The 1153433-nt window shown below is 36.4% G+C and overlaps 2 protein-coding genes, 2 non-coding genes and 4 pseudogenes across 6 annotated transcripts; 4 read left to right on the forward strand and 4 right to left on the reverse strand.

Annotated features, from left to right (window-relative positions):
- Positions 1–5954: 5954 nt before the first annotated feature.
- Mdga2 (MAM domain containing glycosylphosphatidylinositol anchor 2) lies at positions 5955–824289 on the reverse strand. 3 transcript variants are annotated; one of them, XR_004946565.1, is made up of 18 exons: positions 823980–824289; positions 473324–473463; positions 394635–394809; positions 326470–326666; positions 312089–312221; positions 286158–286427; positions 241518–241847; positions 212353–212646; positions 147984–148253; positions 124826–124974; positions 85362–85539; positions 84179–84199; positions 79118–79273; positions 78522–78680; positions 64225–64355; positions 49861–49966; positions 47405–47944; positions 5955–5996 (listed from the first exon to the last, which is right to left on the reverse strand). XR_004946565.1 is itself a non-coding variant. In XM_036206646.1 (17 exons), the coding sequence occupies exons 1-17, from the start codon at positions 824257–824259 to the stop codon at positions 47856–47858; spliced, it is 3078 nt and encodes a 1025-aa protein (XP_036062539.1). In that variant the 5' UTR covers positions 824260–824289; the 3' UTR covers positions 47205–47855. The 3 variants fall into 3 exon arrangements, 1 of the variants encoding a protein (XP_036062539.1); XR_004946564.1 differs by lacking the exon at positions 5955–5996 and adding an exon at positions 42359–47062; XM_036206646.1 differs by lacking the exon at positions 5955–5996 and having other exon boundaries at positions 47205–47944.
- LOC118595829 lies at positions 60159–61451 on the forward strand (annotated as a pseudogene).
- On the forward strand, positions 158338–158441 carry LOC118595886. The gene has a single exon (XR_004946582.1). It is a non-coding gene; the product is annotated as a U6 spliceosomal RNA (small nuclear RNA).
- Positions 375369–375734, reverse strand: LOC118595830 (annotated as a pseudogene).
- Positions 824290–984290: 160001 nt separating the features above from the next.
- LOC118595982 lies at positions 984291–984400 on the reverse strand. Its single transcript, XR_004946652.1, has one exon. It is a non-coding gene; the product is annotated as a U6 spliceosomal RNA (small nuclear RNA).
- A 27296-nt stretch (positions 984401–1011696) lies between these two features.
- Positions 1011697–1027166, forward strand: LOC118595246 (annotated as a pseudogene).
- A 38741-nt stretch (positions 1027167–1065907) lies between these two features.
- LOC118595328 (NHP2-like protein 1) lies at positions 1065908–1066294 on the reverse strand. Its single transcript, XM_036205700.1, has one exon. The coding sequence runs from the start codon at positions 1066292–1066294 to the stop codon at positions 1065908–1065910; it is 387 nt and encodes a 128-aa protein (XP_036061593.1).
- Positions 1066295–1071812: 5518 nt separating this feature from the next.
- LOC118595247 lies at positions 1071813–1072170 on the forward strand (annotated as a pseudogene).
- The last annotated feature ends 81263 nt before the right edge of the window (positions 1072171–1153433 follow it).

Genomic DNA, 1153433 nt, shown 5'->3' on the forward strand with positions numbered 1-1153433 from the left:
TGTGTATACACATGAACTTGTACACACATATAACACAGAAACAGAGATCATATTGTATTTATGACTGTCAACAAGTAACTTCACATCTTTATTTTTATTTTTTGAAATTTCCACAATTGTGGCGGATATAAAAATCAGTTTTGTTGCTAAGAATATTTTCTGGAAACTTAATCTAGAGTCTTCTTTTCAGATCTGCAAATGGTACTACATTTTCATACTTCTTCTAAGACTATCTAGAAAACATTTCTTAACTGTAACAGAGAATGAGCAACTTAGATGTTTTATATTTTGATATGTATACAACCACTGAAGGACTCCTTGGAATGGACTATTTTGTTCCAAATTTGTCTAATAATAAAGTTAATTATGAGTATATGTAAATGATGACAGAGTGGCATATGCCATCTCCTAAGCAAACTGAAATGAAATGTGAACAGATGGTTTTGGCCTCTCCAAGGAAATCTGGCTGTATTTGATAGATCTTCATACATTTTTCTCTCCTTATGAAGACATAGGCAAAGGATGAAATATTATTTTATTAAATGCAAATGTACTTGTTTTTCTTAGATTATTACTAGCAAATATGTGTTGCTCATAATAAATAGGGGTATTAAAGATCATTATTAAATATCTATGCTTAAATTGTGTGTCCTCTCAGAACAACCAAGAGAATTCTTGGTCATGATTATGAGTGAATAAAACATGTACAAGAGTAATTGTTTTAAAAAGTCATTGGCAGTAAAAATGTTTTGTACACCAAACATCTTTCCATTAAATAAACAAAAAATCATCAAAACTAATGCCCCAGAATGAATATGTAAAAATATTTTAAATATCTCTCTAATGTGAAACAATATTTAATAAGCAAAAAAGAAGTTTGTTCCATACTGTATTATACATGTTTATCCTGTTTTATGGGAATCGTTGATAGTAGATGGATTCTGGGGTGGTATCAATGATAACAACTCTTAATAGTTGCCCTGTCAGAGAATTCTCTCTTTAGGTATCAGTAGCATACAGTCTGGCAAGTGAAAGTAACTGAGTGCTGTGCATAACCAGGTGAGAAAAGACACAAGTGCATCAGATCAAGTCAAGCCTCAGATCAAGCCTCACCTCATGCTGAATCCTCAATTCCAGCTCAGAAGATGGCCCAGCAGTGCATCTACTCCTGAACCACAGAATCTATGCACTAATATTTGTTGTTTTCAGCTATGGAGTTTATGATAATACTGTTACCTAGCAACCGATAACTAATCTAGCTATTTATGTAATTATAACTGTGTTGTATTCAAGGAACTGAACATTCTTTTGTACTTTAATTAGAGAACAAAAATATGTGCATCTTATAAACAAATCATGTAGTGAATACAATTAATAATTATAATAGTCAAAAGTATATATTGTAAACAGCTGTTCTAAATAGTCTAAATTACATTATAAACAGATTTGATAGGAATTTTATTATATGAAAATAAACAGTCCTGAGATATAGTTCACCATAGATAATATATTAAAGAGAAGTTTTATTTCGCCAACAATGCAAAACAGATTTATTGTAAATTTATATTTCTTCAGAACTGTTCTTTTTGCTTTTGAGATACATGCACAGCAAAATCTCAAAGCTTATTTGAGTTCCTCACATTTAAAGCACATGGGATTGTTTGCACAAATGAACCCTTAATTAGCTCTCATTAATATTACTATACATTAGGCAAAATAAAATACTAAATGTTGTGAGCAAATACCAATGTCAACACCCTCCTTCCTGAATACTCTCACCTATTTCTTCAGATTTAATGAGACTGCAGAACAAATATATTCATGCACGTCTCTCTAAGTTTAAAAATACACAATTCCTTGGCTGGAAACATTGTTCAGCAGTTAAGAGCACATATTGTTCTTGCAGGGAACCTAAGTTCAGTTCCCAACAGTCACATCTGGCTGCTCTCAATAGCCTGTAACTTCAGCTTGAGGGCACACAGCATCAATAGCTTGCATGGATACATGCACTTGCATGCATATATGCACACACAGACACATGCATATATAGATGCTTAAAAACTAAAATAAATGTTTAAAAAGCAAACAATTTCAATATTCTTTGCTCCATGATCAAAATTAATACTTTTATACAATATGTTGTTAGAGGTCAAATGGCCTTTTTTTTTTCCCTTTTACAAATGTCCAATTTTATTTAACAATTTGATCATTTGGGCCATAAAGAATGAGGACTAAATCTTTTAATATGCTATAATTTTCTTCATCTTATTTTTTTCTTTTATAAGTTGTTAGTTTATGAAGGCAGTGATTTTTGTTGTTGTTGTTATTTGTTGGTTTTATTTTTCCAGTATATGTCTGGCATTAATCAAGATATTCTTAGTGTCATCCCCCTTGCCTGGACTCTTACAGACTTGCAATATCTCTGAGTCTTCCCTAATATCATACCTTGGTAATATGACTTTGTAAGTGTTTTTTTTGGTTGTGAGCCTAGCCTTTAACAGCTGAGCCATCTCTCCAGCCCTTGTAAGTGTTTTTTGAAGATATTTTAAAAAATTATGTGTATGCCTATATGTGTTGAGTAGGTACATGTGAGCACAGGCATTCATAAAGCCCAGAAGAGTGCATCAGATCTCCTGAAGCTGTAGTCACTCAGGAGGTTGTGGGCTGCCTGATGTGAGTGATGGAATCTGAACTCAGGCCTTCTACAAGAGCAGTGTGTTTAATTATGGAGTCATCTCTCTATTCTGTCATCTATGGTTTTATGTGCTTTCATTTAGCAACTTGTGATTATATGGTTGGTCTAATTTGCACATTTTTTAAAAGATTTATTTAATTTTCTGTGTGTGAGAGTTTGGCTTACATGTGAACACTTGCACCACATACATGTCTGGTGCCCAGGGACATCAGAAGAGGGCATCAGATCTCCTGGATACTGGAGTGACAAATGGTTGTAGCATATGGGCATTGGGAATTGAACCCAGTTCTTCTACAAGAGCAATAAGAACTCTTAATGACCAAGCCATCTATCCAGCTTCTGATCTTTGCTTTTTAAGTAAAATGACAGGAAACAATTGTTCATTTACTTGAAAACTTTGTTTTCTGTAACACCAAAGGTTTTTTTTTTTTTTTTTTTTACATGTTTAAATTTCTTAGAGAACATCACCTCTACCTCAACAGAAATATTTCAATCCTTTTCAATATAGCATCATGGGAAAAACAAGCTATATTTGTGGCTTTTGCTTAAACCAAATTCAATTTGTTAGAGTCAAGTAAAATAACAGTGCATGAATCTTTTCCTGTGCAACAATGTAATATTTTATTTTAAAATAGGCAATATTTTGTAAATGAACCTACACACATTTAAAAGGATGTATAAATGAGAATACTTATTGAACTTAATTCTTAAATATTATTTTGTGCCAATAGATATATGACATGTGTGTGGGCATGCACATATCATGGTAAGAATGTGTAGGTCAGAGGATGATATTAGGCATTTCTCCCAGCTTTCCAACTTGTTTGAGGCAGAGTATCTTTGTATCTGATGGTTCACACATCAGAATACCTGGCTTGCAAGCTTTCTAGGATTATCTTATCTCCACCTCCCATCTTACACTAAGAATACTGTAATTACAGATATAGGTTATCAATTTTATGGATTCAAATTCAGGTACTTAATACTTGTCAGCTGACATTTTATTCCCTGAACTATCTCCTGGATCCTTCAATCTTAATTTTTATTGCCATTTTTCATTAGCAGAGCTATAAGGCAATAAAAATGTATACAAACATGTGAATGGCTCTTGAAGTTATATTTATTGTTTTCTTTAATAATCAAAAAGCCAGAAACATAAAAGGAAATAATTTGTGTATTTGTTCTAGAATTTCCAAAATACTAAGAAAGTAGTAGATAGTTTTTAAATATATAAATTTTTCTGTAAAATTACTAGGCAAGTTTGTCAAATGGATTAATATAAGCACCAGGTAGAATGGCTAATAGTATTCACTACTGTTCAGTTTGAATAGTGAAATTCCTAACAAATTAATTGTTTATAGTGCTTCTGTATAATTACTTTATATGAAAAATTACTTCTCCTGAAAGTTGTGTAATAGAGAACTTGAAAAGTTATACAGAAAGCGGTGGTGGCACACGCCTTTAATCCCAGCACTTGGGAGGCAGAGACAATCGGATCTTTGTGAGTTTGAGGTCAGCCTGGTCTACAGAGTGAGATCCAGGAAAGGTGCAAAGCTACACAGAGAAACCCTGTCTCGAAAAACAAAAACAAAAAGCAAAAGCAAAAAAAAAAAAAGCAATACTCAAAAGTTTTCTGTATAATAGGTAAAGCAATACTTACATAAATTTTGTTCCTAAAAGTGCATTGGCAGATTTGGTAATTTAATCTTACAATCAGGTTTCCTACATCTTATCTTTCTATGAATTCTAAAAGATGTAAGAAATATTACTCATTTCTGGAGAGTAGAGATTAAGCAATAACATGAAACATTCATGTGCAAAATCTAACGTACAAATGACAGAGACCTAAACTAGCAGATTAATGAAGCCACACCTAGACAAGTATGTTTAATAACATAGCCTCTTAGAGTTTGCTAGAAAGTTCCACTTTGTGATCTTTTCTTACTTAAAACTTCAATCCTACCATTCCACAAACCCCTATAACATTTTATTCTCAAAATTCTATTAATTCACATTTTTCTGAATCAGTTTTTACTTTATGAACTTCCATATAATTTATTTAACATCATTAACATATACTTCCTACTAATGAAATATGAACTCATCGTGAACAGGCAACAACTTTGTTATTATTGTTGATAAATGTCCAACACAGAGGACAATGCTTACTTTTTAACAAAATTTTTATTAATTCTTTGAGAACTTCATATACTGTAATTTGACCATATTCACCATGTGCCCCAGATCCACCTTTGTGTACTTACTGTTATTATTTTTGTAAACCCATTGTCTTAGTCATTGTTCTCTTGCTGTGAAGAAACACCATGAACAAGGTAACACATATGAAAGAAAGCATTTAATTGGGGGCTTACTTACAATGTCAGAGGTTTAATCCATTATCATGGTTGGCAGCATGCAGGCACATGCTTGAACAGTAGCTGAGAGCTACATCCTGATCCACAGGCAGAGAGAGAGAGAGATTGGGCCTAGCATGGGATATTGAAACCTGAAAGCCCACTCCCAGTGTCACATATCCTCCAATGAGGCCACATCTCCTAATCCTTCTAATCCTTCAAAGAGTGTCACTCCCTGGTGACTAAGCATTCAAATGTACGAGCCTATAGGGGACATTCTTATTCAGACCACAGCATCAACTTAGTGCTGCCTATGTGTACTTTTTGGTGTGGAAAGTTTTATATATATATGTGTGTGTGTGTGTGTGTGTGTGTGTGTGTGTGTGTGTGTGTGTGTGTGTGTTTATGTGCATGTATAACTTTTGATAATTCATGATATATATATGTATATACATACATATATGTATCACAATACAGAAATACATTCTGTCCAACTTCAAAAGATTGTAGTCTTTGAACAGTCTCAACACTGTTGAAAAGTTCAAAGTTCAAAGTCTATTCTGAGACTCAAGGCACTCTCTTAACTCTAAACCCTTATAAAATAAAAATCAAAGAGCGGATCACATATTTCCAACATACAATGGCACAGGATATACATTACTGTTTCAAAAGGTAGGACAGGGAGAATGGTTTGAAAATACCAGAACAAAGTAAGACCAAAAACCAGCTGGGCAAACTCCAAACTCTGCATGTCTGATGTCAAAGCGCTCTTCAGATCTCCAACTCCTTTCAGCCTTGTTGACTATAGCACACTTCTCTCTCTTGGGCTGATTTGGCACTCCATCTGCAGCTTTTCTCTGCAGGTATCCCATGGCTCTGGCGTCTCTAATAACTTGAAGTCTCCAACACAATTCAGGCTTCACCTTCAGCTTCACACGATAATCTGTCTGGGATATATATACATCATAGACATATTATACCATATATATCAAGATTCATAACAAAATAACAGAAACATTGTTTCAGGAAAATTGGAAGTAGGGTTTTACTGGGCAGGATAAGTGAGGATTTTTAGAATAATGGTACATCACAGAGTATAAAATTATGTACATAAGTATGTATGAATGGCGTGTACATTAAAAATTACTTCATTTTATGCAAGTGTTATCTCAAAAGACACAAGCTAAACATAGTAAAAAGATGCTGATAGAGATGATGAAAATAGCTAGCATAAAGTATGATGAAGGATTATTAGAGAAATGGATATGTGGTAGAGTTTAGGAAAAACTATTAAAGTAATAGTGGAAGATCTAAGTACAATGTATGGCTATCACCTCTTAAAAATTACAATAGATTTATACTTTTATGTTTAAAACTTTTAGCTATAACATAAGTTAAGTTATAAATCTCAGTAAGATGTTTAGTTTCTTGAGTTCTTTATATATTTTGGAGATAATCCCTCTATCAGATGTGGGGTTAGTGAAGATCTTTTCCCATTCTGTAGGCCTTTATTTTGTCTTATTTACTGTGCCCTTTGCCTTATGGAAGCCTCGCAGTTTCAGGAAGTCCCATTTATTAATGCTCTCAGTGTCTGTGTTACTGGTGTTATATTTAGGAAGTGGTCTCCTATGCCGATGCATTCAAGACTACTTTCTACTTTCTCTTCTATCAGGTTCAATGTAACTGGATTTATAAAGAGAGAGAGAAAAGGGATTCTATGAGCAAGGGGCATCGAGATCATGAAGGGGAAACCTACAGAGACAACCGAACCAAACTTGTGGGAACTCATGAACTTTAGACCAACAGCTGTGGAGCCTCCATGGGACTGGACTAGGCTCTCTGCATAAGCCAGACAGCTGTGTAGCTTGATCTGCTTAAGGGGTCCCCTGGCCATAGAATCAGGATCCATACCTGGTGTATGAGCTGGCTTTTTGGAACTACTACCTATGGTGGGATACTTTGCACAGCCTTGAGGCAGGGGGAGGGGTTTGGACTCAGGCTCAGGCTCAGAGGACTCCCCATGGGAGACCTTGCCTTGTTGGAGGAGGGAATGGGGGGTGGGTTGGGGGAAAGGCAGGAGGGGAGGGAGGAGAGAAGAGAGGGGGATCTGTGATTGGTATGTAAAATGAGTAAAAACTTCCTTAATGAAAACAATACAAAGTTTTTTTTTTGTTTTTTTGTTTTTTTTTAAAAAGAGCCACAGAGATTAAAATAGGCAGAGTTGGTTCCAAGGCCAGTGGCCAGATGCTCCTCTGATGCAGCTCCTTGGAAGCCTTCCAGGAACTGAAGGGTGGAGTCATAGCAAGAAGTTAGAGTGTACTGCTTTAGAAGGATGGGAAGGAACATCCTGCATGAGAGAGGAGGACTGAAGAACCTACCCACAAGCCTTCATGAAAGAGTAATGAGTTCAAAGTATACAGTGAAGTCTCAAACTGAGTACCTGCCTTGTGGATCAGTAACACCAACCCATATAGAAGTCTCCATGTCTTTCCTCATGTTATACTTACTCCTGAAGCATACGAGTGAATCCTTTAGTAGGTTCTCTGCCCCTCATTAGAATGTGATAGATAATGCACTGTAATGTATATCTCATTAGTGTGATCCAGTTTGTGATGAGATGAACTTACAGTGAGCACATAGTTCAATGAAAAAAAAAAAAATCTCAGTAAATTCACAGAGTGAAAGGTGTGGCTCCTTAATGTTCTAACAAAATTAAAACGTGTCTGAATAGCAGCAGACAGTGCCGCACAGTAGTATTCTAGTATCTAGAGTACTTTACGATTGTGTTGAGGTCATGGGGATGAAAGGATCACTGTAGAAAATGTCTATTTATAGATGCAATTTTGACTTCTTATTCTCTGAGTTTTTCATAACATTAATTACTTTAATCAGTATAGTATTTGGAGTAGAGCTATAGCACCTAACTTCTAGAAATTTAATTTCATGTGAACTTGTACACTTGTGAAAAATAATGAATTTCTATGATTGATATAAAATTATTTTAACCTAAATTATTTATTTTTTGTTTCCTCTCACATACATAGGTTTTTATTATTTGCTCAGAATTAACTGACAACAATTGGACAGTTAATTTACTTCAAAATAAATTTATGCTCTTTTTTTCTTGTTATAAAGTGAGTTCATGCACTTCCAAGGACCTGGCAACATCAGCTTCGAGGAGGTTGAACTGCTGTTCCAAGGGAAGCTGACAATGAATAGCACATATAAAAACAGCCTTTTTTGACGTTACGTATTTCTGAGTTTATTAAATAGTGAATGATTCCTTGGATAATAATGCAACCTAACACTGTTATCATTATAACTGAAAAATAAAACTAAACGTTGTTCATTTCATTATATTGATTAGAATAAAGAATTTCCAATTCTATAAAGTGGATTTTCTTAGTGCAAATCCTGTTTCTAAAATGAATTTCGACACAGATAACAAAGATATGATTATAGGAAACCTGGTCTACACCTTGAAATGATTAGAAAGAACAGCATCTCATAATCATTTTTAAATGATGAACTTTGCAATTGAAACCCAACTAAGTTGATATGTTTTAATTTCCTCACCCACCTCCTGTTATTTAGAAGAGGGTAGGAATTGATAGCTAAATACTGTTTCTCTCAAAGTCTCCAGTTCAGACAACTGTGATGCTCACTGACTTATACAGCTAGGTCAACACCTACAGGAAGAGGAGGCCAGATCTTAACTCATCTGGTATTCTTCCCTTTACTTTGAATGTTGGCTAACTGCCAGCCCTTTTCAGTTAAATTTGACTATTTCACTAACTAGACAATGTAATAAAAGTCTACAACATAGTAATTCGAGAGAATTATACTTTTCTCATGTATAAAGCAGTATTTCATGAGCTCAAAACATTGTGACTTAAGACAAGAATATGCAAACTGTGGTCACAAGAGTAGTTACTGGCTGTAAATTAATTATTTAGCACATAGCATCTTGTTAATATGAAGCTATAAAATTCTAACTGTTAACATCAATTTTTAGAATTTTACTTTGAATCATGCATATGTGTGTCTCTGCATGGCTGTATGAACCTGTGCACAGGTGTCTTCAGACATCAAAAGCAGGTAGGTAGTAGATTTTTGGGCCCAGGGATTACAGGCAGTTGTGAGCCACCCAGTGTGAATGTTGGGAATCACATGTGAGGCCTCTTCAAGAACAGAGTACCCTCCGAACCACTAGACAATCTATCTAGCCCCTAAATCAATTTTAAATGTAGTCACTGTGATCTTAAAATGATATCCACATAAAATTATAACTAGTGTTACCTATTCAAAATATTTATGAGAAGTCATCACTGAAATGTTCTACTTTTCTTCATTATGTTAAAACTATTTCTACCTGTTCATTATACACTAGGATTATCTTTAACTACTTTGTCTTCAAATATTCCCATTATGAAAATAAAAGTCAAGTTCTTATTAATGAATACAAGTTAAAATATACAAATACACCTATTTCTAATAGCCAGGCTCTAAGAGTTAGAATGTTTCCTTGATGATTTGAGCATTGCAATCGTAATCTACAATGATCACAACATAGGTATGTTTGGTTGTATTAGACATTTTTATTATATTAGTCATTTTTCTTGTTATTTGATGAAATACCTCATAAGAAACAGCGTAAGGAAGGAGGAGTTCCCTCTGGCTAAAGTCTGATAGGCTGGTGTCCACTTGATGAGGAAGTAAAGATGGTAGGAGGTGACGGAGTTGAACACATTTGCCTCTGAAGTCAGGAAACAGGAATGTGAAACTTAGAGCTCGGCTGGGTTCCTCCTGTGATGCAGTCCAGGATGTAGCCCACTGTTCTTACCTCAGTTAATACAATTTAGAGAGTCCCTTACAGATATGCCCAGAGCTTTATCTTTTTCTTTGAGACCCAGATCTATGGAGAGGGAACATAGTTCCTTGTCTAAAACCAGGGCCATTCTTGGCAAAGCCAGTAGTAATCTGGAGACAAGGCTTTAGGGAGCTTTTCTCTGAGGCCCTGATATTGAGAGCAGGTAGTAGATTTCTGGGACCTGGGATTACAGGCAGTTGTGATCCACTCAGTGTGAATGTTGGCAATTATATATATATATATACTTTAAAGGCCAGTAATGGCCTATGGCCAGGGCTCTGGGGGAGTTGTGACTTTGGATTCTGAGAATGCAACTCTTCCCTTCAAGGGGGCATAGTTATTAATTCCAAGACCATTGTGTCTTTGGTCAATGATGCACTGGTATCCAGTGCTCCCTTTATGCAACATTGCTTGATTAACTCCCTGTTGACTTATTCCTTTGTATGGTAGCTTTCTGCTGACTAAGTCCCAGATCTCCACTACAAACTGTAGAAGACGACTTTTTAAGAATCCCCTAAGACATAGCTTGTGTAATGTCTGGCGTGGACTGCATGTTAATTATTGTTGGATGACAAAGTTCAGCATTTTGACATTGTAGACAACACATTCTCTAGCATCTGTTTACTTTTATTTTTATTTATTTATTTATTTATTCTTTTTTCTTGTCTTTTCTTTCTTTCTTGTCTTTCTTTCTTTCTTTCTTTCTTTTACTTTTATTTTTAATGATTCTCACTATTAATGCCTGTCCCTCTGGGAAATTTTGTATGGGCTTTGGTACCCCACCACCACAGAGCCAAGAATTCCCTTGTACCCTTCTAATTGCACTATGAATAGGAAAATTAGAGATTTACTGGACATACCTGATCCCAAGAATGAAATGCCTACAATTCAGATCTGCAGCCTGAGGCCATTAAGGGCAAGAGTTCAGTTAATAAATACAGAGAAGTCAGAATAATGGGAAAAGAATAAGACAACAATTCCTTCCTTTTTGGGAGCATTTTGAGGGGAACAGACCCATACAGTAAGATTATGAAATTGTAGCACAGTGTCTGCTCCCCAGAAGAAGTCCTTTTCCCAAGGTCAGGCAATTGGATAAGGGTCATCATTCCTTTGGCGGCTGAAACAAAGTTCCAGCTTGATAAAGCAGTCATTCTTCTTATCTCTAGCAAGAGGAACTTGTGGCCCTTTCATTAATATATGACTGGTGCCTATTGTCAAGGTCAAGGCTAGCTTCCTCAATCCCTGATCTCAAGAAGTTAAGCCATTTGGGCTGAAAATGTTCCCTAAAAGGACCACAGACAAAAATTCCTCCCCTAAGTACCAGGCATGAGAAACCTCCTTTCAAAGGGTTGGTCAGAATAATCCAAGTGACTTCCAAATAATAGATATTATCAATGTATTCCTTGGCTTTGATTAATAAGAGACTTGAACCACCAAAGTGAAACTTTTTCTTTGCTGGGAAAATCAATACTGGTCAGCTGAGGCAGAACAATCAGCTGCGATTAAGAAGAGACTATGGTGATATTTTATTTGTACTGAAATGTAATTTTATTTGTATGTTAATAAAGTTGCCTTGGGGTCAGAGCAAGCTATAGCAGAAGCTGGGCAGTGGTAGTTGCACGCCTTTAATCCCAGCACTTGGGAGGCAGAGCTAGGCGGATCTCTGTGTGTTCAAGGATACAGCCAGCATGGAGACACATGCCTTTAATCTCAATATCAACCATAGAAGACCTGGAGGTCTGTACAGACAGGCAGTGATGAGGAGGTCATGTGGTTGGTTTTACAACCAATGAGAAGGCAGAACAGAAAGTCTATAAAAAAGAGAAAAACACAGAAAGTAGGTCTCTTGCGGAGAGGAAAGACAGCAGCAGCAGTGAAGGGTAAGTTTTTCAGCTCTCAGCTATTTCTCTGACCTCTTGGCTTTTAACTCTGCAATTGGCTCTATGTTTCTTATTTAACAAGGTGCTTACATCTACAAGAGACTAGCAAATAGAGACCTTCAACTGTACACAGTGCACAGGTCAATGGTATGAAAGTCCAGCCCTAGTGGATATATCTACATCACATTCCTGTATCTATAGCTCATGGAACAACTCAGAAAAGGGGGTGGAAAGTTTGATAGAGCAAGAACAACAGAAAGTCTGCTTGAAAACAGTCTCTCCTGGAAATGGCTGTATGAAGAAGACCAGAACAATGGTAATATCAATAAACCTGTTAATGTGGAAGGAAGAAAATTTCAAAGAGTCCTACCCCTCGACCATGAACTACAGGCAACCAACTACTGCTGGAATGAGTATTAGCCTCTCCTGGGGGTGATTTCCATTATCTGTTGTCAAGGCAAAGTGGTCGGCCCTGAAATAATACACACACAAACAACATAAACAGACTTAGCATATTATATTTATATATATTTGTGTATAATCATATATATTCATAAATACATATGTATGTAACAATAATAATAAAAAGAGGCTATCAGCTTGAGTGGAGGACATAGAAGAATTCTGAAGGAGGGTAACTGTGAGGTATAGGTGGACTTTTCTGTCCAGCCAGCTGCTCCTCAAATATCTACACAGAGACTTATTAATTATAAATGCTCAGTCGATAGCTTAAGCTTGTTTTTAGCTTGTTCTTATAACGTAAATTAACCCATTTCCATTACTCTCTGTGCTGCCCTGAGGTTTGCTCATCTCATGCATGTCCTTCCCATCCTACTCTGCATCTCATGGTGTCTCCTCTGACTCCTTTTTCTTCCTCTCAGTGTTCTTTTAGTCGGGTTCTACCACCTAACCTTATCCTGCCTAGCCATGGGCCAATCGGCTTTTTATCAACAATGAAAGCCATATGAATTTACAGTGTAAAAGACTGTTCCACAACAGGGAGGGACTAGAGGGAAGACATGATGAGGGAAAATGAGGTAATTCTATTTCAATGAAAAAATATTTAAAAATGATTAAACTCGAAAAAGAAGGCAAAATAGACTCTTTTCTTTCTATCATCTTGCTTGTTTCTAAAACATAAAATAAAAATAGCACTTATTGTTAATATTCTGATGCCACCCCTTATCACCACTCTGTGTCCTGTTGTAAAAGTCTCTTTTTAAGGAAAAACTCTGCCCATTTCTCTCTTCTCACTCCACTCCTACCAGGTGTGCACCTCTCAACACCCCCCCCCATACACACACTCTTTCCTTTCCCATTCCTCTCTATCTGTCACCCTTTTTCCGTCTCTCTGCCTCTTTATCTCTCTATTATAACAATCCATTTACATGAGGATGTAGCCTCTGGGTTGTGAATGTCCACTCCCTGCCCTGCTGCCATGCATGCATGGAGTGGGTAGCCTGCCAGTTTGCTGCTGCATCTCCACAGCATGCCATCATGGTCCCCTGCATGTGTAGGATACCTACAGGGGCTCCCGGTATCATAATAAGTCATATCACTTATATGTATGAGAACTGAAAAATGAATTCCTTCCTTCTTAGCAAGAAAATCTGTTCACCAGTTTATCAGTATGTGTCCATGTTTTCTACCCATAACTGAGTCATAAGGCCCCAAGAAGGACCCCAAAGACTTACGTTAATAAGTACTTCAAGAATGAAGTAAGGGTTGGCTATCCATACAAACACTGTTAAATTTAGCATACAAAGAAACAATGGCCAGAGATCTGACTCTAGCTGAGAGTTGAGAGTCAGCAGGAAGAATGGCTATGTGGAGTAGGTCTCAATTACACATTTTTTTTTTTCAAAAATATTTAAGGATTTCATCAGACATGCTATTTTTTTCAGAAAAATATTAAAAGTGCCTTATTCTGTGTAAAATTTGGATTTTGGTTGTTTAAGGGAGTCCTTGATGGTTTCAGTATAGTTTTGAAAGATGTTAATATTAAAATATGTAAAACAAAAAATATAAGCAAGCTGTGTTACTTTTGCAGTTCTCTTTAAGTTTAAAATTAGTTCACATTTTGAAATTTTAAATGAAGTGAACTGAATGTCGTGGGACTGTTATTAAGTGGCACAATGTTATTTATTAAGCAGTGCTGTTTACCATGCAAGAGAAGCCCCAAGGCACAACAAAACCCACTTTAAGAGTTTGTTAAGGGAAGGGAACAGAAGGGGGGTGCAAAGGAAGGAGTAGGTGGAATCCTCTTTTATAGATTCCCCCCATACCCCTACCTCATATCACCCCTGCACATGCACATATGGATTTATGTAGCTATACCACACCTGCACATAGATTATGTGATCACAGCACACAGATTACATAGGACGTAAAGCCCTAGGATGACTAAGCATCTCGCCTGGCTACTGGACAGTGCATGTGCGGTCATGGTCATGTAGCTGGGGGCAAGGCTAGGAATTCTAACAGGGACATGACTGCAATCTCCAGAGGCTTCAGCAGGATTATAAGCCTGAGGCCAGCCCAGAAACCTGAGGCCAGCCCAGAAAGTATTGCAATATCTTGTCTAAAATAAAATTTAAAATAGATATGCACACATATATGTGAACTGAATGATGTGTTTCTGTATCCAAACAAATATAAACAGTTGCTACTAGATGTTGTATCAAATAAATAGTACTAAATGGATAAATTATTTCCATATGTATCACATGTAGTAAAGGCACAATTAATATGTATATTTATATATATATTTATATAAATATATATAAATTTATATGTATATAAACATACTACTAATCCTTAATATTTGGAAATGTCACACAATTTTGTATTACATCATAATTTCATAATTTGGTGCTTTATATTGGCTTTTGCTTACTTTCTAATTTGACTTTGTAGTATATTCAACTTATCCCATCATTAAAACTGTACAGATATTATTAAAATTAATATGAAATGATTACAAATACACAACCTTTACATAGAGCATAAAGTTTCTAACCATGGCTTCCATTTTCTGATATGAAAGTCAAAAGAATAATGAGGAGAAATAAAGGAAGTATTCAATCAGGGTGATTTTCATGAATGATCCTTGATACTCAGTACATAGTCATGTATCAACACATGCTTCTTGTAGAAATATGCAGTCAGTACTTTAATTTTAAGCTTCTTTATAGTTTAGAAAGATTTGTGCACATAGAATGGTCTAAACTTAAAAATCTAACCCTCCTGCTGCAGCCTCCAAAATAATGGGATTCTAGGAGTGACCTACCACACCTGGCTTCATGACTTTTTCAAAGGATATTTTTGCTGTTATACTATATTGTATTTTCACTAAATCCGTCCATTTTGTACTCAAAGCAGATAGGAAAGAATGTATTTAACAGAAGTTGAGGTTCTTTATGACATCGAAGCTTCCAACATGTAGGAACAACACAGGTTAAATTCCTTTCTGTGACGTCTGCTTTTGAAGGGAGCTTGTGGGCTTGCAATATGCATTCTGGAAGCATATGGTTGTATATGGTTAATTGTGCATTAGTGTTGCTTACAGATTGAAAAAAAAAAAAGAATGCATCCTAGAGCACAGATGTGATTGGAACACATAAGTGACTCAATTCTAGCGTTACCTTTGTCAGCAGAGAGCCACTTCCCTAAGCTTTATGGATCTTGCGTGTCAACTCATTTGAGTGCCCTGGTCTGTGGGGACCAATTTTCATCTTTTTCCTTTTTGTTTATTTGTTCACTTTGTTCATAGTAAAGATGTAATTACTTACCAGATTGGTATGGATTGCCTTCTTGTAATGTTTTGGAGAAATTAGACAGAAAAAAAGCCACTATTCCTGGTTACGGTGTTTTAGATGCTCCTGTCCTGAAGGGTTTCTCCTGGGATTAAAGGCGTGTGCCTCCCAAGTACTGGGAGCCAAGGCATGAGATCCAAGTGCTGGGATTAAAGGTGTGTGCCACCACTGCCTGGCCTCTATGGCTAACTAGTGGCTGGCTTTGCCCTCTGATCTTCAGGCAAGCTTTATTTGTTAGAGCATACACAAAATATTACCACAATATCTTACACTGACAATTCTAAAATTTTTCTCAATAAAATCTAATGTGCTGCTTTTTAGATTCATGACTGATATTTTTATTTGTATATTAATAGACAAACCTTTTTTTTCTATCATTCTTGAATTTTCTTGGGCATTTTAAAAGCTGAGATTTTTCCAAGTTCTGTTGCATTTTTTTCCCATTTTAAAAATACTGAAAAAACTTTCATTGAAAGTCGCAAATCATTTTCTTTTTGATTCTGGTAGCCATGCTTCTCAACCTTACCAATGCTGTGACTCTTTAATACAGTGCCTCATATTGTGGTGACCCCTACCATAAAATTATTTTTAATACTCTTAATCACTGTAATTTTGCTACTGTTATGAATCCAATGTAAATATTTCTGGAGATTTAGGTTTTCCAAGGAGTTTGTGACCTACAGGTTGAGAATTACTGTGGTAGCATTTGTTTCCAGTTAACTCGCCACTTAAAACCATGTAGAGTTATAACTAGGTGCTTGGGTTACCAAGATAATTGGACAAAAACTGGTGCCATTACACCTACTTTTCAGTTGATGAAATTACAGATATTTTAAAGAAAGTTTCACAGGTTTGTCTTTGTTAGCAAATGTGAAGTTCTCAATTTGAAACCTAGATGGTCTCTTTACCCTGAACTCCACATTTTATTTTTCAGTCATTCATGAAGTTCCTATCATGATTCACTAGGTAGCTAACAGGCTCCCTTTTGCTGAAGTACTGATAGTCCATAACGGAAAAGTTATTTACTCTATAAACTCACTATTGATATCAATAACAATATTAAATACGAAGCCTAAACAAACGCAAGAGGATAAAATAACCAATGGAACATGCATCCTAGAGAGGATTTGACTACCCACCATGCTTATTTGGGAATTTTGCAACTTTTGTACTGTTTGCCACCCTTAGATATTTAAACATGGATAAATGTGGGGAGTGGAGGAAGCCCTGAGTGTGTGAAGTCCTGGGTTAATGCGTCTTGCTGACATGAGCCAGCCATGGCAAGGATCATAGCCTCAGACCTATGGGAAAATGGCAAAATTTTCCCCCTTGGGTGAGGCTTAAAGGATGGCAAAGCCTTTCTCGGGTCTGTGTGCAGATGTTGATAGTGTGTGCATAAAATGTCCACTGTAGATTTCTCCCCTCTCTATATTTACAGCCTGAAGACTGCTCACGTAGGGTGACCGCTACTGAGATGAGCTGAACCCGTCTCCCTGACTCAGCTGTATACCACTAGCCCTGCCTCGTGGTTATCTGTATGTAGTAACCCCACCTCCTTATTGAGATGTATATAATAAACACGCTGAACCTCCGGATTGCTGAAGCCATTCACCAGTGATCCCCGCCCATCTAGTCCCAGCTTCTCGATATCTGTGTGTCCATGTATTTTTGCTTCTCTTCATTCTCTTACCATCCCAATGAGGTCAAGTCACTGGAACTGTGCAGGGATTCGACAGAGAAAGGTGTGATTCGAGAAGTTTCAAGTAACCCAGTTTCTTTAATTCTTGGATCACCACACTATTGGTGAAACTATTAAGGTCACTCCATGTAGTTAAAAGGGAGGTTTATTTTGTGGGGTAACTTACAAATGAAGGGATAGGTTGTAGGGTCTGGCAAAGGTATGGCCCAGTCCAGCGGTGTTCTCTGGAGAACTCTGCTCAGTCCACCCACCTCTGGTCCAGGGTCCCAGAACCAAGAGAGCCCTCTCCTCTCGATCCTGGGTCTTCAGCTTCCTCCCTCAGCCCCGCCTTGTGGGCATGACCATTACCGAAGCCTCAATGGGGGTTGGAACCTCCCAGGCAAATGCTGGGATGGCTACCCACTACACCACACAATCTTTGTGTAGATGTTTCTAGGAATTTGGAGAAAGATCATTGTCGGTGTTATTCTTAAGTGGTCAGTGCTCTCTTTATAACCCAGAGATGCCCATGTAGGACAAGTACTAAGTTCTTTCTTAAGCCAACCTTGTATTAGAATTAAATTCTAGTGATGTATTCTTTTGGAAAAAGAAGTCTTGACAGTTTATCTTTTTTTTAACTTTTCTGACAATTTCGTTGTCAACTTTAATGAGAAACTGAGAGAGATAATCAGGAACACAGGAGCTCCAAGAACAGCTCTGGAAGCCTGATATGTGTCTACTGATTCAAATACAATATTTGGACATCAAGGAAACGTTCAAAGCAGCATTTTTCACTCACATATTGATTTAAGGAGCTTGTACTTTTCTTCCAATTATGCTAGTCCCTTTGATTTCAGATAAACACATTCAATTACTGTACACAAACAGTATCTAATTAAAGAATTGAAACATATACAAATTACCAAATTCTGATGGACAAAAGGTTCATATATAAACATCCCCAGGAAATGAACAATTAAATATTGAAAAATCACATGAATTCAATAATAGAGGAAGAAAGTACCATTACCAAGAGGAAAATATTCTCAATTTACCTCTTCAAAATTTTTACATGATGTATGAAGCTTTTGAAACTGCAAAAATCCCCAAACTCCTTCTGATTTTAGGCTTAAGTGTGGGGAAAGAATGTACAGCCTTGTAGGCACAGGACTGAACAAAAGGGTGTGATCTAATTGTAGACTGTGAAGGGGAACCCAGAGCAGCCAGGCCAGATTCTCTCCCGTCTTTCTGTGTGTTCCTTCCTTCTAAGTCCAAGGCTCTGAAGGAAGAGTCCTATGAGAAAAGGTAGATGGGAAATGTCCTTTGTGACCAGCTCTTATACAAAAGCAGAGGCATCTGAAGTAGTTTTTCTAGATTTTTATGTCTCTTTTGAGGGGAACTCAGTTCTAGCAGCTAACGCCCACTATGGAGGAGAGCAACTCTAGTTTCTGTGACTTGCTATAGAGGAGAAAGAAAGGAGACTAGGTCTGGAAGATCTTATTCTAGGCCATTTCTGCTAAATTATCTTCCTTGACAACACAGCTTGTTTATACTGTGACCTGAGCCCCAACAAAAATATAACTCGGTAAAATGTAGCATGTTACCTCTGTAGTCAACCTGAATTTTAGATAATCTATTTAGCTTGGAAAATTACTCACAGATATTACCATCTACCTTACCAAATGATTAGAGTTCAAAATCTTATTCCCACTGACTAAATATTATCCCTACTCTCAAAAATGTGTTCTGCATTGCAAACATTATGAAAATATAACAACCATTTGATCTTTTGTTTGTTTATTTGTTTGTTTGTTTGTTTGTTTTTCAAGACAAGGTTTCTCTGAGTAGCTTTTTTGTGCCTTTCCTGGAACTCACTTGGGAGCCCAGGCTGGCCTCGAACTCACAGAGATCCACCTGCCTCTGCCTCCCGATTGTTGGGATTATAGGCGTGCGCTACCACCACCTGGCCAACCATTTGATCTTAACCATTCTTGTGGTTGCTGATTTCCTAGAAAGCTGTTCTAGATTTCCTTCCACTGTGCTTCTGTTCACTTTGTTTTTCTACTTTTTGTCTATGCCTAAGTTTTCCATCAAAATTTCTTTGTTGTTTACTCAACGGAAAGCATCCAGGGGTTTCTCTCTGTGAGACTTCCAGCCTCAGGCCCGGCTGCTGTTCTCAGTCCTCAAGTGTCCCTTTCGTCACCTGATGCACACTTTGCTGCTTTCGGTTCATTGTTCCACTATTATCAATTTTCTGGTCCTTTGGTGTTTTTCTTCCAAGAACTGTAGCAAACACTGGTAGCACATGTGTGCCTCAGCACTATAAAGATTAAGGCAGAGGCTAGCCTGGGCTACATAAGCAAGGCATGTTGGAAAAAAATAAACCAGAAAAGTGTGATAAGAAATCTCAGTCTCCCCTTTTCACATGTTACTATTTTTAGTGCATTTGGCCTATTTCAATGTCTCTATTTGTATGTTTTTTCTTCATCTATGTTATTCTAATAGATTTACCTAAATACTTCCACCCAAACCTTTACCAGAGAATAAAGGTGACAACTTCCCTCTAGATTTCAAAATTTTCATGCAAAAGAACAAATGCAAAATGACCATAAGCTCTGCTTTGTTTCTACTTTTTCTATGTGTGCATTTCATGTTTATTTGTCACATTTTCCGCACATATTTACATATATCATATAAATGATTTATTCTACATGCTGTTAAAGATATGTTAAGGGATTTTAATTTATATATTCATTTTTAGTGAAAGACTGTTAGTTGCCACAATAAAAGGCTCTTTAAAAATTTTTTAATATGATAAATTTTCTTAGTTCTCATTCATATACATCTAGAGGGTTCTAGTACTGTAGTAGTAATATTTTAAAATCCTGCTTTGGTTTTAGAGTCGGAGAGACATCTTGCTAAACATTTTTCAATACCAGAATTCAGACCCCAGTTCCCATGTAACAGATCAAGCATCTTTTGCATGCCTGCAACCCCAGCTGTCAGTGGGACAGACAAATGAGAATCACTGATGCTTGCTGCCTTTTACCCTTGCTGAATAAATGTGAACCGTCAGAGAAAGACCTTGCTCTAAGGAGTAGGTGGAAGTGTTAGAGGAGGAACCTGATACCTTCTGGCTACCACACATTCACAAGTGTACTTATTCTCTCACCCTACACACTTGCCCATGCATACACACACACACACACACACACACACACACACACACACACAAACACACACTAATATCCTTAAAATGAACACAAATCATAATAAAGTAAAATATTATTTTATTCAAGCTAACCACTACTTCCAAAGAAAGGTTTGTTGTCTTTCATTTAGCTTTAGTTTATTGGTAAGAGAGAATATATGTTTTCATCATTGGTCATGACATGGCCCAACATCGTGCCTTGTTTTGGGCTGTGCTCCCCAATTCCTAGTGTATGGTAATCACAGTTAAGTGGAATGATTATGATATTCTGGATGTCACTGTTTCTTATGATTAAATGACGGCTGTAGCTGAGTAATACAGACAGGATGGACTGCCAAACCACTTTGACTTTTGAAATTGTAATGGTTCTCAAGATCAAAAAGGACAGCAGTCTCCCATCCCCTTCATCTTCTAGTGAGTCACTATGTTCTTATCCCCACTCCTGTTTTTATTTTAAAGTTATTTCCTTTTACTTTCAAAGTGAAAGAATTTATCACATGAGTTTATTAAAGGAAGTGTAGATATCAGCTAAATAAATCATTGGTAACAGCACTGATTCATTTCCACAGCCAATATCCTCCCAAATTAAATCATTCATAAAAATATCCAGGGAAGTCACTCACAGTACTAGGCAATGGGAAGACTGCAAAGCATCTCCAGTTGTATTTGGATGAACAAATATTAAAGTTGAATTTTCTACTTCACATAGAGAAACTGGAGGGGTGTTATGCATATAAGGGTACAGAAATAAGCTTTCTTTTCTTTGTGTCTCCTTTTAAAGGTGAAACTGTGTGTAATATTTCCATTAAACGTGAAAAACTACAAAATATAAAATGTAGCTTTCATTTTAGAATGTACAACATCATATTTCGCTTGGATTGAATAGTTTTCATGAGTATTAAATGTTTGGTGTCTTATAACAATTCCAGAGAATGTAACTATGGTAGTGTTAATGAGAACGACCCCACGGGCTTACATGTTTGAATACTTGGTAGAACTGTTTGGGAGGATTAGAAGCTGAGGTTGTGTGTCACTGGGGCTGGGATGTGAGGTTTCAGAAACATTCCATGTACATTCTCTGCTACTGCCACGTTTCCTGCCATAATAGTGATGACCTCCTGTCCCTCGGGAACTGAGTACCCAATAAATACTCCTTTTATACGTGAAGCAGGTCAGACAGTATCATTTATATATGTGTTGATACATGTGTGTAAAACACACACATGTGATATTTTAACATAAAAATAGAATTCTTGTGTTCACAAAAAATAATTTTGGTATTTTTATTAGCCACAAGACTTATTTGGCTTTTATGGAATAAAAATTTATTTATTAACTTATATGAAATTACTGTGTGTTTTCAAAAATAACGCTTGAAAATTAATAATATATTAAAATAATAAAAAAATAGTTTGGGCTTGATATCTAATATTAAAGAGAAAGGTCAATCAAACACAATTGACCCAGGCATGACAAATTAACCAAATGATGATCAACTGATTAGAAAAATACATTTGAACAAATACTCTTACTAATTTTTAAGTGGCCAGGAAACTATATCCAGAGTGAAGTGTAGCATGAATCTTAAAGAGTCTTATTTAATAAAATCAAACCTGGAGCCAGGTATTGGGGTGAATGCCAGAAGATCAGAGAAACAGAACAAGCCACAGCCACCTCACCTTGCCAATTCCTCAGCCGATCCTGTTTCCTCAGACTGGAAGCCACTGAGTCCTCATCCAGAATGGATCTCAGCTGAACTGCTGCTCGAAAACCTGAAAGCTTAACCAGCTCTAGTTCCTGGTCCTCACGCCTTATATACCTTTCTGCTATTGCCATCACTTCCTGGGATTAAAGGCTCACTTCCTGGGTGTGAGTCACCATGCTTGGCTGTTTCCAGTGTGGCCTTGAACTCACAGAGATCCAGGTAGATCTCTGCCTCTGAAATGCTAGGATTAAAGGCATATGTTTAATATTGTGGCTGTTCTGTTCTCTGACCACAGAGAAGTTTATTAGAGTGCACAATATTTTGAGGAACACAATACCACCACACTGAAGGTGTTAAAATAACTAAAGGATGCAAATTACCTTCTTGGAATGAACTATAATATCTCAAATTAAAGATGTGCTTAAAGAAATTAATAAGAAAATTTTATGAAAATGAGTGTAAAGATATACCTATAGAAATCATCCAAAAATTATATGTGTATTTGTAAATATATATAGTCATCTATACACATTATCATTGAGATGGAGCCAACTTTACATATTAAAGTAAAGTCCCTAAAAGGGAGTATGAATGGCTGTGAAAAATATATCTATGAATTTATTAATACTTCTTTAAGAGATGACAGCTAACATCCACCTCCTGTCAAAGGGGGCAGGGAGGGAGGAGCTCTTCTTGGCTGCTAAAGAGCAGAGTCCTGCAGTGATGATGACGAAGGCGTTTGGAGAATATGTTAGAGTGAGTAGAGCTTTCTTCTTCATTCTCCACCAGTGACACTCAGGACAATTACCTACCGTATTAGGGCAAGAAGTTCATGCGTGTAGGTTTTAATGCGTTGTACTGAAAGGATACAGAAACTGAGTCTTCCCAGTAGCAGCCATCTGAGTGATTTTTTTAGTAAATTCTGCAGCTTGGACTGGCCTTCAGATGACAGCAATCCTCTCAGAAAAGTGTCAACATTCATGTAAAAGACCTCACTCTCAAGCATCTCCTGGATTCCTGACCCACAGAAACTATAATATTTGTGCTTTGTGGCTACTGAAGGTTTGGTATAATACTTTGTACAATATATCAATAGTATACATTTTGATAAAGAAAAACTGGAAGACACTGTAATGAGCCATGAGTAATATTTTAAGAGAAAGTAATGGAAGTTTAGAAGCAGAGGGCAGGGGGGCGGGTATACTTGCCAGGTAATGGAGTTAGTAATCACATCATTTTTAAAAGTTCTCAGATAAGAACAATGACCTAATGGACTGCAATGATTTAGCAAAAGATGCTCCAACCTTATGTATTTAACATTCTGGTCTTTTAGAGTGAAGTATGAGAGAAAAGAGATTGTTAGGTAAGGGAGGAGGGTTAAGCAACAGGTTCTAAGCACAGATAGAAAATAGTTCCCACCATGGAATCTGTCTAAATATGAAACCAAGAGAATTAATGTGGTACTCATTGTTAAATTCTCAAATATCTACTGATGATATTTCAGATAAAACAAACAAAAAATGCCAAGGTCCACAAAAGAATGGGGAAAGTAGGCCCATAGAGCCTCAGAATCAGACAACAGATTTCTAAAGTAAATTTCAGGGCATATTCTGTGCTGCCACATTGCAAGTTTTAGATAGAGGATTTTCATTCAAGTGATTAGAGTTATGGCATTGGATAGCTAAGTAAACCAGTATTATTTTGGGTAACCCACAGCATCTTAGAGTAATTATTTATATTAGTATCTACAAATTTACAGTGAAAGGAAAAGTATAATTCAAAATAAACTGAAGTTTTTAGAAACCCCAAATTCAGGTAGCAACTAGGTTTAAAATTTACTTTGGTAGTTGTGGGTCACATTTGACAAAAAGAAAGAAGAAGTGGGTAGAAGAACAAAGGCCTAAAGGGTGTTGTGTCTTGGGTAAAATGAAGAGTCAGGGATCATTGTTCCCTCTAAGGACTAGGAGATGAATTATGATGAAGGACTTATGAAACTTATGAATATACTTCAAAATTTATGTGGTTTGAACTGATACGGAAGTTTCTTGCTTGCTGACTACCATTCATAGGGATAGAAGGTACTGTGCAATCTGTAAATGGAGAAAAGTCATCAATAGTCTAGCCCAGCGTTGGCCCCTCTGTGGTATAATACTGACTATGCAGCCAATATATACCTAAAGTGCAATTGTGAAATGATTATTCCAGGGGCAACTAATCTCTCTAATTAGATTTGAGATCCACTCCCTTTAGGCACTGCATGACCAGTACTCTAAACCTGGTAAAAGCTCAAGGTTGGGGTGATCTTAATCACTAGGAAGGGAACTTACTACTGTTGTTTTGTGTTGCTGGCATGGTGTTAAACTACCTTCTAAACATTATGTTTCTATCCATAGATCAATGCTACTGCCAGCCTTGATTAGAGAAGTCTTACTTTGTAGTGAACCATGGTAGATAAAGAATCATGGCTTTACAAGGTGCTGAGAATAAGTAATGACTGAGTTCTCAGCCCTAAAGAGGTCATGTATGCTACTCCCTCTAAGGCTTAGGAAACATTCTGGAATGAAAAGACTCTAAGAATACATGATATGGAGAAAGGCTGAGAAATATTGTGCTAAGGGCATGACTCAGGCATTACAATCTTGAACTTATCAGCTTTGGTTATCTACACTTGGCCGGCACAAGATTCAATTTATGAAGTCGTGCATAGGTAGAGGAATGGATTAAGGGGCTCTGCTTCCTTCTGGTGAACTATTAACTATTGAGACATTGATAAATCCTAGAAGAGGAGGAATCATTGTCTTCAGTTGTCTATTAACTGATGAGCCCACTAGGCTCCACACTTCTCGACTTGTAGATGGCCTTGGTTAAACTGAGTGGAACACAAAGCAAGCAAGCAAACAAACAAACAAAAACCATGAACTACTATCTAGCAGCTTCCAACCACAAGCAGATGTAATAAGATCCAGGGCATCAGCTCCGATGAGGCAGCTTGCTCAACATCTGCTTATCAGTTTTAAGATTCAGAATCAATACTTTTTAGAGTAAGTTTATTATCATAAATTTTAGGGGGATTATATGTGTTATTGTCTTTAAAGACTTTTGAAATATAAACTTTAAAAACTCAGTAATCAAAACTTTCTATTCATTATATATACTGTACCTGTACTGTTGTGTTCTTTCTATTCTTATAAAATTAAGATCAAGTTTATAATGTCCAATATATTCAATGCTTGTTAATAGAATAATATTGAATTCTTTTACCTTTCTACTCTTTCTTCTTTGAAAAGTTTTTAACATTACATTGTTTATTTGCATGGAGATTTCAAGATAATTCTTACTTCATATCTTAAGTATTTGAAGAAGACTACATTTGTCAACTACAATTTTGACATTATAGTTAACAAACTTAATCTTCTAATTTTAAAAGAATTAAAAAACCTCTGACTGCTCAAGAAATTATAATTCATAGATTGCTTATGCTATGACATGTTTTTCTCTTTTCTTGATGACAAATTTTCATTTTCATTATTTTGTTCTTCATGAATATACAGATGATCCAAATGGTAATAAAATGATTGAGTGCACACCTTCGTGGGGTGCATTAGATCTTTCAGGGCACTTGAGTCCATTTAGTAAATTGCTACCCTCATGCACTAAGTGGGACTCCAGTCGACTAAAATCCTTAATGCACTTAATAACTTGGCACTTGTAATTGCCAGTGATGGCAGTACATTTGCTTTCAGATTTTCACAGTAATGATTATAAAGGAAGAATTTGTGCCCAAAGAATTACATGGTTAGCTATTAGTATTATATAGGCCTCTTTTCAATTTATAATAAACCTCTCTGCCATCCACTGTTAAATAATGAATATTTCAGAAGATACTGACAAAGATTTCACTTCTTAAAATGCAAAGTTGATTCTTCCAAACAATAAGAGAAACCACACACATACTTCATTTTGTGCTGTATTTTTACTTTCTCCTTTTTAATGGGATTATCATTTTAAAAACCTCATGGAAAAGGGAAAAGATTTATGAGGCATTTATAAAAATGGTAAGGTGAGGTCAGAAAGTTTATTGCTATAAACATTTGCCATGTTTTGGAGAGCTAGTCATGTATTTGTAATTCCAATTGTAGTTCTAAAATTATCAAGAAACTGGACGTTAAATTTCACTACAGAAAGATAGTGACTATACAAATTGATAAATACCTCGATTAATTTAATAATGATAACATATGTGTGTATGTGAAAGCCTTGTATTATACACCTTAAAAATGTAGAACCTTTGTTTGCTGATTAGAATCCAGTAGTGTTGTGAGAAAACAGTCATAGAAAGGAAATAGTATTCCTTATTGCTAATGGGCAACACGTTCATAATGATAATTGAGAAGCTCTTGTTGGAATTTCATGGAATCTGAGGGATATCAGATTTTTAAACAGAGTAACAAGTATTCAACACACCCCTCCAATTGAAAGAATAATCAGAATGTAATTTCTATGTTGTAGTGAGTTTTTTCTTACCAAAGGCAAACATAGGTATTAAAAAAGTACTTATAGTAACAGCTCATTTAAGCCAACCATTGCCTCTCACAACAACCTTGCTGATGCTCGGATCACAGAAGGGAGCCCCTTTGACTAGGTGTACTTTCTAAGAACTTGGTAAGTATCATGGAAGAGGGGGTTCACTCTCCGCAAAACAACATCAAAAACTCAACAGAATTCAGCATATATTTTCAGACAACCTGATTTCCTGCTGTTTAGTTCTTAATTAGTTAGCAAGAATATAGCAGCCTCTGTAATCCTAAGGGGAAATTGATGTAAGATCTGGGTTTAACTGGAGGTTTCAAATCACTTAGATTTGTTATCCACAGAGGTATGGTGTCAGTCCATCATGTTGTCGTTTAGAGCAATGTATAAAGACTGAGTCAGCTTTGTAGCTTGAAATGAAATTATTTTGTTCCTGCTTCATATTTGTACATTTCCTGCTATAGATTTGTAGAAAGAAAACAATTCTTCTTATACAAATATTCTTATAAAATGTGTCTATTTTGCTTTGTGACCACTAGTTTCTGAAGATTTCTTTCGGACATCTCAATCTGGTTCTCTCTTGATTCATTACACAATCTGATTCAGTCACAACAATTTGGTCCTACACAGCAAACCAAAGATGTGTGGTTGGACTATTCTTCTTCTGTCCTCAGTCCAAGTTCATGGAGGTCCCAGTGTTTGTATATAGATGTGGATCTCATGTGTGTTGGTCCGTGTGTGTGTGTGTGTGTGTGTGTGTGTGTGTGTGTGCCACAGATGTACAGGTATCCACAGAGGCAAGAAGGGAGCCTTGGAGCTGAAGTTATAAGCAGTGTGGATTGTCTGATGTAGATGCTGGGAAATTAACTCTGGTCCTCTACAGGAGCAGTATGCATTCTTAACTGCTGAGCCATCTTTCTAGCCTCTTGAATGGCTTATTTGGGAAAGTAGACTGAAGGGAAGTCTAAAAATAAAGGAATATTGTGTATATATAGAAGTCAAATGGAGCTAAAATTATGAACTTTCACAGTTTTTTTTTTTTCCAGTATTCCCTTTAGAAGGAGACAGCAGGTTGGCAAACTCGAAAGCTTAGCTTACTCTAGGAACACAGTGAGCAACTGCTATGAAGGAGTAAGTGATGAGTTGCTAAGACAAGAAATTCACAGTACACCAATACACAGTTTTCAAATTCTAAACACTTCAAATGCAAGGTAACAATTTAAACATTAAATCCAACATTTAACTACTTACAATACAGTGTATCTTCAAATTTATTTTTCTCTAACTGATTTACTGTTTTTCAAAGAAAAATCTTACTAAAACATATTCATTTTGTATCCATCTTCTAAGAGCTGTTGTGCCACCAACAGTGAGAACAGTGGCGGTAATCCCTGCCACCAACACCGAGAACCTGCACTCAGTCCCTGCAACCACGTGGTAAAAGGAGAGGACTGAAATCTGCGAGTTGTCCTGTTCTCATGCTGTGGCTTAGACATTTGCCTACACACAAATGAAATTCCCTTCAAATCTATGGTGTTATGCAGGACAGAGACATGGATAACAACAAATACAGCTTATATTGAGTTAACAATGAAGAATTATACATTTAAAAATCCTTTGTTAAAACCAGCCCTACACTTCTTTCATCATTTCTAAGTGATTTGACTTTTTAATAAGTCCTATATATTTATATTTCTTTGCTTTAATTTTTGGTTGTGCCATCCTACCCATTAGGGGAAGAAGAGAAAACATCAAGATTTAGGTAATACCCATCAGGTTCTAGAAAAGAATGCATGTTTATTTCTACCTCTCTTTAAAAAATATAGCTTGTTATCTATTTCCTAAAGTATTCTCAAACCTGCCAATGACATATGATCTAACAATCTTCCCTGATTCCTAATAGATATTTACTCTAATAATTCTGTTAGCTCCTTTCTCCTTCATGGCAGTTTCCATAGTTGAACATATAATACAATTATGTTGATGATAGAAGTGTCAGAATTTCTAGAAAAATCTTATCATGAAAGTATTTTATCTATTTCTATTATTGCATTCTTAGAACTCAAAATAATGCTTGCTAGGTTTGGCCAGGTTGCTTGGTGGTGAAGTTCCTTATCACTGAGCTTGTTCACCTGACTTCAATGCCTGGAACCACATGGTAGAGAGAACAGACTTCCCCTCAAGTTGTCTTCTGACCTCCACTTGGGTTCAATGGCTTGTGAATATACATACACAAACAAATATGAATCTATTGAAAGATCTAAAGCTTGTCTGTTTATAATCATTGACTTACTCTTCATGAGCGACAGTAGATGTACACATACAACTGTCATGTTAAAAAATTTCAACGTATTTGTGATTAGATTCATTTTACTACTAGTTAGTAATTGTTTGAAAATGAGGAGTGGTCTATAATGTCATCATGAAAGGAAATGTTCACAAAGTTTCTGAATCTGTAGCAATTCTATGATCTTTTTTAGAGTGAAGACAGAACATACTTATAGAAGAATGCAAGGATTTCATTTCTAGTTATTCTTTCTTTGTGCTTGTAAGTCAGTGCTGGAAGGTTTGCTTTGTGGAGCCTAATGAGGTAAGTTTTACTTTACTCAAGGTTAAGGAAAATCAGGGTTGGAATGTCTCTTTTAAAAATGAACATATTTAACCATAGACTCGTTAGATATTTCTTCACTCTCAACTGAGTGCACAGCATCACAGATTTCATCAAGCTCATAGTAAGGATATTTCTTTTCTTAAACTAAATTTAAGTTTCAGATCAGAGTTAACTTCATAAAAAGATAATTTGCTTATGTTTTATCTTCAAAAGTTGTAATGCCTTCTCTTTAAAACATGTGATTATCATTTTGCAAAGTATCTGATTTCTGAAAGAAGTAAGGCCTGTTGAACAACTGATCTTCACAGAGCCTCATGGCATTTTTTCTCCAGAGCTGCAACCTCTCCTTACTTTGTGATCACCTTATTATGAATACTTGCCGTTTAACAGTATAATGAGCTAGTGAGGACCTTATTTCCAGTGTGGTCTTCTTATATCTTGTGATGTACCACAGAAGGTGATCAACCTTCAGAGACATTAGATGAGTTGAATATATTTATTCAAATTTATATGTATTTATAAGCATTGAAAAACTCAATAGTGATATGACAAGTGTACACATACATGTTTTATTAAAGATTTATTACTGCCCATTTTCCACCCAGAAGGTTGCCCATAAACATGGGAAAAGCAAAATTATATGCAAATTGATGGTATTAACCGAGGAGTGGACAATTGTATTTTCTGAGCTTAGCAGCAGCCCTAGCTCATACTAAGATGCTATGTACTTCTGGTGAATGACTGAATGCTTGGAGGAATGATTTCAGGAGGGAAGAGTAAACAGAAGCAGAAAAGTTAAGCCCAGCATGACTGACTGGTAAGGCCTGGATTATGCCAGAAATTTATCTTGCATCATGTCTTTCTCTCAACTTTAAAGACTCAGCCAAATTTAAGAAATATTGAAAATAAATATGACAAATACAAGAATATCATTAAAATTAATTTTAAAGTTTGAAATATTTTGCTAGTTACTGAACAGTTAATAGTTTGTGATCTCTACTTGTAGAGGGTATTGCATTTCAGACAGGGCATTTACTCTTTGCTGAGTAGAAAAATAATGTTTTCTTTATTTTAAAATTATAAAAGAAAGTGTATTTAAAGGAACAGTAGAGCAACAGCCATGTTGTGAAGTCACTTGAGGACAGGTGTGACATTCTCTGTGGGCTATTCATTATGCACATCAGCCTTGCCTTAGACTCTGAAATTCTGTCTTGATAAAATTTCTCTGTACTCAATTTCTACATTGAGTTAACACTCCAGAAATTTCCTTTTGGATCCAATAGAAAGACACAGTAATTAACAAATTGCTTTAGTTCTTTTTTTGAAGAAAAATCATAGAAATAGATTTTCTTTACAGCTAAGTCATGTAATTGCTTCAGCAAGATCAGTATTCTTTTGCTTAAGCCTGTCAGTCACACCAGGTTGTCAGTATGAGTGTGTCAGAAAAACATCATTTAGAGATTTTTATTACCAGGCATTTCATGTTAGTACCATGACAATTCCAGTTCTTCCCTTCAGACTGCGTTCAATGTTAAGGATGAATGAAGATGACAAGCTTTGAACACCATGTCTTTGCCCAATTTCCAATGTAACTCTGCATTCAAATGGCTAGGTGTCACATGGGATCTCAATCAGTGCTATCCATACACAGACTGCTGTACACAACCAACACTGAAATAATTGAAGATTGTAGTTATGTGAACCTCATATATACTGATGTTGCAGGTATCCTCAAAATAACATGAACAAGGTTCAACTTGTTGAAAAGAAATGTTTCCCAATTTTATTTCTTGAAGATGAGTATGTGGTATAACAGATTTAATCCTTTGCCAGAAGATTAACTCAGCCTCTGAGAAAATGACTAACAACTTTTATTTTAAAATCATAAGAAAATTTGAATAAATTTGTGACTACAATTTTCATTGAGATGCTAACTAATATATATATATATATATATATATATATATATATATACATACATGACTGATTGTACTTATATTTGTGCACATTGTTTAAATAAAACATACACACTATTATATACCTGAGAAGTTCTGATAAAATCATCCATTCACTCTTTTGTCAGTCAGTCTCCTCATGTTTCAGAATATACATCATTATGTTCTTGTTTACTAATTCAAATTCTCAACCATCACTAGTGTAGTAATTCACTTAATATCTGTAAACAAATAATACTAGGAGCAGATGAGCATATGTTATAGTGACAGATATCAAAGTCCCATGTTTGAGTTCTAGGTCTGTCAATAGCTGTCTTGCCTTATGCATGTCAATAGTAAAATCTCTCTCTATTCAAGTTAACTGATCCTTGGGATGAGGACTGTTTTTCTATCTTATAGAGCATGTTCAAACATTATGTTAATATTTTATTAAAAAGTTGATAATTGAATCCTATAAACATGAGTGATATTAAATATAGTAATAAAACAAGCAATGCACCAGGAACAATAAATTCTTTATTCTGTACATTAGGATATACAAACTTTTGTTGTTTCTTAAAAGTTTGAATGTATGTACACATTTTTATTAATTTTGTTTCCTATATGTTTAGTTTAATTCAACCAATATTAATTGAGCACCTAGTATGCACTAATCCCTGATGCTGTCACTTCAGGGAACATTAAATAGGAGACAGTGCCTGCTCATATGGAGCTTACAGTCTTTATTAAGAAAATAAGAAAGGACCAGTTAGTTATACTATAAAGCAAAATCTTTATCTTGTAAAAGAGATACTAAAAGGTGATATGGATTTTAACAAAATTATCAGATAAAAATCCAACATTTGACATAAATGTTTAAGAATGACTAGATCTCCTCTTGTCCCAGAAACATAATTTGGAAGACATCACTAAGTCAGAAGACATTCCTTGAGTCTAATTCAAAGAATTTAGAAAGAGCGAATGCACTCAAGGGATAGTATTTTTTTCTGTAAAAGCACACCATATATCAGTTTAGAAAGATACAAAATTTTTTTTTAAGTGTGGCTATACATGTAGGAATTTGTACTATAGTCAATATGCAATACGTAGACAGTGAGGAGCTCTGAGAGGGAACCTGTAGACTTGAGGTGCCATGTTCTTGTAGTTCCGATAAGAGAGTGGAACTCTATTTAGAAAGACAACTTGCTAGGATTGTGGTGAAAGATCTGAGAATGGGGCATAAAGTCAGAGACACGAGTTCAGATGCTGTTGCAAAGTCTGAATTTCTGTGCAGACAGAATGGGGTTCAGGAAGGTAGAAGACACTACAAATGGAAAAAATGGTGGTTAGACTGAAGACACGAGAGAAATGGAGGTGAAGATGACTCAGTGGGTTCACACACAGTTGAGCATATTCACTGGAAGGCAGGAGCTGGGGTAATGGTGACCATATTAATAGGCAGTTTGTGGGAGAAGTTCAGAATTCAAGAGGACATTTGTCTTTCTTTGTTTTCTGAATTATGTAAAGATTTTATTTTGTGTTCTATTAAGTCAGACCTACCTGTAGCATTTTTTCTAATAATTCAGATGCTCCTACATCCTTGGAAATCAGATGTTTATACATGTACTTATTGTTTGGGAGGGTGCACATATAGGTTACAAACACTTTAAGCTGTTGGATAAAAACTTGTGTTTCTGGGTTTCACTTATTTCTAATGACGGAATCTGCAAAAGCTCTAAGGTTATTTAAGTAGTCTGTTGAAAACACAACACTGATTGTGGAACTTGTTTTCTTAACTATGTATGAAGAGGAAGCTGATTAGTTATTGGATTCTCAAGGCATGGATTCAACATTAACCTCTATCTGTGTTTTAAGATTTGCAGAGTAGGAGAATAAATTCAATTTGGAAATCATCTACTGGGGTAAAATTCTTACAGTAGATAGGCTGGAACATGATAAAATTAACACAGACATCTTGGGATATCCATAGCTGAAGTTAGAAGAACATGTAGCATGAGAGGAAACAGACAAAAATCTTGTATCATCAGGAAAGCTCATACAACACTGTGACATATACTGATGTTTTAAATTTTATAACTGAGGTATAATGAACTTAATCACCAGGAAAAAAAAACATGACTGAAGGGAACAGATCTCAAAGGAAATCTTTGAAATTGGCTTCTAGAAGATTCTAAAGAGGCAAACACAGTCACTGACATGGTTTTGCTCAGAAATATTTGAATAAATGGTAAGCAACAAATATGTGCTCTACCTGGTTTCCTGGAACTCACACTATGTTAAGTGAGACTCAGAAAAAACACCAGTATTCAATTAAGCTTCTGAGAAATATTATAAAGGAAAACTCAGGATGCATATACTAAATGAACTGATTTGATATAAAAGCTGAAGTAGGATTCCTTATGTATTCAATGAGAACATAAAAGAGAAGCCATATTTAGGGTTAGGCACAAGAATGCTAAGGCTATGGAAGTCATATTGGAGAAACTCAGACAAGCTCAGTTTCTGAAAACAAAATAAAGAGCTCCTTGCATGAGTGAGAATGGTAGAAAGTAGATCATATAGACATTTTATCAATTTAATAATTCAGTCCTTATATGGTGAGCAAGGGGGTGCCATTAAAATATCAAGAAATAAAGTATTTACTTGCTTATATTCTAAGACAATCAAACAGTCTATAATGTGAGGTATGATGCAGCCAATATGATGTAGAAGTCTGCAACAAGATGTCTGTATCTTAGCAAGAATTCATAGCAACTCGGTCTAAGGTAGGCACGTTGGAGACGGATAGTGAGAAAATACATTTAAATATATACCAGAAGCAAAATCAACAAGATGTGCTAATAGATTGAGTGTACAAGGGAAACAATGAATAATATCAAGGTTAATTCACAAATATTTATTGGTGACTCTTTATGCCATTCTAGTTATAAGGGAAACTGGAGAAGTGCCTGGTAAACAAAGAATAATGTTGACTCTCCATTTGTCAGTGATAGTGAGAAACCTCATTTTAGCCATACAATGTACCTTGGCTTCATTTCTGACTGTTTTTAAAGACTGCTCAGATGGTTGGCTGCAACAAGTAGTGTGTATCTATGGAGTTTATCTCTCTTTGTATCACTAATTAAGATGGTGTTTGAGTCCATAAAATAGGCATTTGCACACACTCAAATCAACTGTGCTATCTGGGCCGGAAAGTTGAAAAGGAATGTACTGGTGCTGTAGATTGCTTTTATGCTTGATGCACTATTTCCCAGAAGGAATAAATACAATAGAAAGCCTACAATTGAGATCAACAGATAATTAGTGTGCAGGGGAAATAGATAAACATGTAAAAAAAATAGTCTTAAAGGATATGTCCATTATATCTTGTCACAGAAATCGATATTTCTTCTAGCATATGGTGTTCATTATTGCTATTGTTCGTGTACACACTGTCATTTTCAATAACTTTCAAATGTGATTTTCACTTTTTACTGGGCAATTCATATTTCCAGCCTAAAATCTGAGTTAAGTGTGCTTCACTAAGGCTAGCGTATTTTGATTGTTTAACCTACTTGCTTTCCTCTGCCAGTGAGTGTAATTTTGTGTCAATATGTGGCAATTAGTTCCCCTAATTTTTCTGCTTCCTTTACTCCTGCTCATCTCTAAGATGTGACCAGGGAGGTGTGCTGTTCCTTACTGCATTAGGACTCTGTGCAGAAAATTTAATGCTATATTTTCTGGTCTACTTTAACCGTGTAAAGAACATCTCTTTGACAAGACCCTGCACACACTCAAATTCCTTTCCTTACAGTGAACCATTTTACCTCTTCCCTCCCTACCCCCAGATTTTTTTTTTTAACTACAGAATTTACATGTTTAATACTGGAGAAGGAGAACAGAGATTGGACGACAAGACAGAACCAACCAGACAGGAAGATGGAGGAGTAAGAAGAATTTATGTCAGAAAATATATAATGGTAGACATGTGTTTAACCAGATTGTATATAGTGAGCATGTTGAGATGTTAACCTAATAAAATGTGCCAGCTTGTCTTTGAAAGCAGAATCTTGACCCTCCCTTCTATAAGTAAGCCATAATTTTCAGTTTGGATTTCCTAAAGCTGTCTTTAAATGAAAAGCCAGAATTTTATCTGAATGGTGATTTCAGGAGGTTCCAGTAGAGTTATGAGGAAATGAGAGATGGGAAGTAAAGTAACTGATGAAAAATTGCTCTCAGTCTAAAGGAACTATAGGCGATGAACTTAACTCCACCGGAGAAGTCTGGGAATTTTCAAGCAGGACAGAACTAGTCTTCTCTAAGGCTGGCAGCTCCTAGCTGTGGTTGAGGGTAGCTTGTGTAGGGCGGGAGGATAAGGTGGTCCATTGTTTAGTTGTGGCACAGTGACTGAGGGTAGCTGGTACAGGGTAGTGGGATGCGGCATTTTCAGATTGAAAGGTAGTTGGTAACACACATAGGGTAGGACAAGGGGTAAGCTTATGGTGGGCAACTGATTGGGTGTGGCAGGTAGCAATCATGGGGTAGGGTGGGTGCTACATCTGTTTGTGGCTGTGTTAAAGTTATGGAACATTTTGAACTACAGTTGTAAGTAGTGCTTGGCCCCGAAGAAATCTCTCTATTGTCAACCCTCAGACTGAAAAACATTCTTTTCATTTGCCTTTAGAAAAATGCAAATTAAATCCAGGATGATTGAAACCAAAGAGCAATATACTGAAACTGGAACACCCATTCATTGTTGGTGGGAATATAAAATAGCAGGCAACCCTGGAAAAACTTAGTAGGTGTATATAAAACCAAACATGCAATTACCATACAACTCAGCAGATTTACTAGGAGACATTTATCCTGAAGAAAAAGGTAATCCAATGTTTACACAAATATTGCGGACAAGAGTTCTTTCTAGGTTTTCATTTGTTTGTTTGTTTGTTTGTTTGTTTGTTTGTTTTATTTTTGAAGAGTCCCATAATGGAAACAACCCATCCCTTTCTTTGGGCGAATGTATACACAAACTATCCTACAGCTAAACTCTGCAACATTAACTAACGAATGTAAACCTATTGCTACTGATACACCCCATAGAATTACACTAAGGGAAGAAACACCCTGCAATGCAAATATTATGCTGTATCATTTCTATATGTTCTTGCAATGGCAAAATGAAAAAGCAGTGGTTTCCTGAAAGGCAGCATGAAAGAGATCCTTATGGTTGAAATATTGTAATTTGACCATACAAAAGTGATAGTATAGCAACACACACACACACACACACACACACACGCGCACGCACGCACGCACGCACATGCACATACACAATCTGCACACAGAAGCTTAACCAATACTTGGGAACATGACTAATTGCTTTGGCCAATGTCAAGGGGCACAGTTGTGACAATTTGTTGCAGTTTTGCAAGGCATCATTTGGAACAAGTAGATAAAATGAGTATGGGGTCTTTGTATTACTTGCTACTAACTACACGTGAAAATAATTATGACTCCTATGGGTTATTTTAAAAGAGGTCAACATTTATGTACAAAACAAACACATAATAAATGTTATTTCCTAGCTTGTCTTTATTTATTACAAATAGTTTAGATTTTCTAAATTTATCTTAAAGTTTTCTTAAAATAAACATAACTACTCAAAAAGCCCTTATAATGATCAGAGAATTTACTTCATTTAGGGGCTAATGTAATTCATGTAGGGTTAAGGAAAGATATTAAGATATTTGACTCATTAAAATATCATGGAAATTCTTCATTGTCTATATTTAATGTAAAAAAGGAGCAGCAAATAAAGATCATTTGTGAAGATGATTTTCAAGGAAATTATTTAAAATGTAAATATAACTTTATTCTTATGTCCTTATGTGAAAGTCATCACTATAAATATTTGGTGAGTATACTCCATTTAATCAGTGTGTCATTGAGGGGGTAAATACTATGGAAACATTTTCATAGGTGAGCAGACACTTGTGTGAATACTTGTTACATGTCAGCCCTGGTTTACATGTATGAACTTCCTAGAACATCTTCTCCCCCATTATAGATAAGGGATGTGAAGAAGCTTATGCAATAAACAAGATCTAGGGGACACTTTTATATAATTATATATACAACTGGATATGCCTTGTCCTCACAGCAATCCTCCTGCCTCATACTTCCAATTACTTGGATTGCAAGTGTGAATCACTGCCCCAGTTTAGGGAACACTTTTTTTTTTACTATCTAGTCAAGGTCATACAGCTATTGGGGTTAAAATCATAATCAGTAAAGAATCTGATGATTCTCACACTGTCCATCACACAGCCCAGAATTATTTTTATTGAACATTTGAGTAAGTGCTGTGTTTATGTATGCAATGTATGTACTTGTTAATGTGTGTATGTGTGTGTGTGAGTGTGAAAGTGTGAATGTACATGTAGGAGTACATGTATGTTGGGGTCAAAGGTGTACACTGTCTTTCCTCAATCACTTTCCATCATTATATTTCCTTTCCATTTTCTACCACAGAGATTCTCACTAACCTGAAGCACATAACTTTGTGCTAGGCTGACAGGTCAATGAGTTTCAAGGATCTACCTATCTTCATTAGCCCAATATGAGAGTATCAGAATTAACTATATCAATTGATTTTTTAAGCAGAGATCCTCCCTTCCTCCAACTCTATAGAATCAAAATCTCCCTCCTGCTAAAACCATGGGGGTCTTAATTTTCAAGGATTCTCCCAAGAGATTATAGTTCACATTAAAATATGAGTCCAACTGCATTCTGAGTCATAAAGGTTTCCTTTCAGGTTCAAATAAAATGACTGGTCAATTTATACATGGTTCCATATTTCATTAATTTCTTAAGCTTTATTTTTATTATTTTAAGTTTTTTTTGTGTGCATACATGTATGTATGTGTGTGTCTGTGTGTGTGTATGTGTCTGTCTGTCTGTCTGAGTGAGTGAATGCTTTGTATGTATAGATACCTACAGAGACTAGAAGAGAGAATTGGATCTTTTGGAGCTAGAATTATAGGCAGTTGTTAGCCATCCAGCATGGGTATTGATAACTAATCTGGGGTCCTCTGGAAGAACAGAACACCCTCTTAATTACTGAGACTTCTTTCCTGCCCCATTACTTCATTAATCCTAAAGTGCAATTTTTGTTTACAACTTGCCATTTCTGAAATATGACTGCCTGTCATAACTGGTAGTATCTTGCTACTATAACAAAAGCAAATGTTTTTTCTTTTAATTGGTAACTTAGATTTGCTATTGCATAGGGGCACATACTGGATAATAACATAGAATCATGTTTATTACACACTGTTCTTTTAAATCCTGGATCTCAAATGAAATTGTGCTCAGGATGTCATGAGAGGCATAGGGCTGGAAAAGGGGCATGCCATCCATTGTACACATGCTCACAGAGCTAATGAGTGAGTGAGTAATTAGTCTTTAAGGGTTACAGTAGATGAAATGATGCATCTGGAGATGCGCACTTTGAAAATGGCAAATCATGTAAATAGCATGTGTGTCTGAGTTAAGGAATCCTATTGGAGAAACTGGAAATAATTCAAAAGGTTCATTTCCAAAATAATATGTGTGCAAGGTGCTTTTCAGTACTACACTTTTTCTTTAAAAACCAGCAGCACATTAAGAGATGGTAATGTTCGTCAACATTTTGGCATCCTTAGCTCCCCAAAGCTGTTAAAGTGCTTTAAAAAGGCCGCTGTCCTCTACTACCCATCAATTACCTGGAACATCATATTATACTGTTGCTAGTATCTCTATTTCACAGGGGAGAGGCAGAGTTGTGGGTGCAAAAAAAATAGAAAGTCATATGAAAAACTTGTGAAGAGTATGAACAATGTGAACTAGTTCATACTCTTAATTTGCAATGTGAACTTGATTGATGAAGGACATATTAAAGTAAAATGTACTCTAGACTAGCCTAAGGCTTGTTGTGAATTCACATAGGAAGGGGAAAGTCGGCAGAGCAGCTAGGCTGAACTTACAGTGCCTAAGGAAAGAAGAGAAACATGTATATGGGGTCAAATATTAACAAGTACGCTTATTCAAATCCTTTAAAAGCTTATTTAATTCAGTAACACTCTGTTTTCATTTTTCTAGTTCATGTGTACCTATTCAAAAGAATTTGGTTGTGAAATTTTTCTTTTTCTCCCTTCTACTGATGTGGATACTGTGCTTTGGTCCCTCATAAGAGACATTAACCATAGCCTTCTCTTGTCTTCGTCTCTCTGAGAACAACTGTGGGTTTCTACACCACAAGCCTCACCACGCTGTTGTTTGAACATCCTCAGACACCTGATGGCCTTGTGTGCCTCTTACTCTAGCTACACTGTCTGAACTGGGTATGCAGTCTCAACCGTCCGTGGGACAAGTATGGAAAGAGCACAGTCTGGGACATTGCCTGTCTTTCTTCTTCTTATGCTTCTACTCCTTGTTCCTTAGCTCTTGCCAGAAAATCTGCAGTTTTCTCCTTCTTCTTCTCAACTAAAAAGACTGCGTGGATGGACACCTGCTCCTCTCAATTAGTAGGAAACTAATTTGTCTAAGAGAGTGTTTGTAACTTGAAAGAAGACAAAACAGAGAAATCACTGCTGAGGGCAAAGGAATGGACTGGTGAGTAAGGAATTACAAGCTCTGTGGAGGTTGCATAATCAGAACTGGTGCCATTTAGTATCTTCAGTTCCTCTATATTGTAAAGGCCTTTGGGACACTTGCAACGTTCCATTGAAATAATTTATATATTGTCACGAAAACTTAATCAACAAAAAACAAAAGATGCACGTTCATTTCATTAGTAAATTTTAACACACAAAACACTTGCACTACTTACTTAACAATTAAGTGCTGCACTATTGCTACATAATAACATCATACCATTGTCATTGAGTTCACTGAATTACTAAGTAATAAATTGAATGCACTAAATTGTGTATTCCAATGAATTCAGCTATATAATCCAAAACAGAAACAAATTTAGAAGATCATTATCTATCTCTGCTCAGTACTGTTTTGACTTTTACTATTTGTTTCTCATTTTGTACCATTTATTATTTTCCATATATAGATTTTTTGCTTGGCTTTTGTTTGAGATAAGATCTCACTCCATAGTTCAGGCTGGCCTGGAACATGCTAGCTCACTGTTACCTGAAATTGTGGTGATCTTCCTGTGCTTAGCTTCCTGAGAATTGAGATTTCATGTGTGAACCTCCATGCCTAGGTTATATCATATTATCTTTATAATATTGGTTTGTAATTTAAATTATCAAACATGTCTGAAAATGTTTGCTGCATAGCATATTCAAGTTTACTAGGTGATTGGAGACCAGGACATTTATACTGCAAAAGATATGGAAAGAAACTAGACTTTGAATTAAGATGGAAGTCATATGTCTTTGGAACATTAAACAAACAAGCAAAAAAATCACTTAATCTATGATTAATAAACTATAGTAGAAAGAAGAGATCCTATAAAGTATTACTTCCATGTTTAATTTGGGCTTTTACTATAAACATGTTAAATTAGTCTAATTTTCTTTAGGTTAACTTTGTGGGTTTTCTTTGCAAAGACAATATTAACATTTGTGCTTTGACTATGAAAAACTGAGCTGAGCCTTCTGGTGCATGACTATAATTTAAATTAAATTAAATTTTTATTTTTTAAAAAAATTTTAACATGCAAACTACCCCCTCTCGGGTATTCAGATGCTGGAAGATCCAGAGTTCAAAGTATGTCTCAGCTACACAGTGAGTTTGAGTCCAGCCTGGGCTACATGAGATCCTATATCAAAAAAAAAAAAAAAGGAAAAAATTATTGTTGCTTGTTAAATTAAGAAACAACAGATATTTGTGTTGAAAACAAATGTTTGCAACAATTAAATTTCCCTTTTCTTTTTTTTCCCTAGTACACAGGACTTACTTTCTGTTTATGGAATTTCAATGAATTCATATTAAAAGATAAAAGTTGTGAATATTTCCTAGCCTTTTGAGTTTAGTTCAAATATAATTTAATCAGCAATAAGTCATGCTATATTACCTCATTCCTATTAAATATAGAAAAACATGGATGGGCAGCCTTGACATAAACAGGGTTGCTGTTTCTTCTGGGAAATAAAAAATAAATAAAACTTGGAATAATTTCCTAATATTTTAGGAAATAAAAAAATAGATTAGATCTACAAAATGAGTAAAATTAAAGAGGCTCATGAAGAATACAGAGTAATTTAACACATAGTGAAGAAACCATTGGGAGGGAGTTGATTTTCAAACAATTAATGGGTTTAAATGTTAATTATCTCTCTATTTCTTATTGCTCAAGGGTTTACTTTGAGGCATAATGGCAAAAATAGAGGAAAAATTAAGCCGAATAGACAGGAAAGACTTGTGCTAGTTTTCAGAACTCCACCTACACTTTAATTCCCACTGATCACTGTGGAACTCTGTATTTGTTTCCTCGGGTAGACTTACATTTAGTTAACAGTGTCCTTGTGAACAAACATGTGATTTATATTAAAAAAAAAAAAACCTCTCTGAATATGGTTAGCATGATCAATCTAAGATTATTGCAGCCTGAATAATGGCATCATCGAGCTGCAATCATTTCATGTCTAGGTAGTACAGACACCTAGGTACTACACCACATCGTAATTTTTTTGTTTTTGTTTTTGTTTTTTTGAGATAGGGTTTCTCAGTGTGTAGTCTTGGCTGTCCTGGAACTCACTTTGTAGACCAGGCTGGCCTCGAACTGACAGAGATCTGCCTGCCTCCACACCATAATTCTTAAATCACATTTGTTCAGGAAGATTTTAGTGTCTATGAGTTTATTATAATCATATAAACGATCTCTCATGAAGAATGTAAAAATCAACACAAGTCTTGGTGGTCTAATTCTGCTCACTGTGATGGTGAGTCTATAAAAGCTCCTTAATCGTGAAAGAAACGATGACACTTTCATTTTAATTGTCATTCTCAATCTCATTTTTGTTGTTTTTCTAAGTTAATTGCTTATTGACAGCAGAAAATTTTCCCAAACACTAATAGAGTATTTAACATAATTTCATTTATTGAAAAAAAATCCAAAGGAAAATAACATACAGCTATCTCAAACTATTCAGAAGAAGAAAAATATCAAAATGTCAATTAAGTGAAATCTAAACTTTATGGTCTCCAATGTAACTCATTTGCATATAAATTTAACACAATGCATATTTGATTAAACTTTTACATTTAAATATACTGGTGAGACTCGAGAAATAAAAATGATAGCCTGGAAACCCAGGGCAACAGTGAAGAGCCTTACAAAAACAAGCAAAACTACCAAGCTCATCCCTACTCATAGAATTTCCCATCATTTTATTGAAAAATAAGAATACATTTCAGATCAACTCAATGAAAATTAGTACAATTGAAATTAAATTCAATCAGTTGTAAATATATCCTTGAGAAAACTATTGCGGCTTCTACCCAGAGTTTCACCTCAGCCTTACTCCAAATTTTGGATTCCTGTTTGAAATTCTCACATGGGTTCAGGGTAGTGAAAGCACTACTCATAAATTTATTGAGCTTTGAATGAACATGTGCTCATGAAGTAATCCATATAGAAATGTGTAGAAGCTTTATCTTTATATCTCTCTTGTATTTCCAAGCAGACATTAACCCACTAGGGACTGTTCCTAGTTGACATACTTCACATTATAGTGTTAAGCTTTTATATCTTCCTTTGCTTGTGTAATAACATATACAATTCTATGCATATATACTATGAATATTCAGCCAACTTTTCAAATTAGCATTGAGAAAAAAACCAACTTTGTAGTAGCATTTCTTCTTCTAAGACAGAGTAGAAAATGACATACGTTGCGTTCTAAAAGTAACATTAAGAAAATGAATTAAATGGGTGAACCACAAAGGGAATATTGTAGGAAAAAAAATAGCTTGGGATTGAACCCTATGATTTTGTTGTTTTCACAGAAAATGCAATAACTCCTCATTGACATCAACTGCCCAGTTGCAAGAAGAGTGTACCTTCTGCTTTGTTGAGACACAGCTGAAACAGTGCAAGGAGTCATCAACCAGAACTATTTTTGAGGGGAGGTAAATTTTTGCCAGTTTAAATGTCTATTGAGTGGCCCTGGTATTTGAAAGGCACATTTAAAAAAAAGTTTTGTGGTAAAGAACACATATTTAGGAGAATCATTTGAAAAGTTTACCAAAATCAGATCAGTCTGTCACCAACTTTAAAATTACCAATAAAAACATAAAATTAAAATGATTATGAAAAATAATCATTTTATTTTTTTAGGTTTATAGTCTTAAGTACAGAACTAAATGGATTATTCTTTAAATTACACATTTTGTTGGTAGATAAGTTTATTATTATAAAGTACTTAAAATAAAATTTCATGTTTGGTGAAAAATTAGTACAGCTGTAATTTATTTCATCATATTTCCCAGTATGAAAGTAAAGAATGGAATTGTTTTCATTGTGTATTACAGGGTATACCAGACTAGGTTCTATTTCAGATATACTCCATTTCTCTGCCAAGTCAATTCTGTGGGAAACATGAAATGAAGGGCCATTAGTGTCAAAGTGCCTGACATTGTAACTCTGCATCTGTCAGTTCTCTTAAAGAAATGTAATCAAGGGCCAAACTCCTCATCTGTTGATATATATAACAAGTCACCTGGAACCAAGGACCACAGTAGATCAGGAATACATGCGATCCACAGTGGAACTAGAAGAATAGATGGTAGAAAAATAGGTAGGAAATGGAAAAACAAGGGTAGTATGGATGTAAAACATCCAAGAAGACTCTGGTGTTTTAAAAAAGCAAAGGAAATTAGGTTATAACCTGCATAGTCCATGATTAGTTATACAATCTATGATTGTGATTTGGTTATATTTTTTCTCACTTTTAGGTTTGAAGGAAATAAGATCATTTTTGGCATTGTTTGGCACTTCTGGCAACTTTAGTGAATGTGGTGAATATTCACACTCAGGTCCTCTCAGCTCTTGAGTAGACCTTCATATCACTACATAGAAATACTGCTAATTATAATAAAAAATAGGCCCAGTTGTAGAAATGTTAACATGTAAAGAAGCATCTTTGAACTGATGAAAAGTGATATTGCTTCTGATTAATGGGGATCAGTTAGTGTCAATAATTGGAGATTACATGGTATTTTGTCTCTCCCAGAAAACAAAAACCTGATTGCTAGATGATTCCCTATTAAAAATAAAATCAGCTCAACTGGCTTCTCTCCATTATAGGCTGACACACTACCATGATGGTGCAGGGAAGCTGTTGGGTCCAGTTTATGATAGACATAGCAATGTTAGGAATGGGAATGTAGTCGATAAAGGGGTGTTTTAAGGGTTTCGTGATCATTAGTTCTATTAAAGACAAGGTGATTTCAAAAATTTCCAGTCCATGTACCCAAATCATTTTTAAAGTTTCCACATTTTAGCCATTTACTTTCAGTGACAGCAACTGAGCATTTGATCTGAAGTCAAAATACAGATTCTGTTTGTTGGCTTGTCTAAATGATGTTGATCTCATGTGAGAATCCATTTCATTACCATCTCAGTGGTCTGTTTGCTTTCACCTCTGATTGCCCCCTGTTCTTCACAGTCATCGGCAACTTCTTAGAAGTTTAATCAAAATGAATTTTGAAGTACCAGCCAGTTCTCATGAACTTCAGAAGTGTGTTTTCTTACAATGGGAACGTTTAGGAAAGATTTTAGGTATTTGATAAATGCTTAACGATACAATTCGAACTTTTACTTCTAGCAGCTTGTTGGCTCCGGATAGCTTAGAAGAAACAAACCTTGTTATTTTTTTCTTGAAAGGACATGCATGTTTTCAAATAATCTGAGATTTGAGGTCTTTTTTTCTGTAAGTCCTTGCAAAAGTGTCATTCAAATCAACTTAAAGATAATTGAGAGAAGATGACAAATTAAGCCTCTCTTTAAATCAAAAGATACTCTTGGTGTCCTGGCAAAGAGAGTGCAAAAAACAAACAAACAAACAAACAAACAAAAAAAAAAAACAAAATAAAATAAAATTCTGTTTTACTAATCTTGGGTAATGAAAAGATGTGGTTAGTTGCAATACAGTGGAAATACAGACAATTGCAGATTGTTCAGATGCTACATGCCCCAGATGTCACTTTCTTGAAATCTTTGGTTTGATAGAATGAATGACTTTGAACTTCTGAAAAATTTTCAATATGACTAATTAAGTCAAAGAAATTATGATAATCATTTGTTTCTTCTGTTCAGTTTAAAGGATGTGGGTTAGCTTAATGCTATCACTACCAAGGTCTTCTGATATGTCCCCTTTTAAACTGACTATGAAATTATACATTAAATTTCAACTTGCATTTGGTTCATATTTTACCTATAGAGGTAAACATCATTTTACATGTATTACAGATTAAGGAGAGTGTATCAGGTGTTCCTATTAAAATCTCTTCCTGTGGACACTAATTGTGTATGAAGTACTGAAGATTTATCCCAAGATAACAGAACCAATAAATTGCATAAGTAATCTCATTTTAGTGATAATTGAATATTGTCCAACAAACACACATGCTGCTTATCATTCCTTACCTGGAAAGAGCCTTTATTGAACAGAGCTGTAAAATTATATTTTAAGTTGAATTATTGAATTGGCACAAACATTTCTACAGTTGTCTTAAAAAAAATCAAGCTTTGTCATTTTCTACTACATTTTGTTGTGCTTTTTAATATTAATATTTGCAAATACTGCAATTTAATACTTAGATCCCAATTACTTGCATAATCAGTATTTTTTAAATCCTGGGGTGTGAAAAGAACAGATCATAATAATATTCTTCTTTAGACAAAAGTCTTTTTTAAATGAAGTTAAAAGCTGAGATAATTTAAGGAAAAAGATCTTCAAATTTTCATAACCAACAGGTGTAAGTGAAATTTACAATGCATTGGAAAACTGGCTGGTTAAAGGTGTGGTTTGTCCTCAGGTAGCTCAAAATCATTTTTACAGGTTTTTGTTTTTTTGTAAAAGTGTTTTTTTTTTAATCTTGTTAAAATAATAAAATAATATTTCACAATTTGCACAGAGTCTGACTAAAGGGCAGAGGCATATTACCCTCAGAGTTTAGAATAAAGCCAGATTTTTCAGGCCCAGTTCCGCGGCAGAGTTCTTATGCACGGCAATCTCAAACAGCTCCTTGTTCCCTCTAAAGGCAGGGCCAATTTCATTTCAGATGGAGGTTAGAGTAAAAAAAAAAAAAATCACTTCTGTGTTTTACCACCTTCTGCGCTAAGTATGATCACAGCAACCTTTTGCTCTGGTTGACCCATCTAATAACCTGGAAGAAAAAAGTGTTGCTCCTATGTCTGGTCTCAAGGGAAGTTCCTTTCTGTGGACAATAAGCCGAAAGGCCATGGCTGTCTAGGAGGCGAAACAAATGATCTTGTCTGCATGGGCTTACGCAGCAGTGGGTCCTTTCTTCTTCAGAAGCGGCTGGGGCGTCTTGCCTGTAATGTGCACACTTAGGCTGTGTCGTCTGTTTACAAAATAGTTTTACACAAGCCTTTGTTAGCAGTGCAAGCTTCTGAGTTGAAAATTATTCAGGCTTGTTTCATTGAAGGCACTTGGTTTCCATGGCAATTTATAAAAGATGGTGGTTTGGTTTCTTCATAGGAACAGATGACGTAGTTTGGGTGTTCAAGTGGCCGCAAGCAAACTCCGTTAAGCCTGTGTAATATGTAAGCCCAGGTTTACTGTCCTGGATAGTAGTGCATGCAAAAAGAGACATCATACAGTTATCTAGCTTAGCCATGGGAGGGAGGGAAAGAAAAAAAAAAAAAAACAGAAAACAAAAAACGACAAACAGCAACAACAACAGCAACAACAAAAACGAACAACAGTAAAAGTGGGGGGGGGGTAAGGTGGGGAGAAACATGAAACCTCTAAATAATTCTGAGTTTGGAGTATTTTCAATGAAGGGTAACAGCCAAAGGTAAAAGGGCCTACATTTATTTAATTCTCTACATAAAACCTTCTTGAAAGGAAAATAAATGCCAGCTCTCCACGTACCCTGTTTACAGTGAGGTTTTTGTCGGCAGGCCATTAGGTTTCCATGGTAACAAGCAAACTATTCATTTGAAACAAAACCAGCCATGACTTTGTGCTTTGACGAGGATATCTATAGCTCTTTTTTTCTTCTTCTTTTTTCTTTCTTTACTTTTTTTTTTCTTTTCCAGAGTTCAACCAGATGAAGCTGTAATCCTTTTAGCCACAAAAGCACCTGAAGGTCTCTTCCGTACCCAGGCCAAGATTATCTTCTATATGTAGTTTGGAATAAGTTATATTTCCATGATGTCTTTTTATCCCCAGTGCTTAAAAAATGTTGTTTTTATTATTAACTTTTGAGTCAGTAGTCAGTGGAGGAATCTTTGGTAGTTTGTTTTTTTCAGTGTCCATTTACAAAGACTCTTTCTTCATGCCAGTGCCTGGTGAATCGTTGATAGCCTCTGCCAGGATAAGGTCACCTTCGAGGACTCAAGATAGAGATGAGGATGATGACTGGAAAGAGCCATAAATGAACTAAGATCCCAACAGCACCATCCACGGAATCTAGAGACAAGGAAGATAAGTGCCCAGAACTGACATTAAGGACATAAACATTCCACGGAGTTACTTATACAGCTTTTTTGAAAAAATAAATTCAACACATGGAAAATAATTTTGGGAAAAAAATAGGTTTTGCACTACACATCAGCTTTATTTCTCAGGCAAGCAGAGGAGGAAAACAGCCTGGATACACAGTTATATGGCAGACACATATTACTCTGTATTTATTAATTTGAAAACCCAGACAGGAGAATGTTCTAGAGTCCGACTTTGAAAACGTGTCCGGCTTTCACAGTCGTTTCCCTGTGACTCTTCTCACCACTTCTGCTTTCTCTTGTTTTCCCCATTTAGGAAGTTTAATTCAACTTATCAAATCTAATTAATTTTGATAAAGATGTAAAATGTGTATGCAATATGGATATGACCTCCATTTAGTGTAAGGTAAAGCATCATTGATCTGTGTCCTGAAAAGAAATCCACGTTTTTTTTTTTTTTTTTTTTCCGTGTTCTAGGCAAATTGCATTCATGAGGGTGCAGCAGAATCTCTTCTGCAGTGAAAATCCAGGCAGTTCTTACTAAGTGTCTATTTTAAATATTAAGCATCATAACAGGCCACCATGGCCTATTTTTTTTTTGTTTTTGTTTTTGTTTTTTACAATGCTAAATAATATAGTCAATTTGGTACATTAAGCTGTAATTGCATAGTTGACTTTCATTATCTAGACTGTAATACTTTTTCTATAAATATGCTGAGTTAAAAAGGCTCTGGTGAACTCCAGACTTGAGCAGCATATAGTTTAAACCTTTGAGTATGCTACATTATTGATGAGTTATTTGTGTAAATTTGGCTTGATTACTCCTTCATTGTGGTGACCATAGAATTAAAGTTTCCAGATAAGTCTAAGAAAATCCTGCAGCTGAAATGCATTCCAAAAAATGATTCTGAATTCATGTTTCAATTGAATATTATGAGATGAAGATTTAAAGACCAAGTCAACATATATTTCTAGTACTTTTAAAATCTTATTTCATGTTTTTTTAAGAATGGGCCTGAAGCCAGACAGCGGCGGCACATGCTTTTACTCCCAGCACTCGGGAGGCAGAGCAAAGTGGATCTCTGTAAGTTCAAGGCCAGCCTGGTATACAGAGCGAGCTCCAGGACAGGCTCCAAAACTACACAGGAAAAACCCTGTCTTGAAAAATCAAAACAAGCTGGCTGTGGTGACGCACGCCTTTAATCCCAGCACTCGGGAGGCAGAGGTAGGCTGATCTCTGTGAGTTATAGGTCAGCCTGGTCTACAGAGTCCCAGGAAAGACCCAAAGCTACACAGAGAAACCCTGTCACGAAAAACAAAAAAAGTCCTGAAATAGAAAATAGAAATTTAAAGCTATCGTTAAAGTATAACATTTAAGCTATTCTACAGATAAAAATAAAATTATTTAACAGGATTGTAGCGTACACATGATGTAAATTATATCAGAAAAAGCAGGATTAAGAACATACATTCTAAATTTCCATATACCTGCATTAAGAAACAGCATATCCAACTATTTGGAGTTAAAAATGACTTGGTTATATGAGTATTAAGTGTATAGATTTGCCAAGTATTTTAATAAAAGTTTTCCAAACCCATGACAAAATAGCATAAATAAATAATTTTAAATCTGTTTTTAAAAATCACAGTGCATTAGCATACATAGAATCACGTAGAAATTATGTAAATTTTATGTTACTGCAAATATGGCAACAATGGCATTTAGTCATGTGACTTAAGCATACCTTGGATGATTTACAGACAGAAATAAGAAAGTTTGAACTAGAACATAACTTTTTGTAGGAAATGGAAACGTGTTACTGTCATAGCTGTTAGGTCACTTCCACATCACATTACATGACATTCATTAGGAGAGACACTTACTCTTAGTTGTTAGGTCTTGTTTTGCACATTCTCCTTCAGCTATTGAAACATCATCAATGGCGATGTCACCTTCTATCCCAGGACCTCGAATGCCTTCAAAAATTAGCTACAAATATGAACAATTCGTTAGAGTGCTTTTATTGTGCAGAAAGATATTCCCTCAGTTTCCTCTAAGCACACAGCACAACCCTTGGAGAAGTATCTTAAGGTATGAATCAGTTATATTTTCAGTATATATATTTTTTGAAAGCCAAGAACAGAACCATGCAATATCCTGTTGAAATGCTTTGATGCTTTGCAGGTACACTGCATAGGTCCCTCATGCTTTTTGTACTCTTTTTTTCACTAACCTGCTGTGATTTTACTTTGAAAATCTACATTTAAAACTTGATGCTATTTATGAGTACAAACTCATAAATTTGAATCCAGTGAAAAGTCTTTGAATTTCCAGTATTTACACTTGGTGAACATGGAGGTTCAGTGAATGAGTATTGAGAGATCAGATGAGTGATACCAGGTAGACTTCATTTATAAATTCCAGCTATGATAACAAAATAAGCATGATTAGATAATTTTAATTATTTACTTTTGAAGGAGACAATTTAGAATTATCTTCTTAGTCTTCAAGCTACGTCTTTTATCCAAAAAAATTAATACTTTAGGTAGTAAAATGTAACCAATGTATTCAATGTATTTAATGGTTTACACTCTCAAAATTTTCAAATAGAATATTAAGTTGGTATTTCTAAAGAAACAGTAATTCAATAAATTATTCTAGTGTAAGATATTGCAGCCTAGTAGACAGAGTCATTACAACTTAGTAAGGGAAATATTTTGTGAAGTCTTAATTAATAGATTTTATTTTTAATACTGTTTCCTGTTTATCCTTATTATTTATTCATTATACTTAAGACTGTACAAAGCTGTCTCTGGAAAATATCCAAAACAATCTATATCACTGAAGAAAAAGTAAAGGGTGGGCTAAAGAGCAAGCACTCTGAACCAAATTTTCAGCTTAGGTAGGAATTTTGAGTCTTCCAGTCCAGTGGGCAGAAAGAACTATTTTCTATGCTTTGAAATAAGAAACTACTGAAGTTGGGATGTTAAGTATGAAGCTATCTGGGATATGACTGCAAAGAGGTGGAGATTAAGTATTTTGGGTGACCTCAGATACAGACCCTTACTTGATTCAGAATCAGTGATAGAATAAATCACAATTTCCCTGACCACATCTCTCTTTCATTATGGGACGCTGTCTCTTTGCTGATGGGAACAGGAACAAACTGTCATCCTAAACCAGTTCTGAGAGTGTTTTTTAGTTCCATATAAACAAACGGGTTTCACTTTCGATAAAATAACCATACTTTGTTGGAATAACATAGTGGTCTGTCATTAGACTAGATTTTTATTTTATGTATTATAAGTACTTGAATATAGAGTTTCATAGATTTCTGTTTGCCAGTCATTTTAATTTTAGACAGAAGGAAAGTGAGAAGTGTTTTAGCTGGCGAATTTTTGTATAATAATTAACTACCCATAATAGTCTAGACTTTTCTTGCAGAATTATGTTAAATTACTCAGAATTTAACTTTGAAAAGGTCATAACAGGAAGTGGGGACAGAAGGTCAGCTAATAGTGTGTATGGAGGACAATGCCGGACTTGCAATACAGCCATGAAGAAGACAAGGAAACTGTATTCTCATATGCTTTGTATGATGAAGTGATGTAAGAGCGAGGAGTCCACTAAGGGTTAGTTAGGTAAGATGCCCTACACATGGGATTTAACTTGGACGTTGGAATCACTTGATTTAAACATTGAAAGTTGGAATCAAAATTTTCCTTGAAAAGAATGTGCAAGCAACAGCTTTAGGAGTATTTAGGTTCTCTTAGCTACGTGAAAGTGAATAGTTTCATGAAATTATTAAGTGTTTCTTAAACTATACAATTATGTTCACTTAGTAATTCTCTTTATCTGCAATTAGGGGCCAATATAAAGCAGTACATTTATATTTACAAGTAAAAAATGAAAGTGAACAAGAATCTACACATCAGCTGTGAGCTCTTTGCAGTGGGAAGCCATGTTTTAGTTGTAAGGTCCATCACTCTAAAATTGTCTATAGTCATTGTCTTATAAGACTGATGACTCCCACTGGTTCAATTATATTGATAATTATCAATTTTCTTTTTCTTATCTTCCTGCCTTCCTCTGCAGCTTGATCAAAGTTGCAAAGTCAGACCTAAGCTTACATTGAAGACAAAAATGTTGAATCAGGAGAGTTGTGAAAGATGTGGTTCTTTCTTTTTCTTTTTTTGGATAGATTGCAAGGGAGTTATGGGGAAAAGATTATCTAAAATAATTTAACATATGTGCTATCTGCCCACTGGCAAAGTGATGTACTACATGTTTAGTTTACAAATTAACAAAAATTGAACCATACTTCGCCAAGAGGGCTTTCTATATCTAGAGCAATTCCTTACAGGATTATTTCATTCCTTCAAGATATTGAATTAGTGGGATGATTATAAAAGTTAGATGATTTGAACATTCATTAGTTTCACTGACTTTTGAAACCACTGCTGATCTCATTGGCCATTAAGTGTAGCAAGTTGATTTCTTTCTATAGAAACCTAGTATAAGTATTAGACATTCTATAGAATTAAATCAGGGAATTAGTATGATAAAAATACTTTCTTACAAAACTCTTGTTACATGTGAAGTGTTTTTAATATTTATTTGTAACTTAGTGATTATTGGGAGTCCAATCCAGTGGGACAGAGAGATACTATAGTCTTAGAAAGCTCCTCTAAGGCATAGTTGCTTGCTTATTTTTGTTTTTGAGATTATAATACAATTAAATTTATTCTTTTTCCCTTTATACCTTCTCGTATACCCCCTCCACTCTTCTTCATATTCATGTCCTCTTCTTTCTATAACTGCTTTTGTATGCATACACACACACACACACACACACACACACACACACACACACACATATTCCTAAATATAACCTGCTCAGTATGCATCATGTTATTTGTATGCATGTTTTCAGGACTGTTCATTTGTCCTTGGGCAACCAATTTATATGATCTTCTCCTAAGAAGACCACCTTTCCTGCTCCCAGCTTTCCTCAGTTGCCTGCAGTATTTGTGTAGGGTTGAGGCTTTGTGGGCTTTCCCCATGCATGTTGGCATGCCCACTGGCATCGCTCTAGTTGCTTGTTTTTAGTTTTTATTGTAGTTGGCTACTGAGAAGATATGGACTGTTTTTGAACTCGTTCATTTTCACAAGAACCATTTATCACATTGTTCTATTTATACATTCAATTCTAACTTCAAATTAAAATATATAGATCATAGTAGATTTATTCATACCATCAAGATTAAGATCTTGGAGATAGTTATATTTTCTAGGAAAAGGAAGATTTTAGAAATAAGATATTTAGGTATTCAGTTCAAGAATATGTCATATTTGACAGTTTAAGCCTTTATATATATAAATATGTCCTTGCTGGCAACTTTCATGTATGTAGCAGAAACAGTAACGCAACTCTGAATTTTATGTATTTTACAATGGAAGGAATGAGTGAATTGCAATGTATTCAAATAATTACATTCACTTTGAGAAAAAAATGTATCTCTGTTTAAAAAGCTTTTTTGCATGTTTGCAAAGTTTCATTATTATTCTGACTACTATTTTATCCCATGTTAAAAAATCTTTTTTATTGTGTACTTTTGGGTGAATTTGGTTTAATATATTTGAAAGAGTTAATGGCATGTAGATATCAGGAGAAATGTCAAGGCTTAGTTTTCCTGAAAAAGAAAATTATGTAAAACTTGTTCTTCCTGCGTGACTATGTCGACATTATTTCACATTTTCTGCATTCAAAGCAGAGAAGTGGTGTTCAGCTCTGAGCACTCCCATGGCAGATCACAACCTCCTGCAACTCCAGTTCTATGGGTTCTATGCACCCTTTTGGCCTCCACTGGCAGAAGGTACTCACATGGTGTCGAGACCTACATGCAGGCAAAACACCCACCCTTAAAATATTTCTTTTAGTTGAAAAAGAATTAACTTTTGGTGGACCACTTCAGATGGGTTTTTAAAATGGGGGTTCTGCTTTAAAATTACATCACACACACACACACACACACACACACACACACACACACACACACACTTGTTACAAGTAATAGATTAACAGTTTCTGATGAACAAAGCTTTTATAGAGCATATGCACTTGACAACATAGAGGCAGATAGATTAAACTTGTGTTTAAATGCCATTTCTCAGTACGTGAAGAAGATTATGTGCAGAGCTAATGAATACAAGTAGTTAAAGGAACAGATAGTACAATATCTTCAGATACTGACTTCACTGTTCAGGCAGCTTTGGCAAGTGTGTTCCCAAGTATTTTCTTTCTGACAAGGGATAGAATCTTTGTGACTGTTACCATGGAGGGAAGTGTAGAAGTTTAAGGATGTGGTTTGAGAACTGACTATGAATATCCCTGGGAAAATTATGATATTAATACATTCAGGTAGAATTAATAATCATGCTTATTTTACTAGTTCAATAAATTACTGAGCTTGGCTCAGGCATTGGAAAAGATATTTGATGGTTGAATAAGGCACTAAACTATGAGTATATCGGAACGTTAGTAGGAGTCATTTTATCATTACATTTTTGTTCTGTTTTTAGACCAGTTTTGTGTGGTTTACCCTGGGTCTCTGGGCTATCTAGTCTCACGTTCTTGGTCATTCAAGCAGTGATTTCTTCTGTTGGTTTGTCTTGTCCGACTTCAATATGGCAGTTTGTGTTTCATCTTCTTATATTTTATTTTGTTATATTTTTGAAACAATGAATAAAGAATGGAAACCTAGCTACTGGAGTAAAAGCTTACCAACTGAAAAATGTGACTTATACTTGCTGGAGAGGGAAAAATTAGTTTTCTCCAAACGAGTGACACTGGGTCTTTCAATTACTTCAGGACATGCCTCATGTTCAGCTGTAGTTGACCAATAGATAATGGACTCCGCATTTTTTTGTATGTTTATAGTTCAGTGGGATATTTTTTGGGGGGGAGGGGTTGTTTTATTTTATTTTCTTGATTTTGGGGAGTTCTGTGGTTATATTAAATTTTTGTTTATTTATTGAGAAAGAACTTGAAGTTGAGTGTTTAGGGTGCAGGCAGAAGATCTGGAAGTACTTAGGGGAGGAGAGGAATATAAACAAAATGTATTTAATTAAAAATTGTATTAAATAACAAAAATATAATAAAAAATAAAATAAAATCTAAGAGTTACAAAGTGAGATACCCTTATAGGCAGCTAGTGTTGGCTTCTTCCCTGGAGAAGCTGGAGACAATATCAACTAGGGGTACAACTTCACAGCACTCAGTTCAACTCTCTGAGTGTCAGTATTAAAAGCTTCTAATCTGAAATAACAATCTGAGATGTGAAATGTTGGGGAGGACAGAGGAACAGCACACTGTGAACTATAAATGGGAGGTATTCATTCAGAAGATTTAATTTCCTGTCTTGAATTATGCATATGGCTATGAGTCTTTCCATGTGTACGTGTTTGTATGTACCCATGGGGGCCAGAGGCGTTAGAGACCCTAAAGCTGGAATTATGTCAATTGCTTGTTGTGGGTGCTAAGAGTTGATCTAGGGTCCTCTGCAAGAGCAATATGCATTCTCAACCTATGAGTTATCCGTCTTTCCCTTTAAAATGTTTTAAATGTGAATTTAGCCATCATCAAAATATCTGTATAATCCTCCTGGAACTTGACTCACTGTAGTAATATATTGTGTACCCTAATAAACTTGCTCTGGGGATCAGAGGACAGAGCCAGCTACTAGATTAGACACAGAGGCCAGACAGTGGTGGCCCACACCCTTTATCCTATCACTCAGGAGACAGAGATCCGTGTGGATCTCTGTGAGTTCAAGGCCACACTGGAAACAGAGCCATGCAGTGGTGGCAGACACCCTTAATCCCATTACTGGGAAGTATACACACCTTTAATCCCAGGAAGTAATATGGCAGGACATAGAAAGGTATATAAGGCATGAAGAAACAGGAACTTCATCTTGAGGCTGAGGATTTCCTAGAGGTAAGAACTTGTGACTGGCTTGTTCTGAGTCTCTGATTTTTCATCTTTCACCCTGATATCTGGCTCTGGGTTTTTTAATTAATAAGACCATCTAGCAATTTGTGTTGCAACTCACCATATCAAATATAGAACTGCTTGAGAATATGTCTCTCAGTGACAGTGATACTTTCCAGGTTGTTTTTATTGTTAGACAGTAAAGTCATGTTGAGAAGAACATGCTCATCATTTAGTAATAATTACTTATATTTAAATTTCTTTGAAATTTGTTTCCAAATATTTAAATGAGGATTTAAGAGTAAAGATCTTTAATCACTTTAGGCAAAACTAATGAACTGTAATTGTATTGTCTCATACTGCCTCTATTTTTGGAAAAATTTAGATTATATCATAAACAAAGCACAGTAGTAACAACAGAAGTAAATAGTTTTCCTTGGTACCTGGTAAGTTTTGCTCTAATCCTTTCAAATATTGCGAAATATGCTACCAAAATATATTATCATTACACTGATAGTGCTAAATTAATTTTATGAAAAAGCCCACAAAGAAATTTCCATATAATAAAAGCTTTATTTGACCTACAATACAATTTTATTTTCACTATACAAACTGACTGTAGATGCTCAACAAAACAGTCAAGTATGCATGTTGTACGAGTTTTTAGATCAATGTAATTAAATTTTCAATCAAGTGAAACTACATCATTCATACAGAAAGAGACACTCAATACCACTCATATCTAATTTACTACTCCAAAAGAAAAGAGACAGCATGCTATCTGCTTGACTTAAAAATATTTTCAAATGTTATATGTTTGAATGATATAATATTTTACAATTTAATTTATGACATATTTCTATCTCTTGATATAACAATGATTTTTGGTAGGCATGACCTAACAAAGTATTTTAAAACTCTGCATTCTGTATAAATTATTTCAAAGCAAAAAATACTTAATTTGAAATAATTCTAACTAACAATAAAGAAAAATAAAACAAACTAAAAGAGTATATTATGTCAGGGTATGAGTAGTTTCCTTGCACAGTTAAGATTAATGAAATGAAATATAATTTTAATTAATAGACATTTTAGTCAATAGATCTAAAAATACATTGTGAAATAAAAGAACAGAAATGTAATAATTAAAAATTGTTACTTATCTTGGTTTCTCACTGGCAATTTTGCTAAAAATACACTGATGCAAAATTTTTACCTTCTGATTGTTTTTACCCCAAGTAGTTGAAACCAGATTGTTTTCTTCCATTTGAAACACACAAATTACCGAATGGAGTAGTCTACACAATGTTTTTTGGGGCACAGAGCCTCAGGCTTGATATAATGATGATCATATCAATAAAAACCAACATCGATCCATGAGAAATGGAAATCATGTCACTCAATGCTTGCCCTGTATAGAGCTTTTAGGTCAGAGTCATCTGAACCAGTTTCAAATTCAGTAGAAAATTTGAGCAGAAGGGACTGAATTGAGAATCCCCATAGAAAAAGACAGCTAGAGTTTTTAAAAAAATATTACACCTGAATGGCCTTTAAATAATGCTATAAATCTTGGCTTCACTTAACTTGTTTGCAAAGTTACGTTCACAGGACTGACAAAGGATTTGGACTTGGTGATGGACCTCTTAAGCCCAGGGCCCTGTTTAGAATTCTGTTTTCTTAAAACACAATAGGAAGAAAACAAAGCAAAGGAGGTCAGGCATAAACAACATCAGAAAATACTAAAAAAAGAGAGAAAATAAAGGGAGGTTAGAGAGGAAGAAAAGGAGAAAGGTAAAGAAGAAGAGAGAAGTAGAGAGGGAGGGCAAGGGAAAATGGTTTTCTTTCATAAATCTTAAATCTTTAAAATGTATATATTGTTTCTAAGTCACTTAAGCACATTACTGTAAATGCTTTGTACTACTTACAAAATTTTACAAATATCTGGTACCTATTATGTTAAAATTCATGATGCCTACCACCCAAATTACAAAATTTTCAAAGAAAAACAAACAAAAAAAAAGATTCATAAAGGGAAGAAGAATCTATCTATTTAAAACAAACCAAGAATTGAAATAGATGTGTATGAACAGATAGGGACTCCAAATAGTTAATCATGACTTGGCTACACAGACTTAAGGCTTTAATTAGTGAAATAAAAAATATGGAGCCCCCAACTGGATCAGGCCCTCTGGATAAGTGAGACAATTGAATAGCTTGAACTGTTTGAGAGGCATCCAGGCAGTGGGACCTGGACCTGTCCTTAGTGCATGAGCTGGCTGTTTGGAACCTTGGGCTTACACAGGGACACTTTGCTCAGCCTGGAAGGAGGTGACTGGACCTGCCTGTACTGAATCTACCAGGTTTAAATGAATCCCCAGGGGAGTCTTGGCCCTGGAGGAGATAGGAATGGAGGGGAGGGGCTGGGGTTAAGATGGGGGTGGGGGCAGGAGGGGGGAGGACAGGGGAACCCATGGCTGATATGTAAAATTAAAACACAAATATAATAAATAAAAAAAATTAAAGAAAAAAATATTTTGTACAAAGACTAACATTGAATTTATAGAGATTGAAATGTCCAATCCTGAGATGAAAAATTCACTGAAAAAGATTAAATTCAGAGTAGATATTACCAAACAAATGATCATTGAATATACAGGCAGAATATAAGCTATTCAAAATCAAACACAAAATTAAGTGGTGGTGGCACATGCCTTTAATCCCAGCACTTAGAGAGGTAGAGGCAGAGGCAGGCAGAACTCTGAGTTGAGGCCAGCTTGGTCTACAGAGTGAGTTCCAGGACAGTTGAGGCTACCCAAAGAAACCCTGTCTCAAATTCCCCACCACCCCCTATGCCCCCCCCCCCCCAACCCACAAATTTTCGAAGAGGAGTTTGAAAGGCTAGAATGGAGAACTAAGAGGGGTGAAGAAAGTAGCTAGACAATCCTTAGTTTTCATGTAATGATGACCACACAGGGCCCAGAAATTCAGTAAATTAGGAGTACAAAGAAATGAAAGAACACACCAAAGCATATCAGAATTTAAGTTTATATATCCAGCAACAAGGAGAAAAAAAAAATCACAAACGATCTCAGAGAAGGAGGCTGGCACAATAGAGAGAGGAATAAATGTGTGTGCAGCCAGAGATTCACACTTGGAAAGAATACAGAGACAGAAGCACACTGAAAGTTCTAAAAGAAAAACCGTGCAGCTATGCCTAGAGGAAACGATTTTTTCTTTTTCCTTTTTCTTTTCTTTTCTTTTTTTTGAAAAATGAAAGTGAACAAGACAATTTTTTAAAAGTACAGAAGGTGAAAAGAATCCATCCTCAACAGACCCACACTTCAAGAAATGTCAAATGAAGTCCTTCAGGCCAATCAAAACTGATAGCAGATGAGAGTAGGGATTTTCTGGTGCTATAAATCTATGAAAACGTCCAAGGTAGGCAGGGAATAGAAAGTACATTGAGAACCAACTAAGCAAACTCTAACTGCCTTCTAAATCAGAAGTAGAGCTGAGTACAGCAGGGAGGATTTCTCCAAGGCTTACATAGACCACTAGGAATAAAGTTGGATTATTTTTAACAGTCTTGAATATCTCTTTATATATTCTTTTTTATTTGTTTCTGTGAATTTTACGCAAATCTCAGCAGCTGCAGAAACACATTTTCATGGGTATTGGACCTGGACATCTTTTTGAATTTAAAACACACCTTTGGTTTCTGATAACAAAAGATCCTGAATTTCCATCTTTTAGCCAACAATTGTGAGAAACAGAGGCCCGTGGACTGAGACTGGCCAAACTGGAGGGAAAGGCAACTCAACTCCAGAAGCCTACAACCTCAGACCTGGTGCTCTGCCTTCTATTTCTGTGAGTCTCTCAGCACTCATGTTCTGAGGGCACCTGCTATCTACAGTTCCATGCTGCCTCTTGGATAATTAGCTAGGTTTTCTTGCAAAAACATTATCTAATAAGCAAACTCTGTACTTCCCTTAATGTGAAAAACTGATAGAAGAAAGAGTCTATTTGAATAAATCATATTATAGTTTAATATTTTCCTGCAGGCAATTCAATTAACTCTGAATATTGAAGGTGTTTTAGTTAAGACAGTTATTTGTTTATTTATTTATTCCTATTTCCTTGTGCTTTCATGTAAATTTCTCATCCCCCCCACCTCTTTGCACAATTACCATGGCGGCTGGGACCCTGTATAAATATCCTGAAATCTGGAGGACCTTCACTGCTCAACACAGTGGGGCTCAGGTCTGTGTGCTCTCTGCACCACCCTGCTTCCACCTCTGCCAAGCTACTGCACCCCAGAAGTTCTCGAAAATTTCTTGCCAGGTAGATTCCAGCATTTGAGCATGACAAGGGCTTCTGTGTGTTTCAGAGCAATGTCATCTCACCTATTATGTAAGCAAGGAGGAGCTGCCAGGAAGTACTCCAGAGGCAGCAGCTCTGCTGGTACATGAGCTTTGCTGACAGTGACACCATTTCTCCAGTCAGCACCTGAGTGTTCCCCACTTTGGGCATCACGCACCACCACAAATCAGGCCACTGAAAATGCAAATGCACAAGGGGAGACAAGGCTGCTGGATGCTCTCTGGAAAACTAGAAGTTTCCATAGTGGTAAGCTAGTGTCACTGACTGATAGCACAGTTGCACGCTGCTGTGGCTCTATAGTGTTTGGAACCTTCTTTTCCCCAGGCCTTTCCCAGTACCAAAGGCTGGTTTCTTACCTGCATTAACCAGACCCATTTCAAGACTCTCTTGGGGGAAGTGAAGCTGTGTGAGAAGATGGCCCAGTTTGATGCTAAGGCGTTTATAGAGAGCCAGCCTTAAAAGGATACCCCCAAGGAAGGAAAGGGGTTCATGGGAAGAGAAACAGAAGCCCAAGGTTGAGTGGAAAGAAGAAACGAGGCAGCTGCCTCAACTGCTGAGGAGATGGATGAATGTGAGTAGGCACTGGCAGCTGAGCCCAAGGCCAAGGGCCCCTTAGCAGATCATGTGCCCCAGGATACCTTTCACATTGGATGTGTTTAAGTATAAGTACTCCAATGATGACACCCTCTCTGTGGTGCTGGCATATTTTGGGGGAGCATTATGATACAGATGGCTTGTCTCTGTTGGTATGCCGAGTGTGTATGCCACTTTGCTGAAGAGCTTACCCAGGAGTTCATGAGTTGCAACCATATTGCTGGAATATTCTAGAGATTGGACAAACTGAGGAAGAATGCCTTTGCTAGTGTGGCCCTCTTTAGAACCAACAACAGCAGCTCCATTTCTGGCATTTGAGTCTTCTGAGGCCAAAGCCTGTCTTTCTGATGAGTCCAAATTGGCAGGGGGACTATACAACATATACATGGTGGATACTGGATCCTGGTAGTGAGGAAATCCAGACCCTGGCTGGAGAGTACTTTTCCTTGGAAGGGGGCCCTCTAGCATAAAGGCAAAACTGTCAACCAAGACAAGATCTTCAAGTAAACACATCTTGTCTCCTAGCTGCCTGTATGCACCCTTCCATGGAGATAGGGGTCATTAAAAAGGAAACTGAACATTGAAAAAGAATTCTCTAGTAGACACGGTGTCTCATATAAAATATAACTTGTGTATCTGTGACTTAACTAAAACCTAAGTTTGTCAATTATCTACTATCAATTACAAAAAAAGTATTCATTCTATTTGGTAAGATTTAGAAGTCAAATATCTCATGAAAGTAGAATTTTACAAATTATGTTACAAGAAAGGACATTCTACCAGTAATTTACTTGTTTTCTACTTTGAGTTTGTCTCTCTTTCTCTTATTTAATTCTATGAATATTTGAATTTCCCTAAGATACTACTTAGAAGGAGTATGTCTGTCATAGTTCCTCTTAATGAATGGTTTTGTATGGTTGCATCACTGATTTGCTCATTTCACTATGTAAAACTTTCTTTGTTAATATCAACTATTCAGGCTGTTTACAGTAAGAGATATAATCTGATGACACAGTCTGTGTCTTAAAAACTTCAGACTGGTGTTTCCAACAACTTCTCCCACATCTTTAAAATGTTTTTCCTTAGGCATTTTTATTAACAAATTTAAGACAGAAGTGATAATATATGTCCCTGAATCTTATCTCATCCCCCCTTTTTACAGTCTAAACAAATCTATAGTTCAGGCATTATTCAACACTTGCTGTGAGATAATGCTCTTGTATACTGCAAAGATTTGCCACTCAAATTAGTTTAATAGAATGCTGATTGGCCAGTAGCCTGGCAAGAAGTATAGGTAGGGTGACCAGACTTGGAGAATGCTGGGAAGAAGGAAGGCAGAGTCAAGGAGCCACCAGTCATACACAGAGGAAGCAAGATGAGACTGCTGTACTGAGAAAAGTTACCAAGCCACGTGACTAAACATAGATAAGAATTATGGGTTAATTTAAGTGTAAGAGCTAGTCAGTGATAAGCCTGAGCTACTGGTCAAGCATTTATAAGTAATATTAAGCCTCTGAGTCAAGTATTTGGGAAGCAGCTGCTGGGTATTTAGGAACACTCAGGTGGGAGAGTAAGCCACTTTGTAAGCCCAAAATTCTTAGTCATTAATGTCTGCTTCCAAGAATCCAGCCATGAAAAGTGTTCTGTTTCTGTTTATATGTATGTATATCCTGAGATCTCTCCCTTTCCTGTGTACCAGTCAGCTTCCAGCATGTTTTACAACAAGAATTTTACTAAATTTTCATGCTTGCCAATGTGACAGACAAAGTAGGAGCTCACATTTTTTTTTTTTCAACAAATATCTAAAGAAATAAAGATTGTCCTGGAGGTACTTAACAGATGTCCATTAAATTGATATAATGTCAATAAAGGATTGTCTTGATAACATTATCAAACTTAAATCCTTCATGTATATGTGTTTAATTTAATCATTTGTGATGAAGAGGTAACCCATGCAGAAAGCAAAATATGTAGAGACCATCAGTATTTTTAGAAAAATATTCTTCAATGTACACACACACATACACACACACACACACACACTTTAATAGTAATTGTACTTTGAATCCTGTTTTCACAGGATAAATTATTTCAATTTTAACAACTGTATTATCCTTCATAGATACAAAATGATTCTGTTGGATTCATAGATATATGATTTCAAGTACTTTTATTTAATTCCTTACCCCTACTCTTGTGAAAACTATTTTATCAACCTAGTTAAATGTAGAAGTTCAACCTCTCAAACAGTCAAAATTTTACAAATTGTGAGCAGAGATTCTATCAATGAAAAGAGTGCATAAATGGATCTATCTGACTCTCTGTACCCTTAAATGTATGCCATGACATGGATGCATGATATCAATAAGTGGGTTTGAGTACCTTCAACATAAAGAATAAAAGTATAGACTATATGAAATGTGATTAAATTTTAAAGACATTTTTACTATTTTAAAGAAATAAAAATACTTTGGTATATGTTGGCTAGAAATGTATGAAAACATAGGTAGGTACACACACACACATGTTGATATAGTTACTTAAATCACAAAAACCATGCTGCCAACTTTATTAAAATATCTCACACATATACTCTTTTACAGTGATTATTAAAGTTTCTTATTTCAATTAAAAACCTTATAATTAAATTTTTGATATCTTTATAGGTGACATTTTGGTATTCAACTGAAGTCTAACTTCTGTCTACAGAGAGAAATATAATTTGCTTAAAAATTCTGATTTTGATTAAAGTAATAAATGACTGAGCTGGAAAATGTATTTGAATGATATCCGGTTTTATTATTGTGAAAATCTATATTATTTCCTGTGGAGAATAAAATGCATGTAATTGATTCTATGGAAATGGATGAGTATGCAAATACCTTGAGCAGTTTTGGTTTCTTTTGTTGTTGTTTTTCAGAGAGAAGGTTTCTCTGTGTAGGACTGGTTGTTCTAGAACACTCTTTACAGACCAGGCTAACTTCAAACTTAGAGATCTACCTGCCTCAGCCTCCTGAGTGCTGGGGTTAAAGGCATGTACTACTATGTGCAATGCCTCGTGTTTTGATAGATTTTTTTTCTATATGCTACTTCATGGATGCTAATAAAGGAGCATTTGTCTTCATAAAATAGCCTTTCAAACTCAAGAGGAACTAAAATACATGATTTTTATTTCTCTTATACAGAATTTCTGAATATTAATGTATTTACTGCTTCTTCATAGTATGTATTTAATGTTGCATTCAATACACAGCAATCTATGAACAAAGTTATTTCTTACCTGAAATGAAGTAATTGGATATATATTAACATGAGCCTCATTCCATCGTTGTCCTTTATTCCCACTTGAAGACCATAGAGGATTCTCTATTGTTGTCTGCCCTTTCAAACGTAGATATACATTTAAAACACCTAAAAAAACAATGGAATTTTGCGTTGTACATTTGTATCTGCTTCAAGTTTGTTTCTCCTTGACCAAACATTTATAAATATTTAAAGGTAAATCTTGCAGAACAGTCTAGTGTCTTCTGCTCTCCTTCTGCTTCTTATCTTGCTATCATGGTCTGATACAGAGAAAACAACATTCTATTTCCTAGAAACTGTTACCTTATATTGTCAAAATGACTTTGTAGGTGGACAGGCTTGTCCTAGATTATCTCAGTGGATTCTAAATGAAGTCACACTTATTATATGGATTAGCAGCAAAAGGCATTTTGATTCAGGAGAGAAGATGGGCTTGTAAAGGATGTTATCTCTTACTGAAGATAGAGGATATGTCTACAAGTCAAAGAATACAAGCTAGAAGAGGCAAGAGAACTGATTTTTGCAGAATCCTCAGAAGGATATTGCTATCTTGATTTTAACACCACAATGTTTTAATATTCATTTTGGATTTTGGTTCTAGAACCGTAAGATAATGCATCTAGCCTATCTGAAGCCCACTTTGTTGTTATTTGATATTTAGTATAACAGCAGTAGAGAGCCAGCAGGGATTTACTCATGTACTAAATGGCCCGCACACTAATTTGATCTTCATTTTGACTTGTATTATCATTTAGTATCTTTTTTCTTTAAAATAAAATCACATTTATTTTTTAATCTAAGTCTTATTTTTCCTTCTGAAAGAAGTATTGAAACATAAAATAGATAGATTTTTTTTAATTTCATCATTTAATACATCTTTTTAATTTTGTGTGTTGTACAGAAAAATGAAAATTAATGATGGTAACAGTATTGATACAATAATGTATGTTAAGAATTTGTGCATATAAGGAATTAGTCTTCTTGTGGGCTCTATAATGAACTTACTGCAATTATGCCACAGTACAGATGAGAAGAGTTATAGGAGTTAAGTGATTTTCCCTGTGTAATGTAGCAAGAAAATAGCAGAGGCAGGCTTTAAACTCGGAGTTCAAAATTTTTGTCCTTTGATGATGCTATCATTATTTGAATAGAGATAAATAAAATCAACTGCATTGAAATGACATATTGCATTATTATGTTGGACAAAGACCATATTACAAGAATACATTTTACTTGCTAAGAGATGAAACTTCTTTTGTCTTAAGGTTTATTCATTTATGCACATCAGTGAAAATAATGTATTTTTGTTCATCTATAAAATTATGTGAATTTTTATTGTTTTACTTTTCTTGTTTCCAGATACTACTTCAAGATTTTTTATATTTTCTCTTTAAATGCTATGGATATTTACATATTTCTACACACAAACATTTTATTGCATAGTACTTTAATTTCTACAGTATGGATTCCCTTCTTTCATTTCTAATAACACCATCCATTATCCAGCTATTATAGCTGACATACCACACTCTTTCATAACTTCTCTATTTTTCCTATTTTATCTAGCTTCTGTTTTTTCTTGACCCACTATTCTATCATTCACCATTTTCTCTTTCCTAAATTTCATATTTCATGTATTTTAATAAGAACCAGATATGTACTTAAAGTTAGTGCATCTTTTTCAACAGATACAGATGTTCTTCTCTGCGTTCTGCCTCTTCCTCTCTCCCACTCTCCCACCTCTGTCTTTCTTACCCTCTTTCTCTCCATCCCCCAATTCTTTATCCCTTTGTCTGCAACAAAAAACAATCCTGTAGTGGATTTTTCCCCCAAGAGCATGCTCAGTACTTCCCTTTCATTTTTTCATATGGAAGCAAAACATCACATTTTGATTAAACTAAAAGGAAATTGATCTTTAACCATTTGGATTGGTTAAAGATTAAGAGCAATATTACTTTTTAGATATGATCATTATAATTACAATTAACAAATAGTGAAGGCTATAAATTTGTCAGAATTTGAGGTTATAATTTACTTTGGTGAAACACTTATTAATATATACTAGTAAACGTTACAGACTGGATCTAAAATGTCCCACAATGACTTCTGTGCCAAGGCATAGTTTCCTGTGCAATGTTCAGTTATGCATTTAGGGAAGCAACATGATCACTCGAATTTTGACCTAATATATGAATGACTCAGATTTAGTGAAATTGGAGGCTGAGGAGGGAGACTAAGGCATAAAATCTGGATGAAAGGAGTGGGGCACTCAGGGCTGCTCCAGAAAGATGTGTCTTGTACAGCCCCTTCCTCATCCCCATCTGTCTGTGATTCCTAGCTACCATGAGGTGGATAGCTTTCCCCAGCTTGTCTCTCTGTCAGTTTACTACTTCCCCATGACATCAAGTGACACCAGAGAGAAAATCTTAAATCAGGAGCCAAAATAATTCTTTCCTCTCCCAAGTTATTTAGTTTGGTGTTTTGTGACAGGAAGGATAAACTGATGAACAATGACATTATTGTATGAATAATAACATCGCATTGTCTCAGAGTTTAATAGAACATTTATAGTTAGGGGATATGCCCTACTGTGACCATGTTTACAATTTTGTAACTGATTTATAATATGTATGTTAAATTCACACTTTAGTTATTATGCTTATCATATTGTATACATTTTATATAAAAACATTTTTGCTCAATATCTAAACAATACATTTCTAAATTACCTCAGTAAAAATTAGAATTAAAACAAGCAAGATAAGTTGTAATTAATTGTGACTAGTTTATATTTTAAAAGAAAAATATTTGTTTTATAAGAAACAGATGCTATAATTTATTGAAATAAGTCTTCCACCTATGTTAAAATTTAAACAATTTCTTATGTGGGTGCTAGCAATCATTTTATTGTCTCCAAGAATAAACTGTTTTTTAGCTGGTATATTTCTGAGGTAATGACAAAGCCTCATAAATAAACAAATGACTTGCTTCCTAGCATTTCCCATTTTAGTTCATAAAGCAGAATCTGCTGTCAAAAGACATTTAACCCTATTCCAGGTCATCCTGGGCAACAAAATTAGAACTTGTGCAACAGAATAAAACTCCTTGGGAGAAGTTAGAAGCAGAGCTGATTCAGCACATTATTATATTATTAAAGTAAAAATTCCAACGTGCACATGATGGATTGTGTTAATACCCTTCAAAAGTAATTTTAAATCCTTAGAGAGAGGATTTTATGCTCAAGTAGGCACAAGACGCCAGAATGTATGAACTTAGCCATCCCCAAGGATCTTCTAATGTTATGTAGTTCTATGATAAAAGCTCGAAATAGCTAAGTAAACCATAGATTTCTCTTCCTTGGCTCCCAGTGGTCAGAAGCTAAATGACCTTGGTTGTCTTGTATGATAGATAATGACCAAAATTTGGGCTTCTTCTTTTGTAACATCCATCATTTGTATTTAATATTATTTCATTTAAATTACCATATAAAATATAATTTTCATAAACATTATTTATCATTGTGATTACCTAGTTATCATCTTTTTTACATCTTCTCAAAATTATCTCTTTATTATTTAACTATAAAATACATTAGATGTTTTAGAAAATAATTTAATAATAACATCCTAAAACATACATTCATCTTTATCATAGAAACTTCAAATTGAGAAGTTTGCATGAATTAATTTGTAATTTGGTTTCTTCTAATGTCTGGCTATCAGTTGCATATAAATAGCATTTTTATTATAATCAGTAACATAGCCTCATTAATTGAAGTTTCACATACTATGAAAAGATGAGAATGCTGCAAAATTATCTGACTCCAGGCAAGATATGTATATATTGATATGTCATTATTAGCATCATTTGTTTTATGCACACATACAAAGTGAGAAATTATGAAGTCATTGTTTCCTGCTTGAATAGGGATGGCTGCATTGATACTGTTTTTCAACATGTAACCGCAGCAATATCTTAAACCAAAAAGTCAGGTCAGTTTCTCCCATCATTATCATGCCTCTGGCATCTAGCTGAATTCATACCACAAATTTGTCTATGGTGGCCCCCCGTTCAGGCTTTCTATCATGCTATTTCAGATCCCTTATTTGCATCTTTTGGCTCTTTAGCTCTAATGCTCCCCGGAACACTGTTCTCCACTCTCCTGCCTTAGTTTCTTCTGAGTCTCACATCTGCAACATATACTTTCTGTTTTCTCCTATCTACTTGTACTGAAGGGTGCAGGTCTTTCTAACTCTACAAAGCAAGTTTTATGTGTATGCTGTTGTCCTGCTGTTTCTTTCTTGTTCACCCATAGCATAGGCCTGTTACACATTTGGTTGAATATACTTTCTCTTACTCAGTAAGTCATTATGTCAAATCCCTGAAAAACCATTTGAGTACTAGGATACACTTACTGTAAATCTCTATTACTTTATATAAAACTCTAGACAGAACTAAGTACCCACTTCATGCAATTAGTCCTGATTAATCAGGTAAGTGAATAAAAGATTCATGAGTTTAAAAAAATCAACATTAAATCCTTACTTTCAATAAAGTGGGTTTAAATGTTTGTTACATTGGGTGAGAAGAAAAACCAGTTAGATTTTTATTTTTCTTTTACCAATACTTCAATTGATAAAATGATATCTATCTACTGTAGCTCACATACTCAACTTAGTTTAAATATACTGGCCTCTACTAAACACAATGCTGCATTCATCATCAGTTCATAGTAAATATGTGACTATGAGTAATGCACATTATATGCAAGTGTGGAAATGTCATAATGAAACCCTCTGCTTCATATTAATATACAGTAATAACATTTTATTATTTATTATATAGGAAGAAAATATTTTCAGATGTTGTTTGTGATTCTGAAACAAGTATTAAAAAGTAAATACATTAGAGGTTACTTGTAGTTTTTATCAGAGTGTCTGTTTTAACTGTTTCTAATAATAACATTTGTTCATAGGAAGCAAAAAAAAATCATAGCTAGATTCTACTCATATCTTTTACTCTAAATACTTATCACTTAGGAAGGCAGTTTACTGAGTGAATATCATATGATGTTATCAGTTGTTAAATATAAACAAGTATTCACTGAAGTGATTGACTTATTCTTAACAGATACCAGCTATTATCAAATTACCACAGTATAATGTCTAATATTCAAATCTAATATCTAATATTGAAATGGAGAGCATTCTCCTGTTGTAGTTCCTAAACAATCTAGAAATTGCAACTGTAATGGAACTCACTTTTGAGAACTGACAAGTATGAAAGAATTTTTTTTTTTCGAGACAGGGTCTCTCTGTGTAGCTTTGGAGCCTTTCCTGGAACGGGCTTTGGAGACCAGGCTGGCCTTGAACTTACAGAGATCCGCCTGCCTCTGCCTCCAGAGTGCTGGGATTAAAGGCGTGCGCCACCACCGAAAGAATTTTCAACTTTTTATTCATAATTTCAAAGGTGTGTGCATCTGCTTGGTTGTCTGTATGTACACCCTGAACATGGGGCTGTCCATGGAGGCCAGAATAAGGCATTGGGCCCCTTGACACTGGACTAGAGTCAATTCTGAGTGACCTGGTGGGGGTACTAGGAACCTAACTCCAGTCCTCTTACCCTCTGAGCCATCTCTCCACCCACAGAAGAATCTTAAAAATACTATACTATTTTCTTAGATGTATCCAGTGTCCTTGTGATCATATGCCCATGCCCCATACAATTAAGAGAAATACAGTCTCTGACCCAAACTGGAAGTAGAAGTCAGTCTCCTAAAACCATTCAAAATATAGTCACTTTCCACTGTTGTCTTCACAAAGACATGTCTATTGCTGTTTTAAAATATTTGAATTGTAGCATCTCACATAGTTCAAAAAACATTATCCCACTTCATGTGAAAGAATAACTCAAGATATTTTTATAAAGAGATGGCTAATAAGACACTAACTCCAGATCCTTAAATGCTATTTCTATATTAAGTTAGATCATCATAAGATGGCATATCTGAACACAATTTCATTTTCTTACGCATATGGATTATTAAGGTGTGTGCTCTTATTTAAGGTTGTTTTATACAAGTTGCCTGTGACACTACTTTGGGGATACTTTTATTAAGTCATTATTCTTGAATTAATTATTAAGATGGTTGTGACAGTTTCCTCCATATTTTGTGTCACTTATCAGAGCCCTAGATGCAAATTCACTGGGGACAGTAATTTGCTTAGTGTTTTCTTATTTGTAGAATGTAAGAAGTTTTCATGAACTGCCGTCTGTTTCCCATCTGTGCGCCAGCTACTTTCTCTTGCCATTCTTTTAATACAAGCTTTAGGCGACCTTTTAAACCGACTAAGCACTTGTTGTCTGAAGAGTCACATCTAAACACATCATGGTTATTGTTCTCAGCGAGACAGCAGCGGAACAAGCTTCAGTGTAACAAATGCAGATATTTGCACCAGGAGTTAATGAAAACAAAGGAAGCAGAGAGGGCTGACAGCAAACCTCAAAGATGTCCTTCAGCTGTATTTTGAAGGCAAAATACAAATTGTATAGATGGCTAAGGAAGAGAAAATGTGTTAATTCTATCACGTCACTTTAAAAACACATGTATTTGTAAATGAATATTTATTGAGTACTTAAGTTAATATTTACACTCAGGATACCACGTCACGGGAAGGGTCATTGCTTCTGCCCTCACAAAGCACAGTTCATCAGGAGGAAGGTCAGAGATGGGACGCTGCACAATTAAGACAGACTGTCCTTGCTTGACTGCATGAGCAACTTTTTTGACATTGCAACACAACATTGTCATCTACAGAGTTCACACTCAAGAACTAGATTGTTGAGTTACAAAATAAAGTTTAAAAAAATGCCCACTACTATGTTAAGTATACAATTTTCTGTTGGGCTGCACTCATAGCTATACTCGGGCACAACTTGCCCACCACAGTTACAGGTTGGCTACATGTGTTGAGAAGCCACAGGGGAATGTGTCTTTGAGCCTTTCATGTTACAGGTTTTAAAGGATGAGTTTCATTGTGGGCCAGGGAGAGGATGAAAATCGGGACTTGATTCTGTACTGTTTTCTTGAAGTAATAAGATTTGAACTGAGCTTCTCTTTCCCAGTTTGACATTTTAGAGTCCCAAGGACTTTGGCCTTTACTCCAACCTCTCCACCTATCAAGTTTTATTCTATTTTACCTTTGCCTTAAACTGTCCATTCTTGGAGCATGTACTCCATATTTATTTTAGAGAGAAGATGAGACTTTCATGTTGCTTGCTGTTCTTGCTTTCGGAAATGCATCAGAAGCCATGTTCTTACATAATTTTTTTTTCTCACTTCACTGGAGGTGGAATTAACTACCTTGTTTGAAGATAATTCCATTATTGAGGCATTACGTTCCTACCTTTCCATAAACTTTCTTCCTCATGGATTTAAGAGTGTCTGTTAACTTTCCTTTTTAAATCAGGCCCTCTGTGTGCCCACATCTCTTTGTTCTGTCATTCTTCTTCATTGTGGTTATTAGAATCACAGAATCACTCATACATTTATTCTTTTTCCTTTGCTCCCTATGCCTTCACAGTGAATTAGGCTTTCCAGAGGTAGAATCTTGTCTAGTTCTCATCAGACTCAAAGGACTTATTCATAAATGTATTCTGTATTTCACCACTCATTTTCTGGGATGATGTGATGCTTCTAGCTCACCTCATTTTCTTAATTTAACAAACTTTTATCATATTTAGTGACTCCAATGAGATTCAGTTTGTTTAGGACTTTAGAGGTTCCTTTAATTCATGCAGAATTAAGTAGTTCATCAGGAGACACAGTAATGTTAATATATATATATACATATATAACAATATTAATAGCTACACATAACTTTGTAGTAATTAGTTTTAGTGGTCAGCTCAGAACAATTTAGACCTGGAATAAAAGTCTCAGTGAGGGACTGTCTTGATCAGGTTGGCCTATAGGCATGTTTTTTAGGGGTTATCTTAAATAAGTTAATTGATGTGAGATGACCCAGCCTATTGTGAGGTGACATTTGCTAAGCCAGGGATCCTAAACTGTATAAGAGTAGAGAAATTGAGCTGATCATAAGCAAAAAGAAAATAAGCATATATGCATTTTGTCCCTCTGCTTGCTACTGTGGATGTCACATGACCAGCTGTCTCAGGATTTTGCTGTTGTAACTTTTTCACAGGGCTGGCCAATAATATAAAATTGTGAACTAAAATAAGTCCTATCTTCCTGCTGTGGATTTTGTCACAGTGTTTTATCACAGCAACAGAAATCAAACTGTGTACATACATCATCAACATATAAGTTAACCTTTAAATGTCAACAGATCGTGTCTTTGATTGGAAAGTACTTTTCTCAGTCAATTTTGATAAAGCATCTAACAAACCCATCATTGTACCAGGGTGGCAGACAGCCTTTAAATTGCACCTATCAGTTAAACCTTCTAGCATGAATATTCTTCTATGATTCTCTCTCCTTGGGTAGGGGCTCAGTTACCATAATTAAATCAAGACAATGTAAAGTCAACTTGGTGATTAGTTTATAAATATTTTCAGCATTCATTTGCTTTCTCTACTATATGTTTCTTGCTTTGAAGGAAACTTGCTCCATGATATAGGACAGCTCACTAGAGATAGATATTCACACTCCAAAAACCAGGGGAAACCTCTGGACAACAGTTAGCAAAATATCAGTATTCTAAAGCTGAAAGGCAACATATCAGTGGCCATTAATGAGGATTCCTCCCAAGTTGATTCTTGAAATGAGACTGGAGTCCTTTCCTGTTTTACTAATAATGGCCTCAAAATATGATATTGAGTAACTAACACTCAAGCAAACAATATGTGTTTTCATGACCCACAAACACCATGTGAGAATAGTGCAGTCTAAATCACAGGGTTTTTGTTGTTGTTGTTTTGTTTTTGTTTTTAACAGGAGGGTATAAATTAGTCACACAGCAATGGCTAAATAATATAAGACATTAGATTTTACTTCAGTGGAACGTCTTAATATTTGTATTGTTAGACGATGCTGACTCTCAATGTCAGATAAGATTGCAAGACTTAATTACAATTAACCAAAAAGTCATAAATGAAATTGGGATATGATACACCCAGAAAAGGTCATTTTGGAATCTGATTTTTTAAAGGAATCCATACAACTAAGAATACTATACAAAATGGGTGACTGTAGATATATTAGACTTACAGATGAAAGAGGGTCTGAGTTAATGTACCAAGATGGTAAACATACCTCAAAGATGATGCAGGTTCAATTCTAGATTATAAAGCAAATGTCAACACACAGAGTGTAGGTCTTTTTTCTTGCTTTCCCAAAGTACATGAAGTTTATGTTTATACTATTTTCAGTTTACTAAGTGTGTAATGCATCTTGCCTGCAAACAATATCTGTACTTTGATTGAAATGCTTTATTGGTAAGATACACTGACAATCACCAAACTTCATAGAAACTTTTGGTGGCACAAGGTCTTTTCCTGATGTTGATGGCTGCTAACTGACCACTATGGTGTTTTGGGAAGGTTGGGTGACTAAGTCAATGTCTTAAAATAGACAGCAGGGAGATTTATCACACTGATTGATGTTTTTACAAAAGATTTCTCAGTAGAATGTGACACTGTTTGAAAGCACTTGATTCACAACTGAATTTTCTCAAAACTAACATCAATCCATGCAAATCTTCTCATCCTGTTATCGAATAAGCTGAAGACAAGGTTGCTTACATCTTTTGTTGTTATTTGAACATGCTTCAGAGCCACTTCAATGGTAGAGTCTACCTAATAAACTAATCTGTGTGAAGCAGCTCCTCCTGTGGAAGAAGCCACAGCTCTACAGTGAAGCCTTTCCAGAATTTCAATTGACTGTGTGCATCAGAGAAATTGTAGTCTTGCAGCTGAAGACTGATAAAACAATGATACTTAGGTACCAAGTTTGTATTTTTTTCATGTCCTGCAGAATGGATGTATAAACAGGTACATAGTGAACAGAAAAATTACCTTTCACTGACAGCTCTTGGGTGGTCAGGTGCAATGCCACTGAGCAGTAATATTTTCAAAGCACTGTCTTATTCCTTTATAGTTGACCCCTACTCTGAGTTTAAAAACTTCAATAAACCATTTTCTAAACACATGTGCTGTCTATCAGCCTTCTTTTTTCATCCATTTACAGAACACAGGGGGAGTCAATTTAAATGCATCATGTCTCCAGGAATCTCAGGATGGTATGGGAACCTTGGCTTCATGTGAAGTCACCAGCTGTATTAATCCTTTAGTCCTAACATGCGTGTTGGTCTGATCTTTGAATTAACCTCTGTAGCTATGGAAGTCCTTTATGCTTTTTTACTCTGTGTAGCCCTGAGTGCTGTGCATTGAAAGTCTGCTGTTTAATGTACTCACCTTCCTCACTCATTTAAAATGAATCCTCTGGAAAACATGCTGCAGTTTTTACATCAGCACTTCTTTCACACTATGACTTTTTGTCATTGTTTGTGGGGGCAATTTCCTACCTTAAACCTCATGAGTCAAGTTCTTTCCAAATCAGTTTTGTAGTTTCTTACCTGTTCCTAGCCATCATAAGACTGTAAAGGGTTAAAGTCTTATTCTGTATTAGTCTTTGACCTAAGAGAATGCTATACCTGGTTTGATCTAACAGACCGTTGACTGTTTCTTTACATCAGCACCAAGCTCGGCTTGTTGACTTGGCATTTGTGAGCTCACGAAGCAGCACTTTTGATGTCTCCAGGTGCCTTTGTTCTTTGCACTGACAACTTGCCAGAGGTTTGCTTCAACAAGCTTGGTGTGTAACCTACCTGAGCTCTCCTCACGCCTTCCTCTCTAAGGTCTATTACATCTAATTCTGGTAAAAAGCAAGAGGCATGTGAATCTTTCACTGGAACATTTACAGGCCACTTCAGGGATATTGACTGGCCTAAATTCAATGAGTTGGCCTCATGGCCTAAGGAAGCTGAATAGGAGGGACATATGGAAGAACAGCCTGAGGAAATAGCAAGCAGGGCACCGTCATTTGGGGCATGGTTTCTGATGACTTCAAATTGCACAGTTTCATCAAAGACAATGGACCACAGATCATTAGAACAGATACAACAATAGTAAGAAAACTTCAAATATTTTGACAATTGGCAAAACACAACACAAACAGAAGGACTGAGGGAATCTCTGCTACAGGACAACAGCATTCCCAAATGTGAAGACCATTCCTGAAAAGAAACATGCTTTCCATGGAACCTTTTGCAAGGCTGACTAACTGATTAGAATTTCAAAAATGTGAAGAATTTGGGTTGTTGCAAGCCAACAAATAACATTATCTTGTTGCGTCTTTAACACTACTCATAATAGCCATTTATTGTCTTCCTCTGTCCATGACGTAATACCTTTATAGCCATCAGATAAGTCGCTTGGAATATATGAGCAAAAACCTAGTTTATAACCACCTGAAGGGCCAAGAGTGCTGTCAGATGGCATCTGAGGCCCACAGCTGAGACTTCCCTGCTTTGCCGTAGCCTACCGACTAGCATTTCTACATTTTTGTTTTGTTTTGTTTTTGTGACAGGATTTCTCCATGTAGTTTTGGTGCCTGTCCTGGATCTTGCTCTTTAGACCAGGCTGGCCTTGAACTCATAGAGATCTGCCTAGTTCTGCCTCCCAAGTGCTGGGATTAAAGGTATGCATGACCACCTCCCAGCTACAAATATGTTTTAAAAAAAACCTTGATTTGTTGTCTTGCTATAAAGTCATCAGTGCTTTGGGACACTGAATATGGGAAAATCTAAATCTGTGCTCCTGGGTCATGATCACTCATATTGGTTCCAGAATAACCCACCTCTCCTCTTTGAGGTGAGAACTGTGTGTTTACATGAACAAAAACTGGATTCAGAGTTGCCCAACTTTCCATTTCTGAATAACGCAGTGTCTGTGAGATACAATAAAAGAAAGTATACTCAAACAAGTCATGCTTATAGTCCATCTGATTCTGGTTTAATAAAAAAGCCTGAGACAAACATATTTACTTAGATTTTTAGCTATTTTTGTGCCTGTTTTCTGAATAAGAGCAGTGGAAACACTGATGGATATTTGCTAAGAGTGAAGGGAAGGAAGTGGGAGTTAGATGTTTGTCAGAATTAATTAGCATCTCATAAATACATGGACAATTTTAAAGGAATCAAAAAAAGTGCTGGTCTCATGTATTAAGTGCATATATATTTTGTGTCTTAAATATATATATATATATATATATATATATATATATATATATATATATATAATATTGGTCTTAGAATTACATACTTGATTTTTTATCTGTTTCTAGATAAATTGTGAAAGACTAGAGGAGAGGAAATTTTAAAAATGATAGTGATTAAAATATTCATGATAAACTGAAAAGAAAATTATATCTGAGCTAATTCAATGATTAATATTTTCTCTGACAATAAATGAGGGGAGTAAAAATTTTGAAATGAGCCATTCCTTTCATAGTTAACTCAGAGGAAGACCTCAGCCACCCATGCCAAGGCTCTCACATCACTTTTCCTGTCTCTGTTCTGTACCCCAGTGACATCAGTCATTCCTGTTTTTCATTAGTAGAGTCTGTGATAACTCACTGTAACTACCAACTGACTCTCACATATTTAGCCTGACTTTCATGACCCTCCAGTAAGTCTTCCTGCAGAGCAGTGACTGGGTCCAGCTTCCCAGGCTGAATTATAACTTCACTATCAGCCTTGTGTTGGGCATGGTATTTAAAACTCTGTATTTCAGTGTCTTTTTCTGAGAAAGAGTATGATTACCTTAGCAAGCCCATGTGTTCACTGGTAACATTAAGGGAAATAACCACAAAGTGCCCTCTATCAGAGCCATTTGAGTATTGAATGAACAGGGGACTACTGTTACCTCAGAGAAGATGGTGATTATGGTCTTAACTAGAGCTTTCTAAGACAGGAATTATTGTTCCCATTTTGTATATTTGGTAGCTAAGAACAAAGTGATTTCTATGAAGTCTTAAGATGATTGTACACTTCTACCACAGTTCTTCCTGTGAGTGTTGTGTTTCAGGTTGTGGGCACTTTTCACTTTACTTGCTATCTCTCCAAGCTTGTCACTTGCTGCTCTACTGTGAAGAACAATGGTATAGTTCAGACATGATAGTGAGTGACTAGCATGACAGATCCACCCACACTAATCTTGTGAGGTTCAGTTTTCTTCCCCATAAACAATGGACCATGATGCTCACTTTTACAGTGAGGATAGTAGCTTAAATGATATGATGGCTGCTATATATACACTATGACTAATTTTAGTAGTTTATACCAAAAAATGCATACTTACATTGTTTTTGTTAGTACATATCAAGAAAGTAAGGTCATCCCAGTTTTCACAATTGACCAGTTTATATATACTGCAGATATAACTGTTTTCTGTTTTTCACATAAAATCTAGAGGTTTATATCATCTCAAGTCATATGCTTCCAAAACATGCAGATCAGTAGATCAGTCCTTTGTATTAACTGTACTGTCTAATGGCTAATCTTTTATAAATATGATAATCAGGCTTCTGGACTTCAGCATTTCACACACAAAAAAACTGGACACATGGACAATATTTGCTCCCATTGAAGTGTATGAAATCCATTTGTAGCTACATGTTACTCTTTTCAGGAGAGTTGCGTCATGAGTCATGATAAGTTTCATTACTACTGTATGAAGTATCCAAAGGTATATAGATGCTTTAGTTTTATATTCCCTTCAAGGTCCCAATGTTCTTAAACTCTAGTTAGTGTATTGCATTAACATAGAAACAATACTAACACTATTATTAATATGTGGATGATGCTAAAAGGACTTGTTCATGTGACAATATTTCTTTTTGTCATCATTAATATATTATTATATTATATATTAATATATATATATATATATATTATTCAATCTTAGGAAAGGAAACCTAAATTATGACATGCCAGATTCATAGAAGCGTGCATAAAATGTGTACTCTATTGATGGGCTGCCATCAGGATCCAAAGAAGCAATGATGCTTGGAATCTGCAAACTCTTGTCTGAATTGTATGATGGGAGGTCATCTCTAGTGTCTTACCTAGCACTTTGTAGGCAAGTCATATAAAACTAAATTATAGTATTATATGACTAAAACTGTTTTCATGCAGTGTGTGAAAAGCTTTATTAGGATTAGTAAACAGAAAATAGAACATTTTGTTATCTTACCTATATGTTGCCCATACATGTGGTAGAAGAAACTGAAACAATATGCAGTGTTTGTAGGTCCATATGGATTTTTGGGAGCTATGCTGAATACAGGACTGAGAAGTCGAGCCTTTTCGCCTTCCAGTCTGGGTCGAGATGTCTCAATGTACATATAAAAACCTGTAAGTAGGAGAGGTAAGTGTTGAAGCACATTCTTATGAGGAAACATAAAATGTTACTATTTGGATTCAAAGTAAAAGTTGATAACATGGTTAAAATCTCATTTATAAAACCTGAATGGCTATATACAATTAATCACAACTTTAACAGAAAAAAAAAAAAAAAACACATAAAGAACTGAGAGAAATGATCATTTTAGAGATGGATTAGCACAAAAATAATAACACACTGATCTCTCAACTACATTTATCACTGTAGTGTAAGAAAACATTAATGACCACACTTTGGAAATATCTGAATTGCTGATAGTATGTATAAAATATAATGTTTTACCCTTTGATTCTCAAATACATAGCTCACTGCCAACTTGTGCTTCAGGTTGAGAACATTTCCAGCTCTCCAGGTGCTGTGTGCACAGCTCTGCAAACCCCCCATACCTTCTTTGGAACCACTGCGGTCTGCATTGGGCCCCGTGTTAGGAGTGTATTTTGTATTTCTTGTTGCTGTACTTTGTTTTGTCCAGTCAAAATTATCAGTATCATCTTGGGTGAATAAACAAATATTACCATCTTCAAATCCACAGTGAAATTCCCCTGTTAACACATTTTAATTAACACAATGAATATTAATTAGATCAAGCATTGTACTGCTTTATTAGAAAAAACATTCAAATATTACAATGTAATAATAGTGCAGTGATGACATCAAAACCTTGATGGCAGCTATTACTACATACAAAACTATTACCATTTTGGTGAAAAAGAGTAATGATTTTATTAGCTTATTTTAATTTTACATCATAATTGGCTGTATTCTGGCATTTCCATATGTGCATACAATGCCCGTTGATCCTATCTCTCCCTCTCCCTGTATATCCATCATCCTCTTCTGGGAGAGGGTTCCCTTGAAGAATAACATCTTATTTTATGTTAAACCAACATCTTACTACACAATTAAGGCCCAAATCTTTTGTTTAGAAGCAATCAGACAACCCAAAATAATAAAACAATTCACTTATTTTTGCCTTACGGCTGGAGAATTTTTCTAACTTTTTTTTAAATGCATTGAAACAGTTGAGGCAGAAGTGTCAATTAGGAGATAAAAGTTTCTAAAACGGGAGTGGTGGCACACATTTATAACCCCAGCACGCAGGAAGCTGTGGCAGAAGAACTGCCAGCGGTGACGCACGCCCTTAATCCCAGCACTCCAGAGGCAGAGGCAGGATGATCTCTGTGAGTTCGAGGCCAGCCTGGTCTACAAAGCGAGTTCCAGGACAGGCTCTGAAACTACAGAGAAACCCTGTCTCGAAAAACCCGAGAGATAGATAGATAGATAGATAGATAGATAGATAGATAGATAGATAGATAGATAGATAGATAGATATAGAGAGAACCGCCATAACTTTCAAGCGTGCAGTAAATCCCACGCGAGACCTCACTACAGAGAAGACCTCGTCTTAAGAAACAGCAGTAAAGAAAATGAGTCTTCCGAGTTCACCTATGGCATTTTAAACATGTACACCTGGAGCGCGTCATTTTTTCTGCCCTGTCCTTCCAGCACTGCTCTCCACACACATCTGCCAAGCTGTACGTTTGCTTGGGGCCCGGCGACAGTAAATTGCTTTTGAAGCAATCATCACTCATGCTTGAGCTGAATGTGGTTCGCCAGATGTCTGAAATCCACTGGAGGTGAATTTTATGAAATAACTCCATGAAGAGCCTGAGGAAGGCCTGGGAAGTTTTGATGCCCGCCATATGCTGAGTTCAGAAACAAACCTGAGTTCAGAGAGTGACTTTTTCAACTTGCTATTAAATATGGGTGTTTGTGGTTTTATAATAGAAGATTTTCTCACCGGGACATCCCCTGCTTCAAAAAGTGCACACACAGATAAGCTGGTGTGTTCAATGCGAAACACAAGCTGGGTGCACCAATGGAGAAAAGATTAAATGTGGTGCATGTTCTTCCATTCAACAAAGTAAGGACGCTGCAAAATCTCAGGACTCTTCACCATGAGTCTCACAAATGAGGAAACTTTAGTTCAGTCAGCTTTCCTTGTTAAAAATAAAGTCCACACAGACCCCAGCTTCGCTGAAGTTCACAGAGAAAAACATCTAAGGATTCTCTCGCTGGAGTCCCTAGCACCCTGGCAAAGGGGTAGATCCATTAGATATGCTCAGGAAGGGGGAACTTGGTCGGGATCATATACCCAACAAGTTAAGTGAAGCCTTTTTCTTTACCTTTAGTACATTTTTGTTAGATTAAAAAGTTACTGTGTATCTGTATATTTATTTATAGTCTATCTAGATGGATATGTTCTAGAAAGACAATAGTCTACATAAAATATTTTATTAAAAAACTATTTTTATTTACATAAGTGTGTGTGTGAGTGTTTGTGTGTGTGTGCCTGGCTGTGTGTGTGTGTGTATCTTCAATGTTGGGGTGCTCATGGAACCAGAAGAGGTGGAGTCAGAGGCAGTTGTGAGCTACCTGATAGAGGGACAGGGAACTGAACTCAGCTCCTTTGGCAGAGCAGTCAATGGTCTTAACCAATGGACCATTTCTCCAGTCCAACATCATGTCTTTCAGGCACAGATTTCCGATACTGACTTTAAATGAAAGAAGACAGGATCTTAGAATGCTTTCAGTAAAAAATATAACATTTGTGATGTATGGTGGCAATTTACATGCTAATTTCTCCTGCTGTCTTTTAGGAACAATGCATAGTTCCTTTACTTGAGAGTTTTGATCTCAAAAGAGACTGTAAGATCTTCAGTTGTTTAGTGTCATATTTTACTTTTGAAGAAAAAAAGGTCAAAGAACAAATGGAAAGATGTTTTTCAGAATTCTTGCAAAAACTTATGCTCTGAGTTATTTAAAATTAAGTATGATGGGGCTGGAGAGATGGCTAAGCAGTCAAGATTACTGGCTGTTTTTCCAGGGGACAAAGTTTGGTTCCCAGCTTGCACATGGTGGCTCCAAACCATCTGAAACTCCAGTCCCAGGGGGTCTAACATTGTCTTTTGTCCTCTGAGGAAACAGCACATACATGGCACATATATGTACATCCAGGCAAAACACTCATATATATCAAATAAAGACAATTCTCTAAAAAAGACCTGGTAAAAACCTTTTTTAAAAAAAGCAAGTAAAGTGACTTTTTGGGGGGGAGTGTTTCAAGACAGGGTTTCTCTGTGTGGAACTTGCTCTGTAGACCAGGCTGGCCTCGAACTCAGGGACCTGTATGCCTCTGCCTCTTGAATGCTGGGACTAAAGGTGTAGGAAAGTGACATTTTAACAGTATAAAATAATTTTATTATTACTCTATCACTTTAAATTGGATAATTACACATATGTGCAAAGAAGATTGTTCATATAAAGTTTATTCAATAAAGAATATTTGAAAGATAATAGACATTCACTGAACTACATAAACAGCAAAAGTGTAATACTGGATATTAAAAGGTCTCATAAATATGAAAAAAAGGAGTATAGGGATTTCTCAAAGGCAGAAAAGTAACAGTTGACCACATGTTCAATTTTTGATAGCTTTCTGATTATAACATGATTTTCTCAAACTGTTGGTTTGAGTGAGAATGGCCAACATGACTTGATCTGTTTGAATGTTCGCTCCCCAGGTGGTGGAACTGTTGGAGGAGGATTAGGAGGTGCGGCCTTGTTGGAGGAGGCGTGTTCCTGGGGGCGGGCTTTGAGGTTTCATTCCAGTGTGTGTGCCACGCCCTTCCACCTCATGTGTGTAGATCAGATGTAAGCTCTCAGCTACTGCTCCTGCCTGGTGCCATGCTACCCACCTGATATTTATAGACTCTATGACCCTCTGGATCCATGAATCCAAATTAAATGTTTTCTTTTATCAGTTGCCTTGGACCTGGTGTCTCTCCATAGCAATAGAAATGGAAGTAAGACAAAGATGTGCAAAGAAAATTTAAATATTCTACATTACATGATCTCCAACATTTTATTGTATTTTCCCAAATCTGTTAAAATATGGTGAGGAAATAATTTAACAAATTATAAATAAGAAGCCAGGAACTCCATGACCTAAATGTATCAACTGATTTTTTTTTTCAGTGCCTTAAAACCTGCAAATATCTAGCTTTACACTGAAAAATAAAGTGTTCTCAAGGACTGATGTTGAGATTAGGCTTTCATAGTAAATTTTCTTCTTATTTTAAAATGGTTTGCAGAGACAGAGATGTGTGATGGCTAATTGTCATTGTCTACATGACTAGATTTAGAATCACCTAGGAACACATCTAGGTACTTTCTCTTAGGGTTTTTAAATAGAGGTTTAACAGAGGAGAGAATATCCACCCTGAATATGGGCTTGGATCATGACTGAAAGGGAAAAGGGGAGAACTAGATAGGCATCAACGCCCATATATTTATTTCCTGACTTCAGATCCCAGAGCCATGCCTCCCTGCCATAACCAACAATATCCTTATTATAGCATGAAAACATGAGTCCTGCTCCCTTCAAACTGCTTCTACTAGGTAATGAATGTGGGATGTTTTTATGTGTAGCACTGATTTTTAGGTTTATACACACTAATCTTCATGTATTTATAAAATTTAATGTGAAACAAAAATTCAGAATTCAAGATCAAAGCCAAATCAAATATACTGAACTTAAATGTATGTAAATTTAGTGATTTGTGTCCAGAAATGGTGATGCATTGTTTGAAATACCTGTACTCAGGTGGTGAGGATGGTATGAATATGAGTCTATGTTCTAGTCTACTCTAGACTATATAGTGAAACACTGCCTTTAATAAATGCAATGTTAAAGTAAAATAATGTCATGTATAGGGAAAGACTCAAATACAAACTTCATAAATAGTCAGGGTTTCATGTGATGGTTCATTGAGTAAAAGCACTTGCAGCATATGCATGGTGACCTGAGGTAAAACCCATGATACCATGGCAGAAGTAGATAATTCACTCCGGCAAGTTGTCCTCTGACCTCCATAGATGCAAACTGGAACACTTGTTCGCCACCACCCACACCATGTACATACATTATGCATACACATGCACTAACAACAATAATTATTATTACAGGAAATGGCTTTAATAAGTAACCTTGGTCTTTACGAGAAAAAGGCAGAAAATCAAAGGAACAAGACAGCAAAATGAAACACACAAGGGACATCTCACAAAAACTGAGATGAATCTCATAATTACAGAGCAGTGAGTGGTAACTAGTTTGGGAAAATGACTTCATGTTTCCTGATTTATTAAATGTATATGCATCTGATATGCATCTGTTATCATTATCAAATTATTTGTTTTTCATTCTCTGATAAAACCATATCCTCTGAACTTGGAAGTGCATACACAATGCCAATTTTACTGGTTTAAAATCATGGTTTTATACCAAGTAAGAACAGTTTTTAACCTAATTTTTGTATATTTATATGTAATTAATTTTTCTTCACTATGTAATATAATATGATTTTAAGTGAAAATAATATACTTACTCAAATGAGGATTTACAGGTGCTGAAAGAAAGGAAAAACGAAAGAAATAAAGAAAAATGTTAGCAAGGCTTATATGTTGAGTGTAAATAAAAGTCTAACTAGTCTACTCAGAATCCCATAGTTTCTTCCAAACCTAATGTAATCCATTTTGCTCTATGGGATGGATTGCATTTTACTTTGAGGTTATATTAAGAACATCAAAGTACCACAAAATCAATGTTAAAGATCACAGGGGAGTAGATCATTTTCCAAGAAATGGCATTGTTAAATATTTATACCTCAAGCAGTGCTAAACAAACCCAGAAATCAAAGAGAAGTCATTGGTAAAATAATTTATAATCTAGGTGAATTAAGAATGCAAGCAAGTATTCAGAGGTTATATTTATATTTTCTGTCACATCAATTTTTACTAAAAACAATTTGACATATAGAAATAATGAAATTCTCAAATCATGTCATGTGTCTGAAACAAATACATCAATACCACTTCGTTTAATTAAATTAAAATACACACATACGTACAGGAATTTCAGAACATAGATTTGCCGTATCTTAAGGGACATGATACATTGTACTTTTTGTGCACAAAACAAGCAAAACAAATATCATTGAGAAAAACAATTACATCTCCCATAAAAATGCCAACCAATTTCTATTGAAGGGGGAAATAAAGTTTTCAAGTTTTACTAACAACTAAAAAGAAATGTTTCTACTCTGGATGTAGCAGTCTCACTGATTCTTCCCAGAATTACAATTGGCTGGTAAAATAACTTGTGAAAATTCTGTTTTATCACTTTTTTTTTATTATTATTTTGCTAGTGTCTAGCTAGTCACTGCTTAAACTTGCAAATTCCTAATAAAGCAAAACCACACAAACATGTAGAATAAGCATGTTCACCCTTACCAAGAACATTTAGACTAGTGGTTCCCAACCTGTGGGTTGCAACCCCTTTAGGGGATCAAATACCATTTCACAGGGGTCACTTAAGACCATCTGCGTATCAGATGTTTACATTAAGATTCATTAACAGTAGCAAACTCACAATTATGAAATAGCACCAAAAATAATTTTATGGTTGGGGTCACCTTAATATGAGGACCTGTATTAAAATAAATATTCTACAAAATTTCTTATACAAATAAATACTTGTGAAAATTTAAAAAAAAACAAAAAACTCCTCACCAGTATATTTGATGACACGGATTGTTGAATCTCCTTCACCAAATTTAGTGAGAGGGGTCAGTCGGACTTCATAAGCCTCTGGTTTAATTAGTTCCGTCAAGTTATATGTAATGAGTTCTCCCTTTTGAATATTCCCATTTATTTTAATCTCCTGTTCCCACCAACGTTGCTGTCCAGCCTGAAATCAAAACGATTGTATAATAATGTTTTTAACCCTTATTTAAAGTTACTTGCTTTGTTCTAAGAAAACAAAAAGTAGTGTGGAAGTATAATTAAACTTCATTTTGGGAGTTTATTAAACATTTCATATTTTAAAACATATACTATATATCTATATTTTATACATATATTTTATAAAGACTTTTGCAGATGTTTCCTGATAGCTGCAAAATTATGAGGTTAATTAAATAGATTCAATTGATTTTAATGGATCATTTTATATTGAGAGTTGAAAAGTTCAAACAAAGACCATCATTTGATGTTTGAAGAAGGGTATATAGAACTACATTTAACATACATTATTGATGGTGTATTAGATTCTTAAACAACTGAAACATCTTTATCATGTCAACAAATATAGGTAGTGCATACCTAATAGTTTCTAGGATGAATTGCAGGTATGGGAGTTATAATGCAAAGAAGAATATTTCCTTAGTTTTTTAAGTCCATTATAAACAGATATATAATAAGGACTGAAATAAAAATAACTATAAAATGATTTCCAAAAGTTATACATGAAACTAAAAAATTAAAATGACAAAGGAGATCCAGAGGGATACAGTAAATGCCAGTGGAAAGGATTGATTTCTAAGTAATCAGAGGACAGTTCCAAAAGAATGATGTTTGGTAGTTAATAAGATAGTAAGTTAGGTATCTGCCACTGCATTCTGGAGGACGCACATATCAACTCCTTTGAAATAAATTGTTCCAGTTGAGCAAAAGGAATTAAAACATCACTGTAGCAAGCTGAAAAAGGAAGAAATATCATAAAGCATTCTACACTGAACACACGACACTCAGATAATTTTATGATTAGGTTTTTGGGGCAATAGGTACTGAACTCAGGACCTCACCCATGATGGCAAGTGCTCACTGAGATACATTCTCCAGCCTAGGTCAGACAATTTTACAGAACAGAAATATAAGATACCAATAAACCAAATGTGATCTTAGTAAAGACTCTTTCAGAGCTTTATTTTAAAAATACCTCTTCTAGTGATTCCATTCTGTTAAACTTTTAAAAATTAAAAATAACCCAGTAGAGCAGTTGAGAACGGAAAGCTGCTCATACATGAAACTAATTCATTAGTTCCTGTCATACGACATCCCATTTGGCTTGTCCCTCAATAGTCAAGAATTGTTCAACATGAGGAAGTCTGCTAAATGAAGAATAATAAGTTTCTTTTATACCTAAAAACACTGAACAAATTTCTACATTTATTTATAGAGAACCTATTAATTGGCTAGAAACAAGAACTTGATTAATCCTATGAATGAAATTGAACAAAAATCCATAAGATGCTTTATTAATAATGTTCATTTATCATAAGTGTTTAGTTTGGAATTGAAAATGAGAAAAGAATATTGAGTCTTATCTAGTCATAAACATAAACAAGGAAGCATTTAGTAATTGAGAATTTGGGCTTGTCTGCATAGATATAGAATCATTTGGTCTTTCTTTCAATCTCTCACATTCTCCCTCCTTCCCTCTTATATGTATATTTGATTTTCTCTCATGTAAATAATATCTCTTCTTAATGTCTGATTCATGTGACTGATTTTTATTAACAATTTAAATTTTATTAATTAAATCATTGCATTTTATTCATCAGAGTTCTTCATAGGACACTATAGATTTATTTACTGTTGCAAGTGGAGGTTTTGTTTATTTAACATATTTTACTGGCTTATCCAATTCTCATAGACTTTTTTATTGTTCTTAAATCCAATAATATAGATGATAGACAGATGACAGGTAATAGGCATAGTTTATTTATAATACTTTCTATTGCTGTCCATACCTGAAATATATTACATATACTCTTTTTTGTGGTAATATATGCCCTTAGTATTTTTTTAACTATGTGCTGATCATGTGACTTAAAATTCTCCTGCTGGGGGATGTTTGAGGCTAAAGGCAAAGACACAGTTTTTTAGAGACATACCTCTGTTCTGACATGCTCCTAAGGGCATCAAACAAGGCCATTCACCCTTTGACTGTGAAATCCTTTGATAGCTCAGATAAAGGTGGAGAAAATTCCCTAGTTTCCACTGGTCTTAGGTTTTCATTTTTGTTTGTCTCAAAGTGTTAAGAATCAAAGTCCAGGTTTGCCTTGGTGGTGAGCAGCTGAGTACAACATAGGAATTCCACTTACTAATGTGAATGGTGGATTTACAGATCTTCACATGGTAATGCTCTCTGACTCATTTCTGTACACACATATGTATGAATTTCTTATATGCACACACATTTGTATATATATTGTATCCATATACTATATATATGTGTGTGTGTACATACGTTCATGTAAATACTGATTTGTTTTTCATTGGTGGATTAATCCTAACTTGAAACTTGGACTCCTATTGTTCTTATATTTCTACTGTTAGATTTCTGAAAATGGAAATCTACAATATGTGTTCTGTTCATGTTTCTCACTAATTTTGTCTCAAAAAGCACAAACAAAATACTAGAATTAAAAAGAGACTATTTCATATGTAATCACTGGAGCTATATTCAGAAGAGGGAAGAGAATATGCTATCAAAGAAGTAAGTGTACAGAATGAAAGCATATATAAGATCCTTATTTAAGTATTACACAGAGAAGTCAGTCCCAGGAAGTTTAACCTTAAAAGACAAAATTAGAGGTCTGTTGTGTGATTGCACCTCCTAGAAATGTCAGGGAAACTGCACCCATGAGGTCTCATCATAATGGCTGCCTAAATAAGACCCAAATAACAATGACACAAATAATTGGGTTAACATGGAGGGGGAACTTTCACAGAATCCCATCCTAGACAAAGAACTACAGACAACTCAGGAATTCTGGGAATGGGAGAAACATTCTTCCCCAGAGAATAGCATATCAATTGCATATACACTACCAAGTGGCCAGTCCTGAAAATCTATGTATACAAGTGCTGTGGATATCACTCTGTATAAATAAAATGCTGTTTGGCCAGTAGCCAGGCAGGAAGTATAGGCGGGACAAGTGAGAAGAGAATTCTGGGAGGTGGAAGGCTGGGTCAGAGAGACACTGCCAGCTGCCACCATGACAAGAAAGATATAAGGTACCACTAATCTACAAACCAAGTGGCAAAGTATAGACTAATAGAAATGGGTTAATTTAAGACAGAAGAAGTAGATAACAAGAAGCTTGCCATGGCCACACAGTTTGTAAACAATATAAGTTTCTGTGTGTTTACTTGGTTGGGTCTGAGCGACTGTGGGACTGGTGGGTGAGAGAGATTTGTCCTGACTGTGGGCCAGGCAGGAAAACTCCAGCTACATACAAGTAATATTATACATACTAATCAGATTATATTTACAATCTTAGAAGTATGTAAGTATATATTACACACACACACACACACACACACACACACACACACACACACACGTAACAACAATTAATAAAAACTGTCCAGAGGCCATGGATCGGAGGAAGTTAAATGGAGATGGAGGAGGTACATAGAAGGAGTTGGAGAAAGGAAAGAAAAAGAGGAAAATGATGTAGTTGTATTTAAATTTAATAAATAAATACATAGGAATAAAAAAAAGACAAAATAGAGGAGATGAATCTGACTATGGTTAAAACAGAAGCTCACAACTGATCATTGTACAGATAATGATAGTCAGTGGAGTGCTCAGCCACATAGGGAATCTATAAGCCCCACCCCAATCTCAAGGCTCTGAACCTATTGCAGAAGATTATAAAAGCCATAAATCTGGGAGCATCAAAAGAAACATTGTCTTCTGGCAATGACAACAGCTCTGCACTCATGAATTCACTGCAGCCCTGTGGTTGCCTGCCCAAGAGTCCATAGGATTGCAGTCAATATTCTACTATGAATGGTGGAGATGTCTACACCTCCCACCACTGACAGAGGAACTATGGGCATTTGATAGTTTCTAGGGAAGGAGAGTGATTTTTTTTTTAAGGTTGTAGCCCCTGGTAGGTCAATGCCTCACCCATTAATATAAGGCCAGGACAAACTGGATCTTGTTGGTTAATTTAAAAAAAAGACAAGAAATTGGGAGGAGTTAGAGGTAAGGGTGAACTTAGAAGGAGTTAGTGGGAGCAGTAGGGGTGAAGATGATCAAAATTCATTGTCTGAAACTCTCAAAAAATTAATAAAATCATATATTTTAGAAGTCTGTTCTTGCAGGAAGGGGCTTGGTTCTATCTCAACTTGGTATGCCAGACTTTGTTGACTCCCAAGGGTGGTTTTACCCACTCTGAGGAGTGGATAGGGGTGGGATGGGGGTAAGATTGGAGGGAGAAGGGGAGGGAGGGCAAACTGGGGTTGATATGTAAAATAAAAAAAAATTTAAATAAAAATGTCTGCTCTCCTTAACATCCCCCATTACAGAGGGATGTATAAGCCTGAGCTTTCAATAAACTGAATATATTAAAATTCCTAAAAGTAAACAAGAAACAGAATTCAGTAGCAAAATGACTTAGATAATAGGTATTTCACAGATGAAGAAACTCCAATAAAACTAATTAATTAGGGAAAGCTAAGTCCTCACAATGAATCAATGAAATAGAAATTAAATCCACATTATTTCACATAATCAGATAGACTGAAATATTTTTAAAAAGTCACAGTATTAAAGTTTGGTGCAGCTATAAAACAATATGAAACTTTAAGGATTTTAGAACCTGTGTGTAAGGAATGGAAGTGAGTGTAACTCCACCTCACAAACAAATCAGACTGTAAAGGTGTTGTGGATTCACACAGGAGGCCGGGAAATGTTGACTCTACAAAGGATTTATGACACAGTAGACATCCACGATAAGCTACGTGATAGCCTTGGTTCTTCTTAGTTCCATAACTTATGGGATAACAAATCACCAGGTTGATGGCACATATGCTTTGGTATGTCTGAAGGACCCTGAGTTTTAAAATCCTTAGGTCATTTAACAGACAGCATATTTATATCTTTACTATAGTGGACATCATATCTTCCCTGTACTCCAGAAAGGGAAACTATTCTCTGAGGAAGTTTGCTGTGCAAATGAACTAAAAAAAATATGGCTATAATAAAATGACAAAGTGTGTCTGTCCTCACAAGACATGCAGAAACACATGTCTGTAAAAATCTGTCTTGCAAGCATACAGCTCTGCAGGATCTGTAAACTGATCCAAGTTTGTGTGACATTAAAAAATGTTACAGATTTAACAGGGGAATTCTTATACTTGGTGACAGGGATATTTGTAACATAGAAACATAGAAAATGGCATAAGCATAAGTGAATAAAGTATGAAAATAAAACTGTAGGTTATCCCTACAAATATCTCTGGAGGCCAATGTTTTCAAAGTAACTTTGTGTAAATAACAATTCTTCTCTCTTTAAATGATAAGTTTTATATGGAGGAGCTTAGTGAAAAAGTGTAATTATTTCAAAAGGTAGATAAAAATCAACTTAACTCTTCCTGATAAGTCTATAAAGGCAAATATGGTAGTAGCTGAATCAAGATACAGTTTCCTGGACATGTAAGCTAATGCAATCCCTATTTGTAGCACAACCAGAGGGAAGGGTTGATGGAATAAAGGTTCTGTTCAAGTATTTCAGTTAGTTTGGCTATGTTGATTATAAATTACAAAGTACATAACCTCACATGTCTATTTAAAAAGAATGCCTTTTGTTCCAAGCCTTTACTTTAAAGCTGTGATAAAAACATACATTTCAGTAGTTGAAAACATAAGCAGTTAATACGTTGCATTGGATATCAGCTTGCTATGCAAAATATATGAATGAGAAACTGAAAGCATTGTTTTCACAAACACATGAATTCACAATTATACCCACTTATTGAGGAAGAAACCCCCAAGCACTTAGAAACAAGGTATCCAAACCATAAAAATAGAAACAGCTCCAATTCGTCCCTCCTGTGTGCTGAGGAACTCAAGTGTTAACATTTTTTCCTGTTGTTTTAAAAATCTACTTCCCTTTCCCTAACAGAAATGTTCCTTTCATACAACTTAGAGCTAGCTGACAACCCAAAGTCTTCACGGTGTGGCTTTTTATTAAAAACTATGGATTGTGGTTTTATTTGTTTGTTTGTTTGTTTATTTAATTTTTTTTACCATATGGGATTATTAAATAACTATTGCTGAAAAGGTCTCTCTCAGGAGGGGAAATAAACCATGTTGAATTCCTCCTTTAATTTTCAAAGGAACAAAATTAGATATTTTAAGTAAATTAAGTAAAAAGTCTGCAACAGTCTTAAAATTGAAAGCGGGAAATGAAATTATGCTGCCATCTTTTTCTCATTCCGTTTGGATGGTGCACATCTATAAGCATTCTTGTGAACTTCACTGAAAGGACTGGGTGAGGAAGAGCTAACAGAGCACATGCACACCATCATTCCTCTTGTGATAATGTGGCTAGCTGAGAGACTGACACTCCCTTCCATGGAAACTGCCATTTACTTTCACCAGATATTCTGTAAGGGAAGAGTATAAGAGCTGGCTTTAAAAATACGGACATTACAGAGTCCAATTAAAACATTCTTGTGATTATTCACAGAATAAGTCTAAAAGATGAGATTTCATGGCTGCAAATCCTTTCCCTTTCCATTGTAAGCATATACTGATGATACAGAGTTAGTGACTCCATTACGGTGTTTCTGTCCATCCATATGCTTTGTTACATTAACCCATCCTGTTGTTTTTTTCTGTCCTCCCTAGTTCATCCTCCTATGCTTCTTTCCCTTGTATATCCTCAGTATTCCCACTTTTAATTTCATACCTCCACCCAGTTTCTACATATGAGAGAAAAGATGCAACATTTATTTTCATCATACTGGCTTATCTCACTTAACACAATAATCTTGAGTTGTATCCATTTTTCTTATGAAAATGTAAAAAAATTATTCATCATAGCTAAGAAAAAATCTATGATGTACATATGTCACATTTTTTATTCTCCCAAACAAAAGGCAGATGTCACAGATTTCAGGTGCACTTTTGTAGAGGAAGGGCTTTTGTAGAAACTGTTCTTACTAAACATTACTTCTGATAAACTTTTGGAAATAAGTTTCATTCCAAACTCATAATCTCATCCTCCTTACTGCTGGCAGGACCTTCTCCAAGTAATATATAGAGGTTTATTTATTTTTGTTTGTCACATCCTTTTGAACCTTGACTACTATTTTTTTTAATTTTATAATTAATTTAATTTTACATATCAGCCATGGATTCCCCTGTCCTCCCTTCTCCCGCCCCCCCCCAACAATCCACCCCCCATTCCCATCTCCTCCAGGGCAAGGACTCCCCTGGGGATTCAGATCAGCCTGGTAGATTCAGTGGAGGCAGGTTCAGTCCCCTCCTCCCTTCATCCAGGCTGAGCAAAGTGTCCAAGCATAGGACCCAGGCTCCAAAAAGCCAGCTCATGCACTAAGGACAGGTTCCGGTCTTCTATATTAGGGTTAAATAGCATTGTGTGAAAGCCAACTTCATTTGGATGGACTTATTCATTCCTAGCCCCTCAATAGAAAGCATCAAAATTTGCTGCTTAAAATTTCTGTCATCTTCTGAGGTGTGAGTGCAACATCTACCACTGCTTGCAGCATTTCCATTGTCATAAACTTAATAGGTCATGGCCAGGTTGATACTATCTATGGCTTTCAATAGGCATCAGGCTGCAATGATAAAAATGCAGTTTGGAAAGCGTTAGGGATCCATATTTATGTCAGAATTCAAAGGTGTCATACTGCTGCAGTATAAATGAATCATCTTAGCAGACACAAACTAGTAAGTGATATTAATACTCTGTATGCTTCAATACCAAACTAGTCCCTTCTACATAATTTTCTGGCTATTTAAATTATCTACCTTATATGTGTATACTACCTTTAATTTCTGGTACCAGTTTGATATTTAGAATAATGTCACATATGGAATTGAGGAGTAGTAGAAAGTTATGCTCAGAGGCAGTTAAGAGGAAGTATAGATTCTGTGGCAAATGGCTCCTCCTTAAACAGGAATATTCTTACGTTTTGAAAATTAATTTTTGCTCCATTGCTGATAAGATATAATTAAGTCCCGACATGTTAAGTGAAACTTAGCAGATTTAAGATTTGGAATCGATAAACTCCAGGTGCGGTGCTGAGGACTGAGTATGCCATAGAAGTACATAAACTGAGTCAGCAGTGGACGTAGCAGAAAGCCTGTCTTTTTAAAATTTAATTTAATTTTTTGGTTTTTAGAGACAGAGTTTCTCTGTGTAGCTTTGCACCTTTCCTGGATCTCGCTCTGTAGACCAGGCTGGCCTCGAACTCACAAAGATCCACTGTAGTTGGAGATCTTCTCTCCAGGTGCCACCAAGCCTCCTGGGCCCCATAATCCTTTGGCAGAGGCTGGCAGTGTTTCCCCACCCAGCCTTCCACTTTCCAGAGTTCTCCTCCTCCTTGTCCCGCCTACCCTGTCTTTCCTGCCTGGCTACTGGCCAATCAGCACTTTATTTTAACCAATCACAGAAACACATTTGACATACAGACCATCCCACAGCGATCCACCTGGCTCTGCCTCCCGCCTGAGTGCGGGGATTAAAGGTTTACGCCACCACCTCCCGGCCAGAAAGCCTGTCTTAATGTCATTTCTGCTTTTCCGCTGTTATTCTCCAAGAGAGTGGTTCTCAATCTTCCAAGTGCTGTGATCTTGCAGTGACCCCCAACCATAAAGTTGTTTTGTTGCTACTTCAGAACTCTAATTTTGCTACTGTGATGAATGGTAATGTAGTATCTGAGATGCAGGTTATGTGACTCCCAAGGGGGTCGGGACTCACAGGTTGAGACACATTGCTCCAAGACTTACTCCACTTCATCTGCTCTTTCTTCTCCTATTCTAGCAGTCAGAATCCATTCTTTATGTAATTGGACTTGCCTTGCCTCATTTATTCAATCAATGGATTTCTTAGGTAACCCACCGGCACTGTGCGTTTAAGAAGCACGTTAGCCATCTTTTAGGTATTTTGTATATTCTGTCAGCATCTTAAGAACTGGTGAGACAGAAGATGCCAGGTACCACCCCCCCCCTACCCCAAATCTGCCTCTATCTGCTCTATTATGCTACTAAGGATCTCTTCCCCATGCAGGATCCAGAGCTTCTGTGCAAGACCTCACCTCCTTTGGGAGATGCTAGGAAGAGTGCCACACCTTCCCTGATCTACCTGCTGCTCTTCTCCTTTGCATTAAACTATTGCTTTACCATGTCTGGGAGTACCATGCTTGCACTGGGCATTTTTGTTTCTGATGTAAAGCAATTCAACATGTTGTTTTCTTGGCCACACCGTCTGCACATTCCCTCCAGCACAGGCAGACTCCGTTGGATTTAATGACTTGGCTTCCAAGGCTGTTGTTTCACATGGATTTTAAAACAATCTGTTAAAATCCCATGTGTGTTTATTGCTTTGTTCTCCTTCATGGACATTGAGCCTCACTTTTTCATGCTGAGGTCTTAATGAAAAAGCACAGGTTGAAGGGAATTACTAGAATGAAACATATACCTATTAATATTTAAAGTTCTCAGCAGCTAGATATCATTTCAAAAAGCTTTTAAAGCTTTATTTATATACATATGTGTGTATGGCTGAGTGAGTGTGGAGGCCAGGTGATGTTGGATGCCTTGGAGCTGATGTTACAGGTGATAGTGAGCTACCCCCACGTGGGTGCTGGGATCTTAACTCAGTCTTTTGCACGAAAAATGTTTCTTAACCACTGAGCCTTTTCTCCATCAAAGCAAAATGATGCTTTAACCTGTGTGGTGAATGGCTGTGAACCTGCATTTGAATATTCTAAAAATCATTCTCTTCATATCCCTCATTTAGGTTTCTTTGGGCAGTAGCTATTTGATTATAAAATAAAAGAAGAAGCTGTGGCAAGCCTTAGATGAAGACAGCACTGAGCAGGCCCATGGCTTCACTCTTCCTGACAGGCAGTGTGTTTTCCTCCTGTGTTTCTCTGAACAAGAGATTGCTGTCTGGGGTGGTGGTGGGGGGGCGGGATGTTAAGTATCTGTGCAGGTAGAGTCTGGGAAACATTCTAGCGTATAAAAGAAAGACCTCACAAAGTATCTTCAAGAATGTTTTTAGTGGGATGGAGAGTACTATGCATTACTCATTTAGAAAGTCTTCTGTGACAGTCAGTGAAATGTCCTTGTTCAGAGATAATAAAAATAAGAAAAAAAAAAAGGAAGGAAGGGATTGAGGGAGGGAGGGAGAAAGAGGGGGGCAGGGAGGCAGCCTGGGAGGGAGGAAACAGATCAATGGAAAGGAAGACTATATATAACTCAAAACTTTCAACCTAGATTAAAGCTGATGTGACATAGTTAAAAGTGTAGCACTAGGAAAATGCAAAAAAAATCAGAGCATCCCTTTGAACAAAGGGCTTTGAAAAGCCTGAACAAAGCTGGTACTTCTACCACAGCAAAAGCCTCACTGAAGGGCTAGCAACAAGGCAAGCTCTCAGCATTCTTGAATGCTCACCTACAGATTTTACATTAGTTCATAGTCACCAGAGGCTAGCTTAAAGATAAGAGAAGTTGCTCAGAATAATTGAAACACATCAACATCTATTGATTGAATTTTATGAAGTAGCATGTATCCTTTGTATCTCAACGATTAGTTAATTTAACCTAAATCAACCTAAATGCGGTTCAATTATTCTTAAATTGCATTCATATTATATTTAACCCACTTAATTAAAGTTTATAGATTATTGTTTCTCCATAAAAAATTTCTGAATAACAACATCAATAGAATTGGAGAGAAAAATAAAAGATATCTTAGAAGATATATAGGCTACATTATACTCAATAAATTTTGGTTCAAGGTCTTCTTGGCTCTTTGGGCCATTCTCTCGTGTTCTTTGTAATGTTTGAACTATAATTGCTAGCATTTATTTTAGGGAACTTTTGAGGTGACTTCTTTCAAAAATTAATTTACAAATCCATTTAAGTTATTCACATGTTTTGTTTCACACAATAGATTGTAATTTTAGTGATGAGTTATATTAATGATTTTTTTAAAGTATGTGGAATAACACAGTTTACACACGTGGCCTGGGAGGGTGTTTAGCACATGCTATAGTCTCAGCTCTCTGAAGGAGGCAGGACTATAAAGATTAAGAGCTGCAGGCCAATCTGAGCAGCAAACTAAAATGGGTCATAACAAACCAACAACAGTAACATTTTGATTTGAAGCATAGTATGTGGAAGATGCCCACTCCAGCTCAGCAATAGCATACCAGGACCTTCTTGAGCATCTGCGTCTCACTTTGGGGCCACATGGATGAGGGAGGGCTGCTCTCTGCTGTCTACCAGCATCCAGAGAGTTTCATGCAACATACCATGAGCTTGGGTAAATAGGAAACTTCAAAATGTGATTGTTGCAGAGTGACTATTACTTTTATCTCATGGAGAAGTTAAAAAAAGATGCAGGCAGATCATCATAAATCATGGCTTCCTGCCTGTACCTGTGACTAAATTTCTAGGGAGAAATGTGATATCTGCCATGTTATTTGCACAACAATTAAGAACTTAATCAGAAGGTGAGTTTTCTCCTGCTCTTGTGTGATTGCATACAGACAGTATTAAGGCAAGCCCGATCTAATTTACTGCCATCCCAGCTTCCCAGGTGCCTAAGAGGCAACACTCTTCTCTTTGAGTCACACATCAAGAATGTTGGTCTACGCTGTTTCGCATCATCTTTTATGTCTGGGAATGATAGTTGAGAATTCTAGACTTAAGTGATTTCGCTAAGAAATGCAAACGTAAGAGCTAGCCATATTTTTGAGGCTTCACTAGGACCAGTTTTACTGAAAATGTTGTTGTTTAATTCATTTTTTTTTCTAAAAATGTGTACTTCAGTTCCTATCATGATTCTCATTTCTCAACTGAGGAAACTAAAATACTATTAGACCTTCCTAGGCCATCCAGGTTTTGAGTCCATGTTAGCTGGAGAAATCAGTATTGGCTAATTGCAACATTACACTCTTAATTTGAATCCTTTGTCTTCATTTTCTATCACTGCATGTTATGTGCCTACTTTACAGGTTTTCCTGACCAAGATGCTCCCTTTTCACATACCCCATGACAATTATACAGAGTGTGTGAATAATAAAGTAAGATTGTATATCCACCTCCAAGAGGCTAAACATTACAAAATATTCTAGATTTTGTGATATCGGACAGTTCAAGTAAAGTCAGTATCTGCTTTGAAATTTTTTTAGGAGCACCTGTGAATGTGTGCTCTGGCTGTGTCCAGTTTGTGCTCACAACTCAGACATAAATCACCAAGTGACCGTGAATTTCACACTGCCTTGGGAAAGAATTTGTGTGTGACTGATATACCCTCAACCAGGTATTTATGACATCAATCTGTTAACACAAAATCACAGCAACCAAGAGACCATGCATAACAGTAAAAATCAGCATTCTTTTTTTTTTTATTTTTCAGAGCTGAGGACCGAACCCAGGGCCTTGTGCTTGCTAGGCAACACTCTACCACTGAGCTAAATCCCCAACCCCCAAAATCAGCATTTTTAGTGGATTCTGGAAAAGTACAGTGGAAGAAAAACTTGCTTCCTGTCTAGTTAGGAAACAACAGAGGTCTTATTACTTCCGTGATCTCATGGCATCCACAGGTGAAAGTCTCTGTCAGCCTAAACTGGAGCCAGCCATCTATCCACTTCAACCTGGAGTTGTTAAAATGAAGCACCTCAGCTAGTTACTAAAAAAGAATTGTTTCACATTTATGTTTTGATCATTTCAAGGTTTTAGTTAGGATTAAACTGATATTTAAGTCTCTCTGGTATGTGAAGGACTATAGTCACTTCCTTTAATTACTACATGAAGAACAAGCATTTGCTCTACATGTGTAAGAGGACCATCGTGTTAAGTCCTAGGGTTAGTGCTCCTGAGTGTATAGTTTCACCCTGAAGATGCTGCCCATGGCTTCAACATTCATAGACAGTATCCAGGGCAGATGTTTAAATGACTTTTTGTTTCTTATGAATCATCATTGCTATCCAGCTTACATATTTTTTCAAATTTGTGGTGATTACCAATTTCCAAAATTATTTATAATAATGGTCAATGTTATTGAATACTCTCCATGTGTTTTAAGTAAATTATTCAATTTAATTTAGGAGACATATCTTACTTTATAAGGGATATCTCAGCTTGATAGTAATAAAATAATAACCACTTCAAATCAACATGACATTCATGGGGAAACATTTAGTACGTTTTTATGAAGTAGAGCAAACATGCATTGTAAATTTAAATAGAATGCTATATATTATTTTATTCAATGAGTAACATGATAACAGCAAAAAATTATGGACTTAGCTTAGAAAAAAAGAAAGAAAAACAAAGTGGCTACACAAGTGTTGAAATAGAGATTAACACTACATACTGAATTTTCAATTAAAAATATCAACAGTATCCTATGGTTTTGAACATTACTAAACAATGTGGGTTGATAACATTTATAATCAATCCACAAGTATCTAACTTAGGGTTACATGATGAAGAAAGCTGTGAAACCATCATGAACTATCTTTGTGTGTAATCTGTGTCTGAAACCAGGAAGTAAATACAGAGCACACAGACTATGAAGTCTCAGGTAAAATACTCACAACTATATTTTCATACGATGTTAAGTTCTGGGAACTGTTCCTTGAGCCATAGAAAATTTAGAACTTAAAAAATCATCAGTAGTATAAAGCCATAAATTTGGTAGATTTCTATGAGTGAGGACAGTCAATAACTCCTTAATGGGTATGCATATATAAGTCAATGTGGTTAATCCATTTGTGGTCTTCATGCCCTTTAAAGAGAGAATGTATGTGCATGGAGATGCCATGCAGTGTTTTTGAATGGCCAGTTCAGAGCTCATAAACAGCTAGAAATGGGTTCATATGTTTGGGGAAACTTTTGATCTCATTGTTTAATGCTTTGCTTTTATTCTTAATTCTGGCTTGGAGTTCCCAATTCAACTGATAAACTGAAGCATGAGAAGTCATGCACAAAAATGATGACAAGAAAGTAAAACAAAAACAAAAACAGAAACGCCACCTGTGTCTGTTGGATGCTCCCATGAAGCAGCATGTTGGCAATGATCTGCAGCTGTCTAAACTGGTTTATGTAAAAAAGAAATACACATCTAGTTCGTACGCACTTATATTACTTTGTTCTTTTCAGTACTACACACTCATGTACAAGTTTAAATGTTGTATATAGTTCACGTTAACGGTAGATGGTACAGTTCATCCATGTACTTTGCAAAATATTTTTTCTGGGTATTTTTCCTAATTCAGGTCATGGTCTGTTAATATTTTCTTCTATTTAAAGGTTAGAAGAAAAATAACAATTTAAGAAACATCAAAGTAAAAATAACAAATGTTGCACTTAGCGATTACCCACGAAAATAATGCAACAGGTAACCAGAAAGTCTTCTTGGCATACACAAACATTTATTTCTTCCTTGTGTACAGGCTGTCCAAGTCAGCTGATGAACACCATGCAGAATTTGGCTCGTTTCTAGTCATGTTAGACTCATGGTTAGTTCCATGTGTGTCGTTATCTTGGACTGTAAAGGTACCCAAAACATGTTTTTCTCCTTGTTGGGTTCAGATGCTTTGTAGAGGTGAGCAGAATTCTGCAAGGCCTCTTAATGTCTAGTCTGAGAAATTATATTTATCATTTCTCATAAAGAGTAAATCACATGAGAATACTCAACCTGTGAGGATCTGAGATATAGTCCAATAACAGATAAGGTTCCCAGAGTAATAATTCTGAGATGAACAAAAGTATACATCAAGATTCTCAGAAATTATGAGTGGATCACAGATTCCTAACTGAAAATTTTATTATTTAATAAAAAGCATCAAAATATATAAGCTTTTTGTACTTATACACATATTGTCATTCAATGTATATTTTATAATTTTATTATTCTTTACTAACATATTTATATTTGTTAAATATATAATATGATATTGTTCTTTAGTTAAGTCTGCCTACATTCAAATGTTATTATTATTGTTATTTTTATTATTTTTTGTGCTGAGAGTTTAACTTGGCAAGCAATTTACTATTGAGCAATACCAACATTTTTAAAATTGTATTTTAATTTAATATAATCCTAATCTCTTTACCCAAATTAATATACATTTATAGAAATGTGTTCCAAACTTCAGTTATCTTAAAAAAAAAAAAACCACTAATGTATTAAAAGTAAATATTTGAAAAAATTTAAGATCTTTGAATATGCTAGCTTTTCTAATACAACCTAACAGTCAGAGGCTATAAAAAGCAAATTTTCAATTGCATGGTTTTTAAAGCATGTGCAATTACAATTAGAGAGGCAAAGATAAACTCATAATGGTAATTTCCAAAACATAAGCCAGAATTCTTAATATATGCAATTTGTATAATTAGTAAGAAAAACCATAGAGTTTTAAAAAGTTGTAGCTAATTACAGTAAACAATTTGAATGAGAAAGGTACAAGTGTATTCAAAAAGAGGCTGACAACTTCTCTGGTGAGAAATATGACTTGATAATGTTTATAGAGATTAACAAAGATGGAATCATTTAAGGGACATTCAAGAAACAAAGTTTTCATTACTCGTTAATAAAATGGATATGAGTAATGTATTTCAGGGAGGCTCTTTTTAGTCCAAGCAATTGGGTCCACAATGCCCTTTCATTTCAGAGGGTGACACAATAGAAGGATCAGGCTTCAGACACAGCAGGTTAATATTTAGAGCTGTCCCATTTGAGAGGCCTCAAAGATAAAGGCTTTTCAAATGAGTAGATAACACTCAGCTTTAAGAATTTTATCCATTCATGTATTTTAAGTGTTTAATGAACAATGCTAAGAAATGACCATACACATATGTGATGGCTCCTTTAAACACTAAAAGTAAAGGAAGATGGAGACAAAAGGGGAGATTAAAAGCAAGTAATTGACGGCAAGACCATGTGACTGGATGGCGACAAAGCACTGGCAGAAAATACATTTTATCAAAGTCAGACAACTAATTAAGAATAAAAGGTGTCAATCATTCTAATTAAACAGACGAAATCAATGGGAATATCATCAGAGTGTAAGAATTTCAGCTCAGTACAGGCAGAAGTAAGGTTTCTTTTTTTGGTCCATAATGCATTTCTCAAGAAAGAAAGAAAAAAAAAAAAAACGAAATATAACAGGATTTTTTATTCTCTCCAGACACAACTGCAGAGATATCATAAAACAAGATTGACAGTTGTTAGAGGAAAATTGCAGCCTCTAATGGAAAAAAGGTCATGTTACAAACAGGAGACACATTAGCAGATAGCGTTCTGTTTTTCGCATCATTGTATAAATCAGACATTATTCAGGCTTGTCCTTCTTAGAAACAAATGAACAAATGATCACATCGGGGGAAAGGTCACAGATGGATAATGACATTTACAGGCAAATTGACAATCAGAGAGGATCTTCTCTCTCCCCCTCCTCCCCTCAAAATGCTCAGGTGTAAGGAGCTTAATCCAAGCTAAAGCCAAGGTTTTCTTAGAAGAGCCTGAAGATGCATGGGCAGGAGTCCAGCCTGGCTGCAGTACCAGGAGCTGGCCACATGTTGAAATAATTCATCTGTACCATTTGCTTTCTCTCAGATTCTTTTTTTTTTTTTTTTTTTTTTTTTTTCTGAGACAGGGTTTTTCTGTGTAGTTTTGGTGCCTGTCCTGGATCTCAGTTTGTAGACCAGGCTGGCCTGAAACTCACAGAGATCCACCTGGCTCTGCCTCCCAAGTGCTAGGATTAAAGGCATGTGCCACCACTGCCTGGCTCTCTCAGATTCTTAAGCTGAAGCAGTGGGGAAGAAACTATGATTTGAATGTCAGTTTATCTCATGGGTACCTATAGTTAACCCAGAGCTGGACAAAACAGAGAAACTTGCACAAATTAAATACATTTCAAAGGGCTAAGAAAACTGGTATATTCATACACAGAATGCTATCTAAAACTTAATAAAACAACACTCATACATGCTGCAACTTGGATGAATCTCAAGGAAATTAAACTGAATTGCCTAATGGCCACTACAGATGGACATTACATTATATGATTTTTATAATAATTGAAATAAACGAGACTTGTAGAGATGGAGAGAAAATTAGAGATTTTCCAAAGTTGGGGGTGAATGTGGCTATAATGGTTCAATACAAGAGAGCCTGTATGTATACTGTATGTATACAGTAGGGCATTATGATTGTTCTATGATTGTACAAAGCTTCATGTGATATTTTATTTTACATTCACAATATCTGTACAAGCAAGCATCCATACATACCAAAGAGAGTATGTGTACAACTGGAAAATTCTGATGACATGCTGGAGTCTGTAATGCTGTCAAGTTCTTAGTGTTGGTTGTTTGTTTTGTACAGGACTTAAGATTGGGGTTAACAGTTGAGGGCTCCCAAGAACTTCCCTACATATTTCTATGCATTAAGTTGTGAGTCTAAGTTATTTGAAAATAATTTTTCATTACTGTGAAAAGGATTTATGTCAAAAAATTTTGTAAAGAACCAGAATGAATGCATCAGATGGGGAATATATATATATATATATATGTAAAAAAAATCAGTGGAAAGAAAATACCAAACAGCTTCCAGCTAACAGGTGATTTAACAACAAAGGACTGTAAATCAGGTTGGTATAGTGTTTCTCAATAGTACCAGTGCTTACAAAACAGCAGCAAGATGTTTTTAACTGTAAAAAAGAAGAAAATCAAGCCTAAAGTATTGTCTAGCTAAAGTTCATCACATAGACAAGGTTTACAGCCCAGTTCTGTCTGTCCAACCCAGCACTTGACATTGTCAATAGCAGCACAGCAGAGGAGTGTAACAGAATTCTGAGTGCTACATTCCTATGCTATTGTAAACACACTGCCTCCAATCTGTGATGTCCTCTGTTTCTGGCCACCCTAGATAGCCCTATTCATTTCTTTCTCTTTGCATTAATTGCCCACAATCATGACCATAACAGGGTTGATGACCTGAGGTTGCAGCCTTCTTAAGACCCTCTTGGCATGCCAATCTTGATCTAAGAAGTATTGTGCAATCTGGCAGTAAACACTGAAATAGCAAACTGTGGCTCATATAAAGCCCTCAGTACTTCTAATCAGGAACAACATGACCTGTGGCAGTTGAAGACTTTTAAGCAATAGCTTCATATCGCATAGGCAGATGCACTAAGCCTAATTACAGCTAGCATGGACTGGTAACTGGCTCATCCTCATTCACAATCCTCTCAGCATATACAAGTACAACATTGTTTGCCTACCATTTCTCCTTGCTTACGAGAAGAGGTTGTCTGGAAGCCATCTACAAATGTAGGGCAAATATAAGGTATTTATATTCATGAATGTGTTTCTTTAAAAATCAACTTTCACTTTTATTCAACATTGCCCAAACTTCCATTTCAAAATGTTTGGAATGTTATCACTGTGTTTTTTAACTTATTGATGTCCAAATAAGACAACTAGTGGAATTTAATTTATCTCATATCATCAATTTACTAAAATGAACTTACTGCCTTATACAACCAGGCATTTCTAGACCAAAGTCTATACAGGATTCTTCATCTGCACTAGTAATGACATTGACAGTGTGTAGGTCTCACAAGTGAGCATTACGGTGGCAACAGGACAACACTAATGAATACGTACACTAAAGAACACTAAGTCAATATACAGGACAGGAATAAGTACTGAAAGATGAATCACAGGCTTGGAGCAGAGTGTTTTCAGTATCCTTGCTTGGCATCAAGTGGCTTTTACAGTACCCGAATGAGGCTCCACATGGACCTTTATAGATGTGAAGGCATGTGAAGTGCCCTTTTCTTCTATGTGGTTCTTTTGTGTTGTGACTTTCATTGTTTTTTTATTTTCATTTTTATGTATCCTTCAAAATTTCATTCACGTATGAAACATATGTTGTTCACATCCACCCTGACTTCTCTTCAGAACCTCCCAGGATTTCCCATCATATCTCCCATCCAACTACATGTCTTTTACATTTCTTTCTTTATTTATTACTCACTCACTTATTTACCTACTGAGTCCAATTAATGCTGTCTGTATGCACAAGGGTGTGGGGGCATCCACTAGGGCAGAGGGAACCTACAAGTGGCCCCATTCAAAAAACATGACTTTTGAAGCTTTAATATGGCTCATGTATTACTAGAATTTTTCTGTAAAAACACAAAGACAATATTTATTATTCCCTAAGTGAAAATTCATGACAAAAGGCTTAGAAATGAGTTGTAACATCGTACACAGAAAGGTTCCAGGTTGGTTAAAGCTCTAATCTCTCCCGTCCTTCCCTTCTCTTTCCCTTCCTTCTTCCCCTTTCTCTTTTCCTCCCTCTCCCACTTCCCAGTTTTTTGAGATAGGGTTTCTCTGTATAGCCCTGGCTGTCCTGAAACTTGCTCTGTAGATCAGGCTGGCCTTGAACTCAAAGAGATCCACCTGCCTCTGCCTCCCAAGTACTGGGCTTAAAGGTGTGCGCAACTACCACCCGGCTCTCATCTCTTAGGTTCCTCAAACTCTAAGACACGCATACACACAAAGTTGTATTAAGACACATTAGACAAATAGGAATGGCATAGGTTTAGGGCCTAAAATGATTTCTGAAACGCACATGCAATGGTGACCTTTAATCACTAATTTGTGTACATGGACATACCAAGAAATTTAAGAGATGTAATTTTCTTAATTAAATAAGGTTTGTTTTCAAGGCAATTATAATACTAAATCACTGAGTTCTGGAGCAGTGTGGACTAGCTAATTCATAGACAGGGTAAAATATTAACAGCATGCCCTAATCCCCTATTAACAACCTTCCTATTAGTGATGGCAAGGCGAATGTTTGCTGTGAGGCATGCACTTGTTAATCACAAGTAAGCTAAAACTAGGATCTGCAGAAGTTATTCATCTGAAAACAGTTTTAAAACTGTTCAAAAATTACAGAATTATACAGAAACAACTTTTATATATTTATTAATAAAATCTTGTTCTCTTGTATTTACTCAAGATATCTTTTTATTGCTAAGAAAATACAAACATACAGAACCATCACTAACCCCCCATTACTTTGGATTTATGTCTTTCTGCCCTCAGGATATGGAGGTGCTATTTATATTCATGATATTCTTTTGGAAAAATTCTCTCTCAAATACAGTTTCAGAACTTTTCAACATATTTTTGACTACATACAGGACTTACATTTTGAGGGAAGAAAGCCTATCTCCTTCTATAACACTGGCTTTTTTTTATGAGCTAAGAAAGATTTTTCTAGAGAGGAAGTGTTTGATTCTTACATAAGTACTCTCCAAAAGTATATGCCACAGTAGTGCCAAGGAATATGTTCATGGATGACCTACAACAGCAGTTTCTTCTATTTGTCTATCTTTATTGCTTCATCGATGACCATATTTTATGCTATCCACTAATGATGACAAAGAATCCAGTTTACATTCTAGGTTGCATGATTGAAAAAATTATGAATTTCTCAAGGTTTACACTAGTAGGTATGGCCAGACTCTAAATATAATAAGAGAATACACAGATCAAGTTACATATAGAAATTAATCACCAGATTTCTTTTTGGCAATATAACCTAATTTTCTTTTTTAACAATTTCCATTGGAAAAAAAAGAACATGGAATTGTCTTATCTATCAAGAAGCACATTGTTATAATTTTAGTGCTTGGGCAGAGTTAGCCTCATGTAGCATTTCTAGTTTAAAAATATAAATGTTCTATGCTTTGCATTTTCATTATTCTGAAATAACACATTTTGTGCTTTAAAAAATTATTTTAGAATCTTAACGAATCTTGCAAACCCAAAGGAAGATCAATCTGTTTCCTATCAGAGGAAACGTTTCTCCTCCTAATCTCTATTATATAGTTACTGTGTCAGACAACTGATACTAAAGCTTAGCTGATGTATGGACCTGTTGCATTGTTTCTGACACATGTCATGTTCTAATCCACATTTCCACCCAACATCAAATATTTTAATTTTATCTTGTGTATTTCTGCTAGTCTGATGTCTGAGGAATATATTTTTTAAGTTGAAATTAATTATATTTAATTAATGTATGTTAATGTTTTTGTATGTTCTTGTATTCAGAACTGTCAAATCCAGACCACATTGAAAGTATTATTTTTATTATGTGCAAATTGCAGTTAAGTGGGAGAAAAAACATTCTCCTCGATTATTGCACAATAAATGAAGTATAATTAATATATATGTCAAAATAGAAAAAGGGTAAGGTCTTAAATTTTAACACAATGAAATAATAAATACTCTTGCTAGGTAATCACTCTGATTTGACATACTACAATCCACAGATGTACCAAAACATCATGTTATATCATATAAAGATATTCAATCAAAAAATCAGCATCTTCAACAAGTGGTGCTGGTCAGCCTGGGTAGCCGCACGGAGAAGATTGCAAGTAGATCCATACTTCTCAACCTGCACAAAACATAGGTCCAGGTGGATCAAATACCTCAACATAAAACCAGATACACTGAACCTGATGGATGAGGAAGTGGGGAGTGGCCTTGGATGCACTGGCACAAGAGATAACTTTCTGAACACAACACCAATAACACAGGCACTATTAATGATTGGGACCTCATGACACTGAAAAGCTTCTGTAAGCCAAACAACACTGCCAATAGGACAAAGCTGCAGCAGAATGAAAAAAAAAAAAGATGTTTACCAATTCCATATCTGATAGAGGGCTAATATCCAAAATATATAAAGAACTAAAAAAACTAGATATGGAAAACCCAAATAATCCAATCTAAAATGGGGTACAAATTTAAACAGAGAATTCCCAATAGAAGAAAGTCAAATGGCTGTGAAACATTTAAAGAAATGTTCAACATCCTTAGCCATCAGAATAATGCAAATCAAAACTACTTTGAGATTCCATCATACACCTATCAGAAGGGCAAAATCAAAACCACAAGTGACAGATGAGGATGTGGAACAAGAGGTACACTCCTTCATTGATGGTGGGAGTGCAAAATTGTACAGCCATTATGAAAATCAATATGGCAGTTCCTTTGTAAGTTGGGAATTGATCTACCTTAAGATCCTGGTGTGGTGGTATTGTGTTCCCCAAAATATTGTGCACCCTCATAAAATTATCTGGAGTCAGATCCAGAACAGCCACTAGATACAGAGGCCAGAAAATGGTGGCACTCACACCTTTAATCCCAGCACTTGAGAGGCAGAGCTAGGTGGATCTCTGTGTATTCAAGGATACTGCCAAGCAGGGTGACTCACGCTTTTATTCCCAGAAAGTGAGCCTTTAATCCCAGGGAGTGATGGTAGAAAGTAGAAAGCCTATAAGGCGTGAAGACCAGAAACTAGAAGCATTGGCTGGTTAAGCTTTTAAGCTTTGGAGCAGCACAGTTCAGCTGAGATCCATTTGGATGAGGACTCAGAAGCTTCCAGTCTGAGGAAACAAGATCAGCTGAGGAATTGGTGAGGTGAAGTAGCTATGGCTTGTTCTACTTCTCTGATCTTCCAGCATTCACCCCAATAACTGGCCTCAGGTTTGATTTTATTAATAAGAACTTTTAAGATTCATGCTACATCCTGGTATACCACTCTTGTGAATATACCTAAAGGATGCTCCATGGTACTATAAGGACACTTGCTCAATCATGTTCATGGCAGCTTTAATCATAATAGTCAGAAACTGATGTCCCTCAACTAAAGAATAGATAAAGAAAATGTGGTACATTTACACAGTGGGGTATTACTCAGCTGTAAAAATCAATGACATTAGGAAATTTGCAGACAAAAAGATGGAATTAGAAAAAAAAATCATCCTAAGTGAAGTTACCCAGACCCAGAAAGATAAACATGTTATGTATTTGCTTATAAGTGAGTAATAGTCATTAAGTAAATGATAACCAAGCTACAATCTGTAGACTCAGATAGGTTAGGTCAAGTGGAGGGGTTGGGGTGTGGGAGTGGATCTCCCTGGGAGAAAGAAATAGAATAGATTTAGCAGGCATAGTGGGAGCAGGTGGGGATGATTTTCAGGGGTTTGAGTACAGGGGAAGATATGGCAGAGAAACAGTTGGGGCAGGGGAGAGACAGCTGGATTTAGAAGCATTTGACAGTGTGTGGAAACAGCACAATGGAAACTTTTGGGAATGTGTGAAGGTGATTCTAATAAGGACTCCTTGTAATGAAGAATATGGAGACTCAACTGGACATCTCTTGTCTCCAGGTAAGGCTTTTTGTGGCAGGACTGTTGGCTAAAAGGGTCCCATGGAAATTCCTAAATAATCACAGACAAAGGATTGCTCTCTGAAAACTGATAGTGGGGTCCATTGCCTAGGACAACATCCATGCAACTCATTAAACATGGACAACTCAAGCTGGGGCCAACATGGAGCCTTCCCCCATAAGTTCTAGTCTCTTTGAGGCAGGAAGGTACTCTGCAGGCCACTGAAGGAGAAACTTGGATAGGAACCCAGCCACAAAATCTTTGACCTACAATCTGCCTTGCCTACAAAACATGCTAGGGTAACAGTGCCACAGAACTTGTAGGGATAGCCAGCCACTGTCTGATTTGATTTCAGGCCTATTCCATGAGAAGGAACCCATACCTTACACTGCTAGGGTAACCAAGGACTAGAGACTAGATAGCCCAGAGACATATGGTGAAACCAAACACTACTGATATTTAGAAAACATAAAAATGATTCCTAATGACATTCTGCTATACTAAAAAATTAGTGCCTTATCCAATCATCATAAGAAACGTTTCCTCTAATAGCAAATAGGAACAAATGGAGGATCCACAAACAGACATTATACAAAGAGAGAGTCTAAATGGGACCTCTCCATCAAATCCTTTCCCTCAGAGCTCTGGGAATCCCTCAGAAGAGGAGGGCAAGAGAGTGTAAGAATCAGAGGATATGGAGGACACCAGGAGAGCAAGGCCCTCTGAATCAACTAAGAAAGGCACATATGAGCTCACAGACACTGAGGCAACAAGTACAGAGCCGACATGGGTCTGCACCAAGTCCTTTGTGTATATATTATTGTTATTAGTGGAATATTTTTATGGAACCCCTAATTGTGAGAATAAGTGGGTCTCTGACTCTGGCACCTGTACATGGGAATCTTCATCCTGTTGAGTTGCTGTGTCGAACTTTGATATGACAGTTTCTGCTTCATTTTATTAGATTTTATTTTGTCATTTTTGGTTGCTATGTCTTAGAAAACTGTTCTTTTCTAATGAGAGTTAGAAATATAGTGGATCCAGTGTATGTTGTGCCGGGAACAAACCCAAGGATGTGAAGATCTGTATTATGTAAGCCTTAACCACTGAGATCCTGGTTAGCTCTCAAAACCTTTGATGTATCTAGCCCACAACTTAATATCGCCCAGTGTTAACATCAACATTTGTTCTTTTAAATGATACAAATTGATTTGGTTTTTAAATACTCTTCATGCTTAGGAACTTGCTCAGAATCTCTGGTTGAAGGTGAGTTTTCCCAAGTGCATCCTCATCCAGCCTCCAATATAATTTAGTGATTAGGAGGCATATGCTTAGAAGACTGTATCTCATCTCTGAAGATATTTTGCTCTTGAAACATCCATGCAAGTTTTGAAAATCACTGTGACTGCAGAAAGCATGAACTTAACTCCTGCTTCATGAAATTATATGTGTGTGTGTGTGTGTGTGTGTGTGTATACTTGAAAATTAGATATGTAAATCAGAATAAAAATCCCCAACCCTGGTTTCTTGGTTTTATATGTAACAAGAAAACTTCCGCTGGTGAAATTTGATGATTTTGTCACCTGTCCCTGAACATATTTTGAAACTGTTTGAGATCACTGACTATCCTATGTAAAAGTTATGGTTGAAGTATTCAGGAGTCCTCATCCCTTTAAAAATCAGAGATTTTGCCTTCAGCATCAGAATCTTAGAATCTCACAAATATCTATGAGTTGGTGTTTTTCCTGCGAAAATTATCCATAATTTACTATAGACTTACACAGAATGCCATATCCTCAAGGTAGATAATATGAGAACCTATTCTAGTTATCATTTCTGAGATTTTTTTTTCTTACATTTAGACTGAATTGAGAATTATGTATGCAGCCTTTGAATTTTAGGTCCTTCAGTTTATCTTGGGTTAATTCTAAGAATAAAACGACAACAAAACATGGAGAAAGGACTGATCACTTTTAGCCAGACCTCATGAGTGCAAACAGGAATCTTCTTTTCCATTCAATATTGTTTAACAACTATAATAAAACAATGAGACTATAGGTGCTGGAAAGAAGCTCATCGGTTAAGAATGCATAATGTTCTTGCAAAGGACCTGAGTTCAAGTCACAAATCCTGGGTTTGGTGGCTCACAGTCTTCCATATCTCTGGGACCTGCAACTAGTCATGTGGACATAACACACACAAAATATGCTCATACATGTGATTATAATTACAGTAAGATTAAAAAGTGTAAAAACCAACGACAAAAAATGGATATGTAGGAAACACAAAGTCCAATCATTGCTGTCTACTCACATCTCCACTCTGGATATAGGATGAAAAGATGTTTTTTATTGGACCTTGGCTTTATTTGTTATACATTTCTGAAATTATAGTGTTAATGTGTTTCTGTTTCTTCTAGTCATTTTGGTTTGCTATCTACCAAACACTAAGACTTGGGAAATCATGGATGTGCTTCATATCCGTTTCACTTCTTTCCTACATGCCTCTATAGCATATAATATCTACCTACAAAAGCATCAAAAAACATTGTGCTGGTGTTAAATTGTTAATGGGATAACAGGAACATGTGCCATACATACTTCATTGCTGTATTGCCTGGATCATCTATAGACCAAGACATTTATCTAATGATTTATTAACTTAGTTACTCATAAGTTCTCTTCATTTCCTTTGAACTCCCTTATATATACCTGCACTATTTAAAATATACAGAACAGCTACAAAATTAAATATCTAGACAAAAATGTAGATCTTACTAAGACTATATTTGCCAGAGAATATCAAATGATATTAATATAATTGATCACATTTTTTTAGCCAGAATTTTTAGTTTAGACTCAACGGGTCTTCTCTTCCCTTTTGACCCTTTTGAACACCATGGAGCCTGGCCTAGTCACAAAATAATCAACAGAAGTGTTACGTGACCTTTCAAAATGGAGGACTGATGGTCTGGTGTATGCTTTCACTCATTTCTATTATATGAATTTGATATCATAACAGCGATCACTTGACTTGTCTGTGTTTTGTCTTCCACTTCCCAAGGTCAAACTACTTTTGTTGTAGTTCACATGGCCCTCCACGATCTTCCTCCCCCCACGTCAACCTCCCTTCCTCTCCTGTATTAGGAATACACATATCACTAACCTCTTGTTTTCAAGGTGCTGCAATGACTGTGAATACAGCATGTGAACTTGACTCATTTGAGACTGCTAGTGCTCTCTGGTAGCATTCCCGACTTTCCCAGACTCTCTCACGTTACCTTCCAGGGGCTGCAATCAATTTGGTGACGAGTTCATGTGGAGCCAGCTTATTATGGTCTGTTTGCTAATCTACATCTTCATGCTTTTAACTTTCTTGCAACAAGAGCTAGTGCCTTAAACCACTTTCTAGATTTGCAAAAAGTAAAACATGCCCTGCTAATGGTTCCCATAATTAAATGGTTTATATGATAACAAAATGAGGAGGATGTAACCAGAGCATTACAATGTTACACAAAGCATCACATGGTGAGTGAAAAAACACATGTACTCACATATGGATCAGGAATTAAAAGAACAAAAACGTAATATGTAATACTTGATATATTCAAAGATACAATATATCTTAAATATAAAATTGGAGCAAAGTCTTTATTTATAAATATAGTACTATATCACTTAAAACCTTTATAGCAAATAAATCTTACCTTTAAAAATGGTAGAAAATTCGCCGGCCGTGGTGCGCATGCCTTTAATCCCAGCACTCGGGAGGCAGAGGCAGGCGGATCTTTGTGAGTTCGAGGCCAGCCTAGTCTACCAAGTGAGTTCCAGGAAAGGCGCAAAGCTACACAGAGAAACCCTGTCTTGAAAAACCAAATAACCCAGTGATTATCCCTATACTAATGTCCATATGGACAACACTAACTGGGCTCAGTAAGCTATATATTTAATATAAATAATTATTAATAAAATAAGATGATTTGGACTTAGCAGAGGCATATTGGGGGAATGAAAGGTGCTATAGAAGGAAGGGTATGATCAAGATGCATTGTAGTCATGCATGACATTCTCAAAAATGAAAATGAAACACAACAACCAAAGCAAACAACAGGAAAAATAAGAAAACTGCCCAAATTTAAACTTAAACAAGCCTCATTTGTAAGTTTCTACAGTCAAATGGCTTGAATTCCAATCCCAGTTATATCTTTTTTGGAGGTGTAATCTTAAGATGAGCTATTTACACCTTTGATCCTTCACATGTACAGCAGAACTAGCAGCTTCATAAACCTTATTGAGCTGAAACATGGAGCATATGTAAATAATTTGGACTAGAGTCAGAATGATATAAATGCATTAAGACTAGCTATTAAAAAGATATTACCTATGTTATTCAAACGCTATCCTCAAATTTCTATCCAACTCCTTGTACTGTTCTGAAATGATTTCTAAAATTTGAAGTACGCTAAAGTCTATCCAATCTCCTCTATGATTCCTTTAGTGCTTGTATAAACTTCTAAAATCAAAGAGGAGAAGCATAAAGGCAGCAGCAACCCACTGTGGAATAATTCTATGGCAGCTGGAATTCTGCAATCATTTTGACTTGGGACTATAGCCAACAGTTCTTATTTGAAAGCTGTGTTCCACTGACCATTGTAGGAAAATATTTTAACTGTCAAAAGTTTTTCATATTGCTCTCATAAAATACTGACTTCAGGTTTAGAAAAGCTTATCAAACCAAGAAACGCCATGGAAGATGATGAAGCCAAATTAATGATAATCTAGAGTTAAAACATTAAAAATTAGTGAGATTGATAACCAATTAAAACAGCTTTCACAATTCTTACTCTTCTTGAAAAGAAGGTCACAACCTGGGAGTTATTGTCATTTTCATGTGTTGGAAGCATTTCACTCACAGTTCTACTGGCCAAATGACAGTGAGGCAAGGGTCAGGCCTCATGCCTTGACCAAATGCAAATCTTAGTTCACACAGCCACAATTAAATAATGTGTGGTAATGAATAGAATTCTTAGAAAGAGCACACTCGGGAGGCCAGGAAAAATGCTACCAGTAGAATGTTTGACAAGCAAGATGATGGGCTGATTTGAACCCCCCCCCCCCCCACACACACACACAAAAGTCAGACTCATCTGCTCATCTGGAATCCCAGTGCTGAGAAGGTGGAGACAGGCAGGTGCCTGGAGCCTGCTGGCAAGCCAGCATAGTTAATTGGTGAGCTCTAGGGAAGGGAGACATGCAGTCTCAGAAAACCAGATGAAGGATAATAGAGGAACACACTTAATGTTGAACTCTAGCACCACATGCATGCATACACAAATGCATGTGCATTCACACAAGCCCTTATATATACATATGCCCTATAAATGCATGAAAATGAATATATTAATGAATAAATACATTGCCCTTACAAATATCATCCCAAGGAACTGTGTATACCTTGGCCATAATTAAAGAAAATGTTTGTATTAGGATTAGTTCTCAGACTATCTGGTAAGTCCTAAAACATGATAACTTCATCAATAGTCTTGGAAACATCTATCTGATCGTATAAATGATCTCAGAAGCATGATTTCAATTATAATAAGTAAATTAATCTATTTGGTAATAAATTAGAAACCATATACTAGGGTGCAGCTCTGTTGTATAGAACTTGCTAAACATGTATGCGGCCTAGTACCCTAACTCCAGCTCCACAGAGAGAAGGAAAGAAAAAAAGAATAAAAAAAAGTATGAAAGCCATCGAATTAACAGGCAAACTGACAATTCATTTATTCCACAAAAGGGTTTTGACGAGGTATACTCAATGCTGTGGTTAAGACAAATTTTATCTTCCTGGCATTATAAAAAATGTCTATTTTTTTAAAAAAAGGCAAAAATGGGTTCAGTCTTTTTAAGGTAGCAGACCAAATAACGTGTTTCCCACTATGGCCCGAACTAACTGCTTCCCCAATATGCTAGAAGTTGTTAGGACTTTAAATGTCTAACACAGGTCCAGTAAGTTAAGCAGTTATCTTAACAAGCCTTGGAGACAATCTGGGGGCATTGCAGCTTGAAAGCCACTTCTGCTGAACAAACAGTTGTTTGTTTATTAAGAGTATAAACAGGTACCATTAAAAAAATACACATTTGGAGATGAACTTGTATTCAATCAAGCAGCTCACACAGTGTGAAAACCTGAGAACATATAGCAGCTATTAGTCTGAACATCATACTCCTTATGGTTTATTTTTTCTTAAAAGCAGGTAAATGGATACCTGTTTTCTAATGAGCTTTGTACTTTTATTCATATGAGAATGGTCATTTCTTAGGCTATTGGACAGTTTCTTTGACAAAGACTAAGGTACTGAAATCCAGCAGGGTGGTGGTGGCCCACGCTTTTAACCCCAGCACTACAGAGGCAGAAGCACATGGACCTCTGAGTTTGAGCCCAGCCTAGTGTACAGAATGAGTTCCTGGACAACTAGGGCTACACAGAGAAACCCTGTCTCAAAAAACAAAACAAAAGAACATAACAACAAATGTATTGGAATCCACACTAACCACGTACTACTGCTTCAAGTTATGATTTATTAGAGGTTTACACATTTAATTAATCCTCTTTCTTTCAAGCAAATGTGTATGTCAGTCAGTCTTTTCTTTTTTAGTAAAATATTGATCAGATAGATGGTCAGCATAATGCAAATCATTTTATTAGTTTTAAAATCCACTGGCTGGGGAAATTTGAAATTCACCCATAACCATTTTACTACCACTCAATATGTTAATCTTTTAAGTAAAACACTTGAATTTATCACTTCATATTTGAAGTTTCATCAGTTTGTAATCTTTAAAATTTGGGGTGAAATACACATAGTGGGTTGAGCTCAGTGGATAAGGCACTTTAACCCCCAACTATGCAGACTTGAGGTTGAATCCTTGATTCCACATGAAGCCAGATGAATACAGATGTGGCATATCTGTAATCCTTGTGCTCCTACTGCTGAAATGGGGGGTGGTATTTCTGGGCATAAGGCAGGAAGATGCAGTGTTCATTATTGAAAAACAATGTTACCTTCACTTTTACTGGCTGGCTTGGGTATATTTGTTTCCTTATTTGTTAGTTTGTTTTGCAGAACTGTGAGATCATTTAGCCCTTCCCTCACTTCTCTGTGTTTCAAGCTCTCTCTCTCATGTCTATAGGTGATGGTTTCAAGAACAGGTACTGAGAAGTGACAGTGAATGATAGAGGACATAAACAACACTGTCTTTTTCAACACATTTTCTGAGAACTCAAACAACACTCAAGTCTGACCAAGTTTAATGTTTAGTTAATTATTTGTATCTTTGTCCTTGCCATCAAAACTCTATCTAAATCCTTATTACTTACTTCAAAAAATTGGTGGCCTCTGTCTATTATAAAAATAGACATTTTATAATATTATAAAATAGGATTTATGTTAGCTGGGTGGCACATGCCTTTAATCCCAGCACTTGTGAGGCAGAGCCAGGTGGATCTCTGTGAGTTCGAGGCCAGCCTAGTCTACAGAGCGAGATCCAAGACATACACCAAAACTACACAGAGATACTCTGTCTCAAAACAACAACAACAACATCAACAACAACAAGAAATAGGATTTATGATCTGTAGAATATATTTGGATCAATTCACAAAAAAATCATTTTATTCATGCTTTCAAGAGTCTGGATTATTTGATAAATATCCACAGAGTTATCTGGGTGTGCATGAAATAACTCACTTGAATTGCTTTGAATTCTCTGTCTTTCTCAATAACAATCTTAAATGGCTTAAATCAAATATATTGATGATCCCAGTGGTAGTTTGATTTCATCTGTAATTCTCTCTTAGCATCTGTTGATTGTCCCATAGACACAGACTTCTTCATATTAGTTACTGAAGTGTGAAATGTCATTCATTCTAACAAACTAACTACATGTTTTTCAAATCCTTCTACTTACTTCTTCAGAAAGCACGTTAAAGTAGATACTTAGCAACATTTAGTTTTAATTATCATATTGATATACATGCATACATAAAATAAATTCAAAACTATATTTAATAAGGAATGCTCTAATAATAAATACTTAGAGAACAGGGATTAGCTAAGAAGTGATTAATAAAAATCACTTTTAAAATGCTTAACCTGATAAGAAACATATACCAAGAATAATTTAAAATGTGTAGTAAATTCGTCTCATAATTAACTATAACACACATACATATATATGCTACTGCTTTTGATCAGAGATTATTAGTGATCTTTGTGTTCAAAGAAAAATATGGCTAAGGGCTTAAAAGATGGCTCTGCTGAAGAGCACACACTGCTTACGCCTAGTTCAAATTCCTGTTCCCATGTGGGTGGTTAACAGCTGCCTATAACTCAGCTTTAGTGAACCAGTAATATCGTCTGGCTTCCACAGGCGCCTGAACTTACATGAACATTTCTATACACCAATATGCATATGTATGTAGTAAAAATAAAATTCCTTTAAAAATAGAAAAGACAGGACTAAACTTATCAAACAAAAATGGTTCTATTGTGAAAATTTTGTTTTAACTGACAAACTGATTGTCTCATCTGTCCCCAAATCTATATGTTGTAGATTGCTTTCTATTGCTAAGATGAAACATTGCCAAAAGCAACTCGGGGAAGAAAGATTTTTATTTCACCTTACATCTTACAATCTATCAAGAACAGAAGTCAGGACAGGAACCTGGAGGCCAGAATTGAAGCAGAACCATGGAGAAATACTGATTGTTGGCTTGCTAATATTTCTTGCTCAGTTTGGTTTCTTAAATAACCAACGACTACCTATCCAGAGATGCACTGCCCAGAGTGGGTGAGGTTCCCCCACTTCAGCCATCAATCAAGAAAATACCCTATGGATTATTATAACCCAATCTGATGGAGGTGTATTCTCTAAACTGTGCCAAACAATAACAAACCTAACCAGGATACTGTATGTATATTCCTATTTTGTTAAACATTTTTGCAATGCACTGGGGATAATATTTCATTTTTTTTTTAACTTCTGGAAAGTGTTGTATGATTAATTTACTCAAAGCTGTATTGATTGAGTAGATGAGAAAAATGAATAGGATAATTACTGCAATTTTAATATATTATGACTTAAAAAGACAAGAACAGACTCAAAAGTTACTTTGTTTGTGAAAAAAAAAAATGACCCTGCTTCCTAAAGATGACAGTCAAAAGTCACACAATGTGAGAATTTAAAAGAAACGGTACAAAATGTGAAACCTCTTTAGGAGTAGAAACTGTAATTGCATGAGTTAATTGCATGGAGTCTAATGGACTCCAATGATGTTTATGTTATTGCTATATTCAGATAACTTAGCATGAGCTCTGCTTTATCCTTAATTCTTTTGATATCAAAAAGCATACATTTAAATAACTTTTTCTCTTTCCTCTGGAGTAACAAACAAAGCAAGTAATTGGAGTCCAGTAGCTGTCTGAGGAGACCAAGCAGTTGTTTAGTTGAGCCTGGAAAGTCTGAAGATCCTGGGGAAACATTGTTTCAAAAGTTAGTTTGTTGGCTTCTCGTATTTGGTCTTCTCTAAGTTCCTCAGGTAGGTTCTCAGTTTTGGGTGTTTTTCCTAGATACGTTGAGATGTTTTGTAAACAAAGTAAATGATTACATGAATCTCAAGATTTGAGACGTTTATTTTAAAATCATATTTAATGACAGATCACAGACTTTAACGGAAAGAGTCAGCTAATACTTCAGTGAAGAGCTGAATGGAATTCTTGGTTCAGTTTAGCAATGTCTTCCAGCTGTTTGCTAACAACAGAACTATGATTTTGTAATTATAGTTAATTTAAGAAGAGCTAATAGTGTTTCTGAAGTTTTCTGAATTAAAATCCAAGTTGAATCTGTGTAACTGTATTTGATAGTCAAAGAATGGACTCCTTCAATTTCTACCTAATACACAAAATATTGTTTTATTAAGCCTCTATTTATTTGCATGCAAATATGTCATATTTTATAAAGTATATATTTTCATGGATCAAAGATATTGTTTAGAAGCATAAGCTTAAAATAAGTGTGCTACCTAAGATAATGTCACCTTAAAATCATAAAACAAGGCTTAAGGTATTGCTTAGTCATTCATAGATGACTCAGTTATATAAATTAACAATAGATAGCAATGCAAATGATTGTAAAAATGTTCACACTTTAAACATAAATTATTATATGCTTTCTGGAAATGTGATCTCATTAAGAATATATGAACACTTATTCCTAAGGTAAATTTATATTTTATTTTGTTTTTAAAAATTTTTTATTAGGTTATCTTAATTGCACTTATTAATAAGGATATTTTATTCAAGTACATTATGTATTTTAATATATTTAAATGCTTTTAAATTATTTGCCTTTTTATTTTTATTTTATTTTTCCTGTATTACTGATTTACCTGCATTGTATACTCTGCACAGTTGGTGCCCTCAGAAGAAGGTGTCAAATTACCTGGAACTAAAGTTACAGAGAGCTATGAGCAGCCATGTGGATTCTGAGAATCAAACCTGGGTCCTCTGGAAAAGCATCAGTCAGTGTTCTTAATCACTGAGCCTTCTCTCCATCCCCAGATGGATTTTCACATGATTTTTTCAAAGTTAAAATTGCTGAGGATACCCTTCTAATATGCTTATTTCAAAATAATTCAAGCTATATTTACTATGTTTAGAGATAAAGATTCACTGATGTAATTATGGAATTTGGGAAGATGAGTCAATAGGATTGCTCTAAAATGTGAGCTACAGTCTGGCACCAAGTGAGTTAACTGGAAAAGTCATTAACACATAACACTCATTCTTCATGAAATTCCTAATCAGATCAAATTTCAAGTGTAAAGTTTTCAAAATAATGGGATTTTGTCCTAATAAAATGTTAGTATGCTATTTCACATGAACCAGAAAATAAGCCTACATTTCTGAGATAATATGGATATAAACATCATTTATAGTAACCATTTTTATCTATAATTGAAGAGAAAAGCACTGCATGAATTTCATTGACTATGAAATGCTTTGTGTTATATTAGAATTCTGCCCATAAGAGGAACTTCAAGAGCGATGTTGCTTGATGAGAGTGTTCAGCATGTAGGCTGTTCATGAGACCTGGATGTGATGAACAGAGCAGTGAGAAAAGAAACACATGCATATATTCTTGTGCTGACAACACCACCTGTCTGTTCACACGAGGTGAGATCATAAGAACATGATTCGGTATTGAGACTGCCTCAGAAGAACCATGTGTCTCTTCCACTGCAAGGTATCATATTTGAGTAAATTTATCACTTAAGAAAAAGTATCATAGTAATCACACCAGGAATAGACTGTTTATTTTTAGGTCATGCATGTTGGCACACACTTTTAATCTTGGCACACTGGGAGGCAGAGGCGGGTGGATCTCTGTGAGTTCGAGGTCAGCCTAGTCTTTATTGTCAGTTTCAGAACAGCCAAGGCTATGTAGAGAGATTCTATGTCAAACAACAAAAACAAAGAGGAAAAAAAAAACAACAAAAGAAAAACAACTTTATTTATAAATATAAAGAAATTTCTAGAATTCTAGTATACAAATAAGGCCAGAAAAACAGTGCTATGATAAGGCAACAGATTCACGGAAAATGATTTGCTATTTGGATGTTACTCGATAGAAATATGATTTGCTGAAGCAGTACTGCCTTGTGCATGAGCAGTGCAGACTGAGCTGATCGAGAATGCTTTAACAGGAGCAAAAGTGGAGGAGAAAAATGTGAACCAGCAAAATGGATCTCACAGGGGATAATGGCATTGAAATAAAAATAAGAAAAGCACAATGAGAAAATGTCTGCATATTAGTTTACTTCAAAAGCATGGCTGGAAATCACAGTGAGGCATGGGGTATTTGGCATGCCTAGTAAAATATAGCACAAAAATGTAGGCAACAGTAAGCTCTGGAAAAAAAAATGATAGCATCTTGCTAATTAGTACAATAATGCCTACAATGATTTGGCAGGAGTGCTCTGTGCAAAAGCACTTGAACTGTCGGTAAGTGGAGACCTGGTCTGTATCACTGGAAGATATTGTTAGGTTCAATTTAATGGACAGGACCTCAGAGTTGGATGAGTTCAGAAACATGCTCAGGGTTATATAACTAAAAATGATGAGGCTAGGCTGTCTAGACTTGGAAGCTAGAGGTGTATAGAATTCATTATTTTCAAAGGTGTATGAAAGGGAAATTTATATACACATATTGTATATGAATGATCTTGGAAAGAAGCAGAATAGAACACTGTTTAATGAACTTCGGGGAAAGGATCATTGAAGTAATGAGGAAATGTATGTTCTGGTACGTTGGGTGGTTATTCCAGAACTGTAATCAAGAAATGTCAGCATGGATTCTGTGGATACATTCATTTCAGAAAAGCACATTTTAAAAGGAGACAGTGTCACTGGGAAAAATACATAGCCATTCCAGTAACAATCCTACTGCAGAACAGGCTCTTACAATGAGTGTGAAGAAATGGCCCCAAATCTCTCTTCTAAACATTTCTCCGTTTGTCTGAATATAGGAAAACATTTGCTGGTAGCTATCTTTCTTTTCAACTTTTATTTATAGGGAAGGATTCTGACTTGCATACATAACAGGGACATTAGATGAGAACACAAGTTTTGAGATTTAAGAAAAGGATAAGAAGAATTGGGTAAATCCCACTGACTTAAGAAGGAAGCCCCCACAGTGTAATGGGAATTTACCTAATTAGTCTAAGAAAATATAAATGAAGTCAGAAACTGAAGATAAAATTCTGACTTTAACATTGGAAATAGATTAGTGTGGCTGACTGTTCTTCCAGAGGACCTGGGTTAGATCATCAGGACCCGCATAGTAACTCAAAACCTTTTATAGCTCCAGTTACAAGGGATCTGACACTCTCTTTTGGCCTCTATGGGCACCAGATTCAGGTGTGGTATATAGACACACATGCAGGCAAAGCACCCACACACAATGAAATAACAACAACCCCCCACCCCCAACAATAGGCTCTCTGAAATAAAGCAGGGAAGGACACAAAAAGTCAATTTATTCTTGCAATTAATCATTTGTTTTTAGGTCTGTATGTTTAAATGTACACAAATTGTTTATGAGTATATAATAAGGCAGTAATATGAATGATTAAACAATGTGTAGGGACTTGAAATAAAACGAGAATTAGGTGTGAAAAACAAGAATGCTCTAAGATGCTCCCAAGAGAAAACACTTTTAACTAAGAACTATTAAGAATATAGAAAGGGGCCAGTGAGATGGTTTAGTAGGTAATGGTGCTTGCCTCCAAGCCTGACCACTTGAGTTTGATCTCCAGTACCCACAAGGTGGAATGAAAGAAGTGACTTCTGCAAGCTGTTCTCTGACCTCTGTGTATAGTGTCCTGTTGTGAGCATTTCTGAACATACGTGCCAAATAAATAAATGTAATTGTTTAGAAAGCAAAGCTATAGAAATGGTAACTCTGTCAGCTGGGGAGAACAGATGTGCTAGTCTGAAATGTCTTGTGTTTATCAACTGTTATGGATTTCACTCTGTATGCTGTGAATGTGTTGCTCTGATTGGTTAATAAATAAAATGCTAATTGGCCAGTAGCCAGACAGGAAGTGTAGGTGGGGCATGCAGAGAAGAGAATGCTGGGGAGAGTCAGGAGATGCCAGCCAGACACAGAGGAAGCAAGCTGTGAAGGTCGAACTGAAAAAAGGTACCAAGCCATGTGGCTAAACATACATAAAAATTATGGGTTAGTTTAAATGTAAGAGCTAGTCAATGGTAGGCCCGAGCTAATGGCCAAAAAGTTTTAATTAATATAAGCTTTCGAGTGATTATTTTATAAGCGGCTATGGGGTCCTTGGTGCCAGTCAAGCTACAATCAACCTCATTAAGGAAAATCACACAATTGGAATAAGCGGGACACTATTTTGAAATGGACCTGAAAATACCCAGCTACCCCTGTAAATGTGATGATACTGAAAGAGACAGGTTCTGAATGGGCTGGGATCAGCTGATCACTGAACTGTGATAACCTAGATAAGAATGCTCTGTCGATCAAATGTCCCCGTGTTTGTATGATTTTACATTTCTGAGATTAAATCTAATAATGATGAAACTATGCTGTAGAATATTATTTTAACTTTGTAAAGACGTGTTACATTTGCTTATGCTGCAAATATTACTTTAACCATGTAAAGGTGTGCTACATTTATTTGTGCTGCATTTGTTTACTTATGTAAAGATATGTTGCATCTGTTTGACCTTTCCTGCCTAAGGCACCAGATTGGTCTAATAAAAAGCTGAACGGCCAATAATAATAAGGCAGAGAGGGGTAGGCAGGGCTGGCAGGCAGAGAGAGTAAGTAGGAGGATGATCGAGGATCGAGACCAAGAATGGAAGAAGAAGAAGTGAAAGAGAGAGAATCAACAAGGGCAAGAAGCCAGGCAGCTGCTGCCAGCCAGCCAGACATGAGAGGCAGTTGAAGTAAGATATGCAGAAGGAAGGAAAAGGAAAACATCCTGAGACAAAGGTAGATAAAGAGAAGCAAGTTAATTTAAGTTAAAAGAACTGGCCAGAAAAGGGCGAAGCTAAGGCCAAGCATTAAAAACTAATAATAAGTCTCCATGTCATGATTTGGGAGCTGGTTGGTGGCCCAAAAGAAAAAGCCTGGTAAAAGAATATTTAATTTATAATGAATCTTACTTTGAACCTTGCATTACTAGGTATTTTCTTACAAGTGATGTGAACAAGATAAAATGAATAATTTTATGGTAATAGTTTCTAGGTTGCTAGGGATTTTAGCTGGAAAGAAAATGACCCCAAAAGGGAGTGGCACTAATAGGAAGTGCAGCCTTGTTGGAGGGAGTGTTTCACTGTGGGGGTGGGCTTTGACCTCTCTTTGGCCCAAGCTTCACTCAGTGTGACTGTCAGTGGACTTCCTACTAACTGAAAGATGTAGGACTCTCAGCTCCAGCCTGTGTCTGCCTGCATGCCACCATGCTTTCAGCCACGAGGATAAGAGACTGAACCTCTGAAACTGTCAGTAAGCCACTCCAAATACATTTTTTCTTTATAAGAACTGCCGTGGTCATGGTGTCCCTTCACAGCAATAGAAGGAACCCTAACTAAGACAAGCATGAAGCAGTTGATCTCCAAAGCACATTTTTCCTGTTATTGTCCCAACTCCGATTTTCATTCTGTGATTTTTCTCAAGGAAAAATCTATATGCGATTCAAATTTTGTTTCAAAGTATTTTGCCATGTAGAAACATTCACACAGAAAATAGGTCTCTAACAATAAACAAGTTGAAGACGTATATATAATTTCAAAATTGTCAGTGATATCAACAAGCATTGAGTGTTTGTATAAAAGAATATATAAGTCATTTAACACAATTCATCTAAATTAGAACAATTTACTTTATTATTCTTTAATTTCCTAAATTATTTATATTCTTCAGACATACTAACTTTTAAAACATTCTGTATATAGCTTGAACCCTCAAGTAAAAATATATAAGGTATCCAGTCTCTTAGGACTAGGACAATGAATTCATATAATCAAGTATACACAAGAACCTCCTAAATTCCTTTTGTACAATATAATTTCTTGAGCACATCTAGAGATATATCCCTTCAATTGGCTCAGAGGGAATTACTTTAATAGGTTTATTGCAATAATAGAAAATGCATAGATTAATTTTAAAGATTAATAATTAATATTGAGCAGTTTCTGTAAAGCAATATTGTCATAAATAAATTAAAATTTAGAAATTAAAAAAATTCTGTAATACATTGAAAATATGAATAAAAATTACAACATCAAAGTCTCAACAAGAGATATAAGAAAGAAAGCAAAAACTTCTTACCTGCCGAATACCCAAGCGGTATGCAACAATTCGATCCACTGCATCTGGATTCATCTGTGTCCACTGCAGACTGTAGGAATACACCCGGTGTCGGTTTTGCCACACAGGGTTGTAGGTGTCATAATAGAACTCTGGGGCATAGGCCTTTCCTGGAAGCAGAAAGTGACTCAGTGTGACTGCAGACACATCAGACCTTCAACAAACTCACTGTTCCCTTGGCTTTATCACTTTGTGTCCCATCTTCCATAAGGAACTCCTCTACTTGAAAGGTCATATTATTAAAGTCAAACCCATTTCCTGCTTGGTTTTGAGAAGAGATACATGAAGGGATGACTTGGCTGGCAGGATGAGAAAAGGAGAGTCAAGGACGAAGCCAAGGTTATAGGCTAAGCAACTGTGAGAACGAAATTTCTACCAGCAGAAACAGAGAGCTATTGAAAAATTGGATTTTTGGAGAGATGTTCAGGAAGATAAGTTTTTAAACAACTTGAGTGATAAATTCGATATATCAAGTACGTAGTAGGGTCTAACAAGGCTGGAATAAAGGAGCAGTAAGGATTGAAGGTATGGTCTTGTCAGCTTAAGGCATACTCATAGAAATTAGAGTGCCAAGAATGTGGGGATTACTGAAGAGATTGAACGCTGAGAAAAGATTAAGTTCTGAGAATTGATACAATCCAAGGCTAAAAACAATGAGAAGATAAGAGCCATCAAAGTTGAGAGAGCAAGCACAGAAGAGAAAGAAAATTGGAAAAAAATTATGAAAATTATCATCAAAGAGGTGCAGTAGGAAATGCATGATCAATTTCCTTTGAAGGGGAACTGATAAAAAGAAAACTTGTGTTTGTGCTTTCTTTGGTCAGTAGGTCTAAAAGTTAAGATTTAAAACTTTGAAACATGGAAGAATCAATATGGAGAATTTATATCAAGCTACAACCCCACAAAATGAAACTGGAAACATTAAGCAAAATATTTATTACCCAGAACTTCCTCAGTGTTTACATAAGAGAGGAACACAATGTTCTCCAATTTACTTGTAAAATTAGAGAAGGTGCATTAAATATCTGAATTCTGGTAACATGTATCAAAGTCCTAACATCAGTTGTGTATGTAGGTTCTCTTTAATTGTCCTGTGAAATCCAGAATTAATTTTGTCTTGATGTTGGCCTTGGCTTTTGTTTCATACACACATCTTGAACTTCTGACCATAGTATTCAATGAGAACAGATTTTATTGTTTTAATCTCCTCAATTTATGACAATTATTATGGCATCAGTAAACTGATGTTACTTTGTGACTAAACAACTAAAAGTGAAAATCATTCTATGAATAAATTGAATTGGTTATAATTTTCCTGGGGCAGTTTGTCAGAACATTTCTGAGATAACTGAATAGCTCATATGACAGATGCTGAGCTAGAACAGAAATATTGTCAGTGTACGAAAATGACATAGACAAATAATCAGACACAGTACCATCTTAATTTTGATTAAAAAATAAAAATAAAGTTTGATAATGCTTCCCTTTAAATAATTATGCTAGCTAAGAATTAAGGAGGAGGTAAGATTTACATGGTACATAAATAGTATTTGTTGGTAATAAATGCTGTCATGGTTATAGATATTCTACAATTTTTAAAAAACACATGTGAAATGTCTTTTTTGATACTCTATATTTATTCTCTTTCATTTGTAATACACACATAGTCATGACAGAAATACAGTTTTGGGCTCTAACACCCAAACATGACATCTGCTGGCTGAACAGAGAAAGAATTCCCAACATTTCTTTTCTGTTTGTAGAGTATGCATTTTCTTTTAGTTTTTGTGAGAATGCAAAGAATATTTTCTTACATTTTCATATTCTAGTTTTATTTTTATGCATGTTCCAGTTTGAAATTTTTAGATTAGCTGACCTAGATCTATATCCACTTTCTAAATTTGGAGAACATTTTTTTAGAAACACTATGCATGTCAATATGTAGATCTTAGGTTTTAAAACATTCTTAAAATATACAGGTAGAAGTAATTGTAGTACTCAGACTTTTGTATAGAATTTACATAAAAATGTGAACATTATATTTGCAAAAAATCCTTTTAAATTATAACACAGTTTTGAAGAAAAAATTCCAAGCCTAAAGCTACAAATAAATATACTGAAATTATCATTCACGTTTAAAGCATTAAAATGTGTTAGTGAACTGACTAATAATGCTAACATTGTATATGTATGTAAATACAAGGGAGAAATGGAGGGATAGTGGTCAAGAGTAAATATATGCTCTGTAAAGTCAATATTTCAGAAAAGAAGCTGTAGGAAGATAAACAAATATGCAAATTTACCATTGCAAAGGAAGGAATTACAGAATATGTTTGAATATGTATGAGGGATATCAGTTAAATTTCATTTGTTGAGGAATCATTAAAGAACTTACATAAGTCTATTTCACTTCATGGACCAAAGTATTGAAAAGAGAACTTCCCACCAGAATAAACTATGATGAGTTGTTAATATGATATAGCTAGCTAAAACACTAACTACTCTTACATTTGTGCCCAAGAATGTTGGTTTATATTATACCAAACAACTTTGCCAAAACTTAACTTACAAACAAACAAACAAAAATTCTTCAGAGGTCAAGAAACACAGATTAAAAACAAGACAATGAATAACAGTCTGTAAGAAGAGGAAGTGCTGGGTTTTATACTCAGTTGAGTCACATATTTGGGTCCAGGGAGATGACACTACTGTGGAAGTGATATCACCACATGTGAGAATATCAGCGGAAACTAGAACCTCAGCCATATTGTGTTCTACAAAGAGATTGCGACTCACCTTAAGGAGTAAGAATATTGCTGTGAATTAAAAAAAATACCTCTGCTACTGATTCTGAGGGAGTACACAGGAAAGCCAAGGTCTCACTGGCTTGGACAAACAGGCTCTCAACCTAAAGGACAGAACTCTTCCAATACAAATCCTCCTACCATGTTCCAATGACTGTGATTTCAAAATCCACCAAAACAAGCACACAAAAAACTATCCTACTATGTGTGGCCAATGAAGGTAGGCTAATACTGTAGCAGTATTAGCCATATGATAATAAAAACATGAAACAAAAATATACTAAAATATATTAAAACTGCTAAAGTTGTAAAATACAGAATGAAAGAGGCACTGTTGGGCCATCTCTGAAATAATAATTGACACTTCCATTGATACGAATATTACTCTCTGTGCTGAGTGAGCAAGAGGAGGATAACATTTTTAAAATGACCACAAATTCTTTTATGGATCTAAGATGTGGTTCTCATCTTCTTTACCAAACTATATGCACTTCTAAGGAAAATGTCTCATTAGTATCCAGTTTGGCTGAAGTGATTCCTATGCTTGAAGAGGACATAATAATAGCCCAGAGATGAACAATGAGGAACCATATTTTACATAATTAAGTGCAGAATATTTTTGCATTTATTTATTTATTTATTTATTCATTTATCTATTTATTTTTATTTTTTGGTGCTGAATATTTAACTTATATTTCAGCTCTTCTAAACTTATCCACAGTTTCCACATAAGCAAGGGGAAAAACTTTAATATGTGCTCCGATTTTTATTTCCCAGTTTGAAAAGTACCCCATTGTAACAATTAACTGAATGGAAAGTAAGATAATTATCAGAATGAAAGCAATGAGATCATTTAAAATACAAACCAAAAATAGTAAATCTAAAACTTCCCAAGTGTGTATTGATTAATACAACAAGATGCTACTAAAATCCATGGCAAACTTAGCACCAACACTGATAACACACTGATTAAGAATAAACTTTAAAATAATAGGAGCTATTGGTCTCAGCATGTGTATTTTCAGTGAAACCTAAATATTTGTAAAGTGATTGTGAACCAGAGTCATCCTATAATTACATAATGGGGAGAGCAATGACAGACCCATCATAGAATGTCAAGAGTATATTCAATAAACACAAACACTGGATGGTGGTGCATATTTTTAATACCAGCACTTGGGAGACAGAGGCAGGCAGATGTCTATGAATTTCAAGCCAGCCTGGTCCACAGAATGAATTCCAGGACAGCTAGGGCTGTTAAAAAGAGAAACTCTATCTCAAAAAACCAAACAAGCAAACAATCAAACCAACCAACTAAACAAACAAACCAAAAACCCCAACAACAATAGAACAAAACAAGACAAAAGTCCACAAGGAGCTCTTAGTCCTCTACCATAGATAAGAAAGAAATTACACCTGTTGAAGTTAGAATTACATTTTCCTCAAGTTAGGTTCCAAATTTTATTAAACAAAAGAAAGAAGCTATCTTAAGCAGCATAGAATATAGGGAGTAACTATCCACATTAAAAAAAAATGTTCTGGATTACTGTCCAACTGCTTTCTACTCGTCACTGGTACTTCTGGGTATGGTTACTCACATCTGCTTGTGTGCTTGCCTGGACATAGGGGCTAAAATCCAGACTCTGTCACTGTTATCATCAAATATGCCATAAAATAGGAGCTGCATCTATACAGAGAAGGTACATCCCTCTACCACATCCCAAATTTACATATAGAAGCTAGTGAATAGCCGGCAATAATGTTATAGTCACTAATAGAAGAAGGTCCTTTGCCCACTTCCTTTCCCCTCTGTAAGTAAGGAACACAAATTACTATTGTGTCCCAGGGACTCCTTGTATCTGCCATATTGAATCATTTTCTGAAAGCATTATCAACTCAGGAAGTTTTAAAGAGATGGAATGACCGAATAAATCTCTCAAGTGAGAACTATTTGTATTCTATTAAACATTTAACTCAGGAATAATGAATATATAATAAGCAGCCAATAAATGCACTCTGTCTTCCCCAAAGCTATTTACTTTCTTAAAACTGACTAATATCAAAATACCTAAAAGCCTTGTATTCATCTGAAGGGCCATTGCCTGGGAGGTGTGTATGTGAGGTAACAGATGGATGAACTGGCCTAGACAGTCTCAGACTGAGAGAACTGAATGTTCAGGGTGTGAGCATTAACTTCTGTGCAAGGGCTGCTGCTGCACACGTGGGTGGTCCATCCATGAATGTGAATACAACAAAGACCATGCAGGAAGGGAATGGGAAGTGTTCCTGAGAGTTATAGAGAAGTTCTGAAGCCATGCTGCTTTTCTTCTAGTAACATTTGTTTTCTGCATAACATGTAATTTGAATTAATAGAGTTGATTTCGCTACAACTCCCAAGAATAATTACAACATCTGTGAATGTGACTCCCAGAACAGAATAAAGAAAGGGCTTCAAATTAAGAGTTCGTGTCACTTTGCTAACGAGTTCTGTTGTGGCTATTTCTTTGAAATGGGTGTTTGCCAAAAGTCAGATCCCAGGACTTCTAGAATTTGATGGCATTTTAAAATTAAGACAAAGTTTATTAGGATAATGTGAGAAGATTTCTCAAGCAAGAAATCTCCCCTCAGGTAACATGAGATTGTAAGACTTTGATTATAGCCTGTTTTGAAACCAAAGAAGAATTTATAGAACAAAATATGTATTATTAATTTCTTCAACTTACAGTTCTATCCAACATGCACTCATGCGTGTGTGCGTGCACACACGTGTGCGCACACACACACACACACATACACACACACACAAGAATCATGAATGTATGCATACACTACATACATACACATGCACACACACAAAACCTCTCCACTGGAAAAAGAGGACACATTATGTTCTGTGCTATGACATGGGACTCTCTCTCCTGACTGCTTTATGTCCAGTTTTTGGCATGTCCTTGGAACATGTTCTGTCATGTTCTCATCCATTAAACATCCTTTGGGATGATGGACAGATGCCAGATGATTAAGCAGATGATTGGAGGTTTAGAAGATATCTGTGAGTCCACTGATCAACAATGTCCTTTGGTTCTTTCAATGATGTTTTTATTACCACTTAGTGTCTATGTCTTCTGGTTGGCTTTTGTCATATTGACACAAAGAAGGGCTATCTAGAAAGAGGGACTATCAATTGAGGAATTGCCTCCATCAGATTGGCCTATGGACATGTCCCTGGGGCCATTTTCTTGACTAATGATTGATGTAAGGAGGCCCAGTATATTCTGGACAGGACCACCTCTAGGAAGGTGAACTTAGGCTGTATAAGAGAGTAAGCTGAGTAAGCAGTGGAAGCAAGCCAGGAAACAGCATTCCTCCACGGCCTTTGCTTCAGTTCCTGCCTTGAGTTCCTACGCTGACATCCCTTGGTAATAGGCTATTTCCTGAGATTTCTGAGATTAAATAAACCTTTCCTCTCAATGTTGCTTTTTTTGTCAGGGTGTTTATCACAGAAATAGAAACTGAATTTACATACCAGGTAAAAACCATTATAGGAGCATTCATTTTCTCCAAAACATATAACTTGAATTAATAGAGTCAATTTCACTACAATTCCCAAGAATTACTACATCTATGAATATGACTCTGAGAACAGGATAAAGAGATGACTTAAAATGAAAAGGGTTTATTTCATCTTAAAAGTCCCAGGTTATAGCCCATCACTAAGGCAAATCAGAGTAGGAACATAAGGCTGGGACCTGTACATGTGATTAATGTAGGTATTATGAAGCATTTCCTATGCTCAAGCAAACTTAGTTGATGAATGTCATCCATGTACTGGGTAGTGTTTTATTGAGGTACTTAATGATAAGCTGAAGCTTAAGAAAAAAGAGAGACAGCATCTCTCTCTCTCTCTCTCTCTCTCTCTCTCTCTCTCTCTCTCTCTCTCTGTCACACACACACACACACAAACACACACACACACACACACACACACACACACACACTCACATTCACGTTTGTGTGTGGATTTTCAAAGCCAGTGCTGTTTTCTTCTTTGATACCAATAAATATATGTTCTTTTCACAGGGGAAACTGAGATTTCAGACTGTTTATTCTTACAGACATTGCATCTCATGCAGACTCCAAAATATAAAAGGAAGCTGTGGCAAACAGTTTGGCATCCCTAACCCTCTTTAGTTTTGCTGATACGTTTGTCCTGTATCTGAACAGCAATGACATTGTCCACCTGCAAAATGATGATCACACATAATATGATCCATATCTTTCTCATTCAAATTTTACGTGTCTTTTGATGCTGATTTATTAGGTCATTCTGTATTTGGAAACAGTGCATATATCTGAGGAAACGTTAATAGTGGTTATCTTGAAGAAGGGAACTACCACAAAGAATAACCCATTTAATGTCCCTAAAAAGAAGGAGTTTGGAGAATGAACGCAGGGTAGTAGACAAATTATTTTCCCATCATATATAAGCATAATATAGATTCAAAATTTATATGCATGATTAGTGTAGATACTGTGAAGCATTTTCTATGTTCAAGCCAATTAATTGGTGAATAGACTATTATCCATGTTCTCAGTAGTGCTTTACTGAGGCATAATGCACTTCATTATTATAGTGTTGGGGATTGAATTCAGAACCTCAAGCAAGTTACCCCACCTCTGTGCCACTGAGTTACACCCTTAGTCTCTCACTTGCACACATTTTAAGTGCAAATTTTCTTAGTTTGGAAAAGATACATATTATTTCATAATTTGTACTTCAAGCAAGACATAGGCCCTGTCCCTTTGAAATTGCTTTTAAGAACTGAGTCTTAGGGAAACAAGACTCATTTTTTTTCTACTGTTAAAGATTAGTGTGATCTGTTAAATTTTTCATATAATATACTCATGAGTATAAATTTTCTTTTCAATAATATACTACTTTAAATACCATTCATACTGTTGTATGTCACTTGTTCTTTAAGTCTCTATGACTATGTGAAATGTATTTCACAAATGGATCAAAAGTTGTTTATTTTTACCTAACAATGGATATTTGTTTTCTCAAAATCTGATGCTATGACAGGTAGCACTGCCCAGACATTGAGCAGATATACACCTTCACTAGTGTTCTATAAACAACTAGGGTAATTGCTAAGTCATTTGATAAGGGCACATGATGGTTTTTGTTTCTTAATTCCATTTTGCATCATCACCAGCAGTATGTGATAGAATCAGTTACTTATGTGTTCAGCATTTGACATTGCCAGTCATTTAAGCTTTAGTCAATATAATTGATGTGTACATGTAGTATGACTTCATTGTGGTTTAAATTTTTTCCTATGATACACAATAACAGTGATGATTTTTTTCATATAGGTATTGGCCAATTATGTACTATTCTGTGAAATGAGTACTCAAGGTTTTGACAATTTTAAGTTATATATTTTCTTATTAGGTTATAAGGATTCTTTATATACTTGGGATATTAGATTCTTTGTTTCCTGTTCTTTCATTTCTTAATATCTGTGGAACAATAGAAGTCTGCAGTTTTATTAAAGTGTAATTTTTTTAATAACTGGATCTTTTGTTTTGGTTTTGAAAAGTCTTTATATTTTCCAAATTCATTTTGATTTCCTCTTACAGACTATTGTAGAGTTTTTCCTTATAATTAGATCTGTAGTTGGTTTTATTCTTATATGTAATATGAGTTATTGTTTTGGGACTTTTAATATAGATATCCAGTTGTTCCAAATATATATATCCAAAGAAATAGCTTTGTATGTGTGTGTTTGTATGTGGGGGGGTATAGGGGTAGGTGTGCATGGTATATTTTTGTGTGCATGTGAAGGTGAATGTGTGTTCACATATACATATGGATGTCAGGATATACTTTTCTTTTGTTTTCCAATTTATTTTTCGAGGCAGTCTCTCTCCTTGAACCTGCAGTTCACTGTTTGGGCTGGATTGGCATGGCCAGTGAGCCCCTAGGATTTTCTAATCTCTGTTCCTCCAGTTCTGTGGTTACAGATGCATGCCACCACAGTGGCATTTGTAAATGGGTTTGGGGGATGCAAAATTAGGTCCTAATATGTATTCATCAAGCGTTTCCATGCTCAGCCATCTTCTGTGCCCCAGGAAGACTATTTTTCTTCAGTAGACTGTGCTGGTGTTTTTAACCTGTCAAGTAATCTAGATATGTAACCTTAGAAGCCCATTTCTGTACTCTGTATTTTATCCCATTGATGTACTTTTTTATCATTATTCAAAACTATACTATTTTGATTGAATTGGCCTTATAGGAGGCATTATAGTGAGATAGTATAACTTTGTTTGTTTTTCTTTTCCTTCACATATCCAGATATAATATAAAGTCTAGAATAAGTGTTTGATTTTCTGTTGAAAAAAAAAACCAAAACAAAATATGCTGGGAGTTTTATTAGAAATGGTTTGATCCATAGAGAAGTTTGGATAATATATATCAAAATAATACCCTTTCTTTTCATTCATGAATGTGAACAAAGAATAAAAGAACAATTTTTTAGCTTCTTTTTTAAATATTTTAAATATATTGGAATTCTCATTTTGCGTGTTACATACTTTTTATTAAATTTATTTCCATTTGGATGCCATTAGAAGTAGATTTTTTAAACTGAAAATTCAAAATAGTCATTAAACCTAACTTTGTACATTCATAGGTTGAATATGTAGACTTCAGTAGTCATGGACTAAATATATATGTGTGTGTGTGTGTGTGTGTGTGTGTGTGTGTGTGTGTGTGTGTGTGTATGTTTGTGCTGAACATGTATAGAATTCCTTAATGTCACTATTCCTTAAAGAACACTACTAGCAACTATTATATATCCTGTACATTGCACTCGGCATCATAAGTACTAGTTATTGAAGTATGGAAGAGGACATCTAGATATTTTACACAAATACTGTCATTCTGTAAGAAGAAATTGAATGTTCAGACTTTGGTATCTGTGGGGACCATGGAAATCAATCACCTAAAAATGCTAAGGTACATCCATGTACAGAAACAACCACTGATTTCATACAATCTTATATAATGCCATTCTTAAATTATGTGATTAATTTGAATTGATTTTCCTACAGATTTTGTTGGTGTTCTATAAAAACATGGCTTATGAAAGGTAGTTCTACTTCTTTCTCTCCAAGTCATATGCTTTTCATTTACTTTCTTATATTTCTTAAGTTTCATTAACCTCCAGCATAGCATTTTGTATCTAGGAAGACTAAGTTTTTCCTTCTAATCTTGGAAGTTGTTCAATTAATATACTATCCACTTCGTTGAACATTCCATGTAGATGTTATAGTGATCTATAAATATGGGTCAATTGAATATGCTTAATGGAGTAGTTCATATTTCTAAAACAACTGACAACTTTATGTCTACATGCTATACCAACTTTTGATATATGGATACTAAAATAGTTAACTATAATTATATAGTATTTACCTGAGTACAATTTTTTTAGCTTAGGAATTTTGAAGTTCTATTTTAAATATGTACACATATTTAGAATGCTCTCAAAATTATTAATTAAGATGTTTTAACTCTTTTTACTGACTACCTCGAAATTTACTTTTTAAGTAATTACTATGCCAGTTCTCTCAAGTCTTACCGCTTCGCCCATTATGTATCCCTCATGCTTTGCCTGTGTCTTCATTTTTAAGGTATGCTTCTGAAACATGACAGTATGTAAATAGTTTTTTTTTTTTTTCCGAAGAACTCAATCTACCAGCTTTTGACAGTTAACTGGAATGATAATTTCACTCACACTTACTGTAATTATTAAAATACTTTGAGTTGCCTGTCATTTCCTTTAGAGTTCTTTCCATCTTTTGTCCCATTCTTGTACAATTTTGAATAAACCCAAATCTACTTGATTTTCTTTCATGTACTGTTCTAAAAACTTCTTAGGAATCTTTTCATGGCTCAAATTTCGCTATTTTAATTCGTCAGTTCTTGTTATAATCCATATTACACCGCTCATCATACTCTCTGTGGTCTATATTCATTGCACTTCACAAATACTATATTTTAACTCTGGCATTGTTATAAATATGGATTTATGATTACTTGTTGTAGCTTACTGTGGAGTCAAGGTTTGACTCATTTGAGACTGGAAAGGAAATGGGTCTGGGTGAAAACTACAAGTTGCCCACAGATGCTAAAGTGGGGAAGGATATTAACGTCAAAATGCAGCGTAAGAGTGAAAACAGCAAAGCTGGCAACACTACTGTTAAACAACAAAGATGCTTGTGGCTGGCTATGAGATAGAAGACTGCTCCTGATAGGAGAAAATCAGGCTCTTAAGAAGCAAGGCTCTGGTGAAGGGTGGGCAACTGAGGTGAGACATTTCCCCTTTGGGAAATACATAGTAGACGCTATTGCTTCTTACATATTTATGATTTTAATACATAGTTTCTAATGAGGCTAATTACAGTAAACTAAATTATAAGTAATGATGGCTTCTGATAAGCCTATCTCCACCCGAACCTACCCTGTAGACAGAGAGATGAACATGAACATTGCAGCTTCTTCCTGGTAGCTGTGAGATCAAAGAGAACTTAACTTTAATCCACAGTGCTTAAGACATCTGAAGGGTCAAATACAGCAACACCAGGCAGTACCTGATGGCTGGCTCATGGTCAAGGTCAAGATCAAAAAAAGCCACAGTCAGAGATTAGCAAAGCAGTGCTTCAAACAGCCCTCACTTCATAACACTAAGAACATGACCCTCTCTCTGGACCAGGAAAGTATGTATAAATTGTAGGGTCCTCTAATTTGTCAAATATTTACTCTCTCTTTACTAAGTCTTTTATCTTGAGAGTTTCCCTCAGTTTAACTTTTTACTGCACTGGAAAATTCTTAATAAAGTGTGCTCTCCTCTCAGTCAGTCTTATAACATTCATTGGTGTAAGACAGTGACCCCGAAGCCACTCTTTCCAGAGGACCTATGGTGATTCTGAGTATCTAGCAGCTCTGAACCCTAGGTCACTTCCACCTGCGCCAGAAAATTTCCATTCTACCCACTCATGCCTCTAGTTCACCTTAATTACCTCCTAAAAGGCCCAAACTCCCATAGAGTTTGAGCTTTGACATACAAATTTTAGCAGTGATACGAAGTCAGTCCATCAAAGAGGATCTCAAGTTCATGCTCTTTTGCCCTTTTCTGTATGTATGAATTGCTAGCTCTCTTAGTCTTAGTAGTTTCAAGATAAAGTGACCAATTTTTCCTTGAGTAAAAATGTCTGTAACAGAGCCCTTCTTGTATGTTGGGCCCAAATTTCAAGACCTGATAATTATCGCTTTTGAATTTACCTTAATTGTTAAATTCAATGAATTATTACCCTGATTGCATCCTGGCAAGTTCAGTGTTTGGACACCATGAGATGAACTCATCTTTCCTTGGAGAAAGTACAGAATTTTAAAATAAGAATAAAAAATAGTTATAGTATTTAAGAAACCATGTTGTTTTTGTAATAATAATTTTTTAAAATTATCTGAAGCTCTAATTCAGGTATGATATGAAATATGTGTACCTCATGATGTTTCCTAGAGAGAAAAGAATTTCTTAAAATGCTGTATAAACTTGAATCTATAATTCTTGTGGATGTATTGGTAATTTTTCTAAGTAATCATAGTAATCTTGATAGCTTATATTATAATTTTATTTATTACTTTTTGAGATTCATGGACCTACCCACATTTTATTTAAATGAATTATCAAAAATTCCTTTAGTATTTCTAAAACAGTTACTATTAAGCCATGCCTAAAAAAGAGTATTGTATCCCATACTTTTTGAACTATCACTCAAAAAACATGGCTGCATCTTTTTTGAAGAGGATGTGTATGGAATCACACCATATATGGAGGAATAGTGTACTTTAAGAACTACTAAAAAATATTCTTATTTTCTATTTAATGGTTATCTAATTTATCAGGTAATGGAAGAAACACTGAAATTCATTAGTTTATTTTATCCATTCTAAATAGAATTCTAGTATGTTAATCACCATTCTGGCCTTGTAAAATATTTGACAATGATTTTTTTCTTTTAGAGTTATTATAATGAATAAAGCTGGAAATTATTCTTTATTTTCAAAGTTTAAATTCTCTACTCTTCCAAAAGTTATGAATAGTTTTTGCATAATCTTAAATTGGTCATTTTTATTTATTTATAAGAATTCTAGACTTAACAGAATACTGCTAAAAGATGCAATGCCAAAGAGCAAGATATATTTTTATCTGGTCATTTTAATTAAATGCATAACGATTAAAACAAGAACTTAAATGGATATTAGACACAAAGCAAAAGATAACCAGGCTACAATCCAAAATCCCAGAGAAGCTAGGTAAAAAGGAGGACCCTAGGAGTTAAGATGTCCTGGGTAAACTGGGAGGGACATAGAAGGGAAGGGGAGGGAGTTGGGATCAGGAGTGACTGGAGGAACAGAAAGGGAGAGCAATGGAAGAGAGATCTTGGCAGAGGGAACCATTAGGGGATTAGGGAACCATCTGGTGCTAGGGAAATCCCCATGAATCCACAAGAATGACACCAACTAAGACTCTGAGCAATAATGGAGAGGGTACATGATTATCAGATTGCTGAATATCCTAATTGTCATCATAGGGTCTGCATCCAGTAACTGATGGAAGCAGATGTAGTGATTACAACCAAGCACTGGGCTGAACTCCTAGACTTCAGTAGAAGAGAGGAAGGAGAGAATCACAGGAGCAAGTGAGGTCAAGATCATGATGAGGAAATCCACAGACAGCTGACCCAAGCTGATGGGAGCTCATGGATTCTGGCCTGCCAGCTGGGGAACATGCATGGGACCAAACTAGGCCCTTTGAATGTGGGCTACAGTTATGTGGCTAGATCTGTTTGGGGAACCCCTGGCAGTGTGACTAGGACTTATCCCAGGTATATGAAATGGCTTTTTGGAACACATTCCCTGGGGTGGGATACCTTGTTCAGCCTTCACACAGCGGGAAGAGGCTTGGTCCTGCCTTAGCTTAGTATCTAGACTTTGTTGACTCCCCAAGGGAGGCCTTACCCTCTCTGAGGAGAGCATGAGGGCTAGGATTGGGGGAGTGGGGGATGGGAGAAGGGCTGGGAGGGGGAACTGGGATTGGTATGTAAAATGCAAAAAAAAGATCTTTTAAAAAATAAATTAAAAAAACAGAACAAATTTTAAAATTTTATCTGGAATCAAATTTGCTTGTTTTTTTTTTTTTTTTCCTTTCCCTTTACTCTTCCAGTCAAAGAAGTTCTAGAACATTCTAACCCATCTTAGGTGGCATTACTGTCCCAGCTATCCTCAGTGCTTTAACTCACGGAATGAGAGCCTACAGTCCTAAAATGCCTCACCTGATCCTTATTTCTTCAGTTCAGTTGTGGCCGATATGCTGATACTGAACATGAAATAAAATGGTAGTTTTAATGTCATTCCTGTAATTTACTAAAAGAAAAGTTAAGGATACACAATCCTAGAACAAATACTTCAAACAAGAGAGAAAATTAAATAGTCACAGTTGCACTTTTCTTGGTAGCTATTAGCTTATTTACCAGGAATGTTGAAAGAGATTATACTGTGAAGGAAGTCTTTAGTTAAATACTACAATAGATACAAGAATTTGATTCAGAGACGACTGTATTCAGAAGGTACTCCTGATGATACGTGGTACTACGTGTAGTAGACAAATTGTAAGATGACTTCCAACTAACTACACCTTTGGATAATTATCTACTGCTGAGTGTAATACTAAACTATGATTTTTTTTCCTACTCCCAAACTAATGTGATGTACAAAAGGGATGGAATGAAGCGTCTGTGATTCTGTATATTATATCAGATTCTACTTGGAGGGTCTGAGCTAAAGAGTCTTCCTTCTTGCTGGGTGGTGGATCACACGGCTGTTCAGGAGAATCCCACGTGGAAATGGACTTAAACTAGCTTTTAGGTTATGCGAGCATTTTTTTTTCCAGGGACTAAGTGTAACCTCTAGCCCCAGGCAGCAAATGGTAAAGTCTCTAATATTCACTACAACAAGGACACTGTTTTTTCTTTTCTTTTTGTTGCTGTTTTTTGTTTTTCAAGTCAGGGTTTCTCTGTGTAGGCCTGGCTGTCCTGGAACTCATGTTATAGACCAGACTGTCCTTGAACTCAGAGATTCACCTGCCTCTACCTCCTGAGTGCTGGGATTAAAGATGTGCACCACCACCACCTGCAAAGGACACTATTCTAATAAGACAAAGAAGTATGGTAAGGATTTCTTCATAGTTCACCTTAAGATATGAGTATATTCCATAGTATATTCCAGAACAGAGCAATGTTAGAGTACTGACATACAGAAACTGTGTTATACTAGATTTGTATTGTTTCCAACTGTAAAATTTGTATGTGAAGGTGAAAAGTAACATAGTGAGTTTGTTACAGTTTGTTTGCCAGTAAAATCTCTTAAGAATCTCTGGTTGAACTTCCCCTCTTTAAAAATCATCTGACACTAAACGTGTCTGTTCCTATGGGACACAAAGGCCCGATATTTTGTTACTAAACAGTAAGACATAACTGATTAACAATTGCAGAGTAATTTCAAAATAAACCAATAGAAGCAAATTTTTCCTTAACAATCTCCATTAATTTCATTGCAGTGTTTTCAATGGTAGAACCTTTATACATATAGAGAGATGGAGTATGACTTACTCATTTCATAATAAAGTTAGTATCCACGGTATTCATGACAGGTATACCAATGATTAAGCTACTTTCAATAATGAGGCATATAAAATTATTGGAAAAGCCTCAAAAAGAATTAGATTCCACTTTCATCTAGAATGAGGAAAAATTATTAGGATGCCAGAGCCATTAAGGTAATGGGATGTGGATTTGATGGTGGCTGAGCAACAGGATGGAAGAGGTCCTAGTTCACAGAGCTCTGCAACAGAATCCTTATAGTAGTTGCAGAAGTAATACATCAGGTAGTAACCAGAGCAAAATAATTTCCTATTTCCATCCTAATTATGATTACTTGGAAATTATTGGCATTTTCAGATGTTCTACATAATTAATATATTAATACATGAATTACTATAATATATATCACAGCCTATATGCTGACAGCTGACTAATGTGCAGACATCACCATAGTATACAAAGGCTAGTCTAGAGGAACACACAGGACTAGTATTTCATAAAATAATGTCATGAAAACAAAGGAACAAACTCCTAAAAAGATGTAATCTGTTAGGCAGTGTTATCCCATTCAAAGTGACTTTGAAGTATCTTGTAGAATTGAGAGATAATCTTTAGACTTTTTGTGAGGTTTGAATGTGGATGGCAATGAAACTTTTCTGTATCTCACAGGACATAAAGAGCACCAGTATTTCTTGTATAACGGTAAGAAGCGATTTCTAGGAAAATAAATCCCAGGAATATAGACATGGAGTTAAAACCAAGAAAGAGTGAAAAAGAGGAGATAAAGTGCTATTAAAGTATCCCAAAGACTACATGGCCCTAACACATAAAACAGGAAGAAAATAAAATCATGCAATTATAAAACTAGCTAAGGCTTAGAGAGTATTTTTCTGTTTCTAGGATATAATCTAGCATATCATATTTATTATGTACTCACAAAAGCTTATCAAATATTTTCAGGATTGTAAAAATTTCCTCAGTTAATTCACTGGTACATAGTCTTCATACTCAATTATAATAATGGTTAAGCCAACAAAAATATTCTGCATGTCTAGTGTTACCTTTACACCTTTTTAATTAAAATATAATTGCATCATTTTTCCCTTTCCTCCTCCAATCTCTCCCATGTTCCATCTGCCCTTGCTCACTGCTAAATTCATGGCCTCTGGTCTCTTTTTATTTAAATATATATGTATATACAGATTGCTCACTCTGCTTGGCATTGGATAACTTTTTGAAAAGAATAATATATTTTCTTCTTAAAAAATCTAAAATTATTTCCAAATATTAAATATTAATTGTTTTATAATTCTAACTGGATGTATTTTCTGGAAGCCACAGGGCGCTATGTTTTCCTTTTCCAGGCTAAATAAGAAAACAATAATTCTTTTAATTTTTATGTCATATAAACTAGAATAACAATTACCTGGGCTTATGTTTTCATGTGATACCATCATCTACATTTTTTATAAATAGCTCATGAAAAGTTAAACTGAAAGCTTTTCCTTTTGGTGTGTGATTTTAATGTCTGATATCCCTCACCACATGCAAATTTAAACAATCATCATCACAAGAAGCTATTTAAGAATTACATAGAGAGAGTGGTTAAAAACAACATGTGAAATCACTTCGAACTGTCATCCTGATTGCTAAGTACAAAGGAGTAGCAACTAAAATATTTGATAAACAAACCCTTTGGGATTTCATGAACCAGTGCTTTGTTTTATTACAAATAACAGCATCCTTTCTGTTAAAAAGGAGTAAAACCATGTCTTCCTTAACTTCTGGTTCTCTTGATAGAATCAGTACACAGGCATTTTCCCTTCTCCATAATCAAGCTTCAGGAGAATTCTCCCCTTGTCCATCTGGTGAAATTGTGATGACGTTTTAATATGGAGGCATTTCTAGATATTTGCTGATGAGTTACATAAACCAACATATAAACTGATGGCTTCTGTAGGTTAAATCATTCTGCCAGATTGCTTTGCTCTACTGTTAGCTATAACCTAGTTCCATTAGCTCTACAGGGGACAAGAACAACCAGTACTTACAGCTCGGCTGAGTCATGAAAACTCTCACTATGTCACTAAACATCAGGAAGACACAACACAACAATCCTTTTTGCCTTGCTGAATTTTAAAAGAGAAATCTTCAGGAATGTAATCAATGAGAAACATGTGTTAGTTATCTAAGACTGCCAAAAAAATTTACTGCGAACTGGTGGCTTAAGGTTTTGCTCTTTCTAGGTTTGGGTTTGAGGGGCAGACAAAAACCGGAAGCTGTTTTCCAGCATGGTGTCTCTTCCTGCTGAGGCTGCAGAGGAGCTGAGGATCTTCTCTTTCAGTCCTGAGACATCAGAGCATCTTTGGCTCCTCTTTGCATCAGTTAATACTCAAACTCCCTCCTCTTCCCTCTCAGATTTCACTCTGCCTCCTCAACATGAGAACATGAACAATTAATTACACTTGGAGCTCTCTTGAAACAGCCAGGTTATTCTCCTCTGAGAACTCTTTATTTTGTTGTTTGTTTGTTTGTGTTTGTTTTTCGAGACAGGGTTTCTCTGTGTAGCTTTATGCCTTTCCTGGAACTCTCTGAGGTCCAGGTTGGCCTTGAACTCACAGAGATCCACCTGCCTCTGCCTCCTGAGTGCTGGGATTAAAGGCATGCGCCACCACTGCCCTGCTTACCTTAGCCACTGTTTTATCTTAGCATGTGGTGTAAGTTTTGAGCTGCAGAATGAGGCCATAGACACAACCTTGGGGTCAGTCATTAGCCTGCTATGAAATCCATTGTTCACTTCCAACCTGAACTACTCCTTATCTTTGTTCAAACGCATCTCTTTTCCTAATTTTAAAAATGAATTTATTCTTGTTTTCTTTCTTTTAATAAAAAATGTTGCTATCAAGTCACCTATCTATTTAATCAGTAAAGATTTACCATCCTTTCTGGATCAAAATATGTGTTAGGATCAAATACAGAAAGATATTTAGTCATGACAGTAATGATTCTAGGTCTTTTAAGCATTTGGGGATGCTTTTCATAAGCGGAACCATTTCATCATGGCATAATGTAAAACTTCATTTGAACTCTGCTATAATGGCATAAAACTATTTATTAAGATACAAATATAATGTCTATCTACTAATATAAATGTGTGCATATATATATATATAAACTTAAAATTTCATGTTTTACAAATGAGTTAATGTTAGTACACCAATGTGTCATAATATTCCATATTAATCTGGGCAACTATAAACATTCCCTCAGAAGTAAATATGGTAAATGATCACTAGATTCTCTACCCCTTGTTTCTCTCAAGATAGCTGAGAGGAATTCTCAGCTGTGATTAACTTCTGAGGGAAGCTAATTCTGATATAATTCAGTAAAAGAACTATATTTTCTTTCAAAAGCCCTTCCCTTCCACTGACACATACACTATGAAATGCCTACTCCTCTATGCATATCCCTGGTTGTGCTTTACTTAAAATTTGATCTTTTCCTTCTCTCTCTCTCTCTCTCTCTCTCTCTCTCTCTCTCTCTCTCTGTGTGTGTGTGTGTGTGTGTGTGTGTGCGTGTTTTAAATATTTCACTTTATGTGGTTATCTTGAAACAATAATGTTGACCTGAAGTTTAAAGAGCACACACCACAGAAAGAAAATAATGCCTGAAGGTATTTCTTTTCCCCCTGTGAGAAAACTTATAACAGATTTATTCCTTTCCACGGTTATCAAAATCCACTTGCTGCACCCCATGGATGTGAGGTAGAAGAATGGAGCTTAGAGTTTCTTCTGGTCTCAGCTTGTCCTCGACTTTTCAAAGAGAATTTGGGTCACATTAGAAGGAAGAAATGAAAATCTTACAGAAGCAGCATGGTCCTAAACCTGACAGCCAGGGTCACTTCAGAAAATTGGAAATTGCCTAAAGCCAAAAGAGTGAAAAGCATACAGTTAATTTATGATGTCTATTTTTTTAAAGGATTAATGAATGAAAGTCAGACTCCTCATTTGTGCCAACATGAGAAAAGTAATTGCCTCTACATGATTCCTATTATTATTGAAAGCACTATGTAGAAAACGACTAACTGGGTCAGATGGCTCAGCACGTATGGTCATTGGGAACCAACCCTGACATCCCGAGTTCCATCCTGGGATTCATATAGTGGAAGAAGAGAACTGAACCCTGCAAGAAGTCCTCTGACCTCCATGTATATGGAAGGCGAACACCCTCATACATGTACACACAGGCACAGGAAACAAATAGAAGTGGAATAGTTGTTAAAAGATTGTCAGTAAACTAGATCATGGCAAATCTCTTCTTAAATAACAGAGAACATTCCAGTCCTTATTAATTTCACTACACTGACATTACCCTCTCCCCAAGTTAAGCACACTGTCCTAGGAACTTTTGGCTTTGTGTTAATAGTCTACTTTAAGAATCAAATTATAAAAGGATTTCATTAACAGTGGCAAAGACTGCTTCATATTCCTTGGTAGCCAAGCGAATTTCATCAATCTAATATTATGTTTTAGGTAGTAAAAATGGCTCAAGTTTAAAGAGAGTGTCTTAGTTAGGGTTGCTATTGCTGTGACATAACACCATGACCAAAAGGCAAGTTGGGGAGAAGAGGGTTTATTTGGCTTACTCTTCAGCATTGCTGTTCATCACTGAAGGAAGTCAGGATTGGAACTCAAACAGTACAGGATCGGAGAGCTGCTTACCTGCTTGTTTTCCATGGTCCTCTCAGCCCACCTTCTTATAGAACCCAGGACCAGCAGCCCAGGGATGGCACCACCCACCATAGGCTGCCCGCCCCCACACTGATCGATCACTAAATAAGAAATGCCTCACAGGTGGATCTCAAAGAGGCATTTCCTCAGCTGAGGCTCCTTCCTCTGATGACTCTAGCTTGTGTCAAACTGACACACAAAGCCACCCTGTACAGAGAGATTGCTCAAAATCAGAACTTAACAACTAGATTTCTTGTTAATGAACAAGTTTTCAGTCTGGGATAGTTTCATCATTTTTTTTTTTTTAACAACAGCTTTTCAGAGATGACACAGGGGCCATCTTCTTCATTCAATATCACAAATGCTCTAACTGTTTAATGCGATTTTACTTAAGACAGAATAACATTGAAAAGGTAATTTCCTTGTAATACATTCCAAAACTCTGGTTCAAAAAGAGAAAAAGAACAGATTTACCCCAGCACAGAGACTATCAGAATAATTTCAACAAGTGTCTAAAACTATACAAAGGGAACGTACAGTTGCTAACGACATCAAAATGTATTAGTACTTCTCCCAATTTGTCATACTTTGTATCTAGATTATTGCTCTGCCATGAAATATTTGAGAACATGTGACAAGCCAAGACAAACTGAGACACTGAGCCTTGGACACTGAGAAGTAATAGCTAAGAAAACAAAACATTGCTGCTACTCATATTAAAGAAGATGTCAGAAAATGGAAAGACCTCCCATGCTCATGGATAGGCAGGATAAACATAGTAAAAATGGTGATCTTACCAAAAGCAATCTATAGATTCAACACAATCCCCATCAAATTACCAACACAATTCTTCACAGATAGCCAAAAGAATCCTGTACAATAAAACAACCTCTGGAGGCATCACGATCCCTGACCTCAATCTCTACTATAGAGCTACTGTAATAAAAACAGCTTGGTACTGGCATAAAAACCAACATGTGGACCAATGGAATAGAACTGAAGACCCTGACCTTAACCTGCACACCTATGAACATATAATTTTTGACAAAGAAGCCAAAAATGTACAATGGAAAAAAAAGCATCTTCAACAAATGGTGCTGGCATAACTGGATGTCAATGTGTAGAAGGCTGCAAATAGATCCATATCTGTCACCATGCACAAAACTTAAGTCCAAGTGGATCAAAGACCTCAACATAAATCCAGTTACTCTGAACCTGATAGAAGAGAAAGTAGGAAGTACTCTTGAATGCATTGGCACCAAAGATCACTTTTTAAATATAACACCAGTAGCACAGATACTGAAAGAAACAATCAATCAATGGGACCTGTTGAAACTGAGAAGCTTTTGTAGAGCAAAGGACATAGTCAACAAGACAAAGCAACAGCCTACAGAATGGGAAAAGGTCTTCATCAACCCGACATCTGACAGAGGGCTGATATCCAGAATATATAAAGAACTCAAGAAATTAGACATCAAAATGCCCAACAGTCCAATTAAGAAATGGGCTATAGAACTAAACAGAGAATTCTCAACAGAGGAAGTTCAAATGGCTGAAAGACATTTAAGGAATTGCTCAACATCCCTAATTATCCAGGAAATGCAAATCAAAATGACTCTGAGATACCACCTTACACCTGTCAGAGTGGCTAAGATCAAAAGCACAGAAGACAGCTTATGCTGGAGAGGATGTGGAGCAAGGGAACTCTCCTCCACTGCTGGTGGGAATGCAAGCTTGTACAGCCACTTTGGAAATCAATATGGCGCTTCCTTAGAAAATTGGGAATCCATCTCCCCCAAGACCCAGCTGTAGTATTCTTGGGCATATACCCAAGGAATGCTCAATCATACCCCAAGGGCATTTGCTCAGCTATGTTCATAGCAGCATTGTTTGTAATAGCCAGAACCTGGAAACAACCTAGATGCCCTTCAACTGAAGAATGGATAAAGAAAATATGGTACATATACACAATGGAGGACTACTCAGCAGAGAAAAACAATGACATCATGAGGTTTGCAGGCAAATGGATGCATCTAGAAAAAATCATCCTGAGTGAGGTAACCTAGACTCAGAAGGACAAACATGGTATGTACTCACCCATAGTTAGGATACCAGATGTAAAACAAGATGACTAGACTGCTACACAACTCCAAGGAGGCTAACTAGGAAACAGGACCCTAGGAAAGACACAGGGATCGCCCAATGACAGAGAAATGGATGAGATCTACATGACCAACCCGGACAACAGTGGGAGTAATGAAGGGCAAGGTTTGAGGGAAAGAAAACTTAAGGGAGCAGGAGATCCCAGCTGGATCAAGAACAGAAAGGGAGAATGAGGAATAACAGGCCATGATAAATGATGACCACATGAGAACTGGAATGGGCAGAGTACTGGAGAGGTCCCAGGAATCCACAATGATATATCCTCTGTAGACTGCTGGCAATGGTCGAGAGAAAGCCTGATCTGACCTAGGCTGGTGATCAGATGGCCAAAAAAAAATGAGAGCCAGACCACGTGACTTATCTTGCAATTTTTTCTCAGTACCACTAGTTACCACAATCAATTAATTGTGTTATCACTTAAAGGAACAAACAATATCAGGAGAACTTCCTCATTTCATGTGAATTCAGACAGACATCTGTATTGTTTTATAGGCACAGGCATTATTCTCACCAAAAAGACAGAACTGCCCTAAAAACAACCAAATAGATGTTACAACTACAACAGTAAAGTCACAAATGTACAAACCTATCTATCCATTTACAAAATGATTTCAATCCAGCATTCATGTAAGCCCCAAATCTATTACTCTAAAATCATGTATTAACAAAAATCAAATCAATTTAGTATCCTACCTGTAACGAGAAAGCTGCATCTCCCTGCTCCGGCTTCATTTATGATGCTGCAGTTATAAACGCCATAGTTTTCATTGGAAAGACTTTTTACTGGGTACTCTGTATACTCCTGAGAGTCAAACTGACCAGTCCGTAATAACTTATTGCCCAAACGCCACTCATAGGTCAGCACTCGTATTGGATACGCCCTCAGTACCCTGCAGCTCATGGTCACACTTCTGTCCTGTCCTTGACGGATTTCCAAGAATGCTGGTTCCACAGCTGGGGGATCTGGGGGGAAAGGCAGGTTAAAACAGATGAAAGATGAGGCTTTTAAAACAGCAATCTTATTGGCTATTCTATTATGATGTGTGTATTTTAAAGAACATACCTTACAGTGGGTGAGTATAAAAGGTGGGTGGAGAATATATAAAAATCGAAGAATTTCATCTTGAGCTGGGAAATAAGATTTTCTCAGAGTAGATAGTCTATGAGACTTTACACAAAATAAACAACAACAACAACAACAACGAAACGTTTACAAATAAACCAACAACAAAAAAAACCCTTTTATTTCCTTCTAGGTGCTTCCAGGAAAAGCAAAATTGCCAAAACTATTTATTTACATGTTCTGGCGCCAATGAAGCTATGTATGCACAAACAGAATTATAACAAGGTTTTATATTAGTATGAGACTGTAAAGTAGAAAGTGTTCTGTTTCATCTGTAAATTGTAATTATCACTGTTGAGCTCAGTCTGTGGATCTGGTCCTAGTCAGTTTATAAAATCAGAAAGACAAATTTATAAATCAGTGGTTTACATAGTTTGGTTTGATCTCCTTGGACTGGAAGTCCACAATCCATAAACCTTAAGCACACTTTTCAAACTATACCACAGTTTAAGATGGCTTTCAATCTTGCTGAAATAGTAGACTTATGTAGTGGTATGTGCTCTGCCCATGACCTTGGGATATAGGAACCCAAAGGAAGCAGTGCTTCCTGCCATTGTATGGGACCTCTTAAAAGATAAGGGAGAAGGGGAATGAGCTCTTTCCACCTGCTTCCTGCTTCATGGTCTGATCGAACTGCCAGGTGAATTGGCTCCCAGTTAGATCAGAGGACGACTTCAGCTGTCTACTCCGTTCTGTATTTGTGAGTGTATTTCCTCAATTTATATCTTAATAAATCCCTATTACCCATTAAATATACTCACTTGGATTTGCCATATTTGTGGGGTTTTTTTTCACGTAATTAAAACTTGCTGTATTTGGTACCTAACATTTTTTTATTTTGATGATGGAATTTCCAATACACTATTTAAAGGATACAAAATACACACTTCTGATTTTTGAAAGCCAACATACAAACCTTTACTAAAATGTTTAGCAATCTTCAATTAAAAACTAAATTCTGAAGTGGATGATGTGACCTATCCATTTTGTCACAGAAGCTGTACAATCACATAAGGTTGGAATGATTGGCAAGTCCACCCTTAACTGGACATTTATGGGCCTCTTGCAAATTTTGCACCATAAAAACTGCACAGCTGTATCTAGTGGCTCTTACTTCACAGTGCTCAAAGGTTTTGGACATTGATTATTGTCAGTCTGGAATTCTCTTCACCCTGTGTTGCCTGTTAAATAGTTTCGGTCTCTATTCCCATTATCAGTCTACTGAAGGGCCTTTCTCACTCATTTCAGCAGCCATCTTTTAAGCCATCAATTATAACTTCATCTATTCAATTTTCTTTCTTTGGATTCTTGTCCTAACAGCAATAAGTATTTTTCTACATGCAAGGAAACATATCCTGCTTTTCATGTATTTCCTGGTACAACACAGACAAGGCATTTTAAGGAAGGTGGTGCCTGTGTTGTGTCCTTTAGGAAACAAAGGACGTGTAAGGTGCATATGCCATAGAAAGAGACATTCCAGGTATGAGAGAAGGGTACATACAAAGGAGCCAAGGAGGAGAGAGTGCTCAGAGGAAGCAAAGGAACTACCAGAACCAGTGAATAAAACACCACTGTGGCTCTGGAGAAAACGGCAGTAGAAAGGCAGGAAAATCTGTTCAAAGAAACTTGGGCCTCATGTTACAGAGTTTGGTTTTACAGTGTCAGCGTCAGGAAAATGATACAAAATTAAAGGACTTACAGGATCAAATTGTTAGTCATATTACCAGTCCTTAAGAAAAATTCTGTAGTAAAAAAAGAAGGCATGAAGCAGAAGGGACGAGGCAAGTTGCAGAAAAATGACAGCATTAGTTTAAAAAAAAAAGGAAAAAAAAAAAGGTGAACAACTCTCTATGAGGTAGTGGGAAGACAGGGATTCCTTATGCAATGAGGTGGACAATGATGCCCGTTCTACAAATGAGAAGGAAAGAATGGGAGTCTAGTGTGCATGCTGATTTCCCTGCATGTGTGAATCACACTATGGGAATCTAGTGTGCAGTGGGCATGCTGATTCCCTCTATGTGTGAGTCACACAATGGGAATCTAGTGTGCAGTGGGCATGCTGATTCCCTCTATGTGTGAGTCACACTATGGGAATATAGTGTGCATGCTGATTCTCTGCATGTGTGAATCACACTATGGGAATCCAGTGTGCAGTGTGCATGCTGATTCCTGCATGTGTGAGTCACACTATGGGAATGTAGTGTGCAGTGTGCATGCTCATTCCCTGAATGTGTGAGTCACACTATAGTAATCTAGCGTGCATGTTGATTCCCTGCATGTGTGAGTCACACTATGGGAATCTAGTGTGCAGTGTGCATGCTGATTCCCTGCATGTGTGAGTCATACTATGGAAATCTAGTGTGAAGTGGGCATGTTGATTCTCTGCATGGGTGAGTCACACTGGTAGCAAAGACTTTCTCCCATTATCCTCTATTGCCACCTAATTTGTCTGTTTCCAGACATACAAGCTGTTTTTTATTGTTTCTTCTTTTGAAATTTTATTTTAATGACTCATGGTCAGATGAAAGTCCATACAGACTCAGTCCTCCAAAAGTGTCGATGCTTCTCTACAACAGGGTTTGGCTCTGTCACTCAGAGGAAAAGGGAAAAAGAAGAAACACTGTACAGTGTGGGAGTGTGTTTGATATATCAGAGTGTGTCGCATGAGGCTGATTGGTTAACTGAGTGATTGCCTACCTATGTTAGTTGGGTTAACTTCGACTAGCATTAACATTATCTAAATGGATTTTGTAGTTTTAAAATTTTTCTCTTGTAATGCCTTCTTATTTTTGCTTTACCTTTTTCAACTATATAATCAAGAATATTTAAATTTCATGAATTCAAGTTTTATTAATGTAAACTCATCTTTATTTTTAAGGTTTATTTTTTAAGAATGTATTTTATATACTATTGTAGCTACTCACGCATTCATTTATTGGTATTTGCATTTCACAGTTTTGGAAGTTTTAATTCTTAAGCTTCAGCATCCTCACATTCCCAAGCACCTCTTCTGACAAGCCTGTGCCTATCCTCTGTCATTTCCAGAGAGCTTGGCAACCCCCTTCCGCTAAGTATTTAGCATTTCATTCATTTGTAATGGATAAAATTGTTTGTTTTCATTTTGTGGGTTTTCTTTCCAAGTTCTGATTTTTTGATTGCATTCTTTTTTGACTGTTGGATTATAGAATTATCCAACCCCTTCCTTGCTGCCAGTTGGGGTTTGCTTATATATATATATTTTTTATTATTATTTTGATTTCATTACCATTGATCTAGAAAAAAGGCTAGCTAAATCTGAAAACTTTTTTCTTCTTTAACTTTCGTCCTGACGTGTGTCACTGTCTCATGGATTTTAATTCTCCTTTGCTCTTAAAATTCTATTATACAATGGGTGCAATGCTAAAATTTCTGTGCCCCAGGTCATTAGCCTTGTGTTCCTGAATACAGTAAGGCCTTTGACCTGTGATCATTTTCTTTGTATCTGTAGTCAGTATTCTGAACTTCCCACCACATCTTTTTTATCTCTGTGATCTTGACATGCAAAGACATATTTTCATATTAAAGTTGTTTTCCAAGGCATACAGTTTTATAGATTGGCAGTATTTTCTGCTTGTCAACACATACTTCCACTGTCTTTGGGTGGCCATGCATCCTGCAGAAAATTGATTTCAAAGCCTTCCATTTCTAGCTACTTTTTCTTCCACCTGGCTCCTTTCAACATGTCTTTGTCTTTGATGTCTGTGGTTCCATCCATGTTTATAAGTATGAGCTTCTTTTCAGGTGTAGGTTTCAATTGTTATAGCTTATAGCTGTTGGTTTACATTTGTCTTTTATCTATGATATTTTGGAGAGTTCTCATCATCAGCTCTTCAAACAAAACTTTTTTGTTTTCTTTAAGTCCTTACTTGGCTATATTTTCTCCTATATCTTACACATTTTTAAAACTAGTTTTCCAAAGTCTTTCTGTTTGTTTGTGTTTTTTCTGTATGTTATTACTAATAAATTCATCTGAGGAAATGCAGTCTATTAATTCTTTTTATAACTCTGCTTAATCTGCTAAATATGTTCATGGTGTTTTAAATTTGATAATTTAGATTTAATCTATAAACAGTCTTTGCAATTCTTCTGCACAGCTACTATACTGGCTAGCATGGTCAGACCTATTATCAATGTCCTTAAACAAAGTCACTATTTTATCCTGCGTGATAGTGAAGAGGTTGGGGACTACATTTCTGCTTCCTGTTGCTTTTCCTTTAGAGTTCATTGTGTTTCCTATCACTTTTTAAGTGTCGATTCTATTTCTACACTTTGAAACGTAAACTCATCTTGTTTTTTTTCCTGCAAAGACAACTCATATCCATAAGCAAGTATTAGCAGCAACACCTGCAATTATGCAATGCTCATGGCTGCATGCCTATTTGAACAATTAAATGATAGAGGCTGTGATATCAAAGTCTAGATTTCTGCATCTTAAACATTACAGTTTAAAAATGGCCAATTTCTTGCCCTGTATTGAGAGTCAAAGTATAAACACTATGTTCACTTTATCTGTGTTCTTACCTTGAATTCCACTCACCTGGGGAAGGGTCTACAAGGGTTTACAGTGGAGACCTTTCCTCATGAATACTCTAGATTTTAAGTCCTTTACCCACTGCTCAGGGATATCAACCACCAGACCTCATATTTATCCAAGTCAGCGAAGATACTCAATGAAAATGCAGCTGCTTTGACTGCTCTCCTACAAATTCACTGAAGTGCATTCTAATAAGCATTTTGATGTTCTCAATAGGACTTAAGAAACATTTCTCATTTGTTTCTTAACAATGAAAGGGCTTTTGTAGAATATTTGTAGACTACAGAGCCAAGGGAACATATGACTCTAAAAACCATAAGATCATGGCATAAAAGCATACCTTGAAATCTCAGAACATGGAAGGCTAAGGCAGAAAGGTCAGTTCAAGGCCAGCTTAGGCTATGTGAAATCTGTCTTTAAAATAAAGTCTCAAGGGATGGGGAGGTTTCAAGTTGTAGGGACAGTTTAGAGTGTGTGTAAGCAGTCAAGTAAAATGCAAAGTTGGTTTTTCCATTGAGTATAATAACTCATAGGGCAGGAATTAAATAACTACTAAAGAGGAATATATAAAAATATTGTGAAGATTCCAAATATGTATGTTAGACAAATTAAAGGGTTACATTAAAAAAATAGATTTATTCATTTTATTATATGTTGTGAGTGTTTTGCCCTCATAAATGTATCTGCACCATATGAGTTGTTGGTTACAGATGGTTGTGAACCACCATGTGGGTGTTAGATATTGAATCCATGTTCTTTTTAAGAGCAACAGGTACTCTTAATCCCTGAGCTATCTCTTCAGATCTAAGGGCTGCATGTTTTAAATAAAAGAAATAATAAAATGTCCAATCACAGTAAGAAATAAAGACACATCTATGGTGATATTTTATTTGTACTGAAATGTGATTTTATTTGTATATTAATAAAGTTGCCTTGGGATCAGAGCAAGCCATAGCAGAAGCTGGGCAGTAGTGGTGCACGCCTGTAATCCCAGCACTTAGGAGGCAGAGCTAGGCAGATCTCTGTATGTTCAAGGATACAGCCAGCATGGCAGACACACGCCTTTAATCTCAATACCAACCATAGAAGACCTGGAGGTCTGTACAGACAGGCAGTGATGAGGAGGTCATATGGTTGGGTTTACAACCAATGAGAAGGTAGAACAGAAAGTCTATAAAAAAGACAGGACACAGGAAGTAGGTCTCTTGCGGAGAGAAAAGACAGAGTAGCAGTTAAGGGTAAGGTTTTCAGCTCTCAGCTATTGCTCTGTCCTCTTGGCTTTTAACTCTGCAACTGGCTCTGTGTTTCTTATTTAACAAGACAGTTACATCTACACACATCTATCTGAAAATATCTAGTTTTTGATAAATTAACTCCAATATAATATGTGAAAGTAAATGTGCATGGTGCCAATATATTATAGGCTATAGATTTGGGGCATGTAAAGGAAGAGTTAAACAGTAGAGAAAACTAGGGATAACCTTTTTGCCTAGGATCAATGTCTATGGTTATAAAGGAAAGTTGTTTTTATAGATTCTAACAAAAATATATGAGGATCTTACACACACTTCCCTCAGTCTCTATTCCTCAACCATTATGTGGTACATAGAATACTAAATACTCTGGGCAATGGCCTTCTAGAGGACCAGCATCCTTCCTTTATGACCTTTCCTTGTTATTTTCAGGTCTAGAATACCTACCTAAGGAGAAGCCTCCCATTGTATCCTTACTGGGTTCATTTTCTTGATTTCCCTGATCATCTGTCTACTTTCTCAACCAAGTCTTCTTTCTATAATACGTGTCAAGCAAGCCCTTTTGTGAGCAGACCACTGGCTCTGACATTTCTATTTTAATTTTTCCTAATTAAAAAGTGTATTTCTTCTTTGAGAATTCTGTAATTGTTTTGATCACATGAAACCCATCCTCCAACTCTTACTATTACCCCCACTTTCCTACCCACCCAAATTTGTGGTTATGTTGTTGTTGTTTTAACATTCATCAAGTCTAATTGGTGCTGGCCATATATATTCTTGGATATGTGGTCTTCTCCTGTAGCATGATTAACTTACCAGGAACTACATTCCTAAAAGAAAACTCACTCTCCTCATTCATGCAGCTATCAATTGCCAATAGCTCCTTGGCTAAGAGTAAGCTAAAACAAGATGAAATAAATACTTTGAATAGACTCTGTCATTCATTGGGATAGAAGAAGTAATTAAAAATCTCCCAACAAAAAATAAAGCAAACAAAAAAACCTAGGGCCAGATGGATTCAGTTCAGAATTCTATCAGATTTTCAAAGGAGAGCATACACGAAAATTCCTCAAATTACTCAGCAAAATAGAAAATGAAGGAACATTTCCAAAATGTTATTATGGAGCCAATATTATGCTGATACCAAAACCAGACAAAACCCTATCAAAAACATAAAATCATATGTCAATATCTATGATGAAAACGGGCTGTTTTCTTCCTAATATGTTCTTTTGAGTCATTGTTCTGCTGTCAATAGCTGACCTTTTTAATCTTTTAGAGTTTGTGAATTTAGAATCCAATGTTTATGATCATTTTCAGATCTAACTATAATGAAGTATGCTTCTTTTAATCTCCTAGATATCACATGTATGTCTTATGTAGTAAGAACTCCATGAAACACATACATCTTTTATCATTAAAAGGGTAGTAGTTGGAGAGGGGGAAGGCTGGATCAGTAGGTAAGAGATTGTGACCAACAAGTATGAGGGCTGAGTCCAAATATCGAGTACCAACACAAACACTTTGCTTGCCTCAAACTCTACCTATATGAGGCAGAGATAAGCTAATCCCAAGAGCTAGCTCACAATCCAGTTAGCTGAAATGAGTAAACTTTAGTTTCAGTCAGTGCTTAAAGGCAGTAAGACAGGGTGATATAAGAAGACCCCCAATGTCCTGCTCTGGACTGCACATGTACATGCATAAACACGTGTACCTGCACACTCAGATGCATGCAATACACACACACACACACACACACACACACACACACACACACACACACACACATTCTGTAGTTTAAGCCAGGCATAGGGGTGCACACTGATAATCCCAGCAGTCTAGAGATAAAGTCATGAGGACTGTTGAAATTTGGAGATCAGTCTGAGCTACATGGTGAGTTTCAGGCCAGCCAGGGATATCTAGTGAGATCTTGTCTTCAACAATGAGAAAAAAACAATAACTGTAGTTTGATACAGAGAATGGACATTTAGTTTTGTGGGCTGGAATTACAGGGTACTAAATATATGGGGAAGGTGTAGTGTAAGTGATAAACCAAGCAAGGTTTGGAAACAAAAGTATTTAGTAGGAAAGTTATGAGGGAAATCAGCCAGCATGTTAAATCATCAGGACCTGGAGGTAGAAACTTAGAGCCCTGAGGAGGATTTTGTTAGAATGGAACATTTCAGAGACTCAGAAGTTGGCAGTACTTATAAGACCAAAGATATTACCACTGAATTGAAGGATAAATTCAGAGAAGTTTGATAATACAGAAGTCAAACATAAACAAGTTAAGGGAATACAGAGTCACTCTCAAGTTGTATTTTTAAAATAAATAAATAAATAAAAATGAAGTGTTTGCAGTTGATTATGTTTCATATTAAGAATTCATTTTTAAAGTAATAAGGTAATTAAGGCTATCTAGCAGGGATGTATTCTAAAACACACACTTATTTTTGGCTACTTTGAGAATACTTTTATCTCTCTGGCATCTTAGATTTTTTCAAATTGTGATTTTCTGGTACCATCTCTATATGTGAGTGTCATTTTTCTCACATAAATCACCCAGGGTAGTCTGTTAATGGCTTGTAAGAATATCTGGTAATTTAGTTTAAAATTTTTCAAATACAGTATGATTTTATAAAGTCTAATAGACTGAGTTGGAAAGCATCCCTAAATTGCCGTGATCGTTACTTCTATTTAAAAGGCTGCCAGGAGGGATTTGGATTCCAGGATGTTTTTAATCTCAGAAAGCCAGTGCATGTGGGACTGCAAGTTCACTCACTATAGTCTGATGAAATTTGCCTATGGAAACTCTTCATGAAAGGCTCACCTTCAGCATACTAGATATTAATGAGCTGCACATTTCACTCTTTGGTACATCTAGTTAGAAGGCTCAGCCTCTGCAGTCATGATGAAATATATGGTGAGAAGACAGAAATCATGAAAGAACCTGAAGGTGCTAAAAATGTCCAGTGAACTGAATAGAACCAGTTTTTCATGCTGCATGGAGTTCTTCAGTATATTTATTAAAAATATTTAATGCTAATGAAATTATAGGTAAAAATACTATACAAAATTATGTAAGTATATGTAATGCCAAAAGTAGGGTTACTTAAGATAAGTAAGTTACTCATGTTTCTTTCAATTGAGCCAAAATGATGTTTAAAAGTATACAAGGTGTATCCATTAGTGTCTATTTCAAAGTCATTCTAAATGCTCTTAAAATAAGCTACATTTGCTGCCATAGAGTATTCACTCAATACTAGGTAGTAAGATAGATACAAAGATTATGCCCTTAGGACAGACAGTGACACATTTTTTAGAAGAGCTTAAAGCATAGAAGAGTTAAGAAATATTACTCATCTAAAAATGGCAGAATAAGGGATAAAGCAAAGCAATTTTATTTCAGAATGTTTCTCTCCATTGTAATTTGTGCCTTGCTATTTTGAAAAGAGATACCAATTTGTTATGGTTTAATTATTTTACTCAAAGAGGACCATGAATAGAAGTTGACCCAATCACACTAATACCAACTGAGAAACAGAAAATCCTCAAGGAATAAAACCATTGGGGCAAAGCTTATAGGTTAAAGAAAATAAATGTCGGTGAAGGATTTCAAACCAGAATCAACTTGCAATTTGTGTATCACTCTGTGCATATGAATGCATGTATTTCTCATATACCAGTGTATATGTCTAAAGGTAAAAGTATAACTTTTGAAAACCATTAAGTATTTAATTGTAATAAACTCATTAAATAAGTTGTTCTGAGTTTAGACATTTTTCTTTACATAATTACTGGCTCAAGATGTCTGGTCAAGGGTTCAGAATAGAAGTCAGTGCTCATGGTCAATGCATGCATATAAGTGGTCCAATTTCTGAGGATGTAGAATACTGTAGGGAAAAGTCTCTATTAGCTTTTATGTCTTAACAGAGGGATCAGAAACTATTTTGCAAGTTCTTTTGACATTGCATAAATAATCAACTTTTGCAATGACTTCTGGGCAACAATTGCCAATTTTAGATGAGTACCGGGGATGAAAGCAACATGTACTTTCACTTTATAAAAAATAATCTATTTAAGAATCATAAAAATCTTGTGCTCTCTTTGGCAGCACATATACTAAAATTCAAATGATACACAGATTGGCATGACTCTTGTGCAAGGGCAATGCACAAAACCATGAAGCTTTCATATTTTTATATACTACATGATGAGAGCATTTAAATTTTAAAAAGGCATGAAAATAAAATGAGGTGATTCTGTTTAATTCTGTATTAGTTACCAAAAAATAATTTTATCCAATAAAGAATCACAAAAATCTTTAAAACAATATTGATAACATTAATAGACCTATTCTTAAAACTTTTAATGGGGTGTGGGATGGATATTGAACATGTGTTGGACTGTCTTTAGTCACAACATTTTAGAAAAGAAGAATGGTTATCACATGGAGCACTTCCATGCAGAAACAGAAAACAGTACTAATGACTTTGGTATTAATGTTCACTACTAAAGAGACCTACATTAGAGTTAATTCTTAAAAACAAAAGACTTCCCAAATGAACCATTTGTTATCTATTCTTTTCTTGGTTTAAAAGGAGTAGGAACATTCTATTTTAAATAATTATCAGTAAGTTTGTAAGATCTTTCTAGATGAAGGTAGAAGAAAAATAAAATGATAATGTTTTGTGGTTAGTTTCTATATTAATATGTTTGCACACTTCACATTATACTTATTTAGTCCCAACAACAACTTTGTGAATTATCATCATGATCTCTCATTTAAACAGATAAAGAGAATTCTCTTAAGTAAGTGTTGGGAGCATGTAAGAAGGTGCTTATGCCTACAGATCTCTAGAGAAACCAGGAATGTTTAGCACACAGGATTGTCTTTCCAATGGGAAACATGAAGAACCTGCTATTCCTTCTAAAAAGCTGAGTCTTGGTAGTGATAAACAGCCTGATGATCTGTATTATGTGTTGGTCCAGGACTTAATCAAGCTTTTACAACCAAGACCAGAGACTTGTAATCTAAATGATCCTTATAGCCAGAGGTTCCGCCAAGTTCCCACAATCAGTACCAGAGATGACTAATAGTCCAAATGGTCTCTACCCTATCTGTGTGACTGATATCAGGTCAGACCTTAGACCCTTGAGCTAGTACAGGCAGCATCTCTCCAGAAACCATTTTCTTGGAAGAAATGACATGTACCCTGAGTCAAGTGTCAATGTAATTATGCTTCCTTGTGCAATGGGGATTGTATTACACAAGGAAACATTTTTCAAATTATACCGGGCTTAAATATGTGGCTTGCTTCTCTGCCTGACATCTGAAGACAATCCCTCCTTCATGTATGTATATTCTCAAGCACCTCATACATATTCCCAGTTACAGACTTTAGGTGCAAATACAAAGTATACAATTTCAAACTCTATAGCTAAACAATTTTTAGAAAATGTCATTTGAGAATAAGTAGATAGACTATTTCATTGTGATAGCTTCTGGATATTACATCAAAGGCATTTTCTATAGAATACATAATAAGTTAGTTTTTATTAAAATTGAAATTTCTGTTTTTGTAAAGTCACTCTTTGCTGTGGAATAATCCTTCTGTACACTATGAATTTGTATTACTCTCATTGGTTAACAAAAAGCTGACAGTCCAGTAGCCTATCTCCTCATGGTTTATATACCTTTGTCTGCTCAGCCATTCCTTCCTTCCCTGGGATTAATGGCCTGTGTGCTTCCCAAATACTGAGATTAAAGTTGTGAGATCCTAAGTATTAGGATTGAAGGCATGTGACTCCCAAGTACTGGGATTAAAGGCGTGTGCCACCACTGCCTGGCTCTGTTTCTCTTCTAGACTGAGTCAATCTCATATAGTCCAAGGTGGTCTTGAACTCACAGAGATCCAGATGGATATCTGCCTCCCAAATGCTAGGATCAAAGGCATTAATGTATTTTCAGAGCAAGGGACCAGACACCAATGAAAATGGATGGCCCAGGTAATTTAATATATTTAAAGACCTAAGGCTTTTCATGACAGTAAGACATGTCTGCTCCTGGCAGTGTCAACTTACTTCAGAGAAGATAAAGGGCATCGATGAAACTCCATATGGAGTTTGCTTTCTTTATTATATATATAATAACTCTATATGCATGGTATTCTGGAAAGGGTAAAACCCAAAAAGACATTAAAAAGACTATCTGCTGCTAGGGATTAGGAGAAGAAGAAGTTATGAACAGGTGAAACACAGAAGACTTTTAGGTCAATAAAAATATTCTGTGTGATGCCACAATGGTTACATGCTTAGTTCTATCAAATTATTAATCTTGTGGAATTTGCAGCACTCTGGAGAATTTCTAGGACTAGAGAAGAAAACTATGGTATCATTTCAAGATTCTGGCCTCCTATCTATCTGCTATGTATGTGTGTATGTATGTATGTATGTATGTATGTATGTATGTATGTATGTATGTATATATTTTTCTTTGTATCTATCTATCTCTCTCTCTCTCTCTCTCTATCTCTCTCTCTCTCTATCTATCTATCTACCTACCTATCTATCCATTGTCTATCTATCTACAGCTAGAACTCTTGGTATAGGAAACCAAGAAGGGGTAATATTAAACAAGAAGGAAGGACAGAATGCAGGCAAAAGGAGATGTGAGTTTTGGAAGAATATATAAAACTATCTGTTTTTCAACTCTGTCATAGGTTTTTCTATTTGTATGGCAGCTAAATGTATTAAAATATAATTGACAGTGAAAGCATAAAACCTTAAGCAAAGCTCCATGGCTTTGCTCTCCTAACTGTATAGAATTTCACCGAGAAATATGTACTGTGAGACAGGGCAGAGGTTCACCTGATGGACTACCATGGTATAAATGTCCAAAAATTTTATTTGTGACTTCATTACAAGAGTGGTTTTATTTTTAAAAGATAGGAAAATTTTAATCCACAAAACAGAAGCAAAATAATTAATTTGTTTCTGTTCACAATAGTCAAAATTAGACAATCTATTGCATTTCTATGCTACAAAATGAATTGGTAATTTAATAATAACTTCAATATGGAAAATGTTGGCCTAAGAAAAGTGTAGCTGAAATAACTACACTTACAACTTAAAGTCAATTATAACTCACCATTCCATATGTTGACAAGTCTAACAAAATAACTATTTAATTTAGAAAATAGATCCTTTGTTAGGCAAATGTCATCTAAGTCTATATACCCATTACAAAACACATGCAGACCACACAGACCATTTACATTTATCTTAGTTGGTACTTAAAAAAAATAAGGTTTTTTCCCCCTTAAGTCTATAGAAATTGGGAGAAACATTGGGAAATCATCAAAATTGTTATTAAGAACTTGGTGACAACATTCCGGTATCATATCTTAAGCCAGAGCATCAGAGGTTGTTTCAGCTCAGTGATTAGGAGTAACAGCTAACAGACTATATGTCCCAGGGGGAAGTAGACATTCTGGGATTTTTTTTTTTTTCTTATTCTTGTGCTCATAGTTTATGGCTTTCTTTGGAGTGTTTTCTATTTAGCAATACCATGTTTTATTTTCTTTGAAAATGAAAGCATCATTCACACATTTTGTATTTATTTATAAAACTTCCCACAGGAAACAAAACAAAACAAAACAAAGCAAGGATATAATGCCAAATGATTCTAATTTTAATATCAGTATAATTATGTCATAATATGGTTACCACTTGCTGTTAATGTTAATGTGGTCATTTCCCTATTCTAACCAAGATAAAAATTGAATAAAAAATTTCTCAGGAACTGCTCATACATAGGAGATGATTAATTATATGCAGAATGGATTCTTTGTTATAATCTAAGAAAAACATCTACCTTAGATGCTAACACTCTAGCAAGCATGACACTGAAGGGATTTGTATGAAAGGGAAAATTATGAGTAGCAATTTAGATGGCAGTGTGTTGAGCTGCTGACAGTAGTTGGGCTCTAAATAACCCTAAACCATCAACAAGTACACAAGAGAACACAGACATTGTCACTAAATCCCACAGAAGAGCAAGGACCAAAGAAGAAAATCACTCTTCAGTGTGTTATAAACTCTTTTCTATTGAGTGACTGTGGAGCTGCAGCCTCGGCTTTTGAGATCTGCTGGTGACAGGAGAGGTGCTGTTCCATGGCCTCTGAGAACACAAAGTTAACTGTTTTCCCTGAAAAACACAGGGAACAGTAATAGGTTCCCTATTTACTGTGCAAAATCTCTCTTCAAGGAGGGCTTGGAGGCAAGATCCTTTATTTTTTTAATCTCTATGTGTTTTAGTAATGATGTCTTTATTTTCATATACAAAATTTGCAATAGGCCATTTTGTGGACTTTCTGTATATAAAATGTATTGATAGTATGTACATATAAGTCAGTGTTCAACATAGTCTCTTTGTAAAAATATATGCATCTTATATTTGTAAAACTTTAGACCATGTCTGGTTTTAAAGAGCCTCTAACACATTCATATGTAATAAATAAATATGTATTGAGACTATAGAGAACTGTGTGGCATTTTTTCCCCTACCCATTAAGAAAATACTAGATTTTGAATACTGTCTATATTCTGACAGGTCAAACTAATAACAGTATTGAACTTGGAAACTTTGTTAGACAAGAATACAAAGAATAGACAAGCTTACAAATTTTTAACGCTACTATAAGTAAATCAGTGTTACAGGCATTGTAGGAAACAGTATGTACAGGTCATCTCCTCACAGGGTTTATGGCCTAGCATAGGAAGGCTAGAAATAGTTACAAGGACATTTAAACACTAAACTTGAGATGTTGAATGGAATTTCAGAAAGGTGAAGTGGAGGTGAGGATGGGCACAATAGAGTACTGCTGCTCAGATGATCCAGAATAGAATATTAGCGTGAGGTGGTGTGACCACAGTTTCTTATGACCTGAAATAAAAAGGAAAGGACATGGCAGCTCCTAGGTATGATGGAGGAGAAAGATTATTATAGATATGTGGGAGAGCATATCCAGAGGCAGAGACTTTTGGGAGAGTCCAGAGTAGACATGACCAGACTGAGCTCACACAGCAGAGGGTGGAGGTGAGGGGTGGGGAGTGTGGGAGGATAACACAGCATGACTAGGTGCAGCAGCCAGAGGGCAAAAGTACAAAAAGGGCAGATAGCCAAAATGGCTGGATAACATAGGGAAGAGAAGCCTAGCCCCTGGGGTTGGAGAGTTCAGGGTAGGGATGGGCAATGAAAGCCAGGAGGACCCAGTAACAGGTAGGAACTGAGGGATGTTGACAGAATCCGGTGGCCAGATTCACTTTGATATGTTAAATAGGCACCTCAACCACTTGCCCCAGGGGTTGAGATTTAACACTGGCTTTTAAAGAACTGTGTGATTAGAGAGAAGGTCTGGTGTATTCATAACTTTTCTTGTAACTGTATCAAATGACTGGCAGGAAGCAAGTTCCAGATAACAAACATTTTGGAAGCTGGAAAGAAATATCCAAAAGCAATAACCTGTGCGCGGGGTGTGTGTGTGTGTGTGTGTGTGTGTGTGTGTGTGTGTGTGTGTGTGTGTGTGTATTGGTGCACTAAATCATAACACAAGGGGAATGTAGGAAAGTGTCTTTAACTTTGAAGAAGAGTTAGGATTCCAGATGTGGATGCTGTACACTGACAGAGAATAGACTTTGCTTACAGCCACTAGGCATTGTTATCAGTAAATTGGAACCTTCCCACAAAGGAAAACACTGCTATTGGGGACATTAGAATTCCCTGAAGTTTTCTTCATCTTATTGACAAAATAATTTTGAAATGGACTCAAAAGGAAGCCCAAGGTTTTTATTTTTATTAGCACTTGAGAGAAAAGCCATGAGGGTGGGTTGGGAAGTCAGAGACTTCCTAGCAAGGGAATGAAAGAGGAAGACAGCTGTGCAGGTGGGTCCAAGGAAGATAGCGTGTTAACCTACGGCAAGAGTCTGCATGCCCTAAGGGAAGGAAGGCTTCAGAGAAAGGATGGGAAAGCTCAGAGGCTCAAACAAGCATGCAAGCAAGACATAGGACAAGCAAACCGCCAGCAGGCTCAGCAGTGCTTCCTGGGAGAAGCTCTCCAAGCAGCTGCCGCAAGCTGCTCCTGAAGATGATTGACAGACCAAGTTAGATTCCCCCTTAGAAGAGAAGACAATAGTATGGAATGGCCTCCGCTCAGGGCCAGAGGTAGAACTCTGGTTTCTCCATTCCTAAAATGAGGAGCAGAAAGTGACTTGCCCTAACAAAGCCCTTCTACCAGCACCTTTTCATATGGTAATTTAAATTCTAAGGAGGGGCTGTTGTATTTAGCAGGGAAAGGGTATAAGGATACTCAGTCAACCCTGAGGGAGGGTGTCCATCTTCAATGGTCTCCAAGACTAATAATCTGGAACTAGCTTTCTAACAGCATGTCTATAAATGAAATCATAGAGATGATAAGGCAGAAAGCACGTAGGCAATAGTTATAGACAATAAATACCCACACAACACAAAGTTTCTTAAGTCAGTAACATGTAATATGCAGAAAACCAATTTGTGTATCAGTCATTCCCATCAAAACCCTCTAAATTTAATAAAATTCATTCTCTTACTGTATGTTAGTTTTTCATTCAAAAATGTATGCTTTATTCTGTAGATGCTATATATAAAATATTAGAATACTGTAACTGGGCAAGACAGTGCAGAGGTTCTGCCATCTTGTATCTTGCTGAGGCTATTTCAGGTTTAACTAGAATTTGATCTCCTTGATGGAGAATCACATGGAAAATTACCCACCTTTGTTCTAGAAACCTGAGGTCAAGATGTTCCAGCTAGCTTAGCTTCTGTTAAACTGCTCGTTTGTGCAAATCTTCCTCCTGCAGCTGCAGAGCAAGATACCAGGGTGTGGTGTGCTTCTTGCCTTTAAATTTCCTTGCTCTAAAAGCTAGGGGCTACACTTGGGTCCAGAAAAACCCAAGTGTAGTCTCAGCCAGCTGGAATAAAAACCTTTAATTGGTCTAAACTATGTCTGAGAGGTCATCTACAGTGGGTCCCCCAGTTAATGCAAGTTACCACACACTATAAGTACTGATATTAAAATGCCAACTAGAATAACCATGGACTCTTTCTTCGAAGTTTGTACAGATTCCCTGAATTATTTAACTACTGTACATTTTGAAATATTTATCAACTGGCCTATTAATTTATGTGTTGGTAGAGCTAAAATTTCATTCCTTTAAACATGAGTCTAAAATATTTTTAAAGTAAAATATAAAAGTCTGTGAAAATTTGCCAGGGAGTGGTGGCACATGCCTTTAATCCCAGCATTTGGGAATCTCTGTGAGTTCGATGCCAGCCTGGTCTACAGAGTGAGATCCAGGAAAGGCACAAAGCTACACAGAGAAACTCTGTCTCAAAAAAACCAGGAAAAAAAAGTCTGTGAAAATTTATAGAGAGATACTTTTAAAGCAACATAATGAGTAAAATAAAGAAAAATAATTATTTTAGTAGAAAAACTGTGCTTTATTTAGTTTTTATCAATTCAATGATGAGAAGTTTATTATTTATCATTTATTAAACTTTCTCTAAAATAATTCTATTAATGTTTTTCTGAGGAATGTATTTTTCAATATGGTTATATAATTTTTTATTTTAAATAACATTACTTATATTTTATATTTTAGACATTTGAAATTAACAGAATCTACAATTGCTTTTCAATGTCAACAAACATATTTTAAAAATATCTTTAAGTCTGCTTCCAGAGAAGTTTAATCAAAACACACCTTTAATCCCAGCACTCAGGAAGTAGAAGCGGGAAGACCTATGTGAGTCTGAGGCCAGCTTGCTCTAAAAATCACCTACCAGGTTATATAGGAGTATATGGTAAGTCTCTATCTAAAACACACCCAAACAAAACATTAAAAAGTGGGCATGTCTCAAATAGCAGTTTTAGAGATTTACAAGCTAACTGTGATACATGTCAGTACTTGTATTTTCTTCTTCTTTTTTTTTTAATCTCTGTGTTCTACAGGAATGAACTTCAGAGTCTCTAGTTTTAGGCCAGGTTTTCAGAAACAACAATATGTCTACAGTTTCAAAACCTTTAGAGTTGGGAGAACTACATGGTGGAAGAGAAGAGATTCAGATGTGTGCTAGACTTTAACTACCATTATAGCTCTTATTTTTACCACTCAAAAGGCAAGGGAGATGATGAGAATTTCCGCTAATTATTTTCATCCAACAAGTGGTTCCCCTCATCATACCTACTAAGACGACATTCAATAAAAGGAATCTGAATATTAATTTATTTATGAGTATAGATTTAACATAATAATTGACATTATCAAGTATGAACATAATGCTGCAGTTTTAGTAATGGGAATAGAATGTCCTAACAAATTCGTCAGTATGTTTTATATGGTTCCACTGGACATGTCCAAGGAGAACTCTACATTTCAGTCCCTATGCAGATCAGCAACTATATCCTCAGTATTGCTTCTGTACCTGTGTTTCAAACACTCTAAACTCTAGGTAGAGTTTTATTTTTCACATGAGTAACTTACATTAATTTTCAAATCTTCATTTGTTGTAGAGGAACAGTCAGGAATCATTGAAATAACTGCCCTAATTCTATTTCTAACATATTTTTCTAGTATACATTGACTTGTTATTTCTCTATCTTTTTCTAAAAAAGATATTCCAAAATGGTCTTTGACTTAGGTGTTGGATTAACATAGAAACGAGGCTTCAGTAAAGGCTGTAAACATATAGGAGGGTATTTCTTTGATTAGTTGGGCTTTCCTCTAAACAAATGCTTTATGATTGTAAGAACGCTGAGAAAAAAGTATGCTTACCCACCCCACAGATATGTAAATCCTAATCAAAGCACACAGAATGTAAATGAAATCATAATATAAATCAGAATATAAACACTTGCAATTGCCAACTCTGAAAGAAGCAGAAATTACTTTCATGCTGTGATTTTTGTTATCAAAAATACAAATTTTATACATAGCCCACGTTCCATTTTTTTTCTTGTTGCCATGCATCTAGTTATTCTAATGCTGACAAAACTTTAAGTCAGAACTAAGAGAAGTAATTCTAAACTACAATTAATCCTGAAGTCTCTGAATAGGCATTTGCCAAATTTACCACAAAGTATTATTTTAAAGTGGAGCTTGCTTTTTCAATAGTCAGCAGTCTGCTTTATTTTCATATTTATTTTATCTTTTCTTTAGGGCTTTTGAGGATTATAACTCAATTCAGAAGAGCACAGCTATACCAAGGATCCTGAAGCCTTAGATTTGTTCTCAAGCTAATAGTTCGGAGCCCAACTCCTTAAACGATGTCAAGAGCCCATACAGGGTCATGATATGTTTGACAACAGTAACACATTACAATCAAAAATTAACTCCAAATCAAACACACGAGGAATGTACAGCAATTTTACTAGTACTCTCTGTGTTGCCCACGTGACTTCACTGTAGCCTTGATTTTCAATACACACATGCACATTCACGTCCATCAAACCATGTGGTGCCACCAGACACTGCCTACAATATCTTAGGCCCCTTGTAAATCTACTGTATGTTATGAACTGTGATGTTTTCATAGTATATGACAAGTTTTCTGTTCTTATAGAAATATAAAATAAAGATTAACTATGAAAAATAAAGATTATTAATGTTTTTAATTATCATTCTACAGTAAGTAACTATTTGATTATATTGTGTTAAAAGCTAGATTTTAAAAACTATTGTCAGAGTTGCTGACTTTTCATTTAAAAAACTGTCAAATCAATTAGGTTTGGTGATTTGATTGGAATTTCCAACATTTTCTGAAAGGCTACTAAATATATGTTTGCACTTTCATGCCACATCTAAAAGCAAAAGCAACATTCTAAACACTAATGATTATAAAAGAATATCAATCAGCTCTGAAAATCATTGAGGACTCTCTTTGTCCTGCAGTGTCAAATATTCATACATGATGAAATTATTCATGCAAACATAAACCACCATATCTAGTTCATTAGTACGAAAGTTTGCTTTCATTATTGATAAATAATAAAAGTACACATGTTTTAATGCATTGTTTTAAAACAAATTTCTCTATGACTTGCTATCTTCAAAATTTTCATGTGTAACTATTTTATATGTCAGTGTGCCTGACAATACATGAAGTTTTCTTGAGTGAAAATGAATCACAAATGGGAACTGTTTCAAAGATTCTGGATTAGATAACAGGACCAAGTCAGGGACAAATTTCCCTTGTCTACATTTGGGAAATTTCATAAATAGACTTTCCTTGTCAAAGTGTTATTTTTCTTTTTTCTTTTCTATCAAAAATTGGAGTTTCACACAGTCCAGGTTGGCCTAAGACTTACTAGATAGCTTAGGAACTCTGGATCTTTCTGAATTCTCCTCTTAGGGGCTGTAAGGGCAGGTGTATGCCATTAAGCTCAGATTTCTTCAGTGAAACTTTAAGATTAATGAAAGAAGATGTGAAAGTGACTAGAAATGAGTGATGAAAACAAATATTTTCTGAATGCAGTGTGTGTGTATATATAATTAACATTACCGTTTATTAATTTGTTTATTGTTTAAAATATCTAGTATATATCCTTTAATGTAAGATTCTATCTTGAAAAGAAGTGGATTGAGGGAAGAGGATTTTGCATTTGTATGAATGCAATAATTTGTTCATGTTTAACTTCTTTACTCAAGTTAGACTCCAGTTAAAATTTCAGATGTTAGGCTACACTGGTTTTAACATTATTAAGACTTTAAATTTGGGTGAATTTCAGTTTCTTTGATAGTTCCTTTCTCCCTTAGTTCATTTATTGAATCGAAATACATTTATTAAAAACTCTCAGAAGTACATAAACTCATAAAATTGAGCAATGGACATGCCATCTTTCCTGACAAGTGTTCTGCAGGGCTAAAGAAGTTGAGCATCAGTGATTTACAAGAGGTGATAAGATATATTGATCAAGGAAATAACAGGTAAATAGACCTCACATAATTTCAGTCATCAGGCACTCTGTGGAAAGGGTATACTTGATAGAAGAACCAGAGACCTCCACAGACCATTCTGCTGCACCAACATGACTGTTATCCTCTGTACTGAGAGTCAGCATCGGCTATTGGGAATTGGGAAATTTTTCTATAAGGAATACAAGGCTCTAAGACAAGCCTTTTCGTTTTCACACTTTGCTCCAAGTGATTTGTGAAAACTATTATTAGCACTATCATTATCTACTAAAAAGTGTCACTGTATTTTGTTATATTTTGCAGCCTGGAGAGATTTGCTTAAGAATTAGGTTCCAAGTGAGTAACATTGGACACCATCGCTCATTCACCTCTGTTTTTGCCTATAGTGTTGGCACTTGGCACAGACACAGGATAGCAGATGGCTCAGAGATATCAATTGTTCTCCATTCAAGAAGAGTGTCACATACAGAATGTAATTATGCACAATTGGCTACAGAAGGCTTTTGTACAATAAGTTTTACCAGGTCCCTCCACATCTGTGTCTTCATTGTTTGTACTAACAAAGGCTCCACAAAGCTTCTACCTGAAGTCCAGCTACTCCACTTAATTACAAAGCACTGGCGGGCTTTGCTCAACACTGATGGCCACATAAAGCAGGAAAACAATGTTGGAGGGAAACAACCTATGTATTTGCCAGCACAAGATCCAAGACTATCCTAACCACCTTCCCTGAATATCCTAACCTTCCCTTAAGACTCTTAGATTTGTTTTTGATTTCTCACTTATAGATTGATCAAGTTCATGGCATATGGCTCTGTGGCAGATGGCTGTATAGACCAGCATGCAAAATGCTAGAACTCAGCCCTCCCCATTATAAATAAAAAAAATCATGATTTTTTGTTCAACCTAGCTAATATTCAATAAGCTACTAATGGATTTTCAATACATTTTCATTTCCTAAAGGATTTCCAATTTCCACTCAAGTCATCTACAGGAAAGATAGCAGTAGATATTCAGTGTGCTACTTATATCTCCCATAATGCACTGCTCAGGTGTCTCAAAACATACGTAGTAATCTGCATTTTATTGTTAAAGATTGATCTGTTCTTGAAGGCAGTAGAAGCAAATGATACAATATATACTTCTTAGCATAATGTGCTAAAATGTGCCTGATTTTTCTACTGATAATAACCTAGAAAGCTTAATTAAGAGCATATACTGATTTTTAGATCCATCCTAGGAAATGGATATTAAGGGTTATTAATAGCTACTTTTCCCATTACCCAAAGTGGTCCTCATTTGACTTAGAACTGTTAAAATGGTTCTAAAAATTGTGTCAGTCATGTATGTGTGCATACACTGAAATGTGCATATGTGTACATACATGTGTGCATACCTGTGGCAGATCATTATAGTAAAATACAAACTGTGATAACTAAGAAACTTGACATAAAATAAACATGTGTTGTGGTTCAAGAAATGTATTTTTCTTTATTTTTAAAAAACAATTCTGTCTTATATATTATTAAAGTACTTTCTACAGTACTAAAGCATTAATCTTTGGGAAAAGACCAGTGATAAAAATAAAGCTAAGATTTCATCACTACTGTTTATTGGGTGAGTCTCTTTGGTTTCACTGGAACACATACACACACACATACATATACACACATACATGCAAACACATACACACACAAGGATACTGGCACAATCATACACTTATATATTTACATACAAATAAACACACATACATATATATGCACCTACATACACACACACACACACACACACACACACACACACAAAATGACTTAGCTACCAAGATGTAACTGAGAATTTAGCATAAAGACCCAAAGTTACAAACTCTCATTTCTCAGTGGTTTCTTCATGACACCCACAAGATCTATTCCTTGTTACAAACTGTGGAAACATTTAAGAATTTTTCTCTACATTATGCATGGAGGGATAAGGCCTATGTTTTATGTTCTAGACAATAAGTACAGCAACATGGCCTTCACTCTATTAACAAATGAGGGAATTCTCCTCGGTGACCTGTAAACAAAGCCATTTGCAGAAGAAAACTATCACATCTGATGTGTTTTGCTTAAAGTCCTGAACATGCATAAAGCACAAAAAAAATTTGAAGCAACAAACACTTCCCTAAAATTAAGGGAAATTATTGGAATGAAAGTGTCCAACTTGCTACAATGTGCTAGGCAACTAATCTTGGACTCAATGAATCCAATTGTGAGTACACCTAAAAGACATTTTTCTTAATGACAGAGCATTGTTCCCACTAAAATATGAGAACCATAGCAAATGGTGGGTGATTCACTACTCTGGGTTGCATGTGTGTGTTATAACTGACCATCAAAGCATACTCTAGTTAAGATACAGATTATAGTATACAACAGTGAGAGAAAAAGCAAACAGCCTTGCTAAATTTAAAATTATTAGGAATACAAACAGGTGTGGTAGTATAGATCTTTAATTCCAGAACTCAGGAGGCAGAGAAAGGCAGATCTCTGTAAGTCCAAAGCTAGCTTGGTTTATATAGTAGGTTCCAGGTTAAGCCCTGTCTCAGAAACACAAACAAAAACAGAAAGAAAAGAGAAAGAAAGAATAGAAGGAAGGAAGAAAGAAAAGGAAGGAAGGAAGGAAGGAAGGAAGAAAATACCATGTTGTAAACTGAGAAGTCAGAATACAAAGTGGAGATCATACCTGAGAGAAAACAAAAGAGATTATGGCAGGTAGTAACTGGGAATATGCAATTCTGGGGTTCTCTGGGCACTGAGCATATGTTATGGAGATGGGGATGAAAAAGAAAGAATTCTGAAGCAAAAAAATAAAATGCTACACCATAAGAGTAGAAAGAGGCATCTTAAAGATTGGTGTAATATTCCAGCAACTCTCTGGTAGAATTTGTCCAAGTTTAAACTCCCCAGCACTTCAGAGAAAAGCAAAATGCTGACCACACTGTAGAACAGAGGAGGATAAAGTGATTGTTAAGTTTAAAATAGAAATGATAGGTTTGACAGACACAAATAAAAATGATTCGTATTTGATAAAACTTAGGCTAGATGGAAAAACAGTGAGAATTCTAAACGTTAGAAATAAGAACTATGAATTGGCTTCAGTAGGAATATAAGCGCTGAAGAGATGCAAGCTGAAAATCTCAGGAACTTGTTCATTCCAAAACTAGCAAATGTTTGTCTAAACATTTGCTCCCTCTTCCGTCTCTCTTCCTCTGAACAGTTAGTTTCCTAAAATAGGAGAGGAGGCAGGGATACAGTGAGGGTCAGAGGAGTCCCTCCCTATGAGCATTCTGCTCTCCACCATGCCAAACACCAACACTCCCCTCAAGAGCTAAAGCAATTTCTTCATGGCTACTCATTCTGCCCTGAATATATTTCTCTCCTTTTAATTCTGATTCTTTATTCATGGTCCTCCTTTTCCAATCCCTCAATTCAAGTACAATTTCAGCATGAAAACAATAGTATTGTATGGAGAAAGGAAGAAATATAAACAGGTCCAACTATGTACAAATATAGTAAACTGTTATGTGTTTTGAAAATGTCATGAGTAAGATTTTTATTCCATTATAAAATGCTTATTACTGACTTATAAACTTTGATATCAGTAATAGTAAATCCCTTCAAAAAGGTACAGCTGGGCCTGGTGTCACTCATTCTATCTACTCATAAAGCTGAGGCAGGGGCATCACCAAGTTAAATGGCTGTCTTAGCTACCAGAAGTAAGATTAAGGCCAACCAGGCAACTTAATTAGACCCTCTCTCAAAATAATAAGTAAACCCATGACTTCTTTTATTCATTAATTACATATGTGTATCTGTACATACACATATATTTCTAAATATAATCTGCTCCCTTTGTATAATGTTACTCATATATGTGTTTCCTCAGCTGACCAGTTGATGCTGAGTAACAAGTTGGTGTTTTCTTCCCTAGAACAGACACTTTCTCCTACTCTCAACATGCTACAGTTGCCTAGAATTCTTAGTATAGTGTTGAGGTCTAGTGGACTGGGGTATATTGGAGTGTTAGGTAGCAGACAGGGGAAGGGAGAAATAATGCTGCTACTCTGTGTGTGGTGACAGCAGTGTTTCAGTTCTCTAAAGGAGTCCTCTGATGTGGGAGGCACAAGAGTCCTTGTGGTTACAGACAAACACTTGGGGGAACTAGGAATTTTAAACACACATGGTTGTCTCTTCAAAGGAAGGTCTGCATAACCTATTATCCTCCCAGAAGGCTAGAAGCAGATTTGAATAACAGTCTGGTAATTTACATCCTATTCTTGTTGCCAAGACCACACTAAATCCTCTCCCAGATCCTTACGAACTTGCCAAACAATAGAACTTATCTTTATGGAAGGTATCAAACTTAGAACCCATAGTCATGCCTTAAGCTTTATTGTGCTCATGGCATCGAGTTAGTTATCACTCGGAAAGTTTTCGTCAAATTGTCCTCTGCTTAAATATGCCTAAAATCAAGTAAACTGGGATCAAATTCCTGAAGATTGAGTCAACACTAGTTACTAAGTTGTGTTGAACCAATTATCCTCCTGACTTCCTCAGATAACCATCTGCTGACTATGGTGATTGCAGAGACCTGACCCTCTAACATAAGGGTAGCTGCATCATGCTTAGAAAGATTCAAGAGTGTCAGAATGAATTTCAAAGAAACAACAAAAACAAAAAGACCAAACCAAACCAAACCAAACCAAACCCAAATCTACCAACCAACCAAACAAACAAACGAAAACAGGATATCCTAATGACAGGATAGCACAGACTCAGCTTCATGCATGATCCAGAGGAGGGGTGCGTGAAACATGTGCTAAGGAATCTTAAGCAAGAATGACTTATCTTTTGTCAGGTGGGATTAAAATTAATGTCCTATAGTAATCTGTATAGCATGACAAGACTTACAGGACAAGAATGATTGGCAACTATTTCTTTACTACTTTGAGGTCTTAGTCCCTCACACAACCAAATATTTTTGTTTTCTCAGATTAGGGACAAAGATTCATAAAGGCAACATGCTATATGATTTTTCTGAACTCCTAGATTGACTTATTTTTCATTGTATAGAAAGCATATCCATATATAACCTCATATATCTTCTAAACCTTTTAAACAAAATCCACTTGACAAAAAATACTATGTGACAATTTTTTTTTGGAAATACTAATAGAAAAGTACTAATTGCTGCCATCAATAATTCATTGTCCGGTTTTCATGTTTCTTTGTATCTCTTCATGAAACACTCTGAGTTAAAAGACCATGTCCGCCTTCTACTTCCTGTATCCCCATGCATTGCTATGATTCTACCAAAAGCTTTTAGTGGCTTATCTCCCCCATATCAATTAAAAACACTTGCAGAAAAGAGAAAGGACAGAGCTAGGGAGATGGCTTTCTCTACAAAGTACATGAGATATAAGTGTGAAGGCCTGATTTCAAACCCTCAGCACTCAGGTAAATAATAAAACCTGGGTGTGTTTTACTATATTTGTAAGCCTAAATCTTCAGGCACAGGGACAGGAAGATCCCTAAGGCTTGTTGGTGAGCCAGTCTAGCTAAAGGATGACAGCCATGTTCAGTGACAGACCCTGTCTCAAAAATGAGATGAAAAGCAATCAAAGAGGGATTATTATTACTTCCTTCTTTCCTTCATATGCACATACCCACAACAGCATGTACACACACACACACGCACACGCACACGCACACGCACACGCGCACACACACACACACACACAAACATAATTTTTTAAAATTAATTTATAAAAATAATATGGAATGAAATAAACTTCTCTCCAGAACTTGTCAGGCAAGATAGTGCAACAAAATATAAGCACATGTGAGAAGGCATGCACACATGCCTGGAAGAAATGACTTCGTCCCGAAAATCAGAGAAGAGTAATATGATGAAAGTTTCATATTTAATCTTGGCAGGTGATAATCTGCCACGAACTCATCTTTTTCATTGTGGACAAATTCATATGATACTAGGACAATGATGGTAGAAACAAAATACATCAACCTGAGCCATCTGTTGTAGAGAGCTATTCAAAACATGCCCAGTTAACTCTTGAAGTGACAGTACCATGGGGGAGCAAAACTCATAGAGAAGAGACTTGTGGCAGAGTCTACCAATACATTATTTATTACAAACACCATAGAGGACTCAGCATCTGAAGAAACATTAGTGGAAATGACATCTGCTCATTTTCAATCATGTTGTTTACTCTTATTAGTAAATGGAAGTTGATGCTCCAGATTTCATACACACAGTAACACCATTGTTTGTTTCTTGTTCAGGGTAGACTACTATAAAATATCAGTTTTCAGTGTGATATGCTCTTCCTCAGAGCTTTCAGGTCAGGTTTAAATAGACTTCTTATTAGCTCTGTGCTTTTCACATATATGAACTTAAATTCCTTTACATTTCATTTTCCACATTTGTAAAGCAAAGATGTTAACAGTGTCTAACTCACAGGTTTGTTCTGAAACAAAATATAATATATATAAATTCAATGTATTCTCTTGCACTAAGTTGTAAGTGTCCAACTTAGTACTAATCCCATGAGCCTTCTCTGTTAGAATATAAACCCATGTAATTAAGGAGCATTCATGAGCTTGTTTAGTATGGTAATTAAAATACTAATTTTATTCAATTACATTAAAAAACAAATGATTTTACAGTAATGTTTGTTGTGAATTGCTGTAGGCATAATTCTCTTGAAAATCAATGAAATGCTTTAACAAACAAAAGTGCTGAGAAACAGCATATCAGGTGCAGATATATTACAAAAATAAACCTGGTGATACAGGTTGATGACTAGTTCAAAGAAGTTAACTGTTCTGTTTGTTTTTGAAGTTCTGGTAGCACACGAAATCACATTGCAAAATGATGGCCTTTTTTGTAATTGAAACATATCATTAAAAAAAACCTAAGAACAAAGATCTTCTGTGTAAGATATAGATGAAAAAATAAAATGCACATTTCATTGGGAAAATATCTCAAACTGTTGTGAACGTAGTTCTAGGTGACAATATGCTTAACATTCTAATCACTAAAGAGGGTAGAAGTTATAACTTCTAAGTTATCAGCATTTTTGTACATAAGGAGCTACAGGTCTGCACATCTCCATACATTCACACACAGTCGAAAGAATAGAAGAGACTATCAGTCTTTTTCAAAAAGGATTATGGGCTTATCACTACAATTTGAAGAGTACAGTTTGAATTAAGATTTATGTTCTATGAATTTTTCTTACTACCTACCATCTGGTCTTTCAATATGAAATAAGCAGAGTTAATGTATTTAGCTTGTCTTGTTAGGGTCACATAGCTAGGCATGTTTTATTCTTATGAATGCATTTCTTATTGCTTTCGTATTTCTATCTAAATTCCTGTGGAAATGTCACAGACTTCAATAAGAACACCAGGAAGTGGCATCGTAATAGCAAAATTATCCGCTACTCTAGAAAGGTCATCTCCAGGGGATTATTTAAATCCTTTATGAAATGTAAATAAGAGATTTTTTGTTGTTTTCAAAAGGCAAAGCAGTGGTATGCTCATCTGAGTATTTAGAAAACATTTTGCCATTAGTAAACTGTTCATTTTTCTTAGCAAAGAGAACATTTGTTAGCTGTCACTTGAGAAATGACCTTAAGTAGTCTTCATCCTTCTCCCCCATTTTTCATTTATGTATTAAGATTCTAAGCAACACATTTGCATATCTTTTCCTTGATAGTAAATTACTTGCTAATTTGATACATAATAAATGTATATATATATATGCAATATTTTTCACTTAATGATATCTAAAAATATTTCAAATCATTCAGCTTCTATTGACACTTTTTCCTCCTATACTTGAATCTGGCTGAGGAAAAACTCTTAAACCTCATCACCATCCACTGAAACTAAAATGTAGCTATTTGTTTTAGGTTCTCTTGAGGACCAGAATAGATAATGAAAAATTTAAATTATAAACATTTACATTTGAAAATAAACTGGTAACAATCTGTGTTCCTTTAATGCACTAGAATGTTGCAGTCTATCTGTGAACATAGCATTCAGTGTAAGACTTCTTGGATCCCATCCAAAAATTAAGAAACAAAGAGAGCCTTGTGTATAGGATAGGGCTCCATCATGGGGTTAGAAAACACAGTTGTGTGATCTCTGTAGGAGAGCAATTTTTTTTTATTTAAACTATTTAATGATTTGGTGAGAAAAGCTAGACCTAACTATAACTTTTTTTTTGTCACAATATGAAAATGAACATCCGTTAACAGCAGTAGAGGGGTACGCCATGGTGATGAAATTGCTTCCAGTGACAGGGCTTAGAAATCTTCATATAATTCAAATTGGTGAAGTAAGCATAAGCAAGACAAGGGAAGGAGAGGAATGTTCCATGGCAAATCAATCTCGGAATTTGTAATTTAGAGATGACAGATGTTATTAAAATATCTACTATGAGATTAAAATTCTTTTATTCAAAAGAAAAAAGTATAAATAGAAGTCTAGCAAACGTATCAGAAGCAGTTCATGCATATTCCTTTTAAAAATAGCGAGATGACAGTTTTTAACTCTTGTGAGTGTAGAGGGTGCAATTATGATAGTAATTTTTATTATAATAAATGCTACTAAAATTTAGCAACTTACACACTGTAGTAGTAGCAGTTCCTTTCCACCAAGGCATTATGCAGACTTTCGTATGCAGAATATTTTTTTCTTCTTGAAAAGAAAATGCTGTCATAGCTTTCTGAGCACTGATTGGTGCATTTTTCATAGAAGTTGCACAGCAGCCTCAATCCTCCATTGATAAAAACTTATTTGTACCTAGCTAAAAGCTCCTTTTTATTGAGTATGGCTACATAGGTTGTTTGACCTTCGACATGCAAGGAAATTGAATTTTGAGCTCAGCTTTACCAAACTCAGTCAAAGACAAAAATAGCCTTCATAACTGTCCTGATGATTCCAAAGACCCACCTGAAGCTGAATAATAGCACAGTGACAGACCTTTCTAAACCTAATAACTTACATGTCATTTAATATTGACAAGGCGAATTGAACATGAAAGCATCTGCCCAAATTTGTAAACCTTTATAGATATTTCCCCCTGATAGCTACAATTATTTAATCTAGAGTTTCCTTTATCTTTTAAGTTCATTATGAATACCCATATAAAAACAAAACAGCTCACATGTTAACAAAAAATAGCCATTCCAAACACTAGGAATGAAGCTATGATGAAAAAAGTTGTCAACAGGTTATGAAGAAAAGGTAAAGATGGTTTATTACTATAACACTACAATGATTAATACACTAGTTTTCTAAAAACAGAATTACTTATTAAACATGGCATAGCCTACTTATACATAAAAATTTGAATTATAAAAACCAAATAGAAACTATCTAGCCTTTATATGAACATTTGAATTCCAACATGTGCCTTCATTATCCTGTTTGGTTCTCAGTGCATGATACTGAATAACTGAATCAAAATCTTGCACATTTAAATCACTGAAAATGAAACACTATATAAACTTTACATAATTCCTGCTTTGTTTCCATGTCATCTTATATTAGAATCCTTTCAACTGTCTTTTCTATTTAGTTCTTTATATCTTTTCATCTTCCTGCTTTAAAAACTTGTCTGAAGATGAACTAGCTTTTCTCAAGGGAGGTTTTACCTCTGTTCTCAGCCTCTGGATGGGAATCTACAGGATAGTGTATAGTATCTTTACTTTAATTTAAAGCCTTTAAATCCAAGTGAGAGATGATCAAATTGAGTTAGTTTGGAATATGGTATGTCAGATGGATGTGATTTAAGGTAAGAGTTGGTCACAAAAGAAGATTAACCAAGTGATTTAGGGTAAACCTTTCAGGTGATAACCTATCAGTCTATCAGAAGACCAACTTCATCTGGAACAATAGCTTATGTAATGGAACTTCAATAAAATCCCTAAACATAGACTCTAGAGGTTTTCCTCATTGACACTCTCTATGCCTATTGTCACAATTAATATTGGGAGATAACACATCCTAATTCTATAGCAAGACAAACTGAGTTCTCGAGTTTGGGGCTCTAGCAAATTGTACCACATGCCTCTCTTTCTTTCGCTGACTTTAATCTATATATTTTCCCTTTGATGCTCTGCAACTTTAAATATAGTGGTTTTTAAAGAATTTTCCGAGTCTTTCTAACAAATTCCCAAGTCTCTGAGTGGTCTAGAGGTGTGCCTGTCCATCATTGCGGTGTCATAAATGAGGCAGGACTGCAAAGATTGTGTCTTCAAACTTTCCTGTTGTGCTAACTCTTAGAGTGCTGAGATGTTCATAAAGTAAATGGTAAACACACACAGTGCACACACACACACACACACACACACACACATGCACGCACACACACACACACACACACACACACACACACACACGCGCACAAGCACTTGCATGCACACACTGACTCAAAACACTCAAATATGTGGAGACAAAAATTCAGAGCAAATAGAGTAGCTAACATCAACTAAAGTACAGATTAACAGACTTAGTTCAGTAGAGTACTACTGGTACCCTGTGTGACTTTTTCTGCTTCTTGAACTACAGTTGGATTAAAAAAAAATTCAAGTTTGAAACAGAAAAGCTCCAAAATTAAACATAATACATATAAAACTTCCAGATTTGATATAGCCACTTCAACATTTATCAGATATGATACAGAGAAAAAAAGTGTGTTTCTGAAATGATAGGAATAAGATCTTGTTCCTACTGGGCTGGAGATTGTAAACTAGATGACATGGACTATCCACCTATGAAAAGGACACAGGGAAACAAGAAAGACACTCATTTAAAGTTTTCTTCCTATTAGCTTGCTTACATTTTGTTCTATTGAATCCTCTTCTGCAGGCTCCCAAGCCAATGTCCATTAGAACCAATGACAAAGGCTTGTATTCTAATGTGATATTATTAGGCTTAATTGGTAGTTTAAACAGGTTCCCATGTATCTGCCTTTTACAAGCTTTCTAGATATTTCTTTTTTATACCAAGCCTAAATTCTACACACTGACTACACTAAAAGTTTCTCCAATCCTGTGTATTTTCCACTTGCTTTCTGCTATGCTGAAGAAGTATTCAAAACTGAAATGGTTGAGATTGCAGAGGCTATTCAGTGGGTATCAGTGTATATGCAGAATGGGCTCCAACCAGCATTACTGTCAGACTAGATGGAACAAGAGCTGAAGACATGAGTGGATTGACACAGGGCATGTTAGTGGTGAACACCCCATGGTTCTTTCATAAATTTATCGGGTCTATGTCGTCATCTGAGATCTGATTTCATGCCCATGAGTACTGAGGAAATCTAACAACCAGGGACAGCACCTTCAAACACCTCGGGAATCATGGGAAGACTGAAAGCAAATGGGAGGAATTCTATACCAGAAAACTGTCTGTGGATTTACAGAAACAGGTCGAAATGTTTTTAGAGCTTGACCAGAGCTCACAGAATTGAACTTTCAGGTTCTCAAGACCTAGCTCTGAAAAAAAAAAAATCATTCCCCATTTTGCTTCTGCTACATTTCTTTCAGAGTTTTAGTTTTCTTCACCATCTTGTCCTAGCTGTTGCTGAAAACAAGTTTATATGAATAACCTCACATAGTGGAGAAGAAATACATCGCACAACACGAATAACAGCATCCATGTTTACTAGAATTATTCTACTGTTAAAAGATGCAAAAGAATATAAAATTTATTATATTTACTGGGATTACTGCTGACACTGCATTCTAAAGGAATGGATGTACAGTGAGCTTTTTTTTAGGGGTGACAGATCTCAGTATCATAAATTAGTCAAGCTTGGTGGGAGCACAAGAAACTAAGTGGGTAACATATTAGCATCTTGTACGTACTGCTTCTCTATCAAGAAATTCTTTATTTTTTTTAGACATTTGACTATTTTAAATAAATCCTACTGAATGTCACAAGAAAAGTAAACAAGTGGGAGCTTTCCAGAAGTGAAGAACAGAAAAGGAATGGTGTTCTATTAACAGAACCCTCTAAGTCACAGAAAATCTTCTTTAAAAGAGGGGGTATATGTGTGTAACCCTTAATAACAAAAATGAAACACAATGCAGTATGAGGTATAGGAAATGATTTCTGTGCATATGAGATGAAAAAGTATCAAGCCAATATTAGGAAAGAATGAGATACAGAAGGCATTTTACAAATACTAGGGTTATACTAACATAGACATTGAAAAAAGTTTCATTAAACTGGGTATGCTTAATGAGGCTGAGTAATATATGTGTATGTTATATAGATTTATGGCAATCTTAAAACTCCATTGCACAATGTTAAACTGTTCTGTATTTTAAAATTCACCAAGAGATGTGTAAGGTAGACGTCACTAAATTTGACACAACGTGAGAACGGCCCATGGGAGACAAGGCACTAACACAGAATTCCCTTTTAGTGTACTCATTCTTTGCAAAATGAAAATATTAAAAAACTTCCCAGAAGGTAGAGCAAGGTCCTTTTTGTCAGCTGTGAATAATAAATGGAAACCATCCACTCCGCACCATCACTAATTAAATATATGTGTGACATCACTTCTTCGCTTTTAATTGGTGGGTTATTTTCATGGTTTCAAGGTAGTTGAAAGTATGCAAGGGGATTTATACCTTCATAGGCAGCCTTGTTCTCTACTTCCTATATACTGTTGAGTTCTTCAGATACAAATTGTTCCATAGGGGAAATTTGAGGAACCTGAGCTTCACAGAAGGGAATCATCTGCTACTTACTAGGTCAACTGTCAATAAAACAATAAAGAATAACAGATATGCAGAAGTGAATATAGATAAAAATAATCATTTTAGCATTTGCTGATCCTTGTTGCTTCATCTTTATTTTCTAGCTCTAGTCAAAAGTTTTTGTCTTTTAAAATTGAAAGTGAAGCAGCTTTAATTTTATTTAACTGTAAGATGAAGAGCTAGGAGGACCGTGCTCTATTGCACCCAAAACTAAAAAATTATGTGATATACATTTTATACTGAAATGTTAATACAGCAGGTTTCAAAATTAATGCATCAGAAACCTGATTTTTATAATCACTGAGGACATAAGCATTAACAGAATACAGGAATGTGCAGATGTTTCCTTTTTCTTTGAGTCATTAATGCCAAGTATATAGAAAGGTTACTACAGATACATCATGGTAGTCCAATACAGTACAAGATTATTGGCTTTTAGTCCAATGTTTCAAAAAGTAAATATGTATTTTTCAATAGAAATAAAGTCTAGAGAAACTTCGCTGTTATTTGCTCTGTAATATATGATTTAGGCATTCGCAAGAAGGAGAATTTATTCTCATAAGAATGATTAAAAGGTCCAAATCCACCATTACTTAAATGGTTTAAGTATTAGCTGTGGTGCACATGAAGGAAGTAGGGAGAACATATTAATAACTTTCTTTTCTCTGCCAGCTGAGAAATCAAAATAGGACAATCACCTTCTCTCATTTTGCTTTGTATCAAATCCCTTCTTAAATTTTTGGTCACCCTGACAAATATTTAAGATGATGATTTAAGATAGCTAAGCAGGAATAGATACCAAACAAGGTCATAGCCCTTTCCTTCCTGTACACATTTGTAGGTGGATAAGTTTTATGAGAATGATTCATTTTCATTAGACTTAATGACGACGACAAATGTGAAGTACCTAGATTAGAACCCCAGTATGGCTGCCTGTTTGCTAGAAACTTCTCCAAGAGACGTACTCTTTAGAGCAGTTAGCTATTCTTCCTGAAAACAACTGCAATTGCATTAATTAAAAATAACTAAGATATTGGATCTATAAAGTTATATCAAAATTTATGGTTTCCATTTATGGGATATTTACTCTATTTCTGGTATATTAAGCTCTCACAACGCTGTGACTTAGGCACAGTTATGTCTAACACACAAGGAAGATGAAGTGCAAAATGTATGATTTGAGAGCATGCTCCAATGAAAACCCCTTCTTGTCCAGACTTCAGGCAGTTGTGAGAATATCATAATAAATCATAATTTGGGCTGGAGTTCTATGATTTATATTACTGAAAATGTTGTTATCAGCAATTTTAGCATGATGTATAAATGACAGTGTTTTAAAAAGGAGGAATGAGTACTGACCTTGCCTCCCAAATAACTTCTAAAAACAACGGCTAGTATTTACAGAATATTAGAATCACAGTAATGTTTTTGAGATCATCTAGGACTCTGCAATTTGTAAGTTCAAACATTAACTACAAGGCAATTAGGGGACTTGTTTAAGATCGCAAATGAGTTAGCAATGGATCTTGAAAGAGACTCAATTTCTTTGACTTTTAGTCTTATGTTTTTCTTGGTTTCCCCAAAGAAACTACATTTTTAGTGTTTGCCTTTTCATGGATAATCTTCCAAGGGCTAACCAATGAAAGAATACAATATTTAAAGGCCAGATGCTTTTTCAGCTATTATACTAGGCATAGTGAATGTTACAACTGAGAATGGCATACATATTTTGTCATGAATTCCAAAGAAAATTGATTAGCTTTTCCAGATATTTTAAGTGAGATTGAAATAGAAATTTGTCAATCCATGTTGTGAGTGAAGTTTCAATTATTTGACTCCAAACAGTAGAAGTCAATGCTGTGTGTCATAACAAAGAACTGTCTACTCTGAGCTGCCAAGTGAGGGACAAGAGGAAACAAAAATCACATCAGTTATGCACCCAGATTGGGAAAAATTACAAGCAATGATTTTACAAGGAAGGAACATAATGCAATATGCAAATGTTGGCAATAAATTCAGCTGAGTAAAAAAGCATAACTCCAGAAACGGAGGGAATTTTTATTAGTGATTTAGATAGTAGCATATCTCAAAAGGAAATTGAGTTCTATAAAAATAAATGTTAATAGATGAGCAGTTAGAACCACACAACAGGATGAAAAGAGAAATTGATCCTAATAAACAGTTTGGTCACTAAATAACCAAGATGAAAATAAATATTAGAAACATAGGAGAACAAAAATAAATAAATAAATAAATAAAAAAGAAAAAGAAAAAGAAACATAGGAGAACAAGCCACACGTGACTGAAACCTGAGTTATTAAAGGGACTGAAAGACTAACTCAGTCAGGTGTGTCTGTACAAAAAAAAAGGCGGGGAATGCATTTTATACATCAGAATGCAAACAATAAATTGAAAGGCCAAGTACTACTCAGTATGAAAACCAAGTGTTCCTGTAGTTGTCAGATGAACAAATAACACTAAAAAGTATACAAAACATAAATGTTTCCTCAAAACAATGCAATGTTCTAAGATGACATATAACAGAATATTCAACACTAACACCTATCCTAGAGAGGGTACTCAATTGCAGTGGTAAAGATTTAGGTTTTTTTGGCTATCTAGGTCACATAGTCATTTTTTTAGGAAACTATTCTGAGCAGTTGTGATGGAAAAGACACTGAAGATACTTTCATAGTAAGTACCAGTGGAATAGTGTGTGTGTGTGTGTGTGTGTGTGTGTGTGTGTGTGTGTGTGTGTGTAAGGCATAAGGCATAGAACCATGTCCACCACCTTCTACCCTATCTCCTGTGAAAAAAGGAAATAGTATGTTTGCCACCATGTAGTTGTTGTGTTCCAGAATAATAAGTGGGATCAACTATTATTTCTTATTTTTACTTATAAGGATTACTTAACTAAAATGAAAATCTAGATGTGAAATGGTTACTTCATAAAGGTAAGTAGATAGAAAATGTTTTAAAAATACAAGTATTTATTTGTTAGCCACAGAGCAGGTGAATTCTACCACTCACAACTCCCAGCACTTGGCATACCCAGCATGTACAGCATAGCTATTCTAAGGTGTGAGTACTGCTATTGGTTGTAGTTTTAATTGCTCTCTCTTGATATCCACACAGCTTTTAGTGAAACATTTATATGGATATTGCTTTCTTATCACTGAGCTTTGAAATAACCTATATATTTTTATTTTTGAACATTTTCTCACTCAGAAGCTTATTTTAATTTTTTGTTTGTTTCAAAGAATTGAAGTTTGTGGGTATTTTTCAACATTGTTTAGTTTATGGATTGTGTCTTATGGGGTGTTGTTAACAAAATATGAAACTATACAACTTGCAGGAAAAAAAAAACACCTGAGGTTATGGAATTTTTAGATATAATGTCCAAATTGTCCTATAAAAGAAAGAAATGGCAAATTCAACTTCATCAAAACTAGGGGTCAAGAGATGGTTCCATCAGAGTATCTGTTCAGGTCTTGAGTTTAATGTCCAGAACCTATGTAAAAATGACCAGGTATGAGTGCTAGGCAGTGGGACTCCTGCAGCTGGGAAGGTGGTGACTGGCTGACCCTAGCACTCACTGGCAGGCTTCTCTAGCCTACTTGGCAAGCACCAAGCCAGTGAGAGGCCCTGTCTCAAAACCAGAAAGGTACTCAACAGATTACCTCCAGACAATCTAAAACTAATGAAGTAAAATATTGATTTTATTTTACTTTTGCATATACTTCAAGGGTTTGTTCCAAAATCACTTTTGAGCATGTGGAAAGGCAATTGCCAAGGTACAATTTATTTAAAAAGTTATTTGAGGTCAAATATTTAAAAGATAGTTGTTTATGTATGTGAGAGTATCATCTGCCCTATTAAGCATGCAGTCTTTCCAAATACTACTGTCACATTCTATTTGTTTGTCCTTTTTTGTAACTTAAGATTCTGATTGACACACCCAGGAAACACGTCATCCCACTATACTGCACATGTAAATACTATGTGTCTACCTCTGAAGTAAGCTGACAGATCAGCCCGTGTTAATGATCTTGTTTTGTTGTTTCATTTTCAAATTTGTTCTGGCTTTTGTTCCTTCGTATTTTGATAAAAATGTCAGAACAGGAGTATCAGCTTTTATTAAATTCTTACTCTCCAAGTTAGGGATTTTCAAATAAATTTATTAAAAATCTGTAGATCAAAGTAAGAATTTAATTTTAATTTTTTCCTGATAAATAAAATTGTGACAACAGTACATCCTTAAAGGGGTACCATACGATGTTTTGATATGTGTATATCTGATGTGATGTTTAAATTAAAGATACATATATATCATCGAACATTTATGATTTCCTCATAATAAAGCATATGAAATTTTTTATCTGCTTTTTGAAATGTATATTGTTTAACTGTGTTGAATCATTCTATATTTTAATACCATGTACTCTTAATTTCAGCTAAATTTTATAACAGTCGTGTGAATCCTCACATTTTCTCTGTTTAGTCTCATAGCATCATATTTCAAATGTGATTGAATACTGTTATTTTCTAATTTCAACTCGTCTATGTTCATATATTGAATTACAACTAATTTTTATAAAGTGATCTTTTATCTTTTACCCTTTCAAAATTCACTTATTAGTTTTAATATCTTTGGAGATTAGATATTTCATTAGATGATCCCATCTCCTGTAGATAAAGTTAGATAATTTGATTCAGTTCTTTCCAATGCTGATCCTATTCATTTCTTTTTCTTGCTTTACTATTCAGATCATCTGGCATGCTGATGTGGAGATGCACCAAGGAAAAACATGCTTGATGTGTTCCATCTTATAAGGATACCATCTGGTCTTTTGTTATAGAACATGATATTGATCTTATGTTTGTAGTATCAAGTTTTATGAAGATGGTCAAATTTCTTTCAATGGTTAGTGTTCTGAGCCCCCAGTTTCCTCTTAAGAAGTGGTTTTTTTTTTTCCAAAACACAAAAGCTCTCAGTGATTTATTGGAAGATGTGTATCGTAATTTTTTAGTTTCTTAAATACAGTGAATTAGATTGCATGATATTTAGTGTTAAATCAATGCTGTGTTCTGCAATTAATCACTATATCATAACAAATTATTATTTTCACACATTGACCCAGTCAGTTACTATATAGTTTTGTTTAGGATTTTCATGCCTGCATTCATGAAGATTGGTAGTTGCGTTTAACTTTTAGACATTGCTAATGTCTGTTTTTCTCCTAGAGTAATGCTGGCATCAGACTGAATTGTAAAGCATTATTGTTTGTTTGTTTATGTGTTTGTTAAGACAGGGTCTCTCTATGTACCTGTGGCTGTCCTGGAACTCACTATGTAGACTAGGCTGGCCTCAAACTCAGAGATTCACCTGCTTCAGCCTTTTGAGTGCTGAGATTAAAGGCGTATACCACCACACCAAGCAAAAAGTATTTTTGATGCTTCAGTTTTCTGAGTCAAGTTGCATGTGATGTGACTATACATTTATTTACTATTTTTCAAATATATATGTAGATATACTTACTGCTGAGTGCTGGGATAGAAGTTGGTTTGTTTATGGTTTTCTTGACATACTGACTTGTTGCTTATAAAATGCACAGTATCTTTTAAACTATTTTGCACTATTCAATTCTGTGGATAAATGTAAGAATATTGTATAATTAAATAAATGAATGCTTGTGGCAGAATTTCTCCAAATTGCATGATCTGAGCTTTCAATCTGGTTATTGAAAACCACTACTTGACACAACCCTATAAAATAGTCACCAGTGATAAAGTTATTCCTGGGAAATAAGTAAATCCAATTTTTTTTTTTGATTTGCCTCTGCTAAACCACTGAAAATGCATGATCACTACATATTTCTCAGCCAGGTTTGGAGGTACATACCTATAATCCCAATACTCAGGAAGTAGAAACAGGCTGATAGATCTCTGTGAGTTCAAAGCCAGTCTGGTCTACATAGGACAGTACCAGCACAACAAGGACTCCATAGTGAGATTTCATCTCAAAATAAGTTAATAAATGACAAAATAAATATTTAAAAGTCATATTTTACTGATATATTTTTATCCTCAAGTAGTGCTCAACTTTGCAAGGTCTATCATGGTAAGTGACTCTCAGGTGTCTTTTTTTTTTGCTACAAATTGGAATGTATTTCCTCTCATGGAGTTTTCAGGATATTTAAGCATTAATAGTGAGAGAAGAGCTAAATTTTAAATAATACCCTATCTCTTAAACCGAACTAAACTAGAATTATGTTGTGAAATGGTTAATTAAAACTTGCAATTAGGTACAGTATAAGAAATTAAGAACACTAAAATTTGAATATGAACTGTCAATTTGAATACAGTCAATTATTTCAGTATATTGTGTACTTGAACTAGTACAAATCAAATACAGAAAAAAAAAATGGAAGTACCCATTAATTGTACCCATTACTAGGGATGTAGATAGAAGCCAATTATCTATCTCTCTTTCTTTGTTCTTCTGAAATGATTTGTTTAGAGTATTACTTGTGAGAACTAGAAAAGACAAACCTACTTCAAAAAAAAAAATTCCCAAACAGTTCAAGCTATTCAGTTGTCTCACTTATCCAGAGGGCCTGATCCCGCTGGGGGCTCCACAGCTTTTGGTTCATAATTCATGTGCAGCCACTAGTTTGGCTATTTGTCCCTGTGCTTTTCCAATCTTGGTCTCAACAATTCACACTCTTACATTCCCTCCTCTTTCTCGACAGCTGATATGTAAAATTAAAACACAAATATAATAATAAAAAAATAATTTTCAAGCTGAAAAATACCATTGATTAGAATGTTTCTTTCTTTCTTAAAAGGGAAGAGGTAAACACATCTTTAAATAATACTTATGTGGCAGAAAATAAGAATCAAGGCTTCTCTATTTAGCTTTATAGATGTAAAGAGAAAAATCTGCTTTATCCTCGAAGAATACTGCAACAGACTGCTATGTGACCTGGAACAGGCTAGAGACTTAAATAAGCCTTCTGGGAAATAATTTAGGCAATGCTCTTTCCAAGTGCCATTATTTGCTTTTAAAAATTTGTATGCATACCAATAAACTTTAGGAAAAGAACATTTTCCTTACAAAACCTCCTGTTTTGGAGCTGACAAACCAGTAACAGTGTTCAAATAACAAACTACAGCCAGTGAGGAATTCCATGAGGATTTGTATCATGTGGGACCAAAAATATGATGATCTTGAACTCCACCGACGGGGGTTTCAGTGAGGATGTAAGAGTACAGAGAGCCTTCATAAGAAAACCATGTTTATTCCTTAAAGCTATTAGTGTCTAGTACTAGTGCTTGGGGGAAAGAAAGCCAGGGCTTGGGGTTTAGCTCAGTGATAGACAATCTGCCTAATATATACAAGGCTAAAGGTTCAATTTCTGGTATTCTCAGGAGAAAATAAAAAAGAATGAAATACAGGAACAACTGATTGCTACCATATTATTTTTTGTGAAGTTGTAACTAACTGGCTGACAGTTGAGGGTTTCTTTTCTCTTTTATTCTTTCTTTCTTTCTTTCTTTCTTCCTTCCTTCCTTCCTTCCTTCCTTCCTTCCTTCCTTCCTTCTCTCTCTCTCTCTCTCTCTCTCTCTCTCTCTCTCTCTTTCTTTCTTCTTCCTTTTTTTTAAAAGCTTATATCCATCAATGTTTGCTGAGATTTGATGAGCCTGGTTTTGGAGGTAGCAGAAATGTATCTGTTAGTTGAAAAGTGCTCTTTGTGTACTTTAGTCAATATAGGAGCTACTGTAGTATATATTGAATTGTTTGGTGTACTGTTAGTTGTGACTACACCATGGATTACTTAATGAAGATGCAGGGATAATGAAGATGAACAGCTATCCTGAGAAGTAAGGAATGAAAGATTACAGAGTATTAAGAATTACTATCTACATATAGTAGAAAAGGGCACCCATAAGACCTTAATCCTAAACAAAGCACCACAGTAACTAAGGAGGGCTAAGAGTGGGAGAAATAGTCTCCCCAAGGAAACAACACACAAATTTGTTATCCAATATAAAATGATCATCCCCCAAACATACATAAGGTAACATTATATGGACTGAGCAGAGCATATTTAAGAATCCATATACATTTACATGTACTTACATAGATGAACAATAATCAATGAAAAGATGAGGCCAGATAGAAAGGAGGAGTATATGGGAGTGCCTTGCAAGTGTTAGGACTGGAGTTCAGATTCCCACAACCCAAGTGAATTCTCGGTGGGTGAGACAGTCCACCTGTAATTTCAATCCTTGGATGGCAAAGATAGGGTATGAAGTGAGCAAACTGGCTATCCAGATTAGCTATATGGGAAAGTTTTGGGTTTAATGGAGAGATCTTGCCTCAAAGATTATGATGGAGAATGATCCAGAAAGACTCCCAACATCAAACTCTGGCCTCTATGGGCATAGACCCACACCATGAACCCACATGTGTGAACACTCATATACAAACACATGCACACCCATACAAGACATGGGAAAACATGTTGCTATCATAATTATAGACTGTTCCCCTTTATGTGTGTACAGTAAAACAGGATGTGTAGGAAAGTGATTACACTAGGGAAGATCTGATATACTTTAATGTCTCCAGATCATTCATCTTGCTTTCCACTACATGACAAAATAACATCATTTGCTAATATAATATGTATTGGAGCTTTTTGTCTATCATGTTAATATATTCATTTTAATGAAGTGGATTATTCTATTTGTTAGAATTATATTAACTTTGGGTGAATGAAAATTTTAAAACCTTTCAATTATGTTCATTTTCAATAATGATATATAGGAATAAATGGAACACAGAGTAGATTATAACAGGATGAAAATTACTTTGCAAAGCATGAAGTTTCTAAGTGTGTTTTATTTGAGACACTTGCTTATATCTATAATTCAATCTTTTTGTTTACTGAGTATCAACTGAAAATGGTAAAGGCCCACTGTATAACCATATCTTTGCACATTCCACAATGAACAAATGTGCCCTGAAATTTTATCCTATGAAAATAACATCTAGGCAGGAGAATGAATTTTAGAAATATATATTAAAGCAATAAAAGCAATTGATATCCTCTTAATACATTAGCACACAGTGAGAAAAACTAAAAGATAAAGTAGAGAAATGATTCAGTGCTAAAGAAGTTCCTAATAAATGGTGTTAGAGAAAATGCCAGAGCATAACCAGTGTTGTGCTTGCAGTTGGCTCCTCTGAACATCTGGCCTGTGCCAACTCCCCTTTGCATGTGGTGTGAGAGTGTTCTGGTCTCCCTTGTTCAAAGAGCTACCATTCCTGTGTCCCATAATTATACCCTTTGGACTCCACAATGAAGATGCAGAAGGCATTTTATATATCTACTCTGGAAAGCCATCTTATATTGACTTATATATTTAAGTATTTAATGTATGTTGGCAGCTCTAAGTAAAAAGTGCCATTGGATCAAAGATTTTGGCCTCAGTTCTGCCAGGAATCAGGGGTATTATTTACTTAAGTCACTAAACCTCTTAAGATAGGATGTTACTACCTTTGAATATCTGTTCTGGGAGTTCAGGTAAAATAAAGTCAGGGGCTGGGAGATGTTTGTAGGAATTGAAACACTCCACAACATGATTGTAGATCTTTCTATCAGGTCTCAACCTCCCTCAATACTTTCTTCCTTCTCTTTTAAAGAATGGATTTAAGCATATGTAAGTTTCTCATTTAGAATTGTTTCAAAAGTTATTTTTCCTGAACACATTTTAGTTGCTTAACCATTAAATTTTATCTAGATTATTATCTATTCCTGTCTACTTTTTAACCTAACATTGAATTACAAGGAATATTTCTGATCACACAGATCATAAATAAAACAATGCCAATTTGTTGTCAGTGATTATCACCAAGTTGACTATTTTAATTCACAAAATTCAATAAAATATTCATTCACTGGTTATACAAAATTCTGCAGTATGACAACAATGGAAATAGTCCCGTAGATTAGTTTTTCACATAAATCAGGTCGAAAGTACAACTATTTGTTCATATTTACATTTTTTCCCTCTGCAATAAACACTGGCACAGTAACACAATATGGTAGTATTCAAATGAAGTAATTATAGTAAATTTGAGCATTTTAATACATTATAGTTATTCTTAAAAGAAAAGAAATATTAAACCCAAATGATTTCAGTTAGACTACTCTTCGTATGTGCTTTATGGATCAGCTTACATGACTTTACTATCTCCTCTGGGCATTGTGGAATTCTGGTATGGTAACTGGTCTCTCTAGCACTCTGCTCCCAATCATTAAAATCTAATCAATATCCACTTTTCTCTAAGCAAGTACGGTTTAAATCCTATCAACACAAGGTTGAACTGGAAGAAAAGTTGACCTGTGGGATCTAGGATTTGTGAATTCTTTTATTATAACAGTAAAAAACATGGAGACTGCTTGTTCAGCAGTAAATTGTGATAAATTGTGAGGATCACATTTAGATTCCCTGTTGTACATGCTGAATTGCACAAAATAGAGATAAGGACTTTGGAATCCTGCTTTTGTTGGACTATTTTATCACAGCATCAGGAAGTTAAGACAGTGATTAATGTTTCTGTGTTCTCCACATTAGGTGAAAAAGAATATCACATGTAGTTGAATGATTCAACTGAACCTAGGAGTTAGATCTATCCTATAGAATATTCATTAAGACATTTTTCAAAATGAATATTTGGGCTGGAGAGAAGGCTCAGTGGTTAAGAGCACTGGTTGCTCTTCCAGAGGACATGGGTTCAATTCTAGGCCCCCACATGGCAGCTCACAACTGTCTGTAACTTCAGTTCCAGATCTGACACCTTCATACCAATGCACATAAATAAAATTAAATAAATTATTAAAAAATGAATCTTCACAATTTACAGTAGGTGCATGTGTATAGTCTATTAATTTCATACTCTAGCGCAATCTCAAAACTATGTTTGATATCATGTCAACAATAAACAATAGTTTGAAAAATATATATTTACAATTGTCTATGATAAAAGGTTACATTTTAACAGTTTACTTTTAGTTATATGACAAGTAAAAACATGTATGTGGAGAGATCCCAATAAAATAAAAAATACACCAAGAAGCTAAATCGATATACATTTAGATAAATGTTAAAAACTGAAAAATAATATACATGTCTAATAATAGTAATCTCATAAATGGTTATAATAATTTGGTAGTTCAAATTATGGGCTTTTCCTTGCAGACTATTTAAAGGAGGAATCACAAAGAAGAATAAAATTTACCTTTATTTTATTTCTCTCAATTTAAATTTCATTTATAAGTTGTCTACATGCACAGCTTATATGTTATTTTTATCAGATCTTCCTGATTCATATTACTATCATCAGATTTTTAGGCCATTTGCTTTTGTAAATGTTAAAGTTTTGATTTTTTTCAATTTTCATCTTTCATGACCATATTGAATTTATAACATGTAACAGAAGTTTTGAAAAAAAAGAGTAATGAAGCATAACGTCAAATAAGAAGATGGAGACATATTCAAACATCCCTGAAATGCTTTCTAAAGTGAATACAGGTATGAAAGGAACTGCATACAATGGACTGGATTTGACCTTAAAATGATCAATTGAATCAACATCTGTGATCCAAATGGTAATCAGTTCAGATGTCCTCCAAATCTGAATTCTCAGGCGAGCACTTACCATTGATTTACCACATCATTAAATCATTTACTGTATTGTTTTCTGATACCAATGTAGTGTCTGGCATTGAATTCTTTGTACTGCAAAGTTCAGAGACAAATAAATCACAATCTCATCTTTAGCAACTTTAAATAAGTTTAGTTTCCCTGTAGAAAAAGGAACACAATGTCAATCTGCACACAGCTGAGTAAGAATGTGATGTGTAGGAGAATTACATAAAGATTAGATCAAATGGTGCTTATGAAGAGCTGGTTGTAGTGTTTGGTATAAAGTTTTCCACAAATACCATATCTGTTCTTACTGATGCTCTTGTTGGGAACTTGAGTCTAGAGGCATGAGGATATACTTCAGTGGAAGGTTCAAAACAATTATCCTGAGTGAACTGACATATATAAAATGCCAAAAAGAATTCTACAATACAAATAGTCCTTAAAAGGGAAGTAGATGGACACATGGAAAGTGTGATGACAGGAAAACTGAATACCATCCAGCAGTGGGCAGGGAACAGAGAGAAGTCAGAGCTAAGAAGCTCTGGACCCACAGGCAGGCCTGTCGTCTCAAGGTAAAGTGTTGGTGATTTACTTGTGACACATTGAAAAACATGGAACTGCTCAGTTAAATGGTCAAACTGAAGCCAAGATAGAGTTAGAAAAGCGGGAATGAGGCTGGAATCTAAGACTACGGCATGCAAGACATGCTTCAAAGGTGAAGAGTCTGAGAAAGATGTGATGAGACAAAAAGAAAAAAAATTGCTGGAAAGCAGAACATTAGGAAGCTGGCGGGGGCGGTGGGATAGAAGAAACATGGCGAAAACCATTAGAATCAGGGGTAAAATGAGCAAGCAACTCCCTTGGCGAGGAGTTTCAACCTAACCCCCACAATGGCCCCAGTAAGCGTGGGAGGTCCTTATGTGCTTTTCTTTGGTTAATACACGTACACATTGTTGGTAAGGTGTTAGGGAAAATATGTCATCTCAGCTTTAACTTTAGTTGAATCTAGGGATCAATTAGGGAATTCCAGTAGTAATCTAACAGCATCTAGGGAGCAGGGGATGTCATAGAAAGATTCTGACAACCTTCCCTTGGGTCCCTTTCACATCTCTCTATTACTATATCTTCCAAGCAGAACACAGCTTCCTCTGTGTCTCACATCCTTGGATGTTAAAAGATGGTGGGCAGAATGTATGTGCTTTAATACAGTAACTAGAAAGTCCTTTGTTCTGTGTGGTTTAAACACTGTTTATATTGTTGTAGTACTTAAATACTGTTTTATCAGGGAGGGGATGGATAGATGGTTACTGGCCATCAGAAAGGGAAGGAGAAAGGGAAAAGAGAGAGGCAGAGAAGAAATAAGAGTAATGGAGGAAATGAATATGATTGAAGTGCACCATATTTATGTATGGAATGTCATAATGACGTCCCAGATTTTGTATACTTAACAAAAGCTAATAAAAAACTAAAAAAATAAAATATTGTATTGACAATATAGATACTATCATGGCTTATATTTTTAAACTTTGTTCAATCTACAAGCTTTACATAGGACCCTCGTGGATTTTTCTTCCAATATTTCTTCTTCATTTTTAATTTGTATGGTAAATGTAGATATAACATGCTATGTAAACCTAATTTTTGGACATGCAATTTAAAAATATGTTCAGTGGACAAGAACTATTGATTTTGTGAATGTTAGTGACTTATCTCAAACTATGTAAGTTAACTTTTAAGAAAAGAGGAAGCTACAAAGTCTTGTTGCCTATACACTAATTTCAAGTCTCTAAGGATGAATCTTGGTGTGGGATTCTGACTAGCAAAGAGGGCAAACATACCAAATAATTCACAGTAAATAAAGGTAACAAAGAGATTGTACATATGTGTGTGAAGATTGAGAATTATCAGACATCTGCAATAAGCACCTCTAAAACATTTTTAAAAGTATTTTTGTAATTTTGGGAATATTGATTCTGCTCCCCATTCTATCCTATGTTTTAACTTCTTTATCTGTGGTTGCTGCTGTGTCTCACCTTTATTTTTCAGGGATGCTTCTCACTCAGAAAAGGTAGAAGGAGTCAGAAGTCTAAATTCCTTTTTCCCCCACTTCGATTTCTATTTATCTATTGTGATTAGCTTCTATAGAATAATTTTGCTATTTTCTGAGATTATGCTATAGTTGCATCATTTCTCCTTCCTTTTCCTGCTTCAAAACCCTCCAAGGTCCTCCCTCTCCTGTACTCTTTCAAAAACTGTGACCTCTAATGCTTTATTTCTAGGTTTTTGGTTCTTTGGTTTTTGTTTTTGTTTTATCTGATCAATTGACTTTTCATACTTAGCCGAGGAAGGCATTTTTCCTAACTTTATACTCTTTGCTTCCCACAAAGGCAACTTTTATTTTAGATACAGACAGGCAAGTCTAGCTTCATTAAGATATTCTAAATTAAATGTCAAAAAGAATCAATGTAGCCTCATATTTATATATAAATAGACATATATATATATATATATAATAAACAATGGAGGGGGCTGTAGGGCTCAGCAGTTAAAAGCACTTGCAGCTCCTGCAGAGGACCATGTTCTGTTCTACAGACCCACATATAACTCCAGCTCCAGGTGATCTGATATGGTGTCCTTGTCTCCACAGACATCAGGCACATACGTGGAACATAGCACATCCCACACAAAAATAATTATGATAAAATATTTTAAAGTAATTTAAATTTAATTTTAATTTGCATTATTTCTACTGAGAATAATCTACCAAAACATTAAATACAGTAGTGAATGCATACAGTAATCAGTAAAATGCCTTTTTAATCTCAGCAATAAAAGACAGACAGGAAGAGAAGAGAGATCTAGGGGGAGAGTCAAAGAAGGTTGTGATTATGATATGCCTGGGATTTTCCTAATTTATGAGGTGAAAGCGGCAAATTCGACAGAAATGTATACAATTTTCTATATTAGAGAAGAAAAATAAAATAAAATTCTCCTGATTTTAGAGATAGATTTTGGGTTTCACAGAAAGCTGAAAAAAACAAAACAACAACAAAAAAAAACCAGAGCCATTAAGAAAAGTTTTTTGTTGTTTTTGTTTTGTTTTGTTTTGTTTTGTTGTCCTCTAGTGTTAGGGAGAGAAACCCCGCTCCTCTCTTCTGGCAAGTGGATAATTCATTTTCTCAAGTCAATACTGCCATGGTGTTTTCTTTTGGATTCTGATGGGCTTCACAAAGCATGGCATGAAATAGGACCTGCATGATGTTGCACTGTGGAAAAAGGCATCTGTGACAAAATATCTATATTTGGTTTGATATTACCAGTTTTGCCGCTCTTAGACTTTAGCCTCAATATTTCTGGCATTTATTGCTCTATACTTTTCCTCCCTTCAATCTCCCTTTTGTATTTTGATTAGCACCCTTAAAGACACACACATGTACAAATACACACAAAGATATGTGCATGTGCACAAACATGCATACCACTACCATCATACAAAAAGTTGTACATATTCACAAATAGTGAGAAAGGAAGTACAAAGTATGGTTTTATGGTTTTCAAGACCAAGGTGACTATGCACCATGGAAATGTAATTTGCTGAGCTTGATAATCAGCTTCTTATTTATAGCAACTCCTTTAAAAATTGTTGTAAGTGTGGCAGAGCAGTCTGGAGAGGACTGTTAATCATAAGAACAAATGCACATAGTTTATCACACACATGCATCCTGTCATTCACAGTGCTGGGTCAGGAAGTGCAGATGTTGCTGTGTGAGCACCAAACAATCTATCACAAAGTAGCTATTCATGGAGTCAAAGACTAATGTTAGCTGTCTACTGACCCTGATTGTCAACTCTCAGGGAGTCTCCTTTCTCCATGTCCTTTACTTTATCATCTCTCTAATGGGTAGGTGTTTGCAGAAATCTATTCAGCTTCTTAGCCTCTGATTAAACCAACTCTGGAGGATATGAGGAATGACTACATCCAATAGGTAAGTTTATGAAAGAGGAAAATTGTAGTTGTTGAGGAATGAGGCAGAACAGTTGTTGAAAACACTGGACACTTTTAAATGATGCAGGAGAAAGATGGGAGCCATTAGAAAATCTCAGAAATATTAGGCAGGGGTGGGGGTAGGCAACTTCCTCAGTTAACTAGGAAACTCAAGTCATTTTTACACAGGTTAAGCAGAAAGAGAAAAACAAAGTAAAACGATGAAGGAAATGTTCGCAACTCCACCTGCTAATATGGATGGACACATCTGTAAAGGCACACAGCGGTCACAAAGGGCTGTGTACCCATCACTGCTTGTATGATGCTCACACAGCCTCTCTGTCATGACACTTAGATGTATGGTTTTTGTCTATTTACATGTTAAATTAGAGCATAGATCACCTTTAATTCTCATGTGGATTCCCTTAGCCTAGCAGAAAAATTGATAAATATTTTATTGACAGAATTAATATTTATTGACCAAACTAATTAAAAGTAAACATTTATTGACATAATTTATTGCAGTTTTCTGATTTATACACTGCCTTCAGTGAAAATACAATATTGTTATTACCTTGGAACAGAAAGAATCAATTATTCAACAACAAAGATTATGTAACCACCTTAAGATTCAATGCAATGTCAATATCCTGAGCTTCTACAGTGCAGGAAGAATAGTCCTTCTGGTTAATTTTGAAGAAATAAGAAAATATACAAAATAATCATAGAAAGCATAAAAGACAAATTACTATCAGATGCAATTTGGAATTTGTCTTTAAGTTAATTCATTGTTATTTCACTTTTTCTTGCTTTTAAAGAATTGTAAAAGATTTTGAAATATTCCCTTTATGGAAAATAGAATTCAAAATAACGTCTGCTGCTAAAATGATGAAATATCCCAGAGAATCATGACAATGGTGAACTTATATGGAGTTACTATTGCTACAGTCGTGTTAGTGTGTATTTAATTTCCATTAGCTTTAACTTTAGGCTCATTCTTAAATTTTATCAAAATCGTGAGCCTAACCTTGCAAGTCCCTTCTCAAAAACAGAAGTAGAAAAGTAAAAAATGCAAAGCGCTGGAATTTTTAATTCAAATGTCAACAAAGGATGCACATATATATGTACATATATAGATGTACCAATAATCAGTGAAAATATGAGGCCATGATTTGAAAGATAGAAAGGAGGAGTGTATATATGGGAGTGTTTGAAGCAAGGAAAGGGAGGAGAGAACTGATGTAAATATATTATAATATCAAAATATAATTTAGAAAATACTATTAAAGGGTTATGGTTAAAATACTTGCCTTGCAAGTGTTAAGACTGGGTTAAGATTCCCACAATCCAAGTGAATTCTGAGTGGGTGAGACAGCTCTCTCTCTCTCTCTCTCTCTCTCTCTCTCTCTCTCTCTCTCTCTCTCTCTCTCTCTCTCTCTCTCTCTCTCTCTCTCTCTCTCTCTCTCACACACACACACACACACACACACACACACCCCATAATGAAGATGTCAGTGTTAGTAAGCATATCAGTGTTAGATCAAATATGATTCTTAATAAACACTGGGTTATTTAGTCATTGATACCCAGACCAAAAAATGGTGAACATCTAGTTAGAGAATAACAATGGGCCTGATGTCCATCTTACAAGGCATGAAAGAATGCAAATATGATGACCTCTCATTGAATTCTACAGAAATCAAGCCTAATTGTTTACAAGGGGCAAGTTACAAGGTATATTTTCAAGCTTCTGGCAATGAATTCTATCTCCTAAATGTGTATCTATATTTAAGTATGTATGAGGTTGGGGATATAGTGTGAGTATGTAGTGTGTGAACTAGGGTGAGAAGGAAGGAGGAAAGAGGAGGAAAGAAAGAAGAGACAGAGAAATTTAGAAGAGAATGGGATGGAAGGATAAGGTAACAGAGACAGAGGAAGGAATGAAGAAAGAACGAGGAGAGGAAGAGGAAGGAGAAACGGATTAAACGCTGGAAAAATAAGGTTGGTAGCACACTTGCTGTACAAATGGGAGTGAGTTGGATACCAGAACCTCTGTTAAAAGCACTCGGTATGGTGGCAACTCTCATAAACACTTCACTGAGAAGGTGGAGACAGGCAGATCCCCAGGATGGCTGGCAATCAGACTAGCCACTCGCCCAGGCCCATGAGTCATGCTCTCTCAGAAATAACAAACACAAAACAAAAATATAAAGTTGATAAAAACAAGGTAGAAAGCATGTCTGACAAACAATATCTAAGTTGTTCTCTGGTCTTGACGTGTGCATTCTCTTTCTCTGTCTCTCTCTGGCTTTCTCTGTCTCTCTTTCTCTCTGTCTCTCTGTCTCTGTCTCTCTCTGTCTCTCTGTCTCTCTCTGTCTCTGTCTCTCTCTCTCTCTCTCTCTCTCTCACACACACACACACAGCTGCCCAAGAAAATAATGTTTTGCCCAGACTCTGAGTGCTATCCAAGACAGTTTTGAAATGGACATTTCAAGCTAAATCATTCCAGCGGCAGAGAAATGTCAATGTGTCTTTGCTTGAACCAACTAATTTTCTTATCCAAACAAACTTGCATCATGTATATAAAACACTAGAAGCAGAAATTTTTTTTTTTAACAGGATGCATTTGGGGAAAAAATTACAAACTTTTCAAAGCAGGGTACTTGCTAAAGACAAAGGAAATATAAATTAAAATGAAGCACCTGTCATAAAATGGCATTGAAGAAAGATACAGTAATTTGCAGACAACAGGATTTTTTGTTTGTTTGTTTTTGTTTTTGTTTTTGGTTTTGGTTTTTTGAGACAGGGTTTCTCTGTGTAGCTTTGCGCCTTTCCTGGAACTCACTTGGTAGTCCAGGCCGGCCTTGAACTCACAGAGATCCACCTTGCTCTGCCTCCCGAGTGTAGCGATTAAAGGCGTGTGCCACCACCACCCGGCAGGATTTTCTTAATCCTTTGTAAAATTTATTTTCTTCAGATAAGCACAGAAAATTTCTATACAGGGACAGATGTGGAGCCAAAGTAAAGTCAATTAAGCTGATTTCCAAAGCACTACAACATATTTCTCTTTGTATTTATGTGGAGATTTGGTTAAATCAAGAATGAACCTCACAGAATACACTAAATAAGATCGCATACTCATATTCTTTGAAAACAATTAATTGGAAAATTTCAGAGTTTTATGTGTGTGACATTTGTATGAGTTTATGGACTTAGAGTCCTACTCATTAATCATCCTTATTCTAAACTAGAGTTAATCATAAAGCAAACAATGGGGAAGATTATGTTAAAATTACTTTACAAAAATAATTATATTAAAAATAAACCATCAGGAATTTAAACCTTGTCCTCTCCTTATGTGTTTTTTTTTTTCTGTCATGTACTCATTTTCTCTAGATCCCACATTCAGCAAAGACAAATGTAATTTGTATGTAATTGTTTGTGCTGTTCAAGTAAATTTTTACTCTTTTCTGTCACTATAACACATATATGAGTTATTTTTATACTGAAAATATATTGCAGAGAAATTTGATCCTCTTTCTTAATTTAAATATGCAGTATCATGGAGATTCCTGAAATCACTACACACACACACACACACACACACACACACACACACATACACACACACCCATACACACACACACACACAATTTTTAAACTTGAGACTATTTGGGGATTATTTTGATATACCCTTTACCTGCATAGGAAACAGCGGGGAGGGAGGGAGAGGGAGGGCAATAATAGGCTGCATAACTAAGATGGACACCAGAAAACGTTAGAATCCTCTGCAAAATTAGACTCTACCCCATTTACTCCCATTTCCCATTCAAGAATTCTGATTTTCTTATAGTCATTCTCAGTGTGTGCCAAAAAATGCATATGTGGTGCCTCACTTTTATTAGCAAAACTGCAGGTAAAAAATAAGTGACCAAAATGCTGGAGAGTTCAGACTGCACCAGGGATAGACATGGCATCTGATGCCACAAAAGTATTAAAGAGTGCCATCCATGGATGTGACGTCAATTATATTTACGAGAAAAGATAATGTCACAGATGCACCAAGTTTGCACAGGATGATGAGCTAATGAACTGTTCACCTCCCTTACAACAGGAATGTAGTCTTCACAAAAGATAGAAAGCATTGCCAGTTAAGAGGCTTGAGTAATAGATAGTTATGGAGAATTATCAGAGAGAAAAAAAATAAATAAATGCTTGCATTTTGCCTCTATGTAGTAGCTATGTCTATCCAAGTCAAGCCAATCATATGTAGGGGCCGTTAGTTTTAGGATTACATGGAAAATCCCTAAAACAGTTTAAGAGAGTCCTATCATTTGCAATTTGAAGTCCTAATCCTCATGTAGGGATGAGTATTCCGCAGCAGTGGTGTGAAGGAAAAGAGAAGATCAGTGATGGAGAAAATGGTAGGGATTTCTTGCAGGAAATAAAGTTTTAATGCTGAAACTGAAAATTATAATCAAGAGGTATGACTGTACTCAGAGAAGGCTTATAGGATATCAAATAGTGGATGTGATGACTGACTAAACTGAACTAAATACTTTCCAAGCATTACCATGTTTAATTCATACTAGTTCTGTTTGGTGAATTGACTTTATCATGTCAAACATGGAAAAATATGTTTTAGCGAAATGATGGGGAATATAAAAATGTACATGTTAAATAAAGTTTCCAACTCCAGAATTTGATAACCCAGTTTCAGTTTCACATGCATATTTGGGGACAGGGAAACTAGAGTGATGAGCATGAGCTTGGTGATAACTGGGAGGGACCCTGGGAGGTAGGTGGAACATGAGTTCCTAGAATCGTAAAAATAACTCAGGAGAGTTACTATAAGTTTTATTTCAGTTACGTCAGATCTTAGAATTTCATCAGGAAACTATCTTGACATTTTGCAGAAGCCAGCTGAATATCTCACATACACATTTTGGGGGAGGATCTGCACAGTGCTGATAAGCCTTTACATTGCTAAGGAAGAGAATGTGGATCGGGAAACAGTAGGAACAAAATACGATGTGGAGAGAGAAGGAATACATAGCAACCCAAGCATCACTATAGGATTAAAATAGAATCAGTATATACTTTGCTGTCATAAAAGACATGGATGAAAGACTGAATTAGCAAGAACAAGTATTCATTCAACAAACAAGTCCTTTGAATGAAGCTAACACTGAGACATGTGGGGAGATGGGTGAATAATAAAGGTAATAGAAATGTTAAATACACAGTCATGCTTGTGGGATTACACCATGTACATCTTCATGTATGTACATATGTGGGTGATTGGTTGGTACATTTGCACTTTAGTGTTTCATGTGAGCACCTGACGTAAAATATAAAAAAAACATCACCTACTGAAGTTACTCATATCTTTTAACTGAGCTATAAAGCTCTCTATCAGTCACCTCTTGCTACACACTAGGAATTTCTGTGGTGTAGATGAACTCATATGCTCAGACATTAAAAAAATCAGGAAAATTGTTGCTAATAAAGGACACAAAAAAGCTGAAACTGCACACAGGAAGAGTGTGTAATTGCATCTACAATGTCATGGAAATAAAGAATAAGAAACTTCTGCCCATTTTTCTTACATGCTGTTCAATTCTATACTTTGAAAATATTCTCTCCTTATTAATTTGGTATAATTATCTCCTTATTCAAAGCATGCTACCCAAGCATGAAAGAGATGGCTCAGCATGCAAAGGTATTTGCAAGCAAGCCTGATGACCTGTATTCAATTTCTGAGACCTCATGACAAGATAGAACCAACTTTTATAATCTTCCTCTGACCTGGAGATGCCCACATTATATTATAAAAACAATTAAAAGCATCTCTTACATTATAGATTTTTTTTTCAAGAAAACCAATTTGTACTTCAATCCCTAATACAATATATATATAAAAAAAAAACTCGACTTACTCATTTTCAAGAAAAGTATATGACAACATTCTCTTTAAAATTAGTTTGGAATCAAAGAGAAAGTAATTTTCACATTTAAAACAAGTGTTAAGTTTCTAATTAAGGAGGAAATTCTTTAATCATCACAATGCATGCTCAGTTTAAATCCAGAAGTTCCACTTTTAAGAACTTTTGCTTTTGTTTACTACAATATTGAAGAGTTAAAGGAAGTACCCCAACACCAGAGAAAAGGGAATTTTTAAGGAGAATGAGAATGGATTGATGGGACAATGTAAAATATGGATTTTCCCATCTAAATATGTAGCCAAAAGACCAACAAGAAAGAATACAGACACAGCATTTTACAGTTCCTATTCTAAAAGTGTGTTGAAAAATAACTTCATTAGGAACATACTTGGTGCAGGAAATGAAAATGTGCCCAAATTGAAAACAATGTGATATGGTGAGAAAACTGCTGAGGCTCCTTGGCAGGTGAGATTGTAGATGAAATGAGAAGGATGAAGCGAGGACAAAGCTCAGATCTGCTCCTACACATTAGAACTCCCCTCTGCAGGATTCAAGCACTGATGTCCGGAAATATGACAAGGGAAGGATGTCAGCCAGGACCCTGACATTTTTTCTGTGTTACATTGCTTCTAGGGGAGGATGCTGCTGACACATGATGTCACAAAGCTTTGAATTTAGTGAAGTAACTCTCTTAACCGGCAGGCCTCTTCAAGGGCTCTGGAAAGGGTGTCTATGCAAGCATACTGGCTCCCATCAGAGGGTATTTCCCCAGTTTCCATCCCCTCTTCAGGACTTTTGTGTTCTACATGAGCCACCACCAGTGCAGGGGCTCTTGATCTAGGGTTCTTGTGTTCAGTTAAGGGATATTTGACCATCAGTGGAGATATGTTTTACTGTCCTGCCATGGAAAGGGGTACACTCTCAGAATTTAAAGATTAGGAATTAGGGGTGCCTCCAAACACTACAATTAGCAGATTAGGATCTCCTCTCCCAATAATTGCAATCTGGCAGGGAAAGGCTGTTAGGGAAGTACTATAAGAATCTGTCGCTTTGGCAGTATCCCTGACACATATCTAAGCACAAGACTCAAGAAGATTCCTTCCCAAATCATGACAAAAAAAAAATATTCCTTTTGCCGATGGGTAGTGGTGCGTGCCTTTAATCCCAGCATGAAGGAAGCAGAGGCAGGTGGCTGTGAGTTTGAGGCCAGCATGGTCTATAGAGTGAGTTCCAGGACAGCTGGGGAAACTGTCTCAAAAACAAGGGAAGAATGAATGAATGAAAGAGAGAGAGAGAGAGAGAGAGAGAGAGAGAGAGAGAGAGAGAGAGAGGAGGGAGGGAGGGAGGGAGGGAGGGAGGGAGGAAGGAAGGAAGGAAGGAAGGAAGGGAGGAAGGAAGAGAGAAAAGAAAAATACACCAATGAAGAAACAAACAAAACCCCAAAACAAACCAGGAAAAATTCCCTTTTTGTTGTTTGGAGACAGGGTATCACTATGTAGCTCTAGCTGGCCTGGAACTCTCCATGTACACAAGCCTGTTCTTGAACTCACAGAGACTTGCTTGGCCATGTATTCTAAGTAGTGAAATTAAAGGTGTGTGGCACCATGCCTAATCCTTGATCTTTTTAAGGTTTTCCTGGGAGATGGGGAGTTAAAATGTCCGGTAGCAAACTGTATGTTCTCTCCTAGATTCTGGAGATACAATGTTAAATTAATCTCAAATAATCCTATGAGTGGTGAAAGCAGTTATAGCTAAAAAGATTTTGGTATGTTAACACCAATTTGAAAAAAAAAGTGAGTACAATAAAATATAACCTAATATAGTATATACTACAAGATATCTACACCTGGTGTTAGATATTAAAATGTGGGCCTGGGAGACGGCTCGGTGGTTAAGAGCACTTGTTCTTGCAGAAGACCCAGGTTCAATTGCCAGCACCCACATGATTGGTTACATCTGGTTCTGTCACAGGAGACCCAGCGCCCTCCTCTGACCCCACGGATACAAGGCACTCATTGGTGCACAGACATACATGAAATCAATCACTCATGCATGTAAAATAAAATGAACAAATCTGCATTAAACAACAGACTGTCAGTGAAGACAAAGTTCCTAAGAAAACATAAGCTAAAATTCTATTGACCAGGACCCGCAGGTAGATGGAGCTCTCTGTAAGAGTATCGCCCGCTGCAGTCTGAGAATTTTCCGTCTTTCTCTCATAATACGGTCCTTCGAGGCCTCCTCTTTTGATTGATTTACTCTTCACTCATTGAGACACCTGTTGTTGTTGTTGTTGTGTTTGTTTTTCTGTTGTTGTTGTTTTATTTTTACAGTGCTGGGACCAGCTCACAGTCTAAGTCGTAGGTTTGTTCATGGGACTTGCTATTGTTCACCTCTGTGAAACATTTTAATGGCTTACTGTTCCTATATATTTTATAAGGCCTCTCAAAGTATTGAGTAATGCCTAAATTCTACATTTTGAAAGAAAGATCTTTTATATATTAAGAATGAATACAAAGAAAAAGAATTTCGAGTTATATAGGTTTGTGCTCATTTATTTGAGAATACATTTCCTAGAAATGAGAAAGGAAGAGAGCAGGTAGCAGAATGTCCCTAGAAAACGAGACAATAAATGTTTCAGCTTACAAGCACTTAGAGTTTTTTTTGCCATACGAAGGGTTCAGGAGGAAGGACCTTTGCGGGTAAGTGATGCTGTGACTGCTGCTGGAACCCTTTCTGCACAATCGTGTTGGGCAGAAGAACTTAGCTAATTGGGCTGATGAAACACAACTCTTGGCTGGCTTGAGATGTATTTTTAATCATTCTGCTAAAATCAGCTCTTTCCTGTTCCAATTTTGTCAACATGCTTTAAGAAAGCACTCTTAATTGATAGACCTTCCCTAAGCAATCTATGCCTGCATCTGCGTTCAGACAGCAGCAGAGGCGGAAGCGAGGAAGGAAACTGCTCATTCTCTTCCCAGGAGCCATAGGCTGGATGATCTCATCTTTTTCCAAGCGATGCTTAGTCTAAAGCACAGGCTTGGTGTTGCTCTGTTCTGAGAAGTCCTGTGAAAAGGTTGAGTCCCTTAATGCTGTCTTGGATAGTTTCTAAGGTATCCATTTATCTCCAGAAGAATGAATAAACACCAAAAAGGTGAATCTGAGGCCAGTTTAGCCATAATAAATTCACTAAAAAAAATTTCCTGAAAACATAATCTGCATACATGGGAACTTAAATTTTCAAATACTTAGGAGTAAAGAAAATACATAAGCCGTTTAAGCATAATGTGTATATTTACATATAAGATATGTTAACCTGAGATAATATTTCCATAAATCATTTATGCAGAGTTTTAATTGAATAGCATATTATAAGTGCATTTTTTCTTTTTTTGTAAACAAAAGGTCTTAGGGACAAAGAGGAAGCAATGGGAAGGCTAGGAGAAAATATAAGTATTAATATTTTCAAAATATTAACTTGGCCTCAGGGTTCAGTTGATTAATGCTTCCAATAACTACTGAAAATCAGGAAAGAGCTAAGATAGCCATTTAATCCAAACAAAGGAATGTTGCATAATAAATGCAGAGTTCTCGTTAATAACCATTAACTTTAAAAATAGGAAAAATGAACACCAAATGTATTAATATCTTCCTAGGAAACTAAAAGCTTTTCTCAACCCACCTTCAGACAGAGTCTACTGTCAAGTGAGAAGCGAAAATTAAGAATTTATTATCAAACAGAGTTTGTCTCTAAACTGTTCTCTGGAATGGAAAACTTGATTATTGATCAATAAATCAAAAATTTACATACACACACACACACACACACACACACACACACACACACACACACACAAGTGTTATGATACTAAAAGTTAAAAGGTATATGAAGACCCAAATTCAATCTCCAACTTTGGGAGTATCTGCCCATGTCTACTAACCTACACACACACACACACACACACACACACACACACACACACACACACACACACACACACACACACTGCCTTGGCATGCAAAGGTTTAGCGCACAGTAGGAATGGATCAATCATTAAAAATAATAAAAATGTTATAATTTGAATGTGTGTCTCTCCACTCCAAGCATAGGTGAAAATCTCATGGTTTTTGTAAGGCACTGGAAAGCAGGGTTTTGGAGAAGGCTCTATCGTATCAATGAGATTAGTACTCTTATAAAACAGACGCCACAGAAATAGTCCTTTCCACCATGATGCCACATGAGTCCAGTTAAAAGACAAGTGCCCTCTATGAGGCAGGGACAGGGACTTCACACTTGATCATGGATTTCATGGCTTCAGATACATTAAGACATTTCTGATGTGTAAACTATCCAGCTTATCGTGTTTTTGATATAGTAGCCTTGCTAAGTTAAGAGTAGGAAACAGGATGAATAATCTGCAAGTAAGACAGTGGATTTTTCACTTAAAACTTTGCAGGGATTAAATGCTAAGAAAATGGGAATCATACTGATAATTATATTCCCCATTCTCTTATTTGTGGTATGCACTGCTCTTGCTATTTCTTAGTATAGTTTGTATGGTGGTTTGAATAGGTATGGCCCCCAGAGACTCACGTGTTTGAATACTTGGGCCATAGGGAGTGGCACTTTAGGAGGTGTGGCCTTGTTGGAGTAGGTGTGGCTTTGTTGGAGGAAGTGTAACACTGTGGGGGTGGGATTTAAGGTCTCAGATGCTCAAGCTATGCCCAGTGTGGTAGAGTCTCCTGCAGCCTGCAAGATCAAGATGTAGAACTCTCAGTTCCTTCTCCAGTACCATATCTGCCTACATAATCCTAAAATTCACATGGAAAGACAATATATCCTGAATAACCAGAGTGGAACCTAAGCAAAAGAACTGATGGATGGATTTCAATACTGGATCTCAAAGTACATTACATAGAGGCAACGCAGAAAAGCAGAAAATGTAAACAAATAAAATAGAAAAGAACACCAAAATAAATCCACTAGGCTACCATTTATTAAATGTTAATGAAAATGTTAAAAACTTACAATGGAAAAAGGACATCTTATACAATAAGTAGTAGTATGATGTTGAAAAAACTGTATATCCATGTGCAGCATTAAACTACATTCATGTCTTACACACTGCACAAAAATCAGCTTAACATTTGTCAAAGGTCTTAATTTAAAACCTGAAACCCTGAAACTACTATGCAAAAACATACAGGGGAATAATTTCAAGATATAGGCTTAACAAGACTTTTTTTTTTTTAATAAAGGACTCCAATAGCAATAGCCTGACAAATTTGTTATGTGAAGTTTAAAACTTTCTGCATAGTAAAGAAAACAACTAGCAATGAATACAGACACTCTACAGAATGAAAGGAGACACAACGTTTGCCATGGGAATGACTACTGCAATACAGAAAGAAATGAAAAAAAAAAATCAACCCTCCAAATTCAAACCTTTCACTCAATACATGAGTTATTCAACTGAAGCTCTCAGAAGACAAAACGTATTTTTAAAGTGTTCAACATCCTTAGATTTCAGAAAAATGCAATTTAAAACTATTTTATGATCTCATTTCACCTGGTCAGGATGGCTATCAATAAAAAAGACAATTGAGACTGGGCATAGCAGCGCCCACCTTTAATTCCAGCACTCAGGAGTCAGAGGCAGGAGGATCTCTGTGAGTTCGAGGTCAGCCTGGTCTACACAGTGAGACCCAGGACAGCCAGAGCTACAGTGCAAGACCCTGTCTTGAAAAATCGATCAATCAATCAAACAAACAGAACAATACAAACAAACAAATAAAACAAATGATAGCAAATGCTGGAGAAGACTGAGGAAATGTAAATTAGTGTAGCCACCATAAAGAAATTAGTATGGAGATGTCTCCATCTGAAAATTGAACTACCAAATGACCCACTTATGCTGCTTCCCGGATGTACGCCCAAAGGTCTCAATTTCAATTTAATACAGGAAAAAAAGAGAAATAAAAAACTTGACACGTTTTATTGATAAACAATTTGTAATTTAAGAAATGGAACTAGCCTAGACTATCATTAATGAATGAGTAAAATAATGTGGCACATGTATACAATGACATTTTACTAAGTCTTAAGGAAAAATAAAATTATGACATTTAGAGGAAAATTTTTTTTTTTTGTAAATCATTGTGTTAAGCAAAATAATACAGACTCATAACAAAACAAACAAATAATGTGAGTCTTCCCTCTCTGTATATTCTAGACTTGATGTCTGTTTGTAGGTCATGAATTAGAGTGGGATGATTAGAGGGGAAGAAATCTCTAGGGAGCAGTGAAGGCAAAGAAAAACAATTAAAAGAATAAAATGAACACATTGACACACATGCAGAAAGAAGCTACGGGCCGGGGGAAGGGGAGTAGAAAGGGACCATCAAGAGACAGATGTGGAGAGGGACAAGGATGACTTAAAAATAGTCTGAATGAAGATGCCGTCATTAACCAGTATTTGGTATAACAATTTAAAAAATAATGAAAACATAATTCAATTTCCAAGAATGGTGTTGCATGCCTCAGAACTCGAGAGGTAGAGGCAAGTGGACAGGTGGATCTCTCTGAGTTCAACACCAGCCTGGTCTACGTAGCAAAACACTAATCAGCATGTCCTCAAATAACTCCTGAAACCTCAATTTCACCAAAATCAGAAAGTGTGTATATATCTGTATTTCTATTTGTTTATAAATTTAAACATGTATTTATACACCTGCCAACTGTATATATCTCTCACTCACATATATTTAGCAGCTTTAGCAATTAGCCATAATATAAATACATTATGCTTGGAATACACAATGTGTTAAAGAGTTTGTGGGCTAAGGAGCTAGCTGGTTCTGAGTGAAGTGCTTGCTGTGGCTTAAGTCTGAGGATTTGAGATTGGATCCTCAGCACCTATATAAACATCAGGTGTGTGTCAGTGACAACAGTGCCAGGTTGTCAGAAAAAGGCTGACTCCTAGTCAGCTACTCTAGCTAACTGGTGACTTTCATGTTCAGTGAGAGAAGCTGTCTAAAAAGTAAGGTAGAGAGTAACTGAAGAAGACACCCAAAGTCAACCTCTGATTTCCACATGCATTCTCACACATGTGTCTGCCTACTTGTGTGTACATAGGCACATGTGTGTATACACCATCCACACATAATACAAATAAATAAAACTTAGTTATATGTAATAAAGGAGTTTGTTGTAAAGGATGCAATGAACGGCACATGTATATACATGTGCATGTGTGTGTTTGTATGTAGAATAGTATTTTATATTTCATATTGGTAATATTACATGTATCATAGTTGTCAAAATCAGGCAAAGCTCCATAACTTTTATGATGAAAAACTTAAAATGTTTGTTATTTTTAAAAAGTATTATCAGAGTCTCTTCAATTTTAGTTTTACAGGAGCAAGTCTTAAATAGACATGGAGTATGTGTTTACTGACAGGGATTATGTTGTCTGAACATGAACTGATTCTCCTGGAAGCATTTATTAAGGAAGTTACTGGTTGCTTGTGTTTGGCAAATTCTCAGATTCATAATCAGATTCTTCAGAAGTAGAAATCTATGTAAAGAAACTCTTGAACAATACACTGAGTCCCTGGCTGTGCCTGGAAAGACTGCTGGTGTTTGGCTTCCAGAGTGGGCAGGCCATGGACACAGGATTCTGGGTGGAAGTTCTGACAGCCTGCACCCCACTCTATCATTGCACCTTGCACCTTCATACTTACACCAAAAGAGCTGAATGTTGCTGATGTCTATTGGTATCTTTTTGAATCACATTCCTGTCACCATAGAAACAACTGTACAATGTTTACCATCTGCTATTATAGGATCCAATTTTACAATCTTGTGCTGATTTTTTACTATTTTCTCAAAGTAAACAGTACCAGTTATATGGCTCAGTTTTTTTTATCAATTCTTAAATTTACTAATTTAATTATTTTAAGAGCAAATATTAACTCCATAGTGTCTATAGTTTTCTAAGAAATACAGCCATAATTTCAATAGAAGCAGTTCAAGAATTACCTTATTTAGCTCATAATTAAACACTTATCTGTTGGATTATTTAGAAGAATTTGGCACCTAAGATTCTCATGAATTGTATTACTAGACAATTATGCAATGTACTGTTACAACTTCATACATGCAAAAGTAGCATTTCAGTCATCAGAAATTCACATTTAAGCAAAGAGATTCTTTAAATAGATGGATGGTTTGGGTCACAGTCATGCACTAATTTAAAAATAGAATGAACTATGGAAATGAAAGAGCTTAGTAACCAAATCAGCAGTTCCTTTCATCTCCACCTGCTTTGTTTGTACTTAGATGACTTTTAACCATTTCAGTTTGTTTATTCTGTAGCTTTAAACACCATCATAATCACAATGTGTACAAAAGGACAACTGTATATGTACTAATAGTTAAATAATAACCAGATAAATGGCAGTTGTCATTTATGTTGGACAGCAATTAGGCTGCTTTTTACATTTTACACTGATTTAGTGCCAATAATCAGGTCTTTTACTCAGATGGAAATGCTATCTTCTCCATCTTTAGCACCACAGAGAAACCAAAGGAAAGGGACTTTACTCACACTGCACGATGAGCTGGACCAAGGCTTCTCTTGGCTTCACATTGAATCCATTGTACTGGCTAGTTTGACACCTGTACATCCCTGACATCTCCCTTGAAACGTTCACAATCCTCAGTGTCCCATCGTAACTCTCCATTTGCATTGTCCCATCAGGCATTGCCACTTCTTTGTCCGCTCTAGACCAGAGGATGATTGGTTTAGGTTTCCCAGTTACTTGACACTGAAGTTCTATTGTGTCTCCTTCTCTGGTGACCAAAGGTGATTTTTCCTGTGGAACAGTCAGATTGGGTGGAACTTGAAATGGGAAAAAGAAAATTTTTCAAGGTTAGTATAAACTGGTAAGGCATATTCAGTCACAGAACATCATAAGGAAACAATTTCTGCTGGTTGAAGGAATTTGACAATGCAGATGACATAAAATATAGGAACCAGAGAAATAAGGGGAAGGTGTTGTCACTTAAAATAACCCTACAACTTTCATTGTACATTCTCAAATAAAGACTATATGTGTACTCACACTAAGAAAGATATTACATTTGAAGGCAAGTGGTCAACGCTAGAAAACTCTACTCAATGCCTTGTCTTATTAGCCTGGAACTGGGTCCTCAGTCTTTGCTTTAAATAAAACAAGAAAACTCATGCAACTGTTGCCATTACATATAAACACAACTCTTTTCTAACAGCTAAGTCACTACCAGTCACCCAGAAAACTGACAATCTGAATAATAGTCATGGGGTAGAAATATGTCATCTTAATCCAGTTTTAAAATGATTTCATTTTACTCATATGAGTATGTAACAACAATATAACATGTGGAAGAAGCAGAAAAAAGAACCTGAAATATAAAATTAGAAGTTTCAAAAATGTTGCTGAGATTTCTGGTCTATTTTCTCTCTGCTGAGAATTTAATAGAGCAGCTGACTAATGTCATTCTCATATAATTCATTATATTCTCCCATTTTTATTGTTTAGAAATTTAAATTTCATAAGATTTCAAATTATCATATTTTGAAGCAACATGGATTCTTGGCAAGATAGTTCTACTAGTACTATACAATTATTCTTAAGAAAAAATTGAAAGCATCTTTCAATGTCTACAAGCGGTATAAATTCCTCAAGGAAATTTCATTTTTTTTACTTTACAGAGCTTACTTAGTATGACATTTGAATGGTTTTGTTGGAGCTTAGTTCACTGGGCTGGAATATACTCATGTTAGGTTTTAATGGAAAGCATGGAGGACTGAGGGAAACATCATGATTTTTCTTACCAACAATATCTGAAACACTATTCCCTATCCCATGAGAATATTTGCATTAATAATGCAATTGTATTTGAATTAAATTAAATGGGTCTATGAAGCAAAGTATCTGTCCACAAACATGAGCTGAATGACATGTTAGAGTTAGGAACGAATGGAAACAACTGATTCTAGGTTTCTGATAAACGCTATCACCTTCATGAAGGTGCCATTTACATTGACATCAAATGTTTATTTTCCCATCAGATATTACTAGCCTTACTTTACTCTTGTTTAGGGTAGAAAAACAAACAAGTTCAAATTATTTTTCAACTGACGTTGACATGTAGATTTTTACTACATTTAGAGAAATTAATTCAAGTCAAAGAGATACCAGAATTATTCTGGTATTCAAATGTCTCAATGGATGTTCTTATTTTAATTTCTCCCTTTATTCCAAGTTATGAGAAATGAGTTATATAATATATATTACAGCATCTCACAAGCTAAATAATATGAACAGTAATCACCATCCTCTTGAAGTAACTATATACATTATAGGAATTGATGTCAACAAAATTTATGCTGAAAAAAATCACTCATTTAGAAAAAAGTAATTATTAAATGATTTACTGAGATTATTTATTTTGGAGATATTATTAATAATTTAGTTAAAGAATTTGCTTTTTTTGAAGCAAACCACAAAATCCACACAATTCTAAGCAGTGTATTTTAACAAAATAAATGGAGCTGTAATATTTGTTTATCGCTTTTGAGAGTAAATTAGATAAATAACAAAAATGATCTTGGCATTTAACACGTATGATGTCTCTCTACTATGTGCCAAGCACACTTAGAGATTTTACATTTTTATTCAACTCTCTTAATAATCCTGAGGAGCAAAAATATATTTAATATCAAAGTTTATCCAATGGGAAACACTAAGTATCAGGATGGCAAATACATTGATTTGATCAGAAACGAAAACGCTGACAATTTGACATGGCACTAGAGGGTCTAAGAAGTTGTGGTGTGCCCTTGAACTCATGATCCTTATGTCTCAGGCTTCCAAGAACTTGGCTTGCAGGAGTGTAATATACTGGCTTAAGGTCTTTAAATCTTTTAATATCTTGACCAAAAAAATCTTACAATTTCTCTAGATTTCTATAAGCTTCCCTTTTCTGCTTAGATTAAAATTTTTATATCTTAAAATTAGACACTAAACTCTCTGAATTATTATTAAAGGTTTTTCCCATGGGAGATGATGTTTGTTTCTTGACTTATCCCTGCTTTATATGATGACAGTAGATATTCTAATCTTTTCCAACTTCTAGTCTGCAAAGCAATATGTTTTTATATTCCAAGTGCTTGAAATCTCCAAACCCAAATACCAATCATTTCTTAAATTAATAGTTAATTACCAACATATGCCATCTGCTAATTAAAATGATAGTTTTTCCACATCCTCTTGCCTGTCACTTTTAAGCACTATCTAATTCTGATGTGTGTGTTTATGTTGTGTATGTGTGTATATAATATATATAGCATAAATATTAAAAATTTCTTTCACACCTGCCAATTTATTTATTTTAGAGCCACCGGTAGATGTCTCAGGAAAAGTCATCATTTTGTTTTCTTATGATAGATAGTATCCTGTTCAGTCTATTTGTCATGTGGGTCTCGCTCTTCCAATTCTCCTGCTGCCCTGTCATTAACTATTTCATCACAAACATGATTTTGTTCACATTACTATGAAGTCCAAAACCTCAATGAGATTGCTCATCAGAACACTGTTTTGAGAAAGTCTGAAAACAGCATGATGGATTTGTTCAGTCATGGAACAATATCATAAAGGCTTTTAAATGGTGATGTCATTTTCCTATAAATATAGATTAAAATATCAATATTGAAAAGGAACAGCTTGCTAGCGAGTTAGTGTGAATAACTATAACTGCCATTGTTAAGTGGAGCATGTTGTTGTGCGGTACAAACTTCATTTTATCCAAACAGATTTTACTCTCCCACCTCCCCAGTGACTACATGAGATGACATCTCAGAGTTTGCCTCACCACGGTAACTGTTTTCTTATCCATATGTATCTTATCACAGCATATTCTACATGGCAAAATGGAAATAAGAGCTTCCTGAACAAACATACAAACTTCCATGTTGTCAGTATCCAGGAGACAATCTTCTATTCCACATAAACTCAGTAAAGTATTTTATACCTAACAAACACATTGGTCAATAAGACCATTGGGCAGTGATTTCAGGGGAGAAACAGAAATAGAGGAAGCATGGAGAAAACAAATTCCTGCAGGGCCTACAGTGTCACAAGATCAGTGACTTTCCCTTAATACACTGCTATTGTCAGGGTTTTATTCCTTGATATATTTTGCTTCATTCTTTTTCCCCCCAATATCAGTGAAATATTAGAATATCAAAGGTTCCATATAAATGTGAAATATTAAAGCAATCTATATTCAGAATTCATTCAAAGAAAACTGTTTTTTTCATGGTGTAAATGAATCACTCCAGAAATGGTGCTCTGAACAACATAGTAACATCTATTTTCTACAGGTTTTACTGACTAGTTAACCACAGTGCACTTGATCAACCAGTTATTCCTCATTTATTTCCTCCTGTTTAGAAGTATGGGGTCCTTGGGGTCTTCTAGCACTTCTGCACACCCTATATATTAAAACTCAGTTCAAATATTATTACATATATATTCATCTATCTATCTATCTAACTATCTAAGTATGTATCTATGTATCTATCTATCTATATCTGTAGGCTATGTCTGTGCATATGTGTTTTTATGTACATTGGTTCATATTACTATAAGAGTGCATATACATACTCGTGTGTGTGTGTGTGTGTGTGTGTGTGTGTGTAAGCCTGAGGCTGATAGAAGGTTTATTCCTCAATCTTTCCCTACCCTTTGTATCAAGGCAGAGTCTTTCACTTGAACCCAGAGCTGTCATTACGCATACCCTGTATTTATGTAGGTATTGGGGACCCACTCTGCCCGTACCTACACACCAGCACTTTTATCACTGAGCATCTTCCCTGCCTCAGATGTTACTACTTTCAAATTCTCTTGGGAATTTGGCTTTTCTATGGCCTGGATGCCCTTTTCATTTTGCCTGGCTATGGGAAACAGGTGCCATTTGCCCGTTACTCCGTTCTTGGGATTCTGCCTAACATTTTGCTCCCTTGTTTGGGAGACAAGATAGTCAGTCCTTTGCAGGCACTGTCTTTGATGTTTCTATTGGTAAAACATGTTGCCTATCCTAACAGCCCACGAAATAACCAAGAAAGAAGAAGCAGTGGAGAACAGGATGGCAGAGAGATACAAATCTGGGACTAAAGCAGCTAATAGAAATAAACTTGCATGAGTCATGAGCATTTTCAAAAAGCAACAGATAGTAAAATGAATCAAATCTGTAACTGCTAACTCAAATAAGTAGAATTCTGTGAAAAATAAAGTTTCAGTAGATTTATGATGCGGGTCTTGCCATTTGGAGGCTTCTCAAAGTTACTAGAGTTTTAAAAAATGGTCCTTCACATCTTTTTTCTGTTGTCTTTCATTTAGAAATATGAATAGAAAAGCTCCAAACTGATTTTAAAACAGATAAAGGAGAGGCAATTCAAAAGCACATAATTAATTGTATTATGAATGTTTAAGATGGATTATATGAATTATAATGCTTATTATTTCTCAATAAAAGTATATCAAATAAAAGACAACAATCTAATATGCCTGACCCTTGTAAAGCACACATTTATTCAGAAGGTACTTACTACAAAAAACAAGCCCCTGAAAATAAAAATACGGGTGTATCTTCTGATGTCATCCATATTGAAATGCTGCAGTAAGAGTTTCTACAGACACGGGACCTGGGAAAGTCCTAATAAAGTCCCATCTCTTCTTCCAAACATTAAAAAATAAAAAACAAAGGCCCCACAACTTGAACAAATTGGCTTTCTGACAACTTTTCTCTTGCATCACAGACTATAAATGAAAAACCATGAAAAACACAAAAAGGAATTTTTTTTTTTTTTAAAAATTCATATTGGGGAGGAAACAGAGGGCATCAACTCTTCAGTTTTTACTTGGAAAACTTCATTATTCAAAACACGTAGGTCCATTTGAAGTCCCAGAAATAATAATAACATGAACCAGAAATCAGATGTGTTTGTTCACTTCCTGGCTGGTGCTGAACTTTAAAAGGAATACGAAGATGAAAGGTGTACTTTATTTGTAAAATGCAGCACGTAGGGTTTTCTACAGTAGAATAACCAGATCCATATTTTAAAAACTCCTGAAATAGATATGGCATTAGTTCAATTACCCTTGAAGTTTTAGGAAAATTAGTTTATATTAGATGTGTATGTTATAGAGTAGAAAGCATAATTGATATTGAAATATAAAAATAAACAACAAAGTAATAAAATTTGAAAGAAATAATGGGCTCATTGAAGGGCCTCTAGAGGTAAGAATTCGAGAAATGTCACTCTAGGTTGACCCAAACTAATGTAAAGAAAAAAGAAAGACCAATGCAAAGTGAATTTGCAGATGTAAACAATCAAGATGAGAGCTAGTGATTTAGTTCATGGAGATCCCTTGCCCAATATGCACTAAGCTCTACATCTCCAGTGCCACACACACACAGGCAATAATGAGATAAATGAATAAAATCATGTGACTGTTTGCATGCATGTTTTCTCTTCAAAAACAACAGAAAGTGTTAAAAATGAGTGAAAATAGCATTTTTAAATATTTATATTTTATTTAACTCTTATTACATGTGTCTGTTATGTTTGTGTGGGTGTCTGAATAGATCATAAGAGGGCTATGGATCTTCTGAAGTAGGAGTTGCAAGCATCTGTGAGATGCCTGAGTGGGTGCTGGGAACAGAATTTGGTCATCTCTAAGACCAATGTGTGCTCTGACCTCTTGCCCAAGTTTAAAATTTATGTGGTATTTGATATGAGTTTTATTTCTGACTTAGACTTTGAAGGACACAACATCCTATTTAGGCCACAGGGATTGATGGATTTAATTTTGCACTGATATGGATCAAAGTTCAGACTCCATACTTTTTAGAAGACAGATATTCTTTTTTCTCATTTTTTTATTAAGAAAAATTTTACTCATTTTACATACCAAAGATCCCCCCTTCCCTCCTTCCATTCCTCCAGCCTCCCCCTCCTAACCCACCCCTCATTCCCTCCAGGTAGGACTAAGCCACTTGCCAAGCCTCATGGCTGTGTGAGGTGTTCCATCACAGGTATTGGGCTCCAAAAAGCCTGTTCATGCAATGGAGTGTAGGGGATGGGGGATGATAACATAAAGGAATGGGATGGTCGAGCAGTAACAGGGATGGAGTGGAAGAGCAATGAAATATATATCATGATAGAGGGAGACATCATGGGAATAGGGAGAAACCTGGTGCTAAGGAAGTTCCCAGGAATCCCCAAGAAGACGGATATTCTATTGCTACCATGTTCTGGAATAATTTCATAAGCCTGATACACACACACACACACACACACACACACAGAGGGGAGGGGAGGTATACAGATGCATATTCAAATATTGGGTTTTGATGACTCACACACATTTAAGGCAGGGCTAAATATTATGCCTTTGCATTAATTGTAAATAGGGCATTAGTAATGACATCATAAAATTGGCTGGGAGATAATAGAAAGAAGCTGTTGGTTAAGTGCCATCATCTGCACACATATTATAATCCTACTTCTTCCTCTTCTATTCAAAAATCTGTATTCTACAGAGGATATAAAAATGCTATTACCATAATCGCTATTTAAAAACAACTTTTCTATAGTATTGGAAAATTCTGATCACTGCTCATATTACAGCATATTTTAAGAATCACTAAGATTTTGAAAATTGTCTTAATATACCAAAGTTATAAGAACATATGATTAATGGTCACGGGTGAGGGGAGAGAATCATACATATGTTCAACACAAATCAGAGAATTTCCTCCTGATTCAAAACAATTTCAATCTAAGTCCTGACAATAATTTTTAAAACAACCAATTTGGTTCGCTTTCAGCATGGTGAATACTTACATGCTGGACTATGGTAAGGAATACTTGAAAGTCATTTGGGGAGGAAATATTCAGAGATAAAATTCCCTCACCTACATATGGATGTGCTGATACAGGCTTCCTGCTAGAGACACCACATGTGGTTGCAAACACTTTCTGATGCAAACCACGAAAACTACTGGCCATTTGTTACTAAAGACATAAATATTGCTACCATATGCTTCCAGGCAAGAATTCTTCATTTGTATAAACAGAAGAGGAAAATGGTAGTTGAGGCTGCTCTTGAACACATTGTTCCTCTGCTTCTGATTCCCAAACAGAATCACATGTCTGCATCAACACTCCTTGAATTACTGTTATTTAAAAAAATATTTAGAACTAGCTAGGTGGTGGTGGCACATGCCTTTATTTCAGCATTTTCGGAGTAAAGGCAGGCAGATTGTTCTGAATTCTAGGCCAGACTACCCCAGGACAACTAGGGCTCCTCAGTGAAACCCCCCCCCTCTCTCTCTCTCTCTCTCTCTCTCTCTCTCTCTCTCTCTCTCTCTCTCTCTCTTTCTCTCTCTCCATATAGATACATACACACATGCATACTTGAGATGAAGGTAAATAGAGCATATTTCACTTTTCTACTGCCTTCCAGATCATCCTTAACAATCAAGTTATCAAAATTAAATTGACAAATATATGTCTCCTAAAAAGTCCTTTATAATTTCTGGATTGATCTTTTAAAAAATGTTATTATCTGCTTATCTCTACTAACGCTCCATTTTCTGAGATGGAATGTCTAAATCTTACTGATTCTAATCCATCTTCCGTACTAAGCCTTAGCATGCACATCTCAATAAGTACATCTGTGAAAACTCCCTATTTAGTTAGGACAGGACTGATCTGCAGATCTGCCTAACAAGTTTGCTCAGTTGTACCTTCCACGCCGTTCATGAGTGAGCTCAAACTTACCTTACCGTGCAATGATTCACCTCCATTTAAATGTTCTGCTTTATTCAAATTTTCTTGTATCCTTTATCCATCTTCTAAGTCTCTGAATTAGATTACGTCTAACTTGTTTTATTTATGACACGAGAAAATGTGTGCATCCTATCAGATGTACCTGAAGCATGCTGACATCATCACCAAAGTTTTTATCCTCTCAGTAGCCTTCATGCCGTATGACATTTTAAGTGGCTTTGGGGAGTTTAGTAAAGTCTTGATTGACCTATAGTCATAAGTCAAAGTTACTAGGAAACCAATGAAGGAAAGCTACTCTGAGTAATTATTATCTTTTGATTAACAGATGCTTGAAGATAAAACATACAGCCTTGAGATGATTTCTTTTCAATGATCACTTCTCCAGGTTAAAAACATTTAACAACAGTGGATTTTTATATTAGTAGTAATATCCATACATTTCAATTTGGTCACAAGAAAGATACAGTGAAGCAGAAATAACATATTGAAATATGGAAGAAAGCACTTGGGATTATTGAGTAATTTGCCTATTCTATGGCTTTCCTCCTCTAGTAGCCAATAAAAGGCTAGTCTGATCTACACAAGAATGCTCATGTGGTCCTCTCTTCCAAGACCTGTATCAGTTCAGTCCTGTTCACATATGAACAAGAACTTATTTATAACATATCTTCACACCAGATGGTGTGCCTACTGCTTCTATGATAAGAATTAACATAAATACATCTCTTGCCATATTCTGTAAATAAAAGTTGCCTTTTGTTTTTGCACTAACACATGCTTTTCAGCAGCTTACCTTAATAAATTAGGAGATACTAACAAGATGGTATTGACAATGTTCTACAAATCTCAGAACAGAGCAGAAAGAAAGCCCATGTTGCAAATACACAAGAGGTTAAAATACCATCTGAAATTCTAAGGAGAAGGTTAAAAGGCATTAATACACACACATACACAATGCTTATTTTCAAAGAGTTGGGAAATCTTATTAGAACAGCATTGTTAGATGTTTGGAGCATACAGGGAGCAGCATTATCCTGGAGGTAGCAATTCTGAAAGCTTGGTATTGTAGATGGAGGACATGCAGTGCCATTCATTGGGGAAGCTGGTTTGGCAGGCATCTGATATGGCTGTTCCAACTTCCCTCTCCCAGCAGGTGTTGCTATGGCATAAGAATGGTCTCTGAGGGATTCCATAGAACACAGAGTGTAAGAACAAAACAGAAAATCACTCTCTGCATCGAATCCACACTTTTTCTGCTGCACGAGCCAAAAGGCTAGTTGCAAATATATACAGGTCCTGTGATTGCTGTCCCATCGATGGCTAAGGTCAGTTTTGGCACTGCTTGTTAGGTCTTCCAGTATCATGAGTTATTATTATCCTTGTACAATTTAATTAACTTACTTTAGTTTCTAATAGAATGTTTGTAGAGTTATTAAAATTAATCTTTATTATGAAAACGTCCTATTAACCTCTTTTTTCCTTCCTCAAATTCTTTCTTGGCTTTGTGGTTCTTATGCATTGAAATCCATGAATGATTGATGTTTCCTGATTACAGATGACAAGACTCACAAGCTGAATTTTATTTTTCTTAAACTAAATAAGCAGGAACAAGATTTTTAAGCTAGCTAGTATCTCAAATTATGTGAAAATCTAGCAACCAAAGATTATGATTTCGAATGAAAATATTGAAAGAATGAGCAGAAGCACTTGTTGATTTCTATAATAAGAAACAGATTTTTCACAGAAGAAACATAGCAGATAAGTCCTAAAATATTTAATTGTTGGGCATGGAAAGATTATTCCATAACGAGATATCAACCCATAAGCATGTCTTAGAACTAGAGACCACTTCCCCAACCTAGTGCTCTTAAGGAAGCTTCATTCCATGTTTGGTATGTTTGAGATTTTATAAAATAATGGAAGATAAAAGTACAAAACTATAGTTATGTGGAAAAACTCAAATGATTTTGACTGTAAAATACTAAACTCTAAATAAAATACAATACAAATTAAAGAGGGCAGACAAGACAATCTTACAGATAAGATGTTAGCTAAGTGAAGTTCCAGCTGGGCACAGGGATGTACTTCTTTAATCCCAGCACTCAGGTGGTAAAGGCAGATGGACCTTTGTGGGTTCAAGGCCAGCCTGGTCTCCATAGAGAGCTCAAGTCAGTCAGGGCTATATAGTAAGTTAAAAATAAAGAGGTGTGTGTGTGTGTGTGTGTGTGTGTACTAACATTTCTCCCTAGACTGATAGAAAGTCTTTGGGACTAAGAAGTGCAAGACATAATATAAAAATATATAGCCTATGCTAGACTTAATAACTACTACTTTACCAAGTACTATTAGCCCTTTCCGAAGGTGAATACTGTTAAGGTGTGGACAGGAGACATGCATTAAGCCACTCACCACCTTCCAGAATTACACTGCATCGTGGAAAATTGTAAACGTGGAGACTTCTTAACAGCTGAATTTTTTCATAATACTTAATTAATTAGAAAGCTTTCAAAATGGGCATGGAGGATTTACAGGAATTTTAAATTAAATCAGGTTAAAAATCTAGGGGGCTTGGACAGACAGCTAGGGGTTAAGAGCACATATTGCTCTTCCAGAAGAGGATCTAAGTTCATTTCACAGAACCCCTGTCATGTGGCTCAAAAACACCTGTCACTGCTGCTCTTAGGAATCCATCACACTTGCCTGTGAGAACACCTGCATGCTTGTGGAATACACACACACGCATAGCACATACACATAGGAATCAAAATGCATCTTTGAAAAAATTAAAAATTAAAAAATAGATTCAAAGTTTGGGTTAGACAAAGAATCTCATCACATATGAAATGCACAATCTTAGCAAAGGGGAGACAGCATTTGTGTTCCATTGTCCAATTAGGTTGCTGAAAGGAACATTTAGTACAAATTTAAAGACACTGTTGTACACTGCAAGCAAAGTGTCCCTAAACATACTTGTAGAATGAGTCTTAGGTTCAATGCCTCGGTTCGAAGGCTGGTGACTTTGGGGACATTATCTAATCTGACTCTAAGTTTACATAAAGTGAACACAGTAATACCTACTTTACCCTTTTCTATATCTATAATGTACGTTTTCTTCATGTGTATGCTACACAAAACACAACGCACAGGATATAGTAACTGCACTGTACATATTAGTCAAAAATTTGTGTCACTGACATGTTTATTGTAAATTATATATTCTTTTACTATTATACACCTATTTCTACATTAAGGGTATAGATCATATTTTATTGAAATCAGATTATCTCAACTATTGAGCACAGGTCCATATCCAACCAACTAAATGTTTATAGAAATAAAATAAAATATACACACACATACTGACACACATAAATATACACACTGACACACTCAGGGGCACACACATACACACACTCAGGGGCACACACACACACACACACACACACACACACACACACACTGGCCATTTCCAGAGATGAGAAGATACATTTATATGAGGATAACTTGAGGATAAAGAACATCTTGGGAAGGACAAGAATGTACCCAGTGAGTAGCCAGAGGTACATCTAAAGACATCCTAAGGGAAGAAGCTTGCATTTGTCTGCCATTACAGACAATAGTTAGATTTCTATGTCTTGGTAGTATCATAAATGGCAGGCAACATAGATATCCAGCTCTCACTTGTCTCTCTGATGTAATGAGGTCTGGACATCCCTAAACAGATCCATTTCTCCCTGATGGGGATGACAAAATGTCAGTGCTGTCCATTTTCAGAAAGGTCAGGGTGTAACCATGAAAAGCCAGACTAGAAGGTGAATGGGAGCTGTCTGATCATGTTAATTGCGGTACTGCTTTCTAATGGTGAAAGAATTCTGAATTAAAAGGAAGACAGACAACTAATCATACACTAAATGTGTTTTGTAAAAGCACAGTAAGAGCAGTGCTTCAAAACAATCTAAAATTTATTTTATTTTCTATACAGCAACTGTTGCTCACATCCCTAAGCTCTTCAACACAGAATGGCTAGGAAAATCAATTTACTTGTACAACGAAAAGGCCATTTGTCTCCTTATAGAACCCATGTGACATTGTTAGGCCTCTTTTAAATGATCACTGTGGACAATGCCTGTAGTTTACAAATTCCCTAATTACACCACTGATTGTGCCCCACCGGAGATGCCTTATTCTCTGGAAATAGACACTATTGCCATTTTAATAAACGTTTTGACATGAGATGAAGCTGGCTCTTTTATGCCTTATCAAGAGTGAAATGAAAGGACCAGTGAACACAATGTTCCCTCATCAGATCAGGGCCACATGTTCCTTGAAGCAAATGAGGTTTAATTAACAGATCTGCTAGCTGATGACTGGTCAATTAAAAGAAAATAGGAGGAGAGTTATCTTATAACACGTGGAGTCCTCACTAACAAATATTGTACAGCAGCTTGATTGCATCGTAAGATGCATTTTGCCTTTCTGAGAAGTATAGAATGCCATTATAAAAATATGGACCCAATTTTAAAACCACACAGAGGCCCATATAATGTCATTGATTGTTATGATAGATAATTCATTCTGATCCAATATGTATGAGATATGTTTTATATTGTAGTTTATTTTCAAACAAGAATGTTCCTGTTAAAATCTCAACTACATTATATTGTTTACAAATATTATTTAGACAGACTTAGTGAAAGTGGACTACTTACGACTCCTTTACAGTAATCTATAATTCATTCTAAATGCATTTCAGAAAATGACATTGATCTACTTGCCATTTTATTATTTCTACTGTACATATTTAAACTCAACATGTATTTCATAATATGCAAATCATCTTTTTAAAAAGTGTCATGACTACAACCCACAGCTCCAGAGAAGCTAGCTAACAAGGAGGACCATAAGAGGGATGCATAGATCACCCTGGGAAGGGGTAATAGATGAGATCTCCATGAGTAAACTTCAGGTTAAGGGTGGGCAATAGAGGGTAGGAGATGGGGGATGAGAACATAAGGGAATAGGATGGTCAAGCTGGAACAGGGATGGAGTGAGAGAACAATGAAAGAATAAACTTGATAGAGGGAGACATCATGGGGATAGAGAGAAACCTGGTGCTAGGGAAGTTCTCAGGAATCCACAAGGATGACCCCAGCTTAGACTACTATCAATAGTGGAGAGGGTGCCTGAGATGGCTTACCCTGGTGATTGGATGGCTGAACACCCTAACTGTTATCCTAGAGCCTTCATCCAGTAACTCATGAAAGCAGATGCAGAGATCTACAGCCAGGCACCAATCCAAGCTCCAGGAGTCCAGTTGAAGAGAGGGAAGAAGGATTCTATGAGCAAGGGGCATTAAGATCATGATGAGGAAACCTACAGAGACAACTGAACCAAGCTAGTGGGAACTCAGGAATTTTAGATCAACAGTTGTGGAGCCTCCATGGGACTGGACTATGTCTTCTGCAAAAGTGAGATAGTTGTGTAGCTTGATCTGCTTAAGGGACCCCCTGGAAGTAGGATCAGGATCCATCCCTGGTGCATGAGCTGGCTTTTTGGGGCCCAGTACTTATGGTAGGGTGCCTTGCATAGCCTTGCTGCAGGGGTAGGGACTTGGACATACCTCAGCTGAATTTACCAGGCTTTGCTGACTCCCCCTGTGAGGCCTTATCTTTTTGGAGGAGGTAATGGGGCGGGGTGGTTGGAGGGGGAAGCCTAGGGGGTACAGGAGGAGGGAAGAGAGGAGGATCTGTGGTTGACATATAAAATGAATAAAAAATTAAAAAAACATATTTATTCACTTATAAAAGGAGAAAACATGTGATAATGGTCCTCTCGTTTCACAAATTTTAATCTATTCATTGGTACTGACAGATCTTCAAAACTTGGCGAATTCTGAGATATTTGCTGTCCATGTACTTGAGAGTAACCTAGTCTTCTCAGTTCTTCCTGTGCCTTGAAAGCTGTTGCCATCCATCCTTACTGAAGCATATAGTCCTGGACCTGGGCTTCCTGTTAAGGCAACTGTCCCCTAATGGGTCTTCATAGTTAGCCATATTAGAAGGCTTCTCAAACCTGTATACCTATTAGAATAACCTGCTTCATGGTAAATACCTGTAGCTCTAAATCTTATTACATAAGCTCAATCCGCAGGTGTTTGTATGAAGAATGAAATTCTGCATATTGAATTGATCTGTATTCATCCTCTTTTGTCACTACTGAGGAGCCATGAGGAAAATCACTCATGGTTCCAAAGCTGTGGTTTCTACGTGTGAAACACTATCTTCAGGGTATGACATGGCATTGCAAACAGGATCTCACAGCAACTGAATGGCTTGCACTGGGTCTGCACAAGATTGGGCCTGCTCATAGGCTAACATAGATGGGGAGGAGCTCACACATCTTACCCTCTCAGAACCAAGTAGGGAACTGATAGGGTGGGGATAGTCACTGTCTTCAGTTGAGTACCAAAACAGAGCATAGCTGGTCCCTACAGATAGTGTCAAACTTGTGGCCACTCAGACTGTCCAACTCAAAATAAGAGGGTCACAGAACAAAAGAAAAAGGCGTGACCATATTGGGGGGAGTGGTAAATAGAATGTACCATGTACATGTATGAAATTGTCAACAAATGAATTTATTCAATAAAATATAAATAAAATCATAATACCTGATAAAATGCTGTCCTGCATTCCAACTGTGGTGATTAGCTTAGAATTTAGAATGTAATAACTACTCCAAAGATCATATTCTTTTAAAGTGTCTTGGTCTCTATTTTATGTTATGTGATATCTAGCTTTAAAAACTATCAGTATATTCCTTAAGGAGGATGGGCCACGTAACTCACTCTTTGTGCTGTATAAGTAGCATTCATAAATTTTAAAAACTTGATATGATACTAGAAATTTCAAAACTATCTTTTTAATATAGACAATGCCATCTCTAATAGTATACTTTAAGTTTTCCAGAAATATTGTTGACATTTAAACTAACTACAAATGTATATAATCTCCAAACATAGATGCTCTTAAAAAAATATATCTTTAGGGCTAGTGAGAAGGCTTGGTAGTGAAATCATGATGTTTCAATATATGTTCATTGCAGAAAAAAGGGAAGGCCTGTTTTCTCCCTATGTGAGTGGTGCATGAGACTGGCTTGTAGGTAGGGTTCTACCTTCCTGATATTCCCACATTGGCATTCTGCTCTCATCCTTTTCTGCTCCATCCTCAGCAGAATATTTGGTCATGTGATCCAACTAAACTGTTACCTGAATCGTTTCTAGACTACCTTAAAATCTGTCCACAGAAAGCCACCCCAACAAGGCCTTTGTCAAAGGCATGCCAATCAGAACTGCCAGAGGCAGTTATATGGTAAGACCCTGGTGCAAAACAGAACAACAATCCCCTACACAAACAGTCAAATAAAACCAAATTGTAAAGAAAGAATTTAAAGAGTTTTATGAAACAAGAACATGGAACCTGGCACCAATCATATTTTTAAAATTTATTTTAAAACTGTTCTGAATATATATAACCCTTGGTTATACTACCCAAATCTCACTTTAAGGATTTTCTGTATTTTTCTGTTCTTTTTTCTAAATATGACTGGTATTTAACAACAAAAGAGAACTAATTCTAACAATTATGGAAATTAATAGATCACTTTAGATAACCCAAATGTATGTGTTTGCAAGAAAATTCATTAGGGGGATCTTTGTATTAATCTTAGTTCTACTTTCTATCTTGGAACTCTTGAAATATATAGCTCTGACTTCTGACTTTGCAACTACAAAATGAAACCTAACTCTCCAGGGAGAGGGTCTGGAGAGATGGGTCAGTGGGTAAGCACTTTTCTAGAACACCCAGGATCAATGCCCAGTACCAACATCATGGCTCACAATCATCTTTAATTTCAGTTCCAGGAGATCTAATGCCTTCTTCTGGCCTCTTGGGGAACTGCATGAATGTGATGCATAGATACAAAGAAGCAAAAATACTCATATACATAAAATAAAATAAATGAAATAAAAAGTTTTAAAAAAAATCTCAGGAGACAGTTCAATAGAGTGCTTGCATAGTGTGCATAAAGCCCTTGGCTAAATCTCCAGTATCACAACAAACAAACAAATATATAAACACATAAAGGGAGTTTGTTTAGTTTTTTTTTTTATTTTGACTGAGGCAGGAGGATTGCCAGGAGTTCAAGGCCAGTTTAAACAATATAACAAGTTCTATTCTAGGATGGGCTCCAGCATAAACCCTCATTTCAAAACAACAAATTCTCTGTAGGTCGCAACTGTTCCACCTGACGCCTGGGCATTGAGAGAGATTTTGCAGAGAAAAATCAGGATCAAATTTCAAACTGTGGAGACGCTCACCATTGGGTTTCTGCTACTTTCCCTCACAGTTGCCTAGTGGTAAAACAGTGATGTCATTTGTTGTTAAGGTAAAGCTGAAACACATTCATAATTGTCTAATTAGTAAAATAATAGCACTCCTCAAACCTTATGTTCTCCTCTTAGAAAAAGCCAGGGGTGGCCTTGGTACCATAACTTTAAAACAATGAACCCTAACTTCTAATCTTCACAATAAACCAAGTAAAAGATTTACTCCTTATCTGTTAATTAAGATAACTGTCATAATTATTTTTAATCCATGTAATTGATGGCTAGGACAGCTTTATAAGCAAACTGTGGAACTAATTTCTCAGTCCTTATTAGATTAACCTGCATTTTGCTATTTATACTTTGAGTGGCCCCTATCTCCCATTGCTTGCATCAGAAAAGGATGAAAGAAAGTATTTGCTGAGCAAGCATGAGGACTGGAGTTCTCATCCCTGGGGCCTACATAGAATCTTGCCAGAGGCAGCAGCCTGAAATATCAGCACTAGGGAGACATTGACAAGTGATCTTGGGAGAACTAGTTAGCTATATTATCTTGAATTGGCAACTTCTGGCTCATAGGAGGGGTACTACCTTAATAGAAATAAGTGAAAAAAAAAAAAAAACCAAAAAACCAAAGAACAACAACACAAACATAGAATGCAATCTAGAAAAACCTGAGAAAAACCTTGGGCCTCAACACACGTATGTACCCCCACACATTTAAACACACATATGCCTACATGCATGCTACACACATAGTAAACAAAATTTAATTAGTTTTAAAGAAGAAAAGAACCAAGCCTACAGAAAGCATAATTTAGGCATGATTACTTGCATCTCATTAACTACTTTAATGAAATATGGGATAAATTATAACTTTTAAGGTAAAAACTTTGTTCTGATATTTGGAAGAATTGGGTATTTTCATAATTGCAGGGATTTTATGGACAAAACTTAAAATATAAAAATAACCAAAAATGACAGAACTATTAGTGAATAGATGCCTAGTTTAATATAGCCAATTCTTACCTTCCTATAGATCATCTCAAATGTAGGTAGTTCATATCAATATACTTTATGTCTCTCAAAACAACTTACAATTATAAATTTATTTATCATTCCCTGTCACTCCTACAACTGCCACTGAGAAGATTATTAATACAACTGTTATTACAGGTGAGTTTTATAATGTTACTTGTAGTCTATTTTAGAAGATACTGAGAACCTGGGGGAGATGATGACTATACTAAATACCATGTTTAAACTGTAATACTCTCCTCTGTCATTTCTCCCTCTCTTCTCCTCTCTCTTTATCTTCTTTCCTTTTCCACTCCTTCAATATTTATTTATTTATTTATTTATTTTTTGCTTAAAGGAAAATAAGGGCTTGTTTCTGTAGACGAATTTCTAAATGGTCTTATTAAATTAAAAAAAAATGGAGCCAAATATAGGGATGAAAGCCTAAGAGATCAAGGGAATAGGAATAGCCACCTGCCCACCTTACCTCACCAGCTCTGCAGCTTTCAAATGAGAGCTATTTTCTGTCTTACCTGTGCTTTTATTGCCTTGCTGTTTTGCCCTTTCATTGGCTCTTAGCCCAGCTACCTCTCTTCCTTGTCACTGTCTGTCTGTACAGACTTCCAGATCTCTATGGTTGGTACTGGGATTAAAGGCCTGTGTCATCATGCTTGGCTCTGTTCCCTAGTATGACCTTGAACACACAGAGACCTTGCTTGCTAAGTGATCGGGATTAAGGGCAGATGCTGCCTGTCTTTGCTTACTTAAAATGGCTTGCTTTTTCCTCTGATCTCCAGGTAAACTTCATTAAAGCACAAAGAAAATATCGCAACATTGTTTCCACTTTCAAATGTATGCGTGAGTACCAATACCTAGTCCCTGCTGATGGAGATGCTAAAGTATCTGAGAAACACATTCAGAAACTTTTGTGCTGGGTGTTCCTTCTTTCCTTACCAATGGGCAGGCTGGAAGAGGGCTGCCTCCTTCATTTCCATTGCTCATACTGTCACGGTTCCTAATTTTCCCACTATCTTCTTGTACAGTTTTTAAATATGACTTTTACTCTCTTCTTGGATGAGCCCAACTATGTCTAAATTAATGCAATGGCCTGTGAAACCCATGTCTTAATTCTGACCTTTACCTGACCTTAGACCTGATTTTCTAATGTGCAGAAACATAGACATTTTACATCCCCCTGAGCCACAACTACTTCTAATTTGGTTTGTTGTCCAACCTGGCCTTAGATCTCACATTCTAAAGAAGCAAGTCACAGCATCTTAGAACCATCGAAACATGGAGTTCAGGGAGGGAGCGAAGAAGAGCTCACCCAAGACGCTGGTTTTCCACGTATGTGTTTGTGTGAGTGTGACAACAGGAATCAGAACACATGTGTAAACAAAATCTTGTACACAAATCCTATCCATAAAGGAGAACTGTTTTGTTCTGATTCAGTTTGGACAAAGGAAGAAGGGTTAAAATTCTTACCTGCTTAACTTCCTTCTCCCGGAGTTCGTATGGGACCTACAACCCTATACCTGGCCTGATGTCAATGAGAGTCATTCTTGAATTGATTTGGCAGCATTGGTCATTGGTTCAACTGACCTGCAGAGAGACTGCAAGTTCTTCAGAACCTCACGGATTACTACCCACGTCTCCAGCTAAGTAAGGCCTAACAGCCATGTGTAAACCACATCTGTAGTATTATTTTTTATTATTCACTTTTGTTCTATTTCCTCAGACTCTACCTGGAAATGATTCCAATGATTTTTTGGAGATAGAAGATATCTAAGGTGTAAAAAAGTGAACTTACTAACATGTAGTTCATGAGTCTTCTAAGTGTTGAGTTGCGTTTGTTAAAGATGTGGCTCTCTCATGCAAACCATCCCACCCCTGCTGGCCCCCACTGTCTTCATTTCACCCTTAGTAACTTTTCATTCTCTCTCACAGGGTCTGTTAGAACATGGCCTATCTCTCTCAGAGGGCAGATTCTACAGACTGAAGAAACTTGACCACACTCTCCCACAGTTCTCTCTACAACAGCTAAGAACCTTGTGTTGTGGCACAATAGCAGCCCCTGACTTAGGGTCCTGATCTTACTTTGTTCCTGCATGTTTTGTTCTGTGAGTAGGCTTTGTTGAACTAAACTATGCAGCATTAACCGTCCCACAACCTCCTCAAAGTTTATAATAAAGTCAGGAATTCTCCTTTATCTCTGGGGTTTTCCTGAAGGATCTTTTCTCGATTCCTGTCCCCAGTCTTCTCATTAATGATCTCTCTCTCTCTCTTTTATTTTTAAATTTCAAGAATTTTTAATACAGATATTTGTGTTTCAATTTTACGTATCAGCCATAGGTTCCCCTGTCCTCCCCCCTCCCACCCCTGCCCAGGCCTCCTTCCCAGCCCCTCCCCCCCATTCCCATCTCCTCCAGGGCAAAGACTCCCCTGGGGATTCAGCTCAACCTGGTAGACTCAGTACAGGCTGGTCCAGTCCCCTCCTTCCAGGCTGAGCAAAGTGTCCCCACATAAGCCCCAGGTTCCAAACAGCCAGCTCATGCCTGGGTGCCTCCCAAACAGTTCAAGCTATTCAATTGTCTCACTTATCCAGAAGGCCTGATCCAGTTGGGGGCCCTAACTGTCAAGCTAGAACTCTCATCCAATAACTGATGGAAGTGGATGAAGAGATCCTCAGCCAGGCCCCAGATAGAGCTCCAGGAGTCCAATTGGCGAGAAAGGGAAGGGATTGTATGAGCAAGAATTGTTGAGACCAAGAATGGAAAAAGCACAGGGACTAATGAGCTCTCTTAACCTTACTTTAAGCTATCCTTCTTAATGAAGCTCCTCTCCAGGTTTCAAAGGGAAGTGTCTCCCTTCCTTTAAGGCTGTGTTACACTGTTTTTAATGCAAGCATCTTTTTTTCTAATGCTCACCCACTTCAACGTCTGATCACAGTCTCTTCCCCCTAAAAAACCTAATTCTGGAAGGGTGATGCTGTATCAGTTCCTTTGCAGAGCTGACCACTCTTGCTCACTCTATCTGTAGCTGTTGCTATATCTACACCCCTCCCCGAACACTTCGTCATAATAGAGAAGTAGTTTTTCACTCTTGAGGGAATAAAAGAAACATTTTCATTTGCCTAATTCATTCATTATAAAATCACTGAATCTATCTGAGCCTTATGTTTCCCACCAATTATCTTACAATTGTGTTAGAATGAAACACCTCTCATGACGAGTATATAATCTCGGGCTTGGGTGGAGACTCAAGGTCCCGATGGGCTGGTTCAGTCACCTGGACCAATTATCAACCCTAGGAAGGTGGGCACTCAGCCATGCAAGAAATAGGCACGATAGCTGGTTTTTTAAACAAAATGCTGCAGTGCTGTTTTTCTTCCCAGAATCTCCACCTCTAGTGCAGTACCTTACTGGGCCTCCCTCCCTCCCATGTGACCACTGGTCAGCCATGTGTCTAACTTCCATGAGAGCTTGCACAGTCCAGCCCTTACTCCTCCTTTTCTTCCTCTAAGCAGTTGTGGTTTACATCTTGCCGGTCCTTTACTTTTTTTCGTTTCATCTAATAAAATTGTTTTGAACTCCTGCTTTAGTCCATTCTTAAGATATTTTATTAAGGGGACTAAGAGCCCTAATGGGACCTTAATTTGCCCTTTATTGTTTCTTTTTAAACCTCTGAATTGCCATCCAATGATTAGGCCCTTAAAGCACCCGCCATACCTCTTCCCTCCCCATCTCTCTTTCCTTCCTCTTTGGAAAATTATGTAAATATGTGTTGATAAGGTCTAACGATACATTTCTTCCTTAAATTCTGTGCCTCATTCCTGATCCAGCTCAGTTGCCAATTGTCTTAGGATTCTTGTTGATCAGGGTTAGTGACATCCTCCTGTGTGTTTCCATATTACTTTGGTAACACATTAAAGCAAATGTCATACGTTGTCAGGTATTAAAGTTACTCAGTGTCATAACACTTGAATATTATGAATTAGGCTCTATGCACTTTTATTTCTTCCCAAAGCCACTTTGCTATCATAATTATTTAGCAAACATTTTCATTGACAGAGCACTGTATTCATTCATTATTTCTACAATTGTGACACAGTTACTGGTTCTGTATGGCACCTGTCCCTTACTCTCACTTTCATTTCGTCAGCCTTGCTTCTCAAAAGTTAATTTCCAAGGCACACACACTGTGTCCAATATTGTGGCAGGATTTTCTCTCTTCATTCAGACAATTCCAAAACTGTAGTGGGATTTCAACTAAAGTTTTTTCACCTGCCATGTCCAACATTTATTTTGTGTTGTTTAGCAACATCTTTTAAACCATTCAGCACATTTTAACCCGGCACTTAGTAAGCCTTTTGAAGGCTTTTTGTATCCTAAAATATTCAAAGGGTTCTTGACCATTTGAAAGTTGGATATTAAAAACAGAGGGAAAGGAAGGATAGCTCCAGAGGCCACAGTCTCTGTCAAATCTACAATAAGAATGGTTAACTAAAATATTTCATGTGAAACACTGACACAAACTAACATATTAAGAAAAACTGGCTATTTTTATTTAACATACTATGTTATCTATTCAAACACAGAATGTAGGTAAGTCACCTAGAATTCCCTTGCTGATTCGTTTCTGTACCACACACTAAACTACCAGGACTAATGCAAGTCAGCAGAACTCCAATAAATGTTTAATAATTCTTGAAAGCACTTTAAATTTTAATACAGAGCTTTCAGAGTTTTAATAAAACACATTTATGGAACAAAACCTTTCCCTCAAATAAACAATGCTAACAGTAGAACATTCTTCTTGGTAAGATTTATGTACACCGGTATGAATTATGTAATGATCCTCTGTAACTCTGACTGACATGCATACTAGTCTTTCCAAAGGACAGATGGAAACACTGTATCTGTGTGTGTACTCTGAGTCCATAATTTCCTTAGTCCATACACATACTCAAGGAAATGTAGATACTGTGTAAGAGCAGTGTTGTGGTCTAGTGTCTCCCTGGGAAATTCGCTGAACACAATGGTCTCTTAAAACTCCAACAGTAGTAGGTAGAGTCCAGGTCAGGCTGCTGTTCGGGTCATACCCCCTGCAGCTGTGCCTCTCTCCATCCCAGAGAAGAGGACAGTCTGTAAAGAGGAAGATGGGAAAGGCCACAGAAGAGGCACTACTGTTTGCAGGGGACTGTCACCATGGCCAAACACTATGTTTCACTTTGGCCTATGATTGGTGTGACAAATTGTCATGAGCCTGTCTAATAGGAATTAAAATGCTTGAACGACCACTTGGTGCTCACTTCCTTGACCCTGACACTATTGAGGGAATGAACCCCAAGAACTTAATATTTTTACATAAATCTCCTAAGGGGAGAGGGAACAGCTAGGGCCTTTAAGACATCCAGAGGAGAAAACGGACTCCTGGACAAAGATGTACAACTTGTCAGATGACCTTCTAAGAAAAACTTGGAGCTTCGACAACATGGAAGACTGCCTCGTGGTACATTCTGCTTTCCCTTTAAACCCACACTCATGACAGGACTCTCACTGGATATCTTTCTCCTTCTCCACAGTATGGCCATATTGAATACATCTCCCCTTTTATATTTTCACTATTAATGTGGCTTAATTAAGACAGGAAATTATTTTTCCTCTGTCAAGTATCTTAGGCACTAATTCATAAACCTTAACTGCAGGCATTTTCTTCTGACCAAAACAAGCAGCCCGCCCCTCGTTACAGCCATTCTCTAGAAATGCACTTTTAAAGGCGTGCGCCTCCGCCACCAGCGTCCGCCTTTAATCCCAGCACTTGGGAGGCAGAGGCAGGAGGATCTCTGTGAGTTTGAGGCCAGCCTGGGCTACCAAGTGGGTTCCAGGAAAGGCACAAAGCTACACAGAGTAAACCCTGTCTCAAAAAAAACAACAAAACCAAAAAAGAACAAAGCAGAAAATCCAAGGAAATGGGCTTCGTCAGTTTTTCCTCTGTTCTCGTGCTCACTCTGACTCACTCATTGTGTGCCACAGTCTCGAGCTCAGAAGCACTATCATTGCACCTGTGCAGATGCTTGTTGTCCTCCACAGTCACAGCAACTAGATGGTCAGCAGCAACCTGAATTGTGAAGACATTTTCAAGGGGTCGTCCTTAGGCTTATACACTTATGTCTTTGCAACTTGCTTAACCTACAAAGCGTTGTTCTTTTCCCTGTCTTATAAAATCCTCTTGCACACTTAACAAGAGAGAAACACAACCCTCCAATCCAGTGCCGAGTCTTTTGCTGTATTTGCTCATCAGATGTCTCCCCACGAATTCCAAAGAAACCTGACTTTGATTTCCTTTTCAAGACGTGAGGTACATATTTCTGAGTTTTACTATAAACACAGAAGTTTGTCACATCATGTGCAGGAATCCACACAAGCTGATGAGTACCAGAGACTTCACTATGGAGTGAGATGAGAAAGCAGTAGAATGTTTTAAAGAAAAAAAAAAAAACTAATGGAAATGAAAATTATACTCTACCAATTATGCTCATAATAAAGGAAGAACAGCCCTGTGAGGATATTTTAAGAATTTGATTTTAACTGCTGATAATTTATGCTTCCACTTGCATGCATTTCCTTTAGGAGGCACACAAAGAATCTATATTTCACAAAAACTGAACAGTGACATTTAGAGTTTGATACATTTAAATTTGTAACTGAGACATTTACAGCAAGGCAGAGAAAGCACTTTAAATGACCCAGAGTCTAGCCTAAAATATAGTTTCAGCAATGAAATAATAAGACTAGAATAAACTAATGTGATTTTCTCAGATTAAAATCAATACCATAAACATGACATAAGTATTTCTGAGACTTTCCCCATCTTCTGCTTGCTTCTTCTGCTTCCTTTAAGGTTCATATCTAATCTCAACTCTCTGGGCAACTGTCCTGTATCTACACTGCAGAAGCACTCAGAGCCTCTACAGAAGCGGGGTCAAAGTTCAAGTCAAGTGTCTGCCTACTACAGACTTTATCAGGCTCCTGGGAACTCTGCTTTGAATGACCTCAGAGCAATGTCTGTCCAAACCATCTTCATATGGTACACAGCCCAGCATGTAAAGAACTTAGTAGGGGAATTGAAAATGAATGGCTATTTAAATTGAGAAAACAGCTAATGGTTACAAGGACAACTTCCAAACTTGCAGGACTCTGTGTGTGTTTGTTAATATCAAACTAATTAGAAAATAATATGTAATTTATGTCATGTACATGGTAGTTTTCAGTATCCTATAAATACATGAATAAACCCTGAAACAGACACAGCCTCTCCAAAGTTTTCCTAAATATAACTTGCCACTTTCCTAAATCATTTTTTTTTTAAAACTGTTACTAATTCTGCGAATTACAAGTTTCTTTCAGGGATATTTACCATCTTAATCAGTCTTAAGTATCATCTAACACATGTGCTGACTATGGGGCTGTGATTTAAGGAAGATTTCTGTGCTATGTAGAAAGGTCTCATGGCAACAAAGCCTCATCTTATTGTCGTGTATACATCCCTTAAAACAGAGACTCTAGAGGCTAAGCTCTTCTTCACCACTGTAAGTTCTTGGGGTTCAGGACTGTTTCTGCTTGAGACCCCCATCTTGTAGCACACAGTCTGACCCATGAAAGATCTAATAAATCATGCCCTGATCCCTCAAGTCTGGACCAAGAGTCACTTTGGCCCTAAGTTCCTTTGTTCCCTGACATGAACCTGGATGTGCAAAATGCACCTTCATTGAGATCCCTCCAAATCTGTTTGTTTTGTGACAGGGCCTTGCTATGTAGGCCAGGATGGCCTAGGATTTACTGTGTGGACTTGACTGGCCTCAGACTCTCAATCCTCCTGCCTTGGTCTCTTAAATGCTTCACCATTCTAAATATTTAAATGCAAAGAATGAGTCTTCATTTATTTCCCTTTTTGTTCTTGGTTCAGATGTATTTGTAAAGCACAGAGGTAAGCTTGTGAGGAATAGCAGTGACCTTACATGGTCCCTGCTTTCTGGAGCCCTCATCTTACGCTAGGTGACCCCCACCATGAAGCCACATTCCCAAGTAATTGTACACTGCAATAAAGTGGCTCTTCCATGTAGCAAAATGGAGCCCAGATACTCAGCACCAAGGGACTTGGGGGTCTTGACACTGTGTGCCCCTTACTTGACCTTTCACCTGAGAATGAATTTATTTTTGCTCTTAGAAGAGAGGTATGGCTGTGGGAAGTGCAGTATGCTCATTTATTTGTTTGGCTTTGCTAATTGAATCTCTTTAACAAATAAAAATGTAATATGTTTGCCCCCCCAAAAAATAAAAAATAAATAAATACAGAGTAACTACTGAGAATTAAAGTTAGACTCCTGTGCAACACCAGGCTCAGAAAGTTTAGAAAGAATTTTAAAATATCACCCTAAAATAGTGTAAATTTATGGTAAAAAAAATGCTTAATATAAAAAAAAAAACCACTGACCACCTGGCCGTTGCTAAATTCCTTCAAATGGTAATAATTACAAAAACTGGAAATTGAGAAGGCATCCACATTTTTGATTGCCATTTTTGTAGTACAGGTTTTCTATAATGGACCACATGTTATTTATACTTATTTATTAACAATTTCTCCATTTTCTTTGATTTGCTCACTCAACCAATTCATCTAAATTTCCTTTCTATTCTTGGGGGTTTTTATTATACTGACACAGTCTGAGACTTTCTTCTATGGTACAGATTGGGCAAACTCTTTAGTCAAACTCTGGTTTGTAACATATTTGTTTTCATATTGAAGTGCTATTTTGAGCATAGAATTCTATGATGTGGAAATGAATTGTTTAATGGTATGTGCAGAATTCCCAAGTTTCAGCAATGAGAACTGTGCAGATTACTTGGGTGCTCCACTGCACTGTAGGTAACGCGAAACACAAGCCAGATTCAGGATGAAGACAGACACACTTGTTAGTTTAAGAATTATCTTCTTTAGTCTTTCTCTCAAAATAAAATTTACTGGGGGTCCAGACTCGTGACTATAACAGTTCTGTGTTCAAATAAAACCCGTTGTTCCTGAACTTGACTTAATGCTATGATTTTTCCATGTGGATACCTCAACAGTTTTTGTTAAAATCTACATTTTTAGTCTTATTAGACAAATTACAACATCTATCTTGTTTTATCTTGTCCTGAGACTGAAACATCAAATCAAATAGTATGTATATCTACTGAAGAACTTTCTGTCACGTCAGTAGAAAACTGAGAAAGAGCAAGGGTGTGTGTATGTGTGTGTGTGTGTATGTGTGTGTGTGTGTGTATGTGTGTGTGTGTGTGTGTGTGTGTGTGTGTGTGTGTATGCAATGGTGCTTGTACTTCCAAGGTAGAATAAACAAAACAAAACAACAACAACAACAACAACAACAACAAAAAAAACCAGTAGAGTGGTAGAGTGTCAGGTTCATAAATTAGATCATAGTTGTGTTAAACAACTATCTGTTTTGTTTTGACTATGTGCCATGAATCTTTTCCTAGTAATTTTTTCCTACATTGAACAATACTGACAAAAATCTAGTCTTCACAGACTTACCCCTTGGAAAGCATCAGATCTGTGTGTAGAAAGAAGGAGATTGCATAGAGTATGTTTCTAAAAATCGTAATACAGCTTTTTATTTCTAGGGTTGTGGTCTTTAGAAACCAAACAAATAATTAGGATAACTTACTATAACTGTTCTAATGTCTGCTAGGCTCTTCTTGAACAAATTCTGTTCTTTGGCAACTAGAATTTTCCTTTTAGCACCTCTGGCAATTTCATGAATTAAGGTTGGAAATTTCTACTCTGTCATCCATAATACCTAGTTCTGAACAGTCAAATGTAATTACCATATTTAAATTATTATCAGAATGCATTCTAGTAACAATATCACAATTCTCCTTTTATTTTTCTCTGATCTATTCTAAGTTGAACAGCCAATGAGGCATGTTTCCCTAAAATGAATTTGGTAAATAAAAGCTATGATTCCAGTGTGTGTGTGTGTGTGTGTGTGTGTGTGTGTGTGTGTGTGTGCGCACTTGTTGATTAGTTCTCAAACAAGAAATAAGTGAACTAAAAAGGAGAAACAAACAAACAAAGTAGGGTGATGTATATGGGTAGAAAATTCTTGAAAATTATCCTTCAAAAATAAAGGCAAATGACCCTGGAATTTCCTTTTTACCCTTACAACGAACTCTTACATGGATGTCACTCAGTACAATATTATCTATCATACTAATGTAGGCAGTCCATGGATAACTGCTGATTGAATAAATATGTATCAAGAGTTTTCTATCAAAACCATAAATAAATCTGTCTGTCTGATCATGGTAGTCCAAATATTTAGAGATCAGATAGATATAAAGAGGCTTTGCCTAAACTAGGATAGGAGCCATATCCAAATACAATTACTTTTAATATTCCAACTTCCTTTCACATAGATTATGTATCAGATAAAAACTGAGTATATTTTAGAACAAAGAATCACAAAAAGCAAGAACATTTTTGTCAGCCTTTCATATGGACTTTAAGTAGTAAAATTAATCCAGCGTGAACTGCAATTGGGAACCAAGACAAGGCACAAAGCTGCATGTGAATCAAATGTATATAAGAGACAAAATGCTGCCTGATGGAAAGAGCAAAGCTAGCTTTAAGGTCTATGAGTTCCATGCATAGTTCTCACCTAGCACTGTGTGAGAATCTTCAGTTAAAACAACCTGGTACCTGAATGGCAAAGCAACAAATTGGCAAAGTACACACAGGTCTTTAAAACATTCTGAGATTCAACCTACCACATTCTCTCAGAAAAACACTGGACTTTTCCTCATCTAGAGATTTACTTTAGACCAGAGAAAAGGATAACACATTTTCATTTTTTAACTTTAAGAATTCCCCTCCAATATATATTTTGTATTTAGCTATTTTCATTGTGAGGACACAGTACCATGGTATTCTACCAGAAGTCACTTGACAACTTTAAGACATGGTCTCCATTAGTAGAAAAAACATTGCTTCTGTGCTTTTTTTTTTTCCATTTAAGTGCTCTTAAATTACCTATCAGGGTTTATGTCCTAGATCTAAAGGTTTTGTTGAATTTTAAATTTAGAAACATGCTTCAGCCTTAGTCACCAGTTTAACTTTATTAATGTAAGTTTTAGTGCTACAAGCACTGTGGAGAATGTAAAACTGCTGGCACAATTTTTTTTTAAAGCTTAACTTTGTCACTGCTACTGATTTTGTTTACACTGTTTTTAATAAAACCTCATGTAAATCTAAATAAAAGAAAAAGCAACGATGTCTCGATTCAAATATTTACTAGGTATTTAGGGTTGTAAGATTGAGACTTAATTTAAAAAACAACGAAGGCTCAGCTTCAGTGACTTCACTAAAATCAAATTATTTTCAAGGCGTTTTGCACCATGAGCGAGCCTCTTACCTGTACTGCTGGAAATATTAACGTCAATACTGATATCAGATATTCCTCCTCCTTTCAGAGAGGCCACACATGTGTAAGTCCCAAAGTCCGTGAATTTTAAATCAATGATATCCAAGTTTGTTGTTCCAGGAGATACATCCGGGTCAGTCTGCGTAATAACCATCCGCTCAGAACTTCTTAATGGACGACCATTTTTAAACCAACTAAATGTTAACTCCTCAGAAGGAACAGCTTCTACTTGGCAAGATATTTTCACCTCACGCCCAATCTGGATGTTGTCATCTTTGTGATAAGGATCAGGAGTGATCCAAAATCGTCCTTTTTTTAATGCTAAAACATAAAAATTCCACAAGGAGTTAGTGTTACCTTCATATTTGTGGGGTTCCGTCACTCTAGGTGATCATGTCTGGGCTGAAACAATAAAGCAAAGCAAAATAGAATGAGCATATGTTTTGTTGCTAATTTTTTGTCACGTGCACTATAAATCTTAACAATTACTCTAGAAAAAGAAAATCTGAACAAGAACCCATTTAAAGATTCTCAACACTTGATTTTTGTACATTAGGCAATGCTTGACTGTAATAGAAAAAAATAACACTTGAACTCTACTCAGAATTGTTGCTCTAGTTAGGTCTTTGTTGTTGTGGGTAAAACACTGACCCAAATCTATTCAGGGAAGGAATGGTTTTATTTCCACTGACACTTACAGTCTGTTAGTTATTGAGGGAAGCAGGAATGTGGAGCAGGATCTGAAGCAAAGACCATGGAAAACAAAATTGCTTACTGGCTTGCTCACTCCCTATGGCTAGCTTGGCATCTCTCATTAAGTCATCCCAGCCCATTTGCCCGGAGATGACATCGCACAGTGGGCTGGGCCCTCCTACATCAAGCCCCATTTAAGAAAGTGTCCATAGATATGGCCACAAGCCAAGGCAACACTTCAACTGAAGTGGGTCACATTGGCAACATTACCTAACTCTGACAATGGTACTTAACTATGCCATGCTATGATTAATACTATGACTGCTGTAATGGTGGAATGAACATGGCTGGTGGCGGGGGCAGGTTACAGCTTCCTAAGGGCCTGAACTGGGCTTGAAAGTGTAGAAACAACAGGGAATAAATTATTTCTCTTATGGCTGCTTCTCTTATGAACACTTTTCTGTTCTGCACTAGTTTTTTGTATTTCCCTTCACCTCAATATTGGCCTCCATGCATATGAAATGTAACTTATACAGTGGAGCTGTATCAGAATAAAATACTGGACACCAACTTTTGACTCAAAGCTACAACCACGGGGATACTATCAGAAGTCAAGTGTCTGTAGTGGACATACATATGTAAGAGGCTACAAAACAACATTTGCTGGCATCTTTGAACCTAACACAAGTTCCCTCAGTTAGTCCTAGGAAGATCAAGGACTGTACATGTGCAGAGAATGAACAAGAGATAACTAAGTTTTTAATCTGAAAACACACGCTATCTAAGTTTCCTTACTTGTTAGTCTTAAGAGTTTTGTCTGCTTTATGCATTGTATCTCTGGAGAAGCAAAAAAACAAGAAAAACAACAAATGCATGCTTCTTTGTGTTCAGGACATTGTCGTAAGCTCCTTTTCCAAAATGAAGACACTCAATTCAGCCCTGATTATTTGAGATGAACAACACAGAAATCACCAGGGCCCTTTGGAAATGATGAGGTCATCATTTCCAATAATTTGTAATTGCAATTTATTTATCAAGTTCTTATGATACCTAAATCTGAAAACTAGGCAATTGTACATCTGAAATATTTTACAAGCTTCAGGAAATTTGAATCACACAAAAGAACATCACTAACTAGTGTTTTGAAAATGCAGTTTTGATGATAATGAAAACTCAGAGGACAAATATTTATAGTACAGTTAATACTATTCTTTATTGAATTTTTCATAATAACATGCAATCTTTGAATCTTATTTTTGTGGAAACATATCTTTATAAGTAAGTTACTATAGGGCAAAATGATGATGTATTGAGTTATTCTACTACGTAGAATGATGTGTTATATTCTCAGAATCACTGAAGCTAAATCCACTCTCCCCAGAAAGAAAAGGTCATTTAAAAAGTGGTCATATCTGGCTACTATATTTGCTATAAAGATATTGTGTACATATATTTAAATGTCATAATAATTCTACTGCACAAAACAGTTTAGGGGGTCATAGAATAGTCCTTCTTTAAAAAATATTAAAAGTAACAACATTTTGATTTTTAGTATAATAACACATAAATCAGTTTAATTTCTAAACATATCCCTACCTCATTTCACAAGTAAATAGAAACTTAAATGGAATTATTACTCATAGCCATAGTTGTGAAAAATAAGTTGCATGTATCAACTTAACAAATAACTTCATACTAATATGAGAGTACATTTGGGTACTATTAAGAATAATTTTCTTTACAAAGTGATTTGTTGATTGACACATATAAACAAATGTAACAAACACTTAGATGTTCATGTGATTGAGATCCACTTAACACACAGTACTTTTGTGCAGTTCAGCATTTTGCATGGAAATCAATTAAAGTATTATTGACAACAGAAGCACTTCACATTAATCAGCCAAATTGGATTGACACTCCTAAACTCAAAAAAAAACCTCAAAAAAACAAAACAAACAAACAAACAAAAAACCTGATAAAACATGTGAAATCAATGTTCACATTATATGTTACAGGCTGTTTTACTCACAGAAAAGTGATTTGTAAAATCCTAAGTAAAAAGACTAAAGATTAAATAGCTGCAATCAATACTATTCAATGTCATACATAATTGCAGTATTTTATAACAACACAATCATACATATTTTAATGAACTACAAAAATAAATAAATAAATAAATATAAACAAAAATAAATAAAAATAAATTTGATGCCAAAGATATTTGACCTCAGTCTAAAATCAGTCAATGAGTTAAGCCAATCATACTAGACTTCCAAAGTATACAAAAGTTAAAGAGAAGAAGGACAAACAGGTCTCTTTATTCAACTCCAGGTAAAGACTATCAGAATGAGTGTGATTCTCTCAGCTGCACAGCATTCTTTATATGTTTGTTTATGTTTTCCCTTTAGCTAAACAACTGATTATGGACACAGAAGAGAAATTGTCTAAACAAAATAAAATATAATTGTGTGTACATGAGGTATGTTTATCTACACTAACAGAGGAGTAAAATTTATTAGATTTTCTAACTCAATTTGTTCAGAAATCTAAAAGACTAGCTCTGTAAACTAGCATGTGTAAATAGCAACTTGTAACTATCTTCTCATTTCTATGAGGTCCTCAATGGGTTATCTAATTTTTATGGGTCAAGTTTGTCCTTCATAAAAATAGTAGGTGATAGTACTAAGCTCCCTAAGAGACCCACTGTGAGAATAAACTTATTAGCAATTGTGTTAGAGCTTTGAAAATATAAAGTGTTTAATATAGTTAATAAACTGTGAGGCAGGTCCCTTCATTTATAATTGAATACTCTCCTTTTCAGTGAACAATTTCTGATCAAACAATGCTAATTTAAAGTCAGTTCCTGTCACCATTCAAGATTTCAACCTCTTCAAATCAATCTGAGATAAGTGCAGAGATATAATAGGTGTCCAATAGACTTAAGAGACAGTAGAGCACTAAAACATTCTTTAAAAAAAGAGGAGAAATTCCTTTCTCCAAACATAATTTATTAGCCCAATATTGAAAATCCCCTAACACCATGCTAAAAGAACATTATATTTATCTTAATGTATCATTGAGTGTAATGGATGGGCCTCAGAAGGTATTTGTTTAGTCTGGCAGCGCTTGTAAAATTTTGGTGTGAAGCTAACCTGTGTTCGGAATAGCCAGTTCAGAAGTGTAATATGCACACAATAGATTACTTCTTTGTCTTAGGCTTGAGACAAGCACAATCTTGAAAGAAGTCTAGATTGTGGATTCCACAAAAGGAGACTGTAGGATTGTATCTTGATCATAGATATCAATTTAAAAATATAAAACATATTTCTTTTAGACTGAAGAAACTCAGCCTTCAATGGAACATCTATGCCCCACCCTCTCCTCCCAGACTCAGGAATTATTGTGCAAGGCGAAAGATAAAGAGTATATGAGCCAGAGGCAGTAGATGAGCCACGGCTCCTGAACACAGCAGGACAACTACACACATGAACTCATGGTGGTTATGATAGCATGCAAAAGATGTGTGCAAGCTCAAGCCACACCAAATTCCAGCATGAAGAGGGGAGCTGAGCACTAAGTCCTACCCCCACTGAGGAGTTATTGGAAGTTTTCAACTGTTGGCAAGGAGGGAGTCATTTTTTTATATTAGTGTAAACTTTGATAAGTCTGACACAGTCTAATATAAGGTCACATATCCAAAACTATACAGGCATCACCAAGTACTCTTGTAAAAGTAAAAGACACAATGTTGAATGGGTAAGGAAGGAGTGAATCTGGAAAGAGTTTAGGGATGGTGAGCATTTATGATCAAAATACATGTATAAAAGTCTGGAAAAACTCAGAAAACATTAAAATATTTCTTTCTTTTTTGGTAAAATATAAGTTAGATAATAAGTAGCAGTATGACAATCAGAACAATTGATGGAGATAACACAATAAACATAGCAACTGAGAAAGCATCTCCTTGGAAATGAGAACGTTTTGTCAGCTTCTGGACTTCTACTAAGAATTTGTTTCATGACGACAATGAGACAGAGAGGCTTCCAATTACCAATCCAAATTGCTGAATTAGTAAAAAGGTGGGCTACAGGGATAGTTCAGTGGTTCAGAGAACTGGCTGCTCTTCAAGAGGTCCAAGGTCTGATTCCCAGCATCCACATAGTAGCTCACAGTCATCTCCAATATCTTCTGGCCTCTCTGTGCATACATGTGGTGCACAGACATTCATGAAAGCAAAACACCCAATACATAAAATAACTAATGAATATAAATAGTGAAAAGACTTTCCAGATACATCTCAGCTTCGATTCAGTAGAATTCTGGATGAAAAACTTTACAAACTGTTACTGAGAGAAATAGACACAGAAATCATTAACAGTACAATCAAATGAATAAGGCATTGATTTTTTTATCCTCTGCTAAAGAGAATTAAATATTTGTTTGAGAAATGAGGTGTTTTCTAGCCCCACCAGTTGCCAATTGAATACGCAGTTGGAAATAGATTACATCAGCAATGATAAGAAATAGAATTAACAATGGTATATTTTATCTCTTCCTTTATAATTAGGCACCCACTGCCTTAGGGGGAGATGAGCAGCCTCAGAGCAATGCCACATCTCATTCTTCTGTATTATTCCCAATACAAACATGATTCCTTTTTATATATTATTTTATATATTTAGTCAGCAATTTCCATTAAACTTAATATAAATGGACATTTCAAAGCATTTGCTTTGCAAATACTAAGTGCTTGCATTCACTTGTTGTGAAATAATCCTTCTATATACTGTGAAAATGTGTTGCTGTCATTGTTAATAAAAAGCTGATTAGCTGATAGCTAGGCAGGATTTTGAGGGCAGAAAGAATGCTGGGAAGAAGAAGGGTGGAGTCAGAGGAATTGCCAGGAGATGCAGAGGGAGCAAGACATAGTGGAAGACAGGTAACACCACAAGCCATGCTGGCAGCACATAGATGAATAGAAATGGGTTAATTTCAGTTATAAGATCTAGTTAGTAATAAGTGTGAGCTATCAACCGGGCATTTATAATTAATATCAAGTCTCTGTACTGGTTATTTGGAAACTGGCAGATGGGAAAGAAAAGTCCACCTACATTCAGTGTGCAATGTCTGTGTTCCCTTTTATTTTATTTTACTGTCTTATACACTTGAGGTTCACTGGGGGTGGGGAATGAGATAGAAGAAGAGATTGATGAATACACAGAGGCAAGGATCCAACAATACACAGTAGTCAGCCTATACTAATCTAAGGACATTGGTGAGGAAAAGACTAACACAGAAGTTCTAATTTCAGTGTAGCTTCTGATTGTGTGCATACCATGGGTCATCAGTGTATATCATGATCATGAAATACCAGTGTCAAACATGCCATTCTCAAAAGGGGACTAAATTTCATGTTAGAGTGCTCCTTACTTGTATCAGAGCTCAGCAGATAATCAATTCTGATGAAATATGTAAGATGGAGGGAAAGAGACATTTAGAAACTCTGCTTCAGAAAGTTAACAAGGGATGTGTTAAAACAAAGCAGAGTAAGGTATGATAGTTGAGTGTGTCAGTAGACTTTGCTTTTGAAGAGAAGTGTTCAAAGCTCTGAATATGCTTGCATGCATGTTGCCACATTCCTGGAGACTGGTTGTACCTGCTTCTTTGTGAAAATTTTCTTATGTGTTATGCCCCAGAAAACCAAGTGAGGAAATTGGGTGCTACGGGATGAATCATTGAAGCATTTTGAAAATGTATTATATTCCTGATGTCTTGAGAATTTCCATTAAAAGCATCACAAGGTAACCAACAAGATAGACTCTCCAGGAGAAATAAAATTTCTTATAAAAAAGCCAGAACACAAAAGATAGATCTTGACTTTTTATGTCAAGTACCAAATGGTACACTGAAGTTGTCAAAAGGTTCAGAGCTATCTAAGAAACTTGTTTGCACTAAGGTAGTCAGTGTACTTGCAATATTTTTCACAAAGTACTAAATTTTCAGGTTGCTCATATCTTGGAAATGGAGACTTTCATATATGTAAGTAGCTTTAAAAAGAAGTTACTATATTATGATTAGTTGTGAAGTTACGGGAGTTGATACAAAGTGGTAATCTATCTTAAATTTTTTAGGAAGAAATAATCTAATCTTATTTATACTATGTATTATACAATCTATGATTTAAGAGTAGAAAAGGATGGATGTTGTAGGATAGTTGGGAATTGGGAGAACTTTGCTTTTGTTTTTCTTTCATTTTCTTTATGCACTAGCCGTCATTATATATCCATTTCCCTCTTGACACTCAAATTGCCAACCGATGACCACCGAAGTGGAAGTTCATTAGCAGTGTAACAACAACAAATGACACCACGTCCTGAAGTACCCTTAATAATTTGAATGAAGAACTAGATGCTGAAAAGTAGTAAGGATTCCAGGCTCCACTTATTTTGTCAGTTTATTTGAAGTTAATCACCACAGTAGTCATTCAGACAGTTTAATCCCAGTGTAGCTAAATTGTAGTGGTCATTTGAATGTTCTTACTCAATAAAACAACTGTGTGTCAATTCAACTTAAAGGGGGTGGTCCTTCAAGCAGGCACACAATATGCTTCTTGGAGTAAGCCCTTCCTTGAAAAGACAGGAAAGTAGATGTATCCATTATTACTGTCATCATCATCATTTTGTTATTCCCTTTTCTTCATCTTGATCTTAAGAGGAAATATAGAACGTTCATAAAGTATCAAAATAGTCACCTAAGTGTCATATGTAAGAATATTTTCTCACTATGGCTACTGTGTAAATGATATTATACATAGCCCAATGACTTATCACTAGCTATTTAAATAGGGACATATGAATCAGCACCATTTGCTGGCCTTTTAATGTTCAAAATTGGTATTCTGAATTCACATTTCAATTAAATTTTAAAATACCTCTACATTATTAGAAGCAAAACTATGTCCAAGGTTAAGAATATATCTTACTAAGTTTTTGTTTTTGTTTTTGCTTTTGTTTTTGTTTTTAAAGTAAGATTAGAAACAGCCATTCAATGACCTGGGAAATTCTTGGGATAGCATAAATCTTTTGAAATTCTTTTTAAAATAATGTATCCTTAATATTTATTGAAGTGATTATGAGGCATTGGAAAACCAGCCCGAACACTGAGACTGAAAGGAAGTATGTAGTACTGTCACTTGACTGTCCCCTTGTAGCATACTTAACAAATTATTTTTGACAGGAGGGAGAAAAAAAACAAAAGGAAAGAGAAAAAGGAAGGAGTGAGAGTAATTCTACTTAAAACGCTCTCATTGTATTAGAAGTCTTGTTCTAATTTTGTTTTTCTGGTTTCTTGTCTCTGGAGTTATGGTCGTTCCTTTATCAAATGATTTATTCCCTCTGTCAACCTCTCTCACTGTACCCTACATCCAATTCTCCTCCAGTTATCCACTTCCAAAATTTCAGTAGTTTTCTTCCTAAGCTATTTCTTCAGACAAGGAACTTTTTTAGCTCACACTTAAATATTTCTCGTTACCGAGCTCATTCTTCAACCTGCATGTGGACCATCTCTTGATAAAACGGTGAGACACCAGTTGCCTCCAGTGTTCTACCAAGTATTCATTCACTTAGACAGGTTACACACAGTTGCTCTTTGAACTACTTTAGCCTTAAAGCCTCCAAGGCTAGCACTGGACTTTTAATGGTTAACACAATGACATTTTTTTTTTAGTTCTTTCACAATTTTGTATTGTTTATATCTTTCATTTCACATTTCTTCATTGTCAGAATAAAACTTAAGAAGACAAACAAGTTAGAGCTCCTTAGGGCTCATTGTACCTCTACTCCACTCTGCCTCGTTGAGTTTCATTGCTGGACTTCTAACAGTGCAAGTGGGTTGTTTTCTGACTCATTTGCCTGCTCTTGGGACCCTTTTCCTCCTCCTGAGTTACCTTGTCAAGACTTGATATGAGGGTTTGTGCCTAGGCTTGTTGCAACTTGTTACGCTGTTTTTGGTTGATATCCCTGGGAGGCCTGCTCTTTCTATGAAGGGAAATAGAGTATCAGTGGATATGGGGAAGAGGGGCCTATGGGTAGGGGAACTGAGAGGAATGGAAGGAGGGGAGGCTGGGGTCAGGATGTATTGTATGAGAGAAGAATAAATAAAAATTAAACATTACAATATAAAGAAATAAAAACTGGACTTGCCTGGACTGAATCTACCAGGTTGAGCTGAATCCCCAGGGGAGTCTTTGCCCTGGAGGAGATGGAATGGGGGAGGAGGAGCTGGGGTGAAGGCAGGGGCAGGAGAGGGGAGGACAGGGGAACCCATGGCTGACATGTAAAATTGAAACACAAATATCCGTATTAAAAAATAAAATTTGAAATTAAAAAAACTCTAAACAAGTAGATTTTGCTCATTTGCCTCACAATTGCCATGTCAAGCTCCCTCATCATTCAGATTTTCAAACAGTAAATGCAAAGCAAGTCTTGTTGAAGGGAGAGCTTTTTTTTTTTTTTTTTTTTTTTTTTTTTGTAGCTGAGGATCGAACCCAGGGCCTTGTGCTTGCCACTGAGCTTAATTCCCAACCCTGGAAACTTTTTTTCTGAATTATTTTGACACAATTGAAAGCTGCACAGATTTTTCTTAATATTCTATGTTGTGTTTGGTACCTAGGTTTCAGTAACATGGAATTACTGTTTGTTTTATTTCATTTCCTAAGATGATAAAAATTGTTGCAATCATATTTATAACCATCTCAGTAAAAGGAAATAGGTTTAAATAATTTAAACCTATTGTTTCATTTAGCATTGTAAACAAAACAAGAATAACCTCAATGTACTAAGTAAATAAACATAAAATACCTCTTTTGTTTAGGAATTGGTGGAAATTATATTATCTACTACTTGGTAATTAGATGAAATATTAGGGCCACTTAGTCAATGCCACAGAACCCTTCCTGAGGATGACTAAGGTTTGTTTGATGGTTTTTCTTTCTGACTATAGGTTCCCGGCCTTATTTCCCAGTATCTGTGTGGAGTTGAGCCCTAAGTTTGAAAGAGAAAAGAGGCAAAGAATGATGGCTTAGTAATAATATGCAACAATCTTCGCTCTAATTCTCTATCTGCTACCTTACCATTTAAATTTTTCAGCACTTTTGCTTCATTGTCATTGAGTTCTATATCTGTCCTTCATCATGGTATTATTAATGAAATCTTACATTTGCAATTATTAAATGTAACTTTATTTATTTGCTACTAAATCAAGGCCTGTGAAATGTCAGAGTGGAAGAAATAGGATGAAGTTAGGAAATTCATTATGAGAATGTTTTAAATACCAAGAAAATTCTTATGATTGCAATGCACACACACTCATATGCAATGTAAGTGATTCAATGATGGAAAATCATGAGTATAAAGAATATTTGAGAGTTTAAAAGGTTAATTTTCTCCTATTATGCTTTTTCAAACTCATATACTTTGTTATTATTTAATGCTCTATTGCTCTTGAGTTTCTGATACTATACCACAGAATAGATATTTGCATTTGTTGACTACTAACATTGGGAAGGACTGCCAAAATGAGGGATAAAGAAACTATAGAATGAGCTAAATGCAGTGCTCAACACATATATTACTAAACATGCACAATATTTTCTTTTTATAGAACACAAAATCCTTATTCTGAAAACTTTAAAGAAGATTATAGCAATACAATTGTAGGATTGTTCTTCCTTTTCACTGAGGAAATCATGGCAAGTGAGATAATTCAGAGTCATAATAGGAAGAGAAAAGTAGATACTGGCCAAATAGGTTAAAGATAGGAGCTACGACACTGAAGTTTTCCCTTAGCTACAAGCTAAAATGTCATCAGATACATGATCAATTTTGTCTTAGCCTAAGGCCAGATGTGCAAGAAGTGTTTAAGCCAAAAGTTCTTTCCATCAGGGATCCTAGAAGGAGGTCTGACTTCTTTCTGTTTTCTACAGAAGCACCTCTGCCTGGAGCCTATATTGTGAGGACATGACTGAAACTGAGAGAAATCATTGGACACCCTGAAATTGGGTCAACTAAACTGACTACCTCTTCCTCTGCCATGTCTCATCCCAATTTCTGCCATGAATCCTATAAAAGAAAAACCAACTAACCAACCAAACAAACAACCAAACAAACAAACAGACTCTTGACTCTTAGACTAGCTGTCTGGTTCTATCCCATTTCAGGGGATCCAACCTGCTACACAGGAGCTTCATATGCTTTCTTGACTATTACCGTTGATTCTGTAACAAAATTCCTCCAGTCTCATGCTTCTGTGGTCCACAAAGCTCATTATTTAAATTCCCTAAAATCCATGATTTCACTGCAGTAGAAGTTTTGTGTGACTGTGAGTGCCTGGTACACTAATAGCTGAATCAAAGTCCATATGATGGAGGAAAAACCTCCATCAATCTCAAAAGATATCCTATTTTTTTTCCATATCAGCACTAGCAGTGAATCTGTTAATCAAGGTGAACAAATAGCACCAGTTTTACCTAGGAAGCAAATGTGTATAGTTCAAGTTCAGACTGGTTCAAGCTAACATAAATCCAAAAACTGTGTTTTCTTAAGCAATGGGGAAGTAAATATGAATTTACTTTTTATGAAACTAATCTTAAAAGGCAGTTGTTGATAGTATTGGTATATATTGTAGCATATTGCTGATACTATTCTTTAGGGATTGTGTCAAAATATGTGCTTTAAGAAATTATAGGACTAGACCTGAGAAGTAGAGAGGGAGATGAAAAGTAAAGAGTCATTTGAAAACTGTATCCAAACCTATTACTGTAGAAGCTTCCTAAATATAAATGGAACCACCAAATAATAGGAGAGACGATATCCCAACTAGACATCTCCAGGAATGGGTTATATCATATTGAGTTATTGGCTGAAATGGCCCCATGGAAACCTACAAACATCACAAATTATTGTCAAGTCTATTGGTTACTCTCCATAACCTGATGGTGAGGCCCTACTGCTAAAGATAACACTTACATGTGTCATCAATGAGAAGTAGCAAGGATGCGTAACTAGAAACTTCACCTCTACTGACTAGTGTTTTAGGTTTTGGTCTGTACTTAGCATTCTACTGTATGAAATCATCAACGTCTCCCAGTTATAATCACTATGACCTACAACAGTTACTTGCCTATAAGATAATAGTGATGTAATAGTGGCTCAAATACTGTGGAAGTAACCAGCTATTATTTGATGACCAAGAACCTGAGAATTGATAGGTAATAAGCCTTTGGGAAAGCCTAATAAATTATTCTGTTAAATAAACATAGAAATAGTGATTAATGACACACTGCTATATGCATAGATAATTGCTTTGCTCAGGTATCATCAAAAATGCTTCTTCTTGCAGCAGATTGGAATTAAGAAGGAGAACCACAACTGGAAAATATGCAGAGGGTGAGAGACTTTGACACATTCAGTCCTAAATGGGATATCTTCCTCTAAGCCCTCTCCATTCAGAAGAGGAAGCTGGAAGATTTTAAATGCCGGGGGTGATGGATGACCTTAAGGATGACCTCCAGACACAACAAGACTGATGTGTAGCAGGAATCTTAACAGGTCTTATTAATAAAATCAAACCTGAGGCAAGTTATTGGAGTGAATGCTGGAAGATCAGAGAAGCAGAACAAGCCACAGCTTCCTCCCCTTGACAGTTCCTCAGCTGATTCTGTTTCCTCAGACTGGATGCCTCTCAGCTGAACTGCTGCTCCAAAGCCTAAAAGCTTAACCAGCCAAATGCTTCTAGTTTCTGGTCTTCACACCTTATATACCTTTCTGCTTTCTGCCATCACAGCCTGGGATTAAAGGTTCACTTTTGAGATTAAAAGTATGAGTCACCAGTCTGACTGTATCCTTGATCAGATGGATTTCTGCCTCTGGAATGCTAGGACTGAAGATGTGTGCTACCACTGCCTATCTTCTATGTTTAATATTGTGGCTGTTCTGTCTCTGACCCCAGATAAATTTATTAGGGTGCACAATATTTTGGGGAACAAAATACCAACACACTGATGCACATGTAGACTCACAGAGAATGTGGCAGCATGCAAACAGCCTGCACAGGTTCAATTCAGAGGGGATCACAGCACTGCTGGTGGCCATGTAAAAGGAGCAACAGGTGAAATTTGAGGTTTGGGAGGTCAGACCAACAGGAAGCAAAACACTGATAGGTGAATCTCAGTGAATCTGCAGAATGTCTCTTGCTGCTGCTATGCCTTTTCATGTTTGACGCTACAACTTTTCTTTGGTATATGGCAAGGTGTGAATGGATATGGGGAGATTCCCCACTACCTTTAATATGTGTGATTATCTCACAGACATATCCCATTCTACTGGGCATTTTTACCTGTGGATTATTATGAAGATGATTTCCTCTTAAGCTGTCCTGTTTAACTGAAGCAATGATTTTATACGATAACAGTGTTAGTTTAAATAGAAATTTGATGGTTGAGGGTTTTTAATAAATATAGTAAGGAATTATGATTGAGGTTAGATTAGTGTGAAATCTAATACAGGTAAAAGCAATATATATGGTGCTGTCCTAAACCATGATGAAGCAGAAGCTGCAGAGGATAGGAAATAAGAACAAGGAAATGTCACAAAGCTGAGATTCATGAGTTTCTCTTGAGGAACCATATAGACTGTGGCTTAGGTTAGTGATTAAGAAAAACAATTGAGCCCTAAAAGCCAAACTAGCTCAAGTTCTTTTAAATTTAATATTAAGAGATGTGTACATGGGTTTTGGTGCTCATCATAGCTAGAACAGAGCTTTAAATATGACTTAAGGTTAGGTTAAATTGTTTTTGTTAATAGCTTTATGGTGAAAAAAACCTTGAGAAACAGTCTAAAGATTAGAAAGACACATAGTTGAGTGTGAAGGACTCATTGCAAGAAATAAGAACAATGACAGCCTGGCTATTTCTGGGTGACATATTGTAGATGTATCCTGCTTGTTAAATAAGAAACACAGAGCCAGTTGCAGAGTTAAAAACCAGGAGGTCAGAGCCAAAGCAGAAAACCTTACCCTTCACTGCTTCTGCGGTTCCTCCTCTCCGCAAGAGACCTACTTCTGTGCGTCCTGTCTATTTAAAGACTTTCTGTTCTCCTCCCTCATTGGTTGTAACCCAGCCACATGACCTCCTCGTCACTGCCTGTTTGTACAGACCTCCAGGTCTTCTATGGTTGGTATTGAAATTAAAGGCGTGTGTCTGCTATGCTTGCTGTGTCCTTGAACACACAGAGATCCGCCTAGCTCTGCCTCCCAAGTGCTGGGATTAAGGGCGTGCCCCACTACTGCTCGGTTTCTGCTCTGGCTTGCTCTGACCTCAAGGCAACTTTATTGACATACAAATAAAATCACATTTCAATACAAATAAAATATCACTATATTTCCCCTTTTCTATTTTAATAAAAAGAAAAAAAGGAAAAAGTTATAACTAATATAAGAAAAACTATATACAAAAGTACAATAACTATATATACCATATATACAAACAATAAATACCTAAACAATGTCTAGTCCATTTGTAATTGACAAATTCAGAGAAAATAATTCCATTATCTATCCTATTTTGGTAAGTCCAGAATGTACCTGATTCACTTTTTATCCTAACTTATATAGCTAACGGAACTGTCTTATAACGTCTTTCAAATTTATACACTTACAGCTCTTAGTGAGTTTTTCTGAAATCCTTAACAAACATAATTATAACTATAACTAACTGATCTTCAACTCCCTCAGAGACCCAAGAAGGAAATAATACTACCTAATAAAAAATAAAAACAAGAAGTACATGCAAGCAGCTTCAAAAAAAAAAAAAATGTGAGTTGACAGAAACAGCCAGCTGCCTGGACAGTCACCTGAGGTTTCTCCACAGTGTTGGGGCATCATCTTCAGCCTACAGGCTTAGCGTATCTGACAGACTCTTTTGTGAACTAAGATGTATACAAGGTCAACAGTTTGACCTCACATTTGGTGAGAGCAGTCCATGTACCAGAAACACCTGAATTCCATTAGTGTCATGTTGGTTGATGAACTATCACCTCTTCTAATTAAGAGGTCTCTCTTGTTCAAATCGAACCTTTATCAGTTTTGATGGTACCCACAGCTTATCTTCTCCTGCAGAAACAAAAGCAAAACCTCGTCCCCAACGTAACACATGCCCTGGTTTCCATTCTGAGGTCAGCACATCCTTGAAGTATATAGGCTGATTTAATTCTGTTGTTTTTTCTATTAACCAATGTCTCTCTGCAGCTGTTGTTCCTTTCTCATTAGCATTGAGAAAATTCAAAGTTAGTAGAGCATTGTGCAGTCTATTTCTGGGGGTTTTTGTTACCCCTTTTTGTTTATTTATCATGTCCTTTAGAGTTCTGTTGGATCTTTCTATAACTGCTTGGCCTGTAGGATTATGTGGTATACCTGTAATATGCTTTATATTATAATAAGCAAAAAACTGTTTCATTTTAATAGAGACATATGCTGGAGCATTGTCAGTTTTAATTTGTGCAGGTATACCCATGATGGCCATAACTTCTAGCAAATGAGTGATTACAGAATCAGCTTTTTCAGAACTCAAAGCAGTTGCCCATTGAAATCCTGAATAAGTATGAATAGTATGGTGTACATATTTCAATTTTCCAAATTCTGCAAAGTGAAACACATCCATCTGCCAGATTTCATTCCTCTGAGTACCCTTTGGGTTACATCCTGCTTGATAATTGTTTTGTTATACGTAATTGTACTATGTAAAAGTTAAAACCTTCCTTTAAAAAAAAAAAAAAAGAAAAGGGGAAGTGCTGTGGATATCGCTCTGTGTAAATAAAGTTCTGATTGGCCAGTGGCCAGGCAGGAAGTATAGGCGGGACAAGAGAGTAGAGAATTCTGGGATATAGAAGGCTGGAGAGACACCGCCAACTGCTGCCATGAAAAGCAACATGTAAAGACACTGGTAAGCCACAAGCCATGTGGCAAAGTATAGACTAACAGAAATGGGTTAATTTAAGATAGAAAAGGTAGATAACAAGCAGCCTGCCACGGCCATACAGTTTCTAAACAATGTAAGTTTCTGTGTGCTTTCTTGGTTGGGTCTGAGCAACTGTGGGACTGGCGGGTAAGAGAGATTTGTCCTGACTGGGCCAGGCAGGAAAACTCTAACTACAACATATCTTTCTTCTTTGGATGGGTTGGTGATCCAGGGTGATAATCAATTTCTTATACTCATTTCTGCCCTCAGCCCCCTGATATAAAAAACTGTTGATGAGTGGGTATGCACCCTGAGGCTTTAAAATAAAGCTGATTGGTTGCTTTTTATATGTAAAGGTTTAGATTTGTGATTCTTTAAAGATTTCTTATAAGATTACCTTTTGAGATAAATAATAAAGTGATTGGCCAATTCTTTGTAACTGCAAAATGCAGCCTGCCAGTAAAAAAGAACTGGTCGAGAAAAATATCTTGCTTGCTTACACTTTCTAAATCTATAAGAAATTGTTTAGGTATGACCACAAGGGCATTTGCTCAGTTATGTTCATATCAGCATTGTTTGTAATAGCCAGAACCTGGAAACAACCTAGATGCCCTTCAACTGAAGAATGGATAAAGAAAATATGGTACATATACACAATGGAGTACTACTCAGCAGAGAAAAACAATGACATCATGAGGTTTGCAGGCAAATGGATGGATCTAGAAAAAATCATTCTGAGTGAGGTAACCCAGACTCAGAAGGACAAACATGGTATGTACTCACTCATAGGAGGATACTAGATGTAAAACAAAGATGACTAGACTGCTACACAACTCCAGGGAGGCTACCTAGAAAACGGGACATTAGGAAAGACACAGGGATCACTCAATGACAGAGCAATGGATGAGATCTACATGAACAACCTGGACGACAGTGGGAGTAATTAAGGGCAAGATTTGAGGGAAAGAAAGCTTAGGGGAGCAGGAGATCCCAGCTGGATCAAAAACAGAAAGGGAGAACAAGGAATAACAGACCATGGTAAATGAAGACCACATGAGAACAGGAATAGGCAAAGTGCTGGAGAGGTCCCCTTAAATCCACAATGATACATCCTCTGTAGACTACTGGCAATGGTGGAGAGAAAGCCTGATCTGACCTAGTCTGGTGATCAGATGGCCACACACCCTAACAGTCGTGCTGGAACTCTCATCCAATAACTGATGGAAGTAGATGCAGAGATCCTCAGCCAGGCCCCAGGTGGAGCTCCAGGTGTCCAAATGTCGAGAAAGAGGAGGGACTGTAAGAGAGTGAATTGCTGAGTCCAAGATTGGAAAAAGCACAGGGACAAATAGCCAAACGAATGGAAGCACATGAATTATGAACCAAAGGCTATGGAGCCCCTAGCTGGAGCAGGCCCTCTGGATAAGTGAGACAATTGATTAGCTTGAACTGCTTGGGAGGCATCCAGGTTGTGGGACCAGGACTTGTCCTTAGTGCATGAGCTGGCTGTTTGGATCCTTGGGCTTACACATGGACACTTTGTTCAGCCTGGAAGGAGGGGACTGGACCTGCCTGTACTGAATCCACCAGGTTTAAATGAATCCCCAGGGAAGTCTTGGCCCTGTAGGAGATGGGAATAGAGGGGAGGTGCTGGGGGGAAGGTGGGGTTAGGGGCAGGAGAGGGGAGGACAGGGGAACCCATGGCTGATGTATAAAATTAAAACACAAATATAATAATAATTAAAAAAAGAAATTGTTTAGGTATGAATCTATGTGGGTTCTTGGGACAACTTGCTTTTCATCCGTAATACATAAAATGTTTAATCATATAAGAGATATGGAAAACTTGGTGTTTTTTACTTGTATTCATTGTAATCACTCACTTAAAAAAAATAGGATGTAACCACATTGTCATTTTCATAACGCTTGAAAGATTTTGTTAGGGTATATAAGTTGTAAAGGAAAGACTAATGATAGACAGAAAGGATACATCTTGATAGAAGTAAGAACAAAATAGATGAGAGAGAAAATGATAGAGAGACCCTGAAGGTATATTTTTTTTCCAGTTTTGGCCACCCCCACAGAGTTAAGTTTAGCCTCCTTTGCCAGCCCCAGAGAATTTTTTACTCCCTCAGATTAAAAATGTCAAGTGAGTGATTAGTTTGCTGACTCCATGGATCCCCTTCAGTCTCTGAGTTGCTGAAGGCTGGTCCTCATAGCAGCAATACAGAACTGAGAGGCGGAAGTTAATACGGCTCCCACACATAACCAAGAAGTTATTTGCAGTTGATACATACTAACAAAGAAAAAAATCAATTTTCTTTAATGGCGTTGCACTGGGTATATTATCCATACTCTAGGCCAGGCCCCATAATTAGGAGTAGTTGATCAATACAATACTAATTCATTGGTGTTTTTGTAGAATTTTTATCTTAGTTTGCATTGTTTGGGCATTTTTATTGGTATTACCTGACCTTATTAATATTGATATTCTTTTGTGGTTTTCTGTGTATTTCTTGCTCTTTAGAGGGGGAGAGAGGATAAAAATAAATTAAAGTGAGTAAATAGACAAAGAGGATCTAGGAACAATTCAAGATAGGAAAATATGATAAAAACATTATATGAAATTACTATGTGCAATTAATATGTACCAATTAAAGTATTTTTGCATCTCTCTCTATATAAACTTCACAGTCTGAAAACTGTGAGAACGTCAAGAAGAAATGTTTTTACAAATGCTCCATGATAAATCAAATATTTTCATTATTTAGAGTGCTGTTAAGTATGTCTTTTCTTAGTAACTTATAAATCCTGAAATCAATGACTTGTGTTGGAAGAGTTGATAAGGATTCATTCTCACAAAGATTAGGCGATTAGATTCTATTGTCAGTCACATAGTAAATTACTGCTACTTTAAGCAAACAAAGTAATGATGTCTATATTTCAGAGTAATGGTTCTCAAATGTGGGCCAGCATCAGTAGCAGAGGTAGCAATATTACTAGGCATCTTGTTGAAGATATTTAGATCATTCTTCAGAACAGATATCTTGGTGAATTTTTCATGATTTTGATATTTTGCTGTTTGAGAATCTCTGCCTTAGCAAACAGTTAGCTGCCATTCTTTAAAACCTCAAGGGCCTCTGGAAAAAGAGGCAGGACATCACCATGCTCAGAAAGATTATCAGGTTGTTAAGGCATGTGCTGAAAAAGTGCCCAGAACATGGTGGTGCACACTTTTAATCCCAGCACTTGAGAGGCAGTAATAGGCAGATCTCTGTGATTTGAGGCCACCCTAGTCTACACGGCAAGTTCTAGGCAAACCAAGGCTAAAAGGTGATTCCTTGTTTAATGTGGAAAAAAAAGAAAAAAGCAAACAAAGAAACCTGTATCCAGAATGTATATATTTTTTGCTCCTCAAGGCCCCCAAGAATATACTCTCTAGATGATAACACATGAAATAGTATCAAGAAATAGCTTCTAGAAATATCAATCTTAAAGTAGTCTAAACTGAACATAGAACTATTAATAATGTCTAATATTTTCTTTGTTGATAGCCAAAACTTGAGGTTGAGGCACAGCTTTTATTTCTAGTTACTTTTCACCAAATAGTAATAAGGTTGTGTGGTCATTTGAAGATAATTTACAATTTGTTTTTGGTCACAATCTTGATCAAGACTGAAAATCTCAGGGCTGATTATCTATTTAATTATTGGAGCTACTTAAAATGCCAGACAAATAAATATTGTCCAGGAGGGGAGTGGTTCAGACTTAATTTTCATTCAAGGAGAAACCCCAAAACAGTGCCTTGTTTCATACTGTAGGAAGAGTGCAAGTCATAATCCATGAAAATTATCTAGGAAAGTTGTTCATGCTGCTGATAATGGTGGCACCTGGTTGGAGATGTTGCTTAAACTAGAATTGGCAGAGATAGTAAAGTATGACATTGATCCATGAAGTCCTGAGTTCGTGGAAATAAAATAAACAAGTAGTACATGTCAACTACTTTCTACTCACTGTTTCTTGAGTGCTCACATCTCTATCAGTATTCTTGGTGCCAAACATATAAATCAGAGGCAAAGGGTGGATGAGTGATTATACAAAGGCAGGGACTGAGGATAATTACTATTACGAAAGGAAAATATTAAAATAAGGATAATCTGCTGTGGGATGTTCTGTATGTTAAATGTGTTGCTCTGATTGGGTAAAATAAATAAAGTGCTGATTGGCCAGTAGCCAGGCAGAAAGGATAGGGTAGGCAGGACAAGGAGGAGGAGAATTCTGGAAAGTGAAGGCTGGGGCAGAGAGATACAGCCAGCCGCCTCAATGACAAGCAAAATGTAAGGTAATGATAAGCCATGAGCCGTGTGGCAAAGTATGGATTAATAGAAATGGGTTAATTTAAGATAGAAGAAGTAGATAACAAGAAGCCTGCCACGGCCATACAGTTTATAAGTAATATAAGTGTCTGAATGATTATTTTATACGTGGGTTATGGTACTGTGGGGGCGTGGTGGCACCTGGAGAGAAGCTCTCCAACTACAATAATCTAAACTTATCTAAGGATTAGAGAATTCTCCTGCACTTGGCAGTATCTGAGAGTTAAGGTGTTTAGAAGATACCCAGTTATTTGAAGGTATTCCAAGGTGTGATAACCTCATGTGAATTTGGAAAACTTCTCACCGTCCAAACAGTTGCTTCTACAAAGCAGCAAATTCCCTTATTTTCTTACAAGACTTTTTTCTCTGTAAGTTCAAACATTTACTTCTGTCCCTCCTCCCCCACAGGCTCCAAGGATATTCTATCTTCTAGGGCTGACTCTTTGAATTGTGCTCATGAATTCAAGTCCAGGTCCACATACAACACCATTAACTTAATTAGACTCTCAATTTTTAAGTAAAACCCCTTACAACAATGTCTCTCAAACAATGTTTAAATTAGTGTCTCACCAATTTAAAGAAACAGACAAACAAATCTACTACTCAAAATAACACAGAAAGCTTTCCCTCAAGTTCTCTATCTCCTGGAGCTCTTTATTTACTCTCTTTCCCTAGCCTAGTGTTAGAACATAACAAACCACACGCTTTGAAGCTCTTTCCCATGGCTTGGTTGCCATCATAATAGAGCTTTACTCATAACGACTGTTAGAGAGGACACGTTCCAGGGAGTTTAGTCTCTCCCACACAAGTGCCAGGGACAATTTGTCCTGACCTTTAATTTCGTTCTGACACCGGTTCCATTTCTACTTCCTTTGTCCTGAAGGTGAGTTCCCCCTGCCTACCATCTACTTTCACAACCTGTTTCACATCCATTATTTCTCTTTCAGAACAGATGCCGCTTTAGTAAAGCTGCAGGTCTGAGCTCTGTGCTACAGTTGCTTGTTTCCAGACACCTGTGTGGGCTTTTGTGCAATACAGGGCTTCAGAACATATGTTCTATTAAACCACGATATCACCACTTTTAGGACATGACTAAACTCCTTTTCTTTCTTCTCTGTCTCCCTCCCTCCCTTCCTTTCATCATCCTCTTCCACATATTCTGTCTCCTTCTGCTCTGTCCTTTACTAGTTCGAGTCCTGCACTATTCTCCATTCCTGCTTTACTTACTTAGAATGATGTGTTTGCTGTGTATCCAAGCAGAATCCAATTGAAACGCCGAAGTCCCACATTAAGCAATTACAGGGACACAATTCCACTATTTGTTTTGTGTCAGAAAACTCTTTTCCACGTAACTAATTTTCCAAATATTTTGCCTTAGCTGAACTCTCAGGCTTAAAAAACCCATTTCTATCTGCCTTTCTATCTTGCTGAGAGTACACTCACTTCCAAAAAATGAGTTGTAACACCATGTAGGTTCATGATAAGAAACAACAGGGAAAATAACTGTGAAGACTTTGTTCACTGGGGACACAGTAGAAGCCATTTCCAAGTAGCTGTGCCATCAATGGCCATGACCTGAGCATTAACAACAAGTTTGGTCAATTCTGTCAATTACAAGGCAAAAGGCAAAATATGAATATGAGTTACAGGTGAAATAGTCCTGTGTTGAAGTACAGTTTAGTCACTATAATGGTGAGTACACTTGGAAAGTTTCATGAAAGATTTTGTATAAAAGGACAGTATATAACCAATTTGTGCTCATTTGTCTCATAAAATGTATCAAACATACATGTGCATGTATATATATACCTCAGATAGAATATGAAGCCTATATATGGGAATTCCTTATCCTGGAGTTATTTGTAAAGAATCTGGTGTTTCATGAGTTAATAAAAACAGCAATAGGTTTACTTAATTTATACACACAGATTTGAAATCTGTTCTCTTGGTGAAAGCATAAAAGCTAATGTTTTACATCTCTAGAAGGTTGTTCTCATATTAAGCTAAAAAGATGTTTTATGACCTTTTGAAAATTATCAAGAGGAAAAAAATCATTATCAAACACTGACATAAGCCCCACAAAACTGCAAATAAAAATTAGTTTAGGAAACTGACTTTCTCAATAAAATATTTGTCAAGTAAATAGATTAATCCTCCATGCACAGTGGAAGCCAATTAGTGAAGGAACATGATAAATGTTAGGTGCCTTTTGTGAACTACTTCATAGTCTTATAGAATCTTATTGTCGAATATTTTTCTTAGTCAAATTAAAACACATGATCAGTCATTTTGAAAAACATTTTAGAGGGAAAAAAAAACCTTGCAATGCTCTGAATTAATGATTCTGTAGGTATTTCAAAGGTAGAACCACAAATATGGGGTCATCTAATATTTATCATCTATAATATACCATTGATATCTATAACTTTATGTGGTTTAAAATAAGATGATACATCAGATTCCATTTAACTAAAAAAATAAAATATGGCCACACATAAACCTATGAGATCTCAGACCACATAAAGTATTGGAAGTAATATGAAATGTCTCATTAAGGGATGACATATTTCAACACATGCATTTATGTAAGTATGGATATGTGAGTGTGTGTTTGTACCCCAGAGAGAATTAGCTTTCTAGACATCTTGAACCTAAACTCCTCCTTTTACTACCAGTTTTACCTATAAATATAACATAACATGAGAAATTATGTTAGAGGTCATACAATGTGAAAAGGTATCTTTATTTGGTGATCTACATGAAATTTGAGGCCAAAGCAATTAGAATTCATAAGGCCATTGTTTCAAAGCGTGTCTCAGAATTAATTCCTTAGATCCACTCCTTTGACCTGAGTTATAAATGGTGTTTTAACATAGTAGTTTTTTATGTTTCATTCTTATTTTCCATGGTAACAATACAGAAGATCAGTTGGAATTTAGCTGGGCCAGTATAGTGGTTTAAATGAAAAAGGTCCTGAATAGACATAGGTATTTGAATAGGCTTCTCATTTGTGATGTTTAGGGAGATTAAGCCTTGATGGAGAAAATGCATCACTAGGAGCAGGATTTGAGATTTTATAGCCTCACCCACATCCAGTTTGCTTCCTGTTTCTTCTGTGTCTTGTTGAGAAGTGACACCTCAGCTTGAAGCTCCACGGGCCACCTGATGCTATAGCTTTCTTGTCATTATTCAGTCACCCTTTGGAACCATGAGCCAAAACATCTTTCTTCTATAAGTTGCCTTTGGTATTTAACACAGAAAGGTAACTAATATATCTAGAGACTATAGACTTTTTCCCCCCCATTTCTCTCTTTCTAGGATTTCTTTTATATATATATGAGTGTTTTGTCTGTATGCATAAGCATACTGTATGCATGCCTTGTGACTGTAGAGGTCTGAAAAGCATTCCAGATCAGCTGAAATAGGAGTTACAGACAGCTGTTTTGTGTGAATGTTGGGAACCAAACCAAGCCATCTGTAGGAACAGCAAGTGCTCTTAATGGCTAAATTATCTCTCCATCCTTCAGACACTATTTTCTTAATTTCCCACTTAAGTAGTATTCTATACACTTTTATATACCCACTGAAAATGACTAAAATAATAATTAAAAAAAAGACAGCAGCAGGGCGGTGGTGATGCACACCTTTAATCCCAGCACTCGGGAGGCAGAGCCAGGTGGATATCTGTGAGTTTGAGGCCAGCCTGGGCTACCAAGTGAGTTCCAAGAAAGGCACAAAGCTACATAGAGAAACCCTGTCTTGAAAAACAAACAAACAAACAAAAAAGATAGCAAATACTGGTATGATTTTGGAGAGAAAGGAAGCATTCACTTTGGAGAGAAAGGAAGTTTCTTGAGTGGAACTGGTAAAATCACATATAAATTAGTTTGGAGGTTCCTCAAAAAAATCGAAATAGACCTATTGCATGATCCAGTTCCACCACCTTGGGCATATAAACCAAGGATTCCTCATCCTAACACAAAGATACTTTATAATCTATGCTTACTACTGCTCTATTCCTAATAGCCAGAAAATGGAAATGGTCCAGAAGCCCATCAATTGATGACTAAATAAGGAAAATGTGGTATATTTGGAGAAGGGAATATGATTCAGCCATCAAGAAACGTAAAATTGTAAAATATGCTAGTTAACGAATGGAACATGACAATACTACACTGAGTGAATCCTGATGCTATTGCTGATGTTCTTGGTCACCTTCTAGAACTTTGAATGAGACCCTGTTGATGAGGACACTAGTTTCTTCTGTCACAGAACATGGAGAAATCTATCTAGTAATGACCTGGAGTTTTCATCCGTATTGACTAGCTTTCTTAGTATTGGAAGGTGTTATGGGTACTGTTGAAGGAGAAAATAATCACCAATCTCACTCTTCTGTGGGCCTGTGATCTACAATAGTGAACTGGTAAGACACATCAAAGATACACTTATGACACTTATAGTATTAGAGTGTTAACAACCTTCTGATGGAATGTGAGGCTTGATCCACAAGGTGGAACTCTGACACCCAAACTATTCAACATGCAGAGACTAAGAGACTATGGGGTGATCTGCTCTAATGGGATATCAATATCACACCCCCAATCAAGGCTCAGGAGTTATTGTAGAACAGAGGTAGAGGATTATAGGGGAAGAAAGAATTGGAGAATATATAATGGGAAATTGGCCTGATCAAAACATATATGAATGTATGGAATTCTCAAACAATAAAAAATTACCCAAAAAGCAATGATAATATTAAAATAAGAAAACAATTCAGAAATGAAATTAATGGATAAAATAAATATAATAGATATAATAAGCTCTTGTACATTCATTTATAAGAGAAATAAGCTGAAAGTATTTTTTTGTAAAGCATTTTTGTAAACTAAATAGAAAGTTTAGTTATAAAAGTTATTACAGTTATGTAGTACAAGCAAAACAGCTATGTAAGGGAATACAGACATTTCTGGGGACCTCAGAAGGATACCACAGTCAAAAAACAATTAAAATATTAATTCTAACAACAAATAAGTAGTACTTTGGGAAGATTATTTATCAAAATGTGTTTACCAGAGGCTAAAATATTAGGCCAAGGGAAATTCCTCAGAGAAGGAGAAAGCAGAATCAGATAGGCTAGGCTGTGGCAACTGAACATGGAGGCTGGAGCTTTTCCAGGAAAAGTCATAAACGTTACATGCTCCATAGTTCTAAGTAAGTTCCATTTAAGTTTGGTGATCTATGTTTTTATGGTACAGCAAAGATTGTAAATCACAGCTCAGCTTGAGAAACACTGAGCAAAAAGAAGAGTTGAAAACATATCCTGCATTCTCCCCTCCTCTGGTTTCTGTTTTGAAACAAGGCTCTGAAAGACACTGAGTAGCAGGAACTCACTTGCTCTCCCCTGTGGGTTAAATACAGAACTATTCCTCTCAAAAGGCAGTTGTATGCAGGCATCTGACCGAGCTGACACAGCCTCCCAAGCAAAGCAGGTGTAATCTCACTGTCAAGGGTACTCTAAAATGGTTTAGAGTTGTGATTAAATAGCCACCCCTCTGAATGGGAGCACATTAAACAGTAGCTATCCCAACATTTAAATGTATAAATCAAAGCTGATTGAGGAGCCTCACATCTTTAAACCCAGTACTCAAGAGGCAGAGGCAGGCACATCTCCATGACTTCAAGACCAGCCTTATTTACATAGTGAATTCCAGGACAGCCAGGACTACATAGAAAGAACAAAAGTGTGTGTGTGTATGTGTGTGTGTGTGTGTGTGTGTGTGTGTGTGTGTGTGTGTGTGTGTGTGTGTGTGTGTTGTGTGTGTGTGTGTGTGTCCAATTTTGTCTTATAATTTTTGAAATTATTTTATAAATTAATTTAGATAAAATATGACCTAACATCAGTTTTATTGCATTCCATTTCAGAAGGCAAAACAAACAAACAACAAAAAAAGCAAGCAACAACAAAACTATTTTTTTTTTAAACACAGCCTATCTACTTGTTATGTTAAATACGACTCTCTTATTCTTCTATAACCCTTATCATAAATAAATCTCTGCAGTCTTTCCTACTCAGGGTTCGCAACCCATGAAATTTTGACTAACAAGTCCAAGATGCAGTACCCAGACAAAACAAAACAGGCAAATGAAAGTAATGAAAAGTTGGGCACAGTCCTCTTTGCTATCCCTAATGTTCGATAAGCATGTGACATGCATCAAGACACTTCTCTGAACCCATTTATCTTGTTTTTCTCACTTTATATTTTAGACTTCAAAAAACCCAAACTATTCTTTTTTTTGAAAGTAACCATGAAAAACTTAGAAAACTGGTGAAATTTTGTGTTAGCTGAATGACTTCAGTGGTCACGTTCTAGCTGACCCTGGTAAACACCAATCTGTAATTGAGATCTACAAGTTCACCTTCTTCACATTCATTTACAAACAGAAGAAAGAAGGGAAGGAGGTGAGAAAAGTTGGAAGGCATCTGAAGTTCAACAGTTACTAGGTCTTTACTGAAAATACCACCTTCCTGAAGTCCCTGGTGTGATTTCTAAACTGTTTGGGTAGGTTTTGTACTGTATTATGGTGTAAATTAAGATATTTAATAATTGAAATATTATGGACTAAAATGCCTTAGTAGATTGAAAAATGTAGACACTACTGCTCAAAGAAAAATATGTTTAATTGTGTTCAGTCTTCTAATGTGCCTCTTTGATAAAATAAGAACTCAAGCGCTGATGTGATTTTATGAACCCAATATTTTAGAAAATAGAGTAGATCAGCATGGAATTAAGTTTTTATGATATATTTCTCCTTTCTACATCATATAGAGTAATAAAATGCAGGTGGACAATTTATTATATAACTATATATGCAAATTTTTGATAGAGTTATTTAAAACTTGCTAATAATTTCTTAGTGACAAGGACAGGCAAAATATCCCTTTGAATGGAGCTTCACTATGGAAAAACATTTATTAAAAATCTGTGACAATGTCAATAATAAGTGGTTTTAGGCCATATTGACAAAAGATGAATTATCAAATGTTCTATGTTATTTGGGTCAACTGTTGTTTTTCCCTGATTTCTATTTGCAATTCACCTAGAATTCAATCAAATGCAGTGAGGGAAGGATAGGAAGGTGAAGGTTTATGGGCTTGCTGATTCAATTAACTTGACACTTAGTGAGTATCAATTATTTAATGGAAGCATTTACAGGGCAGAGTCTTTGTCATTTCAGACAGAGAAGGAAAATAATTCTAAACCAAAGTTTGAATGTCTTAGACATCACAAGAAGCAAAAACAAACCCAAATTGTATTCATGCTTAATTCAATAATTTCTGTCTGTAAATATATCTATTCTCTTACTTTGTAGGAGTCACAGACCAAGTTAATTTTCCTCCACAAGTGATTTGGAAGACTAACTTTAACGAGGAAGTGTGCATTTTGATGGACAATTTAAAAATACATTTTATGAAGGAAATTTTGAGATATTCAATCCTTTTTATATTATTTACTATTTATTTCTGCCCAATGCTTACAGAATTTTGCTACAATTTGTTGCAATTTGCTGTTATTTCCTTTTAGTTTTGTAAATAAGATACAAACAGAATAGTTAAAGGTAGAGCCATTGGTCTATTCAAATAGGAAGTAGTTAATCATGGATCTCAATTAAAATATAATAAATACTGTAAAAATATGTTGGTCAAATGTTTTTTTTAAAGTAAAAACAGTTCTGTGTACTGCCATGATATGTTAAGTAAAGTTCAGTTTGAAGTTGTCTTGTGTTTGCTAGAAAGGCAGAAAGATAACACACCTGCTTAAAATGCTGTGATGGCTTTGCTCTTCAGTGCTTCATGTTTCCTTCCCCATGTCCTTAACCCTCAGAATCGGATGCTATGCTCCTCAAAGCTGCATGCTCAAGCTGGATGCTAGTCATGTCAAAACCATTCTAATCTACTTCAGAAAGAGAAACAACTTCATGTATAAGAGCCCAAAGTGAGTTCCATACCAAGTCTAACAGATTAATACCCATATCCTTCTCTTCTTTCCTCTCTCTGTTCAGTCTATGTTCTGTGCTATGGGTCCAGGCCTGGATTAATCTTGTTCTGGCACCCTCTCAGTTTGTTTCCCTTGAGTTTGTCATAATGATTCCCCTAGACCTCCAAACATGACAGTCTATTCCCAATGCTCTTAGAGCTATCCTGATCTTGATGGTAAGATCCTGAAGACACCACATAGAGTAGTCATAGAAAGTGGAGAAATTAAGTTGGTACTCACCTGGAAAGTTCATCCCTACTGGCTAACTTTCATAGTGCTGGAAGATGCTCTGCATGTTACTGGAATTAAAAGTAATCATCAAATGTAAGGAGTAAGTGAAGTACTGAGCAAGTGAAGTTCTGAGTGAATGTATATTGTTTGATATGAGACAGTTATTTCAAGGACCAAAGAATATAATCCATCCAAAGCTGGCAAAGCCTTTCCCTGGGTCAGGTTCAGAAAGGCAAGCCTTCCTCTGTCCAAGCACAAGTGTTTACAAATGATTGAAATATATATTAAAAAACAAACAAACAAACAGAAAACTAACAACTTCAGCTTCCTCCTCCCGGATGTTTACACAGTGACACTGCTTTCCCATACAAACCTACTGAGACTAGATAACTCCTCCTCACATACTGCACATAATAAACAAGATGCGCTTCTGAGTTGTTGCAGTAATAGGTGTGGATACATTAGAGCATGCATACACCAACCATCCCGGGTTTTCTGTCTATTTGTGTTGATCATTTACTTGGTGTCACTGTTCTTTCATTACCTCACTACCCCTAGTCAGATCCAGTCCCAGTCATGCTGGGTTTGGCAAGCAATCTCACCCAGCTGTGAAATCTGAGAGCTATAATAATGACCACTCTGACAAGCTGTGTCTGTTGTTGTAACAGAAACATGGATGTTTTGGGGGTAACCAGTCGCTTTCTGATTGGATTGAAAGCTCACTACACAAAATTAATGTGTACCTGAGACTGTTTATAGGACCAAACATCTGTTGTTCCATAGGCCTTGGCCCCTAGAGGAGAACATTCTACTGTTATTCTGCTAAATGAATATAGTACTAAAATATTCCTAATGATTCATTGCTGTGTTCAATGCAGCTTCCAACCCTCATTGGAGAAGCTTCTTCTTACAGCAGACAGCAATGAACACAAAGACCCTCAAAGACTCAGCTCACACAGAACAAAAGATTGTTAAGTGTTAGTGCCTAAAGGGGATATACGGATCAACACTCCTTCACTCAAGGATCAAAAACCTTCCTGGAAGAGGGGGCAGCATATTGTTAAGAATTAGAAGTGGTAGATTATTTCAAAGAAACTGTTTTCCAGATACACAGGGAAGTTTCACAAATGAACTTATAGTGATTGTGGTAGCATGCTCAAGACCTGTGCCACCACTTCAGGTCAGACAAACTTCAGCACAGAGGGAGGAAATTGGGCACAAATTCCCACCCTTAGCAGAGGAGTTATTGGCATTTGACAACTGCTGGGACACAGAGAATAAGCTGTCAGTTTCCTTTTATGGTGTGACTTTTAGTTGGTGGACCACACTCCAGGGAAAATCTACATGTGAATGGTTGGGAAGCACAAATTGGACTGTATGAATTAATAATAATAATAATAAATTAAAACAACAGGAAAATAACTTGAAGTTGAGTGTACAGGGAAGTAGAGGGGTTGAGAAAGGGGGATGAATGTCAAAATATATAGAATCATCAAAGAATTAATAAAAATCTTGTTATTTTGTTTCTAGTTTTCCATTGTTTGCTTGACTCACACTTTTACCAGTACTTAAGTCTCCATTACATTAAAAGCAGCCTTTCCCACATCCCCACATTTTTCTTGCATGTTTATTTCAATTCCCCAAAGAGCTCAGTGCTTTGTGGGTACCTGTCACTCACGATTGGCTGAAGTTTGCCTTCAGATTTGTCTTCTTCTGATCTCAGAGGAAAATGCTGGCCTTACCCTCCAAATTCAGAAACTTACTTATCTGGACTCTTTCTGGCATGTTATGCCATTGGCTATGTCTTCATGTTGAAAGTGGGTTTTAAAATTCTCTGAAACACAGTTAGTTTTCAACTCTCTTTTAAGGCTCACAAAAATGATTTCTTCATCAAAAATTGTTTTATCCTTCAATGCAGACATGAATAAAAACCTCATTTCTACTTTCTTTATGCCATATTGCCTTTAGTTTATAAGTGACTAGTTATATAACATGGGCATAGGACAACTTATTGAAATCAAATAATAAAAATCAAATTGTTCTATTCAATTACTATTTTAAATACTGTGACAAAACAACTTTTACAAAATAATAAGTTTTTCACATTTCACATTTCAAATTTCCAAATTTATTTGTGTCTTTGGGTTAGGGTCAGAAAAACTAGGAGAATTTGGACACATTGTGCTTTAAAAGAAAATAACAATAAATGAAAGACAAAAAAAAAAACCTGCTATAGTTTAGTCAGGAAAGGGGTATATGCTTCATTTATTTTTGGAAACAACATGTCTCATAAATGACATGATTGAATTATACACAAAATTATATCACATATTAGCTAGTAACTATGAATAGTTTCTAAATTCTAACTGGGGAAATACACATCAATTACCATATTCTTTTCTGTGCACACAATACCTGAAATCAAGACATGTTGAATTATAAAAGAAAAGAATATAAATTTATTGCTCAATTTAGATTTTCATTGTTCGATGATTGAGCTATTTGCCAATTATTGTTTATACATTGTTGACTACTATAACATAAAATTATGCTACTGTTTGTGAGTTTAACATGAAAATGCATTGGGTTTTCAATATTTTTATATTCTGTCATATTTCTGGTGCTGAAAAAATTATCATGCTAAATAAACACAATATTAAACTGACTACTAATGACATATCATTACACCAATGATGTGTGTATTTCTAAACCCTCATCAGAAATGATTCTTTATGCAGTAGATAAAAATTAACCATGAAACACACATCTAGTCATGGGACACAGAATGAGTGACTGCAGTATGCTTGGCCCTAAAAGGGACATGTATGCTATACCACTGCCACTGCCCTCTTCCCCTTCCCACTGCCGCCACAAGGTTCAGGCATCATTGTGTAAGAGTGGAGAGAAAGATTGTAGGAGCCAGAGACAGTGAGTGACTACAAGAAAACAGTCTTTTTTTCAGACACAGTGGAGCATTCAGGCTCAAGCCAGACAGAATCATAGCATGCAGAGGGGAGGTGGGCATGAAGTTCCTCTTCTAGGCGGCAATTGATAGCTGTTAAGAATGGGATAGTCGAGAGGATGTGGAGCAAGGGGAACTCTCCTCCACTGCTGGTGGGAATGCAAGCTTGTACAGCCACTTTGGATATCAATATGGTGCTTCCTTAGAAAATTGGGAATCCATCTCCCCCAAGACCCAGCTGTTGCACTCTTGGGCATATACCCAAGGAGTGCTCAATCATACCCCAAGGGCATTTGCTCAGCTATGTTCATAGCAGCATTGTTTGTAATAGCCAGAACCTGGAAACAACCTAGATGCCCTTCAACTGAAGAACTGATAAAGAAAATGTAGTACATATACACAATGGAGTACTACTCAGCAGAGAAAAACAATGACATCATGAGGTTTGCAGGCAAATGGATGGATCTAGAAAAAATCATTCTGAGTGAGGTAACCCAGACTCAGAAGGACAAACATGGTATGTACTCACTCATAGGAGGATACTAGATGTAAAACAAAGATGACTAGACTGCTACACAACTCCAGGGAGGCTACCTAGAAAACAGGACCCTAAGAAAGACAAAGGAATCACCCAATGACAGAGCAATGGATGAGATCTACATGAACTACCTGGACGACAGTGGGAGTAATGAAGGGCAAGGTTCGAGGGAAAGAAAGCTTAGGGGAGCAGGAGATCCCAGCTAGATCAAGAACAGAAAGGGAGAACAAGGAATAATAGACCATGATAAATGATGACCACATGAGAACAGGAATAGGCAGAGTGCTGGAGAGGTTCCCAGAAATCCACAATGATACATTCTCTGTAGACTGCTGGCAATGGTGGAGAGAAAGCCTGATCTGACCTAGTCTGGTGATCAGATGGCCACACACCCTAATAGTCGTGCTGGAACTCTCATCCAATAACTGATGGAAGTGGATGCAGAGATCCTCAGCCAGGCCCCAGGTGGAGCTCCAGGTGTCCAAATGTTGAGAAAGAGGAGGGACTGTAAGAGTGTGAATTGTTGAGCCCAAGATTGGAGAAAGCACAGGGACAAATAGCCAAACGAATGGAAGCACCTGAATTATGAACCAAAGGCTGTGGAGCCCCCAGCTGGAGCAGGCCCTCTGGATAAGTGAGACAATTGAATAGCTTGAACTCTTTGGGAGGCACCCAGGCTGTGGGACCCAAACATGTCCTTAGTGCATGAGCTGGCTGTTTGGAACCTTGGGCTTATGCAGGGACACTTTGCTCAGCCTGGAAGGAGGGGACTGGACCTGCCTGTACTGAATCCACTAGGTTTAAATGAATCCCCAGGGGAGTCTTGGCCCTAGAGGACATGGGAATGGAGGGGAGGGGCTGGGGGGAAGGTGGTGGCAGGGGGGAGGACAGGGGGAACCCATGGCTGATGTGTAAAATTAAAACACAAATGTAAAAAAAAAGGAAGATTGGGATAGTCAGCTTTCTTTAATGGTGCCTACCCTGGTAGGTTAACTATGATCTAGTGGATCGTTACCTACCCAAGAGCAAATGGAAGCACAAACTGTACTCAAGGGGTTTTTCAAAGTCAACCACAACAAAAAAGACAACAGATAGCTGAGTGGGTGGGGTAGTGGGGTGTGGATCTAGGAGGAGTTGTGTGGTGAATATGATCAAAGTATGTTTTTGAGAATTCAAAGAATTTATAACAAAAAATGTCCTTTACCTAGGATAGTTTTGTGTAAGAAACTTATGACAGAAAATGAATAAACACATAATACTCTTCAAAAAAAGAAAAGAAAAGAAAAGAAATAAACAAACTAACCTACGGTACTCAATTATTTTATATTTCCTTTGCTTATAAGGTATGTATCTTATCTGTTGTATTCTCATCTTCTAAATACTTAAATGTAAAGTAAAAATGATACTTCAAATATATTAATATTTAAAAATATTCAATCACATTTCTCTGATTTTGACTTTCTTAGCTACTTTTATCTCAAAAAACCTTTTCTTTATACTTTTTGAAATCACTTTTGGGAGCCCACTTATTAAAGCTACTTTTTTAAACAAATTGTTCTCTCTCTCTGTCTCTCTGTCTCTGTCTCTGTCTCTGTCTCTGACTCTGTCTCTCTCTCTCTCTGGTTTTCTAGACAGGGTTTCTCTGTGTAGCTTTGGAACCTGTCCTGGAACTCACTGATTTTCATTCTTGTCTGGTTCTCTTCATTGGCTTATAGAGGACAGGTGGCTGAACTGACTCAGGGGTCAGACTGTGACGCCCAAATTCAATAATACTTTTAGTAGATAGTAGGTAAGTAGGTAAATGTTTTTCCTCATCATTCATTAATTACTGGTTGGTTTTTGTTAAGATGGATTTGAATTAGGAGTCTCATGTTTCCTTGACTATGAAAATTTCAGAGAAGAGAACTGTGGGGAAGAGAGAGAAGGAGAAAGAGGAGATGAGCAAGACCCTCTCAAAAGATAAAATTAAGAAATTAAGTCTATAAGAGAATCTGTTTTAGTATTATCTCTATGGACTCTGGGAATCAGTGTTGGAGTAGTGATACAACATATAGGGAAGTATAGAAATAGAGGTAACAGAATATTTAGCAAACTTCTAGTCAATTAATTTTTAAATAAATTATTGTGCAATTCAGAGTTTCAAAAGAATAAAGTTAAGTGATTACATCCACAGGACTAAATGTATTAATTACATAGTTGCTGGAAAGATTGTAGTATGAAAGGTCAACTTTAAATGTTGAATTTGTCTTTTAAGGACTATGGACAGTTTCTAACCCTTCATAAAAAGAAAATGGAGTAATTTTTAAAGCTACTTAATTGTATCCCTTGGCCACAAATAAAGCTACTCCCTAACTCTTGTTTGCCAAAGTCCAACTCAAAGGAACCTTCTGCCAAGGAAATTACCCTGACATTTTTTTTTGTTGTTTGTTTTTTCTTTTCTTCTTTTTCTTCCTTCCTTCCTTCCTTCCTTCCTTTTTCTTTCTTTCTTTTAAACAGGGTTTCTCTGTGTAGTCCTGGCTGTCCTGTAACTCACTTATATAGATCAGGCTGGCCTCAACTCACAGAGATTTATTTGCCTGCTTCTGTCTCCAGAGTGCTGGCATTAAAAGGGTGCACCACCACTGCCTAGCCAGTCTCACCTCTTACTAGTCAGAAAAAGACTTTATTTTAAATTTGTTTTCTTTAATAACTATATGTGAATAAATTCAAAACTATGGGCCTATGTGTCCTCATGCTTTGGTTGAGTGAGTCTGTAAGAAAACAAAGCAGAACACAGAAGTCCTGAAACTGCAGAAATAAGAACAATCCAGAGCTATTGTGATAGTATACAGTAGACACGCTTGGAAGGTCGTGTATTAGCGTTTATACAGTGCAATTGCCTAGCTGGACAGAAAATTAAGCAAAGGACTAATATGTAATCAGGATGTAAGAGCTAATTTAAGGAAAAGCATATGGGATTGACACAGGCATCTTTTATTATTATTATTATTATCATCATCATTATTATTATTATATTTGTGTTTTAATTTTACACATCAGCCATGGGTTCCCCTCTTCTCCCCCTCCCGCCCCCAACCCCACCTTCCCCCCAGGCCCTCCCCTCCATTCCCATCTCCTCCAGAGCCAAGACTCCCTTGGGGATTCATTTAAACCTGGTGGATTTAGTACAGGCAGGTCCAGTCCGCTCCTTCCAGGCTGAATAAAATGTCCCTGTGTAAGCCCAAGGTTCCAAACAGCCAGCTCATGCACTAAGGACAGGTCCCAGTCCCATAGCCTGGATGCCTCCCAAATAGTTCAAGCTATTCAATTGTCTCACTTATCCAGAGGGCCTGATCCAGTTGGGGGCTCCACAGCCTTTGGTTCATAATTCATGTGCTTCCATCGTTTGGCTATTTGTCCCTGTGCTTTTTTTCCAATCTTGGTCTCAACTGAGGGATAGCTCAGCCATTAAAGGCTAGGCTCACAACCAAAAATAGACACAGGTATCTTGCCTGTAAGACCTCTCTGTCTATAGACTATTAAAGCCACATAAACTAAGTTGGCTGAGTCTGTCGGTCTGGAAAAACAGACCTGACAAATCAAAAAACAAAAGATGCTGTATTGACTTTTCAAAAAATCCATTGCTTCAACATCATTTTACAGCTATGGGGCATCCAAAGATGGTCGTGCCCTCAAGTAATTAATTAAAAAAATAAATAAAAATTGATTAAGCATGTTTTTTTATTTGCTAGATATTTAGCAGTATTGATTTTTAGAACATTAGTAAAGATTGAAATATTTCCTTTTGTTCAGGATAAATATAAGAGAGGTTCTATTTGTAAGGAGGACCCATCAGGTTTTTGTTGTTGTTGTTGTTATTTCCAGACAGGGTTTCTCTGTGTAGCCCTGGCTGTCCTGGATCTTGCTCTATAGACCAGGCTGTCATGGAACTCACAGAGGTCCACCTGCCACTGCCTCCCTAGTGCTGGGATAAAAGGTGTGCACAACCATAGGCCAGAGGCTAAGTTTTAATAATACAAACAAACGTATGTAACTATGCTATTTAAGAATTCACAATAGCAATGCAAAAGTATGTGCAAGATTATACAAATCTACATGAAACCTTTTAAGAACATAGTTTATGAGATTCTTCATATACTATTTCAATGAAGAAAGAAAAAATATTTTAGATCCTAAAACCCAGTTACCTCTAATCAGCTGACAGCAAATAAAATTGCTCAGTTTTAGAATTGATATGGTCTGGTCAATCATCAAAAAAGAGAACATTAAAATCATTATAGAGCCACAGAACAATGTAATGTAATTCTCTCTGGTATGTTTTCCTTTTGGTGGTGAAGGTAGGAAAGGGTTCTAAGTAGTACAGAATATTAAAAAGAGAAAAGAGATTAAGTATTTGCTGTGTGTTGCCCTCTGGAAGCCCTGCACCCATTGGGCAATGCAACTTGGACATAGGAAAGGGCTGGTTTGTATCATTTTACATGTTTTTATTAATAAAGGATCATAAAATGAGGATATTGGTGACTGAAACTTAATTTGATAAACCGTGTGATTTGTGTAGGATTATACTGACTATAACGAAAAATTCCAAATAATTGCCATTGAAAAATTCACTGGGCTTCAAATTTGATCAATTCTATCTGGGAAATTTCCAGCTAATGAGGGCTAATTTTTTGGTTGAGAATTTGAATACACAGTCCTTTTACAATTAATGAATATTTAGAGATCATTTTCTTTTGTGTTTACACTTAATTTAATGGTACAAATATTTTTTGTATCTTTCTTTTAGTGATCCCATTGATCTAAATATAAGAAATTCTTTAATTTTTTAATACAATAACTTGCAAAAGAGCCAGAAAAAAATCATTGTAATGCCAAATGCTTCCTCACAATATTTTCTTGTTCAGAAAATAATAAAGTGTATATTTCATGTGAGTTAGAACAGGAAATTCAATAAACATATGTTTGTGGTTACTGAAGAAAGAACATGAGCAACAACAACGAACCCCCAAAACAACAGTAACAAACCAGACAAAAGTGAAACCCAAAACAGATCCAGTTTAAAGGGGTTATGTATTCCAAAGGGAGCTACCGTGAGTGTATTACTATCGGTGACTGCTAACAAGTAAAAAGGTAGTATGTTCCCAAACTCAGCTTGTTGCTAGTATGCCTTGAAGGGCTACTTCTGCAAAGGTAGGGGAGCCAGGAAAGGACTTTGAAACACCTAGGGTGTAACTCAGTGGGAGGGAGGGAGGGAGGGAGGGAGAGAGGGAAGGGAGAGAGAGACAGACAGAAAGAGAGAGACAGAGACAGAGACAGAGAGAGAGAGGCAGAGAGAGATGGAGAGAGACAGAGACAGAATGAGAGAAAGAGACAGAGAAAGAGGAGAGAAAGTAAACTATTGCTGGAAATCTGGCTAAATTTTGAAAGTTACCTTTTTGGTGTCAGTGGTCCTGAAGCCTAAATCAGAATTTTGGTTTTATTGTTGAAATGGAGCTTGATTTGAGAAGCTGCTAAGTTTTGTGAAATCTGCTAAGTTTTACTTCCTTAAGAACAAACATGCTTCTATCTCATACATTTTTTTCTGACTGTGTGTGTGTGTGTGTGTGTGTGTGTGTGTGTGTGTGTGTGTGTCTGTGTTTATAAGTGTATGTGCAGATGTCTGTGAAGTCTGGAAGAGGACATCATATCCTATGGAACTGGATTAACAGTTGGTTTTGAATCACTTGCCATGCATGCTGGGACTTGAACTCAGGTTCTCTGCAAGAACACAAAGAGTCAACACACCAGGGTATAACGTGAATCTGAAAAAGTCTTATTAATAAAAACCAACTCAGAGCCAGATATTGGGGTGAATGCTGTAAGATCAGAGAAATAGAAACTGCCACAGCCACCTCACCTCACCAATTCCTCAGCTGATCCTGTTTCCTCAGACTGGAAGCCTCTGAATCCTCATCCGAAGGGATCTCAGCTGAACTGCTGTTAAAAGCTAAAAGCTTAAAAAGGCTCTAGTTCCTGGTCCTCACGCCTTATATACCTTTCTGCTTCCTGTCATCACTTCCTGGGATTAAAGGCATGTGTTACCATGCCTGGCTGTTTCCAGTGTGGCTTTGAACTTACAGAGATCCATACAGCTCTATGCCTTCTGAATGCTAGGATTAAAGGTGTGTGCTACCACTGCCTAAACCTATGTTTAATATAGTGGCTGTTGTATTCTCTGACCCCTAGATAAGTTTATTGGGGTGCAAAATATATCAACCATACCAGCCCTTAAACCATACATTAAAATGTTAATGTCTTTTAGTGTGTGTATGCTAAATGGTAAACAGCAGGCACTTAACTTACACAGGGGTTTTTATTACTTAGAACTTGTGAATTCTATAGCTAAGAGTTCTAGCCATAGAAGTTTACAATGATACATTTTTCCCACCAATAAGTATAAAGAGGAATATTTTGAAATGTTTGCTGTGATAATACATCTTTCAGTGAAATCATTTCAGAATAAATATGTTTACAATTAAAATTTGAAAACTGAACAGTTCTTCCACGCATATAAACTGGAATAAGGAATATTATTGCTTTTCAGAACAAAGGTTTATGATGTTCTGTGATGTTATACAATATTTCTGTGCAAGTAGGTAATTGTATATTCTGTCCCCAATGAGTACATATTGATTCTTTCAGAAAGGTGAATTTTAACTCAATATTGAAATTATTTAATTAGTCGCCATAATAGATTATGGTCAACAAAAATGTTGAAACAATTTTGAATTTGAAAGAGGAAAAACATGCTTACATTACTACTTTACAAAGTTTTCAGAAAAAAGGAATCATAAAAGATTAAGACAGTAGGAAAAAAGGTAGAGACACAAAGTGAGTATTAAGGCATCCAGGGTACATGATGTTTTGCGGCATAGAGTTTACAGTGTTCACTGAATACAGTAGTGGCATTAAAGCCTGTCTGCACATTATTTGATACTTTGCCCATCAAAGGGCATCTACAGCATTTGCTGTCTTCTTAGTCTTGATTTATATTGACAATTCCCTCCAAATGTCATGTGCTTCATAGAGGCTTAAGCTGCTTTGGAGAAGTGCTTCGATCATGAAGGCTCTGAACCTGTCAATGAATTAATCCATTGATGGGATCATACTTTGATGAGCTCTTAGAAAGAGATGTAAACATAAGGAGACAGAAATAGCTGACAGGAGTGAGTCCATGCAGTCATGTCCTTAAAGGTTTTTGCTCTATCTCTAGTTCTGTCATTTTGCTGTCTTCCATCCAACATAAGGTAAGGTGATCTGTCTTCATAAATGCTCCCTGCCCTGATATTAACCAGAGCCCAAAGGCAGAAGAGCCAAGCGAACATAGATCCTCTGAAACTCTCAGCAGCATAAAACTTTTCCACCTTTAAGGTTTTTTTTCCCCCTTCAGGCGTTTTCTCAGAGTTGATTAACATACTCCTTTTATAAGAACAATCTAGTGAGTACTACCAATAGAGTTATCTGAGGATTATAGCATGGGAACCAACAATTATCTAAGAACCTCCCAGTATGCCCATTCTAAAAGTTTCCACTGACTCCCCAAAGTGTCAAACCAATGACTGATCCTTTAAAGACAAAGAGCCTTTTGAGATTAAAAATTCTAATCAAGGTCATAGCCCTAAGTTATTATTTTCCTTCTTTTCTTAAATATCCAATATCTACCATTGGACTCAGCATAGCCTGTTTTGCCTGATTTGGTAAGAAAGTGTCTACAGGAAGAAGTGGAAGAAATATTGTGAATATTAGTTTAACCAAGCAAGGGAGATGTGTCAATGGAAAGACAATAGTGGTATCATCAAATGTGGGAGGATAGGGTCAAATAATGTTCTAAGATAGAGGCAGGGAGAGATTTTGGAGGTCACATTCAAGAGTACTAACTCACCTTTAATTTCCTAATCTTTTTATGTTTTCATGAGTCTAAATAATAGAATGTTCCTGACTCATTTTACTTAAGATTATAATCTAGAATATTCCATGTAAAGTGTGCTTTATCTACTTATTGAAAGAAGTGGAAGACACCTTACTCTTCACGTCTTAGATTGCATTCATGATTAAAAGTGGAAGAAGGTCAGAGAACAGATTTAATTACAGATATAACAATGGGAAGTAGTGAGATGCAAGCTTTTTCAAAACTCAAGATGGTAAAAAGACACATCTATTTCACTTTTGATAACTTATAACTATGTTTTAGTGAGGTCTGATGATAGACTCTGTTCATAAACAATTCTTAGAAGGAATTTTACTGTTATAATAGTAATACTCAAAGAATGAAGGTAGCACACTAAAGCTTATGTGCTCTTATGGGATCGATATTAAATGTTTCCACTAGGTAGATGTGAATGTCCCATAAAATAACTTCATCTCAGTGTTTATTTGGATGCCACTAGGAGAGAGAGAGAGAGAGAGAGAGAGAGAGAGAGAGAGAGAGAGAGAGAGAGATCATTTGAAATAATGGGATGTTCAAGATCGTTGCATATTAATGGACTCTTTAAAGCTCATCAGAGGACACATTTTTCTTTCAATTTTATTTTCATGTATGAATTGTACAAATTATTACATATGGTACATACTCATAACACTTTGGTCATATTTATACCTCTGTTTACCCTTTTGTATCCCTTCTTCCATCTTCCCCATCTTTCCTTCCACATTCCTCACAGACTTCTCAATGCCTACAGATGTATATATTATATAGGAAAAGTATCTCTTGAGACTACTTATGCTGTATAAGGACAAAAGAAGTATTCTTTGTAATGATGGCCTTTATTATGAAGGTATGATAAAAGGGATGGTAGAGATGGGAATAGAGAATTAACAAATGAAAAGAATTAAAGTTAACCATACTTCACCTTCTTTCCTCACTGCATGTTTCTAGTCCCAAATGTACCTAAACTAGGTCAAAGGAAGCACACCTAGAGTTTATGTTTTTTTGGATCATATATACATATGTGATTTGAATGCACTGTATCACATTTAAAAATCCCACAATACACTAAAATATGCCGAGAATTTCTTGACAATGTTATTACCCATGCTCCTTCAACAGTGACTTAATCATGACAGAAGTGAGGATATTTCTAAACCTAGTGAATCACAACAGAAAACTTCAGATGGAAATAATACATTATCTAGTAGCAGTATGGAATGCATTGAGCTCAGCCACCCTGGATGAGATTAGGAATCAACATAATTTTCTTTTCACACTTATCAGGCAACTGCTTCTTGCTTCACTTAGGAAAATGTGCCTCAATCACTGTAAAAATTTTAAAGTTCATATGAGAAGCATTTCTGGCTTAGTCATAAATCTCCTATTCAGATTGTAAACCATGAAATTCATATTCAGCTTGAGATTGCTGTATTTATGGAATGAGATATTGCATACAGAAAACAATATATGTAAATCACACATATATCTTACTTTAAAAAGTTTTTATTTTTAAGGAAAGGTCTTGTTCCTGATTTTAGTTGAAATGGTAGAGTAGTGGTGGCACAAATGTTATGGGAGGAGCTAATCACTTATTTATTGGATTTAAGGTCCACTTCATGAGCTGGAACATATACCTGTCACTGATATGCTAAAGGGAACAAGAACCTGAGACTAGATAGATTATGAGCATAGGGGAAAACCTAATTCTATTATTCCGCTAAAGGAATATGGCAATAAATTGTCTCCTTAGGACATATTGTTATACCTATAGATAAGTGCTTTGATCAAGTGCTTATCATTGAAGCTTCTTCCTGTAGTAAGTGGAAATTAACACAGAGACTCACAACTGGACAATGTGTGGAGAGTGAAAGATGTTCGAACACTCAGTTTATTGCAGGGTGTCTTCATCAAACCCCTGTGCTCAGGCTCAGGGATCTGTGTAGAAAAGGAGGCAGAAGGTTCTTAGAGCCATGGCAACAATGTCTTCTAGACACAACAGGGTTATTGTTGAACTCTCAGAGTCTGTGGCAGCATACATAGGGACTGCACAAGACTAAGCTGGATGGGTCCAAACACTGAGAAGGGGAAGTTAACATGGAGTCCCATGCTTAACCAAGAAAATATTTTGCAATTGATGCCCACCAGCAAAAGGAAAACCAATTTCACCAATGGAGTGTCACTGAATATTTCAACCACATTCAAGGGTAGACCCATGCCAAAAAGTAGTTGGCCAACACAAAATGACCTATTTACTGATCTATCTATCATCTATCTATCTATCTATTTATCTATCTATCTATCTATCTATCTATTTCCAGTGTTGTAAGCATTTGTTTCATTTTTATTTGTTTGGAATTTTAATTTTGTCTTACTGGTTTTTGATGTTTGATTTCCTTTTTTGTGATGGGTGGCATTAAGTTGGGTCAGTAGGAATGTGAGGAGAAAGTGGAGGAGTTGGGGAACAGGACACATATGATCAAAATATCTTGTATGAAAAACTTTTAGATAAAAAAGGAAAAGATCAAAGAAAGAGTTCAGACATGTTTCTGAAGTTTCATTCCTCTTTGAACACTATTCTCTTCTTCTGTTATGTAGACACTCACAGACAGAAATGCTGATTTTTTTTTTAGAACAGTATATGTTGATCTGCCTATGGATTCCCATTTAGGTAGAATTAAGTCCAACATTCTGCATTTTGCCTCATCTGTGATACAGGGAGACTGAGACCCTATAGCGGTCTACACATTTAGAAGACCAGAAAATAACTGATTGAAAAGAAATAGTGAAATAAAATCTTGTTCTTTACACTTGTTTTCTTGCCCTTGGACAGAAGACAGATATATGGAATTATTGTAGTATTCTCCCCAGATTAATTTAGCATCCATTAGGATATTATTATATTCAGTAATATTATTCAGTATATTACACAAAACCTTAATTTGCTGATTATTTGAATGTCACTACTGAGAAGTCCCACTGGTAAGATAATATGATTATGCAAATATCCATTTTAGAAAAATTAAAGGAAGGAAAAGAAATTGTACATCCAATCAATAATTTTTGAGGCTTTACTTCATTCATATTACTTGTGTAAAATTTGGAAAGTTTCCTTTGGAATGCTGAAAACTAGAGGCAGAAAGTATTGTTGTGCATTTACCCTTTCTGGAGGATGCCTGAAAAACACAGACATTTTGCCTGCCCTTGGATTCAGTATTATAAATTACTCTACTCTGTAAACTAGATCGAACTTGTCACTTTTTCTCAAGTGAACTTGTTTCTTTGATAAAACAATATAATAAGGTTTTCACTATTGGATCTGTGCACTTCAGGCAATGTGTTGTTGCAATGCTTTCTACAGCAAGATTTGACAGACTATTTCACATCTCCTTGATAATACAAGCATTTTAAAAGCAAACAGAAACAAACAAACCAACAGAGAATAAATACTGTCTACTGTACACCTTTTCCCTATTTCTTTCATTTTTAAACAGTTGATGTAACATGGATGATAGACTTTGGTTCTTCAACATAACAGACCCTAAAAAGAATTTCATTTTGACATTAATAATAATCAACTCAGGATTATTGGGTCTAAGGTTTTTAATCCTATGAAGAAGCATTATGATAGTTTTATTGGTTCTACTTCATTTTATCAAGATGCCTAAAGTGATGGTTTAATACATCTCACTGTTACTGACTATACTATGGCCAACAATTCTTCAACTGAGGGCATGAGCCATAGTGTTTGTGTTTACACTATAATAATTTACATTCATTTTTTAAAAGTATAATTTGTCAAGGAGAATACTTTCAACAATTTGTACATTGACACACTGAGCTGGGATGACTGAAATCACTACAATAATCCACAAAACGACTATACATTAATGTCAATGGACTCAATTATGTTTCACTCACATAATAATATGCGTTGTGCAAAGGGTCTTCTTGGTCTTGTGGATATCTCTATTAACCTGAAAGGCATCATTGTCCGTTTCTACCCCTACCCAGTACCATGTTAGGTTACTATGACACAAAGAACATAAGTTCTCTTTGAAGTCCTTCTTAACTCCTTTATCTCCTCCAATAGTAGGGCTACATATACCATCAACATATTATCTGGTAGCCACCACACCAGTCTCCCTGCTCCTGCTAGTTTAGGGACTCATATTTTGCTCTAGACCCCCAAATAAACTTTGTGGTTTTTTTTATGACTTTCCCAAGTCTTTTTCATTGAGGTCTCCCCAAACCTTACTCAACTGAGTATGAATGTCTTTATAAATTTCTTAATAACCTCAGTGAAAAAGAGTTGAGAATAGTTTTAAAATATTTATATCTACCTTTAGTGCTTTTCAAATCACATTCTGCAATTATCACTATATTTTTTACTCAGTATATGTAATGTAAGTAGAGTCTTTTAAGTATGAGAACATATCTAAATCTCTATACATCAAAATGTAAAGTCTTATAAATGGAGTTCTATAAATATTGACAAATCATAAAGCTGATAAATTCATTAAATGTCTAAACTGACATATGCTCTGTGTATATTTTATGTTTATGTAACACTTCATTAATTATGTTTTACCAATAATATATTTTAAGTACAAGTCCATACTTCATTGTAAGTATGTTGTAAATTTCTTTCATGTAAATTAAATATCATTAAATTTAAGATTTTCAGATTCTAGTTCTGATGACATACTATCTGATTTTTATAAACAATTTCTCAATATTTTGCATATGAAGTCAATATTTGAGAAAATAATTTTAAATTAAACATGACAGTATTTATTTCCCCTGCAGATGAACTTACCTCTCACAATGATGTTGGTGGACTTTTTTGCAGGATTTCCCACATTATTATTGGCAATGCAGCTGTAAGTACCAGCATCATCTGAGGTGATGGCAGGTATGGTCAACGTCCCACCATTCAAAACAATCTTCTCAGGCAGAGTCCCAAAAGATCTGACCCAGGTGAGAGAGGGTGTTGGCTCTCCTCCCGTTGTAACACACACTAATGTTATGGCCTCTCCAGGATTTACAACTATAGGATCATCCACCAAAAGCTTAATTGATGGGGATGCTGAAAGACAAAAGACATACATTTAGTGAGATACGCTGCTACTAAAAATCAACAGCAGGTTTTATACTCATCCATTTGAGCAATTAAAACTAAATGTTGTTCTTTTTAATTATTCTTTTCTTTTTGGTTTTTTCAAGACAGGGTTTCTCTGTGTAGCTTTGGAGCCCATCCTGGATCTTGCTCTGTAGACCAGGCTGCCCTCAAACTAACAGAGATCTGCCTGCCTCTGCCTCCCACATGCTGGGATTAATACTACCACTGCCCGGCAAATGTTGTTCTTTTTATCAAAAACAAAGTGTACTGTTCAAACTTTAGCCAGATGTAATACTTCTGTACTTCACACAAGCAGTATAAATGTAAGGAGTATTATTAAATATTTTGAATAATTGATTTAGATTAATTAAATAAATGAAGGGGTATTTTGAGGTGAGTTCCTCAGAATTGAAACATTCATTCCCTCTTGGGATATCTCCAGACTTAGGAAATTAACCAAACCCATGAGGTTCAGAAAACTCATGAAACTCACAAGAATCTTGAAGCTTCTCCAAGACACTTTACAAGGTCCCTTCCCAACCACGTATGGCCTGGAATCTGTGCTCAACATTCCATCAATTCAGCCTTTACTAGTGGTCACCCACACCAAGTGTTGCTCACAGTAGTGCAGCTGTTTTTACATCACCTGGGCCTCTGTCAGTTACCCCAGAACATGCATGGCTTCTTTGCTAGACTTGAGTAATTTCTATGGACTGTTGTCACCGCTCTAACTGAGGTGAGCACTCATTTGTTCATGGCACCCTAGGAAAAGTCACACAAGAATATGCAAACATTCACTTCCCTGAATTATTGTCCTGAATAATTATTGTCCACTAGAATAACAAAATTGACAGAAGTTGTCAAGCATAGCATCCACTTCTCCTGAGTGTGAAGCTACTTTTCCTCTTATTTGTAGTTAGTTGTTCAGTCCTTGTGTTTTCGTGGTGTGGATGGCCAACCCTTTCATTCTTGGATTAATCAAGGATGAAATCATCAGTTTTTCAACCTGAATTTATCCAAGTAAGAGAGAGCATAAATCATCACAGTCTTATCACCCAGCCAGATCTTACTGTTATTCTTCAGGTATAGGCTCATAGCATGTGTACATATGTATTCAAAGAATGTGACTTAGGAGATACCCTTAGTCAGAATGGTTTAGGTTCTAAGTTCTCACAAACACAGTTATAAAATTCAGAAAGAAACAATCACAAATGGCCCAGCAAAAATACTGAGACTACCACTTCATTTATGGTTTAATGGCAAAATTCCCACAGTGAAAAGTAAGTCTTTTGAAATCCTCAAGTTAAAAAGTACAAAAATACTCTTAACCACTGAGCCATCTTTCCAGCCCAAGATTTATTTATTTATTATGTATACAATGTTCTGCCTGCATATATGGCTGCAGGCCAGAAGAGGGCACCAGATATCATTACAGATGGTTGTGAGCCACCATGTATTGAACTCAGGACCTTTGGAAGAGCAGTCAGTAATAAGGGTTGGGGATTTAGCTCAATGGTAGAGTGCTTGCCTAGCAACCGCAAGGCCCTGGGTTCGATCCTCAGCTCAAAAACAAGAAACCAAAAAGTACAAAAATACACATTCATTCAATTAAAAATAATCACCTTTCCACCACACTCAAATAACATTCAGAGACCCAGACCTATCCTTAGTGCATGAGCTGGCTGTTTGGAACCTTGGGCTTACACACTTTGCTCAGCCTGGAAGGAGGGGACTGGACCTGCTTGTACTGAATCCACCAGGTTTAAATGAATCCCCAGGAGAGTCTTGGCCCTGGAGGAGATGGGAATGGAGGGGAGGGGCTGGGGGGAAGGTGGGGGGGGGGGCGAGAGGGGAACGCAAGGCTGATGTGTAAAATTAAAACACAAATATAATAAGTAAAAAAAGGAGAAAGAAGTTTTAACAAGAAAGAGAAAAACATGATGTTGAATGGATAGGGAGGTGGAGATGGTCAAAGGAAAGTAAGTGGATGTGCAAGACATTTCATATGAAAACGTAATTAATAAAAATATTTAAGTTGTGAAAAAAATATTACATTCCTACAGGGCATATCCTACTTATAGCACAGTGTAAGTATACACAACACTTTCATAAACAGAAGTAGAGAATAGGTATTTTATTGATGTTCAAGTCCATATGTTCAGTAATATTTTATGACAAAGTGAAAGCTATATTATATGTAATATATATGTATATATACTTATATACAAAGAAAAAATAAGACTGTTCAATTTCATTATGTTAATTTAAAAATTGTTAAGCTCAGCTTAGAGATGCAGTTTAGAATTAAAACTCATTCGTTTGTTTTTTCATAAAACCCATCTTGCTTTAGAGAAAGAAAGAAAGGGAAGAATAGGGCAATAACTCCATGTTAAGGATTCATGAGAGAGACAGGGAGTCTCTATGGCATTTTCAAACATCCTTGTTGCCTCCTGGCTCTTCTAACATCATTAAAATAGCATGGGAATTTTCAAAATGTCACAACATCAGCTCCTCTGATGTGCTGACATTAAAGTATAAAGATTTATTATTAAAAAGATGTTGGGAAATGCACATAGAAAGGTGATATGCCTAAGTCACCACAGTTGGGGAGAAAACAAAGTATATCAAAGAATTATTAAATATTAAGCTAAAGAATGGAAGATGTCACTAATTAAATCTTCTAAAATATGAATTGTACTCAATTATTAATATATTACTATCAAGAGGCCAAAGGAATACTTACTGAGGTAAACAGCATAAACCTAGAATGTTTTAGTTAAAATAAAATTATAGAAATCCTAACATTTGTATCATACTAACAATGTTTAATGTGCTTTATATCACATTTTAATTAAAGTAAATGAGACCAAGTCAAGTTTACTTCGGTATATTAAGAATACAGAAACACTGAAATTTACATTAAGTAGAAGAATATTTGCCTATATAAAAGGATTATATGGGGCTAACAATCTGAAGCCTTAATAATATTCAAATATATTTATTATATAAATCTCAAGAAGATTACAGGGTGGAACTTTTGACATATGTGCATTAGCATGTAAGATTTAGTTAACTATCTTGTTATAATTATAAGGCTTTGTTTAAGAATGGCATGTGATTCTTAGAGTACAAATGGAATCAATCATGTTCAAGAGAGAGTATAGATAGTCATTTAATATAGGAAAATCAATTTTTTACTATCAAATTTTAAAGACTTTCAAATGGAATGGCTCACTGGTTAATTAGAGATTATATACAAAGATTCTGAGTGAGGTTCTGCCTTTCATATTTTATTTCAGTTAGATACAACCTGACTATTTAACCCAGGAATTAACTCTCTCACTGTGCTGCCAAATGGGCATGTAACTCATCAGCTTTATTCTTCTGAGGGCTGGGATTATAAGGAACTATCACTATACCTGACTTTAGTTTCAAAAATCACATGTTAATTTTGTGTGTGTGTGTGTGTGTGTGTGTGTGTGTGTGTGTGTGTGTGTGTGTGTTTATTTTGCAGGTCAGTGTATGTGTATGCGGACGATGGCCACAATAAAATGCCCAGAGGACAACTCCAGGTAGTTATTTCTCTCCTTTTACCATGTGGGACTTCAGAATTGAACTCAGGTTGTCAGGTCAGTGGCAAGTGCTTTTTCTTGCTGAATCATGCAGCTAGCCCTAGATTTTCATTTTTTCATCTTTCAAGTCACTTTTGTGGTTGAGGCCTTCGTGGCTTTAGGGATAGATCTAACTGGGGCAATGGAGGATGAAGAAACAATAGACAAACACACAGAAGAGAGGAATTGAATGAGCTGTACTCTCTGATAGAGATGCATTGATAGCAGCTTGGAAACCCAGTGTGTTTATTATATATGGCATGAAAGAAGAGAAGGCCAGGCCATCATCCAGAAGGAGAAAGCTGTGATTGATAGTTTCTGCATACAATGGTTTTAGCTAAAGGTCAAAACTTCTTAATCAACTCCCATACTTAGATCAGGGAAAGGCTTTGCCATTCCTCTGAGTCAGACCTGGAAAAGGATTTTCCATTCCAATGGGTCTGACACTAGGGTCCTTGACATGGCTGTGCTCATCAGTTTTGACACATTCAGTCAAAACTTCATTAGCTCTCAACATATTGCATAGTATTTTTTAACTTACAAATGAAGTATTTCAACCATAATTCAGTCCTACCATTGACTTTTCTGGAGTATGATGTGATAGTTATGCAGAGACCTGACTGTGGACTTGGGCAAGTTCTTTCACTTCTGGGTGCCTCTTTTTTGACATTGTTAAAGTAGAGGACAAACTATCTTTTGATTTTATATATATATATATATATATATATATATATATATATATATATATATATATATATATATATCCTTATTTTGACAACTACTACTGAAAGAGATGAACTAAGTAGTGTTTTCTGTTGTCATTCATTTTATTTCTACCTCATGGTTTAGCTGTAGCCATAGTGTGGATGCTAAGAGACAAAATGTGATAAACTGATTGTTTTGATTACATGTAGCAGGGATATTTTAGGATCATTTTGAGTTTTTGAATGTCCTGTACCATAGCTCGCTCACAAAACATATTACAAGTCATTCATTTTGAGCAACAAGAACCTATATTACTCTTATTTTGCAATATTATTAGTGAATTAAACTCACTATATTTCAATATTCATTTTCATTGGACTGTTCAAAGCTCAGATATAGTTCATGCTTGTCTTGCAGACATGTGCTGTTCTTCAGTACTATCCTGTACCTACCCCACCACCTTGAGGTCATGCATCTTGAGGGTTCTCTCCTGTGTTTATGTAAGTATCCAGGAAATGAAGACAGATAAAGTCCACCAAACTAAACCATGAACCTCCCTGAGTGTTAGGTATAAGTTACCACATGTATTGGCTGAGGCAGCCACTGACACACACATCCATAGCTAGGCAATAGAGGTAGAGCCTTGTAATTCTAGCAAGTCAGTGTTGGAAGTAAGAGAACTAGGAGTTCAAGGTCATTTTCAGCTACACAGAGAGTTGGAGGCTAGCCTGGGCTCTAAGGGACCTTATCTCAAAACAGACAAACAAACAAAATAAACTATGACCTCTTTTGTAAGACAGAGGACATATATTTCATTTCTTCCTCTTAACATGTCATGTATATTACTTTGCTTCATTTTAAAAAGCAATAAATAAACACAAAAGTCTGAATGAGAACAGAGAAAAACTGAATAGGACAGCATGGAATTATTCCTTGAGATGTTAACAGAAGTGGAAGTTAGAAGTTATCATAAAGGAAAGAAACCAGACACAGAAAGGCATAAGGTATGATCTCATTGATAGAGAAGTGAAGAATTGACTTAATAGAATAAAAAGTAAATGAGTTATCATTGGAGACTAGAAAGAATGAAGCAGATGGAAGAGATTTGAATAGCATGTTCCCAAATACAATCAAATAAGGACTGAATTCCAGGGCCCTACAGTACAGTGTGGTGACAACACCCATATCGTATACATCACACTTCGTTATACACTTTTAGATGACCCAGATAGAGAAACCTGAAGCTTCTCAGCACAAACATACAATAAATATTTAAGAAGAGAGAAATAATAATTACTTTGATTTAATCATCACAGGCTGTAAAATGTGTAGAATTAAGTCTACACCAAATAAATATGTGTTATTACTATACTTCAAATAAAGAAACATCAATGTGGAACACATAAACAAAGGAAATCCTTCAAATAAAGGTAAATATTTACATTAGCAAATATTGCCAATATCCTTGTATGAGAAAAAAAAACCACAGTTTGTGTCTAAGGGCACATTGACCCTTCACACATTAAAGACAGAGGGAAATGACCTCTACAACAGATTCCCCACCTTAAGGATCAGGAATGTGCTATTTCTTACAACATAAAGGCTCATTTTGTTCCCTTATATTTTTCTATCCACACTTTCTTCTTATCCCTGGTGATCTTAGAGCAAAACCTTCTATTCCTTATAAACATGGCTTAAATGACTTTATAATATCTTTCTATGTAGCTCCTGCTAAGCACTCTGGATCCTTAGAGCTTCTCAGGTATTCACTGGGTTCCCCAATCTCCTATGCTGACAATTAATATTGCAGACTCCAAGCTGTTTCAAAGCCCAAGTTTCACTATCTGCAGCAAAAAATTTAAGCCATTCATTATAAATTGACACAAGAGTGTTCTAATGCACATGAAAATAATTGCAGCTACACTGTCATGTATAGATAGTCTTTCTGTACTCAGTGTTTATATCTGACTATGGTGCCAGTCAAGATGACAGGCCGATAATGTGCCAGCACTTAATGATAAAAGGTAGTTATCACAGTTACAGAGCCTTGAATCCTCTTTCAGTATGAGGATAATGGTATTGTAGCATGCATTATGTGCTCCTTGACAGAAATAGTATGGATGATATACAGGTAAATGAGAGATAGATGATATATAAATATATATGTAAAGATAGATGCATAGATAGATAGATAATAGAGATAGATGCATAGATGAATGGATAGATAGATGCATAGATAGATGATAGATAGATAGATAGATAGATAGATAGATAGATAGATAGATAGATGATGGACAGATGATAAATGTATGATAAATGTTATAGAGATTGATGAATAATATATAGAATCATAGATGAATAATAGGTGATAAATAGGTAGATAGGTGATAGATAGATGATATATGATAAATACTTCATCACAAAGAGATTAACAATAGAAGAATAAGAAACAAAGACCAAGAGAAATGAGGAACGATAAGAATAACTGCAGGAGGAAAGGCAGGAAGAGAAGAAAAAGAGGATAAGGAAAGAGGAACAGATGAGAAAGATAAAGAAGAAGAGAAGGGGGAAAGATAATGTGGTTTATATATGTCTCTCACAGAGTTATATGGTGGCCTTGGTCTTCAGCTGATGCTGCTATATGTAGTGGCTTTGGAAATTTTAGGAGCTGGTGCAGAGCTGAAGAAGAAGGTGACTTGGAAGTTGTAACTGGGATGGGGCATTCTTGAGGTTTATCTCAGTCCTTATCTTGTCATAGATAATCCTCACCCTCTCCCTTCCCTTTCTCTTCCTGTTTGTCTTGATATGAGATGCTTTGCTCTGCTAGGCCCTTCTTACCACAATGGATTGAAACCTTGGAAACTGTGGGTTAAGATAAATCATCCTCCCCTTTGGGTGTTGGTTTCAGGAATTAAAATGATAAAAGTCTGACCAAAAAAAAAAATATCTGACAGACAGATAATAGCTGACAGACATGTAGATGAATAGATAACAGAGTTCAATCCTTGGAGAGCGGGAGGAGTTAAGAATGTTAAGAAAGAAAGAAGAGTAAAGAGAGGAAAGGTAAAGGGGGAGATGAGAAGAGAGACGAGGCCACAAAAGCTATAGTTCAATTTTCCAAAATTCTAGACTGTTCTGTTTGACACTGGGTCTTATAAACCTTAAGCCTGTTTTCTGATTCAGTAACTTGTTACGTTGAGCAGGGCTGTCTCTAAACTCTTGACTTTCCCACTTGCACATCACGGGCACTAGGTTACAGATGTGCACCACCATGGCCAACCAACATTTTAATCAAACTTCAGTATAGCATATCTGAGGATAGAAATTCTTCCCATATTCTTTTCAGCAATGTTTTCTTACTAAAGAGAAGTAATTCTTTCCCCTGCAATGATTAGGAGATACTTAGGAGGTCCATGGAAGGACGACTGGCCTGCTGACTGTCATATGCAAATCTTTTAACACTGGATAGTGCACAGCAAATGAGACTTTGTGTCCTTCCTCACGTTTGACAGTAATGAGTGTGGCTGACTCGAAGTCCAGGACACAGTATCCTCATGGCCCTGGGAAAGAACTCAAAGCTCCAAAATGACACCAGTGAAAGAGAGAGAACAGGTAGAACTGGAATCTCCTAGAAAGTAGGAAGGAGAACACTCTCAGGTGGATGCATCTGTCATAATTTTCAGATTGGGCTGAAAGTGTGGCTTAGTGGAAAAGTGCTTGCCTAGCATTTTTGAGGACTTGAGTTCAATCCTCAATAATTAAAACAAACAAACAAACAAAAAAACATAAAACAAAATTATCTTTAGAATACTCTTGGACTATAAGTTATAGTTAAGTTGGCTGAGATAAATTGCTAAAAATCATGGCACTATACATAGTTGAATAAAAATATAGAATTGTAAATAATAAAAAAATATTTATTAACCCTGAGATTATAATGAGATTTATGTCCATTCCAAATTTTAGCAACTCTGTCACTACTAAGATTGTCTGCCGAGATTAAGCAAAGATTTTGGACAAAATCTCAACAACTTAGTTTTAGTTGAATTAAAGTAGATTGAGTGAGGAAGAAAAAAGTAACTTCTTGGGTGTATTGTTTGTATTGCACCTATCAGTGGAGGAAAGCATGAAGGTAAACATTCCTTTAAAATCTGACACCACCACACAGTGCTACTCATCTCTATATTTTCATAAAATTTAGACTTCCATGGTCCTGGGGTATCAATATAAAAATAGAGCCTAGTTTGTCACCTGGACTACAATTTAAAGGCCACAAGCTGTTACTTATTACATACATGAATCAAATGTTTCAAGAGCGAAGTGTGTTTCCTTGGACAGAAGCAATTCAAGAATTAGAAAGTGAATTGATTCATAAGAAAATTGACAAGGAAGGAAAACACAGGTAAGAATTACTTGATAGAAATGTTCTCCCTGTTAGTATTTGCCTAACTTGAATCCTTCAAAATGGGTCCTGACAATCATTCTTGAGTGAGAACTGTAAGGAGTGTTGAGGAGGAAGAGAGAAACATTTACTAATCACATCTTGCACTGTAAACTTTCTTAGCAAAGTTCATATTAAGTACACAGTTAGGATGGATAAGGCATTATAGGTGGATGGGCAATATGAACAAAGGAATGTGTTTGGAATTACAGCAACTTTGAAAACCAGAAAGTAGTGTTGCTAGGTAGAAAAACTGAAGGATTTATGAACAAAACCAAAATTATCTTCTCTGTCCTCAGAAAGAGTGGATGGCAGCCATATTGTTTATGGAATGGTTTCACCAATGCTTCTTCCCAGAAGGGAAGAAACACATAGAAGAGGATAGAACAGAGTAAATTCCTGTGCATGATAAACAGTGGTTCTGGGCATTCTGAGGTCTGTTTACTGTAAGTGAAAATGTTGATATTATTTCTTATGATTAATGAAAACACATAGCTTCTTAACCAAGTTTACTCAGTTTGTAGATGCCACATACATCTCTTCTTGCTATTGGATCTCATTTGTTCAACAGTTTATGTAGACTTTAATCTGGAATGCTGGAAATCATTCCCTACTACTAAGACACCAAAGCTACAATGGGTGAATTAAAACCAGGCACTGTAAATTCACACTGTAACTCTGATGTGATGCTTTTAATGATGTTCAAAACTTCTGGGAGACTGATAGAAAGGTTAGGAAAGCCATTCAGATAGAGACAAGTTGGTGAAGAAGGGCATAGAGTGATATACTTGATGGTCAAGTGCAAGGACATCCTACTGTAGGATATTGAGAAATGTTAATAAAGGAGTAATTGGACACATGTTGGCTCTTCTGAACAAATGGGAGAAGAAAAAGAAGAAACACCAGATATGGGCATACATCTAGGAAGTAGTCTGTAAAAAGTTACTTGGGGCATATGTAAGTAAAATATCAAGATTCTTATGAACTTATTAAGGACAGAGGCCAGCTGTGTCTCACTGATTGTCTTTCAGGGTCTAGCACAGGTCCAAAAATGAGAGCTTTAATGTCTTAAGATAAAGCTATATTTGAACCTCAGCCTCTAATCCGAAGCTTAATTCTTTTCAAGTAAACAAAACTTAAAAAACACTCAAGATTTGTGTGTGATAGTGAGACATACTATGTTGGAGAAAATGTGGACACAAACGCATGTGCTATACATGTCTTTTTGAAAATATATTTGATATACACTTATTAATAAAAAGAAATGTTGCTTGAATTTAACTCTTCAAGCACTGCCATGTGTTTGCTAGTATGGGGGCATGAAACAAGCTTAACATTGGAAACATGTGTCCCATTTTATTAAAGTGGGAAAAGAATAAAAAATGCTTCCTTCTTGCAAAAAAAAAATAAGAAATCTGGGTGTATATGATCATATTTAAGTATACACACAGGAGATCATTAAGTTGTGTTTTAAAAAACAATCAATATGAAAAAAATCTGACCACAGAAAGTATGTCAACCCTCAGGAGAGTTTTAGAACAGAAGGCATCAGACTGGCTGTCTGTGAGTCACTGTTTCTGTGTACATTCAAAATCAACTAATAGCTCCATGAAGATTCTGTAGGAAGGATAAATAAAGACCATAGGGCGAGGCTCTGCTCTCAATCAAGAAATGGGTGTCAGAGTGAATGAGAATACAGTATGAATTAGCAAACCATAATAAATGTAGTCAGTTAGCTTCCTCTTTTTGTGTCTAACCTGATGTTTTTAAAGTGGTTGGAAAATATGCAAGGTGCTGACATCTGAGGCAAGCTTGTGTGTGGAGAGTCATGGCTGGAAACGATGGTTTTCTTGAATCCACTTAATGCAGTAAAATATCCACAGCCAATCATCAATGCCAATATTAACACCTAATGCCCTGAGAGGTCTTTATAAGCACAGAAGGGCATTATAAGGACAAACTTAAGTATTGCAAGTAGCTTCCTCTGATGGTCCACAGTCCTTTCCTGTCCTTTTCAGTAGGTAAGGTCTTGGTAGGCTTGGTGTCATTCAAGTCCAAAAGATAATCAAAAAACTTATGACAGCTAGCACTCACTGAGAGAAAGCTCAAGTTAAATATTTCCAGCTAAGACACTGGTGATGCATGAAAATAATTTGTTGTGCACAGAAGACATTGGGAATAGCAGAGTAGGACTATATTGCAAGAGTACATTCATCACAAGCATAGCAGGAACTCAATGTTTGTGTTACCTGGTGTTCACTTCCACTGTTGACCCATTTAGTAATTAAGCTATTAACTCATTGATTATGCTTAAATATCAATGTCCAGTCTTCATCATGATCTGTAGCTTTTACCCAGGTGACTGGTTTGATTCATTCTTTTCAGGAACAAGAAGGATTAAAATAGTCTCTCTTAAATTCTCACTGTTATCTTTTTACTGTGACATCTTTAGGAACAGACATCAAGGTGACAAGAACAATGCATGTTTGTTATTTATTGATATTTTTGTATAACAAACACTCAAAAGAGGATATAACAAAGAATTAAGTGGTTAATGATGTTATCATAACTAAAAGAATTAGAGACCTGAGTCAGGTGAGAAAGCACACACTTGTATTCATAACACTTGTTGAGACTAAGGCAGGAGGGGGCATACCATTTGAATCCAAACTGGGTCAATTGTCTACAAACCAACCAACCAGCAAGCAACATGAGCTATTTACTTTAAAAAAATACAGGAACTATGAAGACTGTCCAGTTCTTTTATTGTTAAATCCACTTGAAATCACATATATTATATTACTAACAGTGATGGCAAAGAATTAATTTAATATAATTTGTTACATTTTGATCAACAAATGAATGTCTTATCCTCTTTTTTATTTAGCACTTTGTTCAGGTATAATACTGAAGATTACTGTTGGTACAGAAAATAATTAAGCTAAGTTGTGTCCCTGAAACCAAATAAGGGGTGCATGGTAATTTTTGAAGAACCAGTATGTAGGTAATTAAAGTAAGATGCCAAGACTTGCAGTTAATATCAGTCAAGATTGAAAACTCTTCTAAGTATAAAAAATCAGGAAGAAGATAAAACAAATAAAGACCATCTGGTATTGATCATCCAGCTAGATATTTTGTTTTTTATTGTGTACAATATTAAAAAAATACTCTCATGGTACTTAAAATATTTGTCTGATAAAGATGTTTTTAGCTTTTATTACCTATTTTGGGACTAATTTATTTCACTGTTATATTTTGAATACTGTATAATTGTATAACTTCAATTCATAAGCTGTTGATTGTGGTTTGTTCACAATTTTCCAGAGCCCTGTTTTTTTCTCTAATCAAGGAGTAAAATTAGAGAGTTTCTAAGGAGGTCTGCCTGGAGCATACTCTGCCATGATAAGGAAAACCCTGGTGCATAAAGCCACATCTTAGGACATAATTATACTTACAGGACACAAATATCTAAATAGGCTCATGATGTTGCAAGTATTAAAAGTCTCACTAGGAGCCTAAACAAACTTGTTAGTGATAGCAACAGGATAAATTAAGTTCAATGAGAAATGAGTACCTACATCTTCTTTTGTATTAGTGATTATTAGTTTGACAAAGTAAGAAGTTTACTTATGATTCCTCCATCTATGCATAAAGTGCACTTTGGTCAAGTTTTAATCTTTCTTTGCTATTACTATTCTTCCTGTATATTCTAGATATTAATGCCTTTTTTATTAAGTACTCCACAAAGGTTCCTCTCCATTTTATAGGCTTTCTCTTCACGCCTTTGTTGTCCAGAGACTTTTAAATTTGATGTAGTTCTTTATTTATAAATTATTTTAAGAAAAAATGCCAAGTTGATATAGATTCACTAAGTACCAACTGTTTATTAGGATTTGGCCTGGATTTTAAAAAATATCATAACAAATCAAATCTAAGTCCTGTCTTCCTGGAGTGTGTCAATAGATAAATCTGATTAGAGTTGTTACAATATCTGAGGCAATGACCAAAAAGCTTTACATATGTAAACTTATTACTTTGTAAAAAGAAAGGAAAAAGTAAACACCAAGGATTGTATCAGACTGAAATATTTCTGCATAGCAAAGAGAACAATCACCAGGGAGAAAATGAAATTCACAGAAAGGAAGAAAATATTGGTACTCCATATGGAATTAGGAGTTATTCTCTAAAACATATAAGAATCTCATATTATATACACATATATCCCAATAAATTATTCAAAAATGGCTAGCACTTTTCCAAAAAGGGCATACAAAAGGCTAATGGATAGTGGCAAAAATACTCTCATTGTTATCAATCATTAGAGAATGAAAACTAAAAACAACAATATGACATCACTCATACATGTCAGGATAGCAATTATTTATATATATGTATCTTTTTCCAGAGCTGAGGACCGAACCCAGGACCTAGCACTTGCCTAGTAGGCAAGCGCTCTACCACTGAGCTAAATCCTCAACCACCAATTATATTTTAATACATAGTAGTATGGTGATATTTTAGAAAAATAGGGTTTTACATTGAGAATGGTTACAAAACAAGTATAGTGAGTATCAGCATGGAGTTTTATCATCAACAAAAAAATGTAACTTTCAGGTTACTTTGCAATGATTTTTAAAATCCTGAATAGTATTCTGAAAAATTAAATCAAGAATCAGAGATAATAGGACTCTTCCATTTACTACAGCATGATAGTTAAAAATCAGAAGAAAACTAAATTATATAGAATTAATGGATACAGTAAATGTAAACTTTGCAATAAATTACAACATTCAAAATGAAAAGTTCTGTAATACATGAAAACATGGATGAACTCTGAGAACATTTTGATAAGAAATATAAGCAGGTAATAGACACATATTATATAATTTTCCATATATGTAATATCTAACACATTCAATCAAATTCACAGACTCAAGGGCTTGAGGGACAATGGAGTGAGGCATTATTAATCATAGGCATAAAGTATTAGCAAAGCAAAAAGAATTACCTCTACAGATCTGCAGTGCATCACTGTACTTATATTAGTCAATAATATATAATATATATACACACATTCATACATACAATGTGAAAATACAGATATCATCTTTATGTTTTGTATCCCCCCCAAAAAAAATTAAATAAAACACATTTACAAGTGGTATTAAAAAATAAAAACTGCCAAAGAGAAGACTGTAATTCCAAGTTTTATATTTAGGTAGAGACACTTTAATGGATTGGATTACAAAGTCACAAAATTGTGCTTTTCACTGGAGAAGGTGGCAGCTTTAAACTATGGACCTTGTAGTCCATGTCACTAAAGCCTCTTGTTGACTTGAGGACAAAACTAACTGGTGCCTAATTCTGTTGTTACAGGTCTAGTTCAATGAGTCTATCCAAGTCTAACACTTAAGTAGCCCTTATCTTGGGGCTTCAGACAGAATATTTATATATATTGCTCTGTGTTTTTGACAGTGCTGTTATGTGATAAGGAAGGCACTTAGTTTTCTAATAAATGAGAGAGCAGGGTCTTCACAAAGAGAAAAAATAGAATCTGCACAAAAGGGAATGTTCCTTAAGGAAAAAGGAAAGAGCAATAAAATAATCTCAAAATTTTTACCCAATGAAAGATAAAGCATGTAATCACTTCTTAATTCACTTCCTCTCTACATGGAAAAGCATGTATACACTATTCTGTCAGTATTTCATTTCCCAAAGTAATTAGTTACAGCACATTTAGTATTAATTTTTGTCAAACTACATTTCCCATTCTTATCAGATTAATTAGCTACTGAAATATCTTTGCAAAGCAAATATATTTTGTTTTTATTAAAGAAGTTTTTTCAGATTTTTAATACTCATATATATTGATTTACATATATATGCATACAATATATAATACATATTGATTTACATAGTTACCACACAAATACATTAGAAATCAACTTTGGATTAATATGTATTATATATAATATATATGTACTAATATGTATTACATATAGTATATCTATATTATATTGTGTGTGCTTATGGTACTTTATTAACCTGTATCCATATTTAATGTCTTCTTTTCCCCAACCAAAGTAGCATTTTGGTCAGGGTTTCTAAAGTAGAAACTTAAGGAGTAATTTCAAGCCAAATGTCACATCTATATGTGTTAAACTTTCTATGCCTAGTAGTCTTGATAATTTTTCTAATTTGATATCAAGTCCCATTAAAATAGCAATAAAGCAAGGTGACAATGAACAAATTGCCATTACAGTTTATGTCTACTAGTAATCTATACTGATGACTTCATTGGAGATTCATGTCACTGAATCACCAGTCAATAGCATGCCCAAGTAGCACAATACAGCCACTCAAGCAGAGTAACAGAAAGGAATTGGCAGAAAGTGTTGTCATCCAACACACGAACTAAAGTGTACTACTGAGCAATTGGGCAAGCCTATTTTCTACAGCAATAGAGCAGCCACAGGAAGAACATGCTTTTATTTTCCCCCAATAAATAAAAGTATAGCCCTTAAGATTTTGTCCAAACCAGGAATTAAGGAAATAGCTGAAAAAATTGTCATGCTTTGAGGAATAGGTGCCACACTATGAAATAAAAAAGGGTACCCTGGCTTACAATCAAAGAAACGATGTGCAGGAGTCTGATGCTCTGCCTGTCCATTATCTCCCAGCCTTCCAGTCTATCCCTCTCCTTATAGCCTGTGTATACTGGGCATACCATGTCTTCAATATGTGGTCTTTTCAACTTACTTAAAATATTCACAGAAACCAAGCACACACACACACACACACACACACACACACACACACATCAATAAACATCGAGTTTTGGTAGGTACACGTGTGTGTTTACCAGCTATTCCATGACCACATAAAGCCGTATTAGTTGTAAATCTTATGAGTTAACACTGGAGAGACGAAGTCTGGAAAACACAAATCTTTAGCATAAAGACAACAAAGATATATGAATTTGATCATGCCAGAGTATGAAGGAAGAAAATCCTTCATAGCTCACTGGAAGGAAAGATTTTTGAGTTTTGCTTCAACTTTTTTTTTTGAAATGTACTTTATAAGTGTTCTTTGGTGAAATATTAGTGTCTATTTTGGCAAGAAATTAATCTGACAATTTTATATATAATCATCTGATTAGGAATCCTGACTACAAGACACTCTGAGAACATGTTTGGCTTTCTCTGTTACAGATATCTAACACAGTAGAAATAAGTCATTAAGCATACTTCACATAAGCATTCGGGAGTTTGTATTTAATGAACATATAATAATTAACATTTTTCTGATTTTTCCAGTTATGTACAAAAGTAGCTAAAATAAAACAGCTGGGATGTGATATTACTGCTGGAAGTACAGATTAGTAGGCTGAATCATTGATACTTTTCACAAACAAACAACTGAATAAAGAGAAGAAAGGAGTCATTTGGCAGAATGATGTTCCAAATGACCTTGTTTTCCCTCCCATCATCGTGGTCCTCCATTTGCCTGCAAAGTTTACATGTAATCTCGGTCATCTGCACAGTATCTGTAATGACATACAACTCCTCAGGAAAATTGATATTCTGAATGCCTTATGGGTAGAAAAGAACAGTGAGCAGATTCATATCTTCTCTGTAGGAGTGAGTAACACTTCCCTGGTAGAGAGTTCTGAATGAGAGTCACTGTGAAAACACTATTTGCAAAGATTCCTTTGAAAATGCATTTGAATTCAAAAGTGATTTGTTGGCCATCTTTCTTTTGAAGGGTAATATAAATCCCTTGTATAATATGACAAAAATCAAGTATTAATATTCTCAAATTCTGTAAGCTTCGACTGTGCATGCTAGGATTTTAAGACTCAAGGGTGACTAGGCAGTTCTGCACCATTTCTTGACATTTATCTCATTTCCTCTGAATTTTGTTGTTGCTATTATTATCTTGATAAATAGAAGTGAAATATCATAGTCCATGTTCTTCATCCATCTTTATTCTACTGATCACATTATCTATATAATTTAGCAGTAGAGCAAGTCCAAAGAGTTGAAGAAACTGATAAAAATCACGACACTATAGGGATGGACAGACTCCACAAAAGCTCTTTCAAAGAGATGCTTTGTTGTGCAGAGCTGACTAGTTCTTGACGTGAGCCAGCATTGACAATGGTGGTCTGTATAGTGAACTGCAAGGTACAGACCCGTCAGGACTACACAGAGGGATTGTATCTCCAAGAAATAAAAACAGAGGCAAAAACCCCACAAAACCCCGACAACAAGAATAGAAAAAAAGGAAGGAAAGAAGGGAGGGAGGGAGGGAGGGAGGGAGGGAGGGAGGGAGGGAAAGAAGGAAGGAAGGAGAAAAAAGAAAACTACAAAACATAGAAAATATTCATACAGAGATAGCTGGGTAGTGGATTAAATTATTTGGGGAATATAGTGTTCTGGTTTGATCATAACTATAAGATCTTAACAAATAAAACAAAAATTCTCATCTAATGGAGGTATAATATCCTAAATATTCATTTTGAACATAATTAGATAAATAAAAGAAAAATTCTCATCTGAAAAAAAAATCTGGGATTTTCAGAGTCCCAGACATTGAAAGAACAGGCACCAGGGCCAGCTATATGTAATTATGGGAAGTTTTGCATCTTCCTCTTCAGAGTCAGTAATTTACAAGATCCCAAACTCCTCAGGAAACCAGAATTTGCTATAGAAGTCTTAAATCAACTGCTTATTTAAAAATACAGCATCCCAGCATTTCAGAAATTTTCCATTTGGGGCTAGAAGCATCCAGGTCTTCAACAAACAGAAAAAAAATTCATGCAATTTGAGATATGGAAAGAGGATCATAAAACTGGGAGTTTCTTTCTACTCCAAACCCAAAACTTTCTGTGTCAACTTCTGATTTCCTGATGGTTCCCAGTGGCAGTAATTCTGACAGTAGACTGGGGGTCACTGGGATTGTCTCTGTGAGTGTTGGCATGAAGTGAAAAAGACTATTGCAGCTTCAGCACTGTGGAGCTGTGTGTCAGCATGTACATTATTGCTCTTGACTACTGTAACTGATTACAAGGGCTGAAGGCGGGAACCAAAGTATTTGACAGGTTGTATTCATTCTCCTGTTGAAGCTAGAAAAATAAATATCACTGGTACTGAAATGCATGGGCTTCAATATATTTTTGTCTTTGTATTTTTTAGCTTCAACATGTGAGTTTAATATATTTGTTTTCTTTAGAAAAATAGCAACATTTAGGAAAAACAGCAACAACTTGGTGTTACGAAGAACTTGAATGTGCTCTTTACTATTATTTCATATAATTTAAATTGATGTTTCCCCACCGTCGTTCAGAGTGTTAAGCTGAATAAAGATTTGAATGTGCAGTGTACATTTATAGTACAGAACCCATGCCATCTCAGAGCTTAGGCGTACATATGTACCCAGCAGAGCATTTTCAGAATAACTATTGCACAAATTGACAACAACTCATAGGTCAATCTATCTGTTTTTTTTCCTTCTCTTTTCCTTTCCCCCATATTTTCTTTTCCTCTGTCCATCCCCCAACTAATGAAAATATTCTATGAATTGAAAAAACGCAGGCAAAAGGGCTGGACGGCCTTGACAGACATGGGGACAGGGGTAGGTAGACTACGGGTCTCAGTAGCAGAAGCTGCCACTCTTAGACATGGGGACAGGGGTAGGTAGACTACCGGTCTCAGTAGCAGAAGCTGCCACTCTTAGACATGGGGACAGGGGTAGGTAGACTACGGGTCTCAGTAGCAGAAGCTGCCACTCTATGAGCGGCTTTGATGACCAGCAGGTAGCGCATAAGCATAACGTGACTTTTAAGGGTTATGCTAGAAAAATTTCAGTTTTAAGATATAAATTAATGTTCTTAGGGTTAAAAAATGGTGCTTAATTTACCTCACTAACTCCGTGAAATGATTATTTAACAGAATGGTGTAAGCTCCTAAAGGCTTTTCTTATGAGTAAAGCTTTGTGGGCCAACTGGGTAGCTGAGCATTTAAGGGCATTTTCTGCAAAGCCTGAGAAGCAGTTTTATGCCCAGGGTAGAAGAAGAGAACCAACTTCTGCAGGTTATTCTCTGACTCCTACACGTACACCGAGGAACACAAGCACCCCCTAACCCACGTAAGTAAGTAAATAAATAAGGTTTTCTTATAATTCAAGTAGCATATTAAATTAAAGACAGTTACACTGGAAATATAAGTGCCCATTTTAGATGTCCTTATAAGAAAGACTATTTGATGATGTTTCAAAATATTCATATTGCTTTGAAAGAACATTCATATCATTTGTTTCTATGCCAAAATGTATAGTACTACTGTCTTTCATTTGATGAATAAAGTTACTTTGACCTTGTGATTTTTTTACCATTCATTTTTTTGAATTATTGCATCTTCTGGAAAAGTTACTACTTGTTGAGGGAGGGATGCTTTACATAAGAATTAACAGTCTCAAAATAAACTTGGATACCAGGAATGTAAAAATTCATTGGAAGGACAACAAAATACATAGGTAGAGGGAGAGCCCAGCAACTCGCAAACTTCGGTTACTATGGTAATAGAATTTTGGAAAATCTGGGTCATCTTGTTGCTGTGGAAACCCAGGAAGAGCAAAGTTGAAACCCCGTAATAGCCATTACTTTTTCTCCCCAATTGACGGTGAAGCCATCATCTATATTTTCCTATATCTGAAGTTGCATTAGTGAGTCTGGAGCACATTTAAGTTTGATTATCTTAGGAAATGAGAAAGCACTTAGGTGGATGATCTAGTGTGTATCGACAACCTTATGAGTTTCCTCTATTTTTTACAAACTTTTTTTTAACCTCTTTTATTGCAATTAGATTTTTTTTCTCACATAATATATCCTGATTACAGTTTCTCCTCCTGCTACTCCACCTAGTTCCTCCCCAGCTCCCCTTCCATCCTAGGCCACCCCCTTTCCAAGTCTTATTAGAAAACAAACAGGCTTCTGATGGATAATAATAAAATGAAATATAATAAGACAGAAAAAACTAACATTGAGAGGGGACAAAACAAACCAATAGAAAGAAAAAGAGCCCAAGAAAAGGCACAAAAAATAGATACAGATTCAGAGACTCACTCAATTTCACACTCAGGAATCAAACAGCAACACTAAACTGAAGTTGGGTGGTGGTGGTGCACACCTTTAATCCTAGGACTGGGGAGACAGAGGCAAGTGGATCTCTCTGAGTTCAAGGCCAGCCTGGTCTACAGAGCGAGTTCCAGGACAACATAGAGAAACTCTGTCTTGAAAAAACAAAAACAAACAAACAAAAAAAAAAACCCTAAAAACCAAAAAAACTAAACTGAAAGCCATTTGTGTGTGTGTGTGTGTGTGTGTGTGTGTGTGTGTGTGTGTGTGTATGTGTATGCAAAGGACCAGTGGGATAAAAAGAGGGAAAATATATAAATAAAATAATAATAATAAAAAGTAAGATAAAATTTAAAAAAAGAAGGAAAAGTCTGGTACAGCACTATGTGACAGAAAATATCCAAAGACTACTTTGAGTTTGTTTTCTGTTGGCCCTACAAACTAAACTATTTCAAGAAGTCATATTTTGTATTTTTACTAGTGTTTTAGTCACATACAAATATATCTAACATAAACATTAATGTCTATAGATTTTGCTGGGAAATAATATTTGTAAGAGAGAAGTCTTTTGTTAACGAACGTAAAGCATGATGATAAACTTTTTCCAGACTAGTCATCGGTTACTGAAAGAAGCAACCAAACGAGCTTTCTTCATCATCTAAGCTTGAGTGGTTATTGTAAGCATATCTTTCGTTCTATAATTTAGATTATAAATCCTATTATAAACAGTATTTACTGAATACTTTCCATGTGTCAAATACTTTTATGTTTTATATATCTAGATTTACTGCTTATAAAAGCAAACAATGCAGTTACTTTTTTGTTTTTGTTATCTCTAATTTTAAGAAGTTTCAAAACAGAAACCAATTAATGACCCTAAACTTACAGAACCAGAATTTGTACCTTAAATTTCTGAATCAAACACTTAAAAAACAAACACTTTGGACAACACCCTGCCCCATGGGGACCCTGTTGAGGGAGATAGGCTTTATCATTTAACCTTCCATGGCTTGGTACTCACTACATAGTTCAGACAGGCTTCAAACTCTTTATAAACCTCCTGCCTCAGTCTCTTGAACACTGAGATTGCAGGTGTGAAACACCATGCCTGACTAGGAAAACATGTTATTGTTGACAACAGTCTAACAACATTTACTGTTAAAAGTTGGCTTCTAGACTGTTGAAACATTTTTGTTCCATGTAGCATCAATTATTTACTTCTAATATATTAAGGTGTTCAATGGTTAAAAAACATAAAAGTCAAAATTTCCCTAGTATTTCATATACTAAATTTAGAAATATAAAAAATTATAACCAGAAAAATGCATACTTCACTGTAATTTAACTTCTTGCTTTTAAAAAAATAATGACACTAACAAAACAAAATTGTGTCTATTTCTCTTAAGGATCGACCTTCCTCCCTTGATTAGAATTCTTTCTTCCTATTTTCCAAAAAAAGTATATGGGGCTATAAAGAATTAGAATAGCATTCTATTTTGAAATGAACCAATAGGAATAAATCATACGTTAGCTAATATACAATAGGTGTGACGCTGGTCTAAGGAAGAATGTCTTTACATGAATAAGAAGGTGTACAAGCCTGTCATTTCACATAGCACAGAGGAAAAGCCATGTAACTACACAGTGACCAGGAGGCCATGACAACTCAAGAAGACAGCTCCTACCAGAAACTAACTGTGAAGGCACTTTGATCCTGCAATCTGTAGCCTCTAGAACCAAGAGAATCTGCACTTCTGTTGTTTGTGCTTTCCAGTCTGTGGCATAGTGCTAATGCAGCCCATGAAAAGAGCAGAGCATTCTAAATTTTATTTTGTAGGCCACAGCAGTAGCTGATTGTGACTGTGCTCCAACTTCCACTAAATAATAACAACAGCAGAAGACAAATGCCTGAGAGTTTTTCTTTGATCTGTTTCTTCTGTGAAATTGATGAAGACAGATTGAAGAGTATGAAAGAGAGAAGAGGGAGACAAGAGAGCGAGAGATGGAAAGAGGTGGGTAAGGAGGTGCAAGGAAGAAGAGACACAGCAGAGGTATGGGAGCTCACTACTTGTTTACTCAGTTACACTTTTGTAACACATTCCTCTCTTGGAGGTAACCCATATTTAAGGCAGGCATCTTAATTAGGTAATTTTTATAAATGCTGAGGCTGTGTAGACTAAATCAAGGGATCTATATAATTAAGTACAATTAGCCCCACCTGCCTTGTTTCTTTATAGGCTTCATCATCACCTCTCAGGCAGGTACAAAACATGTTTTCCATCCTAATATAGGTAACCTACTTAATTCTTATTGCCACTGAAATCATGAGACACCAACATATAAGTGGCTGAAGTACATCAAAATAATTGAAAATTTTATCATAATTCCTATGTACCCTTATGTTGTAGGTACAGTAGGTACATATTTTAAATAATTTCTTAGTTACCATAATTATGCTCATTTCAAAATACACATATTTATTGAGATTACAAATTTACAAATCTAAGTGAACTTACTCTAATCAACTATGAGAAATAAAACTACATCAATAGTTTACCAGAAAAGGATAAAAACATCAGTCTTTGGACTCGGCCACAGGACTGTGTTACTTGGTCAGTGTGAGTAACAGGAATAAATAAATGTTATTTTATAATTTTTATATAAAGTGCTGTAAATGATTATAACAGGGTTAGGAAAATTGGTCTAAATGCAACATAGACTGTGACAAGACACATTTTTATAGTATGTCATCGCCGAGGATCAAAAAATATTATATAATTTCCTTAACTTGATATAAAATTAAACTGCAACTCTAATTCATTCTGAAAAAGCCAAGGCAACCCATTGTTGGGTAATGTGTAGATGATTCTGACATTTAAAATGATTCCTGGACACAGCATTAGCAACTTGATTTCTTTAAAAAGCTCATAGGCACAGAGTGGAATGAGTTCATTTAAATACTATGATAACAAAGACATTATCTTGTTATCCAAAAAAAATAAATAAATAAGCTTAAGCTTATTTCAATGTCTATATTCCTAGGTCTCACATCAAAATTCTGCTTTAGCAGGTATAGAATGGACCCAGCAATCTACTCACAGTGAAACTGCTTTGCTCTAAGAACTTGGAGGGACAATTATCAATGAAGCTATTGTTATTGTATTAGCTCATTGTGTCATTGGGGCACTGTGCAAACAGGGCTTTAGATTGGTCCTCAGTAACACGTTCAAATGACCACAGAGATTGTTATTGCAAGTGTGTTCATAGTAAAATTACATTTGTCTATTGTTTGTCCTTTATCAGGACGAAAATCTCCAAATTTCCATTGTATAAACATATTTGTTATGGAGGACACTAACCAAACCTATTGCAACAGTCACAATATACCTTTTATCTTTGTATAGTGTACATATTTTCCATAATATGTTGCCAAAGAAAGGTTTACTATTTTGTGTGTATCCTGCAGCTTCTAATGGAACACCTGACGTCACAGTGATTATGTCCCTGATTTCCATGCTTTTCTTTCATGTCAGAAGAACAATAAGTGGAGCTTATAGGCACCTATTGTTTTACTAAAAACCCAGCTGCTTCAACAAGCTTTAGGAATTCTATCACTTTCCACTCTAATATTGCTGATGAAGTAAGACATCTTTATTTATGTCTAATAAAACACTCTGGCTTCAGCTTGAATTTCTTTCCAGTAATTCCAAGAAAGCTAAAGTGCTCCTCATTCTCCAGTCGAAATAACTCTTCAAGCATAAGAGCCAATCAGTCATCCCTAACCCCATTTGAATAGTGAAATAACAAAACTATAGACTTCTGCAACATAAAATGTTAAGTTGAAGGTTTGAAGTTTTGTACTTGAAACAGTTCTTGTGTCCATTGATTTAGTCCAGTCTCAGATTAATTTACATGAGACAATTTTAATCAGTATGAGCCAATTTCATACATGTCAAACATAGGAAAAGGCATGACCAAGCAAACATACAGATAAAAAGCCACAACTGGCTTGTCAGAGGACAGTAAGAATTAATAAAGCCCAGTTCAAATGTAAGGCCAAACATAAGTAATACACTTACTGAATTGTTCTTTTTCACTCAATTGTGTTACCTTTTTCCACCATGGACCATCTGACTTCTAACACACACACACACACACACACACACACACACACACACACACACACACGTTAAGGGTTGGCGATATGGTTTCTCAGGTAACTATTCTTGCTGCACAAGCCTGACACCCAGAGTCCGGGGTTAAACGCACACAGAAAGCCCCATCTGTTGGTGTGCTTATGTAATCCTAGCACTCTTATGATGAGATAGGAAGAGGAGACAGAAGAATTGACCACAAACCCACATTTTCAACAGCAAAACCTAGAGACTGTGCCCTAAAACAAGGTGGAAGGAGAGAACAGATGCCCCCAAAGCTGCCCCCTGTCCTCTACACGTGCAATGCACACATGTACTCACACTCTCAGTTTCCTACACAGACACTAATAAATTAATATATTTTAAAAATATAAAAACCTAGATTAAAGGGAAGGAGAATCACTAAAACATACATAGTTTAAAATTACCATAATAATAGGTTGGGGATTTAGCTCAGTGGTAGAGCGCTTGCCTAGTAAGCGCAAGGCCCTGGGGTCGATCCTCAGCTCAAAAAAAAAAAAAAAATTACTGTAATAATAGCAATACCTTGTATGCTGGTTTTAGAAACTAAAAACTAAATTTATATTAAAATTTTGAATAATTCATAATATTTTCATGTCAAGCATGAAAATGATTATAGTGTTTATATGTTACTGTTTATTTTTTCAATATGCTGTTTTCTTTCTTAAAAAATGCTATAAGTTCACTAACTTAATGTTTTAAGACCATTAGGATATTACTTTTTTTTTCTGAAACATACTTTCTATAAAATATTTTATATCCTCACTAGTAAAGCTTGCTTTTTCCTCCCACATTATTTTTACATTTGTTTTGTCTGACTCATCCAGTGTTTAATACAGCATTTTCTACTGTCATAAGTTCTGACACACAGTAGGATATCAAGAAATTATTGAATAATAAATAAATGAATAAAGGAGTAGATATTTCAATTTTTAACAACTTGTTGGTACAGATATAAATCAACGGAACAGATAGAAAACAAAAGTAGAAACATACTTTGGAAACTATTTCTATAAAGTCTTAACTCTAATCTTTTCACTAAGTAAGTTGGTTAGAATTTGCTGATCAGTTCTTGGCTGGGAAAAGAAATAATGTGTGTTCTAAATGTTTCAGACATATGAACACATTAATTCTTTCTTGTATAAAAATACTGCCTTGAGAAAAACTGCTTGAATTTACCCATTACATTTTTTAAATTTGAAAATATAGCATACAAAATAGCTTTGTAACCATAAGACATTTGCAGCAAATTAGATGATAAAGTTTTATATGAAGAATCATATACTCGTCAAAATTCTCTTTAAATGACATATAGGCTAATTTGTAAAATTTATGACTACAATATTTTAAGAAACTAGAATTTTCTACATTGCATACACAGTAACATCACACAGCCTCTTTCCATTATTTTTCCTGTTTAGAGGTATGCCAAACATTTCTGAGGAAAAAAAATGATGACTCTCTTCATCTGTAGCTATCAACTGCCCAGAAAGATTAAAGGGCTTTCTAAAAACTACTTGCAGAAAACATATATATAAAATACACTGACAGTTCTGTACCTGTTTTATTAGAAAGTCTAAACGACACCATCTTGTCTGGAATATTACACACGTTCCTCACAGAAGCAATGCAGCTGTAGTTAGCGTAGTCCTGAGGTCTAAGATTCTTTAGCTTTAAGATCTTTGTTTCACCCTGAAATGGGAGAAGAGGTCATTAGCAGAGCCCCGTGGTAACCAGAAGGAATAAACTGACACATAGCATTGTAAAGCATTCAATCATATTATTAGCAGAATGTGTCCTAAATAAAAAAAGAAACACCACACTTAAGCATCATACTGGAATATGCCTAGAGGTAAAAACTACCAGACAACAATGAAAATTCATAATGTTTTCTTTGCACACTAGCCTCCTAGGGGAGGAAAGCCTACTTCTGGCAGTACTTATGCAAATTATCATGCCAAGTTCTGAACAGTACACTTAATAATCGAGTTTATTCAACAAACACGGCAGTCTATGCAGACTTGAACAGGAAACACTATTATAAAAAAGGGCTTCTGAAGAAGAGCCAACAAATGAAATGCTGGTTTTATAGCAAATTAGAGAAGAAAATTTAATGATCGATCATTGTGCTAATATACATAAATATTTGGTGTAGATGGAGCAAAGGCTGCTGATACCAGACTGAACTCTGACTGGAGTAAGTTTCCTGATATTTCTGAATTGTTATTGTCCTTGCTGTTTGAACTCAGAAGCTCAGAGGTAGGTCTTCCATGCTAATGGGGAGTGTTGCAGATAGCTCTAACTCAGAAGCGATTAGAATACTTTAGGAATTCCCGCTGAGCAGGACTGGAGAAGCATTGCGTGAAGCTGTTGCAAGTGTAAAGAGAACAAACCCCCACAGTGGAAAGATCCTCCTGCTCAAGGCAGGCTAGAATCCTTGGAATTATTTTATCTCATAAAATCTTCCCTGCCTCCTCTGAAAATAGTTCCTTTGCTGAGGAATGTATTTTTTTTTATGACAAAATAGCATTTTAATAACTTCCTATATGGGAGAACTTTCACAATATTAATTTTCTTATTTCAGATATTAAGCTGTAAAAGGCAATGTGGTTTTTTTTTCTTTGCTTTGCTTAAATAACATCATTTAATTCTTAAAAATCACCGTGCACCTAATATGCTAGTGTGTACTGAAGTACTCAGTGGCTTAACATAGAAAGCCTAAGTCCATCTCTTCACAGACACAGCTGTACAGCCTGGTTTCCTCAAATGGGATAGAACTCTACACCAGTGCACATCGCATAGAATCATGCTCACAATCCTTCCATTCATGTCGAATTTCAATTCTAAACCAGTTACACATAAAACCTTTTCCTCGGCTAAATAAGCAAAACTCTTATGATTCATATTGTGAAATAATCATGGCAATAATGAACACCCTATCACTTCACATAATTACCACACTTTTCACTTTTCTGAAAATATGAAGCCTGATCACTCAGTCTCTCTGCTAAGGCATGTGAATTATTGGCCTTGTTTTAGGAAAGACTTTGCATTGCATTTTTTAAAACAAAGATCCCGCACAAACACGTACAGAAATCAATATAGTTTTATAATAGAGTTAAACATGTTTACTTGTGACACAGAGTTATCATGCATCAAACATAAAGTGCCTCAAAAAATATGTTTAGCTGGGCAGAAAGAAAACTTTACACTTGAGTTAGTTAACCCAAGTTATTTTTTTAATTTCTATTTGTGTGTGTGTGTGTGTGTGTGTGTGTGTGTGTGTGTGTGAGTTTACATGTGTGCTTGTGTGTGTATATGCAGGTCACAGGACAAGTAGCAAGAATCTGGTTCTCACCATGTAATACTTGGAGCTCAAACACAGATCATCAGATGTGGTAGCAAATGCTCCTCAGCCATTTCATCAGCCCTCAGTTCATTTTCCTAAGATGTTCACTGCTCAGATGTTTTTACTTTTCTTGGAAAATAGATAAGTATTGGTATCACCTGGGACTATAGCTCCAATGCTAATCTTGCTTTGTCCAAGTTCCTCTAGGAGGCATCTTGTGCTTCCGAGTTTCTCCTTAAGCTCTGTTGTTCTACCCATCACATTATTTGAGAAACTCCCTCAGCTCCAGGTGAACACTTGTCTTCTACTTTCCAAAATTTTGCCTTAACATGTGCTTTTGATGATTTATAGACATTGAAAGTTTACCATATCCTAAAATAAACTTGACATGTGTGCCTCCAAACTAATGCTTTTTTCCTTAATAACATATCTTAGACTTTACTATAACGTTTCATGCACATATTCAGGATCTCCTCCAGCTAGCTCTTTTGTTGGAATTTAAAATTTCAATCTCCAATTATCTTTTTTCACTTATTTTTCGTTATAATACGGTGACTATACATTCAGCTGATAAACTCCTAAATGTATGTAGCAGAGTGGGAGGATGCATTGAAACAAATAGGAAAATATTCCAACCATTGTCTCAGCATTAGTGATGGATACTTGAGAAATAAAAATTATATGTTTCTATGGTGTACAATAGTTTGTTTTCTTGGGCCTTTTCATTATGACATAACAACAAGACCAAAGTGAATGTCCATCACCTTACAAAGTTTTTTTCATTGTTTTTAATCTCTTAGATATAAATATCATCTATTATCCATTATTTATAATCTATACTAATATAATCTCTAATATCTATTATCTATAAATCTATCTATCTATCTATCTATCTATCTATCTATCTATCTATCTATCATCTACCAATCTATCAAGAGAGGTGGAGAGTCTAGCTATACAGCCCAATCAAGTCTGGAACAATGTTCCTGATCAAGGTTTCACTATAGGTATGCACCATCATGGTTGGGGACTTACTGTTTTTAAATATGAAATCAGTTCATTCTATTTCCATGCTAAATCACACGAATAATTTATTGTTGCTCTAACAAATAAACACATCATGTCTCTCTGCTCATCTCATCATCTCATACCCTAAACGACATCCAGTGTCCATTTTCACAGTTCTATTTACCTCCATGCTTATTCAATTCCATCTATTTCTTGGACGCCAGCACTCCTTATCTCTCCACAAGTAATTCTATGTTTGCTTCCTCCTAATGGAAAAATCCTTCCAACAGAGCTGTTTTTGTTTCATAGTATCAATTTTATGTTTATTTGGGCAATGGGTTTATTTTTCCCAGATTCCTTGCCTTGCCAGTAAGGACCTAAGGGCAACCATCATGTCAGACTCTCTCTCTCACTACTGTACTATGAGGGCAACCACAGAATTAGCACAGAAAATACACTTTTAGAATTAATAATTCTTTTTCAATTCAAACTGCCATATCCATCCATCTTTCAGTTCATTTAGCTTGGCATGGTATTCATTGTGTATGCAGAATTTCCTGCCTGGCTGGCACCTGTTATGAATTCAATAGATGTTAATGAAATATCACTTATCCACCAAACACATGTTAAGAAAAGACTTACTCAGTTATACACAATCAGATCATATTTGTGTGTGCAATAAAAAGTATTTTATTATCTTGTAAAAACTTATATAGATTATATTAAGTGAAAACCAGAAAGGAAAGAAATTTGCATTAAAGACAAAAATATCAAAATCAAGTGAAACTTTAGCAAAAGAAATAAATGTAAATCCACAAAAATATAAGTGGCATAGTGCTGTATATAACTGTATACAATATAATCAAACAAATTATACAATACATAGAATTAAATATTTATATATTTATATTATACTTCATAGGGATATACTTAGTGAGACATTATCTTTAATTCATATTCATCTGGTTACTACTTTTTCAAGAGTCTACTGAAATTAGCCCTAATATCATTAATGATGTTTTATTTTGTTAATATAACATTTCCTTTTATGTTCCTATACCTTTCCATTTCCCCCACATTTTAGATAATTTTAGATGATAGTCCCCAACGTGTAAGTATTTATAATTAGATTAATCTAATCCCATCTTGGTTGGTTGTTCATTTCATTTTCTATGATACAAATTAAATCTGCAAGTTTTTAAAAATATATTGTATTTCATATGGATATTTGTGTTTGAATTTTTCTTATCAGCCAGGCCCTCCCCCTCAGTCCCATCTCCTCCAGGGCAAAGACTCCCCTGGGGATTCAGCTCAACCTGGTAGATTCAGTACAGGCAGGTCCAGTCCCTTCCTTCAAGGCTGAGCAAAGTGTCCCCACATTAGCACCAGGTTACAAACAGCTAGTTCATTCACTAAGGACAGGTCCGGGTCCCACTGCCTGGGTGCCTCCCAAACAGTTGAAGCTATTCAATTGTCTCACTTATCCAGAGGGCCTGATGCAGTTGGAGGCTCCACAGCTTTTGGTTCATAATTCACGTTTCCATTAGTTTGGCTATTTGTCCCTGTGCTTTTTCCAGTCTTCGTCTCAACAATTCACACTCTTACAGTCCCTCCTCTTTCTCAACAATTGGAGCCCTGGAGCTTCACCTGGGGCCTGGCTGAGGATCTCTGCATCCACTTCCATCAGTTATTGGATGAGAGTTCCAGTACGACAGTTAGGGTGTTTGGCCATTTGATCACCAGAGTAGGTCAGATCAGCGTTTCTCTCGACCATTGCCAGTAGTCTACAGTGGATGTATCACTGTGGATTTCTGGGGACCTCTCAAGCACTCTGCCTATTCCTGTTCTCATGTGGTCTTCATTTATCATGGTCTGTTATTCCTTGTTCTCCCTTGCTGTTCTTGATCTAGCTGGGATCTCCTGCTCCCTTAAGCTTTCTTTCCCTCAAACCTTGCCCTTCATTACTCCCACTGTCGTCCAGCTTGTTCATGTAGATCTCATCTATTTCTCTGTCATTGGGTGATCCCTGTGTCTTTCTTAGGGTCCTGTTTTTAAGTAGCCTCCCTGGAGTTGTAAGTAGCAGTCTAGTCATCTTTGTTTTACATCTAGTATCCTCCTATGAGTGAGTACATACCATGTTTGTCTTTCTGAGTCTGGGTTACCTCACTCAGGATGATTTTTTTCTAGATCTATCCATTTGCCTGCAAACCTCAAGATGTCATTGTTTTTCTCTGCTGAGTAGTACTCCATTGTGTATATGTACCATATTTTCTTTATCCATTCTTCAGTTGAAGGGCATCTAGGTTGTTTCCAGGTTCTGGCTATTACAAACAATGCTGATATGAACATAGCTGAGCAAATGCCCTTGGGGTATGATTGAGCATTCCTTGGTTATATGCCCAAGAGTGCTACAGCTGGGTTTTGGGGGAGATGAATTCCCAATTTTCTAAGGAAGCACCATTTTGATTTCCAAAGTGGCATTCCCACCAGCAGTGGAGGAGAGTTCCCCTTACTCCACATCCTCTCCAGCATAAGCTGTCTTCTGTGTTTTTGATCTTAGCCATTCTGATAGGTGTAAGGTGGTATCTCAGAGTTGTTTTGATTTGCATTTCCCAGATAATTAGGAATGTTGAGCAATTCCTTAAATGTCTTTCAGCCATTTGAGCTTCCTCTGTTGAGAATTCTCTATTTAGTTCTATAGCCGGTTTCTTAATTGGACTTTTGGGCATTTTGATTTCTAATTTCTTGAGTTCTTTATATATTCTGGATATCAGCCATCTGTCAGATGTGGGGTTGGTGAAGACTTTTTCCTATTCTGTACGCTGTTGCTTTGTCTTGTTGACCATGTCCTTTGCTCTACAAAACCTTCTCAGTTTCAACAAGTCCCATTGATTGATTGTTTCTTTCAGTGTCTGTGCTACTAGTGTTATATTTAGGAAGTGATCTCCTAAGCTAATATGTTCAAGACTACTTCCTACTTTCTCTTCTATCAGGTTCAGAGTAACTGGATTTATGTTGAGGTCTTTGATCCACTTGGACTTAACTTTTGTGTATGGTGACAGATGTGGATCTATTTTCTGCCTTCTACACATTGACATCCAGTTATGTCAGCACCATTTGTTGAAGATGCTTTCTTTTTTCCATTGTATAGTTTTGGCTTCTTTGTCAAAAATTATATGTTCATAGGTGTGCAGTTTAATGTCAGGGTCTTCAATTCAATTCCATTGGTCCACATATTGGTTCTTATGCTAGTACCAAGCTGTTTTTATTATGGTAGCTCTATAGTAGAGCTGGATTTCTAAACCCTCAAACACCATCATTTATCACACATTATTTCTGATTCAAGCAATGCTCCACCTACTCTTGACAAATAGATCTATCCTTCACCCAAGTCAGTCTGTACTCTACTACCACTCCCTGTCTTATCATGCTGTTTATGTGTTGTAAAATAATGAACATTTCCTCTTCACTGGAAGTCCATTTCATATAAAATGTATTTAATTAACTGAGGCTTTAGGCAATCTAAACATAACTATATTCATTCCTCAAACAGACTCTTCATTACCATACAATTAATTTCATTACTATTTCTAGGAAGAGAAATTCTGATTTCTAGTATTTTGCCATTAAATGGACCTCTCAATCCATTAACATTTTTCCTTTATTTTTTGAAGAACAGCTTTTTTTTTTTAAAACAAAAAGCTTATTGTTTTAAGCCTAGTAAGACATTACCACTTAAAGTAAATTATCTTTCTTTTGACAGCTTCTGTTTCCCTATACTATGACATATATTTAAAAGTCACTACATGTTGCTTTGTTGTGAATTTCCAGTGAACATGTTGGTTTATGTTTATTAACTGAGGTCCTAAGGACCATAGAGGCAAAAGTATTCTGCATCTCCTATGACATATAGGGTTTTTAATATTAATTATTTAAAAAATCTGTTGCTTAAAATTTGGACTTCATAATACAAAAATATATTTCTCAAGAAATATAGCTCTAATAAATAAAATATTTGCAAATTTAAATCTGAAGGGGATGGATTTCTCTATTATAGAAGGTGTACAAAAGGTAAATAGTAAAGCAGATTAACAACCTCTCCTAAATAAAATCCACAAATAATTTCATTTAAAAATGATGTGTATAGTAGAACAGGTATCTTTCAAAAGAAGACACACAAATGGATAAGAGACATACAAAAGGATACTCAGCATAATTACTCATTATAGAAATATAAATCAATCTAAATTAAGATATCATTTCATTTCAAAAAGAAAATAAAGGAAAACATATTAGAAGAAAAACTAACTACAACTTTATTCTAGAAAAAATGTAGCGAGAATGGAAGACAAGCAAGGAAGAGGACATGAAGAAACTGAAACTCTTCACAGTTATAAAGAATATTAATTAATACAATAATTAAAAAGGGGGAATGAAGGTTCTGCTAAACATCAAGAACAAGTTCCTGGGTCTTCAACTCAATTCCATCAACCCAGCTGTCTGTTTTTATACCAGCAACATCCTCTTTTTATTACTATAGCTCTGTAGTAGAGCTTGAAAGAGGGAAGATCCTCTACTATACAGGATTGTTTTGTCAGTCCTGGGTTTTTTTGTTTTCCCATATGAAGTTAAGTATTGTTCTTTTGAGGTATGTACAGAATTGTGTTAGAAATTTTATGGAGATTGCATCGAATCTGAAGATTGTTTTTGGTAAGATGGTCATTTTTACTATGTTAATTGGTAGATCCGTGAACATGGGAGATCTTCCTATCTTCTGATAACTTCTCCAATTTTTTTCTTCAAAGACTTAAAGTTCTTGTCATACAGGTCTTTCACCTGCTTGGTTAGAGTGACCCCAAGATATTTTATATTATTTGTGGCTATTGTGAAGGATGTTGTTTGCTTGATTTCTTTCTCAGCCCATTTATCCTTTGTATGAAGGAGGGCTACTGATATTTTTTTTTTTATTTATCTTGTATCTAGCCATATCATTGAAAGTGTTTTTCTAACCTGGGCTTATGGGAGCTCATAGACACCAGAGCAACAGCAAAGGAGCCTGCAGGGGACCAACTTAGTCCCTCTACATACATGTGACAGTTGTGTGACTTTGTCTATTCGTGGGACTCCTTGCAGTGAGAGAAGGCTTTGGGGAATCTATCCTCCTACTGAGTTGCTTTACCAAGCCTTAATATGAGGGGAGGAGCTTAGTCCTGCCTCAACTTAATATGCCACGCTTTGTTGACACCCATGGGAATCCTGCCCTTTTCTGACCGGAAACAGATGAGGAGTGGATTCCGGGGGAAGGGAAAGTGAGGTAAGGGAATGGAAGGAGAGGAGGGAGGAGAAACTGCATTTGGGATGTAAAATAAATAAATGTAATTTTTAAAAAAAAGAAAAAAAGAAAGAAAAATTGCATCGTACAAAAAAAAAAAAAAAAAAAAGTTCCTGGTATCAAAATCCCTTCCCTTTGCATGTATCCAAAGGAAATGAAATCACTTTGCTAAGGAAAGATCACACTCCTGGTTCATTAATAACCAAAATCAGGAAACAAGCTTGGAGTTTCTATGAGTGGAGAAATGGATCGTGAAATTGTGTGATATAGAATACCATTCAGCCAACTAACAAGGATGAAACCTTGTCCTTCTCTCTAAGATGGGTGGTGAAACATGAGGTCATTGTGTTTAATAGAGATATGTACTGAAAAATCAAGCATTGTATGACATCACTTATATTTGGAATATGAGAAATTTGATCTCTTGGTAGATCAGTGGTGATTATGATCCCCACAGGCTGGAAAGAAATTGAGGGAGGAAAGCATGGGAAAACTTTGGTGAATGAGAACTAAGCTATAGTTAGGTAAACAAAAATGGTTCTGAATCTTACTGGAGTTACAACACAACAAGCATTATATTCTAACTTGCATTTCAAAAGCAAAATCACAATTAGAATGCTGTTGAGAGCTAGCCTGACCTAAGGCTTTCTCAGAGGCAAGTTTTCTGTCCTTGCACCAGGATGCAGACTTGGCCAGACTGGGCCCAGGGCTTCAATGGACTTAAGGTTTCACCTCTGATGGACTTGGCTTTTCTTAACTCTGAAGAGAGTAGAGTATCTGCTGCAAGGTGCTTAATCTGTGAAGCACTGCTTCTTTGTTCCCCTTGAGCAACATCGCTCAATTAGCTTCTTATTCACACTGTTCCATTATATGATGGCTTTTTCCTGACTCTATCCAACCCCTTCCTCCAATTTGATGATGTAGTTCTTAGTAAATTTCCTTGTGCAAGACTTCCTGACCCCAACTTTCCTATCTTCTGTATCATCTGATCTATTCTTCCTCTTAGGGCCCTGTCATAATAGACTGATCTGCTGGTCCAGTTCAAGTGCTATTTTAAGACTTAGAAAATTCATGCTACTCTGAACTAACTCTGACTGTACTCTGAAGTATTGTACAGTTATTACAATGGTAGGAATATCTATATCCTGGTTAGATTTAATGCAGAATAGAGGATCACGATGGGCACATCACAGAGACAAAGAAAGAGCAGTGCCTCCATATCTGATTTCCCCATGGTTTAACTTCCCAGTGATTGGCAGGCTGTTCTAGAAGAGATTAGATGATCAGTTCTTAAAACTGCAAATCAAGATTCCAGATGGTGTGAAACTATAGAGGCCCTAGAAAAATAATTCCTTAAGGTAAAATGCAAGATTAACCTCTAAATTTGTGACGAGGAAAAGGGCTAATAAATAAAGCTGAACTAAGAAAGCGTTTGTACCTTACCAGTTTAATTCACTACATGCATTAAGTGATGAAGAATAATTTTCTGATTTATGAAATAAACTAATGTGCCTCTGTGTGTGTGAGTTGTGTGTGTGAGTAAATGTGTGTTTGAATGAGTAGGCACACCTGTGTGAGTGTGTACCTGTTCTTCATGAATGTGGTGGGTGGTCAGAGAATGTCTTTTCACCTATCAATAGGTTCTGGAGATCAGACAAGGTAATCATACTCAGTGGCAAATGTCTTTATTCATGATTCATCTTGTAATCTCAGTAGAAAAATTTTATAATTTATTCAATAGCAATAGGTATATGAATGTGTGTATAGATATGTATTCACAGCTTCAAATGGTTTGTGTGGGTATATGATACTCTGTATAATTTAGACTTTATTATTGAAAACTATTTTATCATATAATTTTAGTTTTATTTTGTCATTCACACAAATTTAAATATTCTGTGATATAGGATTATTTTTGTATGTGAGAGTCTACACATTTTTAAAAGAAATTTTGATTTGATTATTGTATAATTATATACTTAGTTTAACTAGCCTTAATGTGACTGATGGTGTAATTGAAGTAAATATGTCCAGCTTTATAATTATTTGATGTTTATTATAATACACAAAATGATATCCTGAGCGTATTTAATAAACATTCTAGGAAAATGGCAAGTAAATATGCAACTTCTAAAGTTTAAATTCACATTCATTAGCAATCACACAGAAACTTTATAATTTAATTTTAAAAGTATTTTGTATTTTCTAATAAATTAAAACTGTTTTGTGAAATAATTAAGGAGAAGATAATTATATATTACTCTGTGGCTGTTCCAATGTTGACATTCTATAGTAAAAAACAAAATACCAATAACCTGCAATGATATTTAAGTTACTTTCAAAATAGACTAGACCTTTAAGTACTATTCCCAATATATATTATTATTGAACTACTGGGCAATGCATACTTTCTAATTTATATTAATTCCTACCTCAAATCTATTATAAACATAGGAAACATATAAATATATGCTTGCCTTTCCCTTTCAGCAGTGAGTAGAGATTTGATAGGATAATTATTCCTCTTAAACTTATTATGTGGCTGAGATTTCATATCAGCTTCAAAAACACATGCTGATTTCATTTTGGAAATAATAAGTGCAAGAAACTATGAATAAGATTTTGTTACTCAAGAGGGTTGTGAAATAAATATTCAGTTCAAATTGATGTTGTTATTAGCCTGTATGCATAGGCACACAAGATAGAGTCATCTCATCATCTTTGAAATTATTTTTATTAAAAATAAGACATTATTGAATTGCATTAATATTGAAAATCTAATATCTTTCACAGAAGTTTAATTTCCTAACATTATAAGTATGAGGTATATGAACTTTCATCTGAATCCTTATACAGCATTGTTCCAGTATATCCTCTCCTCTTCACAGTGAACTCTTCCCCACATAGAGAAATTATTGTATATTACAGACATGAATATCATTAGAGAATCGTTTTGCTTCATTATTATTTCTGATGCTACTGTGGTCATTTTACATGCTCCTATACCATTTTGCTAGCCTCCATTTTAACTTCTTTTTGCTTTTTCTTTGCACTATCATCCTCTTTCCTTTAACCACTTCCTCATACATCAACACTGTCAGGAAGAGAGGAAGGAGTCTTGCCTCAACGCCTCTCTACATTGGGCAAAGATCTTTCCATATCCAGAACATGGCAGATCAAGGTTACCTTTTTGCATTATAAACTACAGGAGTCCTAGACTGTAGAGCTAAAGAACTCCACAGTGGTTTGTCTGTGTTCTCCACAGTGGATGCTGGATTTTATTGCCACTGTGAAAGCACTGGGAGATGGGGCCTTCACAGGGCAGTTTCAGCAATGTCTAACTCCTAACATATAAAGTTATTCCTTTTTTTTAGGAGTATGTACATCAATCATAGGAGTGACTTTGTGCTTTTTTTTGTGTTCCCTGACTTTGTTACAGCGTAGCTATAATGCCCTTGCTGGGTGCCAGTACCTTAATGTTCAGCTTTCTAGTATCTGAAATTTTGAGGAATATATTTTTAAATAAAATATTCAGATTGTTGTTACAGGATCAGAACATGGATTAAGACATGCTCTAATATAAACATTGTTAATATCAAAATATTTTTAATCATAAAGCATTCTTAGCAGTGGAAAAATGTCTGTAAAACTAATACAAGGATGATATATATATATATATATATATATATATATATTTGTATATATATGTATGTATGATATCACACACACACACACACACACACACACACATATATATATATATATATATATATGATCACAAAAAAGAGTAACATACTATGAAAGAGCAAGGTCATTACAAAAGGAAATATGGCCTTTGGTAATATTTTAAGACTATAGCATATAATTAATTTTAAATCTAAGGCACCATTTATAGGTAGATAAATAATTTGTGGTCTTAACCACAAAGTTCTATATAATTAGACTATATGATTTTTTTACCTTCTAATGCAGAGAAAAATTAATTGATAAATTTGTAAATTAAAACATGACAACATGTTATCATATTAAAGTAAATATGTTTAATCAATTGCATTGCTTTCCACTACAAGATGACTGCAAAATCATAGTACTTTCAATTTTTGTTGGCAATTACCAGCCACGAATGAGGATGCTGGCGGCTGTTAAGTAGACTTGAAGGGGAAAATGTTCTTATCACCTTTTTTTTTTTTTTTGGTATTGTGAACACATTCTTGAAGGGTAGAATTAGACCTGTATGTCTCAATGTCTTCTCATTTTCATCAATTAGCATAGTTTTGGAGAAACAGATTAGTCTGTAACTCCTCATTTGAAAAATCATGTAAAACATTTATGTGACACAGGATCAATCCTACATAAGCTTTGGATTCAGCGGAGTTTCAAAATGGTGGCCCAGGGTCCAAGCAGAGACACCTGGTAGCAGCAGATGCTGTTTTGTCAAGAGTGGGTGTACACATTCTGTTCCCTGCAGGACCTATCAGATCTTACTTAGGTCATTCTCCCAGGCAGAGTTACATAGTCTTTTTGCCATGTCAGTTTCAGCAGTCATTTGCATTTGTAATGCCTGCAATAAAACAAAACAAATATGACCCAAGAAAGAAACCCATAAACTTCCATGGGTTAGAACACATGGCTTAAGTCCACTTCATGATGCACCATTTCTTTATAAGAAATTTTATAGAACTTATTTGGTTGGATTAAATTATATGTGCATACAAGTATATGTGTACTCAGAGGTATATAGCTTAAATGAAGTTATGATAATTAAAAGTAATATTACTCCACTTTCCAAGACCTACAGACCAAGAAAAATCTCAGTATTAGACATGATAAATCTCCTTTCCAGTTTTTGGCTAGAAATATCCAAGAGATTCCCCCCAAAATGTGGGTTATTGCTGTTTCCCATGGTTTCCTCACAGATACTAAACATAAATTCCTATTACTAAAGACATGATGTACTTTGGACACAGGACTACGTGGAATTCAGCTGGATCTAATTGAAAAGCTTCTTCCTTCAGGACTAGCATTCATACTATGTGAGAATGATATGTAATCTGCAAAGGGAGAAAAACAACCAGTAGTCCTATCCAGCTGTGATGCCCATAAGCCAGAATAGTGACCACCACAGCAAGATACCCATAAAGGTACAAAAGTCATAATTTAGGGGAAATCAAGAGTTTTCTAATTTATACTTTAGGACTACTTAGCAGAAGGGATCCCATTCCTGGTACCTGAAACATAGCCAACTACTCTGAGCTACTGAGGTCATAGATCTTACAGAAGAATTTCCTACTGGCACTTAGTTAAACCAGTAAAGTTCCCAACTTCGTCCTATATACTTAAACCTACCAGTATGTACAGTTCAAAGAAGCTTCTCTGCAACAGATAGAGACCATTACGGAAAACAACAACTGGTCAAATGCAAAGAACTATTGAAATACTTGTCTTTAGACCCAGTTGATATATCTATAGCTCAATACTCACACCTAAGGCTCAGAGAACATTGTAGGAGAGGAGCAGAGAGAGCCAGGGGATCAAGAAGTCAGCTGTGAGCTCTATCTCTTAGAAATGAAAGGCAAGCTACTCCCATGATTTAACATGGCTATCTAAACAAAACCCAAACAAAGAAAACAGTGACAGACATGTTAATGTAGAAAGGGGGAATTTCATTGGCCCTTCATTCAGATATGAACTACAGGCAATTACTGACTAACTACTGAGAGAGGAAGAATTAATTTCCTACAATGGTAAGGCTCCTAATTGGTGATCCAATATCAAGTGGTCAACCCTGAAAACATACACATACTAGCAACACCAAATGGGCTCTTTAGGTTGTATGTATGGACACATATATTTCTGTGTCTGTGCATATATATGTAATCATAGTAATTAAAGGAAAAGGCATAATAATTTAAGTTTGTCATTGCAAGTTGGAAAATTGCAATTATTCCTTCAAAAGTATGTTTTTAATCAAAGTTATCAGTGAAGTATACAGTCATGCTTTTTAAAAGGACACTGAGGTAAACATATAGATGAAGAAATATGATTTCCAGAATCAGCATTCCCAACTTAACTATCACTTATAAAACTAGTTGTATCTAAGGTGTGCTGGTCTTTCAATCAAATGTAAATTGTTTTTCGAAATAGTAGGTTTGGAGAATATGTCTTTTCAAGTAAGTATAATATTCTTTGTTGCCCAAGTCAGGAAAATTTCACAGTCAGCTCGAGTAGGAATACTGTTTCTAATCTCTTACCTGGGTGAAGAAGGGCTCATAAATCTCCACTCCTTTGTCAGATCCTTGCAGCAACACCTCTTGGCCACGTCTCCAGCTGTAGCGCACAGGGGGATTGGAATTGGCCACACATCTGAGAAACACTGTTCTCTCGTAGTAAAACTGTTCTTTAGCTTCACCTATGCTCTGATGAACAGTTACTACTGGATCATCCAAGTCTAGAAGAGATAAAAACAAGCAAGCGACAACATTACAAGATGCACAGCTTCTGAAGCTTGGCCACCTTATGCCTGGCCAGTGATGTGTGCTTCTACTGATGGCAGTGCTGTGAATGCTTAATAACAAAGAAAATTTCAACCTAAAAACAAAGATCTAAAATCTGATAGTTTCTGCAGGTTTGCTGAAACAGTACAGAGGCTCTTGCATTTTTCAATTTCCTTGCCAGCAGCCACTTATAAAAGATTTCATGAAAGTGAACAAAATTTAAATTGTCAGTCCTGAAAACACATACAGTTAGCATTATGTGTTCTCAGTAGGTTAATTTTAGGAAGATACATACACACAAACACACACACACACACACACACACACACACACACACACACAAATTGTTATTGTGTGCTTGAATATATTCAATTAATAACAATTAATGAGAAAGGAGGCCATGAATTTGAAGAAGAATGGGGAGGGGTAGATAAGAAGCTCTGGAGGAAAGAAGGGGAAGGGAGAAGTGTGGCAATTAAATTATAATCTCAAAAAAAGCCAAGAGACAGAGAGAGAGAGAGAGAGAGAGAGAGAGAGAGAGAGAGAGAGAGATCAAAACCCTGAACTCTATCAGCATAGACTCTTAGGAATGATGTAAACACTTGCTATTAATTACCATCACAGCTCACTTAACATCCTTTCAGCTGTATAACTTTGAAAGACTATTTAACTTTAATGATCTTCCTTATCAGTAAAAGGACATTATATTATTCATGCTGTGGGAGGATTAATAAATGAGATAGCTCATAAACCATGGACATTTGTATATAGAAGGGTTGCAGATAATCTTGTATCTAGCTACTTGACTGAAAGTGTTTATCAGCGATAAGAGTCCCCTGGTAGAATTTTTGGAGTCACTTATGCATATTATCATATTATTGGCTAATAGTGATACATACTTTGATTTCTTCCTTTTCAATTTGTATCCTCTAGATATCCTTTAGTTGTCTTACTGTTCTAGCTAGAACTTCAGGTACTTTGTTGAATATATATGGAGAGAGTGGATGGCCTTGTCATGCTCCTAATTTTAGTGGGATTGCTTTGTGTTTCTCTCCAGTAACTGATGAAAGCACATACAGAGTTCCACAGCCAAACACCAGGCAAAGCTCTATTAGTCCAGTTGAAGAGAGAGAAGAGGGATTCTATGAGCAAGGGGCATCAAGATCATGATGGGGAAACCTACAGAGACAACCAAACCAAACTAGTTGGAACTCATGAAATTTAGACCAACACTTGTAGAGCCTCCATGGGACTGAACTAGAATTCTGCATCAGCAAGACAGTTGTGTAGCTTGATCTGCTTAAGGGGGCCCCTGGAAGTATGATCAGGATTATGCCTGGTGATTGAGCTGGGTTTTTAGAGCCCACTACATATGGTGGGACACCTTGTACCTGACTCTGCTGAATGTAGCAGGCTCTGCTGACTCCCCATGAGAGGCCTTACAGTCTTGTAGGAGGGAATAAAGGGTGGCTTGGTGGGGAGAGTGGAGGGGCAGGAGAAGGGAAGGGGGGATCTGTGATAGGTATGTAAAATGAATAAAAAATTTTTCTTAATAAAAAATTTGATGTTGGCTATAGGCTTCCATAAACTGTATTTACTATGTTGAGATATGTTCCTTGTATCCCTACTCTTTCCAAGACTTTTATCATGAAGGGGTGTTGGATTTTGACAAAGGCTCTTTCCTCAGAAATATGGTACCAGATCTACCTTTAGATCCAACTATACAACTCTTGGGCTTATACCCAAAAGATGCTCTATCCTATCCCAAAGAAACTTTCTCAACTATGTTCATAGCAACTTTGTTTATTTATTTTTTAATTTTATGTTATTCAATTACTATTTTTCATTTATTTTAATACAGACCACAGTTTCCTCTCCCTTCTCACCTCTTAGTCCCTTCCCCCAGTCCCTGATGCCTATCTACCACCTCCCCATCCACTCCTCCTCTGTCATCTTCATTCAGAAAGGGACAGGACTCCCATGGACTTGAACAAAGCATGGTAGATCAAGTATGTTGAACTCCTTGCCCCACATAAAGGCTGCGTAAGGTAATCTGTCACAGGGAACATGTTCCCAAAAGCCAGCTAACTGCCAGGGACAAGTCCTTATCTCACTGCAAGGTGCATTACAAGCAGACCAAGCTACAGAACTGTTAGACACACAGAGGGCCTAGGTCGGTCTCATACAGGCTCCATAACTGTTGGTTCAATCCATGTGCTCCCACTAGCTCAGGTCAGCTTTATGTGTGGGTTCCCCTGTCATGACTTTGACCCCTCTGGCTTGTAAAATCCCTTCTCCCTTTCTTCAGTGATTGTCTGTGGATCTCTGCTTCTACTTCCATCAGTTACTGGGTAAAGGCTCACTGATGACAATTAGGATAGTCACCAATCTGACTATAGTAGCCAGTTCAGGCACCCTCTCCATTATTAGGAATTTTAGCTGGGGTTACTCTTGTGGATTCCTGGGAGTTTCCCTGGTACCAGGCTTCTCCCTAGCTCTGAAATGCTCTCCTCCCCAGCATCAACATGTCTCTTTCCTTACTCTCTCCCTCAATCCTGCCCTCAATCCATCTCCTGCTCTTGTGCCCAGCCTGCCCAACTCCTCCGTCAAGTTCCCATCAGTGTTTTTTATCTTAGCCATTCTGCCAGGTGTAATATGGTATCTCAGAGTCATCTTGATTTGCATTTCCCTGATGAATAAGGTCGTTGAACAATTCTTTAAGTGTATTTTGGCCATTTGAGATTCCCTGTTGAGAATTCTCTGTTTAGATCTATACCTCATCTTTTATTAGATTATTTGGTATTTTGATGTCTAGTTTCTTGAGTTCTTTATATATTTTGGATCAGATGTGGGGTTGTTGAAGATCTTTTCTCATTCTGTAGGCTACCATTTTGTTTTATTGACAATGTCCTTTACTTTCAGTTTCAGGAGGTCCCATTTTTTAATTGACGATATTAGTGTCTGTGCTACTGGTGTTATATTCAGGAAGTAGCCTCCTGTGCCAATGTGTTCAAGTCTACTTACCACTTTCTCTCCTATCCGGTTCAGTGTAACTAGATTTATGTTGAGGTCTTTGATCCACTTGGAGTTGAGTTTTGCCCAGGGCAATAGATATGGATCTATTTGCATTCTTCTTACATGCCAACATCCCAGTTATGCCAGCACCATTTGTTGAAGAAGCTTTCTTTTTTTCCATTGTATAATTTTGGCTTCTTTGTCAAATGTCAGGGGCTAATAGGTGTGTGGAATTATATCAGGGTCTTCAATTCCATTCCTTTGATCCACATGTCTATTTATGCCAGAACCAAGCTGTTTTTATTACTATAGCTCTATAGTAGATCTTGAAGTCAGGGATGGTAATACCTGCAGAAGTTCCTTTGTTTTACAGGATTATTTTAGGTATCCTGGGTTTTTTGTTTGTTTCATATTAATTTGAGTATTGTTCTTGTGTTATCTGTGAAGAATTGTGTTGGAATTTTTATGGGGATCACACTGAATCTGTGGACTGGTTTTGATGAGATTGTCATTTACTATGTTAATCCTACCTATCCATGAGCATGGGAGATCTTTCCATTTCCTGATATCTTTTTCAATTTCTGTCTGCAAAGACTAAAGTTCTTGCCATGCAAGTCTTTTACTTGTTTGATTCGACTTACCCCAATATATTTTATATTATTTGTGGCTATTGTAAATGACATTGTTTCTCTGATTACTTTCTGAGCCCATTTATCATTTGTATATAGGAGGGCTACTGATTTTTTGAGTTAGTCTTGTTTCCCATCACATTACTGAAGGTGTTTATCAGCTGTAGTAGCTCCCTGGTAGAACTGGGCAGGGGGTCAATTATGTATAGAAATATATCATAGCAGCTTTATTTATAATAGGTAGAAACTGTGAACAACCTAGGTGTCCTACAACAGAAGAGTGGGTAAAGAAAATGTGATACATTTACACAATAAAGTGTCATGAAATTTGCAGGAAAATGGTTAGAACTAGAAAAACTCATCTGGTGAGGTAACCCAGAACCAGAAAGACAAACATGGTATGTATCTACTTATAATTGGATATTAGCTGTCAAGTGAAGAATTAATATGCTACAATCACCAGACCTGGAGAAGCTAAATAACAAGGAGGGCTCAAGGTTGGATGCATGAATTTCCCTGGGAAGAGGAAATAGATTTTGCAAGTGAACTGGTGGGGTGGGTAGGGATGACGATAGCAGGGATCAGGGGTGGGGGGTTGTGGGGAGAGAGTACTGGGAGAGATGACCAGAATTGGAGGGTATTTGGGGGTGATATGGAAACCTAGTACAATCGAAACTCCCTGGAACCTAGTCGAAGACTAGCGAAGACTCCTAGAAACGGAGTATATAAAGCCGGAACCAGCTATCTTCTGTAACCAGGCAAGGCTTCCAATGGAGGGATTAAGACAACTACCCAACCTTAGAACCTTTGACCTACAATCAGTCCTGCCTGCAAGATGTGCTGGGATAATGGTAGCATAGAACTTCTGGGAGTGGCCAACCAATGACTGGTCCAACTTGAGGCCCAAGCTACTAGAGAGAGCCCATGCCTGGCACAAAAAAAGAAAAAAAAAAAGCAACTGACAAAGCAGATTCAGAGACTCATAGCCAAACATTAGGTGGAACTTGGGGTACCCCAAGGAAGAGGCTTTTGAAGGACAGTAGGAGCCAGAGGGTTCAAGGATTCCACAAGAACATGGCCCACAGAATCAACTAAGCAGGGCTCATAGGGGCTCACAGAGACTGAAGCAGCAATCACAGAGCCTGCATGGGTCTGTGCTAAGTTGTCAACATATGTTATGGTTGTGTAGCTTGGTGTTCCTGTGGGACTCCTCACAGTGGGAGTGGGGGTGTCTCTGACTTTTTTGCCTGCTCTTAGGACCCTTTTCCTCATACTGGGTTGTCTTGTCCAGCCTCGATCCGAAGGTTTGTGCCTAGTTCTACTGTAACTTATTATGCCATGTTTGGTTGAAATCCCTGATAGGCTTGCTCTTTCCTGAAGGAAAATGGAGGGGGAGTAGATCTGGGGAGAGGGAGGTGGCAGGAGCACCTGGGAGGAGTGGAGGGAAAGGAAACTGCACTTGGGATATGATACATAAGAGAAGATTAAATTAAAAAACATGGGCAACACAGTAAACAGTCAACACAATTTAGCCTTTGCTATCAATACATAATTGTTAGTGTTAGAGTCTTTCCTTAATAACTCCCATTGATTCCAGGGTTTTCCAGCCTTTATCTCATAACCCTATAGGCTCTCCACTCTCATTCTAAATAAGTACAGATGAGGCATTTGGCCATTTGCTCAGGTTATCAAAGACTCCAGATGACAAGTGCTTTTAAGTGTAAGCCTGGAGAAAAGCTACAGTGTGAACATATGCATAATAAAGAAGGATGTGGGCATATGGGACATGGCATGTTTAAAAAGTCTCAGCTCCTTAAGAAAGATTCTTTTGATGTATAAAATAATAAAAAGCCAACACTACTAGTGAGGTTTCGGCTAGTGATGGAGAAAAAAAAAAAAGACAGAATGCAAAATTCCTCAATTATTTTGACAGTCTTAAAAATGTGAATTACTTGACAGCCCCACTTTGATTTCTTGTTTTGCAACATCCTAAGTTTTTTTTCCTTAAATTTCTTCCCACATTAGACTCTTTTCACAGCTACCTCACAGGCCTCTAAATTTAGTACTGTAAATTAACAGAACAACTGCTGCTTTTGGTGAAAGATTAAGGACTGTCAGTTCAGATTCACTCTACTGTCCATGCAGAGACATGTGCTGTCCGATCTTAATAAGCTGGGATTCTTGGGATTCTCAAGCCTATGAAATATTCACATCACGATTAGCTCTTCACATAGACCTAGTCCACCAGCAGACTTGTGAACTGAATTCAGTTTAGCCACTTGAATAAGGGACTAACTGCATACATTTTTATTTTCTTTCTTGTTAAAAACCTTTCCCTTGGAATTGGCCAGCAGCAATTGGCTGATGACATAACAATGGTGTCTCCTGAGTATCTGAATAGTTAATAGTTAATAGCTATATTCCTTTCCTTTTTGTCATTGTGATGAAATACACTGACAGAAACAACGTAAGAGAGTTTGTAGTTCCAGACAGGATACTGTTCCTCATGGAGGCAGGAATGTGAGGTTATCTTGGTGCATAGAAGGCACGCTGATGACATTTCAGTCACTCATAGGAAGCAGAAAGAGAGACTAAAAAGTGATATGTGGTTGTAAACCTCCAAAGCCAAGTCTTCTGAAAGCTACCACATCTTCCCTGAACAGTGTCACTAGCTGGGAACAAATATTCAAATACATGAATCTAAGGGGCCGTTCATATCCAAACCAAAACAATAGTGTTATCCGTTCCAGTTCCCATTTTCAGACGTATTCCTAGATCTTTTCTTGTTTGGGGGTGATGTGATCAAACTCAGGTGGGAATGACCTAGATCTGAACAATCATTTATGCATCCTTTATCCTGGTCCGCATAAAATTTGGGTCATGGGTCACTAGCCTTCTAAGAATCTAATCTTGTGATAACAGCTTTCTAAACATCCTATTGGCAGAGTTTCTGTCAGAATCACCCAAGAATGTTTTCTCTTTAAAGTTAAAATCAGCAATCCTGAATAAGATTTATATAAGCAAATGAGATATTAGAAGTAGATTATAAATACTTATGATTATATGTACATACTAAGTATATTTTTGTGTACACATTGTTTAAGTAATACACATATAACACTTAGATGTATCTTAATATATATTTGGTATTTACTGTATATTCACAGACTCCTTAATTTATGTTTTTACATATTACTAAATATTGAATAAAAGTATTTTTCATAGGTGGATGTCAGAAATAAGAAACTAAGAGATGTGCTGATATAGCAAGTGTACTGGGTAATATCTTCTAAGCCAACATTGTGGTTCAATTAATTCTTTTTCCTACCAGGATATAGGACCTTGGAAAGCACCAGCACTGTTTGGACTGTAATGATTTCTAGAAAGGGAATTTGTTGATGATCATTAGCTGCAACAGTCTCAGCAGTAAGAGGAAGGAGAGCTGTAGTACTGAGCAGGAAATCTGGCTTTGAACTAGAATAATTGCTCAGATATACTTGTGAGATGTGATAGCTCTAGCTGAGAAAGTCTAAGCAAGGATTCTGGGTAGTCTCATTTCCTGGGAGAAATTTCTGCAAGATCTTTGGTGGGATCACATTCATCATCTCCTTGTACTATTATTTCTGGAGAACCCTCACACCTTTGTCTCATATATTTTGTTACATGGGCAGCTTTCCTGGTGTGGTCATTAGAACTTTTATGCACAGAAAGTAGAGATCTTGGTCACTATACCTTTCTCAGTCACGCTTGATGATTTGACTTATTTACCATCAGATATGGAAAAGAGAATACAAAAAAAAAATAGTCTCACTGGAGTAAGTGGCATTTGGCACATTCTTCGCTGTCTTGCTACGTCTTATTTCTGTGGAATGTATATGCTGTTTGTTTTAGGGCAGTGCCTCTTCTTATGTGTTGTTTCCTGATACAGGAGACTAAAGTAACTAATAGCCATGGCTTAGAGATCAATGGGATTCTTCCTGTGCCAGTTAATAAGTTTTTCCTTTTCTGGGGACTGGTCCTCAAAACTGGCAAAGCCTCACATTGTGGAAAGAGAAGTATCAGTTTCAGTGGGTCATTGGATGAGATGGTAGTGAGTCACTCATTGTTTCTTAGGTCCATGAATTCTGCTTAAAAAAGAAAGCATCATGTAATTATGATCACTGATTTAGAATTTCACTGTAATCTGGTAAAAGCACCTTCTCCTCACTGGATTCTATCTTTAAAGTTATGTTGACATTTCAAAGTGCCATTCTATCATCTGCAAAGCTAACATGTCTAGGTGATGTGGGATATCCCGTGACAGAATAATGCTATGGCAATACGCACACAGAAGAACTTTGCTCATTCAGACCTACACAGATCCTGCAAGTGGCATCTTTAAAATATCCCAAGGGTCTCCTTTCCTTAGTATATTGTTTTGCAAGTAAATGGATGCATGTTCTTCCTAGAAAGAATTTGGTGACTGACTCATCATAAAACATACTCAGGATGATGCTGCCGAGTTATTTAGTTGCCCATTTAGTCAATATAAGCATATTCTGAAATTGCCACAGGAAACGTAGTTTTTTTTCTAATTGTCCATATTTAGTCTTCTAAATATACATATTTAATTTATTTTAACCATATGTATTATATAGTACTGAGTGGCTGTCTACTTAATTTTTCCTCAGGGATAATATATCCTAAGAATCTCCATGTTTTGTGAGCTTATTGTGCTGGATGCATTCAAATTAGCTATTAATGGAGATGAGTATATTCACCCTGCCTATGACAGCTAAGCACTATCATCTGATAGCTATAACCTTGAGAAAATGTCATGCCCACTAATCATGCCAAGCCCAATTATGTAATAGCATCTCCTGTCCATCAAACATTGTCTAGAAAGGACTGTGAGCTGTGGCTGGAGTTTTTTCTCTGGTTCCCACCAAGCTCCGGCAGTCCAATAGCTCACTTATAAAATAAACACACAGACGCCTATATTATTTAAACTGTTTGGCCTAATGGCTCAGGATTCTTGCTAGCTGTTCTTATATCTTAAATCAACCCATTTCTATTAGTCTCTAAGTTGCTATGTGGCTTGGGGCTTACTGGTACCTTGCATCTCACTTGTCATGGTGGTGGCTGGGGGTGTCTCTCTGCCTCAGCCTTCCACCTCCCAGAATCCTTTTCCTCCTTGTCCTGGCTACCGGCAAATCAGAGTTTTATTTATCAATCAATCTTCCACAGCACTCCCCCTCCCTTTTTTTAAAAGTAAGGTTTTAACTTTAACATAGTAAAATTACATATACCAAAACAATTATCAAGCAAGAATTACAGTTACAATATTAAAGAAGATATCCTATCTATCCTATATTTGTGAGTCTAAATAGACTAGATATTGTAACTGTAATTCTTGCTACATAACTGTTTTGTTATATGTAATTTTACTATGTTAAAGTTAAAAATCTTCCTTTAAAAAAAAAAACAGAAAAGAGGAAGTGCTGTGGGATGTCCTGTATGTTGTGAATAAATAAATGCTGACTGGCCAGTAGCCAGGCAAGAAGTATAGGATAGGTGGTACAAACAGAGAGGAGAGGTTGGGAGGTGAAAGTCTGGAGACACCAGCCTGCCATCCAGGGAGCAGCATGTAAAGGCAGCAGGTAAAGCCATGAAACACGTGGCAACATACAGATGAACAGAAATGGGTTGAGTATACGAGTAAGAGCTAGACAATGGCAGGCCTGCGCTAATGGCCAAGCAGTTTAAATAATATAAGCATCTGTATGTTTATTTTATAACTGGGCTACAGGACCCCTGGGGCTTGGCGAGGCCGGACAGAAAACTCTAGCTACAGTGAGCAATGAGATTCTCAATGATGTCCATGCTTCACTTATGAGTGTATTCTTACTGTTTCAGTCAGTGGAGCATCCTCTAAACATTTATACAGAACAGGGCCCAGCACTGTTATTTCTGGACCTTATCTGATATTCACCTTAGCAAGCCCATAAATCTGTTTTTATATTTTGTAACACTCTGCTCTGTAATGGTGGCAGTTACACTTCACTCAGTAGGAACCCTATCTTCCCCACTAACTCCAAAGGTGTTAAGAGCTCGTCATGCCAGAGTGCTCATGTGTCAATAAGCTTTTACTTTTCATTCTCTCTTGATCTCCTCTATCCACAAACTCATTCCATTTTCTTCTCCATCACACTTAATTCCATAGTCTTAGGATCTCATTCTATATACGCTGTAATAACTCCTGCTACTGGCATCTACATTCTTCTTGGATCACAGTTTTCTTTTTTTCTCTCTCTCATTTAAAAACCTAACAGTTTCAATGAAAATTAATATTATTGTTAGTTTGTACGTTTGTTTCTTTCCTTGTCTGAGACAGGGCTCTCTGTATAGCCTCTGCTGCTGGCCGGCAACTTTCTATGTAGACCAGAGTGGTTTGTGCTTTGCAGCAATCGTTTACCTCTGTTTCTGAGTGCAAGGATTGAAGGAGGCCAATTCCAAATTTGGAAAAGTAATGCCTTAGAGCAACTGTATGTAGTTATCCATTAACTGTGACTGAGAGCAGACAATATATTCTGAGGGGTAGGTATTGCCTCAAAGTCAAGAATTTTCTATATCATTTCAAAGAGGAAGGAAGTGATACCACTGCAAGGAACAGACTACTTCTCTAAGGCCTGAACTGCTTAAGGAAATCTGATTTTCAGAGTTTTTTTACTTCGTGAATGGCCAGCCTGAAGTTCTGCTTTAAACAGAGTAAACTCCCTCATCTGAGCCTCTGCTGTGCTTCCAAATAGAAATCTCTTTGTATTTTGTTACAGAGATCTTCTACTCTCAAGTAGTGGTTAATTACAGTCATCCTTTCATTAAGTTTTTGATTGTAGTATGAATGGAATGCAGAAGAAACTGATTCCATTATTCTTATAATTATTTCTTTCCCCTGAATTGCCCCAAAACCTGAGAGATTGCATTCATAGTGTGTTACTTTTCAGGGATGTCTCTTCTCACCATAGGTGAAGCTTTTCATAAAGACATTCAAGGATCCACACTGTTCCCATTGGGGCCTTTAGCTTTCCCTTGAATGTCATGCAGCTGATTAGTTAGCTGATGGCAATGGATCATTAAGATACATATCAAATGCAAACTCTTTAGCCCGCATAGAAAGGATACTTGGGGACTCTCATATTTTGATAACAACATTCATTGAGAAAATACATTAAGAATTGACCCAAATGGACTTAACATGGGAGATTGCTTGCCTAGTGTGAAGAAGCTATGGTTCGGTTCAAGAACTGGGAAAAATGCAAAAACAAACACCCCTAAAAACAACAACAACAAAACATACAAACAAACAAAACCAAAGTTCCCCAAGGGTCAACTGTTGATTGCATGCAAACAGATGTTTGTTAAGCAAGGGTTAGATTGTGGAAAATATTAAACTGTGATACATTGCTACAAAGGCTCCAGACAATCAGGATGGAGGTCCTGAGTTGAGGACCTGTCAAAGCTACTGCACAGTTTTTCTACAAGGGAAGCTGTAAGTCACTAGATGCTCAGTTATGAAGAGGCTCAGTCCTGGGACAGATCTTTCAGGCTGAACACACACAGCTCATTAAGATGTCAAATAAATTATATTCTTTATAACATTCCAATGGGTTATTTTTATAAAATATATTCATATTAATTTATAGCCTAGATATAAAAATCTCAGACTTCTAGGAATTATAGTCATCTACACAGGAAAAATATTAATTAAAGTAAATAGCATGTGAATTAAAAGACAGTCAAACAAACAAACAAAAAACAACCCAACAGTTAAATCATTTAACTTTGGGTAAGTTTTTCAAATTTATAAAATGATGTGAATTAATAAATGCATTATTGGATATACAAAATTGTCTTAAATATATCTAAATTATATAACTAATAAGATTTCCTAGTAAGTCTTTACATATATGTAGGACCCTTATTTTAGTCAGATTTTTATTCTTACAAACCAATATAAGCTACATAAATACTGAAAAAGACCCAATAAATCAATCTTAAGTAAGACAAATCTCTTAGTGATATGACCGGTGTCAGTTTTCTGCAAGGCTACCCATATGTATCATAATAATTACTTAAGGGAATTTATTTTTGCTCTTACCATTGGCAGCTTACCATTTATAACTGAAGTAATTTTCTTGAAACATTTTGCTTGATTAAAGATGTCAGACACTTGCAGATTAAAGTCATTCCAAGAAAAAAATAATCTGATGTGTGCTACCTTCCTTCACATTAGGAACAGTCCATTAAGAGGATGTGTAGTATGATAAGACTTTCACAGCATTAGACAAAATGGGAAGAGAATTTTGGAAAACAGTATGAACTTCACACACATTTCAGTTTGTGTATTTTGAAGAATGAACTACTTGCCTATTTTAATCTTTCATACATTTTTCTGAGTTCCTTTTGCTAATGCATGCTGCTATGGGGCATGCAGGTGTTCAAGACGGTGTAGGAATCCCAAACTAATAGTGATGGATCTAAGATGTGTTGAGTATATATTTTGATGTTAGTTATTTTAGAAGAAACTTGAAGAAGAGCAACTAATGTCATGTTCACCAAAACTTTGTCTTCTATTATCTCAAGAAGTTAAGTTTCATAAGGATTAATATTTTGTAGCTGCATATGTATTAGGGATATTATAATAACCACATTTATCTAAATCTTAATTTTTGTACCTGATATTTTATTGCCTAATTTTACATATCTGTAAATATACTATTATAAAAACCAATTTACAAGAACCATGTAATTTATAAGTCAAGAAAATGAGTAAGATGAGAAAACACTAGAATTAGTTAAGGAGTTGGGGACTTAGCTCAGTGGTAGAGCACTTGCCTGGCAAGCGCAAGGCTCCAGGTTCGATCCTCAGCTCCCCCCCAAAAAAAGAAAGAAAAAAATAGAATTAGTTAAAATTTCTGTAGAGAATAAAAACAAGAAGGGAAAATAAATAAGTCTTGAATAAAATAATTACAAAATCTGTTTTAAAAATGATATGTGAAGCTAATTCTAAATTAGGAGAATAAAGTATGAGAAGGAAATAGTACATATAAACTTGTAAGATATCAGAGTAAATTTTATATAAACTATATATCTATGCTAGAGATGCAATCTAATACTATAGAATATTTGAGAGATAAAAATGAGCTAAAGCATTACTCTCCCCATGGATAGTACAGAAAATCAATCATATTGTCTTTTAGAGAATACATGCTTTGTTTTCAGAAATACCATAAAAGCTTATTTCTGCATGAGAGAATTTAATGTGCCAAATGTAATGACAAGACTAATAATTCTGGAAAGAGGATTATGTGGTAGTTTACATAAATTTGTATAAGACCATTGAGACAAGATGTTGTCAATAGGCATGGAGAGAAGGCTTGAATGAATGTGCTATATGTATGACTAGATATGGTGCTGTGGAAAGGGAGAAAATCAAGGGTTACTTGCAATTTGGCTTTTTGCACTGGCTGAATTATGAGTGTGTAGTGAGACCTGTGTCTGGCCATTGAGGAGGACTGGTGAAAGTTTTAGTTCAATGTGGATCCTGCTGAAAGTCAGTAAACTACCACTCCTCCAGTTACAATGTAAATGGCCCAGAGACTTGAGGGTAATTGACAGCTGTCTAATTGGATTTAAAACATGCTCAACAGGAGGAAATTCACTTTTAGCACTGTAAACTTAACCAAATATCCTTGGTTGAAGAGGCCATAAACCTGAAAGGATAACCTTCAACTGTCTTTTTTTTTTTTTTTCTGTTTTGTTTTGTGACACACTGAGTCTAACCAGGGACATTTGTGGGCATGGGTTTGGTACCATCCATTAAAGGCTGGCAGGCTCACCATTGGGTCTATAAAGAAGGCCAATGGCTTCTCCTTTATGATAACTCATCAACAGCCAATGGTTCACGAGTAAGGAGGAGGGCCCTATGAGCCCTCCCCTTCCATGACTGATGTTTGACAGGTCAGTCTTCTACAGTCCTAGCACAAGTAAATGACTGTTTTGAGTTCCTAATGGCAGTGGTTTTGTCATGACCAGAAGATGGCATTTCAGATGCTTTCCCCCTATATTCCAAATCTTCATAGTGTTGCTACTCCTTCCACAGGGCAGCTGGGGCTTTTAGAGAGTGGTATAGATATCTTCTTAAGGAATGGCCTTCAACCATCATGTAGTCTTAGCATCTTGAGCAGCCACAAGTCCCTGCATCCACAGCCGTTCACTGCAAAGAAAGGCTTCTGCGATTGAGGCTGAGAGTATAAACATTGGCACTTTGAAGGCAGTTAGATGCAGTATGGATTTATTTATTGAGTGTACTCCAGTGACATGAAACAGTTAACCTGACTGCCAGCATGTACTGGCCAAATGAATCCATGTATTATGAGGATCAATTATGAATTGCAGCTGAAGTCCTAGGGTGTAGTTGCTAGTTAAGGAGTCAATTAATCTAAAAAATAATCACAGCAGAAGTGTGTTTTCCACAGGGGTTTACTCCACCATTTGGTCCAATTTTTCTGTCTTTTAATCTTTGAATTAAACCAAATGAATCTGAAAACCCAGATGGCAAAGATACAATGAGTGCTGTATTGGATGGCATCTTTCCCTCCGGGAAGTTTCAGATACCTTAGAAATCCTATGTAGAAAATACACAGGATTTTTTTTTTTTGAGACAAATAACTACTCAATATACTCAGAGGCACATTATTTTAGTAGTGTACATTATTTTACCAGTTTAGGGACAAGATTTGAATAATTGTAGGATGAATTGTCATAACAATAGACAATGTTAAACTATAGACATGTTTACTATACTATAGCACAACCTGAATAACATTGGGCTACCCTGAAGCCTTCAAAAGAAAAATGAAACAAAATTATTAAATCTTCTTTAGACATATTGGACATTAAGAACAGAACACTTTATTGCAATGGATCAGAACCAGTGAATTTTTAGCATTTTCTTTAGATATCAACTCAAAAGCTTGTTTGCTTCAATAAATCAATAAGAAATTTTCTATAATTGTTGAGAAGAAATACTTTATATTTTTCCTTCATGGTAATTTTTAAACAACAACTAATTTTATCTGGCAACACAGAAAAGAAAACAGAGAAAATGAATACTCACAGCCAGCTCCTCAAAGCTCCTCAAGACATTATTTCTCAAAGCAAGACATTTACAGCAGTAAGGTTATCTATAGAATTCAGACTCATTCTTGTGTGAGTCATCTACTCACACAAACTAGAATCTTAAAAACACACTAATCTACACATTTTACAGATCCTTGATAATATTGTTCTGCATATCATTCTAGGGAAAGAGTTTTTCAAATTTCATATGGCCTGGAGTAATAACCCTTGTATATTTCTTTCAGTTTCCCCTCATTTTATTTTTTCATTAGCTCTTTGAGAATTTCATACAATGTGTTTTTATCATTTTCATCCCTTCCACCAACTCCTGCCAGAACCACCTCTACTCCTATACACCCAACTTCATGTTCTCTCTCTGTGTCTCTCTGTGTCTCTGTGTCTCTGTCTCTGTCTCTCTCCCTCCCTCTCTCCCTCCCTCCCTCCCTCCCTCCCTCTCTCTTCTAAAAACCTATAGAGTCTGACTGTGCAATTTCTGCTTTCCATAGATTCTTGGATATGTGTTTCCACTGGAGCATGGCCATTCCAATAGGGAATACACACTCTTAGAGAGAAGTGACTCTCCTCCCAACAGTTAATTGCCAACAGCACCCTAGCTAGTGTTGGAACTTAGTGGCTACCTCTCCTTCCCATGCTAGGATATGGTCTGGCTTGAACTCTCACAGGACTTGTGCATACTATCACAGCCATTGTGAGTTCATATGTGCAACTGTCCTGCTGTGACTGGAAGTAATCATCCATAACTTCTGTTCTTACAATCTTTCTGTCTGCTCTTCCACAATGATCCTGAGCATTGGGAGGATGGAATGTAACATAGATGTTCAACTTAGAGCTGAGCATTCAGAAGTTTCTTGTTCTCAATACCTTGAGCAGTTGTGGGTCTCTGTGTTAATCACCATCTACTGTGAACAAACTCTTCTCTGATGAGGCTGGAGAAATGCTCTACTCTATGAATTTAATGTGAAGTTGCCTAGGGGTTGATTTAATACTATGTCCATTGAACTGAATAAGAGTAGTGGGTTCATCTCTAGAACCCATGACCTGTCTAGCCACAGGTACTCTTCCCCAATATTTGTGACAGATATGGGTTTTAGTTTGTGGAAGAGGCCTTAATCCAATTAGAAAGTGGTTGGTTACTTCCATGATGTTCCTGCCACTATTGCACCAGTGGGCATGTCTTTCCAGGTCACTCATAGTAGCTCTCAGAATTCACAGCAAGATAAGAAGATTGATTATTTTTCATAGTGCTGGAAGGTATTATGCATATTCCCAGAGGATGAAGCTGCCAGGTGAGTACTTGATTTCCCCAGGTTCTCTGTTTTCTTCAGCAACTGTTTATCAATGTTACGTTTTAGAGGATGACTAATAGCATTTGTATTACTTATTTAATCATCATCATCATCATCATCATCATCATCATCATTATAAATAGGCACTACATTCATAGTCTTTGAATGTATACATTATTTTGACAGGAAATCTTTTTAAATGGAAAATTGGCATGTAAATCATTGTAACTGATTTTGCTTGGTCGCTTTTCTAAGGAAACATGTGCCTCAACAAAGCACATGAGGATCATTTTTCTTGCATCTCAGTCATACTTTTTCCTATTCTGAATTTTTGAATGCATAAAGTGATAGCTCATTGCTATTGTAGATTGCACTTTCCTGGTTATTGTGAACTTGAGTAGCTTTTGATTTTGTAAATGGACTTCCATACATTTGTTTCCTAATTCCTTATGAACATACTTTGTTTATTTTCAACTAGATTAATCATCCTTTCCTTTATAATCTTTTTAAAAATATCAGTATAATACTATTATTCAAGTCTTCTTCATTTTTATTTGATAGATGTTCTCATGGACAAAATAATAGACTATCTCTATTTGTATAGGCTTGACTCATAAAATAAGGCTAGTTTTTCCCACATTGAAAATGAAAGTTTACTACATATGAAATTGAATTTGGAATGTGATATAATTAATAAGTTAGATTTTGTTTTATTTCTTTGTTTCTGATGAGTGAATAGACTCGGTAGCCCTATTTAATAGTTCATTCTATGACAAGAAATTGAATCCAATCTTTATTGTATATTCAAGTCTCCCATATAACAGGAACTCCTTCTGATTTATTTTCTGTGCTATATGAATTTTTCTGTTCCTATGTAAAAGCACAGCAATGTGACAGGGAAGATTTTTAGCTTACAAGCTCTGCTAAGACAGCTTCTCAGATCCTAGTTCATTGGTGCTGTTCAATTTCACACATTGTTGGTTATTCTCTGGTTCCTGTATTAGAGTTAATGTCTAGGGTGTTTTATTTTATTCAAACTAAAAGGCACACACAAAACCACAAAACTTTTAAAATTCCTCCTTGAGATTGCACTGCATTTATGCTCATTTTTATTTTAGGCAAAGCAAAAAGCAGAAAGTCAACCTAATGTGTGCAGTGATGAAAGGTGAGTCCTTAGCCACAGGCTCACAGAGACTGAAACAACAATCAGAGCGTCTGTTTGGGTCTAACCTAGATCCTTTGAATACATGTTATGCTTGTGTAGGTTGGTGTTCTTGTGGGACATCTAATAGTGGGAGCTAGGAGCAGGGTGGGGCTGTCTTTGCCTCTTTTCCCTGTTTTTGGAATCCTTTTCATCCTACTGGGTTGTCTTGTCCAACGTTGATATGAGGGATATGTCTATTCATACTGCAAATTGAAATGCTATGTTTGATTGATATCCCTGGGAGGCCTGCTCTTTTCTGAAGGGAAGAGAAAGAGGAGTGGATCTGGAGGAGAGAGAAAGTGGGGAATGGGCTAGGAGGATAGGCAAGAAAGGAAACTGCTTTCAGGTTATACTACATGAGAGACCAATAAAAAATGAGTAATTTTTTAAAAGGGTCTATTTTCACCTGACATGGCTACAAGACAGTATCTCGCCATTTACTTTTCCATTGACATTAAGAAGAGCATGAATTATCTCTTAATGTTACAATTTCTTCTGTATCTCAAAACCAGAGCTTAATTTAAGGTTGTATCTCTTTATTATAAATTTGCCAAATATTTGCTTTTTTCCCTACTTCATTAGAATTGTAAGAGGCTTACCACTTTCAGATGCTTTTTATAATTTGTTATGATTTTATTTTTAAACACACACACACACATGTGCGCGCGCGCGCACACACACACACACACACACACACACACACACACACACATCAAGCATGTGAGTGTTCAAACAGAAGAGTGTGTTGAATTCCCTGGAGCTGGAGTTACAGGTGGTTGTGAGCTCCATGGCACAAGCCATGAGAATCAGACTTGGATCCTCTGCAAGAGAAGCAAATGCTTTTAAATGCTTCCCCATTTGTCCTGAATTTTCACATGTCAAGATTTGTGCTTTCCTATTTTTTATGCTTCTGTTGTCTATTACTAGATACTTTGCATTCAGTTATAAATAAGGAAGATAACCATTCATTTCTGTATCATTATTAGTAACAAAGGCTGAATATTGTCCACTGAATTCAGCATTTATTTGTAGACAGCTTAAACTGTACACTGTATAGATTGCCTTCACAGTGACAGCCAGCGAATTCTCCCTTTTCCCTTCATGTCAATGAAAAACATTTAAATAACCCTGATGGCAGGTTCTGATCCTGACTTCTGCTCCTTGCCTTTGGGGGAAATATATATATATATATATATTCTCTTACTTTAACCTCACCCTCATTTCCTACATTTTGCTTCATTATTTTAATCTCTCTTATGGAAGCTCACAGCTTTCTGATTTGTAGTTGGATCCCTATTGAACACATTCTTTTTTTTAATTAAGAATTTTTTTCATTCATTTTACACACCAATCAAAGATCCTCCTCTTCCCTCCTCCCATCCCCCCCAGCCTCCTCCTCAAATCCAGCCCTCACTCCTGTCCACTAGAAGGCAAGGCCTCCCATGGGGAGGTACATTCAGTACAGGCAAGTCCAAGCTCTTCCTCCTGCCTAAAGGCTGCAGGAGGTGTCCCATCATAGGTAGTGGGTTCCAAAAAGCCCCCTCATACACCAGGGATGGATTCTGATTCTACTGCCAGGGGTCCCTTCAAGCAGATCAAGCTACACAATTGTCTTGCCATGCAAATGGCCTAGTCCAGTCCCATGCAGGCTCCACAGCCATTGTTCCAACTTTCATGAGTTCCTAGTAGTTTGGTTTAGTCATCTCTGCAGGTTTCCCCATCATGATCCTGATGCACTTCCTCATAGAATCCCTCCTCATGAACACATGAACATGCACACATGAACACACATACACACAGATACATGTACACAAGCCATAGAATAAATGACATCAAGTGTGACCTCTGATGTGAATTGTGGGCTTTAGCTGGTAAATGTGTCAATTTTGACACATCAGTTGTAACAAATATATCACATCAATGCAATAAAGACTTATTTCTATTAGTTTTAATTATGTGCCTATGTGGGTATGTCCACATGAGTACAGAATCTGCCTGGTGTTTGGCTGTGGATCTCTGCATCTAATTCCATCAGTCATTGGAGAAAAGGTCTGTGATGACACTTAGAGTATTCACTTATCTGATCACTGGGGCACTTGATTGAACACATTCTATCCACCAACTCCCAGAGATTTAATCTCAGTTCTCTGAGCCACCCTCCCACACACTGGCCCTCCCCTCTGGAGGTTTCTATTTTCTTCTTTCTCTGCAGCTTTTTTTAGGCTGTGTCCTCTGCTTCTGTAATGAGTGATGCCTGCATTGGAGTTCTGCATGCCGGAGGGAATTTGTTTTCTTTTACCCCAGGCTCAGTGGCATCATCACTGGCTATAGGATGCTAGCTGCCTATCGTCTCAGTCATTCTACTGTATTCTATCTTCTGGTGTCAAAAATAAGAACTTGGATACCAATATATTCCTCCTTTGTTCTTTTTCAATTATACGATTTCCTTTTCTTAACTTTGGAATTATTACTGCATTGTTCTATGTGATTATCTTTATTCTGAGTTACTTTTAATTTAATCCCCTCAGGAAATTTACAATGCTTGCTACTAATTAAACATAAGGCTTTTTGTCCCTAGTAAGCTGAATGTGCATATGTGGATAATATACATTCATGCACTGAAGGACCCACACCCAACACATAAATTCTTTTAAACATTCAACTTCTGCTTTAACTTTGTTCGTACTTATTACACATAGTAAACATCCTATTTCACTTGACATACATTTACTCAACACATTTTTTTTCTGATCACAGGACACATTAGGGTCTGTAATGCTGTTTATTAATATCAAATATAGAAAATCTCATAAGTGTGGGAATAGTAAGTTTCCCTGTCTGAGAGCCAGGGGAATATCAGCAGACAAGGCTTCTCAAAGGAAAAATTTTCCTATACTCTTTGCTATTGTTCACCTTCACAGGCAGAGAATACCAGCCCAGGCCAGGCCAGGCCAGCCTGTTTTCTGTCATGAGCCCTTTTGTGGTCCACCCAGAGAAGGAAACTACACAGAGCAGATCTTCCACTCAGACAGTCTTAACCCTAAAAGAATGCTGGTAAGTAATTAAGGGGTCTTAAATTGAATACTGATCAGTTTATGTTTTATTTATGTATAAGAGGCTATTTTCACAAGTATAGAAAATATAAACATTAGTACAACCCAGCTCCCTCATCCAAATTCTGAATTTGCCTTGCTCATGTATCTCATAAAACGTATTTTCACATGTCTTTGCCAACATACCTGCCATCTTTAATAAGAAAGCATTATATTTGCCTTTTATGTAAATCACATACATAAACATTCATAAATACACACATACATTTATATTCTTACATTTCAAGAAACAAAAAATACAACACAGCTGAAGATAAAATTTAGCCTTTTAGATGATTCTTTTAAAAAAATTGTGTGTGTGTGTGTGTGTGTGTGTGTGTGTGTGTGTGTGTATGTGTGTATGTGTTTGTGACCATGTGCCTGTGTCTGCTTTGAGTGCAAGAGTCCACAGACTCTAAAGCAGCATCAAGTCCCTGGATCTGGAGTTGTAGGAGGCCATGAGTCAACCTGTGTGGGTGTTCTGAGCCAAGCAAGCACACTTAACTACTGAGCTATCTCTCCAGACCCCTTTAAAACAATTATTAATTTAAGCATACTGATCAACTTCTGTTTCTTCTACTACCATTCTAGTTGTTCCCAGAGTCTGTTCAGAAAAATCATGGTACTCTTTACGAAGTCATGACTACCATTCCGTGTTCTTCTCCAGGTCTGCATTGAGAGAGTGCAACAACCAGAGGCAAAGAGAAAGAGAAACTGTACTGCTCACTGGGGAAAGAAAAGACTGTTAGTAGAAACTCAATGCAATGGAAACTCCCTGGAATCAACAAGGGTGACCCTAGTGAAGGCAACTGGCCATCTTCTGTGACCAGGCAAGGCTTCCAGGGGAGGGACTGGGGCACCAACCCACTCACAAAACCTTCATGCTACCATTTGTGCTGTATGCAAGTTGTGCTGGGGTAATGATGGCACAGAACTTCTGGGAGTGGCCAACCAATGACTGATCCAACATGAGACCCACAGCCTGAGCGGGAGCCCACACCTGACACTGCCTGGAGGGCCAGGAACCAGAGACTGGATAGCCCAGATACCTAGTTTAGAACCAAACACAACTGGCTGTGTGTGTGTGTGTGTGTGTGTGTGTGTGTGTGTGCGTGTGTGTGTGTGTGTGTGTGTGCACAAAATGATTCCTAATGATATTCTGCTATACTAGATAAGAGCTTAGCATAATTGACATCAGAAAGGCTTCATGCAGCAACTGACCGGAGCAGACACACCCAAGCTAATCCATCACAAGAAGGGGAGGAAGAATTATAGGAACCAGAAGGTCCAAGGATACTACAAGAACAAGGTCCACAGAATCAACTAACCAGGGCTCATAGGGGTTTGCAGAGACTAAAAGAACAACCAGGGAGCCAGTGTGGGTCTGGCCTTAGGTCTTCTGCATGTACATTATGGTTGTGTAGTTTGGTGTTCTTGTGCAACTCCTAACAATGGGAGCAGGTGCTGTCTCTGACTCTTTGACCTGCCCTTGGGATCCTTTTCTTCCTACTGCCTTTTCTTGTCCAGCCTTGATATAAGGGTCTGTGCCTAGTGTTACTGTAACTTGTTATGCCATGTTTAGTTGATATCCCTGGGAGGCCTGCTCTTTCTTGAAGGGAAAAGGAGGAGGAGGAGATCTGAGGAGAGAAGAGGCTGGGGAGAGGGGCTAGGAGGAGAGGAGAGCGGGAAAACTGCAGTTGGGATGTAATATATGAGAGAATAATAAAAAATAAATAAATTAACAAATAAATAAATAAAAATGAGACAGAAAGAAAACAAGAAAGACTGGTGCTGAGAAAGTGGCTGTGATTATTGAAGAAATTACACTGTCATAGCAAAACGTCCTGCACTATTTTGGGTCAACAGGAGTGGTGTTAAGAGGGCAGTATATCACCAATTAAAGAACTCATTATGTAAAAATTTCATATTCGTGTGAAAGGAGAAAGTCTAACTGATACTGATAATGTCATTAAAGGGTTTCTTGATTGAAACAACCACAAAAGGGAGTGTATGTATCCAAGGGTCATTTGTTTAAAGCACACAGACACTGACCCCAATGAGTCCCAGGGGTCAGCCTCCATCTTGAGCTGGCAGCAAACTGTGCAGCATCATTCACATGGTACTGGTTTAGAGTCCTGAAGGAAGCAAGAGCAAGGCAGGTGGTGGAAGCTTCTGCCAAGGTTGCAAAGGGCAATGAAGCCAGAGGATGTGAAAGTGAGGGTCTCTGAAAGAGCGCTGCCAGGCCAATGTGTGAAGCTGTGAATTAGAACTTAAGTTGTCAGAAGGCCATGGTGTTAAAGATACTGGAAGCATATAACATTCACTAAGGAAATCTGCATGCATTGAGTGGACCTGCCTCATGGGAGAGGCTCTGTGTAGAGAAGTAGGAGTCAGAGGTAGAGAAGCAGGGCTGCCTGATACTTTTGGAGCACAGGTAATTCAATCATGATCCCCACATGGAGGATTTGGGTTTGCAAAAACTGGTGTTTGCCTGCTGGCTTTTGGTCTTGTTTTGATACTGTCTTTGCTAGTTATGTTCCCACTGCTCTCATTTAAAATAGAAATATTTCACTCTGTGCTGCTGAGTACAGTAATTGCTTTACAGTTTTGACCAATGTTAAAGCTGTTAAAGACTATAGGGACTTTTGAAATTGGACTGACTGAATGGATATTGTATTATGAGATGACCACAAGCTTCTGGGGACAAGAGGAAGAAAATTATGGCTTAAGAGATGTATTAGGTGTTGACAAGTTGACTTATCATGGTTAATATTGTCAACTTGACAGTATCCAGAATCTTATCTTATGTAATGTATATTTAAACAAACAAACATGTAAGATAGCATGCTTCAATCTGATGTTAAAGACACCAATTTTGCATACAGGGGTAGATGATGAGTATTAGCAATGTTTAATGTTTGAGTCCAATGTAGGTGCAAGTTTACAAATAATGACAAAATAATATGAGGTTAAACATATTTCTTTCAGAAATATCTTTCAAACACTACTAAAATATGGAAAAGATAAACTTAAAGAAATTCAAATCCACACTAATGTTTGAATAAATGGCTAGGTTTCCAATATGAGATTACATATAATTTTATCTTTTATTTCTATTTATCATGAAACTGTTCTAATCTAACACCAGTTGTTCTTCATAATATTCCCTCTTCCTTCTTTCTATCATTCAGTCAACTTCAATTTAATCAGTATATAATATACCTAGGAATTACTCTTCTGATAAAAAAGAAAGGAATGAAAGAAAATTTGTATTAACTTTGTCCTTAGGAAATTTGAATTCTTTTGAAGTATAGAAACAGTAAATAATAAATCATGGAAATATTTTGTTAACATTTCTCACTATGATAAATGGAGTTACATAGGCATAGCATAATATGAGGCATGAAAGGTAAACAGATGGAACCTTGCCCCAAGGCAAAGTTCGGCATAAGGTGAGCTTGGTAGGGGCTCTTTAGCTAGAATTCCAGGTAAAGGCACTGGGATGCGGAAGCCCTGGAAGGGGTAGCAGACTTGTGGAGTCTGTGAAAGGAAACAAAAGCAGTATGGGTGAAGCAAAGCTGAGGAGGGAAAGGGGAAGTAGGAGTAAAGCTTGTGAGCCAGGAGGGTCTCAGCCAAAGCCAAGACTCGTGGTGTGGGGAAGGGGTGAACCTTCAGTTCCGTCTAAGCATGGTTTGACATAAACTAATTTGACTTTCTCTAACTGCAATACTGAGTGTATATTGAAAGGGAACTAAGGAATGTGGGTTGGCCCACTGAGTGCTTTGTAGTTGTCGGAGTGTATATGTGGATGCCAGTGGAAATTGATATTATTTAAAAGGATAGATAATATTATAGATGCCATGAAAGTGTAAAATAAATTTCAAAGCCTCCAGAAGAAATTACATTCCATTCATTGTGCACAGATGGCATTATAAAATTGATTTTATGAAATAAACCATCAAATCAATGACACTTTGCTACTTAACTGTATGAAATAATGGGGCTTGGTTTTCTGTCTGCAGTGAAGATTGTGAATACATAATATGCTAGCATAGATACTCAAGACCTGATAGTTAAGAGGTCATAGATGGAGCTGCTTGCTACACATAGATGGACACTTCTGAGGCATCAGAGAAGTCCTCAGAAACTGATCTTACTGCATTGCTGTTCCTCAGTCGTCCCATTTGTAAAGATGTGACTAAATTGGTAAGCAGCTGTTTTCAATGTTGCTTTGTTGAAGTTAGTACTTACCAAATGCAGAGATTATCACTTGAATTCTATTTTCATATATTGAATATTTGCCATATATTTTTCCCCCAATCTCTTAATGTCCAAGTTAGGGAATATATGTAGACTTGGGCAACAAGATGTACCCAACATCAATACTGACTCACGGACAACTGATGCAAAGAAGCTGTTGTCATGGCAAATGTATTCCAGGGGTACACAGTGAACAGCAACAATGCTGAGTTGCCTGGGACACAAGGCAACTGTGCTATGTCAGGACCAGCTGTTTAATATGAACGACAGCTCAGCCTGCACCAGGGGCTGGCCTGTCCTCCCAGGGTTATGGAACGACTTAGGTGAGGCTCTCTCAAGTTTCACGACCCTTCCCAGATTACTTTCTAATCTTGCTATGGCCTTAGTGATTTTATAAAATTCGGTAGTGTCCATTTCTTCATTTGTTTGTTATTTTGTCTGTTTTATAGGTAAAGGGAAGGCAATTTAAATCAGCCAGATCTTGTATCAACTGCTTTTACTTAATGGTTTATTAATTAGCACTATTGATAGGAGGAAGCTACAAGTCAATTTCATTCTTTCTTGCACTGGCCCCGAAGCCTAGTTGATGAGCTATTTTTTTTCTCCTGCCTTTGCATGAAATTTTAGACACATTTCACAGTTTCTCAGTTCCCTGTAGTCAGTCACAAGAACAATCCCATTTTTGTAATTAAAATGTCCACTTCAATAATTAACAAAAAAGACCTGTGAACTTTTCAATTTAGACTCTCTCCATTCACTACAGCTCAGTACTTGTTGAGGCTTGATGAGCTGAGAGTCTGAGGGGAAGGTGCAGCATTTATTACTTAGGACTTTTGGTTTTCCTCCCTCTCTTTGACACCTCCTTTCCACACTAACTACTCACAGGACACAGTCTCTTTGGGACTAAATAGATGATGAATGTGAAATGTAAGGACATCCTTTGTAGAAAAAGAAGCAAACATCGATTTGTGTAGCTAAGGATAACATTGGTGGAACTGGAGAGATGGTTTAACAGTACAGTGAAGAACTGCTCTTGTAGAGAACCTAGGTTCACTTCCCAACACCGATATGGCAGCTCTCAACTCTCTGTAACTCCAGTTCAAGGGAGTTTTCTCTTCTAACCTCTGTGGATACTGTATGCATGCGGTACATGTACATACATACAGACAAGACAATCATACTTATATAATAAGAGAGAGAGAGAGAGAGAGAGAGAGAGAGAGAGAGAGAGATGTGAACTTAAAATCAGATTTGGGGGTAATGGAAAGGTATGAGAGGAGTTTGGGAAGGGGGAAGAATATGATCAAAATGTATTGTATGGAAGAAGGAGGGATCTTTATCATCATCAATGAAAAAATACAACTGTCACCTCAATAGGTATAAGAGATAGTTCATTCTGCAGCCAAATATGAACTAACAACCATGGCCTAGAAGTACAAATTTCAGTTACCCACAATTCCATATTCTAATACAGTAAAAGTTGCATGAATTTCTAATCATAACAGGACAAAGAAGGTAATCAATCAAGGTTATTTTCAAACACATACGTGAGAATATGAGCTAGTAGAAATCTCTGCTCTAGGCCTCAGGTATGGTGGTATAGTGTTCCCCAAAATGTTGTGCAACCTAATAAATTTATCTGGGGTCAGAGAACAGACAGCCACTAGATACAGAGACTAGAAAATGGTGGCACTCACGCCTTTAATCCTAGCATTCCAGAGACAGAAATCCCACTGGATCTTTGTGAGTTCAAGGCCACATTGGAAACAGCCAGGCATGGTGTTAATCCCAGAAATCAAGCCTTTAATCCCAGGGAGTGACGGCAGAAAGAGAAAGATATATAACGCTTGAAGATCAGAAACTACAAGCATTTGTCTGGGTAAGCATTTGGCTGGTTAAGCTTTTAGGCTTTGAGCAGCAGAGTTCAGCTGAGACCCATTTGGATGAGGACCCAGAAGCTTCCAGTCTGAGGAAACAGGATCAGCTGAGGAACTGGGAAGGTGAGGGGGCTGTGGCCTGTTCCACTTCTCTGATCTTACAGTGTTCACCCCAATAACTGGCCTTAGGTTTGTTTTTATTAATAAGATGTTTTAAGATTCCTGCTACACTCACTAGCTGTTTGGTGGAAGCTAGTGGTCTGCTAACACCTCCAAAAAAGTTGAACCTGTTAGACACATGGATATTAGATAAGATGGACATGGCTCATATGTTAGGTGAAAAGGGAGCGGCTCACATGGGAGCTATAAACACCTGAAGGTAAATTGTTATTAGGCTCCAAACCTGCAGCATTTCAACTTTTCTACAGTCACTTGGCCCTTGGCTAGCACCCAATGTAACAAGCAAAGTATATAGAGTGTCTTTGTGGAAAAATACTAATGTAAAAACAAGTAAACAAAAACCAAAAGACAAAAAGCACTATGATAATACAGTACAAAGCAATCAAATAAACAGACGCTGTAATTTGGATATCTAATTTCAAATCATTACTTCCATTCAGTGTTTCTTTTGATAAGAATACCATTTGTTTGCATGATATTTTTCTATTTGAATTTACCCTGCATAGTTCAATATCCTGTAGTTTAAAGTAGTCGGATCTGAACATCCACATTTTGCTTTCATAACATTTTATTAAATTGTCTATTATTTTAAACAAAGTATTAACGTTTGTGAACAATAGATATTTCTATACTATTTAGAGACCATTCCCATCTTACAATATATACTTAGACCATTTAAATCCTATGTATGTAATATTAATCAATTGCTGTTTTTTTATAAAAATCATGTTTTTAATAGAGTATTGAGAAAAAGGAGACTTAAATATGTATGTGTCTTATCATTTTCTCTTTTTTATCTCTTTTTTTATTTAATACATGATTTTGCAAATCACATTATACCTCTATGTCTTCAACCATAAATTATCATAGAAAAATGTAGGTTAAATAAATACTAGATGGACTGAGTTCTCAACCATTTTTTTTTTTTTGCTAAGTAAGTACAGCATTGGAGAAGCAATTATATTCTATTTTTATTTCATTTTTATTAGGATTGAGTTGAAGTTAGATGATTTTTAGCTTGCTATATAAGCCCCAAACTTTCTGTATTTAATTTTTGGTGAACTAATCAGACAGTCACTTTCTGTTCAATGCTCATCCAAAATGAAACAGCTTATGTCTTAATCTATGCCAGGAAATGTTTCAAGTGTGTGGAGGAAGCACCTGCTTTGAGATTTGGATTTATCTGTCAATAGAGATCACTTAAAGGATAAATTTTGTCTCTGTAGCTAATTTTTATTAAAGCAAATTTGATATTGAATTGTGTTTGAAGTTTCAGCTTGTATTGATAGCAAAACTGCTATGGATTGAATTATGTATAAACCATCCCTATAAATTCAGTTTCATATATTGGAGTCCTAATTCTCAATGAGATTTTATTTTTAGACAAAATCATCTCAAGGCAATTGAGGTTAAAGGCAGTCTTACAGATGGAATTTTACTCCAGCAGGAATAGAGTGCTTATGTGAAGCAGAAGACATATCACTAATACAAGGACATTAAACAAAGTCCCCTAAAGGAAGCAGCGAGACCTTGGCTGTCTGCAAGCCAGGAACCGAGGCTTCCCCAGAAAACAATCCCACAGTCAACTTGATCTTAGACATCTAGATTTCAGAACTGTACAGGTGACTTGGGCTATGCTATTCTTACAAGCTGGGCAAAGAAGCACACTTTAATGTGAATTTAAAATGGTCATGATCACAGTCCATGTATTCAATAAACACACACACACAAAACACTAACTAACACATTTAAAAATCTTCAGTTCACCTGATTTGAAACTAATAGGGGCAATCTGTCTAACAATGGTTCTCAAATTAGACCTCTTGGTTGGTCATTTTTGATAGTCTTCTTATATTGTCTGCTATCCCAATGTAGCTGCAAAGTCCACACAATGTTTTCACTTTTCTCACATTCATTCACTATTGGTGAGAAGCATGAGGCAGCATGTCACTATGCAATCCAGACTGCCCTGAACTCACCATATAGCCCAGGCTATCCTTCAACTCATAATCTACACATCTGAGCCTCCCAAGGGAAGGCAAGCTTACCTCAAAATGCAAAGTACTATGATTTTAACTTTAATTTGTAAGAGCATCCAGTTTTTTTACTTTTTGTTAATATAATTTTGGAGCTTAGACCTAACTCAACAATACATGTATAACATGTACATTTGCCGCCCCCCCCAGACACACACCCAATGGTTTTTCTAATGTATAGGCCATAGTTAGTCTTTTCTTCCTGTGGCTATTATTACAAGTGAAGGTATTAGAATCTAATTTAGAACGTTAAGTCATGATTACCTTTGAGTCATTACTCTTCATCTACCCAATCCAATACAGTTCTAATACTTCCACATTCTACTTCTTACGCATAAACCAGATTTCATCAGTCTCCAGTGTACATAGCACAGTTTGGGCAACCATCACCTCTTTCTCATGACACAGGTATCTCACTTCCAGATTGCTCCAACTATGCTACCTTCCAATGGAACACGAACTTCCTATATTTCACTTCTGGCACTACAACAGTTTCTTGCTACCAGAAAATAATGTTTACATATTTCAAGGAGGATTGCAAGATGCCTCATCACCTGCTCAGTACTTCATTGTTCTATTCCAAATCTTATAGTTGTCCTTTATGTCGTGCTGAAACAACTTTGTATAGAGTAGGAATGACTACAAGAAATGTAATAGTAATAATGGCTTGCATATTAATTACTGTTTTGGGTTGGGAACTACACAAAATAATATATCCCCCCCCAAAAAAAAATGCTAAATCTCAGTGGTTGAAGAACTGGCTTTCCTTCTAGGGGACTGGCTTGATCACAAGTACCCACTTGATGGCTCACAATCCTCTGTAACTCCAGTTCCAGGGTATCTGGTGTTTTCCTCCACTGGCTCCTGTGTGCTCTGAACAGGAAGGATATTGTACACAGACATACACTGCAGTCAAAGCACTCATACACATAAAAAATGAAAAGGTTTTAAAAATGCAAAATACCCAAAAAAGTAAGATAATATTGTAAGTAAACTTGTCTTTGAACTAAAATCATTTTACAGTATAGTTCTACACCAGAATTCAAAATTAGAATTCATTCCATCAAAATGTCACGGTCACAGCCGCACATCGTCCTGACTGTGTGTCTCACAGGCTGTTTTTTGAATCCTTCATAATCCTTTCATCTGTAACTCATACGTAGTAGTTAAGTTTTCAACCTGGATAGAAATCTCATGAATAAGTTGCCTTCTATAATTCCTTCTCTTAACAAAAAAATCCTTAGATCTCCTGAAATGTTCCCACAGTGGAAAATAATATATTACATTTTGTTACATAGTTCTACTAATCTGTTTTATTACATATATAATGAAATAATAAAATGGTATTTTAGAAATGCATGTATATGTGTACATACAAATCTAGATGAAAACCATTTATTCGTGGTTTGAATTGCTTAGTATTGAAAACTTACCCTGATTTTGTGTTATATATCTTCTTAATTTAAATTCTTCTGCCTCAGTATTCTTTAACGAACATGTATTAGTAGTTATTACATTCTTGAAAGCTAGACAAAACATCTTTATCTATGCAAAATTGCTTGCTTTGTAGATAATAGTAAGGAAAACAATCAACCAGCTGCAAATTGGACCACAACTGGGATCTATTAGAACCATTTCTGGACATGTGGTACATTAAAAATCAACCCACATAATGCCAAATCTTACAAATTGATACTGGTATAAATGTATAACTATTCTAAATAACTTAAATAACCCTATGGCTGATATGCATTGCATATGTTATTACTGTGTTTTTAGGCTCTCTCCATTTCTCTTTCTTTCTTAGCTGTCTCTATGTCTCCCTCTTTCTCTGCCCTTCTTGTTTCCGCTTTCCAAAGATGCTTCAGTCCATAAACCACAAAATATGTCCTTCCATAGTTAAGAAATGGGTTTTGAAAGCTGTGGCATGTTATTCTCTGTTTAATTGTTAGCACTAACAACATAGTTTGTAAAAGTTTCATATTCTATGTAATAAACGATAGAGGTTAAGTGTTAAAGTTTTAACTTAGAAGATTATTCATGCTGAAAATGTTGCTTCTAAAGTATGAGAAAATGTGTATGAATTTTAAACCTTTTCAAAGTAAAAGCAAAACTATAGTAATCAAAAAGGATAATAGCACTGATATAAAATAAAGACAATCATATAAAATAGGGTTATTGAATAGTGTGTTGGAAATATGCCAAATCTCTGCCAAATATAACAATGGAATGTCACAATAGAGGACTTTTCTTTTTCAAGAAATCCAATGTGTTCTTTGTAGGGGATAGCCCTGAAATATAACAATAAAATAACATTATAAAGTTTTAGGTAAATGAAAAAGCAAAAGCATGTATTAACAAAATGATTCTATAGAAACATAAATACTCTCAGGAAAACAAGACAAAAAGATAAACAATGATAAACATCATTACTTCTGTTTGAGGTCTATTTGATAGTGGGACCTGTTTCCTTCCTGGTTATTTGCTTAGAATACTTTTATCTTCCATTTATTTTAAGGTTGTGCAGCATGTTTCCTGATCCATTCACTCAGTCTGAGTCTTTTGATTGGAGAATTGAGGAAGTTAAAGTCCTACCAGTACAATTGCCTAAAGGGTGGAGAGGGGAAGTCCACATGACCACAGCCACACACAAAGAACTGCAGGCAGCTAAGGAATGCTGAGTGGGAGAAGCAGTGTTCCCTGGGAAAGAACTCAACAATACAAAATTGTCAACCCAGTAAATATACATATAAGTAACATTATGCAGACTGGATAGACTATATTTAAAACATATCTGTATTATATTTGTGAAATTTATGAAAAAGAGGCCATAAATTTGAAAGAGAGCAAGGAGGGTTACATGAGATGTTTTGGATAGAGGATTGAAAGGGAAAAATACTGTAATTATTTTATAATCTCAATAATTAAAGAAAAGATTAAAAATATCATTAGTTTAAATAACAGAACATTTTTTTCAGGAACACAATGAAGGTGTATCCATCATGTTGTGTTCCTTAATAATTTTCATGTATTGATCTTATTAACTACAGCACCTCTATGATACAGGTAGAACTTTCATTCTGAAGACCAGGAAACAATAGAAACGTTAAGGAATTTGCCTATGATTACACACTATTATACTACCGGTGGTCAGGACATAAAGAGAAACAATAGCCAAATTATTCAAATTCATCACACTGAAAACTGACAAAATTAAAAGTGTCTAAAATAAAGGAGACAGTCAGTTGAGTAACAAGGCAACCTAAAGTATGGGGGGAAATCTTTGCCTGCTAAATCTGACAAATGAACTCAATAAAACAAAATAGACAAACAAAAACAAGAAAATAAGTAACCCAGCCCATCATAATTGCCACCTGAATGTACTATAATCTCAGCAACCATCCTCGGACCAATGGGATAGAATAGCAGCCAAAAAGAAGATCTGTACATACAGAAGTAATCAATTTTGTGAGAGAGGGGACAGTTGAGAAGAGTGAGCAAATAGTTGAGAATTCAATTAAGATTTCTACAACAATTTCCTACTCAAGTGAAAATTTGTAAGGTTAGATTAAGTTGAAAGACATGGTCAATTAGAAGCTCTGTGCTTATGTACAAGATATGCTTAAATCTGGCAATAACAAAGACATGCATTAATAAAATATATGGTGAGTGCAGTGAATGAGTGATAGGGCATAATTAAGCAGAAACTTCTGTGCAAGGATTCAACACAAGGGTAGCAAGAGATATTTGTGTCATCACTATCTATCAAGTGTTATACTGTGAAGTGCATTTGAGCTTTGATAAAACTACTTAGTGTCATGACAGCTATCACTTAGAAGCTTCATTTAGTATTACTGTGTATTGTAGATACACAGATGGACTTATTAGTTATTAGATAGGTATACCCAGTACAGACAAAGATTGGGTAACAAAATCTTTTTTTTTTTTGCTATAAGTTAATATTTTTTCTATGAGCAAATGATTTTTTAAACAAGTCTAAAATTTAAATGTGCTTGACTTTTACTAAAATTAAAGCTGGTAGTTTCACAAGTGCGAATTGTTGGCTATTTACATGCTTCAGAGTGTTAACTCATTTCACACCCAGAGTAATCTTAGAAGGCAGATGAGGATCCAGTGAGGAAACAAGAAGATTTATGAATGTATTCATCAATATAGAATAGCTATTAGGTGAGATAACTGAGTTTTAAGTCCAGACTGTCTAGCTCATGTTAACTGCAAACTCCTGAGGGAGGGTCTCAATGTGTCTCAAACATAAGCTGAATTTTAGCTTCACTGGAACCTGTGTTTCAGAATCCATCTCAAAGTTCTTAAGACTTGGACTCATCAGAAAGGACCATGCAGCCCAGAAGTAGTGTATCTCCAGGAAACGCTCTATTGTGTTTTTGAACTGGTGCATGTCATTGGCTAGCATCATCGCTGCTTCCTTCTGTAATTTGTTCTCTTGTTTCATTACAAGTTGATGATGGCTTGTTCTATCTCATTATGAACATGTCCCTGTCTTAATGACAAGGTGGGTCCAATATTATCATTTATTTTTGCTACCAAAATGAGAAGCTAGAAAGATGCTATTTACACGGTATTTTTTTAATGTAGATACTTGGTCACAGCTGTTACAGTTTTCACAATTGTTTGAGTTAGAGAGATGAGGTGGGGAGATGGGGGACACAAACACAACTGTAATTCTCTGGCCATTCAGAGTAAATATGAAAGAGAAAAATATATAAGTTGCTTCTAGGGTACTAAATTTCATATTGGATGGCCCTTTACAAAATCCTAACAACATTGAACATATGTAATGAACATATCATGTTAGGCTTAAATCTAGTTGAAAAACTTTTATTTCCATAGGAGTTAACAGAAATGTTATGCTTAAATTCCCTATATAAATGGTATTCAAATTAAAAAGTAAAAAGTTTTTTTTTTTTTTTTTTTGGTTTACCAGAGCTGAGGATCGAACCCAGGGCCTTGTGCCTGCTAGGCAAGCACTCTACCACTGAGCTAAATCCCCAACCCCTCAGGAGGCAGAGGCAGGTGGATCTCTGTGAGTTCGAGGCCAGCCTGGTCTCCAAAGTGAGTTCCAGGAAAGGCACAAAGCTACACACAGAAACCCGGTCTCGAAAAAAACCAAAAAAAAAAAGAAAAGAAAAGAAAAGTATGAGGTTATATAATTATTTAGTTTCATGAAAGTATGCTGCTATAACATTTTTTAAAAATAACTAATAATTAAGCTAAGCACTTAAAACAGTATGAAAATATGTACTCTTAAGATATTAATTCATGTGAGGTGAATTCCTATTGCTCTGTAATCTAGTTCATTCACTTTTAAATCATATAAGAACTTGGAGAAAATACATAACAAAATAATCTAAAGCAAAGTCAGATTAGATGATTTGTAACTATGATTTAGGAATATTGAGTTTTCCTTCCTTTCTACCTTCCTTTCTCCTTTCTTACTCATTTATTTATTTTGGAAAGATTATTGGTTGCATATGAACATGTGTTGTTATGTGATTTCTAAAACAAGCCCCAGCATTTGCTTTATTTGGACATTCAGGCACTTACGTCAACTTCTCTCTTGTAGTATAGCCTGGATCTACTGACACTTCTCACACATGTAAGAAGTTTATCATGGTTTATGGGATTTCTCCTCAAAGATTATGTTACAAATATATTGTGGCTTTCTTCTTGGGTGTCCACTCTTGCTCTCTTGCTAGCTTGCTGTAAGGGGTGTCTTGAAACCAGTCAATAATCATTATCTTGGGGTAAATTATCCCTAAGTCAGAATTCAAAACAAATACTGACTTGGATAACAGCAAGTAGCAGCCTTATGTTAGTCCCTGAACACAAACCTAGCCCAGACACTCAGACTGTAAGACAATGAATGTTTCATACTTAAAGCAAATACCCCATTCTTAGGAAAATACTATAAACTAAGCTATGAAATATAAAGACAAAATAAATATTGGCAGTAAAAACAAAGAAAAAGAATAGAACAATTATTCTTGTTAGACTTCAGAAGATGATTGGCATAGATTACTTCGAAGGTGACAGTGAAAAGTTAAAAACAAAACAAACAGAAAACTCATTACTTTCTTCAAAAGGCTACACACACTCCAGTATTGTATGGATCTGGGTCATCCAAGTTCAGAACTATTTATGTACAAAACTCATTGGAACTGAGGTAAGAAAAACACAAAATCTGAGGTGTCTGTGTTTATATCCCTTCTGCTATTCAACCAAATTGTGTCTGCACAGTGCACGTACTGGAAAGCAGAACTTTCATAGGGGAGGTGGCAGGGACAGGGCATCACTGTGTAGCTCTGGCTGGCCCTGGAACTTGCTTTGCAGACCATGCTGGCTTTGAACTCACAGAGAGCCTGCTGTTTCTCCCTACTGAGTGCTGGGATTAAAGACATAAACCACCATATCCAGTGAAACAAAAAACATTTGCTGATAGGAGTTTGCCTGTTCGGTTTGACATGCCTTCGGTTAAAGACCACCCAACGGGAGAACCAGCAGCTCTGCCATCTGAGGCTTTGGTCATTATCTCACTGTCCCCCTTCTTGCTATTTCCTTCTTTCCTCTCTACTCATATTTTTATTTTTGATTCTCTCTTCCTCCCTCTTCCCCCTTCTCCCTTACTCCCACACACATACCAGTTCACAAATGCAATAAAGTTTATCACTTATCAGAGGGACTTAACAAAGGAACATGCAGAGAATCGTTCCAGAACCACTGACGATATTTGGTTCAGATACCCATCCTTAAGGCACACCAGAGTCACAATACAAAGAAAAGCAATGTGGGGACTAATTTCTGGCAACCAAAGCAACTGACACTGAGTGTGCTGCCATTTTTGCTCTTCGTAATGCAGGATAGAGATATCTGGACTCCGTCTAAATTATCTCTGTCTCTAGCAGCACTCAAGTACAATTCCTTATGTTTATTTACAGGTTTAAAGATGACTGAGTGAGGGCAAGGCCATCTCTGCACGTTGGTGGGAGTTCATCTTCAAATATAAAGTAGAAAGAATGCTGAGGATACACCTTAGCAGTACAGTTCTTGCTGAGCATACATGAGACAAAGGTTTTACAACACAGTATTATGTGGAGAAAGGGGCCAGGATGAATTCAAGTTGGTTTGAACTCTTGGTCACTGCATCAAAATAACATGAAAGTTGTTCCTGAACAAATGAAATTTGCAGCTTCTTTCTTGTCTCATAGAGTGGCTGTCATGGCCACTTTGCTATTCTTTGACAATATGCACGAAATAATGCAGAGAAAGCCAGGTTAACAGCCACAATGTGAGTGAAAAGGCTTGTTACCTTTGGGCTGAAGAGTTAGGTGCTCACAAGAGTACTGTGTGGACATATTCCCTCTATGGCAATATATCCATTGCAGTTTTTCATATACTCAGTAGAAATATACAAACATCAGCAAATCCAGTAAGAAGTTCCACTGAGTAACTTGAATATAAGGCCAAGGATCCCAGGATAACAAATTACTGTTTGCTATGTAAAAATAGAGAGTTACTACAAGACTGCCATATCTGTATATTATGAGTCATTTAGTCTAATATTATTCATGAAATGATTTCACATAAATTATTGAGTATTTTTATTTCCTTTTTCCCTCGCGGGAATGAAATTTATCAAGAGAAGTTTTTCCAGTATGGGGGAACCTGTGGTTGATTAAGGAACTATCTAAAACAATTCTCTTCCATATCCACAGTGGAAATCTTCTGAGATCTGCTCATGTAATGCAGTAGGGAAATCAAGCACTAGGCATATGCTCATGCCCTGAGTTTCCCCACAGTCTAGGTGGTGTGCCGCGGACTGGATCTCAGCTGGACCACCAGACCGAGGGAGAACGGAGTGAAGGTACTCAGGATAAGTGGGATTCAGCGAGTGACAGACAGCCACAGACACGAGAGTATGTTGTGAAGCTGCTGTCGGCTGTGCATGTGGATTGCCTATGAGTACCTGAACCTTTACTTCCATTTTCTCCTCGCTAGAATCTTCGTCCTTCTGAATCATAAGTTCTTTTTGCTCTAAATCATTTATGAATTCCCCCAAACTTTAGGGAGCCTCTTGAACTGTTTGCCTAAGAGCTTGAATCATAGGTGGGGATATTGAAGCCACTTTTGAGGAATCATTACTCTCTTTATGGGGCATATCAGGAACATTAAGAGTTAACTTCCTGGAATTAATACACAAGGAAACAGCAATAATCACAGCTGCAAAGAAAAGAAGGCAGAGTGCCAGCCAGCCTATGCAAGCAGATCTGCGTGGTTCCGTGTAGCCTGGCACCATGATTCAGGCAGATTGATAAGGGGTCGCCGGGGGCATAGACCCAAGGGCCACGAGCCCCCCTTTCCCACATAACTACCTCATCGAAGGCATTTGTCACGTGGGCGACACCGTCGTGGGCATGGCAGTGGTGACAGTGCACTTGGTTCAAGATTTCCTTAACAGGAGCTCAACTATTTAGGAGGCATTCACTCACACAGATGTTACAAGATGTGTTAGTTGACACTTGCCTTAGAAGCCAGTATATCTGGTTCAGAGGAAATGGGGAGGTTTTCAAAGGAAGTGTCAGAGTCATATCACTTGATGAATTCAAGTAGGTTTGAACTATTGGTCACTGCTTCAAAATGAAATGAAGGTTGACCCTGAAGAAATTAAACTTTCTTTTATTTGGAAATTTTGAAATTATTTATAGCAGCTACATTTGGCTACCATGACCTGTGTGCATACTAGCCCCCATACACACACCACATACATGTATATGAAAATGTTCTGTCCTTGATGACTAGAGTTCTATAATTCAAGGGCTTTTAAGTTCAGAATATTATGAAGCTCCTACAAACATATGGCAAAATCCTTACTAGTTCTTTTATACATTTTTTTCTTTACAGAGCAAATAAAACAAAATGGGATTATTTGTTTCACCTCCAAGACAGAAAGACTTACTTTCTGTATAAAGCACTTATTTGTGCATACATATGGATGTATGCATTTGTACTTATAAACGTGTTAGGACTGTTGTTCCTGGTTTTGCAGTATCCGATATTTCTCTATGACTCTGAAAGTTTCAGTTGTCTCATGGTAGTTTGCCATCTAAGATATCTTTCAATTAGTTATCATCCAAAACTCTTTACTAGTTCCTGCCCAGCACTTTTTACAAGATTACGAAGCCAGATTACCCAAGGAAGAAAGGGCAATGTCTGTGCTTAGTGAATTCTCCCTTGAACAACAGGTTAGTACTTAGCTGCCTGAACGTCTTCTTCTCAACCTCTGCAGACAGACAGGCTGCAAAGAGAAAAACCCGCAGGTGTAGAGCAGTCAGAGAGATGCAGTAAATCCATTTTAGCTTTCATTTTTAGACTCAAACAGAGGGAAATGAACCCACCTGTGATAAGCACATAGCAAGTGAATACCAAGGCAGAAAAACACAGATGTTAATCACGGTGTAGAACTTCTAACACACGTAGAGACCCTACTCCGTCTGAAAAGTAAGTGACTGCTTATGCCTTATATAACATATTGGAGAAAGCAAATACCTAAGCTACGGGAGTTAGTCAAGCTTCGATATATGAAGTTCGAAATGTGTATACATACAGATACCAAGAATTTGGGAAATTAGCAATTAATAATATAAACAAGGCAATGATAATTCCAATGTACCTAAGAGGCATTTTCTACTGACCAGGAGACAAATAACTACTTTTCTAAACATTTGGAAAAATGTACAAAACTAATAATCACAGATCTTCATAACATATTGCTTAGTTTATTATAAAACCTGTAACAAGCTGTGCAGAATTATTTTTTTATAGGATATGTTTATTTATTCTTTGCAGCTTCTGAGTATCTCTCTATTAACCACACACAATGGAATACACCTGCAATCCCAGCACATGGGAGTTGAGTTCAGGCCAGTGTTAATAATCAAAACACACAGAAAAACTTAGAAAAAAAAATGTGTCATGATGGAGGTTAACAATATGTTCCTATTAACTGTAACAATGGAGACTTCTAATAAGTCACCTCAAAAAAAAAAAAAAAAAAGAATGATAGTCTCTTCTACTGAAAAACACTTTCTTCTGACTTGATCACCAGTATAGCTCTACGTGTTCAAAGATAGGTGTCCTCCATAGGGCTGTCATAAAACACCCTGCCCTGACAGCCATGTGAAATGGTTACAGAAGCCTACCCAATCCTCTTTGATGGAGTAGTTATAAACATCTAGTGCCACCTTCTTTTTTTTTTAAGATTTATTTATTTATTATGTATACAGTGTTCTGCCTACATACATGTTTACAGGCCAGAAGAGGGCACCAGATCTCATTACAGATGGTTGTGAGCCACCATGTGGTTGCTGGGAATTGAACTCAGGACCTCTGGAAGAACAGCCAGTGCTCTTAACTGCTGAGCCATCTCTCCAGCTCTAGTGGCACCTTCTTTTAGCACTATCTAGAATGGTGGCGGGGCTACCGTAGTAATAATAACAGCTGGTACAAGAACTGACATTGGCACTTAATGAAGCTTCTTATCATAGTGTATAAATTCATCTAAACTTTGTAACAGCAGAGTATTGTGGTATATGCTGTCCCAATAGCAACTACTTCTATATTTGGCATTTTAATTAGTGTTCCATAGCTAGTTATATTGAAATTAAGGACTGCATCTACAAACACTAGAGTTAGACCACCCATGTGACCACATATACTTCCTCTTGACATTTCACAAACACGCCATTCCGCACAAGTTCTGAATTTATTGCAGTTGTTCAATGACTTTCTGCAGGTGAAGACACTGCCCTCCTATTCTTTTGGTCTCTGATACATATGTCAGAACTAGGAAGTTGTGGTTGGATAGTCAGTTCTAAACTAAAGCCCAAGAAATAATGAAAGTAATAGCCTGATAGCTCTTCCTTCACAAGAGAATTCTAGCATTAACTGAGGTAATGCTTAGAAAGCTGTAGAATACTGGTTCTCAGATCTATGTAGATAGAAACCATGTAAGCATCCGAATGGAAGACAGCGTTAATGCAAATGGCAAAAAGCTTCAATGCATCCAATCTGGATTGAGAATGAAATCAGAATTCAGAGATGGATGAAATTATACTCATTTTCCAGAGTATTTTTTGGTACCTCATTCAGGTGTTCTCTGAATAGCACTTACCATCCATAATGTATTATAAAATTGTTTTCAATATATTCTACTTATAGGGACAGTAGTAACATGACTTACTACTTTAATTAATTAAATTAGAATGTATTTGGCAAATGGTCAACATAATTAAGCTCAGCTGAATGTAACAGTTAGATTTTTAGCCACTAAAATAAATAACAGAATAAATTTCTTGAAGTCTATTTAAAGTACATTAGCAGTCACTTGCTAGCATGCTACATCTCAAAAGAGATGAGAAAAAAATTAAGATATTACCCATAGCTATAATTCCATTTTGCTGCACTATATTCTTATTACCAAGATTACATTCTGGTACTAGATTTAAACATGACCTGAAGGAATATTTAAACAATAATAATGACTTTCAGCATTTACAGACAAAGGTCTGATTAAATAAAACAATGATGGACCAAGACAGTTCAGATCCAAGTTCACCGAGAAGAATAGAAGTCATTGATTAGCAACTATAGTAAAGGCTTTTTCCCAGAAGTACTTTCAAAGTAGCTTCATTTTATATGTATGTACCAAACAGATAACATTGAATTATCAGGCAGTTATACAGTTTTGACAATCATTTCAGTTAATTCTTTTTTCCCTCTTTTATTTTCCCCTGCTCTGTTTCTCTCCTATCTCCGCTATTCCCGTAGAACCCAGTAACACTAATCTTGGGATCCTGAGGAATGAAGTTCCCTGTTCAACAGAGGCTAACTGGACTCTGGAACCTCTTGAGGAAGAATAGTTTGGGGATCAGCAGTTGGATCTTGTAAAATAAAACAACCAACTCAAAATAAACCTGAAACCCACAATGAAACTGTAGCATCAACATGAAGACCGGGAAGGGGCACAGAAGAAGGCATTTAGGCTACCCCAGGGCTTCCCTGGGCATCAACATTCCTCTCTCACAGAAGCTGTTCTCACGCACTGTGACACTATGGCTCTTAGCCCAGTTTTAATAAGAAAATCCAAATTAAAGAGATTTTATAACATTCTCCCAGCTATTGAATTTTTAAAGAAATTACAATATACCATATTTTCCTAATTTTACCTGTCCTTGGGTGATTCTCATAATGTGTTTTATATTAGATATAGGCTCTCATTCTTTCCCCATATTTCATACTAAATTTCTAAAATTCAATACAAATGTCATTAATTAACATATTGGTTAAACATAGTACATATTATATTTAAAATCAATTGGATGAACATATTTTCACTCAACATCAAATTGCATTCTTTTCATAATTTAGTGATTACATTTGATTCTTTGAATTTTCCCTAATAGTGACAATAGTTTTCATATATATATATATATATATATATATATATATATATATATATATACCATGAAATATCATGGTAAAGCCATGAAAATCAACTTGTTTTTCAAAATGATAAGATAACATTAAAATCCAACTAAGAACTAGAAAAGTAAGAACAATAGAGAACCAATATTATTAATTTTCCAAAATTAAGACTCAATTAAATTGAAATCTCATTGTATAGAAGAGCCCTATGTCAGAATGGAGGGACAGTAGGTAGACCCATCATGCATCATGTTTGACCTTAGTTTCAATGAAGACCTGCATTTACTTGGCCATGTGAACATGGTAAAGAAAAATAATATGGATTTATATTTATAGAACTGAATTATCCTAATGTTAGGATTCCCTAAGATACATGGATCAGGCTATTTGAAAAAAGAAAAAAGTCTACAGGAAGAAAAGAAGATAAGCCTACTGACTTTTAATATATACTAGAAATAGGAATTTGAAATGCATCATAGATTAAAACATGCAGCAGTCAGTAATTGGCAATCTAAAGTCAGATAGGCAATTGAGAAACTTGTAAGGAGATTATATATTTCCTTCACTTTGAAGATTACATCTTAAGTGCCAAAGACATGCAAATAGCTATGGAAAACATGTCTTTGTGTAGTAGAGAAAAATGATAAGATACAAGAAACATTTGGGAGATATAAGTGTAATTTAGTTGTAAATTGTACTTAGCATTTATGAAACTGTTCATTCCATAGCATGTCCACATGAACTTACACACACACACACACACACACACACACACACACACACACACACCACTGTGGGGGGGGGAGAGAGAGACAGAGACAGAGACAGAGACAGAGAAACTATACACACAGCTGCATTTAAAATAACTACCTGGGGCTACAGATGTGGCTCAGTGGGTAAAGTGCATTCAGACCTGAGTTTTTGTCTCCAGGATCTAGCATGTCTGTACACACCTTTAAGTCTATCACTGAGGGCTGATTAGAAACAAAAGCATCCTGGGAGCTTTCTGAACACCCAATCTACTGAGTGGCCAGTTTCAGATTCAGTGAAAGACTGTATCTTCAAAAGTAAGATGGGAAGTAATAAAGGAAGACAGTGGCTTTCAATCTCTGGACTCCACATATGCAAACACAGATGTGAGCAATAGCCCCAGACATACACAAATACATAAAATCACACACAAATAAAAATAAATAGCTATATAGACAATAGAAAAAACAGTAAGTTATTAGTTTTGAGCTTTTGATTCTAATTTTAGTGATTTCCTATATATATACTCAATATTGGCACTCTGTTTCATGCTCATTTATATATGTATATGTGTATAAAATGTAAATCTTTTCAGTATGCACATATGTTGAGGGAGTTCCTGCGGACTTCTGCAGCTGGTTTGATTCCAGAGTGTTAGCACCTTGCTTTGATCTGTGTGGTGATATTTTATTTGGGCTGAAATGTGGTGATATTTTATTTTTGCTTTAATAAATTAAGTTTGCCTGGAGATCAGAGGAAATAGCAAGCCATTTTAAGTAAACAAAGAAGTTAGACAGTGGTAGCATGTGTCCTTAACCCTATCACTTAGCAGGCAGGATCCACACTAGGGAACAGAGCCAAGCGTGGTGACACACACCTTTTATCCAAGTTCCAACCATAGAGGCCTAGAGGTCTGTACAGACAGACAGAAAGTGACAGAGTTGTGCAGGAAGAGGAAGTGAGGTAGCTGGGCTAAGAGAGCCAATGAGAGAGCAGAACAGCAAGGCAATAAAGGCATGGGTAGACAGAAAGTAACTTGCATTTGGAAGCTGCTGAGTTGGTGAGGTAAGATTAACTGTGGCTTTCCCTATTTCCCTGATCTTTCTCTAAGACTTTCACCCTTCTATTTGGCTCCGTGTTTTTTATTCAATAAGACCATTTAGAAATTTGTCTACAGATACGCCTTTTGTGATTGTGATGCTTCCCCCCCCCTGGTACCTTCTATTTGAAGTCTTATCTGAGACTTTCCTAGGGGTTCTATGCCTATGAGAATCTTGGTTGAGGGACAATGGAAAGATTGCAAACTTTCATTTGGCATTGTTCCTTTGGCAGTGGGTAGGTGGGTGGATGGGTGGCTTAGATAAGAGGTTTTGGTATTCAGAATTTACTAGCTAAATGTATGAATTGTTTAACAACAAAAGGGCCCTTTGCAAAGCTACAGTGAGTCAGTTGTCTAGAGACTGAACCCTCTGCAGCTGGAAAGACTAAACTTTTCATCCACTTAGTCTGCCTCTGTGCCTTCTTTCCACAGACCCTCATGAACCCACACCGGATATACAACATACATACATATATAAATACAGAACACTGAGTATTAAGCTGATAAGAAAAAAAACTTTCAAAATGAAATAGAAGCCCTCTTTTTAACGACATCACAAACTATTTAATTTGCAAGATAAAAATGCACTTTTCAGTTGGAGATAGCTTCTAGGTTAGGGCTGGGGGCTTGCATCTACCTCCCCTCTCAGTGCTGGGGCTCGATCTGGCTTAAACCCTTAAGCCCTGAACATACAGCCAGGCTCTGTGTGGGAGTCCATATTAGTGTATCAGTCCTTTTGTGTCTAAGGGGCCCCTTTCCTTGATGTCTTCCATCCCTACTGGCTCTTACAATCCTTCTGACTCCTCTTCCACTTCTAAAGAAGAATTAGTTTTCTTCAACAGAGAAACACCAGGTATGCAAACCACACTTAAGGCAGGCCCCATACCCACCAGTAAATAGCCAACTCAAGACTAACATAATAGCATTTTGGGAAGGTTTTGTCTCACAGTGCTTTGCCTAGGCATTTCCCCGCCCCCTTACAGATCATTTGCCTATATATTATGGTTTCTGATTTTGTTTTTATAGGTTTTCTGTGTGTGTGGATTTGTGTGTCTCAGCATCTGTGTGTGTTTCTTGTGCTTTTTTGTTTGTTTGTTTTACTCCTTCTAGAATGTTTGTTGATTTGTTTTCATCTTCATTTATTTTACCACCATCACTATTATTTTTAGATGCCTGTTTGTATTCTATTGACGGGAAAAAAGGGGCTGTATTTGGGTGAGTGGGGGTGTGTGGAAGGCCTGAGAAGAGTTAGGGAGGGGAACTGTGATCAGAATATATTGTATGAAAAAAAATCTGTTTTCACTAAAAATATAAAAAGCTTTAAATGCAATCATAAAAAAGAAAATGTGTTTTTGTTTGTTTGTTTTATTTACATACCTCCTGTTCAGGTATTGGACTGTGCTTCCTTCCCCCAGCTCCTTTGGCCCCTGTACAACTCGGCCATTTTGACTATGACAGTCTCTTAGCCCAGGCAGTCTCTCTTGGTCAGCTGTTCCTCTTTTGATCTCTGTCTCCCTCTTTCCTCACATGGCCTAGCTCAGTCTGGCCATGTTCACTCTGGACACTCCCAGATGTTTCTGTCTCAGCCCTGGCTAAGCTCTCCCTCATACCTACAACAATCTTCTCCATCTGGGAGCAGTCAAGTCCTCCTTTTCATTTATTTATTTTTTCATTCACTATGTAGTAGTCAAATGGACTTTGCATTTCCTTATTTAACACATGTAATATAGGAGTCATGTGTCATAATCTATGTAAAAAATATCAAAAATGAGTCTTTTATATCAATACTATAAAACTGGTGTTTAGGACAGGGAACTAAAATCTTTTTATCTTCTCTACCTCGGAAGACTTTTATGCAAATGTTTCATTCCTTGCCACCCACTAAAACCTTTGTTTACACAGAGGTCCACTGCTCTGTTCTAGGATTTGTTAACCTGGAGCAGTGGTTCTCTTCTCCTTGGAGCAATGACCTCTTCCCCAGTCCTTCTGTCCTCAGTTCCTGAGTGCTAACTATTTTCAGACTAGCCAACTGAATAAGACTGTGAGGTCGGAACCCAGTCAATGGAGAAAGCATACAGCTGCCACCTGAGTTAGAATCAAAACCAAATTCACATTCTGGCTCTGTGTGTTTGCTCTCCCAAGCACACCCTCTTGATCAAGTGTAAAGTTTGTTTTCCCTAGACACCTTGGTTGGAGTGGTGGTCTCTTCCTTTTCAACCCTGAACATAATTCTGACATCTATAATGATGATTTTAATGATACATGATGATATGATTTCCTACTATGGATGGAATCTATTTCACCAAAATTCATCCAGAAACCTAACTCTCAGTGAGGTATTTGGAAGCATTGCCTTTGAGAGGTAATTAGACCATAAAGGTGGAGTCTTCCGGTACAGAAGTCTTAGAGGAAACATGCGTGCTTGTTTCTCATCCCGCTCTGGGGCATCTCACAGACTCAGGCTCTTTATTTTTGTGGTACATGTGGGTACATTTGAATCGGAGAACTGTTTAGAAATTTTTACACCTGAGTAATCTTGTACAAGATCATTTCCATGACTCAATAGTAAATAATTCCAAAGAATGTTCAAGTATATACTGCAGAGTTGTGAGTAAACCTAGCAGTTTCTGATATTGGAAGTGCAACGAGTTTTTGGTTGGTTTGTTTGGTTTTGTTTTTCAATCTTACTGTTTGCCTGAAACCTTCAGTTGGTGCTTGATCCAGAAAGCCCCATCCCTCTCTCTCTAAGCCCCACCTTCTCATAGAATTTCCAACAAAGGAAAAAAAAAAGTTCTTAATTCTTCATGGCTGCAGCAGCTCCTTCCCTGAAGTTGCCAGCATCCTAAGTCGCCACCCAAAGTGTTATAACTGGTCACAGATCCAGCTCATGGAGTGCACATCATCACCTCCTGGCCTAGCTGGTATTCAAGCTCCCTGCTTTAGTTCAGACACTTGATTTCTCCTGCCTCCTTTCCCACTGGTGTCTAATCTCTGGGGCCTGGAGAACTCAGTCAGGAGTTTCTTTGCTCAAAATAATCCTGTTTTTTTTTTTAACTTTTTCAGTTCATCTTGATCTGTCTTACTGAGGCGATTTTGAAAACTACTATTGAAGTACAGAAAACCTATTACTTATGAGACTCCTATGATACAAACAGGAAAAAGTTGCGTCTAACAGAGAGCAAAGCTCAAAGGTGCCAAAAGAACTTTGCTGGTTAGAATTGGTTCTGCCCCACTGATCAAGTGTGACTCCATGAAAACACACAAAAAATATCAAAGAGACTCGAGGGTTGATTCATACCACAAAATGTTACTAATTAGTTGATAGCTTTTTCAGCTTAAATCATGTTAATTATTAATGCATTGTGCATTAAATGCTTCAAAGCACTATGAATTATTTTTTTTAACCCAGGCAATATGGCCAGCCATGATTTTGCTGATGACTCTATTTACACTTATAAAGACATGAGAGAAAGTTCTGGAAAGGGAAGTTCCTCAAAAGCAGGGTACTATCCACGAACCTTTTGTAAAAGCTGATTACTTGATTGGAGCTTGAATGGTTGTGTTGAGGTTGACATGTTGCAGGTCTAGAACCTGTTTCTACCTGTTGTCTATAGCCCTCCTCCTACCTATTCTTGTGACTAATGAGTGAAAACGTTTAGAGTGTATAAATTTAACAGACCATTAGCCTTCACCAACCAAAGGCTGTGTCATCACACAGTTTCTGAGGCCTATGGCAGAGACTTCTCTCTGCTTTAATCTCACTAATGATGGTATCCACTAATGTATATGAGAAGTGCTTTAATATATTTTTTTTCTTGGTTTTTCTACTACAAAAACTTCAATGAACTGTTACCAGTTTACAAAGTGGACTCAGAGCAAGCTACATCTGTGTCTCTGGGCAATTGTCACTCCTATGTGGCTTCAGAATAAACCATCTTTTATTTCCTTTGGTGTGAGGGTTGTGTTTCTGCATTCACAAAGAACTCCTTATATATTTGGGTGAAGAATAAGACCATGAAGAGACTGGGAAAGTTGAAATGATTAATTTTATGTTCAGTGTGGCTAGGTATGGTTATTTGTTTGGGCAGATAATAGGGCTTAGAGATAATTTCTGAATGGTATTAATTCTTAAACTAGTAGACACTGAGAGAAACAGACTTTGACCACAGGGGAATGGGCCTCACCTAGATGAAGATGAAGGCTTTGAGTGTCCTGAATAACTAGGACTTCTCCCTAATACTTCCATGTAAACCAGACCATGAGTCACCAGCCTGCTGTCCTGAGGCATCTAGACAAGCCTGCTGCCAAACAAAACTTATCAGGCCGGCTGGCTTGAAAAACTGTTAGGTTCACAGCAGCACCCCCCCCACCCCCCCACCCCCCCCACCCCCACCCCCCACCCCCGGCAAAAAGAAGATAGTGCTGGTGACAGAAAAGCCACTGCCTTCCTTATTCAACCCCCAAATCAACTAACTCCCTCTGGCAAGGGCATCTAACTCCCAGTTAATCTGAACAGCCTGTTTTAGAAAGCCATCCCCACCCAATCCATCCCCCACCCGCCCTGCTAAATGACTATCAAAATCTACTTGCTTTTCTGCCATTTTCTGTTCTCTCTACCTCTCAAAAATAGTCTTGACAGTTTGATCCCCAAAGAATCCTTTCTTTCTACCCATGTAGCGGTCCAGTTTAGCGATTTGGCTTTTACTGCGTTCTTCCTTATAAAAACATCAGACTTGCTGAGTCCCACAGAGTGGAAGCCAAGAAGTGGAATATGATTTTTTTCTTTCCCTTTTTGCATATATGTATACCTATGTGAAAAACTGGAAATGTTCCTCATTTAATTTTCAAATAAGACAGAAAACTTGGTCTATGTAACTTTTCACTTGTTAATTTACACTAATAATTGTGACTATGTATCCTAAGAATACAATTACACATCATAGCTCCTTACTATGCTACTATGATAAAGTTAAAACAGCTATTCCTATAAGAAGGCAAACTATTTAAGCTTACTTTCTTTAAAAAATGATCACCTTTTTGTTTTATTACCAGTGTGTGTGTATGTGTGTGTGTGTGTGTGTGTGTGTGTGTGTCCCTCCAAGATGTGTTGCCAAACATGGAGTTGAATCTCTCCTTCCAGCTTTACATGGGAACTGGGGACCAAACTCATGTCACCAGAGTTGCTGAGCAGGCATGTTTTCCCATTCAGCCCTCTTGCCAACCTCATCAAATTCACATTCTACTCCCTCCACCCTGGAGGAGCTTTGTTAAGACAGAAAGTAAAAGGGAGTGAAAAGACAGTATGCTTTCAGACAAGATGTTTATGAGGAGCTCAAACAAGGCTGTTCTAGGGAGACATGAAACACTGCGTCCTGTAGAGCAGCTAATTAAGACAAGGGATAAAGATCTCAAACTAGATTCCAGAAGTCCCTAAATTTGACCATATTCACTAAGCCCCTCCTGCCACAAGAGACAGCTGAAGGTCACTCCCACACAAGCTTTTTTTATGAGCCAAATTTTTTATTTACTCATTTCATGCATTTGAAGTACTTTTCCATGACATCCTTGGCCTGAGAGTCTTTGCCATAGTTAATCACTATACACCTACAACCAAGCATGGTCTGTGGCTTCCCATCTAGATCGATTTTACAGAGGCCTACCCATTCCTCTAGTTTCTTGCTGTCATCAACCTTAATCATGTTGATTTGGTGCTCTGCACCAATGTCTCCACCAACTTGACATATACAGGCTCATCACAACTGGATGCAAGCGCACAAAGGTGGGTTTGGCACTTTGTCTAAGGCTCTGTTCACTTTGTAGATGCCACGTGCTAGGCCATCATAGATGACGACGGTGTTCAGCAGCTCTTGTATAGCAGTATTGATGTCCATTACACCTCCATTCCACCTTCTTTGGCCTCAGCATTGTATTACAGTTGAGGCCAAACCTTGAAGGCACCCAAGCCTTGGCTTCCCTGCAGCTTGGCAGCCACAAGGGAAAAGCACAAGCTGACTTTTGAAAAGAGGGTCAGAGGCTGCTTTCTGCAGGCGAGGGAAGCAGAAACCAGCCAAAGGGTCTAGAAGAAACAAAGACCAGCCAGGCTGCCTAAAAGAGGCTCAGACCCAATGAAACTGCGAAAAAGGACAGGGTCCTAACCTGTTGATCTGCCTGGTGGCTGTGCACTGTGCTCTAAATTTCCAGCTTTTGTGAATCTCAGCCCTGTAGGGTGTGCTTTTGGCGGTCTTTGAGTCATTTCTGCTACTGTAAGTGACCCCTCACTCATATTACTGTAAATAACCCCAGTACAACTCACTGATTCACAAGCAGGACTTTGATTGTAGCCATACATTAGTCTGCCATGGGCTCCCTATCTTGCTTGAGAAGACATTTGTATACATCTTCCCAGGAATAGCACCACACAATAAAGATTTGTTTCTCAACTATGGTGCTTTCAAACCATACATTTTCAAGGGATGTGTTTAGTGGCATGAGAAAGTCAGTACTAGACTAGACTTTAAATACCAGGTTTTCTGGCCGGGCAGTGGTGGCACACGCCTTTAATCCCAGCACTTGGGAGGCAGAGGCAGGAGGATCTCTGTGAGTACCAGGCCAGCCTGGACTACAGAGTGAGTTCCAGGAAAGGCACAAAGCTACACAGAGAAACCCTGTCTTGAAAAACCAAAAAAAAAAAACAAAAAAACAAAAAACCATAAAACAAAAAAACAAACAAAAAAAACCCCCAGGTTTTCCAAGCCCTCATTTCACACTGACAATGTCTGAGGCAATTTTGGAAGACAGCATTTCAGCAGGAGTCTATCTTTCTGCTTTCTGCAAGGGGCCTCAGAGATGCCACACTAGATGAGACAAGACTGCCACAACATGCCAGATACATGCGAGGGCTTGCTGAATCATTGAAGGTAAATACCGATAGTATCTTTCCATTGTATTTCCAACTTCCATAATAATCTAGATCCATTTCCAGAAACACAAACACGAATTTGATATTCAGAAGTTTCATAGTGGCATAACTTATATATAAAGTTATACTTTGCTGAAGTACTGGGCTACCAATAACAAAAATCCATCCTTAAGGAAATACACACTATAATAATCATACTGTGATCTTAGTAGTCTAAAAACACAAATATATTCTTAATATCAAATGCCAGGAAAAAATATGTAGATGAAATAACATGCAACAAGAGAAGAGATTAATGAGAAGATAATAAAAACAGAAAATGAAAACAAATCAGAATTCTCTGTATGTAGGTCTCTCTCTGCATGTAGTATTCACTTAGGTTTATGTACGTGTGTGTATTCATGAATGCTTGTATTTCTATATTTAATAATATTTACAATCAAGGAATAAGAAAGGAAGAATAATATAAATGATTAGTTGTGGCTTAGCTTAGAAACTCACCAACTATTCCCGCATATAGTACATGTAAGGTTTATTTAATAAAAATAAATAAACAAAAACAAACACCAATAGGCTTGGTATGAAGACTTGTGCCTGTAAGAAACAGCTTTTGATAAAGAGTTCCAGGCCAGTCTGTCTATGTAGGAAGATTTCTAGTCTCCCCACCTCAAAAAAGAAAAAAAAAATCAACTACAAAAGTAGTCAACTGCAATGAGAAGTATTTATTGATGACTAAAATCAAGTTGACTGAAAAAACTGAACAAAATGTTAAAATTCTACAGTATTTCTACATGTGGGCTGTGCTTTACTGAAATGACATATTTCACATACCAGAATGGCTCCTAATATCTTGTACATGCAATTTCTTCTCTCTCTAATATATCATCTAATAGTTGCTCTTTCTATCAACTTCTTTTGGAACATTTTTATTCCTCACTTATAGACATGAGACTCACTACCAAGTCATGTGACTTTAATCCATGAATGCTGAATCCATTTTCCCAGCTCCTTGTTCTCCCCTAATGCCTCTGTACAGGACGCTCAAGGTTTTTCTACACTTTCGGCTCTCACAAGATCCCAATTGGACCTTAAGACCCCACAGGTCAAGTGACTTCACTTTCATCACATTCTTCCTATCACCTTGCCTTGGATTTCTCTTCAAAATGCTGACTGAACCTTTAATGTTGCTCAGAAAGTCCTCCTCCAGGTAAATGTGTTCTCTGTGTCTCACGGTAAGCTCTAACTCTGAAGAACTTTCTTCAGACCCTTTTTATTTCCTTAAGGAAATAAAAATTGTAATAATCATACCATGATTAGTCAAAAAGTATCTTTTCAGTTTCTTCATGTTCCGAAAAAACCAATGATGAAAACACTTTTGAATGTAAAACTGCTGCCGGCAGCATACTTTTCCCATTTTCTTCCTGAACAACTTAGTCTTAGGGAATAAAAGCTACTTTTCTCTTTGGGTCTCAAATTGTTTTTCTCTTCCTACCACATTCCCAATCTCATCAAAATGGATTCTGTCCCATAAAATTCATCTTTGCTTCTCAATTTGGTCATCTGCATAGTTGTGCACATGAGATGAGTTATGTGAAACACTTTATGTGATATATTTGATATAGTGTTTGGCATATATTAAACACTATGAGATATTGTCTAAGTCAGTGTTCTATTCCTTGTGAAGAGACACCAAGACCATGGAAACTCTTATAAAGGAAAGCATTTACTAGAGGCATTTGTACAGTTTCAGAGATTTAGTTTATTTTCATCATGGTTGGAAGCATGATGGCATGCAGGCAGACATGGTACCTGAAAGTTCTTCATCTGAATTTGACAGTAGCAGGAAGAGAGAGACACTGGGCCTGGCTTGATCATTTGAAACCCCAAAGACCACCCCTAGAGACACACTTCCTTCAACAAGGCCACACCTACTTCAACAAGGCCACACCTCCCAATCCCTGTCAAGTTATACCTCTCCCAAATGGAAATGGCCAAACATTCAAATATTTGAGCCTATAGGGCCATTCCTGTTCAAACCACCACAGACATGTTTTAGTACTATCAGCAAGATAGCTGTAGTATAACCTGTGTGTGTGTGTGTGTGTGTGTGTGTGTGTGTGTGTGTGTGTCTACTTTGCAGTTGAACATAAGGAAGTAAAAGCAAATATGATTTGTCCTACTTTCTCTTCTATCTATTCTTTATGTTTTCTTTAACAACTCTTATGACAGAGCCATAACCACAGAGCCATATAACTATCATGAACTTTTCGGTATTTACAAGAATTAGAGGAAAACACTATCAGGTTTTTTTTTTTTTTTTTTTTTTTTTTAAGCAAACACATGCTTAATGTTCATAAACATAATTGTGTTGATTTAGATAATACAAATCCATAGATTAGATATCATTACTATCCTTTATTAAGGAGCTTTGCAATTTGCCTCATATCATAAAGGTAGTAATAGCTAGATCGATTCTTTGATTAGATTACCTTTTTGACACAATTTTACTTAACCATTTCTACTCTGGAAATAATTCAGCTAGTTTCCTGATTTATTTCTATAGAGACTATTTCCTGACATGCAAAAAATCTATATTATTATTTATGTGACAATGTTACATAGGGAATGGGGAAATCACAGTTTTTTAAGTTTGAAATATATAGTTGTCTCTTTGGATTGAAAAGTCACAAAAGAGAAACCATAGTTCTACAGTAGAATCAAGACAAATTCTTAAATATAAGTTCAGATAAAGATAGCAAGAAGGCTAATTTACTTTCACGTATGTTTTCAATAATTGATTAATTATTCCATTAATATGGTCTTTTGTAGTCTCTTCAAATTCATCACTGAGTTTTTATACTAGATGATGTCATAACATGGTTCCTGATCTCTGAGAGTTTATAGAATACTCATAAAAATAAACCTATAGGTATGATTCATTCATAATTATGGTGAGTCCATATGTATGTGTGTATCCATAATGTCATGTATACAATTTATAATATATGATATTATATTAATTATATACATAATTATATTTAATATATATTAATTGTACTATATAATAAAATTATATCTAATTCCACAGCACTGTCTATATGATTATGAAATTTAAGAACTTCTAATAAAAAAAAGAACGAGGAAATTATTTTCATATCTACACCACTTTGAGTGACAGAAACTCAGCTGTTGAGTTCATTTGTCTTGTTTCACCTTTGCCATGACTCAGGATGAACTCAGGATGTGAAGTGTAGGAAAGCACTGAGTTGCTGGCCCAGTGAGTGACATACAGAGAAAGTCACAACGGGAGCAGGCGGGAGGCAGCAGCCAGCCAAGCCTTCATCCAGCGCACAAGGACCAGGTCACCAGCAACATGTGGATCAAGAAATAAGGTGTGAAGGACTTTCCTTGGGAGAGTAAGGAGTCATAGAGCAGCAGAGGAAAGAAATCAGTAGAGAAGCCAATACTTTCATTAAACAAAATGTAGGTTAGATTCAAGGGCACTGCTGAACACAGAATTTGAGTGAGAGTCACTGGTAGGGATTGAAGAAATTTAAGATGATAAGTTTTATTGGAAGACATGTCTAGTATGTGTAGGAGGTTTATTCAGGAACCAGGCAGTTAACATCCAGGGACTAGAAGGAGACTGAAACAGGAAGTGGTATCGGAAAGTGGAATGCCTCTACTTCAGCTCTTTCTGATAACTGGAAGTAAGTATACTCTTTGTATGTTTCCTTCTGCATTTAGAATGTAATCCAAAGGAATGGACATTTCAAAATGCTTAAAATTAAACCAAGCCATTAATTTATTTCATTCACAACCATGCAGGTGCCTGGACTACATGTATGCCTCAGAGTTGCCACAAGACACTTGGATTTTTATATTCTGAGGCTGGTGACAAACTCAGGATCATCAATTAAAAAAAATCATTGCAATGTCTTCAGGTGGGATGTAGCTATTTCTGTTTCATGTAGCATTTAAGAGATTGAAAATACAGTTATTTTCAGATTCTTCATGTTGTTGGGTATTTTTACTCTTTACTCTTTGGGGGGCCCACCACCCAGCTCCCAAATAATTCACACATGGAGGAGGCTTATTCTTAATTATGACTGCCCAGCCTTAGGTTGGCTTGGTTCTTGCCAGCTTGCCTTAACTTTAAAGTATCCCATCTACCTTTTGCCTCTGGGCTTTTCCCATTCTCTTACATCTCTAAATCTTACTCTTACTCTATGGCTTGCTGTGTAGCTGGGTGGCTGGTCCCTGAAGTTCTCCTCCTTCTCTGGCTACTTCTTTTGTCTTTCCTCCCAGATTTCTCCTTCTATATATTCTCTCTGCCTGGCAGCCCTGCCTATCTTTCCTATTGGCTGTTCAGATCTTTATTAGACCATTAAGTATTTTAGACAGTCATAGTAACAGCTTCACAGAGTTAAACAAATGCAACATAAACAAAAGTATCACACCTTAAAATAATGTTCTACAACATCTTCAGCATTCTTCATTCCTGTCCTATGTTTCATGAGCTCACACACTTCATAAGTATTAATGAGTATGAAATATCAATGGGTGATGTCAGAAGTCATCGCTATTGTTGGAAATACTTTTCACTCATTAATTAAAAGAACAAAATATACTTTTAACCTCAAAGTTGTAGGTGGACATCATTTCAGTCTTAAGGAACTTCTTATTTTGCATATGAATTTGCTATGAAGAATTTTCTTCTACATCTTATGAAACTAGTCAACAACTATTATTTTAAATGCTTTGATTTGATTGGATGGCTGGTATTAGTCTGCTACCCAGGGATTAGAAGCCTCTGAGGCCATTGAGGATGTACCCATCCCTTGAAGTCAGTTTTGGAAACCACTTTCCCCTTCTCTGGTAACATTAGAAAGAAGAAGATCACAACTTCCCCTCCTTAGGCTTCCTGGTCAAAATACTATAACAACTCTGACCCTTATTGAAGGCATGACCCACTGAAATACTACCCCTCCCTAGGTACTATTGCCTCCAGAACTCCCATCATGCATCACCGCTTAGCCTGTCTGCTTTTCTGAGTTCTAAAAAGTATAACTGTCCCTATTTCTTCTTTGTTTTACATTTGAAAATTTACCAAAGTGTGCAAACACTATCCCTGACACTCTGTCTGGCCCTTCTCACTCTTTCCCTGAATCCCTCCCCTTCCACTATTCAGCTGTTTGCCAACTTCCATTGGTGAACCTGCCAAATTTCTTGGATTCTAACTCAAATGGCATGGTTTTGAGTTATCTCTTTCCCATCTCCCTCTTTCCTAGCAGTTGCCAAAATTTATAGTCTGTTATTCTCTCAAGTCCTAATAAAATATCCTAAATGTACTTCCCCATGGGAGGCCTTACCTTTATGTAGGAGGGAATTAGGGTGGGTTGGGTGGGGGAGGCTGGAGGGGCGGGATGAGGGAAGAGGGGGATTTTGGTATGTAAAATGAATAAAAATTTTTTCTTAATTAAAAAAAAAAATGTCCTGCAGCTTCCTTTGGGTCTTTTTCAAAGCTTTTATTAAGGCAACTACAAATTCAAAGGGAAATTACAATTTCCCTTTGTGGAGGGGCCCCAAAACATCTTGACCACACAGCAGCCATGACAGGTTTAGGGGCCTAGACACAGCTTCTGTGACAGGCTTACTGGCAGACAACACCCAGATCCAGGGTGTTAAGCTGATACCACCCAGGGATCCACCCAGGGGTGAGGAAGTACCTGACATCCCAAACACTGCAACCATTAGATAGGTGGCCTGATGTCCTTGAGTCTAGAACACACCTATTTTTTGTTTTAGATACTCCTAGACAATTGTCAGTCAATCAGGGTCCTGAACCCTGGAAATCCCCTCATCCCAAACTCTGCTATGATAAAAACTCTGCCCCACCTGAGCTCGGGGGTCTCTGCTCTCACCACTGTGTCATACAAACAGAGGGACTGAGTCCCAGAGCTTGAAATAAAGGCTCTTTGCTTTTACATTTGGGATTCGGTCTTTGTGGTGGTCTTTTGGGGGTAACTGTGATCTGGGCATAACACCCTTGTAACAATGGTATTGCCAGACTGTGGAAGCAAAGGTTGCCAAGTTTGTTTGGGACTCTGACGATTTTGAATCAGATAGCATAATATCCTCTGCACTGAAGAGCCTGCCGCAGGATAGCTCCCAGTATTAAATATATAAATATGCATGCTATAATTTACTTCTACTTTCCCTTTTGTGTAACTCAGAGGTTACCAGATTTTTTTTTACATATGTGAAAAGAATCACATTAAGCACAACTGTGTAGTTCAGAAGCTACTCGATTTTTTCATGTATGTGAAAAGAATCACGCTAAGCACATACATTTGAAAAATGTGAACTGTTTTACAACTGCATGTTTGTTTACATGTAATATTCCTCCTATATTTTATTTTTGTAGTAAAGTGTGCATGCAGCTCAGGCTTGACAAGCAGCAGGTTTGGGCCTCAGGGCAGAGCTACATTCAGAGCACTCATGAGCTGACTAGAGACCGGAATGCTGGATGCCAATCTGGAATCTCTGGCTGTCTCAGCAGGAGCATCTGCTAGCCATTTAACCTTCAACTACAGAGTCCCACACAGCCTGTGAGCTGTAATTTTAAGAGCCTGCTGATTAGTTTAATCAAAAGCTTTAGCTGTCTATAATTATCAATAATACCTTTTCATAATTAAGTCAGGACTTGGAAAACCGTTATGAAAAAGGTGGACAAAGAAAAACAACAGAATAAACATAGATTTAAGTGCTAATAGCCTTCAGTCTTTGTGTAAAGCATATAAATTTTCACTTCCTAGAGTTGCTCAGTATTGAATAGATTTTATCCACTAATAACAAAGAAAGTAAACATAACCTCACATCATAAAGTTATTAGTTTTATGTTCTTTAATATACTTAATAGGACTTAATGTCACCTTTTATATAATTTGGGGGTTAGTACTTTCAATATGCAAATTTTTTTTATTCTTACTAAACTAAACTCTAGCTAAGTTCCTCATGTGTGCATTTTTCAACTCTTCAGCTCATTATAAACTTTTTTTAGGGCAAAGGGCTTGCAAGTTGGCTTTCTCTCCCTGCAAACCTAGCAGAGTATTTAAATACAGCAAGTCTTCAATAACATTGGCAATGGACAGATTCTATTTGGATGTGGCTTCCAGTGCCTACATTGAAGTACATCATAGACTATGTGGGATTTCTAGAATCAGGTGGAGTGAGCAGAGAGCCTGAAGGCAGCAAGGTCAAGTACAGAGCACCAGAGAGAAATTCTGGTTGCTATTTTGGAAACAGTCAAATTGGTGTTATGGTAATACCTCTCAAGTGCCTACTTCTGACTTATAATGAATTTAATATAATCAGCTTCATTAAGAGAGGGCTCACCAGATCCAAAGGCAACTCTGCCTTCATGTCTTTTGTATAAGAAGCCATAGAAAGGCTTGGCATTGAGACAAGAGTGTGGTGATATTTTGTTTGTGCTTTATTTAATTAATAAAACTTGCCTGGAGATCAGAGGGAAAAGCCAACAATTATAAGTAAACACAGAAGTCAGGCAATGGTAGCACATGTATTTAATCTCATCACTTGGGAGGCAGGGATCTGTTTGGATTTCTGTGAGATCAAAACCACACTGGAAACAGAGTCAGGCATGGTGGTACACACCTTAAATTCCAACACTAGTTAACCATGGAAGTCTGGAGGTCTGAACAAACGGACAAGAATTAACCGAGATGGGCAGGAAGAGGAAGTGATGTAGCTGGACAGAGAGAGCAAATCAGATGGCAGAACAGCAAGGCATCTAGGCATGGGTAAACAGGAAGTAACTTGCTCTTTTGGAAGCTGGGTGTTGGTGAGGAGAAGTTATGTGGCTGTTCCTCCTGTTCCTCTGATCTCTCTCAGGTTTTCACCCCTCTATCTGGCTCTGTGTTTTCTATTAATAAGACCATTTAGAAATTCGTCTACACAAGAGATAACTCCCTTCAAAGAGCAAGGGCGAGTCCAAGGTGGATCATGAGTTGGTCACACAGAACACAGAATCCCTCCTACAAAGGAGGGTGACCCTCAGGTTTGGCGGATGGAAATGAATAGGGTGTAGAATCCTTATTTGTTTACTGACATGCTCAAACAATCAGTTTCAATAAAGATGACTTTAGTCTCCATCAAATTCTCTTCATAAGATTCACAAAAATCAACTTGGGGGTTGGTTAGTCCTTCCTTAAAGTCCCTCCCATTCCTGGGAATTCTCATTTTTCTCCTAATAAATCTACATTCTCTTCCTTTTTTTCTTTGGTGGGGGAGGGGGGATAAGACTATGAATTCACTCACAAGCCACTAGATTGGTGGTCTGATGGCCATGGATACTCTAGGACTCTATCATGGAAAATTAAGCTCGGCACAAAATGACCATGGTATATTTAAACAACCCACGTTGAAAGCATTACTTGTCTGTTTATTTGCCTGTTTCTAAGGCCTTTTATTAAGGCTGTCTAGAAATTGTGTTAGTGAAGACCTTACCAGTAAATAACACTGCCAAGAAAACAGTTTTCTTTCACATGTGACATACCTAAAATTGCAAAATCCTGCCTTGAATTTTATTAATAGGGTGATTACCATGAGAACCAGCCATTTCAGTAGACACTATAATTACCATATCACATACTCTGTGGACTTCCTAACCCTAGAGTATCGTTTAAGAATAAAGGTGGTGGAAGAGAAAATGATGCTTGATGGGATTTACCTGGGGTCTGTGGTCCTCCTGACAGTGGGGAGCCTTCAGGATTCACATCAGTTTTTCCAGCTCTTTTTCTAAACTTTTTGGTCCAAAGGTCATGGTGATGAGTTCCATAAAGTTAAAAGTAACAGCAATTCATTGTCATCATTTTAAATCATACAGTTTATAATTCTAACACAGGTAAGTTTTGTTTATGGAATAAATTGATAGCATGTTTGCAACTCTGATTAATTTCTTGGGTATAAATGTAATACATAATAAACCTCATGGACACTTCCTGAAAGAAAAGTGTCCTGGTCTAAATGTAATGAAATACAACAATTTATGTAAGTGAAATGAGATTGAAGGAGATATTTGAAATAAAAATGCTTGCAAATGTTTAATGAATACTGGAAAAGATTTGTCTCACTTGTGAACAGTGTCTGCACACATGAAGAATTATTAGGCTAATACCTCCAAATCCAATTTCTTTTTGAATTAAGAATACGTTTTAATCAAACCCTAACCTTTCAAGTTGTATGACCTCTATTACCCTGTGAGTAACATGGTCATGGCTGGAAATAAGTAAAAGTATTACATGATCACAGTCTTAGAAAACTGTTTAAATATCCTCAAGATCCTTCAAATGACAGACATTTGAAGATGAGAGCATCAAAAATCCAGAACCTCATGTCCTGTATAGACTGTGCCCCTTCTTTCTCCATAGGGAACTTAGATGCATAATAAATGAAATTGCTTTTTATAACAAAGGAGGCAATGTGTTAGTATGAAGAACTCTACTCAGCAAGTCTGCAGTCCTAACACTACAATTTCTTTTTCTACAGTGTCCAGCAGTTCGTCATTCATTGGGTCTAAGGCATCATCAGTAATAGTTCAACACATTTAACAACCAGTCTTTCAAATTAATCCCTCATTCCTTCTAAAACTCAACAGCTTAATCAAGTATTCCCCTGAATGCTATTCTGTAACTCTCTATTTTATGTCTTTAGTAAGAAAATCCATTCATTCAATAATAGGTTTGGCTTTCTCCTTTACTTATTTAAACAATTTTTACTTATTTTAATGTTTTTTAGGTCAGGAACTGTGAGAACTCTGATATTTTATCTACCTGTTGGCTAGATAATACTAATAGATCATACTTTCACGGATGCTTGAGGACAAGGGTCTTCTGGGCATAAGGCCAAGGCATTATTAATGAGGTCTCAGATGTAAATGCCAGCTTCACGCTTTTATAGGCTATGTTCCTCAACTTCTAGGATGGCAAGATGATGTGTACCCCGAGTACCCCAGGTGTGCTCTTTGCACACAGTACTTTTATAACACTGAGCTTTGCAAATTCCTTGTTTAACAAAAGCCCCGAATGAAACCAGCCCCCTCTTTTCCTAAGGAAAGCTGTGTCTCTACTGTCCAGGGCTGTTTGCTACATGAACACTGGTGAAAAGAGCATTCAGGACACAAACTTAGTAAAGCATGCAGAAATGCCTGAAAGCAATAGCTCTCAAACTACTTCCTTCACGCTAAGAAGCCTTACTAACCTATCTCACCTGCCAATCTATTTTCTGTGACAATGGCACACTGTCACTATTTAATGTTGTGTGAACTGATGTCATTATACTTTTTACTTAGCTGCTATAATCCACTTAAACAAAATCATAAACTTTTTGTCTCTTTAAATAGATGAAATTTACTAAAGGTACAACATAATTAATAAACACATTTTTTAGCCTTACATAATCTAATGCTGTTATGCCGTGACCCCGCAGATATCTCATAAGTAAAACACAGATAACAGTTTAGGCAATGTTGGCACAACATTATGATAATAATTTTTCCAACTTTTAAAAATAAGCTCTTTCAAGGTCAATATTTTCTATTTTCAAGTATCAAATACCAACAATCCTCACCACTTATTAAAAGTATAAGAAGAAAACTAGTCTTTTACAATCTACAGAAGGTTGTCTGAAGATTTGGGATAAATTAGTTTGGAATTTTGGGATGAGAACCAGGGATGTCCAAGGTTAAATATTCATCCTTGGTATCCCTTCAGAAAAGAGCAGTCTTCCCAAGGATATCAATCAAACATAGTTTCTAAACTTACAACAGGTCTAGGCACAAACCCTCGTACTGGTTGCTGGGAGACAGCCCAGTGGAGGAAAAGGCTCCCAAGAGCAGGCAAGAGAGTCAGAAACACTCCTCCTCCTACTGTGAGTTGTCCCACAGAAACACCAAGCTAACAGGAGATCATTTCAGCTATGTTTCGTAGTTTGCACTGTGATATCCCGGACTTGCTGTATAAACTAGGATGGGATTAAAGTCATGTGCCACCACTCCCTGACAGCCTGGCTGCTTTTTAATGCTCAGTGGTGCCCTTTACTAGGGCAATCTATTCACATTTGTTTCCGCTGTACTGTTTTTCACTGTTTTTCTAGTTTTATTTTTCTTCTTTCACATTGGGTTACTTATTTCTTTCCATGGAAAAGAATTATTTCATTCTCATATTCTCTTCCTCACATATTCTCCACCTATTACATCACACCTTTTGTCAGATCAGGTTCTGATGTCATGGTATCTATGCAAGCATTCTTCACTGTTGAACCTTGCAGCATGTTCCGATTCCATCTCCTTCCCTGCAGCTTGTTTGTGCCTTCTGTTAACTGCTCCCACATTTCCTGTAGTCTATTTTGTATGTACTATGATTACCATATTTTAAGCTTATAGTGAGAGATATAAAATCTTTTACAAAGCACCAGGTAAGCTCTTTGTTATAATTTGAATGTAAAGCCCACCTTAAGTACTTGTTACTGAAGCATGGTATTCAGCTAGTAGTCCCATCTGAAAACATTAGGAGAAGTTTGCCTTGGTGTGTGGGGGACTCTCTAATGAGTCCTTGTGGGGATCTTGTTCCAGGCTGCTACTTCTCTCTTGTGTCAGTGACCACATTAAAGATAACCTCAGAGAGACTAAAATGTATCCATGATGCATTAAGGAATATAAACACAGCACTTCTTCTTGGCTTAATTTGAGTAAGAGCAAAACCAATTTTGAATTCTCTACTCTTCTACCTGTCGAATGTCTGATGTCTGCCAGTCTCCTGTCTGAATCTAGTGTATCTATTCATCCTGGTTCCTAACAAAGCACTGTGTTCTGTATACTGAGAAACACAGAACACATGGCATGGGAAGGAGGTGAGGGATTCTTTCTAGACATCTTTAACAGAGTTTTACAAGGGGGATATCACCTTACTGACCTCTACTGATCCAAAGTAGTAAACAACACTGCAGACAGACATTATTAGCTGTATCCATTTTGCTCACATTTATGCTGGATATTTATTGCATAAGACTGTTTTCAACCTTTTGGCTATTTTCAGTAAATGATTATCACAACACACACATACTCATATATATTATTCAGGGTCAGGGATGAAAGTACATAGTTTAATATTAAAGCTATATATTAACTTAGGTTGTAAAAGTTATATGCTGTCTTAGTTACTTTTCTGTTGATGTGAAGAGACACCATGACAAAGACAACTTATAAATGAAAACATTTAATTAGGGGGTTGCTTACAGTGTCAGAGGGTCAGTCCCTGACCATCACAGCAGATAGCAAGCCTGCAAGCAGGAAAACATGGATTGGGGTGGTAGCTGAGGGTTTACATCTTATTCTTACAAGTTGGAGACAGAGAGTAAGAAACTAAGCTTTGTGTGAGCTTTTGAAACCTCAAAGCCACCCCTCGTGACACACCTCCCCCAAGGCCAAACCCTCCAATTCTTCCTACAACAGTTCTACCAACTGTAAATGTAGCATTCAAATATATGAGCCTGTGGAGTTCTAACCATCCATATAGAGAAAATTAAGGGTATTGCCCTGCTCTTTTTTTTCTTCTTCTTATTTTTTTCTTTATTAATATGTGTTTTAAATTTTATACATCAGCCATGGGTTCCCCTGTCCTCCCCCCTTCTGCCCCCACCCCCACCTTCCCCCACCCCCCTCCATTCCCATGTCCTCCAGGATCAAGGCACCCCTGGGGATTCATTTAAACCTGGTGGATTCAGTACAGGCAGGTCCTGTCACCTCCTTCCAGACTGAGCAAAGTGTCCCTGTGTAAGCCCAAGGTTTCAAACAGCCAGCTCATGCACTAAGGACAGGTCCTGGTCCCAAAGACTGGGTGCCTCCCAAACAGATCAAGCTATTCAATTGTCTCACTTATCCAGAGGGCCTGATCCAGCTGGGGGCTCCACAGCCTTTGGTTCATAATTCATGTGCTTCCATTTGTTTGGCTATTTGTCCCTGTGCTTTTTGCAATCTTGGATTCAACAATTCACACTCTTGCAAACCCTCCTCTTTCTCGACAGTTGGACACCTGGAGCTCCACCTGGGGCCTGGCTGAGGATCTCTGCATCTACTTCCATCAGTTATTGGATGAGAGTTCCAAGAAGACTGTTAGGGTGTTTAGTCATCTGATCACCAGACTAGGTCAGATCAGGCTTTCTCTCGACCATTGCCAGCAGACTACAGAGGATATATCATTGTGGATTTCTGGGAACCTCTCCAGCACTCTGCCTATTCCTGTTCTCATGTGGTCTTCATTTATCATGGTCTGTTATTCCTCATTCTCCCTTTCTGTTCTTGATCCGGCTGGGATCTCCTGCTCCCCTAAGCTTTCTTTCCCTCGAACCTTGCCCTTCATTACTCCCATTGTTGTCCAGGTTGTTCATGTAGATCTCATCCATTTCTCTGTCATTGGGTGATCCCTGGGTCTTTCCTAGGGTCCCGTTTTCTAGGTAGCCTCCCTGGAGTTGTGAGTAGCAGTCTAGTCATCTTTGTTTTATATCTAGTATCCTCCTATGAGTGAGTACATACCGTGCTGATATCCAGAATATATAAAGAACTCAAGAAATTAGACATCAAAATGCCCAACAGTCCAATTAAGAAATGGGCTATAGAACTAAACAGAGAATTCTCCACAGAGGAATTTCAAATGGCTGAAAGACATTTAAGGAATTGCTCAATATCCCTAATTATCCGGGAAATGCAAATCAAAATGACTCTGAGATACTACCTTACACCTGTCAGAATGACTAAGATCAAAAGCACAGAAGACAGCTTATGCTGGAGAGGATGTGGAGCAAGGGGAACTCTCCTCCACTGCTGGTGGGAATGCAAGCTTGTACAGCCACTTTGGAAATCAATATGGCGCTTCCTTAGAAAATTGGGAATCCATCTCCCCCAAGACCCAGCTATAGCACTCTTGGGCATATACCCAAGGAATGCTCAATCATACCACAAGGGCATTTGCTCAGCTATGTTCATATCAGCATTGTTTGTAATAGCCAGAACCTGGAAATACCCTAGATGCCCTTCAACTGAAGAATGGATAAAGAAAACATGGTACATATACACAATGGAGTACTACTCAGCAGAGAAAAACAATGACCTCATGAGGTTTGCAAGCAAATGGATAGATCTAGAAAAAATCATCCTGAGTGAGGTAACCCAGACTCAGAATGACAAACACGGTATGTGCCCTGCTCTTTTTAAGGCTGGTTAATCTGAAAGAGCCTAGTTGCACAGTAGGTAGCATGCCAAGTCTTAAGTGACATCAAGGCACATCATTAAGTCTGCTGTGAGGTCCCACAAAAGTTCCATCTCTCTGAATGGAAGAAACATTTCTATCAAACCGCATCACTACACTCTGAATTTTTGCTTGTTTACTTCCATGAGGAGAAGAGACTACTCTGCTCTACATGAGGACATGACAAAGTTCTGCCTAACCTGAAGAGGCCATGCAACCATGGGCTGAAACTTCTGAAGATGTGAGTAAAACAAAAACCTTTCCTCATAAAAACTGTTCATGTCAGGCATCAGGCATTTTGACACAGGGTGGAAAGAAAACAACACTGCTATGTTAACCGTGTTTTTATTAACAATGATGGAGTATTATAAATTATCAAGATTCTTGTAGCAAATAAAAACATATGAACCTAAGTACTCTGGTTTGCATTAAAAGTTTCCAGAAAACAGATTTTTCAAATGGGTTAGTTATCTCTGCTATGATATAATTTTATCACTAAAAACTTGTAAAATTTACTACAAAAGGGAATTTATTCATAGCTATATGAATAAATATAATTATGGAAAAATACCAGGATTCTTACACTGTGAATTTATCTTGGGAGCTGAGGTATTGCCTGGGAAATTCCTCCCAATAAGTTGTTACATTTGTAAATACAATCCAAAGTTTAGTGTTATTTTCTCAAATGTAGATGACTATCTCATTGACCATATATCAGAAAGGCACAGAACAATAATATAACTTAAATATGGCACATATCTCAGTAACATTTCACTCAAATAATATGGAACAAGATGTTTGTGAAGCTCAAATTATATCTAAAAAAAATCCCAAAGAAAGTCCTAGGGAAGAAGGTAACATGGCTACAGGAGGTTGATTGGCATTTTAATAAAGCAGAGGAGCTGGGGAATGGAATGGGCCATCACTACTCCTAGAAAGCTGTGTAGCATCAACTACTTAGGCACAACCCACTCTGAGTAGCAAGGTGAAAAGAAATAACAATGGATGGTATTGAAAGGCTTAGTCACAGAAAAAAAATCTTTTAAAACTTTTCCAGTCTTATTTCCTGCTTTGTATATGAGTTTTTAAGCCCCTAAGGCACAGATTTTATTGCCATCAAATCCGTTGTGGTAGCAATGTAGTCAAAACCTTTATTCAAAACTGGTTGCTACTGTGTTTCAGAAGTTTCATGACTTCATTTAGAAAAATACAATGTATACACCATAGGATATATAAAGCCCCTAGCAGGACTGATGCTTATACTCTAATCAGACAAATTTTATGAGCAAAATATGTTAGTCCATATAAAGTAAAGTAAATAAAGAGTACATTAATGATTAAAAATTTCTACTTAAGGAGTAGTCACATTTTGCTATCAACCTAGTTTATACAAAGCTGACAAGCATCACCCAAACACAGCAGGACAAACCATGTATTCTCTTTTAGAGCATTTTAGAATTTTGAATTATATTCAACATACTAGAGTTTTGTTTTTAAAGGTTATGACCTATCATACAAGGAAATAACAGTGTATTTAATTAAATGGTGTACAATAATTAAAGAACACAGTATTTAATTCACTTAAATCAAATTTAGTTTAATTCCAAATATATTCAAACTATACAGAACTTAGGTGGAGGTTTGGTGCAGGTCTGGCTAACCTGGATACCCAGAAGGTAAGTGTGGCACATAGGTTGAGCCTGCCAGTATCATGTCAGTGGATGTCTCGGGACAATGGAACACAGGCTTCTGTCACACACAAGAGGGCAACAAGCACTTAACTATGGAAGATGATTCACAAATGCTGCTGTCACTTCCTTCCTCATTGTCTCCATAAATAAACGAGCCCGGCAGAGGCTCCATGAATAGACCATTGATAATTTCTAGCCTCTCCCTAACTATGTAACACCTGCACTATGCTCAAAGAACAGGAAAGGGGAATGAAAAGAAAACAGGCTGGAAAACATGAACCCCTCACTTGTTATTATGTCTGAATTACTTTAAGGAGGGAAAAATGCATTCTAATATTAGAGACTTAAAAATAAATGCCATTTCTCACGAAAACAACGAGAGTGCCAGATGAACCTGTGTGGGGAAAACAAAAAACAAACAAACAAAAAAAACCTAAATGCTGGCACTTAATGTCTTTGGTGGGGAGAGGAGTAAAGAGAGCAGACGATGCCTAACACAGTTGTAAAAAGGAAAAGTAGGAGAGTATGACAGAATGAAACAAATCAAGCAATGTTCTCTAGAAGGCACTGCATTTTCAGGGTCAGTAATGGTCACTTACAACAGTCTGCTGTACATAGAGATGTGTGATCCTTCACAAGGCAATATGGATACATGATTGTGCTTGCTTACAAAATATGCATTGAAAATGAGAATGGTTGACTTTGTATGCAGGTTAAATGATTAAGCCAGTCAGAGCACATTATGGAAAGATCTTTTCTTCATAAAGTTCATTAACATATAGATGTGTGGGAGACTGTGGTGGCACAAGCCTATAATTCCAGCACTTGGGAGACAAGGGTAGGTGGATCACTGAGTTCAAAGCAAGCCTGTTAGAACTATAAAGAACAAGTTCCAGACAGCCAGGGCTACATACAGAGAAACCCTGAATCAAAAAGAGAAAAAAAAAAAGATTTAGATGTGCATGCATGTATTTACATGTTGTCTAAGTTAGGGTTTCTATTGCTGTGAAGAGACATCATGACATGACCACAACATCTGGTATAAAGGAAAACATTTAATTGTCATGGCTTACAGTTCAGAAGTTCAGTCCATTATCATGATGGTGAGACATGGCAGCATATAGGCAGACATGGTGGTGGAGAGTTAGCAGAGAGTTCTACATCTTTCACAGGCAACAGGAAGTGAACTGAGACATTGGGTGTGGCTTGAGCATATATGAGACTTCAAAGCCTACCTCCACAGTGACACACTTCCTCCAACAAAGCCATACCTACACCATCAAAGCCAACTTCCTAATAGTGCTACTCCCAATGAGCTTATGGGAGCCAATTACATTCAAAGTACCACACATGTACACATGAAAAGTTTATGCACTAAATGCAAAGAGGCTACCGGTATTGCCAATAATATTTATCATCTTACTAATGTTATATTTCATATTCTGTACTGAATATGTATCATGTCACAAATTATGAAAATCTGAAGTAAAATTTCTCTTCTCAGAAATGTCTCAGAGCAAGTTAGGGAATAGGAAAGGTGATAAATGGATCTGCCATGCAAGCTTCAGGGATTTGGGACTTCAAAACCCATGATGCAATGTCAGGTATGATGGCACACACTTGTAGTCTGAACCTGAAGAAGGATAATCGAAGTTGTATGCTGATGTCTCTATGTACCTACCTACATGCAGAAGCAAACATTTAAGAAAAAACAAAACAAAACAAAAAACATTTCTTAAAGGTTTACCACTGTCATATAACATTTCCATTTACAACTAAAGAAACTGTTTATTTTCAGAAAACCATGGTTAAGCCTAGAAGCAAATCAGACGGAACATTATTTGACTGAAGTTTACTTACAGTATACATCCACTCGGATCGACTTTATTGCTGGGGACCCCAAGCCATTCTCTGCTTTACAGTAATAGCGGCCACCTTGGTGTCTCTGAATGTTGGTAATCCTCAATGTCTCATTGAAGACACTTGAGTCTTGGAATCTGTCAGAGGCACTTCCTGCTGTTTTCGTCCACCTGATCTGAGCAAGCATCAACAAAGATTGTTACTTTAGGTTGGTTTTCCACAGACCATCACACAGAAGTTTTTCATGTGAAGAACTGGCTTTCAGAGCCACCATGCTGCCTTTCTGTCACATTAGTGGGAAATTAAAATATATGTCCCCAACTGAGCTACAAAGTTGCAAGTGCTAATGTTGTCACCATAGACTGTAAATCACTTAGAATCAAGTACATGGAATTTATCAATAGTCTAATCAGGTTGCAGGCAATACATAGTAGACACATGACTCAGTCTCTGTGTCTACTGAACATTTCAAATTTGCTTATATATTTCTGAACTTTGTAAGACACTTTTTTTTTGTTATTTGGACTAAAGAAGTTCTCATTTCTTTTGGGACATGCTTAATTATTTTATTTAAAATTTTCTCTTTGGTTTAGATAATGTAGGCATATTACCATAATGGCTTATTGAGATTATGTATAATTTTACGCACCTGTTTGTTAAAAGAGATTTTTGTTTTATTTAATGGCTTTGCTTTAATAGGGCTACAAATGATTCGTTACTCTGAAAATTGGAATTCACTTTACATCAATAATTATTTTCCAAAATGTGTAAACTTTTTCAAAGAGTGTAGTCCTATCAGACTGTCAAAACAATTTGAATGTCTAAAATTGTCCATTATAAACAATACCATTCTTTTAAACACAGCTGTGTCCAATAGATTCTGTGTTTGCTAGCAATAACTACTGGTATTCAACTTAAATTTTGTGTGTTGTCATATGTAAAACCTGAATAAAAGCCACATGCTGATATTGTATAGTGCTACAAGATAGAAAATGAAAACTGTTTGCCTCACCCATGTATTTTAAAGGAATTTATTTAGCGTTTGGAAACAACTAATGGAAATATTTTACTTAAATATCTATAATGTTTGAAAGGTGTGTTGAAATATGGAGAAACTGAAGTAGGAATTTTCAAACTTGAATTTTATAATACAATCCTTAGCAATATTACTTTTACACACTATATTCTAAAATCATACTATAATGACATTAAGCTGTCTTTAAAAAGATTTTCACAACATAAAATAGCAGGTTGAATATAATCATATTTCTTCTGCAATATAAAAGCAACAAAAATGTTACCTAGAGATTACTAAACTAAAAGAAATAGTGAATATTTGTTCAAATCTTGGTATGTGTATGGAAAACAACAGGAAGTAAGTGTAAAATTCATAGCCAACCAGTTTATTAATTATCTTATCTGTAAAGGCTGTAATGATGGCGATTTTTGCACTAAAAAGTCTAGGATTCTATTTTCATTTACATTTTAATATCTATAGGTAAAGTAATAAGGATTTTTACTTTATTTAAAAAATAAATTGTTGTCTTTAGTATAATATACACTGAAATCCTAGTTACTAAACAGCAATTTTTACAAATGCGTCAATATAATGTTTAAAGCCAATTCAGAAAACTAAGTGTATTAGAATATAAAAAGTGTGATTTAAAAGAGTTATAGAAATAAGACAAAATGGCTGCCTACAGAATGGGCAAAGATCTTCACCAAACTCATATTTGACAGAGGGCTGATCTCCAAAATATATAAATAATTTGAGAAACTACACATCAAAATACCAAACAAGCCAATCAAAAATGAGCTCCAGAGCTAAACAGAGAATTCTCAAATGGCCAAAAGACATTTCAGGAATTGCTCAACATCCTTAGTCATCAGGGAAATGCAAATCAAAATGACTTTGAGGTATCATATTACACCTGTCAGAATGTCTAAGATCAAAAATACTGACAACAGTTTATGTTGGAGAGGATGCTGAGCAAGGGGAACACTCCTCCACTCTTGGTGGGAGTGCAAACTTGTACAGCCACTTTGGAAATCAGTATGGTGGTTTCTCAGAAAACTAGGAATCAATCTTCCTCAAGAGCCAGCTATATCACTCTAGGGCATATACCCAAGGAATGCTCAGCCATACCACAAGGACACATGCTCTATTATGTTCATAGCAGCATTTTTTGTAATAGCCAGAACCTGTAAACAGCCTAGATGCCCCTCAACCAAAGAATGGATAAAGAAAGTATGGTACATATACACAATGGATTACTACTCAGCAGTAAAAAACAAATGACATCATGAAATTTGCAGGCAATGAATGGAACTAGGAAATATCCTGAATAAGGTAACCCAGACTCAGAAGGACAAACTTGGTATGTACTCACTCATAGGTGGATACTAATTGTAAAGCAAAGGATAACCAGGAAACAATCCACAGCTCCAGAAAAGCTAACTAATAAGGAGGACTCAAAAAGAGAATGCATGGATCACCTTGGGAAGGGGAAATAGGTAAGATCTCCATGAGCAAAATGGGATTGTGGGGAGGGCAATGGGAGTTAGGGGATGGGGGATGAGAACATAAGGGAATGGGATGGTCAAGCTGAAACAGGGATGGAGTGGGAGAACAATGAAAGAGACATCATGATAGAGGGAGACATCATGGGAATAGGGAGAAACTGGATGCTAGGGAAATTCCCACAAATCCACAAGGATGATCCCAGCTTAGACCACTAGCAATAGTGGAGAGGGTGCCTGAGCTAGCTTACCCTGGCAATCAGATTGGTGAATTTCCTGTTATCATAGAGCCTTCATCCAGTAACTGATGGAGGCAGATGCAGAGATCCACAGCCAAGCACGAGGCCAAGCTGCAGGAGTCCAGTCAAAGAGAGAGCAGAGGAATTTTATGAGCAAGTGACATCAAGATCATAATGGGAAAACCTACAGAGACAATGGAACCAATCTAGTGGGAACTCATGAACTTTAGACCAAGAGCAGTGGAGCCTCCATGAGGCTGGACTAGGCCCTCTTCATAAGCAAGACAGTTGTGTAGCTTGATTTGCTTAATGGACCCCCTAGCAGTAGGATCATGATCCATCCCTGGTGCATGAGCTGGCTTTTTGGAACCCACTACCTATAGTGAGATACCTTACACAGTCTTGATGCAGGAGTAGGGGCTTGGACTACTGTACAAGGCTCTGCAAACTCCCCAATGTGAGGTCTTACCTTGTCAAAGGAGGGAAACAGGGGGGGGGGAGTGGGGGGGAGGGAAGGGATGTGAGGAAAACTGGAAGGGCGGGAGGAGAGAAGAGAGAGGGATCTGTGGTTTGTATGTAAAATGAACAAAAAATTCCTTAATAAAAACAATAAAGAATTGAATGTAAGAAAGAGTTATAGATATGATCTAAGTCTTTCAAATTTGTAAAATTATGCTGTTAATATACATAATTTCATTGGATAAAATTATTTTGGTACCACAGTGATTCAACAGAGGAGGAGAAGTATGTGTGAGAGAGTGGGAGAGGAAAAGAGGGAGAACAGGAGAGAGGCAATCTTGAGACACAGACACTAGCATCAGATATTTGGTCACAGCAAAACCTGACATGTTTTAAAGTTGTTGAGGACCCCAGATTATTTTGTTCACTCTAGTTTTATCCATTTCTTTGTTTAATTATTTGTGTTTATTCTTTTAAAGTTAATTTTTAATTGAAATAAAATTGTATCACCCCCTTTTCTCCCCTCAGCTCCTCCCAAATATCATCCCAACAACCCCTCCCATGTTCTCCCTACTCTCAAGTTGATAGGTTATTTTTCCTCTGATTATTATTGCTACATAGATAAATAGATAGATAGATAGATAGATAGATAGATATACATACACATACATACATACATACATGCATGTGTGCATGTATATGTGTGTGTGTGTGTGTGTGTGTGTGTGTGTGTGTGTGTGTGTGTGCGCGATGCAGATTAAAACAACTTTGGGTTTTCATCTCACCCTAGGCAGAATGACGAAGATCAACAAAACTACTGTCAACAAATGCTAGTGAAGTTGTAGAGAAAGAGGAACCTCATTCACTTTGGTAGGGATGCACATTGGTGCGGCCACTCTTGCAACAAGTGTGGAGGATTCTCTAGAAACTAAAAATGAATCTACTACATGGCACACACATTGACATATGCCCAAAGGACACAATGTGCTCCTTTCTGAAATGGAAACAACCTAAATGTCCTTCAATAGGTGAATGCATAATAAAAATGTGGTAAATATATACAATGAAATACTTTTCAACTGTAATTATTTATCCATTCATTTTTTAAAAAATAAAAACAGGTGACATTAATCCATAGATTCCTTATTTTAAGTATACTGTTAAAGCCATGCCGTGTTCACATAAGTATGGCTTTTAACTAGAAAACTATATTTTCCAAAACAAATAAGAGTGACAGAGTTTACAAGGCTGTGACTCTCTTTCATGTCTGGTTTAGAGGAACCAAGTCAGGCAGAATCTCATATCAGCTTCTACATATGATCTAATGGAGATGTTTTCTTTTTTTGCAATTATACAAAGAAAACCTGAATCCACACTGATATTTAGTCAGAAAGGCATGACTATTCAATAGCCTTTCCAGAGAATCATTTATCTTCTACACTAAAACTCCACAAGTGGTAGTTTTTCAGCATTTTTGCTCAGTATAATCTAAAACCACACCAAAAGTCTCTCCATAGTCTATTATCTGAAGACCCATCAGTCAGTTTTTCTCCTTGAATGGATCTTTTATTCTGCATTATTTTGTACCATTGTACATTAGTCATTTGGGAAATATCCACTGAGCTGCTAAGTTCTAAAAAAAAGTTACCAGTACCAAATTTCACCATTATATGATACAATGGAAATCACATGTAATAATTCCATCACTAGTCTCCTCATTAGAGCTTTAAATGTTGGAAAGTCATTATATTGTCTTTCTCAAATTGTATTTTTTTCTATTAAGACCATGTCTTTATCATCAGTAAGATATGTAAATTCTCTCGAGGGTAATAGGGCATGGTCATTTAATTCATTAAAAAAATAACTTTAGAAAACACATAAGTCTGCATCACTACAATTTTAATAAGTAACCCTTTTAAGTAAAATACTCAAAAAACAAAAAGTGGCTAGTTCATCACAAAACACAACCCCATGAATCTTTTCCCTGAGAGTACTGCCCAGTTTTAGCAAGCAACAAAATTTTTTAAAAAATATTTTCTGTTTTGTCACTCATAGCATTAAAATATTGAAGCTTCAGAAAGTTAACCTTGTTCATTTTTATGGCTTTACCAGAGAAATATTTTAACACATTATAATTTTGTGCTAAAGCATGTGGCTTTAGGGAAAAAGAAGTTGGTAGTAAGCTGACATCACTGCTTTACTTTTGCTTGAGTGACATCTGCTCACCCCTCAGTTGCTTTACACCATCCCTGCAAATGTTATACAGCAACAAAAATGTCATTTTTTTCCCTCATAATCACTTTAAGGATCACAAGCCACCCCCAGAGAGATTTGTAGCCATCACCTTGAACACACTTTTTGTTAAGAGTACAGAAACAGTCACACAAAAGAAGATGTAGAAAATCGCACTGGTGGCATTTTTAAGAAAAAGGAAGGATGGTTTACAAAAGAGCATGGAAGCAATGGAATGTGTATGGACAGGGTGGAAACAGGGGTTTCTATAAATGGCCTCTTACGCTAAGATACATTCCAGGTGCACCAGAGACTTAACTGTGCAAAACTGTTGTCTTGACAGTCCCTAAAACCAATGATAGAAATTACTGTGATGCCATAGTGAGCAAGATTTCAAATCTACGCCTTCCAAATCTAAAAATAGTAACTATGAGCTAAGTCCTCTCCATATATGTTATGGTTGTCAGATTGGTGTTCCTGTGAGATGCCTAATAGTGGAAGTGGGAGTGTCTGTGACTCTTGCCTGCTCTTGGGACCATTTTCCCCCTACTGTCTTGTCTTGCTCAGCCTTAACAATAAAGCATGTACCTCGTCTTATTGTAACTTGTGTATGTTCTGTGTTTGATGTCCCTGGGAGGCCTACTCTATTCTGAAGGGAAATGGAAGAGGAGTGGATCTGGGGGAGAGGGCATGGTGGGATGGGAGGAGAGGAGGGAGGGAAAATTGTAGTTAGGATGTAATATATCAGATAATAATAAATAAATAAAAAGGAAGGAAAGAACGAACAAACGAATGAATGAAAGAATGAAGGAAGGAAGGGAGGAGAGACTGGTGCTGAGAAAGTGGCTGTGATTATTGAAGAAATTACACTATTTGAAATCTCCTGCTCTATATTGCGTCACTAGGAGTGGTGTTAAGGGGACAATATCTTGCCTATTAAAAAGCTCATTATGTAAAAAATCCAAATTCATGTGAAGAGAGAAAGTCTAACTGATACTGATAATGTTATTAAAGGGTTTCTTGATTGAAAACAACCACAGAAGGGAGTGTATGTATCCAAGGGTCATTTGTTTAAAGCACACTGACACTGACCCCAATGTGGTCCCAGGGGTCAGCCTCCATCTTGAGCTAGCAGCAAACTGTGCAGCATCATTCATACGGTACTGGGTTTAGAGTTCTGAAGGAAGCAAGAGCAAGGCGGGTGGTGGAAGCTTCTGCCAAGGTTGCAAAGGGCAATGAAGCCAGAGCATGTTAGCGAAAGTGAGGGTCTCTGAAAGAGCGCTGCCAGGCCAATGTGTGAAGCTGTGAATTAGAACTTAAGTTGTCAGGAGGCCATGGTGTTAAAGATACTGGAAGCATGTCATATTCATGAAGGTAATCTACATGCATTGAGTGGACCTGGATCAAGGGAGAGGCTCTGTGTGGTGGAGGTGTCAGAGATAGAGAAGCAGGGCTGCCTGATGCTTTTGGAGCACAGGTAATTCAATCATGATCACCAGGTAGAGGATTGGGGTTTGCAAGATTTGAAATGTAATGTATGAGAGAAGAATAAGGAAAAGAAAAAGGAGTAATTCAATGAATATATCAATCATTTCATTCATGTAGATCAGAATATATAATAAAGAATGTCAAAACATATGGGTAGCATTCAATTATATACATCATATTTAGATACATATCATATTTATAGTATAGCAAGTGAATAAGAAGAGCAAGATCAGAAAATTGGAGTTTAGAAAGAAAACATAAATGAATATGATGTAGGTCAAAAAATTTAGAATTTTCATTTCAAAAATATTCATAAAAAAAAGAGGAAATAGTTTATCTCCCAGTCAGAAACAATGGGAAGCCAGCAAGGCTGCAAGAATAAAATGACAAAAATTCCTTTCAGAAAATTTCATGAATGATGTAATAGACACAAATATTCTTACTTTGACTTAGTAACTGTCCAACTACAACTTACTTTACTCTTCTATTTCCATAAGAAGAAATAAAACAAACTTCCTGCCTAGATACAAAAGGGCTGAGAAAATAGGTCATTGTTTGCTTAGTATGCATCACATGAATGTGTGTGCTTGTTTGTGAACACACACACACACACACACACACACATACTCATACACACTCATACACAGGTTAATGCTCATGAGAGCTAAAAGTGAATCAAATGTAATTTGACAATCAAAATATAAAACAAAAAATCAAATATTCTGTGAAAATAATATATATTTGTATATAATTAGACAACTAAGCACGTTAAAGATAGTACAAATTTCTTCTTTTGGTAATTAAAACAACTGAATGCCCATTTTCACTTGCTTAACTGTAAACAGACAATGCTTTTGCTAAAACCTAATTTAAAAGGCCTCCTGAACTGGCCTGAAGGCATCCTCCCTGAGAACTAGCAACTTTTCAGCTTGAGATGCACTCTTAAAAGTGTAGGTGGATGATCACCTGAGCAATGATATGTTGAAATGGAAAGCCATGCACTGACTAAAATCTCTAGGTTTGATAGCTATGGGAGAAGCAGACAGATAAAAGTAAGAAATGAGGGGCTCAGATAAAATTTAAGTTCATTCCTTCTACCTGGAAATAAAATTCCTAACACTTTGATGTCTTAGCTTTTACCAGACTTTGTGTACAGGTATCTTGGCTTGTCCACTTCTCACATAATCTGGTAAGTCCTAAAAAACTGAGAATATTAGACCTTTCTACTACTCAGGATTATTTCCTTAAAGTATTTATTGTTTAAAAATGTAGATGATGTAAAGGGAAAGTTTCCCTGTAAATTTGGTTCACCTTTAGTGCTGCTATATAACTTCCTTGAATCTGATAATTGGAGATTCTATTTTTCTTTAAAAAGATTTTTAAAAATAATTTTCTGTGCATTTTGAGATTATAATATAATAACATAATTTCCACCTTCCCTTCCCTCCCTCCAAATTCCCCTTGTACCCTGTTGCTCCCTTTCAAATTCATGGCTTATTATTTTCTTTTTTCTTTTTTGGTTTTTCGAGACAGAGTTTCTCTGTGTAGCTTTGTGCCTTTCCTGGATTTCGCTTTGTAGACCAGGCTGGCCTTAAACTCACAGAGATCCACGTGGCTCTGCTTCCCAAGTGCTGGATTAAAGGCATGGGCCACTCACCACTGCCCGGCTATTATTTTCTTTGATTGACGGATGTAATAGAAATATATATATATATACATATATATAAAGTATATATGTAATTTGCTAGACTGTATTTAATAATTGGAAGATATATCTTGTCATTATATGCAATGTTTTAGATGCCATATTTATATATATACAATTATATATGTATATTATATCACATACACCATATATATCATAATAATTAAAGGTTGGAGACCAGTACTGGAAATGAAGTCATGGATAAAATGGACAGAGATAAATGCAAACCAAATCATTCATCTTTAACACTTAAAGAGAGAGAAAAGCACTATTGTTACTAGTGATTCAGTAAAATAAAGATCAGGACAGGCACTGAGCAAAATTTTCAAACAAATGAATGCAAGTAATGCAGTTTCAGTGAGAAATTCCAACAGTTTCTTCGGGGACTAAGAAAGTCAGTAACACAAGGAAAATAGTGAGGAAATCAGCAAATATAATGAACAAGTAACTTATAAGTATATAAAATATTCCACCCATAGAATAATAGACTTTTTCTTATGCTTTTCAATATTTTGCAAATGGATGATATAACTGGCACCCAACTAAATCCTAATTAATTTTTAAAAGTAGAGGTAGTGTGATGGTATTGTGTTTCCCAATATATTTTGCAGTCTAATAAACTTATCTGGGGTCTGAGAACAGGATTGCCACAATATTAAACATGAGGATAGGCAGTGGTAGCACATGCCTTTAATCCTCCCATTTCAGAGACAGAAATACCTCTAGATCTCTGAGTTCAAGACCACATTAGAAACAGCCAAGCATGGTGACACACACCTTTTAATCCCAGAAATCCAGGCTTTAATCCCAGGGAGTGATGGTAGAAACTAGAAAGATTATATAAGGCGTGAAGACCAGAAACTAACAGCATTTGGCTTTTTAAGCATTCAGGCTTTGGAGCAGCACAGTTCAGCTGAGATTCATTCTGGATGAGGACTGAGAAGCTTTCAGTCTAAGGAAACAAGACCAACTGAGGAACTGGCGAGGTGAGGTTGCTGTGGCCTATTCTGTCTCTCTGATCTTCCAGAATTCACCCCAATAACTGGCCTCAGGTTTGATTTTATTAATAAGACTCTTTGATATTCATGTTACAAGATAGTACAGATAACTGAATTTAATTCATTGTAGTTATAAATAAGCTTAAAAGGGTCACTAGTACATGGAGAAACAACCATTGTTTAAAGACAAAATTTGGAAAGAAAGTCCTTATGGTGAAATCAAGGGATAAAAAGCTATTTCTGGATATGAACTTATTGCTGCAGATTATGTAGTCTATAGAGGAAAATATAAAATCAACAACCATCTGTGCGAAGGAATGAATGAACGAGCAAACAGCACTTCTGTAATTGTGTTTGCTGGGCTCTAAACTACTGAGTGTTCAAAAATACAAATAGAACTGATTCTTACTTTCAACATTTTCCTGGAGTTTCTTTTATGATAGGATGGTAGCCTTGCAGGTAAACTGGACATAAAGTCCATGAACAAGGCTTCATAAGTAATTCAGTACTGGATCACTAGAACTTAAATAATATATACAAATTTATTGAACAGAACTATACTACTTGAGTTAAAATTCAGGTTTTTGTGTCTTAGGAAGTTAAGAAGCAGGCTAGCTATAAATAAATCAGATACACTGTCAGTTACTTATACAAGGGGAAAGATGGTCTATGCTAGTTAACAGAAATCTAATGTGAAGCTGATGCTCACTTAATGCTCACTTAATGGTCCTGTGACATTAAGTAATTGGGAACTTAGGTTGGTGGGCACATTCCACTTGTTGAGTTGTTAGTGTTCAAGTCCCAGAACAGCAGCTAAGGAAAGAGGAAGATCTGACACCTGCTAGTAACCTTTTTCAAATTCTGAGAAGCTGCCTACAGCATAATTGAATTGAAATGTTTACCTACAAGAAAGTTTAGAAAATGAACAATTCTCTGAAAACATAATCTACTATTAAAATCTGATGGTTCCATGGCTTCTAAAAAACAAGAAATGACTGTTTGAAACAATTACTAATTCCATATGGGATACAGCAAATATCCGGTTTTCAGATATATTAATTATTCAATTTTCTTGTATTTAAATCCTGTTAACAACAACACAAGATGAACTTCCCATAAACAATAAGAAGAGAAAAAGGAAGGCACTAGATTTAGGAAATACTTTTTTGTGTATTTTTTTTTTAACCTAAGCTGAAGAAAAGAGAGGAGATCTGCTTAGGGTCCAGACCACAAAACTTCTCTAAGGGCAAATGGTTCCTAACAGAATATTCTGGTTTTTTTCTTTTTGTTTGTTTGTTTGTTTGTTTGTTTTTGATATCACAACATCACTGAAACATCATTGCTTTACATACCTTTAAATAATCTTAGGAAAGCACTCAAAACCATAAAACACAGATAGAAGCTCTTGTTTTTTTACTTTAATAAGCATATTACAGAGACGCTACACAGTTTGAACTGAGAATTCAGGATTTCTGTGACCGAGGTTCCATCCTTTCACTGATGCCCAGTAAATGACAGCCTTTTGACTAGAATTATTTTCTATTAGTTGCCATTGAATAAATCCAAATATACTCAGGACAGTCTACAGAGAGGAAGCTGAGCTTGCCTGAACATTGTTTGGACTCTGAAAGAACATCCTGTAGCAGAAGAAAAAAGACCAGAAAAGAGATAAGGTAAACATCATCCGAGCTGCCATAATTATCAGGAAATTTGGGTACCAGAGTCAGGAGAAGCTGAACCTGAAAGTCCACTCACTTACAGAGCATCAGCCTGAAAGAGTATAAAGGAATATCCACAGTAGCAAATATGAACAGACTCTGTTCATTAGAGCTTTGAAAATAAAGGTTATCCTCATCTCTTGTGCTGATATCAGGGAAAATTACACAGAGATAGGTTCTCTATGAATTATTTAGTACAATAAACAGAATCCTGGATGGCATAAGACTCTAGATAATACAGGTTAAATTTTTAATAAATTGTATCAGCCTGCAGTAAATTATGGCACCATGACACTTGCTTCTAATTCTGCTTTTATAGGAAGAACTACAGTTTTCTGACAAGGTGATGAAAATTTAACCTGAAAGTTTCTATGTACAATGAATAAAGTGCTGGGCTTTTTTTTTTTTTTTCTACAACCAGATTGCTAGGGATCATGGTTGCTACTATGATTATATATACTGCTACTACAAATGATACATGGGTTTGAGACATTTTAAACATGAGTGTCTATATCACACACACATACACACATATGTATACTCTTGCCCACACACACTCATATCCACATTCTCACATAGAGACTCTCTCTCTCTCTCTCTTTCACACACACACACTCATATACAATTCTCACATAGGGACACATAAACACACACTCTTACACACACACACACACACACACACGTGTGTGTGTGTGTGTGTGTGTGTGTGTGTGTGCGTGCGTGCGCGCACACAGATTGAAAATAAATTGACACAGTGAAGACACGATTATTCCTAAACTAGATAAGTCCTAAAGCAGAAAGCACTATTTTTTTTAGTTTTTAAAACTGATCAACATATATAACTCATAAATGTGCATAACTATTCTATACATCCTTTCTTTGGGGTTAAACTTAGAAATTTGTCCACCTCTTCTATGTATAATTAATGGTATATGCCATAGAAACTTAGTGCTTATAGATTAATGACATAAGCTTTTTTTCTTAATATGTGTTAATTTAGACTGTTCTTTGACAATTTCATGCATGAATATAACGAATCTTGCTTCCTCATGCTCCCATCTTCTACTATTCCTCTCCCATCCTTGACATGCCCTTCCCCCACAGGTCCTTTTCCTACATTCATGTATTTTTTCTTTGAGATCTATGATTTTAACTAAGAGAATCTGTAGGGAAATGGTTTAGGACTATGGAGCTTGGTGAACTCCCTGAAAACAATGACTGTTCCTTCCCCAGAATCCATCAGCTACTAGTTCAGTAGTGTGAGATAGGGCCCATAAACTCCTTCCTGATCTATGATTGGTCATTGATAGGCCATTCTTGTGCAGATCAAGTAAAGGTAACTGCACTTGCTATGAGACCATGTTTACAAGGGCTGTGCCATGCCTTGAATACAGTGTTTAGTGGTCCCGTTGTGGAACATTATTTTAAGATGTGTTGCATTTATTTATGCTGTGGAATATTTATTTTAGTGATCCAAATATGTGCTGCATTCTTTTATGTTGCATTTGTTTAACTCTGAAGCTGTGTTACTTTGCCCTATCTAAATCACCTGTTTGGCTTAATAAAGAGGTGAACAGCAAATAGCAAGGCAGAAGAAAGGATAGGCGGGGCTGGCAGGCAGAGAGAATAAATAGGAGGAGAAATCTTGGAGGAAAGATCAAGGAGCTAGAAAAGAAGAGGCCAGCCACACAGCCACACAGCCACACAGCCACACAGCCAGATACAGAATAAGAAGGGAAGAAAAGATATATAGAAACAGAGAAAGATAAAACCCCACAGACAAAAGGTCAGGATAATTTAAGAAAAGCTAGCAAGAGACAAGCCAAGCTAAGACTGGGCATTTATAAGTAATTCAAGAATTAAGTCTCCAAGTGTGAATATTTGGGAGCTGGGTGGTTGGCCCTCCAAAGAGCTAAAAGAGCCCAAAGAGTCAAAAACAACCAACTACACAGCCCTTTTTTTTTCCAATCTCCCAGCTCTTGCATCCTTTCCACGCCCTCTTCCTCTGCATTACCTGAGCCTTAGAGTGTCCTGTTTAGAGATATGTGTGGTGGTATTGTGTTCCCCAAAATATTTTGCACACTAATAAACTTATCTGGGGTCAAAGAACAGAACAGCCACTAGATACAGAGGCCAGAAAATGGTGGCACTCACACCTTTAATCCTAGCATTCCAGAGGAATAAATCCCTCTAGATCTCTGTGAGTTCAAGGCCACATAGGAAACAGCTAGGCATGGTCACACACACCTTTAATCCCAAGAAGTGATCCTTTAATCCCAGGGAGTGATGGCAGAAAGCAGAAAGATATATAAGGCATGAAGACCAGAAACTAGAAGCTTTTGGCTGGTTAAGCTTTCAAGCTTTTGAGCAGTGCAGTTCAGCTGAGATTCATTCTGGATGAGGACACAGAGGCTTCCAGTCTGAGGAAACAGAATCAGCTGAGGAATTGGTGAGGGGAGGTAGCTGTGGCTTGTTCTGCTTCTCTGATCTTCCAGCATTTACCCCAATAACTGGCCTCTGGTTTGATTTTATTAATAAGACCTTCTAACAATTTGTGCTATAGGTATGCATGGTGTATTCCACTAAAACCAGGAGTAAGACAAAAAAAGGCATCTACTCTCTTCATTCTGTTCAACGCAGAGATTGAAGTCATTGGTAGAGGAATGAGCCAAGAGAAGGAGATAAAAGGGAAACAGGTATGAAAGGAAGAAGCCAAAGTCTCCTTATTTGAAGATAGTGCTTTCTATACATAAAAGACTCAAAAGATTCTTACCATAAGACTTCTAAAACTGATAAACAGTTTCTGCAAAATCGAAGAATACAAAACCAAGTAGCTTCCTTTATATCAATGACAAACATACTGAGAAAGAGATTGGTGAAAAATCTCATTCACAGTTGCTAAATAAGTACTTAAAATACTTTAATAAAAACCTATCTGATTAAGTGAAAAACCTGTTTAGCAAAATCATTAAAACACTAAAAGGAGAAACAGAGGAAGACACTAAAAAATGTAAAGACCTTCCATGATCATAGATGGACACAATTAGTATTGTAAAAATGACCATTCTACTAAAGAGAATTACAAATCTAAAGCAGTTTCGATCAAAATTGCAGCTTCATGTTTCACAGAAACAAAGAAAACACAAAAATTCACATGGAAACATGAAAGACCCTATGTGCTGGAGGGATTACAATGCATTGACTCAAGTTACACTGCAGAGCCATAGTTATAAAAATGGCATAATACTGATTAAGACAGTACATCCAGATAAAAGTCAGCACAACTACAGGGCCTGACTTTTGACAAAGAGTCCTAACATGCACACTAGAGGAGAGACAATATCTCCAACAAATGATGCTGGGAAAGCTAGATAAATAGACATGGAAGAATGGAATTAGATCCTTTTCTTTACTGTGCACAAAAATCAACCGTAAATAGACCAAGGTCCTTAGCAAAAAACCTGAAACTCTGAAACTGCTAGAAGAAAAATAAGGAATACACTAAAAGATACAGGTGTTAGGTTAGGGCTTTCTAAATAGGATTCCATTTGCTCAGTAAATAAGGTCAACACTTGACAAATGGGACTTCATGAAGTTAAACTTTTTCTGTACAGCAAAGGACACTATCAATCAAATAAAGAGGCAGTCTACATAATGGGAGAAAACAATTGCCAACATAAATTTGCAACAGACATATGGCAGAGAATTAATACCTAGAATATAAAAAAGCTCAATAAACTATTCATAAAAAACAAACAACCCAATCAAAAACCTGCATAGAGAATATCAAACAAAGAAATATTAATTACTATTGGCCACTTTGAGAGGTATTCAACATCTTCATCAGGGAAATGCAAGTTAAAACTACTCTGAGATTCCTTGTGACCCCTGTAAGAATGGTTATTATAAAGATATCAATGACAGTAAGTTCAGGAACTCTTAGACACTTTTGATAGTAGTGTAGACTGATGTGATCCCTATAGAAATCATTTGGAGGATTGTTGCAAAGCTAAAGCTGGAATTAACATACTACTCAGCTGTACCAGTGTAGGACATATGCCTAAAGGACTCTATATTTTACTACAGGACACTCAACTACGATCATACCTACCCTATTCCCAATACCTAGGAAATAGCGTCAACCTAGATATCCATCCACAGATGAATGGATAATGAAAATGAAATATATTTTGAACAAGAGTAGATGATATTAGGGAAAATAACGAAAGGCAAATTTTGTATACCAATTTATAAATTGCTATTGAATTTAAAAATAGGAGCATTTTAGATTGGATTAAAATAAACACAAATAAGTGGAAAACAGTGAATTCATGTAGAAAAAGTATCCAAAACAACAAACAATTTTTGAAAAAGAAATGATGATAAGTATATAAAATATATCTCAAGACATATGTATATAAATAATAGTAACACACATCTGTGTATATATATATATATATATATATATATATATATATATATGTGTGTGTGTGTGTGTGTGTGTGTTGCAAAAAGAATGCAAACATAATTGCAATATTCCACTTGAGTTTTATCAGAGACTCATTTTTAACAAATTGTTCCATATCATTAGACAAATAGAGACAAAATGAAAATGTTCTTTTTTTTTCTCTTGCAAATGAAATGGAAATTTTTAAGCTGCTTCCCTCTTGGCCTCTCTTGGTGGGTTCTACTTCTTTAGTGACCTCTCTCTGCCCCAGTGTCTTGTTGTGTGACCCTTCTTTATATCACACACTTTCTCAGTTATCCTCCAAAGCACCTTTAAACACTTTTGTGCAAGGATGATTCAAAATAACTACTATAGTTCAGACCTCTTGTTTGAACCCCAGATTTTTATCTATCAGCTTCTTATCTTGGATCTGAACTACAACACATCTAACAGGAACATGTGATCTATCCTCCAAGTTGGTCTTCACATCTTTCCCATCTCTCGCATTATTGGCAATGACATTGTTCTATAAATTCAATTTAAAACTCTCTAGGCCAGGCCACCTTGAGGAAAAAGAGGATTTAAATAAAACCACAAAGTCATATTGCTGATCTTTGTTAAAATACAATAAAATTTAAAAAAAGACAAGGAGATAAAATAAGGGTTCTGGAGATACAGTTCACTTGTAGACACTTGCTTAGCATGCATGGAACCCTAGGTTTAATTCGTAGCTACTCCACACTGCTCCTCAAAAAACCAAACCAAACAACTAGTTACATGATAGACTTAATTTGCTTGTTTGCTTGCCTGTTTGTCCATTTGTTTGTGTTTTTGAGATATGGTTTCATGTACTTCAGGTTGACTTTAAACTCACTATGTATGCAGGGCTAGCCTTGAACTATTGATCCCACCCATTAGAGCTGAAATTACACATGTGTAAGATATCAAGCTCTTCTGATAGAATTTAAAATAGGATTTTATGAGTTATGAATTGGTAACATAGTCACTTATTTATTTCTCATATATTTCAGGAAAACAAGAGATCACACTTAGGTTCATTGATTCATGGTGGAGTCTTGGGACTCAGTTTAAAGTCACAGTTATGAGCATGTTCTGGAACAGTGAAAAGCCCCAAAGAATGTCAGCAAAGGGGAATAAAAGAGCAATGATTCACACTGGTTAAGTATAGTTCTACCAGCATGGAATTATGACAACTATTAGGATTGTTGTCTACCAAGGACAATTATTAGAGACCCAGTTCCACATCATTCACTAGTAATTAGTCATCCTATACCTCTCCTATGTCAAAATGTCAGTCTGTCAAGTGTAGTACAAGTGTTCAGCATAAAGGTATTATGGACATAAGCAATTTAGGCCCAAGGAGCCCCTCAGCAGTTAGTAAACGACAGAGATAGTCCTGAAGTTCAAATTTCTAGATGTCACTGAAAGTAAAACCTCACATAAGGTTCCTCTAAGTGTGGTATTGCGAGGATTTCAGCAGTAAGTACTTGACACACATGTATATCATGTTAACCATATTAAATAGGCATTCTCCAGAAATTCCTTAAGAATGAGTAGAAAGGACCTCTTTATGTTTTTACCTATTCTTACTTGGAGGTTTAAGAACAAATGCTATAGCCATGCTTCCGTAGTTCATGATAGGTGTTAGGCCAACTCCTAGGTAGAAGTCATAGGCTGTAGATAGATCCCCAGTAGTGCCCTAGAGGTGCATACCATTTGAACATAGCTAGACTTCTTGATAGCACTGCATCACATTTGTAATGTTCATTCTACTGTGTTTCTACATCTAGAAATCATCAGCCAAGTACAATTTTGCCATGAAAATTTAAGCACAATATAAGAAATATATTTTTAATTTTGAAGACTTTATAAACAGAAGGTAGGCACTGTACTCTAATGCAAAATAATGAAAGTAATACTCCTCAATAACTAACTAGAACTGCTCAAATAAATAAAGAGAACTGCATGAACTGGAAATGTTGAATTTAAGACACCTAAAAGATTTGAGTAACATCTCAGGAGAGAAAGAATAAACTACTAGTTGAAAAAAAAATCATTAAACTAAGACTTTAGTAGCCTTTAGTGGAAAACTCCCAGTTTAATCATCACTGTGTCATTTTTATGTAGGGCAAATGCTGTAACGACATACAGTATATTCCAAACACATTTTTAGTTGTGGTACTATGAGTAAATATGGGGGAAGGGTGGTATTAAACTTTTATTATATTGCTTCTTCTAGAACTTTAAAGGTTTTCTTGATTTAAACTAACACTTTTACTGTGATTAATCAATATTGATTTTTCCCTAAAATTTACAAATCAAGGACTGTTCATAAATGCCACAGCTGAATGGCATTCCATCTTCTTTTTATAGGTTTCTTCGGGGAATTTTTTCACCATCATTCTCAATCTTGTTGGAAGTGGAGCAGTGATTTCTTTAATGTCTTCTATAATAAATATAATCTAAATTAACAGTATTGCATACACTGCAGAGTATTAGAAAAGTAATAAAAAATAAATTGCTCTGTTCCATTCACACCACAACAGCAATCTATTGAAGCTTTATTTAATTCATTCATAAGGTAATCAAGTGAACTCCTTACATTTAAAGAGAAAAACAATGTAAACCCAGCACACTTATGTGATACTAGTAATATCATCAACACATAGAGATTTGAAATATTTTTTTAAATATGATAGTTTAGAGTAGTCTCAACAGGTAAACTTATTCAGGGTCGGCAAGTAAGTAATGCAATTACATTTCATGTATTCTAAAAGTAGTAATGCAATTACATTTCATGTATTCTAAAAGTTAATCTAAAATAGTATTCAAAAATTACAACTAATTGGCCAAAGAAAGATTTATTTTTTTTTCCACTTGAGTTATTGACTTTATTCTTTTTTTTTTTATTTTTTGAATAACCAAATTTATTTGGAAGCCAGAAAGTTTTCTTTTGGGTAAGTACATTTGGAATGTTACTATCTATTTATTTATTTATTTATTTATTTATTTATTTATCTATCTATCTATTTTTTTATTATATTTGTGTTTTAATTTTACATATCAGCCATGGGTTCCCCTGTCCTACCCCCTCCCGCCCCCACCCCCACCTTCCCTTCATCCCCTCCCTTCCATTCCCATCTCCTCCAGGGCCAAGACTCCCCTGGGGATTCATTTAAACCTGGTGGATTCAGTACAGGCAGGTCCAGTCCCCTCCTTCCAGGCTGAGCAAAGTGTCCCTGTGTAAGCCCAAGGTTCCAAACAGCCAGCTCATGCACTAAGGACAGGTCCCAGTCCCACAGCCTGGATGCCTCCCAAACAGTTCAAGCTATTCAATTGGATCATACCATCTCCTGTGGCCAGGGAATACATCATATACCACAACTACAAATAAATACCATAGCTTCAACTGCCCACGACAATGGATGTATTCAAAGATGACCATCACTACCTAAATATAATCAGGGAATTTGAATTCCAATTCAGTGATTTTAATGGGAGTAAATGAAACTTTATAATTTAGGAGGATTTGCAGGACTAAAGGGAAATGAAATTCTTCACAAAGTGCACACGTTCAACTTGTTCAACTAAACTGAAGCATTATTTGAAGCTGTGTGAGACAGAAAGAGGTGCCTCTACAGTATTCATAGAGACTTCAGTGTATTTTCACCTGAAAGCAAATTATCATAAAAGAACTTCAGCCAGTACTGAAATGATCAGTACATATTTTTCCAACAGTTTTTTGACAGGAGTATTTTCTTGAATATTTAATCACTTCAGCCAACTATTGCATATTTGTATCATTGGTAAAATTGTGTCTAATGAACAAATTAGTGTTCATATGTATAATTATTTGAACATGCAACTATAATATGTAATTACATGATTATAGGGTATAATGAAATGATTAAATTCATCATTATCTTATTGATTCTTAGCACAGTGCGGTATTTGTTAGAGACCTGAAAGACAAAGAATAAAGCTTCACTCAATTAGTTGTCCTTTGAATTGTTTATTTTAGCAACTTAATATTTTGAAGGAAATAATGGCATAAATCACGTTTCCACATGAGCACAGAACAATTTTGGCTCTACTAATATTACAGCATGCCCAAACACATATTAGTGATAGATTACCACACCTTGATTTAATCATTTAGTTTATTAGTTGGCACATTTATTATTCGTATGGGCTTGTTTTGAAAGGTGTTCTCTTTTGGAGACACTGTCTTGCTGAGTAGCAAAGGATGCCTCAAACTCAGGATCCCTCAGGCCTTGCCCAACCCAAGTGTAAGAATTACAGATCTGTGCTGCAGTGCTAGATTTACTTGTATGTTTTAGCTAGTGGACAGTTTAAAACATGGCTTGAAATGATCACAGGAATCGCAATGTCCACATCTTTAAAGAGGAGTGATTTGTTTTGTTTTTATCTTTTCTTGAAACATCATTGAATGATAATGTGAACAATTAATATCAATTTAGACACCATGGGGTTGATGACACAGATTTCTCTATTCTTCATAAATCTTTGATAAATGAATAGACTATAATACTGGCAAGCTTAGTATGGATAGTTTATTTAAAACAAAATAAAACCAGAGTGTAAGGTAAAGATTAGAGTCTTGACATTGTCTTTGGAGGGTCACAACCTTAAAATGAAGATGAAGGAGGAAGAGAATGAGAGACATCTTCTTCCTCAGAAAAGATAGATGTGAGAAAATGAGATAGGTGCTCATTGTTTCCTCGTGCAGAACTGCTGGGGAGGGTATGCAAAGAAGAATCTGTCTCTACTATAGTCCTTTGACATGATAAGTAAAATGAATTTATTTATCCACACCATTTCCTTTTTCCTATTTGTCCTAATGCATGTCAAAGAACAATGAACTCTCTCCATTTGTCTTACTACTGAGCTCCTATTTGATAAAGTGGGAATAAATTTCTGAAAGTCTAAAAACAATGTTCTTGGAAACCATGAACTTTTCCTGGTGATGCCAAAAGTTCAAGACTGAAAAAGAAAAGGAGAGAGAGAGAGACAGAGATAGAGAGAGAAACAGAGACAGAGAGAGACAGAGGCAGAGTGACAGAGAATGGGACAGAAAGTCCAATGTTTTATTTTGGTCTCAGATCAGGGCATAAAAGAGACAACTTCCCTGGGGGAAGGAGGAGATATTAGATTCATCACAGAAGTTATCCAGTGATAAGACTGGGGGATACAATTCATCTTAATAGAAAAAGGTTACACCAGTTAATGCTAGAAGAACATGACTGACAGCCAGTGATGATGGAGGAGTTTGAAAATCACAGACCATCCTTGAAAGAGTGGAGAGCTAACCTATGCTTTCTTCCAATATGTATATCAACATACTAGTTCAGTTAATGCCCCTTTCCCATATTGATTTCTTTTTCTGGGTGGGGAGTGATGATAGAGTGAATACCGGCACCTTTTATCACCCCATAAATGACTGCTAAATGAATGAGTAGCCGCTTCAGTGCCTTCAGAGATGCCAGAAAAACGTACGTGGACTTCCCACATTAGCAAGGTGTTAAATACCCAATAATCAACTTGTTTGAAATGTTTCAAATAAGGTAACAAGCAACATCAGCTCTTATTTTTTAAAAAAAATGAAGACAGCAGTTCGGAAATCCCCAAGCTGTGTGGTGAGGCTCAGCATGGCCTCTGTGCAAATGTACTGCCTGTTTGTAAAATGTAACACCTTACCTACTGGGAACCTTACATGACATTCATTTTCAATTCTTCTCTGACCCAGTTCTTAGAAGTTTGCTCTCAAGTTACCTATTAATACCTTAGGAGTGCACATACCCCAAATATGCAGCACTCACAATATTCAGGCTCCTTTAAAAATAGCTGCTGTCTGTCCTTAAGTAATTGAAGTCTTCCTTTTTGCACACAACCTATATCTAATTTAGACAGACTTGTTATTAATTCAGAATGTCAGAAAAATCTCCCTCATAAAGATAGAAGCAAAGAAAAAATTATTGTTCTTTTTTTGGATCTTATCCAAGGTCAAGCTTAAAATATAACCTTATTTCCCTGATTAAAAATATCCAAATAAGATTAGGCAATGTTACAAAATCAAGTTTTTGATATAATCAAGTGATTCGCAACACATCCTACTCATATTTTTCACCCACATCTTCCATCCAGCCCTCAGTAAAAGCTTTTCAATATTCTGAATTCAATGTTGAAGTAATAACTGGGAATGAAGTTAGAGCTTGTATTATCACACAGGTAAAAGTAGTGAAACATCTTTCCTCAGTTACTAAAAGGAAGGGTGAATAAGAAGCAAGATATTCTTTGTGGGATAGTTAAGTTATATTTTATAGCACATGAATATTAAAGCTTAAGGTTTGTCAAATGTCTTCTGACCTTACCTGTGTGTGTCAATCACTTCATAGGTTCAAACTCTTGCCATTTTGAATGGTGTTTACCTATCACATGGTTTATCAGACCAAGTCTGCAGCATCCTTCACTGCTTGTTTTCTTGGTCCCCTAGCCGATTCTTTAATCAAACCTTCACTCCAAATGGGGACTGGAAACATATCTTGTGTCATTTGTCCTTCTCATTGGACACTCAGCTTTCATTGTCCCTTCTTATCTTTCAAATTATAGCTGAAGTGGCTGGGTAGAAATGCAAGCCTTATTATTTTACCTTCTGCTTCCAACTTCCCATACTCAACCCATATTTCACGAGGCCCTGGACCCTTCATTCTGACCTTAGCCACCCTGATCTAGACACAAAGGCCTGCCTCCCACACCAACACTCTGTACTTTAGAACTATCTCCTATTCCCTCTAGTCTTTAAAAAGAATTATATTTATTGCTTATTATATATTATATTATTGGTGTGAGTGTTTTACCTGCATATGTGTATGTGCACTATGTGCATGCCTGCTGTCCTCAGAGGTCAGAAGAGGGCATCAGATGTCCTCGGACTGGAGTTACAGATGGTTGTGAGCCACCACACAAGTACTGGGAAGTGAACACAGATTCTCTGCAAGAGCAGCAGGTGCTCTTAACTGAGAAGCCAAGTCACCAACCTCTTCCCTTTCTTCTCAACTCCACCTGTTTGAATTTAATCAAAGGAACATCTCGGAACCTCCTTTATCCAATAAGGGTCTGCTATCCACAGTTGACTTTATCTATTATAATTCTATTCAGGACACCTCAATACCAGAAATCAAAAGGTGCCTGTTGCTTATTTTTCTCTCCAAAAACAAAACAAAATGAAACAAAGCAAAACAAAATCGCCGTGGGATCTAAAATAAGACAATTCGTTGTGCATTGCTTATCACAGCCCCAAACTAGTGTTTCCCATTTTTTTCAGGAGCTTAACACTCATCTCCTTACTGGGGCATACTGCTTGCTTGCTTTCTTTACAGTTCCTTGGGAAGCATTAGAAAACAGAAGGACCTCATTAATGCCTCTGTGTAATTCTGAGGTAAATCTCTACCCTAAGAAGCTCAATTTAATTTGCACTCACAAAAAATGGTCACCCCCTCACAAATAATAAAAACATCACATTATTAATTAAAATATTTGTGTTTTAAGTTACCCTACAGACCTCTCGAAATAAATGTGGAAACACTGTGTATCCCGGAAGAGTATTTTATTCAGAGAAAGTTTTATGGAAAGACTTAGTAGTTCAGCAGTTTTAGGGGGAAAAGAAAGTGAAAGGTACAGAAAAAAAGGAAACCTGCCTACCAACTCCTTCACACTTAAAGATATGAAAACTAGAACAATTTTAAAAGGAAAAAAAATCTGGTTTTGGTAAAAGATCACTAACTCACTCCCACACCAATACAAAGCAGATTCAGAAAAAATTTGCTTAAAACACTGAGAACAAGGAATGGGTTAAAAAGTAGACAGTCCAAAATAGGTAGAGAAAGCTATACTGGTGTTTACATGTGATCTGCTATGCAGCTGTCTGTCTGTTTCTGTTGATATTTTCACATAGGGTCTCATAGGTGCCAGACTATCTTTGAATCCACAATGTTGTAGAAGATGACTCTGTACATTTGATTTACTTGTGTCTACATCCCGAGTACAGTTATTTATCATGTTTCTCTAGATCCCTGAATCCAAGCTTTTATATATAATTATGAAATTTGAATTCTCTCCCATAAAGTTGTCTGTTTCTTGTTGTCATCACTCAAAACTTTATTGAGATCCTGATATGAACCTCCCACCAACTTGGTAGAAGAAAGATCCATTTTTGTGACTCTGGAGACCCACATTTTTGTGGAAGCCCAAATTCATAAGAAAACAGCTCCAACTGTCTTAAGAGGAATATCAGTCATGAAACTACAGTTTCATGGACTAGGAACAATGAGTTGAGGAAAAATATTTTTATTTTATTGATAAATATCTCATTCCTGTGATCCTTCCTAAGAGGCTAATGAACATTACAATGTATAAAATTAGTTATAAATTTCTAACATGATAGAAAATTAGCATTCTCAAAACTATGTTTGCCCAGAAAAAGGCAAGTAATGTGCTTTGATCAATTTGATGTGGAACATAAAAGTCTTCAAACACAGGAAGGACATAGGAATGTAATTATAACTACAGAGGACTTTTATCAGTTTTTAATATTACAAGGGAATTCACTCCAAAAGGATCTTTATGTACAAGGCAATTTTGTTGGTACCTTTACAATAAAATAAAAACATATCATCTTTATGAAAAAATACACCCTCAATATTTAACATATTTTATCATTCTAAATTAAATTACCTAATTGAATAGTCACTATTTCAATAAGTGTCTTAGAAATTCCACTTTTATTTGTTTTATTTTTGTTCTCTACAGTTACAACCTTTGTTGTCTCCTCACTTTTAGAAACATTAGGTTTTACATAACATTTTTTATTTTATATTTCATACATTTTTGTTCTCTTTCTGGAGTGTTGTAGCAATTCTTTTTCTAAACATTTCAGTTTTTGAAACATCCTGGATACATTCAGTCTTCTATCCTTATAATTCAAATATGTAATCAAAGGTAGAGTGATTTCAGCAGTACCAGGGTGGGGATACATGTTACACTAGGTAGAAATATTGTGTAGTCAGTGTTCAATTTCTTGAACTGGGTTATATAAGTGTGTTGAGTCAGTGACTCAGTGAAATTTTCCTCATCATGATAAAGAATTGGATAAGTGGAAAATTCAAGAAACACAGTGCTTGTCAGGACTCAGGAAGCATCATCAAATGTGCCTGTCTTTGTGAATCTCCCATGGAAGAGGAGGCACAAATTGGAAATAAAGAGGAGCATGGAGTGTAGAAGGGTGAAAACAATGAAAAGGCTTCGCAAAAGTCTCGGATAGAGCTGGGCTGTGGTGGCGCACGCCTTTAACCCAGGCACTCAGTAGGCAGAGTCATGCAGATCTCTATGAGTTCGAGGCCAGCCTGGTCTACAAAGAAGGATCCAGCTAGGACAGGCACCAAAACTACACAGAGAAACCCTGGCTTGAAAAAAAAAAAGGCGTGGATAGAAATGGATGAAACATTATGCTTTTATGTAATGGGTGTTTTAGAATATATTCAACAGAGACATTTACAGAATGAAAAAAAATGTATTACCAAGACAAAAGGAGTTAAGGTAGAAGCAGTGGACAATTTGCTGCTGCTGTGTTCTGAGGCCCTAATCAAGTAGCTCTTGTTAACCCTCTGAAATAACACAGACCCCCCCCCCAAGGAGAAGGCTGTTGGTTACTTATTTATTGTTGTTTTGCTCATTACTTAAAATAGATGCTTTTTTTTCCATAGAATTGCCTGACTCAGCCTTACGAAATGGTATATATATGAGAGTATGAAAGGGGTGTGGCCTGTGAGGGAGCAAGGGAGGGAAGGAGAGAAAGAAAGAAGGAGATCTGGGGATGAAAGCAGACAGATGTTTTAGAAAACTTTGGACAAAATTTTGTTGGACAAAATTTGCTGAAATCATTGAGAAATTTCAAGTTCCAGTATCCTAAACTTGACAAGTGGATGCTCATCCTTTATGAGGTATGCAAAATTGAATGCTAGAAATGCTACTTTAACAGGTTGCCTCTCAGGTATTAGGCACCTTACATTACCTTCTGGAGCAATCAAAGGCAAGCTAAGCCAGTGTTCTAAAGCTGTTACAGAACCCAGGCACAAAGGTGAGATTATGGGCCTCCTTCACAACCTTACTTGCCTGAAATATCCTCACAAAGCCTGGATCTATCGGTTCAACATAAAGGTACTCCACCCAGCTCCAACAAAGCTTATGCTGGTATTCCCTTATAAACCATGCACACCTACATGTATACTCTTTTCTTCTAAATGGCTGCCTACTCTCCAGTTACTTTCTAGTACTGTAAGCCCACTGGTGTAAATATAATGCTTAAAATACACATTAATGTACATTTGTATCCTTCAAAATACTTTTGGATTGGAAACTGACAAAGCCAAAACCAGCAGCCAATTCCCTTTTCTAGAGTGAATTGCTTTATGATGTTGAGGAAATTATCCTTTCTCCTCTTGAACTCTGGACTGCTGTGGATATCGCTCTATGTAAATAAAGTTCTGATTGGCCAGTGGCCAGGCAGGAAGTATAGGCGGGACAAGGAAGAGGAGAATTCTGGGAAGTAGAAGGTTGGAGAGGGACCCCGCCAGCCGCTGCCATGGAAAGCAACATGTAAATGCCACAAGCCATGTGGCAAAGTGTAGACTAACAGAAATGGGTTAATTTAAGATAGGAAAGGTAGATAACAAGCAGCCTGCCACGGCCATACAGTTTGTAAGCAATATAAGTTTTTGTATGCTTTCTTGGTTGGGTCTGAGCGACTGTGGGACTGGCGGGTAAGAGAGATTTGTCCTGACTGGGCCAGGCAGGACAACTCTAACTACAAATGGCGCCCAACGTGAGGCAAGAATTTCCACCTAAAACCTGAGAAAAAAGATTCTAAAACGGAGCTAAAAAACAGCTTGCTAGTTCTCTCTCTCAAGTTAGCGGCAGCCTGCGGGTTTGAGCTACTATGGCGGGTTCCTGGCGTGTGCGTCTGACCTGCAGTGTGGCGGGCAATGAGGAGTCTACAAGGGCACTTTACTCTGCTGCATGGTAGATTTAGCCTTTGCTAGATTTAAAAAAAAAAAAAAAAAAGGGTTTCTGGGCTATGCACTGCTCTGATAGAACTGCTTCTGATAGTTGATGGTACACATGGCTCCAGACCCAAAGCTGGCGGTAAATTGTACCACCGCCATGTTGGGAAGCTGAGGTGAGCAGAGCCAGCAGCCACAGCGGCATTTCAGTCTTACAAAGATGGATATTACAAAGAGAATCTGGTTTGTCTTGTCTTTGGGATTTTTAACTGCAAAAAAAGATTTGACCATAAAAGCTGTTGACTTAAACACATATGTAAATGTTAAAGGTACCTTGACTTCAAAATTTGGATATAAGGATATGTTGCTTTGGAAAAGAGTTTCTGCTTTTGTTTCCACAGAAAACCAGAGGCTGTGGATTTGTTCCAGATTAAGATACATCAGGTTTGATCAGCCAAGACCACCTGAAAGGTCTCCGATGATACCATGGCCCAGATGATCCAACATCCAGAATGGTTTCAAGACAACTGGCTCAGAGGTTCACCCTAATGGACTACTCCATAATCCTAAAATTTTCTTTGTATCCCCATAAGATACAGCGCTCTCCTCCAGCAGGAAGTAGTAAAAAAAACTACGCCCACATTCCCAAAATTATCAAGCTGGCTTTGGAGATGGAATTGGCTCACTCCTGCTCTAAACCCAGACATACTGCTAAAAGAAATGGTTAAGAGATTCTTGTGTCCCAAATCAGAAGAGCCCTCTGATGTGGGACAGAGAAAAACCAATATTTTTATTTAAATCGGGTTGATTATAAATGCGATCTCTTTCTAAAGAAGAAAAGGGGATAGGATGTAGATATAATAGGACAAAAGGGTAGATTAAGGAACTTACTTCTAAAGAGCAACAACTTGTTTAAAATGTTTTACATTGGTTTAGATTTTAGTCTATTGATACAAACTTAGTTAATTTTGTTATATTGTGTATATATTTCTACTCTTGTTTAAGGTATTATGTTTATATAGCTCATTTAAAATTGTAATGGATAATTAAAAATAGATTAATAACTGGTCATCTATGATAATCATACTCATAGCCATGTTAGTTAAGTCTTTTAGGTATACAAGAGATATTTCAGATAGATAGGTAATCTTCAAATACTTCAAAGACCTACAGAATATGGCATTTAAAATACTTTTAAAATTTAGACTTTCTGGACAGTGAGACATGTCTGCTCCTGGCAGCACCGTTTTACTTCAGAGAGGAGGATGGGCATTGAAGACACTTCATATCTTATCTTCACCTTTGCAAAAATAGCCATTTGGGCAAGAAACTGTTCTTGCCTGGACTGCTTGATCAGCTGGTCGTGCAGGACCCATAGAAAGGTGACCACTGAACTTTGTTTGACAAAATGGTCCTTCAGGTTCCTGCTTCACAGAGGAAACTGCCAGACATTCTACAGGACACTGAGAGAAGTGACCAAGAGACTCTAGCCCTGTGGGCTGAAGAGAAATGCCCCAACTCTACAAAGGAACATTAGGTGACTGTCCAGGCTGCCAGCTGTCTCTGTCTACTCTTATAAGGCTCCTGAAAAATGCTTACATCCTTCTCCCGGTTCTCAGGTAATATATCCTTCTTAGGTCTTTGATGTGGTTGAAGACTAGATAGTTATAATTTCCTCAGTTATGATACAAGATAAGTTAGATATAAAACTTTAGACTCACAAATATAAGATAGATAGGATATCTTCTTTAATATTGTAACTATAATTCTTGCTTGATAATTGTTTTGTTATATGTAATTGTACTATGTAAAAGTTAAAACCTTCCTTGAAAAAAAAAGAAAAGGGGAAGTGCTGTGGATATCGCTCTGTGTAAATAAAGTTCTGATTGGCCAGTGGCCAGGCAGGAAGTACAGGCGGGACAAGGAAGAGGAGAATTCTGGGAAGTAGAAGGTTGGAGAGGGACCCCGCCAGCCGCTGCCATGGAAAGCAACATGTAAAGACACTGGTAAGCCACAAGCCATGTGGCAAAGTGTAGACTAACAGAAATGGGTTAATTTAAGATAGGAAAGGTAGATAACAAGCAGCCTGCCACGGCCATACAGTTTGTAAGCAATATAAGTTTTTGTATGCTTTCTTGGTTGGGTCTGAGCGACTGTGGGACTGGCGGGTAAGAGAGATTTGTCCTGACTGGGTCAGGCAGGAAAACTCTAACTACACTGGACTGTACATCAACAAAGTGGAGATAATTATATTCAAATTGCAGGATCGTTGTGAAGGAAAACATGAAGTAGTATACACCAAAGAGAGAGAGAAAGGGAGGGGGGGTCGGGTTCTGTTTCTGTACTTGTCCAGGGACTTGAGACATCTCCATCTGATTGGAGACATCAAGAGAATGAAGAAAATACAAACACATAAACAGATCCCACAAAGCTGGGATCCAGTGGTCTGGGATCTCTGCTGAAGAAATCACCACACTCTGGAGGCTTGGCATTATTGTATACAGTAACGAGGTGAGATTTTGATACAAAGCTAAATGAGGAGGGTAGTGCTTTTGGCATATAGCTAGGTTAAGGAGGCACATTAATCCGATCTCAGCAAGGCAAAGCAGTCTTCAGGTTGTAAATGACAAGAAGGAGAAAGCCCTGGTGGACATTTTCTGAAAACACCATGAACACTCATACTTGGTCACCGGACAAAGGTTTTGCTACTTCCCTTCCTACAGAGTCCTTAACATGGTCATGCCTATGTCAACAACACACATTCCCTCAGGACTAGACTCACACAGAGTGTCCTCTCCTTCCCCACATGGGGTATTTTCACTGACGACAGTATTTCTGCTGCTTTCTTAGCACCCAGGAAAACATTTTGTCTTCCAAAACCTATTGCTATTGATACTGCATTTATTTTGTTTAGAAACATAGTTCGCATAGACAATCATCACCACTCACAGTTCTGTATTTTAATAATGGCATAATGATTTATGCACTGATGAAACATTGCCTTGTCTAGAGGATGTTAGATGCGGAAAACCAAAATTCTGTCCATTCCATGTAGTGCCTTGAGACTATGTCAAACTGGTAACAGAGCACACATATACATATGAGGGGTTGGCCTCTGCCTGTAGCTGCATCATTACTCTCTCTGAATCACAGTTTACTGAGACATAAAAATGTCAGATGACCACTGTGGTTCTTTCTACTTTTATTACTTAAAAATTTATGGTTTTTAAGAACAAAAACAAAAAACTGATGTTTTTTTTTTCATTGTTGGTACTTCGTGCATTTGAGAACTGCTTATTATTTACGTCTTTATTTATATACAGGGTCTCATTATGAAGCCCAGTCTGGCTTGAAACTCCTAATCCTCTTGTTAAGTTTAAAGGCATGCAGTATATGCCCAGATTATAATATGCTTTTATATTGCTGTTATGTTGGGTATTTATGAGATAGAGTTTCCTTCTGAGGCCCCTGACAAGCCTGGAACTTGCTATGTAGACTAGGGTGACCTTGACATTGCAAATTAGTAATGAATTATCTTTTGACCTCTGCCTCCCCAGTGATGGGATTACAGATAATATGCTTAGCAGATAATTGTTCTTTATGTACCTGTATCTTCCAGCAGAGACTGCCTTTGAAGGAAGAACTGTACCTCTTCTCAACTCTTCTGCCCCAGCTGTCAGTAAAATGCCTTTCATACAGGAGGCTTTAAACACCACCAGTGATAGTATAAGAATTTAACTAATAAATGAACAAGTTTCCCAGATTTTACAGTAGACAAGATAATATGCTTATATTACAACCCCCTCCCCCTTTATTTAGTTTCTTGAGACAGGGTTTCTCTTTATACTCACCATGGCTCTCCTGGAACTCACTCTGTAGACCAGGCTGGCCTCCAACTCACAGAGATTTGCCTGCCTCTGCCTCCCAAGTGCTGGGATTATAAGCATATGCCACCACCGCCCAGCATATTAATTTTTATATGTTTAAGCTATATTTGTTTAAAGCAATATATTTTCAATTTATGTTTGGCATTCACTGGAACTAAATAAAAAATCCCTGTATATTCAGTTGACAACTCCAGAAATTTTTATTTATGTGACATGTTAATAAAAATTTATTTAAATATGTATTTACTCATAGAAAATATGGTTTAATATACATGTTTTTTCATGATATATCTGTATTTTTTACTGGATCTCCTTGCCTCTATGGTCTGCAGCATCTAATAATATATAATATAGTCTCTATCGATCTATCTGTCTATCATCTGTCTCTCTGTCTCTGTCTCTGTCTCTCTCTCTCTCTCTCTATATATATATATATATATGTGTGTGTGTATGTGTGTATACATGATAACCTTTCAGAGAATTTCAATTACCCATTAATAAATATAATTGTTAATCCTTCACAAAGCAATCTTCTGTTTATCCTTTGGATTTGTCCTTTGATTCTTAAACACTCATTTTTATCTCCCCGCGCTGACTTTCAAAGCTCCTATGGAAGAGAACCCAGCATTGGAGACAGATGTGTTGTTGTGCAGGTGAGAGCACATAGGCCAGCTGGCACATGTCAATGACCTAACGTTTTGCTTAAGGTGTGGAAGAAGTGGGTCCTGCAAAGACATATCGACTGCACGGCCTTGAGGTCAGTGTACTTCTTACATACCAGCTCCACACAGTTATTCTGTTCCTTTGGTCTCCTACAAATAATCCTGTGCGCGGATAGAAACAGAAGAGGCAAAAATCTCGTGAGACATAAAGGTGAGTATAAGAACAGAAGAAGAAAAAAAAAATGACTGTCAGACACGAATTGACAACAGGCAGCCAAATAATGTGTGGATGTGCTAGGGAGCTTGCCTTGCACGTGCAGAGACAGAGGCATAATGTCTAACATTTGAGGGAAAGAAGAAAAGATGAAGTCAGGAGACTGGCTAACTTCCCCATAAAGGTCGACTACTGAAGGTGGCATATTGTGGATATTTCACTTTGTTTAGTCAAGTAATGAATTAGATATATTTCTATTTGTTCTCCACATATACCTACCCATGCTGACAAAGTAAAATTAGATTGTCAGGTAAATTATCTGATTCCTGGTACCCGGCCTCTTCCTGGACATTAACAAAATATATGGGAGTTCTTCACCTTCACTTCTAAACCCACAGTAGTGTAAAAGTGGGCCAAACAGAGGTGATGTACACAGTGTGGAACTCAAAATTTTTGTGACATTTCTTCAGATATCTGAATAATAACTAGAAAAGAAGATCATTGCCTTGTTTTGTCTTAATTTTTAACCAGTATATATTAGTTAAAATAATGGATTTCAGGATGCCCTATTCATACAAGTATACAAGGCATATTGATCATATTTGGTCTCCTTACTCTCTGTCATTCATTCAATAGACTATCTAATTTCAAAAGTCACCGGAGAGCTGGAGAGATGGCTCAGTGGTCAAGAGCACTTGCTGCTTTCACAGAGAACCCAGGTTTGTCCCCAGCATTCTCATGGAGTCTCACAACTTACCGTAACTCAAATTCCAAAGGATCTAAAGCACTCTTCTAGCCTTTACAGACAGAAACATGCATAAACATGTAGTGAAAATACTCATGCACAAAAAAATGAAAGTGAACAAATAGTCACTCTGTACTTCCATGTCTTAAAAAATCTAGAGTTTATAGGTGAGAGTAAACATGATATTTGTTTTTCTGTGTTTGGTTTATTTACCTAATTTAATGATATCCTGTTCTGTAAACAACTTTCATTTTTGGCTGAATAAATTCCCACTGTGGATATAGCCTATATATTATTACTCTATTCATCAGATGATAATTCCATAACTTCACTATTGTGAATAGCAATAAACTTGATTATATGGCACTTTATATTTTATGGTGAGACTGATCCTTCCTAGCATGCACTCAGAGTGGTGTGTTTGGATTATACGGTAGCTTTACTTTAGAGTTTTGAGAAATCTTCATCCTGATTTCCATTACTGGTTGGAATAATTCACATTCCAACTATCTGTGCCTCAGCTCTAACAATCCTGAAAAGTTAGGTTTTACTGATGATAAGACTTCTGGATGGGGTGAGGGCAAGTCTCAGTATAGTTTTGATTTGTATTTCCTAAATAGCTAAAGATAATATTGTTTTTCTAAATATACCTCTCACTTCCTTTTTGTTCTATGGTTATCACTATGCAACCCGGGCTGGTTTCAAACACAAGAGCCCCCTATTTCTGTTCTTAGTGATGGGACTACAAATGGAGCTGCTATACCTCTTCTGAGAATGGCCTGTTTGGATCATGTACATTTCATTGATTGAATTATTTATTCTTTGACCTTTAGTTCAAGAGTAGAACACTAATAAGATATGTAAATTTATGCTAGGTATGATCTGTGATGATACACTAGGCTATTTCTGGGACATGCTAGAATTTTTAGAATTCCCTTCTCACCACATTGACTAAAGAAAACATCTCCTTTTCCTGCCTGGTGTGTTTATACTGTGTTTCTAGCATGTTCTATGTCTTGTGGCAGAAGATTGGGGCCATGTTTTGGACCTCTCAATGCCATAGTAAAATTCTCACCTCTGACCTTGTTTAAATTTATTATCCCTTCACCTGTACAGAGATTATCTTATTCATCCTTTTCAAAATATAAATCCTTCATCTTCTGTCAGAATATGGGAGAGGTGATCACTCAGTGATACAGACTCAAAGAGAATATTCTGATTTCTTCTAGGGCTTTCATCATGCAGTGTTTTCTACCTCTGGATATGGAGGGCATGGCAATGAAGGTTCCTAACCCTTTGATGAAGGGGAGAATGGAGTCTGTGTCGTAAATCATATTTCCTTCCATTGTCAGAATACTGGTTTTGAATTCAGCGCTCCTTCCCCCATCTCTGCTGACCAGCTGTGTTTTATCTTCAGTGATGTGTTTATTGGAGTCTTTCTCTGGATTCTGGTCATTACTTCTAAAATTTTAGAATGTGCTGCTTGGTGGTGGTATACACCCTTAATCCCAGCACTTGGGAGGTGGAGGAAGGTGGGTCTTTGTGAGTTCAAGGCCAACCTGGTCTACCAAGCATGTTCTAGGACAGCCAAGGCTGTACAGAGAAACTCTGTCTCAAAAACCAAACAAATTAAGATGTAATCAATCATTTTATTGTTTGCATAAAATCATTATTTTAAAGATGGAATTAAGAGATCATTTATGCACCTTCAATATTTCACATGAACTCAAAAGTTTTAGGCTTTTATCATTATAAAGCATTGAATGTAACAAGACCTCCCTTCTCCTTTGGAAGGTAGGAGAATTACTATAAACAAAACAATAAAATAATTTGTTACTGACGATGAAAGACTCTAGGTTTGTGGGCTGTACACTCAAAGAAATAAAAGAAAAACTCTGATACTATGAGGACTAATAAGCAATTATGATAGAAGTATACTATAAATGCTTTAAAATTATTCCTGAGTTTTACAAAACAATGACAGAAAAGAAATGTGTGTATGTTCCAACATTGAAGTTTATCCAAGACATATTTTAAGCAGAAAAATGAATCAAGTTGCAAAGCTGTGGGAAGACAGTTAAACAAGTTATAAAATCAAGTGGAATTCTTTGTGTACACTTGTAAGGTTCTAAATTTACATTCATTTTCAATGTAAAGTATTTACACAATGTGTTAAAATAGATGAGTATCTAATTAAAAGCTAATTTAAATATTGTAACATTATGCCCTTATTTAAGAAAATAATTGAAAATCATTCAAACAGCTCTAAGTCCATTCAAGTGTTTGTTTGCTTGCTTGTTTTGTGTCTCTTTATGACACTGAGGTTGTCCAGAAATTTATATTCTTCCTACGTCTTCCCTCTGAGTGTTAGGATGACAAGCATGCAATCCATACCCATCTTTAAGGATGGAGCTTTGCAGATATTTTTACAGTAATAACACTATGAAATATCCTAATTACCTCTAATTTTCAGAAAATGAATCTTTAGGAGGAAGTAATGTAGTTTTTAAGCAAAGTAAAAAAAAAATAAACTTAAGGTTAATGGAATTGGGCTTCAAGGAGGGATATCCTGAATTCAAAGTTAATCAGAATGCTAAACATGTCTGTGTAGTTTTATGTAGAAGGAACTAAGAATTTAGAGTAATAAAGACTGTAAGTCCAGGATGGTGTCTCAGAAAAGGCAGAAAATGACTTTTGATATGTTGTAGTTTGTGAAACAGCTCAGAGGCTAAAGTGTTTGAACTCTTGATTCCCAGCACGTAGTGCTGTCTTGAGAGGTAATGGATCCCTAAGGAAGTAGAACCTTGCTGGAAGACGTGAGTTCCTGGGATAGGCCTTGAAGTTTGGCAAACAAACTCCACTCTTTGCCTGCTCTCTGATTCTTGAAAGCAGATGCAAAGTGACAAACCACTTCATACTTCTGCCAACATGCCTTCCTGCCCTGACATTCTCTGTCTCCTCCAACTGTAAGTCAAAATAAACTCTTCCTCCCTTACATTGTGACTTGTCAGATATTTGGCCACAGCAAAAAGGAACAACTCCCTATGTAATGACCACTAGGCAGAAATAAAGAAGGAAATTAAAGACTTCCTAGAATTCAATTAAAATGAATATATAACATACCCAAACTTTTAGGGAAATAAAAGCAGTGCTAAGAGGAAAGTTCAAAGCACTAAGTGCTTTCAAGAAGAAATTAGAACTCATACTAGCAACTTCACAGCATACCTCAAAGCTATAACAGAAAGAAGAAAACACACCCAAGCAGAGTAGATGGCAGGAAATAATCAAACCTGAAGGCTGAAATCAACAAAACAGAAACAATGAGAACAATATAAAAAAAAATCAATGAAACAAAGAGTTTCTTCTTAGAGAAAATAAACAAGATAAACAAACCTTTATCCAAACTATCCACACTAAGTAAAAGGCAGAGAGAGAACATCCAAATTAACAAAATCAGAAATGAAAAGGGAGGCATAACAACAGATACGTAGGAAATCTAGACAATCATTACATCAATACTTCAAAAACCTGTACTCCACAAAATTGGAAGGTCTAAAAGAAATGGAAAAAGAATTCTCAATAGATGCCATTTACTAAAGTTAAATAAAGATCAGATAAACAAATAAAATAAACCTATAACCTCCAAGGAATTAGAAATACTCATTAGAAATCCCCCAACCAAAAAAAAAGCTCAGGGCCACACAGTTTTAGCACAGAATTCTACTGGATTTTCAAAAAAGAGCTAATGCCAACACTCCTCAAATATTTCCACAAAAATAGAGAACAAACATTGCCAAATTCTTTCTATGAGGCTATAGTCACCTTAATATCAAAACTATACGAAGACTCAACAAAGAAAGAATTACAGACCAATTTCCCTCATTAACATTGATGCAAAAATACTCAATAAAATACTAAAAAAACTGAATCCAAGAACACATCAAGAAGATCATCATCATGATCAAGCAGGCCTTATTCCAGAGATGCAGAGATGGCTCAATATATTAAATCTGTCAATGTAATCTACCATATAAACAAACTGAAAGAAAAACCACATAATCATTTCACTAGATACTGAAAAAGCCTTTAACAAAATGCAGTACCCCTTCATGATAAAAGTCTTACAGAGATCAGAGATACAAGAGACATACCTAAACATAATAAAGGCAATATATAACAAGCCCATAACCAATATAAAATTAAATGGAGAGAAATTCAAAGGAATTCCACTAACATAAGGAACAAGAGAAATTACATGCTGTGGAACAAGCTTTCTACTCTTTCCATATTTATTCAACACTCTTCTTGAAATTCTAACAAGAGCTTCTAAATAAACTCTTGTTAATAAGACAACTAAAGGAGATCAAGGCTGTACAAATTGACAAGAAAAAAAAGTCAAAGTATCTCTATTACTGTCTGCAGATAGTATGACAGTATACATAAACAAAATTCTACCAGGGAACTCCCACACCTTTAGCAAAGTGCCTAGATGTAAGAGTATTCTGGGGATGTCTTCCTGTATGCTGTGAAATATTTTAGATAGACAGGTCATCTTCAAACTTTTCAGAGATATACAAAAATATGACATTTTAAGTGTTTTAATAACCTAATTTTTTTCTTATTTTTAGACTGAGACATGTTGGCTCCAGGCAGCACCTATCTACTTAAAAAAATATGGACATTAAAGAAACTATATAGAGAGCTAACTTTCATTGTGGCAAAAGTTAGCCACTGGACAACAAAGTGTCCTTAAATCTACTGCTAACAAACAGGATAAAATGAACAAACAAGACACAAAACAAAGGACTACTCATTCTTGCCAAGACAAGTGTGACTGTGGCTTTAGCAACAGATATCCTCTGAGGCCAGGACAATATGGCACCATCTTTAAAGTGGCCTTTACAATCCAAAAAAGTACAATGCCCCTTTCTTCAAAGACAGTTAAACAAACAGTGGACCGATGGCTTCTGGCATACAGTGAAACAGTAGCTGAAACAGTTATTCTTAAAAGAGTAACTAGATGGATGGAGTCTAACATCTCAATGGTAAACTGACATTTAATAGAAGAGATAAAGCTATCCACAAGCCAAAAAAAAAAAAAAAATAGAATGCAGAAAAGAAGAAGATGCCAAGATAAAGTCACATACAAGGCAAAAAATGGACAGCTGAATTCCAAAAACACCAACAATTTCCAAAATTTTAAATCCTAAATCATAACAGGACACTAGTAAAACTCAAGTTTATCTGGTACATAGGCTACTCACAGCAAATGTGAGGTCAAACTGTAGGCCTTGTGTACATCCTACTTCACAAATCAGTCTGTCAGATATGCTAAGCCTATAGACTAAGAATGATGCCCCAACATTTCAGAGAAACCTCAGGTGACTGTACAGGCAACTGGCTGTTTCTGTCAACTCACATTTTTTTTTAAAAGTTGCTTGTTTGCACTTCCTGTTTTATTAGGTAATATTATTTCCTTCTTGGGTCTCTAAGGGAGTTAAAGATTAGATAGTTATAGTTACAGTTAGTTAAAGATTAGATAGTTATAGTTTTCCTTGTTAAAAATTTCAAAAAAAACCTCACTAAAAAGATATAAAATGTATAAATTTAGTAAACATTATAAGATAGTTCTCTGTTAATAGTATAAGTTAATAGAAAAAATAAATCAGGTACATTTTGGACACACAAATACAAGATAGATAGGATATCTTGTTCAAATTTTGCCAAATACAAATAGACTAGATATTATAACTATAATTATTGCTTGATAATTGTTTTGTTATATGTAATTTTACTATGTTAAAGTTAAAACCTTCCTTTAAAAAAAAAAAGAAAATGGGAAGTGCTGTGGATATCACTCTGTATGCTGTGGATGGGTTGCTCTGATTGGTTGATAAATAAAATGCTGATTGGCCAGTAACCAGGCAGGAAGTATAGTATAGGCGAGATAAGCAAAGAGGAGGATTCTGGGAAGTGGAAGGCTGAATCAGGAGATGCTGCCAGCCGCCGCCACCATGAGAAATAAGATATAAAAAGATACCACTGGTAAGCCAGGAGTGAAATTTTAGGAATAACTGAGCCTGAAACCTACTAATGTTATCACTTGTCCACACTGACTATGTAATTGGGTTGGAAGTTAGACCCCCTTTTCAGCTCGAGAAATCAATGCATAGTGGGCCACATGGAGACAAAGACAGGGGAAAGCAAGGCTCCAAGAAAACCCTGGACATGTACATGCACACTTCACAAGGATGTTTCCTAGACATGTGTCTTATGGCATTTTTGTTTGTATATAAAACCCAGAAAACTTTCTGTTCCTGAGTATGCTCTACAAAATTTTAAACTTACCATCTAAAATTTCCCCATAGATTTAATTAACCAAATTTATTATTCATTTTATCTGCTGATATTTCAGAGTATAAAAGATATACACTTTATACAAATCCATGAAATAAACAGTAATTTGATATTCAATATCATGTGTTAAAATGTGAAAACATAGGCTTGTTAAGTAGTTAGAGATTTTACATCATGTAAATTTTCTCCTTGAATTAAAATGCATGCTTCTTTTAGCCACAGCATTCCATCTTAAAACATTTATTTGTTTATAAATAATACATGTCTATTTTTTAAGTTATCTGGGAAAGAAATATGAGCACACCTTTGGGATTCAAATGCATCTCTGAATTATATCTAAAATTATATTAGTGAACATTGAGCTAAGCAACATAAATATGTGCCCAAGTATGGAAAGTGTTGATCAAAAATACATATGTAAATCAAAGATATTTTTTTTCTAATAAATTCACATGCTTCAATAGTGATATAGGGGATTTGGCATGTTGGTTATTAATTTCTTCATTGTTCTGTTGAAAACTAAGGAACTTGTTAACCTATAAAAGAATGAGATTTTAAAATCACAAGTATTTCCTCTAAATAAACAGAAAGAAAAAAATATCATATAGTTCCGTATTACACAAAAATATTTCCAGTATCTTGTTAGCTGGTTATCCCACTAGGTCTAGCATAAATGTTATTGAAGGTCAAACAATGCAATTACTTTAGCTGCAGAAGCAGTTTGTTAAACAAACTTTAAAGTCACTGATGTTTTCTCCATCCAAGATCAAGTTCAATGTGTCTGGTCCTTTGCCAGTTATTTCACTCTGGACTAACGTATCAGTAAAAATATTAAGGTTGCTAAGTGCATTTCCCTCTGTGTATTGGAGGAATAAGAGTGATTATTGAGGGTGGGAAAAGGAAATGTATATACAATCAACTCCTTAGCAGGAGAATCAGTTTCAGCAAGTACATGTATGAAGGATAAAGATATTCAGGTTAATTTCTTTGTAACTGTTTCTCCAAACATGTCCTTGCTTGAAGGTTGCAGCTTTGAAAGGGCATTAAAATATAACAAACCATCAACTAATGAAAATTCTGAAACATGCACAAGGTATACATGTTAGGGAAAGACTGTCTTTGCTTTTTTTCCTTGAGAGACTCAGAGTGCCAGGCACAATGAGGATGAAAAGATCACATGGATGTTCCCTGTTGTAGAAACCAGTTTCTTTAGTCCAGGTTTTCTAAGTCATATTTGAAACATCAAGCTCCTCTTCCTTAGTGATATTGATTAAAAATTGACAGAATATAGATTTCAGTGTTACATGTCTAATATTGTGCTAGGTGCTGCTAATACATACATGCATACATATGTACATGTATCTCTCTCTCTCTCTCTCTCTCTCTCTCTCTATATATATATATATATATATATATATATATATATATATATTTATCCAGTATCCATGGATTATCTCAATCTCTACTTAGTAAGGCCTTTGAAAAAGAAAGTGGCTTTAGAAAATATGAATTTGATAAGACTTTTGAAATCATAAGAAAGAGAAACATTAAAAACAATGAATCTAACAGCATAAAAAGGAATCCAGGAGGTGATCAGTGTTGAATATTTAGAACAAAAAAAGGGCTGGTTTGAGAATTAGGGGCTGGGGAGGGAGAGGACATAGTGTCACTACCAACCTATTATGTAAGAGACTTTGACAAGATGATCCAACCATCAGAATATCTCATGCATATTCAGAAGTCGAGATGCTGCTGATAATAGTGTTCTTTCTTCTGGAAGCTGGAGTTGGAAGAGAAACTTAGAAAAGAAGAGCATCTCCATAGACCTAGGAGCTAACAAAATTCACTCAGGCTTGAATGGTGATAACTGAAAAAAAAAATGGTGCTCTGGAATGGAAATGAAAGAGAGTATGGCCCGTCAAATAAGGCCATGTAGGAATGACACATACTTGGAAAGAAGGGTTAAACAGTTCAGGTGAAGGCAATGGATTACCGAATGGATGCAAGATGACTTAGTATGTGAAGTAAGGTAGAACTAAATTTTCTGTTTATTTATTTTTGTATGTTGTGTATTTTGTTTCTCTCTATGCTTCCTTAGAACGACAATGAAATTCTGGATTCTTAAAGCAGTACAGAAAAAAAAGTTAAAGTAATGTAAGAAAGATGAAGGGAATGGGTCAAGCATGAAGTAGAAAGTAGATCTTCACAAAGTCCACAGATAGAATAGTCACAATACATGGAGAAGATAGCAGGACCTGTACAGGAATCATTCTTAAGAAGCATCCTATAATAGATATATTCTATTCTAAGATCTAGAGTGTAAGTTTTAAGTTTTAGAAACATACAAAATGTTACAAAGATGTGTAAAGCAAAGAGAAAACAGAGAGCACAGAAAATAATGTCAGTGTATACTCAGTTTATAGATGTTAAGTTCTTGTGTTATAGCCCCTATGGCATTTCACAAGGACATGTTTGGGAATTCTCTGGCCATTCATTTGATGGACCTGAACTGGCTTTGAACAGATCTTAAAACTAGATGCCAGTGGATCATTTCAAACAAACCTGTATTTTCAAGACCCACTTTGGCCCAAGCTTGGCAGTCAGTCAAGAGAATTAAAAAAGGATGGAAATACCAGCAATGATTTAAACATGAAACCCAAGAGACCAATTATGTTTAGCTTTGGCATCAGTTACTATGACGACCAATGGACTATTTGAAGTTGTTAGCATTCTAGCCCACTGAGTTAATAATATGGACAAGAGTGACATGAAGGTTGAGGAAAAGCAAATTGCTTTAATGTCATATCACATAATAATGACAATGAAAGCCAGAGAGCTTTGAGAGGTTTGGGGCCTTAGGAAAGGCATAGTTACAGAGACAATCCAATCAGGAAGGAAACCTCCTGATTATTTATAACTAGCAACACCTTACAGATATTTCTTAATATCATGTTCTTCAAGCTTTTATAAACTCTGAACTTGAAACCTGAAACAAAACAAAACAGAAAGATAAATTGGAGCAGGGAGTTGGTATCCAGAATCGTTTACAATTACGAGGGCTTTATGTTCCTGACTATATCCTTTTCATCATAGCCTTACAGTCAAGAGAGACTGTCGAATTAGATCTGGAACACTGGAAGGTTTTTGTCAGGAAGCAGAAACACACACAAGAAGGAAGTCAGGATCGAATTTCATATAGTGCTGTTTGAAAGATTCCTAGGCTAAAAGCAATGAGAGTCATGCATCATCAGACATTGAGGCAGATGGCCCAAGTCACACTGCTAATCACACAAGCATGTAGACTAGAACTAAAATAGCCCAAGTAATACTTTTTTTTATTAACAAGATGCCAAGTACAGTAGCAAAAACACCTTTAATAAAAGTTTGTCCTTCTTACACTTGCTGCTATTTTCTGAGTTGCTGTTGCTCTCTTGTATATGTTTAAGAGACTGGGTGCTTGCCACACTTGGATGAAAGAAACTAACTCTTTCCACAGATGAGGCTTCATTGTCTTGTGTATCCACCTGTGTGATGGAAACTAATGAGAAGAAACTAGACCAGCAACGTAACGGTTCGATGGTCTACATGTCCTTGCAGCCATTTCTCTTTGTTCATCAAGCCTTTGCATTACTTATTGAGAAGAGGAAACTCATGAAGAGTGTTGATACTAAATGCTTCTGGAGTGACCCTAAAATTATTGAAAGTGGTATCAGGAAGTTGATGCCAGAACATGGGCACACACTACATACAGTACACTGAAATGGGGACCTGAGTTTACTCACACATTTCCCTCTAACTGCATTACCCAAGCAGATCAGAGCAGGCCTTTGAAGACATGCAAAATCCTTTTTCAATTAGAAAAAAATGGTCTAGAACAGGCCAATGGGTTTGCCTGCATGGCCCCATTAATAAATAATACTCACTAATGTGTATACATTCATTCATTCATTTGAAATGTCCACAGGAAGTATGCAATGGAAAAAAATACCCTCTAGAATGGATAGTTATAGGATATTAAGGTAGATTATTGTATATACTAGCAAACTAATTTAATAAAATATCAACCTTAGATAAACTGTACTTAAATATTATGGATTCTTATATATTGATACAAATGTAAACTATTTTTATATTTTTATTCCAGATAATTTGTATATTGATACAAATACAGAACCATATTTGTTGTAATGTACATATATTTCTACTCTTATTTTAAATGTTTGTATATTTATACAAATGTAAAATTATATTTGTTATACTGTACATATGTTCTACATCTGTTTAGGATATTTGGTATATTGATAAATATTTAGGATTATTATCATATTGCATATTTCACTATACATTTCCACTTCTGCTTTAGCTATTTTGTGTATTGTCACAATTTTGAGGTCACTGTCCTTTCACTGTACATTTGCTTACAGACTGTTTACCCTGTTTATGTGAAGCCTTAGTCCTTAAGTTATCTAGGTAGATAAGACTTACAGATTTATAGTCACCTGTGCTTGTCATCTCTATAATTACATTAGTTAGGTTCTCCAGACTTACAGAAACATATGTCAGATGGATAAGTAATCTTCAGATACTTCATAGGCCTAGAGAATATAGCATTTAAATGTTTCAATAACTTGGAATTTTGTTGACATGAGACATGGTTGATCCTGGAAGCACTGATCTGATCCTGCAAGAGTGTTGGGCTTCTGAGACATTTCCATTTGAAAGTTTGTCTTCATCTTGGCACAAAATGGCCTGCTGGGTAAAGAACTGCCCTTGCCTCAACTGTTGACAGTAATAAGGTCTAACAGATATTCTAGGCTTGTAGCCAATTTGAATGCACCAACGATGCTGAGAAACTTTAGTGACGGTCCAGGCTGCCAGCTGACTCTGTCTACTCTTGCAAGACCCCCAAAAGTTGCTTGCATCCTTCTCCCATTTCTCAGGTGCTATTATATTCCTTCTCTGGTCTTTGATAACAGTTGTAATTACAATCTTGTATCTTAGCTAGAACATATTAAGTATTAGACTCAGGTTCTTTAGGGTAGAACACCTTTTGGAATGATCTCGGTAACGTGCCATTTACATATGCTCCAGACTTCTCTGGATTTTAGGATTTGAGCATATGTCTCTTGTTTGATGTTGTTTTTGCTGGTTGTAGTTTCATCTTGTCTGGGTCATCATCCCTTATTCCTCCTGGACAAAATTTGATAATCAGTAGGAGCTCCACCTCAACCCCTGACACCCTGGCATCCCTAAACCCAAAGAGTCTGGAATGTTTGGAAGTAGTCTTGTGGAAGATCCACTTCAACTCCCCTCGGTGGAAACTCCAAACGATACGTTTTAGGCCTCCTGAAGGCCTCTCTGCTGACACCACAAAATCAAATCAGACTGAATTGGAAAAGCCCAGGTTTAAGGGGAAAAGCATTCCCCTGGCGATTCCCGGTCCCACAGAGAGGAGATGGGGACACACAGGGATGCCAGACTGGAAGAACCATATGTCTGTTTTCAGGGATGCCACTTATATACCCTGTGTGAGTGGTCTTTAGCCTCTCTGGGTGAGGAGCTCTGTTTGGTGGGCTTTGAAGGAGTGAGTTTAGGGTAAGAGATGGGGGGGCGGTTTGAGGTGAATCTTCCACCACAATCTTTCCAAACAATTCCTATTGTATATAGTTTAGTATTAGATTAGAACTTCCTTATTTAGACAAAAGGGAAAGATGTAGTGGGTAGCTGTTCCAGCTTTGACCTTAAAGCACTATCTCAGTAAGGCAGACAGTAACTGCCACATAGACCTACAACCTGCCCCTGGGGTGCGGCCAAGATGGGAGCCCTTAAGGCCTAAGATCCTTTCATGCCGGCCCTTTTTGGCTCCTCACGATCTTGGATGCTGGATTGTAGACCAAGTCAGAGTTCTCCCATTCTGGACTGTACATCACCTCTCCTGGATCCTGTAAACAACCCCTTCACTGGCTGGCTGTAAGTTACCACAAAATAAACCTCCTTTTAACTATGTGGAGTTGCCTTGTTAAAGCCCCGCATTAAGCAGGCACTTGAAAATATGTGCAATCCTTTTTCAGTCAGAAAGAATAGTCTAGAACAGGCCAATGGATTTGCCTGCATGCCACCGTTAACAAATAACACTCACTAATGTGTATACATTCATTCACTTGAAATGTTCACAGGGAGTATGCAATGGGGAAAAAAATGCCCTGTAGGATGAAGGTAAAAAGCATAGGTCTGGAACTTAAACAACCCAGGTATGAGTCCCAGGTCTTCCATCATGAACTAGTCTGTAATTAATTGGGATTCCAGAACTGTCTCAAATGCTTAAAGCCTTTGCTGCAATGGCTGGCACTGAATCTATCTGTACCTTATTTAATTTGATATACTTAAACATTAGAGGTATACATAAACATATATAAAGTAGAGAAATGAGGAAGATGAGAACAAATGCAAATTCTAATATTTCCCTCCTTTGGTCATGATTTTCCTCCCCAGCCTTCAGGCTCTTATTCTAAAGGACAGAAGTTGAACAGGGAATGTTCGGAGCAACACGTAGTCAAAAGACAAATGTGAGCACCCATTGTCAAAACAGACCTGGAAAGTTGAGAGCAAGGACCCAGTGTTGAGCTGATAGGCCTTGGTATCATGGACCTTACCTTCATGGAGATGAACAGAAGAAACTCTGAAAACCCAATTCTTTGTGTGTGTGTGTTGAATTAGAGGTCTGCTTTACTACTACAGTTTGACTTCTCCCACTGCTTTCCAGCAAAACAAGGCTGTTCACGTTTGAGGACATATTTACCCGAACATTTAGATTAGGGAAGACTATAGGGTATGGTTTGAGTGGTATAAAGGAATATTTTTCAAAATTCCTCTGATAAAGAAAATCCATGATGTTTTCTTTCTGAGAAGTCATTGTATGAGTTAAAAAAGATCTCTGCTGCTGCTGCTGCTGCTTCTACTGTGGTTAGTAGTATGTGTGCACATGTATGTGTGTGTTTCAGTGGGGTCCTCACTAAGTAGGCAAGGTTTAGAGAGTGGAATGAACAAGGAAATGTTATTTATTTTATGATCATGCTTTTATTTTTGTCATGCTTGCTTGATAAAGATTTAGCCTGTACATACTCATTCATGCTAGAACCCAGTGCAACCCTCAAACTTCATCTCATAGTGACAACCACTTTCCTAGAACAAAAGCATCCCATTTGCCTTTCAGAGTCTGAGGGTGATCTGCCTTTGTAAATCTTCACTTGAAGGTCAATATTACAAGTCATCCATTACACTGAGGTGGAAAATTAATTCATGCATTTTACCCTACTTTAAATAATTTATTATTGATTGCCGTATTTCCTGTTCTCCTTTGTAAAGAAAAATAACAATTTAACCCTGAGTTCCTAATAAGAATAAGGACCTTAATGATTAAGACCAACTTGTGATAAAGAATATCTTGTGAGCAAGCCAGACCTTCTCTTTGGAAAAGCAAAAGTCTTCAGTCATATTCAATTTTGAAACAGACTTATATAACATGAGCATAGTCAAACCACTTTTTAGTTTATAAAATTTATCTTCATTGCTATTTCTTGAACCCAAGAAAAAAATCAGGAAGTAGGCTCTATATGTCAAGGTGCCCTTGCAGAATAATTTAATAACCACAGTTATTCTGGAATAGCAGGGAGGTTCTATTTCTGAAGCCATTCCTATATTTGCACTTCTAGGATCCATCTATAACACACTGACTAAAAACTCAATATAATTAAAATTCCTCACCACTTTTTCTGTTCTGAAATTTTTGGCAAATGAACCTTTAACTTTAGACATCTTCCTTAAAAAAGTAAATAAACATAATAAATAGCAACGTCTTTAAAATACTATTTACTCCAAGTAGGCTAATAATATTGAGTTGACAATGTGTTGCAATCAGTGTTAAAAACATGCTTTCAGAACTACATTAAAGTTGTCTTCCCTAGTACCATTCAAAGATGGTACTGTAGTGGTCAATCTACCTTATCAACAGCATTTGATTTGGAGTTACCTAAGAGAAACACCTATAGGTACATCAGTGAGCTGACCTGAGGAAGGATGACACATCCAGAACTTGGTAACATCATCCAATAGACTTCAGTCCCAAACCAAATGAAAAAGAAGTGAGTTTCAGCATTCATCTTTGTCTACTTTCTAACTCTGCACATAATGTAACCAGCACACGCAAGCTTGGATCCTCAAGCCTTCTCTGACATGGTGAATATCCTCCAACTCTTATTCCAAATTAAACCCTTTTTCCATGATTTGTTTTTTCAGGTGTTTGGTCACAGTACTGAGAAAAATAACCCACACAATGCCTTTAAGATCCTTCCCAACCATCATGTTCTCAGTCTGATCTGAAAATAAAGGTCTACATTGTAGGTTTTACCTATTTACAAAACTCCAATGTTTCCCACGTTTTCTTACTGAATTGTGAGGTTTGCAGCATCATCCTTCTCATCAATACTTTTCACATTATCTTTTAAAATATTACAACTTTTTCCCATACAAAAATACTTTATATTTTTCTTTGTAATATTGTAATCAAAGGGTCACAGATGTGCAGTGGTGTACTAGGAAAAATTTTAACACTAACTCTTCAAACAAAACCTAAGTAAAACATCATCCTTGATATGTAACATTTGACAATATCTGGTGGATACTTACACCTAATGGAGCTGTTTTCAAGTAGGCAACATAATGCCATTAACTGTAGTATTAGGAACCATGCTAATAAAGCATTAAATGACATTATGTTGAGATGCTTCTTAACTTCAACAAAACATAAGATTCAGTAAAATAATTAATAAATTATGGTTTTGAGTGTTGTCTTTTGTTTTAGTCTATCTTATCTAATTAGATGTTCATATTGTTTAATTTTTAATGATAACTTTAACAGTTATCTCTTACTTTCCAAAAACCATGTCCAGTTCACAATAGCCTATGTTTCAACTGTTAAACAAGGCTAAAACTTTAAGACAAAACTGAGCAGGGAATGTGACTCAGTTGGCAGAGTACTTGTCCATCATGGAGGAACACCTGGGTTTCACCTCCAATTTCTTATAAACCAGGCCTGGTGGCACATGCCTGTAACCCCAGCATGCTTGAGATAGAGGCAGAGGTATCAGATGTTCAAGAAAGAAGAAATTTGGGGTCAGCCTAGAGGAGATCCCGTTTTAGAAAACATATGCCTGGTACCCCTGCTTAGGCACACACACACATATGCACACACAAAGAAATGAATGAGGAAAACAACAACAAAAAAAATAAAATAAAATTGCAACAAAAATTAAAATAGAAATCTTTAAACCTATATTTTCTCCATGATACTAAAATTCACATTTTAAATTCATATAAATACTTGCTGCATCTTTGGTTGGTTGCTGTATTTTTAGTCTCTCAGTGGAAAGATTTTATGTAAGAACAAAGCTTTTAATCACAATTACACAACATAAGTATATTTAAGTGAGAAAATCAACATTAAATTATCTTAAAGTCCACTAACACTTGCTTCATTTACTGTCTTCATTTGTATCTACTACTGCTACTAATTATTTTAAAGACATTTGAGTCAGCTATTTGATTTTGTCTGTATCACATTTTAAATCCACCTGCCCCCTTTTGTGAGAACTGTACCTCCTATGTTTTGACTTCTCAGGAAAAATTCAACAAATAGAAATTTCTTCAATTAATTTTTCAATTCAATTTAATAATTTTCTATGGCTAGTGTCCTTGTATGCATATATGACTAATGCCAGTTTTTACAAATTATTGCTTACAAAGAAATGTAACTCTAAGTAAAAACTTACTGTAAATAAATGAACATTACATATGACAAAATAATCTGATTAGGTTTTTTGTTTCAGATTTTACACTGTTCAGTGTTGTTCACTGTTGCTACCTATATTTCATACTTTTGACTTTGCCATTATTACTTATTATGACTAAGAAAACAATAAATAATTTAAATCCTTTGAGCGGGTCAGTGGTATACTTTCTGGTTCTTCAGTATAAGGGTTACAATGTGGTTTAATTAATGAACACAGATTAAAAGTCATTCTTTTGCCTTGAGTTTTAAAATGTGTGCTAAAGTAGAGAGCCCAATAGGACAAAGACTGTGACTATCTATATTGTATTCCCTTGAAATATATAGTCAACATTATAGTAAAAGGGATTTTGAAGAACTTATTTATAGAAAAATGATGCTAAAAACACAAAGGTCTACTATCAATCAAATAATTTTTAAAATATAAAATCAAAACTGAAACAACAAATTCAGAAACATTTTGGTCTGAATCTCCCAAAACAAGAAAGCCATGTGGCAACTGCTTCCAAGCCTTCATTCTTAGAAACAGAACTACTCCATCAGAAGTCTAGATGAAATTTGAGACGTAAAGCAAAGGATAACCAGACCGCAACTGACAACTCCAGGGAGGCTACCTAGTAAAGATGACCCTGAGAAAGACACAGGGATCGCGCAGTGAGAGAGAAAAGGATGAGATCTACATGAGCAAACTGGGGGTGAGGGAAGGTAATGGAGGGCAAGGGTCAGGGGAAAGAGAACTTAGGGGAGCGGGAGGTCCCAGCTGGATCAGAAACAGAGTAGGAGAACAAGGAAAGAGATACCATGATGAATGAAGACCCCATGGGAATAGAAAGAAGCAAAGTGCTAGAGAGATCCCCAGAAATCCACAAAGATGGCTCCACTATAGACTATTGGCAATGGTTGAGAGGGTGCCTGAGCTGACCTACTCTGGTAATCGGATGGCTGAAAACCCTAACTGATGTGATAGAACTCTCATCTAGTGACTGATGGAAGCAGATGCAGAGATCAATGGCCAAACCCCAGGTGGAGCTCCAGGAGTCCAATCGATGAGAGAAAGGAGGGATCATATGAGCAAGAGATATGGAGACCATGATTGGAAAAATGCACAGGGACAAATAGCCAAACTATTTGAAACACATGAACTGTGAACCAATAGCTGAGGAGACCCCAGGGAACTGGACCAGGCCCTCTGGATAAGTGAAACAGTTGATTAGCTTGAACTGTTTAGGAGACCCCAGGCAGTGAGACCAGGACCTGTCCTTGGTGCATGAGCCAGCTTTTTGGAACCTAAGGCCTATGCTGAGACACTTTGCTCAGCCTTGGTGCAGGAAGGAGGGGACTGGACCAGCCTTAACTGAATCTACCAGGCTGGGCTGACTCCCCAGGGGAGACTTTGCCTTGGAGGTGATGGGAATGGGGGGGTGGTTTGTGGGGGAAGGCTGGGAGGTGGGAGGACAGAGGAATTTGTGGCTGATAAGTAAAACGACTAGAAATTCTCTTCTTTCTTTCTTCCTTCCTTTCTTTTTTTTTTTTTTTTGGTTTTTCGAGACAGGGTTTCTCTGTGTAGCTTTGTGCCTTTCCTGGATCTCGATTTGTAGACCAGGCTGGCCTTGAACTCACAGAGATCCACTTGCCTCTGCCTCCCGAGTGCTGGTATTAAAGGCCTTCGCCACCCAGCTGCAATTATTTATTATTTAATAACAAGAAGGTAATTTGGGTTCAAAGTTACCTCTGATGAATAATGATGTGATATTATCATTCTTCATTGTCTTCAAAACATTCTTCACAGTTATAGAAAGTGAATTCTGTGAGTAGATATGCTGGTTTAATGAGAATGAGTTGTTAGGTATATAAGCTGTCATTCAAAATGGTCATAAAGAGAAAGTGTGATTTGAATTAGCAGCATTTAATTTTTTTAAAAAAAGGAATACTCAGCGGGAAGTGGAGGCTGGTGTGGATGTGTCACAGCTGGCTCATCCTTGAGACAGGTAGCCAAAGAATGACAAGGAGTGGCAGCCATAGCAGTTTAGGTGACTGGGTGGGATAGAAGACCAGGAGAATGCTTGAGCAGCAAAGGAAACAGAATGTGTACATAATCATGGGATCATGTTTCTAAGCATTACCACATGTTGTCTGATACGTGTGCAATTAAGAGGGGCATGAGAGGACTACCTACTTCAGCATAAAGAGGAAAAGTGAGGTATGCTGTCAGCAAGTCTCCCTGCCATCTCTGTAACTCACCAACTGTTTTCTGATTGGTTACTAAGATGGATCAACTGCCAATCTAAGGATCAGAATGCTTTTCACTGAACTATGGTTGTCTTGTAGGTGAACCTTATATCCAAATTTAGTCACAACTTTCAGGATTATTGGGCAATAGAAACGCAGCATATGCTAACCCAGGAAGTATATCTTAAAACTGTATACCTCAGGGAATCACTCATGTCATGTCTGCCAAGAATCATACAGCTTCTGGAAGGTGTATCTGAAAACACTGAAGATATTTGCCAAAAGATTGTTTTCAAGGGGCTGGAGAGATGGCTCAACCGTTAAGAGCACTAGCTGTTCTTCCAGAGGTCCTGAGTTCGATTCCCAGCAACCACATGGTGGCTCACAGCCATCTGTAATGAGATCTGGTGCCCTCTTCTGGCCTGCAGGTAACATACAGGCAGAACACTGTATACATAATAAATAAATAAATCTTTTTAAAAAAGTCTTCAGTTAAGCCGGGCAGTGGTGCACGCCTTTAACCCCAGCACTTGGTTGTCAGAGACACACAGATGTCTGTGAGTTTGAGGCCAGCATAGTCTACAGAGCAAGTTCCTGGACAGATAGGGCTACACAGAGAAACCCTGACTCAGGGAAAAAAAAAAAAAAAGATTGTTTTCAGACCTCAATAATATAGTAGAGTCTCTGGTTGAGTGGAAACCATATTTTGGTTTTGACAGACAAATGGAAGCAGCAGCCTTTCATTTAGAGAACATTTTTGGTTTATGCAGAACCCCTTTGGTGCTTCGCAAATTTGTAATCTGGCCCAAGATCAGGACTGTTGCCATGAAACAGCTGGTGAACATTTTTCTAACTATAGGAAACCATACTCGTGTCCATAGGAAGTGTTCTTACTGCAGACAAATAAAGCCAACATGTACAGATGGAGACACAGTGGAGAGAACTGTCATCCTTTGGCTTCCAGGTGTATGGTCTGTAGAAATACTAACACCCATCAGGAAGAACTTAGACGAAAAGCAAAGTTTCCAAGTTGGGGTATGATGAGTACTATTGTAAGGCTAAAGAAAACAGACCATACATCTTGTACAACACTGATAAGAGTTTCTATGTTTCTATTACTTGATTTGTATAGATGACCACCAGAGCTATGGGAGATTTTAAGATGATAAGGATTCTAGCATGCTCACCCTTCTAACAATACCCATCAGACTCCATCCCCATGACATCCCCTTCACACCCCCGTGAAAACATCCTTGTACTCACTATCAGTATCTTATTGTGTTTCTGCCTCAAATAGCCTGCACTACCTAAAGAAAAGATACTAAAGACTTCTTTAGACTCTGTCGAGGCTTATGACCCTATCATGACCATGACCTCCATATATCATGTGGAAACTGTGGACCAGCCTCTCCTGAGTGTCCCAGGCATCACAAAGCACTGCAATGACTGCTTTCAGGTAGACATCGCACTAGAGAGAAACGGGATGCTTCCCCAAGACTTGACAACGGTCACCACAAAGTAAGTGGAACTATGTTTTTGTTTTTTGTTTTTATAAAACAGTACAATCAATTTTAAATGGTATAAGATGGACTAAAAGTAGCCAGCAGCAACATCTGGGGTGGTGGGTAGGTAGCCTGTGTGTTTCCTCTACTAGAAGATGAAAGATAGATGACAAGTTTCCACATACAGAGGTGTTTCTGTAGAATCATAGTGTTCTGTCTGAATCCCTTCATGGAAAGACAAGGAGAGGGGTGTTGGAATTAGTTCCAGAGAGCATTCTGAGTTGAACCTTTCAGATCTATCTCCACATTTGTGGGTTTATGGAAACACTGCACTTTTTCCTTTCCTGCTCATCATCCCCCCCCATCCCTTCTCCTCAGTCTTCCCTCCCCCCTCTCTCTCTTTGTGTTGGTGAAGTCAAAGATCCTACTGCCTCCTACAGAGTGAGAGCAGTGGTGGCTAAATCCTTACATTCTGTTGAAAAAAAATAACGTTGAGTCCATAAAATTTTCCCAGAGTGCTTTGAAGTAAAACTTAACACTGTTCAAAATAATCAGACAAAATTAAGGAAGGGAGACGTCCTAGAGGAGTAAGGAAATGTCTAAAGGGATGACATTTTATAATTGAGGTAATTTGGCCTTGCTGAAAGGCATACTTTCCCAAAATTTACTACAATTTTTAAGTTGTAATTATCTGCACAGTGGACCCTTGCACAAACATTTTCTCCCACTAAGCGATGTTATATATTTATTCTTGTAAAAGAAAAGCCATGGAGCTTTGAAAGGGCCCATTACCAGCATCTACTCCAATCCTTCAGACCACTCGATGTATAAAGAGTATTTAGTCAGTTGCCTTCCCAGCAACCAGTGTCCTTATTCAGAGATTTTTTTTAAAAGATTGCAACACTCCTTTAATCCCAGCACTCGGGAGACAGAGGCAGGTGGATCTCTATGAGTTCGAGGCCAGCCTGGTCTACAGAGCAAGATCTAGGACAGGCACCAAAACTATACAGAGAAACCATATCTTAAAAAAAAGAAAGAAAGAAAGAAACATATACCTTTCATAAAACAACTATTATATTCATTTCTTTATGGAAAGGATACTGTACCTTTACTGGGACTATTTCAGGGCCCATAACTAATACTGAGAAGGAGTAGAGACAAATCATGATAAACAGCAAGTAGCATTTTGTTGTGGAAAATTTACAGCATTATTAAAGAAAATAAACAAAAAAATTAAGCTACAAATCTAAAATGTATTTTGTTAATGTCTGCTTCTAAAAATACTAGTAAAAACGATGAGAAACTCTAGAATCAGGAACATCCTAGGTTCTTTATTGAAGCAAGGTCATCTTTTATAGATTTAAGGTAAAATTACTACATCTAATATCTACAGATATTAGACAAGAAAACTTGAGTACAATGAAGCAAGCAGAGCTGTGCTATTTGAGAAGGCACCTTTGAGTGGCTGTTTTCAGCGACAAGGCTAGAGTCTTTCTATCTACACTAAAAAGACTGGAGAAATAAAGCCTGGAACAGTACCAACAGCTTCCCCTTGCAACCCATTACACTAGGCACCATTTCCCTGTAGTTGTGATTATTATATTACGACTTGATTACTAACTATTATTGCCACAGTTGGAGACCTGAAAGCACAGCATGGGGCCATTTCCATTAAAGGCATATGAATGTCCATAACAAGCTCTGAAGTTGCAGGGCTGCCGGTGGGGTTAAACTAAGAAGTGTATAAGCATCTACTTAAGATGCTGTTTGAAGGAGTACCACAGCTTACATCATTATTTCATTTAGTTCTTACCACAGATTTTTTTCCATTAAGCAATGTTAGATACTTAAACACTATATTGAGGTTATTTTTTTGCTCTTAAAAAAAAAAAAAAGGTAATACAATTTTTTTTTTCTAGTTGTCTTCCAGAGTACTAGAGTTTGCTACTGAATAGATTTGCAATCTTGATTTTGCCTGGCAGACTGAAGTGGCTCCATGGAGAGTGTCCATCATATTAAGTGGCAGAAATGAGAAACAAAAGCAGAGGTGACCGTGCCCATAATAGGGACATACGCTATTTACACAGAGAGAAAGAAACCAGGTTGCTGTCATTTTACCAGCCAAGAAAATCTAAACTAATAAAAAAAAATGGAGTTTTAACTACATTGTTTGATGCTGTGGGAGGAAAGGAACAACCATCCCATCTTTCATCTCATCTTGTTCCCCATGTGGCTCAAATGGACAAGGTGTCTGGAGATAAGAAGTTCTTCTACAGTGGTTTTGAGTCAAAATATAGCCAAGACAAAAGACTAAACTGACCTCAGCATTTTGCAGGGGACTGTTAAGCAGTATAAGACCACAAGTGCATGTACCATTTTCATCAAGCCTGAGACAGTGTGTGTGTGTGTGTGTGTGTGTGTGTGTGTGTGTGTGTGTGTGTGTGTGTTGGAGTGTATACATCCACAATAATAATCGTATCTAAGGAAGATTTTAGTTTTAGTTGATTTCCAAACTCATGCAGTTTGTTTACTTGGGTGATGATAACTTCCTCTACAGCAACCTCAGAGAGGGAAAAGAACAGAGAAAGGTTAGAGCTGTCTCTTTCATCCTGTGAAAACCGACTGCTCTTCTGTCTTCCTTGACAACTTTGGCCAGTGTGTGAGAACCCTAACTTTAATTATCAAGCCATAGATTCTTCATGTGCTCTGATAGGAGTGGCAGGCTGCAGAACCACATTATTAAAAGAGGAACTTAAAAATGACTCTGAACCAGGCTGTGTGGCTGTGTGTCTACCTAACACCCTATCCTGCCCCAGGTTTCAACTCTGTTCCCCTTTGAAGAAGCACTATTCCATTATTCACAAGAGCTTCCTTTCTGTATTCCTTTTTTCCTTTTTTTTAAAAATTCAATCATTTAAGCAATGATTTCTGCTCTATTGCCCATTACCAGTTTTTTTGGGGGGGTGGGAGTGGGGGTGGTGTGGGGTGGGGGAGGGATGTAAAAAATGTAAGAAATTGTATGACTACGTTTGTTGTCTGGCTATTTAAAAGTTTGTGTAAGGACATTTCACAAAAAGATACAAATGTGGATGAAATTTAAAAACTTAAACTGTAGTGCCAGTTCTTTTTGCAAAGGGAGATTCTGCAAGAAAGGAAGTGTAACAGGTTCAGGTAGAGCCTGTGGAGCAGAGTCTGTGAGGTAGAAAGGTTCTAGAAATGCTGCCCTAGAACAAGTCATCAAAAAGCGGCAAATATTCCAGATCAGAGTCCTCATCTTCTCCCTGTGCTGGCTCTGCTAAGATCTTGGGCAAAACAAACCATCATTTTCCCTCTGAGTGCTTAGCAAGTCCAGTAATGTTAAGAAATAACTTAGACGTACTCTTCTTCAGTTTGGGTTTTAAAGAAGCTAACCAACTAAATGGAAATAATCACAGTATTGGGAAAAATCTTTGATTTATTCAATGGAACTAATAGTCAAAATTTACATTTTGATATTACTGATAATCAAATGTCTCCAGCTCATTTTATAGCTGTTTCCATTACCCTGTTGTATTTTTACTAAGTTAATCTGTTAAAGTACTGCACAAGACAATACACATGTAAACAAATTAAATTGCACAATAAATATCTTATACATATACAAATGACTGGATAGGTGTCATTGTTTTCTTAGGAGCTAGCAACACACCAGTAAGCAAGCTTAGCTCAGGAAGACATCAGTCAATAAATGTTTTCCTTGCAAGAATGAGAATCGGACTTTGAGTCCCAGAACTCATGTGAAAAAAGAAAACAAAAGAAAAAAAAAAAAAAAGCCAGCACCATGGTTCACACCTGCAATCCTAGTGCTTGGAAGGCAGAGACAAGAAGAAAGCTTGAGGCTTATCGGCCAGCCACCCTAGCTCAGTCTGTGAGCTCCAAATTGACCAAAGAGAGACCTTGTCTCAAAACTAAGGTGGATAGTGTTCCAGAGAAGTGATATTCAAGGTTTGCCTCCACTCCCTCCCCACCACCACCTCACTTCCCTTCCCGACGCAGACATACATGCACTCATGCAATTGGTTAGTATAAAAAAAAAAAAAAACAAATTCTGGGGAACAGGGAAGAAGTTGGAGGGTGGAAAGTGTGGAGTGGAAAAGATGTAAATATTTATGTAAGTACTCAAGTGAGAAATTCTCACAAAATAGTAATATAATAAATATACAAAGATCCTCAGTTCCAGGAAAATCTGTAAGACATTTGGGCCAACTAAAGCATTGCTATTATTCGAAGGAAAAATCTTTGGAGGGACTCAGCAGCCTAAGGTGAACTTTGGTCTTTGAACTCAGGTTTCAATTTCTATAAAAACAGAGGTTTTTATGAAGTTTAAAGATTAGGATTTAATTGGGTTTAGGTGAGAAGGGCTGTTAAGAAAAATCTTGCAATCACTAAGTTTGAGAACTGTCTACATTCTCCAAGTACAATTTTGGACGTAAAATCAATTTATGAGTGTTACTTAGTGCTTCAAGTGTCAAACTCATGCCAAACTATATGGTGCTGTGATTAGTGAAACTAACAGCAACAAAATACTTTGAAAAAATATGTAACATCTAAATAATGAGGTTTTATTGGTACCATCCAACCCTTCTAAGTATACAGAGGCAAAGATAAGTCAGAGTTAATTAATGATGTTTTAAAGGCTTAATGGAACAGTAATGATCACAAGGCCTCATTGATTTATAAAGTATCTATTCTGATAAAGAAAAGTGAGTCTGAGGTGACATGTTTGTTTTTTTAATCAAATCATATTAACATCCCAGTGCATTTTGTTCTGTTCAAAATAAGATAGAGGTCCTATGTTCTTGTATGAAACACAGGCAAGGATTATTCCTGCCCAAGGGGTTCTTTTCAACATGCTAAAATTCTGAAACCATCTTCAAAAGGCAATTTGAAGGTAAGGGGTAACACATTGAAGTCCAGCTGTGTATCTCCTACATATAAATTATGCAAGACATTGGCAAGCATAAAAATAAAATAATTGATCTCTGAGGATGAGGATCTTTTAGCTTGTTATGAACGATAGACAGACGAAGTGTTTACAAAGCCAACACATATGTATGCAGCAGCATAAAAGGATAGAAAATTGAGTCAAATTAAAGTTGGGGGGGATTTCTCTGGAAGCCATATTTAACCTTAGGTATTCAAGAAAAGCAGACTGAGTAAGCTATTATTTAAATATAATTTACAAATGATATGATCCATGGACTTATAGCTAATAATTCAGTGTTTAGCACATTTATGCATATGGTTCTACAACTGCCTTGAAGTCTATTCTTAGGACATTCTATTGCCTCTAAAAGACACGCTGCTACCATCAGTTGGTACTCACTCTCTCTCCTTACAACCCCTGCTATCCCAGTCCTGCCCTAACCGGCCCACTGTCTGTCTCTTGGACATGTCTATTATGTACATTTTATATAACTGGGGTGAGCAACATATGTCCTTTTATGACTGACACTTAACACATATTAAAAGTCCATCCTTATTACACTGCATATTTTTATTGAATAGCATCTCATTGTACAGACAGGCTATATTTTGCTTATCTACTTGTCAGTTGATACATATTTGGGATTTTCGACTTTGATGTTTTATGAGTAATATGAGTATTTATATACACAAGATTTTTTTAAAGACTTATTTTTGTTTTTACTTTATGTTTATGAGTGTTTCGTATGCATGTATGTAAGTTCATTGCATGCAGGCCTGGTGCCCAGAGAGACCAAAAAAGGGTACTGGATCTCCTAGAGTTATTATGGATGACTGTAAACAGCCATATGGCTTCTGGAGACTCAATACAGGAGCTCTGCAAAACAGTAAGTACTCTTAACTGCTGAGCCATCTCTCCAGCCCTTGTGTGCACAAGGTTCTTGTGAACTTGTTTCTATACTGTGAGCTTAAAGCTCTGAATGGATTTAGTACATCATACAAAATTCATTGTTTAATATTTTGTATACTTAACAAATTGTTTACCAAGGTAGGAGTAATATTTTAAAGTCTCTCGCGTAAATTTGAGGGTTCAAATTTCCCCATATCCTCCTCTGTATTTACTAATAATACTTATTTCAAAATCTTAAATGCTTTAAAGATACCAATCTCTTGACAGTTCTGTTTTGTATTTTCCTAATGACTAAAGATATGAAGTATCTATCTTTTGCGCTTATTAATGCAAAAATTTCCTATATTTTTTGGAGAGCTGATTTAGATTTTTCCCCATTACAAACTGTGTCAACATTTTACCATTAAGTTGTAATTGTGCTGCCCATACTCTATATCAAGGTTTCTCACTTTGTACAATTTTTAAATGTTGTTTTTCATACTGTGAGCCTCTCTTCAGTGTTTTCCTCTTTCCTTCCTTCCTTCTTTCATTTTTTGAGACAAGGTCTCACTATGTAGAACTGGCTGGCTTGGAACTTGCTATGTAGATCAGGCCATCCTCAGACTCACAAAAATCTGCTTGTTTTTGCCTTAGGAGCCTTTTGCAGCAAGCTTTCTTGTAGCACTATGTTTGTACTGCCAGCCCACAAATAGTGACCTGGAGACTTATGATTCTATGAAAGCTTGGCCTTAGCATACGTTTTTCTCAACTAGCTCTTATAATTTAATTAACCCATTTTTAAAAATCTGTGGTCTTCCATGTGGCTAGATTACCTCTTCTTGTCACATCTGACATACTCTGAGTCTGCTGGCAAAATCACATGCCTAGATTCATGCTCCCAGTTTCTCTCACCCTGCCCAACTGTTCTGCCTATACCTCCTGCCTAGCTATTAGATATTCACTCACTTTTTTATTACGCCAATCACAGCAATATGTCTTCACACAGTGTACAAATATCCTACAACAGTCTCTTATGTAAATGTGATCAGGTATTCTTTATAAAAGTCAAACTATATTTCCTGTTTTTTAAATTATATTTTGGCATCCTTTTGGAGAAAAGTGAGACACCATTTAGATGGATGCGGACACCAAGTCTTCAAGATAAATCTAATTGAAGAAACTATATCACACCAATCAGATATTTATGACAAATCCCAGCATCCTGCTAATGTGCCTCAGAATTCCTATATGTGGAGATGTGGAAATATAGTAAAAATAATCATATTTCCTTTGGCTTCATGTCTCCCCAGATTATTTACACAAGAAATAAATCTTTCACTCTTATATAACATCCACACAATGTACTAGGAAGTGATAGATTAATATATTAGGGTGCTGATAAGTTAAAAAATTTTGATGAGATAACTTAATGTAGTAAATTACCATTATGAAAGCAAAATGTTTTTATTACCCTAAGCTAGAACTGATAATAGCTCATGCTGTTCATCCAGTGTAAATGGCATTTGAATTTAAAAAAATTTCCCATTTAGGAAGATACTGGAAAAATGACAAATTGCATTCCTGTGACTACATACCTGTGTAATGCTGATGCAAATTCTATCTCAGCCATGTGCCTTTTGGATGTGATGGCTTGTTTGGTCTCATTGATCTAAAGTATACATGCTTTGGTTTTTATCTTCTGAACTCCAACAGAAACTCAGTTCTTTCCAGCTTTTGTCACACTCATCTTTTTACTATATTATATTTTAACTCTTTGATCTCACAGACCAGCTCTATTCTCCATTTATTTATCCAAAAACCCATATTCAGAAGGGCTAGGTCACTATGCATGGAGTAAAATCCTGGAGCTGCAAGATTAAAATCCTATCACTCTGCCCAGGCTGGTTCAGGGTGGGGCTTGACCATGACAGAAAGCTGCAGGGGACAAAGAAACTGCGGCATTATTCAGATTGCAAAGGTCTCCTGCAGCCCTTCTTCAGCCGCCTCGGCCTGAAATCATATCCTTGTTTGTTTCTTACTGCTCTGCCCTGATTCCCTTATTCTTCCACCAATTTCTTGTGAATACTTCCTTTAGAAATATCTGTGCACCACTTCTTACTTTGGAAACTGCTTTGAGTGAATCTTAACCAAGAGTCTTAGACGATAAACAATGAAATGTCTATTTAGGTAGCATGACCAGTGTTCGGGGTAGTCTTTTACTTTTTAAAGACAGCTATAATTAAATGTACTTACCATTTACTTCATTTTTTCAGTTGCTTTGCCCCTCACTACACTATGAAATGCCCCATAAATATATGTTTGGTAAACAATCGTGAATCATTAAATCAGTGGACACGTATAAAACACATATTCACTCTGAGTAATTACTATTCCCTGGATTGAGCAGTGTTAATATATTAGAACTTCAAAAGGAAATCTATTTAATTGAAGATGGAAAATATGGTAAGATGAATGAGATTTTAGAAATTGAATTATTTGTTTGGTGAAAACTTCGTAAGTCACTTGAATCTACCTGCCAAAATATGAAATGTTAGTCCAAGTGAAATGTGAAGAAGACAGAGATTTAAGATTCAGGAAGGATAATTGTTCATGCAGCTCTCTGGAATGTCTTCATAACTTAACCTTAAACACCCGACAATGCTATCTGTGGCCCACCTCAGGTTACTCAGAAACTCTGTAACTATAAACCTGATCCGAAGTATGTAATTCCGTATAATGGACCCATAATGTGATAGGGAGACCTGGAGATAACTTGAACTAGGCCAGAGAAGGAGTAAAGCGTAAACGGAGGACACACATCAAGGATGCCAGGTAGCAGCCATGGGAAGGAACAGAGAGGATTTTTAAAAGGAGAATTGAGATGAGCGAAAAGGATAGAAAGTAGAAAGGTACACTTTGAAGTTCAACATCTACCAGTCCAGAAGTGTGGACACGGAAAGTGAGTGAGAGAAACAGCTTCCTTCACAGGGGTCGAATTTAATATGAAGGATAAGAGTAATCAAAATGGATGGTTATTCTCGTTTTGAGTCCAGAAATGAGAAAGCAATGACTCTAGGAAATACTGCCCCCTAGCGGGACTCTGTGAGAAAGACCCACTTCTACCACAAACTGGGATGCGGAACCACAGTTGGAGGATAGCCAAGGCGTCCAGGTCTCTAAACCAGTTCTAAACTGGGTCTCAAATTGTTTCCCAGTAATGCAAAGTCTACATTACGTGTCGAGGCTTACTGGAAAGAGTTATATTAAAATGATGAATTTTCCTTCTAATTTCTGGAGAATATTATACAGTTATGAATGTATGCATTGTTAACACTGAAATCCTCAGTGTCCAAGGGGTACTTTTCCCTAAAGGGACAAAGATACCATATCCTATTAATACTGAAATCTCTTACATAACATAGCACATTACTTAAACATTTTTCTTAGGATTTAAGTATCCTCTGGGTCACCTACATATACAGTAATATTCAAAACACTTCTCACTGTATACTTTGGAGGATGACAATAAAACACTTCATGCATTTTCAGAATATTTCATATTGCAAACATATTCTGGACTCACCTGAACATGCAGATACATATGGCATATGGTTCATAATTCAAAACTAATATTCAACATATGTCAAATCATACCACATATACTATCTATTTTAGCTGGAGTAGTAGAACATACTACTGTTATTCTTTTAGGAATAGCCCATGAATTTTCAAGACAAATGTTAGCAATGTTTTTTTTTTTTTGTCCAATAGTTTTGTCTTTGCTTTCTTTAACTAAAAATTATCTTCCTGACTGAACAGCAGAAAATTTAGCTTTAATAGCTGCATAATTTTATTTGACACATTTACTTATTTAATTCCTGACATTTAACACTTAAGAGATATGCATTATTTGCAGCACAAATGTTTGTAAAGAAAACTTTATGGATATGATTGTATAATGCACCCTAGCAACACATGCAAGAACATGTCTGTAAGATGGAGGCACTGTTCTGACATCACTGTCAAAATTCTAAGTCCATTGTTCTTTGAAAAAAACTTGTACTTAAGCTGGCTGGAGTGGTACATGCCTTTAATTCCAGCACTCAGGAAGTAAAGGCAGGCAGATCTCTGAGTTCAAGGCCAGCTTGCTCTACTGAGCAAGTTCCAGGACAGTAAAGGTTACCTAGAGAAACCCTATCTCAAAATAAACAAACAAATAAACAAACAAACAAAAACAAAAAATAAAAAAACAAGACAAAAAATTTACTTATTTAATGTTAAGTATTCTGCCTGCCTGTGTGTCTGTGAACCACATGCCATGGAATTTATGAGTGTGTCTGACCCCCTGAACTGGAGTTACAGACAGTTGTGAGCTGTCATGTGGGTATTCAGAATCACATCTGCATTCTCTGGAAGAGTAGCCGTGCTCATAGACACTGAGTCATCCCTCTAGTCCTATATCTATTATTCTTTTGTAAAAAAAATGTTATTATTATTATTATTATTATTATTATTTAATTATATTTGTGTTTTAATTTTACACATCAGCCATGGGTTCCCCTGTCCTCCCCCCTCCTGCCCCTCCCTTCCCCCCATCCCCTCCCCTCCATTCCCATCTCCTCCAGGGCCAAGACTCCTAGGTGGAGCTCCAGGAGTCCAATTGTTGAGAAAGAGGAGGGAATGTAAGAGTGTGAATTGTTGAGACCAAGATTGGAAAAAGCACACGGACAAATAGCCAAACGAATGGAAGCACATGAATTATATCTATTATTCTTAATCCTCATTTCCAAATTGTCACGTTTATAATTTTTGCTCTCAACTGGAGTATATGTGAATATGTTTTCTCCTGAATACTTACTGATCATATATTATCTGTTACTATTTTAGGTCAACCTGCTTAAGAGTTTTAAAAGTGTTTTCATTTTCCACTCTTATTATGTTTATTAAATACCATATCATTATAATGTGTGTTTGGTCTGAAATGTTTGCCTCTCCTATCCTTTGACCATCACCTTAAGTTATAGTTGTCTTTTTTTTTTATATGACATGACATGCTTCTCTCTTGCTAAAAGCATTATCTGCTTTTGTATTCAAATGTAAATATAAAGTGTTGATGTAAAGCTGAAATTGTTGATTGAATGTGCAAGGATAGCTAGGAATGATGATGCATGCCTCTAAGCCCTGCAATAGGGAGATAGAGGCAAGACGACCAGGAGATCAAGGTCATTCTTGCTACATAGCAAGTTCAAAGACTGCTTTTTAAGTTACAAGAAAGATTCAGTAAAAGGAAAGGAGAGAGACAGAGATAGAGATAGATAGATAGATAGATAGATAGATAGATAGATAGATAGATAGATAGATAGAGATAGAAAGAGACAAACAAAGAAGAAAAGCGGATAGACAAATGTTTCCAGAAATTCAGTTATCCTACCCCATATTAAATGGCATATTCATTTTGTGGCAAGATAACTGAATGGGGAAACATGTCCACTGTGGTGACGTGAGCTCAATTCTCAGAATATAAGTAAAGGATCAGGAGAAAGTCCACTCTATAAAATGGTTTTCTGTCCTCCACATGTGCACCATGGCGCGCATGCACACGCACGCGTTCACACACACGCACACGCACACATACACACACACACACACGTGCACACACACACGCAACACACACTCACACACACACACAGACACACACACGCACACACACACACACACACACGCACACATGCACACACACATGCACACGCACACACACGAGAGCAGGGAGGTTTGAAAAGTGAAGGAAGTGACATGGCTTTTTTGTAAGTGAAAAAAGCTTCTGAATATTCAAGATGAGAAGGTAAGACAAGTCTCTATTTCTATGATTAATAGTTATGCTTAAGATATCTTTTAATGAAATAATCACAACACGGAACCATTTGTTTTATTATTTTGCTTATTGCTATTGATCTTTGGTGTATAGTGAATGGTATTTTTAAATGTACAGGCTGAGGTGACAATTACTGGAAGGACAGGCATGCTGGAATTGAAAGAAAAACAAGATGTTGAAATGTGTTAGTAAGTTTGTAAGTAATGGAAAAATCAGTAAGGAATGAGTGAAAATTAATCCAGGCTTCTATTTAAAAAAAAGTGCAATGGGCTTTGGAGAGGGATGGTATGGTGACTCACATGCTATTTTGATAGTGTTTTAAGACTCATATTGTTTGGTTTTAGTTTTGAATACAATATAAATGAATTTGCAATAATTGGCTCACAGCTTTGTTTGTGTCTGTTTTGTATGCAAACCCAGAGTAAAACATATTCCTCATGCTCCTGCAGTATTTCTCTTTAGGAACACACATGACATGAGCATCATTTCCTTATTCTTATGTATGTGTGTATGATGTGCTTGTGTGTGTGTGTGTGCGCGCATGCGCACGCCTTTTCATGTGTGAGTGTTAAGGCATGCATGCTAGAGTAGCCATGTGAAATAAGAACACAAATTTAGCTTCTCTCCTCTCCCCTTGTTTGAGACGGTCACTGGATGTACCCATTGCAGATTAGCTTGCCTGTGAGTGTTCAGGTATTTACCTGTCTTGACTGGTTTCCTGCAATTACAGACATGAGCTACAGCTTCTGGCTTTATGTGAATGCTGGGGATCCAAACTTAGGTCCTCACATTTGGGAGACAAGTACTTTATGCACTGAGCCATCTATCTCTCCAGCACTTATCTTGTTACTTTGGATGTAGATTTCAAGAACAACTATCTGAACTCTTAAAAAAAAAGAAAAAAAGAAAAAAACAGTATGCACTATACTCTAAGTTAAAACTTCTTAATGCTAGGCAAATACCATTGTCATATTCTTAAGCTCCTTATCAGATGAATATGCTTTTGCTTTTTTTGTCTTTTAGAAATGCCAATAACACTATGGTTGTAGCTTTAAAGTTTTAATTGAAATAAATTTTACTGTTTAATGAAATAATTTTTACTGTTTAATGAACTCCATATATAATTATGGAATACATGTATGCACTGGACAAGGACAAAATCAACATAATCAGCATTTCCTAGTTTGGGAGTGTTTAAAATAGTTTTTATAGTTACTTTGAAATAATTAATAAGTTAATGTTAAATAAAGTCACTGTACAGTGTTTAAAAATACACTAGAATTTTACCTTCTATCTAACTGTGTTTTGATAGCCATTATCCACTTTGATAGCCATTACCCAATCACTATATATTACCTCTTCCTTGCCTACCCTCTAGTAAACTCTTGTACACTGCTTATATTCATGTAAATGAATATAGAAATTATGGAAACAAGCATGGAGGTTTCTAAGAAAATTTACACTGGAAGTATCATATGATGCAACCTTCTCACTCTTAAGAAAGAAAATGAAGTCAATGTATGGAAGAGATGCCTTTATGCTCATGTTTGTTTTATTACTGTTCTTCAGGAAGTAGAGTAAATGCGGTATGCATAACAAATGAATGTAAGATGCATGTGCAAGTGAATGTTATTCAGCCATAAAAGGGACTGCAATCCTATCATATGTGCCAACATGGATAGAATTAGGGAAATAAGACAGAGACAGAAAAACAAAAATGGCATCTCCTAGTAAGGTTAATCATTGAAATTAATCATCAAATGTTCTTTTTCTGCAATCACGTTAACAAGGTGATGGCAAGTATGTGGAAATACCTTACAGAGAGCTCCATTAGCTATGTCCATAATGAATTAAAAATAATAAAATATAATCCCATCAAGTAAGGTCATTTACAGTAGCCAAGGTTAAAAATTATGCAAAAAAGCAGAATGGGAGCAACCTGAATATTTGAAAACACTGGGGACTAGAATGGAAAGCATTTGGGTTGGCGGTCTGGTGGCCATCTCGTCTAGGTCCCCAGCAGAATGTGTTCTTGATCTCATCATATATTTTAAAACATTTTCCAAATTCTGGTGAAATATAGAGAAGGTAATAGGATATGACCAAAACTGCATTGTCTTTCTAACAGAGTATAATCAAATATACACATCTTAAATAAATTACACATGCAGGAAATAAGATTGCCCTTAGAGAAAGACAGTTGGCTCATTAAGTGAAATTCACAACAAAGGTGCAAAAAGTCAATACAGAATGAATATTGATGTATCAATATCACATACACTTCTGAGACTCAGCTATTACGTGAATGAATGTACTAATATTAATATAACTAAAGAAAGGATGTCTCAATAAAAATAGGAAATGATCAATCTTGTTAACAGAAAATCAAGTTTCTATAACTAATTGTCATTGGGAGTTATTTCTCCTGATTCAGACCTCCTCTCCTAGGATTCTTACCCCTTGGCAGATGAGAGAGCCTCACGGGCCTCCACTGACAAGACTTGCTTCCCAGTTATCAGTGATTTGGTTTCTTAGCTGGCTTCCTAGGAGCACAATCCTACTTTGGAAGAGCCATGCCCAATCCATTGCCATTCCAAAGTTTGAAATGATGTTTTGATTCTAATTTTCCTTTATTTTACCTTGCTTGCTCAGATTGACTAGCAGACCAATCTGCTGTGTCTAGATTTGGAGTTCTCATCGTAAATACCAAACCTGTTTGGGGGATTGTTTGTATGCATATTACCTTTTATGAAATTTGGATAACCAAATCAGTCCTTAATCTGTCCACTTGTATCAACCAAACTAGGTTTATGAGCTTAAGAAAGTCAGTACTAGAACCTAGAGTGCCCATTTTAGCAAGAAAAATGTTCATTTGTGAAGAGCTAATGAGGAAACAAGGATCCATGTGTAGGTGGTACCCCTTTCACTGGCAGGGAGAGCTGGCAGAAGCTCAGTTTATACATCAATTCATTCTTTTAAAGTTCTCTCTTCTCTAATCTACCTTCAGATTAAATAATTTCCTGTCTTAAATTTTACTAGTTTTAAACTGAGAATTTTACTTTTTAAATTTTATTTTAATTGTGTGTTGTGTGTGTGTGTGTGTGTGTGTGTGTGTTTGTGTGTGTGTGTGTAATAGTGCAGCACCCCCAGAGGTTCAGTCTTGGCATCAGATCCTCTTGAGATGAAATTACAGGCAGTTTTGAGTTGTCTGATGTGAGTGCTTGGAACTGAACTTAAATTCTATGCAAGAGTAGCATGTTCTCTTAATCACTGAGCCATCTATCCATCCCCTAAACTGGAAATTAAAACAAAACAAAACAAAACAAAACAAAAAGAATAGTTTCGACTTTACATATTAAGTTCTAAGTGATCTAGTGTAGGCATTGGAGACTAGCAGTAAATGCAGCTACGTCCTTAGAGAGCATTGAGCATGCATTATGAATCCACAGAGAGACATTCATAATGAAATATATAAGCCCGAGACATTTTGACTTGGCTTTTTTGCATTTTTTTGGTAAGTTAGCTAGGCAGTTCCCTTCTCTTATTTGAGCTAGTATACAAAAGAAGATTTAACACATTTTATAGTAGGCATTGGCTGTATCAGCTGAAAAACCATGTCTCTGCATTCCATTAGTTTTCTGGTATGGCTTATTGTGATTGCAAGGAGAAATAACAATTTCAAGTAGGTGAAAGTTTGTTGCATGAACTGTGGGCAGTGTATTTATAAATGTAGAAGCATATTGTATGTCATTTTCAGGTTGATTCATGATCATATCAAACCTCTTTGGAGTTGTGGTACACAGGATGTCACAGGGCATCAGTGAAATAGTACATGATTTTCCAGTATTGCTCACAAGCATATTTACTAATTCGTGGAAGGAGACCCAAAATTTGTGAAAAAAAAAAAAAGTTTGTACTTTACAGAGTATAAACTGACCTATCTTATGCATCCAAATTTCCTTTGCTTATGAAGGAAACAACTTCAACTCTAGAGGCTTTGGTTTCGTGCTATGTTACCTGAGCAGGAAGGCTTTATCTCCCCAACATCTCTCAGACAAAATAAACTGAATGTGTCAGAATCTGCATTTTCTAATTCTGCTCTACTCTCTGCAACTGATTTTTTTCTCTTTCTGTATGAAAACCAGTCTTCCATTTCCTCTATGTTGCTTAGACAGAGAGCTATGTATTTGTTGTCTATTATTTCCAGTAGATTTCCAGTTTATACCAGATACTTTGTAAATTTACCATGGACACTTGTGATCCTAATGTTTAAAGTTGATTTGTACTTAAAAATGTATATTCTATTGAAAGTGTGTACCATCTGAATTTTCTCTAACCAAAGGCTTCTATATAGGTATTTATTATGGGATCCTATTTCCCAATGGTCTTGAAGCTCATAGTGGGTAGCACAATAGGAAGATGCATTAAGTCTTTTTTTTTTTTTTTTTTTTTTTGGTTTTTTGAGACAGGGTTTCTCTGTACAGCTTTGTGCCTTCCCTGGAACTCACTCTGTAGCCCAGGCTGCCTCGAACTCACAAAGATCTGCCTGCCTCTGCCTCCCAAGTGCTGGGATTAAAGGCATCTTCCACCACCGTCTGGTGCATTAAGTCTTTAAGAGTGACACAGTAGCATTTAATACTCTCCTATAGGTATGGATATGAATGATTCTAACAGCAGCTCCCAGATACAGTAGATCCAAAGAACTCTTAAAATGCATAGTGGTAAGTGGCACATGTTTAAATAGATGCAAGTTACCATTTTAAAAGTTTGTTTTAGTTATGTGTCCATGTGTGAGTATGTTCATGTGAGTACAGGTGACATATAGGTCAGAAGAAGGTGTCAGGTCCTCCAAGACTGGAATTAGAGGCAGTTGTAACCATTTGACATAGAAGCTAGGAATTGAACTCAAGTCATCTGCAAGATCAGTATATGCTATTAGCTTATGAAGCCATCTTACCAGGCCAAAGTTAGCACTTTTAAAAAGCAATATGGTTAGACTATTGAACTATTACCCCCAAAGTTTACCCTCTAAGTAAAACTTTTGGATCCTGTATCCTTTATCCTTGTGATGGCAAGTCTTTGTCATCCTGACAAGTTAGATTCATCTTGAAGGAGAAAATGTCTCCATAAGACTAGCCTGTAGGCAAGTGTGTGGAACATTTTTTGATTAATGATTGATGTGGAAGGGCCCATCTAAAGTGGGCAGTGTTATCCTTGGGCAGGTGGGCATGGGTTGTATAAAAATCCAGATGATCAAATAAAGAGAAGACAGTCAGTAAGCAGTTTCCCCCATGGCCTCTCCTTCAGTTTCTGCCTTGAGCTCCTGCCCTGCATTCCCTAAAGAAAGACTGTGATTAGGGTGTTTTAAAAAATAAGCCCTATCCTCCCTAGGTTGCTTTTGGCCATGATACTTATCACAACAAAAACAAAACAAAACAAAACAAAAAAACACACAAAAAAAAACAAAAACAAAAAAATCCAAAACAAAAACAACAACAAAAAAACCCCCAAAAGACAACAATGTAGAAGAATCCTCTACAACAGGACACATTTTGGAATAGGAAGTATTAAAGGTCTATTGCATCATCATCTTGCAAGTACATAACATGTTATCATCAACTCTAGCCACCGTGCTGCAAAAAGGAATTTCTGTGGCACCTGAGAATGTGTTCAAAAAGGGTGTGAATCTTTCTAACTAATTAATAATTTGTGTAAGGGGTGTGAGTTTGTGAGTGTGTGTTGGAATGTCTGAAGACAATCTGAGGAATTTGCTTCTATCCCTCCATCATGTAGGTCATGATGATTAAACTTGGGTCCTCAGGCTAAGTGGCAGACACATTTATCCACTGAGACATTGCTGGGGCTGGGATTATTTAAAAAATTATGTATAGTACAGGTTGAATAATGTGCCCCTCAAAGAACTTTGAAATCCTAACCCTAAGAAGCTCTCAGAATAAAAATGAAGCCACTTATGTCAAAGTGTAATAAAAAATAGGTGAGATAATGCTGACAGAAAAGTTATAAACTCATAATGTAAGCCTAAAAATTATTCACAAAAGACAAGACAGAGTGACTACCCTGCACAAAGGGCACCACAACTTTTTGACAAACACCAAACATAGATTTCCAAAGTACAGTTAACAAACAACTGTCCATTTAATCTTAAACCATCCTTTGCTACAAGAAATCATTCAATAAACACCATGTTCATCATTTCACCTTTAAAAATTAGACCTAGCAGCAGCATCTTTGACTATACCCAAAGTTACTATTGAACAAATGGTCTCATTGCAGTGCTTTTGATATCTGCAGAGAAGTATCATTCATCATTTCTCAAAGAATCTCTTTCAGGTTGTTATTTGGGCAGGTGACATTTGGAAGATGTTTTCTACACAGTTATTTAAGGTGAGAATAATGGAGTGGGGCGATCCCATAATTCAACACAATTGGTGTCTGAGAAGAAGAGGAAAACACAGTGTTGAGACAAACACAGAAATGTGTGTGCACGTGCACACACACCCCCCCACCCCACACACACCCATACATAAAGTGGTAACAGTGACAGAAATTGGCGTGATGCAGATGGAAGTCAAGGAACATCAAGGTTTGATGGCCATCACCAGAAGCTAGGAAAAGGCAAAAGAAAACAAAGTACTACTCAGAACCTCATCCCAAAAAAGTAGCCTGTAGACACCCAGAATCCCAACATCCAAACTATAAGAGGGTAAACGCCTGTTGTTTTAAACCATGGATCTTGTGTGACCTTCATAAGACCGCCCTAGGAAACTAATACACTACAGAAGAGTGCATTCCAGCTGACAGAGTCCATAGATCTCATGAAATGTGTTTATACTTCTTCTGGATATTAGTTCAAATAATTTTCTTTTAGTATTTCCAAACCATTTTTGATGTGCCATTGCAATATTGATCAACTGTAGTCCTTCTAGAATATACTACATAGTAATCCAAAGTGGTCTCTTGCTCTGGTTGCAAAGAACAAGATAACTTACATTCACTACTGTACCACAACCCTGATACTAAAAGTTCATCTTAAAAAATAATATAAATCTTATGATGCCCAAAGGAAGAGGTCCTAATTAACTAAGGATTTTCCTCTGCTCAATCTTGTCCTGCATCATTCAATGATTGGTGCTAAAGGCAACGAAGTACAAGACCCACTTGTAAAGGATAATGTTTCCTTATGGAGCACAAGGAAACATTAAAAAAGGAAGGAATCAATGTCTGCTGATGGAAAACGACAAAACCATTGGGAAGATAGATGACATTTTTACCTCTTTGTTAATATCTTGACAGCAAGAGAAAGTCAAAAGATTAACATTTTCTAAAAATGAATTCCTAGAGTCATTCTTAATAACTGTTTCCTCATTTATCAGTTAGGGAAACATTCTATTTCATAAGCACTTTTCTTCTTTGTAACCAGGTTAATGTTTTAAGGTAATTTTTATTCTTCACTGATTTATCTGGAACAAATCTGAGCATTTCAGCAAAGGGCTGTGATGAACCTAATTTAAATTAAATTTTATTAGTTTATAGTCAGCATTTGTTTAGGTTATTAGTTACTTCCCATACCCTACTCTATAACACGTTGCCTATAATTTTTTGCTTTTAAGTAAAATAAAGTTGAAGTTGAAAATTTCACTTTCTTATTTTAATGTCATTCCAACAAACACTTCACTGAGGTAGAAATGTGAAATCTTGTCAATTCAAATGTCTTAATGAATGAGGATAAATTTGATTTAAGAATATCACCACTATGGTAACTTTCAAGATACTCTTCAAGGAGAGGTAGATATAAGTACTATTATAAATGAACATTTGTAACATAATGAGTGTACTCAAGTGTCTAAGGGTTTCTGGACTTATATGCATAAGCACACACAAAAAATCATAAAAATAGGTCAATTAATCATTATATAAGAAAAAATTCACCTAAGTGATATTAAGGCTAGTATGTTTACAATTTGTTAACAGCTCTAAAAACACTAAAAAATGAGTAAAAATCATGCTGTGAAATGTCAACTGATTACTAATATCTGATCATGTAATGTGTGTAATATACTAGAATGTATGTAATATATTTTTGTATATGTCAAAGGTCTATCAGTTTGTATATCTAATTAATTAGCTTTTGTGTTTTGAAGTTCATTATGTAACCCTTGCCAAGATTCAGATCGGATCAGGAGAGAATATCACAGGCAAAGTCATTATGCCAATGTGTATTTATCAGATATATCTGTCATAACCCCCCCCCCAAATGCATGAACAATCAGACTTCTAATGTTCAGATATAATTCAGTTTCAGGTGTATTTTTAAGAGATGAGGATAGAATTCCCCAAATTAGTTATCCAATACCAGGTGGTTAGTACTTATATCCTAAACATACAAGTAACAATATACAGACTAAATAGATGATATCTATGTATTTAGATATGTACATATAAAACAAAACAAAACAAACCAACCTCTTTAGGTGTCATGTCTGTATGTAATTCCAGTACTATTTGAGCTGGATTTCCCTATATTTCACCTGGAAAGGCACTGCAATCTATGGGCCAACACAAAGTTCTATTGGTCAAAGCATTTTGTGGTTCTTAATGATGACATTTTCAGTTGTTTATACCAATATTGAGAATATTGGCAAAGAGCTACTATTCAACACCTGATATTTGAGAATGTGATCATGGCTCTAGAGACCCCATTGTCAAGCCAACATTGCCTTCAGTATCATTTTGTTAGAGGACTGAATCCTCTAAACCTCTCCATAATGGCAGTGTCCTGACCAGGGCATTTCACATAGTGAGCAACCTTAGTGAACTCTTTAACCCAAGTTCATAAAACAAAGAATTGGTAACACTGCTACTTCTCTGAGCCTTTGGGTTGTTTGAGTTCTCTGTGGAGGTTGCTTTTGACACTCAACATCACTTAGTATAAGTCAGCATGATGTGTAAATGTCAAAGAACTATCAGAACAGCATATTAAAATAGGTTCCAGGTTTCTGTGACTAATAAAGTCCAAATCATAGGAGGAACATTTCCATTTTAAATTTTTTCTAACCTATTCCATATGATGAAAAATTTTACCACCTAACTCAGTATTCTCTTGCCACTAGTGTTTATGCTGGTCAAAGCTAATGTAATTGTGACAAATAGAATAATCTGCAGATTCTAATGTGTTAACTGCAATAATCTAATAATGACACTAATAGCTTAAATTTTTTGTGGAAGGAATTATTTTGCATCTACAACTCAACCACAGATGACTGATATCTGCTTAGCATTTACACATGCAGAGCATTTTTAATACATCTGCATAGAATTATGGATCACAACCTAATAGATAATTCTACAACCCAACTCTAGTAATTAAGGTTCAGGGATAATTATGGAAGAGAGGGCAGAGGATTGCAAGAGCAAAAGGTGCAAGGCGTTTGCTGTAAGATTGTACTTTGTATTAATGTCAGAAGCTACATCCATACAGGCTCAACAACATGGCTGCCCAAGTTAAAGTTGGACAAGGATGATGACAACAGACATGTCAAAGTTACAGGGGAAAGACCACGAGGGCTCCCACACAACACAAACCACTACAGGCTGCTGTGGATATTGCTCTGTATAAATAAAATGCTGTTTGGCCAGTGGCCAGGCAGGAAGTATAGGTGGGACAAGAGAGAAGAGAATTCTGGGAGGTGGAAGGCTGGGGCAGGGAGACACGGCCAGCCATAGGCATGACAAGGAAGATGTAAGGTAATGGTAAGCCACGTAGCAAAGTATAGATTAATAGAAATGGGTTAATTTAAGATAGAAAAAGTAGATAACAAGAAGCCTGCCATGGCCATACAGTTTGTAAACAATGTAAGTTTCTGTGTGTTTACTTGGTTGGTTCTGAGCCTCTATGGGCCTGGCGGGTGAGAGAGATTTGTCCTGACTGTGGGCCAGGCAGGAAAACTCTAACTACTACAGGCAAATGAGAAGAAGTAAGGAATGATGAAATCAGCAGAAACAGTCTTCCCCAGGGAAGGGTTTGCCAATTGGCTATCCAATACCAAATGGTCATCTCTGGAAACTTGTACATACAAATAACATTATACAAATTGAGCAGGCTGTATATACCTATATTTATACCTATGTCTATATCTATATTTATACTATAACATCTCTCTCTCTCTCTCTCTCTCTCTCTCTATCTATATATATATATATATATATATATATACATAGATAGATAGCATGTGTGTGTATATGTGTATGTGCGTGTGTGTGTGTATGTGTGTGTACAAGTAAAATAATTTACCCATGAATTTAAAAATGGGAAAGGAGGGGTAATGTAAGGGTCTGGAAGGAGTAAATGGAAGGGAAGAATGGTTTAATTATTTGATAATATCAAAAAATAAAATAATTTTATTTTTTAAATTTTTATTTATTTATTTTTCAATTATATTTGTGTTTTAATTTTACATATTAGCCATGGGTTCCCCTGTCCTCCCCACTAACGCCCTTGTCCCTGCCTTCCCCCCAGGCCCTCCTCTCCCATTTCCTCCAGGGCCATGCTAAAAATAAATCTTCTTTATAAGGAATTATAATCTGTATACATTTTTTTCCATAAAGTGCTTCCACTAAGCAAATTAGCTAAGGTATTTTAAAGAAATTTTCTAGAATATTACATATATACACATATACATATACACATATGTAATAGCTGATTATTCTAAGCAAAAATGTTGTCCATGGTAATAAACTAATATGAATTCTGGAAAGATACTTAATTCATTTGGATTACCCATGGACAAAAATGACCTTGTAACCACAGGAGTTTTAATTCAAAATGTTGGTAATAGACTTAGGCTTAAAATATTAGCACATTTTTAAATATATAAAACTGATTCAATACAAATATACATCATGCTTTATAAACACAAATAAAAATAAAAATATTGAAGGTATGATATCTACCATAAAAAGCTATGTTTGATACTTTTAACTATGTACATATTAAATTATTCCGGATATTAATCACTTCTGCATTGACTTGGTGAATGTTTATGGAGGGCATGTGAAAGTAGCATAGATCTGGAATTTGAGAAAGTAAATTTCTGAGAATCTTTTGTAACCTGTTATCATGCCAACCAGATCCAAAGATTCATTTTTTAAAAATTATTTGAGTTGGCAATTCTCTCACATGAAGGAGAAGTCAGATCCAGAATAAGCAAATACATGGCTGATGAAAAAAGTAAGTTATATTGCATTTTCTAAGCTATGAAAAAATAATATCTGATGATTTCTGGTAGGATAACAGAACCCAGTTCTTCCCAGTTTGTGTGTGTGTGTGTGTGTGTGTGTGTGTGTGTGTGTGTGTGTGTGAAATCTATTATGTCTTTTCATGTGTATCTATTAGAATTTTTGTAAGAAATATAGCCAAGTGAGTCTGAGAATTGTCTTCTGATCTGAAAGCATGAAATATTCAGGTATTCTACTTAGATAATCACTTGAAAAGTCTGCTCTATGACTTTTCTCAAATGACTTTTCTCATACGCCTTCACTGAGCAAATGAGGAATAACTGAGATCACCATGATAGGAAGGTGGAATGCTTATCTTCTAACTCATAAGGCAGAAAGAAGTGGTTGGCTGCTACCAAGGGCATACTAAACAAACAATGTCTGTAAAGGACTTGGACTCTAAAGTATCAAATTGTTATTAGAAATTTATAGAATTTAAAAAGAGATTAAACTGATACATCATTTAAAACTAACTTCAAACAAAATTAACACCCTAGAAGGCAAATTTGTGAGCAGTAAAATTTACAAATTAAATGAAAATTCTCAAGAATCTATGATCTTGCTTTCTAAGAAGAAAGTAAGAGATAATATAAACAGTCAATATACAAAGACATAGAAATCTTTAGGTGTGTAGGAAAATGCTCATGACTAGACTTTCAACTGTAATAGGTTCTATTTTCTCAAACATTATATGAAGTATGTTTTTACATACTATATATGTGTATATATGCATATTTATAATATAAATGTGACTCAAAACTATTATACCATACATTTATAATAGTTACAATTTATATTACATAAAGAAAACCCTAATGCACATGAAACAGAGAGGTTAGGAGTAGGTATTCTGGTTCCAGTGTCATCCTCCTATCTTTATTTGATTTCTCTTGTATATGTCATTACTCTTGGAATACTTACAATGATATCCAAATAGTATAATTTTAGAAGTCTGTAATAATTTTGAAAATGGGCAATTTTTCTGCTTCTAATAGCTGTAGACAGAGGAAGGAGACTAAAAACTATAGTGACAGATAACTAAGAACTCTCTCATCTCCATTTCCAGCATCCCCAGTGCCAGACTAGACACAGAAGTAAGTTCCTCCAGCTCCTTGCTATCATCCAGGAAAAATCATCTTCAGGAGCAGCTGCCAATAGCATGCCCTTTAGACTTTGGCCAGAATGCCAAATCCCAGCTGTTCAGTCAGCCTTCCCGATATAGCTTGCTGGCAAAGAAGGCACCCAGTCAACCATTTCAAAGAGGAAATATCAACTCAAAGTGATACACCTACAAACACAAGAGTTACTTCTAGGAATGAAGTAAATGATGATGATAACAACACAGTGGCTTTTGTTGTTATTGTTTTTAACTATGGCAATATATTTAAATGGAATCCCCAAATGGAACTGGTTCAGGAATAAAAAAAAAATCTTCTAATTCTTTTTTTCCAGAACTCATTTCAGATTATCTAGAGAACGAGATGGCTCTCTGAAATGTGAATGTTGAAAGGGAAGTCTCACTGCCAACAGCACATACTTCTAAGGTTAAAGGGGAAGGAGAACTGTGAGAGAGGGTACCAGAGAATCAGGGAATGGCAGGGGTAGACAGAAGCTCCATTTGTAAGTGAACTTTACAGTTTGGAATGTATGAAGATGGCAACCCCGTGTTCTAACACTGCAGGGAAGGAGCTGCAGTGGTCTTCTCTTGCCGGGAACTGTCTCTCACCAGCCTCTGGTCACTGCTGCACTTTAACCTATTTTGATTCCAAATTTTGATTCTAGTGGTATTATTAGACCTTTTAATAAAAAATAAATTGGAGCAACACTAAAATTTCTTGAGCTACTATTTGAGTTAACTCTAAACATGTTTTTTAAAATTTTTGATGAAATTATTTCACGAACTCAATATTTTTTCTATGAATCTTTAAGCACTGGTCTTTTATATCTGATTTTATAATTATCACCATCATTTTTTCCTGTTTTCTTTTGGAATCACTGTTTATCACATGTTCAATTATTTTTAATCAAATTTTATGGAATTTAATTTTATTAAGCCAATTTCTATTTTTTAATTCATGTTCTGTTAATAGAAAATATACTTATTCATAATTTTAGTCTTTGTAATTTTCTATTTAAAAACTTATAGCCATTGTTTTTGGTTATTTTTACACTTTTCGGCTTTACCAATGAGATTAATTTTACAAAATATAATTTATCACTTCAGTTATATCCATGGCCCTATGAACCTATCTACCTATCCATCTATCTTGTATCATCTAATTATCCACCTGCCAACCAGCCTACCTCTCCAAAACCTCTTCCTACAATAGGTTTATTTTTATTTCTTCATGGGGTTGAATCACAAGTTCTTTAATTAGTCAAGCTAAGAGTGGCAGAAGCAAGTGACAGGGCAACAGTGACAAATTCATAAAACCCCCAAATTTTATTCCATTCTCTTCTACGGCTGTTTCAGCCAGACTTCCTGTCTTGATAGCAAAGCACCTAAATTATCTGACTTTTTCTATTAAATCAACTTATTTTCCCCGCCATACTTAAATATCCATGTGAACCCTGAAGTTATCAGATTAAGTATATGAAAATAAGAATTGTTAATGAGTAAAAACACTTGAATATTATGTGTACAAATTACATGTTCATATTATATGAATAATCTACATGCATTTATTCATGTACAATTATCTTTTTGTTCTGTAAGCTTTTTCTTTGCACATTATTTGTAATTTTATTACCTTTTCAATGTCTCAAATGCTCCCATTGGTAATCACTTTAGTAAAGTGCAGCTAATTAATATGAAAGTTCAAATGCATTTAACACCTGTAAACATTTATGAGTATAATGGCAAAGAATAAGAAATGTGCCTGTGATGACATGCATCACATTCTTCAAAACAAAGCTTCCTCAGGTACAATTATGTCATCATGAAGTCAGGTTTTCCACATTCTAAAATAGACTCATCGCCATACGAATTGTTATCTTACTGAGCTATTTTTGTAGTTTTCTTTTTCACAGCTTTCTTGGGAGTATATTCTAAATTTCTCACAATGCAAAACCCCAAATTTCTTGTTTCATCTATGGACTTGCATTCTTGATGGGTATTTAGAAATTATCACCCTTATCTTTCATTCTATTCTTTTACACTGGAATGGCAAATGAAAGCATACACAACCCCCAAATACCCTCACACACACACACTGACACCCGGTCACAAAAATACATAAATTCTAGCTTAATTGTGTAAAATATAAACTTTCAACTTCCAAGAGAAGTCAGCATCTTCTTCAACATCGCAGCTCAGGACTCACCTGTGGGCGTGGATGTCCTGTAACCAGACAGGTCAATTCTAGAGTTTCTCCTTCCCGGATAGTGTAGACCCTTTCAGAGTAGCGCTCCTCCTCAATATTACAGGCCAGTCCTGAGTGCACAATCCGAACTGTCGGGGGAGCTGCGGAGTCAGGAAGAACAGACACAAGGTAGGTGAAAACCCCAGTAAATTGTGTCCACATGAACTATCCCGACTGTAAGAGTAATTCTCATTAGACTCTACAAGAGCCGGAACCATTAGCCTAACACTTGAACTTTCTTAAGGGATTCGAGCTTTTCTTGGCGAAACATTTCTAATTTATCTAATAGTCAGCACAACATTCCGAAAATGTCAAAGGGGAAGAGAGCAGTGGGAGAAAATTGATGCATCCAGAAACCATGTCATTGCAAGGCCCTATGATTAAGTTGATTGTTAAAATGTAGGAAGGCCTCTTCCTTTCTGAAACTAAAACTTGAAAAAGATAAGTAATGATATACCTGGAATATGTAATGTAAAAGGAAGATGACGGTTATCCGAGAACAAGGCATTTGAATTAAAGACATGGACATTAGTCAGCTCATTTTAAAGTCCCGTGGTGCAGAAAAGGACCCAAGGGATGTTCATGCTTGGAGACAGCATGTCAGCTCAGTTAGCAGCATCTACAGACCTCTCCTTTAGCACAAATAAGAGGTGGTCTCTGCATAAAGACACTGAAGCTGGTAGCAAATTATTGATGACATAGTCTCAAATTTTAATAAGAATAATTTAACACTTATGGAGCTGTATAAATTGCTATTTTCTCTAGCATTAGTGCACAAAGACCTTAAGAAACTTGACTAGTTCGTATTGCATTACCTATCACAAGCAGAAACTCCTCAAATGATGAGAAATACTTAGCTAATCATACATGTTGTCTGCGATCAAATACATACTGACAGCTAGAAACTTTGGAATGGAGGTCATCTCCATTTTTGGACACAATATCTTTGCATGTAATACATTTGGAGGTAAAAGAGAAAATGATTTTAACTGAAGGAAAAATGAGAAGATTGCCTGCACGTGTAGAGGGCAGCAATCACAGACTATTCTGACAAGAATATCCATTTTAAACAGCATTGCCCTTAATAGAAGCTATCAGTTTCCAAAAAAGAATGCTTGAATGCTTGATTTTTTTTTTAAATTGGCATAAAAAGATCACAAGTCCTATATTTCTTGAAAATGATATTGGTGCTTCCATGAAGAGGAAAAAGACTACTCAATTTATGAAAAGTCCTCTTTTGGGAAATTCATGTTTTGAAGGGAAAATCATTTCTGATGTGTAATGTTTTGACATACACCACTAAGATTCTTAGGATGCACACACAGATGAATAACTAGAGGGTGTATTTCTTTATCTTTCTAAATTTTGTGGAAATGAAAATAGATAAGCCCACTTGATGGAAAAATAAAAACAAGACCCAAAAACACAAACAACAAACAAAAAATCTAACAATGATTATATTCTTTGCATAGAAGCCTAATATTCAAATTAAAAATCAAGCTGCTGTCTAATATTCTTCAAGGGAAGCTACAAGGCAGGCTGGGAATTAAGGCCATTTCTAGAAGGGTACTTGCAACACTCCATGTGGGTAATTCTTGCCCCCAGTGCTTGCTATGAATATCTTTCCTCAGTACACAGAATAACCTGACATTTTGGCAGAAAACTCCAGGACTTTGCATTAAATCGCCCTTCACGTGATTGTAATGGTGCCACTCACGACTCAGGCTACATTATCAGAAATACTCCTCTGGGTCTCATAAATATTTTTAACTAAAGGAAAATATTCCAAGTGATAAAATGTTCTTTCACTTTTTAAAGAAACCAGAAATGGGACTAGAGATGTGGCTTAAGATTTGGGAGCACTCACTAGCTGCTCTTTCAGAGGACCTGGGTTCAATGCCAGACACCCACATGATGGTTCACAACCATCTGTTATTCCAGTTCCAGGGTATCTGAGACCCTTTTTGGGCCTCTGCAGGTACTAGACACTCAAGTTGTGCACATACATACATATGTACAAAACACTCACACATATCAGATAAAAATTTTTAAAGAAACCAAATATGATCCGAATAGTAAAAGTATCAATAGACATGCTAACACAGAAGGGGAAATCTAGATAAAGTGGTCAACTCTGAAACCACATACAAGCAAACCACACTAAGTGGACTTATCATTTTGTGTGTGTGTGTGTGTGTGTGTGTGTGTGTGTGTGTGTGTGTGTGTGTGTGTGTGTGTGTATGTGTAACAATAGTAATAAAGGGGAGGTTATTAGTTTGAGAGAGAGTAGGAGTCATGAGCAGGTTGGAAGGAGGAAAGGGAAGAGGATAAATAATTATATTTTAATTAAAAAATCTTAAAAGGTAAACAAACACTTGACATCATTTTATTGGTTTAAAAAAATAGTGATACTTGACCAGGCAGTGGTGGTGCATGTGTTTAATTCCAGCACTCAGGAGGCAGAGTCAGGTGGATCTCTGTGAGTTCAAGGCCAGTCTGGTCTACAGAGCGAGATCCAGGGGAGGCACAAAAGCTACACAGAGAAACCTTGTCTCAAAAAAAACCTAAATAAATAAACAAACAAACAAATAAATAACGAGGTGATACGTAAATGAATCAAATTGCTCAAATAGAATCAAATTCTATGTGGGCAATAGAATTACTTAGTTCAAAACTTTTGCTTTGGATTCTGTCTAGACACTGAAACAATTTCTGGGTGTCTTGTGACACTGGATATTCTTCTGACACTGGATATGCTCTGGATGCTCTGGTGTCTCATGCAATATTTTCCCCAAATTATTGCAGACAGTAATCAAATTTACAATTCAATTTAGACAATTAATCCTGGCAGGTACTTTTTAGAAGGCATCTGCCTTGTATAATTATACATGTATTATAAAAGCTAATGACATCAAATGCTTACAAAACATAAATAGAAACAGTTTAAATAGAAAATATATCTTTCTTTAAATAAATAACTATGCTAAATTTAGTCTCATAAATGATAGTCCACATATATTAATACATCTAATTACACAGTTACATGACATTCTTTCTAGACTAATTTGTACTTGTTATGTTTTGTTTAAATTTCAAATCAATGCCCAGCATTGTTATTTTTAAGATATATCTTTCAAATGCCTCATTATGCAAATAAGCCCCTTTATTTCAACAATTTAAATTATACAGTAGGAAAATTGTGACATTTGTAAGGGTTAATTTTCAACTATTTTCTTCTGTATTCTAACACATTCTTGGAAAAGGTAGTCGTTTATGTACTTTCATGAAAGCACCACCTATCCCATAGAAGCCATGATCGTCTACCAAACTTACTTAGTTTTGAGCATAGGTTCCTGGTAACCATTAGATATAGGTCTGTATCTTGGAGATCTGGGGCAGTTACAGAGAAAACATAGCTGGAAGGGCTTTAGAACTCATCCAAGTTAATGCTTTTATTTCCAAACTAGAAAAAGAAAACTTGAGGACATCAGGTGCCTGACATAGCCTGTTTTCTGTAGCCTATGTGAGACAAAGCAAGTAAGCAAACAAACAAATAAACAAAACACTCACTGGTCTTTTGTGCTTTTTTATTTTTGTCTATTTAAGCTACGTCTGGAGTCATTACATTGGGATTCTTCATAACTCCCAAAGTAGCTTACACTAGACTAAATAAACAAGAAGTGCTGAGAAACCATTCACAACATTAGGCACTGTAACCAGACTAAAATCAGTGGTATAATTACTCCAAATTCAATAAACAAAGGATTGTCCCTATTCACCATCCTGTCCCCAAACCCTCCCAAGTGCTAGACACCTGCAACTGTGAAAATGTTGTCTCTCTCTAGAACCTCCATGCCAGTGATTGCGTAAGGAGCGCTGAGAATTGAAATGTGCTTGCTTATGATGTTCTCCCAACTAGGATTCCCTGACTGCTCTCTGTTCATCATGTAGTCTTGGATTACCAAGCACAATGCTCGTTTTCTTTTATTTTCCCCCAAAAGGCATGTACTTCCCTCTGTATTTTTATCTTTTCTTAACATTCTAACTTAATGTTAGGCACTTCATGGGCTGTAGAGATGACTCAGATATTAAGAGCTCTGGTTATTCTCCCAGAGGACTTGAGGTTTGGTTCCCAGTACCCATGTCAGGAGGCTCACAACCATCCATAACTTGATTTTAGCTCCACAGGTTCCAATACCCTATCTGCCTCGCGGCTTACCTGCTTGCTTGTCAAATAGTTACACTCACAGGCACACACATGAAGCTGTGTGAGTTGCTACATGGGTGTGCTGGTTCACGTGGATCTGTGGAATGAAGACACAGAGGTATCTTAAGAATGAATCTAGCCTTTCATGGCTGCAGGGGGTGCAGCCTCAAAGGACTGAAGCACTATCCCTTATCCTAGGGCAGTTTTATTTCTCTCCAATACCATTTAGCCAGTTAATTTCCATATACTCAAAACAGCCTGAAAGGGGCCCCAACCATACAATGCCAAGTGCAAATTCCTCCATTTGTCAGGTACCATGATTTTCCAGGTTTCCTGAAACAAGTTTTGCATAGGCCTTTGTGTGCTTGGGAAACTCCAAGACAAGATTCACACAGTGAACAGCAAGAGAAACAAAAGGTGTGTCTGCTAAAGGAAAGATAGATTAGCGCTAGCTGCTCTCTGGAGCCAGGCTAGGTGCAGCTCAGCAGGAATGCCAACACACACACACACACACACACACACACACACACACACACTCATTTTAAAAAATTAATTATGTACTTCTGTGCTAGGAGAAGTGTCACATTTAATATCTGACACATCACATAATTTAGAGAACAGTGTTATTAATATTATTGGTGTTTTTGTAAACATTACCAAAATTATAAAGACATCAACTTTGCCTTTTAACTAAATATCAGCTATTACAGTACTGGATTTATTTACATTAAATGAAATTTGCTATATAATATCAAAATAAGACATGGCTTTGTTCTCTGCTTTGTTGGAAAAAGCTTCAATTCATCATCTTGAAATTGGAGCAAAGGTTATGATTTCCTTTGCCCTATAGATCCAGCAATAAACTTAAATGTTAAAATATTGCATGTGACTCAGATTAATACAAATTTTTTGAAGTAAACCAAATCTCATTACTTTCCTAACACTAATCACACCAGATACTTTAATTTGACTGAGTTACTTTTGCGTTCAAGAGGGCAGTCTAAAAGGGCAAAAGAAGGACACTTTTTATCTTGTTAAAGTGTAGTTTTGAAAGTTAAACCCAATTTTAATTCATTCGCCTGAAGAAGGAACACAGATAAATTCCCAGTATCAGAAACTAGGAAAATATTTAACCTCTTCTATCACATACAGCATGCACTGATGCAGCATGGAGAGGCGATACATGAAGGTTAGTGTCTACATGAAGTATACTAGTGTATAACGAAGCTATGTCTTCAAAGAGCTGAAAGACTACAGGAGCTGTAGACTGGGAAAAAATAAAGATGGTTAAACAGAACAGGTAGTGAACCAAAAGAAATAAAAGCTAAAGCTACATTGGAAGCTAGGAAGAATAAAAACTGCCTGGGGGAATCCAACAAGCTTCACAGATTCAGTGACATTTAACCTAAGTTTGGAAAGAGATGCTGGGAGAGCATAAGCAGGGAGACACTCCTGAGAGAAAACTGTGTTGAAAGACACATTTGTAATCAAGTGCTGTTGTGTCCAGAAAGAATGGCATGAGCATGTGCCGCTTCCACTAAAAAATAATTTACTCTAAATTCCTACTCTCCTATCACTGCCCCCCCTTAGCCATCTACCTGCAGGAAGCTGCCTTCCAACGCCTGGGATGGACAGGAGGGAGAGAGAAGTTTGAGGTCTTGATGGATAGGATTTAATTAAAACAGTGTGAAGGTGAAGCAGGGTAGTTAAAATGGCGCTGCAGGTTTACCCAGTCTTTCTAAGAGAAAACCGATTATTTTATTCAGAATGAAATGAGGTGAAGGATTGCTAATTCATTCCAGAGATCAATAACCTATAAAAAATAGTTTTAGTACACATATATAGATGGTAGGAGATTGTCACACTACATTTCCCAGGATGAAAAATTCCGTTGAAAGCTACCATCATTCTTTCAATTGACTAGTTCATTTTAATTAGTATATGCAGTATCAAGTTTTTTTTTGTGATTGATTTTTTTTATTATATTTGTGTTTTAATTTTACGTATCAGCCATGAGTTCTCCTGTTCTCCCACCTCGCCCCCCACTCCGCCTTCTCCCCAGCCCACCCCCCATTCCCATCTCCTCCAGGGCCAAGACTCCCCTGGGGATTCATTTAAACCTGGTGGATTCAGTACAGGCAGGTCCAGTCCCCTCCTTCCAGGCTGAGCAAAGTGTCCCTGCATATGCTCCAGGTTCCAAGTTTTATTTTGACATTTCAAATAGAATTTGCTTTGGTTGTGTCTCGCCCTCCCTTTTCCTCTCCATCCTCTCTCATACCCTCCCCCTGTCAGAGCCCTGCTTCCTGTTTTTAAGTCAAATGTGTCTTATTGCCTTGCCTTCCTTCTTCTTTGCACCTCTTATTCCCTTCTCATCAGCTCCTTCATAGTTTGTACTCCCTGACCACATTCACACCGCTTGTAAACATTAGAAGTTGAGATCCAAATATGAAAGACAACATGCAGGCTACACATAGAGGTGCACACCCCTTCAATCTCAGCCCTCCAGAGGCAGAAGTAGTTGAGTCTCTGTGAGTTGGACTTCATGGTGAGTTTCTGGTTGACTGGGGATACATAGTAAGATTCTGGGGGGGGGGGGCAGGATATGAATATGTAATTTTTTTTTATCTGAGTCAAGGTCATCCCTGTATATTACTTCAAGTTCCATTAATTTTCCTGCAAATTTCACAATGTCATTTTTCTTTACAGCTGCATAAAATTCCATCTCATGTACCACGTTGAGAAAAACGACTTAATAGAACGCACACTCTTAACCACCTGAGAGTGCACATAACTCACTGAAAGGAGAAGCCCAAAACGAGGGACCCTCTAAGTAAGTCATGGTTGTTTGTTAGAGTGAACAATTTGAAGAGAAATGTTTTAAAGGTTAAGCCTTTTCCTCTAACAAGCACAGTTCCTGGAGTTTATGCTGTTATTATACAGCAATTATTTCGGTATTAGTTGTCTCTCCTCTAGGATCCTCCAATGAAAGCCTTAGACTTGAAGAGATGGTTTCAACCCTTATATCCTTCATGAAGTTGCTCTGTCCCATTCAAATTGCCACTAGAAAGTTACCCGTCCCCCCACCAGAGCATTTCAGCTTAGGCTCTTCATGCAAAATGGAGGGTCTCCTGGGAGATAGAATATGGCCACTTTTGCTTGTCTTGTTAACTGCATTGGGTAGATCAGTAAGTCACTGGGCACAGTTCCTCCCCACACACTGGAGGAAAGAGTAGAAAGGAGTCAGGGAAAGGGAGAAGAAGAGGAGAGGAGATTTTTGCAAGAGAAACAGAGGGGACATGGAGAGAGAAACTGCTCTCCCATGCCAGGCAGAGGCAGCAAACAGCATACATTCTTTATGCCATTCTCCCATCATTCACTTTTGCTTATGAAACTCAAACACAGTCATATTCAGAATTTCCCTCCATTTTCCGATTGATTTAAGCTGTCACGGTCTTTTCTAAATGGAATTTCATTTTCTACATCATTTTACACTTAGCTAAGCAGCCTCCTGACAATTGATCTCCTCATTCCTCCCCTCCCAATGCAGCATATGTGCACAATACTTCTGGGACACAGCGGCTTCTGTTTTTCCTCTCTTCACTGCTACTCATTTTCGATGACTATGTGCACCCTTTCCATACTCCTCTTTCCACAAGCATCTCATAACCTGACTTTTAAGTGTGCATGGAGGTTTAGCCCAATTATTCCTAATCTTCACGACACCCCCTTGCCTGCCATCCCCCTCCTCAGACAGTATGTATTCTTTATATTACAAACACAAAATCAGAGTTGGGGAGCATGACAATTTAAGAAGAAATAAAGAGCTCAGTCTTGGATGTTGCTGGTGACTAGGCAGTTGTTGATGGCCCTGAAGACCTAGAACTTTTAATAACCAAATGAATGAACTCTCAACAGCAGACCACATAGCGTGTGAACCGAAGAGTGTAGTGAGCAAACAACAGTAATGAAAATTCTAACGAGTAAGACAAGAAAAATGACTTAATAGGATTTGCAAAGTCTAAGAAGTAGAAAGAAATGAAGGCAAATGTGTGCTTCAGAAGTTATCTGGAGGGACGCTAGAGCACATTTTTTGACAGGGTTGTCATTTAAGAGGAGAGGAGCCAAAAGGTCATTGCCTTTGAGCACTCAGACAGCGCTGGTGAATTCTGAGTGACATAAAGGCTGTAGAGAAGGGAGATCAAAAGACGAATAATGTGAGATCTGACTGAGCAAAAACCTCTTGGTAGAGCAAAACAGGGTGACAATGTGAAGTAAATCTGCTGCTGAGGGTTAGCAAAATGCACAAAGAAATGAGGAGTAAACAATCAAATAGTGCAACAGAAATGGGCCATTATCCTGGAAGGATAAAAAAGAAACATACCACATGTCTCCACTTCCAATATAATGGTAACTGTTTGCCAACACAGCTGTTTATAGAAGCTTTCATTCTCCTTTTAAAATAGTGTTCCCTAAGTATCTAGTCTATTTCCCTTTTTCTTCTTCTTTACTTTTAAATTTAATTTTATTTAATTAACATTTTTGTCATTTATTTTCATACCGTCCCCAGTTTCCCTTCTCTCCTCCCCTTTCCACTCCCCACTCCTATTTCCCCTTCTTCCCATTGACTCCTCCTCTGTCTCCATTCAGAAAGGGGCAGGCTCCCATGGGCTCCAACAAAGCATGTCAGTGGTGTAGCTTGGTCTGTTTGTACGGCTCCTTCTTTCTTCTTATTCTTGAACATGTTCAACTTTCACAAACTTCTTACCCATACATGATGATATTTCTCAGTGTTCTCTAATCACTTCTATAAAAGAACAGGTAATCAGGATTCATCTCCACAGTGTATAAACATGTCCTGCTTATATTTAAAAAACAAACGAACAAGAAAACTACACTTATCTTCACATTAACAGGCCTGCTCCGGCTTTGCCTTTATAGTCTGGCAAATATATAGTTTATATTTCTAAGCTATAATTGAGAAATTAGAGCACACAATAGTAAGGTGGCTGTGTGCATGCATGGATATCTTGTCCTCTGCAGCTTCCTTCTGTCTTGTTCAGTAATGTTTATAAAGACACAGCAAAAGTAAAAGTTCTACATTGGGAAGGTCTCCTTTTCTTTTCCCACTGTGTTCTTCCTTTCTTTGTTTCTCAGCCTTTGTTGACCCAATTCAGCTTCCTTTGCCAGGACCTTTTTTGAAAAAACATGCTTACCTTACACTTCCTAACAATGTAAGTGACGTTTTCCTATTCAATGCTCAGTACATCAGTGAAAACTGACACATACCCAAACGTGCACAGAGGCAACTTTTAGTTTATATAGTGATGCCTCACCATAATTATCTCAGAAGAAAAGTGGCTTAAATTTCCTGATATCCACATTTAAGTCATCCCCAAAAGGCAATATTCTGATATGGAAATAACATAGATGCACAGGTGACATTGATTTAAATCTGTCTTTAGCTCACTTGTTCTTTTTGTGTTTGTTTTTTGTTGTTGTTTTGTTTTTCAAGACAGGGTTTCTCTATGTAGTTGTGGTGCCTGTCTTGGATCTTGCTCTATAGACCTGGCTGGCCTCGAACTCACAGAGATCCGCCTGACTCTGCTTCTGGGTGCTGGGATTAAAGGTGTGTGCTGCTGCCCAGCTCTCATTGCTCTTTTTTTCCCTTCACTTGTTTGGAGTTAACCACAGTTTTAGAATCACTGTGAGCTTGTCACCTTCTCTCCATGAGCTTTCCCTGCCCTCCAAATTTGGTTCACCAGACAGAAAAAGAAATGTCCCGAAGTTTATAATTTAATAAATAATATAACAATGTAGTAGAATCTGTTGATCATACTGACTTTAATCAAAAGATCATTCTAATCTTGTGGCTGTGGCAAATGGCTTTGATTGTGACAGATGCTAGATATTTTGTATTAATCTCTTCAACCTATGCCAACCATTGTTGTAAATGATTTGAATAACCCAATGGATTCTAGGTCTCAAAGGCAAATAAGAAATTTAAGCTTAAAACTACTGGGTTTGAACTGGTAGCCATTGCTATGCACATTTCTTTAATTTTTTTATACACTTAAAGCAAATTATTCTTTAATATGCAATATGGTATTTAAGAAAATGTATAAAGATTGCCATAAAAGCAAAATAGTGGTATCTACTAATAATTTAATTTTGTACATTCCATTTTAATGTTAAAAAGGTAAAACTTATAAAATATTGTTAAACATCAAGAGAATCATTTATATTGTATAATGCCCCTCTTGTGATGTCATTTTAATATGTTCAAATTGAGTTCCTCACACCATAGAAAATTAAATATAAAATATAAGAAAAAATAAGATTTATCTTCCACAAAGTCACATTCATATGCCCTTTCAATGGAAACCTCTGTAAATTTTAAAAGATGTACTTCATGGTTTCCACATTTTCCCCTACATTTCTTTTGAAATATCCCTTTTTTTTCATCCATAATTGTCACCTATTAATATCTAAAACCAAATTATCAAACTTACTTGTCTGTTTTATAGAAGAAAAAAATTATATATATATATATATATATATATATATATATATATATATATATTTCAATGACTATAAGGCATTCCTTTCATGCTCAGCACTTGACAATCTTTGACCTGTGATCCAGAGAAGAAATATGGCCAATCAAGTCTGACACAGTCAAGTCTGGCCACTAGGCATTCCTACTTCTTCTAAGATGTGCTTTACAAGCCTTTCCTACATTCTTCCAGGAATTTCCCAGGAGAAATATCTGAATTTCTTCAAGTGATACTGGAAAGTTCATCACACATTTTATTAATCAAATGTTTGGCTCAGAAGGACCTGTGAGTGCTGTACAGAGTACTCCAATATGAAGACACATGTGAGGAAAAACATAGTTTCCCTTCCTTGGGTAAGAATGTGATACAAATATGTGGGTTTCAATTTGACATTCAATCCTCTAGAACATCCTGACTTGTCTCTAAATCAAGGTTGAGTTACTGCATTTTAAATAAAAACAGAGGTTGGACAGGTGGTTCAATTTTTAAGAGCACTTATTGCTTTCTAGAGGACAGAAGTTTGGTTCCCAACATCCACTTCAGGCAGCTTACAATCACCTCTCACTTCAGCTCCAGGGGGATCTAATGGCTCTGGCCTCAGCCAGCACCTACACTCATGTACCATATCCACAAAGACCTACATAATAATGAAAATAAATATTTTGTTTTCTCTTTTCCAAGACAGGGTTAACTCTATGTAGCCTTGGCTGTCCTGAAACTAGCTCTGTAGACCAGGCTGGCCTTGAACTCACAAAGATCTGCCTCCTGAATGCTGGGCTTAAAGGTATGCATCACTATTTCCCAGCTAAAATTAAATCTTAAACAAAAATAACTACTCCAAATTTTTGGAAAATAGATCAGTGCCCTTCACAACCAAATCATTTTTTTTTTTAAATTTAAGATAAAAACAAAGCAGCTTTCCTGTTGCTCAATTGGCACCATTCTTCATGTGGGCACAGTGAAGGGAACAGACTGTTATGAGACTGTATGAGGATCTGTAACACTATGCAGTTCTTAAGTGTTTGATGGTGTCTCATCCTCTACACCAAATGTATGCAAAATGTCAGAAGCCATATATCATGTGGTTCACAAATAGTCTTTAAAAGGAGCTATCATCATCCTGTAAAAGATAAGGCATCAGAGGCATGGGTAGATATAATGTTAGTTTCTTTAGCTTTCTGGCCTGAAAGGTATAGCAACATATTCATACTTCCCTAAAAGTTAGAGGTTTTCTGTTTCCTTTGAAGTAACTACAAAGCCTCAGCATATACTAAACAAAATAAAGTTACTCCCATTGTTTCCCAACTGTAATCACAAATTGGCTATTTAGAGAGAACCATTCTTTCTCCCAGCCAGCTCATAAAAAAAGTAAAATAAATAAATAAAACAAATGATATTTATTACAAAATGTACAAAAATGAAAACTTCAATTTGCTTTTCCAAGAGTGGTGATAGCAGACAGAAATAGAAGGATCTGACCAGCTAATATCTCCACTGCCTCTTTCCATTGAGAAATGTCATCCATTGTCTGTGACTAGTTCCAAAGAGGGCAAGCTCTTCAGAAAATTGGGTCAATGCCTTTAGTCCTCAGAAGAGAGGAAGAAGTACAGTCATGATATACACCCACAGTCTGACCAATCTGAAGCACAGTTATTGCAGTTCAATTAGACTCTGGCAGGACAATACTTTCAAGGACTCAGAATTCAATAAAAACTAAAAGCTTGACTTGCTGATCTCTAGTTCTTTCTCAAATTATGAGAAGCATATGCTTTTATTTCCATGTGAATATATGAACACTGCCAGGTAATATAGTGACTTGACAAGGCCATTGTTTTGTCTGCATTTTTCCCTTACATTGCAAACAATTTTCATATGTTTTATTGGTAGTATATGTATGTTCTATTCATTTTAGGACAATGCATTCTAATTTTAAAACTTTAGTTTTTTCTCTTTGATTTAAAGATTAAGAATACAATTAAGAAAAGTGAAAAATTGCCATCATCTATATTCTTATACACAAAGAACAGTTTAAATTACTTGACACCATTGTATAAAAGCTCAAAGGAAATCATTCATCCAAATCACACAATTCAAGATATAAATGATAATCAGTGTTATCAATCAACTCTCATTTTTTCTAAATATCAAATTTTCACTATTTAAAAGAATTGTGCAGTGCTGAATTGCCTGAATTCTCTGCTCAAACAATGTAATTTCATTCATTTGAGGATAGAGTACTGAACTTGACCCCTCTGGCACTTAAGGTTACACGGCATTCCCTGGGAACCCTCTCCTACATGCCTCCCCCAATTCTTCTGTCAATCAGCCTCTTCGGTCTATAACCCCAGAAATGGGTATCCCCCCCCCCCCCCGCCATGGATAACCAAAGGACAAGAACACTTTCACTTATAAACATTTTATATTAATTCCTATATAGATTCACAAATATCACTTTTAAGAACTGACATGAATTACATTAAGAATGTTGATTATCTGCCAATGAAACAGAGCTCAGAGCTAAGGTTGGCAATTGCATACTAATTTCAGAATCCTAATGACAAAAGCAAATCAAATGGGTGACTCATAACTCCTAACATTTGAAAAAATTTTTATTTAAATTTATATTTTTAAAAAAATTTCCTTCTTTCTATTAAACCTCCTGACTAATGACATTTCATTGACACTTTTGTATAATTAAGTAAACATTTATTGTAGCCACACTTCCTTATTGCTAAATTGTTTTTGTTTAAATTTTTTCAGAAAAGTTTGTTTAACTATAATTTCTATTTGCATGTGTGTCTGTGTAGAGACCAGAAGCCACTGTAGGTGTCCTCAGTAACACTGTTTACTCCCTGTTAGATTCAGTCTCTCACTGGCCTACAGCTCATCAGTCAGATTGACCTGGCTCCGGGAATCCACCTGTCATGTCCCTCCAGATGTGACATTTCAGATATTGTACCAGGCCTGGAACATTTACCTAAGTTCTGGGATTAAACTCAGACCCTTGCGCTTTCAAAGCAAGATCTTTGCTCACTGAGCCACGACCCCAGGCTTCCACTGCAAGTTTTTATGACTACCTTAGGGATTCATCTAAGTTTAGTCTGTAGAGTTGAATAAATTATATCTGTATTGAATACCAAGTTAAATACGCTCAATCACCAATACAAGTTCTGAAACAGTTGGTGAGTGTTTTTCAAATTCTACTTCCAAGAATAGGTGGCTTATGAAGCATGTTTAGTATGGTCCAACATAAATACTTTGAAAACTAATTTGAATAATTTAGTTTTGTTTTGCCTTAGATATTAATTAATCAATATTAATTTTGAGATAACTGTGATGCAATGTATACATTCATTTTTCATGGGTAGACTTCGTAGTTTTTCTGGAAGTCGGTTTGCTAATACAATTTAATTTATTTATTTAACAATTTAATTTAATAATAAATTATGTAATTTAATAATTTAAAGGCACACAGGTTTGGGACTATCTCTGAGGAGTCTGATCTGAGAGACAAATCTCAAAAAGATGTACTGATAAAGACACCCATTTCATGTGCATGAAACATTAACCTAGAACTATCAGCACATATAGAAAATGCCATCTGTATTTCCAAATATATTGGCACAGAAAAGAAGGACATCAGTTGAATTTCAAAAGTAAAGCCAGGAGAAGGGTGTGAACCGCACAGAGTTTGAGGCAGCACCATGGATATGAATGAGGACTCTAAAATCCATGGGCCTTGGTTCAGATTCTCACTCTGACATCAATTATTTGACAACAAGCAAAGAACTTGACTGTTCTGTGTCTTCCTTTCTCCCTGTGTGGTGTATAACAATTTCATTCTAATTGTCTATCTGGGAGCGAGGCTCCTTAAGACTCAAGAAGTAAATAAATGTGTCTCAGAAAGTTCCTAAAACTTGAAATATTTACATCTCTTCCTCATGAGTACATAAGAAGTAGAAGGAGATGTGATTTAGGTGGATGAGACTCTGGCCTGTGCAGTATCCTGCAAACTATTAAGGGTTTTAGATTTCTTAAGTATTCATCCAGAGAAGTGGGCTTTTCAGTGATGCTGCTAACTTTCAGCCAAGCAAGCTCCTGTAACTCCTCACTCAGTCATAGTAAGCAAATACCAGTAAACTCATTGGTTTGTCAATGTGGCCATCTTGATTGTTTGGTCTGTCATTGGTCCCCTATCAAGGGTGATTATGATTTTGTTCAAACTCTGCAAAATAATTACACAACAATCTGTAAAACTGATTAATAATCACACTTTATGTCTGATTTTTTTTTTCTTTTTGGTTTTTCGAGACAGGGCTGCTCTGTGTAGCTTTGTGCCTTTCCTGGAACTCACTCTGTAGCCCAGGCTGGCCTGGAACTCACAGAAATCCACCTGCCTCTGCCTCCCAAGTGCTGGGATTAAAGGAGTGTGCCACTACCACCTGGCATTATGTCTGATTTTTTTTTTCTGGTATGGTGATTAATGTTCAGTGGAAAAGTCACAAAGAGTTGGAAAAAGGTAAAATCCATGAATATATTCACATTCATATATAGAGAGAGTTTATATAAAGATAATGGTGTTCTATGAGAATGTTCTTTGACTTTTTTTCTGAAAAAAATGATTAATAGAGATAATGAGACAAAAAGCGGGTAGAACCACAGCTGTGGCTTTATTTTTGGATGACTGATTAAACTCAAAATATCATTAAGTATTAAGCAATATATCAGATTAAAAAAATGAAGAATCCATAAATTCTGTTACCGGTGCAAAATGACACAATTTGTCAATAAAGAAATAATTTTGTGGAGCTTTAGAGAGCTCAGTATTTAAGATCACTTGCTATTTTTCCAGGGGACCTGAGTTTGGTTCCCAGCACTCATGTCTAGTGGTTTACAATATGTAACTCCTGCTCCAGGGGATCCAGTACCTTCTTTGGCCTCTGCAGGTACCTGTTCATATGTGGCATACCCTCAGACAGACAGACAGACAGACACATACACACCCACACAAATTAATTTTCTTTTTAAAGAGAAAGAACTGTACAAATTATTGCTAAGAATAATAATATAAACTATGTGTCTAAAATGCATCTTAGAAGAATGGTAATGGTGGTGATGTTTTCGGATATTCATTTTCATGATGTTGATGCAAGAACTGACTCCCTTAGGACATAAGGAAAAGGTTCCATGGTGAAAACTCCAAGTGGCTTACAGATGCTGATATGAAAGCACACACTGTGGTTAAAAGGAAGGCTCTGGTAAAAGGACAAATCAAGGAGGAGAAACAAATCTTGTAACTGATTACAAAGTAGCCACGCTGACTTGATATGATAAAGACAGAAGACAGACAGACATACTCTCAGAAGCAATGCTAGTACTGCTGGGATGAATGGCTACCATTGTAATCTAGACATATCTGTCTTTTATATATTCTTGCTTCTAATGTGTCTACCTGAACCAGGTAACATTTTAAGGATGGTTTCTGGATCCATCTGCTTTAGGAAAGAGGCTCCAAACTACTGTGCAGACAAGGAATTAAGTAAAAATACCTATGACTACTCCTCGCCAGTATGAGAAAAGTAAGGCTTTATTGTAAGGGACTGTACTTTAGTTTCCTGCAAGATTAGAGAGTTGGCTCAGTGACTACAGTATAAAGTCTCAAGGCCAATAATTAATGAACAAGCCACAGTTAGGGAAGGACAATGTGGTTTCAATCACCATTAACTTAGTGGGTACCAAGTGAACAGCATCAGATCATCCTCTGGGTTTTCTCTAGAGGACACACATAGGGATTGTGGGCTCTTTATTGGTTCAATCTATGATAGGCCAGAGAACTAAGCAATCTCACTAGGTAACCAAAACTGCCTCAGCCTTTGCCCTATTTCTGCAATAGTCCTGGACAGCCCCCTAAAAAGGAATATCAACTGGTTTTTCCTCTCCTGAGAACCACTTTCTCAATATGACCATGTGCTTTCCATAGTATGTCTTCTCCTAGGACTAATAAAATGATTGTACAGTTTATTTCTGTGCTTCAGAACCAGATTGTATCTCTTTGATTACAATAGTTTCTCTACTTTATCGTCACAATTGATCTAATTATTTTATTCAGATAGATAAAACAAAGAATTATAGTTTTCCTCATGAAATTCAGGGCTTTTATTAATGATTTGGAATCTTACATCACTTTATTTATCTGGATTTCAAGTACTATACTTTTAACCACCCATCCAAGTTTACCTGGATCATAGCCAACACCTATGCTTACAACTTGGGAGAATTTTTACTGTTTCACATACTATATTACTTTAAGCGACTATCTATACAGTCTTAGAGAGCACTCATGTGATGTTGATATGCATTTTCATCATTGGAGTGTGACAGGTACTTATAGTTATCCTCCAAGATGCCAGAACCAACTCCTCTGTTCTACCTGTCCCCATGTTCCTTAATAAAACCCTTAATAGCTTCTGACAGTCTCTCAACCATATTTTAGTTCCTTTCAATTCATGTTTACAGTAAATAGGGTAATAAATAAAATTATAAAGAATGACCAAGCTCATAATGGTTCAAATCCATAGCTCTGTTCAATTTTCATGCCTCCTATAAGGAATCATCAATCACATATTGTCATTCCACAATCAGTTTATTTCTCAAATTTCTAAGAATCTTTTGCCAAAATGAAACACAGACTTTCCAAGTGTAATTTAAATAGTAATTAAATTTTTAAACAAGGGAATAAGAAATTTAAGTTTTCATTATAATTTTCTTTTTCTTCATTACTTTTGCTAACTTTCTATTACGTTTTCATTTATTATTTTTATTTTCTCATCATTCTGTTTCACCATCACTTTTCTGTCTCCATCCATGCACAAGTCATTCTATATTCTTTTTCTTCCATAGGTATTCTATCACCCTTCCTATCATGAACTGCTAAAGCTTTCTGTTCCCCTCCCATCTGCCTCTTTCTAACTTGGTGATATCCATACTACATCTCCTAAATGTAAATATGCAGATGTGAAAACTAGTCATTTTCTACTAACATAACTTCCTTCTCTTCAGTGGTCAACCATGAACAAATTTATGACTTCAAATGAGTTCCTGTAGCTGTCTTTCTTTAATTAATAATTCTCCCACAATAGTTAAATAGTCCCAATGTTGCTGGCTTACTGTCTTCGTGTTTGAGTGGATTTCCTACCTTGGAAAACCTAACAGATGCTCTTGGGTGGTCTCCCTTTTGTTATCCATAGATCTGGGAGGACTGACCTTTCCAAATTGTACTGTACTAATCTAACAATCCCATGAGAGAGTCATATCTAGGGCTAAGAACAATTCATGGCTTATGGCACTAATCATTCCAAGTTTTATTTTTGTTGGAAGTCTGAAATCTTCATGTATGGAGTTAATTTTTAAATAATATTTATAGCACTGACTGTCAAACTCATTATATTTTCTTTTTTAATAAAATATTTTATTCACTTTGAAAATTTCATACAACATATTTTGACCATTTTCATCTCAATAATTTTTAGAAAAACATAAAAATCTAGAAATAAAATATTTTCAAACATAATATCAACTGTACAAAATCACCAACACACACACACACACACACACACACACACACACACACACACACACACACAAAACAAATCTGTCATCAAACTAAAGTTCTCCCTTGTGATAACTGAATGAAAAAATATTGTTAAAAAAATCAACTGAAACTGGGTTTTCCAAAAATAAGCATGGACAATAACTCTTTAAGGTAAATACTTTTTAAGTTACTTAATGTCACTAACCACTTCCAAACAAAGCAAAATAATGAATGGCTAGTGATGGACTCGTAAACAGAGAAGGTGGAAAACTCATAGGTGTATTTCTCATTAGTAACAATAATTAACATTTAAGAAATAGCATTTAAATACCTAGACTACACAACAAATATTTGATTCCACCAAAAGTCTCAAAACAAGTCAAATATATTACAATAAAAGGAAGAAGAAGGGGTTGGGGATTTAGCTCAGTGGTAGAGCACTTGCCTTGCAAGCGCAAGGCCCTGGGTTCAGTCCTCAGCTCTGAGAAAACAAAAACAAAAAACAACAACAACAACAACAAAAAACAAAAGGAAGAAGAAAAAAATGACAAACCATAAAAACAAGGTATGTCCCAATACTGAAGCTTCAACCCTTAAAATAAATACTCAAGAAATGACAGAAGCCAGGACTGTTATTATGCAGATGAAAACTCCATTTTAATTAAGTGCTGAGAACAAGAGACCTGAGGGTCTAATTCCAGAGCTATTTTGACATACATCAAGCGTTCCTTAATTTACTGTTTGACACGTTCTCATGCCTCTGTGTTCCTACTAGCTATCAGTACTTTTAAGTGCTGTTTTGTCATTGACCTACATTAGTATATCAAATTATAACATCAACTTAATGAATGAGCATCATAAAAATTCAGATGGCAAACTCCAGCCAAACAGTTTCAAGCATACCTCAACAGCAATATAGTCCAAATGTTGGCCTCTCCCTTACTTCAGTGAGAGACACTGAAGACAAACACACACAATGACAATTGGCCAAATGGGCTTTCATGGTATTCTTAAAAAATTGGGATTTAGAAAGAGATTGCATCATCCAATTCCAGAAATAAGCTTCCTTTCCAAATAAGTAGGACAAAAAAAATAATACTTTTCAAAAATTAAGTATAGAATCTTGGACATGCTATAAATGTGCATGTTTATGAAATCCTCTAGTCAAATGGATTAAATATCTGTCTCATAATTTTCTTTCAGAATTGAGATAAAATTGTACATGTGAGCTTTTGAAAATGACCACCGTCATTGGTTCCCTAATCTTTTTTTCTTTTTGTTATTATAATTACATTGGTTCCCCCTTCTTTTTAATCCTTCAAACTCTCCCACATACTCCCCAACTCTACCTAGACTTTCTTTCAAATCCATGGCCTCCATTTCTTTACTAGAAAGTGTGTGTGTGTGAGTGTGTGTGTGTGTGTGTGTGTGTGTGTGTATGTGTTCCTAAATACATAAATCCCTGTGTTAATTAAGCTGCTATGCAAATATAAGGGGTTAAATAGATCAATTCATGTTTCCTTTCTTCTCCTTGTCTCCAGCCTCCTAGGACTCTTCCTCCCTTACTTGCTTTATCCTGATTTTTCTTCCTCCTTTTTGTCTTTTCCTTTTTCTCCCCTCTTCTTTTCTTCCACCTTTCCCCCACCAGACAGCATGGTGAATAATAATCTAAGCCTCCACAAAGAAAGAAAAATTTATGTTGGGGTTTCCAAGATGCTCATTTATCTGAACTTAAATATAGCAAGAGAAAAAGATGGTTAAAAAATCTGAGACGTTTTATTTTCTAGCAGCTGTGAATTATCTGTATTTATGTTGGAAGGGAAAAAAATTGAATGAATGGTTTTATGGTTTTATGACTGCCATGAATATTGGTATCTGTTCCAACCTTGGGAAGAAGCACTCTCTCTGCTGTTTGGCCATGAATTGCTGTACCAAGATTACTGGCCATTGCCTCAACTTGATATGTAAGCCATGCTTTGTTGATGCACATGGGAGGCCTGCCCCTTTCTGAACTGAGACTGAGGAAGAGTGGGTATGGGGCTAGATGGGAGAGAGGTAGGGGGCAGCTGGAGGAGAGGAGGGAAGGGAAACTGGGTGGTATGTAAAATAAATGAAAAAATTTAATAAAAAAGTTTAAAAAAAGGCTAAAAGCATCATAGACAAAGGCATCACTGGAGAAGAGCTTCAAGGCTCCCTTTGTGATTTTCCTAGGACACAGACACAATATAAAAGTGAATTATGCAAAGAATAGTCTAAGGTAAGTGATGAGAGAGCCATCTGTACCTCCTATGTCATTAGATAGATGCTTTACCTTTATTGTTAACTTTGGAGTTGAAACCGCCACAAACATGGACAGGACACTAGAATAAGTACTAGGAATCTTAGACCTTTGCTCTTGAAGTTTCTTCTCACGTCACAGACCTAGCCAAGGTCAGGACAGCAAGGGAGGCTTTGTTGATATTTCCACTTGTCATTTAATTACTATCCTTTTGACACAGCTGGTAGTCAGTATAGCAGCAGCAGCAGCACATATAATAGCTCCTGCAGATTTTATTTTCAAGTGGATGTCTTACTCAAATGATGCATTCCATTTCTGCCTGTCATACATTGATTGCCCTAAAGGCTGGTAATTGAAACCCAGCCGTTGCCTGCTAAGAATGTCAGTGCTCAGTGCCAGCTTTCTCCTACCAGAGACTGTTATTACCTTCTCCTCTTCTGTGGCTTCCTCTGTGTTAGATGCTGACCCAATGAGAACTATTAGAGCTAATTAACAGTCATGTAATACCCAATGGTATTTATCCTACACTGGTTTTATCATCCCCAGAGAAAATAAAAGTAAAAAAAAAAAAAAAAAAAGAATTTTGGCTATCAAGTTAAAAAGAAGGCTGTAGAAGTCTTAAATAAGCAGTGGAATTGCAATGCTAAGCCCACCACTATGATCATATATTTTTTTTTTTTTTTGGCTTGGGAAACTTTTATGTTATTACTTTCATCTTTTCTCATGGCTATAGCTATTGATCACACATATTCAGAATAATACAATTAGTTAGCAACTGACCTTTCACAATGTATTTTAACAGTCATGTTCTGTTCTAAGGGTTTATGATGTTACATCTGTGTACACTTAAGGATTATCTAGTTATTTGTGACTAAAAGGCTAAAAGCTGGTTCCTTTCTCCCCACAAATACCCAGTTTCAAATGTAATAGTAAAGGGACAAAGTCAGAAAGATTCTAAAATACCTCATATGAAGAGCCTTTCTGTTCACAACCTTCCACTTGGAATGATTCCTTGTTGCCAGAGAAACCGACTCTGACAGACATGCCATATGTTATAGAGCATATGCTTTTAAAACATCCCCAGCAGGAATTACCACTGACAGCAGAGAAGCCAGCAAGCTAAGGGCTTCTACATTCAATGGGCTGTTTTCTCTCCTATATATATTCTGTGGATAAGTTTTGAAATATAAATTTTTCAGGTAAGATTCTCTACTGATTTGTAAAGTAGTTTTCTGCTGTAATTTATTTTATTATTGTTCTAAATTATTTTATTATTGTTAATTATTAGTGCTGTCTCACAAGAAGATGAAAATGAAGCTTATTCATAGTATTTAATTCAGACAAACAATACATATGGGGATGGAGATAATATAGGAATAGGTCTGTCTGGTACTATTCTCCCTTCAAGGGTAATGTGGAATAGAGGGATCAGGGCTTCTGCTGTGAGAGGAACCAGAAAACCCAATGTGTCCTCAAAGGTCCAAGGCAGATCCTCATCTCAGATGGGTTTGATCATATGTTCTGACCTCAGTTCTGTTTGATTCACTAAGACTTTAGACTCTGTGAAAAGTAGGTTTATTGACTTCTGGTTTCTTCACTTATAAGTTAGCACACAAAGCAATGTGTTTCATTGTGGCATTTCCATATGGACCTTGCTCCCACTGGGCTTCCTGCACCTTGCTTTCTGGTACTTTGCTGCCTTCCTGACCTTTATCACTTTCTCTCCCTACGACTATCTTTGCTTTCATATCATCTGTATTTTATTATGTGGTTCCCCCTTAATACCCTTAAGATCTTTTTCTCTCACATGATCTCCTTTACAGTTTTATCCACCCCCACATATTTCCACACTTATATATAGAAGCAAACAAGCAGCATTTGACTTTCTTAGTCTGGTTTATTTACTTGAGGGTATCTCCAGTTACATCCATTTCCCTGAAGATCATGATTTCTTGTTCTCTACTTAATAAGCATTTGTTTGTTTTTCAGAATCATGAGGCATAGTCCTAAAGTGGGGAGCATTTAATCACCTCAGAGTGCATCAACTTATCATAGTGCCTCCATCTCCCTCTTCCATCATGACTGCTACCACTACTAGCATCCCCTCCTAAAAACCCATTGCCACCCTCATTGTGGAAGTATAATTAAGTACTTAATGTTCCCACAAGAAGCAAAGTAGAGAGGGTTTTTATAGCTGTGTCAGTGATATGGACAGAAACATTCTGAAGAGTTATAAGTACTCTAGCTATTAAGATTATCCCTCCACCCAGGATGTTTATGGGATGTGTGGCTCATGATGATGCTTTGAATGGGAATTCCAAGTAAATGTCTCATTTATAATTATTTTAAAATTATTTATGGCTAGATTTGATCGATAGCTACATTAAAAATAAATAACCGATTTCTACCACAAAGAAAAAGAGAAAATGAAGCTGCCTGTAACTTAAAATGAATTACTAAATATGAAAAGCTAGAACGCTGAAAGTGGTCTGTAACACAGCTTTGAAAATGGAAGCTGTCAGATGCATGGAAGGGAGAGAGCCAGGCATGGAATGTGTCAGAAAGGAACACGCTAAGATTGAGAATATGTATCAGTCAAATTATGAGAAAAGTAAATCTTCAGAAACTGTGTGCAACTCAGTTTTGCAAATACTTAACTAAGAAGGGATAACACACCAACTGTATTTAGTTTTGTGACAGGTAAAAAAATGTACAAAGCATTCTGTCTCCCAGAAGCTCACAGTATGGTTACAGAAATCACACACGTTACTGCTTATTGGCCAGTTATCTCAAGTTCATAAGGAACATTAGAGAGGAGGGCCATGAAATGCCATCTTTTGAGCATGACATGGCCCTGACATTCATGAACTTACAACAGCTGCAGCTACCTGCATAGACTAAGAGAACAAACATTCAAGCACAGATTAAGGGGCTTAACGGAGCCCTGACCCACAGAGGGGAGCTAATTCCAATACAGGGCTGCTGGAGAAGTCATCATCTTCAGAGATGCAGCCACCTGTCAATAGCTTATGGATCGCTTTACATTTGTGAAGTAGGCATGTGTTCAAATCGGTGAGTGACAAAGCAAAAGGAAAAACAAAACAAAAAGCCATAAAGAGGGATGAATACTTGATAAGAAGAAAGGGAGAGATGGGGTGGGGGAGCACAGTAGGCTAGGGAATGAGTGTGACCAGGATGTGTTGTGTACATGTGCCCTAGCATCCTTTAAATTGCTATGACCACACATATGAGCTTTTAAAAACAACTTAGGCGCGAGAAGGTTTATTGTAGCTCATAATTTCAGGTTCTACACTTTCAGTGTGTGGGAACCATAGTAGTAGAAACCTGAGGTAACTGGGCACATCACGTTCTTGGGCAAGAACAGGAAGAATGAATGTACACTCTGAAGCTTGTCTGCTTGTGCTCATCACTCTGCTTATGGAATGAAGTCATCCATGGAGACAAGTTTTCCCATATCACATAATTTAATTAAGACAATCTCCCACAGACATATTCATGGACCAACCTTATCCACACAATACTACATTCTGACTTTCATCTCAGGTGAGTCTAGGCTATGTCACGGTGGCCTTTAAAACTATTATAACATGTATGAAGTTGTAGCAGAATAAATTAATAAAAAGTTTATTTTAAGAAAACAATGCATGTTCAACTAAGTAGATGAATAACTTCCGTGTAACTTCCATTTAGAAGAAAAGACTAAAGAATTTCTTTCTTCAATGCAAACCTACCCAGATCTCAGTGTGTTCTATGGATCTCCCTGGTCTCAGAACCACTGAGAAAAATCACTGTTTCAACAGAACTGTGGATCTTGAGTTCTTTGTATAAATTGTTTATTTTTGCATTAAAATATGATGAAATAAAAAGGAAACAATTTACCTGGACTTTTGATATTGAAGCTTTGTTTCTCTACTTCCATTTCTAACATAAATTGTTTAACTGTTCATGTTCTATTAACAACATGAAATTTAAAAGTAGTGAAAGCTTTTATTGTTCTCTTTTGATGGTTATTTTATTGTTTAGAGATAGAGATCGGGGGAGGGGGAAAGGAGAGAGAGAGAGAAGGAAAAGAAGAAAAGTAGAAGTAGAAAGAGAAGGAGGAGGAGGAGGAGGAGGAGGAGGAGGAGGAGGAGGAGGAGGAGAAGAAGAAGAAGAAGAAGAAGAAGAAGAAGAAGAAGAAGAAGAAGAAGAAGAAGAAGAAGGAGAAGAAAAACAACAACAACAACAACAACAACAACCAACAACAACAACAGAGGAATGGGCACCTTAGCAGAAATGAAAGAAAATTTAAATATGTCATAGTCAACTTGAGGAAAAAATTTAAGGAAAAAATAGGTACATGCATCTAAAAGTAATAAATTCTGGTGTTCTCCTTGGCACAGTGGATCAAATACAGGTATCCATCATCCATCGCACATGTGAAAATAAGAAAGAGGTTTAAAAAATATTTTCAGCATAAAGAAATGAAAGGTTCAGTGTGATGAACGTAATTACTCTGATTAAAACACACACACACACACACACACACACACAAATCAAAACATCACAGTGTACCACATAAAAAGTACAACAGTTGCATCTATCAAAAATTTGACAAGAAGGAAGGTGTTATTAAGGCAGGTATCCTAGCCAGATCTGACTGTATCACTGAAGCAAAACTTCAGGAGTAAAAACTGCCCAAAAGCAGGGGAATAAATAATAAATACACCAAAGTAAGATATAACTCAAGAAATATTACAAAAATTAGGAGTATGATTTATTTCAGTTGCAAAATCAAAATCTGATTTGTTTTCCCACTGCCCTCTGGATTTTGAGAAAGAAATTGACAATTCAGCCACACTCAAGTCATAAGTCAGTGTAATAGAATGTCCACATCATTGCACCATACCCTGGGTGATATACCAATCATGAAAAACCCTGATTGTGTCCACAGGAGGAGACGAAGGCTGTGATGTGTGGTCAGTCCATTTTAGTTGGAAAGTCAGCATAAATGCTTGGAGAAGGACTGATTCAAAAGCTCTTTGGATCAGGACCCAAGATGCTATATTGTTACTTTCTGTGAGCTCTAAGGATGTTTTTCCTTCTATAAAACTACTTTGAGAAGCTAGAGAGATGGCTTAGTGAATAAAGCAGGTGGCTCAGCTATGAGGTTCAGAGATCAGATATCCAGCACCTGTATATGTGCTACATGTCCATGACATTCCATCTATATCTTCAGTGCCCAGGAAGAAGACAAGTAATCCCTTTAGCAAGCTAGCTAGCTAGCTAGAGTATCCAAACTAGATATCTTTCTGTACAAGGGAAAGACCAAACTAAACACATGGGGTGGAAACTTACTGAGGAAGCCATCCACCTCTGGTCTCCACACACACACCACACATAGTCATGAACACACACAAATCCTTTGAAAAGTACCTTTCTATATTTACAGATAAAATTGTGTAAGGTAAGAATATAATTTGAAAAGGGACAGTGAAGGGATAATCTAAAGTTCTCTCTAATACATGGAGTAAACAGAGCTTCACAAGATGATTATAACTTTATTGGACACAGAGGAGAGAAGGGTCTATTTCGAGTACAAGGAGTATGCTATAAAAAGGTTCAGAGATAAGGTGGGTAAAGATTTTCTGAAGAATATTTAAATGCATGGCAGCAGAACACAATGAGGAAATAAAGCAATATATTGGTAGACTTAGCTATTAGGGGCTCTAGCTTCTAAACTCTGGCCATGCACTCTGAAAATAATAGAAACATATGGTGTTTGAAGATTCATCAAACTAAATCAGATAAAGTTACAGAGAAATCACTTTAGACAGGATTAATGGAAAGAAGGACAACGTGAGGCAATATGAATGGTTCTACTGGGTAGACAGGGTTCAAACTAAGACATGCATACAGCAGAAGCCACACAGTGAAGACCTAGAATTATAGACAAGAGAGTCAGGGTTTATTTAGCTAGTCTGTGCATGAGGACATTAGGTATTAATCTGACTGCAATGGAGAATTTGAAGGAAAAAACTACATGGAATTAACAGAAATATAATATTAGGCCTATGTATTATGCTTATTAGCTACAAAGAACTATTCAATGGTTATGTATACAGACAGACAGAGAAACGATTAGACTTATCTCTTAAAGTAAATTAGTGAGATAGGCATTCAGCTTCCAATTTTGAAAAGTTGAATAGGAAATTGAGAAATTTTGAGAAACTCAAAAAGGTGATGAGTTGTCTTAACTGCTGTACTGTGATACCCTTAAATAACTTTAAATTGCTTTCTGTAGTAAAGCTTCCCTCCCACTGACTAAGTTAAAGGCATTCTCATCTTTTACCTAAAATACAAAACCACAATAGTCCCAGTGAAGTTCTTATTCTCAGATAGTAAGTACTGAATTGAAGGCCTGTTATACTCTAGATATGGGCTTTTCCATGGAGTTATTACCACCTAAGTCCACATTACTTTTGTCTGTCTTTTTATTACAATACATCCTTACTATGTAGCCTAGGCTTGCCTAGAACTAACAATTTAGCCCAGGATGATCTCAAGTTGTTAATCTCCCTACTTCAGCTCAGAATGGCTGTGCTAAAGGCTTGAACCATACATCTGGCTCTGCAAGTAAATGTTTCCAGTTTCAGTTCTCTTCCTACTCAAGCCAATCTCTTTCCCTGTGCCCATATCAGTTACTCTCACATGCTAACAATAATAGAATTCTTGAGACAAGGGCACAAAGGAAGCCCACACATGCACACAGTTGTACCGTTCTTACAAACTCTTAGCACAAAGGGAAAGAGTGGGAGAGATTCAGACAAATCACTTACAGCTTGTCTTGGCTTTAGAAAGAGAGACATTAAGTGCTATTGATCCCTGTAGTTGGATAATCTATTATTCCTTCCTCTCTACAGAGAAATCATTAATTTTGTTTCATTGAAGAGATTTTTATCATTCACAGTTCTGTCAGGAATCAGACTGCCTACTCCAAACCTGTGACTGAGGGTATACCAATGAAAGGAAAATGGAGAAGAGGAGGCGTTAGAAAAGACAGCAACATCTGCAGAGAGCAATGGGAGAAACGAGGCTTGGAGCCCCTTTCCTCTCTGGCCTTTAGTAGATAAGCCAGGATCTATTCAGATTGACCCAGCATGGAGCTCCAGACAGGAGCCACTAATGGTGCAGGAGAACACAGGGGAACAGAGACATGGACAATACTGTGGTCTCTCTGAGAGTCTGATAAACTCCCCAATCTGTTCAGCTTTACCAAGATTCTTCTACATTTGTCTACAAGTCCGATTACAGCCCAGCTGAATCAGCCCACATGGAGAAGAATGAGTCAGAGAATGACACAAAAGCCAATATAGTGGATGCCAGCACATCTACTTGTCTTTGCACACACACACACACACACACACACACACACACACACACACACACACACATACACAGTAAGCCTTGTCAAAAGAAAGGCTTTATGAGTTTCTTTTATCATCATTACAGTGATAAAATAGTCTTGCCTCTCTGTTACCACATCAAGGCTGTTGACAGGTATAGACATGTATAAACTATGTCTGACAATATAAATCCTAATGAAAAGCAAGACTGAGGTAGCATACTATTCATTCTAAAGTATTGATTTCTTTCCTTCCCTTGACACTTAGAATTGTTTTTCTTATTTATAAGATATATGGTAAATTCCTACATGAAGTATGGATATGCTATATTTACATAAAAACCTATATATGCTTGAATGTGTAAACACTGAAATGTTTTTAAATAGCCCAGACTCAATGTTACTTATTTCACATAGTCACCCATTGCCATTTCACATGAGCCTAGACATTATGTTAGTTTCATAGGTGCAGAAGAATCCTAAAGGGTAAGCAGGGTAAATAAATGATGAAAGTTGACACATTAAAGAAAAGGAGAAGGCTAGAGTGAGGATTGTAGAAACCAAATGACATTAAGCTCAGAGTTACTCTGTGCAATTGCTGAATCACAGAGTAATATGCTATTATATGTTTTGTTTCTGGAAAACAAACAAATACAAATGCCACGCACCCTACAATAACCTTACATTCATTTTCTTGAACTGTTCCCATGATGGAAAGATTGGGAGGATTACTTAAGTATCACTTGACATCTCTATAATTTCACAGTCTGAACACTTCACACTAGGCAGAGGAGGATAAATTGAATCATTATCTGGAAGACAATTTGAATTTAGACATAGATTCCTGAAGAAACATAGAAAGAATTTTTTCCTCACAACAAGTTCTATCATCAGTGAACTCCTATGTCTTATCCTACCTATGGACTCTTTTGTAGTCAGCTGAGGCTAGCATAAAAAAGAAGGGACCGCAGCAATAAAATGACTCCTAATGACATCCCATCACTCTGTAGATCAGTGTCTTGCTCAGCCACCGTCACAGAAGCTTCCTCCTGCAGTAGATGGGAACTAACACAGAGACCCACACTGGACAGTGTGCAGAGTGAGAGACCTTGGAACACTGAGTCCTAACTGAGATGGCTTTATCAAATCCCCCTCCCCCCGTCCCCGTTCATGGTTCAGGGTGCTTCTAGGCGGACGAGGAGGCAGAAATATTATAAGGGTAAGAGGGAATGGATAACTTCAAGGAAACTGTCTTCTGGACACCACAGTACTAATGCACATAGGAATACACAGAAATTGGGCCAGCACATGCGGGAATTGCACAGTGTGGAAAATAGACAGGAGCTCCCACCTCTAATCAATAAGCTATCTTCAATTAGCACATGCTTACAAAGGAAATCTTAGCTTTCTACAGTGGAGTCTTGCCAGTATATTAACCACACCACATGCCCACCTCTAGATGGCCAACACAAAACAAACTCAATAGTGTTTTTCTAGACTTTCTGTCTCATATTACATTGTTTGGGCATTTTTTGTCTTACTAGCCTTTTGCTTGTATATTCATTGTTTTTTTTTTTCCAAATTTATGGCTTTATTTTTGTGTTTTCTTGTATTTTTCTTTGTTTTTATTATTTTGTTTCTTTTCATTTTTGTTTGTGTCTTTGTTTTATTGTGCTGTTTTAAGAGGGAAAAAATGGGCAAGGATTTTGGTAGGTGGGGAGGTGGGAAGGATCTGGGAGCAGTGGGGGATGGATAGCAGTGATCAGAATATGTCATGTGAAAACAATTTCTATATAAAGAAAGAAGTGATGAGAGGAAAAATCTTTATATTAGAAAAATCTACTATTGTTTTAGGAAACACAACCAAAATTTTCTCTAACTTTATGCTTTCAAGGTCAGATCCTATTGTACTAGGTGCTATACATTACCTGAAGGGGCTGCATCACATCAAACATTCCTGCTGCTGGAGTCTTGGAACTAATGGGTAATTGTCAATTCACAGGTCTGTCTGGAACAACTGCTCCTTATGTATATGGTCAGCAGATTATGGTCTTTTTCTTATTTCTTCATTTTTTATTTTATCCTGTTTTCATGTATTGAATATGTGAGCAACAGATTACCACCAGAACAGAAGCTTTTTACTAAACATTATTGTGAAATAAGTTCACATTATACCAAGAAGAAAAAAAGCAAGCAAGTAGATGCTTAAGCTATGGCTCAGTGGTTATGTGCACCAGCTATTCTTGCAGAGGACTCAGGATCAATGCCGAGCGTCCAGAAAGTAACACATTATTGTCTGTAACTCCTGTTCCATGGTATCTGATGCTCTCTTCTGGCCTTCCAGGGCACCTGTCAGGCACGTGATGCACATGCATATATGAAAACAAAACACCCATAAAATACATTTTTTAAAAATCTTGTTTACGAGGAAAATAAGCAAACTGATTCTTGGTGACATACATTTGGTTGTATTTCCTTCTTGTGGAACGCTTTTATAACTAGCCAATTAAGACTGTGTGAAGGAAGCTGTAGCAACCTTGCAGATGAGGACTACAGCATCCTGCTACTCTCTTTGATATACTAAACACATAAAGTGATAAAAAGTTAATGGGATCTTGGATTTGTTTTTAATTGCTATATAGTAAACACCATGTATTTAATATTCCATTAACCTAATCCATTTCATTAATAGAATGTTCATTATTAACTAGGAAAGAAAATTCAAGTGCCTATGGCAATAGACATTACAGGTTCTATCTGTAACAAATCACATGTTCAACCAGAGAAGATGCACAGGCTTTGTAAGACTGGAATGATCAGGGTTACAATGCAGGTCAGAATTTAGTTTGAGGAATTTTAAAAATGAATTAATTTTTAATGTTTTTTAAAGTGTGTATTCGCATGTGTACAAGCGTGCAGGAGGACATGTTACCAAGGGGTCCAAAGGAGAGCTTTGGATTACTTGAAACAAGAATTACAAGTGTTTGTGAGCCATACAACATGGGTACTGGGAACCAAACTTGTGCCCTCTGCAAGAGCAATACCCATTCTTAGCCACTGAATGATTTCTCCACTCCTGCCTCCCTGCCTGCATTTTTGAGACAGTTTTACTGCCTTGGAGCTCACCAGGAAGGTGAGGTGGCTTGACCACAAGCCTCAGAGATCTGAATGTTTCCTTTTTCTCTATTTCAGGGATTATAAGCATGCATCAACAACATACATCTCCCTCTGCCTCTCTTTCTGTCTCTTTGTTTCTCTCTCCTTTTCTCTGTCTCTCTTCATCTCTCTCTCTCTGTCTCTGTCTCTGTCTCTGTCTCTCTCTCTCTCTGTCTCTCTCTCTCTCTCTCTCTCTGTGTGTGTGTGTGTGTGTGTGTGTGTGTTTTGTATTCTTGTGTCAATATGGACATGTGCATGTCATGGTGTACAGGGAAGTCAGTGGCTAACCTTGGTAGTCAGGCCCTGTCTTCGAATGTGCTTGAGATATGCTCTTTTTGTTATTCGGTGCTGTGTGATCTAGCCTCAGTGGCCTAGGAGATCTTCTTTTCCAGCCTCCCATCCCTGTGCAGGAGTGGTAGGATCACAAATGGCTTTAGATGGAATATGGTAATCTAACTCAGGTCCTCACACTTGTGCAGAAGCACTTCTGCCCACTGAATCATCTCTCAGCTCAAAGAATCATTGTGAGTATATAACCCCTCCTTTCTTAATAATTAGGTAAAAATGTATTGCTCCCATTTTCAAGTATTGCAACAAATGCAAAAAATGTCTAAAACCCTGTGCATACAGACACCATGTACTCAAAATTACACATAGCTGTAGTTTGATAAGAGCCCACAGAATACCAACTGTGCCTTCAATTATAGATAATGGCCACCATTCTTACTTGAGGAAACATTTTCTCTAAGATCAGTTGCCTAGTGTGATTTTGTTTCCTCTACTGCTTTTGAGAACATTCCATGTTTGAGATTTATCACCCAGCAACAAGACTCTAACTACTTGTTTTCATTCTAATAAACCATTTAAGTGAATTGATTTTTTTCTACAAGCATTCAAAATCAAGGAAAGCAAATATTATTTTTGTACTGTTGTCATTGTCACTGGATTCAAGTATGATGGGCAGTCATTTGTTCTTTGTAACTGTTATTATTTTTAAGAACTATCTAGAGCCAAAGACAGCTTTTTGTAGTTTAGAATTCCTTATAAAATACACAAGCTTATGTCCTTCAACACATCTAATTTAAAAACAAAAGAAAAAGAAACAAAATATGGAGGATGCATATCTACTAGATGAAGGCTCAAGACAAGATCAATAATTTGTATTCATTGGAATGAGAAAATAGAGACTTCTGGTTCCTTCTTTGGTTGACAATTTTAGAAACTTTCTCACTTTCCACCAATCAACAGAACTCTTTTCTATAAAATTTTACTCTAACTTATATCCTTCCCAAACAATAAAGTGAAATTCTTACTAATCACTTATATACCCATGATGTAAGAGCTTATAGTCCAATTTCTAATGGAGATGTCAAGTGCTGTAGTTTGGTATTTGTGTCTATGTTTTTAATTGCTAGGAAATGCAAAGGAATATAGAGAAAAAAGAACACATAGTTCAAATAATCTAACAACTACTTGTCATAATTCAGTAACAGCATTAGAGTGAATAAACATTTGATAAAATTTATTTTAAATGCAAAAATGAGTTTGTGTCCTTGAAAAGAAAGAATTACATTCATAATACAAATTTATTATATTATTTCCAAGCCACTTCAAATTAGAATCTGAGGGCATAAAGCTTAGTAAGGACTAATCTATCACACAATGATTCATGATTTATCTTTGTAGCCATCAGCAACTAAATCAGTTAAAGCATAATGAGCTTGAGAAGACTATCTGAAAGGTTTCTAAAACCTTTCATTTGAGATCATTTGCATTGACATTTTAAAAAGTATGAATAAAATGAGGATATGATATAAACAGTTCTCTTGAACAATGTTTTTTCAGAGTCCTTATCTACCAAATTTATGGATCTACAAAAAGCAAAATTTTAAAGTGATATCTAAGAAAAAAATTACACATTCATGGGCTCTTTTTCTGTTTGTATGACATCTGGACCAAAAGATAACTACAATTAATAAAGTGCAGATGGAGTTGACTAGTTGTGTCAATGTTTAAAAAAGTCTGTTCGTCTTAATATTTGGTAGGTTTGGTGGTTTTAAAAGCTATATGAGATAAAAAAATTTTTGAACTGAAGTATCAATCCATGAAAGATTTTATTAAAGATCAGTGAGAAAAGTTAATATTAATGGTGAATGCATTTTGCTGAGCATATAAATAAATAAATAATTAGAAAGTAAAATACAATGCTGCTTTCACCATCAGGGAAAGCTTACTTTTATGAAAATGTGCTTTTCTACAAGAAGGTATGTGACATATTTCTTCAATCAAATGTTGATAATAGAAAGAAGAATGAAATTTTCTGTACTTAGCCTTGAGAATTTTGGTGTGAAGCATGAAAAAGAAAAAAAAAATCAACAGAAAAATTACTACCCATGTCACTATGACAAGAAAGAGAAAGGTGCTGAGTTAAAATGTATACCGCAGAGGCTAGTTAGTATGTTAGACTATGCATATTTAATTTAATTTTTAAATCTACACAGCTGAGAACAGTTCTTTTTTTTTTTTTTTTGTAACAATGTGGCTTTTACTCAAATCCCTAATATGCGTTCTCATTCTTTTAGATAATTCTTGTGAATATATTTCTTATATATTTTTTTCTCAAAATACTTGATATTTGGCTACATTACTTTTATACTTGTCTGGAATTCTCCTTAGTACACCTTGCTTTTTGTTAACCATAGCCTATCAGAACTAGGAGAGAGAAGTTTATTATATTACATGATAATAGGGTTAATAAAGACTCTTGCTTTATTTTGGAGTCACTCATTAGTTTAACTAGATCAGCAAGACCTTCATGATTAGTGATTCAATCTTTTCATTAGTTACCTTCCACTTCTGAATCTCAGGTATTTCAAAACCACTTCTTTGTTTTCTGTAATAATTGTCCACAGGTACGTTTCTCAAAGGAACCCTTATTTAATACCTTTGGTCATTGCCATAGAGGGAAGTTAGACAATTAAATTAAGAAGACAGTGAAAACAGAAGAGGAAATCAAATCCTGTGACATGAAGACATAAGCAAACCTTTCCAAATGTAACAAAGTTAGGGTTGAGCAAGGAGTCCCTTTGTTCATTTTATAGATCTTGGTGTCAGTTATAATCCTTCCTTTAGCTCTCTGTGAAACCCTTAAAAGGTGATCGCATTCATTAAGCTCAGTTTACTCAGCTGGAAACTTGGAGGTCAGTCATTTCTGGAGCCTCCCCTTAAGGTCGTAGATTTGTTAATCAGCAATCGCTTTTCATTCAGAAACTGGCCAAGTGACCGCTGGCCTTATTCCAGACACTTTGAAAACAGCATGTCAGCTCAACAGGAACAAAATTCAGACATGGCTCTCTATCCAAACAGCATTTAAATGTGGCACCAAAAATAATGTAGACAATCTGAGTCTATGCAGGAAACTGTAACTCTCTAAGGAGAAAAATGCCTATGTATCTTACGCAACAAAGACAGAAACTAGGTCATCATGGTGACCCAGTCAAAGGCAAAGTCATAAAGTCCTGTATAAAAATCTCAAGAAAAAGTGGCTGAGCAAAGTCTCACAGCACAAGATTGTAATCATATTCATTCAAGAGGAAGCATCAGAAAGACCCTCAGGAAACTTCCTTGTTCACTAACAATGGAAACAAAACAAGACAAGCAAAAGAAAAGGAAGTCAAAGAAAGGAAGGGAAGAAGGAAGGGATGGAGGGAGGAGGAGACTGACACTAAGCCAACTTAATATTAAGGTGTAATGTTTTCAAAAGAATAACAAGTTTCAGATTTAAATATCAAAGTTGAATTAGTAAATTTTAATTGGTAATATTTCATTTAAAACATTCCAAGAGTAAAGCTCTCATTATTCCAATTATTTTGGAATCAAATTATATACTGATATATAGTCATGGTACTCAATTTGAATAGTATACATCTATATTTTTATCCAATGTTACCACAGCTATCAAAAATCTTTTTTTGAACTATGATGTCTCAATAAAATGACACAATGATTGTTGTTTCAACAACATGGATTTTGGTTTTAGTAATATAGTAATTACAGGAAAAAATAAAAGTTAAAAATATAATTATACTATTAGTAATAGATAATGTTTTCCCTCTTATCTTCCCAATCTCTAGCCTGAGAATATAAGTATGAGTCAATATTTAACAGTAGGAGAAAATAATTTCATGATTAAGTGACTCTAAGTCTATTTTAATAAAAAATATTTATTGATACTACATTTTATTTTCACTTCACATATTCTGAACCCACATTTTAAAAACACAACTAATGTTAGTAGTTTTAGTTTGTATTTGAAATGATTTCTCGATAGTCAATAACACAAAAAAGTTTTTTTTCTGGGGCTCCCTGCATATTTTCAGTTTTGGTAGAGAAATTCCCACTAGAGAACTATTATTCAGAGTTTAAGGGAAGTGTTCTCAACAAGGCAGTAAGGGCAAACACATACGAGCTTTATAAAGGAATTGTGTCTCACTGTTTCCTGTGATATGGAGAGCTGTTAAAGTTGTGGTGTGGTGTATGTAGTATAAAGAGTTCCTGCATTATTTTTGAGTATTCCACAGCACATTACCCAGAGGAAAAGGAAAAAGAATCTATCCAGATTAGGTCTGTTTTCAAACCAAGGTCATGTGATTTTGTCAAATCCAAATTATTTGTACTTTAATTTGAAAAGTTTAGAAAGGAAATTTACAACTTTGTTGTACCAAATCCATTTCACAATGGGGTACTCTTTGAATCCAAGGTTCTGAGGTAAGATCATGTAGATTTTATCTCATACTTTATTCACTGCATGCACTATCACAGGCAAGTTCCAAAGCCCTCCCCCCACACTTGCTTTCAGACTTTAATACAGAGACAACGAAACTTCAAAAGAACACTTGATGGGGTTGTGCAGCAGATGACAAACTTACATTAGTTATTATAGTCAATTTTCTATTTAATACAAATACAAACAGAAAAAAAATCTGTTTATTTATGCTCTTATTATCATTTATTATTTGAAAACTAAAGACTGTTGAAAATTAGGTTATATGAACTGTATGTTTGACTGCTCTTCAAGAAATTTAACCTCTTACTGGTATCTTGTTGGCAACATTTTTTTAAATTAAAAAAAAGATGTTTGTTATGACATAATCAATAAAGCCATTAGGGTAAAAAAATCTAAGAAACTGTGACTGCTCTGAAAGCTAATTTGATATGTGATGAAGGTTCCCTCATGTAGATGGTTGTGAACAGGATCCACATGGTAAATGGGCAAAATACGATGAGTTAGTACTTAAAATATTCCAGCCTTGAGAATCTTTTAAAAAAAAAATATTAGGAATGGTGCTGGAGTGGCTCGGAAGTTAAGAGCAAGTGTTGCTTTTTCAGAGGGCTCAGGTTCAGTTCCCAGCACCAACAGAACATTTATATAACTCTGGTTCTTGGGTATCTGACGCTCTCTTCCGGCCTTTACAGGCACCAGACCCATATGTGGTACACATTAACACATGCAGGCAAAAAAAATCATACATGTAAAATAAAATTAACAAATCTAAAATTATTTTTTAAAACATCAGGCATCTGGATTACAGAACACCTAAGGTAAATATGCTCTAGTTTGAGGGTCGTGAGTTTTAACATTTACTGGTGGTTGTTGACCTACCAAACCAAATGTGCTTCATATACACTGTCTTGTGTAATTTTAAAAGTTTCAGCTAAATATCTAGAAAGTAAAGGCCTTTTAAATCTTTACATTTTTTTGAGTAAGTACAAAGCAAATAAAATCCTCATCCTCATAAGTTCTACATAGCAGTAACAGGCAATATAAATAATATAAATAATATAAAATACTATATGTATTACTACATATAATACTAATATATAATTTAAATAATACATATTTCATGTTTCTTGATGATCACTATTTCAGAGGGAAAAGTTTTCAACCTTCTTGTGGCTTCGACCCTTTAATAAGGTTCTTCATGTTGTGGTGACTCAACCATAGAATTATTTCATTGCCACTTTATAATGGTAATTTTACTAGTGTTATGAATTGTAATGTAAATATCTGATGTGCAGGATATCTGATATGTGACCTCTGTGATAGGGTTGTTTAATACCCAAAGGGATCGTGACCCACAGGTTGAGAACTACTGGTGTAGATTGTTCAAGTAATATTTTTTTCGGAAAAAAAAATGTATTTGCAAGAGGTTCTGACATAGAGGATTAAAAGAGGCAAACAGGTATGCATATAAACAGCCTTCCAAATGGTGTAAACAGCAGCATAAAAACAGTGCCTATAGAATTATCAGACTGAGGGGAGAGTTTGGTAAGTGATATATTTAGTCACAGGAGACAAGGCTGTACATGGCTTTTTAGTATCTGCATTACTCTGGATGATTTATGAATTTAGCCACATAGTCTAAAACGCTGGACTAGTGTAGTACGATATTAATATTATACTTAAGATTAATATAATACTATATATACACTATACATACACACACACTCACATATATACACTTAAGACTAAACATACATGCAAACATACATACATAGAGAGTGACTGTGGCTAATATGAAGATCTATTCAAATGGTGAAAACTTACAGTAAGACCAGAAGAAAGATATTGATTTGACTTAGGCAACAGTTGGTGTTAGGTGAAGGGGATAAAATTCAGAGTATAAGGAAGAGGAACTACATAACTAATTTGTTCGTCATGTTTAATTAAAATGAAAAAAATACGAGTGTTAAAATTTCAATACAAATTTAATATTTAATCCAGTGAGAGCAAACACTAAACTAAGTACACAAGATTTTATGAATGTTGGCCCTTGTAGAGAATTAAGGGATGGCATCATGATTTTTCACATGAGCCATGGAATGATGGGACTGATAAATACAGATAAGAAAGATAATATGAAAGCAGAGCCTAGGAAAGAACCAGAACTCCAAACCACCAATATTTAGTACATTTCTTTAAGACTTCACATGGAGATAAAAAGAAAAACTAGACTCAAACTAGAATTTGCCATAACATAAACAACATGGAAGTCATCACTAACGTCAGCAGAGCAGATCAAAGAGTGATGTGAAAATAGTCTTTAGGACTTGCACAGATACCTCAATACTAGTGCTGATTTGGACAAGGAAGGTGAGTCACACAAGGAGTAAGTGAGAAAAGAAGAAATGGTCACATCCCAATAGAATAGTGACATTCTGAAGATGGCATTACCTTCACATTCTACACATAAGTGACTTGTCATAGATTAGGGGAAAAAGTCTAAAATGGCATGTGATCACATTCTCTTTCGAGGCTTTAGTACTGTAAATAACTGAATTAGATAACTTATTTGAGATCTTCGGATTTAAGGAGAGAGGTATTAATTCAGTGCTATTGTTGTTTGTGTGAATGACTAAGATTTGAAACAAACCAACCAAACAAATGACAATAAATGTATGACACCACTGCCATATTATTCATCACAGGCTAACATTAGAAATACAAACCCAGTGAAGTAATTGGTTGCTTATACTCGTGGTGATGTTGGTCAGTGAGTACCATAGACCACCAATCACTTATTGGTCATCACACAGGGTATGTGCCATTATTGGTAGAGTATGTGGATAAGAGAATGGGTTGTGTGGAATGAACACAATTATTTGAGTAGGTACTAGAAAAAATATCTATGGCTAATATATTTTGACTGTATTTGTAATCTCATTTTAAAGTATCATTACTAAAGCTTCAGAAAAAGTAATCTAAGTATCTAGATTAATTACTTTTGGTCAATTTTTAATACACTGTACTCCACTTGACTTTATTGCTTTATTTTATTAGTTGTTTCTTAGGAGAAATTAATTGGAAATATAATTCACACACCACAGCAACTTATATATGTATTAATAGTGTAAGGAGAATCAGTTCTTAAATGATAATTAATAACTATTTGTAGTCCTATTGCTGATGAAAGTGAAAAAATGTATTTATTTACCTCACAAATATTCATTGTCACTGGAGAGATGGCTCAGAGATTAAGAGCACCAACTGCTCTTCCAGAGGTCCTGAGTTCAATTCCCAGCAACCACATGGGAATTCTCACAACCATCTGTAATGAGATCTGGTGCCCTCTTCTGTATACATAATAAATAAATAAATCTTTAAAAAAAAAAAAAAAAAAAAAAAAAAGAGCCGGGCCGTGGTGGCGCATGCCTGTAATCCCAGCACTCAGGAGGCAGAGGTAGGTGGATCTCTGTGAGTTTGAGGCTAGCCTGGTCTACAAAGTGAGTCTCAGGACACCCTCCAAAGCTACAGAGAAACCCTGTCTCGAAAAAACAAACAAACAAACAAAAATTATTGTCTTGAATACAGTAGAATAGATAGTTTCATTAGTAAAATATCTGAACTGATTTCAATTTGGAAACAGAAAAGTCATAGCATGTTATTTGAGAATGATCACAAATATAATATATATTTGAGAGTACTTTATATCCTTTGTAAAATTTATACTTATGCTGATATCTTAGCTATCGCTATTTTTAGAACATAATTATTTTTGGTTACCATTTTATTGATTGAAAATTTCATTCACACCTATAGTGTGTTTATATCTTATCCACCACTCTTATTCCTTCTTCTTCACTTCTTCCTTTATACCCCCCACCATGATTTGCTCTCAGGGTCACGTATTCTGTTTTAAAATCACTAAGTTCACTTAGTGTCACATGCACGTGCATAGGTGTAGGGCCGTATGAGCAGCCTCTCATAGGCCACAACAGTGAAGAAAATGGATTGAACCTTCCCCAGTCACCAGCAGCTCCCCGGTAGTGAAAAGAATTCAATGAGCTTCTCTCTCGCTCATGTTGAGAGTTTGGCTAGCTCGATCTTGTACGTATCTTGCCCATGCAGTCACAATCAGAGTGAGTTCATGAACTCACATATACCATTTCCCTTTAGAACTCTTGCAGTCTTTATACCTCCCCTTCTTTCTGTAATGCTCCCTGAGCCTTGGAGAGAAGCGTTGTGATATAGATGTCTCATTTAGAGTCAAAGGTTGCACAGTCTTTTATTTTCTTCTGATTTAGCAGTTGGGGATCTCTGTATTAATCATTATCTTCTGCAAGAAGAAGCTTCTGTGGTGAGGATGGAGAAATGCACCAATCTATGAGAATTAAGATACCAATATAGGGGATATTTTAATTCTTTGTCCATTTAGCACAGTAATTGCAGTAGGTTCTCCCCTAGGATATGTGACTTAGCCACTCAAACATTTAGGGCCTAGTTAGAGGTCGTAGGCATGAGTTCCATCTTGTACATTGGACCTTCAATCCTTTCAGAAGGTAATTAGTTACTCCTACAATAATGTGCCACTATTGCACTAGGGAGCCTATCTTGCCAGATCAGTAATTATGGTAGTTCAGAGTTCATAACTAAATACTGGTGATGGCTCTTTACTCTTGGAACTTTTGTAATGTATAAATTTTAGGAGGTTTCTATAATGGTAGGTTTTCATATGAGTTTTGGAAAGATCTTTAGTTTTAGTGAACCCTTCACATGTTCCTTCATCTAACTTGTCATCCTACCCTACCCTACCCCATTTAACCTTTCTCTTTCCTTTATTTTTCCTTTTCCCTTCATACCACCTGAATCCCATCCAGCTTTATTGGGGCTTCCTACACCCATGACCCTTACTAAATCCCCAACCTCTGTGTACTCCAAGTTTAACATACATACTTAAACATTCGAATCTACCATCCATAAAAGAGAGACAATATGATGATGTTTACCTTTTGGTGTCTGGGTAATCATACTCAAAATGATAATTTACAAACCACCTACTTACCTGCAAATTTCATAATTTTATTTTTTTTAAACTTAAAAATATTCAGTCATGTAAACTTACCATGTTTTTATTATCTAAAATGATAGACATTTAACTCTCCCTATAAACTGGCTATTGGTGTTATAACATCAGTGAACATGTATGAGCAAGTATCTCTGCAATAAGATATTTAGTTCTTCAGGAATATGCCAAAGAATGATAGAAGAGAATCATGCAGTGTAGCTACTTATAGCCTTTTGAGGAATTTCCACAGTGATTTCTATAGTGGCTCAACTATTTTTCACCCTTACAAGCAATTAATAAGTGTTTATCTTTCTCCTCATCCACATCAGCATTGGTCATCATTTGCTTGTTTGTTTTTTGTTTTTATCTTAGCAACTCTAGCTGAGGAAAGATGAAATATCAAAGTAGTTTTAGTTTGCATTTCCATGATGGCTAAGGATGAGGTTACCACCATTGCTCTTAGTTAACCTCCACTACTTGACAGTAAAATGTTATTGATGAGCTTATCACATACTTGAGTCATAAAACATGAATAATTCAAGCTGGTATTGACTTAGACGCTTTATCTCTACTGGATAGCTTTCACAGTACTAAGATGTTATGAATACTACTGGTATTGACTTAGAAGCTTTATCTCTACTGGATAGCTTTCACAGTACTAAGATGTTATGAATACTACTGGTATTGACTTAGAAGCTTTATCTCTACTGGATAGCTTTCACAGTACTAAGATGTTATGAATACTACTGGTATTGACTTAGAAGCTTTATCTCTACTGGATAGCTTTCACAGTGCTAGAAGATGCTAAGAATACTAAAGTAAATATCACCTCACTGGTGTAATAGTGACATGAATGTTATGGAAGTAACACAATGCTTTCTAACTGATTTTAAAGTCCATTTTACAAGGGAGAACCCACACTTGATACAGTCTGGGGCCATTAAACTGGCTCTGCCTCAAATTAGTATGCCATACTTTTTTTTTTTTTTTACCCTCTCTGAGGAGTGGATGGAGGGGTGGGATGGGAGGAGATGGGGAAATGAGATAAAGGGAGGGAGGGGGAACTGGGATTGCTATGTATATTTAATATTACAATTTAAAAAACATAATGGAAAAACTGTGTCTAGAGAGAGCATAGCTCCTATGTAGTTAGAGTTTTCCTACCTGGCCCAGAGTCAGGACAAATCTCTCTCACCCACCAGGCCTATAGATGCTCAGACCCAACCAAGTAAACATACAGAAACTTATATTGCTTACAAACTGTATGGCTGTGGCAGGCTTTTTGTTATCTAGTTCTTCTATCTTAAATTAATCCATTTCTATTAGTCTATACTTTGCCACATGGCTTGTGGCTTACCAGTACCTTACATCTTGTCTTGGCGGCCGCTGGCAGTAACTCTCTGCCTTCACCTTCCACTCCCAGAATTCTCCTCTCCTTGTCGCCTATACTTCCTGCCTGGCTACTGGCCAATCAGCATTTTATTTATACAGATCAATATCCACAGCAGTCCTAAGTGATAATCTACTGCTGTTACCTGGCTAATGAGACAAATGTTAAACCACTTCCTAAGGACTTATTGTTACACCCATGGAGTGGTGCATCTCTCAACCTTCATCAGAAAAGCTTACTATTTTAATAAATTATGGTTAAAACAGAGATATACAACTGATTAAAGGGAAGACAATAAGTGACTGTGAAATTATCGGCTCCAAATGGGAGATCAATATCACACCCCTTCTCCCATAGGTTAGGGATGATTACAGAATATGGGTCAAAGTAATAGCCAATGAACTACAAGAAAACACTGCTTTCTGAACACAGTAGGAAGTTGCAAACTTGAACTCACTGTGGCTGTGATAGCTTCCCCACAATCTAACTCAAGCTGAATCCAGACAAATTCTAAACATGGATGAAAGAGGTGGGCAGGGCATCTTACTCCTACCTGAGGTGCTATTGGTAATTGCTGCTGTGAAAAACAGGGTTAATTTTCTTTAAAACTGTAGTTCATGGTGGGACTGACAAGCTCAAGTGAATGGCAACAACACCTAAGAGGCAGCACTAATGGGACTTGGTGAGTATATAAAAATGAGATAGCAAGGTTAGGTGTGTCCAGAATGGGGTTGGTCTGGGATGAAAGGGATAAGGGTTATGAACATTTTTATAACACAATGTATGAAATTCTTGGAAGTATTATTGAAATAGCTGTTAGAATGAAGTGGTTTGAAGAGCCACTGAAGAAACAAGACATCTTATCATTTGAGCAACAATGGGCACGAGCTGCCCTTGTTACCCTGTTCCAGCTTTTGTCTCTCTCCCAGCAACACTGACACTAATCTAGAATTCCAATGTCAATGATTGATTTGGAGAGAGGAACATGGCTCTCATTGCAATTAATTAGAAGAAAAAATAGGTATAAAATTCTGAAAATAAATGAGGAGAGGGGTTTTAAATTGTCTTGGGATATGAATACTTCCAACTGATAGTAAGTCATTTGTGTTGGGTGTGGAGATAAAAAAAACACAAAATGGAAAGAAACCAGTGATTTGATAAAGCTGAATAAAAGGATGATACAAATAAAAGGGGAGAAATGCATTCATTATTCAGATGGTTGCCTCTGGCTGGACTAGAGGCTAATTTCCTTAGCATTATAATCTGCAATATTATATAGTCTAGGTAGTAGATTATGTGGTATTCAACCTCCCTTGAGAAAATTTTATTTATTATTATAGGATTGCATTATAGATAACATCAAGGAGAATCTATGCCATTATAGCCTATATTTTGTTTAAAATAAAGTCAGTCTGTAATACCTGTTATTTTAAACTGACATGCCTTCATGATAGTGTGTTTGAAACTGTACATGCATTACAACACAAGGCTGGATTTTCTGTTAAAAACACTATTTCCCATGAGTGTTGGCTAAATAATTGTTCAGTGCAAGGGAGCAATTCCATTACCAAATTTGTCTTAAAATAATCTGTATGCTTACTGTATTCTTTTAAATAATCTAAGTGAGACAATATAAGGTCTCAGTAGTTATGAGTCCTTAATTGTCTGTTCATTCTTTTAATTAGCTTGTCACCAAACTAGATCATAAGGATTAGAATGAGTGATACTTCATTATATTTGATATGTTTGGTTTTAAAGAATCTGTGCTAACTTACAGTCTAGATAGTGTATATTAAATGGGTAGATCCTGGTAACTCTATTATGTCAGCAGGCAGAGACAATATGTTGCTACAAAACATAGGAACTATTTAGACAGATTTTATCTTATTAGCAGCCTACAATACAATCTCTTAATGGTTCACATACAACACACACATGATTGCTTCTGATATTCAATGCCAAGCACAAAAGAATGATCTCAACCTCACTAATCTGTGCAAATTTATAGTACAATTAAACAATCATAAAATTTCTTAAGTGCCCCATAGATTATAAAGCTTTCTAGATCTGCCAGAGAGGAGAATTTGACATATTTATTAGATTTTGGTTGTAAAGGGCAATAATAAAAATTTTGATTACATCATAAATGACTTACTCAAATGTATAGACGTTCATCACAGTTCTATGATTACACAAACATCTGCTGGCTTTTCACGCACATGAAAGAAAGGAGAAACTCTGGCATTACTAACTTGGTTTGGTTTTGTATTAATTTACTGTATCTACCTTCTTGATCATTTTTTTTTTCAGAGCATAAACATCAGTCTCTTTCTTGGAAAAGCCACCTTATATTATATTACTTGAGTGTTTACAAAAGCAGCTGACACCAGTGTTCACACAATGCACAGGCATCAATCACTTGTGGAAAAACAGTGTTTGAACAGTTAGTGATATTCTAATCAATCCCTCAGCTGTGCAATATATATCCATTTGTATCTCAAATTTCTACTCACAGCACATATCCTTTTCCAGAAAACTATAGAAGGACAAATGTTATATTTCAGTGAGTCATTCCAGTTCAGAAGATACATTTTAGAGCTACAATATTCATTCCTGCAATACTGAAATATTTACACATATATGAAATTAAACAGTGTGTCTATTCATTCTTGAGACATGATGCTGACCAATACCTAGGGCATGTGTTACATTTCATATGTTAGCAGCCATTCCAACAAGGTCACAACACAACCAATAAAGTACTTTTTAAAAAATTTAATTTAATTTTACATATCAGCCATGGGTTCCCCTGTCCTCCCCCCCTACCACCCTCGCCCCCGCCACCCCCCCCCAGGCCTCCCCCTCATTCCCATCTCCTCCAGGGCAAAGACTCCCCTGGGGATTCAGCTCAACCTAGTAGATTCAGTCCACACAGGTCCAGTCCCCTTCTTCCAGGCTGAGCAAAGTGTCCCCTCATAAGCCCCAGGTTCCAAACACCAGCTCATGCACTAAGGACAGGTTAGGGTCCCTCTGCCTGGGTGCCTCCCGATAAAGTACTTTTAGATTTTTATCCTTATTGGAAACTTATAATTTCAAGAATTAAAAGGATCTGTTAACATTTAGTCAGAAATCAAAGTATTTGTATTTACTTCTGGTTGAAATTTATCATGGTTAATAAATTTGTATCATTCACAAGAAAATGTTTAAAACTTAACATTTTCATTTTTTAACCACTTTGTCTCCAAAGTATGAGGAAATGTGTATCCATGTAGGGTAGAGTTGTAAGAGAATGTGGAAATTTTTTGATAGCTTAATCATGCTTTAATAATATAAAATTTTTCAATCACAAATGATATTTAACTAAATTTGATATTTTCCAAGAAATATAACATAGATAACTTTCTTTTCAGACAGTCTCACTATGTTGTCCTTACTGGCCTGGAACTTTCTTCAAAGACAGGGCAATACTTTTACTCACATAGTTCTACTCTCCCTTAACTCAGGTATTGGCATTTAATGCAGATGATAGGACAAATGGTCAGTAATACACTATTGAAAACATAGTATTACATAGGACACTTACTTGAAGGCATGGCTTTTAAAGCTAATTTTCTTTTAAAAAATTAAAAATGTGAATGTAGTTTTATAAGCATAGGAACACATGTTTATGCTTTCATAGTCATATGGATAATTTCTCTAATAATTTCAGCATTTAAGTTTTTTGATAAATGTTGTTATATATTACAAAGAAAACCTAAAGAAATAACAGAATCCATCAAATATTTATTCCCTGACATTAGATGCATAGGTAATAAATTACTTTTGATTTAAGAAATGTATACAAAGGAGAAAGGAAAGATTGCAGAGAATTGATAGCCAACCATTCCTGAAGTGTTTCCAGAGACAGTTTGGGTTCTCGGAATTTAGGGTCCTCACTTTTATAGGTAATCATTTAATTTTGTCAGCAAAACCAGAAATCACCACAGGGTATACTCAGTTGCAATGATTCTGGCTAACAAAACTCTCAAGACACCAATTCATAATCCAATCTACAAATAAATTTCCTGTTGTCTAATTTATAATGAGAAATATCAGTGCCAAGCAAACCAATGAAGATCAGTGGAGTCTTTGCCAGGTTCCAAACCCAAATAAGAAATCAAAAGTATGCACAACATTGATTTTTAATGATTATTTCATGATAGAGAAGAAGCAGAAAGGTGACATCAATACTCACCACCTTTAATTTTGTCATTATGGGGAATTTATGCCACTCTAGGACCAAATCCCCAGGAATTTGTTTGATGGCATCAGCAATATCATTTGTTGGCTTCAGAACTTTCAGAACTGAATCAGTTCATTTCCAAATTGTTTTTCAAAATTCTTACTGGGTCTGGAGGGTAGTTCAATAAAAGAGTGCATGTCCAGCATTTGAAAAGTTCCGTGTTCAATCCTCTGCATCACAAAAATCTATACAAAGGAAGTCTTTCTACACTGTCAGGCATGTCAACATCCTTTTATGGGACAGTGCATAAGAGAGATTAGTAAGTTGTAAGCAGCATTCTGACAAGTGGGAGCAACCCTAATCTTCCCTTCTTAAAAACATGAATTGGGGTATTGGATTTTAGACTCTTTCCCAAATTGGACAATCAATACCAGTGGCTTATAGTTGCAGTTGCTTTCTAAAATATAAAATTCATTTGGGGACATTATGTATTCAAACTCACTATTATCGAATTCTCCCTGATTTCTTGTGTTATTTTAGATCGAACTTAGAAAATACTAACTAAGCTGACCTGTGCTGATCACTGACCACAAATTCCTGGTTTCTTGGTTATGACTTCATGTGATCTATGTACTAATCACATTTAGTTCCTTCTACTGACCCACAGCCCTGTATCTCCCTGCACACAGACATTGTTCTAAACATCTCAGAGAAGATATTTTGTTCAATGTCAGGCAAAAGAAAAATAGATCTCACAAAAATAATATTCACAGGGAAACTGTTTTTAGAAACTGTAATTTATTTGTATAGTTACAAGTCAAATCAATAGTATCAATTATAACAAAATGTACTGATATTGGCATTTTGGCCATGCTGGCATATAAGCAAATAAGCAAATACAGGGTGAAACAACTAAGTATGGGTTGATTTTTTTTATGCTTATAATGATATGATAACGGAAAATAAATCATATTAAAAATAGAAGAAACGTGTGTCCCTTTTAGGCAATTTCCTAATATCTAAGTTGACTTCTTTACATTTTCAAAATGTGTTGTATGAATATGTGAGTACATGATCATGCACATCTATGCATGCAACATGTGGGTGCATATAAATGTGGGACTGTGCATGCCACAGCACATATGGACAGGTGACAGAACAGTCTCCGGTATTGGGTCCTTGTTCTCTACTTTGTGGCTGAGTAGAGAGTCATGTGTCTCAAATGAATACACTCAAGATAAAAATAAGTACTTTGTTCTTTAACAACATAATAGGGTAAGAGTGTGGCTTGAAGGAAATGGGGAGCATGGTATTGTACTTCCTAGGATAGACTCCATCATGGGGAAGTATACCCTCAACTGCAGATGTAACTGTGGGGAGAGGCAGGAATGTCTCAGGTGAGCCAAGAGTGTAGGAAACAGATGGCTGCTGAAGATATTTTGAGATAGGTCAGGTCCTAAATAGAAAATGGTCTTTTGAGTGAGGGTAGACAGTAGCTTGAAAGTGACTGGGCTGGCATTGCATAAGGGGAGTAAATCCTAGAAACAAATACTCTGTATTTCTATTGATCATAAAAAAGTATCTATAAAGGCTATGATTCTGCTGTGGAAAAAAAGGAAAGGGGCTTATCTTACATTTACATTAAAGTAGTGGAAACCACATCTGTTTGGTGGAGTAAGAGTATGAGTATGGAAAAGTGCTTTGCCTGGGAGAATTTTAACACAAGGTGTCTAGCCACGAGGTGGGGAAGCAGTAAACACAACCAGCATGGAGCCCCAGGGATTCACATTTACATACTGAAGCCACACCAGAACACATCATGCCTAAGACACCAGAAGGTATAAGGAAAGAGGAGGTAAGTCTACTTTTAGACAATTCTTTTGGCCAAAAGGTGGCCCAGTACTTTAGGTTCAGATGAGTGAGTCCTAAGCATTGCCCTGCATCAGGAAGGCATTGTGAGTCCAGAGAATTGGTAAGATGGCATGATTCTGTGATGAGCTGCATATCCCCCACAGCTCAAACAAGGCATAACTAAGTTTGGCTGTGTTCCTTGCATCAGCATTACTAAATTTTCACTTATCAGCCTCACGTCGACACTGACATTCCCTTTCTTTCCTTCCATTTGTTATTTCACTCCCAGTGGATTTCATTGTGGTTTCTTTTGAGAATTATCTTGAGTTGATACAGCGTAATTAACTGCCAGAGAGTGAAAATAATTTATCTAACAAAACAGGCAGACCCCCAGGAACAAAGATGCCATTTACATTCACTGTCTAAATAAAATGACACAAAACACAACAAGCAAGTCTCCCCCCCACCCCTTAAAAAGTTTAACACTTATTGCAATTGCATATTGCTTTGCTAAATGATATGCTAAAACTTTCCTGGGGACGTGATGTCTTCATTGCTTTTCCTTCATACTTACACATTACATTATCATATGGGCTGGCTACAGGGATCTATCTATAAATGCATTAAAAAGAAATGAGGTAAGGCTGAATGTAATTATTTGGAATATAACAGCCGTACGTATCTAAAAATAACAAGAGCTATTCATGACTCAGTTTCACCATGGAACTCACCACTTACAGCTGATTCCTCTACCCCATTCTCAGAGATATCACAAGAGTGCACCTCCTCTCATCTAGAATTAACCAAGTGTCAGTGCCACCCCTTTGTAGTGCAAACAGCTCATCATTGTTTACCTTACAATCATGCTGAACTCTAATAGTTTTCCTCACTTTCTTCACAATTTCCTTTTGCCTTCTTTATCCTCAGCAGTTATCAAAAACATTTCTTCTGGTGGCTAAGACATTTCTTTATTTCATAAAGAGGGTAGCATTTTTAGCTTTGGCATGTGCACAGCCAGGGATTTTTCACAATGCCATATTGTCAGGACAAATGTTTTTCTTCTCACCCTATTGTTAGAGATTGCCCAGGGTGAAGCCAATTGATGGTCTTTTGTGAGAGGAACCTCCTCTTGATAATATAAAAACAAACACATTTGATGTAATGTTTGCTAGGCAAAACCAGAGTCATTTGTGAATCTAGTTCATTCTTCTCTTAAATGCTAGTTACAAGGGTTGGGGATTTAGCTCAGTGGTAGAGTACTTGCCTAGCAAGCACAAGGCTCTGGGTTCAATCCTCAACTCAAAAAAAACAACAAAAACAAAATCAAAGCAAAACAAAACAAAACAAAAAAAACCCTAGTTACAGTCCCACAAATATGATTAAAGAATATGAGCCCCTCCACCTGTGATCCTCAAAGATGTTCTCAGTAGTCGGGACATGTGAGATGACTAAAAACACTAAGATGCAAATATCATATGGTCTTTGAGCATACTCTGAAGAGGAAGCTACAGCAAATATTTATGTTTTTGAATAAAATGACTGTTTGGCTCCTTAAAAACAAGTTCTATGTATGTTCTCAAAAACAGATTATTTCTGATGGTGAATATAATTAATACCTACCAACCTTTATACAGGGGTTTAATTCCATCTTGTCTTATTTTTTCCAGTAACTTTGCAAAATATATTTTTAATTAAAACTTTGCATCTGGTGAAATAGGCTTAGGTGAATACATACGTTTTTTTTGTTTGTTTGTTTTTGTTTGTTTGTTTGTTTGTTTTGTTTTTTTCCTATTTGAGGACTTCTGTCTAATGCAGATGGGAGCTAGGAAACAATGTACTCTATCCACCAATAATAACTTAGGATTAAGTTAATAAGTTTCCCTGAATAAGGAAACTTATTCAAAAGCCATTTACATAGTACAATTTGACTTTTTATTACATCAATATAAAGCATACACTTAACACTGGACTCTAGAGCAGATATGTGTGATACACACAATCAATGGATGGGTAATCATTATTTCAGAGCTTAATAAAAATCTTGTAAGAGAATAACCTAAAGTAGAAAAATTTTGGCAGATTTTTCTGGAAATTCATCTTGATGTTTCAAGAATGAAATTGAAAAATAAATAATAACATTTCCTTTTCTACATCTCTGGCCCTTGGATAAAAAAAAAATTGGGAAAGGAAAAGTCTAACTATTTTTAGTTAAGACTTGGCAAAAAGCAGATGCAAAGAGTAGTTCTCCTGTTCTGAATGCTAACTATTCAACAGATGGTTCTGCTTAGATTTCATCTCATCTGGAAATTCTCCAAAAGGAAGCAGAAACGGTACTCAAAACTGTCCCTTAAATAAAACTGCTTATTAAAAATATGCCTTATGCATGCTACAGCATGAGAGGTAAGAACTCACGTTGCTTTTAATGCAATGAGAGTTGATGGACTTTTCCAATATTCTTCATAAAATATCACTCCTAACAACTGTTTTCATATTTATTACAAGTGAAGTATTAAGAAAATCAAAGAATATGATCTCAGAGGTTGGATTCTTCTTGGATTCCTCCTTCTGGAAATTCTAGAAAACAGCTCTCCACTACACAGTGTCTCTCCAAATTCAAGGTTGTTACTGACCTTGTCCTCAAACACTCCCCTCAGTCCTATATCAAGCTAATGGTTAAATAATAAAACCAAAAAGAACTGACAATCTGACAGTATGAAGCATCTTCCATGGTAATACTGAAGAAGAATTTCAATTAGGCTCAAAGAAAGGGCATAAATTAGCCAGCCTGAACACTAGATATTTTATATGCTAGAGAAGTAAAGTAGTACATGTTGGCATCTTTATTTCCATTACAAACCAAATGTATTTGTGAACACATATGTAAGTGAGTTGAGTCGAAAGTAGTTTGGCTCAAATGGATAATTTCATATTAATTAGAAGACAACTAGAAAATAACCGAGCAAATAGTCATTAAATGTTAACTATTATTTTTGATTGACAGCTGCTTGAACTAATGGAATAATTTATGCAAATTTGGGACTTGCATGCTTCAGAATTTTAGCCAATACAGATCTGTGGGAGAAAACATGAACTAAATGTTGTTCTTATTTCATTTATGACTATTGTTTAAGAATTTCATTCATTCATATAATATGTTTTGATCAAATCTGACCCTTATTTTTTCCTATCCTCCTGGCACTTTTCCCTCAAAAATTAATGTGTTTGTTTGTTTAACTCACTAAGTTTACTTAGTGCTGCCAATATATGCATGGATACTTTCCCAGAGACCATATTCCTGAAGAAAACTGATACTCTATCCCAGCCATCAATCGTCATTAGATCCTCAGCTAGGGCTGCTACTTCATGACACTCTTCCCCATTCATGAGTTTGACCTACCAATTCTGTACCAGAGAAAACAAAAGTAAAGGACAGTTTTTGAAGATTGTGCTTTCAAATTTCACCATCTGAGTCTAAGAAGCTTGTAACACAAAGCAAAAGCTGGAGGTTGTGATTGGTGATAACATTTTGGAATCACTAATGTACTGTGGAAAACAGACATGGAAATTGAGTAGGTCATTGGAAGAACAGGAAGAAGAGTAAAGTGTTAACGGTGTCCTTATGAGTGTTGACAGCATGGAAAGAGTGGATGGGATAGGACACTCCAGGGTTCCTGAAAGGTTGATTGCATGTGCAGGTCTATCATGGGGGAAATGTAATGATATGGAATTCAGGAAATAGATGTTTTTACAGTATAAAATAATAGAAAAATGCCAAGTAAAATCAGAATTGAGAAGGATCCCAGAAAGAAGGCAAAAATTTTAGGGAGAAATAACAGGACAGAAGTGGATTGAGTAGTGATTCTAAGATGAGGGAATAAAATGAGAATCATCATCATATTCTTGATTTATTTAAGGTTTATTTTAAAAATAGAATGAATATCACAATAAAGCAGTGACTTTAGCTGGGGAAGTAGGTGCAGCGGTATGGAAGACAAGAACAACAGACTTGCATTGTGTTACTTCTCAAAGGAATAAGAACGCATTAAGTTCCCATTTTCACCATCAGCAATGCTGGAGATAAATGAAGGAAAGGAGCTGAGAATACGCATATTTTTATAGACCGAAGGATAGTCTAACAATTACAAGAACAATTTCCATTTAGGGAAGAAGATATTTGGCATGTGTCACCATCATGTGGAAGTGCAGTTACAAAAGACAAAATTATTTTTTGTTTCCACAGTGCCTTGGGTTGAGGTCAGTGTGTCCAAGTGGAGGGTGGGCCTCTGATGAAACAGCTGTGCAGAAGTGGAATTTAGCAAATTTTTCTCCTAACATAAATGGATCTTTTTCAATGACAGTCTCCCTGTGCTTAGCTAGACAAAGGAACCATTTCCAGTCCAGGAAGGCCTTAAAGAAGATATTTCTTTCATATTTACTTGCTTTAAATATGCAATTAAATTTTCACTTTTAGTAAATTTGACTGTTAAATATCACAGTGAATAGAGAAAATAGGAAGGAATGTATATATACATGTAAAACTGTGCTTCCTATTTCTACATATTACTGTATTTATGATAAAATAAAATAATAAAAATTATATATATTTAAAATGTTTATTTGGAAGAAAAAAATTGTATATTAAGTACAGAAAGCAGAATACATGTAGAAAATAATGAAACATGACCAGTTTTAATAGTTTTGATACTACCTACATTATCCAAAAGGCTTTCTAAATTTTGTGACACTCAAGAATCAAAAATTACTAAAATGAAATAACATATAAACGTTGTATTTGGACATGGTTTTGAATTAGTATATTTAAATGAAGACATTTGTTGTTTGACACACATTAGTTTAAAGTAGCATTGCCCTTCCACTTAGAGCCTCTGTCGTGGTAATAAAAAAAATCATTGATACATGTTTGGTGCAAAACTCATTCAGCTACATAAATGTGTGAGTTAAATATTAGTATAAAGACATGTTTAGTAAGTGGCATCCTGCCAACTTAGAACTGAATTTCACCAGACAACATTGTGATAACAGTTCTTAATAGGAATCAAATAAAAGTATACCAGTCACACATGAAGCACAAACTGAGGTCTTAGAATTTCACCACTTCCAAATCCCCCCTTTGGGGAGTGATGACATAGGAAATATTATTGGTAAATGCTGAGTCCAAAACAGATGCCATCTCTCTGCTGGTAGGTATATGCGCATCCCTGATGGGCAAATCCAGACTGAGATATCCTCAAAATCCTGAACTCAAATCTCCTCATGTTTATATAAGTAACTATTTACATGGAGAATAGAAGATAGAGTTAGAAAATAGAGAAGAGATGTATGTGCTGATGGTCTCATTTAACATGAATCTTAAAGCGTTCTTATTAATAAAATCAAACCTGAGGCCAGTTATTGGGGTGAATGCTGGAAGATCAGAGACACAGAACAAGCCACAGCTATCTCACCTTGCTAGTTCCTCAGGTGATCCTGTTTCCTCAGGCTGGAAGCTTCTGAGTCCTCCTCCACATGAATCTCAGCTGAACTGTGTTGCTCCAAAGCTTAACTAACTACATGCTTTTTTCTCTTTAGTTCCTGGTCCTCATGCCTTATATACCTTTTTCTTTCTGCCCCCACTCCCTGGGATTAAAGGCATGGGTCACCATGCTTAGCTGTTTCTAAAGTGGCCTTGAACTCAGAGATCTGGCTAGCTCTGCCTCCCAAGTGCTGGGATTAAAGGTGTGTACCACCACCGCCCAACTTCTGTTATGGTTTACTTTTCCCATTTTCTAGCCACCATTTCTGGCTCTGTTCTAGTGGCTGTCTGTTCTCTGACCCCAGATATGTTTATTTCGGGGAACACACAATATTTCAGGGAACACAATACCCACTACAGTCTCAGATGTATGTGTTGATGCAATCAACAAAAACCCACAGTGGGGACTATTTGGAGGACAATTACCTGGATTCTTCTATAAATACACGAATTGGGAGGAGGAGGAAGAGGAGGAAGAGAAAAGGAGACTGACAAAGTCAAAGAAGTGTAGCTTTTATAAACCATAACAGACAAGTAAATATGCATCACACAAACTTGGGTTTGGGATAAAAATAAAATTTGTTTTTAACAAATATAACTGCATTAATATTTGAGATAATTAAATACATCTGATTATTAAATAGCATTTTAAGTGATGTTCGTCACTGAAACTATGTTTGTAATTTTTTTTTAATCTAGGTCTGGGGATGTGGCTCAGCTTGGAAAATACTTGCTTTACAAATACAAGGACCTGAGTTTGATCATGAGAAAGTGTGTTTTAAAAAAAAGGAGATAAGGTTGCACATACTCTTTTTGTAACCCTAGAGCTAGAGCTACAGAAACAGGTAGGTCCATAGAAGGATACCTGAGCCTGACATCTGACTCCCACAAATATGCACACTCATGTATGTTTGCATGTATAAATGCGTGTACACACATATAACACACAATGCACACTTGTGTGCACACACACACAAACTGTTATCTAAAGGCAGATTCTGAAGTATGAGGCAATTTAAAGTAAATAAATAACAGTGTCAGGTTTTTGTGCACATTTCCATGGGCTTCAAGAACACTACTAATCTTTCCAAGTTCTTTCTTTTCCTCTCATATGTTTATTATAAGGCAGACTTTTAAGATCATGCATCTATGTAGCATTCTGCCAAAGCGAGACACTGATAACATGAAAGGCAGGAGAAGAAACAAGACCAAAATACATTTCCTTGGTTTTCACTCTTAAGAAGTCAACAAGGTTAGATATGGCTAGAGAAAGCTGTTTCTCTCTTGAATGTCAGTCACTGTTGAGTGACCCCTCCTCCACTATGATACTCACATTGTGGCAAGAATCATTTCTTAGCCTTACCATGCCATCACCTGTCATGGCAGCAGCTTCCCACAGTTTCATTCTCTTTTCTCTTCTTACATTTTAAAACTTGGTGGAGTGAAGGAAGTTCTACTAATTGCTTTGCATAAGTGATCATGTAGCTGGGACTCACCAATAGAGTCTCCTTTTATTGTTAAGAAGTTACTCAAATTAACTGTGTCATTGATCTAGAGACCTATGGTGACTTTTAAAAAACATATTGACCTTTTAACAAGGTATTGTTAAAGGTTAACCACTTTTTGGCAAAGATCCTATCTTTACTATGTCAGTAAAATATTGTAGAATTTAATGAGAGATACAGCTAGAAAACAATTTGTTAAGATGTATTTATCAAAAATATCTCTTTAGGATACTTAAATATTTATCTTCCAAGATTATTTTTTGTTTCTAGCCAACTTACACACACGTGTAAAATTTGGAAGTCTATTATATGACTTGCTGTGTCCACATAACTCTACACTACAATTACACACATTTGAAAAAAATGATTAAAAACAGCATACTTCAAGCTTGAAGACTTCCCTTATCTAATTGGGAAAACTTAGAAATTCAGATCTGTAAATCAAATACTCAGACCAAGGCCACCTTTTTGAGTTTCCCTCCTTTGGCTTGGACTATAGTGTGTAAATTTAAGGATGGTGATTTGTATCTTAATTCTGACAAATCACTGATTAACCTCAAGGTGTGATAGCATTTTGTTTTCAAATTTGTTTTTAATTTTTAGCCTGCTACAAAGGTTTTTGAATAAAGACTATAAAAGACAGAATTTCTAAGTCTCCATTGCTGCTAATTATTTTCAAGAAAGAAATGATTTTCCAATAGGCTATTATAAGCAAGGGACATGGGACATCTAAGAATGGTCTTAGGGAAGAGAAGATCTTTTGAATATCCTCTTACCTGCTGACTATAAATAGGCAGCAATGTTGAGAGTTCCTGTAACCACCTTGGATCAAAATATCTTTGATGTTTGAACAGAGAATTTTAGATCTCAACATAATGGATAACTGACTTAATCCATAATGAGATTCTAGCATTTTGAACATAAAAGAAACAACTACTGTTATGATGTTTTGTTAACATACCCTTCATAAACTAACCGTATAAAATCTGGCATCTTGGTATTTTCTGCTCTAACCAGATTCCTGTCATCTTGACAATATTTTCTTGATGTGAAACATATCAGCTTCACAAAACCCAGACTTGCCTTGACTTAGATGTGGTTTTGTAAGGGTGGAGGGTTGAGCTTTGGAACCAAAGACAGCATATATTTAATCTTATGTCCGTAGATACCTCTGAATATTTGCTAGGAATTAGCAAATATTCTGATCACATTCTGAAACTATTTATGTTACATCTGTTAGAGAATCTGCTTTCTCTTAAGTAATTACCTATTATTTACTCCTCTCTGAATGATGACCTATAATTCTGCTATTAACTGGTCTGATTTATCACAGAGAATTAATGTATCCATATAAAATCGAGGTTTTCATAATTTTTTTCTACTATCTTTCACGAGTAATGATGAGGGAAAGTAATTCAGGATGTTATTGAGGTATCATACCTTTTCATTTTGACTGACTGTACACAGAAAGATGAAAATTACAAGAGAATAGATTAGATTATAAGTGGGAGCAAAGATATTGAGGGATTATTTGAATTACTTGAATTTATATAAAGATTCATCACAGATATTAAATTATAACTATGTAAGAATTATATTATCAGGATGAATTGATCATTTATGGGCTACTGTGTTTATATATGCTCATATAGAAACCAACATGAATAATTAATTGTTTTGAGATAAATTCTCAAGTAGGAAATGCCACTGAAAGAATATATCTCTGAAGCAGGGATTGGCATATAGCCCTATTACTTAACTGATTTCCCATTTTAGCAGGTTTCACATTCATATGCAGTCTTTGTGAATAGATACAGAAAGCATAAAGTGATTCAATGTAAGTTTCCACAGAAGCCAGGAAACTTCTGCAAAGAAAAGTGGTCTCCTGTGCAGTTGCATTACTTTCATAGGACCCAGTATTGGTTTCATTTTCCTGACAAGTACCCAACTGACAGGGATCATTCACTTAATTTACAGTTCTCTTCTTACTTAGAAAACTATAAATTCAAGGGCAAGGATTCACTGTCTTTAAAATTGCCAATTTCCTCTGTGAATCCCCACTAAGAATTTGTTAGATATGATAAAAGGTATAAAAATCATCTTCCTGGACACATAAGACAGTTTGAAATAAATATTCTGCTTCTGTTATCTGATCTATATTACTGAAAAAAATCCCTAGATTTATGCCACTCTCTAATAGGCCTCATGTCAATACCTAGGAATAAGATAATCATCCTTTTAATCAATACGAATTGCCAACTGAGTTAGAATAGACACAATTTCACAGATCATTTTAGAAAAATCAGCAACACACTCAAAACACTTGAAGATAAAAATGATTAATGAAATTAGTAAAGGCTTTTGATGTTTTCAGCTACTCATGATAGGCCTTAAAGTTGTTTGCAAGTAAAAATGAACAGATATCAATATACACATATAGAACTCAATGACATATAATAAAGACATTATAAGAAAATATTATTTCTATTTTCTCAGTTTTGAGGTCTTCCTATGTAGAGATAACTAGATATTATCTGAAATAATGCTTATGAAATGTACAGCAAAATGTCTGACATGCTATTGCTTCAAACATATGCATATTGTATATTTCATATCATTTACATCTCTTATAAGAACATTTACAGGAAATGGTAGTATTTATAAAATTTCTTTTCAAACTAATGAGAACTTTTAGGAGAGGTAATTAAATATTTCCTATATTTTAACAGCAATCCATGCATTTTTTATTGTATTGGATATGTCATATGCTTTAGGAAATGCTTATTGGTACAGCAAATTTCCTGTAGGTGGCATACATTAAATTATGTCCTCAAGAATCATAGAGTAAAGTCCTCATCATATCTTACATAATAGGTATATTGAAGAAAAATTAAGGCTTTTTAGTTAAACTGATTCCTTTAGCATAAGTTTTAATTCAATATATCACCTTCGTAAAGAAAAACAGAAAAATCTAAGCAAAACAAGGGCAAACGAGGACACTGAACTAGTGAATATCTCCCAACAGAGAGAAATCTAGGACCAGATGTACTCATAAGTTAATTCTTCCAAAAGTCAAAGAAATATTAATACCAATCCTTCTTACACTATTCCAAGATATAAAGAAGTAGGAACACTTCCAAACTCGTTTTCGTCCAGCATCACTCTGATGTCGAAGCCAACAACCTCAGAGAAAAGGAAGTCTACAAACTAATGCCCTTATTAAACACAGATGCCCAAATTCTGCACTACACACTAGCAAATCAAATTCTATAACTCATCAAAAAGCAGAACTATTGCTGTGGTGGAAGATTGGTTAAATATATGGAAAGCAGTGTGGTGGCCTATGATATGAATGATGAATGATGGTAGCAGACATTTATATACATATAAATATACATACATATATATGTTACATATATAAATGTATAAGAACAAAACTTGATAACAAAAAACCTTGGTAAAATCTTTATTTTGCTAATAAGGAAAAATATGGTTATTGGGAATATAAAAATATTTTCAACATGTCTAACCTCAGAGAAAGTAATTAAGGTTAAGTTAGAGTTGATATCACATTGATGAGTGTGGTTATTATAAAAATATTAATTATAAGACGCAAGGCTATAGGCTGGGGAAAATAACCATTGGTAGACAGTTAGCAGGGACTTACACTGGCACAGCAATAGTAAAGAACTGTCCAAATGTTTTCTTTAAAATATATCTATCAGCTGGGTGGTGGTGGCACACACCTTTAATCCCAGCACTCGAGAGGCAGAGGCAGGCAGATCTCTGTTAGTTCGAGGCCAGCCTGGGCTACAGAGTGAGTTCCAGGAAAGGCTCCAAGCTAAACAGAGAAACCTTGTCTCAGAAAAACCAATACATACATACGTGTGTGTGTGTGTGTGTGTGTGTGTGTGTGTGTGTGTGTGTGTGTGCATCATATAATCCAGCTACCTTACTTTAGGTTATGGAAATAGAAAACAAACAATATAGAAGTATTTAGATTCTAAATTTCAGTATAGCTTTTCTTAAAAATCTATGGAAATATTTTAAGTGTTTATTAATTGATAAATCCATACATTTTGAGAAGGATTTAAAATAAGATTCTGCTATTATTGTAATCAAGGATAAACATGGGCAATATTATATAATACTGAACAAACAGGGCATAGAGAGGGGAAGAAGGCAAGTGATTATGAAATGACTAAAATGATGGCTAAGGGGACAGTGTGAAATGTAGAACTCCCCATCAACGGTAAGAAGATGTAATTAGATAAAATGACTGTATTTCTAGGAATCAAATGCACGGGAGGATTATAGTAATAGGTTTTCACTGTATAATGCAAATTTGCTAAACATCAAATTTAAGCAATCTTAACTCAAAGGGTATGTACATGCTTTACTCTAGCCATTTTTACATTATTATGTACGTCACATCATCATGATGTTTACTTTAAAGGTAAAGTTATTAAAAGCGCATAATATTGACACATATAACCACCTTAAGGGGTTGAATACACAAATGTGCTACCGCATAAGGATGAATCAAATGGGAGGGCCACTGAGAGCCAAGAAGGAAGGTTTAGATGCACCCTGCCAAAGCTTTCATTCTGGACTTCATGATGCAGAAAAAGATGAGACATTCTGTTGTTTCATCTATCCACTCTGTACTTGCAAATTTAATTAGTCCAGCAAACCTAATATACTACTCACCAAATAGTAAGAACCTGTATGCTCATAATACCCTACTATCATCACTGATCTTAAGTAGTAGGAAGGCTGTTACCTTTATTTTCAAATGACTGATTCTGCTGCCCATATTATACTTCCAACACACTACTCAAATTGAAATCTTCTGTGTTACACAGTGCCTTGAAGAGATGTTCCTGACCTTTGAAACACTGAGTCTCTGAGACTGATTACTCCTTTCAAGAATCCCTCAGGCTTAAAGCAGAGAATGAGTAGTTTGACTGATCAATGATCATTGCACCGATACTGGCTAATTAAGAGATAGCAATGAGATGCTACAAAATGATATAAGAATTAGTAACAATGCATTAAAATTTTTGTTATATGTTTCAAGTATTATTTGTTCTGTGAATGAAATGCCCACAAGTTTTGATTTCCTTCATCTTGTCCTATATTTGAAATTCTAAGGAAAAAATAATCCTAAATAAAAATATGACTGACAAAACCTGTTTATTCATCTTACCCAAGACATGTGCTCGTCATATAACTTCAGAATGACACATTATTCTTCAAATATATGCATCAGCTCACACAGAATAGGTAAACAGGTATGAGATTTAACTTTCAGAAAGTATTACTAAAAGAATCTTAGGAGCTGGACTCCAGAGTTTTAGATGGATAAGAATGTTCTCATGATAGAATAAAATAAAACAAACCAAAAAAGCAAAGAATGAAAATGTGTGGGAGGGAACCCTGCATGAAGAAGATCCCCATGACCAGTTGAGTAGTCTTCCTGTCCAATGCTCCTCTTTTCCAACAGTAGCCATTTTGCACACATGCATAGCTTAAGATGATTCTCTTTTATCATTAGAGATAGTTTCTGTCTAAAGAACGTGCTGTAAAATAATGAGGACCAGAGTTTGTATATCTTGAATCAATGCAAAATCAAGGTAGGAATATCTTCTGTGCCAGCACTCATGAGACAGGGGGATTCCTGGTAACTAGACTAGTAGGAGTTAGTGAGTTTCCTTAGAGTCACTGTCTAATTAATGAAAACAGAGAGACATGGAGGAAGATACTATAGGTCAAAATTCCAATGCATCAATTATATCATAGTGGAATCTCCAGATGAGAAGATTGGCATCTCCAAGGACTTTGAAATACTTTTTATTTTCCCATTCCTAAAAGGAAAGTTTCTCTCTGTGTATGTACTGTAATAATGCTATAAATAGTCTGACAATTACAAACAATGCTGATATGAACATAGCTGAGCAAATGCCCTTGTGGTATGATTGAGCATTCTTTGGGTATATGTCCAAGAGTGCTACAGCTGGGTCTTGGGGTAGATGGATTCCCAATTTTCTAAGGAAGCGCCATATTGATTTCCAAAGTGGCTGTACAAGCTTGCATTCCCACCAGCAGTGGAGGAGAGTTCCCCTTGCTCCAAATACTCTACAGCATAGGCTGTCTTCTGTGTTTTTGATCATAGCCATTCTGACAGGTGTAAGGTGATATCTCAGAGTCATTTTGATTTGCATTTCCCAGATAATTAGGGATGCTGAGAAATTCTTTAAATGTCTTTCAGCCATTTGAACTTCTTCTGTGGAGAATTCTCTGTTTAGTTCTATAGCCCATTTCTTAATTGGACTTTTGGGCGTTTTGATGTCTAATTTCTTGAGTTCTTTAAATATACTGGATATCAGCCCTCTGTCAGATGTGGGGTTAGTGAAGACCTTTTCCCATTCTTTAGGCTGTCGCTTTGTCTTGTTGTCTGTGTCCTTTGCTCTACAAAAGCTTCTCAGTTTCAACAGGTCCCATTGATTGATTGTTTCTCTCAATGTCTGTGGTAATGGTGTTATATTTAGAAAGTGCTCTCTGGTGCCAATGCTTTCAAGACTACTTCCCATTTTCTCTTCTATCAGGTTCAGAGTAACTGGATTTATGTTGAGGTCTTTGATCCACTTGGACTTAAGTTTTGTGCACAGTGACAGATATGGATCTATTTGCAGCCTTCTACACATTGACATCCAGTTATGCCAGCACCATTTGTTGAAGATGCTTTATTTTTTCCATTGTCCATTTTTGGGTTCTTTGTCAAAAATTATATGTTCATAGGTGTGTGGGTTAATGTCAGGGTCTTCAATTTGATTCCATTGGTCCACATGCCGGTTTTTATGCCAGTGCCAAGTTGTTTTTATTCCTGTAGCTCTATAGTAGAGCTTGAGGTCAGGGATCATGATACCTCCAGAGGTTGTTTTATTGTACAGGATTCTTTTGGTTATCCTGGGTTTTTTGTTTTTCCATATGAAGTTGAGTATTATTCTTTCCAGGTCTGTGAAGAATTGTGTTGGGAATTTGATGGGGATTGTGTTGAATCTGTAGATTGCTTTTGGTAAGATCACCATTTTTACTATGTTAATCCTGCCTATCCATGAGCATGGGAGATCTTTTCATTTCTGACATCTTCAATTTCTTTTTTCAGGGATTTAAAGTTCTTTTCATATAGGTCCTTCACATGATTAGTTAGAGTAACCCCAAGGTATTTTATATCATTTGTGGCTATTGTAAAGGGTGATGTATCTCTGATTTCCTCTCCGAACCTGGCAACAACCTAGATGCCCTTCACCTGAAGAATGGGTAAAAAAAATATGGTACATATACACAATGGAGTACTACTCACCAGAGAAATCAATGACATCATGAGGTTTGCAGGCAAATGGATGGATCTAGAAAAAATCAACCTGAGTGAGGTAACTCAGACTCAGAAGGACAAGCATGGTATGTACTCACTCATAATAGGATATTAGATGTAAAACAAAGATGACTAGACTGCTACACAACTCCAGTGAGGCTATCTAAAAAACAGGACCCTGTACTGAATTCACCAGGTTTAAATGAATCCTCAGAGGAGTGTTGGCCCTGGAGGAGATGGGAATGGAGGGGAGGGGCTAGGTGAAAGTTGGGGGTGTGGGCAGGAGGGGGGAGGACAGGGGAACCCATGGCTGATATGTAAAATTGAAACACAAATATAATAAATTAAAAAAATAAAAAATAAATAGTCTGACATTTAAAATCATAAAAGCCAAAAATGATTTTGAAGATGTTAAGTGTATATGTACAGTAAAGAGATGCCACTCTCCACTTTCAATTAATCAGCTATTTCTTAAATAGTGCTCTTTAGGAGATAAACAAATCTGATATGCAAAGCACTACACAGTCAGAAAACTTGAGATTACAAATTGTCAATTGTGATTCTTTTTATCTATTTATTTTTGAAACAACTACATTTACTTATGATTTCATCATTTCTTACAGAGATTTTCAATCTTTTTTTTAATTTTCAATACTTTCTTTTTTCTACTTATTACTTGAAAATATTTGGTTAAAATTTTATTAAGCAAAACTAGTAAATTATTAGGTCGTTCCAACAATCTTAAAGAAATATTTTATCAAACACAATGAAATATTTTTTCCATTTTGTGATGTCATATAGGGTTTAGGTTTTGTTTTCTGTTATTATATACACAAGGAAGTTATCTTACTGGTTTTCACAATAGGTATTATTTTATTTTACTTATGTTGAACTATTGAAAATAAGGACAATGAATATTGTAGTGTTAATGCAGCAAATGCTTCCAGGAAAATCTTACTTTTAATAGAGCACTTAGATCCAGAAGTGTGTGACAATTTTTATTTTTATTGAATATTTTTTCAAGTTAAAAAGTCAGTTAATAAACAGTAATACTACAGCTTTCTTTATAAGTTGTTATTTTATGAGTAGAGAGCAAGTGGGAAAGAATTGAGAGATTATTTATGGAGAGCTACACATATATTTTTATCACTGCAAGACTACCATACTTTTCATTTGCTTTGTAAATCTTTTTTTTGTTTTGTTTTGCTTTGTTTTTTTCGAGACGGCTTTTCTCTGTGTAGCTTTGTGCCTTTCCTGGAACTCACTTGGTAGACCAGGCTGACCTTGAACTCACAGAGATCTGCCTGGCACTGCCTCCTGAGTACTGGGATTAAAGGCATGCGCCAGCACTGCCTGGCTTTGCTTTGTAAATCTTAAGTGTAGATTATAAACATAAATGCTCAAATATTTATGAACAAAAAATGATGAACTTATGGAAAATTCTCTGTTAAAGAGGAAAAACATTTATACCAAATCACATGCTCAGAGATAAATTGTAAGTAGAATCTTGGAACTTCTAGGTATTTGACATCATCTCTTTGCTTCATATGACAAGTCTAGTGATTCTTTTTTTTTTATTTTATTAATTCTACTTTTACAATATGTATGAGTCATCTTCCAAGGATAGGTACATAGGTAATTTTTCAATACTGAAATACTAATTTGCTAATCGTGAATTATATTGCTTGTTAGAGTGCAGTTCTTCCAGTGAGTGACAACCAAATGAGGCCCTTCCTCTAAAGCAAATTTAGATAATTAAGCATGATTGACACTAATCTGTCCCCAACAAAGCTTCACTGAGGGAATTGGACCTCTAGAAGAATGTCATCCTGCTATTCAAAGTTGGGTCTTAAAGTTCATTTTCTCATACAAACAATATAAGAAGAGGTGCCTAGCATAGTCAAAAAGGAATTATTCATAATTTTAAATAAAGTATGGTTTCATGGTTCCATCTAAAAATCAATTCATTTAAGACACTTTCATGACACAATGTGTAAAAATTCCAAGAAACAGCTTATGTCGATTTTTAAGGAAACTCATATATATATATATATATATATATATATATATATATATATATATATATATATATATATATATATATATATATAATAGAATTCCTTTCCTTTTTGAGGAAGGTCTATAGCTTGTTTTGTATACTCTAGAAGGGATGAGATTTAAATAGCCCATTGTAGAAAGAAAGGACAGCTTGAGTTCTTTGCTCCTTCACTTTTCACCTTCTGAATTAGAAGAAAGAAGTGCCTGTCTGAACATAGCTGGATAGTGTTCACCATAGCATTCAACCCTGATTTTATGGTCTGTTTAGGATGACACATGGGAACAGTATCTTGCAGTGTGCACAGCTGCTAAGGTGAAGACAATGACAGCCATAATAAAGAGTGCTGCTCTTTACTGGGTGGAAACAGGGGTTTGAGCAGCAGTTACGTAGGTAGAAACGCCAAAGCATGAGAGTCTGGCAGCTCTGCTCTCCATCTTTCGGTAAGTAGCTCAGTGCCTATGGCCAGCACTGGATGACAGAACCCCAAAGGTCTAGAAAACTCAGAAACATCGTACAACAGTTTTCAGATACTGATAAAGAACAACGGTATATTTTTATTTTCTTCCATGTATAACAGAGTAAAGCAGTGACTTGTAAACAGTAAATGATGACTGTTCCTTTTCCAGGAAAAATACAGTGAGAAGATTTAAAGAGAAAACCCAGTAGGAGGGGCATTTATACCAAGTACTAACCTTCTCCAGCTTGCATAACATACTGCCTCACTGGACCAATGAAAAGAAGTTTTCCTCCTCCCTCTGTTTACAAATATTTATAGTCACAGTGTGCCACCATAGCCTAATTTGATGCCATGCCAAGGAGTAGTCATTCTTTTAATCACTCCTCATAAATCAATAATACTAACTCTTTCATCATTTTTTGTGGCTTTTCTCGGAAGCTCTTTTAATTTATCTAAATCTTTTTTAGAGCTGAGGTGCCAAGAACTCAATCATAAAAGCAGTCTGAATAACTATGCACAGAGGGAAAAATGAAAAGGGGTAGAATCCAGCTCTATGCTCCTATCGTAAGTCAGACTTCTGGCAGTGGCAGTTCTTACCATAGGGCCTCTTTTTCCCACAGCTTGGGGTACATGCACAGGGTCTTTTACAAAGCTGTTGGAAGTTTTTTGGAAGGTGCTCAGGAAAATTATTGGAATAATACTGGGCTGTATAATCCTAACTACCAGTCCTTCATTCCTGGTTACACAGTAATGTCTGCTCTACAAAAAAGAAAAGAGGTAGAAAAAAATGAGGTACGAATATACAAAGACATCTGGCTCCTCTGATCTTCCTCAAATGTCCATGAAAAAGAGAATCTATTCTAGAGTTTTCTACAAAAATGGCAATTCTTTTGAGCCTTTGTTCATCTGTGCCTGGTGAACCAGTTCTTCTGTGGCCCTTATGGTGATGGCCCTAAGAAGAGCCTATTAGTCTCCCATTTCTTAATCTTCTACCAAGTTAGTTATATTTGGAATCTATACTTCAGTCAGTGCTCTCTTCTGTAAGAGATCAACGAGTATATACTCAGTTTAAAATGTTGTTTATTTATAGTGATATGGAAATGTCTCTGTTTCAAGTGTTATTAAGAAGTTCAAAATCATTGTAATTTTTTTTCGTTATTTTTGCTGTTCTGATGGTCTTTACTTCAAGGAATAGATGGGATTTTTGAAGTAATTTTTAAAATTCTGGGGATGTATCTCAGTAGGAAAACACAGGTCACCATGTGTGGGGCTTGGCCTTTGATCCTCAGCACCAAATGAAAGTTAGGAAATACTTTAAGTTCTTTAGTCTCTATATCAGTTCTCACTCTGCAGCATATCTGAGGGTGTCAGAATTATGAATGACAATATATTTAAACAAAATTTGTTACAATGAAGTCATTTTTTGTTTGATTTTGGTCCACCAGTTTTCCTTGTAACTGAAACATTTCAAATATATTTATGAAAAGAACTTATGAATGGAGCCTTAATGTGCATATTAAAAGACTTACAGATTGGTGTATTTCATAGTTTGATGATTATTATTAATCAAGTAAAAACTGACAGCTGAATAAGAATGCAGATGGAAAATTTTCATCTATTTCTGTTTACATTTTTAGAGGAAATCAAATATTGTGAAGTTATCTTGTTTTACACTGTACAGTAAGCTGTTAAAAAGAAGTGGGGAGGATTTTAAGAGCAGAGGACAGGGAATTTGTTGTTAGATTGTGTCTTCAAGAAATGTTAGACAGTGAACTCATGAAGTCTCAGCAACATGACCTTAATTGGGAAGACACGAAGAGACATGCTAACTGGAAGACTAAAGCTCCTGAGACCTCAACTCTAGACAAAGAATGTGTGTGTGTGTGTGTGTGTGTGTGTGTGTGTGTGTGTGTGTGTGTGTGTGTGTGTGTGTGTGTGTGTGTGTGTGTAAAATCATTTGAAGAAAAAGAAGCTATAAATTTGAATGAGAGCAAGGGATGTGTATATGTGAGGAGTTGGAGGGAAAAAGTTGGGGACAAATAATATAAGTAAAATTTCAAAAATTGAAATAGCAATAAAATAACTCATAATGACATACTTTTGTACCCACAGCTCGGTGCCTCAGATTTTTTTTTTTCTTGCAGTAGATGGGAATTAAAGCAGGGACTCACAATTGGACAATACATAAGTTCAAAATTGTGGATCACTCATTCTTCATCAAAAGTCTCCCCTCCAGGTTCAGGGAGCTATATTGAAGAGGACAGATGACTGTTAGATCCAGAGGTGATGGATGTGTCCAAGGAAACATTGTCTTACAGAATCAATGAGACTAAGGTACATATGAACTCACAGATACTGTGACAGCATGCACAAGACTTGTAGAGGTTCAAGCTAGACTAGGTCCCAGCACAAAGACAGAGAAGAAGAAACAAAGTCTCACACCAACCAAAAAGTTATTTGCAATTGATCCCTGTGGGCAAAGGTAAAATAAGTTTTCTCCAATGGAGTGTCGCTGGGTATATCAAAACACTGGGTTTATCAACTACTGGGTAGGGCAGATCATATGCCCAGTAGTAGTTTGTGAACACAAAATGAGCTCAGTGGGCAGTTTTGTGGACCTTTTGTCTCATTTTGCATTGTTTTGACATATTCTTTTTTGTCTTATTGGTCTTTTGGATGTTTTCATTTTCATTTGGGGTCTTGTATTAATTTGCATTTATTTCCTTTTTTGTTTTTGAATCTGCGTTATTATTTGTTGAGAGAAAAGAAGACAGAGAATTTAAGGTTGGATATGTAGGGAAGGGAGGTGGAGGAAAACTAGAAAGAGTAGGAGAGGAGAAAATAGAACCAAAACATATTGCATGAAGAAAATTCAATAAGAAAAATAATGTAAATATGCGATCCTAGTAAAAAAATTCACATCTCTATTTTGCTGTGCATACATCTGACATATGAAGTGACTTAATAAATGTATATTCCTGATTAATTTAATTTTTTAAAATATATTTAAAAGTAGTAATAAATAGCCCACTAACACTAACATGTAATTCTTAAGTTTATTTTTCTATTTTTATTTTTCAAGGCAAGGTTTCTTTGTGTATCCCTGTCTGTCCTGGAACTCACTCTTTAGATCAGGCTGGCCTCACACTTCCAGAGATCCACCTGCATCTGCCTCCCCAGGGCTGGGATTAAAGGCGTGTGCCACTACTGCCTCTCTAAAGGTCTATTAGTTTTACAAAACATCTTTGACTCAGGTATAGCATTTTGGAGTTTTCAGAATCATCTAAATCTTTCCTGAAGGTGTGTATTTCTAAAAGTGTCTGTCCTTGCCTCTACCATAAAGAAATAAGGAATCAACTGAGAATGTATGTCACCTAGGTGCTCATAGATTACTGTAATAAGCTTTTCATGAAACTTGGGAAATAAGAAAATTTAGTCCCTCATGTAACAAGAATACATCTTGCTTGGTAACCTAGTGTAATTTCCTATTTGTGAATAACACCCTCCAAAAGAAATTTATGCAGTGAAAGATCATTGATTTTTGGACACTAATATTACAAAGACGTTTCAGCAAACACAGTATTCTCTCCCTTCAGTATATAAAACCAAACTAAGTCAAACTAAACTAGATCAACCATTGTAAATGCATGCTTTCTGACCTGATAAGTTCCCTTTGAAATTCATCTTTCTCAGGGAGAACAAGGAATAACAGACCATGATAAATGATGATCACCTGAGAATAGGAATAGGCAGAGTGCTGGTGAGGTCCCCAGAAATCCACAATGATACATCCTCTGTAGACTGCTGGCAATGGTTGAGAGAAAGCCTAATCTGACCTAGTCTGGTGATCAGATAGCACCCTAACAGTCGTGCTGGACCTCTCATCCAATAACTGATGGAAGTGGATGCAGAGATCCTCAGCCAAGCCCCAGGTGGAGCTCCAGGAGTCCAATTGTCAAGAAAGAGGAGGGACTATAAGAGCGTGAATTGTTGAGACCAAGATTGGAGAGGCACAGGGACAAAAAGCCAAACAAATGGAAGCACAAGAATTATGAACCAAAGGCTGTGGAGCCCCCAGCTGGATCAGGCCCTCTGGATAAGTGGGACAATTGAATAGCTTGAACTGTTTGGGAGGCACCCAGGCAGTGGGACCTGTACCTGTCCTTAGTGCATGAGCTGGCTGTTTGGAACCTTGGGCTTACACAGGGACACTTTGCTCAGCCTGGAAGGAGGGGACTGGACCTGCCTGTACTGAATCCACCAGGTTTAAATGAATCCCCAGGGGAATCTTGGCCCTGAAGGAGATGGGAATGGAGGGGAGGGGCTGGGGGGAAGGTGGGGGTGGGTTCGGGAGGGGGGAGGGCAGGGGAACCCATGGCTGATGTGCAAAATTAAAACACAAATATAATTTTAAAAAAAGTTAAAAAAATCCCAAAGACAATTAAAAAACAAACAAACAAAAACCAACCAACCAACCAACCAACCAAAAAATTCACCTTTCTCCTCTTTTTGTTAATTCCCATCCTTGGCAGTGTCCCAAATGGTATTTCTGAAAATTCTACTAGGGAAATGACCTTATGACTTAGCTAAGTAGAAAATTAAGGCAACGTTGGTTTTGATATGTAATATTTTGTAGTTTTCTGCTAAAAATAACGATAACCTGTTAGCTATGCCCCTTCAAAGGAAGCAAAATGCTAATGGCCTGCATTAATCTGAAGCCAAAATAAACAGTACGGCAGGCCTGGATCACACAAACATCTATGGAATGTCGTCACAAAATGTAGTATCTTTGTCACCTAGGTCTGAAGGTGAAACAGAAATAATACAGTTGAATCATCACAGAGCATAAGAAAAGAATGTTTTCTTTTGGATAAGAAAGAAAGATACTTTCACAGTTAAAAAAATAAAGAAGGAAAGAGTAAAAAAAAACCCTAAATCAGAACTGTTCTCAACGTCAGACTTGCATAATGCCACATGACAAGATGGTGGTTGATGCCAATCTTATGTCACTTGCTACTTAAAAACTAAGACATTCAATCCCAGTTACTTTATTTTATTTCCACATATAATGACATCATTTACACTAAACCATAGAAATATATTATGCTTATTCAAAATTTTATAATACTTTATGTAAACTTTTAAGGTCAAAAATAGAGCTTTGATAGACAGTATGTAATTAGATATTTTGTGATAATAGAAAATACCTTAAAAATTCAGTTTGTTGCCTACTCACATAAAAAAAAAATATACATTCAAGAGGGGCAGTTGTGTTCCTTCAATTCTATTCCATACATTCACATTAGTTTTCAAAAACTTGGAATTAAATATATACCTTCATGTTTTTCTGGATGTATGTACTCATGAGAGCAGGTGCTTGTAGAGGCCATTGGGTTTACTGAACCTGAGTTATAGGTAGTTGTGAACCACCTGATATAGGTGCTAAGAAATAAACTTCTTCTGCAAGAACAGTACGTGCTATTAACTGCTGAAACCCATGCATACACTCTTACTTATGTAACATGATTTTTTTTTTCCGAGACAGGGTTTCTCTGTTTAGCTTTGCACCTTTCCTGGAACTCACTCTGTAGCCCAGGCTGGCCTCAAACTCACAGAGATCCACCTGGTTCTGCCTGCCAAGTGCTGGCATTAAAAGCGTGTGCCACCACCACCTGGCTGTAACATGATTTTTAAAGAACATGTATTATCTCATTTTCTAGATTATAACCATAATCTCTACTAAATAATAGAAAATTAAGGAAGTATTTTTAAAAATCAGTGTATAATAACAACATTCAGAGTTCCAAAGATTTATTATAAGCTTCATGGTTTTATGACTAAAAACACAGAATTTAGATTGATGATTAGGTAGATACAGCCTATAATAGACATAGAGACTAAAAATGTATTGTTTCACCCTTATCATGACGCATCTGTAACAAAATTTCTTGTGATGACACTTAATTCTCCTGATTATTTTTATTCCTAAACAGAGTTTGAGGACTTGATTTTGTTGTTGTTGTTTGTTTGTTTACTGTTGTCTTGAAAAATGGCTATGTTCCTGTATTAGTTTAGAACTAACAGTCTATCAGGAAAAGAATTCAAGAAAGGAACCTGAGGGCACAATCTGAAGCAGAAGTCATCAAGGAATGACGCTTACTGGCTTGCTCCCTATGGCTTGCCCATTCCACTTTCATATACAACCCAGGATCACATGCCCTGGAGTGGTACTGGTCACAATGGGGAGGGCTTCCCATATTAATAATGAAGCAAGAAAATACTACACAGACTTGCTTCCTCGCCAGTCTGATGGAGTCATTTTCTAAATTGGGGTTCCCTCTTCCAAAATGACCCTGTAGTGTAGCAGGTTGATAAAAAAATTAATGAACACCTAAGTATAATCCAGGATAGCCTAGAAACCCTCATGTTTCTACCTGCCACATATATATATATAGTGGTGTGTGCCAACATGACTATCATGTACATTTTGCAACAATAATGAGCACTCAAAGCAAACAAAACGTTGGTATGTATGTTTTATGTTTTTTAATTTCTGTCAAAAGGTCTGTAATAGATTTTGAAATGAAAAGTATTAGATGAAATCGTACATAAGACTGATACCATGTCTAAATTGCATTCTTAAGATAGAATGATTTTCATGTTTTCTACTAGCACTGTATGAAAATGCTCTCAAAACCCCATCCCTCCCCATATCATAGTGACATATGAAAAACAATGTTCACTACAGTTTCATTTGGAATTGACTTGATTATAATTATGATGTAATATTTTCCATAAGAGCATGAACTATTGGTATTTCTTTTCAGAATTACTAAGAATTTTTTCACTTAGCTTCAAAGTAACCACTTTGATAGGCAGATATTTTGTGACCTGATTTATAATGCCTCATTTTATTTATCATCATTAACTCCTTTATATAGTTAGAGTAGATATTTTAGCAGATAAGCTTTTAGTTCTTAATTTATTTGTGATATTTTTGCCTACAGAGCATTCTAGACATTTAGGTTGTACATCCTAATGCAGGCATTAGAATTTCTGTGAGGAATCATATTCTAACTTAATATGTAATTCTTATATTTAATTATCAGATATTTTAAGATGTCTTTAATAATTCTGGCACCCATTACCAAGTAGGGAGGGAGAGGCATGTATCTTTGTTCCTTGTTTTCTTTACAATGATAAGCTTGTTTTGGCAACTCCCTCATTAAAAAGTAAGGTCTACAGCCACACAACCCTAAATGTACCAGTCCTATTCAGAATGACTGAGTCCTGAAATAACAAATTCAATAAGTACATTATTAACTGTGAGCTTGAACTGTGATAGACGATAGAGTCCAGTGGTAATAATACAGCCTACCCCCTTGAAGAATTTACCTTTGAGGATAAGAAAAAATAATAAGTAACTATAGACCGTAATGCCAAGTGTTGGCAAATATTTTGCAGAAGAAAGGTAAAAGGCAATGTAAGCAGAAACTGAGGACTGGACACTTCTGGGTAAAGGGGAGATAGTAACAGCAGGTGGCAAAAGGCCACTCTGGGAATAGCTGAGTAGAGCCCTGTGTACGAATGAAGGAACACTCTGCTGGGACATTTACTGTCTTTATTTGAGTGAATGCATAGGTTCGAATTTGGCGTTAGCAATTAGGCAGAAATTTACATGCAAGTTACCACATTCTATTTCAAAATGTCTCTGTTATGTAAACAGCAGGCCACTGAACTAAAATGTTTTGTTGATGTTGTTTGTGACTCATATCCATTAAAGCTACTTAAAATTAGTCAGTTTTCTAAAGCAAAAGTAGCCAATACTTGTGCAAAATTTGATTCTTCAATGTTCACCACCCAATTAAGTACAGCTGCGGTTTGTTTCACTCTGCACCTTTCTTAAGAGAAGGATTATCAGACTCTTGCTTTATGTCTACAATGTTTATCAAACGCTAAATGGTGCACCTTTTTTTTTTTTAGTAGAAAATGTGAGGGCATGGTTTTGTCATGTAGAAGTATTACTTTTCTATTACTACTACAACTATAATATTTAAAAATTAGTGCATAAGCTACTTTTAAACATTGATATTCATGTGATGAAAAAAAAAACACTATGCCATTTTCATTTAAGAATATTAAACTTAAATGCATTATTCAAAGATTCAAAACACCCAAGCTACTTATTTAGAATTAATAATCGTTTTTAGTCATCTAAATAAATGCACTGATTCTCTTCAGGCATAAATTGTATTCAATTCAAAACAGGATTTAATAATTTTCTCATAAAATATTAACATCTCAATAATTAATCATGTAAACTTAGGTACAATTTAATATTCTGAGGAGAATCTAGGGAAACACATACCAGTGAAGCAGCTTGGAGATGTTTCCAAGGGTTCTTCCCTAGGTGGTAAGGTTGTGCACGCCCCTCTTCTGGAAATAATAATTTGAGGGTCACATGCATTTCACATTATATATTTCTGACTTTAAATTCTCTTCTGAGACAACATTGAACAATAATATTTCCTCATTTTGTAATCTAAGTGAGATAATGTAAATTATTCAATGTTTAGAATATTGAACTAATTGAATACAGAATGAGAGAATGTGTAAGATAAGTGGACCATACCTTTTGCATAGTAACATTATTTAATACTTTAGAGACATTATGTGATTTTGCTTAAACTCATTATTATTTGGAAAACATTTAATAAGAAAAACTACAGTTATTTCTAGAAGGCTATGAAATCCTTTATTAGAAAACAACACTCGATAATGACAAAGTATAAATATATCTCAAACTACAAATGATTTGAATGTCAGGAACAAAAAATAATGAAAAATTCAATTGATAAAGTATGTATAATGCAACAGAAAAACAAATGTTAATAAATTATAGGACATAAGTAAGCTTTATTTAAAAAAAGAAAAGCACAAAGGGAAAGAATTACCATTACACAGAAGAGGATACTTATATTTCTAATCAGCATATAAAAATTTTCTCTTTCATGATGGGGAAACATACAGAGAGAACCAAACCAAACTAGTGGAAACTCCTGAAATTTAGACCAACACCTGTGGATCCTCCACAGGACTGGACTAGGCCCTCTGCACAAGCAAAAACAGTTATGTAGCTTGATCTGCTTAAGGTTCCCCAGCAGTAGGATCAGGATCCATCCCTGGGGCCTGAGCTGGCTTTTTGGAGTCCACTTGCATGATGCAGGGGGAGGGGCTTGGACTTGCCTGTGAATGCACCAGGCTCTGCTGACTCCCCATGGGAGGCTTTACCTTCTCATAGGAGGGAATGGGGGTGGATTATGGGGAGAAAAGGCTGGAGGGGTTGGAGGAAGGAAGAGGGGAATCTTTGATTGGTATGTAAAAAGAATAAAAAATTCCTTAATAAAAAAAAGAACACACACACACAATTTTTTCCTCTCATTTGTAGTCATTGAAATGCAAATTAAAACAATATTGAAATACAAATGAAAATGGAGAATTTAAAATTTTTATTTTGTCTATATTGGTGATTGGCTGTGGAAAGTACTGCTTAAAAAGCTGGTTGGGTTATTAATTTTTACTTCTATTTTTGAAAATAAAATTAGCTATATGTTAAAATGGACTGCTGAATATGTATCAGAAAACTTTAGCTCACAAAGATAGTTGTTTTATAAATGAAGAACATAACAACAAACATGATTCCTGCAGTTTTGCAGTTAAGACAAATGTGGAGAGAAATTAACTTAATTTAAATATCTAATGAGAAGGAAATGTTTATATATTTTTTACTATAATGATTTTATGGGACTATCTGTTATTAAAAAGGATGAGTCAAGCTACCGCTTCAGCCTAGAGGAATAATCACAATCACATGTTTTTAAATGAGAAAAATAATTTGCATTACAGGGAAATGCAAATAGCTTTATCATATCTTGAAAATTCACACAAACTGCATAAGCACGCATTTTTATGTATACATACATACATAAGTGTGTGTGTGTGTGTGTGTGTGTGTGTGTGTGTGTGTGTGTGTGTGTACAAAGTTTGGTACTCTTATACATCTTTATGTCTGCAAGTACAGCAAAACAGAATCATAAAAGTAGGATGTTACTTTTGTTTGTTTGTTTGGTTGGTTTTTTGAGACTGGATTTCTCTGTGTAGCTTTGTGCCTTTCCTGGATCTCGCTCTGTAGACCAGGCTGGCCGCGAACTCACAGAGATCCTCCTCCTGGCTCTGCCTCCCGAGTGCTGGAATTACAGGCGTGTGCCACCACTGCCCGGCTAGGATGTTACTTTTGATTATTTAAAGGATCTAATGAGAAGAAGTAGGAGAGAAATATTAATTTCTTAAAAATAACAACACTAATTGCTTTAACCACTTTTGGGAAATTGTGTCACTTTAAAAAATTATGTAGTTTCATGAATAAGTCCCCAAATATCAGTTGGAAAGTATCTATGATGCTACTTATACATGCAAGATAGGAACAGAAATATACTCCCAACAAAAGTTCACCCATAAACATTCATAGCATGATTATTCAGAACAATCAAAGGTTGGAAAGAACCAAGAATCCATCTACCTAGAAATTGTTAAACAATATGTGGCATATCTTTATGATCTCATATATTATTGCCTCCTTCATGAAATGTCCTGAAGGCAAGTGTAATCAAAATAGAATAGTAGCCAGCTAAGCTTGTTGGACAACAGGAAAATGGCACGGTTGCTAATGAGTGTATTGTGTCATTTTTCTGACTCAGGGGTGTGGATAGAGAAGAGCCAATATTAAATAACTATGATAACTTCACAGCCTTGTTAATATTCATTGTCTACTTTAAGTGGGTGAATTATATCCTATGCAATGGTATCCTGATAATGCTGAAAAAAAGCCATGACTATTATATGCAGCATAGAAACTGCAAATTTAATGTTTAAATGTTGTGTTATGCTCACTACACTGCACATTGTACAGCCTAGCATCTAATCAGATGGAATCTCATATAAGCGAATGTGTTATTGTTTATAAATTTCCACTCAAATCTTATCATGGTAGCAAGAGTTTGTAGTCCCGGCTCTCAAAAAACCAAGCTAAATGATCTCCACAAACTTAAAAACACTCTGTTGTACTCAGTACTTTTCAAGCCAGCCAGGGCTATATTGAGACTGTCTTAAGCCAGGAAAAAAATAAAAAGAGAAAACCAAGAAAAATGGGAGGACAGAAGTTTCACTTTAAATTGTCAATTATTTTCCTAAATATCAAATTTTGTATGGAAACCTCTCAAGTTTGTTATAGAGCCATTCAGCTTTTCCCACATGTCTAACAAGGACATGTCAAGCTTGTACTGGAAATAGAGGTCTACATAAGCACAAATTTAGTAATACCGTGTAAGCGTAGCACTAAACAAAAGGAGTTACAGTAGACACTCTTTCACGATTTCTCTGGTGTGATTAGACAATTGAAGTATATCTAAATAACAGTTAACACAATAAGTTCCATTTCAGAAAAACCTGTACTCTCACCCCTAAGTGTTGACAGAATGTAAGATTGATTGTGACTGATTAGATGCCTTTTCCTCCACTTTTTGCTCTACACTCTGTTCTTTGTAAGTAACATTGTTAGCAATAAAATAGATATGACACTGCCTTATAACTGTTATTCTACCATTTGGGATGCTGAGGCAGGGGAGTTTTTGTTAGTTCCTGGATAGTCTGGGCTACACAGTGAATTAGAGTAAGAATGATTCTGTCTCAAAAACCATGGAATTTGATGTGATAATATCCCAGCTTTTAGTCTGAGAGGGTTCTTGATAGTCTCTATCCTGTATTCCCACCCCCATAGCTAATCATGCCACATATGCAACACAATTTCTTCTGTGTAGGAAAGTGGTAAAAGCTTGCATTTCGAAGTGAAGCTGAGCTTATTTTGCATTCTGGCTCAAGTGCTTTCTAACCATTTCCTTGGTCACTTACTTAACCTTTCCACACCAATGTCCTCCATGACAAAATTGGAAAACGGCATCAGCTTTGTGATTCTTTGTCGATTCCTTAGCCATCAGTAATATCGAGTCTTCTAGTGCCTCTTAACACAACTAATTCAGTAGTAGCTCATTCTCTTTATCCTAACTTAGCCTACAACTTACCACCTTAATCAAAGCCTTTGTCCCTGCTTAATCCTATTTTTAGAATAACAAACTCTGCCAACTTTATCTTCTTTTTATCCTCTGGAAATCTTTCCTCTTCTAAAACATCCAGTGAACAGTTACAGGAATAAGTTGCCAAATAAACTCTAACTGCTTTACCATGACATTCAAAATCTCTCTTCATCTATTCTCATCTTACTCTTATTCCAGAACATCCATGCATTCATAGTATTGGAAATAACTTGTTTTCTCTAAGTCTGTCATCAAAAAAAGATGCATTTTTCCTAATGTCATTCTTAAAGAAGGAATAAATAATTATACCAGCTTTTAATTCCTTTCCTCAATTTTCTATGTCTGCCTACATTTCATGATTCCCTTTGCCATTAAAAAAGGAGCTAAAGACACATTACTTATCCTAATTCTCACAATTGTTTTCATCTAAACTTTACATACTTGGCAAAAGTTTTCATAATCATCTTACTTTGAAGCCATGCCTCTCTTTTCAAGTTCTAAATAATTCAAGCAACTTTTTTATTTGAAAAATAATTCAGAACTTCTTTATTGTAGTTTATGTTGATTTATATATTTTATGTATAACTTTAAAAAGTATGTTTCTCCCTACAACACTGTCTCCCCCATCACCTTTGCACAATGAACAGTCAATAGTCATTTGGGAGACTTGAAGCGTTCAACTCTTGTCAATTTCCTTTCAATATGATCAACGAACTAAGCAACATGTACATCCAGGAGCCTTTTCAAAGTAATGTGCTTCTGAGCCAACATGGAGATAATATCCCATTGTATAGCTTCAAAACAATGAAAAGGCATACTGCCATGTTTTAAATAGAAAAATACAAAGAGTATTATATTCAAATGTCCTTACCTCAAAGGATAGTTGTTTTTACTCATCAGTATTGGTTTTTATAAGTTTGAAGGTTTTGTTATTTATTTTTGAAAATCTATGTGAGTATGTCTGAGCTATCAAAATCATTATAATAAGAAAAGACTGAATAACAATAAGAAGTAGTGTATCTAATATAGGGATAGGCTAAGGATTTTATAACTTCCCCACCTATAATTTTTTTTCCTGGCAAATATTGTTATCATCTATATTTACATGTTGCTTACACAGATAGAAAAATTGCATTAATCTAATTAACTTGTTGTCTTATGTAACCTGTAAAAATAAATTATAAAGCACAAAATTCTCATGAACACTAATTTAATTCCAGAACAATTTTCACTTCATGCAAAGTGTGCACCTGTGTGCTGCACAATGTCTTTCTGTACATGGTGAATCTGTGTTGCTCTGATTGGTTGATAAATAAAGCTGTTTGGCCAATGGTGAGGCAGAATAAGGTTAGGTGGGACATTCAAACTGGAGAGAGAGGAGAAGGAAGGAGAGTGGGGAGAAGCTGCTAGCCGCTGCCAGGGGAAGCAAGATACGAAAGTACTGGTAAGCCAAGAAGCCACGTGGCAATGCATAGACTAATAAAAATAGGCTGAGTTAAGTTGTAAAAGCTAGCTGGTGAGAAGCCTGAGCCATTAGGCCATACAGTGTGTAAATAATATAAGCTTCTGTGTATTTACTTGGGACCAAGCAGCTGTTGGACATGGGTGCGAGAGATTATTCCTGACCATGGGCTAGACAAGAGAGGAGAAACCTCTGGCTCTGTGTGTGTGTGTGTGTGTGTGTGTGTGTGTGTGTGTGTGTGTGTGCAGATGTAGAGGCCAGAAGCCAGTGGTAGGTGTCTTCTTCTATCACTGCTCTCTGATTTATATTTTGAGACAAGGTCCCTCATTGAACCCGAGACTACTGGCTCATCAAGGCAAGCAACTCAAGGAGCTCCATGAGCCTTCTTTCTCCAAGTCAAAGAGCTAGAATTACAGGCACACCACCACATCTGGCTTCATATTGTGGGTCCTGGGGATCTCTCTTGCTTGGTTATTTCTTCTAGAACTATCTGAAGGAGCCACTGGAAATATCTAAAACTGCTAACACTGCAATGTCTCTGACGACACCTCTTATTAAATCTACTGTTATGGTCATACACTGCAACACTGGCATATGGACCCTTAAAAGCACCATGTCAAACCCATAGTAAATGGGAGTTAAAACTAAGTATAATGCTCACTTATTTACTTGGAGTAGAGAATTCTCAAAGATAAAGATGGTGAAGTGAAAAGAAAAAAGAAACTAGATTACTTGACAAAATAAATGGTCATCTAAGAGGCCCATGTGTTAATTCATCACATCAGACATTTTACTATGTAAAGAAATCATAAAATTCTGCACAGAAAGCAAATGGCATATGTCATTCATGGTTCTGAAGAGAGCTTTGTGGTTTTTCTTATGTACAAAAAACACTGTACTTGGGAATATGTGATTATGATTCCATGCAAATATCATCTATGAAGGAGATGATGCTAATGATATTTTTGCCCACAAGCTCTCTATTCAAAATAGAGAGATAGACAGTCAGATAAACTGAACATAATTGTGACTTATATTTTTTAGTAAGTAGTTAATACAAGGAATATACTTGAAAATACTTGAGTATGAGGAATAACACTGAGCCTTGCAAAATATTACAGAATAGAACCTGCTAATCACATAAGCACAAAATAAAAACATCCTGGAGGATGTGAGCGATGCAGAGAGCCCATCAACAGAAACCAAAATACCAAGTTTTGGAAACCGACCATTGATAGTTTCCACTGAGCCATTGACAGGCAGCAATGTTCAGCGGCCCCCACACTTCTGCTCATAATGGTATTAAGCCTTAGGATAATCTTCAGTTCTTTGTAACATGTAATGTAAGAATCACTAATTAAATTAAGTTTCCAGAATTAGTTCTCATAGCATTTAGCACTACACACATTCTTCTCCCACTTTGTGCTCTTCTGTTTCTCTTAGATTATATGGACTTCACTAGGAATTACTGCTCAGGTTTCCCAATATTTGCATTCCCTTTGCTCTGACATTGCATGTTTCAGACTTTTATGTTCTGCAGTGTGGCTCAAGAGGGCAACTTTACCACATGCTGCCATTGAAATCACTGCGCCTGATTGCCTGGGTGGATGCCACAGTACTTCCATACAGCTCCCAGTAGCTCCATCCCTCCCGATATACCCACTTAGACACTCTCCAGTGAAGAACAAAATATTGCAAAAACAAATTGAAAGTCACTGAACAAATGAGGGTGTTAAGCCCAGTGGGGTAGACTAGATGAACAGAACACTGCAGAGCTAATCAGGTAACCATACAACCTGAAAACACACACACACACACACACACACACACACACAAATAGCTAAGCCCATAATTGTAGAGGAGCCTCACAATGCATGTGTCTGATACCTCCAGTTATTTCAAAGATGTCTTACCAGAGTGTGCTAAATGGGAGCAAAAACTGCTCTCAGTGTGAGCAGATACGGCATCAAAGTCACTCAGTTATTAGTGATGTCTGTAATTTTGGGCAAAGCAACGCAAACTGCTTACAATGCCTCAGTAAGAAATAATAGTGATCTACCTCATGCATACCATACATATCTGATAAGAAGGGAGAAGTAAGCAGGAGAACAAAAGCATATTATTTATTTATAAGAAACACCAATGTGGAGTGTAATGAGTTATATTCCAAATACTACAGACTTTAGTCAAACATGCAGAAGTAGCTACATTGTCATTGGTACTTTGTGTATCCAGAAAGAATTCGGTAAGAATAGTTACATCTACATGACTAGGATTTGGCATTCATTTTTCAGTTCTAGAAAAATGATGCCACCAAATAATGTCACTGGAAGTGACAAAGAAGTGTGTGAAGAGTGACACACTCCAGCAGAGATTTTGTGTTTTATTATTGGCCAGATTAAAATTCACATTCAATCAAGTAATTTTCTTTGTGTGTGGTTGTGTGCATGCATCGGTCATTGACTACCTTGCTATTTTGAGACAGAGTCTCTTTCTAAGCCTGGGTTTTACCGATATGGCTAGACTGGCTAGCCAGCAAACACCAGGAATCCACCAGTCTTTGCTTCCCAGGCTGAGATTACAGGGATGTGAACCACAATGCCTGGATTTTTACAAAGGTTTAAGGATTGAACTCTGGCCTTCATGATTGTTCAGGAAGACCTTTACCACATCCCCAATACTCAATTATATATTCTAGAATAGCACTTAAATTATTGTTTTAAAAATGAAGTCACCATATTGTGATTTAATGGATATATAAATGTGATTAGATACTTGTAGTGGGTAGCTGTTACAGATTTGCCCTGGAAGTACTACCCTCATTGAGGCTTCCAGTAACTATCATGCCTATAAGGCATGGCTGAAAGAGGAGCCCTTAAGACCCAAGATCTGGATGTGCCAGCTCTCTTGGTTCCTGGATCCTGGATACTGTAGGTAGATCGAGCAGAATTCTCCAGGGAACACTGCTGGACTGCGCTACACCTTTCCCAGACCCTGTAACCTATCCCTTCTCTTGTAAATTACCCCACAAAATAAACCTCCATTTTAACTACATGGAGTTGCCTTAATACTTCCACCAATAGATACTGGTAATGAAAACTAATTTTCCTTTTTTCTCCAAGTGTTAGATGGCTACAATGAAAAGCCAGTGAGCATTACTGCCTCTTCCTTCAAACAGCACACCCCCACCCCATTAGCAGTGCTGTGAATATTTTCCTCATGTGTCAGAAGCAAGAGAAACACATATTTGCCCTCTCTAGAAGAAAGAAGGAATGGGTAGGCTTGTTTGGGTCCATGTAGAATAGGCCTACAGTGTTCTAAGGAAAGCAGTGAACAACTGAGGCAGCTGCTTACTATCACTACATCAATAATAAATTCTAGGACTGTAGTAATTATCATGCATTCTAGACAGAATAAAAAATATAGATGTCTTAACTCAGAATATCATAAAGAAATAAGGGCACCTAGCTCATATCCATTAGAGTAATTTAAATTAATTTTTAAAGGTATGTATGTGTGGTTTTTATTTATAATTTTTTTCAGTGATGATTGTGGTATCACTGGAACTGATTATAGTGGGTTGTAAAAAAAGAAAAAGAACTATTGATTGTAAATACACAGTTAACAAGGAGACATTCATCACAACCAATTTCACAATAAAGCAGTCACCAGTCTTCCAAGATGTGAGTGTGGTAATCACATCAAAAAACCAGCAACAAAGTAACAACTACAAGGTTAAAGAGCTGTCCATAGCTGACAACAGGAAAGGTGAGCCTGACTGGAAAGTACTCATTAGTTACAGAAGCAGAAGCAGAGTAAAGACATAAGAGAAAAAGAACAAAAGTACCATCATATCAGTGCTTGTTGAAGCTAGCCTTTGAAGATGTTTCAAATGAAAAGAGGATCCACCTCTGTGGTCTGTGTGTCATTTAGGAACTCTAGAGAACCCACAGCCTTACCAGTGAAGAGGAATATTTGTGATCATGAATTCACAAAGCAGGCTGCCTACTCCATCTATTAGCTACAGATCTCAGAAAGTATGTTGTTTATTCATATGCAAAAGAAGGGTAGTAATCACTACAAATGACAGCTCTGAAGATGTAAATACAAGAACAATAATAATAACCATGGATATGACCAGTCTATGTGCAGAACCACACAGCCCAATGAGTCCAAGTCTTTAATTTTACCTTCAGAGGGGGCCTGATTCTGTCATTTGAGCTGCTATTTTTAGAATACCTATTTTTACAAAGAAAATGGTTACAGCAACCCAAGAAAAGATTAAAGATTTCTCTAAAAAGTATTTTTAAATAGGTCAAATTGACCCAGGAATTGCCATTCTTTCTTGAAGTTATGAACAGGCACTTTAGGGCAAGACAGAGAGAAGTGAATTACTTGAGTCCCAAAGCTGCTGAGAACCCTCCTGAGAACCTGAGAACCCCCCTACTACTTAGAAGGAGTGGCTGAAAACAGAAGGCAGAGAATAAAGTTGTTTTGTGCTTGCTGCCTTTTGATCCTTGTGAGCCATAATTTGAACCTGCTCAGTATTTCTGCCCCTCACTGTCTTTTAGCTCCTTCTTATGCCCACTGAATGGCTCTTCCTGCTCCGATTATTTTTATACTCTATTGGTTCAAGAAATCTCAACTACATACTACTAAAAGGAGTGAAACTAATGTTTCAGTAGTTACTCTAAATTTTCTACTACAACACGTTAACTCAAACACTCACTTTTTCTAAAAACTCTTGGTTCAAATGTCATGATTTTGATGAAACACTTGTGTTTCTAGGTCACGGTCACACAGACTTTTCATCCTAGCTAAGAAGGAGGAGGAAACAATTAGACTGCAAATCCAAGACCTTTCAGGGCTAAAGAGTGAGTTCAATGATGACCTGTGAAACTTATGCAGGACCTACACCAAAGCACCAAACACTGGATATGCTGACACAGCCCTGCAACTCTAAGATTCAGAAACCAGAACCATGGAGGGTCAGTGGTTCAAGGCCACTCACAGCTACATAGCGAACATAGTGAATTTCAGGTAAATAAAAAGAGAAGCGAAACATAGGAAAGGATGACTGAAGAGAAGATACAGCTATTTTCTACTATAAATACCACCCTAGGCACAATATCCAGTATTATTAAAAAGTACCATGTAAATGTCTTCCTTACTGAGGAGCTCTGATGCTCTAGGCCAGTGGTTCTCAACCTCTGGGTCTCAAACCCTTTGGGGGGGTCAAAAGACCCTTTGACAGGAGTTGCCTAAGACCCTCAGAAAACACAGATATTCACATTACAATTCACAATGGTAGCAAAATTACAGTTATGAAGTAGCAAATAAAGGAACTGTATTAAAGGATCACAGCATTATACATACAGCTGATAAGGCCTGTTGTTGATTTTCCAGACCAGTTGATGTGGAAAAGCTGGTCTAGACCAGTGTAAACTTCAATGCTGTAGAAACCGCAATGTGTATACAGAGTTGCTTTTAGCCTATATAGCACGTGGTGAATACTCATCCCATTAATTCTAACTTCCCTTGTTTTATCATCTAGGTACTGGTGAACCAGAAGACAAAATGATAACCAACTGTTTCTATCTTTTCCTTGCTGTCTAAACCTGAAGACCTGCCTGTCAACCACCGTGAATTCTGCTTTTGCTTTCATTATCATTTTGTTTTTGGCTTGCTTTCTTCTACCAGATGTCCCCAGAACATTAGTTGAATTGAATGTTGAATATGCTGGAGACACAGTGTCCTCATGACACAAATGACTTCTTAGCTTGAATCTCTTCCTGAAGTCTAGCCACATATTAAATATCAGCCCCCCAAAACCCATGTTTAGAAGACTATATTAAAGCAAGTTGATTGCTTTTCACCTCTTCCTTGGAGTGACTAAATCAATACTCTTCCTGAATCCTCTTTAAAATGTATAGATTTACAGTTTGACTTTGTTGTTTGAAGGTATTTCAATAATGGAAAGCAGGAAATGATACTAGCAAGCAACAAATCCAAAGCTGTAGATAGGGAACCAACAGACTGCTTCTTGGAGAACTTCAATGAAGGTAAGCATGGGGATTATGGAGGTGGAGTCAGGAAGGCACAGCTTTAAGACACTGCACCACTAGCCTTCAAAAATAAGTCTTATCTCTCTAAATGATGTTTATATCTTAGTTCTTGTCAAGTAGTGATGAAAACTAATCCATAAAAACTGCCTTGATTTTTGGTAAAACCCAGTCAATATATGTTACTGATATGGACCTGGTTCATGATCAAATTAATTATTTCCAATTTTTATGACTCACTTTACCTCTTTCTTGGCAAATGAAATAGCCTTTCCTAAAACCTTATTTCTTCTCATTTCCACCATGCCTGACACTGGTGTTGTTATCCCCTCATATTGCTTTCCATCCCATTTTGTGTGTGGTATACTACGTCTCCATTCTCTACTTCTTCACAAATCTGGACTTTTCTCTAGTAAGATCCATGTCTGTCAAGGACAGCCCTTATTGGTATTGTGCTGTGGATAGCGCTCTGTGTAAATAAAGTTCTGACTGGCCAGTGGCCAGGCAGGAAGTATAGGCAGGACAAGAGAGAAGAGAATTCTGGGAAGTAGAAGGTTGGAGAGGGACACCGCCAGCCGCCGCCATGAAAAGCAACATGTAAAGACACTGGTAAGCCACAAGCCATGTGGCAAAATATAGACTAACAGAAATGGGTTAATTTAAGATAGAAGAAGTAGATAACAAAAAAGCCTGCCACAGCCATACAGTTTGTAAGCAATGTATGTTTCTGTGTGCTTTCTTGGTTGGGTCTGAGCGACTGTGGGACTGGCAGGTAAGAGAGATTTGTCCTGACTGGGCCAGACAGAAAAACTCTAACTACAAATGGCGTCCAACGTGTTGGCAAGAGTTTCCACCTAAAACCTGAGAAAAAAAGATTCTAAAACAGAGCTAAAAACAGCTTCCTAGTTGTCTCTCTCAAGTTAGCGGCAACCTGCCGGTTTGAGCTACTATGGCGGGTTCCTGGCATGTGCCTCTGACTTGCAGTGTGGCGGGAATGAGGAGTCTACAAGCGGCACTTTACTCTGCTGCGTGGTAGATTTAGTCTTTGCTAGTTTAAAAAAAAAAAAAAAAAAAGGTTTCTGGGCTATGCACTGCTTTGATAGAACTGCTTCTGATAGTTGATGGTACACATGGCTCCAGACCCAGAGTTGACGGTAAACTGTACCACCGCCATGTTGGGAAGCTGAGGTGGGCGGAGCCAGCAGCCACAGTGGCGCTTCAGTCTTACAAAGATGGATATTACACAGAGAATCTGGTTTATGTTGTCTTTGGGATTTTTAACTGCAGAAAAAGATTTGATCGTAAAAGCTGTTGAGTTAAATAAATATGTAAATTCTAAAGGTACCTTGACTTCAAAATTTGGATATAAGGATATGTTGCTTTGGAAAGGAGTCTCTGCTTTTGTTTCCACAGAAAGCCAGAGGCTGTGGATTTGTTCCAGATTAAGATCCAACAGGTTTGATCCGCCAAAACCACCTGAAAGGTCTCCGATGACACAGTGGCCCAGATGATCCGACATCAAGAATGGTTTCAAGGCAACTGGCTCAGAGGTTCACCCTCATGGACTACTCCATAATCCTAAAATTTTCTTTGTGTCCCCATAAGAAACAGTGCCCCCCTCCAGCAGGAAGTAGTAAGAGAAACTACGCCCACATTCTCAAAATTATCAAGCTGGCTTTGGAGATGGAATTGGCTCACTCCTTCTCTAAACCCAGACATATTGCTAAAAGAAAAGGTTACATTCTTGTGTCCCAAATCAGAAGAGCCCTCTGGTGTGGGACAGAGAAAAACCAATATTTTTCTTTAAAGCAGATTGATTATAAATGAGATCTCTTTCTAAAGAAGAAAGGGGGATATGATATAGATATAATAGGATGAAAGGGTAGATTAGGGAACTTACTTCTAAAGAGCAACAACTTGTTTAAAATGTTTTACATTGGTTTAGATTTTAGTCTATTGATACAAACTTAGTTAATTTTGTTATATTGTGTGTATATTTCTACTCTTGTTTAAGGTATTATGTTTGTGTAGCTCATTTAAAATTGTAATGGATAATTAAAAATAGATTAATAATTAATCATCTGTGATAATCATACTCATAGCCATGTTAGTTAAGTCTTCTGGGTATACATAGAGATATTTCAGATAGATAGGTAATCTTCAAATACTTCAAAGACCTTTGGAATATGGCATTTAAAATATTTTTAAAATTTAGACTTTCTGGACAGTGAGACATGTCTGCTCCTGGCAGCACCAATTTACTTCAGAGAGGAGGATGGGCATTGAAGACACTTCATATGGAATTTATCTTCACCTTTGCAAAAATAGCCATTTGGACAAGAAACTGTTCTTGCCTGGACTGCTTGATTAACTGGACATGCAGGACCCATAGAAAGGTGACCACTTAACTTTGTTTGACAAAATGGTCCTTCAGGTTCCTGCTTCGCAGAGGAAACTGCCAGACATTCTACAGGACACTGAGAGAAGTGACCAAGAGACTCTAGCCCTGTGGGCTGAAGACAGATGCCCCAACTTTACAAAGGAACATTAGGTGACTGTCCAGGCTGCCAGCTGTCTCTGTCTACTCTTGCAAGACTCCTGAAAAATGCTTGCATCCTTCTCCTGGTTCTCAGGTAATATTATATCCTTCTGAGGTCTTTGATGTGGTTGAAGACTAGATAATTATAATTTCCTCAGTTATGATACAAGATAAGTTAGATATAAAACCTTAGACTCACAAATATAAGATAGATAGGATATCTTCTTTAATGTTGTAACTATAATTCTTGCTTGATAATTGTTTTGTTATATGTAATTGTACTATGTAAAAGTTAAAACCTTCCTTAAAAAAAAAAAAGAAAAGGGGAAGTGCTGTGGATAGCGCTCTGTGTAAATAAAGTTCTGATTGGCCAGTGGCCAGGCAGGAAGTATAGGCGGGACAAGAGAGAAGAGAATTCTGGGAAGTAGAAGGTTGGAGAGGGACACCGCCAGCTGCTGCCGCCATGAGAAGCAACATGTAAAGACACTGGTAAGCTGCAAGCCATGTGGCAAAGTATAGACTAACAGAAACGGGTTAATTTAAGATAGAAAAGGTAGATAAAAAGCAGCCTGCCACGGCCATACAGTTTGTAAGCAATATAAGTCTCTGTGTGCTTTCTTGTTTGGGTCTGAGCAACTGTGGGACTGGCGGGTAAGAGAGATTTGTCCTGACTCTGGGCCAGGTAGGAAAACTCTAACTACAGTATTGCATATTCAAATAATCTTGATTTCAATTCATTCTCTGTATGCTTCTGATTCCTAAATATGTTGAATGGGAAGACATACCTACATCCATGAATTACCGATTCTCTTTCCTTCAATTTTAGCTTCTCCAACCAAATAAACTACACGCCAACGATTCATTCTTATAATAAAGATCAGCTCCTCCTCTAAAGAGTGTACTTAATGGTATACACAAAGCACTTCATATAGGTTACTGATGTAGGACCCAGATGACCTTGACTTCACACTGTGATTGGCCTGACTAAGAGAGTGTTCTTCCATTCTTCAAGTTTTCTTGATCTGCCTGTATCCCAGACTTAGTCTCAGAAGAGTAACACATGCAGAAGAGCTCTATGCCCTGAGCCTTTGCCATAAACTTTTGCTGTATTCCTTCCTTTATGGAAAGGTTTATGAGAGAGGGGAAATGTAGGGAAAGATTTTCTTGTTTGCTTTTACCACCCTTGTTTCTTTAGTTTGTTGTTCAAATTTTCAAGTTGGAACATCATCAGATCCACAGCTCTCCACAAGATACTCTTCACTATAATATGCTCCTGTTCATGGAATGGCACACCAATAAGACACTGTTTCTTTTGCTCTCATGCAACCAGTGGTGCCTTTGTGCACTTCCATAACCATTGTTTCCTCTCTGTCTGAGTATTTGACTTCCTGACCAGCCTTCACCTGTTCTAAGAGATCTTCCTGGGGCCATCCTTTCAAGCCTATCACATAACCCTTGTGACCAATTAGACTCCTTTTCTCACGCTACTGAAGCCAAAGTTCTGATATGACATAACTGCTCTTGACCTGTAGGATAGCAGTTTTTCCAACATTGTTTCCAACTGTCAGTTGTTCCGTTCTTTGATTGAACTCTCTTTCTTACAATGGAATGGAATGAATATTGTGAGGTCTAAGGCATCTCACATTTCACCTGTAATCTTTCTAACAACAACGATCCACTAGCCCTCTCAAGTAATAACATGCCGAGTTAGAGACACAGAATTTTTTTTTTTTTTTTTTTGAGCTGAGGATCAAACCCAGGGCCTTGTGCTTGCTAGGCGAGCACTCTACCACTGAGCTAAATCCCCAACCTGAGACACAGAATTTTTCAATTCTGTGCTTTTCAGGCATCTCTTTTCTGGCCAGAATTATCTGCTCCCGTCTTCTGGCAAATTTAACAGTTGCCTTCTGGCTTCTCAGAAGCATTTCAGGGCCAGTCATTGGTAATAGTTAATTATTATATTAAGTACAGTACAAATGCTACATTGACTTGAGCTGTCCATTCCCCTGACTGTAATGCAGATGCTATGGATCTACTGCAGGATTTATGCTCATTTGACAGTGGTGTTGCATTATAAAACCATCTGGCAGAGTTTTCCTCAGTGTGTATGAATCAGTTTGTCTAAGCAGGTGAATGTGAAACAGCCTCTAAGAAAAGGAAGATACAAACAGAACATGTCTTATGCTCTGTGTCTGTGAAATCAGCCTCGGAGACTCTGAATGCCAGCTGTGGGGCTTCCCTGGTTCCATGCTGACTTCACCCCACTTTCACACCTATGGTAATTACACTTGATTTACTCAAATGTAGGTATATAAATATAACTCCCTAATCCAGACAACCCATTTCTCTCATCTTGGGTTTGTCAATTATAAAACGTCAGATTTGATCTTGATTATCTCCAAAAGACATTTTAGCAGAAAGGCATATGATGCAGAAAACACTTTACTAATTTGCAATGTTCAACAAATTACTGCAAACAACCAGGTAGACATGATTAGTGTCAGAAATTCAACATTGCCCTTAGTGAGTCTGTTATGATGAGAAAACCCCAACACAACAGCTCACAGTTCAGAAAATGATATTACTGAATTTTTCCTTTATCTTTTTCCTAAGTCATTTTTTTTTTCTGGATCCATTCTCTTTTTGAAAAGGAGAAAGTCATTTCCTTATTTTCTATTTAAGCATCTTTACTTCTTCTCATTATCCTCAAATTCTCCACTCAACAGGTTAGAGGGCAGAAGGAGGCCACATCTGATATGTTGAGAGACAAAGTTGAGGCACACATGTTCTTAAACTAAGTTGTCTGTTATCTGATCAAAATTCCAAGATGTAGACTTATGTCACCGAGGCTACATAAAGAGGGCACCAAGTGGAGGATACATGCCAATAAGTGAGTAAATGCAAGCTGAGTGTGGTAGCATATGCCAGCTTTCCCAGCATTGGAAGAAAAAATCAAGGTGACCAGGAATTAAGGACAATTTCAGCTACATACAGAAATCAAGGGTAGCATAGGCTATATGAGACACACACACACACACACACACACACACACACACATACATACACACACAGTGAATAAATGTGTGAATGCACAAATAAATAAATGCATTGCTTAGGGAGAGACTGATTAAGAAAGAGATACAATTGGTGAAGTCTGAAGCCTATCAACATGTGATGCTTAGGTCTTCATTAGCTCCTATCATTTGACAAGGAAGATAATTCAGCACCGGCATTGATGGGAGGTTTCAGCCATAGTGCAGGGCCTAACGTTTGCCAACATTACAGACAGATTAAGTGTTTGCTGCAGTAGAGATTAAATACCTCTGGGCCTTTGACTGCTGGTCAAATTTCTTCAAATGTATTTTTCAAGAACTTTAAGTGAAAGATATAATGATTAATAAGAGAAATACAGATATTTATTACCAATTATCAGGCCAAGAATCAAGTAAAAGTCCAGACAGCCCTTGCAGAGATGCACATGCCCCATTGTGTTTTTGGAACTTTGGGGGAAAAGGCCAAGGGGAAAATTCGGCTGACATTGCTCTGCAGCAGAAGTTAGGGCTTATGTGGATTGTGCCATAGCTCCTCCTCCCATCCATGTCAGTGTTGAATCATCTCCCTGGTGAAGTGATGAAAGCAAATACTGGTCTAAGTTTCACAGGTAGATAACCTGGGGCTGTCTGCACACACAATTCTGTGAGTTTATGAATTATTTCTACTTATGCCTATTGTCAATTTAGAAGTTTTATTTTATTTTTAATTATGTGTTTCTGTGTGTGTCTAGATGTGAGTATATTGACATGAGACCATCTGCCTGGAAAGGTCTGGAGAGAGCATCTGACCCCTGGAGCATGAGTTACAGGTGACTGGCTTGTGAGTTGTCTGAGGTGAGATTGGGAACTAAACTTGGGCCCTCTGAAAAAGCAGTATGTACTTGTAACAGATGACCCATCTTTCCAGATGTGCAGCAATACATATTTTGTTAAAGAGCCTCAAAAATACTAGCAAACTGTCAGATAAGTGGAATTTCTGAAATTAAACAAGAAGGTACATGACTCTGAATGGAAATAAAGATCATGTTGATGAGATGCCTGAGATGGGGGAGTAATGTGATCTGAGGGGTACGTACTTTTATTTCTTTATTGGACAAAGGAATTTTAGAGGGAAACATTTGTTCACCCTAGCATTTCTAAGAACAAATTATGACTAGCAGCTACTCTACTAACTTCTTACAAAGTCCAAGTGTTGGTTACAGTTTAAATTTTGCCAACCAAATGAAGTAGATTTTTTTTTGTAAAGAATTGTGACAAAAATCTGTTTCTCAAAACTCAATAGCTAGAAGTGTAGATGAATTTCTAAATGGTCTTATTAAATAAATTGCACGGAGCCAGATATTGGGGTAAATCCTGAAAGATCAGAGAAGCAGAAGAAGCCACAACTAAACTCACATCGACGACTCCTCACTGGATGCCGTTTCCATGAATCTTCAGACTGAAAGCTTCTGAGTCCTCACCCAAATGGGTCTCAGCTGAAATGTTGATAAAAGTCTAAATATTTAAAATCCTAAAAGCCTCTACTTTCTGGTCCTCATGTCTTCTGCTTCCTGCCATCACTCCCTCGGATTAAAGGTATGTGTCTTTCCCAAGCAAGACATGAGATCTCAAGTCCTGGGATTAAAGGTGTGGGCCACTAGGCATGGCTCTGTTCCCAGTGTGGCCTTGAACTCACAGAGATCTGGATGGATTTCTGCCTCTGGAATGCTAGGATTAAAGGCATGTACTACCACTGCCTAACCTCTATGTTTAATATAGTGGTTGTTCTGTTCTCTGACCCCCAGATAAGTTTATTGGGGTGCCCAATATATCAACCACACAGACGGATGTCAATAAGAATACCTTTCACCGTCCAATACACACAATCCATTTCAAATATATGGTTAAGAATAAACATACATGTTGTAGCATTAAAGCTTACTTCTATAGAATCCATATTTCTTGGCTGGGAAGGTGGCTCAGACATTGAATCAGCTTGCCCACAAGTGCAGGACCCATGTGAAAGTCAGGCAAGGTAAGCCAGTGTTATATTATTGGTGCTGAGGAGGCAGAGACAAGGTTCTGGAGCTTTTCTGTCAGTCATCTTAACCTCATCAGTGATATCCAGATTCAGAAAGAGACACTACCTCAAGAGCAAAGGGGCAAAGAACTGGAGGAAGCACTTGCCATACCCTATATCCTCTCTGCAGCTGTGCATATATCTGCACAGGCACTACCCGCAGTGTGCATATGCATACTTACATAACATGCACATGTCCACAGAGACATACCACACACACACAGACAAATGCACACACACACACACACACACACACACACACACACACACACACAAGGAACTTCTATTTCTTTATTTCAAATTTGTAATATTTTAGTTCTACATATCTAATTTAAAAATAAAATGATGCCTTTAATGTATGGGCATAGCTTCAATAAAAACAAAAACCCTATTGATAAATAACTGTTTCTTTTAATGTGAATGTGACATTGATAATCAACTAACTTTCAGTATCCATATGGTCTTGAAGTTTGTTTCTGGATTACAATACTGAGATTCTGTGATTTGGACAGGACATAGGGAAAAGTGTGACCCACATGATCACACTGTTTTGCAGACCTGAGGGTTTTCTTAGAAATGAGACACTTGATATTGAATGTGGTAGAATTAAATCACTGGAACTTTATGTTGAGTAGTGGCTTAGTGAATGGATCAAAGATCAAGTGTGTTTGTTCATGCTCTTCAAAACTAAAATTGCTGGGTTTTCCATTTCCATTGGTCTTTCAGAAAATTAAAATTTCAAATTATCAGTTTTACCTTCATAAAATAAATAACATCATAGGTAAATTATCTGTAATAAAATGGCATATTTTTTTAAAAAACATATGACTTTTTCAGATTGTTTTTCATCTGCTCACTGATTTGAAGTACTGAACAATCCATAAATGTAGAAACCTCATATTTGCTTTTTAAAGCACAAAGGCAATGGGGCCACCATGGATGGAGTGAACAGTGAGGACTTGTTTTCAGAGTCTTAGCCAGCACCAAAGTTTGTTGAATCAAAATGTAACAGATCAGCAAAGCATACGCCTTGAAGCCTCCTACAAATGTCTAGACCACAAATATTGACCAGTCAGAGCCACATCTTGCAGCAGCACTCTATCAATACACGGAATCTGAAAGTGCAGTTTACCTAGGCAAATATCCAATTATAACTGTGCTACCTTTCTTGATCCCTTGAGAGATGCTACTGAATTTCCAAATGGGTGGATACATATGAAATTGAATGCAAAGAACATTTAACATTCTCCTTCACATATGTTAACTCGAACACTTTCTGTCTTTAGCTGGTCTTTTAAAAATTATGACAGATGAACTTAAGAATTTAACAACTAGTGAAATGTATAGATTTATTTGCATAATCAAAATTTAAAGTGCCCAGTTAGAACAAAAATATAGCAGAAAAAAGAATATAGTCAAAGCAAATGTTGTTAGAACAACTTTAAGTATTCAGTCTTGATGACAAATATATAAGGGTATGTTACTGACTTAAAGCTACTTCAAATACGCTTAGCCATTCATACAGCAACATGATTTTGATAAAGAAAGCCAGTTTCTAACATCAAATGCCTGTTTAATAATTAAAATACAAGAATTTCAGTTGCTAATATTGAGTCTAAAATTACATTTCCTAAGTATAACTGCAACTCAAAGTGTTTTGATTGTCTATTTCCCTGCACTCATCTGGACATAACATAATATATATGTGTGTGTGTGTGTGTGTGTGTGTGTGTGTGTGTGTGTGTGTGTGTACATATGAAATTTTGCTTGTATATATTACACTTAAATTGATCAGTTATTGAAAAATATCAACATAACATTAGATACACTAAGAAGCAATAATGTTTGAAGTATTAGTCTAAAGTAAATATGACATTGGACAATGGGAGCTTTTAGGTGCAATGTGATTGTTGTTAGTTACAATGAAAATATTTAAAGAATAATTAACTATATATACACAATCAAAGGACAATAAACAGAACCAAATTAGCTCTAATAAATATCTTAACAATTAACTTGTATGTTATGGAATGAGAATGAGTCCATAAAAGCTGTAACTCACAAATTATGGTTGGGTAAAATCAATCAACTTAATAATTAAAAAATATGCTAAGAGCATAACTTTCTCTCTTTTAATGGGTAGGTAACTAGCAATTTATGTTACAATTGTCTGTGTTTACTTTCACATGTAATAAGTATGGAGAACAACATACATTGAAAGAAATATATTCTCTCATTAGCATTTTTATGAGTCTAACTTATAAGAGAAAGTTATGGTACAATTTAAAGGTGAGTATACCAACCAAATTCAATAACAGATATAGAATAAAACTGTAAGTAAATAAAAATGTTCTAAAAAGCATATTTTTAAAGTTAAGGAATTTTGAAAGTATTTCTTTCTGTTGTACTTTACACAGAACAGGAGGATTCCATGATTGTATGGACACCTGTACTCATAGATTCATGAGTATTCCATGACTAAAGTAACACAATGCTGACTTTTATTAGAAAATACCCTAAGTTAACATCTATCCCTTTGGAAATATTAGAAGGACTCTTCCCTATTGTTCAACCAATAGGCATGTTTGTAAACTGATAAATATATATTTCTATTAAATTATATACAATATTAATATATTGTAATACAATTGATATGAACATTTCTAAATGCAGATATATGAATATTAAAAACAAGTTGCAGAGTTGTGTCTTAGAGCAGTGGGGCTGCATGAAGAGACTCAGATTCTGAGAAATATGGGGAACATAATACAGAGTTCTTATGGCTAGTTGTCTGTACTCTTACCAGTTATCCAGATGATTTAACAATTAGCAGGGTCTAGTAAGTAACAGCTATCCTCTTTCAGTGAGAGAAGGCATTGTCCTAAGAGACTATTCTACTTTCATTTACACCACTGCAATAAAATACTGACCAAGGAAGAAAGGGCTATTTAAACTTATGACTTCAGATCACTGTCCATCACTCAGGGCAGTCAAGGCAGGAACACTACACAGGAAGTTAAGGCAGGACAACATGCAATTCCACACACATTACCTCTGACCAAAAAACTCACTTCACATCCAAAGAAGTGCAGCAGGGGCCATGGAGGGTGCTGTTGCTATCTGGCTCTCAGGCGAGCCTATTCTCAATGAGATTGCTTACAATTTCCAGGACAATGTGCCTCCAGATGGTACAGCCTAGAGTGTGCTGAGCCATCTTATATCAGCTAACAGTCAAGACAACTAACAATAGGTACGCTCACACAGGTCAATCTGATATAGCCACACCCTTCATTGAGGTTTCCTTCTCTGGTGAGGCTATCCCTTGTGTCAGGGTGTCAGTTAAATCTAAGGAGACAGAAACTTTAAATGTTTTATTTTAGATGTACTTATAAAATGTCTTCTGGAAGTTATCATTGTCATCCTCATTTTACAGAGGGAGTCCTGAGGGAGCATAAAGTTAAATGACACTAAAGCCATCTCATTGCTTAGCACCATGAGCAAGCTGTGGTGCTTCTCAACCCTTAAATCCTGATGTTATATAACAGAGAGACTCAAAGTTTAAATATATACCATATCTAGTTTACTTATAAATTAGAACTTCTGAAATATAGAGACAGAGATTAAAAGCTGTAGTTTTGGGCTGGAGAGAAGGCTCAGCATTTATGAGCAGAAGTCTTCCAGAGGACCAGGGTTTGAATCCCATTATCCTGATGGAAGCCCATAACCATCAATAACTCCAGTTCCGGAAGTTATTGGCCTCTAGGAGCACTGGACCCATGCATGGTACACAGACATACACACAGGCAATATATATATATATATATATATATATATATATATATATATATATATATATATAAATGAGATAAAATATTTGGGCTGAAGTGGTGGCTCAGAAGTTAAGAGAGTGTACTGCTCTTCCAGAGTACCTGAGTTAGGTTCTCAGCACCCAAGTCATGTGGCTGCTAACTGTCTATAACCAGCTTCATATGCATGCAATGCCTTAAGCATCTATAATTCTGTGCACATACACATATACATAATAAAAAATAAAATAAGTCAAAAAAGACTAATGTAGTTCATCTATATTAGTTTTAAGAATCATCCATTAATCAGCATAAAACCAGGCAGATCTAGGTCCTAATACCAAGCTGTGCTATTCTGCCTGATAATTGAAGTTTTCGGTTTTCTTTAATCTAAGTCATTACTTTGTACCTTGTTAAAAGCACATGCTTTTTAAACAAAGATTACTATAGGGATATCAGAATTAGTATAATACATTTCCAGGGTCACAATAGGGTCTTTATAAACTAGAATATTATTCAGTAAGGTTTTCTATTTACTGATGAGACTCTGGAGGATTAGATTGTGCAAAAGATTTCCTTATAGTCGTACAACTTCAGTTCCTTCATGTTGCCATCCTTGACTTTGCTTCAAAAGATTCCTCAGTCAGTATCACAGTCTATCTTCATAGTTTATTCTTTTGGTTATTTCATTCAAAGGAATTTGGGGTTTTCTCAGTGAGTTTTGATATTTTATTTAATATGAACTTCTGTGCACTATGCAATTTCTGGGATATAATTAAACATTGAACATTTTTCTATGTTTTGTATGCTATTCCTTCAATAAAACCCCTGAAAATTACCCACAGGAGGGATTAATTGTAACCATAGATAACTGCATCCATCTTGAGCAGTGTTTCATGATGAACTTTATTGGATCAAAGCTTACAACTTCTAAAATTAGTGACAGTCTTCTTGTATTAATATGACACACCATCTATCTCTGTAAGATTTTTTTCTTCTCTAACCAATAAAAAAGCCAAATTTTAGCAGATTGTTTTTCCTGAAAAAACAATTGATAATGACTTAATATTACTGACAAGAAATAAGGGCCTACACAGAGGTGAAAAATAACTAAGTTAAAAAAAAAGGAAGAAAACATCTTCCATAAGTCTTACATAAAGACAAACTACCACGGAGGATGACAGGAAGAGTTTCCCTGAATCCCACAGTGTGGAGGTCAGAAGACAAAGGACTAGCAAACCTCTGGATGAAAAAAATATGTATAAAACTAAGGATATAGGACATCTATTTGCACAGATGGAAGAGAACAGGGTATAACAGATTCATTTCCATTCCTGTGTTCTCTAGTAGCTACTTCTCCATTATCTTAAAGGTAGATTTAATCCCATCTGTTGTGAGACCTCAGGAAACCCTGTTATGATTGAACCAGACTCTAAATCCACTTTGCATACTATTACAGACTAGATTAGCTTGTCTAGCTTTGGGAAAATGCTTTTCTGTTTCACAGAACTCATAATAACACACTAATAGGTACTACATTAAATAAAGTGTGCAAGCATAAAGTGAAGTGCCCAGCACATCCTGCATGGTCACGAAATGGTGTATGACTCCTCTAAGGAGTTTATAAGAGTTCAGTAGAGAGTGCAGGGCTCATAAAGAAAGGTGAATCTGCATGACTATACATAATAATGATAAAATATAGGATATAAAAACAGGCTTTAGGATGTCATAGATAAGGAAAATCACTATGGGTCAGCTGATATGGTCAGACAAGGCATCCACAAAGAGGTGGGTCTGGTTATCATCCAAGTCCCTTTGTGTGGCACCAAGAATATATAATTAAGCTGTGACACCCAAATGACCGACCTATGGTCTAATAATAGCATGTACCTTTGACTTACTTCCCTTTTCTGACAATTTTATTCTCGTTTGAATTCATTATGCTATGGTAAAAATAGTCTTGTTGACAGAACAAGCATACATAGATAAAAAGAATTCAAAAACAGAGCACTTAAACTATCCATTTATTTAAAAAAAAACATATACTGAAATAAGCATCCCAATAGTATGTTTTCTAATTCGATCATGACATTATTATCAATGTATTTATTTATTTACTTGTGATAGGTACTCTAGATTGACCCTAGGGCTTTATACATGCTAAGTAGATATCCTACCTAATACCCATATCCCCAGATCTCTTGTTCTTGTAATATGGGGACAAAGCTTCACTAAGAGACCTAAACTGGCCTTGAACTTACTCTACAGTCCAGGCCTGTAGCAGGAATCTTAGAAGTCCTTATTAATAAAATCAAATCGAGCCAGGTATTGGGGTGAATGCTGGAAGATCAGAGAAACAGAACAAGCCAAAGCTACCTCACCTTGCCAGTTCCTCAGCTAGTCTTGTTTCCTCAGACTGCAAGCTTCTGTGTCCTCATCCCAATGGCTCTCAGCTGAACTGCTGCTAAAAGCCTAAAACCTTAACCAGCCAAAAGCTTCTAGTTTCTGGTCCTCAAGCCTTATATACATTTCTGTTTTCTACCACACTCTCTGGCATTAAAGGCGTGAGTACCATGCTGGCTGAATCCTTGGTCGCACAGAGATCTGCTTGTCATGTGATATGGATTAAAGGTGTATGCCACCACCACCTGGCTTCCGCTATGGCTTGCTATTAGCTCTGACCCTCCAGGCAACTTTATTTATTAACATAAAAATAAAATCACATTTCAGTAAAAGTAAAATATCACCATAATTGGGTGAATAAGAAGATACAGTGAGAGATTTGTCTTAAATTAGATTATAATTGAGGCAGGTATTGAAAGCATAAGGTAGCTTACTAAGCATGGCTGTGGTATGGGAGTTCAGTGGAAGAAGAGAGCTTACAGAAAGGCCTAATTCAACTGTCATCATCACCATCCATACAGGTAAGTATTTGCAAAATTGCTTAGAGTCCTATCAATAAATTGTTACATTTATTGGTAATGTCTAAATATCAACATTAAAGGATTAGACAAAGCTAAACCACGAGTTTAGAAGATGATCATATTTAGGACTAGGCTATCTGAAAGCAAATGATAAGCCTGTAATTTGTACAGCTGTTATAAGCCTCCGACTACATACTCACATAGATCAGTATCATCAGAAATATGAGATCTGACTTCTGGAATCATGGCTTCTTCACAGTTATATGAGAGATCCCTTTCTAGAAACCCATGACAGCCTATGTCAGGTTTTTCTGGACAGGCACTAATTCTAAGGATGATCAGGTGAGCAACTTTAAATCTGTTGAAGAGTAAGCTCTCTCCAGTGTAAAGTATCATTAACGCAGTGATTCCCCTGGGAGTAATGGATAAGGAGCAGGAAATAAGCAATAGTTAACATGTCATGAGCAAGCAAAGCTCTGGATTAAGAATGTGAAGTCTAAAAGTATTAGAATCAGTAGATAACAAGCTCCATTTTGAGGTTTTGTGTGTCTATGTTATGGGGCCTGGAAGAAATATTTAAGCTCTTTGCTTTTTTTTTTTTTTCTTGTATACTTAGTAAATTAAATTTTGTTTACTCTGCTCATTTTAAACTCAGCCATGGTAACAAAGTCACATCTGTAGCAGACACTAAAGAGGAGGTTCTAGGCTGAAAAGCACTTTCTCCATTCACTGGGGAGAATGAAGTACATCATGTCTACAATCTATTGATTATACAATCTATTGATATATTGATGTGTTAATGCTGTCATGATTTGATTAAGGAGACTCAAAAAAGTCATGGTTTAGGACACATCAGAAAAGGAACAAAGAGATGGGGGAAGAGAGGAAGGGTAGGAAAAGAAGACAGAGGGAGGAAGGGAAAAGAGTAGGGTGAGAGAGAAAAACCACACAACTCTAACAGACTCTTCTGTTTTGTTGCAAACAGAATTGAGACAGTACTCAAGTGTCAAGTAGTACTTTATCCCCCAGTTCCAATGCTACAAAGGACAGAAAAACTCCCTTTTTAGGTAACACGGCATGGTGGTTCTGCAATGTGGCTGAAAGAGTAAGCAACAGAGAAGAATGCAAAGAAGACATGAAGAACATTCAGGATTTTCCTTTACAAGTAGTAGTCGCAAATAATTCCATTATCAGTCCTGCAAAATCCATCAGCATTATCTCTCAGTGTCTTATAACTCTCTTCAGTAATTTCTTTTACTTTTACTCAAAGTAAAATCATTCTTGAGTTTTGTTTTCATAAAAAAATAAACAAATAACAAAAAATGGCAACACTGTCTCTCCCTGCTACCATTGTCCTATGCTTCCTCCTCCATTTGTACCTTTTGAAGGTTCATGTCCAGTCATCACCTTCCATATCTGTCAACATTTACTGGCAACTTAATTTTATCCTTCCCTACTCCTTACATGCATTCTTTGCAAGTATCTGCCTCCTTAGTCAATTGAACATTTTCTGTTCTTACCCAGATATCTGCCATTTTTGACATTCTTCCTGGAAACTTTTTTCATTTGCATTATAACATCTGAATATTGGTCTTTACATTAAATTTCTTGTCCTCATCTTTCTGCCTTTTTGGATTTTCTCCCTTCTGCTCCATATATGAAGGAGAGATGGATATATTCATGGCTGGTATTGCTGTCTTTCCTCTCTCTTGCTTTTAACAATTCATCATCAGGAGCCACCTAACCAAGTACTTGGAACTGCAGTTTGTCATTTCTTTTGCCCCTGACCTGGCCTCACTCCTTCCTTCCCTGTACTATTCTGGTGACTGTGTAGTTTGCTAACAGTATTTTCTGGTTTTTTTTTCCCCACACTATGACTGCCACCATCAACAAAGAAAAACATGCCTTCACTCTTCATGAGGTTGCACATCAAATTGCTAGTTTTCAATTATACTTAACAGCAAAGAAAGAGACAACTCTTTAAAGTGTGGGGGAAAATACACAATTTTAAGGCTTATGTTTGTCCCCTTGGAGAGTCACCCACTGATAACTTCAACCACAGATTCTGTGCTTCAGCCACACCAAGGCCTGGCTCAGAGTTAGGCTTTCCTTTTCTCTCACGCCTTCCATCTTAATGCAGGCACTAACCTCTATTGGACATGTTCTGTATGTCATTTGTCTTTAAAGAACAGTGCTCATCTCCCCATCAAAACTGTTCTGGGCAACCTAAATTGAGTCATTTGAATTTGAGTCATTTTGCATTTTAAAATAATTAGGCAAAGGACATGATAACCTAAAACATGGTAGTGTGACACCTCAAGCACCCAACCTCCACACTCTTCTCCCCTGCAACAGACCAGAAGAGCACCGCTGAAGTGTCATCAGAAGCACACCCAGTACCCAGAGAAAGAGATGTCTTCATCTTTGACATCAGCACACGGAGTATGTGACACTGAACACCTGGGACTTTCTAAGCTTTCCCTATTTACTATTAGGTTACATTCATTTTGTCCAATCACACGTTTGTCTAACCATCCCTTCTTCTAAGAAATTAGCACACAGCATACACAGGTTTTAAGCTAAGGAGATGACTTTATGGATAAAATTCTTCAGGCAGCTTTAGAACAGGGTTTTTGCCATCAGAGCCTATGTAGAAAGCTTGGCACTGTGGCACTCATTTGGTACCCACAGAGCTGGGGGATGGGAGGAGACAGATTACTAGAGGCCCAAGCTAACTAGTCTGGTCAAATGCCTGAGCTCCATGTTCAGAAGGAAACTCTATCTTAAAAATAATGTGGAGAAAATATGGGAAGACACCTGACAGCATGGATTTCTAGCCTCTGGGCACCTGCAAGTATATATATACATATATATACCACATAAATACAGATGTACATACGCAGAGAGACACACACAAAAGCGTACCTACATGCATATGTGTATGCAAAAAAAAAAAATACTCAGGCTTCCTAATGCATTGGGTCCTCACTTTGAATGCTACCATGTCATTTGAACTTTATACTAAATCCATGTTTTTCTCTCTCTCATTTTTAATTAATTAATTTACTTTACATCCCAATCACAATTTCCCCCAGCCCCTCCTTCTCCCCACACCTATTTTGTTTTAAAGGCCTTAGCAATAAACAGTGATGAGTGAAGACATTTTTTCCCTCTACAATCTGCCTTGTTTTGTTTGTAAACTATTATAGGACTTCTGGTTCATTTGCCTCCATCACATATTTTGATGAAGTGATTATGGCATTTATCTTTTAAAGAATTTAAGCAAATGTCTTTACTTGCCCATAAAATAAATATTGTATTACTCTTTTGTATCTTGAACACTTTCCCCAGGCCAGCAAAGATGAAAAACTGCTGCCCTCTTGTCCTGCGTGGTACAGCAGGTCTGTAATCTCCTACAGGGGAAGTATAAACAAGAAGAACATGAGTTCAAGTCCAACCTCAGCTACACAGAAAGTCAAAGGACAGCCTGTGTTGTAAGATCCTGCCTCAAATGACAGAAACAAATCAAAGATTTTTCAGAATCTCTAAATGTTAGTATACAAAAACAGATAATATGTATAACAATAATTAGTTAATTGGGGTGCTCAAAGCAATACTTTATAAATCATTTTTTGCATATATTCTCTGATTCATACATATATTTTGTTTATACCAAATGATTAATAACAAGTATACTTCAAATGCAGCTTTATCAAGGCAAAAAAGTAATTAAAATGTCTTTAAATCATGGAAGTATGATATGCCCTTCACCTTCCATTTATTAACTGAAGTTCTGAGCAAAACATAATGTATCTTCTCACTTCATGTTTTTGTACTTGGATCTTTTGTGATTAACTTAAACTGTGGTGTATTACTGCCAGAGTGTAATATTCTGTCATATCTATGAATTCCACAAAGTCTTCAGCTATGAAAAGGATGGTTACATGTTGTTTTTTAAAAATGTCTGAGAATTAATAATTTATTTGCCTTTCCATGTCTTTTATGATCTACATGTTTCTTGAAGATAAGGGGAGTAGGAATATTAAACGCTGTTACTACTCTTGATGGTAGAAGAAATGAAACTATCAACCCACCCCCAACAGCTATGTACCTGCCTCAGCAGGTGCAATAGTCTGTCCAATTTCAAAGTCTTCCTAACACCTTTCTTGAATTATGAAAAGCAAAATCACTTTGACAGTTGCATGCTCTATTTTTAGAATCTGTGCCTTTTGTCACATAATTATGCATAATTTTCTATGTGCATGGAGCATGAAGACAATACAGAGAAGATTTAAAGAGCTTGAACTGGCAAAGTATAAATGACACATGAAGCAATCTTAAATTCAATCAACAGATTTACCTTTACAAAGAATCTTTCCAAACATTCTCTATGTTCATGCATGGCTCAACATTAGAAATGGCACTTTTATAGTTGACAATTGAAAAGAGGCAAATAGTTGAGACCATCAAAGACAACTTTGGGCTTAACTTTCTAATAGTTTTCAGTATGAGGAAATTGATCCTGCAATGTAAAAATTTCCAAGCCTAGATAATGATACATGAACATTGATTTCTTCTTATTTCTTTAGGCAGAGATTCTATGCATGTGGCTTAACCCAGATAATGCTCAGAGCAATGAGAAAGTAGACTCTTAGTTGCAAGAATTGACATGTGGAAAAAGAGAGTCCCAAAGGACTGACCAATCAGCAAATTGGTATCAAACTTTGGAAGGAAACTTGGAAATTATTTTGAATAGGCTAAGATTTTATCCTGTTAAATCAAGTATCAGTATCAGAAAAGTAAAGGAGCCTTTAAAATAACAAAAAATACTAAACATTTCTTATATTCTAACAAGTAGGCACTAAACATATCACCTAAAATTCACAAAATAGTAACAATCTGGTATGTTAAGGTAGAAGTTTAGGTTATCTTGTTAGGCAGACATATTTGTGGTAATTATGGGAACAAAGACAATTAAATGTAGAAACAGAATTTCCCAAGGAAGCATTGAAACAAGAAGAAAAGCATAACATTTCTCAGGCTTTACATACTTTATTTCAATTTCATCCCTGTATCAATAAAAAAGAATAGGTAAAAATACTTATAAAACAACATACGATAATTGCTGCACTTTCTCTCAGTATCTCTATTAGTTATATTTACCAGATGGAAGCAGAAACAGATGTTGAATGAGTGAACCTTTTGGACTGCGTTGTACAAAAGGTTTTCTATTACATCATGTTTTGAGTAATTGCATTCTGAATATTATAGTAATGCATGCTAAATGAAGATAGCTGTAGCTGCATAAATGTAAATAGAGAATAAGGTCCATACATAACCTCTTACTTTAGAAACAATCCTTTGCTGTTCGACATTAAAATACTATTTTCTTGGTACACAGAAACACAAATGAAGGACTACTAGAAGACAGCTTTACTTAGTTAGAATAATATCCCACATGATCATCAAACCCTTTATCTCACAGGTTTGGACTATTACCTACTTATTATTTCCTGTCTCATGAATTGCAAATTGAATTCTGAGAAAAGGGATGGCATATTTCCAGGTGTAGCTAGTGAAAAGCTACACACTGTCATCCCTGCTTCTAATCTGGATGGTAGGTGCACTTTAGATTTCTAAGAATATATTTTTATGGCATAGCAGACCTCCTGCAGGTCACATCAAACACCTAGGTGTCACTTAAGTCAGACTCATAAGGTTCTGCGTTCTGTTTCCAGTGGGAAGATAATCTCAGGAATATGGAACAATCATCAGCAGAATGAGACCACCTAGATGTTACTTTTAAATTTTACTGTTCCCCTCCCCTACTTCCTCCCATTACAACATTTTTGTTGTTGTTGTTGTTGTTTTTGAGACGGGGGTTTCTCTGTGTAGTTTTGGTGCCTGTCCTGGATCTCTCTCAGTAGACCAGGCTGGCCTCAAACTCACAGAGATTCCCCTGGCTCTGCCTCCTCTGATGCTGGGATCAAAGGTGTGTGCCACCACTGCCATAATTACAACATTCTAAAGAAACAGTCTAGAATGTCTCAAGTAGCCAGCCATATAATATTTACTTAAGTTTGCAAACTGTGTGCAGAAACTGATTTTCACTGCATGACAAACATGGTGATCATCACAGGCTAACTTTTGTTTGTTTAACAAAGCTTTGGTTGTCTAGTCCCATATTCTAAAGTAACAACAGGCATGGGATTTTTATTCTAGTCCGGAGAGGTCAGTCAGGACCATTTTGCATTCCCATCACCAATTAGAAGATACACCTGTAAATTAATCCACAGTAGCAATAGCTAACCATTTACTACTAAAAATGGCAGTGATCATGAGCTATGCTTATATCTTCTGGGTTTCATAGAAATAGGTGATGAAATGGGCAAAATTATGACCATTTCTTTTTCTACTCTTCAAAACACTTACAAGCAGAAGTGTTAGAGGCCATTCAGAGAAGCAAAGGGGCGGTGACTATCTTCTTTCATTTTTATTAACGTGGTTCAATTGTACGAATTAAACAGTTTCATTATGTCATTTTGATACATTCATGTGACACACTTTGATTGTATTCTCCCTCATTGTGTCAGCCTCTCTCCCCCTCTCCTTTACTTTTCCAATTACCCGATGGCCCCCTTTAATACTATGCTTTACCCCCTCAAACTCTACATGGAGATTCCTCTCATTTTCATTGTTCTAACCTGATCTTGGCATTTATCATTTTTTTTTCCTTTTTGTTTTTAAATATACTTTTGTTAACTTTCTCTTCATTATTAAAGCATATTATTACAAACAAAGGAGTGATTTCAAACAACAATATATCCCAACTATATCCGCTTACACTAACTAGGAATTTGTCACACATCCCTGAACATTTGAAGGTTGATGGAGAGAGAGCAGAAGAGTGAGAAGAGAAATTTCCTATTCAGAGGACAAGAGCGTTTCAAAGCTCATCATTCTAAAAACAAATGTAAAATGTCTTTCGCCCCTATTTTCCTAGATATCTAATTTATTTGATTGCTTTTATCATAACTTTTCTGTAATGTAAATTTAATCATTTTGCTGGGTAAAATTGCTTGATTAGTAATTTTATTTATTTAGAGATTAAATCCACAATTATTGATGTAATGGAACAAACACCATGAAAAACATTAAAAATGTTTAAGACTGATTGTACTTTTGAGAATCTAACATGCTTTCCCAACTCATCATTGTTAAACAGGCTTTAAATTATGTGAAACATATACCACAGGAGGCTCAAAAATTCTCTAAATTTGTTTGGTAGGAGGCTGTACAGCTCAGGCAGTCAGTACAGGGATCCTTTTTGACTATATGAACAAAATGTTTCTCCTTTTTTTTTTAAAGATTTATTTATTATGTATACAGAAAAGGGCATCAGATCTCATTACAGATGGTTGTGAGCCACCATGTGGGTGCTGGGAATTGAACTCAAAACCTCTGAAAGATCAGTCAGTACTCTTAACCTCTGAGCCATCTCTCCAGCCCCAGGAACAAAATGCTTCTTAGAGACAGAGGCAAGTCACAATTTATTAGGAAAGAAAGGCAAACACATTCCAGGAGTAAGAGTACTTAGAAAAAGGGATATTTGTAGGTTGAAAAGAGACAGGAAGGTTGTGTGTATTTATGCCAATGCAGTTTTATTAGAAAGTTTGTTTTTTTACATGGGAGTGAATTCCATGATTATACAACAGTCAAAAATCTGCTAAGCCTCCTGGGTATACTTAAAAATATGATGTTATTGGGAAAAGGAAACAAAGGCACAGACAAATGTATCTTATGTGTTTAGGTTTTGACTTTCTAAAATAATCTACAACACTGAAAACAGTCATGGAGAGAGATAAAGACATTTATATCAATGACTGAGAGATGATCGCTAAAATATACAAAACCACATTTAATCAAAAGCTCAAAAAATAAAGCAGTAGAAATATTAACTGGCAGTATCCTCACAAAAATGCAGATAAGGAAATGCTAGAAGCAACTAGTACAAATAGGGAAAACCACAGAGCAGCTTTCTAGGTCTGTCAAATCCACAAATCTAACTCTACAAATGCATATTTTCTAAGATGACTTACCAGGCTAGGTTCCAAACCATGAACCAGACCTCTGGTCATATTAGGATGTCTGATAAGGTGCCCAATGCCCATGACATTACTTCTTGAATGCTATATGCTAATATATATTGATATATGTATATATACACATTAATATATATATATAAAATTTTTCAAAAGTACCTTTACTCACACAAAATGTGTGTTTGCTTGTCTGTTTGTGCATCAAGTGAATTCATTGCCCCTGGAGCCCAGGAGATAGTACTGTATCATCTAAAATGAGGTGTAGTATGGTGTAAATTCCCTGACATGGGTGCAACTCATGTCCTTTTTGAGAGCAGCAATAGCTCACAAACACTGAGCAATCTCTCCAGCCCCTACATAACTGTTTTGGTACTGGACAAGAAGAGGGGATTGAATGAAAGAAGTGTCCAAAAAGCCAAAAATGTCACACCATTACCAAATCAACTCCCACTTTCTCCCAGGAAAGAATCCCTGAAAATCACAAATGCTATTTACACACATGCACAAAACATATGTTGCTCAAGGAATTTGAAAGTGGGAAAGGTCTTTGGTTAAATACTTTTACATTCTAACCTAATCAAAAGTCAATGAGTCTAATCAATGCTTCTCTGAGTGTGTTACAATGAGGAAATAGATGCAATGGAAATTCTTCATCAAAATTTTATTTTATTTTCTTCAGAAACATTTTTTCCAGAAAACATAGTGTAAAAGTCTTCTTCTTCTTTTTTTTTAAAAAATTATTTATATATTTATTTTGTTTTTTTGAGACAGGGATTCTCTGTGTAGCTTTGTGCCTTTCCTGGAACTTGCTTTGTAGACTAGGTGGGCCTCAAACTCACAGAGATCTGCCTGGCTCTGCCTTGCAAATGTTGGGATTAAAGGCATGCGCCACTAACGCCTGGCCTTTAAAAGTCTTTTGATGTAGTGAATTATATTGTGTAGGTCTAGTTAAGGATCTGAGACTAATTCAGTGCTTCAAAATGACTATTATTAAAAGCTATAAAATCAAACACTTTTTAGATAACAAAAGTTTTTCACTCATCTACAAAATATCTGAATGAGGGTAATCATTAGACATCGAGGAAGAGCATTCTTGAGTTTCTTAGGTTTGCTTGGATTCATTAACAACTTGGGATCAGTGAAATTTCTAAGATTGGGAACCTAAATTTTAATATAATTGAGTTTAAGTAATAATTATTCATTCCCAAGAGTGGCTGGTGGAACTGATCAATGAAAATGAATAGACCACATACCCAAACTTATGGGACACTATGAAAGCAGTGCTAAGAGGGAAATTCATAGCACTAAATGCCAACATAAAGAAGTTGGAGAAATTTCACACTAGTGACTTGACAGCACACCTGAAAGATCTTGAACAGGAGGAAGCAAAGTCTCCCAGGAGGAACAGACACCAGGAAATTATCAAATTGAGAGCTGAAATCAATAAAATAGAAATAAAGAGAACAATACAAAGGATTAATGAAACAAAGAGTTGGTTCTTTGAGAAGATCAACAAGATAGACAAGCCCTTATCCAAACTAACCAAAAGACAGAGAGAGAGCATCCAAATTAACAAAATCAAAAATGAAAAGGGGGACATAACAACAGACAATGACGAAATCCAGAGAATCATCAGGTCATACTTCAAAAATCTCTACGCCACAAAACTGGAAAATCTAAAAGAAATGGATAATTATCTGGATAGGTACCACATACCTAAGTTAAATCAAGACCAGATAAACCGTTTAAATAGTCCAATAACCCCTAAGGAAATAGAATCAGTCATTAAAAGTCTCCCAACCAAAAAGAGCCCAGGGTTTCAGTGCAGAATTCTACCAGATCTTCAAAGAAGACTTAATACCAATACTCTTTAAATTATTCCACACAATAGAAGCAGAAGGAATATTACCAAACTCCTTCTATGAGGCTACAATTACCCTGATTCCTAAACCAAAGATGCAACAAAGAAAGAGAACTACAGACCGATCTTCCTCATGAACATTGATGCAAAAATACTCAATAAAATAATGGGAACACATCAAAACAATTATCCACCATGATCAAATAGGCTTCATCCCAGGGATGCAAGGGTAGTTCAACATATGAAAGTCAGTCAATGTAATACACCACATAAAAAAAAAAAAAAAAAAACCTCAAAGGAAAAAACCACATGATCATCTCACTAGACACAGAAAAGGCATTTGACAAAATCAAACACCCCTTCATGATAAAGGTCTTGGAGCAATCAGGAATACAGGGAACATACCTAAACATAATAAAGGCAATCTACAGCAAGCTAACAGCCAACATCAAATGAAATGGAGAGAAACTCAAATCAATGCCACTAAAATCAGGAACAAGGCAAGTCTGGCCCCTTTCCCCATACTTACTCAATATAGGACTTGACGTTCTAGCCAGAGGAGTAAGACAACATAAGGAAATTAAGGTGATACAAATTCAAAAGGAAGAAGTCAAGCTTTCCTTATTTGCAGTGACAAGATAGTAGACATGAGTGACCCCCAAAAACCAACCAAGGAACTGATACAGCTTATAAACACCTTCAGCAACATAGCAGGATATAAGATCAACTCCTATATACAATAGACAAACAGGCTGAGAAGGAAATCAGAGATATATCACCCTTTACAATGGCCACAAATGATATAAAATACCTTGGGGTAACTCTAACTAAGCATGTGAAGGACCTGTATGACAAGAACTTTAAGTCCCTGAAAAAAGAAATTGAAGAAGATGTCAGCAAATGAAAAGATCTCCCATGCTCATGGATAGGCAGGATTAACATAGTAAAAATGGTGATCTTACCAAAAGCAATCTACAGATTCAACACAGTCCCCATCAAATTACCAACACAATTCTTCACAGACCTAGAAAGAATAATACTCAACTTCATATGGAAAACAAAAAACCCAGGATAGCCAAAAGAATCATGTACAATAAAAACAACCTCTGGAGGCATCACGATCCCCAACCTAAAGCTCTTCAATAGAGCTACCATAATAAAAACACCTTAGTACTGGCATAAAAACCAAAGTGTGGACCAATGGAATCGAATTGAAGACCATGACATTAACCCACACACCTATGAACATAGACTTTTGACAAAGAAGCCAAAAATGTACAATGGAAAGAAGAAATCATCTTCAAAAAATGGTGCTGGCATAACTGGATGTCAACATGTAGAAGGCTGTACATAGATCCATATCTGTCACCATGCACAAAACTTAAATCCAAGTGGATCAAACACCTCAAAATAAATCCAGTTACACTGAACCTGATAGAAGAGAAAGTAGGAAGTAGTCTTGAATGCACTGGCACCGGAGATCACTTTCTAAATATAATACCAGGAGCACAGACACTGAGAGAAACAATCAATCAATGGGACCTGTTGAAACTGAGAAGCTTTTGTAGAGCAAAGGACATGGTCAACAAGACAAAGTGACAGCCTAAAGAATGGGAAAAGGTCTTCAAAAACCCCATATCTGACAGAGGGCTGATATCCAGAATATATAAAGAACTCAAGAAATTAGACATCAAAATGCCCAATAGTCCAATTAAGAAATGGGCTATAGAAATAAACAGAAAATTCTCCACAGAGGAAGTTCAAATGCCTGAAAGATATTTGAGGAATTGCTCAACATCCCTAATTATCTGGGAAATGCAAATCAAAACGACTCTGAGATACCACCTTACACCTGTCAAAATGGCTAAGATCAAAAACACAGAAGACAGCTTATGCTGGAGAGGATTTGGAACAAGGGGAACTCTCCTCCACTGCTGGTGGGAATGCAAGCTTGTACAGCCACTTTGGAAATCAATATGGCACTTCCTTAGAAAATTGGGAATATATCTCCCCCAAGACCCAGCTGTAGCACTCTTGGGCATATACCCTAGGAATGCTCAATCATACTACAAGGGCATTTGCTCATCTGCATTCATATCAGCATTGTTTGTAATAGCCAGAACCTAGAAACAACCTTCAATTGAAGAATGGATAAAGAAAATATGGTACATATACACAATGGAGTACTACTCAGCAGAGAAAAACAATGACATCATGAGGTTTGCAGGCAAATGGATGCATCTAGAAAAAAATCATCCTGAGTGAGGTAACCCAGACTCAGAAGGATGAACATGGTATGTACTCACTCATAGTAGGATACTAGATGTAAAACAAAGATGACCAGACTGCTACTCACAACTCCAGATAGGCTACCTAGAAAACTGGACCCTAGGAAAGACACAGGGATCACCCAATGACAGAGAAATGGATGAGATCTACATGAACAACCTGGACAACAATGGGAGTAATGAAGTGCAAGGTTTGAGGGAAAGAAAGCTTAGGGGAACAGGAGATCCCAGCTGGATCAAGAACAGAAAGGGAGAATAAGGAATAACAGACCATGATAAATGATGATCCTATGAGAACAGCAACAGGCAGAGTGCTGGAGAGGTCCCCAGAAATCCACAATGATACATCCTCTATAGACTGCTGGCAATGGTCGAGAGAAAGCCTGATCTGTCCTAGTCTGATGATCAGATGGCCAAACACCCTAAAGTTCGTGCTGGAACTCTCATCTAATAACTGATGGAAGTGGATGCAGAGATCCTTGGCCAGGCCCCAGATGGAGTTCCAGGAGTCCAATTGTTGAGAAAGCGGAGGGACTGTAAGACTGTGAATTGTTGAGACCAAGATTGGAAAAGCACAGGGACAAATAGCTAAATGAATGGAAGCACATGAATTATGAACCAAAGGCTGTTGAGTCCCCAGCTGGAGCAGGCCCTCTGGATAAGTGAGACAACTGATTAGCTTGATTTGTTTGATAGGCACCCAGTCTGTGGGACCAGGATCTGTCCTTAGTGCATGAGCTGGCTGTTTGGAACCTTGGGCTTACACAGGGACACTTTGCTCAGCCTGGAAGGAGGGGACAGGACCTGCCTGAACTGAATCCACCAGATTGAGCTGAATCCCCAGGGGAGTCTTTGCCCTGGAGGAGATGGGAATGGGGGGGAGGGGCTGGGAGGAAGGCAGGGGCAGGGGTTGGAGTGCAGAGGACAGGGGAACCCATGGCTGATGTGTAAAATTAAAACACAATATAATAAATTTAAAAAAGAGAAAAAAGTAAAACCTAAAAAAAATAATTATTCATTCCCTGCTGCAGCATTCTTTACATTCGTTGTTTGAGTTTCTGAACATAGAAATTACTTCAATGTTTAAAAAAGAATGGCAATGAGAAACACATAAATGACATGAAAAATTGAGATGAGTTAGGAAGGTGTTGTAAACATCCTCAAAACCTCTGAAACAAGGACTTGAAATTTATTTCTGTAACAAAATTGAAGGGACTCAAACCTAGAGTACCATGCTTCCTACAGCAACTACTGTAATAGACTTCCATTAATGTTTCTGTAAAGCACAAAGATGTCCTATGTTTTTATATAATATGTTCATTATAAGCAATGGTCAGCATTTTTTAAAGTTGAGAAAGCAAAATCACTTATCAGTTTATCAATAGTAAACAAAACTGAAATTTTCTATATACAAATAAATTTAATTTTCAAAAGTATATGAAAATAATGGAGGAATAAATGTCACTTAACCATCTGTGGTAACACTGAGATTAGGGATGCATAATGATTCAAGAACATAGGTTAAAGTTGACTTCAATCATGCATGTCATCAACTTGACACAAAGCCTAAGTACCACAGTCTGCCTTTTTCCTCCTTTTGAATTGCCTTGTCCATCCTTGATATAAGGACTTTTGCCCCGACTTCCTGTACCTTTTTTTTTTTGTCATGTTTTGTTGTTGTCTTTTGGAGGCCTGCTCTTTTCTGAAGGGAAATGGAGGGAGAGTAGATCTAGGGGAGAAGGGAGTTGACAGCGGAGCTTGGTTGAGTGGAGAGAGGGGAAACTGTGGTTGGGATGTATTGAATATAAGAAGAATCTATTTTCAGTAAAAAATGAGGAGATAAGAGGATGCAATTTGCCAGGCAGTGGTGGTGCATGCCTTTAATCCCAACACTCAGGAGGCAGAGACAGGTGGATCTCTGCCAGTTCAAGGCCAGCCTGGGCTACAGAGTGAGTTTCAGGAAGGGTACAAAGCTACACAGACAAACCCTGTCTCAGAAAAAAAAAAAAAAAAAAAAAAAAAAAAAAGAGGATGCAATTCAGGCTCCCTAGAACTTGAATGCTTGGATTGTTAGATTGCATTCTTAAAATGGCAAGGAACATTTCTTAAGGTGTGTGAGAGAGTGGGCAAATGAAAAGGTGCACTGGAAATAAATGGGAGAAGGAAGCAGTGGACTACAGTACTGAGGAAAAACATCCTGTGACATGGCATGATAGTGCTAGAGTTGTATCCAGTTGATTATACAAATGTAAGTTCTCTGTGAGTCTTAGGAACTCTGTAGCTTTGATCACAGGCTAGAAACAAACAGCACTTTGCTATAATCAAATACCCATCTCTTACATGCTGTATGGTCTTGATCTTACGACTGAAACTTTCTAATGCTGCATGCTAAAACTATCACTTAATTAACTAGTAATCAGAATTATGACATGAGGTCATAAATATACTATTACATACGGGTACAATAGTGGGGGCTATATATAAATGTTGGCAGATAAGTATTTAGAAATAAATTTCTTGATCTATAAATTTGTGTGTGGATTATCTATGCACACATGCAACAACACATTCAAAAGATAATGAAAATTGAGCCAGATTCATTGTTAATTCATGAATTAAAGTAAAAACTACAAAACCATGTGGTTCACAGAATTCTACAAATATGCTTGCATCTATGGTACTTCTGAATGTAAAATTCACTGAGGTAGGAGTTTTCAAAATATTATCTCTGATTCAGGTTTCATTTTGTACATCAGCAACAGGTTGAACATTGGGATGTCATTAAGATTTATGAAGTTCTGTACTTGTTTGAATTCATACTATGGAACCAAGACCAAAAGAAAATTTATATGCAGCAAAATAGATATTTAAAAGACATAAAAGCAAGTCAAAAGAATAATCATAAAATTTATGTAATTTCTCTCCTTAATAACATCGCAAAGATTTGGGTTTAATTCCATTGCAAATAAAACACACAAAAAAGAAGAAGCAATTTTTTGAAAGAATCTTTGGTTAAGGATATTAATAGTTGCATATATTTACATATAAATAGGAGTATTTTCCATCAGGATGGTTTGCCTGATTTATCTAGTCCATTTAAAACTAATAAACTAATGCTGCTGTTCTGACATGTTTAACTCTATTCAAGAAATCAAACTAGAGACAAATACAGATAAATGAGCACAAGAATAAATCTCTTAATATGTGTATTTATGGTCGAAAACATACCACAGAGAAACACAGATCATACACTGTAGCTTTCTAAACGACAAACCCAGTGACATATCTTCGTCTCACAGTGATATTAAGCACCACCATGTGTTCTGTAGTATAAACAGATTAGTCAATGCACCTTCATCTGTACATCTGTATATGCTTCCATGTGGAGGACAGATATTGATGTCATAGGTCTTTCTCAATAGCTTTCCACCATATTTTTAGAGAGAGGTTTTCTCACTGAACCTGGAGCTCAAAACTCAACTATACTCACTGTCACACAAGCCCAAGGAATTCTCTTGCTTCACCTTCTGAGTGGAGTGATAAGCTTCTAGATCCACACTGCTGCATACCCCTTTTTCACAGGCATGCAGATATTCAAACTGAGATTACTTCATGCTTACATGGCAAATATTACATCAACTGAGGCACCTCCTTGACCCTCATCATATTTTCTTTAAAATGTTTTATATAAACAGTATATACAATTATATATCTGTACAACAAACGCTCATCCTCAGCATACTAAAGAAGATTAAACATCCTGTTTTTAACTTCATTACACATTTTAATTCTGGAAAACTTTTGTTTTATTTTAGATGTCCTTAACCTGCTAGTATGCTAAGAAATTTTGTAGACATTGCAGCATATTGCACTTAAGGCACACAACAATATATTATAAAATGGGTGTTTTTCAAGCAAGTAAAAATCATTTCTCATTTTTCTGGAGGCTATAGTACTGGGATTCATTTTGATATGAATGCAACCATCTGGAGAACTATGGTGAAGAAGCCTCTGCCACATGGTTTTTCAGCATAATATAAATGAACAAAATCAATGAAATGATGTATAGGACTTTATATCCAGACTTTGACACTGTGGGACTAGGAGATGCTTGACTTCTTTAGTACTAGATTAAGATTATTCAGCATTCTAACTAAGATATACTCATTTTCCCCTTAACAATTGTACAAGTTTTTAGTTTGTTTTGTTTTATTTAACTTTGTGTTGTTTGACTACAATTTTACTGTCCACCTCCTGCCATATTCCCATAGAGCAAAAACTATGCACATCAGAAGAGTGGCATCATGCAAGTTTCACTATGTCAGATATCATCAGGGATGGTTCCATGCTCTGTGCCTTATATGGAACCGACAGACTAAGTCAGACAAGAAACACTGCATGGGAATGTAGTGACCAGAGACTTGAAATCATTCTGCAAAACCCACCTCCGGCTTTACAGTTATTGATCCTCTTTCAAAACAGCAAGAAATGAACTAGCTACATGCCCACTAACAATTGAATGTATAATAAAAACGTGGCAGGTAATTAGACACACTAGAATTTCATCTGTAAAGAAAAGCAAAATTATGAAATTTTCAAGAAAACCTATGGTTCTGGAAATAACAATATTAAATAAAGTAACTGACACCCGGGAAGACAACAATTGGGTGCTTTCTTTTACATGTGAATCCTAGAATTTAGTTTTTATATCTGTGTATATATGTGGTTTTGAGTGTGTATATAATTGATGAAACTAGAGAAGATGCCATAGAGAAGGGAGAAAAGGTTTCAATGAAGGGGAGACATTAAGTAATATATTGTGAAATGCAAGGGGGCAGGGGACAGCTTTTGTGCAAGGTACAAGAGAAGCAGGCCACAGAGACAGGAAGAAGAGAAACACAGAAGACTGTGTGACATTACCACAATGAAACAAGTGTCTGTATACAAACTATAACAAACACATAACTAAAAAGCTTCTAAAAAAGACGAATATAGAATATCCATTCTCTGGGATAAGTATAGTCATATTCCTGTTTGTACCCACAGATCATGACTTTGAAATAAGCATTCCTTACACCAACCGGTTCACCACTCATTACATATTCACTCATGGTGTAATTTTGGCATTAGATCCATTTATGTTGCATGGACATAAGTAAAGCACACCATATATCTGAATATACAGAAAATTATTGTGTGTTATATGACAAATTAAAGGTATGCTTTATACTGGTTATTTGTCATATAAATTAACTATGGGATTGATTTGGTAATGCAAAAGAGAATAAGGATCACAGTGCCAGAAGATTCATTTCTGTTTTCATGGAAGGAGTTTGTCTTTTGCAGAGCCAGACAAACTTTACAAGCGGTTGCATCCTCTTCAAGGAGAAAATGGACTGTATAATTTGAAAGATAACCCCGCAAATACAGATCAATAACATATGTGACTTCTGGTGTAAATAATTACAGCAATAAAATTGTCCTTTTTAAAATAATGAAGGGTGCTAATCATAATAAATGTTCTTATTCAAATGGTACAAGTAGTAGTTTAAATATCAGGGAAATGAATAAAAGGGTAAGATGTAATAAAATAGTCAATTGTGTCCATACACTTGTACATACATACATGTAAAACATATATGCTAGCTTTATGTCAATGCATTCTATTAATTTTTAAACAGCATATAAATTAATGAATTTTATTATAGAGTTTTTACACATTCATTATAATAACTTCAAAAAACATACTCATTATAATGATGCTATGTTGAAATCCACTTAAGCAATGTGAGTGTGGTAACTGACATTTCAATTCAAGTGAATCTTTTCAGAAATAAGTCTACCATAGTAATATGCTCCTGTAACAAGACAAAGATGAATGATAAAGTCTTCCAATGGGAAGAAAGAGAAGCAGAGTGGGTTTAAAATAGCTCCTGGTGTTCTATTTTAAGCATGTCAGGATCGACTGTGACTCCAAATTTTAAATATTTCAGTAATATTTAGGTACTCAGTTATTATAAAAGGTCTTTGAATCAACCCCAAGGATAACAAAAGTAAAATGAAAAGAACAAAAGGGGGGGTATGTGGGATAAGAGGGGAGGGGAAAGAAGGCGAAGAGGAAGCAAAGAACCAAGAGGAGTCACCTAAACATACAGAGTCATTTTCTTCTTGAAGAATGCTATAAAACACAGACATTAACATTCTGAGCTGATGAAAAGAGACACTTGTCAAGGTGCTTAAATTGTATGCACGACTCTGAATGTTATAGAACACGGTTTTTCATCTCAGCCTTGTTGCAAGGAGTTGTGTTTCTTACAGACCTTGCTACATGAAAATGCCTAATATCAGACACACAGACATACTCACACAGACACACGCAGACACATGCAGACACATGTAGAAACACACACACACACACACACACACACACACACACACGCTCACACATATACATATTACTTCCATTTTCCTTTGATGGTAGGAAAACATGGTAAAGATATAAAACAGGGATAAACTCAGTTTTTAAAGGGGAAATGGAATCACAGAATTCTGTTTATTCTATCAGGAATAAGAATAAACACACACTTTGAGGAGATATTTTGGCTGTTGTTTTACATTAATTTAGATGCTAGGGAAGCTTTTCAATTTCAAGAATAAACTAACCGAGAGTAGAGGGAGACAAAATGACTGTACAGTAGACACCAAACTAGAACCCAATAACTGTTTTTTTTTTCCCCACGCAAGCCCAATTATATCACAGATTCTGTTATGTCTAGTCTTTCAATCATCGCTAATGTAATTCACCTAGTTGCTGTGTGACTTCAACATAAGAGGAATGTAGAAGTTCATTTTAGCATCTCTACTAAACTCCTTTTGTGATATTTATATTTTCCAATCTATTCTTCAGAGGGACTAGGAAGGGTAAACACTTACTTTATGCAAGTCATTTGAAATCAGTTGATTCAATGAGACCAAGACAAAACCTAAAGAACCATGCTGCAACCCTGGGACAGAAGCCAGATTCCCAGGAGAGCATAACAGACACCCTATCCACACATGCAACAACCAACAGGACCCAGGGATCTTCAGGATGAGACCGAGAACGACATACATTTCATGAATGTCAGTAACCCTGAAAAGAAAACAGAAGCACAAGTATGCTTGTTTGTAGTTTGAGTTTCCTTTTCAAGATGACAAACAAAATCACATCAACTAACAGACCTGGAAAATGCCTGTTCTGTATAAAGGACATAGGTAGAGTGGCAAGTTCCACAGACATAACTTCAAATACCATCAGACACCAAATATGTGGCAAATTAATGATGTATGGATAGGAAGAAAAAAATAAATGAAAGACAGTAAGAGACTCTCTAACACAGTGTCCAAAGAGGAAAAGGTTAATATAATTATAGACAGATATTGTTGACTAAAAGACAGATTAATTTCCTATCCCATTTTTTTCAAATATCTAGGTGTGTAATTTTCAGAAAAAAAATTAATTTGCTTCTGTGCTAAATTGTGTCCTCATCCTATTGAAATAACAATTCATTTTCCTATGTTTTAAAAAATGCAGATATGTGACAACCATATGGGTGTAGTTACTATGAGAAGGCATTTGACAAGTTTTAAAGTATCCTCTGAAATCTTAGAACTACTGAACAGACTACTAAAATCATCACAAAACACAGAAGCTATCATGCAAGTACTTTGAAAGACATTCACCTTCCCTCTCCTGTTACCAAATTGCCAGGCCAGCACTTTCTGATTTTTATCTCCAAACTCATAAATTCTAGGCTCTTTTCTACAGTAAGGCATTCTCAAAAGCATGTAACAGCAATAAATTAAACCTAAGTTCATTTATGAGAAAAATCTTCATGTGTTGAGAAGGAAGTGTGAGAGCTGATGTTGACCTTTCAATTTTGGTATCTAGATAAAGAGCCTGCATTTTTCTTGAGGTCTTGGACTCACAAGTCAAAACTCCTGTCTCCTGGTCACTCAAACTCTCTTCTTCTAGCTTATGCATTAACAAAAGTAAAACGGAACATGTCTCCCTGAAGTGGAAGAACTATCAGGACATGCATCTGGAGGACTGCATAAACACAACGATAAAGTCCAAAGGTATCGTCGATGAAAAACCATTTACACTGACTGGCTTTGTTTCCTAACACTCTGTTTTCCATCCAAGTGTTAGGTCCGAATGTTTCATTCATTTATTTGATTTTATTAAGATTTTAGGTTTGTATTACAACATTCCCGGCTCTTCTCTTCTTCCCCATTTACTATTCCCCGATTCTCCCTTTTTGCCTAATGCATTCTTTAACTGTAGTTCTACCTCCCATAATATCTCCTATTTCTTATACTAAAATTGGTACCACACACACATACACCCACAACTTGTCATTCCTTGGTCTTTACCTTTTTCCTAGACCTAAGCATACATTTGTGTTAGAGATAACATAACACTGAAGTTAAGAGAGTAATATATGAACAAATTACTTGTTTGGCTAAAGCTTTACATGACATATACATTTGTTCCTTCTCAGTATTCTAAATTTCACAATTTGGAAGGCACAATGCATGTCCCGGCTGTTTCAGTCTAGCCAGGAGGACCGAGTTAAAGTCAACACTTAAATTAACTACTAGAAAGGAATGCTAGATGAAACACTGGAAGGTGGACAGATTTTGCCCGTGTTTAATTTTATGTGATCATTGTTCAGCTCCATCCCACCTGTGCTGGCTAGTTTTATGCCAATATGACACAAGCTACAGTCATCAGAGATGAGGGAGCCTCAGTTGAGAATATACCTCTCAGATTTTATTGTAGGCAAGAGTATAAGCTATCTTCTTAATTGATGGTCAGTGGGAGAGGATCCAGCCCTTGTGGTTGGTGCCATCCCTGGGATGGAATCCTTAGTTCTATAAGCAAAGGTTGAACAAACCAGGAGGAGCAGGTGAGTATGCAGTACTTCTTGATAGCCTCTGCATCAGTTCTGGCCTCCCAGCTCCTGCCCTGTTTGAGTTCCTGTTCAAACTTCTTTCAGTGATGAACAATGATGTGGAAGTGTAGGCTGATGGGTGATGTTGCTCTGTATGCTGTGAATGTGTTGCTTTGATTGGTTGATAAATAAAATATTGACTGGCCAGTAGCCAGGCAGAAAGTATAGGCAGGATAAGCAGAGAAGAAGAACTCTAGGCAGTAGAAGGCTGAGTCTGTAGATGCCAGCCAGCCGTCCAGAAAGCAGCATGTAACAGCACACAGATAAAGCCAGGGAACACATGGTGACATATAGATTAACAGAAATGGTCCCAGTTTAAATGAAAGAGTTAGTCAGTGGTAGGTCTGAGCATTTTAATTAATATAAGCCTCCGTGGGTCTGAGTGGCTGAGGACCAGGTGGAACACAGGAAAACTTCAGCTACAGTAGGTCAAATTCCCCCTTTCCTCCTGAACTTGCTTTGGTCATCTAGTCTCATCATAGCAATAAAAACCCTAAGTCACCACCCACAATGAAATGCCCTGTTCTATCTTTTAAAAGTGCAGAGAATGTTTCCATGTTCTGTGATTTATCTATATATGATATAGAATATATCATAATATATAATATTTCATATCATAGATAATAGCATATACATAGCACATACATAGAATATTTTCTTGTATTTTCTCATTATAATGAATCTCAAATATGTAACATGGTTACTGACATAGTTACATAGTCTACATAATAAATTTTACACCATTGGGGTATCATAAATTAAATATTTCTCTTAGTATTGATTTGAAAACTATAGGTAAAATATTTAAAAAGCAGTAGGAAAATTGTTTCAATCATTATATGATTAATTTTGATGAGTCAATTCTTTCCATATTGAGATAACAGTATCCAATACTTACATTAAAATCTAGGAAACTAATACTTGTCAAAAATGTAATCTTGTGCCAGAGAGTAAGCTACATGTTATATTAATTACTTCTCACATATAATCACCACAGTAAGTTAATAGACATGTGAAGGCAGCAGAGAGCTCAGAATTGTTAAGTAAAAATTTCAAGATCAACACAGTGATTGTCATTCTTGATTCCAAGATCACACAGTGATTGTCACTCTTGATTTGAATTCAGTTTATGCTAATTCTCATTACACCCTTCAAATTCCATCTTGTGATTAGGCAAAATCTGAAAGCTAGAATTCTCACCTCATATTAAAATGTTTTCCTATCATTATTACTCATGTAGCTTTTAAAGAAATATGATGAAACTCGGTTTACTTTTCCTACTGAATTTTACAGTGATTAAGATTGTTAAGACAAAAGATATTTATGTGGAAGTAGTGTTCTGAGAACTCCCAGAGAATTTGTTTCATTTACTGTATGTTATATATGTATTTGTTACATTGAGTTTGTAAGAAAGCATTCAATTGGGGTCCAGAGTGACTATCTACTTTCTCAAAATGTGTCCAATAAATGATTGTCTAGGGAGACATCTGAATACATCTTTTTAATGATACCTCACCTCCTCCCAAGTCTGTCATACCTGTATCAACATTGAAACTCGTGAGAAGTATGTTTCTTTTAAGTATCATTATGATGATAGCGATTTCAGCTATTACTTCAGCAAATGATGAAATTTGGGATTTGCATGGATCCTGAAGAGTAGAAAGGAGGATGCTCATACAGAGCATCCTATGCTGGTCCATTGTTTTGTCACATGTGACATGAGTATCTGATCTCATCACAATTATGATACCCACAAGAAAGTCTCATGATTTGATTCACCAAGACAATTGATTCCTCCCTTCAACTGTACTCTTATTGTCCAGCTACCAGCTCTTCAAAACAAGCAATAACCAATCATCTCCTTTTCATTTTGTTTTTTAATGTTGAAAGAAAGAGCAAAAAAAGCATCTTGTGTTCCTGCAAAGTAGAAGAAATCATGGATTGTGCACAGAAAGTTAGAATATCAGAAGAAAAAGAATCAGAACAATTACAGAGAAGCAGTCAAGTAATATGGGAATTGGAGCAGTTCCCAGGATAGATCTTCAAACAGAATTTCTCATTTAAATTATCAGGCATTTTAAATTTAGCTTATCTGATAAGCCCCTATCATCCCTTGTGTATTTCTTTAAATGTGAAAAATCCTTGTCCTTGAAGATTATGGTTCAATGTTAATATCTTCTGGGGAGTGGTTGCAAGAAGAATGACATTCACATTGTTAATTTCATATTCAAGGATATCAATTTCAGTACTATACAAAACATCATGTCAAATAAAAATTAGAATTCAGATAACTAAACCCTTGCTTAACTTCAGTGGGAAGTAGATGTAGAAAAAAGTCACTCCAAAGCATAAAATAATAGTAAACATCACTATGAAACCTAATAATTATTTCTAAATGAGTAACTCTTAGCACTGTGGGGAAGGACGTCAACAAAATGGCTAGAAATAAAACTTACTAAAGACACACATGGTCACTCACAGAAAGGCCACAGTATCTAGAATCTTTCAGGAACAGGAAACAATATGTTCCTTTCATCAATGCTGAGGAGTATGAAGATATTGTTCATTGAAATATGGTGTTGAACATCTAATTCAAGAAAATATTTGCTTTAGTCTATATTTGGTATAACTTTCCAGATCACACACATACATACACACAAACACACACACAGAGGGAGGGAGGGAGAGAAGGAGGGAGAGAGAGAGAGAGAGAGGGAGAGAGAGAGAGAGAGAGAGAGAGAGAGAGAGAGAGAATGAGAATGAGAATCAGCAGCAGTAGTAGCCAAAATGTTAACATAGTTTTAGAATGAGTTAAAAATGAGTATAGAAATCTCATATATCTTCCACCCTGTTTCCACTTATGGGGACATATAACAAATCCACAGAGCAGTTGTTAAACAAATTAAACAAATTGACTACATTTTCATACTGAATTAAGAAAATTATAGTTTTTGAGTTTTGTTTTGTTTACAGAATTCAGTTTTTTTTTTCTAATATCATTTAATACTGTATGATAAGTTCCTGGACCCCATGCTGAATTTAGATTTTACTTCACCCATCACTCCTCTAATCTGTGAAGGGCCATTTGGCTCTCAAAGCCCCACTATCTTCAAGGGCATCTCTCAATTAGATTTGTCTAATATTTTTCTCATGGTTTGATCGGAAGTCATTCATCATTGAGATTAGTGCATAGATTATGTTTGCTCATCATGTCCTAATTATGGTGCATGACAATAATCTATATTGAAGACCACTTTGTTAGCAACATGCTCTGCCAGGTGCCCTAATTTTACTCTGTTGCTATGGTAGACACCATCAGCAAAAGCAACTTAGGAGAAGGAAAGGTTTATTTAGACTCACATGCAATGGTCTTTCACTGAATGAAATCAGGGCAGAAACTCAAGCAGGAACTTGAAACACAAACCATGTATTATGCTGCTTGCTAGCTTGACACAAGGCTTTCTTCCACAACTTAGGACCATCTGCCTAGGAATGGTACCGCTCACAGTTGACTGGGCCTTTCTATGTCAATTAAAATTCAGGCAATACTCATCTGTTCAAGAGCCCATGGGGCGATCTACGTTTGGCAATCCCTCAATTGAGACTTCATTCTCAGATGATTCTGGACTGTGTCAAGTTGATAACTGAGACTATTAGGGCACCAGGATTCTCTAATACAAACTTTTTTTTTTCCTTCATGTAATTAGCAGTTATCTATTTTCCATTGCTCTTAAGCAGATTGCATCCACAAATGTAGTTTAAAATTATACACATATGTCATCCCTCACAGCTGTGCTGTTAGACACAGGTCCCATTGGGAGAAAATCTGGGTGCAGAAGGGCTTACTCTCTATTGCTAGCTGGCTCTAGGGGAGAATCTTTGTCAAGGAAGGCAACATTTGAACAGCTTTCTCTCAGTGTATCACACTGGTTTTTTCTCTGATGAAATTACAAAGGAAGGGGGTCTGTATAGATAATTTGGAAGAGATGCTACAGTTAACTATGTGTTCTGAGGATTTGAACTGTGGCCCTCACAGATGCAGAGCAAGTGCTTTATCCCAAGCCATTTCCCCATTCCTCTACACAAAATATTTTAATGGGGTATCTTGCTTTGCACACTAAGTGTTGGTCACTAATTTGAATTCCAGCAGAGTTTATGCTCTGTGACAATTATTAGAGCAATGACCTAAAGATAACATGTTTTCTCTGTTCTTCTACATTTCATTAATGAAAAATTGACCCAAGAAATAATTGTTACTGTTATCCCATTTATTTATTATTCCAGGTAGGTATGCATGCATAAAGTTATGTTATTAATTTTTCTTTGGATTATAACCAATAACCTCATTATACATTTGCAGATCAATTTATTTGTAATTTGATCATCATAATCTCATTCCCAGTGGCTCCTGTGCCCTGCTCTTATACTCTCTCATTTCTCAAGAGCTATTTTATACTTTGAATGCTACCTTAAGGTTGTTTTTCACAGGTTTTATTTTTGCACAATTACAGTGGCTCTTTGAATCGGGAAATATAATGAACAAAAAGTACTTTGTCATACTATCAGATCCTACATGTATAAAAGAAAAGCTAAAACCATTTTCCAAAAAAAGTAGTTAATATTTTGGAAAAAGCAAATTTTAAAAATTCAAATACTTACAGACACACATACACAGGGAACTTCCTAGTTGTGCAGCAATTTATGTTGGCTGAAGTATGGCATTTCATATTCATAGTCTTTAAATTATGTTATGAAGAGTCCATATTTACAGAGGAGGAGGGAATTACACAACACACTATTTGGTGAAGAAGAGTAAGGTTTGGATTTCTCTATGTGTTGTGTTACTATCTTTAAACACAGGGGAAATGGATTGTATAGAAAAACACCAAAGTCAAATCAGGTTGGTGAATTTAGGCAATGTTTGAATTGTGTGACACTTTAAGAATATTTCTGAAATAGCCTGTTTCTATATTGACAGTATTCCCTAGTTCCACCAAAGCCTGTAAATTGCTTATCAATCACTACCCTGTCGTTAGTGTAAATATATATATTTTTTGCCATTACCCTGGCAGATCTTTTTAAAAATGGCTTGATTGTGTTGTCTGGGAATGTAGCAGGAATGTGGACAATACATGGGAAAGAACTGTATGATTTGGGGCTGTGGAACAAGAAGGGAAAAGGGAAGTGTGATAAAGGAATGGAAAGGCAGAGATACATGGTGATCAGATGTAAGTTAGGACATGCAAGTACTATATTTCCAACACTAGAGTAGGCAGTCTCCCTAATCCTTGGTTTTGCTTTCTGCAGCTCCAATTACTGATGGTGAATTGTACTTTGAAATATTAGCTGTATATTTTCAGGACCAAGCAATGTACACTTTTGGTTTGTGTGCCATTCTGAGGGTTGTGATGAAATATCACTCTGATTTCCACCTTCCTGTCTGCAAGTGAATCCCAAAGGAAGTGCAACTCCCCTGTCTGTCACACTGTAGCCGACTGACTTATGAGATTGTTGTGGTATCAATGTGTTTACTTCAGGTCCCCCTGAAGTAAGTATTAACCTTAATTCTGCCTCCCAATAATAGCAAAGTCTTGCTTTTACTTAACTCCATTTCATCCCTCACATCCTTACAAAAGAAAAAAGGGTAAGTTTAGAATGGCAATAAGGAACCATGTAAATTTATAATGACATAGTTATAATTATTCTATGTCATTGACATTAATATATTAATATACTGGATTTGCAAATAACACTTTATCCTAGGTATGGTTACACAGGGAAAAATGTATATAATACACATACGGTTTTATGTAACTGCTGTAGTTTCTGTCTTACTAGACAATGGTAATAATGTAAAGCAGCTTATAAGAGAAGTCTGATATTTATTATGTGTTCACACACTAATTCATACCACCTCCTCCTTCTGCAGTCCTCTTCTCCCATATGCAACTAAGTAGCTGGCTACCTTTCCAGCTAAGCGACAGGGTCAAAAGAGCAAAGCCATTTTTTTTTTTTTCCCTTGGATGTAGAATAATGGCAGACACTTTCTCAATCGTGAATCTGTTTCAGCTGTCTAGCAATTCTTCCTGTCTGAGAAAGTGCCAATGAGGAGTGAGTTAGTGGAAAGCTTCACTGGGATCTGCTGAACATTTGATTCAGTGCAGATTGCGTGAGAGTTGTGCTTCTCATTATTAAGAGATCTATCCCCTGGACATGTCAAGATTAAAATGTATCATGCAGTTAGTCAGGATCTATGGATTAGCTGCAACGTAAGAAAGAAATACACTGGTGCTAAAATTCTAAGAAAGATAAATTATTCCTTGATTTTGCTAACATACATTTGTTGATCTTAACAGAGGTTTTTTTGTTTTGTTTTGTTTTGGTTTTTTTTGTTTTTTTTTTTCCATTTGAAGAATAGCTCTTTTAATTTGTTGGTCTGTTCACAGGGAAACTTCCCTAAGGGATTAATGACTTTAACATAGATCACTGAAATGGGAAATAAGAAAAAATAAGCAAATCATTTATCATATTTTATGAACTAATTTTACTAGTATGTAAGGATAAATTTTTTTTCAAGGAAACACTATGCTAAAAACATTAAGTTTTCCTAACATTTAAAAGAGATTAAATGCATTCCTAAGTTATTCACGTTTAACTGCTTGTTGGAAATTGTTTTATATGTTTTAATTAGCTGTTTTCCTCCTACAATACTAAAGTAGTAAATGACATTTTTATGAGTTTAACACAGAATAAGGGAATTCTGGTTGGATAATATAACAATTAACTTTCAGAATCAAGTTTATGTTTGATTCTAGCTATCTAAGATTTGTTGTTTCTAGGTTAGAAATTTCACCTTATTAAAAAAATACATCAAATGTTCTTAAAACATAAAGAATATGTTAAATAAATTCAATATTATTAGTCATCTCTCTCCATATATATATATATATATATATTCTCACTATATCTCCAGAAACACATCAAACATTTGACCTTATAACATTCTACATGGGACAATCATATAGACTAATTAGAAAAAATATATTGAATCCAATCCAATGGTCCAATGGATAATAAAACGTAGCATACTGTTTAATAAAACTAAGAAACTCACAAATCTATAACAAATGTAAATATAACCACTGAGAGAGTAGATGTAGTTCACTTTCTCCCTCACTAAGGAAGCTGTCATCAGCTTCAGCACGTTTAGCCCAGATCTGGTGTTAAACATCTCCTATATTTCCCTTCCTCTCATTCATGCTGTACAGAAGTTCTGTCTTTTTCACACTGTTCATCTTTCACACGCCCCTGGCATAATCTTCAGGAATAGTCTGGTTCTTGTCTCAAGGCATTCATTTTTTTCTGTATCTCTGCATTTTGAAATGCCAACTTCTCAAACTTTCCTTATCATTATGAAGCAGGTGTTAGTGCACACCCATGTGTGTGTGTGGGGGGGGGTGAGTGGGAATGTGTGTCTATATGTGTGTGCATGTACATATAGAGGCAAAAGACCAACACAGATGTCTTCCTCAATTCATGACTACCTTATTTTTTGAGACAGAGTTTTGTCTTTGAACTATACCGGGTGACCTGCCGGCACCCAAAGTTTCCCTGTCTCTGTCCCCAGTGCTGTAGTTACAGGTGCTTTGGGCTATGCCCAGCTTTTACTTGGGTGCTCAGAATCAGAAGGTGGTTGCTCAGGATTGCAGATAGCACCCATGGATCAATTCCCTACTCCCTAAAGCAGGCTTTGTAGATGATAATTTCTAACATAACACTCATTGTCAGTGTTGCTTCTTAACCACGATGGGTGCATTGATTACTCATCAGAAGCCTTTTTTCTTAAGCTCCTCTTTGTTCCAAGTAACATTCTTGGAATGATGTTAAAAAAACTAAACAAGAGCATCAAGATTTAATTTAGTGTTAATGATGGGTAAATAATAAGGAATTCCCTCTAATTATGAATTCTCAAAAGAAAAAGAATGTGGAATTGCCACTGGTAAAGAAGAAGAGGTAAGAACCTTCAATGTTACATGTCTCAAGGCTTGGAATAATGTTCTACAAGAAGACTTCTACAAGAAAAAATATTGATCTGGAGGAGGGTTACAGAAGGACTGTGTGTTACAACTGCAATGAATTCATAGAAAAAATGAAATTGGAGATGAGGCTGAGTGTTTCGTTGTTTCAGCTAAATAAATGAACTTCATTGTAAAATATAAAGAATAATTTTAAGTAAAACAGTGACATGATGTGAGCTATGTTTCCCAAAGCCGATTGTATAAGCAGCTGGGAGACAAGTGAGTAGTTGAAATAACTCAGGGAATTGAACATGTGGAAGTTAAACCATTAGGATGTGTTGATGAACTAAAGGGAAGGATAGAAAGTAAATGTCCCCCCTGAAGAACTGAGTGGGTAGTAATGGAAACTCCATCAACCTCCCATCTGTCCTCAGTACATGTGCTATCAGCAGCCACCTTCCAAACAACCTCTTAGCCTCAATCTGTGCTATGTACTAAATTAAAGATAGCACATACTTTATAAAATTGATTGTGAGAATGCTTTCATTGGAGGTTCGAAATTTAAACTAGTCACAGAAAAAAATTCTCTTTATGGGAGAGAAGAACAAAAGTGCCATTTCACTATTTGATTGACTCATAATTAGAATCTTACTGCAACTTAATCCTTGCAGCACAAATCAAAAGTTCAGGCACGATGTGGAAGTGCATTCCTGCCGTTTTGGTTGTGGGAACATAAATGCAGAAAGTATGATAAAGAGTTCAAAAATCACAGTGGAGTACTCATGAGCTACAAACAACAGGTACTCACATTTTTTATGCTGAAACACAGTAATCCTACACCAAACAGGCCTTGAATGCTATTCGATAATGAGGTTTAAAATCTTTCAAATATGGCCTATTTTTTATCCAATATTAAATGCAAAATGATGATGTAAGATCATTGAAATTTAAACCCTGATTTCTCTATTCTTTCTGGTTAACCTAAATTTCATTAACCAATTCTGTTTAACTTTCTCAGTCAGCTGAGGAATGGTATTTATCACAAAGAACTACATTTAAATAGTTTTAAGACTTTATTTTTGAGGTTGTAATGTAATTACAACATTTGTACTTTCCCTTTCCTCCATTAAAACTTTCCTTCCTCTCCTTCAAATTCATGACCTCTTTTTCATTATATGAAGATTGAGTAAGTATCTACTCATTCATATGAAAAACAGAACTGTACAAGAAGTATTTGCAAGTTTTTTCAAGTGAATATATATATATATATATATATATATACATAATTTCTTTGTGCTGGGAGTGTCAGGACCATGTAGCCAGAATTATTCCTAACCACATGATAAACTGTGATTGCATAAGCAGTTTTGTATTTTACATACAATTTGTATATACATGGATTCTTAGCATATATACATGAGATATATATGAGTAAATTTTATATTATATGTATGTAATTGCTTGAAATCTATTTACACACAATATATATATACATAAAGACAAAGTATACATGTTATATGACAATATATAACATTTCTTGTGTATTTACAGATGTATATACACTAATATAAAATATACATTATATATTCTAAGAACAGTTAAGAATCTGGTAACACTAAAGAATGAGTGCTTGTGGACATCTCTTTTTTTTTTTTTTTTTTTTTGGTTTTTCAAGATAGGTTTTCTCTGTGTATCTTTGGTGCCTGTCCTAGATCTTGCTCTGTAGACCAGGCTGGTCTTGAACTCACAGAGATCCACCTGGCTCTGCCTCCCAAGTGCTGGAATTAAAAGTGTGTACCACCACTGTACGGTTGTGAATATCTTATTAATTAATGAATATTAATAAGTCATCTATCAGCTTTGGGTGTTTACTTAATGCAAGTTTTCATCAAGCACTTGGTGGGGGAGCCCAATGCAAAAATTCTTAATTCAGTTTCAAATTTGCTCTTACAAAAACCAGATATATTGATTTATTTATCCTATCTTATCACAATTCCTGAGTAGCACAGAGTTATAACACTTACATATGAGCATGCTTAAAGTTATCTATTTTGATACTTATTTAGGGTTGACCAGTAACTAGGTACATGAAGTGCTCTTGATTTGTTTCTTTCTATGGCAAGCATCACATCAGGATATACCTGACATATTTCATGGACTATAATCTTGAATGCTCTGTCAGTAGACACCTCTTTAAATCTGCCAGTGAACTTTCCACAGCATACTGGTCTGTAAACATTCCTTTAGTGGCACTTACTGACATCTGTAGACATTCCTGCTTTAAGGAATGATGTGTGTGACTAGACAGAGGTAGGGAATTTCTTCCTATTTATTTGTTTGATCAAAGAAAATGAACGTAAATGAACTACTCTTGAAAGATAATATTTATAAAGTCCAAATATTCTCAATGACAGGACATTCATATGCTTATGCACCTACCTATCTTCCTTTGCTATGAAATATTTTGTAGAGTAATTTGGTTCCACATGGGACAATTTAATTTGTGGTTTAAAAGTATATTTAATATTCAGAGAATCCATTACTGAATTATCAGACTTTTCTTGTGGTTACAGAAACCTAATATTAACATACGATGCTTGAGCTATGCTTGAATTTGGTCCTGCATATGAAAATGTCCTACATATACCAGTAAAAGTAAACCTATGATCTGGTGCAAGACTTTATATTACTTTATATATACTTTCTGGTTCTTATTCATCTTAATAATATGTAAGGCAATTTTGAACACAGTTGCTAACAGAGTGACAAGACTATAGTTGACTCATAGACTTTTGTACTTACTTAGAAGAACAAATGCCTCAGTAACTGCCTAAGACTTTCTATATACTCCTGAAATTAAAAAAAAAAAACCCTGCTTATATTGTATATAAAGCCTTATATTGTATATAAACGAATGGAAGTGGAAACACTTTGAAAAATTATCCTCCCCATCTTAAAGTTACAAATATTAACAACAGAATTAAATATATAAAACACCATTAATAATGGATTATTGAAAAAAAAATTTAGAAAGTATAATTTGAAATAATTTTTATTTTAATGTGTTGCATGAATGAGGCAAATGCATAAGAGCTTTTAAAATTATTTTATTAATTTTTATTTTAGAAATTTACCACAAATCAGTACCAAAGTATTAATTTAATTTCATTTATTATTTCCTTATTCATGGAATACTTAATGTGTACTAAGAAATGTGCCAATCCCAAGAAATGGAAATGGAAAGGAATAACTTGAGTCTCCATGTTCTGGGGAAGCTGCCCTCAAGGGCACATGAAATGGCATGCAGCAAGCAATGGCTATAGATACAACTGCCTTTTCATAGAAATGAGGGCAGGATATAAACAGAGCATGTGAAATCTTAGAAAATAATTTTTCAGAGGGAACATTAATTTGGGTAATTATAAAATGTTCATAACCACAATAAATAGCTTTTCATCAAAAGCATTTTGATACCATTAGCCTCAGAATCCTTACAGACAACAGCTGCCATATTGGCAACTACAGGCAGCTCTTCACTGTCCTTGGCTTTTTAATTAGGACTGTCTTGTGGAAACACAAAGCACTGAATTCAGAGAGCAAGTGACCTTCCATCTGATTGAGTTTCTTTGGAGGAATTACACTTGTACTCCCAAAATCAAAATGCAGAGAAAAAGAGAGAGGACAAGATAACTAGAATAATTTAAGTTCACCTTGAAAAAATGTTTATGCCCTGTAAAAAAAAAAAAAAAAAAAAAAAAAAAAAAAAAAAAAAAAAAACAAAACAAAAAAAACAAGATGACTAACGCCAATTATGAAGAAAGCAGTAACCTGATGTTTTAATGGAAATAGTCTCAGATTGAGGAGGCTTGTAGAAAGCCATTTAATAAAGAAAATTAGAAATTGTAGTTTTGAGAAACTGGGAAATTGAAATGTTTTGAGGCCAGTGCTCTCATTTATGTTGTTATTTAATGAAAACAGAGTAAAGCTGTAGTCATGCATTATAAACACAGTGAGAAAAATGGAATCATCTCTTTGTTATTCAAAGCAGAAATGGAGCTTTCTCTGTCACTTAAATACATAATCTAGTTGTGCTAATGCATGTTCCCAGTCAGGGCTTAGTTGAAGCTTCCAAGAGCATATGTTCAATGTGGTCAAGAATCAAGTATTAGTCATTACTAAGTATCTGCATGTCTGAAAATTTAATCATGGAGGACAAATATGAAATTTGGACAGTTATCCATGAGGTACAACCTTAAATTAATTCTGAACCATTGCTACACACAGAGAACATAATTTAATCACCTTTCCCAAAAGAAAAATTCAGGGATTTTGGTATCTGAAAAGGAATCAAAATATAATAAAGTCACTTAGATGGCAAAAACCAAGAGTTTTGGGTCATAGGACTTTTACTTTTGGCCACAGTTCAACTGCCACAATATGAAGGCTTTATTTAAATATGACTGTTACAGTTTAAATAATTAAGTCATTATGAATGTTTTCTGCTATAGAGCCACCAGTGTTGCCCTTTAATTCATTCAATAGCAGAACACAAACATGACCTGCAGGAATTTATCTTTGAAACCCATATCTTATTAAACAATTTTGAGTTCAAATTCAAATTCTAGAATATTTCTGTGAGACTTCATCTTACTCTATGTTTCTAACTTAAAACAGTAATTAACCTAAATATTAAGATAACCTTATAATAGCTAAGGTATTCAATGCAAGACAGGGATATGTGAGGAATACAAATGTTGTGTTTAAATGGCTGATCCCATTCTTGTCTTCTAGTTCAAATTATTTGAGTATGGAAAACATGAGTTTGGGACTGGACTCTGATATACCAACAAGAGGGAAGTGGTGCCATAACTCTATGCATAAAACCAACACTTAAAATTACAACCATACTTAATTCAGACAATACAACCATTGTTCTATATATCTTTAAGGGGAATGTCATTCAGGAGGAAGAGCATCTGCAGCTCCCTAAAATTATCAGAGTGTCTTAATTTTCAGCAAAGCCAAGATTCTCTTTGTGTTCTGCCAGATATTTCTTGAATGCATTTCTGCAATATATGTATTTTTGGCTGCCATATACTTTCCCCAGATTTCCATCATATCCTAAATTATGCATATTTTTACTTGAACCACATGTTATCCAGAGCCTGGGCTTTGAAGTAGGGTTTAAAGCTGCCTGTCTGAACACCACCCAGAAATCTGTGCTTTTATACAACATGAAATTCCTTGTCTATACTCTATTATATGACTGAGTACTGCTTCTGACCTACACAGTGTGATTTCTATTACATCCATAACAACATTTATGTTATTTTCTGAAACTTTCTCTAGTTGCCATGAATTGTCATTTATAGTGCAGATTCACAGATATGAAAAGCAGTAGACCTGCCAATCTACTCGTACACTCTGAAGCATATGCCTTTATGTTCTTGCCAGCAACACAGTGATAGATGGTTTGATTCCCATATGAGTAGGGTGTTGCAAAAGTTCCCTGTGTATGCTTTTGGACTCACTTCTCTCAATTCCATTCCTTGACGAATTTGGCAGAATAAATCCCACCAGATAGTGTTTACAATATTCAATTTCTTCCTAGAAAACCTACTGTTCTCAAGTGACCCATCTGGAGACCTTCTGATATTTCCTAAGGTTCTTTTCCTTCTTTCCCAGACTCCTGCCCCTCTCAAATTGGTCATGTCTATTTACAAAACATGCCTTCATCACTATAGGCTTTGCCTCAAGTACAATGCATGTATTCAGTGCACACAACAAATCAGTAGTTACATCTACAGTTTATAATGTTTCTCAAATTGGGCATCTCAGGGAAAATGTATGCATGAATACATCTCTGAGTTTTCCAATAATTTTCTCCTTCAGATATTCCTCTTCTAATAAAGGCATAAGGAAACTGAGAGAAAATTCAAATTTTAAAGAGTGGCAGGAATTCTTTAGTCACAGATGAATGTTTCTAAGCTTCTAGTACAATGGCAGAAAGAAATTGGTTTATTTTTATTATCCATAAACTCCTTATTGAAACAGTTAGATGAGGGTTTGATTATACATGATCTAGGCTAACCACATGGCATTTAACTTCATTGTTCTTAAGATACCTCAACTAGAGAAGAAGGATTACTTCCGCACTGGGTCAAGAAGTTCAAATGTGATGATGTACCTGCCATTTGCCCATGTCATAGAAGAAGCTAAATGCATAGAAATGTTAACTATCATCTGTATCCTATCCCCAATACATTTCCTTTTTTTTTTTTTTTTTTTGAGCTTAGGACCTTGTGCTTGCTAGGCAAGAGCTCTACCACTGAGCTAAATCCCCGACCCTCCCAATACATTTCTACTGTTTCAGTAACATTACATAACTTGTAAACATAGTATTACATCTATACATATATTACTAGTCTAGAATGATCACATGTCCCTATTTATTTAACACATATGTTTTCTCATAGACTGTACCCAAATATTCCCATAGTTTGTAAAGAAAATGAATGAGCCTCAAACTGAGTATAGGGTGGAGTGTAGGCAAGAAATGACAGGAAGTTACTCTGTGAAATGACTCAGCTTCCCAGTGTGATCAGGGATCTGGGGCCATCTCCTAATTTGAGAATATGATCATATTTTTTCTGCAGCTGATCTTTTAAATTAAAAAAAAAAAAACAAGCACAGCTGGAAAAAACACATGCAAATTTTGGTATTTTGGTCCAGCAATATGCAAGCATATCCACAGTAAGGGTAATTTTCTGAAGCTGCCTCATTAATGAGCTCTAGCCTCTGTGTGTTTCCAGCAATCATGCTACACTCTAACAGAGCCACAATTTTCTGAGTACTACATAAGGTCATGCCATAGAAACAGTGCCTTTCCTCATAAAGTACCAGTCCTCTTAGTCCAGAACTTTCTATTATCATACAGAATGTGTGGAACATAAACAGAGTCATGACATGGCCTCTGTTCATTTTACTTTCTTTAGACATGCTTGTTACAACCCTTTTTACTTCAAGGTATGATTCAAAACCACTATCATATGGAAGGGTGCATATGACCTCTCCACTTCAGAACTGTTGGCAGTTAGCTACTGTTAACTGCCTACCTTACTGGAAATATGGAGATTTAAAAAAAAAGTAAAACATAACTTTAATTCATTTTTGTCCATACAAGAAATTCTGCAATGATGTCATGGAAGCCACTATCTTCACTAGATATCACTCTGGAAAAGAGTGACATCTGTGTCTAATAAGCTTCAGGCTCAATGCGTACCTTGAAAGAAATATCATGGGACACAAGGGGAACACTCTGTGTTCCCACCTTGCAGCCCAACACATTTTTCAAAGGATTTTAAATATCCTTAATCGGATCCTAAATGGCTCCTGTTTCTTATTCTAGTGAACTAGCACGTCCACTTTCTCACTCTGGTTCAAGGATGCCATTTTAATGAGACAGTGGCCAGAAATACGCTGCAGCTCTATTCCTGCAGCTGCGACTCCAAAGCTGGAAAGAGGAAATGTCAGTAATGCAAAAAGTAAAGGGAGAACCAGAGCAATTGGTGATGCTGGTGCCTGACTCATTAGCATGGGCCATGGTTGATTCTCCAAGCAGAGAGAAGCTGGCACAAAGGCCTGGCAGTGTATGCTCTGCTCTATCAAGGGAGAGGAATTGATCATTTGTGCAAGAGGAAAAAAAGAGGCTTCTCGCTGCCTCACTGGGTCTCTTTATGTGTGCTGCTACTGTACTGCTTTAGGAACAAGCATAGTGTGTCTATTTTTAGGGCAAATGTGCCTACCCTATCTTCGCCAACTCAATCTTTCTACGTGACTAATTTGCAAGTTGAATTATCTTGGTAAATAGGCTGACTCACTTGCAAATAATCTGCAGAATTTAGCTGTCCATTAGGTTTGTCTAGCGAAGGGGGTTCTTTTGTCTTGCTCCAGTTACTGAAGTGAGCCACAGTTGTACTCTGCTTAATGATAATAATAATAATAATAATTAATAAGAATAAGAATAATAAGAATAGTAATGGAAGTTATTCTAGGTGTTAAGAAGTACCTTTCTGTATAAAAAAAAAAAACTTAATTTATGTATTAGGGTATATTAAGAGTCAGGGCAGTGAATTAAATTAAACAAAGAAATGAACCATAGATATTTCTGTCTCAAAATATTTTGGTCTCAAAATAATAAAGTTCAAGTATATATGAAATATATAAATATGTATTCATTGCATAAAATATACATATTATTTATATAGTGTGATAATTTATATTTATCTAGTCGTTTACCACAAAGCAGCAACCAGTGTCCAGAATATAACTGATTGTGGTTACTAAAACATGTTTAAGATGAACTGAAATGCTGGCTTACAATTCTAACTTGTCACTTGACCCAGTCTCTATTCCTGTGGTGATTCATTCACACACAAGCATTATCTATACTTCATAGGTACAGAAAAAGAATTCGTTGGTTTGGCTTTATTTTTATTTTATTTTATTTTATTTACCTATAAGGATAATGATTGCTTTCTTCTTCTTATAAAGGGGATATCTTGTTCAATCAGTATTGTTTAAACATGGCAAAGTTAAAAACAATATATGAAGTTGAGGAACTAAGAGTGACCAAGAGAGTGGTGCTATAAGAATAGTTATGTGCACGTGTACCTCTCTCTGTTTCTGTCTCCCTCTGTCTCTGTCTGTCTCTCTATCTCTGTCTCTCTGTCTCTCTCTGTTTACATATATCTGTGTGCACATACACCAAGGGCAGGGTGTGGAATATGTTATCAGTACCAGGTATATGAACAGTTGGTACATGATAAGGAGCAGATTGTTAGACTATTTTACATTATCTTGCTCTAAGTGTTCCACAGACAACACACCATTTTTCTACGAGCACTTGAGGCACACAGTTCCTGTTACCTGCTTTGATTGATCCAGAATTTTTGATTGATCGAGAATTCTAATCAGAAACTTTCCCATAGGAGCATGGGCAACCTGTTACAAGCACATTTCTTGCACTACCCACCATCCTGGGATTCCTTCACAATCACAATCACAATCACAATCACAATTACAATCACAATCACATTCATGGGTTGCAAGTTGCTGTCCCTCCCAAGGAATCAAACTGATGTGTCCTCTGACCCACAGCCTGGCCCCTCTATAAAATGAAGCTGCTTCATTTGCATACAGAGAGGCACCATTGAGTTGGATCTCATCAAAGACATAGAAATGCCATGCCCTTGCAGTGATACCTCTGAAATCTGCTAGTAATGGCATCTGAACCTCCTGAGGAGTTAGGTCTGCATGACTCTGGGTTACAAACCTATTTGTCCTTTCTTCCCATGTGTCATCCTCACTCCTAGAAGTATCTTCTCAATTGCCATATCTTGAAATCTCATTCTGGCGTTTTTTCTTGGGTGAGAGAGTTGAACTCTAATGCTGACACCCTTGAAAATCATGGGGCAATTTCATTTTCCCTCCTCCAAAGCAGAGTGAAATGTTAGAGTCCTCTGTGTTGGCTGTAGACACTATCAACAAACAAAAGAGAAGCTAATATAAAATTGCCATCTCAGCCAGCATGATATCACACTATCCACAGGCTTACCAAGAGTCCCTAAGAAGATGAGAGCTCAAACATCAAGGACAAAAAGGTCACTTTCTGCCCTTTGACCCCAAAGTTATGTTCAGATGATCAAAAGGCACAATTCTTTCCCCTAAAGCCCAGGGCGTCAGTTTTATGAAAAAAATTCACTTATACCATTGTAGTCCCTTACCCTTTCCAAAGGTAGAAATGATGTCAGAGACATGACTAATAGTTAAATCATGGCAAGTCATGATTTGATTTGCAAATGTCTCAAACAGAATTCAAGAAATTGTCTATCATCAGCTATATTAAAGTGCAGTCAGATCTGTGCACAGCAATGGCAGGAAAGGTCAGAAACACCTGACTCAAAGAGAATGACAACTAGGACCTCAGAGGTGTCAGGAAGTGAGATACGTGAATCCTGAACTGAGTTGTTGGGGATACATGAGACCAAGATGCTCTTGATGAAAAAAATCCCTTTAACGGAAGAAATGGGAGCAAGTACAATCAATGCACACACATTCCAAAGTGAGAGAAACCAGAGCAGCTGGACAGCATACCAAATGTAGTGAGCAGACATAAAATAAGTTCGCCATACATGGAGCCTTCAGGAAGACTGCAGCAGATAGAGTCTGGAGTTTGCAGAATTCAGTGAATACCCACTCTTGGTCACAATTTCATTGTGATGATATACCACTTGTCTCATAGAAACACAAATTTGCTAAGGACTAGACTCTCAGTATCCCAGTTGTTAAATGGCCTCTGAAATGTTGGTTTCTTCACCAAGTTTCATGGATAGAAGGTAAATAATATGATGAAGTTACTACCACTGTAGGCCAGAGCAAAGAAATGAACAGAGTAAGGAAACCCTAAAATCCAGTTTGCATATTTACAGCTTTGAAAGCCTTGTCTAGGCATTTGTAGGAGACCCAAACTGGCAGTGAGCAACATAGCAAAACAGACAAAGAAAATACACTACCTCACAATGTAGAAAAAAGGAATAGAAAATACCTCCTCCTTCCCTTCTTTATTTTTTCAGATACTAGAGAATTAATAAGCTAAAATTAATGCATAAACTATTTTAAAAGAAATTATAGCCAAGCACACGATAAAGTTAGATTTCTAGGACCTGAAAAAGAGTCTTAAAATCATTTGACAATGTCAAAGCTTTAGAAAGCCAAATTACTAATGGGAGCAAGAAATTTTAGACACATGAAAGAACCTGTTAGAAAAAAATAAAGGAAAGTCTAATTTTAACTACCAACCAAAGTATATAACGATATATTTCATCAATATAGTCCAAACATCTTACTGTTATGGTAGAAGGTTATATTGATGAACCATGCAGACTTTCCCCCTCATGTAAGTTATGTAAGTTTTTCATACATCAGATTAATTATGACTATAGACTAGCAGAATAATAAAGCACAATATGTAATTTCTAGAGCAACTATATAATTTTCCAAGCTGTATTTTACCAATAAGTAGAAGAATTTGGGCCCCAATTGGTCTTATTAATTAGAATCAATACCAGGAACAAAAAGCAGAGAATTCAAAAGAGCTGCCACACATTTGCCTTAGAAGAAATCAGAACCAGATGCATTCATTCTCTGAAGGAAAACACTTTTTCTAAACTGGGAAGATGCATCAGCAGTTTAGAGCACTAGCTGTTCTTCCAGAAGACTCTGATGTGATTGATTCCAAGGACCTGCATGGATGCTCACGTCTGTCTACAACACAAATTACAGGGGATCTGATGCTCTCTTGGGCTTCTGTATGTACTTGACATGCACATAGTACAAGGATATGGATGCATACAAAATACCCATACATAGGAAAAATTAAGATATGCCAGGCAGTGGTGGCGCACGCCTTTAATCCCAGCACTCGGGAGGCAGAGTCAGGTGGATCTCTGTGAGTTTGAAGCCAGCCTGGGCTACCAAGTGAGTTCCAGGAAAGGCACAAAGAGAAACCCTGTCTTGAAAACCAAAAAAAAAAAAAAAAAAAAAAAAAAGAAAGAAAGAAAAGAAAAAGAAAAAAAGAAAGAAAGAGAAAAGAAAAAAAATAAAAGAAAAACAAAGATGAAATCCAAGTCAACATATTGATTCAATGGACTGCTTTGGAAAAACAAACAAATGAACAAACACCACAGTAGAATACAGAGGAAAAGATAAAGAAGAGAATGTTGTAGAAATTATCAAATGTGCTGGGCAGTGGTGGCCCACACCTTTAATCCCAGAACTTGGGAGGTAGAGGCAGGCAGACCTCTGTGAGTTCAAGGCCAGCTGGGACTACAGAATGAGTTCCAGGAAAGGTACAAAGCTACACAGAGAAACCCTGTCTCAAAAAACAACAAAAAAAAAAAAAAAAAAAAAGAAAAAGAAATTATCAAATGTTATATGCACACTGAGATTCAGCACAGTGTGCATCAATTTATAATAATAAACTGATGACAAATTTAGAGTCACATTTTGAGTCATTTTTTTGTTAGAGAACTACTATGCTAAGGGATTCATAAACATTTATTTTTTTAATTCCAACATGCATCAGACATAGTGTCAGTTATTTCCAGGCACTATACAGATGCCACAAAAATATGAACAAATAGCAAAGGTTCCTTCCTGTCCTTGAAGATTTCTTTCTTTGTAGTTTTTTGCACTCCCATCTGTCTCCCTCATGCCCCCCCACCCCAGTGTGTGTGTGTGTGTGTGTGTGTGTGTGTGTGTGTGTGTGTGTGTAGTGTACATGCGTGTGCACACAGATACTACAACTAAACCTCTCAGAAGTCAGGTGTTAGGAGTCAGCCATCATATTTTCTGAGACAGCTTCATCCCCTGCTCTAATATCACTATGAAGACTAGACTGTCTGGCCAGTGAGACCCGGCGACCCATCTGTCTCTTCCTCCCAAGTGCTAGGACAGCAAAGATGCTCCAACAACTTGGTTTTATCACATGGACTCTAGATAATTAACTACTGTTCTGGTGTTTACAAAGCAAATGTTTTCCCAACTGCGACATCCCCAGCTCTGTGTGAAGTTCATATTCAAATGATGCAAAGACAGCTAAATCAGCTAAAAAGAGAATGATTATAATGCAATTCCAATTAAAGTGAAGTAGAAGTAAAGCCCAGAATAGTAGGTGAAAAAAATGGATCCAAATCCAGATAGACTGGCCACAAAAGCCTTCTCTGATGATGTGAGAGGAGATTTGAATGAATGTGGCAGGCAGGTCTCTGGATTAACAGAATCAATGGTCCAAGAGCTTGACATGAGAAGCAGGAAGCATGTTTAATATGACTGTGACCAACATAGAATTGGTTGGTGCATGGTGTGTGTTAGGAGAAGAAATTCTAATCAAGAAGGCAGCAGTGAATGGAAGAGCTTTGTGATAACATACTTATTCTCACCATGATTCTGCCTTGTAGTTAGTTATTGTCACACCCCTCCTTACTACATACACAAATAAAAGCTTAAGACATTCACTCAATCAGACACAAGAAATGGCTTGCCACTGTTGAGTGACTAGACTATATGTGTAACCTCCAGATTCTATATATGCCTGTACACATTATATCTGTCTGTATAACAAAGCTGATCCTAATTCTGATAATTATATCCTGAATTTGGAATAGTTGTATATATTAATCTTTCTTCATATATATATGCAATATTGCCATGTGAATATATTATGTAATGTTTGGTGCTAAAATCTCCTATTACAGATTTAACTTCATGAATTCTGCTTCTGTGTCATATTTTGCTTTAATAATAAAGCATCAAATGTAGTTACTATTTTCCAATGTTCATCACCCAACACTACTGCACCTAAGTTGACTTTAATGTCAAGTAACTCTATAGAAACTACCAATTATATACAACATTACTTGAATGACATATATATCCAAAACTAAAACTGAGATACTACTTAACTACTTCTAAAAAGAGAAGACACTTCTTACCAGGCTAGGGATTACCTTATAGGTTGATAGAGATGTCTCAGGTAAGTGTTGAAATGCAGACTGACTCATCTACAGGTCCAAGGCCTGAATAGAAAGTTCTTTGGTTGTCCTTTATATTCTACATGAGACCTGTGGTTGCCTTTATTGACCAATTATATTACACAATTCCTAGATCATGATTTCACTAAAGCAAGAATTTTCTTCATCTTTTTTTCAATGCAGCATACTCTCCCACAAAATATTAAACAAGTTCACAATTGAATAATGGGTCATCTTCCCTTCTAAAAGAAGTCTTCATTCCTGAATGTCTTGCTGAATATTAAAACTCTATAGCTTAATCTGCACATGTAAGACCTCTACATTTTTCCAGAGTTGTACTGCAAGAGAACTTTGTTTATTCACCACTTAGATAAAATGATAGGCTTTTGGTAATTGCCAGTCTTCAGCTCCAACAGGCTCTTTTTTTAGCCTTATGGTCTTAGCATTTACCATATAGGGATCATGCACAACTTCATGGGTCTACTGGTTGCATCTCAATCTTTTCATTTGGAGACAGAAATTATATATAGAAGTGATTATATTCCAAAAGTTAATTAAATTATGTTGTCCAACTTGTTTTGTCTACATAAAATGTCTGAATAGCCAATGAATTACAAGATGTGCAATTATACAATAGAAAGGATGGAGAAAGAAGAGGAAAGAACGCCAAGTGCTGAAGAGGAAACAAGGTCTGCAGGACAATCCTTTCCTCATCTCCCATCACTTGCATGGACTTTCACATAGTTCCTGAAATATCTCAGAATCTCTGAAAGCAACTGTCTCCTGCATATAACCCTTGGACAGCCTTTGAAATTCAAAAGAAATGCAGGAACTTCTCAGATGGCTTCTCAAGTAAGAGTGCTTGCTTGGAAACCCTGATAAGCTGACATCAATTCCAGGAGCCCAAAGAATGAACAATTCTTTGACTTCCATATGTGCAAAGTGGCACTCATGAACACATAAACACACATATCATCATCATCATAGTAATGATAATATATATTTTTTAAATCTAGCAAATGAATAACAAATCCAACTACTAAAGTTAGAAATTGCACCTGGAAATATTCTCACAATTTAAAACACATTGTTGGTTTATTACCAGTGACTTCAATTCCATTAACTTTTTTTAAATTAAATTTTCTTTCATTTATTTTACATAGTGACCACAGTTTGCCCTCCCTTATCTCCTCCCATTCCCTGCCTCCATTTCCCTTCTAGCCTACCCCATCCACTCCTCTTGTCTCCATTGAGAAATGGGCAGGCCTTCCAGGAAAGTCAACAAAGCATGGCACATCAAGTTGAGGCAGGATCAAGGGCCTCCCCCTGCATCTAGATTGGGCAAGGCAACCCAGCCTGGGGATTGGGTTCCCAAAAGCCATATTGAGCACCAGGAACAGGTCCTGATCCCACTAATAAGAGCCCCACAAACAGACCAAGCTACATAACTGTCACACAAATGCAGAGGGCCTAGGTAGTTCCCATGCAGGCTCCTTAGCTGGTCCATAGTTGGTGAGCTCCCAGGAGCTCAGGCTACCTGTCTCTGTGGCTTCCCTTGTCATGACCTTGAACGTGTGGCTCCTACATATCCTTCTTCTCTTTTTTCTGCAGGGCTCCCAGAGCTTGCTCGAGTACTTTCCTGCAGATCTCTACATCTGCTTCCATTGGTTACTGGATGAAGGCTCTCTGATGACAATGAAGATTATCGCCAATCTGATTACAAGAGGCTAGTTCAGGCACCCTCTCTACTATTGTTAGGAATCTTAACTAAGGTCATCTTTGTGGATTCCTGGGAGTTTCTCTGGTACCAGGTTTCTCCCTAACCCCCAAATGACCACCATCAAGATACCTCTTTCATTATTCTCCTTATCCATCCTGCCCCCAGTCACTGAACTTGATCCCTCATTTTCTCATAACTCCATTCCCCCTCTCCTCTGTCCTTAGTTTACGCAAATCTCTCCTAGCCATGTAACCAGGAGGGCCCAAAGAGAGATGCATAGTTTTCCCTGGGAAGGGGAAATAGAATAGTTTCACTAACTTTTAAAAAATTAGATAAGAAAAGTTTTCCTGAAAAAAAACACACACACACACACACAAGTAAGACTAATTTTGTAGACTTCCTTTTGTACATTCTCATCATCCTTTCAGATCACAAAGTACAATAAAACAAACAAACAAAAAATCCAGTCAGAGATGACCTTAAGAAATAGGGAAAATAATGTAATGAAGACAACATTGGGGAACAAGAGGAAACACAGGAAGGCAGCTGTAGCACTGTGGCCTTCATCAGCGGCCTGGTACTTCCTTTGTAAATGGGCCAAGACAATGATAAGCACAATTGGGAAAAGCCAGGCAATGAGTTGGAAATGGAATTGAATTTCTTGAGACACAATATCAGAGGTATGACAGCTGACAGAGAGGAAATAAAAAGAAAAACACAATGACAAAAAATATAATTTATTTCCATATATCTTGTAGAGACACAGAAGGCAGCCTGAGCCAATACTTTGTTCATGCTACTAGTGCATAGCTTTGTATTTTTATTCTCCAACATCACTTAGCAATCACTTTTTCCAAGAGAGTCTCACAAACCCATTCCCTCTTAGAGCTCACCTTTATCTGGTTACAGATGGGAAAGCCGTCATGATTTTCTAAATTATTGTTAGTAATAATGCATAAAAAATCGTCGTGCACAATGCAGAGTCATTCTTATATAGCAATGATGTTATGAGAAATAGTTTACCACAGACAAGTTGGATGTGAAGTTGTGCTTGATGACTTGATTGACATAATAAAATAACATCTAAGCCAGGTGTTTTTGGCATGTGCCTTTAATCCCAGCAATTGGGAGGCAGAGGCAGGTGGACCTCTGTGAGTTGCAGGCTGGCCTGGTCTACAGGGTGAGATCCAGGACAGGTTCCAAAAGGTACACAGAGAAACCCTGTCTTGAAAAACCAAAACAAACAAACCAACCAAACAAACAAACAAAAAAGCACTTTGGGAATTCTGCATCTTACACGGAAAATGAGTGGGAGATTATACAGCCAGTGGCTATTAGAAAGATGCCAGGATGGACACTAACCCCAAGGAAGTTATGAACCTTAGAAGAAGCAAGCTGCTGATTAAGCAGCTAAACATTGCTGCACCCTCCCTTTGGGGTGTGACTCACTGGGAGATAAGCAGAAATAAAAGATTAAAAACAAACAGGTTGGCAGTTTCTTTCTTTTAAATGGTAATTCTTTGTAAACAAACAGAAAAAAAAGCTAGGAAAAGTTGGAGATTTGTGGGAATAGAGAAAAAAACATTGACTTGTCCTTTTCACAAAGGCTTGAAAGACTTAAGTGACATTCAGAAGGACAGTTTTTCCTACTTGTCTGTCTCCATTTGCATCTCTTAGCTTTGTCCCAAGACTAAGTTGAATAAAGGAAGTGGAGCTTGTGTGTACAGAAAAAGTGGGGAGGGGCAAAAATGGCGAGAGACACAGTTTGGAGCACAAACACATTCTAAAGTTAAATTTAAGTCAGTGATATTAATGTCTCATATATTTTTGCCTGTCTCTCCTGTAAATGTCCAGACAGAATCTGTTCATGTCTTTTCAGCAACTCTACTCATTACATTGAATGGTCCAAATATAATAGCATATTATCAGAAAATAATTTACTTTTCCCCACATGGTTCTCTAAGTCCAACCCATTCACTCCTTCTTCCCTTACTCCTAAATATTTTCCCATTACTTCCAGATAATACAGAGTTTTGATGTTGTGTCATATACTAAATGCCATCACTTGAATAGTGGAAATACCTAGTTTGGGGAATATCTGGCTTAATAGGATGGAGAGCTTTCTCTCTCACATGCTCTAGCTCAGCTGGGCACTGGTAGTCTAGGAAGTGTCTTGCTGAGGACCAGGAAATACAGCTGTCTACCCCACAGTCTTGACATTTATAGACATCAACCTTGCCAAACAATGATTCCTTAAAACTTCTGTAGGCAATTCTCTCCCATGCTCTGTTATTGTCAATGGACAACTTTAGTTCTGTAGAATCAGCAATAGAAAATGATTCCATTTCTCCAAGGACAAGAGTGACACAGGGAATCTTCTGTTCCATGGAGCAGCATCTGAATCCATCAAAATCTGAAAGGGGCTTCTTTTGTCCTAAGGAGAGGACTTTTGGCCAGACCTTTCACAGCTTATGACATCCAGCAAGGTAATGTCTTGATCAGAGGCTTAGAACTGAGTTAATAAAATATGCCTATATGAAGAAACCTCCAGCTATTCCTCTCTGAGGAAGTCCAAGGGCTTCCCTAGTTTGAGAACTGGTTTTCAGAATAAGAGGGCCTCAGGAAAGAAGATCCCATACTCTGCACAATTCTGGACCTCACCTTGTGTACCTTGTAATGGATAGCTAATCTCCATAATGCATAATCACTTGATGGCATTTCTTTTGAGATCTCTAAGCCATTTTAATGCATTGTACCATCTCTGGAGGAGGTTATGGCAATTCCATGAATTTGTAAGGCAGGCGTTAGAAGTCTTCTTGTCGTAGGACATAAAACTGACAGCTGAAGGGAGGACACTTTGTGAAACTGAGCCCAAAATTGTGGCACGTAATACTAACTCTAGGTAATTAGTGTCAGAAATTAATTAATTGATAGAGAGACTTAGCGGCTTTCTGGAGAATTGGAGAACAGCCAGTTTGTGGGAAGACAACACTCAACCACAGTATCAGAAGTGCTTTTGGATGGAACCATAACGTGATCAGTGAGAAGGAGCTATCATGCTATTCTTTGTAAAATTCAACTAATTTTTGTTCTTTACATTCTTGTACACCTTGGTAGTAGATGGACAGAAAGGATCATAAACCTGAGGTATTGCACCATAGCCCAGCAGTATTTATAAAAATGTGGAGATGACTGATATATCTTTTGTCTGTGTTAGAGAGAATCTATGTAGGTCTTCTTTGAAAGATAAGAATGGTGGAAGTTAGTTCTGGGGCTGGGGAGATGGTCAGTGGGTAAGAGCTTCTTGTCTCAGGGGAAAAAGGTCTTGAGAAAAAAAAAATGAGTAAAACAGGGGCACAGACTGCCGTTAGCATGTTCTGTCTGTTCCATGGGCTACCAGGGTTGAAAGTACTCTCACTCTCAAGTGCATGCATCACACATATACACCACTCTCACACAATCCACAAACACAGAGCACACACACACACACACACACACACACACACACACACACACACACAGAGAGAGAGAGAGAGAGAGAGAGACGGAGACGGAGACAGAGAGAGAGACATTATAGTCTGAATTTGTGTTTTTGAAAATCTTCTGAAAATAAGATTTTGGAAAATGACTCCTATCCTGCTTACATGGAGCTTCTCAACATGCAGTAGTGAGTATGAACCCATGGGTATGTTAAAACAGAGACTTGTGGAGCTCCCCTTTTGCACTCTCTTTTCCCTGGGTAAAATTCTTTGAAATAGACCCACAAACTTACCCACAGTCAAGAGAGTTAAATCATATTTAAAACGTGAATCACCAATTTCTAATTGACAGATAGTTGTAGAGAGGCCAGGAATTGAGAGGTAACTTCTCAAAAGTGATGTGTATGGACACCGACATCACTCACTTAGCATCATCAATGGCACTGCAGAACATTTTCAGAGCAATTGTAAATATGACATTTACAAATACCAATGTCAAGTAATATTTCTTTTCCATCATCTGTTATTTAGGATGGTTCTTATTTCTCTAGTGATCATGCATTAGGATATCTTCTTTTCTTTTCCTTTCTTTTTTTTTTTTTTTTTTTTTTTTGGTTTTTCTAGACAGGGTTTCTCTGTGTAGCTTTGTGCCTTTCCTGGAACTTGCTTTGGAGATCAGGCTGGCCTCGAACTCACAGAGATCTGCCTGGCTCTGCCTCCCAAGTGCGCCACCACTGCCCGGCATGCATTAGGATATTTTCAAGAAGACATGTGATACACCAGGAAGGAAAATTTCACATGCTTTTTATGACAAGAGAAGAAATGCACTCATGAATATAAATTAGAATTGTATATTTTAAAGCTAAAAGGAAGTATATTTTGTAACACATTGTGAATACTGTATTTTTCCAAGTGACTGCTATTAGAATTCATAATATAGATTAATGGGATCTAAAAACTGAAAGATTTGCTATTCAAATGACTTTAAAAAATCAAATTTGAGACAAAGCCCCAACTGGGCATCCCTTGTCACAAAATGAAGCTTTCAATATTGGGGTTTGTTTATGTCTAAAGACTTGTTGGAAAACTCATTGAATACACAAACAACCTAGGCTGTTGCCAAGATTGTAGGTCAATCTCCACAAAGGAGACTCATGAACACCAAACCAGCCACAAACTCTTTGATCTACAATGGTATCTGCCCTTGAGATATGCAATAGTGGGACAAAACTTGTGGGGGTGACCAACCACTATGTGATTTGACTGAAGGAACACTCTGTGAGATGGAACCCATACATAACACTACTTGGGCGATGAAGAATCAGTGACCAGATAGCCTAGGAGCCTAAGGCAAAACCAAATACTTCTGTAAAAAAAGAAAAAAATAAAGCCTGGCAGTGATGGTGGAATGCCTTTATTCCACAGACACAGAGACAGGCTGATGTCTGAGAGTTTGAGGCCAGCCTGGTCTACAGAATGGGTTCTAAGACAGCCATAGCTATACAGAAACACCCTGTCTTGAAAAATCATAAAAAAGGAGCAATAAAAAGACTCCTAAATACTGTGGAGTGTAATTCTGTATGCTGTGAATATGTGTTGCTCTGGTTGTTTGATAAACAAAATGCTGATTGGCAACAAGTATAGGCGGGGCAAGCAGGCAAGTAGAATTCTGGGAAGAGGAAGGGCTGAGTCAGGAGTCGCCAGCCAGACACAGAGGAAGCAAGATGACAAGGCAGAACTGAGAAAAGATACCAAGCCATATGGCTAAACATAGATAGGAATTATGGGTTAATTTAAGTGAAAGAGCTAGTCAGTAATAAGCCTGAGCTAATGGCCCAGCAGTTATAAATATTAAGCCTCTGTGTGATTATTTTATAAAAGGCTGCAGGACTGTGAGTAAGAGATTTTTCCAGACTGCAGGCCAGGAGGGACACTGGAAAACTTCCAGCTACACCTAAAGCCATTCTACTCTATTCATAGATCAGTGCCTTGCTCAGTTATCATCATAGAAGCAGCAGTTGGGAACAGATGCAGAGACACACAACCAGACATTATGCAGAGTGAGAGACCTGGAACAAGCAACCTAAACACAGACTCTCTCAATCAAATCCTTCCCCCTCAGGGCTCAGGGAATCTTTCGGAAGAGGCAGGAAGATTTTAAGAACCAAAGAGGATGGAGAATACCCAGGGAAAAAAATCTTCTAAACACAGAAGGACTGACACATATTCGAATTCACAGAGAATATGGCAGTAAGCACAGGGCCTGTAAGGGTCTAGAACAGACAGAGTTCCAACACCAAGAGAAGTAAACAAATGTCCCCATGCCTAACCCAGAAGCAATTTCCAATTGATTACCACTTGCAAATGAAAATCTGGTTTTCTCCAAGGGAGTCTCACTGGGGAAACAAACTACTCTTAAGGATTAAGCTGCATGCCCAGCAGTAGATGACCAACAAAAAACAAAATCAGTGGTGACATCTTTGAAGGTTCCTTGTCTCATAATGGTGTGTGAGGGCTCTTCCTTTTTCTTTTTTTAAAATTTTATCTTATTGTTTTATTTTATTTACATTGTTTCCTCTCTTTTTAACTTAGAGGCCCTTTTGTATATATATTAAGGTTTTCAGTTTGGTGTTTTTCTGGGATTCATGAGTGTGAGATTAAGTTGGTCTTTGTTTCTTGTGCCTTAGTGATGTCCACCCCCCCCCCCCCCCATCCCCCACCCCCGCCCCGCCACAGTCCTGTTTGCTCTATAGAGAAAAAAAATCTCTTGACTTGGCTCCAATTCTCTTAGAGTTCTTCAAGAATGCCCCAGATGGCCTCATAAGACGAGGGAGGGAGAAATTTTGTTGGAAGAATAAAATCATCATGAATATCTTTGACCTGGAACAAATTTTTGTTTGTTTGTTTTTGTTTTCCTTAGTTTGGGAAATTTTTATAGTCACTCTAATTATTTCTATCTTCGTCATTGGGTATTAGAATGAGGTAATGTGTCGCCTTCCTAAATTTTCTGCCTTTGAAGATCATATACATAAGCCAAACTTACTTTTAGGAAATTACTCTAGAAAGCATTTTCTAATATTAATCTAAGTGAACGAACCTTTGAAGTAAACAGTTATATCAACCTGCCTATCAGGAAGACACAGCTAATATTACCAAGAAAGTAAGCATGTATGTTCTAAAAATTTTCGATGCATCTTTATAAACTATGCATGGGGGGATGATGGGAGCATTCAACAGCTAGCTGTTCAGTGTAGTGAGACTTGGATCTGGTCAATTTTATTTATTTTATTTTATTTATCATCCTCTATATAAATAAACACTTGTAGCATAATATAAAAATTTTGTCTATTAAGCTCTGACATAAAACTGAACAGTGGGAAATACTCTAAAATAATAGTAGGGAAGGCCTAAGAAATACCATTTTACAGAATAGGAAAATGAGAACCACTGGGCTATTTCATCTACTAGTTTGAAACATCTTGAGTTATGTAAAAATTCTTTGGGTGCATATCTGCAACAAGTTAATACTTAAATTTATTTGATATGCTCAATACAGCACACATTTAGGAGCCAAGGACAATCTTCAAGAAGACACATTTTCAGTCGCTACAAATTAAAAGTCAAATAAAACAAACTAAAGCACAAACATTTCTGATAGACTTGACTAAAGACAAATAAAGCAATAGTGGCTGGAAACATTCTAACACATGGATGCTATGCATGGGCAGGTTATGAGTTTCTTCATTTACTTCTCCAGAAGGCTTATAATGTAAATACTTGCAATGTGCTCACAAAATTCCTAAGCTTGAGATCAAAGGACCTAATGAACAGATTAGATAGCATGTAAATTTTGAAGAATGTCTGCTGTATTACTTGAATGAAAAAAGAAACAATATAAATGAATGTGAGTGAAGACAGTAGTAAATGAAATTAGTCATTTTATGACTCAACTTTGAAATTTACAGTATCTTCTAGGACTTACTTCCTGATGGTTAGGTATATAGCCATGTTCTAAAAGTTTGTCTCTGTCTTGATGTCCTAGCAATTCAGGTATTGAAAGTGTAGCTATATGTTTTGAGATCTACAGTTGACCCAAACAAATGTGGCAGTCGAATTGCAACAGTGATGACCAGAGACCTAACAAAATTTTGTGTTCTTCTTCTAAAAACAGAATGGCGGTAAGAAAACCACAGTGTAGTCAGGGTTTCCATCCTCATTGCATCCTGAGGGAGCCCCCTGGCTCATGCTCTCAAGGAATGCTAACAGAGGTATTATGCATTAGTTCTAACATTTAATAGCTAAGATTGGTTGGGTTTTGTTTTTCTTTAGTTTGTTTGTTTGTTTTTGGTTTTTTGAGGCAGGGTTTCTCTGTGTTGCTTTGCTAATAGCTATTAATCTGGTCCATTTCCCCCCCCACCCCCCAGCATCTAGGCAAGAAATTCTAAAATTCTAGGGACTGCAAAAAAGATTAAGATTCAATGCATTGGAGAGCATCAATCAAATTGTGGAATACCATCAACTTTATATACACATTGAAGTTGTTACATTAATGAAAGTAAATTCTCTTATATATCACTAACAATTTAAGGTTAATTTGTTTTAGTAGGCTATCCAAGTTTGGGTAATAAAATTATAATAATTGCACTTTTAATGATGTTTAAAGTACTTTGCATAGTTTGGCTTGTAATAATACAATAATTTACTACCTGCTCTATTATCAATCACACTTACAGCAATAAAAGTACAAAATAACATTAAGTAAAGGTTACTTTTTTCCCTTCAGATACAATTAACCCAAGCTACACCTGATTTTAGAATTTAGTTATTTCAGCATTTTTATATTTCCTATGATTCATTTCCTTTGCTTTCCCTTAAAAAAATAAAGTATTTCATGTGAAAATGATCCTGAAGAGTTCCTAAGCAAAATAATGTCTTTAATAATTTCTATACTTTAATTTTATATTTTAAAGTAATATTTGGATCATTATAAATTAGTTCATGTAGGCAGTTCTAGGGTCTGCAAAGACAGAGTCTACAAAGGAGTTCCATAAAATCTTGAGTAAATATTGAATGGTCTCACAGTTTCTTTTATTGATTTCTCCTTTTGTTTATAGACCACTTTCCTGATAAGTGGACCCCCCCTAAACATCTAACTCTTATCTATAGGTCAAGTTGAAAAGTATAAGGTTTAAAATCACATATATTTCCAAAGCAGAGGAATAAAAAGTTTCAGAATATTAGGTCAATAAAGGTTACAGAAGTCATTCTCATTGTCCTTGTTTTAACAACAGAATTATAGCAGAACTGAAATTCTTAGGAATATCTGCCTAATGATCTGGCTTGTAGGCAGTTCTCAGAAGCATCTAAAGAGGAGGGAAGACCAGACAATATCTGATAGGGTCTGACCTTGAGAGTGTAGACTTCCAATGTTCACAGACAGAGACATAAGGCCGATTGCTGATGCTCCTGGTGTTAATTTCATGGAAAATCAAACCATATAGATGAACAGTTAAAAAAGATGAGGTAACAGATGCTAAATGTCCTGTTGAAATTAGAACATAGAGGATGTTGAAGTCTTTGATTTGTCAGATTTTAGCCTATATACTCCCTTTGCTACTACAACTGGGAAAATGAGACCTGATAGGGAGGTCTGGCCTAATAATACAGCTACTTCATTCCTCAGATTAGTGACCTGTGTGACTGACTGATCAACTGTTCTCTATCAACAGGGTGGTAGGATTGTAACATAGGCAGGGTGCTCTGTAATTCCTGATGTCTGACAACAAATGGCATTCATGTGAGATTTGCATTTCACTTCCAAACTGTTTCAACACTTACTTATGATAAAAGAGAGCTGGGTGAAAAAAGGCAGTGCTGTTACCATATATCACGAAGTTTTACATTCAGTTTTGTAGGGAAGAGGAATAGCTAGTCTGTGCTATATTTGCAACTTCAATATTTCTTTTATACTACAAAACATAAAAACAACATTGTCCATAAGATGATCTCCTAGTACTTAGTGTCCTTCAAGCATCAATTAAAATAGTTACCCATTCTTCTGTTATTTTATTCTAAACTCTCTATCACCTCACCTTCAGCAAGAATAAGTGTTTACACATGTTCACTAACAACTGGTTTTTATTCTTATACCCTCATTCCCAGCTTAGACTCACTTCTCAATCTTCAGTATTAGCAGTGTCTGGAAAAAGTACCTCTTGAGAATTCAGTTAATAACCCTTAATAAAATACCTGGGTCAGAGTACTTGAAAGTTTGCCTGAAGCTGTAAGACAAAAGCAAGTGTCTTCCAGTAGCTACTCAGAACTGGAACTCATACTTCTGGGTAAGTGTGATCAATGGTAAGTGTGAAAGATAGTTGCACTTTCTTTCAAGAAGAAAATGATTCATGGAAAAGAAAAAAAATGTGAAGAATAAGGAGAGCTAATGTGTTTCAGCAATGGAGATTTGGGGACGATCTCACTGACAACTTAACATGAGCACCTACAGAAACATATGAATACAATCCTGTTAGTCAAACAAACAAACAAACAAACAAAACAAAACAAAAAACACAAGTACTACTTTATTCAGCCTTGCTCAACAATACCAGAAGATGAAAATTGTATTACAGAATGCCTATAAGACAAAAGCATCCAATTATATGAAATAAAAATGGGTAAACAAGAAAATACAAAGGCAAATTGTATTCTTTTCTATTGTACAAAATATTGAATCAATATGAATTTGAAGGTAGTCCCTACTTTTCGGTATGCATGGAAGTGTGTTATATTAAACTAAACCTGAAGTGCTTAAAATATTCAATTATGTGAGTTCCTCGAGAACTTTGATGCAGTTAGGATCATGAATATGAGCCCCAGGATATAATATTTATAAACCAAATTCAGGAATCTATTAAGATTATATGGTATAAACAAGTGGCATTCATATCAGAAAGGCAAATTTAGTTCAACATTATGTAAATCAATAAATGTATTACAGCATATAAACAAACTTAAAGATACTATCCACATAATCATTTCAACTGATGCTGAAATGACACTTGATAAAGTTGAACCCACCTTCATGATAAGAGTCTTGGAAAGTAGGACTGAATAAAGCATAAATCAAAATAATAAAGGCAGTATGCAGCAAATTCATAGCCAACATTAGTACATAGAGATAAGATGACAGCATTTCCTGTAACATCAACAAGGAAACAATGATGACCACTCTCTCCTCTCTTAGTTGATAGAGTACTCAAAGTCTTAGCTATAGCAATTAAAGAAGAAGAAAATGAAGGGGATAAACTAGGAAAGGATGTGCAGACAACATGACTCTTTCCTTAAAAGACCATACAGAATGTAGTAGAAAATGCTTAGATCTCATAAACACTTAAAGTTGCAAAATCAAAAATAAATATAATAATAGCATATTTCAAGTAGACAAAAATTTACTCCTGGAGAAAGCAATTAGGAAAAATAATCTATTTTGCGTAAACTCTAGATCTTTAATATATATGAGTATATTAAGCCAGGGAAGAAAGACTTATATCATAAAAACTTCATGGCATTGTTAAAAAGAAATCAAAGACACTAACTTTGAGAATGTTAAACTAACAAACACCTGAATTTGCAGATTAATAGTATGAAAATGGATATAGCATACAAATTCATCTATAGAGTTAAAATAATACCTATATATTTTTTTGTGTTATATTTCACAGATTTAGGAAAAACAGTCCAAGAATTCTTATTGGATGACAAAAATCAAAGAAATCCTAAGGAGTATGAACACAGCTAGAGGTACCACAATACTCCACCTCAAATTACACTACAGACCATTCACCAAAAAGACACTCTAGTAATGGTGTAAAAACAAATTGGTGTATGAAAAGAGTACAATAGAGGCCCAGGAAATCAACTCACAAAGTTATACCCACTAAATATTTGACAAATGACAAAAATATACATTGTAAAAAATTGCCATTCCAGAAATGGTGCTGGCAAAACTAGATTTCCACCTACAGAAAAGTGAAGATAGATTAATATCTTTCATCTCATATAAAAAGAATTTAAAATGGGTCAAAACAGATCAAAGACCTTGGTTTAAACTCGAAACACTGAAATTTCTAACAACAAACAACAACAGCAAAAAGAAGGAGAAAATAAAACCCCAAACCCAGGGAATCATCTTCACAATACTATGTTAGGTAGGAATTTCATGAACAGTTTCGGACAGCATCGAGACTGGTCCTGCTTACCATGACAGTTACGTTTCAGCATAGCAAAGGAAATTATCAGCTCATACAATGGGAGAAAAGCTTGATTGGCTATTCTTCAGTCCAGGGACTATTATCTAGGGTTTGCAAAAAAGACTGTAGATATTATATATCAAAAATACAAGACTGCTAATCTACAAATAGATGGAAGAATTGTATAAACTGTTTCAAAATATATCTAAAAAATTGAAATGCAAACTGCCAGCAGCTATTTTCCAAAGCATTCAACATCCCTAGTCATCATAGAAATACTAAAACTACTTGAGACACTACCTCATCCTAGTCAGAACGGATGTCATTAAGAGATAGGACAAATGGTGCTACAAAGAGTTTAGAAGTAAAGGAACTCCTATGAACTCTTCCTAAGGGATGAAGATTAATACAGGCAATACAAAAAATCAGTTTAGGTGTTCTTCAAATACTTAAAAGTAAAACTACCATAATACCTAACCGGGCATAAAGATACATGACTTGTGACAAAGGATATATAAGTAATTAGTATTCAGGTTTGAACACTTTGGTGGATTTTTCCCTTTTGTAGTGGATACATCGATGATTTCTGAAATAATTCATATTACTAGAACAAATTATTTTCATAAATACCTTCTTTATCATGTGGTGAATATTTGCTCCTTTTTATGGAAGTAAGTTTTAACAGTTTTTAAATCATCCCAATAAAATTCCTTCCACTTTCATTATCTCCTTCTAGTACCCTGGATTAATAGCATACCAAGAAACATTTACCTGTTTGTTCTTTGATATGTTTTCTTTAGAAAGATATCTATTTACCTTTATTTTATAATGCAGATATTTTTGTGGCAGTTTTATTTTGTTGCTATTGCATTGTATGGCTTTCTTGTATGTATAGAATACGAGGGCCTCATTAGATACATGATATGTGGATATCTTTCCCATTTGTGGAGGCTTTTCTTTTAGTTGATTACATTCTTTGCCGAGTAGAAGGTTCTTGGTTTATATAGTCACAACTTTGCTCTTGTTAGTTATGCTTCTAGTATCATATGAAATATGTATGTGTATATATATATATATATATATATATATATATATATATATATATATATATACACACACACACACACACACATGGAGAGAGAGAGAGACAGAGAGACAGAGAGACAGAGAGAGAGAGACAGAGAATTTGCCAAGATGAGTGTTAAAGATCCTAGCCATTTCTTTCCAGAAGTGGTCTTACTGTTTGGGTTATTATGTCTATTTCTTTGATGATTTTTGAGTTGATGAAATAATCAGTCTATCAGATAGGAGAGGGGAAACCATTTTGAAATGCTGCTCTTCCTTAGGGTTGAAAACACCCTGCTTTTCTACAGAATTGATGGAAGAGCTTCTAGTTCAACTCCCCAGTTCTGGCTAGAAATTTGTCTATTGTGCTCCGTGGGTTAGAAAGTATATTTTCTCCTGCCTTCCAGGAAGGAGAAGTGTCTATGTCCCAGTGAATTTAAGGTAATCTGTAATTATTTGACCAGCAAAAATATCCCCAAATCGCTGCGGCTTAGGCTGTTTGTACTATTCTATAGAACCTCATGCTCTGGAAATCAGCCTTTACCCCCAGCTGGAGCAGGCCCTCTGGATAGGTGAGACAGTTGAGTGGCTTGGACTGTTTGAGAGTCACCCAGGCTGTGGGACCCAGGCCTGTCCTTGGTGTATGAGCTGGCTGTTTGGAACCTTGGGCTTACACAGGGACACTTTGCTCAGCCTGGAAGGAGGGGACTGGACCTGCCTGTACTGAATCCACCAGTTTTAAATGAATCCCCAGGGGAGTCTTGGCCCTGGGGGAGGTGAGGGTGGAGGGGAGGGGCTGGGGGGAGGTGGGGGTGGAGGGGAGGGGCTGGGGGGAGGTGAGGGTGGAGGGGAGGGGCTGGGGGTAGGGTGGGGTTGGGGACGGGAGAGGGGAGGATGGGGGAACCCATGGCTGATGTGTAGAATCAAAACACAAATATAATAATAATAATAATAATAATAATAATAATAATAATAATAATAAACAGCAAGGTGGTGCCATCAATTCATGCTCCACTGTTCTCCTTGATGTCTGTGAGTATTTGCTTAGTGCTGGGAGTGGAAGGAGAACAGCTCTCACTCTCCTGAAGAACCACATGTAGGAAGTGGGCAGAGGTCTTAGGGCTATGTGTAAATCAGAAACCCAGTTTTCTCCTCAGGAAAGGTTTTGCATACAGGAGAATAACTGAAGATGTGATCCATTGTTTTAAATAGTTAACGTCAACGATTCCTCCTATATTGTGTTCAGGCTTTAACCCTTAGTTTTTCAAAAACAATTATGTGATACTTTACCAAATACCTCCTTTCTTTTCTCTTTTGGTTATTTTCTTTACTTGCTTTACTTCCATTGACTTCGTGTGTGTGTGTGTGTGTGTGTGTGTGTGTGTGTGTGTGTGTGTGTGTGTGTTGATAATCAAGAGAGCACTATACAGTTGTTAATTCAGTTCCTTCAAGTAAAATTATACACAAAGAAGAAACGTTTAAATAATCTACTTGTATTTCACCTCATAATTTTTTAATTGTCAAAACTAATTTTCTGTGGCATAGACAGCCATAAATGTGATACCTATATTACACCCCCTCCCCCAAGGAATACGGCAGAATCAGGGAATATTGCAGAAAGGTGGGAAAGCCACAGAAGCGAGAGCTAGTGAAGGAACAGACAAAAAAGTGATAGGAACAATGGACTCCTTTGTTTTTTACTGGTAAATGCACAGCACCTGGGGTCACCAGCTTAAGACTGGCACAGATCAAGTCACTCAAACTTCCTGAGTGGAAGAGGGAGGGGATCACATGCCCAACACTAGCAGCGGAGCTGTGGACAGTTGATGGATGCTGGGGGAGGCAGAGTCAGTTTTTTAAGGGTGTGGCCCCTGACAGGTTGATCACCACCATGCTGCAGCAGATAATTCTACATCTGTGTACTTCACAAACTGAATTCAGTGGGTTTCATGAAGAGGGAGAAGGAGAAAGAGAAGGAGGAGGAGGAGGAGGAGGAGGAGGAGGAGGAGGAGGAGAAGAAGAAGAAGAAGAAGAAGAAGAAGAAGAAGGAGGAGGAGGAGGAGGAGGAGGAGGAGGAGGAGGAGGAGGAGGAGAAGAAAATAGGGATATAAAGTTGGAAGGGATCAGGACGGACATAAGACTAGTCAACATGAGTGGTAGAAGGTGAATATAATAAAAATACATTGTAAGCACATATGAAATTCTCAAGGTATTAATATATGAAATTTATGAGTGTTGGTGAATGCATGCATGGATTATTTTCAAGTTATAGTAAATGTCTCCCCTAAGTTCTTTCCAAAAGGATGAGGAACAGAATTATTCACAAAAGATTGGGAAGAATCAGGGCAAGGTGAAGGGTGAATTTATCTTCTACAACCTGAATATTTACCATTAACCTTTTACCATTACCATGGGCTTTAAATGTACTGAGGACTCTAACTGTTCATTTGAATCTGCTCTTATATACTTCAACATCACATGGTGAATAGGGTATATAACATTTTCATGATTTTTACTCTGTATTACTTTAAAACTGAACCCTAAGAGATGAAAAGTCCTTTTTGAGTATGCAAACTATTAAAGTGATTCAGTTATTTGAATGAGAGCATGCTGTCATTTTATAGTGATTGTAAAGCTTAACATAAATCTTTAAATTAGAAAGGCATATAATGTACAAACTCCATGCACACTTATTTTTCACAAAGAAGTTGTCAGGAATTTGAGTTTTCTTAAAGGGGAGGAAACTTCAACCTGTATTATCTAACTTGAGAGCAGAAAAGTTGTTTGTAAAGGTGTAGAACTGTTTATCAATCACAACTCTACAGTAAGAACACTCCCTACACAAATGGTACTGTTACATCACTGCCAGAGAGTATAATGAGGACAGAAACCACATATGAACTTATCAGAATATTCCCAAAGAAAATTAATTATGTCACTGAAAGAGTCTTAATGGAGTATTTCCAAATTCCATAAAACATACACACACACACACACACACACATACACACACAATACATACATACATACATACATACATACATACATACATATATGAATATATGCATAAATGGGGTGGGATGGAGTATTCATATATATGGACAAATGCTGTGGAACAAACACCGCAGGAATAAGGTAGTAACACAAGGAGAAACATTTGGTCAAAAAATCTTATTCAAAATAGAAGTAAGAAAGAATTATAAAGACTGCAGTCCTGATAGGATTCCCACCTGGAAATAATAAACAAAACATATCTTCATTTTTATAAACAGAATAGACCTGTGAAAAAGAATGGAAGCAATTTAAATTTTCAGTAGTACAGTTATTTTTCAGGAAAGTGGCTTCTTGCTGGGAACATTCTCTCATTAGCAGACTCCCTATTCTGTGGCTCAAACGTATATAGCCCCCCCACCCCCAATTCTAAAAGTTATTGGGGAGTGCAAACAAAAAATCAAAATAAGGCACCTGAGTTGGGAGGAAAGCTCAAAGGTAGCAGATTAATGAAAAAGATTTGAGAAACATGTAATCCCAGTTTCTTTATTTTCATGTGAACACACTACTGTAGTTCAAAGTTGTTCACTGATCCTAGGAAACAAATTTCAAATTATTTCATAGGAGAACACTTTTAAAATACTGAAACAGCAATAACAAAAGGAACTAACAGATGAGAAGCATGTTGGCAATAAAGTCCCCAAATACAAATCTGTCAGATCTTCACACAATTGACTAAAGGCAGTAAATTATTTAATTAAAAATATAAGCCATGAAGATAATTCAACAGCTAATGATACTGTTAGGTGAGTGATGTTCCTTTCCAATGAAGGAAGCTTAATAAACTATAATTGCTTCACTGCTTTTATATCTAGCTTGCAAAAGATGATCTTGATAAGAACCAGTCACTGTTCAAGGATGCTCACAAATGTCTGAAACCAGGAAGCACACAGGGAGGATGACTTGGCTGCTCTACAAGGATGCTTCTCCAGAATTCCTGGATGAGAAATGTTGCCTGGGGTACTCTGCAACATTATGAAAGTCTGCCAGAAGAGAAGCCATGATTAAAAAAATATACAAACTCGTGCCAAAATCATAGTGTCCCCACCCATGAGCAGATCATTTGGACTCTCTCAAGAAGGCATAGAAAGCTGTGTTCAGTGAGCAAAGTAATTATTACACAGAGGCTATTAAGAAGCACATATACTAAAAGTCGGTCATGTCCAAAGTCAAAGTAATTGATTAAACACAAATACATTTTATGTCTGGAATATGTAGATAGGGAAGAGCTATCTAGACTTCTCCATCCATCAACTTTGCATGTGAACACTGTTGAATATATAAGCAACGTATTAGTCATCACTGTTCAAGGCAAAGAAAGAAGTTTGACATTGAACTTCACTAGGAGATCTGGAACATTCATAAATAGCTGACATTAGCCATGTGTACACAAAAAGATCATAGAGGTGTAAATGATCAGGTACGGTAGAAATCTCATGGTTTTATATGTACTGAAGAAATGAATTAAATCTAAGATATGATAAACAACATGAATATTCTACAGGTATCTAATTCTTTAGAAATAAATATGACTGAGTTGGACATAGTGACACATACCTGAATTCCAGGATCAGAAGTTCAAGTTCAACCTAAAATACCTATTAAATTCCAGGACTTTCTTGGCTATATGAAATACTACACACCCACTTCCCATATACCACAAAATCTCAGAAAACAGACTTAAGCAAGTTTAAATTTTAAATTGAAATGCTATTAAAATTATTTTCATATTTTTCCATCTCATTCTATTGAAAAAGTTGTTTAAATTTATTTACCTACAAATTAAAAATATAGATCATATAAATACTAGCCTTACACTTATCTTTCTATGATAGATATTTTCAGAGCTCTATTTTAATTGGTATTACCATAATACCCAATTTTGGTATAGAAAAGGGGAACAAAAGTGAAAGCTAGTAATAGACAATATTCCATCCAGTATAGAAATACTACATACCATCCAATTACAACGTCTAATGAAGAAATAAAGTGAATTAGGTTTGAAGGGTGTGAGTCTTGAAGGGCCAGTCAAGTTTTCTAATGGAAAGTAACAAATGAGATGCAAATGTGCGTGATAAAAATCAGATTGTTTTTTGCTAAGCACTTTTTGTCTAGTTCTTCCAGCACGGATTGTATCTATTCTCTACAACAGTGTGGAAACTTCAACGCACCTACTGCTCTTTACTTAGTAACAGCCTTTTCATTCTCTACTGCTCCTTATAACACTTTGGTTTAAAGGCCAAAAGCTCCTTGAGAGGACTGCTTCAGACTGGGTCTTCAATGGTTATAAACTAAGGATACTAAAGCAACAAAGAAAAGTGTCCCCTAGAACAAACATTGCAAGATGAACTAACAGGTTTAACTTAAAAATCCCTTTCAACATGCACACCACACACACACAAGAATTTAGTAACACTGATGCTTAGCTGTCATTGGTAGTTTCCCACTAGAGCTAAATGGATCAGATATGGACCAAAGCTGAACATTAAGTTCAGAAAAATGTATTATTTAAGTTATGAAAAAAAATCAATCATTTTCTTTTTGGCAATTATTTGAATTAAATATATGATTCATTCAGTAGTTTATAGCAAAGTAGCTAGTAGGAAGGCCCTAGAGTGTTATCAACACTGAGATCTGACACTGTTTGAGGTGAGATGGATTGCCTTGATCTGAACATTACATGTTAGACTCCTACACTGATACTCACTTTCTCCTTGAAAATGTAGTGTTGTTTTATAGCAATTAAAACATACCTTTAAAAAAATCATCCAGTGATCCTCATTAGAAGGCTTAGCCTGGGCCACATATGCTCATTTGGAAGTATATGAAAGCAGATAAAGGGAGACGGGGAGTGATAAGGAGAGGGGGTGGGAAGGGCAAGGAGATGGGGGAAAGTGTCTAAAAACACAGAGAGGAATCTGTTTTCTTTCTCTTCTTTGTTGTTATTGTCTTGTTTGGTTTCCTCAATGTCAGTTCCAGTTTCCCTCTTATAAAGCTGTGTCTCCTCTCTATGACTTGAATGTCAATAGGAGAGTCTGATCATAATTAAAATGTATCTAATAGAACAGATGGGTTCCCATTCTTATTTAAAGGAATGTCCACCAGACAAATACTATTTCAAAGTGAACTTTCAAATTTCTCCTCTGAAATACACATGTGTACATGCAAATGTACATGACCATGGTATTTTTTAGATACAATATCCTAATATATCTCTAGGATTTGAAAGCATTGGAACATAAAATTAGGCATGCATATCCTTTCATTTTTCAAGCATCTTCTCATCCACTATCTATGTCTGCAGTTTTCTGTGTACAGCTGAGTACATGGATGATACAGTGGGAATGAGGAAGGGGTAGGAGTCACTTCTACTTTAAGGAACAAGGCCAAATGGTTGAGGCACACCCCCAGCTAAGAGGCTGTAACTAAGGGGGACAGCAAAGGTGCCATGAAGGCAGTGACTATTCTCGAGAGCAGAATCAAGATCATAAATTTCTACTTCCTCAAAATAAGTCATGAAGATTTATGATTAATGTCACAACAGCCAGCAGAAGCCAGGGTAGGCTGGCAGTTAAAGCAATGACACAGTTTCTTAGTAAGTGAGAAGGCTTTCTTTTTCCTTTGCCAAAGACTAAGAATTGCTATTCATCAACTGCTGATGGTAGGTAGCACAAATCAAAACAATAGCACAGGAAATGTATGCTTTGCCCAAATGTAAAGGTTACATATTAAGTTTTAAGTAAAAGGATATCAAGAAGTGGAAAAACCTGCCTCTAGCATCATGTCATGCAATGAAGGCTCTAGATGAGGCTCTGGTGAGGGGAACTATCTCTTTCATATTCTTATTCAATTGTGTGAACAATGGCATCATTTGATAGTTTTAATAGCAACACGTAATTTTCAATATCACAAGTATCTAAAAAGGCAGCAGGAGACTGTGGTTGGCATGACAATATATTAGAGCCACTCTGCTTAGTGTGGGGCCTTACACACACAACACCATAGTCATGATCTGGGCTGAAGCATCTAGTCCTCAATGCCTGTTTCCTTATATGTGAATTGAAATGTGAAGGGAATTGTTCTAATCTCATAATGAGTATATCCCCCCACCTCTGTGTGTGTGTGTGTGTGTGTGTGTGTGTGTGTGTGTGTGTGTGTGTGAATATAAAGTCTGGCACACATTATATATATATATATATATATATATATATATATATATATATATATATATATATATATATATATATATATATCTTAGCATTATTTACTATTTAAATTCTGTGGTGCTCTTATTTAAAAACCATATGAAGTAAAATTTAACTCCACTACTAAAGTAAGAGTAAAGTAGGACTGTTTACATAGTATCATCAACTTTAAACAAATACCTGAACACAGGACAAAAAGTAAACTCTAGGTTGCAAGCCATGGAACTGGCCTGTCCTATAAGGATGGGTAGAGGTGGATAATGAGAGCTTTTAGAGGCAAAATATTAAGAGTGATGTTCATGTTACATTAGTACATACAGGAAAGAGGAAGAGCCAAAGGGTGAAGGCACTCTTGAAAGTATAACAAAAGTTCAATCATTTAAATGTTTCTAGGTAGGACACAGTGACCAAAGTTCACCTCAAACTGGGTTCATGAAAGTGGGTACAGTTTTCTACAGCTCTAATTTGTGATCTAAAAAAGATGTTTCAAAGATAGAATAAAAAGATGGACAGATTCAATCCTTAAATGTGTTAGAAGCTGAATGTTCTTAGGAGAGCTTCAAAATAGATGGACACTCAGAGAGATCTAAGTGGACAGTCTAGCACTGATTCTGTCTGTCTATATGCTGTACAAGCTCTTGGTCAGAGCAGAATTGAGTATGCTTTTCTTTCTAGAATCTCATCAAGGAAGGACAGGTGAATAGCAATTTTTCCTGTGATGAGTAGCGGCAGCTGAGGTCAAGTTAAACCAATTCTACCAGATACATCATACATCAAGAAAAACGAAATGTCAGCTGGAGGCTTATCTATCTCCAGCAAAGCTTCCCCTGACCTCAGAAAAAGTGGTTTCTCGTGGTTAGTATATTTTAGGAGTTAAAACAGTATTTAATTCAGATTTAGATGAAGGTATATATATTTTTTAAAATCTGTGTATTCTAGATAAACTTGGCACCTCTTTGGATATAAACGCCAGGTGCATTGCTTTTCAAATGACTTCAGCTTCTTGCAAAGTGTCTTAGCATATAGGGAATCTTGAGAATTTGCTATGCAAATAATAATCACTTAAAAGTGCCTTTGAAATGTCAAATCTGCTTCATATTGAAGGCTGGGAACTTAAGAAAAATAATTTTCTCCTATTTTATATCATCGAAAAAGCTCTAGAAATAAATTGTTCTATTCTATTTGATTGCTATATACATGGAATCCTCCAGAGAGAGTGAAAAATCATATACAATGACCCAATATAATGATATAAATATTCAAATACTGCTACCTTTAACACGCTTATTTAACATGATTGCAAATTAGATTCAGAAGGAAATTAGCATCTTGATGTTATATTAGAAAGCCAGCCAGAAACTGATATCTATATCTACATCTATATCTATATCTATATCTATATCTATATCTATATCTATATCTATATCTATCTATATATATATATATATATATATAGGTACACATGAGGCAGGTTTTCTGTGCCCATCCCCTGGTCTCTCTTACATGGAAAATTAGAAGAAAAGTGGGATGAATGGAGTTAGTGGTACTACAGGCAGTGTCACTGAGAGGGCCAGGTCTATTACCATGACAGACAACAGGATATATCAGAGCTTCAATCTTTTTATTTCACTGTAAGTGACATATAATTTTGTGTATTTATGGAACACTCTGAGACTTGTTTTCTGTATAGATACTCAATGTCTAATATTCAAGTCAGGGAGGCTTCATGTTCTGAAACATTGGTGATGGCTTTGAAATGAAAGCCGAGAAGCTCCTGCTTTTCTTTCTCCCAGCTTTTTTTTTTTTTTTTCTTTTTTCTTTTTGAGGTATATGTTATCATTAACTATGATCATTAGCCTGTGGTATAAAACGTTGGCTTTCCATGTTTAAGGCAGTTTCCATCAATGGATTACTATTTATGTCAAGATTAAGAGAGAGGAATGTTCCCTAGAATAGCTAGTTTCTGTACCCAAATGAGCACTGACTGATGAAAGCATGAACAACAGAATAATCTCAACGGAGCAGATGGGATTTCCTTCCAAAGCCTACAGAGGGAAGAGCACAGAGTGACAGCACAGACTATCAGTTTCCAGCAGCAACAGGGATGCATACCCTGTCACCTCAAGTTGGTAAGGAAGGGTCAAATGAAGGAACATTGTTGTTCTTCCTTACTTGGGGCTTGTGCTGTAGAGGAAACTCTGGGTCACACCCACCACTGCTCTAGGATTCCAACACACTGCAGTTGATAGTGCAGAAAAAACAAACTTTGGCAATTAAAATATTTATTTCCTGGTGCACCTCAGAGAACTGCAGGATAGACACTTGGGAGGGAAGAGGGAAATTCTTGTCTCTTCTTTGGGTTCCTGTGATTAACGGTGTTAAAGAAGGATCTTTATCACTCTATCACTAAGCAGCTTGAGTGTGGTCACAGTACCATTTTTGCACAGACTCAAAAGCCATATCCCTTAGTTGTGAGAAAGCTGTAAAATCGTCTTGACATTTAAAAGGAATCACCCTATTCCTTCCTTGGTTTAAATGGGTGAGACGTGTTTATAAGGCAAGTAAATGAGAATCAGAAGGAAAATTTTAAGAACAAGTTTAAAAATAGATTTACCCAAATATGTATTATTTTTAAATATCAAAACACAATAGCTTTATTTTTGGAGACATAATTAGTCTTTCATGGCAAAATGCATTATAGTTGAGAAAAACCTATTATTGGTTCATGTGGCTTGTTCAACTAAAACAAAATCACTAATATTAGGTACTAATAATTTTTAATTAATTCCTAACTTTGAAATAGGCATAACAGTTTATTGTTATCTTTATCATTTATGAGTTAATTTAATAGTAACCTATATGACAGCAGAAAAAAACTTGAAATTGTGTGAGTACAGTAATTTTTGTTCTCTGCAAGGGTTTCAAATTTCTATTAGGATAAAATTTATTAAATTGGAAGATGATTGGTGAAAAAACATTTAAGTCTCTTTAGGACAAGTTCAGATCTTCACAAATACAATGTTTATTATTATATTTACAGCACACTCTAATCCAAGTGGTTTTTGGATAAAAATAAGGTAGTAATATAGAGTATACTATAGAACAGGAAAGATAAAACAATAAAAAGCAAAATGATTAATTTTTTCATTCAGATTTAGGTATCAAAGATAATGATGGTCACAGAAAATTATTTAAAATATATGCTTATGCAGTGACACTTCAATTAGCCTGGGAGGAGGGGACTGGACCTGCTTGGACTGAATCTACCAGGTTGAGCTGAATCCCCAGGGGAGTCTTTGCCCTGGAGGAAGCAGTGGGGAGGCGTGGGAGGGGTGAGGACAGGGGAATCCATGCTTATATGTAAAATTAAATTAAATTATAAAAGAAAAGAAAAGAAAAAAGAAATAAATAATAAAAAATAAAATATATGTAAGCCTGTTGTAAAATCAGTTATTTTAACATTACTTAATCCATTGTGCTTTTCTTATATGAATATTTTAGTTACAAAGTAAAAGACATTCATTACACATATACTGGCATATGCATACACAATCTTGCATTTTCTTTTATTATCTATCTAATATGTTTACATTTATTAATGCTATCAGTAATGACAGCAAACAATCTCTTCAAGCAACCAGTCTATGACTTTAGTGAAAGATCTAAGGCTGTATAACAAGTAGAATGATAATCTGGAGTAGTGATGGATGACAACCTCCTTGAATTTTGCCCCTTCAGGCTAAAGTACTGTCCACTGTTAAACTGGTTAGAACCAGAGCCAATTCCAGTCTTATTCCTAGGCTACTGTTCTTCTCAATAGTTCTTACACTTTGTAAAGTAGTACAAATTAGACCCAATGCTGCTTCTAAAATGAGTAAAATCTTGAAATGACATCTTCAGTGCCTAAGGCAAAACAACTTTACATACATTCCTCAACCCTACCACCAAAAAAAAAGTAAAGAAAAGAAAGAAAGGAAGGAAGGAAGGAAGGAAGGAAGGAAGGAAGGAAAGAGGGAAGGAAGGAAGGAAGGACAGCCATCTGCTAGGACTGGCCAACTTTGGGGCAAGGATTTCTTGTAGAAGATATTCTGTTCACACGCTAGATACACTGCACATATCCATGGCAAACACTGCTAATCAACACAGTGATGGCTATGTAAGACCAGGCAGTGAATTCTTTTACACTCTCACTAGTAAACAGTTCAAATTGACTGATATTTTGTTTTGTTACGTGTTTTGCAAGAGTCCTAAGGCAGACCTGGAACCCATGAGGGAGCCTGACTGGTCTCAAGCACATTGCAAACCTTCAGTCTCAATACCCAACAGGTTGAGATTGCATACACAAGCCATCATACCTAGCTACCAATATAACTGTACATGTCTTTTCAAATATAAGAGTAATATTTTCCCAAGAGTCCTGAGTATTAGAAGCTGTCCTCTGATGGATGAGACTACTGGGGAGAAATCTACTGCAAGCGAGAAATTCAGCCGAGAGTACTTAACCTGTGCTTGGCAAGTTACTAGATAAGAAAAAGACATGGGTTTGGAACATTGGAAATATTTCTATGCATTGAAGCCTTTGAACTTGTAGCTAATTTCTAGAGTGTCCTCTTTGGCAAGTCATATTTCCTATACTCTGCTTCCTCAAAAGAATGCAAACACAATTCTTCCTTTAAAACAAACATTTCTGGAAAACCAACAGTAACAATAACATGCTTTTGGTGGTAACAACTTTTCTCTTTAAAACAAAAATTTCTAAACACTCTGTGTCAAACGCTTAGATAAATTCAGAAACAGCTTGACACTGAAAACATCTTTCCTCCTGAGATATGGGATGCAGAATGATGGGAAATATGTGACTATCTACACTGATAGACATAATTACTTAATTTTCAAATAAATTTTGGATCATTCCTATAACAAGGTCTCGTAAGGAGGAATCCTAACACACTGTTAATTCTGTAACCTAAAAAACCCAAAGTAGAATCAAGGAAATACAAGATTGGGTCTCCTGCCTCGATTTGCCATCTCATATCAAGAACACAAACATTTTAAAGTCAAAACTCCTCTACATACAGGATAGACTGTCTTAAAGGTGTAAGTAAATATCTTTGCAAAATATTCTTCTAAATCACTACAGGAAAATATGTACTATCTCACAAGTAAGAAAAAAGAGGGGCATACTATAATAACAATATACTTATACTTTAGATGACAATCTAAAATATGAACATAGTCATGACCTTGGTGATACGCCTAAGCCCCAATGCGCACAGATAACCACACAAGAAACTCAGAGTCATCTGTGTTCCTGACGTTAACACCATCTACCTCTTTCACAGTCCTGAACGCCATCACATTTGCTCTATTTCTACCCTCCCAGCATTGTGCATCCCCACACTGAATCTCGTAGATTTGACGCAAATAAAGCATACTTTCCATTCCCTCTGTTCAACTTCATTTCCTCCATCTTTAGATGGCAAACTGAGCATAAACACTGCAAATAAGTTGACTTTTTTAAAGAATAAAAGCTTCAATGGTTTAATTATTTAGAGATGATTTCAAATGTAATCATTTCCACCTAAAATTTCTCATAGATTATTAAAAATTTGTCACACTTTGGCACAAGCAAAATTAATTTGTGATGTTACCAGAGTTTGGATCTTAAATATTCCTAAAATTCTAATGTGTTTATGGCTTGATATCCAGAGTGATAGGAGAGACAGAATTTATAAGAGATGAGCACCAGGGAGGGGGCAGTGGTTAAAACTTTGCAGCCTGCTCTCGAAATTGATGGTGAGACCTTGGCCCTGACTACTTCCACTTCTTTTTTCCCTCACCATCTAGATGAGCACGTTCATTTCCTTCCTTACTCCTACCACAAATTACAACACCAGCACCACAGGAGCAGAAACAATGAGGACAATAATCAGAATGTACAAATTCCAAAACCTTGAATCAAATTAAATGTTTTAAAACTTTATTAACAGATGCACTGGAAAGCTGAATAACAGAAACATTATAAAATTATAGCAATAATGAACAACAATGAAGATGCACATGTTTTGAGAAAAGAATTGAATATATCAGTGCTTAAAGTTACATACATCTAGAATTCAGGCTAAGAAATATAGAAATTCAACTGAAATATTTTAGTGATATTTTAGCCCTGAGTTACTTTTCAAATATTTAATAGACTCCACAAATATTTAATAGACTCCACAAAGGAATTTATTTCTAGAATGCATTTGCTATGTCACACCAAGAAAGTAATATTTACCAAAATTACTTTTGCATAAATTAGGAATATACATGTCCTGCTCAATTTCTTGTCTTTATTTGGCAAAAGAAAAAAAAATTGAATTAGTATTTAAAGTAGCATGTTCAAATAATCCAATATTTTGTAGCAAAAATTTAATTTAGGTTTTTGACTTACATTATTTAACTTATACTTCACATTTATATTATTAATAAAGAGAACATAAAAAAACTTAGATTTAAGTTTACCCTTTTTAAAGTAATAAAGATGTAGTTCTTTTTTGACTATCCAATATAAATGGCCAACCCGGAAAATACACATACAAGTAGCATTAAGTATTCTGAGCAGGATATATTTAAAAAAATACACACACACACACACACACACACACACACACACACACACACACACACAAATACATGCAATAAAGTGAAAAAAGAGGCAAAAAAGAGTTCAAAAAATTGAGCTGTTCTTCACAGGGCAGGGAATGATAAATCTCATCTGTCAGAACTGAAACTTGAACATCTTCTATCACTTCTAATACCTGCTATTGAAAGCAAATTAAGGGACTTCTGAGACAGCTCGGGTTTATAGTACTAGCTGCTCTTTCAGAGGACCTGGGTGAGGTTCTCAGAACCTACCGACAGTTCACAACATTCTATGAGTTCCAGGGGATCTGATGCCCTCTTCTGACCTCCATGGGCACCAGGCACACACATGATACTCAAACATATAGGCATACATAATAATAATAATAATAATAATAATAATAATAATAAAAGAAAAACTAGGTGAAAGAACAATATTTTGGCTCAAATAGCAGTCTTAAAGAATGCAATAACATCAATTCATTTTTAATAATTAAAAACATTATTTTCAAAGTTCCCAAACTATAGAATAATTATATTATTTTTACACTTTAAGATATGAAATACCATAGATAATCATTCTGATAACAATAATTGCCTCACTACTATATGGTACTCTTCACATTGTATAACAGTGTAAATGAAGAAAGAGGGGGAACCAGGAGGGATGAGATATCTTTACCTAGGAAATTAGTAATAATTGAGAACTAATATCCCTAAAAGATGCCCAGACAGTCACCATTGCATGTGTAAATCCACAGTGTTCAGTTCCTTGCTTAAGTTAGAATGATGCTGAGGAAAAACACCAGCCTTCCTTTCGTACTTCTTTACACCACTTCTCACACATACAGCAATAACCGTGGGAGGAAATCCGACTTGGTAAAGAACTTGTACTATTTCTGGGGTGGAAGATAAGGCAATTTTAACTTCGATACTTTAGAACCAGCATCTGAGTTGAGTGTTGAGGTTTTGTTTGACAATGTGAACAAGATACTATGCCCATGTACAGAAAATGAAACTTGTAAATGACATGGTCTGTCTGAAATGCAAAAGGTTTACAATACAAGGTGTTTATGTTCAATGTATTGAACTGCCAAGAGGAGTGAGTTCGGACAGACACCATTATCCTGAACCACAGTATAATGTTTCTCTATGTCTTGCCAGAGTGTGGAATACCCAGCCTTAGACTACAGACAAAAGCAATCAAATTATCTCAGGTTCATATAATCACTTCCCAGTCAGCAAATGCTCTGGCCCTTGGTTTATCAGGTAAATTAAGTACATATGTTTCTGCTTTGTTTTCTTCTAAAAACAAAACAAGCCCCACCCTAAGATAGAGTGATTTTTCTCTGATTTATAAATAATTTAGATTTGACTTTGAAACATTATAATAAAACATCATATCAGGATTGCCTTTTCATGGGTTAAAGAAAGCAATACAGAAAGTAAAAAAATAAAGCCAGTAGATGAATCACATTTTATTTGTGAATTATTATCTAAATTGTACTGGTTCTCAGGCACTATGTTTTCATAAATAAATAAATCTTGATGATGGTGTTGGTACTCCCAATTTTTACAGTGCTAAAGATGTATAGAAGCTATGATATAGAATTCTCATCCAACGTGATATTTGTAATGTATCAGTCACATCAAGTGACCCTAGCAGGTACCCTGGGTGTTGTGGTGGGAATCTACCCTAAGTTCCGAGTTGTGAATGGAGTGGAGTTCCACCAGCAGCCATTTCCTGTGAAACAGTCACGGGAAAAGCAAGGGCAAAATCCAAAGTGACAAGAGAACAATATGGTCCCAGGAAGAACGTGAATGCATAAACAAGGGAGAGAAAAAGAAAGTTTACCGAATCTGAAAATGGTGAAAAATGAATTTCAAGTTGTCGCTGAGGTACAGTGTGCCAATCAACAGCACACATGATACAAGGTGGCAATTTCTACCAACACTGTACGGCTTTCTGTTGAGGATGGTTTGTTCAGATGGAAGCATAGAACACTATAATGGAAATAAGGTAGGTGTCTAAACAAACTGTGGCACAGTACATATTACCCATGACATCTTTCATGGAGACTCAGCTTCCTCATTCAACACAGAGCAATTGAATAGTGTCCTATCCAACCGAAGAATCCATATATCTCTAATTTGAAATAAAAAGGCAATGTATTATATAAAACATACATTTCAAAATTATAATACAAGAAAACCAATATGAAAGAAATGGTTTGCCATGTGCTTATAACCCTAATATTTGGGAAGCAGAGAAACAAAAGGGATCAGGAATTCAAAGACAGACACAGATTCATGGAGAATTTTAGGCAAACCTTGGCTACGTGTGACTCTGTCTCACCAAACAAGGATAACAAAAAAGAAACAGTCTGTTTCTCTCCCCAAACATTTAATCATTCATTCATTCATTCATTCACTCATTGATTGCGCATCAACTGCCATCTGGAAATGCCCATTCTCATCCTGTGTTAATAAACCACAGAGAATACTGTGGGAGCGAAGAGAATTGTTTGAAGACCATGGGAAATCTTTGGGCCTGTGACCAAAGCGCTGTTAGTAGAAGGGGAGAACAAGCTTTGGGAATCTATAAATCCAGTGTTTGTGGAAGCACTGAGATTTGCTGAAGGATTGAATGTTGTTAAAAGGCAAAGAGAAAGGAGACAAGAGGAGGGTCAGAGCTGGGAACAGAGAAGGAAGGGTCTGAGGGGAAAATAATGGAGGGACAGGAAAAAGGGAGGGATGCTATGGGGATTTTCATTGTCATGGCCTTACTTTTCCTTCTTTAAAGTCAGTTATTTTTTTTCTTGTTTTCAAATTCATTTTTATAAATATAGATCTGACATTTTATGACATACTTTTACTTTTAAATTTTAAAATGTTAAGAGCACTATTTTTAAAAATGTTCTTCAAAAAATTGTATTATTTTGGATAACAACAATTTAAACTTTAAGAATACTATTTTGAGGGCTCAGTCTTTAAAATGCTTGTCTTTTGAGCATAAGGAAATAAGTCCTGACACATAAACAGACAAGCAAGCAAGCAAACAAAAGCCAAGCATGGTAGGGCATGCTTGTAATCTAATCACCAGAGAAATGAGGCAGGTGGACGATTGGGGTTGGCTGGCCAGTATGTCTCACTTATTTGGTGACTTACAAGTCAGTGAAAGACTCTGTCTCAAAACTAAGGTGGATAGCACCTGAGGAGGAATACCTGAGGTTCTCCTCTTCCCTACACACACACAAAACAAGCAAACAAAAAAACACAGAATCATAACCACACACACACACACACACACACACACACACACACACACACACACACACACTAATATTACATGTGTCTTTATTGGCTTGGTATTTTCCTTGCCACAATTTTGTACAAATTCAGGGACTTTTTTTAAAAATAAGGTTGCCTCTCTTCAACGCTTTGCTTACACCCAATCACTATACATTTCATGTGCTCACTGAGGTTTTCTCCTCTCATCCCAGCAATTTTCCTTTCTTGACCATGCTCTAACACAAACACTCAGGAGCAAGTGCCTCCGTCGTACGGATACACAATCAGCTTCACTCTGCTTTCTTTGCACTTCTTTGTAGTCTTATCATCTGATCATTCTCCTGTCCAAAGCTGACCTTCAACTCCAAGAACCCTCAGTCTCCAGCATAATTATTACTTATCTATGATCCAACATTTCAGGCAGTCACAGCATACATCTGCTCTAAATCTCCTCACTTACAGTATCGAGGTCCACCAATTGTGCATAGGGAATTACAGATGGCAAGAGACAAAGCTGAGAACTCATGAGTACTCACAAAGTCAAACTCACAGTGGCTTTCCATCTGTTTACGTATTCATAGCAGCCTAATTTTCCCCTAAACACTCCTCTTTCCTCTCCACGCACACTGGCAAACCCCAGCAGGCAGCAAGTAGCTGGCATCTATTTACATCTCATAGTAGTTCTTGAGTATCCATTTTCAAAACAGCACGATATTATTCAGACAAATGTCCAGGACATAGTCTAGCTCCTGAGAAGCATTTGAGTTTCCCTATTGTTCAGTCTGTTTTAGTTAAACAGCTCTACAGGTGAATAACAAACCTCTTCTCTTCCTATGAAAATAGCAAACAACAAGTAAACAAATTTTCTATGACTGGTAATCATGTAAGTGCCTCTTAGTAGAGAAATGAAATTTCCCATGTTGTTTTAAAATTGACTTAAGAGGAAATGAATAGGAGGAAGAGAATATATATACATATATACATAGGTATAAATATATGATGGTATATATGTGTTATAATATATAATTCATATGTATTCATATTTACTTCATGCATGCTATAATGTTTTAGGTTTCTCAATTTTGCAAAATTTTAGCTCACTCATTGGGCCTATGGTCCATATCATGATTAGTATACAAAAATATGGGCCAGCAGTTTAAAATAAATATCTAGTTATTCCTGAAGGCATTATTTTTTGAGGCTAAATTAGATGGGAAATAATGCACATTAGTTTTCCTCTTCATGCAAATACAACAGCATGCTTACAAGGTCACCAAATAAAGTTCAGTCCTCAAATTGATAAGGGAAAAGCTTTTGAAGGCAGTAAGCTAATAAAAAGGAATCAGTCACACTTAAATACCTAAAGAACAGAAAACAAATTTGTGGTGAAATGCAAAGGTGTTTGTTAATTTGAGAAAAAGTTCAACAATTAAAAGTTTTCTTCTAATTGTCAATAAATATAATATTACTTGGTAATTTTGTCCTTCTTCCTGGTTTTAAAGAGGAAATTAGAAATTCTTACAATCCAAAATAATTGTTCAAATTTGACATGAGGAGCAAGAGCTAAACACACAGTATCTTGTTGCCTTATCACTCTTAGTGAATGTCTACAGCAGTTCTTAGTCCAGGGCACTTGTTGCCTAGCTTATGCAAGCTCCAATGAATGGTCCGTGGTAGTTTCAACGAGAATGGCCATCATAGGCTCATATATTTGAATGCTTGGTCCCCAGTTGGCAGAATTGTTTGGAAAAGATAAGTAGCTGTGATCTTGTTGGAAGTATGTCACTGAGGTTCTAAAAAGCCCAACCATTTCCAGTTTCTCTCTTGCTATGGATGAAATGTGAATGCTCAACCACTACTCTGGTGCCAGTCCAGCATGTCTGCCTTCTGAGCTCCCTGCCATAATGATCATGGCTTCTAACACACAGCTTTAATGGTGAGGTCCTGTGAGCGCTTTCCTTTATAAGTTGTCTTGATCACAGTGTTTCTTCACTGAAATAGAAAAGTAACTAAGGTAGGAAGTTAACTTCTAGAAAAATTTTCAGAATTCTTTTCTTCATGTAAGTAAAATATATTCCTCTTTCCTGCTTTCAGAAAAATTCAACTGCATTGTCTAATTTAACAATTGTTTTATATCTATACAGAAACAATCTTTGGTAATTTGAAAATAGGTATTTAAAGCAAACAACATCAGGAAAACTAAAGAAATGAAAGAACTAGAAAAACAAAACTTCTGAATACATTTCAAGGAAGTAAATTCTTTAATAACAACTGCCTGACAGCATCATATGAGGACTCCATAAGGACTAAGTGAGGACTTTTCTTGAAACCACATGATAAGGTTCATTCATCTCCCCTATACATAATGCATTAACTCAAGATTGCCAAGTTCCATTTTCCCAATGGTATTTGCATCTGTAGTGATAGAAAGGATGCTTAAAAGTTATCACAGGACTCACAAGATTTAGTTGGAAAGACACCAGCTGTCAAGCCTGAAGAGTTTATTTTGATCACCAGACCAATAAGAGAACCCATTTCATCAAGTATATGGGATGTACACACACACACACACACACACACACACACACACACACACACGCACACACGCACGCACGCACTTGTGCATGCACACACACACGCAGTGCTAAAACAAGTTAATTAGCAGAATTCTAAAGGACAAAATTTACAATGATATTGGAAATCTAAAAAAAAGTAAAAAGATGATAAAAATCTCAAATTTCAATATAATAAACAAAATATCATGTTTTCCAAGGACCCTCTGCAATCCTTTTCTTGACTCCTATGATTCACTAAAATTCCAGAAGGATCCTCTCCTCTTTGAAGACACTGAGATAGTTAACTCTAGTGCAGTGTCCTATTCTAGGAACAAGCCACATATATGTATTGAGGGAAAAGAATTTCTTTCAAGACCTAGGATAAGATTTCTATTAAAATTCTACTTTGTTCAGAAGTATCAAAACTAATCAGTACCCATTCTATTAAAGAGCTAACAGATGTAGCCCTTTTGCTATACTGAAAATAAATAAATTTATTGATTTAACTTTTCATCAATATCATATATATCAATATCACATTAAATATAATAACTTTCTAAAGAAAAGGTGATTCTTATGAAAAAATTCAAAAAAGAAGGTTGACATTTTTTTTCTATTTTCCTACACTTAGTTCTCAGACCATGGGAATAATAAAATAAACAAAATGAAGGAAGTTTATTAATTACTATATAGTCTACAGCATGTGTAAGAGTGTTTATATCCAGGTTTTACTGAATAGGGCACAATTGTACCCACCAATGCCAAACCACAATGTATCAAACCTCCCTAAAATTTCCAGCAAGAACGTAGGACTTAATAGTGACTTTTGTTTTTGTTTGAAGCTATATTGTTGACCTAGATATATAGCTATGTCTAAGTAATGATTTATTTCCTCCATAGGAACGTCACTAGGATTATAAACATCTATCTTCAGTAAATACTAATGGTATATTTCCTATTAGTCTATGTAAATGTAGTTGCTTTATGAAAAGTGAGATATAATGAGAAAGGTATTAATTTTTTTCAAAGAATGTGATAATCAGACAAGAAAAAGAATCTGACATACAAGTTACCATATTAGGCTGTGGAACTGTTACAGTATTTTAATTTCTCATAGAAATATTCTTTTTTATTGGAGCAAACCATAATTGCTGTCCTTTTTACCATAATTTCATTATCCAGATTCTGGGTTAAACTGGTGAAGTTGTTTGTTAGGGCTCTCTAACAATGTATGATAATTTGTGAATATTTGTTTGTTTGTACTATGCACTCATCTTTCTTCCAGCAGCTCTCTCAAGAGCTTGCATATATATCTGAGTAGTCCAGCACCATTTTCCAGCCTCAATCTTGAATTTTTCCAGGATTAAAATATTAACAATGCAATTATTTTGTAAATCACAGCCACAGCCTAGTCAAATTCATCTACATAGCAAACATTCACTCTTTTATTTCCTGTGATGTTGATGTATTTTTGTTGTTGTTTGTTGGTTTTGGTTTTCCCTTTTCAAAATTCTGTAGTGCTAGGCATTAAGTCCAAGGCCTTGCAAATCTAAGGAAGCAGTCTGTCCCTGAAAAATAATCTCTGTCCAAATTGTGTAATTAAATAGACTGCTCATGCTTATTTCTACAGACAATGTAAACATCAAGGGGACAAAGACCATACTCTCAGTCAGCTCACAATATGAGTAGTTATTATACATCTATAAATTTATGAATCAGGACAGAAACAGGAAAAATGACAAAAAATAGTAGTACATGTTTGATACTCTCATTAAACGATGATTGATACCTGTTGAGATGACTCACATATTTCAACATATTGTCATATAAGTGCATTGTCATCAACCCAACTAAGTGATTGGCACTTGTACACAATATTAAATGAGCTCATTTTTACTCTAGTTAAGTTTTAAAGATTACATAATAGATCATTTTTTGAACAAGTAATATTACCAAAGCCATGTGAGAAGTACTGACCTCCATTTGAGACCTGAAAAGTTAACAATAGTAAAATGATTATTTTAAGACACCATGAATTTTTTTTACTTCATAATTCAAGGCCCATCCATTATATCTTAAATTGTCAAGCTATAAAGAATTATTTTACTTTCCCATTGCCTCCAAAACCACGTTTACATACAAATGGTTTTCAGATACACCCAAGAAATCTTTAAATATCCCTCCACTTCTTCTGATACAGCTTCATGACTACAATCAAGACAATATGGTACAGGGCTGTCATACAGCGGGCACCTCCAGCATACTAACTCTGCCTTTAAAATTAGTTATGTGGTATTTAGCATAATAATATTTAATTATTCAGGAAAGACCTCTGATGAGAAGCCAAATATAGAATACTGAAGACTTACTCATTTTTCTCCCTTTTTTGTAATATTTTATTAGCTTCATAGAATACTTTTACATTATATTTCTGCTGAATCTTTATGTTAACATGGCCTTAAATCTTACTTTGCTGTTTCATGTTAACTCTGTAGGAATACAATCCAAATGCAATTAAAAACATTTTTTATTCCAAATATAATTAAGGATACTATCCAGATATTTAGTTTCTTTTTCATTGCTAATGCATAGACTAAATCTCAGAGGGTATTTGGTTAAAATTTAAAGTCCAATGGGCCAGATGTCATCAAGCATCCACTATAGAGAAATATACAGATTGTTATTCAACACAGTTAGTGGAGCATCATAAAAATCTTTGTGCAGGAAGTGTTTAACATACATCTTAAAATTCTCTCTGCATTGACCAAAGTTTGATCACTGCACTGACATTTTAAGATTCTAGCTAATAAACAAAGCTACATTTCTCCAGAGAACTTGGGACTAAGACTTTAGATAAACCTTTGGAACCATGGTTGTGAAAACACAGGCATGTCAACCACTACAAAAGAAGGCCCTCTCCTTAAGAGTTGAGAGTGGCACTAATCTATGGGTATAAAAGTAAAAATTGAGGGCAGGTTGATATTATGGCCACTTAGCAAAATAATAGTAGTAGTATCCAAACCTAAGATATACGACCTATCTAGTTATGGATAATTGGTCCCATTAACTGTTTCAGGCATGACTTCTATTTCGCCCTAATAATAATATTTTATTTGAGATTATTTTATTCATTTTATTTTATTATATTCTGTGATTTACTGGTTTGCTTGGAGGCATGACTGTACAACAATTGTGTGTCTGGTGCCTGAGGAGGCCAAAAAAGGATGTTAGTTCTCTTGGAAGCAGAGTGACAGTTATGAGCTGCCACATGGATGCTGTTGATCAAACCCAGGTCCTCTGAAAGAACAGTTCTTACTGCTAAATCATATCTTCTGCCCCATTCTTCTTTGAAAACTAGTGAAATTGAATATTTTTCAAAGTTTTATTAGGCATTTATATTTTCATAAATATATATTTCCTTTAAATATTCAATTTGTTCAATACTTGGAAAAATTTGTCATACATATACATGACATATTGCTATTTTATATTTTTAACATATATTTTCAATTGATTCTTTGGGAATTTCACATCATGCACCATAATCCAGCTCATTTCCCAGTCCCTTCATATTTGTCCCTGTTGTGTTCCCTCAAACTAAAAAAAAAAAAAAAAGAAACCTATTAATTAAAACAAAACAAAACCAACCAACCAAACAGAAAACCACTCTGTTCCTCCATCTTTCCTGCATCTCCAACATCCTCTTCATATGTCTTAGTGACATTGGGAGCTGCAGTGTGTCACATAGTAGCTTTTGTCCACTCAGTTTTATTTGCAAATGTTCATTGTAATGAGTAGTTGATCTGTTTCATAGTCTCTGGCTTTTGGTACATCATTAACATTGCACCTTCACTGAAACTCCTCCTGGATAGCCCACTGTTGTTGGGAGTCAGGGAGGCCCTGCAGCCTTGGTTCAGCAAGACCAGACCCTTCATTCTCTGGAAGGTCATGAATGGGGTAGATGATGGGATGAGCCAGTGCAAAGCCCAGGATGAAGGTCTGGTTGGTAGCTGATTTGGTCAGTCTGGGTGTCTGGGTCCACCCACTACAGGTGAAAGAAAGAGCCAGCTCTTCTAAGCCTATGCCATGGGACAACTCTTCCATGCCCATGGTGAAGAGTGGGGCCATTTCTCTCATGAGGGGTGGAGCCAGCTCTTCTACACTGACCAGCGAGGAGCAGGGCAAGCTCTTCCAAGGCCACCATAGGGCAATACCTGCTTAGCAAGGCCCTCAGATTTCAACATACATGGTTGGTTTCCATGGTTTCCACTCTGCTGGGGCCAGGGTGATCACTGCCACCTGGGGCCATTGGTGACATATGGGCCCAGGCTTCTGCAGAGGAGTAGGTCTAGGTCTGTGGTCCTACTGAAGCTAGGATCTGTGATGATGTCAATCACTCCTGTTACTACTGAAGACTGTGTAGATACCTGGGTTCTGGGCCACTACTTGAGAGGATGTTGGTGTCTTAAGGTCTTGCTGCAGCCAGGGCCATACAGATCTGAGTGGCATGCATTGCCACGTAGGGCCATGGTGAGATCCAGGCTCAAGCTGCTATTGCCAGGGGCCATGTCTGTGTCCATGGCTCTTTAGCAGCCAGGGTATGATTTGTTGTCCATGGGTCCTGTTTCCACTGAGGGTTATGCAGACTCCTGGGTTCTGGTCCGTCACCTGAGACTATATTGGTGTCCTCTAGCCATACTCATCAGGGTTGTCTGGGCTGCTGTGGCCATGGTGACATCTGGGTCTTAGCTACTGCCAAGGACCATGTCTGGGTCTGTGGTCCTGCTGCAAATGGGGTCTATACTAATCTCCGTGGCCCAAGATACTATTTTTTACTTTGACCAACCCCCAAACCTAAAGCAAATGAGTGAATTCATGAATGTTTATAAAAGACTCTATCATGTTTTTTAAAAGATGACTTTTTTCTTTTAATTTTGGGGGGGATTAGAATGTAATTACATCATTTTCTCCTTCCTTTCCCTCCCTCCAAACCCTCCAACATGCTCCTCCTTGCTCTATTTTAAACCCATTACCTCTTCTTTCACTTTATTGCATGCATTCATGCATATACATGTAGATTGTTAAATATAACCTGCTCAGAATACTTAATGCTCCTTGTATGTGTACATTCAGGGTTGGCCACTGATATTGGACAGTCAATTGCTGGACTCTTCCCCAGAGGAAGACTATTTCTCTCACTCTCAGCACTGCTTAATTGCTTCTATTTCTTTGTGTTCAAAATTTTCACCATGAGAAAATTAAGATAAAAATTTATCTAACATAATGTAAAGGAAATCTGAATTTTATGAATGAAAGACTTGAGACCTTGTAATATACTTTTTCTCATACTCACAAATATAACCCCAGTAACAGGAAAAGACTGAAGCTTGCATCAGTTGTTTTTCTCATACGTGCATTTGCACTTTCTAATCTTAGTAAACACCAAAATATTCCATGAAAACAACATGTGAATAATCTTGGAACTTCATTATTGAGTATTTTAGAACACAAATTCATCTGTAAAGGTCAAGTCACTCATTATTACTTTGACTTGGGGAGGGATCATAGATAATTCATTATCTAAATCTATCTCCTGATTAAGAGAATATTTAAAATTTTATCGTAAATTCTATGAATAGAATATGCTCCAGTTAAAGCGAAACACTAGAATACAAACCAAAATAAATATGCTAGTATATACTTGTGCATGTCTTTAGAGTGTCACTCCTTTTAAAACTGTTTTATCAACATTCCCCTTAAGTTTTGGCCTTGTATTATCTAAGAATTGTCTGTTACAAGATTAGTAGATTCTAGTGCAAGGGAATTTGGAAGGCTAAACAATTTGCATAGTTGGAGTTATATACATTTTCATATTAATTTTCTGGCAAACATTCTTTGTATAAGTACCAAGTATAATCTTTTCTGCATCTTCTTTTGAAAGTAAGATGATTACACAGCTCTTCCCACATGGAAGACAGAAGGCAAATAGCAAAAGCAGCATAGATGAATAGAGGGCCCCTGTTAAATTGATTATAGCTTGTCAGCCTTTTCACCAATATCCAGAGATCAGCATAAATGGACCTTGTCTGCCTTATGTTCTTCAAAGGTACTCTGTATCAGTTGTCCGCTTACCAACTCTCATTATTTATCTTACAACTTGTTCTTTGAGTTAATATTCGTATAACAAAATTTTAAGCAAAGGGCAGACAAATATATTTTAAGCATAAAATTGTCATTAGAAAACTAGACAGAGAAAACCTTAATTCATGAATAAATCAGGCTATTATGAAGTATTTCTCCTTCTCATGAACTGATGTTAATAAATATGCATACTTGCAGCAAATTTTCATTTTGACAGCCACAAAAAAATGACAGTGTTTCAAGTCATCATAAGGAAACCTTCTCCCAAGATTTCACTGAGAAAGGACACATTTATATACAATTCTGAAGTTATAAAAAGATGAGAATACTATTTAAACAGTTATTAAATGTACAAATATTTCCTATAGATTATCACATACAAAAGAAGCCCAATATGTAACAAAACAAAAATATTTTTAAATATGTTGTCTGAATTGAATGATTGAAAAACAATGTGCTTCCCATTATTATTTCAATATAGCATTTTAGCATATAAATTCACTGCCAGTGAGTATTTTACCCTGAAAATTTTAAAGGAGAAGATAATGCTTTCCTTATTATTCCTAATTATTGATATTACACACAGTTTGAATTTGTAAAGTCATAGTTCATTAATCTAATAGCTGGGATGTAATACTCTAAAATTTTGCCTTAACAATGAAGGTATTTTCTTAGTTGTACTTTTCCATCATGAGCTGTTCTAGTTACACTTCTCTGGGATAGTTCATAGTTGAAACCATAGATATGTGTTCATTATTTAGGCATATTTCTTCCTAATTATTCTAACTGGATCTAGTCCATAGTATAATGGAACAGAGTTGCATAAAGTATATCTGGCTGTCTTCCTAGTGGCCACTCTCCACTAGACTGTGGTATTTTAGATCCATAGAAAATTTTATAGTTGTTGGCAATATCAAAATGAGCTTTACTCTTTGAGGATTTTGAATGTCTGTTTCCTACTTATTGGAAAATTTTGCATTTCCTAAGATGTCTAATCATTTGAGCAGGTACTGTTTTTATATATTACTACTGGTGCAGAGTTACAACAATTCAAAGTAGGCATAGGTAAAACCCATTCTTCTTTTTCAAAGCACAGCATGCAATAAATCTTTTTAAATATGTATTGTTAAACTTTCAACAATATTGTCATAGTTTTGTTTCCTTCCACTATGAACTTAGACACTTAGAGTTTCAAGCAACAGAGATGACCAGAGAATCACCAAAGATAATGACCAGGATTAGTGGTACAACATAAGGAACACATATGCTAATCTTTTCATGAGTTTGTATTTAGTAAACCAAGGTAGCCAAGCTCTGCCTTCAGGTAAGAGAAAAAGCTCAACAGGGCACTGCAGATCCACACATGAAAATTTACAAATAGATTTTCATTTTTGACAAGATCTACTTTACTAAAATCATGCACTCTCATTTTGTGCTTGGCATGTTTCTTTGTCCATGCAATTGCATGGACTTACATCTATATTTAACTTGAAGATTAAGGAAAACATAAAATTAAGTAGTAGACATGACTGAAAAATATGCCAACAGGAAAATACGTATAAATTGAGTATGAAAGACCAAAACATCTATATGTGTATTCCCATTAATTTTTTTCAGACTTTACAAGATAATATGATGAAATATACTTAAAATACGCATAATCCCTAAACTCTCCAGTTGTCTGGAAGTTCTTCCAAAAATTAAATTAATGCTATGATTGAAGGATCAATTAGAAGTCTCAATCAGTGACAAAGAAAATGTTTCCCAATTGAGGTTATTTTTGATACTGCAATTAAAACTAAGAATATTTTCTATCTCTTGAGTAAGAAAACAAAGATAAGAGACGACCAACACTGCTAGAAGAGACTACATTTCACTATAGGAGCAGGCAATCCTGAAACAAGACTATATTAAAATGAACAGTATGACAGCTAGCACCTAGGTTAGGTTAATCAAACAGTATCAATCACTAGAATAAAGCAGAGGGCCTAGAAAAGTGCTGATATTAGACTATGGGAGGATATTTAAGTCATTTACTTAGGACATGTGCCAGCAAGCAGTGTTAAAAGTCTAATTGAAGGGGATCTGCTGCTCATCTTGCAAGAATTTGGATATACTGGAAAAGAATATTACAAATGCTCAAAACATGTCAGGATTTTTTTAAAATCCACATATCTATAATTATATTAACAGAGTTAATAAATTAATTAAGTACAACTCAAGATCAATATACTATTTAGAAATTTAGGGAAAAAACAAAAGCCTCAATAGATTATCCTTTTATCAAAATAATGAGAAAGAGTTCTTTAATAAAATTAGAAAATGGTTGTTTAGAAATACTAATTAAATAATGGATTGGGATAATGATTACCAATTAATTTCATTATATTAAATATTGAAGGAAGATACATGGTATTGAAATAGGAATTTAAATTTAAAACCACTAAAACCAATTTTAGTGTCAATGAAAGTCAGACACTAGAAAGTATGTGCTTCCAGATAAGGTGATAAATTGAAAAACATCTGAGCATGAAAGTGATCTCCCATAGCAGCTGCAGGGGTGACACTGTATGCCCACTGTCAGGCAGTGAGCAGGCAGCTGCTTGGCAGTAGTGTTCCCATGGTATGGAGAGGGTCAATAGCCCAAGCAGGGACTGATGTCTTGCCCTAAGAGCTGCTCAGTGGTCTTTTGGTGGTCAGTAGTTGATCTTCAAATATTTTTTAAAAGGTTCTGATAAAAGAAGTTGCAGACGTGCCCGGGTACGTTTACCAGAAATATAGGCATTCTTTCTCTCTGATGCTCTTCCCTGAGTTTTTCATTGGCCCTGGCTTGTGTTCCACCAACAGTGGTGGCAGCTGTGTTCATAGCTCCTCCATAGTGGCATGCTGGGTGAAGATGTTGAAGCCAGTTGTCTACAGTATGACATACCGAGTCTACATTTGGCCAGAGGGCCTGGCTGCATTGATGACTTGCATCCCCCACAGCTGTAGTTGCTCAAACCCTGGACACCCTGCTGAACACTGCTCATATTCCTCCCAACCTTTGAGCTCCTGGTCCTGCTCTGACCTCTGTGGTCCAAGCTCCAGCCTGGTTGTAAGCAGAATCCTTTCAGTAGCCCAGTGACTCACAGCCTATCCTCGTACCTTCCCCTCAGGTCTCTTCATGCCCCAGCCTCCATTGCCATCTTTTTTCGAATTTAGAGTTTCATACAGTTCTCCCCTTCTATCACGTGGGTCCAGGGGATGAAACTCAGATTATTTACAAACAATGAAGAAAAATAGACAAAACATTCATTTAAAAAATCAAAAGGCAATACCATTAAATCATACTATTTGGTTGCTGGTTTGAACAAATCAAGTCCACAAATATATTTTAGGAAAATAAAACTTTTAAGAAAGCCTAAATGAGAACTGGATATTAGATATTATTAAGAGATTTGTTAGTTCAGTATGGAATTAACCAAATATAGCATTTACTAAGGCTCATAAAATGGAATGGCATCCCAATCTTCTAAACTTCATAAGATGGCCTCATTAGGGTAGACGCATAACAAGGTAGAGTTAAATGAGGTCAATTTAACTCCATTTGAATTCATTAGGGTGGGCCCTAATCCAATATGACTCATATCCCCCAAGAATAGAACAGAGATGGGCACAGATAGAAGGAATATGTTGAAACACTGAGAACAGGCAGCTATGCATAGGCTAAGAGGAGAGGTCTGAGCAGTTTCTACACAGCACTTGTAAGGGCACCATGACTATGAAAGCCATGATTTGGGGCTTACAACCTTCTAAAATGTTACTTACTAATTTCTGTTGTTTAAGCCACTTAAGGTTCTTATGTGGCACCCATGGCAAAACTTACTCATTTTAACTATGCTTAAGAGTTGGAAATACATTCTGAAGAATTTACACATGGAGTAATATGTGTAAATTACCTACTAAAACAAGGACAAAAAGAATTGAAAGAAAATGGATAATTCACATAACTACTGAAACTAGATTAAGGGTACAGAGAGTTAGTTTTTATACACTTGAGTTGCCAAGACTTAGAAGATCCAACCAAAAGAAAGTTTTAAAGCAAGTGAATAACCCAATGAGGTCAGGTTTGGGTTTTAGATATAAGCACAGCTAAATATAAAGATGCATTCCAGTGCTTCATTCTGCCTTTGTGGAGAGTACCAAAGTTTAACACCAAAGAACCCAGACAGAGAATTTATCCACTCTTGACTTTATTTTTTCTTTATTTAGAATTTTTTAATTCATTTTACAAATCAACCACAGATTCCCTCTCTCATCCTAACTCCCATTCCCCTTCTGCTTTCCCCTTCCAACCCAGCCCCTTCCTCCAAAAAGGTAAGGCCTCCCATGTGGAGTCAGCAAAGCATGGTACATTCATTTGAGGCAGGTCCAAGGCCCTCCCCATGCATTAATGCTGTATAAGGTGTCTCATTATAGACAGTGGGCTCCAAAAAGCCAGCTCATGCACCAGGGATATATCATGATTCCACTGCCATGGGGATCCTTAAGCAGATCAAGCAACACAACTGTCTCCCTTATGCAGAGAGCCTAGGCAAGTCACATGAAGGCTCCACAACTGTTGATCAAAAGTTCATGAGTTCCCACTAGTTTGGTTTGGTTGTCTCTGTAGATTTCCCCATCATAATTTTAATGCCCCTAGCTCATAGAAGCTCTCTTCCCTCTCTTTGACTGTAATGCTGGAGCTTGACATTGTGCTTGGCTGTGGATCTCTGCATCAGTTTCCATCAGTTACTGGATAAAGGCTCTATAGTGACAGTTAGGGTGTTCACCAATCTGATTACTGGGATAGACTAGCTCAGGCACTCTCTCCACTATTGCTAGTAGTATAAGCTGGGGTCATCCTTGTGGATTCATGAGTACTTCCTTAGCACCAGGTTTCTCCCTATCCCCATGATGTCTCCCTCTATCAAGATATCTCTTTTATTGTTCTTCACGTTCCAGCTCTACCATCCTGTTCCCTTATGTTCTCATTCCTCATTCCCTACCCTCCATTGCCCCAGCCTCTGTTTCACTCATGGAGATCTCATCTATTTCCCCTTCCCAGGGCGATTCATGTAACCCCCCCCCCCCTTAGGGTCCTCTTTGTTAGCTAGTTTCTATCTAGCTGTGGATTGTAGTCTGGTTAACTTTCCTTTCCATCTAATATCCACTTATAAGTGGGTACATACCTTGTTTGTCCTTCTGAATCTGGGTTATGTTACTCAAGATTCTATTTTCTAGTTCCATCAATTTGCCTGCAAATATCATGATGTCATTGTTTTTTCCTGCTGAGTAGTACTCCATTGTGTATATGTACCACATTTTCTTTATCCATTTTCACTTGAGAGGCATAAAGGTTGTTTCCAGGTCCATTTAAAGAATCAGTCATTGATTTTATGAAAATGTTTATATCTAAAGCCATACCTCTCTATAGCTAAGCAATTAACTCCAATGGCTTCCTGAGAAAATTTTCATCTGTACCTTGTAAAAAGTTTACAGTGTACCATCTCAGACATCAAAGGGGCTATTATTCTTGACTACTTCAAGGAACGATGAAAAATCAAAACAAAACAAAAGAGACCTTTCGTATCTCAGGAATCAAGCTTGTATCCCCAAGAAGCACTTGGATATCTGGTATTTCTCCACTGGACTATGGCACCCTGGCACAGTCATACTGTTGTTTTTAAAAAATAATATTTGAAATGTGAGGTTGTTTTAAAATTTAATAATGATCAGGAATGATGAGCTCCAGCTCAAAATTAGTTTGCTGAAAAGTCAAGGAGTCAAAGAGTACAGTATATTTTTGTGTCCTTAAAAAATTCAGTTTAGTCAAAATTATCCATATAAGGAATAATCTTAATGCAATTAAGTCACCATTTTCTCACCATACTTCCTCCTATTATCTAAATCCTCTCGTAGACTCTTTCTCCTGCCCTGCCCTTAGCTGGTTGCCAGTACTCCCATATAGACTCTGGAGCATGGATAATTGCACTGGTGTTAAAGACTGAATTGAGTTTTCTCTTATTTCCTACCTGTAACTCTCTTGAAAAAGTGGTTAATCTGTATCCTGCCTGGAATATTTAGTTCTTGGATTGCTCTACAAATACAGATTCTATCTCTTTATGGAACATGAGGAAATATATAAAACTTACAGTCCTACATGTCTTCCAAGAATCCTAGCATCTGTGTCCTCCTATTTTCCAGATTTGAGAAACACTGCGTTAAATGCTTACCCCATAATGGAAGTGATATAAATGTGATTTAAGACTAAAGAAACTCATAAAACCATTTATATGAAGACAATCTTACTGAACTCTTTGAAGACTTCTGTGTTTAGTTGCTCAGTGATACACTTATTGTATTTTCTTTCTAAAATATCTGTCATTTAACATTAAAATACACAAGCTTTAGCTGGTCATGAAAATTATTTTTGAGTACTTTTAATTTGGGAATAAAAACCTTACTACTATTCACCAGTTCTGACAGCAATCACAAACATTGATGGGACTCATATTTATGTGCATATGCAATGCATGACTTCTACATCGTATGTTGGATGGAAGCACTGTTAGGCAGAAGACAAGGAGCAGAATGTGTTGTACTCCAGCCTCATCTGTGGTTAGAAGAATGATCTATGTCATAGTGTTAATGTGCAAGAGAATTACCAAGGCTGATATAATTCTTCACAGTCAAAAATAAGTGCATTTTATGTCGTTATTTGAAACATATAGACAAATTCATCCCTATTTTGCAATAATCCCCACACTTTAACTGGCATTTCTGTCTCCCATGGTGGCAATAAAACTGATAGAGGAATATAAAACTGAGAGTTCAGTGGTTGCTATGGATGGTCTAGAAAGATCAGAATCTGCTCTAGGTCTTCTCTAGGAGCCTTTTAACATGAAATACTTAGGCAATGGAAGTCAGATGTCACAATGTTATTAAAAATAATAAGCTCTGTAGGATAAGCAAACCCATAGAGCAGAGACTGAAAACTAAGACATAGAATAAGGTATGCAGGGAATAGAAAAGATGTGATGCAATTCATGATCCTTTCAACACTCCGTTTTCCCTTGGCCACCCATATGGGAACATTATTACCACATCTTGCTCCACTATAGATGTGACTAAGTAAGCAACCTCTTGTCCAAACCACAGGAGAACAGGCACCACGTACAAGCTACTTTTTGCTGCTTTGATTTAGATCACAGGCCCCGGCTGATCTTTCTTTTTCTCACTTCTCTTCTTATGGGATATAAGTATCTAACAGGACACTGGACATTAAATTCACATGTGGGAGCAATGCTCTATGGTGTAGAACCAAAGAAAGATGGAAGTCAGTTCTTTGCATGACCTGTTACTAATCTGGACCTCTGACATCCAGCATTTCTCTTACAGCTTTAATTAATTTTAGACCTTTCCCTGCTTTGATGAGCTTTACTAGATAAAGAAGAGATAAGAGCAAAGGCATTTTGCATTTCTACTGTGAGGCACCAGTCTGTTTTTCTGAGTTATTTCGATGTAACTCAAGGAAAATTGTTTGACGACAAGTGTGTGTTGAATGAATTGCCATAAGGACAGATAACAGTAGCAAATCAGTTAATATTCTGAATGAGAATATAGAAGAGGACATGTCAATGCAAAATTGTGGTCACAGCAGAAGACTAGCTTTCTGAAATATTAGCTGAAAACTAAGGTAGAGATACTAAATTCCAGTTTGCAACAGGATAAAAAGCAAGAATCAGAACAGAGAACTACAAATAAATATTGTAAAAAACAAACAAACAAAAAAAAACCCACTTTGTACAGGAACATGTAATCTTTAGGAAAAGAGTTGATAAGAGAACAGGCTGAAGGACTCATCAGTTTCTACAGCTGTTTCAGGATCTATCCTGGTCCATGAACCAGCTTTCTGGATCCCATTGCCTATGGTTGCATACTTACTCACCCCTGAGCCAGGAGATGGTGGCACATGTCTTCCATCCCAGCATTTAGGAGGCAGAGGCAGGTGGATTTCTGTGAGTTCAAGGCCAGCCTGGACTACAGAGTGTGTTCCAGAAAAGGCTCCAGTGCTACACAGAGAAACCCTATCTCAAAAAAAAAAAAAAAAAAAAAAAAAAACTCACCCCTGATAAATCAAGGAGGGGGCTAGTCCCGCCTCAACTGAATTACCAGGCTTACTTATCCTCCCATGAGAGAACATACCCTCTTGGAGGAAGGGATGAGGGATGGGATGGGGTGGGGTGGGGGCAGTAGGAGAAGGGAAGAGAGGGGGATCTGTGGTTGGTATGTAAAATTAATAATAAATAAATAAATAAATAAATAAACAAACAAACAAACAAACTAACTAACAATTGCTCAGAAGACAAACTCAGTATTAATGCCAATCCAAATGGTGTCCAAAGCAGAGCAGATCACAAGGAGCAAGGTTAGGATTACACAGACCTGTGTTTGATTCTAAATAACAGAGTTGATAAGTAACCAGAACAAATGAGCTGAACATATACTCTAGAAGAAAGGTTTTGAGTAGTGATTCCAAGGTTTCTCTAGCAATAAGGGTTAATGTTTTATTCTCTTATTTCTTTATTCTCTCCCAGATAATGCTTACATGGATCTTATCTTCACTGTCAGAGTTGCTTAAATAACTCATACAAAATTTTTGTTTCCACCAAGATTATGTCAGTAGCTTAAGAAAATTAAATTTTGGCTTAAGATCTCCAAACAGATTACCCGGGTTGTTCTTTAGATCTGTTTGAACTCAGATTATGAAAACTAAAGGTTTGATTAACACAGTGATTGCAGGACTAATGGAGTCCACCATATCCTCACACAGGTATCTTTCCACACCTCCTCTGACAAGCATTTCCTGGGGCTTCATATCACCACAAATACAGATGTCTGAAAGGGAATGCTGTTGGGAATGGCTCTGTGAATTAGGAAGCCTTCCTGACATTGCACTGCAGTGTCAGAGTATAATGTGCTACAGACCCTTCCTATAAGGAAAACGCCTTTGTCACATGATTTCATTTCCAAATATGTGCGAGACCCTTTCTCCAGTAAGCCTTTCTAGTTTGAGGATTTCTAGGTACTTAAACCATCCCTTATATAACCTTCCACTATCCCCAGTCACATATTGTGGGACAAATGTCTGTGCCCCTAATTCTGTTTGTCTCTAGACTATATTACCAAGTTAAACCATGTCTGTAGAAAAGAATTGAGGACTTTCATCTTATCCCCAAACCATTGCAATAGAAGTTGTTGGTGACTTGTGAGGCTCAAAGCACCCGTCTGAACAACAAATAAAAGCAGTCCAAAAATTATTTAAAATTAGAAGACATATAAAAAATAAAATGCGCTGGGCAGTGGTGGCACATGCATTTAATCCCAGCTCTTGGGAGGCAGAGGCAGGCAGATCCCTGTTAATTCTAGGCCAACCTTGTCTACAAAGCGAGATCCAGGAAAGGCGCAAAGATACACAGAGACACCCTGTCTAGAAAAAACAAAAAATAAGTAAATAAATAAAATAAAAAAATAAATAAAATGCTCCTCAAAAAAATCTTTTAAAACACATCAAAAGCACTGCAGTGTCTATACATGAATCAAAATTATGTTTAAGTTTTCCATTAAATTTCTCTTTAACTGATTCATTTTATCATCCCAATGTATTGGAAAGAGAGGTGCATCTTTGTTCTGTAGCAGGTGACTCATCACTGCTTTCTTTATGCTCCTACAACACAATAAGTGAGTATTTTCAAAAAAGGCAGGATGGGCCAACTTAAGAGAAGAGGCGCACAGACCTCTGCAGAGAATATCCCCCTATGTCATGCCCCTTGCAACATTGTGTCCCAGCAAGCAAGTGGTCACTGTGACCAAGTAGATGCTGGTCTCTTGTTCCTCCAAATTATGGAACAATTAAAACTCTATTCCTTAAAAATTACCAAATCCATTTTATCAGGTCATGACATCACAAAAAAAGAAAAAAAAAAACAAAGTAAGTTTTTTTGTGCATCTCTCATATTTTCCTGTCTAGACACTGCTGCCTCGTATATTTATATCAAAGTTAAACTTCCTCAAAATTGTATCAACCCATTTTGTTGTAAAAGGTATTTAGGCTGAACTTTTCTAAATCTGTTACTATTGGAGATTTTTCAATTTTTATTCATCAATACAAAATAGATATAACTTGACATGAACAACAACAAAAATGGCAAGATATTGATATTCTGTGCCATGATTGGTTGTTTGGAAGATAGGTTGTTCCAGAAAGTGAGTCTTTTCTAATACCATTAATTATCAAATTACAAAGCAAAATAATCAATGTAGAACTGTGCTATGATGGAAGTAGCGTCACTGGGTTATTCCTTTTGTTCTTAAAATAAAACATACAAACTATGTGATTTGTCAGTGCTTAAGCAATTCCTTTAAAATCATCTGAATAGTAGATAATTATTTAGTGGCATATGCCCTAAATTGTTGATTGCCTTGATTCCTACTTCGACTAGTGTTTTATCTGATCATTTCACTATGATGAAGAGGAGAGGAACGAGTAAGTGGAGAGGGAGGAGTAGCAGGGACGATTTTTATTTCTAGTAATTATTGGTAAGAAGACTAAATCTTCAGGTAAGTGTGATAAAGGATGTTGGATTTTTATAATTCCAACTTTTAATTTTTTTTTAAAGGTGGATTAATGATCTGGCAGATAACTCAATTCATGGCATATTCAATATATGAAGAAATGAGGTTAAATGAACATATAAAAATAAAATTTGGCAAGAAAGCATAAAACTTGGGATAAGAGCTGAGTTAAGATGTTTGTAGACTGAAGCAGGCTTAGGGAAAGAAAACTGAATTACTGAGGACAACACACTGATACAGAGTCAATATTTGTTATTTATAGAGGTCAGCCAAGGAAAACCAAAACGCCAAGTGAGAAATAATTTAGTTGATACTACACAACAGTATTTAATCTAACATGGAAAGAAAAATAGACTACTAGTAAAAGTTTTGGTAGGATGGGTAGGGTTGGATTTGGATATACAGAGTGAAACCTTTGGAAAATAAAGAGAAAGTGCTCAGTTTAGGTATCATACAGTGATCACCCACAATAATGAATCAGATAATTCAAAGTAGAGCATGTGAAAACTTTTTTTTGGTCTAATTTATTGATTGAAAGAACACAAAGAACACTTTTGTTAAAGACGTGACAACTCTCCCTTTACTTGGATTTTACTTTTTGGATAGTACCTTAAAAGTTTTACATAATTTTAATTATCTTCTATCCTTTAACTCCATGCACCCTCCTTTGAAAATCTGAACCAGCAGAGCCTCAAACATCCATGATGTCACTGTCCCTCCCCTTCATTCTGCAATGAAGGACTGATATCTATCTCTAGGGTGATGTAAGGACAGATGGGCCACCTGCCAGTGGCTTCACATTGTGATTAAGGTAAAATCCAAATTCCTTGCACTTGGCGATATGTCCTCCAAGAGCTGGCTCCTGCCTCTCTGATCTCATTACAGCTTACCTTCCATCAAATGGACCTTCTTTTCTGACCCTCCTTGAGCATATTCCCACCTGACAGGTCTTTGTCCTACCTATCTACTCAGCATAAAATGTAAACCATTTATTCCCATATTTTAGATCTGGGCTCAGGTGTTATTTCCATAGCATAGACATCACTATCATGATCATCTATCTTCTTACAAGTTGTTACTCACTATTCTATTGTCTAGTCTTAACTTCATTATGGCAGGTACTGACATCTGCACTCTTTTTAGTCACCTGTTTCGTGTCTGCTAATCTACCGTCAAAGGAAGAAAGGACCGTTTCATTTACATGTGTCTTCAGATTTTGGAAGAATGCTTAGTGGGTGGAAGATAAGTAAACTTCAATAAAATAAATTAATGGTTTAAATTAAAACAATTCATACTTTAGTCTGGAAGGAACCTCACTACTGATTTTAAATACAGAATTTTGAAAATCTGTCCCATATTTAATCAGCATTAAATATGCTTACATTAAAAAATACAGTCATTTCAATACCAAAGACATCTATTCAATATTTAAACACATTTTTCTTTTATGTAGAAGCAGTTAACATAAAACAGCTCATATTTTCACAATACAGCTATGACGTATTTAATAAATTATTTTTCAATTTTATGTGGATTTAGTGAATATGTAACCTTTTAAAATTTTTTGATGCTTTTGTTCTTTTTTTTTAAGTTCCAAATCTAATAGGCCTAAATATGAATCACATCTTTATAAAAAATTTAAAAAGGCTTTCATCACCATATTAATTAAACTTGTTATACACTCACTATACATGAGAAAGGAAGAAAAGCAAAATCAACATAGGCCACAGATCCACAATAGAACACATTTCCCCTTTGTTTACATGGGAAATGCTAGTTCAACTAATGGATAGAATGGATAGTTCATCCATATAAGCATGGAGTTGATTTTCAGTGTGCTGAAAATACAGGAAGAACATGCTAAGGAATAGACAAAAGAATAGGATAGACTCTGTAGCTGAGGAAGCTGTAGCCACACAAAATAAGGTCTACAAAGACCATTTGTTTTCTGTTTGAACATGGAAAATCTTCAAACCTCATACCCCAAATAAAAATTTCAAGCCTTTTTAATACATGCATATAACAATCTGAAAATAATATAACTTTTCCTCAGTGAAGTTTAGCCCTTTACAAAGGGTCACAGAGCTGGCACATGCTACCATCTCACAGGACACAGAAAAATGTCTTAAAAGAGGCCATGTAATTTAAAAGACTTCAAACTGTACTCAAGTAATAAAAATATGAAGGTGCAAATACTTGGCTGTTTATATATGACACAGTTCTCTAACAGTGGAGAAGAATTAAGTCCTTAAAACTACCCATTGGATATATTTGTCTTTAATTAGAAAAGTCAATAAAATATGTTATATATAAAATAATTCACTGTAAATAAACCTTAAATATGATTTCAAATCCATTATATTTTAAAATCATTCATAAAGATGTGGAGATTTCCTACATTACAGGGCCATCAAATCATAAATCAAATTCTCCATTTTATTTCCAGAAATGGTATTGACCTTTCCGGGTCCAAAGATTTGTGTGACTTATGAAGAGATGCCTTGTTCTGTCAACATCATAAATCTATCCTGGCCTAGGCCAAGGTCCACACTTAACAGTACTTCAGCTGAGAAATGCTAATTTAAATCCACAGTTCAATGATTTCCTTAAGCAGTGACAGCATGATATTGAAATTATTGATAGAGTCTCTTATAAAGCAAGTTTCTTGTAGGGACACGTAATGTCCACATGCTCATTATGAGCACAGTAGCCATCGTTGAGTTGTTTCAAAGAATGGGCAGAAATTGGAGCCAATGTGACCACAGTAATAGAGAGCCAAATAAATTACAGTATAAACATTTTCTAAGAGATAATTTCCAAAACATGTTGTCCCTAAATGAGGTGGTGAGAGGCTACCAAATGAAAATGGATTAAATTCCAGTAGAGAAGACTTTATTCTTTGTAATCCAATTTGAAAACTAACAGTAATAATAAATTAGTTGCCCAGTGTTTGAAATAAGAAGAATTCAAAGTATATTAGTATATACTCATACACATCCTGAGATAAGAAATAACTATTGTGTTTTCAATGTTGTAAAAAATGAATATTAAGTGGCTACACCAAATTAACATTCTGTGAATCTGTCCAGTACACATTTCTCTTGTACCTTTCATCTTTACGAAATAACTCATCTCTTGCTGGGATATGCTGAAGATGAATAAGCCACGTTTGAAATCCAGTAAATGCAAAACATCCTCTTGCTTTCTTTCAGCTGAAACAAATAGAATTCAACTGCACTGGTGAGGATTGTCCCTCAGAATCTGTCAGGAAAGCAACTTGCAGCCAACTTCACAACAAGACAACATTTCTGTGGGGTGACTGCTGATTGCCTCAGAGGCTGTGTGGATTAGGTTTGTTTTGTTTATTTGTTTTTGACAAAGATGTATGGGATCCTCGCTACAGTTTACTTGCTAAACTTACTAGCTGCAGTTTGAAAAGAACACTTCATACATTTTCCCCCTCCCTTTAGAGCAGTGTGCATCTTAGCTTCCAGTCTAAGAGAGATGCCATATATATTCCATCTTCTGGTGAATATGGCACTTACTTGAAGCAATTCTTCATAAAGAGATCCTAGCTGAACTCCAGAATCAAGTAAAATTCTATCAAAAAGCCATAGAAGACTAAATTTAACTTCTGGAATTTCACCTTACTACTGACATTTTCCAGGGACCAGAGGGAGGGATTCATATTTTACAAATGAAATATCTGCAGAGTTCTAAAACATTTTCACAGGATCATAAGACTTTTGTATTACTATCATAACAAAGTGAACTTTTCTACATAATTAAAAATGGAGAACTAAGAGCCCAGATAGTTTCCACTGATAAGCCAAGGATAATATTTCTTTTCTCTTATACTCCCGGATAGCCCTTATCTGCATACACTTGATTGTAAGGCCATGACACAGTTATGTCCCCATTTCTCTCTACCTAGTTCTTTGACTCTTCTGTCCCCAGGCGAGTGGTATATCTGGCTCATCTCCTGTGATGAAAAACTTGAGTCAACCCCATGATTACCTTTGAAATACGAATTAAGTATATTTTATCTCTTTATACACCTGAAAGTTCCACTTTTATGCCTATAATCACTTTGTATTTTCCTGTAAAATTCACTGAATAAACAAGATTAGTTGAAGAAAGGGAAGTAGAAAAGGAGGCTCTGCCAGTCAGCATTAGAAAGTAATCACGATGACCTTTTGCAGGAAAGAGTTTATTTTAGGATTTAGACAGGCAGATAGACTCGAATATGAGACTAGAAAGTTAGGCATGAATGGAGAACTAGAAAGGAATAAATCTTTATGATGCCTTCCACCCAGCTGGGTCATCATAATTTTTAGAGGTAACCCTGGATGCTTAATTTTGTTACTCTGAATAGCAGTCAGTGATTAGACTGCACATATCTGGCTATAATGATCACCTTCAGTGAGCCAGGACTGTACAGAGCAATGTGCCTACTATCTGGGGCATCACAAAGGATGTGTCAGGGCACTGTTTCCTGATTCTTCCATTCTTTTCCTCACACAAACTAGAAACAATAAATATTCAGTGGTGTGGTGACAAGTAGTAAGTCCTTATGACGGAGAATCATAAGGAGAAACAGAAGGAGAATCATCTGTTCTTGGGGATTAATTTCAAGTCCCTGGGCAGTGAGAGTATTGGAATATGTAGTGGCCTATAATATCGGGACTTGGGAGGTTGAGGCAAGAGCATAACTCCCACACTTAAGATTCGGGCATCACTGTGGAGGAGGGGTCAGAAAAATTGTAACAGCCACAGGATCAGAGAGTTTGCTGTGAGATTTTGTCTCCTAAGAATGGTAGATGTTTCACCCATAAAGTCTCATGAACATGACTGCCTAAACATGAGCCTAACAAGGACAATAGCCATAGACATGGTAATGTAGGTGGGGAAAAGCTAGGAGTCCTCAACCCTTCACTAAGAGCAACAGGTAATTAAAGAATGCTCAACAGTGACAGAAATCATCTTCCTCATGTAACAGCACAATGATTGATTGACCAATCAATGGTCAAGTCCCTTAAAATGCACAAGTACCATTATACAGACAGAGCAGATTGTTTATATGTATTTTGGAATATATATGTATACACTGAAACATATAGATTTGTGACAACATAATGCAAAAATAAGCCATGAATTTAAAAGAAATCAAGGAAGTGTATAAGGGTGGGTTTGGAGAGAAGAAAGAGAAGAGGAAACTGATGGAATTATATTATAATCTTACAAATAAAATGAATGATTAAATATTGTAACAAGGAACTGAGGAAATTTATTTAATTAGAAAAGTATGTGCTATGTGAAAAAAATTCTTTTTCGAATCTCAGCATATTTGCTCAGGAGTGTGAGGGGATAAATATGACAGGGTGGTCAAGGATGAAAACATACTATATGGATCTTGTTTGGAGTGTAGTATATGCAGGGACCAAGACAGAAGCAAACTGCATGTTCATTTCAAGTACTGAATCATCACATATATTGGAAATTTAATCATTTTTTTAAGTTAAAGGCTACTTGACTTTTGTACCTTTCATTGTTAGGAACTAAAAGCCAGTGAGTGTTGATTCACATCACCAGTGGGAAATAGCCATAGCTCAAAAACTAGCCTCAGTTTCAAGATTCAGTGCATTTTCTCCTGTACTAACATGCCTAAGGTATTGTTTTCTGAAATAGAGACCTTCTGGACTCACAAGTGAATTATATCTCTATTAATCCTCAATTTTCCCTTTTAGTACCTCTCAAGAGTAAATCTTTCTTCTGCCTTAGATGTTATCATGTAGAACCACCTATTTCCTACAAAATAAAGAATTGGAAGGAACCACAGATTGATATCAATAAGTAAGGTACAGATATAAACAAATATTTTCACATATGATTGCTTACCCTACTTTTAGAAGGAAAGCATCAGATGGATGGCATCTTAGGTTGAATTAATAAAACTGGAAAACTTGCTTGCAGATGACTGTAGAATGGAAGTGTAACTGAGCCAGAGTATCTTTCAACTCATATAGTCTAGGCAAGTCAAGTTTAAGACTCCCTAGAGCTCAGAGAAAAATTATGAAGTCAAAACACACAACCCAACAAAAGCAATTCAGCAGTATTAGAGTTCCAATATGTTCAGACACACACACACACACACACACACCATAGTACCAAAGGAGAGAGTTGGTCAACTTCCCAGTCTTTTAACTTTCCACACTTCATTTAATAAACAGATATGTAAATTGTATAGAATTAAACACATTAAATGTATAGCAAATACAAAATATAATGTTACAAATTCTGTTTTATATTGATGCTCAGAATATAGACACAAAAAATTGTCACATAGATTCCACTGCACAGTCAGCACAGTCAGCTCAGTGAACTTGAGTGCCACACAGACATTCCTATTTTGAGTTACCCAAAATTTTGAACATAAGGATGTGGTCTCACTCAATCATGAACAATAAGATGCCAGAATGTTTGGAAAGAACAGTCATGTTTAAACACCTAATCATAGAACTTCATTAATCCCTATTTACTAAGCAAGTACAACCTCAGCATACTCTGCATAATTTCAGATTTTTAGCCTTTGTGTTTTTAATTGTCTAGATATTATAGCAAATTATGATAATGGGTGCTATGATATTGATATTATACATATATAAGTATGCTTTGTTGTGAACTGGAGTTGGGTAAAAAAAGTGTCATAAAAATAAGACTACTATGTCATGATGCAGTAAAATGTATAGAGGGTATACCAGGGTGTGAAAGGGACATGGCACACCTTATGTCATCACTCTGGACATGGACAGAAGTCTTCACTAGCAATTGACAAGGGAATCTCCTCAAACAGAACATTCTACTCTCATAACCCAGTTATATTTGTGGAAGTAGATGCCAGATGGATACATTCAATAGATTTCATATACACAGAGGTAGAAGATATTTGTTAAATTTATTTTAGTGGGAAACAAAACCTAAATACAACCTTTAAAATCTGTATGTTGGTAAATCATTTCTAATGCAATATATATATATATATAATTGAATTATAATATGTGAAAGTTCTATACACATACAAAACTTCTTCCATGTTACGTGACACTAATAGAACAAGTCAATACGAAGCTTTTTTGTTTATACTTCCTCTCCCCAATCTACATATGAATCAAGAAAACAGGAATAAATAATTTAGGCAGAAGAGACCATGTTCATGATTAAAATATTATACTTAAAAAATTATATCTTTCTTTATTCCTTTTATCCTGTCTCCTAATGTTTTACTTTGTATATTCTATAAAATTGCTTTTCTAAACGCATTTGGGAAAACCATTTAGAAGGATTTGAAGTATATCTACGTAAGACTCCTGAGTCATCTGTACCACCACTGATTTATGTGTGTTCTGATGACAGAAAGAACTGTCAAACTCACATCCACAGATGCACAATCAGAAAGGGGACAGACCACAGTTTTTCCTTTCCTTCCTCTCTTCTGATAGTCCTACTCCATTGGTATTGAAAACTATGGTACTAAATCCAAATATCTTTATTAGAGGTACGTTTTCACATTTCACAACGTATCTTCACAGAATATTCATTTTGACATTATGTAGAATTTTCAAAAACACAGAACAATCATTCCAAGATCCTTGCTGATTAAAACATTTAATTTAAATGTTGTAGCCTGTGAGGTGTGAGAGATAACTCCACAGTTAAGACATTTATTGCTCTTGCAGAGGACCTGGGTTCAGTTCCTATTACCTAATGGGGCAATGTCTTTCTATATGCTGCAAATATGTGCTGCTCTGATTGGTTGATGAATAAAGCCGTTTGGTGTATGGCAAGGCAGCTTAGAGGCAGGTGGGAAATTCGGAGACAGAGACGGGAAGAAGGCACAGAGAGACACCAAGGAGCCACCCAAGGAGCAACATGTAATGGGACACAGGTAAAGCCACAGAACATGTGGCAATATGTAGATTAATAGTTATGGGCTAATTTAAGATATGAGTTAGCTAGCAAAAAGCTCAAGCCATGGCCATGCAGTTATAATTAATATAAGCCTCTGTGTGTTTACTTGGAGAACGTCAGTGGGACAGATTTCTCCCTACCACCAACAGGCTGGGACACAGAAAATCTTACGACTACAATCACCTGTATCAGATGGATGACAATCACCTATAACTTCAGTTCCAGGGAATCTAATGCCTTCTTTTGACCTCTGTGGGCACCTATGTGAATCCAGACACACAGACATACACATACAATAAATAATTTTTTTTAATTTAGTTCATGCTCTAGTTTATATTTCATTCACAATTGTGCAGGGGATCAATTAGGTTTTTACTTCTCTACTTTTACCATAGAAGAAAAGATGCCTTAGGCCACCTTTACAGACAGAGAGAGGGAGGGAGGGAGAGAAACCATGTATGCATATACTGTGTAAATCTTTTAAGAAGTTTCTTTGCATACAGTGAATGATGTAAGTAGTTCACAGCTGGAAACTGGCCATCTATTGTAGCCAAGCAAAGTTTCTAGTGGTGGGATTGGGTTGCATTTGATTTAATTGTTGGCTGAAGATGTAGAGATTCTCAAACATCCCAGGATGATGCTAGAACAGAGTTTTGCTCTCTGCAAACTGACAGCAGAGCCTCATTACAGAGGACAACATCCACACAGCTCATTGAATGTGGAGAGGTGGAACTGGTGCCTGCATGAAGACTTCATCCCTAAGTTCCAGTCTCTTTGTTGCAGGAAGGTACTCAGCAGGCTACAGAAAGAGAAACCTGAAAACCAACCCAGTCACAAAATTTTTGACTTACAATCTGCCCTGCCTACAAGCTGTGCTGGGGTAATAGTGGTACAGAACATGCAGGAGTGGCCAGTCAATGTTTGATTTAACTTAAATCCCACTCCTGGATAAGGGGGCTGTGCCTTATACTGCGTGGACAGTCAGAAACTTAAGACAGGATAGCCCAAAGACATATACTCATAGATTGGTGTCTTGTCCAGTGGTCATTGGAGAGACTTCCCCAAACAACAGATGGGATCAAATGCAGAAACCCACAAGTGAACATTATGGAGAGAGAAAGAGAGAGAGAGAGAGAGAGAGAGAGAGAGAGAGAGAGAGAGAGAGAGAGAGAGAGAGAGAGAGAGAGACTAAATTGAAGGTGCCCATCAGACCTCTTCCTGTAAGAAAAGGAGGAGGGAAGATTGTAAGAGTCAGAAGAGATGGAGGGCACCAGAACACCACCCACTGCTCACTGCTCACAGAGATTGAAGTGACAAGCATGGACTACTTGGGTCTTCCCCAGGTTCTCTATGCATATGCTGTGCCTGGTAGCTTGGCATTTTTGTGGGACTCTGATAGTAGGAATGGTGTGTCTTGGGCTCTTTTGCTTATCTTGGGACTCTTTTCCTCATGTTGGGTTGCTCTGTCCAGCCACTGTGTGAGGGCTTTTGCCTTACAGTATTTGTTCTGTTGTGCTTTGTTGTTGTCTCTTGGAAGCCTGCTCTTCTCTGGAGAGAGAGAGAGAGAGAGAGAGAGAGAGAGAGAGAGAGAGAGAGAGAGAGAGAGAGAGAGAGAAGAGGTGATAGGTGGAAGGAGTGAAGGAGGGGAAACTGTGGTCTGGATGAGAGAATTTATTTTCAGACAACAATAAATAAGCAAGTGCAGCAAAGGAAGAAGTTAAACTCTCTCAAGATTTCTTCCATATTTTTATTTGGAAGAGCAGTAGGAGAGTTCTATTGCTCACTACATTTCCTGATTACTTCCTAAGTCCCTTTGTCTCCATCTTCTCGAGGGCCTGTCAGCTGGAAGTATATCCCATACAGTACATACTGTAAAAATTTCTACCTTCATGTGTCAGCTTTCACAGATAATAATGATAATAATTTCCAAGTCACTAAGCATTATTTTTTTTCCCTTTGTTGGCACAAAAGAGTAAATGAAAATTGAAGATTTCCACCTTCATCAGTGACATTTGATGCAAATCAGTGCACCAAAACTGAAAAATCCCTATGTTTCTGTACAATGAACCACTAAATACGGGGAGCCTACTTCTTCAAAACCAAGGAGAGTAGTATTGGAAAAACTTTCTGTAGTCTTATTCATGTTTTATTTGGCAAAGGCCATATCAATGCACTCAGCTCAGCAGATATATTTATTCTAGGTGTGAAATAAGAAAATGGGCAGATAGATCTCTTGGTGATGTCCTTTGTTAAGCCCCACATTGTCAAATCATGCTCCACTTATTCTTCATGCTACCTGTGAGCTCCATGAATATTTAAATTCATTCTCACCTACCATTTCTTTAATGGTATTTTTCATATTTTATGTAAGTCAAATTATGCTTCGGACTTAAGGAATGTGTTTATTCTTATTAGAACAAAACTTAATGCACTCAGAGTATATGAGAAAAAAATGCATGTTCAAAAATCTTAAAACCCTGGTAATGATCATCTAAAAGCATAGTTCTGGCTATTATCCAACAAGAAGCAATGCCTGGGCTTTATTTCCCAGAAAAGACTGATGTCAGTGGTAAGTAAAGCTGCATGCTATGAACTCATATGAACTTTCTAATGTAAAAATCTATAATATGGACATTAAAGTGTAAGTAGCTTGCAAAGCCTGAAAATTATATTAGTCATTATTTTTTTCAGTGACAGATCACAAGTAAGTATAGTCAGAAAATAGATACAGGACATAGAACAGGAGTGACTTGACATTTTATTAACAATTCCATTAAAATAAATGAGCTCTCAGCCAAGCAAAAAAAATTGAAGATCAATAAGAGTTTCAAATTAAGCACTTGACATGTTGGGAACTAATGTGCACATCAAAACACTCAAGGAACTCAGGATCGCTCCAGGACACACAATTCAAAACTATCAGATTCTTTGCATGAAAGACTCAAGTGGATTTTTGTCAAGTAAAAGATAAATCCAACTATAGCTAATGCTGACCCAGCAGCCTCCATAAGTGTGTTCTAGACTGAAAAGATAAATTTTAATATTTATAAAACATTATTAATTCAAAATGATTTTCAAATTATTAAGAATTTTCCCTTTCATTCTGATTGAAGAGCATTGGTGTTTTATCATTAATTTAAGGTCAATGGCGGCAATGTGCCATGGATATAAAAGCTGCCATCAGTGACTTCCCCTTGCCTGGCATGCATAGTGTCTTACACAAACAATCTCAACTATTTCATGAAAGGACATGCTTCAGCCTTCCAGGGCATCTTGCTTACATAAATCGGAGTTTGTTTTAGTTGTGCTCACGTACCCTTCTTCCAGGATACTTGAAGTACTTCCAAAATTACATGACTCACCATTCATTAAGAACAGTTTGATGCTGAGAAGGGACAACACATAGACAGGGCAGAGTTCTGTTAGTGGATTGTTAATCAACAAAGAGTTAAAATCCAGACTACATAAAAAAAAACTCAGAAATGATAACAACTCCAAAATATGTGATTCAATGTGAAAATGTAAGAAAGGCCTGAATAGACACTTCTCAAAAGAAAAATAGGGCCTGCTGGTCGGCAGTGGTGCACACCTTTAATCCCAGTACTTAGGAGGCACAGCCAGGAGGATCTCTGTGAGTTCATGGACAGTTTGGTCTACAGAGTGAGTTCCAGGACAGGCACCAAAACTACACAGAAAACCCTCATCTCAAAAAAACCAGAGGGGGGAAAAATGGAAATAAGTGATACTGATACACATATAGACAAGTATTGCATGTTCTGTCATGTGTGAAGGTGAACAATATTGATTGGAAATAGACTAGGGATTAAGAGCTTGGAAAGGATGACTGATAGCTATGACTTCATTAGTAGATGTAATTACTGTGTGCTGATTGAAAATAATGATTCTAATAAAAAATTAAGGTCTCAATCTACAGAAGAACCTGGCCTATAACTCACTAGAGAGCTTAGATGGTTTCAAATGACTGAAAATCCTACTTCAGCCTTCAAAGGGTTATGATTTCAGATATGATTGCCCATACTAAGAAAAGATTTAAAATATTTCTCTTTAAAAAGTGTAATTAAAATATAATTACATCATTTCCCCTTTCCCTTTCTTTCCCTTAATCCCTCCTATTCCAAAGAGTATCTGTTAGGTACAATAGTTGACTATTGTTCCCTCTATACACTTCCTTATCTCCTAGATCAATCACTGGTCTCTCCCATAAACAAACAAATTGCAGACCAGCAGTAATTGGTCTTATTTTGTAAGAAGATTGGACTTTTAAGAGACCAATAGTTTTTGCAATGTAAAAAGGCTGGAAATGAAGGGAACTCAAAATTGAAATGGTATGTTGTAAACACTTTATCTCAGTATCTTTAAACTGTAACTTGATTGCCAATTGTGTGCTAAACTTTTCTTGTTCAAAGAATAAAATGCCAATTAAAAATCTATATTTCCACTGTTTAATGTCTCAAGCTCCTGAATGAGTTTTCTGTCTTTTTTTTTTTTTCTTTCATTTTTCCCCATTTCTTTTATTTTCAATCCAGGATTTCTCTGTGCAGCACTGGTTGTCCTGCAACTCACTCTGTAGACCAGGTTGGCTTCGAAATCACACAGATCCACCTGCCATAGCTGGGCAGTGGTGGTGCACACCTTTAATCCCAGCACTTGGGAAGCAGAGACAGACGGATCTCTGTCTTGAAAAAAAAAAAAAAGATCCATCTGCCTTTGCCTCCCAAGTGCTGGGATTAAAGACATGCACCACCTCAGCTGGTCTAATTGAATTTTCAATAGAACACTCTTTCTGTTTGTATCCACTATTCCTTAAAATATTACAACAAACTGAAGTGTACGTACATGTACTGATTTTAATAATGAAATGGCCAGAAGCCTTTATATTCCTGTGTCCACAGGCAAACTAATGAAGTGATATTTCTGTTCTCAGTATAAATGTTAGTTTTGAATGTGTAAAATAGGTTAATGAAAACGGTGTAAGTAATGTTGACTTCCAATATTTGAGTATCCAGAATATTTGTGTATGTGTATCAGATATAACTAGAAATGTCATATTCGCTTGGATATGCTCACCAAATAAACTATCTTTTCTTCGTCATTCATTTTTTGAGGCTGAATATTGATCAATTTTATTCTGCTTCCATCTACCCCTTTAGTATCCAACTGAAACATTTTAAATAATATTTTATTTGTTCCTCTGTTGTATTTTGCCTAATGAGAATCTTAAAATTTGTAAAGTCTTGGCAGTCCTGAAGAAGCAAGGAAGTGAGTATCTGGGTGATACGTTAGTTAAGTTTCAAACATCACTGATCAAGAATAGTAGGGTCTGTCATGATAGACAGGCATATCATATTGAGTGCAGAGGAACAGGGGCTATAATATAGTGCTACATTAATTTTAAAGTAACTATTATAATCAAAAAGTTATTTCTATCTTATATTCCTATAACCCATTATTCTTTTACAGTATTTCTCCAGAACTTGGTTATATTCATTAAGATGCCAGAATTCATTTTCTCAAAATGATTGATGCTTTGTGGGTTACATTCACAATTTCAGTGGTATTTCAGTCTGTTTTGATTTAAAATTGGTTATCATCCTGACATATAATGCATAGAAAATTGCTGTGCTAATCAAGGGAGATGGAGACATACATTAAACATGCAAGAACATTCCGTAACCACAGAAAAACCCATGTTTCCAACTTCCAAATCACCAAATTAATGCTGCCCTTTGCAAAGCTTAATTTCTTTGGCTCATCAGTATTGTTATGTATATTTATATAGTTGTCAAACACAGACAATGGACTGCTGATATAGAAGGAGGCTCATCTTTCCTATTTGGGCATGTCAATTAAGCAGAGGCCAAGGACAATAAGAATTATAATCATAATGATGATGATGTTGATGATGAAAATATAATCAATACGTCTATTCATACTACTTCTTTTGTAAAGTGCTGGTAAGTGCACAAAATATACAGTTATCAGAAACACCAAATCAATTTGGGGTATATAATCAAGAATAAATCAAACAGTAGAGTTTGATTATAATTTAATTGATATTGGCTACAAATTACTAGCTATGAATTTAATTACAATTTAAAACATTAAATCAATTTAAAGTGGACTATTTGACCACTTTGTTTTTTAAAATAATCTACTTGAAGTAGAAAAAAATAAAAATGACAGATACTGAAATTTGAAATATGTGTAGCTCACATTTGTAACTAGAATCTTAAGGTTCCCTAAATAGATAGTTACAAGAAACTCTTGAAGGCTGATACAGAGAAGGCACATATAGGAATACAGGTAGGGCATAGGCGACTGAGCTCTGCTATACTCCTTAGGGAAGGTCAGTCTCAGGGTAACCAAAGGCCTGTGCACCTGCCTATGTATAGGCTTAGCATAGACAGTGAGTAGTCTCATTAAGCCTCCACTACAATGGAGACATGTACATTTTCGTCTTGTGATCCATCATATTAGAAACTGCTGAGCCTTAGTTTATCACTGAAGCAAAATGTCAGTCTCTTCCCTTAGGAGCTTACAAGTATAAAAGTGTATCAAATGGGAATACAACATTACAGATGAAACATTTATTTTCCCACAAAACAACCTTCAAGCTGCAGAACTGACAATATTTTTTAGAAATGTTGAGGGCAAGTCAAGGACAGATAAAAAGACCTGAGATATGTGGTATTTCTCTTTTTCCTTTCCATTTAGAAAGTGCATTCAAATGTAAAACATCTTTTCCACTGGATGATAGTTTTAAGAATAGGTTTTGGTGTGAAAAGCATGTTTTCTGAGATATCTATTCTTATCTCTCTAGATTATAACATAAGCCAAGCATACAGCCTGAGTTATTAAAACAATGGGATTAAGAATTCTCAAACCCATTACAGTTTTAGTAATGGAAAGTGTTTGGAGCAGGAAATAAGTGCAGAGGATTTTAACTTAATAGTACAGAAAATGCACTTAAAATTACTCTGACCATTTTTCTTCTGCTATTACATAAAAACTTTATTTGATCATTTCATGCCAGAAAATTGAAATCATTACATTGGGAACCAAAATAGAAACTGAGAATCTCTGAAGAATTCATGATATTTTGAGCTAAGAACACTGGCACCCTGAGCATGACTTCTAGAACACCAAGTAAAGTACAATAAAATTACCAGAAAAGGGGGCATGTTTATTGTAGGTTTTTTTAAAATATATGACAGACACCATGGAATCTCTTTTGTAAAATAAATCAAACACTCATTTAGTGGATTATTCTTTTACACTACTCAGCTCCACTTTAATAATGTATGATCTGTCTTCCTTTGTACTATGCTACATTCTAGAAACCTGAATAAATTATAAACATTCCAGAACAGGATTTCTCCTGTTCATAGTCAGGCAATGTCAGGAACTATGTCTTACATCTCTTGGTAGCTTTGCTTCCTGAAGTGGTACTTCCCATGAATATTTGCTGGGTTCATGGTTAAATGAAAGACACCAAAAGTCAGTTATCATCATGAAAATACAACAATCCATCACTAGAATGTGTACTATGAAATTATTTAATGGTGGGGTCAGAAGGCATCTTCCAGGAGAGCTCATTAAACTCACATTCAGTTTAAGAATACCTTCTATAATTGTGATGCTTGGTCATCTAAATCCCAGCTTTAAAATGTCAATGATTGGGTATTCATTCATTCGTTTTTATCCAGACCAATTTGCTACTTTTTCTTTGTTCAGTCAAAAATTGCTTTCTCAAAACTTGCATCCAAGCTGTCCCCCATTCTTACACAGAACAAGATTGACTTTTACTCTGAAAACACTTCAGATTTTTAAGACTACCATAATTGTTTCATTTAAATGTTCCTGGCTTAATGATCCTGCTCCTCTTACATGTTCATCATTTTCCAGTTTCTGTGTCTAGGTCTTTTATGGTCTCTGGACACTCTACTCTCTTCATTCTATAGCTTTCAAACTATATTCTACAGACTTAAAATTCAAATCAGAGGAAAACTGAAACCTTGTGTGGCCACTTTTAAGGCTCTCCTCTTTCTGTTTAAAGTGCATTGGTTTTATTTGGCTCATTGCAATTTTATTGTGTTATAATAAGTTTATTTACTTTATTTTACTGCCCCTGTCCCCGAGGGAATCTCATGATTATGGACCTGTAGCTTAATTACCAGTTCTTAAAGTTTATCACCAATTCTACCCTATTCTCATGTTCTAATTCCAGACAGGTTGTAAGAGACACAATATGGGGCTTCCTCAATGTTTTAGCTTTTTATCTTTCTGCGCTCAAATGTGGACATTTGACTCCTTTATCTTCCAGCTTACTAACTGTATTTATTTGCTGAATTTGTTACCAGCTAATCTATCATGTTTAATATTCAGTCTTATTTTCCAGATTCCAATTCTCTAGAAAACTCTTTATATTTTTCTGTTTTTTTTAAATCATCAGTTGTTGACAAATACCTAATAACCTCCACATCTAATTCAATTTTTTAAGTAAGTTTCTGCTTTAATTTTGCTGTATAATAACTAGTTCATTTGAACAGATTTCAAATGAACATTAATTATGGTACATAAAATAATGCAAAGTTGCCTGTTGGTCTTCTGTCTCTCAAAGCTGAGTTATATTTTATTTCATAACACAAGTAGAATTCTTCCATCATATGCAGATTTTTGACTTTGGTCAGAATAATTGTATGTTCCCCTCTTACCCTGCCCGCCTCTGCTGGTCCACATTCCAGTTCATTGCATTTCTGGGACTGAAATTTCAGCCTTGTGGAACACTCAAGGGCCCTACCATTTGGCAGTTAGCTACAAATTCTCTCTGGAGAGCTCGCAGACTGCTGATCACTGTGCTCCGTTCTTTGTTCTCTTGGGAACAGGTTTTGTACTGATTCCTAGGAGACTCACAGCAGTCTGGTTCCAGTCGGCCTCGAGATTGCTTCTTCACCCTCATGGGCTCATCTACTCGGCATGGCCTGACTGCTGTTCGTTCTCTCCAAACTAGCATGTCTGTTCCATGGCTCTGTCTGATACTTTCTCCTCAGTCTCTCAGCATTGCTCAAGATAAACCAGTTCTGTAAGGGATGAGGGGCGTAATCACGAAGACTGATATAGTGGTCTCTTGTCTTCTGACTATTTGCCAAGTTCCCCTCTTTTGTGGCTCTTCATCAGCATCTCCCAAAATTTTCGTCTGTGACTGCGATTGTGAAAAATGCAGTGAGGTTGTTGAAATTTTCACCAGATGTTTTCTAAATTCCAAGCGTTGTATTGGTGCACGAAGTTGACTAAAACACAGGCCACTTTACTTTATACGGGGAAGAAGGTTAAGTGTGTGACACGTTTGTGGGAGGCTCATAGAACTTATTCTGGAGCAGAGTTGGGCTTTTGTAGCTGTTTCTGATTGGAAACAGTTTCAGTTTTTCACTGTAGCTTGTAAAAGAAATGGACAGTCATTGTAAAATATCCAAAACTAAACACTACAGAAAAGACTATAAATTATAATGATTTCCATAAGAATACAGCATTTTGTTGTCCATTCATTTTCAAGGATGGACAGACAGAAGACACAAAAGGAATGAGGAAGGAAATCGTAGAAAGAAAAGAGACAGGTGGGGAAGCGGCTCTAATCACACGGATGGAAAGCATGCACATTATAGAAAGTATTGTTGACGAAGTACGAGGGCATGGAAAACAGTAGTTCAGAAGGCAGACTACATGGGAGAAGGAAAGTATATAATTTCTTTTTGAGGTTTAAGGAGTAAAGGGATATATAAGCCTCAAAGAGCATAAGGGCAAAAAGTTAAGGAGATGCTAAGAAGTCTCGAGTATAGTGAAGACTTATTACATAAAATTCCTGCATGTTGTTCCCATTACATCAGCTTTGGTGGAATAAATAAAACTATTTTGACTATGATGGGAATAACAAAGCCAGTAGAGACCTCAATGACATTGGCTATTAATTATTCTTCTTAATAACTGAGGCATTAGGCAAAAGGGAAAATAAAGCAGAAATAGAATCATTTTCTTCCAGTTTTAATTGTGAAGAGGCTTGGACATATCCAGAAACGAAGGGCCGAGGATATTAAGAGGCAGAAGTTAGCAAGAGAGCATCATGCTAACTGAACAAGGCCTCTAGTTTGGATGTTGTCATGAGGGTATACTTATCCCTGGCCATTTCTGTTCCCTTGTTTCAGATCCAGAATAGAATAAACCAAGGAAACCACTAAGTATTTTTTTCCAAAATTTAGAATTAAGTTGGGCTTCAACTTCCTTGTGTCAACGTTAGTGAAAAGTCCCATCAGTCAGCCTGAATGTTGATAGCAGGACCAAAGCATGGTCATTTGGGTAAGTAACTATGGCAACGTTCCCATCTTTCAGTTAAAGAAGATTGTCATGAAATTTCCTGTCACTGTTTAAGAATAAATTTCAATACTTTTTTATTTAGGACAATGAGAATAGACATTAAGCACCCATCAAAATTACAGACACACATGGCAAGAAAATTAATAAAATACATGTTTTTGAAGTTATAAGCGGGCAGTTTTTTTTTTTTTTTGGTTTGTTTGTCTTGCTTTTCAAGATTGTCTTACTTTGAAAGTCTCCTTTTTAACTTTAGTCTTTAAAATATGTCTTGAAATAAAATAGATTTACATCACTTTCTCCCTCTCTTTCTCCCCCATGCTCCTGGAAGTTACCCTTCTTCAAACCTGTCCCATCCCTTCTGCTCTCAAGCTGATCGCTTCTTTTATTTAACTAATGTTTTTAAATACATTTATATGTATGTATGTAGATAAGTACATGCATATATAGAATGAGTCCATCTTTGTTGCTTGTGTGTATATGGTTTCAGGGTTGACCACTCTAGACTGGGCAACTGATAAGGAGACTCCTCCTGGGGGAGGCTAAGTCCCCTTCTTTCAGCAGTCATTATTCTTTGTCTAAGGATGGGAACCCGCAAAAGTTCCACCTTCCCTGTTAACATACCCGTTGATACTGGCATTGTTCCAGACTTGTTTGTGAAGACTGTTTCACAACAGACTTCCCAGTATTTTGGCTATTAACAGTCTTTCCATCCCTTCTTCTACATGTTCCCTGGGACTTAGACACAGGAACTGCGATGAAGCTGTATTTGTTAGGACTAGACTTCCAATGATCTGTTGTTCTTGGAATGATGTCCAGTTATAGTTTTCTGTGATAGCCACCATTTACTATAAAGAGAGGCTTCTTAGATGAAGGCTTGTAGCTACACTTACCTGTGGGTACCATGATGAGGTTTAAAATGGACAAGAAATTATGAATTATACCTTATGGTTTTTTTTTTTGTTTTTTTTTTTACCAGACACAGAACTAGAAGCTGTCACTGAGTACTGTCCAAGTCTCTTGGAAATCTGTTCTTGGCATTTTTCTCAGGTTTTCTTAATTCTCTGGCACATTCTGCATCTTCCTACTTACTTTTTTCTATCTTTCTTTCTTTTTTTTTTAAAGATTAACTTGTTTATTTTAGGTGTATGAGTATTTTTCATGCATGTATTTCTGTATACCACATGTGTACATGGCACTTCAATAAGTAAGAAGAGGGTGACAGATACCCCTGGAATAGAAGTTCCAGGTGTTTTTTATGCCATGATGTTCATGCTGTAAATAAAAGGCAGGTCACCTGGAAGAGTAACAAATGCTCTTAACCACTGAGCCATCTCTCTAGACTCCCTTAACTTTTTTTAGTTTGTTCTTCAGAACAGTATACTGTGTTTTTTGTGTAGGATACTTGAAATAGCAAGACCCTAAGTTTGAGTGCTTTGCTCATTTTTTTCTCTCTCCTTCATTTAAAGCCTTCTAACAAAATATCAGTGGACAGCATCTTCGTTAGAGAGATGGTAAAGTTTGTAGATTATGCTACCTCCTTTGAGCCTTCACCATCAAAGCGGAGTAGGACCTGACAGTCCAAGAATACCTTTCTCCTTTTCTCCTTTCACATTAACCACTTTGAGGACATTCTGGTACACAAAATGAACCCCAGAATTTCACTTCCTTTCTCCAGTTCTCCTTGGTCTCCTAACAAGAATGCTTCTTACTCAATGGTAAGTTCATTCTGCCTTGAGTGAAGACACCTACTTGAGGTGAAAACCTTGTTTATTATTCCAACCACTGATTCAGACAATATAATTCTTCCGCTCTTCAACCAGAACATCAGCAGCAACTTTTGTGACCATGTATTTCTCGTAGAAAGCACAGAGTTTCTCTTTGTCTTCCATTTCACTGGATTTCTGACAGCCAGTGGCTAGGAAGAAGATATTCAGCTTCTTCTTGTCACAGCTGATGGATTTGCAGTTGCAAGTGGTTTGCTTTGAATAAAACTATGTAATAAATAAAAATTATTGGTTATATTGGCTTTAAAAGCTATTTGTGGTTTTAAGATTATACTACATCCTTTCCCTTTTCTCCATCCAAACATTCCGTACACTCCTCATTGCTATTTCAAATTCATGTCCTCTTTTTTCATTAATTATTCTTATACACACACATACACACACACACACACACACACACACACACACACATATATATATACCCTACACATTCTGAATAATGTTACCTATTTGCATGTTTTCAAGCCTGGTTCTTTGGTATTGGGTAACCAATTGGTATGCATTTCCCTAGAAAGAATATTTCTTGAGCTCTTGGCATTACTCAGATGCCATTTATTTCCCATCAATGTATTGGTTTTCTAGACCATCTTGATTTAGTATACCCTAAGATAAGTCTCAATTGCTTATGAAACACATGGGTAATATTTTCTATACATTTGATTTTAGAATTGGTACATATAATACAGAGAAAAGTATTTAAACCCCCATTCACACACACACATATATATATATATATATGTATATGTATATATATATATATATATATATATATATATGTATATATGTATATATATGCATATGAATATATATATATATTCCATATATATAAAGTGACTAAGTCTTATTACACACACACACACACACACACACACACACACACTACATTACATGCGTGGAGGTCACAGGATAACTCATGAAAATCCATTTACTCCTTCCTTAGTGGTTCCAGGGACTAAGCTCAGATCAGCAGGTTGGGTGGCAAGGGCTTTAACTGCTGAGCCATCTATCTTCTCTTTGGTCCATATTCTTTGGTAGCCCCTAGCAGTGTTCTAGCCTCACTTTCAGAATACTTGATTGGCATTTTCAGAATCTTTTCTTTCCCACTAGAACTGTGCTTGGAACACTTGTCTGATAGTGACTAAGTCTTATTACACATGCCATTGACAGTGACTTTCTAATTGGAAAATCTTACCATTCAAGGCACAGTACGCATGACTTCCACCTATTTATACAGTTCCAAGAACTTTTCACCCTTCAGAATTCTTTTGGTAATCACAGAAATTATATAAATTTTTATTTCATGAATCTGGATTTCTTTATATTTAAAAATACAAAGGAACAACAACAACAAAGACAAGATGGGCAGAATAAAGTCAGGACCAATTTTCTTTTAGGGGTCACCTTATCTAAAATAAAAATTAATTAAGCTCACATAATGTACATTCTATTAACTTGACAAGCTAAAACTAATTTTCAAAAGGAGACAAAGATGGCTAGAAATTAACATTACACTTTAGAGGGAAGATGTTACACTGGATATACCATTTGCCGTTCAGCAAGACTTCAGACAGGACTTTTTATATAAGAATGGATATTGTATGCTCAAAAATGTTAATGGTGCACATCATCCTTTAGGAGCCAGTGCTAACCAAGACCCATACTAAAACACTAACATGGAAGAGGAAGTATTTAGACTATTTTATGTAGCCACTGGATAAACACAATATATCTAGATATGAAGCATCTTAACCCATTTAAACTTCAGTCTTTTCTTGATAAAACAACAGCAAAAGACTCTACAACATAGAATTGATATGAAGATTAAGAAGCTGCTTATAAAATATCTTCCCACTGGTGATGGTAGCAGAGCATTCTCACTGTTGTTATTTGAAAACTTCAGACCAAGCAGTGGTAGTTCAGGCTAATTCACTAGATTCATCCACCCTTCCACTCGAGACTTGTAAAGACTTGTCAAATATGGCCAGCAACATGGAATGCATTTGACTTTTACAATTAAGGAAAACCATATCTTTTTTATGCCAGGCATCCCTGTTGACTGCTGAACAAGCTACATTTGAAATTAAATATATTAGGTGATTGCAGGCATAGTAAGCATTTATCTTTAGAAATATGCTCAATTGAGAGAGATAGAAACTGTAAAAGACTTAAAGAAATGACAAAAACATCAGTATTAACCAAACAAAATTACAGAGCCTTTATCTCTGCAGAGATTTTTGATGGAATTACAATATTCTGACTCTTTAACACATCAAGGATGTTCTGAAAGGGACATTGACCTTCTAGGATATCTAGATGCTAAGGATCCAGAGAAGAACTATGGACCAATCTAACTCTGGACTTTCCCTCTGTACACACTTCTGACTAATTGAACAGTTTTTGAAAAGCAGGCAATTTCCAGCTTCAATTCTACATGTTAATTACTATTATGGTTGTTAGCATGAAAGAACATATCATATCCACTTATGTTAATTGGTATTGTAAATGTGCCTCCCTTCTTAGATCTTACAATCTGGACAGTTTTTGTGATTTGACCTGTTCTTCTCTCTTACCTTCATGTTCATCTTCCCACTATTCCTCTGTGCCCTAACAGTTGGGCTTCCTCTAGATGTCAACAAGATTTTATTCAATTTATATTCTTGGACTTAATCTCTAATGACTTTAACCTCCATCCTAGTTAGTACCTGAAGGTCCTTAGTTTCAAGGACTCTTCACTCCTGTTCTACAACTGTATTTTCAGGTATTCATGGAGCCTAAGCTTCTGCAATTTATTCCCATCACTTGATAGCTACCTCCTTATGCCATTCCTAGTATTAATCTATGTTGCCACTGGTGCTATGTAGTGATATATTGTGTCCCCAAATATATGATGCACCCTAATAAAACTTATCTGAGGATCAGAGGAAAAAGCCAGCTACTATATTAAACATAGAAGTTAGGCAATGGTAGTGCACACCTTTTTTCCTTGCATTCAGGAGGCCGAGATCCATCCAGATCTCTGTGAATTCAAGGACGCATTGAGGAACACAGTCAGGCATGGTGACACACACCTTTAATCCCAGCAATGACTACAGAGTCTGAAGGTCTGTATAGACAGACAGGAAGTGATGTAGCTGGGTGGAGAGCGAAAGTGAGATGCAGAACAGAAAGGCATATAGGCGTGGGTATACAGGAAGTAGGTCTCTTTGGCTGAGAATTTCCACGTGGTGAGAACGTGGCAGGCTTCTTTCTACTTTTTTGACCTCCCAGTTTTTATCTCAATATCTGGCTCCAAGGTTGTTTTTCTTTTTTTTCTTTCTTTTATTAATAAGACCTTTTAGCAATTTGTCTTATACTGCTACTTTCCAGGGTTGGACTTTTACCCATTACTTATAAGACAAAATGTGTCTTCGCATGTTATAAAAACCATTTACTAATATATGTAACAATAGGAACACATGATTTCATTTTTAATTGTCTCATTTATTTGAAGTTCCTGGCTCCTATTTGATTTGAGGTTTTATGGAGTCCTACATTGTCACGGATGCTGCTGAGTGCTCCTTTTATCTATTTTCACAGAAACCTCTGCATCTTTGGCTAAATCCTATGGTTCCACTTTCACGTTATGCCTCCCTCATGACTACATCATAAGCACATCAGATGAGGGCCTCTAAAACTCATATAACTCTTCTTATCAGAGAAGTAGACATCATTATTGACAGGATTTAACACAAACATTGAAATCTGTTAGCCTTATCTTGACTTACCTTATATGAAATTACTAAATCCATATCTCAGTCCAGAAATTGGTATACAAAGACTAAGTTACCATCACTTCTCCCAAACACAAGATTTGTGAAAGGTGCAGAAATAGACCTAACAAAAGCCAGGGAATTAGAGAAAGACAAAAGAGGCCCAGGAGAAGGAAAATAATGGATGAGAATGGCACATCCCAGTGCTATCACAAGCTCTGAGCCAGGTCATATGGATATATTCCAGTTCATTCCTATCTTTCTCCTTTTGCTCCAGTTTGTAGCACTGGAAAGGTCCCATTAGTGGACTTTTAGTACATGTACCAGGATAAGCATATTCACTAGAATTATTACCTGCAGAGACACATGAGAATAAATGGATCACACAAACTCATCTAACCCCAGGCAATATGTTTGAAGGAGGATATAGTTCATGATAATTATCAAGTTAATAGAATCTAGAATCACTTCTGGACATGCTTATTGAGGATTTCCTTCTTTACATGTCTAGATGTATGTGTGTGTGTGTGTGTGTGTGTGTGTGTGTGTGTGTGAACACCTGTGTGTGTATGCATGTGTGTATTTTTGAATGTGCATGTGTGTGCCTGTGCATGTGTGCTTGGGTGCATGTTTATGCAAGTCAAGAGTGTGTGGGTGCTCATGGAAGCCGGAAGAGAGTCTGGATCAGCTGGAGATGTTATATTTGTTGCAAATGTTTGTGAGCCTCCTGATGTGGGTGTTTACAAACGGAGATTCTTTCAAAGAGAAGGGACTAATCAACTACCTAGTCATTTCTTCCTTCTAGCTTTCTATTGATTATATTAATAAATATGGTAAGAACCACTTTAATTGTGGGTGGGGCCATTCCCTGGACAGGGACTTCTGGACAGCATAAAATGGAGAGAGCAAGTTAAGCACTAGTATGAATTAATTCATTCCTTTCTGTTCCTGATTCTGAATGTGATATCAACCACTTTATACTAACCATCTTAGTTTACCAGCCATCATGAGACTGTACCGTAAATTGGAAGGTAAACTATTTTTCCTTAATTTGCTTTTTTCCAAGACTATATTGTCACGGCAGCAGGAAGGACCTAAAAAAACCTTGGATCTATTAGGATGTATGTGATTCCGCTCATGCTCTCCACTTCTACATACATAGAATGGGTGCTCAAAACCAATACATGTAGATTATAATCTGAAATCTACCTCTGTTATTTGTAACTGTAATTGGTAGGTCCAGATATTGAAGCCTGGTCTCACACATGATAAGCAAATGCCCTATCACCTAACCTCATCTTCAAGCCTTTTTTGCTTTTATTTTTATTTTACTAACCTTTCTGAGCATAGTAAACTGGGGCTGTCTGTCCTGGATAGGGAACCTGTGAGGAGGACAGAGTGAGCTGAGCTATTGTTGTGAAAGGAGCTGCTTTGGAAATGATGAAGACAGCTGCAGCTCTAACTAACCTGTAGTGTAGTCTTCATGAATCCATGCCTTCCAGAGTGCAGGTGTGAGTGGAAGGCTGGAAGCATCCAATGAGTGAGCAAGTAATAATGAAAAGGTCTGGCTTTAGAGTCAGCTGAAACCAACATGTGAAACAAGGGAAGAGAATTGAAGACCATGACATTAATCCACACACCTAAGAACATATAATTTTTGACAAAGAAGCCAAAACTGTACAATGGAAAAAAAAGAAAGCATCTTCAACAAATGGTGCTGGCATAACTGGATGTCAACATGTAGAGGGCTGCAAATAGATCCATACCTGTCACCATGCACAAAACTTAAGTCCAAGTGGATCAAAGACCTCAACATAAATCCAGTCACTCTGAAACTGATAGAAAAAAAGTAGAAAGTAGTCTTGAATACATTGGAATAGGAGATCACTTCCTAAATATAACACCAGTAGCACAGACACTGAGAGAAACAATCAGTCAATGGGACCTCTTGAAACTGAGAAGCTTTTGTAGAGCAAAGGACACGGTCAACAAGACAAAGTGACAGCCTGCCGAATGGGAAAAGATCTTCATCAATGTCAACCAATTCATTAGCCACGTGGGCAAGGCTGCCTTGGTGTGAACACTGGCTCCCTGAACCAAGCCTGTGGACTTCTGATGAAGTACTTGCACACCCAGAGTAGAAAGGTTATAAACTGTGAGGGAACGTGTGATAGAATCTGTGAGGGCTACACTAAAACATGGATGAAAACAGTCCCTAGAAAATTTGTGATTCTGTAGAGAGAAAACAACAGGTTCAATCAATGTCTTATTGACCAATTTGGAAGGCCGAGAGAAAAATCACACCTCTTTTGCTATTTCAATCCTAGAAGGATACATTCAAATGCTAGAAGACACAGACTGAGAGTCAAATTTAGAAACTGGACTGAAATTACATTTATCTCTGCAGAGTTTATTTGCCATCATTAGAATCACCAAATGTTCGACATTCATTCAGTCTAGTATTTGGATTCATGTCTAGAAGCATAAAATGAAAGGCAGTCAAATGAATTTGATTCATGCTACTTACATGGTTTGTTTCATGTACAAGATGCTCTAAAATGGCACACACATACTCCCGAAGACTTGCAAATAAAAGAAGAAATCATCCTGCTGTACCTAAAGCTGGGTGTCATTTGGTTTTGCTGTGACTGTTCGGAAAAGGATTTTCTTCTTAGAGGGTATTCTTTATTCTTCAAGGAGCTGTTTCACTTCCCTCCCTTGAGCATTCAGATGTAAGTCAGTTACTTAGTTTATTGAGGTTAACTCCTCATTTTGGAACATTAAGTAAAATCCAAAGTTTAAATGGAATGTAAGTAATGTCATGTCCTACATTGGCAGTCAGTGGAAATAGCTGCTTTTCTTAAAGAAAGGGGAAAGAATGTGTAGTCGTTGTGATGTCTTGGCTGATTCCTCCTAAACATTAGGCAGAGCTTACCAGCCCTGGTAGAAGAAAGTATAAAAAGTGGTTCTGACTTGTGTGATGTGAAGCTCAGTAATAGAGCAACAGACTGAGCCTAAGTCAGAGAACAGATCCTAGGAGCAGTGGCATCTCGTGCAAGTAACTTTAGACAGAAAGAGGGGGGAGGCACAAGGAAAGCAAGAGGGAGAGAGAAACAAATAGGTAGAGTGGAATTTTTCATCTTTAAGTTCCTGCACAATAGTTACAAAGTCAATGAGCTTCATAATAAAGCTACAGAATCAGTTAAGTTTTCAGCCACCAAAATGATGCATAACCTGAAACTCAGTGGTTCAAAGCACCAGTTATTTATCTCACATCCAGGTATTCATTCAGTTTGGCTGGGAATTGGCTGAATTATGACGCTTTCAGCTAGGCTTGCCCTCTATATGGGTTCTTAAAAGCTCCTATTCTTCCTGGAACAACAGACTCACCCAGCAATGACAGTGAGAAGGACAGAGTTCACAGCCAGTCACACAACGGAAGCTGTGTGTGTATCCACATCTCTGAATATTTCAATGGTCCTAGTAGATAATGTAGCTCTCTGCAGGCTAAGAAATGGTTGCTCTTTCAAGCTTGAGGAAATGCAAGTGGTGATGATGAGGGACAAAACAACCAACTGAGTCCAATCATTTAATTTCCCACAAGGACTTAGGCAAATGGAAATTGCTAATGAAATATGAACAAATGCATTATTAAACATACAATGTGTATTGTTCTCCAGCTGGTAGTTTTACATTTATTAAGTACATCTACACTTTCATGTATTACATGTACAACCATAATATAATTATCGATACAAAAGAATGAAAGCTAATGACTAGCTCTGTTTTATGCCTGTTATAAAGGATGAGTTACTTCCTTGTGAATTTTAAATTGCTGGAGCCAATGGGAGTTCCAAGCATTTTGTCACTGAAAGTGACTTTCTTTACAATTAGTCTACCCAGAATTTATTTACATTAGTCAAAATTCCACCACTTTTGAATGTTAAAAAAAAGAACCAAAATACATCAACATCAATATAAGAAACTGAGAATATAATAAAGTGAAATTTTTCTAACTAGGCAATGAGGAGTTACTAAGAACCTACAGGAAGTGAACATCTACTCTATGAATTACCAACAATATTGACAGCTTACTATGGAGTTCAATATTAGCCTTAATAAAAGTTTTTCTAATTTCCAAGAATATATTATCTTGTCCAAATGTTAGTCACGTAGCAGAAGTAGACACCTTTGTTTGCCATTTGTCAGGAAATAAAATGTGGCACTAACTTTAAGCAAGTAATTCAAGCTTATAGATCACTTCACAAAGAATGGTAAATTTAATTGGACAATCAACAAAGAAAAAAGAAATGGAATAGAGGTCATACTACTATAAAAGATTTTAAGAACTGTGAGATCTAGAAAGGGATGTTCCTTTAAATGTGCAACTATCACACAACATACCAGCTGTTGATGCACAAGAGTCATACAACTGTGCAATCGAAGACATTAATCTGAAGAGGAAACCTGGGAACTGCGATTATCCGCTGTACCTCCTCTATTTCAGAGAAATTTAAAAATAGGGAAAAGCTGGTTACAGTAGTAAAATGTGTCATGTTACTGTTTAAATTCCTCAGAGACAGATGGCTAATTTGACTAAACCAACCTTTGTTTACACTGGAACTGATCCATTGATCTTATGCCAAAAAATATAGCCTAAACTCCCTCAATACTTCAGCCTCCACATTAATTCCAGGATTGCTAAATTTCAAAAGAACAAGAGTATGATTTCCACAGTTTCTTTAAGGATTGAAACAACTGGATGGGTTCATATCAATAATTTTTTAGGAACCAGTCTACCCAAGAATAACATCATGTATAATAAGCATTTTCAGCACAAGTAAATGGAGTTTTATCCTCAAATAGTTTTTCTATTATAAGGAAAATATTCTAAATGAGAAACAGTGTCATTAGCACTGAGTTTTAACACAATAAGGATTTATAACCTCTATGTTTTATTTTATAATTAAACAGCTCAAATAAATATTAATCATTTGGGATAAGCAAGAGTTACACAGTATACTCTTTAGACTCTCTGATAACATAATTCATCTAAACACAAATACCTTTTCTGCATTTTGGGTTAGTGATGAAATGAAGTTACCAAGATGTTTTCCAGCATCACAATATCTTATTAAATTTTGGTAGACATTCTGTCATTTTTGTGATTTTTTTCTTATAACCAATAATACTGGTTAGTAAATTATTCCATTAGTATCATATGAACACCTACAACATTAACTTCATTCCTCAACTAGCAAATGGAACTCAGCACATTATTCTATAACACTTAGTCACAGAGATGAAGTACTTCAGTCTTACAACCCAAGTAAGTGTTCTCATGAATTTATCTTTCTTATTGAGGTATAATTTTAACACAAAGATCCAAGAAAGCAAAGTCTCACATGGAAATCATTAACAGCAGTGTTTGCCACAGTTAAATTATCTCTAACAGTCATGGACAGACACACATTATCTTCCTATTATACATCTGTTGTATAGCAGTTTCTTGCAAAACTGAAACAGTGGATCATCAAGAGAGGCTCCTTAAAACTTAGGAAATACACAACACTTACAAGTTTTAGGAAATAAACAACTCAGAAACACCAAAGAGTTTCTGAAACTTAAGACCATTCACAAGCACCCTCTTCATGTTTATATACAAGCAGTAATTATTGCTGAGGTGAGGAGATCCTCAGATATGTTAGAATTGCCTGTCAGTACAGCAAGGTGTTTGTTTGTTTATACTAGTTTCTTCTGAGACTAAAAACTACCTTCTTGGAGAAAAGTGTCTCCTATAAACATGAGGTGTTAGAAAGTAGTTGAAACAGCAGGGGCCTATAAAAGGAAGAGAAATATTCTACACCTTAAGATACCTGATTAAGGCAGAGCATATTCTATGAGGATATAAAACATTCCATTCTGCAGGGAAGCTCTGTATGCACAGGAAGGAAAACATTCATAGGATTCAGGAAGTACCTGAAAATGACAAAACTCATTATGCTTGCCCCACCCTCTTTCTTAAGTACATATAACCATAAGGACCACTGAGAGACATTCTCAGGCAATAGGAACTCCCTAAAAGAGATGAACTGAATTACTTGGAAGAAGCAGAGACCTGCATAAATGCCTAGAAGCAGAGAGCAGCTAAGCTGCCTAGAAGAGGTTCAGGCCAATTGAACTGTGTGAAAAGGATATGCTGCAACCTCTTGATGGGCCTGCGGGTTATTAGGTGAGCTTTAGGTTTTCAGCTTTTGTGATGTGTCATTCATGCTGGGTTGGAGGTTGGACTGTCTGCATGTCATTTCTGCTCCCATCAGTAACCCCTTTCCCATCAGTAACCCCTTACCTATACTCTTATAATAACCCCAAGACATTGGTGATTCTTTCCTTTGATTTGTCACAAGTTCCCTAACTGGAATGAAGAGACATTTTTTTTTCACACATCATAGGAATAGTGTCACACAACAATGATCCATGGATGCAATTTGTATGAGTCATTGGCTCTCTAAATCATCCATATTCCATTAAGTAACCCCTCACCTATAATCTTGTTAGTAGTCCTATAAATTCACTAGTGCACTGAGCTATACATGGGTAGAATTCATATTTGAACTCTCTCCAGTTCCCTCTCTGATTTGAATAGCTGTTTCTCTGCATTTTGCAGTAACATGTTACTCTCATTCCTCCCATCATATGTCTTATGTCATCATGATAGAGTGTGTGTGTATGTGTGTGTGTGTGTGTGTGTAGGCGCATGTTTGTTTCTTTTCTTCTTCCAGTCCTCACCTATTCTAATTGCAAAACAATGACCTATTTATATAGATACCAGCATCTAGTGAAAAAAACATATACATATACTTACAGAAAAATAAATTGGTGTTTTCCCTGCTTTTACATATACTATAATAAAAGAAGTATGTGTGCTTCAGGAAAGGTCACAGTCACTCTGTATGCAACTGTTGTTTAACAAATGTTTGTGGCCTTGAATTAAACCTTGTCTTTGCATAATTTATTGATGCCATAAAAATCTGTGAGCTGAACATGCTTCCTTCATATCAGCTGCTGCTTTTCTTCTTGTCATGGCAGGAATGTCCTGAGATCTATAGAAACTTCCACCTTTAACTGGACTTTTCCAATTGTGCCAAGGCAATCATGTGCTTATTTAATTTTATGTTTTTATTTTTTTGCTTTTCGGCTGCCTTGCAGCTCACTCTGTAGACCAGGATGACCTCAAATTCAGAGATCTTCCTGCTTCTGTCTCTCAAGTGCTGGGATTAAAGGTGGTGATGTGTCTTAAAATTTTATGATTATGTTTCTCCTTTCACCACTTGATCTCTCAGGGTCCAATCAGGAGTCAGAAATCAGGCAATAAATTTGAACACACACAGACATGTCCATGAACACACACACACACACACACACACACACACACACACACTGAATTATTAAATTAATAATGGCTATGTTGTTTATAATATATCCTAAATTACAGATATTTGTAATGTGTTTAAATATTATAGTACAGTGTATATTTAATATATTGTAACTACACATATCAAAATTTGTTTAACAACATATTTACAAAATCTATTTTACACATATGTGAAAGTGTATAGAAATGTCTAAGATTAGGGAGAATTCCCAAGGAAGGATCAACTTGTTTTGGTGAAGCTGCCTCCTTAAGTCTAGCATCTAGACCTCCCTGAAGCAGGTATGGCCATAACTCAACAGAGAGTGGAGAATTTTGCTGCATTGCCTATATTTGATCTGATCTGCAGCTGCCACCTGGGTAGGCAGGCCACATCCCCAGGGTACACACAGTTTATTACTGGCTCTGGATGAATACACCATATTAGAAAACACTCATCAGCAGAACAGCAGAATATAGGTGTGTATAGCCTCCCACTGGGAAAGCCACAGTAAGCCAAGAACCAGAATATTTACCTTGGGTGTGCAATTCAAGTAAATTTTCACCAGAAGCAGCATTTCAATATTCTTGTAATAGATAAAATGAGTAAAATCCAACTATTTCAGAATTGAAAAGAGAAACTTTATTTATTCCATGCTTTAGTGTCTTCTACTGACAAGCTCAATTTCAAGATCATTAAATAAAGGAAAAGCTTAAAGGTCTTTTTCCCTGTTACACAGCAGTAGATTTTTTTTTAAAGGTGTCAATGAGGAGGGACTTAGAAAATCATTCAGTAATCAAAAGAGGTATTTGTCCTGAAGAAATATCTCATATTAGGACATGATGTTGGTCCTACCTGAAGGCTTTCTTACAACCAATGAATCTAAAGTATGTAAACAACTTGAAGAGCAAAGGTTAGTTTATAGTAGCTGAGAGATCTGGAGGTTATTTAGATAATGTAAACTACACTCGGTTTGTTCGTGTAGGTTTAGGTTTAGCATGAACTCATTTTCTTAACAGTGTCTCATCTACGATCATATACTCACACTCAGCATGAAAGATGGGGTGCTAGTAACCATCTCGAAGACATTGTAGAACTGGTCCCTTTGTACCAATCCACACACAGACATATTCCCTCTGAGTGTAGCTGATTTAGGCTCTTATACCATACAAGTGAGTCTGCAAGTTCTGAACGACATTTCTCATTCATCCCCGAAAATTTCCCCTCAAAGAGCAGAGGTTTTGTCCACTCATTTTCTTTAAATGTCACCTTCTTCATGTGACTTTTCTTAATGACACTGCCTAAAATAGCAACTCACTGATATAGTTCTTATGACACTTATCAACAGCATTCTATATACTGTATTTGACTATTTTGGCTGTTGTCTGTTATCCAAATATATAATCAAATAATTTTTTTTTGTTGCTTTTCAATGTCTGAAATCAGTGTCTGGCATGCATTGAGTGAATAATAAATATGTATAGAATGACTTTTATCTTGTATCTAAGGGCAGACTGGGGTTCTTTCCTTCTTTAAATACAGGGTCGCATTGTGTATCCCCACATGGCGTGGAATTTACTATGCTGGAATTCAGGTTGGTCATGAATTCATAGACATCATCCACCTCCCCTGTCTTCCCATTGCTGGGATAAAGGGTGTGCCAACATGCCTAGTTGTTTAATTTTGATGAAAATTATTCCAAAGCTGCTATATAAAGTGTGTGTGTGTGTGTGTGTGTGTGTGTGTGTGTGTGTGTGTGTGTGTGTGTGTGTGTGTGTGTGTGTGTGTGTGTCTCAGAAGCCAGGCAGAGTGAGCTGAGTGAAGTGGATTTGTATCTTGGATGAAGAGAAAAGCCACTCAACAGCTCTATTGAAATCTGGAGCCACACAAGGAAGAGGAATCAGCCTTAGTCATTTTTAGACTTTTCAAAAGAGGCAACAAAGAGGACTTTGGAGTACATTATCCTGCTCTGTAAATGGAAGCAGTAATTCAAAATAAGAGCCTGAAAACTAAAATGTTCTGTGAGATAAAATCGGTCTGGAGGCAGGCTGTAGACCCTGCTAGTGCCAGGAAGTCACATGACTCCCCAACAGACACACTAGAGACATTTTCTTGCTTGCTTTTCTAAATCCACTCTTCTGAACTGATGCTCAAATTCTTACTATCCTGATATTTTTCTTACAAATGCCCCCTCACCCTTACCCCCACCCCATCCTCTTTCTCTCCTTCATTCTTTCTGTCTCTGCAGCCCATGTGGAGTAAGACTTCAGAAGCAGCAGCTATCTGCTTTGGAAACTGGATTCAATGTTGAATTACAGTTCTGAAACCTCTTTAATTGTCAGGAAAACATAAATGTGTTTCTACAGTGAGTTTTCTAATGGGGTTTAGGTTCCCTGGAAACCATTCCATTGTATTCTTTGTAAAGCTAGACATCACTTCTCTTTAGTCTTCCTGTGGTTGTTGTCTTGTAGCTACTCATCTCTTGCCTAGTCTGATCTGTCCCTAAAAGAGAGAATCACAGAAGGCTCATTCGTCTCTTTAAAAGAGAAAAAAGTGGTGCCTACAAGTCTGTTTTATCACATAAAGTTTACCAGCAGCCAACACCCTCATTCATTATTATCATTTTATTTTCCTTAATGTAGAAATGGGAAGGAAAATGACAAAAGGCAGAAAGAGCAATAAGAAGAGGAGACGGAGGAGGAGGAGAATGGGGAGGAGGAGGAGGAGGAGGAGGAGGAGGAGGAGGAGGAGGAGGAGGAGGAGGAGAAAGAAGAATTATTTTGCCCCAAAGTACTCCACGTTAGGTTAACAGAACGGATTGTGTAGTTTCAAAGCACCCGATGTGTTCCACCATTCTGTGTCTGCACAAGCAAAATGAGCAGTTGGAAGGAAAGCATGTTTTACTGTGAACCAAAAATTTGTTTGTAGGAGAATAGTTGTTTCTGTTTAAAAGTGTGTAAGAGGGATAGTCTGCTCACAATGTCTTCTGTTATTATGCCTTCAACAGATGCTTGAAAACTCATGTTTATTTCTGAAAAGTGTTGCAATTAAATAGACTTCTCAAACTATTTTATGTTCTATAAAATGCCTGGGGAAACATGGTTAATTAGTCAGTTACCAAACAGTGGAAGGCAAAGTTGCTCAGAGCTGGTCCATTTGACATTCTTTCTGCTTTCCTTTACTGTAGCGATGCTTGCCATTTGTGGTAAAATCAGTCAAAACTGTCATTGCCTTCTGATCACACTCTACAGAAAGCAAGGCAGCATTTAAAATTACTTATTCCTGGAAAATACAAAGCTTTTGTGTGTTAGTATGCTTGCTTTTTAATTAAACTGACAAATACCTGATGGACGCAACTTAGAGGAAGAAGAGTTTGCTTTGGCTCAGTACAGCTGGGGTGAATTAAGGAAGTTCTTGCTGAATTAGCATAAGAGAATCAGAGAGTGGTAGCTGAAGGGGTGGGGCCATTACCAGTGAAGCTGGACCCCAGTGATGTACCTTCAGCAACTATGCCAACTGCCTACCATGCTTCTCTACCAGTCATGTCTTTTGTCCCAAGATTCCACAAACACTAATACCACCAGTTGGGAGCCAAGTGTTCCAATATATGAGTCCAAAGAACCCATTTCACATTTAAACATATACTATATTTATACTTGATAACAAAATAGAGAAATTAATATGTATACCCAAGTCACTTGATAAAATATATTGAGATTTAAATTAGTTTATGAGATGAAGTCTCTAAGCTTTTGAAATAAAAATGATATTTCATTCTTATTTATTTCATGTTCAACTAATTTGTAGGCATTAGAAAAGGGTAATTCAAAGGTGATCCATTAATATAGTATATTTTATATCAAAAATAGATCCATGATCTGATTAATTTTCTAGGTAATAAAGAGCAATGTATGTTCATGGAGTTAACAACACAGACTTCAGTAAAATAAATATATAAAATAATAATTACACTGAAGAATATTTTAACAAATAATAAAGAAGAAAAGTTCATTACCTCCTGAGTGATTATGATTTAATATTATTGCCTTAATGTGTTGAAATGGGATGTCAACACTAACTCTGGAAAAAGGAGACAGGTGGTTATACTGTTAATAGTCTGGTTTAAGAGAGACAATGGTGGAGGTCGGATATAAGCAGAGGATTTAAGGAATTTCCTAGCTGGGGCCAACATTGATTTCTTAGTTTTCCTCCTGGTTAACAAGTTAATGGCCCTTGGTTTTGCCACTCCAAATGAATTTTTCAGATGACTCAAAATTATCTTGCACTTACTTATGTACTATGCTACCGTTGAGGACATAAATCATCTAATCTACTTACCAGACTCCACAGAAATCTATAAATCATCAAAAAAGGTGTCTGAAAGATGCTATCTAGGAGATTAAGCACTAAAATATCATTCAACAAAGTGACTAGTGCAAGCCTCCATCCATTGAGATTTCTATGATAGTGCTGTGACATCAGCTGATTATCTGTCTCTGTCACAGTTCAAAAGTATACTAATATACAAAGATTTAAAAGAAAAAAAAATGTTTGTAAGAACACATGACTGACTTCATTAATCTAACTGAATCTAATGTCTATTACATTCTGCTTGAAATGTTTAGCTAAACTACATAATATGCTTAAAGAATATCTTGAAGAACTGATATTGGCGTGCAAAAATTGTGGGACTAAACATACTCAAAAAGTTAAAGATAGAAAAATTCCACACATTTAAAATACAAAGGCTAGAAAATATGTTAAGGAGTAAACACTGAGGAACTATCATCAGTGATTAAAATAAGTTATCAGATATCTGTGTTTAAAGCCTTTTGATTTTACAAACCCATTACCAGGACGAATTACAATTCATCAACTTGGTTTCCTGATGTAAAAATGTACAACTTGCATTACTTCAAGTGTATAGTCATGGTCTCACAACTATAATAATATATACACTTCCTAAATTACAGAAGTTTTTTAATTGTCAGAAAGATCCATGTGAGATAATGAGCGTCGCTTTAAATTCAGTCTTGAATGAATGGGTGTGCTTCACATATCAATCACCACTCTATGGAGTCTAAGGCTTCTTCAGTAAGGCAGTTTCTCATACAACAAACAGCCATGGTGCTTATTCTTTGGGTTTGCTTTGCTGTTACTGATCTTACTTTGTTTATTTATTATACAAAGTGTTGGTCATCTGTGGATCCAGGAGCAGGCCCTGTATTTCAAGTCAATACACTAATGGCCCCTGGAACTGAGAGTGGTCAGGGAACAGCTCTCCCACCACAGGTCAACACTTAGGAGCAAAGTCATCACGTGAGTATTTCTAGATGATTTGCAAATAAGGCAGTTTAATGGGATATAATCTCTATAAAGAAGTAAAAATACTTCTCTTGGTCACAGAGATACAACAGCTTCAAAAAATTAGGGTTATTTAAAATTAAACATAACTTTCTTGAATTTAATCTGTTTTGCAAATAGAATGGAATGGATATAAACAAGTGAGTATAAAATAACTGTCTATATTTTATCTGTGATGACATATGATTTTAGCTTTTTTAGATGAATAATTATTTCAATTGTTCAGCTGTGTAACATCACATTCAATGTTTGAATGGAATATCTTTGTCTTGTGCTATAACAATCTGACAAATTCTGACAAATAAATTTCACAGCCATGAATGAATTCCAAACCAATACTGGTTCTGGGAATTGTGCAAGGACAAGAGCAAAAGAGAAAGAGTGATGCCACTAAAAGAAGATGATGAACCTCAAGATGTATTCAAGTGTCCAATTAAAAAAAAATTAGGAAATGGTTTGAAGTACATCAACATACAATTTTATTTAAAGGGGAAATCTCTAATTTGTGGTCTAAGTCATTCAATATTTGGCTGAAAATGTAAGTTGTTTTCATAGATTAGTAAATATCCAAGCAAGGATTATATGAGAGGTGAAGGGCACACTCCAGTTTGTAAAAAAGGGGTATGCCCATGATTTGGTATTCACCATCAACAAAATTGAAAGTCACATATTAAATGGCTGCACTTATCAAAATAAACAAAAACTGTTCAATGTGATATTTATAATGTGTTATTAACCAGAGTGTCTCTCTATCAACAAATGTTTTTTGGCTAAAATGTATGTCAACTCTGATGAAATCACATTTAATAACTGTGTCATAATCAAAAGGAAAAAGGAAATCTGCTTAATCCCTCACACTGAGTATTTGGTGCAGATGATGATGATGATGATGATGATGATGATGATGACGACAACGACAATAAGAACAAATGTCAGGCAAAGAATTGTTGCAGAAAGCAAAAGTAAAAAAAAAAAAATAATAAAGAGGTCCCATGTAGGTTTGATGTCATGATCTGTCAAGTACATTGAAAAATTTTAAAAAAGTAAGAGTTCATTGAGATGTTTGTCTGGGATCACTATATTTTAGTTTTTAAACCTCCAGTATTTCAAATATGTAAAGCAGTGCACATATGTCATAGGAACTTGTAGACAGTGAAAACATAATTTCAACATTTTGAAGGACTAATAGAATGGTGTAATGAAGAAGAACATTATAGTCAGGATAACAAAAATATTACTCCAAGTGGTATATTGGTATGCTCCATCAATAATACCCATAGATTTACTATATTATTATTCAGAAAAGGAGCACTTATAGATAATAAAGAAAAATACTTAATGATGTGTTGTGCTATATTTTGTTTCTGTTCTGAGAAATAAAGCTTGCCTGGAGATCAGAGGGTGAAGACAGCCATTAGAGGCCATAGTGGCTGAGCAGTGATGATACTCACCTTTAATCCCAGCACTTGGGAGGTGAAAGCAGAAAGATCAGGAATTCAAGGCCACCCAGGCCTACAAGAGATTGATCCAATCTAAAAGAGAAACAGAGCTGGGTGGTGGTGGTCCAACCCTTTAATCCCATCACTAGGAAGGTGGAGACAGGAATACAAAGCAGATAGAGACAGGATCTGCCCCATTCAATCTGAGGATTCATTGAGACAGGTGTGAGAATTCATAGAGGTAAGAAGTTTCTAGTGGCTAGCTGCTCTGCTTCTCTGATCTTTCAACTTTCACCCTCAATATCTGACTCTGGGTTTTTATTGTTAAGGCTAATTAGGATCACACTTCAATGAAGGTTACTTTTCATATGAATTTGTGAAACTGGTAGAATTTAATAAGCAAAAGTATTTAACAAGGACAAGAATTAGAAGCAATAATGGCTAAGTCTTAGAAGACACAAACATTCATCAACCAAAAATGTGGAGTCCTTTTGAGTAATGTTTATCTGAATATATTATTTCAATAAGCATAAATTAATGTGTATAGACATTCGGAGATAAACACACATATACACATATTAATTTTTATTTGAATTTGTATATGTATATAGTCAGATTCACACTTCTACTATAGAATGTAGTTAAGTTATAAAATTATTGAAACAAGATACAATCTTCACTACATACTAATTGTGAATGGATCCACCTTTTTTCATGTAGGAAAAGAAATATAAATTCCTAATGTAGACCAACAGACTTATTTCATACACATATAGACTACAACAGGAACTCAAGGAAGGAATCTAGAATCAGGAACTGAAGCAGAAACCATGGAGACATGCTTACTTGCTTACTCCCAGTTTCAGCCCAGGCTTGCCTGCTTAGAGATGGTATGCTCCACAGGGAGATGAGCCTTATCACATCAATTAGCAGTTAAGAAACACTAACATGGACTAAAAAATGCTTTTAGGCCCAGTGGATGGAGGAAAATTCCTCAGTCATGGTTCACTCAGTGTCACATTGCCAACTGATGTCATCACTGACATCAACCATGAAAATTCTCCGAAGCCCAAGGATACCCGTTTACTTTTAAGAAAGGATGGCCATCAGAGAAGGGTGGAGAGCTCCCTGTGGGCCAAGTGTCTGGAGCCTCACATCTCTTTAGTACTTTAGGGAGCTCTCCTGTTCTCAGTTCTGGAGTTGTCCTTTCAATGCCATCCATGGAACTCTAAAGAATAGTGGGCTTGAATCTTGGTCACTTCAGAACCCACTGCTCTTCAAAGTACCTGACTCATCTTAGGTGTACAGTAAATCTTAATGACCGATGTTAAAATGTCTTACTAATTTTTATTTCAATCAGATTTATTTTTCCTGTACTCACAAAGGAACTAAGGAAACTCTTTCACAAACACTTACAAAAGTGTATTTCCAAAAACCCTATACTTAGGTGAAAAAATTTTCAGTGGCAGTGTCTCATACAAATCACTAATAGGAAATTACAATAAGGATGTTGAGTTTCTCCTTTTTTTTTTTTTTTTTGGATAAGCTAGTTAAAGTACAATACATTCTGTAGTAAACACTTTTACATTAGAGAATTAGTAAGTCTCCACTATGCACTCAAGAAAGATGATGTTCAATATAATCTAGATATTGTATGATACAAGGTGAGTGAAGCTATGGCAGGATTCACTAGGCAATGGGGCAGAATTGAGTCATCAGTTTGTGAATGTGTTATTTATAGGTTTTAAGCCTTTAAATACAAGTCCCTCATCTTCTTACCCTGTACTTCCTCTTAGAGTCACTCTGTTATAACCTTGTGGAATGAAAAACTGAATGTGGACAAAGAAATTGGCTCTATTCACCTGCCTCATCTGTTTTTCATTTCCTAGAAAGCTTATAGCTTTCTTCCAGGAAAATCCAAGGAGGGAAGAAAAGCTGGGAATCAAAGATGCCATGTGAGTTTGGATGTAGGTGGGACGCTGACACCGGCTGTTGTCAAGAAAAGTGAAATTTATTCGTAGCTATTTGGCATCCCCAGATTTATAGGTGAATGAAAGAATGGAAGTTATTGCTTTAAGCAATTATTTAAAAGTCTAAAGTGTTAGTCATATCATTGTTGAGTTGTATAATTTAAAATATGGCTCTACCCTCACTCTGAAAATCATCCTGTAAAGGGTGGGGTAAACATCAGCAGAACATTTGAGAACAGAAAAATGATATCCCTCAAGTTACCTATTGTCTTAGGGTTTTATTGCAGTGAGCAGACACTGTGACCACAGCAACTCTTATAAAAGGAAATGTTTAATTGGGACTGTTGCCATCATGGTGGGAAGCATGGGGGTGCACAGGCAGACATGGTGCTGGAGAAGGTGCTAAGAGTCCTACATCTGGATTTTTAGACAGCAGAGACTGCCACACCGGGCATATAGGACCACAAAGCCAGCTTCCACGGTGACACACTTCTTCCAACAAGGCCACACCTCGTAATAGTGCCAGTCCCTGAGCCAAGCATTCAAGCATATGAGTCTATGGGGGCCATTCCTATTCAAACCACCACACATATGATTATTTACATATGAATACACTGATGTGCTTAACACTAAAGAGGGGAGTACTGGACTCTGAATGTTACATATCCCTACTATTAATACAATTAATAAACATAAAATCCTTCTGTAGTTTAAAAGAAAAAAGTATGTTAATATAATTCTTTATAAATGAAAATTCAGGTGTAATAGTGAAAATTGAGCCTTAAATGTCATAAATCCTTATATATGACACATTTAATTAAATTAATTTACATAATCACTAAAATGATGTGGAGACAGTGATTAAATAATTAATAGGCCGATGACCTTTGTTATAATTATTGGTCAACTACTACATCTCTACATCTTTGAGGTTCAGTGATTTTCATTTGTTATATAAACAGTGCTGGTGAACCAGGTAAAAACAAAACCATCAGTACTCACATTATATATGCTGCAGATACTGGTGATATAAACAGTCTTAAAGGTGTGAAAGAATGGTTATCACTTTAGTACATTCTGTTTAGTTTTCATTCTTTATAAATAGACTAAGAACTGTTAGGCACTAAAGAATTTGAACCCTCTCATGGACTACTTCTGTATTGCCTTCCCAAGGGATAGATTTTCTTAAAGTCTTTCCTAAGGATGTAGTTGCATAATAGCATGTAAGTTTGCATTTTTAACATATAGGAATAAACCAAGAGTCCTCTATTCCACAAAACATAACCACAATATTTCCAAACTGAATGGATACATGTTCATTTCAAGAAGTATAACACATGCATGTGTTCCTCTTTGTGGCTTTGCCATGAGTTAATGTACATTCCATCAATGATAAAAACATGGCTAAGAACATTTAAAAATATTTCCATGAATTCCAGGTGTTGACAGGTTTTAGAAATCAGCAAAAAGAATATATCTAAAAAAAAAAAAAGATCAGATTCTCTAATTCATCTAGCTATACATCTTTTGCCTACAATTAATGTAAAAATAATAGCCCTGGAATGTAAATTAGGACCAACATCAAATTATTAGTATTGATGTATCAAGTCCTCATATTTTGAATACCGATAGCAGTTCAGTGAAGGCTTAAGTGTTATTTTGAGAAAAAAAAGTGAGAATACATACACACTGACCAGGCATTATCACCTCACATGAGTAAGACAATTAAGGATGAAAATTTTAGTTCTCCCTTTTTTAAACTTTCATTTATTCTTTGTATTTCACATTATGCATCTTGATCACATTCATTTTCTTTTCCCTTCATATCTGCACTCTGCCCTTGCAAACTTCCTTCCAAAATAAAATTTAAGAGAAGAAAAAAGAAAAAAAATCATTCTAGTCATGGAAACTGTAGTGTGACTAAGTAAATTAATTATACAGTAAACCTTTTATCCATATATCTTCACCTGCAAATGTTCATTGAAAGAGTCATTGGTCTGGTTCAAGGCCTCTTGTTTCTACTATACTACCAATGCTAGCCCCTCACTGGGACTACTCTTGGAGCAGGGACAGGGTAGGACAAGAAAACCCACACTTGGTGCCAGGCAGACAGGCGCTAGGAAGGTGAGCAAATGTATGGTATGGTAAGGTATAGGAAACAGAGAGGCAGAAGGGCTCATGTCCTGTACACAGAAGCATATCTGAAGATGTGAAAGCAGGGAGGTGTGGGCTGGCATGGGTGGCTTGATTTCCACCCAGGGCCATGGTGATGTCTGGGTCTGGACTGCTACCAGGGCCCCTGTCTGGATTCAGAGCCCTAATGCAGCCATGGTCTGTGTTGATGCCCAAGTTCTCATTATTTTTTTTTAAATAATACCTGAATCAGGCTTGGGTTATAACATCATGTAGACTGGGAAGGTAGAAAAGTATTCATGTATTTAAACTGGACAAACAGATAGGCTAAAGTGATAATATTAGCACTTAATCATAATTGGAAGAAATGTCTCTGTGTTAAATGAAAACCAATTTCTTTTACCTGAAATAAAATCATTAAATTTTTGCTCTCATTTGTAATTTTGTTTTTATTTTTTATTCTTCCTTTCTGTTCCTCACTGGATTCTCAGTACATGTGTGAGTGTAGGTGCTCATAGTGGCTGAAGTGAGCATTGAATGCTCTGGTGTTAGAGTTACAAGTGGTTGTGAGTGGTCTGATAAGGGTCTTCTACTAGTGTGCCTCTCTCAAGGCCCAAGAAGTTCATTTCTACCTCTGGATTTTGTGTTTGGTATTTCTTCAGTTGCTTTTCTGAATCTACTGAAATGGTCATGTGGTATTGTTTTTTCTCTGCAGTATTGATTGATTTTTAGATGATGAATCAAAGGAGTTCTAATGAGCCCTTACTAATAATGCTGGCCCTTATTCATCTGCAGTACTATATTGGGTTTGCTAGTATTTTATTTTAGTTTACCATTTTTTTTTTCATTCTTATCTGTAGAGGATAAGAACAGTCTTTTGTTTTCCTAGTAAAATTATTGTTTTGAGGCAACAAGATAATACTATCCCAATAGAATTAATTGCAAAGAATTTTATTACTACTACTACTACTACTACTACTACTACTACTACTACTACTACAACTACTACTACTAATCTTATTTGGTAAAGTGTAGGGTCAGAATAGAAAGAGTTCTTAATAATTCTACATTTAAGTTTGGTATTATCCACCATTGATGCAATATATGCTTGAGCTTTTTGTAGAAAGTTTAAAATAATTCCCTTATTGTAAATGAACTCTCTTTAACTTATACATCTGTTCAGACTTTTCTGCTTCCTTTTGAGATAACTTCCAGTGTTCATCTTTCTAGGGATATGTCTGCTTCATTTAAATTATCTAATTTGTTAGCATACATTATTCATAGTTTTTTTGGCAGGCAGAATCATGGGCCTCTAAAATAACAAATCACAATCTATGGAACCTGTATCTTGGCACAGAGGGCTAACAATGGCAGATGGAATTAAAGTTGCTAATTACTTGACCTTGAAATAAGAACAGTCTCCTGGGTGATGAAGCTGGAGTGAATGTAACTATTAGGTCCTCCACTGTGGAGGAAAAATGGAGACAAGACAGAGTGATTGACTTAAGAAAGCTAATTATTTAAACCTGGTGGATTCAGTACAGGCAGGTCCAGTCACCTCCTTCCAGACTGAGCAAAGTGTCCCTGTGTAAGCCCAAGATCCTGGAGGACATGGGAATGGAGGGGAAGGTCTGGGGGGAGGGTGGGCCTGGGGGTGGGAGGGAGGAGGTCAGGGGAACCCATGGCTGATGTATAAAATTTAAAATACATAATAATAAAGCAAAAATAAAATAAAATAAAATAAATTCTCAGTAGTGAATGGAAAAAAAAAGAAAGCTAATTATCCAAGCTTAAGATAGGAGTCAAACTTGGATTATTTGGGTGAGTCCAATATAATGAGAAGGGATCATATCTGAAGAGTCAGAGTTGTTATCCTGATGTCAGAGCTGATTCCACTAGCTATTTTTGAGTATGAAGGTAGAGGGGAAAGAAGGACACAAAGAAAGTAGATCTATCTAGGAGATGGAGAGCAAGGAAGCTTCCACACCCTAAGCTTGCAGTTATGAAATGGACACACCCAGGTATGGCTGTAGTGAGTTCCATTCCAGTCTTCTGAACAAAGTAACGATGAAAAAAAATGAATTCATTTGGCTTTGGGCCACTATCTTTGCAGTCGTTTGCTACAGTTACCAAACATATCTGATACACTTTGATACATATGATACTCAATTTCTATAAGGTTTGTACAGTGCCCACTCCTCATAATCAGTGTTTAATATTTTAGGACCTTACTTTCTTCTTCATATGTCTTGTTAATGGTCTGGTAATATTTTGATAGTTTCAAAGAAATAATTTTTGCTTTTCTTGAGCCTTTTATTTTTTTCTATTCTTCATACCATTCATTTCTACCCTACAATTTATTTTTCCCTTTCTTCTTGTTTTGGGTTTATTCCAGCCATTGTTCGTTTGACATGCTTATCAAATTAAAAATATTTCTTTTTTATTGTAGGTATTTGTGCTTAAAAATGGTATAACTGTACTTTAAATGATGACCCACCAATGGAAACATGGTATTTTTGAATGCAAAATTACTTTTTATATATTGTTTTGTTTACTCATGGCAATTTAGTCTTTGTCCAATGCCCTTTTATGTAAGACTCTAATGGCTGCCATTTTTTTTCATATCTGCTATTGACAATTTCTTCAATTTGTTTATCTTGGAATTTCTTAGTTTTCCTTAAATTTTAATGCATTAATTTGGTGTATATTTTTTCTTAGATGACAATCCTTTTTTCCTTGTGACTTTAAAGCCAACGTTCTATCTAATCTCACTTTCCCTAGCTAAATAGACTATTAATCTAACAAAGAGTCCCTGGATCTGAGGAAGTGCTGAGTTTTCTTTTCTGGGCTGGAAATGGTTCAGTGGGTAAAAACAGTGGGTAAGGATTGAGACTCATCACAGGAACAAACCTGTGGGCTTGTCTGTGAAGGATTTTGTAAGGTGTATTAACTAAGCCTACACACCCTAGAGGCAGCACCATCTATGCTTGAGTGTCAAACTGAATAAGAAAGAAAGGATAGCAGCAGCCACCACCAATGGAGATGCAGTGTGACCAGATGCCTCAGCTTCCTGCTGCCCTGACCTCTCCATCATGCTGGTCCACCCCTTGAACTGTGAGAAAAATAAACCCTTTCCTCCCTAAATTGCCTTTATAGGACTTTTTGTCACAGCAACATGATAAGTAACTCTTACATGTAGTATCTTTATACTTCCATTTAGTTTATTACGCAAAATTGTCCTTTAGTTTGATAATGTACTGATGATAGCTAATATGGAGTCTTTGACTTGTGAGCACACTATTTGAGTTTCCTTGGGGGAAGTTTCTCTCAGCTAACTTTTCAAACTTAGGCATAATATACTCTTTTCTGCTCTTTTGTGGATGGCCATTTTTAAGTAGAAAACTGGACAATTTAAGAACTCACACTTTCCATCTCTGTTGTCTCTGCTCTTTGCTTAATGGTTCCTTAGAATACCTAACCACTGATATTCTTTATTATGTATAGGTAACGGAGTATATGGTTCAGTATTGTAATGAGGAACAAATGATTAGAAAGAAATTTCTTAGCAACTTTGAACCAAAATATTCCCCTGACTTTGAAGGGGGGCTTTTTTATGTGTTAGAGACCTGAATTCAAAGCTTCAGCATTTCAAAACTCCATCTTAGTATTTAATTCTTGTGTCTGAAAAGTTTCAAGATCAGTGAGAGACGAGAAATTAAAGCTTGCAGAACTCCTATCTAGATCACTGCTCAGCGCTAGGTGACTGGATCATCTCGGCCCCTGGCAATATGACAGAAATGTTCACATTTCCTGTGAATTATCCCTTCCTAAAGGTTTCTTTCAGGGGTTTCTGGTCAGCCTCTCTGGCACAAATGAGTGCAGCTCTTCAGAGTGCTCTGTATTCACAATTGTAGCTGAGGATTTGGGGGTGTAACATTTTAGGGTTGTTGTTGATGTGTGTGTGTGTGTGTGTGTGTGTGTGTGTGTGTGTGTGTGTGTTTCACCTAAACTCATTAGTGAGAAAGCTGTCCTCTAAGCATGCGCTGAGTCACACTAACAAAAAGCAGTCTGACTGGAGTTTCCCCCCATATATGCTAGGTGCACTGAACACTGATTGTTCCACGGAGTGAACCTTTGGAGAGGACTCCAAAAACATTTTTCCTCAATAGTGGCAAATAGACACTGAACTATAAACACTGTTCCAAAAGCCAATCACTTTCATAACTACTAAGGAGCAAAAGAGAAGATGATTAATAAAGAAGACGCACTTCTTAGAAATTAAAAAAAAAAAAACTTTTCTTAAAGAGACCCTGGAATGCTGTAACTCTATGTTTTATTCCTATTTTTTTTTTTTATAAAAGTTTGTGATGGAGGCTTTTGGCCAGTGTTCTTCTTTTCTTTGGTTTTTCAAGATAGGGCTTCTCTGTGTAGTTTTGGTGCCTGTCCTGGATCTTGCTCTGTAGACCAAGCTAACCTCAAACTCATAGAGATCCACCTGGTTCTGCCTCCCGAGTGCTGGGATTCAAGGCGTGTGCCACCACTGCCCAGCTCTGGCCAGTGTTCTTGTTTGTTTTGTTAAATAAAACCATATAGTTATTGAGAGGTCCTTACATTTTGCCAATCTAGAAGGGCTTTTCTCAGGATGATTCTTGAAAACCTAGACACAACAGCTTTCTTCAGCCCTCATCATTCAGGACTATAAAAACACTCTCCTTGGAGCCATGCTCCTTTATTCTTAAAGCATCCATGATTCCCTCACTCATGAGCTTTTGTTACTTTTGTGGAAGTGCACTGTGCCCCTCTCACCAAATTCACATATTGGAAGCCAGGGCCACATCCAGGTAGGGTCTATGCAAGGATCCAACTGAGACTGAATGAGGCATATTTGAATTTCAAGTCCTGACATTATAGGACTTTCTGTGTTCCAAGCAGAGACAAAGAGGAATACATGCTTCCCTTTTCTCTTTGTCCCTTCATAACTGTCTCTATCACCTCCTCTGTCCCTGCTACATACAACACAAGTATAGGAAAGCCTATGTGGGCATAAAGCCAAATAGCAGCTGTCTAAAATCTTTCAAGACAGTTCTTGCCAGAAACTGGCCATACTGATTCCCTGACTGACTTCTGACCTCAAGGACTGAGGGAAGATAAATGTGTCTGTTGTTTAAATCATTCCATCTGTGGCATTTTGTTGAAGAAGCTCAGAATGACTTGCAGCTGCTCTTTTCAATCTATTTCTGACCTTGTAAGAGAATTCGTGAATTTCCCAATACATATTGAGTTTCTTGCCTTGTGGTTTTTTTTTTCTCCCTAAATCCTCCTTATAATCACACCATGTTCCAACTGGAACTCAGAACTGCCCATTTGCATCTTTTCCAACCCCACACCTTTCCTCTTTTGACTAAGGACTCATACTCTTAAGCATCCATGCTCTAGTAATGCTAATTTTACTAAATGTTCCTGAAATTATTGTTGGCCAAGGATTCAAGATTATACAATATTTTTTTCTTCACTAAGAAATTCTTTATGAATAGATTTTTTTATTTCTCTGTGACTATAACTATAAATATGAGTAAAGTGTGTTTGTGAATCTACCTCTATATGCTAATAGTCCTCAGATCTGTAGCATCTAGAATACAAAATCATGCTCTATGAATAGAAATCCACTACCAAGTCAAGTCACTTAGACTGCAAAGAATGTGCACATGACTTAAATCTGTGTGCACTGTGGCTGTAAACAAACTATCAGAACAGACGTAGCTGGAGAGAAACACAATCACCGCAATTCTCAGATGTCTCCTAAGTCAATATATGATTCATTCACTGGGTTTTGTTCTCGCTTTTAAACTCCCTATTCTAAAACAAATTGAGAACAAGTTCCTGCCTCACCATATTCTTCATGGAACTGCAGTTTTGTAAGTAGCCACTGTCCAGCATTGAGTAGTAAATAAGAATTCCTGGAACAACATGAACGTTGCCAAAAGGAACAACAGTTTTGTCTGTATTACAAGGTATATCCAATTCTGTCTAGAATAATCTCATTTTTGATAACCAGACAGCATACAAAGAAAATACTCCCTTGTTGAATTTATAGTTGAGAGGTGGGCATACACTACACATGAAGAGGATAACAGGAGCTCCCCAAGCTGCCTTCACAGTTTGAGCTGAGTTATGGCCACTATGCCAAACAGATCCTGCTGAAACACCAAGGAAGCAAACCAGCCTGGCCACTTTATAGGCAGAGATTGATTCTCAGTTATTTATATTCGCCATGTATTCTTATAAATGTTACAGTATTTGTTGAAGTGATAAACATGTTAATTGTCTGAAATGTGTGATTTCAATGCCCTAACATACAATGTCTTATAATGAGGCACAATGTAATACTTAAAACTATATTAAAACCACAGTTTAGAAATCTTCTAGTCTCACTGGGCAGTGGTGTGCACACCTTTAATCCCAGCACTCTGGAGGCAGAGGCAGGCATATCTCTGTGAGTTCGAGGCCAGCCTGGTCTATAGAGTGAGTTCCAGGACAGCCAAGGCTACGCAGAGAAACCCTGTCTCAAAAAATAAAAAAATCTTCTAATCTCTAGAAATAAATATTTGTTTCTGATCAAATAAATAATTCAGGTCTGCTGTGTATCGCTCTGTGTAAATAAAATGCTGATTGGCCAGTAGCCAGGCAGGAAGTATAGGTGGGACAAGCAGAGAAGAGAATTCTGGAAGGTAGAAGGCTGGGGGAGGAGAGACACTGCCAGCCACCACCATGACAAGGAAGATGTAAGGTACTGGTAAGCCACAAACCACGTAGCAAATTATAGATTAATAGAAATGGGTTAATTTAAGATAAAAGAAGTAGATAACAAAAAGCCTGCCACAGCCATACAGTTTATAAGTAATATAAGTCTCTGTGTACTTACTTGGTTGGGTCTGGCGACTGTGGGACTGGCGAGTGAGATTTGTCCTTTCTGTGGGCCAAGCAGGAAAACTCTAACTAAAAATGGTGCCCAACGTGGGGCACGAACCCATGTCCCTGAGATTAAGAGTCTCATGCTCTACCGACTGAACTAGGTCTTAAATAGATGGCTCAGAGGTTAAGAGTACTTGTTGCTCTTGCAAAAGACCCAAGTTCAATTTTCAGCACCCATGTAGTAGCTTACAACTACCCATACCTATAGTTGTAAGGGATCTGATAACCTCTTTTCATTTCTGAAGTACCCAGGAATGCACAAACATATACAGGCAAAACATATAAAATAAATTCATTTAAAAATACTTCAAAACTTACATAATTGGAATTCTCTCTTGAATATCAAGATGATGACAGAGACTAGTAATCCTAACCACTACTACAGAGAAATAGGCAGGTAGATCAGAAAGAAGTTGAAGGCCTTTCTGACTAGCCAGTGAGTTAAAGGCAAACTGGGTAAGTTGGGAAGACTGTCTCAAAATAAAACATAATAAAACGTCCGAGGGGCTGGAGAGACGGCTCAGAGGTTAAGAGCAGTGACTGCTCTTCCAGAGGTCCTGAGTTCAATTCCCAGCAACCACATGGTGGCTCACAACCATCTGTAATAAGGTCTGCTGCCCTCTTCTGGTCATACATGCTGTATAAATAAATAAATCTTAAAAAATAATATAAAAAGTCTGAGCCATACAGTAGTAAGTAGAACACTCACCCAGTATGTCCAAGGTTTAAACTCTAATATTAAAGTGATGGGAAAAAACAAAACAAAACAAAACTGCTTTTAGATTGCTTAGGTAGCTGCTTTTCTTCTTACCTTTATTATATGGCAGGCTTTAACTTACAGTGATTTCTGATTACCTCATCAGAAAACACTGAGCTTGCTTTTTGCCAGGGGATAAACACATTTGCTTTCAATGCATTTCTGTTTTATTGAAGCATCTCTCCTAGATGCAGCTGAACATCAGGCTTGCTGTTCAGTTCGGCTGAACTATTTTGATGGTTCTGCTTTTTCTCACACCTTCATGTGTACATGTTTCTACTCAGAGTCTCCAAGCTGCATCTAAAGGTTTATTAATTTAACGAAAACTTTCTCTGATATACATTAACATTTTTCTCAATCACATTAATCTTTTAAGAAAGCATGTCTTCATGATCAGATATTTCCATAATTTTACTGCCTGTTACCTCCCAGAAATTAAAGCCCTTTCCAAAATAGTAATGGGTAAAGACCTAGGAACAGCTCTTCAAAGATCTTAAAAATACTCATATCTATCCTTTGGTATGTTAGAAAACAAATAAAATTTTCAAGTACAATTCCTTTTTTTAAAAAATATTTTTACTTTACAATTAATTTAATTTTACATATCAGCCACAGATTCCCCTGTCCTCCTTCCTCCCACCCCCAGTCTAACCCCCCAAACCAACCCCCGTTCCCACCACCTCCAAGGCAAGGTCTCCCCTGGGGGAGTCAGCCCAGCCTGATAGATTCAGTTGAGGCGGGTCCAGTCCCCTCCTCCCTGCACCAAGGCTGAACAAAGTGTCTCAGCATAGGCCCTAGGTTCCAAAAAGCCAGCCAAAGCACCAAAGACAGGTCCCAGTCCCACTGCCTGGGGGCCTCCTAAACAGTTTGATCTCATCAACTGTCTCACTTATCCAGAGGGTCTGGTCTAGTTTAATGGGGGCTCCTCAGCTATTGATTCACAGTTCATGTGTTTCCGCTAGTTTGGCTATTTGTCCCTGTACTTTTTCCAATCATGGTCTCCATATCTCTTGCTCATATAATCCCTCCTCTCTCTCGTTGATTGGACTCCTGGAGCTCCACCTGGGGTTTGGCCATAGATCCACATACCTAAGTTAAATCAAGAACAGATAAACTGTTTAAATAGACCAATAACCCCTAAGGAAATAGAAACAGTCATTAAAAGTCTCCCAACCAAAAAAAAGCCAAGGACCAGATAGTTTCAACACAGAATTCTCCCAGATCTTCAAAGAAGAGATAATACCAATACTCTTTAAATTGTTCTACACAATAGAAACAGAAGGAACGTTATTAAACTCGTTCTATGCAGCTACAATTATTCTGATTCCCAAGCCAAACAAAGATGCAACAAAGAAAGATAACTACAGATCAATCTCCATCATGAACACTGATGCAAAAATACTCAATAAAATACTGGCAAACAGACTCCAAGAACACATCAAAACATTTATCCACCATGATCAAGTAGGCTTCATCCCAGGGATGCAAGGGTGGTTCAACACACAAAAGTTGTCAATATACTAATACATCATATAAACGAACTGAAAGAAAAAAAAAAAAACACATGATCATCTCAGTAGATGCTGAAAAGGCCTTTGACAAAATCCAACACCCCTTCATGATAAAGGTCTTGGAGAGATCAGGAATACAAGGAAAATACCTAAACATAATAAAGGAAATTTACAGCAAGCCAACAGCCAACATCAAAGTAAATGGAGAGAAACTCAAAGCGATTCCACTAAAACCAGAAACAAGACAAGGCTGTCTGCTCTCCCCAACTTAATTCCTTTTATTTTATATGTGGCTGTTTTTCCTGTACACATGCATGGATAGGAATGTATATATGGCATTGTTGCCTACAGAGATCAAAAGGCAATATCAGATCCTTGTGAGCCACCTTGTGGGTCCAGGGAATCGACACATATCCTCTGCAAGAGTAATAAATGTTTTTAACCACTAAGCCTTCTCTCCAGCTCCTAAAAGCATATTTATAAAAGAAATGTCTACACATCCATAGAATGGTTACCTAGTTATACAAACAAACTTTGCTTTGCCTCTCCTCATTATCTCCTATCTTAACTAGTTTGGGAAAATAAGAGAAAATTATATATGTGGCAGCAAATAGAGAGAAACTTTCCCAGCATAACATCAATAGAAGTAGTATTTACAAAAGGAACCAGATTCCCTTGGTCTCACAATAAGAAAGCATATTCCATTTCTAAATAGTGATGCTCATTTGGGTTTGTTTTTAAATTAGACCAAGACAATATTTCAAAATTGAAACTTGCAATTTCTTCCCTCTTCTGATGTCATTCCACATAAGTTTCCTTTGGCTCTGGTACTAATGCATGGCCCTACCGTTCTCATTTCCAGGATCAGCAGCTGATTGATCCTCTTTTCTATTAAGTTAAAGACAACCTTCCTAAGAACCTACCTTTAACCATGATAGGTACCTTTCTCTCCATCTTCAGAGTCTCCACTGAATTCCAGACTAGATGAGGAAGCTGTCTACTCAAGGACTCTACCCTGGATTTTTCAATAGCAAAAACAAAAACACATTGCAGTACATACCTTCCCAGCAACTTACATTTATTTATATCCTTTTCAGTGTCCAGGATGGATATATTCAGGTTATTTCTGATTCCATCACATTTACACTCTTTTTCCATTATTAGTCCAAGCCCTCAGTATTTATTCACTCTCAACTACCCTGTATCACTAGCTCCCTAAATGTAATTTTTGAATGTGTTTGATTTTAATAATTGGGTATTCTATCTGTATCTTCCATTGTGTCATATGAGCCCTGAGATTACAGACGTATTACCCATGCCCAATTTTACACTGGTTCTAGAGATTAGAACTCAGGTTACCCACTGACCCATCCGTCCAGCTCTTATTTTTAATCTAAGGTAGCAGTCAGATTGCTATAAGAGCTTACACTGCACAAAAGCTTAACATTTCAAACCTTGACTTTTGCACAAGGTTATTTATCGCCTTTGTATACTTCAGCTCACTGTGCAAGTGATTGACTCGGGTCTTTTTACTGTAGTGGGTGGTTGTTTGAGCCATGCTCTGAGCACTCCAAAGGAGGTAGCAGGTAACTGTTACACCTATGACCTTGAGGCACATGCCCCAGGGGTGTGGCTGCTGGGGGACCCTTAAGCCCTGGGATGCATGTAAGTGCTCTCTTTGCTACCTTGTGGTTTTGGATGCTGAGATCTTGAACCAGGCAGATCAGCATGGGAACACAGCTCAACTTTCCTGGACCCTACAATAATTCTCCCATGGTCGTGAGTTAACCCCCCCACTAAATTCCTTTGCTCATTGAATAGACTCCATGGATTAATCCTATTACTTTATAATTTTGAATTGACTTTCTAGGGTGGTTTAGGCTAACTCCCTGACTTCACTCAGATTTGTATTCAAATGCCACCATCTAAATGCTTTCCTAGTTGGCATATTTTAAGATGTGAAGCCTGACTCTCTCAGCATGATCTGTGGCATTTTACTGCTTTATGCTTGCAACTGATGACTACAGATACCTCTTTAGTAGCTATTAATTATCATTGCCTAATATGAACTCAACCATGGCAAAGAATAGCATGTGTTGATTTTCTGTTGCTTCTGAGTTATCAATAAAGGTTTTTTTTTTTTTTTGGTACAGAATATTTAATGGTAATCATTTTAAAATTCTGATAATGAAATCTAAAAATATCTGAAAAAGTATCAAGTATGTTATGTTGTGTTCCACAAGACTCACGCTAGATAGTAATTTATTTCATTATTTGGTAATACTATTAACTATAATATCTAAAATGCCTGAGGTCTTTATTACACTTAATTTTTTATTTTGCTTTTAATTATGTGTCTGCTGACTCCCCATGAGAGGCCTACCTTGTTGAAGGGAGGAATTGGTGGTTGGTTGCTGCGGAAGACTGGTGGGTGGGAGCAGGGAAGAGAGGAGGATCTGTGGTTGGTATGTAAAATGAACAGAAAATTCCTTAATAAAAATAATCAAAAAATTATGTATTTGTATGTCTGTACAGCTTTGCTTATGTGAGTGAAGGTGTCCGCTGAAGCCAGATTCAGGATCCCTGGAGCTGGAGTGACAGGTATTTGGGATCCATCTGACATGGAGGCAGGGAACTGAATTTAGGTCCTCAACAAACACAGTGTTTGCTGTTAGCCAGTGAGCCAACTCTCCAGCCTCTCCTGTAGTTTCTGTGGCTCAAATTCAATCACATTGAGTCTGCTTGAAAGTTCTCGTGAAACACTAAAAAAAAGTCATCTTTATCTCCATAATTTTATATTTTGAAACACTTGCCTGTGGCTACACATGTGTATGTATATAGAACACCAACATTATAAGATACAGTTTGGGATATAAGGGGAAATTTGAGTTGTAATTACTTAAGTTAATACCTCTCTGTCAAAAAAAATTTTGTAGCATGATTATAGTCTATTATATATACATGTACATATTTATGTGTATATATGTATATAATTTAGGAATTCTCTATTATTAGAATTTAAGTTATCTGAGGACAAATTCATACCTAATTCCTCTATCCAATTTTTCCCACACCACAGTGACTTTTCCTCCATTTACTCAGAATCATTCAGAGCCTGCTCATACTGTAATTTACATGGACATGTCACAAGGTTAAATATTGTTGTATATGCTATTGTTTGCCTAGAATCCACCAGTGTTTTCTACATATTACATGTTCAACAAATATTAATTAATAGAATACTATTTGAATATCCTCCACTTTCCTAATAACACAGCCTTACGTGAAAGTGAAGCCAAGCAGCCTGTTGTTTTTTTTTTAGATGTTAAAATAGATGGAAAGATAGGAATAGTCATTTTATACACCTTACTTCCAGCTTGGCTGTTTTAACCCTTTCCCCTACTTTTTTTTTCCTGTTATCATTTAAGAAATCCATTTACCTTTGCTGACTGTTCAGTCACTGAAATCACTCTCCATTATGGAAGAGTACATGACTCTTGAATGCTTGTGTGCTGAATGGGGGGGAGGGGGGAGTTCCATTACAGGTGGTATTGATTTGGCTGTGTTCTTTTCTCTGAACTTCTGTCTTCCATCTAACTGTCTGATGATGGGCATATTGCACACCTAGTAGTTTGTATTGCATTCCCCAGAAATACAAATGTGGGGATGGAAAATCTTCTAGTAGAAAAGAGAAAAAGGAAGAGGAAGGAAAAACCTTGGAGATTATTTTTTGATGTGCAAGCATGCTTCGGACTCGTTTTTTGCTTGTTTGTTTTGGAGAAGGATAAAGATATCCTCAAATAAACAGTAATACAAGCAAAGATTGTTTGCCTACTACAAGCAATCTGCAAATATTAGACTTAAACCTTTCCAAATGGATGGGAATGCCCACTTGTCAGTCTACCAGATAACTGGGATGTTATCCATTCTTTGGGAAAGATTCTAAGAAGCAGGGTAATTTGATTATAGGTGGTTTTTGTAGAATATTTGTTGTTTAAGCATATTCATAGGAAAGGAACACTTTTATTACTGGGAGTTTTTTTTATAATGAATCCATTCAATTTTCTAGTTCTCACAACAAACACATTGGTTTCCTCTTTCATACAGAAGTGAGAACCTGCAATCTTAGACTTGCCATCCTCATCCATCATCTCTACAATACATCTGCCTTCAAATACAGTCTTAGAAGTGTACATTTTGAATGGATATAGCAAGTTCTCCTTCAGTTCTTTCCTCCCATGGATGTGAATATGGGTACAAAAAGTTACCTGACAAAGCTGCTATGGCACAAACCATTTCACTATTAAGCCTTTCTATTATTTGCATTCATATTTGTCTTCTTTAATTTTCCTCAGGGAGGTTACAGACTCAAGTCCAACCTACACAATTAAAAGTGTTCAACTCAGTCAGAAACATGTACTGGGGCCAAGCACAGTGATGCAGGCAATAATTCCAGCACTTGGCAGGTAGAGGCATGGGAATTAGCCACAATTGCAGAGCAAGGTTGACGACATCCTGAGTTAGCTGAAAACATACGTCAAAGAAACAAAGGACAAAGCTTTATAAACATTAAGCTCTGTTCTTTAAGTGTTATGGGAAAGGAGATTATGAGCATGTACAAGATAAAAAACTAGCTTAATACTTGTGTGTGCATTCCCACTGACTGAAATAAAAATGAATAGTCAATGCTTTGGGGATTCATGCAACAGATGGACAGCAATGGTGTTCTAGTCTTTCAAACTATGTTTAGCAACCTAACACTAGCACTAGAATTAGAGTCAAGAAGATTTGGCCTTTCCTTTTTTTATCTTGATCAATGCTGGAACATTCTCAGTCATTAGAGGTTTATGTCCATGAAGCTCAGAGTTTGAGGGTGCAGAGAGTCGACAGATATATGTGAAAGACTGATGGGAAAAACAGAACATTGTATTTTGCTCATCATGTGTGCTGGCGTCATGATGCTCCATACTTAGTGCTGACACATGGTTGTCATAGGAGAAATTATTGTCACTATACATCCTCAGAGGGCATGTACCAATTCATTAAAATAATATTCCAAGGTTGTTTTTATAAGTGGCTTCTACATTGCAAGAAGAAATAGTGGGCCCATGAAAATGAGAGCCCATCTCTTTATCTCTTGTCTGCCTCTTAGAGTGCAGTAATTCAGCCAGCTAAAATAATGCTGGATTGCTAGTTAAACTTCTCCTTACTTCCACATTCTTCTATCTTGTGTGCTTGGGTCACATTGATTTTTCTACAAACACTGCTCTGTCATTTATCCTCCTTTTTATACCCATGTGCAAGCCCCAAGGGAAGCCCTCCATTCTTCCACTCTACAGTGAGGCAGCTGTACTTCTTCAAAGACACAGCAACCTAAGAAAACACCTTTCCAAATGGATGGGAATACCCACCTGCCAGTCTACCAGATAACTGGGAATGTTAACCATTCTGAACATGTCTGAAAGGTTGGTTTGCCTTATCTTTCAATGTTTCTGAACTTAAGGCTCTAAGTTCTCGTGGTTCCTCTTATTGAGGGACTTCTGTTGCAGCTATGATGTCTCCTGGCTGAATTTAGATGAGTAGGCTCACTTATGGGATTCAGTAGCCTAGGCTACTGAGCTTAGCTGATGTCCTAACTCTAGCTTCAGAGTCAGTTATGTCAAAGGAAGTGCTACACAGCACAGATTATGAAGGCCTGTCACTCACTAAATCAAATATAAACTCCAGCCACAGATATTTAAGACTCAACAATATGATCAAGTCCAAATATTAGAGTCTATAACTCGTTACCTCTCCATTTGTTTCCACACCACAACACTAAGCATCCCATACGTGCCCAGGGCTTCTTGTCTTTAAAGTGTCCCTCATTGAATGCTCCAGGTTAGACAGCCTCTTGTCAGATTCACTTTCACGTGTTAGTATGTTGTGCCAGGCATGGGGACATCCATCCAGAGCCCTTGAAACCAGGAGACTAAGGTAGGAGGATCCCGTGTTTGGGGACAGCATGGGTTACATGGTAAGTCTATGTAAAAACCATTAAATAATCTTTGCAGTTTTCAAAGCTGAACTTTAAAAGGTTACATGTCCAAATTACCACTAGAGGTAAACATGTACCCGCTAAAATGTCATTATCTAAGCTGAACATCAAAAGAAAGAGACTGGCTTATTTTGAATCCCTATTCTCCATACAGAACATCGTGTTTATGTTATATTTCTTTAGCTGTTGTCATTTGTAAAGTGGAAATTGTGAGTCCAACTTCATAAAATTATTAGGATGGCAATCCGAGCATAAAATGAAAAGTGCCTTTTGCATGATAGATGCCCAGTAAAAGTATAACATTAGAGTACACCAAGGAGCTACTTTTGCCATAGATAGATAGATAGATAGATAGATAGATAGATCATTCAGTGAATGAACATTTTTAAATGTTTTACTCATTTTAAAAGATCTTCTGAGATATCCATTATTTTGTATTTTTAGTATTTTGATGCACTTTATATTTAAAAACAATCCCTAGAATCATTCTATGATTTAGAAACTGCCCTCATTCCACAGTAAGGAAAGCCGACACCGTGATGAATGAACTGACAGAGCCAATGACAGACACTTAATGAATGTTACTCTCTGACACCAGCATACACAAATTATACACAATAATATAGTTTTCCTGGGAGAAAAACGCTGTTTTTGGAGTCTTTTTATTATCTGCAGCACAAAGCAAAAACCTAATCTACACTTGAAGATTGGGAACTCATTGTAAGACAGATTTTTTTTTTCAGAATACCTATAGTTGGTAAGAAGAAAATCTGCATCATGATAGATAGATGTATACCCAAATGAAAGTAAAATTTACAAAACTGTGGGGCAGGCACAACCTTAGTACATAACTGCTTCTAAATGGCCTAGTAAGACCAGGACCTCTCAGGTAGGGAGCTGGCATCTTAGCATGGGAAAAATAGGGCACAGAGTGTACCTTGTTAAAAAAAAAATAACTAGGTTTAGTTTTCCATTCTCTTACACAAATTCTTAACTTTCTTAAAGTTCCGGATACCGAGGCTCATCAGTCAGGTGGGAGGAAACTTTAACCTATATCCACACTTTAAGAAGTACAAGATGAGAGGAGGTATTCTAGCCATTGGGTAAGCTGCGATGGGAAAAAACCAAGGTCAACACTGTGTTACAAAGCTTGAGATAGCATTCTAAAATACAATCAGGATTTTTTTCCTGTGAGTCTTCTCTCTATATTTCTCCATAAATATCTCTCTTCAAGTCTATCTCTCTACTCCATGATTCTGGTGTGGTCTGTATGAGTTGTATGTGTGTGCTCGTGTTTATAAGTACCAAGGCCACAGGAGCACACAGACTGCTCCTTACCATATTGCCTTAAAACTGGGTCGACTACTTCAGCTAGATTAGCTGATCTGCATATTCCCAGAATCTACCTGTCTCTCTGCCCCAATGCTAAGGTTGTAGATCCTGCAGCCATTTCTGGCTTTTTATGTGGGTACTGAGAATTTTGAACTTTGGCTCTCACACTCTCAGGACAAGTGTACTTGCCTACTCATCCATCTCCCCAGCCTCCAGAGACAGGTTTGTGGTCAGTGTTAAATTATGTAAAAGCAATGTCATTTCTTTATTTCTTCATCAACAAACTTGCATTCATACCAATGTTGCATTCTATATCAGACATGGATAATGCAGTGAACAAAGGATCAATTTGTTAGGATGTCGTATATTTAACCCTCACTCAGAATCTACTACCCATGTGCATGAATGCGTGTATGTTTGTGTGTGTTTATCATACAAGTGATCTGTAACAAAGGTTTGATTTGGCTTCGACTGTTTGTTAGTACACGTAAAATTCCCTTCTTCATTGTCATATTTATGGCTTACCTATACAAATCAATAAACTAAGTAACTTGGATTTCAGATTATGCACGTTTTCATCAAAATTAGTTTATATAGGCAATGTTTGTATCAGTCTCAATCATCTACTTTCTATAAACATATTAAAGCATCTACTTTCTGAAAAGTTAGCACTCATCCTGAATTTAAAGAGAACCCTATAGAACCATTGGTAGTGATGTGTAGCCAGTAGAAAATAGCACAGGAAGAAAGCTTAACAAATTATATATGAGACGATCCTTCTATACCTAAGGAAACAGCATTCATGGATAACAGCACACTGCCTGTTGCCATTTATGCCTACTGACAAAAATGCAATGCCTTCTAAGTAGAATTACTCTTCAAAGAACTTCACTACTTTATTTAAAAGATCTATGGTGACAGTGAGTCTGGACTTTAAAATAAATATAAATAAAGAAAGTGCATTTTGATATCCTAGAGGAATGTCATTTAATGCTAGCCTGTACAATACCATCTTTGACTTTAACTCTGCATCTGGAGGAAGCAGTGTTTACTGGGGATTACTAACTCACAGTGCAGTTTTCTCAGGGAGCACATTATTTGTACTCAAACAAAATGAAGAACAACTGTCAAAATTCCAAAAATCATGAGTAAACATGTCTGTACTTCAGAAATAAATAAATTATTTGAATAAACAAAGGAAGCAGGCCCTTTAGAGGAGAATTTTGTAATTAGCCTCTGTTTTCAAGAAGGTGTGTGTGTGTGTGTGTGTGTGTGTGTGTGTCCATGTCCTTTGTTCCTTTTCAAAGGACTCTTGCATTCATTATAAAAACTGTTGCTCAGACTCAGTGGTAGTTGTATTATTTAAGGTGTGTATAAACTTAACTGTTTCCTTATGGGAAGACATAATGGTAGTCATAGCAAAATCTAAGAATCTTGTCTTAGAAGATCCTGGGTCCCTAGAATCTGCATCCCACTTCATTTCCTTAAGATGTCTGTTCTTACTGAACCAGTGAAGCAAATTCATTCAGTTAAGGCCTTAGTCATATACCTGTTTGGCTTTTCTATGCTTTTCCTCTTCTTTTTATTTATACATAAGTGACTTGTTTGAAGTGTATACCTAAACAACAAAAGAGTTGACATTTTAAAATCGAGGTCATCAGAAACAAGGGAAAAAGTATCAGTGTGCATCCAGGAAAAGCTGAAGTTTCTCTAAAAACTGTCAGATTTTTTAAAACCTTCTCTCTTCTGGTCTGAACACATGTCACAAATACCTGGATACTATTCTTTGGCTCTCCTGGCCATGCTGTTATTAGCTCATCCAATAAGGTTCCAGCCTACAAATGCCACTACAGAATCCCATTTCCCTTCTTTTCTGTGCTACACAGTACTGCTGGGGCCCTAATAGTGAGGATTATGTTCCAGCCTGCCTGAGTTATGACACAAGCAAGGTTATTAAAGTTAAAAGTTTTCAAATCACATGTGGATTTTATGGACCTCATGCTGTCTATATAGAAGAAAGTCATCAACCCACTGCTGTTCTGGGGAATTTTATTCCTATACCGAAAGTATGAGTGTTAAGGATTTTCAGCTTCCCTTACTCCTGTAAGTTCAAAGTATTCAACACAGGTCTTTGGAAACACTAAAATAAAACATAGCCAAGAATGAATCATCGCCACTTAACAAAATGCAATCATTCTGGATTTTGCTTTAGAAACAACTGCATCTAAATATTGACTCTGGCAGTACTGGATACAAATTACTAAGTAAATTTCCCCAAAAATATGCTACCAAAAAGAAAGCATTCCCTCCCCAGTGCAGAAATATTCAAAATCTATCTGTGGAGAAAGCAATGTGGCTCAGACTCCCGAATGTCTACTTTATGGGTTTCATTTCCTCCAGTGTCTATAGGATGGAAACTGCCTCAAACAGGATAAGGTTATATGCTCTGGAGAGAACAGTGGTGGAAAAGGTTTAGATAATTTTGTTAAGAAATTTTTTTCACTGGGAGATGGTCGTGCTCGCCTTTAATCCCAGCACTCGGGAGGCAGAGGCAGGTGGATCTCTTGTGAATTCCAGAACCGCCTGGTCTACAGAGTGAGTTCTAGGACAGGCTCCAAAGCTACACAGAGAAACCTTGTCTCACAAAAAAAGGAGAGAGAGAGAGAGAGAGAGAGAGAGAGAGAGGGAGGGAGGGAGGGAGGGAGGAAGGAAGGAAGGAAGGAAGGAAGGAAGGAAGGAAGGAAGGAAGGAAGGAAGGAAGGAAGAAATTTTTCTATACTGGTAAAATTATCTTTCTACCAATGGTATCAATGGTATCAGTATGGTTTCCTTGTTTCTGATGTCTTCATTTGATTTTCAAAATAACACTTTAAAAACTCAAAATTATTATTATTAAAAGTAAAGTTAGAGTGAAAGACATTTCACTCTAGAGTACCCTGGACTAATCAATGTATGACAGTAACTCAACAAGGCTATCAATGTGATTGACTTTGATTAAAGAAAGAGAGGTGAGTATCTCATGGCTGTAGAATATGCTTTCTGTTCCTCAGCAAAAGTGAACACATCCTCACACGTGCCCAGGTCTTTCCCTCAACCATGTTGCAGCCATCATGAAAACCAGCCTCATCAAATCTCCAATAGTCTGGTCCAGTGAAAGATTAAAACTCGTTTCAGTCCTGGTGCTTGACACTCAGGTCTCAAGCATGTCTTTAATTTTGCTGCTTCATCCTCCATAATAACTAGGACCGTAGACTTGTACCACATGGTACAGCTGTCATTCAATTCTCGAACATTGGAAACTTCTGGAGTAACTGGTCATCTCTTACAACCAAATGAAGCTTCCAGTACTGTACTGGGATTGGGTTACATCTAATTGAGTTGTTGGCCAAAGAGGTCACATGGAAATCCCTCAAATAACCAGACTATCGCCAAGACTATAGTTTGCTCAACATAAACTGACAACAGGGTCCCACTGCTGAAGACAATTCCAACACAACTAATTGAACATGGAAAAGTCAAGCTGGTACCTACATACAACCTGTACCCCTATGTGCTAGCATTATTGTTACAAGACAGTATTCTACAAGGTATCAAATAGTTACATATAAACACCAAGCCAGCCACAACCTCTTTGATATCCATGGTGTTCTGCCTATAAGATATGTTAGTGCAATAGTGGTACAAAGTGTATGGGAGTAACCAAGCAGTGTCCCCTTTTGAGATGGAACCCATCCATACCTGACAATATTTGTGTAATCAAGAACCAAAGACTATAGATAGTTCAGGGATCTATGGTGAAACCAAATACTACTGTTCAAAACAAACAAAACAGTAGTGATAAAATTACTCCTAATGAAATTGATATTCTATTATACTATAGATCAGTTCCTTGTTCAGCCATCATCAAAGAAGCTTCCACCTACAGCAGATAGGAACAGATACTGAGATCTCCCTATAACCAGACATTATGCAGAGAATGACAGACCTTGAAACATTCAGCCCTAAATGGGATGTCTTTATCTAATTCTTCCCCTCGGGGCTCAAGAAACCACACAGAAGAGGAAGCAGAAAGAGTGTAAGAGTTGGCAGAGGCATCAGGGATGGAGGACACCAGGAAAACAAGGTCCACTCATCAACGTGATAAAAGCTCATATAGACTCACAAGAACTGAGGCACCATTTAAAGAGCCTGTGTGGGATCTGTACCAGTTCCTCTCCATATTATGGATTCCAGTTTAATGTTTTTAAAGGATTTCTGAATGTGGAAATGAGTGGGTCTCTGATTCTTGTGCCTTCTCTTGGGTTCTTTTCTTTCTATTTGTCTTTCTAACTTAGATGTGATAGTTTTTGTTTCATTTTATTATCTTTTATTTTGTTATATGCTATTATTATCCCTTAGGAGTCTATTTATTTTCTAATGAGTGGCAGAAAGGGAGTGGATCCAGGTGGGTGTGGGGAGGGAGGGGAAACAATAATCAGAATACATCATGTGTGAGGGGGAATATATTTTCAAAGAAAAGAGGAAAAAAATCTTCTGAAGATAAATCCCCTTATTGCTTACACTAGCTTTCCAGAATTTCCATTACTTATATCCCATTTCAATGGAACAAAATCATTATCCCGTTGAGGCTCACAACAAGTATATTTCAGATACCAATCTCTCCTTTCCAGTTTTATGATCCACCGATGTACAAAAAATAACTCCTAAGGTCTTAACTTCAAAAGGGTTAGCTTCATAAATGGATCAACAACAAATATCAGAAAATATAAAGCCAATTTTAAATATCAAATAAAATCTTACTGAAATATTTAGTAATATATCCAGGCATTACAAATCTTACCAATGATGAACACGGAAAATATTTTAAATGGAATTATACTTATTTCCACATATTGATCTGATTTAATGAGTGAGAGAAAACATTTTTTTTTATCCAATATGTTAGTAAACAGTCTTGTAAACTGCTGATCGTATTTCTTCCCCAAATATAGCACAGCATTACTATAAGACAGGAAATAAAGGGAGAATGCTTTGACACTTAAACATTTCCTTTTAACACTGTGTTTTCTAAAGTCTTTTAAATTATCTCCAAATGTGAACTTCAAACCTTAACTGCCAGTACAATATTCAGGAAACCATAAAATTGCTTGGAGTTAGAGATATGTCTTCAATTTAGCAAGGCATTTTTGCATCCCCATATCTCTGTTTATGCCTATGACAAGCAATGATAATGATATTGACAGAGATGTCAGAAGATTAAATGGCATACAACATGACAAGTGACAAAATTTCCTCTTCTTTTCCATATTCTTTTGAAAATATATGAATATATAAACATGTATATAAACATATGGTCATAACACACACCTGCACTGTACATTCTTATGAATATATATATATGTATTCACACTTTTCTCATTTGTTACATTATAGGTAAACAGAGTAGGAATACAATTCTGATGGCTATTCTTGTTTGTCAACTTGACTATTACTGGAATGAACTATAATCCAGAAATGGAGCACAAACTTGTGATCTGGATTTTGAGGCAAGATGATAACATGCCTTTGATCCAGATTGAGGCTGGAAGGCACAAGCCTTTAATCCAGACCATAGGGCTGGAAGGCACACCTTTACTCTGGACCACACCTTCTCCTGGAAGCTTATATAAGGACAATGGAAGAAGGAAGGGTTTGCTCTTTGCCTGCTTGCCCTCACCTTGTCAGCACATCCATTCTTTCTTCAGGATCCCAGCACAACCAGATTCTTGAACTTTCTGTTCATAACTAGCCATTGTTGGACTGTAGCCTATAAGTCATTCCAATAAATCCCACACACACACAGGTGTGTGTGTGTATGTGTGTGTGTGTGTGTGTGTGTGTTTGTGTGTGTGTGTGTGTACAAACCTCACCACATCCCAAATTTATATTTCTTACTACAGTGTTTTCCAAACAGTTAAACATAAGTTGTTGGATAGGGAACCAAGCACAATGTACCTAAAACTATTTCCAGCCTAGAACAATATATTTTGTTAATAACCACATAGTTGCTGAGATAAGATGCTAAAACAAATGTTATTACCATTTCACTGCCAGAGCCCTAATGAAGAACTATCTTTTTTCACACATACAGTGTTCAGCTGCTATTCATCTTTCTATAACCAGTAGGATATAGGCTGATATATCTACAACACAACTCCTGAACCTTCAGCTTGGGAAATATGGAAGTGGAGAAAGATTTTTAAGAGGTCGATGAAATCTGCTCTTAGGTTGCATCCCCTGAAATGTCAGGAAGCTACACCAATGAAGCCTCAACAAGACTTCTAATCAAAACATGAACAGAGACAACACCAGTAGAAAACAAATCTTTCTTATACTCAGTTTTTGTATCTGAGAAATGGGAGAAAAGTAATAATTACCTAATGTGATCGGGTGTTCTGTGGTTGAACTAATTAGAGGTTGCAAGAGTTGATAAAGCACCAAGTAGTATTAAGTATCTATAGAGCCTGCATTTAGTGGCCAACGCGCTCCAGCTGCTTAAACACAGCTGCTCTTAATAAGCAAGAGAAAATGAGCTCAGAGCATGTGAAGAGCTGATTGGAGGAAACTGAATGAAAAGAGTGTTTCACAACTCGTGAGTTTGTTAGCCTTGTCTAAAAATTAACAAGTGACATCATTATGGAATGCTGCTGTCTTTAAATAACCAGAAAGGTAAAACTAGGGGAAAGCAAAAAGTTTGAAACCAATAGGAAGACAGATATCGGAACTCCATGGAGTGCACAGACACTTTTGAAGCCAAACAGGCATCTTGCTCTATTAGTTCCTTGCCCTTTGATCTGACAAAACTGAGATGACTTGTTCAAGTAAAAGCAGACACACCAGGCTACCAATAACCACTTACAATAAGGAAACAAAGGGTGTCTGTACCTATGGGTTGTTTTGCAGAAAATTTTATATTGAGTGATATAAATCCCAGCACATGTAAAGACAACTATCTCTGCAAAAGATGGGGATCTCTGGTCCCAACTGCATCATGAGCTGAACTCTGCTGTGATAGATATTTCTTTATATTCTCATTTCCTGTGTTTCCTGTGGAAGTTTTGGCACACGAATCCTATTCATGAACTGATTCTGCATACCCTCTCTCCTGCCTGTGCCCTGCCCTTACATCAGCAGTATCTTCATCGATGTCCCTGGCTTCACAACACACGTCACTGGTATCTCAACTTGGTATTTCTTACTCTAGTTTGAAGATGTGGATAAGATCACCAAACAATGTTTGTTGTTGTTTTATCAGACAGTTTGCTTTGGTTTTCTTATGAATGAATGTAACCTGGTTCTAATTAACTCAGTCATAACACACCAACTGCAGTATCTAAGATCTTTCTTTAAAATTGGGGATGTTTCTTATCTTCATTTTAGTTCTGTTGTAAAACTAAAAATAATGGATGAGATTCATTCATTGCTTATGATAAACTAAAAACTTACCCAGTTTCTAGACACACTGGTTTTTGAACCTCAACACCAATATTCTGAGGTGGCAGTTATTTGCTTCTCATTTTGAAAATAAAGACACAGAAGCAGCAAAGAACAATGATCCTGACCCTGGCTCTACAGGCATGGAGCAGAACTGAAACTGAATCCAGACCACTCCATTCTGGTTGCTATGTGGCCCCAACCCAGTACTTGCAGCATATGGAATGAGGGCACGAAACACGTACCACTATCGTACAGAAGCTCACCCCAGTATGTCAGTGTGTATAGAAAGTAATCAGGCCTTGTTTGTTAGAACACCTGTGACTGCCATTTTCAAGCAAGTAACTTCTCAATTTATCAAACCCAAGTCATCTTTCCAAGAGGTAGGAAGTACGTTGTTAATCATCACACTCATTTTACAAAATGTAGACCATACACTAGATCTTCAGAGAATATCACCTCACTGTGTGCACAGATGGATCTTCACACGCACTATGAAAGAACTTTTCAGGGGGCCCCCAGGCAGTGAGACTGGGGCCTGTCCTTAGTGTATGAGCCGGCTTTTTGGGACTTAGTGCCTATGCTGAGACACTTTGCTCAGCCTTGCTGTAGGAAGGAGGGGATTGGACCTGCTTCCACTGAATGTACCAGGCTCTGCTGATTCCCCAGGAGAGACCTTGCCTTGGAGGAAGTGGAAATGGGGGGTGGTTTTGAGGGGGGAAGCTGGGGGATGGGAGGAAGGAGGACAGGGGAATCCATGGTTGATACGTAAAAAAAAAACAAAAAAAAATTGAAAATCTCTTAATACAAAGAAAAAAAGAGAAAGAACTTTTCATGAGATAACTAAGAAATACAGTTACAAGGCAAACAGTGCCACAATGAAATTCCACTTGAGGTAGTGATGACATGATTCTTACCATCTTCGTGAATGCTCCCATATAAAACTGCAAACAAACTGCAAACAGTAAAAACACATGACCCAGCTGCCTCAGCGCTGAAAGATTGATGCTTCTGTTTTAATTCAAGTGGAAGGGAAATGATTACTTTTGTGGGAAAATAAAAGCACATAATCTCATTACAGATGTGAAGGAATGTTTTAAGGACTATCCTGTGGACCATCCTTTCCTCTTGATTATGGGCATTTTAGCAGAGATCAAGATTGGCTACTATCCAATCATCAAATGGAATTACATTAGTTGTGTTATTCAGAAAGTCATTCACTAAAATATATTTTAATGTTGTGTTCCTAATTTTGAAGAATGCATAAAATATATATAATGTAAACTCTAAGGTGCACTATCTAAATTTATATATTGCACATAAAAACAGACTTGTTAGATTTCAGAATTCATTGTGAAAGAAATATAGGGACTTTTTCTGAAAAACTGGTATGTATATGGTTTTATGCATTTGTTTATTATGTATATATTATATATTCCCTGTCCTGTGTATTAACAGCATATTTAAGACTAATTTCTATGGAGACAACTCTGTGTGTTTACTCTAGACTGTTCCTTATTTAATTACATGCTTATTATTTGATGGAATATATATAAAATGAAATTTCTAATTCAATTTCTTTTCTATTATCTGTAATACAATACTAATTTTCCACCTGTATTACAGTTTTGTGAAATAGCTATGATTGAAACAAAAACAGGCATGCACTTTGTTGTAGTCACTGGTATTGTCCTTGTTAATTTCACAGTTATACTACCTAGCCCTAAAACTCCAATTAAAAATGTGGTACATCGTAGTGATACCAAGCTGGTATATTCATTAGTGTATGCTTAATAGGCCACCAAATGATTTTATAGAAATAGCATTGGGATCAATATCTTTTAGTTTGTTTGTTTGTTTGAAATATTGTCTCATGACATATTGTTGGCTGGCCTGGATATGCCTGTATCATCTAGGCTAACCACACACTCACAGAGATCGTCCTGCTTCTACCTTCCAAATACTGGGATTATAAGTATGTGCCACAATGTTCATTTTCAAGTTTTTCAATGTTAAAAAAGTTTTTATGTTTATTATTTCTTTGAGATTTTTATATATTGTATCATCACCATACTTGTCATCTTCCCTCAACTGGTTTGAGATCCACCTTTACCTGTATGCCTACTGTTACCTACCCCAACTTTGTTTGTCTCTCTCTCCCTGATTTCATTCCACACTGTCCAACTACTTGTGTCTGTGGGGTCTATCCTGGAACATGATTTATAAACCAGTGGTTCGACCATCAAAGGAAATTGACTTGGATTGCCAGCAGCTCCTCAGCTAAAGGGTGTAGTACATTTCCTCCCCTACCAAGCTAGGATTTTGTTTGACATGAACTTAAACGGATCTTATGAATGCTGCCACAATCTTTGTGAGTTCTCTGTGCCTGTTGTGTACACCAAATACACACACACACACACACACACACACACACACACACACACACACACACACACACCCCAAATGCTTTTTAGAAGCCATCTACCATCTCTATCTCCTACAATCTTCCAGGCCATTCTTGCATGAAGATCCCTGAGCCTTGTGGTGAGAAATATGATACATACTTTCCATTTATGGCTGAGAATTCAGAAGTCTCTATTTTCCAGCATTGATTGACCAGCTGTAAGTCTCTATGATAATCAACATCCACTGCAAGAAAACAATACATAAGACAAAACAAAATGAAAAACCTTCTCTGATGAGTGTTGAGAGATGCTATAGTCTATGAGCATAACAATAAGTCATTAACAGTGGTTTTAATGTTATGTAAATTTCACATAATAATAGTAGGCTTGCCCCTTGGGCCCATGACACATCCAGTCACATATTCTTGGACTTGCTTATAGTGATAGGTATAGGTCCTATCTAAATTCATTCAATCTAAGAAATACTTTTGAGGATTTACTGTAGGTCAACAGTACTAGAAATAATTCCCACCTTCAGAGTTTACAACCTAGTGGTTCAGAAATATAGTTGATTGTGAAGTGGAAGTGTGATGTTTCACAAATTTAGACAAAAATGTCTAAATGTTTTAAATAAGTCCACTCCTACGCCTAAGGAGCACATTCTTGGGAATGGTAGCAATGGTGATAATATCAATCATGCTGACTTCTAACAAGTTGGGTTCCAGGAAACAGTAGTCACACTCTTTGAGTGGAAATCACTTGCAATGTTACAAACACATGGTCACTGTTTGTCACAGTCTGGAAATAATCCAATTCTGTATTCCCCAGAACCCAACTAATCAAAATGATAACATGACATGACTAATTTAGGCCAACCTAAACTTTACTGATTTGATAATTTGCTTTCTACTGACATTTGAAAAAATAGCATGGCTAAAAAGTATCATAGTTAATGTTTTTCTTTATAAAGTGTCTACTATCAGAATACTTAGAAGTGAACTTTGTAAAGTATTTTTTAATATGTTGCTGTTTTCTATCAATGTCATAATATATTTCCAAATAATAGTCTCCATAATTATCACTGTTTAAGGCAGTATGATATGCTATTCTAATGGTGTACCACAAATTATTACAGCATTCTGTGTTATGCTTCCAGACTGATTTTTGTTTGTTTGTTTTTGTTTTTCAAGACAGTGATTCCCTGTTTAGCTTTGCACCTCTCCTGGAACTCACTTGGTAGCCCAGGCTGGCCTTGAACTTATAGAGATCCACCTGCCTCTGCCTCCCAAGTGCTGGGATTAAAGGCGTGCACCACCACCGCCCGGCAAGACTGATATTTGTATGTAAGTTTCTCTTGTGTAATGACAGCAATATATTTAAGGTATAGAATTGTTCCATTTTCCAATCTCCTCATTTGATACCTGCAAACATATTTTAACTTTCTTTTTTAGCTTATTTATAATATTTGTACTTCCTTCATCCAGTAACTGATAGAAGCAGATGCAGAAATCCACAGCCAAGCACTAGGCTGAGCTCCGAGAGTCCAGTCAAAGAGAGGGAAGAAGGATTATATGAACAAGAGGGGTGAAGATCTTGGTGGGGAAATCTATAGAGACAGCTGAACCACAGCTCTTCTGTGGGAACTGACGAACTTTAGACCAACAGCTGTTGAAACCTGCATGGGACCGGACTAAACCCACTGTACATGGAAGACAGTTGTGTGGCTTGGTTTGTTTGAGGGGCCTCTGGCAGTGGGATCAGGATCTAACTCTTGTGCATGAGCTGGCTTTTTGGAGCCCATTACCTATGGTGGGATGCCTTGCTCAACCTTGATGCAGTAGGGGAGGCTTGGTCTTGCCTCAACTGAATGTTCCAGGCTTTGCTGACTCTACCCTTTTGGAGGATGGGATAAGGTGTGGGTTGATGAGGGTAGGGGAGTTGAAGGGTGTAGGGAAGAGAAGGTTGGGGGGGGGAAGCAGGAGGAGGGATTAGAGTGGGATCTCTGTTGGTATGTAAAATGAATAAAGAAATTTCTTAAAAATGATTAATAAAGTAAAATTTTCTTGGATTAGGAAAAACTTCATACTTTGCAACATTTCTAATAGCATAAAAAGATGTTAATGTTTCTATCAAATACTCAAAAACTAAAACTAGACTCAACCAATCTGAAAGCAAATATAAAAACTGGACATTTCCAGCTATATATACATGTTCAGATTAAGTTTATTCAGTAAGAACAAAAACAATGTAGAAACTATTAACATCTATACTATATATGTTACTGTATTATTTGAATGTGTGTACATGTCTGTGAAATGCATAGTCAACATTTAATTGATATAGCAGGTCCAAAAATTAAGGAATCATTAATCCCATGGTACAGATGAGGCAGATACAAAGAGTTTCTCTCTGTCCAATTCCATCATGATCAAATGAGTAAGAATCTGAACACAGATATATTTTCTACTCCCCAAAGCTAAAGCTTTCATATGCAAGTTAGTGTCTTTAGGAGCTGTGATATAACACAGTAACTTATGAATACTACAAATGCATCCATCATAGCTCTGGAGGTGGAGAAATCCAAGATGAAGGCAAGTTCAGTAACCAATTAGTTTCAAGACCTCATGGATGGCTCTGATATGAGAGAGAATTTAAGATATAGGAACTAGATAACAAGAAGCTTGCCATGGCCATACAGTTTATAAGTAATGTAAGTCTCTCTGTTTACTTGGGTCTGAGTGGCTACAGGCCCTGGTGGGACCAGAGAAATTTCCAGCTACAGATGGTGGTATGTGTGTGTCTTCACAGGGTGGAAGGGGCTAAAAAGCTCAGAGAGGCTTTTTTTCCATCCTATTATTATTATTCAGTGGCACCTATTAGTTTACCACACTGGGCACTGAGTTAAATTAGAGCATGCAGGCCACAGAAGTTAATATTTACAAAATATGATCCTATAAAATAGATTCTTCACAGTGACTACTGTAATCTGTAGGAGTAGAAGGTCTGTGATTGTGCAAACATAAGTGCAGGAAGAAAATATTCTGCCTGCCACTAATCTCTGAAAAGGCAAGGTTATAAGGGATCTCTCTATATTTAAAGTACAAGAAGAAAAATGCCAGCATGTCCCTTGCAAGGCATGTTTTATAGTGTATTTGCATTTTGCTGAGATTTTAAGTCAGAACCACAGGCCCCAGTGTTCTTGGCTGGTTCTTGCCATTATGAGGAATAATGCCTCTGCTGCACCATGCTGTCTGGGACCTCTCAGCCAACCTGGTGACAAAAGCTTTCACCATGGGCCACACATCAAAGGGCACATGTCTACAGTGGTTGCCTGGCTGAGCGGATTTCTGTAACTTGTGCTGTTCAGAAAACAAAACTGAATGCTAATAACTAAATCAGCAAAAGCCCAATCACTGGGTCAGGCACAATTTGAATCATATGAATCTGGAACAAACTTAAGTTGCTACAAAGCCCCTCATTTCGTTAGAAATTTGCTTTAAGGGCATTTATCCCTTTATTACGTTTTAGAGTGCATGGAAGCCATAAATATGTGTTTTTATGGACACATAGGAATGAGCATTTTGTCTCCAACCTCTCTTATTCTTTCTTTCTTTACTTGGCTACTTCCTGATTAAAGAAAAGCAGCATTCCTTTGTGGTTTTTTTGGTTTTTAATCTTTGTATAGGTATATATTGTGTGGTAAGCATATTCCTCCCTACGCTTCTTTTTTTTTTTTTAACATAGTGCAGAGAATCTGGAAACTGGAGTAGGCATGGAGGCATCACGGCTTTGTTACCTTACTGCTTGTCTGAAGTCCTCATTTCCAGGATCCCAACCCCTGGTTGAAGATGACTGTATGGCCAATGATCATTAGGAGAATTGAGATAGAACTGAGATTTGCTAAAAAAACAAGTTTGTTTGTTTGTTTGTTTGAAATGTGTGTGTGTGTAATGGTAATGCTCAAATATGGGTGAATCAATATGATAAACTTCAAAGTCAGTTTAGCTGGACAAAGCAGGAAGCTGCAAAAGGCTGTACCACTGGTAGGTTACACTGTGCCCAATGACACCCTCACTCATCACTAAGAAGAAGTTACATGCTTTCTTTCTCCATGTGGTGTTTGGATATGCTCATATGACACTGAGAAAATTCATAGCAAATACTTCAAGTTGTATAAAACATGTCTGCACTTTGTTGAGGATAGGATGTTCAGGGGCCAAAGGACTGAAAGAGCAAACGTAACTTAAGAGGGGGAGGATCCTTGGTATATAAGCTTACTTCACTGTATTTCAAGCATTCGTTTCTATAACTGGTTTCTGCAATCTGCCCATTACTGTTCATTACTTTATATCCAATCTGTTCACTACTCTAGATACAGTTAAGCATGGAATCTTTACAATAATATGAGCCTTCAGTGAACTAATTTCCATGAGCTCATCCATTGGCAAAAACTGGCAGGACAGCATTTGTCTCATATTGCTGTTATAGGAATAAATAAAGGAATAGACCTAAAATTGTTAGTCCAGTATGTGGTACACAGTAAACGCTTACTAAATGCTGATTGTTGTAAAACATTACAACAGCTCTCTGGTTGTTCGCACTTCAATTATTGACATATTATCATGGTCCAGGATGCCCTGAAGTGGTTTGGTAGAAAATTGGAAATGAAAGTAAGAGGAAGGAAAAGGTGTAGGATCACCACTGACAGATAAATTAACATGTTAGTATCAAAGATGGACCTTAACACATAACAGTTTTCACATCAAAATGGAACAACAAGCACGGAATCACAATAAATTCATGCTTTTAAAATGTGATAAGGACAATGGCTTCCATACATGACTGAACCTGAATTCTTTAACCAAAAAATTATTTTAAGTCTTAATGCGTATTTTTTAAATTTTGCGCTAAATGTGACTTTCTAAGTATGTAGATTTTTAAGAAAATTTAACTTTTATTTTGACTTCATGTTTTAGTTTTTTTTTTTATTTTTGGTAATTACAATGTTGCCTATTTTAACGTTACAGGCATCAATGCTAATCCTAGGCTAAAAACCCCACCTTAATTTCCAAGAACAGTAATATATTTAGTTTAAATCACAGTAAAGCACTTAGATCTAAGTTGCAGTGATACACCTGTTGTTCTGTCCCAAACAATTACTACATACAAAGATGCAGCAATTTTCTCTAAACTTATTTTATATTCTCAAGAAGTTATTCTACATTAACTTTTGGTACTGTGACATTATTTAAAATCCCATCTTTAACTTCAGAAATTGTCATTTCAGTCTCTATGTCAGGTTCCAGTTAGTCTCCCATTTGTATGACCTTCTAGGATGAGTGAGCAAACTTTGTACCTTATGATGCTTGCCTCAGCATTCTTTTCAATGAGCAGTAATATCTTGTTATGAAAACGATGATTATCCGGAGAACATCAATTCAATAAACGCTGCTGAGGCTTCTGGATTCATTAGTTTGTTTGTCCTTTCTCATTCACCAAACACAGAAACCAGGTATACAGGGTCTCTGTTCTTGTTAGGTTAGTGGGAAAAGGCTTACGTGAAAGTAGATCTTGCATAAGGGAGTTTTATATGGAGACTTCAGAAGGAGTTAAGCAAAGGGAAGCAGTTCCACTGGAATGTCTCTCCAGAAATGATGTTTACGCTGCTCTGCATGGCAGTCAGCCTCCAGCAACTGAGAATAAGGAAGTGCTACTTCTGGCTTAAGTGGGAACATGAGCCTTTGACAATTCTTTCATAACCCATTTTACTGATTTATAATTTATCTACACATTTTCAGGTGTTTCATAGTTAACAGTTTACTGAAATATTTTAAAATAAAATTTGTTGAATCTCCTCTACCTAAAAACATTGATGAATATTTTAAGCTCCAGGACCAAAACCACTTTCCCTTCACTATCAATACAAGGTAGGAAGTAGCGTGTTTTAATATATCTGTTGATTAATAACTTCCAGTTCCTCATTTAAATTCCTTTATTCAGATATTGCATTAAACTAATCTAAAAATGCATTTATTTTTTCAATATATGATTGTTCTCTAAGATAATTCTTTACTGGCTGCCTTTGGAAGGGGGAATGATTATCTTGTGTGGAAACAGCATTTTCTCTGAAAAGCTTAATCACCTCTAGGCTTTAGTTTTAAGTTCTTTAACACACACAGTCCTCAAAACAGCCTTGTATTGTAAAGGGAAAACAAAATTATCTCTACTATGCTAAAGAGTATACTTACACTCAGAACAATATAGTAACTTCTTGATTACTCTGTAGCATGCATTTTCATGGTCTCACAGAAGTCTAGATGAAGAGTTATTGAGTTGTCTGTTGTCTCCTGGAGTCGAGATGGTGGTTCCTTGAGAGACATGTGCTAACTCTATGAATTAAACATTTCATTTTTATAATATGCTAATCCACTAACTGTATTAACTGTACATTCACTAAATAGCCTGCCATCATGTATCTTCTATTTTCTAGTCAGAGCGAGCATTGGTGATACAATGCAAATCAAAATTGGCCTCTTTTGAAAACAAAAATCACTTATTTCTAAATTTCTTTGTTGTTTGGTGAAAAGAAACCATGGTGATACTCTAAATACTCATCTTGTCAGAAACTAACTTTTAATTTGGGCACGTGATGGATGCTCCCTTAACACTTGTTGACTGATAAATTTGTCTCTGCAGATACATCTCAATATGGAGACAACAAATAGGAGCAAGCTTACAGTTATTCACAGGGGAAAGTGTTCACCTGATCTGAGGACATGTCACTGACTTTCCTTTTTCTAAAATTCTTTAACAGCCTCCAGAAGGACTGCCACCCTCATTTCATCTCTTTGTGTACCAGTTTAAAGCCCTTCACCTCATTACCAAAACGTTTCCTAAATATACCTTCCTGCATAAGCCAAAATTGCCCTAGTTTTTACAAGTCAGTCTTAGGTCATCATTGAGAATACACGTGTTTAATGGTTCCCTCCTGATGAGATTCAGGCTTAGAACATCTGATCATTGTTCCACAAATTAGCCTCGCTGAACTTATAGTTCCAGAACATCCATTCTTTCTTAATGGTTCCTGCTTTTGCCATCTGTTCCCTCACTTCAGAATGCCTTCCTCTTCAGCCTGAATGACAGACACATATTCACACCAAAACTTCACTCAAATAAGAGATAGCATGTGGCATTTGTCTTCATTGGTCTGGGTTACCACAACTGGCATAGTATTTTCTATGTATTTCATCCAATTATTTGCAATTTTCATGAGTTGAATAGGATTCTAGTTTGTATATGAAGCAAGTTTGCATTATCCAGTCCACAGTTGAAGGGCATCTAGGTTTTTACTGGGATTGGGAGGAGAACAGCAATGAATGTGACTGACAAAGTACCCAAAGATTATGATCTTGATATCTTTAGGTATATTTCACGTAGTCATATTGCAAATCTATTTTTAGGTATTGCTTTTTTTCAGTTCTCTACACGGACTTCTATAGTGTCTGCACCAGATTGTCATCCTATCCATAGTGAGGGTCCTCTCCAGACATCTTTGGCAGCGTTGACTGTCAGTACTTTTCTTGATGTTGGTCATTATGACCTGGGTTAAGATAAAAGCTGTTAAGTATTTAATTTGTGTAACTCTAACTGCGAAAGGTACTCATCACTTTTTGTAAAGGGTCTTTTTGGTGATTTATATCTTCTCTTGAGAACTCTCTGCTCAGATCCATAGACCTTTTTTCAAATTGGGTCATTGGCTTCCTGGAGACTTTGTGTTGTTTTGAGTTATTTAAATATTCTGGATATTAATCCTTTAGCAGATGTATAGCTGGCAGAGATTCCTTTCCCACTCTGCAGGCTTTCTCTTTACTCAGTTGCTTGTTTCTTTTTCTGTTAATCAGCTTTTGGTGATGTTCTATTTAAGGACCACAGTGGGAGAAGGATCTCTAGAGAGGAGTGTGGTGAGAAATAGGTACCATGAAGTGGGTAAAAAGGTTACTTTACTAGGAGTGGAGAGGGAAAGTAATAGATACAGAGAGAGAGGGAGAGGGAGGGATAGATACCACTAAGGATATTTGAAAAAGCCATATTGAGAATTATTTTCTTTTTACTTAAAACACATACATATGAGTGTGTGCGCGCGCGCGTGTGTGTGTGTGTGTGTGTGTGTGTGTGTGTGTGTGTGTACGTGCGCGCGAACGAAATAATGCCATTTAGGGTGATAATGCTCCACCCAAGTGCTATTAATTACAGCTATTATAAACTATTAACAAAACTCCACAACTTCAGTATCAGGAACAGGGAACCTCCCATTGAGTTGCTGGTCAGGGGAATCCAAAGCACTCCAAAACAAAATAGGCTATTCTATTGTTTTGGTTTTCTCACAGAGGCTGAAGAAAATAAAACTGCAAAAGATATCACACTTTTGGGCAAAGGACTTTTGAGAACTAATATGGAACTCTGAGGACCAGATCTCATAGAATCCATAATGCCTAGGGAGATAAGTAATTAATAGTCCTAGCTAATCCTGTAAACTCTATGGACTACAACAATGTCATGCCAAGATATCCTCAATGGTACAATAATGACAGTTATATCTTGGGGTTAGCCAAAAGCTCTCCAGTTGACATATTCAACAGGAGAAAATTCATGCCTGGTAAAGTGGGCATTGTGAACCCTGCCACAAACCCATGCCTGGTGATGTATGAAGCCTGAAAGAGAACCTACTAGTACCACTTCCCTAAACCGATATAGTTTATAATTCCATAAAAAAAATAAACTTGTCCTTATTGTCCTTATACCCACAGATAAGTGCGGCTCTCACCCCTCAGTATGGCAGCAGGTTTTTATTTTCCAGTATATAAAGACTATTACAGAAATCCACAACAGGTCAAAATGCACAGAACAACAGGCCATAGACAACTGATATGCATGCAATGCAACTTCTACACCTAAGGCTGAGGAGATATCATGAAAGAGAGGGCAGGAAGATTGTAAGAGCCAGAACACTGGGATGTCTTCCGCAAGACAGTGACTTCTATATATGACAGAGAATCTGCCTTTATAGAATCTCAAAAACTGTGGTTGCCTGTGCAACATGGGTGTGATAATAACAGCAGGTACCATTGACAAGCCAGATGGAGGAATTTTTACAGGGTGCCATTCCTAGATGAACTCCAGGTGATACAAAGCTGATGAAAGATGTAGAACCAGCCTTCATGAAAGGTGAGAGCCCTGGTCATTCAACATTAAGTTCAACCTTAAATACATCGATAAAAGAGTTGTAATGTTGTGTGTGTATGTGTGTTTTCAGGCAGATGTAAATGCACTGCACCCATATGTATAAAATAATAATTAAAGAAGAGATCATTAATTTGAGGAGTGGGGACATATCAGGAGTAAAAGTGGAAAAAAAGAAGAAGCATAAATGAAGTGAATCAGTAAACAAATACAGATTTTTTTTTAAAGAAAAGCTTTGAAAAGCATTTTCTAAATCCTACATCTCCATTTAAGTTAAATGTTATTTCCCTTTTAATGTACCTTATCACATATACTATACCCCAGACTCTAAAATACTTTCAGAAATGCGCATTTATACAGGGATATTAGACCATGATTGAATATGATCAATTATATAGAATTTTTAATGTTTATCTCAGGTATTTTAGTAATCAATAAAAATGTCCTATGTGACTGTTTTAAATATAAGACACAATAATGTTTGAAATATCTAGATATTTGTTATCCACATCCTCTCAGTGGTATCTACCAATCAGGCTCCAGGACAACAGCAAGTTACCAAGAACCTTTTAACCTGAGCCTGAGATTCTGATTGCCCACTGACCACAGCTACCTGAATTTGGGCAAATTACTTAAATCTGTATTTCATATTTCATTTTCTTCACCTATGAAATGGAGACAAAATAGGCAACTCAATAGATGATATAAGAATTAAACAAGAATGCAAACCATGCTTAGGGAAATCAGAGATGTTAAAGTCAGCTACACAGCTTTAACGTGATTAAAACATATATTTGTGTGAAAAGGATAAACCTAATGCCAGCTGGCAGCAGTTAAAGAGATGACATTGATTGGTTCTCATGACCAGCACAACTATCTAACAAGTTATTTTCACTCATTTTTTTCTTCACATTGAGTCTCAGCCTCTTTCCCTTTTAATATGTCATCTTATCCTCTATAGGATATCCATATGTACATTGCTCTATGTGTTATTTATAGCTTTTAATAAATTGAATTGGCATATTTGACTCCATGTGATGCTCCAATATGTTGGCTATTAAAACTAAGGTAAGAATGTATGTGACTTCAAAAATTAATCAATTCTTTGTTGTCAGAACATTCAATATCTTTTCTTTTAGCTTTTAGAAAACTATAAGGTATATTATCACTATCTATAGTTATATGTGTATGCTACAAAATATTCAATGGTTGGTCTTCCCTCATCCTGGATTTCAGTTATGATAGTGTCTTATCACCCACATAAAGAACAAGTGCCAATGTCCCCATTCATTGCTCCTGGTAGGTCTGGGCAGACCCATCACTGGCCATATTAGTACCAATTCTTCCAGCTAGGGAAGGTTAAAATATGTTCAACTTGGACCACATAGTTTTTAAATCTGTAAATTTAATTAGCAGAATAGTAAGAGGTTAGATTAGACAGATGCAATCCAGAACTGTTACATTATTCTTAATAATATTGATGTTAAATTAACCCCTGCTGTGGGATGTCCTGTATGTTGTAAATAAATAAAACACCGATTTCCCATTAGCCAGACAGAAAGTATAGGATAGGTGGGACAAACAGGGAAGAGAGGCTGGGTGGTGGAAGTCTGGAGGAGACGCCAGCCTGCTGTCTAGGGAGCAACATGTAAAGGCTACAGGTAAAGCCACAGAATATGTGGCAACATATAGATTAACAGAAATGGGGTGAGTTAAGTGTAAGAGCTAGTCAATGGTAGGTAGGCCTGAGCTAATGGCCCAACAGTTTGAATAATATAAGCGTCTGTGTGTTTATTTTATAAGTAGGCTGTGGGACTGCAGGGGCTTGGCAGACCAGGAGAGAAGCTCTCCAGCCACAAAGCACTTTTCTAACTTGGAATTTATTACCCCCAGTGAAGTGTCCTCTGTGATTAAGAACCAGCATCAGGCTGCACTTAATACAACTCATTTCACAACTTTAGTTATGCCCCTTTTTGACCACTTTTGCCATCAGTTAGACTTAATTTATCATTTTGTCTGCCTCCTAATGCTATTTCTAAAGCTGCCTTTATTTCCAGATATTGACACACAATATTTGTATGTCTGTGAAACAAGGTATTTTGTAAAACGATCTTGTGAAGGAAGCATCAGTCTACCGCTGGAAACCAAAGTAGGAGTGGATGCTCTCCAATGTGGTCTGGCTGTTCAAATTTTCTTTCTAATTGAATGTCTCCAAGATCTTTGTACAATCCTGGTATATTTTTATTTACCCATTAATACACTGTCTCACATTTGGGTTGCTTGCATTCTCAAAGCATGATAAATAATGCTGCCCTGAACATCCATATGCAAGATTTTCTGGACATCTGTTTCTATTATTTTAAGTATATACCAAAAAATTGGTATCACTGGGTCATTAGATGGCACTGTTTAACATTTTATTCTTTTTTTCCCTACATTTTACATTACTCTTTTTCCATTTTTCTTTTATTTTTGGATTAAAAATAAAATTACCTAACTTCCCCTTTTGCTTTCCTCCCTCAAAATCCACTTGTTTACCCTTACTTCCTCTCTATGTATTTACATGTATACATGTAACAAGATTTACCAAAAAGAAAAAAAGAGCCCACACATTAGTACTTTTCAAAGGGGCTTAACCACTTTATATTCCCATCACAATGTGTCAGAGCTCTAGGGTCTTCCAGCCTTATCAACACAGCACCACTTGCTGTTGTTCATCTTTTCCAATTCTTCTTACTATGTAGAGTGTGACCTCACTGTGGTTTTGCTCTTCATCTTAATTAATGATGTTGGACATCTTCTCAAGTGTGTGTTAACACTGGATTTTCCTTTAAGAAATATTTATTCAAATGCTTTCTTTTGTTTGACTTTCAATCACATTTTAGTCCTATAATTAAAGTTAGCAACAGGATACACTGAAAGTAGACCTTCATTATGTGAAATGTTGTAAAACGATTACATATTAGGAATGAATTTTGTACACACTTCTTGTGTAAGAAGTTCAATCCAGCCCTTACTGTAAAACTTACACCTTAATAAAAATGAATATATCTAGACTCTGCCCCTCATGGTTGACAATAGCGTTTCAATTATCTTCAATTATCTTTAAATGCAGAAAAAGCAACTATATGGATATTTATATTCATTAAATATGAGCATATACAATACAGATGACTGCTAAAGCGAACACCCAGAACAGCCACTGTTTAGTAAAGCCCATACCAGCCCACTTTGGGCAGTGAGTTCACCTTTCCCAAAGAGTACACAAACTTTAAACACCAGGGAAAGGGAAATCAGAGAACAAGTATCCCTCAAAAAAGAGGGACAATCCCTACACTGTCAACAGTCTGACATTGGCATTATTTTTGCTCAGGGAAACAAGTAATAAAACTCAAAAGAACCTGGAAAGACTTATGTCTACAAGCCTGTAGCATGGTCCAAGCTTTCTTGAACTTTCTATCCCCAGTCAACAATGAAGATGATTTTTCAAAATAGCTTTTCCATCCCGCTTTTATAAAAAAAAACATACTCAGAATATACTGAATTAAAAATCAATTTTCAATAAAAACAAGAATAAACACATGCTTGAGAACTTTTATATTTGAATGTCATATTTACAACATTTCCACCTTATCCCCTTTCAACTTCGGAATTCCTCCCTTTCCCTTCAAGTTCGTGACCTCTTCTTTAGTCCCTTTTGTGTATTGATATGCTTGGGACAGAGTCAGGTGAATGATCTGTAGAGATAGAGCTCTAATATCATTCTGTTGCATGTGATTATCCAGTTGTTCCAGCACCATTAGTTCAAAAAATGTTTCTTCACATAATTTCTTATAACCCTTGTCAACAAAATCATTTTAAAAATGTACTAATAATATGCAAATATATTGTCATATTTCAAGCCACTGATTTATGCTTAATATCATATCACCATGATTAGTATAGTTTTGTAGCAAAATTAACATCAGGTACTATGAGTCCTCAATTATTAGTTTTTTTAGATTGTTTTAACTGTTACATATCCAGTGATTTAATTTTGAATTCAGAGTCAGTTTGACAATTTATCTCAGGGAACAATATTTCTTATTTAAAATTTTAACTGCATTCTTATACTTTTCATATGTATACACAATGCACTTTGACCTTATCACCCAGCACTACCTCTCTCTCTCCAACACCATAAATGACTCACAAACCCAACATCCTAGCTGAGAAGATACTGGTAGATGAAAGCTTGTAAGAGATGCAGTTATATCCCTTAGGGAATGTGATACCAGGTAAGTTCCAGTCCCCTGTGGATGTTCCTAGGTTATTTTTGCATGGTCAGCTCTAATTGGATTTGGTGGGCTAACAATAACAGTAATAATAATAATAATAATAATAATAATAATAACATGAAGTTTCATGCTTTGCAAAATAAGTCATTTTTAATCATTAAATCCATCAATTCAATATGTCTACCAGTTTTAAATTTCTCAAATTATGAATGTAAAATATTTTCTATATGTTTATTTCTTTCTTCTGTAGTTTACTTAATGACATTTTATAGTTTTTGGTGTACATATCTTCACTTATATTATTAGAATATTCCTAGGTATTTTTCAAAGTATTATAAATTAAATTTCTTTCTTCATTTAATTTTTCAGTTGTTCATTGGCCAGACATAGAAATGCAGATGATATTTATACTCTAAAATCTTGCTAACTTATCAATTTTCATATTTTGCATGTGTATGTGCATATTCGTAAGAGTTTTCTATAAACAAAATTACTGACAAAGATAGATAAATTTATTCCTTTTCTACCTATATGCTTTTTAGTCATAAACAAGATCTTAAGGAATTCATTACAGTTTAATAAAGTTAGATTCATTCTAGACATAATGAAAATGTTATCAAAGAGAATTGGATACACGTGAAGTACAAATGATAATGATACTTTCTATAACTAATTATTTTTTTAAAAACACGGTAGATGGAAGTATGTTTTAATTTGATTGGTTTACTAAAATACTAATGGGATGCTACACATTAGCAAGGCCAAGATCTTTTCATACACATTACATTAGAAAAACAAGGATAAAAATCTTATTATATGATGTTTTATAATGTATTTATTGGCAACCTAAACTCAAGAGAAGGAAATTTTCCATTGACTTCACCAAGCCATATTTTTAAGTATGATGACTAATCAACAAATAATGATGAGTCATTAGGAAAAACTGCTCTTTAACACAATTATAGCCTAATTTTGGATCAAGACAGGATATTTCATCATTATATTGGCAATGAGCAGAAGCTGGATAAGTCCTAAAAATTGCTTTCTTTTGTGAAAGTGCATTAAATTTTACTGCCAGTTTTACAAAGCAGACTATCTGGACTTGTCTTTGTGGCAAAGGAAAACTGCTAATCCCTGGTGTGAAGAACTCCTAAGGCTGACTGCTGGGCTTGGGTGTCTGCCATTCACACTCTCACACTTGTTTGTTAAAGTTTGGCAGGAATTGAATTATCTACAAAGTTGTGCCAGGCTGAGGCAGAAGTTTAGTGAAGACCCAGCTAGATTATTTCAGAATTGAGGTACTACAAAGCACTGCATGTACAACAGTTTGCCACTTAAAATCAAATCCAAGCATAATTTACTCCCAATGTATTTAAATTCATTAGGTAGAAAAAATTAATAGCATTCATAAGCTATTCAGGATAACAAAAAATAATATATTTCTTCCCTCCAAAGGGAATTCAGATGCACTGTGTACTGTAATCAATAGTCCTACATAAAGCACAATTAATGCTCAAAGTAAAGCTTGCTCCCACTTAAGTAACAATTTTCTGATGCTGATACTACACTCAGATTCCATCATGAAGTACTGGAGCATATCAGGTATCTACTGCAAATGCTGATAACAAATTCAGTTTCCCCTAAAAGGAAAAATTCTTCTACAGAGTCCTCCAAAGACCGTAGCAATGTTCATAATTGAAAGGTATAATAGAGAAGTGAGTTTTAGGCTGAGAAAGGGAAGGTCTCAGTGATTCTTAGGAAACAAAAGTTTAGACTCAGGGCTCAGAAGGGCAATGGAGAAAGACTTAAGGGGTCTTTGTACTCTCAGGAGTCATTCAATCATGCTCACAATTTAAACAATGGCATGGTTGTGGTTTTGAACTGTGTGGGTAGAGTTGATCAGTGGATACATCTTTCTAGTAGTCTGGTCAGGAGATTCCATTCATCTCTTCAATTCTCCCATTACTAAACATTATGTCCATCCTGAGATGCCAGAACTGCACCAGATGCTGAGGACAGAGCAGAGTAAAACAGAGCCTTTATTCTTAAGTCACTTCTACTGTATTGGATAATTATAGTATAGCACTGCTATGCTTGCCTCCCATCTCCTCTGCATCCCTCCAACCTCTTTGTGTTTATTTTAGCCATCTTTCTTTAAATAAGATTGCTTCAGGCTCCATACAACTGGAATCTTACCCACTTTCAAAATGTGGCTGAGTTCCCTGCTTCTTTTACAGATTCAATTTGGACATTTACATCATTTTCTAGAATACAGACCATAACTTTAGTTTCTCTGCTACGTCTGAATGTGGTTAGCATAGCTGGGCCTCCTGTGGAAACATGGTGATTCTAGACACAAGAAGGGCCTAATGCAGGAATTAGCAATTTCAAAAGACCATTAGAACATTTAAAACATTTAGTTTGGGCTGGTCCCCAACACTAGACAATTTTTTTTTTAAAAAAAAAATTTTAAAAATCACTATATTCTGAGGAATGAAAAAGAGAGAATCTCACAAAATATCTGAACCCATGTGAATGTTCACATGAAGGACTGACTCAAGGATATGACAGCATAATAAAGCAGGAAGCATTAATTATGCGGAGGGATCCACCCTCAGCCATGCATCTTAAATACTTATCACCTGAAATGAGTCACAGAAGCAGTGCCCACACCAGCAAAATTGTGTGGGCGAAAATGATCACTGCCCCATGAGTCAATTTCTCTACTATTTGTTACTTTTCAAAGCTTTCACTAAAGCTACAGACAATTTGCTTGAGGTTTTATATATACATGTATATATTTTATATAGCGAAATATATATATTTCTATTGGCTCAAACTTGACTTTAAGTGAATACTTACATCAAGTAAAATAAGTCAAATTTTAAAAATAGCATTTTATTTCACACCATTTAGAACACAGAGAGCTAACCTATAAAGCCAAAAAGTTGCTTAGCTGTTGCTATAGTTGGGGCATGGGGCCTGGCAATAAAGGAAAATACACAGTTTGGTGATGGAAGTATGCCATATTTTGATGAAGAAAGTGCTTATGTAGGTGTTTGCATTTCTCAAAATTCATGAACCAAGACATTTATAGTATATGCATATAGTTGTATGTTAATTGTTTTTATAAAAAGTGATCTAAATTTAAATAAAAAATACAGTTAAGATTTATAGGAATATTAAGTGAATTTAATCAACCAATTCTCCCTTATAACTTTAATCTGAAAAGAGATGACTGCTCACCCCATCATCCTCAGAAAGTATTTCTGAGTCATTCTTGAAAGGCACTTTTAATGACATGACCTTATTTATAAATCTCTTTGATGTTTCTAAGGTTGGGAATCATTGGGAAATTTGATATGATCACTATCCAGCTCCACTTTCATCATCTCTTACAATGCGTAGAAATTTTCAGTTCATTCTCTCTTACTCTATTGCCCTATAAAAGCATTACTACTACTGACACCAAGAACTAATATGGACACTGTGAGGTAACCTGACAAATGAGATTACTGATCCTTCAAATTACTGCTACAAGGTGAGTAGTTTGTATTAGTCTTTTAAATGGGTAGAGGTATTAGATAGAGTTGAAGCCATTTCCTTAGTTTCTAAAAGTAAGTAACTCATAGCCTGACTCAAGTCCAAATCACCAACTGGTATCCATAACCAATATGTGCTAGTACCTCAGCCAATTCTATAAGAGCCCTGCTTTACATTAAGTGATGCCTAAAATAAAAGGCTCATGCCAAGGCATTATTGACTCACTGCATTTCTGCACTGAAAACTCCACCAAAGCCACTGACTCCAGAAGGTTCCATGAGAAAGTCTCCTCAACTTTTCCTGGAGCATGTCCACTATAAAACTCAAGAGAGCAATAATTTCCCATTGAAGGTTAAATTTCCTAAGTAAGCAGTTAAGAAAAAATGTGGCATCTTCATTAAAATAATTATAAACTCTTTTCACATTTAAGAAATGTGTTATTGTTTTAAGAACTTTTCATTCAGTTCCATGACTCATTTATTACTTGGGTTGTTTTCTTGGTGTTTAGTTTTACACATTCTTAGTGTATTCTAGTTACTCATCCTCCATTGGATAGATTGTTGGCAAAGATTTTATTATATTCTGTGGGCTGTCTCCTCTGTTGATAGTTTCCTTTGCTGTACAGAAATTCGTTAATTTTATGAACTAATAGTGAACAAACTGCCAGTGAATCGCTATTTCTACAAACAGGTATAATTAACAGTGTATTCCCTATATTTTACCACACTAGAATTAAAAGGCTATAGTTACCTTTGGATTCTTATCCACTAAAATATATCATAAAAGATCAGAACCAGGAGAATAGACCATTACTACATTGTCAGAATAATAGAAAAAAAATGATGTTCAGATGTTCACCACTATTAGGGTCAATCCATCCAAACTTGACCATTGGGTCACATGGAAAAACATCATCCTGTCTTCTTCTGTGTGTCTCATAATATCATTATGCACTGAGGATATTTCATCACTCTGTCAACTATTTTAACTGAAAAGAATCTGTCAATGTGTTCCATCAGAAACAAAATGAGTCAGAAAAATACAAGGAAGAAAAAAATTCAGTCAGAAGCTGAGACAAGCACTGATGGTTTCTTTGTTTGATCTTTTTTCATTACACTTTAATAGCAGTAAATCAAATTAAGATGATTACTGATTCATACTTTGTAGTAGGACAGGCCCATAGGGTCGAGGAAATTGGCTCAAACCAGTTGCCAAGGCATGCACATGCTATGGATATCGCTCTGTGTAAATAAAGTTCTGATTGGCCAGTAGCCAGGCAGGAAGGATAAAGCAGGCAGAACAAGGAAGAGGAGAAGGCTGGGAACAGGAAGGCTGGGAGGAGAGACACCGCCAGCCGCTGCCATGAAAAGCAACATGTAAAGACACTGGTAAGCCACAAGCCATGTGGCAAAGTATAGACTAACAGAAATGGGTTAATTTAAGATAGAAGAAGTAGTTAACAAGAAGCCTGCCAAGGCCATACAGTTGCTAAACAATGTAAGTTTCTGTGTGCTTTCTTGGTTGGGTCTGAGCAACTGTGGGACTGGCAGGTGAGAGAGATTTGTCCTGACTGGGCCAGGCAGGAAAACTCTAACTACATGCACATAACATAATTTCTTATGAGCCAATCTGGAGTCTGCCTAAGGGCCTAAGAACAGGTGCTGTCAGAGGTCCTGATTGTGCCCATCCAATTAGGGATGACCACACAATGTCACCAGATCCAGACACAGCCTGGGTGCTGGGAGGAGGTATTAAGGCCTTCTCCATTACTGAAAACGAGTCTGCTGTTTGCCTTCACCTGATTCCAGGTGCCTGTGTTGTTGACACAGTGCCTTCTCACCCCCTCCCCTGAGGGAGCCATTAGGACCCAGTAACAAAACTTAGGCACAAAAACAGGACTACCTGGAACTCAAAGCACTTACACATACCTAAATATTCTGCTGAATTCAGTATTCTAGTCCTTCCTAGTAATGAGACGAAACACATGCTTGGAATAAGGAGGCAGGAATTGTTCATTTAAGCCTGTTAACCTCTTGCCCAGAAATGGACTTCAAAAGGTTATTGATTTGTTTGCCTTCAAAAGTTTCCCTATCTGAGAAATAGAATATTCCCTCTACATTCTTTGCAAATTTGCACTATAAAAATATATTAATTTATAACTGGAATTGATTTTATAAGTAAGTTTGTCCTCACCTGTTCCTTTGTCAGGTAGCTCAGGCCAGGACATTGTTAATTACATTTTCAGGTCAATTGGCTGGTTTGATGCTCTGTGTCAAAGGGCCAATGAATGCTGTTTGAGACAGCAATGCAAAGAAAAGAGGATGGGAATTTAAACTTTCAGGGATTGAGGTGTGTGATTTTCAGTCATGCAGGATTCACTCCTATATTTAATCTTCTCCCACTTTAAGCTGTGTATGATTATCACAGGATAATATTCTCATACTGTATACTTAATTCTTGATGAGTTAATGGCTACAGGGTTCCTTTGGGATGTAACAGAAATGGTTCCTGCACCTTCCCCCAGATTCTAGTATCTTTCTTTCATTACAGTCTCAGGCTTATGAGAAAAAAAAAAAAAAAAAAAAAAGCATCTAAAACCATAAGTAGGAGGGCTTGGGGTCCACAACCACAACCTCAGTCAACCCATGTCTAAAATATCATAGACATGTGTCTACCTTTAAGATCACAGAAAAGAATAGGCACATGTATCTAAATTCAAATAAGCCCATCACTCCAGCCAATGACAGCTTTCAATTAAGCGCCTGTCTGAAAGCTTTTTATAAAAGCCATTTTCAAACACTGAGAAAAAATGTTGTCATCTAGTAAGTTTCCCCTGACTTAATGGGCAACTTTAACACAAATTTTAAATTTAGTGATACCAAAATTACACGGTGTTATTGCTATCACTTTCTTTCAGCATGCAAGGATATGCAGTATAAAATATCTTTTAAAAGTCTGAGAGACTACAGAGCTATGTCAAGCCACAGCACAAGTCATTCTTCACAGGTTTTTCAAAGAATACAGGCTGACAGAATATTTGATACCAAGTCAAAATGGAACACAGAGAATCTTAATTTAGTGTAGGTTCTTGGGCACAAACCATACTGTACATTGACGCTATATTTTATATATATGTTCCTTTGGCGATGCAGGGTGAGTACTAGTTGTCTCCTGCATATGTGGATTCAGCAACGTGCCATGAAGAAAATAATAAAGATCTTAGATGCTTACAGAAGGCAATGAGGAGAGGCTGTTGGAACATGTTATAGAGGAAGATAAAGGACCATCAAAGTGATGAGTAGTAAGTCTATTGTAAAATAAATCAATGTTTTTATCTTTCCAAAATGCAAAATAATTTTACTTCTCTCTCTCTCTCTCTCTCTCTCTCTCTCTCTCTCTCTCTCTCTCTCTGTGTGTGTGTGTGTGTGTGTGTGTGTGTGTGTGTGTGTGTTCATGCATGTACATGCACACATATGTGCAAACGCATGAGGTATGTGTTTGGCCACATGTGTCACAGGAGATTAGGAGATAACTTCATGGAGTTGGTTGTTTCCAGTCACTTTTCTGTGGGTTCCTAGGATCAAAGTCAGGTACCTAGGCTTATGTGGTAAACAGCTTTATCAACTGAACGCTTTCCTGGGATCCTTCTTTTTAAACAGCATACAAAGTAGTAGAATTCACTATGATTATGGTATCTCTGCACATATTTCTTGCTTGTTTGTTTACCCTGGATTGTCTCCACTTTTGTGGCTTCCTCTAGAACCCTTACTCTCTGAATCTAGAAGAAAAAAACTAAATTTGTTTACCCAGAGCTGTTAGTTTTCTTCTGGAAGATTATACAGGAATACAGAACAGATGAACCTTAAAATGTAAAGTATGTTTACATAACAAACCTATTTTCAATACAGACATAGTGGTATGAGCTGTAATTTCAGCATTCAGGAGGATGAGGCAGAGGATTTCAAGTATAAGTTCAGCCTAGCCTACAAAGGCAGACAGGACTCAAAACAAACAAAAATATTTGAAATTACTATTCTAGAATAAACAAGTTCTGCTCATTCCTTGTTTCTTTTCTCACTACTCAAATGACTAAAACAATATGGTTTTATGTAAAAAAAAATTAACAAAATATGGCAGTATTCTGTCTGAGGTACAAACATGGTTGACAGAAAACTCAACTGTGAGTAAAAGAAAATTTGCTTCCAGTTTTAGTGGCCGATGAGGTAACGTCAGCTACACTGGTGCACAGCATTTAGATGTGTTAGCTTAGTGTACATTCAGCTCTTGGAAGGAAACCAACTCAGTGCATGGATTAGCCTGCACTACCAGATAGTAAATCAAACCGAGACTTGCATTGACTCCAAGGAAGTCTCCTGAATATGTAAAACTTAAAAAAAGGTTAGAAACTCTCCTACAGCTTTGGAGTTTCAATTTGAGGTTTTATTCCTGAAGTTATCACATGTAACTAGGGATGAGTATTGTAGGCAATTCACTCAGACAAAGAATGACTAGTATAATCTAGACTGTAATTCAGCAACAAAATTTGTTCAAAAAGAACCTCAGAAACCTGTGACTACTTTGATCTGGGGGAAAGGAATATTTTAATGAAGTGGCTCATGCTTTTTCCCACAGTAATGTACCATCAGCTTAATATTTCTAAGAAAGGACAACATTCCATGATAATCAACTATTCTAACTAACCAGTAGACCTGTTCACCAAGCTACCTGATAGGATAATCACTCTGTGACAATCCATGTGACCTGTAAGATCAAGAAGCCCTGCACAAGGCGAATCCATTAACAGCATTAATGAATGCTGGCTTTCAGTTCAGGTAATGCCAAAACATGAGCAATAATAACTTTGATCAGATGAGTTACTCATCAAAACAGGAGAATGATTCCACTTTATTTTTAGAACATGTTTACAGCACTCTGAAGTTCTATAAAAATATAAACAATTACAGTTCCTCTAAAGTCAGGAGGAAAAGAGGACACCTCTGTGTACACTCTTGCTAGGTTGAAATTTGAATATGTTAATTTTCTTTTTTATGTGAAACTTTTTCCAGAAAATAAGAGTTAGAACAGGAATTCCAGGTTAAAAAAAAATAACAGAAACTGTTGAGTACTTGCATAAGGCTTCTGATGACAGAAAAAGAAATCTAATCTGGAGTATGCAAGCATTGTGAATGGTAAAACTTGGCTAAAAACTGGCATGCCCAAAGCCCATGCTTCCCTAGTTTTGCACACAGAGACCAGGAAATATGTTGTGTTGTATAAAAAAAAAATGTGAGCACATAGTGCAAAAGTTAAGATGTGCACCACGTAACTATTATGAATTTTGTTCTGGTTGAATGCATCATAAGATTTCAAGTGAGGTACTTAGGAAATGAAAGCTTAATGTGATCTATAAGAAATAAAATAACACAGACCCTAAGTCGTACATTAAAAAGACCCTATGTAAAACTTTCATCCTTGTGTTATGTCCGTAAACCCACAAGGTGCTGCTTGTCCTTGCAAGTTCATCTGACCAATGTAGGGAGGTAGACTGGTGAGTCACATGCCACCTAAACAGAAATCACAACCAAAGATTTGTATACAGTCACATATTCTGTTGGCCAAGTTGCAAAGACAGGAGTTATTTTTCCGCTCTTTCTGTCTTCAATGATTTAAACAGAGAGATTCTAATCTTCTTCTGTCTCACTACTAACTGATTTTGTTTTTACAACCCTTTTACAGCCATTAATTACTCTATCAGATTCTATCTGAATGCTTTTCTTAAACTAAAGCATCATCAGCAACACTTCCACACAGTCATGCATTAGCCAAAAGTATCACAGTACACCCTCAAACTATGTACACTAGACATAAAATCATCACTCTTCAAAGAGCTGCTTCAAAAGTGGCACTGTTTGATGTCACATACAAAGTGCACTTAGGCCAGGTTGCCCCTCTGAACCAAAGAAACGTTGGTCTTTTGCACTTTGCTGATTAACAAATGCTTTCATTTGTCTATGATTGGGGAAAAAATAGACTGGGTTTATTCTCAGTTCTCTAATTCATTGCAGTCTCTCCCCAAAACTTTTCTAACATCCTGCCCTCTTTGCTTTACTCCACATTTTCTTCTTCTCTTGGCCAATACCCAGAGGCTCTAAAACATCAAAGATTTCCTGAAACCCAGGTGAGTGACAGACATTCTCTGAGCAACATCAGGATAAAACACAGAAGGCCTATTAGCAGCCTTCACTTTGGAATTTCCCAAGCATCATTTTTCACTTCCTCACCTTGTCCTCTTTCCTTCCCCAACTCTCTTACAGCCATATGTTTGCTTCCTTAACTCCACTCTTAAAACTTAGGATAACTTTGATACTAAAAGTGACCACACATTGTCATATCCCCTACCAAAATAAAAGTGGAAATGGCATTCTTCCATTTCCAACAAAGTTGCATTTTCATCTCTTGGTATCCTGAGAGCATTCTCTGACTTCCCTGAGTACCTTCCTTGAGTGTACAGTATAGGATGTGATGATGGTGGCTAGCCTACCTATTTTAGTATCCTTACAAGAGAATGTTGAAAAGACCAATAGGGTCATCACATGATCCATAAAAACCACAATTCCTAAGCTAGACTTATAAGCCACTAAATCTGGAGGTAGATTGCGGTGGAATACACATCATGCACATTCATTTTTCAGTTTCTGTCTTTCTTCATTTTTCTGTACAAATTAATGCTACACCTATTACTCCAGTCACATTTTCCTGTATTTACTAAAATTAACTTGTCATAATTACTAACAGATAACAATAAAGTCATTAAATATTTTAGTCTTGCAATTAAACACAATGAAAGACATTAATACTTTTTACTTACAAATAAGCAAGAGTTACATGGCAAAACATGTGTTTCCACATGTTCACACAAACAATGAACTTTTTACTACAGCTAAAAGTATTTTATGTACTAAAATTTATGGCATTCTAAGTGAAAGAGATGCATATGGTCCCCTAGGGAATGAGAGATGAGTCAACAGTCAGACAGAAAGTGTAAAACTGCTATATCATTCACAGGCTTTTATCATTGTCATATATCAGATATTTTTGTATCATTTACTACAATGAGAAAAATCACATCAGATTAGCCTATTAAATATTTAAATTAGTGACAGCAAGCTGGGTCAGTGGGTAAAGATGATTACTAAGCCTGACAATTTGTATTGATCTCTAGAACACACGGGTTGAAAGGAAAGAAATGGCTTTCTCAAAATTATTTTCTAACCTCCTTGGGGGCCACAAGGTATGCACACACCCACACATATCCATACATGCCAAAATAATTCAATAAATATAGTTGTTGCTTTTTAAAACAAGACCAAGTGATACCTAATGTTCCTAATATTTTAAGGGCAAACTTCATAATGGTATTGAACGAATAAAAATAAAATATCATAATTCCTACAGGTCTCTTCAAAGCTGAATTGATGGAAAGTTTGTGAAATTCTGGCTGACAAAATGAATATCAATATGTCCAACAAAAAGACTTCATGGCAATCCCCCGTATCTTTCTTAAGTAATGCCCGACAAAATCTGTCTTCCTCTCACTAGTCTCTTGCTTTATTGTAGACACGGTTTTCTCAGTGTGCCTTCTTCACACACACACATGTTACTGTCTCATTTATGCTTGGACTCTTGGACTCTCCGACTCTCCTTCATGGAGTCATCACACAGAAGTCGTCACTAAACGCTTTAACTACCTATGTCCCTCCCCAAAGCAAGTTTCTGCAAAGTAATCTAAAAAAAAAATATGTAGCACAAATAACTCATTGAAATTACCATGCTTGTTCATAACTTAGTTTTCTCAGCTAAATTTTACTCTTGGTGATCAGGGACCCTTCTGCAGTGGGCCCTTTGCTGTGGATGTTACAAATGCAAGAACACATACATTACTTAAACAAATAGGACAAACCAACCAATTAGAAATGCAGAGTTGGTTTCTCTGTCACACTAAAAAATTAAATCTCTTATAGTTGTAAATCTGAAATTGCTTCTCTATTTTTGAAAAAAAAATGATACATTTTTCTATGGGAATAAATGAACTTTTAAAATGACAGATATTGGGATGAACATAATTCAATATGAAAGGTTTTGTATCTGTAGATAGATAAATAGTAGATAGATAGATAGATAGATAGATAGATAAATAGATGATAGACATACATATAAATTTATGCATATATTTGTTCATTAATCATCATGCTGGGCAGGAGAAAACCATCCCCTGTTTTTCCATCAGTAGGGGTAATTGTGTATTGTTTAAGTGTAGCAATCATAAAAATTCAGCCTCCAGCAAAAGCCCTTCATCTGAGATGAAATACTAAAGGTACAGTTTTTCTCATGTCAGCAGATCCACCCACACCAGTTTGAAAATGCACAGCCCTTCCCTACAGTGTGCAGTGCACTTATAAAGATGTATGATATGATTTGCTTCCCACTGTGAAGAAATGGTTTGTAGGACAGAAAGAGCTGCTGTGAGTGAGTCAGAAAGCATGCATCTTGTGCAAAACTGAAATGCCAGGCTCAGAAACAACAGAGGCTTTTTTTTTAACGTGTTCCTTTCTTGTATGACTTAAACTTTATCATTTTATAAGCAATTCAATGAATAAAAATAAGAGTTTTGTTTAAATGAAGAAATATACACCTAGTACAATAATCAAATTATAATAAAATGTAATTAGTAGTAATAATTTTATTTTGTTATATATATATTAAATATTATATATACACATATATATATTTGTTCAGTGTTGATTTTTATTTCAGTAATGGCTATCAATGGTCAGAACTCTATTTATTGGTAATTTCTTATAAGAAATTTATGTATAAGAAAACAGCTTCTCCTCTACTTTAATGCATACTCCCGTAGATAGCATGTTTGACATTTATCACCAGATACATGTTCTTTCAAAACTTGTGTAGCTTCCTTACTCTCCTATAAGAGCAGAATGGCAAAAGAAGAATGATGTATTTACAACTCTGGGAATTTCAAAGTCACATAAAGAGTAGGGAATAGTATAAGGAAAAATGACTGAACTTTGGCCCTTATTTTCCACCAATATCATTAACTATTTGTGGCGTTATATATTATTTTTGTGGTGAATGAGAAACATACAGATAAAGACATATTGAGTTGTGCCTTTATTTACACATTGGCAGGTGCTTAGTTGGTTCCATATGTTGTTGTAAACAATGTATTTTATATAATGCAGGTGATAAACTCAAAGGCTTTAATCTACTGATCTCCATTCCTTTGGATCTGAACCCAACAGTAGCATTAACAGATCACATGGTAACTCCAGTTCAAATTAGCATGCTTATGAAGTGTCTTAGAACTGATATTTATCTTTGTTTTCCTTTTTCTTTGTGGGGGTAAGGGTAGCACACCAATTGGTTTTTAGTGCCAAATATTCAGCCCTGAAAGTATACATACATCCAGCATTATAAGGACTTGACAGTTTATATTTAGGAACATATATGTGTGAATTTTAAGGATAATGAGGAAAGGTATAAAGGAGTGTTTGGAGTGGGGAAAGAGAAGGGAGAAATGTTGCAATTAAATTAAAATCTCTAAAATATATTACTTTTTAAGCTTTCTTATTTAAAAAGTAACAAATTGAAAAAAAATCATATGCCAAAATGACCCAGTCCCAATGGCTCTACAATTAATTGAATTTCTAACAGTGTAGCTAATTCAACATGGAAGCTTTGGAGGTTCACAAACAGTTCCATACTTTCACTACTGAATATATTTTTATACCCTTATCCACCACCAAAAATAAAAAAATCTATAAGAGAAGTAGAACTAACAAATGTTATCTTTATATACTCTTGCATAATTCATGTCCAATACATGCATCCAGTCCTTGATCATCTCCTAGTATTTAACCTCTTTTCCTATTTTCTACATGTTATACTGTGCTGTCATAAACATTTAACATATATGCATATATTATTAGCCAAATTCCACATATGAGAACAAGTCTTTTTTCTTTCTGAAATTGTGTAACCTAGCTTAACATTATACATTCTAAGTATATCCATTTTATCATTATCTGTTCAACTATTGATGGGCAAGAAGATTGGTTCCCATTCTTTGCTATAGTGAATAAATCAGTAGTGAACATGGGGTATAAATTTTTATATTGTTGGATATTGAATTCTTTAGGTATATGCTCAGAGGTAAAATAATGGAGTCAGATGGTAGTTCTATTTCTATTTTTTTAAATATTAAACCGTATTTCCACAACAGCTGTATTAATTTGAAACCCTACCAATGGTGAATAAGGTGTCCTCTCTCTTTACCTGCTCTCTACATTTGTTACCAGATTTTTTTATGACAACCATTCCACTAGAGAGAAGTGGTATCTTGATGTAGTTTTAATTTGCATTTACCTAACAGCTAAGGATATTGAACACATTTAAAAATAGCTAATGGCTATTTTTGTTTCTTTTTTTTAAAGTGTCTATTCAGCTCATTTTTCCTATTTTTTGATTGGTAATTTTATTTTCTTGGTATTCAGTTTCTTCATTTCTTTGTAGATTCTGAATATTACCCTCTTGTCTGAGGTGCAGCTGGTAAAGGTTTTCTCCCACATATAAATTGTTTGTTCTGCAATAGAAATTTTTTTCCAAGTAATCCCATTTTTTGATACTTGGGACTGTGAATGTATACTTCTTATACATTAAGAGATATTGTTTTATTTAAAAATAAACATGATGATATTCCATACCTTTGGTTTAAAGATGTACATGTTTAAATGCAAAGCAGTTCAAAATATTGTACAGTTGTGCAGCAGATATCATTGTAGGCAATTTTAGTCAAAGATCAGAATAAAAATAAAACAGAGGGTTAGGGGAGACTTCCAAAGGGTCTTGAGATCATCGGGATCAGTAAAGGAAGAAGGGGCCCTGAATCCAGAATAAGCGGTTTTGACTTACTTATATAGGAGATAGGAAAAATGGCATGTGTGTTTTAGAAAACTGGTTAATTCTCAGACAGAATTTACTACATTCAAATAAGTAGACAATAGTTATCCCATTAATTAAAGCAGGTTAATGATCTTACACATACAAAAAATGGCTTTATCTGTCTCCAGGGAAACACTATATCATAATGTGACTGGATCATGTATTAAAGCTAGATTCTAGATTGCATCATGGCTAATATTTGTAATATACGTATTGTATCAATTGAGTTTTATTCAATGAGGAAAAATACAAAATCTAAAATGCTTACCATTGTTTAAATTACCATAATTTTCTTTTGTAATCCATCCACCACAATGACAGTGGTAATGGTTAAAGAGTAAGTGCAATAAAATATATAATTTCAATGTCCATTTAGCATTAGTGGACATCACAATAGGGAAGGTACCATACAGGAACACAGCACATACTTACATTCATCAATGTTTGATGACTCACAAGACACTAATAGCTCACACATCTTTGCTCATCACTAACTCACAACAAATCATATACAATAGTAGTTCATAGTAATATGAGATATATTGATACTTATACATGATAAGCCTCAAAACAGACAGCAACCAGGCAAACTACAGGCCAACTTTCATGTAAAAACCATCAAATTCATACATTTCCCTGAGTGGTGTTGATAACAATTAAGAGAAAATTATAAGCACAACAGAAATCAAACAGAATCAACAAAAGACTGTTCTCATAAATTTATACAAGAAGCACAAGGAAAGAGGGCCAAGGATATAGCTAATAAATATCTGATAATAATTCATAAAATTGAAGTGTTTGGGAAAGGCCACGGCAGGCTGACTTGAGTGAGTAAGCAATAGTGCAGTCAGGAGAAATCAGCTCAGAGAAAGGGAACAGCAAACATACAGTCTGCATAGTAGACACCAGTATCTGAAGAAGAAGGTGTAGAAAGTTTGCATGTCAAGAGCTGTGAGTAACAGCTATTAGAAGTGAGAAGTTCTGGGGTGGAGAGTTAGTTTATAATTTATCAAACAAACATGAGACCTCGATTTGAATCCCTGGGATGCACACAAAAGTTGAATATGTAATGCCAGAATTTATAGTTCCAACACTTCTACAGGAAAGATGGAAATCAGAGACAGGTGGATCCTCAAACTTAAGGACCACCCATCCTGGCACAAATATCAGGAAAACAACAAAACATCTTGTCTGAAAAAGGTAAAAGGCAGAACTAACATCCAAGGTTGTCTTCTAACCTATACACCACACCACACACACACACACACACACACACACACACACACACACACACGATTCCCATGCCCAGAGAGAGAGAGAGAGAGAGAGAGAGAGAGAGAGAGAGAGAGAGAGAGAGAGATTGAGAGAGAGAATGTCAGAGAAGCACCAAAAGCATGAGTCTGTAGATACTGCTATGTAAAAAAATCCTGATAGGGTTAGCCCTCTATAATAAGAAGCTAAACAGAAGAAAAATATGCTTTAAACATCATACTGTCTATAAGGAGGAACTTGTTTAGAAGGGGTAAGGGCTAGTGTTATGTTGCACAAGGAGTGAGGGGTAAACTATAATAGTTTATAGTTTATATTTCCCATTAGCTAGAAGAAGATATAACAAAGAAATGATAAATGCATGACAGGAAGGATGTATTAATTACATTGATTTGTTCATTACATAATGTGTCTCTATATTACTCTCCCACACACTACTCCAAACATGTACAATTATTATGTCTGAATTAGAAAAAGTAAAGACTATAGGGAAACAAGGTAGAAGATGGAAAGGCTATATATAGGAGCCAGGTTATATACACAGATAGTCATTCAACCTAGGTAAAAACAAAGGAGTCACAGTTGTTGCCCCGAGCATTTAAGAGAAAGGAAAGAACTCTCGACAAGCTAGTTCAGTGGATTTAAGTTAGGCATTTGTTTTCATGTAAAGTTTGTCTCAAATCTGAGATGGTTATACATGCATGTCTGAAGCAAGGAAAGTAGAGCCAAGAGAAACAGGGCCTGAGAGGTAATGGACTCTGATTAAGTACAATTTTATCCAACAGCACAACCTAGAACATTAAAAATATCATGGGGTAACCTCCATTGTAAAGCTACCAGCTTACTACCTCTCAAGGGCAGAGGAATGTGCTCAGCAAAGTGAACACAGCATAGAGCCATGTTTATGAAAGTTACAGGGACCCTGAGTATAATATTCAGATGGAATAATACTCTGGTGTTCTCATTTGAAAGTACTTCTCAAGTCTCCGAAGGAACAGTTAATCTAAAATACACAGAAGCACAAATATGAACAAAAAATTAAACAAATAGATACTGATAAATTTTTCAATTGAAATTTAAAGGTGGATTGTCTACATTCTTCTTAAACTACTTTCAGAGAATTTAAATTTATATATATATTTAGGTAGCTCTTTTTGCTAGACAGTATTAACTTCTAATTTAAACCTACAATGAAACTCAGTTCAGGATGAAAGACTTCAGTTTGTGTCCTCCTTTGGTTAAAGAAACAGAAATAGTTATTGTTCCAAACCTTTCCCCTTGAATAACCTTGAATCCCTGGGAGAGAATAACCTCACAGGACAATGGTCCATGAAGGTGAGAGTCTATCCTCAGAGATTCTATTCATCTGAGACAATGATGGGCCATTTATAGTGGGACCACACCTGGACAAAGGCTCTTAATACACACACACACACACACACACACACACACACACACACACACACACACCACAAAAACACCCATGTTTGCTTGTGTGTGTGTGTGTGTGTGTGTTGCTCTTTGTTTAATCTCAAACTGCATGTCAGTACTACAAAAACCAACTGTTCCTCTTCCCAGTGTGACCACACTAAGTCATCCCCTTTCTGTGCTTCATAGCATTTTTTATATCTTCAACTAGCAGAATGAGACAGGTGGCCAAACTTAAGAGTGTTGGGGAGTCTGAAGACCAGGTTTTATGCTAAAAAGCGTGGTAACTGCTTTGCAATTTGAAAAGTGTTAAGCCTTCTCCAAGCAAAGTGCTACCGTTGGTGCTTTTAAACACTGTCTGTATTTTTTCCCACAATGGTACTAAAATAGAATTTCTACAGGAAATATGGTATACACAGAAGTTAAGTGATCTTTGAACATATTCTATTTCCATGGGTTAAAAACATATGTAATGAAATCCGTATCTAGTTAAAATATAGTGTCAACAGAGGATATGCTAGTTAAATATACTCTGAAAGTCTAAGCATGAGCCTCTGCTCCCGCAGCCTATTTGTATGGTGACACAAGGTTTCCTCTATTATGGATCTCTGGTACTCTGCATGCTCTGGGCACCAACAGACACCATGTTTGCTTTTCTTTGCTACATAAACCTGAAGCTTTATTCAGACAGGGATTGTGGACAGCCGCTCACACTCATGTTTAACTTCTTTATGCTGGCCACTAAGATAATTGGCATAATTAAATCATTTTCTTTACAATAAGTCTTAGGCATCTACAATCATCCTACTTCCTTAAAGCATAACTGAAGCCATTAGTGGATATACACCTTCCACATGAACACTCCACTAGTAAACCTCAGCTATTTCTGACCTTAAGGGCTCTTTCATATTATACTGTCTTTTATTATACTGCCAACTGCCTAAAAATATTTCTATCCAACTGATTGTTACATCTTAACACATTAGCAAAGTCTTAAGTCAAAGAAACCCAGCAAGCTGCTAGGTGGATTTCAGACACTTGTCAGGAAACAGAAAAAAAAATTATTTAGGGGAGGATGGCTTTATTGACATTTTGAAGACAATACACTGTTTAAAAGAACACATTTGAGCAGCAAGACAGCATGTGGCTCCAAGCACTTGCCAAAAGCTTGCCTGAAGGCCTGTGTTGAATCCCCAGTTTCAACATGGCAGAAGAGAAATGCCTTTTGAAAGCTGTCCTTTTTCCTACAGAAAAGACATAGCAGGATTGTGCACGTGCACGCGCGTGCGCGCGCACACACACACATACATAGAAAAAATAATGTCAGAAAAAAAACAAAGGAAATAAGTCCTAAACTTTCTATTATATTATTTAAACAAAAATAAAGCTAAAATCTGTAAGACCTAATATCTAAGCAGTCTATAATATGAAATTATACACCAATCACTAACTGAACACACACAAAAACACACACATATGTAGCTTTCTTGATTTCCTCATGAAAAACATGCTTCTATCTTTCATTATTCACTATATAATATGAAAAGTTAATCCTTTAGTCTTTGACATAATAATATAATTATATGATTTCCCCCTTCCCTTTTCTTCCTCCAAACACTCCCATACATGCCCCTTCACTCTCTTTCAAATTCATGACCTTTTTCTCTAATTATACATATACACACAATATATGTTCCTAATTTATATGTATATAAATATATAAATACGACCTGATGAGTCTGTATCATGTTATTTGTAAGTATGTGTTCAGTGCCAACCATTTGGTACACTTAACTAATTCATGTTCTCTGTGGTGGGTAGCCATCCCAGCATTGGCCTGGAAGTTCCAACCCCCACTGAGGCTTCAATAATGGTCACACCCACAAGGCGGGGCTGAGGGAGGAAACGGGAGACCCAGGATCGAGAGGAGAAGTTTCTCTCTTGGTTCTGGGATGCTGGACGCAGGAGGTAGACCTAGCAGAGTTCTCCAGAGAACCCTGCAACCTACCCCTTCATTCTAAGTTACTCCACAAAATAAACCTCCCTTTTAACTACGTGGAGTGGCCTTAATAATTTCACCAATATTTCTCTTCTCTGGAAAAGGTTTTCTACCCTCCCTCTCAGCAGAAATTCCCAACCAATTAAGGTGCCAAGTTGTGGAGCCCAACTCTACATCTACAACACAATTCCTGCACCTAAGGCTCTGGGATTATTGCAGAGGAGGAGGCAGGAAGAGTCTAAGGGTCAGAAAATGAGATTGTGTTTCTTAGAAATGTTAGATACTACAACCATATTTGTTTTGCTAGTAAAACCAGCATGTGGTGATGTTCCCATGTAGCACTGTAAAATGTTCATATTCTTATTTGAATACATGTGTCTTTAGGTTGAAATCTTCTTCAGCTTTCTCATTATATATTATTGAACTAAAAATACCTTCACTATATTTGCATTTGGTTAACTATGACTTCTATAATTCTTCTGGAAGATTAACAGCATTTTTTGCCACCCTGAAGGAAATCAATTTATGCTATTTAGAGCTTAAAGTAAACTTCCCCTTATTAAAAACATTTTTCTCACAATAATATTTGGATTAATTTGCCCAGAAGTTGTTAATTATTTCCATAAACCAATGTTTTTCCACATATATATTCTACATAGATTCATAAAGTTGGAATCCTACTTAACTTATATCCAGTATGAGACTGAATGCATATACAAACACATACATACATACAATGACACATGCATATGCATGCATGAACATGTGGGTGCACATGCATGCATATACACTCAGGAACATTGACATACATGCATGCACATATACACACACATACACACTTTATTTATTTTGTACTCATTTTTCAAACTCACAGAGAAATTACAGTAGATTCCAACATGTTATTCTTTCATGGATTTACATTAGTTAAAAAGATTCACTACAGAGTGTGCTTTAGCAATGCCTATTTGGAAAATAAATAAATGCAAAATCATAAGACAAGGCTCTAAAACAATGCCTGACCAAATCGAAGCTTATGACTCACAATTTTTATTTCCTAAAATAAGAAGAGAAAGTTGAAAGTGTAATTATTTAATAGGTCCAAGATATGAACCAATGCCTCATCACATGACATTAAGAAGTTCATCTCCAAAGCTTAGGTATGATGCAATGACTCCCTTTTATCTGTCATAAGACAGGGCCAGTGATGATACTTGGTTGTAATGTGGCTTGGATATATGCAGACACTATCTTTTGAGGATTAAACCTACATCTGATGTGTGATAAAGACTCCAAGTTTAGCATTATCATCATCATCATCATCATCATCATCATCATCATCGTTATTTATAGGTCACAACATGGCTTCTGTAACTGGTATGTTTTTATTTTTTTCTAGGTATAGTGACTTATTTAATTGAAAGATACCCTTTATCAGATTTAATCTATCTTCCTAGTGTGTATGCATGCATATGTATTTGTGTGTGGTTATTTGTGTTTTAGATTCCCAGGGAAGCATAAGTGTGTGTGGGGGGGGGGGGGGGGGGGGCAGTCAGAGTGCAGACAGATGACTGGAAGCATGAAAACCTCAGAATAAGACCAAGTGTCATAAACTCCTATGCTAAAGCAAAAATATACTTGACTCTGAATTCTGATGCAGACAATAAAAAAAAAGGGGGACACAGCTGTCATAGTTGGCAGGAGATATAAAATGAATGTCTGCATGTTGTCTGAGACTCCTTGATGGATTGCTAACACTTCCAAAGTCTTTCTTCCTGGCAGTAAACTCTGAATTGGCCAGTTAGCGAGTTTACTTCACTAAGGTTTGCCCACAAATTTATAGTACTCAATCTTTGCTGCTTTTGTTTCCGGTAAATGGCTAACAATGACAGAAAAGAAAAAAGAAGATTAGTCATATAATGCTTTTAAATTTTGCTTCTTCCTACCTCTTCTTCCAGTTGAGTTTTTAAGACAGACACTTCCTAATTTTTTAGACTTTCATCTTGAGTAATACCTGAGTTTCCAACACCCTTGTCCATCCTTCTCCAACTAGTTATTGGCTCTGATCAAAACACAATGTAATGTGCTGTCTTCTGCCTGTGGTGATTTCTGGCACTCCTGAGATTGTCAACCACATGGGATAAGGGATGTTTTACTAATTTCTAATATTTGTACCTTTGTAATGAGATAATAAAAACATAAAATTTCTTGTAGAGTTTGAGATATTTTAAAGTAAGTTACAATTTTTGTTTGAGTAAGTTCCCAGGTAGAATTTTTCACCAGACACATTTGTCCCCCACCGTCAGGACAGGACCTGAAGTATCCTTTAAAACAATGCCATCAAATACAGTCTCTCCATCACAGTGACTAAATTTAAGCTGATTCAACTGAACTAAATCCCACTCCTTCATTTTCACTACCCTTATTTAAAATGTTCAAAATCAAAATGTGATCTTTAAATTTCCCAGTAGATAGCAGAAGTAATAAAAATATCTGCCATCTTCTCAAACCGTGCTACATAGGCTGATCTCTGAGCCCCACTGTCAGAATACCATGACAAGCAGAGAACTCTAAGGTGGAGTTAACACACTTGTCTCCAACAGAACAGAATTTTCATATAGTCAAGTGTAGATATGATCCAGCAAGTAGACAAACAATAGTAAAGTATTTCTTATATTGTTCAAATGTTCATTAGTCTTCTTCAAATGAAGAACTGAAGCACCTATCTGATGCTAACAATAAGCAATTACATTCTTTATGAAGTTATGCCTGTATTAAAGTTCATAGACTTCATATATATTGTTTCTCACTGACATTCTCAAGACAGTTTCTGTAAATTAAACTGTAGTTATCCCTAATCTTATGTAAGAGAAATATTATTTATATATTAGCATGTATGGTGCTTTTTGCACAGTATATATAGACAGATATAAGAAAGAACTTACAGAAGGACAAGATGGGATGTAGGCTTCATATGCACTGCATGAAATGAATGAGTTAGTAAAACATGTATACCAAAGTATTCCAATCAAATGAAAAGTGCTCCAATGAATTAAATGTGGTTTGTAACACAATCTAAAATCTGCTAAGCTTGTATTTTTCCATTTTTTCACTAAGTTGCTACTAAAACTAAAATTAAATTAAAAAATAATTTTTACAAATAGAAATTTATACTCTCGTTACTTCCAAAGACAGCCAAGAACAAACACATACGCAACCACACAAATGACCAACCTCATTTAGAAGGCTTCTTCCAACTAGTAATTTTATCACAGTAATTCTAAAATAGCATTCTGATGCCCATGAATGTGAAAAGCCCATTTATTTGATCATTTACTACACAAGAAAATTCAAAATGGAAGATAAGTGATTTCTATAAAGTCCCTAAACATCATACCCATTTCAGATTGCTCGGTTCCTTTTGTCAAGTATCACTTGAATCCTCTTGAGATGCCTACTCACCCATCCGTCCATGTCTTTGGATATCTATAAAGTTTCCAAATATATGCTCCCAAAATGACTACCTGTTACTCTTTTGTGTGTGCCCACGAATATGTGCATACTTATGAATGCCTTTATGTGTGCCACAGATAATGGTACACCTGTAAAGGAAAGAGGACAGCTTCTTTTTATGGGTGTAGGGGGTTGTTCTCTACTCCATCATGAGTTCTGGAGATCAATCCAGGTAATCAGGCTTGTGAGGCAAATGTGTTTCCACTGAGCCTCTCACTGCACTGACTTTGATTTCTGGTACAATAAAATATTAGAACTTGAAAAGGTGGAGGAAGAGCTACTCCATGTGGGATTTACTAAAAGAAGTGAAATTATAGATTTCTAAATGATATTACTTATTCTTTAAGAACTTCATACAATATATTTGGATCATATTCTTTTCCCTCCCCCAACTTCTCCCATATCCTCCACCATCTCTGACCTACCCAACTTCATGTATTTTTCTGCCTCTTACAACACACACGCACACTCACATATAAGCGTGGGTGCAAGTGCAGACACACACACACACACATACACACATACACACACACACACACACACACACACACACACACACGCATGCATGTGAAGAAAACACATAAAAATGGAGTCCAATTTGTGTTGGTCAAATACTCTTGAGAATGTTGTCTACATTCACGAGTAGTTGATACATCCAGTGATGTGTCACTGAAGAAAACAATATATTTGATAGCAAATGTCCTATATTAGTTAAAAATAAGCACCTTAAACTGTTCATTTTGGCAAACTTTCTCAATATCTAATAAAGTATTACATTATACCTTCCTTAAGTGTTTTCTTTTCAATGGGACTGTAATGTAGGTTCTTGCAATACTTTAGACTAATGCCATGAAGAAAATAAGCTTACACTTAACAAACTTAATCAAAATACAAGTTAGTCATTGCTGGAAAACACAATATAGCTTTTGATTCATGCATGCTTGAGCTGAAATTGGAATAGTATAACTCAGTAGGCCTACAGCTTCCATAATTTTGTGTGCACAAAATTGATGGCACAATGGGACAGTAAAGAAACCTACTGATGTACAATGCCCTAACCAGTGGCTGAGTTTCCCCAGACCATTTTTATACATAACCAAAGACTGAAAATAATCAAAATCTTGGTACACACACCTGGAAAGAAACTCCTGGCTACTGTGCCTTTTGTATATTGATATTATAGTACCTCTCAGCTTGCTCAGTTTCTTGCTTTTAACTATATAGAAATACTTTATAAACCAGCAGATAAGATTGGAAAGTGCATTTAAAACAAAAATTCTATCATTATCTTATGTGCTAACTAGCTACTTATAAGTACAACTTCCTGATGTTAGTGATTGATAAAATTATCCCAAATATATGTTGCATGAATAAAATCCGCCCTTTACATGACAGGCCAATCAGTTGTATTGTCATTGTGAGGTAAATTGCTAGTAGCTTATTTTTCAATGAATAACTTCAATAACTTTACACGCATTAAATTGATACATTTAAAGGCAATTCAAAGGATCTGCTACATTGCATACCAAGCAAAGGATGGGCATTGCAATAAATCATGACTGTGTCTTTAATCAGAATGAATACTAAGGAGTGAAGAACAGACACAGTGAACATTGTCAGCTTTTTTTCCAGATATATGATTATTAAAAATTTAATTAAACAATGTATAAGATTATATACCTTGAATGAAGAAAATATATTCCAAGAATGCAATGTGGTTTCAATACTTGAAAACCAATTAATGTCATCAATCTTAGTTATAGGCTAAAGAAGAAAATTATATGATCATAATGAAATTATATGATCACATCAATAGATACACAGAAAAAAAATGGCAGAAGCTGACAACCGGTTATAGTAAAAACTGAGCAAACTATAAAAATAGGGGGACAGCCACAAACTGGTAAAGAAAATATTCAAGAAACCTACTAATAACCTCATCTTGTTGGTGACAACCTATACAATGTCTTGTACCAGAACAAGGAAAGGAAATCTGCTCTCATCAGTCTCATCTGACATCTTCCTAGAAGCACAAAATAAGCGGTAAGACAAGAGAAAGAAACAAGAGATTGCAGATGAAACAATATTGTCTTTGAATACAGAGCACATGATTATCACTTCAGGAAACATCAAAGCGTCAACATGTAAAATTTCCTCTTTGAATTTAATAAATAATCATAGCACATTGTTAGTATAAATAGTAATTTTACAAATTGACTAAGTTTCTTAAATGTTAGCAATAAACAACTGGAATTTAAATTTTGACATTAGCACTAAGAAAAGTTTTAGTGTAACTCGAGCATACTACATGTCTCTATAGAACAAAACAATAAACTTTATGAAGGAACTCAAGGAGTGTAATAATATATGGAGTTATATTTCATGTACACAGGCAGAAAGATTTAATATTGTCAAGTATCAGTTCTTTCCAACTTGATCTGTAGTGTCAAGAAAATACCAATTAAAGTACACAAAAGGTTTCTTTTGTTTTGACTAGCAAACTGGTCAAAAGTTTATGTAGAGTGTAAAGACCCAGAATGGCTAAAACTGAATAAAAAGAATGTTTGAAAGCACTCACCATGCAACCTCCAAACTTATATAAAGGCATGATAATCATGACAGTGGGCACCATAATCACATCAATGGGCATAGTTATCATGGCAATGGTGTAGTCATTAAGATAGTGTGTATAGACCTCAGGGTATAGTCATCAATGCAGCATGCACAGTGGGCATATTCACGATGGCATTAGCATAGTTACCACAACAGTGAGCAGTGTAATGACAAAAATGGACTAGTCATCACTACAGTAAACCAGTCCTTGGATTAATCATCCCAAGATTGGGCTAGTCATCATGACAGTGGACTAGTAATCACAAACGCAGACTACTCATTATATCAGTGGGCACATGGCAGCAATCTAGTTGTTATGGCAGTGAGAAAACAATTAGCCCAGAAATAAGGTAAATTATTGTTTCACAAAGGAGCAGCAACAATTGAATGGGAAAATGTCATTGTTCAGCAAATGGTGAATGTAGGGTAGAAGATATGAGGGCTCTGGAGATTTTGCTTAATTTTTCTGGGAATTGAAAACTTCATGAAGGAGGTGAGGAAGAAAAGAGCTTATTGATTAAAAGGAAAGAAGGAATATTTAGAAATAGATCCCAAACAAATTGCTGAGGGAAAAAATAGCATTATATAAACTTTTTTGACAAAAGGTAAGCCTCACTTTTAAGCTCAGGAGCATACATATTTGGGTCTAAATACATGGAAATCAAGATTAGGAGAATCTATAACTTGTAGTAACTTAGACCCCCAACCACAAACTATGAGGAAATACGTAGCTATAAAAAACCATATACTCAGCATAAAAGAAAAATCTCAACAATCATAATTCATAAGCAGTGTTATAAACAGCTTTAGCATGAGCAAAACCACAGATAGCTCATTTAAAGCATAATTCTAATCTCCACCATCCCCCAGTTCACCTGAAAAATCTAGAACAGGGTCAGGAGGGGTGGGAGATGGAGCGAGAGAGTACTAGGAGAGACAACTGAAATTTGGGTCGTGATGTGGAAGCAGTGCAGCAGAATTTCCCTGGCATCTACCACATTGACCCTAGCAAAAACACCTAGTGATGGGAGATACCAAGGCTAAACAAGCCATCTTCTATAATTGAACAAGTCTTCCAATGGTGTGACTGAGACATCAATCAGCCACAAAACCTCCAACCTATGTAGCCTGCCTTTAAGGTGTGCTGGAATAATGGTGTCACAGAACTTGGAGAGACCAACCAATGACTATTTTAACTTGAGACCCACCCTAGAGAGGGAGCACACACCTATTCCTGCATGAATGGCCACCAGAGGCTGAATAGCCCAGAAAACTAAGATAGAACCAAGCATAACTGGCAAAAAAAAAAAAAAAAAAAAAAAAGATTCCTAGTGATATTCTGCCATACTCATAGATCAGTGCATCATCCAGTCAACCTCAGAGAGGCTTCATCCAGCAACTTACAAGAGCAGATGCCGTGGCCAACAGCCAAACATCAGGCATAGTTCAGGGAAGCCCACCAAAGACAGTGAGGGAGGATTGTAGATGCCAGAGGGGCTGAGGACACCACAAGAACACAGCCCAGAGGTTAACTAGGCAGGGCTCATAGGGGTTCACAGAAACAGAAGTGACAATCAGAGTATCGATTTGAGCTAGGTCCTCTGCATATATGTTATGATTGTGTAGCTTGGTGTTCTTGTGGGACTTCTAACAGTGAGTGTGGGAGGTGTCTCTGACCCTTTTGCTGCCCTCTTGGGATCCTTTTCCTCCTCCTGGGTTGCTTCTTCCAGCCTGGATATGAGGGTTTGTGCCTAGTCTTATTGTAACTTCTTATTCCGTGTTTATTTGATATCCCTGGGAGGCGTGCTCTCTTTTGAATGGTAACAGAGGAGTGCAACTGGGCAAGATTGGACATGGGGAGGTGAAGGAATGGAAGGAGAGCACACTGTGGTCAGGATGTAATACATGTCAGAAGAGCAAATTAAAAATTAAAACAAAAGAAAGAAGAAAGGAGGAAGGGAGGGGAGAGAGAGAGAGAGAGAGAGAGAGAGAGAGAGAGAGAGAGAACATTACTCAGTGAAGTGACAGGTATAGGCTGGTCCAAATGTCCATCTCATAGATGCTCTCTATTGTTAGCAACAATCCCACTCCCACTGCAGTGCAGTGGAAGCTCCCCAGGGTTTTACCCGGGTCACAGAGCTCTCACCACATGGCAGCTCCTTGACACTGGACTTGCTAGCCTTCTTCATTGGGAGCAGATACATTTCCATTCACTGTGAGTCATGCAGTCCATGGCCCAAGATTGTCAACTCTATTGGTCAAGAGGAGTGTCTTCTATTTTGGTTTTCTATGCAGGAAATTGTCCCTCTATCACTGGTTTCCTATATCATGCTTCTCTTCTCAGCTTCCCAGTCTCAAGGTTTCTAAATCACAGCTGGTTCAGCACGCTGGTAGTGCGTGTTAAAAGGAAAGCAGCAGATAGCCACATAATACACCAGCGCGAGTTTACATCATTGGAGCCATGAGATTAGGATCACAATTGGGTTAGCCTAATTAAGCCAAAAACTTTAACTAACATAGAAGAGTAATAGTAAAATGGTAAATAATTAGAGTGGGGAGAGACTTCTTATTTGGGAAAGTATAGCCTCATACTTATGAGGCCCTGAGTTCAGATACTCAGAAAGCAAGTAAACAGGCCAAGTGTGCTGGTGCTTGTATAACCCCAGCTCTGGGGAGGCAGAGACCAGCAGACTCTTGGAGCTTACTCTCCAGCAAACCTGCCCTACTTGGCAAAGTTCCAGGCCAAAGAGAGACATCGCCTCAAATAAATGCCCCAGGAACAACACTTAAGGTTGTCAAAAACAGGAGAATTTAGAAGGAAAAGAGTGGGAAGACGAGCATCATGGAGAAAGAAATGGATTCCATCACTTCAGGAAATTAATAGGAGATATTTTTTAGATGAACCCAAAGTTTCACAATTATTCTTTTTAGTTATTATGAAGATTAACTTAGAGATATAAAGATAAGGAAACATAGGAAGACAGTCACTATTCCTCTGTAATGGAAATCAACACTCACTTTCTAAGAAAGGAAACTGAAAAAGAGAGAAATAGAAAAACAAATATTTAAAAAGAAGAATATTCTCTTCAAAATATGCTAAAAGCAATAAAAATTTATTATATTTATGGCTATACACTCAACTGAATTCCTAAGAAGATAACAGAAACCAGCAATTTAATCCTGAAGAAACTATTTTCCTCTATTTATTATGCTGCTGCAGCTTCAGGGTTTTAAGAAGTATAACAATGGACATATTTTATGGTTATTTTAATTGATTGCAATAATAGTAGCAGATTCTCTTGTATTTTGAATCCGTTGTTTGTTATGAAACTTCCCTGAACGTGAGATCTGCCCTGGAATGGCTAAAATACTCCTATATCATCCCATTGAAGAAAACTGAATTTTCATCTCCCATCAGGTAAAAATAACAATTCCATTGTTAACCTTTATCCTAGTGGCTAGGTTTACATCCATTCATTCAACAATTCATTCATTTGTTCATTAATTCATTCATTATAAATATAACTAAGTAAAAATATAAAAAGATAAAACAAAAACTATCACATCGAATTTGGATAAGATAGACCAAAAGAATGCAAAGAGCCCAAGAGAGGGCACAAGAGTCAGAGCCCCACTCATTTGTTCTCTCGGGAATTCTAGACAAATAAACTGGAAGCCATAATATAAGCGCAGAGGAATTGGTGCATTCCCATGCAGGCCATGTGCATGCTGCTTCAGGCTGTGAGTTCATATGAGCTTTGTTCAGTTGATTTAGAGAGTCTTGTTTTGTTGGGGTCCTCCATCATTGCTGGCTTTTACATTATTTCTGTCTCCAGGTCTGTGAGGTTTCCTGAATCTTGAGGGGATGGATACGATGAAAACATTCCATTTAGGGCTGAGTGTTCCAAGTTGTTTCTCATTCTCTGCATAATTTCTGGATGCAGGTCTCATCTTCTCCCATCTCTGATTATGGTTGAACAAGGCACTGATCTTTGAGCATAGCACATCACTACATTTTTTTTAAATTGTTTTATACCAGTATTATTTGGTTTTTCACTAGGTCCATGGGCTACGAAGCCTCAGATTCTTGATCACCTAACCAGTGTTGGATATGGGTTTCATCTTATGGAATGGGTCCTAAGTTATATCAGTCATTGGTTGGTTACTCCTGTAAGCTTTGTGCCAACATTGCCCTGGCATATCTTGAAGGTAGTACAGCATTGTAGATAAAGGCTTTGTGGCTGGCTTAGTGCTCACATTTCCTTTTTGATAGTGTGCTGAGTATTTTTCTGTATCAACAATGCTAGAATGTAGGAGTGAAGGATCCATGTAGGAGCCAGTTTGACATCTCCATGTTCAATGAGTTGTGTGGGTGTTGTCTTCAGCAATGGGGCCTTGCTGTCAGTTTGTAGAGAGCAACCTATAGTTTTGTCAACAGCCTGGGTTCTTTTGGGGTTCCTGTGGGTTCTCTTTGATCAACAACTCAATTAAATGTAACATAAACCCAGTATTGAAACTTTGGTTGGTGACAGGAGATGGCCTGTTGGTATCCTGTCTCCCCTACTATTTGGCAATTTCATTTAGATTACCTTGATATATATCTTAGGAGGTTATACTGTATTAGGTTTCCATACTACCCCTCAAATGCTCTTATTTTTAGCTGTATTTCTTTGTATTCCTTCCTATTACCTCCTCTCCTATTCTCATCTCTACTTGATCCTCTCATTCTAGACTGCTTTCCATATGCCCATCAACATCTATTCTATTTACCTTTCTCAATGAGATCTACCTTTTCTCTCTAGATGGCAGAAATGGAATCCCAGAATGAACAGCCCTGATACTCTCAAGAGATCACAGAGACAGCTGTAGCTAGAATTTTTCTGCCTGGCCCACATTCAGGACAAATCTCTCTCACCTGCCAGGCCCATAGACACTTAGACCCAACCAAGTAAACATACAGAAACTTATATTGCTTAGAAACTGTATGGTCACGGCAGGCTTCTTGTTATCTACTTCTTCTATCTTAAATTAACCCATTTCTATTAATCTATACTTTGCCACGTGGCTGTGGCTTACCAGTGTCTTTATCTGTTGCTTGTCATGGCAGCAGCTGGCAGTGTCTCCCTACCCAGCCTTCCACTTCCCACAATTCTCTTCTCTCTTGTCCCGCCTATACTTCCTGCCTGGCCACTGGCCAAATGGCATTTTATTTATACAGAGTGATATCCACAGCAGACAGTGGGTCCTTCCCTGTGTTCACTCAAATACAAGGGACTGTATTGCCCTTTTCAAGTTGGGCCCTGACATTTGCAAAGGCTGTGGATTTTTTTCTTTTGTTTCCAGTCACAAATCACAAATTCAGTCATCTGATGGACACTTTTCTTTTTCAACAAACATACACACACACACACACAGTGTTTGAACAAGCTTTCAATACTGATCTACATGCTCAAATATTAACTGATTACCTCCCACTTTCCAATCTCAACACTGAGAATGACTGACTATGGATTGATCTAAAGCTAGCCACATGGTAGAATACAGACAGCCATAGCTACCTAGTCAATTTTGAAGGATGAAGCCATCATCTGTCTTTGCTACAGAGAAGATTGAAACATAAGGTCCACAGGTATAATCCTAACAGTTGGGAAGCAGAAGCAGAATGATTGTTAAAAGTGCAAGGTCAGCAATGTTACAGCGCTATGTGGTGAGACACTGTCTCAAAAAAATTAAAGAAAAAGAAAAGAAATGAGCTTTACCAGGTGTTACTGGTTCATGAATATAACTGTAATCATTGACTAAACACTGATTTCATGAGCTTTAGCAGTTATTTACTGTGAATTACAAGGCAAGAAGAAGATGCCAAATTTTAGCCATAAATGAAACATCAAGAAGCCAATAACAACATAATGTTTGTCATCCCATTAATCATTATGTATGATTCAAGAGCATATTAGTAATTGAGATTTTAATTTAGAATAATAATCAGCAGTGAGTGTACTATGGTCTGTCCAAGGACATACATCTAATTGGACAACACAGCAAGTCAACAAAGATATTCTAAGAAAACTAGAAGACTTCACAAATGAAAATTAAATTATCCCATGAAAACATGTATTCTTATTTTACCAATATAGAGTATAGTATCTATGGAGCATATACACAATCGATAAAATGTAAAACTTTTTAATTTAAATTCTGCATCTTTAAACCTTGAAGATGTGATACATGTGAGAACATTTAATTTAATTTTATGCATTGTATGATCTTATTCATAAATTTCCTCTTTCTTCAAACAGTAAGAAAACACTTCTTAGGTAATTTTTGACTAACTGTGTCATAAACATTGCCCAAATCTTATGTATATTCCCAATTCTCAGTGATAAGTTCATCCTATACAAAGCTCTTCAAGCATTACAACTATATAAGGAAATGAAAATTAAGCTGCTATCTAATGGCTCAAATTCAGGAAAAAGCTTTAAGGTACGAGGCAAACAAGTAAATGAGAAACAACAGAAAAACACTAGAGATCTTTGTGGACTGCCAGGGTGGCTGAGGCACATCATTACTCCAACCAGAACAGTGTAAATGCTAAGTTGGCAAAACTGGCCACTAATTTGTCACATGAAGCACAATCATAACTGTAATCACTGAGAAACCTTAGTGCTAAAAGTTAGGTTCAGTCATGTATCTGTAACATACATCAACGTAACAAATGTTAAAAAAAGAGAAGTTAATGTCCAACTTCTGAAGTATTCATCATCCTCATACTGGTTGTCAAATGTAGTATTTTTAACTGAATATATATGTTTATAATCACTAGCCACTGTAATTAATTCTCAATAGTCCTTCCCATAACACACACTGGAGCAAATTAGAGATGTATTTTATTTTTATTTACAATCTCTAATTTCTTCTCAAATCTCTAAACTCTATCAACACCATACAGTTGTCATCCTTGATAGTCATTTTCACCACTTCTTCCCATATCTCTCATTTTTGACAATACTTACATGTGCACAGGTAATTTATGGCAAACCTTTATTCATTAATAAAAGATTCTTGCTTCTTTTCACGTAACTCTCCTGGTTACAGATGGACTTGTAATGAAGAACATTATATATAATGTGTGAGTGTGTGTATACATACATATATATGTTTGTATGTATGTGTGTATGTATGTATATATATGTATATGTGTGTATATACATATATGTGTATATATACATATATATGTATATGTATATTATATATATATAAATATATATATATCACAATAAAACATGGAATCATGATTGGCCATGCTGTTTGCTTTACCTAATGAAATGTGATAAGAAATCACCAATGGATGGTTCTGTCACTTGTTTATTGTCCTTCTTTTATAAGAAGATCATATCTTGCTATTATCTGAGTATTGATGTCTCTGCAAATGCAATAAGACATGTCTCAAATAGGGGGTGTTCCTTCTGTTTAGTTTCTGAGACAGGAGATCAGAAGGGAATAGTCACAACAAAAACCATGCCCCATGCATGTGACGAGAAATAGGCTCTTCTCTTTTCAGACAGTGTAAGTCCATCTTATCTGACTTTCTGTATGGAGATTCTCTACAATCCATAGAGAAAACTAGTATATCCCATATTTTTACACTGATGAAAACAGGATACATTGTGGGTGTTGATCAGACATAGGTACTTTATGCAGAAAGGATTCAGTTCATCAGTAGTTAAGTATCTATCATCTAAATGGTATCTACCACATTTCTGCATGTCTTTTAAAGTACATAACCATGTATTTCCTCAGGAGTCATTTTACTATACCTCAAAACATGACCATAATTATTTTCAGGCTGCAGAGATGGCTCAGAGGTTAAGAGCACTGCTTGCTCTTCCAAAGGTCCTGAGTTCAATTCCCAGCAACCACATGGTGGCTCACAATGATCTGTAATGAGATTTGGTGCCCTCTTCTGGCCTGCAGTCATCCATGCCATATACGTAATAAATAAATATTCAAAAATTATTTTCAATATGTATTACATAAAATTAAAACAAAAGGACAATAGACAAGGTTACTTAAGAAAAAGAGTGTAAAGACAATCATATTAGCATTTTCAATGAGTGGGAAAATATTTGAAAGGAAATGGAATTCTGTGTATGTAAATGAGGTAATAATAGTCCTTTAAACACTGGCAACATATTGGTGTTGATGTCATGCTTGTTGTGTTAGGCTTCATTAAGACCACCATCTCCCTCAAAACTTGTTTCTGTAACAATGATCAACAGAGGAACACTTATCACTAGCCTTTCATTTTCCTGACCTAGACATCACACTCCAGAGCAGCAGCCAGCATCCAAAGCCTGATTTCTTTTCTGTAGTTCAACCATCTGGCCTCAGAAGCTACCCTGGCAAAAGCAGCTTACCTACTGTGGTTAGTCTGAGTGTCACAATATTCATTAAAGCAATCTGGACATGTCTCCTGAGTTCAAAGCCTCATAGTCCCTCCCTGAGCTTGTGCAGTCTGTCTTAATCCTTCTTACACCAAAAATGGTGAGGAATTCGCCATGCAGTATCCTCACTAAATATTACACCAACAAATAAGTGGATTCAAACATTTAAACTATCTTAAACACTATTTACCTTCCATTGCTCATCTGGACATACCAAAGGGCCATAAATTGCTTTGGACTTAAACTGTGAAAAGAAATAAGCATGTTTTGAGATCTTTTGGGTAAACAGGGAGGGGAGGTGATAAAAGGGAGGGGATGGAGGATAAGAACATGAAGGGAATGGAATGATAAAGTTGGGGAAGGATGGAGTGGGAGAGCAAAGAAAGAGATACCTCCATAGAGGGAGCCATTAGGAGGCTAGGGAGAGACCTGATGCCAGGGAAATTCCCAGGAATCCGCAAGGATGGCCCCAGCTGAGACTCCTAGCAATAAGCATGTCGTTATGCATCACTCCTTCTGACATCCATCAGAAATGTAGATTTTCTCCACCAGCTGATAACAGCCCAGAGAGAGTACTTTGTAGATTGCCTCAGTTGAAGAACAGTATTACTTTTAAATCTTGCTTCTTTACAAAGATGTTCATTGTTTTTATAAAGATCTAGATGGGCAACGGGAACCCATCCCTCAGGAGACTGACGAATGAAGACTGTCAATGGCAGAAGTATGGAACTCTGTCACTTAAGAAAAGTTTTCCTCCTGCCTGATTGTTTGATGGACATCACTGGGGTTGTCCCAGTCACTGTGTCATCACTCAATCACTCTTTCTGTTCACACTTGCAACTATCTCACTTCTACAGGAACCAGCATGAAGGCCATCCCTATCAAGGGTCCTACAGATTAGAACCTGTCTCAAGATCTACTTCCTGGCACACCTAAGTATAATAAGGGCAAAGAGGGTTCTGCATAATTTTTTAAATGTTGGCAAAGACCTTGTGGAACATCTGCATTGTGAATTTGTACATATTATTTTTAAATAATTGTGTGGGTCATTAGAGGATGGCCACATGTTCTTTCCACAGCAGTTTGTTAACAGCTACTTTGAAGAAAATATACTTGCAAATAGACTGATATGATGGATTTTACATTTTTAGAATATCATTATCATTGAGAAAGAAAATGATGGAGGGTGGGTGTGCTGGTATACTGCCACAATATAACCATTTTTTAAATCTGAAATGAAAAACATGTGCATCCTTATAAACAGGCTAGTCAGAAAGAAAGTACTGAAGACTAAAAATGCAATTAGCTTGGACTAAGAAGTGATATCCTACACAAAAATAAGTCATTTTTCTCATTAGTATAAATTAATTATCCAGCTGGCAATTGCAGTTGTTTTTAGCAAGCTAGCTCAAACTTAACCCTTATTACTTCCCCCTTATAACTTAATTTTGCATATTTTGTAGTTCAGCAATTAAAATTAAGCAGAGACCTTCTTCTGAGGGAGCAAACACTCTGCTTTGTAGTTCATTAGAAGCTGTCTAGAAGGTTTCCCTTGTGGCCCTTCAGCTCCTCAAAGTTAACTGTAAGCACAAATCATTGGAAAGAACTCATTAAAATGGAGTTTCTAATTCAAGCGTTCTATGATGAAAGCAGAGGTTCCACATTTTGAGATGTTCCTGATGTGCTGGACCAGGTCATAAAATGAGTGGCACAGTACAGAAAGACATGAGAACCCAGCTCAGAGCAATGGCTTAGATAAGAAGGGGGATTACCTATGATGTATTGCTCAGTTTGTGGAAGGTACAGATTCCATCTGTATGAAGGATGAAATCACAAACACATGCAAAATATAGTACAAGATTTGAAGGAGTCACTTAGCTGCTTAACTACTGTACTTATAAAATGAACAAACACATCATTGAAAGTCTAGTCAACCATAATGAGTACTTGTGGCAGAAAATGAAAACTGCTTCTATAATGTTTACCATAAAATGTTATGTATTTTTATAATATGGACCACATATGGCAATAAAAGTCTTGGGTGGGTTATTCCCTTACTCTAAGAACTAAATGTTGGATTGTAATTTAGGTACAAAATGAATGTGCCTCGTATAGATGTCACACACACACACACACACACACACACACACACACACACACACACAATTTCAAATATTGTGTCTCAAAGATTACAAGGTATATTTCATTGACAGATAACATAAACAAATAAATAAAAAGCTATTCCTGTTTCATAATCGTTTCAATAGTAATAATCTCACTTTTCTATGCTTGTGAATATAATGTAGAGATTTTGTACCTGGAAGGAAGGTGTGCTTTCAGGTGTTTGAATACACACATACAAATACACAGAGAAAGACAGAGAGAGAGAGATGCAGAAATGCAGAGACAGAGTGACAGAGACATGGAGAGAGAGGAGAGAGAACCAAACAGACAAACCATACAGACTACACTTATCTGAGGTAGCATCTCTGTGAAGAGTGGAAAATAAAGACATCCAGAGTATCTGGTTGCTCATTCCAATGAAAGCACCATAGTTATCCTGGAGTCTTAAGTATATATAACAGCACAATATTAGAAATGAAACACATTTAAAGTAATTTCATGTGCATACAAAGCACAACAGAATCAATATTTATTGAGAAATGCAATCTGTATCTCCTTACCGGTCCCCCACAGGCACATTTAGGGTATGACCTTTTTAATGGCCTGGCAGAGAAGTAGCAATGTTAAAATAAAAAGGTATGTACATCTTTTGCTCTGGCTATAAAACTACTGACTTCATGAAACTTGAATTCCTGCTGGAATCTCATATCCAAAGAAAGAAAAACCTAAAGCCTAAGTCAGTCAGGAGGCACTTAATTTTCTCTTCAAATTAGGTTTATATCTTCTTAGACCACCTGCCAGAAGCGATAATGATGGGTCACTGGCAGACAGGACAATCTTAACCAGGGCTGCTTAGATATGTCCACCTGTGCACCACTACCTAACTGCATGCACTTCAGGATGTGAAGATGCACATTATGGGTGGAATCACTGATCTCTCCCTCCCTCTCTTCCCAATATGTTCACAGTGAGTAAATCCTCCTTTTCTGCTTTTCACTCTTAATTCTCCCTATTTCAGTTGGATTATCAAAACTGTTGGTAGAACCTGCCTACCTGTGGCATAGGCTTTGACCCTAAGATGAGTAACACTACTATCCTATTTAAAAAATTATACAAAAAGGCTAAGCATTCTATCCTTATTTACAAGAGCAAGGCAACTCCTGTTTTTCACGGAGGAAAAAAAGAAGCTTTGTTAATAGCTCTCAAGCATGGATATGCACAAAGGAAAAAAAAATCATCGTCTGGAGTCCTAGATTCCACCATTTAGAAGTTAAAACTTAAATGTCTAGAGTTTGGTTTATATTCATACCCAGTACCTTAGATGATCTTAAAATGTCCTGAGGCTGAGAACCACTGTATAGGACCTCTGCACACCTCTGTTCAATACCCACCTAGCCATTTTAAACAGGTGACCTCCTTTTCTCTTTCACAAGGGAGCAGAAACTCTAAGTGGGTCCCTGCTAAACTTGTCCCCAATATTCTGTCGCATGGGCTCACTACCTACCATCTGCTTAATATCTGATTTTTTTCACACTTTTTGTTATACTCTGTCTTGTCAACTCTACTACAACTAACACTAGACCATCCCACTTAGTACCAGAAAGCACCAAGAGCCCCAACTCTCTACTGGAAACTTCTTGAAAACATTGCTTTCACTTCATCATAAAGTCTCCATTCTCTCTTTGTGTAAACACATTTTGAAATCTTAAAATGCTTTCTCCTATTTTCTTTCATTTTTACTTTTTGTTTAACTGAAAATCTCAAGCATCTCAGTCTGGCCTTGAATTTCAGATGTAGCTAAGGATGACCTTGGACTTCTAGTGGTTCTATCTCCATCTCCTGGTTTCTGGGATTATAGGCGTGCACCACTGTGACTAGCTTATGTGACAGTTTACGAAATCGAAAGCCTAACGCGTGCTCAGCAAACATTCTCTCATGTATGCTATGCAACATTCACATTATCATTTTTTACAGAAAAAATCAAACCTCTGTGTTACCCATACAATATTTAGATGATTCTTTGACCATCATGGCCAAATTCATCCTTCAATGACAATGAATGACAATATTTTTTTCCACCCATGTCTCAGTATGACTTCTACCCTTAATACACAATAGAATCTAAAATCACAAATGTAATGCTGTATTTGATACCTTGTTATTTAATTCAAGTTTCTTTCAGACTCTCCAACACTACAGTGTTCTAGGACTCCTCCTTAAATGAAAATGTACTTCTTAGTCATGTTGTAGATTTCCTGACTCTTAAATATTGATATTCCTCAGGTTCCGTGGAGGGGCATATATTTTTTCCCATAGTATGTAAATCATGGCTCTGATGCCCACATGAATAGCATTCTGTCCTAAAATATCTCTCAATGCTATGCTGGACCTCTCTGAAAGTGTGGACTCACACTACCTATTCTTAATGAGCCACACAGGCTTCTGAATTTAATACATCCAAAAACGGATAAGTGGATAAGTGAGACAAAAATGAAGTCAGAATTTTTCCAGTAGAATGTTATTACCACCCAGTGTTCCTAAAAGCAGTGAATGGTACCCTGAATCAACTGAATCCCAGAAATGTAAATGTATTCCTGATGCATCCTAGCTTCAGCATCAACCCTTGGTCTTCTTTCTCCATTATGTCCCATGACATCATCCTGAGACCCACAGTCTGCCTGCTGCTGTCTAATACCTGGATTGCTATCCCCCCTGCATTGTTTCCGGTCTTTTGTCTTCAGATTTGCTCTCCGCACCCCAATCTACATTCTAGAGCCATGAAGAGCACGGCAAGAACCAAGTGTGAAATGTTTTCCTTAACAGCCCCCATCAAATAAAGGGGACCTTCAGAATAAAATTCAAATTCAGTGGTTCATCTTTAAAAGTCCCTTCACAGAATGACCACTATTTTACAGTTTATCTTCAAATGTAACACTGAAGTTCTTAGGTTTCCTTGAATTTATGATACTGAAAGGTAACTATGGCATTGTACTAGTATTTCATGGTGGTTTATTTGTTTCTTTTTTGTTGGTGGTGGTTTTCCCTTTTTCTTTTCCCATTATGGATACTGCCTGAGTCATTGTTTGGGATTTTGTTTCAAAGCAACTCCTCAGATTTTGGGTATAGACCAACTTTGAATGGGGCTTTGCCCTTTTTGTGTGGACTAAGGAGAGGCATTTGGTTAACTTCCCTGATCTGCAATCATTTTTCTTTAAATATAACACAAACGTGTATATCACAGAACTTTGTGAACACTAAACAAAATGATGCTTTCAAAGAGGCTGGCCCACTTCTGAGTATACAATATTAATAACTGTTATTGTTCATAAACTCCTGAAACAGCATCATTGAATAAAAGCATTTAAGTCACTGTCCCAATAGCCTAAGTGCTGTTCCCATCATTGTCCCCAATATATGCAATCTCTAACACAGTATATTTTATTGTTCTGAACCTTCTACATAATGAAGTGCTCTCGAGTCAAGATGGTATCTATTTTATCTACTACTATGCGCCTGACATGTAGCACAAGGATGACTCCTTAACAGCACCAGTTAACACTGCAATAAAATGAAAGGGCCTCAGGATTTAAGGGAATCCTTTCCAAATGCACTAGGATTGCATTTTTCAAAGCACCACATTGCATAGTATGCATGCATATGTAGCTGTGTATAAGTTAAACATGTCAGGAAAAATCTAGCATTAAGTGTAATTTGTTTTCAATTTAAGATGAGTCTTAAATTTGAGATGATAATTTATGTCACAAACATTTTTATTAAATGTAAAATGCAAATAAATTCATAGATAAATAATATTAGAGGTTGCAGAGATGATTCAGTAATTAAGAGCACTGGTTGCTCTTCCAGAGTACCAGGGTTCAATTCCCACCACACCCATGGTGACTCACCACTGTCTCTAACTCCAAAGGTTCCTAGTCCCTTTTCTGGTCACTGTGAACACCACACACCAGATGTGGTGCATAGATACAAATTCCGGAAAAATAACCAAATACATTAAAAATAAATTAAATAAAAGATTTTATTAAGAGAGTTCCCAAATACAGTATTAGACATAAGAAGACATATAAACAGAAACCCCAGATTTCAACTTGAAAGAATGGTTATATTTGGAAATATTGAGGATATATCAATAATTTCCTCAATGAACTACACTGAACATTTTATTTGATGAAAAAAAAAAAACAACTAAATGAAAGCTACAGAATTCTACAAATATTACCGATAAAATAATAGAAAATTTATTTTAAAACTAACTCTCATCACAAGATAGATTCTATTCCATGGGCCTCTCCTAGAAAGCGGCTTCCAACAAGCAGTCTGAGGTTAGACTGCTAGCTCCCTGCTTCTGTATCTTGAGGATTGGTGCAAATTGAATTAAGTGGAAAAAGGTTTAGGTGAGGAACTCTCTTTGTTGAAATACTGCAGAGGTTAAAGGTTTGAAAACCAGATTGTTTGTCCTTTTCTACAAGGAAGTACAGAGCAATATGTACCTAACCAGTAAATGGATGCTTTAAGAAAGAAAATAAGGTACATGTCTTTTAGAAGGCAATTTGGAAAAAATGTTTGTATAGTTTGACCTAGTAATCCTTCTTCTGGAAATTCACTTTAAGAAATATTTTGAAAGAAGGAAGAAGCCAAATGCCTATTACAGTGTTTCTCAAAATATACAGGAAAAATAAAAACCACCTAGATTTCAAACGTGGAGAGAATTAGGACATTATGTCAGTTATGTGCAACCCATGAAAACAAAATCCTAACTACAATGCACACATTTACCTGTCAGCTTATAATAACAAATACAAACACCTGTTTTATATTGATTTCAACTATAGGTTAATTATATATGTATATCAATAATGAGTAAACATGAATGCAGGTAAGTGATTAGTAAATTGTTAGGCTTGCATAATAGGAAACATACCTAATAAATTCTGCATAATATGTACGTCTATTATACATATATTAAAAACCGGGTTGAGGATTTAGCTCAGTGGTAGAGCGCTTGCCTAGCAAGCACAAGGTCCTGTGTTCGATCCTCAGCTCCAAAAAAAAAAAAAAGGTTTTAAACCCTAGATTTATATTATGGTCTTACACTGTTATGTCTAAATCCAGCCTTCAGTAGGCCACGTTTAAAAACTATATTTTCATGCTTTATATAATATAAAAGCTATCCATGAAATTATGTCTTTAGGCTTTTTTTATGAAAAGATCTCATTGGCTGGCCTCAAATTTGTTATGTATTTGAAGATAAACTAGGACTTCTACTCATGCTGTCTTCACCTTCTGAGCAGGGAATACAGTCATTCTCATGCCCAGTTCACACAGTGCTCTGATCAACGTCAGGACTAGCTACAGTTAGGGAAGCACTCTACAAATGGATATGGTACCAGCCGCTGTTGTCATGTTTCTACACAACCATAACTCTCAGAAAATATCAATATGTCTTCCTCATATGCCTAATCCATAGGCTCTAGTTATAAATATTCATTGATTTCTGTGAGAAGTTGTTTGAATTTGGTTACTGAGTTCTTGAGTCACATTCTCTATAGGTTGAAAAAGACTTTTAGTTATTATCATTTTTGTAACATTTGAAGAAATGTGAGGTGTTAGATACAAGACAACCTGTTCTGAGAATCTTTCTTCTAATCATTTTATGTCCATATTAGCTGACTCAATTTCAAATGAGCATGATGCTATGTAAGAAAGCTGAATTCAAGGATACTTGATTCTGTGCATTCCAGCTCCTCCCATACGGATCTTTATGACAGTAAGCGAATCATGAACATCCATGTGTTTCACATACATTGCCCATCCAGACTACCAAGTACACACCTACCTAGAAGACTGGTGGTAACAACTCCATATGTTTACAGACGGGAACCATTTACAACAACACTTGACAGGCAGGTATATGACGTTTGCTATTTGTATAGTCATACCTACTTAACATTTCTCAAATTCTGGACTTACATACAATGCTCTAGAGGCCAGGAGACAAATCAAGCTTACATCATTTATAAAGGAAGAAGTATTCATAATTCTGCATCTAGAACTTTTAACATTGAAGGGAGTCACTTATTTCTCTATCAAGTTCTTCAAAAATAAAACATCATGAGTAGCTACATTACAAATTATATTTAGAATACAATAAGAAATACAATAGGCACCATGGCATGGGATCTAAGAGGTGAGGTAGCTAATAAATACTGCTTTTTAAAAGTAGGTGGCACAAAAATGTTTCTCCAAGGAAAATGAGTTTAATTTATACTATGTAAGCTCCACAGGCCAAAAGTTACAAGTTGTCATTATCTGTTACATATTTGATGTTCTCTGATAACAGAGTGTGAAGAGCTTTGTAGTAGATTTCAAAAATGCCACAGTGGAGAAGGTTAAGACAATGGTCATCACAGAAAACAATTAACCTCCAAAACTCAATGGTCCCTGAAGTCAGGAGCAACTCAGCCTTCAGAAATAATCATGCCCTCACCAAGATGATTTTCTGTCAAGAAAAATATCCACACCTATTGTTGTCTTCCAGGGAGCACAGGTTTCATCTAAGGCAGTGTGTGAAATATTCAAGAATACTGTGGGAAGGTGTTAAATTAGAAGAGCTAAAAATAAGCACATCTTATGCAAAACATAATCTGAGAGAAGGATGGTCAGATACAAAATTTCGCTAAATATATTCATTCAAAAACTTCCAGCTTAAAAATTCTCAATGAACAAATAAGAGGAAGCAATATAAATTGAATTTTTTTTTATTTTCTTTTTAAAGAGCTGCTCAGGGAATAAGGCTTGCCAGTAACAGATAGCAATTTCTTGAAACATACTTTCTTATCATTCATCTGATTGTAGTGATATTATACTTTTTATACTTTTATCAAGGACTTTGATCCTCTGGACTCAAAGACTCCTGAAATATAGGAATAGTCCTATAGGTATACCCAAATTTAAAAAAAAAAAGATAACAAAGATTGTTGCTGGAAGCAATAACTATGTATGGCTGGAAAATACATGTAACCAAAATGCAACTCAAACATGCCTTTACACAAAAAAAGAGGGCTTTTGGTGATTGCTAGGTTTGAAGTGATCATCATAGTTAACCCCACTAAAATTTTCATAGAGTTAGAGATACTTACACCAATTGAAGCTATCTGGTCCCTAGAATTTAGCATCAGTAAATGCATGCATGTACATACAAACTCATAAAACAGGCTAAACATCCTATGTATGGCACTTGCTTATTTCAATCCATAAAACATCTCTGTTGCATCTGTTATTTATACATATTTTATAAGACATAAAGATGCACTGGTAACATATAGATTGAATGTCCCAACCAAGACCACACACGAAGTCTAGTCAAAAGAATAAGTCCAAAATTTTAACTCTAAACACACACACATACACACACACACACACACACACACACACACACACACACACACGCACACGCACGCACACACGCACACACACACATGCACTCATGCACGCACGCACGCGCTTATCTGTTCACATGCAAGAGAGAGAGAGAGACAGAGAAAGAGAGACAAAGAGATAGAGGGAGAGAGAGGAGAGAGAAAAAAATTTTCACTGGTAAAATATTCAATTTCAGCAAGACAATATTTAAAAAATAAACTTTGGCATATCAATATCAAAGCTAATTAATTTTGAAAAATCAATTTTCATAGTTATATTTGTCTGAGATAAACATAAGCACTAGTCACTTGTAATAACTAACATAAAAGATATTTCAATCAATTTTCTGTGAACAAAGTCTATGATGATATTTGAGGAAATAATTGTTGAGGGTGACAAAATCTTCAGGGAATGTAGCTCCATTCCCAAGAATTCAAAATTCCTCATACTGAAATGTCTATATCCATACATTGAAACAGACTCAAATAGCATGCTACATGAAATACAAACCAGTGTAAGTCACCACAAAGAACAATCTTGGCTGCAAGGGAGTTTTAGGTAAGACAAAGTCTCATATTTCTGATATATGATCTAATATATATACTATATGTTTATCATTTCTTATTTCATTGTCCCTCCTGACCCATTTATTGTGTAAATTATACCTCTATACCCACACTGGTCTTGGCTAGGTGAATGTCAACATGCACAGATTCAGTATCGATGTGGTTACCCAAGGAGATGAGATTGCCCAATTCTACTTCCATTATTAAAGGAAACAGTGCCTGTAAGTCTGTGTACAACCACAGAGCATGCCTGTGTATATAATATGCTCGGACATATGCATTTCTTAAATATAAACATACAAACCATTTTACAATCAAACTAAATCAATACAAATTTAATAAGCAGTAGGGTGAGGAACAGAGAAAATTTGTTCCAAGTTTTGCAGCAATAGAATGTAGTAGCAACTGAACCCTATGGTGACTCTTACTACCTCAACCCAATTTGTTCTCTCCCTTTTCTCTTAGGGGAATTACTCATCAGCTGCATACTATCTGCCACACTCTTTGTTGTCTATAATCCCCAATGTTAGACAAGGCAAAGGAATTTCACCCTAAGGTCTCTTCAGCCTACTTTCTACACCATTGTTCAATTTAAAATCCCCACGTTGATCCTGGCCACCTTTCTCACAACCTTCACTGTGCAATATGCAATTATGTTTGGCACTCTTTTCAAATGAAATTGTAACTCTTTTCATCATTTCACATTTAGGTAAAAACTACATCATATTTCTTCTGAACCATAGCAAATGGTTTCTAAGCAAGCTCTGCAACCCAAGGTCAGTACTGTGTATTCTAGTCCCCATCCAGCACCCAGAATGACCCTTCTAACTACATTCTCACAGCTCTGTCCAGACACAATGGCTCCAGAAAAATCTCAGTATATACACAAAATATTTACAATGGCCACCAAGGCTTCCATGATCAGATATTACTTATGTCTCTAGTCCTACCTTCTATGGAGTTTCTTGCTGTTCATTCAGAATATCAGACACAGTCTTACTTAAGTGACCTGACCATCAGAGACCCTTCAGACTAGAATGCTCTGTGCTACCTTCCTTGTGTAGCATACATTTTTTTTATGAAATGCCTACTTTATTTAAATAGAAACCAGCTGCTGTTTCCTTTTATAAAGATTTGATTATATTTTAAATTTGTATGTGCACATGAGTGCAGTTGCTCACAGAGGCCAAAATCATTGGGTTCTTGGAGCTGAAGTTACAGGCAGTTTTAAGCTGCCAGATGTGAGTGCTGGGAATCAAGTTAGGGTCCTCTGCAAAAGCAGCATTTTCTTTTATTTGCTGAGCCCTCTCTGTAGCCATGATCTTCCCAGCTTAATTATTGTTTTTAGAGCACTTATTACTGAACAATGTATACTTATGTCAGAGTGTACATACATAGACATAATTTTGTTGTCTTCATCACCCCACAAATTGCCCTTTAAGAGCACAACTATTTATGTTTTTTGAAGGCATTTAGTTACAAACATAAAACATGATGTAAGGATACATTATGCAGGGATTCCTTCTGCATATTCTGCATCATGCCTGTATGATCTTCACTCATTGGCCCACTCTGACCCAACAAAGAAATGCTGCCTTTTTCCTCTGCCTACTTCTCCTTTTCATACAACTGAGATGGTATTTGTTTTGATTTTGTGTAAATCACTTGTGACCTCTGGTCTATTCTTCACTTCCCATCAAACCACTGCAAGTTGATTTTTATTCACAACTACATTTTGATTCCTCAAGGGTCATCAATATCCTTTTAGACATTAAATGAAAATGTGATTTTGTTGTCTTTCTTCTTAAGACATTTATGGCACTTCAGGTCATATGTTATGTGCTCTTATTTCTACATTTTCCCATTCAGTTCCTGCACATCTTATCAATATCTGCTTTAAAACCAACATATCACAATGTTATTGCTCCCTGAAAGTCCATGTGCATGTGTGGTATTAGTCACAACAGAAAACCTCTTTCTGGATCATCTCTGATATTCTTATTGACTAATACACTCTTAGCTCCTCAAGGAATGGGACAAATGACTGCTGATTATGGGATCACTAGCTTTAAGAATGGTACTTAGCGCAAAAAGAAAGATGAATGATAATGTGCTGGGTAAATGATGATGACTTGGAATCAGTCTAAGCAGTCTCTCTCCCTTGCCTCCAGAACTGTAGTGTACCCAACCCCAAGGCCTGCTCATTTGACTCTGAGTGCCTTTGAGCATTTTGATTACATGTTCAAACCTTAAGTCATCTATTTTCCCATCTCCTCTTCCTAAATTTTAATGCCACACAATCATTTTGCTCTGTATTCTACATGCTGAGAAATGAACTCACAAGAGACAACAATTGGAATTTGCCTCTCCATAACCATAGCTTCTATGAGCATCTTCTAGTTGTCTTGGCAACAAACACACCTTCATTTGACATTGCCACAGTCACGTTGATCCATGTCCTTATCGTTTCCTATTAGACTTACTTTAATCCTTTCTTCTTTTCTTTCTCTTTAAAAAAATTTTTATTCATTTTACATACCAACCACAGATCCCCCCCCCCATTCATCCTCCCACTCTCCTGCCCCACCTTCCCCTCGCCAACCTATCCCTCATCCCCTCCTCGAAAAGGGTAAGTTCCCCCATGGGGCGACAGCTAAGCCTGGTATATTTTTTTGAGACAGGGACAAGCCCCTCCCTGCTGCAAGAGTGAGCAAAGTGATTGACCACAGGTACTGTGATCCAGAAAGCCAGTTCATGCACTGAGGATAGATCCTGATCCCACTGCCAAGGGTCCCTTCAACAGACCCAGCCACACATCTCTCTGCCATATGCCTTCTTTACTGTCCTCCTTAATTCCAGTTTTGTCTTAGAAACTTATTTATAGCTTGATACAGGTGTTTATACATTTGTTGTTTTTTCTTTGTTTGTTTTTGGTTTTTGTTTGTTTTGTAAAGCTAACCATATAATATCAGTTCCCAAAAGTCTGCTGAGGCCTTCCTATATATTTCTAGAAAGTTGAAGAGTCAGTTTCCTAGCATTATACAATGCCCCATGAGGGCCTTATTTCTTTTTCAGACATCGTCCTTGATTCTTTACTCCATTTCTTACTTACAGACCACCCAGTACCAAAGAGCCTGATTTAGTGCTTAGGCCGGTCCCTCTGCTGAAAATATCCTCTCTTGTTCACACTTCTGGTGATACTATGAAGACTCACTCAAACACCTTTTTTCCAAGCTTTCCTTCTTTCTGCACATTTCTTATGAGGTCACAGCATAAGTCTGATGAAGTCAGAGCATATTTCCTCTAGATCACTACATAGATTACATAGATTGCATAAATTTCTTATGTCTATAAAGTACATTTTAAACATTTCTTAAAAATAAACAAATCTCTAATTTGTCTTTATAATGATTATGTTGCTTCTCAAGGCAAGAAAGGGTAGTCCTCTAATTCCCAGTGAATAAAACATATTACACAATTTTTTTATTTTGTTTTTAATATAAATATTGTGCATATCAATATATCTGTATGCACACAATATAAATTAAATAAATTTACATTTGATATGTTGACAATCCAGCCAAGTAGTTCATGGATACCAAGAGATAAAGACCTCTATTTTGACTTTTAATTTTGTTTTTAGAATATGATACATGAATACTATTTTTACATCTTTTCCATCCTACATTCTCCCTCACCAAATGACTCCATTTCTTACCACTCCTTGTCAACTTCTTCATTAATTATTATGGTTACATACATATAAAGACACGTATGTGTATAGAAATACAACTACCTTGATTCTTAAATTAGTACATCTGAGCCAAACAATGTTCTATAAAGTATATACAGATCTTATTATAAAACATGGATCAATCATTTCTTCTCTTGTTCAGCAACCCTTGGGAACAGTATTTACTGAATCATTGAATATGTTTAGGGGCATCTTACATATTTTGCTTTAAGTGTGAATATAATAATAAAGGATAGGAAACAAAAACATATCTGAGACTAAATGACTACAGATATGGCGAGGAAGAGAAAGAAACTCCAACACAGGAAAAGACACTGAAAGGAAATAATAATCTAATAAAGGATTGAATGATGATTAAGAATTTGAAAGGGCTAGACCAGTGTCAATCATAGGTCAATAGAAAGGCTGATGAGTAGTGGCTGTATTCTAATATGTCTGTCATCATGGAATATATAATCCTTTTGTAACACATTTTACGTTGAAGATTTGTGATAACAATGTCATTGACATGAAATAATTAGAAAGTTTCTCTGTCATATGTCATACCTGTTTTGTCAAGCATCCCACACTGACTGCCAGTTTTGAAGTATATAAATTTATTTGCCAGTCCATTCATCTGTTAATCTCACTGGAACATATAAAGAAGAGAGGATGAATAGCAAAAAAGAGGAAAGGGAAAGGGAGGAAAGAGGAGTGGAAGGTCTGAAAGGGCATAGGAAGGAGAGACAAGAATGGGAGAAGACAAGGGCAGACAATCAGTACAATTATGAGAACAAGATAAAACTCCAACAGAAACTAAAAGAAAAATGATTCATACTCCTTAATTACCTTTTTCCAATTGGAATAAGAATTCAGAAAAAAAACTGTGAGCTGAACTAAAGTCAAGAAGGGTAACTTCTCTCCCAGAGGAAACATTTCAAATTTGAACTACTTGTTTATGAAGAGACTCTGGAAATAGACTTTTCTAAATTTGAATCCTAAGCCTACAACATATTATCATGGTGGCCTTGGGCGGTTTGCTCATTTCTTATTACTCAGCTCTCTCAACACTAAAGTGGAGATGATTTTGTTACTTATCTTAACAGACTATTTCAATTTAATTTTTCCAAACACATAGAACAGAGCCTCATAGATAGTAAACACTGTAAAACTGTATGAGTTAGTTAAGCATAGATGCCTATGGGGCTAACAAACATGCTCAAAGGATAAAAGCTCAATACTTGACCAGTGACCACTATGAGGGAGGGTTTGGAGAGAGCCTTAGTTTCTACAGACTATGCTGCAGATACATTAGAATCAAACAAAACAAAACAAAAACAAAAAACAGAAGACAAAAATCTGACATTTGACTCAACCGCACACATACTGCTAAGCATAACAGTTTCATATCATTTGTATAGACATTCTGAAATCTTCTTTTCTACCACCACAAATAACTTCCTGAAGTCATAAACACTATAAGTTCTACATCCCAACTGCAGCCAACTGAATACAGATCATTTTGTGAGTTTAACCTGAGGAAGATTTTAAGTGAGATTAGCGATTTATAAATTCATTAGGATTGTTCTTTAACAATACTATAAATGATCCAATTCAATTTCTGTTGGAAGCTCTGATCCTGGAGATATATTAGATTTTTGACCCAAATGTTATATACTAGTTGAAGAACATAGATTTAATCTTTCTTTGCCTTATTCTCATTTGTCAAGTGAACAGAGCAGGAGTGCATGTGTGCGTGTGTGAATGTGTGTGTGTGTGTGTGTGTGTGTGTGTGTGTGCGCGCACGTGTGCGTGCACATGCATTCATATGTGGGTGTATCTATGTTTACATATATGTATGTTTATACAAGTGTATATGTATGTGTAGGTGTACACATGTGCACATATATGGATATATTACAATGATATTACTCAACAAATAATTTTAATAGGAAAATTATTTTTATGGTGGTAAATTTATTTCCTTTTTTTCATTTATTTTACATACCAACCACAGTGGGGGGCTTACATACAGATAGAACACTCGTCTATGTAAAATAATCAAAAGGTTATTTTCACATGCTATTAAAATTTTTATTATTTTAAAAAGTCAGCATTTTCAAGCACTCACTATTACTAGTATTGTTTCATTGGTTGAAGCCCAGTAAGTATGTTGAGAAATTATATTGCACTCATTTTTTTTCTTTTTTTTAAATTTATTATATTTGTGTTTTAATTTTACACATCAGCCATGGGTTCCCCTGTCCCCCCCCCTCCCGCCCCTTACCCCACCTTCCCTCCATCCCCTCCCCTCCATTTCCATCTCCTCTAGGGTCAAGACTCCCCTGGGGATTCAGTTCAACCTGGTGGATTCAGTACAGGCAGCTCCAGTCCCCTCCTTCCAGGCTGAGCAAAGTGTCCCTGTGTAAGCCTAAGGTTCCAAACTGCCAGCTCATGCACTAAGGACAGGTCCGGGTCCCACTGCCTGGGTGCCTCCCAAACAGTTCAAGCTATTCAATTGTCTCACTTATCCAGAGGTATATTCCACTCTTAAACAAATAGCCAAATACAGAGCCAGTGTGACACTATTTTAAACTTCTCTATAAAATATAAATTTAAGAGTATTGGTATTAAGTCTTCTTTGAAGATCTGGTAGAATTCTGCACTGAAACCATCTGATCCTGGGCTTTTTTTGGTTGGGAGACTTTTAATGACTGATTCTATTTCCTTAGGGGTTATTGGACTATTTAAACGGTTTATGTGGTCTTGATTTAACTTAGGTATGTGGTACCTATCCAGAAAATTATCCATTTCTTTTAGATTTTCCAGTTTTGTGGAGTAGAGGTTTTTGAAGTATGACCTGATGATTCTCTGGATTTCCTCATTGTCTGTTGTTATGTCCCCCTTTTCATTTCTGATTTTGTTAATTTGGATGCTCTCTCTCTGGCTTTTGGTTAGTTTTGATAAGGGCTTGTCTATCTTGTTGATTTTCTCAAAGAACCAACTCTTTGTTTCATTAATTTTTTTGTATTGTTCTCTTTATTTCTATTCTATTGATTTCAGCTCTAAGACTTAAAGATACTTAATGAGCAGAGTGTTTTAGCATGTATGGTGCTTCCTGTCAATCATATTTTAAAATTATGCAGAAATCATTAATTTCCCATTTTTCACGTGTAAATCAATGATTTTATCCAAGCCCGTCAGATTTACTGCAGGGAAACGACTGAAATAAACAGGAAATAGCAATGGATTCTCAGTAGCTTTACAATCTCTTAGGAACATTTGAAGTGCAAGGGAACAGCTTCCTAGTTACTGAAATGAAACCCTTCCCTCGTTTTATGACCACCCATTCAACTGTAAGAAAGCACACAGGCACCAACTGTTAACCGACCTGACAGGAGCAGTTACTCCCTCCTTGAGGTTCTACTGTGCACAGAAAATAACAAGAATTCATAATTTGGTGTTTTCCTTATACAAGTGAAATCTTCTTTGGACTGAATAATAAAAATGTCTTACTTTTTATTTTATTCACAGAGATAAACTTGGGGCAACCAGTGCTGAAATAAAAATAGTATAGCAGTTTAGATCCTCTCATTCACTTTTATTTAAATGTTAAAAAAAAATAAAAATTGAGAGGGGAACTGATTAAATCAGTTTTAAAAATACAGTAATAGCTGAAAGCTCATTAGGAAGGGCTCTCCCCTTGGTGGGTATAATTTGCATAGTGGAAGGAAGGAAATGAGCTATTAAAAGGTCATTCGATGGATCAGAGTGTCTAGCAGGTGAGTGTTCTCACAGTTAATCTTAAAATACTTTGCCAAAGCATTTGCACAGACTTTGTAAGATAAATAAAGGTGTATACTACATAGGAAAATGGTCCCTCTAAATGCCAGGATCTGGCTGTGATAGGCAGCATAGATCTAGGCCCCTTGGAGATTCCCACATGTAATTTCAGAACCTATGAATATGTGCCTTCTATACGAAAAAAGACTTGTCCCTTATAAGTAAAGATTTTAATATGTAAAGATTCTCTTGGATTTGGGGGAGGGCCTAGATGTAATTATTGTGGTTGTATGAATTGTGGAGGAGTTTCAGACTAGGACAATAGATTTGAAAATACTTCTCTTTGGCTGGATTTGGAAAGAAAAGAGGAGACCCTAAATCAAAAACATACAAGCAAACTCTCAGAGTGGCAAAGTCAATAAACCAGCTTCTCCCTCGAGCATCAAGAAAGAAGAAAGCCTCACATGTAAACTGACATTAAGATTCAATTAAGATTTTCAACCTTAAACACACGATATTACGCCGGGTTGTCTTAAGTTACTTGCTATGACTTGTTGTAGAAACACCACGTTTGCAGCAGTGGTGTGGCCCATGTGCATACAAACCTATAATTCAAGGTACACATTCATTTTCTCACAATTTCTGTTTTCAGAAATCTAACATGGAAGCTCTAATTTAAAATTGTAAGTGATGAAAAAAGGTTTTACCAGACAACAACCATGTTATTACATGTAAATGTCAAATGTTTCTCAGTCTTATCACATTGAACAATGTACTTATGTCAAATAGCAAGATTTGATTAAATACATCAATACATTTGTTCCAATTGCCCAATACATATCTAAATATAAAACTATATTTTGCACGTGTCCCTGGCGAGTCTCTAAACATGATTTCTCTAATGTCTATACATCCATCTCTCTATATTCTACTTCAAAGATTCTGACTCTAAGACTAGAAACACTGTGACTGATAAAGCAAGCTTGATCAGGGATCCGAATCCTTGGTCTTCCACCTAACTGTGGGTGTACTTGGACTTGTTATTTACTTATTTATTTTTTGAGTATTTTAGTCAATCAAGGAGGATCAGAATTAGTATATTTTTCTTGGTGGAGTGTACATGAAAATGCACATAAAGGGCTTGTACAATCACAAGTGTGATTCTTATTGTTAAACACCTTAATTAATGTCTCACAATGCTCAGAACAGATTCTGAGACATGCACAATGATATATAGCGACATTTCAGTTTAGGGATGAATTCTGATTATAGAAAAATCTTATGTAAGACAATTTAACATGGACTCTAATTCCACACTGCTAGTGTATGTTCACTGAGCTAGGCATAACATTTAATTTTTCTGTACTCTTTGGGCCAACTCTTTAGCACATTCTACTACACTGTGATGTAAAGGAGTATTGAAGCATTACTTGACTTATGGGGTACTTCATCCTCTCAGAGGAGGATTGACTATGGAAAGTAGCATTGATACTAATTGCCAGCTCTAGTGCTATACGTCTCAAGTGAACATACAGATTTTATTCACGGCCAAACTATTTACAAGCCATAAGTCAGAAATATTTTCTTCTCTTTGCTTTTTCTTTCTTGGTATTGGCTCTGAAATGAGAGCCTCACATATTAAAGATATTATTTTTATTCCAAACTTTTAATTACTCAAGACATTCCAAGTGTGTCCCACATGTCTTGAAGCCCCACCTTATAAATTTTTCCTCCAAGACCTTCTATTAACTGCATTATATATCAGGGTTACATATATGGCCTATTTCAAAAGAATTATTCCATTTTTTTCCACAGCATGCATCCTTGTAATACCATTTTGGGGATGACTTTCTCCATAATAATGCATATTAACATGAAATACAAGTTAATAATGTAAAAAAAATCATAATTCATGCAAAATGTAACTCTATTTTACCCTTGGCTCAGAGAGTGGAGATCATAAAATTTTTATCTTCAATGATTAAAACCTAAATGGAGAAGCACACTATGTTTTCAAAAGCTACAAGGATTGCTAGTGTTCTCTTGTGGACAAAGCAATGACTCCTCCTGGCGTTGCACTTAATTTACCTGCTACAGGCAGTAGAATAACATTAGGGAAGAGCATGTGTTCCTTACTTGTCCCAAACATAATGTTTCTTAGTGGTTTGATACTTTGGAATGCTAAGTGTGAGATGTTATGGAGCCCATACTCAGCTACAAACATCATGGCATCACTGTCTTCATCACATGTGTTCTTCAATCCTCTAATAGATAAATATTCCTATTAAACACAAAACAATAAAAACAGTGAACTCTGACTAATCACTTAAATTATATTTATTTTCAAATATCCACTCCTGTAGTGTGTGTGTGCGTTTGTGTGTATGTGTGTGTGTGTGTCCCTCCAAGATGTGCTGCATTTCACTATTAAATAGCCTTGAAGACACACTGTAGAGACAGGATACTACTGGAGCCTAATCTGGGTTTTGCTAGGTTGGTAATTTTGTCTTTTTACAAATTATGCAATCTGGCTCAGACCCAGACTTTTCTCTGTGAATTTTTAGATACTATTTAGGTAATATTTTGAGAATTTATTGAACAAATTACCTAATACATAGAAGCACATTCAAACTAAATAGTATTATGGGCATGGTGACAAATCCCCCTGCCTTGCCAGATACAGTATATATTATATGAAGTCAAAGACCATTCTTATAATTCTTCAAATGTTTTCCTAAATGTCTAGAGAGTAATGTGCTATGTACATAATGTGTCACAATAATGTTCTCAGTGAACAATTGTAACCAAAAAATGAATAGAAAGCAATTATTGCTAAGCCATGAAGCACTGAAATAAAAGCTTGGCTTCCAAGACTGACATGTGAGTGGCCTGCGTAGTCAGGAAAAGAACAATGGCAACCAAGAGTTAGAAAGTAGATGTGTTTCCAAGATAAAATAAGATGAGAAAAATAAAATAACTCTATACTCAGCAGAAGAAGTTTCATAACTTTATTTTGAACTCAGGGAAATGAGATGTAAAGTGGAAAAGTTAAAAAGATCACTTAATTTTATTATCTTGTATTATATATTCAACACTTCTTTATTGAACTACATTTTAAATGCATATTCTCTTAAGAAATCAGATAAAAATGGTGAAAAGCTAAGATCTTTTTTTCTCAAAGTATATTAATAGTATGTTGTCTTAGTACAGTAAATGACAGTTTATGGTTTCTGATTTTATATGTAGCTGGAGCATTTGCTTATTTAACAATATCAATTATATTAGCTTTCATAGTCTTAGATTTAATCCCTAGTCCAAAAATAATAAAATAGGTTATTGACAGGCCAACATAAAAAAATATACTTGTGTATCTATCCAATCATTCTACAGTTCCAGTACATGTAAAAGAAATGTGTTGTACTGGGCTGGGTTCTATGTGTTGTAAACACCCAGGACGGATAAGGCAAGGAAGGGAGGGTTTGACATCTAGTTTAGCAGAAAAAAGACACAACAAACAAGTTCATAGATACATACACACAAATAATAATAATAATAATAATAATAATAATAATAATAATAATAAATGAAGAACACTCAGGGATAAGATACATGATAATATGTATTTAGTGTATTTAAAGTTAAATCTGGTAACCATGGAATGATGTTTTACATTTAATCAGATAATAAAAAATTAAGATGAATTAAACTGAAAGTTCTAGAAAAAAATGATATTTAATTATAACGTGTAAATTGACTTGAGTAACAGGATGTCCAGATGTTTGTTTAAACTTCATTTTAAGAGTTTTGAGTTTATATATGAGTTACAGCTACATTTTTAAAAGTTAAGCAAATTCTGCCCACAGATCCTTCAATCTGGACAAGTCTCATCCAATCACCTGAGCAGAACAAGAGACTTATTTCCCCCAAAATATGACAGAATATCTTTTGCCTGTATGTCTCTTGGGTACAATCTCACTGTTATTCTCACATATGAAGTCAAATTAAAGCAAAATATCTCTCTGGGTATCCCAAACCAGGATTCTGGCTACCGTAAATCATGGGTACTCCTCCTCCCATCTGCAACTGAAGATCTAGGAACTAACCATCTCCCATAATCACATGAAACAATTCGTTATTTACACACACATCCCCATAGGAGTACCCACGTCATTCATTTGTTCCTTTCCTCTGGAGGGCCCAGAAAATCCTGGGGCAGATTTGTTCAGAGCCATGGATAGGCATAGAGAGAACTGACACAGGAAAGAGCCTACAGCTTTCATGGAATGGGACAAAAGGTTTTGCATCTCCATTACCAGTGCTTAAATGTGAGGAACGCACTCCTCTATGAAGCAGCAGTAAAAAGAAGCCACATCTTGATGCACAAAAATGATAGCAATGTTTTGCCTTTATCCTCATTGCAATGGGAACCACTGAATAGTTCTGGGTTTTGTTTTGTTTTCACAAGTGACAGAGAAAGGACAGAATCTATTTTGTAGTGAGTTGGTTTGACATATGCAGTAGATGGAGAGTCCTTCAAACAGGAGGTAGGGAGATATATTAGGGATTACTATAGCCAAAAAGATAAATATGGAATCAATCACAGTGGTGACAGTGGTACATGTGAGGACCATTTTCCAAGCCTAATCTATGATAAAAATTATGGACTGGTTTTACAGTAATAAAAAGAAAGTGTAATGTCAATCAAGCAAGTCTTCCAGGTGGGTAACTATGTAAGATGGAGGGTTTTCATATGAAGAGAAAGTATTATGCAAAAATCAAGATGGGTTTTTGAAATATAAATTTTTACTCTTCTGAGTACACTAGTTAGAAATGTTAAAGAAAGAGATGCAGAGATGCTTGCACATCAATATTTATTATAGCACATCATGACAGCCAAGTTATGGAAAACACCTAGAGGCCAGACAACAGATGAATGGATAAGAAAAATATGGTATGTATACAAGGTGAGAATTTTTCAGCCATAAAAAAGAAGGAAGTTATGCCCTTTAGAAGAACACTGATGCAACTCGAGAAAATCATATTAAATAATTAAACCAGTCTTAGAAGAAGAGGAATTAATGAGAGGGTAGGGGTAAAAAGGGAAGGTGGGAAGATGGAGCAAAAAAAAAAAAAAAAACCTTGAAATAGTATATAAATTTGAAAGCATCAGACAAATATACGGCATTTAGAGGATGTAAGGCATTGATTCTCAACAGGTGGGTCAAGACCCCTTTGGCAAAAATCTCTATCTCCAAAATATATTTACATTATGATTCATAACAGTAGCAAAAAATATAGTTATGAAGTAACAACACAAATAATTTTATGGTTGGAAGTCATAACAACAAAAGGAACTGTATTTAAATGTTGTAGCATTAGGAGGTTGAGAAACACTGATCTAACAGAAAAAGAAGGGCAAAGATAGAACTCTAGGGATCTTTATCTTCTGGTTATTAAGGAGAAAAAAGAAAGGTCATAAAGAAACATCTAATAAATAGGTTTCTCTGTTAGAAGATGTTATAATTTTAATTTACTATGAGAACATCTCAAATGCTATTGGATAAGGAAGCTTATTTACAGAATAGTTGAATGTGTCCAATATCCTTCTCATCTATTATTTCTGAGAACAAAATTTTATATAGCTCTTATGAATTATTCAAAAAGAAACCTGAACTTTTGGGATACAAACATAACAAGCAATAAAAATATCAGCTAACACAAGAATGTTCTTAAGTTTTATATTAATGAGACTAACATCATGGTGGAAAAAAAGTTCACAGAGTGTAAGTCTCCTTTTCTCTACCAAAATTAAGATATTCAACATTGTTATTATTTATATGTTGATGGATAAAATTAAACTTTTATTCACATGCAACAAGCCCAAAATATTAACGTTAAAAGTAATTCAGGACTATAGAAGTATTTCCTGAGGTAAAATAAGGGCTGGAAAACATCAGTAAACTAGGTGAACAGATGTTGGATGAGAAAAATAGAACCATCTTATTCCTTTGCACTCTAAATTGGCAGGATTTTTCCATTGTCTCTGTCTCTATCTGCCTCTGTCTCTCTCTGTGTCTACGTCTGTGTCTGTGTTCTGTCTTTGTTTCTCTCTGTCTCTCTCGCTCCCTCACACACACATGCATATATCTTTTCTAGTAATTGATAACTGAAGATAATATGTGACTTCATTTTTTCTTTAGATTTAGAATTGCTCAACATCCTTAGTCATCAGGGAAATACGTGCAAATTAAAATGACTCTGAGATACCATCTTACACCTGTCAGAATGGCTAAGACCAAAAACATTGATAACAGCTTATGTTGGAGAGGATGTGGAGTAGGGGAATTGATCACTCCTCCACTGTTGGTGGGAATGCAAACTTGTACAACCACTTTGGAAATCAGGGTGGCAGTTTCTCCGAAAACTGATAATCAATCTACCTCAAGACCCAATGATACTTACTACTATTGCTCATATACCCAAGGAATGATCAATCATACCACAAGGATACTTGCTCAACTATGTTCATATCAACATTATCCATAATAGCCAGAACCTGGAAATAACCTAGATGCTCCTAGATGGATAAAGAAAATGTGGTACATATACACAAGGAAGTACTAATTAGCAGTAAAAAACAATGACATGAAGAAATTTTCAGGCACATGGATAGAACTAGAAAATATCATCCTGAGTTAGGAAACACATACTCAGTAAGTCAAACATGGTATGTTCTCACTCATAAGTGGATACTAGATGTAAAGCAAAGATAGTCAGACTACAACTTACAGCTCCAGAGAAGCTAGTTAACAAGGAGGATCCTTAAAAGGTCACATGGATCACCCTGGGAATGGGCAATAGATGAGATCTCCTGAATAAGCTGGGGGTGAGGGTGCGCAGCAGAGGGTAGGGGATAAGGTATCAGAACATAAGGGAACAGGATGGTCGAACTGGAACAGGGATGGAGTAGGAGAGCAATGAAAGAGATATCTTGATAGAAGGAGACATCATGGGAAAGGAGAAACCTGCTGCTAGGGCAGTTCCCAGGAATCCACAAGGATGACCCCAGCTTAGACTACTAGCAATAGTGGAGAGGGTGCCTGAGCTGGCCTACCCCAGTAATCAGATTGGTGAATTTCCTAACTGTCATCATAGAACCTTCATCAAGTAACTGATAGAGGCAGATGCAGAGATTCACCACCAAGCACCAGGCCAAGCTCCAGGAGTAAATTTGAAGAGAGGGAGGAGGGATGAGGGGGGAATCTATGGTTGGCATGTAAGATGAATTTTAAAATTCTTAATAAAAATAAATAAATAAATAAAAGAAATACAATAAAATTTAATATGGTGTATAATTCAGACTCAGAAGTAAGGACCTGAACATAGAATATAGTTGTCATGTATAGACATGATTATTAATACATACTGCAAAGAATTAGCAAGAATTCTGAGCCAGATTCTAGGTTTAAGCTAAAGAGGAAATAGTCTATGATTGTCCATCTTCTCTCCATTTTTCCAACAGACAACTGATGGACCTGTGTGGATATGAATTCTACCCTGGAGCTGTGTGTGTATGAGTGCTCTCCAGGTGGCAAATGGTTATGAGTGATATTCTGGAGCCCTATGTGCATGAGTACTATCATGGAGCCCCACATGTACGGATACTATCTTGGAGCTACATGGGTATGAGCACTATCCTGGAGCCCCAAGTGTACAAGTGCTGTCATGAAACCCCATGATATATCTATGTCTTTACATGACAAAGTTTATGGCAGTCAGGTAAAACAGTAATATAACAATAATACAAATGAGTTTAAGATGAGTACATCAGTCAGTGTCCTCACCAGTAAAATTGAAAGAATCTCAACTCTACAAAGACTAGCGAAGGTTCCTGAGGCTCAGACACAGAGAATACTTATACAATCAAGAACTTTGGAGGAACTTTGATTCAACTGAAATTATTCTGCATCACAGTAAGGGCTCACTCATCTGGGGAAATGTGGATGCATGGACATTCAGTAGATGTGGGGAGCTACATGTACAGATGTGGAGTCAATGAAAGCATTGGGGAAATCAGGTTTTCTAAACAACAGGGACCACTCTGAGGTGCTGAGCTATCAACAGCAATGCTGAAGAGTTACTCTAAGAAGCTACATAATAAAATTGATACATAGCCCAGTGGAGGCATTTCTCTTAAATACCTGTTCTTCCATCTTTAAACAGAGAGCAAATAAAAGCCAGTATTTCATTCAAGGATAATAGAAGCCAATAGCCCCACATTTAATGACCTGATTAACCAGATGTTTTAGTATCCATATGCCTTCCACTTTGTTGATCATTTTATTAATAGAACAACCAGATGGATGCTGAAAAAGTGTAAATCAAGTAAGGAGTTCCAATCATAGGTATCTAGGTGGCTTTGTTATCTCTACAATGGCAGACTAATCCAAACTTAATTCATGGTACATTGAAATCTATCTAACAAATCATTTATGTTCACACCCATAAAGAAAAACTGGAATCACTCATTTCCATGGTAAAAACAACAGCACACATCTCCTATCTAGACCCAAGACTTTAATAAATTCTTTTGTCTCCTATAATAATGTAGTATGAAATAATATGTATTATACTCACTAGATATTAGGAAAAATATTTCACTATATTATATCTAGAGAAATTATAATGTACATTAGATAAGCACAAAGTTTCATGAATTTGGGAAGCCATGGTAAGGCAAAAACAATATCAATGAAAGTTTTACGAGCCCATAGGACCCCAGTTCAATTCCCAGCACCCACAAGGCAGCTCACAGCTGTCTGTAACTGCAGTTCCAGGAGATCCAACACCCTCACACAAACATACATGCAGGTCAAACACCAATGCATGTAAACTTAAAAAAAGAAAATACTAATTGTTACATCTCAAATTGCCAATCAATAAGATGGCAGCACAATATCCAACAGGTTTAAGTGGGTTCAAAATATAGCATGACTATCCTATTTATGGAATACCACTGAAGGATGCTGGCTAACATGGAGGCTATGCCCATCAAAAATTTTATAATGTACAGGGTTCTATGAAGAAATCAACTGCTTTCATCATATGACCACAAACTCTGTGACATTAAAAAAATATCTTTGGTGGAAAAATATACCTCATAGAGTTTATAGCAACCCTGATACAAAAATCCCAAACCAAAACCATCTGATGGTTTTAAGTAAGCCCTAGGCATTTTCAAGAACTACAAATCATTTAAAAGCAATTGATGGTGTACAACAGAGCCTTTGTTTAGGCAGAGTGCCTGAAAAACAAGCTATTAAGGAACCATGTTGCCAAAAGTAGTTATTATCAGCTAGGTTTGGTCAGCCAATTCATAAGATCAAGCAAGTCCTACAGAAATGTGTCAATATTAGATGAAAATGGTATATTTGAGTCTAAAAACAAATTAGAAGAGATTGGTCACATAGACTACATGTCAATGGCCAAGGCATCTATATCTACCATGATACAATGGCTAACGCCCCTCAACTCATACTCTGTGTTCCTTGGAAGCTCAATAAAACCACCAGCTCAGTTCACATACACTGGTTCCATATGTGGGATGAATGTGGAGTGCAATACACTTTTCTAAGAACTAAGATGCATATATGGTCCCGGTTGCTCCCAGTGAGCCACATTTGTGTTTGTGTTCCCTGTCTATGAAATTCTAGGCTCTATGGGACTAAATTATTAATTTCCCAGAATGAGAAGAAGAATGAGAGGGAACAGTAAGCATCTAAAACTCTGACAGTTGACACCTGTTTGCTTTGTGCTGCTTATAACAAACAAATAGGGAAAGGAAGGAGTTCACTCTGAGCAAGCCTAATGAAAGCTGGTGGTCTTTAGGAGGTCTTGCTATGAGGTGACATTTTTAGCTGTTTGTGCTTCCTTACTAATTTCTAGCAAAACAAAAAACAAAAAACAAAAAAAAATTTAAAAAAACCCAAATTAATCCACTGTGGAAGTGGCCTCAGAAAAGGTGTGCTAGCCAGGAACTCATGCCCTCCAGAATTATCCCACTGACATTTCCGTACAGACCATCAAAGTTTCCAGTTGATGGTAAGAGGCATTCATAATCCTAACCACTCCACACAAAACAATCTTGCAGCTGATGCTGAGTCAACCTTCTCCATTTCCTTATTCCAAGCTCTCTTTCCTAGATAATTTCCTGATAAAATACCTGTATATAAATACTCCCTCGAGGAAGCAAACTTCCAACATATAAACATTGCACTTTGCCTTGCCCTACTTGTGAAAAGCTCGACACTGCTATAATAATTGCTGAGATGACAGTATAAAACTGAGTGAGAAGAACTCAAGATTTAAGCCACTGAAGTATTTTTAGATCAATTTAAGAACGATCTTTAAGAAAACCCAAGCTTTAGATTTTTAACAGAAAAATCCCATTTTTCAGATGCATAAGATACATCATCTTTGATTGTGCTTACAAATGTCTATTATAGCTTTTATACATATTCAATTTACTGATTGTTAATTATTAATAGCATGTTATATTCAGGTACAAGAAAAAAATCATTACTTAGATACACTTGAGTCTTAAGTATACAATTTTATGCCTCAGTGATAAAGTCATTGTTCAACTTTAACCAAAAATAGAGCATGTGTCTTAGAACTTGTGAAGTGTGTAAACTTAAAGGAAAGCAAAACATAAGAATAAGAAGCACAAGTACTATGCTATAAGTATCCTCAAATGTGGGAAACAGTAAAGCTATAAAATATATCACACTCTTCTGAACTTGCATTTGACTCATATTTTTGCTCTATTCTTTCACATATCCTTGTATTTTCATTTGAAGTATCTGTTTACAAATTCAATGTGTTTATGTGTTTACAAAACAATGGTTGTCCACACACCCTAGATATTATCACAGTGTTTAGTGTGAAAAAAAAATCATATCCCACTAGTTTCATTCATTTGGCTAAAGTACTAAACTGTCACTCTTTGGAGAAAGCATTCTCAAAGGCAACACTTTTCCATGTTTTAAAATAAAGAGATCTGACTTTGAAGTACACTACGAACCTAGTTGTACTAGAAAACAGACTAATCTTCAAGTACAAACCCTGGCTATAGAGTTAATTTCAGGGCACTTCTCTTGCAGAGAGACTAACATAAGAGTAAAGTTCTGAAAGACTCACTCACCCTCTGGAAACTTACGGGTGGTTATGAGTTAAAGAAAACATCAGCTGCTTAGAAATGCATGGCAGGACAGCTGAACATAATACCTTTCCTGTTCTCACTAGGAATGGTTTCCTATGGAAGCCGTTTCTGTATCAATCACACAATAGTCAAAACGGTGCAGGGCTATACTACATGACACAATAACCTCATTCAAAAGCGTAGGGAAAAATGACATTTATACTAGCAATGCTGTAGCTAAACATCTAAAACAAATCACCAAAGCTGCACTAATTTGTAAGCTTTGAGGGTTGAGGAACTCGCTTGGCAAAGGGGAGGGCAGAGCTTGCAATCAACGTTCTTCAGCACAACAAGATTTTCAAGAAAAGAAATCCGCTGATATAGTCGCCTCAATTAACTCGGTGTGAAAAATGCTCCAGCCATATCCAGAGGGAACTCAAGGCAGAAATCAGGCCAAAGATGACATTTAACTATCAGTCTTTCCAAGGCCAGTGATTGTTCATCAGCCCAGAGGAAAATGAAGTCTTACAGCTGACAAGGGGGAGTTTTGTTTTTGTTTTTGTTTTGTTTTATAACCACATGCTACTGTTTTACATGGAGGAAAATAACTTCTGCAAAATGCATGGTGAAGGCAGGTCTTCGTTTTTATAGGTTACTATACATACTACTAATTATAAATGGGCTTCAACTACCCTATCAGTCAAAAATAAATTGTACCAATTAAAAAAATCACAATTTTCAACTTCAAGCATAAAAATTTTATGCTATGAAGCACTGATGCAGTGTGTGTGTGTGTGTGTGTGTGTGTGTGTGTGTGTGTGTGTGTCTTCAGTTAAAGCTGAAAGTTAGCACTCAAGTTATATTTTGTATATTATTTAAGATTTGCATGTTTTAAACACAAGAAATATAAGCATTTACATGCCTGAGGATAACTTTCATAATTCATACAGTTTATACAAATACTTATTTTTATAGGCATGTCATATTCCATTCTAAATTTAGTTGCTGGAAGCAATGCAGTAGTAACTAAGAATTTCAGATTTCAAATATATTTTATTCAAAAATTAGGGTATACTATGAAATATTTATAAAACTTCTATTTCAGGGTGTGGCTTGTAGCAACACTTGTTATATATCAATGACTTTATTTTAAAGAACATAGTCTATGTTAAATTAGCTACAATTACAGATAGAAAAGAACTTAAGTTGTTAGAGTTCAGTTTGTAGATGTGGTGTGTGTGTGTGTGTGTGTGTGTGTGTGTGTGTGTGTGCGTGCGTGTGTGTGCAGAAATGGTTGTTGAACTGCAAACTCACAAAAGACAAAAAACAAAAACAAAAACATGATAAAGCTCTGACTAATGGTAGAAAAAAAAAAGAGGTCTTCTCAATACGCAAGGGATGCTGGGTCTCAAGTACACATTTACTTCTGAAGATAAATAGGATGTCAAAGCATTGCACTTCGCAACTAAGAACTATTTCTAGCATGATGACTAAACACGAAGAAAAAAAGAACAAGGCAAATGTCTACGAATTCTCTTATCTACACTGGATTTTATGAATTATGTTTGTGAATCTATTTTAGAAGACATGCATACAAGCTACATAAAATACAGAAATAATTTTGTAGTGTACATACATATAGATGTTTGTGTATAACTTCTTTAGTTCCCTGAACATGGAAAGGTTAAACATTAGGGTTTCAAAGCACATTTTTTTTTCCAATAAGTAATCTCAGAGCATTAAGGCATTAGCAAGTGAGGTTCAATGATGGCGGAAAAATGTGTTTTGAAACATTATCCAAAATAATGGAATGATAATAGAGTTCAAGAGCACATCACAGTGAACAGGGAGAAAGGGTCTTTGGATGCCAGCTGTGGTGGCTAGACAGATGTGATACTGAGAGAGGAAACCGTCAGAGAATACTCAGCCTGAGTAACAGGGTGAATTAGCTCAGGCTGTCCAGTGTGAACAGTTCTTGCGTCAGGAAGAGATTCGGCAGTTTCTAAACATCCGTCTTCACTGTCATCATGCCACCATCCACTTGACAGCGCAGTGCAGACTGGTCCTAGAGGAGGATGGCAGTGCTCCCACCACTCCACAATATTTGGACATATGTACTGAGGTGACTGTACACAGAGAAAAAAATAGTATTTGCCAAAGATGGAGGCCTAATTGACCAGGAGCTAAAACAGAAAAGAAAAACTTTAAAAATGGATGTATCATTTCTGTCAGAAACAAAGACACAGGCAGAAGAGATGAAACATAAACAATAGAAAATGGGGCAGAGCAACTGAGTGGGAAAGAGTCCTTGACACCAAGTCCAATAACTTGAGTTTGACCACTGGATCCCACATAGTGGAAGGTGAGAAGTGACCTTTGCAAGCTGTCCTCTCACCTCCATATGTGGCGTATATACATACACATACACACAATCAATCAATCAATCAATAAAAAGTGAGTGAGTGAGTAAATAAATGAATGAATGAATGAATAAATAAATGCAAAATAAACAAATTTATAAAAGTAAAAATGGAAGGCTCAAAGAATAAGAAGAAATTATAAGAACTGTCTAAGTAAGCATGAGCAGAAAGACACAAACACAAAACCACATAAAAACACTAGCCACAATGCTTCTTGATAATACTCCAGATAACAACAGCATGATGGACAATTAACTGAAAAACTACCTGACAGCTGTGTTTCTTTATATTTTAGTCTTACTGTACAAACGTGTTCAATTCCTACTGCAAAGTCAACACTGTTCATTTCATACAATGAAGACGTTTCTCACAGGTCACGATATTGTTATGTGTTTGCAGTAAGTCCTAAGGAAATTGTACTGAAAAAAATTGGTATATTCTAGTATTCATATGGGAAGTCTGAGATTTAGGAATCATAAATCAAATAAAGAGATTAATGTGTCTCGTTAATTTTTGAATACAAATAAGAGTTCTGAAAGTGAATATTTCTTCATCTGCAAAAAAGAATAAAAAAACAGAAACCAAAAAAACAGAAACCAAGTATTTACAAAGATAAATTTAACTACTTTGTTCTTTTTGGAGATTATAATATAATCGCATCATTTCTCCTTCCTTTTCTTTCCTCAAAACCCTCTTTGCTCTCTTTCAAAATCATGGTCTCCTTTATTATTAATTGTTGTTACATTCATATATGTATACGTATGTTTATTTAAACGCATAAATTAATGAATAAAAGAACTTTCTAGATATATATGTCTGTTATAATGGCTTAAAGAAAAATAACATAATAGCATTTCAATTAAATATAGTTTTAGACTTTTATTAGAAACTGCGTGAACATCTAGGTAAAAATCGATAATTGGTGATATTTAAAACAGAATCAGATGTCCTTAAAAAAACCTGTGGTGTTTCCCTTTTTTTAATCTTTAAATTAAGAATTATGAATATGTTATATCATATCCATAATATTCTTCTCATTCAAGTTTATCATGTTAATACTGCAGCTTTTCAATAAAATATTCTTATTCTTTGAAACCAAAACATGATTTGTGCTCATATTTCAACACATGTATATTGATGTAAGAAAATATTTACCTATAACCATAAAAACTTTTTAGACAATGTCAGATAGACTGATATGTTAAATTACTTTTCAGGGGAAAAAAATCAACTGTTCTTTGGTCTTTTGTTGCTTCTGATCCCTTAGTTTTTCCTAAGAACCACTTCGAAGGTGTGGTTGAACTGCCAAAGAACTGGATGTTAGATTCCAAAGGACAGAAACTCTCCACATTGGCTCCTTTCTATCCCATGAATAAGAAAAGGCACCCTCAACTCAAATCCTTATCTGTTATTACCTGTCCTCTCCACACTGTCTCCCTCTCTTGAGTTTCCCATGAAAACTGAAGTGACACAGTGAAGTGAACAGAAAAGCCCCATTGCCTGATGGTTTCCCATGGCAGCAGACTGCCCTGAATAGGAAGGATGCAACATAGTGGAAACACATCTCTCCTCACCAATGCTTTCACCCCAGTGGCTCTATGTGAAAAGAACATGATGTTCTAGATCTTTCCCAGCCCATGCTCTGCTGCCTTTGAATAGCCGTCCTCATCAACATTTTACAGAGCCTTTGGAAAGTTGTTTTTACTCTAACTCCAAAGGGGATTGGATGTAGGCTTCACAAACATGCTAGAATATGGGGAAGAACTCAGAATCCCCTGGGACTGAGATAACTCTCCTAACCTGTGAAGAACAAACAGCTTGCTCTGCTGCTTGTACAGATACCATCTCTGAATCCAGGTAGACTTAATGAATCTAAGTGATTTTCAGACTATCATACAATATAATTTATTTCACAGATTATGCTCAGGATTTTGGAAGGTGATAGCATTGCTTTAGAGAACAGATCCCTCTTCCTACCTGAGATAAACTTGGAAGAAATTATTTGAGAGTTGTCACACAGCCACTTCAGGTTTACTTTTCTTTCTGTGCCACTTTTCCTTCAGCTGAAATTCACGCAGCAGTACTCTTCCCTCCCTCTTACTTATACCATGACAATATATTTTCAAGGTGCAACCATGATATAACACCCTTCTGTTTCCTCTAACCACACCACACCAGCAACTATCTATGATAGTTCCTCTTTTCTAAACAAGACATCAGTGCGTTTCTTTTTTTTTTTTTTTTTGAGCTGAGGATTGAACCCAGGGCCTTGCACTTGCTAGGCAAGTGCTCTACCACGGAGTTAAATTCCCAACCTTCAGTGCATTTCTTACGGTCCCATTTTGTGTGTTCGATTGGTTTAGCCCCCAAATAAACTTGCAATCTCTCTGACTTTATGGTCTGTCACATAAATACATTAAGTATACATAGAAGGTGTGTTGACTTACTGACTACATTTACCCCATACTTAGCCTAAATCTCTACAGAATTTCTACACCACAATTTAGGTATGCCACATGCCTTCTTGAAACAGTCTCTGTGCTTCTTAGGATATGCTCAATAGCTTCGTCCTTCTAGGTAGGATATCTACCCAAGGTGATTAGCACAATTCACAAACACAGTCAGAAGTAACAGAAGGAATGCTTAGGGTCAAGCCTTCCTTTTCTTACATCCTATATCAGACAATTAACCATCAGAAAAACAACGTTCTCCAGTGAAATCACCAGTTCCCTTTCAGAGTCTCTTATCTGCCCATCCTTCCTTCCTTCCTTTCAGGCAATTAATTAATTAATTAGTTAATTAATTAATTAATTCCCTGAAGGGATTTTTCAGCCAAACAACAGGCATTTTTGGTTTTTTTTTACCTGCTCTGATACACTTGAACAAAGGTCTAGTTACTTCAAAAGGTAAATTATTTTTTCTGTTTTTCCATTATTTAAAGGCCAGATATATTTTTCTAACAGCTTTTACTTTCTACTTATTCATTTTAGGTATCGGCTGCTTATAAGCTATCTGTTATAACTCTGGGATAACTAACTGATCATCAACTATTTCACTTTCATGTAGGCATGTTTCCCAATGACTTCAAATCACTCAGACATTTGCATATCCCAAAGGCTATTTACAATGAAAAAATTATATATTAATAAAATTTCTCTTTGATGATCTGATAAATGCCACTAATGTGAACCCATTTGGCAACTTCCATTCCTTAACAAAGATTTGATCATTAATCACAAGAAACACCTAATCTTTGAGCAAAATTGTAGAGACAGAACACTTCTAGACAGGATGAATAGATTATTTGAAATTTTCTAACACATTTCATTCTACCATAATAAGTATTTAAATGATAAACCAACAGTAAACAGATGATAGCAAAAATATGTTTCTAATAGTTGATACTGTCTTTTGTGATTGTGAACTCCTGGAGAATATATAGTCTGTATTATAAAACAAAAATAATCATCTTAATTTAATAAGTGGTATCAGTAAGAAAGAAAATGAAATGTTTCAAAATTAAGATAATAAATGGCATCATGCGTTGAAAAAGTAGAAAGGAACCAGTACTGGGAGAGTTTACACAGGATCTATGCAAGGTTAGAAGAAAAAACTGGACTTGAACTTGAACTTGGACTTTCCTGATGATGGAGCATGAGATGTTTTAGTAACTTGTAGAGAAAATATCTACCCAATGAATAGGCATAAATCTGAAAAACTAAAATTTCATCAACAGCATAGCATCTCCAACTACCTGTCATAATTTTGTCCTAGATTATATTTAATGATATATTAAGTCTCTTCTCATGACTTTATGAATTTACATTGTCAAAAGTTATGAAAATAGATTTGAAAATGAAAATGTGGTACAGATTTCTATGAATGGAATAATTTTTTCAGCCTACTCTGATATATGTATAGTGACAGTCACTGAAGCAAAGACAAGAAATTTCATTTTGTGAGACCATTCAGTTAACAGCAATCATAATGAGCGATTATAATGTTCACGTGTTTATACCTGAAATTCATTCAACAGAATACATTGAATATTCTTCCAAAATACCAATCAATGCAAATAATAAGGAAAAGCATCTCCAAATTTTCTCCCCCGCCAATATCACACCTGAAACTGGGAAGGAGCACAGTTCTACAGCTCAGGTGCAGGATTAGCTGGTATGCATCCTTGTTTGCAGTTTCCTTTGCAGGGTATAATCCTTGAGCCTCATTCTTGCCATACTCTTTCAGAAGTAGGAGGACTATGCTAGAGACTGTGTGTGATGAATCACCTCCATATGTGGAGAGTAACCCAAGACTTCCCATCACTTTCTAAATCAGGTACAAACTGAACCCAAGAGGCTCAGACATAATTACACCTCTATAAACCCTATCCAATTTATATTAAAATAACACATTTTACAAAGAATATCAAGCTCAATCTTAGGGAAAAATACTTATTTATCTTGGCATGTCATAAAAGCTTTCAGGTGGATCACAGTACAAAACAAAATTTACAATATACAAAGTAAACTTAAGTGGTTATTACTGAAATCAATAAAATTAAGCAAAGAAATTAAGATGATGAAAAATGTTTTCATATTATTTCCTTGGTGTCATGGCTTCACCAGAATTACCTAAGTTGTCTTCACCTCTGACTGTCAGTGGTCTGAACCCTGCCACCATTATCAACTTGTCCTCTATAAAGTGACTCTTTGGCCTTGGTGTATAACCTGCTCAGTCTAAACTACTTCACAGTCAACTGTGAGGCTTACCCAGGGAGGACATATAGAGCATAAGCATATGACAGTGTAACATAATATGCCTCTCTGCTATGTGAACTATCACTAATATAGGCACCAAATAATCACAAAGTTTCCCCTCAAAATTCCAAGATAAGCAGACCATCCCAGATCCTTTTTTTTTTTTTTTTTTTTTGGTGGTGGTGTTTTTATCTGAGCACCTATGGACAGTGGATGAAGATTAGGAAGAGTGTAGTGTAAGTCTGATTGTATGGCATGTGGTTTCAGATTAAGTTCTCTAACGTTAGGTGAAGTCGCCTCTTCTACTGGCTGACATCTTAAAATGGTTCAATCAAAGGCAGTATCTGTTTACACACTGGACAGAATCCTAATCAACATAACCTTAAGATAACATTGCTATGAGCAGGTAACATCATGGGACTGAGTATAATGAATAGCCAACCTTCAGCTGCAGCCTTATCCTTCTGGATCAATGTGTTTATCAGCTTCAACCCACTGACAGTTGGAAATTTCTTCCAGAACCTTCCTGTCTTACTTATCTCCTTGTTTGCAGTTCTACCAAGTCATTTCTGTTCAGCTACTGCCTACAGTGTCATGCTTAAATTGTATGAGATTTGCTGATATCACTTGAAATGAGTTAATATAGACACCTATTATGTCAAGTATGTGTTTAATGAAAAAATTCTACTTTCTGGTCTTAATCTAGGAAGCTTTGCGCAGACAGTGCTTTACCTATTTCAGGGCACCAAGTAGTTGACTTATTTCCACTTTCTGGTCTTAATCTAGGAAGCTTTGCGCAGACAGTGCTTTACCTATTTCAGGGCACCAAGTAGTTGACTTATTTCCAGTAAAAATATCTAGACTTAGATTTTCTATTTGTAGTTGGGATTTATCTATGCTAATGCAATAATAAGAAAGTACTAAACTCCTGGAAGTTAAGGGAATGGTGTTCACAAGTTAAAATTGCAGCCTGAAACAATGTACCAATTTGTCTTCATTATTTTTTTTTGGCAAGTAAATACAATTCTTTATTTGCCAAATCATTATTAATAATTATATCCATAAAACATGATTTGACAGAAGTATGCATCAAAACAATCAGCTCAGGGTACTTCAAGAGTCACCTAACTTATCTGGAGTTGACATCCTGACCCTTCTCACTATATGTAATAAATTCCACTAAGCACAATGCATAGTGAATTCATCAAATTAATAATGATGCCAGAAAAAAACAGGTATCAGGTCATTGTTCATGTAATGACCATTTAGGTTTGATTATATGTGAGCAAAGGGAAAATTCAAAGAAAACTAAACTCCTAACAGTATTTAGGGTAATTTTTTAATGTAAGTAACTTTGAAAAAGTCAAAAGGGCATAATCTGTTGTTTACGAACATTAAAAGATATACAAGTAAAACAAAATAGGTATTATCTCATTACAATGTTCATCCCAGACAGTTCACATGGTTGTGTTACTCTATTATAAACTTTCTGCACTTTTTTTCTTTCAGAAGTGTACATAAATAATTTATATTACTGTGATGTTATATAAGATTCAAAAGTGGAAAGAATATATTACAGACCAGTATCTTTTTATCAAATGTCACACCACATATAAATTATAGACATTGTACTACCAATTCACAAAGCAGCACCAGAGATTGATGTCAGTAAGATCTTACTTTTGGAAGAAAAATTTTTACATTTAACTAAGTCTTATACTGACAAGATGATTGAACATAATTGGAAGATTATGTTCACCAAGAGGACATAATCCATATATTAAAACAAATATCTCAATTTACTAAGAGATATTTAAAGTCTGAATTTAATGTTCAGGGTTCCTCAATCAGGAAGTGGGGGAAGAAAGGCACCCCCAGTTTAGCCAGAAGATGTTTGTTATTTCCTTTTGCTGCTAGTTAGTAAAAAACAATGTGGAAAAAAAATTCTGCATGCAAGCGGGGCTGGCTTTACATATAGTGAATATGGGTAAATAAAGAGACAGTGGATTTACAGGGTTGCAGATTTTTATATTAGCCAAGTCCCTACTTTGTCAAAGTATATATTTAAAGGTGTCCTGATTCTAAAAATCAATCTTTTTTTAAAAGATCTTAATGTAATATGTTGAAAACACTTCATGCATTACACAGAATCTTTTTTCTATGGCCTTTAACATGTTTTCCAACTGTTTAACTATAAACTGCTCTCTTTATCATGAATACTTAAACATAAAAATGAAATTATTTTAGTTGAAGAAAGGTCTTGATTTACAAAGTCAAAGAAATGAAGTGTAAATCTGTTAGTGTTCTCTGGTTTTAGTGGACTTTGTGGCACTCACCAGGAGGGAAGTGATGGGCAGGGATTGGTGGAGCTCACTCTGAGGTCCTCATGCAGGAATTTTGAGAGGCCTACTCCTGATTCTGCACTTCTAACAAGTTCCAAGATAATGTTTAAGCTGATGATTATGGTTCACATGTTGAAAGACCACCTCCTATAATCTATAAAACAGATCTGAAAAGTAATATATAAATGTTTTATTTCCAACCACCTAATAGCTGTGACATTTATCATGGCTAGAGGTGCTGATTAATATTTTTTTTTCTCACACAAAGTTAACTGTAGTCCTAGCTAAGTGACTTACAGCCACATCCATATTAAAATAAAACAAAGGCCACTGTCTTCATCACAGTGGCCAACTCAGTAATGGAAAAGCATCCTCCTTTACTGATAAGTGGCATAGGCAAGGGCTTATTTAAATTATTTATTCCTACTTATCTACATGGCCAAACTGTAACCTTCATTCTTCTGGCCAACAGGGGACTTGCCTAAGTAACCCAAAAGACTGGGAACGTCAGGAAAATGGAACCAACCGTTCCTCTTTCTTCTTTAGAGGTCCAGCATTCCACCCTCCTTCCAGTATCTCCAACTCACTTTTCTTCTTCCAGGACAGGATTTCTCTGTGTAGCCCTGGCTGTCCTAGAACTCGCTCTGTAGACCAGGCTGGCCTCAAAACCACAGAGATCCACCTGCCTCTACCTCCCAAGTGCTGGGATTAAAGGAGTGGGCTACCATAACCTGGCATACCTCACATATTTTTTAAAAACGAAACAAAACACTCCTTTCAGCCGGAAAGGTCTGAGCCATTTAGAAACCAAGACAAACTTGGACAGGAGATGACAAGAACGCAGGGAAATCGCTCTTCTTTCCAGCAGTCCTTGACCCTAGATAGAATCCCAGCTTCTCCAGCCTCTCTGCCTCTCTGCGCCTCTCCCTCCCTCCCTCCCTCCCTCCCTCCCTCCCTCTCTGTCTCCCTCCCTCCCTCCCTCTCTCTCTCTCTCTCTCTCTCTCTCTCTCTCTCTCTCTCTCTCTCTCTCTCTCCCCCCAAAGAGAGAGTATAGCAGAGTCCTTTTAAGAGGTCTTGAGTCAAGCCTACTTCTCTCCAGGCCCTGCCCCCTGCTGTAGTCAAGCTTTCAGGAAATCCTTTCCTACATTGAAGCTCACCAAAGCCAACCCTGACCATCATGTTTGCCAGGGGCTCCTCCGCTACAGCCAGAGAAATTGCTTTGATTTGGCAAGGAGGGGATGAAGAAAAGGGAGATGAAGGAGCTCAGAGGTGGAAGAAAGTGAAGAAGGAATTCTGTCTCCAGCCTGCAAGTAAAATAGGAAGACAAGGAAGGGAGTGTCAGCTGGAGGAATCAAAGCTCTCAGCTGGGGACCACCCCTTTCTGCCCCCATCATCGCCACCACCACACACTGTATACCCCTTCACCAGGATGGAACCCAGAGTAGAAAGCAAAGGCTCCATCAGATCTGCTGCACTCCACCCTCTGCCCACTTCAGGGTTCCCAGGGAGTTGCAGGACTCCAAGTCCATGGTACCAGTCACCACTCTGTAGGCACTTCTGGAGACTAAGGGAAATGGTTGGCACTTCCACAGACACTCAGGCTTTCCTGCCCCAAGCAGCTACTGACCTAGCCTACACTCAGTCTAAGGCAACGGAGCAGCGTAAGTTTTCCACACATTTTCCAAGCAATGAGGGGGGGTGTGCTAAGAGCTCTTGGCCTGGCCTGTCCTCTAAATCTCCCCTTTTAACATTATCCTTGCAATATAACTTGAGAACATAAAAGTTCCTTTTCTTTTAAGGCATTGTCAGCTTGTCCCAGAAGATAAGGATATTTCAACTCACTATAGTCAGCCAAGAAAAACGACAGAGAGAGAGAGAGAGAGAGAGAGAGAGAGAGAGTCAGAGTCAGTCTTAGGTGACTAAACACAAGAGTGCCAACTGCTGACAGGCAAAGGAACCAGAATTTGTCTGGGAGCACTTCAAAAGCCTTCCAATTAATAAGCTCACCCTTCACCCTTTCTAGGTCCCAAGCCTCTTGGATCTGGGCTTTCTGAAGAGCTGAGATTTTTTTTGTTCTGGTTGTAGAGAGTGGTGTCCTGCCCGTGAGCAGAGACGCGCGGACTTCATCTTTGGTTCATTCATGCATTTGCTCATCCATTCACACAAACATGTCCCTTAATTGTGTCTGGCACTGAGAATCTTGCCTGCAATTTCCCCCTCCCCAAGTAAGTGCTCATGGCAATGGCTAGTGCTGAACACAACTCAACTGTCACCCCATTTCCTGAGCCTAAGACATTCCTAAAAAAGCAAGTCCTAAAGACATTCACAGAAAGGGGGAAAAGAGATTAAAAAAAAAAAAAAAAAGATAAAAACGTAGAAAAGAAGACAGCACCTGCAGGGAGAGGGGCCTCCCATGCATTAAGGGATGGGGAAGTGAAAGGGACTCAGGGGGTCACATTCCAAGGTTCCTTTTAGGGGGAACCAAGGCAGTGACACCGCGGCATGCAAGCAGCCAAACCATTATTAAATCCAAGACTGCAAGAGCTAATGTTCCCCCGCGGGGATAAATCAAGTGCAAAGCCACTGGTTCCAGTGAGTGCGATGCTGTTGGCCCGACCCAACTCTGAGCCCCAGTAGAGGAGCCAGCCGGGGGAGCCGCTCACAGCCCAATCCGCAGCGCGCTCGCTGCCTCCTTCCAGCTCCCACTAACATGATGAAGTGTAAATCAAATGCCACGCCAGGAGGGGCCCCGGAACGGCGCGAGTCGTGCATCTTAGCTCAGCAACCTATCTTGCCTAGGAATCACAAGGTCACGATAGCGTCGCGATTCCACTCACCGTACACTCCTTGGCCAGAGATCCCCTCCAGGAGGACTGTCAGCAGCCACACGAGACCGTACACTAAATCCATCTTCACGTGAACATGAACATATCCAGCCCAAGGGGGACGCAGTGGAACCTTCCGGAGGCCAGCGGCCAGCCAGGCGCGCTCCACTTGTGCCCGGGCCGAGTCGAGGTGCCCGGGAACTGCTCCCGATGGGAGGAAGCGCTGTCCGTCTGTCCTTCCCTGGCGGCGGCCAAGAGTGGAGCGCTGGAGCCCCACACACCCCACAGTCATGTACACACACACACACACACACACACACACACACACAGACACACACACACAGACACACACACACACAGACACACACAAACGCGCACACACACACACACACACACACACACACAAGCACACGCGCGAACACACTCCCAGTGCACAATACCCCGCTACACGCACTCACAAGCAAGCCGCACTCACACCGGGCGCCTGGGAAAATCGCAGACGCCTGGGAGGAGCAGGGGGCGGTGATGGGAAGCAGAGCCGCGAGGACAAGTGTTCTTCGGGGGAAGCGGCTCCTGGATCCGGGCGCGAGCAAGCGGCGGGCGCGGGCAGGGACCCCGGGGGCGCCACGCGATGCGAACCGCGCTGGACAGCCCAGTCGGGGAGCAGGAAGTGGCCTCTGACCCGGGCACGAAGCGGGGCTCCCTCGCCCGGGTTCGCCTTTACAAAGTAACTCGCGAAGGTCCCCAGAGGAGCGTCAAGCGGCGGCAGCGGCTCGCCCGCCCGCAGTCCGGAGCCCCCAGCCCTGCTGTCTTGCCTTCCCCCATTCCATCAGTTGCCATTGCAACGCCAATCCTGTTACACGACACAGACTCGCATCGCCGAGCGGGGAGAGGAAGAGGAGGAGGAGGAAGAGGAGGAGGAGTGGGAAACGGGGGATGGGGAGGAGGGAGAGGAGGTGGAGAGAGGAGGACGAAAGGGTCCAGGCAGGAGCGGGGTGCCCGTCTGGAGCTCGCCAGGCACCAGCCTCAGCCGCTGCTGCCACCGCCGCGGCTCTCCCCAACAGCCTTGAGCGCCCCGCCAGCGAAGAGGGTGCTCCTGCCGGCAACACCGATCCCCGGGAGCCAACAGCAGAGTCCGAGCACCGCCACTTGTAGGAGAGGAAAGCTGCCGAGTGGAGAGAGCAGATCCGCACACCGTCCACGCGTGCCCACCCGTACCGCGCGTCCTCTTCGCTTCCGCGCCGCCCCCGCCAGGTGGAGGGGGGTGGGGGCGGTCGGGACTGGCGGGAGTTTAGACCCGGGAGCCGCAGAAGGGCTTCCCCACCCGGGCTAAAGGAGTGTTGGCATCCAGAGCGGAAAAGGAGGAGCGGGGCTGCCTGCTGAGGGCACCCCGGCTGCGTGGCCGCCTCGCGGGCCGCAGTTGCGGCAGAGATGCCCGGAGCTGGGCAGAGGAGCGCCCCGGGCCCTACGCTTGCCCGGGATCCCTTGGATTGGCGCTGGGGGTTGCGCGCCGCGGAGGCGAGGAGGAGGGAGGAGGAGGATGGAGAAGCGGCCGACGCGGAGCGCAGGCGGCCGGGCTGCCGGGGAGGAAGGCTGTGTGTGGTCACGTTGTGCGCTACGTGCTGAGAGCGCGAGGCTGCTAGCCGCAGCCCGGCGACGTCAAAGCCGAGTGCGCGGCTTGGCCGCCTTCTTCTGAGCCACCTCTGCTTCCCGGGCTCCTCCTTGGCTAGGCTAGCCCAGGGTCAGCCCGGGAGCTGTTGAGCACTGGCAGCTCCAAAGGGCTCTCCTGGGCAGCGGCACCCAGTCTCTCTTCTACCGAGCTGAGGCCCTCCTTGGTTCTCCCTAGCTCCACGGGGGGCGAGGGCTGGTAATTCATTTCCGATGCCGCCGCTGGCGTTTGCACGCGTTAGGGAAGGGAAGGGCCGGCTACATCCTCAGACACGCGGTACTTACAGGACACCTTATTCCCTTCCTGCCGTCCAAGGTCTTCCAGGATCCCTTCTGCTTGGCTAGAGGGCAGAACAGGCCAAGGCATTGGAAGCCGCATCATTCTTCTCCATTTCTGTTATGTTTTAGTGAAAATATGGTCATCATAACAGAGGAAGACTGCGGGGAAGGGAAGAACACCAGGAGTTCAGAGAGGGGCGGTTTTATATGTAATGCCCCCTAAAGTCAAATACCTGGAAAAGCCCCTCTTTTGCGAGGGGCTCTGTCTTTGAGATGAGACCAGCTCTGCTGAAGTGCTTAAAAATTTCCCTATTACATACAAAACGATGATAAAGTCAAAGCATCTGTAATTCACACTAGAACAGGTGTAGAACTAATTCACCAAAGTGTCATGGGAAATATCTGAGACTCTCTGAGTCGCTTTGATATATGTCCCTTATTCAAATTAGTGTTTAATGTCTATAATCCACTTAGCTAAAATATGGTAGGGAAGTGAGTGAAATGGTTAACTTTGTGCATTTATACACGTGAAAAAAGTTCTTGTCAGGAAAATGCCGAGTACAGTATTCATGTATCTGTCTCTGTAATAAACTGGTATAATACACTGCCACTGCAGGGTCCTTCTATTCATGTGGCACTTCTGCTGGGGATTGGGAGGGGAGAGGACTCCCAAGCACTAGAAATGAATAGTCCTCAGTATTTTCGCCATCTGTCCCTCACTTAGTGAATTGTGAATACGATTTTTAAAGGGTGTGAGCTAGTAGTGCGAGATCTCTCTGTTTACAAGGTATGAAGAACCACGAACTTCAGAGGGTCCCCAAGGATGGCTGGCAGTGTTGAGGACCCTGCATGTAAGAGAGACCACTTTCACTAGATGGAGTGAAGTATCACTTGAGAAGCAAAATTCACTGTGTGGTATTTCTGAAAGGAAGTGATAGAAGTTCACTTTCTGGTCACTGCAGAGTGGGGGGGGGGGCTTATGATTTTGGCCTATTAGAAGAAGTATCGTGTTCCTATACACTGCAGGACAGCGATGTCCTGGGGGTGCATTTCTCTTAGATGCAAGCTATGAATATATCTTAGGTGGGGCTCTATGAACTGTTCTTATCCCTCCATATTTATACTACACATTTTGAGACAATGTGGATTACCTCATCATTTTTCAATTTGTTTGAACAGTTGAATTAAACATTAGTAACAGTAAGGCACACTTACACTGTGACAGACACTGTCCCAAATAATGAATAAAGGACCAACAGACATGACTCTCCCCTTCACTCAGTTTTAGGGGGCAGAATATGTTAGCCAATATATACATTATCACTGTCAGTGACATCACAGTCTTAGAACACAGAATAGGGACAATTTTGCAGGCAACCATGTACTGCATTGTACAAAAGTGCAAAGAAGAACTGCACTAGACTTAATGTATGCCTTTACTGTCCTATAAAACATAGATAACTTCTAGAATACATTGCCCAGCTTATTTAGTACAGGCATTAATTTCTTCTTGAAATCAACATTTTTTCAGGCTGTACTGAACAAACAGGCTTGAAGTCATAGTCATACCTTAGCACTGGCTACTTCAGGCCTCCAGGTGGTGAGCCAGAGCTGAGCCTGAAACACACGCAGGAGATATCTTAACAGATAGAAGGTGCCCAGCCAGAGGCAGCAGCCCAGAACTTGTTAAGGAATCAGCATCAGGACACTATACGTAGCCCAATTAGAGAGGAACTTCCTTCAGAAGTAGCGTGATTCACTTCTTAAATTACCAGTTTTTTTTTTTTTAATTTATGTACTGAATATATCTGTTATAGGGGATTTAACACCTTAAATAATCCTTCATGTCATTGCCAACAAGATCCACTCAGCAGTATTCTGTACAACAGTGGTCTCTATCATTTGTGATGACAGGTAACAAAAACTTAGAGGTTATCCCCTGACAACTTGAATTAGTTTAATCACCTGTTGTACTTTCATTAACTAGTTTCATTTAATATTAAGTATTCATTTATTATTTAATACTTCCATCTCTATTCTCTAATATGCCTATAATGTTTCAACCTAAGTAGTATAAGGGAGAAAATGTCACTGAGGGGTTCATAGGAACCACTCAAAATAGTAGGACAGAAATAAGATAGGAAAGACAGGCCTAGCAGCACATGCCTGTAATCCCAAGTGCTCAGGCTGAGGAAGGGGGAGATGAGTTCAAATCCAGAATGGACCACAGAGTAAAGAAGCAAAAATTGAAATGTTAATTCTAGAGACAGAACTGAGAAAGAAAAGTGCAGAACATCAATGGCAAATCTGTCTTCATTTTTCCAATCTAGCCCCTTATAATACAAATACTAGACCTCACATACTATATTTATTCTACTCCCTGTCTCCTGTGAGACAGTTATATTATACAAACTCCAAACCACACTACTCCCCACGCCAGTTTATATAAAGAAACAGGGATGAGAAGAATCATTATTGATCTACAAGAAATCTTTTGGAAATTCTACTCACAGACAAAATACATAATTATTGTATTTGCTTCAATGCTCTTGGTCACAGATTCCTGACCCATACCATAGCTCGGTGTGGCTATTAGCCTAATCAGCAGAATATATGAACCCCTAGCTTACTCATTTAAGTTCACTTCTGGCATTTCCAAAAATTTGCCAAGTTCCATTGTTCAGTAGCTCAGTTACACACCTGAGACCTGACTATCTGTTGACCAAAAGGCCAATCTTTTTAAAGCTAGCTCAACCCTCACGTTGGAACTACCCTTCTAACTCACAAAATCTTTAAAAAAAAAAAAAAAAAAAAAAAAAAAAAAAAAAAAAGTCCATCGGGCTTGTTTTCTTTTTACTTAGCAACAGATTCCAATCTCAAAAGTCTGAGCAACATCACATGCAAATGAAGTTTTCTGATAACTAAGAAAGACAGGAAGCACAACACTGAATGAGGGACGTCCTAGCTGGTCCCAAACGCAGCTGGCAAGTAGTAACACCTTAGCAGTGGAACCTACGTAGCCGTCGTAGGTATGAGAAAATGGCTAGTTCTGGAAAACAGGACTGACCCTCAAAAAGGCTTTAGTGTGAACCAAAGGAATGAGACCGGCAACCGCTAACACTAGAAACAAGGAAATTAAGTTGAATGTCCCGCAAATGGACTGAAACCATCTCAAGGGAGACACTCAGCCTGAGTAAGGAACCCGACACCCAACGACAATCCTGGACAAAGCCCATCCAGAGTCCAATAAAAAAGGTAGGTGCCTGGCAAAGACATAATATGTGGCTGCCGGTCTGGGAGAATGCAGATGGTGAGGCTAGTCTCTCAGGCTCACCATGGCTGCCACTGCGAGGCCTGTGGCCAGCTGAACAAAATCAAGAAAGTTGAAGCTCTTCAGTCTATTTTCAGCTGAAAAGCAGGAGCATAATTTGGAGAGCTTTCGCTCATTTGGCAAAGAGTGTTACTGTCTTATATGCTTGCTATAGGTTTGAAAGCCAAGCGTTCTAGCCCTTAGGTCTAGATATCCAGGATTTTGTGACCCATTCCAGGTTTCTGTTATATACCAATTATATTAAAGACATGATAAAAAGCCTACCCTTAGATATTATGGCTTCGATAGTTTTAGTCGCCTGTCCTAGATTGATTCTAATTCTGTTTCCTTTGTACTCTGACTTGAGAGTCCATGAAATAGTATCAGAATAATAAGAGTTCAATAAATAAATGTTCTGTGCAGGGCAAGACAATGAAGAATATAAAGAAAGAACCCACCATTGATATCAGCATACCCTGGGCCTGAGTCACATAGTGTGCCCTTAACATCCTGATCATATAAATCCTAAGGAGAAAGAATGTATTATGGCTTTAAAATAAAATAACATATATGAGATACCATACTCAGAATCTGGCAAGGAGCACTCAAGGCATTAATTTTAATATTGTTCTAGTAATATTTGTTATATCAGAGCTTTCATATGTAGGGTTAATGACAAGTGATTTCCATTTTGCATTAGCTGGTATCTTACATCTCCGGTTGTGTGAATGCGGTGAGGCACCACATTACTTGTTTTAGTCAACGTTCATCTGTCCTACTTCTGTCCATTCACATCGAATCCTGCAGGTTTTCTAGCACTTTATCTGAAAGGTTTTAGAAGTTGAGTACTTAGGAATATCTTAATATCTCCTGAAAACTTGAAAAATTGAGAGTATAATTCTGCTTCAAGATTATTTTTTCAAGTGTTCCATTTCCTGTTGTATCCTTGGAGGACTCCACATTTAAATATTAATAAAGAGAAGTTCCTGCCTATCACTGTGCTTGGCTTACTAGCTAAAAAAAAAGAAAGAAAAAAAAAAACCACATTAGTATAAACAGAAGCTAAGACTTTGGGACCATCAATAAACCAGATGAAAGGCAGATTAAAAACCAACATCCAAGTTACATGAGAAATTTTGTTGAAAACCTAAATAAATCCACTGTTTCTGATGAAGAAGTGATTTGACTAACCCACAGATTGGGTATAAAGGACTTAAATAGAGTTTAACAAAAATTTTCCATGAGACTTGAAACTATGTACAGATGTCTAGGCAATAGAAAATAAAGGTAAGGAAATTTAGATGCTAAACAGGTGGTGGGTTTGATTTGCTACCACAGCACGTATTTAGAGACATGAGACTTTTCACATTCTTCATCTTGCTAAAGACTGTTATCTCAGCTAATGGCTGTAGATATATATAAAGAGTAAGCACAAGGGCTCACAGGCTTAATTTGCTAATATCTAATTGCTAGGTTTTCTGGATTTTTCATGCACGGCTCTCCTTTTGTTCCCACCTGTCGATGTGTTGGGTGGTGCTGGAGAAAGTTGGACTTCTGCACTCTCATGGAGGGCCATCTCTATGTGAACTCTGAGCAAGTGGCACTTACCCTGCTGTGTCTTCACCTGCAACCACTGAATCAGAATAACACAATGTCCTCCTCTTTCAGCCTCAGGCTTCCTCAGCCCTCCAGCCACTGAAGTACATCTCATTGGCAGTTTTGAGGCATTTGTATCAGAGATAAAGCATGATTCATAGAAATTTCCTGCACCTGAAATTCTTGAAATCTAAAGAACATGTCTCTCTTCCTCTCTTTGCTTGCTTTCATACGTTTCTTCTTCTCTACTAGGACCCTCTCACTGTAATCCTCCCACCAGGTCAAAAGGATTTTTGACTTCTTTGTAAAGATATCAAAATAAACCCCAATTCAAGCTTCCATTTCCTCCACTCTCTAGTTTATAGAAACACTACTGCAGTTTGAATCTTCTGACACAGAGATAAGTAATTTAAAGGTTGAGTCTGGGAGTTCCCACAAATATATATATATCATGTGTGTGTGGAGGTATTGCTTTCCCTCTTGTTTCTGCCCTTTCTCTGAAGGGATGCCCAACTTTAATAAACAAACAACCCTTGAGTAGCAAGAATTATAAAGAAATCAGAAATAACTCAAATACAGATTAAATAGATGAACATTTTTCAAAATGTTAACTATGGCTAGTATCCTAACCCTCTATAAATATACTTGTAAACTAGTAGTATCAGGAACTAACTATTTAGAGTGGCCTAAGAAAGGGAGGCATTGTCTTGGAAATCCAGGAGCAGACCTACAGGATCCAAAGGCTTGGCAGAGAGTGTGGTCCAGGGAAAGCAGAGAAAATCAGTACCTTCAGGGGGTGGAGCTAAACCTCCAGGGAAGAAATTAGGAGATGAAGATGAAGATAACAAGACCAGACAAATATGTCATCCAATGTGGCTCAACAAGCAAGAAGGGAAGAAAAAACAGAGAAGAAAAAACTGTGTCAGGGGCAAGAAGGGTGAATTTGGGTCCCTCACAGAAACTCAGAGTTCAATCTTATTTGGAAATTTGTAGCAGATGGTTAGTTAATATGATATCATACTGGGGCACTGTGGCTTTATTCTAGAATGACAGATGTGTTTTGGTGAAGAGGGGACAGAGAAGGGCTGTGGGTTAGTTGCAGCATATTTACCTAGCATTCACAAAGTTTCAGGTTCAATGATCAGCAAGGAGAACACAAAAGAATGAAAAGACAAAGAAATATAGACAGAGAAAAAGAAATCATTCACCAATAATGGTAAAGATGGAAATGTTAAGTCTTCCAGTCAAGGGACATAAAGGACTCCCAGCAACGCCAGAGAAAAAGGAAAGATGAGGTGCATGTTTCCTCCAGAGCCTACTTTGAGAGCATGGCTCTCAGATATCTTAATTTCAATTGTTGGCCCTCCATGACTGTAAGAAAACAAACTAACATTGCTTTAGGCCACCTAGGTTTAGATGGTATGTTACAACATCCCCAGAAAGCACAGGCCGGTGAAAAAGTCACGGGAGCCTTTCTCCAAAATCCTTTCAAATCCTTTCTTCCGGAAAGGTTTCCTCTAGGTCATTACAGTCTCTCTTTCAGAGTCCCAGCAAATCAAATGGTCTTTGTAGAACAGGAGTTTACACACCTGTAACATATGTTACTTGTGGAAGGATAATATGAGATCCCAAGTGAAGAATGTTTAATAAATCATTAAAATAATAAATATCTAAACAAGCCATAAAGAATCAGGACAACTAAAGTCCAAGACTCCTAGTCCACAATAAAACTTTGGTGAAGTGCTGGAGAGATGGCTCGGAATTTAAGAACACTGACTGTTCCCATAGAGGACCCAGGTTTGACTTTCAGCACCCACTCATGCATGTGCAGAGATGTACATGCAGGCAACACACACATCAACACACATATAAACAAATAACCAAATCTCAAAAAAGGTAAAACGTTAGTGAGGTCACTGTTTCTGCATAGGAGTGAGGAATCCTGGAATGCTCAGATTAAGCACAGAAGAAGGGGTGTCAGTTGTGGCCTATGAGGAAGCCACTGGTTATCAATGCCTGGAAGAGTAGGATCCTCCGATTCCTCTTCTTTGTTTTTTGTTTCTTGCTGACAAGAAGGGACACTTTTATTACTGTCTATCTACCACTTAGGGTCAAGATTTCCAAACATTTTTCTTGATGTGTCTTTATTTTCAAACACAAGAATAAGCTTATTATACATGAAGTAGCAGATTTATCCATACTACATTTTTCATCATAAAGCAAGCACCCCCACCAGATGCATTTTTCTCAAATATATTAGTTTATTTTAAGTGATGCAAAATAATTTTACATGTTCATGAGTATAGTATAGTATATTTAAATACATTAATACAATGTATAATAACATACATATGAATATATATGTATGTATATATAATTGGCTTATTCATCACATCAAATATTTGGGATGATTTCCTTGTGTTGAAATATGCCATCAGCTGTCAACTTTGGTTATTCCATTATACTACAGAACATTAGAAATCTTCTTTCTTATCCATTTGTACCCTTGGACTCATTATCTATCTTTTCACCATCTCACCTTAAAACATTTCAGTCTCAGATAATCAATATTTTTCTGTTTACTGTTATGACATCGACTTTGTTAGCTTCCCCATAGAAATAAGAATAACCTGTATTTGTGTTTCTAACTTATTTCATGTCACACAATACTCCACCATGCTTCTTTATGTGGCCTCAGACGATAATATTTTACTATTTTTAATTTGATGATATTCCATTGTCTGTGCAGGCCATGTCTAGCCATCAATGGACACCTGAGTTAATTGAGTTCATGGTATGATATGGTACACATATGAATGCAGCTAGCTCTTATTTCATCTTTCCTTATTCCTTTCTCTTCCCCGCTCTCCCCTTTTTCTTCTTCTCCTCTATGGCCCCCAGTTCTGTTTTCCCATCCCTCTCCTCTTGCTTTTCCTGCTACCTTTCTCTTCATCTCCTTTCCAACCTTTTTCATCCCCCTTCTCTCCTCTCTCTGTCTCTGCTTCTCTGTCTCTGTCTGTCTGTCTCTGTCTCTCTCTTTCTGTGAATTTCATTCATAAGCATGTTGTCATTTACAATGTAACATTCTTTAATCAACTTAGAAATTTGCTAATAAATAATTTGTAATTATTGTAAATATATCCATTTAGGTTTTTATCAGCTGATTACTTATCAACATATAGAACATCTATTGTTATTATTGAGAAGTTGGTCTGGTTTTCTGCAACTGTACTGAATTATCTCATATATTCCAGTATACATTCTAGTAGTTTTGATGGTATTTAGGTTTTTCTACATATGTTAGTGGTTTTTCTTTTGCGGTGATAAACACTATGACCAAGGTAACTTAGAGAAAGAAGAGTTTAATTCAGCTTACGGTTTCAGAGGGATAAGAATCCATGGTAGGAAGGGATAACAGTAAACAACAGGCCTGGAGGAAACTGAGAATACATATCTCATCTAGGAGCATGAACCAGAGAAAGCAAACTAGATGTGGCAGGAGGCTTTTAATCTCAAAGCCTGACCCCAGTTAGATACTACTTCTAGTAAGGATACATCACCTAAACCCCCAAAACAGTACTACCTTCTAGAGACGAAACTTTACATGCCCCAGACAACAGGGGGATATTTCCCATGCAAACCATCACACCATGAATATCATGAAGTTGTCTATAAATAGGGATCACTTAAACTTTTCCTTTAAAATTATTTATTATCAGTTCTTTGAGAATGTTTATACTGTGTATTTCGAACTTATTCATCACGCCCTAGGCTTCTCCCTGGACCACCACTATTCCCTACTCTCCCAGCGTTGTGTGCTCTTGTTGTTTACCAGTCTAGTCCAATTTGTGCTGCTCATATATTCTTGGACGTGCATGCTTACTCTGGAGCACAGATGGCACACAAAGAATAACACTTGACAAAACTTCCCCAGCAGCTATAGATCGTCAATAGCCCCTCAGACAGGGGTAGTACTCCATGCCTACTCCCCTCTCCATGATGGGAGCTATATCCATAGGCTTATGTGTTTGCACACTTGTTCCTCAGCTGGTGGCATTGTTTGGGGGAAGTTGTGGAACCATTAGGAGGTAGAGCTTTGCTGGAGAAAGTAGGTTACTGGGAGTATGCATTGAGACTTGATAGCTTGGTTTCACTTCCTCTTTAATCTCTGCTTTCTGAATGATGCAATGTGTCTAGGATCCTGCCACCATGCCTTATTTACCCACTGCCATCCATGTCTTCCCTACTCTAACTATATCTCTCTGAAGCTGTAATCCAAAATAATTTTTCTCCTTTAAATTGCTCTTCTACAACATTTTATCCTAACAATGAGGAAATAACAAAGGGAGAAATTTGGTGCCAAGAAGGAGGGCCAGGGCTATAATAAACATGATCAGCATGTAGTTCTTAGTCCTTTAGAAATGTTCTGTTGCTAGAATGTGGAAGATTGTGTTCCCTTGGGATAGAGAAGCCCTAGAAGGCTGAAGGGATAGCTTAATGGACCATTGTCTTGGGAGCTTAGAAGACAATAAGATCAAGAAAAATGTGGGCAATGGGGCCTAATTCATGAGGTTTCAAGGGGAATGGGGTTGTATACACTAAAAAAAAAGAGAAAAAAAAAGAAAAAAGAAAGAAAGAAACCTCCGAAAATGGATATAATCTTTTAGTCAATAACTTGGCTTCATTCTGCCTGTGTCCTGAGAACTTCAGTGAATTTAAATTTAAAGATAATTGAATAATTCTTTGGCAGAAGAAATTTCAAGATAGGAAAGCATTCTTTCAGGTGTAAAGAAAGCATCTGGGATTGTTAAAATTTGGGGAGCATTATCCTCTGGAAGCCCATATTCTATAAGTTTGAATACATTTTTGGTTAACATATCAACTCTTCTGAAATTAATTCTGTTTTGATACATTTTCTTAAAAAATAACCACTACCACCCCCAAGACTTGGGGACAATATAATTGGCACTGCCAGTTTTTTGTTTCTTTTGTTTGATTTACTGTTTGTTTTGTGATGTATGCGTGCCATCTGTGTGGGCTTGAGTACCTGTGTGTCTGTTTGTGTGTGTATATAATTGGTGCTTGAGATGAAACACAGAGTCTTTGCTTTTAGAAATGTGCTCACAGCTTTGTTCCAGCAAATTTTCCTTCACATTATTTTCCCTTCCGTGCAATTGATAAGTTGGTTGCACTTGCCAATTTTTCCTGTGGTTTCAGTAATACCAGAATTTTCCTTATGTATATTAGATAAAAATGAATCCTTTTATCAAAAAAACAGCACCACTGAAGAGAAAACTCTGGGAGACAGAAAGATTGCCTAACAACAAAACTACAGCCACTGAAAATGTCACTCAGAGCTTGCAGAACTTAACAGCAACATCCATGCTGGCTTTAAAAGCACAGAGGATTCCAGATTGCGGGGTCACAGAGTCTTGTTGCATGGTCCCTGAGAGCAGCTGAGGCCAGAAGATATAGGCAGGGTTGGAGTCATTGAAAAGAGACCCCAAGAAACTGCTGTGTAGTACTTTGGTGTTGAAGTCTAAGATGCAATAGAAGCTCTAGGGTTTTTGGATGCTGGGCCCCTGAGACATCCTCCGAAGAAAGTGGCAGGAATGAAGTGGAGCCCATATAAGAGATGGAAGACAGCAGGGCTGCAGGGATAGGGCTACCTAGGCCTTTTGAAGCCCAGGTAATTTTATTACCAGCCACAAATGTCAGGAAATGGTGTTTGCCTTATGGAATTTTCATCTTGTTTGGGTCAGACCTTCCCTAGTTATTCTGTGGTTCTTCTCTCTGGAATAAAAATGTTAAAACTCTGTGTCATTATACATTGAAATAATATATGTTGTTTTTTGTTTGCATGTTTGTTTTTGTTTTCTAGGATATCCCTGATGAACTTTTTAATTGAGAGAATTGTTAAAAGATTTTGAGGACTAATAAAGTTACACTGGTTATTTTTTATATTATAACATGCTCCATAATTTCATTGGGACAGAGTTTGGCAGATTATAAATTAAAAGTGATAGGCCTGGGTGGCAAGTTGTCATGGGACAGACTTGTGAGAGGCTTGTCAGCTTGAAAAATCTGGAATTGGCGGTAGGATGATCAACTGGACACAGTGTTGACGGAATTGTCTTGATTGTTTTGTTGATGTGGTATGGCCCATCTTAACAATAGGTAGGCTCACTCCCTGGGCAGATAATCCTGGACTGCATGAGATGGAGAAAGCTAGGTAAGCATTAGAATGTTTGCATACTTTGACCCTTTCTGATCAGGCATATGATGTGAACAGTTGCATTGGGTTCTTGTAGCAATAACTTTCCTTCTATCATGGACTGTATACTTGCACTGTGAGCCAAAGGAAAGCCACTCTATCTTACATTCTTCGTCAGGTTATTTTCTTAGTACAGAAACTGGAAAACGGTATCTGTGGTGATCAGTTTACACTGACAAAACAAGAGAGCTTTAAATTAAAAAAAAAAAATGTTTTCTCCAGTGCTGGAAACTAGAAATCCAAGAGCAAGATGCAAAATATGTGATCATGGTTTGGGCTATCCTCAGTGTTTATGGGCAGCCACCTAATGACTGAGGAAACCTGCAGAAGAGAGAAGGGTCTGAAAGATAGACCTGTCTTGTTTTTCCCCATAAATGGACTAATTCTATCATGAGGGCTCCCACCCTCCTACATGGCTCCACCCAAACCTAGTCATCTTCCAAAGGCCCATCTCCACATCCCATTAGGCAAAATAATGTAGTTCATAGCCGTAAAAGAGTTGCTAGTGTTTTGTATTCATTTATTAGTTAGGACTAACTTCTTGGTAAATTCATTGTTCTTTTTCATTTGTTTTATTGGGTTTGTTTCATAGTATGACAAAGATATAATCTGCTAATCATGAGGGTGCTACATGTTTCTTTCCAGTAGTAATGAGTCTCTGTCTCTCTTCTTGTGAAATTTCTTTGCTAAAAATTTTCATTGTAAAAATTTAAAAAGAGCAATGGTAAGATGTTTCAGATCCTAATTAGAATGCTTGTAGTGTTTTGCAGTTCAGAATGCCACTGTGTGTTTCAAATGTACAAATACACAACACCTTGTTTTTTTTATTTTTATTAAGAAATACTTTATTCATTTTACATACCAATCACAGAGATCCTCTTTCTTCCCTCATCCAACCTCCTCCAGTCTCCCCTCACCAGTCCACCCACCTATTCCCTCCTCCAACAAGATAAGGTCTCCTATGAGGAATGTACCAGGAGCAAGAGAGCCTGGTACATTCAGCTGAGGCAGGTCCAAGCTCCTCTACCTGTATCAAGGTGGGACCCCTTGCTTCTTAGAAGGTTTGTCTGTGTTACAGCCTCCAGTTGTTCTCCCTCTTAAATCACTGAATATTTATATTAATTGATTTAGCCATTGCTTTTTGTATGAAGTAGAATCACTTTTGAAGTGATATCATGCTTAGGTTTTTAATTTATTATTATTATTATTATTATTATTATTATTATTATTATTATTTACATCCTGCCCAGAGTTTAGCATCATTCCTCTCCTCCAAGTCCCTGACCTCCACCTCCCATCTGCTCCCACCTCACAATCACTCCTCATCCATTTCTATTTAGAATCAGGCAGGCCTCCAATGGATAGCAACCAAACACGGCTTATCAAGTTGTAGTAGGACTAGGCACATCCCCTCATATTAAAGCAACTCAGTGAGAAGAAAAGGGTGCCCAGAGCCAGCAAAAACATCGACGACAGCCCCTGTTCCCACTGTTAAGAGTCTGAAAAGATGACCAAGTTACACCTATTCCCATCCCCACCTGCCGACAGTCCACCTTGGAAATCTACTCTATTTCCCCTTCCCAGGTGGATCCAAGCAGCCCACTTGAGCCCTCCTTGTTACTTAGCTTATTTAGATCTGTGGATTTTAGCATAGTTATCCTTTATAGTAAATATTATTATTATTATTATTATTATTATTATTATCATCATCATCATCATCATCATCATCATCATCATCTCATGTGTTCCATCCCAACTGGTTTCTCTCCCCTCCCCCAAGTCTTTCCCCATCTCTCTTCTCTTCCAGATCTACACCCCCTGTCTCCCTCCAGAAAGAGAAAAGAGCAGGCCTCCCAGGGACATCAATCAAACATGGCATAACGTGCTGCAATAAGACTAGGTACATACCATTACATCAAGGTTGGATGAGGCAACCCAGTAGAAGGAAAATGGTCCCATAAGTAAGCAAAAATGTCAGAGCAGCCCCTGGTCCCACTGTTAGCAATCTCTCAAGAACACCAAGCTACTCAGCCATAACACATATGCCGAGGACCTAGATCAGACCCCTACTGGCCCCCTGATCTTTGTGAGGCCCTATGAATCCCAGTCAATTGATTCTATGTACCATGTTCTCTAGTGTCCATCGCCCCCTCTGCTTTCTCCAATCCTTCTTCCCCCTCCTCAGAATGACTCTCTGCGCTCCACCTGATGTTTGACTGTGGGACTCTGCATCTACTCCCATAAGAGAGAGTATCTCTGGTCTCTTTGATGAGGACTCTGCTAGGTTCTGGTCCCAGAACACTCTGCAGAAAAGACACACTGTGGATTGAAGGTTTTGAGGCTGTGTCGGTATCCTAATGCCTCTACTTGAGGCCTTGCCTGGTTACAGAAGACGGCCACTTCAGGCTCCGTGTCTCCTATTACTAGAGCCTTGGCTAGGATTACTCTCAAAGATTACATGGAATTTCCATTGCACTGGTTTCCCACCTCCCCCTGGAAATGCCCCTCACTTCCTGTATTTTCTCCTCCCCACCACTTGATCCTCCTGTTCCCAACCCTACCCATCCCCAGTTAACTATTGAAATCTATTCTATTATCCTTCCCAGGGAGATCATTTTCTCACCTCTTAATCCTGCCTCATTACTTAGCCTTTCTGGGTCTGGGGAGCATAGCTGATTATCTTCTAATTTACATTTAATATCCCACTTATGAGTGAGTACATATCATGTTTGTCTTTCTGTTTCTGGGTTATTTCACTTAGGATATTTTTTTTTTTAATTTCTCTCCATGTGCCTGCCAATTTCATGATGACAATGATTTTTAACAGCTGAGTAATACTCCATTGTGTAAATTTACCACATTTGCTTTATCCACTCCTCAGTTGAGGGGACATCTGGGTTATTCCAGTTTTTAACTGTGATAAGATGGAGTGTACTTTGGATACACACCAAGGACTGGTATAGCTCGGTCTTGAGACAAATATATTCCCAATTTTCCATGAAACCATTATATTGATTCTAAAATGGCTTTACAAGCTTGCACTTCCACCAGCAAAGGAGGAGTGTTCACCTTGCTCCACAATCTCTCCAGTATAAGCTGTCATTTGTGCTTTTGATCTTAGTCATTCTGACAGGTGTAAGATGAAATCTCAGAGTAATTTTAATTTGTATTTCTCCGAGGGCTAAGGATGTTTATCATTTCTTTAAATGTTTCTCAGTCATTTGAGATTCCTTTGTTGAGAACTATCTGCTTAGATGTGTACCCAATTTTTCAGTTGGATTATTTGGTTTGTTGATGTCTCATTTCTTGAGTTCTTTATGTGTTTTAGATATCAGGCCCTTGTCACATATGGGGTTGGTAGAGATCCTTTCATGTTCTGTAGGCTGTCATTTTGTCCTTTTTGATGGTGTTCATTGCCTTACAGAAGCTTTTCAGTTTGATGAAGCCCCATTTATTAATTGTTTATCTTAGTGCCTTATGATTATTGTTCTGTTCAGGAAGTTGTCTCCTCTGCAAATGTATTAAGGGCTGTTCCCGTTTTTCTCTTATATCAGGTTTAGTGTATCTGGTTTTAGTGTATCTGTTGAGGTCTTGGATACACTTGGACTTGAGTTTTGTACAGGGTGATAAAAATGGATCTATTTGCATTGTTCCACATACCAGCATCCAGTTAGACCAGCACCATTTGTTGAAGATGCTTTCTTTTCTCTATTGTATAATTTTGACTTCTTTATCAAAAATAAAGTATTTTAGTTGTGTGGATTTTACTTGTGGGTCTTCAGTTCAATTCTATTGATCAACCTGTCTGTATTTATGCCAATACTTGTAGCTTTTATTATTATTGCTCTGTAGTACAGGTTGAAATCAGGGGTGTTGATATCCCTGAAAGTCCTTTGATTGTGTAGGATTGTTTTAGCAATCCTGGGTTTTTTGTTTTTCCATATGAAGTTTGAGTATGTTCTTTTCAAGTCTGTAAAGAATTGTATTAGAATTTTGATGGAGATTGTGTTGACTATGTAGATTCCTTTAGGAAAACAGCCAATATTACTATTTTAATCCTATAAATCCATGAGCATGGGAGATCTTTCCATCTTCTGTTATCTTTTCAAATTTCTTAATTAAAAGTCTTGCAATTATTGTCATACAGGTATTTCATTAGCTTGGCTAGAGTGGCACCAAGATATTGCATATTTTTGTGGCTATTGTGAAGGATGTTATTTCCTTGATTTCTTTCTCTGTCCATTTATCATTCGTATATAAAAGGGCTATTGATTTTGTTGAGTTAATCTTGTATCCAGGCACTTCAATAAAGATAAAGTTATTTATCAGATGTAGAAGTTCCCTGGTAGAATTTTGGGGGTCACTTACATATACTACCATACCATCTGCAAACAGTGATGCTTTGACTTCTTCCTTTCCAATTTGTATCCACTGATTTCATTTAGTTGTCTTATTGCTCTAGCTAGAACTTCAAGTACTGTATTGAACAGAATTGAAGACATTGGACAACCTTGTCTTTTTCCTTATTTTAATGGAATTGCTTTAAGTTTCTCTCCATTTAATTTGATGTTGGCTGTTGACTTGCTGTATATTGCTTTTATTAGTTTTATGTATGTCTCTTATATACCTGATCTCTCCAAGAAATTTTATCATAAAGAGGTGTTTGATTTTGCCAAAGTCTTTTTTAGTGTTTAATGGGATGATCATGTATTTTCTTTCTTTCAGTTTGTGTATGTGGTGGATAACATCGACAAATTTTCATATGTTAACTATCCCTGAATCTCTGGAATGAAGCTTACTTGATCATGATGAATGAACTTTTTGATGTGTTCTTCAATTTCTGTTGTATTTTAGCATCAGTGTTCATAGGAGGTAGTTGGTCTGTAATTCTCTTTCTTTGTTGAATCTTTGGGTGTTTGGGTTTCAGGCTGACTGTAGCTTCATAAAATGAATTTGGTAATGTTCCCTCTGTTACCATTTTTGTGGAATACTTGAGGAGTATTGGTATTTCCTCTTCTTTGAAAGTCTAGTAGAATTATTTGCTTAAACCATCTGGCCCTGGGTTTTTGTTGTTTTGCCTTTCTTTTTTTGTTCTTTCTGTTTTTGTTATTGGAAGACTCTTAAGTGTGGCTTCTATTGCCTTATGGGTTATAGGTCTATTTCAATTGTTCATCTGATCTTGATTTCACTTTGGAAAGTAGTATCTATCAAGAAATCCATTCATTTATTTTAGATTTTCCAATTTTGTGCAGTACAGGTTTTTGAAGTATGACCTAATGATTCTGTGAATTTCCTCAGTGTCTGTTGTTACATCCTCCTTTTTGTTTCTGGTTTTGTTAATTTTGATTTTCTCCCTCTGTTTTTTAGTTAATTTGGCTAAGGGTCTGTCTATTTTGTTGATTTTCTCGAAGAACCAACTCCTTGTTTTATTTTGTCTTTGTATTGTTCTCTTTGTTTCTATTTTACAGTTTGATTATTTCCTGTCATCTACTCCTCTTTGGTGTATTTGCTTCTTTTTGTTCTAGAGCTTTCAGAAGTGCTGTCAAGTTGCTAGTGTAAGATCTCTCCAAATTCTTTATGAAGACATTTTCCTCTTATCACAGCTTTCATAGTGTCCTATATGTTTGGGTATGCTGTGTATTTATTTTCATTGAATTCTCAGAAGTCTTTAATTTCCTTGTTTATTTCTTCCTTGACCCAGGATTCATTTAGTATAGAGTTGTTCAGTTTCCATGAGTTTTTGGGGTTTTCTGTTGTTTCTGTATTTGTTGAAATACAACTTTAATACCTGGTGGTCTGATAGGATGCAGGGGGTTATTTAAATTTTCTTACATCTTTGGAGACATGCTTTGTGACTGAGTATGTGGTCAGTTATAGAAAATGTTCCATAAAGTGCTGAAAAGAAGTTATATTGTTTTGTGCTTGGGCAAAATGTTCTGTAGATATTTGTTAGGTCCATTTGATACATAACATCTGTTAACTCCAATATATTGCTGTTTAGTTTATGTCTGGGTAACCTGTCCATTAGTGAATGTGGGGCATTGATGTCTCCCTCTATCAATGTGTGAGGGTAGATGAGTGAATTAAGCTTCAGCAATGTGTGTTTTACAAATGTGGATGTCCCTGTAGTAGCGGTATTTTCTTAGGGTTTCAGTTGCTGTGAATAGACACCATGACAATAGCAACTTTTATGAAGGAAAATATTGAATTGCAGCGGGCTTACAATTTTGGACATTTAGTCTATTACCATCAAGTCAGAAAGCATGGTGGCATGCAGGCAGCCATGGTTCTGGAGAAAGAACTGAGAGTTCTCCATCATGATATGCATGCAATAGGAAGTAAACTGTCTACCATACTGGGCATAGTTTGAGCAAAGGAAATGTCAAAGCCCACACCCACAGTCACACATTTCCTCCCACTAGGCTACATCTGCTTCAACAAAGTCACACCTCCTAATAGTGCCACTTTCTTTGTGGGCCATTTTCTTTCAAATTACCACAGTCATAGATGTTGAAAATTGAAACATCCTCTTGGTGGATTTTTCCTTTGATGAGTATGAAGTATCCTTCCCGATGTCTTTTAATTAATTTTGGTTGGAAGTCTATTTTGTTAGATATTAGAATTGATGCACCAGCTTGCTTCTTGGGGCCATCTGCTTAGGAAATCTTTTTCCACCCCTTTACTTTGAGGTAATGTCATTCTTTGATATTGGGTTGAATTTCTTGTATGCAGAAGAAGGATGAATCTTGTTTTCACATCCATTCTGTTAGTGTGTGGCCTTTTATTGTGGAATTGAGTCCATTGATATTGAAAGATATTAGTGAACAATGATTGTTAATTCCTATTACTATTAATTTGTTGTGGTTGTTGTTGGTAGAGTGTGTGGAGTGTGTGTGTGTGTGTGTGTGTGTGTGTGTGTGTGTGTGTGTGTGTGTATTTTCCTTCTTTGTGTTATGCTGGTTTGAGATTATTTACTGCCTGTGTTTTCATGTGTGTAGTTAGCCTCCATGGGTTGGAGTCTACCTTCTATTACCTTCTGTGGTACTAGATTTGTGGATATATATTGTTTAAATTTGATTTTATCATGGAATATCTTATTTTATCCATCGAAGGTAACTGAAAGTTTTTCTGGGTATAGTAATCTTGGCTGGCATCTGTGGTCTCTTGGAGTCTGCAGCACATCTGTCCAGGCCCTTATGGCTTTTACAGTCTGCCTTTATATATTATGTGGCCTTTTCTCTTGCAACTTTTAATATTCTTTCTTTGTTTTGTGTGATTAGTGTTTTGAATATTATGTGGTGAGGGACCTTTCTTTTCTGGTCCAATCTATTTGGTGTTCTATAAGCTTCTTGAACATTTATGGGCAGATTTTTCTTTAGGTTTGGAAAATTTTCTTCTATGATTTTTGTTAAAACTATTTTCTGGACTTTTGAGATGGGAATCTTTTCCTTCTGTTCCTATTATTCTTAGGTTTTATCTTTTTGTGGTGTCCTAGATTTCCTGAATGTTTTGCATTAGACATTTTTTAGATTTAACACTTTCTTTGACCTATATATCTATAGCTTTAGTGGCCGAGATATTTCTAAAGATGCTTGTTTCTTTAGTTCCTGTTTGCTTATCTAGATTTTCCATCGCTATAATTCCCTTAGTTTGTGTTTTCCCTATTGCTTCTATTTCCATTTTCAAACCTTGAACAGTTTCATATATTTTCTTCAACTATTTGTTTTTTCTTGCCTTTCTTGACACACTTTGAAGGATTTATTGATTTCTTCCAATTTTTGGTTGTCTTTTCCTCATGGATTTATTCCTTTCTTCTTTAAAGACCTCTATCATGTTCATAAAGTTGTTTTTAAGGTTGTTTTCTTATGCAGTATCTGTGTTGGACTATTCAGGGCTTGCTGTGATAGGATGGCTAAAATCTGATGGTGACATATTGCTCTGGATATTGTTGATTTTGGTTCTTACACTGACATTCAAGGCATCTAGGTTTGGCGTAATTATATGTCTAAATGTTGTATTTATATTTTCTTCCTTCATTTCTGTTTCTTCTCTGGTCTTCAAGCTGGAGTAGCCTGTTCTTGAGAAGAGGATCATCCCCTAAGTTAGTCTGGATGACCTCTGGTCCAGCATTAGGGTGACCACAGATCTGGCTAGAGGAACTCTGGGATTCAGGATGATGGCCTAGCATCTAAGGGGTATAAGGCATCAGGCAGAGTGGGCAGGGATACAATGACAAAAAGAGGAGGGATGGTAGGGCTTATGCTAGATATAAATATTGTCGGCGTCAGTCTTACCTGGGGTTCAGGGTACTGGCCTGGCCTCTGATGGATAGGAGGCTTTTTCCAGAAGTGTGGGCCAAGATCTAAACGTATGTTTATTATATGTATAATATATCATGCTATATACAAAATGTATCATTTATTTACAAAACTCCCAGAACAGTATCATTTCATATATGTAATTTAAAATTTCCATATGTGGATAAATATTAGGGGAAAGAATCCTTAAAAAATACTATTTGATTCAAAGATGTCTGGTTGGATTTTAACTAATAAAATAAATAAATTAACTTTAATTGCTTTGCTATCTATGATGCTTCTCACTGAGATGTTATATCTCAGTTGTTTACATACATTCTCACATTTCAATAACCATAGCCACCATATAGAGTAGTGCCCATTATTTGTATAGTTTCAAGATGAAGAAATGGAGGCATAGAGAACTTAGATTAAGGAAATTTTATATTATTTCTTGGTAGGAAATATGACTGCAGTAATACACTAGGTATTTCATAATGTGTAGAATTTGCTCAGAATTTTATTAAGAAGTGTCTTGTATTTGTTTAAAACTTATGTGAAATTCCTTTTTGTGCTGTAATCCTTAGGTTAATCTGGAAGCATGTTGGTTTTTATAATCTCCATAGCATCATACAAATCATTGCATAAAGGTTCAAAAGAATTTACTAATCTGTTAATCATCTGTACCTGCAGGCTTTGGGATGTGTTCTCTGTTAGTCTCTTCATGTATTTCCTAATAGTGACTGAAATATACTTTCACAGATAACACATGTAAAATATAGTAACCCTCTTCCTTAAGTAAATACATGTTTGCAGCATTTTCCTCATTTTCAAAACATATTCATTATCCTTTTGTGTGAATACATAGGTGTGTGCATATGAGTGCACACACACACACACACACACACACACACACACACACAAACATACATCAGTGTACATGCTACATGAGTTTTTAAGATTTATGTACTCTAATCAACCAGTTTTCAAATAAATTCATTAACCACTCTTTTCTTACTTCCTAATTAATTTTCTTGGTTTGGCTTTCATCTCTGATTATTCTTCTTCCTGATTTCTGAGATATATTTGGCATTCTAGTCATACCTTGTTAGACTGAGTAAATAGTTTATTTCTACCCTCATCTATTTACTGAAGAATTTAATGTTTGCCTGCAAACAGATAAATAATGCCCTGACTGTGGAATCTTCTGTTTTATTATATTTTTAAATGTTTTCTAAATTTTTTTATAAATACTGAAATGATTGTTTTGATTTTTTATTAACTAAAATTGTCATGGAAAAAATTAATTTTTCCAAGATCAACTATCTGATATGTTAAATATACTACACTGAGTTATTGTAATGTTGCCTTTTTCTCTGGATTTGTAATTTTGTTGAAATTTTCCATGCAGGCTTTTAGAAGAATTTTTGCTATGTAAATATTTTTAGGATTTAGGAAACGTTCTTTCATGTTAAATATAAAAGTATTATGTATTTCAGCTATATAAAATCAAACTCAATTGGCATATTAATAGTCCCTGAATCTGAAAACATACAAGGGATAGCCATTCTAGCAATTAACCTTTCCACTCATTCATTAATTCTAAGAAGCAAGACTAAAGCCAGTCTGAGCTATCAACCACTATGAGTATCTCCCTTTTCCCTTAGTGTTGTCATTCAATCCATTCCAGATTCAAGAGAATATTTCCAGTTTATTAGTGATACTGATTTGTATTTTTTTCTTGAAGACTTTGACAAATCATCAATCATATCCATTTCATTTTATTTCCTTTTTACATTCTCCTCTGACACACAAGATGTCATAAGCCTTGTTTAATGAGTAACTGTAATTTTCTTACCCTGTCTATTTTAGTTAATTTCTGATAAAGTACCCTGATACAAGAATGCTAAAGTAAAGAGGAGCTACTTTTGCTCACTGTTCCACTGTACAGTCAACCAAGACAGCATAACATTGTATCCAAAGTCAGGAAGCTGTGAGAGATTAATGTTCTTTCTCAGCTACCTCTTCCTTTTATGCAGGTCAAGATCTAAACTCTGATAATGTTGATTTCCAATTTTAGGTTGAATCTTTCCACATCAATTATCCTTGCCAAAATAATCCCTCAGAGGCATGGTCACAGGCTAACTTCATCTACATAATCTACCACAGATGTACTTGAATGCTTGTCTCCTGTGTGATTTCAGATCTCATCAATTTGACCAATGAAATTAACCATAGCACTGTCCTCTTTTGAACTTGATTGTGGTTTTGCTACAAATGCTTGTGATTTCATTAAGAATGTCTTCATAGTTTTACATGATAGATTTATAATATACTAAAGCTTCATAGCTTTACATTATATGATTTGCAAGTAATTTTTCATTTGCTCTTATCATAATCTATATTGAAAATTTTATTTGAAGATGACATGTCAAAGTTGTAATTTTCCTTCTATATAATTAAAATGTTCAAAGTAACTAATATTAATGATAACAATTTAGTACATTATGGGATTTAGTTTTCAATAACAGAGAATACTACCATATTAGTGCAATACTTCCTTACTGACAGACAATATCAAAAGGAGACAATTATTGCACTGTCTGAGTAAGTATACCTCTTTTTCTGTTAAAATATTGACCTCCTATTGTTAAAACAAAAATAAAGAATTAATAATGAACTTCATCAAGTCATTTTTCTGTATCTCAAAACACATCATCCACTGATTGTTGGAGACATGGTCTCTCACTAGCCTGGGTATTGCTAAATAAGTCCTGCTCTCTGGACAGTGGGCTTATAGGGGAACTTCCAGGGCAGTGGTTTTTAACCTTGCTAATGCTGCAACAGTTCCTCATGTCATGGTGACCACTAACATAAAATTCTTTCCTTGCTGCTTCATAACTGTAATTTTGCTACTGTTATGAATTGTAATATAAATATCTGATAATGCAGAGTGTCTGATATGTGACCCCCAATGGGGTCTTGACCCACAGGTTGAGAACTGCTGCTCTAGGGAGAATCAATCTCTCTCTCTCTCTCTCTCCCCCTCTCTCCCTCTCTCTCCATCTTCAGACATTGGTATTATAAGCTTTTGGTACCATTTTAAGCCTTTTTATTTGCGTTTTCCAACTCAGACTTAGATATTCTTGCTTGGGCTTGCAAAGTACATTCTTCACTGACTGAGTTCTCTCTGGAGTTCCTCAATCAATAATGTTTTCAAAGGTAAAAACTGCAAGCAAGAGGTTCTTTAAAAATATTCTGGTCAATCATCATTCTGAAAAATACATTTGTAGAAAAATCTTGGTGGCTTTTCAGAATCAATAGTGTGGAGAAATGCATGCACAGTCTCCCTATTCCAGTAGCATCATCTAATTACATAATAAAAGAGCTACCCAATATACAAAAATATAAATTCATTGCACATTGTTTAATGGTAGCAAATATAAAATAAAAATACATTTACAAAAATTGTAACATTATATCAAATTATTGAAAATAACTCATTCCTACTTTGGCCTCAATTTTTTAGTTCTCTAAAGACTTCGGGCTCTGAAACAACAACTCCAATGAGCCAAATTAAAATTCCCCCATTGTCCTGCTTATTCTACAGATAACATATACTAGTCATTTATTTTCCTGACTTATCAAACATCTAAATTGTATGCATTTTAACCAAATTGATTCACTCAACCATGTCCTATCTGCCTAAACCAATTTTTTTAAAAAAAAGACATTTAAGAGGATAAATTTCCAAGAATCCTATTCCTACACCTACCCACCCCCACAAAAGAAGGAAGATTGTATTAAAGCAAGCCATCACGTTATCAGGAAGGTTATTTTAAGCATTTTTAGTATAATATCCAGCAAAAAGAAGTTAGCATATTGAAATATATCTACTTGTCTTAAAGTAATGCTTTTCAATATAGATTACAAGAAAGCCCAATAAAATAAACCCAAGTATTTGCATTATGTATCAATGTAAAAACAAAAGATATTGTGTTCCTTATCCATGCCCTTATTGTCATGGCTAGCAGAGTCATTTAAAAAATATCCTTGTGCTTGGTAAGGAGAAATGTGATAATCTTGATTAACATTTGCACTGCAAAGCAGAAAGTTGATTCTTAAAGTTCCTCATGTCTCCAAATCTTTACCTACACTTATATGCCTCTCTACCCATCTATTAAAGCAACAGAGAACTAATCAGGAAGTGAGAACTGGAAGTCTGTAATCAAAGTCCAAAAGAAAACTTAAAATTTTGTGAGCATGCTCCTACAAGAATAGAACACATTCTTAAACAACAACTTAGAGTGTAAAATTTAAAGTAAAATTTCCAATAAATCCAAGGGTCCAGTGGAGCAGAATTTATGTTTCAAGACCCATGAAAAACACAGAATTTGATAAAATAACAACTCTGATTTGTTATCTTGAAGGTCAACAACTTAGTGGTAAGTGTAAAGCTAAACTAAACAACATGTTTTCTCTGTGTCTGGATCACAGTTTTGGTGAATGCTGGTCCATTCAGGATTAAGGTGATAGATTGTAGGTAGATATGATGGCTGCCAGAAGGAACTCTGGATGAATATGAAGGTAAGCGAGTTCAATCAGATTAGTTCTAAATTTTCTAAATTTTAATAAATTTAATAGAATGCAGGTTCCAATTTATATGGTCAAGTTTTGATTCATGATGAGACAGTAAGCCTGTTTCAGATGTGACCTCTAAGGTGGTAAGTTAGATCAGGGTTTATGCTGTGAGATGTCTTCCTGTACACTGTGAATATGTGTTGCTCTGATTGGTTAATAAATAAAGGTGCATTGGCCTATGGCAAGGCAGGATAGAGCCAGGCAGGACAATCCAAGAGAGACAGTGAAAGGAGGAAGGAGAATAAGGAGAGGTGCCAAACTGCCATCTAAGGAGCAACATGTAATAGGACACAGGTAAATCCACAGAACACATGGCGATACATAGACTAATAGTTGTGGATTGAGTTAAGTTGTAAGAGCTAGCTAGCAAGAAGCCTGAGTCAATAGGCCATACACTTTGAAATTAATATTAAGCCTCTGTGCAATTATTTAATTAGTCGGTGGGGAAACGCGGGGGCAGGTGAGATGGGAGAAACAGAACCTCAGGGCTGGGTGTGACACAGGAAAACTTCCAGCTATATTTTGGAACCCAACATGGGTTCCAAGCATAGGGCAAGAGTTTCCACCCAAAACCAGAGAAAGCTTTTAAGAAGTGTTCTAAAATGGGGCCAAGAGCAGCTTCCTATTTGTGTCTCTCAGGCAAGTCGTGATACAGAGATGCCTGCTTTGGTTACAGTATGGCATCTTCCTGGCATGTGTACTTGACCTACAGTATGGCAGATTCCTGCTGCAGTACACACAGGTGTTTCTAAGATGAGAAGCACACTGCATGATGGATTTAGCTGTTTCTAGTACAGACAAAAACTTTTTTTTCTGGCTAATTGCTGCTGGATGGAGGCATAGACCCACTGCTTCCCAGACTTGGCAGTGAGTGTGGCACCCACAGAGCTGGTAGTAAGTGTAATTCTGCCATGTTGGGAATCTGAGGTGAGCAAAGTGAGAAGCCAAGCCTGCCATGTTGGTCTTAACAACCCAGCTTAGCAGTTTAAAATCTGTCCTGCTCAGAGAAGGAATATAAATTCAGAATAAGACAGATTCAGATGGAATAAAACTCTAAATGGTGTACATTATGTGTAAAAAGTTACATAGGCTTGAGAGAGAATGAATAGAGTCACAAAAATAAAGTCTTTAAAAAGAATAATATATAAAAAATATGATAAGCCATGTAAAGATAAAAATTACACAGAGTCTGGATTATGTTGTCTTTGGAATTTTTCACTGGAGAGAGACATTTGATTGTTAAGGCCACTGAGCTAAACCAATGTGTGTATTTTAAAGGTATTTTGACTTCAAAATTTGTGTCTAAGGATATGTTGCTTTGGAAAAGTGGTTCTGCTTTTGTTTTCATAGAAGATGATAGCTCGTGGCTTATTTCCACACTAATATGGTTTGGTCAACCAAGATCCCCTGAAAGGTCGATACAGCCTCATACAGCAAAGATTTAACTATAATTCTTAATTTTGTTAGGAACCCCATAAGATTGTCAGTGTCACCAACCAGCATGAAGTAGTATGAGAAGCTACACCGAAATTGCCAAAATATTGTTTTTTTTTTTAATTTAAAAGAAGTTGATTATGGATGCAATCTCTTTCTAAAGATGAAAAGGGGATATAGATATAAGGTAAGAGGGTAGATTATTGAATCTACTTTTAAAGAGCAACAACTTGTTTGAAATGTTTTACATAGCTTTGGATTTTGGTTCATCAAAACAAATTAAAAATTAATTTTGTTATAATATATATGTGTATATATATGCATATATATATTTCTATTCTTGTTTAACATATTATGCTTTTGCAACTTCTTTAAAGTTATATAATTAAAAATACAGAATTATCCATTTATGATAATCAAACATGTTAGTTAAGTTTTTTTAGGTATACAACAACATGTTTCAATTAGGTAGGTAATCTTCAAATACTTCAAAGGCCTAATGTATATGGTATTTAAAATGTTTTAAAAACTAAGACATTTCTGGACAGTAAGACACTCTGTTCCTAGAAGTACCAATTTACTTCAAAGAGGAAGATGGACATCAAAGACACTCCATATGGAGTTTATCTTCTTCATGGTAAACTGTCCATTTGGGCAAGAAACGGCTCTTGCTTGGACTGCTTGATAATATATTGTACAAACTGGACATACAGGACCAATAGAAAAATGACCACTGATTTTGCCAAAAGAAGGTGAAATGGTCCTTAAGGTCCCTCCTTTGCAAAGAAGAAGCCAGACATTCTACAGGACACAGGGAAAAGTGACTGAGAGACTCTAGACCTATAGGCTGAAGATAGATGTACAAATGTCCAGGCAGTCAGATCTCTCTGTAATTGCTAGAATTATAGGAGTTGCTTGCAATGCACTTCCTGTTTACTCAGGTAATATTATATCCTTCTAGGGTCTTTGATGAAGTTGAAGGTGAGTAATAGTTATAGCTTTTTTCTAGATACAATAAAAGATAAATTAGATATAAAACTTTAGACTCACAAAAATAGTATAGATGGTAGAACATTTTCTAATTTTGCCAAATATAAATAAACTAGATATTGTTGTAGCTGGAAGTTTTCCTGTATTCTGCCAGGTCCTGAGATCTCACAGTTGCTTATATTAATTACCAACTGTATGACCTATGGCAGGCTTCTTGCTATCTAGCTCTTTGATCTTAAATTAAACTATTTCTCTTAATCTATATATCACCACGTGTTCTGTGGCTGTACCTGTGTCCCATTATTTGTTGCTCCTTGGATGGCAGTTTGGCATCTACCCCCACTCTCCTTTCTTCTTTCACTATCTCACTGGGATTTTCCTGCCTGGGTCCATCCTGCCCTGCCATAGACCAGTGCAACTTTATTTATCAACCCATCAGAGCAACACATATTCACAGCATACAGAAAGACATCCCACAGCACTTCTTCTCTATCTAATCATAAAGGAAAGTTTAACTTCAACATAGTAAAATTACATATGACAAAACTGTTATCAAGTGAGAACTACACTTATAATATCTAGTCTATTTATATTTGGCAAAATTAGAAAATATCCTACCATCTATCCTATTTTTTGAGTCTAAAGTTTCTTATGTAATTTATCTTTTATCATGACTAAAGAAAGCTATAATCATAACTGTCTAGTCTTCATCTCCATCAAAAACCCCAGAAGGATATATAGTATTACCTGAGTAAACAGGAAGTGCATTTCAAGCAAATTCCATAATTCTAGATATTGTGGTGATATACTGTGTACCCTCATAAACTTGCCTAAGGATTAGAGGACAGAGCCAACTACTATATTAGACATAGAGGTCAGGTACTGGTGCCACACACCTGTAATCCCAGCACTTGAGATCTCATGTCTTTGCTTGAGAAGCACACATGCCTTTAATCCCAGGAAGTAATATGGCAAGGCAGAGAAAGGCATATAAGATGTGAGAAAGTACGAACTTACTCTCTTAAGGCTGAGGATGACATAAAGGTGAGAACTAGTTGCTTTGATATCTGGCTCTTGGATTTTTTTGTTAAAAGATCATCTAAGATTTGATTAGGTAAAAGAAAGTTTTTTCAATGGAACATTTTTACAATGGAAGGCATTTGGTTTCTGTTTGACTATACATTAAATGGTCTGAAAATGGAACAATTAAATGAGATGATATTAATATTGATGGGATAGTTTTAATGTCAATTATAAATATTATTGTTGGATCACTTTTGTTTTATCATTTAAAAAGTTGGTTAATATGGGTGCCAAAATAAAAGCTTTAGAAAAACTTGTTGAAATAAATCATAGAGATAATGAGACCCAGACAGAAGAATTTATAGGTGAACCAATCTCAGCATTGCATTATACAGTTACAGAGAAACAGCCTAAGGTTTTCAAACAGCCAACCTTAATCTATCCAGTAACCTTACAGGAACTGCAAATGCTCAAGGCTGTGTAAGAGCTGACTGGACTCCTCTGCAAATGTTAGATTTGAGGAGATTCAAAGAAGCTATAATGTTATATGGTACATTCCCTGTTTGTGAAACAGATGTTAAACTCATGGTCAACTTGTAATAGAACTATCCTTCAAGACTGGAGAAATTTTGTTACAGATGTCTTAGAAGCTGATCCACAATTACAATGGAGGACTTGGTGGGAGGATGAGGGTAAGACCATTGAGCAATGAAGTAGGGCTAGAGATAAGGGCATCTCCCAAGGTCAACTTTTTGGAGAGTGAGATTATTTGGGTCAACATTTTGAAAAATGGCAGCCTTGAATGCTTGAGACAGAATTGAAGAAGTAGGAAAGAAAACTGTCATTTACAAAAGTTATACAGGGCCCAAAAGAAGCCTTCACTGATTTCTTACAAAGTCTGTCTTCAGCAGTAAATAGAATGATACCAAATTCAGACACTAAACAGATAATAATTGAATCTCTGGCTTTTGAAATGCAAAAGGGTAATTAGGTTGTTAAAGGCAAGCTCTCACTTGGAAGAATGGATCTGAGATATAATGAATAATGAATCACATGACCATGGTGATACTTGTATAGGAGAGGTGATCTTCCGAAATTTGAAGAAAAAAAGTAATGTCAGATGTTTCAATTGTGGTAAACAAGGTCACTTAACAAGGGACTATAAACAGGGTGTTCTTAGAAACAATGTTTTTTCATGGAACAATGACAACAGAATGTCCCTCCCTTATGGATTATGCAGAAGGTGCAGTAAAGCAAATACTGTACTAAAGAATGTTGATCACCAAGGGACAGACAAGGAATCCTTTGCCTTTGCCTTTGCTTTTGAGAAACAAATTCAGTTCAGTCCTTTCCTGTCATCATGGAAAATACCCTTTCCAAGAGCAATTGAAGAACCTAATGCTTATCGTAAAAAACCATACTGCTCTGGATGATAGAACAGCTATAGAAGAGAGAAGAAAAAATCAGGAGAAACTATAAATCAAAACTGATAAATCTTAGATTTGGAAACTCTCCAAAGTTAGGGATGGAAAAGGGTTTTGTTTTTGTCTTTCAGGAGAATGAAGGTTGATGAATTAAGGAATTTGAAGAACACTAGACAAATGAGACCCCTGAAGAAAAAAGAAAAAACATCCAGAAAAAAAATGTCCTATGAAAAAGATTTTCTGCAGTGAAACATGGTCAAGACTGACAGTGACTGTGAAGATTCCTAAAAAGATGACGGGGCCCCACAACAATGATTATATCAGTATAAAACCACTAACATGACAAACAACATCCAAAGATTGGCTTCAGACTACAAACTGCTCAGTACAATTTCAAGATGGCCTGCTGAGATGATCCAGCCTCACAGACTACTTGAGCAAGGACTTGAGACAAGCCCTGCATTTTCTCATTATTCAGAGCCTGGACAAATGATAGAGCTAATTCTCCCAGGACTTGACAGTTAATTCAAATTTTTTTCTTTTCAGGATTCCTTTAAGATACTTCACTCCCAGACAGCAGGGAGTAATTTTAAAAACATGATGCCCACATTCCCAAGAGGTGGGATGGATGGTTTTTGGTCATTCATTAGGTTATGGATAATTGTCATTGTTTAGGATGGTTATTTACAAGTTGTTATTGTTAATGGTGAGAAAAAGGCTAAACAAAGGAGATTAGATTTAGGGTTCTTGTTTGAAAAAAAGGAAAAATGGAGGATATAGATAGGATAAAAGGTAAATTATTGAATCTACTCTGAAAAAAAAGATATAGAAATGCTGGATAAAGGGTAGATTATTCAAATTTACTCTGAAAATCAAAAAAGAGAGAATATGGATATTATAAGATAAAAAGGAAGATTACTGAATCTACTTTTAAAAAGTAACTACTAGTTTTAAATATTTTACATTGGATTGGATACTTGTATACAAATTATGTATAGTGATACAAATTTGACATTGATTTTGTTAGAAAATACTGTACATATATTTATAAACTTGTTGAAAGTATTGTACATATACAGTTCATTTAACAATGTAATGTAAATTACTATTTCTTGAAAGTTATTATTACCAACTAGTTAGGATATAAAGAAGTGCAAATTAGTATTTAGTCACCTATTACAATTGGAAGTGTAAACCCAAGGTTTCAAACAGCCAGCTCATGCACTAAGGATAGGTCCAGGTCCCACTGCCTGGGTGCCTCCCAAACAGTTCAAGCTGGGACACTTTGCTCAGCCTGGAAGGAGGGGACTGGACCTGCCTGTACTGAATCTACCAGATTAAATTGAATCCCCAAGGGAATCTTGACCCTGGAGGAGATAGGAATGGAGGGGAGGGGCTGGGGGAAGTTGGGAGCGGGGGCGGGAGGGGGGATGACAGGGGAACCCATGGCTGATGTATAAAATTAAAACACAAATATAATAAATAAAAAAGGAGAAAAAAAGAAAGTGTACTCATTCATATTAGGTATGTTTTCAGGGTCAAATAGATATATCTTAGGTATACAGGTCATCTTCAAACACTTTAGAGATCTATAGAGCATGGTATTTAAGATGTTTTAATAACATAGTTTTTTTCTTTATGAGAATCACACATGTATGCTTCTGGCATCAGAGAAGATGATGGGCATTGAAGAAACTCCATATGGAGTTTACTTTCTTTGTGCAAGTCAGCCACTGGGCAAGAAAATTCCCTTGCCTTGACTGCTGACAGTAACTTGTCCAAAATGGACAAGCAGGACACAAAAGAAAGGACTGCCAAAACTTGCAAAGACAAGGTATCAAGGCCCTTTAGAAAATCCTGCTTCACAGATGAGTCTGTCAGATATGCTAGACTTGTAGGCTGATGATGCATACTCCAATGTTGCAGAGAAATCTTGGGTGATTGTCCAGGCAACCATCTATTTCTGTTACATTTCTTGGAAGTTGCTTGTTTGTACCTCCTGCTTAGTTAATATTATTTCCTTTCAGGTCTCTGAGGGAGTTGACAATTAGAGAGTTATAGTTATAGTTTTCCTTGTTAAGAAATTCAGAACAGAAAACTCACTAAAGAGGTATAAAGTATATAAGTTTGAAAGACATCAAAAGATAGTTTTGGGTTGGTAATACAATTAGGATATAAAGTGAATTAGCAACAACATTTTGGACTCACCAAAATAGGATAGATAATGAAGTTTTTTGTCTGAATTCGTCAAATGTTAATGCACTGCATATTGTTAATGTAATTCTTGACTATATATATTGTATATACTTACTGTACTTATTATATGTAGTTTTTCTTATATTAGTTATAACCTTCTTTTATTATTTTAGACAAAAAAGTGGAAATTTGGTGATATATTGTGTACCCTAATAAACTTGCTTGAGAATTAGAGGACAGAGCCAGCTACTAGATTAGACATAGAGGTCAGGCACTGGTGCCACACATCTTTAATCCCAGCACTTGAGATCTCCCTCCTTTGCTTGGGAAGCACGTATGCCTTTAATCTGAGGAAGTAATATGGCATGGCAGAGAAAGGAATATAAGATGTGAGGAAGCAAGAACTCACTGTCTTGAGGTTGAGGATTTCATAGAAGTGAGAACTAGTTGCTGGATGTTCTGCTTCTCTGATATTTCAGCTTTTACCCTGATAGAATGTCTGGATTCTCCTCTGCAAAGCAGGAATCTGAATGACCATTACACATTGTTTTGGCAAAATCAGTGGCCATTTTTCTATGGGTCCTGTATTTCCAGTTCATACAACATATTATCAAGTAGTCCAGGCATGAGCAGCTTCTTGCCCAAATGGCCAGTTTTTCCAAGAAGAAGATAAACTCCATATGGAGTGTCTTTGATGCCCATCTTTCTCTTTGAAGTAAATTGGTGCTGCCAGGAGAAGACATGTTCTACTGTCCAGAAAAGTCTAAGTTTTTAAAACATTTTAAATGCCATATTCTGTAGGTCTTTGAAGTGTTTGAAGATTACCTCCCTAATTGAAATATATCTGTGTAGCCAGGCAGTGGTGGTGCACGCCTTTAATCCCAGCACTCTGGAGGCACAGCCAGGCAGATCTCTGTGAGTTCGAGGCCAGCCTGGGCTACAGAGTGAGTTCTAGGAAAGACACAAAACTACACAGAAAAACCCTGTCTCGAAAAAAAAAAAGAAAGAAAGAAATATATCTGTGTATACCTAGAAAACTTAACTAATATAACTATGTTTCATTACTATAAATGACTAATTATTAATCTGTAATTCTTAATTATGAATTAAAATTTTAAATGTGCTGTGTAAACATAGCACCTTAATCAAGAGTAGAAATTTATATATATAGTGTATCAAAATGAACTTTAAATTTTTATCAATAAACCGAAATCCATAACAATGGTTTCCATTTCAAACTAGGTGTTGCTCTTTAAAAGTAGATTTAGTAATCTACTCTTTCATCCTATCATATTTATATCATATACCCCTTTTTTCTTTTAAAAAGAGATTGACTATGAGCAGTAACAATTTATAACCATCCCTTAAACAAAGACAAACATACATAATCCATTTTGGGGGGAATGTGGGTATTGTTTTGTTAGGCTACTTCTTGCTGATTGGTAGTCTTATGGGAATATAATAAAAATTTTAGGATTATGGTCAAGTCCTGACTGGAGTAGTCTGTGAGGCTGGATCATCTCAGTCAGATGCCTTGAAACTGTTCTGGATGTTGGATCATCTGGGCCTTAGATCTCACTGGAGACCTCTCAGTGGGTCTTCATTGACAAAACCATATTAACCTGAAAGGAATCCACAGCTTCTAAACTTCTGTGGAAAGAAAAGCAGAACCTCTTTTCCAAAGCAACACATTCTTAGACATAAATTTTGAAGTCAAGATATCCTCAAAATAGGACAGCAATTAGAGTTATCTCAGTAATTTGCCATTCACCTATGTTCTGGACATTTACCATGTTTTTCTTATTTGTTGTTGCTCTTGTTGGTTGTAGTTCCATTTTTGTTTATATTATTATTACCTTTTGTTTTCCGTTACAATACTTGATAATCATTTTTATTTTATATAGTTTGCATTAAGTTTAGAACCTTCTTATTTAGACAAAAAGGGGAAATGTGGTGGCATTTTCTCCACCCATGATTTTGGGCTATAAGGCCTGAAAGAGATAGTGCTTCCTGCCATTGTAGGCAACCTCTTTTTATTTTCTTACTTTCAGATCCACTTTTATTCTCTTTACCCTCCTCACATACAGAACTTCTCACATATTTGTTGCAGCTAAAGTCACTTGATATTGGCAAGGTATCATTTTATCCCTGAAACTTGGTTGGCCTCAAAATATGACAGTTACCAGTGTTAAATACATAAAGTATTTATGGATTAAATGTACATAGCTTAAAAGTAGAGGGAAAAGGGCCACATGTCCCTTCTCCCTGTTCCTCCTGCCTGCAAGGTGAATTCACTCCTGGTCAGATTAAAGGATGACTTCAGCTATCTCATCTCCTCTGTTCTGTATTTGTGAATGTATTTCCTCAATTCATATCTTTGTTTATTTTTTGTTTGTTTGTTGTGGTTTGTTTGTTTCTTGAGACAGGGTTTCTCTGTGTAGCTTTGTGCCTTTCCTTGATATCGCTCTGTAGACCAGGCTGGCCTCAAACTCACAGAGATCTGCCTGCCTCTGCCTGCCGAGTGCTGGGATTAAAGGCCAGGGCCACCACCGCCCGGCTGCAATTAATATCTTAATAAATACCTATTACTCATTAAATAGACTCATGTGGATTGATCTTAATATATTGGAACTGTAATTCTTGCTTGATTACTGTTTTGTTATATGCAATTTTACTATGTTAAAGTTAAAACCTTTCTTTTGTATTAGACAGAAAAGGGGAAGTGCTGTGGGATGTCTTTCTGTATGCTGTGAATATGTGCTGCTCCCATTGGTTAATAAATAGAGCTACATTGACCTATGGCAGGGCAAGATGGAGCCATGTGGGAAGATACAAGTGAGATAGGGAAAGGAGAAAGGAGAATAAATGGAGATGCCAAACCACCATCCAAGGACCAACATGTAATGGGGCATAGGTAAAGCCATGGAACATGTGACAATATACAGATTGTAGTTATGGGCTAATTTAAGATATAAGAGCTAGCTAGCAAGAAGACTGAGCCAATAGGCCATACAATTTACAATTAATGTTAAGCTTCTTTGTAATTATTTAATAAGTGGTTGTGGGATCACAGGGCCAGATGGAACTGGAGAAACACAGGCCCACAGGGCTGGGCAGGACACAGGAAAGCTCCCAGCTACAGGGTTACATCTCTCCTGCTGTCCAAAATGCTAGATTTCTCTTTAAGACAATTAATCTCCAACAATTAGTTCTGCTTTCAAATTGGCATCACTTGCTTTTCTTCCTCAAACTGAACATTTTAAATATTTTCTCTTCCTCACTTTTTGTTCTTTCTCACTGTAGAATTAGATGACAGAAGAAAACAGTAACTATGTCCCACTCTGAAGGCTATCCTATCTAGAAAATTCTCTCCACTCAACAAATTTGCTCATTATTCCTCTAAACAGTCTCACTTGAGTTCTCAAAATACTGACTGAAAGAGGTCTGAATTTCTACCAGAATGTACCAAGTGTCTTCTCTAGCCATTCAAACTTCATACAGAGTCTTGTCTTCCCTCTCAAATTTATTGGGGTGGGACTCCACTATCAAAGTTTCTCTCAGGACTCTTGTCTTCTAAGCTCCTACAAGAATAATACTGGGCCCTCAGAAATCCCATAACAATATTAAGCCTGAAATTTTATGGGTTTTGTTTTTGACTCTCTTGTAGATGTATCCTGCTTGTTAAATAAGAAACACAGAGCCAGTTGCAGAGTTAAAAACCACGAGGTCAGAGCCAAAGCAAAAAACCTTACCCTTCACTGCTTCTGCGGTTCCTCCTCTCCGCAAGAGACCTACTTCTGTGCGTCCTGTCTATTTAAAGACTTTCTGTTCTCCTCCCTCATTGGTTGTAACCCAGCCACATGACCTCCTCGTCACTGCCTGTTTGTACAGACCTCCAGGTCTTCTATGGTTGGTATTGAAATTAAAGGCGTGTGTCTGCTATGCTGGCTGTGTCCTTGAACACACAGAGATCCGCCTAGCTCTGCCTCCCAAGGGCTGGGATTAAGGGCCTGCCCCACTACTGCTCGGCTTCTGCTCTGGCTTGCTCTGACCTCAAGGCAACTTTATTGACATACAAATAAAATCACATTTCAATACAAATAAAATATCACTATATTTCCCCTTTTCTATTTTAATAAAAAGAAAAAAAGGAAAAAGTTACAACTAATATAAGAAAAACTATATACAAAAGTACAATAACTATATATACCATATATACAAACAATAAATACCTAAACAATGTCTAGTCCATTTGTAATTGACAAATTCAGAGAAAATAATTCCATTATCTATCCTATTTTGGTAAGTCCAGAATGTACCTGATTCATTTTTTATCCTAACTTATATAGCTAACGGAACTGTCTTATAACGTCTTTCAAATTTATACACTTACAGCTCTTAGTGAGTTTTTCTGAAATCTTTAACAAAGATAATTATAACTATAACTAACTGATCTTCAACTCCCTCAGAGACCCAAGAAGGAAATAATACTACCTAATAAAAAATAAAAACAAGAAGTGCATGCAAGCAGCTTCCAAAAAAAAATGTGAGTTGACAGAAACAGCCAGCTGCCTGGACAGTCACCTGAGGTTTCTCCACAGTGTTGGGGCATCATCTTCAGCCTACAGGCTTAGCGTATCTGACAGACTCTTTTGTGAACTAAGATGTATACAAGGTCAACAGTTTGACCTCACATTTGGTGAGAGCAGTCCATGTACCAGAAACACCTGAATTCCATTAGTGTCATGTCATGATTCAGGATTTTAAATTCTGGAAATTATTGATGTCTTTTCAATTCAGCTGTCCATTTTTCTTGGCTGTGTATATGTGGCTTCATCTTGGCATCCTGTTCTTCTCTACATCTCTCTATTAAATGCCAGTCTACTATTGAGAGAGGTGAGCTTAGTTATTCCTCAAGAATAACTGTTTCATCTGCTGTTCCATTGCATATAAGAAGCCATTGGCCCACTCCCTGTTCAGCTGCCTTCGAAGAAAAGGGCACGGTACCTTTTACAGATTGTAAAGGTCACTCACTTCAGGGATAGTGCCATATTGTCCTGGCTTCAGAAGATGCCTTTTGTTAAAGCCACAACCACACTTGTTTTGGCAAGAATTGGTAGTCCTTGGTTTCATGTCCTGTCTGTCCTGTTTGTCAGCAGTTGATTCAAGGATACTTCGTTGTCCAGTGGCTGACTTTTGCAACAATGAAAGTTAGTTCCATATGCAGTTTCTTCAATGCCCATATTTTCTCTGAAGTAGATTGGTACTGCCAGGAGCCGTCATGTCTCATAGTCATAGCAAAAAAGAAAAATTCTTAAGTTATTAAAACATTTTAAATGCCATATTCTGTAGATCTCTGAAGGGTTTGAAGATGACCTGTCTATCTAAAATATATCTGTTTGATCTTGACAACACACCTAATATGACTACAAGTTCAATTGTAATGTCTAACCACTAATTTTCATTTCTGTATATCCTAATAGTTGGTAATACTAACATTCAAGGATTAGCAAATTACAATTACATTGTTAAATGAATGGTATAAATACAATATCTCGAACAAGGTTAGAAATACGTATATGGTATATTCTAACAATCTCAATCTCAATAATAATAATTTGTATACAATATAAAACAATCCAATTGAATGTAAAATATTTAAAACTAGTAATTGTCTTTTTTTTTTAACAAGCACCTTTTGCCTAGCCCTTTACCTAACCCTTAACAACACCTTGTAACCAACCCTCCTAAACAATGAAAACTATCCCAGACCCAATACCCATAAAAAGACCAAAAAACCACCCACCCCACACCACCCCTTTGGGAATGTGGGCGTCGAATTCTTAAAATTGCTTCCTGCTGGGTATGGGCGAAGTTATCTTTATTCTGAAAAGAAAAATTTTGGGTTAATTGACAAATTCTAGGAAAGATAACTATATTCTTTGTTATCCATAATGCCAAAGTTCAGGGTTTATCTCAAGTCCTTGTTCAAGCAGTCTTTGAAACTGGATCATCTCAGCTAGCCATCTCAGAATTGCTCTAAGCACTTTGTAGTCCAAAGCTGATCTGTAGATGATGTTTGTCAGCTTAGTGATATTATTTTCCACGTGGAATTGTCGTTGTGGGGCCCCATCTTCTTCCTGGAGATTTCATTTGATGTTAGGCCTGGCCGTGATTTCCTGCAGAAAACTGAAAAGAGACTCGAACACAAAGACATGTATAGGCAGCTAATCGAAGCCTTTTCTCTAAATTAATTAGTACTCATATGACCATTATTATCTCAACAAAGTTTAAAATATATATATATATATATCTTGTGAATTCTGATATAAAATTCATACTTTAAGAAAAGTTTAAAGAATCAGAATAGAGTCAAAGAATTGAGATTAGTAATAGAATAGTCCCTTAATTAATTTGGTTTTTCTCCTGTCCCATGTCAGAAGATGGCTCTTTCTTCTGGTATGATACAGGGAGTTTTCATTTTCTTTTTAACAACATGCTTGAGTTTAAAGGAGGAGAGAGCCATTCTCCAACTCCAAAATCAGCTTGGAGCTTTAATTGAACTGGGACTACAAGAAGACTAAGAGTATTATTTTTTTAGAGAAGAGCAGAAACAAACATTTAGAAAGATTTATGAAATTTTGTAGATGATATACCAATAGGCCATTTTACTCTTTTTCCTGGGACAGATGATTTGTCCTTTTTTTCCAGTTGTCTCATTTGTCCAGTGTTCTTCAGATTCCTTAGCCTTCATTCTCCTAAAAGACAAAAACAAAAACCCTTCCCCAAGCTCTCTGACATACATATATATATCTTATTCAGGTGTCTATTTAGTTACTTGCCTTGTTAAAAAAAAAGCTAGAAACCAAAAGCATATAACAATGAAGGTTTGAAGGTATTATTTGTCTACAATAGAACACTATAGTTTATTCTGTTGGGGAAGTCATGGCAACAGGAGTTTGAAGCAGTTGGTCACATTACAACCACAGTCAGGAAGCAGAAAGGGATTAATGATATTGCTTAGTTCAATCTCTCAGTTCAGGCCAGCAGCCTGTGCACTGTCCACATTTATGATGTGTCTTCCCACCTCTTCAATGGAATACTACATCTTCAAGGGAATTTGAGATTTCTACTTTTGTCAAAAAATTTTTTTTCACAGGTTGAGGATGCATCTCAGTGACAGAATGCTTGCCTATGACTCTAGAATGTTTTTAAATTTGTTTTGAAAGACTTTCTTTATATTGTATTTATTTGTATGTGTTTATGTCTGTACTTGTATGTTTGTGTACCTGTGTGTGAGTTCCTCTGGGGACTAGAAATGGGCATTGGATTTTAAGGAGGTGTTTACAAGTGGTTGGGAGCCACCTGATGGAGGTGTTGAGACCTGACTCTGGTGCTTGGGAAGTATTGGGTGCTCTCAATTCTTGAGACATCTCTCTAACCTCCCCTCCTCCCCTACACAAAGGTTTCACCTATTTTAGACAATAATTTATTTGGCTCTTGCAGCTAATGGTTCAGATTGGTATTTGTTTTGCATATGTCCACCAGAAAAATGAAAGGACCACCAAGAGTTTGAGTTTGCTTTTTCTGGAAAACCCACCAGTGCTTGGAGTAGTTATACATCCAGGTTATGATCATTGTCATGCTGTGATGGTAATCTCCGGAGGTCCTGATCACCTTGAACCTTTGAAAAATGTTACACTGCTCATGTAAACAACATTGATGTGTAAATTGATGAGATTATTCACAGTGGATTGGAAGATCTGGAAATAGTAGATGCCTCAGTAATGTGGGTCAGAGAGTCAAAGATAAACCTCATATAGTTCCAGGCTTAATTAATATTCTATGAAGTTTCTGAGGGCCCAGTGATCTGGAGCACAAGATCACACTTCAAAGTGAAATGCATTATATTGTACTTTACACTGCCACACTGCCAAACAGCTTCCCTCCAGACCTAGGAAAGGTACATTTGTCTGACATTGGAAATTTAAAAAGAAATACAGTTCACTTTTGCATCTTATTTTAATCTGTACACTAATTGCTTTGGTAGTTGATCTCCCAGAGAGAAAGAAAGTACCTGAAATGAGTCCAAGCTTCAGTAGAGTGTGGTTTTCCCCTTGAGATTTATAGTCCAGGTGATCTAACGACTCTTGAATTTTCTGGAGCAAAGGAGAATATTCTCAGTGGAGTCTGTCAACCTGTAGAAGAACCAAAGTACAACTATTAAAGGTTTTGCAGGAAACTGATCTGATACTTTCTTTGGCAGATAACCATTTTCTGCTTGAGAAATAGTTTCTGACTCTGTACTTGACTTGATGTTCTTTTGATATATCAGGTGACTATGAAAATGAGCTCTCAATCATCAACTTGATACTTCTGATCTCGCAAGTTCAAATCGAGTGTGAATAAATGCAATCTATCAAGCAGGTAGAACAGATAAGAGAGGTGGTTCAGGTAGGTTACATAGGTGCACAGAAATTGGAGAAGCAAATGGGTATCCTTTTTTTGGAAACCCGTTCTTGCTGGATTCCCTCATCTCTTTTAGCCTGTACATCTGGCTTCATGGAGAATTTCTTATGATTTATGAACTGACTTAACAGAAAAAGAAAACTTGTTATGATGTTTCCTATCTGGCTATGGTTGATGTGCTCAGACAGCCTAACAGCTAATACACTGAGATCACTCTGAATGGCAGCAATTAAGTTTGATCTTCTAGTAGAGATACAGGCAAGAAGTGTGCTTTGTTATCTTCTTTGGATGAACTAAGAGACAAATAGACAGTGGGGAATGTTTAGGTTTTTAGCAATTTCTTTGGATAGTTGGGAATTTGACAAATAGAAATGGAATTTTCATTAGAAGGAATTCATAAAGAGGTATATCTCAGAAAGGGAATGAACTATGAAGTCATTTTTGTTCCTTGTGGAATGCATGCCAATTTAGTTTAGAGGACAGACCACATCATACAGTAGACAAACAACCTTGTGCATATCACCAGCTTCTTTCCTCAAAGAACCCACAGAAGTGGAGTCAAAATATGTACTCCAATGAAAGGAACTTCCTCTTACCAAGGGTGATGTCTATAATGTCATGACCCAAGGCACAACTGACTGGTAAAAATGTACGTACTTTGAATTGCCTTTATAGCACCTCGTCTTATGTTGGTTAGCACACCTCTAGAAAGCAGCTTGAATCTTTGGTCTTTTTCTCATAATAGCATACAAAGAGTATTACCCTTACTGTGATAAAGATATTTGCTACAAATGAACTTTTCTTCAATGACCAAAATACATACTTCATCTAGCCCCATCTTCAGCAATCAGTCCTTTAATCACTGTGATGAGATTCCGCCCAGCATTGACTCTGATAAGTAACTAATTTCTCAGTTCCAGTGATCTTACTGATTTAATTGGACTTATTACATAATGTGTCATCTAGAAGTGATTGACCTAAAAAGCTGGATGGGGTGGGTGGATGCCTTGTTGAATAGTCATTTATGATGTATTACAAGGTACTATTATACAATCATGTGGTTTTATAGAATCTAGCACATTCTTTAAATCACAAACAATATTGTGCTTCTTCTACACATGACAGAATGATAGATCTGAAAAACAAAGGTAGAAAGTAGGTTCATTTGTTTTTTACCTAATACACTAAACACAGTTGTTTGCTTTGCATCCTAGAACCTTATGGTCTGTTGGTTTCAGAGGACCTGTTTTTCTCAAGAAAGGCAATGCTTGCTTGCATTCACTTTTAAGAATAGATTGTTAAGAACATTGTGCCTCTAAGTGACTAGACAAAAGGTTTATTCTACTTAGTGAAATAATTTATCCTAATTACTATGGAAAATCATGGATTATTGTTACATGATAGAGCAAACAAGGTTATTCCTGGAACTCAGGATTCTGCAAAGTCTTTTGAATAGTTCTATGAATGTTGGCATATTATAATAGAAAATAACATTATAAAATATCAGAGGGAATCCTGGTAACATAATCATGCAGTCAAATCTAATTGGGTTACCAGTATAGGAGAATCACAAATTCACAAACTGCATGGGCTATAGAGTGAGTTCAAAGCCAGCCTAAGCAGTGAGATCATCTCAAAAAAAAATGTTAAAACCTGTTAGCGATATCTTCCCTAATAGAAAAAAATACCACAACTGCTTAACATAGCAATGAACATTTAAAATATAAACTAGCCCTTGGAAATAGAAGTGAGATACTTATTCATAACTAATTACTTCAAAGAGAGTTGAAGCATTATCGTGTTTCCTAAGGGATGCATTTGCTCTGTGGGAAAAAGAGACACCATAGCAACAGACGGCAAGAATTTTAGGATAACGAGAACTATTTCAAGATTGCAACTTTCTTCCTTGCTTTATATTCCCCCCAACACACACATGAGTGATTTTTACTTTTAAAATATATAACTTTAATGCATTTTAAAGTAAATCTAATAAGACCATAAATAAATTGAATGTTCATTTATGTTCTAACAGTATGTGTCCTCACATTTTGAGGGAAAGGAGGAATGTGGTTATTTTTATGAGAGGTCTCTACATATTATTGTGTGGAAACACAATAGTTTGTTTCCTTCCCCCCGACTTAGCATAAGAACAATATTCTGTTCTCATTTTATACCTTTTGAGCCAGTATTTACATTTCAGCAGTTAGCCGTATTTTACTAGTTAATGGACCTTTCTAACACATTCTCTTGACGAATTGCTACTGTGGTCTCTAATTTCTTCTGTTTCCTGAGATGTCACTGCTTTTAAGTGTCAGTCACTATATAACAAAACACTCCAAGACTCGGTAACATACCATCATGGATCATTACTGTTAGTCATGATTCTGTAACTTCACAAGGAGCAGGTTTTTGCTTGGATGGCTATGAGGCATTGCTCTGCAGGATGGCCAAGACAGCTCTCTCACACAGATTGGAGATTGGAGATTGGAGTCAGCGCTGTATCTAACCCTCTCAAATTAAGAAGCTGCATGTGACCTACCAGCATGAAGGCAGATTCCCAGAGTAAACATCCTAAAAAGAAAATATAGAGGCACTAAGTAAAGGCTCTGCCTACAAAAATGACATTTGAAGGGTAGGTACATACATTAGAAAAACATTTAAAAGTATCTGCCCATGGCATTCTTGTTTCCCCCAGCCTTATGTTCCTATTAGAGGCACCTATTTATCAGTTAGATTCCAGATGAGCAACCATCATGTTCTTCCCTTTTTCAGTTTTAGTATATACAAAATAATTTTAATGCCTATATATCAAGGGTATCATTTAAGTATGAGAAAAGTGTATGCCTAGTCTTCTAAATTCATAAGAAAATGGAGAGGATGCTTTCTTAGGATGAATTCTTTCTTAACAAAGTAACTATTTCCCTTGGTGAAAACATCATCTACCATCAGTAAAAATACTAGAAATGGAATGATATTGTTCCTAAAATCTTATGTGTACTCCTTCTCTAATGAATTCCATAAGGAAGTCTTCATAAGGCCCAACTCCTAGTGTTATTAGTTCAAAACATGTTCTGAAGAACTTCATTAATTTGGTTAAACCTGAATTATATCCCTAAATCCAGCCTGTCAGAATAAATGGGCACATCAGAATTTTCTGTTTTTAACTTCTGTAATTGAGATAAATTTTGTTTCCAGTCAAGATTCAATAAGTTAGAAACTTCTCTAACATAGAAGGTAGGTACAGATATGAAGACAACTGTCAACATAGAGAATGTCTCACATGCATATAAAAACACATATTTTCAACAAGTTTACAGACATATTGAACACATTTTGTTCAAGGCTCTAAGGCAAGGGATTATTAGTTAAATAACGAAGTGTGAACAAAACTTTAGATACACTCATTCATTCATTCTTAATATGAGTGTAGACTAAAAACTGTGTAATGTGGTTCCCATGGACCCTTTCCAATCTTGAAGAGGGAAAATTAAATAATTTATGAATACATTTCTGAATACATTACATTTACAAGGATACCAATGTGTATCAGAGTAATTATTTTATTGGTAGTATTTAATGTTGATTTCTACTTTACTTTCTTTTTATAAACATAGCTATTTATTTATTTGATTACATAATAACCATTTATGTTGGCGAAAATGCCATCTGAAAAACAACATCTATCATGTTTAGTTTCAGAGTATATTGATTGCTTAAAGAATTTCCATTTTACATCTGGGAAGAGAGTCTCAATGAGGAATTGTCTGGATCAGGATGGTCTATGGGAATATCTTTAGAAGGATTGCATTCATTCTACGTTAACTGAAGTGATTTAGGTGTGGCACCATTTTCTTGGCTTGGATCCTGTGCTATGTACATGTAGTTAGGAATGGGAGATAGAGATAAATCCAAGCAGGGTTGCTTACATTCATTATCTCTCTGTTTGGGGATGTGAAACAATGAAAAGCTTTGAGTTCCTGCCTGTGTCCCTGGAAATGTTGAACGGCAAACAAAAATTATAAGCCTATAACCCTCTCTCCTCTGTTAAAATATAAATACAAGCAACAACAACAAGCCAATTTTTATTTTATATTTTAAATCTACCTCCAAATCTGTAAGTTTCCCTGTTAAAAATATTGACATGCTTCACTGTGTTTTATGCAGGTTGAGTTTCACTAGAATAGCTGTATAAAATTTTACTAGTTCCCTCCCACTGCTTGTGCCCAGTTTTTATACAGTGAAGTCGAGGTTTTTCCAAAAGTGTTTGACACTTTTGGTCTGTTATCTGGTTACTGGCACAACAGCTGTTTATTCTAGTCCTCCTGCTTTGACTTTGCTTCTGTGTTTTCAGAAAATTTGAGAACACTGTCATCATTCTCTGGAAATACAATTACTTTTACTGTTTCAGCACTAGATGGGGCCCCCACCCAGATCTATTGAGAGCAGGCTCTATGTCAGTCCTTAGAAGACAATCCAAGCCCACATTTTATCCCCAATACTATGTTGAGGTACTGTTCAGAATCAGGTGAATAGATTGTTGTTTGTTTGTTTGTTTGTTTGTTTATTTGTTTGTTTGTTTGTTTTGAGACAGTGTTTCTCTGTAGCTTTGGAATCTGTCCTGAACTATCTCTGTAGACCACGCTGGCCTTGAACTCACAGAGATCCACCTGCCTCTGCCTCCTGAGTGCTGGGATTAAAGGCTTGCAACACCACCAACCGGCCTAGATTTTGTTTTTTAAAAAACAGAATTTAGCTGGGCGTTGGTGGCACATGCCTTTAATCCCAGCACTCGGGAGGCAGAGGCAGGTGGATCTCTGTGAGTTCGAGGCCAGCCTGGGCTACCAACTGAGTTCCAGGAAAGGTGCAAAAGCTACACAGGGAAACCTTGTCTCAAAACAAACAAACAAACAAACAAAAAACAAAAACAAAACAAAAAATCAAAAAACAGAATTTATCCACAGATACCTTTTCCTGGGCTTCTGTGGCCCAAATGCCTTGCCCATTGTTGCTAAATTGTCACTGGAGGCAGCAAGCCTCTGCAGAATCACCATAGATGAACTAAACTCACACTCTTGTGCCACATCCTAGCTATCAAGCTGTGTCAGACCTAAGTGTATTACCTAAGATCAGCATAATACTATAAAGTCAATGATGTTGGCTTCATATTTCTGGAGTGGACCCTGATACAAGTGTTTCTGCAACCAGTTATGCACAATATTGCGTGGACTACAAATCTCACAAACTAGGCCTGTGTGTGTCTTTTCATGGCACTGAAGTTGTTCTTGTAGCCCTGTATGCAGATGGAACTGGGAACAGAGATTCTTGGGGTTTACATCACCATAGTTTCCACTAATTCCTCAGGTATACTCGCATGCTTAAAATCTTCTTCTGTGTAGCTGGAACTTTTCCTGTGCCCACCCAGTCCTGTAGCTGCTCAGACCAAGTAAACACATAGAGGCTTATATTAATTACAATTTGTATGGCTATGGCCTATGGCTCAATTTTCTTGCTAGCTAGCTCTTATAATTAAAGCCCATTTCTAGTAATTTATATGTCATCACATGTTACGTGGCTATACATGTGTGCTACTACATGCTGCTTTCTGACAGTGGGATGGAATCTTCTTCCTCTCCTTTCTCCTCCTACTATCTCTCTTGAATTTTCCCATCTGGCTCCATCCTGCCCTGCCATAGACCAAAGCAGGTTTATTTATCAACCATTCAGAGCAACACATATTCACAGCATACAGAAAGACATCCCACAGTAGTTCTGTGCTCAGCAAATGGGATTCTAAACCATACTGTTTAGTGTTGGGAAAATGTTGATTAACACAGTATCTTGGCTACACGACTTGAAGGAAAACTTGTGTCTCATATTACTAGGGGACAACACAGTCTCTGGAGATGAGGTAGTACTTCACAAGCTTACTTCAAGACTGGTGCTTATGTGGCCATAAGTTATGTCTGCCCCACTAATACATAGATCTCTGTCTGAGATGGTAGAGCAAGTTCAGAGACTCTGAGTTTTGGCCTCTATAAGAAGAGGACTTCAGTTTCTATTGCTGAGTCTAACAGCAATTGGGAGACACTGTGTTCAAAGAAAAGAAAATCCCATGAAATTTCTTTACCTGCTTCCCAGTGAGTGGAATCTTGGTTAGTCCTATGCTAGTTAGGGTTCATGAGCAGTTAGTGAGGATGCTCAGTGACCTGGCCTAAAGCAGGTTGAACTACATCATCATCAGTGTCATAGACAGACAGTAGAAGTCCACAGGCTTTTGAAAGCACTGGTTCCAGTACTGAATAGGCTAGTCTTTTCTTTGAAGTCTGGATCTTATACAAAAATCAGGCACTGTGATCTTCAACCTTTAGTTTTTATGCTGGTATTTTAATGTTTGAATACATCTTTAACTTGGTGTATCTTTAAGAGAGCTCTCCCTGCATCTTACTCAGCTCCCAATTGCTGAAACACCTAGTATCTCATCTTTATGTTCAATGAAAGAATTTCTTGCCAGGGTGGTGCTGGCAGTGGCACACGCCTTTAATCCCAGCACTCGGGAGGCAGAGCCAGGAGGATCTCTGTGAGTTCGAGGCCAGCCTGGTCTACAGAGTGAGATCCAGGACAGGCACCAAAACTACACAGAGAAGCCCTGTCTTGAAAAAAAAAAAAAAACAAAAAAGGAATTCCTCCATAAAGACTCTGATTTTGGTTCCTTTGCTACTGTTCTGTTCTCAGTTTCCTACTTATTCACCTCATAAACTTGGCCCGTCATTATAATCCAATTTAAACTATTCAATTGCCATTCTTTTAAATAAGTTTGTATACTTTTCATGGAGTTGAATTGTGTGTGTGTGTGTGTGTGTGTGTGTGTGTGTGTGTGTGTGTGCATGTGCACGCATATGTATGGGTCTGGTATTTGATCACATTGCTTTGGCTAGTCTAGCAAGACATTTCACTCTGTGAATTCTTTGTTTATGCCCATTGAGAACTGGATTTATAGGCAGACCACAAGCCCCATGTGCTGTCATTTGGAATATGGAGATTCAAACTATAGTTCTCACAGTTGACGGGCAGGCATTTTACACAGTGAGCCATCTCCTCATACCCCCAAATTTGTATTTTTCAAGTCATAAAGCATCAAAAGTAAGAAGAATTTAGAAAAATAAAATATTTTCTATAGAGCTGATTTAATGGTCCTAATTCCTTTTATGTTGTAATTTTCTTTTGTTTCTCCTTCAATTTTAGTTGGTAGCTTTGTTAGTTATAATAGTCTGAGTTGGCCATGGTGCTCTTTGAAAACTCCGAATATGTCTTTCAAGGCATTTCCAGAGTTCCTATGACTTGTACTCTCTCTATTCTGTGTTTCTTAATGTTTTTTATATATATATTTGTATTAAAAAATTTCTTTCCTTTTACATACCCACCCCTGTTCCCTCTCCCTCTTCTTCACCTGCTCCCCACCACCTACCCTTATCTCACTCCACATCCTACCCATAGAGGGTAAGGCCTCCCTTGGGTAGTCGACACAGGCTGTTATACCATTTTGCGGATGAACCTAGCCCATGCCCCATGCATCAAACCTGAGTAAGGCATTGCACCACAGGGAATGGGGTCTAAAAAGCCAGTTTGTGTGCTCAGGATAAGTCCTGGTCCCATTACCACGGGACTTACAAACACATCAAGCCACGCCACTTTCACCTACATTCAAAGGGTCTGGTTCAGTCGCATACAGGCTTCTGAGCTGTCAGTCCAGAGTCCATGAGCTCACATTGTCTTGGTTCAGCTATTTCTGTGTTTTTTTTTTCCCCATCATGATTCTGACCCCCTCTTCTTCTTACAACCATTTCTTCCTCTTTTCAACAGAACTCCAGGATTTTAGCCAAGTACTTGGCTGTGGGTCTCTGCATCTGCTTTTATCAGTTACTGGATGTAGGTTCTATGATGACAATTAGGGTAGACACCAATCTGAGTGCAGAGGAAGGCTAATTCAAGCACCCTCTCCACCATTGCTATGAATCTTAGCTGGGCACAATCTTGTGAGTTCCTGGGGTTTCCCCTAGCTTAGTGGCACACTCTTGTCAAGATATCTCTTTCATTGTTCTCCCTCCCCATCTCTCCCACCTCTCCTCCCCACCCCTCTATTCCCCCCTCTCAGTTTACCCAGGAGATCTTAATCCTTTCCCCTTCCCAGGGCAATCCATGTGTAGCCCTCTTAGTGTCCTTCTCTTTACCTAGCTTCTCTGGGATTGTGGATTGTAGCCTGGTTATCCTTTGCTTTGTGTCTAGCATACTTTTGTAAATGAGTACATACTATGTTTGTCTTTCTGGGTCTGGGTTACCTCACTCAGGATGCTTTTCTCTAGTTCTATCCATCTGCTTACAAATTTCGTGATGACTTGTTTTTTTGTTTTTGTTTTTGTTTTTTGTTTGTTTTTTTGTTTGTTTTTTGTTTTTTTACTGCTGTGTAATTCTCCATTGTGTATATGTACCACATTTTCTTTATCCATTCTTCTGTTGAAGGACATCTAGGTTGTTTCCAAGTTCTGGCTATTACAAATAATGCTGCTATGAACATGGTTGAACTAATTTCCTTGTGGTGTTGTTGAGCATCTTTTGGGTATATGCCCAGTAGTGGTAGTGCTGGGTCTTGAGGTAGATCGATTCCCAATTTTCTGAGATACTGCCATACTGATTTCCAGAGTGGCCATAAAAGATTGCACTCACACCAGCAGTGGAGGAATGATCCCCCTTCTCCACATCCTCTCCAACATAAGCTATCTTCAGTGTTTTTGATTTTAGTCATTCTGACAGACATTTTGATTTGTATTTCTCTAATGGCTAAGGATGTTGAACATTTCCTTAAGTGTCTTTCAGCCATTTGAGATTCTTCTGTTGAGAATTCTCTGATTAGCTCCATAGCCCATTTTTAATTGGATTATTTGTTATTTTGGTGTCTAATTTCTTGAGTTCTTCATATATTTTAGAGATCAGCCCTCTATCAGATGTGGGGTTTGTAAATATCTTTTCTCAATCTGTATCCTGCCTTTTTGTCTTATTGACACTGTCCTTCACCTTACAGATGCTTCTCAATTTCAAGAGGTCTCATTTATTAGTTGTTGCTCTCAGTGTCTGTGCTGTTGGTGTTACATTTAGGAAGTGGTCTTCTGTGTTAATGTGTTCAAGGTTACTAATGATACTTTATTCCATGCAGTTCTGTGTAACTGGATTTATGTTGAGTTTTTTACTCCATTTGGATTTGAGTTTTACTCATGGCAATAGATATGGCTCTATTTACAATCTTCTATATGTGGATATTCCGTTAGGCAAGTGCCATTTGTTGAAGATGCTTTCTTTTTTTCCATTGTATAATTTTGGCTTTTTTTTTTTGTCAAAAATCAGGTGTTCATAAATGTATGGATTGATGTCAAGGTCTTCAATTCAATTCCGTTGATCAATGTGTCTGTTTTTATGCCAATACCAAGATGTTTTTATTACTACATCTCTACAGTAGAACAGGAAGTCAGGGATAGTGATGTCTCCAGAAGTTACTTTATTGTATAGGATTGTTTTGGCTCTCCTGGGTTTTGTGTTTTTTCATATGAAGTTGAGAATTGTTCTTTCAAAGTCTGTGAAGAATTGCATTAGGATTTTGATGGAGACTGCATTGAATCTGTAGATTGCTTTTTATAATATTTTTATTTTAAAGTTCTTGTTTGTCATACAGGTCTTTCACTTGTTTGGTTAGAGTTACCCGAAGATATTTTATGTCATTTGTAGTTATTGTAAAGGGTGATGTTTCTCGAATTTCTTTCTCAGCCCATCTATCATTTGTATATAGGAGGACTACTGATTTTTTTTTTGAGGTAATCTTGTATCCTGTCACATTTCTGAAAGTGTTTATCAGCTGTAGGAGTTCCTTGGTAGAATTTCTGGGATCACTTATGTATACTATCATACCATCTGCAAATAGTGAAAGTTTGACTTCTTCCTTTCCAATTTGTAACTCCTTGATCTCCTTTTGTTGTCTTATTTCTCTAGCTAGAACTTTGAGTTCTATATTGAATAAGTATCAAGAGAGTGGACAGCTATTTTTTGTCTTGTTTCTGATTTTAGTGGAATCGCTTTGAGTTTCTCGCCATTTAGTTTGATGTTGGCTGTTGCTTGCTGTATATTGCCTTTATTGTGTTTAGATATGTTTCTTGTATTCCTGATCTCTCTAAGACCTTTATCATGAAGGGGTGTTGGATTTTGTCAAAGGCTTTTTCATTATCTAGTGAGATGATCATGTACTTTTTTCTTTCAGTTTGTTAATATGGTGTATTACATTGACAAATTTTCATATGTTGAACCATCCCTGCATCTCTGGGTTGAAGCCTACTTGATCATGGTGGATGAATTTTTTATGTGTTCTTGAATTCCATTTGCTAGTATTTTATTGAGAATTTTTATATCAATGTTCATGAGGGAGATTGGTCTGCAATTCTTTTTCCCAGTTGCATCTTTATGTGGTTTGGGTATCAGTGTAATGATGCTATGATGTGGCTAGCTTCTTTTCTTGCTGCTTGAACTTAGGTGGGCATTTCTTTGAAAAGTTTGTGTCTATGACATTACAGAAAATATTATCTATGCTTTGGGCATTCTATTCTGTTTCTGTCTCAGTCTCAGTGTTCTTTTGTTGTGAAGAGACACCATGGCCATGGTACTTCTTATAAAAAGAAAACATTTCATTAGGGCATGCTTACAGTTCTAGAGTTTAGTCCAGTATCATCATGGTGGCAAATAGGAAGACATAGTGCTGGAGAAGTAGCTGAGAGTTTTACATCTAGATCCACAAACAGGAGGACTAGAGTGACACTTGGACTGATGAGCTATCAAAACCCCAAAACCCACCCCCACTGACACACTTCCTCCTACAAGTCAACACTTACTCTCAAGTAGTGCCTCTCTCCCATGACCAAGCCTATGGGGGCATTCCTTTTCAAACCACCACATTGTCTTCTGAGATTCATAATTCAAAGGTTAGGATTTTCAGGGTAACCCAAAGCATTTCCATGTTTCATATATCTTTTTACAATTTTGCTTTTCACTTTAGTGAGTGATCCAAATGGACACTAAATTTTCCATGTGATCAATTCTATTGGTGAAGCTTTTCCCTGAAGGTTTTGTTCTGTTTAGTGAGTTTTTAATTTCCAGTATTATTTAAGTTTAGTGGTTTATTTCAGCAATTCTATCTTTATATTAAATTTTATTTTTAGATTATAATGTGGATAAAATAGACAAAATTTTAAAAAAGCCCAACACTGACTCAATCTATGCAGGAACAGTCTCACAGTGCCTTGGTATTCTCATATAGGAAGCAAGTTGGTAGTCTTACAGAGGAAATGATTGATCTCCTTGAGAGGGACCTTAAAGCTGGGGGATGTTAAGATCTGAAATTCATAACTAAGAAAGTCTTGAGATGCTTCTGATATGACTTCACATTGTTTTCAGAGATTGTTCATGTGCTTTTCAGTAGGACTCATATCAAGCAAGCAATTGCCCAGCTGTAGTGAAGGCTTTAAAGGTAATCAAACTCAAGCTACAGGAAAAATATACAGGAATAAAAACAATGTCCCAGGTTATTTTCACACCTGTAGCTTAAATAAAAAGGACCACCTGGAAACTATTAAATTTATCATCTAAATCAATTATGTAAAATGTGGCCCATCATGACAAGTCGACTTTTCCCTTAAAAAGAAAACAGATTGATCACTATAAGCAGACTGGATTTGGAAGTCAATTCCCCTTTTGGTTTGTTTATGTATGTATATACCTCTTAAATAAATAACAAGGGAATAAGCAACTCTGTGTTCTGATAGAAAAAATTATGTAATGGCATAAGAATATTGTAGTAGCTCATAGATATTTTATATAATCAAATTATTTGTTTATAAATTTATAACTTTGAGATGATAGACAATAAAACAAGTTTGAAAGTGTAAATCAACAAACTATAAATAAATATACTAGATTCTATATTTGGTCAGCTGTATTTTGCATATGATTAAGTATGAAATCATTATAAGTAGGTAAAGTTTTAATAAGCTATAACTTGTCTGAATAAAATATCCTATGTCAGCATAAGATTCCACATAGTCTTGATCAGCAAAGATTGGTTAGATCATTTTACTATACGTTTTTTGTTTATAAATATCTTTATTCTGTCCTTTTATTCCTTTTTCAGACTTTATGTTATAGATTATCATTTAATATAGATTCTATTATGTGCTGATTATCGCATTATGAAAATTGAAATCTTTTTAATGCGTAATCAGTCAAGTGAGAATATTTTTACAATCTTTGTACCCAATAATGTTGACAGTTATTATGCACGTTGAGTTCACTCAGTCCAAAGTTCTAGATAGACAGAGAAATGGAACTACAGAGAAAAGGGTAAGCAGGAAACTCCTTAGATTGGACAAAAAGTCCCTAGTTCTCCCTTGGGGAGTCAGCCCAGCTGGGTAGACTCAGCTGGGGGTAGAAGGAGGAAGGATGGGGAATGTGTGGCTGGTATGTGAAATTAAGTTAATTATAAAATTATAAAATCCCTAGTTTATGAGACTCAAATAATAGGAATGATTAAGCTTACTATTTTAAATATTTGTTTTTAATCCATACTCACACCACTACACCATATATGGAAGATGCTACTGAATGGATACTGATGTTAATCCTCAAGTCATTGTTACTTTCAGCTAACATGGCTCTCAAGATCATGTGGTTCTTTAAATCTGTCATCACTTGATTACGATAAATGATGCTTAAATATATGGTAAGATACATGATTACAAACCAAAGGAACTTATTTTCTCATAAATAGTTGTGGAATGAAACATTTGTCAAAATATATGTACTATAAGTTTAAATGTCTGGTACAGATGAACATATAACATTTCTTTTTGCATTATAGCATTTCATCTGTATATCCATCTTCACTGATTTTACAGTCTGCCGTACATAAAGAGTGGAAGGATTTTTCGAACAGTGATTAATTGGTAGATTCTTACGGATATTTAATCTGTAACACCATATCACTAACTATTTACATTAAAAACAAAACAAAATAAAATAAAACTATTCCATTTAGTTTGTGGACATGGTATCAATGATGGACTACCACCAATGATGACTTTACCAAGTACAAATACCTGTGCCAAAGGTCCACACAGTTCTGTTTGAGAATCTTGTGACATAACTCTCTTAGGGGAAAAGAAGCATCTTTTTGTTCCTTCTTTTCTTTTCTTTCTTCTTTTTTTGTCTTTGGAATGTTTCCACGTATTCTTTTTATTATCCTTAAAAGAAGTTTCAGTGAAGGCACAGATGACTAGAGGCCAGAGTGATTCTGTGATGATAGCTCAAAAACTTAAGAAAGTGTTCCAGGGATAATAAATGCCATGGACATCAGCAGTAGCAGCAGCATTACACATGGTTCACAGCCAGTCAAGGTTCAGACTTTGAATAAATAGTCCCCGGCGAGAATATATTGTCTGACAGTTTTGCAGAAAGATAGAATGAATTCTCATATCAGTGATGATGAAAGAGTATACACAGAAAGTAAATGCATTTTTAAAGCAAAGCAATCATTTCAAATGATGACAGCAGAAATTCTTTATTTTCTTTGAAATTTGTCCTGGCATTGGTCTGGGTATGGAAAAGAACAATTGCTTCATGGGAAATGTACTCATTAAAACAACTTCATGGAAAAATTTCACATCATCATCTGTGAAATTACCTATGCTGGGACTTTTCTCTTTTTTTGCCAAGGGCCTTTTTGTTAATTTAGTCATAGTTAAAAACAGTTTTTGTATAAGAGTAATTGTTTTTCCTCTTTTCTGTTCTAAAATTATATTCTATATTTCTCTAGGAAAATTATAATAGGTTCACACGTGACCTAGAAGAAAGTGAATCCATTCAAGGAGTTCCTACAGTTAATTCAAATTCTAATATTCAAGACTCTTATCTAGTGACATTCATTTGGACTAGAAAGGCAAGCAAGCTTTAAGCTTTTCATAAAAGAAAGCCCCAGCAGGGGCTAGAAAGATGGTACAGATGCTGAGTGCTTCTTACTCTCCCAGAGGACCCGAGTTCAGGTGGCTTAAAACTGCCTGTAATTCCAGCCACCAAGGATGTAATACCTTCTTCTCGCCTCCCTGCCATCTCCACACATATAGCATACAGAAGCACATGCATCCATAAACATAAAAAGGGGACAACACATTTTAATCTGGCTTTAACAGGTTTAGTAATTAAAGAATTTAAAGAAGTCCTAAATACGTTTCCCCCAAAGTTGTAGAATGTGCTATCTCTAGAATTCTTGTAATTTTGCTCTCATGCCAACATCTGTCATGCTGCTCTACCTATTTGTGACATGGCGAAAAATTGCACAGTGTGTGTGTGTGTGTGTGTGTGTATTGGTAGAGGGGTTTTGAAATACAACAGTGTTTGAAAAACATTGGCTGGATTATCTCACAGAGGAAACATCCAGTACATTCAAATTGCAGGAAGGCTGGTAACAGATTGGAAGGAGGAGGTGACGATTTAGACTGATAGTTTTAGTCTGAACAAGATGCCAAATATTTGCAACACAAACCGTATGTCCATAAGCATACATCCACTTCAATGAGTTAATAGTTAATACTTAGCTTCTTTTACAGCCTTCTTTTTGATCCCTGTAATTTATTGAATATTTCCTATTGCCATGGCAAAGTGTTTTACTTATTTTCTTTATTTTAAACTGAAATTAACAACTACTTGCTTAAAGGGAGAACAGGCTTAAAATATCACCATCATTGAATAACTGTACTGGGAGTCAGGTACATATATCCTTTGTTATGTAATTAAATTCAGGACTATGATGTTGTCAGGCACCTCTTCAAGTTTCTGCCATTTCTCTTTTCCTCATTATTAAATGTTTCTTGAGATTTTTTATCTAGCACACTTGTGAAGTGATTTTTATGAGATTTAGGAAAATTTATAGCATCCCTGAACAATGAAAAGGAAATAATTTTTCTATTGAAGTTTTTGTTTTCTAATTTCTTCTGTTATTTAGCCACATTATTTATGGACTAAACAGATTGTGAATTTGTTCATTAGTAAGCCATTGTTTTCTATCTTGATATAACATTTAAATTTTAGCCAATGAGATAAATGTTCATAGTTCATGGCAGATCATCCATATGTTGAAGAATTAATCCACAGTACTTCAGAATGTGGCTATATTTGAAAATAGGACCTTGAAAGAGATGGTTAATTTTAAATGAGGTTCTTGAGCAGACGTTAATCTAATCTGAGAAGTGTGCATCAAAGCAGAGTACTTAGGGTATACTAAAAGACTTTGGGTATGCAGCTACACAGGGAAATGACCATTTGGGGACACAGAAAGAGTAGCCAAGTCATGTAACAACCAAGGAATAGAGTCCCCAGGAGGGGCTGGAGAGATGGCTCAGCCATTAAAGGCTAGGCTCACAACCAAAAATATAACAGTCCCCAGGAGGACCCGAGCCTACTGACACAGTGATGTCGCACCACCAGCTATGAAAACTGAGAGAAAATGAATTTCTATTGGAAAATCCATTCATTATGATCTGTTATGGCAGCCTATGAAGGGGGATGCACTCTTTCTATTCAACAAATATTTGCTTAAAGGTCCTCTGCACTACAGTGCTATTTTTAGCCTTTTGGAATGAATGGAGAACCAAACACAGTGCTGGTGGGTTAGCTACATTACTGTTGCTATGATTAAAATACTCTGACTAAAGCAAGGTAAGGGAGGAAGGGCCACGCTGCAGCGGTTTCTGGATATAGCCCATCATGGCGGGGAATCATAGTGTGGCAGCTGAAGAACGCTGTTACTCAGCTAGCTTTGCCCTTTCAATGTGCTTCAAGGAATTCAACCCAGGAAATGGTGCTACTAGTTGTTGTTTGGAGTCTTCTTACCTCAATCAGCTCACCAGGATGAGCTAATTGAGGCTGTGGAGCCCCCAGCTGGATCAGGCGCTCTGAAAATGTGAGACAATTGAATAGCTTGAACTGTTTGGGAGGCACCCAGGCTGTGGGACCAGGACCTGTCTGTCCTTAGTGCATGAGCTGGCTGTTTGGAACCTTGGGCTTACACAGGGACACTTTGCCCAGCCTGGAAGGAGGGGACTGGAGGTGCCTGTACTAAATCCACCAGGTTTAAATGAATCCCCAGGGGAGTCTTGGCCCTGGAGGAGATGGGAATGGAGGTGAGGGGCTGGGGGGAGGTGGGGGCGGGGGCGGGAGGGGGGAGGACAGGGGAACCCATGGCTGATGTGTAAAAGTAAAACACAAATATAATAAAAAATAAATAAAAAAGTAATATTCTGCAACATGCCTCTATTCCTATGATTTGTAGAGCTGAACTTTTGATTATGTCTCAGAATTCCTGAGTGTTTTGCATCTAGAATTTTTTTATATTTAACATTTTCTTTGACTGAGGTATTTCTTGTATTGTGTCTTCAATAACTGAGATTTTTCTTTCATCTCTTGTATTCTGTTGGTGAAACTTGCCTTTGTTGTTCCTATTCCATTTCTTAAATTTTTGATTCCCAGTTTTCCCTCAGTTTTGGTTTTCCTTTTTGTTTTTTTCACATGTTCATATTTTTAATAGTATGCATCATTTCATTCCACTGTGAGTTTTTACTTTCATAGATCTTATTAATGGAATTATATATAAGCTCTTTAAGAACTTTGGACATACTCATAATAGCTATTTGGAAGTCCTTCTCTCTTGTTTCAGTTATCCAGGATTATTGTAGTATTGTTACTGGGCTCTAGTGTAGATATATTGCCCTTTCTGTCATTGGTTTTACTTTATACTTACACCTAGGCATCTGGTATTGGGATGATTGTAATTGTAGTTGCTGATATCTGGCCTTGTGTTTGTTAGGTGGCTGTTCTGTTCTTTGGTTTCTGCTGCCCTCTCTGATACTTAGGAGGGTGTGGTAGCTGTGGATTACTGCTCAACATGGTATTGGTTGTGCTGGTGCCCCTGAGGGCCTGCATGATTGTTTGGTATACCTGTAATATGTTTTATATTGTAATAAGCAAAAACAAAAACATAAACAAAACAAAACAAAACACCAAAAAACCGTTTCCTGTTACCAGAGACATATGCTGGAGCATTGTCAGTTTTAATTGTGCAGGTGTACCCATGATGGCCCGGCAGGGGATACGTCTGAGATGCTGATACCCTGATAGTTGTGTCCACTGGGTCTCTTGGGTGGAATGTCTTTCTAGGTATTGGGACCTGACACTAAGGAATGGGGATGGACTGGAACAGAGAGTGCTGAGAAGGTCCACAAGAGGGAGGAAAGCTGGCTGTGCTCCCAGGATCTGTTTAGACTCATGGGAATGGGAGCAAAAAGAAAGGGTGCTTCAGCAGGTGGTCAATAGCAGAGCTGAGAATAAAACTTGGGGTTGGAATTAGAGGACAAAAGGAAGATTGAAGATCTTCTATCCGATTCCCTGGAATGAGTGGCTGTTGGGTTACTATAGAGTGCCTGTGGGAATCCAAATTTCCTGATTTTTGTTTGTTTATTTGTTGGTTTTAAACAATGTGGCAGAATTTGTGTTTTCCTGTCCTGTCCTACTTAGGACATTTGTCATTCCTTGTTCTGTAAAGGAATCCATGCTTTGTAGGCTGTCTACTTCTTAATCACTTAGTTGTTGTGTTATTAATCAGTTCACCTTTATGATACCATAATTATTCTCCATAGCTCATTCTTATTTTATAAAATAATGGCTCTAAAGCAGAAGATAGAGATGTCAGAAATTATTTGGCATATATTGTTATAACTTTCTGTTCATTTACTAGTTACTATTACTTTTCTACTGTACCTAATCATTAAACTAACCTTTAGTACTGGTATGTGTATGTATAGAAAGTAGACAGTGCTATAGTAATGTTTTATTTGTATTGAAATGTGATTTTATTTGTATATTAATAAAGTTGCCTTGGGGTCAGAGCAAGCCATAGCAGAAGCTGGGCAGTGGTGGTGCACGCCTTTAATCCCAGAACTTGATAGGCAGACCTAGGCGGATCTCTGTGTGTTCAAGGATACAGACAGCATGGAGACACACGCCTTTAATCTCAATACCAACCATAGAAGATCTGGAGGTCTGTACAGACAGGCAGTGACGAGGAGGTCATGTGGTTGGGTTTACAACCAATGAGAAAGCAGAACAGAAAGTCTATAAAAAAAAGAAAGACACAGGAAGTAGGTCTCTGGTGCAGAGAAAAAGACAGCAGAAGCAGTTTTCAGCTCTCAGCTATTGCTCTGACCTCTTGGCTTTTAACTCTGCAATTGGCTCTGGGTTTCTTATTTAACAAGACGGTTACATCTACACAGTGAATGTGAGGTTTGACACTACCTGCTGTTCTGTTTCTAGACTATTTTACCTGTAGTACTTGTAACTACATAGACCCTTGCTATAAGAAGTTGACAGTAAATGCAGACAAAAGGCTAGGGTAACATTAGAATGAAAAAAATTAAATGAGCATTACCAGTTGATGATGATAGTAGCCATGACAGACATGAACTTTCACATTTCTTAGTGACTTATAAGATTGTGTAATTTAAATATATTTGGAAAAAATTTTTCCAGAAATTATAACTTTAGGATTGCTCTTAGTAATATTATATAATAATTATGTTTCCTAAACTTCCATGGTTGTTCATTGATAACTTATATTTGAGAATATTATAATATATATGTATTTTTCAAAATAAACTACATTATCAATAGGATTTCTTTGTAATTTTTAAAATTCAAAGAATTCATAATGAATTATGGAACAAAAGTTGAGGATTGATAGACACATAAGAAAAAAAATCTGATTAAAACAGTTTTAAAAGTACTCTGCCAAATTGTATTTTTCTTAAAATTTTATTAAAACTGTTATTCATTAACTTGAATTAAACTTTTATATTTGCAAATGTAAGTGACATAATGTTTAAGAAGGAAATGCATCATATATCCTAAGCAATATGTTTTATTTCTCCATTTATAGTATTTTGACATGTGAATCCTCTGTAGGGGAGGAGGAATTAGTTAGTGCTCATCAATACATCATTTACATATCTCTAAATACAATGCAGTTGGACACTTTGACCCCAGCATGGCATGTAGATAGTATTTCCTGAATATGTTTCATGTCTGAGCTATAGGTTAAATTTCATGCTATATTCCTTAAGGAGTTCTCAGTCATATTGAAAATATTTCTATCAATAGACTCACGTTTGTCAAGTGAAATCAATAAGGTACAAGTAACATCTCTAAATGAAAATAAATTTTGTTTTGTAACATTTGAATAAAGTTATAAGTTGTGAAAATTCATAGTCAATATTTTGTTAATTTCATCTCCTCATAATCATAAGGAAATTTGTTTTAAATACAGGCAGAAATAAATGAAAAAGTATTGTTTCTTACAAGGTTTCTTTGGTTATTGAGAGTTATTTATGAAAATGTTCAAATGTTCTATTTTGTTAGTGTCATCTTTATTTTTTACTTTTTTATTTTATTGGATATTGGCTACATCATTTTTACTTAGTATCTATTAAACATTCTATTCTTTAGTTTTTATTCTTTTACAACACATATGAGTACTTATGAATTTTTTATGAGACATGGACAAAAACAAATATTAGTTGTACACTGCTTCATTCCACTAGTTCTGTGATCTCTAGTGGAAGAGAAATTTCTTTGGGAAAGGAGACCTTGGAGATGCAAGTATTTGTCTTTTATCTGGTGAATCTGGGAGATACTAAGAGACAGATTAAAAAGAAATCAAGACTATTTCAGACTAAAACAACCTCTTTGGGAAAGTAGTATGTTTTTTAAGCTCAGCTACATTGTAGATTCTGTATGATGTTTTGATGAGGTAATTATACTGAAGTGGCAATATGCATTGTTTCCTAAACAAAAGCAAATAAAAACATGTGTCCTTGAAAATTTCTCTTAAACTTTTATTTTGTCATGAAAGGGATGATCTTGCTATCTAAGGATGTCTTTAGCTGGAAGCCTTCTTGAATCAACCTTTAAAGTGCTGGGGTCATACACATGGGCCACATCCCCAGCCTATCTGTTTCTCTTCATACTCAAAGCAATATCCCAAATAGGTAAACTTTCAAGATATCTGTTAGTAGTTTTCCCACTATTGAATGCAAAAAATCCCAATAAGACCATATAAATTTTACAATTTGTATATGATCTACATCAGATTTGACAAAGCAATTAGATTGGCACAATTAAGACATTTTCCAACTATAGTTAAATAATGCTATGTTAAAGGAAAGAAAGTAAATTGGCTAAAGGGTATTGATCTTATCAATGAATGTTTCCTCAATATTAAATAAATATAACTCATTGTTTTGAATAAGAAGATAGAGTCAGAAGGGGTAATCATGCCTTTTCAATGAACTTTGTAAGATGTATTGGTAGTCCATCTTTGTAATTTTTTAAATAAAATGTCAAAGCCTAAAAAAGGAAAGTAAATATTGATAAAAGAATATATGTTTGAGATTAAAGCTGTTGCTTCCTAATATATCTCTCCTGTATTAAGATGAATTTTCTTTATTTTCAAAACATTCCTTTGATGCTCCATACACAAAAGGTATTGACACAAATAATAAACAATATTACAAGCTCTTCAGGGCCAGATGAAAGTAAAGGGTCCATGCGGAGAACATTCTTCAACAGTATTATTATTTTTTAATCTTCAAAATACTTTTAATTAATTATTAAGAAAATGTTTTCATTCATTTTACACACCAATCAAAGATCCCCCTTTTCCATCCTCCCAACTCCCCCTACTCCCCATAATAAGGCAAGGCCTCCCATGGCGAGGCACATCCAGTAGAGAGGCAAGTCCAAGCCCTTTCCCCTACCTCAAGGCTGCATGAGTTGCCCCATCACAGGTGTGGGCTCCAAAAGCCCACTCATGCACCAGGGATGAATTCTGATCCTACCACCAGCACTGCCCCCCTACCCTGCAAGCAGATCAAGCTGCACAATTGTCTTGCCATGCAGAGGGCCTAGTCCAGTCCCATGCGGGCTCCATAGTCATTGGTCCAACTTTCATGAGTTCCAACTAGTTTGGTTTGGTCCTATCTGCAGGTTTCTCCATCATGATCCTGATGCACTTGCTCATACAATCCCACTTCTCTCTCTTTGACTGAACTTCTGGAACTCTGCCTGGTGTTTGGCTGTAGATCAGTCATTGGAAAAAGCTCTGTGATGACAGTTAGGATATTCGCCCATCTGATCTCTGGGGCAAGGCAGTTCAGTTCAGGCACCTTTTCCACTATTTCTAGTGGTCCAAGCTGGGGTCACCCTTTGGGATTCCTGGCAACTTCCCTAACACCGGGTTTCTCTCTATCCCAATAATATCTCCCTCTATCGTGATATTTCTTTCATTGCTTTCCTACTCCATCCCTGTTCCAGCTCAACCATCCTGTTCCCTTATGTTCTCATCCAATATCCCCTACCCTCCATTGCCCACCCCTCATCCCCAGTTTACTCATGGGGATCCCATCTATTTCCCCTTCCTAGGGTGATCTGTGCTTCCCTCTTTGGGTCTTCCTTGTTAGCTAGCTTCTCTGGATTTGTGGGTTGTTATCTGGTTATCCTTTGCTTTACATCTAGTATCCACTTAAGGTTCTCATGCTAGCCATTTTTTTATTTTTAGGTCAATGATGGATTTGGGCAGTTTCCACTAGAACTTTTCAATTGTATGCTATATTTTATTTTTGATTTCATATGACATTTGAGCTGGGCAACCTTCATGTAAATTTTTAGTATGTCAGATTTTAAAGCTGTTCATTTTCCTACATTGTTCTCATGTGAGATTTAAATTTCTCAGTAAGATTTAAAGGACTTTCAGGACCTGGCTTTTGACTCACATCTATAGTCCAGCCCATCATTGCTCTGCACACTTCATGCTTCTATTCAACCAACCAGCACCTCTCTTCTGAATATCCACTTTGAGTCAAGAACTGACTAACCTGTGAGGATAGAAAGACAAATATGGTGTATTATCCACAAGATATTGAAAAGTAGCCTGAAGAAGAAAACAATGTTCTTTTACTTTCTAAACATATGTTGATATGTTGATAAGATAATATCCATATTATAAAAACATAAAAATGAAATCATTTAAGTGGAGATGGAATTTTGAAGTAAGGCAAACAACAAACAAGTATAGCTAAAATAAGTGAGTGTTATTTGTTACATGTATTAATACTACTACATTTTGGAGGTTGTCATGATGGGAATTTCTAAAAGTGAAGTGGGACCATTTAATTACATGAATCTTATAAGAGGATAGACTTTAATAAAGGATAAGAACTGCTCAGACAAGTAGGTTGTAAGCAAAGCTTGGGTCAAGAAAGATGTTGGTGTAGGGAAAGACTTGAAAAACCTGAAGATATGAAGAATGGGGCACTTCTATGAGTTTCTGTGTTATTTACTAAAGAGGTTTTTCTGATGAGGGTTGAGTCATGCACAGCTCTATGGGTATGTTATCAGCAGTATGTCATCAGAAGTCATTTTCTTGCTATGCCCATTTAGCAGAATAATAGCAGTAGGCTTTCATCTGGAGCCCATAACATATCTAGTCTCACGTTCTTGATTTCATGAACAGTGTCAGATAGATGGTCTAGGTCATAGAGCAGCCCTAAAACCAGTTAAAAAGTATTTGATCAATCTCATAGCATTCATACGACTATTACATCTGTGGGCATATCTTGCAAGTATGTCATTATATCTCAGAGGGTTTCTATGTGGGTGAGATTGATGGTTACTTTTCTCCTTCCATACTATGTATAATCCTTCTGACTCAATGAATGTTAGCTGTTGGGGAATATTATTTTAAGGTATGTTACTTTTGTTTATGTTGCATTTGTTTAACTCTGTGGAGCTGTGTTACTGTTATTGTCTAAAACACCTGATCGGTCTAATAAAGAGCTGAACTGTCAATAGCAAAACAGGAGAAAGGATAGGTAGGACTGGAAGGCAGAGAGACTATATAGAAGGAGAAATCTGGGAGGAAAAAAAGAAGTAGCCAGAGAAGGAGGAGGACCCAGAGGCCAGCCACCCAGCTACACAGCAAGCCATGGAGTAAGAAACAAAGAAAGGTATATAGGATTAGAAAAGAAAAGACCCAGAAGCAAAAAAAAAATGTTGATAATTTAAGTTAAGAAAAGCTGTCTAGAAACAAGCCGAGGTAAAGCCAGCCATTCATAAGTGAAAATAATCCTCCGTATGTGATTTATTTGGGAGCTGGGTGGAGGGCTCTATAAAAGAGCAAAAACAACCAAGAATAGTTAACAATAGCTGTGAAAATTCCAGCAGAGTACCAGCTAGATCTCTCCATACTCTGTGACACAAATGTGTGGTGTCTTCAGTAATAGGGTCTTAGAGTCAAGCTATAGAGAGTAACCCATAGCATTGGCAATAGCTTTTAATATTTGTGTTGTCTATTGGCTCCCCTGGTGAAGACACAAAAAGATATAACTCATTCCTGGTACTGGTATTTTATTTGGTATCATATGATGTGTGATTTGGACATCCACCTACTCACCAAAAAAAAAGAATAGGGAACATCTGAAGGAACCTATGGAAAGTAAGAAGCAGATACATTGTGCATTGAGATTCAAGGTAATGAGCTTATGTGAAATATTAAATACTTTGTTTTTTAATAAGATGCCATGTTTCCTATCAGTTTATGTTTTTTCCTATTTACACTTTCCTAGAAATATTCATACTGTCAATATATTTATTCTTCTTCCAAAACATTTCTGCTTTTCCATTTAAAATTCTTTTTATACTCTTACTCTGTATTCTAGGAACCCCTTGTCTACCTTAGGATCAGTGATAGCATGTACCGTATAATATTGTAAATCACATACTTGTCTCAATCTGTAGGCTGTGGGTTGTTTTTTGTTTTTTTTGTTTTTTGTTTTTACAGAGGCAATTTCATTTTATTTTTCTATATCCAGCACCTAGCACAAATGGCTGGCACATAGCAATGCTTGGCAAATATTTGTAGAACAAATGTGTTCATTTTGTAGTGTCAGCACTGCCTCAATGCATTTCATTCAATGTTAAGCTTGTTCAGCTCTTCAAATGTCAATCATCCCCAAAGCCAAGCAGCAGTGTTAGACATGGTGATTGCTCTCCTAAGGGCGTTCACTTCCAGCTGGGATCCTGGACTGTCCCGGAAGCCAAGCTACAAGTGACCTAATTAGTCCTCTGGTTATTTCCAAAAAGACTGGGAATAATCATGAGCAGGGATGGCCAAAAACTAGGACATACAGAGTTTGATGAGAGTTGAAATGCTTGGGGTGCCAGATGTACATCTTTTAGAGAATTCCAATAGTTTCCAAAATAAAGTAGTTTGCATTTTAATTGTTTGGGGGAGATTTTATCAACGAAATATGTTCATTGACTAATCAGATCTTTGTAGTGGATTAGAAATTAGCAGTATGTTGGACAAAGAAATAAGATACAGTGTCTCTCTTTCTGGCCTGGTGTTAAAAGTACTCATGATAGCAGAATTCAGCCAGATGCTGTTTATCTTTCCAGAGTGTAATTTTGGGGCCAAAAACAGTGAGCTGCCTTCAGATTCCATGCTTCTAATCAATGTCAGGAACTGGATGCTATGAATGCATCTCTCCCAGTGGAGACTGTACTTAATGGATCTTTGACAGGCTTTTAATGCTTTTTTTTTTCTAAAGGTTTATCTTTAGCTTCATTGTCACAGTTTGTTGGTGACTCTGATGGCTGATGTCACAGATAAGTATAACTAATGTCCTGTTGGTATCTTATTTACTCAGGGGGAAAATCGTGAACAAAATATTTTTCAAACAAGACAATATTCAAGGGGGGGGGGGCTGATGAATTTAAATTTTGATAATATAAATTTGAGATAATGGTATCTGTTACCAAGAAATCCCATTCAAATCCTTTGAACACTTTTTGCAGCTGGCTAACACACAATACCATGTAAGAATTTCATTGAGAAGCTGACACGTCATACAGAAGCATTCAAATAGTCATTGAGAAGCAAAATAGTCATCTACTGGGGGAAAAAAACCACAGAAATCTGTGTACAAATATGCAACTGAATAAAACCTATCATCTACACATTTTCATGAATTTTTTATATGAGGTTCTGGCAAGGAATAGAAACAGTTTTTGAGGTGACACATCCAAGATACAGTTTGAGAATCCAAATGGGCCAAAAGTAACTAAACAAAGCTACCACCAAAATTATTAAAGACCATGTGTGCTGATTTTTGAGAAATGCCAAATGTTTGGTGAAAGCTATTTCTGCTTTTTCATTACTTTTTTTTTTTTTTTAATGGGGAAACTAATGCTTATACTCATTTACGGTAGCTCAAGGCTCTTTTACAAGTTAAGTAACTTCCTCTTGCCTTGGGCTGTTTGAGATGTACACATAAACACTGGAGAAGTGAAAATTAACAGATGAACAGGATTAAAGGAAGGCTACTAAATTAGATGCAAATACATAGGATAGTCCAGTTTCAGAGTAATTCATTTGTAATTTCTTGATTTCCAAAGTGAATCTGTTTCCTCCACACAGCTCAACCATCATAGAAAAGTTTTACAGAATCTTTCTACTTCCAAGAAAATGCCAATCTCACTGTGAATGCTTTCCACTTGTAATAATGTAAGTAAGTTTCTCTATGTACATAAATTGTCTAGTTAGACTAATTCATCTTTTAACTATTGATCATGAAACTTGAATTTTAAAGGCATTTTAGGAAGTGGATGGGAATTGTATGTTATATCTGGAAACTATCTCAAGTTGTCATGCTTGTGTGCCAAGCATTTTACTGATTGAGTTATTTTCCCACCCTCCCCAATTAGGCCTTTCTGAAATCTTCTACTTTCTAAAGTTTTTGTAATATTCTACCACTATTTGTAGATATTTTAGTACACTGTTGCTGTTATATTGTTTAAAGCCTAGAACCAGAAAACACAGGCGGAGTCTCTAACAAACAACTGACCATCTAAATGTTACACTTTTGATGGCTGTGGTCTTCTCAATTTTCATCTTCTTTATATATCTAAATTTCTTTTTTTTTTTTTTTTTTTGTTTTTTTGAGCTGAGGATGGAACCCAGGGCCTTGCGCTTGCTAGGCAAGCACTCTACCACTGAGCTAAATCCCCAACCCAATTTCTAAATTTCTTTCATGAGTACAATATATTGTTAAATTTTCATACTTTTTCACGGAAGATGAGTTATTGCTTCTCAAGTAAGTATTTGTGCATCACTTGTGTGTACCTACATCGTGCTTATGGAGGCCAGAAGAGGGCAGCCACCCCCCTGGAATTATAATTACAGATAGTTATGAGCCATTGTGTGGGCTCTAGGAATCAAACCTGAGCCCTCTTGAAGAGCAGCCAGGGCTCTTAACTGAGGAATCCTGCCATTCCCTGCAACCATCCCCTTTAAGGCCTGTGTTGGATATATCATCATTTAATCAAAACGAAGAGGGGAAAGTTTACCATTGCCATTCCTTTCCCCCTTTCCTTATGTTGATCTTAGGGATGATATGGATGAGCTGGACACCCTCCTGGTCAGTGTGTTGAGACTTTTGCTTTGCTCTTCTTATACAGCCTATGCATTGATGAACCTCTTGTTATTTCTATGACATCATACCTCTAATTATTTGTGGACTAAGCTTATACCATATTTAAATATTCAAGATATGAATGTTTGATTTCCCCTCAGCACCTGCCAATGCACTCTTCTATTATGACAACACCGTGTCATGATGCTTTTGATTCCACTGAAGAAGCCTTGTCAACGCCCGTGAGAAGTGAAGCCGGAAATGGTCACTCCTTTTCCTGCTGTTGAGCTGTGGATGCTATGGGCATTTTGGAAACCCTTCCAAATTGACTGTACCAGTAACCTGGGCACTGACTAAAGAAGATAGTCGAATCCAGTGTTGTTTTACACGTTAGTTTCTTGGCATTACAGGTTTAAGGTCTTCATTTCCATATTTATGGCATCATCATTGACCTAAAACTCAACAGGAACAAATGCTAGAATAACGAATTATGTGGCTGGCCACTATTACTCCTTTACACAGAGGCATCCTCTCTCAGCCATAATTCCATTAAGTCCAGAGGCCTACACTGTAAATTAATTTTTGTTCATAATATGACTTCTTTTTAGTAAAGTTTCTCTGGCTCTTATACAAATTTATTTTAGAAGCATGCTTTCTATAAACTCTTTCTTAAATTATTAAAATTTAGAACTTTTTGAGTTATGAGCAATAACTTGATATATATACCTCTTTTTTATAATTTAATTTAATTTTACATATCAGCCATGGGTTTAGTTTTTTTCACTATTGTGGTATCGGTGAATGTTGTCCTGGGTTACAACTGTCTACACAACCAGTCAATGAAAAATAAGATCACGAGCCCTGACATAGCATAGAGAAATTGAGCAAGCAGCACACCAAGGTACCTCAGCTTCAACGAAAGTGGCTTTTCTTCTTCCTGCTTTACACAAAGTTCCGTGTAAGATCTTTTTGTTGTGTCTCTGTCTCCTTCCTTCCTTTTACGATCTCTACTTCAGCTCATTCTTATGTGTCTATCTCTTAATTTCTTCTTTGCTTTCTTTCTTTTTCTTTTCTCTCTTCCTTTTCCTCTTTCTTCTCTAAGGTCTCCTTTTTATCAATTTTTTTTTTTTTTTTTTACTGAGTTTGGAATTTAAAGAGGTACAAAGTAAAATGTAATGGCTAACAAATCACAGCCTCCATTTAATATCTTTTATTTTTGAGAATTTCACACACAATTGCCATATAGCATTTACAGCCCTCCTTCTCCCCTTCAATCCCTCCTATGCCCCCCATACTTTCTTTCAAATTTATGAAGTCTTCTTATGTAATTATTACTGTTTTACACAGTCTCCCCACACACATGGTCTACTAAATCTATTTCATGATACTCATACATACAAGTCCTTAGGCTGACCACTTGGCATTGGATAATCTATCTGGTGTCTCATCCTTGGAGAATAATGATTCTCATTCTCTCAGTACTGTTGCTTACCTGTTGCTCTTTGTCTACGGATGGGCCCTTGTGAAATTTCCATCATCCACATTCGCACATTTATGGATATTGCTATTGTGCAGGTCTTATTTAGGCCACCATGTTCTTGAGATTCCATGGGTGCAGCTTCCCTGTCATGTCTAAAAAGACACAATGTCACAGAAAGCACCCTAGTCCTCTGACTTTTACATTCTGTTTTCCTCCCTTTCCCAATGTTCTTGAGCCTTAAGTATAGGGGTTGAGTTGTACATATACCAATTAGGGATGGACACCCCACAATCCTAAATCACCAGTTGTGCATCTCTCTTATAGCTTTTGTCTACTGAAAAAAGAAGCTTCTTTGATGAGTGGGAGTTGTACTTATCTGTGGGTATAAAGATAAGTATTTAGAATGAATCTATAAATTATAGTGGTTTAGGAAAATGGTGATAATAGGTTCCCCTCTAGTGTCTATGAATTCTCTAGTTGAGGGTAGTTGGCTATGTCTATAGTACTAAGCATGATTTTTCTTGTATGGGGTGGGAATTAAATTCAACTAGTTAGCTTTTGGTTACCCTCAAGATAAAGTACCAATATTACATCATTGGGAATATCTTTCCAGGGCAGTCATTGCTGTTGTTCAGAGACTTTACAACTAGGTAGGACCAATGTTTGATTTTCTTCCTTCCTTCCTTCCTTCCTTCCTTCCTTCCTTCCTTCCTTCCTTCCTTCCTCCCTTCCTTCCCTTCCTTCCTTTCTTTCTTTTCTTTTTTGTTTTTTGTTTTGAGACAGGGTTTCTCTGTGTAGTTTTGGTGCCTGTCCTGGATCTCACTCTATGGAACAGGCTGGCTTTGAACTCACAGAGATCCACCTGGCTCTGCCTCCTGAGTGCTGGGATTAAAGGCATGCACCATCACCATCTGGCAATGTTTGATCCTCAGAGAGCAGGATTTCCAGTTCTATTACTACATGTCCTATAACTAAAGTGTGTGTTTTCAGCAACTGAATGTTGTTTTCAAGTTCTTTAAACTTGTTTTTAAAAATAAAATTTTGATATCATGCTTTCTATTCATTCCACCACATAATCTTCCCTATAGACAGTCAACCTTTTTTTTTTTTTTTCTGTTTCTGTTTTTGTTTTTCAAGACAGAGTTTCTCTGTGTAACAATCCTGGCTGTCTTGGAACTTGCTCTGTAGACCAGGCTGGCCTGGAACTCACAGAGATCTACATGCCTTTGCTTCCTGAATGCTGCGATTAAAGTCACATACCAACACCACCCAGCAGAGAATCAACCATTATTATTATAAACTTTTTTCTTTTTTATATTGTATAAAAAAGATAAAAATATATTTATTCCTTAAAATTTATATTTAACTATTAAATGATTTTAAAATAATTAACCTTAATTTAATGTATTAAGTATAAAATACTGGGCTGGAGAGATGGCTCAGTGGTTCAGAGAACCAACTGCTCTTTCAGAGGTCTTGAGTTCAATTCCCAGCAACCGCATGGTGACTCACAACCACTTGTAATGAGATTTGGTGCCCTCTTCTGGCCTGCAGGGACACGTGCAGGCAGAATACTGTATACATAATAAATAAATAAATCTTTTTTTTAAAAAGTATAAAATACTTCATCATTATTAAATAAACATTTTGTTATGTATGACTTTTATAGAATTAACTTGCCTTTACAGAATATGTAGATTTTAGCAGTAGAGATTGTTCACTGTTCTAAATGTCATAAAATGAGAGAGAATGGAGCCTAAAGAAGGGCAGACTAAAGTCTCATACAATAGTCAACTTTATTCAGAGCATCATATAATTTATACTGAGGGTTAAGAAAGATCATGTGAGTTAAGTTCTCATGAGTTCAAACTCATGCAATCACCAGGAAGAGCAACAGGTGGCAAAAACTTTTTTTTTGTTGTTGTTGTTCCCGTAGAGGCAAGTGGACAAATAACCACCACTACCTGTAATGAATAATCTAAAATCAGCTCGCTCTTATCCACTATGCATGGGAGGGCCACAAAAGTGCATTACAAGAACAATTCCATGTTTTTGAAGAAACTGAGATCACAGAATCTTGTCTTCTTTTCTTGGAGTTTCCTTATAAGTACTCAGAATTCCCCTTGCAGGACTCCATGTTCCAACAGAGAGTATATAAATACCTTAGAGCTTCTAGTGGTCAGAAATATCAAAATTAGTTTTCAGTAGAATGTAATTTCTAGAAAATATATGTTCAGGTAATTTTATGAGACTAAGTGAAAACATAACCTTATTATGCTTTCCCTGAACCAAAATAACCCTGAGTATCAAGTATCAATATAAAGATAAGTAAAACGTGCAGGCAGTATATGTGTTATTACAGATGTCTTTTTCTGTGTGTTTAATAACCTTTTTTCTCCAAATACATTAATGAGTACAATAAACTAATAAATAAAACAGCCATGTGGTGATTTATGCCCAGAAAGTCACCTGTCAAGAGACTGAGGCTCACCATGAATTCAAGGCAAGCTGAAGTTACATATGAAATGAAACCATGCCACATGGAAAATAATAACAAAAGATAATAATAATAATAATAATAATAATAATAATAATAATAACCAGCCAGGATTTGTAAAAATGATTCAGTATTGAAGAGTACCACTGTGGAAGTAGGTACAGCTAAGTTCAAATCCCCAGAACAAGTGAAAACTAGGTATGGTAATTTGAGACTGTAACCCAACTCCTGGGAGACACGTTCCAAAAGCTTGGTGATGAGCCAGACTATTTGAAACATTGAGCTTTGGGTTCCATAAGAGACCTTATCTCATGAATTGCTGTGAAGTGTGATAGAGGAAGCCTAGATGCTGTCCTCTGGCCTTTCTATGTGCATCTGGGTGTACACATCCATATATGCATGTATGAATAAAAACATAAACACACACATACATGAATATACACACACACACACACACACACACACACACACACACACCAACTAAACAAAGTAAAAAGAGTTAAATAAAACAAAATATAGGACCCATCAATCTGGAGAGTCATAAGAAGGTATATGAATGTGATCCTTAAGATTAGTGAGTTTTTAATTTTGAAAACTAAATACCTGGAACAATTAACTTTGCTTTCACTGTTGAGAAAGCTGGTTGGTGGGATGTGGAGGTTCATTCTATCTTTCCCAAGCATTGAACCAGCAGCCTGAGAGAAAGTGCCAGCATAGAAGATAGTCTTATTTTCTATAAGAAAAGACTTGTAATACTGGAAGATCTGAAGGTATGGAGAATATGAATTTTAACATGGTGATGGGGTAGGAATGTGCCTCAACATTAGCATGTTTGATTGGCATTTGGAAGACCTGTGTTTGCTTCCAAAGACTGCAAAAGAAACAAACAAAACAAGAAAACAATCTTGATTAGGTTTTAGCATATTGAGAAAATCCACTAATATTCAGTGGTTTTCAAACTTGAACGATGTTATTGGTTAAATAGACAAATTGGAGAGACAAAGGATTGCTACTTTAAACATAATAAAACAACTTTAAAATTGCTTATTTTACTTATGCAGGTTTTGTAAAAAAGTGAAGGAAAAAATGATGTTTCAAAATTTTATAGCCATTGAATTTAATAACTATCTGGCTATAGTACATTAAAGAAAACTTGAAAATTTTAAAGTGTCTGGAGTAGATGACCTTTAGCATTTGATTCAATGGTCTTTTATAATAATTATAATGATATTAAAAAGCAGCCTCTAAGCAAAGTGACCAAGAAACTTTAAAAGTCTCCTTATAGGAGAATGGCTCACAAGGTCTCAACCCTAGCTGTGGAGCTATGGGCAGTTGATATCTTCCAGCGGGGGGAGGTGTATGATCAGGGGTGTGACTCTTGGTTGGTTTCCTGCATGACAACTCTTCCATGGAGGTGTGGGCAACAGAAATTATATTCAGTTGTTTATAAAGTTGGGTGGTTGGTGAAGGGAAGGTTGGATCTGGGATGATGAGGAGATACGGAATTAATATGATTGAAATATACAGAGAATTAATTTTAGAAAGAGGACATGAAATTGATAGGAGCATGTGGAGGTAAATCTGAGAAGAATTGGAAGAGGGAATGTATATATATGATCAAATCTATTGGATACATGCATGAATTCTCAGGGAATAAACATTAATTCATTTTTAGAAACTTCTTTCTAATCCTCACCATAACACTGAAAGAAAGCATCATTGTAACAATCTTTGATATTAGGAGAATGGAGAAACATACCTGTGAAGGTTTATGATTTGTGTAAAGACTGGGTTTATAACTTCAGTGTCACTAGATTTCTATTATTTCATGATATAAAATCAGAGTTGGGATGATTGTAGGGTTTGTATTAAATAATTTGAGTTCTATTTAAAGACCCACATAGCTTTATCACTTGTGATCATCGAATGTATCTGCAAATTCTTCTGTTCCTGGGTTTCCTTATTGCCTGTGAAGGTCTAGTTATTTTCACAAATTGTTTTAGTGTATGAACTGGGCTTGTTTTTTCATATCCCTCCGTTCAAAATCTGTGTACCTTTTTGTGTTGTCTTCATCAATATTATTTTTATTTGAATAGAGGGAAATTCAAAATTGAGACAAACCATACAGTGGCTCTGTTTTTCTGTTATTGTGTAAAATTCACTGATAGGGGCAATTTAAGAAATAAAGGGCTTATTGCAGTTTGTAGTTCAAGCTGTAGTCTCTTAGGCAGGGAAGTCAAGACTGTGGGAAGTTGAGGCTGATGGTCACCTATCACCCAAGTTGAAGAAGCAAAGAGCAATGACTGAATGTCTTTTAGAACCCATGCCCATTTTCTCCACATTGCACAATTCAAGATCATTGTCCAGGGAATGCTCCCACCTACAGTAAAGATGTATTCTGTGACAGCTATAAATATCATCAAGATAATAACCTAACAGGCATGGTCAGAGGCTCATCTCTCAAGAGGCTACACCACCTGTCAATTTCACAATCCCACCAGCACCCACTGGTTTTGTTCTGAGAAACATGTGTATAATATAAGAGGTGGTACATGCAGCTCCACAAACAAACATTGTTTATTATGTTTGTTTTAAACTTAGATTGATTGGAGTGGTTTGCACAGCTTTACAACTTCCCTGACTGGGATAACTAAGGAATGAAATGGGGACAGACACACAGATACGCTTACTGAAAAGCTGGGGTTAGGTGGATTGTGTACCCTGATGGAGATGTACTAGAATTCCAGAAACTCTGCACATTTATTATATACTACTGAAGGAAGACATAGGGTTAGCAGGAAATAGTTTATTATATAAAGCTGGGGGAGGAGTCAGGTTAGGGAACTGGTTAGGGGTCAGTAGGAGTTCTCAACAGGAAGCAGTTTCTGGTTACAGTTATCCAGAATAAGGAAGCTGTAATTGATAGCTGCTTCATACACTGGTTTTAGGTAAATGTGAATCATTTGTAAGATCTATACTTGAACCAGGTTTGCCATTCCTTTCAGCTTGATCCTTGTAAGACCTCACAATTCCATGCATCTGAGGAACTGGTGTACTTGACATTGCCATGCTTATCACAACAATACACAATTCACTAGGGACTTCATTCTCTGCCCATAATGGTTAATTTAGTAAAGGTGTTGTGGACTATTTATTTAATTATGCAAAGATGTGTTGCTATTTTACCTTGCCTGCCTAAGGCACCCTATTGGTCTAATAAAATGCTGAGCAGACAATAGCAAGGGAGGAGGTATAGGTGGGACTTGTAGGCAGAGAGCGTAAGTAGGAGGAGGAATTTAGGCTCAAGGAGGAATTAAAGGAGATACCAGGGATATGCCAATGATCAGGCAGACAGATACAGAGGAAGTAAAATACAGAAAGGCAAAAAGCCCTGAGGCAAAACATAAGTGAGTAGAAACAGGTTAAACTAAGTTAAAAGAGCCAATGGGACAAGTCTAAGCTAAGGTTGAGGATTCATAATTGATAATAACTTTGCATCTTAATTTGTGAACTGGTTGGTGGCCCAAAGAAAATCCCAACAACAAAAAAGACATAGCTTAAACATTGATGAAAATCAGCACATCCTCAAACTGAGTTCTTACAGGGTCATTCCTCAAGGAATGTGAGCAATAATCACAAGAAAGGAATTGAAGACAGTGAGTGTCCTCCCAGATACTAGTACCTCATCACAACAATCACAAAAAGAAAGAAGTATCAGCAGGGCCTGATGAGAGGATTTTATGGCAGGTGCTAGGATATTCACTCATGAATATTTGGGTTTTTAATAAGTATTTGATTCATAGGGCCAAGGCAGCATCTAATATTAAGACTATCAATCACAGACAAGGAAGACATACTGAGATGAGAGATATCTAATCACTTTGTAGATATTTGAGCTAATTACTTAAGGCAAGGTAGAAAGTTACAAAACAATTATACAGCCAACAAGCTGAGAATTATTAGAAAGTCTTAAATTTATAGAATTATAGATTGCATGTCAAGTACAAATCAAGCTTACTAATATCAATGGACTCTTAAAGGTTCTGTTTTCCCTTTATCACTATATTGGTTTACTACTGATACACATGAGAGGGACTCATCACTTTCTGAGACACCGTGGAAGTGTTAAATAATCTTAAATCATTGCTAAACTACATTAAGATTGCGATAACTAATTTCTTTATCTAAGCACTCTCTGTAATATACCGTAAATAGAGATTTTGGGGAGAGTATAATTTGTCTCCCCAGTTGGCAATTATTGGACTACTCTCTGCGGCCTGTCAGTCAATCAGCCAATGGTTATAAACATTCCATGGATGCCAAGGAAAATTTATTAGAGCTGATTGCTCCTACACACAGAGGTGTAGCCACAACTAGAATGACTTTGGACACTGTAACAGACTCTTTTATTTGGTGAACTTCAAGTGACACAGCAAACATTTCTATCCCTAGTAACTGGAAGCTGCTTCGCTGGGGGCTCATTATGGTACCAATGTGATACAACGTTGTGATTTGTTCAAAACCAAACCTTAATTTGCATGCATATTGTTATTTATAGAAACACAAACTTTGCTTTGATGTGACTTGTTCAAAAGGTCTTTGTTTCCTATATATGTGGTCAATTTGGCTCACTTGGCAAGGATGCTATTTTTTCTAGTGTTGAACCATGGATGTAGATGAATGGATTTTCTACTATGTGTTTTTTTTTTTCCTACTTAAAAACATGTGTGTGTGTGTGTGTGTGTGTATGTGTGTGTGTTCCTGAATGTGCTTCTGTGCACCACATGCATGCAGTGTCTTGGAGAACAGAGAGAGGGAACTGGATCCCTAAAACTAGAGGAACAAAGAGTTGTGAACTGTCATGTGGGTGCTGGGAAGTCAGGATAGGCCCTTTGGATGAGCAGTCAGTTCTTTTGACTACTGAACAATCTCTTCATTCAAGCTGAATTTTAACTGTGTATATCTAGTTAGTAACATGCAAAACAAAACAAACAAAAGAACACAACCCAAACCAGAGGATGCGATGGGGTGGGGTGGCGGCATAGGTAGAAATGCCAACACGCCTATGGTCAGCACGGGAAAAGTGGCCAGCTTTGTGACAGCTTCAAAAGGAAGGGGCAGCGCTTGCCAGCCATAGGAGTTGCAAACGTTAGCAGAGTGACTAGCAGCATAAATAGTTCTACAAAGGCAGCAAGACAGTTGATCAACATCAGAAGCAGCAGTAAAGGCAACAGGCATGGAAAATCAGCAGCAAATGCCACCCAAACAGCAGCAAATCTGACAGCAGCCCCTAACAACAGGCAGCTGAACAGAGCAAGAGAATGCCCCAGGCAGGAATTAAGAAGCTGGTAAGGTACAGAGAGGAGGTGGAGTTAAGAATGGAGAAGGATTGAAGGCTGGAAAAAGCCATGGAATACAAACTGTTGGCTCTGTTCTCTGAAAGAGTTCCAGGGAGCTGTCAAACCTTTAGGGAAGGGTCTCTAAAACTTGCTGCTCTCACAGACTGAAATTCCATATCTACGCCTACAGAAGGTTTAATAACCCCCCAGTACCAAGAACTATAACAGCCCACTTCCTGAGACTAGGTCAGAGCCATGACACAAGGCCTACATAAGTAGCCACTCATTGTTGTTGCTGCTGCTGCTGCTGCTTGCTGTTGTCAAATGCTGAGGCACATGGGAGCCGTGGAAAAGTGGCACTTGAAGAACCTCTCTTTGCTTACACATTTTCTATCCAGGTAGAGTAGAAGTATCTTAGACAGTGGATTTGTTAACACTTTTCACTAAGCAATACAAACTTAGCTCTGGTCTAAATTGTCCAAAGTGACAATTCATCAAGCTATCTACATATAAAAATATTCACAAATATAAGTAATAATGTTTTCTGTACAAGTTCTGTGCAATTTAAAATACAGTCACAAGCTATACTTAACGTACAGTTGTACCTAATGTTTTTGACTCAGAGATATGCTTCCTAAATTTGGTTTTGGACTATCAATGAAAACAATGCACATTGAATGTGCATGACATTTTAGGTCAAATTATAATATGTATGTATTGAAAACACAATATATCCATCCATAGCAAATGCAGATATGCTAAATTGTGATATAATAAATAGAAATTTTCAGAAAATAAAAGTGAGAACTTCTCCTTTACTAATGTAATGTAAAGGGGACTAAATACAATTCTAGTTTTAAATTGTATTGATTCCCCACAAACTACAAATCTTCTGGGAAAAGTTAAGTTTTTTACGACTTAATTTCCGGGGAAATATGCCAGTGAAAACAAAGAAGAAAGGTAAGCAGTTTATAATTTATTTATCATATGTACATGTGTGTTAAAAAGACATACAGCACTTTGAGAGGTATTCTATAATTAACCATAATCCAGAAATCAATTTTACACACTCTTTTGGTCTAGATCTGAATTCTAAGGAAGTATTTATGATTTTTTTCATGGATTATTTTCTTCAAAGGAACTATATTCTTATTGCCATACATATTTTTATACTGTTATAAAGAAATACTCTAAGTATCAATGGGGAAGATCTACTGAGAGCTTTCTAATCAGAGGAAATGTGTAATGGGACTCAGGGAAAGACTAGGAAGCTGTCATGCTTTGCCATGACATCTTGTATAGCTTGATGAAAAGCATTCTACGCCCTGTAATCAAATCTCTATGTGAATCCAGTGCTTCACTTTACTATCATTCTAGGTTGTACTTACTCTATCATGATGGCATCATATCTGTTTTCACTTACAGAAGTATGACACCTTTAAAAGAAATTCTGAGACTTACGATATGATAAAGTGTCAATAGGAAATACAAGGGAAATGCAATAACAAAAAAGAGAAATTAGTATTCAAGCTTCATTTGGCTTTGACTTTCACACTTTGAAAATAGTTTTCTGCCAGTTGGAACCTGTGACGCTCCAGGCCAGAGTCATCTCACTGTCATGTATTTCTCATTAGCCCTTCCACTTACTTTGAGGAGAATGAGGCATAAATGCTTGCCTTGACTTTTTATTTGTAAACTTAAATTTCCAGGGATAAATTTAAAAAAAAAAAAATTATCTGTTTTCTCACCCTCTGGGATTAATTTCTGGAATGGTCTAGGAGAGGGCTTGCTTGAGGGATGCTGTTGTGCCCACCAAGCTGTGGTGGACATTTGCTTCAGAGAAGTTAGTGAGTGTGTGATTAGCTCTCTGTGGGTGTTACCTGTGTATAACGATGCAGAGGGAAAATACAGAGAAGATGGAAAGGACGCAATTAATGTAGTTTATGTTTCAGATTCACGCCAATTTAATTATATGTATTAATGATGCATTTTGGCAATAAAGCCATTTAATAGTCATTAAACAGAAATTGCTATTCTTCATTAACAACAGATTGTCTTATAACACATTGGCTAATTTCTCATTGAATTCAATACAAATTATATGACAGATTTTGTGTGTATAGCTAAAGAGAAAGGCCTCTTTGTTGCTTTCCCAAAGAAAATAATAATTATCTTTAGAGCTAAATGGGCTATACCTTGAAGTTATAAGTAGAAAGCAAAACACAAAGATTTTCTTTTTAGATGTTTAGAATATGTATTCAGTGAAAGAAAAGCATAGTTCCAGTGTAGAGTGTGAGATTCAGGTTAACAAAAAAATATATTTCAGGTATTCTTAGTGTCCAGTCTTCATTCCCTCCCTCTGCTAAGTTATGACTTAGCAGTGCTCCTGGTGAGATTGTAGGATTTTTATGGTCAGGAGGCAAGGGATGAAGGTACTTCTCTTCCTGCGTCTTTAGACAGACCTGTCAAGGTCAAAAGATGTTTCAACTGGGAACATAACATCCTCTTACTTGAAACCCAGTAGAATGCTCAGACACATCGAATGATATTCATAGTTTTTAATATCATTAGACTGACTGCAGAGATGTTCAACAGGGTCCCCCTAAATAGGAAAACTATGAAAAAGGTGAAAACCACCACTTATTGTTACATATTTATGAGACAAGCAAGATGAAATTTGGTGCAGGGCAAAGTTTATATGTAGCTGGAGATCTTCTCTCCAGATGCCACCAAGCCCCTGCAGTCCCACAACCCACATATAAAATAATCACTCAGACACTTATATTACTTATAAACTGTATGGCCATGGCAGGCTTCTTGTTATCTACTTCTTCTATCTTAAATTAACCCATTTCTATTAATCTATAACTTGCCACGTGGCTCTTGGCTTACCTGTACCTTACATCTTGCTTGTCATGGTTGTGGCTGGCAGCTCTCTCTGCCTCAGCCTTCTACTTCCCAGACTTCTCTTTTGTTTGTCCCACCTATACTTTCTGCCTGGCTACTGGTCAATCAGTGTTTTATTTTAACCAGTCAGAGCAACACATCTGACATGCTTGAACATCCCACAGCATTTATATGCATAGAAAAATGTTTTAAATTATTGGCTTCAATCATGTGATACTTATATTGTTATAACATAATTATATAGATTCATATATTTCATATTCTTCATAGGTTTCTGTATTGCTTGAACCTCACTTATTCTTTGGTTGGTGGGGACATTTGCTGGGAATCTGTTCTAGGACTTCATGGATTGTATCATGGAGCTGCATCTTGAGATTTTTTTGCTGCTTGAGATTTTTACAGCTGCTCTTTCAATTCCAAAAGAATTATTTTATTTGAAATTACTATATAGAATGCAAAGATAAATAAAAATAATATAAAATTAATACCTTAAAATGTGTTAATTTTTTAAAATAAAAATGGCCTGGTAATGCTCAGTCTTATGGGGCCTCTTTTATATTTAACAGGAAATAACTATACTAATAACATAACGATGATAACACATACATTGACTATTTCTCTATGATTCCGTTAGGTTAGTTTGTTTATAAAATAATATGACTTAAAAAGTGCTTCTATACATGTTTTAAATATAATATCAGGTAGATCCTGTGAATATATAATTGATATTAATAATTTTCAGGTATTTCTAGTTGAAATCAATCTTGCTATTCCAACACCAAGAAAGGAAACTTATTTTAATTCTTTGTTAATTAGTCATAGATCTGAACATGTCTGTACAGTTCCATGAAGATAATTGTCTAGACAAGCAGACCACAGGAAACTTTCAAAAATTGCCAAATGTATTCCTTCACTTTTACTAAGAAAGAACAATACCAGAATTTGATGAAATCACAGGTGTTCTCTCAAGATATAATATTCTTTACAATTTTTATGGCCCGGCGCGGGAGAAAAAAAACAATTTGTATGGCCCATGTTGTCTTCCCATGTGGCTCTACCTCTGATTTCCCTAAGGCTCGTGATAGGGTAATCTAGCATTAGTGTTACTGAGTTCCCATCAAGTGAGTAAATGATCATCTTTCGAGGCATGGGCAGTGCTGACACCAACAGTGTGTCTGCTACCCTCTTTCCACACAGCAGAAGGTTAAGTGAGTTTTCATGCCTTCTGGAGGCCCAATGCTCACTTGCAAGTGCTTTATATTTTCCTTGAATTGACCTGTTTTTCTATCAGATTCTGAGCCTCTTTTACAGTATAGTGGTCCATTAGTATCCAAGAGCATTGTTTCCAGAATCTCTGGCGATATCAAAATCTTTATAAAAAATCTCTCAGAATTTTCACATGGCTTACAACTTCTCCCCATATATAATAATTTAAGTAATCTCAAATTGCTTATTAAAACCAGCACTATGCTGTCAGAGTACTTCCTCCTCAGGATCACCAACCTGCAAATAGTAACATGGAAACTTATTATTATTTATGAAATATTGCCCTATTGCTTAGGTTTGTTCACAACTAGCTCATATAACTCAAATTAACCTGTTTCTATTAATCTATGTTCTGCCATGTGGCTTTTACCTTCCTATCATTCAATGTATCTGACTTGTTCCACATCTCAATGGTGTTTCCCATGTGTGTGCACCGAGGTTCTAACCCTCTGAGTTCCTCTTTCTGCCATAAAGTCCTGCCTAAAAACCAATCAGAAAATCCCTTGTCAAAGACATATCTTCACAGTGTACAAAAAAGTTTATCCCAAAACATTTCCCTCTTTTTGTCTAAATAAAAAAAATGTTTTAACTCTAACACAGTAAAAACTATGTACAATAAGAACACTTATCTTGTAAAAATTACATTCACAGTGTTTGGCAAATTCACAGAAAATACTCTGTTATCTATCTGATCTTGCTGAGTCCAATGTTTTATACTTGAACCACTTTCTATCATAAGTTGTATTTCCAACATTAAACATATATTTTTAGACCTTAAAGCATTTTCTTAGATAAACATCTTACACTTTTGTATTTTTAAACCTTATAATTTTACATCTCTTTTGTTAATTTCATTTCTGAATTTAGTAACAAAGAAAATGGAATAACTAGAGCTATCTATTCTTCAACCCTGTTAGAGACCTGGGGAGGATATAATATCACCTGAGAAAACAGGAAGTGCAGAGCAAGCAACTTCCAAAACTATAGAAATAACAGAAACAGCTGGCTACCTGAACAGTCACCCAAGGTTCCTCTGCAAGTTGGGGCATCTGTCTTCCTCCTACAAGCCTAGAACATAAGACAGACTTTTCTTTAAAGCAGGGATTTTGAAGAACTGTCCTGCCTTGTCTTGGCAAAGTTTGGCAGCCACCTCCTTTTATGTCTTGCTTATCCAATTTGCATAGCATACTGTCAGCAGACGAAGCAAGAACAGTTTCTGGCCAAGTTGCTAACTCTGCCACAACAAAAGCAAGCTTTATATGGATCTTCTTTGATGCCAATCATCCTTTTCTGAAGTAAAGTGGTGCTTCCAGGAGCATACATTTCTCACTGTCATGAAAAGCTTTATGTCACTAAAACATGTATTAAATGTCATATTATTTAGGTCTCCATTTTTTTTTCTTTTTCAGAACACGATCCCTGAATCTACTCTCCTTTGTTTAGTTTCTTTCTTGACTATGACCAATAGCAACTTGCAACCAATCCCCCTAAATGATCATAAACTTGCACAATCTACTGAATGGCCAAAACCCCCACCCACCCCACTTCTTGGGAATGAGGGCATTGTATTCTCTAGACTGGTTCCTGTTGTCTTGGGGCAATGCTGTCTTTAGGGGACCCTGAGAAAATTGAGATAATGGTCAAGTCCTAGGAGAGCTAGCTGTTGTCCAGTCTCCATGTGATAGAAAAATACAGAGATGTGAAGTCCTTGGTGGAGTAGTCTGTGAGGCTGAGGAAGCTTTAACAGAGGCCTTCTGAGAGGCTGGATTACCTGTGCTATTTGTCTTGTCTTATTCATATCTGGTCCTTTTATACTGAAAACATACAAACTTTTAAAGGTAATACTTACATGCATTAAAACAAATATGCAACGTTCAGTATGCACAAATGAGCTAATCTGTTCTATGTTTGAGAAGGTAAAAGACATCCTAAACTTTATAAACCTGTTTGAACTGCATAAACAAACTGTAACACAAATCTCCGTTGATGTCATATGAAGGAATGGCATGTAACAATGAGTCATGAGTACTCTGTAGCCAAGAAGATTTTACATGTCTCATTCAGTTTCAGAGCTGTTCCCATGTAGAGGCATCAGCTTATATGTCATCTGTTTTGCAGTTTTTATTTTCTTTTTCTGTTTGTAGTAAATATTTCAGAAAGTCTCCCCTGATCAAATCTGACCATTATTAATTTTTAAGAAATCTGTAGTATTTTGTTTCCTATGGAAACAAAAGTATAACCCCAATTCAACATATTTAATGACTTCCATTCTGAAGTTAAGAAATTCTTAAAATATATAGATTAGTTTAATTTAGAAGTTTTTTCTACAATCCAATGTCTCTCAGCAATGTTTATCCTTCTCTCATTAGCATTAAAAAAATTAAAGTCAGCAGAGCAATATACAGGATCCAGGTGCCCTGTGTATTTCTTATCCTTACATGGTTTATTTTTAATTTTTATATTACTTCATTCCTTCTGCAAAGACTTAATTAATTAATTAATTAATTATGATTATTTATACTTTTTTGTTTCATTCTTCAATGCCTAAGCACATTTTCAAGCACACTGCAACCTGTTTAGAGGTTTTCTCAGCCTGGGACTTGCTTTATTATTTTTTTCTTTTTTTCTTCCGTTTTCTCTTTCTTTTTTATCTTTTTCTTCTTTTTTTTTGCACATCTGCAGCTTTTCTCTGACTGTGGGAGATAAATCTTAAACTGCTAGTGCTAGGCTACCTGCACAGAGTGGTGCTGGTTCGTGGTTGGCTCAACACATTTGGTTCCATGAGAGTCTAGCCTCATGCCAGAGGCTACCTGCATAGAGCTGCATTTATCTACCTCAGCTCTGGAAATTTACATGTCTTCCTAAATTTGTACCCAGTGTCTGCTGCTCAAGTGCTCAGATGCACATCAGGGCCTTTTAAAAGAACCATGCCTCTATATGCCTAGCCTGTCACCAGGAAGGCTAGGAAGTTGCTTCTGACTTCATGTTTATAATTTTTAATTTTATGTTTTTGGCTTTCTCATGCCTTATGTGGATATATGTGGCTGGATATTGGGTACCATATGTAATAGTACTTTCTTGTTAGGACCTCCAACCAGCAAATAATAACACAGAGACTTATTATTAATTATGAAAGGTTGGCCTTAACTTAGGTTTGTTCCCCACTAGTTCTTGTAACTCAAATTAACTTGTTTGTAGTTTCTTTTTTCTGCAATGTGGCTTTTACTTTTATGTCTCACTGGCTCTCCAGAGTACCTAGATTCTAACTCTCTGAGTTCCTCTCTCTGCACTGAACTGCCTAGCCTCTTCTTCCTAGCTATTGGCCATTCAGCACTTTGTTTAAATCAATTAGAATGTGCTCTGGCAAAGACACATCTTCACATTGTACAAAAAGATTATCCCACAACAACATATAAGTCTTCTGGTTCTCTCTACTGTATCAATTAGGGAATATTAAAACAGGGGGAGGGGAAGTCTAAACTTGTATGTTCAATACACTTGCAATTTCTTTGAGTATTTATGATCTTCAGGTAGTTGAATCTATGATACTAAAGATCAGCTATACATTCCCACTGTAGGCTTCATTCCTACACTTTAAAATATCTGTTGGCCTCTACAAATATCTCTCTTAGTTCCTTTAAAATCAGTTCTTTGTTTGTTTCTAAACCTAGGGATTCATCTGAGGACCTACTTATACATTCTAGGTAATACCTTTTTATGTTTCGTTGATTTTACTATACAGTGTACATTGTCCATTTTCATGCAAGTATAATATACTTTGTTTATATCCTTGCTCCTCGTGTCTCTTCTCTCCTATCAGCCCTTCTTTTTTGTTGTCATACAGGACTGCTTCTATTTTCATGTCCATCAGTATGTGGATTATGCATTTATAACCTCTAGCAGCACAAATGAGAGAAAAGACATATTGTCAAAGACTGGCTACATTCTTTAATATCATTGTCTCAAGTTATATCCGTTTTCCTGTAGATAATTTTATTGACTATGGGTAAAAAATTAATTGTGTAGGTAACTACATTTTCTTTATCCTTTCCTCTATTGCTGAATGCCTAGATTGGTTTCCTAGCTTAGCTATTATGGACAGTGTTGCAAAATAAATACTAATCTCTGCGATACATTGATTTGGCTGACTAACCTCTTAAGATAAATATCTCAAACCCAGTCTTTTCAAGCAACCCTTGCACAAAACTCTTGCTTTCTATATTTATTTAACTGATTGTCATCATACAGAGGATTCATGGCCCCAGCCTTAAGCTTAAAGATTCTTCTTTATAACTCATGAGCCATGTGAGGAACAGGTTATGCACTGATGTTGAAGCACTAAGCAGACTCTGAGAACTCTTCTTATATCTCAACTCTGAGGATTCTGAAAAACAGTAGGTGAATGAAATTAGATTGGAGCCCTATCAAGCTCCTTTAAACTACACTTCAGATTTCCTCACAACCAGCTGTAGTGGCCATCCTGTTATAGAATGAGAGTCTAGAACTTTCTAGACATCCCCAAATGTAGTGATTATATTATGCTCATGTATAAATCTGGTTTTCACATACTTAGTTGGTAAGGCCTTAACCAGGCCAAATTCTAGACAGACTGTGTTGGTTAGTTTGTCTTAACTTGACACAAACTACAGTCATCTTGAGAGGGAACTTTTAGTGAAGAATCGCCTCCATCACAATGGCCTAAAGGCACTTCTGTGGGGAATTACCTTAATGATTGTTGTAGGAGGGCTCAGGCCACAGTGTGTGGTGCCATACCTGAGCAGGTAGTTCAAAGAAACAAAGAACCATGTTAAGGAAAACAGTAAGCAACTTCCCTCTGTAGTTCTTGCCTCTGCTCCTAGTTGAGTTTCTGCCCTGACTTCCTGAGATTAGCAAAATAAAACCATTTCTTCTTCTAAATTTCTTTGGGTCAGAATGTTTTTTATCACAGAGATGGAAAGCAAACTAGAACACTACAACACAGGCTAAGGGGTGTGTGTGTGTGTGTGTGTGTGTGTGTGTGTGTGAAGATAGATCATTAGAGACAGATGAGAGATAGATGAAAGAGAGAGGGAGAGAGAGAAAGATAACAACATAGAGATATTTCTATAGATATTAAGAGACAGTAAGTACGTTTCAATAAAGTGGACTTATTCCTAAAGAGCTATCATTTACCAAAGATCTTGAAAATAAAATGGATAACTTAAGTGGTCCTATATATTCAGGAAATTGAGTTTTCATCAAACATTTCATTTTAAAATGGAAAAACTGGGCTCCTGTGCCTGTAATGGTGAATTTGATCAAATATTAAATGAATAATAATATTCATCATATATTAATATGAATCACATATATTAATATTAATTCTCTTTTAAACTCTTTAAATTTTAGGAGGTAATGGCTTTCAACTGATACCATGGGACATCATTACTATAATGCCAAAGGAACAATGACTTATAAAGACATTAGTGAACAGAATAAACACAGATCTAAGACCTTTCAAACCTATATGCATTAAAATACAACAGGTATCCTACTTAACCATGAAATATCAATTGCTTCTCTTTATAAAAAGGTAAGATGAAAATATTCACCCCTTCTGCAACTTCTCTGTAACATCACACTACTGCAAGTTCCAGCCAGTGTAACAGGACAACAATCAAATAACAGCAACAACAAATTTCAATTTCTTTATTATTACCTAATCTGCTCATCTATGAAGAATCTGATGCAAGCTACCAAACACCCTCTAAAACCAAGAAGGGAGAACAAGGAGGGGTAGGGCACAGCTGCCTTCCCAGCACTGAAGTAGTGCAACCAGGAAGACCCAGATAGTTTCTGATTTCCCAGTGAGGTGGGATCCTGCCTAGTATGAATGCGATGCTGAGATGTCTCAAAACCAAAACACAAATTAAAAACCAAATAAAAATTTAACATCAGAAGCTTCCCCAAGCTAATAATCAATGTATTCATCCATGTAGTCATGAATCAATATTCTTATCTGCATCATTCTAATACCACTGACCTGGAAATGATCCAATCTTTTACCAGTAGGTGAAATGATAAATGAATATTGGCTTGTTTGTGAAAAGGCTTCCTACACAGTATTAGCATAAAATGAACTACTGACACAAACATCAGCATGGACAAATCTAAACACAATTAAGCTAAGTGAAAGAAGCTGGGCAAAAATGATTTTATATGTTACGATTCCATTTACATAAAATTTTAGAAAATGAAAATCAGTCTAGAGTGACAGCAACTGATCCATGGTTCCTTGTGGAGGGGTGTGAAGAAGTAGGAGGGGGGTATGACAAAGGAAGATGATATGTCTGGGGATAATGGGTATGTTTACTGCTGAGATTATGATGATGTTCCCCTGGGTGTCTACATATGCTAAACATTTCACATTGAGTATCTAAAAATGGTTTATGTCAAAACATCAATTAAAGATAAAAATATTAAATTAGTAAACTCTAAAATGAAATGCATATGGTATGCTCACATATAAAATTATTTGATGATATAAAAAAAAAGGTGTTAACACAAATATTTTACCCTGAGAAAGAATGTGCTTATGTTCTTATCTCATTCAAAGTATTTTTTTTTCTGGTTTTACCACTATTGAGCTAAATAAAACAGCACACAAAAAACTCCTTTGTCTAAATGTATCTAAAGTTGCTTTCCTCTGAACAAATTTACTTGTCTGTAGTGACTAGATCCTTGTTTTTTACAATATCAATGTTTATTCCATTATTTTAAGCTCTATGTCTCCAGTATATTTCAGAGTTCATTATAACAGGACATAAGAATTAGGCTTAAAAATTTTAATTTTAAAATTCCTTCTTGACTTATTATTTATTTAATTCTCATTTTAATTGATCAGTTCTAATTTGGTGACTGACAATTTGACAATCAAACCTCAGCTAAATGGATATGTCTTCCCTTAGAAAGTTCACTAAAATGATCAGTATTTGATTGACACTAGTATAAATTATAATTTTGACTAGGTATGAAGAACATTTCCTGTAACAGCAGCATAAGGTTTAATGCATAGCCAGTCTTGGGGTCCACTGAATATTTCTAACATTAGGCCATCTTTGGAAGCAGTAAGAACTAAATGGAACTAGAAATACCCTGCTAAGTGGATTTGCATCAATTTAGTGGATCAAGAAGATACATATCTTTTATTTTTCAAATCAAAGACTCAATTGATGGTTTCTAATTTAGATAAGAAAGTAAATAATAATAATAATAATAATAATAATAATAATAATAATAAAACAACCTGAGGTCCTTAGCTATAGAAAGAAGAGGGTTCCAGGAAGTTGCTACAAATATAAAGTGACTTAAGGAAGAAGTGGTTTTTTTTAGCCCATATCGTGATAGTGCATAAAGTAGAATGATATATTCAACCTACAGTTGTCAAAATCTAGGATGATGAGGCAACTTCATATCTGTTCTGTGCTGCTTTACAAAAAATAGTGACCTGAAATAGCTCCATAATATAGGCAAAATAAATTTATATCTTATTTTGGTGTGAGTTAGATGGATTACTGTCTAAAAATAAGAAATGATTTTTAATATTAGGCTAAACATCAGGAAATTATTTTAGATACAAATTTGAAAGTTTTGTCCTGCCTCTACTAAGCCCTGAAGAATCACCACTTCCAAAAGTATATCTTAAAAATAATATCACTTTCATTCTGTCTCTCTAGAAACCTCCTCATCCCACCCTAACTCCTTTATTTGGGGATTCTGCGTCTCAGTGAGGAACCAGGGTCCCTTAGTTCTTTATCACCCACCTCTCCACCTTTTCTTTTAGCCCATTTCCATTCCTTGGCATCAGTTGCTGACCTCCAGAAACATTTTCTACCAGGATCCCTCAGTGGCCATACAGGGCTGGGACACAGGTTGGTGATTTTCACCATCCTTCCTGCCCTCCAGAGAATTATTCTTAGTCCTATAGCAGCACTCCCTACACTTCCCTCATGTCAGAGGAGGAGAACATGTTCCCTCTAGATTTTTGCCTTTCCTCCTAGCCCACCTCTGTTCCTCAGTATCACCTGCAGACTTGCAGAAGCATGCTCTACCAGGGACCCCACAGCCACCACACTTGTCCAGGATCCAGGTTGGATAACAGCAACCAAAGAACAGAATACCTACCCAATAAGGCCAAGACCAGATATATACACTAAAACACCTCAAAAATCATAACTCCAGATGCCTGTATCTGGAATAGGGGTTGGGTTTGGGGGAAGGGGAGAGATCAGAGGAATCTGTGGCTGATATGTAAAAATAAATTAAATAATAAAATAAAAATAAAACAGGCTTCTAAGGGATAATAAAATGAAATATAATAAGATAAAAAGTGCCAACCCCCCAATGAAGTTGGGGAGGTGAGGAGGTGAGAAAAATCTGGGAGGAATTTGGGGATGGGAAAAGATTAAAATATGCTGTTTTAAAATTTTTTTCACTTAAAATGCTCTCAAGCATGGCTTCATGAAAAATTCCTTCTCTATTGCAGAGAAAAATACTAATTTAATGGTAGAAAACTTAGCATGTATCTTCCTCAGACTACTTCTACACTGCAATCAAGCAAGATCAGGAGTTTTCATTCTGCCAATGTGTTGGACTAGGTATGCTGAATGTCTTCTTGTGAGAAAATATGTAAAATGATGAATTAAAAATGTTGTAAGAGCTAGGAATACTGCTCAAATAAAGAACAGTTGTCTAGCAAAGGAGACAGCTTGGGCTTTATCACAAGTATCACAAAATAAGGTAGAGTAATGAGTATTGTAATGAATATCTGAACCATAAGAAAAGTTTACAAATTGAAAACTGGAGAATAGCTTGTTGGTATAATGCTTGCCATGCAAGCATGTGGACCTGAGTTCAATCCCTGTCAGCTGTATAAAAGGTGGGTCTGGTAAAGCATGTTTTTCATACCAGTGTCAGAGAACTCCTGGGACTCACTAGCAATCCATCCAGTTTAGCCTCTAGCCTCATCAGAGAGGCTCAGATCCCAGTAACAGACTCTGTTTAAAAATATCTTAATAAGGGTAGGAAGGCTCCCAAATGACATCTGAAGTTAAACACACACACACACACACACACACACACACACACACACACACACACACAAATATGTGTACATATAACTTAGACATCCTCAAGCTGAAAGGAATGATGTCAAATTATATTCATATCAGTAAGTCCCATCATACATCTGGGAGAAAAGAATTGTAAAACACTATTGGTAAGCACTCTCAGACAAAACTAACCAGTTGCTTTCAAGTAGAGCCTTTAAAAAATACAACACGAATAACAAGAAGAAAACAAACCATTTAAAGCACTTTGGAGAAGTGAAGGTTATACTATTAAACAGTTCCTTAGTGGGTTAAACAATGATCATCTTCCCTGAGTTTTGATGACTCCTGAACTCAGTGTACAGGAAGGAGGTGACTTTTGTTTCCTCCTGTTTCAGCATTTCGTAGAATTTGGGGATGGCTAGCTAAAATTACCTGAAGCTGAGAAAACAAGAGGTGCTTTCCTGGTTCCTTCCAGGGTAGCTGACTCCCAGGACTGCCAAGCTCTGCTAACTACTTGCTGGGGGAATTCTGATTTTGTTCACATGATTACAGAGATGCTTGAAGGTCACTGCAATTTGGAAGATGACTTACACCAGAATGAGTGACAAATAGACCAAGGAGAAGGATGCGATATTTTCTTCGAGGTAACCTCCTCAATCACCTGCTGTCACTTCTGAAATAGCATGTGTCATGTAGGTAAATTCTATCAAGTGATCAAGCATGTTGCAAAGCAAGATTTCTTTGGAAAATGTTGGAAATTGGTTAAAAAGAGACTATAGGGATGTGTATAATGACAACTAAACAAACCTGGAGATGTCTTAGAATTTCCTATCCCTGGAAGTGTTCATGAGGGTTACAAGGGATATTTTGTATAAGATTTGAAGGCAAATGAAGTAGATTCCCTCTGTAGCCAACAGCCAGTGTTGCAGCTCTTTGCGGTGAGGCCACAGATATAAGGCTTCTGCCACACCTTGTCTTTCAATACTTCTTTGTTCTGAGACAGGTACAATTCAACTCATATTAGCAACACAAGCAGACTGTCTCATCTTGGAAATGGATATTAGGAAGCAGTGGAAGACTGAATGAATTGAATGGCTTCTAGAACGTTTTTAGGTGTTTATTCACTTCTGATACCAACATTTTTCACTCATCTTTCCTCTGTCTTTGTCTGTTCTAATGTCTTCAGCACCAGAAACAGAAACAATAAAGCTACAAAGACTTTACACCCAGAATCCACAAATACATATGACATAAATCCTCTGTTATACACAAATCTGCTCTTTCTATTTCTTGGATAAAACTTTGACTGACACAAAGACTATAAAATAAGTAGCTTTAAATTGAAGGAAGCATGAAAGAAGAAATCAATTACAATAAGAGGTAAATGGCATTAAGTGCAGATATATTTGAAAAAAAAATGCCAGAGAGAAGTTACAAAAATGAAAATATCTTAAATATGGGAAACAATCTTCCCATGTATCAGTTTAGTACTTAGGTATACACTTAGGATATAGGTAGCTCTGACAAAATTTCAAATCAATACTAATTCAAATAGATTTTTATATCTTTTAATAAATGGAAGAAATTTAGGATATCCACAACTAATGAAAGACTTCTACATAGGCGGCAAGACAATTTACTTTTCTTGACACCCCAAATAAGCTTCTATACCTATGCCCAGAATGGTTACTCCACATCCAACTGTCACATCTGCATTTCCCGAAACTGAATGTCTTAATCAGTCCAGGCATTTGCACCAAATTATGTAGACTGCATGGCTTAGGTAACATTTCTTATAGTTCTGCTAACTGTAAAGGTAAAGACCTGGTAGATTCAGTATTTGTTTGTAGCTAGAGTTTTCCTCTCTGGATGCCACCAAGCCCTGGCAGTCCTGTAGCCCACTTATAAAATAAACATACAGACACTTATATTATTTAAACTGCTCAGCCATTAGCTCAGGCCCACCATTGTCTAGCTCTTACTCTTATACTCAGCCCATTTCTGTTAACTATGTGTCACCACATGTTCTGTGACTTTACCTGCTGCCTTTACTTGATGCTCCCTGAATGGCAGGCTGGTATCTCCTCCAGACTTCTACCTCCCAGCCTCTCCTCCTGCATCTCATACTCCTGAAGTATCCCATACTTCCTGCCTGCTACTGGCCAAACGGCATTTTATTTATTCACAACATACAGGGCATCCCACAGCATTTGATATTTCTTGATTTACAGAGAGTAGCCTTCGGTCTATACTCATATAGCATATAGTCACTCTCTGGGATCTCTCCTTTCTTCTTTCCTTCCTTCCTTCCTTCCTTCCTTCCTTCCTTCCTTCCTTCCTTCCTCCCTCCCTCCCTCCCTCCCTTCCTTCCTCCCTCCCTTCCTTCCTTCCTTCCTTCATTATTTTTGCTGATTTTATATTTTTGATCCAGGGCCTCATGTAGCCCAGACTGACCCCAAACTGAATTTCACATATGGATGATGATCCTTAACTTCTTTCTAGTCCTCATGCTCCTGGTTCCTGAGTGTTGAGATTCACAGGTGTGTACCACTGTGCCCACTACTGGGCAGTTTTTGTTTGTTTGTTTGTTTGTTTGTTTGTTTGATAAAGAAATGAGTTCCATTCATGAAGGCATTGCCCCCATGACTCAATAATCTGCCAAAAGCATCACCTTTAAATATCATTGTACTTGGATAAGGTTATTTTTTTAACAGTACACAGTCTTGAAATTTTAATATTTTATTATTTAATTTAATTTTACATATCAGCAATGGGTTCCCCTGTCCTACCCCCTCCCGCCACCACCCCACCTTCCCCCCATTCCCTTCCCTCCATTCCCATCTCCTCCAGGGCCAAGACTCCCCTGGGGATTCATTTAAACCTGGTGGATTCAATACAGGCAGGTCCAGAGCCCTCCTTCCGGGCTGAGCAAAGTGTGCCTGCATTAGCACCAGGTTCCAAACAGCTCGCTCAAGCACTAAGGACAGGTCCGGATCCCACTGCCTGGGTGCCTCCCAAACAGTTCAAGCTATTCAGTTGTCTCACTTATCCAGAGGGCCTGACCCAGTTGGGGCTCCACAGCTTTTGGTTCATAGTTCATGTGTTTCCATTAGTTTGACTGTTAGTCCCTGTGCTTTTTCCAATCTTGGTCTCAACAACTCACGCTCTTACAGTCTCTCCTCTTTCTCGATAATTGGACTCCTGGATCTCTACCTAGGGCCTGGCTGAGGATCTCTGCATCCACTTCCATCAGTGATTGGATGAGAGTACTAACATGACAGTTGGGGTGTTTGGCCATCCAATCACCACACTAGGTCAGTTTGGGCTTTCTCTCGACCATTGCCAGTAGTCTACAGTGGAGGTATTTTTGTGGATTTCTGGGGACATCTCTAGCACTTTGCTTCTTCCTATTCTCTCATGTGGTCTTTATTTATCATGGTCTCTTATTCCTTGTTCTTCCTCTCTGTTCTTGATTCAGCTGGGATCTCCTGCTCCCTTAAGCTCTCTTTCCCTCAAACCTTGCCCTTCATTACCTCCACTCACATCCAGGTTGTTCATGTAGATCTCATCCATTTCTCTGTCATTGGGCAATCCCTGTGTCTTTCTTAGGGTCCTATTTTCTAGGTAGCCTGCCTGGAGTTGTGAGTAGCAGTCTAGTCATCTTTGTTTTACATCTAGTATCCTACTATGAGTGAGTACATAATATGTTTGTCTTTCTGAGTCTGGGTTACCTCACTCAGGATGATTTTTTCTAGATCCATCCATTTGCCTGCAAACCTCATGAGGTCATTGTTTTTCTCTGCTGAGTAGTAATCCATTGTGGATATGTACCATATTTTCTTTATCCATTCTTCAGTTGAAGGGCATCTAGGTTGTTTCCAGGTTCTGGCTATTATAAACAATGCTGATATGAACATAGCTGAGCAAATATCCTTGTGGTATAATTAAGCATTCCTTGGGTATATGCCCAAGAGTGGTATAGCTGGGTCTTGGGGAGATAGATTCCCAATTTCCTAAGAAAGCACCATATTGATTTCCAAAGTGGCTGTACAAGCTTGCATTCCCACTAGCAGTGGAGGAGAGTTCCCCTTGCTTCACATCCTCTCCAGCATAAGCTGTCTTCAGTGTTTTTTATCTTAGCCATTCTGACAGGTGTGAGGTCGTATCTCAGAGTCATTTTGATTTGCATTTCCCGGATAATTAGGGATTTTCAGCAATTCCTTAAATGTCTTTCTGCCATTTGATCTTCCTCTGTTGAGAAATCTCTATTTAGTTCTATAGGCCATTTCTTAAATGGACTGTTGGGCATTTTGATTTCTAATTTCTGGAGTTCTTTATATATTCTGGATATCAGCCCTCTGTCTGACTCAACTTCATATGGAAAAACAGAAAACCCAGGATAGCCAAAAGACTACAATAAAACAACCTCTGGAGGCATCATGATCCCAGACCTCAAGCTCTATTATAGAGCTACGGTAATAAAAACAGCTTGGTACTGGCATAAAAACCGACATGTGGACCAATGGAATCGAATTGAAGACCCTGACATTAATCCGCACACCTATGAACATATAATTTTTGACAAAGAATCCAAAACTATACAATAGAAAAAAGAAAGCATCTTCCACAAATGGTGCTGGCATAACTGGATGTCAATGTGTAGAAGGCTGCAAATAGATCCATATATGTCACCATGCACAAAACTTAAATCCAAGTAGATCAAAGACCTCAACATAAATCCAGTTACTCTGAACCTGATAGAAGAGAAAGTAGGAAGTAGTATTGAACACATTGGCATAGGAGATCACTTCCTAAATATAACACCAGTAGCACAGATACTGAGAGAAACAATCAATCAATGGGATCTCTTGAAACTGAGAAGCTTTTGTAGAGCAAACGTCATGGTCAACAAGGCAAAGCGTCAGCCTACAGAATGGGATAAGGTCTTCACCAACCCCACATCTGACAGAGGGCTGATATCCACAATGTATAAAGAAATCTAGAAAAAGAGTTTTAACATATGCATTTTGAAAGGTGCAAGTAATTCAGTCTTTTGTAGAATGATAAGTTCTACTCTTTTCCTTCCCAAACTGCTATCCAGAAGTTGCCCATAGCAAGTTTAATTATCTAACAAAGACCTGGAAATAAGTATCTGCCAATAAGGCTTGAAACTATACTTAGGAACACACTATACCTGCTATACCTGCTACACCTGCTAAATATTGTATTGCTGCAAGTGGATATGGATTGGATGAGAGACAATTATATTATTTAACACTTTAGTTAAAAACAGACAAGGCAATTCATTCTTGAGTCAATTAACATGGAGGCAGTTTAAGGACTTTAAAAATCATTAAAGCAAGTTTTTTTTTTTTTTTTTTTAATTTATTATGTATATAGTGTTCTGTCTGCATGTATCCCTGCAGGCCAGAAGAGGGCACCAGATCTCATTACAGATGGCTGTGAGCCACCACGTGGTTGCTGGAAATTGAACTCAGGACCTCTGGAGGAGCAGCCAGTGCTCTTAACCTCTGAGACATCTCTCCAGCCCCCATTAAAGCAAGATTAAGGGAGAAAATAATATGGAAAATGAGGTAACAGACCAAAATACGATAGATTCAATATCAGATGTGCTTCCTTTCAGAATATTTTAAAAATTGGAGGAAGGTAAAATGAATAAAATTCTATACACACACACAAGTAAAAACACACACAAATATACATACCCATAAACACTTATAAACACACACACAAAAATACACATAAACACACACATACATACACACAAGTAAATATACCCACACAAATATATTCACACATATATACATACACATAAACACATATATGCATACACATATATACATACATATAAAATACACATAAACACACACACATAAATACACATATGCATAAACACACACACACACACACACACACACACACACACACACACTGTCATAAACCCAAAGAAGAAAAGATGGAAAGAAGTACTTCAAAATTAACAAAAATGGACATCTGTGAATAACTACTGGGTTTTTCATCAAAATGACATATCATTGCATTATTGTTTAAAGGGAAAGAAGCACATCTTTTTGCACTCCCAATTAAAAGAGAGAACAAACATGCAAAAGATATATGCCATGAATCCTAAAAAGGAACTAAAGTCCTTGCAACACATAATGGGATCCTAGCAGGTAGCCTAAGAAAATGTTGTTATTAGCATCTGGAGATTAAACCAAAGCATCTGACCCTAGCATCTCCTCAGCATCATATCTATAAGCAGGTCCCATTTCTCACTACATTAAACTCCTAGCAGAAATAACCACAAATTCTCCCTAGAGCAAAATGTGAACCTAAGATTTAAAGATTGAGATGGAAGAAATCAAGGGAGGCACTGTGGGTAAGCAAGCAGAAATAACAGGTGGTATACACACAATTAAAATTTCTAAGGGCTTCTGATGTTTAAATGACCAGAAATAGAGGAAAAATGACTACAAATAACTTTATTTGGGTAAATAAGCAAAACCACGAAACCAGCAAATAACAAAATATTTTTGAGATTGAATAGATACAGGCTTCTGTTTCTGGCTATGGAACTTTTAAACATTAAAAGCACATAGCAAATGTGGATAATGTGGAGTTAATTTTTTTTTCAGATATACCATGATAGATAAAACAGGAGTTTTATCTAAGGCAAAGGAAACAAATCATGTGACTCCTATGATTTCCTATGACCTCACTGGGCTGAAGAAATAGACCAGCTAGTAAAAGCTAGGGTAGCTGCAGTATGAAATATGAGCAGATTACCAATGAGAATGTAAGTATCTAAAGGAGGACATCCTGGAACATGCACAGGATTCCTTCAAGCATGGGACTAAGTATGAAATTGTTCATACATGGAGAAGTCAATAGGCTGAGAGATTTGAGCTGAGTAATTCCCAGAGCTCAAGCTGAGCTGGAACGCATTACTCTCCTGTCCTCCACAACAGAGTGAACATCCAGGGCACCCAGTGGCAGCATTGCAGGGGTCAGGCCTTGGCAGAGCACTAACACAGATCTTAGGTAGAAGATCCTTATTTCTTTAACTTGAAAGATTTTAAAACAGGCTATTCAGAAATCCTACTATTCTATAATTATGTGCTTGCACAAGAAAATGATCATTTTTTAAAAGGGAAAAATAGAAGTTCAAATAACCAGCAACATAGTCCTCAGAATTTGGATCCCCTTTTAGAAACCACACAAGAGAAGAAGCAGAAAATTGTTCCATATAACCATGAGGAAAATCAATAAAAATAGTCAATGGAAACAGAAATTGAAAACATGGTGGTCTCAGAAGAGAAAGACTTCAAAAAAGCTCTCATGGGTGTTCATGGATTTGAAGAAAAGTGACAAAAATCTAAAAATAGAACACATAAATTAAAAGAGTCCTGACCTCTCAGTTCACATGGATGAAAATGGGAAAAATCAGTGGACTCAAATTTTCATCCCAAATTGAAACAGGGGAGAATACAAAACATTCCGAACAAGTCACCTTAATGTGAAATAAACCCTAAATGCAAAAATTAACGACACTCTGCAATAATTACACTCTTTGATTAAAAATCAGTGAACTCTTAAGTTCTGAAAACTCAGATGACTTACAAACAGAGTAAGGGTAACATCTGATTGAGGAGCATAAAACTTAAACTGATGGAAAAATTCAGTAAGAGGACATCTAAAAAGTAGTGAGAGGGACTCAGAGATGTCTCAGTCTGAAAAATGCTTCCTGGAGAAGCATGAGGATTGGAGTTTCACCTGCCATAACCCATGTAAAAAGCGTGTGAGCCCACAATTCCAACACTGGGGAAGTGGGGACAGGAGGAGCTATGGGGCTTGTGAGCTAAGCTGGTGGGCTCCAGAATTAATAGACCATATCTCCATAAACAAGGAGGAGTAAAATAGAGAAGACACAGGACCATGACTTCCTGTATAGAAGTTGTATGTTAACTACTGAATAAATGACAGTAGAGTATTAGCACATTTCCCACATGAAACTTTCCAAACCAGAAAACAATGGAATTTTATTGCTTATGTGTGTGAGTAAATATATTATTTATCTTCATTTTAAAAACACATAGGAATTAATTGCCTGCTGAAAGGAAAAGTAATAATATGTTATGGGGGTTATAACATTTGGAAAGAAAGGAATGTCAACATTAAATGACAGGTAGAGAGGCGGGAAAGAGAATCATGTAAGATTAAGATTTTTAAAATTTTAAGTCAATGTATAATATCGCTAAACTATAAAATTTTGTAAACGGTAGAACCTGTATAAAAATATCACAAGGGAGAGCTGCTGTGTAATAGGGTTAAATGAAAATAAATATTAAAATATACAATATTAACTTCAAACAAGGAGAAATTCGAAAGGTTCTAAAAAGTGAGTGAGGATACATAACACGTTAATAGATTTAGTAGTTCAATTTTGGTGATATAATCTTTCTCAATGTGAACGGCAAAACAAACTGAATTCTGATTAAAATATCAGCAAGACTTTCATATAAATTGACTAGCATATTCTACAACTTTTTTTACATGTGAGCCATTTAGCATCACCAGAGAGATTTTAAGAATGAAGAATCAAGTTGAGAAATTTATGCTATCTCATCTCAACACTCATATTATAATCCACTAAGGAGAGCAAAATATTGGCATACGGATCCATATTCAGATTGATGGAACAATATATCCAAGAAAAGTGCACCTATAGGTAATCCATGGGTTTTTATCAAATTTGTCAATATAATTTAACAAGAAAAATGATGCTGAGACAGCTGATATCAACATGGGGAAAATCAAACCATTCTGTCTTATGTTACAAAAGATGATGCCTGTCCAATTATTGAAATTTAGAATCCTGGTGATGTAGTACATGATGGACCATGTACAAAGTAAGGGACAATCTTCTATTGTACTCCTTACACTCCTTGCCAGAAAAATAGAACCATACACTTTGTAGTTCTTTTTGGATCAAAAAGGCAATATATTCCATATCTGAGGATGCTCTTCCAGTCTACACATTACATATTACATTATACAACTCTAAATAAATATGGAATTACTACACACCAGAAATTCAGTGGAAAAAATGAGCTGCCCATTTGATAAGCTCCCAAGTGCTATTGATGATTATCTGAACTGGTGTGGATTATCTGAACCACGGGGATATAAGGAAGGATGCCTGTGAGTCTAATGCCCTGAACTCTATTTCTGCCATATCATCTATCAGTCATTGAATGATTACCCTGACACTTCCCACTGATAGAACTGTCCTACACAGACAGCAGCAATAAGCCATTTTTGGTGACATGGTCGAATAACAGATGGTCAGTTCAGTGTTCCAATGTAGTGTCTGATTCAGAAATGGGGCTATATAAAAATGATATTTCACTTCCCAGGACATGGGATTATTCTGTATGAACTACCATACCACTTTTTTTCATTTTTCTTTATTAAGAAATTTTCTACTTACTCCACATACTATCCACAGATTCCCCCTTCCTCCCTCCTCCCTTCCCCCCAACCCTCTTTCACAAGCCACCCAGCATCCCCACATTCCCCAAATTGAGGTCTCCCATGGGGAGTCAGCAGAGCCCAGCACACTGAGCCTAGGCAGGTCCAAGTCCCTTTCCACTCCACCAAGGCTGTGCAAGGCATCACACCTCAGGCCCTGGATTCCCAGAAGCCTGCCCATTGACCAGGGAAAGATCCTGATTCCCCTGCCTGGGTGCCCCCCCAAACAGTTCGAGCCAAACAACTGTTTTCCATATCCACAGGGCCTGGTCCAGTCCCATGGAGGCTCCACAGCCACCAGTCCACAGTTCATGGGCTTCCACTAGTGTGGCCAGTCATCTCTGCACGTTCTCCTATCATGATCTTGATGTCCCTTGCCTGCAAAATCTCTCCTCTGTTATGAATTTGTTTTTTTAGAGCTTGGTCTGGTGCCTGGCCGTGGATCTCTGCATCTGCCTCCATCAGTCACTGGATAAAGGCTCTATGATGATAGGGTATTCGCTAGGCTGGTCAACAGAGTAGTCCAGTCCAGGCATCCTCTGGACCACTGCCAGCAGTCCAAGGTGGTGTCATCCTTGTGCATTCCTGAGAGCCTCCCCAGCATCCTTTTCCCATGATGTCCTCATCTATCATGGTATCTCCCTCCCTACCCTCCCACTCTGTCCCTGTTCCAGCTTGACCCTCCCATTCCCCTATGTTCTCATCCCTCCTCGCCCTCTGCCACCATACCCCACCCAGTTCACTCATGTAGATCTCATCCACTTCTCCTTCGCTGGGTCATCCATGTATACCTCCTAGGGTCTTTCCCTGTTAGCTAGACTCTCTGGAGTTGTGGGTTGCAGTCTGGCCATCCCTTCCCTCACATCTGGTATCCACTTATGAGTGAGTACATACTATGCTTGTCCTTCTGAATCTGGCCATACCCACTTTTTGACAAAGACAAAAACATACATTTGAGAACAGATAACTTTCTATGTCTTCAAGTTATTAAATATGGGAACAACTTTTCTCAACAAAAATTTAAATAAGAACTGGGTCTATTGGTGGGAATCTATAATCCCAGGTACCTGGAGGTCTGAGGCATAAACATTATAATTTTGAGGTCTGCTTTTACTGCAAAGAATGTTTAAGTCCATTCTGAATAGCTTTGTGAAAGGATGTCTCAGAATAAAAGTAAACAGGGTATCTGGGATATAGTTCAATAATAAACAACACTTACCTATCCAGGGCAAGAACATAAGTCAAGACCCCATTATCCTTCCCCTAAGAATATAGTATAGGCATTTCTTCTTCCTCCTTCCCTTCCTTAATTCTAACTTTCTTTTTCTGTCTTCTTTTTGCTCTTCCTCTTTCACACTCTTGGAGAAAGAATCTAGGGCCACTTGAAGTCTGAACTTGTACTTTGCAAATGAGCCAGAGCATCTGCCTAAAACTTTATTACCCAGGGACAAAAATAAACCATAAAAACCTTTGATCTAAAAGTTTTGAAAATAAAATAGTAATGAGTATAAAATAAAATAGTAATGTAGAGAGGCATAACATTTAAAGTGGAGAGAAATACTTTCAGTAACCTTACTTATAAACACCAGCATCAATGACATTAGAGTAAAAGCAATCAAAACTTTAAGAAACAAGTTATATAAACTCTACACAAAACACTTGAATTTAAAAAGTGAAACTACTGTTATCAGATATTGGTGCATTATATCATTGACATAAATACCAAGTCATAATACAATAGGAAAAGTTCGTATAGATGAAAGGGAAAACATCCTAAATAAAATATTGGGATGTCTAATTCAAGAGTGACTGCAATATGATGTAGTAGTTTAGTACTAGAAAACCAATTATAGTATCTAATAACAAGCTAATTAGAAATAGTCTAGTAACAGAAAAAAATTGCTGCTAATAAAATTTGGCAAAATATCTGATAAAACCTCCCAGCTAAAAAGTAGGATACAACCTTAATCTGATTAGTGACAACTGGCAACTTTGTGTAGTAATAATGATCTGAGAAAATCTTAGAAACCTTTCTGGAAATACCACAACTGTGACAAAGATGAAGCATGTCACTGCTCAAAGTCAACATGGTAACTGCAGTCTCAGGACTGCAAAAGTACAGCATGAATGAATGCATACAAAGCCAGAAGAGGAGGAAAATGTGGACCATACCTTATAAAACTCTGTATATTATATGATCTTTTGGAAGTGGTCTGTTAACCTTATCCTATGGGACACAGGTAAGCTTGTATGAGGCAAGCAAGGACTGATCTCAGCCCAACATTAAGTGAGCAGCAGAAATTGAGGTAGGAACACAAAAAGATTCATAACATTTTAATGCCATATTTACAAAAAAGTAAAAATAATAAATGAAGGGAAAATTATATGATTATATTATAATCTCAAATTGCAAATTCAATTAATGAAACTTAAATGCACGTTTCTAAATGTGTTAAAAGCTAAAGAAGTTGATTTGCAAAATGATACATTTTGTACTGTTCTGATATATGATCTTTTAAAAAAACAAACCAAGTGAAAATGTATTTTTTCTATTGTGTGTGTGTTTATGCATGTGTGTGTGTGTGTGTGTGTGTGTGTGTGTGTGTGTGTGTGTGTGTGACTTAGTTATGCAGTTTTTGACTGTGAACTTGGAAGATGACAGGTCATATGGCAATGTTAGAAGGCTGGAAGTGTCTTTCTGGTAATACAGCCATCTTTATCGGCAATAGCACACCGAAACTTCTTTCTGGAATTACAACGTAGTACACATTCATCAGCCTCCTCACTTCTGCCCTTTGCTTCAGTGGGAAAAGCGTTATTGTGTTATACCAGTGCATGAAGGGGAACTCAGTTTTCCTTATTCTCCGGCTCAGATTTTCCTGCCTGGCACAGAAGAACAACTTAATTCTTCCTAACTCGGAGAGCCTCCTTCTTGCCAATCACTACCATTTCTTTCACTGCCTCAGTGGCCTAACTGACTGTACTTCATTCCTCGACAACACTGTTCCTGTTCAGGGACCCCATGGGTTTCCTTTCCCAAGGTGGCTTTGAAGCCTTCTATGTAGAACATAGCAGAACTTGAGAAGTTATAAAATGGTTAAGATGTTTTTATTAGCTGACTCTAAATTGATGTTGTGCTTTTGCCATATTCTGATCCACTGAGATGTAGTATTTTACCTTTTTATCACCTGGAAAGATTGAGGAATCTGTAGAATGTACACACTCTGAAGTATAAAGACTGAAAATGGACTAAGTGGACTCAATCCATTCAGCACAGGGTCTTTTCTGATTTTAAAAAAACAGAATTTTGCTAGCTGAAATAAAACACTGACAATTAAGCCTTGAGTATCAGAGAGCAATGCACAAGTGAACAATTTTTTTGAAGTTCCTTAAAATTTTGTATCTGTTATTTTTTTTTTTCAAAATGTGCATAAAGCCACTTTAGAATATAATAGACCCAAAACACATGAGTTTCTCCTGAGGATTTAGATTTATTTATAAAGGAATGTATCTGGATGCTACTTCTAAGAAAATTAAATCCTTAATTAAATCTAAACAAGGCATTGTGTACCAACACCACAAAAGACTTCACAAGTCTCTTCATCTGCCAAATGTTACCCTGTTTGCACAGGGCTCTTATTCCCTCCTGAATGCCCTGTCTACTCTCTGAAACCCGAATGAAAGGCACTGAAGGCTGGAATAAAGGGGAAGTAGTGTTGGATACAAATTCTATGAACTGCACAACAAATACACTTAGCTGAATAAAATTAAATTGTTCTAAGTCCCAATCACAAGAACTGGAGCTAGTGACTGGGTTGATAGTTCAGATTCGTTGATTTATTGCAGGTGACACTGGAGAAGGGAATTGGTGATGATAAGAGCTAGCATTCCTGAGAATACCTGCATCTGATTTGATGCAGAGTTGCTGACAATTTTCTTAATTACTTTTCACGACTGTCTTCTCAAATCGCCTTTTTCATATGTTTCAATGTGCAGAGCCTAGGATGTACACAGACTATGAAATATACTCAACTTCACACAGTGGTACAGGATCACCTTACCCCAAAGTATGTATGTTTTAGTGGGGAGTAATTTAGAATACACAGAAGCTGGCTGCTTCCTCACTCTTTCTCCTGTTCCTGCACCTACATACATGAAGCAGACCAGGATGACTAGAATGAATTCCTTGGACACCACTCTGCTCCTGAAGCAGTCAGACACACATTTGCTCTTCCCTGAAAGTTAGGTTATTAGGCCTGGAGATATATGTTACAGGAAGTGTTACACAGCAACATAAGAAGGACCTAACTAAGCATGTTTTACTAAATCCTTGCCTACTTTATTACTATTTCATCCCACCATCTTTTGTCTGGACATATTTCTCTATAACTTGCCATTAATTCTATAGACTTAGTATGAAATAAAGTTTTTCAACTATCTTCGGGCCTGTATTTCTAAAGACTTCTCGAGACTGGAAAGAGATGGCTCAACTGTTAAGAGCATTTGCCCTTGCAGAGGACCTGGACTCAGTTCCCACACCCACAATTATCTGACCTGATTTGCCTCCTTCTGAACTTCTTGAGCAACACTGAAGCATGTGACACACACACACACACACACAAGCACACACACACACAAGCACGCAGACATACACATACACAAACAATTTCCAGGTCCCTACACAATTAAAGTTATACTTAATTTAATTTAATTAAAAAATTAATTAAATAATTAAAGTTTTAATAAAAACATAAATAAAGCTGTATTACCTATTAAAAATTAATACGCTTCCCTCCCCTGTTGATCTTCTGTTCGGACAAGGAATTTCAGTCACGAACCTAGAACAAAAGTAAAGCTATTTTGTCTCTCCACATTTTCACCATTGGTGCTTAGAGGAAAGCCTGCTCGTTTGGGAAAATGACTTGATAGATCACAGTCCTAACACCTGCTCCTAGCGCCTTTACTCACCATCACCAACTCATAATTTACAACTATTCCTTCCCTGTTCCTTCTCAGTCATTAACTCATCAATCTTTCATGACTTGGAAAGCAGAATTTTTATTTCACATAATTCAATCTGCATACCCTTAAAGTGCTGAATATATTTATATGCTGCATAAATATCAGTTAAAATGAGCACCTCAGAGAATTATACAGGTCCTCAGATCCATTTTCCAGCTTGAATCCTCTATTGGGCTACAAAAAGTAAGAAGACCCTATTCTCTTCTTATTTGTCACAGCAAATAATGACGAAATACAAAAACAATCGCAAACGTCAACCAGAGAAACTTATGGAAGCACCAATAACAAGTCAACAGCTAATATGCAATTTGAAGATAGCATCCATTGAACGTTCATCTTTGTGTTGTTTGGAGAAGTGTTCACATCAATACCATGTTCATGCACACAGGACAAGTCATGCAAAATTTAACATACCAGATAGTAGCATACTAGGATGTTTCAGTATAATTAAATAAAAAAAATCAAAGACATAGTATTAAAAATATTTTGGAATCTATGAGTCATTAAAATTCAAGCTATCAGCCAGATTCTGCAACAGTTTCAAACATCAGGTGACTTAGAGTATATGACATGAATCTCACAGTGCATCATGTATGTAAACAGAGGTGATGGAAGGGATCATTCGTGCTGAATATTTATTTATTTTTTGCTGTCTGACTGCTCCAGCTCTCTAGGGCTTAGGAGTTTATCACCTGCTGTCCCTCAGTGGCTAGCATCAGAACATATGACACAAATGGAGTGAGCTATGTTCCCAAGGCTGCTGCTTCTCAGAGATAAGGCTTTGAGGTGGAGAGGTGCTCAGTTTTTGCTTCCCCATGAAAAGACCTGAACAGCCATTGGTAATAACCATTGTTTCCCTACTACTATGCTAAATAACACAACCTTGCCTACACAGGTGAAATTTGATGAAACTTGTTTCTTTAAATAATCTGGAATGCCTATGGCTTTCTTATTTCAGTTTCTGTGTTCTCTGTCTCTGTCTCTCTCTGTCTCTCTGTCTCTGTCTCTGTCTCTGTCTCTCCTCTGTCTTGCTCCTCATTCCTGCACTTCCCATCTGTCACCAAAATGCAATGATTTAAGAACCCGGTTGAAATATCAGATTGCATTTCTTTCTTTTTTTTTTTTTTTTTTCGTTTTTTGTTTATTAAGAAATTTTCTACTCACTCTACATGCTCTCCACAGACCCCTGTCCTCTCTCTTCCCACCCCCAGTCTTCCTTCCCAAGCCACCCCGCTTCCCTGCATCCCCACATCCCCCAAATCGAGGTCTCCCATGGGGAGTCAGCAGAGCCCAGCACACTGAGCCTAGGCAGGTCCAAGCCCCTTCCCACTGCACCAAGGCTGTGCAAGGTGTCACACCATAGGCACTGGATTCCAGAAGCCTGCTCATAGACAAGGGACAGATCCAGATACCCCCGCCTGGGTGCCCCCCCCCCAACAGTTTGTGCCAAACAACTGTTTTCTGTATCCAGAGGGCCCAGTTCAGTCCCATGGGGGCTCCATAGCTACCAGTCCACAGTTCATGGGCTTCCACTAGTATGGCCAGTCATCTCTGCACATCCTCCCATCATGATCTCGACATCTCTATTGATGCAGTATCTCTCCTCTCTCTCATCAGTTGGATTCCCGGAGCTCAGCCTGGTGCCTGGCGGTGGATCTCTGTATCTGCCTCCATCAGTCACTGGACAAAGACTCTATGATGACAGCTAGGTTATTTGCTAGGCTGGACACCAGAATAGACCGGTCCAGGTACACTCTACTATGTACTCGCTCATAAGTGGATACTAAATGGAAGGAAAAGGATGGCCAGACTGCAACCCACAACTCCAGAGAGGCTAGCTAACAGGGAAAGACCCTAGGAGGGACACATGGATGATCCCGTGAAGGAGAAGTGGATGAGATCTACATGAGTGGACTGGGTATGGAGGGGTGGCAGAGGATGAGGAGTTGGGGATGACAACATAGGGAAATGGGAGGGTCAAGCTGGAACAAGGACAGAGTGGGAGGGCAGGGAGGAAGATACCATGATAGACGAGGATATCAAGTGAATAGGAAGAGGCAGGGTGCTGGGGAGGCTCTCAGGGATCCACAAGGTTGACTTCACCTTGGTCTGCTGGCAGTGGACCAGATCGCATTTCTTTAGCAGTTTCCTTGGGAGTGTTTAATGAGCTGTACCATACCTCAGCCTCTTTGTCACTCTGCTCTCTTTCACAGCATTCTATCTCTAAGTAGGAGAAATTGAAAAACGTGGCTCTGCCCCTTAGAAACATGCATTTTGTCTAAACTTGGCTTTGCAATTAAGGTGAGTCAACTTCTAGAAACCGAAGGTAGAAGGTACAATCATGGAATTGTATTGAAATCATATAGAGATCATCTAGTTTGAAAACTTAAATGCACAAATGAGAACCTCTTCATCCCAGCTGCCTTCTCTGCCTTCAGAGAGTGTGTCTTAAAGGGGCATGCGTCTGAAATGTCCTTCCAACACATAACCATATTGGTCAGATATCATCTACAGTGTAGGTCCCTGGAACTCCCAAGTTGGGTAACTGCCGCCCTGCTTGCTGACCTTGACCTTGATGTCCTCCCTATGCTGATTCCCTGCTGGTCTCCACCCTCCTGAACACTTAAGGGAAATTCCTTGTCTGTGTATCCTGCATTTGGGTGTTAACAGCTTAGATGTAAGATTGTAAACATCAATAGCAAACTTCTGCCCTACAGGGGTTCTTCCATTGTGCTGTAAACCTGTATTTAAGGTTTCCTCCCTCCTTCAATAAATGGCATTCAGCATCCTGCAGACAGGAATGGCCTGCTGTCTCTGTTTTTCAATCCACAGCCCCTCGCTCAGACGTGGTGAACCGGTGGTGGTAGCATGAGCAAACAGTTTACGTTTTCTTTAAAGCAATGCATGGGAAATGCTTAGCATGGAGTTTGGTACTAGTAGATATACAAAACTACTGACTCCATTTTCAATTGATTTCCTCCTGACAGCCCTTAAGTATCTTTTGTCACCCCTATACAGTAGGGGTCCCTGGATAAGCAGCTTAGATAACTTTCTTGGGTATGCTTTGACAGTGTTAACATTTGTCTGAGTTGGGATTTCTATTGCTGATAAAACACCAGACCTCAAAGAAACTTGGACGAAAGGGTTCATTTCATCTCATATATCCAGGTAACAGTATATCACTGAGGGAAGTCAGGGCAGGAAGCTGGAGGCAGGAATTAAAGAATAAATCATGGAAGAATGCTGCTTTTTAGCTTGCTCCACATGCTTTCTTATAAACAGGTACCACCTGCCAGGGGTGTCACCACTGTAGTAGGCTGAGCCTTTCACAGTAGTCATTAAAAAATTCACAGGCTCACCAACAAACCAATGGTATTTTCTCAATTGAGGGTGCCCTCTTACCAACTGACTATTTCGTGTCAAGACAAAAACAAAAACAAAAACAAAAACAAACAAAAACCCACATCAAATACACAATACACACACACACACACACACACACACACACACACACAAAACAAACAAACAGGGTAATTGACCCCTTGTCAACTTGACACACTAACACATAACTATTAAACTATGAACTTTGCTTTCTTATTTATCCCCAAGAGTTCATGCTAATATCAGTATCTCAATATAAAATACATTCTAACTTTTAAAAACCCTACAGTCCTTAAAAATTCAAACATTTCAACATTTCAGTGTCTTTAAAAAAATCTGAAGTCTCTTTCAAAGTTTAAATCCTCTCTAAAATATCGAAAGTCTCTCAACTTGTGGGCTCCTATTTAAAAAAAGAAAAGAAAAGAAAGGAACTTACATATGTTCTCTGTTCAAAGTGGAAGAATCAGGGCATACTTACAATCACACCAAAGCAAAACAAGAGAACAGCGGTTAAGCCTCAGTGCCAGATTCCTGGGACTTAGGATCTTCTGGACTCCAAAGGGTCTTAGCAGCTCTATTTCTCCAGTTTTGCTACCCAAAGCACAGGAAGCTTTCTCCTAAAGTAAGGCTGACTCCATGCTGTTCTTTCTGCATCTCTAAGGTCCTAGAGGCTCTCATGTAATTAGGCTGTCCCTTCACCCATGTCTGTCTTCTGGCCTGTCTTTAGGGATGCTGACCCTACCACATGGTGCCATGCTTCTGCTTCTCTCCATGACACCCTCAACCACCAGGCTCTTACTGCAACTGAGGTTACACCTTCACCAATGGTCCCTCATGGCTTCATATGCTACCAAGCCTCAGCTAGTCCCCTGACTTCGTTGTGTCTTCAAAACAAGTACCCTCTGGAAGACTCTTAACAAGCTTACCTGGCAGCAAAACGTACAGTCTTGGGTCCCTCTGGACCATGGCTTCTATATGCTGGCCATGACGAAACACTTCCCAGATCATTGCCTCAAATATGCTGGTCTCTCCTAGGCACACCTGGTTCCACAGCCCCAGCTGACCAGACCCTCAATAGTTGTTCAAGCAAAGCAAAGGTTTCATTTCAGTGGATCTTTTCTCTTGTTAATTGTAGTCAATATTTTCAGCTCCAGATGACCAGAACCACAGATTCTTAACTCAAAATAGCATAAAAATGGCTGTAATAGGGTCTTTGCTTCCCTCTGAAACTTCACAAGCCAGGTGCCCATTGTTTACATTGATGTCAACATTCTTAACTTTCAAGCTCCCATTGAACATCCCCATGAGCTCTGAGCTCTCCAAGCTTTTCCAGGCCAGAGTTCAAATAACACGACCAGTATCTATACCCAAAACACAAGGTCAGGTCTGTCACAGCAATACACTAGGAACCTGGAACCAATTTAGGTCTTGTTTAGGGCTTCTATTGCTGTGAGGAAATACCGTGACAAAAGTAAACTTGGAAAGAAGGGGTTTATTTCATTTTATAAATTCAAGTAACAGTTTATCCAGGAGTGAAATGGGAGCAGGAATTCAAACAGGGCAGGGACTTGGAGACTGAAACTGAAACAGAAGCCATTGAGGAATGCTGTTTATTGGCTTTCCCCTCATGGCTTGCTCAGTTTGATTTCTTTTACCATGCAGGACCTCTTGCCTAAAGATGGCACCACCCTCAGTGGGGTAATTTCTTCTGTCAGGCATTAACCAAGAAAATGCTCACAGGCTTGCATGCAGTCCAGTTTGGTGAAGTATTTTTCTCAATTGAGATTCTCTCTTCCCAAAAGATTCTAACTTGTTTCAGGTTGACTAAAACTAAACCAGGATATCATTTATAATATATTCTTGGCCCAAGTATACTTTATTACACAGAAATAATATTCATAAATGTGCTGCAGATGCAAAACAGTAAAATGATTAAATATTCACTGATCAAGTTAAGTTTACATATTTGAATCAACATATTTTAATCATTTATTTTCGTGACTGGGTCTCTCTGTAAAGTCCATGCTGGCATTGCCTTGAACTTTCAGTCTTCTTGCTTTATTTCCTGAGTGATGGAACTACAGGTCTGTTCTACAATATACAGCTTCCAAATATTTCTGATTAGTTCCTCCTAAAGCTCAAATTAAATTATATCCTTTTTCTTTTAATACAAAACACCCACTAATTAGAAACATCCTCTGATGTTAATGATTGCAAATGTTGGGATAGCTGGACTACCACACTGTAGTGTCTTTCTTTTGGGTTATTATGTGCCTAGTGGACTCTCAGTCAATATATATACTCAGACTTCTGAGGTGACATTCATCAGGAAAAAACATTGTCTGATAATCTTTAGATTATAAAGAAGAGTGACTAGTTTTCAATGATTTAATTACTGCATGCCAAGCCAGGAGATTAGTGTTTTCTCCTGTCAGAAATACACCACTATGAGTGAACTATGTGAGGCATGCAAATTGTCATTGAAAAAGGACATTTGACCTTTTGTACAACAAAATGAATCTGATCTGATATGGGAGGATTGATATTATGGCAAAAATTTCTCTTAACAATGTTTTTATTTTGTGTGTGTCTAACTCCTAGCAACGAACAAAGAATGCATCACATCTGAAAGATTTCTGTGAGTGTGAGGAAAACATAAAGACATTGTTGAACAACTACAATATCCTCCTCCCTTTGTGACCCTGATCTAAAACAATTCCTTTCAGCTATTTTCAGTATCTTTCCTTAAGAAATAAGCATTTTCAAAATGCAAAATCAATGTGGTCAGGTAATAAAGATATTTTAAAATGTCACCAAAATGTTTTATAGTTGAAATTATCAAGGTAAAATGTGTATGAGCATATGACATTTCATAAAGATTTATGGCCTTGCTGCATTGAATAAGGGAGCTAAATGAGTTTTATCAAATAATATACAATAAATAATAGTCATAAATCATGTCTCCAACAACAGCCAATTTTTTCTTGAATTACTTTTGTTATTTGACAACTTCATACATGTATACAAGATATTTTGACTTATTTTCCCCCATCTTTTATCTCTCTACGCCCATCCTTATCAGTTCTCCAATCCCTAACAGTCCCTTCTCCAGATTCCTGACTTTTGGTTCGATTTTGTGACCCATTTAGTGTAACAGAGGCCATCTGTGAGATCATTGGATTGGAACTATCCATTGGAGCCTGAAGGACATCTATGAAGATAAAATTGAAGCAATGTTTTCCCCTCTCCTCCCATATATTAGTACTTAGTAGTTTCAGCACTAATCGATACAATGCTATATGCTTCTTCTTTATCTGTGCCTGAGTATTGATAGGTCCATTCTTGCACAGGCTTAGTGCTGATGTCTCACATGCTATATGTAAGCATTTCAATGAGCAACCAACTATATATATATATATATAATTATACTTCTATTGTACAAAATTAAATCATATTCTGGTTAGCCATACTTATTTTTAATAATACATAATTGATCTTTTTCATTAAATATAAGACAATTTTATAGTTCTTTTTGACAAAATAAATGAATTTATTTGTGGTATTTATTCTTGGCTTAGAAATGAAAATTGACTTTGCTAATTAGCTTCAGCATGAACATTTTTCATAAATTGAATAAACTGAGTTAGCAGCCTCAAAATATCTTGATAAAAATCACCTTAAAGTTCAAGACAAGAACATGTAAAATATTTAATTAAATTAATAAAAAATTTAAATATCCTCTTTACTCTAATTCTCAGTTAAGATTTTACTGGGATGAAGCACACTAAAATTGGGATTTCTGAGAAAAGTTCATTGACCAACGATGTAAGTAGAAGAGAGTGAACATCAGCTTTATAAAGGAATGAGGACATCACAACACAAAGTCCATGCAAGAGTGAAGCCATCATCTTGTTACCCAGAGTTACTCAGGAAGTGAGAGTTTACTGAAATATACACAGAGAGTTCGTGTTGCAGGTAAGAAACTTTGTAAGTAAACACCAATCTCTAGTGAAGAGAAAAAACATATCTAGTGAGAAATTAGATGATGTGGAACAGGTAGCAAGCTACTGAGAGCTCCACATCATTAACATACCAGTGCAGAAAGCAGGACACAGAACTCACTGAGTTAAATGAATATTACACACACACACACACACAAAATGCATATATGTATATGAAGTTGGAGGAACATGTTGGTTTAGAACTAGAAGAGCAGGGATGGATTTGATAAAAATAAAATCAACTCTAAAAATAGAGAGTAGCTTATCTAGTACATTATTCTTGCTAAACCTTAATAAAGCATTTTTGAGTAGCTCTTCTAAAAATTAAGATGATAAAAGCTACAAATAACTAAGGTAAAAAATTCAGTTCATAATATTTCATGTTCCTTAATTTCAACAAATCTGAAGTGTATCTAAATGTGGTTGCCGGAAGATTTATAAAAATAATCTCTGGTCATAGTCTCTTTTATTATTTGTGCTTGAGAATGAGAAGCATCTGCAGTATGTGAGTGACATTATTAAAATGCCCATTACGCTAGTTGTTCTGACTGCTATTCTTGGTTGTTGACTTCACCTGGAATTAACTAAAACCCAAGCAGCTGGTACACCCGTGAGGGTTTTCTTTTTCTTAATTAAAACAATTGAAGGGAGAAGACACACTTCTTTATTTTTCTTTATTTTTCTATTTTTGGTGTTTTGTTTTTGTTTTTTGAAACAGAGTTTCTTTGTGTGGCCTTGGCTGTGCAAGAACTAGCTCTGTAGTTCTTTCCATATGTTTTGAATATGTGTGGCTCTCACTGGATAATAAATAAAGTTTCATTGGCCTATGGCAGGGCAGAATGGAGGCAGGTGGGAAGATCCAAAAGACACAGTGAGAGAAGAAGGGCAGAGTCAGGGAGATGCTAGTTGCTGCCAAAGGACCAGCAAGATGTCAGCACACAGGTAACACCACAGCCACATGGCAACAGATAGATTTATAGAAACGGGTTAATTTAAGATGAAAGAGCTACCTAGTAAGAAGCTAAAGCCATAGGTTATATAGTTTGCAATTAATATAAGCCTCTGAGTGATTATTTTATAAGCAGCTATGGGACCATGGCAGGACTGGAGGAACATCCCATGACACTGTAGACCAGGCTGACCTTGAATTCACAGAGATCTGCCTGCCTCTGCCTCCAGAGAGCTAGGATTAAAGGTGTGAGCCACTGCTGCCTAGTGGGAAGACACACTTTTAGTGTAGATCATTGAAGAGGGAAGTTTTACTTTTAATCTAGATCTATTGAGATGGGAAGATTCACCTTTGATCTGTGCCATGCTTTCTCTGGGCAGTCTATATAAAGGATGTGGAAGAGGGAAGCTTGATCTCTCTTTGTCTGCTTGCCCTTGCCTGCTAGCAAGTCCATTTCTTCATTGGCATTAAAGTCTACTTCTTTGCTATTATGGCCTATACTGAAGACCAGCTGCGATGTTCAGTCTCATAGACAACTATTGGATCTTTGACCTTCCATTCATAGAAAGCCATTGTTGGATTAGCTGGACCACAGTCTGTATGCCATTCTAATAAATCCCCTTCACACACACACACACACACACACACACACACACACACACACTAATTCTATAAATTCTGATTCTATAAATTCTGTTCCTCTAGAGAACCCTGACTAATACAATTGTCTTAGTCAGGTTATAACAATGTGATAAAACACAAACACTAAAAGCACCTTGGGGAGCAAGGAGTTTATTTCATCCTACAACTTAAAGTCTATCATGAATAGAAGTCAGGATAGGAACTCAAGGCAGGAACCCGGAGACAGGAACTGAGGCAGAGACCAGTGGAGGAACAGTGATTAATGGCTTACTCCTCATAGCTTCTCAGCTTGCTTTTCCTATACAACCCAGGACCACCTGCCCAGGGGTGACATTACTCTTAGTGAGCTGGGTCCTCTCACATCAATCATTAATAAAGAAAATGCCCCATAGGCTTGCCTACAGGCCAATCTGTGGAGTCAGTTCCTCAACTGATATTCCCTCTCCCAGATATTTCTAGTTTGTGTCAAATTAAAAACAAAACAAAACAAAACAAAACAAAAAAACCCTAAGAAGCACACTTAGCAATTAGCACATATAAACAGAAGTCTTTAATAATTTAAGAAATAAAATGAAATATGTGAATAGGTTTCACTTTAAACTGTCATTTATGCACAAGTGACCTTAACAATAGGAAAAAAAATCAGAATTAAATCTTAAGATGTGCACTAACTTCTTCAACAGCCAGCTGGAGTCAGGCAGTAAGAAAGTTGTCAAGAGTTTTTTGTTTGTTTGTTTTGTTTTGTTTTAATCACACTGAGTTTGCACTGCAGATAAAAGGCTGAATGTGATTTCCTAACAGGGAAGCTAATAGTAGGGATCAACTTACTGAGTCAGTGGGGTGTTCAGTGGCAGCAGGAGCAACTGAGATCAGTGTCCTTCAGGGTCTCTTTCATAGACTCAACTACCAGGAAATTCCCAGACTGGGTCAAGAGTTTAAACAGTACCCATATCGCCTGCATGGCTGAGATCCAGCAGTTCAGTTGGCTGAACCTAGATCACTAGTTCTGTCCATGGTGTGCCTATACAAGCTTGCTCAGAGCACAGCAGTGAGTACCAGGAGTGGAACTTTACAGTTTAGATGATTTTAGCAATAACACCATTCTGTCAGTTTACCTTTTTACATGAGCAGCATTCCAGAGAATGATTGAGTGAGTATACATGTGCAGGAATCAGGCTCCTCCTGTAGATGATGCTATTTAGCTCAGTTCCTAGTGCACTTGTGACTTTATTAAAACATTCCAGGTTGGGCCTGTGTGACTGCTTTCCACACTTCTCTCACCTTGGCTTGGCTCAGTAAAGAAGAGATTCCAGAGGCATGAAATTTAGTGACCTATTTTTCACATGCATGACTCATCTATATATTTGGAAATGAATGTTTATGCTAAAATTACTTAATAGACCTGTAATATGCTTGTGTTGGTAAGTTTAATTATATAATAAAAACAAACAAATACAGTACATCCAATCAGAAAGAGAAATAATTTAGTGAAAGATACAAAAAATAATCTTAAAACATTAGTGTGTGTACATATTTTATGATAAAATGAAGATGAGGCGTTTATTTAAAAATGTCATTCACTTTGGTTCTAGAAGTAGAATGGATATATGAATCAATATAAAGAGATTTAAGGATATTGAGGAAGAAAAATATTTGCGTTTTAAATGACTGATGAGGATCTCAAATTGTTAAGTTTACAGAAAAAGAGGAAACAATAGACACAGTATGAAGGAATGTGAAGTGTCAAACCCTCCAGGATTTTCTGAGCTTTCCAACAGCGTTCCATGGCCAGATGCTTTCTAGTCATATACTGTATTCCTTCATTATCTCTGATCAAATTAAATCTAGAAAATGTTCTTTCAGAATAGCTGATATATCTTATTCTAATAATTTATGTTGCATTTTTGTTTTTGAATATTTAGTCTCTCACTGTCTTCATTTCTCATGACTGGCTTATGGTGTAAGGAAAAGATATAACTGATACTTTCCTTAAAATTTTAGTTACACTAGTACTATATTATGAACATATTATCATAGTTCATTTTCTGCCTCTATGACTGAATACTACAAAGAAGATAATTTATAAGCAATAAAAATTCATCTGTGGCCATCTGATGACTCACTTTGTAAATTGCATGTTTTACAAGCATGAGGTCCTGAGTTTCATAATTAGAGGCCATGTTTAAAAAGTAAATTTTATGGTATATGCTTATAATCGAAGGGCTGGAAGACCAGAGGCAGGCAGAACATTGCCAGCTTAGCCTGCTTGGCAAGTTATGAGAACCTTTCAAAAAAAAGTAAGATTGCCTGAAAAACATCAAGATAATTTTCTTGCGGCCTCTGTGGTAGAATATTTCAATATTTGTTACATTTGTTTATGCTCTGGAACATTTATTTTAATGATGCAAAAATGAGTTGCATTCTTTTATGTTGCATGTGCTTAACCCTGCAAAACTGTGTTACTTTGCCTGTCTAAAAGAGCAGATGGTCTAATAAAGAGCAGAATGGCCAATAGTGAGGCAGGAGAAAGGATAGGTGGGGCTGGCAAGCAGAATGAAAAAAATAGATGGAGAAATCTGGGAGGAAAAGAAGGAACAACAAGAAAAGAAGGAGGAGGACATCAGGGGCAAGCCACCCAGATAAACAGCAAGCCACAAAGTAAGAAATAATGAAAAGTATACAGAAATAGAGAAAGGTTAAAGCCCAAAGCCCAAAGCTAGACAGCATAATTTAAGTAAAGCTGGCTAGAAAAGAGCCAAGCTAAGGCCAGGCATTTATAATGAAGAATAAGCTTCTATGAGTGATTTATTTGGGAGCTGCATGGTGGGGCCCCAACAGACTAAAGACCAAAGAATAAAGAGTAAAAGAAAATCCAACAACAGGCCTCTACTTCCTCTCCCCACTCCACACAAGTCCATGTGGGCTTGCACATGCTATACCCTGGCCGATATACATAAATAACTTGGCTTATAATTCTGGAGACAGGTAACCCTAGATTTAGGAGCTGCCTCTTTTGGGAGGGCCTTTCTGGCTGGTATATGTTGTGGAGGCTAGGCCTTCACATGTTTGAGTTGAGCACACACTTTTGGTCCAGCCTCTACTCCTACAATGACTAGCGTGTTTCTACAATAAGACACTAACTCATTCATAAGGTCAGAGCACTTGTGCCCTAATCACCTCTAAAAAGGCCCACATTTGAATACTGTTACAACTTCAACCTTCAACATGAGATTTGGAAAAATATTTAAACCATAACATGCATATTATGTCTTTGAAGGCTTCACCAAAGCCTTCAACATCATCTGTGCTTTTTTGTAATCTTGCTTGTGACTCTGTTTTATCCCACTGATCTATTTGTATCATCCTGTGACTCAATCTTATATTTGAAATACCTTTATGTTTCTCAGTTTAATTAGTTGTGGAAATTCTCCATGATTAATCTTCCATATTTACATATTTCATGTTCCAGAGTAATGTCAGAATAATTTTTCAACTTGAAGAAATTGGCTTAGGTGATTACAGAAGTGGCTCAGTGATCATGAGCACTTACTCTTCCTGCAAAGGATACATTTTCTCCTATTAGCAGCCACATAGTAGCACACAACCATTTGAAACTGTAGTTCTGTGGGTTCTGACATTCTCTTCTGATCTCCATGGACCAGGCATGCATGTGGCACACATGCATACATGCAGGCCCTCACACAAACCTACACAGGAAGTAAAAATAAACAGTTATTTTAAATTCTCTTAACAATTGCCTTAGAGTTACTACTATTGGGTCTAAAACAAACTTACCTAACATTAGTGATGTAGTTAGAGTTTTCCTGCCTGGCCCACAGTCAGGACAAATCTCTCTTACCTGCCAGTCCCACAGTCGCTCAGACCCAACCAAGAAAGCCCACAGAAACTTACATTGTTTAGAAACTGTATGGCTGTGGCAGGCTTCTTGTTATCTACTTCTTCTATCTTAAATTAACCCATTTCTGTTAGTCTATACTTTGCCACATGTCTTGTGGCTTACCAGTGTCTTTACATGTTGCTTTTCATGGCGGCAGCTGGCGGTGTCTCTCTCCAGCCTTCTACTTCCCAGAATCCTCTTCTCTCTTGTCCTGTCTCTACTTCCTGCCTGGCCACTGGCCAATCAGAACTTTATTTACATAGAGCGATATCCACAGCATAGTGATTTGCTTTACTTTCCCTGGCTCAGTGGAACTGATAGTCATTGTTAAAATGATCCCTATAATTTCTCTAAGTGAAGTTAGTTGTCATGAACAGCAGCTCTATCTCAAGCTATTTCATCAAATATGTCTCTATTAAACTTATGAATTTTGTTTATATGTGAGGGGAGATAATTAAAAACATGGGTTTTGCCTAATCATAGTGCTTGAATATAAATCTTTTGATAGAAATTGCCATTTTTCTTGTTTATAGGATTAGCTATTTATTTGTAATCTGTACAGTCTCTCTACGTTGAGTTTCAGGACCCATGTAAAGGTCATATTCTAGGGAAATCCATCAATCTGAGTTATATTGGATGGATAAATTAGATAATAGTACATGTGGATAATAGTAGTTACTTTAGGTATTATTTCTGTGTTCACTATTATAAAAAAAATTCTTACCACTTACCAATTTTTTTATCATCTAAAGATATCTCTATGTATAGGCTTATTAACCTAATTTACATATGTATATAAATTGCACATATATGCCTATATACATATTAAGGTTTGAGCATTTTGTATGTGAACATAATGTGCTGTGATCAAATCCATACTCCATCTCCCACCCTTCATCTACCCCCATTTCTCCTTATTCTTTTCTCTCCCAATTTCACATACACTTTTTGAATATACCTATTGAGTCAAATTATTAATGCAGGTGTGTGCACAAATGTAGGACCATCCACTGTAGCAAGAATAGCATATCAAGGGCTACATCCCTGGAAAAGCTAACTCTCCTTTACCCAGCATCTATCAGTTGCCTCAGCTAGGGGTGGGACTTTGTGAGCTTCTCACACATGCTGGAATTTTGGGTGGCTTGATCTTATTTAGGCTGTGCATGTAATTTCAGACATTGTGAGTCTATGTGGCAATCTATAATGTATGATTTCACATTAGTTATTCATTACCTTATAGTCTTGTAAACCATATTTGATGATCCTTTTGAGCTTTGGATGGGGGTGCAGGTGATACACACATCCCATTTAGGGCTGAGAACTTCATAGTCCCTTATTATCTGACAAGTTATGAGTCCTTGTGTTTGTATTAATTGCCATATACTGCAAATAAAAGCTTCTTTGTTGATGTTTGAGAGCTGTACTAATCTGTGTACAGATAAGTACCTAAAAGTCACTTTCATATTAAATCTCTTTAACAGAAGATTAGTAGTTGGTGTCTCTCCTTACACCAATGTCTAATCCAAACACAGGTTCTTGACAGAGTTAACAGACCCATGTTTGAGTTCAGTTTTGTGTAAAGTGCCTTCAATCCAATCATGAGGTGTTTGGTTATCCTTTTTATAATCATGTTACTATTGTACCAATGGGCATATCTTGACAGGCCAGCCCTTGTTGTGTTTGCAAGGTTCACAGCTATGTAAGACAGCTTTTCCCTAGTGGTATGCAAAGGATCTTCCAGCATTGTAATAAATAAGGATGATCCAGTTTGAATTCTCCATGTCCTACATCTCAAGTATGCAATATCTATAGCAATAAGGTCTAACCATCAAGGAGTAGAGGGCAATGAAGGACTATGGCAATAGGCTGTAATGTTTGTGAGAATCTATGAGATAACTCAACAGGAGACAATCCACACCTGGCACTAGATTTTTGCTTGATATCTTATGTCTGGGAAGACATTACCACCCCAATATATGGTAGCTTCATTTGAACACTTTCATATTTTTAGTTAAGGAAGTCTCTGAAGTAGTGGAGTTCCACAACTTAATCAAAGTGCTTTAGAGGTAGTTGGCAATTTCCATAGCCATTCCTCTACCCTGCCCTCCTATTCTCCAACCTATTTTTCACATTTCCTGCTCCATTATTGCCCTTTCACCTTTCATATAAACTGCACCCAACCTTACTTGCCAGGAACCATTACACACTCTATGGCTCCTTTCTAGCTTCTTGACTTTTATTTGTACTTCAGATAAACACACATAATCTAGGAACCACGTAAGAGAGGACATGTGAAGTTGGTCTTTCTGGGTCTGGATTTCCTCACTCAGAATGATTATTTCCTTCTCCAGTTGTTTACCTAAAAATTTTATAATTAATTTTCCTTTATAGCTGAGTAAAATCTCATTGTTTATAAGTACCAATTTTAATTAACCATTCAGTAATTGATGTACATATAGGCTCTCACCCTTTCCTGGATATTGTGAATATGGATAAACAAGTATCTCTATAGGTGGATATTGAAGCCTGTGGAAATATGTTGTGAAGTGTATAGCTGGATTATGTGGTAAATCATTTTCTATGTTTTTGGGGAACCTCAACTCTGATTTCCAATGTGGATGCACCATTTTAACCTCCCACACAGAAACAACAGAAAACTTACAAACTCATGGGAACTGAACAACTCACTACTTAACGAAAAATGGCTCAACAGAAATTAAGAAAAATCCAGGCAGTAGTGGTGCATGCCTTTAATCTTAGCACTCAGGAGGCAAAGGCAGGTGGATCTCTGATTTTGAGGTTAGCCTCATCTACAGTGTAAGATTTAGGATGGCCAGGACTACACAAAGAAACATTGTCTCAAAAAAAAAAAATACAACTTTTTAAAAAGAAATTGAAGACTTTCAGATTTGACTGAAAATGAATATACAACATACCCAAATTTAGGGGACACAGTGAGGGAATTCTAAGACAAGTTCATGGCACTAAGTGACTACAAAAAAATTGGGGAGATCTCAAACCAGAATTAACAGCACACCTAAAAACCCTAAAACAGAAAGAAGAAATCACACTCAAAAGGAGGAGATGGTAGGAATTAATCAAACTCAGGGCTGAAGTAGGTGAAACAGAACTAACAACAACAAAAATACAAAAAAAAAAAAAAATCAAAGAAAAAAGCAGTTGGTTCTTTGAGAAACTCAACAAGAATGGCAAACCCTTATCAAAATTAATTAAAAGCCACAGAGAAAATACCAATTATCACTAGTAATGCTTGTGCTAGCAAACTTACACTTATTAAGTTCTTATCTGAGCATATACATTGACCCTACTTACTCCTCTAACTGATTCAAGATGTCAAGTCTTTCAGCGAGGTGCTTGGACCTTCTGGAGTTGAGTTTAATTCATGGTAAGGAAAAAATCTGGCTTATTTCTTCTATATGTAGCTGTATTTTTGTCTAGTACCATTGCTTAAGATGGTCTCTCTTCTCCAATGGGCATTTTTGGTGGCTGTGCATAACATGGACTCAATCTAGCTCCTCAATTTTACTCCACTCACCAATTTTTCTGTTTTTTTATGCTAATATCATGCTATTTTATTACTGTGTGCTGGTAATGAAGCTGGAAATTAGGAACTACTTCAGGTGATATTTTTATTGTTCAGGATAAATTTTGCTTTTTTGGGTCTTTTAGGTTTCTATTTAAAATTTGAATGTCTTTCAGTTTCTGTGAATAATTGCATTTAATTTTGTGGTAGGGGGTTCTCTTTTAATCTGTGGGATCCCTCTGGTAAGAAAGCCAGTTGCACAATATTAATCAAATCAACCCCAGAAGATGGAGATAATTTTTTGTCTGATGGTATCTTTTCACTTTCTTCCTTTACTTTTTTTTTTTTTTAACCATTTTTACTTTATAAGTCCTTCATTTCCTTGATTATCTTTATTCCAAGGTGTTAGTTAATTTTATTATTTTATTTTGAGGCTATTTTGAATGGGATTATTTTTCTTTTCTTTGAGGGTATATTTTTTTATAATTTATATAGGAAACTACTAATTTTTAATGTTAATTTTGCCTCCTGACACATTTATGAAGATGTTTAACAGTTGTAGGAGTTTTTGGTAAAGTCTTTGGGATTTTTGTGTACAGAATCATTTAACCTCAAATAAGGATAATTTGACTTATTCTTTTCCTATTTATATACATTTGATCTCCTCTAGCTAAGACTAAAGACACTATATTGAACAAAAGGTAGGGATAGGTCATCCTTGCTTTGTGTCTGATTTTAGTTGAAATGTTTCAAGTTTTACTGCATTTCACATGATATTGACTATATGACATTTATATACTTCCTTTATTATTATGTTGAGATATGTCTCTTGTCCTGCATCTCCAGGAATTTTACTGTTAAAGGGATATTGAATTTCACCAGTATCTTTCTACTTATAAGATTACTATGTGGTTTCTGTTCCTGATTCTATTTATGTGGTATATTGTGTTATTTATTTATGTATATGGAACCACCCCCATATCTCTGGTATGAAGCCACCTTCATCATGGTGGATGCTCATTTTCAAGAGTTCTTAAATTCAGTACGCTGATATTTTATTGAGAATTATTGTATCTATATTCACCAGGAACCTAGGTCTATAATTTTCTTTTTTGTGTATCTTATCTTCAACTAATATAATTACTGTGCTGGCTGTGTAAAAAGAATTTGGCTCATTCTTTCATTTTATGTTTTATGAAAGTTTAAGAAACTTTGGTTATAGTTATTTTTTAAAGGTTTGCTAAAATTCTATGATAATCATCTTGTCTTTGGCTCTTATTTGTTGAGAGGTTTGTTATTAAAGTTTCAACCTTCATTAATATGATGAAACTGTTCACATTTTTCATCTCTTCTTGGTTTTAGGTTGGCATATATTTGCATTAAAAATGTCATCTAGCTGGGCAGTGGTGGTGCATGCCTTTAATCCCAGCGCTTGGGAGGCAGAGCCAAGTGTGAGTTTGAGGACAGCCTGGGCTACCAAGTGAGTTCCAGGAAAGGCGCAAAACTACACAGAGAAATCTTGTCTCAAAAAGCCAAAAAAAAAAAAAAAAAAAAAAAAAAAAAGTCATCCAATTCCTTTAGATTTTCCAATTTGGTTTGAATGATAATGCCTCTGATAGGCTCAGATATTTGTATGCTTAGTGTCCAGTTGATGAACTGTTTGGAAAGTATGAGGAGGTGTAGCTGTGTTGAAGAAAGTGTGTCACTGAGAGTGGGCTTTGAGGTTTCAAAAGCCCATGCCAAACCCAGCCTCTTTGTCTCTTCTATCTGTCTATCTCTGTCTGTCTCTGTCTGAGTCTGTGTCTGTCTGTGTCTGTCTCTCTCTCTCTCTCTCTGCCACCTTCCTGTGGATCAGGATGCAAAGCGCTCAGCTATTGCTCTGACACCATGCCTTGCTGCTTCCTGTCATGATGATAAATGACTAATTCTCTGAAACTGTAAGCAGACCTCCAGTTAAATACTTTTTTTTGTAAGAGTAGCCTTGGTTGTGGTGTCCCTTCACAGCAATAGACCAGTAACTAAGACTAAGGTTTGAAGTATGTCTTTACAGTCCTCTGGATTTCATTGGGGTTTGTTTTAATGTCTTCATTTCTACATTTATTAATTTGTATACTCTTTTTTTTTCACTTAATTAGTCTATGGCTTATTAAGATTATTAATCTTGTAAAATAACAAACTTTCTTATTGACTCTTTGTATTTTATATTCATATTTCATTAATTTATGCTCTTATCTTGATTATTTCTATGTAGCATTATTATTTGGTCTTGTTTTCCCAAGGGCCTTGATTTAATTTCAAGCTGTTTTTATGTTTTTGTTTTTTTGTGTGTGACTGATTGATATAGGTACTTAAAATTATCAACATTTTTTCCTGGGGCTGCTTCAATATATTCCATAGACTTGGTAAATTTTGTTTTCATTTTTATTCAGTTTCAGAAACTTTTTAATTTCTTTAGTAACCCCTCCCTTATTTGATAGTGTATTATTCAATCTCTATGAGTATTGAATTTCCTTTCTTCTCTGTGCCTGTTGAAATCTAGCTTTATTCGTTTGTAGTCTGATAAGATAGAAGTTTTTCCATATTTTCTGAGACTTACTTTGTATTCTGGTATGTGGTATATTCAAATGACATTTCCATGCGTGGCTGAGAAGAATGTGCATTCTCTAGTTGTGAAGACAAAGTGTTCTATAGATAGCTATTAGGTTCATTTGAGCTATGATGTCATTTAGCTTTATTATTTCTCTGTTCCTTTTTCACCAGATGATCTGTACATTGGTGAAAGAAGGGAAATGAGGTCACATACTATGAATTGCTAGACCTTTTTGATCTGTTGTTTTATGTCTAAATGAATTTGCTCTGTGAGTTTGGTGCATTGCATTTTGGAACATGTACTTGAAGACTTTAATAGCCTCTAGAATTGTTCATCGGTATGAGGGGAATGTCTACTATGTCCTTTATTCATTTTGGTTTGAAGTTTATTTTATTGGATATTAGATTAGAAACCCCTGTTCTTTTTCTGGATCCACTTGTTTCTCATCCTTTTATGCTGAGTTAATTTCTATCTTTGATGGTGAGCTGTGTTTATTGGATGAAGGAAAATGATGTTATACAGAAAATATTTTAGTTCTTCTTTGTCAACTTCTGGCTTTAAAACATGTTGATTTTGCTCTCATCTTTTGCATGTGCTTATCCTTCTCTCTGTCTCTCTGTCTCTCTCTCCCTCTTTTTTTTACAGTCTAAAACATAAATCCATTTAACCTGCCTTTATCATGGATTTCTTTCTCCTAGATGGCAGATTTTTTTTCTCAGTATTGTATTCTTAGGTGATACCTGAAGACTTAGAGAACATGCAGTCTATCAGTCCAAGCCATTTTGGCTTGTAAAGCCAGCATTGAAAAACCATCTGTTGTTCTGATGGGCCTGCATGGATATGTAACTGGTCTTTTTCTCTTTCAGTTCTCAATATCTTTTTTTTTTTTTAAATGTCCACTTAGTGTTTCAAATAATGTACAATGTGGGGAGCTTATTTTATGGTCCTGTCTATTTAGTGTTCTGTTTACCTGACTCTTGGACCTGGATAGGTTTCTCTTGCCTTAGATTTTGTAATTTCTTTTCAGCGATTTTGTTTAAAATATTTTCTATGGCTTTGATTTGAATGTCTTCTTTTGCAGTGTCCCAAAATTCCTGGACATTCCACTTACTATTTTTATTTGTCTGTTTGTCTAGATTAATCATTTACTTTGGCTGAATGATTCTGTTCCTTTACATTTTTATCTTGACCTAATATCTTCTATTCCATTTGGTATAAATCTTTTTATATCATTAAGTGAAATTTTTATTTCAATATTTATTTTAGTTTGAGTTTCCCAAAAAATTTTTTATTAAATTATTTTTATAACTCGAATGATTTTCTATATTTATTTCATTAGTTTGCATGTTACTAATTGTCTTCACTGTTATTTATTCACATTCTTTTTGTGTTCTTTAAACATGTTCATAATTACTGTTTTGAATTCCTTGTCTTGTATGTCATCTAACTTGTTTTCGTCAGGGAACTTCATGATGGGAGTACCACATTTTTGGAAGAAACATGTTTTCTTTATCATGTGTGTGTGTGTGTGTGTGTGTGTGTGTGTGTGTGTGTGTGTGTGTGTGTGTGTGTGTGTGTGTGTGTGTGTGTGTGTGTGTTCAGTCTTTAGGCAAACACTTGTTAGTCTATATCATCTTTACACAAACCTAGACATATCTGGAAAGAGGGAATCTCAATTGAGGCTTTGTGTTCATCGGATTGACCTGTCATCATGTCTGAGAATCATAATCCTGATTTTTATTGATGTAGAAAGACCCAGCGAGGTGTAGGTGGTACTATTCCTAGGCAGGTGTACCTAGACTGTACAAGAGAGGTAGCTGAATGTGAACCTTGGAGCCAGCTACTGAGCAGTATTTTTCCCTGGGTTTTGCTTCAATTTCCTGCCTTTGGTTCCTGACTTTGCTTCCTGCAATAATGAATTGTAGCAGGTGAAACAAATTAAGCCCATTTTGCCCAAAGTTGCTTATTGTAGTGGTGTTTATCAAACTAGGAAAAAGACCACTGAGTGTTGATATATGAATGGGTTTTCAAAAGGCACCACCAGCCAGGTAGGCTATAGACAAGTTTCTGAGACAGGGACAAATCCTCCAGAGATCTAGTAGATAGTCATCACAGTATCCAAACTTATGTGGAAGATTCACATGGGTATCTGGAATCCTCTGATGTTGTCAGGGTAAGGTTGTAGGGATTGAAGTCATGTCACTGTCTATGGGAGACACAGGGCTCTGTGTTTAGGTGGCTTCAGCTTAAGGTCATGGTCATGGTGTCTAACTAATTTAAGACTATTTTAATTGATGTTAATATATGTTTAATTCTGAAACTGTTCTAAATTCACAAAAAATCATTAATTTTGTCTTATATATCTTTTGTTGCTTTTGTTTACATGTCTACTCCAAAGCTGAGGACTTGGTTATTTATTTTTCTCTTATACTTACTTTCTCATAAAATGTTTGACATAATCTTTCCTAAAAATTTCAACTACGTCACATATTACTTCTGTTATGTTCTGTTTAGCACAATTTTAAAAGTTTATAACATGTACAGATATCTTGCTCAGTAGATAATTAGAAACATATACTTTCTTACTTATATTATCATTTTTCTTATACTATTTAATACAAACATGAAATATTTGCAGTTTTCTTATCTTGTTACCTTTAGTTCATTGAAGTTTTAAATCACACCAGCAAAATATTGTCACAGTGGTAAGCACTATGATTGCCCTAACCAGTAGCTATTTCTAAATATTGCTTATCAACATAACTGAAATTTTAGTTCAACTCCAATGTTCCTACTCTAATAGTAAAACCTTCAATTTAATTATTCAAGGCAAAATCATTTTGCTTAATTCATCTTCATTTTTACATACATTCTGTTCTTACTATTGCAGGTGCTTATGAGATCTGGTTATATCCAAGGAGTTACAAATATAGGTTTGCTGAGTGTGAGTTGAAAACAATATTTTCTTAGGTATAACAGGATAGGAGGTGGGGATCGCTCTTGTTTCCCTTCATTCTTCCATTGATTGACATCTTCCAAGTTTGTGGTGACTGAAGCAGTGACTGCTATTTGATAATTTACACAAAAACAAGAAATTTGTAGAGATAATGTAGTATAATCAGCTATCTGTCCTCTTGATAACAGATTGAATGTCATTTTGTTTAATGGCTGCTTGGAATAAAATCTATGTGTGTCAAGATTAGTTGATTCCAATTGTCACATTATGGAATTCTGACCAACTTTGAATTGTTTCTTTTTTCTTTCATATCTCATACTGTTTTCTAGAATGAAGACAATATAACCATGACTAAGACAATCCTTATATATCACACAGCCAGTCTATAATGGAAGCTATTAAAACTGGCCTAGCATGATGGAAGCATGTTATTTATCTAATTCTGTAAACCTGTGCTCCAACCATGGACTGAGTTTTTATACAATTAAGAGTTAAATTTATATGTTTATCAGCCATTTTTATTCACTTTGGTTTCCTGTGCCTTACATATTAAACTAATCTTACATAACAGGGATTGTGACTCAGAATACTGATTGCTGTCAGCCATATAATCAAAAGAGTAACTGCTTCAGTGGTAAAGGAAATGAAGGTCCCTTGTTTGTTTGTTTGTTTTTCTTTCTGTTATTATTCCCCTGGGTTCCAAAATGAAAATTTCATAGGAAGATTCACAAGTATATACAATTATCATTATTTTTTAATCTAGTTCTCTATGTAATGACAAAGAAATAGTCTTGACAAATTTATTAGAACTGATTATGCTGGCTTACATGTTGAAGTAAAATCATACTTGAAAGCATAACTATTAATAAACCATTAGTACCACTATTGATGTGCAGAGGCAGAGCTTTAAAAAGAAATAGCCTTATAAGCTGAGCACGGTGGTGCATGGTGATGATCCCAGCCCTGGCTGGGTATGTGATGTAAGGATAAGTAAGAATTAAGTGTGTAGGAAGAAATAAAAGACGAGGATTTAGATAACCTCAAACTGCTAGAACAGACTTTACTTAATACCAGAGAGGTGGCATCTCTAGTTCTGGTCATGGTGTGGTCAGGTCATAGGACTTAAGGATATGAATTCAACAGAAGGTAGATTGCATGTTTCAAGTTTCAAGGTGACCTTTTTTTTTTCCTAAGAGGGATCCATCAGGGAGGTCAACTGTTTTCCTTAGATAGCTGTAGGACCTTTGTCTCTTTGCATCCAAGGGGTGTCTGGAGTAGGGGTAGTTGCTTTCTTTTGGAATCTGCAAAACCTGGCTTCCCACAACTTTGAGCTCAGTTTCAGGGCCTCTTTTCAAGGGGGGGGGGAGGTATATTTTGGATCTACTAACTGAGAGTTTGAGGTCAGCCTGAGATGTATAGTAACATGATCCCATGGAATAGAGAGGGGGAAGAGGGAGGGAAGGAGGCAGGAGGAGGCAAAGATTTCTTCTTAGAAGATAGCATTGAAACTTAAATATTTCAAAACTATATTTAAAAAATCTTAGCAATGTAGGATACTTTTCACTTAATTTGTTGTGCTTGGTTTTATATATTATATTTGAATATGTGTTTTAAGTTTTAAACATCAAAATTTCTGTTTCTAGGGAACATGTACTTTATTACATAATGTATCCCAGTATGAAAATTATTTTAATTAAAATACTCAAATTTTAATGGTATTAATAAAAGATGTTATCCAAATATGTAATCTTTTTGACACATTACATGTTCCAAAGATTATTATAACTGGACTGAATTTAGTAAATTCATACATATAAATGTAATTCCTAATTACTTTAGAAATGACTGTCATCAGACAATAGCTCCAGGAAGGTCCTTATTTAGGGAAAGAAGGGATGTTGTCTTTCCCAGTTGAGTGGGAGTTTAGGATAATCCACTATCTTGAAATCACAAGTCTCCCTACTCCTTTACTATCTGGGAGCTGTGTGTATACATTTCAGACAACTCTTACATTGCCTTGAGCATTGCTTGTGGATAGTCAAGCTACTTGCTGATTTCTAACTGCATTTTAACCACAGTTTATTTTATAAAGAGTCCCTCGGCTCTAATAGGAGGCATTTTTATACCTCATTTGATGGATTCTCCAAGCCACAGACATCAGTGACTTGGTAATTTTGAATCACAGCTTAAGTTGTTTCACTGTTAGAAAATCAGTGTGTGGGTTTGCCAGTGTGTTAGTACTCCTTTCTCTGGTCAAGAGCTGAATTAATGGTGCCTGAGAGAATTTTATTATTTGATGGCTTTCCCCATTCTGAAGTCTGGGGTGTTAGAGAAAACTTACTATCTTTGAAGTCAGACTCCATTTATTTATCTTTCTGATCCTGCCACCATCATCTTTCCTCCTTAAATATAGAATTAGAAGTCAAACACACCTGATTTCGAAACTACCTCTTACTACTGTTTGGCTCAGGCTAAATGCATGAGACACCAGTTCCAAATGTGTATGCTGAGAGTCCTAGGACAAGTTATGATGTAACAGTGCCAGATATATAGTCATCTAGTAAAATAAAATTTAGCTCTCTTCCTTTTATTTTTGCTATAACTATAATTAGTCCTTTTAATTCATGACATATTTTAAAAATATATTTTACTTTGTTTAACTATATGTATATAAGAATTTTGCTTGAATGTTTGTAAACCACACATTTTCAGTGCCCACAGAGGAAAGAGAGGGCCCTGGATGCCCTGGGGCTGGAGTTACTGACAGTTATCTGCCACCATGTGAGTACTGGTAATTAAACTGATGTCCTCCAGAACAGCAATCAGTGCTTTGAAACACTGAGTATTTATCTTAAGTACTGAGTATATATGTATCTGTGTTCAATTATAAGCAATACTTTGTTTACTTCTCTTTGTGTGAGTCTTTATATGCATTCAAGACGTGTCCTGAATACTAGAAAAGCATTGAAACTAGACATATATTGTCAAAATATAGCAGTATCAACTTTAATATGCACTTGGATGTTGTACATTGGGGGAATGTATTGAATGAAATTCATCTTAATAAAATAATTCATCAGCTATTAAGAATTTATAATCTGAAGATATTAAGCTTGTTTTCAAAGGGATATCTTTAAAAGTAGAAGTAGTATTTAGTATTCAGGTTATGTCAAGCACACTATTTAGCTTCTCTTAAGCTTTAAACATTGCTTTACATAAGGTCTAAGGAATGGACCCTTCATTATTTCAGTGAATTGCACGAGTGTTCTATTATCCTGAGGATTAGGCTTAAGCAATAAATCTTTGTATTCAATATGACTTTTCATGTCTGCATAATTACATTAATCCTACCTAGACTTTTGTACTTCCACTTCAGAGCTCTTCATCTTCTCTAAGCTCTATAGCAATATTGTACAAGTTTTACATATAGAGAAACTTTCCTCTTCACTTTTGGTGGGAAGCCAGAATTTTCTCTTAGTAGTTAACCATGAATTAGAGTTACAACGGGACATGGCAAACTAAGGATTGAGACATTATATATACTGAAAAATATCAACAGTTTACAACTCAGTGCTTTTAGATTAATTAGGATCCATAAACTAATACAATAAATCATAGTATTATAACTCAAAACATCTTTCTTGAACTATTATTAAGTTAATTATGAAGACATTATTAGTTCACTACAAACAATGGAAGAAAAATAGTGGTTCCTCTTAGCATGCACAAAGAATTGGAAAAAGATATTTTTTCCCACCCAAGTTAGAAGTCTAGTTTCTTGAGCTCATCAGTACTCTGAGCATGTAAAGAGACACTCTCAATTATAACTCACAAAGTAATTAGCCATGTCTAGAGGAGAAAGGATCAATTATTGCTCTTATACTTAATGTAACGAGATGCCACAGTAACTATGACTAAGGAAAAATGCTTATATCATTTAATAAGATGCCAAAAGGCTAAAGTTTGCTTGTTATAGTATCCATAGAGAAGATAAAATCTTCACTAGAAAAAATGTGGGCAGAAAAGAACAGGAACATTTTCCATGTGAGTTTTCGGTGTGTAGGGACTGAATGCAGAATTCTCATTGGAAGACAAGAACATGGAGAACCACATAGACAATTTAGGTGTTCATCAAGCATTAGTATAATGGACATGAGACATGAGAGAAAGACAGGAAGTTAGGAGAAAGTGTCTTGCTTCTAAGAACACCTGTGAACAGCCCTACTTTGCAGATAGACACACAGAGATTACTGGAGTCTGAGGACCACATAAAATGCTGGAGGAAATCTGCAGATATGTGAGGTCTTAGAAGGAACATAATGCATAATTCATCTGGTAAGATGTGAAAAAAGATGAGTGGAAATTCTCAAAGGTTTGGAGCTGGGGTGATGACTCAGTAGCAGATGGTCATCTGAGCCTGAAGACCTGAGTTTGAATATAGAGTACCCATGTGAAAAGAAGACAGACATAATGGCACAATCCTGTACTCCTAGCTCTACATAGGCAGGGATGGGAGGAACTTTGAAGCTCCCTGGTCCAGATAGTCTTTCTGAATTCATGAGCTCCAGTTTCAGGGAGTTGCCCTGTTACAAAAACTAATAAAAAACAAAAGAAGACACTCAACTCTGATCTCTGGTCTCTCCATGAACATGCACAAACATGAACATGAATTTGAAATGTTTGTACACATGAACAAATATGGCCACCTACACCATAAACACACACACACACACATACACACACACACACACACACACACACACACACACACACACACACCTCAAAGGTATGTGAATAAGAAGTTTTAGCACAAGGAGTCAGATAGTCCAAATATGCAAGTCTCCTATTTGCTGAAGGAACATAGTGGTTTGATGTGTTTTTTTAGTTTTTTTTAAATTTTTATTTTAATCTGTATAAGTGTTTTGCCTATGTGTATGTATGTATAGTGCAGACATGCCTGGTGCCCAAGGAAGCCGGAAGAGAATGATTATATAATATCCCTTGGAACTGAAGTCAAGGACAGTTTGCGAGACAATATGCCAGTGCTGGGAGTAGAACCCAAGTTCTCCACAACAGGAGCACATGCTCTTAAACTCTGAGCTCTCTCTCCATCCCCCACAAGGGACATTTATGACCCCACTCTAAAATAGCTTGAAACCTATATTGAAACAAGCCTAACTATAGCAATGATAAGTAATTGACCTTGCATACCTGGAGACTGGGTCAGCTCAGAAATACAGGTTTTCTTAGACATATATGATGATTAAAATGGATTGTCAACTATACAAGATTGAGAATCAACTTGGAGACAAATCTCTCTTCATATACATAAAGTGAGAAGATCCAACCTGAATGAGGGTAACAGAAGTCCATAGGCTGGGAGTCTAGATAGAATAAAAAGGAATATGTGAGTTGAGGATCAGCAACCAGTTTGCTTCAGTTCCTCACACAGAAATAATGTGACCTGTGGCCTCAACTTCCTGTCACCAAAACTTCTTCCCTCCTGTGATATAGACCTTAACCTTTAATTGTTACCCAAATGAATCTTTCCTTAACTTGTTTTGGTCAGGTATTATCAAGTTTATTGAGCAACAACAAAAGTAACAACAACAGAGTGTGTGTGTGTGTGTGTGTGTGTGTGTGTGTGTGTGTACATGTGTATGTGTTTGTGTGTGTGTGTACATGAGTATGTGTTTGTGTGTGTGTACATGTGTGCATGCATATATGTATGTGTATATATTTGTGTGTGAATATAAATATATATGTATATATAAATTGTTAATGGTTTTCTGTCATATAAGCACACTTTACTAGACAAGTGAAGAGAGAATCGAATGAGTCTAATTTGGAGAAAATCACCCCAAAATATATGAATTATTAATCAATAACTTAAAAATAATGATAATAAATACATTTAAAAGATGTTATTGAAATGCCAGCTATTTTAAAGTAGCTATGAAAAATGCATAGAACACCTTGCACAAAAGGCACATGATAACAAGTAGGAGGAAAGAGGAATGATGAACAGCAGCAGACATAAAAATATGAAAAAAACAGAACTAAAGAATACTTCTCATAAGCCTATAAACAGACTGAGTAGCAGAAGAAAGAATCAAACATTGTTGGCTTACAGGTCAGTGGAAAATCATCTAATTGAAATACTAAGAGCATGAATAAAAGAGAAGAGAGTCATAGGCCACAACAAAATAAAAGAAAATCATAGTGACAAGATCTAGGAAACAAAAGACATTACATTTAGCTCAATGAAAGTGCTGCTTATTGCTCACCAGCAAGATTGAGGCTAGAAATGTTGGGATGACATTTGAATAATATTGGAAAAAAACTATTATGTGTGAAGACTTCTATATCTACAGATAATATTCATTAAATATAAAGGCAAAATAAGACATTTTCATATAGGCAAAAGCTGAAATATTTCATCTGCACCAAATATGCCCAATAACTGACAAAGTTTTGCAAGTGATAGAAAAGCATAGTCTTAACCCAGCACACGCCCATCTGTACCACCTAAAGAAGGAGCTATGCAAATGAATATATCGACCACATGGTTTAGTGCAATTAGCATTTATGCCAGTGTAGAATCCAATAGTGAGGACACAAAGAACAGAAGAGTGGTAATTCAGTCTATGTCTTTAAGATGTGTCTATTGTTCACAAATCAGTGAGTAAAAGACAGGCTACAAAGATCCACTGTAGTCAATTAAAAATTCGTAAGAGAAACCAGAGAAATAAATAACAAAAGAGAAATGATTAAAAATCAACAGAGGAGATGGAATGGGATAGTGAAAATATCAATCCACTCTAGAGATGGAAAACAAATACCAGTGTGGTGAACTTAAACACAAACATACCAATTATTACATTGAAAGCAAATGTCATTTGGCTTTTTCAGAAAGTTTACGCAAGACAGAGTAGAAGTGAGAGATGTTTACTCAAGGTAAAGAGACAAACAAGATGTTTATTTATGAAAACACCCATGAATAATAAAGGGGAATGCAGTAGGAATAAAAAGGGCAGATTTTGTTGCTGCTCATGCAGATTTACTGTTGGAAAATCTAGGAAGAGAAGGAAAATGGGTTGTGTGAAACTAGCTTCAGGTTGGGAAATGACCTTTTCATTACATAGGAGACTGAGCTATTGCCATGGCTTATTGCTGACGTTAGCTTGGGTCACCTGCCATTTATAGGCAGATCTATGTGCTATAAAGGCATTTCTCTCTCTTTCTGATGTTCCTTTGAGAGCAAGCAACTATCCATGAGAGGAGTATCTGTTCAGCCCGGTTCAAAAACAACAACAAATAAAGAGGGTAGTTCATCAGCAACAGAAATGTATTTTTTCCAGCTCTGGAAGATGAAATTAGGCAATGTGATGGCAAATTTGGTGTCATTAAAAGGGCATTTTCTTGTCCTCAAGTAAGACCTTCAACTTTTAGAAATGAAAGAGGTGCGAAGAAATTTCTAAGTGATCTCCTTTAAGGACATAGATCAGTTTGTAAAGGCAACTTATGACTTTCCTATGATCCCACCTCTCAGGATTTGCCCATATGAGTAATTACTACAATATTTAGGGCAATTCAGACCATATCAGGAAGCTTCATTTTGGGGAAGGAGAATAAATATGTAGCCTTGTAATTACTTTTTAAAATTTTTTTTTATAATTTAATTTAATTTTACATATCAGCCATGGATTCCCCTGCCCCCCACCTCCTGCCTTCCCCCCAGCCCACCCCTGATTCCCATCTCCTCTAGGGCAAAGACTCCCCTGGGGATTCAGCTCAACCTGGTATATTCAGGTCCAGTCCCCTCCTCCCAGGCTGAATGAAATGTCTCTGTATAAGCCCCGGGTTCCAAACAGCCAGCTCATGTACTAAGGACAGGTCCTGGTCCCACTTCCTGGGTGCCTCCCAAACAGTTCAAGCTAATCAACTTGTAATTTCTAAGCACCATGCATTCATCTATTCTCCCATGTTTATTTGTGCATGAAATTTTTATAAACAACTCATGGATATTTGCATGCTATATTCTGCTATAATTCAATACCACACTATTTAGGAGTTCAGTTTGGCTTGAATCTCTTTGACCCGCATCAATCAAAACTTTATCAAGGAACACCATATATACACTTGTTAGTAAGCTTTTTAAGAAGGTATGAAATGCCCTTGCAGGCTGACACTTTCTGTGCTCCTCAGCAGTGGTTCTGCATGCTCTGAATCCTTGGCATCAGTAAGAATATTCATTGATCCCTCTGCTCAGATCTTTTGCTTATTTATTAATCAAGTTCGTTGAGTTTCAAGAATAAATGTCATATTTATATGAGTCTGTCTTGTGTTTTCTATTCTGCATGATTGGTTGGTGTGTTTAGCCATTTGTCTACAATGATTTTGATTATTGGAGCTTGGTAGCAAGTGTAAAATCAGGTACTGTGATTCTAGAATGTTCATTTTTCTTTGAGGAACTGTTCTCATTATTTTAGTAATGTAATTACTAAATTACTAATTTTATGTAAACATGGACTCATTTGTCAACAGGATATATATATATATATATATATATATATATATATATATATATATATATATATATGCAGGTCATGCATATATACATACAAACACATGCACTAAACAAAGCCTGTGCCAACTGTGCTGCCTCTTGTCAACATTTTTCCCCATTGTCTAAATAATTTGTCTCTCTGTAACTGTTTCCTTTGCAGAACAAAATATTTTTAAATTTTGAACAGGATTTATTTTAGCAGGAATCTTAAAGAGTCTTATTCATAAAAACAAACCTGAGGCCAGGTTTTGGGGTGAACGATAAAAGATGAGAGAGACAGAACAAGCCACCTTGCCAGTTCCTCAGCTGATCCTGTTTCCTCAGACTAGAAACCTCTGAGTCCTTGTCCAGAATTAATCTCTGCTGAACTGCTTCTCAAAAGCCTGAAAGCTTAACCTGCCTAGTTCCTGGTTTTCAAGCCATACATACCTTTCTGTTTCCTGCCATCACTCCCTGGGATTAAAGGCTCACTTCCTGGAATTAAAGGCTTGAGTCACCATGCCTTGCTGTTTCCAGTGTGGCTTTATACTCACAGAGATCCAGATGCAGAAGACTAGGATTAAAGGTGTGAGTGTCACTATTTTCTAGCCTCTGTATCTAGTGGCTGTTCTTTTCTCTGACCCCAGACAAGTTTATTAGGATACACAATATTTTGGGGAACACAATATCACTACAATTTATCATCTTTTTTTTTTTTAACTTTAGTGTTCTGGTTAAAAATCTCATCATCAAACCTCATTATAATGATATTCTATTTATATTTTCTAGTAAAATTTTGTATGTTTGCATTTTGCCTTTAGATCTGAGATCTATATTTTTTTTGCCATCTTTGACATAAAATGTGAAATGCTTCATTTATTTGCATATGAAGACACATTCTTTTGCTTATTTTACTTTGTGTTTGACAAAAATCAGATGGCTGTACTTGCTGAATCTACTTGGAAGTCTCTATTCTCTTTTATTGAGCACCTTGTCTGTCCTAATGTCAATATTGGGCTGATTACTGCAGCAGACTTGAAAAGCTGGTAGTGTGAGACTTCACACTTTCCTTGTGAACAGTTGTTTTCATTATTTTAGTACCTCATCTTGCCATATAAATATTGAATGACTTTTGTCAACAAGACATCTAAAAAGAAGCTTGCTGAGACTTTGATTGGTATTGTGTTGAATTTACAGATCAAATTCAGAAAAAAAAATCCAACATTGTCAAATGTTCCAATACTTCGTTCCTTTTATTGGTACATACTAAGATAAAATATATATTTGAAGTTAAAAGAGAGAAGAATAACTAACTAACTAAATAGATAGAAAAAGAATTCTACATATTCATTTTTAAAAAGAAAAGAATGAAAAATTAAAAAGGTGAGTACAGTATACCAAGATGTGTTTATATGCGTTTCAAAAGGAAGATAGTAACATACTAGTCTCTGACCACATAGGGACTAAATGAGAAATGAATAACAGAAAGATATTTTTAAAACATCAAGTTTGGGAAAATGAATCAATATTCCAACATGGGTCAAAGAAATGTAAAATTACAAGGGATACTAGGTAATATAATTTAAAAATAATAAAAGCACACTTTCAATATATGTGGGACATATATCTATTGTCCATTAGACAGCAATTTAAGGCATTTAGTAACCTACATTTTTACATGTAAAAGCATATAGATTTTTATGGTCTGTCCCTCAGACTTAGGAAGCCTAGAAAAATAAATAAAGATACCATTGTAATTAATCAATGCTAAAAGTCAATATAAGACATCAGTCAAAAAAAGGATAACATGATTCTTGAAAGATTAGTAAAATGTATATTCCCTTGAAAGATGGAAGGCACAGATTAGCAAATCAAGAGGTGGAAGCTAGGAATCTTCAAGCAAATCTTGCACACACTATAAAGGAAAGAATTTGTTAAATACATTTGTGCAGGTACATTCAATAAATTGGATATAATATAACAAAATTCATTGACATAATAATTAGCACAGTAAGAAGTATGGTTTGTTCAGAAATGTAGCATTCATCCAACAAAAGACATGTTCAAAAATAATTTAATATATTTACTGCATTAATGTTAAAATATATAAATCCCTCAGTTTGTCAACACAACAAGATTAAATATCAAGTCAGGAGAAATCTCTTATTGAGCTAAAAATTGGATGAACTATTCTTAACTTTATGAAGTGTCTAAACAGTGCTGAAAATGATAACGTGCTTTTTTTAATTTTTTTCGAGATGGGTTTACTCTTTGTAGCTTTGCGCCTGTCCTGGATCTCATTCTGTAGACCAGGCTGGCCTTGAACTCAGTGCCTGAGTTCTGGGAATAAAGGCATGTGCCAGCACCACCCAGTGACAATATTCTTATATTTAAATAGTATACATTTCTCTCCATGAAATCAGGAACATGACAAAGAGTTTTCCTATCATTTATTTTCATTATTTATTTCCCGAATTGTTTCCAGGGAAGGAGATCTCACCCCAACCCCAGTACAAACTCAGTATCATCACCAGCAAGCTAGCTGAGAAAATTTTCTATCATGTGATTAAGAAAAGCTTTCTTTTTATTCCCCTCAAATTATATATATATATATCCTACTCAGTTGCTACTTTTATGTATGTTTTTAGGCCTAACCATTTGGGAGAAGGCTCAGAAAACATTACAGAAGAGATGGTGAAGAGACTGTCAGATTCAAAGGGCCAGGAGTTTGCTGGGAGATGGTTTCACCATAGAAAGTCAGAAGCTGCACCCATAAAATCTTAGTGCCCATAGAAAGTTCTAGGAAAGCTGTCAGCCAACGGGATTACTCAGAACCACAGTCTGAATGTGCTACCCCAAATTTCACATAGAAAAATCAAATTTATTACAAATGAGACTTAAGGAGATTACTAGTTCACCGGAGTAGTGACCTCGTGAAATGGAGTAATGACCTTATAAAATTTCTCAGAAAGTGGCCTCATCCTTGTCACAAACTGTCAACACAGTGAGGGGTGTGTAATTTAGACAAGGAGCCTCAGTAAATGGGTTGGCTCTGACCACATTTCCTCTTCAGTTAAACCTCTGTGACTCAATGAAAACGTGCTCAGAAACACGCCAGTTGACTCTAAATACAACCACGTAAATGAGCGCTAAGCACCATCGACACTTAATCAATACCCAAATATCAACCAAAATTCCCTAGTGAAACAATGATAAATTGAACAGCAACACTTTCAAAACTAAAAGTTTCAAAAACACAAATATATTAAATAATGGTATATTTTAGGAGAGCTATGAAACAAGTCTTACCCATTAAATTCTACATTTAGATCATAAATATTTTGGGAATAGAAGAGAAATGAATAGAAATAGAAAAATAAAAATCACAACATGTTCTTGCATAGAGTCAATTTTACATTATGAATGGTTTTATTTCCAATCTCATGAGTAGACTCTATGTACCTTCAGTTTCTTCAAAAGACTTTTATGAGGAAACTGATACACCATTTCTAAACTTCATATAGCAAATGAGCAAAATTAATCGAGAAAGAATAGGCTCAAAGAATTTACTCTAATTGACATTAATGTCAATACTAAATAAATAATCAAGACATTGTGAAATTGGTAGAACAATGGACCATGGATAATTAGAAAAAAAAAAATGACTAACAAATGATCCCATGTAGTGTAACAGGCTTTCTTTTTAGTCACCAATCAGCTCCCAAATTATGACACAGAGACTTCTTATTAGTTATGAATGCTCAGCCTTATCTTATGCTCATTTCTTGCAAGCTCTTATAACTTGACCTCTTCATTTAAGTTTCACCTCGGGGCTTTTTACCTTACCTTTACCTTTCTTTCTCTGTGTCTTACTTTCCTGTTTCCTCCAGTCTCTCTCTGGCTGAAGTCTGCCCGGCTTCTGTCTCTGAGAATGTCCCTCTCTTTCTCTGTTCTCTTCTTTTAGGCCTAGTGGTCTCCTCCTATTTATTCTCTCTGCTCTCCAGCCACACCTTTCCCTTTCCTGCCTAGCTACTGGCTTTTCAGCTTTTTATTAGACCAATCAGGTGCCTGAGGCAGGCAAAGTGAAACAAATGCAACACATCTTTACATAATTAAACAAATGTGGCACAAATAAATATAAGATATCTTCACCTAGTTAAAGTAACATTCTGCAACATAAATAAATGTAACACATCTTTACATAGTTAGAATAGTATTCCACAGCAATGTAGCTTTCAAATATTCTGACACAATAACCAATCAAGTTGTGAGGAAGCAAAAATGATTTCCAAAAACATGGTGATGAAAACAACTATGTACACTTGAGTTTTCACAAACCTCTATCTTGTAGTTGAAATTATCATGAGAACTGAAAGGGCAGACAAAAAATGCTGTAAAAAAATAACAGACTATATTGATGGAATTATTCATGGAAGCTCAGAGCTTCACTAAGTATTTTCCCTTCCTATATCAAATATCATACTATTTTTTAAAGAGAAGTAGAATAACTATAGAGAGACTTTACAGGGGAATGTATACTGGAAAAAAATCTCTACAAAAACATGCCTAATATACAATTGTTGGAAATGCTTCATAAATAAACATGGAGACCCTTAGTGAAAGAAAATATGAATACCTGTTGGAAATTTGATGATTATGCTAATGTAAAGCTATGCACTAAAATGTTTTAGAAGGCAGCAATGATTTATTTAATTAATATTTCATCTCTGAATATACATATAAAAGATTGGTAAATTATCAGAAACTGTTTCTGCTAGGAGTTGATGAATCTTTGGATGAAAGATGTGCTAATGAAACAAGAAAATGATGATTTAAGGATTCTACAAGTAAAAAATGAAGAATTGAATATTTTAAATTATTAAAATTAGTTTAGCTGGAAAGAATCATGGAAAATCGGTGACTATAATTTAAACAATCTTATTAGACATGTATTAAAAAGTTTGAAGAAAATTATGTCTAGAGTTATGTTTCTAAATATTAATATCAAGTCAAACTCAGTAAGTTAAATATAGAGGCAAAAATCAGAAAATACTTCACAATCTAGTAAGTGTTGCCTTTGTGTGGCTGCACCATGAACGGCAAAAGGCACTGAGTACATCTGTAGTATTGAACATCATGTCATATTATAGACAACAAAGAAATGAGAAAGTTTGGGAGGCAGAGGCAAGCAGATCTCTGAGTTTCAGGCCAGCCTGATCAAAAAGTGAATTCTAGGAAAGCCAGGGCTACACAAAGAAACCCCCTCAAGAGCCCCACCTCATCCCCTAAAAAGAACTGGAAAGAATTGTGGCAAATGCCTTAATCCCAGCACTCAGAATGCCAAGGCAAGCAGATCTCTGTGAGTACAAAGCGGGTTCCAAGACAGCCAGGAGTGTTACACAGAGAAACTATGTTGAAAAACCAAAGGGGCGGGGCATAAGATTGTAAGATTGAGAGTATATAATTTGTGTGTACAGGCACTAGTGCAGGTGAGATGTATCCTTTGGAATTTTGGTATCTGGGAAATCATTAGTTAAAAAGAAATAGAAATAAGAATGTAAAACATATTTTCATGGTTATTTTACTACTTCTTTTACTATTATAATATTATTATGCCCATAAACATGTTTTATTCACTGAGATTGCCAAATATTATCTCTGAAACCAACTCAGGAAACATGCTTTGTCACCAACCATGGCAGTGAATAGTTCTTAAAGCCTATTCCAAGTGGGCAGGTGAGATGGTTCAGCAGGAAAAAAAGCATGAACAGTGCAAGCCTGACAACCCAAGTTCCATTTAAAGACTGAAATGGTTCATTAAATTTTAAAACATCCCTTCCAACAAAGCAGTCTAGAGAATCTGGAAGTCAGGAAATCAAAATGTGTTACATTACTTACATTCCCCCCCTCAGGGACTACAGCCTATTTATAGGATTTTTTGCCACAGAAATAGCTAACATATAATTATAATACATTAATTTTTTCTTCAATCTTCAGTGGCCGTGAAGCAAGCACTAGGGTATAACACAAGGTCCTGAAATACAATGCTGACTCCTTTCTCTATAAATTATTTGAATTTTTGGAAGACAGTTGATTTTTCCCAAAAATTCATGAAGTAAACATCTCAGTTTGGCACATCTAAATTTTAAATGAGATAAACTTATGAAACCATTCTTATAGTCAGAAGGCTCAGTATACGTGTAATCTTTTCAAGGCAGTCTAACTTAAGCAATTTTGAGATACTTTGCATTGTCATCTTTTGAATCTATCCACGATTGAAAATTAAATTTCACCTCTTCTTTCCAAGTAGATTATAACACCTAAATGTATTATTTAAAGTATTCATCTATGTGTGAGGATCATCATAAAATCATCTGCTGAACTGTTGGGTATTGTCTGGGAAGCCACTTTATTCTATAGACAGAGTGAAATCAATGCCTTTGCAGTGTCTATAAGTATACTTAATAAGTGTAATTATTATACTTATACACTAATATATAATCATTATATATTTTCACATATATGTACTTATACACACACACATATATATACACACATACATATATATTTTTATCATAGTAAGTGTTGGTTTGGAAATATTTTCACTGTAAGTACTAATTCTGTGGTATGTATTTACAGTTTTCAATTGAAGTACCACTAAGATGGTGTACTGGACATCAAGTTGCTATGGAAGGATAATATTTCAGTTTCTTTCACTGCATGAGGTAGCTAGGTAAGAATTTTGATTTCATGGAGGGGAAGGTTTCAGTCAAAACTATTGTTTCTCATCACCTTATTTGTGTGCAGATCAAGAGTGGAAGGTGAAGAGTGTGGGAAGGTGCACTTTTGTAAGTAGCCTGTGGAGTGTGATTCATGTTCCATGTTATATTAACTGCACGCCCATAGAATTATGTATAACACATGGAATTTTAGGGGAAAGCTTACCACATAGCCTTCATTTCATCTAAGGGTTCATATAAAAAATACTAAGCAAATGACTAAAATAGAGAAAAGAGATTTGGATAATGCATTCACTTTTTCACCCAAGTCAGTGCTATCCATGGTTGTAAAATCAGAGTTGAATTTTTTTCTTGGTTTGAAACACCCATCTTTGATTTTCATACATTACACTAAGCCACCATGAGCCAAAGCCTGCATTTGCAAGTCCAATGCCCATGTGATCCTGCCAGACAAGAACAATGCACATTCAGAAGCTCTTTGCCATTTAACAATTAGTTCATGACATAATGATCACTTCAAATTGGTAATCCAACAAAAGAAGGATCTCTATGAGAGACATTTCTAAATACCACTTTATTCTTTGATCCAATGCCCATTCATTGCCCCCTCCAAGTCCCAGGGAAGAAGTTATATGTAAATAAGTCATCAGCCAAAGGCAAAAGAAAATAAAGCTTCCCCATCCTCAGCTCTAATAAGATTTCAGATGGGCTTCAAGTAATAAGCATATTAAAATGATTTAGTTTCTATTCCCTCCAGGGAGATCTATGTGACCTACTTGCAATGTTATAGTATGTGTGTGTTTTCTACATATATTTTGAAAAAAAATATGTTAAGGCAGATTTGGGAAGCCTTGTGATTGCTAAATGTATTTAAAGAGAAGTGAGATAATTCATGTTGAAGTGTGTCAAGTAAAATAAAACACTGGTTTCATAGAATTTGGAAAAGATAAATCAGAACTTTTCTCACTAGCATATAGTAATAATTTACAATAATTTAAGTTCCTAACAAAATAGAACCTGAACACACCACACACACACACACACACACACACACACACACACACACACACACAAGCACACAGACACTCACACATGTACACACGAGAGAGAGAAGCATGCATATTTTAACTTAGTAATTATAGCAACTGGAAAAGAGAAAAAAATATGCTGAAGACAGAAGAATACACAGCTTCAGCACTACCCTGTGGCTAAGGCCACTTGTAATCAAGGTTGTTCAGGAAATGACAGCCAGCAGGTGAGAACTCTGAGTTGGAGAAGCCAGAGGAGCACAGGCTCAATAATGCAGAAGTGATTACTTTCCCAGGATGCTCAGAACCACATTGTACTGCAAGCTCCCACCTCAGCTCAGGATGGGGCTTGATTCTGTTGACAAAAATCATTTGACTTGAAGATCCTCCAAAACAGAGCAGAACATGCAGGGATCCATGAGCTTTTGTAGTTAAACAAAGGTAAAACCAGAATGTTTTGTGACTGTTCTCTCTGAAGTACTCCATCTGAAAGATAAGGGGTAAGTGCTCCGTAGACATTCTGTAGAAGTGAAATTAGTTGCTTGGAATACTGTGAGAATGTAAAGACTACATTCTGAAAGGGGATAGCTCATTTGTCAAATAGAGAGTATCTTATATTAATCATTGAAAATTCAGCCATAAGTGAAACAAAAGTGAGTTGGATAGGTTCAGTTCCTTGTAAGTATTCTGAGAGGATGAGTGTGATGTGAGCCATTTCAGTGGGGTCAGGGGAGAAGAGTGATGGCAAAACAGATTTCTACTGCTACTTCTCATTTTCCACCAGCATCTCGCTCCATATTTACTCTTACCCTTGAGAGGGTTAGAGCATCATTGCACAACCTCACTGAGATGTCGGTCATGATGAATGATGGAAGAGGGCTTCAGTCTATTTATCAAGTCAGTATGCTAGAGTGACATGCTACTAGAAATACTGATAGTTTCTTTAACTATAAAATTGTCTTTATCAGAAAATACTACTATGGATCAGACACTCAATTAGGCTCTTAACTCAAATTATTTTAAACTTTTGTTAATACATTTAGTCAAATTTCATATGAGATCACAAATACAACATGCTGTTAAGAGAAGATTTGAATTAAATGAAAAAAATCAATTTGTGATTATTCTTTCAATTTCTAAATAATTTTCTTTTCTTTTTGAATTTTATACAATTTAATTTGATCATATTCACTCCAAACTTCTTCCCCTAACTTCTCCAAGATCCATTCCCACATCTCTGATTCCCAAGTTTATATTCATTTTTATTTTTTAATGTCATATATAATATAATATCTTTACATTAACTTCAACTTTATTGCCCACATTTCTGAGGTGTGTGACCATCAGTTGGGGCCTGGTTCAACTACCAGCAGCCATAACCTTATAGAAAACCAGATCGTCTTCTCCCAGAAGTTATCAACTGTTGACCATTCATGACACCCTTCCAATACCATGCTACCATGTTAACTGGACTGATATTGTGCAGGAAGCTACAGCTGCTGTGAGATCATGAGCATGGCAATCCTGTCATGTCTTCTTACCTTTCTTACAGTAACTGCACTTTAAACTAGTAGCCTGGCTGCTAAGGCCTTAGCCATGGGGGAATTCTGTTCCCCCAAACAATGGCTCAGTTGTTACTGCTAAAAGTAGATCTAACTAAATCTCTATAGTTCTAATAAATCTGGAGGTTCAAAGGCTAGGGAGAAAACCTGCAAGCTTAGAGAGTTAGAGTAGCAACTGGCTAAAATTTTCTCTTTGCTGGTGTCTGGAATCCACTCTCTTCCATAATGCCCGAACAAAACATCCAAGCTAAGCTGCTCCCTGTTACTTTCTGTCAACTAGTTGCTAACCCCGCCTCTTTGAGTTCATGTTAATTTCATTTAATTAATGCAAACACAACACCTCTTTACATAGCTAATAAATACAGCATGAACAATTGTAACACATCTTTGCCTGATTAAACAAATATTCCACAACACCGTCATGCCAGAAGACACTGTTTCTCTCCAGTCCTTTCTGGCCTCTGGCATTTAGAATCTTTCTGTCTCTTTTCCTGTGATAGTCTCTGAGCCTTTGGGGATGATGCGATATAGATACTCAATTTGTGTTCCAGGTATTCCTTTTGGACCACCAAAAAGTTCCCTGTATATCTTACTTTCACTGCTTCTCTATGTCTGGCTGGCAGCTGCCTGGCTTCTTGCCCAGGGCATGTCCTTCTTTCTCCCCTCCCTCTTCTTCCTTCTCTCATTCTTTCTGAGCCTAGATCTCTCCTACTATTTATTCTCTCTGCATGACAACCCCACCTATCCTCTCTCTGCCTACCTATTGGCCATTCAGCTCTTTATTAGACCAACCAGGAGTCTTAGACAGATAAAGTGAAACACATGTAATACAAACACATCTGTATATAATTAATCACTCATCCCTGCATCGTTAAAAATGCAACATGAACAAATGTAACACACCTTCACAAAGTTAAAGCAACTGTGCTTGATATTCCACAGCATAAACAAATGCAACACACCTTTGCCCAGTTAAAACAATATTCAACAACATACATGTATTTGAGCAGTCCATTGATAATAATTCTCTGCAGATTGACCAGTTGTAAGTTTTGGCCTTAAACCATCATCCATGCACAAAGACACTTCTCTGATGATGTCTGACAGATCCACTAATCTATGAGTAAAGGGATATGAATTTGGAGGACAGTTCAATATTATGTTCACTTAGTAAAATAATAATAGTAAGTTTACCCCTGGGGTATGTGGTCTTCCCAATCACAAATTCTTGGTGAGAGTTGCAGTACTGGGCATGTAATTCCTCTTGATAAGGTTTTTAAATCCAATCAGAAAATACCCATATGAACACTACTTTTAATCAGTCCATAAGACACAAAAAATATTAAGTTATAGCATTGGTGAAAAAAATTAAGGCAATGTTTATAATAGATTCTACTCACTGAGCCCTTAGTAAACACATGGAGCCCTTTAGCTATTGCTATGTTCTAGACATAGTATTCATAACACAATTGACTTCATCCAATTTCCAACTCTTTGGGAATGGATTTACTGCCCCCTTTGTTCTCTTTTCAAGAGAGACAGTATGGTTACAGGCATGGCACAACTGATTCAAGTTTGCATAAGTGACAAATGATGAGTTGAATTTGAATTTAGACTTTCCTGACACAAACATTTTTGTTGAGTTATTCCTTTTTTCAAAAACCCATTGATAGAGAAATTATTCAGCCCTTGTACTCTGATTCCCTGAGATGAGTAGTATTAACAACATACTGACACTCAATACACATCATATTTGGGTTTAACTATAACCCCAAATATTTGGGAATCAGTGATCTTTGCCATCATGAGAATGATGAGCACAACTCAAGACATCCTGTTGGAGCATGTAAAGTAGTGCATATCTTCACTTGTGCACTAAAAACATCACTTGGAGGCAGAGGAATCATAGGTAATGACCTTGGAGATTTCAGCTCACATTTTAGTTTTGCTCTGTGCATACCCAATGTATGACATCAGGGTCTCTAGCCCACAGGTACAAAGACCCTATTCAGAACATTGGGTAGAGGAGAGCACAGAAACAGCTTCCAACTGATTATTTCTCCTTGCTCAAGCATCACTACTGCTCCACACCAGTTGACTAGAATTAGCTTCCATTGCTGGAACACATACACATGGAAGCATGAGGGATATTTAAATAAATGTAATGATTATTTTTTAGCGTGCAGTGTAGGCAAAAGGAGCTACAGGGATATATAAGTCACTGTTTCCTCCATACCAGACTTGCCTTAAATGGAGGAGACATTTAACATTTTGATTTTTACTATAGTCTTTGTTTTGTTCATTTCCCCAGTAAATATTTATTTGATTAACAACATTAAATATTGTGCATCTTTATAGCTATATTCTTTTAATGCTTATAAACTACATTGTATTTAAAATAAGTTATAATGGGGATCTAGTGATGTAGTTCAGCTGACAGAGTGCTTGCCTAGTGTCCATGAAGCCATGTGTTTCATCTATAGCATAGAACACTGGATGTAGTTTCTGTGGGAAAATGGAAATAAGAAGCTCAGAAGTTAAAGGTCATCTTCAACTACATGTTAAGTTCAAGGCCAGCCTGTTCCACTTGAATGTCTCTATCACTACATATATTTGCTTTTGCTGACATCAATTTATAGAATAACACAGTATTTTACTCAGGAAGAAAATGAAAAACTCCATTGTTTTTACTTTTACTTATTCTATAATATTGTTCTGTACCAAGTCTTAGAGTAGTCATGTTGAAATTTATAAATTCTATTTTATATTTTATGAATGAGTAAGTTATAATGGTATTTCATTATTTCAATGAACAATGATTATTTTTATATTAAACACTTATAACCCTATTATTTGTAGGAGAGCAATTGGATATTTTTTCCTTTTTTTCAATAAAACTGAAAATTTTGAATATATTGTATGTTTGGTTGTTCAAGGACATTATCCTCCAGAAGTTCTTGTAATAAAGTGTACCCTCACAGGGAGGTGTATGGTTTATTTGCTCTACAGAAATCAATGAAATCAGCAGGATGCCTAAATGCAACATGGAAAATGATTCAGTAGAAAGTGAATTTGTTCTTCTATCCTGGAATGCTTGTTTTCCTGTGGGTATGATTTCACCAATAGTAATTTGTTTACTGTATAAAATGCTTTAAAATTACTTTCACTTATTTTAAATCAAAAGCAAGTTTCCCACTGCATGTGCTCAAAAATTTGGAGTAAACTGACAACTGATGTGAATTTTTAAGAATATATCTTTCTTAGACATGAAAATAGTTTATTATCTTTGAATGTTTTGTTTTTTATTTTCTTACATTAGATATTTATAATTATAAGTGTAAATTTAATTTTTAAAAGGTTGTTCATGTTTTCTTCTGTGAATTTAAATATTAGGGTTTCCAAGTCTTGGTTAAGTAATTTGATAATATACTTAATTTCTAAGACTAACATTTCAATTCTGTCTATTTCACTTTTGACTTATCTATTCACATTAAAACTTTTTAGCTAGTGTCTCCTATTATCTTTCAAAATCAATGTCTTTATTTTTTAATTTCTACTTATCACTTGATTTTTTCTTATAATAACTCCTAATATATGTTATTTTAATGATACTTATCTATAATGCATCCCCAGAATAATAATAGTAGGCAGACATAACTTTTATGATTCCAAGATTCAAGAATTATGAAACTTTGAAAACAGCTTAGATAAAGGAGTGGAGAGGGAGAGAGAGGGAGAGAGGAGAGCCAAAGAGAGAGGGAAGGAGGGTGGGAGGGAGAGAAGGAAAGAAGGAGATAGACAGATAGATAGATAGATAGATAGATAGATAGATAGATAGATAAATAGACTAATTTTGTTTGACCATAAGATTCTTAACTATAAAACTATTAGTGGTTATTCACCAAATTTAAGACTCTTTTGAATGTTTAGAACTGACAAAAACAATCATGTGGAGTTGTATCACTGACATGGAGATAGACAAACTTACATCAACTCTCATAAAGAATGAGGAAAATAAATAATTCTGTTAATCCTATTCCCTTAGTATTCCTATAATTATTCTACATAGTGGGTTTGACAGATCACTGAACTACTGAATTTGTGAAGACATAAAACTGAGCAAAGAGAACATAGAGAAGAAGATGACCTGATTTTCGCAGATAATTCAAACCCATTGACACACAGGCATTTACACCCACATGCCTTTTATCTTTACTAAAAGTAGAATTAGATCTCCTAAATATTTTTCCTTTTATTAATTTTTTTTTCTTACAAAGTATAACCTTTTATGGTTTTCCCTGCCTTTCATCCCCTCTGGATCCACCCCCTTTCTGTTTCCCATTAAGAAACAAACAGGCTACTAAGGGATAATAATAGAATAAAATAAAACATAATATAAGATAAAACAAAATGAACACATTGGAATTAAACAATGTGAATTCATATGAGTTTTGCGCAGATTGATTTACAGGGCCTTGTTTCTTGGTGTCCTCCATTTCTCCTAGTTTTACACTCTTTCTGCCTCTTCTGCTGGGTTCCCTGAACCCTTGGGTGGGGTTGGGTAGTTTGATGGAGACATTCTGTTTAGGGTGGAGTGTTTCAAGTTCTTTTACACTATGCCTAATATCTGGCTGCGTCTCTCTATAGATCTATTTTTTTTTTAAGATAAGAAAAATATGGAGTACTTCATGTATCAGACTACCAACAACAGCATCAGGCAGGAATCATGTCTCTTGTTCCTTCACACTGAAGATTACTTTCTGTTTGGAAATTTAAGAAGTTATGAATGGGAAAAAAGTCATGAGAAGAAGCTCTGCTCAGGCTAATGAGTGCTTAAAAATTGTATAACTTATCAAAGAAGCAAGTGTTTAAAATCTCAAGTGTAAATAGTGAATTAATGAATAGTCTTGTTAGAAGAAGATGGCTCTTTGAGTGTGAGAAGAAATACGCACAGAAGTTAAAAGGTACAAGGTTCCAGGAAATCAGAGAGAGATGAGTCACTCTCTAAATGATCCTGTCACAAACACTGTTTTTCAATGACATTAATATTAATGGAGGAGGAGATACAGGAATATTCCAAAGAAATCTGATCTAGAAAAACAAAACACTGATAAACAAGAGTCTAAAAAGTGGATACTATGTATACTGACACTTCTGATGAGACTTCAGAAATTGGATTTTTCTTATATTTTAATCAGGGAACTATCAATATTCTTAAAATGCTTCCATCATGGGAGCTAGAAAGATTGCTCAGTGGTTTAGCACATGAGCATTTTTTTACTCTTGAAGAGGACCCTGGTACCTTTTCTAGCACCCATGTGCTCTCTCTCTCAGAACCATCCCTATCTCCAATTTCAGTGAATGTGATGCCCTCCTCTGACCTTAAAGGAGCCCGGTATGTACATGTTACACAATCATTCAGGTAGATAAAATATTCATGCTCATAAATAAAAACAAATATAAAAATTAAAATAATATTTTCTTCACAGTACAACTGCTCAACTTCTCTGTTTAAGGTAATTCAATATTTCAGTCCTTTGGGAAGCACTGTAATTATCAATGTTTTTGCCTGTTTTTAAAAGATATCACACTAGTTTATAGAACATAGTGTATAGTTTAGAGGAAGTGTTCAAATGCTAGTTATTCCATAGTATCGTTAGAAATGCATATAATTTAGTTTAGCCAAAAGCCTCAATGCACCCAAAATAGGATTAGTTGAGTGGGGTGCCAATAGCTAAATGGAGCAGAGCATTCAAACAATAGCAATCATAGTAATAGGCTCTCTAAACATGGCTGCCAAAATCATTTTGATATTTTGGGTAAGAAACACTGTATCATTTTGTTGATACATATATATATATATATATATATATATATATATATATATATATATATATATATATATCAATATGTGTGTGTGTGTGTGTGTGTGTGACAAAATGATCATAAAAGGAAAATTTTATTACACATCAGTGAATAACTTAAGGCATGATCAGGTCATACTCAATAAACTTCACTTTCACTATGAACTTTGTAGAATCATTTAGACTCCTGAGTCCTGAGATGTAATTCTGCATCCTTTGATAGTTTCTTCTGATTTTTGAATCATTTTTATGTTAAGCATATTTACTGAGGTCACTATAGCATTTGCTAGTAGTAATTGTATCTTATAATGTGTGAGAAACAAAGCACTGATTTTATGTTATGATACAAATGAATTTGAAATTATCAATTTTACATGAGAAGGCTAAAAGAGGGGCACTGGCGTGGTTCAGTTGCGCGGTCCACCAGCATTAACCTTTGTGAGGACGTCTTGCTTTCAATGACTGAAGTCTTAATAACGCCTGATGCTGTGAAAATGATTGCAGCATGACAGGGGTGACTCAGTGATTGCGTGTGGACATTGATCAGTAGGATGAGAGCAAATGTGACTTTAGGCTACAGCAGTTCTTCACACAGTCAGCAAAATTTTATTACTACTGTTACTACATATTATTATTACCTTACCGCTCTTACTACTTATTATTACCTTACCGCTCTCACTTGGCACTGAAACATATTTCAAGTGTCCTTTGAAATTCATTGAAAATATTTCTTTAACGAGTTTAAGCTAATTAGATATAATGACATTGCTACTTGTGACTGAACCACCACTGCAACATATCTGTATCCATATGCACTTACATATGTCATCTTTATTCTGATTCCTTATATGCATAGTATCAATTTTTGAAGTTCTTATTTTAAAGTGTCAAATATAAGAAAAACATATCAAATATACTACGTTGATTACTTAAGGTTATTTTATCCAGTAGCTAGACAGTTTCTCATATTTTTAATCTGCTTTCATATGTTTTAATCTAACAATAAAACTGGTGAGATTAAATGCAAATTTTACCAAGAAGCATACTAATTTAGCAAGGATATGCTATTTCTATTAAATATGTATGAAAAGTTTGGAGACTGTATTGTGGTTACCAGACTGTTTTAAATATATCTTAATGAAAGAAATAAACTTCTTTTTATTTCCCATGAAATGGAGTAATACATTATAAGACTCATGGAAATAGAACATTGAAGATAATATCTGGACCTAGAGAGGGGCCTAGGGTTAAGAATATATAATGATCTCGCCCACAACTAGGGTTCAGTTCTCAGCATCAACATCTTGTAGCTCATGACTTCCTGTAGCATCAACATCTTGTAGCTCAAGACTATCTCCAAAGGCTCTGGAAATGAAATCAGGTACATGTCTGACTCGAGATGGGAGTGGGAAAGAGATAAGAGAGTAGGGAATGAGAGTAGCTAGAATCCATTATGTGTATATATGAAACGATCAAAGAATAAAGTGAATAAAATTATAACATACGAAAAACCATAGCTATAACAAGCAGCTTATAATTCCACATTCCAAGTGGAAGGTTATAAGATACTTTTCTGAAACTGAAAGGCTGCTAGATAATGTAATAGATAGCAGAGAGGTATTGACTATTAACTGCTTGATGCTATAAAAAGTATAAATGCTCTTATGTGTGTAGATATAAAACTTTGTAAAAATATGCATTCTATAAAGTACATACAGTATGTTTACATAAACTGACTATCTTGACAAAAGAAAAATGTGAGGGTATTGCTATGTAGCAGGCCTCAAATTAATAAATTTCATGCCTCTTCTTTTTAATCCTAAATTATGAGATTACAAGTGTGCTTCATGGCACTTGGCCTTCTGGAGGAAAATGTTTATGTAATGTACAGTATACTGGTGAGCACAAAGCAGCAAGTATAATATAAAGAGATGAAAATTTAAAGAAAATCTTTACTGTAGCACTAAAGATTATGATTTCTATGTCAGACAGAAGTCCAAATAAAAAACATACCATACTGATCATGTGTGATGAGACTGTAAAAATGTCAAAATCAGCAACACAGGAAAATGAAGTCAAACCAATTTTCAAATAATGGATTTCATCGTGTGAAGATGGATTATTTCTGTTTTCATTTTAGGCACACATTTATAGGGTTAATGAAGGTTAAAAACAATAAAGCACTGCTACCTTAAAAAGCAATGAAAATGAATGTTAAGAGGATATTGCTCATCTTCAAATGACTTAAACATACTCCATGGCAAAACATTTTAGTTTTACAGCTGTAGCCGCTTGGCCTCCAGCTGTGACATTTCTATAAAGAAATTTTCAGAGTCAGTAAAACTAGGTCAAAGACATGGGAAAGAGATGCATCAGTGGTTAAGGATTCATGTAGCTCTTGCAGGGGACCAGAGTTCAGTACCCAGCACCCACATTAGATGGTTAACAGCTGCCTATAACTCTGCCTTCTCCTGGCTTCTGTAAGAACCTGTACACATATGGTCATACACAAAAATAGACAATGAACATACATACAGAAATAAAAATAAATTAGCCATTAGAAATACTTCCAGGGGCTTTAGTAACTTGTCTCATTACAGGATATTACAAGGATGTAAAGAATTGCTTCAAATCAATGAATGAAACATCTATCATTGCTAACAAAATCATGAATAAACATTTCAATGATAGTGATGAGAGTCTGAGATTAGAAGATGATATTTCAATGTATTTTTATTGCTAAAGATACCAGAGAATTTTGTGATTCACTACATTAAGAGTAAGCATTGTAAGGCAAACATCACCAAAATCATATCTTCTTGCAGTAACATTTATATTGGTGAAATTAAATGAAATCATTTACAAACTGCTTGCAAAATGACCAATATTAGACTAAATAGAGTCATCATAAAATTTGCCAATAAACATTTAAAATTAGTTTGTGCATCAAGTATTTTCACTGTTTTTTTTTTTACCACCAAATAAGTTATATAAGTAGTAAATTACTTTTAGTTGAGAAAAATAAATGAGAATTTTTAAAGATTGGTTTAATATGTAAAATTTGATTGAGTATTTAATTCATTTGAAAATGGTGAATAATAGCAGTTTTAGCCAAAAATTCAGAAAGATTCAATTGAGTACAGTAGAAAGGAATGATTTCATAGTCCAAAGGAATTACTTTTAAGAAATAAGTCTAATTGTGAATGGTTTAAGATGCTGTCAAGATGTACTGACATCTTGGAATAAAATAATTGGCTTTAGAATTTCTAACACATTTGATTGAAAGTAAATTTAGATTGTAGTCATCTTCTATACTACAGAGGAATATGTGTAGCAGAAGAAGTAAGAGTCTATTGCACAAAGAACAACTCCTATAGAATATATAGTATATACCAAATTCAGTATTCTCACTGAATTTCATGATACTGTTTTAAAATTGTATGATTTCAGCTGGGTGGTGGTGGCGCACACCTTTAATCCCAGCACTCAGGAGGCAGAGCCAGGAGGATCTCTGTGAGTTTGAGGCCAGCCTGGTCTACAAAGCGAGTTCCAGGAAAGTCGCAAAGCTATACAGAGAAACCCTGTCTCACAAAACAAAACAAAACAAAAAACAAAAAACAAAAAAAAAATTGTATGATTTCATGTATAGAAGCACAATTGGTTCAAGGGTCAATACCAAGCTTCAGACCAGCCAGGTGCACATGGACTTAGTCTCAAATACAGAAAGAAATTCACATATGTAATTTTTGTTACAGAAAAAAAAATGTGTTTTCTAAATCACATATTAAATTGTTCTGTCTTAGGGAGGTCATGTATTATCAGTCACTTTGATCTGATAAAATTGTTCAGAGGTCTCTGATTCTGTTTGTGAAAACCTAAACTCTGCTGTGGAAAGATAATGCAAGAAATGAATATGAGTGCACTCTAACACCTAAAAATTTCAGAATCACATTTAAAAGAGTAAAAGGAAACTAAGAACACTAATTAATTGTGTGTTACATTTAAAATCTTATAATCCTCAGACTATCATATCAACTGTAATTAGCCAATGTAAACCTAATTGAGATAGTTTATACTCTTTTGGTTTTAGTATGACTAATTAAATAACATTAATATAAGTCTTCTGCCAGTACTGCTCACACTTTAAGTGTTCCATGACAATAGCACGTTTAGTGGTTTCATATTGAACACACAGATCTACAGTTTCATTTATTATTTCTGTCAGCTTTTCCTACCTGGGCTGGCTCGTTTTGTGTCAACTTGACACAAGCTGAAGTCATTTGAGAGGAAGGAGCCACAACTGGAAAAATGCCTTCATCAGATCAGGCTGAAGGCAAGCTTGTAATGCTTTTTTAAAATAGGTGATTGTATCTGTGAGTGTATTATCCCTATTGTTATAGCTTGATAGATTATTGATATCCTTTAACAGGCTCTCCTAGATTCACATAACAGAAAGACACATTATTTATTGAAAAATAGTCAGCTACTGTAAGAAATTTACTGTTAACAGAACAGCCCATTATGGGTGGTGCCACCTCTGGGCTGGTGGTCCTGGGTTCTATATGAGAAAGCAATGAGAAGCAAGCCTGTAAGCAGCTCTCCTCCATGGCCTCTTCATCAGCTTCTGCCTCCAGCATCCTTCCCGTTTGAGTTCCTTTCCTGATTTCCTTCAGTGATGAATTATGATGTGGAATTGTGAGCTAAATAAACCCTTTACTCCTCAACTTGCTTTTGGTCATGGTGTTTCGTTGTGGCAACAGAAACCCTAATGAAGACACTACCAAACACAAAACAGACCTTAACTGGCAGCAGACTGTTGTTTGGATCTTAAATGGTCTTATAATAATAATAATTAAAAACAAACAAACAAAAAAGACAAAAACGAAGCCAGATATTGGGGTGAAAGAACAGAGAAACAGAGCAAGCCACAGCCAACTTCACCTAGCCAACTCCTCAGCCGATCCCGTTTCCTCAGACTGAAAGACTCTGAGTCCTCATCCAAAAGGATCTCATCTCAACGGCTTTAGTTCCTGTTTCCTCATGCCTTATATATCTTTCTCCACCCAGCCAAGTCAATTCCTGGGATTAAAGATGTATGCTTCTCAGTATTAGGATTAAAGGTGTATGCCCCCACTGCCTGACTGTTTCTAGTGGGCTTTGAACTCACAGAGATCCAGAAATGTCTCTGCCTCTCAAGTGATAAGGTTACAAGTGTGTGCCACTACTCTTTGACCTCTGTGTCTAATCTAGTGGCTGGTTCTGTTCTCTGATGCCCAGGCAAGTTTATTAGGTTACATAATACACCACTACAGAAGACTGTTTTTCTTGGAATCTTGAATATCTCTTTTACTACTTTCTTCACATTTACTATGCTGAAATGTTTTCTTCATTCAAGTCTATTCAAAGAGGAGCAGGGTCTGTTAACAGTAAATTTCTTACTGTAGCTGACTATTTTTCAATAAATAATGTGTCTTTCTGTTATGTGAATCTATGAGAGTCTGTTAAAGGATATCAATAATTTATTAAGCTATAAAAATAGGGGTAATACACTCACATATACAGAACAAAGTAAACAGCCATTGTTGTCCTCAATTCTGCTGAGGGCTGAAGGGAACCAACCATCTGCTCTCTGACCACCTGCGAGAGAGTGCACACCCTCCTCAGTTTAAACCAGTCATATTCCCAGAAAGCCCAAAGGTCTTTGGTTGACTGGAATGAATACCCACAACATTTCCCATTTTCATCTAAATGAAAGGGTCATAAACCTAATACAAAACCATACAATATAAGAACAATTATCAAATATTGTCCAAGAGAAAGAAGGGCAAATAACATAAATAAAAGTGGAACTACAACTAACAAGAATAACATCAATCAAGAAACAGGTACTGAATGTCCAGACTGAGGGTAACTGGCAAATTCCAGAGACTACCTGATAGCTATCATATCCTGAAGGATCTAAATATTATATCTGATATGCTCTTAGCTAAGATATGAGAGTATTATAACTGTAACTATCTAGTCTTCAACACCATCAAAGACCTGAGGAGGAAAACAGTATTACCAGAGTAAGCAGGAAGTACAAACAAGCAACTTCTGAGGTATGCAAGAAATGACTGAGACATCTGGTTGCCTGGACAGTCACACATTGTTTCTCGGCAACACTTGGGCATCCACCACTGGGTAAAGGCCTAGAAAATCTGACAGACCATTTTCAGAAGTAGGAAAATTTGAAAGACTGTACTACCCTGTCTTGGCATGGTTCAGAGGCTGCTTTTCCTCATATCCTGCTCATCTAGATTGGACAGCATGCTTAATGTCAGCAGTCAAGGAAAGGGAATTTCTTTGCTTAACAGGCCATTTATGCCAAGAATAAAACCTCCATAAAGAATGTCTTTGATGCCCAACATCCATCAGGAGCAGACTGGTGCTGCCAGGAGCTATCATGTCTTACATCAGCAGAATTCTAAGTTATTAAAACATTTAAATGCCATATTCTCTGGGTATTTGAAGTGTTTGAAGATTACCTATCCTTCTGAAATATATCTCTGTTTATCTAGAAAACCTAACCAACATGACAGTAAGTTTGACAAGCATTGGCGACTATTAACTTGAAACTATTATCAACCTACATAGCTTAAAGACTAAAGCTTCACATTATAAAAGTAAACAGTCTATAAACAGATGTACAATATAAGGACAATGACCTTGAATTTGTAACAATATACAAAAATATCTTAATCAGAGGTAGAAATGTATAGAGCAATATGACAAAAATATCCTTAATTTGTATCAATATACAAAATATCCTCAACAGAACTAGAACATACATACAGTATGAGAAATATAGTTTTATACTTGTATCAATATAAAAAGTATTTTAGGCTAGGTGGTGGTGGTGCAAACCTTTAATCCCAGCAATTGGGAGGCAGAGGCAGGCAGATCTGTGTGAGTTCGAGGCCAGCCTTTTCTCCAAAGTAAGTTCCAGGAAAGGTGCAAAGCTACACAGAGAAACCCTGTCTCCAAAAACCAAAAAAAACAAAAAAAAAAAAAAAAAAATTAAACAGAAGTAAGGACATATGTACAGTATGGCAAATATAGTTTTGACTTTGTATCAATATACAAATTATCTTAAATGGGAAAGAAAAATAATTTACATTTGTAACAATATACAAAAATCCCTACTAATGCAAATTATCAAAAACTAATATTTGCTAATTTAGTTTACGAGTGGATACAATAATCTACTTTATTTCCTAGACTATCTATCCCCCCCTTCTTCTTTTCTATTCTAAATGAGATTCCTGAGTCTAACCATATTGTTCGATCCCCAGCCCTATAACAATTTATAACCAACCCCTAACAAATGACAACTATTCATGACCATCAGAAAACAAAAACCTGTTGGGAGAGGGAACATCTTCTCCTTAGAATTGTTTCTTACAGTTTAGGGGCAATGGCATCTCTGTAGGATCCTGTAAAATCTAGAACAACTGTCAAGTCCCATGATGACTAGCTGTATCATTTGCAGCCAGTTTCAGAGTGACAAGTAAAGCTTATCTGAAGTTCTGGCTAGATGTGGAAGATGGTGCCCCATCTCCGCTAGCATCCTTGACACTGTCCTGAACAGTTTGCAGTCCAAAGTCGACCCTGAAGTGATGTGTGTCAGCTCAATGGCATCATTATGAACCAGATAGAATCATTGTAGAGAGGACCCATCTTCTTTCTGGAGACTTCAGAGAACACTGTTAGGAAAGTTTATTGTTCCCTGTGGAAAATTTAAACATTACTAATATCAGGACTGAAAGTTTAAATTTTAAGATAGTAATATATCTAAAAAATGGTTCTAAAGAGTCAAAAATAAGTATGAAGAGGATGAGATTATGTTTTTTCTTTTGTCCCACATCAAGTGGCTCTTCTGATATGAGACAGAAACTCTGAATTTGTCCTTTAACTACCTACTTTGATTTAGAGAAGAGAGCCAAGATCCAACTCCAAAGCCAGATTTAATTTTTATTATTTATTTATTTATCATTTTTCTTTATTAAGACATTTTATACATACTCCACATACCACCCATAGATCCCCCCTCCTCCCTCCTCTCACCCCCAGCCCTCTCTCCCAATCCACCCCACATTTCCACATCCCCAAATCAAGGTCTCCCATGGGGAGTCAGCAGAGCCTGGCACACTTAGCCTAGGCAGGTCCAAGCACCAAGACTGTGCAAGGTGTCACACCACAGGCACCATATTCCCAGAAGCTGGCCCATGCAACAGGCACAGATCCCGATCCCCCTGCCTGGGTGTCCCCCAAACAGTTTGGGCCAAACAACAGTCCTCCATATCCAAAGGGCCTAGTCCAATCTCATGGGGGCTCCACAGCCACTAGTCTATAGTTCATGGGCTTCCACTAGTATGGCCAGTCATCTCTGCACATCCTCCCATCATGATCTTGACATCCCTCACCTGCAGAATCCCTCCTCTCTCTCATCAATTGGATTCCCAGAGCTCAGCCTGGTGCCTGGCCGTTGATCTCTGCATCTGTCTCCATTAGTCACTGGACAAAGGCTCTATGATGACAGCTAGGTTATTCGCTAGGCCGGTCACAACCTAGATGCCCCTCAGTTGAAGAATGGATAAAGAAAATGTGGCACATATACACAGTGGAGTACTACTCAGCAGTAAAAAACAATGATATCATGAAATTTGCAGGCAAATGGATGGGACTAGAAAATATCCTGAGTGAGCTAACCCAGACTCAGAAGGACAAACATAGTATGTACTCACTCATAAGCGAATACTAGGTATGAGGGAAGGGAGGGCCAGATTGCAACCCACAACTCCAGAGAGGCTAGCTAACAGGAAAAGACCCTAGGAGGGACACATGGATGACCCTGTGAAGGAGAAGTGGGTGAGATCTACATGAGTGGGCTGGGTATGGAGGGGTGGCAGAGGGCGAGGAGGGATGAGAACATAGGGAAATGGGAGGGTCAAGCTGGAACAGGGACAGAGTGGGAGGGCAGGGAGGAAGATACCATGATAGATGAGGACATCATGAGAATAGGAAGAGGCAGGGTTCTGGGGAGGCTCTCAGGAATCCAACAAGGTTGACCCCCACCTTGGTCTGCTGGCAGTGGTCCAGATTTAATTTTTAATTGATTTGGGACTATAACTTTACTAAGAAGTAAAGAGACATTGATGTTTAGGTAGTAAAAATATGGAACACTTCATGAATTTGTATGGCATCCTTGCACAGAGGCCATGCTAATCTTCTCTGTATCTTTCCAGTTTTAGTATATATGCTGCTGAATTCTTTAACAAGTTGTGTGTTACATTTATTCTTACAACAATAATGTATGATATTGGTTTTCTTAATGAGTAACTTTAGCTTTTATTTCCTATAAATGTGTTACAAAGCATAACAGTTTACTAGACTCAAAAACATCCCTACCCCCTTGTAAATTTCTGTGAAACCTCTTCTCCTTCTGATTTTGTTTGGACCTTGAGCCTTTGGGAAGTAATTCTATCTTGTAGGCATAGCCCACAGGTAAGGCTCTAATGCCTTTAACTCCAGAAGAGCAGTGTTTATTTGATATGTCATTACAGTTACACATATTAAGTCACAACAGCAGTGACTGCAGGTAGAAGACCTGCACAAGATAAAGCCTACCTACATATCAGCATGGATGCAGAACTTTCCATGGGTGGAAAACTATTAGCAATTTAGCAAGAGAGTCAGCTTTCTTCAGGGATAATGCCATCCCTGTGAAGCTACACATGCTCACAATAGATGGCTCCAGTAGATGGCTTTAAACCAAGATAAACTGAGTAGATTCAGTAAGATTAAAAAAAAATAACATCGACTTGGGAAGGAAACATTGTGTGTGTGTGTGTGTATGTGTGTGTGGGAGATTGAATGGCAGAGAATAGGAGTGAATTTGATCAAAACACTTTAGATGCAAGTATGAAATTTCAGACACCAAAAAAGAAGAGGCCAGAGAACTAGTTGCCTCTCTGCCATAACATGAGAGTATAAAGAGAAGTCAATATCCCACAAGTCCAGGTGAGGACACTAACACAAATCTGAGTACAGGACATGTAACTACAGCTGTCAGCCTCCAGAACAGAAAACCAAAACTCTCTTATTTACAACATACCTAGTCTACCTTATTTTGTAAAGATAGTCTTGACTAACTAAATGAGACAATAATAACACTTCTGAAAATGACATGTTAGAGAACCTAGTGTCTGTGGTCTGCAAAAGTAAAGTAATAATGTGTAGGCAAAAGTTTCCTGTCCTGACTGCCTGCTCCCCATCCCAGCAGCTGTTTTCCAAGTAATTGATTCAGAGACTTAGTATTACTTATAAATGCTAGGCCTGTATCTCAGGCTAATTACTAAGTAGCTCTTATGCTTAAATTAACCCATAATTCTTATCTATGCTTAGCCACATGACTTGGTACCTTTTCTCAGTAAGGCATTCTCATCTTGCTTTTTCTGCATCTGGCTGATGACTCCTGACTCTGCCATTCATCTTTCCAGAATTCTTCTGGTCTGGTCACCCCACCTATACTACCTGCCTGGCTAGTGCCCAATCAGCATTTTATCAAACCGATTTGAGTGACAAATCTTTACAGTGTACAAGAGAGCTATTTGACAGCATTTCTCCTTTCTTGTCTAATTAAAAAGGAAGACTTTAACTTTAACATAGTAAGACTATATACAACAAAAACAGTTATTAAGTAAGAATTACAGTGACCTAATCCATTTGTATTTGGCAAGGTTAAAGAAAATACTTATTATCTATCTTATCTTGGTGAGTCTAAAGTTTTTTTTTATTTTTTTACCTTTTTAGAGCTTTATTGAGGGAGGGAGGAGAAGAGAGAATGGGAGAGGGGGGAGAAAGAGAGAGAGAGGAAGAGAGACAGAGAGATGGAGAGACAGAGAGACCACGTGGAGGGAAGAGAGAAGAGAGAAGAGAAGGGGGAGTCTAAAGTTTTGTATCTAATTTATCTTTTACTATAATTAAATTATAACTATAACTATCTAGTCTTCGACTCCAGAGGGATGTCATGTTACCTAATGACAGGGACCTCAAGCTGCCTGGAGAGTCATTCCAATTTTCTCTGCAATGTTGGGGCATCTATCTTTCGCCTACAAGCCTAGCATATCTGACAGACTTATCTGTGAAGTAGGATCTTTGAAGGACTGTCCCACCTTGTCTTGGCAAAGTTCTGCAGTCACTTTCTTTTGTGTCCTGCTTGTCCAATTTGAACAGAATACTGTCAGCAGTCAGGGCAAAAGACAATTTCTTTGCCCACATGGCTAGCTTCTGACGTAAAGAAAACAAACTCCACATAGAGTTTCTTTGATTCCCATCATTCTTTTTGAAGTATTTGGTGATGCCAGGAGCAGACATGTCTCATTTTCATGAAAAGTCTAAGTTCTTAAAACATTTAAATGCCATATTCTGTAGGTCTTTGAAGTATTTGGAGATTGCCTATCTACCTGAAATATATTTCTGTATGACCTTGAAAACTTACTTAACATTACTATAAGTTTGCTATTATAGATGACTATTAAACCATATTTCTTAATTATATATTGCATTTTTAAATGAGCTGCATAAACATAATACTCTAAAGAAGAAGAGAAATATACATTCATTATAATAAAATAAACTTTAAATTTCTATCAATAAACTAAAATTCACACTGATGTAAAATACATAAGATTAAGAGTTGTTTTTTGGATTAAAGTAGATGTAATAATCTACCCTTTTTCTCATCATTTCTATATCATATCCCCCTTTCTCCTTTTAGAAAGAGATTGACTATGACCAACAAAATTTGTAACCAAACCCCCTAAAAAAAAGACAAACATCCATAATCTACTTTTTGGGAATGTGTGAATACTTTTCTAGGCTACTTCCTGCTGACTGGGTGTGCTGTTAATCTTATGGGGACCATGAGAAAATTTAGGATTATGGTTAAGTCTTGACTGGAGTAGTCTGTGTGGCTTGATCATCTCAGCCAGAAGTCTAGAAGCCTTTCTGGATACAGGACTCCAACAGAGGTGCTCTGGAACATGGGATCATCTGGGCCATTTTTCAGGGGATCTTCATCAATCAGATATGATTTTTCTTAACATAGAAGGAATCCACAGCCTCTCATTTCCTGTGAAAATAAAAGCATAACCTTTTCTCCAAAGTAATATATCTTCTGACTTAAATTTTAAAGTCAAGGCACTTTCAAAATATATAGGTTGTATTAATCTTGTAACATTTGTAATCAAATGTCTCTTAGCAGCTGTTGCTCCTTCCTTAGTTGTCAAACAATTCAAAGACAACAAATAACATACAATATCCAGACTCTCTGTGTATTTTCCATCTTTACATGGCTTTTTAAAAAAATATTACTTTACTCCCTTTTTAAGGACTTTATTTTATAACTATGTATTCTTTTTACAAGTATTTATACCTTCTCTTCACTCTTGAAAGCCTAAGTATATTTTTAAACACATTGTGAACTGTTTAGAGGGTTTGTTTTTTGTTTTTGTTTTTGTCTGAATCTGTCTTTAATGCATATCTCTTTTTCTGACCATGTAAGTGTTTAATCTGCTAGGATTAAAACACCTGGCTCCAACACATCCCTTGACTTCCTGAGAGTTCAGCTTCCTGGTGGAGGTACTGACAGGAGCCACATGTATGGCCTCCAAGTCTGGATAGGTTTTAGGTCCATGATACCACCATGTAGCATGCCATCAGATGCTCATAAACACTATATATGTGTTTGGCAACAGGACCTCTTGAAAGAGTCATGTGGTTTTAGCTACTACAGCTGCCTCAGGAAACTATCTTTTAAAGGAGCCTTGCCTCTGCCCACTGCCAGCAAACAGAGCCCACCAGAGAAAAATAAATGCTTGGTCCATAACTCAGGCTTATAACTAAATACCTCTTATGCTAAAATTAACCCATAATTCTTGCCTATCCTTAGCCATGTGACTTGGTACCTATTCTCAGCAAGGCATTCTCATCTGCATCTGGCTGATGACTCCTGATTCCGCCCTTCCTCTAGTCTGGTCACTCCACCTGTGCTTCCTGCCTGGCTACTAACCACTCAGCATTTTATTAAACCAATTCGAGCGACAAATCTTGACAGTGCACAAGAGAATTACTTCACAGCAACAATGCTTTCTTCTGACTATAGCTGGAAGAAAAGAAAAACTATATTCTACTGGGCTTAGGAAAAAATAACCCTGATTGATCTCTAGCTTCCTTGTTTGTTTCACTACCTTAACCCTTTTAATAGCGACATCTTTTTCTTGATATTTTTTCTCATGCAATATATACTGCTTACAGTTTCTGCTTCCTCTAGTCTTCTCAGTTCTTCTCCATGTTCCCTCCTTCCTGGATTCATTCCCTTTCTGTCCCAAGAAAGAAAACAGGTTCCCAAGAGACAAAAGTATAATATATAAATACAATGTAATAGAAAAGTAAATACATCAGAATAGGACAAAATATCACCTTATGCAAGTCCTTGGATCTTTCTTCTTATGTGGTCCTTGCCATCCTTTCTCCCCTTGTCTTTGTTTATGTCCATCTCACTGTTTTCCTCTAAGGATGTTAGAGACAGTGTTTTCCAATTGTGAGAAATAAGATGTGAAAAAAGAAAACATTTTATATACTGGGGGAAGGCACATTAAAATGGGTCAAGAATAATATTGATTATAAAGGAGACAAAAACTTTTGGGACCAATCTTATTTTAGTTACTATCTCAAAGAAATTATATAAGCACATATGGGGACATACACACTAATTTTGAGAAGACTATAAAATTGTTTTCTTCTGTGAGTTGACATCAACATAGGTCATTTTTCACATGAAAATGTATTGAAAATAACCACCTAGCTGTGTAGTTCTGCAAGCCTTCCTTTCGGTTTCATCAGGAAATACAAATGGGCTTTAATGGATGGATGAATGCTCCTCACTAACACATCTGAATGAACTATAAGAGATCATTCTAGTAACACACAGTGCAGTTTTGACTTCAACCCCTTTATTTTAATCTAATAAACTATTGCTGGCAGTCTTGAAATGACCAACACAGATGCATTTATGTAACAGTGCCCCATGACCAAAAGATTATGTGGTGTTTCACTATCAATCCTGTTTTACAATATTAGGTTTGTGCAAGTCATACAGCTGTTGCTAAATAGAGACTCTCCAGAACTGTCTGACTTAATATTTGCTCCAATCATTCTAGTGCCCTACAGAGTATTAGAACATGACAGGCTCTGGTCACATTTCAAAGGCATAAGATCCCAGTGCTCTCAGAATGCACAGACCTATTACACTATTCCTCCAGAACTTGCTTTGTAATTTTCCTTTGTACTTTGTTCTTTGAAATTAAAAATATATGTTCTATTTTTTTATGTGTAAGGGTGTTTTCTCTGCATATATGTCTGTGCACAACCTATGTTCCTGGTATCCATGGGAGCCAGAAGAGGGCATTGGGTTCTTTGAGACTAGAGTTAGAGACAGTTGTTATCTGCCATGTGAGTACTCTGATGGAACTTGGACCCTATGAAAGAACAGACAGTGCTTGTAGCAGTGAGCCATAGCGAAAGCCTCTCTTTATTCTTAATATATTAAGTGATTTGCTGTTATATTTTATAATATTATCTAAATTTCGGTCGGTTTTTACATTTACACCTTTTTTCTTAAACTCTTTTTGGGGATTTATTATATACACAATGTATTGTGAGTGTATTCACCCTTGTTAATCTCACCCCACTCACACTCCAGATAACTCTCTTCCTCCAGACTAGTCCCCTCACTACTTACATTTCAGTGCACATTGCTATGTGTTCATCATTTCAACGACCATGTTGAGCCTATAAGATGACATTCCATAGCATTTCTTCCCAACTTTTGATCTCTTATAATCTTTCCACTTTGTCTTCTTCAAGGTTCCCTGGGCCTTGGAAGTAATGATAGATACAGACATCCTGTTTATAAATGACATCCCAACAGTTACTTATTCTCACCACTTTGGTCAAATAAGAGCCCCCAATTTTGCTATCATTCTTTGCAAAAAGACAATTCCTGTCCAAGGCTGACAGCAGTACTAATTGTTTGGTGTAAATCTAAATAATTATAAAGCAGTTGACCACAGGTCCATTCAACAAAATGAAAGCAGTAGGCTGGCATATGACCTATCCAGCTGTAATGATTTGAATAAAGATGTCTCCCATAGGTTCATATATTTGAACGCTTGGTCTCTAATTGGTGATGGCCACTGATTTGGGGAGGGTTATGAGGTATGGCCTTGTTGCAGGAAGTATGTCACTAGAATCAGGCTTTAAAAGTAAAAGGCTTAGCTGACTATTGGTGAAATTATTAAGGCCACTCCACGTAGTTAAAAGGGAGGTTTATTTTGTAGGGTAACTTACAAATGAAAGGGTAGGTTGCAGGGTCTGGCAAAGGTATAGCACAGTCCGGTGGAGTTCTCTGGAGAACTCTGCTTGGTCTACCTCCAGCGTCCAGGGTCCCAGAACCAAGCAAGAGACCTCCTCCCGCTCCTTGGTCTTCCACTTCCTCCTCCGCCCTGCCTTGTGGGCGTGACCATTACTGAAGCCTCAATGGGGGTTGGAACTTCCAGGCCAATGCTGGGATGGCTATCCACTACAGCTGACTTCTAGTTTCCTCTCTGCTTTACAATTTTGGTGAAGGCTGTGAGTTCTAAGCATCCTTCTCAAGCTGCTGTATGCAGCACCTGTGTTGACTTCCAGCCATGAAGGATTCTTACCCCTCTGGGATACAAGGCACAGATAAACTCTTCCTTTTATAAGTTGCCTGGATCATGGTGTTTCATCACAGCAACAGGAATGTAACTAATAGACCAGCCACAGAGTCCAAAGTGGAGTTGGACCATTGATGTCTTTTCTCCCCAACAAGCGTCATAGCATCTTAAGGCATTAATGAACACTAGCCAGTAAGAAGATGATTGTGGCTCTGTTCATGCTAGATTTCATTTACTGTATTCAAATTGTGTTCTTTTTTCAGGAACACAATTTTTACAATATAGTTCTAGTGGGCAACCAAGAGCAATTACAGTAGCCTTTAACAATAGGTTCTCAGAATCCCTGGGCTTCCTTAACCGACAACTCATAGTGAGGCATCCTATACTTGACTTTAGAATTTTTGTTTAAAAATATATGGTTGTGGTGATATTATGTTCTCCAAAATAGTGTGCACCCTAGTAAACTTATCTGGGGTCAGAGAACAGAATAGCCACTAGATAAACATAGAAGCCAGAAAATGGTGGCACACACACCTTTAATCCTAGCATTCTGGAGGCAGAAATCCATCTGGATCTCTGACCACACTGGAAACAGCCAGTCATGGTGACACATGCCCTTAATCTCAGGAAGTGATGGCAGGAAGCAGAAAGCTATGTAAGGCATGAGGACCAGGAACTAAAACCTTGTTAAGCTTTTAGGCTATTGAGCAGCAGTTCAGCTGAGATCCATTTGGATGAGGACTCAGAGGCTTCCAATCTGAGGAAACAGGATCAGCTGAGGAATTGGCAAGGTGAGGTGGCTGTGGTTTGTTCTGCTTCTATGATTTGATTTTATTAATAAAGACCATTTAAGATTCGTGTTAATTGAGGGGGCTTTAATTATCCAATCTTACAGTATACCTCCATGTTTTTACCCTTTTTTAAAGTAATATTTTCTAGTTAGCTTATAAAACAGTAGGTTTCAATATGCCTTTTTCAGACACCCTTAGTTTTTTTTTTTTAAACCATACCCTATTTTGAAGTTTATCAAATTTAATTTTCTTTTACACTTTCAGTCATTTGGGTCAGTTTCCATTTAAATAGAGATGTTATCAGTATTTCTATAAATACACCTTTTCTGCAAATTAGTGGACAGTAATTTGGGGGGTGTAATTGACTTGAATAGGCAGATTATTTTTCTTTTGTTCTTGATATAAAAGGAGAATAATTAGATTCTTATTTTTAAATGCTACTTAATGGAATCTTTAGGTCAAATTTTATTCCCCAACTCTTTGCATGTGCACAGTACTGATTTTTAGTAAATAGTCCAGATACCTAGTTTTAAAATAACCATGGGAAATAAGATTATCATTTATAACACAGTTAAATATTTTTCATTTGATTACTAGTTAAATAGAAGATTCAGAAGATGTTTACATGGTAAACATCGTGTGTTAACATTTTTAGCAGGATGTTTTACCTTTTCTTAATAATAAAAGGAGGATAATTATTAAATTTTTTAGAAAATGATAATGAACACCAAATGTCTTTTTTTGTTGTTGTTTTTTGTTTTTTTGCTTTTGTTTTGTTTTGTTTTTTTTGCTAGAGATGTGGCCCGAACCCTGGTCCTTATGCTTGCTAGGCAAGTGCTCTACCACTGAGCTAAATCCCCAACCCCCAAAATGTCTTAAAGTTAGTTTAACATGGCTCTTGGATTTTATTTGCATTTCATAAATATTCATCAGGATCGACCCAATTAATATTCATTTTTTTACATAATTGTTTATGATATGTTTCAATTAAAGTAAAACTGCAATATTCCCTTTATTCCCGATAGCCCATCCCTAGCACCCTTCCTTCAAATCTTCCATGTCCCTTCATTCAAGTTGATAGGCTCCTTTTCTTTGATTATCATTGTTACATACATATGTGTGTATGTATGTATGTTTGTGTGCACAAATATACAAATACAACTTGGTAAGTCTGTTTTGGGTTGCTTGTGTGTATACAGTTTCAAGGTTAATCAATCTGTAGTGAATAGCCAATACAAGAGCTCATGACAGGGAGAGGCTGATTATCCTCCCAGCAGTCCTGAATTGCCTGTGGTTCCTTATCTCAGGGTGTGACCTCTATAAAAAAAATTCCCCTCCACATTAGCATGTCCACTGATATTGCCAGTGTCCCTGCTTTCTTTATGCAGCCATTTCTAGCAGAGACTGCTTCACAGCAGACTTCCTGGTATTCTGGCTTTTTATCATGTTTCCATCTTTCCATCTTCTCTTTTATGATGTTCCTTAAGCCATAGATGCTGGAGCTGGGATGTAGGTATACTTATTAGGTCAGGTTTCTCCACAATCTTTTGATCTCTGTGTCCTATCTAGTTGTGATCGTTTGTGAAGTTTCTATTTGTGGTAAAGAGAGACTTCTTTGATGAGTGATGGCAGCTATATTTATCTGTGGGTATAAAGATAAAATTTTGAATGAATGCTGGTCTAGTAAGGTGGTGGTAGAAGATTCTTTCCTGAGGCACATGACTTCACCAGCTCTGGGAAGCTAGCTAGGTTTCCAGTAGTAGGCATGATTTCACCTTCTGTTGAGTGAGCATTAAGTCCAATTAGACAACTGTTTAGTTACCACCCATCATATGAGTGCCATTTCTTATACTTTTATGCATATCATGCCATATTGCCCATTCTTTTTGTTCATAAGCACTGTGGTTGGGTAAAACTTGTAAGTGACTGTATCCATTGGTAGCTTTCATAATACTTTCTGGTGCCATGGAAACTACACAGCAGGAAGGTGGCTTTCAATTTGATCCAGTTGGAAACATGCAAGTCTTGTGTTCTACATGTGTAGTGTCTTTAGTAACAGGGAACTATCCTCAAGAACTAAGAGGCAACCTAGGGTAACATCAGTAGTCTGTACTCTTTCAGGGATCACTTGCAGTATCCTGCCTAACCATTCAAAAGGAAGTTTCTTATGCTTGGTACCAGGGGTTTTGCTAGTTTATGGTTCTTATGGGCAGCCTAAGTGTGATACTTTCCTCTATCACACACACATATGCACATACACACACACACACACACACACACACACACACACACACACACACAAATTGTGCCTAATTTTAGGAAAATATATATAGTATAATTCTTTGAGGCTTTGTTAAACAACCTTGGTGTTACTTGCCACTACTTTTTCTGTATTGACTTTTCCCACTCTTACCTGCTTGTACTCCCATCCCTGTTTTTCTATTTTCCACTTTAATTCATCTTTATCCTGCTATTCCCCTCTCAAGCCTCCCCTCTGATACCCATGGCACCTTCATACTTCCCTGGGTTTTGTGGTTACTCAATGTTGTATACTAACATTTGATGACTTGGAGAAAGGCACTTCAGACGACAGAGAAGGTGCGGTGTTTGTCTTTCTGGCCCTGGGTTACCTCATCCATATAATTGTTTTGATACAATTCTTCCCCTACCCATTTAATCCTCCCTACAGATGTACTGCTTTAGTGTGTGTGTGTGTGTGTGTGTGTGTGTGTGTGTGTGTGTGTGTGTTTTCCTTCCATGAAGTTGTTTTCAATTAGGCTTGAAACACACCAAAATAGAAAACATTTTGCAAAAGAAGAAACCTTTCTTCAAGGTTAGAAAGTTGTTAGACAAAGTAAGAATCTTTGTCTGTTTTTATTATAATAATTAAAAACTTTTCTAATCCTTTTTCTTATCATTTTAAAGTCTTCCTACTGCTCCTTACTTGGGGTGTTGTTACTTTAGCACAGCTGATGAATTATAACAATGTATTATATAGCCTATAATAAAACCACGTGATTAAATTGTTGTTTATATTAGTTAGCAATTTCTATAATGATGTTGTGGAACTGACAAAGTTAAAAATCAGTGGTTCATATACTAGTAATTAAGTTTTATGCTTACAACCAACAAGTGACTGAGTTTCAGCAGGCTCTTTTCTCTATGATTCTAGCTCTAGCCATCTCCTCTACTTCTCATGACACCCACACTCCTTTGGGTTTTAAAGTTTTCATTGAGAAATTAACTGTTATTCTGATGGGTTTTTCTTTATATGTGATGTGATTTTTCTCTTCTTTGTTCCATATAGTTAATGTTGTAACTGTACAACATCATCAAGAGTTTACTTTCTGGCCATGTCTATATGGTGGTCCTGTGTTCTTCTTGTATCTGTATCGGTTTGTCTCTCCTTATTTGGGGAAGTTTTCATCTTTTCTATGACTTTATACCTTGCAAATAACCAGCAGCTATCTAATTGGACTCAAGTCCTGCTCAAGAAGAGGGAATTCATGTCTGGTGCTGTAAACCTAAGCAATTACCCATGGCTGCTGATCCCATGGCACCTAGAGGCAAACCTATGTGTCCCTCACCTAAACCAGTATAATTTCTAATCACATTATTAAAATGTATTCTTATACCCACAAATGAGTGTAGCTATCACTTTTCATCAAAGTAGTTTCTTTTACAACAGATAGCAACCATTACAGAAGAATGTAACTACTCAAAATGCTGATAACAGCTGGCCATGGGTTGTGCAGTATCAACTGACACATCTACAACACAACTTCTACACCTAAGGCTCAAGAAACAAGGAAGAGTGGGCAGAAAGATTACAAAAGCAGAAGACCAGGGCACCTGCTGAGAGATAATGTCTTCTATATATGACAGGGATGCTGTAGCAATAAAATTGAATCATATTGTCATCTATACAAGACCTAAAACTGACAACAAATGCTGAATTTCTAATATAGTTGAGGGGAGTCTCACAAAGCCCCACTCCTAGATAAGCAGCTACAGGCCATTAATGACTGTGGAGAGAGGGAGTACCAGTCTAACAAAGGATACTCTCCTCAGCACTCAGCCCTACACACATTTACATAGCAGCCACACTAAGTGAAATCAGTATGCTGTACTTATAAATTAATTCATATGTGTGTTTAATAATTTTATTTAAATAATAAAAGGCCATGATTTGAATAAAAGTCTGAAGAGATATGGAAGGAGGTGGAAAAGGGAGAGAAGGGGAGGAAACCCATAAATATGGTATTCACATATGAAATTTTCAAAAAGTATATAAAAAAAGAAAGAAGAAAGAAAATAAAGAAGTAAATTTCAAAAAATTATATAAAAAATGAAAGAAGAGAGAAAATAAAGAAGTAAAAGAAAACCCAGACAATATGTAAATATCTTCTTATATAATATATACTAACAAAGAAATTCTATGATCAGTGTCAATGTCAAGATGAGTGCATAAATATACTTTGATTATAATGAAGCTATACTATGGCCATGGCCATGTAAAAATCACAAGTGTAGGCAAGAGTTAGAAATGGTCTTTTATCTGAGGCAAGTAGTTTCTCCAACAAGGTGTACATAAGAGGATTCAAATTAAATGCACCCATTCTTTTCAAATTTTAGTTTTGTAATTTCCATCAATAAAAGTATCTTTCCACGCCTGTAATCCCAGCACATGAGAGGCAGAGGCAGGTGGATCCCTTTGAGTTCAAGGCTAGCCTGGTCTACAAAATGAGTTCCAGGACAGCCTCCAAAGCTACAGAGAAACCCTTTCTGGAAAAAACAACAACAAAAAAGTATCTTTCTTGGTTCTAATATGAGTGTAGGATTTGGGTCTGAAATAATTTCCAAAGGTTCATGTTGAAGGTTTGGTTCCAAGTAAAGAAATGTTCAGAAGTGGGGCTTTAGGAGTATGATTAGATCATAGTCTCTAACCTCAGTAGAAGATAGCTTTGATGGGTTAATATTAATGAGGTGGAGGGAAGTGATGGAAACATTATGAAATGAGGTGTATAATAAGGAGGATGTGAATTGTTGAAATGTGTCCTTGGAGGCTACTTTTGTCCATAGTTCCTTTATGCTTCTTGTCTACCTGGAGGTGTGTGGCTTAATTCTACCACCGCTCTCCATGATGACACTTTCATGTACCACGAGCCCAGAATCAATGGAGCCAAATAACCATGAACTGAAACTTATAAAACATTGAACCAATTATGTTTTAACTTATTAAAAATTAATTATCTTGAGTATTTTGCCACAGTAAAAAGCAACAACACAATCAGGCCTTCTGATATGTTTTTGGCTCATCTGAGATCATAAAAAAGGGAACGAGTTTTTGATACCGTCCAAATTGCCCCCCTTTATTTGAGGGGGAAAGCCTACTTGAAACTTTCTACAATAGAAGAAATTAATGTTTTGATGCTTGACACCTTCATTTTTTCCTCACATATATCTGTTATTTAACACTTCACTTTTTCAAAATTTAAAGAAATACTAGAGAAGAAATAGTGGGCCAGAAAGCAGTTTACATCACCTCAGGCCATACAGCAGAGAGACAGGTTCTTTTAGGAGAAGAATGTGGAATTTCCTGCCGCTTCAATATGAAGCATTTAGTGGTGTCTTAGCAAAGTTTTCTCTTTATGATTGTCTCTACTTATGGTTTTTTGATTCCAGCTACTACACAAAACCCTTTCCTGGATAGATCTTAGGATTATTTGATTTGGTAAAAGCAGCTTTTCTATAGCCATCTTGTGTTTCCAGTTGTGGAGATGGCTGAAGTTCCAACAATCAGAAGAAATAAAAGAAACAGGTACTAGCTCTAGTGTCCTCTAGTTCAATAATGTAACTCTCAGCAAACGCAGCTGAAGGATTTTCTGGTGTGTGCTCATATGGGGCCATCTCAAAGCTCTTAGCTTCAACTCCACTTCTGAGCTAAGAGCCAAGTACAGAGATATGAGGACAATATCACAATAAGTAGCATCAGAAAAATCTGTCTGGTAAGCCAAGTTCAGGAGAAAAAGGGTAGGGTGAGTCAGGGACGGTGTGCTACTTACTGGTGTTTGCTGTGACAGACTATATTGAAACATTAAGTTCATCTTTAGACCTTGTTACCCAATATAGAAGATCTAATAAATTAGGGACAGTCCTTGCAACCCAGTGCATGCTATACCATATTCTTGCTATCACTTTATGATATAGGACCATTGGAGGCTAGCTTTCTCAAGAGAAAATAAGAAAGGATGAGTTTCCCAAACTGCTATATTGTTTGTATTTGGATGGAAACCATTCTCAGAAATAGATCTTAGAATTCAATATCTAAAAGATGATAATAGTATTTCATACATAGTTTGTAACTATGAAAAAAAGGACTTGGGTATTTGCTTAGGGCTACCAATAATGAATATCTTATTTAATATAAATATTATTTATATTGGTTGACAACTTAACGGTATCTAGAATGGCCTGGAAGAAAGCATGTACATGGGCTGGTGTGTATCTGTGTCTAAGTTAGGTTAACTAAGCCTAAAACATGCTTTTACTGTTGAAGACACCATTCCATGGGGTGGGGTTCGGTGCTGAAGGAAAATGAGGCAGCAAGCTGAGCACCAGAATTCATCACTCCCTGCTTCCTGATTACCAAATAACTATGAACTGAAATTTTAAAAAACCTTGAACCAAAGAGATTTTCATCTTTTAAATTGATTTTCTAGGGTATTTTGTCACAGCAAAAGAACGCTAAAGCAATCAGGCTTCTGGATATCTTTTTGGCACACCTGAGATAATAAACAGGAAACTCAAAATTTTGATACAGTTCAAATTACCTCCCTTCACAAAGAGGAGAGCCTATTGAGACCATCTTCAAAGGTGAAGAATTAATGTTTTGCACTGAGCACCAGCATTCATCAGCTTCTGCATCCTGATTGTGGATACAATGTGACCAGCGGCCTCACGCTTCTGTTACCATGATCTCCCAGCCATGATGGATGAACTATGAGCAGAAGCAAACCCTTCCTCCCTTAAGTGACATTTGTAGGGATATTTTTCACAGCAACAGGACGAGTGAAAAGTAAATAACACACTGTAGTAGATGGGCTATTTTTATTTCCCCAAGAAAATAATGTCTACATGAAAATGATCTTAGGGATTTAAATGTCATTCTCATTGGATGTTCAGGGGTTGGGTGGGATATTCTACAAAGCCTTCTAAAGGACTTTGTCCTTGAAGGAGCATGCTTTCAGAGTTTGATCCTGTGAGATGCCAAATTACAAACTAAGCTGGTTTTATAACTTCCTTGTGTCTTTTAAATTTAGATCATTTATTGGGAAAGACAGGAATTCTAAGGATTGAAATGGATAACCCTTATCATCTGAATTCAATTGTCAGAAATTCTGTCACCATCCTATCTGATTTGGTTGTTCCTATCTCATCCGAGGCTATTGTAATTTCTCACTTGAGGTAGCTAGCTGATCTACAGTGGGATGTTAAATACACACACCAATATTCCATTAAATAAATACACCATAGTTGGCTCACTCATTTATCTATAGGATGGAAATTAGGATGTTTTCACTACTGGGCAGTAGGAATATAGCTACTATGAACAGCATTTTTAAGGGTATTTTTCTACAGGTTCTTTAATTCCTCTCATTTAAAGAACTAAGAGAGAAATTGCTTGGTCATAGAATTACCATATAAATATTATAGCATTTACAAAATGTTTGGGCATTTTAAGACAGTTTAAGAGTGTGAATATGCCAACTCCCTGTCCACATTTCATGCAGTCAGTCTTTTATAATTCGAGGAATATAGTGGATCTGAGGCAGAGTTTCATTGTAGTGTGAACTGACTTCTCTGGTGAGTTTGAACAGTAGTTCATAACCTTGTTTACTAGTTTATAACTTATTTTTTTAAGTGTTCATTCAAGATACTGTTGAATTGAATTTTTGTATTGTTGTTAAAAATCATATATGGTTCCAATAAGATTTATTTATTTGTGCTGGGCAGTGGTAGCACACAACTTTAATCCCAGCACTGGAGGCAGAGGCAGGCAGATCTTGAGTTTGAGGCCAGCCTGGTCTACAAAGTGAGTTCCACAAAAGTCACAAAACTATACGAGAAACAGAGAAACCCTGTCTCCAAAAACCAAATATATATATGTGTGTGTGTATATATATATATATATATATATATATATATATATATATATATGATTTTTAACTGAAAGCAGGGATTATTTATATACTTAAGAATTTTAATTTTATAATTGATTCGTGTCATGATGTCATAAAAATGATGACAAGAAAGGTACAAGGATGTTTGTCCTATGTTAAACTACAGAAACTTAAAAGTTAATTGACAATTATATTGGTATTTATATACATTATCATTAAATTCTACTTTACATAATGTTACATTGTGTGATCCTGTCTTCCTTAGATTCAGTTATTTTGCCTGTCCTAGTACCTTGTAGTGTTAAGATTTCTTTACAAGACACTGCTCTCTTCCAAAACCTTTTTTTCCTAGCTATTAACTAATGCTGAATTTTTCTTTTAGATCCTTTCTAGTAATTTTCTCATTATCAAGTAAATCTCAGTGGATTTTATTTATTTTAATAAGTAGATAGTTTTCTTTTACAGGTATGTAAAATTCATGAGTTTACTTTGGGCTTTACATGCTATTTCACTAATTATGATAAAATGATATCTGTAACACTTCCTTGATATGTTTTCCCCCCTCCTTTTCCCATGTATTTGGCATATGTACAGTGCTGATTGTTCATCTTTTACTCCAAACTTCAAAGCCATCACTTTGGGATTAGTTTGAGTATTCCTTAAGCATTAATTAGAATATATTTTGGTTATTGCACAGTTAGGGACTGGTATATTTTGGTAATTAGTTTTCTCACCCTTATACACCATTTATCCATCAACATTGTCTTGAATTTATTTTCACCCTATTTGGTTATTTCTTCTACATATCATTTCAGGTAGGTGTTTCTTGTTGTTGTTACTATTGATCTTCTGAGATGTGTAATACCTAATGTTCTTTACAAGAAAGGAAAGGAGAGGAGCTTTGAGTGTGTGTGTTTGTGTGTGTGTGTGTGTGTGTGTGTGTGTGTGTGTGTGTGTGTGTGTGTGTGTGTGTGTGTGTGTTTTAATTTAAATGTTTTTATTCATTTTACACACCAGCCACAGCTCCTCTTCTCATGCCTCCCCCACTCCCCGACCTTCCCCATCCCCTCCTCCAAAAGAGTGAGTTCGGTGTTTGTTTTCAAACCTGGATATGTGATTGGTGGGTTAGGAGCTTGTGGGGAATGGTAAGTGGGAATGTGTCAGGGTAAGGACCACTGTGGGTAAGATGGAGACAGTCCTCTGGGAGACAGACTGCGGTAAATCAGCTCAACTTGATTACAGAGCATAAGGAAGATATAGGATTGGGGAGTCTGGGGACAAATGCTAATTTGCATTAATGGCATGCTTCTGTCATAAGGCTCAGTATGTGGCAGTAGGGTCCTATAGCCGAGCTCCTAGCACATGTCTTCATAGCAGGGAATTGTGACAAGATTCAAGCTAAAGATGAATCAGGCATCTGGCTTAGAGACAGATTTTAGATAAGATCAGTCTTGCAGGCCCAGGGACATTCTCTAGATAAGGCCAGGTAGAGAGCAGTACATTTCACTGGGGAGGAAGGGAGTCTCCATGTTGCTGAGCATTTTGGAAAAGACTGCAACCTCTGACTAGACAGAAATGCCTTCCAATAAGCAATACCAAGATTAGTTGCTGTGGAATATTCTGTATGCTGTGAATGTATTGCTATGATTGATTGATAAATAAAACACTGATTGGCCAATAGCCAGGCAGGAAGTATAGGTGGGACTAGCAGAGAGGAGAATTGGAAGAACAGGGTGGCAGAGTGGAGGAGATGCAGCCAGCCACCATGATGAAGAGCAGGATGTAAAGTACCAGTAAGCCATGAGCCATGTGGCAAAGTATAGATTAAAAGAAATGGGTTAATTTAAGATAGAAGAAGTAGATAACAAGAAGCCTGCCATGGCCATACAGTTTGTAAGCAATATAAGTCTCTGTGTGTTTACTCAGTTGGGTCTGAACGGCTGTGGGACTGGCAGGTGAGAGAGATTTGTCCTGACCATGGGCCAGGTAGGACTGGAGAAAACTTCAGCTACAATAAATGTTTGAATAAATAACAGGATGATGGCAACCTAGCCAAGCTGATAGCAGAAATAAAACATCAAGCAATTTCCCAGTTTATAAAACAGTAATTAACTACATCATAAGTAACCACCACCACCACCACAACAATAACAAGGAAAGAAAGAAAAGACCTGCCAGATTGCATAGCATTTCACATCTAGAATTCTTCAACCACCTTTCCTATGCTGCCCACTTCTCACACATTGAGCAGAAACTACTTCCTTCCGTTGCAAAAATTATTAACTAATTTGGCATGGTGTTCCTATAAAACTGTTAGAGTGGGAAGTTAAAAGATTGTGATAAATCTTTTTGTGTATTTTCTCTAAACAGAATGAGTTGACAATTTAGGAATCACACCATGAGTCTTATGAAGTTCCTGGAGAAGACACAGTTTTTCACACCTGCCTGTGGTGGCACTACTCTGAAAGCTAGCTCATCTTTGATGCAGAAGATAAGATGATAGGATTGTGAACTACTAAGAGATTCTATTGTTAACTTATTTCTTTCTTTTTATTTTATTTTTGTGCTTTTTCTTCTCTGCAATGGTTGTTCTTTTATGAATTCATAAGTAAGCACAAGCCAGATTACATTTGGAAGGTATCTTTCCAAAGTTAAAAGCTCAGAATCATTTTTTATGCTTATTGATGCTCTGAATCCTAGAAGAGTTTCTGAAATAACATCAAAGCACCAACAAAAAGCACTAAAAGTGGTACTAAAATAAATTTGAATGTCTGTGATTCTATCTTTTAATGAAGTTCATTTCCAAGTCTATCTGGAGACCTCATTTTGAAAATATTCTACAAATATTTTTTATTATATTTGTGTTTTAATTTTACACATCAGCCATGGGTTTCCCTGTCCTTCCCTACTCCCACCCCTGCCCCCATCTTCCCCCCAGACCCTCCCCTCCATTCCCATCTCATCCAGGGCCAAGTCTCCCCTGGGGATTCATTTAAACCTGGTGGATTCAGTACAGGCAGGTCCAGTCCCCTCCTTCCAGGCTGAGCAAAGTGTCCCTGTGTAAGCCCAAGGTTCCAAACAGCCAGCTCATGCACTAAGGACAGGTCCTAGTCCCACTGCCTGGGTCCCTTCCAAACAGTTCAAGCTATTCAATTGTCCCACTTATCCAGAGGGCCTGATCCAGGTGGGGGCTCCACAGCTTTTGGTTCATAATTCATGTGTTTCCATTAGTTTGGCTATTTGTCCCTGTGCTTTTCCAATCTTGGCCTCAACAATTCACTCTCTTACAGTCCCTCCTCTATCTCGACAATTGGACTCCTGGAGCTCCACCTGGAGCCTGGCTGAAGATCTCTGCATCCACTTCCATCAGTTATTGGATAAGAGTTCCAGCACGACAGTTAGGGTGTTTGGCCACCTGATCACCAGACTAGGTCAGGTTAGGCTTTCTCTTGACCATTGCCAGCAGTCTACAGAGGATGTATCATTGTGGCTTTCTGGGGACCTCTCTAGCACTTTGCTTCTTCCTGTTTTCATGTGGTCTTCATTTATCATGGTCTGTTATTCCACGTGAGGGTGATCTGGCTGCGATCATCTGTCACCCCATTGATTGCCAGGGTTCATTTGGCTGATCTGGCTGGCTAGGCCAGTGTCCCCTTCCTCCCTCACTGCTCTATGTGTGTCCCTCCCAAAGCTGCACGCTTAGGTCAAAGAGGATGACCTTCCCTGAATAGAGGAGGACCGGTCTTTGGTCAAGGGTACACGAGTAGTTGCGCTCCCCTGCTACAACCTCAAAACAAGCTCTAAAAATATTTTAAGTCAACTGTATAAAGTATTTTTTGCTAATTCCAGGGATAGGTTAGGCCTCTACAAAATGAAAAGATAATCGTAAGCAATAGGTTTTTAAAGATTACTGCTATTTGCTTTTTAGACAATTGTGAAGGAGAAATGTTATTTACATTTGATTCTGTTAGACATATAACAGAATATACGACTTAATTAATTTATCATATTTTTTCTTAATTTGAGAATTTTCCCCATGTACACAAGTTAGTTTGGTCATGCTCACTCTCCATTCCTCTTCCTAACTCCTTCCCAGATTGAATTCTCACCCTTCAAATTCTTCTGTGATTTCATGTCCATTTTGTGTAACAACTCACTGTGGTCAGTTTGTGCTGCCCATGATCGAAGGGTGCTGCCCATGATCGAAGGGTGCTGCCCATGATCGCAGATGTGAGACTTTTGACTGAAGCATAATTACCACTTTAGGTTCCTTATAGAAAACTAACTTTCCCTTGCCTGCAAGCAAGGTGAGTGCTCATGGGTCCCTCTGCCCTTAATACTTGCATACTGATTGGCTCCATTTTATGCAAATCTTTGTCAGGCAACCACAGCTGTGGTGGGTTCATGAGTGCAGTTGTCTTTTTCCTTAAAATATAGGGTATTTCGGTCTGAAAAAAGTAGATAACTTCAAAGCAAATTTGGTTCTTCCTTCATATTTTTACTCCCCAACACATCCATAAGAATTTGAGAGAAGTTGGAAGAATTGCTCACTTGGATAACAAGGACCACACTCACATCAAGAATCAAACCTTCCTAAATCTACTTTTGTGGTATAAGACTCGCTTTCACCTATTGTCACTCTAAGGTTAACCAAGGTCTCTGGGGGGAAGACATCTATGTGTATCCTCAAATTAAAACAACTGTCTTTAAACCCAAATTGCATTCTCAATTATAATGTTACAATATCATCTCTTAGCAAAGATGTAAATGTCAACAAATTCTCATGATCACTTAAAATATTAGTTGAAAAAATATTTTTTAAAAGAGTAAAACTTTGGTATTACAAATAGTAAATTTACAGAAAGTATCTTCAATTATCTACATAGATGAGAACTAAAAATGAATATGTTAAGGCATGTCTAAGTCAACAAATTAAAAATGCAATTTATATGTAAAATTTAAAATTTTGGAATATGGGCTGAGGTTGTAGCTCAGTTGGGAAATCAATTGCCTGGCATGCAAGTACTTACAGACTCAATTACTAGCACATCATAAAATAGTAGTGATGGTGCATGCCTGTCATCCCAACACTTGGTAGGTAGGAACAGGTAAATCGATAGTTCAAGATTGTTTGCAGTGATGTAGCAAGTTCAAACCAGACTGAGGGACACATAAGAGCCTATTAATTAATCAGCTCAGTCACTCAATCAGTATTTCCAAAATATAAATATATTGAAAATTGTAAAACATGTAATTAGTGTTCTCCTAATTCTTTTGAATGTGGTGATAATTGCGTTCCCCAAATTATTGTGCATCCTAATAAACTTATCTGGGGTCAGAGAACAGAACAGCCACAAGATGTAGAAGCCAGAAAATGGTGACAAACACACCTTTTATCCTATCACTTGGGAGGCAGAGATCCAATCAGATCTCTGAGAGTTTAAAGCCACACTGAAGTCAGCCAGGCATGGTGACTCATGCTTTTAAATCCATGAAGTGAGCCTTTAATCCCAGGAAGTAATGGCAGGAAAGTAAAAAGGTATATAAGGCATAAAAACCAGGAACTAGAAGCTTTTGGCCTGGTTAAGCTTTCAGGCTTTTGAGAAGCAGTTCAGCTGAGATCCATTTGGATGAGGACTCAGAGGCTTCCAGTCTGAGGAAATAGGATCGGCTGAGGAATTGGCAAGGTGAGGTAGCTGTAGATTGTTCTGCTTCTCTGATCTTCCAGTGTTCACCCCAATACCAGGCCCTGAGTTTGTTTTTTATTAATAAGACATTTTAAGATTCATGCTACAGTTGAATATTAGGCAATGTTTTCCTAGCAAAATTGTGTTAATAAAGGAGTTTGTGTGATCAGTCATAAAATATATATTTTTTATTAATTAAATTAATTCATTTACTTTACATCTTGACCTGAGTTTTCCCTTCCTTTCCTCCCATTCCTTCCCACCACCTCCTGTTTGCCCCCACCAAATCCACTTTTCCTCTGTTTCTGTTCTGAAAGGGTCAGGACTCCCATGGGTGTCAACAAAGCATGACATATCAAATTGAGGGAGGACTAATCTCCTCTCCTCTTATTAAGGCTTGGTTAGGCAACTCACTATGAGGAATAGGTTCCCAAAAGCCTGCTAAAGTATCAGGGACAGGCTCTGCCCCCAGTGCTAACAGTCCCACAAATAGACAAAGCTATACAACTGTCGTAGTTATGTAAGGGGCCCAGGTTAGTCCCATGAGGGCTCCTTAGCTGTTGGTCCAGTGTCTGTGAGCTCTTATGAGACCAGACTAATTGTTTCTGTGGTTACCCTTGTGATGACCTTGATGCCTCTGGCTAAAACAATCCTTCCTCCCTCTCTTCAAAAGGATTCCTGGAGCTTGCCCCAGTACTTGGCAGGATCTCTGCCTTGGTTTCCACCAGTTACTGGATGAAGGCTCTCTGATAACAATTCGGGCAGTCAACAATCTGATTACAGGAGATGGCCGGTTTAGAAAATCTATCAGCTATTGCTAGGAGACTTAGAGCACATTATAAAGATCATCCACCATGCCGGCAGTGGTGGCGCACGCCTTTAATCCCAGCACTCGGGAGGCAGAGGCAGGCTGATCTCTGTGAGTTCAAGGCCAGCCTGGTCTACCAAGCAAGATCCAGGGAAGGCATAAAGCTACACAGAGAAACCCTGTCTTGAAAAACCAAAAAAAAAAAAAAAAAAAAAAAAAAAAAAATCATCCACCATGATCAAGTAGGCTTCATCCCAGAGATATAGGGATCTACAACATCTGAAAATCTGTCAATGTAATCCACCATATACATAATCTGAAAGAAAAAAAACACAGTTTCATCTCATTAGATGCAGAAAAAGTCTTTGACAAACTCTAAAACCCCTCCATGATAAAGATCTTGGAGAGATTAATGATACAAGGAACATACCTGATCATAATAAGGCAATATACAGCAGCCAATAGCCACCACCAAGTTAAATGGACAGAAACTCAAAGTGATTCTACTAATATCAGGAACAAAACAAGGCTGTCCACTCTCACCTTACCTACTGAATATAGTCCTTGAATTTCTAGCTGGAGTGATAAGACGACAAAAGGAGATCAAGAGGATACAAATTGGAAAGGAAGAAGTCAAACTTTCATTATTTGCAGATGATACAATAGTATATATAAGTGACTCCAAAAATTCCACCAGGAAAATATCCTAAAACTGATAAGTACCTTTAGCGATATGGCTGGATACAAGATTAACTCAAAAAATCAGTAGCCCTTCTATATACAAATGATGAACCAGCTAATAAAGAAATCAGGGGAAAGGCATCCTTCAAAATAGCCTCAAATAATATAAAATATCTTGGGATAACACTAACCAAGCAAGTGAAAGACCCATATGATAAGAACTTTAAATATTTGAGAAAGAAATTGGAGAAGATATCAGAAGATGGAAAGATCTCTCATGTTCATGGATCAGTAGGATTAACATAGTAAAAATGGCCATCTTACCAAAAGCAATCTACAGATTCAGTGCAATTCCCCTCAAAACTCCAACACAGTTCTTTCCAGACCTTGAAAGGACAATACTCAACTTCGTGTGGAAAACCAAAAAACCCAGGATACCTAAAAGAATCTTGTACAATGATTGTATTTTTCTTATCTTTTTCTTAATATAATTAATATACATTAATTTAAAAAGTAGACCTATTTCTCCTTTCATGTGCTTGTGTGTGTGTGTGTGTGTGTGTGTGTGTGTGTGTGTGTGTGTGTGTGTGTGTTTGTGTATGTTTGTGTGTTTAGCCAAAATTCTACCCCTGAGAAAAAATAAGGTACCTTTTCGAGACTGGCTTATTTTGAGTAGTGTAAAGAACTCTCGTTACCTCTATTTTTCTGCAAGTGGCATTATTTTAGTTTTTATGGCTGAAAAATATCCCAGTATATATATATATATACATACATACTAGGTTTTCTTTGTCTACTCACATGCTGGTGGGCACCTAGGCTGATTCCATATATTGACTACTGTGAGCTTCTTAACATACACGGATAGGCAGGGAACTCCATCACATGCTGACTTTGTCACCTTTTCTATGTACCCAGGATCATATTGTCATTCTATTTTCACTTTTGAGGGGAAGCTCAGTGCTGATTTGTGTGTGTGTGTGTGTGTGTGTGTGTGTGTGTGTGTGTGTGTGTGTGTGTGTGTGTGTGTGTGTGTGTGTGTGTGTGAGAGAGAGAGAGAGAGAGAGAGAGAGAGAGAGAGAGAGAGAGAGAGAGAGAGATCTGTAGGTGGCCACAGGGCCCAGGGAGGGGGGTCAGTGTAGCCATAAGTTTCCCTGTGTCTCACAATCACTCGGTCCCAAATAAGAGGCTTATATTAATTACTGTTTGTTTGGTCTAGGGCTCAGGCTTATTACTAGCTTTTACATCTTAAATTAACCCATGTCTGTTAATCTATATTTTGCCACATGTCTGTGGTAGTACCAGTCTGCCAACATCTTGTTCCTTGGGTGGCTGGATGGCATCTGTCTCAATTCTGCCTTTCTTTTCCCTGTATGTCTCATGGATTTCCCACCTGGCTATCACTTATCTTACCACAGGCCAGAGCAGCTTCCATATTAACCGATGGTAGCAACACATTTTCACAGCATGTGGAAAGACATCCCACAGCAGATCAGGTGCCCTGGTACTAGAGTAATAGACTGTACTAAGCTGTCTAACAAGAGTGTTAGAAATTAACCTGGGTCCCCTGAAAGAGCAACAAGCACTCTTAACCATTGAGCTATATCTCCAGGCCCTTCTTTAGGACTTTTATAATAAATATCAAACTTTGTTGAAAGCCTTTTTTTCACATCTATAGGGGAATAATGTGATATGTCCTTAAATCTATTAATATGATGCACTTGATTTATTGATTTGCATATTTGTAACCAACTCTGCATCTGAAGTATTCTTGGTCGTACTGTTAAGAATAATTAATTTAATTTGCATGACATTCTATTGTGAAATTTTACTTGAAAGTTTATGAGAAAATCTGAAATATAATTTTCCTTTTATTGCATCTATATTCAGTTTAGTACCAGAGTAATTCTGGATCTGTAAAATGAGTTTAGTAGGTATTGCTTCCCTCTATTTTATGTAATAATTTTCATTTTTTTTTGCCTTGATTTTTATTGTTTATATCTGCCTCCTATTCTTTATGTGTGCACATTCTTGTTCAAGAGTTTGAGATGTGTTTTTAAGTTATTTAATTATTACTTCACTGATTTTTTAATGCTGACATTTATAAATATAACTTAGAATCACTTTCATTATATTCCACTGATATTGGTGTATTTTGTTTTCATTTTCAATCTAATCTAGAAGGTACTTCATTTCCTTCCAAATTTATTTACTTGATGATGTATTACAGAATAGTGTGTATATAGAAATGTATACTCCTCTTTCATGTTATTTTTTTCACTGAGAATTCTTTCAGAATGTGATAATTTTCCAAGGCACTCCATCTTAAGCCTCAGTTCTGATTCTCTTCAGCACGTCTCGCCCATAGTGGGAGAGAACTTCTTCATTATTAATTGTTATGAAAGCCAGACCTGGTGATGAAAACAATTACAAAAGTACCAAGTCTGCAAAGATGATAACTATCATTCACAACATTCAGAAATTTTAACAATGAACGTTTTAGCATACCTTTGTTATTTTCCTAAGTACATTTTATTTCTAATATCTAGATATTTTTTATAATTTAATGTCTATAAAACACTACATGATTAGAATGTGTCTTTTCATCGTTATATTTTTAACATTTTCCATCTTCTTAGAGATCAGAATCATGGTGAATGACTTGTTGTACTTTCATAATGAATGGCGCAACTGCATTTTATCGAAACTTTCATCCCCACTATGCCATAGTCATGCACTCCTGGAGTTCTCAGCTCTTCTCCTGCTGGGATCTGTGGATATTTCTATGAAGATCATTTGGCAAGTTCTCTTTACAACTTATTTAATGTATTTGATTTTTAATGTTCCTTCTACTACTTCCCGTTAAAAAATTACACATAATTTTTCATCCTCTAATGATCTACAATGTATTCTATTAATGGCTACTATTATTCTATTTTTAAGTATCACCATTCAAACCATTTTTGTAATTATATTTTCCATTTCAAGGATAGATTTGTGAAATATTTCTTTTCCCTCCCTAGACCATTTCTATGGAGTGAAATTATTACATTAAGCTTGTAAGTTAGAAAAAAGATCTATACAAAATATTTTTAAAACATTGAAAAGAATTAATTTAGTCAGAATTTTTATAATAGAATATAAAAATTAACTAAATGTAATTCATCTAAAACTTCAAAATATTTCATGTAAGTGATGCTATAGCCACTTTGATAAATTATATTATATTATAATTATATTATGTTCATAAACTTTTCCACAAACAGCCTTATGTCTCTACCCTGACCCATCCTTTCCCCTCCTCTTCTATTTCTTCTGCTCCTTTACTGAAACACTGTAATATATGAAATGTCCTGTGCTGAGCTTTAAGATACAAGGATTAGCAAAGTGTTTAAAACAGAGCTAACATTTAATAATATTTATTTCTATTAGAAGTTGTATTAATACACACAAACACATACATATGTATATATATATTGCACTAAAGGTAATGCAAAGTAATTTTTGAATGTTATCTTGCAAGGGAAAGCATTGCTTCATATTTAAAATATGAATTTATTTCTTTTTTATACGTAAGTCTGAAAGACGTAACTGTCCAGAAAGAAAAAATACAGGTATGGCTCTATATGAGGGGGAGTAAATTCTTTGAATTTAATATTTTTAATTAACAGACTGTTACATATGTACTAGGGGCATCACTTAATAACTATATCTTATTATTATAAAGTACAATAAAATTAAATGACCTTGCATATCTCAAAAACAAGAGAATTTAGAAAAACTGGAATTATGTTTAAAAATAAGCTATTTTTAATACTTTGAGATGGTAAGAAATAATTTGTACATAAAAATCTATTTTTCCTCTTATCTTTCTTGGTATCCTCCACCTGATCTTTTCTTCTGCATTTACATCATCTAAGGATTCATGAGTTCTGTTTCTTATGCAGCTTAAACCATGAATACTTTAGTTTTTAATTTTATGAATATGTATACATCATTGTTCTCAACTGTTCAAAATGCAAGGTAACAATATTTTATGAAGAAATCTAAGTGATCTTCCACAATATAGAGCCATGGGGATTAGAGGAAAAATGTAAAAAAAGAAAAGAGAGAGGGGGAAAATGAAGAAATATAGGGAGTAACACTGAAGCAAAGATGTGTGTATAAAAATAGAGCCCAGAATAACTGGCTTAGTGGAGGACATAGATGAAACAATATAGGCAGCCTTAAGAGCAAATACCGTGGAGCTTGACTGACAGGTTAAATTTCACATCTGCCATTTACTAGAGGCAAGATCATTGGCAAGTTACTTAGACTCTCTATTTTTCTGTTTTCTCTTGGGTAAAAGAGAACAATAAAAGCCACTTCACAAGTTTGTGGTATGAAAATAAATTCTATTAAGCAGTTATAATAAATACCAGCTGTTCTTAAGTCACAGTAGTACATCAAATATCTTAAATTAATTAATTAATGATAGATAATGCTCTTGCTTAATCACTTCAAGTACTTCCTTGGTGCCAACAGGATGGTAATGGAGATTAAAAAACAATCGACATAAAGGACGTTAGGTCTCCAATGTGTCACTGAAGGTGAAGGGCTAGTGCCATGGAAGGGTTTTCGCAGCCTAAGGCAGAAGTATAGATGGAGGGAACATGACTTGGACCTAATGCGTGGAGCGATGATGAGTATGGTCAATCAAAAGGTGAGACTTGTATGTAGACACATTCAATCTGTAATAGACTGGGAATTAGAGAAGGGAATGTCCATGCTTCACACTCCATCTCCTCTAGCTTGGGTCCTGTGAGATAGGCAGACAAGAGAATACAGTGGACTAATTCAGTTGAGTAGGATCACCAGGAAGACAACAGTCCAGAGCTAGCTAGGTGCAGAGGGAAACTGAGGAAGAAAATGCAAATGGCACTCAGCCCCATGACAAAAAGAAGCTGTTCTTCTCAGTAAAGTAGAGGGCATGATGGCTAATAAGGGAGAAATGATGTGCCCAGTACCATGGCTATAGGCCAGAAATGGTGGGCTCAAGGTTTCCTCCAAGTAAACTTGGTGTTGAGGATGGTTTCAACACCATGCTTTAATGCACAGTTAGAAATTTCACTCTGTGAAAGCAATAATCACCTGAAGCGTATGCATCTGACTAAGAAGAGTTATCTTAGAGTCATTAGGAATTTCTGGTAAAGTTTTTTCTTATTTAATAAGAAGCAACTGATTGAGGAAGTAGAAATAGAGATAATACAGCTTGGTTGTTTACAAGAACATTTAAGTATAATATAGAGCAGAGAGTTTCTGAGCTCCATGGGGTACAATCAAATTGGCTAGAAATAGAAGGTTTTAAAACACTAAATTGCAAATTTCCATTTAAAAATTCTTAGAAGGATAATGAGAAGTGTTTACAGAGGCAGAGGGAAGGGTTTTATATATTTTAAAAAAATGAAGGAAAGTATTCACTTTTATGACTACAAAGTGCTTTATGTATCTACATTTAAATATATTAAGCCAGAAAGCAGTCATGTTTATATTCACATGTTGTACAGAAAGGAAAACATAGAAAGGAAAGTGTAGCTGAAAATTTTCCTGTGCTCACCTGGCACCAAGTTTCCACAGCCACTTATAAAATTCCTGTGTCGTACCTGGTCCTGCAACTAATCAGACCCAGTAACACACACAGTAAACACACACAGGCTTATATTATTTCTAAACTATGGCCATTGCAGGATTTTTGCTAGCTAGCTCTTAAATTAACCCATTTCTATAAATCTATACTTTGCTACATGGGCTTGTGGCTTACCAGTACTTTTACATCTTGCTTCTCCTAGGGGCAGCTAGCAGCATCTCCTAGCTCTGCCTTCCCCCCACCCCACCACATCAGAATGTCCTACCTACCCTTGTTCTGACTCAGCATTGGCCAAACAGCTTTATTTATCAACCAATCTGAGCAACACATATTCACAGCATACAGAATGACATCACCCATCAGGGAAGCCACAAGCTTGTGGCGTATTTTCAGTTTGGGGGATAAATTCAGTTTTTCTTTTAACTTCTGTGCTAGGATATGATAGTTTGAAACTGTTCATGATAGTAAGTGACAAATCCCAAGACATACAAGAGACTCTTTTAAGAAAACTGAACAAAGTCAGTAAGTTTAAATCTTTTATACTACATAAATTAACTTTGTCAGGACATTTCAATGGATGTAATTTTTTTTCTGTTCCATGCTATAAGTTTTCACATAATGTCTTAGAGGTTTGATCATTCAAACTATAGAAAAAAGTTTGTCCATCATCAAAAAACTTTCTCCAACTTCTTAGTTTGAAACCCAATCTCTTAATTCACATGATTCTGCAAGTCAGGATTACTGAACTCTCATAATCAACTCCTTTTTTATTCAATTCATCTATGTGGATAATTGTGTACAAGAAGCTGCCGGCTACCATGTGATCCTTCTTAAACCTTCTAGACCTAGACCCTACTTTAATAACTCTATATCAATCTTTAATTATGTTAATGCAAGAACTGTTTATTGAGTGTGTTCCACTCATCATGAAGTGTAAAGATGAGTGATGTGCTGATAATTCTATGAAGATCACATACTTTAAAGTCTTTCCCTTTCAGACTAATGCCCTTGTGATCTATACTATTTTTCCTTAAATCACTTTTAATGTCAGTGCTATTTATCCTACAGATGGTCACCAGGTATTTTCCAACAAACAAACAAAACAGACCCAAACATGGCGTATCCTAGTGACTTTCACCTTCATTCATTGAATTACCAAAATCTCAAGAGGAATGGTTAGAATGGATATCTCTCTCTCTGTCTGTCTCTCTCTCTCTCTCCCTTTCTTGTTTTGTTTTCCTCCTAATATTCTGGGTATAGTTGAAAATGAAAAGTGCATTCTCTTGTAGGAAAATACTTGAGTTACCCAATTAGTTCATTAACATAGGTTATAGGTATAAAGCTGTTCTAAAATGAATTTGCAAGTCTAAGTTCTGATTGTTTTTTATTTTTAGTTAAATGGATCTGCTAACTTTTTGTTAACATACAGAAAAATGGGTTATTTTATGATGTTTTCATATGCATAGAAGCTAGGAGAGTTAAGAAAAAGTAACATGGCAACCAGCAGCATCTGATATATGACTGTCTACAGAGACTCAATAACAGAGAAGATAGAGGTGACTATGAGGGTTCAGGAATACCTAACTATCACTGTGACTTGTCCAATTTCAGCCTCTACTACCCACACCTCTATATAGATCCCCTTTATTCCAACATGTAGTTTTCAAAACTCTTTTTTTCTAATTACTGTGATGTGAAAGTTTCACAGAAGAAAGTAATATTACAACTTTCAAACATTAAATATACAATATATTAATATGTTAATGCCCACTTGAATTTTTAAGAACACATAGGTAGAAAGTGAAATTGAAAATTAGTGCAATGTGACCTAAACTATAAAAGAAATATTTCTTGCTGGGCAGTGGTGGTGCACGCCTTTAATCCCAGCACTCGGGGGAGGTAGAGCCAGGCGGATCTCTGTGAGTTCGAGGCCAGCCTGGGCTACCAAGTGAGTTCCAGGAAAGGCTCAAAGCTATACAGAGAAGCCCTGTCTCGAAAAAACAGAAAAGAAAGAAAAAAAAGGAGTATTTCTCGACTAGTATCCCCCAAAACTTCTTTTGATTTTACAATCAGAAAGTCTATCATTTCTACAAAAAATTTCTTGATTATAGAAAGAGATGGAATATGCAGTGACTAACAGCATGCCAGAGCATTTCATAAGTCTCAGGAATAGGAAGGTCTCAGCTACCAAGTCAGAGCCTTTCTAATTATTATAATTTATTAGACTTTACAATTTTGCTCCAACCAAAATGAAACAGTAAAAATGTCATTTCATAGATAAGCAAATTGAAGCTTATCTCAATAAATATCTCAACAAAATTATCTCAATGAAGCTGAGATACTTTGCCCAGGGCTCATTTCTATTAACAGCTGAGCTGGGATTTAAGCTCTAGGTTTCTGGTCCTGTTGTACATCCCTAGACCTTTCTGCTTTCACTATTCTTCCAATCAATATTTTTACTAGACTATTTATCACTGCAAATATTCCAAATCCAATTACAGAAGCACTCAAGGGTGACTTAAATTTTGCCCTCCCAAGCTGCTAACTGGGGATGTGGTAATGGTCCCTCAAGAGCTGTCTTGATTTATGGTTTCTAGTCTTTCCTCCTGGCTCATTTCAGAAGATGGAAATGCTGTTTCCATAAAACTCACTGCCTTCTGTGACCAATCTCTAAGGATTTTTTGTGCTTATAAGATATGCTATTAGGTTTATTCTTCTCTGTTTTCATTTCTTCTGTGCAATTTCACTGGCCTTCTCTTCTCAGCTCCTTCTTATTTTGATCTTTCCTCTGTCATCAGCTCCCACTGTAGCCTGGCTTCCTTGGGAGTTCTATTTCCAGTCATCATGCAAAAGAGCCTTCTTTTCCCTTTAAAAACCTTGCTGCTTAGAAGGAAATATTTTATTCCTGAGTTACCATCATGAGGAAAAGAAATTCTCCCCCAAACAAGAAAATGTCCCCACTGTGGGTTTTTTTTTCCTCTCAAAGTGAAGCAGTCATCTGATCATGAGGGCATTTCCATAAGTATCCAAGATTGCCGGACAGAAATGCCAGCATGTTGACTGAGGGAATTCACCTTTCACTCCACTGATGACTACCTGCATTGGCATCTGTTTATCTATGTGACTGTATATGATGTAAAACTAGGGCTTTGTTTTCATTACATTCTCCTTGGAGTTGCAGGTGGACAGAAGAGAAGAAATACATACGCAGAAGGAAATGGCATTACAACGTGGGTATAGAAAGACGTGGAGCTAGGACACTTTGTGACTGAAACTAGAACCCTCCCACTTAAATATTTAATATTTCTCTGAAAGAGCCCCCCCCCCCCCAAAGAATAATGCTTTATTTGAACTCAAAAAAGTTACACAAGCTCAGTGGTTAAACCCAAACTGGAAAGATTAATAAGGAGAAGAATAAATAAACACTTCCCTTTATATCTGACCTCTAGAGACCCGCCCCCTGCTCAATGTCAAGAGCAAGCTAGGAGCTGCTCTGAACTGTGTGTGGCATAGACCCTGCCTGAACTTTGACTAGTTTACAAGCCCTCCCTTTGTTTCCTTTTCTCTGGAAAGCCAAGCATCAGTAATGTATCCTTGCCTGAGAAGTGCTACAACTCTCTTAATGAGCTATCCTTGCATTCAGTCATTGAAGGTCAAAGGAAAGTGCACTCTATATTTGACCCAAGCCAACAACTCACAGCAATGTCAGTGCAAGAGTACCACTTTGAACTTAACATTAATTAGCTTTTTAGTGGGCTGTAAAACTTGCTCAAGGTATGGAGTGCTTCGTAATTACAGGACATTGTGTCTGAAGAACAGAAACAGAAAGTGGATGAATACAGCAAACTGCCTTCAGTTCTGAAGTTTAGGGAAATACAATATATTCTTGTTTCTTCTGGAGTATTTGGAAATGATTTCAATATTGTGAGTTCTGTGAGCATCGAGGAGGTGACAGGTAATTATCAGATATGGCAGTGATAAAGTGCAAACAAATAATTTATAAAAAGTTACATGAGCATGGATTTATTTTCACTTGGTAGATAATAGGCTTTTCAATGAAGTGAATCTATTCATTGCAGCCCAAATACAGTATTGAGCACATATAATTTAGCTTTTATATTTACAACTAGGTACAATAATTTATGTTCCTAGACTTAAAAGGGGCAGTAAATCTGCTGTACACTAAACTTAACTTTGCTGTAGTTAAGTGAGACCTTGAAATATCTGAATTTTACTTCCATAACTTTGAGAACAATTCCCTTCATTAAAAACAAATCAAAACAAAACATTTTGGTTGGTATCTATTGTTCATGAGGTACATTGAAATTGAAGATACTAATGTGAGAATTACTGAAATTTAAAGATTAAGATAATAACTGGATGACTAAAACTGACCCCTATTAGGTGAACCTAACATATTCTTGAGAGAGTAAAGGGTTCTTGTGAGATGCCTTTTCAGTCAAGTATTTTTGAAATGCTTTTCTCCCATGCGTTACCTTTATTATCAATGTTCCAAGTCACAGAAGAAAAACGTGAGTCAAATATTTACCTTCCTTTGTTTTCTGGGAATTATACATGGTGTGATGTAAGTTAATGCAGGTTAATGCAGTTTGCAATGTTGCCTTTTGAGTTATATCACTCAGAATGTTATACAATTACCTTCTCTTTAAATTAAAATCAGTGACTGAATTAGTATCTGAGGTATTAATTAAAGGCTGAACTCAGGAAACATTCCAATAAAAGCAGTAGCTAAGCAGTTAATTAGTAACTAAGCATTGTGTTTTTCATCTTAAATATTCATTGAAAATAATGGTGATGTAGTGATGAAATAGGTACTTTGCAGCAAATCTATACATTATAACAGAATTTGGAATGACTTTGTAATCCTTCAGTTTGTGTTATGAAGTGCTTGAAATGTTGGCTCAGTGTATTCTAAAGTCAATGTCATACTATTTTCTTTAAACTCACTTCATGACAACCCTGAGTGTAGCTCTAGGTAGACTCCAGAGTCATGTTTTAGATCATCATTACTAATAAATTAATCATTAATCATCATTAGTACTAAAGCCTTAAAATGCTAATGGTGTCAATGTAATCTATCAGAATTTTTTTCCTGTGGTCTTACATAACATACAAAAGTCTCCATTTACATTGCTGTGTAACCAAAGGTATTTCTTTTTGAAAACATTAGGCAAATTCTTGAGTATATGACTAGGTTTATCATTGAATTTACATGTAAATGTGAAAGAAATACATAAAAATATAATCCTCTAAAACCAAAATACCCTATTTAGAGTCACAAAATTGTAATAAATGCAAGATTCTCAGCATAAATACTAGTACTATAGAATCTCAGAATTAGAAGACTTTAATGAACATGTCATGTTTTCATATACATTGGAAAGTAAATGTTAGGAACATAGTAACACCCCAATGTAGAACTTGTAATAATCAGAGAAGCCATTGAATCCACCAGACTTCTCATAGCTACCTCTCCACTGACCTTCGAAAACAGTTTGTTAATGACTCACCAATACTTTACTTTTTTATGATCTGTGCTTATTAATACTCTATTAGCTTGTACTTAGCAATAATAGAATAATGGATTGATACATGTTGTTTCCTTTTCTCAGTGAGTTTCACCTGGAGTTGACCTTTCATCCTCAGGGCAAATTTGATAATGTCTGTAGATATTCTTATTGTCACATTTGTAATACATCTGCTCATATCTATCAAATAGAAGCTAAGAATACTCTTAAATGGCCTACAATGCATCAAGTCATTCCCTTGGAGAAACTGTTTGGACAAAATGTCAACAATATTACCAATCATATATATATGTGTATATATATATATATATATATATATATATATATATATATATTTTACATATATACTATCTTATTTGTAATATTTTATTTATTATGCCTACATGCAAATAATATGTTTTGATCACAGAAATGGGTGAAAAGAATTTAAGAACCAGAGGGAGATGTCTCATCCTATTGTTAGGCTTTTTATTTATTGTCCATTATAATTATAAATAACATAGTTAAAGGAGTTTAATACCTTTTATGCAAACATATACATTCATAGTATTATATTAATGGTGAGAAGCAGGTATGTTTTATACCTTAAAGAGATTACAAAAAAATAGGTTGACATGCAGTGGCAACTTCTAGGCCACAGGGTATATATTTGTTTAGTGTAAGTAGATGTGGATGTAGTGAACAAGTGTGTCAAAGGAGATGTTCCATTTTTACAACCCTACCAATAATGTATTAAAATCTATATACAATATTTTCATCAAAACTGGGGTCTCTTGAACTTTTTTCCTGTCTAAAGTAAAAGATGAGATTGGACAAGTATTATAATACAGAATACAATCATTCACCTAGGCAAATATACTTTTTTTGTCTATAAAAATTGAGCCCAAACTATAAACAATCATGTTCCTGAGTGTATTGATACGTATCACTTTGTTAATTCTCATATAAATTCATATCATTGTAATCTTGTGTTGTTTTCACATGTTGTGTTAGGATAATGTTAACTTGCAGCTGAGGTTCTTACTTGATTAAAAAAAACTTTTACTCTATTTATCAGAAAGAAACACACTACTTTGTGTTTGCATGTAGTGATGGTTCCTCTAACTGTCAACTAGATATAGAGTCGCTTTGGAAATATTCTTCAGGACATACCTGTGAGGGTTGCTCTCGATTAGATTAAGTGATTTGGGACTACCTGACCACTCTGAGTGGCACTGTTCTCTGGGCTCCTGCATTAATTGCTCACAGTAAGCTGAGCACCAGCATTCACTGCTTTCCTTTTCTTGACTGTGGATACAGTGTGATCAATTTCCACAAGCTCCTGCTGCTGTTGTTCACCCATAATGATGGATTGTAACCTGAGTTTGTGAGCTGAATTAAGCCCTTCCTTCCTAAGTTGCTTTAGTTAAGGTATATTTTATCACAATAGTAGAAAAGCAAAAAAGACAGTCAGTCTTTCTGTTGATGGGCATGCTGGTAATTAATAATAAAGCTCCTAGAATATATTTGTAGTATTATTTTAATTTATATACATTTGATTTTGAAGGACAAACCCTATGAATAGAAATGGTTATATATTAAATATGTCTTTAGTTTGATTTTAAAAAAAAATCACCAGTTATTCAAAGTGATTGTAGAACAATTCACTGCCCCAGAAAATTATGAATGCTACAGATTTTCCACATTTTTGATGGTATCAATGTCAATATTTAATTTTAACAAAGCAGGGTTTGGGAGATGGCTCAGTGAGAGGAGTTCTTGCTAAGCCAGTATAACATAATAATCCAGTGCCAGGAGGTGGAAAGGCAGGGCAAGGTGGATTATCACTTCCTTCTCTTCTGATTTGTCTAAGTATCCTAGTCAGCCATGGCAATCAGAGGTCAATGGAGACTGTCTTAAGAAAGGTAGAAGGCCGGGCAGTGGTGGTGCATGCCTTTAATCCTATCACTCAGGAGGCAAAGGCAGGCAGATCTCTGTGAGTGAGTTTGAGGCCAGCCTGGTCTACAAATTGAGTTCCTAGACAGCCAGGGCTGTTACGCAGAGAAAAACAAAACAAAACAACAACAAAAAAGGTAAGAAATGATAAAGGTACCTGACATCAAATCCTTGCCCTTACATTTATGAGCATGCATGTGTGTAAACAAATGTGCTCAAGCATACACACACACATACACACACACACACACACACACAAACAAACAAACTATTCTAATAACAAAGAAATGAAATGCCTCTCTGTTTTCAATATTACTTCACTGGTGAACAAGGATACAAAATGCCTTCTTTTTGTCTTTTCTTGAGAACCCCTTTACTCTTATCTACTCTTTAAATATTGTAGATGGATTTTACTTTATTTTATACAGATTTGGTCAGAAAATTTAAATGACTTTTAAAGGCCATATATATATATATATCATAAAATTATATATGTATGCATTATATATATATATATATATATATATATATATATATATATATATATGAATTTGCAAGTATTTTCATACATTCTGGTGGTTACGTTATGCATTTTCTTAGTAATTTCTTGTGATAAGTAGTCTATGAAATCTAATTTATCATGTCTTATAGTTAGTGCTTTTTTTTCTTTCCTATGGAAACTTTTTCTAACTTAAAATACAATAACATTATACAATATTTTATTTTAGTAGCTTTGTTATTTCCCCTTTTAGAATTAGATTTAAGACTCACTTCAATTGTGTTTAAGGTGTAATGTCTGGGTCAAGTTTAATTTTCCCCTATAATTTATGCTAGTGGCCCATAAATACCACTTAAAAAGAATTATATCTCACTGAATTGCTTTGAGTTCTCTTAGAATATCTATTACTATGTACTGATCAGATTTTGGACTCTATGCCCTGTCCCATTGAGTTACATGTATATTCTTATATATTGATCATATTGTCTTAAATATTATTCTTTAATTTACTTTGAAATCAGAAGAAAGTGAAAAATAATCTCCATTTTTAATGTATATGTCCCTTTTGCTTTTTTTTTTGCAGAGCCATATAAAATTTGTAATCAAGTTGCCTATAGTATATGTTATACAAAAACTGTAGGTATAACAGTTAATAATTTGACATTACACTACCTAGAATTGTTTTCTTACAACCCACTTACATATCATACATCTCCTTTATTCATTTTCAATCTTGGTATTGGCAGACAAAAAAACCCACCAAATTTAATAATCTGATCCAAGCATACAGTATAGCTTTGCATTCAGTTAGATTTCCATAGCTGGCGAGCTTCTCTACAGGTGCCACCAAGCCCCCGCAGTCCCACAACCCATTTATAAAATAATCACTCAGATGCTTATATTACTTATAAACTGTATGGCTGTGGCAGGCTTCTTGTTGTCTACTTCTTCTATCTTAAATTAACCCATATCTATTAATCTAATAACTTGCCACTTGGCTCGTGGCTTAACTGTACCTTACATCTTGCTTGTCATGGCGGCGACTGGCCAGTCTCTCCCTGCCTTCGCCTTCCGCTTTCCAGAATTCTCCTCTCTCCTTGTCCCACCTATACTTCCTGCCTGGCTACTGGCCAATCAGCATTTTATTTATACAGAGCAATATCCACAGCAGATTTCCTTTAATTCGTTAAGCAATTGTTTGCAGTTTTAGTTTAGCAATCACAGATAGTTTCTTATAGTCATTCTGAAATATCTTATTTATTACTGCAAGAGTCATTTAATTCTCTAAATATTATATTTCCATTTTTTTGCTAGAATTAATGTACAGAGCATGATCTTGTACAATGCAACTTAAAACTTACTCCTCTGTGAAAGAGATTCTCTTGGTAGATTCCTGGGGACTTTCAGTTGATCATACACACTCTGAATGAGGAAGCTTTCTCTGAGTTTTATATTTTGTGCATGTTACAGTTGTTATGTTTTCTACCGCAAAAACTACCACCACATCTGGTAAATGTGCTATAGAGTTAGTGAGAGCAAATATCTCTGCTTTATTTTTAGAAAGTATTTTTTTAGTTTAAATTGTTTTGTTTGATTTTAAAGAATTCTAATTATGATACCTTCTTACTCTCTGCATAGTTAATTGTATTATTAAAGGAGGCGGGGTGAGGACAGGAGGGGGAAGATGGGGAAACCCATGGCTGACATGTAAAATTTAATTTAATTATAAAAAAAAGATAGGAAATGGCCAAAAAAAGATTTTATCCAAGATATCAAGGGTAATACAATGATTATTACAAAATTGTTTATAATATTAATGAGTTACTTATATAAAGGCATATTGTTCCATCTTTAGTCTTAATATTGACAAACAACACCAGGATTATTTAGTTGTTTATGATGAGTCTGAAGAAGAGAGGGGAGACACAGTAAACAGTGAACAGTGGAGCAATGATTCCCGATAGGTACAATGATTATTGATTTTCAATTGTTCAAAAGAAAAGTGTAATATATTACCTACCTAAACAAATATTTTTCTCAAACAATGGAAAGTATATTTTGATGAAAAATTATCAGGAAAAAGGTGTCATTGAGTGTAACATGACAATTGACACAGTAAAAAGAAATGGTAGGTATGGCATGGTTATCAGAAAGCCTGTAGCATCCTTCTGGATCATCCGGGTGTCTCATACTCTCACTTAAGGTATCTCATTCTCTTGTATTTCTTTGAAATACTATAGTTATTAATATTATCATTAATGTCTTTTTTATACCCTTTTGTTGCAGGTCAGGAAAGTGAAGTGGTTATTTATGAATAATCATTGTATGTTTTTAATGCCAATTTTTATTTTACCATTTTATGTTTAGGTATTTAAAACCTATTCAACAGGCACAATTGTTCATTCATATTTAATGAACACTGATAGTTTCAGATCTGTTTATTGCCTTCCTGAGATTAACATTAGGCAATTAGAAAGTGAAATAAAGATACGTGCCATTTCCTTGTTGTGGCTCCTTATTAACTTATCAGCAATAAGAATCGACATTGTACATGTGCTATAGTGTGTCAACGTACACAAACTGAGTGCTCTAACTTGCTCCTCTAGCCAAGCTCAAAACAGTTTGTCTTTAGTAGTTCATACAATAGACATAAGCTGAACGATTGTGTTTCTTAGGAAAGCTGTATGGGGAAGTCATGATTTAACAGGCTGGAAGAGGAATGACCTAAGGAAATCGCATGCTGTCCTGAAGAGTTTCCTGTAGAAGGAAACTTTCTCTTGATGAGAAAACTGTGGGCTCCCAGTTTAGCGGTGACTGCTCATATGCATCAGGATTTTCTCCCTGAACTGAGAAACAAATAATGCTGTCATTAGTACTGGATTTCAACTTGCAGAAAAAGCATGTCTTTCACTTGAAAGAGAGGATTAAACTATAAAAATTGTGGACATCATGAAATTGGATTTGTGTTCCATTCACTCTACTTAACTTTAAAATATTGTTATTCATTAATATGAGAAAATTTAAAACTGTACATTGATATCCAAAGATGTATATTTTGTCATTTTATTGTTGTCTTGGATATTGCATAATATTGTTCTATAGAAAAGTTTAATTTGGTTCCCTGAATTCTGAACCTAAGGAGAACCAAAAGAAGAATATTACCCCTTAAGGCTGATAATGGACTGTTACCAAATTATATATTTTGTGTGTCATTCTTTAATTCTCAAAGTTACCTTGAACTTAGTAATATGCAACAACTATGATACTATCCCCAGGAATTCTCTGGGTGAAGGATTGATATGCAAGCTGTGGAGATAGTTCAGTTGGGTGTAGAGCTTGCTGCACAGTGTAAGAACCTGAGTTCAACCACCAAAATGCCAGTAATCCAATGGTAGTATCATGCTTCTGAAATGACAACAGTCATTCTTACAGTTACTTTTGAAGAAAGAAGGGGAGGCAGGAAAAGTTTCCCCAAGTTCACAAGACAGGAAGGAAACCTGAGATGGTCCTCTCACTTCCTTTGCATACATGGACACCCTCATCCCACATGATTGCACAAATCCTTACTCATACCTATAAAAACACAAACATGCATGCACGTAGACATACAATTACAACAAATGATTTATATGCACGTATAAAGCCTTATAACTGTTTGGCGGTGTCTGAGTTTCTCAATGGCATTCCACTTGAATGAGGAGGAATGACTTTAATTGCTCGAGGCTGAAATTAACTACATATTTTATACAAGTGTCAAGTGGCTGAGATGGAAGAATTCAATTGTTAGCCATTTGAGGTTATTGATTGGGACCCTAATTATGACCTCTGTGTAAGGCTGAGACTTCACATAGATTGGTAGCTGCTATTCTGAGAAACTAGCATTTTGGAAGACTGATATAGATTCTGCACAAAATCTAGTCAGCTGGAATTCCAGCAAGAATGGAGAAGGAACTCACCAGTCCCCACTCCTAACTGAGGAACTAGTGGCAATCCATACCTGCTGGGGGAGAGTCATTCTTGTGTGAAGGGACTGACTACTGGTAGACCACACATGTTCAATAGATAGCCCCACATGCACAAGCAATAATTAGACTCCATGGGTTATGAAAAAAGAAATAAAAAAAATAAAAGGGAGAAAAGGACTGAAAGCTTTTAGGGAGACATGTTGAGGTAGGGAGAAATGTGAGAAATGTGAGATGGATATCTTGAAAAGAAGTCTGCTGTCCATGTTGAAGACACAACATGATTATCTGGGTATTTTTAATAGACTCACTTAGGGAGGGACTTCCTTCTACCACATTGGAACAATTTTTGTTAAATCTAGTTATATATATATATATATATATATATATATATATATATATATATATTTCTTAACTTACTTCCTCATGTAGTAATTAGTGTCATGCACATGCATATTTGCAATAGGTTTTCAAGTAACAATTTGATGAATAAATGAATGTTTACATGTTTGTATGTATGAATGAATAAATAAAAGTTTAAGAAATTTTGATGTACTTAATTCTTGTAGAAAAGTTCATGGGAAAATGTCATCTGTTGTTGGTATGTATATGAAATGGGATAATCATATATGCTAGAATTTTTGATATAATTATTAGGTTAGGGAAGAACATATTAAAATGATTGTGTCATTAATGATAGAACTCTACCTTAGTAATCCATGTGAGCGATGGTATATTGGAGAATATTTTGTCTTTATAATACATACAAAATTACTTATATTTTATGTGACTTGAACCTCATCTTGAATAAATGGACCTTGAAAATGTATTCTGTTCACCACACTTTGAAAATCAATCACACATGAAATTGGTGCTCAGACAATGTGCATGCAAATATAATCATATATAATCCATGATCACCAGCATTCTATTATTGTAGGTGCCTGAAAACTGCAAGTTCTTATAGCATCATCCAGTTTTATGTTAATAAAATATATTACCTCATCAATATTTCTAAAAATAGAATATTTTAATAATTATGTTTGCTGAAGGGATAACTCATCATTACCCTCTTTAGTCTCCATATCTATAATATCACATTTTGTGCATCTTTTATTTTCCTTCTATAAATTTATGTAATGTGTGATTTTTCTCAGGGATATTTTAGCAATTGAATCAAGAAAATCAGAAACATAAAGAATTTATGAAGACTCTCATGTGTACTGGGATCTGAAAATATTAACTGTTGTGTTATACATATAATACAATATGCTGTGGTGGGAGATAATGAAAATAAAAGGAATGAGGATTGTTTTGTGTTATTTGCTCGACTCCCATCCATCCCCGTTAGTAAGAAAACCCAGGAGGGCTGTACATTTATATGACTGTAGTACACTTTGTGAATTGTCAAGTCAGCTGACTGGGAGGGGTTGAAAAAAGATAAAACCACAATATTTGGAAATTAAGTGATATGGATCAATTATTAACTAACATGGTTTATTCTCAACATTTCTTTTTTTTTTTGCTTTTCTTCGTTTTTATTTTCTTTTTAGTGTTGCTGGGGGCAGAACTAAGAGCTGTGAGCATGTGAGACAATCACTCTACCATGAAGTGCGTCTGTCTCCAGAACCCCTCAACATTCTGCTATCCCTCTACTTGTGTATAGACTCCATTATTATCAGGTTCATGCCTGGAATTGAAATATCTGAGGCCAGAGTACATACAAAGATTTAAATACAAAAAATACACTAGAATGTTGTAAAATTCAGCAAGGGTTTACAATAGCAAACTTTGTTAAATACCCTAAAACATCGGGTGGTTAGGTTTGGGTTGATATTTCTGTGGTTCTGGAATCCAATGGAAAGATATTATGTTAGAGGAAGAAGTATGTCTAAGCTTCCACAGGGCTGTGCCATGGTCCTTGTGTCCTGCACATTCCCGTCTGTCCCCTCAAGGGCAGTATCTACTTCATTTGGGCTTAGCAGTGTACAGACCTTTGTCATAATCATTCTGCCCTGACAGTAATCCTTAGTGACAGAAAATTATATATTTTAAGCTACCACAGAATGGATTAAAAGAGTATCAGAGACTTTTCACCAAGAAGGCACAGAAAGCAAAGAAGGAAGCTCCTGGCCCTCCCAAGCAGAAGCCAAAGAAAAGGCCTTGAAAACCAAGGAGGCAGGGCTGAAAGGCATCCAGTCACAAAAAGAAGATCCGCACATCACCCATCTTCTGGCTCTCCAAGACCCCGCAGCCCTGGAGGCAGCCCAGTTAACCTTGAAAGAGAGTTCCCAGGATAAATAAGTTGGACCGCTATGCCATCATCCAATTCCACTTAACCACTGATCAGCCATGAAGAAGATAGCAGATAACAACCCATTTCTGTTCATTGTGGGTGTCAAGACCAACAAGTGCCAGACCAAACAGCCTATGAAGAAACTCTGTGACATTAATGTGGCCAAAGTCAACACCCTCACAAGGCCTGATGGAGAGAAGAAGGCCTATGTACGATTGGCTCCTGGCTATGATGCTTTGGGTATCGTAAACAAAATTGGGGTCATCTAAACTGAGTTCAGCTGGCTAACTCTTAATATACTTTTTTCACCATTAAAAAAAAAAAAAAGAATATCGGAGACCCAGGTGAAATCACCCAGGTTATCTGCTTGAAACTCGAGTTTCTTCACAAGACACGTCTGGATAGTCAGAACTAGGCTTTGTAATGAATGCATGGGCATATTTGAGATTCAATTCAGCATATTTGAGAAACTTAGAAAATTCTACTAAAATTCATCTTGTTTTATATATTTTGTTCCTTGAAGTGCAATTATTATAATGAGTTAAGTTTTTATTTATAAATACAATAAACCCAATTTCTCAAATATGCTGAAATTAAACTCAAATATGCTCTTGGACAAATTTTATTTTTCAGAGCTAAATTGGCTTAGGATTTGATGGCATATTTTAAACTAACCAGTGAATAACTCCTCAATTCACTATGTAATTTTGCACTTCGGAAAAACAATATTTTCTATAACTATCATTATACAAATAAATTTTCAAATTCAATTTTATTCCAATAAAACAATTTACACTCCCAATAAGTTATTGGTTCATTGATTTGTTTGCATAATTTATTTCCAAAAGTACTTGAGAATTCTCTCAAAGAGTGTATTTTTGTACTTTCCATTTTTGTGGGATGGGCTTCCATATTAATCTAATATATCCTTTAGCATATCTAATTTGAAATTGAGAAAAAAAGTCCTGTCAACAAAACATCTCAGAATAATAGTTTATTTTAGTTTTATATATATGTATATATATATTCCATTATCATATTTGTGCATATTACACTTAATGTGAAATAAACATTGCACAAAAATGACTCATATGTGACATGAAATTAAACATGGAATTAATGACACAGAAACTTATGGATGATTTTTAGATCTATTATAGCAATTCATTCTTCATACCTCTATCAAAAAAGTCAAATATTAATTTGGATCAACTCTGTTCCATAAGAGTAGCTGAAGATTTTATTTAAAAATGTCAGTACATGTGTGTGTGTGTGTGTGTGTTAAACTCTACTAACACTAGCAAAGTCCCCTGAATGGCTCCTCGTAACACTTTTTGCAACAAAGATGATTTTCTTTCCATATTAGAATTTTGTGTAAATATCTTAGCGTGTACTAAATAGAAAAGTTGGGATGCATGGAGACACAGATGGAGGCAATCCTCCAGACTGTAGCACCTGTCTAACATACTGACAACTGGTTTTAGCAGGCACATTTCTTGGGGGCTTACTATAATGTCCTCTAAAATGTTTTTCATTTGTTTAAAACATCTGACAGAAAACTACTTGGCTACTGCAATCAGTTTGATTTACAGAAAAGTGTGCAATAGTAGAGAACAAATGTTATCATGAGACTATTCACATTGTAATCATTTAATATAGCTAATTCAACTGTAGTATGTGTCTTCTTTGATAAAGGAGAAAAAAAATCTACCTGAAAAAACAATCCTCAAAAGTTATACAAACATGGTTTCATTACTACAGTGTGCAGGCTAGTTTTATGTCAGCTTGACATAGGTTAGAGTAACCTAAAAGGAGGGAACCTTAATTCAGGAAATGCCTCAATAATTGGGCTGTAGGTAGGCTTGTAGAACATTTTTTTAAATTAGTGACCAATGTGAGAGGACACAGTCCATTGTGGGTGGTGTCATTTTCGGGCTAGTGGTCCTGGGTTCTGTATGAAAGCAGGCTGAGCAAGCAGAAAGGAAGAAGGCAGTAAGTAGCACTCCTCCCTGGCCTCCGCACCACACTGCATCCAGGTTCCTGCTTGAGTTCCTGCCCTGACTTCCTTTGATGATTGACTATGATGTGGAAATGCAAAAAAAAAAAAAAAAAAACCTTTATCCCCAAGTTGTTTTGTGTCATGTTGTTTCATCACAGCAATAGTCACGCTACTAAGACAGACAAGAAGAGAAATATCTACTTCCACAAGTCAAAAGTAAAATTATGTCTTATATGTATGTATGAAGAATATATTTATGAGGATATTAGGGAATGTTACACAAGTGTTATTAAATGACTTGATTGAATAAACATAAAGAATATTTATTGAAGATTACAGGAAATTCTCAGAACACTGACAATGCATTAGTCATCAGATACACCTTCTCATTTAGACAAGATGACTTCTTTTCCTTGGTGATGGTCCTCTGGGGTTTGCTATGGAATAATTGATATTATTTTTATGTGCAATTAGCTAATTGGGAAATATTTTAGTATAATTGAACTATCATATTAAGGTAGCTGGGAATAGTTCATAATTGGAACTCATAAAACTGCCAGGTTTACATTCAAGAAATAAGAACAAATGAATAGAGACAAAGCCTTTCATAAAATGGTTTGAATAGCTTGAGGCAATTTACAATTACATTTTACTGGAGCAAAAATAAGAAAATTGATTAGTAATTCTGTCTGTGCTATCTTTTCATATTAATAATAAATAACAGAATGGAAAGCATTTGTAAGTAATGGTAAAACTTTGCTTTAGGATAATCCATTATTATAAGGCACATAAAATTATGTCATATTTCTTAAATTATCTTTCCTAAAAAATTAACCCACACTACTTGTGCCATGAGGATTGTCAGCAAGATTTAGAATACACTAATTCATAATAAACCAAGAACCATGAAAAATAACAAACTATCAATTTGAAGGGAACTGCTGTAGGGATAACTTTAATAATGATTGGGAAGATGTTATATATTGAAACTAAATTTTTAGGTCATGAGTGATTTATCTAATATTGCAAAACAGACAAAGATATAATTTTTGAAAAGCGAAAGCAAAACTAAAAACTACATGTTAAACACCACACAAGAATGAAATATCAATTACTCTTCATACTGGAAACATGTGGTGTGTTGCTGCATGTTTGAAATTTATCACTTGGGAGGCTAAAGTGTAAATATGGTGACCTTAAGTCCTGCTGGAATTACGAAAGAAGACCTCACATAACAAAACAAACCAGAAAGGAAATAAGAACACTACTGGAGTGCATCTATTCCCCACCCTCTCTTTTTTGCTCTTTCACATCTATCTATCTATCTATCTATCTATCTATCTATCTATCTATCTATCTACCTATCTATCTATCTACCTGTCCATCTTCATCATCATAATCTATCTCTATCTAGGCATCTATAGCTATCTAATTTAATCTAATTAAATATCATGGATATATATATATATATATATATATATATATATATATATATATATAAAATCTTTCTATCATCTATAAATCTATGTATTATGTATATAGTATGCATTCATGCATTTATCTATGTATCTCTCATATCTATCTATCTATCTATCTATCTATCTATCTATCCCCTCTTAACTATCTATCTATCCTCTCTCATCTATCTATCTATCTATCTATCTATCTATCTATCTATCTATCCATCATATATCATATATCTAATTACAGTCAGTAGCTATGGTTTATCTCCCCCATTCTCTTGTAGTTTAAATTTTAAATGCATATGCATATATCACTATATTAATGGTATTAATAGGGTGGAATTTTATTCTGACTATGGTGTTTGGAAGTGAGGCCTTTTTGAAACTGCTTAGACTAGGCTGAAAGGAATCAGAGTCTAACATTAAATCTTGATGGATTTACACAGAGAAGGAAAAATAACAGACAGAAGAAAATATGTTATTCTTTCTAATATATCAATATATCAGAGGAAGTCCTTGCTAGATCCTACACCATACATGTTGTACTTTTAGACTAAAATACTGCAAAATAAATCTTTTTTTTTTCTGTCTGAGGTTGGCTGCATAAAGTATTCCATTTAGTAACAGCTACAGTAGTGATTTTTTTCTGCAAGACACCATTGGTATAATAGTGGTATAAATGCTATAAGAGTGATACATCTTTTTCATTGGATATAAACAATATAGACTATTACTGTTGCCTCACAGAAGTTGAAGGTAAATCCCTGTATCCTGAGACACCACACACTTTTAACACAAGTCAGGAAGTTTCATGCTGGGTGTAATTTGCAAGCCATCTCAAATATTGTGAAAGACTAGCCAATTAAGGAAATCAATCAATAGTTCTGTCCGGCTGTGATAACTTTGAACCTCAAGAATGACAAACATGGGAAGATATTAATTCCTAAATGTTATTTAGTGAGTGGCATTTATATCTTGGTAGTAACCAACAACAGTCAAATTGAATGTAAAGTCTATTCAACAGGAGAAAAAAACATACCTAGTACTACAAAACTAGCCTACTACCTGTGGCTATTGAAGACATGGATCTTAGAGTAGAACATATTGCTGTCATTTTCCTAAACCAGTATAATTCCTAACTATATTCTAAATACTTATCTTTATACCCACAGAGAAGGGTAACTTCCTTTTCATCAAAGGAGCTTATCTTTGTTATCAAAAGGAAAACATTATAGGTAGCTACAACTGGTCAAAGATGCAAAGAACAACTCAGTGTGGGGTACCTATCTCCAATTGATGCATCTACAATACAAGCCCTCTACCTAAGAACCAGGAAACATCACAGAAGGATGGAGACTTGAAGAACCAGAAGACTAGGGACTCTACTGCAAGATAATATCTCCAAGAAGTGGGCAGCTATCCACACGAAATGTTCAAAAATATGGCTGTTCACACACACCCTGAACAATTCCAACACCAGTTGACATTCTGATATGGATGAGAGAATTTTTTTCTGGGCCCCACCTGTAGTTTAAGAATTATGAGAAATCAGTGACTACTGATAGAGCAAGAATTAGTCTTCTTCAAGGAGAATATCCCTTGGCATAGTTATCCAATATCCAATACCTAAAAACATATAATACAAGCACCACTAAACAGACTCAGTACAATATTAATATGTTATGATATTAAGAAGGAGGGATGGCATGAGAGTGGCTGTAGAGAATGATGTAATTATATTTTAATAAAAAATAAAATTTAATATATTACAAGCAGAAAGAAATAACAATTGTTATGGTATAAAATGAAAATTTCTAACCGTAAAAAATTCAGCAGATTAAAGCAGCAACATAATATTCTTTGAATGAAGGAAATAATATCAAACATATAAGGAATACATAAAACTTAACAAAAAACCTAGGAAAATAAAAGGCCAGTAATTATGTGAAAAAATGCCATCAGAGAAATGCAAATCAAAGTGGTAATAAGATACAATACCATCCCAGATAGCATAGCTACTATTAAAAACAACATCACATACTTGTAAAAATCTGAATAATTTTTATAGATGTTGATAGAATGTAAACAAGTATTGTATCTAGGAAGTATCCTAGTTACTTTATATTGCAGTGAGAAGTAACCCTGACCAAATTAAACTTGGGGAGGAAAGGATTTATTTGGCTTACAGATTATAGTCCACCACCAGGGAAGCTAAGAGAAGAACTGAAGGGAGAGACCTAGAGGCAGGAATCAAAGCAGATACCAAGGAGGAATACTACTAATTGCTTTACTCTCTATGATTTGCTCAGTTTGCTTTTTTGTTATACGACCCAGGACCATCTTTCCACAAATGGCATCACTCACAGTGGGCTGAGCTATCCCATATCACAGTATACATCTCAAACAAACGAAATCAGCATATCAATGACATCTCTGATGCTCAGGTCTGCTGCAGGATGATATGTAATAGCTAAATATGCAGTCTCAACCAGCAGATGAAGGATAAAACAATGTGTTATATATACAGACAGGTGATATTCAGTGCTAAATAAGAATGATGTCCTGTCATTTGCAGCAAAATGGATGGAAGTAGGAATATAATATTTAGTGACATAAGTCATATACAAACAGACAAGCAATTACCACATATGAAAAGCTAAAAGAAAACTGGATCTAAATGTAGTATAGTAATTATCAGAGATTAGGAATAATAGTGTGTGTGTGTGTGTATGTATGTGTGTGTGTGTGTGTGTGTGTGTGTGTGTGTAGAAACGGAGACTGAATATGATTAGTGGATGCTGTATGCACATGTAGAACTATCACAAAGTCCTTAATATCAACTTAAAAGTAAAAGTGATGACTTGGAATTGGGAGGACTGGGGGACACGGGGATATAGAATGGTCAGATGTGCTCAAAATATGTTCTAAGTATATGTATAAGTATCATAGTGAATCCCATTAACATGTATAATTTTATTTATTAAAATATGTGAAATAAAAAGCCCAAGCACAGTGGTAAGTGACTGTAGCCAATTGGATAATTTCCTACTTTGCATGCCCTCTTCAACTAGAATTTTGCATATATTCACATCCAAAATGTCTAGCCTCTTTTATACTGTTTTGAAAACATTAGAGTGTTATTTGGTACTTGATACATGGGAGACTGAGGTACAAACTGCTTGAGATCATGAGTTTGAGATGAAATGATTAGAAAACTAGTATCAAAATAAAAAAATAGATAGATAGATAAATAGATTAAATAAATAATAAATAAACTCATGGAGGAATATGACTTTAAATAGCTTACAAGGTTGGGACTATTATTCAGTGGTCTAGCATATTTAATGGCTTGGGCTTGGAACCAGGACTACAGGAAACAAACCAGCAAAAACAAAATCAGCAAGCCTTAGGAGAAACTGATAATAATATTTATAAATCAGGCCCCCAGAAGGTACATGATCTGGGACTTGCTATATCCCAAGCCAAACAATACCTTAGTTCTGTAGACTGAATTAGGCATAGCCCATTCAGTGTAGGTGAGCGTGGGTTGGATAGTGTTCAGAAGCTCATCATTTTGGTGATTTTCTGTGGTTACCTTTTCTGATCATCTTTATTTAGGTCTGTAACTTCCCATTTCTCCACTCTTTTTTTTTTAAGATTCTACATAGTCTCATTTCCATTATACCCAGAAAATTTCCTCGTGCTTTGAAACCATGAGGGAGGTGTTTGACACATGCTTACATACTTGATAAATGTCACTTTATGTAATTAAATATTTTTGTAAATAAATGATTAGGTACATTGCATAATAGCACAACACTGTATGACATATTTTACTATATGTAATTAAAGAGTAAATTAAAAAGTCTTTGACACACTTCAGGATGAGCTAAATTAGATGTGGTTACAGACAATGAAACTGTAGTTTTAGAGGATTTTTGAGTTTCACACACAGTGAGATACTCTAGAGGACAGTGTAGCCTATGGTTGTTATCTTATAGTAGAGAGGGAATTAATCATTTAAAAGTCATTTTTCTTTGACATACACTAGTGAGTCCTTGATGTTATACTTTGCCTTGGTAGAACACTTCCCATTGTAAGCAAAACAGTCTAATGGACTTGACATTTAGTTAGATTTGGGGATGCATTTCATCAGCGGTCAGTATTCACGTAGCAAAATAATGTATACTGGGGCATGCTGTGGGATGTTCTGCATGTCAAATGTGTTGCTCTGATTGGTTAATAAATAAAACACTGATTGGCCAGTAGCCAGGCAGGAAGTATGCATGAGACAAGCAGAGAAGAGAATTGGGGGAAGTGGAAGGCTGAGGCAGAGAGACACTGCCAGCCACCACCATGACAAGAAAGATGTAAGGAACCAGTAAGCCACGAGCCACATGACAAAGTATAGATTAATAAAAATGGGTTAATTTAAGATAGAAGAAGTAGATAACAAGAAGCCTGAGCTGTTAGGCCAAACAGTTTAAATAATATAAGCATCATTGTGTTTATTTTCTAAGTGGGTTGTTGAACTGCCAGGGCTTGGCGGGACCCAGACAGAAAACTCTGCCGCTACAGGGGAAAATGTAATTTGCTAAAGTTACACCTTCTAGAAAATTTTCTTTGTATGTAGAGTAGAGTGAAGAAATAGAGAGATATATTTTTGTGTACTTTAAATGAGAAAAGTCATTTTTATAGGGGGTCATGGCTATTTTTTATTGTTGTTAATTTTCACCTTAAAAGTTACAGAAGTTGCTGTACAGCTGGAGGGGGAAGCAGAAAAAAATAATTTCACGAGCATCTTGAAACTTCTGATCTAACTATTGTTGAATTGAGACAGAGCTAAAGCATTTAAGCTCTGCGTTGATAAAGAAGCCACCCTGTTATTACCCTGGGATTCCATAGTGGAGTCTTTAGCATGTTAGGGAAACTCTGGCAAGGACATTAGTTAGTTAAAGAAGCTGCATTGGCAAGTGAAATAGGTCAACTCTTTAAGTGGATTGAGAGGGCAGTGGTGGGGAAATGTGGAGCAGCCCTATGTACGAGCTTGGGTTGAAAGCACAGGAATATTCCATGTTGGAAGAACAAGTGAAGTCCCTTGTGGATTTCCGGTAATGACTTGAGAGGATTCTCGTTTCTCGAGAAGCTAGAGATACATCAATCATGGGATGCCATCCAAGGTTTTGTCATAAGGGAACAGAACTCCATCACTGTTGACAGACTGGAGAGACCTAAGAGTTTGAGCTGCTTAAGACTTGAAATTTATAGCAGGTAAGGGACTGAGATGAGCCAGCCGGGTCATTTTCTTTATGCATGTTTTCAACAAATAACCTTTTTAAGTAGAGATAATCCCTGCATGTCTAAAGTAAACTTCGAAAAGTTCAATTATTTTCCAATTTCTTTTTGTGGAAGGTATTTACGTTCTGATGGGAACTAGGCTGATATCAATAGCAACAGAACAGCTAGTTAAAGAAAAATCTAGGATAATGCCTAGAATCTTTGATAGTGAAACCGTGCTCAATATACCCTACTGGCATGAATCACGCATGCAGAGATATCCAGAAGAGAAGAAAATGGCTGGCAGAGCTGGCTGCAATTGGAATTTTCACTTTGAGAGTACATTGCCTTCATATATATGTATGCATGTATGTATAATAATCCTATTTTATTTATTACAGGATTGTAGCTATTGGTAATAATTTGTGCCAGTAAACAAGGACATTGAAAATAAAGCAATACATTAAGATGCATGAACACATGACTTGAGATTTTATTATCAAAGGAAATACAATGTAGTAAGAAAAATACATAGACAACTAGTGGGCATTTAACTAACTTCCCAAAGTGATAGCAAAGGTTGCTCCTCAATAATTCAATACTTTTCACTGCTATAAATATTGCATTGGTCACTTTAAGTGTTTTGAAGATGTTGCAGTATTTTGTGGCAATGAGTACATCATACAGTTTCCTTTTACACCTTAGTTTATTGGAGTTGCAGTTTACCAACACAATTCTAACACTTCATTTTTTGTCATTTAAATTTTACATGAATAAAATATGATTTGAACACACAATTTTAAAAATAGTACTTCATAAGACACATTTTCCTTGTCATAAATTGTTTTCTTTCTATCTGGGGGTTACTCCACAGTTTTCCAAGTACTCTTTTAAGTAGTAGACTTCTGTGTCTCACTTTTCAGATAAATATATCAGATCCAGCAGCACACTTAAAAATCTTTGATTTTTGTTGGTGCTTTAAAAATATATACAGCTGGGGGCTCCACAGCCGTTGGTTCATAGTTCATGTGTTTCCATTCGATTGGCTATTTGTCCCTGTGCTGTTTGCAATCTTGGGCTCAACAATTCACACTCTTGCAGATCCTCCTCCTTCTTGACTGTTGGACACCTGGAGCTCCACCTGGGGCCTGGCTGAGGATCTCTGCATCCTGATCAGGCCCTCTGGATAAGTGAGACAACTGAATAGCTTGAACTGTTTGGGAGGCACCCAGGCTGTGGGGCCAGGATCTGGCCTTAGTGCATGAGCTGGCTGTTTGGAACCTTGGGCTTACACAGGGACACTTTGCTCAGCCTGGAAGGAGGGGACTGGACCTGCCTGTACTGAATCTACCAGGTTTAAATGAATCCCCAGGGGAGTCTTGGTCCTGGAGGAGATGGGAATGGAGGTGAGGGGCTGGGGGGAGGTGGGGTGGGGGCGGGAGGGGGGAAAACAGGGGAACCCATGGCTGATGTATAAAATTAAAACACATTTTATATATATATATATATATATATATATATAGCATATGAATTTATATATGATATAAATATAATAAATATATATGTTATATATGATATGTCATATGTTAAAATATTTATATATGATATATATCATGGTATATATATATATATATATACGCTAAAAACACAAAAGTTGTAGAAAGCTATAATTGGCCTGTTGATGCAAAATTATACCAGACTCAGGAATTCATTCAGAACTTTCTAAATTTTTCCATTTTTCATACCATATAAATATTTATTTTTCAAATATTTTATTTATTTTTATGTACATTGATGTTTTGCCTGCCTGTATGTCTGTGTGAGGGTAGCAGATCCCTTGGAACTGGAGTTACATACAGTTGTGAGCTGCCATTTGGTGGCTAGGAATTGAACCTGGTTCCTCTGGAATAGTAGCCAATGCTCTTAACCACCAAGCCATCTCTCCAGCCCCTACTACACTATAGTATATGACAATAAACAACATACTGAAAAATAAAGTACAATGGAAATAAATGGGAAATGTATTGGAAATAAATTTGGAAATGAATCAAGCCGATAAAAATCATACTTAAGTAAAAGTATAAACTCTGATTCTACTCAGAATATAAAGCCATGAATACAGGAATCTTACATAAAAAGAAAAGGACAGAAATGTCTTCTAAGTAACATTTCAGGAACTTTTCACATGTAGAACTTCACTCCCCAAGAGCTTGAGCAAGATGAGCCTCTTCAATGTATCCTTCAGGGTTATCTGGGATTTTCTATCTACACTTAGCTGCCTCTATTAAATTGGAAAAAAAAAAAACACTTTAGTAATTATTTCTTCAAATAATTCTTCCATACTTCTTTCCCTTGTTAAAATTATATTTGGTATTTCAAGTGAACATACTTTTTTTAATACTCCTTTGTTTTCTATTATACATTCTTCACATTTTCATGTTTTTATTTTAGTATTCTTATAATTGTTATTGGCCCATCAAATTTAATTAGTTTGTTCTGAAAGCTTTCTCAGAATTCATTTTTTGTAACTAGTACATAGCTCATTATACAGCAGAGTATAGATAAATTAATATTAGTACTTGGAATTTTTAATAAAATTATTTACTATATTTTATTTGGAACTGGAAAAATAACACAGTATCAACTATTATCTATAGCATGCATTATGCAAAAATATATCATTGATTCTAATACTTAGTAGTAATCGATACAACATTTCTTTCAAAGAATTGGATTTGTTTGTCTTACCACAGAAACAAATGGATGACAATCATTTATTCAATTATTTAAAAAAATGACCTCTCAAAAGTGAGTTCCAGGAAAGGCACCAAAGCTACACAAAGAAACCCTGTCTTGAAAAACCAAAAAAAAAAAAAAAACAAAAAAGTGAACTCAGTTTATCACACTTACATGACTAAGTACGTACGAAACAAAATTACCGACTAATCAAATAAATTTGTCTTCTAATAGAATATATCATATCGAATGACTGAAAACATATTCAATTTATAAAATCTTGAGATTTTTCTTAAAATTAAATGTATATTTTAGGGACCAGCTTGAATTCTCAACAACAGCAAACATCATCTAGTGTTCAGGTAATTGATAATGATGATTATTAAAATTGTCAATGATGAATCCAAGGTCCTGAATCTGTATGTTCACTTTTGCCTTATTTTCCAGCAACTCAGTGGATCAAAGGAATGTCAGAAAACTGGTGTATGTATTACTTGCTTGAATATAAATGTACCCCCAAGATAATTTTTATTCTTTCTTTAAATAAGTCTGTATTATTTGTTTATCTTTCCACTTTTCATTTCCATCCAAGCATGTTTTAAGAGTTGCTTAGAGCCCTCTATCCTTACATCAATCTCTGTATGTCTGTGGAATCTCCAGGGACACTATCCCCAGGTGGTAAGCAGACATTCTGGGCACTCAGAAGAATTTAAATTTGGTTTATTAGAGTGAAGAGGCCTCATGAGAAGTGAAAATAATGCAAGGCTGTTGTAGTTACATTGCTTTTGTTCAAATAACTTAACATGTGAAACAAGACTTATGACATAAAGGAAAATATTGATCTTTTATGAATATATTTCTTAATGAAATTAGAATATCCTTTTAAAGTACACTCTTGCAAGGATATATAGAAAATATAAATGACATTTAGCTTGAAAATAAGAAACTGAATGTGATTCATCCACATGTGATATGATTTCTGTTTTTCATAAGTAATAATATATAAGTATTTTAATTTAAAATACAGAAAGAAAATGTATTATTTTACAATATAACCAAATGGTCTTTTAAAACCTGAAAATTAAGGAATGACATAGAGAACGCCATTAGTAATTCTTTGCAATTCACCTATAAATAATTAGCAATATTATTACTATCTAGACTACTATGTAATAATTTGTAATTCACAAACACTAGACAGATATGGTATATATATTTAAGTGTCTTATTTGTACATATCACAAAGAACCTATATTTTTGGAGTTAACTTGATGACAAAGTTTTGTTTAATTTTGTTTCAATTTAAGCAAATTATTTTTTATCAGAAAATTGTATACAAGAAATATAATACAATTCTGAAAATATCTGTTTGATAAATTGAGAGTCTTAGAACAATTGAGTGATGTTAGAAAAATTAAACATATCATTGGATATTAAATTTTAAACCCTACATAACTACATCAAAAAGTCACACATTAGTAATGTTTTATTTTCTGATTTGAAACATGACAAATCTGAATCGCAGGCACACACCATTATTATATAATTAATTAATTTTATAGAATAATATTTCCCTTCTACTAAAACAAACATTGTTGACTCTGCTATTCTTTCCAATTGTAGTTTCTTATTATCCTATTGTGATTATATTAAATTTTGTTTAAGTCAATGTTGAATGTTTATATTGTGTTTATTTATATATTATTCATAAATTAATATTTTAGTGTGCTATGATTGCACTTCTTTATATATTTTTCTAGTTTGTCTAGCCATTGCATTGTTTTAGAATTTTTCCAATTTTATTTTACATGCTTATAGTTTTATACATTGCCTATAATTGTGCTCTAGCACAGTTTTTCTTCAAGGTTAAGTTCTTCTTATGTTTATGAGGATGGCCGTAAAATGATGCTCAGCTGGTTGACCTAAAGATAACAGAGTTTTCAACTTACAATTCTGGAGCCCACAGTCTGAAATCAAGGTTTGCAGGGCCCTGTCCCCTCTGTGTGGTGTGTCTTTCCTTGACATGCCCTTCTTTCTGGTGGTTTATGTGTAACCCTTAGTGCTACTCACTTTGCATCTGCAGTACTTCAAACTATCTTTTGTCACATGGTGTTCTCTCCCCATCATTCCTGCATCTACATGTCCTTCTATATTCCTACTCTTCTTATTACACCTAATATATTGAATAAAGGGCACCATGACAACCTATTTAGCTACATTTTTCAGGACTTTATTTCAAATAAAATTTTTTTTTTTTTTAATATTTGTTGGGGATTGTGGCTTTACCAAATTGTGCTATATTGTAAAGATATAATTCAAACCATAACTGTGAATAATAACCCCCCTCCCCAAGACATTGGACATTCAGACCCAAACACAGTTTAAGAACAAGATACGCATAAGTAAATGTGTTGGTCAAACTGTCTAGGAAAACGAGCATAGTAGCTAATGCCTGTATCCTGAAAGAAGTCAGGAGACTGACAGAGGATGATTGCAAGTTCAAGACCAGCCTGAGCTGATGAAACACTTCCTCAAAACAGTGAAAAGAAGAAAGAAATGAACTAACAAAGAAAGAAAGAACACAGGGAAAGTAGGAAGATTTTAAAGAAAGAAGGCGTGGGATTGGAAGGGAAAGAGATAAAGGGGAAGAAGTGAGAGAGGGAAGAAAAGAAGGCATAGAGGAAGGAAAGGGAAGAAAATAAAAAGGAAAGATGGAAAGAGAGAAGGAAAAATAAATAAGAAGAAATTTTAAAAAGAAAGGGAAGGGAGAAAATGAAAAGGGGAAGAAGGGGAAGGAGAGGACGAGAGAAAAGAATAAAAGAAGGAAAGAGAAGAAATGAAAGTTATGAGGAATGAACCTGAGCATTCGCTGATCAGATGAAGGATTTTAGTAAATAAGAGATTTGAAATGCATTAAAATGTGGCCCTCGCTGGGTGGTGGTGACACACTCCTTTAATCCCAGCACTCGGGAGGCAGAGGCAGGTAGATCTCTGTGAGTTCGAGGCCAGCCTGGTCTACCAAGTGAGTTCCAGGAAAGGCGCAAAGCTACACAGGGAAACCTTGTCTCAAAAAAAAAAAAAAAAAAAAAAAAAAGTGGCCCTCTGAGTATTTTGTTTTGTAACTAAAATGCAGCAGCAAAAACCAAAATAAACAAACAAACTAAAACTCCACAACAATAACAAAACAAAAACAAAAACCTGTGAAAATCTAGAAAACAGATAAACCTTGAAATGTCAGCTTCCATTTTACTTCTTTAGCAATCAGGGAAGATTCTGAAAATGTCCTTATGACTCTTGAAACCTTTGACCATTCTGATGGCAAAAGGGACTGTTGGCTGTAGAAAATAGACTGATGTCCACAGTGGAGAATGGACCTTCCAAGAAGGAATTAAATACACTCATCTTTGTGTGATGGATGAATTTCCCCCTGTTGGGGAAATTCCAGGTTCTTCCATCTCCACTGGCTTTTGTCTTTCCCAGCATGCCTCTGGAGCCTGTTCATCCTCCTCCTGCCCTACCCCTCATACATGCTGTTTTCTCATACTGCCACTGGTGCTACTGTTGTTCTTCTGGTGATTATTCATTTCACATGATGGGCTTTTAGTCAAGCTTCACTACATCCCTGCTCTTCTTTTTTAGAGTAAAACTGTTTTCTGGGCCATGGGGATGCTGACCTTCAGCTAGTGAATGGATACCCCCTCTTCTAGAACTATACTTCCTTGAAGCTCTTCTAGATGGTAGGTCTCAATAGAGATATGAAGTTTTTGTACCTGGAGCAATTCTTCATCTTTCTCTGGTTAACCATCAGAAGATTCTGTCATCCCTGGATAATGTCATAATCCCTCACCTAAGGCCATATCAAGGAAATTTAGACATAGCAGAAAAAAAAAAATGATGGATTCAAGAACTTCCCCAGGCTGTCTCCTGTTCCTTTAATCCCTCGTCCCAATTCATCTGTGACATTTCTTTAATTCGCTTCATTTTTACAAGACTAATCAATGCCTTTCATTTTTCTCTCTGTCTTTCCTCTTGACAATGAAGATCTGGTCTTCCCAAATTTTGTTGGCCATGTCTAAAAAGCAGCTGGTATGCCAGGGGACAAAGACCAGGCCTGAGATAAGTATAGTTTCCAAACAGATACATTATTTTTTAAATATTTTATTTCCTGAAAATATCTTCAGGTTATACTAGAATTACATCATTTCTCCATTCCCTTTCCTCCCTCCAAGCCCTCCCGTACATGACTCCTTGTTCTTATTTGTTTGTAAATTTTGCCTCTTTTTAATAGTTGCATTCTTATCATCCATGTTTTTAGAAATATACTTATCATCAGGCCCCAATTATTTATTATCATACCAAGAGTCTGATTGAGCCAATCCAATTTTCTTTTTTTTTTAATCCCCAAAGCCTTGATGTATCCACATAATGTTACATCACACCCAGGACACTCCCTTGACACAGAACCATCTGGAGGGTCTCAGCTTTCTGTTCCATACCCTAAGTGGGCTCAGCCCTCTATAGTTTCCTTTGTTGTAGAGAGCCTGTAGGTTCAGGTTTTTCCTCAGGTTCACATTTCCATCTCCCTCCAATGGTGCTGTTGTGTGACACTATACCTGAGGAGACATGAAGAATCTAAAAACTAGAGAATTGAAATCAGGCCAGAGTACTGATACCACCAATATGTTTTATTGGAGCTACTTACAGGAATATGGGTGAGCGGTTATGTACAGGAGTAGAAATGATTCAGACATCTGCATCATGAAATATCATCCCACATGAGTCAAAGGTCACATAAACGGGGAACCTGGAGCATGCTACACATCCCACAGGCAGGTCAACAGATTGGAGACTATCCTTTCTAGGTGGGTCTGTTGGTTGGAGCCTCTCCTATGCAGCTCTTTGCCCTTTGTTTCTATTAGGCTGTTTTGTCTGAGCATCTTCTAAGAAATGTTAATCATGTCTGATAGGGCCTCTTAACACTCTTTACTGCTTAGATATTATTGAGGGAGGTGTAGCTAGTGAATCAGCTCACTTTCTGGGACTTTCTGATGCTACTTTGAGTTCTTTACTTCTTACGACGTAAAGGAGCTTGCCTGCAGGATGGAGTTTTTCAACTCTCCTTAAATTATCCTGCTGTTTCAACTTCTTGTAAATATCCTGGCTTAAAATATCCTGTTGTGCCACCTCCTTTTTGTGTCTTATGTTTTAAAGTGTTTCTTTTCAAGATGGAAGTTGTAACTTTGAGGGAAATGCCTATACAACACATGGAGATGTTTCTTCTTGATGCAGATAGGAAAGATTTGGAGAAAATCAATAGAAAATGAAAAGAAACTATTTCAAGAGCACATCATATCAATGATTTGTTCCCAGTAGGGACTCACAGATGCTTTTATTCCATAAACATATTTTGTATATCATTCTATTATTTCTTGTATGATCCTGTTAAGTTACTTTGTAAAAAGCCAAATCCCTGTTTTATCAAATTTTATCTGTACTCTGTAGCCAAAAGATTAGTTCAAACCTTATGTGTTTATTTAAACCATGCACAACATTCAGGAATCCCTGTAGCTGGAAGTCTCTCTTGTCCTGCCTGGCTCCATGGTCAGGACAAATCTCTCCCACCCATGTCCCAAAGCTGCTTCATCCCAAGTAAACACACAGAGACTTATATTCCTTACAGTCTGCATGGCCTGCAGGTCAGACGTCTTGCTAGCTAGCTCTTATAACTTAACTCAACCCATTTATATTAATCGATATGTTGCCACTTGGCCATGCCATTACCGCTCTGTGCGCATCTTGTTGCACTTTGGGTGGCAGGCGGTGTCTCCCCTTACTCTCCTTTCTCCTTTCACTATCTCTCTTACATTTTCCTGCCTGGCTCCATCCTGCCCTGACATAGGCCAATGCAGCTTTATTTATTAGCCAAAGGTTTTTAACTTTACCATAGTGAAATTAAATATAATACTACAGTTATCAAACAAGAATTGCAGTTACAATATCTAGTCTATTTGTAGTTGGCAAATTTCAAGCAAATATTCTATCATTTATTCTATATTTGTGAGCCCAAAGTTTCATATCTAATTTAACCTTTATCATAACCAATGAAAATTATAACTATTTAGTATTCAGTTCCATCAAAGACCCAAGAAGGATATAATATTACCTGAGTAAATAGGAAGTACATTGCAAGCAACTTCCAAAAATCTAGAAATAACAGAAACAGCTAGCTACCTGGACAGATAAAAAAAGTTTCTCTGCAATGTTGGGACATCCATTTTCAGCCTATAGATCTAGATTTTCTCAGTCATTTCTCCCTATGTGCTGCAGAATGTCTGGAAGTCTCTTCTATGGAATAGAAACCAGAAGGACCATCTTGCCTTGTTTTGGCAAAATTTAATGGTCATTTTCCTATGGCTCCTGTATGTTCAGTTTATACAACGGCCTGTCAAACAGTTGAGGCAAGGGAAATCTTTTGCAACAAAGAAAGCAAATTTCATTAATGGGTTTCTTCAATGCCCATTATCCTCTTTAAAGTAATTTGTACTGCCAGGAGCAGGCATGTCTCACTGTTCAGAAAAGTCCTTGAAACATTTTAAATGCCATATTCTGTAGGTCTTTGAAGGTTTTGAAGATTACTTATCTAATTGAAATATATCTATGTATATCTAGAAAATATAACTAGTAACTATACGTTTGATTATGATAGATGACTAATTATTAATCTGTATTTCTTAATTATACATAATAATGTTAAATGGGTTGCATAAACATAATACCTTAAACAAGAGTAGAAATATATATACAGCATAAGAAAATTAACTTTAAATTTGTATCAATAAGCTAAGACCTATAGTAATGTAAAACATTTCAAATAAGTTGTTGCTCTTTAAAGTACATTCAATAATCTACCCTTTTATCCTATCATATCTATATCCTCTTTTCTTCTTTAGAAAGAGATTGCATTTATAATTAATACCCTTTAAATAAAAATAAACATTTATAAACAATATTTTGGGATTTGGAGCATAACTTCTCATAGTACTTCCTGCTGGTTGGGGGTGCTGGCAATCTTATAGGGATCCTGAGAAAAATGAGAATTACAGTTAAATCTTTGCTGTAGTAGTCTATGAGACTGTATCAACCTTTCAGGGGGTATTGATTGATCAAACAATATTAGACTGGAAGCAACCCACAGGTTCTCATCTTCTATGGAAACAAAAGCAGAACCTCATTTCTAAAAATGTATCCTTAGACACAAATTTTGAAGTCAAGATACCTTTAAAATATACATAGTGTTTTAACTTGGTAGCTCCTACAATTGAATGTCTCTTTGCAGGTAAACATCCCCCCAAAGTATAATATGTGGTATCCAGATTCTTTGTGTAATTTCCATCTTTATGTGGCTTAACTTTCATATTATTCTTATTGTCTCTTTAAATACTTAATTTTTTAAAACTATTTATTTCTTTATAGAACTATCTATATTCCTTTTCCTTTCTCTTTCAAGCCTACATACATTTTTACACACTGTAAATCTTTAAGTTTAATTCCATCTGAATCTGTTTTATTGTGAATTTGTAATCATTTTTTTTGACCATTGATTTAAACTGCAGTGTGGCTAGGACCAACATGGCAACCATAGCAATGACTCTACCCACCTGAGCTTCCCAATATGGCAGAGGTATGCCTTCTGCCAACTCTAGGAAGCAGTAGTTCTATAACTTCAACAATCAGCGTGTAGTCCACAACCCTTTTTAAAAATTTCTGTACTAGCAAAAGCTCAATCTACCATTCAGTGCACTGCACAGCTTAGAGATACTTCTCTGTACCTCAGGGGGAATCTGCCATGCTATAGCTCAAGTCTGCATGCTGCAACATCTTTGTAGTATGACTTGTTTGAGAGACACAATTAGAAATCTGCTCTTGGCTCTATTTTAGAATGCTTTTAAAAAAGATTTCTCAGGTTTTGGGTAGAAATTCTTACTGCTATGTTGGGCACCAAATGTAGCTGGAAGTTTCTCTGCTCCTGCCCAGTCTGGCTGTCTGACAAATCTCTCTCACCCACATCCTACAGGCACTTGGTCCCAAGTAAACACACAGGTGTATAGTACTTTCAAACTCTTTGACCCATGGATTAGGCTTCTTGCTAGCTAGCTCTTATAACTTAACTCATTTCTATTCATCTATATACTGCCACATGGCTGTGGCATTGCCAGTCTGTGGGCATCTTGTTGCTCCTTGGGTGGCAGGTTGGTGTCTCCCCTTACTCTTACCTCTCCTTTCACTATCTCTCTTGGATTTTCCCACCGGGCTCTCCATAGGCCAATGCAGCTTTATTTATTAGCCAACGGGAGTAACACAGAAAGGCATTCCACCGCAGATTCCTTATGACATGAGGGATTAACATTTGGGTCATTTCTATGCTTCATCAGTAAGGTGACTGTAAGTATTACATTGTTCAAGCCATTCCAAAATGCTTTCTTTTGCCTTTATGGAATATTGTTTCTAGCATTCTTCCTGCTTACAGGGTGTATAATTTGTGTAGTCAGAAGTTTCTCTGTGTCCCACCTGGCCCACAGTCAGGACGAATTGCTCTCACCTGCCAGTCCTGTAGCCACTCAGACACAAGTAAACACACAGAGACTTATATATTTTTTTTTAACTATGTCAATGGTTATATTATTTTTTAGCTATGTCCACTAGCTAGCTCTTACATCTTAAATTAACCCATTTCTATAAATCTATACCTTGTCATGTGGCTTGTGACTTACCTGTCCTTTCCCATCTTGCTTCTCCTAGTGGGGGCTAACAGCATCTCTTCTGCTCTCTTTTTCTTCTTTCCTCCATCTCTCTCTTTAGAATGCCCCACCTAACCTTATTCTGCCTCATCATTGGCCAAACAGCTTTATTTATCAACCAATCAGAGAAACATATTCGCAGCATACAGAACAACATCACCCATCAAATATGGACAAGAGATTTTACATCCCCTCTGTTTAGCCCTTCATGTCCTGTATCATGATATCTTATACCTCTTTTTGAGTGAAATTCTTCTAATTCTGAGTTCTAGCTTTCTGAGCAATTATACTTTGGTGTGTGTTACACTCCCTTCTCATAACAATCAACAGAAAAAGTATCCAATGTCTTGGGGTAGTACTCCTTATTCTCCTGATCATAAGTCAACTAGTTATTACTAATTGAATGGTCTCTGACCACCTAAAATGTTCATATATAAAATATATATGATGTGACTTTCCTATCTGTATGACTTCCTACCATAAAATGTAAATATTGTACTACTATGATGTATATTTCTCTACCAGAGACTTACTAGTATAGAGCACAATACTGAATATGTGCAATTCATTAATTTCAATCCTTGTCACATGGCAAGCAAAATAGATGATCCATGATTATGATAACTTCACAAGATCACTGAAATTCTTGTATGATTTTTCTTTCCATCTGTAATTTCAAAGTGTCAATCTCGGAGAAAACAAGAACTAGTTTGGAATAGAACTTTAGCTGTCCAGTTCCAAGGTTCTGACATGTTCTTCCATCATTCAAGAAAACTATTTTGTGACACATTCTTCTATTAGAATCTTTAAATATCACCTCCCATTGCTATACTCAGCTGGGGTTTCTTCCTATTTCACTAAGAAAGGATTTGCATGAGCTTCTCCAGTAGATTATCAAATGTCCTGTCATTATGCTCTTATAATCTGCTTCTTCTTATTAATATCAGGTATTTCTATGTACCTATAAAATACGTTCATATAACATTTTATATGACAGTAGCCTTTCTCATTAACCAAAGACAGTTCTCCTTTCTACATCATCATTTTCCCTTTTTATATTTTAGGAATTCAGCATTAGTTAGTCATCTCAGAAAAAAAAATATCTTTTAAAAGCTCTCATTTGCCTCTATCCATTGTCACATTATTATCCTCTACTTTAAATATAAAAAGTTCTTTAAAATGTCACATATGTGTTCCTCCTTTCATACTATTTAATCTACCCTTATAATATACTTCTCTGGAAAATAAACTTCTCAAAATCACTGATGATTTTTCACATTGTGAATTCAGTGAAAATTCTTATTTTCAACATGTTGGACTCAGCAAGAGATGCTGAAAGATACAGTCAACATGGCCTTCAGGAGATTTCACATTTATGTGCTTTTCCTTTGACATTCTGGATAGCCTTTTCCTTTCTTCTTTGCTTGATTTCCATGACCTCTTTGAATCAAGGCTCAGGCTACAGTCTTCCTATTATCTCTGTCTTTACTAAGCCTATTAGCAATTTCCTTTCAACACATGATCTCTGATTACTATTTGTGTTTAAATGGCCTTACAACTTATATCTCCATAAAGATGCTCTCATATGAACTTTAGCCTCTCATATCCAAAAGCACTTACTACATCTATTGCGTATTTAATAGCCTTCTCAAAATTTACATACATAAATGAAAGTCCCTAAGTATGTCCTCCATGCATTATGTTTCTCAATAATTTTCAAAGTCTTTCAATTTGCTTATGCTGAAAACATTGTTTTGCTCATGATTATTTGTCTTTCATAAATATTCTACTTATGAGCCTTAGTGATCTAACTGTCAAATAAATTCAAAGTCTAAACACCTCATCTAATTTCTACTGCGTCTCTATTGTAGGAACCATTATCAGTTCTCAATAGGGACTTTACACTTGTTTCTTACCTAGAAATTTTATTTCAAACACACTATCTTTCTACATACTTCATACGGACTTTAGGATGGTTCTCGGACATTATGTTACTTTTCTCTTTAAAATTACTGTGACATCCAGGGTTGACTTGAGTGAGAATACCTGCCATAGGCTCACATATTTGAATGTTTTGTCCCCACTTGGTAGAACTCTTTGGGGAAGATCAGAAGGCATGAACTAGTTAGAAAACATGTGTCACTAGGGACAGCCATTGAAGTTCCAACAGCCCATGCCATTCCCAGTCATCTCCTTCTTCCTCCCTCTCTTGTTCACTCTCATGATTATGATGGAAGCCTTCAGCTATTGTTCCAGCACCATACCTGGACTCTCCAAAATGATACTATGGTCTCACTGTCTGATGTTGTAATCACAATGAGTTTTTTCTTCTTCACCTTGCTCATGGTGTTTTGTCATGACAATGGATAAGTAACACATCTCAACTCAAAAGGAAAGCTAAAGTCCTTGTGATGCCTTACAAGAATGTATATAACTTATTGATCCTTCTGTTTTGATTCTCTTTTTTTGTGTGATAAAACAGTGGCCAAAAACAACTTGAGGAGAAAAGGGTTTAGTTCAGCTGCAGGTAGTCTGTGCTTGAGGTACCTGTGGTGATATATTGTGTACCCCAATAAAGCTTCCCTGGGGATCAAAGGACAGAGTCAGCCACTAAATTAGACATAGAGGTCAGGCAGTGGTGACATACACCTTTAATCTTATCATTTGGGAGGCAGAGATTTATCTGGATCTTTGTGAGTTCAAGGCCACCCTGGGTTACATGAGAGATACAGAACCAGGCAGTGGTGACACACACCTTTAATCCCAGGAAGTAATATAAAGGACTCAGAAAGGTATATATATATATACATATACATATACATATATATATATATATATATGTATGTATATGTATATGTATATATATGGTGTGAGGAAACAGGGACTTGCTCTCTTGAGGCTGAGGATCTTGTAAGATAGTGGCTCGCTGTTTTGATCTCTGATCTATCAGATTTCACTCCAATATCTGGCTCTGTTTTTTTTTTTTTTATTATAAGACCTTTTAAGATTCATGTTACAGGTACCAAGGACAGGATCTCAAGGCAAAAGCCTTGTTCCTTGGCAGTAACTGTAGAGGAAAGCTGCTTACTGACTACTTTGCTTCCAGGCTTATATTCAGTTACTTCTCTTATAACTCCTAGGATGTTCTGCCTAGCAGTGGTACTGGAACCATAGTAAGCTGGGGCCCCCAATGAAAATAATTTATTTAAAAAATGCCCAGTAAGTATCCCTATGGGTCAAAATCAAAGAGCCATTTCCTCAATTAAGGGTCCCTCATGTCACATGACTCTAGTTTGTGTCAAGTTAGCAGAAATTAGCTAGCATACATTCGTTGGGGAAACTAATTATGCCAATCTTTTCTTCCTCAATATGCCATAAACTAACTGATCTACAGTTTGCAGGTGAACACTCTAATATACTCACAATCTCTATTTTTTGAAATAATGATTATTTTCACTTGATTACATCACTTGTCCCATATCATATTCATACCTCTCCTTAAATATCAGCTTATTAAGCTAGTGTGTCAAATAGCTTTCTAAATTGGACAGCCTCAGTCTTTTTCTATTGTTTTATGTTTCTTCAAAACCATCCTTACAGTTTGATCTATGTAATTTAAAAATCACATACTTATGGTTTCTCTTCCATTATGAAATTAAGATTCTTTTATGACTTTTATTTTAAACTTTTTCAAATATATTGCTCCAATTCAGAAAAGTCCTTGACATATAAAACTCAACATACTTCCCAAATGAGAGAATATAAATAATTATTTTACTGTAGAGGCTTAGCTGTACTCTTTATAAGACAAATATAATAGATCCCAGATCATTTTCTTTGGTTATTATTGTTGATTATTTTGTTGACCATAAACAGTAATTTTTAACTTAGACAAATGGAAAAGCAATACACTTGATTTTTGAAGGCACAAGAAAGTTTATGTTAGTTGATCACTACTTATAGGCAAAGGAGTTAACATTGGGAGAACCTGTAAATGCCAAAAGACAAATGTTGATTATAATCATTATATGGTCATATAATAGAAATTTTGTGGCATATTGTGTATTATTCTCAGCCCTAGTGTGTGATGAAGAAGAAGCCGTTTATTGAGTATGATATGAGTGCTGAGGTTCTCACAGATACCAGTAAATTAATATGTCAAAACTCAAGGTGTGTCAAAGATAGCTGGATTAATAAGAACTAATTGTAGGCTTCTTAAAACATTGGTTCAAAGCTGTGGACAAAATTATAGGTGTGAAGTCATTGTGTTCATTATATTAGAAATTAATGTATTTGGAGAGGAGAGGTGGGCACAAAGTTCTACCCTAGTTGAGGAACTGCTGGCAGTTGATAGATATTGGGAGAGGGAGAGTCAGTTTTCTCTCAATATGTAGTCCCTGGTACACTGGTACCTCTCCAGTGGAAGGCCTTACACCCAAGGATATTTGGGCAGGAAAAATTGTTCTTGATTGGTTATAGGACATGTTAGGGGGTGAGAATATGGTCCAAACATAATGTCTTTGTTGGGTGGGTGTTCCATTCCTTTGATTCTATTACCCTATATGTCTCTTAGGAGACTGTCATGCATACTTCTGAAATGCTGCTGCTTTTCTTCTGTTTATCTGTTTTATCACAATTTGTCTGTCTTTACTATATTAAAGATAATTATTTAGATGCCTGTTTGTTTTCTAATGAGAGACAGTCAGAATGTGGACTTGGATAGGAGAGGAGGTGGGGAGGACCTCAGCAGAGTTGGTGGATAGGAAAATAATAAGAACATACTTTTTGCCTGGGCAGTGGTGGCACACACCTTTAATCCCAGCACTCAGGAGGCAGAGGCTGGCAGATCTCTGTGAGTTCGAGGCCAGCCAGATCTATAGAGTAAGTTGCAGGAAAGGTACAAAGCCACACAGAGAAACCCTGTCTCAAATTTAAAAAAAAAAAAAAGAGCATATTGTAATATTGTATTAAAAAATGGATTTTTTTTCCTTGCTTAGTGCTCAGTGGGCTGTTTGGAACCTTGGGCTTACACAGGGACACTTTGCTCAGCCTGGAAGGAGGGGACTGGACCTGCCTGTACTAAATCCACCAGGTTGAATTGAATCCCCAGGGGAGTCTTGGCCCCAGAGGAGATGGGAATGGAGGGGAGGGGCTGGGGAAATGGGGGGGGGGGGGAGGACAGAGGAACCCATGGTTGATATGTAAAATTAAAACACATATATAATAAATAAAAAAGGAGAAAAAAATCATTTTTCTATTCCTTGTTCTCCCTTTCTGTTCTTGATCCAGCTGGGATCTCCTGCTCCCCTAAGCTTTCTTTCCCTCGAACCTTGCCCTGCATTATTCCCACACTCATCCAGGTTGTTCATGTAGATCTCATCCATTTCTCTGTCATTGGGCGATCCCTGTGTCTTTCCTAGGGTCCCGTTTTCTAGGTACCCTCCCTGGAGTTGTGTAGCACTCTAGTCATCTTTGTTTTACATCTAGTATCCTACTATGAGTGAGTACATAATATGTTTGTCTTTCTGAGTCTGGGTTACCTCACTCAGGATGATTTTTTCTAGATCCATCCATTTGCCTGCAAACCTCATGAGGTCATTGTTTTTCTCTGCTGAGTAGTAATCCATTGTGTATATGTACCATATTTTCTTTATCTATTCTTCAGTTGAAGGGCATCTAGGTTGTTTCCAGGTTCTGGCTATTACAAACAATGCTGATATGAACATAGCTGAGCAAATGCCCTTGTGGTATGATTGAGCATTCCTTGGGTATATGCCCAAGAGTGGTATAGCTGGGTCTTGGGGGAGATGGATTCCCAGTTTTCTAAAGAAGTGCCATATTGATTTCCAAAGTGGCTGTACAAGCTTGCATTCCCATCAGCAGAGGAGGAGAGTTCCCCTTGCTCCACATCCTCCCCTGCATAAGCTGTCTTCTGTGTTTTTGATCTTAGGCATTCTGACAGGTGTAAGGTGGTATCTCAGAGTCGTTTTGATTTGCATTTCTTGGATAATTAGGGATGTTGAGCAATTCCTTAAATGTCTTTCAGTCATTTGAAATGCCTCTGTTGAGAATTCTTTGTTTAGTTCTATAGCCCATTTCTTAATTGGACTGTTGGGCATTTTGATGTCTAATTTCTTGAGTTCTTTTTATATTCTAGATATCAGCCCTCTGTCAGATGTGGGGTTGGTGAAGACCTTTTCCCATTCTGTAGGCTGTTGCTTTGTCTTGTTGACCATGTCCTTTGCTCTACAAAAGCTTCTCAGTTTCAGCAGGTCCCATTGATTGACTGTTTCTCTCAGTGTCTGTGCTACTGGTGTTATATATAGAAAGTGATCTCTGTTGCCAACGCATTCAAGACCACTTTCTCTTCTATCAGGTTGAGAGTGACTGGATTTGTGTTGAGGTCTTTGATCCATTTGAACTTAAGTTTTGTGCACGGTGGCAGATATGGATCTATTTGCAGCCTTCTACTCATTGACATCCAGTTATGCCAGCACCATTTGTTGAAGATGCTTTCTTTTTTCCATTGTACATTTTTGGTTTCTTTGTCAAAAATTATAAGTTCATAGGTGTGCAGGTTAATGTCAGGGTCTTCAATTCTATTCCATTGGTCCACATGTTGGTATTTATGCCAGTACCAAGCTGTTTTTTATTATGGTATCTCTATAGTAGAGCTTGAGGTCATAGATTGTGATGCCTCCAGAGGTTGTTTTATTGTACAGGATTCTTTTGACTATCCTGGGTTTTTTGATAAATGAAGACCACATGAGAACAGGAAGAAGCAAAGTGCTAGATAGGTCCCCAGAAATCCACAATGATACATCCACTGTGGACTACTGGCAATGGTAGAGAGAAAGCCTGATCTCACCTAGTCTGGTGATCAGATGGCCAAACACCCTAACAGTTGTGCTGGAACTCTCATCCAATAACTGATGGAAGTAACTCCAGGAGTCCAATTGTCTAGAAAGAGGAGGGACTGTAAGAGTGTGAATTGCTGAGACTAAATTTGGAAGAGCACAGGGACAAATAGCCGAAGTAATGGAAACACATGAATTATGAACCAAAATCTGTGGATCCCCCAGCTGGATCAGGCCCTCTGGATAAGTGAGACTGTTCAATAGCTTGAACTGTTTGGGAGGCACCCAGGCAGTGAGACCTGGACCTGTCCTTAGTGCATGAGCTGGCTGTTTGGAACCTTGGGCCTACACAGGGACACTTTGCTCAGCCTGGAAGGAGGGCACTGGACCTGCCTGTACTGAATCTACCATGTTGAGCTGAATCCCCAGGGGAGTCTTGGCCCTGGAGGAGATGGGCATGGGGGGGAGGAGCTGAGAGAAAACAGGGGCAGGGGTGGGAGGGGGGAGTACAGGGGATCCCATGGGCTGATATGTAAAATTAAAACACAAATATAGTAATAAAAAAAACCAGAACAATAAGTAGAAGAAAACTTGCCTGGTTTTAAAAAAAATCGATTTTCAATAAAAGAAAAAAAATAGAGGAAGAAAGAAAGAAATATATTTTCAATAAAAAATTAAATAGAGAAAGAAAGAAAGAAAGAAAGAAAGAAAGAAAGAAAGAAAGAAAGAAAGAAAGTGAAGGAAGAAGACCAAATAAGCCAGGGTCAGAAAGAATATTTTAAGTTATGGATGTGAGACTGAAAACTACAGTCCAATTCTTAATAGATACGTTCCAGAGATTAATTTTATGATTGAATATAGGAGATTTTGTATTATATTAAACAGACCCACTAGAAGTTTTATTATTTATAAACTTAAAAAACAACAACAACAACAACAAAACAACCTGAAAAGTACAAGGTCCATGGTGGTACTGAAGGCCATGTCTGGGTCTGTGTTTCTGTTGCAGCCATGGGTAGTGTTATTGTCTCTGGCCTCTGTTCCCACTGAAAGTCATGTGATGTCTTTGGTCTGCACAATCTGAAACCATGCTGATGTGAGTGGCCTGCACAGCCACCTGAGGCCATGTCTGGGTCCTTGGTCCTACTGCAGGAGGTAACCATGTTGGTATTCATGGGCCATGATACAACCAAGGGCTATAATGGTGTCCATGCCCCAGGCTATGGCAGAGGGCCATGTATATAGTCTGTGGTCTGCAATGTCACCAGAGATCATACAGAGGTCCATGGCACATATTGATGCCTGTGATCATGTGGATTCCCCTGGTCTATGCTGTTGTCAAAAACCATGTGGAAGTCCATGATCTGTGCACTCACTGACCGTAAAGAGCAAGGACACTACTTTGTAGTGGTGTCAAGAACTGCAGACTCATGGTTGAGAAAGAGGGACATAGAAGGCTTATGTGACAACACTCACCCCATCCCCCTCAAAAATAACAGCCTAGACAGGAAACCATCAAAGAGCCTCTTAAAAATTGTGGTAAGTTTTATGAAGTGTAATTTTCCACAACTGAGGGCTTTCTGGCAGGGGTGCAGGTGAGGAAGTACTGAGTTTTCTTTAAGAGGCTGGTTACTGGGAATTTCACCATGCTCCAGTGAACATGTACAACATGTTAGACTTGTGATTTCTTTTCATTTGTTTTTCTTCTTCTTTGTGTGTGTGTGTGTGTGTGTGTGTGTGTGTGTGTGTGTGTGTGTGTTTTTAGGGTGTGGAAGTCACAAAGGTGTGGGACATTCCCAGAAAAAGAATAGGAAGTCAGTGTGATCAGGGTACATGATGTGAAATCCAAAAATAATCAATAAAAATATTATATTGGAAAAAATGAAATTACCAAACAACTAATATATTAACTAAGTTTATATTAACTAAGTTTACTGCAATAACACAAGCCTGAAGGGGCATGGTTGGAAAGAGAAGTCTGTATCTATTTGATTTGGAGAATTCACAATGCCTCTACAATAGTTTGAAGCATTATCATGGCTTCATAAATAAATAATTTTGTCATGAATGGAATACAAACTATCCATAGAACTTTAAGCTTAGCATATACAAAGGTGTGTGTCAATAGACAATTTAGGCAGAGTACTGTGTTATAAAAATGGTGGGTTGGAGTCCCTTGAGGGAGAAACATGCCATGCAGACAGAACTCACCATCTATGGAGAGCTTTATTAATGGAGAAGGAAAGAGACAGGAGAGGGAAAGGGGGTGTGGTGTGCAGCGGCCTCATGGGGAAAGAGAGAGGGAGGGAGTAGGGTAAGGGGAGGGGCAGGGGAGAGGGAGGGAGGGGGCTGAGGAGAGAAGAAGAGACAGGAAATGAGGAAGAGGAGAGTTGCAGATACAACCTCAACCTCACCTCGTGCTAAGAGAAGAGGAAGTGAGAAAGGAGGAGGGGCTCTTTCTTCTATGGGAGCATGCAACACATGCACAGAGATCACACAGCAATGAGCACATGAGCTGTCAGGACCCTGAGGAGGCCAAGATACCGCCTGCTCACTGTGCTCAGTGATGACACACCTTATCAGGTCCCCAAGGGGTGAGTCTGAATGCTAACACAGAGGTTTACACTTCTATTTTGTATGTAATTATTTTAGACTTTACTAAAATATATGAGTTCTGTAGGGCATTTATATTCCTAGAATGTTGGGGGAAAAAAAGCAAATTGGAATGCATGTAGGTCATCCCACCATAGCCTAATGACAATCATGTCTTACATAATGCAGTTAGCTCTTGTTAAAGTTGGAGAGGGAGTCAATTTTAAAATATAACATGTTAAAATAAATTTAAAAGACAAGATGACAGAGAGGAAAATGGATGCAGAAAGGCTGGTTAAGAGGCTATTTCATTTGTACAGTTTTGAGATGAGAAGTACTAATGAAAATGTTGAGTTAATACATATATGTGATGGAAAAGAGCTTTGACAGACAATGAATTAAAATTGGATCTGGTGTTATATCGTTAAACTAGGCATGGTATAAGAAGAGAAGCATGAGTGCTCTCCAATAAAACTTTACTTACAAAACTCAGAACACATTGACTTTGAGTTATCATGAATGATTTGTTTACCTCTAAGTCAAGATCTTGATCCTAAATGGCAATTTAATAAAGACAATTTGTTAAATCATAGAGAAACATAAAAGGGAGTAGAAAAAAAAAACTTAATTTAGGGTTGTGTCAGGAAAGCAGATGAATTGAATGAGAATTCTGTGACTAATTAATTAAAAGCAATATCTTATTGATTAAAAAAATCCTATTAGCTATTGCAATCTTGTTGATGTCTATTTTGAAGACACAAAAAGCTAAGAGATGAAGAAAGGATGGAGAAATGGGAAATGAACACTATTCATAAACCTAATTCTGTTCTAAAAATTGGGTGTGAACATAAAGGCTGAAGTGAACTGTACATTAAAGGAGAGAGTTTCATGACAAAAAGTATAAGGTAGATATAGTATAGGCAATCTGACATCTTTATTCACATCAAGATTGAATTCAGTCATATGTTTGGGCTGCCTCTTCCAGCTCCCTACATCATTTTGTTCTCTGTAGTCTAAGCCACAGCCCTTGGGAATGGAAGCTACCGAACACACAGATTACATTGTCAAACTTTGAAAAAGCTCTCTTCCCCAAGCCTCACTAGCCTTTACGATCTCAGACTGCATTTAGAGATTTCCTTAGGATTTTATAGAGTGGGGAATTTATTTTACAGACAGTGTGAGGGGCTAATGACAAGAATGCATAAAAAATTGGGTGAATGTTATCAAGTCTTAAAGTTTTATGCCTATTTCATCGTTAACTGTCAGATCTTGGGACTCCGAAATCTATTTAAAGTTGGCTTAATCTCTGAAGATCTTAGCTGTTTCTGTAATCTCTGATGAATAGCCCATGGTTCCCATGCCTGCACTGCTCTGTCTCTCCATCAACCTGGGAGGAATAAGCAGCTGCTTCATCATTTGTCTCAAAAGATTCCTTGCACCAGTAACTTTAGGATTGTAATAGTTTTCTGCAAATAACTGCTTTCCATGACCTCCTTTTGTTCCTCTTTTACTGCTTTTAATTGTCTCAGGATATATTCCCCGGTCCTCTGGCTGAACAAGCCGGCTTGTTCAACTGTTTCCACATAAACTCTGAGAACATGTCCCACAAATATTCTCCCTGAGAAATAGAGACAGTTTCAGACTACCAAGAGTCTGACACTCTGTCTAGTCAAAGCAAGGCCTGAGCACAAGACCTATGATAGGTTTGCTTCTCTCCAGCATCCCACCTTATTTAAAAGGCAATCCAAATTCCTCCTTAAATCCATTTTTCAATTAAAACTGTACATTTCGACTATAAGTGCAGAAGTGCCAGCCAGCTTGAATTTTTTTCTCTCTTTTACAATCTGAGGCACTTAAGGAATTACTGTAATAGGCGAATTTGTTTAAAACAATTTCCTATTGTAGATTTGGTAAAGTGTTACCCTTCTCCCGGTGCTTGCACCACACCTTAACTTTGTCTAATGGCAACAGGCACATAACATGTCACCAGATACTTAGATTATGGACTGTAACTTTACCGTAGCTTTAGAGACTAATGACTATTTAGAGTAAATCAGTAGACCTCTGTCTTAGGCAAATTTGTACTATTGAACCCAAACTCAGAACAGTTTGCTTGTGTATGAGGGAAATTCACTTTGTGACCCTTTGATAATGCTATAGAAATGTTAACTGTAAAGTGGTTTTGCCCTCCATTTCTGTAGGACAATACATATTTGTTGCTAGTTTTTATACATAATATGATGGATACAAGAGAGCTACACCATTGGGTTGCGGATTTAGCTCAGTGGTAGAGCCCTTGCCTAGTAAGAGGAAGGCCCTGGGTTCGACCCTCAGCTCAAAATAAAAGAGAGAGAGCTACACCACACCACTCCAGTTTAGACTACTAATGGTACTAATGGTTTCAATGCCAGAATATGAATTAAAAGGGTGAACAAATTAAACAGCATTAGCAATAGCAGTGAATGTCTTTTATTAAGATATTTTTCTTCATTTTACATACCAATCACAGGTTCCCCTCTTCCCTCCTCCTGCTTCTAAGAAGGGGGTAGAAATATAGTTTTTATTTTCTCAGCTGTTCAAAAAAATGGTATAAATTTCTACAGTCTTAGGACAATATTTTGGAAAATGTCAGGTTTTTACTTCTGAAAGATAAAAGAATAGCAGCCTTTTCCCACAGTACAGAATTGGCAAACAGCATGCTAACGCTGGATATCTTCACTAATTTTACTGTGTTTGAAAGATTATATATTCTTTGAATAACTTCTGGTTGACAAGTGTAGCAAATGGATATGGGAAATTGGGGTTTATCAAGAGCCCAAGAGAATCAATTATCAGTGACTAATATATGGCAAGAGTCAGAGAAAGAGTTTGGGAGCACACTGGATTAACCTGAAGGCTTTCAATATTCTGGCACTCAGAATCTACTCAAATCAAACAAGTCAAAAATATGTGAAGTACTTAAGTGTTGACATGTTCTCTTTTTTTTCTTATTTAATTTTTATTCACAATCATAAACTTGACATTGCAATCCAGATAGACTTGAAAGGGAATAAGGAAAATATGGAACCTAGAAAACTTAAGTGTGAATGGAAATTATGAGATATTTCAGGCAGACAGGGTGGATGCACTCTCCAGAGATACAGAAGGAATAGCCTGATGCATACAAGTTAGCAACAATATTAGACTTGTCCAGAGTCACAATGGAGATCTTGCTGGCATTGCAATTCCTTGACCCAAAACTCTCCCTGGCTTCCACAATAGCATCCCTTCATTTACTTCATGAAGATCATATGTCTGCCACCCAGTCACTCAGTCTTGATAGTGCATATGAAAAACTAGGAACTATTTGTGTTTGGCCCAGCATTTGCCATGTATAAGATGCCAGGACTTGTATGCTTCAGGAATAATTTTTCATCCTCAAGTTTGTTACTGTAGATGGACTTGCCACTAGTGCCATTATAGTCTATGAAGTCATCACCTTGGCCATGAATCCTGAAAAAATTATGTGACGGGAGAAACCCTTGTATCCAAATCTCTCCCCCCTCACCATGCCGCCCCCCCCCCCCCCAGTGCTCAGAGCATGGAAGTTTTCTGCTTTCTTTGGAGTTTTAGCTCAAAGAGGTCAAAGATACACAGCTAAAGGGCTGGCCATCAGTCACCATGTGTAAGAACACCGTGGGTTGACCATGACTGCAGTGTTGGCAAATTGGTAGACACATTATTAATGTCTCCACATGAAGTTGATAGAAGACTAAGGTTATGAAACAAAATTTTAGACACTGAGACAATGGGTTGTTTATATAAGCATCAGTGAAAGAGAAATTTAGTATTTTGAAATTTTATTTGAACAACTATTTACACAGCTCCCTTCCTTAAGAAATATCAATCTGATATTTAAAAACAGAACCAGTGAAAAAGTTTGATTGGCATGTAAAATGAATTAAAAAATTCTGAATGAAACAAAAAAGAAAATAAAGTACCTGATTATAGACAGAAAGAATTCATATGATATAATGCTTAATCAGCATGAAACTGAGGCAGAGCAACCAATCTTAAGAATAAGTTTAAAAGTTACTGTATATGTTAGAAGCTACTGAATCTCTTTTGCCTATGTTTTAATATTTTTTATGTTCTTTTCTTGTTTTGAATATCAATGAGATAACTCTAAAATATTCATTAATATTTTAGCATAACTGTTTACATAGATATAAAATACTTAAACTGAAACGTGTGTAAAATTACTTTTTTTATAAATTAATATGCTAAAATCCTGTTCTTCCAATTGTAGATTAGGAACAAGATCTTGAATCACATTTTTCTGTCTGAAGGCTTCCTAACATGTGACTTGTCATTACATGAAACAGAGCAACATTAATGAAAGTGACCCATCATTGAGCATAGTGGCACACACCTTTGGGCTCAGAACTATGGAGACACAGGCAGTGGAATCTCTGTGACAATGAAGCCAGGTCCATCTACATACCCCAGGCCAGTCAGGGGTATGTACTGTTAAAAAGAAAGAAAAAAAGCAGCTTCTTATTCTAGAACTGCAGTCTGCATGACAGCTCTTGTCTTTTATAGTTTTCACATAGCTCCATGATGATGTGGAGCATGCTCAGTGTCTTAGACACACCACTTTCCATCTATCATGATACTTAAGATATACTTCCAAGGTTAGCATTAAATGTCAATATACACTCCTGGGCCAGGAGAGGGCAGCAGAAAGCTGAAATTTATGAGAAAGAAGTTAAGATTTGAGGGACCTTGAAAGTCACCCAGAATTAGAAAGAATGTATTTTTAGGAAGGATGAATGAGTTTGAAACAGCAGCTAAGTATCAGCCTCTGTTCTGTTTTATATGGCACTCAACAGAGGGTGCCAGGAAATCTGAGGAGTTGAAAACCATGGGTCAAAGTGGAAAACAAGTCAACTGGAAATGATTGTCACAAAATAAGTTTTTAGTCCATGCAAAAAACCCACTACCATGAAGACAAGGCAGCAAGGACAAGGGCCTAAAACAGGAACAAAATAAATAAATAGGCACAGTGAGCTGGTGGTGATGAGTGTGGCAATGATGTGTCAGAACATGAAATACTCTGGTGTGTCTTTCTTATTTCTTAACCCTCTGATTTGAATTTAATGGAAATTGATGTAAGTCCTAACTTAAAAACAAATAGTACCATGGTAATCAAAATCTGAAAGCATGGATATTTTTTTAAAATTCTTTTGCTGAAATTGGGTAAGGAAGACTTTGGTTCTGCTTAATGTAAAATGATTCCTTAGTGATTCTCTGAAGCTTAACAATTACTTTATTATTTCTCAATTTACTTACATACTGTCATAGAATTGCCTTTAGGTAAAACCATATTTCCCGTCCTCTATACTTACATTCACAACTTTTCTTTACAATGTCCTTTTCTTTATCTGTTTTCCTTGGTGAATAAGTAGCAGGACTTATCTCTGTCTTTATCTATCTATCTATCTATCTATCTATCTATCTATCTATCTATGTGTATATACACATGTATACATATATGTATACATACAGTATTGTGTAATCAATGATCTATTGTAATATTTTATCTCTGTTAAAACTATCATTTTTCATTCTCTTCTCACAGAGTCTCTCAAGCTAAACCTACTCATTTTAATGAAGAAAAAATAGACTATATTAACAAAGAAGGATGCACTGTAAGTTCTTGTAATCTTCTATAAATATAGTTAGGAAAGAAAATAAACTAATAATGGCTCTTCTTTTTCAGAGATGACTCATCACTAAGTTGGAGCTCAGATTTAAGGAAGCCTGTTCAAGCGAATTGTTTAGAAGTGATCTAAGAAAGCAGATTTATGTGGAATAAATTTTAAGAGTAGAGTTGTCATAATGTTTAGCAAGCATAAGATATTCTAGGGAAATAAAAAAAATTAGAAACAACCAGTAAAAGTCTTTCCCTCCAAACATATGTTTGTAGGCCTCAGAAGTGTGGGAGGGGGGAGGTTTTTATTGCCTTAACTGATTCTAAAAAAATTAGAATGATGTAGGAAAATATAAATAATGAGTGTCAAGAAAAGACTTAGAATACCTCTTTTGCCTTCTGATAATCACATTACAAGTAGATCAAATAAAGGAGTTAAATAGGATTAGTCATTTTGTTCTTCAATAGTGTTGAGTTAATCATTTTCCAATGTAAAAGCAAACAGTCCACAATTACTCTCAAATGCAGCAATAACACTACCGAAGAAAATAATGATTGAAATGAAATGGACTTTGTTGAAATAAGCATTAAAAATTTAGCAAATGGATTAGTCATCAATGTCTTAGAATCAGAAAGTGGACATGCTTATGGACTTTCTGGAAGGAGGAAGGGAACATACTGTGAAGAACTAAAGGGGCAAAAACATTAGACAAAATGCATAATGATCCCCATCTACTCACTCACCTGTCTGTCTGCTTGCCCACCCATTCATCCATCCATTCATCCATCTGTACATTTCTATAACTGAACATAAGCTGAAGACAGAGGCCTCTTTCAAGGGTTATAACAGGCTGGGCTCTCCCAATATTTCTATTTCAAGAAAGCAAGGGGTTCTGAATGGTGGGTGCAGTAGAGATTTAAAATCTATAAGAAAATACTTAATTTGGATTTCAACTTTGCTTATACCATACATAATCTCATTTTGTTTTGGAAGGAACTATTGAAATACAATTTAAAAATTAAAATGAGACTTAAAAAATAATGGTTTATTTAGAAATCAGAGTTTATGTTGCATTGTTTTGTTATTAAAACATAATTCTAACACTTCCCCCTTCCCTTTCCTTCTGCCAACTATTCTCATGTACCACCCCACTCCCTTTCAGATTAATGCCTTCCTTTTCTTTGGTGTGTGTGTGTGTGTGTGTGTGTGTGTGTGTGTGTGTGTGTGCATAAACATTTAGATGAAGCTTGTTGAGTCTGTTTTTGTTGCTTATATGATTTCAGGGCTAACCTCTTGGTATTGGCCAGTAAATTAGAGCACTCATGCCTGGGGAAGATTTATTCTCTATCTCTCTGCTGTCATTAGATGCCCATAGTTCTTTATCTTAGTGGAACAGGTGGCCTGGGAGTTCCTCATTCTACATTAACGTATCCATTGCCATTGTAATTGTTCAGGTCCTCTTTTTGTCATCATATTGTATAGATATCCTTGGTGTAGCTTCCCTATCATATCTAGGGCACACTTTCTCACTACAGATTTCCTGGTTAGGTTTCATTCTTGGTTGTCTTCAGCTTTCGTTATTTCAATAGTTAAGCAGATATAAGTCATAAAATTTATTAAAATTACTAAGAGATCTAAAATTAATCCCCTCTCGTTTCATTTATAGGTGCTACCAAGATTATACTGCTGTTCCGATAAGTATATATTTGAGCTACTGCCTTTTTGTGTATGAATTGATGGCATATTACACAAGGAATACCTGTGTTAGTTCAGTCAGAAGAACGGAACTATCTGTTTGTAAATTGAGGAAAGCAGCTTATTTTGAAGGGCTGTGAATGGGTCTGGAGATGCCCACAGAAACAACTTCCTATTGTCTTTTTTTCCACATGTACACCAGAACCATTTTATAGCACAACATTTCTTTGGGGGAATCCAGGTAAGTTTTCTATGGGGAAACTGGATCGTGATGTAGAAGGCAGTGTGAAGACAAGTCCCAAACTGAAGAAGACATGGCTGTAAGGTGTAGGAACTCCAGCAAAGGGATGAGCTTGTTTTCAGGTGGTGGCTTCACAGCCTGTTCCAGGTTACAGGTTCAATAGCACTGGAATCTCTTTAAGCTCACATGTTAGATTACACTTTCAGCTGCATCTTTTCTTCAATCTCTACAAGCCCCCGTTCGCTGCCAGTACATCATAGAGTTAGAGTTTTCCTGCCTGGCCCACAGTCAGGACAAATCTCTCTTACCTGCCAGGCCCATAGAAGCTCAGACCCAACCAAGTAAATACACAGCAACTTATATTGCTTACAAATTGTTTGGCTGTGGCAGGCTTCTTGTTATCTACTTCTTTTATCTTAAGTTAACCCATTTCTATTAATCTATACGTGGCTTGTGGCTTACTGGTGTCTTTACATGTTGCTTCTCATGGTGGCGGCTGGCAGCTTCTCATTCCAGCCTTCTGCTTCCCACAATGCTCTTCTCTGCTTGTCCCGCCTATACTTCCTGCCTGGCTACTGGTCAATCAGCACCTTTTCTTTTTTGTTAAAAAAAGGAAGGTTAACACCCTGGAAGCTGGAGACAGACTGAGCAGATTTCTCCAGAGAACACCACCGGACTGCGCCATACCTTTGCCAGATCCTACAACCTATCCCTTCATTTGTAAGTTACCCCACAAAATAAACCTCCCTTTTATTTTTTTATTTTTTATTGTTTTTCATTTAAAATGAAATAGGAACATATTTCTTTATTAGGATGCTCAAGAATGAACATTATTACCACTCTCTTCATGTGACAGAGAATACATCTGACCCATGTTGTGGGAGGAAAAGGATAAAGCTTCCCTCCCAAAGTGGGTGTCAAATGGCTCCACAAAAAACCCCATTCAACCAAGGACAGGATGTCCCCGATAGCATTGTCTCTGCTGTAAATTCCGGCCCCAGTGTCCTTTATTCCAGCACGAACTATTTTGTCCTTGTCACTCTTCAGATGCAGGCCATCAAACTCACCCTGCTGCCTGAGTCTGCAGACCATCCCTTTGACTTGTTACTGCCTTGACACCCTCAGTGGGGAATGGGGTGAGAATATAAGGTTACACATATCAAAAACACACAAACATTAATAAATGGCACTTGGACATATGCTTAACATTATCAGACTTTCTCTACAAATGATGGTGGGCGGGAGGGACTGCTCCCCAAAGAAAAATCTTCAGTCCTGTTAACATATATGGAGATCTTGTGTGCAAAGGCATGAGGGACTGGTGTTACTTCATTTACCGTGCACAGAGGAATGAGTTTGCAGGTGAAAACAGACACTATTCCTGGCTTAGGTTTTTCCTGGTTACTCCTGCTATTAAATGGTGACATTCTGCCTCTCACCTGTCTTAGGTATCATTTCACTTTTTAAAAAGATTAAAAAATGGTAGAAGAGAGGATGAGGAGATGGGGACAAAGCAACCCTGTAAGACAAATTAAAAATACAAAAACCGGATGTAGTACAATATTTATAATAGAAACTGGCTGAAAATACCACATGCTAACAGACAATATGATAAACAAGTGGGGTGGGAGCAGACAGGAAAGGGCAGAGGCGGCCGACCTACACCAGGAGCCTTTCAATAGACTGCTGGAGGGACTGGATCTGCTGCTTTAGCTGGAAGCCTTCTTTGATGGTAACAGAACAGGCGATGACAGGTCTGGAGACCCCGGAGGCCCGTCCTAGGGCCTGCTTGGAGTGCACGAATACATAGGGGACATTCTTATCTTCACACAGCAGAGGGAGGTGCAGGATAATCTCCAAGGGCTCAGCATCTGCTGCCATCACTATGAACTCAGAGATGCCCCTGTTGAGGGTTTTGGTGGCTTCATTGGCTCCTTTCCGAAGCTGCTTGTAGTTACATGACTGGTGAACGAGGTCCAGCAGCGTCTTGGTGAGGTGGGCATCTGCCAGGGGATAGGCCTTCGGATTCACATCAGCCTCCATCATGGCTTCGGTGTGCCTCTCTGCGACTCGACAACAGCCCACCTCAAACAGGCCTAAACGCATTGCAGAAAGAGCCCTCCCTTTTAACTACATGGAGTGGCCTTAATAATTTCACCAATAACATCATGCTAAAAAACAACTAACTGTTTTTGTAGTTTTCTGGAATCAGCCTTCCAGACCCTGTCCGACCAACCTCTTTCACAGTTCTGCAGCATAAAATGTCCCTCACAAAGCTTTGAATTCCCTGGAAATGGTGCTCAATTCAGATTTACTACTCAAGAATAATAACAGAGGCAAGGTACACCATGATAGTTGAGTCTTAGTCAAAAGGGAAAAAAATGCCACAAGTAAAGGTCCTGACTTAATTTACAATTTCAATAGATCTATATACAAATCCAAATCAACTTGATTTACACAAATATTATGTTAAAATATGCATTCATTATTGAAAGGTTTTTTTTTTTTTTTTTAATGTACCCTTTTATCTCTACTCCTGATGGTGTCCTTTTCAGGCCTTGTCCCTTGGCCAATGTGCTACGAGAAGGTTCTCATTCACTACTTTCTGCCTGTAAGAATAATACTATCCACAAAGTAGTCCAGAATACAGTGTAAAATCTATTATTGGAAAGTAAATTAGAATTAGATTAAATAAAAATTCAGATAAATCTGAGGTATATAATCAACATATGTTATTGTCTTTATCAGGTGAAAATAATTTATTCTGATTATATTTATACATGGATTAGTGTAATCAGAAAGTGGTGTCTGTGTGTGTTTTACTCTATTAGTATTTGTATACCTATGTATACCAAAGGTGCTCACTCACTAACTACAGTAAAACTCTATTGGATAAATTGAAGCTGAAAGAATAGCTGTAAGTGGATACATTGTTAAAATCGTGCTATGTTTAGGATAACATACTGCTCTCCAATGCCCATCTGTCTTCATAGTCAGTAAAAGAGACATGCTCAGTGAACATTGTGGTTGCAATTGATACACCTTTCTCTGGTAAGTCTGTAATGATAGGATGCAACTTTGTCATCTTTCCAGGGGTGTAGCATCAGTTCTGCACTTATTCAGGGGAATGGTGGTTCTGATGGCTTTTGCTTTGCAAATCTTAAAGTCATCCTTAGTAGGCAGGTCTCAGAGTCACTTAGAGGCTGTTTTGTTTGTGGAATATCTGTATTTCAGCTGTGCATTCTTCAACTAAGTAAACAACCACAAAATGCATTTGGGACATCAACAAAATTACCATGACTTATACCTAAGGCAAATATTTATTAATAAGTTAGACTCACAAGTTCCATCCTGGAATGCCAAATCATAATACATTTGTATTTTGAGTGATAATGAATTGATGTCTTTTCAGGATCAAATCCATTAATTACTGAAAAGTCTTTGAATGTCCTCATTTCTGTGGACAATCATCTAATGGTGACTCCCTCTTGTGGTGATCAGCTCCACAGCTCGCAAGAAACAAAATTTATACTTTACTGGCCATTCTGTCATTTAAAAGTCCAGGAAAATTTACTCAATTCCATAGTAGAGCAAGGGACATGAGTAATTGTGAATGCTACTACAACCTTGGTGCTCACTGAACATGCTGTCTTCCTGTCTGATTTGTAATCATGTGGATGACACTCAGAAGGACTTTCATCTAAGAGCCTACTATGTTCCATATAGCCACATTGGATGTAAGTGTCTCTCTTCGCATCTTTGTCTTCTCATACTGCAAAACAGCTGCCCACACTGCTTGGTTTACAAAGGTATGCAGATGCTAATTTCACTGTGGATACAGTACAACGAACGTCTCAGCAGGTATCTTATGGGAAAGCAGACTTAGCGACACATTCAGCTCTCATTCTTGTCTTACACTGGGTCCATATTCTTCTCCTTATGTCCTCCTAATCTCCAAATAAACTGAAAGATCTGTTTTATCTCTGCTTTCTCATAATCAGCAACTCCAAGACAAATACAGATTGTTTTTTGAAATGTTAATTTTACCTAGTTCATAAACCCATGAAATCATACATGGTATGGGATGTTTTTATGCATACATCCATTACATAATGCTTAGGTCAGTTGGAACATATCTGTATCCTTAAATATTTTGTCATTTCTCTTTGATGAAAACTTTTTATTAACTAATAAATTATCTTTTCCCAGCTTATCACAGTCTCTCCTCCCTCTCTCCTCTCCTCCCAATCCCTCCCTGAAATCTTCCCCCTAAATCCATTCCCTCTCCCTTCCCTTCAGAAAACTGCAGAAAAAAATTTTAAATTCTTTCTTCAAACTTTCAAAATTCATAGGATCTTATGCATGCCACTTAGGTATAGGGTCATGCAGGGTTCATGATAGGTAATTCTACACACATGACAAGCTGAATTGAGATTTTACTATGAATTCATTTGACAAAAGTTTCAATTATGCTGTTAATTAAAGCATATTACTGATAGAGTAATGGTTGATAAGTTGATCCCACCATTAAAAATAAAGGAATATAATTCGGTGAATAAATATGATATATATGAATTATATGCATATCTATATATGCTATATAGAGAGACATAAAAAAGTTGACATGAACGATTTATCTAACAAATCACAGTAGCAAAGATAGAATTAAAATATTCAAGGGTAGATATTCTTTTTTTTTTTTTTTTTTTTTGAGATAAGCTTTCTCTGTGTAGTTTTGGTGCCTGTCCTGGCTCTCACTCTGTAGACCAGGCTGGCCTCAAACTCACAGAGATGCACCTGGCTCTGCCTCCCGAGTGCTGGGAATAAAGGCATGTGCCACCGCTGCTCAGAAAGGTTAGGTATCTTAATGTGCATCATGAAAGGCTATTAGTAATTCTGGTGTCCCAAGTTCTGGGACAGTAGATGTGCAGCATTGCACCATTTAAAGAAAATTTAGCATTGGCTCATGTGTAGTGATGTATTGTGTACCCTAATCAACTTAACTGGTGATTGGAGGACAGAGCCAGCCACTAGATTAGACATAGACACCAGACAGTGGTGGCACACACCTTTAATCCAAGGAAATGAGGGCAGGCCTGAAAAAGGTATTTAAGGTAGTTCAGCTGAGATCATTTTGGGTGAAAACTCAGAGGATTTCAGTCAGAGGATTTGTGGATTTGGTGAGGTAATAGTTGGTGGCTGTGGCTTACTCTGCTTCTCTGATCTTTCAGGTTTTACCCCAATATCTGGTGTAGTAGGAAGTTTTTCTGTGTCCCGCCTGGTCTGCAGCTGCACAGACCCAAATTAACACACAGAGGCTTATATTAATTATGAACTATATGGCCATTAGCTCAGGCTTATTGCTGACTTGGTCTTATACTTAAATTAACCCATAATTTTTATCTATGTTTAGTAATGTGGCTTGGCATATTTTCTCAGTTCTGCCTTGTCATCTTGCTTCTTCTGTGTCTTGCTGGTCACTCCTGACTCAGTTCTTCCTCTTCCCAGAGTTCTCCTTGTCTGCTTATTCCACCTATACTTCCTGCCTGGCTACTGACCAATCAGCATTTTACTTATCAACCAATCAGGCAACATATATTTACAACATACAGACCAATGTCCCTCAGCACTTGCCCTTTTCTGCCTAATAAAAAAGAAATATTTTAACTTTAACATAGTAAAATTACATATAATAGAACAGTTTTCAAGCAAGAATTACAATTATAATATCTAGTCTACTTGTACTTGTCAAAATTAAAGAAGGTATTTTATTTATCCTGTGTTTGTGATTCTAAAGTTTCATATTTAATTTAGCTTTTATCATAACCAAAAAATATAACTATTTGGTCTTTAACTTCATCAAAGACGCCAGAAGGATATAATATTACCTAAGTAAACAGGAAATGTATTGTAAGCAACTTCTAAAGTTTTGGAAATGACAGAGACAGCTGCCTGCCTGGACAGTCGTCCAAAGTTCCTCTGTAAAGTTGGGGCATCTGTCTTCAGACAATAGGACTAGTCTGTCAGTCATTTTTTTTCTGTGTCCTGTAGAATGTCTATCAGTCTCCTCTTTGAAGCAAGAATCTAAAGGGCCATCTTGCCTTGTAAAGTTTAGCGGTCACCTTTTTTAGGGTCCTGCATGTCCAGTTTATATAACAATCTGGTACCATTTTTTTTTTTAATTAAAAGACCATCTAAGATTCAAACACCACACAGGTGATACAAACTCCTATTCTTATGCATAGCAAGCAGCTTGCTAAGAGAATCTATGACTTTGAATTCTTCAATGATCAAATTGCTACAAATATTTATGAAATTATCTCTTATAAAGCAGTATTATATAGATTTGCTTAATCTAACTTTTGTTTGGTAAATTACTACATAGCACAAGTTTTATCATTTGAAATATTTTAAATATATAAATTCAGCCATGCCTGAAGACAAACATGCATATGACCAATATTGTAAAATGTGTTGTATTACAACAATATCCTTCATCTCAATATTTGGCTAATTTTTAAATTAGATACATGCTTAAAGATTGGTTCAATATACTTAAACCCAACATTTATTGCATAAACACTAAACCAAAACCATCTCATTATGATGTTTTAAATCATAAATCAATATTACAATAACATAAAATCTGCTATTAAAACCTTAAATATAACTCTAATTGAGAGGGCAAGACTATTGACTATATTCATTTACTCCTTTGTGATTAATATATTATAATTCAATTTATGTTACACATATTTGATCAAAGTTTACACATCCTAATAGCCTCATTCTACTTTTTAAAAGGAAATGGTGATCCATTTCTTCCTCTCATAAAACATGCCTTTGTGCACAACTCTCTGGAAACAATTTTATTGTAGATGTAGTCATAGTCATGGCTGAGAGAAATAATGTAAATTTTAACAGTTCTTTTTTATCTAAACCAATCAGTTCATGAAAGTTAAGCTTCTCATAAGCTCAAAGTCTTCTGAGATCAAAAAGAAGATGAATAAAATGATTCAAAAGTATTTCTTAGTCATGTTTGAATGGGCAGATTAGTAGATTCACCAGTGACATTATAACAGCAGAAATTCTTGACTATTTTGATTTCGGATAGAGAAGGACAAGGTAGATAAAAGGATAGTTGAGAAAGAGGGATGATAGATGTGCATACAGACAGATTCAAGACTAATTTTTATATGAACACTTTTATGTTATTAAAACTCCTATCTATAACAAACAAACAATAGAACATACACAATTAGACATAAAAAAAAAGCCAAAAAAAAAAAGAAAAGAAAAGAAAGAATGGAAATGAGGCATCTATTCTTGGCACATCTACCTTAAAATTCAAAATACAATTGAAATCACATTAAATGAATTTTGTACCAGTAGCAGTCATGATTCTGGTCCAATAATTTATTGAAAACTGATGATTCTTAGAATTAAAAAAAAAAAAAGGTAGTTTGAAGCATGGTAAGATGGAGGAGTGGTTGCCAGGATCTTGCTGTGTGCCTTCCTGGCCTGGTCTCCTCCCTGCTTCGTCTGATCTTCAGCATGGTCCCAGATGACTGGTGGTAAGGCTTGGAAGGACTCCGGAAAGGCCAAGACAAAGGAGGTTTCTTGTGGGCCTTTTTCATCAACACTGAAACCTAGGACAACCATCCCCAGATGTGTGGCCCTACTGCTGCTGTGTACAGAGCAGCCCTCTTGGAGTACCTCACCACAGAGGTATATGGAAGTTGGCAGGAAATGCATCCAAAGACTTGAAGGTAAAGCATATAACCCCACATCACTTGCAACTTGATATTCGTGGAGATGAAGAATTGGACTCTCTGATCAAGGCCACAGTTGCTGCTGGTGATGTCATCCCACACATCCACAAGTCTCTGACTGGGAAGAAAGGACAACAGAAGACTACCTAAGGATGCCTGATTCCTGATTATCTCAGGACTCTATTCTTAACAGCTGTCCAGTGTCAGTGATTCCAGTGGACGGTCTCTCTGTGACAAACACAATTTTGCCTTTTTTATAATTCTATTTTAGCAAGTTGGAGGTTTAGCTAGCTTTCTACCCAAGCAAATTTCTGTACTTGATTTTTAACTATATTTAAGTGTTACTGTGGCTTCAAAGAAGCTATCAATTCTGAAACAGTGGGTTTTGATTGAGCTGACTATTTTTAAAGAACTGTTTGGATTTTAATTGTAATGCAGAAGATGTAACAAACATTTGGTTTTGTACAGATGATATTTTCACTCTGGTGGAAAAGCTCAATAAAGGTCATATCCCAAACAACAACAAAAATAAATAAAAATAAATAAAAATAAATAAAAATAAATAAATTAATTAATGAAGAAAAAAATAAATAAAGGCAACTTCTACTTGACATATGAGGTCTATAAAACAGTATATTCTCAAATTTAGGTACTCAGTCAGGATTGATGACTAACAGGTTAAAAATATAGTTCAGTCAGAAATGCATCAAGACTGTTTATAAAACACAGAATTATTGAAATTGTATTTTTCCATCATTTTTGGGACCCAAGTTTAAGTTCTAACTCTCTGAAACTCATCTTTTTATATAAAATAAGCATAATCATATATACTTGACAGTTATAACACAGTTGAATTAGATAAAGAATGACAAACCAGAGTGTCTCATTGATTATGCACAGTAGAGCTTTAGTTATTTTCATTGCTATTATAAATGTTATAACTAGGATATTCCCTTACTGGTGAAAACTTCTGTCTAGAAAATGAAGGGAGTATGGAAAGTGAGGGAGGAAGTAAGGGAGAGAGAGAGGGGGGGGGAGGCAGAGACAGAGAGAGAAAGAGAGAGAATACATAATATCATTTTCATGTGGATGTCCTCCCAAAGACCAAAAGAAATGTGAACAATGTCAGGATAGGTGACCCGATCATGATAGGAGTTAAAGTACTATCCTATACTGCCACATCTAAACTCCTTTGCTCTAAGTGTGTTTTTAGAATATGAGTGTTGCATTATTTTGCTAGTGGTGATGTATACACACTTGCAGACAACACAATATTATAAGAGATAATGTGTAACACTATTTGAGTAATAAGCCACTTGAACATGAGTAAATATTAATGTTTTCACAATGAAATGTATGACTACTCAAAAGTTGATAAAGACTTTCATATGTATGTATTATTATTTATGCATCATATTTTTTTACTAAGTTGATAAGTGAAACATTGTGGTTTGCAGAAACTTTAAAGATTAGGAGTTCTTTATATAACATTTCTAATATTTTCTTTCTTTCTTTTCTTTTTTTTTTTTGTTTTTTGAGACAGGATTTCTCTGTGTAGCTTTGTGCCTTTCCTGGAACTCGATTTGGAGACAAGGTTGGCCTCGAACTCACAGAGCTCCGTCTGCCTCTGCCCCCCGAGTTCTGGGATAACAGGAGTGCGCCACCACCGCCCAGCTTCTAATATTTTCATATTCAATTATGCTATATATGTATACAATATACATCAATTACAACTATGGGACACCAATGGAGATGAAGCATTATTGCTCTGGTGTTCAATCTGCCATTGATCATCTCTTCATGGTGATGGGATTAGATACTAGGGATAAAATATCACTACCATAGTTGTTTTTAAAGCCTTTATAAAGGCCATTCCATTGTTATCTGGCACATTTACATGGTTTGTGTCTGAGAAGTTCCCCTATAATTGAATAAAACGCCATGAATTTCTTGCTCATTGACAAAGTAGGCCACTTAAGGAAGCAATTAACAGAAGATATGTTTTCTCTGTAGCACTGAGTGATTTTTATCACCTGCATTTACAGTGCCATCATTATCACCTTCACTAGTCACTTACCCTCACATTCACACCATCACCCACATGTCATTTTCTATGCTTCACATTTTATAACAACTTCTAAGAATCCACACTGTCATCCGATAAACTTTCATAGCAGTGTTGTGTGATATTCATTTCTCATTAATGAAGTTCCATTTTCAGTTTCAGTTTCAAAGATTATTACAGGACAGACTTTCACTAAGCATTTGTTGATATTGATTTACTAACATTAGCACATATTTATTATAAATTTATTGTACATGGATACTGTTAAGGCTGAATTATTTCTGGAAATAATGATTCTTCATTTTTATTCACTACAGCATGTGCATGCAGTACAAAATGTGTTTGTAATACATTTTCATAGAGATTAAATTTTTTCATCAACAGGCTCCATTAAAAATGCCAGTTTTGGGCCTCTGGTAAATGATGAAATCTTAGATTTACATCAAAAGCCTTCAGACGTAGATGAGTAAAGTCATTGTTTTCCTTTATTAGTTTTGAAATTAAAACATGATTTATATATCTGCTACAGCTTAATGTTGCCAGTATTTCTGCAAGTTTTGGTAAATGAAATCATGTAAATGCTGCCTAAATCATCTTATCATGTTTCATAAAATCCTGAGCAGCAGAACCAACTTCAGAAATTGCTCTTTATTTCTTGTATTCTAATGTCCTCTCTATGAGTGTCAATTAAATAAAATGTTATAATTCTTTCATTTCTGGTTTCCTTTACTCAACACAATGCATGTGAGACAGATCTATTATTTTAATTTCTATAATTTTACTACACAGTGTAAAGAGTCATTACATTTTCATGCATGTGTAGAGTGCACTGGGGTCATATTTATATCCTATGTTACTGCTTTGTATCCTTCTGCCACTAGAATCCTTCCCCATTCCATGTTCCTTCTCATTATTCCACTTCGTTAGCTGCCATCCCCCCACTCCAGGTTCCCCACCCCACATTAGAGAAAGCATATGGGATTAAATTTTGTAGGACTGACTTTTTTATTCAATATGATGATTCCATAGTCCTGTCTATTCATGCAAATGACATGTCTTTCAATTTCTTCCATGTCTTTCAATTTTATGGCTGAATAAAATTCTAATAACCACATTCTGTGGATATGTACCATATTTTCCTTATTCTCACAACAATGCAAGAACCTAGGCTGGATCTGTAATTCAATATTTATGAATACTGTGACAATTATTTATATGAGAGTACAAATGTCACTATGGAAAGGTCATTTGGGTTACTCTAAATTCATACCCAGGGCTGGATTTTATGGAAGTTCTATTTTTCATGTGTTTCCTACATCCGTGTAAGACCTGAGAAGGCTTTTAAAAAGTTCTAAACACACAAAAGTGGAGCCAAACATGGCTTCCTAGTCTCATGTCTCTCATGCTGGCCTCAGTACAGAGACTCATCTCATGGTAACTGCCAGTACTCTATGACTAAGCCACATGGTGGGTGCCAGTAGTCTCTCACATGGGCTGTGGTGTACAGAGGGTCTCCTAGCCACTACCTGAAGGCTTGAGCAAGCTACCAGCATAAGCTCTGCCACCTTGCTGCATGGTGGGTTTGGGGTTTTGCTCATGCCTTCAGAAAACAATTACAGATAAGCAGTAAAGACAGATTCAGACAGAAAACAAAAACAAAAACCTCTAACCAGGTTATAGTGTGTTTAAAATATACATAGGCTTGGAAAGAAAAGAAAAAGTATAGAGAAATATCTTTAAAGATGGGAAATACACAGAGTCTGGATTCTGTATGTTATTGTAGTGTCTTTAAATTCTCTGATTACTAATGAAGGAAAGACAGCTGCTAAGACATATTAGACTATGAAAACTGCTGAATCAAACCAATCAACATATTTTAAACATGTTTTGACTTCAAAATGGAAGTCAAATGAAATGTTACTTTGGGGAAGAGGTTATGCTTTTATTTCCATAAGAAAAAAGAAGCTGTGGACTCATTCAGGGTTAAAGATAACCAGCTTTGATAAAAGAAGACCCCCTGAAATTCTGGCTATAAATATAAAAAAAAAATGTAGAAAAACTACAAAACATGTAATGTATATTTTACTTACTCAAACATAAAACAAAAAATTTATCTTTGGCTGACTTGAGTACAACACACAGTCTGAACTTGTACTAAAACAGATATGAATGTTACCTTTAAAAGTTTATGTATTTTCAGAGCAAGTGGAACAGACACCAATGAAATCAAATGGCCCAGGTGATCCAGCATCTGAAGATGCTTATGTTGTAGTTTCCTTGGTGTTCTTCATCAAGAACAGCTTCAAAGCTGATGGCTGATATGATCCAGTCACAGAAACTATTTCAGCCAAGACCTAACAATTATCCTGATTTTCTTAAGGTCTCCTCAAAGATGCCGCCAAACAACATGAAATATTCTAGAGAACAACACTCATATTCCCAAAAACAGGTTATGGATATTTATTATCCTTTAAGCAGGGTAGTTACAAGTTGTTATTGTTCATAGTAAAAAAAAAAATCCAGCTAAACTAAAGAGTTAATTTCAAAGATCTCTTTCTAAAGGAAAGAAGAGGGATATGATATAGAAATGGTGAGATAAAAGGATAGATTATTGAATCTATTTTAATTCAAAAAATTACTATTAGTCTCAAAATACATTACACTGGTATGGACTTTGGTTTATTGATATAAATTTAAAGTTATTTTGCTGTACTATATGTATTTTTTTTACTCTTGTTTGGGTATTATGCTTATACAACTCATTAAAATGCAATGTATACTTATGAAATGCAGGTCAGTAGTTAGTCATTTATAATAATCAAATTTGTAGATATATTAGGTATGTTTTCAAGGTAATACACAGATAGATTTAGATAGATAGATGGTCTTCATGCACTTCAAAGACCTATAGAATATGGCATTTCATATGTTTAATAACCTAAAGCTTTTCATAACAGTGAGATACATCTGCTCCTGACTAACAGTACACTATCCAAACTGAACCAGCAGGACACACACACACACAAAAAAAAAAAAAGAAGGAAAAGAAAAAAAAAAGAAAAAGAAACTGCAAATCTTTGCCAAGACAAGATAGGACAGTCCTCCAAAACTCCCTGCTTCTCAAAAATGTCTGTCAGATTTTCTGTAGCCATTCTTCAATTGATGGACAACTAGGTTGTTTCTAGTTTCTGGATATTATTAATAAAGCCACAATGAACATGATTAGGTTAGTGTCCTTGTGGTATGATAGAGCATACTTTGGGTATATGCCCAAGAATGGTATAGCTGGGTGTAAATTCCCAACTCTCTGAGGAACTGACATGTTGATTTCTAGAGTGGCTCCACAAGTTTTGACTTCAACCAGCAGTGGAGCAGTGTTTCCTTTGCTCCATATCTTCACCAGCATGATCTCATGATACTGATAATAGCCATTCTAGCAGATGTAAGATGGAATATCAAAATAGTTTTGATTTGCATTTCCCCAATGGCTAGTAATATTGCACATTTTAAGTGTTTCTCAGCCATTTGAGTTTCATCTGTTCAGATTTCCTTTTAGATCCATACCCCATTTTTAAATTGAATTATTCATTTTGTTTGACATCTACTTTTTAAAAGTTTTATATATATATTTTGGATATTAGTCCTCTATTGGATGTTGAGTTGGTCAAAATCTTTTCCCATTCTGTAGACTGCCACTTTGTCTGATTGATGGTGTCCTTTGCTTTACTGTAGCTTTTCAGTTTTATAAGGTTCCATCTATTAATTGTTGATCTTAGGAATGCACTATAGATATTCTGTTCAGAAGCTTGTTTACTATGTCAGTGCACACAAGGATATTCTCCACTTTCTCTCCTATCAGGTTCAATGTATCTTGTTTTATGGTAATCTACTTTGACTTAAATTTTATCCAGGGTGTAAGTATGGATCTATTTGAATTCTTCTACATGCAGCCATACAGTTTGACCAACACCATTTGTTGAAAATCCAGTGTGTATGTCTGGCTTTAAAAATCTTTAAAATCAGGGGTCTGTATGTGTGGATTTATGTCTGGGTCTTCAGTTTTATCAATGTGTCTGTTTTTTATGTCCATTTGATCAATGTATCTATCCATTTGTCAATGTGTCTGTTTTTATACCAATACCATGTGGTATTTATTACTATGGCTCTGCAATACTACTTGAAATTGGAAATGTGGAGGCCTCTAGTAATTCCTTCATTGTTTAGGATTGTTTTAGCTATGCTGGGTTTTTTGTTTTTCCATATGAATTTGAGAATTGTCCTTTCCAATTTTGTAAAGAGTTATGTTTGAATTTTGATAGAGATTGTACTTTTACTCTGTTAATCTTAGAGATTCGTGTGCATGGGATAGCTTTCCATCTTCTGCATCTTCTTCCATTTCTTTCTTCAAAGGATTGAAGTTTTAATCATATAAACTGTTCAGTTGCTTGGTTACAGTTACCTCAACATATTTTATATTATTAGAAGCTACTGTGAAAAGTGTTGTTTCCCTGATTTCTCAAACATGAATACACAACACTACAGCCATCTCATACGGGACAAAGAGGACAAAAACATACCCTGGAGAAAGGAGAGCATTTTCAATGAATAGAGTTGGAAAAACTTGATGTCCACATATAGAAGAATGAAATTAGACCCATCATCCTGCTCAACAAAAAAATAGATCTAAAGATAACAAAGTCTTCAATTTGGAACCTGAAAGACTAAAATTGCTACAAGAAAACATAGAGTACTCTATAAGATACAGGAGTAGGAAAGGACTTTCCAAATAGGACTTCATTTGCTCAAATCTAGGGCCAACAAGTTACAAGAAGGGATTTACAAAGCCAAAAACTTGTGCACAGTAAAGGAAATAATCAACTGAGTGAAGAAGAAGCACACAGAATGGAAGGAGAAAATATTTGCCAACTACACATATGGGAGAGTTTTATTATAAAGAAAATACAAAGAGCTCAAAACAATTAATAGCCAAGAAAACAAAGGCCCACTTAAACGTTTGACTAGGGATCTAAACAGAGATATCTCAGTTTAAGAAATAAAGGTGACTAAGAAATGTCTCAAAAAGCATTGACCATCCTTATCAATTAGGAAAATGTAAATTAAAACATCTGTGAGATTTCATCTCACCTAAGTCAGGAAAGCCGAGATGAACAGAAAACCAACAATGCCTGTTGGCAATGTTGTAAGGAAATAGTAGCCCTTGCTCACTGTTGGTGGGAATGCAAACTGGCACAGCCATTCTGGAAATCATTGTGGAGAATCCAATTGCCCTATGTACAATAACTGTGAAGTGGAAAAAACCTAAATAGTTTTTCAACAGATGACTAGATAAGGAAAATGTCGTACATGTGCACAATAAAATAATATTCCACTGTAAAAGAAACATGAATTCTTAAAGCTTGCAGGCAAGTGGGTGAACCTAGAAAAGAATACCAAGTGAGGTAACCTAGACCCAGAAAGACAAATGCCACAATGTTCTCTCTCATCTATAGTTGCTACCTACAAATCTTCATTTATAAGACTAGCTGTTGCCTCTCATCAAAGAAGCTTCTCTCTGTAGCAAATGGAGAGTCCAGGGGATGCATCTTCAGCATGGCTTCTACCTCAGTGGCTGAGGGAACATTGTGCAAGTGAAGGCAGAGAGTCTGTAGGAGTCAGAATACTAGGAAGTCTGCTGTGAGAGTGCATAAAGAGGACTTGAACAAAGGTGATATCAAAACACATGTTAATATTTAAGGGGGTTGTTTCAAGGGGCCCCACTTGTAGACAAGGAACTACAGGCAACCAATGAATGATGGGAGATAATGAATTTGCTTATCACAGGGATGAGTACCCTCATTGGTTATCCAATACAAAGTGGTCAGCCATGAAACCATATGCACAAAAGCAACAAAAATGCACTCAGTAGGATGGATTTATACACTTGCTTGGAAATACACACACACACACACACAATTACACACACACATATGTATATATATTTTTTCAAAGAAATAGTGCCTATCAATTTGAAAGCAGAGGGCATGTGAGTACTTGGATGGAGTGATTACACAGAAGAGAAAGGAGAAGTAATATAATTGTATTTTAATTATATTTAACATGCAATAAAATCATGGATTATTATAAAATGTAATATAAAATTCTAAACGTTTGAAAAAGATCTAAATACACCTCAACTTTTTTCATTTTCTACTTCTGTGTTCATGCTTACTGATTTGTATCAATAAAATCTAATTTGGGCTAGTCATACCCAGTATACTTAGAAATTGAAAAAATTTGAGCTCTAGAAATTTGATTTGAGTTTTTTTGTGCATGCTCTTTTGAACTTTCTAAAATTTCAGTTTCTGGTGATGCCATGGATCTTAGAATGCATCCTGCTGCATTCTTCCTGAACCAGTATAATGTCTACCTGCATTCTAAATAGTTATCCTTATACCTGTAGACAAGTAAACTCTAAGGCCATATAGAAAAGGCATGTTTTTCAGTAGACAGAAAGAACCTTAACCAGGAGGTGCTCCTGCCCAACTGATACATTTCCATCACACACCTATCATCTAGGGCTCAGGGACCATCATGACAGAAGGTTGGGGGTATTGTAAACTCCAGGGGACCATATCATCTTCTTTGTGATAGCATAGAGCAGACAGAGTTGAGGGCAATAGGGAAGAAGAGCTGAATCTGGTGGGAGATGTGGAGGTGTGAATGTTATCAACATGTATTGCATGAAACTTTTTAAGAATTCACATCTACCAGATTGACAGCAGCTAAACAACTGTGAGAAATGTGTTCTCAAGGCTTCACATTCTAATCATTAGGATATACATGGCTTCAGCCACCTCCGAAAAGAGTTTTAAGACTCACAAGTTCTCTCTCTTTCTCGTTCCTAATTCACAGGCAAATACTCTATATATGTCCCTCAAAACAAAGAAACAGGAATTTTCTTTCTAAATTTGCAAAATATTCAAATTGTGGTATTATGGACATACAACATCCATCATGAAAAATGGATAAATGCAAGAGACTACATTCTTTCAATGCAAAGTTTGTACCAAATCACATTAAAAACCAATGTAGGCTAACCCATTGTTAAATTTCAGACACATCTTTTTGGAGAAAAAAAAAAAAACAAACCAGGGATTAGTATGATTGTATTAGTCATGAAGTACCACTAGGGAAAGCAACTCTAAAAACTGAAATATGTGCATAATCTGGTATACTTTTTGAACTTTCATTATGACAGTAATCTCCTTCCACAACAACCAGAACAGACAGCAATGTAAATTTATCCTAGGCTTAACAGAGCATGCGACAGGAACCACCATGGAAAACATTCAGTCCCTTATACCATCAGAATATTTTACAGATTTGAGAGAAACAGAACTAAGAGAAACGATTCAAATAATACATTATTCACTGGTAGTGGTCAAATATGTAGGTGAAGCATTTATTTATTTTTAGTAGATATAATACCAGATTTTTATTTAAACTTGTAGGAAATCATTTTATTTCCTGAGAAAAACATATTAACAATCCTTTAGTTTGATCAAAGTAATGAAAGGAAACATGATTTATTCCATACCCTAACAACATATTAGAAGAAAGATTAAAATATTAATTCCAAAAGCCTTCTAGTGTCATGAATAAACAGAAGCATATTTCTTGAGAAAAACATATTCCTTCACCTTAAAATAGATAAGCTGAAGTTAATTGCTACTCTAATTGTTCTCTGTGTTAACGTTCTTGGTGTAATCATTTATCACTCTGCTGTAACACTTTCCATCCTTGGAGTAAAGCCAATGATAAATAACCTGCCAGGAATGGTTGTGATGGTGTAGAATGCACAGGCTGTTAACAAGGAGGGCACAGCTGGTTTCTGCATATCCAAAGTCTTATGTCATGGAAACAATGGGTAATTATGGGGAAATGGAAGATAAGTGCATGTTTTTAATATTAGCTGTTGACAATCAAGCCCAGTTGAGGAATATTGACATGCTAGGTATCTTAATATAAAAAAATTAACAACTTATGCTTCATTTTCTTTTACATATTTTTATATGCAAAAGGCAAAAATATAATGTCTTATCTATCAACTTCTATAAATTCAAGCTATATTGTATTTAGAAGTCTAAAACTAATTTTTTTTTTCTGGAACAGGTTTATTTTATTTGTATGCTCTTAGTAGACAGTCTCATTTAGTTTTTATTTGGGTGGTTTTTTTTTTTTTTTAATCTTCCTTATATAAGATTTTACCAAGCTCTCTTAGTAATAGAAAGTGTTTTATCTTACATAAACTTAGAGTGTAGTTTTAGTTCATGCTAGTGAAAATAAGTCAACAGATCTAGATTATACACAACTTCATTATGTATAAACAGGCTTAAAATATATCTAATATGTAAAATAGTTAACTGTAGCTTTGTCCCATTATTGGGCTTCCTCCCCTGCCTGTGACTACATAGTAATATCAATGATTTGATAAACATACTGGAAGAGCTATCATAAACATGTGGCTTTCAGGGAACTATTCAAAACTCATGGTTAATTTGGAACGATGGCTTTAAAAATATATTGCCTATGCATTGAACTTATTGTCTTCTCTAGCTTTGAATCTCTGTCTCTCTGTTTGTCTGTCCTCTCTCTCTCTCTCTCTCTCTCTCTCTCTCTCTCTCTGTATATATATATATATATGTGTGTGTGTGTACATATATATATATATATATGTATATATATGTAATTCTATTTTGTTTCAACTTTATTAGCTAGACTCATTTAAGGAAAAATTCTACTCTTTCTATAAAGTTAATTCTAGATTCATCTCTATGATTATTTCATGATGCTATCTGAACTTCAATCCCTTTTCTTATACATGTACTCTGAAAACTTTTTTCCTTTTTCTCTTTAGCTTTTCTTATGGTATGGTTAAACATTTGTGGATATTTTTCTAGTATGATTTGACTGAAATTGTTGTGGGAGACAGAAACCAAACTGAATATTGATGGAACATAATATAAACCGTTTATATGTGTGTAAATTGATGTATTCTTAAGGACTTCAGCATCAGGTTAAGCCATTTAAAAATGTGCTCAATCACGCCTATAATCCCAGAACTCTGGGAGGCAAAGGCAGGCGGATCTTTGTGAGTTTGAGGCCTGCCTGAGCTACAGAGCAAGATCCAGGAAAGGCACAAAGCTACACAGAGAAACCCTGTCTCAAAAACAAAACAACAACAACAAAAAAAAAAATTGCTCAAAACAGGCACAAAGAAAAATCCCTCTGCTCACCTCAAATTCTTCTGTGGAGCAAAGGAAGATGGGTGTGAGCAATCTCCAATGTTGGAAACAACTAACACTCCTGTGTTCCTATCACTCAGGCTCCTGGCAACTCTAAAATACTTAATTAATTGTGGAAAAAATAAAGGAAAGAAGGAACAAAGGAAGGAAGAGAGGGAGGAGTGGATGGAGGGAGGGAGAAAGGAAAGAAAGCGAAACTTCCCTGAAAAGAAAAATTCAAGTTTCTAATTCAAGGTGTTTTTCAATTATTCTTGATCTATGAATTTCTTCAGAAGTCATGAAAGAACAATTCTACATTTCCATGAGAACAATATATAAAGAAATCTAAGGTAAGCTAACTCAGACACAGGGCCCAAGTCCCAGTTTGCATATTGTCTTAATGCCCATTAGACTTTTGAATATTCATGACTTCTCAAGTGAAGAACTGTGAATTTCCATCCACCCTGTGCTTCAAGAATGAAGACTCAGATTCTCAATTCCTGACAAAAGTAATGAAGAGGTAATTATAAGCTGCTGGCATGCTCATTCTTAATATGTGATGCTTCTGAGTGTTAGCTACAAGTACACCTGTGCTAAAGACTGACTGGGTAAGCTCCTGTAATGGACCAGACTGTATTTAGTGCAATGTGATGATTGCTCTGTTACATAAAATTTTTACACTGTGTGCATGATGAGAAAATGAGAACCAGAGGATTTATGTTTTCAGGGTGTGATTTAAGAAAGCAAACCCATGCAGACTAGTACGGCTGCAATACTTGTTTCTTCTAAGGAGTTTTGTCATACAATGGCGATTGTCATTGTAGTGGAAGCTGTAGTTGGGATAGTCACACATTTTAAGGTAGAGGCATATCAGTGAAATGCATAAGCACCCATTCTTAAATGTCTTGTGTTAAGCAGGTTGAAGTTTGGCAGCAGCGATCCTTATTTTATTAAGAGAATGGTGCCCGGTCACATCACTTGCAGTTAGCATTTTACATTTCTCATCACATGGAGGCATTTCAATTTGCATTGATTTGAGTGATTGCTTAATTTTGAGAAATGAAGCTATCACTTTTAACTTTCAAATCGCATAAACCACTTTCATTGCCCGATGCTGAAAAGGGCAAATGTAATAAATGCTCAGTGGAAAGGCAGATTTACTACGTTTCTGTTCTCATAAGTTGTTGTTTGCTTAAATGTCATTAATTGAGACAGGTATTTTAAGGAGAAATAAATGACTATTTCAGTGATTTCTAAAACATATGCCCATGTATAAATGAAAGAACTTTAAAAATCTTATTTTAACAAGGAAAGTTGATATATAGTTCAGAACGATAGCTGGAATTTGGTGAATTTTTATTTAAAGGAGTGCTAAAATGTATAACAATGAAGCTATGTATAATATATTGAACATATATGGGATGGAAAGAGCCACACTACATAATTGATATGAACAGGAACCCCAAAACTTGCAAGAACTTAGCTCCATTTAACCATTTTGGAATTTCAAACTTAGAAAAATCTAAGTTATTTATCTAAAGGAAGCAATGATGCTCTCTTCTTAGCATTACATAATCTGAGAAGATGACTGCCAAATTAAATTAAGAAAAAACATGCCAGCCCTTATTGCCATTCTTCCCATATTATTCCCACTCACTTACTTCAAGAAAATGACTGTGGAGACTGAGACAATTACATATTTTGCAAGAAGAATATGTTGAAATTCAGCCAAAAAACACAAGCAGAGTGCTAGGGGCAACATGTGAGATCATAGTACATGCAGAGAGTGATCCAAAATCCCTAAGCGGTCCTACTTTGTGAATGTTACCCTTGCTGAGATCTCTAGTATGGAAATTAAAGGTGCCATTTCTGGAAGTGAGGAATAAGCTGCTGTTTTGATTGAACAAAAACCAAGACAAAAATGCAGTGTCCTCCATGTCTTAGTTTATAACTGTTAGTCTTAAAAAGAATTGCACAGGGCTAAGATAAACAGGAAAAGCAATTAGTGTATGTATTACAATTGCTTAAATTTTTCAAAATGGAAGTCAGTGGCTCCAGTTTCCCTTTAGAAAGGCTGGAGAGCAGTTCTATTTTTAAAAAAAAATTACTTACTAGCAACCTTCTTGGCCTTATGATTCTTATTCTGAAATTTTATAAATATGTTTTGTTGTTCATGCATTCACGAATAAAATGTAAAAACAGCCAGAGATGGTGGTTTTATTTTGTACATAATGAAGGTAATTTCTAAAAATAGTTCCTTATCATTTACTTCATTATTATTTAATGTCTATTGACATTTTAGAGATGCAAATGTAGTGAGTGGTTGTTTATGGATTAAGCTTATGTTTAACAGCTTATATATCCTAATTAAGCCTGTACAAATGTTGCTTCAAATTTTCATTAGTGCAATGACATGGTTAAAGAATGAACTGGTTTGGAAATGTTCACAAAGAAATCAAATACCATCTTATTAAATCATTTGACAAGTGGAGGCCCATCGCCCAGGTAAACATTGTTCTGATGTGACAAAAGAGAGACTACAGATTCTTTCTCAGAGTTGACTGCTCACAAACCTGATACTCGGATCCACATGTGCCTGTTCAACATTATGGTTGAGACCCCTAAGGAATTTCCCCTCACCTATTTCACAACCCAGACAGTTGGCTCTCCAAGATATCCCCATTCATATTTCTCAAGAAAACATTAGAGCTAAAGTCCTAGGAAAACCCATGGAGAAGAGGAAGCCCATGTTTCTACAACAGGAAAGAAAAATATTTCCAAAAAGAGTCTTATAACTTCCATGCACTGACAGCTCCTCCCTTCTCTGGGGTGGGAATGAACCACAGTCATCTGGTTGCTTTCATTATTTATTGAAAGTTCCATGGGGAGCAGTGTGTTTCTCCTGATGTTAATCAATAGACAGTGAATTAATGAACAAAGGAGCAAAGAAACTTATACAGTCAAAAGCAAAGGAAATACTATTTGTGTCAGTGAACAGGTGAAAGCCCAAACGGACCCAGTTCCTAATGAACACTAAAAAAGGGTTGCCCTTGTCCCTGCACTTTGCTTTTCTATTTCCCATAACAGAAATAAAACAGGAATTAAACCTCAACTACCTCAGTACCAACAAAGCCTGATGGATGGAGTTGATTATTCACATTTTACACTTTGGAACTAATCTAGTGAACTTTCATAAAACGGAAAAATAGTTTTAGTTAGTAATATAAAAATAAATGGGTCAGAAATATCCAGCCATTCAATTATACTTAAACATAGATGCTTTCTGTGTTTATATATAATTATAATATAATCAGGGAAGAATAATCCAGGTACTAACTAATTTTTAAAACTTAAAAGTCCTAATCTGCTGGGAAGGGATGGCGCACACATTAATCCCAGCACTCAGGAGGCAGAAGCAGACAGATCTTTGTGAGATCAAGGCCAGTCTGGGCTACAGAGTGAGTTCTAGGAAAGGCACAAAACTACACAGAGAAACCCTGTCTTGAAAAACCATAAATAAGTAAACAAACAAACAAACAAACAAATAATAAATAAATATTAAAAAAAATAAAAATAAAAATCATAATCTTTACTGCCAAATCTCTAAAGCAATAGATACTTCCAGTGAAGGCCTTCCTCCTGATTCACTGGCTTTCCTTTGGGCTTCTGAAATGATAAGGCCGTTGCACACTTCCTTAAACTCCCGGTGTGCTCTTGGTTACAAAATCACTGTTGCCAATGACTTACTTGTTTTCCCTTCTATTGTGATCTGAGAGTTAAATAAAGCTTTGGTCAAGGGACGCAACCTGGAATGACAGTTTCTGCTCTGCTGTCACTGCTGCCATCAATGTTAGGGGGGCTGTTTAAAAACTGGTAGTCTGCTAAAATTCACAAAATTCAATCCCTTCCCAAATGTTCTTTTTTGTTTGTTGGTTTGTTTGTTTGCTTTTGAGACAGCGTTTCTCTGTGTAGTTTTGGTGCCTGTCCTGGATCTTGCTCTATAGACCAGGCTGGCCTCCAACTCACAGAGATCCACGTGGCTCTGCCTCCCGATGCTGCGGTTAAAGGCATGCGCCACCATCACCTGGCTTAAATATTTCTTTTTACAGAGCTGAACAGAAGAATAATACTCTCTGATCCTGAAATTTTTATTTTCCATAAGAAAATGTTGTTTCTCCACATTGGATATTTTGAACTAATTTTAGAAATAATTGAGAGGTAAACACCATCTGCAGCTTATGCATTTAAATGAGAGGTCAGGACACATTTGCATGAATTTGTCAATGCTGCCAATTAAAAAGTGACTTGTGTGACTCTAACAATGAATTTACGTATATATAATTATATAATCAAAATTGCTTCCTGGGAAACATATGCAATAGTTAATATTAACAACCAACATTTCCTTGAAGACCAAATCCATCCCACCTTTATTATGCTATAGTGAGGCTTATCTTTTTTATTTGAGTATTTGGCCAATGGAGACCCTTTAGACCATAATTATTACAGGCTATTTCCATCACCTTTGATCGGCCTCCAGAACTTGATGGTAAGGCTCTATTGTTAAAAATCAGTCATAAAAATGGAAATGACTTAGAAGCTTCATCTCTACTGGCTAACTTTCACAGTGCTAGAACATGTAATGCAGATGATGGGAGGAGAAAAGTCATCAGTCTCACTCAGCTGTGAAGTTTTGAAGCAACCGATAATGATCTGTGGCAATAGTAACATGAGTATTATGGGCATAATCAGCTAATTTTCAATTGAGTCCAAGGCCTACTGCATGAGATAGAACCCATACCTGAAAACATTACCAGGGATAAATACCTGTGCTTAGATAGGACATAGGTTCTAGGTGAGAACCTATTATTATTACTCTGCAAAGTGGGCATAGTATGAAAATGACTCCTAGTGATTTAATGCTATGCCCATATGTGAGGACATCTCTTATCTCTCATTAGAGAAATCACATCTCACATTAGATGGCAGTTAATAGACCCATAACTTGTCAATGTACAGAGAATAAGTAACTGTGAAATTCTTAGCCATAAATAGGATTTCTAATCACATTTCCTACTCCAATGCAATACTAGTCATAGACAGGGTATAACAAAAGCCTTTAATCACCAGAGATGGTGAGTGACATTAGCATTCAGTGTTTTCCAGACACAAGAAAGCAGTTGTACACATGGACTCACAGAGGTTGTGAAAGCATGCATAAGACCTGTGCAACTTCAGACTAAACGAATCCCAACATGGGGTGGGCAAAAATCCATTCCCCAGCAGATGAGCCATTGGCATTTGACAGCTGATAAGAGAGTGAGAGTCAGTTGTTGTTATTATTATTATTATTATTATTATTATTATTATTATTATTAGACCCCTAATTTTTCAGCCACACCATGGGACCATTTCTTCATCCAAGAGTAGTTGAATAACATAAATTGTATTTGATGTTTTTGTTTATTTATTTGTTTTTGGTTTTGTTTTTCACAAAATGAGAGCATGAAGTTGGGCACGTGGGAGATAGGGCTGGATGTAGAAGGTGCTGGGGAGAGGATGCATATAATAAAAATATGTTGTATAGAATTCTCAAGAAATTAATAAAATATTCTCAAAAGAATCCATGTTATAAATGATTAGAAACATTGAGTAGAGGCAGTTTTTTAACACTGGCAATGCCATACATTTACTTTACAAATTTGGACTACATTTTCTGAGTCTTTCAATATGTTAAATTTTATTTTCATAAATCATTAGATTTTGTTAGGAAACAACTATATAAATAAATAAAGTACTGTTAGTGATACATTGATTTCATGATGTTTTAATTTCTTGCTTCTTATTTTATAAGATCACATAATTTTAGGTTGGTATTATTTTCTGTCCATTTATTTAAATAGTGAAAATAACATTTTTTTTCTAATTTATAATCACTTAAAAAACATTTGGGTATCTAGAGTGGCTCAAAGGTGAAGATTGTGGTGATATTGTGTTCCCCAAAATATTGTGTACCCTAATAAACTTATCTGGGGTCAGAAAACAGAACAGCCACTAGATACAGAGGCCAGAAAATGGTGCCACACACACCCCTTTAATACTATCACTTGGGAGGCAGAGATCCATCTGGATCTCTGTGAGTTTCAAGCTACACTGGAAACAGCCAGGCATGGTGACTCACGCCTTTAATCCCAAGAAGTGATGGCAGAAAGCAGAAAGATATATAAGATGTGAGGACCAGGAAGTAGAGCTGGTTAAGCTTTTAGGCTTTTAGCAGCCATTCAGCTGAGATCCATTTGGATGAGGACACAGAAGCTTCCAGTCTGAGGAAACAGGAACAACTGAGGAATTGGCAAGGTGAAGAAGCTGTGGCTTGTTCTGCTTCTCTAATCTTCCAACATTCACCCCAATAACTGGCACCGGGTTTGATTTTATTAATAAGATTATTTAAGATTCCTGCTACAGAAGATCACTACCTGCTCTTTTGAAAGACATAGGTTAGATGATTCAGTCTTCTCTAAAGCCCATTCAAGGAGATCTGTCACCCTCTTTTGACCACGCTGGACACTGCACTCAGATGCATGACTGTCTGTCTGTCTGTCTGTCTGTCTGTCTCTGTCTCTGTCTGTCTGTCTCTCTGTCTCTGTCTCTGTCTGTCTCTGTCTCTGTCTCTCTCTGTCTCTCTGTCTCTCTCTCTCTCTCTCTCTCTCTCTCTCTCTCACACACACACACACACACACACACACACAATTAAATTTTTTAAAAAATTACCGAGTAGTAGTGGCATAGGGATTTAATCCCAGCTCTTAGGAAGCAGAAGCAGGCAGATCTCTGAGTTCAAAGGCAGCTTGGTTTACAGAGTGAGTTCTAGGAGACCCAGGAATATACAGAGAAACCCTTATTTATATATAAAAAATCTTCCAGGTCTCAAATGCTTTCATTTTTATCTTTTAACAAGTATTTATTTTTAGAGCTCTTTTATAAGGTCAGCCAACAATTTCCTGTGTTTCTTAAGACACAGATGAGACTGAACACTTTTTAAAAGCACAATATAAGATTTTAAGAACTTTTATGAGACTGAAAAGCAGAAAATGCAAATAAGAAAACTTTTCTTAAATATATAGCCATGATATCTGAGAGATGGTAGACAAACTGATATATGTCATTTGAGATATGTCACATGATGCGAGCAAAAAGACATTAGTTTATCAATTTAAAAGTTTCACATATAGTAAAATATTTGTATACAGTATTGATAACTAATATTTATATGCTAGAATTTTTGTATTTATGTTTATCCTAAGTTTTCTGATGTTGATGCTGAAGTGGCTGCATTTAAAAACTGCTACTCTTTCTATTTTACTAAAGCTATCTCATTATTTCTACTGTACTCACAATAATATTTCACTTTAGGGCTCATAGTGCACAAACTCTTATACTGGGGACTAGCCATGGCTAAAGGCTTAGTAGACTTTTATGCTAATTTTAGAAGGGAATTAGATTCTATATTTTTTCATGTTTACCAAACTGAAGTTTGCTATAAAGGTCACAGATGACAAATACTCTCCCTTTCTAAAATAAATTATGTCTAATCAAAGCACTCAAGACTTGGGAGCTTCTCCATAGAAATCACAATTTTGAGTTTCCCCTATGAAACTTAGTGTTCTCACAATCATAGTGGCATTTGATCACAGGCTTTGCTATCCATATGACAGAAAAGGTGAGCCTCAGTTCATTCCAGTCAGATGATATTTCCCATATGTTATCTTCAACATACTACTAATTTATTCCTGATAATTATTAAAAAATACTGTCTACTAAGCAGCCCCTATGGATTTATTTAGCTCACAATTCTGGAGTTCTATGGCCATGGTCCTGATATTTGCTCTGCTCTTGTCCAGGGATAATGGCTTGTGTTCAATCCTGATGATTTGAACCTATGTCAGAGAAAAAGGTCACATAGCAACTAAGAAAACCAGAGAGCCTGAGGAAGGGCCAGGGATAAGCCCCAATTAGCTGCAACTTAAAAAAAAATCTCACAATTTCTTAATATTATCACACTTCGTGCCAGGCTCCCAACATGTAAAACTATTTAGAACATACCTAACTATACCCAATCTACATCATCTTTCCCCTTTTCTCCAAAGATCATTTTCTTCTTGAAATACAACATATAATAATTCAATCCCTGATAATCCAAACATATTTATTCCTTCTAAAATCATTCAAAAGCCATGTCCAAAATCTGAGGCCCTATGCAACCTGCCCTGTTTTGAACTTGAAAAATTATTAACAAATTATCTACTTCCAATGCAGTGTAAGAATGCAGATAGGATTAAATATCCCTATTCATAAAGTAATACATGAGGAAGAAGAAAGGAGTATTATGACAAAGCAAGGTCGAAATCCAGCATACAGCTCCATGTCTGAAGCCAATAAACACTGTGGAAGGAAGGGACAAAGCCTTAACATGCCCCTTATTTATGGTTATTCACTCAGTCTAGCTTTGAATAATTCTTGATCTTTCACCATTGTGGACATTGTATATTGCTCGTAATTCTCCATTCATGTGTTTCCTTTGAGACTTAATTCTCAAAGTTTCTCTAGGCTCACCTCTTCAGGGGCTTTCTGCAAGATCTCTGCTTTCTAGGATCTCTGACATCCCTTTGGAATCCCTGAGGAGGCTACCATGATCTCTATATTCCCTGTTATAAGACCAGTATTATGTAGATTTCAAATTTTATTTTTACCATGAGCTCAAGTGTTGCATGGCACTTCTTTAGTCATGGGTTTTAGTATAAGACCACTAAATAATTAGTTTCTTGAAAAAGAATACTTAAGTAGCCTTTAAGAGATGGACTATGTCTCTGAAACATTTGTTCTGGAAGTTTGGAACCTGTGAGAGAAGAGGAAACATGGGTAGAAATTACTGAAATGCCCTTTTTTCATATTAGTGAGAAGAACTGACTCTTTGGACCCACTCTCTTTTTTAGTTCTTGTGTGTGAGGTGAAATTTGCATGTACATGAGTCTGTGGGTGGTTATCCCAGGCATGTATGTAGTGGCAAGAGAAGGATATCCAGTGTCTTCCTCTATGGATATTGCCCTTATTGCCTTAGGATAGTCTTTCAGTGAACCAGATGGTAGGTATTTAAGATAGGCTTACTTGTCGGGAATCTTTCCTCTCTGAGTGCCTCATTGCTGAGGTTACAGGCATGCAAAGCCTTGTGAAGACTTTGATATGTGTGTTATAGATTAAAACTCAGTACCTCATGCTTGCAGATCAAACACTCTGATCTGAAAGCTCATCATGACTCTTCCAACCCATTAACCATCCCAATGGTACCTCCACATCTTTAAATGTGGTTTAACAACCCTATTCTAGAGTACTAAACTTTAAGTTACCATAGCAAAATATTGGTGGCTGGTTAACTTATTTTAAAGTTTATTTATTTATATTTTTTGTATATGGGTTTTTTTTGCTTGCATGTATACCTGTGTATTATGTACATGCAGTACCCTAAAAATCCAGAAGACTCTGTTGGATCTCCTGGAACTGGAGTTGCAGATGGTTATAATCTACAGTGTGAATGGTAAAACCTGAATACAGATCCTATGGAAGAGCAGCAAGTGTTCTTAACAAGTAATCTCTCAAACCCAATGTATCAATTCTAAAACAATGCCATTGAGATAGATGGTAGTTCTACAAGTTCCAGAGCCTGGAGCCAACATTGGTTCATCTCTGAAAAATATCTCATGGTTATTGGTATTAGAATCAAGGGAGCATAACTATCCAGGAAGCTATAAAACCCACAATGATACTGTAGTGACTTCCCATTAGACCCCACCAATAAGGATCTTGATATTGACACATTGAAGTCCATGGTGCTAATGCATTTCTTTTGGGACATTTTCAAATCATGCCCAAATACAGCAACATTCTTCCCTCAGGGCAATCATGATGTCTTGTTGTTTATCCATTTTGTCACACCAGGTGTGGGCCGCATATGCATTCATAACAAATTAGTGGGGTTTTGTTTTTGATTGATTGTTTTGTTTATGTAGAATACAGGAGATTCTTGTATTTTTTTTTAATTCAAAGCAACTATGGAATATGATTGTAATTCCTCTTATAAGTATTCTGTACTTTATAATAGTTGGTTGGTTTTATTGAATTGTACTCCTGAAAGAAGCACTTTGTAGGAAATGCCTAGCTTGAGCTTATACTAAAAAATGTCTCATCAAATGCAAAAAAGCTAGGATAGACCTCAGGGATCACTGGTTCCTTACTTAACCCTGAAGATGGACTAGTGGTTCCAAACAGGGGAGATGATGAGAAATGGCAGCTTTCCACTTACGTGAGGCTCAACAAGGCCATCAGCCCCAATGACTGCTGAAGTCAAGTCAGGCTGTGAAGCAAGTTGGACTCATTCCAGGAAAACATCCAGGGAAATTAATAATTCAGTTAGAGCCAGAATAAGAAAAGTGTATAATACGTAGGAAAGAGCAATTTTTATGAATATTGTAAAAAATGTAAAATGCCAGGTAAAATGTTGGCGTTGAAGGAGCAATGAATTCGAGTCAAGAAATGTAGCTTGATATCTTTGTTTTTCTCATTTAGGTTTTTATTGACTGAATATTAGCCAGGGAAATTTAGCTTAACTTTTCTAGTTTAACTTCTAGTTTACTCATTTCAGTAGGCGCAACTGAATCTGCTTATGGAAAAAGTAATTTGACATATAGAAGGATATTTGTGTGTATAGGTATTGAAATATTGATGCCCACATATAGTAAGCATAAAATGGATAGCCCCGGTGCTGCTGCAGCTACAGGTGTCAGTATCATGCTGGTCTCAAGAACTCGTGTTGCTGTGCTTGGTACTGAACTACTTGTACAACTCAAGTTAGGAAGGGGGTTCAATTTTTCCATGGGATTTTGATTCTCTAAAATTCATGATCAACATGTTGTATTTAATGTCAGTTGCTGGAATGGTCTATACTTTGAAAAGAAAAAATAAAATAAAATAAAAAGAATGGTCTTTTCAAATTCTTGCGGAGATCTTCAAACTTGTGTTCTAATGCCGATTTTGAAATTGTTTCCCCATTCCTCATGTAACAGGGCATGTTACTTTCTCTGTGAGACAGTGATGATAGAAAGAAGTCCATTTTCTTTCAACCCTAATAGTCCGCATATGGACAAAGAAAGACGTCAGTGATAAAAGCAAATACAAAGTTAGGGTTAAGCCTCAAGTGTCCCATGCTTAAAAGGTTTTCATGGGCTTCTCTGTCTTCATAGCTTCCCTAAAATCAATGAATCTATTTTCTGGTTATTAAATTCTGGAAAGAAAGGGAAATGGTCTGTTGGTGTTTGGTTAGTGCGCAGCCATTCAAATCTGTTGCTCATGACTAAGGAAGTTCTTTCTTTTTGGATCAGACTTCTGTAAGCAGGGTTTAGAACTCCCTTTGTCATGTACCCATTGCCCATTTCAAGGACATTTCAATAAAGGGGGGGGATAATGTATTGGCTGAATTGAAAACCTCAGGAAAATTATTAAAACTGTTCTTTGTGTCTTGGCTGATGTAAAAAACAGGGAGGATAGTGGGGAAGATCTTAGCTTAAAATATTTTTTTTTTATCATTGGAGTGTGTTTAAATTGATCTTTAAAAATACTCTCTCTAAAAATATAATCAAGGAGGTGAAAACTCTGGTTTTATTTACAAGGTTTGTCTACTAGAGTGAAATATAAATCAAGAGAAATCATAATATAAAAATTATATATTTATGTAAGCAAATTTACTATTAACAACACTATATTTTCTAATTTATTATGAGTTCATGTTCTTTTGGTCAAAAATAATATAATTTCTACAACACACACACAGAAACAGTTCTTACAGGCATGACAGACAAGTGTCCTATAGAAAAATCTATGACAGACACTCTGAATATCTCAGTAAAAATATTTTGAAGATAGAATTTCTATAGTAATGAGGCCCTTTAGAAAAAGGACACCACACACTTCCCTTGAAAATTAAACATTTAAGGTTATGCTTTCTTTGAGATATTAGTGAATTTGTAAATCATAGTTGAGAAGCTGTGTGGAATCACACATTGAGCAGCAGAGCCAAATATTGGGTATTTTCTAGAATCATGACCAATGGCATAAAACTTAGGAGTTGCTAAGGAGTTGGCTGCGGGATCCCTGGATTTTAGGTGGTCTCTCTAACAGAAGTGTAGGTCTATAACCCTAGCAGAATATAAATAGTGTTTAAGCTCAGCTATAAGTGCACTGAAAAACAGCTAGCTTGCTCTTTTTAAATTAAGCTATTCTGTTTTAAATGCTATTGCCTTTCTTTTGTGTGATTTAAAAAAAAATAGGTATAAGAAAATGCAAATCTCCACTGGAGGAACATATCAGACAGACTTTGTGAAGAGGCCTCCAGAGACTGAGCAAATGAGAGCAGAAATGAAAAACTGGCATTGGAAGAAATTAAAAGCTCTGCGCAGTGGAGGGAAAAAACAACAAGTCCTGGAGAAAACAGACAGAATATAGAATGAGAGATAATCTTTATGAGCCACGTATCTTATAGGGGATTGAAACTCACAATATATAAAGAACTTCAAGCACTGAATACCAAAAATCCCCAAAAGATCCAACCAATCAGTGAATAAGTCTTGATCTATTTGATAATAAAATAATAAATCCTTTTATGATAACTTGAGTAGCTTTTTAAAATTTTTTCATCTTCCATTAGTTGTGCTTATTTATTTATTTATTTATTTATTTATTTATTTATTTATTCATTTATATTTAAGAATGTGTCTTAAGCAGCCCAAGCTGGCCTTGAACTCACTAAATAGCTAAGGCTGGCCTTGAATTTTAAACTTATCTTCATCCCTAGAGGGCTGGGATGAAGATATGAACAAACATACACTGCCATACTTGATTGTGATGTTTTAAAAGCATATCTGAAGCTTTCCCTAAATTGGTATTTAGTGAATATTATGTTTAAACTGGCCATGTTTGTTGAAATGTACAGCAAAATATCCTTCTGTGAAGATCTGTGACCTGGCAATATACGTTAGGATACAGCACTCGGCACAATGGAACAACTCTTCTAAAGGTACGGCTCTGGCCATCTTTTCTCTGTTTCTCATCAACTCATCATGCCATAGTGTCATGGGAAAGCAAATAGTTTGCTGCTAAGTGAAGAGAGGCTCTTCATGAAAAATATTTGAAACTTGCATATTTTCCAAAATGGCCTGTGGAATCATCAAAATATAACAGAGTTGCCATTATTATGAAGTAATTTAAGAAATCACTAGTCAGAATTTTGAAGGCAGTTTAAATTGTATTGAAAGTAGAAAAAATTGAGCTATGGCAGAATGTCAAAAAGGAAACAGACAAAATTGTTAATACTAGAAACAAAGAAAGACATAGTCATTATTTAAGTGAAAGAGGCCTGAAGAAATAAACTTAATCAAATGTAGGAATTGCTTGGTTATCTGGAGATAGACAATGCATCAGAAAATATAGAATGATATTTACATAGTTTTGCCTTGACAGACTAAGTTATTTTGTGCTTTAGTGAGAAGGGAAATGAAAGAAGAAGAACATGACACAAACATACACATTCTTATTAACAAACTGTTAGCCCTACTTCTGATTTCTGTTATACTGGTCTGACCAAGCCAATTGATTTAGATCTTGAGGTGGGTTTATGCTTTAGAGCAAGCCCTGTGGACCCAGAGAGCCTCTTAGGGGAACTGAGCACTTTAAACTAAATACACTAATTTCACAGCTGGTGACTTGAATAATTTAACTGGGCTTTGTGTGACAGACTCTTGTTAAACATTTCAAGGGACTTGCATAACCTAAAATAAATTCCTGGAGGCATGCTGTCAGTCTTCTGGTTTTGCCTGGCTCTAATATGCAGAGGGAATTTGATAACCAGGAACAGAGGATTGAAAATGATGCATGAAATAAAATGTCCAAAAAATGTATTAAAAAGTGAAAGGGAAGTACATTCTAGTCACTACTTTCTCTCCTTTTCTAAAGAGCCATGTACTGACAATATGTCATGCTTCTTCTAGTCTACTTTACTGTGTACCTTAAGACATGCTCATCATGTACACTCAACACACAACAATTAGGACTGCAAAATTCAGAGGAATAAAAAATTTAAATGTTTAATAATGTATATGTAAGTTTAATAAGTGTATGAGCCCTGGTGCATATTTGATTAGAGAAGAATTGAGGAAAATATAAAATATTACTTAGAATTGTAAAGTATTGGGGGCAGGAGAGATCATTCAGAGCATAAGAGTGCTTTTTGCTCTTGTAGAGGATTCAGGTTCCAGTCCTAGTAGCCTTGATCTGACACCCTGTTCTGGATTCTGTGTGCTCCTGCACAGACATGGCAAACATACATGTAGATAAGCACATTCATACGTGAATAAAAATAAAATAAAAATTTAAAATTTAAAGAATCATATTTATGACATTAATGTTCCTAAAATAATATCTATTTAGCACCTATACTACATATTGTCTATAGACAAATGTCTTGAATTTGTGTAATTTTGTCACTGGGCATGTTCCTGTCTGCAGAAAGAACTGTTTTTTTTCCCCTCTAACATCTATAAACATGCTTTATCTCCATTTGAAATTTCCAAAAATTATAAATCAAAGCATCTATAGATGTTCAGCTTGAAGTGTTTTGTGCTGAAAAAGTTAGCCAGTTTTGAAAGATTTAGTTCTGACCCTATAATATTTTGTTTTTCAATGTTTTCCCCATAAGTAGTTATTAAATAGAAATAACATGGGTAAAGAATTCATTTTAAAAGTATAAAATCACAGGATAATATGAAATTTTTGTGTAGGTATGTCCTTGTGAGCAGATGGACTTTCCTCAAAGTTTTGGAAGAATTCAAGGGTGAAATTGTTAGCTAGAGTGTGTGATATGTTACAGAGTAAACTACTGTGCAAGGTACAAATATCTGCCCATGTCAATAGCATCCAAAAGACAGTCTGTGAGCTCAAGTTTTAACACTGGGTTGTTTGATGTCGCACTTCATGGGATATATCTTAACAAACATCTTATTTCTAAATTAATTTATCAACTCAATGAATATTTTGATATACTCTTCTTCTGAAGATTATGAATTTTTTTCATGGAAATATTATGTTGTGTTTTTTTCTTGAGCAGTGAATAATTAATTCCTGTGTCTATATCAATTGTCAGTAATAAAAGCAAAAACAAAAACAAAAACAAAAAAAGCTATGATGTCTTGAGTCTTTGAACCTCGTATTTATTTCCAAACATTGTTAAGGAAGGGGAAAAATAGTGAACTTCTAATTTTAAATTACTACAAAAGTGTGAGAGGGTAGATAAATATCAAATTATATTATTCAGACATATAAACACACACACACACACACACACACACACAATGTAGGGAAGTCAAGCCAAAGACCTGTATGTAAGTAAAGAGATTTTAGTAGAATTGAATTACAGAGGGAGGAATTTTCTAATTTAATAATCAAAATAGGTGCAGAAGTATTAATGCTGAATGGCTTAAAAACATAGAATTTGGCTGGCCTATACAGTATTTGCCTCAATTATATAATGCCTTGAGATTAATCTACACCAAAACCAAGCAGAAACAAAACAAAAAGACACAAAAATTCATGAGCCATCTAGTTATTGTGTCAAGTTGATAACAGGTGAAGATTATAATATTGTGAATTTCATGGTTAAATGGATTATTAATAAAAAACAGGATATCATTACCTTCTATATTCATTCATCTTGCCATATGGACAAGTTTGCCCAATTACTAATTTTTTTTATCAATTTGATATAAATATACAAATGAACCACTCCTAAAGTTTTGAATAATATTAAGTAGTTAAAAATGTATCTAAATTATAAAGTGTGCCAGTTACTGCAGATAATAATTAGCAAATATGGAACCGTTTGGGTTCCTGCGATTTCACAGGGACTGGATGACAAGCTGCAATAGCCTCAAGGATGCCTTTTACCTAGTGCTGTCTGAAAGGCACAGGATGCTCTGGCAAAAGAATGAGCTGGACCTACTCCAAGAAATGCTCTAGAATGGATTCTGTTGAGAGGCCATCCTTTGACCCTGTCCTTTGATTCTTTGTTATTCTAAAGGAAAACACCAGTGTAGAAAGGGAAGGCAATCACCATTTGACAGAAGTGGTAAGAGAACAGTATTTAAGAGCTCTCCTCTCTTACGGGCAGATTTTTGTTATAGTCTCAAGAATGAAAACATCTGTCAGGGAAGAAGGAATTTCATTGCTTGAAAGGAAATGCACACCTGGATGTGGTGGTACTCACCAGTCATTCCAGCTTTTGCAAGGAAAGATGGGAGATAGTATGAGGTTAACTTGGGCTGCACAGAGACCCTAAAGATACTAGAAAATATAAAAGTGGGATGGCACATACTCAATTATTTTGAGGTGCAGCTCAGAGTACCATGTGAAGTGAAGCGAGAATGAAAATAAAATGGGTTTGCTGAGGAAATCTGAAAACTGAGAGATGAAGAAAGATGGAGAATGCAACTGATTCACTCAGAATTTTCTTGAGAGGATCTAAATTTCAGCAAGTTGTTTGTTTTCAAAACATCTGCTTGAGTTTGCTCTCATGCGATTTTTTACAATTGTTTTGGTAGTTAGCACTGCTTCTGGGTTTGCATCTATGGAACTATTTCTCACAGTGGGAGTAGAGACATTTAAATTTATGTCTGATTGTGACAAGAACAATGCCATGCTTTATGAAAGTACAAAGATGGGTCAAAGAGATTCAGATATCATAATGCTTTCCACATACACAGTGCTTGCTGATTCTTTAGTAGCAGCATGACATTTGTTTTAATGCTGTTTAAATGCATCAAGACTCTACTTCACTGCTTTTCATGCATGTTATGCATGACAATGTCTACATCTTGTATACAATGAAAATAATTTTGAGCTAATTATGTCCCATACTAACATAGCTATTAGATATCAAAAATATGTTTTCACAGTCAAAATGGCATTTAATTAATGGAACATGTCTATCATATTCAATCTCAATTAGATGCTTATTCAAAACAATGGCATTTTGTGTGTTACTGTACAAACTTTTTGCCTCACAGATTGCATATAAGAAAAATATTAGCTAAATATTATATTATGACTGGTTAAATAAACTAAAGCCCATTCATCTTAATCAAATATGCCATAAATCAGACTGCTACAGAACATCCAACAATGAAATCTCTAACAAAACAGATTGGTGTTCACTATAACATATGCTGCCAATCAAAGAGAGTCTCAGTTTGTGTGTATAACAAGCAATTGCAGATGTGCAATATTCTGTGTTTGATCTTGAGTACTTCCTACTTAGTATTAAATAAGAAACACAAAAGCATATGGATTATAGGGCTATGAATTTGAGAATATCTTATAACTACCTGAAGTAGTCATAAGAAATAAGCTGTCAGATTATCAAAAAAGTTTAAGAATTATTATAAGATTATTCATTAATAATCTACTAGCATCTTTTAACTTTATTATTTTAAGTTAGAGTTTAGATAAAATATTTCTGTCAAAGAATGTATTATGTAAATGTATGTATGTATGTTTATATACTATTAGTAGGAATTGTACCCAGTGAGTTACTGTGAGTTTTACCTAGATTTAGTACATGCTTAACAAAATGAAAACTTATTATCATGCATATTTTTCTAATGAAGAAACATAAACATTAACTGATAACTTAAAGAATCTCAAACTTATATTAAAATTAGTCATAATAGTAGGTTCTAATCTAGGCTGATTGAGTTTAAAACCTGTAATTAAAGAAATCAAATTGCTTCCTCTTTGAATACATTCCCTCAAAGCTGTCACATTGGTGTCGCTCACTGAATTTTAACATTACTTTCCAGAAACCCACTTTACAGAAGAGACTACTATAAGGTCACCAAGTAAAGCCATAATTCTATGAATTTCTGTAATCTGTGTACTAAGTGTTGTCTAGAATATGACAGGAGGTCAACGTGCCTTAGTGATTCAATGACCTAGCAAATGAGCTGACAATGGTAGAGTGACCAATAGGAACCATAGTGCACTGAAAAAAGCTGAGATTTTAAGACATTTGTTGGTCACATCTTCAGACAAACACATCCATTATCTTGGTTGAGAAGGATTTTCAGAATTCCACATATAGAAGTACATACAATAAAATCATGTATCCACACATTCACACAGGTATGCATAATTGAAATGAAAAAAATATTCTTCTACATTGTGATGAACAAAACTTATAAATTATGTTTTATAAGATTTTAATAGATTGTTTTACTCCCAATTCTTTATTTCAAGAGAAACACAAGCTAGAAAGGAATTTTTGACCAGGTTGCAGGTTAGTGAATAAGTCAAGGCAGTAACTGCTGGCTTATCATCTTCTTTGGTAAGATAATTTTTCCACACATTAAATTGTATACTAGATTTTATTTATCAGGATTTTCCCTATGGCATAGCTCTAAAACATGCTGGTTTTTTTTGTTTGTTTGTTTGATTGATTGTTTTTAATACTACTTTAGTTGCTTTTCTATTGCTATGTCATAACAAGATGCCCACAAGTAACTTAGGGAACAAAGAGTTTATTTTAGCTTACTGTTTCGGGGGAGTATGTGTCTATTATGACTGACAGAAGGCATGGCAGTATCAAACATGACAGTAGGGTCAGCAAGCTGAGACATCATGTTTTTGACTATGATTGCAAAACAGAAGTGAAGTAGGACCTCTCAATGCCAATGTTCAGTGGCATGTCTCATTCAGCAAAACCACATACAAAGATTCCACAATCTTCTCAAATGGTGCAATCAACCAGGGGCCTGTGCAAATATGTGATCTTTTTTTTCTCTCCTTTTTTATTTATTTATTATATTTGTGTATTAATTTTACACATCATCCATGGGTTCCCCTGTCCTCCCCCTCCCGTACCCACCCCCCAATTTCCCCAGCCCCTCCTCTCCATTCCCATCTCCTCCAGGGCCAAGATTCCCCTGGGGATTCATTACAGGCAGGTCCAGTCCCCTTCTTCCAAGCTGTGCAAAATGTCCCTGCCTAAGCCCAAGGTTCCAAACAGCCAGCTCATGAACTAAGGACAGGTCCAGGTCCCACTGCCTGTATGCCTCCCAAACAGTTCAAGCTATTCAATTGTCTCACTTATCCAGAGGGCCTGCTCCAGCTGCGGGCTTCAAAGCCTCTGGTTCATAATACATGTGCTTCCATTCGTTTGGCTATTTGTCCCTGTGCTCTTCCAATCTTGGTCTCAACAATTCATGCTCTTACAGTTCCTCCTCTTTCTTGACAGTTGGACTCCTGGAGCTCCACCTGGGGCCTGGCTGAGGATCTCTGCATCCACTTCCATCAGTTATTGGATGAGAGTTCCAGCACAACTGTTAGGGTGTTTGGCTATCTGATCACCAGACCAGGTCAGATCAGGCTTTCTCTCGACCATTGCCAGCAGTCTACAGAGGATATATCATTGTGGATTTCTGGGGACCTCTCTAGAACTCTGCCTATTCCTGTTCTCATGTGGTCTTCATTTATCATGGTCTGTTATTACTTGTTCTCCCTTTCTGTTCTTGATCCAGCTGGGATCTCCTGCTCCCCTAAGCTTTCTTTCCTTCAAACCTTGTCCTTCATTACTCCCACTGTCGTCCAGGTTGTTCCTGTAGATCTCATCCATTTCTCTGTCATTGGGCAAACCCTGTGTTTTTCCTAGGGTCCCGTTTTCTAGGTACCCTCCCTGGAGTTGTGTAGCAGTCTAGTCATCTTTGTTTTACATCTAGTATCCTACTATGGGTGAGTACATACCATGTTCATCCTTCTGAGACTGGGTTACCTCACGCAGGATGATTTTTTCTAGATCCATCCATTTGCCTGCAAACCTCATGAGGTCATTGTTTTTCTCTGCTGAGTAGTAATCCATTGTGTATATGTACGATATTTTCTTTATCCATTCTTCAGTTGAAGGGCATCTAGGTTGTTTCCAGGTTCTGGCTATTACAAACAATGCTGATATGAACATAGCTGAGCAAATGCCCTTGTGGCATGATTGAGCATTCCTTGGGTATATGCCCAAGAGTGGTATAGCTGGGTCTTGGGGAAGATGGATTCCCAGTTTTCTAAGGAAGTGCCATATTGATTTCCAAAGTGGCTGTACAAGCTTGCATTCCCACCAGCAGTTGAGTAGAGTTCTCCTTGCTCCCCATCCTCTCCAGCATAAGCTGTCTTCTGTGTTTTTGATCTTAGCCATTCTGAGGGGTGTATGGTGGTATCTCAGAGTCGTTTTGGTTTGCATTTCCCGGATAATTAGGGATGTTGAACAATTCCTTAAATGTCTTTCAGCCATTTTAATTTCCTCTGTTGAGAATTCTCTGTTTAGTTCTATAGCCCATTTCTTAATTGGACTGACGGGCATTTTGATGTCTAATTTCTGGAGTTCTTTATATATTCTGGATATCAGCCCTTTGTCAAGTGTGGGGTTGGTGAAGACCTTTTCCCATTCTGTAGGCTGTCACTTTGTTTTGTTGACAGTTTCCTTTGTTCTACAAAAGCGTCTCAGTTTCAACAGGTCCCATTAATAGATTTTTTCTCGCAGTGTCTCTGCTAGAAATATTATATTTAGAAAGTGATCTCTAGTGCCAATGTGTTCAAGACTACTTCCTATTATCTCTTCTATCAGGTTCAGACTAAGTGGATTTATGTTGAGGTCTTTGATCCACTTGGACTTAAATTTTGTGCACGGTGACAGATATGGATCTATTTGCAGCCTTCTACATATTGACATCCAGTTTTGCCATCACCATTTGTTGAAGATACTTTCATTTTTCCATTGTACATTTTTGGCTTCTTTGTCAAAAATTATATGTTCATAGGTGTGCAGTTATTATCAGGATCTTTAATTCAATTCCATTGGTCCACATGTCGTTTTTTATGCCAGTACCAAGCTGTTTTTATTATGGTAGCTCTATAGTAGAGCTTGAGGTCAGGGATCATGATGCCTCCAGAAGTTGTTTTATTGTACAGAATTCTTTTGGCTATCCTGGGTTTTTTGTTTTTCCATATGAAGTTGAGTATTATTCTTTCCAGATCTGTGAAGAATTGTGTTGGTAATTTGATGGGGATTGTGCTGAATCTGTAGATTGCTTTTGGTAAGATCACCATTTTTACTATGTTAATCCTGCCTATCCATGAGCATGGGAGGTCTTTCCATTTTCTGTCATCTTCTTCAATTTTTTTTTTCAGGGACTTAAAGTTCTTGTCATATAGGTCCTTCACATGCTTAGATAGAGTAAACCCAAGGTATTTTATATCATTTGTGTCTATTGTAAAGGGTGATGTATCTCTGATTTCCTTCTCAGCCTGTTTGTCTATTGTATATAGGAGAGCTACTGATTTTTTTTGAGTTGATCTTGTATCCTGCTGTGTTGCTGAAGGTGTTTATAAGCTGTATCAGTTCCTTGGTTGAATTTTTGGGGTCACTCATGTATATTATCATGTCATCTGCAAATAGGGAAAGCTTGACTTCTTCCTTTCCATTTGTATCCCCTTAATCTCTTTATGTTGTCTTACAGCTCTGGCTATAACTTCAAGTACTATATTGAATAAGTATAGGGAGAGGGGATAGCCTTGCCTTGTTCCTGATTTTACTGGTATTGCTTTGAGTTTCTCTCCATTGGCTGTTGGCTTGCTGTAGATTGCCTTTATTATATTTAGGTATGTTCCCTGTATTCCTGATGGCTCTAAGACCTTTATCATGAAGGGGTGTTGGATTTTGTCAAATGCCTTTTCTGCATCTAGTGAGATGATCATGTGTTTTTTTTTTTTCTTTGAGTTTGTTTATATGGTGTATTACATTGATGGACTTTCATATGTTGAACCACCCTTGCATCCCTGGGATGAAGCCTACCTGATCATGGTGGATAATTGTTTTGATGTGTTCTTGGAGTCTGTTCGCCAGAATTTTATTGAGTATTTTTCCATCAATGTTCATGAAGGAGATCGGTCTGTAGTTCTCTTTCTTTGTTGAGTCTTTGTTTGGTTTAGGAAACAGGGTAATTGTAGCCTCATAGAAGGAGTTTGCTTCTATTGTGTGGAACAATTTAAAGAGCATTGGTATTAAGTCTTCTTTGAAGATCTGGTAGAATTCTTCACTGAAACCATCTGGTCCTGGGTTTTTTTTTTTGGTTGGGAGACTTTTGATGACTGATTCTATTCCCTTAAGGATTATTGGACAATTTAAATGGTTTATCTGGTCTTGATTTAATTTAGGTATGTGGTACCTATCCAGAAAATTATCCATTTCTTATATATTTTCTAGTTTTGTGGAGTATAGGTTTTTGAAGTATGACCTGATGATTCTCTGGTTTCCTCATTGTCTGTTGTTATGTCCCCCTTTTCATTTCTGATTTTGTTAATTTGGATGCTCTCTCTCTGTCTTTTGGTTAGTTTCGATAAGGGCTTGTCTATCTTGTTGATCATCTAAAAGAACCAACTCTTTGTTTCATTATTCCTTTGTATTGTTCTCTTTATTTCTATTTTATTGATTTCAGCTCTCAATTTGATAATTTCTGTTGTCTGTTCCTCCTGGGAGATTTTGCTTCTTCCTGTTCAAGAGCTTGCAGGTGTGCTTTCAAGTCACTAGTGTGAGATTTCTCCAGCTTCTTTCTAGGGGCATTTAATGCTATGAATTTCCCTCTTAGCACTGCTTTCATAGTGTCCCATAAGTTTGAGTATGTGGTGTATTCATTTTCATTGATCTCTAATAAGTCTTTAATTTCTTTCTTTATTTCTTCCTTAACCCATTGGTGATTCAATTGAGCATTATTCAGTTTCCATGAGATTGTAGGTTTTCTGTAGTTTTTGTTGTTGTTGACATCTAACTTTAAACCGTGGTGGTCTTTTAGAACACAGGAGATTATTCCAATTGTTTTGTATCTGTTGAGATTTGCTTTGTGGCCAAATATGTGGTCGATTTTAGAGAAGGTTCCATGGGTGCTGAGAAGAAGGTATATTAGATTGGAAAGTCTTTTCCCAGCCTTTTATTCTTAGGAGGTGCCTGTCTTTGAATTTGAGGTGTGTTTCTTGTATGCAGCAGTAAGATGGGTCCTGTTTTTGTATCCATTCTGTTAGTCTGTGTCTCTTTATAGGTGAATTAAGTCCATTGATATTAAGGGATATTAATGACCAGTGATTGTTCGTTCCTGTTATTATTTTTACTTTTTGGTGGTAGTGTGTGTGTATTTCTCTTCTTTGGGGTTTACTGCTGTTGTGTTATCTACTACCTGTGTATCTGACTTCCTTAGGTTGGAAATTTCCTTCTAGTGCTTTCTATAGGGCTGGGTTTGTGGATAAGTATTGTTTAAATCTAGTTTTGTCTTGGAAGGTCTTGTTCACTCCATCTATGATGATTAAAAGTTTTGCTGGGTATATTAGTCTAGACTGACATCCATGGTCTCTTAGTGTCTACATTATATTTGTCCATGCCCTTCTGGCTTTCAAAATCTCCATTGAGAAATCTGGTGTTATTCTAATGGGTTTGCCTTTATAAGTCACTTGGCCTTTTTCCTTTGCTCCCCTTAATATTCTTTCTTTATTCTGTACATTTAGTTGTTTAATTATTATGTGTTGAGGGGACTTTTTTGGAGGGTCTAGTCTGTTTGGTATTCTATAGGCATTTCATTCTTTAAGGTGGGAGAGTTTACTTCTATGATCTTGTTAAATATATTTTCTGTGCCTTTGAGTTGGTATTCTTCTCCTTCCTCTATCCCTATTATATGTAGGTTTAGTCTTTTCATGGTGTCCCATATTTCTTGGACATTTTGGGTCATGACTTTGTTGGTTTTAGTGTTTTCTTTGACTGATGAATCTATTTCTTCTAACATATCTTCTACATCAGAGATCCTCTCTTCCATCTTTTGCATTTTGTTGGTTATACTTGCATCTGAAGTTCCTGTTCTTTTACTCAGATTTTCTATTTCCAGCATTCCTTCTGCTAGTGTCTTCTTCATTTTTTCTATTTCCCTCTTCATGTCTTGGACTGTTTCCCTTGCTTTTTCATGATTTTCTTTCAGGGACTTATTGTTTTCTTCTGCTTTAATTGTCCTTTCCTCTAGTTTTTTATAGCATTCCTCCCATTTTTTGTTTGTTTGTTCCTCCACTTTATTTTTGATTTCTTCTATATAAGGTTCTAGCCTCTTCATGATGTTACTTATTAGATTGTTTTCTTCTGCTTTCATCCTTTCTGTGATGTTCAGGTCTAGCTTTTGGAGAACAGCTAGGTTCTGATGATGTTGTATTGCTCTTTATTTTGTTGTATGTACTTCTGCTTTGACATCTTCCCATCTCCTAGTGGATTCGTTCTTGGTCTTATCAATGTACCTGGTCCAGACAGAGCTGACAGATTTAGGGAGCCTCTCTCTGGTCCAGATGGAAGCTCTGGGCTGGAAGGGAGCTCTGGTCCAGATGAGAGTGCTGGCCGGATGGGAGCTGGCTGCTGGGCTCTGAGTCTCTGGAACTGGCTGGGGTCTCCGGCAGATGGGTGTTGGGGCAGAGCGTGGAGGTTGTAGGGTCCACCAGTGGGTCTTGGAGAGGGGGAACCTTCCTGGTGAGGATGGGGGCTCCTGCCCTATGGCCAGAACCTGAGGCCCAGTTGGGCAGGTCTTCCCCTGAGTGGCTAGTGCCCAGGGCTTCTCTGGATGTGACCCCTGGCACTCACCTCTGGTGCAGATGGAAGTTCAGGGCTGATGGGAGCTGTGCACTGGTCTCTGAGTCTCAGGAAGTGGCTGGGGTCTCTGGCAGATGGGTGTGGGGGCAGGGTGTGGAGATTGAATGGTCTGTCTGCAGTCATGGAAAAGGGGAGCCTTCCTGCCACTGAATGGCCAGAAACTAGGACCAAGTTGGACATGTCTTTCCAAGATAGCTGGTGCCCAGCGGTGGACCTAGAGGCGAGTGCCTCTCTGATTATAACCCCAGGCACTCACCTCTGGTCCAGATGGGAATTCTGGGGCAGGATGGAAGCTGGGGTCTCCAAATATGTGATCTTATAATGTATAATGATTGTTTCTAATTCAAATCATCACAGATACATTGTACAGTTAGTTCACATTCATATCATCAATATGATCTTGTTAATGAAAACTTATGTTCCCATTGTAGGCAATATATTAAATACCTAACTACAAATCACTATTAAGCGTTCAAACATAAGTATTATAAACCTTAAGATAGATTTCTATTTTATAACAAGCCTAAAATTTCTATATTTTTCTAGTTAATGTCTTGTGCACCACATTGAAACACACTTTCAATGTCATTTCTCTACTAGGTGACTTGGGAAAGTTACAATTTTCTCCATTCTTTTCACATCATCCAGACCATTGTTAGAGCTGTTAAGTTTCACATTTCCTTCTTAAGCAGACACATTTCACTGAATGAATGTATTAATCTCCAGTTCCATTTTCTTCCTACTCTATCTTCTAATTCATTTTCATATCAATTCCAATCATTCAACTATTCATCTTATAAAAACCTCATTATTCTTATTTCTACTAGTGATAAACTCAAAACAACTAACTACTCACCACAATAAATGGATAGCAAAGATTGATCTCTTACCTGAGAGCCTTCCCCTAACTGGAATATTTTCTTAGATGCTGGGCTATTTGCTACTTTGAATTTGACTGTGAAACAAAATCATTAGTTGAATGGGCTTGAGGGTTATTTGTGATTTGTGATAAAATTGTATTGGTATTAGTAATGAAAAAGGAATGGAAGGTACATTTCAGAGCCCATGACTCAAGACGTTATTTAAGAGAAACCTGTGTTCAAAATTTCAGATCAGTTACATGTAGAGGCTGTTTAATAGTCAATGCAAACTACAGTGTATTTAGTGTCTGTATCACAGCAATCTTCAGCTATGATCCAAGGCCAAAGGCCCATCAATGACCCAGCAAGAATTCTTCCCCAAACCAGTCATAAGTCTCACCAACAACACACCTGATAGCAGTCTTGTGCTTGCAAATTCTAAAATGAATTCTCATCCCAGTGACAGTCTGCTGGTGAAAGTCTCAGAGATAATCCAGTCTATCCAGGAACTGAAAAGAATCCATAACCTTCATGAGCCCCTGGTAAGAGACCCATCAAACAGGACTCCACTGAGGACATAGCAAAAGTCACTTAAATCTTACTCATTTGTAATCTTGAGGACAGTCACATAAAGTCTAAACACAGCACAGCAGGAGGAAATCTTTATTTTCTGCTGTAAGTCTGTAAAGACTGGAAGAGATAGTTGGTCCTTTAAATACAGACACCTGTATAAATCTACACAGGCCATGAAGATTCAGACAAACCTGACACTGCCAAAGGGAGCTTAGAACCTAAACTTATGAGATGCTGTAATAGCAATTTTAAGAATTTTTTTTTCATTTTTTTCTTAAAAAATTTCTGTCCTTTTATACACCAACCCCTGTCTCCCCTCTCTCCTCTTCTCCTACTTTTACCTACCCTCATTCCACCCCCATCCCCACCTCATAGAGGGTAAGGCCTCCCTTGGGTAGTCAACACAGGCTGGCATACCAAATTGGGACTGGACCTAGTCCTTCCCCATTGTATTAAGGCTGAGCAAGGCATCACTCCATAGGGAATGGGCTCTAAAAGCCTATTCTTGTCCAGGGATAAGTCCTGGTCTGAATACCAGGGGACCCACAAACATATCAAGCTACACAACTTTCACCCACATTCAGAGGGCTGAGTTCAGTCCCATGCGGGTTCCCCAGCTGTCAGTCCATGAGCTCCCATTAGCTTGGATCAGCTATTTCTGTGTGTTTTTTTTCCCATTATGATTCTGCACACACACACACACACACACACACACACACACACACACACACACATGCTCTTATACTCCTTCCTCCCTCTCTTCAATTGAACTCCAAGATCTTGGCCCAGTGATTGACTGTGGGCCTCTGCATCTGCTTCCATCAGTCACTGGATATAAATTCTATGATAACAATTGGGGTAAACACCAATCTGAGTGCAGAGGAAGGCTAGTTCAAGCACCCTATCCACCATTGCTTTGTGTCTTAGCAAAAATAGATATCAATTTTAACATTAATGGAAAATAAATCATTTAAAATAAATAATCTGTTTAATTTTTGAGAGACAAGCAAATTCCACTGCCCTTATTACAGATAATGGGAATGATAGAAACTCTTTTATACTAGGAAGGTTTTTCAGTCACATAAATAATTGAGTCTCTATGCTATCATCAACATGTTGACAAGCATTTTCATACCCATAAACAAAACAATGGGTTTATATAACAATATTCATGCATATAAGAAAAATATTCTGTTTTTATCAAACACTAGACATTGTCTCATGATTTTGTAGTTAAGAATAGTTTCTTAACAGCCAGCTCATGCACTAAGGACAGGTCTGGGTCCCACTGCCTGGGTGCCTCCCAAACAGTTCAAGCTATTCAACTGTCTCACTTATCCAGAAGGTCTGATCCAGTTGGGGGCTCCTCAGCTTTTGGTTCATAATTCATGTGACACAGGGACACTTTGCTCAGTCTGGAAGGAGGGGACTGGACCTGCCTGTACTGAATCCACCATGTTTAAATGAATCCCCAGGGGAGTCTTGCCCCTGGAGGAGATGGGAATGGAGGGGAGGGGCTGGGGGAAGGTGGGGGCAAGGGTGGTAGGGGGGAGTACAGGGGAACCTATGGCTGATATGTAAAATTAAATCACAAATATAATAAAAAAATGATAAAGAATAGTTTCTTTTTACAATAAAATGTTCATTTTCTCAAAAATTCTAAATTGCAGACAGTTAGAAAACAGTAAAGAAAGACTTCTAGTTCAGGTGGCAGAGATAACTGCAGATGAGATGTGTTTGGAGGGAAGAAAGAAAAGGGGAAATGATGTAACAATTACTGAATCTCAAAAATGAAAAAAAAATAATTTAAGAGTTTTTGAATTGAAGGTATTCTAAATTAAATAAATTTAATTTTGATTAAAAGAATTGTGTGACTATAAAGATTATTTTAGTATTTATTTGCTCTAGAAATATATAAAAATTTGAACACAGCTTTATTATTTGAATTGTATTAGCATTTAAAGCGATACAATTAAAGCATTACTTAAAAAATATCGGTTATAACCATGAGACTTATTTTAACAAATTACTATTAATTTCATTTTTATTTAAGATTCATGAAAATCAAGTTAAATTAAATAATGTGGAAATGAGTACTACTATATTTCAAATATCTGACTTTAAAACATTTAATTCTTCTTCTGATAAAGACCTGTCTTGTTAAAACTTGAACTGTAGTCAAGAGCCTGCTCTACTATTTAATCTTGGCACATCAGGTTTATCTTCATGATATTACTCAGTAATTTTATTACTTTTGATACTCCTTGCCCCTTGGGGTAATCATTATTTCTGAACATCCAAGCTAAATGAAGTTCATTGACACAGATCCCATAATATTTCATTACAGTACCCTTTCCATTTTAATCTTTCAAAGAATTATGGCTGTCATAATCATTTTTCTATTTTAACCAGACTCTGATTTCCCTATAAGAATTCTGAGACCAAAGGCATATGTATCTTGATGCTTTTCCATTTCCACAGTTTAGTTAGAATATGAACAGAATAGTTAGAATATGAAATCTTTTCCCCCCTTTTTTTATTATATTTGTGTTTTAATTTTACATATCAGCCATGGGTTCCCCTGTCTTTCCCCCTCCTGCCCCCACCCCCACCTTCTCCCCATCCCTTCCCCTCCATTCCCATCTCCCCTGGGGATTCATTTAAACTTGGTGGATTCAGTACAGGCAGGATTGGAAAAAACACGGGGATGAAAGGCCAGATGAACAGAAGCACATGAATTGTGAACCAAAGGCTGGGGAGCCCCCCAGCTGGATCAGGCCCTCTAGATAAGTGAGACAGTTGAGTGGCTTGGACTGTTTGGGAGGCATCCAGGCTGTGGGACCTGGACCTGTCCTTAGTGCATGAGCTGGCTGTTTGGAACCTGGGGCCTACACAGGGACACTTTGCTCAGCCTGGAAGGAGGAGAATATGAAATCTTATTGAAGATTTCAAAACTGTTATAATAATACTTCCCTCCACTTAAAATTTTTCAATATATTGTATAAAATAGAAAAAAGCTAAATGTTTGAATAGGGAAAAGGGGGCTATTTCTCAAACGTTGCAACATATAGAAAGAAGTTCTGAAATTTGTTAATTCCCACAACATACTTTGAACAAATATATATTAGTATTTATTAATATTATGCATAATTAATGAATTATTAATGTGTAATGATGTAATTTCTTCATAAATTCTAGTTGTCCACAATATTCTTCTTTAGTTATTAAAAACATCACAAATCCATTGCAGATTCTTATTTAAAATTTTCACTTTTTGTGATATATTATACTATTATTTTCTAAACGTAAAAATTAGTTTGAAAACTTAAACACACATATATATACATATATATGTCTATAATAGAGACCTTTAATTATTTTCTCATCTTCTTCTCTTTTTACTCCACGTTAATTATGCAGCTAGTAGGTGTATTGCATATTTTTCTATCTGATCATATGTAATCTCTAAAGATTTTTTTAAAACAATGGGTGTGGGAATGAATAATTAACAAAATTAAAGTTCTCCAGGATTTGTTCAGCACTATGATAATATCAAAATTGTGATAGAATACTACTATGTAACCTTGCATCTCTAAACCAACATTCACATATTCTACTATGTTTTTTTAAAGATTATTATATTAATATTAGTTATTAATTTGTATAATCTGGGAATTGGGAAATCTTTATATTTAGGGAAAAATTGGAATAGAATAGTAGCAAATTATGCAAGTATGATTTATTAAGTCATATATAATATTAACTATTCTTAAATACTAGGATTTATTTATAAATTATATTTGTAAAAATTAAAATGTTTAGGTTAAAGTGCATTTTATTGTTCTTCTGTATATTCATAATATTACTAGGCTTGTAAGACAGCCTCAGCATGTATTCTTTCATAGTAAGTGTGAAATGAAACTACCAATGCTGTGGAATAATCTTTTTGTACACTGTGAAGATCTTTGCTATGACTGGTTTAATAAAGAAGCTGACTAGCCAATATCTGAACAGGATAAAGTTAGGCAGGAGAGCCAAAATGAGAATGATGGAAAGAAGAACAGAGTCAGTGGAGTTGCCAGAAGACACAGAGGAAGTAAGACATGCTGGAGGACAGGTAAAACGATGAGCCACTTGTCAATATATAGATTAATAATAATGGGTTAATTTAAATGTCAGAGTTAGCTAGTAACAAGCCTGAGCTATTGGCTGAACATTTGTAATTAATATAAGCCTCTGTATGATAATTTGGAAGTGGCTGCCAGGATGGGAAAACTTTGTCTACATACCAATATTAACATTAAAAACATTATTTGGCCTGTTTGTAGTGGCACAAGCATTTAATCCCAGCATTGAAGAGGCAGAGACAGGTGGATCTCTGGGAATTTAAGGCCAGCTTAGTCTATGAAGTTAGTTCCAGGGCACCCAAGGCTACACAGAGAAACCCTGTCTTCAAAAAAAAAAAAAAAACTATTTTGGAATTTAAATTAGAATTGCATTCATAAATATTGATATTATGGAAACTGAAATGTTGTAATACTCTTTTTATTTATATTGATATTCTATCTGTATATTTAAAATATTATTTTATGTGCTGTGACTGTTTTGTCTTCATGTATGTTTGTGCACTATATATGTATGTAGTATCTATGGAGATCAGAAGATGTCAGATCCCCAGTGCTAGAGTACCAGATGCATGTGAGACCCCATGAGCATGTTAGGAATCAAATCTTAGTTCTCTTAAAGAGCAGTCAGTACTCGCGTATATTCCATATTTATTATTTATTTAGTAATAATTTGTATTTTTTGGATACTTACTGTTAGTCTAGAGAAAAAAACTGCTTATTTTGTTTTAAATGTTTATATCATACCAGAGATTATTGTTAGTCTGTATCTTTTTTCAATTAAAATCTAGCAATATAAATAACAAAACATAACAATTTCATGCCTTTCTCTAATTTCTAGCATTTAGTTTCCTGTTTTATTCTCATTTTTTAATTCAAATATACTTAATTAACCCCCTTTCTTCCTTTTTCTCCTTCTAAAGGCTCCCATGGCCCCAGACTACCTGTCAAATTGTATGTTACTGTTACTTATATACATATACATACACATTTATCTATCTATCTATCTATCTATCTATCTATCTATCTATCTATCTGTTTGTCTGTCTATCTATCTATCATCTATCTAATCTCTGTATAAGTTTTGTGTTATATATAATCACACACAATTACATATTTATTTATAATATATATTTTGTATAAATATTATATATACATTGTGTATATTTATGAGTGTATACATACATATATATCTAATTTTGTATCTATTTGTAATAGATGTTTTTATTATTATTTTGCTGGTTTATATTTATTTTTAAAATTTATATTGAAGACTTTTCATGTTACACACATATATACAGACTCATACAATACATACACATACTCATAAATACACACATATAGCCATCTGAGTCTGTTTAGTTTGGCTTGTATGTATGTGATTTCTGGGCTGACTGTTTTGTATTTGCTGACCAGTTGGAGGGTTCATCACTGATAGAAGCTGATTCTCAGCATTCATTAGTTTCCTGTAGTTATTTGTCCATGTGTGAGACTACGTGAGAGTTATACTTCTCTGAGTGTTTAATGCCTGCATATCTATTGATATAACCTCACTTGATAAAATGGTAATGCAGTGACAGTTTGATAGTGATAACAGGTGTTTCTATCACTTAGTATTAGTTTAAATCTCTTAACTTTCTCACCAGTGCACATACATTGTTTCTGGAATCTGATGTTGCCTTTTATTTAAGCAGCATATTTCCACTTATCTCAGTATCTTCACTTGAAATCATGAGTAGTCTTTCAGATGGGCTGCTGTTGAGTTGACCTTCATCTGTAAAAACAAATCACTGTATAAACAATGGATTATATTTTGCTACATATAACATTTTGCTATCATTTTTAGAATTTGGCATCTATTTGTAATATATTGTTTTTATCACTATGTTGCTGGTTTATATCTTATTTTTAAAATTTATATTAAAGATTTTTTTCATACAGTGTATTTCAATCATATTCTTTCCCTCCACCAAATTCTCCCAAATCCTCCCTACCTCCTACCCACCCAACTTCATGTACTTTCTCTTCTCTCTCTCAAAAATACAAACAATAAATGAAAATCCAAAAAAAATACTAATAAGACAAAAAAAATAGAATAAAACAAAAATAAAACAGAAGCACACAAAGAACATGGACTCCTGCTTATGTTGACCAACTACTTCTATTAATATATGACTATATATTTTTATTTTAAATACATACATTTTGATCATATTCTTTGCCCTCTACCAACTCCTCCACACCCTTCCCACCTTCTTTCTCATTTAACTTCATGTTTAAAGGGTTACAAAAAAAACAAGGAAACAAAAACTACCAAAACAAAATTACACACAAAAATGATACCCCTTTTGTGCTGGCCACTTTCTCCTGGGCATGCATGATGCCAGGCCTGGAGTGTGATTGATATTTTATTCCTTTAATTCACCTATGAATTAGTCCCCTTCTTGTTTCTCTGAACAAAAGCAATTTGATGAGGGAAGAGTTTATTTTAGCTTACAAATTGCAGTGCATCAACAAGAGAAGCAAAGAAGGGAATGTAAGGCAGAATATTAAAACAGAAAACATTTAGGAATCCCGATGACTGGCTTGCTCTCCCTGGCTTGAACACCTACATTTCTTACATCCCAGGCCCACCTGCATAGGGATCTCACTGCGCACCAGAGACTCGTCCTTCCCACATCAATCAGAAATTTTGAAAATGCCTCTCAGACTCACCCACAACTGATGTGATCAAAGCAATGCCCCTTGGAAACTGCCCAAAGGTAAATCTGGGCTGTGCCTTGGTTGATAGCAGAGCTTAACTAAGAATTTTGTATAGGTTGTGTATTTTATTTTGTTTAATAAAATTTGCTACTAAATATTTTAAAGTTGAAAATCTTATTAATTTTTTCATTCCTTGCTCAGTTTGCATTTTTCATGTAAAATATATTTATTTCTCTGTTATATGTAAATGTACCAGTTATCCCCTCACCAAATAACTCCAGACTCTACTACTTCCTCTCTGCTTCATCTGTTTCTCATGAGCATCATTATTAATTTTTAAGTATTTACACTTCAAACTTAATATAGCATGTATTGAATGTTTTCTTTAACATGTATTAATGTGTGTAATGGATTCTGGTTGCTCTCACTTTTCTTCACCCTGTTCCTCATGAGACTAATGAAAAGTTGCCACTTTGTCCATCACCACCCAATTCTAGGGGAGGTTTAGTAGGAAAATGTAGTTCACTTTTTTCCTTATGCTTATCAGTGGACTTCCTACTTCATCTTTTCTACATCTAAGACCCAACATGCAGATTGAATATCCTAAGAGTTTTTTTTTCTCTCTTTCACTCTTTCTCATCCTCAAATCAGTCCTCTGATTCATTTCTTATTTCTTCACGCTTTTCCCTTCATTATTTTCCCTGACGTGTCTTTTTGTTAACAGAGTCTAGTGACAGTGAAATCTACATACTACATACCTCCAGTTTTTCCCTCAAGCCTTGGCTAATTTTAGGATGATTGGGTCACAGTTTTCACAACAGCTGGCAGAAGCAGAAGTTATCCTACTTCCTTCCAGCTCTCCGTGTGGGAGGAGGGATATCAGATATGGTGGCACTTTTCTTCTCTAAGTTTATTTTCCTTGCTTCTAAAAGTTTGCTTTATGTAATGTTGAGGAATGTTCAGTCCCCCCGCCCATGTCCATTTTCTTTCAAAATGCTTCTGAAGAATTGACTCCAATTCTTTTAATTTTTTTTCATGATGAAGAATTTTACATTTAATTCTAAAATATAAGTTTAATTCATTTGTTGCACCTGTCTACTTTGTATATATCTTGACATGTATGTTGATTCACTTGTTTCCGAAATAGACACCCCTGTCTTCTAAAATCCTTACCTTGAGTAGCAAGTTTCAATGGTTTAGGAATCTGTTGTAGAGCCTCATGCATGCCAAACACATTCGCTACAACTGTGCTAAACAAGTTGTTTATACTTTTACTTATCCACCTCTTCATCTTCCTTTTCCTTTTTAAAAATTTTCTTATATTGGAATAAAATTCTTTCTTCTGATTTCCATGGCCTTGAAGGTACCATTCATAGATTAATTCATGCTTTAGTATGTATTATGATTTTTTTTTATCTTTTCAAACTTTATTCTTTTCATTTGAGTTAATGTTTGCCTTCTCCCTTTTGTTTCATAGAGATTTATTTTTATTGATATATTTTTCAAAAGTGCTTTGGTTTTCTACAAGCTTTGTTTCTTTGTTATCTGCCTCACTGGGACTCGAGCATTGTGGCTTACTTTGCCATTCCTCCTCAAATCACCAGTAGACAGTTGTATGCCCATCAGTATTCTGAGCTTCTCAGTCCCTATAGCAACAACAATCTAAACCATCCCTCAGTCCTGCTTTGACACTTGGTTAACTCTGAGTTCTAAACTGTTCGTTTTTGTCAGCACCCATTGAGTGAATTATGATTACAGAAGTCAAACTCTTTTTTTTTTTCTTTCCCAATAGTTAACTTTATTATCAACCAAAAACAACTGACTTTCAAGGACTGAACAAAAGAGAGGACTATTTGAATGCTCTTTTTGAGGTTTAAAATTTTTCTTTTTTTATTTTATAATTTAATTTAATTTTACATATCAGCCATGGATTCCCCTGTCCTTCCCCCTCCCCCTCACCTTTTCTCAGCCCAGCCCCCATTCCCATCTCCTCCAAATCTTTTTGACTCTATAACATTAAAATTTGGACTCTATTATCACATGTAGTAGAGTACTGTCTAGAAAAGTAACTGTGTGGCTGGTGAGAAGAAAATGGGATTGCAGCCTTTCCTTTTAAACTTATTAATTTTTAATTTTATTTACTTTTAATTCAATTAAAAATTGAAATAGAATTATATCACTTTCCCTCTTTTCCTTCCCTCCATCCAGCCCTTCTCATTTATCTCCCCGGAAATCCCTCCCAAGTCCCCCAACTCTCAAGTTGATAACCACTTTATCTTTTATTATTTGTTTTATATATATATATATATGTTATATATTATATATATGTTATATATTATATATGTGAGTGTATGACTATGCATGTACAAACATATACATATATGGCTTGCTGATTTTTTTTTCTGCTGATATGTTTATAGTTTCAAGGCTGACCACTCTTCACTTGACAACCAGTAAGGGAGTCATTCCTAGGAGAGACTGATGCTCCTCCAGCAATCATAAGTTACCTGTTGTTCTTTCTACCAAAATCAATTTATAAATTCAATGCAATCCAAATCCAAACACAAACAACATTCTACACAGAAATCAATTTCAGCCTTTTCTACTGAGATTCCACAGTGCTCTAATCAGGTGTGGCCAACATGTAGCCCACAGGTCACTTATGTCACAATCTTTCTACCAGTTTGGCTCCACCCAGTTGTTGAAGGTAGTGTAAGTCTCAATGGCAAAAGGACACATGGCTCAGCAAGCCTTTCTATCGAACAATGGTCAACATGCCTTTAGTTTGCTTCCTCTGTGCAAGAACATAGTTTAGAGAAAAAATAGGAATTCAACATTGTTTAAAATAATTGACTCATGGGTCAACTTTAGTTTAGTTGAAGATGAGGCAGGACAAAAAACTACTTGTATATTCAAATAACATTTTAAAAGCAAAAGCATTTGACCAAATTCCAAAAATGAGCCTTCTTTCTTCTCAGTGAGTTTATATCACGTTGGTTTCATTTTGACACTTGCACATAAATACGTGCATTTAAAGACAGAATCCATACTTGCATTTATGTGGTCTGCATATCATTCTACGGTTGTTGGCTACCATGTGTACCCTATCCATCTGCCCACAGCACTGATAGAACATAATGAAATAATACTGCTCCTGTTGAAATTTCCCCAACATAAGCACAGTTGTGTGTTCTTTGGAAATAACTTGATCCTTATTCATTATTTATATTGTTTTCTACTGCAAGCTATCAGAAACATTTTTATTGGGCATATGCAGCAAAATTCATGTGCAAGTAGCCTGTCTAGCCAAGCATCACATTCCTTACTTTATATTCAAGGCAGCTGAACAATGCTGTGAGCCTGAGTGGCACTCTGCCACAAAGATATTACAGTGTGAGGGGAGCACTGAAGCCAGCCATATATTACATGCATGTTGCTCTCAGCATCTGTCTCTGCTCACATTGTTATGATTTCATAAGCAAAGCTGGCCTTGTCCTTAAGTTCAGAAATTTCATTCTGCTCACTTTACTACCCTTGATATAGGTGCCTTGACATCTTGCTGCCTTCACAAATAGAATTTGCGCCAATTCTGCCACCAATACTTCTAAGTATAAAGTAATTTTTTGTATGTTTTTTCGAAACAGGGTTTCTCTTTGTAGTTTTGGTGCCTGTCCTGGATCTTGCTCTGTAGACCAGGCTGACCTCAACCTCAAAGAGATCCGCCTGCCTCTGCCTCCTGAATGCTGGTGTTAAAGGCGTGCGCCACTGCCGGCTGGCCATAAAGTAATTTTTTATGCTACATATTCATAATCAGTAAGTATAGTCAATTCAGAAGTAAGAAAACATACCAAGAAAGTGTGGAGAAATCATCAGACTTTGACCACTGAATTTTCTCTCCTACAGAATTGGAAAATAAAACAACCATTCCCCTACCTCTCTTTTAGCCACTTTCAGAAGCATTTGTTTTTATAGTGTATATTAACATGTATGACTGAGGCTATAAAATGCCACAAATTGGATAAGCCTGAAGCATTCTGCTCATTAAAGTTTATGTAGCTTAGTTATATGGCTGAATTTGGCTTTGTGATATAAAGCTAGAACTGCTGATCTCAATTTTGCCATTAATAGCTTTCTGTCATGTGGACCTAATATCTGTGACTGCCAGTGTGACACTGATTCCAGCGTAGGGAAGAACCCTTGTATTCGGAATATTGCTTTAATATCAGGCCTCAATGCCACATATCTTTTCAACAGCTGACATTAAGAGCAGTCAAAAATTCACTTTAAGATTAAAACCTTTACTTGTATAAATCAAAAATGTGAAGGCAGGATTAACATAGGAATAATTTGAAGAAATTCACTATACTTTCTGCTTATACATTTCTGAGTAAAACTTACTTTGACTTCAATTAATCAGTAATTTCTTATTCTTGATATTTTGATAACTGTCTATCAGTTAATATGCAGATTTAAATCCCATTTTGTTTAAATTCACTTTGTTCTAATTTGAACTTACTACTAATGTCCCTCTTTTCATATTTAGATCTTTTGTTTAGTCTTAGAGTTCAGGGCTCCAGATAATTGTTCTTTATTTATAGATAACAACAACTCACATTTTTTTAAATGAATGCTTAAAATGTAGTAAATTGTTGTTTCTAAGATTTATGAAGAAATGTTTTTTTATTGTGTGGTGTTGTTCCAACTTTATCCAATTATTTTCTGCATTATGTTGCTACATTGTAGTGGGTAGCCATTCTAGCTTTGACCTGGAAGTTCCAACCCCTGTGGAGGCTTTTGTAATGGTCACACCTACAAGGCGGGGCTGAGAGAGGACATTGAAGACAGGAGTTCTGGATGCTAGGGCTCTCTTGGTTCCAGGACCCTGGACGCTGGAGGTAGACCAAGCAGAGTTCTCCAGAGAACACCGCTGGACTGTGCCATACCTTTCCCAGACCCTGCAACCTACCTATCCCTTCATTTGTAAGTTACCCTACAAAATAAACCTCTCTTTTAACTATGTGGAGTGGGCCTTAATAATTTCACCAATACTGTGTTTTAGTTTTCATGCTTCATCTTGCACATTGGCAGTGATAAATATTTAAACAGCAAAAATATATTTCAATAATGCATTTGCCACTTAATGTATTTAAAGTTTAGTATATATTGAGGATGCTAACATAAAATCTTTATATTCTCCATCTGAATTTAGAATTACTACTCTTTAAAAGTATCTATTTTCAAATAATAGTATCACATTAAAGTATATCTTTTATTTGTGGGACATAAGAAATCCTGTGTAACACTGCAAGGCCTGGAACTCACTTTGAAGACCAGGCTAGCCTTGAACTCACAGAGATCCACGTGCCTCTAACTCCCAAGTGCTGGAATAAAAGACATGTGCCATCACTTGACTAATATATATAATTAAAATATTCAAATCCTCTATTAATGACTAAATGATAGTATAGGATTAGATATATTTTAGTTTCTTCTAGCATTCAATAGTTAAAGTGTTTCATGTTTTTTGAACATTAATGATAAAGTAATGATGATGTACATTTTCATACAAGATCAAATTTGGATATTAAATTGTGTGTGTGTGTGTGTGTCTGTGTGTGTGTGTGTGTGTGTATAATAACTTACTGTGCATGAGTGATTACCTGCTCGAATGTACACATATGTAACACCTCTGTGTCTAGTGCCTACAAAAGACAGAAGAGGTCAGCAGATCTTCTGGAACTAAAGTTACAGATCCTTATAAACTACCATGTGGTTGCTAGGTACCATTTCTCCATTTCTCCAGCCTCTATTTACTTCTAAATGTTTTCCTTTTAGATATATTTTCTTTTTTACATCATCATTATTATTATTATTATCATCATTATTATGTGTTTTAATTTTATACATCAGCCATGGGTTCCCCTGTCCTCCCTCCTCCCGCCCCACCCCCACCTTCCCCCCAGCCCCTCCCCTCCATTCCTATGTCCTCCAGGACCAAGACACATTCATTTAAACCGGGTGGATTCAGTACAGGCAGGTCCTGTCCCCTCCTTCCAGGCTGAGCATGTGTCCCTGTGTAAGCCCAAGGTTCCAAACAGCCAGCTCATGCACTAAGGATAGGTCCCGGTCCCACAGACTGGGAGCCTCCTAAACAGTTCAAGCTATTCAATGGTCTCACTTATCCAGAGGGTCTGATCTGGGGGCTCCACAGCCTTTGGTTCATAATTCATGTGCTTCCATTCGTTTGGCTATTTGTCCCTGTGCTTTTTCCAGTCTTGGATTCAACAATTCATGCTCTTGCAGACCCTCCTCTTTCTCAACAGTTGGACACCTGGAGCTCCACCTGGGGCCTGGCTGAGGATCTCTGCATCCACTTCCATCAGTTATTGGATGAGAGTTCCAAGATGACTGTTAGGGTGTTTAGTCATCTGATCACCAGACTAGGTCAGATCAGGCTTTCTCTCAACCATTGCCAGCATCTACAGAGGATATATCATTGTGGATTTCTGGGGACTTCTCGAGCACTCTGCCTATTCCTGTTCTCATGTAGTCTTCATTTATCATGGTCTGTTATTCCTTGTTCTCCCTTTCTATTCTTGATCCAGCTGGGATCTCCTGCTCCCCTAAGCTTTCTTTCCCTCAAACCTTGCCCTTCATTACTCCCACTGTCGTCCAGGTTGTTCATGTAGATCTCATCCATTTCTCTGTCATTGGGTGATCCCTGTGTCTTTCCTAGGGTCCCGTTTTCTAGGTAGCCTCCCTGGAGTTGTGTAGCAGTCTAGTCATCTTTGTTTTACATCTAGTATCCTCCTATGAGTGAGTACATACCATGTTTGTCCTTCTGAGTCTGGGTTACCTCACTCAGGATGATTTTTTTTTCCAGATCAATCCATTTGCCTGCAAACCTTATGATGTCATTGTTTTTCTCTGCTGAGTAGTACTCCATTGTGTATATGTGCCATATTTTCTTTATCCGTTCTTCAGTTGAAGGGCATCTAAACATTTCACCTCATTCTTCATGAGCATGTCTGGGTTATCAGTCTTCTATAGTTTAATGTTTTTTTTTTATTTCAAATCAGAAAATGACCTTCAGTTCAGTGTCTGCCATGTTATTCATCACAGGCATTTCTTATATTTGAATGATAACTATTTAAATTTCTAGATAGTTGAATATCCTAGGATTATAATTTGAAGAAAAAAAAACTGTCTCTTAAAATGTTTGCTTTGTTAGTCTTTCACTTGTGACTTCTTAAAGGTGAATTAGCATTAAGGGCAAGGACGTAGGAGACAAGGGTACTAGGTTCATGGTGGAGTGGTCAAGAATATCCAGCATCACTGTGCTCTAAGCACAAATGCTGCTTATAAGTCACCGCTAAGAGCACCCTCTTTTCTTCTGATCTATGTATACCTTTTACAAAAGCCCCACTAGATAACATTTGAGAGGGAGCTGTTAATATTTCACACATTAACAAGCAATTTTTACCTACCTTATTAGATATACAGTCCAGAGTCTGGATTCTATCTTTTAAAGCTGGAGCCTATTATTTTAATACTTCACTTGGAATTGGAGCACAAAATATTCTATATGAAATTTGTCTCCACCAAACAATATTTGCTTCTCCTTTAACATGTTAATGTAAGTGTTGCATCTGTTTTATTACTTTCATTGAGTGTAACCACTGGCATGTTCTATACCACAGCTTCAAAGGCAACAGCCATTTTTAAAACTCATGAGATATATGAAAAGGCAGATATTTAGAATTTTTTATAATCTATGACCATGAGGCAGGTGTAAGGGAAAAATAAAGTACTTCACTTGCTTTGTTGGTGTTATCTCAAGATATTTTATTTGGGGCCTCTGTGAAGAGAAATTATTTCATTGATTTCTTTCTTAATATATTTGTCATCTGTAGGATACTAATTTTTGCATGTCAATTTTGCTTCATAATACTTTGCTGATGATGTCTGTTAGGTATAGATGTTTCCTGTTGAATCGTTAGGGGCTTTTATGTCAAAAATCATATCATTTAATAAATAAATATGTTATTTCTTCCTTTCTTATTTGTATTCCCTTGATCTCACAGTTCTCTGATTATGTTAAGACATCAAGTATTATATTGAGTAGGTATAAAAAGAGTGGGTATTCTTTTCTTGTTCCTGATTTTAGCAAATACATTTTTAGTTTCTCTCTGTTTAGGATGATGTTTGCTATGGACTTGCTGTAAATTGATTTATGTACATTGACACATCTTTGTCTTGATCCAATTTTCATTCAGTTCCCATGGGTTTTTATTTATTCCATTTAAAATTATTATTGATATACAGTTTTAATTTGTGGCATGCTGTTATTTCTATTTCCCTATATCTATTGATACTTGTTTTGTGTCCTAATATATGACCAATTTTGGAGAAAGTTCCATGGGCTTCTGATAAGAAAGTGTATTCTTTAGTGTTTGAGTGGAGTGTTTTTTAGATGTTGTTTGGTCCATTTGATTTATGATGCTATGTAACTACTTAGCTTTTATCTGGATGACCAGTCTATTTGCTCAGGTATTGAAGTAATCCACTACACCTATGTTAGTGCCAATATTTGATTTTAGCTGTGGTAGTATTTCATTTAGGAAATTGGATGCCTTTGTGTTTGGTGCATAGATGTTTAGAATTGCCTGCCCTCTTGGTGGATTTTTTCCTTTAATGTGAATCTACTGTCATTTTCTTTTTTTTAAAATCTGATTTGTTATGGTTTGAAGTCTATTTTGTCATATATTACTGCTTTCTCTTAGTTCCATTTCCTTGTAATAACTTTTCCCATTTTTTTTTTACCCTATGATAGTGTCTTTCCTTATTGGTAAGGTGCTTTTCTTGGATATAACAGAGTTAATCATTTTTCTCATCAATCTGTTACTCTGTGAGTTATAATTGGTGAATTGAGACTATTAATACTGAGTATTATTAATGAGAAGTGTTCATAATTTTCTATTAATTTATTGTGGTTTCATCCCATGCTACTTTGATTAACAAGTTTGGAATTGTTTATCTCTTGTGTCCCCTTGGGTCTAATTAACCTTCTCTTCAGACTGAAGTCTTCCTTCTCTTGCCTTCTGTAAGCTTGATTGAAAGACAGAAATGACTTAAATTTGTTTTTCTTTAACCATTTATTGTGAATGATAGTTTAGCTTGTTGTAATAGTTTTGGCTGAATTCTGTGGTTTCTCAGATCCTGTAGAACATCCATACAGGCCCATTGCCTTTTAGAGTCTCCATTGATAAGTCAGTTATTCTAATGGGCCTGACTTTACATGTAACTTGATCTTTTTCTCCTGTAGTTTTTAATAAACTTTAATCTGAATATTTAGTGTTTTGCTAATCACATATCACAGGGAGATTCTTTTCTGGTCTTGTCTGTTTGGTGTTCTGTATCCTTCTTGTACCTTGATAGGCCTTGCTTTTTTTGAAATGGGGAGTTTTCTTGTATTTATTTGTTTAAAATATATGCCATATCTTTGATTTGTGTTTTTTCTCCTCCATTTTATACCTATAATTTGTAGATTTGCTATCTTCATGGTGTTCCAGATTTCCTGTTACGTTTAGTGCTTTGATCTTTTTGTTGTTGTTGTTGCTTAGATTTAACATTTTCTTTGACTGAGCTATCCATTTCTTCTACTTCATCTTCAATGCCTGAAGTTCTTTGTTACTCATCTTTTATTCAATTTGTGAGGTTTTGCTCTCAGATTCTTGTTTCACTTCCTAAGTGTATTTCCAGTATTACTTCAGTTTGGCTTTTCTTTATTAATTCTGTTTCTTCCTTATATTCTACTTTCATGTCTTGAATTGTCATTATTCCATCTGACTGTTTGTCTTTTCAGAGTCTTCATTAAGGCATTTCCTCATGTTCTCTACAAGGTCCTTCATTGCAGCTCTAGTTGGCAGCATGAACCTAGAAGAGTGGAGCTACAATATGAAGCAGATAAAGTCACATGCAAAAACTAACTTTACTCAGAGCATCAAACAATTTATATTCTGAGGAATAAACAAGGTCACATGTGCAAAGTTCACAAAAATACAAGCTGGACTACAGTCACAAAGGCAAGGTCGCATGAGTTCAGACTGTATAGAGTCACCAGGACAACACCTCTTGGAAACATCAGAAAAAGAAGAAGAAGGAGGAGGAGAATGGAAGAGGAGGAGGAGGAGGAGGAGGAGGAGGAGGAGGAGGAGGAGGAGGAGGAGGAAGAAATCTATTCCTATTTACTACACAAAAGTACATTCCAATAACAAAACCATACTTAGAAGCAACAAGATTACAAGACTCTTGCCTTGCTTTTCTTAGAGTTTTCTCACAAGTTCTCAGAATTTTCCTCACACAGCTCCATTTTTTAAATACATAGTTTCTCTGTGTAGCTCTGTGCTTTTCCTGGAACTCATTCTGTAACTGAGGCTGGCCTCGAACTCACAGAGATCTGCCTGCCTCTGCCTCCAGAGTGCTGGGATTTAAGGCGTGTGCCACCACTGCCTGGCTATAGCTCCATTCTTGCACCTTTTTCTGATAGTCCTTGAACATATTTATAATTTTGAAGCTCCTTGTGCTCCAGTTAAATTTGCTTTCTCAGATCCTAGTACAATAAAGGGTTGCTGGCTTATAGAAGAGGCATGTTGTCTTGGTTATATGTGTTTGTGTTTTACTGCTGGGATCTGGGCACCTGAGGTTAGAACATTTGAAGTGCTTATATCTTGCCTTGGTTTTCTTGGGTGGGCATTCTGTCCATGTATTTTTGTGGCCCACTCTGGGTACAAGCCAAGTGTAGTTGTGAGACTCCTACTTCCCAGTGATGTGGGTGGCTGTGGGTCCCTGCTGGAAGAATGGTTCTGGGGATCCACAGAGAGCCATAAGGGAATAGATATGGCTAGATGATATTACTGAAAAGCTGGCAGTGAAGAAGTAGGGGGACCTTGGACCATGAGTCTGCGCAAAGACACCAAGTCCTAAGGGGATGAAAGTGGCCTGGGAGGAGGGGCTGAGACAGACAACGACTGTGGATTTGAGTATAATTCTCTGGAGAGATGTGAATAGAGTAGAGGAAGGAGGATAAAAGCGTTAGTGGAGTATGGCAGCAGTGTGTCCCTGGTAGGGAGATTTTCTGTGCATCAACCAGGAGTCAGAAATAAATGGCAGGCAAGAAAGACTGGCTGGAAGGGGTGGTTGGGAAGAACTAGGGGGACTCTGGACCCTGGATCCACAACAAGAGAAAGAGTCCCATGATGGTGGAAGTGGGCTAGGCTAGAATGAGGGAATCTGTATGTGTGTATGTGTGTCAGTGTGTGTGTGTGTGTGTGTGTGTGTGTGTGTGTGTGTGTGTGTATGTGTATATTCTGTTTATGTGTGTGAACACATGTATTTGTATATGTATATATTTATGTGTGTGTGTGTTTTAATTCTGTTCATTCAGAGCATTGATGTCAATTTAAAAGTTTTTGTGAATAGAAGAATATTTTTATATTACAGTAGTAGTTATGCCATAACATTTTCTAACAAACATTAGTGGTATATTTGAAATCATTAGGACTTTCTGATTGTATCAAATGATTTGCCACCTAAATAAACTTTTCTTTCATTTTCTCTTTATTTCTAGAACATAATCACATCTTATTATATTAATATGAATATAACTTAGATTTAATTATTTTTTTCTGGAGATAAATGTTTACATACCCAGAATATATATGTTGGATATTTTCTTGCAATTGTAATACTTTAAGCCTTTAGCATGAAAAGTATCTTCATTCTCTTTTACCTGTTATTGAAGCATATTGTATTTAAAAATATTTTAGTCATGATTCTGACCCCCTTGCTCTCTTATACTCCTTTTTCCCTCCTTTCAACTGAACTCCAGGATCTTGGCCAAGTGCTTATCTGTGTGTCTCTGCATCTGTTTCCATCAGTTAATGCTTCTATGATGACAATTAGGGTAGTAACCAATCTGAGTACAGGGGAAGTCTAGTTCAAGCACCCTCTCCACTATTGCTATGAGTCTTAGCTGGAGACAATCTTGTGAGTTCCTGGGGTTTTTCCTAGCTGCAGATTTCTCCCCATCCCCTTAATAGGAAAAAAAAAAACACAAAAATAGCAGACCCAAGCTAATGGCAGCTTATGGACTCTAGACTAACAGCTGGGGAGCCTGCCTGGTACTGAAGTAGGCCCTCTGAATGTGACTGAAAGTTCTTTGACTTGATGTGTTTGTGGGTTCCCTGACAATGGGATCAGGACTTATTCTGGGTACATGAACTGACTGATTAGAGTCCATTCCTTATGGTGCAATGCCTTACTTAGCCTTGATGAAGGGAAAAGGGCTAGGTCCCGCCCCAACTTGTTATGCCAGCTTATTTTGACTAACCAAGGAAGGTCTTACCCTCTATAAGGAGGGAACAGGGCTTGTATTAGGTTATGTATGGGGAGTGGGAGAAGAGGATGTAAGGGGAACAGGGATTGGTATGTAAAAGGAAAAAAAAATAAATAATCATAAAAAGAATATTTTCAATCATTTTATGATAAATGGGTACTATATATCACTTATTGAGTTTGTCAACAGCATATCCTACATAAACCCTGGTGGTAACAGGTAAGAATTGGAATTTACATTCTGGATTGATTTACTTACTGACAATTATAGCACATTTTTATCAAGTTTCATGGTGTGTCCAACTTGTGCCTCATACAGAGTAATTCCCAGGACATGCTGTAATTTTTGTCTCACATAGGTCTTAAATATGCCATCCAATGGCACTTAGGCAGGGAAGAGTTCTCAAATGTGTTTTTCAAGCATGTTATTTTTGCTTTAAAGGTATACTACAGCTTCCATTGTGTTTTTCATTTACTTCCATAGACCTGGAAATTAGTGACAATTCCATCAGATTATAGAGGATGAGTGATGGCTGCTGTGTGATGGTCTTTCTGTATGCTGTGAATATATGTTGATCCCATTGGTTAATAAATAAAGCTGCTTTGGCCTATGGTAAGGCAGGATTAGAGCCACATGTGAAATCCAAGCAGAGGGACAGGGAGAAGAAGGGCAGAACCATGGGCAGACACCATGCAGCTACCCAAGGAGCAAGATGCTAGCAGACCAGTGATGCCACGGCTACATGGAAATCTATAGATTAGTAGAAATGGGTTAATTGAGATGTAATAGCTAGCTGGCAATAAGCCTGAGCCATAGACCAAACAGTTTATAATTAATATAAGCCCATGCGTGTTTACTTGGGATCAAGCATCTACAGAACACAGGAAAACATTCAACTACAGATGGCTTTCTTCATATGTGTAATTTCAGCTAAAAGAGAGGAAACTAAATGAAGTGCATAGCATTTCTCTTCCGATTAAAGGCATCTTCAAGGTTATTTTCTTGGTGACTTATTTGAGAACACAGAAGTTGTATAACACACTTGAAAATGGCCTTAAAATCATTTGGTATAATGTATTTTGTTCTGTTTATACATAATTTTTAACAACCCTGTCTGTTTATTGCTGTCCTTATCAGTCTGTATACAGAGTATTTATCTTATTTTTTTTTTCTAGTGAGACTTGGTCAAACTCAAGGAACAACTTTGAAAATTGATTTGGAAATTAATTTTCCTTTTGGCTTCTTAGATTTTTGTATTAGAGAGTAGGAATAATGAGGATTTTTTTTTGTTAAAATTTTTAAGTGTTCAAGGTGTTTCTTAGTAATTTACTTTGAAAAAGCTGGAAAATTGTTGTGGCCACTATGTAAAGACAGAAAGCCTAGTAATAATAATGAAAAATATTTCTGATAAGAACCCTTGATATTTTTAATAAATATTTTAATTTTAATCAAAATATAATTTTATCACTTCTTTCCATCCTTATCCTCCTTGAATCTCCCCAGACGTCCTCTCTCCAGCCCTTCCTGTTTATTCCACTCACTTTCATTAATGACCACATTTCAATTATCATTGTTACATGTATTCCTATCAGCTCAAATGACATAACTTCTTTAATCTCTCTCCCTGACACTCTTTCTCTGTTTCTGCATATCTGTGTGTATGAACATAAACTTGTATGTATTGTGTATAATTTTAAGGCATTATAAAATAATAAAATTCCTTGACACTTTATTGAACATCTTTGGTTTGGTTTTTCCCTTCTCCCTTTCTCTTCTTCTGTATTGATTTGCTTTCCCCCAAGTAAAGCCCCGTTCCCATTTTTTTCTACTTTCTCATTTAGGCTGGAGAAATTCCTCAGCCAATAAAGGCTATTCTCATAATCAAACAGAACCAATGATACTTATCCATCAAGATGCTAAACTTAATCAAGGCAAAATTTTTATTCAAAATGTTTAACATTGTCATTTGTGTGTTCATGTCATCGTAGGGAGGACATCTGTCTTAATAAAGCACCAAGGTTGTCACTTCGGTTACCTGATTTGTCTAGCCTTCTATCTAAGGAATGCAAGTGGAGGTCTCCCAAACAAACAAAACCCAAAACTCCATGATTTTTTTTAACTCCATGGTTAAATTGGTATTTTCTAAAACTAACATATATTAAAATTATTTATGTATATGCTTATTATTTAGCTTTTATATCTATGGTAGGAAATGATTATGTACTTTCAATTTACTTAACAGTTTCAGTTATAACTGCTGGCATGTGATTAGATATAGATACGATGATGTGCAATGTGGCTGAGTAAATGAACATACACAATTTACAAATTATCTGAACTGTTTTAAAACTAAACAACTTGAGCGTCATTGCATAAATTATATTCTTTAATTATTATTAGTTATATAACTTATAAATGAAGTATATGGTTTATTTTCTTCATAGAAAGTATGATTTTTTAATACTTACTAAGCATTGGTACATATCATCGTCACTCATTAGATAAAACAGTAGTAATATAAAAAAAAAGAAAAATAGCTCCCATTGCACAAACTCAAAATCTACTAACTAAAATGAAAATAATTATATGATCTAATTTACTAGAGTAATTACAAAGATCTTATACAAAAACATTAATGATTAATGGAACAAGATGACATTGTACAAATATTAAGTTTCAAGAATTTTCTTTATGATTTACCCAAGTTGTATCTTCATGAACTCCTTGATCATTTTTATCAGCTAGTAAGTAAAAATTAATTTGAATTTGCATGGCTATGTAGTGTAAATTCAGCATAAAATGTCCTGTTGGAATCTCCGTACAGTTGCATGAAAGCAGGAAAGGAATGCACTTCAACTCAGGAGTGAAATGATTTCATCACTTTAAACTCTATAATATTCAGATCACAAGTCAGTTAAACAAATCAAATGTGTGCAGTGTTGTAGTTTGGGGAAACATAAAACCAGAGCAGGCATGGAATATCCCCCAAATTTAAGGTGAAGAAAACAACATGGGAAATGATTTGCTAAAATAATAGAATTGTTTTAAGGAGAAATTTTCATAAGCTGAAGATGTGCTAGAACAATACAATAAAAAACCAAAACGAGATAAACAAATACTGGAAATTGTTATGAATTTCAACTGGTTAAAGTCTACATCCAATCATATAACCTACATATGAATCATTATGACCTTGTCCATAGCTTCTGTAACTCTTTTTAACACTGTTGGACTCCTTCTAGATTAGAGTAGCATCCCTCCACCAGTTTGTATTCATTTCCTAAGTCTGACCAACTTTAATTGTTAATGTTTAGATCTGGGCAATTTCTCAGAAGTAGATCATTCCTGAGCCAACTTCTGTTTATGTTCCATGATAATTATTGTCTTCTATAGTTTGCAGAATATTTTGACATATGTTTTCTGATTTTACTCTTCTAACCTTTTAAATACTATTTAAAAATATATAAATATGTTCAGTGGCATATTTAGTGCAGTATATTGTCATTCTTATTTATTATATTCTTTTTTCATAACTATGCTGTCCACTAGCCATATTTATCACACTAACTTTTTTCAAATATTCTATTTTTATGTTGCTAGTATAACTTCAATTTGCAAATGGAAAAACAGGAGTATTTCATTTTATAAATATTATAAACATCAACTGTAGGGGAGGTAACTGAGAAAGTACCTGGAGATTTCTGAGGTAGGTCAAGTATATGTACTGTGATGCTTGTCCAATACACAAAAACAAAACAAAGTAATTTAAAAATAGATGTGTATATTTAATACTAGACTCTGCAGAAAACACTGTCTGTCAGGATTTGCAAATTTCCTGCAGCAGCAATAAATTTACATTCTCATATGATTGTCCACAGTGCATTCTAAACATTTACAATAGTAATTTTTTTGATTGCCACTTACATGTCAGAACATGATATTATATGTTCATTGTCTAACCTAATTATTATAACACATTAGCATAGTTGGTATAATTGCTTCACTTTATAGATAAAATAATAGATGCAAGAATAATAACTACCCAGTTTCTTTAGACAATATCTGACTTTGAGTATCAAATTAAACTTCAAATATGTTATTCCTAGTTCCTTTGAATGGCAAATTCCACTCATATTAGTGAGTGGATTTCAGCTCAGTTTATGCATAGAACACAAAATAAACTCTCAGACCTTAGTAGAAGAAATTTCCATTCATATTTTGAATGTCAGTTCTTTTTACAGGTCCCTTCAAACTTTATTGGGATTAGTTGCGTAGTCCAAGAAAGACAAGCAACTTATGCATTTGTTATTAAATCACATCATATGAAAAAATAAGAAATATTAAAAAGAGCTTTTTGAATAAAGAATATTTTGAAATAAAAGAAAACAGTGATTTAAAAAAAGTAAATTATCTATATCTGTAAATGCAATAATGTGGTAAAAATAGCAATTGTTTTATATGTTACTATCTACATCTTGACATTTAGTTAAAATAAACAGAAACTCAAGCAGGAAAAAAGATTCTTCTTTGTAATTCAAGAAAATAAAGTATAAGGCTATGAAGTATATAGATACATTTTTATATAATTATTAAAAATGGAACCCATTTTAGTATTTAATTTTTATACCATAAAGAAATTGATATCATAAAATGTAGCAGGGATATTTCATTAAATATTGATTTATGGATGTTATTAATATTTGTATTAGCCTTCTGGTTGTAGATTGAATAAAATTTATCATTTTTTAGTTATTTAATAAGCTTTAGAAATATTGTCAAATATTTTCACAAGTGAAACATGCATTGTGATGAAAACTCCTTGGGATAAATAAGGATCATTTATACAAGCATGATTACAAGCTTTTCTACTATAAGTCTGAGTCTCCAAGAAGAAAAATATTTTATGCTTTTTAGTGGCCAGTATAATAACCAGTAAATTAAACTCTTTAACTATGAAGTCATCAAAAAGATGCACAAAGACAAAATAGATAAACAGAAAAACATGATAGCAGAGCTAAAGTTGGTTAACCCAACTCATGTTTCCCATCATCTTAAATAAAGCAATGAAATACTTACTGTTCAAAGAGACTTTCTATGGTTTGGGCCAAAAGGGTTTCTTCACTGCTTAATTTCTGTTGTTGCAAAATTATATAGGAATGGTAACTATTTCTAAAAATGTATACATGGTCATGTATTAAATCCAGTTATACAAATTTTGTTAGTGATTATTGGTATTTTTGCAATTATTAAATTACTTTTCTCTAGAGCTAAGTCATAAATATATGAATATTTAACTGGTTTTGCCAGTATCCCTATCCTATTATAGATATGGAATTCCACATAGAGGTAGAAATGTTAAATTTGGTTTCAGTAGTTTCATACTCAGAAAAGGAAAGAACTGAACTATATTTAGCTATTATGAGTATTTTCATCAGGGAGATCTAGCTATAATTTTGTTTTTATTCTATCTTTTTCGGGTTTAAGTATCCAGTTAACACTAGCTTCATAAAAAGTCTTTGAATGTATTCTTTTCTTTTCTATTTTATAGAATAATTTCTCTTTAATAATTTTTATGGTAAAAGTCCTTTCATCCTACTGAGGGGAATCAAAGATGTTGAGACACAGTTTATAGCATTTTAAAGATGGGGTGTTTGCACTGGTTTTGGTGGTGCAGGCCTTCATAAATTCCCACACAGACAGAGGCATGAATATTTTCAGTTTAAGACTAGCTTGAACTACATTGCAGGCCCTTATCTCAAAATACCAAATGCAACTCCCATGACGTTTATGCCACTATTACACCAATTGACTTGTCTTGCTAGGCCAGTCATATTGTACCTAAGATTTCTAAGATGGGTAATATTGGTGGTTGTCTTTCTCCTCCAGTAGCATGAAAAGAAACTTCTAGCACTATGAAAGCTGGTCAGTATGGATAACAATCAGCTTGATATCTCCAAGTTCTGTTATTTAAGTATGTCACATCTTCAGCAATAGGATAAATATAGGAAGCAGTACTTTGGACTGAAGAGAGTAAAGAACATAGCATAGCAGAGAGACTAGGGAAAGAAATACCCAACCATATCATTAAAATACAAAATGTCACTGGAAAGAAACCAACCAAACAAACAATAGCACCACCTGACTCCAAGGAAATAACATTAAATATCAGTGGTCTCAGTTCTCCAATCTAATGACACAAGTTGACTGAACGGATCAAAAGTAAAATCCATCAGTCTATTGGCTACAAGAAACACAGTTTTGCTTTGACAATAGTCATAGCCTTAGGGCAAAAGGAGAAATAAAATACTCCAAGTAAATGGAACCAAGAATCATCACATACTCCACATATCCCTATCTAAATATCTGATAAAATAGAATTTAAACTAAAACAAATTGGAAAAGATGCAAAAGGACACTTCATTATAATCAATAGAAGTGTTAACTATGGATCTCATGGCAACCTGCCACACTGCTGCCATGACAGGCTCAATATAAACCAGTTAGTGTGTGGGTCTTAGTTTTTTGTTTTACTCCAAGGCAACATTCAGTTCTAAGAAAAGCCATAAATTGGCACCACTCAGGAAGGGGCCAATCAGCATCCAAGGAGCAAATACCTAATGTATCAACCATCATAGATAAGATCATCAGGTTTCTCTTAGCCCAGGACACACCAATCCCCTTTTGTCAAGACAACTCTAGACAAAGGGCAGCCAATCAGAGTCCTGAACATCTCAACTTCTGCTATGATAAATCCCTAACCCTACTGGGCTTGGGTTTCTCTATTCTCACAGCAGTGTCAGAGAGATGGAGAGCCCAAGTTTGACTTAAATAAAGGCTCCTTGCTCTTGCATATGGATTCAGTCTCTGGTGGTTTTTGAGGGATCCCTACAATCTGAGAATAATATTGACTAAGAAGATATTAATATTCTAGACATATATGCACCCAAATCAGGTGCAACCAATTTCATAAAATATGCACTATTTATTAGACACTGATTACTTTACAACAAACACCACAAGAAAGTAAAAATATTATAAGGAGAGATTTAAAAGGTCTGTAGTACATTAAGTTGGCCAAGCTACAAGAAACAAACATTTTATTCTTGATTCAGGCAAACCACCAATAATAAGCCAAGAAAAAGTCAATAACCTAAATAGACCAATAACAAAAGAGGAGATTGAAATAGTAGTAAAAAGCCTTCTAACTAAAAGTAGTCCAAAGAAAGATGAATTCGAAGCAGAATTTATCAGACTTTCATTGTAGATTTCTGTGGACCTCTCTAGCACTTTGCTTCTTCCTGTTCTGAAGTGGTCTTCATTTATCATGGTCTGTTATTCCTTATTCTCCCTTTCTGTTCTTGATCCAGCTGGGATCTCCTGCTCCCCTAAGCTTACTTTCCCTCAAAAACTTGCCCTTCATTACTCCCACTGTCGTCCAGGTTGTTCATGTAGATCTCATCCATTTCTCTGTCATTGGGTGATCCCTGTGTCTTTCCTAGGGTCCCGTTTTCTAGGTAGCCTCCCTGGAGTTGTGTAGCAGTCTAGTCATCTTTGTTTACATCTAGTATCCTCCTATGAGTGAGTACATACCATGTTTGTCTTTCTGAGTCTGGGTTACCTCACTCAGGATGATTTTTTTCTAGATCCATCCATTTGCCTGCAAACCTCATGATGTCATTGTTTTTCTCTGCTGAGTAGTACTCCATTGTGTATATGTACCATATTTTCTTTATCCATTCTGCAGTTGAAGGGCATCTAGGTTGTTTCCAGGTTCTGGCTATTACAAACAATGCTGATATGAACATAGCTGAGCAAATGCCCTTGTGGTATGATTGAGAATTCCTTGGGTATATGCCCAAGAGTGCTAAAGCTGGGTCTTGTGGGAGATGGATTCCCAATTTTCTAAGGAAGCACCATATTTATTTCCAAAGTGGGTGTACAAGCTTGCAATCCCACCAGCAGTGTAGGGGAGTTCCCCTTGCTCCACATTCTCTCCAGCCTAAGCTGTCTTCTGTGTTTTTGATCTTAGCCACTCTGACAGGTATAAGGTGGTATCTCAGAGTTGTTTTGATTTGCATTTCCCAGAAAATTAGGGATATTGAGCAATTCCTTAAATGTCTTTCAGCCATTTGAGCTTCCTTTGTTGAGAATCCTCTGTTTAGTTCTATAGCTCGTTTCTTAATTGAACTGTTGGGCATTTTGATGTCTAATTTCTTGAGTTCTTTTTATATTCAGGATATCAGCCCTCTGTCAGATGTGGGGTTGTGAAGACCTTTTCCCATTCTGTAGGCTGTCAATTTCTCTTTTTTGACCATTTCCTTTGCTCTACAAAAGCTTCTCAGTTTCAGTAGGTCCCATTGATTGATTGTTTCTCTCAGTGTCTGTGCTACTGGTGTTATATTTAGAAAGTGATCTCTTGTGCCAATACATTCAAGACTGCTTCCTACTTAAAATATTTGCAAAAAAAGTATTGATATATATCAAAATGATTATCCAGAATAACCAAGTTGTTTTTATCCTTGAGACTCAAGCATAGTTCAACATATACAAGTCAGTAAATGTAATTAATCATGTATACTAACATAAAGGAAAATACTTCATGATCTTTCCAATAGATGCATAAAAATCCTTTGGCAAAATTCAACATGATTTCATGGTAAAAGTCCTAGAGAAAATAGGCCGAGAGGGAATACATCTCAATATGAAAACATCTATGTTATAGAAGCCCATAGACAATCTTACAATAAGTGGAGATATTTTAAAGCAACATCACTGAAATCACTGGTAAGACAAGGCTGTGGACTATCCCCACTTCTTTCAGTTATTGTACTTGATTTACTAGTTGGAGCAATTAGGCCACGGAAAGTAATTGAAAGGCTACAAAGAACAATATAATAAGTCAAAATATCCCTATTTGCAGATGACATATCATGTGTAGCAGATCCCCAAAATCCAACCAGAGAATTCTAGATTTGTTACACAAATCCAGCAATGTGGCAGAATACAAAATCAAGTTGCACAAATCAATCACTTTTCTATACACCAACAAACATACATATACAGAGATCATGGACATATGTCCATTCTCAATAGCCTCAAAGAAAATAAAACATATAGGAATGAAACCTACAGAATTGAAATAACTCTATAATGAAAACATTAGACCTCTGACAAAGAAGGAAAAGACCCTAGAAAATGGAAAGACATCCATATTCATGAATTTGTTGAATTAATATTGTGACAATCATCTTTTTACCAAAAGGAATTCACAGATTCAGTGCAATTCCAATCAATACCTCCTCTTCATTCTTCACAGAAATATAAAAACAAACTCTATTAAAATTATCATGGACCAGAAAAAAACAGAATTGAAAAATAATCCTGAACAAAGGAGAATAATGCTGGAAGAACAGCAATCTCATATCTCAAGATCTATTACAGTGCCATAATTATAAACACAATATCCTAAAACCAGATATCACAAAGTCCACACATGTAGACCAAAGGAACAAACTTGGACTATCAAACATGAGTCCGTGTAACTGCAGCCACCTCTATTTGTTTGTTTGTTTTTTGGTTTTTCGAGACAGGGTTTCTCTGTGTAGCTTTGCGCCTGTCCTAGAACTCACTTGGTAGCCCAGGCTGGCCTCAAACTCACAGAAATCCACCTGGCTCTGCCTCCTGAAATGAGTGCTAGGATTAAAGGCTTCTGCCACCAATGCCTGGCAAGTCATCTCATAGTTCACATGATCTGGAAGCCTGCTACTGAAGAATTGCTTTCATTGTACAAGAAGGCCCTGTGAAAGCTTCTATAGTAGTAAGCATCAAAGATCCCTACCCAGCTATAACACCCGTGAATGATGGCACCAACCAATATGGAACAATAATATCAGGGTGCAGAAGTAGCACACATACCTTGGTGGTAACCAGCAGCTCTCTAATTGGATTGAAGACCACTTAACAAGAAGAAAATCATGCCTGAAACCAGAAACCTAGTCAAATACCAGGTGCTAGTTAATTTGTGGATCTTAGAGTTAAAACTACAGCTATTATTCTACTAAACCAGCTACTTCTTAACTGCATTGTAAATGTTTGTAAATGAAGTGTCGTCTTTATTTCTTAGCAAGGAAACTTTCTCCTTCCAGCAGACAAAGATTGTTACAGAAATTATATTCAATCAAAATGCAGAGTTGTGGAGTCCAGGCCCACCTTTATCTATAAGGCAACCCTTCTTCTAAGGCTCAGGGAACGTTGCTGAAGAAGGAACAGAAAGACTGTAAGAGTAAGAGGAACAAGGGAATCATGTATGCCTTCTATAAATGTCAGAAGCTACACCTATGAAGTTTCACCAACATAACTGTCTAAAATTCAACTGAACAAGGACAGTAACAATGGATATGTTAATGTGCATGAGGTGGGAAGACAGCCCAGGAGGTCCCAACCTTACATGAGACATATAGGCAACTAAGAAATTCTGAGAGCAGAAAAAATAGTCATCCTCCAGGAAGAACACATAAAATTGGTTATGGAATACCAAATTATCAGCTGTGTAAACATACATCTAGTAACATACAGACTGAGCAGATATACTGAGCATTTAGAATAATGAATTAATATATTACATATACACATATATGTGACAATTAATGAAGAAAAGATGCCATAGTTTGAAAAAGAGTAAGGAGGAGTACATGGGATGATTATTGTAGTTCATAAAGAGAACAGGGTGAGAGTATAAATGGGAAGAAATGGAGGAATAAAAGGAATGTCAAAATGTTGTCATTATATTTAATTTAATTTTCAAAAACTTATTAAAAAATGAAAATTTGGCAAAAGACTGAATAGCACTTTACCACAAAGAAAATATACAGCAAACAACTAATACCTTAAACATAAGAGAAATGCAAATAAAAATTCCATGAGCCCCCCCCCCCCTTATGCTTGTGAGAGACAACTTAGCTTGACTCTTCTGTCCCATTAAACAGTATCAGAAACTGAGTCGCAATACTAAGTTCCTCAGTGTCATCCTAGTTAGGGTGCTGCATTGTTATTAGAACCAACCTTTGATTATTAACCTATCAATACTTGGATCACTTAACTAACAGCAAGTTCCCTTTCTGCCCTTTGTAAGCTATCATTTACTACATCACTTTGAAGCCTGGATAGCTACCAACTTCACTCTTTCCTACCTTTCCCATTGCCCAATATCCAATGTTTGGAACATAGAAGAAAGAAATTCGGTCTTCTGTGGCAAGATGGATGAAATGGTTTGGGGTGATTAATTTAAACAAGTGAGCAACATACCAAAAGGCAAATGTCATATGTTTCAAACCATTATTGATAGGCATTTTCAGTCTGTGCTTCCTCAGCATAGTCAAAAGAGGAGTTTTTCAGTCATAGTTTGAGATGGAAAAATCAAATTAAGGATCCATTGTTGGCAAGGAGCATTGGGTCACTTGGTGGCTTTTCCTAGACGATACCAAGCTGCCGCTAACTGTTTGGTCCTCATATACACAGAAAGCTATGCTTGTTCAGGGACATCGAATTCATGAATGAACTAAGGACCAGAAGGCTATGAACGATTAACCATTTGCCAGTGAATATTGCCTTGATAGCCACATCCCAAGTAATAGAAAAGAACAGATGCTGGAAATGTTGCCTTTCCTGTTTTTCAGTTGGGGAGCCCCATCAGTTTGCACACCTGCCATTTTTCCTTCCCTGCTACTTTCTTATTTCACAGAGTTTAGTTTTTTGAAGTAAAACTTAGATGCAGGCATTCAAGCTTCTTCTCTTATTTTTTTTTCTGTGCAGCTTGCTTTCAAAGCATAACACACATTCTTGGAGCCTCTATGATTCAAATTTAAGAAGCATGTTATTTCCGGTCATATTTTATCAGAGGCATCAGCAAATGACATTTACAAAAATTCAGGAACAAGTCTTTTAAAATGTAAACAACCCACTAACAAAACCTCTATCGTCTAAATCCCTATGTACTTTTTGCCTAAATTCGGTGTTTCTTCTCAGCACATTTTAGAAGTTTATACTAATAGAAAACCATGTTATAGACAGGAAAAGTTGTGATCAACTACACTTTGTGTATAGCATAGATAAAGAAAAACCAGCTCCAGAGTGTGATATTTCTTCATGTCTCCTATCCTTTGCTGGAGGATTTTAAATTTGTCCAGAGGCATCTGAGGCACAGACACAAGAGACAATAGTCAGCAATAAAAAAGTGGTTTCCAACTTTCAGAATAAGGTCACATTTTAAACATTTATTTTAATGTATGGTTTGAGGTTTTTTTTTCCATATTTCAGAGGTCTTGGAGATGTTCAATGAGAATAGTAAAGTTTTACAACAGGCAATAAGAAATTTTCACATCTATATGCAATTACCAGGAGAGTATTTCAAAAGCCCAGCAGAGAATAAAGAAGCATGCAATGTGTGGAAATGCAAGCAGGGATGCAGCAAAAGAGAAATGAATCTCCAGAATATTATTCTCCTTTTCCAACACAGAAATTCAGTTGCTAGAATAATAGAGGAAAGCATGGAGATGACAAAGACAGTTGTGTTCTTGAAATGTTTTATTCCCCTTGCCCCTTAGTTGGTCTAGCATCCCAGGCAATGGGAGGAAGGACATATTACTCAAACCCAAGTAGATTTGTTACTTTTTGACTAAACCACTAATACACCTGTGATTCTCAATATCTGTGGATTTATCCTTCTAAAATGGAGGAATCAAATCACTTAATAATCAAAATTAAATAACTAGTGTTGCTCTGACCCGCTTGAATTCTGAGTGATTCTGTGGATGTATCAACCATCCATGTGGAAACTATGGTATGTGGTAGTACAAACTTTATAGTCTTCTCAATTTCATATTTTGAATATCTTTCTTGTCACAGCATGCATTCGTCTATTCTGATAGTTACAAGACAAAAATGAAAAGAGAGGAATGGTACCAAAATGGTGACAAGCAAGAAATGTGTACTGGAGAAAATACAGGACTGAAGCTAACAAAATGTGTGTATGAGATAGGAGTTGAAATTGATAGAACTCCAGGATGCTACATGACAGATTTGTGTCTATTTCCTGCTTACAATTTTAATGAATATTAATGTGTTGTGCTGAGTTTTGAGGAAGTTATAGGAATATTACATAAATAAAACTGTATTTGCTAGTTTATGTCAACTTGACACAAGCTAGAGTCGTTGGCTAGGAGGGAGTCTCAATTGAGACTGTGCCTCCATAAGATTGGGCATGGCATGTCTTAGTTAGTGAATGACTTGGAGTGGCTCAGCTCATTGTGGGTGGGGCCACCCCAGGGCATATTGTTCAAGCTCCTATAAGAAAGCAGGCTGAGCATGCCATGAGAAGCAAGCCAGAAGGCAGCACTCTTCCATGACTTCTGCATCAGCTCTGGTCTATAGGTTCCTGACATGCTTTTAGTTCCTGTCCTGAGTTCCTTTGATGACAAACCATGTTGTCATAGAGTAAACCATATAAACCCATTCCTCCCCATGTTGCTTTGGTTATGGTGTTTCTCACAGCAATAGTTACCCTGACTAGCACAATAGCAAAAACTAGGTATAAAGGCTACTATTATTATTACTAATAACTTAATAACCCAAACAATTTTTGAAGGTGATGAAGAGAAGGTGCATTTCATAAGAACTTTCATAACAAATTGCCTTGACTTTTGGAAACTTTAATGAGCATATCATTGAAAATTAAGACCTATTAATACTTCTGCAAGAAGGCACTACAATTAACCTTCTTCAAAATGTACATCTTTTTTTTTTCTTTTTAGAAAGACCTATGATACTTCTAGTTCCTGCTGTCCCAGAAAACCACAGAAGAATCACTATTTTTTTACTTGTTTTTTTTTTTAAACCACAGTCCAACAAATTGCTATTTGAAGACTCATTTCTCTCTGAAAAAAAATACATCCAATATTGCAATTTAATGAGCCCACTTGTTTAAGAGTGGTTTGGAACACTGGCATTCCAATAATCAGAAAGGAATACTGTTTTTTTCTCAGATTCATTAATTATAAAATTATACACTAATCAGTATAAAAATGTGTCAAAGGTAAATACATCTCTTTATTGCAAAAAAAAAAAAATGAAAACAAAAACAAAAACTCACCAATTAGACAAAGAGAATGAATCACTTCCTGCCTCAAACCAGTGTATTGACTTAAAGAAAACGCTGGTTAGTACATGTGGTTGAAAATTACTGGAGACTTAAGAGTCAGCCAACAGTGGTGGAGTTGGTTTCCTGACATTGCAAGTGAACTAAAAAAGCAGAGACTCAAATATTGCATAATCAATGCTATAACCTTCCTAGCTTCTTCTTATCTAGCTCTCTTAACAAGTTTTCCTGAATTTAGGGAACTGCTAGTCCATGCATAATCTACTGTTCTCAGGATGATGCTATTCCTGGTACAGCTACTATGGACAAGCTGAAAGGGGAGGTTGATTTATTTGGCAAAAGACATCACTTGAAAACACAGTGGCACTATCACCTGCCTACTCTCTTGCTTTCACAAGCTTTGAAGTGAGACTGGTCAGTCCACCATACAGGCAACTTGCATGAGAAATTTGTATGCATCCTGCTAGATTATGGATTGGAACTGTAGCATATCCCAGAAGTGTTTCAGTTAGTACAGTGACATTATGACCTTTTGCTACAGCAGCATACTGTTGCAGACTTACTGAATTAAGCAAATAAACAGAAATATAAACTCAATTCAAATTACTCATCCTTACTAAACCACCACGATCCCACCGAATACACCTCATCTTTTCATTTAATGATTTCTTTCCTCGAAGGAAACTGAATTCTTCAAACATAACACTCCTTTAGCCTACAGACGTAGAAGTCTTACTTTAAGGACAAAAGTTTAGGTGAAATTCGTCTGCCTATCATGTAGCAAAAAATACTCTAAAAGAATATGTGAAGAGATAAAATCAGTATCTGATTCAAATTATTACAATCTCCTTGCCAGCATTTATTTCCACTTAATGTAATGTCAAACAGAAATATCACTTGTCCTTATCCACATGGCAGTCCTAGCACATCTGACATTTGAGTGAATCATCTTTTGACCCCCATCCTTTTCTATGACAAAATTATCTATTTGTCACCAGTCTATTGATTTATTTCTCACTTGAAAAAGTAAATTAAAATATTGGACATTTAAAGATTATATTCCATTTCAAACTAATAGTTTAGTTTCCATGCAGATGAAATTGTCTACATACCAAAGAATTAAAGTCTAGTTTTCACTGTTTCCATTTTATATGTATAAAATCTAAACAGAATGCAGATTATAATGTGTGAGAGAATTAAAGTAGATATAGTCTTTTCATCATGAAAAGAACTACATCTATCTATCGTCTGTCTATTTATTGCCTATGTTGATTCACAAATTTCCAGTTAAATTAAGTGATCTGTAGTTAGAAATAAAAGGGACAGAATCAAGGACTGGAAGTGCTAACAAAAATAATTTGGTAGTGAATGTAAGTAGCTGAATCTAGGCATTTATGAAATGCTTCATATAAAATCCAACAATAGGGGTCTGGGGATTTAGCTCAGTGGTAGAGCGCTTGCCTAGCCAGAGCAAGACCCTGGATTTGATCCTCAGCTCCACATACAAAAAAAATCCAACAATAGAGTACAATTTTTTAATGAAAAACAAGTGAAAATAAATATAAAGTTGGGATACGTTGATGATTGAAAGTAGGATTGTTTTTGAAATTAAGAAAAAAATTGGGTTTTGAGGTGGACTGATACCCAATTTTCTGAGGAACTACCATATTGATTTTTCACAGTGACTATACAAGTTTGTATTCTCACCACAAAGGAGAAATATTCCCCTTGACCACATCCTCACCAGAAAAAGCCATCACTTGTGTTATTGATCTTAGACATTCTGACATATGTAAGATGGAATTTCAAAGTAATTTTTGATTTGCAATTTTTCTGATGGCTAAAGCTGTTGAGTATTTCTTTAAGTGGTCTCAGCCATTTGAGATTCTTCTATTAAGAATTCTCTCTTTAGATCTGTACCCCACTTTTGAATTGGATTCTTTGGTTTGTTGATATCTAGTTAGTTGAGTTTTTTATATATTTTGGATATTAGCACTTACAGGCAGTGGAGTTGGTGAAAATTATTTCCCATTCTGTAGGCTGCTGGTTCATCATACTGACAGTGTCCTTTGCCTTACAAAAGTTTTTTCAGTTTCATCACTTCCCATTTATTAATTGTTGATATGAATGCCTGAACTACTGATGTTCTATTGAGAAAGTTGTCTCTTGTGCCAATATGTTTACTTCTATCAGGTGCAATATGTCTGGTTTTATGTAGAGGCCCTTAGTCCACTTGGGCTGGAGTTTTTTCCAGGGTGGTAGATATGGATCTATTTGCATTCCTCTACATGCTGCCATCTGACATCCAGTTAGACCAGCATCATTTGTTACAAATACTGTCTTGCTTTCCCCAATATGTATTTCTGGATTTATTTTATTAAAAGATCAGATATCCATAGGTTTGTGAATTTATGTCTGGGTCTTCAGTTCAATTCTGTTGATCAGCATTTCTATTTTTATGCCAACACCATACAGTTTTATTACTATAGCTTTGTAGTACAACTTGAAATCAGGGATGCTGGTAGCTTGAGCAGTTCTTTTGTTATTCAAGATTGTTTTGAGCTATCCTGGGTTTTATGATTTTCGTATGAAGTTAAGAATTGTCCTTTCTAGATATGTAAATAATAGTGTCGGAATTTTGATGGGATTGTGTTGAATCTACAGATTGCTTTTTGTAGCATAGCCATTTTTTACTATTTTAGTTCTACCAATCCATGAGCACTGAGTTATTTCCATCTTCTGATACCCTTTTCAATTTATCTCTCCAAAGACTTGCTCTGTCCTACAACAAAGACAGTTGCTCAACTATGTTCATTGTGTCTTTAATCAGAATAATCAGAATCTGGAAACAACCTAGATGCCCCTCAACAGAAGAACTGATAAAATGTGGTAATTTACACAATGGAATAATATTCAGCTGTTTAAAAAATAGCATCATTAAAATTTTCAGGCAAAACTAGAAAAAAAAATCATCCTGAGTGAGATAACTCAGACTCAGAAAGACAAATTTGATTGGTGCCTTATGGAATCATCATCTTAGGGGCCTCCTTCAGCTGCAGATGTGCACAGGTACAAAGACCCACAGCCAGACATTATACTGAGAAAGAGTCTAAATTGGAAGTATCTATTGGGTCCCTCCCCTAAGATATAAGGAAACTCCACAGAACAGGGGGAAAAAGATTGTAGGAGTCAGAGGGGATGGAGGGCACCAAGAGAACATGGACCACTAAATTAACTAAGCAGGGCTCACCTGGACTCACAGAAACTGACATGGCAAGCGTGAGCCTGCACAAGGTGCTCTGCATATGTGCCGTGGCTTTCAGCTTGTTGTGTTTGTGGAACTCCTAATAGTGGGAGTGGGTGAGTCTCTAACTCTTTTGCCTGTTCTTTGGACTCTTTTAGTCCTATTTGGTTGCTTTTTCCAACCTTTATATGAGTGTAGGTGGAAGTTTCTGTTCATCAAGCTGCTCCCAAGTAACCACAAAGAGGCTTATTATAATTATCAATGCTCAGCTGATAACTCAGGTTTATTACTAACTAGCTCTTACAACTTAGGTTAAACCATTTCTATTAATCTAGGTATTGCCAAGTGGTTTGTGGATTTACCTGTCCTCTAGCATGTCTTGTTCCCTCTGTGTCTCCTAGTGACTCCTCTGACTTCCCCCTTCTTCTTCCCATAATTCTTCTGGTCTGGATCTCCTGCCCAATCTCTCCTATTCAGCTATAGTCCAGTCAGCTCTTTATTAACCAATGAGAGTAATACATATTTATAGTATACAAAGATTGCTCCATAGCATATGAGGGCCTTTGCTTTGTCTAATTGTATCTTTTCTTATCATGTTTGGTTGTTGTCTCTTGGAAGCCTGCCCCTTTCTGAAGGGAAATAGGGCGAGTGGATCTGGAAGTAAGGAGAGGTGGAAGGGAACTAGGAGGAGTGGAGGGATGGGGATTGTGTTCATGATATATTGTAGAATTTATATTCAATTAAATAAAGAATTTAAAAAGAACAAAGATCCATAACAATAGTCTTAGATTACTTGGACTAACAGGTTGTTTTGATATATAGATACATATTTGATAATTTAAATATGTTAAATAAAATATCTTCTCAAATACTTATCGTTTCTTTATCACAGAAATCTTTAGAATCATTCTGTTGAGCATTTGGATGTACAGTCACCGTCTATAGTGATACTACTGTTCAAGAGCACTCTGGACCATCCTGCTCCAACAGTAACTTAATACCCATAGTCACTCCCACCCCATCCCTACATGTACTTTTATCCTCAGATTTGGGTAAATAACACTCTGCCCTAAGCTTCTGAAAGCAAGTCTTTAGATTTCACATAAGTATTGGGATGGCTAATCTTAACTATCAAGTTGACTAGATTTAGAATCAATATGTGAGTGCATGCTTTAAGTAAAGTTTAAGTGAGGTGTAAGATCCACCCTGAATATGGGTCTCACCATATGTGTCTCATCAATGTAGCTGTGATTGTTTATTATTTATTTGCCCGTGCCTGGCTTGTTTAACTGAAACAAATACCTTTTGCTTCTATTTTCATTGTTTCAAATTACAAGAATACTTTATTTAAAGTAGAAAACTGACTACCTTAATAGGAAGAACATTTTCCCATAGAGTATGTCAATATACAATGAAAACATTGTCTTCAAGTTATACTTTTTAATATCTATGATTCTTCCCAAAACATACTCGATCCAATATATATATATAGTATGAATTAGACATTTGTTTGAACTATGATGAAGCTGTGCAAAGAGAAATAAACTTTAAAAAGGTATTTTTATTGGTTCCTTAGTAACACTGACTTTTCAGATTAAGTTGAATAACATCAGAATACACAAATAACAAGGACATGGATAATATTATATATTTTGATTGATCCTTCCCTTGAGTAATTTGCAAAGTGTATGGAAAGAAGGCAGGGGAAGGTTAGAGGTAGAAAGATTTAGGAAATCAGGAAGTAGAATTATTTCCACATGTTTCTTGGAAGCAAAAGTATCATTGAATCTGCAATGGCTGTTCTGTTTTGTTCACATGGATATATTTGTTATAAAATTCTTGATAAACTTTTCAGCACTCCTTTGGAGAAAGGGGATTCAGAGGAAGAGTTGAAGATGCTGAGTAAAATGACAATGTAGAGTAGTGCAGTTTGGAATTGCTCTAAAATATAGTTCCCTCGTGTCAGAAGCTTGCCCGTGGCCAAAAAATAGAATTATTGAACAATGTCATCAGTTGCCAGCTAAGGCTTAAAAATGTCTGATTGTGACATCTCAGCTCAAAAACAATGATGCTTGGAACAGATAATACCCATGTGAGTGCAGACTGAATATTGTCATATTCTAAAGAGCCAGGCTGCCAATTACTTGGTGATCTCATGAGATCCTCAACTCATAGTCTGTGCTCTGAGACACTACAAGTCAGCCATTGTACTAAGCAGGGAAGAACTACCAGTAAATTTCAAAGTTAATTATAAGCTCTAGGAAGCAATTGTGTGATTATCTTCACCTGGGGTCATTGTGCGCTCCTGTAGACTAGCACAATCCTTTATTATAGACATTTTAAGCTCCTTTAGGAATTTTTGAACACCAGGTTTTGAAAAGACAGAATGGTTTGTTTTGTTTGGTTGTGTTTTGGTTTTGGTGTCTCAGGCTGGTGTCAGACATGTACCACCTGATAGCTCAGCAGTAACTTTGCTCATTTTTCATATGCTTAAAATTTAAAACAAGCATGCTTTTTTTTTTTTTTTTTTTTTTTTTTACTTGAAGAATACTTTCCTTTTAGTCTCATGGTTAATTCAACTTCAGTACTGTAACATAACTATAACTGTGACTATACTGTTGGAAATGTGTTATGAATCTTGAAACTTCAAAACATGAATTAATTGCAAAAATGCTTGGTCTAATATATGTGATCCTAATGGACAGATAACATACAAGTATTTATTACGTTTTTTTTTCTTTTTCTTTCTTTCTTTCTTTCTTTTTTTTTGAGACAGGGTTTCCTCATGTAACCTTGGCTCTTCTGGAACTCACTCTATAGACCAGGCTATCCTGGAACTCACTCTATAGACCAAGCTAGCCTCGAACTCAACTGCTTCTGCCTCCCAAGTGCTAGAATTAAAGGTGTGCACCAGCACTGCCAAGTTTATTAGTGTTCTTAAATTTTATGTGTTATGATAATTGAGCAATATTATCAATTGTGTACATATAATCTTATTAAATATATAAATTCATAAATACTAATATATTCATATTGAGATTTTTCTTACCTGGATAATTTCATTGTTAAAACCATAGATCCATGCTGATTATGTTTTAGATCCATGTTGTGGATCATTATTTGTTCTAAAGTTCCAATGCATATGAATAGTTTCCCATTTGAGGCAATTTCAGAGTAATGATAGTAGGTCAGAGGCTAATTACCTTGTTTAAGGCTAACTTTAGCCCATGGAATAGCCATTCCTTGCTTAGTTCTGTGTTAGAAATACATATTATAATTAGTAGACAAAATCCTTTGGGATAAATTGACTTAGAAGACATTATCTTCTACCAACCAAAAATCTAAGACTGTCAACAGAGCATCTTAAGCTTAGAGAAAAGCCTCTACCATGTTGCTGACACCACCTCTCTTATGTACCCACCAATGTATTTTAAACTTGCTTTAGTAGATGATATTCTTCGTTCTGTTAAAATGTAAAACTTCAAGAAATTGATTCCCCATTGGAACATGGAAGTTGAGGTAACTTAAATCTCTTCCCAAGCCATGATCATTCAGAATTGTTCCAGAATAAACTATGTCTTATTCCTTTGAGGATAAGAGCTATATTTCTTGCACTGACATATCTTAGAGCAAAATCAGTAAATATTACAGCAGTCATATGTTTATATGCATGTACACATTCACCTTTAAATGATCATTATAATTTATAAAAAAGAATTAGTATTTTATAATTCCAACACTGACTGAACCAGACAGTTTTGTTAGGGTGCATTGATATTTTATAAAAATTTACAAGTTAGTAGGAGCAGTTGGAGGTAGTCTTAGACTTTTATTTCACATCCAGTAACAAAATTTAGACTAATATTCTTTAATGAGTGTATTATTCTAGTGACTAAAAAAATACATCAGCTTTCAAGGAGTTCTTAAATTTGCCTAAAGATCAAAGTGGCAGTTGAACCGGTTGCAACTGAACCTCTTTTTTAAAATGTAAATAAAGATGTACACTTTTTTAAATTATTATTCTCTCATATATTTCATTCTGTTCACAGATTCTCCCCTCCTCTGCCCCAGTCTCTCCCACAACCTCCTCTCTCCTCCAGATATGCCCCTTCTGCCTTCCTTCAGAAAAGAAGTAGCTTCCCAAGAACATCAACTAAACACACCATAATTTGCTGTTATAAGATCAGGCACATATTATGACATCAAAGCTGGACAAGACAGCCCAGTAGGAGGAAAGGGATCCCATAAGCAGACAAAAGAGTCAGTGACCACTCAAGCTCCCACTGTTAGGAATTCCACAAGAATACCGAGCTATTCAGCCATGACACATATGCAGAGGACCTAGGTCATACCCCTACAGGCTCCTTGATCTCTGTGTACCTCCATGAGTTGCCATCAATTGATTCTGTGGGCCAGTGTTTTCATGGTGTCCATGACCCCTCTACTCTCTTTGACCCTTCTTCCCTCTACTCCTCTTGACTCCTTAAGCCTTCAAAGTAACAGGATTTAGGAATAATTTTAATAATCTGAGAGAATAAGACTCACACATGTACCAGTAATCATGCTCTTTATTTCTCTCAAGTTCTCCTTCCAATTCTCTTTGTTCTGTATCCCTTTATATACATCCTACAGAAGGAAAAAAATAAATAAATAAAAAGTTACATGTAACCATGGCAACACTCAGCTGCAAAGTTCCTGGTATACAGACTGCAACCTGAGGCTGGGAGCACAGTACCCAGTGAATGCTGTGGAATATATGTAGGGAGTTAAGTCTTTGTCAGCCAGACATTAGCAAGCAGGGAACTGTCACCAAAGTTGATTTGTGCCTAACCTTGGTTCTACAATTAGACATCTGGGAATTTGTCCTTGGGAATTTTCTGTGGAGGTTTATCTTACAAATTCACTTGTAGGTGCGTTTAGTCTATTTGGATTTTTCTCTGAAATTTAAAATCAGCTAATTGTATGTAGCTGTCTAGACCTGGGGAGACATTGCCATTTTGTGACAGAATGAGACAATGATTAAACAAACAAACAAACAAACAAAAAATAAACAACAAAAACCCCAACAACAACAACAACAACAACAACAACAAAAAAAAAAAAAAAACCAGGCTTCTAGGATTCTCACAGTTATTGTTGTTGTGGAATTTGTTAAGGCTTAACTATGAAAAATATCTTAGTCAAAATTATATAGCTCAAGGATAAATCATCTTCCTGACAATCCATAGGCAAATGTGCCCAGTATATTCATGGAGAAAACACACTACTAGTCCAGGCAGTGGGAAAATCCCATAGCTGTTTGGGGAAGAATTGTGATAGCACATAGAAAATTACAGATAGAAGCAAAGAGTCATTCATAGTTTGTGGCCTTGTAAGCCTTGTTTGATGAGGTTCCTCCATCAGAAAGTTATTCATCTGGTGTGTCGACCTTATGAATATCAGTTGTCAGCTGGCAGTGAGGGTTACTCTTGTAGATTCCATGGACTTTCCTTTGTACTAGGTTTCTACCTCACTCTGGAAATTCCCCCAATTCCAGTCACTTCTCCAAACTTTTACCCCACAAAACACACACTGATTCCTCCTGTTTCAAACCCGCCCTGTCCCACACAACCCACAAAATTTATTCTATTTCCCCTTCCCAGAGAGATTGTGTCATCTCCCTTAACACTTCCTCATTACTTAGTCTCTCTGAGTTTGTGGACCATGGTATGATTATTTTTTATTTTACAACTGATATCTACGTATAAGTGAGTACATACCATATTTGTCTTTCTGTGTCTGGGTTATATAACTCAGGATGGTTTTTTTCAAGTTCCATCCATTTCCCTTCAAATTACATGATGTCATTGTTTTTAACAACTGGGTAATATTCCCTTGTATATATGTAACATAATTTCTTTATCCATTTTTTGGATCTTGAGGTAGATTGATTTCCAATTTTCTGAGAAACCACAATATTGATTTCCAAAGTTGCTATATAAGTTTGCACTCCCATGGGGAGCAAAAAGTGTTCCCCTTGTTTCACATCCTCCATAGCATAAGCTGTCACTTGTGTTTTGATTTTAGCCATTCTGACAGGTGTAAGATGGAATCTCAGAGTCATTCTGATTTGCATTTCCCTCAGGGCTAATGATGATGAACATTTCTTTAAGTGTTTCTGGGCCATTTGAATTTCCTCTGTCGAGAATTCTCTGTTTAGATTTGTGCCTCATTTTCATTTGAATTATTTAATTGTTTGATGTCTAGGTTACCTGGGTTATTTGTATAGTTTCGATATTAGCCATCTGTCAGATGTTGAGTTGGTGAAAATATTGTCCTATTCTGTGGGTTGCCTTTTTGTTCTATTCACTGTGTCCTTTGCCTTACAGAAGATTTTCAGTTTCATGGGGTCCCATTTGTTAATTGTTGATATTAGTGCCCCCACTATTGATGTTATCTTAAGGAAGTTGTCTTCTGTGCCCATGTGTTCAAGGCTATTCCCCATGTCTCTTCTATTAGGTTGAGTGTATTTAGTTTTATTTTTAAGTCTTTGATACACTTGGACTTCAGTCTTGTGCAGAGTGATAAATAGTTAGATCAGCACCATTTGTTGAAGATGCTTTCTTTTTTCATTTAATATTTCTGGCTTCTTTGTCAAAAATCAAGCACCCAAGGTGTGGGGATTTACAAATGTAGGGCACTAGTTCTTCTTTGTTAGTATGCTAGAATTCTGTGCTAAAACCATCTGTGTAGTGATACTTTGTGAACTAACAATAAAACTTGCTTGAAGATCAGAGTGCTGATCTAAGCCACTAGTTAGCCATAGAGGCCAGGCAGTGGTGGCACACACCTTTTTTTTTGTTTTTAGTTTTTTTGTTTTTTTATTGTTTTGTTTTTGGAGACAGGGTTTCTCTGTGTTGTTTTGGTGCTGGTCCTGGATCTCACTCTGTAGACCAGGCTGGCCTCGAACTCACAGATATCCGCCTGGCTCTGCCTCCTGAGTGCTGGAATTAAAGGCATGTGCCACCACTGCCTGGTGGTGGCACACACCTTTAACCCCAGCACTTGGGACACAGAGGCAGATGGATCTCTGTGATTTCAAGGCCACCATGGGCTGCACAAGATTGATCCAATATAAAAGAGAAACAGAGCCAGCCAGTTATGGCACATACCTTTAATCCCAGAACTAGGGAGGCAGAGACAGAAAGTGATATGTCTGGGCAG

This window comes from Onychomys torridus, chromosome 14 (genome assembly GCF_903995425.1).
Source record: "Onychomys torridus chromosome 14, mOncTor1.1, whole genome shotgun sequence".
Lineage (NCBI taxonomy): Eukaryota > Metazoa > Chordata > Mammalia > Rodentia > Cricetidae > Onychomys > Onychomys torridus.

Bases quoted from the DNA above. Each gene is read 5' to 3' on its own strand.
- Mdga2 (XM_036206646.1), bottom strand. From the start codon at position 824,259: ATGACTGTGGGGTGTGTGGGGCTCCAGCGCTCCACTCTTGGCCGCCGC. The intron at 84,200-85,361 runs GTGAGGAGTTTT...CCTTTCTTTCAG, and splicing joins CCGTGTCATCAAATATACTG to CACCTGTAAATCCTCATTTG. The intron at 64,356-78,521 runs GTAAGATAACAA...TTGTTTTTTTAG, and splicing joins CATGTATGGGCAACATATAG to GTGTTTTAAATGTATATCTA.
- LOC118595328 (XM_036205700.1), bottom strand. From the start codon at position 1,066,294: ATGATGGAGGCTGATGTGAATCCGAAGGCCTATCCCCTGGCAGATGCC.